The following is a 1,112,079-nucleotide window of genomic DNA, read 5'->3' as shown; positions in this document are numbered from 1 at the left end:
GTGCAGGGGAGGGGCCCCGTGGAAGGTGGGGGCGGGCGGGAGGATGCAGCGCTAAGAACCGGGTCACCGGGTCTAGGTCAGAGTCTCCCTGGCAGGTGTAGGGCTCTTCATTCCTTTTTCTGGAGTGGTGAGGTGGAAGCGCGTTTCCTCCCTGGGGGCACCGGTCCGCCAGATCCTTCCAGAATGAGCTCAGCGGAGTCTGACGCCGGGCATTCTTCTTCCGGGGCCTAGGTTTAATTCACAAATTGGATATTTTTCTCTAGGGTGTTTTTCCCCAGGGCAACTAATACACTGCGTGCCTGCCAGTTGCCAGGCTGGCGAGGACGCGTTCGCGTCGTTTGGCTCATTCGCTCTTGCTCTCAGTGTTGTGAGTCCCCAGAATTCAAAAGTTGGGAAGACCGTGGGCGGCACTATTCTTTTCCTACTAATTTGTAGCTTTAATAACGCATAAGAGGAAGCACATTAGATTGTATTTACATGTGGAGGGAGCTTTCTCAGTACGTTTTATTTTAAGCTTTTCTACGACACTGCAAAAGGAGTTTCCAAAAATTCTATTTTTGTATGCTATGTTGTCCATCTCTGGGATGCAGCTATAGAAGGAAACGAATTGCTTTTTCAGATTTTAATTATAAGGAAAATGTTTGAAGGCTGCCTTAGAGTTTTACGATTATATTTTGCTATAAAGAAACTCTCTATTTTATCTGTAAATGATAATTAGCATGTAAGCAACTACAAGTTCACTTAAGTGAACTAAATACAGACTTTCTCAAGGAATACAACAGGGGTAATACTAATAAGCAGCAAACACAAAAAATGTATTTTGACCTATCTTGCAACAGTGTTGTAATGCATATTGTGATTAATGTGTGGAAGGGAGTTTTGTAAATAATAAAATTATTTATTATTTAAAGACTAAATTAGGAGGCCAAAAACTTAGAAAATGTTATTGGGATCTACTTTAACTCCAGAAGTTTGTAAATTCCATTTATATTTGTGAAATAAGATGTATAATTCTACAAATGTGTTTTGGTTCCAGAGATGTGAAGGGTAGTGATTTTCCTAAGAAGTTCCACTGACTATTCTGACCATTCTAGATAAGCATCTGTGAATTTCTGAATTAAACAATTACAATAATGGCTGGCACAATGGCTCAAGCCTGTAATCCCAGCACTTTGGGAGACTGAGGTGGGCGGATCACCTGAGGTCAGGAATTCGAGAGCAGCCTGACCAACATGGAGAAACCCCATCTCTACTAAAAATACAAAGTTAGCCGGGGGCATAGTGGCGCATGCCTGTAATCTCAGCTACTCGGGAGGCTGAGACAGGAGAATTGCTTGAACCTGGGAGGCGGAGGTTGCAGTGAGCCGAGATCGTGCCACTGCACTCCAGCCTGGGCGACGGAGGGAGAGTCTCAAAATAAAAATAAAAATAAATATAAAAACTATTACAATAATAGTAGTGGGGTTTGCCAGTCCCTTTGGCAGCCTATCGAGTATTGATTCAGTAAAATCAGTCACCTTTCTTTTTTTCTGTCCTTTAATCTCAACAATAGAAAACAAAAAAATAAATAAAAACAAAAATGAGGTCATACACTATTTACTTTTTTGCGCTTGAGGTAGCCTTGAGTATATCAAGTAATAAAGCCCACCAGAAACATACCTGTAGTCCCAAAATGTTAGGTTTATTCATTTGCAATATGATGGAGTTTAGGTAAAATTTAAATTAATCAATGCTTTGAAAGACTCAAAGCAGGCAAAACATGGAGGCTCACACCTGTAATCCCAGCACTTTGGAAGGTTAAGACAGGTGAATCACCTGAGGCCAGGAGTTCGAGACCAACCTAGGCAACATGGCAGAGCCCTGTCTCTTGTAAAAATGCAAAAAGCAGGCCGAGCAAGGTGGCTCACACCTGTAATCCCAGCACTTTGGAAGGCCAAGACAGGTGAATCACATGAGGCCAGGAGTTTGAGACCAGACTGGGCAACATGGCAAAACCCTGTCTCGTAAAAATGCAAAAAATAGCTGGGCATGGTGGCACACTCCTGTAATTCCAGCCACACAGGTGGCTGAGGCATGAAAATCGCTTGATCCCAGAAGGTGGAGGTTGCAGTGAGCCAAGATCATGCCACTGCACTCTAGCCTGGATGACAAAACAAGATTCTTGTCTTGGAAAACAAAAAACAAAAAACCTCAAATCGAAGTGGTGCTGTGTGTAAGGAAGTTAGTTAATATCAAGTCTAGCCTAAATAGAGTGAGAATCCTAATTCCTTATAAATGACAAAATTAAGCTGTTGTGTCTGAAACCCTTTACCTGAAGCTCTGCACCTGGTTGGAAATAAAGACTGCTTTTTCTGGGAGTGACCCATGCAGTGGAATACCACCCAGAGATAAAAAGGAATGAACAATGAAGACATATACCAACATGGATTATGCTTAATGAAAGAAGCCAGATAAAAATGAGTACATAGTCTGTGATTCCATTTACATAAAACTTGAAAATGCAAACTAATCTATAGTGACAGCAAATGAGTGATTCCCTGGGGACAGGGGCAGAGTGTGGTGGGAGCAAGGAGAAATGGGAGAGAGGGAAGATTACCAAGGGATACCAGGAAACCCTTGGGAGTGATAGATATGTGCATTATTTTGATTGTGGTGATGTTTTTACAGGTATATATTTCAAAATTTATCAAATATATAAAGTATTGTTTAATTCTTTATATAATATTAAAGAGTGTTGAAGTATATTCAATACTTCAATAACAGTTAAAAAAAGATTTTAAAAAGTCACAGACTGAAGATCTAGTATTTGATAGAACATAGTGTCTATAGTCAACAATAATTTATTGTACATTTAAAAATAAAAGTATAATTGGGTTGTAACACAAAGCATAAATTCTTGAAGTGATGGATACCCCATTTACCTTGATGTGACTGTTATGCATTGTATACCTGCATCAAAATGTCTCATGTACCCCATAAATATATACATCGACTGTGTACCCCAAAAAATTAAAAAATAAAGTGACTAACAGAGTTCAGATCCTAATAAGAGTGAGATGTTCCGTTTTCACTGATAGGATTTCAAAGTTTCTGCCAACTATGATTTTAAAGAACAAGGTTTCTCAACACTATATCTTTGATGTTTATTAACAAAAGCATTTTTTAATGGGTTTGCACAATATTCACTTAAAATAGCATTTATAATGGCAAGATATTGTCTGTCTTCTGATTTAACATACTTTATTGTTGTATAGTTAGGTTATTGACAGGATTTTTGTTTTTGTTTTTGTTTTGCCATTAAATGCAGTTCTGTCGTGAACATGTTTGTAACTAAAACTTTGTGAATATCCATGATTACTTCCTGAGATGGAGTAGTGCTATTATAATTGCCTGAGCCATAGCTCACCATTTGTGAATTAAATACTTTGTTTCAAAATTTTAAGGGACATGAAGAAGTGCTACTTAATGCCCTTCATTTTATAGATGAGGAAAAGGGAGCTTCAAAGGGTCAAGTGTTATGCCCTAGAGTCTGAGTGACAGAGCCCAAACAGGAACTCAGACCTCTCACTGCTCTTGACCCTCAGTCACTCCTCTTTCAGTATTCTGTGTGGTCAATTATTGGGATTAGTGTGTGTATTAGTTTGCTATGGCTGCCATGACAAAATACCACATATAGAGTGACGTAAACATCAGAAGTTTTTTTCCTCACATTTTTGGAGATGGTAGTCCAAGTCACATGGCAGCCTGGTTGGGTTCTGGTGAGAGTCCTCTTCCTGGTTGCAGAAGTAGCTTATGTGATGGCTGGTGAAAGAAAAATGATGGCTTGGGTCTTGAAAATGTAGATTCTTGCCATTATAAACTACCGGGTCACAGAGTTACACACCTAGGAGAATGATTTTATGGTAAAGCAGGGAATGAGAGTGTGCCAAGAATTTGGAGACACAGTCAGGAAAGGGTTATTCTCAGAATAAAGGAAGAATTAGTAAATAATGAAACTACCTGCAGAAGTATGCTCAGAATCCTAAGCTATTTTGTAAATGTGTTGCTGCAAGGGCCAAGATGTTTCCTTTAAGAGATCAGAAGATAAGCTAAGACTCTGTATGGTACTAAAAACTCGATTTTACCAATTGTAGCTCAAGGGAACATCAGAGTGGGGACCAGGGGACTCCTGGAGACTATGTAAGTGATAACAAATAAAAGTTATGGTCTACTCATTCAGTAGAATACATATGTGGTAAGAATATAAAACCATGCATGGGAATAATGAACACCAAATTTGAGATAGTGATTATTTCTAGGGAGAGTAGGAGAGAAATGGAATGAGTGAGAAGTATACAGGGGAACTACAAATATATAATGTTTTATCTCTTAAACTAGGTTATGAGTTATGAATACATGGGTACTCCTTATCACTACTTTTTGTATGACTAAAATACTTTGTAATTAAATTTAAGTGACAAAAATTGAATGACAGCTGGGTGTGGTAGCCGAAGCTCGTAATCCCAGCACTTTGGGAGGCTAAGGCAGGCAGATTGCTCAAGCAGAGGAGTTCAAGACCAGCCTGGGAAACATGGCAAAACCCCATCTTTATAAAAAGTAGAAAAATTAACTGGGCATAGTGGCACACTCCTGTCATCCCACTACTCGGGGGGCTGAAGTGGGAGGATCACTTGAGCCTAGGGAAGTCAAGGGTGCAGTGAGCTGAGATCTCGGCACTGCACTCCATCCTGGGCAACAGAGAGAGATCTTGTCTGGGAAAAAAAAAAATATTGGCACTCTGTTCTGAGCTTTTTTTTGTTTGTTTGTTTGTTTTTGTTTTTTTGAGACAATCTCACTATGTTACCCAGGCTACAGTGCAATGGCACAATCTCAGCTCACAGCAACCTCTGCCTCCCGGGGGTTCAAGTGATTCTCCTGCTTCAGCCTCCTGAGTAGCTGTAATTACAGGCATAATCCACTATGCCCGGCTGATTTTTGTAATTTTAGTAGAGACGGTGTTTCACCATGTTGTCCAGGCTGGTCTCGAACTCCTGGCCTCCAGAGATCCACCTGCCTCGGCCTCCCAAAGTGCTAGGATTACAGGCATGAGCCCCCGTGCTGGGCTTGCTCTGTTTTTCCAAGTAAAGTCTTGTGTTTTTGGCTAATCAGTCTCCTTGGGTCATTTATTCAGTAATTCCTTGATCAGATTTCCATTAAATCCTAACTCTTTGCTTTAAGGAAGCAAAAATCTCAAAACCTAGTTAGGCTTTGGGAAGTTGAGGCAGGAGGAATGCTTGAGTCCAGTTCAAGTTCATAGAATGCTATGATTGCACCTATGAATAGCCACTGTGAATAGCCCAGGCAACAAACACAATGAGATCTAATCTCAAAAACAAATAAATCTACTAAAAAATACCTAGTAAGGACAATGAAGCCTTCCTTAATACAAGGGAGTGTGGTTCTAGTAAATTGATTTGAGCCTGGGAATCGTAGTGGATGCTGCAGTGCACTTCCTGGATTCCTCTTCAGGAATGAAGGATTTATTCCCCAACTCTGGGAAACATCCAGAAGACATCCCTAAGCTGTCATACTTTGGGGGAGATTACTCAGGAAAATTTACTCAGCCAAAGTCTTGCCTCTTTCTAGGAATAACCCACATCCAATGGACTGATCATCTTGGGCAGGGGAGTTTAAAGTCCTGGCCTTCTTGACCCAATTTGGAAAGATCCCAAGGACCATCCCAGCTCACTCCATGGGCTTGGCTGAGGACTCTTGGTACATCTCAACTCAGCTCTCCCTCTGCCCAATCCTACTTCCTTCTCCTTCCACTGGCATTGGTTCCAAGAGCACTTCCTAATGTCCTGCTTGCTGATCTGTCTGAAAGTCTGCTTCCCAGACAAACAACCTGTAACAGGGGCAATGAAGTATTTGAAAAGTGTTTTATATTGCTGAGGAGAGAGGTACTATTTATGCAGAGATGTAGTGGAGCACTAAATGCAATATGTTTAGGTTAAGTCTTGAAGGATGAATTAGGATTTTGCTAAAAAGAGAAGGCGGGTGATGATGGAGAGGAATTTCCAAGAATAGGACCAGAAAAAGCAGAGGCTTGGGGACAGGAGAGAACATAATATGTCTGGATTATGAGAGACCTGTTGCGTAACTAGTAAGAAAGTGCATAGTATTTGGTGAGGGAGTGAAGAAGAGGGAACTGTCAAGAATGACCCCTAGGTTTCTCATTTCCAGTTTACAGATGATGGTGCCATTCACTGAAGTGGGGAACACTGGGAAAGAACTAAGTTTTACAAGCCAAGATTGGTTTTCTACACATTGATTTTGAGAAGTACAAAATATTTAGATGAAGATATTGAATAAGCAGGTGGATATATGGGTGTAGACCCCAGCGTGGTGATCAGAATTGGGGGTACCTCTTGGTTTCCTTGCTCCAGCTTTTCATTCCTCAATAATTTGATGCTGTCTATAGGTTCTGCCCCTTGCACTTGATCTTCTGAATGGATGGAATTTGTTTCCTTGCTTTTTCTAGTTTGTTCCTGTTCATTTTTTTATATCTCAAATGAAATGTCATTTTCTCCCAGAAGCTGTGCCCAACCACTAGATCAGGTCATTTCCTCATGTTATGGATTTTCATAGTACCATAAACTTTCAGAGTATTTTTCAAAATCATAATTTCACATTTATTCATGTGATTATTTTATCTCTCCTTCTGACTAGAATTTTCATGAGAACAGGAACTCTGTTTGGTTTTGCTCATCTTTGTACCATATCCTATACTTGGCTAATGCCTAGCACATAGTAGGTGCTCAGAATATATTTGAAAGAATAGTTAATATTCATGTTAATGTGAATAAAAAAGACTAATAGCTATTTACACATGGTGCAAAGCTGTTTCTCTAATTGAATGCATCAGTTAGTATTTTATGGCAAAAAGATTCTCGGATTCCTGCCGGTTACCCCTACCTCCTAGTATTTATGTCCTTGTGTAATCCTGTCCCCATGCATATGTGAGGAACTTGTGGCTTGCTGTAACCAAAAATAGGGCAAAAGGAGATAGGATGTCACTTCCATCATTATGTTACATAAAATTGTAGCTGCCATCTTGCTAGTAGACTATTTTCTCTTTCCCTTGCTGGCTTTGGTGAAGTAAATATCCATCAGAAGAGGCCCATGTAGCAAGAACTGAGCTATGAGCAGCCAGCAAGGAAGCAAGACTCTCAGCCTGATGACCCAGAAAGAACTGGGAATCCTGCTGGCAACCTCATGCATTTGGAAACAGATCACTCCCTGGTTGGTCATCAAATGACTCCCCAGTCCTGGCTGACACTTTCTGAGAGACCCAAAAACACAGGAGCAAGCACAGATGTGCCCATATTCCTGACTCGCAAAAACTATGAGATAGTAAATGTGTATTTGTCTTAAGCTGCTAAATTTGTGATAACATTGTTACATAGTGAGAGAGCACCGATTTGGCATTGTGGTACCTGGAAATGCCATGCTGCTATAAAAAATACCAAAATATGTGGAAGTAGCTTTGAAACCAAGGAATAGTAAGAAGCTGGAATAATTTTGAGGAGCTTGATAAAGTCCAAATTGCTTGAACATACTGTTAGTAGAAACTTTAAAGACTTTAAAGGACTTTATGGACATAAAGTGGACAAAACACTCCCAAGTTCAAAAGAAAATTAGGAGCATGTTTTTAGAAACTAGAGGAAGGGGTGTATCTTCGTTATGTAATGGCGGAAAATGTAATCAAATGTCTCCTGCAATTATGTGGAAAGCAGAACATGTAAGTCATGGATTTGGATATAAGGAATGGATATTTCAAAGCAAAGTGTTGAAGGCCCCACTGGATTTCTTCTCAATATTTATAGTAAAATGTGAGAGGAGAGAAATAAATGGAGAGAACTATGAAACAAAAGGAGTTAGGACTTGATGATTTTGAAAATTCTCAGTCTCTTCAGAGGGGAAAATATGCTGGAATAAGAAATGGCTTCCAAGCACTGTCAAGAAAAATGGCAGAGAGGCTGGGTATGGTGGCTCATGCCTGTAATCCCAGCACTTTGGGAGGGTGAGGTGGGATGATTTCTTTAGCCCAGGAGTTTGAGACTAGCCTGGGCAACATAGCAAGACTCATGTCTACAAAAAATAAAAATTAGCTGGATGTGGTAGTGAGCATCTATAATCCCAGCTACTTGGGAGGCTAAGGTGGGAGGTATCTCTTGAGCCCAGGAGTTTGAGATTACTATGATGAGCTATGATTGCACCACTGCCCTCCAGCCTGGGCAACAGAGTGAGACCCCGTCTCAAAAAAAAAAAGGAAGAAAGAGAAAGTAAGAAAGAAAGAAAGAAAAAGAAAGAAAGAAAGAAAGGAAGAGAGAAAGAGGAAGAAAGAGAAAGGAAGAAAACAATGAATGGCAGATGGTAGAGGAAATGTTGGAGGTGTGACTATATAGCCTTCTGTTAAAATCTCATAAGGATGAAAGAATCAGTATTCAGTTACATAAAAGGCCCTTGAAAGAGATGAAGAGTGTGCCTCAAGAACCTATTCAATCAAACCATAGGTCTTCTAGGAAGTTTAAGGACATTGTTCCTCAGCAAAATCAACAGGAGCCCAAGATAGAAAAAGATCTTACGTAGATCAGATTTTTGGATGTGACTTTTATCCAATGGAGTGAACTCTAATGAAATTCACAGAAATCCTACAAAGTTTTCAAGAAAATTTTATCACCAAAAAACACTGCCAGTTTGGACTAAAAGGGACAGAGAGAGTAGCAAATGAAAAGAAGGCATTGGACTTCCAAAATTCTATCAGCCAGAAGCAGCATAAGAAAACCACTGAGCTTCAAATTTTACATCTTTCATGAAAAAGGAAGGGAGACTCAAAAGGCAGAACCAGGAGCACAGAGGGTGGAGCCAAGATCCACAGAAAATCATTTCCATACATCAAAACCTAATCAAGGAACTTCCAATATGTGCTGAGTTGCATTTCAGAATTGCTATGGACCACTACCATTATATCTCACACTTCCCTCCTTTTCCTATTTTTTTAGAGATAGGGTCTCACCTAGGCTGGAATGCAGTGGTACCATCACAGCTCACTGCCGCCTTGACCTCCTGGGCTCCAGTGATCCTCCTGCTGTAGCCTCCTGAGTAGCTGGGACTATGGGTGTGCACCACCACGACTGGCTAGTTTTAAAAATTTTTTGTAAAGATGAAGTCTTGCGGCCGGCTGCGGTGGCTCATGCCTGTAATCCCAGCACTTTGGGAGTCCAAGGCGGGTGGATCACAAGGTCAAGAGATCAAGACCATCCTGGCCAACATGGTGAAACCCCGTCTCTACTAAACCCTCCCCCCCAAAAAAATTAGCTGGGCGTGGTGGCGTGCGCCTGTAGTCCTAGCTACTCGAGAGGCTGAGGCAGGAGAATTGCTTGAACCCAAGAGGCAGAGATTGCAGTGAGCTGAGAATGTGCCACTGCACTCCAGCCTGGCTCCTGGTGACACAGCAAAACTCTGTCTCAAAAAAAAAAAAAGATGAAGTCTTGCTGTGTTTTCCAGGCTGGTCTCAAACTCCTGGTCTCAAGCAGTTCTCCTGCCTCAGCTTCCCAAAGTGCAGAGAGTGTGTAATTTGTCTACAGCTAAAATTAGAACACTCCCTATTGATAAGATGCGGTGGCTCACACCTGTAATCCCAACACTTTGGGAGGCTAAGGAGGGCAGGTCACTTGAACCCGGGAGTTTGAGACCAGCCTGGGCAACATAGGGAGACTCTGTCTTTACAAAAAATACAAAAAGTTAGCCAGGTGTGGTGGTGTGCATTTATAGTCCTAGCTACTGGGGAGGCTGAGGTAGGAGGATCACCTGAGCCCCTGGGAAATCAAGGCTGGAGTGAGCTGCATCACTGCATTCTAGCCTGGGCTATGGAGTGAGACTCTGTATCCAAAAAAAAAAAAATGTTGATACAGTGGCTCATGCCTGGAATCCCAGCACATTTGGGAGGCTGAGGCAGGCGATTGCTTAAGCCCAGGAGTTTGAGACCAGCCTAAGAAACATGGGTGAAACCCTGCCTCTACAAAAAATAAAAAAAATTAGTTGGGTGTGGTAGTGGCTGCACCTGTGGTCCCAGCTACTTGGGAGGCTGAGGTGGTAGAGTCACTTCAGTATGGCAGGTCGAGGCAGCAGTGAGCCAAGATCATGCCACTGCACTCCAGCCTGGGTGACAGAGCCAGACCCTGTCTCAAAAAAAAGGAGGAGGAGGAGGAGGAGGAGGAGAAGAAAATAAGTTATGCACCTTTGGAGACGTTTACTTAACAAGAGTTGAGGGATGGTAATAGAGAATAGTGCCTACGTCTGGTGTGAAAAAGAGTAACAGGATGTATTAACTTGGGCTGCCGTAACAGAATACCACAGCGGCTTAAACAGCAGACATTGATTTCCTCACAGTTCTGGAAGCTGGAAGTCCAAGATCAAGATGCCGCCAGGATTAGTTTCTTCTGGCCTCTCTCCTCGGCTTGCAGACGGCTGCCTTCTTGCCGTGTCCTCACATGACCTTTCCTCTGTGTGTCCTTGGAGAGAAAGAGAGAAAGAGAGTTCCCTGGGGTCTCTTCCTCTTCCTATGAGGACATCAGTGGTGTCAGATTAGGGTTCCACCCTTATGAACTCATTTAAACTTAATTACCTCCTTAAAGACTCTGTATCTCCAAATATAGCCACATTGGGGGTTAGGACTTCAAAATATGACTTTGTGGATGGGAGGAAACACTTCAGTTAATAACATAGGATAAGATCTGGGACTATTCTGCAGTCTTTGAGGACAAGGATGTAATAAAGCTAGTTTGCCAGCATCCCTTGCTAGAACATGTGCTCTACTGGGGCAGGAAAGGTATCTGACTTGTATAACATGGTACTCATAGCACTTACTGCAGTGCCTAGTCATGTAAACATGTATTGAATGAATTAGTGAATGTGGTATTGGAAGGTGGGTGCAAAGAAGGCTATCTCAGTGGTCTAAGACGTGAGGTACCTCAAATACCTAAATTCATTCAGCGTGGGAATGAAGAGAAAGGCTGACAATGAATGGCATTAAGCAGTGACAGTAAGAAGTGGGATAAAGCAGAGGGAAGAATCGTGGGTGTGTAATGCTCTGTGACTAAGTAACGTGGTGATCACTGTCCCATTAGTGAAAATAGAGAAACTGAGAAAAGTTAGCTCATTATTACTAATCTTCACTTTGAAATGAGATTGCTGTCATTAATTTAGGACTAATTATGATTTGTAAAACTGAATGTTCTCATAGCTTCTCCCAGATGTTCCCTGAATGTTCTCTAAGATGTGATTTATCTCCCTTTCAGCAACATTCAGGCATCCTGTATTCTTACCACTCTCACCCTACTTTGGTGGCCTGAAGAGAATTATAAGCACTACGCTGGGCAAGGTAGCTCACATCTGTAATCCCAGCACTTTGGGAGGCTGAGGTGGGCAGATGGCTTGAGCTCAGGAGTTCAAGACCAGCCTGGACAACAGGGCAAAACTGTCTCTACAAAGTAGAAAAAAATTAGCTGGGCATGGTGGTGCACGCCTGTAGCCCCCCGGCTACTTGGGAGGCTGATAGGAGGATCACTTGAGCCTGTGGAGGTTGAGGCTGCAGTGAACTGTGATGGCGCCACTGCACTACGACTTGAGCAACAGAGTGAAATCCTATCTCAAAGCAACAATAACAACAACAACAAAGAAAATTGTAAGGACTAGAGATACACATTTCTTTTTCTATTTTTCTTTTTTATTATTTTATTTTATTTTATTTTGAGAGAGAGGGTCTTTCTCTGTCACCCAGGCTGGAGTGCAGTGGTGCAATCATGGCTCACAACAGCCTCAACCTCCCAGGCCCAGGTAATCCTCCTGTCTCAGCTGCCCAAGTAGCTCGGACCACATGTGCATGGCATAACACCTGACTAATTTTTTTTTTAAATTTTTGTAGAGGCAGGGTCTCCCTATGTTTCCCAAGCTGGTCTCAAACTCCTGGGCTCAACCAGTCCTTCCACCTCAGCCTCCCAAAGTGCTGAGATTACAAGCATGAGCCACTGCACCCAGCCTCTCTTAATAATACTACTTCTTTTTATTTGTGGTAGCTATAGTAGAAATAGAAATTATGGTCATTGGCTGGGCTTGGTGGCTCATGCCTGTAATCCCAGCACTTAGGGAGGTCAAGGCAGGTGGATCACTTGATGTCAGGAGATTGAGACCAGTCTGACCAACATGGTAAAACCTTGTCTCTGCTAGAAACACAAAAATTTAGCTGGGCATGGTGGCATGCACCTGTAGTCCCAGCTACACGGGAGGCTGAGGAAGAATTGCTTGAACTCAGGAGGTAGAGGTTGCAGTGAGTCAAGATTGCACCACTGCACTCCAGCCTGGGTGACAGAGCCAGACTCCATCTTAAAAAAAAAAAAAAAAGAAATTATGGTCATGTTGGGCATCACAAAGATATAAAACCTCTAGGTACTAGTGCTCTTTATTTCAAGATTATTTCTCTTTTCTTCACTTCTTCTTTGTATTTATAATTCTAAGGGAATGACTCAAAACTACATTTCTCAGTTCTCTAGCTGAGTTATTTATGAATGGAAATTTGCATCTAATGGCAATCTACTTTCTGAAGGAGCTCGTAATTACAACAATCTCAGTTTTTTTTGAACTTTTTGAACATATCTCTTATGAACACTTATTTTGAACATATTTCTTATGAACAGACTATTCTTGGCTAACTTTAAAACTGAAACTCAAGGCCAGGTGCAGTGGCTCATGCCTGTAATTCCAGTACTTTGGGAGGCTGAGGCGGGTAGATCACTTGAGGTTAGGGGTTTGAGACCAGCCTAGGCAACATGGTGAAACCTCGTCTCTACTAAAAATGCAAAAATTAACTGGATATGGTGGCATGCACCTGTAGCCCCAGCTACTAAGGAGGCTGAGGCAGGAGAATAGCTTGAACCTGGGAGGCGGTGGTTGCAGTGAGCTGAGATTGTACTACTGCACTCTAGCCTGGGCAACAGAGTGAGACTCTGTCTCAAAAAAAACCCAAAACAAAACCAAACCTGAAACTCAACAGACTGTTAAATATAGATTTAACGTAGTTGGATAACATCTGCTAATAAAATTTAGCCCCAAGAAATTACTTATTTTTAATGATTGGAATGCTTTCTTCTAGCCTTTGCCCTAGCTGCTCCGAAAGAGCAAAAACCAAATTCAGTATTTAGACACACTCTGCTTCCAGACTGTGTTAACGTTCTTTATGAGTAGGCAGCATTTGCTGCTGCTACTCACAAGTCCTTGAGAAAAGGATTTGCTCATTGGGTTAGGACTTTTATAATTAGATGATATAATGACCATTTTAAACTATTGTTTCATGTTAATGTCCACCAATTTTAGTAAAGTTATTATCTCTCTTTGTACAGAAATTTGTATAATTCTTTGAATGTTTTATTGCTTCTTGCCTTAAATACTCTGTAACAATTAGTGAACATGAAAAAGCAATTAGTAATAAAAAAACACATGAATTGCAAATGTGACATTGAAATTGCAAGATATTTTAATTAGGATAAAGATTTAACTGCTTTAACAAAGACCAATACGAATTTAAACAGAATAGAATTTTGTTTCTCTAATCTGTCACACAGGGATGGAGTTTTAAAAATAATAAAAAAGGAAGATGGCCGAGAGAAGCCAGCGCCAGAATGCAGCTCCCAGCAAATGAGATGCAGAAGGCTGGAGGACTTCACGGTTCCAAATTAGGTGCCGGGTTCATTGCTGTGGGACATTTACAGAACTCTCCACCCCAAATCCACAGGATATACATTCTTCTCAGCACCACATTGCACTTACTCCAAAATTGACCACATAATTGGAAGTAAATCACTCCTCAGCAAATGCAAAAGAACAGAAATCATAACAAACAGTCTCTCAGACCACAGCGCAATCAAATTAGAACTCAAGATTAAGAAAAACACTCAAAACCAAACAATCACATGGAAACTGAACAACTTGCTCCTGAATGACCAATGGATAAACAATGAAATGAAGGCAGAAATAAAAACGTTCTTTGAAACCAACGAGAATGAAGATACAATGTACCAGATCCTATGAGACACATTTAAAGCAGTGTCTAGAGGGAAATTTATAGCAATAAATGCCCAAATGAGAAGCAAGGAAAGATCTAAAATCAACACCCTATTGTCAAAATTGAAAGAAGTAGAGGAGCAAGATAAAAAAAAAACTCAAAAGCAAGCAGAAGACAAGAAATAACTAAGATCAGAGCAGAACTGAAGGAGATAGAGACACACAAAAAAACCCTTCAAAAAATCACTAAATCCAGGAGCTGGTTCTTTGAAAAGATCAACAAAATAGACAGACTGCTAGCTAGACTAATAAAAAAGAAAAGAGAGAAGAATCGAAGAGATGCAATGAAAAACGATAAAGGGGAGATCACCACCTATTCCTTGGAAATACAAACTACCATCAGGGATTACTACAAACAACTCTATGCATATAAACCAGTAAATCTGGAAGAAATGGATAAATTCGTGGACACTTGCACACTCCCAAGACTAAGCCAAGAAGAAGTTGAAACCCTGAATAGACCAATAACAAGGTCTGAAGTTGAGGCAGCAATTATTAGACTACCGACCAAAAAAAGTCCAGCTCCAGATGGGTTCACAGGTGAATTCTACCAGACATACAAAGAGGAGCTGGTACCACTCCTGTTAAAACGATTCCAAACAATACAAAAAGAGGGAATCCTGCCTAACTCTTTCTATGAAACCAACATCACCCTGATACCAAAATCTGGCAGAGACACAACTAAAAAAGAAAACTACAGGCCAATATCCATGAAGAACTTTGATGCAAAAATCTTAATAAAATACTGGAAAACTGAATTTGACAGCACATCAAAAAGCTTATCCACCACAATCAAGTAGGCTTCATACTGGGGATGCAAGGCTGCTTCAACATACGCAAATCTATAAACGTAATTCACCATATGAACAGAACCAAAGACAAAAACCACATGATTATCTCAATAGATGCAGAGAAGACCTTCGACAAAATTCAACAGCATTTTATGCTAAAAATTCTCAATAAACTAGGTATCGATAGAATGTATCTCAAAACAATAAAAGCTATTTATGACAAACCCACAGCCAATATCATACTGAATGGGCAAAAATTAGAAGCATTCCCTTTAAAAACTGGCACTAGAGAAGGATGCCCTCTCTCACCACCCCTATTCAATATATTATTGGAAGTTCTAGCTAGAGCAATTAGGCAAGAAAAAGAAATAAAGGCATTCAATTAGGAAAAGATGAAGTCAAATTGTCTCTATTTGCAGACGACATGATCATGTATTTAGAAGACACCATCGTCTCAGCCCAAAACCTCCTTAAGCTGATAAGCAACTTCAGCAAAGTCTCAGGATACAGAATCAATGTGCAGAAATCACAAGCATTCCTATACACCAATCACAGACAAACAGAGCCAAATCATGAGCAAACTCCCATTCACAATTGCTATAAAGAGAATAAAATATCTAGGAATACAACTAACAAAGGAGGTAAAAGATCTCTTCAAGGAGAACTATGAACCACTGCTCAAGGAAATAAGAGAGGACACAAACAGATAGAAAAACATTCCATGCTCATGGTTAGGAAGAATCACTATTGTGAAAACAGCCATACTGCTCAAAGTAATTTATAGATTCAATGCTATCCTCATCAAGCTACCATTGACCTTCTTCACAGAACTGGAAAAAACCACTTTAAACTTCATATGGAACCAAAAAAGAGCCTGCATAGCCAAGACAACCCTAAGCAAAAAGAACAAACTGGAGGCATCACACTACCTGACTTCAAACTATACTACAAGGCTAGTGTAATCAAAACAGCATGGTACTGGTACCAAAACAGAGATATAGACCAATGGAACAGAAGGTCTACATCTTGGAGGCAACGCCACACATCTACAACCATCTGATCTTTGACAAACTGGACAAAAACAAGCAATGGGGAAAGGATTCCCTGTTTAATAAATGGTGTTGGGAAAACTGGCTAGCCACACGCAGGAAGCTGAAACTGGACCCCTTCCTAACACCTTATACAAAAATTAACTCCAAATGGATTAAAGATATAAACATAAGAATTAACACCATAAAAACCCTAGAAGAAAACCTAGGCAAAGCCATTCAGGACATAGGCATAGGCAAGGACTTCATAACTAAAACACCAAAAGCAATGGCAACAAAAGCCAAAATAGACGAATGGGACTTAATTAAACTTAAGAGCTTCTGCACAGCAAAAGAGACAATCATTAGAGTAGACCAGCAACGAACAGAATGGGAAAAAATTTTCACAATCTACCCATCTGACAAAGGGCTATTATCTAGAATCTACAAAGAATGAAAGTAGACTTACAGGAAAAAAACAGACAAGCCCATCCAAAAGTGGGCAAAGGATATGAACAGACGCTTTTCAAAAGAAGACATATATGAGGCCAACAAACATATGAAAAAATGCTCATCATCACTGGTCATTAGAGAACTGCAAATCAAAACTACATTGAGATACCATCTCATGCCAGTTAGAATGGTGATCATTAAAAAATCTGGAGACAACAGATGCTGGAGAGGATGTGGAGAAAAAGAAACACTTTTATACTGTTGGTGGGAATGTAAATTAGTTCAACCATTGTGGAAGACAGTGTGGTGATACCTCAAGGATCTAAAAATAGAAATTCCATTTGACCCAGTAATCCCATTACTGGGTATATACCCAAAGGATTATAAATTGTTCTATCATAAAGACACATGCACAGCATGTTCATTGTGGTGCTGTTTACAATAGCAAAGACCTGGAACCAACCCAAATGCCCATCAATGATAGGCTGGACAAAAAAAATGTGGCACATATACACCATGGAATACTATACAGCCATAAAAAATGATGAGTTTGTGTCCTTTGTAGAGACATGGATGAACCTAGAAACCATCATTCCCAGCAAACTGAAACAAGAACAGAAAACCAAACCGCATGTTTTCACTCATAGGCGGGTGATGAACAATGAGAACATTTGGGCACAGAGAAGGGAACAACACTCACAGGGCTAGGTTAGGGGGTGGAGGGGAGGGGAGGGGAGGGGGGAACAGCGGGGGCGGGTACGGGTAGGAGGGGGAGGGATAACACCTGGAGAAATGCCTGATGTAGGCAACGGTGGGGGCAGGGGGATGGAGACAGCGAACCAACATGGCATGTATGTACCTATGCAACAATCCTGCAGGATGCAAGACGTGCACACGTACCCCAGAGCCCAAATACAATAAAAAATAAATAAAAAAGAATTTTATTTCTCATTTAATAGTCTGATTCCTTTCTCAGATAATGCTGATATGTTGGCTCTTCGATGCTGCAGTTCAAGTGTCCCTAAAATATTAGCCTCATCTGCTTGGTCCTAGATGGTTTGTTGCCATGTCTAAGTTCCAGGCAGCAGGATGGGAGAAGGCAAAGTAGAATAAAAAGGCATGTTATCCATTTAAGGGACACAACCCAGAAGTTGCATGTCAGTTGTGTTCACTTCTACTTTTTTTTTTTTAAGACAGGGTCTCATTCTGTTACATACACTGGAGTACAGTGGTATAATCATAACTCACTGCGACCTCAAATTTCTGGGCTCAAAGGATCCTCTTGCCTCAGCCTTCCAGGTAGCTGGCATGATCATGGTTCAGCGCAGCCTCAACCTCCTGGGCTCAAGGCATCTTCCTACCTCAGCCTCTTAAGTAGCTGGGACTACAGGTACATACCACCATCCCTGGCAAAGAATTTTATTTCTTTTTTTTTTTTTTTTTTTAAAGAGAGAGAATAGGAAGGAGGAAAAAGGAAGAGAAAGAGAGAGAGAGAGAATGGGGAGGAGGGAGAAGGAAAAGAAAGAGGGAGAGAGAATGGGAGTATTGCTTTCTTGCCCAGGCTAGAATGCAATTTAGTAATGGGTATTGAAAAGCTCTTTTATACTGATAATTATACTTAATGATGTAGTCAGGAAGGAATAAGGGAAGAAGATAACAAACAAACAGCCAACCAATATTTAATTTAAACCTATGAAATGCTATGCGATTACTGAGGAGTGATTTACTTCCAATTATATAGTCACCTTTGGAATAGGTGTGAGGTGGTAATGTATGTTTTGTGTATTTGAAGTGGAGAGTTCTATAAATGTTTATTAAGTTTACTTGTTCCAGGTCTGAGTTCAAGTTCTGAATATCCTTGTTAATTTTCTATCTCGTTGATCTATAGAATCGTTAGCTCTTCTTGTTACATTGATCCTTTTGCCATTATGTAATGTCATTCCTCGCCTCTTTTGATCTTTGTTGCTTTAAAGTCTACTTTATCAGAGGCGAGAATTGCATCTCCTGCTTTTTGTTTATTAGTTTATTTTTACTCTCTGTTTGATTGGTAAATCTTCCTCCTTCTCTCTGAGTCTTTGTGTATTGTTGCATGTAAGATGGGCCCGGATGCAGCATACCGATGGGTTTTGGCTTTTTATCCAATTAAAATATATATAGGTTTAATACCGGCGTTTGATGCTAGCTGGCTGTTTTGCCCATTAGTTGATGTAAATTTTTTATTGTGTTAAAGTTCTTTGCTTTTTGATATATTTTTGGAAAGGCTGATATTGGTTGTTCCTTTATATGTATAGTGCTTCTTTCAGAAGCTCTTGTAAAGCAGGCCTGGTGGTGGTGAACTCTCTAAGTACTTGTTTGTTCGCAAAAGATTTAATTTTTCCTTCGCTCATAAAGTTTAGTTTGGCTGGATAGGAAATTCTGGGTTGAATGTTCTTTTCTTTAAGGATGTTAAATATTGGTCCCCACTCTTTTCTGGCTTGTAGGGTTTCTGCTGAGAGATCTGCTGTAAGTCTGCTAGGTTTCCCTTTATGGGTAACCTGACCTTTCTCTCTGGCTGCCCTTAGTATTTTCTCCTTCATTTCAACCCTAATAAATCTGGTGATTATGTGCCTTGGGGTTGGTCTTCTTGAAGAATATCTTTGTGGTGTTCTCTGTATTCCCTGGAGTTGAATATTATCCTGCCTTGCCAGGTTGGGAAAATTTTCCTGAATGATATCCTGAAGAGTATTTTCCAACTTGGATTCATTCTCTTCATCACATTCAGGTACACCTATCAAACGTAAATTAGGTCTTTTCACATAGTCCCATATTTCCTGGAGACTTTGCTCATTCCTTTTCATCCTTTTTTCTGCATTCTTGTCTTCTCGTTTCATTTCATTGAGCTGGTCCTCGACTTCTGATATCCTTCCTTCTGCTTGATCAATTCGACTGTTTAAACTTGTGCATGCTTCGCGAAGTTCTCGTGTTGTGTTTTTCAGCTCCATCAATTCACTTATATTCTTCTCTAAATTGTCCATTCTCGTTAACAGTTCGTCAAACCTTTTTTCAAGATTCTTAGTTTCTTTGCATTGGGTTAGAACAAGTTCTTTTAATTCACAGAAGTTTCTTATCACCCACGTTTTGAAACCTGCTTCTGTTATTGGAACACACGTGTAATCTATTAAGCCTTGTTCCGTTACTGATGAGGAATTGCAATCCCCTGTAGAGGGAGAGGCATTCTGATTTTGAGTATTCTCTACCTTTTTACGCTGGTTTCTTCCCTTCATTATATATTTGTCCGTCTGTCGTCTTTATAATTACCGGCTTTCTAACTGGGTCTCTGACGTCCAACTTGTTGATTCCCTGCGCCGAGATCTGAGCAATCCACTGAGCCGGCCAAAACAGTGGTGTTAAGATTGATGGTGCTTTTCTGCCCGGGAATCTCCGGACTCTGCACCAAGAACTGGCGTGCTAAGGCACCAGCAAAACCACCACGCCGGCCACAAGAGTCGCCCTGGCGACCCGTGGGGCTCCTCCACTGGGAATCTCCTGGTCCGTGAGCAACAAATATTCGTCTGAAAGTGTGGCGTCCTCTCGTTCTTTGCGCTTTCACTGGGAGGTACGTGCCCGAGCTGCTAATCATCAGCCATCTTGGATCTCTCTCCGAGAATTTTATTTCTTAAGAGAGTCGCCAGTGAGCCCAGCTAATTAAAAAAAAATTTTTTTTTTTTGTAGCAATGAGGCCTTGCTTTGTTGCCCAGGCTGGTTCTTGGGCCCTGGCCTCAAGCCTCCTGCCTTGACCTCCCAAAGTGTTGGGATTATAGGTGTGAGCCACCACACCCACCTGGATTCTATTTATTTATTAATTTAATTTATTTTTTTGAGACAGGGTCTTGCTCTGTCACCCAGGCTGGAGTGCAGTGGCATGATCATGGCTCACTGCAGCCTCAACCTCCTGGGCTCAAGGCATCTTCCCACCTCAGCCTCTTGAATAGCTGGGACTACAGGTATACACCACCATGCCTGGCTATAAATTTTATTTCTTAAGAGAATATAAGGAGTATGAATTTGGCATGCCAAAAGTTATGACTCCTTACTCTCAAATTACTGCTTGTTGGACTAAGCTGCTTGACTGCATGTTCAGTTGTGAAGAAGAAAACAAAAGCAACCTTATGCTGCATCAGCAAATGCTGAGAATATATTGTCAAAAACTAAGTGTAAATGAAGTATAATTAATTGTTTTATTTATTTTATGGATTTTGCAATGGAAGCTCTAGTAACTTGCAAGTCCATTATTTGAATTTCAAAGATTTGGCCTTTGAATTCACTTAAGAGTCACCTAACTTCATATGAAAGTAATGAACAACCTATCTGTATGAAAATTTCTGGCTTATTTTTTGTTCCAAAATTTTATGGTTCAATCAGCACTTCTGAGAAAGCTAGAGGCTTTGAGTAACCAGCTTTTCAGTTAAGCATACAATGTAGTGGATTTCAATACTTTCTAGATAGAGAACTCTGTAGAGCCTTAGAAAGTACTTTGACTTTCCTGCCCCCCTCAGCGCCAGCGAGGGAGGAAGAAGCGTGAAGAGCCAACAGTTATGCGGGTGTGCTGGGCTCTGCGAGGTGCAAGAAAGCCTTTGGGTTGAAAATGCATGAAGGTCAACATGACAGGTATTTTCCAAAAACTTGTAGAAGGCTATGAAAAAACTACTAGGATCACACAGTGTGTATTGAGCGTATACGTTGCTGTAGATGAATGTTCTTAGCTTGCCTCAAGTGTGACATGCAACATTTTGGAAAGAAAATTGAAGACTTATTCAAGAAAACATGAGCAGAAGCAAATGATGAAATGAGTATTTTATTTAATGTTGATAACATCACAATAAATTATAGAGGGGAAAAAAAGGAAGTACTTTGACTTTGAGCACAGGAAAGTCACTGTTGTCAGGCAATGCCAATGCTCACCTTAGTCAGAGCTTCTCTGGAGGGAAGCAGCATTCTCCGGTCTCCTGGCCAATGCTCTGTTGCAGCACTGTCACCCCTGACTGGGAAGGGGAAGAAGAGTGCCGCCTGTGAGCAAGTGAAGGGCCAGGAAGTGTGGAGTCCCAGCCTGGGTCCAAGTGGCCCGGAGAAAAGGATGATCAGAAAGAGCAGGGGTCTCAGCACAGTAGGAACATGGAGTCCCATGATACTTCTCTGCTCTGGTCCATTTGGGAGCCGCAGAACCTCAGCAGATGGTAAGGGAGTGCCTGCGGGGACTATCTCCTACAACACTAGAGCCACTCTGGCTTCGGATGTTTGATGACACACCATGACTAAGTAGCCGTATGCCTGGGCTTCTTTGAGGAGTACACCAAATCTCATCCATATTCTATTTCTTTATGTTCTTTTTTTTTTTTTTTTTTTGAGACAGAGTCTCACTTTGTCACCCAGGCTGGAGTGCAGTGGCACTGTCACAGATCACTAAGCCTCCTAGCTTAAGGAATCCTTCCACCTCAGCCTCCTGAGTAGCTGGGACTGCAGATGCATGCCACCATACCTGGCTGACTTTTTAATTTTGTAGAGACAAGTCTCACCCCATGTTGCCCAGAATGGTCTTGAACTCCTGGCCTCAAGGGATCCTCCCACCATGGCCTCTCAAAGTGCTGGAATTACAGATGTGAACCACCATGCCCTGCTTATGTTTATTATAGTAGTCTACTATAGCCCTCAGGTACCTGTAACAAATATGGGATGCCGTGGCTTTCTTCTGGATCCTGTAGCAAGAATTATTTTTTGAGACAGAATTTCGCTTTTTCACCCAGGCTGGAGTGAAGTGGCACAATCATGGCTCACTGCAACCTCCCCGCTCCGGATTCATGTGATTCTCCTGCCTCAGCCTCCCGAGTAGCTGGGATTACAGGCATACGCCACCACACCCAGCTAATTTTTTTTTTTTTTTTTTTGAGACGGAGTCTTGCTCTCGTCACCCAGGCTGGAGTGCAATGGCATACTCTCGGCTGACTGCAACCTCCGCCTTCCGGGGGGTTCAATCGGTTCTCCTGCCTCAGCCTCCTGAGTGACTGGGGTTATAAGTGCCCTCCACCACACCCGGCTAATTTTTGTATTTTTAGTAGAGATGGGATTTTACCATGTTGATTAGGTTGGTCTCGAACTCCTGACCTCATGATCCGCCTGCCTCAGCCTACCAAAGTGCTGGGATTACAGGTCTGAGCCACCTCACCAAGACTTTCTTTTTTTTTTTTTTTTTAAACCACTGAAGGCATTTCTTTAGGTTAAGCAATAAAGGTGAAGACACCATTTCTGAAAGCTTCACTCTTACTAAGATATTTCCAGACAGGGGAAAGAAGTGGGATGTTGTATCTCTAGTCTCCTTTATAGTTTTTTTTTTTTTTTTTCGAGATGGAGTTTCACTCTTGTCACCCAGGCTCGAGTGCAAATGGTGCTATCTTGGCTCACTGCAACCTCTGCCTTCCGGGTTCAAGCGATTCTTCTGCCTCAGTCTCCTGAGTCTCTGGGATTACAGGCACCTGTCACCACGCCCAGCTAATTTTTATATTTTTAGTAGAGACAGGGTTTCACCATGGTCTCGAACTCCTGACCTTAGGTGATCCACCTGCCTTGGCCCCCCAAAGTGCTGGGATTACAGGTGTGAGCCACCACACCCAGACTTAGTCTCCTTTATCTCTTAACCATTTAAAGCTGACCTGTTTATCTGATTAACTGGTTGTCACATTAGAAGTAGGAAAAACGTGAGTTAATGGTATCTATATTTCCGGCTGGAACAGCGAGACAAGAACATCAGCAACAATGCAATCTGAACAACCAGGGGCCATTTTTAGGGTGTGGACCAAGAAGGGTAGGGTCTGGGTGTTGGGTTGCATGAAGGAGAGCCCCTGGTGGCTGTGCACCAAAGAAGCCAGAGTGGCTCGGGAGCTTTATGGAGTTAAATGTATTCCCGAGCCTGCTCCTTCTCTGACACCTTTTAGGCTAAGAATGTCTGGGTTAGAGGCAATGTACACTATTAGGATGGTGCAAGTCACTGTAGTCTAAGATATTAAATATTTTTTCCCTCTAAGGATTCATTACCTTTTTTGAGTTAATTACCACATTACATTTTTAGTATCATGACCTTTAAATGAATATATTACGATGAATTATAAATTTGCATTTAAACTTTTATACTAATGGATATGGACAAAGGTAAGACTTTCATTAGCTGAGTTTATCTTTTTTTCTTTATATTTCTGTTTTTCTTCTTTTAAGTAACTAAGCCTTCACAAGCTTAGTGTATCTCTGTGAGAGACCTGTATCTTTTGAATAGTTTGGATATTTAATGATATGTCTCCTTATCCACCTTAATGTGCTTTAAAAAAAGCGCATAACATTTCTTTATTTCTTTTTTTTAAAAATGTTTATTTATTTATTTTTGAGGCAGGGTCTTGCTCTGTTGCCCAGGCTGGAGGGGATTGGCATGATCTCTGCTCATTGCAACCTCTGCTTCCTGGGCTCAAGCAGCCTTCCTGCTGGCGTGCCACCATGCTTGGCTAATTTTTGTTTTTAAAGATTTTTTTTATAGACACAAGGTCTCGCTATGTTACCCAGGCTGGTCTTGAACTTTTGGGCTCAAGCAGTCCTCCTGGGCTCAAGCAGTCCTCCCACCTCAGCATACCAAAGTTCTGGGATTACAGGCAATGAGCCACTGTACCTGGCTATTTATTTATTTATTTGAGACTAAGTCTTGTTCTGTCACCCAGGCTAGAATGCAGAGGTGCAATCTTGTCTCACTGCAACCTCCACCTCCCAGGTTTAAACGATTCTCTTCCTCCCAAGTAGCTGGGATTGCAGGTGCCTGCCACAATGCCCAGATAATTTTTTTATTTTTAGTAGAGATGGGGTTTCACCATGTTGGCCAGGCTGGTCTTGAACTCCCGACTTTGTGATCCGTCTACCTCTCCCAAAGTGCTGAACTTATAGGCGTGAGCAACTGCACTTAGTCTATTTCTTTATTTTTAAAATTTTATACTTTTTATATAAATATTTTTGTAATCCTTCATGGGATTGAAGATAGTTCCTTTAATAATGTAAGAGAAGCTGTCAATTAGTGGAGAGTACACCGGACCTAGATTCAGAGGTCTCAGGTTGTTGTCACATGTTCTGTTGAAATGATTTTGTTGTGTTTTTAATAAATTGGATACCTAGTTAATAATTTACAATGAGAAATGCCCCTTCGCAAGCGTCAGAATGTTCGTGTCCATTGATCAAGAATCGAATTCCAGTGTCAGGGTATTGGGGAGTAGGTAAAATGTATCTGATGTAATTTCTCATGATCTTAATTCTTCTTTTGTGATGTGAGAGGCTTGGAAAAGATAACCTTTAAGGTTCCTTTAATTCTAAAAATTTCTGTTCCATGGCCTGTGTCATGGAAAGGGGAAGCAGCACGCAAAACCTAGAAAGTAGGTGGGTTCCATGCCAGGCACTGCGGTAAGCATTTAGTGTGCATTATTTTCCTCATAACTGACGAGGTAGGTATTATCATCCCCTTTTTATTTATTTGTTTATTATTTTATTTTATTTTTTTGAGACACAGTGTCACTCTGTTGCCCAGGCTGGAGTATAGTGGTGCGACCTTGGCTCACTGTAACTTCTGCCTCCTCGGTTCAAGTGATTCTCCTGCCTCAGCCTCTCAAGTAGCTGGGATTACAGGCACATGCTGCCATGCCCAGCTAATTTTTTGTATTTTTAGTAGAGACGGGGTTTCACCGTGTTAGCCAGGATGGTCATCACCCCCTTTTTAATATTAGGTTGGTGAAAAAGTAATTGTGGTTTTGTCATTAAAAGAAACTAAGACCTACAAGCATTAGGTAACTTGCTTAATTATCCCACAGCTAGTGAGTGGCAGAATTTGGATCTTGAATACAGGTCTGTCAGAGTCCAGAGTTTGGGGACTGAGGTGTGTGCTGGCTCTTTAACGGTCACACAGCAGCAGTTTTGAGGAACATTTATTTAAGAGCAATAAGCAGGATGGAGATTTTTTTTGCTTCTTAACAAGTTATGTATTGGTAATAATTCTCTAGGTATTTTGTATCTGTACATTATTATAAGTACATAAAATTTGGGGCCAAGCATGGTGGCTCATGCCTGTAATCCCAGCACTTTGGGAGGCCGAGGTGAGTGGATCACAAGATCAAGAGATCAAGACCATCCTGGTCAACATGGTGAAACCCTGTCTCTACTAAAAACACAAAAATTCGCTGGGGGTGGTGGGACGCACCTGTAGTCCCAGCTACTCGGGAGGTTGAGGCAGGGGAATCACTTGAACCCAGGAGGTGGAGGTTGCAGTGAGCTGAGATAGCACCACTGCACTCCAGCCTGGAGACAGAGGGAGACTCCATCTCAAAAAAAAAAAAAAAAAGGAAAAAAAGAAAAAAGTATATAAAATTTAACAGTATAAAAAGCAAAGAGATCTCTGAATGCAAGTGGCAAAATAAAGCAAGATTAAATAATCTGCCTCCAAATCTAATGAAATCTGCTTCCAAATCTAAGGAAATAATAAAAAAAAAAAGTGGTGAAAAAACAAAGAACAACTTTACTCCAAAAGTGACAGCCAAGGAAAGTGACATTGTTGGGGTGGCTCCTTTTTTCACACCCACCCCTCAGGATTAGTGCTCAGAACTCTGATAATTTTTATGAATGTCTTCCAATTTGGAAAGAAACTGTCAGAAAGAGCGAGTAGGTGGCCCTGGGAAAAGTAAAGGCAATGCCTCAAGTGTGGCAGGCCCTGCTTACCCCTACGGGGCTAACAGAGGCAGCAAGGGTCTCCATAGCTTCCCATCTTTCCAGGTCTCTGTGCTGTTAGAAGACCAAGACGGATATACCCACAGCTAGCTGGGGTGGGCACTGGTACAGGATGTTTAACTGGACTTCAGAAGATAAATCAGAGCTCCTCCTGACCTACTGTGGGTCTCCTTTCACATGGCCCTCACCATGTCCTCAGGCTAAAGATAAGTGGATTGAAAGCAACCCTAACATCTTAAATAGCTCCAAATGGGGCAGACAGACTGGTCCTTAATATTAATGTGGAAATATTTTATCAGACACAATGAGAAGTCAGTACTACGCATTTTTTTTTTTTTTTTTTTTTTAAGACAGAGTCTCATTCTGTCACCCAGGCTGGAGGGCAGCAGTGCTATCTCAGCTCACTGCAACCTCCACCTCCCAGGTGTAAGCAATTCTCCTGCTTCAGCCTCTGGAATAGCTGGGATTACAGGCATGGGCCACCACACTCTGCTAATTTTTGTATTTGTAGTAGAGACGGGGTTTCATGATGTTGGCCAGGCTAGTCTTGAACTCCTGACCTCAGGTGATCCACCCACCTTGGCCTCCCACAGTGCTGGGATTACAGGTGCTAGCCACTGAGCCTGGCCAGAGCTATGTAATTTAAAAGAAGAATGGAAAAAATAAAGGGAGGGCAAGTAAACAAACACATTAGAGCAGGAAGAAAAAGAAGGAAAAGGAAAAGAAGAAGCATGAGAAAAAAATAGGCAGAAAAGAAGAAAGAAGGAAGACAGAATATGATGTAAAAAGACAAGTGTTTAAAGATGAAAAACAGCTTTTAAAATAGTGAAAATATATCTCTTCCAAACAAACATAAAAGATCCCCTGGAAGTGCTTTAAGATATAGAGTAACCTTGGACGGGTGAGGTGGCTCACGCCTGTAATCCCAGCACTTTGGGAGGCCAAGGCAGATGGATCACCTGAGGTGAGGAGTTTGAGATCTGGCCAACATGGCAAAACCCTGTCTACTCGGGAGGCTGAAGAAGGAAAATAGCTTGAACCCGGGAGGTAGAGGTTGCAGTGAGCCGAGATCGTGCCACTGCACTCCAGCCTGTGTGATGGGAGTGAGACTCCATCTCAAAAAAAAAAAAGAGATATAGAATAACTTTATGATACTATTATTCTAGAAAACTAAGGTCCCAAAATGAGGTATAAAATAACAGAATGAAAAGAATGGAGAAATTTTTAGTGCTAAGGAAACTATTTGAGATCCCAAAGACAGCCACCATAGATCTACTAAATAATTTAGGAAGAGCAGGGAACAGGATAGACATGACTGAAAGTACAATTAGTGGCATGGAGGAAATGCTGACAATAATCGGTGAATGCAGGGCCAGGTGCAGTGACTCATGCCTGGAATCCCAGCACTTTGGGAGACCGAGGTGGGAGGATCACCACAGCCCAGGAGTTTGAGTCCAGCCTGGTTAACATAGTGATACCCTGCCTCTACAAAACATTAGCTTGGTGGGGTGGCTCAGGCCTGTAGTCCTAGCTACTCTGGAGGCTGAGGCAGGAGGACTGCTTGAGTCCAGGGGTTTGAGGCTGCAGTGAACTATGACCACACCACTACACTTCAGCCTGAATGACAGAGTGAGAGCACTCTGTCTCTGGAAAAAAAAAAAAAAGATAAGAAAAACAGCAACAATAATAATCAGTAAATGCAGAGAAAAGGACAAAGAGATTAAAATAAGTGGAAGGTAATCAATATGGAGTTCATAGACTGTAAAATAATAATAAATAAATATATATGTTATATATATTCTCATAAGATATATATATTTTGTATAAAAATCTTTATATTTTATGCATGTTAATACACACATTCCTATAAGGAGTGAAATTGGGCTGGGCTTGTGGTACAGAAGGGAATGGAGCAATATCCACCAAATTCTGAGGACAAGAGAGTTTAGCCCGCTTCTTCTCAGAGAAAACACCAAATGGCAGATGGCTGGTGCAGCAGGGAGAGGAGGGGGCCCTGGGATGGGGAACTGAGGCGTCTTTTGCAGAGGCTAGGGCAGTGGCATCCCCAGCTGGGGTTGCTGCCAAGATCCGGGACAGGCCCAAGGCCACAGAGCTCGAGGAGGCAAGGCCAAGGGCAAGGAGTGGATGCCCCTCAGACCCTCGAGGAGTCTGAGATCATTGACTTTTTCCTAGGGGCCTCTCTCAAGCACGGGGTTTTGAAGATGATGCTGGTGCAGAAGCAGACCCGTGCCGGCCAGAGTACCAGGTTCAAGGCGTTGGTTGCCATCGTGGACTACAGTGGCCACGTCAGTCTGGGTGTTAAGTGCTCCAAGGAGGTGGCCACTGCCATCTGAGGGGCCAATATTCTGGCCAACCTCTCCATTGTCCCCTTGTGCAGAGGCTACTGGGGGAATAAGATTGGCAAGCCCCATCCTGTCCCTGGCAAGGTGACTGACTGCTGTGGCTCTGTGCTGGTGCGCCTTATCCCTGTGCTTGGGGCACTGGCATCGTCTCGACCCCAGTACCTAAGAAGCTGCTGATAATGGTCAATATCCATGACTGCCACACCTCAGCTGGGGCTGCCACCCTGGGCAACTTTGCCAAGGCCACCTTCAATGGCATCTCCAAGACCTAGAGCTACCTGACCCTCAACCTCTGGAAGGAGACTGTATTCACCAAGTCTCCTTATCAGGAATTCACTGACCTGGTCCACACCAGAGTCTGTGTGCAGAGGACACAGGCTCCAGCTGTGGCTACAACGTAAGGTTTTTTTTTTTTTTTGGAGACGGAGTTTCGCTCTTGTTACCCAGGCTGGAGTGCAATGGCACGATCTCGGCTCACCGCAACCTCCGCCTCCCGGGTTCAGGCAATTCTCCTGCCTCAGCCTCCTGAGTAGCTGGGATTACGGGCACGTGCCATCATGCCTAGCTAATTTTTTGTATTTTTAGTAGAGACGGGGTTTCACCATGTTGACCAGGATGATCTCGATCTCTTGACCTCGTGATCCACCTGCCTCAGCCTCCCAAAGTGCTGAGATTACAGGTGTGAGCCACTGCACCCAGCCAACATTAGGTTTTTATAGAAGAAAAATAAAGTGAAGTAAACCTGTTTAAAAAACAAAGAAAGAGTAGTTCAACAAAATTATTCAGTTATAAAGTCAACAAGCAGACTTTCTCAAATATGAAAAAACAGAGGAAACATAGTACTTAGAATCTAGTGTGTAAGAGATATAGAAGTAAGCCTTTCATGAACAAAACCATTGGACATTGAAATCCAGCCAAAGAAATGAATCAAAATCAAGAATGTAGGAGTGGTAAAAGAACTGGAAATGAGCACCAGAGCTTTTTCAAAATAGAACAAAAACTAAGTAACTAGGAGTATCATAATTACAGACCATGATGTGATGGCTTACAACCCGGCAAGGTAAAATATATTTTAATTAATGAGGAACGAAATGGAGAAAAATGTAGGTAGGAGAAATTGTTAAGAGCGTAATCACTTCATCTTTCATAGCAGAGAGTCAACCCGTGCTGTCTAAAATTAAACCATGTAGTTAAGAAAAAAACCAAAATGTTTCCAGATCTTTGATTATTTTAATAATCTCTTGGCTTAACCTGAGAGCCGGAGAGGAAGGCCAGCATCTGCGTGCCAGATTTGCCTACAGCTGTGTTTTGGTTTAGTAAGGCCAGGTCAATGTTTTCAAATATTTTAAAATCTAGATGTCTTTAGGTGGGGGTTCACTCGCCTGTTGACTTCCATTTTATACATTTGTAATTCACACATTTAAGGGCCTGCCTTGCCTTATCTTCAGAGGACTCTTTGGCAATGAATATCTTCCGTGATGAAGAATCATTTATCTGAAGTTCAGTAATTCCTAGAAAAAGATGAAATAATTGACCAATAGATACATTCCTCTCCTTTGTTGTGTGAAGTATCTTTTTCTCTGGCATAAGAAATGATATGTTTCTCATACATTATAATGACAGTCATCTGTCTCCTAGCAAAGCCAGCCACTGCTGCCTCCACCTTGTTCTTAAATTGGCTGTGCCCTGGGCTTTGACTCCAGTGGACGCATGAGAGATGCACAGAGAGTGATTTTCTGAGAGATCCCTTTCATCGGGTAGGCGCCTCCACGAGGCTTCTCCTTATGTGTCTTACTCTATTTAAAGCTTTGGGGGCTTAGCTGTTGTCACCTTCCAGCTATTTCTTTGGCTCAAATTTAACTTTCAGTCCTTTAAACGGAGTACGGATTGGGACTGAAAGGGAGCCAGGAGAAACAGCTGATTGGCTGTGAAGGCCTTGTTGGGGTGTTCTGACCCTGGCTGGAGAGGCTGAGCTGGTCATTCTGAGAGCAACTGTGAGGGCAGCCCGAGTCTGCTCTGACGCTTTAGAAGAAACAGGGGATGGACACTGGAAGGACTGGTGTTCCAGCAGGAGACCAAAGATTGGGCACTGCAAACAGAACGGAAGAACTCTTTTTTATTTTATTTTTTTTGAGCTGGAGTCTCACTCTGTCGCTCAGGCTGGAGTGCAGTGGCGTGATCTCAGCTCACTGCAAACTCCGCCCCCCAGGTTCAACTGATTCACCCTGCTTCAGTCTCCCGAGTAGCTGGGATTACAGGTGCACACCACCATGCCCGGATAATTTTTTTTTGTATTTTCAGTAGAGACTGGGTTTCACCATGTTGGCCAGGCTGGTCTCGAACTCCTGACCTTGTGATCCGCCCGTCTTGGCCCCCTAAAGTGCTGGATTACAGTTGTGAGCCACAGCACCCAGCCTGAGCCACCACGCCCAGGCAGAACTCTTAAATTAATATTTCCACATACAGGTACTGTGTTAGTTCTTTAGGGATCTGCTGAAGACAAAATAGATACTGCCTTAGAAAAGCAAAACCAACCTATTATTTAAATTAAATTTTATAATAATCAAGAGAGAGATGCCTGTCACACTTAGATTTTTAACTTTTCAATGTTTCCATATTAGAAGGCATTTCATGGGAAGGAATAAAGGATGGATTGTGTGATGGTGGCTGTGAGAATGGGGTGGGAAGGGTAGAAACGAGCTATGTGAAAGAAAGAACCAAAGTTTGGTTTCTCATTGGATATGAGAACAGAGAAGAATTCAAGCTTGATCACCTGAATGGGAGGTAATATTATTATTATTTTTATTATTTTCGAGACAGAGTTTCACTCTTGTTGCCCAGGCTGGAGTGCAATGGCGCGATCTTGGCTCACTGCAACTTCCACCTCACGGGTTCAAGCCATTCTCCTGCCTCAGCCTCCCAAGTAGCTGGGATTACAGGCATGCACCACCATGTCTGGCTAATTTTGTATTTTTAGTAGAGACAGGATTTCACCACGTTGGTCAGGCTGGTCTCGAACTCCTGACCTCAAGTGATCCACCCACCTCAGCCTCCCAAAGTGCTGGGATTACAGGTGTGAGCCATCGTGCCCGGCCCTGGTGATATTACTAACTATGGACAAGCCAAGGGGTTCACACCAAGGTGTTCTCATTTGCCTGCTTCTTGCTTTTGTAACTAACACCACTACAGGCAGAGAATTTCCTCTAGTAAGGTGATTTTCTTCTGTCTTTGTAGTGCTTACAATTAGTGTTCTCCTAGGATAGTCTTTCTAAACACACCACATATTATCCAGGGCAGTTGGACTCCTTGTACATAACATTTTTGTTATGGAAAAAAGTTAAAAAATTTGTGTAAGGCCAATCACAATTAACCTATTGATTAACTTCAACATTTATCATTGAGAAAGGTAAATTATTTGCTACTAAAATATTTCAGGCATTCAGGCATATACAGACAAATGTGTGTGTGTGGGTATCTACATATACTTTTTTTTTTTAGAGACAGGGACTTGCTCTGTTGCCCAGACAGGTGGCACAATCATGGCTCACTTGAACTCCTGACTCAAGCAATCCTTCTGCCTCAGTCTTCTGAGTAGCTGGGTCTACAGGTGTGCCTTACTACACCCAGCTAATTTATTATTATTATTATTGTTGAGACGGAGTCTCACTCTGTCACCCAGGCTGGAATGAGTGGCATGATCTCAGCTCACTGCAATCTCCACCTCCTGGGTTTAAGTGATCCTCCCACCTCAGTCTCCCCAGTAGCTGGGATTACAAGCATGTGGCACCACACCCAGCTAATTTTTGTATTTTTAGTAGAGGCGGGGTTTCACCATGTTGGCCAGGCTGGTTTCAAACTCCTGACCTCAGGTGATCCACTGGCCTCAGCTTCCCAAAGTGCTGGGATTACAGGCATGAGCCACGGCACCTGGCCAATAATATATTTCTTAACCCATTGGATACTAAGAACTCTCAATGGAGATTATTACCCCTATGCCGCATGCCATTCTATGACATCTATTGAGTTTTTATCTGAGGGTGAAATTATGCATGCAAAGGGCTACCTATATTTGCTTACATTTAATGAATGTCCAATTAATTAGAATTATCAATTGGAAAATTTTGTTTTTCTCATGCCTCTTAGTCAAATTTGCAACTTATTTTATTAATAATCTCATACGTTTTTGTAAAGATTAAGAAAAATTGCTTTCATTAAAAAATTCATGTTTCATTAATTTATAAATAGTAGTGTATTGAGTTTCATTAAACATTTTAAACTACTTTTTTTTCCCCAATCCAAACTGTATCCAGCTTTATTAAAGATACTTTCCATAAATAATCATGGTATTTCAGGCAGGACATGAGCAGACAATTGTTAACAGTATACAACAACTTTCAAACTCCCTTCTTTGATGAACTACCAAAAATCAGAAAGCCACTATAAAACCCAATGAAGTCTTCATCTGATGCTCTGAACAGGGAAAATTTAGAGGGAGGGTTGACATTTCACATTTAGCATATTGTTTAACAACTTTTCATGAGTCAACCCTGACTTTCAGGAAGTGAAATGCAAATGGCAGAATTTATCTGAAGATCCACAATTTAGAAATGGAACCACCACCCTTTTGACAGGTGCCATCTCAGCGGTATCACTGGAAAGTCCAGATTGCCTGACACACTGGTAACCAATGACTGGGGGTCAGGTCCCAACAGATGTCTGGTCTTAAGGGAGTTAAGTCTATGCTGAAAGGTAGAAAGGGAGAAGAGTACATAAAAATGAATTTTTGTATTTTTATATAGTAGAGATGGAGTTTCACCATGTGGGCCACGCTGGTCTTGAACTCCTGACCTCAAGTGATTGGTTGCCTCAGCCTTCCAAAGTGCTGGGATTATAGGTGTGGACCACCATGCCTGGCCTTCACCATCCTTATTCTTATGTTGGTGTGGTAGAGTGAGTTATCCAATGAGCAGATTTACTGTCTTAGGCTGGCGTTACTAGTTCTTACAATTCCCCTTTGGATTCTGAATTAGATCAGTGGTTCCCAAACTTTTTGGCATCAGGACCCCATTACCCTGAAAAATTATTCAGAATCCTAAAGAGCTTTTATTTATATGGGTTATAACTATTGATATTTACTATAATATAAATTAAATCTGAGAAATTAAAAAATATTTTTATTGATTCATTTAAAAATAACAATAATAGGTCTGGTGCAGTGGCTCACAACTATAATCCCAGCACTTTGGAAGGCCAAGGTGAGAGGATTGTTTGAGCTCAAGAGCTTTAGAGTAGCTTGGACAATATAGTGAGATCCAAAAAATTAAGAAAATTAGTTGGGTGTGGTGGCATGTGTCTGTAGTCCCAGCTACAGGGGAGGCTGATGTGGGAGAATTGTTTGAGCCTGGGAGGTGAAGGCTGCAGTGAGCTGTAATTGCACCACTGCACTTCAGCCTGGGTGACAGAGCGAGACCCTGTCTCAAAAACTGAGTGACAGAGCAAGGCCTTGTCTCAGAAAAAAAAAAAAATGAAAAACACATCAATGTTAGTATTAATAATATAGTTTTATGGAACAAACAACTACAAAAATTTTTGGAAATTTTTTTTTTTTAGCAGTGAATTGAATAAGGATGAAAATCTAAAATATGCCGAGGAGACACATGACAAAAGGTGTGGACTTGCCCCCATTGTCACAACAGAAAAATGTGACCCTAACACTTTGACCCTAAATCCTGTGCTGCTGCATATAATAGTCAAGCAGCCAGACATTACTGCTTTATCCACATTCAGCAGAAGCTGGGTGATCATTGTGAGAGAAGTTGAAGAAGTAGCTCCTTCATTAGGCAGGAAATTGGACTAGACCAATGATCACAAATTTCCATTTTCATCCTACCATTCTATGCTCCTTTGAACCCGGAAAAAACTCAGGCTTCTCTGAGTATCTGTGAAGGGGTAGGTCCTGTTGCTTGCTTTTCCTATATGAAGCCTCCCCATTTCCCTTTGTAACAGAGTCCCAATTGTGCTTAGAGAATTAGAGTGTCCAGTTAAGGAGACATAATTCCCTGGGGTCCTCTGCAATTAGGAGTGGCTTCGTGACCTAGTTCTGGCCCATGAGATATAAGCAGAAATCCGGAAGATGAGGATTCTGGGAGATTAATGATTTCCCTTATGAAAAAAAGCACATTTAGAAGATACGTATCTTTTTCCTTTTTTCTGCTAGGAACATCGATGTAATACCTGGAGATGGGGTAGCTCTCTATGACCATGAAGAAGAAAGCCATGCACTAAAAATGGATGATCAAGAAGTGAAAGGAGCCTCCTTCTGAACTTCTTTTTACTTAAGAAGAATCTTTTCTTAAGATACTATAATTGAATTTCTATTACATGCAGGCTAACAGAAACCTAACTAGAATAATGGGCAGAAATGCTTTAATTTAACCTGAACTTAATTGTCTAAGGCCTTCACTACTGGCCAGTGTGGCAGCCAGTGCATTCTTAATTTGCTTTAGCCTGTCATCTCACCACTTGGGTATTCTTTTTTTTAATTGCATTTTAGGTTTTGGGGTACATGTGAAGAACATGCAAGATTGTTGCATAGGTACACACATGGCAGTGTGATTTGCTGCCTTCATCCCCATCACCTATATCTGGTGTATCTCCCCATGCTATCTCTCCCCAACTCCCCACCCCTCGCTGTCCCGCCCCTATTTCCCCCCAACAGACCCCAGTGTGTGATGCTCCCCTCCCTGTGTCCATGTGTTCTCATTGTTCAATACCCGCCTATAAGTGAGAACATCTAGTGTTTGATTTTGTGTTCTTGTGTCAGTTTGCTGAGAATGATGGTTTCCAGGTTCATCCATGTCCCTACAAAGGACACAAACTCATCGTTTTTGATGGCTGCATTATATTCCACGGTGTATATGTGTCACATTTCCCTTGTCCAGTCTATCATCGATGGGCATTTGGGTTGGTTCCAAGCCTTTGCTATTGTAAACAGTCTGCAATGAACATTTGTGTGCATGTATCCTTATAGTAGAACGATTTATAATCCTTTGGATATATACCTAGTGATGGGATTGCTGGGTCAGATGGAATTTCTATGTCTAGGTACTTGAGGAATCCCCACACTGTCTTCCACAATAGTTAAACTAATTTACACTCCCACCAACAGTGTAAAAATGTTCCTATTTCTCCACATCCTCTCCAGCATCTGTTGTCTCCAGATTTTTTAATGATGGCCATTCTAACTGGCATGAGATGGTATCTCAATGTAGTTTTGATTTGCATTTCTCTAATGACCAGTGATGATGAGCATTTTTTCATATGTTTGTTGGCCTCATGTATGTCTTCTTTTGTAAAGTATCTGTTCATATTCTTTGCCCACTTTTGAATGGGCTTGTTTGTTTTGTCTTTTTCTTGTAAATCTGTTTTAGTTCTTTGGAGATTCTAGATATCAGCCCTTTGTCAGATGGGTAGATTGCAAAAATTTTTTCACATTCTGTTGGTTGCCAATTCGCTCTAATGACTGTTTCTTTCGCTGCGCAGAAGCTGTGGAGTTTGATTAGGTCCCATTTGTCTATTTTGGCTTTTGTTGCCAATGCTTTTGGTGTTTTGGTCATGAAGTCCATCCCTATGCCTATGTCCTGAATGGTTTTGCCTAGATTTTCTTCTAGGGTTTTGATGGTGTTAGGTCTTATGTTTAAGTCTTTAATCCATCTGGAGTTAATTTTAGTGTAAGGTGTCAGGAAGGAGTCGAGTTTCTGCTTTCTGCACATGGCTAGCCAGTTTTCCCAGAACCATTTACTAAACAGGGAATCCTTTCCCCATTGCTTGTTTTTGTTAGGTTTGTCAAAGATCAGATGGTTGTAGATTTGTGGTGTTGCCTCCAAGGCCTCTGTTTTGTTCCATTGGTCTATATCTCTGTTTTGGTACCAGTACCATGCTGTTTTGATTACATTAGCCTTGTAGTTTAGCTTGAAGTCCAGTAGTGTGATGCCTCCAGCTTTGTTCTTTTTGCTTAGAATTGACTTGGCTATGCGGGCTCTCTTTTGGTTCCATATGAAGTTTAAAGTGGTTTTTTCCAGTTCTGTGAAGAAGGTCATTGATAGCTTGATGGAGATAGCTTTGAATCTGTAAATTACTTTGGGCAGTATGGCCATATTCATGATATTGATTCTTCCTAATCTTGAGCGTGGAATGTTTCTCCATCTGTTTGTGTCCTCTCTTATTTCATTGAGCAGTGGTTTGTAGTTCTCCTTGAAGAGGTCCTTTACATCCTTTGTTAGTTGTATTCCTAGGTATTTTCTCTTTGTAGCAATTGTGAATGGCAGTTTGTTCTTGATTTGGCTCTCTTTAAGTCTGTTATTGGTGTATAGGAATGCCTGTGATTTTTGCACATTGATTTTGTATCCTGAGACTTTGCTGAAGTTGCTTATCAGTTTCAGGAGATTTTGGGCGGAGACGATGGGGTCTTCTAAATATACAATTATGTTGTCTGCAAATAGAGACAATTTGACTTCCTCCTTTCCTAATTGAATACCCTTTATTTCTTTTTCTTGCCTGATTGTTCTGGCTAGAACTTCCAATACTATATTGAATAGGAGTCGTGAGAGATGGCATCCTTGTCTAGTGCCCGATTTCAAAGGGAATGCTTCCAGTTTTTGCCCATTCAGTATGATATTGGCTGTCTGTTTGTTATAAATAGCTTTTATTATTTTGAAATACATTCCATCAATACCTAGTTTATTGAGGGTTTTTAGCATAAAGTGCTGTTGAATTTTGTCGAAGGCCTTCTCTGCATCAATTGAGATAATCATGTGGTTTTTGTCTTTGGTTCTGTTTATGTGGTGAATTACGTTTATAGACTTGCATATGTTGAACCAGCCTTGCATCCCCGGAATGAAGCCTACTTGAATATGGTGGATAAGCTTTTTGATGTGCTATTGCAATTAGTTTGCCAATATTTTGTTGAAGATTTTTGCATCTAGGTTCATCATGGATATTGGCCTGAAGTTGTCTTTTCTCGTTGAGTCTCCGCCGGGTTTTGGTATCAGGATGATGTTGGTCTCATAAAATGATTTGGGAAGGATTCCCTCTTTTTGTATTTTTGAAATAGTTTCAGAAGGAATGGTACCAGCTCCTCTTTGTATGTCTGGTAGAATTCGTCTGTGAACCCATCTGGACCTGGGCTTTTTTTTGGGCGGTAGGCTCTTAATTGCTGCCTCAACTTCAGACCTTGTTATTGGTCTATTCAGGGTTTTGGCTTCTTCCTGGTTTAGGCTTGGGAGGATGCAAGTGTCCAGGAATTTATCCATTTCTTCCAGGTTTACTAGTTTATGTGCATAGAGTTGTTTGTAATAATCTCTGATGATGGTTTGTATTTCTGTGGAATCTGTGGTGATATCCCCTTTATCGTTTTTTATTGCATCTATTTGATTCTTCTCTCTTTTATTAATCTGGCTAGTGGTCTGTCTATTTTGTTGATCTTTTCAAAGAGCCAGCTCCTGGATTTATTGATTTTTTGAAGGTTTTTTTCTGTCTCTATCTCCTTCAGTTCTGCTGTGATCTTAGTTATTTCTTGTCTTCTGCTAGGTTTTGAGTTTTTTTTAAATTTTTTTCCTCTAGGTCTTTCAATTTTGATGATAGGGTGTCGATTTTAGGTCTTTCCTTGCTTCTCATGTGGGCATATATTGCTATATATTTTCCTCTAGAGATTTCTTTAAATGTGTCCCAGAGATTCTGGTATGTTGTGTCTTCGTTCTCATTGGTTTCGAAGAACATCTTTATTTCTGCCTTCATTTCATCGTTTATCCAGTCAATATTCAATAGCCAGTTGTTCAGTTTGCATGAAGCTGTGCGGTTCTGAGTTAGTTTCTGAATTCTGAGTTCTAACTTGATTGCACTGTGGTCTGAGAGACTGTTTTTTATGATTTCTGTTCTTTTGCATTTGCTGAGGAACAATTTACTTCCAATTATGTGGTCAATTTTAGAGCAGCTGTGATGTGGTGCTGAGAAGAATGTATATTCTGTGGATTTGGGGTGGAGAGTTCTGTAAATGTCTATTAGGTTTGCTTGGTCTGGGTCTGAGTTCAAGTCCTGGATATCCTTGTTAATTTCTTTAAGCTTTAGTTTTCTTATCTATAGAAATGAGACTAAGATTGAATATCTGCTGGTTGTTGTGAGGATTAAATGAGATAACAGGGGAAATCTCTAGCACAAGGCCTTGTGGGCCACAAAGTAGGTACTCAAAAAATGGCAGGTTCTGTTTCTCTCTTCCTATTATGGAAGTAAATTAGTCTCATTCATTGTCAGTGGCAAATATTCCACATCTATGTCCTACTAGTTTAAAGTTGAGTAGCAAAAATATATAACAGGATTTTTGGGTGCTAATACTTATGCAAATATTTATACAATAAAACAGATGAAGTATGAATGCCTGTGACCACTAGCAAGCCAGGCAGATGTGCAGGTGATATTTATGGATATGAGTAAGCACTGAACGGTGACCTCAGAGGGTCGGGGGTTAATAAAGATGATGATGATGATGATGATGACAGTAGCTAATGTTCTTTTTTTTCCCAATTAATCTGCCTTCTGAACATGAAGTAGCCAATATTTCTTAAGCACCTACTATTTGCTAGCCACTGTGGCAAGCACTTGATATGCCTTCTCTCATTTAATACTTATGAACTAAGGTAGCTATTATTATCTCCAGTTTATAAATAAAGAAATGGAAGCTTGGAGACATTAAACAAGTTGCCCAACATCACACAGTAGTAGAGTTGGGACTAGACTTCAGCTTTGTCTAATTTCAAGGTCATGCTGGTAACCACTGTGTATTGATAAGGTGAAAATCAATGGTGAGCTAAAGTAGGGTTGTGAGAGTCTATTATGCTCATCTATTCTCAAATATGCATTTAATGAAGTCCACTAGTAGCTTGAAATTAGCCCTCATGAAAGTGTATCTGTGTCACTGAAACTGGCAAGTGCTACCTACCAATCGTGTCTCTCTCTCACTTCACTTCCCTAAGAGCTGGTTGTTAAACATTTACCAGGACACCACTGGATGGAATGTAGCTGTGTTAGAGAAGGTATGGATCAAGAAACAGTGAATCTGGCTGATAGGAGAGATTAAATTAATGAATAAGTGAGGGCAGAAAAGCCTCTTAAACATTTGTCCTGAGTTATTTGCTAGGTGAGATAGAGTCCTGTGAACAGTGGAAAAGGATGATTTTTCCTGGTGCTATGGACAGAAGGGAATCAAGCTGGACTGAGGGCCTGAGGATCTTAAACACAAAGGACAGACGCAATGTACATTTCCTCAGTTATTTCAAGTTTCTCTTTGTGAGTCCCTTCTCTGTGCCAGGTGCTTCCATGTGTCACATCTAGAAACATAAATAGCATAGAATCCTTCTGCATTAGTCAGCTTGAGCTGCTGTAACAAAATATCATAGACTGGGGGGCTTAAACAACAGAAATCTAATTCTCATAGTTCTGGGGCCTGGGAAGTCCAGATCAGGGTGTTGGCTGATTTGGGTCCTGGGGAGGGCCCTCTTCCTGGCTTGCAAATAGCTGCCTTCTCACTGTACTCGCATGATGGAGAGAGATCGTTTCTTCTATCAGATTAGGGCCCCACTCTTATGACCTCATTTAACCTTAACTATTTCCTTACTCCAAATACAACCATACATATTAGGGATTAGGGCTTCAACATATAAATTTTGGGGAGGCACATTTTATTATTATTATTATTTATTTTTTTGAGATGGAGTTTCTCTCTTGTTGCTCAGGCTGGAGTGCAATGGCGTGATCTTGGCTCACTGCAACTTCCACCTTCAGGGTTCAAGTGATTCTCTTGCCTTGGCTTCCTGAGCAGCTGGGATTACAGGTTCCTGCCACCATGCCCAGCTAATTTTTTTGTATTTTTTATAGAGATGGGGATTTCTCCATGTTGGCTAGGCTGGTCTTGAACTCCTGACCTCAGGTGATCTGCCCACATAGGCCTCCCAAAGTGCTGGGATTACAGGCAACTGACCCAAGACACAATTTAGAAGTTTACTTCTCTTGGGGGAAGCAAAGATATACACAAATAATTACAATGTAGTGTTTTAAAAAGTAATTTAAACATTACATACAGTTTTTTAGTGAGGTGAAAATTTGTCTTAACTATGGCAGGGAATCCTTTTAGTGATTCATGGACCTTCTTTTTCTGTTTTTTTTGAGATGGGTGTCACTCTGTCTTCCAGGATGAAATGCAGTGGCATGATTATCGCTCACTGCAGCCTTGAACTCTTGGGCTCAACTGATCCTCATCTTCAGCCTCCTGAGTACCTAGGACTACAGGCATGAGCCACCACTCCCAGCTGAGGAGGAGACTCTTTCATTTTGCTGGATTATGTTAAAACACAAAGGCTTGGGTTATGGAGATATTGCTGTGTTGTCTCAAGCCTTGATATTGATTGATTGATTGAGACGAGTCTCACTTTGTTGTCCAAGCTGGAGCGCAGTGGAACAATCTCGGCTCACTGCAACCTCTGCCTCCTGGGCTCAAGTGATTTGTCTGCATTAGCTTCCCAAGTAGCTGGGACTGCAGGCGCACACCATCACGCCCAGCTAATTTTTGTATTTTTAGTAGATGTAGGGTTTCGCCATGTTGACCAGCTGGTCTCAAACTTCCGATCTCAGGTGATCCACCCACCTCGGCCTCCCAAAGTGTTGGGATTACACGCATAAGGCACCGAGCCTGGCCACAAGCCATGATATTTAAAGATATCCCCATTAACATCTTCTATTTGGTCCAAGTGAGTTGATAAGCAGAGGCAACTTTAGCTCTCTGAGTTGGCTTCCTACCCCACTCAGTAGTCTTTGTGTTTCCCAGTATTCACATCAGGCTATGAAATGGGAAAGGATCTCATGCATCACTATTTACTGATGGACTGTGAGCCTATCCCTTACTAGGGACTGTTTGCATAACTGTGTTACTTAAACACATTTTTAGTCTTTTAAATTATTAAAAGACCATAAAAATTATTTGAGACCCTGTCTCAAAATTAATTAATTAAAATAAAATTGACTTAAATTCCTGCTTGAGCCCAAGTCTCAAACTCCTGGGCTCCAGCAGGAGTTTAATTCAATTTTATTTTAATTAATTAATTATTTTGAGACAGGGTCTCACTCTGTCACCCAGGCTGGAGTGCAGTGGTGTGATCTTGGCTCACTGCAACCTCTGCCTCCCAGGTTCAAGTGATTCTCAAGCTTCAGCCTCCCTGAGTAGACATCACACCTGGCACATGAATTTTTGTATATTTAGTGGAGATGGGTTTCACCATGTTGGCCAGGCTGGTCTCCAATTTCTGACCTCAAGTGATCTAACTGCCTTGGCCTCTCAAAGTGCTGGGATTACAGGTGTGAGCCACCGCACCTGGTCTATTTATTTATTTACTTTTTGAGACAGGGTCTTGCTCTGTTGCCCAGGCTGGAGTGCAGTGGCATGATCATAGCTCACTGCAGCTTTGACTTTCTGGCCTTAAGCAATCCTTCCCACTCAGCCTCCTGAGTAGCTGAGACCACAGGTGTGTGCCACCATACCTGGGTAGTGTTTTTATTTTTTGTAGAAATAGGGTCTCACTCTGTAGCCCAGGCTGGTCTCAAACTCCTGGGCTCAAGTGACCCTCCTGCCTCCGCCTCCCTAAGTGCTGGAATTACAGGTGTGAGCCACCGTGCCCGCCCACCTGACCTAAATTCAACTTTGTAATAAAATAATTTTTCTGCTGTTAAAGGGATTTCAACAAGTTGGTAGAGAGATGTTGGAGGTAAGAGAAGTATCGTCTGAAATTTACTCCATATTTAAAAACCCAACAGCCATTTCAAGGAGAAAAAAGAGATAACGAGAAGGGGCTAACAAGGGAACGATTTTATTTATCTATTTATTTATTTTTGAGGCAAGGTCTTTCTCTGTCACCTAGGCTGGAGTGCAGTGGTGTGATGATGGCTTACTGCAACTTTGACTTCCCAGGCTCAGGTGATCCTCTTGCCTCAGCCTCCCGGGTAGCTGTGACTACAAAAATCCCATCATGCCTGCCTAATTTTTTCATTTTTTGTAGAGATAGGGTTTCACCATGTTCCCAGGCTAGTTTCGAACTCCTGGGCTCAAGGAGCTCAGCCTCCCAAAGTGTTGGGACTACAGGCATGAGCCACTGCAGCTGGCCAGGAATGATTTTAGAAATAATTTTGTTGTTCTGGTGAGGTTTGGGTTTCTGGAAAGAAAAAAAGAAAGAAAGAAAGAAAGAAAGAAAGAAAAGAAAAAGAAATATTTTGTTGTTTGCCTGAATAGTCTTTTCTCTGCTCTGCATATTTGGAGGAGAAGCCAGCAAGAAGCTCACTCTGCTGTTGGTACTGATGGAGAATAATTTCTGGTAGCCACACTTGGCCTCGGTGGGCTTGGGTCCCACTGTCACCAATGTCTTCCATGATATCCAGGCCTCCCTGTCTTAGGACACATAAGAGCAGCACTTCTCCCTAAAGATCCTTCCCCATTTTCAGTTTACTCTTTCTTAAATCTTGTGGGGCGTAGGCAGGGGTGTGTTCTAAATAACCTATTGTTAAAATTTTAAGAATTTTGTGGGGCAGTTGTCAAACACAGCCATAATTAAGAATTAAATTGGCCAGGCGTGGTGACTCACGCCTGTAATCTCAGCACTTTGGGAGGCCCAGCGGGTGGATCATGAGGTCAGGAGTTTGAGACCAGCCTGATCAAAATGCTGAAATCCTGTCTCTACTAAAAATACAAAAATTAGCTGTGTGTGGTGGCGCACGCCTCTAATTCTAGCTACTTGGAAGTTGAGGCAGGAAAATCACTTGAACCAGGAGGTGGAGGTTACAGTGAGCTGAGATTGAACCACTGCACTCCAGCCTGGGTGATGAATCGAGACTCCAAAAAAAGAAAGAAAGAAAGAAAAGGAAGGAAGGAAGGAAAGAAGGACAATTAAATTATATACACCTTCCCAGTTTGGACAACATGGCAAAACTCTGTCTCTACAAAAAAATTAGCTGGGTGTGGTGGTGCATGCCTGTGGTCCCAGCTACCTAGGGGGTTGAGGTAGGAGGATCACTTGAACCTGGGAGGTTAAGGCTGCAGTGAGCCAAGATTACACTACTGCACTCCAGCCTGGGCAACAGAGTGAGACCTGTCTCCAAAAATAAATAAATATAAATAAATAAATAATATCCATCTTACAATCGAATAAGTTATATTCAAAACAAAGATATATACTCAAAGTTCTTCACTCCCCAATTATTTTACAGCGTGTTACTATTATTCGAGATCTTGAGGTTATTTGTGTTTATTCTGTCTGTATGATAGAAACACTATGTAATGATGTGCTACTACAAAGCTCTTCCCAACCCTCTGTTCCCGTGTCCTGTGATGTCACCTCGGTGGCTGAAATAAGCTACTGTATTCCCATGGACATTTCTGCCAGGGAAATCTGCAAATGCCGCAGGAATCTGATTGGTTGTTTTACTGATTGTTTACACTTAGGAAATGGATAGAGAAAATGTTAATAATGTAGATTAAACTTAAAAGTGTTTCATGCTAAAACAGTTCCTCTGTGACTAGCACAAAAAATTGAGAAAATATTCTTTGAGTATTTGAAGCTATTAATCTGATTCTGCAAAGTCACTCGTGTCATTGGCAAATGAGTTCAGTTCTGACAGAAGTATTGTTTCACTTTCATCTTACTCTTTAACGTAAGTGAAAATATCCATCAACAGTTATGTTAGGACTAAATCTTCCCTTAGTTGCAACCATATATTGGCTACAGATAAAAGAATTCATTAAAAATCTGTGAAAACATTCCTTGAGAATCAATTGTGTGCATTGAATTTAAAATAGAGTATTGTATGTTTTATTCTCATTTTAAAATTGTGTGCTATATATCTTTATGTTAGTAAAATTTATAACTAGATATACAAAAATTTACCTAGATATACAGAAGTTTTTTTTCTTGGAGCCCAGGTTGTTGATCATTTACTGGCACACTGCTGCATTCCAGGTCTTCTTCAGATCATAGCTGCAATCATAGCTCAATAACTAAATGTGTATTTAAAAAGTCTAATATCTGTCTTCCTTGCTTGGAATATAAGCTCCATAAGGGCAGAAAACATTTCTGTTTTCTCCATAGCCATTTTCTCAGAGCCTGACTCAGTATTTGACACATGGCAGGTGCTCAATAAATATTTTTTGGATGAATGGGTGGATGAATGAGTGAATCCAAATCCTAACTTTTATTTTCCTGCTGCCAGTGATTCGTTTAATTAAAAAAATATTTATATATATTTAAATTAAAAAATAATAAAAATGTTGCTTCACCATATTGCTCAGGCTGGTCTCGAACTCCTGAACTCAGGCAATCTGCCTACCTTGGGCCTCCCAAAGTGCTGGGATTACAGGCATGAGTCACCATGCCTGACCACTTAACGTTTTCTTACATTTAATATAATTTTAATTATGAAATAACATTTCTTTTTTGTGACATCTTAGAATGAATCTGTAATTATGCTGTACTATTTTTTCCCTGACACCAAAGCTTCTGATTAAATGATATAAAAACAATGCATTCACTTCATAAATATTCTTTTATTTTATTTTCACTTTTTCTGAGACAGAGTCTCACTCTGTCACCCAGGCTGAAGTGTAGTGGCACAATCCTGGTTCACTGCAACCTGCATCTTCTGGGTTGAAGCGATTCTCCTGTCTCAGCCTCCTGAGTATCTGGAACTACAGGCACCCACAACCATGCCTGCCTAATTTTTGTATTTTTTAGTAGATATGGGGTTTCTCTGTGTTGGCCAGGCTGGTCTTGAACTCCTGCACTTAAGTGATCCTCCCACCTTGGCCTTCCAAAGTGTTGGGATTACAGACTTGAGCCACCTCGCTTGGCCACTTCATTAATATTTTTATATTGCTTTATCTAAATGCCTCTCATTAAACAATTATTGTGCAGTCTAATGCAATATTTTTCAAACTTTTTGTCTATGACGCAGTAAGAAATGTATTTTACATGACAAGTCTCTGACGCATATATGTGTACGTATGTATAATGTAATAAAATGCTTGTATGTGTATTTTTTTTTTTTAAATTGCATTTTAGGTTTTGGGGTACATGTGAAAAACATGCAAGGTTGTTGCATAGGTGCATACGTGGCAGTGTGATTTGCTGCCTCCCTCCCCTTCACCTATATCTGGCATTTCTCCCCATGCTATCCCTCCCCAACTCCCCAACCCCTCGCTGTCTCCCCCACTCCCCCCCAACAGACCCCTGTGTATAGTGCTCCCCTCCCTGTGTCCATGTGTTCTCCTTGTTCAACACCCGCCTATGAGTGAGAACATGTGGTGTTTGATTTTGTGTTCTTGTGTCAGTTTGCTGAGAATGATGGTTTCCAGGTTCATCCATGTCCCTACAAAGGACGCGAACTCCTCGTTTTTAATGGCTGCATAATATTCCATGGTGTATATGTGCCACATTTTTCCTGTCCAGTCTATCATCGATGGGCATTTGGGTTGGTTCCAGGTCTTTGCTATTATAAACTGTGCTGCAATGAACATTCGTGTGCATGTGTCCTTATAATAGAACGATTTATAATCCTTTGGATATATGCCCAGTAATGGGATTGCTGGGTCAAATGGAATTTCTATTTCTAGGTCCTATTTCTCCACATCCTCTCCAGGATCTGTTTTCTCCAGATTTTTTAATGATCGCCATTCTAACTGGTGTGAGATGGTATCTCAATGTAGTTTTGATTTGCATTTCTCTAATGACCAGTGATGATGAGCATTTTTTCATATGTTTGTTGGCCTCATGTATGTCTTCTTTTGTAAAGTATCTGTTCATATCCTTCGCCCATTTTTGAATGGGCTTGTTTGTTTTTTTCTTGTAAATCTTTTTTAGCTCGTTGTAAATTCTGGATATCAGCCCTTTGTCAGACGGGTAGGTTGCAAAAATTTTTTCCCATTCTGTTGGTTGCCGATTCACTCTATTGACTGTTTCTTTTGCCGTGCAGAAGCTGTGGAGTTTGATTAGGTCCCATTTGTCTATTTTGGCTTTTGTTGCCAATGCTTTTGGTGTTTTGGTCATAAAGTCCTTGCCTACGCCTATGTCCTGAATGGTTTTCCCTAGGTTTCCTTCTAGTGTTTTTATGGTGTTAGGTCTTATGTTTAAGTTTTTAATCCATCTGGAGTCAATTTTAGTGTAAGTTGTCAGGAAGGGGTCGAGTTTCTGCTTTCTGCATATGGCAAGCCAGTTTTCCCAGCACCACTTATTGAACAGGGAATCCTTTCCCCATTGCTTGTTTTTATCAGGTTTGTCAAAGATTGGGTGGTTGTAGATATGTTGTGTCGCCTCCGACGCCTCTGTTCTGTTTCATTGGTCTATATATCTGTTTTGGTACCAGTACCATGCTGTTTTGATTACTGTAGCCTTGTAGTAGAGTTTGATGTCCGGTAGTGTGATGCCTCCCGCTTTGTTCTTTTTGCTTAGAATTGACTTGGCTATGTGGGCTCTCTTTTGGTTCCACATGAAGTTTAAGGTGGTTTTTTCCAGTTCTGTGAAGAAGGTCATTGGTAGCTTGATGGGGATAGTATTGAATCTGTAAATTACTTTGGGCAGTATGGCCATTTTCACAATATTAATTCTTCCTAACCATGAACATGGAATGTTTCTCCATCTGTTTGTGTCCTCGCTTATTTCGTTGAGCAGTGGTTTGTAGTTCTCCTTGAAGAGGTCCTTTACGTTCCTTGTTAGTTGTATTCCTAGGTATTTTATTCTCTTTGTAGCAATTGTGAATGGCAGTTTGTTCTTGATTGGCTCTCTTTAAGTCTGTTATTGGTGTATAGGAATGCTTGTGATTTTTGCACATTGATTTTGTATCCTGAGACTTTGCTGAAGTTGCTTATCAGTTTCAGGAGATTTTGGGCTGAGATGATAGGGTCTTCTAGATATATAATCATGTCGTCTGCAAATAGAGACAATTTGACTTCCTCCTTTCCTAATTGAATACCCTTTATTTCTTTTTCTTGTCTGATTGCTCTGGCTAGAACTTCCAGTACTATATTGAATAGGAGTGGTGAGAGAGGGCATCCTTGTCTAGTGCCCGATTTCAAAGGGAATGCTTCCAGTTTTTGCCCATTCAGTATGATATTGGCTGTCGGTTTGTCATAAATAGCTTTTACTATTTTGAGGTATGTTCCGTCGATACCTAGTTTATTGAGAGTTTTTACCATAAAGGGCTGTTGAATTTTGTTGAAGGCCTTCTCTGCATCAATTGAGATAATCATGTGGTTTTTGTCTTTGGTTCTGTTTATGTGGTGAATTACATTTATTGACTTGCATATATTGAACCAGCCTTGCATCCCCGGGATGAAGCCTACTTGATCATGGTGGATAAGCTTTTTGATGTGCTGTTGCAATCGGCTTGCCTGTATTTTATTGAAGATTTTTGCATCTATGTTCATCATGGATATTGGCCTGAAGTTTTCTTTTCTTGTTGAGTCTCTGCCGGGTTTTGGTATTAGGATGATGTTAGTCTCATAAAATGATTTGGGAAGAATTCCTTCTTTTTGGATTATTTGGAATAGTTTCAGTAGGAATGGTACCAGTTCCTCTTTGTATGTCTGGTAGAATTCAGCTGTGAACCCATCTGGACCTGGGCTTTTTTTGAGTGGTAGGCTCTTAATTGCTGCCTCGACTTCAGACCTTGTTATTGGTCTATTCAGGGTTTCGACTTCTTCCTGGTTTAGGCTTGGGAGGAGGCTACTGTCCAGGAATTTATCCATTTCTTCCAGGTTTTCTAGTTTATGTGCATAGAGTTGTTTGTAATAATCTCTGATGATGGTTTGAATTTCTGTGGCATCTGTGGTGATATCCCCTTTATCGTTTTTTTATTGCATCTATTTGGTTATTCTCTCTTTTCTTTTTTATTAATCTGGCTAGTGGTCTATTTTGTTGATCTTTTCAAAAAACCAGCTCCTGGATTTATTGATTTTTTGAAGGATTTTTCGTGTCTCTATCTCCTTCAATTCTGCTTTGATCTTAGTTATTTCTTGTCTTCTGCTAGGTTTTGAGTTTTTTTGATCTTGCTCCTCTAGCTCTTTTAATTTTGATGATAGGGTGTCAATTTTAGATCTCTCCTTTCTTCTCATGTGGGCACTTATTGCTATATATTTTCCTCTAGAGACTGCTTTAAATATGTCCCAGAGATTCTGGTATGTGGTGTCTTCGTTCTCATTGGTTTCAAAGAACATCTTTATTTCTGCCTTCATTTCAGTGTTTATGCAGTCAACATTCGGGAGAAAGTTGTTCAATTTCCATGAGGTTGTGTGGTTCTGGGTTGGCTTCTGAATTCTGAGTTCTAACTTGATTGCACTGTGGTCTGAGAGACTGTTTGTTATGGTTTCCGTTCTTTTGCATTTGCTGAGGAGTGATTTACTTCCAATTATGTGGTCAATTTTAGAGTAGGTGTGATGTGATGCTGAGAAGAATGTATATTCTGTGGATTTGGGGTGGAGAGTTCTGTAAATGTCTATTACGTTTGCTTGTTCTGGGTCTGAGTTCAAGTTCTGGATATCCTTGTTAATTTTCTGTCTCGTTGATCTGTCTAATATTTGACAATGGTGTGTTGAAGTCTCCCACTATTATTGTGTGGGAGTCTAGGTCTCTTTGTAAGTCTTTAAGAACTTGCCTTATGTATCTGGGTGCTCCTGTATTAGGTGCATATATATTTAGGATTGTTAGCTCTTCTTGTTGCATTGATCCTTTTACCATTATGTAATGTCCTTCTTTGTCTCTTTTGATCTTTGTTGCTTTAAAGTCTATTTTATCAGAGATGAGAATTGCAACTCCTGCTATTTTTTGCTCTCCATTTGCTTGGTAAATCTTCCTCCATCCCTTTATTTTGAGCCTTTGTGTATCCTTGCATGTGAGGTGGGTTTCCTGGATACAGCACACTGATGGGTTTTGGCTTTTTATCCAATTTGCCAATCTGTGTCTTTTTGATTGGGGCATTTAGTCCATTTAGATTTAGGGTTAATATTGTTATGTGTGAATTTGATCCTGTCATTTTGATGCTAGCTGGCTGTTTTGCCCATTGGTTGATGCAGATTCTTCATTGTGTTGATGCTCTTTACCATTTCGTGCATTTTTGGAGTTGATCAAGGACGACATGGCTAATTCCTCCTGCGGCCCTTTCTTCTTGAGGAGAAGAAGCCCCCGCACTACCCCTGCTCGCTTCTCACTGGACTGACCCTGTGTATTTGTTTTTAACAAAAGTTTCCTAAAACAAAACACTTACTGGAATGCACTCTTGTATTTTTTACCCTAGGTTAGTGTGTCCTAATTTATCTTTTAAAAACTCCTGATATTAACTTAAACAAATCAACAAGAAAAAACCATACAACTCCATTGAAAAGTGGGCAAAGGGCATGAACACACATTCCTCAAAAGAAGGCATACAAGCAGCCAACAAACACATGAAAAAATCCTCAATATCACTAATCATCAAAGGAATGCAAATTAAAGCCAAAATGAGATACCATCTCATACCAGTCAGAATGGCTATTTTTTTTTTTTTTTAAATACAGAGTCTCACTCTGTTGCCCAGGCTAGAGTGCAGTGGCACAATCTTGGCTTACTGAAACCTCCAGCTCCTGGGTTCAAGTGACTCTCCTGTCTCAGCCTCTGGAGTAACTGGGATTACAGCTGTGTGCTATCACACTTGGCTAATTTTTGTATTTTTAGTAGAGATGGGGTTTCACCATGTTGGCCAGGCTGGTCCTGAACTCCTGACCTCATGATCCGCCTGCTTTGTTCTCCTATTGTGCTGGGATTACAGGCATGAGCCATTGTATCTGACCTGAATGGTTATGATTAAAAAGTAAAAAATAACAGATGTTAGTGAGGATTCAGAGAAAAAGGGAATGGTTACACACTGTTGGTGGGAATGTAAGTTAGTTCAACCACTGTGGAAAACAGTATGGAGATTTCTCAAAGAACTAAAAATAGAACTACCATTTAACCCAGCAATCACACTACTGGGTATCTACCCAAAGGAAGATAAATTATTTTATTAAAAAACCCCCGCACTTGTATGTTTATCACAGCACTATTCACATTAGCAAAGTCATGAAATCAACCTAAGTGTCCATCAACAGTTGTTTGGATAAAGAAAATGTGGTACACATATAGCATGGAATACTATGCAGCCATGAAAAAGAATGAAATCATGTCTCTTGCAGCAACACGGGTGGAGCTGGAGGTTATTTTTCTAAGTAAAATAACTCGGAAGTAGAGAATTAAGTACTACTCATTCACCCTTATAAGTGGGAGCTAAACAATGGGTACACATGGGCACAAAAATGGAAATAAAAGACACTGGGGACTCCAAAATGGGGGAGAAAGGGAGGAGAAATAAGGTCAAAAAATGACCTTTTGGGTACTATGTTTGCTATTAGACTGATGGGTTCACTAGAAGCCCAAACCTCGGCATTATACAATATAACCAAGTAACAGACCTGCACATGTACCCCCGAACCTAAATTAATAAAAAAACCATGCAGGACATGGGGGCTCATGCCTGTAATCCCAGCACTTTGGAAGGGTGAGGTGGGTAGATCACCTGTGGTCAGGAGTTCGAGATCAGCCTGGCCAACATGGAGAAACTCCGTCTCTACTAAAAATACAAAAATTAGCTGGGAGAGATTTCGGGCAGGAGAATTCTTGAACCTGAGAGGTGGAGGTTGTGGTGAGCCAAGATCGCGCCACTGCACTCCAGCCTGGGAGACAGAGTGAGACTCCATCTTAAAAAAAAAAAAAACCTCACAAAAACCCTATTGAATAGCAAACAAATAAATAAAACAAAAATTCCTAATCTGGTTTAGAAAAATACTGATCTTTTGACTACAGCTGTCATATGGAAGGCAGGATATTCTATTTCACTACTGACTACTTTTCGGCAACTCACTAACTGTTTCTGTCTTCATTTCTCCACTGGCAAAACAGAGAGATGTCATAAGAATGAATGTGATTCCTTTTGAGAGTACGGTCAAGGAAGACTAGGCCATGTTGTAATAACCTCTAAATTTCAGTGGTTTGGCACAACAAAGTTTATCTCTTGCTCACAGGAAGTGTGATGAATGTCAGCAATCTTCCAGGGTACCTGTTCTTGTTGTGACCTAGTAATTTAGGCTGCCTCCATCTTTTGAAACTTCATCTCAATACGTGGCTCCACGACTGTAGTGGCTGGAAAGGAAAGAGCTGAAGATAGCTCTGTCCCTTAAATCCTTCCTCCCTGGCCAGGTGCAGTGGCTCATACCTGTAATCCCAGCCCTTTGGGAGGCCAAGGCAGGCAGATCACTTGAGGTCAGGAGTTCGAGACCAGCCTGGCCAACATGGCGAAACTCCATCTCTACCAAAAATACAAAAATTATCTGGGCATAGTGGTGTGCATCTGTAGTTCCAGCTACTTGGGAGGCTGAGGCAAGAGAATCACTTGAACCCAGAAGGTGGAGGTTGCAGTGAGCCAAGATCACACCACTACCCTCCAGCCTGGGTGACAGAGTAAGACTCTGTCTCAAAAAAATAAATAAATAAATAAAGCTTCCTCCTCAAAATGATACACGTCTCCAACCAGCCCATTGGTCAAAACTAATCACATGACTGCCTATTTGCAAGAAACTTTGGGAAATTTGAGGGATCCCATGGATATTCTAACAACATTAAGTATCTCATTGAGGTTTCTGGTACAATAAACATTCAAACTTAGACTCTACCTATATTCTCATAGCACACAATATTCCCCTTCCTAGGAGTCACCATAGTTGAGATTACATTAATTCTTCATATCTTCTTAGTCTCTATTGTAATGATCTGTTTAGTTGTTTGCTCCCCTCCCCCCGCACCCAAAGCTTCATATAGGCGGGGACCTTATCTGTTTTATTCACGGTTGTATTCCCAGTGCCAAGCACAGTGACTGGCATATAATACAGTAGTTTGTCAAACTTACTGCTGTATTTGTTAAATGAATGAATATGTATGTAATCTATATTGCTTTGACCTACAGAAGGGAAGAGAGTTATGTAAGTGGATGATAAGCAAGAGCTTTCCAAAACTGAAAATGAGGATGACAGCACCCATATTATCAGTAATCTGAGAGTGTGATGGTGGATTTGATTTGCAGTTATGTCTTTTCAACAATTGAGCATGCATTATTTCTCCGATTGCATACAAAACATTGACCTATTCTCTTCAGTGGAAAAAAATGGATAAAATAGGAAAACTAGAACCATTTTAGATTTTTCTAATTATAGTGATTGATTCTGCATTTTCTCCACTCTTTTTTTGTTTTTTTTTGTTTTTAACAGACAGGGTCTTGTTCCGTCAATCAGGCTGGAGTACAGTAGTGTGATCAAAACTCACTGTGATCTCAAACTCCTGTGCTTAAGTGGTCCTCCTGCCTCAGCCTTCTGGATAGCTAGGACTACAGGTGTACACCACCACAGCTGGGTAATTTTTAATTTTTTCATAAAGATGGAGTCTGGCTATGTTACCCAGGCTGGTCTCGAATTCCTTGCCTCAAGCAATCCTCCCGGCTCAGCCTCCCAAAGTGCTGGGATTATATGCATAAACCACCACGCCTGCCTCTACTCTTTCTTTTAATTACTTGTCTCTTATTACCATGTGAAAGCCTTTAGAATCAGTAAATTTGTGGTTAAACAACTCTGATTGTATATTGTTCAAATTCATCTTGTTTCCCCTATGAACCTAGTAACAATTTTTTAAAAATCACATTTTTATGATCCAGTTTTACCTCCGGTATTTGAAGAATCCTTGGGAATATGTATCTCTGTTTCTTAGAAAAGAATATAGAATTATTCTAGTCTCTTATGACATAAAAAGTGATCTCCTCCCACAACAGAATGCATTGGGTAGAAAACAGTTTTCAACCTCAAAGATATATTTAAGTCAGAGACTTAATGTCTGGGTTGTTAGATACAAGCAGAATAATGAAGTTAGCTATACTGAGTTATATTCAGGAGAAAAGATAATATTGGTCTTAATTAGACCAGGGATGAACTCCAGACCAGTTTTTAAAAAAATTGGAAGAAGTTATTCTAAGCTTAATTCATTACATTTCTGAAAAGTCTCCTTTATTTATATTTTTCTTTTCTTTTTTGTTTTGGAGATAGATTCTCACTCTGTCACCCTGGCTAGAGAGCAGTGGCGTGCATGGCTCACTGCAGGCTTGACCTCCGAGGCTCATGTCATCCTCCTACCTCAGCTTCCTGAGTAGCTAGGACTACAGGTGTGTGCCACCATGCCTAGCTCCTAACTAGTTTTTGTATTTTTGTAGAGAGGAGATCTCCTTGTATGCCTGGGCTGATCTACAACTCTTGGGCTCAAGTAATCCTTCTGCCTCAGCCTCTCTAAGTGCTGGGATTATAGGCATGAGCCACCTTGCATGGCCCCCCACTTTTTAAAAAAATTTATTAAAAAGAATAATTGAGACAATGTCTTGTTATGTTGCCCAGTCTGGTCTCCTACCTGTGGGCTCAAGCGATCCTCCCACCTCGGCCTTCCAAAGCGCTGGGATTACAGGTGTGAGCCGCCATGCCTGGCCAAAAGTCCCCTTTAATATCTGGATCAGACAAGTTAATTCCTTTGGAGTCATGGATGGTTTGGAGTTGATGTCACTCCTCCAACCTTATCTAGTAGCTCCACAGGTACTGCAGAAATGAACAAACAGTTCATTGCTTGTGTCAGCCTGACCAGTGTGTGGTGGACACTTCCTTTCTCCCAGATGGTCTTACAAGCGGGCCAGCTGGGCCACTGCCAGAAGCTTCTGATTGCTATTGGAAATGGACCAAACTTCATGCATCAGGGGATGTAAGAGGCAGACCGTTCTCCATTGTTCAAATTTTTCCATTCAAATTCATATTCCCTTGAGAACCATGTGTCTTTTTGCTTGTCTACAAGTATTATGCCTGCCTTTTCATCCTTGAAAGGCTCAGTAATACTTTTTTTGGTAATGTGTTGGTCTAAATAGGCTTTTTCTATGAATAGAAGTAGTGATACACTTTCCTTGGCACGGCTTGGATGCGCTATTGTTTTCCCAATTATTTTTGTTATGTATTTTGGAGAGTTAAAGGCTTTTTCTTTTGTGACGGAGTCTTGCTCTTGTTGCCCAGGCTGGAGTGCAGTGGCACAATCTCGCCTCACTGCAACCTCTGCCTCCCGGGTTCAAGCAATTCTCCTGTGTCAGCCTCCTGAGTAGCTGGGATTACAGGTGCGTGCCACCATGCCCAGTTAGTTTTTTGTATTTTTTAGTAGAAACGGGGTTTTGCCATGTTGGCCAGGCTGGTCCCAAACTCCTGACCTCAGGTGATCTGCCCACCTCGGTTTCCCAAAATGCTGGGATTACAGGCATGAGCCACTGCGCCTGGGCAAAGTTTTTAAATGACTGAAACCCAGATGCCAGCTGTCCCCAAGAACAGCTTCTGTTCTCATTTCATGCAAACCTAGACACATGGCTTGGCACCATTATGCAGTCTCCAGAAAACCCACTTATGAGACAATGGTTGGTTAGTACTGGTGGATTTGAGTCTTTTCTGTGACTACGTGATCTTTGATACATTAATCAACCTCTCCAATCTCAGTATCCTTACCTCTAAAATGGAGATTATGGTAATAGTACCTACCTCACAGTAGGTACTGCTGTGTTGTTAAGATAAAAAAAGATGATTTATGTTAATTGTTCAATAAATTGTAGCGTTTTTTAATGGGCAATATAGATTTTTTTCAAAACTTTTAATTAAGGGAAGTTTCTAATGTATATAAAAGTAAAGAGAAAAGTACAATAAAACTCCCAGGTACTGGTCTTCCAGCTTCAATGACTATTAGTTCATGGACTGTCTTATTTCACCTTATCTCTCACTCTTTACCCCAATATTCATTTGAAGCGAATCTCAGATGTCATGTAATTTTACTCATACATATTTTGGTATTTTATTGCTCTATCACTCAGGCTGGAGTGCAGTGGCGTGATCTCATCTCACTGCAACCTCCACCTCCTTGCTTCAAGCCATTCTCCTGCCTCAGCCTCTCAAGTAGCTGGGACTACAGGTGCCTGCCATCATGCCCAGCTAATTTTTGTATTTTTAGTAAAGACAGGGTTTCACCATGTTGGTCAGGCTGGTCTTGAACTCCTGACCTTAAGCAACCACCCCGCCTTGGCCTTCCAAAGTTCAGGGATTACAGGCATGAGCCACCGTGCCCGGCCCTAGTATATGCTTTTGAAACATAAAAAAGCCTCATGTTGTAAAATAACTATAATACCATTATCAAATATTAACATTAATAAAAATTCTCAAAGGCCAGGCACTGTGGCTTATACCTGTAATCCCAGCACTTTGGGAGGCTGACGTGGACAGGCTGCTTGAGCTAAGGAGTTAGTGATCAGCCTGGGGAACATGGTAAAGCCTTGTCTCTAAGAAAAATACAAAAAAAAAATTTAGCTGGGTGGGGTGATGCACGCCTGTGTTCCCAGCTATTCTGGAGGCTGAGCTGGGAGGATTGCTTGAGTCTGGGAGGTGGAGGTTGCAGTAAGCCGAGGTCTTGCCATTGTGTGACAGAGACAGATCCTGTCTCAAGGAAAAAAAAATTTTCTTAAAGCCGCTGTTTAAATTTCTAATTATCTCAAATATCATTAATTAAAAAAATTGATTTACTTATTTGACTCAGGATGCAATTAATGTCCACACATTGTGATTGTTGCTATGTCTCCCCAGTCTGGCTTAATCCATGATTTTTCTCACCATTTCTTTGTTTTTCCCCTTGCAATTATGTTGTTGAAGATAGTAGGTCATGTGGGTTTTGCTAATTGCACCCTCATAGTGTGTGGCATGCTCCCTTGTCTCCTAAGGTTCTTGTGATCCGTAAGTTAGATCTTGAAGCTTTGTCAGTTTCAAGTTTGAGTTTTCAGTGAGACCACTTCATAGGTTCTATTGTCCTTCCATCCACAGATCTGATTTTCTCTCTGTGATGCTAGCAACCATTGATGGTTAATGCCTAGGTCCATTAATTCATTAGGGGTTGCAGAATGGTGACATTCTAATTCTGTCACTCATTCTTTATTTCCTAGCTGAATACAATTTGGTTACACAATGGTAGAGTTTGTATAGGAAAGGCAGGATAAATGCTTGATTCTTCGTGATCATGGTATCTCCCCTGCCAGGTAAGTATAAATGCTTGATTCTTTCTCATCTATCAGTTTTCAAAATAATAAGCTGGCTCATTAGTATCCTGCAACAGTGACCAATTAGGCTTTATTCTGCTTTACTGCCTTTGCAAACTCATAAAGTAAACATATTGGATGGATTTCAAGTCCCTGCTATTATTATTCATAGTTATGCTCAAATTGTTTCATCTCTTGCCAGTGGGAGTCTCTTTAGGTTAGCACCTGAGTCCTTCTGACATGTTCTGTGGTCTATGGTAGCTGATTTGTTGTCTGACATGACAAGATGTTCCAAGGTCATGTATTTTTCTGGCCCTTAGAATTCGTTCTTTGTAAAGAAACTTGTTTCTTTCGGTGGAAATAGTATTTCAAGGTCACAATTGGGCACTTTGTGCTCCTTGCTATCTTTTTTGTTATTTCTAGGACTCTCATCAAATGGATCTAAGAAATATTTTTGGTTTTGTTTTAAAGATAAAATACAGCATTTGTTCATATTGGTACTTCATATTGAAATTCATGACTACAGGATTTTTAGTTAACCTCTTCTAAGTTATTTATTTCCTTCCTTCCATGCCAAGAATCTCCAGTCTCAGTAACTCTGGATATGAGAGAATGAACATTAGATAATTACTCATTTGCTTTGTCCCAAGTTATACACATGTCAATCTCTGATACCAACATCACAAACTCTAAAAATTTTATGGATTTTTTAATTAATTTTTTTTACAGTTCTTTTTATCCTTACAGCATATCCCATTGGGAACGCCTATGAAAATTACTGTGCTTTTAAGTCACTTAAAGTGGTTCCTCTTTAGTGTTATGCCACCAACTGGATACGCATGTTCATTTGTTTCCTTTTATTTTTTTATTTTGAGGATTGCTTTTTCATAATTTAATTATAAATTATTTAAATAATTACATGACTCCAAACTTATATCTACCCAATGAGGCACACTTTAAGAAGTCTAGCCAGGCATGGTGGCACACACCTGTCATCCTAACACTTTGGGAGGCCAAGGTGGGTGGATCGCCTGAGCCCAGGAGTTCGAGACCAGCCTGGGCAACATAGCAAAACCCCTTCCCTACAAAAAAATACAAAAATTAGCCAGGTGTTGTGGCAAATGCCTGTGGTCCCAGCTACTCAAGAGGCTGAGGTGGGAGGATCACTTGAGTCCAGGAAGGTCCAGGTTGCAATGAGCTGAGATCATGCCACTGCACCCCAGCCTGGGCTATAGAGCAATGCTGTCTCAAAAAAAAAAAAAAAAAAAAAGTCTAGCTTCTCTTTCTTGCTCTCCTCTCTCTCTTTCTCTCCCCTCTCTCTTTCTCTCTCCCTCCCTCCCTCCCTTCCTTTCTTCCTTCTCTTTCTCCTTTTCTCCCTCTCTCCCTTTCTCTTTCTCTCTTTCTAATCTTGCTCTGTCACCCAGGCTGGAGTGCGGTGGTGTAATCTTGGCTCATTGCAACCTCCGTCTCCTGGGTTCAAGTGATTCTCCTGCCTCAGCCTCCCCAGTAGCCCCCTCCTCTCCCTTTGACAGTTGTGGTCCCTTATTCATGGACATTTAGGTTATTCCCAGTTGTTTGTTGTTGTTGCAGATAGTGCTACAGGAAAGGTGAGTAGCTTTGTATTTTAGTTTTGCCAGTGTATGTTTTTGATCAATTTCTGGAAGTAGGACTGTTAGACATGGAAAATTTGAAAGCAGAAGGACAAAAAGTTTAATTTCATTATTTCCCTAATTATTTCACTTCTCCCCAGAACCTTTCTCTACACCAACAGGAACCATCTTCAGACTACAAGCTCCTCACTCTCATGCTTGCTCTTTTCATTGTAGAGAGCATGTAAGGTCTCACTCATTCTCCTCCCTCCAACCCTGCTGAGTACCACCCGACAAAGACCTGCTAGATACCAGAACCTTACTGTTGGAAGCCACTTGGAATGGCTCTCTGTCTCTCTAAGACGTTTTGTTTTCTTCCCCAAAGGTACCTATCTCAAAGACATTTTCAATCTTCAAGATATGTACCTACAAAACTCAATTTGTAATGCCCATGTGTATAACCTTAGAGATAAACACCTCTACACTTTATTTTTTTTGAGACAGAGTCTCCCTCTGTTGCCCAGGCTGGAGTGCAGTGGGACGATCTCGACTCACTGGAACCTCTGCCTCCTGGGTTCAAGCTATTCTCCTGCCTTAGCCTCCTGAGGCTCTGGGATCACAGGCATGCACCATTACACCTGACTAATATTTTGTATGTATGTATGCATATATATGCTTTTTGTGTGTGTATGTTGGCCAGGCTGGTCTCGAACTCCTGACCTCAGGTGATCTACGAGCCTCAGCCTCCCAAAGTGTTGGGATTACAGGTGTGAGCTACCGCACCTGGCCCCTCTCTACACTTTAAATCTGTCTAAACCATTAAAGCCTGTGGTCCTTGCTTGTATGGACGAAATAGTGAAGAATAAGTTCCCATTGATTGGAAAATAGCTATACTAGACTTCAAAGAAACACCATAGAAATAAATCTACTGAAGCATTGATCACTCCCATTGCTGGTTTTCAGTTCTCTTGTCCGTCTGTCTCCCTTCAGCAGAGCTGATCTGATTGCCGTCCTGGCCAGGAATTACTTGCTCATCTCGGTTTCAGCGCCATGCACATGCACTGGCCACATGTGGAATGTCTTCTGTTTCCAGCCCCTGCTTTCCTCAGCAGTTGGCTGACCGCTCACATTCTCCAGGAACCTCATCTGATGAACTCCACTCTGTCAAGATCCCTTTTGTAACCTGCATACCTCAAGTTTCGAGCTGCTAAATTTAGCAAAGAATAATACAAGAAGTCCAGTTAAACTTGAATTTCAGATACACCATGAATGCTTTTTTTTAAAGCATGAGACATGCTATACATAACCTAAAAATTATTTGTTGTTTATGAAATTCAAGTTTAACTGGGGATCCTGTATTTTACCTGACAACTCAAGTTGCAAAGGCCATGAAAAACAAATAATCTCCATTTCTATACTTGTTTATTATGTTGCTTTCTAAATTTTCTTTTTGTTTCTTTTCATTTCTGGTAGAGATGGGGGTTCACCATGTTGGCCAGGCGGGTCTTGAACTCCTGAGCTAAAGCGATCTGCCTGCCTCAGCCTCCCAAAGTGCTGGGATCACAGGCGTGAGCCACCACACCTGGGCTAAAAATTTTCTTTAAAAATTCTTTTTCTTTTTTATTTATCTTATTTTGTTTTTCTCCGCATCTTATGGTGGTGACCAAAATTTCCTATGAGTGATTTTATGTATATGTTTTGTTCTCTAAGTAGATCATAAACTTGAATGTGGAAACTGTCTTCTGCTTTTTGTAACCCCTCCTCCACCACACTCCCGACACTATGCTAGTCGTCAATTCCAAACTAATGTTTGATGAATGAATAAATCCTCAAAATAAGCCATAATAACTGAGACAGTTAGAAGGAATGTGCCACGCACCTAGTTTTAAATTAAGAGTCCTTTTATTAATTAGCTGTTAGGTTATTACAAAGCTTTGTTTTCCATTAAAGAAAAAACAATCTCTATCCTTGTGAGAACTCTGTGATTTAAATATAAAACAATATAAAGCTAATTTAAAAGTTTTTATTTATTTATATTTTTTGAGACAGGGTCTCGCTTTGTCACCAAGGTGCACTGAAGCCTCAAACTCCTGAGTTCAAACGATCCTCCTGCCTTAACCTCCGCAGTGGCTGAGACCACAGACATACACCAACACATCAGGCTAATTTTTAAAAGTTTTTGTAAAGATGAAGTCTCGCTATATTGCCCAGGCTGGTCTCGAACTCCTGGGCTCAAGTGACCCTTTCACCTTGGCCTGTCGAAGTGCTGGGATTATAGGTGTGAGCCATACCTGAGCTGAAAATTATTTTTAAACCAATCTAAATGTCAAAGCTGATTGGAGTAAAATCAGAAGTTATTTTCATTTACTGTATTTTATCTTTACAAAATCATACCATTATCTTACCTGCAATATATATTTATATTATTTAAATGTAGTAGCTACTTTTTGCTTCAATTAAAAAATAAAATAGGCTGGGTGCGGTGGCTCACGCCTGTAATCCCAGCACTTCGAGAGGCCAAGGTGGGCAGATCACAAGATCAGGAGTTTGAGACCAGCCTGGCCAACATGGTGAAACTCTGTCTCTACCAAAACCACAAAGAAATTAGCTGGGTGTAGTGGCATGCCCCTGTAATCCCAGCTACTTGGGAGGCTGAGGCAAGAGAACCGCTGAACACAGGAGGCGGAGGTTGCAGTGAGCGGAGATCAGGCTACTGCACTCCAGCCTGCGCGACAGAGCAAGACTCCATCTCTGAAAAAATAAAATAAAATAAAATGAAATTGTAGTAGCAGTTGCTTCTAATTGTTTTAATCGTTAAATGCAAAAAGTTGTGTTATGCCAGAGTGAGTATCTGCGAATTTCAGTGTCAGCAGAGCTCCAGCCCTTTTAAATCAGTAGAGAGGGTCAACTTCAGTCTTGATTTCTTTCTACTACTGAGAATTAATTCGCTGGCTTCTAGTTCCAAAGCTTCAGAAGTAGAGGCTACTATTTCAAGGCCACTCATTGGGTGAAATAGTTAACTGAGACTCAATAAACAGCATCAAGTTTGTGTTAGCAATTGGGTGGGGCGCAATTAAAGCAGACACCATGGATTGCAGTGGTAGAAGCAGTTGAATTAGCTGTTAGTTTTCTAAACAAAACGTTCTGGTGTAGGTCGGGATTTTGAAACTTTCATCTTGGTTTCTGAAGGAACTGGGAAGGTCGTAAAGGGAAGCGGCTGGAGGGTGTTTCATCGCTGGGACGTTGTACACAAAGCAACCAGACAATGAAAAAGGAAGGGGGTTGGACAGGGTGGGTGGAGTGCGCGGAGCAGGAGAGGAGCTGTTCTTTATCTAAAGGGAACGAAAAGGGAAACGGTGGTTCAGAGGCCAAGATGAGGTCTGACTGGAGGGAGCCTAACTGGAGGAATTAGTTCTTCTTAAACGGGGAATGGTTTGGGGTCCCTGTGGTAGGAAGAAAGGAAGTAGGTGTAGAATAGGAAAATCCCATTTTAGCCCGGCAGGGCGCTGGGAAGGGGACCCGCGCTGCGGGGCTAGAGCAGTCCTGGGCTCGGCCGAGGGCCCCACCCCAAGCTCCAATTAGGATGAGGTGTATAGTTGCATTCCAAACAGGCTCTGCTGAGATGACAGACGGAATCAAACATTTTTTTAAAAAAGGAAAATTATTAGAGAGAAACACTAAACCTTATTTTAAAACAATGGTTATTTTTGGTTATTAAATAAACTCTTTCTGAATGAAAATCTTTAATTTGGGGCTGGGTGTGGTGGCTCATGCCTGCAATCTCAGGGCTTTGGGAGGTCTAGGCAGGAGGATCTCTTGAGCCGGGGAGAGCCAAGCTGCAATGAGCCATGATGGCGCCCCTGCACTACAACCTAGGTAAGAGTGAGACCATCTCTTTCAAAAAGAAAAAAAAAAAAGAATATATATATATATAATAGACACATACATGTTTAATTTTTTATTAGAAAGATGATATGGAAGTCAGATCTCTGTATTTGAGTACATAGAACCATCATCAGAATTTTTTTCCACCAAATTATTAGGCTCTTTAATTAAAATATTATCTGCAATCTCACCACTGGGATATAACAATTGTAACATTTTCATATGTATCTTTCCAGAAAATGCATGTGTCTAAATATAGATATATTGGATATTTAAGAAGACAATGAGGTCACACTTTACATTATAATGGTAGCTCCAGTTGCTGAGAGCTTAGTGTATGTCAGACACTATTCTTGGAGCTTTACCTGTAATAATCTGTTTAATTTCCACAACAATGTGGTGAGGTAGTAATGTCACTTTCATTTTATACTAGTAGTATTTTCATTTAACCTAGAGAGGTTGAGAGAACTCCCCAAGGTCAGAGCTAACAGTAGGACTGTGAACCCAGACCATTTGACTCTAGATTGTGTGCTTTTAGCTATTATAACAAATTACCTTCCATATTAGTATCCTGTAATGTGGTTTCTAGTCACTTAAGTGTATAATGGACATCCTTCCATGTCAGTACAGAGCTTGGTCATTAGTAAGGTATCATAATGTATGTATTCAATCCTCCATTGATGGGCATTTAAATTGTTTTACATTTTTTGCTATTGTTTACTGTGATGGTTAATTTTATGTGTCAACTTGATTGGGCCTTGGGGTGTGTGGATATTTGATTATACATTATTCTGCAGAGGCCAAGGTGGGCAAATCACCCGAGGTCAGGAGTTTGAGACCAGCCTGGCCAACATGGTTAAACCTTGTCTCTACTAAAAATACAAAAATTAGCCAGGTGTGGTGGCACTCACCTGTAATCCCAGCTACTTGGGAGGCTGAGGCAGGAGAATTGCTTGAACCAGGGAGGCGGAGGTTGCAGTGAGCCGAGATTGTGTTATTGCACTCCAGCCTGGGCAACAGAGCAAGACTCTGTCTTAAAAAGAAGAAAAAACATTATTCTGAAAAAAACTTTTTATTTTTATTATTTATTTTGAGGCAGAGTTTCACTCTCGTTGCCCAGGCTGGAGTGCACTGGCTGGATCTTGGCTCACTGCAACCTCTGCTTCCTGTATTCAAGCGATTCTCCTGCTTCAGCCTCCTGAGTAGCTGCGATTACAGGCATGTGCCACCACTCCCGGCTAATTGTATTTTTTTTTTTTTTTTTAGTAGAGATGGGGTTTCTCCATGTTGGTGGGGCTGGTCTCAAACTCCTGACTTCAGGTTATCCACCTGCTTTGGTCTCCCAAAGTGCTGGGATTACAGGCATGAGCCACCATGCCCGGCAGAAAAAAAAAAAAACAAACTTTTTAAAGAGTAAAAAGATATGTTAAGGGCTGGGGGCGGTGGCTTATGCCTGTAATCCTAGCACTTTGAAGGCTGAGGTGGGAATATCACTTGAGCCCAGGAGTTTGAGACCAGCCTGGGCAACATTGTGAAACCCCATTTCTACAAAAAACAGGAAACAAATTTAAAAAATAATAACAACAACAGCAAAATATTCTGAGAGTGTCGTGAGTATTTTTGGATGAGATGAACATTTGAATTGGCAGACTGAGTACAGCTGATTGCCTTCCCCAGTGTAGGTGGGCATCATCCAATCTGCCATAGGCCCGAATAGACAAAAAAGCTTCGTGAGGAAGAATTTGCTCTGTCTTTGAGCCAGGACATCAGTCTTCTGCCTTCAGACTCAGACTGGAGCTTACCTCAGCTCTCCTGGTTCTCAGGCCTTTGGACTTGGACTGCAACTAACTACACCATCTGCTCTCCTGGGCACTTCTCAGCTTCGGCAATCATGTGAGCTGACACATTATGGTAAATCTGTTTCTACTATCTATCTAACTATCATCTATCTATCTATCTATCTATCTATCTATCTATCTATCTATCTATCTATCTATCTATCTATCTGTATATCGTATTGGTTCTGTTTTTGTGGAGAACCCAGACTAATACATATACATACATCTTGTTCATTTAGTCCTATTATTTCTGTAGTTTATCTCTAAAGTCTAATTTCTTGGTTAAAGGATTTTGTGGTTTTTTTTTTTTTTTTTTTTTTTGCAGGGGGATAACATTTTGAAATCACTTTGATAAAGATACTCAATGAACATTCCATCATGTTGGGCTCTGAAGGTTTGCAAGCTAACCTTGAAGTTGGACTCTCATGGGAGAGACTCTCTATTGCCACCTAGTGGCAACATCTCCAAATTGTGATAGTAACATTTTGAGGTCCTTCAAAAACAATTCAGGAAATTGTCTTGAGCAAAATAGTCTCAATTTTCCATCATTATAAATAATACTATAATCATCAAATATATTCACGTTTCAAATTATTTCCTTAGGGGAGAGATTCTTAGAAATGCTATCACGTTGTCAAAAGGTATAAACATTAAAAATTGTCTCATAGGTATAATATATATTACAAATGTAATACAGAATAAAATTACATTAAAGTATGAGAAAAATAAAATGACTTATAATTTCAATAGCCAGAAAAACTACTTTTTAAGGTATCACTTAAGTACATTAATTTTAATTTTTCGAGATGGAGTTTTGCTCTTGTTGCCCAAGTTGGAGTGCAGTGGCGTGATCTTGGCTCACCACAACCTCCGCCTCCTAGGTTCAAGCGATTCCCCTGCCTCAGCCTCCTTAGCAGTTGGGATTACAGACATGTGCCACCACACCCGGCTAATTTTGTATTTTTTAGTAGAGATGGGATTTCTCTTTCTGAATGAAAGAGAATGACACCATGTTGGTCAGGCTGGTCTCAAACCCCCGACCTCGGGTGATCCGCCTGCCTCGGCCTCCCAAAGTGCTGCGATTACATGCCTGTAATCCTAACTGCGTTGGGATTACAATCATTACATGCCTGTAATTGCAGCACTTTGGGAGGCCGAGGCAGGCAGATCTGCCTGGCCCATTTATTTTAATTAAAAAAAAAATTAAATTTTGAGACAGAGTCTCAAAAGAGGATCTATTGTGTCCATGAAGTTGAGGCTGCAGTGAGCCTTATTCATGCTACTGTACTCCAGTCTGAGTGACAAAGTGAGTCCTTGCCTTAAAAAAAAAAAAAAAAAAAAAATTTAGTCAATTGGTCTTTTTAGCAAGAAGAGTTAGATTTCATAAAAAATAGTTTAGTTAGAAATAACTTATGTTGGCTGGGCTTGGTGGCTCATGCCTGTAATCCCAGCACTTTGGGAGGCTGAGGCGGGCAGATGACCTGAGGTCAGGAGTTTGAGACCAGCCTGACCAACATGGAGAAACTCTGTCTCTTAAAAATAAATAATAAATAAATAAATAAATAAGCTTATGTTTGAGCCCAGGAGTTCCAGGTTGCAGTGAGCCATAATTGCACCATTGCACTCCAGCCTGGGTGACAGAGAGTGACAAAAACAAAAACGAAAAACAACAACAAGAAAAAAACCATCCCCTTTGGTAGACATTTCTAAATCACTATCTGTCATCTGTGGAAGATTTAATTGTGTGCACCCAAATAGGCTCATATCAGAGGTTTTCATAGGGATACTGAGGAAATGAGAGAAAGAAATGAAGAAGTTTTTACCAGAGGCCCAGAGCTGCAAAGATCCTCATTTTTTATTTCTAGCAACCAAAAGATCATCCAACAAATATCATAGCACCTGGTGTAACACTTTCTGCAGATGATCAACTCTTAATTATTTCCTGGATGAATGAATGAGTGAGTTTCAGGACTGGGTTAGAAACAGATGTAAATTTGTTTTACAAACAACAAAAAAAGCGACACTACACAATTTAAGAGCCTTTTTTCCCAAGTTCTTTCACTTATATTACATCCTTTGATCCTGACACCTATTTAGTGAGTGGCCGAATGAATATTGTCATTTTATAGAAGAGGCAATTGAAACTCAGTCACTTGCCCAGGGTCATACTTTAGGATAGTGAGTCTCCTGACTGCTAATGTCATGTCCCTTCCACCACCACAGAGCTGATTTGTGAAAAGCAGACTCCAACACTTGTATTCTGAAATTCCAACCCCACTTGAGCAAAGTTTACAAAGCGTTTGGTCGTTTACTTTCCTGAGATCAGGTGTGGCCCAAGTCTTTTCTCTTGCTCGCATAAACCTCTTACCGCTTTCCCAGTGTCTTGGCCTCTCAGCAATGATCCTGAGCCTGATCCTCACCTGGGAAGTACATACAAGAACTCAGCATCAAGTCATCCTGTGGCTGACTATTCCCTGATCCTGGTGGCCCAGTGTTTGAGAGCAAGTTTCTGTCCTAAGTAATCGAGTCTTAAATGCTTCCTTGGGACACAGATTTTTAGCAGTTGAGTTAATTTCCCATTAGTTACCCACCTGTTTTGTGGCTGGTTTCTGCTCTTAATATATCAATCTGTCTGGATTTTGCCATTGCATGGCCTGTGCTTCCCAGTGCCTTGCTTTGAAAAGCAGTTGCTCAGGGTCTCTGGGGTCTGTGAACACCTCACCTCTGCTTCACAAATGTGTGTGAATAATTTGTGGCTCCTCCCCTGCTCTGCACTTTGTGGCTCAGCCTGTTCAAAGAATAGGCTGCTCATGGTCTCAGGAAATCCTCCTCACCTCTCTGAGGCCAGGCCAGTTCTCCCTGGGCCCTTGATCACTCCTGGTACACAGAGACTTGGGCTAAAGTTAGGACATCTGAGGTCAGTCACCAGTCGACTTAGCAGTCGCCCTGCTAAGCCATAAGGGAGCCTGAGACAAAAAGAGAAATGTGGACCCTTGCACACATTTATCAAAATTTCCTCCCATATTTTGAATAGTCCCTAAATATAACTCTGTATAAAGCCCTGTGTTGCTCAAGCTGTTCACATGCCATGTGACTCTTAGGGGAAGCAGCAGGCTACAGGGGCTGGATCTGAGACCAGTGGGCTGATTGAAAATGACCGTTCCCCCTGCACAATAATGCCAGGTTGTAAAACACACAGCTTGTCTTTGTTTAAAATTTTGATGTTTGGTTCATCACGAATTTTTTTTGGCATTAACTTTGATTCTTAAACATTTGTGTTTATTTATTTCGGTTGATGAGGTCTTTTTTGGTGCTCTTAAATTTTGTGTCCCAGGCAAGTGCCTCCCTTGTCTCTTCCTAACTCCAGTCCTGTCAGTCACTTCCAGCTGGTCCTCTCCTTTCTGTGATCACTGGAAAAACCAAGTTCACACCCCACTGCCCTGCCCTGGTTTCTGCTCCCTTGTCCTCTCTGTACTTTTCCAACCTTCCTGGTCTTCACTTTCTCAGCCTCTTTCCTCTGCACCGTCTGCAGCATTTATTCCATTGTTAGCAAGCTCCTCCACATCTCCTGTACTTTCAGATTCCTGTCTCCCACTCCTGGCCTTCACTAAAACCTGGCTCAATCCCCACAAGCATTCTTCTGTAGCTCTTTTCTTCTTTCCACCCAAGGACTGTTGGTGGTGGAAGGGAAGGAGGAGGTGTTGGTTTCCTCCTGGCTCTTCTCAGCTTCTTCTTGGCTGTGGGTCGTTCGTTCTCATGTCCAGGAACATCCTCCTGTGAGGGTCTGGTGTTCAGGTAGATTTTCCCCACCTTCTGCTGGAGGTCACCCACTAGTAAGTTGGAGCTCATCCCCCTCATTCACAGAGGACCTGGGGGTTGAGCTTACTCTTCCTGCTGAAGAAGTCTGCCACAAGCGAGGATATTTTTATGGCTTTTAGATTTCCCAACCCAGAACTTGGCTTGCAGTTCTTGACCTTCTCACGACTTTCTCTTCTAATCCTTGGTAGCCACCTGCTTCCTGGGCTTCATCGTTCATTGTGTTAGAATTGGAAACAAATACCAAAAGTTTGGCTGGGTGTGGTAGCTCATGCTGTAATCCCAGTACTTTGGGAGGTGAGGTTGGGGGATTACTTGAGTTCAAGAGATTGAGTTCAGCCTGGGCAACGTGACAAAACCCCATCTCTACCAGAAATACAAAAACATTAGCTGAGTGTGGTGGTGCATGCCTGTGGTCCCAGCTACTTGGGAGACTGAGATAGGAGAATCGTTTGAACCTGGAAGGCAGAGGTTGCAGTGAGCCAAGATTGTGCCACCGCACTCCAACCTGGGCAACAGAGCGAGACTCTGTCTCAAAAAAAGAAAAGAAAAGAAAAAAAAGTTTCACTTTAATTTTCTATTCTTCCCTACCAACCAGTTGTCTTTCTGTCTTTTCTATGGCCTAACTCCCATCTTACCTTCCTCTTGACCTCCATTCCACCGTCTCTAATGCTAGATCACTAAGTTTTCTTTCCGTCTTTTTAGCCTTCTAGGCTTTCTTCATTCTCTACCTGGAAATTCATGGTTATTCACCTAATCTACCAATTCCTTTGCACCCTTACCCTTCCGTCACACTCATCCATATAATTCAAACCCTAAATAAATCTGTCTTCTCTCTTCCTATAGACGTTAGGTTAGGCATTGCCGGAGAAAGACAAGATACAGTCTTTTGCTCCATCATTAGCTGGCCCTCTGCTGGGATTTTTTTTTTCTCATGGTATAACCACAGCCTCCCCCATGTCCCAGGGCAGTGAACTGAGATCAGGCAGAAGTTTGCCTTGCAGAACTCCAGGCTGCATCGCTGACCATGTGAGGTCCCCTGGAAATGTGTCCATGGGGAATGGGAATGTGAGAGATGGGAAAATTCTTCTTCAAAGTTTATATCTTAGACTACACTATAAGGAGCTACGATCTCTTGCTGTATGGCTATTATCTGCTATTAGTATATACCCATGTATATATATTCTCTAAATCTGCTACGTGATGTACTTTGACTCGCTGCAGCATGTCTGAACAGAACTAGGCAAGCTCCAAACCCTGGTGCCTGCCGTTCCATATTTGGAAACCCTCCTGACCTTCTCCTGACTAGCTTCCTCTTCTTCATCTTCTTTCCCCTCATCTATTCAGGAAATTTCTAAGTTTTTAGCCAATTGGGTCAAGCATGGAATGTGAGGTCCCATTCCGGCCAATGGAAACTGGACCAGCAGTAGGGTGATTGTGTCAGGTTATAAAAGTTATAAATGTCCATCTCCTCTGTTCAGGTGCGCTCTTGTGACAAGACTGCTGGCGAGTTGCGCTCTTCCTGCAGGAAGTAAACTAGCCTTGCTGAGTGATCCACTGTCTCAGTGTGGATTTTTCCGAATGTTATAAACCTGTTTCCAACAGGGAATGTGCTGTCTCAAAGCTGGCTTAGGGGAGTAAATACTGACAGGACCTATACTCTTTCAAAAAGCACCTCCCACTTCAGTATACTCCCCATCACCATAGCAACCCATAACTCATAAACACAGTGGAGGGGAAGGAGTTATATTATAGGGATATGTTATATATATATAATATTATATATATAAGGGATATTATATATATATTAAACATATATATTTATATATAATATATAATATATAACATATGTCTGAGTGGACTGAGAGGGCTTGCAAGTGGTGCCTTTGCCACCATTTGCAAGGTATCGTCATCCCTGGTACCCTTGGCGATCTTCTCTTCTTTGGACTTCAATATGTTCTGTGGTTTCCAGCAGCCACAAGATTCTTCAGAGGGATCTCATGGCCAAAAACCTCACTTTGAACTTTATGAATCTTGTTTAAGTTAAAAACAGAAAATTTCATGTCTTAAGCCTCTTATCTGGGAATACCTAAGTATATGCCAAATAAAAAAGGAGGACTGTAACAACTTTTAGGCTAAAAGGAAATGTTGTGCATTATGAAATAGTGAATTACCATCACAAAACTGTCTTGCAAAACAAAACAAACAAAAACAAAACAAACAACAACAAAAAAACCAGGCCAAGTGTGAAATAACTACTGAATGAATCTAGGCCTCTTGAGCTGAGGGCTCAGTATTAGTCACTTCTGTTTCCCTGTGTAGCCCCATCTCTACATTGTCTGCTGAAGCAACAGCCAGGAGAGTTTCCATGAGGCCTGCCACGGCAAAATGCAAGGGGACCCTGCATCCTGGGCCCAGAATCATTTGGAAGATGAACGGGGGGCCTCAGAGGGATCTACAGAGGCCAGTGAAGGCCAAGACCGGGCCAAAGCAGCCAGGAAGTCCCACCTGAGAGGCCAGCCTAGAAGTGACTCTATTGGGGAAGCGGGAATTGGTGATGTGCTGGTAAATCAGCTCTCTAGGAAAAACAAAAACAAAATAGCTTAGTTTAAAAGATTCATACTGTTTACTAATTTCTGTGGTGTAAATACTACTACTGCAGCTGATTTCAAGCTCTCAACATGTTACCGAACACAGAGGTGAGAAAAGAAGTGTGCCATCAGCTCTTGATGGCTGGGATGAGCCAGCTCCAGAACCATTATCAGTGGGGAAAGCAGTGACTGCAGGGATGAGGGATGCCATCCCCATGGAGGCCAGGGAGAATCTGGATGCAGCAAAGGGATCTAGGTGCTGTTCTGACACCCTCTTTCCCTGCCACTTTGCCATTACATAAGTCATGGTTAAAAGAAGCCTACATTTTCTCTGCATTCTGAGTTGAACTGAGAGTTAATCTGGTGCCCTCCTACATATGGAATGAAACCTAAGCTTGTTTACATGGCATATAGGCCTAAATGATCTGCTTCTGCTTGAACTTCTAAATTCACTTATTACTCTTTGTCATGTTCATTTTCTCTTCCTGGACTAATATTCATCCCACTTTTTTGTTTTTGATTGCCTAAATTCTATGCATTTTTTTAAAAAATGGATAAACCCCAGTCTCACAGTTATGTAGTTGAAGAAAGTATTGGAAGTATTTTGATAGTCTTTCAAAGTAATTGGGGGCTATTCTTTGCTATTTTGGCAAAACAAATGGTACCTTCTTAAAAGTTAGTTGCCAGACAGATCCAAGATGGCCGATTAGGAGCAGCTCAGGATTGCAGCTCCCAGAGGAGGGTGAGTGGATGCCACATTTCTAGACGGATTTTTATTGCCCACAGACCAGGAGAAAATACTAAGGGCAGCCAGAGACAAAGATCAGGTTACCCACAAAGGGAAGCCCATCAGACTCACAGCGGATCTCTCAGCAGAAACCCTACAAGCCAGAAGAGAGCGGGGGCCAATATTCAACATTCTTAAAGAAAAGAACTTTCAACCCAGAATTGCATATCCAGCCAAACTAAGCTTCATAAGTGAAGGAAAAATAAAATCCTTTACGAACAAGCAAGTACTCAGAGATTTCATCTCTGAGTATAGGTGATGGGGAGGAAAGCAGCACATCACACTGCCATGTGTGTACCTATGCAACAATCTTGCATGTTCCTCATTTGTACCCCAAAACCTAAAATGCAATAAAAAAAATTTAAAAAAAAGTTAGTTGCCATATAAAATCTAAAACCATAATAAACAGAGTAACAATCTTCGTTACATATAAATTATTGGTCTGTCTTGTACTTTGAATTAGTCTTTTACCTATGTGTGATTTAGTGACATCTTGCACTGGTTCATATGCATTAAAAAAAATATTTTTTGGTAGAAATGGGTCTTGCCATGTTGCCTAGGCTGGTCTTGAACTCTTGGGCTCAAACAGTCCTCCCACTTTGGCCTTCCAAAGTACTCAGATTATAGACATAAGCCACAATAAGCATTTTTAGAGTCAATTTAGGCATTAGAAAGCCTTCTCTGAATTCCCTAGAGATGAAATGCTGGTTGATACAACTTTTTGCAATAATAAAATATTCTATAGCTGTGTTGTTCTATATGGCAGTCATTGGGCACATGTGATTTTGAGCACTTTAAATGTGCTAGCATGAGTAAGGAACTGAATTTTTAATTTTACTTATTTTAAATTTAAATAACCACGCTTGGTTAATGGCTAGCATAATGGATAGTGCAGCTTTAGAATGAGGTGGGTTCCCCTTTTCATGTTCATAAAATACACTCTTCATTGCTGTTTAACATTTGCTGTTGTCTTTGCCTGTTTCCCCACCAGATGGCGCCCACTTTGAAGGAAAGGAATGGGTTTGCAGTTTGTTGGCCCTCGGTAAATGTCATTTGAATGAATGTTTAGTGCTGGGCCTTCCAACACTGGCAACTGCCTCATGCGTCCGTGGACCCTCCGCTACGCTGGCTGACTAGGCCTTTACTTTTAGGCATCGACTAGACCTGACTGTCTGCTAGACTGACTTCACTCCTAGAAAAGTTGGGTGAAATAAAAAAAGTCATAATCTCTTTGAAGGCATCAGAAAGCTACCCAAACAGCTAGGAATTGAGAAGGCACACATTTCTGGGAATGCACTTTCCACTTGCTCCATCTCTACTTAGATTAACATTTAAGGTTTCCCTTGGATCATGACCTAAGGTATCCGTCTCTCCATTTCTGGACCCATATGTTGGTTATCTGCTAGACTCATACTTCTATGTGCTTGTGCCTACAATCATATATACTATAAATTGCCTAGATATTTGGCCTGGATCTTGCCCTCTCTCAGTCTTTAACAATGTGTCACCTCTTGAGAATGGTTTTTACTCACTGGTTCATAAGATATACACATTTTCTTTTACAGTCATTATCATTATTCTCAATATAGTCCTGCCCGTTCAAGAGGTCCCCCCAAGCTTTTATTTTTATATTTTTCTGAGACAGGGTCTTGCTCTGTCATCCAGGGGAGTGCACTGGCATGATCTTGGCTCACTGCAGCCTTGACCTCCCTGGGCTCAGATAATCCTCCCACCTCAGGCTCCTGAGTAGCTGGGACTACAGGTATCCACCACCATGTCTGGCCAATTTTTGTATTTTTTGTAGAGATGAAGTTTTGCCATGTTGCCCAGGCTGGTTTTGAACTCCTGAGCTTACAAGTGTGAGTCACCACACCTGCTACCTCAGCCCTTTAAAACTTGATTTTAATTAGTGTGTGTTACTTTTGTACCCTGGTCATTTTACCTATTATATTTAAAATAAGCCATGCAATTAGCTGAGTGGAAATGAACATGTATCGTTCTTTTAAAAAATAAAAATAACTAGATGTGGTGGCACATGCCTATAGTCCTAGCTATTCAGGAGGCTGAAGTGGTAGGATCTCTTGAGCCTGAGAGTTCTTGGCTGCAGTGAGCCGAGATCATACCACTGCACCCCAGCCTAGGTGATAGAGTGAGACCCTGTCTCAAAAAAATAGAGAAATATTTAATAAATATCCAAACTGAATATTAAATGCCATTTTATATAGATGATCATATAATTTTCTACTTTATTCATTGGTAAAATCACACCGATTAATTTTTAAGTATAAATTAGCCTTTTACTCTGCTTTTGTTTAAAAAAATTTTTTTTAAATTAAATTTTATTTTATTTCAGTTTTTGAGATAAGGGTCTTGCTCTGTCACCCAGACTGGAGTGTAGTGGTGCGATCTCCACTCACTGCAACCTCTGCCTCCCGGGCTCAAGCCAGCCTCCCATCTTAGTGTCCTGAATAGCTGGAACTACAGGCACGTACCACCATGCCTGGCTAATTGTTGAATTATTTGTAGAGACGAGTATTGCTATGTTTCCCAGGCTAGTCTTGAACTCCTGGGCTCAAGTGATCCACACACCTCGGCCTCCTAAATTGTTGGGATTACAGGCATTAGCCACCTCACCTGGCCAATCTTGTGTTCTTTGAATAAGTCCAATCTGGATGGGATATATAGCATAGAGCCATATTTGATTGGCTCATATTTTGTTTCAGATTTTTGCATCTATGTTTATAAGAGACAATGGCCTATAATTTTTCTTTTTGGTAGTATCATTATCTAGTCTTGCTATCATGGTCATGAAGGCCTGACAAAATGCAGTTGGAGCATAAATGCCCCAGATCCCTTTGCCCTTTGGGTGAGGTAACTCTGAGGAAAAAGGTCTCCCAGATCTCCCCAGAGGGCTTGAGCTCTAGCTACTCACAGTGGCAGTCTGTTTAATGACCAACTCCTTTTGGCTGTCTTCCCTTTCTTGTTTCTCTTCCTCACTTCCCTACTAATCCTTCCTGAAATCACTTCGTTATGTTCAAATCCTTCCCTTGGGATCTGCTTCAGGGGGAACTCAAAGTCAGGATCTTGAGCTCTTAATTCCTGGCTGTTTTGGTAGCTTTCTGATGCTTTCAAACAAATGACTTTTGTGTTTTTTCCAACTTTTCTAACTGTTCCTGGTGGAAGAATTGGTTGGGTGTAATCTAGTCTATCATGGCTGAAAGAGAAATTGAAACATGTATCTATCATAAAAAAATTAAACACGATAGTATAATTTGGTAACTTTCCTAATAGTTGGATTCATTCTTTAATATTTATCAGTTCTGATAGAAAGTAACCCTGGTAAAGTAGCTAGTCCTAACCTTTATTTATTTATTTATTTATTTATTATTTTTTGAGACAAGGTCTTGCTCTATCACCCAGGCTGGAGGGCAATGGCAGAATCTCGGCTCACTGCAACCTCTGCCTCCTGGGTTCAAGTCATCCTCCCATCTCAGCCTCCTGAGTAGCTGGAACTATAGGTATATACCACCGTACTTGGCTAATTTTTGTATTTTTTTGTAGAGACAGGGTATTGCCATGTTGTCCAGATCAGTGTTGAACTCTTATTTATTTATTTATTCATTTTATTGCATTTTAGGTTTTGGGGTACATGTGAAGAACATGCAAGATTGTTGCATAGGTACACACATGGCACTGTGATTTGCTGCCTTCCTCCCCATCAACTATATCCGGCATTTCTCCTCATGCTATCTCTCCCCAACTCCCCATGCCCCACTGTCCCTCCCCTATTCCCCACTGACAGACCCCAGTGTGTGATGCTCCCCTCCCTGTGTCCATGTGTTATTGTTCAACACCCACCTATGAGTGAGAACATGCGGTGTTTGATTTTCTGTTCTTGTGTCAGTTTGCTGAGAATGATGGTTTCCAGGTTTATCCATGTCCCTACAAAGGACGTGAACTCATCGTTTTTGATGGCTGCATAGTATTCCATGGTGTATATGTGCCACATTTTCCCTGTCCAGTCTATCATCAATGGGCATTTGCATTGGTTCCAAGTCTTTGCTATTGTAAACAGTGCTGCAGTGAACATTTCTGTGCATGTGTCCTTAGAGTAGAACGATTTATAATCCTTTGGATATATACACAGTGATGGGATTGCTGGGTCAAATGGAATTTCTATTTCTAGATCCTTGAGGAATCGCCACACTCTCTTCCACAATGGTTGAACTAATTTACACTCCCACTGGAGTGTAATTATACTTTACACTGTAAAAGTGTTCCTATTTCTCCACATCCTCTCCAGCATCTGTTGTCTCCAGATTTTTTAATGATGGCCATTCTAACTGGCATGAGATGGTATCTCAATGCAGTTTTGATTTGCATTTCTCTAATGATCAGTGATGATGAGCATTTTTTCATATGTTTGTTGGCCTCATGTATGTCTTCTTTTGTAAAGTGTCTGTTCATATCCTTTGCCCACTTTTGAATGGGCTTGTTTGTTTTTTTCTTGTAAATCTGTTTTAGTTTTTTTGTAGAGTCTGGATATTAGCCCTTTGTCAGATGGGTAGATTGCAAAAATTGTTTCCCATTCTCTTTGTTCCCGATTCACTCTAATGACTGTCCCTTTTGCTGCGCAGAAGCTGTGGAGTTTGATTAGGTCCCATTTGTCTATTTCAGCTTTTGTTGCCAATACTTTTGGTGCTTTGGTAATGAAGTCCTTGCCTATGCCTATGTCCTGAATGGTTTTGCCTAGATTTTCTTCTAGGGTTTTTATGGTGTTAGGTCTTATGTTTAAGTCTTTAATCCATCTGGAGTTAATTTTAGTGTAAGGTGTCAGGAAGGGGTCAAGTTTCTGCTTTCTGCACATGGCTAGCCAGTTTTCCTAACACCATTTATTAAACAGGGAATCCTTTCCCCATTGCTTGTTTTTGTCAGATTTGTCAAAGATCAGATAGTTGCAGATGTGTGGTGTTGCCTCCAAGGACTCTGTTCTGTTTCACTGGTCTGTATCTCTGTTTTGGTACCAGTACCATGCTGTTTTGATTACTGTAGCCTTGTAGTGTAGTTTGAAGTCCGGTAGTGTGATGCCTCCCTACAAAATATATATTAATTACTGAGTGGAGAAGTATAAATTTACACTGGAGAAGTCTGGTAGATAGCACCTTAATCAAGTGATAGAAGTTAAATCACCAATAATAGATTCTGATGGGATGCACTGAGAAGAACACAGCACCACTTCTATGATATCCCTGACAAAGATGACACAGAACCTGGATTTAATCACAGGAAACATCAGATACACATGTTCTCTGTCTCTCTCTCTTTCACTCAGACACATGTTGGGAAACTTGTTGTTGTTGTCATTGACTTCTTGTGATGTGCTTAAACTTTCCAATTCTAGAATCCAGTCTTAGAGCAGGTTTGAAAAGATGAGGCTTATAATTATCTATGAAGATTATTTATAGAATGTGACTTAAAGAAATCTGCTGAGTGTAAAATTCATTCATGAAAGAAGTGTTCAGGCATTTGTTTTTTCAAAAGCGAGACAAATGACAAAAGCATTGACTCTACTTGTAAGAAATTGAAAAGAGTCATGAGGGAAGGAAGTCAGTATCTGCCCAATATAAATTTTCATGATACATATTAACATAATATGCAACATAATGAAGTGGCCATAAAAATGCCAAAGGATTTATTCATACTCTGCACTGTCTGAACTAAACTCTCAAACTGACTAGGATCTATTACAGAGAATTGCGTACCTTTTCCTTTTTTAGCCTTGGTAGACTTAACTCTCAGATCTCTTCCACTAATCGGACATCGTGAATCTGAATCAGTGGCTGAAAATAAGTTCTTTGTTTTGTAGAATTCCTTGATAGACCATTTTCACCTGAAAACACTTTTTTTCCTCGAGGCTTCTAAGACACCCACTCTCCTGACTTCCTTCCTTCTTTATTGGTCACTAGGTCTCCATTTATTTTGCTGATGTCTCCTTTCCCAGCTGACCATTAAAAGCAGGAATGTTCTAGGCTCCATCCTCCTTTTGCTATGTCCATGCCCTCCTGCTAGGGGAGTTCTCCAGTCCTTAGCTTTCTATTCCACCAATGTGCTCATGGCATTCACATTTTGATTGCCAGCTTAGGTCTCGCCTCTGGTTTCTAAACCCATATATCCACATTGTGAAGTAATGTCTCCACTAGGGTGTCTAATAGGCATAGCAAACTTAGCACAACAAATACAGAATTGTTGGTCTCCCTTTCACCCCATACCCATATTCTTCCTCCATAAGGCCTTCCTCATTGAGTTAGAAGTACCAACATCTATTATTTCCAGTTTGGTAGCTCTGGCTAAAAACTCTGGAGTCCTTTTTGATTTTTCTCCCCACCTCGACCTTAAATTCCACAGTCAATTTATCAGTAAATGTTCCCATCTTTGCCTCTAAGAAAGAGCCTAAAGCTGACTATTTTTCTCTTGTCACTGCTGCAAACCTGGCTCAAGACACCTGGATGATTGCAACAGCCTCCTGAATGGTCTTCTGGACTCTACTCTTTCTTCTACACAATACCCAGAGTAATCTGTTTGAAGCATAGGTTTAGGAAAGATCACACCTCTCCTTAAAACATCCTGTGGCACACCATGGAATACTATGCAGCCATAAAAAATGATGAGTTCATGTCCTTTGTAGGGACATGGATGAACCTGGAAACCATCATTCTCAGCAAACTGACACAAGAACAGAAAATCAAACACCACATGTTCTCACTCATAGGTGGGTGTTGAATAATGAGAACACATGGACATAGGGAGGGGAGCATCACACACTGAGGTCTACCGGGAGGGAAATAGGGGAGGGACAGTGGGGAATGGGGAGTTGGGGAGAGATAGCATGGGGAGAAATGCCAGATATAGGTGATGGGAGGAAGGCAGCAAATCACACTGCCATGTGTGTACCTGTGCAACAATCTTGCATGTTCTTCACATGTACCCCAAAACCTAAAATGCAATAAACAACAACAACAACAACAAACACCCTGTGGCTTCCTTCCCATAGCAACCAGAATAAAACCCTTTTCAAACTCTTTTAAAAAATGGCATTTATTTATTCTTTTTAGAGACAGGATCTCACTCTGTTGCCCAGTCTAAAGTGCAGCTATCATAGCTCACTGCAGCTTTGAACTCTCAAGTTCAAGCGATCCTGCTTTAGCCTTCTGAAATTGCAGGTGTGTGCCATGATTCCCAGCCCACACTCTTTTTTTCTCTTTCATTAAGTTTTTAAATTATACTTTGAATTCTGGGGTACATGTATAGAAGGTGCAAGTTTGTTACGTAGTATACAGATGCCATGGTGGTTTGCTGCACACATCAATTTGTCATCTATATTAGGTCTTCCTCCTAATGCTGTCTCTCCTCCTGCCCAGCCCAAACTCTTTATCACAGACAACAAGGGCAACATAATCTGGCCATTAACAGGTTCTTGAATCTCATCTTTTCTACTCTCTTCTTTATTTCTCTCTCTCTCTCTCTCTCTCTCTCTCTGTGTGTGTGTGTGTGTGTGTGTGTTTTGAGATAGGGTCTTTGTTGCACAGACTAGAGTGCAGCAGCATGAGCACAGCTAACTGCAGCCTCGATCTCCCCAGGCTCAGATGATCTTCCCATCCCAGTTTTTTTAAAAAAATTGTTTTGTGGAGACAGGTTTTCATCATGTTTCCTACACCTAAAGCCAGATTCACCATATCAGCCTTTCAGTTATGAGGGTACTATTTTGGTCTTCTCTGCTGACTCTTTTGTCTTAATTCCTAATTGGTTCAGAACTTGGGCAGGGAAATTTAATCTATTTGTTGGTGTTTCCCTCAAGTCCCCCAACATTTATGTTTTTACATTTTTGATGCTTCCTTTGCCTTCTGAATGTGAGTCCTTGAAGGAAGAAAGGATACTGGCCATTTTCTCTGCCTAGTCTCTCCTTATAGCCAAGGATAATGTTTAGCACAAAGAATGTGTTTAATAAATATTTATTTAATACATTTTATGTCAAAATACAATAGCCACTGAAGTTTTGGTTGTTAATTCACTGGAAACCTGCTATGCTATAGGTCAAATTAATAGTAAGGACAAAGGCAATCTTTTGTCTGAAGTTGTCCCTATTAACCTATAACTTATTTAAAGGAGTATTACTGATATGGTTTGGCTGTGTCCCCACCCAAATCTCATCTTGAGTTATAGTTCCTATGATTATGTCATGGAAGGGACCTGGTGGGAGATAATCAAATCATGGGGTCAGTTATCCCCTCGCTGTTCTCATGATAGAGAGTTCTCAGGAGATCTGATGCTTTTCTAAGGTACTTTTCCCCCTTTTGCTCAGCACTTCTCCTTGCTGCTGCCATGCAAAGAAAGATGTGTTTGCTTCCCCTTCTGTCATGATTGTAAGTTTCTTGAGGCTTCTCCAGCCATGCTGAACTGTGAGCCAATTAAACCTCTTTCCTTTTCAAATTATTCATTCTGGGGTATCTCTATTATTAGCAGTGTGAGAACGAACTAATACAGTTATTTTTTCTTTTTTAAAATGGAGTCTCACTCTGACATCCAGGCTGGAGAGCAGTAGCACGATCTCGGCTCACTACAACCTCTGCCTCCCAGGTTCAAGTGATTCTCCTGCTTCAGCCTCTTGAGTAGCTGGGACTGCAGGCATGTGCCATCACGCCTGGCTAGTTTTTTATTTTTAGTAGAGATGAGGGTTACACCACGTTGGCCAGGCTGGTCTCAAATTCCTGACCTCAAGTGATCCACCCACCTTGACCTCCCAAAGTGCTGGGATTACAGGCATGAGCCACCATGCCTGGCCCTAGAAATATTACTTTTTATGGAGTATAGTTTAAAAACAAGCCTTTAGACATTATTAAATCTTTTTTTTAAAAAAACACGATATAAAGTGATTTTCTTCCCCACACAACTCATGTTAACTTGACAGCTTCCAAAATTAGCATTAACATTGTTAACATTGTAATTTACTTGCTAAGCCTAAAATGAGTCAGTATTTAAGATTTCTATCACTAAAGCACTTAGAGTAACCTAGAATGTAAAATAGTACATGTGATATTTCAAGATCTTCAGATATTTGACAACCAACTATTTAGTAAACTTTTATCATGCAACTACTTTGTGTAATATATTTTTCTGGACGTGGGCTTATGAGATGGATAACACACACCCTCAAGCAACAAGCTATTGGGAGACAGAGTCATGAAATCCTATTAGGACTTAGTATGTGCCTAACACCATTCTAAAGATTTTCATTTATTAACACATTAATACTCACAACCTGGTGAGTTAGCTGCTATATTATTTTCCTTATTTTTTTGTGCATCTTGTGAACTGGGCGCTGATTGCCTTTTGTTCTGGTCTATCATTTCAAGATATCTGTGTAGCAAAACAGGCTTGAAAGATGTATTGTCTTACTTTGGGGCAAACAACAGTTGCTCTAAGCTCAGGATTTCTTTCCAGTAACCATACTGCATGTGTAGGTGCCATCTGGCCCTTTTTGTATTATCCTGTGGAAATTAGGGTGCAGGGAACCACTGCAAAATGTATTGATACTCTGGTTACTGCAGTTGTTGTCAGTAATAAACTGTTCTTTGCTTCTGACCCAGGAGTTTTGCATCTTCTGCCAGCATCCATGAAACAGTGGCAGACTAACTTGCTAGTTAGTAGGAGAACATCGCAAACACTTTGCAGTGCTTGATGCTCACTAAAGATGAAATTGAAATACAAAGTTTCCCAACTTTTTCACAGTCACTTGGCCTATAAGTCCTAGAGATGGAATCTAAACTCTTATAGCTTGGGGAAAGTGATGAGTTCAATTTCAGGCATATGAAGTTTTAAGGGTCTTGGGCCATTGACTTGGTGATGTATCCAGTATGGGTTTGATCACATAGTGAGGAATCCAGGACATAGATTTACATTTAGGAACCATTTAGCTAGAGGTTGAAGCTGACATAATAAAGTGAGGATAGAAAGTGTTGATTTTCCTTTCTGGAACTTGGCTATGGTGAGACACAGATAAGCTGGATGCTAGAGAAGGACTTAGGGAAGCAGCCTTTTTTTTTTTTTTTTTGAGATGGGATCTCACTCTGTTGCCCAGGCTGGACTGCAATGGTGTAATTACTACAGGCTCAACCTCCTGGGCTCAGGTGAGCCTCTTACCTTGCAAGTAACTGGGACTAGAGGTGTACACCACCATGCCCAGCTAATTTTTTAGGTTTTTTTTTTTTTTTGTAGAGATGGGGTCTCACTGTATAGTTGTACAATCACTTGAGCCCAGTGTTCTCAAACTTCTAGGCTCAAGTGATCCTCCTACTTTGGCCTCCCAAAGTGTTGGGATTACAGGCATGAGCCACCACGCCCAGCCACAGCAGCCATTTATTTATGAGCTATTAATTTGGGATAGACCCGAACATTTAAAAATATTGTTGGGAGAGAACAACTAACAAGAAAGAGGTAGAGGGTAGAGAAGAGAGATGGGGGAAATTAATGGAGTAAAACTCCTGAGAAAGTAAGTGATGGGACCCAGGTCATACCTTTTCCATGGAAGTGAGGGAAGATGAGTAAAGTGCTGATACGTGTGTAGGTGTGAGGATGGTATAAAAGGTTGAGGGAGTCTTTCTCTAAAATAGGCTAGGTCATTGCTAAGAGAAATAAAGGAGGTGTTGGAGTTTGGGGCTTCAGAACCGCTGGGTTAGAAACAGGTGTAGGAGGAATAGAAGATGGAGCTGTTTGCAGACCATGACTCTCTGTGTCTGACACAACTCGTTGCATGGAGTAGGTGTTCAGTAAAATGAATTGAATTAATGAGTAGTGTATTAGTCCATTTTCATGCTGCAATGAAGAAATACCTGAGACTGGGTATTTTATAAAGAAAGAGAGGTTTATGGAATCAGTTTTACATGACGGGGGAGGCCTCACAATCATGTTGGAAGATGAAGGAGGAGCAAAGGCACATCTTACACGGTGGCAGGCAAGAAAGTGTGTGCAGGGGAACTGCCCTTTATAAAACCATCAGATCTTAGGAGACTTAGTCACTGTCCCGAGAACAGCAAGGGGAAAAACAGCCCCCATGATTTAATTACCTCCCACTGGGTCCCTCCCATGACACATGGGGATTATGGGAGCTACAGTTCAAGACGAAATTTGGGTGGAGACACAACCAAACCATATCAAGTAGAGATATGTGGAAGGATTCGTGGGTAGCACTAAGATGTCATTGAAGGTTGGAGACTACCTTTCTGCAGAGGCCAGTTTCTGAGATATTGAGTTAGATGGTGTCATGGGCAGGAAGATACTTGACATTACTTGTTACCCAGTTCAGCTGCAGAGAGATGGCAGGACAGTTCATCCTGGAAAACAGGTAGGGCCAAAGCAGCAGTCAGCTGGGATGGGGAAGGAGTAGTACAGCTTGAGAGCTCTGCTTTGACCATTATAGACACCAAGAGTTTGAAGCTTGGCCACATTTGAATTCTAATCATATCATAGAGTGAACAAGAATTGTTTCAATCATGATGCAATCTGAGAATAAATTCACCAACGTGACCTCATTGCAAATGGGGTCAGTTTTTATTTTTAACATGTTTATGAAATTGAGGTTCAGGCTTCCAACAGGATGAGATAAAGGGACAGAGGTCAATAAAGAGGGTGAGAAAATAGCTCAAAATGAGCCACAGGGCATTCCATTTTAAAAGAAATGTGTTTGTGGCTAGCCAGAAAATTGTCATTGAAAATGTAAATAGGGAACAGTCATAGGAGAAAGGTTTAAGTAAATTTTCATTACTTGGCAGTGTTTTTAATTTGGCTACATCTTACATGAAGAGGCCGAGGGAGAAAGCTAGCCCATAATTCTAAAACCAAATTGAAACAGCTCTTGAGGCATCTGAAGATTTTGATCTTGGAGAGTAATTGGTTTTTGTTTCAGCTTACCAAGGCAGGCAGGTTAAAAAGAAAAAAATATATCACCAACAGCAGCAAAGCATTAGCCTTTCAAGCAGTGGGTCTTGGTTTCCATAATTGCAGTGTATGAAAAAACTCTTCCAACCTTCTGCCTCTAAACTGAACGGCACTGTACAATTTAAATGTACACAATCCCCCACCCACGTGTATTTGGCTGGTGTCCAGGGATACCATGGCTTACGGTCCTGACATACAGTGAAGGGCACAGCATGATAGGACATCCCAAGAGAGCTATGTATAGAACACTAGAGCATGTCCTTTTCCTTAACTATCCTCTAATTGGTCTTGATGTTTTTGAACTCTGCCATTTATTTCAACATTAAATTATAGGCTTTTAAAATCAGACCATTGAATCTAGTGGTCCAGCAGTTTCCTATTACTCACCTGCCACTGCTTGGGAAAGTCATCTGAGGAAATGTAATGGGATCACTGGGGAAACCTCTTTTCAAGGCTAATTATTCAGGCACACTCTATATTGCATTGCTATTTTTAACTTATTAACATTAGCTTTTTTCTTCCTAAGGTAACTTTGGTCCACTCGATTGCCCTGACTGTCAAAAACGTAAATTGCAATTTATTTATTTTTTCCCTATTTCCTGAGAAACAGTAACCCTTATGTCCAGCCCCATTTTCTCTTTTCTATTTTTTGCTTTTCTTGCAGAGCTGGGATTAAATATGATCGCTGTGAGATGACATTGCAAGAGCAGGCTGGATACATTTTCAAGTGGCCCAACCTTTGGAGGTGAATGCTGTTGGGAGGGGCGGCTTCTACTCCAGGAGGGCAACAACAGCCTCCTGACTCATTTTCCTGCTTGGCCCCTCTCCAGTCTTTTCTCAGTCCAGCGGGCAGGATGGTTCTGCTAAGACCTCAATGGATCACGTAAGTTCTTTACCCCAAACCCTCCATGGCTTCCATCTCAGTACAATAACTTGCAGGCACCACCTGATCTGTCCTCCCCTACCTCTCTGACCTCGTTTCCTACCATGCCCTCCCCTCTTACCACTTCTGCTCAGGAATTCCTTATATCGTTCCTTAAACACACCACACATATTTCTGCCCTCAGTATGGTCCTTGCTGATTCTTTAACAGTGAAACAGCCAAAGAACTGACGTAACAACGCCTTTTATTTATTTTTATTTTTATTTTTGAGACAGTCTCGCTTTGTTGCCCAGGCTGGAGTGCAGTGGCACAATCTCAGCTCACTGCAGCCTCACCTCCCGGGTTCAAGAGATTCTCCTGCCTCGGCCTCCCAAGTAGCTGGGATTACAGATGTCTACCACCACACCCAGCTAATTTTTGTACTTTTAGTAGAGATGGGGTTTCACCATGTTGCCAGGCTGGTCTCAAACTCCTGACCTCCAGTGATCTGCCTGCTTCATCCTCCCAAAGTGCTGGGGGATTACAGGTGTGAGCCACTGTGCCTGGTGACGAACCACTGTTTAGTTTAAAGAGCCTTTACCCATTCCTGCATATACACTAGGATAATTTTAGACCACTCAGATAATATGCAAAAACAGTAATCATGTAGTTTTAAAAACTAATTCTGGGATGAAAGGGGAAATATGGAAACAATTATGTTTTGTTAAAGATTTATAGGAGCATTGTGACCTGACCAAGGGCAAGCAAGTTCTCAGACACACGCTGGTACCCAGATGTCTGCGACTGTGGATCAGCCCTGCGGCCATTGATCCCAGTCTCTCTCTCTTCTCCCTGCCCTTAACATAAAAAGAGCCCCAAATTTGTACTGACTTAAGATGGTACCTTAGGATGCTAATCTACCATCTTCTTGGTTTGCTATTATTTAAGAAACCTTAAGTTATTTCAGGGAAGAGCTGGGCGTTCCAAACTCTCTTACAACTTAGTTCTGGTTGTACAGTAGGCACTTAAAAATACACAAGATAATGATGGAAATTCATTTTAAAAATGTAAAAAAAAGCTGTAAGTCATAGGAACCCTATGGCAAATTATCTTGCCAAGTGATAATCATTTTGTTTGGATTTTGGTCCAGACCTAGGTGGTCTACACCAGTGGTTTTTAAACTTGGGTGTGGGGCAGAATCACTCCAGGAACTTGAATGAGCCCTGGGGCCTGTGTTCTTTATTAGTGCTCCAGGTGGTTCTGATACAGGGACACATACATTAGGCTGTCTTAAAATGTGTTCACCTGTAGGCAATTCTGTGCAAGTTCCAGAGATGAAGAGATCTAAAGAGATCTACAGGCATGAGAACTGGGAAAGAGCCCCATGGCTGTGAGGAAGGGATTTCCTGGGACTCTGGGTTGAGGTTTTTTTTGTTTTTCCTTCCCATTTCTCTGGCTTATATGCGGGAACTCCATCACAGAACTGCTTTCTCACTTTTTCTTCATTCTCCTTGTCCTCCCCTACCCCAGGCGTTCTCACTGTTACCCTTTCCGCAAATGGAAACACAAATAGCCATAACCACCCTAAAAGAGAAACAGAGAAGAGTAAAATGGGTTTTTAAAGTATGCCTCCATTTTTGAACACTTGAAAAATAGGCCATTCACAGTCTTTCTTACATAATTAAGAACTCCATTAGTACCATTAGCACATTATTAGCAGTGACTTGGAACAAAGTAGGAGTATCATAATCCTTCCTCAAATAAAGGAAATAGCTTTAACAACTCCGAAAGATGCCTTTGATTGAATAAAATCGACTTGGTTTTATTCTTTGCAGAAGTGATTTGTTTATATTGGGAGGCACTTTGTTGATTCATTCAATATTTATTAAGCATGTTCTATATTCCAAGCAACAATAAAGGAAACAAATTATTTCATTTATTAAGTTCTGTTATTAGCAGTCTATTAGCAATCTTGCGTTTGGGTACTTGGTTCCTATTGGCTCAGGTCCATGGTATATGTGTTAATTATTTTCCCTTTTAACAATTCCCTGTTTTTGTAGAAGGAAGTGAAAAAAAAAAAAAAGAAAGAAAAAGAATTCCAGGAGGTTACACCCTTTGAAGGACATGCAGATTCCCCTCTTAGGGGCTGCCGGGCTCTTTGGTAAGCCCCATTCTTGGTTTCAAAGTTCTGCAAAAAATAAAGCCAAGTTGATCCTATTCAAGCAAAGGCATCTTTTGGAGTTGTTAAAGTTATTTCCTTTATTTGAGGAAGGATTATGATACACCTACTTTGTTCCAAGTCACTGCTTATAACGTGCTAATGGTACTAATGGAGTTCCTGCCTAACTCCCAAAGAAACCAGCAGACAGGATTTCTCCAGGGCAGCTGCTGCTGTTCTGTGCCTTTGTGGGAGTTAATGTATAGATAAATCATGCTTTTTTTTTGAGATAGAGTCTTGCTGTGTTACCTAGGCTGGAGTGCAGTGGCTTGATAACGGTTCACTGCAGCCTCCATCTCCTGGGCTGAAGTAATTCTTGTGCCTCAGACTCTCAAGTAGCTGGGACCACAGGAGTGCACCACCACATCTGGCTAATTTTTAAATTTTTTATAGAAACGGAGTTTTGCCATGTTGCCCAGGATGGTCTCAAACTCCTGGCCTCCAGTGATCCACTGATCTTGGCCTCCCAAAGTGCTGAAATTATAGGCGTGGATAAACAATACTTTTTTGCAACAACTTACTCATAACTTTTTTCAGGGGTAGGGGACAGAGTTTCGCTCTTGTTGCCCAAGCTGGAGCGCAATGGCACGATCTTGGCTCACCACAACTTCTGCCTCCCGGGTTCAAGCGATTCTCCTGCCTCAGCCTCCTGAGTAGCTGGGATTACAGGTGCCTGCCATCATGCCCGGTTAATTTTTGTATTTTTTGTTTCAGTAGAGACAGGGTTTCTCCATGTTGGTCAGGCTGGTCTCGAACTCCCAACCTCAGGTGATCCACTTGCTTCAGCCTCTCAAAGTACTGGAATTACAGGCATGAGCCACTGCTCCCAGCCTACTCATAACTTTTTTAGAGACTGATGGGTTTCAGTTGTGGTTTGCATTCCCTTCTTAGACATGATAAATACATATTTTTTGATTCAACACTCATTCATTCATTGTAGTACAGTGGTTAAGCATGTGGGTTTTAGTGTGCCAAATAAGACATTTAAAACGTTAAAAATATATTACTCTCGGCTGGGCATGGTGGCTCACGCCTGAAATTTCAGCACTTTGGGTGGCTAAGGTGGGTGGATTGCTTGAGAAGTTTGAGACCAGCCTGGGCAAAAAAGGGAGACCCCTGTCTCTATAAGCCTGGCATGGTGGCATGAGCCTGTAGTCCCAGCTACTTGGGAAGCTGAGGCAGGAAGATCACTTGAGCCGGGAAGGTTGGAGCTGCAGTGAGCTATGATTGTGCCACTGCACTCCAACCTGGACCACAGAGTGAGAACGTATATCTAAGAAACAAAACAAAACAAAACAAAACAAAACGAAGCAAAACAAAAGATTGTTCCAGCAGCTGGTTAGCCTGGGAAGCCCACAGAAGTGTGGGTGTAGCTTATGAATACATTAGGAGAGCTATAGGGATTGGTGAGGGTTACGGGTTGAATTGTGTCCCCCCCAAGAGATACCGTGAAGTCTTTTTTCCTTTCTTTCATTTCATTCCATTTGTTTTTTTCTTTTTCCTTTTACAAACTCTTGTGTCAAGGGCTGACTTTCAACAGATCTCAGCAGGGAACTGCTCTGCTACATACGAAATCCCCACCCAGAAGCAGGTGAGCTACCAATGGTTTAGCGCCAGGTTCCCCATGACCCTGCGTTGCGTGAGGGTCAAGGGGGCGGCTACCTTTCCGGCCGCATCCGCTTTCCCAGGACGCGGCGCTACCTGCGCCACACACTGGTGCCCAGCCACGTGAGGACAGAATAACAGCCATATGAGGACAGAGGCAGACATTCTGCTGCCACCAGCCAAGAAAGGCCAGGAAGCTGCCAGAAACTGGAAGAGGCTAGGAAGGGTTTTCTGTGAGAGGCTCGGAAGGGAGCATGGTCCTGCTGACGCCTTGGATGAGAGCTGGGAAAGAGCCTGGTAGCTGTAGCCACAGACTTCTAGCCCCTAGAACTGAGGTAGAATAAATTTCTGTTGTTCTAAGCCACCTAGTTTGTGGTACTTTGTTATGGCACTCACAAGAAACTAGGGGATTTAGTTCTTTAGAACCTGAGATAGAAAGGTAGCTTTCCTTGAAAGGGTTATTATTTATACTTATTTCAAAGTTTGTATTAAAAACATTTGCAGTCTGGGCACAGTGTCTCAAGCCTGTAATTCTAGCACTTTGGGAGGCTGAGGCAGGCAGATTACTTGAGTGCAGGAGTTCAAGACCAGCCCAGGCAATATGGCGAAACCCCGTCTCTAAAAATTACAAAAATTCACAGGGTGTGGTGGTGGGCACCTGTAGTCCGAGGTACTTGGGAGGTTTAGGTGGAAGGAACACCTGAGCCCGGGAGGTTGAGGCTGCAGTGAGCCATGATTGTGCCACTGCACTCCAGCCTTGGTGGCAGAGTGGGACCCGGTGTCAAAAACAATTTTGCAGAATGGGGAAACACTGATAAAAGGTTTACAAAGTGCAGTGGATAGTAGACGTGGTTCAATTCTGGAAGGGTCTGATCAAAAAGGAAGACCTATGAGACTATGTGATAAAAGAATACTGGGTAACATTCACTGAAGGCTGAAGCGAATATTGAGGTGATGGTCTACACTATCCTGAGTGATTTATATGGAAGAATTTATTTAACCCTTTTAAACGATCCTTAGTTATGTATTATTATTATCTTCTTGTTGCAGATGAAGAAATGAGGTATGGCGAGGTTAAGCAACTTGCCCAAGTTTACTGCTAGTAAGTAACAGGATGGGGATTTAAAACCAGGCAGTTTGGCTCCAGAGCTTCTGCTCCAAACCGCGCCAGTGCTGGAGTCCTTCAGTGTGGGGAGAGGAGCAGAACATCTTCCGCAGCGTCCTCCCCTTCCACTACCCTCGTACCTGCAGCTGCTCTTTCCACAGCCATGGCCCTCAAACACTCGGCAAACGTTCCCTGGTGCCATCTCTTCTTTTCCTTTTTGCTCAACTGTTTTTTTTTTTTTTTTGTTTTTTGTTTTTTTTTTTTTTTTTTAAGATGGAGTCTTGCTCTGTCCCCCAGGCTAGAATGTAGTGGCAGGATCTCAGCTCACTGCAACCTCTGCCTCTTGGGTTCAAGCAATTCTACCTCAGCCTCCTTAGTTGCTGGGAGTACGGACATGCGCCACCGCGCCCAGATAATTTTTGTATTTTTAGTATAGACGGGGGTTTCACCGTCTTGGCCAGGCTGGTCTCGAACTCCTGACCTTGTGATCCACCTGCCTTGGCTTCCCAAAGTGCTGGGATTACAGGCGTGAGCCACTGCTCCCGGTCTGCTCAACTGATTTTTAAAAAATTGAGATAAAATTCACAAAACCTAAAATTAACCATTTTAAAGTGAAAAATTCAGTAGCATCTAATACATGTTTAATATTGTTTAACCATCACCCCTATCTAGTTCTAAAACATTTTATTCTCCCCAAATAAAACCCCACACACATTAAGCAGTTACTCCTCATTTTCCCCTTCCTGAGCCCCTGGCAACCACCAATTTGCTGTCCGTTGCTCCCTTGCAGTGAGCGCTGCATCCACCATGAGGAGGAGCTTGGTTAGCAGATTTCTTGTTGCTGTCTAGTGAGGACTTCTCGTAGACAGCCATCTGCTGCATGCCCTAGCATGAGGACCTCTGCATCTGTGTCCCAGATTCTCCTTCTTTTGGCATATGCAGCCAATGGCCTACTCAATTTCCATTCGTCTTATTTCCCTTGCTTGTTATAGCTCCAATTTGGTTCAGGGTGGTGGTGGGCCTATCAACCATTCCAGGTATGTGGATAGTCTGGCCAATGACCTGTGAATGAAAGGTTTATATCTTCCACTGCATGTGGTTCCAGGAAAGCTACTGTTTTCCTAGGAAAATTGGGCAGACTCAGCTGGCGTGAGCCCTTTGCCTTCTCCTGTCTCCTCCTTCCTGCCTGAAATGGAGACATGAAGCGTGAAGATGCCCCGGCCATCTTGTGGTCACTTGCAAAGATGACAGAGTGAGGGGTGGGAGTTCCACTCTGTCATCTTTGCAAGTGACCACAAGATGGCCGGGGCATCTTCACGCATCATCTTCACACTAGCAGAAGCCTGTTCCATGAGCAGCCTCATTAGGGCTGGCTTACCCAGTACTCGGTGTCCTGGTTACGTGAGAGAAATAAACCCCTCACTTTATCCACTATTTTTGCTTCTGAAACATGTAACTGAGCACAATTAAGAAGGCCCCATGACTCTTTTTTTTTTTTTTTTTATACAGAGTCTCGCTCTTATCACCCAGGCTAGAGTGTAATGGCACGATCTTGGCTCACTGCAACCTCTGCCTCCCAGCAAGCAATTCTCCTGCCTCTGCCTCCCAAGTAGCCAGGATAACAGGTGCCCGCCACCACACCTGGCTAATTTTTGTATTTTTTTCTTTTTTTGTTTTAGTAGAGACAGGATTAGGGTTTCACCCCATTGGCCAGGCTGGTCTCAAATTCTTGATCTCAGATGATCCTCCCACCTCAGCCTCCCAAAGTTCTGGGATTAGAGGTGTGAGCCACCATGCCCGGCCCCATGACTCTTACTCTGTGTAGACAGCCCCCATTGGAATATCTATCCTGTACTTATGAGTCCCGCCCACATGATTTTGGTGGGGGCCTAGCCTCTGGAGAACTGAAGAGGTGGTGTAGAATGGAAGGCAAAACATTATAAACTTGAGTGAAGCCAAATGTAACCTTTTTACCATCTCCTTAGAGCCAGGACATTGGTGGAATATGCCCCTTCCATTACAGAAGAAGGCATTCACTTAAAAAAGTAAAATCCTGGCTGGGCGTGGTGGCTCACACCTGTAATCCCAGCACTTTGGGAGGTTGAGGTGGGTGGATCCATTGAGGTCAGGAGTTCAAGACCAGCCTGGTCAAGATGGTGAAACCCCATCTCATTAAAAATACAAAAAATTAGCTGGGCATGATGGCGGGCGCCTGTAATCCCAGTTACTCAGGAGGCTGAGGCAGAGAACTGCTTGAACTCAGGAGGTGGAGGTTGCAGTGAGCCAAGATCACGCCACTGCACTACAGCCTGGGTGACAGAGCGAGACTCCGTCTAAAAAAAAAAAAAAAAAAAAAGTTAAATCCTCTACTCTGGTCCAACCCTCTCTCTGAGTTTGAGGGGTACAGAGTGACTTGCCTATGGTCCCTCAGGGCTAGCATGATGGGAAAGGAGGTCTCTTCCCATCCACACCCCCCTTGCTTTCTCCGTCATAACACTGGTTCAAGTGTTGAGCTCCTTCATATTTTGTTTTCTGCTAAGATGATTAGCCGAGTGTCTGGCATGTCAAATTAGTGTAATCTGAGGGCTTTTGAATGAGAATAAACAAGGCTTAAACAAATCAAATAATTGACAAGAAATCCAGATGGCAATTAGGATGAATCCTGGTGTTTCTAAATGACAAATAGGTCTCTTAATCACAATTATTAATTATGAAATTAAATGTAACAGTCTCATAGGTTCTCATATTGTCCTGATTTATTAATCACCAGTGTACTTAAGGGACGTGGCAGACATGAATTAAGCATATGTAAATTGCTATATTCATGAGCAGATGCAAGAATAGAAAAGGCACTGTTAGAGTAAGGGTACTGGGCTGTAGGTAATAGAGCTCTCCCAGCAAGGACAGTGTTGATACCATGTGACTCAGCTTCTAAGAAAGGCTGTCCTGCCCTGGAAGTCTAGAGCAGAAGACAGGGTGCTTTTCCATGAAGCACAGTTTGTGGAGAATTGATTGGGAAGACAACCAAGAAAACTTTGAGACTGGCCCATGGTAGGTCTTCAACATGTGAACGCTGTGTAGGGAATTCGCAGGAGTTCCATTGGATTTTGTACAGCACCCTCTGGTGGCCAATTTTTTCAACCATGTTTTTCCCAAGAAAAATTGAAACAAACCCTTCCGAATGAAGCAATTTTGGAACCACAGTATGTGCCATTTTTGTGGTGATTTCATACCTCTTTTAGGAAAGCATTTTCCTGCTTCATATATTTTATGTTCAACAACATTTTCCCGAGTCTTAACCTGGATTCCTTTCATCGCTGTTTAACTTCTCCACTTCTTGGTTTTTCTACAGTTGAAGAAGGTAGTCATTCTTCTCCTGGCATTTGAAATGCACATTTTCCAATCCTGCCTTTAAAGAATTTGAAGGAAGGAAGAACCAATTGGAAGGACAAAGACAACTTCTCCTAACTTGATTCAGTGTAAAAGGGATACTTGCTACCATTCCCATGGTCGAGACATATTTCCCAGGTTAATTTATTTTTAAAAATTTAAAAAATGTATGTGAAAAGCTCTTGGAAAATTTTGAAGTCCTGCACACACAAAAGCATTATCCTTATCTCTGTCATCTGTCTCTCGAGAACAGGAAACAGTCACTGAACTCAGTTCTAAAGGCAGGGGGTCTTCAAGCAGAAGATTGAAAGATCATTCTTTTATTCCCTCATTGAACATTTATTAAGTGCCTGCAGTTAGCAAACACAAAGTTCCTAAGGAGTTACAGTCTATTTATTGGAGGAGAGAAACATAAACTAATATAACAATGGATGGATGCTTTTATAAGAGGTAATTCCCTTTACATTGACAACAGTACAAGACAACTTTAACCCATACCATTTGGGAAGACATACTATCCAAAGACATATACTACTTGCTAACAGTTACATATGTGTGTCATGTAATGGAAAGTCAACTCACATAATTAATCATGGAATAATTGAATGGTTTAGATGATACCTTAAAAGCTGTCTTCTATCTCACTGTTTTCTGAAATAACAACAAAAAGACGCCTAAAAAAAAAAAAAAGAAAAAGAAGAAAGAGAGGGTTGCAGCACAATCACAGTGTCTGGAACACAGCAGAGACTCAGAAATATTTGAAAAATGAACAAATACTTTAATAGCAGGACAAGGAAAGGGATTTTCCTATTTTTCTGGTGAGTTTTGTTCACAATGTTCATTTTGGAACTCAATGAGAGGATCTCACATTCTAGCTATGAACATGTTGACATCTATAGGCCCTTCTGTGGCTCTGTGGGGAAAATGTGAAGAGTTTATAAACAGGATGCTGTGGAAGACTAGATCTCCATCTTCCGTATAGCTAGGGGTGGTCAATGAGTCGCAAATGGCAATTTTAGATGTTCTTAAAGAGAATTGACTCAGATAAAAGGTAGATTCTTTTTTGCTTCCTTTTCTCTGTTTATCTGGAACACAGATGTAATTACTGGAGCTCCAGCAGCTATATTGGGTCATGAGACACACTGGAGGAAGGAAAGCTCCTGTTAAGAATGATGGGGAGCAGAAAGATAAAAGGAATCTGGGTCCCTGGTGACCATGAAGCCACCAATCTCAACCTTAGACTGTCCACCTCTTGACCTCTTTCATGTAGGAGACATGAAACCTTTATTTTGTTTAAGCCTAGAATTGAGTTTTCCCTTAGGCACAGCTGAGCCAAATGCTAACTTATACCCTGCCATTTTTATTGTTCTTCTCAGGGGCTCGGCTGTCAGGAATTTCCTTTCTTTTACCTTCTTTCACAGCTTTCCCTGCCACCAGCCCTCCATCTATCCTTAAGTCTAGGGGTTGACAAACTTCTTCTTTAAGGGCCACACAGGAACTATTTTAGGCTTTGGGAGCGATATGATCTCTAGGGCGTACTCAGAGGAAACCCAACTTGCTATTGTAGTGCAAAAGCAGCCACAGACAATACATAAACAAATGTGCGTGTCTATATTTCAGCAACACCCTCTTTATAAGAACATGCAGCTGGCCCGTTTGCTGACCTCTGCTTGCTTTCTTTGTTTTTTTTGTGTTTTTTTTTTGATATAGTCTCGCTCTGTCGTCCAGGCTGGAGTGTGATAGTGTGATCTCCACTCATTGCAACCTCCGCCTCTCGGGTTCAAGTGATTCTCCTGTTTCAGCCTCCCAGGTAGGGATTACAGGCATAAGCCACCATACCTGGCTAATTTTTTTTGTATTTTTAGTAAAGATGGGGTTTGGCCATGTTGGCCTGGCCAGGCCAGTCTTGAACTCCTGGACTCAAGTGATCCACCTGCCTTGGCCTTCCAAAGTGCTGGGATTACAGGCGTAAGCCACTGCTCCCTGCCCTGACCTCCGCTTTCAGCCACACACTTGAAAAATAGCTTTTGCTCATAAAGTGATTGGAGACAGCCTGTTGCCCAACAATGTCCCCCTTGTTGGAACATGATTTTTCCGAGGCAGGCCATGTCTTATTAGTGTGTATATTTCCATTACTCAGTACAGCACTTGGCATATGATACAGGTTCAGTATATATTTTCAAACAAATAAATTGAAGTGAAGAATTGAGTCAAGGAGACAACAAGACCTTTGAAGGCTAAAAGACTGAAGGTGGTGGTAATGAGACATCAAGCTCTGGATTGAACTAAAATCCTTTGAAGTGAAAACCTCTTGAGTGATTGTGAAACTTGAACTTAACAAAAATATCTCTTCTTATTTTTTTGAGCAGATTAATCCATGGCTCCCATAAAATCTCCTGCATACTAAACAACAGGGTAAGAGCACCACCCCTTCCTCTCCCTCCACCGCCAACTTAGCAGAGACCTAGACCCAAGGATGGAGGAGCTGTTCTTCATCATCTGAGCCTGCGGGGGTGAATGGGCATGAAGAAAGTTGGAGAACAGAACAGGCAAACCAGGTGAGCTGAAGTGGGTCCCTGCTTGCTGGAACTGGAGAGAAGGGTCATTTCCAGCAGGAGGGCTGCTTCCACCGCCTGAGGCAACAGAGGGGGACTGGGCCACATCTGTGACCAAGTTTTGCTTCTTTCCTTTCTGGAAGACGGATGTAAATAGTGACTGGTTTCTCTGGACAGAGACTACCTGTACTGTTCAAGGGACAAAATCCACATGCCCTACATGCAAACTCACACTCCTGTCTTTCCCTATTTATCTCGTAAGCTCACAGTTTGCTGGGCATGGTACAAGATGCAGATGAGGAATAATGAATACTTAACAGTGTGAAGGTGTTTGCTCCAGTTTTGCTCAATTCCCTGAGAATTTACATATTCTGGTCCACATTCCCTTATCCAAAACCCTTAGGGCCATATGTGTTTTGGAATTCAGAGTATTTTGGGTTTCAGAAAGGCAAAACAGTGCACATGTTATATATTATGTAACACCCCCAGCACAGTCTGAACAAGCACCCCTTGACCAAACACATTACTATTTGTGCAGAAAAATATGAGTATTCACACTCAGCAGGACCAGTGAAGACTGCCAGTAGTGTCATTCACGTCAGGTCAGGTTTTGCCACCAAATAAATTTTGATGCCAAATATATTCAAAAAAAAAGAGGTTTTCAGAATTTTTTGTATTTCAGAAATGTGGATAAGGGATTCTGGGCCTGTATTCAGTCTTTCTTTTTTTCTTTCTCTCTCTCTCTTTCTTTCTCTTTTTTTTTTTGAAGACAGAGTCTTGTTCTGTCACCCAGGCTGGAGTGCAGTGGCCCTGATAGCTCACTGCAACCTTGACCTCCTGGGCTCAAGTGATCCTCTTACCTCAGTGGGATTACAGGTGTGAGCCACTGCACCTGGTCAATATTGTCTTTCTTAAAGTGCTGTCTCCCAATGATTCGTTATTAATTTTCCTACGGAAGCACATCTGTATACTGCATCATGCTCTGTATAGTAATCTCATTTTCATACTTGAAACTATTTTTCATGGAGTCATCAGTACACTGCCTTACACTGCCATATATATATATATATATATATATATTTTTTTTTTACAGTTGATGAAACCAAGGCCAGGAGGCTCGGGGGGAGGTGGTGTGGCACAGGCAAACACAGGGTCTTTAACTTCTTTATTTTTTTTTTTGGAGATGGAGTTTCACTCTCGTCACCCAGGCTGGAGTGCAATGGTGTGATCTCAGCTCATCGCAACCTCCAGCTCCCGGCTTCAAGTGACTCTTTTGCCTCAGCCTCCCAAGTAGCTGGGATTACAGACTTGTGCCACCATGCCTGGCTAATTTTTGTATTATTAGTAGAAACGGGGTTTCACCATGTTGGCCAGGCTGGTCTCAAACTCCTGATCTCAGATGATCCACCTGCCTCAGCCTCCCAGAGTGCTGAGATTACAGGTGCAAGCCACTGCACCTGATGAGAGTCTTTAACTTCTAGTTCTTTGTCCTTGTCATTGCTGTTTGTTTGCACACAATGAGAGTGATAGTTTGTATATATGGCCAGGGGTTAAAAGGAAGAGAAGCTGGGTCTCAGGCCATCTTCTCAGCAGGGGGCCATCTCCCCTACCCAACTTTCCCCATCCTCCCCCCAGGTAGGAAGGAGGGCAGAGGGCAAGTTGGCAACATTTAGAGATTTTTTTTTTTTTTTTAAAGAAAGAAAGAAAGAAAAAGAATAAAGAAGAGGAGGAAAAAGGAAGAGAAAGAGAGAGAGAGAATGGGAGTATTGCTTTCTTGCCCAGGCTAGAATGCATTTTAGTAATGGGTATTGAAAACCTCTTTTATACCAATAATTATACTTGATGTAAACAAGAAGGAATAAGGGAAGAAAATAACAAACGAGCAGCCAACCAATATTTCATTTAAACCTATGAAATGCTATGCGATTACTGAGGAGTGATTTACTTCCAATTATGTAGTCACTTTTGGAATAGGTGTGAGGTGGTAATGTATGTTTTATGTATTTGAAGTGGAGAGTTCTATAAATGTTTATTAAGTTTACTTGTTCCGGGTCTGAGTTCAAGTCCTGGATGTCCTTGTTAATTTTCTGTCTCGTTGATCTATAAAATCATTAGCTCTTCTTGTTACATTGATCCTTTTGCCATTATGTAATGTCCTTCTTTGCCTCTTTTGCTCTTTGTTGCTTTAAAATCTACTTTATCAGAGGCGAGAATTGCATCTCCTGCTTTTTATTTATTTGTTTATTTTTACTCTCTGATTGGTTGATAAATCTTCCTCCTTCTCTTTGTTTTGAGTCTTTGTATATCGTTGCATGTGAGATGGGTCTGGATGCAGCATCCCGATGGGTTTTGGCTTTTTATCCGATTAGAATATATATAACTTTAATACTGGCATTTGATGCTAGCTGGCTGTTTTGCCCATTAGTTAGTGTAAATTTTTCTTTGTGTTAATGTTCTTTTCTTTTTGATATATTTTTGGAAAGGCTGATATTGGTTGTTCCTTTATATGTATAGTGCTTCTTTCAGAAGCTCTTGTAAAGCAGGCCTGGTGGTGGTGAAGCCTCTAAGTACTTGTTTGTTCGCAAAGGATTTAATTTTTCCTTCGATTATAAAGATTAGTTTGGCTGGATAGGAAATTCTGGGTTGAAAGTTCTTTTCTTTAAGGATGTTAAATATTGGTCCCCACTCTTTTCTGGCTTGTAGGGTTTCTGCTGAGAGATCTGCTGTAAGTCTGCTAGGTTTCCCTTTATGGGTAACCTGACCTTTCTCTCTGGCTGCCCTTAGTATTTTCTCCTTCATTTCAACCCTAATAAATCTGGCAATTATGTGCCTTGGGGTTGGTCTTCTTGAAGAATATCTTTGTGGTGTTCTCTGTATTGCCTGGAATTGAATATTACCCTGCCTTGCCAGGTTGGGAAAGTTTTCCTGAATGATATCCTGAAGAGTATTTTCCAGCTTGGATTCATTCTCTTCATCACATTCAGGTACACCTATCAAACGTAAATTAGGTCTTTTCACATAGTCCCATATTTCCTGGAGACTTTGCTCATTCCTTTTCATCCTTTTTTCTCCAATCTGGTCTTCTCGTTTCATTTCACTGAGCTGGTTCTCGACTTCTGATATCCTTTCTTCTACTTGATCAATTCGACTGTTTAAACTTGTGCATGCTTCGCGAAGTTCTCGTGTTGTGTTTTTCAGCTCCATCAATTCACTTATATTCCTCTCTAAATTGTCCATTCTCGTTAACATTCGTCAAACCTTTTTTCAAGGTTCTTAGTTTCTTTGCATTGGGTTAGAACAAGTTCTTTTAATTCACAGAACTTTCTTATCACCCACGTTTTGAAACCTGCTTCTGTTATTGGAACACACTCTTAATCTATTAAGCCTTGTTCCGTTACTGATGAGGAATTGTGATCCCCTGTAGAGGGAGAGGCATTCTGATTTTGAGTATTCTCTGCCTTTTTACGCTGATTTCTTCCCTTCACTATATATTTATCCGTCTGTTGTCTTTGTAATTACCAACTTTCTAACTAGGTCTCTGAGCAGACGTCCAACTTGTTGATTCCCGGTGCCAAAATCTGAGCAATCCACTGCGCTGGCCATAATAGCGGTGTTAAGATTGATGGTGCTTTTCTGCCCGGGAATCTCCGGATTCTGCACCAAAAACTGGCGTGCTAAGGCACCAGCAAAACTGCCGCGCTGGCCACAAGGGTCGCCCTGGCGACACGTGGGGCTCCTCTGCTGGGAATCTCCTGGTCCGTGAGCAACAAATATTTGTCTGAAAGTGTGGCGTCCTCTCGTTCTCTGCGCCTTCACTGGGAACTACGAGCCCGAGCTGCTAGTGATCAGCCATCTTGGATCTCTCTCTAGAGATATTTTTGGTTGTCACAACCAAGGACAGGGTGCCATGGCATGTAGTGGATAGAGGCCAGGGGTGCGGCCAGACATCCTCAAATGCACAGGACAGTCCCTACTGTCCTCTCTGTAATAACCAAGGATGAGCCTGTCCTGAAAGTCAATAGTGTTGAGGTTGAGAATGTAGCCTAATTCAGAAAAAAGCCCACTCAAAGGTCTTGAGTTAGGAGACACAGCTGATTCCTTTCTGCATCAGTGACTGTTTATGTGGCTTTAGGCAAACCCTCCAGCCAACCCCAGGCACTGTGTGGGTACTGCGCCCAACCCCTGCACCCTACTCCCTAAAAACCAAACCACACCTGCCTTCTGCCAACTGAAACCACGTGCCTCTGACTCAGATGGTGGTCTGGAGTCCCAGTCAAGGATGGGCTATGCTACTGGCCTCTGAGGGAGAGTGAACAAAGGGCTTTGCTCTCTGATGTAGGAGTATGCTTATAGAAATGGAAAACCTGATCAAAGTAACAAAACAAATGCCTTTAAGATCAGAACGGTGATTTTACCTTTCTTGTCTCTTGATCACTTTGTCTTGCAACGTGGGAAAGGCAAAGTGTTGTCTTTGGTAACTTTTGAATCCCCAGCAGAGGGCAGACATTGCTTACCTAAAGGAAAAATTCAAGTTCTACTGTGCCTTCAAGTAGTGGCTAAAATGCCTATATCTGCAGGAACCAGCTGATTGATGGACTAGCTCTCACAGCTGTTTCCTTCCTCTGTGTCATAATGAGCTCATGATGACGGTTGTCTCACTTAGTAAACATTTTGTGTCTGGAAAGATTCGATTTGTCCTTTTTTTTTTTTTGGCAACAATTTTGAGGTGATTTGAAAAATCTTTCTTGAAGAATTAAAATAATTTTCCAATTAAAAATAATGTAAGCTCATTAGAAAAATTGAAAAATAAATAAAAGCACAATTTTTCTTACCCACTCAAAAGGACCATTGTTAGTTTTTTTGTGTGCTTTTTTTCTTCCAATCTCTTTTCTATTAAAACTTCTGAAATGTGAAATTAAAATTTCTTGAAATTTTCTCAAAAAGTTAAAAAAATTTCTAATAAAAATAATGCAAGCTTATTAGAAAAAATTGAAAAATAAATAAAAGCACAATTTTTCTTAACCACTCAAAGAGGACCATTGTTAATTTTTTTTTTTTTTTTGGTGCTTTTTTTCCCCTCCCAAACTCTTTTCTATTAAAACTTCTGAAATGTGTTTGTAGCAATGACACATAAGGGGCCCTTGATGCATTGAGAAATTTATAAATACACTGGTTTCTCGTCTCTATGCTTTTGCTCCTAGCTCAACTGGGAACTCTTTTTCTAAATCTCTGAAACACCTAGATATCCTTCAAGGTCAGACTCCAATGTCTTGCTTGATTCTTCTCAGCAGGAATTGATCTATTTTCTCTGTATTTTTGTGCCACAGTATCTATGACTCTCTTATGGTAACTACCACTTTCTGCCTTTTATTATGAGTTTTGAATCTTCCAACTAAGTCTAATTTTTTTTTTTTGAGATGAGGTCTTGCTATGTTGCTCAGGCTGGAGTGGCTATTCACAGGTTCCTTTATAGTGCACTGCAGCTTTAAACTCCTGGGATCAAGTGATCTTCCTGCCTCCACCTCCCAAGTAGCTGTAACTAAAGGTGCCACTGCACCCAGCCCTAATTCTGAATTTTGAATGTGGGACTCCGACTTCATCTTTCTATCTTCCAAAGCAGAAACATTGGGTTATCTCATAGTAAATACTCATAAGTGTTTGTGAAAAGGAAGGAAAGAAAGGAGGAAGAAAGGAAGGAAAAGAGGAAGTAGAGATGAAAAGAGGAAATAAAGAAAGGAAATTATTTCATTCTAACTTGTGACATGTGACAACTTTTTGAAGAAGATGGGAAGGGATTATTCCAGTTTCACAGAGAAGGCCCAGAGAGTCCAAGCGCTACCTCCTGTTTTAATGCCATAAAACATTAAATTTTCTCAGATTAGAGCTGGAATTTTCTCAGATTAGAGCTGGAATTTTCTCAGATTAGAGCTGGAATTTTCTCAGATTAGAAGGCTAAGAATTTGGGCATTGCTGTGAGTTGAACTGTTGCCTCCAAAATGATAAATTGAAGTCCTAAGCCCTGTACCTGTCAATGTGGCCTTATTTGGAAACAGGTCCTTTGCAGATGTAATCCAGTTAAGAGGAGGCCATACAGGATTAGAAAGGGCCCTGAACCCAATGACTGATGTCTTTTTTTTTTTTTTTGAGACAGAGTTTCGCTCTTGTTACCCAGGCTGGAGTGCAATGGTGCGATCTCGGCTCACCACAACCTCCGCCTCCTGGGTTCAGGCAATTCTCCTGCTGAGTAGCTGGGATCAATGACTGATGTCTTTATAAGAAGAGGGAGATTTGGACAGAAAGACACATACAGGGCCAGGTGTGGTGGCTCATGCCTGTAATCCCAGCACTTTGGGAGACCGAGGTGGGCAAATCACTTGAGCTTGAGTTTGAGACCAGCCTGGGACAACATGGTGAAACCCTGTCTCTACAAAAAATACAAAAATTAGCAGGGCATAATGGTGCACCTGTAGTTTCAGCTACTCTGTGGGGTTGAGGCAGGAGGATCTCTTGAGCCCAGGAGGTCAAGGCTGCAGTGAGCTGTGATTGTGCCACTTGCACTCCAGTCTGGGTGACAGAGTGAGACCCTGTTCCAAAAGAAAAGGAAAAAAAAGAAAAAGAAGACACACACAGGGAGAATGGCCATATCAAGACAGATGCAGAAATTGAAGTGATGCAGTTACAAACCAGGAAATGCCAAAGATTGCTCAGGCAACCTGGAATGGAAGAAGCTGGAAAAGGCAAGGAAGGTTTGCTTCCTGGAGCCTTCAGAGAGAGGATGGCTCTGCTGACACCTTGATTTCATACTTCTAAGCTTTGGAACTGTAAGAGAATAGATTTATGCTGGTTTAAGCCACCCAGTTTGGGGTAATTTGTTACAGCAGCCCAAGGAGGTTAATGTATCATGTTAAAAACTTTTAGTGACAGCAGGCCCACCTGAGGAATGCAGAGAAGTCCTGTGTATATTTGAAGGAAGTCAATATTCCAAGGAGATAAAGAGAGTTCTTGGTAAGGGTCAGACAGAAGAGTTCGAAGATAGGTTTCTGTTGTTTCTTTGCCAAAATTTTAGTACAGGCAAATCCTTCTTTTCCCCTAATTTGTATTTCAAAGTATTAAGCTTTACTGGAGGTCTTTGAAAAATGTTGCAGAAGTTTAACCATCTGATTTCTCCTCTTGCCAACTGGCCATCTCTAAATGCACATAACAGCAGTCAGCATCCTGCCTTCTTCTAAATAGTTTCTGTTGTATCACGATATGTTGCAACAGATGATGCGGAGAGCTGAAAAGTCGTAGCCACCAAGATCAAGCTCTTAGGATGAAAAATAAGGATTTAATGCACTGCAGCCATTCATTTATTCATTACCATCCTAAGGGTCTTACAGGATTCTGAGGATTAAATTACTATTGGGAAGATATTGTCAAAAGTAGGGGAATGGAATTTCCCCTCTGAAATAAGACCAAACGCTTCCCCTCATCCCTATGACTCAGGTAACTTAGATAATATGGTCCCAAGATAGAGACATCAATTCTTAGGATACAACAACTTGTCAGAGTACAGTGTAGGTGAGACTGCTTGATAAATGTCATCATCACTCCCCACGGTAGGAAAAATAAGTAAAGGACACCAAGATGCCTTTCATTAGTTTCCAGTGGTAACCTCTACATGCCTCCAGCTTTGCATGAATAAAGGTGAAGATGATGGCGACAGAGATAATACTGCAGAAAAACAATAGCAAACACTATTCCAGACAGGATTTTAGTCTTGGCACCTAGTGGTGTCAAGCACATAGTATCCACTCAATGGAAGTTTACTGAATGAATAGAATAAATGAATACATAAATTAGTGGAATTGGATCATTCACTGCAGTGTCCTTTATTGCTTTGTAATTGAGTTTGTGTCTATAATTTCCTCGCAGGATGTCTAGAAGTGAGGGATGCTTAGTGGATACTGACAATTCGTGGCCAATGTCATTAATTTAGGGTAGTAGCGAGTTTTGATTTTGCCATATTACCTCCTGTCATATCAGTGTCACTGGCTCCTGAGCGTATTAATAGGCTGGTATTTGATCCTAGACAAAGATTTCAGAGGTACTGTGACTGTCATTGTCTGTCTTTATTTCAGATGGAGTCTCGCTCTGTCACCCAGACTGGAGTGCAATGGCACGATCTCAGCTTACTACAACCTCCACCTCCTGGCTTCAAGCAATTCTTTGCCTCAGCCTCCCAAGTAGCTGGGATTACAGATGTGTGCCATCATGCCCAGCTGATTTTTGTATTTTTAGTAGAGACCAGGTTTCATCATGTTGACCAGGCTGGTCTTGAACTCCTGCCCTCAATTGATCCACTTGCCTCGGCCTCCCAAAGTGCTGGGATTACAGGTGTGAACCACTGCGCACAGGCTCACTGTTTGTAAAATCGAAGGCAACTATGTGGCCTACAGCAATGACTGTGACATTTCTACTTTCAATTTCTGGTAAGTCTCTAGATTCAGTTCCCATTTAGATAAAAATAATATTGTCATAAGTATTTCCTGACCATAGAATTTAATACCAATTGATTCATTCAACATATATTTTTTTGGCACCTACTATGTGCCAGACACTTTTAAAGCACTGAAGATTTTTCACTGAACAAAATGCCACTACGGAGCTTAAATTCCAGTGGGAAAGGGGCAATAATAAGCAGATAAAAATCTAAAACAATGTCAGATATTGGAAAATGCTGTGAAGGTGAGACAGAGAGACATCAAGAAAGGCTACTGTGGTGTGGGTGAGAGTACCCTTCATAGTTATGGGGGAGGTGAGTAGAGATCTATTTTCAGGAACAACATCAAGAGATCTGTTTTAGCTATGTGAAATTGGAGATGCCTATTAAACTACTGAACATTAGTTTCTCCTGATATTAGATTTATATCTATGTGCACATGCCTCTGTGTGTGTGTGTGTAAAATAATGTGAAGAAATGTGAATGAGTTAAAAGCATTCTGGACAAGAAGCAGGGAGCCAGAAAGTCAGGAATCAATCATAGCAAAAAAAAAAAAAAAAGAAAGAAAGAAAGAAAGAAAAGAAAGTAAAAGACCTTGACCAAATAGCTTAATCTTACTAGGTCTTCTTCAAAAACGATGAGTTCACGTCCTTTGTAGGGACATGGATGAACCTGGAAACCATCATTCTCAGCAAACTGACACAAGAACACAAAATCAAACACTGCATGTTCTCACTCATAGGCGGGTGTTGAACAATGAGAACACATGGACACAGGGAGGGGAGCATCACACACTGGGGTCTGTTGGGGGGAAATAGCGGAGGGACAGCCGGGGGTGGGGAGTTGGGGAGAGATAGCATGGGGAGAAATGCCACATATAGGTGAAGGGGAGGAAGGCAGCAAATCACACTGCCACGTATGCACCTATGCAACAATCTTGCATGTTCTTCACATGTACCCCAAAACCTAAAACGCAATTAAAAAAAAAAAAGAAAAAAAAAAAGAAGAAGATTCATCAAGATTATCTCTTCTTACTATTTTCAAACCCTGTGATTCTGGATTTGTGACTTCTAACCTATAACCTTAGACCCATAGAGTAGCTACCAAGTAATATGGTTGCCCTAAGAAAGTTATCAATAACCTAAGCTCTTAATGAAGGCAAAGTTGTTTGGGAAGAAGACATGGTTCTTTCTATGACCCATTCATGCTCCATCAGCAATAGATAGTTCATGATAGACCCATGAGGAAAGGAGTTTTTCATTGCTGTCTGGGGTAGTTCTTACATGATGGATGCGCTGTGGTTGTTCTGTACTCAAGGTGTTATACTGTGGGCCTGTTATGAGGGAAGCCACCTCTATTGCATGAGAGAAAGAGTTTAATCTCAAAGGAGAAATTATACATTTAGGTGAGCAACGCAATCCCACCTCCACTGAGATACTTACCATATGGCCACCCACTATATCTGTAAAATCCAGTGAGCTTGTCTCAGTTTTCACATTGCTTGACTGCTTTATGTCAGGTGGCATTGCTGCTGAAACTCACAGAACTGTTCACTATAGCCTCTTGATCCAGACAACACCGGTTTTCTGATTACTTCCCTGAGTCCTGCCGCCCTGAGTCATTTACTGACTTTTCCTCTTTCCCCCATTCCTTAAAAATATAAGACTCTCTTCATAAGGATCCGTTCCTGGTGTTTTGTTTTGTTTCTTCCCTCTTTTTTCTGTACACTCCCTGGGCCATATTATTTATGCCTTTGCACCTCCCACTCTTAGATAATTTTCATTCCTAAGTTATCAGCCCTCTCTTAGAAGCTCCTTATTTAACAATTAGGCATCTCTGTTGGCGTGTCTTCGAGGCTTCTCCCCATGGCAGGTCCAAAATTAAACTAATGATTTGCTTTCTCACTTCCCAAACTGGTCCACTGCTGCCCCTTTCTGTATCTTGCTTAATCTCACCATTGAATCATTTAAGCTAGAAGTCTCAGAGTCAGCTTCTTTATTTCCATCTTGTTCATTGTGGTAGTCAGGCTTCAAGCTGGCCCTTCATGATCCTCACCTCCTATATTCACCTCTTTTCAGGGGCGCCTCCTACAGTGCATCATGTTTGGTTAGTGTGATCAGAGAATATGCAAGCAGTCATGGTGTGTGACTTCCAAGGCTAGGCCATAAGAGAAATTGCTACTGTCCTATATTCTCTTTTGGGTCACTCACTCTGGGGAAAGCCAGCTGCCACATCACGAGGACATTTAAGCAACCTCATGGAAAGGTCCATATGATAAGGAATGGAAGCCTCTTGCTAACAGTTAGCATCAACTTCCCAACTATAGGAGTGAACCATTTTGGAAGTGGATCCTTCAGCCCTAGTCAAACCTTCAGATGACTGTAGCCCTGGCCAACACCTTGACTGCAACCTCATGAGAAATCCTGAGCCAGGACCACCAGCTATGCTGTTCTTGAACTTCCTGACCCACAGAAACTGTGAGATAATACACATTCATCATTGTTTTAAGCTGGTAAGTTTTGGGGTAATTTGTTACATGGGAATAGATGATGACAAAAACAACTATAAAGCACATTTTGATAGTCACTATATTCTTTGATATTGCAATGTAATATTGTTGCTATTGCAATGTAAATATTTCTTAAGTATAACTGATTTTCTTTACCTCCTCTGTTCTTGCTCTCATTTTAGGCTTTTATTATCTCTTTCCTGGACTATTGCAGTATCTCCATATTGGTTTTGTGCCTGTAATTAACTTCCTCTCCTCCTTCTAATTCATCCTCCACGTTGTCATCAGCTATCCTTTAAAAATATAAATCTGATCATGCTGCTCTCCTGCTGTATCAGTCAAGATAGCCTGGGGTTTTTATGCAGTAATAAGAAAGCCCCTGCAAATCAAAGTGGCTAAGACAACAAAGTCTTAACTCTTACTCCTGCTACAAGTCCACTGTCATTCAGCAGGAAGGCTCTGCTCATTGCAATGCAGGGCAGGTGAGCCCTAACACTGGAGCTTAGCCCAGGACAGTTCTTGGCTTTGTTTAGGAAAGAATTCAAGAGCAAGCTGGGGGTAGATGAAAACAGCTTTATTGAGGAGGTGGTGTTACAGCATGGTCGCTGCTCCTACAGAGCAGGGCTGTCTCATAGGCAATGTGCTGCGAGTAGCAGCTCAGGAAGTTCTGCAGTCATGTTTATACCCACTTTTAATTACATGCAGATTAAACAGAGGGTTATTCAGAAATTTCTAGAAAAAGGGTGATAACTTCCTGCTAGTTGCCATGAAAAGAGTGGTAACTTCTGGTGTTGCCGTGGCATTTGTAAACTGTCATGGTGCTGGTGGGCACGTCTTATGGGGAGGTGCTTTCAGTGCCACTTCCCTGTTTCAGTCAGTCTTCATTCTGGTCTGGAGTTTAGTCCTGCCTCCTACCTCAATTGCAATCACTCAGGAATCTAGGCGGACAGAAGAGCCACTATCTTAAGATTGTTAGTCACTGGCCAGACAAAAAAAAGAATGTGGCATCACTTCGTTCTCTCTCTCTCTTTTTTTTTTTTGAGACAGAGTTTTGCTCTTGTTGCTCAGGCTGGAGTGCAATGGCACCATCTCGGCTCATGACAACCTCTGCCTCACCAGTTCAAGCAATTCTCTTGCCTCAGCCTCCTGAGTAGCAGAGATTACAGGCGTGCACCACCACACCCGGCTGATTTTGTATTTTTAGTAGAGACAGGATTTTACCATGTTGGACAGGCTGGTTTTGAACTCCTGACCTCAGGTGATCCACCCACCTCAGCCTCCCAAAGTGCTGGGATCACAGGTGTGAGCCACTGTGTCTGGCCAGAATGTGGCATCACTTCTATTCACATTTCATTGTCCCAAATAAGTCACATGATCACTTCTGGCTTCTTATGGGCAGAGAAATTTTCTCCTGTCATGTATCTGCTTAGAACTTTGGGATGGATACACCTTGACTTTAGGCTAAGTCCAAATCCCTGTGCAGAGCATTGCAAGGTCCTTTGTGATTTGGGCTCAGTCTGCTTTTTCAATATCATCTCCTGCTACTGTCCACTTTTCATGCAGTGCTGTGCTCCAGTTACACTGCATTACTCTGCATTCTAGAATGTCCTGTGTATTTTCTTTCCTCTGTCTTTGCACATATTAAATTTTCCCAGCAGAAACCTACTGATCTCTTAAGGTCTTATTTTCCCTTCCTTTATGAAGCTATCCTGGAACTCCCTAAACAGTCCCCCCTTCCTCTTTGACCCCATTCCTCTTTGCAAATACCTCCCTCCTTATAGCATAGCTTTCATCACATCATAAGGTAGGAACAGTTTGTTTTTCATGTCTGTCTGTTCTTAAGTCTAGAGCTCCTGTAGGATGGAAACAATGTCTTACATTTGTGTGGCTTCTGCCAAGCACAGAGCCTGGCACATAGCAGCTTAGGAAATATTTGTTGAATGAATATGTAAATATCCTCCCCCACAATCCCTGAAGATTAGTCATAAATGCTCTGCTCTCTGATCTGTGGATTTTAAGGGATTTTTGCCATTTTATTTCTTTCCCATTATGTCATTTTGTTTTTCCCACTTTCTAATAAAATACTGACTCTTTTACTTAAAAACCCAAGAACTCTATTAGTCATACCTCATGAATTTCTTTTCCTTGCTGGGTAACCCTAACTAGCTCTGATGGAACTCTCACTTGTGTTTCTCAACTAATTTTAATAACATTTAATGCCAATATTTACCGTGTTGTCTTTATGCCAGACTACATACTTGGCACTGGGGACCTGAAGACAGATGATAGTTGCTTTATTCAGTGAGTCTTGTACCAAAATATTATATTTCACCCACATCTTTGGGTGTGCCAGGGACATTCTGAAGTGCCATCATAGACGTTCTTTTTTTCTTTTTTTGAGATGGAGTCTTGCTCTGTCGCCTAGGCTGGAGTGCAGTGGTGTGATCTTGGCTCACTGCAACCTCTGCCTCCTGGGTTCAAGAGATTATCCTGCCTCAGCCTCCTGAGTAGCTGGGATTACAAGTGCCCACCACCATGCCTAGCTAATTTTAGCATTTTTCAGTAGAGACTGGAATTTCACCATGTTGGCCAGGCTGGTCTTGAACACCTGACCTCAGGTGATCTGCCCACCTCAGCCTATCAAAGTGCTGGGATTATGGGTGTGAGCCACTGCACCCGGCCTGGAAGTTATTAGTCACATTTTTTTTTTTTTTTCAATATAGGATACATATAAAGCCTTTAATGGGAAGACAGTGTCTTCCTATCTAATACCTGTTAAAAACCAGACTGTTACTTGAGAATATTAGCTACTTAAACTGATTGGCACTTAATAACATAAATTAAGTGGCATTTTAGGGTGGGAATCTGGGAGATGGGATGGTACATTTTGTAAGTCAGAGTGAATTAGGAGTGTTTTTAACCTGGATAGTTAAGTGGCTAGTGGGGAGGAGCTGGGCACCTTGAAGTAGGTGGAGCTCCAGCTGGGGAAGGCTGGGCTTCTGAAATGGAAAAGACACTGAGAAGGTATGTAGAGTCTAGAGCTGCACTGTTCAATATGGAAACCTCTGGCCACATGTGGCTGTCAAATACTTAAAATGTGTCCAGTCTAAATTGAGATGTTCAATGAGTGTAAAATATACAGCAGATTTGGAAGACTTAATACAAAAAATTTTAAAATCTCACAATAATTTTTCATATTGATTACACATTGATATGATAATATTTTGGATACATTTTGTTAGGTAAAATTAAATATTAATCTAATTAGTTTCTTTTTACTTTTGAATGTGGCTATTAGAAAATATAAAATTACACACATGGCTCACACTTAGGGTTTGCGTTACATTTATACCAGATAGCACTGGTCTGGAAGCTAAGCATTGCCCATTCTCTTGTTTGTTGCCTCCATCTTCCTTCTTTCCATTCCTTTCTTCTTTCCTTACTGAGCATCTTCTATGTTCAGGTTCTGTGTGAGGCTCTTTGTTACAGAAAGGAATTCCCTCTAGCAATTTCCAATCTAGTGCTAAAGAAAGCCATATAAATGATTACACTACAGTGTTGTTATGGGATCTGTGAGGTGTCAGTTTTCTTCCTGGAAACCTCTGTAGCTGGTGGTGTCTTTGCCTGAGTTCTTTTCCTGTGTCCAGGAAGAATGAATATGCAGACAAGTGAAGGGTGAAGAAGATGAAGAGGAGCTTTATTTAGCGTTAGAACAGCTCAGAGGAAACCTGCAGTGGGTAGCTCCTCTCTGTAGGCAGGTCATCCTGTTAAGTAGCTCTCAGCAGAGACGGTAGCCCCTCTCTGCAGCTGGTCCACCTGTTGTATCTCTGTCCTCTGCCCTCTACCCTGCTCTGGCTGAGCCTGGGGTTTTTATGGACCTCAGAGGGAGTAAGTGCCTGCCAATTGGTCCATGGGCAGCCATGGGTGGGTCCAGAGGAGGTACTCGCCTTGGCAGGACTGGCAGCCTGGCCCCTAGCCTTCAGGACTTCACTGGCCTGAAGATGGGGCCTTACTGGGGACCCAGCACCTCTGCCAAGGACTCTGCCTCCCACTGCCATTCAAGGCCCTGGGCTTGGCCCCAACCCTACTCTGAGATCAGAGATCAGAGCAGGCACTGCGAGAGGGGAGGCCAGGCAGCAGGAGCAGACAGCCCTGAGCCATCAGGGACTTGGGGGAGGGGCTTCCAGGCCCCCCAGGATGCAGGCTGCAGGCATGGCCAAGTCCTGGGCCTGGGAGGGCAGGCCATAGCTGCACCCAGGGAGCTCCTGCCTCACCAACTCAGAAGGGGTGGGGTTGCTATTTGTCCCCGGCTCCTTCCTGCTCCATGGAGCTATAGGCCCAGGTCTGCAGCCATGGATCCTGTAGCTGCAGCTGCATCCAGGAGGGCAGATTTTGCCTGCTTGTGGCCCCCTCTAGGAGCACAGGCTTGGATCCACAGCTGCAGTTTGGGTGGCTATAGACCCACCCAGAATGGGTGGAAATCCCACCTGCTCAATGGAGTGTGCAGCCCCAGTTGCACCTTCCTCCAGCAGCCGGTGTGATGGCAGCAGCCACTGCTATCAGTGTGATAAGTACTTTCTTAGGCCATACAATGGGAGTTCTTGAGGGGAACACTTGACTCTGAATAAAATGAGCTGGTGAAACTGGAGGTGAATTGCAATTCTGCCTACAGCCATTTGTAGGAAGTGGCTGAGTCTAGGAGGCAATGCCAAATCAAATAGGTCTCTATCCATTTGCCTCTAATTATTCATTAGAAGGCAGACTTTACATATATTCCAAGGGAACAATGACCCTTTCAGTTGTGTCAGGAGTGGGAGGAGAAAGGAAAGGGAACTTAAATATTTGGGACTTTACAGTTTTCAAAACACTTGCTTGATGCTTCACATATACCACCTTATTCATTTGCTTCACAGACCTTTGAATTATGTATTGTTTCTAATTATATGTAAGGTACCTGAGACTTAGAGACAATCGGAATCTTGCATATCTCTCTTTGGTCAACTATCTTCAAGGAGGCGCTGGATAATTAGGTGAAGCTGGCTCAGTGCCAATCTTCTGCCATATTGAAAGAGTAACTTGAAAAATCATCTTGTTGATCATGATGCAATAATGCCATCTTATACACAAAAGACGTCATATAGCTTTTAATATCCACGATCAGTGAATACTTACAGTAATTTTTGTCCAATTTTCTTATTTTTACAATTCTAACATTTGGTTAAGTGTTAATGATGGCTACATGTACTAATCGTTGGATCCCAGTTGGTTCTATCATGTCTGCTATCCATCTTTCCTATGCAAGTTTACTTCTGTTTCTGTCACTAGGGTTTTTCCATTGTATGTTTTCAATGACAGAATTCTCTTATTAATGGGAGAGAGAACTCTCAAAGGTCTTTACTTGGTGTACTTTTCCTTTTCACTTTTAGCTCCTATTTTCCTTTTGTCTTTATCAATGATATTATTACTTCCTTTTCCATCTTCCCTTTAAATATCTTATTACTATCAATAATGAATATTGTCTAAGAATATCAGAGTAAACCATCACTTTAGCTACTGCAAATTAGTGAAAATGATTTTCAGATTAGTACAAAATTAGTTGAATGGAATTAGTTTCAAGAAATAAGTCTAGGACATTTACTCACTACCTGTAACACCCAAAAATCATCCTTCAGGAGAGTGTCTAGGAGGAGTATTTTTGGATAAAAGCCCTGACCAGAAGTTTATGATCTGGTATCTGGTTCCTTCTGCCTCTGTTCTGCTATCCTCAGTGTTGGCTACATCTGGCTAGAAGCAACATGTCTGCAACAATTTCAGGCAGGGTTAACATCTATAAAGATAACCCATCTGGTCTTCCAGTGGCTTTTTGTTAAGAATGAGAGAAGCTCCAGCCTCTTGCATCTCATTGGCCGTCCCTGGGCTATATCCCTGTGCCTGAGCCAATCACTCCACAGGAGTAGTATCACCCTTAGAAGGATTGCCTTTAGCTGGGATGAATCATCTTCCCTTGAGGCACTTGGGTGTGTGGCACCTGAACAAAACTGTGACTCTATTAGAAAGGAAGAAAGGGGAATGGGATTTGGTAGGCAACCAACAATGGCCCCAATGCAAAGCCAGCACAATTCAGTGTGGTACAAATGATGGGGAAATAATTTGGTGGACTGTGGTGACACAAAGAAACACAAATGGAAGTTCCTTGGTTATCAGGGTAGTCAAAGAAGCCATAGTGAGTAGAAGACCTTCACATATACATTAAAATATTATAGCCAAAAATACTGTTATATATAGGACTGCTATTTTGTTCTGCTGATGACCTCATGCTTCCACATGGGAAAACAGATGTTTAGAGCAAAGAGTTAGAAAAGAAGAGAGAAAAAATGAATCCAAGTTCTACTGCATAACAGTCAGGTATTTCATCAACTTAGCTGCTTGAGTCCCTGGAGAGGAGGTAAGATGCTCTGAGTCAGATGTTTATACATCAGTGGTAGATCAAAAATAAATTAGCCCTTTGCTATATCAAGCAGCCCGTGGTGGTGTTTAGTCACATCAGATTGCTTCTTTATTCACGTTAACAGTAGGAATGAACAAGATGAGTGTGATGGATAGGACCGGATCCAGATCACACTCTCCCTTGGGGATAGCAAGAAGTTCTGCACATTTCTGATTATTTCCAGCAATGGATGAGAGTCAGAGCACAACCAATCTAAACCGGCAGTCAAAAGGGTTTCTTTTCAGCAGCTATTACTTGTACATGAACACAAGCGTTATCTGCTATTTTGTTACTGAAAAATCTGTCTTCAAAATTAGACATCTCCTTTCAGCCCTCCTGATGTTCTTTGGATTTCTGTTTCACTCAGTCGAAGTAACCTCTGTACCTTTGCAGATGCTGTTCCTTCTTAGAGTGCCATTTCCTGCCTTGTTCACTGCCAGATTTATGTGAATTTATGTAAGGCTTTGGAAATCCTCCTTCATAATAATTTCCTGACATTGAGGTGACTGAAGTGTCCCTTTGTTTTCGAAGTTTATCCAGCTGGAAAAGAAGCTGTTTACCAGAAGGGTGACAAACCATTCCAGTTTGCCAGAACTGGGCTGGGGAGGAAAAGTATCCGGGGATGTGGATTTTCAATGCTAAAACCACAACAATTCTGGAAAGTTAGGAAGAGTTGATAATTCTAGAACACCAGCCACTTAAGAATAAGGAGAAAGGAGAGCCAGAGGGGATTGAGGAGCAAGAGGTAATGGGTGAAGAAAAGAGTAAAATAGTGGCAAGGCTTTCATCCCACATTCCAGGCTTTGAAAAGCAAGCAGTGAGGACAGTGTGGAGATGGAGACAATTAGCAAGGTGTTTATCTTTTCTCTTAAAATACGTTTGTTACAGTTTTTTTTTTTTTTTTTTTTTTTTTAGATGGAGTTTCACTCTTGTTGTCCAGGCGGGTGTGTAATGGCGCGATCTCAGCTCACTGCAACCGCCGCCTCCCAGGTTCAAGTGATTCTCCTGCCTCAGCCGGCCAAGTAGCTGGGATTACAGATGCCCACACCATGCCTGGATGATTTTTGTATTTTTAATAGAGATGGGTTTAATCATGTTGGCCAAGCTGGTCTTGAACTTCTGACCTCAGGTGATCCACCCGCCTCAGCCTCCCAAAGTGCTGGGATTATAGTTGTGAGCCACCGCACCTGCTGGCTTACTTTTTTTTTTCTTTTTTTCTTTTTTTTTTAAAAGAGATGGGATGTCTCCCTGTCACCCAGGCTGGAGTGCAATGGCATGATCATAGCTCACTGCAGCCTCCCACCTCAGCTTCTTGAGTAGCTGGGACTACAGGTATGTGCCACCACATCTGGCTAATTTTTAAATGTTTTCTAGAGACAGGGTTCTCTATGTTGCTCAAGTTTGTCTCAAAACTCCTGTCTTGGCCTCCTACAGTGCTGGGATTACAGATGTGAGCCACTGTGTCACTCTAAAATGGAAGTATTACTCTTAAATGGAAGCAGTGACTATTGAATTGTCGTGATCATTGAGTCAAGAATTTTTGAGGCACTTATTGAGAGCATCCTCTTAAAAACTGTCACTTATTCCCATTCATTCCTCCATTCATGTATTAATTCAACAGATTTTCACTGAGTGCCTATGGTGCTAGGCTCCATGTTGAGCCTCCATGGTGAGGCCCTGTTCCCCTGGAGCCAACTCTCAGTCCCTTGCTGCATTATCTTCTTCTTCATAGCTGTTGGGTTTACTGTGCAGGGGGATCCTAGTAGACTTCCAGAGCAGTCTTGGGAGTCAAATGCTCAGCAGAACCTTGGCAAGCTTGAGTATAGCTTGCTACCCCAAGTACTCTGAGATATCCAGGAATGAAAGCCACTACAATTCATCCTCAGCTTAGGTGCAACTGTGAGATGGAAAAAGCATCATTCTTTGGCTTAACTCCACAGCTTCTTTCTTATCAGTTGCCTCTGTCCACCCCCAAGGAACTCCTTGTAGCTCCCTGAACTTGCCTGCTTCTCTTTGGCTTCTAAGCCTTTCTGTAGGCTGTTTACTCTGTTTGTACCTTCCCCATGCAAGGGGACACCTGTCCCCACCCATATGAACGTGGCTTATGTAGGCCTGCCCCTGAAGTTTCATGTTCACCATTGCTTCCTCCTGTAAACCTCCACAAGGCCTCTCCTCTGAACTCTCATAGCACACTGCACCTGCTCCTCTGTAGCCTTCTATCACAGGATTGAAATTTATTCAGTTACTTGTCTTCGTTACTAGATTGTAAGCATCCAGGACTGTGCCCTGCTCGCTACCGAGCAGGTGCCCAATAAATATGTGTTGAATAATTGAAGGTGAGAATAAAATAACATTCCACTAAACATATAGTAAACTCATATTCCGTGTTTTTTTTGAGGTTAGCTGACACATTTGTCTCATTCAAGAAGATATTCAAAATATTTATTACTCCTGAACTAGATCATCAATCAAAATGGACCCTGACCCAGTGTTGCTAGATTAGGGAGCTAGGGCTCCTTCTGTGCCAGACGTTAACTCTTTACCAGTTGCTGGATCATGGGGGAGGTAGGGGGTCTAGGGAGGGGCCCGATGTCAGGGGTCAGGAATGCTGGAAACAGTTATTGGTGCTGTAAACAGACAGTACCAGTTGGCAAATATCTCAATATTTTAACAAGAACCATGGTCATCCAAGTACATTTGGGCCAAATTTTAGCCCTGGTCAGGTTCGCTTTCTCAATAAAATGAATGCTGTGGAGTTTATAGCAGGACGAGAAAGACTGCATTTTAAATAGCCTCAATTTTCCCCAGTGGAATGATCTGTGTAATCTTATCAGATATGTTTATTCATGGGGAAGTTTCTTTAGGCAGATTTCATAGCAGAGCAGAGAAACATTGATTTTGTCTAAAACTCTGGTGAATGCCAGGCTGATGGGACTGATTGGGGCCCACGCTGGACCTCTGTCCCTGTTGTGGCATTGACTTAGTCCTCAGGCAGAATGTATGGGGAAGCTCTAGTGGAAACGGTGGCAGCCATGTAGGGTTGGGGGCTGAATGCCCCCTGGAGCTTTCTAAAGGACACTGACCCTTAAATCACAGAGTTTTAAAACAACCAACCAACCTCTGAACTGACTTTTTTTCAGATCCTGAAAATGCCAAAGTGTGAAATCTTAAGAAATGAAATCCCTGAGATATGTTTGAAACCTTTTTGTGTTTCCAAACACTTTAAAATTTGGCTTCATTTTATGTAGCCATAGGGAGATAGCTGGTATAGATCTGTGGGTCTGTTTTGCTCAAGCACTGAATATAGAAAAGTGTTTAACTACAACCTGTATGCTAATAAGTGCAAATTTCAGTAACTCTGCCATGTTCCCCAGTGAAACTCTGATCTAAAAGAATTATACAAAGCTGTACTTTCTCTCTAAGCATAAGGGGTTTCCCATGGAAAAAGAGTTCAGAAAATGCAGGTTTGTGTTATAAAGGCTGTTTTCTACCCATTTTAATATATGCTTTGAAAACGCAAGGGTATTAGAAGAAGAGGAAAATGTAAGATCCAAGTTATGTGCTGAAAGATCCTGGGGAATGACTTGTAAAGTATAATAGGATATAAGATAATAAGAGATTGCATCAGCACCAGGAGAATGCTGTTCTCGATTAAGAGCTCAAATCAAATGGCCGGGGCACCTGAAACAACTCAGTGAAAATAGAATCCCCAGAAGAATCTTTCAAAATAAGATGATACAGAAGGGTAAAAGCATATCCAGAAACTGCTAAAGTCATACACTAAAGAAAGGTCACAAAGAATAAAAGGGCATGGAATGTCAAAAAAAGGAGGAGAATAGAAAGGGGTATCTCATTAAAACATGGCATGAAAATTGTACTATTGTGCTTTTTCTTATACAAATAAAATAATCTCATGGGCAGGCCAAGATTTATGCTCAAAGATGTTCACCACATTGTTATTTATCATAACTGAAACATGGAAACAATCTTTTTATGATGATTATTATTATACTTTAAGTTCTAGGATACATGTGCAGAATGTGCAGGTTTGTTACATAGGTATACATGTGCCATAGTGGTTTGCTGCACCCATCAACCTATCATCTACATTAGGTATTTCTCCTAATGCTATCCCTCCCCTTGTCCCCCACCCGCTGACAGGCCCTGGTGTGTGATGTTCCCCTCCCTGTGCCCATATGTTCTCATTGTCCAACTCCCACTTATAAGTGAGAACATGCAGTGTTTGATTTTCTATTCATGTGTTAGTTTGCTGAGAATGATGATTTCCAGCTTCATCCATGTCCCTGGAAAGAACTCATTCTCTTTTGTGGCTGCATAGTATTCCATGGTATATATGTGCCACATTTTCTTTATCCAGTCTAACATTTGTGGGCATTTGGGTTGATTCCAAGTCTTTGCTATAGTGAACAGTGCTGCAATAAACATACGTATGCATATGTCTTTATAGTAGAATCATTTATAAGCCTTTGGGTATATACCAGTAATGGGATTGCTGGGTCAAATGGTATTTCTAGTTCTAGATCCTTGAGAAATCGCCACACTGTCTTCCATAATGATTGAACTAATTTACTCTCGCACCAACAATGTAAAAGCATAGCTATTTTTCCACATCCTCTCCAGCATCTGTTGTTTCCTAATTGCCATCCTAACTGGCATGAGATGGAATCTCATTGTAGTTTTGATTTGCATTTCTCTGATGACTAGTGATGATGAACTTTTTTCATGTGTTTGTTGGCCACATACCTGTCTTCTTTTGAGAAGTGTCTGTTCATATCCTTTGCCCACTTTTTGATGGGGTTATTGTTTTTTTCTTGTAAATTTGTTTAAGTTCCTTGTAGATTCTGGATATTACCCCTTTGTTAGATGGATAGATTGCAAAATTTTTCTCCCATTCTGTAGGTTGCCTGTTCACTCTAATAATGGTTTCTTTTGCTGTGCAGAAGCTCGTCAGTTTAATTAGATCCCATTTGTCAATTTTGGCTTTTGTTGCAATTGCTTTTCGTGTTTTAGTCATGAAATCTTTGCCCATGCCTATGTCCTGAATGGTATTGCCTAGGTTTTTTCTAGGGTTTTTATGGTTTAGGTCTTACGTTTAAATATTTAATCCATCTTAAGTTAATTTTTGTTTAAGGTGTAAGGAAGAGGTCCAGTTTCAGTTTTCTACATTTGGGTAGCCAGTTTTCCCAACACCATTTATTACATAGGGATTCCTCTCCCCATTGCTTGTTTTTGTCAGGTTTGTCAAAGATCAGATGGTTGTAGATGTGTGGTGTTATTTCTGAGGCCTCTGTTTTGTTCTATTGGTCTATATATCTGTTTGGGTACCAGTACCATGCTGTTTTGGTTACTGTAGCCTTGTAGTATAGTTTGAAGTCAGGTAACATGATGCCTTCAGCTTTGTTCTCTTTGCTTAGGACAAAGCTGAAGACTTTGTCTACAAAGTCTCTTTTTTTGGTTCCACATGAAATTTCTAATTCTGTGAAGAAAGTCATTGATAGCTTGAAGGGGATAACATGGAATCTATAAATTACTTTGGGCAGTATGGCCATTTTCATGATGTTGATGCTTCCTATCCATGAGCATGGAATGTTTTTCCATTTGTTTGTGTCCTCTCTTATTTCCTTGAGCAGTGGTTTGTAGTTCTCCTTGAAGAGATCCTGCATATCCTTGTAAGTTTTATTCCTAGGTGTTTTATTCTCTTTGTAGTAATTGTGAATAGGAAGTTGCTTATGATTTGGTTCTTTCTTTGTCTATTATTGGTATATAGGAATGCTTTTAATTATTGCACATTGATTTTGTATCCAGAGACTTTGCTGAAGTTGCTTGTTAGCTTAAAAAGTTTTTGGGCTGAGATGATGGGGTTTTCTAAATATACAATCATATAATCTGTAAACAGAGATAATTTGACTTCCCCTCTTCCTATTTGAATATGCTTTATTTCTTTCTCTTGCCCGATTGTCCTGGCCAGAACTTCCAATACTATGTTGAATACAAGTGGTGAGAGAGGGCATCCTTGTCCTGTGCCAGTTTTTAAAGGGAATTCTTCCAGTTTTTGCCCATTCAGTATGATATTGACTGTGGGTTTGTCATAAATAGCTCTTATTATTTTGAGATACATTCCATCAATTCCTAGTTTATTGAGTGTTTTTAGCATAAAGTGGTGTGGAATTTTATCAAAGACCTTTTCTTCATCTACTGAGATAATCATGTGGTTTTTGTCATTGGTTCTGTTAATATGATGGATTATGTTTATTGATTTGCATGTTGAACCAGCCTTGCATCCCAGGGATAAAGCCAACTTGATCATGGTGGATAAGCTTTTTAATGTGCTTCTGGATTCGATTTGCCAGTATTTTATTGAGAATTTTCACATCCATGTTCTTCAAGGATATTGGCTTGAAATTTTCTTTTTTTGTTGTGTCTCTGCCAGGTTTGGGTATCAGGATGATGCTGGCCTCATCACATGAGTTAGCGAGGAGTCCCTCTTTTTCTATTGTCTGGAACAGTTTTAGAAGGAATGGTATCAGTTCTTCTTTGCACCTCTGGTAGAATTCAATTGTGAATCTGTCTGGTCTTGGGCTTTTTTTGGTTGGTAGGCTATTAATTACTGCCTCAATTTCAGAACTTGTTATTGGTTTATTCAGGGAGTCAAATTCTTCCTGGTTTAGTCTTGGGAAGGTACATGTGTCCAGAAATTTATCCATTTTTTCTAGATATTCTAGTTTATTTGTGTAGAGGTGTTTATAGTATTCTCTGATGGTAGTTTGTATTTTTGTGGGTTCAGTGGTGATATACCCTTTATCATTTTTTATTGTGTCTATTTGATTATTCTCTCTTTTCTTCTTTAATAGTCTTGCTAGCAGTCTATCTATTTTGTTAATTTTTTTCAAAAAACCAGCTCCTGGAGTCATTGTTTTTTTGGAAGGGTCTTTCATGTCTCTATCTCCTTCAGTTTTGCTCTGATCTCAGTTATTTCTTGTCTTCTGTTAGCTTTTGAATTTGTTTGCTCTTGCTTCTCTAATTTTCTTGTGATGTTAGGGTGTCGATTTTAGATCTTTCCTGCTTTCTCATGTGGGCATTTAGTGCTATAAATTTTCCCCTAAATACTGCTTTAGGTATTCCAAAGATTCTGGTATGTTGTGTCTTTGTTCTCATTGGTTTCAAATAACTCATTTATTTCTGGCTTAATTTTGTTATTTATCCAGTAGTCATTCAGGAGTAGGTTGTTCAGTTTCCATGTTATTGTGCAGTTTTGGTGAGTTTCTTAATCCTGAGTTCTAATATGATTGCAGTGTGGTCTGAGAGACTGTTATGATTTCCATTCTTTTGCATTTGCTGGGGAGTATTTTACTTCCAATTAGGTGGTCAATTTTAGATTAAGTGCTATGTGCTGAGAAGAATGTATATTCTGTGGATTTGGGGTGGAGGGTTTTGTAGATGTCTATTAGGTCTGCTTGGTCCAGAGCTTAGTTCAAGTCCTGAATATCCATATTCATTTTCTGTCTCATTGATCTAACATTGACAGTGGGGTGTTAAAGTCTCCCACTATTATTGTGTGGGAATCTAAGTCTCTTTGTAGCTCTCTAAGAACTTGCTTTATGATTCTGGGTGCTCCTGTATGGGGTGCATATATATTTAGGATAGTTGGCTCTTCTTGTTGCATTGATCCCTTTACCATTATGTAATGCCCTTCTCTGTCTTTTTTGATCTTTCTTAGTTTAAAGTCTGTTTTTTTTCCCTGCTCCTCTTTCTTCTCCCACCCTCCCCTCAGGTAGGCCTTGTGTCTGCTGTTTCCTTCTTTGTGTTCATGAGTTCTTATAATTTAGCTTCCACTTATAAGTGAGAACATGCAGTATTTAGTTTTCTGTTCCTGTGTCAGTTTGCTAAGGATAATAGCCTCCTGCTCCATTCATGTTCCTGCAAAACACATGGTCTTGTTATTTTTTTAAATGGCTGTACAGTATTCCATGGTGTATATGTACCACATTTTCATTATCCAATTTGTCATTGATGGGCATTTAGGTTGATTTGATGTCTTTGCTATTGTGAATAGTGCTGCAGCAAACATTCCTGTGCATGTGTTTTTATGGTAGAATGATTTAGTTTCCTCTGGGTATATTCCTAGTAATGGGGTTGCTAGGTTGAATGGTAGTTCTGTTTTTAGCTCTTGAAGGAATCTCCACACTGCTTTCCACAATGGTTGAACTAATTGATGCTCACACCAACAGTGTATAATTGCTCCCTTTTCTCCACAACCTTACCAGCACCTGTTATTTTTTCACTTTTAAAACAATAACAATTCTGACTGGTGTGAGATGGTATCTCATTGTGTTTTTGATGTGCATTTCTCTAATGATCAGTGATACTGAACTTTTTTTCATATGCTTGTTAGTTGCATGTATGTCTTCTTTAGAAAAGGGTCTGTTCATGTCCTTTGCCCAGTTTTTAATGGGGTTTTCTGGTTTTGTTTGTAAATTTGGTTAAGTTCCTTATACATGCTGGATATTAGACCTTTGTCACATGCATAGTTTGCAAGTAGTTTCCCCCCTTCTGTAGGATGTCTGTTTACCCTGTTGATAGTTTCTTTTGCTGTGCAGAAGCTCTTAAGTTTAATTAGATCCCATTTGTAAATTTTTGCTTTCGTTTGATCACTTTTGGCATCTTTGTCATAAAATCTTTGCCCATTCCTATCTCCAGAATAGTGTTGCCTAAGTTGTCTTCCAGAGTTTTTATAGTTTTGGGTTTTACATTAAAAAATACAATTAAAATTTCACTTTAAACATCACGGAAAAAACTTCTGCAATGCCATTTGGCAAAACCATGCTACTGACTCCAAAGAGCTGTGGCTTGTGCTGCTGCTGTTGCTGCTTTTGCAGAGGATGGGAAAGCTAGACAAATTTTCTGCACACTGTGGAGAGATTAGGAGACATCCTTCCTTTCTGACTGGTCTGTAAGCAGCTCCTCAATGTCTGCTAAGAGCAATTTTGAGGGTTTATTTTGTGTACATATGATATATTGGGAGAGCAAAGCATGGCACGTGCTGTTATCATCATTCTACTAACCAGAACATTTTATTAACCACTGCTTTCACAGTAAGATCTTGTGGTACTTTCTGAATCATCCAGATTGGCTCAGTACAGGTTTAGGATTAAGTGCTTTTTATTGTGATTCTATTCTTTGAAAATTAGTAATACATGTAGGGTCTGAATCACAACTTACTAACTAGAACTGTGGTTTTCAAATGTTTGCTTTTCACCAGAGGAACAGCCCATTCTTCCAACTGAACCTTATGTGAAATTTACAAGTTCAAGGGAATGAATAAAAGCTGAGTGGCTTTTGTGCAGCACGGATGGAGCACCTCCATCTGCCCAGCTCAGTGTGACTTCCTCTCCTCCACCCTGGACAGCTCCCAGAACCCTCGGGGCCCTGCCAGCACCATTGAAAAACCACAGAACTTACCTGTTTTCATGAGAATGAGCTCTGTTCTAAACAAACACAGAAAGAGATTCTACGGCTTGTGGATGGTCTAACATGTTGTATATTGCTATGACTTGCAGGGAGGTGGATAAAGGGAAAAGAAAAGGGTGTCTCTCTTAGCTGGGAAAGATTTGGAAATCCCCAATCCCTTTCTCTCCACTAAACTTCATCATTTATGCTTTCGTTTGGACTATGAAATGTGAGAGTGAGATAATACTGCTTTATGGAATGCAATATAAAACTGAATTTAACCTCAAATTTTAATATATTCTAGGGTCAACCAGACATTTGAGATATAAGAGAGAAAAGTGCTCTAACTATGCTAACTCAGAAGACTTTTGAATTTTAAGATTCATTTTGTATGACAAATTTCTTCACCTTCCCTCTTTTTCCAAATTATAATCAGATTTATCATTGTTCCTCCATAATCATTTACCAATGATGTGGCTTCAGTGTCCTGGTCGGACAGAGCTGAGTCCAAGTCTTTACCCCATCATTTAGTAGCTGCATGTCAGGGAGTAAGGTATCTAAGCTCTATGAGCCTCAGTTTCTCTCTGCAAAGGGGGATAGAAAAGGCACTTAGTTCAAAGGGTGGGTGTGAGGATCAAATACTGCATTTAAATACCTATTATAGTGCCTGGTACATTGCAAATGTCCAAAAAAAGTTTATTATTATTGTGATTTTAGTTTGTAAGCTTCAAAACAGTAATTTTTTTTCTTTTTCTTTTTCTTTTTTTTTTTTTGAGATGGAGTCTCACTCTGTCACTCAGGCTGGAGTATAATGGTGGAATCTCGGCTCACTGCAATCTCCGCTGCCCAAGTTCAAGCAATTCTTCTGCCTCAGCCTCTCGAGTAGCTGGAATTACAGGTGCACGCCACTGCGCCCAGCTAATTTTTGTATTCAAAACAGTGATTTTTTTTTAAAAAAACAACCACCCATGGCTGCCCACAAGAATCACCAGGAGTGCTTTAAAAATTGTGAATTACTGATAGCCTGGACCAACTGAATGAAATATTTTGGGCCGGGGCCCAGGAACTGATAATTTAAAAAATTACCTCTAATGTACAGCTAGGTTGATAGCCACTGGGATGGAATATACAGCTGTGGGCAAGAATGCCTGAGAGGAGGTGTGGGGTCACCTACGGGGATGTTCTGCCTCCCATCACTGAGCAACTGGAGGAGCACAGAGTGATGATGACAGTGAGGAATGAGGACAGAGAAGAACTGATTTCAGAGAGAGGCTTGGCGAGAAGGGAATCAATAATCAGATCTCTAATATTCATCTTCTTCTTCTTTTTTTTTTTTAATTTTAGAGACAGGGTCTCACTCTGTTGCCCGGGCTGGAGTACAGCTGTGTGATCATGGCTTACTGTAACTTCAAACCCCTGGGCTCAAGGGATCCTTCCACCTTGGCTTCCTAGAGTGCTAAAATTACAGACACGAGCCACTGCGCCTGGACTCATGGCCCTTTATCGTTTTCAAAGTGTTTTCCCATAATCAACTCATTCAGTCCTCTCAATGACCCTGTGAGGTACATGGGCACATGGTATGCCCAATTAAAGCAAGGGGCATTGAGTTGCAAACAAATCGTTTGCTCACAGCCAAATAGTACTTCGTAGACAGGATCACATTGAAGTCTACATCTGATTCCAGATGCTTTTCCAGGATACCATTAAGTCTCTTATTTAGCTCCTCTACCTGGTAGCTGTCCCCTACTGGCTCCTTAACTAGCGAGGGGCAGTTCTGGAGAACCTTTCTGTTTACTATGCAAGGAGCCAGGAGTGGCTTTTTGTCTTTTTCACAAATGATATGAATAGGATAAGACAAGGTTTGAGTGGAAGTAAACAACATAATGTGACTCTCTGTGTCACATTAGCCAGCCTTGCTCTGAGAGCTTTGAACTACAAGCAAGCTGACAGAGTCAGGAGGAATTTGGTTTTGAATTTCATGTCAACAACAGGCCTTGCTGTTGCTGCTTTGGTGCCCAGGTTCACAGATGTTGAATAAAGTTTGTGAATGGGAGACAAATATATTACATGAAGGATTTCAAGCTACTTGTGTTGTATTCCAGGAAAAGCTGACCTGAGACTATATGATGTTCTCAGTGTCCCATGTAACTTCTTAAAAGAACCTGTTCCAATGTAAACTGGTCTGGATAACAACAAAATGCGTACACACATATGCACCCCCCCGACTCTCCTGAGGGACAGTAGCCAAAAATGGGATCTAACTCTTAGGTACTCTGTGGTGCACTGTTTCTTTGACACTCTAGTGCTGTTCAGTTAGTCCAGCATAAACTTTCTAGTTTCCCTACCCTTTGGGATCTGTGGCAACTTTAAATGTTGGAAGCAGATGAAGGGTTTACAGGAATTGTCTAACCAGGCATTGCATCTTGATTTGTGGTCTTACAACTGGTTCTGGTGTTGATCTGAATTCAAAGAAGCAAATGACCACAGCATGAGGATGTGGGTTGGTCTTGAAAACAAGGGTGGATGCTCATTCAGATGCAGCCTTCTGGGAACTAAACTTGTTTTGTACCATGAAAGAGACCATCAAGGTGTTTTTCTTTGTTTTTGTTTTTAAAGAGGCTTGGTTTAGTAATTTATTTAGAGACTTCAAACCTCATGCAAAATCCCCCAGGATCTGAAGGAGTGAAGGGCAAACTATTTCAAATCATGTTGCACTCATGGTTACTAAGAGATATAGTGTCCAGGAAACCTCTGTGTTCCATCTTTAGGGATTTACCCATGAGGATGTCAGAAACAGAGTCAGAAATGGTAGGCTCGTGGCTTGCTTTCTGATTTCGATCAAGGTAACTATCAAGATAGTTTTGGCTGGGGCTGGTGGCTCACGCCTGTAATCCTAGCACTTTGGGAGGCTGAGGCAGGTGGATCACTTGAGGTCAGGAGTTCGAGAGCAGCCTGGCCAACATGGTAAAACCCTATCTCTACTAAAAATGCAAAAATTAGCTGGGCACATTGGCGCATGCCTGTAATGCCAGCTACTCTGAAGATTGAAGTATGAGAATTGCTTGAACCCGGAAGGCAGAGGTTGCAGTGAGCCAAGATCTGCCATTGCATTCCAGCCTGGGGGATAAGAACGAAACTCTGTCTCAAATAAAATAAAATAAAATAAGACAGTTTTGATAAATTGTCATGAGGAAAGATAGGCAAAACAGGATAAGCCGAGAAGAAGCAAGATCACAGATTGCCAGGCACCCTTCCTTGTCTCTGTTGCTCAAATGTGCTGTGCTCCTTCCTACCATAGTGCCTTGCTAGGGTCTTCTCTCTGCCCCACCTGTCTTTTCTAGATTAGTTCCTAACCCTCTGCTATGGATTGAATTGTGTCCCCCTAAAAAATATGTTGAAGTCCTACTCCCTAGTACCTCAGAATGTAACCTTGTGCAGAATGTGACTTAGGATTGGTGCAGATGTTATTAGTTAAGATGAGGCCATTCTGGAGTAGAGTGAGCCCTTAATCTAACATGATTGGGGTCCCTCTAAGAAGGCCGTGAAAGACTCACAGGGAGAACACTATCTGGCAGAAGTCACACATTGGAGGGATGTGCTGCAAGCCAAGGAAAGCATAGGATTGATGACCACCACCAGAAGCAAGGAAGAGGCAAGGGAGGATTCTGTCCAGAGTCTCAGGGGAAGCATCGCTCTGACGACAACTTAATTTTGGACTTCTGGCCTCCAGAATGGTGAGAGGATAAATGCTGGTTTTCAGTCACCTAGTTTGTGATGGTTTGTTATGACAGCCCTTAGAAACTCAAGCACCACCCCTCTGCTCTGAGTTCAAATGTCATCTTTTGGACATGCCTTGCAGATTTTCCCACAGCCAAGGGTATATCCTCCTGTTATATGATCATCTACCACCTCAACTTTTCCTTCATCATCCTTATGACATTTAGCACTTACTGCTGAGTTCCCTACTACATTGGAAACACTCTGAAATGAGAGACTATGTGTCTAGGACTCATCACTGCATTTCCAGCAGCCAGGGTTGTATCTACAATCAGCATCCACTCTTTAAATATTTGTTCAATGAATCAATGAATAATGAGTAAATAATATTTTAAAACTTTATTTCTAGCATTTCACAATTATATGGGGGCTAACAATATATGAACATAATTTTTCTCATTAAATCTCATTTTATTTGAAAGAAAGGGTTGCTTTCTTGGAAGCTCAAAATCCAGCCTTTTCATACATAGTCATAATATTTTTCTTCAAAGTAATGAAAAAATATTTAGGCTTTCTTTTATAGTAATAGTTTTCAAGATGGAAACAGTAAGAAAAAATATTGTTTAAATTGTTTGAAGGCTCCCTCTCCTCTCTCCTCCCTAAAATGTAATTTAGAATATATTTTGAGTATCATTTTCTTGATGGAGTCATCACTTAAGGGAATAACAGGACTACTAATTGAATATGAAATGAGTCAACAAGTTGTTGAAAGTATTTTCCTTACCTTTTACTTGGTGCCTTCCACCTTTCTTTGAAGCTGCTGGTACGGGTCGCGAAGTATCTTTTCAAAGCTTCCTATTCCCTTTTGGCCAGGCATAATAGTTAAAGGGAACACTTATAAGATGGAAAATGTATAAAGTAATACATTTAAATAAGTGTTTCTCTTCACCTCTGTGTACTTAATCCACAGTTGTTAGAAACATTGTTGTACCTCTTATTTTGGAAGAATTTCTAAAGCTTGGGAGAAAAGTTTTATTACTATATTGTCATGCTTGGTTTTGGAGAAAACAAATAGATGTCTTCTTTATTCATCTGTGTGATCTCCATATGATTTCTGACCTTTTTGAAGGATGAAAATTTATTCATGAGGGGGACAAGAGGGCTCAGCAATGCCAGCTGTAGTGCAGTAGGAAATGCTATGCATGTGGGTGAATTTCAGCCCCAATAGTTGAGCTAGTCTTTAACTTACCTGAGTCTTGGTTTCTTCACTTGTAAAATGAAAATAATATTTCCTAATGTTGCTAAGAGAATGACTGTTGACAGTATGTCAGATGCTTATGAAAATGCTTTACCACACATTAAGTGCTCTGTGGCTATGAATCAAATTTGAAGTTAATTAGCTATAATTATACTGTATGCATTTGGAACACATTACCACTTACAAAATACTTTGTATACATTCTATTATTTGAGATTTAAAATAACTAAGCAAACTAGGCTAGGCACTAATCTGTTCATGTGAACAAGATATAGTTCCTAGTATCAAGGCACTTATGGTCTAGTGGAACAAACAGACACATAAATAGATAATTTCAATGCTAAGTGCAGTAATAAAGGCATATCTGAAGAATAGTCAAAGCAGACAGACATTCAGTGACTGTGTCATATACTCTACATTGTATAGTGACATAATACAATAACCATTTTATTATACTCGTGGATTTTGGGGGGATATGTGTCCATAAAATGGAACATCATGTTCCATGATGTCTGTAACTCAGCTGGGCACACTGAAAGGCTGGGGTGACTCAACAGCTGAGTACTGGAGGGCTAACTTATTCACACGTCTGGTGGTAATAATGGCTCAGCTGGGGCCTCAGTTTTGGCCATTAGATGAAACTCCCACTTATGGCCTTTTCATGTGTTGTACTGAATTTTCTCACTGCATGGTGGCTGAGGTTTCTTTCTTTCTTTTTTTTTGTCTGAGTTTTAAGAGTGAGAATCCCAAAAAGAACCAGGCAGAAGCTGCATAGCTTTAAAAAATTTAATCACACAGGTTGGAAATCATACACTGCCATTTTCATTTCTACCAGAATTCCAAGCCAGACTCTCTTCCCAGATTTAAGGGGAGGGGATGTAAACCCCACTTCTCATGTGAGGAGTCCCAAAGCTATATTGTAAGAAGATTGTGTGGGCTTAGAAAATACAATCTGCCACAGTCTACCCTTTGGCCACAATAATTCACATACTACTGCCTGGGAGTTTTCTCTTGGCCTTTGCTTCTATTCTCTGAGTTATCTTTCTTTTTCTATAAGAAGCTTCTAACAATTGCCACTGAGTAGTTTTCTCAGCCAGTTTCTTTGCTTGTAGTACTTTGAGGATCAAAGAACTCCTATCTCTGTTCTGCTCTTTGTCTTTTAAAATCAAGGCTGATACAATTTAAAAAAATCTTTGCAGATTTCCTATGTATCTCTTTATAAACCCCTCCATTGCTTAAAACCCATGCCACAAAACTCTTGGCAGTAAGTCTTTTCTATCTTGGGCTGTGAGACTACTGTGGGAAAATGCCCTTATAGTTGTTAGAAACCACATTGTTTAATGGAGAGTGTCTGTGAAGTATGCCTTTCAGATCTTTGGAACTTTTGCTCGTTGGAAAAATTCTGTAAGGTTTAAACAAAGGATCTTATTATCGCAGCTTGGATTTGACTTTTGGCCTGAAACCCTTTGTTAATTTAATAATTAAATTAAATTAACTGCCTGGGTTTTGTGGCTGGGTTCCAAGAATGAACTCCAAAGAGAATCAGGGAAAAATTATAACACCTTTTAAGATATAGCTCTACAAATCATAACATCTTTCTGATATGGTCACAAACCTGCCTATATTTAAGGAGTGGAAATATAGACCTTCTCTTGATGGAAGAAGAATCAAAGTTATTGAAGAACAGTCTGTGGATGAAAGATGCTCTTGCAGCCATTTTGGAAAATATAATCTGCCATGATCAGAAAGTATCAGATCATAAAGAATGAATATCTGAAGATTCCAGAAAGGCTGTCAGAGGAAGAGAATCCCTCATCCGGTCTTAAAGGATGAAGTTGGCAAGAGTAATTATTAGCATGTTTTTCAGTTAATGGCAAGGAAACAGTTATGAGTTTAATCTCCTAAATTGTTAGAATAACATCCTGAAGTGACTACTTTGGAATGAAAACACTGATTTATATATGCAAGTTATATTGTATTAGAAATGTTCACTTTATTTTATAGTCTAACCTCACACTAAATAAGTGCTTAACAATGATCTGTAAATGGTAAAAACAGTCACTGATTCAAGAGAGATAATTCAAATGGAATTGGTAACAGGAAATGTATAAATAAGAGAAACTGATAAATAATGAAGCCAATTCAAGCAGTGACATCCAGTAAAAATAATTTCATGGTAGGGAGAAAGGGATCTTAGGATCGGTTACATTGAGATACAAAGGGATTCCAGGCAGCAAATCACACAGTAGCACAACATGGGGCTAAATGCAGCCAGGACTACTGATTAACATCTAGTACAGAGGAATGACTGTTTTTCCCATTAGAAGCTCTGAGTCACTGTCCTGGTAGCACTATTCTGGATGAGGCCATCTATGCAATTCATTTTCCTGTTCAAATAATAGTCTGGTAGTGTATAGATGGACCCAGGATCTTTAAATCCCGCCCTCCCCCACAAACTGCTGCTTTTTTAAATGGAGCTTTGTAGATGGAGGCACTAAACTCCTCAAAGCCTTAGCTCATTTTTCTGTCCCATCTTCTACCCTAGTTTGGTCCAGTATTTACTTATTTATCTTTACATTCAATTCTATAGCTAGCTCTATCATTCACATTGTTCAAAAAATCAGGAAGTATCAATAGATACACCATAAAATTCTCCCTCTCATCCTTGTTCCACTTCCTCATAGGTAATCACTGTCCTTAGTTTCTTATGTATTGTTCTAGAGTTTCTTCATGCATAGACAAGCAAATACAAACACAAGGTTTAATTTTCTTCCTACCTATCCTTGCTCCCTGCTTTTAAACCCCAGAGATAGTATATTATACTAAATGTTCTTTATCTTGCTTTTGTTATTTTACTACAGCTCTTATAAATTTTGTGTACATATGTACATATTACAGGCATCAAGAGGATTCTTAAATCTTATCTCATGGGAGATTAATTAGAGAGACTATAGATACTGTGATTAGGACCAACATGGGTTTGAAACTTACTTTTTCAATTTAAAAATCATGTGATATTGGGCAAGTGTCTTAATCTCTTAGAGCCAATTTCCTCCTTTGAAAGCAATGATAATAATACTGTGCAGGTTTGTAGTGAGGTTATCAATAAAAGAGTATATATTAATGGCCTAGAACATATTAGATACCCAATAAAAACTGCCCATCATTATTATTTTATCACCTGAGTTTAAAATGACAGTTGTTAACTTTTTAGTGCTTCTACAATCATCCTGATCTGGTTCTGGAGGGGCTTAAGGCTTCTCTCTTAAACAGGCTCTATCTCTGTTTTGCTAGAGAAATCAGGCTCTACAAGCCCTTCAAGGACTCACAATCTCTAATGAGCAACAGCAGTGCTGCAGAAAGTACCAATAATGTAGCTGTTTCGTGGTACTTAAAGAGAACAATGAAAAATACCAGGTCTTAGAAAGAAGCTTGTGTGATGGCTCAAATGCATTGGCTACAATGGTAGATTGCATTTTTAGCTCCAGCTCTTCACTATGTCCTGTATCCATGCCACTTGCCATGTGACTTTGTAGTCTCCCCCTACAAACGGGTGTAGTCTCCCCCTACAAACTTCCCTCTGTCCCTTGACTTGAGTTGAGTCATGTGATTTGCATTGGTCAATAGAAAGAGGCGGAAGTAATAGTGTATCATTTTTGAGCCTAATTTTTAAGAGGTCTATGTGTTGCCATTTTCCTTTTTTTTTTTTTTATTTTTTACAGGTATTTGGAGTAACTTTTCTCTTCTGGTAGTTTTCTGCATTTTCCAAAGGTTTTATAACAAATTTGTATTATTTATATAATCAGAAAAATTATTTTTTCCTAAAAAGATGTATATATCATCACAGGGTAATGACATGTACATTTATCTCTTCTATAATCCTATTTATTTTTATGGTTCTATAAAGGCAATACTTATGCTCAATGTGTTATAGAAATGTACTGATACATGATAGCTTGCATTGTTCTGAAAGCTACTCTTGATGAATACCATATGAATTTTTTTTTTTTTTTTTTTTAAGAGAAAGAGAGAGAGAGAATAGGAAGGAGAAAAAAGGAAGAGAAAGAGAGAGAGAGAATGGGGAGGAGGGAGAAGGAAAAGAAAGAGGGAGAGAGAATGGGAGTATTGCTTTCTTGCCCAGGCTAGAATGCAATTTAGTAATGGGTATTGAAAACCTCTTTTATACTGATAATTATACTTAATGATGTAGTCAGGAAGGAATAAGGGAAGAAGATAACAAACAAACAGCCAACCAATATTTAATTTAAACCTATGAAATGCTATGCGATTACTGAGGAGTGATTTACTTCCAATTATATAGTCACCTTTGGAATAGGTGTGAGGTGGTAATGTATGTTTTGTGTATTTGAAGTGGAGAGTACTATAAATATTTATTAAGTTTACTTGTTCCAGGTCTGAGTTCAAGTTCTGAATATCCTTGTTAATTTTCTATCTCGTTGATCTATAGAATCGTTAGCTCTTCTTGTTGCATTGATCCTTTTGCCATTATGTAATGTCATTCCTCGCCTCTTTTGATCTTTGTTGCTTTAAAGTCTACTTTATCAGAGGTGAGAATTGCATCTCCTGCTTTTTGTTTATTAGTTTATTTTTACTCTCTGTTCAATTGGTAAATCTTCCTCCTTCTCTCTGAGTCTTTGTGTATTGTTTCATGTAAGATGGGCCCGGATGCAGCATACCGATGGGTTTTGGCTTTTTATCCAATTAAAATATATGTAAGTTTAATACCAGCATTTGATGCTAGCTGGCTGTTTTGCCCATTAGTTGATGTGAATTTTTTATTGTGTTAAAGTTCTTTGCTTTTTGATATATTTTTGGAAAGGCTGATATTGGTTGTTCCTTTATATGTATAGTGCTTCTTTCAGAAGCTCTTGTAAAGCAGGCCTGGTGGTGGTGAACTCTCTAAGTACTTGTTTGTTCGCAAAAGATTTAATTTTTCCTTCGCACATAAAGCTTAGTTTGGCTGGATAGGAAATTCTGGGTTGAAAGTTCTTTTCTTTAAGGATGTTAAATATTGGTCCCCACTCTTTTCTGGCTTGTAGGGTTTCTGCTGAGAGATCTGCTGTAAGTCTGATAGGTTTCCCTTTATGGGTAACCTGAACTTTCTCTCTAGCTGCCCTTAGTATTTTCTCCTTCATTTCAACCCTAATAAATCTGGCAATTATGTGCCTTGGGGTTGGTCTTCTTGAAGAATATCTTTGTGGTGTTCTCTGTATTACCTGGAGTTGAATATTACCCTGCCTTGCCAGGTTGGGAAAATTTTCCTGAATGATATCCTGAAGAGTATTTTCCAACTTGGATTCATTCTCTTCATCACATTCAGGTACACCTATCAAACGTAAATTAGGTCTTTTCACATAGTCCCATATTTCCTGGAGACTTTGCTCATTCCTTTTCATCCTTTTTTCTGCATTCTTGTCTTCTCGTTTCATTTCACTGAGCTGGTCCTCGACTTCTGATATCCTTCCTTCTGCTTGATCAATTCGACTGTTTAAACTTGTGCATGCTTCGCGAAGTTCTCGTGTTGTGTTTTTCAGCTCCATCAATTCACTTATATTCTTCTCTAAATTGTCCATTCTCATTAACATTTCGTCAAACCTTTTTTCAAGGTTCTTAGTTTCTTTGCATTGGGTTAGAATAAGTTCTTTTAATTCACAGAAGTTTCTTATCACCCACGTTTGGAAACCTGCTTCTGTTATTGGAATACCGGTGTAATCTATTAAACCTTGTTCCGTTACTGATGAGGAATTGCAATCCCCTGTAGAGGGAGAGGCATTCTGATTTTGAGTATTCTCTACCTTTTTACGCTGGTTTCTTCCCTTCATTATATATTTGTCCGTCTGTCGTCTTTATAATTACCGACTTTCTAACTGGGTCTCTGACGTCCAACTTGTTGATTCCCAGCGCCGAAATCTGAGCAATCCACTGAGCCGGCCAAAAGAGCGGTGTTAAGATTGATGGTGCTTTTCTGCCCGGGAATATCCGGACTCTGCACCAAGAACTGGCGTGCTAAGGCACCAGCAAAACCGCCACGCCGGCCACAAGAGTCGCCCTGGCGACCCGTGGAGCTCCTCCACTGGGAATCTCGTGGTCCGTGAGCAACTAATATTCGTCTGAAAGTGTGGCGTCCTCTCGTTCTTTGCGCTTTCACTGGGAGGTACGTGCCCGAGCTGCTAATCATCAGCCATCTTGGATCTCTCTCCGCCATTTTCCTTTTTATATTCTGCCATTGCTAAGAGGAGAACACATCTAGGCCTCTGATGCAAGGAGGGGGACAAGAGGTACATAGTACAGACCCAACCCAGCTCAATCTCAGTCAGACCACCTAACTGAGCCCAGCCTAGATCAGCTGACTCCCAGCCAACCCACAGACACAACAGTTAAATGCTTACTGTTAAACACTAAGATATTGTGGTTGTTTGTTAGACAGAAATAGCAAACCAATACAACTATATTTCACCAAATGCTAGGAAACTGTTGACAAATACTAGAATATTTAGAAAAAGCCACAACTAGTTATGGCTGATTTATCAGGGGAAGAGCAGGAGTCAGGACGAATAAGAAATGAGATGGTTAGATATGTTTACAATACAACCACACAGGGTTGAGGAGGGGGTATCCAAATCATCGGCAAGTGTCTGAAGCATGAATGTTAGGGATGCAGTAAATAGTTTACTGGGCTCTGAGCGGAAACATCTAGGAAAAAAATGCATCAATGCTGAGGGCAACAAAAACTTCTTAAGTTCGTTCAAGAAAATGTCTTCGTGAAAAGATCTGTCTCATTCTTGCTCCTGAGGAAGCAACAGGGGCCCCTCACTGCAGTACTTTTAAATTTGACTGAACAAGAGAATAGAAACATACTGTGGAAATAACCTCTGGCCATCTAGATGGCAGCTAGAATCAACAGGCCAGTAAAATTGAGCATCCAAATCTCATTAGACAGATGGGCATCCATTCTATCCCCAGTGATCTTCCTGGTGTCTAACTATATCAGCCTGTGAATTTTAGACAATTCAAAAGAGGATTGGAAATAATCTCCTGACCCAGAACACGCTCCTTTAAAATTAGACATACAGCACAAATGGACCTGACTGGGAGTCTGGTTTAATGGGCTTTGGGTCAGAAAGCAATTGGGGTAAAGTCGGGTTGGTCTTTTTAAAGATGGCTTGCAGCCTGAGACCATGGTCGGATTATGGATGGCCATACCAGAGAGAGGCCTCGTTGCTGTAATCACTAAATGCTCATGAAGGCTGGTAAATACTGGTCTGGCTGAGAGCTGTTGCTTTTCATGTAATAGCAAGACAACATTTCAGGGCAAAGTAACTCCAAAAGAAGTCCGTGTTCCCTGGATAAATACAGGTTTTCAATGCTCCAAACAGCCATTCCAATTTCTTCTTCAGGAAACACATTTTATTCTAAAAGATCCATTTAGAAGTCTTTCTTGCAATTTGGAGAGTTGAATAGTCTGTTGGTTATAGAGGAATGAATTTTATGAGAGCATTGCTGGGGTTCTCTTGTTGGGAAGGAATTCACAAAGGGACAGGGTAACACAATGTACCTTCTTGCTATTAGCAGAGAAGGAAATGTTCTGTCTTTGGTTTTAACGGGGGCTTGGGCTGTGTGAGTAGCTTTTCCTGGTATTAGTAATAATCTACCTCATTTTGTAATCCTTTAAAAATAATTTGAATTGGCTTTTGCCAATTTCTTACAAATGAATTTCTTTCAGTGTCTGGAAATAGACACCCGCAAGGCTTGCCACAGCCTCTTTCCTAAGGTTGATTTAATCAGAACAGGTGATTTCTGCTTTCTGTGATCTTGTTCTGGCTCATAATGTCTTGACTTCCATGGGTTAATACAAACAAATAGAACTCTTAGAAAGTAGATAGAGCACTATAATTCTTAGGGGTAATATTTCAGTAACAGCATGAAAAGATCAGGTTCTAGGTCAATTGGTGATGATTCTGGAATGTAGATTTTACATGTATGTGAAAACCTTTTCTATGTAGGTGATAGTACATGTAGAAAATACTTTAAACTTCCATTCACATTTTTAATAAACAGATGGAGACAATCTCTAAATTTTTTAAATGACTAATTCAAAGTCACACATTAGCTGGAAGAATTGGAAAGGTCTGGGAATAGGTAAAATATTCTTATTACAAAAGGGGTGTGATTTCATGATAGAAACTGTAGAATCCGATAAGCAAAAGAAGAAAATTGAAATTGTCTATAATCTTCCCCATCCAATGAGTGATGAAAAGCTCCAGAAATGTACACGGGGCAGGTCAGGCCTCCCTCCCTGCATCTTCATCTGCTGGCAGGAGAGCAGAGGGATTCCCAGAACGCTGAAAACTTGTCTTCTACTGCCTTCCTCTGCAACATTGATGGCTTTAATACCACTGTCGACTTGAAACCGTCAGCACGGATCATCCTGGAGTCAGTTCACCTCCATCTTCCTCGCCATCCTTATTCCCCAGGACACTAGTGCCCATAAGGCTCTGTGCATCCTCTTTTCTGACCTACTCTCCCTGCCCCTCAAACTCAGAATTCTCAAATTTGTTGTACTGTGTCCTCTGGAACCACAGTCAGCTATCGACCTTATATCACCAGCCTCTTAGAAATTCCTCTTCACCTTCTTGCTCTAACAACTGAACCCCTGGCCCCCCTCTGCCTTCCCTTGACACAGTGGCTGCTTTCTCTCCTATATTCTTTCATAAAGCCTAGAGATGGGTTTGGTGTCCTCCTTATTCTTTATTGCCGCTTTCAAATCATTCTCCTTGTCTTCTACCTGAAAACCTTGGTTTTGAACCTCAATCAGATTGTAGCACCTATGACTTCTTCTTTGCAAATGTCTTCCAACCTCTACCTTTCCCCACCTCTCATTCCTTGAAGGGTGGTGCTCTGTGTCATGCTTTCGTTCAGAATAAAACCTCTCTTGATACGAATCTGGGAGGTTTTTAATATCCGTATAAATAATGACTGTGCTAGTACCCTTGCTTCTCAGTTCTTTTACTTCCTCTCCTCCAAGAATCTTGTCCTCCACCATATCTCAGCTTCCACTTCAAGGTCATACCCTAGACCTCACCATCACTGATAGCCATGCCGTGTCCACAATATCAGCTGGAAGCACACCACTCTGCAGCTTACTCCCTCTAGTCTCCTACTGATGAAACTTCAGCACCACCGACAGGCACAATCCATCAAGCCCTCCCTCTTTTGCTTTACTTGGATTCCATGGTCCAAATTCTATCACTCCCTCATGTATACTCTTAATTTCCTCTCTTTTTCTCCCTTTATTATATTCTCTTGGAAAATTCCTGTTTAAATCCAACTGTGCTGATTCTGTGTCTGTTCAATGAGTACAGCTGGAGACAAACGCTCATGGTCATGCTGACTGGAGCCCTTTTAAATTTATGGCCACTAACCTCAAGTGGGCCTTTATTGCTGCCTGGCAATCTCATTACATTCTCCTAGTCCATTTACACTCCCACCCCTCTGGCTAGCTATTTCACATATTTTTCTCTCTTCTCAAGCCCCATCCACAATCCTTACTATGAGTTAGGCTTGCTGCCTATTTCATGGAGAAAATAGAAGCCTTTTGATCTGAAAGTTAGAATGATCTGAAGGTTTGAAAACATCCACATGTGACCATCACCACATCTACCAAACTAACTGCATCTAGGTCCTTATACTCAGCCTGCTGTCCTTTATGGATGAATTGTCCATGCTCCGTTTATGGGCAGCACTTCCAGTTTTGCACAACTTCCCCTTCTCTCTCATCTACTCAAGAACATTACAAATTTTGCATGTATGTGTGTGTGACCTGTCCATATACAGTTTTGATTAAAAGATATATTGCAAAATTCATGTGAGGTCTAATGATTTACTGATGAAGATTTAGGATAATGGATGGAGAGGAAGTTCTTATGTATTTAGTTATTATCCCATCCGTGGAAGTGAAGATTCTTCATCGTGTGCAGGCAACAACTCTCTTTTCCTGTTCAGATCCAGGGACAATGCCTTTGTGTTCTTTATTGCCCAATGTGATGTTTCCAACTAATTTCACATCTCCTATCACAAGAAAAGGTAGAGGCTATAATTACTTTGCAGTGGCTCTTCAGAATCTGCATATATTAAAACAATATTGATCTTTTTGCCTCTGCATTTCCCTGATATCATTATTTAATACTGGTTATCTTATCACTCACAGTGCTGCGTCGTTTATTATGCTGCTTGTGAATGCCAGCTTCCAATGACTCTCTCAAATAACCTTTAAGCTTCATTGCTCACTACCACAAATGGAAGTCTCACCCAGAGCATACAGGAAAATGTGAAAAATGCTTAATTTCCTGGTCATGTTAGATGAACCATTCAGAAGTTTATTGTATGAATGTAGAACAATACATTGCATTGTCTAGGCTGTAATCTCTGCATTCCTAGGATGTGATCTCTTTCAGCGTTGACCCTACTTCAAATTTGCACACATTGCCACCAAGAAGGAAGGATAAGAGAGGGGACCATGGAAGGAATGAGAAGAGGAAGTTCCATTCGCAAGAGGAACACTCGTCCTTTGAACATGATTTAAGATCAACTTGGGAGAGCATGACATCACCACATCAAGTGGACACAAGAAAGGACATCAGTTGGAAGGGCCCACTGGTATTGTAGAGCAGTGGTCTTAAAAAGTTCTTAGAGGAGATAGGCATGCCTTCTCTGGAGTACTGCCTGACACATGGAGTGGAGCCTGTAGAGCGGGTGGGTGACTGCCTTGGGTGCTAGGAGCAGGGGCACACAGGATAAAGGATTCTTGGCACCACCTTCTACTGTGGACCAGAGGTGGTATTGTAGTCAAAATACAGCTAAGTGAGAATTGTCACACAGGTGTGTGTGAACTGGTGGCAAGACCATCGGTCACCCCAATCCCTGAATTCATCCAATGTCCCATGTGAATCATCAAAAATCAATAGGTCAGCACCATTCTAGTGGCACAATCTTGTACAATCCTACAGAAGAAATACTGTTCTGGTGGTGAGTGGGAAGAATCCATTGACTAGGATGCCCTCCTGGAACTCAGATCCAGCCATGAAGCCTCAAAATTCCTCTATGCACATGGTCCGGGAACATCTTGTGGCAGCTGGTTGATTCCACATATGGGATAGAGTGTGGAGAGTGTCTTGGAGGGCAGAAATGGAGCCCAGAGTCTATGCTTGTAACTTTTTAGGCTTGGTACTTCCCACTCAGATGGTATTCCTGGTCCCAGCCAGTCCTAGGCATTGAAAGGAGACTTAAGACAATTTCAAGGGAGGTACTTCTGGTGACTACCAGGGCACTAGGATCATTCTTAAGTCACAATGACCATGTCTAGACTCAAGCACTGGAGGGGGGCTTAGAAAAAGTTGAGGAAAGCACTCCAAAGCAAGGGGTCTGGGGCAGGAACTCTACTTACTTGCATCTAATAGAAGTAATTGCAAGGAACAATTTCTGCCTTTACCTTCTTTGACTTTTCAGAAGAATTTGCCCCAATTGATTACTCCCTCTTTCTGGAAACATTTTCTTCATGTGTCTTCTGGGACCCCACAGTCTCCTAGTTCCCCTTCTATCTTACTAATCACTTTTTCTTAGCCTTTGCTCACTCCAACTTACCTCTGGCTTCTGAATATTGGAGTTTTGCTCTTGTTACCCAGGCTGGAGTGCAATGACGCGATCTCGGCTCACTGCAACCTCTGCCTCCTGGGTTCAGGCAATTCTCCTGCCTCAGCCTCCTGAGTAGCTAGGATTACAGGCATGCACCACCATGCCGAGCTAATTTTTTGTATTTTTAGTAGAGACGAGGTTTCACCATGTTGACCAGGATGGTCTCGATCTCTTGACCTCTTGATCCACCTGCCTCAGCCTCCCAAAGTGCTGGGATTACAGGCGTGAGCCACCGCGCCCAGCCCAAAGCTTAGTCACTTTCTAGGTAATTTTATCTAGGGCCATTACTTATGGCATCATTGTATGTTCACCATGTATGCTTACTGTCTCATTCCAGGGAACACCATTCACAAAAACTACAATACAGGCAAAACCGTATCCTGTGAAACCTGAGCAATTGAATGCAGTGGTTCAGATCTAATCTTGCAGCTTTAAATATTTTTCATACCTCATGGCAACTGACTTCTCTAAACTTTAGACCCACATATATTCAATGGCCTTTTCAACATCTCCACTTGGATGTTAAATCTAACATCTAACACCAAATTCTTCCAATCAGATTCTCCCCTCAATCTGTCCCTTTTCTAATCTCCTTGCCTCAGTCAATGGCCACTCTCTCATTCTAGTCCAGTCCAAGAACCTGTGATTTATCCTTTACTCTTTCCTTCTTACCCCAAATCCCACTTGTCAGCCAATCCTGTTGGTCTTTCATCAGGAAGAAACCAATCTGGTTGGTTTCTTCAAAATATACCTAGAATCTATTTCTCACTACTCTTACTATTACCACCATGGTCTAACTATCATCTCTATCTTGTAGTGTTGCAGTATTTTTCTAACTGGTATAAATACATCTATCTTTTTGCTTCATTCAGTCTATTCTTAGCACAGCAGCCAGTATGAATAAGTTTAAATATGTCAGCTCCCGCCACTCCTCTGCTCAGAACGTCCAGTGGCTTATGGTATCACCTAGAGTTAAATCCAAAGCTCTCAATATGGCTCCCAAGGCTCTACATGATCTGGCCTCTGATACCTCTCCCACCATTTCTCCCACTTCTCACCCTTTGTTCATGCCACTTCATCCATAATTTTTTGGTTGCTGGTCCTTGAACATGGCAAGCCTGCTCCCAGCCCACAGCCTTAGCACTTGTTCTCTTTATCTGGCCTGCTCTTCTCTCAAGTGTCTTCTGACTTGCCTCCTCCAAATCTTGGTATCACCAATCAGCTACCATCTTGTCATTGAAGACTTCCCTGATCATCTTAACTGAAACAGCAAACATCTTCCCTCCAACAACTGATATTCCTTATCCCCCTGTTTCTTGCTTATTTTACCTACAGCACCATTACCTTCAGATACACGATATACAATCATATGCTTCATAATGACTGTTTGGTCAATGAGGGTGGTCCCAAAAGATTATAGCGGAGCTGAAAAATTTCAATCACCTAGTGGTATAAGATCATAGCACAACAGATTACTCATGTATTTGTGGTGATGCTGGTGATGCTACCACACTATTAGCCATATAAAAGTATAGCATATACAACTATGTATAGTACATAATACTTGATAATAACAACTTTGTTACTGGTTTATGCATTTACTATATTTTTATCATCATTTTAGAGTGTACTTCTTCTCCTTACTTAAAAAAGTTAACTGTAACAAAGATAAATAGATGGGACTTAATTAAACTAAAAACTTCTGCACAGCAAAAGAAATAATTGGCAGAGTAAACAGATAACCCAAAGAGTGGGGGAAAATCTTTGCAATCTATACAACAAAGGACTAATATCCAGAATCTACAAGGAACTCAAACAAATCGGCAAGAACAAAACAAATAATCCCATCAAAAACTGGGCTAAGGACATGAATAGACAATTCTCAAAAGAAGATATACAAATGGCCTACAAACATATGAAAAAATGTTCAACTTCACTAATTATCAGGGAAATGTAAATCAAAACCACAATGTGATATCACCTCACTTCTGCAGGAATGGCCATAATCAAAAAATAGAAAAAAATAGATGCTGGCATGGATGTGGTGAAAGGGGAACACTTTTACTCTGTTGATGGGAATGTAAACTAGTACAACTACTATGAAAAACACTGTGGAGAGTCCTTAAAGAAATGAACCAAACAGTAAAACTAAAAGTAGACCTACTGTTTGATCCTGCAACCCCAATACTAGGTATCTACCCAGAGGAAAATAAGTCATTATACAAAAAAGATACTTGCATACTCATGTTTATAGCAGCACAGTTTGCAATTGCAAAAATATAGAACCAGCCCAAATGCCCATCAATCAACGAGTGAATACACACACACATGCGCACTCACACACCATGGACTACTACTCAGCCATAAAAAGGGATAAAATAATGGCATTTGCAGCAACCTGGATGGAATTGGAGACCGTTATTCTAGGTGAAGTAATTCAGGAATGGAAAACCAAACATTGTATGTTCTCATTCATAAGTGGAAGCTAAGCTATGAGGACACAAAGGCAGAAGAATGATACAATGGATTTTGGGGACTAGGGGGGAAGGATGGGGGTGGCAAGGAATAAAATACTGCACATTGGATACAGTGTACACTGCTTGGGTGATGGGGACACCAAAATCTCAGAAATCACCACTAAAGAACATATTCATGTAACCAAACACCAAGTGTTCCCCAAAAACCTATTGAAATGAAAAAATAAAAAATTAAAAAGAGAGAGAGAAAAAAAGTTAATTGTAAAACAGCCTCAGGCAGTCCTTCAGGAAGTGTTCCAGAAGGCATTGCTATCATAGGAAATGACAGCTCCATGTGTGTCATTGCCTCTGAAGATCTTCTAGTGGGACAAGATGTGGAGGTGGAAGACAGTGACATTGATGATCCTGATCCTTTGTAGCCCTGGGCTAATGTGTTTGTTTATGTCTTAGTTATTAACAAAAAAGTTTAAAAAGAAATAGTAATTTTTAAAATAGAAAAAAACTTGCAGAATAAGGACATAAAGAAAAAAATTTTCTGTAGCTTATACAATGCATTTATGTTTTAAGCTAAATGTTATTACAAAAGAATCCAAAAGTTAAAAAATAAAAAGTTTATAGAATAAGAAAGTTACAGTAGCTAAAGTTAATTTATTATTGAAAAAAGAAAAACTTTTTTGAAGAAAGAAATTTAAAAAATATATTTAGTGTAGGCTTTGAGTACAGTGTTTATAAGGTCTACAGTTGCGTACAGTAACGTCCTAAGGCCTTCGTAGTCACTCACTGCTCACTCACTGACTCACCCAGAGCTACTTCCAGCCCAGTAGGCTCCATTCATGGTAAGTGCCCTGTAGAGGTGCACCATTTAAAATCTTTTATATCCTATTTTTACTATACCTTTTCTGTGTTTAGATATATAAATACCACTGTGTTGCAATTGCCTACAGTATTCAGGACAGTAACATGCTGTACAGGTTTGTAGCCTAGAAGCAATAGGCTATACCACATAACCTAGGGGTGTAGTAGGCTGTACCGTCTAGGTTTGTAAGTTCACTCTGATGTTTGAGTAATGACGAAATTGCCTAACAACACATTTCTCAGAATGTATCCCCATCATTAAGTGAATCATAATTGCATTTTCTTTGGTCTAACCTGTGGGCTAAGAACTTTATGTGTGTTATCTCAATTTATCTTAACAGGCCAATGAGGTAGGTATTGGAAGCAGGAATTAGTAGAAACAACGGAGAAGTAATTTGCTTAGAGTCACACAGCTAGAATGTGGCAGAGCTAGCTTTTAAATCCAGGTCTCATTCCAGAGCCCACATTCCATATTGATATGCTTTACTGCCTCTGCAGGATAATTTTCTAGAAATGGAATTGCTGCTTGTTGCCAATTTTTTTTTTTATATAATAGGAAGCAATGGGAGTGTTATGAACAGAGGAGTGACATAGACATTAGTATTTATTATTAGGGTGAAAGATCACCTTAGTCACATAATTACAGTGAATTAAAGTGGGAGCAGGGATGGAAATTAGAAGGCAGGGTTTGGTCAGAGGCTTGTACAGTCTTGATGCCCAATTCTTAAAAAGTCAGGGGCTTTTGAAGGATTTGATTTATATATTGTTAGCTCAGGAGAAAATGCTGGTGATAGTACATTCTGTCATAGGACCACAGAAAGAAGAACACATAAAAATTGTTAATATTATTTGTGATATAAAAATGGTATACACACAACATAAATTCAAAGCATATCAGGATATTTAAGGAAAAATGGGTCTTCTTTCTACCTTGTACCTTTCAATTCCACTATCATTAATAGTTACTTATATCTTGCCATCAATTAGAGAATTTCTTAAATATGTTTGATAGAAATTGTGATGTGGAAGAGTCCATTGGAGGCTATTTAAAGAAAGTTAAAAAAGGAAAGATCTTTGAGATCGCTAAGGAGGTAAGCAAGCATTGTATTTGAAGAAAGAGCAAGCCACCCCCTAATTTGTCTTCTTCCCTTCAGGACCTCTTGTTGCTCAAGGTGTCTACCTTGAGCCATGACTCCATTAGTTTTTCTCTTTTAAAATTAAATTATTATCACTATTCATTAGGGCAGGAATTTTGTCTGTTTTGTCATTGTTTCCCTGATTGCTGGCATACAGTCAGCACTCAATAAATGTCTGGCCAAATAACTAAAATTATGCTAAGAACAGCATTGATTGCTCAGCCTCCATATGCTCCTCTTTGAGGGAACCGAGAAGCTCAGGGAACTGTGAAGACATTGTGTTTATCCTCAATGAAGCCAGGGAGGAAGGTCTCCCCTTGACCATGCAGGTGCTGGAAGAGAGGAGGCTAGATCCTGGGAGGAAGGATAGGACAGAGGGATGGTGGCCAAGAGAGAAGAGATTTCAAGGAAACCATTCAACATGGGCCCTATAGGGCCCAACAGGTGACTCAATGGGATAACACATACTGCGTGTTTCCTCATCCTCTGACCTCTAGGTGTGTATATCATTGATTCCTGTTATTTTTGCAAAACTCTCAGATAACCAACTTTCATAGGCTTTCCCAAGAATCAGTGGATGTGGATATGCCATAATTTGTTTAACCATTTAGTAAAAATTTTGTTTCTAGGTTGGGGCTATTGTAAATAGACCATTATAAATATTTGCAACTAAGTTATTGGGTAAACATGAGTTTTAATTTCTCTTGGGTAAATACCTAGGAGTGGGATCCTTGAGTCATGTAGTGTGTAATTTTATCAGAAACTGCCAACTGTTTTCCAAAATCACTGTCATTTTATATTCCCACCAGCAACGCATGAGAGATGCAGCTGCCCCACATTCTCAAACCAGCATTTGGTATTGTTAGTTTTTTTTTTTTTTTAATTTTAGCTATTCTAATAGGTATATAGTGGTATCTGATTGTGGTTTTAATGTTTATTTCCTTAATTATTGATCATGTTACACATCTTTTCATTGGCTTCTTTTGATACCTCTTTAATGAGTATCTGTTCAAATATTTTGCTCACATTTTAAGCTGAGTTACTCATTTTAAAACCCATTTTTTTGAACTAATTTTAAGAGTTACAGAAGAATTACAAAAATAGTGTAAAGAATTCCCATATATCTCTCACTGTAATTTTAATCTAATATTAATCTTACATAACCATACTGCAATTATCAAAACCAGAAAATTAACGTTGGTATATTATTATTAACTAAATGTGGCTCTTATTATAATTTCCCTAGTTTTTTTCACTAATGTCCTTTTTCTGTTCTTGGATCTTTTTTTAAATTAAAAAATTTTTTTGTGGGCACGTAGTAGGTATATATATTTATAGGGTACATGAGATACTTTGATACAGGTGTGCAGTGTGTAATACTCATATAATGGTAAATGGGGTATCCATCCTCTCAAACACTGTGTTACAAGCAATTCAATTATACTCTTTTAGTTATTTTAAAATGTACAGTTAAATTATTATTAATTATAGGCACCCTGTTTTGCTATCAAATACTAGGTCTTATTCATTCTTTCTAACTACTTTTTGTACCCATTAACCATCTCCATTTCTCCCCCATACTCTCTACCCCCATACTATGCTTCCCAGCCTCTGGTAGCTCTCCTTCTACTATCTATCTCCATGCGTTCAATTGTTTCAGTTTTTACTTACCACAATTAAGTGAGAACATGCAAAGTTTGTCTTTCCGTGCCTGGCTTATTTCAGTTAATATGATGACCTCCAGTTCCATTCATGTTGTTGCAAATGACAGGATCTCATTCGTTTTTATGGCTGTATAGTACTCCATTATGTGTACGTTATCCATTCATCTGTTGATAGACGCTTAGTTTGCTTCCAAATCTTGGCTATTGTGAACAGTGCTGCAACAAACATGGGAGTGCAGATATCTCTTCAAAATCTTGATTTTCTTTCTTGTGGGTATATAACCAGCAGTGGAATTGCTGGATCATATTGTAGCTCTATTTTTAGTTTTTTGAGGAACCTCCAAACTGTTCTCATAGTGGTTGTACTAACTTACATTCCCACCAACAACGTATGAGGGTTCTCTTTTTGCCATATCCTTGCCAGAATTTGTTATTGCCTGTCTTTTGGATAAAAGCCATTTTAACTGAGATGAGATGATATCTCAATGTAGTTTTGATTTGTATTTCTCTTATGGCTAATGATGTTAAGTACCTTTTCAAATGTCTGCTATATGTATGTCTTTTTTTGAGAAATGTCTATTCAAATCTTTTGCATGTTTTCAAATTGGGTTATTTGATTTTTTCTTATAGAGTGGTTTGAGCTCCTTATATATTATGGTTATTAATCCCTTGTCAGATGGGTAATTTAAAATATTTTCTCCCATTTTGTGGGTTTTCTCTTTGTTGATTGTTTCCTTTGCTGTACAGCATCTTTTTAACTTGATGTGTCCATTTTTGCTTTGGTTGCCTGTGCTTGTGAGGTATCACTCAAGAAATCTGCCCTATCCAATGAACTGGAGAGTTTCTTCAGTGTTTTTTCTTTTCCTTTTTCCCCAGTGTTTTCTTTTAATAGTTTTATATTTGAGGTCTTAGATTTAAGTCTTTAATCCATTTTCCCCAATGTATGTTCTTAGCACCTTTGCCAAAAATGAGTTCACTATAGATGTATGGGTTTGTTCTGGGTTCTCCATTGGTGTATGTGTCTCTTTTCCCCAGCATCTAGCTCTGCCACCCAGGCTGGAGTGCAGTTGCGTGATCTTATCTCACTGCAACCTCCACCCCCTTGGCTCAAGCCATCCTCCCACTTCAGCCTCCTGAGTAGCTAGGACTACAGGTGTGTGCCACCATACCTGGCTAATTTTTGTATTTTTTGTACAGATATGGTTTTACTGTGTTGCCCAGGCTGGTCTTGAACTCCTAAGCTCAACCAATCAACCACCTAGGCCTCCCAAAGTGCTAGAATTAAAGGTTTGAGCCACCGCCCCCAGCCCCTATATGTCTGCTTTTATGCCAGTACCATGCTGTTTTGGTTACTATAGCTCTGTAGTATAATTTGAAGTCAGATAATGTGATTCCTCCAGTTTTGTTCTTTTTTTGCTCAGGATAGCTTTGGCTATTTTGGGTCTTTTGGCATTCCATATAAATTTTAGGATTTTAAAAATTTTTGTAAGGAATGTCATTGGTTTTTTGATAGGAATTGCACTGAATTTGTAGATTGCTTTGGGTAGTATGGACATTTTAATATTGATTATTTCAATCCATTAACATGGAATATCTTTCCATTTTTTGATGTCCTCATCAATTTCTCTCATCAGTGTTTTATAGTTTTCATTATAGAGATCTTTCACTTCTTTGGTTAATTCCTAGGCATTTAATTTTATTTGTGGCTATTGCAAATGGAATTGCTATTTTGATTCTTTTTCAGGTGTTCCTGGATCTTAATTAGGATCCCACTTTGCATCTTATTTGTTGTCATTTTTCCTTCATCTCCTATAAACTATGACAATTTCTCAGTCTGTCCTTTTAGGACTTTTGACTTATTTTGAAGACTACTTGTCAGTTATTTTGTAGGATATTCCTCAGTTTGGTTTGCCTGATGACTTATCACAATTAGAATGAGGTTGTATGTTTTTGTTAAGAGTAAAACAAAAATGATATTGTATCCTCAGGTCATCATATTAAGGGATTTTCATGTCAATAATCTTACTACTGGTAATATTAACCTTGATTACTTCTTTCAGGTGGTACCAGATGAGTCGTCCCACTGTAGAATAATCTTTCCTTTGTAGTTCATAAATAACTTGGTTAGATGTATTGAGAATATAAAAATACTTATTTCCTCTTCAAATTTTTCCAGTAATTTTAACATTCATGAATAGATCTTGTCTGCAAGAATTTTTACTGTGGTGTTTACCAGCTAGTGATTTTCTGTTTCTCTCTTCTCTTGTATATTACTTGGAATTGTTCTTTAGGGAAGAGGTGTCCTTTCTCCCCATTTATTTATGTATTTCATTGCTTATTTATATTAGTATAGACTCATGGACCTTTAGCTTATTTTACTGATTAAAATACAATGCTATCATTATTTATTTTATTGCTTAATCTTTTCCATCTTTAGTTGTTAGGAGCTCTTGCAGGTTAGCTCTTGTGTTCTCTGGCAAGTTCACAATCTTGCGTACTTTCATTTTTCTGCCACCACAGGACATTCATCATGTATTTTTCCCACCCCAGCCCTAGAATCACCAGCCTCTCTGAGGAATTGGAGAAAAGTGAGTAGAAATAAAAATCTGGGCAATCAGTTATGCTCATTGCTACTGGAGTGTCATTGCTTTCAGGGCTATCCAGCATACAGAGCTAGAAAATATGTGTGTGTGTATGTATACCAACACTCCCACATTTATATTTCTGTACATATCTGTCTGTATAGATATTAATAAAAATGAGTTTATCCTAATACTTCTGATTCCAGTTCATGACCAGAGGGTTAATCTTAGTTCTTCTTTTTTTTTTGAGATGAAGTCTTGCTCGATCACCCAGGCTGTAGTGCAGTGGCACAATCAAGCGATCAAAGCTCCCTGCAACCTTCGCCTCCCAGGTTCAAGTGATTCTCCTTGCTCAGCCTCCTGAGTAGCTGGAACTACAGGTGCCTGCCACCATGCCTGAGTAATTTTGTATTTTTAGTAGAGATGAAGATTCACCATGTTGGCCAACTCCTGACCTCAAGTAATCCACCTGCCTAGGCCTCCCAAAGTGTTGGGATTACAGGCATGATCCACATGCCTGGCCCATTTTAGTCTTTCTTTATAAATTTTTCTTTAATAATGAGAAGTCTAGCTTTTTAAAAATCCATAATATACACTATTTAATTATTTGGTTCTAGTACACATGTAAATTGCTTCAGAATAGCTAACCCATATCTTTGGGAGAAACACTTCAATAACTGTATTATAGCATTTGTGTGCTACTAATTTTTTCTTTAGTCTTGTATTTTATTTTATTTTTATTTATTTTTTGAGATAGAGTCTTGCTCTGTCATCCAGGCTGGAGTGCAGTGGTGCAATCTGGGCTCCCCGCAACCTCCGCCTCCCAGGTTCAAGCAATTCTGTCTCAGCCTCTAGAGTAACTGGGATTACAGGCACTCACCACCACATATTCAGTCAGGATACTATTTCCCAAAGTTATTTAGGCTAGTTATTTTCTTCTTCATCCTTTTCAGTGTGGTTATTTATTTGTAATACAGTGAGGTCCATTTTTACTTTTTGTATTCTGTTTTGGGTTTCAGTTTCCTTGTTAGTTTTAATTATTTGTTTATTTTGGGAGGGATATATGAAGGATATGTAAAATTTTCTTCACCAGAGAAATCCCTAAGATTCAGGGCAAAAGTTTTGGTCTCTAGGGAGGCTCTGTATGAAGAGCCATCTCAGTTTAGTGTGGTAAGGACCACTAGACATTACAATGCATTTTTGTGGTCATAGAATAGTAACTGACCTCTTTGAAGAGAGATTAAAATGGCTCCCCAGAAACTCCAAATACTGCCCATCCACTCAGTGGATCAGACAGCCTTACCCCTTAAATCTCCACCTGCTGTTACTGGATTGAGCAGAGCCTTTTAAAGTGATCTGTCCAATAGGCACTAGCTTTCGCACGCTGAAGAATGAGCAAGGAATGCATCAGAGATATGTCTCACTTCTTCCCCCTGTCTCATATCCCAATACGTTTTTTTTTTTTCTCCCCATAAAAAAATTACTACAGTCTAATTTCTATCTTTCTTTTTCTGGATGCTTCCTTTTGATTTATTCCTTCACTGACCTGCTCTTTGATTTCCTTTCTTTTCCCTCCCATCACTTTCTGAATGATCTTAGTCTTATATTCACAAAGGGCTACGGGACCAACCTGACACCACACATCTGTGCTTGATCTTACCAGGCTTGCTCTGGATAAGAAGGGTCTTTCTAACAGGAATCATAATTCTCCCACCACAAACTGCAGAGGCTACAGCTCCTGATTCGACTTCTTTCTTGTGTTAAATCAGGTCAGAAGGGCCCTGATATATGTGGATAATTCACATCAGGGAGCCCTTAGAACCAGAAGAGATTCAGAGACCTCTGCTCCACAAGGTGGGCAGGCAGCATTTATTGACAGAAACTGGAAGTGAGGTATAGAAACATTTTGATAGGTTACAACTTGGCATTTGCCTAATTTGAACATGGTCGGATCTGTTGGCTGCTGTGATTGACTGAGGCTCAGCTGCTGTGATTGGATGAGATTCAATTTGTTACAAAACTATGTTCCTAAGTTAGGCTTTTAGTTAATTTACATCCCAAGATAGGTTACAGTTTGTTACTAGGGACTCAAAGTATGGAGGCATTCTCAGGCCAGATTTAGTTTAACAGTAACTTCCCTGATACATTAATGTCCATTTTAGGCTAAACTAATAGAGGTAGGGCCAAGTGGGGTCAATAGGAGCTGGAGCTTATTGTAAAGACCAGAATAAGGAATTGCTTGTGCTATAGATTGATTGCAGAAATGTCCCCTTTTTCCATATACTAGGATTTTTGCAGTTTGGCCATGCAGCTCCTCCCATAAGAAATGAAGACTATTTCTTCACTCCTTGAATCAAGCCTTATGATTTACTTTGGCCTGTACAGGATATGGCAAAAAATGACAGTATAGGAGTTCTGAGTTAGGCTTCATGAGTTCTTTCATGTTTCCACACTTTCTCTTGTAATTGTGCCTCTGCCATGTGACCAAGCCCAGGCATGCCTGCTGAATGATGAGAAACACATGACCTAGTTATACCTGTCACCCAAGTCAAGTCAGCCCTCTGCCACACATGGAGAGGAATATCTTAGACCAGACAGCTGACCTGACATTTGGGGCTACAAATGCATATGTAAGTCCAGCTGAGATCAGCTAAGCCTGGCCTAGATAAGCAGAACTATCCAGCTGACCTATAGACTCATGAGCTATAGTAATGGTTCTTCAAACCACTAAGTTTGGATTGGTTTGTTACTCAGCAATAACTAGCTAATACAGCCTCAAAAGCATATCATATAAAGAATTGTTAAAGAACCCAATAATATTGCCCTTGTAGAAAAGAAGACTCAGGAAGGATGTGATATCTCTGGATGCTGTGGGGTTTAGTGGTTCTAGAAGAGCCTAAAAGCCAGAGGACTGTGATGGCCAGAAGACAGAGCAAAGAAAAGTGTTTTCCTACAGAGTAGTTTGAACTTCTAGTTTGGAAAAGAAAATATGTGCATTTCCAGTAGATCCAATGTGGACCATGATCTGGAGTGATTTTACATAGATTCAATAGGGTAACCTGCATGGGGTGTTAAGATCCTAAAAGAGGATCTATGGGGTGGCCTTTCGGAAACAAAGGGCTAAAGGATAGTAATAAGTGGCTGGCTGGTGGGAGTATCAGATGTGTTAAGGGAATTTTGTGAGAGATCACCAAGCAGGTCTCTGGTGAATCCACAAATACAGTGCAGCAAGATTCCCAAGAACACCAAGGCCAAAACACTGCAATACCTCTCAAGTAAGACCTGTCCTTGCCCTTCACAGTCCTTCCTTCTGCTCCTCAACTCTGCAGGGGCAGAGTCCACCTAGTATATGAAAGATGAAGGGTGGAAAAAATATGTATATATATATTTATATATATATATATTTCCTGTGCCTTTTATTATAATTATTTTTAAACACTATTTTTTGGAGCGGTTTTAGGTTCCCAACAAAATTGAGTGGAAAGTATAGAGATGTCCCTTTTCCCCTTCCTTCATATATGCATAGCCTCCCCCATTCTCAATGTTCCCCACCAGAGTGGTGCACTTGTTACAATAGATGAGCATCCACTGACACATCATAATCACATGAAGTCTGTAGTTTACATTAGGGTTCACTCTTGGTGTTGTATGTTCTGTTGGCTTGGACAAATAACAATAACAAATATCCACCATTATAGTATTGTATTAGTCAGTTTTCATGCTGCTGATAAAAACATACCCAAGACTGGGTAATTTATAAAGGAAAGAGGTTTAATGGACTCAGTTCCACATGTCTGGGGAGGCCTCACAAATGGTAGAAGATGAAGGAGGAGCAAAGGGACATCTTACATGGTGGTAGGTAAGAGAGAATGAGAGCCAAGTGAAAAAGAAAATCTTTTATAAAGCCATCAGATTTTGTGAGATTTACTCACTACCACAAGAACAGTATGAGGGAAACCACCCCCATGATTCATTTATCTCCCACCGGGTCTCTCCCACAATAAGTGAGAATTATGGGAGCTACAATTCAAGGTGAGATTTGATGAGGGGGAACACAGCCAAATCATATCAAGTATCATCCAGAATAGTTTTACTGCCCTGAAATCCTCTGTGCTCCTCCTTTTCATCCCTTCTTCCCCCCGGAAAACACTGATTTTTTTCCCCCTACGATACAGTCTTGCTCTGTCACCTAGGCTAGACTTCTATTCTTGAGTTCAAGCAGTCCTCCTGCCTCAGCCTCCTGAGTAATCTTTTTCTCTGTCTCCATAGTTTTGCCTTTTCCAGGTGTCATATAGTTGGAATCATATAGTATGTAGCCTTTTCTGATTGGCTTCTTTCACTTAGTATCATGCATTTAACGTTCCTCCATGTCTTTCATGGTTTGACAGCTCATTTCTTTTTAATGCTGAATAATATTCCATTGTCTAGATGGAATGGAGATTATTATTTATTTGTTCACTTGCTGAAAGATATCTTGGCTGCTTCCAAGTCTTGGCAATTGTGAATAAAGGTGTTTTGCATGGACATAAGTTATCAATCCTTTGGGCAAATACCAAGGAGTGTGATTGCTGGATTGTATGATGAACATGTTTCAATTTGCAAGAACCTATCAAATGGTCTTCTAAAGTGGCCATATCATTTTGCATTTCCACCAGCAAAGAGTGAGAGTTCCTGTTGCTCTACGTCTTTGACAGCATTTAATGTTGTCAGTGTTCTGGATTTTGGCCATCTTAGTAGGTGTGTAGCAGTATCTCGTTGTTTTAATTTGCATTTCCCTGATGACACAGGATGTGGAGCATCTTTTCATAAGCTTATTAGCCACCTGTATATCTTCTTTGGGAAGGTGTCTGTTAAGGCCTTTGGTCCATTTTTAAATCATGTTGTTTGTTTTCTTGTTGTAGAGTTTTAAGAGTTCTTGGTATATTTTGGAAAACTCTCCTTTCAGAGATACGTATTTTGCAAATATTTTCTAGCCCCTATTTTTTTTTAACCAAGTAGAAAATGACTTTATTGTTTTTAGGGCTGTCATTATAGAGAGAATAAAAAGAAAACAGACTTTGCAAAGATAATATAAGAACGAGGGCTGAACTCAGACAAAAATTTTAATTTATGTACATACAATTTTCACCATGTATATTTTGTATTCAAAAAATGCAAACACCAAATAAATTACAAAAAAGATTCTATTCAAAGTTTCTAGTTTTGAGTCAAAATTTCCTCTAGACTATTTGGGTGAGTATCAGAGCTATGGAATGGTCTGTGAATAAAATTAGGAAAGCAATGCAAAACACCAGGAGAAATATTTAGCACTGTTGAATTATACAAGTTGTTATTTTGAAGAAATATAAATACAGATTAATCATTAATCTTTCCCTTTTCCTGTTTTACTCTAAGTATTGTATATTACACATTTAAATCTTTCTTTTCTAGGCCAGGTGCAGTGGCTCATGCCTGTAATCTCAGCACTGTGGGAGGCCAAGGTGGGTGGATCACTTGAGGCCAGGAGTTCAAGACCAGCCTGGTCAACATGAAAAAACCCAATCTCTACTAAAAATACAAAAATTAGCCAGGGGTGGTGGCACACGCCTGTAATGCCAGCTACTTGAGAGGCTGAGGCATGTGAATCACTTGAACCCAGGAGGTGGAGGTTGCAGTGAGCCAAGATTATACCACTGCACTCCAGCCTGGGAGACAGAGCAAAACTCGGTCTCAAAAAAAAGTATTTCTTTACTAAATAGAATTTAGATGACATGCATGCTGTACAGTTTATTTACTTATTTATTTTTCAACTTTTACATTCAGGGGATACATATGCAAGTTTGTTACCTGGGTATATTGCATGATACTGAGTTTTGGGGTATGAATAATAGCATTACCCGGGTACTGAGAATAGTACCCAACGGTTAGTTTTTCAACTCTTACCCCCCCTTTTACCTCCCTCCTTCTAGTAGTCTATTGTTGCCATCTCTAGGTCCATGAGCACCTGATGTCCAGCTCCCACTTACAAGTGAGAACATGTAGTATTTGGTTTTCTCTTCCTATGTTAATTCTCTTAGGAAAATGACCTCCAGCTGCATCCATGTTCCTGCAAAGGACATGATTTCATTCTTTTTTATGGATGTGTAGTATTCCATAGTGTATATATACCACATTTTCTTTATCCAGTCCATCATTAATGGGCACCTACGTTGATTCCATGCCTTTTCTATTGTGACTGTTGCTGCAATTAACGTGTGAGTGCATGTGTCTTTTTGGTAGAACAATTTGTTTTCTTTTGGACATGTACTCAGAAATGGGATTGCTAGATTAAATGGTAGTTCTGTTTTAAGTTCTTTTAGAAATCCCCAAACTGCTTTTCCACAGGGGCTGAACTAATTTACATTGTCACCAATGTATACAAGTATTCCCTTTTCTCTGCAGCCTTGCCAACATATGTTGTTTTTTGATTTTTTAATAATAACCATTCTGACTGGTGTGAGATGATATTGTGGTTTTTATTTGCATTTCTGTGGTGATTAGTGATGATTAGCATTTTCCCCTATGTTTTTTGGCCCCTTGTATGTCTTCTTTTGAGAAGTGTCTATTCGTGTCTTTTGCTCTTTTTTGAATGGGCTGTTTTTTTCTTGTTCAATTGTTTAAGTTCCTTATAAATTCTGGATATTAGACCTTTGTTAGATACGTAGTTTGTAAAAATGTTTTCTCCTATTCTGTAGGTTGTCTGTTTACTCTGTTGATAGTTTCTTTTGCTGTGTAGAAGCTCTTTAGTTTAATTAGATCCCACTTGTCAGAATTTGTTTTGTTGCAATGCTTTTCAGGACTTAGTAATAAATTCTTTCCCAAGGTCCATGTCCAGAATGGTGTTTCTAAGGTTTTCTTCTAGGATTCATGTAATTTGAGGTATTACATTTAGACCTTTAATCCATCTTGAGTTAATTTTTTGTATATGTTGAAATGTAGGAGTCCAGTTTCATTCTTCTGCATATGCCTAGCCAGCTATCCTAACGCCATTTATTTAATAGACAGTTCTTCCATCATTGATTATTTTTTGTCAACTTTGTTGAAGATTAGATGGCTGTAGGTGTGTGGCTTTATTTCTGGATTCTCTATTCCATTTCATTGGTGTATGTGTCTGTCTTTGTACTAGTACCATGCTGCTTTGGTAACTGTATCCTTATAGTACAGTCTGAAGCGAGCAATGTGATGCCTCCAACTTTGTTATTTTTGCTCAGGATTGTGTTGGCTATTTGGGCTCATTTTTGGTCCCATGTGAATGTTAGAATAGGGGTTTTTTTTACCCCAAATCTGTGAAAAATAACATTGGCAGCTTGATAGGAATAGCATTAAATTTGTAGATTGCTTTGAGCAGTATGGTCATTTTAATGATATGGATTCTTCCAATCCATGAACATAAATTTTTTTTCTATTTGTTTCTGTCATCTTAATTCCTTTTGGCAGTGTTTTATAGTTCTCATAGAAATATTTCACCTTAGATGTATTCCTAAGTATTTACTGTGTATGTGGCTATTCTAAATGAGATTGTGTTCTTGATTTGGCTCTCAGCTTGAACGTTATTGGTGTATAGAGATGCTGCTGATTTTTGTAATTGATTTTGTATCCTGAAACTTTTCTGAAGTCATTTATCAGCTCCAGGAGTCTTTTGGTGGAGTCTTCAGGGGTTTTTAGGTATAGAATCATCGTCTGCAAAGAGAGATAATTTGAGTTCTTCTTTTCCTATTTGGATGTCTTTGATTTCTTTTCTCGCCTGATTGCTCTGGCTAGCACTTCCAGTACTATGTTGAATAGGAGTGGTGAAAGTGGGCATCTTTGTCTTGTTCCAGTTCTCAAGGGAAATGCTTCTAGTTTTTGCCTGTTCAGTATGGTATTAGCTATGGATTTATCATAGATAGCTCTTATTATTTTGAGGTATGTACTTTGATGTCAAGTTTCTTGAGAGTTTTTGTCATGAAGGGATGTTGGATTTTATTGAAAGATTTTCCACATTTATTGAGATAATCATATGGTTTTTGTTCCTAATTCTGTTTAGGTGATGAATCACATTTATTGATTTCCCTATCTTAAACCAACCTTGAATCCCAGAAAGGAAGTTTACTTGATCATGGTGAATTAACTTTTTGATGTGTTGTTGAATTCAGTTTACTAGTATTTTGTTTTCATCAAGGATATTGGCCCATAGTTTTCTTTTTCTCTTGTGTCTTTGCCAGGTTTTGGTATCAGGGTGACGCTGGCTTCATAGCATGAGTTGGGGAGGAGTCTCTCCTCGATTTTTTGAAATGGTTTCAGTAGGATTTGTACTAGTTCTTTGAAGATCTGGTAGAATTTGGCTGTGAATCCATCTGGTTTGGGAATTTTTTTTGGTTAGTAGGTTTTTTATTACTGATTCAACTTCAAAATTTGATATTGGTCTGTTCAATGTTTCAACTTCTTCCTGATTCAGTTTTGAAAGATTGTATGTATCCAGACATTTATCCATATTCTCTGGATTTCTAGTTTGTGTGCATAGAAGTGTTCACAGTAGTCTCTGAGGATCTTTTCTATTTCTGTGGGATCAACTGTAATGTCATCTTTGTTATTTCTGTTGTGCTTATTTGGATCTTCTCCTTTACTTTGATAATCTAAATAGTGGTCTATTTATCTTCTTTACCATGTCAAATAATCATCTTTTGGTTTCATTGATTCTTTGTATAAAATTTTTTTATCTCTATTTCATTCAGTTCTGCTTTGATTTTAATTATTTCTTTTCTTCTGCTAACTTTGGGGTTAGTTTGTTCTTGTTTTTATATTTTTTCTACGTGTCATGTTAGATTATGAATTTGAGATTTTTCTAACTTTTTGAGGTAGATATTTAGCATTATAAACTTTCCTCTTGAGTGGGCGTCGCGTGAAAGCTGCGGGAGTGTAGCAGGCGGCCCCCGTATCTCCGAAAGCTGACATGCCTCGGTATGCGCAGCTGGTCATGGGCCCCGCTGGCAGCGGGAAGGGAAATGATGGTAGTTGTTAATATCTATTGGATACTTACGCTCCAGGCAGCAGATTAAACGCCTCGCTTATTTCTACAACAACCCTGTAAGAGAGATAGCATTATTCTCATTTTATGGAAAACGAGACACAGAAAGAGTACCTACTGTGCCACCATGGTCCAGCACTGTGAAGCTCTCAACCGCTCTGTTCAAGTTGTAAACCTGGATCCAGCAGCAGAACACTTCAACTACTCTGTGATGGCTGACATTCGGGAACTGATTGAGGTGGATGATGTAATGGAGGATGATTCTCTGAGATTCGGTCCCAATGGAGGATTGGTATTTTGCATGGAGTACTTTGCTAATAATTTTGACTGGCTAGAGAACTGTCTTGGCCATGTAGAAGGCGACTATATCCTTTTTGATTGCCCAGGTCAGATTGAGTTGTACACTCACCTGCCTGTGATGAAACAGCTGGTCCAGCAGCTCGAGCAGTGGGAATTCCGAGTCTGTGGAGTTTTTCTTGTTGATTCTCAGTTCATGGTGGAGTCATTCAAGTTTATTTCTGGCATCTTGGCAGCCCTGAGTGCCATGATCTCTCTAGAAATTCCACAGGTCAACATCATGACAAAAATGGATCTGCTGAGTAAAAAAGCTAAAAAGGAAATTGAGAAGTTTTTAGATCCAGACATGTATTCTTTATTAGAAGATTCTACAAGTGACTTAAGAAGCAAAAAATTCAAGAAACTGACTAAAGCTATATGTGGACTGATTGATGACTACAGCATGGTTCGATTTTTACCTTACGATCAGTCAGATGAAGAAAGTATGAACATTGTATTACAGCATATTGATTTTGCCATTCAATATGGAGAAGACCTGGAATTTAAAGAACCAAAGGAACGTGAAGATGAGTCTTCTATGTTTGACGAATATTTTCAAGAATGCCAGGGTGAATGAAGAGTTTACTAAAAAGTAACCATCTATACATGAAGAGCTTGTGGCCAAACAAGCAAAACATTCTTCTCTTCAAAGGATGCAATAGTAGAAAGCTACCTATTTTAATGAAAAAAGTAATACTTCATTCTTTATCAGCTGCATGCCTGAATCAAGTTTTTAATTATCCTGAAACTGCTGCTGTTTAAAGTGGAATATTTTAGTAGTAGTATAACAGCATCACTTTAGATTTTGTAAGTCAAAATTGAAATGAATGCACATAGATTTATATGTAATATAAATTAGCACCTGAACTAAGGTTAAGGCTAATCTAACATTATTTTCACTTTTTGTGTTGTTTTTGAGATGCAGGAATTACTGTAATAAAATATGTATGTCTGAAGGGGAAAAGCTGGAAGGATATACATAAGACCATTGCTTATCTGTACCTTCCCATTTTCCTATATTGAAAATGTATATTATTTATATAACTTAAAAAATAAAAATAACTATGTTTTGAGAAAAATAAATAAATAAATAAACTTTCCTCTTAACACTGCTTTTGCTGCATCCCAGAGATTTTGGCATTTTGTGTCTCCGTTTTTATTTATTTCAAAGAATTTTTTGATTTCTGTCTTGATTTCATTGTTTACTCGAGTCATTTAGGAGCAGGTTGTTTAATTTTTATGTACTCATGTAGTTTTAGAAGATCTTCTTGGTATTAATTTCTACTTTTATTTCACTGTAGTCTGAGAGTATGGTTGGTATGATTTCAGTTTTTTAAAATTTATTGAGACTTGCTTTATGGCCAAGCATGTGGTCAATCTTGTAGTATGTTTCCTGTGCAGATGAAAAGAGTATGGTTGGTATGATTTTGATTTTTAAAAATTTATTGAGATTGCTTACGACCATGCATGTGGTCAATCGTGGAGTATGTTTCATGTGCAGATGAAAAGAATGTATATTCTGTGGTTGATGGGTAGAATAATCTGTAGATGTCTATTAGGTCCACTTGGTCAAAGGTTGAGTCTAAATCCAGAATTTCTTTGTAATTTTCTACCTTGATGATCTAGCTAATGCTGTCAGGGGGGTGTTGAAGTCCCTCACTATTATTGTGTGGCTAAGTCTTTTTGTAGGTTGGGAAGTAGTTGTTTTATTAGTCTGGGTGCTCTAATGTTAGGTGCATATATATTTAAAATAGTTAAGTATACTTATTGAATTGAATCCTTTATTGTTATGCAATGTCTTCTTTGTCCCTTTTTTTAAACTATTGTTGGTTTAAGGTCTGTTTTATCTGATATAAGAATAGTGACTCCTGCTCTTCTTTGTTTTACATTTGCATGATAGAACTTTCTACAACTCTTTACTTGGAGCTTTTGGGTGTCACTATGTGTGAGAGGGGTCTCTTGAAGGCAGCAAATGGATAGGTTTTGTTATTTTTTATTCAACTTTCACTTTGTACCTTTTAAGTGGGGACATCTGGATTATTTACATTTGAATGTAAGTTAATATTGCTATGTGAGGTTTGGATCCTATCATAAAGTTGTAAGCTGCTTGCTTTGTAGTTTTTATTGTTTTTGTTTTATAGGGTCTGAGGGCTATGTACTTAAGTGTGTTTTTGTGGTGGCAGGTATCATTCTTTTTTTCCATGTTTAGAACTTCCTTAAGGATCTTTTGTAAGTCTAATCTAGTGCTAACAAATTCTCATAGTGCTTGCTTGTCTGGAAAAGTTTTATTTCTTCTTTGCTTATAAAGCTTAGCTCAGCAGGATGTAAAATCTTGGTTGGAATTTCTTTCCTTTAAGGATGCTGAAAATAGGCCCATAGTATCTCCTGGCTTGTAAAGTTTCTACTGAGAAGTCTACTCTTAGCATTTTTATGTGAGAAGTTCACATCCCTTTGTATGTGATCTGTCTTTTATCACTAGCTGCCTTTAAGATTTTTTCTTTAGCATTGACCTTGAACAGCCTGGTGACTCTATGTGTTGGCAATATTTGTTTTGTACAGTATCTTGCAGGTGTCCTCTGGATTTTTTATATCTGGATGTCTAACTCTCCAGCAAGATTAGGGAAGTTTTCTTGAATTATTCTCTCAAATATACTTTCCAGGTTGTTTGCCTTTTCTCTTTCTCTCTCAGGAATGTCAATAGTTTGTATGTTTGGTTGCTTTATATAATTCAATATTTTTCAAAAGCTTTACTCATTTTTTAAAATTAATTTTTATTTTTGTTAGACTGGGTTAGTTCAAAGGACTGGTCTTCAAGCTCCGAAAATCTTTCTTCTGCACAGTCTGGTCTAGTGATAAAGCTTTTAATTGTATTTTGAAATTCCTTAAGTGAGTTTTTCAATTCCAGAAGCTCTGATTGATTTCTTTTTAAGATGTCTATCTCTTCTTCATTTCCTGGATTGCTCTAGATGTTTCTTTGTGTTTATTTTCAACCTTTTCTTCAATTTCATTGAGTTTCCTTGCAATTCATGCTTTGAATTATTTATCTGTCGTTTCTGAGTTTCCATGTTGATTAGAGACCATTGCTGGAGAGCTAGTGCAATCATTTGGTGGTGTCACAACATTCAGATTTTTCAGAGTGCCAGAATTCTTGCACTATGTCCCTCTCATTTCTGGAGATATTGGCACTTCTAACTTTTGTAATTATTTTTATGCAGGTAGGATTTTTCCTTTCTTTTTTCCTCCCAAATCTTTTTATTTTAAAAATCATTTTTTCTTTCCCCTGTCCCTTTCCCTCTCCCTCCCTAGGAGATGTGACTTTAGAGAAGGCTGGGAAGTGTCTTTTAGTTCTTTCTATAGCCCTATGCATTTATTTTGGCAGATTTTATGTGGGCTCGTGCAGTTCATCCTATAAGCCTGGCACATTTAGGTAAGAGCCAGAAGCAGACAATGTGGCTGGGTATATACTTCATCTTTGCTACTGGCAGAAGCTCTCTGTTGCCTCACACCATGGGCTGATTTATAGAATGCATAGTTATCTGAGCTCCCTGCTCATCCTGGGGCAAGGAGAGACACAAAGGGTGAGGCTGGACTAGACAGGTCCACATGCAGGTCCCCTGATGGCACCAGTGCCAAGGGAGAATCCATTGGGTAGCCATCAGATGCCCAGAGGTGTACCTAGGCATGGAGCTGAGAAACTTCCTTGGCTCTGAGTTCTCTACACAGAGATCGGGGGCAGCTTAAGCTTTTAGTCCAGGAGAGTCAGGGCTCCAGATGCTTGGAGATCTGCCTGGGTGTGAAATGGAGAGGGTCTTGCTGCACTATGATCTATGTCCAGGAAGAGTGGGGCAGCTTAGGTTGCTGAACCAGATGACTGGGTGCTCTGAATGCCTGATGATCTATCTGCCTGGGTATGAAGCAGAGAGGGTCTCTCTGTAACAGGACTGCTAAACAGGAAGGGTAGGGTGTCTCAGGCTGCTAATCTAATGAGTGGTGCTCTGAATGCCTGGAGATCTGCCTAGGTGTGGAGCAGAGAAGGTCACCACCCACACCAAGATCTCTGCACAGGAGGAGTCAGGGGACTCAGGCTGCTGGACCAAGTAAGCAGGTGCTCTGAATGCCAGGAGATCTACCTGGGTAGCAGAGACGGTCCTCCTACACCCAGATCTCTGTGCAGGAAGGGTTGGGTGGGCCAGGCTGCTGATCCCGATGAGCAGGTTCTCTGAATGCCTGGAGACCTGCATGAGCATGGAGCAAAGAGAGCCCTACAGCACCAAGATTTATGTCCAGAAGGGGTGGGAGGCTCAGGCTGCTGGTCCAGGAAAATGGGTGCTCCAAATGTCTGGATTCCTGCCCGGGGGTGGAGCAGACCGATTCCCCACTGCACTAAAATCTCAGGGGAGCAGGGTGGGGCAACCAAGCTGGCCCTGACTGCAAGTCTCACTGCCCAGGAGAAACTGCAGCTGTAGCCTGTGAATCCCAGCACCTTCTGCTGAGGTGCTTTCCACAGTTCTTGCTGCGGAGGCCCCTACTCCACTCCCCAGCAGGCACTCCAATCTTTGGACTGAGATTAAAATGCCTATGCAGCCATGCTACTCGGTTGCCAAAGAATGACTGACTTTGTATGTGCCCATGTTAGAAATGGTGTCCTGCTTCTAGTTCTGGATCTGGGAAAATGCCTGCAGCTTTTCCTGGTGTCTTTCCCTCATGGCGTCTCCAAGTCTTTCCCGAAATTAACTCCAGGGCTCAGGAGAAACAAAGTGCTCTCCCTTAGCCTGGGTTGCTCAGATCCCCAGTGGAAAGGTGAGTCACAGAGAGAGGCTCTCTGCCTCTCTCATGTACCAGGGCTTCATTAACTTTTACCAGCTGAACACCATCCTGGGGGCTGTTTGCCAATGTTCTCATCTCTGGGGTGTCCTTCATGATTCCGGTGGATTCCCATTTTCTTTCTTGAACAAAGTTCACAGAGTTAATCTTTATGTACTATCTTGCTGTTTCCAAGTGGCTGAGGTATGCTGAAAGCCTCTAATCTGCCATCTTGGAAACTGGGTTACAACTTTTTTTAATTAAAAAAATTTTTAAAACATTTTATTTTCTTGAGACGGGGTCTTTCTCTGTCGTCACCCAGGCTGGAATGCAGTGGCACAATCTAGGCACACTGCAGCCTCCACCTCCGAGGCTCAAGCAATCCTCCTGCCTCAGCTCCCCAAGTAGCTGGGACCACAGGCATGTGCTACTACACCTGGCTAACTTTTTTATTTTTTGTAGAGATGGGGTCCCACTATGTTGCCCAGGATGGTGTTGAACTCCTGGGCTCAAGTAATCCTCCCATGTCTGCCTCTCAAGTAGTTGAGATTACAGATTACAAGTGTGAGTCACTGCACCTAGCTGGAATGGTACTTTTCTTTCTTTCTTTCTTTCTCTCTCTCTCTCTCTTTCTTTCTTTCTTTCTTCTTTCTTTCTCTCTCTCTTTCCTTCCTTCTTCCTTCCTTCTTTCTTTCTAATTTTCTTTTTTCTTTCTTTTTTCTTTCCTTCCTTCCTTCTTTATTTCTCTCTCTCTCTCTTTCTTTTTCTTTTTTTATTTCTTTCACAGATGAAACTGTGCTTAACTTTGTAGCATGCTTCAGTCACTTTAAATGTTTGGAGCTCATGCCTGAATGCATACAGGGTGGTTGCATGTCTTTCAAAAATTCATTCTGATTATGAGATTCTTGAATCTTTCCCCTTTCCTCTGGTAATTCCTTGATGAAACCTGAGGTCAGTTGTCACCCGGGCACTGGGGAGAAGTAGCAAAGTCTAGATTCCTCTTTTCCTTTGGGTAATAAATTATATTTCAGTATTTGAAAATTCCCATTAAAAAACCATGAGGTTTATTGCAGTTCCAAATCACATCTTGATATAATTTATAGTTTAATATCTAAGCTATTTCACTATTTTCTTCAAAAAAATAAAAAGGAGGGTGGCAACAAAAGCTAGTAGATGGTGACAAGAAAACTAGCATGCGAAATCCCATTTTCAATGCCTCTATCATTCAGGAGAACTTTAAAAGGAGGAAGGACATCAATGCAACATAAAAGCAGAGAAATGGATTTGTTTCTGATTTAAAAAACACATTCCTGGAACAATGCATTATCTCTATGTGGCAGTTTTCTGCCTGAGGTGACACATTGAATCCTAAAAAGTTTATGCCAAAAAAAACATCTAATAACTCTAAGTCACATACTAGCAGTGGGATTGTAATATATCAGTGAAACATAATCATTGCAGGGAGTGAAAAGAACTTAAGCTTTGAATCTGACAGACCTGAGTTTGAATTTACTAGCTGGGATATCATAAGAAAGTATTTTAAATACTTAAAGCTTCAGTTTTCTCATCTGTGAAAGGGAATTAAAATTTGTCATGTAGAGTTGTTGCAGGAGTTGAATTAGATGATATATGGAAATTAACTAGTTGTGTACCTGGCACATAGTAAGTGCTCAATTAAAGATAATTTAAGAATTGCACCCAGTAAGGTTCTGGGAATTTTGGCAATTCTTTGACTTCATCCTATGACTTCTGTCACAACATCAACTTCCAAGGCATATTTGATTAAAGAAAAATATAAACTGGCATTCCAGTGGTAAAGTTTCTGCATTTTATTCTTAGATGATAGTCTAGGTATAATGTTGGATGTGACTGCTCCCTATTTCTTGGTTTGTCTACAATCATCAACTCATGAAGAATGTGGACACAGAAGAAACATATATCATAAGCAAAGAGTAAGAGAGGACAGGGAAGATTGGGGTGCAATAATTCTTGGACTGTAACTTGTAAAATACTGTACCTGTGGAGGCTGCTTGATATAGAGGAAGGAGCATGGGCTTGGAGTTTGATGAGTGTGGGTTCAAATCCTGACCCTAACACATATAACCAGTTGTGCAAACTAGACAAATTTTATTACTCTGCACTGCAATAAAACATTAAGTATAAACATTAAATACAGGGTTGTCATGAAGATTAAATGAAATACTCTGAATAAAGTTCCTGGTGTACTATTGTATGCTACAGTAAATGGCACAGGAATTAGCAACTCTTGAAAACAGCTTTGAATACTGTTGGGTCAGTAGATTTAGGCTATGATTAACTGACCTAAGGCAGAGAACAATGAAAAAGAATATAGAGGAGGGAGAATAAAAGCAGATGGATAAGGAGAGGGAAAGAAATGGAAGGAAAAAATGAGAATGATAAAGAAATAAGATGAAATGATTAAGGAAAGCTTTCTAAAGAAAAGGAATAGAGAAAAAGAACTTTGAGCTGATGTCAAAATGTAAACACTATGACTTATATGTACAAAAAAATTAGATGAGCTCATATTGTTCTGAGCAATAATTTCAACTGATGTAGGAAAAAAGCCACCTTAAATTTGCCTAAGTCTCCTGCCTATGGGTGGAAGTAGATGGTCCCTGTCCAAGCCTTTGGGGGATTAGCACCACAGTCTGCAGTCTTCCTGCCTTGATTCCACACCAATTCCAGCTCTTTGAGTTATCACTTCTGCCGGCCCCCACTGGGCTTCTGAATCCCTTCACACTATGCGCAGCCATGGGTAACCAGAAGTGGAACTGTTCGCCCAGGCTCTTCTATCCTTGCTGCCACCTACTCTGCTGCTCCAGAGCTTGTTAATGATGGTGGCAGAGTGAGTGCGGAACTTCTCCCAGAGGCTTCATCTGGCAAACAGGACATTCTTTAATCCTTTCCAGCCCATTTTGTGCTGAGGTTCTGACTCCTTTCTCAGGGACTTTAGTAACGTGGTTATCTTAGTCTCATCTCTTGTGACTGGTCCTCAAGATTTTTGGTTTCAAGTCCCCTTTATACTCTTAAAAATTATTGAAACCACAAAGAACTTTTGCTTGAGTGGGTTATTTCTACTGATATTAACCTCATTAGAAATTAAAACAAAAATAGTCACCGATTTATTTTAAAATAAAAACAATCTCATTATTTATTAACATAAATAGCATCTTTAATGAACTATATTTTTGAAACAAAACATTAGTAAGAAAAGTAGCATAATTTTACATTTTTTTTGGAAATGTCTTTTATGTGTGGTTTCATAGAAGACAGTGTCTATTTCAGCACATATCTAATGGAAGATACGTGCTTCAGCATTTAAACTGAATGATATCATATGTTATGAAGCCTCTGGAAAACTCCACTGTGCCTTCCTGAAATAGTGAGAGTATAAAAAGCAAATAATGTTTTAGTAGAATCATGAAAGTAGTTTTGGCCTTATGCAGCCTCTGAAAGGATCTTGGGACCCACAGTAGAATGCAGACCACTTTGAGAGCTGCTGCCCTAAAACTCTCCCTGCCCTACCAAAAGGATTTTTCCACATTCCTGTCTGATGAAAACCACTCTTTAGTCATTCTCCTCTTCTTCCCTATTAGCATGCTCCCTTGCCTTCCCTGGGCTGTAGGGAAGAAAGTTGGAGATGAAGATTAATTGAAAGGAGAGGATGGCTGAAAGTGAAATGTTCTTAGGGCAGGGAATAGCAGAATGTTCCCCATTAATTGGTGGGTGGGGCATCTGAATCTTCCACTATGCCTAGGCTGCCTAGCAAATATTATGTTCTTTCAGCCACGTTTATCATGTCTCTTAAATTCATGAGAGCAGCTCACTTTCTTAATGGTCAATTCACTAGTTTGTCATCATCTTGCTTTGGGGAACCAAGGCAGAAAAGATCTATGCTTCCTTTGCATAATGATAAACATACTATAAGTGTCTAATAACCAAGACCTATAAACTCAGTCCAGAGTGATGAAGCTATATGATTTTTTTTTGGTGTCTTTCATGCCAGTCCTCCTTCCCCACAACATCATCAATCAATCAAATTGCTCTTGTAGTTTGTCATGCTGCCATGGCAACATCTTCCTGCACAGTTAAAAATAAAACTTCTGTGCTCCTGCTGAAATTTGGAGAGAGCAAGAATCTAATTGCCTGGCAGTCCTCACCATGGGAAAACTGATACCTTGGCAAAGGCTATCCAGCCACTTTGTTCTGGAGAGTGGAGATGAAAAGGAGCCACTGAGTTCTGTCTCTGTCTCTTGGGACAGTACCCATGAAAAAGCGAGGCTATCTTTTGCAGAGCTGCATTGGTGTTTTTTGTTACAGACCAACTAGAGGCTTCCCAGTTCTTAGGCTCAGCATCTTGACAGACATCTCTGCAGTTTGGCAAATCTATGGGGAAGAAGGCCAAAAAAAAAAAAAAAAAAAAATCAATGCAGAAGGCTGCTTGGGAGTTTTAATTGCTCTCATGGATACTTTAGATTGCTTAATAAGAAAAAGATGTCTGCATAGATTTGAGTTCTCTCATAGACCCTGAGACAAGGATTCAAGGCAAGTACTTTATTTAAGAGATACAGGGAACATTAGCGGTGGGAATGGAAAAGTAATAGCGAGAAGAAAAGACAGCCAATAAGGGTGTATTATTAACTCAGCAACTATGGGTGACTCAGCACTGTGGGTGACTAGGGCTTAATTCGGCAGGAAATCCCTGAGAAGTGGGGTAAAACACTTGCCTTTGAATTGTTCTATCCGAAGAGTGAGGGAGCTGAGGTATTTATACACTGACTCCCAAAAGTCTTTGGTTGAAGGCTATTCCCAAGGGTATTTCTTCCTAGCACTTTTGTTCTGCTCCTTGGTCAGGAGCAGCACTTCAGTTCTATAAAAAGCGTACAGGAACAGAGATGCAAATATCTGCAGTGAGAAGGCTGTGGATAAAGAATAAGGGCGGGACACTGATAGTGCCAACTACAGATGCTCAGATTTTATTTTGGTAAGGTAAAGAAATAGTGTTGACACAAGCTTATAAGAACCTAGCAGCAATAATAGTGAGCGTGAAAATAATAAAAGAACAGAAGATGTTTAAAAAATCATTTTGTGGTTGTTTTAGTTAATTTGTATTTGTATTTATTTATTTTAAGATAGGGTCTCACTCTATTGCCCAGGCTGGAGTGCAGTGGCATGATCACGGCTCACTGCACTCTCAATCTCCTGGGCTCAAGCGATCCTCCCACCTCAGTCTCTATAGTAGTTGGGACTACTGGTGTGTGCCACCATGACCAGCTAATTTATATATATATATATATTTTTTTGTAGAGATGGGGTCTTGCCATGTTGTCCAGGCTGGTCTCAAACTCCTGGACTCAAGCGATCTTCCCATCTTGGACTCCCAAATTGCTGGGATTACAGGTTTGAGCCACTGTGCCCAACCAATTTGTATTTTTAAAATAGCAATTTTCATCCAGGATGCCAGATCTTTGAATGAATGTTTACATCTTCACTATCGTAAAATGGCTTTTTCATCCTCCACTGAGCCCTTGGAACTCTAGTTCTTCACATCCATGCACTTCATTCCAAAATAGCTTCATGTCACCATACTAGTGCAAACTACCTTCTGTATGTTTTGCTTTTGATTTTGTTTCTTTAAAACTTTTCTAAAGATAACTCCTGAGTTCAGTGTCTTTGAATAAAGTGACTGGAGTAACTGAAAGAAGATTACCCAGAAGGAGTGCTAGTAATAACCCACAGTTATTGAGTGCCTACTGTATGCTAGGCACTGGACTAACTGATCTCCATAAATCATTTTGTTTGAAATTCATAATCACTCACTGAGAAAGGTACTGTAACCACACGCACTTTACAGAGGAGGAAATGAAGATGCAGAAACTTGTTCAGGGTTCCACATCTAGCAGATTTAGGACCCAGGACTGAAATCCAGGCTGTATGTTCCTAGAAAATGTTTTTAGTCAACTTTATTATCTTTTTCATTCATTAGTACTTTGAAATCAAATTGTTACTTGGGATTGACATTTTTCAATATTTAGATGAACCATAACACACAATGTACTGGATTATCCAGCACTAACCCATCTATAATTAACCAACCCTGGTCCTAGCCAGGAAGCAATGCTGCTTAAAATCAGATATTCAAGAGACATGTACTATCATTCTTTTTCCCTATAAAGGCAGACAACTGGTAATATTTGTCCTTAAATATTTGTCTCAGGTTAAAGCTGTTTCTTTTGTACTTCATGGTAAAAACTCAGGGGCTTCAATTGATTTCAGTTTTTCCAGGCTCCTAAGAGGATGCTGCTGGAGAACAATTTTGCCTCTGGCTAAACAGATCCCCAAAAGATGGGTTTAGCCAATCTGTGGTAGAGGCGAAAGGCTCTTTCCATAGATAAAATAATATATTTTAATTTGTCCGCTTTGGGTGCAAAAAGAGTTATGTAGGAAAATTATTTTAGGTAATTCACCATTTACTTGAAGGGTACATACACACAGGAAGCTAGGAAAAGCTGAAGAACCAGACAGGAAAGGGCAGGACCCACAGAATTGAGAGAAGCAGAATGATCTGAATTCTGGGCTTGGAAATTGGTGTGGCTCAGCCACCTCTTCAAACCACCCTTGAATCCTTTCTGCTCAGATTTCTCATCTTTATCTCCATGCACTCCTCTGCCTCAAATCTGCTGTTTCTCATAGCTTTCTCTCTTTTCTTTTAGCTTTGTTTTGCACATGGAGCAACATGAATCCTGGCTTTCATCTATCATGACATTTCAACTGCTGTTCGGTTAACTGTCCCAATGTCAGTATTTTTTGTTTGCTTGTTTAAATGATGAAGGGAGCCAATCAGAATGGAGAAGTTTATGTTTTCAAGCCAAGCCATGTGATGGGGCTCAAGACATGCTACTTGCAAATATGGCAGCTTGTCATCTGAGGAAAAAAAAGCAGAGAGGTCACTCTCACCTTCTCCTTGCTCCTCTTCTTCTGAAGCAAGCCATAAAACCCAGCTGACCTTCCCTTGATGGAGGCCATAAAACTTTCACTCCAGAGGTGCCTGTTCTACACCTTGAGGAAAGCAGCATCCTCATCTCCGAAGAATGGACACAGAGAATTATCTGAACAGCTTTGCTAAGTTCCCCCTACTGTATTGCCATTAGATCATATCCTGTTATCCTTAGATCTTACTTCTCCAAAACCACCTATCTTTCATCAAACGTAAGTGTGCAAATACACATTTTCCATGTGGCACATATACACCATGGAATACCATGCAGCTATAAACAAGGGTGAATTCATATCCCTTGCAGAGACATGGATAAAGCTAGAAACCATCATTCTCAGCAAACTTACACAGGAACAGAAAACCAAACACCGCATGTTCTCACTCATTAGTGGGAGTTGAACAACGAGAACACATAGACACAGGGAGGGAAACATCACACACCAGGGCCTGTTTGGGGGTGGGGGACTAGAGGAGGGATAGCATTAGGAGAAAGACCTAATGTAGATGACAGGTTGATGGGTGCAGCAAACCACCATGGCACATGTATACCTATGTAACAAACCTGCACCTTCTGCACATGTATCCCAGAACTTAAAGTATAATTAAAAAAAAAAAAAAGAAAAAATCCAAATACACATTTTCCTTTCTTTGGGTCTTCCTTTCTGAAGGTGCCGGAGTCATGTATAATGTATATTAGATAAATGTGTGTGCTTTTCTCTTGTTAATCTGTCTTTTATGATAGGAGCCTCAGCCATGCACCTTGTGATGGATGAGTAAAAGATACTAGTTTTTCTCCCCTACACATATCATGGGCGTAATTGGCATATGGCTTATTGGCCCTTAAGTTAGGTGACTGCCCCTAGTCCAGTTAGCTTTGGCCAGGTACATGTGGTACAACCCCTTCAGCGAAGATGTCTGCAAGGGGTCTAGGCAGGTATCATGATGGAGGTCTTCTGTGCTGCTTTTTGATTATCTTAACCAAGTGGCATCTGGCTCTTCGCACTTCTGTTACCAAAAGCATGCAGGTCTGATTTTAGGTATCGACCAGACAATAGACGCACTCAAGGGAGCTCAGTCTTGAGTTGTCTGTTAAAGACACAATCACAGTATTTTATACTTGACTAAGGTTAACTAACAGCATTTCTAATAATCTAGTCTTCTAGATTTTCCAGGCTATATCTCCTCATCGAATTACAGCTCCAGAAAAATCACATACCTGGACTATATTAGTTTATTTCTCTGGAGAATAGCCTTCAGAAAATGATGATTTAATATTATACCCTTGAGGTTATACAAAATGTTCACATGAAAAAAAGTTTGCTTCTTTAAAATTACTTTAAAAGTTACCTATTATTGTCTAGTGTTCTTTAGGTAAGGATTCATACAATAATTTTCTCTTAGATTTTAGTGTGAAGGAAAAAGCTTTGTTTCTATTTTAATAAGTGAGAGTTACAATGCTCTCCAAATTTCCTGTTTGCCACTGAAAAATCTAAAACAAAATTTTGGACTGAATTATAATAACTGCCCTTAGCCTGGGTTTCTGATATAATAATCTTCCTCCTCTCAAGTACATGCTTTTATTTTTTTTTTTATTTTTATTTATTTATTTATTTTTTTCTGCTCTCCCTCTAATGTTTGACTTTATTTTCAGAGAAGTTTTAGAGGTACTTTTTATTTCATAATATTAACAAAATATTCAGTATCATATTGTGGAAAGAGCAGGGACTTTGGAAGCAAAAGTGCCTACTTGCATCTCAATCCTGCCTGGGTGCACCTCTTTTTTTTTTTTTTTTTTTTTTTTTATTGCATTTTAGGTTTTGGGGTACATGTGAAAAACATGCAAGGTTGTTGCATAGGTGCATACGTGGCATTGTGATTTGCTGCCTTCCTCCCCTTCACCCATATCTGGCATTTCTCCCCATGCTATCCCTCCCCAATTCCCCACCCCCCCGCTGTCCCCCCCACTCCCCCACAACAGATCCCCATGTATAGTGCTCCCCTCCCTGTGTCCATGTGTTCTCCTTGTTCAACACCCGCCTATGAGTGAGAACATGTGGTGTTTGATTTTGTGTTCTTGTGTCAGTTTGCTGAGAATGATGGTTTCCAGGTTCATCCATGTCCCTACAAAGGACGCGAACTCCTCGTTTTTAATGGCTGCATAATATTCCATGGTGTATATGTGCCACATTTTTCCTGTCCAGTCTATCATCGATGGGCATTTGGGTTGGTTCCAGGTCTTTGCTATTGTAAACTGTGCTGCTATGAACATTCGTGTGCATGTGTCCTTATAGTAGAACGATTTATAATCCTTTGGATATATGCCCAGTAATGGGATTGCTGGGTCAAATGGAATTTCTATTTCTAGGTCCTTGAGGAATCGCCACACTGTTTTCCACAATGGTTGAACTAGTTTACACTCCCACCAACAGTGTAAAAGTGTTCCTATTTCTCCACATCCTCTCCAGCATTTGTTGTCTCCAGATTTTTTAATGATTGCCATTCTGACTGGTGTGAGATGGTATCTCAATGTAGTTTTGATTTGCATTTCTCTAATGGCCAGTGATGATGAGCATTTTTTCATATGCTTGTTGGCCTCATGTATGTCTTCTTTTGTAAAGTATCTGTTCATATCCTTCGCCCACTTTTGAATGGGCTTGTTTGTTTTTTTCTTGTAAATCTTTTTTAGCTCATTGTAAATTCTGGATATCAGCCCTTTGTCAGATGGGTAAGCTGCAAAAATTTTTTCCCATTCTGTTGGTTGCCGATTCACTCTATTGACTGTTTCTTTTGCTGTGCAGAAGCTGTGGAGTTTGATTAGGTCCCATTTGTCTATTTTGGCTTTTGTTGCCAATGCTTTTGGTGTTTTGGTCATGAAGTCCTTGCCTACGCCTATGTCCTGAATGGTTTTGCCTAGGTTTCCTTCTAGTGATTTTATGGTGTTAGGTCTTATGTTTAAGTCTTTAATCCATCTGGAGTCAATTTTAGTGTAAGGTGTCAGGAAGGGGTCGAGTTTCTGCTTTCTGCATATGGCTAGCCAGTTTTCCCAACACCACTTATTGAACAGGGAATCCTTTCCCCATTGCTTGTTTTTATCAGGTTTGTCAAAGATCGGGTGGTTGTAGATATGTTGTGTTGCCTCCGACGCCTCTGTTCTGTTCCATTGGTCTATATCTCTGTTTTGGTACCAGTACCATGCTGTTTTGATTACTGTAGCCTTGTAGTAGAGTTTGATGTCTGGTAGTGTGATGCCTCCCGCTTTGTTCTTTTTACTTAGAATTGACTTGGCTATGCGGGCTCTCTTTTGGTTCCATATGAAGTTTAAGGTGGTTTTTTCCAGTTCTGTGAAGAAGGTCATTGGTAGCTTGATGGGGATAGCGTTGAATCTGTATATTACTTTGGGCAGTATGGCCATTTTCACGATATTAATTCTTCCTAACCATGAACATGGAATGTTTCTCCATCTGTTTGTGTCCTCTCTTATTTCGTTGAGCAGTGATTTGTAGTTCTCCTTGAAGAGGTCCTTTACATTCCTTGTTAGTTGTATTCCTAGGTATTTTATTCTCTTTGTAGCAATTGTGAATGGCAGTTCGTTCTTGATTTGGCTCTCTTTAAGTCTGTTATTGGTGTATAGGAATGCTTGTGATTTTTGCACATTGATTTTGTATCCTGAGACTTGGCTGAAGTTGCTTATCAGTTTCAGGAGCTTTTGGGCTGAGATGAGGGGGTCTTCTAGATATACAATCATGTCGTCTGCAAATAAAGACAATTTGACTTCCTCCTTTCCTAATTGAATACCCTTTATTTCTTTTTCTTGCCTGATTGCTCTGGCTAGAACTTCCAGTACTATATTGAATAGGAGTGGTGAGAGAGGGCATCCTTGTCTAGTGCCAGATTTCAAAGGGAATGCTTCCAGTTTTTGCCCGTTCAGTATGATATTGGCTGTCGGTTTGTCATAAATAGCTTTTATTATTTTGAGATATGTTCCATCAATACCTAGTTTATTGAGGGTTTTTAGCATAAAGGGCTGTTGAATTTTGTCGAAGGCCTTCTCTGCATCGATTGAGATAATCATGTGGTTTTTGTCTTTGGTTCTGTTTATGTGGTGAATTACATTTATTGACTTGCGTATATTGAACCAGCCTTGCATCCCCGGGATGAATCCTACTTGATCATGGTGGATAAGCTTTTTGATGTGCTGTTGTAATCGGCTTGCCATTATTTTATTGAAGATTTTTGCATCTATGTTCATCATGGATATTGGCCTGTAGTTTTCTTTTCTTGTTGAGTCTCTGCCAGGTTTTGGTATTAGGATGATGTTGGTCTCATAAAATGATTTGGGAAGGATTCCCTCTTTTTGGATTATTTGGAATAGTTTCAGTAGGAATGGTATCAGTTCCTCTTTGTATGTCTGGTAGAATTCTGCTGTGAACCCATCTGGACCTGGGCTTTTTTTGGGTGGTAGGCTCTTAATTGCTGCCTCGACTTCAGACCTTGTTATTGGTCTATTCAGGGTTTCGACTTCTTCCTGGTTTAGGCATGGGAGGAGGCTACTGTTCAGGAATTTATCCATTTCCTCCAGGTTTTCTAATTTATGTGCATAGAGTTGTTTGTAATAATCTCTGATGATGATTTGAATTTCTGTGGAATCTGTGGTGATATCCCCTTTGTCATTTTTTATTGCATCTATTTGATTATTCTCTCTTTTCTTTTTTATTAGTCTGGCTAGTGGTCTGTCTATTTTGTTGATCTTTTCAAAAAACCAGCTCCTGGATTTATTGATTTTTTGAAGGGTTTTTCGTGTCTCTATCTCCTTCAATTCTGCTTTGATCTTAGTTATTTCTTGTCTTCTGCTAGGTTTTGAGTTTTTTTGATCTTGCTCCTCTAGCTCTTTCAATTTTGACGATAGGGTGTCAATTTTAGATCTCTCCTTTCTTCTCATGTGGGCACTTATTGCTATATATTTTCCTCTAGAGACTGCTTTAAATGTGTCCCAGAGATTCTGGTATGTGGTGTCTTCATTCTCGTTGGTTTCGAAGAACGTCTTTATTTCTGCCTTCATTTCATTGTTTATCCAGTCAACATTCAGGAGAAAGTTGTTCATTTTCCATGAGGCTGTGCGGTTCTGGGTTGGTTTCTGAATTCTGAGTTCTAACTTGATTGCACTGTGGTCTGAGAGACTGTTTGTTATGGTTTCCGTTCTTTTGCATTTGCTGAGGAGTGATTTACTTCCAATTATGTGGTCAATTTTAGAGTAGGTGTGATGTGGTGCTGAGAAGAATGTATATTCTGTGGATTTGGGGTGGAGAGTTCTGTAAATGTCTATTAGGTTTGCTTGTTCCAGGTCTGAGTTCAAGTCCTGGATATCCTTGTTAATTTTCTGTCTCGTTGATCTGTCTAATATTGACAATGGTGTGTTGAAGTCTCCCACTATTATTGTGTGGGAGTCTAATTCTCTTTGTAAGTCTTTAAGAACTTGCCTTATGTATCTGGGTGCTCCTGTATTAGGTGCATATATATTTAGGATCGTTAGCTCTTCTTGTTGCATTGATCCTTTTACCATTATGTAATGTCCTTCTTTGTCTCTTTTGATCTTTGTTGCTTTAAAGTCTATTTTATCAGAGATGAGAATTGCAACTCCTGCTTTTTTTTGCTCTCCATTTGCTTGGTAAATCTTCCTCCATCCCTTTATTTTGAGCCTTTGTGTATCCTTGCTTGCGAGATGGGTTTCCTGGATACAGCACACTGATGGGTTTTGGCTTTTTATCCAATTTGCCAGTCTGTGTCTTTTGATTGGGGCATTTAGTCCGTTTACATTTAGGCTTAATATTGTTATGTGTGAATTCGATCCTGTCATTTTGGTGCTAGGTGGCTGTTTTGCCCTTTGGTTGATGCAGATTCTTCATTGTGTTGATGCTCTTTACCTTTTCATGTGTTTTTGGAGTGGCTGGTACTGGTTGTTCTTTTCTATGTGTAGTGCCTCCTTCAGGAGCTCTTGTAGAGCTGGTCTGGTGGTGATGAACTCTCTGAGTTCTTGCTTGTTCACAAAGGATTTTATTTTTCCTTCACTTATGAAGCTTAGTTTGGCTGGATACGAAATTCTGGGTTGAAAGTTCTTTTCCTTAAGGATGTTGAATATCGGCCCCCACTCTCTTCTGGCCAGTAGGGTTTCTGCTGAGAGATCTGCAGTGAGTCTGATGGGCTTCCCTTTGTGGGTAACCTGACCTTTCTCTCTGGCTGCCCTTAGTATTTTCTCCTTCATTTCAACCCTGGTGAATCTGATGATTATGTGTCTTGGGGTTGCTCTTCTAGAGGAGTATCTTTGTGGTGTTCTCTGTATTTCCTGGACTTGAATCTTGGCCTGCCTTGTTAGGTTGGGGAAGTTTTCCTGGATAATATCCTGAAGAGTATTTTCCAGCTTGGATGCATTCTCTTCGTCACATTCAGGTACACCTATCAAACGTAGATTAGGTCTTTTCACATAGTCCCATATTTCTTGTTGACTTTGTTCATTCCTTTTTACCCTGTTTTCTCTAATCTTGCCTTCTCGTTTTATTTCATTGAGTTGATCTTCGACCTCTGATATCCTTTCTTCTGCTTGGTCAATTCGGCTGTTGAAACTTGTGCATGCTTCACGAAGTTCTCGTGTTGTGTTTTTCAGCTCCATCAATTCGCTCATATTCCTCTCTAAGTTGTCCATTCTTGTTAGCATTTCGTCAAGTCTTTTTTCAAGGTTCTTAGTTTCTTTGCATTGGGTTAGAACATGTTCTTTTAGCTCACGGAAGTTTCTTATTATCCACTTCCTGAAAGCTGATTCTGTCATTTCATCACACTCATTCTCCATCCAGTCTTGTTCCCTTGCTGGTAAGGAGTTGTGATCCCTTGTAGGAGGAGAAGTGTTCTGGTTTTGGGTGTTTTCATCCTTTTTGCGTTGGTTTCTTCCCATCTTTGTGGATTTATCCACCTGTTGACTTTGTAGTTGTTGTCTTTCTGATTTTGGTAATTTTAAGTCTGCTGTGGCAGAACTCATAAACCCCCTGCTCTTCCCCCCAGGTGTTCTGTCCCAGGGAGTTATGGTTTTATGATGTTCCCCTGTGCGGTTGCTGTTTTCCCTGCCCACAAGGTGGCAGCCTAGTCACACTCAGGTTGCAGAGGCTTCGCTAAGCTGCTGTGGGCTCCACCCAGCTTCCGTGTGAACTTCTGGGTGTAGTTAGAACTGTTTCCGCTATGTTGGCCCGCCCCTGTAGTGACGGAGTCTCTGTAGTGGCGGATTGCCCTGGTAGATTGCCCTGGGAACAGCAGGGTGCCTATGGAGAACGCCCCTCCTCCACAGAGCTGGACCGTCCCGGTTTCAGTTGTGTTTCAGGTCTTCTTGCTGGGTAAGAGGGGACACTGTCTCATCTGATCTGCCTCCGGAGCCGCTGCGTTGGCTAAAGCCGCGGCTCTGAGATTCGTGGCGCTGGCCTGGCTCCCCGTTTCAGCTCCCCTTGCTGGCTTATAGGGGACTCAGACTCTCTCACTTTGTACAGTGAGCCGTTGCCTCAGGGTGCCGGCCCAGCGGCTGCGCCGTTCACGCCAGCGGCACCAGCGACGCTGGCGACCCGTGTGGCTTCTCTGCGTGTGAATCTCCTGGTCTGTGGGCAGTAAAAATCAGTCTGGAAATACGGCGTCCACTCACCCTCTGTGCTTTCTCTCGGAGCTGCATTCCCGAGTTCCTCCTAAGCGGCCATCTTGGATCTCCCAAGTACATGCTTTTAATATTTTATTTATTTATTTGTGAGACAGGGTCTTGCTGTGCTTTCCAGAGTGGAGTGCAGTGGTACAAACATGGCTTACTACAGCCTCTACCTGCTGGACTCAAGCTATCCTTCTGCCTCAGTCTTCTGGGTAGCTGGGAGTATAGGCTGGCACCACCTTGCCTGGCTAATTTTTTTCTTTTTTGCTGCCCAGGCTGATCTTGAACTCCTGGCCTCAAGCAATCTTCCCGCCTCAGCTTCCCAAAGTGTTGGGATTACAGGCATGAGCCACCAAGCTGGGCTGATATTTATCCTTATTTTAATGATTGGAGAAGCATATGTGTTTATTGTCTAAACCATCTCAGGTACTTTTCTGAAGTAGCTAGAATACAAATAACAAATATGGTCTAATATATAATATTGTCATTTCATAGGGAAAATGCTAATGATTTTAGAAAAATATTTGGTGTTTTAGGGAGTCTCCAGGCAAGTTACTTTTTATATTTAACATATAGTAAATGAGATATTAGTTACCACTGTGCTTGTGCTACTAAGAAAATGTCTGCAGGGCCCTTGGAGCAATGTGATGATGATGTATATATATTGTAGAAAATTTGAATTCAATAGAGTTTGCACAAAGATTTTTGTTGAAAGGGAAAGGGCTGAGGTTGGTAGCCACTAGTGAAGAATTATTCATTTCAATAAAGAAATCAAAGAAAACCTGATAGTAATTGGCTTTTTATAATTGATGTTTTAGAATGCTAGAGGCTTTTGCTAGGTACCTTAAAGTATTTTTGTTGTTCTGTAATTCTTATATTTGTTCTGGAACAGGTCTTTTTCTTCTCTTTTTCATCTTTATTGAGGTTCAATTGACAGATACAATGCTATATATTTAAGGTGTACGACAATGTTTTGATATACGTATACATTGTGAAATAATTGCTGTATCAAGCTAATTAACATTCATTACCTCACACAGTTGCTATCTCCTTTTTCTTTTTTTCTCTCGTTCTTTTGAAGTGGTGTCTTTATTCTAGGTGCTTTAGGGGGCCAGTTAAAACTTTACTGAATCAACTGTTTTTCTACACAATATTGATAATGGGTTGATAGATTATTTTTTCTATCTAAAATAATCAGGCCGGCTGGTTGTTTTTTGGCATTGTTTGACATGGCTTCAGTAGTCAATTTTAAATAATTATATGGAAACATAAGCCTTCCAGACAGGAAGTCTCTTTTCTGGAAGGCAGTAAGCCATGTGGTCTACCAGGGTTACAAACCCGTTTTCTACTAAATGTTTTTTGAGGTTTGCATTAAAAAAGTGAGATTTAGCTGTAGCACAAATAAAAGTGGTTGTTAGATTGACTTGCATCTTTGTGGAGTGATATTTTCTGGGTCACTGGTATTTTCTGCTATTGGATTTAGTAGTATGTCATTGAATTTTTATTTTGAAAATTGCCAACTTATAAAATCTACAGACATTTTAGCCCCTGTCCAGACCTCCAGTGGGCTTGAATAGTTCTTGGTCAACCTCTGTTGTAGAGTGAATTTGCCATTTTTTTCTTTTTTCTTGAGGCTGGAGTGCAATGGTGCCATCTTAGTTCACTGCAACCTCCACCTTTTGGGTTCAAGTGATTCTCTCACCTCAGCCTCCAGAGTAGCTGAGATTACAGGCGTGTGCTATCACGCCTGGCTAATTATTGTATTTTTAGTAGAGACGACTTTCACCATCTTGGCCAGGCTGGTCTCGAACTCCTGACCTCAGGTGGTTCACCCACCTCAGCCTCCCAAAGTGCTGGGATTACAGGCGTGAGCCACTGCACCTGGCCAACTTCTGCTGTAGAGTGAATTTGATTTGTTACCTTGGAACATTTTCCTACAGCCGTTTGTTCTTTGCTCTCACTTTGGAAGAGCTGTGCAGTTGCTTTTGGCACCTGAGTTTGTAACCTTTCCCGAATTTCTCCTTCACAACCTCTCGTCACAGGCCCAAATCCTAAAGGCACATGCTAACTCAGCCCAGATGCCAGGAAGCTCTGTCCCCAGCTGGGCCATCTGACCCTAATGAGTGAGCAGCCATATGTACAGTTAATTAAAACTGCAGTCAAAACAATAAAATGAGTTTTCAGGGTACACTTAGCAATGGCAAGATTTCATTTTATAAAACCTGAAAACCACTGTACAGCCACCAGAAAAAAGGAACAAGCTACTTATGTTAATTCTGTGTCCTTCAGAGTCTCAGTTTAATGGCTATACTGTGTATCTATGTCATACACTGAAGTCCACTGAAAGACATTACCAGAAAGATATAGTAACAAAGAAATCACAGCCTCCGTCCTCCATCAGCTCATAGTCTTGTGGGGCATCGTAAAAATTAATGTCTCTCCTTCAATGGCTGGCATTCATGATCTCTCTCTCCTGTTTCCTTTGACTCTCTGTAAGTAGATTTTGTCTCTTACCTTGGTGGTTCCATAGCCCTGCTCCTGCCTCCATATTCTTTTTTTTTTTTTTTTTTTTTTTTTTTTTGTAGAAAGTGATTTATTTAAAGAGAGAGAGAAACAGGAAACAGGAGAAGGATAGAGAAAAAAACAGCTAATTCTCACACTGAGTGAGAGAATCCAGAAAGATGGAATCCAGGAGAGGAAAGCAGCTTCCACACTAAGTGGAAGGGAATAGACAGAGAGATGGAGTTTAGGAGGGGAAGACAGGCTTCCAGGAGAGAGTGTGAAAGGGGACTCCAGAGGGGAAATCCAAGGGAGAGAAAGACGGCTTCCACAAAGGGAGTGTTCGTGGAAGGGGACCCAAACATGGAGTCCTAAGAGGTGTGGAAGAAGGGGACTTTTAATCTGGGAGGAACCCTCACCTTCTCCAAGACCCTTGGCCAGTGAAAGGAGAGCCTTAGAACTTCTGTTGGAGTGATTGACTCTTAGTTTCTTCCTGCGCCAGTGAAATTCAAACATAAACCGTTAAATCTCCCGGATGGAGAGAGAGGGGAGCAGGGTATGATGCTGAGAAATTCTTGCTCTTAAAACTACGCCCCCTTGTGGACCCTGGAAAAAAACCACCATCCTACATTCCCTCCCTCTGAACAGGAAAGCCCAACTTTTGTTGGAACACGGGCGTTGGTCCTCTTTACTTCCTGCTGAAATGGGGCGTAGAAGGGGCCCTGCGTTGAGGTTTCCTCCAGAGGGGAGACTTTTAGGGGTGCAGGTTGATCTAGAGGTCCACGATAGAGCTCACAAGCCAAGGACATCCAGGGTTCCTGCGGCAGGATTATTTGTGACCTGATGGTTTGGTTTACAAAATAGCAGCATTTTTCCTAGAACGAGACAGCTTCCCTTCCCACTATGAAAAGGATACTCGTAGTTCGAGAGACAGCAAAGTTGAGAGTTATAGTCCTATTAATGCCAGTATATAAATTAGACATGAGTGGTTACTTCCCTGAGGATCTTGTTGGAAAAGCAGATGTAGATCTTCTAATGGCTCGCAGGGATATGAAGGGTCATCTCCTGGAACTTCAGGCTGAGGAGTGGAGGGTCTTGACTTTCCACAGGAGGTATCAAAGGCTTCAGCCAACTGTGATGAAATCCATGTGTTAATTCCCACCACCTTAACTGCCATTGGGGTAGACAGAATAACTGAAAATGGTTCTTCCCAGGATGGGCCTAGAGAGGGAGAATCTGAGGGGAGAGAATTAACAAGCACCAAGTCTCCAGGGCAGGAGAGAAATACTGAGAAGGCCATGCAGTGTCCAGCCAGGCGTGGCTGAGGCCAGAACAATACCCTCGGGACCCGGGCTTCCTCTCCCCTTGGGGCCTGGAACCAGTTTAACTATGATCTTCTAGATGGAAAAGTTCTGCCGTAGAAAGAGCCAATCCTAAGCAAGACAGATTATACACCAAAGTCCCATAGCCTTCTGCTTCTGAATTTCCCCAATTCAAGACTGGCTCCACCAGGGTTTTGAACCAGCAACCTTGCAGTCGTAGGGCCTACACCTTAACCAGCTGTGCAAACAGGTCACTTTCATTAAGGGAAGGCAGAAAGCTTTCTTAAAATGTATTTTAAATGGGAATGCTGCACCCTGAGGTGGCATGGCCTGCCTAAAAGCCAGGCGGGGCTGACAGCCAGCAGCCGCTTCAGCCGCTTCCTTTCCCTCAGAGCCGCACCGGCAGAGGGAAAAAGCCGCTTGCCACTTCAGTTTAAAAGCCGTGTTCACAGCTGCTGCTGGGCCGCCATGAGTTCCCTCACCCCCGTGGCTTTAGGTCGCCATGTTGACCTCGCCAGAACCACTTGCATGCCTGGGCCACTTCCGGAGCTACTGCCCACACAGGGACCCGTGGCCAGCAGGCAGACGCCCTGGGGAGCCTTTTTACCCTGCTGCCTGGGACTGGGGAATGCCGGAGAGGCCTGCCAGAGCCATGCCCCAGGCTGCCACACTCCCCGGTCCCCCACAAGCTCCAGCTGTTTACTCCAGCCCACGGCTGCGCACCCAGTTCCGACCCTGGCGCTGGGCTGTTGCCAGCCGGCAAGGAGTGAAAGGCCTGGGGGGCAGTGCTCGCCTGCTCTGCCCCACAGGCTCACTCAGATTTTGGTCCCAGAGATAATATCTGAAGGTTAGAGAAGGAGATGGAAAGCAGAGAGAGAGCTTGAAGGTAAAAAAACTGTGTTTTCAATTCCCTCCAGCCGCCTCGGCTTAGCAACCCGCTCCAGTTCCCTGCAGCTCTGCCTGACTGCGGCCGCTTCAGGTGTTCCTAAAGAGACAGGACAGATTGGGGCCGGTTTTACTCATGATTTTGAGTAAATCTTCTCCAGCTGTACCCCTTTCCTAGCTGTACCCCTCTTTCTGATGTACCCCTCTTTCTGGTGTACCCCTTTTTCTGGAATACCCCTCTCTTGGCTGGCTCACCAAAATGTAATATTGGGGTTCAGGGGTTCAGGGTGCCCTCAAGCATCCCTGAGAGGACGTTTCTCCAGGTTCTTGGTCTCCTGTCCTCTCAAGAACGAGAGAGGGGACCACTGCACAGTACGCAGTAAATGCCGGACTCAAAAGTGTTTGTAGAAAGTGATTTACTTAGAGAGAGAAAAAGGAGAAGGAGAGAGAAATTACTAATTCTCACACTGAATGAGAGAATCCAGAAAGATGGAATCCAGGAGAGGAAAGCAGCTTCCACACTGAGTGGAAGGGAATAGAGAGAGATGGAGTTTAGGAGGGGAAGACAGGCTTCCATGAGAGAGTGTGGAAGGGGACTTCAGAGGGGAAATCCAGGAGAGAGAAAGACGACTTCCACGAAGGGAGTGTTCGTGGAAGGGGACCCAAACATGGAGTCCCCCCTGCCTCCATATTCTGATGGCTACCTCCTCTCCCTTGCTTGACTGTGATTGTACTGGAGCCTGCTGGTATCAGCTGGGGAGAGTTGATTGTTACAAGTTCAGGAGTGATGGGAGTCATTTGCTAAACTGTGGGTAGCTTGAGACTGGCTATAGTGGTGTTATTTACACCATGGCATTTGGCAAATGCTCTAAACTGGGGCTGCAGTTTTTAAAAAATTATTGACTTTTAAAAAATTTTTAATTTTTAATTTAAATTTTTAATTTTAAGTTCAGGGGTACATATGCAGATTTGTTATATAAATTCATGTCACAGGGGTTTGTTGTGCAGATTATTTTGTCACCAGGTGTTAAGCCTAGTCCTCATCAGTTATTTTTCCTGACTGTCTCCCTCCTGTGACCCTCCACCATCAGGTATGCCTCAGTGTCTTTTGTTTGCCTCTCTGAGTCCATGTGTTCTCATCACTTAGCTCCCACTTTTAAGTGAGAATGTGCAGTATTTGCTTTTTTGTTCCTGTGTTAGTTTGCTAAGAATAATGGCCTCCAGCTCCATCCATGTTACTGCAAAGGACATGATCTCATTCTTTTTATGTCTGCATAGCATTCCATGTTGTGTAAGTACCACATTTTCTTTTCCAGTCTACGGTTGATGGGCATTTAGGTTGATTCCATCTCTTTGCTATTTTAAATAGTGCTGCAGTGAACATATGCTTGCTTGTGTCTTTAGGGTAGAACAATTTATTTTCCTTTGGGTGTATATCCAGTAATGGAATTGCTAGATCGAATGGTAGTTCTGCTTTTAGTTCTTTGAGGAATCACCACACTTCTTTCCACAATGGTTGAACTAATTTACACCCCCACCAGCAGTGTATAAGCAATCCTTTTTCTCTGCAACCTCGCCAGCATTTGTTATTTTTTGACTTTTTAGTAATAAACCATTCTAACTGGTGTAAGATGGTATGTCATTGCGGTTTTTTGACTTGCATTTCTCTAGTGATCAGTGATGTTGAGATTTTTTGGCAGGGAGGGGGAGGGGGAGGGGAGAGGGGTGGAATTGGTTGGCTAGCACATGACTTTCCTGAAATCAGGTTAGGGCTTTCATTTTGGATTTCTGGAGCCTAATGGTGCCTGACATATGGTGGGTACTCAGTATGTATTTGATGAATGAATGAATGAATGAATGAAGAGACTATAACTAGGCTCTATAGGACACAAATGGAATAAAACCAACCAACCCACTTTTATGTATAATGAAACTGTCACAAAAATATAGTTATTTAAGAAGTCTGTTGAAAGGTCCTCGCCTCCCATCAAAATAAGGTATTGCAGCAAAACAGACCCTTGCTGTTTTGCCACAGTACCTTATTCCCGTATTGATGTCATTTAAAAAGTGAAGTGCACTTTCTGATTGGTTCTAGGCAGAGGTTTTCTGGGTAGAGCAGAAGGAGAAGCTGATGAGAGGAGCAAGACAGTGGGAGGTAACACATTAGCAGATGACACAGTGAAAGGAGGATTAGTTTATCCAATTATTATTCTGCTTCAGATCCACCACTGTGCTGGAGCTGAGCAGAACTAGGAAGTGGGTGAGATTTATTCCCAATTCTTTTTTACTTTCCTTTTTTTTGGCCCCTTCTCTGTAAGTTTATATGTTCTTTCTCTCCCTCTCTCTCTCTCTCTCTCTTTCCTTCCTTCCTTCCCTCTTCCTTTTCTTCCTCCCTCCCTCCCTTCCTTCCTTTAACTTTCCTTTTTTTTTGGCCCCATCTCTGTAACCTTATATGTTCTTTCTTTTCCTTCCTTCCCTCCCTCCCTTCTTTCTTTCTTTCTTAGACCAACTCTTGCCCTGTAGCTGCCCAGGCTGGAGTGCAGTGGCATGATCTCAGCTCACTGCAACCTCCGCCTCCTGGGTTCAAGCAATTCTCCTGCCTCAGACACACAAGTAGCTGGGACTACAGGTGTGCGCCACCACGCCCAGCTAATTTTTGTATTTTTAGTAGAGATGGGGTTTCACCATGTTGGCCAGGCTGGTCTTGAACTCCTGACCTTGTGATCTACCTGCCTCAGCCTCCCAAAGTGCTGGGATTACAGGTGTGAGCACAATGCCCAGCTGACCTTATCTATTCTTTCTAAATAAAATAATCCGTATGCTTTAGACTGAGTTTTCCCTTCCTACTTTTCTATCACAACTGCCTTGTCTTTTGTTTCTTCCTCCATGAGCTCTCTATTTCTGATTATGACTTCATGTGTCATTCTAACCTGGTGCTATTGTAATTCAACAGAGGACTTGTGAAAACAGTAAAGATTGAACCCAAAGCAGAAAAACTCCCAAGGATGGTATTTCAGGCACTGTGGGAGAGGGATGGGGAAAATTTTAGTATGGGAGCAGAGAACATTCTAAGTCATGTACTTTAAATCATATCATATAAGCAATCGCCTTTCTTGCCTTCATGTAAGGTAAGTTCAACTCATTTTCAACAGAAGAGAGCAGGTACTTCCTGACTTAGGATTTGACATGGGAAAATTTGATGAAGGACGGGAAGAGGGCCAGGCCTAGGATAGGGAAGATGTTCCCTACCTTGGGTCCTGGACATTTGGAGGGTATTAGGAATATGGAGTGTGGGTATATGCTGGGGGTTGGAGGCTGAAGACTGGGGTGTGGTGGGAGGTGAGGCCTCTGAAAGGCATTGGGGGAGGGTGACAGAAGAGCAGAGGGAATCAGAGACAAAGGTGGCCTCAAGCTGGCTATGTGATGAGTTTGACCTTTTGAAATACTCCTACTTTTTGTCATTGCTGCAAACTTGTAACGGGACAAGCTGCTTAGACCAAACTTGAAGTTCTGTGATGATGGCCTCGTTTCATCGGATTCACTTTCTTGAGATTATCTAGCCCTCACCCTGACCTCCAAGCCTTCATGGAGAAGCCAGCTCCACCTGAAAGGGAATCCCAAAGAAGGCTTCTTTACAGCCTGTAAGAAGGTTCTGGAAAAGAATTTTTGTTTATGCCAAAAAACAAAAGAGACAGACTCATTTTATTAAAATTCTTTCATTTACCTAAGTGCATGTCTTTGTTTCTCAGACAATCTGCGAGGAGCTGGCAGGTGGGAAAAAGTCAAATCCTCCAAAATATTTTGCAGTATCGATAAGGTTTAAGTAAAGATTTTATCAAGGCTTCAGAAAATTGCATCTCTTCTCTTGACTACAGTTTTCTGTCTGGGGAAGAGTGTGAGCTAAAGTGCAGATTGAGAAAGTGGCTTTACATTTTCCTCCACTGGGACTGCATTCTAGAAATGCAAGCAGCATTTTTGGAAATCATATGAATAGGGAGATGGTGTCAAGGTGGGAGTGAGTTGCAGTGAGGTGCTCGTGCCAATGTGTTGGTTTGTAACATATTGTACAAAGCTCAAATGGAAGCGACTTCCTCTTTAAAGGTGTCAGTCAGAAGTAAAAATAGTAATAATAGAACTGCACATAAACTTATCTAGCACTTACTGTATGTTAGGTGCTCTGTGCTAAGTGCTTTCCATGGATTATCTATTTAGTCTTTTCACACCTTGTGGGTAATTACTCTTATAATCAACCCCATTTTACAGGTGAGAAAACTGAGGCACAGAGAAGTTGAATAGCTTGCTATTGGGTAATAGTGGAGATAGGATTACAAACTGAGGCAGTCTGAAGCCTTAGCCCATCTAACCATTATGCTGCACTGTCTCTTAGCAGTAGAAGGCAGGGCGAAAACTGTAGCAGCAACAACAGCAAACATTTACTGAGCATCTACTATATGCCATGCACTATGCTGTGTTTCTTACATGCGTTATTCGCTTATTTTCTTAACAACACAATGAGGTTGGTACCATTGTATTCCCATTTGACAGCAGAAGCAATTGAGGCATATGCCTCATAATCAGTGGGATGGATCTGGAGGTGGAGGTGGAGGTGAAGCATCGGCTTGCCCTGAGCTGCTATAACTGACCTCCAGAGTGAGTAAAGATGCTAGCAAGAGACCCATGCAAGTTTTTATACAGGCTAACCCTGGGGTCTCACATGACCGGTTACGAGCATGTCCAGACCATGCAAAAACATGTGATTTCTCTTAGCCACAGTGCCACCTGGCGATAGCACTGAGGTTGGGACTTGCCTTCCACAGCAACTGATGCCCACATTACATTTGGCAAGGTCCTGCCTACTGCTGCTCTGAGCACCTCATTGCCCAAAGCCCAGCCCTCCAAGGCTATGGAGTGGGAAGCCTTGTGGTTGTTGCTGTGGGTAAAGGTGGGTGGACAGACAGTATCATTGGTTGGTTGGTTCGTTGTAATGAAGAAATAGAAGAAGATAATTTCAGGTTTTTTGAGGTCACTCAGTTTCTGCTGCCAATATAATTCATCTTTTTCAGGTAAGAAAAGAGGAGCAACAACCAATAGAATGTAGAAGTTGCTAAAAGTAAAGTTTCAAGGCTACAGAGATGCTCATACCTTGGACCCATGTGGCCAGGTTCAGGCTCAGAAGTTTATGGACCATGTCTCTGGCTTAGCAAGGAAGAATGGGGGCAGATTTTAATTTATCCCTTGTTGGACTTCTCTTGAACTTCATTGCTCCCCAAATTTGATGCTACAGATACTGAGCTGATGGTTCCTCCTTGCTTCCCCCCATGTAAAAATTCCTATATAATACTTAATTATTATGCTTTGGGATTGGCCACTTCACTGACTTACGAAATGAGTGAGGTCTGTGGCCCTACTATCTGAAGGTTTACTATCCGTGTATGGAGTTATTTTCTTGGTCACAGAGATAGACTTGCAATGACCCATGCTTATTTTACTGTCCTGAGCCCCTAGTGACTAGAAGGAAGTGTAATCCAAATTTCCTTAAGCCTCCTGCGCTTACATGCATGGGGGAGGTCACATTCCTCTGCTCATGCCTGCAGCTGTTTAACCAATGATCTCCAGCCCCATTTGGATCTCCAAGTTATTGCTGGGAGTCTCTGGGACTGCCTCTGTTTCTGTTTTGGATTCTTGTCAATGTCTGTGGTTTGAGAGCAGCACCTTGTTGCTGCCACTGTGTAGTCTCCTGATGCTTCCCAAACTGCAAACCCTAACGGTGGCCTTGGTGCCTGGCCCCTCTGCATTTTTTCCTGATCCTAAGCCAGCTATGCTGGACGGCTTTCCTCTGCATGGGTCTCTGAGTCTCCTGGAGTCCTGTCTGTGTACAGCTCTTTCAGCGTCTGTCTGCACCTTTCTTCTCCAAAGGCCTCAGACATGAGTCCCATGGGGTTTGCTGGGGTCAGAATCAGATGTGGACTCTCTGTCAGCCCATCCATCATGCCCAGACAATGGTGAATTCCAGGAGTGGGTATAAATTAGTACAAATTAGTGGGATCCAAGACTCTCACATAATATCCAGATTGTTATTCCAACAAATCCAGCTCAAGGATTGGAGTGAAACTCATGTTTCCAATCAGGCCTAGAACACGCTACTTGGGCCTCTTAAGCTCTATCCCCGGCTACTCAGAGTGTTGTGCCTGACCAGCAGCAGTGTCACCAGGGAACTCATTAGCAATGCAGAGATTCAGGCTCCCCACCACCCCACCTACTGAATGCAGATCTGCGCTTTATCCAGATCCCTGGGTGATTTACACACACAGCAGAGCCTGAGAAGCACTGCTCGATGCCATAGCTGACAGATCAGAGTGTACTTAGGAAATGATGCTGGGGAGATTTTTCAGATCTGGGGAGCCATGCAGCATGATGTGTTTCAAGTAAATCCAATGATTGCTTGCTATTAAACCTACAGAGATTTTTCTTTTCCCTGTCTTTACTTATCACTTTCATTTAGATTTGGATTTTATTTTGGGATTTTTGATTTTCATTTTAGTCCATAATGGATCTTGATATTGTATATCAGCTTGCATTCCCCTTCCCCTTCATTCTTCTTGGGTTAAGAACTCTGATAATAGAAACTATAGAGCTGACATTCAAGGAAAATCCAGAAAATGAATTCCTTTTCATCTTTGGGCAGAGCAGCTCCAGTGAATAGAGCACTGTAATAAAACCTTTTTATATGCCTGTCATAGAAAGACAAACCTTTTCCAAAGGAAATAGATTTGGGTTTTTGCAAGATATGATAAACAGCCTGACAAAATCCCCGAATTTCCCTTTTAAATGTTCAGTAGGGGGAGGTTTTACCTTCCCTTGTCAGGTAAAAAAAGAATTCATTATGAAAGCCATTCCAGCCGAAACTTGGAAATGAAAACTAGACCAGATCAGAGTGGAAAGCAGTGATTTAGAAATGTGTTAAAGGAGTAGTTTAATGAATAAAGTGTCAACTTTCTATAGGAGTAAAAATAAATCACGCATGGGCTTAACCAGTTTTGTCGCCTTGAATTAGCTGGGTGTAGCCAGCACCGGCACTCAGTGTAAGGAAACATTAAAATCTAATTCTCCGTAAGATTTGTATGAGTGAGTTGTTGATAATGATGTTAATAATGGCATTGTGTTCACTTTCTGACTTCTCTATTCCAGCCTAATGCTAAAGGGAAAAAAAGAAAACGAGGAGCATTTAAATGAAATAGCCCTTATTTTCAGTTTCTGCATTCAGCAGTTGGCTTTGAGCCCTAAAATCCATCCATCAAGAAATGACCTGAAGTCCTCCTGCTGCAGAGCTGTCTAGACTCTTTGTGTTGCTGTCCTGGCTTCTACTTTCCAGATATATTAGTTTTCCAGGGCTATCTTAACAAAGCACCACAAACTGGGTGCCTTAAAGAGTAGAAGGTTATTCACTCACAGTTTCTGGAGGCTGGAAGTTCAAGATCAAGGTGTCAGTAGGCTTGGTTCCTTCCAAGGGCTGTGAGAGAGACTCTGGGTCATGCCCCTCTCGTAGCTTCTGGTGGTTTTGTGTTCTTTGGCTTGTAGTTATATCATTCTGACCTCTGCCTTCATCTTCAAATGACATCCTCCCTGTGTCAAAGTTTCCCCTTTTCTTTTTTTCAGCTTGTGTTTTATTTTTTATTTCATTGGTTTTAGGGGAACAGGTGGTATTTGGTTACATGTATAAGTTCTTTAGTAGTGATTTATGAGATTTTGGTGTATCCATCACCTGAGCAGTGTACATTGTACCCAGTGTGTAGTCTTTTACCCCTCATCCCCTCCCACCCTTACCCTTCAGTCCCCAGAGTCCATTATATCATTCTTATGCCTTGGTGCCCTCATAGCTTAGCTCCCACATGTGAGTGAGAACATACGATGGTTTTAAAAAGCAGAGTTTCCCTTCACTAGCTCTCTTCTCTTGTCTGTTGCCATGTTTCACCTTGATTGTGAAGCCTCCCCAGCCACACGGAACTGTAAGTCCAATAAACATTTTTTTTTTAATTGCCCAGTCTCAGGTATGTCTTTATTGGCAGCATGAAAATGAACTAATACATTAAGTCAGTGACACTGAAACATTTCTGACTGTGACCCACAGGAGGAAATTCATTTTGCCTTATAATTTATTAGCACATACACAACTGATACACACATTTCATTAAGTAGTACTTACCCTTACACATGCAATACTCTCTGTTCCCTCCCCTCCCAGGCCTTCACTCTCCTTTCCTTCTGTTCCTCCCCTTTCATCCTCCCCATTCCATTCAGTTCTGTTCTCTTCACTTCCCTGGTCTTTTCCACTCCATCTTAAAAATGCTAATTCCTATTTCCTGGATTGATTTTATGATGCACTGAGTTGTGAACTGTAATTGAAAAATGCTGTGGCAAAGACCACAAGGCGTTCATCAAAATCCATTTGCTCCTTCTCTGGTCACAGCGAGATTACATTTCCTAGCCTTCTGTACATTGAGATTTAACCAGGTATCTAAGTGCTGTCTAGCACAATGTGAGTGGAAGGAATATATACAGCTGTCAGGCCTGGCCCATAAAAACCTCCCTGGTGAGTTCCTTTATGTTCCTTTCCTCTCATGGCTAACTGGATGGCAATTCCCAGAGAGGCCTTGGCAACTGCTTTCTGAAGATGGCAGCACCATTGGCAACCTGGGTACTTGAACTGTTACAGACAAAAGAATGAACTCCTTGTTCATTAGACCCCTAAACCTTTGTGGTTATCTCTAAGGACAGCTTAGCTTATTTTCACTTATCCAATGACCAAGTAGAGGCTTGACTTTTTTTTTAAAAATTATACTTTAAGTTCTGGGATACATGTGCAGAACGTGCAGCTTTGTTACATAGATATACACATGCCATGGTGGTTTGCTGTACTCATCAATCCATCATTTACATTAGGTATTTCTCCTGATGCTTTTCCTCCCCTAGCCCAGAGGTTTGACTTTTGAGAGACACTAGATCTCTGCTTAACACTGTCCTTTGTAGCTGTGGGCTACATTTAGTATACAGTGCTGGCGTAAATATGTCTAAGAAGACAGGAGTTTATTCCAACACCTCATGAACACAAAGTCCTGAAAGGTGACCTCATCAGCAAGTCTCCATTGAACAACTGAATTTGTAACTTGTAAGATGGCCACATTCACACAATTACTGCTGCCTTTTTATGTGTGATGTGAGACAGCACAAATAGAATGAAAGTACAAATTTGTAAGAACGAGAAGACCAGAGCCTTAATGAGAAAAGATACATCAGATCTAAGTTATTGTGAGAAATCCAGTCAAATGCTCACATACATTCAGAGGCCTCCTCAGCAGACAGCAAGGAAGGCTGGCCATTATGTGCCAGCTCTCCTTACACGCCAAAGACAGGGCAAAAAATCTTGGACATGTCAAGCACGGTTTACATTTTCTTCTTCTCTTTTTCCTTTTATTTTTCATTTATTTATTTATTTTTGAGACAGAGTCTCACTGTGTCACCCAGGCTGGAGTGCAGTGGTGCGATCTTGGCTCACTGCAACCTCTGCCTCCTGGTTTCAAGCGATTCTCCTGCCTCAGCCTCCCTATTAGCTGGGCTTACAGGTGTGTGCCACCATGCCCAACTAATTTTGTATTTTCACAGAGACAGGATTTTACCATGTTGTCCAGGCTGGTCTTGAACTCCTTACCTCAAGTGATCTGCCTGCCTTGGCCTCCCAAAGTGCTGGGATTACAGGTGTGAGCCACCGCACTTGGCCTTCCTTTTCCTCTTTCACGTATCAAGTCCCCAGTGGTACCTTCTGGCATGTTGTTGCTCAATATTTGCTCTTCACCAAGTAAGGGAAATGAAATGATTGTATTTTAGGTTCTTTTCTTTTCTTTTTTCCTGCTGTTCATCTTATGGGAACGTCAACGAACAGGATGATGGCTATGAGTAGCAGAACCAGAAAAGGAGAAAGCAGAGGCCTGTATAATATCTAATCTGAGTTCTTTTATGTACGTAATTTAGAAATGACTAGAGACTTCTATAAAGTCCTTTCTTACGAGAAGCCAAGCTGATTTTAGATAGTCATTTTTCCATAATTATCTTCATCATTGAATAGAAGGAAGGATTGTAGAACTGGAAGGGGCCTTTTGATTTTCTAGTCCAATATTGTCATTTTACAGCAGGCCACTGAAGTCCAGAGATGATGTGGGACTTTTCCAAGGTCATAAACATTAGTTTTTGCCAGTCTGCACTGAATTCTGCTTTCATCATGCTTGAATCTATTACTTTCGGTATACTGTATTTCCTCCCAGAAGTGAGTTCTGTTTTCTTCCTTCTCTCTTCCTCCTTCCCTCTATCCCTTCCTCCTCTCCCTCCTCTTCCTCTTCCCCTTCTCCTCCCGTTCTTCCTCCTCCTGCTTTCTTCTTTCCAATGCTGCTGACAGCTGTATTCCTTGCGGAGCAAACTGCTTGCCTGGCGCCCCCCTCTGGACACTGGGATGATGACTCTATCAGTCTAGTGGGGCATATCCCAGCTAGGTCTATATTTATATTAATACCTGGAGGGGTATTACTATGACATGCCACACCATGCCATGCCACGCCATGTAAAGTAACAAACAGGACACACTGGGAATGATGTAACTCCCACCATGGAACATTATGCAGATTACTCTAGGGGTTACCTGAGCTTGATAATTTACAACAATCATGAATAAAATCCAGTGGTGTTGTGAGATTCATTTCCTCTTCCTAACCTCCTGGTGAAACCCTTGAGCCAAGAAATTGTCTCAGTCCTCTGATCCAGGCATCTTTTCTTACACCATCTTCATCCTCCTGACCATTTCCATGTGGCCAGTGCTGTTCTTGTCCCAAGCCACTTTGTAGGACTATTGATTGGTTGTATCTGGCCCTTATTAGCATTGTAGAGAATTCTAAGTCCCTCTCTGCCACTGCTCCAAGTTCATTTTCAGCATGAGTCTATGTGACTGGTATTTAAAGGAGACCGAAGTTTCTCAACATGCTCTGCACAGACATCTGCATAGTTGTCAGAAGTGTCCTTTTCCCAAGGATCCAGGGCTTGCTCATCTCTGTTCTGAGCGGTTGCCCTGTGCGCTGCTACCTCCTGGTTCTGCCTCTATGTTTTCTGCTACACTGTGGCATTGTGACGGGTTTCCGCTTTGGCTTAATTTGGTAAAAAGAGTGACTTCTGTATTGCAGCCAAGCAGAAGATGGACTGTATTTTGACTTTAAACACAGACCAGTGTATGTCCCTGCCAATGGGGCTCTACCAGGCACTCTCCCTGGCTGCTAAAAATCTTGATGTTACTGCTTATCTTTCCACGTCTTTCCCCTCAGCATGGAGTATGCAAGTGTATTGAAGGACCAACTACCCCCACAGCAATGCTCCTTATTTGGCAGGGAGAGGAATTGTCCTATATGGTCATATAATTTGATCTTGATTCGTCAGGGTCCCTCAACTAAGTTGGGGAGATGAGCATGCCTCCCACTGTTCTGCTTTCGATTTGAGGCCAATTTCAGAAAAAGTGATTTGGCGGTCAGTGAGATTGTGCTTTTAAAAAACCACAAACCCAAACCCAAAACAAAACACTGGTGAAGCGGTGTGTCCAGAGTGGAAGTCTGGGCAGAGGGTGGCACTTGTATTCCCAGGTGAGCAATGGCACTAAATGGAGTGAGAGGACAAGTGACATCGGCTTTCCAACTGCTGCGGTCCTCTCCTCTTCTGTCTCTCTATTCCTAACCCTCACCTCCTTTCTCCTTTCTGATTCCTGCTTCCATTTAGCCCCTGCCATATACTCACCAGTTTATCAAGATAGTTAGCTGTCCACCAAAAATGTGTACGCTCCCTTCTGTGCTGTGGGAAGGTTACCAGGAGAAGGCAGCCCAGGCAGAGACTACCTTTTCTGTCCCTGCTTGCATATGTGTTCCCCACGATGGAATGTGAGCAGAGTAACGTCTCATCTCTGGGTCAGGGCTTTAGAGAGTGGGGTGCCTTCTCTGCTGCCTCTCTCCTCTTCCATCAGCCCAATGTGAAAGACTCTGAGGCTCTGGCGTGGTGGTTACAACCTTGGCAGTCATTGGAATTATCTGGGGATCCTTAAAAAAATCCTGCTGCTCAGAGTCCACCCCTAGGGATGCTAATTAATTGGGCTAAGGTGTAGTCCAAGTAGCAGGACAAGTTCCTTGGTGATTCCAGGAGGCAGCTAAGTCAGAGCACTGTTGTTTTGTGCAGGGTGGGGTGGGGGGTTGTATCCATAACATGGAAAGCATCATGGGGAAGAAAGCTGCACGTAGACTGGGAGCACCCACATTAGAAAATTACTTAAATGAGAAACCTTTATTTTATTAAGGCTCTGGAAATTGGGATTTGTTTGTTATAGCAGCTCAGTTACCTTGATTGTTATATCTTTTTAATGAGCACAGAGAGAATGCATCCTTAGCATGCTGAGATTTCATCCCGACACCTGCCATCTGCTTTGTTCTGTCAGATTAAACCGTCCCACAGGTGGGCGACTAAGGTGCTGGTGGGATGTGGAGATGCCCCTCTGCTCTGGGATGCCCACGCACCAGTCCTGCCACCATGAGAACCTTGAATCAGGTAGCAGCTCCCCTGGTAGCAAAAAGCTCACACGTGGAAATAATCGTCGTTTTATTTTAAAGAGGGCGATTCCTTCAGGTTTGCATTTGTTCTTTGATTCTATTGGGCTTTGTAATTCTGTTTACCAATATCCACTGCTCAGGATGACACTTTCTACTTGTGGGTTAGTGATATGATAACACATTTAGTTTTTTCCAAGTTTTCTGATACCACTCAGTGGGAGAAATAATTGTTGGTATTCGATTGCAGAATGTTTCTTGCCTAACTGTCTTGAAACTGCGGGGTATGTATTTGATTTCTTTGATTGATCTGTTTTGTGTATGTATTTTTCCAACCTTTTGAATAATTTAGGAGCAATCCTAAATTTTGGTTTGTGGCTAATTTGTTGTCTAGCAATTATACATTTTCCTGAAGCAGCATATTTCACCAAGTGCCTGAAAGCAGAAAAGAATTGCTTTATAGGAAAACATTGCTACATGAATTTGGGCACACCGTGTAGCCCATCAGGTTCCTGGAAACCTGGTGCTTCTCTGAAAGTAAAGTTGTATTTTGAAAGGCAGAGGTTAGTCCTACCTCTTGATATTAGCCTTGATGGGTTGGTAAGTTTTCTGTTTGCTCTAAGCTCTTTCCCTTGTGTTAGTTGAAAGCAGTCATGAAAGGGAAAATGCCTGCTGGAGCTCCTGCACCAAGCTGGAAAACCTAGCCACAGGGAGGAAGAAGGAGCACGCTCGCTCACCTGTTTTTGTCCCCTTTGCTTGCACCTATGATCCAACTCCGTGGGAAGGGAAGTCAGTTCTGGAGTTGAAATGACTGTGGCAGCGAGGTAAGCAACAATAATACAGGTGCTCTGGAACCATTTCAGGACCCGGAGAGAGCTGCCCAAGTGGGCAATAATCCACCCTCAAGCAGGGCAGGCAAAGGGTTTTATCTTTACCAAACTGTACTTTTCTCCTGCTGCCTTAACGGGCTCCACAGGTAAGAGGCTGGGAGTTCACCTGCTAGATCTAAGAGCCATTATGTTCTTCTTCTTAGCATTGGAGACGGCCCTGTTTGTCATGCTCCTTTCTTGGATGTTTTCCAGGATTAAAACTCCAGAAGAAGGACAAGGTGGGGAACAGGTCCTCCTTTTCCCTTCCTCACAGGGGAACTTAGCAGTCCTCATTGAAGGATCTTAAGGCTTTGGGCAGGATGTGAATTCATATTTCCTCAATGACCTTTCAGCCAAAGACCACTGGGCACACACCTGCGGTTGAACAAGTTCAGTTTATTGCTGGTTGCAAGGAGGGAGACCACGCCATAGGGAACTGCGGGAAGCCTCAGCAGAAGGATATTTCAAAGGACCCATTAGAAGATTTCGGCTTGTGTTTGGTGATTTAGGGGAGGGATTGGGATTGCAGGTGTCCATCAATGGAGGGTTGGATAAAGAAAGCGTGGTACATATATACCACGGAATACTACACAGCTGTAAAAAGGAATGAAATTATGTTCTTTGCAGCAACATGCATGGAGCTGGAGGCCATCATCCTAAGCAAATTAACACAGAAACAAAACCAAATACCACATGTTCTCACAAGCAGGAGCTAAACATTGTCCATGACGTATAGACATAAAGATCGGAACAATGAACGCTGGGGATTTCAAATAGGAAGGGAGGAAAGGGTTGAAAAACTACCTATCAGGTACTGTGTTCCTACTTGGAGATGGGATAATTAGAAGCCCAAACCTCTGCATCACACAACATACCCAAATAATAAACCTGCACATGTATCCCCTGAATCTAAAATACAATTTTTTAAAAAAGGAAATAAAAAAACTAAGGTTAGATGCATTCAAGACCTGGATGCTTTCAGGAAGCAGGGGAATTTTATTGTTGGGTATCTTAAACAGTCCTCTATAAGGTAGGAACAAGGAATCAGGCCAGAGCTCTGATTGGTTAAGAAGTGGCTGTGTCTGGCCAGGCACGGTGGCTCATGCCTGTAATTGCAGCACTTTGGAAGGCCGAGCCAGGTGGATCACCTGAGGTCGGGAGTTTGAGACCAGCCTGACCAACATGGAGAAACCCCTTCTCTATTAAAATTGCAAAGCTTAGCTGGGCATGGTGGCACACACCTGTAATCCCAGCTATTCAGGAGAATTGCTTGAACCTGGAAGGTGGAGAGGTTGCAGTGAGCCAAGATTGTGCCACTGCACTCCAGCCTGGGTGACAGAGCGAGACTCCATCTCAAAAAAAAAAAAAAAAGGAAGAAAAAAGCAGAAATGAGGCCTAAAAAGTGAACTTAACAAAGGGGAAAAAAAGACTGAAAAGAAAGAGCTGAAAAGGAAGGGAGGAAGAGAAGAAGGGGATTGAGAACCAGACGAAGGAGAGGAAAATTCAGGCCAAGGTACCCCCTTATGTTACACTGTGGTTCAGTTATATTGAGTATGTCTCAAAATGAGTTTGCTACCAGCTGGAGCTTAGAAAACAATCATTTCATTCAACAGAAGTTTGGGTTGGAGTTGGATCAAATTTGACAGGGTTTAACCTGTGAAGAAAAGAAGGAAATGGAGCTCCACAGTCTGATGGCCACTTGTGGCCTAGCGTTCTGGAAGCTGTTAGAATCCGCAGCTTGGCGCCTTTGCTGCTTTTCTTTCTGTTTGCATCCCATGATGCTCTTTTCAATCACAACTTGCATGGTTCCTGTGCAGGTATGAAAAAATCTCACTGTCTTTGAGTTAGGATGAAAAACAGTGTTTTCCTGCCAAGTCTCTGAGAGAAGGCAGTGCGAACAGATGGTGGAGGAAGCTGCACAGAGAACCTTGGTTCACCCCACCATAATGTGAGCAGGAAATCACACACGAAGGCTCTTTCCCCTTCTCTTGTGAATAACTTTTACAAATAGCCAGTGGGAGCTGGGGGAGCAGGGATGGGGGCATGCATGAAGTTCCTTTCCTCTGAAGCCTTGGTTCTTTAAATTGGCAGCATAACCATTGTGTCCGTGCACACACAGGGGTATTTGAAGGCATCAGTGAAAAGGATGCAGAAAGTAAACATGAAGCAGAGGACACAGTGGGTTGGTAGATGTGGGCTGGGTCCTGGAAGCCCACACGGACCGAAGTTGACTCCATCCTGAGTTCTTGTTGTGGCTCTGTGTGTTCTGCTTCTCTGGGCATCTTGGGCAGTTGGAGTCTTTCTCAGTGCCTGGCTGTGCGAGGTAGAAACAAGTATTTGTGAAACTCGGGCCAGGGTAAAGTAGGTAAGATACTCATGGTGTGAATTTTCCATTACATTTCTTTTTAGAGATTGTTTTTCCTGAGAGAGAAATTCGTGTCCTATTACACAGATGACTTTAAAAAGCCTCCACCAACTCTTGGTCTTCTTTGTGTGTGTGTTGTGTTTTGGGTTAAGAAAATCATTGTTAAAGTTGTTCTTCCAGGGGCTGCGGGGGTTGGGGTTGGGGGAGGGGGTCAAGGTTGGAGAGGGGTCAGGGTTTGGGGAGGTCCTTTATCTAGGCACTAGATGTGTAGATTGTCTAAATTTCTTTGTTTTCTTTGCTTTACATTTTTGGCTGGGAGAATATTCCTGGAGAGATGGATTCCCTTCCTGTTCATTACTTTGAGACCCCACATACCTTATGTCTACTTCCATGGAGACACGTCATGTGTATTGGAGACAACAGTGTGTATTGTATGAAGTGGCAACATTTTATCCAGCAATCCCAAACCTGATCATATTTTTTCATTTCTAATCCCTTAAATGTGCCCCAGAATCTCAGGAGAAAGCCCAGATTTGCCTCTTCCCTGGGAGGAATATAAAAGATGAGAGAATATAAACAACTGGGAGAATAGAAAAGATGCCGAGCCCTGCCTTCCTCTTTAAAGAGGTCCCCAACCCTCTTTTATTAATCCTGTCCTCCGTCCTCTCTTTGATTTGGAAATATTGTTTTGTTCTGGGAAACTGACTCTGAAATCTCAGCCACTGATAGAAGGCTTGGTTATTGCAGCAGAAGGTGAATCAGAGATAAGCCTTTTTTTTTTTTTTTTTTCTGGAGTTGTCTGGTCTCCCGATCCTGACTTGAACCTCCTTGTTTCTCCGAGGGACAGAAGCAGCTGACTTCTCTAGTAATTTACTTCGTGTTTTCCTCCCTGCAGGCAGGACCCATGATCTTCTTGGTCAGCTTCACAGCTGGTTTGTGGTGATGCTTTTTGGATGTCTTTCCCCTTGGACATTCAAGCTTAGTGTCCTCAGAGAGAAAGAAAGTGGGGCCTGTACCCAGCAAGGTACACATGCAGTCCCCTGCTAATCAATGTTTTCATATTGTGAGCACTTCTCTGCCTGGATTACATTCACTGTGGGTGAAATTAAATATCTGAGCAGCTGCTGAAGCCTCTAGTGAGCTTGCCTCATGTCTCCCCACTAGCCCTACAAGTTGCCTCCATCCTCTCTCATGAAAATCCTGGACATCCCTCAGAATCAGCCCTTCTGGGCCTTTCTTTTCTGCTAATGCATGGGCTGTTGCTCTGTTCCACAAGGAAGCACCCGTGGAACATGTGGAGTTCAAACTGGGGAGAAGGGAGCCAGGCTGGTGGAATAGGGCGAGAGCAGAAGGAGAAGGGAGGTGAGCAACAAGCCCACCTTTCTTCACAGTCTGGGATACACAGCCCTCCTGTGAAAGTAACTCACAATTTTCCCATGCCTGACCATCACCAGACACCTGCAAGTGAGCTCCCTGCCAGCCTTGGTGTTGTCAGTGCTGCACAAAGCCTTCTTCAACAGACAGCGTAAACACCTTCCTACAAACTCTCTAGCAAGCCTTTGATTCTTCCAAGTCAGCTTCTGCTGACTTGCCCGTTGTCTCTCTGGCAACGTATTTTCCTACTTTCTCGAATAAATCTGCCTTCCTTTACCTGCAACTGTCTTGGTAAATTCTTTGACCCCCACACCACCGGCCACCATTCCCCCATGACAGAACACACTTTTTAATTGAGCAGAAAGGACATGTGGCAAGGAAAAGCGACTTGCTTTGAGTGTTTTGGGGTTTATTTTGAGGATGCTCAGGAAATCATGAGAAACAGAAAATTGTCTTCATCAGCGGCACTGCCTGAACTCACAAAAACCAGGAATGATAGGAATGATATTTGGGAATGAGGCCACAGTTCAGTTTATACCATGGCTTACCTCATTCTGGGATCCCTCCACCAGTGTGTTCTGGCTGAGAGTCTTAGCTGCTTCTGTCTGCTTTGTAACTGTGATGACACTACTGACTCACTCCGTTCTCTACCTCTAGGCTTGGCTTGTGGCTTCTGCTTACTGCTTTCTTCAAAGTGAGTTTTCCCACTTCTGTAGCCTCTGTGCCTGTTTTCCTCTCTGTGTATCACATTCAGATTCCCTGAGAGAGGTACTTCGTCTAGGCAGTCGGTGTGCAGGATAGAATGGCACCAATGAGCTGGGCTTTATTCTGGGCCACCTCCTGTAGGGCACTGGCCTACCATAAGATAGCTGCCCTTAGGTCAGATGCGAATACCTGGTTCAGTCACCTGTGACCAAGGTAGCAGAGTTACCTGGTACGAAACATGTCAACCTAGGATAAGAAGCTTCAGAGAGGGGTCTGCTGGTGGGTTGGTATAGTAAAGCTTTTCTTTTTCTTTCTTTTTAATTTTTTAGAGGAGTCTTACGCTGTCACCCAGACTAGAGTGCAGTTGCGCAATCTCAGCTCACTGCAGTCTCCGCCTCCTGGGTTCAAGCAATTCTCCTGCCTCAGCCTCCTAAGTAGCTGGGACTACAGGCACCTGCCACCACACCTGGTTAATTTTTTGTATTTTTAGTAGAGATGGGATTTCACCATGTTAGCCAGGATGCTCTCGATCTCCTGACCTTGTGATCCGCCTGCCTCGGCCTCCCAAAGTGCTGGGATTACAGGTGTGAGCCACCATGCCCGGCCTTAGTAAAGCTTTTCAGAAATTATAAGATAGCATATAAGTGTGGCATTAGTAAAATGTGCTCTTAGTGCTCTAGATGAGGCCCGAAGAGGCTGAGATCATGATGGTCTGCGGTGGGCTTTCCTCTGCTTATGGTCTCAGGGACAACCTTATCTGAATGGCACAAGGTTGTTTGTGAGATCAGCCTGCTGCTTGGCATGCCAGCTTCACTTCCAGCCCCACAGATGCTATGTTCCAGCCACTGGGGCTCCTGGTAACCCCTGGATGATACCTCTGGATGATAGTGACATGTCCATGCGGGGGCACTAGGAAGAATTCCAATTGTTCTTTAATTTTGAGATGACACTTTTTTTTTCTGAAACCTTAGCCTGCTCCAGACACTTAATATCTCTTTTGTTCCCTGCAGCCCTCTGTACCTGCCTTTATTACAGCACCTAGAGCACTGGGCTATGATTATTGGGTTGACATATCTACCTTGTTCACTAGATGGCTAGAAAGGGGACTGATTGTGATTATTATTATTTCTTTTTTCAGGCAGAGTCTCTCTCTGTTGCCCAGGCTGGAGTGTAGTGGCACGATCTCAGCTCACTGCCACCTCCGCCTCCCAGGTTCAAGTGATTCTCCTGCCTCAGGCTCCTAAGTAGCTGGGATTACAGGTGCGCACCACCACACCCAGCTAATTTTTGTATTTTTAGTAGTGATGGGGTTTTGTCATCTTGGTCAGGCTGGCCTCAAGTTCCTAACCTAAAGTGATCCTCCTACCTTGGCCTCCCAGAGTGCTGGGATTACAGGCGTGAGCCACCGTGCTTGGCTGTGATTTGCTCATCTCTGGATCCCAGCGGCGTGGCCAGTGCTTGGTACCTTCCACTACTGCTAGGACCAGCTCATGGTTTTAGCGCTATTAGTCTGCTCCTTGCACAATTCCAAAAGTGTTATATGTATTAACTATTTTATTCCTTCCAAGAACCTTCTAAATAGGAGCTATAAATATCATCATTTTATGTTTTGGGAAGTTGAAGCACAGACAGGTTGAGAAACTTGCCCGAGGTCATGTGGTTAATAAGGGGTGGAGTCAGGTTTCAAATCAGGCAAATTGTTTCAGAGTCTGTGCCTTGCCCACCGAGCAATACTGTCTCTTGGCAGTAAACATTGTAGAGGAGCTATTAGGCATTCAGTTAGTATTGAGGAAAGAAAGAAGCCACTACTGGGGCTCTGAGGGAGAAGGAAAAGGCAGGGGAAAACATTCTAGGGCAGGGAAACGGCATGCGAGAACATTCGTGTGAGCCTTGGGAAGTGGAGCTGGACTTGTCAGTTGGATCGCATCATGGGGCAAGACAAGGGGCTGGGCTTTTGAGGAAGGTAATGACATGATTAAAAGGAAATTTAAAGAAGATCGATCTGTCTTCAGGGTACAAAATGTTTAAAATGGGAAGAGAATGAACACAACTAGGAGGCCATCAACATCGTCTCCTGAGGCAATAGAGTGATGGAGTTCTTAGCATGGACCTGGGCTCAGACAAATGAGGGGTCTGAGTCTAGATTCTGTCACTTGTCATTGTGTAGCCTCTCTCAATCTCCAAGCTCCTATTCCTTCAACTAGAAAACAGGAATTATGACTCACCTCTTACATTGTGGTAAGGATTAAAGGTATGTTTGCTAAGGGCTTAGCCCTGGACCCTGACCTTATTCTCCTTTTGTCTTGGGTCAAGATGATAAGGGTTTGTGCTTGTGTAGTAGCACTGGCAAGAAAATGGATGGGAAAATGAGACTCCGTAGAACTTGCTGATTGATGGCTGCTGAAAAGTTGAAGCAACGAAGGGTCAGTGAATGGTTAGTGCAGGGGGTAAACTCAGAGGCCTGGGTTCTGAGTTTGGTTTTGTCATTGCTTTCGCCATATCATTCATCTACATTGCTGGATCTCAGTTCCTTCTCTAGGATGTGAACATGGTAGACTGACAGTCGCTCATTTTTCTTTCCACTTGGAATGCTATGACAACATGGCTAGAGGGGTTGGAGTCTGGACAACTGGGAGAATAGAAAAGATGCCGAGCTCTGCCTTCCTCTTTAAAGAGTTCCCCAATCCCCTTTTATTATCCTGTCCTTTGTCTTCTCTTTGATTTGGAAATATCATTGTTTTGTTCTGGGAAAATGACTCTGAAATCTCAGCTACTGATAGAAGGCTTGGTTATTGCAGCAGAAGGTGAATCAGAGATAAGTTTTTTTTTCTTTCTTTCTTTTTTTTCTTTCTGGAATCCTCTGGCCTACCCTGACTTGAGCCTCCTCGTTTCTCTGAGCGTGGAAGCAACTGATTTCTCTGGTAATTTACCCCATGTTTTCCTCCCTGCAGGCACGACCTGTGATCTTCTTGGTCAGCTTCACAGCTGGTTTGTGGTGATGTTTTTTGGATGTCTTTCCCCTTGGACATTCAAGCTCAGTGTTCTCAAAGAGAAAGAAAGTGGGGCCTGTACCTAGCAAAGTACATATGCAGTCTCCTGCTAATCACTCTTTTCATATTGTGAGCACTTCTCTGCCTGGATTACATTCACTGTGGGTGAAATTAAATATCTGAGCAGTTGCTGAAGCCTCTAGTGAGCTTGTTTCCATGGCAGCCTTCAAAGGCCTTCTCCAAAAAAAAGTGATAGTTTATTTTCAATTAACAAAGGGCAAAGAGGTCTTTTCTGCAGTTTTGCTTGTGGGAATTTCAGATAAAATTTCCCAGCCCTACAGGTGCCATATAATCTCTCACCCACTTATCTTTACGGAGCTCTGAGGAGGATTGTTGATTTCTCTAACAGTGCAGCACCCCAGACACAGGATGTTGGTGATGTGGACCAAGAAAAGAGTGTTAGTTCTTAATAAAAAAGGGAAACATTACGAAATTGAGCTACTGGGCATTAATCAAGTACCTACCGATAATTCCACCTGCTAGAGATGGCAAATTTTCATTCTTCAGAGTTCTGGATTGGGTATCAAGGCTGGATGTCCACCTCATAGAAGAGTGAATTGTAGCATTCTTTGAGCTGCTAACCAAAGGCAAAAGTCCACAATCAACCACCATATTAAACATTCCCAGAATCACAGCCTCTCTGAGGAATGAAAAGTAATTATTACCCAGGTATGCTCCATCAAAGAGCAGCTAACCATGTGGAAATTTACCATAATGCAATTGAAAGAATAGGAGAGAATTTTTCCCTAGAGCCTCAGAAAATGAGGCTTATGATCTGAGGGGATTTGGCTTACTTTTCTGGTTATGGGTTTTCATCCAATAATTAGCCTGGGAAGTTCCTCTTGTCTTTCCAGCTCTTCCGTGTTTTTAAGTTGCCCCCCTCCTTTTTTTTGGTAGAGATGGGGGTCTTGCTATGTTGTCCAGGCTGGTCTTGAACTCCTGGCCTCAAACAATCCTCCTTTCCTTGGCCTCTCAAAGTGCTGGGATTACAGGTGTAAGCCACCACACCTGGCCTTAAGTTATTATTTCTACAACTTTTCATTTTTCTTTGATTTCAGCTGGAAGATTGATCTGAGTAACCTAGCTGTTTTTTTCCAGGCACTGGAAGTCTAGAGTGATCTCTCAAAATGCAAGTCTCTGCAGGTCTTTTATTACCCACTGCTGTCATTCTCAAAAGGGCTTGCTTGTTAAACTTTATTTACTTCCGGTTGGACCCTATGCATCACTTTGAGAAACTTCTAGAACAAAGCTTCTCAGCATGGAATACAAGACCTCTTCCTACTCCCCCAGACCTATCTTTTTCCTATCCCCGTACTGTGCTCCAAAAATATGAATAAACTTAAAGGTACAGTAGTCCCCTTTATACACAGGTTTGCTCTCCTCAACAGTGGTCCAAAAATATTAATTGGAAAATTCCAGAAATAAGCAATTCATAAGTTTTTAATTGCACACTGCTCTGAATAGCATGATGAAACCTCTCACTGTCCTTCCTGGGATGTGAATCCTCCCTTTGTCCAGCATGCCCATACTGTGGACACGCTTTCTGACAGTCACTTAGCAGCCAGCTTGGTTATCAGATTGACTGTCCCGGTACCACAGTGTTTGTGTTCAAGTAACCCTTAGTTTACTTAATAATGGCTCCAAAGCACAAGAGTAGTGATGCTGGCAATATTGTTATAATTGTTCTATTTTATTATTAGTCATTGCTGTTAATCTGTTATTATGCTTTAGTTATAAATTAAACTTTATCATAGGCATGTATGCATGTATATATAGGAAGAAACACAGTATATACAGGGGTTGGTACTATCCGTGGTTTCAGGCATCCATTGGAAGTCTTGGGATATGTCCTCCAAGGTTAAGGAGGTTAACTATACCTGAATACAGTGCACCCTTTCACACCACTGTGCCTTTGCACATGCAATCCCTGCTGAATAGAATGCCCCTTTCTCTTTGCCTGTAAGGCAAATGCTTATTCATCTTTCAAAAGCCAGCTCAGAGGCTGCCTCCTTTGGGAAGTCCTTTGGAGTGCCCTCTCCCCACACCTTATAATTGATCCTCCCTTCGATTGTGGCAAACTTGGCACACAATTCTTTGAATATTTACCATACTGTTGTAACTTCCTTTTATATAAGATTTCAAGCTCTTTGAGGGCAGGGATTAGAAATAGCTCATCTATGTTTTATCCAACCCTGAATTCAGTACCTAGCACATTGTTGATGTTCAATATAGTTTTGCTAGGTGATTGAATGAATGAAACACATAATTCGGTAATCCAGATACCCAGCCCCAGCAGAAAGAACATTACCATGACTTCTGACACTTCCCAGAGTTAAGCCAAACTACAGGTTTAAAGGCCCAGCCCTCCATGAGACTACTCTCACTTCAGATACTGGTTGCAAATCTGGAGGTCTCTAGGGTACATTTACATCTGATGAACTGGCTACAAATTTGGAAGTTTATACCCCTCAGTTTTGGTAATTTGCTAGACGGACTCATAGAACTCAGGAAATGCCATAGTTATGACTACGAGTTTTATTATAGCAAAAAGGATACAAATGAGAACCAGCCTAGAGAAGATACACATAGGTGAGGTCTAAGGGAAGCTTCTGTGTCCTCTCCCTGTGGAGTCAGGAAGTATTTTTCTTTCACTACATTGTTGTGTGGCACAGTATCACAATCAGGGAACTCACCTGAGCTTGGTGTTCTGAGTTTTTCTTAAACTTTCATTATGTAAACAGGATTGATTGAATCATTGGCTATATGATTGAACTCAAACTTCAGCCCTCCTTTCCTTCCTAATGGCTGGGCTGGTACAATGTTGCTCAAAGCACCAAACCTTTGATCACATCATTGTTCTTTCGGGTATGGCTAGTCCCCATCCTGAGTCATCTTGTTATTATAAACTATCTAGGGGGTACATCATGAGTCACCTCATTAGCATAAGCAACTATCAGGGAACCCACCATGAATAACAAAGGCAAGCCTATCATTTGGGAAATTTTAAGGATTTAGACACTGCCTTCCAGGACCTGGAGGCAAAGGCCAAATTCTTTATTACATGAGAAATGCTTTCAGCAATGATTTGGATAGAGTTGGTGCCCAGGCATGTAATCTAGGGGGTAGGGCCCACAGCAGGGAGTCCTTCCACAAATAGACACCTTACGCTAGAGAGACAGGTGAGTTGCATGTAACAGCTGACATTTAGAAATAGCTGCCCTTAGATTATAGGCAGAAATCATTCAGTGCTGGACACATAGTAGGTGCTTAATATTAAGGAGTTGTTAAATTGGTGAAATGAGTGTGAGTTGGATGTTGATGGTTGTGTAAGCTGGGATGGATGAAAATAGGCGAGGAAGACAGGACATTCCCAGAACCAGCTTGTCAAAGGCCAGAGCAAGGATGCATGTGGCAAGTTCAGGAGCATGCCTGTGGGTTCCTGCAGGACTAGAAGGGGAAGTTGGATGACTAGGAGCAGAACTCACAGATCCTTGAGTACTGGTATTAGTATATCGGTTTGGTCACTTTAATAGAAATGAAGGTAGAAGATTTAGTTCTAAGTCCTGTAAATGTCCAAGCTGGTAGGTGACCCAGTGAGGTGGTTGGTTCTGCTTCTCTCCTTCTCGGAGGTATCCAGGGTCCCACATGCCTTCATTTTATTGTGCTTCTGTACCCCCAGATATCTTCTGCATGGTTGAATCTGGTTCACTTCTACCCCATCTCTCTTCTGGTGCATGGAAAGGAAGAAAGAGGACATAGGCTGAGCATGGCAGCTCATACCTGTAATCCCAGCACTTTGGGAGGCTGAGGAGGGAGGATTGCTTGAGGCCAGGACTTTGAAACCAGTCTGGGAAACATATTGACACCCTACGTCTACAAACATATGTATACAAAATTAGCTGGGTGTGGTGGCTCATGTCTGTACTCCCAGCCACTTGAGGTGGGAGGATCCCTTGAGTCCAGGAATTTGAGGCTGCAATGAACTATGGTCATGCTACTGAACTCCAACCTGGGCAACAGAGCAAGATCATGTTCCTGTTTCAAAAAAAAAAAAAAAAGAGGACAAAGAAGGCAAAGAATTTTCTTTTAAGGAGATGATCTAGACACTGCCCACAGTATTTTTCCTCATGTCTCATTAACTACAAAGTAGTCATATGGGAGGGTAGAAAATGTAGACTCTAGCTGAAAAGCCTTGTGCCCAGTTAAAACTCAGGTGTGTAGGGGGGAGGGTAAGAGTTGTATTAAAAAAAGTAAGGAGAGAGTGGATATTGGGGAAAAGTTAGCAGACCATGTCATTCCAGCCTAAAGTGTTTAGACTTCAAATCACAGGATATTGAGACCTGGAGAGAGTTTTGAGGAAAAATGGTCATGCTCCATTCTAAATGCCTTCTAGAGCCACCTGAAGTGGTTTTTGAGATCGGTGCACATTGATTTATGATGACAGCAAGGTGAGATCAGAGAAGGACCAGCCTTACCACAGAGGGGGAGGCAAGACTCCAAAAACTTCTGCAAATATCTCTTCCACTGATGCTTGAATTTAATCTTTTTAGGGGGTATACATTTAAGGGGTACAAGTATAGTTTTGTTACATGCATATACTGTGTAGTGGTGAAGTTTGGGCTTTTAGTGTATCCATCACGTGAATAATGCACATTGTACCCATTAAGTACCTTCTCATCTCTGTCATCCTTCTGGGAAGGGTGTTGACAGTCAATGTCTTTGAGCCTCTTCCTGAAGGGGGAACTGTGATGAGGAAAACACATATTCCCCACTATTTTTTTCAGTGAATTTTAAAAATTACTCATATAATGTATATTTATATAAATATATGTGCATATGTGCAGGCATTCATGTTTGTAAGAGAACAGGTAACCTGCCTAAGAAATAGTTTGAAAAACAGATTCACCATGTAAACACTTTCACTGCACAATCATGAGGTTAGAGAGCAAATTCATTAAAAGTTACAATAGAGATTCTTCAAAAGGCATACTGTAAGAGAAGGCAGGAGAGAAAAAAATAAAAGCTTTGCTAATACACAAATTTAACCCTTCACTTGTAAAAATGCTACAAAGAATCATTTACTTTTAATACTATTAAGATTTGAATGGTATCTCAATTTTCCAAAGAAGTAAGGGAGTCACCAGCAATCAAATACAAAAATAAATATAAATTTCAATTGTAATATGATATTGTAAACAAGACACTAGTATTATGAAAACAAGTAATGTATATGGTTGTGTGTCTGGTTGACAAAGTCAGAGATATAACAGAAGTATTCTCTAAAGAATTGACCATTTATTTTCTTTTTCTTTCTTTTTTTTTTTTTTTCTTATAATAGGGTCTCACTCTGTCACCCAGGCTGGAGTGCAGTGGTGCAATCATGGTTCATGCAGCCTCAATCTTGTGGGCTCAAGTGGTCCTCCACCCCAGCCTTCTGAGTAGCTGGGACCACAGGTGTGTGCTGCCATGCCCAGCTAATCTTTTTTTTTTTGGAGAGACAGGGTCTTGCCATGTTGCCAAGGCTGGTCTTGAATTCCTGGCCTCAAGCAATCCTCCCGCCTCAGCCTCCCAAAGTGCTGAGATTACAGGCGTGGGCCACTGCACCCAGCCAACAGTTTACTTTAGATGTAAACTCTGGTAACATTAAATAAGCAAGAGGAAAGAGAGTAATATTTTATGCAAAAGGAACTGTATGTGCAAGTGCCCTGAGGCAAGATAGAACCTGGTGACTAAGAATAATTAAAAGTATAGTGTAAGTGAAATGGAGCGAGCACAAAATGATTATTGAAGGCCAGGCACGGTGGCTCACCCCTATAATCCCAGCACTTTGGGAGGCTGAGGCAGACAGATCACTTGAGCTCAGGAGTTTGAGACCAGCCTGGCCAACATGGCAAAATCACCATCTCTATACAAAAATTAGCCAGGCATGGTGGCATGCGCCTGTAGTTCCAGCTACTTGGGAGGCTGAGGCAGGAGAATTGCTTGAACCCAGGAGGTGGAGGTTGCAGTGAGCTGAAATTGTGGTACTGCACTCCAGCCTGGGTGACAGAGCAAGACTGCATCTAAAAAAATAAAATAAAACTAAAACAAAATGATCACTGAAAGGCAATAAAGCATCTCTTAAGGATGTCAGCCTTAGACCTAAGGATAGTGGGGATCCTTTGAAGTATTTTAAGCAGGTAAGTATTTCAAATATATTCATCTTGGTGAGTGTAGAGAAACATTGGAAGGGAGCAAAGGCAGACGAGGTGTCAGCAAGCGTCATAATCTACATTAACTGAGTGATGGGTACCCTAAAAATCCTGACTTGACCACTAAGCAGTCTATGCATGTAACAAAATTGCACGTGTACCATATACATTTGTACCAAAAATGAAAAATTTATTCTTATGAGTAGACCTGTAATACAAAATTATACCCAATTGTTACTATTGTATTTTAAAAACATATCAATTAAAAGTTGTAGAAGTTTATACCCTTTCTTATGAGTACTACATAAATAATGACCTTGATTTTAGCTTGCAAAGCCTGAAATATTTATGGTCTAGCCCCACTTCTGCGTGGAGGATCCTTTCTAGAGGAACACCCTGCTGTCCCTCTGCTCCCATGTCATGTGTCACTCTTCTCCAGACGAGGAGGTTTGACCCGATTGATGAAACTGGGAGAAGGAGCTTAGCATCTGCCTTTAGTAGAGATGGTATTTCTTTTGTCCTTCATTAAGAGGAAAACCCCACAGGGTTGGTCCCTAAGGAGGAACCTGTCATTTTCCAGCTGCACCTGTTATTGGTGAGTAACGCGAACTATGCCATGGCCTCCGATGGAGCTTTGCATCAGTATTGAGGGTGCTATTGCCGCCATCAGCCTCCAGGTTCCCATGTCTACCTCTGAACTGTTTCAGAACTCCAGTGGGGAATGGGGATGCTGTTTGTTAACCCCTCCAAAGCCAACAGGGTGCACAAAGGTTGCTCCTGGAGGGGTATCAGAGCAGCTGTGCTCATCTCTCCTGCCACTGAGATGCAGAGAGTCTGACATAAGAGGGGAGGATGTGATTGGCTCATCAGCAAACACTTGAAAACTGATTTGAGTCCATAAACCAAGGCTCTCCCAGAGAAATCAAACTGATGGAAGAGAGCAGGAAGGAAGGGGAAAGCAGGAGAGAAGAGGGGCTCAGAAAGAGGGGAGCTAAATTAGTGAACCTGGGTAGGCTTAGTGTAATAGCTAAGGGTGTGGTAGTTTTTATATTCTTCTTTAACAATTTTTCCTTGCTTTCAGTTTCCAGGTTTATGTTTTCCCTCTTCCTTGAGCCCAGACTTTTCCACAACATACTGGTCAGTTTCATAAACTTTCTGTAAAAGGGGTGATTGTGAGTGCAATTTTCCATTCTGCTTTCCAGTGCACTTAGCTCTTTTTAGGAGGCTTGACAGGCTGTGGCAGTGTCCAGCTGCAGGGAGTCCTGCATCTCTGATAGCGAGTGATGACTCACTTCCTGCTGCCTGACTTGAGAAGCTCCTGAATACACTCCTGGGTCAGGCCCCTGCAGTGCAGCCTTAATCCGCTGCTGACCCAGGATCCAACCCAGCTGTTAGGTGGGGATCCCACAGTTCCAATTCTGCAGCAGTGGGAGGCTTTCTGGGTAGCCGTCCAGCTCAGATGCTTTGAAGGAGGGATGAGAGGAAAGCTGTGAGTGAGAGGGCAGGAATGTGCAGGCAGGGCCAGCATCCCAGAGGGTTTTGTTTATGATACTGGGAACATCTCATAGGGCTTGGGATAATGACTTCTCAAGATTCAGGAATGATTTAGCTTTCTGTACCCCACTTAAGTCAGACCAATTATACCTTAATAGACATAATAAGAAAATTCTTAATCCTGGTTACACGTAATAGCAACTTCCGTTAGATGGCTAATAGGTTCCTTGAAAGTTAAACATTTAAAATAGAGCTCTTGATCTTACCCCTCTCCCACCAAACATGCCCTTTTCCAACCTTCCCCTCTCGTTGCATGACACCACTTGCCACATATGCAGCCTCAATTCTTGTCCTCTGGACGGCTGATATGGTTTGGATGTCTCGTTCCCTCCAAATCTCATGTTGACATGTGACCTCCAAGGTGTGGTGGAAGGTGGGCCTCCTGGGAGGGGTTTCGGTGATGAAAAAGAGCCCTCATGAATGTGTTGGTGCTGATAAGAGTGAGTTCTCACTCTTGAGTTCACTCCAGATCCGGTTGTTTGAAAGAGCCTGACACCTCCTCCCTTTCTCTCTTGCTCCCACTCTTGCTATGTGATATACCTGCTCCCTCTTTTCCTTTTGCTATGATTACCAGGCTCCTGAGGCTCTCACCAGAAGCAGGTGCCAGCACCACACTTCTTGTACAGCCTGCACAACTGTGAGTCAAATAAACTTCTTTTCTTTTTTTTTTTTTTTTTTGAGATGAAGTTTTGCTTTTGTCACCCAGGCTGGAGTGCAATGGTGCGATCTCAGCTCACTGCAACCTCTGCCTCCTGAGTTCAAGCGATTCTCCGGCTTCAGCCTCCCAAGTAGCTGGGATTACAGGTGCCCACCACCATGCCCGGCTAATTTTTTTGTATTTTTAGGAGAGATGGGGTTTCACCATGTTGGCCAGGCTGGTCTCGAACTCCTGACCCCAGTTGATCTGTCCACCTCGGCCTTCCAAATGCTGGGATTACAGGTGTGAGCTACTGCACCCGGCCAATAAACTTATTTTCTTAGTAAATTACCCAGTCCCAGGAATTCCTTTATAGCAACATACAATGGATTAACACAACATCCTATGTCCATGAGCTATCCATCATCAAGCCCCGTAATCCTCCTTTGAAAATCTACCCCAATTCTACCACTCCTCACCATCTCCATGGCTTCCACCTAGTCAAGTTTCCTCCATCCATCATCCGGACTATTGTGGAACCTCCTAACTCATCTTCCTGCTTCTGTCATTTTAACGGTAAATCATGTCGGACATCTCTCCTACTGACTAGGCTCACTCTCAATGGCTTAAATTGCAATAAGAATAAAATCCAAACTTCTTATGAGAACTTGCAAGGCCCCAAATGCACGGCCTTTCCTTACCTACCTCTCTGATAATTTTTTCTACCATTTCCCCACATCATGATCCTCCAGCCACAATGCTCTTTTCTCTGTTTCTTGAACCTCCAAACTCATTCCCACCTCAGATATGATGCTCCCTATATTTGGAAGTCTCTTCCCCAGATCTTTGCTTACAGAGCTCCTTCACATCTTCTGGAATCAGCAAAAATTTCATCTTCTTAGAGCAACCTTCCTTGATCAGCATCCTTCACCGTGCCCTGTTATTCTCCATCCCACTTACTGTGTTTTGTTTTCCTTATCACTCTATCTGAAACTGTGTTTATTTGTTTCTTTGTCTATTCTGCGTCTCCTTTTGCTAGAATGAAAGGCAAAGATTTTGTCATTTTCATTACATGGTGTCTGGAACAGTGAGCCTGGATATAGTAGATGCTCATTAAATTTTTACAGAATGGCTGAACACGGTGGCTCACACCTGTAATCCCAGCACATTAGGAGGCCAAGATGCGAGGACCACTTGAGGCCAGGAATGTGAGACCAACCTGGTCAACATAGTGAGACCCCCATCTCATTAAAAAAATTTATGGAATGGCTGAATGACTATTAGCTGTTGTCTAATAAACACCTATTATGCACCTGACACTGAACTAGGGGTGCATCTCTGCTATTGGCCAAGCATCAAGTGATCCAGACCCACCTGGTGGTACCTCCAGCTACGTGAGTTCCCTCTATAGACAAGATGTTTGAACTCACCATGAGGCCAGTGTCAGTTTGAAGGCAAAGGGCACTTAGAGAAAAGATTCTAATCTGTGAAATCGTAACACAGCTTCCCAAGCTGTTGATGACACCCCATTGTTGAGCAAATAAAAGTAGACTTCTCCACCAGATTGCCATCACTCTTCGCAGACTGGCCACAGTCTCTTCTGCATCCACTCTCTCCTTGTCCCTGCACCCCATCTCTAGCCACATTGGACTTTCCTGAACATATCATCAATCTGCATCCACTTATGCTATTTCCCTGGCCTCACGGATTCCTTCTCCATTTCTCTAACTCATGAAATCATACACTCATCCTTTTAGAGCTACCTCAAATGTCACCTTTATATAAAAACTCCTTTGCTTGTTTCCCTCCGTAGTCAAAATTAATCACATTTCTAAGCTATTACAACACGTTGTTCATCCTGCTTGTGTAACATGACAGGATATTACAACCCGTTAGAGCTCTTATTTTGCATCTGTTTCCCATAGTGCCTAGCAGAGAACTTGGCATAGAGCATTGTGTTAGTTTGCTAGGGCTGTGATAACTATGTGGCTTAAACAACAGAAATTTTTGTCTTGCTGTTTCTGGAGGCTAGAAGGCTGAGATCAAGGTGTTGGCAGGGTTAGTTCCTCTGGAGGACCATTAGAGAGAATCTGTCCTGCACCCCTCTCCTGGCTTCTGGTGGTTTGCTGCAACCTTTGGTGTCCTTGGCTTGTGGAAATATCACCTCAGTTTCCGCCTTTATCTGCACTTGGTGCTCTCCCTGTGTGTATGTCTGTCTCTGTTCAAATGCTTCCTTTTTATAAGGACACCAGGCTGGGTGCGGTGGCTCATGCCTGTAATCCCAGCACTTTGGGAGGCTGAGGCGAGTGGATCACCTGAGGTCAGGAGATCAAGACCAGCCTGGCCAACATGGTGAAACCCCATCTCTACTAAAAATACAAAAAAATTAGTCAAGCGTGGTGGTGGGTGCCTGTAATCCCAGCTACTTGGAAGGCTGAGGCAGGAGAATCGCTTGAACCTGGGGGGCAGAGGTTGCAGTGAGCTGAGATCACGCCATTTCATGGTAATCCAGCCTAGGCAACAAGAGCAAACTCCATCTCAAAAAAAAAAAAAAGAAAAGAAAAAAAAATAAGGACACCAGTCATGGATTAGGGCCTGCTATAATGACCTCATTTTAACTTGATTACCTCAATAAAGACCCTATCTCCAAATAAGGGCACATTCTGAGGGTACTGGGAGGTTAACACACCAATACATCTTTTGTTTGGGGGCACAGTTCAAATGATAAATATTTTCCCAAAAAGGACTTATTAATGAGTCAATATGAACTGGAGTCCTTTTGGGAAGAAAAGCATCCATCTGTCTTCTGTATTCTTCTCTAGGTTGCATTTTCTGAGGGCAAGACCTGTGTCTCTTGAAGAAAAGTGATACAGCATGTGGTTGCTCAGTAAATGAACAATTGACTGTAAATACTTATTCGGATACCACTTTTTGTCAAGAGAAACCTGACATTGCAGGGAAGCTCCAAAGGCTCTATAAGGTTGGAATTCACATGGCGGTAAGTAAGTTCATGCAAACCCATCTCACATTTTGTATTGCATTTTCCAGCATAGTGACAGTAAGATAAATTATGTTTTGAATCCAATGAAATATCTATGTAAGTCAGGTATTGGGGCCAGGCAAAGGTAATAATAGCTAATGTACATTCTCTCAGTTAACTCTCATGAGAGCCTGCTAAGGTAGTTATAGGTATCAGTCCCATTTTATTGGATAAAGAAGCAAGATAGGTACGAGAGAGAGATATTGGGTGGCCCAAGGTCACACAGATGGTACGTCGTGGAGCCAGGATTTGGCTCAGTTTTGATACGAAAGTCAATATTCTTAGTCCCTATTATACTCTGCCTTTCTGCTTATATTATGAGCTAGGTTTTGGGAACCTGGGCTCATAAGTTGGAATGGGCTTTGAAGGCCATCTAAATACCCTTTTCAATGCGGGAGACCCTACTCTAACCTCCAGGACCAATGGTGTGCCTGCAGTATTTCTAGGCTTAAATTTCACTTTCTGTAAAATGAAGAAGTTGGGCTTTGTATCCCCTACCACTTAATAACTCCACGATCATGCAAAAAAACCAGGAAATGCATTACACCAACAGGTGTGGTTGCAAATTCTAATTATAAGAAAAAATCTTTCTTATAATGAATCACTATCTATCCTCCTGCAGCTTCTATCCTTTCTCCTTGTTTGGCCTCTCTGAAGCAACAGGGAGAATAGTCCACTCCTTCCACATGATAGCTCTGTATAGACAACAGCCTTTCTTCCTTTGACACCATCTCCAAGTACTTTCCCATGTTGATTATCTTCCTCTGGGCAAATTCCATGTTGTCAAGTAAATCTATCTTAAAAAACATGAACTAGAAGGTCTGAAAACATTGAGTAGCTTAGTGTCTGCTACATGCAAAATTGAAGCAGTGGACTCCATTCTTTCTCGTTTGGATGCTGTTTCTTCTGCAGAGCATCATGGAGGGAAACAAAGCCAGCCAATTAAACTAGGGCTGTGGCGAGAGTGAGTCAACCGCAGGTGTTCTGGCATGCAGGAGCTCTGCCACTTTTCAGGTGGTTGCTAGAGCTCAGCCCACCAGGACTCTCAAACCCACTGCAATGGACTGAATGTATGTGTCCTGCTGCCAAATTCTATGTTGGAATTCTAAACCCCAGTGTGATGGTTTCAGGAGATGGGGCCTTTGGGAAGTAATTAGATCATGAGAGTGAAGCACTCATAAATGGGATTAACACCCTTATAAGGGCATCTTTTTATAAAAGAGATCATTTGCAACCTGGAAGAAATCCCTGACCAGAACCATGCTGGCACTCTGATCTCAGGCTTCCAGCCTCCAGAACCATGAGAAACAAATTTATGTTGTTTATATGCTACCCAGTCTATGGTACTTTGTGATGGCAGCTGGAACATACCAAGACACCCGCCCACGTCCTCATTCATTTCTAGCATTGACTCAGGCTTGCTCATAGGTTCACCTCTATCTCATCACTTATCTAGTTAAGTCCCAGTTATTATATTTCTTTAGATGGTCTGGGGCAGTGGGAGGTGTTTGCCTTCCCACTGCCACCTCTCCTGGACCATCCCTGATACAGAGGTACCTGGCTTTCCACTGTAGGCCCCATCCTCTCTCACTCCTATCCACCCCATTTACTGTTGCCAGAGTAATTCTTCTGCAGCACAGCCTCCTCTTGCAACTCCTTAATCACCTGCCACATTCTTTGCCCATTGGCCTATGGGCTAGGGCCTCTGTCCAACAGAGCCACCTTCCCAGTGGACTCTCATCTCAGTCTTTGTCATGATGAGAATGACACCTTTTTCTTAGTTTATATCTAGAAAATCAGCACAGAGAATGTCCTAAAAAAAGTTTGTTATTAAATTGTTATGAACTCTTCCTTTTGTGAGCAAATACCCATCTGTTTCCTGACACTGAGGGAAGGACTTATTTGTGTTCTTCTCCAGAAGTCAAAAGGACTGAGTCTGGCTGGACTGCTCTGGTTTTGAACACAATTCCCTTGCTTATTAAAACATTTTGAGATGTTTGAGTTTGTAATTAAAGAAAACACCTCCTCCCAAATTAATCCCAAAGAAATTCATCCCATTTTAGCAACTCAGAGGAAGATATTACAGATCCTAACATATGACAAATACCAATTCCAGATGGTAAGAATGAAAGAATATTAAAAGTAAGAAAGCCTGGTAATTAAACAGACAAGTGGATGACATGATGGCTTTGGGTTTCTGGATGAATCTCAGATGGAGGATAAGGATCCACTCCAGCTGTGTAGCAGGGCGAGGCATTCCCAGGAATGACACAGTTTCTACTTATCTGCAAGTCCGTTCTGTGAGAAAGATATTAGATTCACTTCTCTTTCCAATAGCAAATGTATTTTGAAATGACTTTGGTTGGGTCCAGTTCCTTATTTCCTCACTGAGAGTTTACTCCACAATGATATTCCATGACTGCAGGAGCATCGGAGATTAGGACTCCCAAAAGCATACTCCTGAATTACTTCCTGCCATTGCAAGCCATTCTCAAGACCTGGGCCCTGGGTCTCCTTTTCTGGACCCAGGTCAGAGAGGAGTGAAGGCTTACAGCTGGGAACAGTGGTCAACAACTTAGTCCATGAGGCCATGGATTTCCTGGAAGTAAGAGTGTTGGCTTGTGCTTCTCAGCACTTCAGGCAGCACAGCACCCTCTCTTTTCCTTCTATGGATGACACCCATTCCCATCTCTTGCAAAAACTTTAGCAAGCTCTTGAGGGTAAGGGTGAAGCTTGACGTGGATGGATGACATAGAGGAACTGCTACAGGAAGCACCATCTCATCTGAATGGTATTTTGGGCTTGAACAAAGCGTAACTGTTAAGACTTTTAATTACCAAAACGAAGTCTTAAATACAGATGCTGAATAAGTGGGATCATAGCATCATGCAAGGACTATTACAGCATGTGATTTCTGTGGAGTATTTGTAATTAATAGATTCATTTGATGAACATTTATTAAGACTCATGTGTGCCAGGCATGTGGCTTAGTGCTGGAAATATACCTAGAAAATGGGAAGAATTCAGTAATTGTTGAATTGCACACACACACACACACACACACACACACAGCATTCCCATTCACATAATCTTCTTTCAACACCTGGAGACTGTTGGTTTGAAGTAGCAGCTGTAGCTGCTTGCATTTGCTTTGGATACCTGATTTCCTCATTTACTTTTTACCCCTGATTTAATTTGATGTTGCCACTAAGTAAGAGAAGCTTAGATGTTAGGAGAGAGATGGAAAGAGAAATATGTATTTGGTGTAAGATGTTTGTGTGCACATCTGAGCTGTTGATTTAATGAGATGACATCCAGGTCTGCAAATTGAGCGAGAAAGGAGAGAGAAGGGATTCACACACTGGCTGCATAATTACAGATTTGTTTAACTGTCAGTAGGATTCCATTTCATGGTTTTGTTTTTATAATTAAAATTATTTCACCACTGGGTTAAAACCTTATATCTTAAGTGTCACCCAGAAGCATAGTTTTGTGATTGAGTTGTTCTGGAAAGCCTTTGAAACATATGGTTTACTGAGGAAATAATAAAATACAGGCATAATAAATACTGGGTGCAAAGTCAAGGTGGTTGATTAACGTGTAAAGATTACTGAAGTGTGCAGTGAAATATGGGGTAATCTAGTAGACATGGTTTATTGGTAAAAATTTTAAAACAGAGGGTATTTTAAAATAAATAAAGCCCAACTTTGATTAGTGTGTGCACTTTCAGTAACAGAATACATAATCTTGAAAAAATATTGGAGTCCCTTTTGAGGTACAATAGTTTAGCACCGATTTTTCATTTGAAATTAGTGTTTACTCTCAGCCAGAGAAAACTCCCAGATGTTTTTTTCATTAGGCCATGTATTTAATTAGAAGCCATAATTATAGAGCACTTTGCAATGTGCAATGTGTTATTCCTCATAGATGAACCTACACCAACATTAGTAACTATCATTCATTAAGGGTTTGTTTTGTACCTGGCCCTGTGGTAAGCACTTCACAAACTCATTTAATTCCCAAACCCTGTGGCTATTTTTATGTGCATTTTACAAATTAGAAGTCTGTTACCAAGTAAAGTTAATAAGCCCCTTGCCCATGGTTATGCAGAGGCAGAGCTGGAATCTCTGCCTCCTGGTCAGATCTGTCTGACTGCAAAGCCTATGCCCTTCATCACTGCACTGACCCTGGATGTATTTGAGTGGGGAGGTATTTGTATGGGGCTTCATCTGCTTAGCTTTGTCCTGCATATTAACAGTGTGTGTGGTTGGAAAGAACACCTGGTCACTTTGTCTTCTCTAGCAACCAGCACCTCAGTTTCATGCTCTGTAAAATGGGGATCTAATTCCTATTACTTACAGGGTTGTTGTGAGTCTTCAATGAGATAACGCATAAAGGTTAAAACTTGCAAGAAGTCATGTAAATATGAATATCAATTATGTTAATTTTACTGTGACAATATTTATCTGTCAATCCTTCTGTGGATATAGTTACTCCTGTAGTGGAGGCAGAGTATCTCGCTGGCTTTTTAAAGTTTAAACAACAGAAATGTGCTTAGGAGTAAAATCCTTTTGCTAATCCTCCACTTTCTCTCTGTAGATCAAATAGGAATATCCATATCTCCCTGGAGATGGAGAGTTTTGTTTAACTGAAAAATGACTTGGCTTCTGAAAAGCGTTCTTTCCTTCTCCATAAATATTTAAAAGCTCTATTGTCATTGGAAGAACTTCCTTTGCACATTCGCCACTGCATCCACTCCCATATTTTTCCTTTTCTTTTTTTCCCCCTAGTAACCCCAAAGCTTTTAAAGAGAAACTTTGGGATTATTTCTTTCCTAAAAGGGATATTTATTTTATTCCAAAATGTCAGATGACTCATGGCAGTTGGAAGAGGGCCATTTAAGATAGTGGATGCTGAACTGCTAAATAAATCATAGTTGATATGCCCAGAGCAACTTCTCTTAGCATGTGCAGACCAAAGAAGAGCCTTCATTCAAAGAGATAGTTGCTCAGGCTTTCATGGTTCAGAAGCAGCAGATAAGGTACAAAGTACATATACTCACAGCCAACCCACTACATGAAAGAACCATCTGGAGAAGTTTCTGAAAATTCATATACACATAGTAAATATTTGCTCAGGGTCAATCACACAGAAAGAACTATGTTAGGGATGAAAGGGGCACAAAGATGAGTAAGATGCAGAGCTTGTTTGCAAGATGTTTTTATATTATTAGGGAGGAAAAGACTGGAATACAGGTAAGCATAACGTAAGTAGAATAACACACATGTCTAACAAAGATACAACATGTTGGATTAAGAAGGAAGGCTAGATCACATTCTGTTGGGGAAAAGAAAAGAGACTTCATGAAGAACTTGGGACACAGGGAACAAACAGTGGTCCAGCTTGGCTAGAGTGTTGGGTGACTGTAGGGAAAGAATATGAAATAGGATGGAAAGGTGAATCGTTCAGGTGACACGGCAGTAAGTCTTCAAAACTGAGTCTCCCACGAGGGAGACTCAGTGAGAAGCTCGTCCCTGGAATTATCCCATTTTCCACATCTACTGCAGGTCCTTATATAGGGTTATAATAAACTTACATCTTTTGTGGGGTACCTTTGGTGGATTTTGTGTACAAAATGAGCATGACCAAAGCTAACCTCCTTCCTTTGTTATTTTTTTCTCCATTTATTATATCTGCTTTTCCTCAGGGCTTTATATCAGAGCTGTGGATGTGTGATAATTGGCTACAGCTATTGATGGCAAAGGGATTCCTTGCTCAGCCCATTTGAAATCTTTTAATCTGGATCGCACAATCCTGTAATGAGGATCCGGGCAGGGAGGAGGATCCTTAAGTTATTGGTTCTCAACCCTGACTGCATGTTAGAATCACTTAGGAAGATTTAAAATTTTTTGATCTTTTGGCCCTGTCTCAGGATAACTGAATTAGTCCCCTTGAAGTTGGGACTAGACATTAGTTTTAATTAGGTTTTAATTTTTAGGAAATTCCTCTGATGATTCCAATGTACAGTGAGAGTTAGGAACCACTGCTTAGATAATTTCTGTCAGGAAACACAAAAAATCCAGCTGTCAAGTAGCCTAACATTTCCCTTTTTGATATCTTTTTCTTGAAGTCAGGGTGAAACTCTAAGTGTGATTTCTCAGTGTAGGTTCCCATTCAAGCATTAGCTATATGTAACAGCCAGCAGCCTTGCTAGAGAGAATGACAGATCACATATTTGCCCAACATAGGAACCAAGGCTGGCCAATATCAGGATTGTGATTTTTGACAAATTGACCACTGCTTTTTGTTCTAAGACATTGTCTTCAAGACAATGACTTCAGAATCCACAGTGTAACCAGCACTTTCATCTCTCAACACATAATGTTGATATGGCATGTGGGATTGCTGAGCCCAGCTGTTACAGGAAAAAGGTCCTGATCCAGACAGTAGGAGAGGGTTCTTGGATCTTGCACAAGAAAGAATTCAGGGTGAGTCTAGAGTGCAAAACAAAAGCAAGTTTATTAAGAAAGTAAAGTGGTGAAAGAACAGCTACTCCATAGACAGAGTACGGTGTTCCCGGAAGTAAGAGGAGTAACACATCCACCCTAAGTGCAATACTTGTACATACAGGATGGAAAAAAAAAAAGGGCTGGGCACGGTGGCTCATGCCTGTAATCGCAGCACCTTGGGAGGCAGAGGTGGGTGGATCACGAGGTTGGGAGTTTGAGACCAGTGTGGCCAAGATGGTGAAACCTCGTCTCTACTAAACACTACAAAAATTTGCCTGGTGCAGTGGTGCACGCCTGTAATCCCAGCTACTCGGGAGGCTGAGGCAGGAGAATCGCTTGAACCTGAGTGGCCGAGGTTGCAGTGAGCCAAGATCGTGCCACTGCACTCCAGCCTGGGCGACAGTGAGATTCCATCTAAAAAAAAAAAAAAAAACAAAAAACCATGGGGAGATGTGCTCTGCTACAAGGGTTTGTGATAAAGGATTTATTTTCTAAATTACTGTATTTTTCAAGGATCAATATTATTATCTTTAAAGCAAAATTAGGAATGCCTTTGCCTGGGTCTGGTTAGTAAACATTATCAATTTGTTCCTTTAATGGTAAACATCTAGAGGCTAAGAATACCTTTCTGGGAAAGCAGCCCAGCAAACTCCAGTCTCATTTTCCTAACCCTCACTCAAGATGAAGTCACTTTGTTTCGAATGCCTCTGACACAGCTACTTGAAATAGATTTTTCTGCCAAAAAGACTTTTACTTAACATCCTTCAAGATAATGTCAGATTCCTTGCTTAGGGTTCTTCTGGTTCAAGTCCTTCAAAATAAGAAGTCTGGTTTCTAAGAGCTTGATGTGTTGCCTTGAATTATCTGGGTAATTCCTCCAAGCTCTCCATTCTGTATATAGACTTTTCCTTGGATTAAGAAATCCAGATTAAAAAATATGGAGCACTGTGTTTTATGCCTATGCTGCTCTCCAGAGTTATAAATTGAAGGGAGAACCCTTCACAAATACCAGCTTATGCGAAGAATCGGTCCAAAGTCACAGATTGTTTTGACTTCACAGTTGTCCTGTGGGAAATTACCTTGATAAACTAACAGCCTGAGATTATGATCAGGCAAGGTAGAGTAGCCTGAAAAGTACATTATCAAGCAAGCTAGAGTAAAAACTACACTTCCCAGTATTCCCTTACAGCCAGGCCTGGCTATGTCACTAAGTACTGGCCAATGGCATAGAAGCAGAAATGAAATGTAACATTTTGCCAACCTCAGAAGGAAGGAGTACTTTCTCTCTCTCCCTTTCCTGCTGGCAGGAATGAGGACTTCATAAAAATCATCTGGGGCCATGTGGTTGAGGGCAACTTTTGTGTGAAAGAAAAATATATTTCTATCTTGTTTATACCAGTGTTATTTTGGGGTGCTGTCACATACAACTGAACTCATACTAGAACTCATACATCATCCCTCAGAGTCTTAAGTACCATTACAAAAATATTCGGTCGGCACTTGTCCTCGGGAAGGGAAGTTGGGAAGAAAACTTGACTTGCAACACTTCATCACCAACATCCTGTTGAAAGTAGTCTGATTTGAGTTTATCATATGGCCAAGCAGAAATGGATCACACAAAAACCAAATAGTCTGGAGGGGTCATGGAAGCATAGGTGTGCACTAGGTCCAGCTTCTGGCATGTTGGAAAACTCAGCTAAGTAGAAGAAACATAGCAGAAACAAACTCCATTCCTTTGAGAAGAACAAAGTGTTAGCCACACTCTAAAAGGAGACATCCCCGTGTTTCATGTACAGTTCACTGGGAATCATTTATTTAAAATAAGACATTAGTTATGTCTATATGTTCAACCTGTCTCCCAGGACAAAAAAAAAGGTTGGATTTCTGAATTACGTGCATCAGTTGCTTTGCTAAAGTCATAAATTCCAAGGAAAGAGCAAAATGTGAAATGTGTTAAAATCTAGGGAACACTTTCGGCTGAGACAGTGAGCCCCATACCATTCCTTATCGAGTTTGGCTGCCATTTGTCTCTGTATGAGCTCCCTAAGCAATGATCCTTCTGGATATCTGTGGAGAGGAGGGGCTCAATTCTATATTTCATAAGGTTCACTTCATTTTTCCTCAGCCCCAGAGAAGGCAGTCTAGCATAGAGCATGTTTAGGAAAGAAAGTAATGAGCTGTCGGGAAGGGCAGATTAGAAGCAATTCACTGACTAGTCAGTCAGTATCTTAAGCTATGTTCTTGTCAAGTTGGTGAACTTTTCTACCTCTCTGTTCTTCCTAGGAATTCATGTATTACCCTCAGGGCATTGCATCCCATCAACTCACTTGGGTCATCTAATCCATTCACACTGGCTCCAGTTTTCTTGGCACATAAGAACTGAAGACACACGTGATGTATGTACATATTTCTCTGCTGAGCCACTATTCTTGCCTCGGTTCCAGTGCAGACTTAGACATTTCAAGAGCACAAGGTTTAACAAAACATATGGCACCAAGTTACATGAAATGTGGTGTTTAATTCCACCCAGAAGTGTTTTTGGTGATACAGTGTGGAGTTTTAAAATAATATTTTAGTACAAAAAATGTAAATGTTCTTGTAAATGTCACATCTTTCCCAAGTGCTTTGGTTGATTTATCCTTAAGTGAACAGCTTTAATTATATTGCTGTTACTCATTAATAGCTGCAGTGCAGGATGAGTGGGGATATTCAGTCTCAGAGCTTTCTGAGTGCTGACTTGATGAGACGACGCATAGACATCAGGAAAAAACATGTCCCACAAGGAGATGGGATGATGGATTTGCTGATTTATTTGGTGCTATAATCAATATTCAGGAAAGGATGTAGCATTTTTTAGGGAAAATAATTTCTGAGGTTGAAGTGTCGTGTTCTTACAGGTCACTGAGTATCCTTCAGCTCTGCCAGGATTCTCTAGGCGTTCTAGTAGGTTCCCGATATTAGCTTCTCCCTGAAACTGTGAACCTCCATCCAGGATATATTGTTATGGTCCTTTCCACTGAATACCTTAAGGAAAGAGGGAGCTGCAGGTTCTGAGAGGGAAAAATGAGAACCAGTTGGCTGTGATGGCAAGGAGGACAAGGTCTGGGGGCCAAAGGAAGAATGAATCAAGAGAAAAAGCAACTTAACATATGGGTATGCAATAGACTAGCAGAGGTGAGAGCAATTTGTAGCTCAAAAGCCAGGCAAATCACCTGGAGGCGATTGTGGTTACCAGCACCTACCAGGGAAGGGTCCTAATGGGCAGAGGCAAAAAGCTGAGCTTTGTCCCTCCAGCTAATTTAGTCTCCCTGGGATGGCCTGCTTAGAGTGGATAGGGAGAAGTGGTCCAAAAAGCTAACATTGATTGACAAAGCTAACATTCCCTCATTCAAGCCTCACAAATTGGTTTTCAAGGTAGGTATTATCTGTATTCTTCCAAGAGAAACTGGGAAGTTAAGTAACTTGACAGAAGTGAGTCAGAACTGATAAGACGTGGATTCATTTCTTCATTTATTCATTTATACATTAATTCATCCTGTAGTTGGGGGTCTATATGTTTATAAGTGATTACTTGTATATACAGAGGAACATGTAGCTTCTTGTTTTCTATAACTCAGCCCCCCTCACTAATGTTTTGTGGCATAGCAGTGCAATTGATTGCAGGGATGCTGAGACCTTGATACTCTCTGCGTCATGGAACCTGGGCAGGGTTGGGAGTCCCTAGCCGGTTGTCTTGACTGTTTTCCTCCATGTTCTATACAGGTATTATTATTTTCCATCTGTGCTACCATATGAAAAAGGTTGGGAAACTCCACTGGAAACTGACCTTGCTCTTGGGACCCACTGTGCTGGGCAAAGGGTACATCTACTTCCCAATTGATGAAATGATGACTTCTCAGTCTTTTCCAGTTTAAACTGCCTTTTTCAAGTTAGCTCATTGGCTTCCACAGAAATGCGTGGATTTTCAATATTTCTTTCCTTCCCCCATTTTCATTCCAGGTTGGCTCACAGTGTATGGGTGTGCAGTTCTTTGGCTTGTATTTTCTGGATCCTTGCTGGCTTTGATGGAAGGGTCTTGGCCTGCTTGATTGAATATACCAGCTTCTGTCCTTCTTGAATTCACTGCTGGTGTCACTGGTCCTGCCTGGCTTTGGGTTCCATGTAGGCATCAGTATTTTATCTCCATTCTCAGGGTTCCTGATCTGGATGGTCTTGCCTTCCTCACGGCAGGCCTCCTTAGTCCTTCATTCCTCCCTCCACCTCTGTGTCCTCCACCAGGGCACATGGGAACTTCTGGACTGTCTGCATATAGTGCACCAGTCATGAGAAACCGCCAGTGCCAGCTCAGGCTGTCTGTCTAGACTTTCCTTTGTATTGCCCGGAGGCCCACAGGTCCTCCTCCATAGATAGTGTGGCCCTGGGCATCGCACATTGGAGGCCATCCCTTATCTGATCCTCTGGCTGCACCCCTTCCTTCTAGCGAGGAGTCCATGGGGCCAAGAGGTTGTGCTCTTTTCTTAGACCACACTTTCGGCACCCAGAACTCTAAAGTTCCTGTGTAAACATCCCTGAGGCTGCATCCAGGACCTTGCATGTAGTCTCCTAGGCCCAATGATGGCTGGGAAGCAACAGTTTGGAAGGTCTGTGGACATTTGGGTGGCCCCCACTGTGATGCAGAATGGAGCCAGGAGTGGGAAGAAAACTGGAGTTAGGGCCAGGCATGGTGGCTCACACCTGTAATCCTAGTACTTTGGGAGACTGAGGCAGTGGATCACTTGAGGCCAGGAATTCGAGACCATCCTGGCCAACATGGTGAAACCCTGTCTCTACTAAAAATACTAAAATGAGCTGGGCCTGGTGGTGCGTGCCTGTAATCCCAGCTACTCAGGAGACAGAGGCAGGAGAATCACTTGAACGCAGGGGGCAGAGATTGCAGTGAGCCGAGATTGCACCACTGCACTCCAGCCTGGGCAACAGAGTAAGATTCTGTCTCAAAGAAGAAAACAAAAATAAAAACAGAAACAAAACTGGAGTTAGGTCAGAAGGTCAGAGAAGGTGACCTCTTTTCCAGGCACCAGACCTGCTCCTCCTTCTGCCAAGGTGCACATCTGCAATTGTGCCAAACTGAGTGTGATGCTGCACAGGATGTGGGGCTTCTGGAGAAGCTTGCAGCAGCCTCCACCCGACTGTGTCATGAAACCTGGCCACTGGTCCTGGTGTCCTCTAGTTTTTCCACGTGTGTCTGGATGCTTCTACTACAATCAGCAAGGTCTTCTCCCTGCCCTGGGATTTTTACCTGGTGGTTTTGGGTGTGGTGATGATAGAGGTGCTGGGAGTGGGGAAGTGACTAAGATGTGTCTGACTTCTTGTTTCTCCTTGTTCTTTTTTTCCCTCTGCATACTAAAAACCTCTCTAACAGAGCTAGAAATTCTTCTCAGAGTGATTTCTAGCTTCCTGTGCCTCAAAGTAAAACTCCCAGACTTTAAGAGTTCATTTTTGGTATCTAAAGGAAGTTGTGTGGAATCTTGCTTTCTTCAAAACCTGACATCTAGCAGTGCTGCTGTAGCAATTTGACAATGCAACAATATCCATGTACATGATTAGCTGGTTCCTTTTATTGAACAAGGTATAGATTTGTTTGGTTGCCTTAAAATTCATGTGTTAAATCACCAGTAAGGCTGGGAGCAGGGGCTTACACCTGTAATGCCAGCATTTTGGGAGGCCAAGGTGGTAAAACTGCTTGAGTTAAGGAGTTTGAGACCAGCCTTAGACAATCTGGAGAAACCCAGTCTCTACACAAAATACAAAAATTAGCTCAGCGTGGTGGTGAGTGCCTACAGTCCCAGTTACTTGGGAGGCTGAGGTGGGAGGTTCCTGGAAGGTGGAGACTGCAGTGAGCTAAGATCAAGTCACCGTACTCCAGGCAGTCTGTGCCTGTAATCAGGGTGACAGAACAAGACCCTGTCTCAAAAAAAAATCACCTGTAGATACTCATCATGTGCAGTGGATCCATATGTGGATTTAGAATGATAGAAAACAACAACAAAAAACCCCCACAGGTTCTCCTCCATAGATAGTTTGAGAAGCATTGATCAAGAGAGCCCATAGCTTAGAGTCCAAAAGCTTATAAAAGACCCTGTTTTCTTTCTTTCTTTTTTTCTTTTCTTATTTTTTTTTTTGAGATAGAGTATGCAGTCTTGCTCCCATGCATAGGCTGGAGTGCAGTGGCACAATTTTAGCTCACTGCAACCTCTACCTCCTGGGTTCAAACAAATCTCCTTCCTCAGCCTCCTGAGTAGCTGGGATTATAAGCGTGCACCGCCACGCTTGGCTAATTTTTGTACTTCTAGTAGAGATGGGTTTTTGCCATGTTGACCAGGCTGGTCTCGAACTCCCGACCTCAGGTGCCACCTGCCTCAGCTTCCCAAAGTGCTGGGATTACAAGCATGAGCCACTGTGCCCAACCCAAAGACCCTCTTTTCTAGATGGTATCTAATACCTCCCTAAAGGGTAGGTACATTGTTGTCCCGAGGCCATTGAATTCATAGGATATGAAAATACTTGCATATACCAATTAATTCAACAACTATCACTGTGCACTAACTATATTCTAGTTACTTCTGGTATTTAAACTCAGATATATGCTATTTCAAAGGCTATTCTTATTCCCCTAAGCTGTGTCTCCTCTGTATGTTAGGTCTACTGCAATTCCCACCATTCGTCTCACAACTTTGGCTGTATAGGTATGTCCTTCTAATCTTCTGCTTTTTATTTCCCTTGACAGTTTCTCCCTCTGATTGCCTTATCTGTTCTTGATCTAATTGCAGGGTCTTTATGGACCAGGGGTCCTTGGGATGCTAGAGGGCACAAAACACCCACAAGTAGCTAAATCTCCTCTGTTGTTTCTAGGTCTTGTCATGGCACAGTCAATATTGGACTTCAGCTTACTTAAAGGATGGTCATTTTCCAAGTCATTCTAATAATGATAATTCCTATGCCCAGACCACTGGCCTGAGCACCTGGCCCAAAAGCCACTCCAGGCTTGTCTAATCCTTTCGTATCCTTTAGGATCCTGTGCAGGATTGGGTAATCCAGGAAATATTCCTTGGCCCCTGGGCAATTTGGGTGTGGAGCTGCAGCCCTGTAGAGGTAAAAATCTGTAGCACCGTAGAATCCCGGGCGTTCTGTGCTTGCCTGGAGCACAGTGAAGCAGTGGCTCTGACTGGTTTCCATCCTAGCAGCATCACCCTTTCCTGGAAGCTGTCAGAAATGCAAATTCTCAGCACCAAGACCTGCTGAATCAGAAACGGGTGAAGTTGGAGCCCCACAATCTGTAACTTAACAAGACCTGCAGGGGATTCTGGTTTTCATTAACGTTTGGGAACCACTCTGCAGAGAAATAACCTTACCTGTTAGACTGTCAGCTCCTAAAGTCAGGGATGATGAGCTTGATTTGTCTTTGTGCCCCCAGTATCTAGAAGAGTTCCTGTGTGTGTGCCAGGCCCATGACAGATAAAGCTGTGGATCTGCTGCTTTATTGATGATTTTATGAGCAGATTCCCATGAATGCCCCTATTTTGGCTCCCAGTAACAACCCTTTCCCTGTCACCTGGAGAGTTTCTGAGAAAACAATAGCAGAATGAGAATAAAGGACCTCTTTATAATAAGTGGGCCAGCTCAACGCCAGCAGGAAGTTGGTAAAGTCTGGGTTAGATCATGCAGTTTTGGCTCAGAGCTTATATGTATCTTCTAGTGATCCCCATTTCAGACCATGGATCACACTACCTTCTGCCTGTGGTGTAGAGGAAGGACATTTAGGAGAGAAAGAGGCTGCCAGTTGGTCTGCAAACAGGCCCTGGTTTAACCTGTCACCAGGCTAAATCTGCATGTAAGGGTGCTGTAGAAAAGGAAGGTGGGGGGTGCTGCTTTTCTGGGGTCCTAAGCCATCTTTCCTACCCAGTCACATGGACTCAAAAAGAATGATAGGAGGCCGGGTGCAGTGACTCATGGCTGTAATCCCAGCACTTTGGGAGGCTGAGGTGGGCAGGTAGCTTGAGGCCAGAAGTTCAAGACCAGCCTGAGAAACAGAATGAGACCCCATCTTTTTCTTTCTTTCTTTCTTTCCTTCCTTCCTTCCTTCCTTCCTTCCTCCTTTCTTTCAATTATAGGAGCGGTGCTGATGAGAATAGGAGCTAAAACTTATGGACTATTATGTGCCAGACAGTGTTTTAAATGGAGCAGAAACAATGACCCAGGTGCCAGTTTTCCAGATGAGGAAACGGAGGCACAAGGAATATATTGTCAAGGTCATAAAACCTGTAAGTGGTAGAGCCAGAAGCAGGAGTCTCGCTATGTTGCTCAGGCTGATCTCAAACTCCTGGGTTTAAGTGATCTACCCACCTTGGCCTCCCAAAGTGCTGGGATTACAGACATGAGTCAAGTCAAGTCCCAGCCCAAAGCCTGATCTCATAACTACTTTGCTAAACTGCTTCTCCATAGAGAGAAGTACAGAAGGGCCCTAGGGGATGTTTAGGGGCAAGTAGGTGGGAGTATGACAGGGACAGAGAAGGACGGGTGGGGACACACACCATGAGAGAATGACTCCTGGGCCTTGTTGGGCCTCAGAGTCTCCTTGTCTACCCAGCCTCTTGGTCTCGAAGAGAGTGAGGCTGGCTGGTATGTCCTGCAGGGTCAGGCCCTCCTAGGCTCCATGAACACATGAAGGCCAGAAGTAGGACCTAACAGAGAGAGGAACAAGGGAGACTAAGGGTTCCTGCTTTTAAGGCATTGAATGCCCCCTTCCCTCATCCAAATAATAAGCATGGCCCAATGAATGTCATCTGGCCAAACTAATCAGGCTAGAAAATCCACCTTCCCTTTAGAGTGTGGTGAGGGGAGCTGGGAAGGAGGGAAGTGGGCAGAGGTGGGCATGGTTTAATGAGCCATGCTGCACGACACCCTATCCTTTCCTAAACCACAGACAGATGGGGAAGGGGAGGGCAGGAGAGAAGGAAGACTCTTGGTGTAAGGGGTGTCTCAGCAGTGGAAGTGGGCTGGGGAATGAGGCCCATGTCTGAGTCAATTGGGAAGTAAATTGAGCAGAAAAGATAGAAAAGGGGTTCTTTACCCAATTCACATTTGGGCAGCCTCAGAACTTCCTTTAAAAAGGGAGATGAAATGTGGCACATATACACCATGGAATACTATGCAACCATAAAAAAGGATGAGTGCATGTCCTTTGCAGGGACATGGATGAAGCTGGAAACCATCATTCTCAGCAAACTAACACAAGAACGGAGGAACAAACACTGAATGTTCTCACTCATAAATGGGAGTTGAAAATGAGAACACATGGAAACAAGAAGGGGAACATCACACACCGGGGCCTGTCAGGGGGTGGGGGGCTAGGGGAGGGATGGCATTAGGAGAAATACCTAATGTAGATGAAGGGTTGATGGGTTCAGCAAACCACCATGGCACGTGTATACTTATGTAACAAACCTGCATGTTCTGTACATGTATCTCAGAACTTAAAGTATAAGTATAAGATAAAATTTAAAAAAGGGGAGATGATAGTGAATTGGGTAGAGATGCTAAGTCAACAAACAAGAAAAGCAAGCCATTACCACTGTTTTCTTGCAAAGGTTTTTCTGTATTGTGAAAACATTTTTTTTTCTTTTCAATAAAACCACCAGCTTTGGTGTTTCTCTTTGCATTAAAGGAACATCATTTTTTCTCAGAGTGATTAAATTGAAAAAGAATTAATTTAGCTCCCTTACTGATGTACCATCTGAAATGTGAGAGGTTATGGAAAACAGAATTGGCTTATGATATATATCTTTCCCCCCTCCCTCCTGCCCAAGCATCTCAAAGATACTGAAATTGATAGAGATTCTTCTTCTTATGTTACAAATGAGGGAACAGACTCAAGGAGACTGAGCACCTGCCCATGGGTGATCAGTCAGCTGTCAGAGGCAGGATTAGGTCTCAATTCTCTTCTTGCTGTTCTGACCAGTATGCATGCTTTTGGGTATTAGTGCAGCACAATCTTCGCCTGTGGTTTTGAGCCTATTTCTAAATAGGCTCATCATAGAGATGCTTGTAATGGATTCACTTCACTTTTAAAGGGAAGAGTTCATTTCTTCTCCCAAGATACATATGATGGATTAAATTATTATCTCATCAGCTTAATTATTTTTTCACTTTGGAGTGCAGGGAACTAGCTGCACAGACTTTTGCTGAAAACACACACACACACACACACACACACACGCCTTGCAGTGGTGAGGACCTCGCACTGTCCCTGGATGGGGCGTAATGGAGCCCTGCAGAAGTGGCATTTACAGGTTGCCAATTTCCATTTGTAACTCTGGGATTCCAGACTGTACACTTATAAAAACACCCCATAGGTATGGCAGCTGTATTAATTCAGGGAGCCTGTGTTTTCTTCATCTCTTTCTTCACAAACTGTATGAAGTACAGGAAAGCCCATCTTGGGTTTCAGTGACTGAATGGCCAACAGGACAAAGTAAACCAGGGATTTATTTGAAGGGAGAGAAAATGGAGGCGAGAACTCCATTCATTCATAGAAGTAAATGATGAAAAAACCAGTAGCTGTCCTCAAGTTAGATGGGCAGGCCCTAGACTGGGAGCTGGGTAGGAAGCTTCCCAGATGCCAATCTGTAAACTAGAACCTCCTAGAAATACAGTACAGACTAACTCAGGTTTCCATGTGATGCCTTCTATACTGGCCAAATGTAAATCAGTTCTGCTCCCACTGATGTAGCCACTGCTCTACAGTAAAAATTAAAGGTTTACCCTTGGCTGCCATCTTTGAGTATCTTTCAACATGCACGTAAGTATAAGTTACACATTGTCTGTTCCATTAACCCTGAGACCAGCTCTTGTTGACAGTTGTGAGAAGCTGGTGTTTGCAACTTATTTTGAAACTTAATAATATATGACATGTTACTCTTTAGTGGGTCTCAGTAATTTATTTTAGAGTGATTTATTGTCTACATCTTTACATGGTTCAATTTTCTTACAAAACATTTTTTTTTCATTCTGAAGACCTTAGTAACAAATTTCACATTACTGAAAATAGAAAAGAACACAATTTTATTAATATAAAATCAGTTTCTCTTTGCTTTCATGAAGAGTGTTGATCTGAAGGGTCATCTGATAATTCACTGCTCAGGCCTCTCACATGTCTAGGTAAGTATAGGTCTGCCTACCTCCCCAACTGGAGCTGTACAATTGAATGTGGAAACAAGGACAGATTTTACTGATGTTACCAAGGAAGAAATGACAAAAACCAAACAGGTAAAGGCAATGAAAAGTGATACTGCATTGGTTTGCATTCAGCTAAACCAGATTGCCTGAGAGATGTGGCCATTTAGGGTAAATGAGGGAACTGGCACTTTAGGGATGTAATGGCTCTCAGAATTTTAAAGGGGTCAGAATCAGGCCCAACAATGAGATCTTTGGGTCATTTTTGGTTCTAACATTACTGTATGAATTTACTTAGAGGTTATTCTGAGATTTTCACTAACAATAATGAGAGTCAATGCATTTTTGCTACATGAAATGAATAATAAAATTAGGGAAAGAAAGTGGAAATAAAAAAATGTCATCCTTGCCAAATGTAGCTAGCACTGGGGTCTAACAGGAGATGTCCAGAAAAACAGGAAAAGAGAAAGGTAAGCAAACAGTCAGAGGAGGGGGGGTGGAAGCATACAGAGAAATCCCCCGCCTCTCCCACGTTTGTTCAGAGAGCTAACTTACAGAGCCACTGTGTTTTCGAGGTGATTCTCTACTTTGTTGCAGATTCATACACCCTCCTCGGAGAGAATCTAGATAAACACAAAGCATAATGATTACCAATACATTGTTATTTCCCCATGTTGAACATGGGAATTATTATTTGTAGTGATTTTCTGCATTTTTCTCCTGCCCTTTACAGATCGTTAAATGTATTTTGAAATCAAGACAATTCTCAAAGGCCTTCATCAGTTGGGATTGTTTATGGAGCAAAAACTCAGCTCTCAACAAATACTTGCAACTTAATGATACATTTGTATAATGTGCCAGAATTTTTATATAAAACAGGTGTCAGTCAGTGTATATTTCCCTGCTCTGTTAAGCATCTATCTTTCCCTTGAAATTACTCCCCATCTTACATGGCACAAAGATACTGAAGTGGTCATTTATTTTAAATTAACTTAGTGCTGGGCTGGAAAACATGGAAAAGATGATGGCAAAATTACTCCAACAAGGTCACCTTTGGGACTGTTCAATATAAAGTAATCTTTATAGGTCAATGTTTTTCATGCCAAACTGCTATGACTACATGAAAGGTAAATGTCTGGCACCAGGCAAAGAGGATGTTTGACTAATAGGCTTTGTGGCCCAAAAAAAGTCCATTTCATTTTCTCTTTTTCGTTTTATTCACTTTTGGGACATGTGGAAAACAGATGCTCTGAACAGAGGAGACATTCAAAGGTCTCCCTGTTCCAGGGACAAAATATAAACAAACGGGCTGGTCATCAGTTTACAGAATTTCCCGTTTATTTCTTTCATTGCAGCCACCTATTCTCACTACAGGAATCCATTCTATATCCCATGTTGGGCTCCCCTTGAGCAGAGTTCTCACCCTTTAAGGGCTTCTGACCCTCCTGCATCCATACCTTGCATCCCCTGGAGCTTAGTTCCCAGGTCCTCTAATTGAGCATCTTTGCCTCCTGCCAGGACAGTCCCAACGAAGTGCTGGTGACACTTTTCTGGCTTTGATTCACGGTTTCTGGGTTTGTTCCTTGTTTATCAGTTTCACTTTCAGACTTTCCTACCTCCTGGTTCCCTTTAGTTCAGCCAAATAGCAGTGGGCATGAATAGCTGGTGGCATGGGATGAATTGCATATCATTGTTTATGTAACTCTCCTCCTGGCTTCAAGTGGATGGTGTTTTCTGAGGCTGTGGTGCTTGACTTTAGGGCACAGCAGGGTTGCTGATGGAGTCTTTAAAACTCCTGATGCCCAGGCTGCCTTCAAGATCAACTACACAGAATCTCTAGGGTGGGACCGAAGCATGAATGATATTCAAAGTTTCTCCATTAACTCTAGAGTGCAGCCAAAGTTAAGAACCACTGTCTTAAGAACTATTTGAGTGATTTTAAACCTTCCTTAGTGTATACTGGTGGAAAGGTATTGACTGATTCTGCTTTTATTTCCCTGAAATAAATAAAACCTTGAAAATATGGGGTCTAAAGTTAACACCTAAGGTGTTTCTGATGCCTGGACATTGAGGATCTCTGCTCTTGAATAAACTTCTGCCTTAGAAAGATTGCAAACTTTTTGAATGAGAGATCCAACAGTTTTTCATTACCCCTGATTAACAATTTAAAGCTATAGTAATAGGGTATTGCTTAGAAATTGCTTCAGTAAGTACCATTTGTTAAGTAATTTGCATATATGGAATTATATTGTTTATTATAATGTGATGCTGAAACTGAAGGTAAAAGCTTTTCCCTATTCATTTGCTTAGCTCTATATTCATTTATAATCCATACACCTCCCCACCAAAAACGAAATAAGGAAAGTAAAAATATTCCAGGAAATGGCATTTTAAGTTTTTTAGAAAGTTTATGTTAGGTAACTTCAAATGTACTTAGATGCAGCCATGTTGTTAACTATTTTTTTTTCTGTTATGATTGGATTAGATTTTTCAACATTCAGATAGCCAATTTCCGTATTATTACCTGTAAGAGGCTTGTCATAGATTGAATTACAATGGATTAAGATGGCAGATAGGAGGCAGGACTGGCTTGCACCTCCCACTTGGATGGACAGCTGCATGTGAAGACTCACATCGTAGACTTTGCTTCAAGAACTACTGCAGGAACATACTGGGAAAGCTGAGATAATCCACAGACCCTTTGCAGGAACTGGATCACCACTGCAGGCTCCCCGGGATGCTGAAAAAACTGTGAGTCCACTTGCTTTCTCAATATGGAGGTTCATGGTCAGGGGCAAGTTCTCAACCCTGTTCACCAGCTGCCTGGAAATGGACTTGGTACTGTTGCGGGGGCATAGTGGGAGTGAGACCAGTCTTTGGGTGAGCTCCATGACAGTGGGGTGAGGCCCATTATTGCCATCTTTCCCCCACTTCCCTGGTGACCTGTATGACTCAGCAGAAGCAGCCATAATCCCCCTGGGAATATAAGTCCATTGGCCTGGCATCCACACCCTCATCCCCCACAGCCGCCTCAGTAAACCCCACCCAAGGAGAGGCTGAACTTAGACATGGTGATCCCTGCCCCGACCTGGTAGTTTATCTCTACCCTCCCTGGTATCCCAAGACAAAGATCATAATCTCTCCCGGGAGCTCTATGGCTCTGCCCACCACCTGAGAAACCTGAACACTTAGCCAGGTGTCCCTAGGGCAAGTTTGCCTCCTCCCTATAAGATGGCAGCTGATGCGCTCTTGAAGGTGCCACCTTTTGGCTGGAGGCCAACAAACACAAAACCAGTGCACTAAACAAAACACAACCAAGGAATGAAAAACATAATATGGGATATGAAATGAAAATTCTTTAGTGAAATAGCATAAATAAAATAGTCACAACTTCTGAAAATCAAGGACACACTTAGAGAAATGCAAAATGTACTGGAAAGTCTCAGCAGTATAATTAAATAAGCAGAAGAAAGAACTTCAGCGCTTGAAGACAAGGCTTTTGAATTAACCCAGTCCATCAGACACAAAGAAAAAAGAATTTAAAAAAATGAACAAAGGCTCCAAGAAGTCTGGGACTACGTTAAATGTTCAAACCTAAGAATAATTGGTGTTCCCAAGGAAGAAATGTAAGTTGGGAAAAATTTGAGGGAATAATTGAGGAAAACTTACCCAGCCTTGCTAGAGATCTAGCAAATACAAGAAGCTCAAAGAACACTTGGGAAATTCATCACAAAATGATCATCACCTAGGCACATATTCATAAGGTTATCTAAAGTCAAGATAAAGGAAAGAATACAAGCATCAGGTAACCTATAAAGGAAAACTTATCAGATTAACAGCAGATTTCTCAGCAGAAACCCTATAAGCTAGACGGGATTGGGGTCATATTTTTAGCCTTCTTAAATAAAACAACCAGCAGCCAAGAATTTTGTATCCAGCAAAACTAAGCTTCATAAATGAAAGGAAGATACAGTCTTTTCCAGACAAACAAATGCTGAGAGAATTTGCCACTACCAAGCCAGCACTATAAGAACTGCTAAAAGGAGCTCTAAATCCTGAAGAAAATCCTCAAAATATAACAAAATAGAACCTTCTTGAAGCATAAATCTCACAGGACACCTATAACAGTAACACAATAAAAACAAAACAAACCCACAGGGTATTCAGGCAACAAATAGCATGATGAAAATAATAGTACCTCACATCTCAATGCTAACATTGAATTTAAATGACCTAAATTCTTCACTTAAAAGATACAGAATGGTAGAATGGATAAGATTCACCAACTAAGTTTCTGCTGTCTTCATGAGACTCACCCACCACATAAGGACTCACATAAACTTAATGTAAAGGGATGGAAAAAGATATTTCATGCAAATGGACACCAAAAGTGAGCAGAATTAGCTATTCTTATAACAGACAAAACAAACTTAAAAGCACAGCAGTTAAAAAAGACAAGAGGGACATTGTTTTTTTTTTGTTGTTGTTGTTGGACTAGTCCAACAGAAAAATATCACAATTCTAAATATATATACACCTAATACTGGAGGTTCCAAATTTATAAAACAATTACTACTAGGCCTAATTAATAAGATAGGTGGCAACACAATAATAGTGGAGGACTTCGGTACTCCACAGACAGCACTAGACAAGTCATCAAGACAGAAAGTCAACAAAGGCAACAAAGAAACAATGGACCTAAACTATACCCTACAACAAATTAACTTAACCAGATATTTACAGAACATTCTACTTAACAACTGCAGAGTATACATTCTATTCATCAGCACATGGAACATTCTCCAAGAAAGACCATTTAATGGGGTACAAAACAAGTCTCAGTAAATTTAAGAAAATCAAAATTATATCAAGTACTCTTTCAGACCACAGTGGAATAAAATTGGAAATCAACTTCAAAAGGAACCCTCAAAACCATGCAAATACATGAAAATTAAATAACCTGCTTGTAAATGGTCATTGGTTTAACAATGAAATCAAGATGGAAATTAAAAAATTATTTGAACTGAATAATAATAGTGACAAAACCTACCAAAACCTCTGGGATTCGGCAAAAGCAGTGCTAAGAGGACAGTTCCTAGCATTAAATGCCTACATCAAAAAGTCTGAAAGAGCAGAAATAGACAATCTAGGGTCATACCCAATGGAACTGGAGAAACAAGAACAACCCAAACCAGAAACCAGAAGAAAAGAAATAACAAAGATCAGAGCAGACTAAAATGAAATTGACACAAACAAATACAATACAAAAGATAAAAGAAACAAAAAGGTGGTTCTTTGAAAAGATAAATAAAATTGGTAGACCATTAGTGAGATTAATCAAGAAAAGAAAAGAGAAGATCCAAATAAGCTCAATTAGAAACAAAACTGGAGATATTATAACTGATACTACAGAAATACAAAAGATTATTCAAGGCTACTATGAACACCTTTATATGCATAAACTCAGAAACCTAGAGGAGATGCATAAATTCCTGGAACCCTTCTTGATTAAACCAAAAATATATAGAATCTCTGAACAGACCAGTAACAAACAGTGAAACTAAAATGGTAATTAAAAAAATCACCAAAAAAAAAAAAAATTCAGGACCAGACAGATTTATAGCTGAATTCTATCAGACATTCAAAGAATTGGTACCAATCCTATTGACACTATTCCAAAAGATAGAGAAAAAGGAAAATCTCCCTAATCATTCTATGAAGCCAATATCACCTTAATACCAAAACCAGGGAAGGACACAACAACAAAAGAAAAGTACAGTATCCCTGATGAACATAGATGCAAAGATCCTCAACAAAATACTAGTGAACTAAATCCAAAAACATATCAAAAAGATAATCCAACATGATCAGTGAGTTTCGTGCCAGGGATGCAGGAATGGTTTAACATACATAAGTCAGTAAATGTGATACACCACATAAACAGAATTAAAAATAAAAATCACATAATCATCTCAAGAGACACAGAAAAAGCATTTGACAAAATCCAGCATGAGTTTATGATTAAAACCCTCAAAATTGGCATAGAAGAGACATACCTTAAGGTAATAAAAGCCATCCATGACAAACCTACAGCCAACATTATACTGAATGGGGAAAAGTTGAAAGCATTCCCCTGATAACTGGAACAAGAAAAGGATTCCCACTTTCACCACTTCTATTCAACATAGTACTGAAAGTCCTAGCAGAGAAATCAGACAAGAGAAAGAAATAAAGAGCATCCAAATCTGTAAAGAGGAAGTTGAATTACCACTGTTTGCTGATGATATGATTGTATGTATAGCTAGAAAACTCTAAAGAGTCATCCAAAAACCTCTTTGAACTGCTAAGTGAGTTCAGCAAAGTTTTAGGATACAAAATTAATGTACATAAATCAGTAGCTCTGCTATACACCAACAGTGACCAAGCTGAGAATCAAATCAAGGACTCATCCCCTTTCACAATAGCTACAAACAACAACAACAACAACAAACTTAGGAACATGCCTAACCAAGGACGTGAAAAACCTCTATAAGGAAAACTACAAAACATTGCTGAAAGAAATCATAGATGATGCAAACAAATAGAGACACATCCCATGCTCATGGACGGGTAGAATCAATATTGTGAAAATAACCATACTTTCAAAAGCAATCTAAAATTCAATGCAATTTCCATCAAAATACCACCATCATTCTTCATAGGACTAGAAAAAACAACCCTAAAATTCATATGGAACCAAAAAAGAGCACACATAGCCAAAGCAAGATTAAGCAAAAATAACAAATCTGGACACATCACATTATCTGACTTCAAACTATACTATAAGGCCATAGTCACCAAAACAGCATGGTACTGGTATAAAAATAGGCACATAGACCAATGGAACAGAATAGAGAACCCAGAAAGAAACCCAAATACTTACAGCCAACTGATCTTTGACATAGCAAACAAAAACATGAAGGAAAAGGACATCCTATTCAACAAACGGCACTGGGATAATTGGCAAGCCACATGTGGAAGAATGAAACCAGATGGGCATCTCTCACCTTATATAAAAAAAAAAACCAACTCAAGATAGATCAGAAACTTAAATCTAAGACCTGAAGCCACAAAGATCCTAGAAGATAACATCAGAAAAATCCTTCTAGACATTGACTTAGGCAAAGATTTCATGACCAAGAACCCAAAAGCAAATGCAACAAAAACAAATATAAATAGATGGGACTTAATTAAACTGAAAAGCTTCTGCACAGTAAAAGAGATAATCAGCAGAGTAAACAGACAACCCACAGAGTGGGAGAAAATCTTCACAATCTATACATCTGACGACTAATATCCAGAATCTACAAAGAACAAAAAAAAAATCAGCAAGAAAAAAATCCCCTCAAAAAGTAGGCAAGGGACATGGATAAATAATTCTGAAAAGAAGATATACAAATGGCCAACAAACATATGAAAAAATGCTCAACATCACTAGTTATCAGGGAAATGCAAATCAGAACTGTAATATGATAGCACCTAACTCCTGCAAGAATGGCCATAATAAAAAAATAAAAAAAAATAGATGTTGGTGTGGATGCAGCGAAAAGAGAACACCTTTACACTGTCGGTGAGAATGTAAACTAGTACGACCACCATGGAAAACAGTCTGGAGATTCCTTAAAGAACTAAAAGTAGACCTACCATTTGATCCAGCAATCCCATTTCTGAGTATCTACCCAGAGGAAAAGAAGTCATTATATGAAAAAGATACTTGCACACACATGTTTATAGCAACACAATTTGCAATTGCAAAAATATGGAACCAGCCCAAATGCCCATCAATCAATGAGTGGATAAAGGAAATGTGGCATGTGTATATACACAATGGATTATTACTCAGCCAAAAAAAGAAATGAAACAATGACATTCACAGCAACCTGGATGGGATTAGAAATCATTATTCTAAGTGAAGTAACTCAGGAACAAAACCAAATGTCATGTCTTCTCACTTGTCTGTGGGAGCTAAATTATGGGGACACAAAGGGATAAGAATAACACATTGGAGACTGGGGGCCTGGGGAAAATCGTCGGAGGTGGGGAGGGATAAAATACTATAAATTGGGTATAATGTACACTGCTAAGGTGATGGGCACACCAAAATCTCACAAATACTTATCCACCAAAGAACTTATTCATGTAACCAGACACCACCTGTTCCCCAAAACCTATTTAAATAAAAAAATAAAAACATTTAATTATAGTGTCTGAGACCTAGCTGTCCAGAATGTAGAACACAATGTTTTGGCCAAGTGTCTGGAGAATCACGTATTTGTTATCTCTGTGTGGGTGAAATCATCACTCATCAGCATTATCACTGCAGAATGTGTGAGCATCAGCAAGGAAATAGGAAAAAAATAGCTCTGAGTCACAGAAAATATTCTATGAGTTAACTTGTCAACTTCATTATCTTTTCTCACTTCTCAGTACTAGAGGAAATATCAGACGCAAAATTTTATAGATAGATCCCAAGACTTATCTAGTCCTGGAATGGCAAAAAGATCTCATTCCTTGTGCCAGTGTTGAGCTATTGGTAGTAGTTGGGTGGGTTCTTATGTTGAGAAAGATAGTGAGACAATATCTATCTGGGCTCCAGAGATTGGGCACTGCTATCAATAGTGATACCCACAATGGGTGTGTGAGAGGAGGGCTATGGCAGAAGATGGATCAGTTGTTATTGAGCCTTATCTAGTCCCTTATAACAGTGGTTGTTAACACGGGTATATACTGCAATCATTTGGGGAAGCATAAAAACCCCCAATGTCAGGTCACACTCAGACCAACTAAATCAGAATATCTGGGTGTAGGACCAAGATGATTCCCATGTGTACCCAAAGGTAGGAATCCCACAGAAAAGGAAACAAGGGCTTTGAGAGATAATGCAAATCACTCAGTGTTATGTAGTTATAGGCAGAGAATATTTACCAGGTCTCATGATTTTCATCTACTGTTTTTCAGCCAGATTGTGTCCATTATGACTCTTTATGAAAACACATGAATAATGACTCATTATCGATGACTTGGTTCATTGATTTTTTAGACCAGTAGTTCCTAGCCTAAGAGCAAGTATCAACTCTCTCAACTAAATGAATTATAAATATTCATATTTTAAAAATGACTGATTGAAAATATGTGTGGAGCTTGTTTTAATGAGTAAAATACAAATTTATTTAAAAGCATTGCTGTATTCAGAGTACTTTTTGACCCTTGAGTTGTCTCAGTGGATGATGCCCTCTCAATTGCTGTGACATTGGAGTTGGGCACCACTGATTGAGACCTCAGGGGTGCAGGAAGCAGTGCAGCTGCAAAGAGCCCAGACTTTCACCAGAACTAATTAAAAGGCTCAGTGATTCCTTGCAGACAAGCTTTGACACCATTGTGGCTGGCCTGTCTGCTGTTGTTGATGTACGTAGGAATGAGAAGGTTCTTTCAGGACACACGTGGCTCGATATAAACTGGCTGGTTGGATACTAGAAAATGTCACTATTGAGCCTGATTCAGTGAGGATGCCAGTGTTACCTTATCCTGGAGGTATTTTGAGCTTCCTTCAGGTCAGCAGCAAGCCACCCAATAGAAAAGTGTGGCAGAGTTTGTGATTATGTGGGTTGCCATCATATTTCTTGTGTTTGTGTAAATGCTCATTTAGAAAACACCATGTGATTCTAACTTGAAAAGCCGTGTCAGTCACTTTCCCTCTCTGTGCTCCTGTTTTCTAATCACTAAAAAGGAGAGAAGTCCTGTCATTTGCAACAACATGGATGGAACTGGAGGTATGATGTTAAGTGAAATAAGCCAGGCACAGAAAGACAAACTTCACGTGTTCTCATTTATTTGTGGGAGGTAAAAATTAAAACAATTGAACTCATGGAGATAGAGGGTAGAATGATGATTACCAGAGGCTGAGAAGGGTAGTGGGGTGGGGATGGGATGGAAGAGAGGATGGTTAATGGGTAAAAAAAATAGTTAGCGGTCAGAGCCAAGATGGCCAAATAGGAACAGCTCTGGAGTGCAGTTCCCAGCGAGAACAACACAGAGGGTGAGTGAATACTGCTTTTCCAAATGAGTTATTACTACCCACAGACCAGGAGATTCCCAGGCTGAAAAGCACAATGAGTTTCCAGCATGGCTGTTTCAGCCAGCTCAGCAGGTCTCCACACAAAAACTCACACAAATCTGGGCAGCCATTTCATCTGGCACCTGGAACACCTGGGAGACAGAGCTGCCCATTCAACTGAAAAAGAGGGGGCTGAAATGGAGAGCCAGGTGATCTGGCCTGGCAGGTTCCACCCCCACAAAACCCAGCAATCTGAAACGCTCTGGATTGAGAGTTTTGCAACAAGTGCAGCTGGACCCTGGACAGTCCAACTCTGTGGGGGGAAGGGTGTCCCCCATTACCGAGGCAGTCTGCCATTACCGAGGCAGTCCGCCATTACCAAAGCATTCCGCCATTACTGAGGCAGTCTGCCATTACAGAGACAGTCCACCATTATGGAGGCAGACCACCGTTACCGAGGCAGTTCTAACTATACCTCTAAAAACAAAAGGAAGTTCACACAGCAGCTGGCAGAGCCCATGGCAGCTCAGCAACACCTCTGCTGGCAGACTGTGACTAGGCTACCTCCTTGCTGGACAGGGCAGCTCTGAAAAAAGGCAGCAGCATGTCAGGAACTTATAAATAAAGCCCCACCTTCCCAGGACAAGCACCTGGGCAAAAAGGCAGTTATGAGTTCTGCTGCAGCAGACTTAAATGTACCTGCCCTGCAGCTCTGAACAGAACAATGGAGCTCACAGCTCAGCACTTGAGCTCCTATAAGGGACAGACTGTCTCCTCAAGCAGCTCCCTGACTGCCATATATCCAAAGAGTCACCTCATAAAGGAGAATTCAGGCTGACATCTGGCGGGTATCCTTCTGAGACGAAGATAACAGAAGAAGAAACTGGCAGAAACCCTTACTGTTCTTCAGCTGCCACAGGTGATCCCCAGGCAAGCAGGGTCTGGAGTGGACCTCAGCAGTCCTATAGCAGAGGGACCTGTTAGAAGGAAAACTAAAAACCAGGAAGAAATAACTTCATCATCAACAAAAAGGATGTCCACTCAGAGACCCCATCCGAAAGTCACCAACTACAAAGACCACAGGGAGATAAATCCACAAAGATGGGAAGAAACCAGTGCAAAAATGATGAAAACACCCAAAACCAGAACATCTCTCCTACTCCAGGTGATCACAACTCCTCACCAGCAAAGGAACAAAGCTAGATCGAGGATGAGTCTGATGAATTGACAGAAACAGGCTTCAGAAGGTGGGTAATAACAAACTTCTCTGAGCTAAAAGAACATGTTTTAACTCAATGCAAAGAAACTAAGAAACTTGAAAAAAGGTTTGATGAAATGCTAAGGAGAATAAACATCTTAGAGAAGAATATAAATGATTTAATGGAGCTGAAAAACACAACATGAGAACTTCACGAAGCATGCACAAGTTTCAATAGCTGAATTGACCAAGCAGAAGAAGGAATATCAGAGATTGAAGATCAACTCAATGAAATAAAATGAGAAGGCAAGATTAGAGAAAAAAGAGTGAAAAGAAATGAACAAAGCCTCCAAGAAATATGGGATTATGTGAAAAGACCTAATGTATGTTTGATAGGTGTACCTGAATGTGATGGATAGAATGAATTCAAGCTGGAAAACACTCTTCAGGATATTATCTAGGAGAACCTAGAAAAGCAGGCCAATATTCAAGTCCAGGAAAATACAGAGAACACCACGAAGATATTCCTAAAGTAGAGCAACCCCAAGAAACATAATCGTCAGATTCACCAGGGTTGAAATGAAGGAAAAAATGCTAAGGGCAGCCAGAGAGAAAGGTCAGGTTATCGGTAAAGGGAAGCCCATAAGACTCACAGCAGATCTCTCAGCAGAAACCCTACATGCCAGAAGAGACTGGGGGCCAATATTCAACATCCTTAAAGAAAAGAACTTTCAACCCAGAATTTCATATCCAGTCAAACTAAGCTTCATAAGTGAAGGAGAAATAAAATCCTTAATGAAGAAGCAATTGCTGAGAGATTTTGTCACCACCAGGCTTGCCTCCTGAAAGAAGAACTAAACATAGAAAGGAACAACCAGTACCAGCCACTCCAAAAATGTACCAGATGGTAAAAAACATCAACACACACAATGAAGAAACTGTGTCAACTAATGGGCAAAACATCCAGCTAGCATCAAAATGGCAGGATCAAATTCACACATAACAATATCAACCTTAAATGTAAATGGGCTAAATGCCCCAATCAAAAGACACAGACTGGCAAATTGGATAAAAAGTCAAAAATCATCGGTGTGCTGTATCCAGGAAACCAATCTCACATGCAAGAATACACATAGGCTCAAAATAAAGGGATGGAGGAAGATTTAGCAAGCAAATGGAGAGCAAAAAAAAAAAAAAAAGCAAGAGTTGCAATCCTAGTCTCTGATAAAATAAATTTTAAACCAACAAAGATGAAAAGAGACAAAGAAGGGCATTACATAATGGTAAAAGAATCAATGCAACAAGAAGAACTAATGATCCTAAATATATATGTACCCAATACAGGAGAACCCAGATACATAAAGCAAGTTCTTAACAATGTACAAAGAGACTTAGACTCCCACACAATAATAGTGGGAGACTTTAACACCCCACTGTCAATATTAGACAGATCAATGACACAGTAAATTAACAAGGATATCCAGGACTTGAACTCAGATCTTGACCAAGCAAACCTAATAGACATCTATAGAACTCTCCACCCCATACCCACAGAATATACATTCTTCTCAGCACCACATCACACCTACTCTAAAATTGACCACATAATTGGAAGTAAATCACTCCAGCAGATGCAAAAGAATAGAAATAATAACAAACAGTTTCTCAGACCACGGTGCAATCAAATTAGAAATCAGGATTAAGAAACAAACTCAAAACCACACAGCTTCATGGAAACTGAACAACTGGCTCTTGAATGATGAGTGGATAAACAATGAAATGAAGGCAGAAATAGAGATGTTCTTCAAAATCAATGAGAACAAAGAAAAAATGTACCAGATTCTCTGGGGCACATTTAAAGCAGTGTCTAGAGGAAAATTTAGAGCAATAAATGCCCACATGAGAAGCAAGGAAAGATCTAAAATTGACACCATATCATCAAAATTGAAGGAGCTAGAGGAGCAAGATCAAAAAAACTCAAAAGGTAGCAGAAGACAAGAAATAACTAAGATCAGAGCAGAACTGAAGGAGATAGAAACATAAAAAACCCTTCAAAAAATCAATAAATCCAGGAGCTGTTTTTTTTGAAAAGATTAACAAAATAGACTGCTAGCCAGATTAATAGAAAAGAGAGGGCCGGGCACAGTGGCTCATGCCTATAATCCCAGCACTTTGGGAGGCCGAGGCGGGTGGATCACGAGGTCAAGAGATTGAGACCATACTGGTCAACATGGTGAAACCCTGTCTCTACTAAAAATGCAAAAAAATTAGCTGGGCATGGTGGCACACGCCTATAGTCCCAGCTACTCGGGAGGCTGAGGCAGGAGAATTGCCCAGGAGATAGAGGTTGCGGTGAGCCGAGATCACGACATTGCACTCCAGCCTGGGTAACAAGAGTGAAACTCCATCTCAAAAAAAAAAAAAAAAAGAAAAAGAAAAGAGAGAAGAATCAAATAGTTGCAATAAAAACAATAAAGGGGATATCACCACTGATTCCACAAAAATAGAAACTACCACCAGCGATTACTACAAACAACTCTATGCACACAAACCAGCAAACCTGGAAGAAATGGATACATTCCTGGACATTTGCACCCTCCTAACCCTAAACCAGGAAGAAGTCAAAAGTGTGAATAGACCAATAACAAGGGCTGAAGTTGAGGCAGCAATTAATAGCCTACCAACGAAAAAAAGCCCAGGTCCAGATGGGTTCACAGCCAAATTCTCCCAGACATACAAAGAGGAGCTGGTACCACTCCTTCTGAAACTATTCCAAACAATCCAAAAAGAGGGAATCCTTCTCAAATCATTTTATGAGCCTAACATCATCCTGATACCAAAACCCAGCAGAAACTCACACAAAAAAAGAAAACTTCAGGCCAATATCCATGATGAACATAGATGCAAAAATCTTCAATAAAACACTGGCAAACCGATTGCAACAGCAGATCAAAAAGCTTATCCATCACGATCAAGTAGGCTTCATCCTGGGGATGCAAGTCTGGTTGAACATATGCAAATCTATAAATGTAATTCACCACATAAACAGAACCAAAGACAAAAACCACATGATTATCTCAATAGATGCAGAGAAGACCTTTGACAAAATTCAACAGCGCTTTATGCTAAAAACTCTCAATAAACTAGGTATTGATGGAAAGTGTCTCAAAACAATAAAAGCTATTTATGAGACACCCACAGCCAATATCATCCTGAATGGGTAAAAACTGGAAGCATTCCCTTTGAAATCTGGCACTAGACAAGGATGCCCTCTCTCACCACTCTTATTCAATATAGTATTGGAAGTTCTAGCCAGAGAAATCAGGCAAGAAAAAGAAATAAAGCATATTCCATTAGGAAAAGAGGAAGTCAAATTGTCTCTATTTGCAGACCACATGATTGTATATTTAGAAGACTCCATCATCTCAGCCCCAAAATCTCCTGAAACCAATAAGCAACTTCAGCAAAGTCTCAGGATACAAAGTCAATGTGCAGAAATCACAAGCATTCCTATACACCAATAACAGACTTAAAGAGAGCCAAATCAAGAACGAACTGTCATTCACAATTGCTACAAAGAGAGTAAAATACCTAGGAAAACAACTAACAAAGGATGTAAAGGATCTCTTCGAGGAGAACTACAAACCACTGCTCAAGGAAATAAGAGAGGACACAAACAGATGGAGAAACATTCCACGCTCAAGGTTAGGAAGAATCAATATCATGAATATGGCCATACTGCCCAAAGTAATTTACAGATTCAAAGCTATCCCCATCAAGCTATCAATGACCTTCTTCACAGAACTGGAAAAAACCACCTTAAACTTCATATGGAACCAAAAGAGAGCCCGCATTGCCAAGTCAATTCTAGGCAAAAAGAACAAAGCTGGAGGCATCACACTACCGGAAATCAAGCTATACTACAAGCCTAGTGTAATCAAAACAGCATGGTACTGGTACCAAAACAGAGATATAGACCAATGGAACAGAACAGAGGCCTCAGAGGCAATGCCACACATCTAAAACCATCTGATCTTTGATGAACCTAACAAAAGCAAGCAATGGGGAAAGGATTCCCTGTTTAATAAATGGTGTTGGGAGAACTGGCTAGCCATGTGAAGAAAGCAGAAACTGGACCTCTTCCTGACACCTTATACTAAAATTAACTCCAGATGGATTAAAGACTTAAACATAAGACCTAACACCATCAAAACCCTAGAAGAAAATCTAGGCAAAACCATTCAGGACATAGGCATAGGCAAGGGCTCCCTGACTAAAACACCAAAAGCATTGGCAACAAAAGCCAAAATAGACAAATGGTATCTAATTAAACTCCAGAGCTTCTGTACAGCAAAAGAAACAATCATTAAAGTGAACTGGCAACCAACAATGGGAAAAAAATTTTTGCAGTCTACCCGTCTGACAAAGGGCTAATATCCAGAATCTACAAAGAACTAAAACAGATTTACAAGAAAACAAACTCATTCAAAAGTGAGCAAAGGACATGAACAGACAATTTTCAAAAGAAGACATTAATGAGGCCATTATAAGTTTTACCCAGTCTGTAGTATTCTGTTACAGAAGCACAAAATGGACTAAGACATGGGGATAGTAATATCAATCTCTGACTGATGCAAGGATTAAATGAGCCTGTGAAGTACTTACTATAGTGTCTGGCACATGAAAACTGTTGATCTGGTAGCTCTTATTATTAGTATCCTTCTTGAAACCTTTTAGAGACACTCTTTTAGAAAACTTATATATTTCTTACAGACATGACAAAACTCAGTGCTTGCTATATAAAAGGTGCTCAAGGAAATGTTCTTGGATAAGTGACCTAACACTTACTGAATACGATCTCTAAGCAGAGGCCGTGCCCATGTGCCACATGGGAAGCAGGTGGCAAATGGGTGCTTGTAATGGATGCTATTGTCCACTGCCCAGATCCCCCTTCCTCTCCCAGGGCTGAGGCACTCATTCCCCAGCTGCTGGGACTGTTGGCAACTCTCATCTGAATCATTCTCTGAGAATTGTCCTCAGAATAAGAGAGACGTTTCACTCAAGGTCATAGCTCCCTCCCAAGGTAAGCCTACTTCCAATGACTTGTCAATACAGTGGGGCTACAAAGGCCAGGGCCCCTGAGTTGGCTCAAAAATTCTCTGAAGGGCCATTCAGCCTCAGAGCTTAGGTTCCATAGGTTCCAACAAGACCTTTCTTATGCCTTTCAATTGTTTTCTATGCTGACTCCTGCTTTTTCACTCCCCCAGGGGTGTTGATCTTAAGAGCATTCCCCAGCAATCTTTCTGTAGGCAAGTATTCACCTCTGAGGCTATTTCCCAGGGAAATACTGTAGCTGGCTCTCTGGTCCCATTCATGCATGCAGAAATGTGACCAGTAGTAGCAGTATCCTTGAGGGTAAGGTTAATCTGGGCTCTAGTAGTTCTGTCTGTGAAATCTCTGGCCTCTGTGTGTGTGTGTGTGTGTGTGTGTGTGTGTGTGTGTGTACATACACACACATATATTGTTAGTTCTCTCCAAGATATGTTTATTCATTCATGCATGCATTTCATTCCATGAGTATCAAACACTTACTATGTGTCAAGAACTGTGCCAGGCTGTGCCCTCATGAAGCTCATGGGCTAGTTGGAAAGATAGACATTATTCAGTCAATCACATACACCTATAAGATTTCAACTGTGACATGAATGAGAGAGACAGGAGAGACTGATCTTGGGTGGGAATGGGCGGATCTGGAAAGTCTTTCCGAAGAACATGATGTTGCAGCTGAGAGCTGAGGGATCAGGAGGAGGTAACTGGGCCCAAGGGGAGGGAAGCACATTCCAGCAGAGGAACACTATGTTCAGCAGCCCTGTGGTGGAAGGAGGTGAGAATGAGGAACTGAGAGGAGGCGATGTGGCCAGAGTGAAGAAGTGAGAGAGGGGTGTGTGAGTGGGCCCTTACTCCCCTCTCCTGAGTTTTCTCTCATATGGAGGTAACTTCATTATGGCATTCCTGGCCCCTTTCTACCCATCTCTCACTCGCCTCCCTTGGGGTGTAGTAGGAATAATGACTATAGTGGACAGAAGCAGCTCAGTGCCTTCCTTTCTTCTCAGGGAGGGAGCTTGAGATCCCTTTGGTCCTCCAGGGAGGGGCTCTGCCCATAGGAGGGTGGCCTGCCTTAGGTCAGCACTATCTTCTCCTGGGCAGCCTAATTCTGAGGTTCTGAGTGTGATATACATCAATGCACAGATTCAAGCTACGTTCCTTCAACCTGCCTTTGTCACTGACAAAAATGCGTACCCTTTTGTCCTATTTCTCTATTGGTCGTAACTTGAGTGGGAAAAAAGGGTGCTAATTATGGGGCCCTCAAGGACCCCAGGAGGTTGATATTGACACCATAGAGATGATCAAGGCTCAATCCATTCAGAGCTTCAATCTATCAAGGTTTAGGTTTCATCCTATGAGTAATGGACATCTTTGAAGGGGTTTATAAGCAGGAGAAGGATCTGATCAGCTTTTCCCTTTGAGAAGATCATTCTGGATGCTCCATAGAGTTCCAAATGGGGGATTTGAAATCCTGATTGAACCTCTTCCTCTGTCCTCTGACTCCAAACAAATCTCAGATCTTGGCTTTAAGAAATCTCAGATCAAGCAGAGCTTCCACCAGTGGTCCCGGCTCAGAGATGGAGGGAGGAGAAGAAGCTCTTTCTTCTCTAGCCTCTGTTCTGGCTGAAGTAAGAAGCCATGGTTCCCTCAACCCATCCAGTCTCCATTGTGTGCTAAGATTATCTTCAGCAACACAGGGCTTACTTTGAACAGTGAGGAATTGCCTGATATTTTTACTTGTTGATGATGAGAAGAGAAAAGGCAAAACTCAGTTCCATATTAAGAGAAAATGCAGTCAGGATGACTTAAGATAGTTTGGCAGTGATTGTTTTCATTTCTAAATGGTGTCTATTGCTAGATTTACTGGAGAAACATTTGAAGAAGGTGGGAAGGGAAGCGGGAGAAGTCTGCAGCTGGACTATGAGCTTGCCTGGAAGAGGGAGTCGGAAACAATGGCCAATTATGATCAGGGTTTGAAGGACACAAACAGTGGACTGAGAAAAAACAGGGAGGACCTACCCCTAAAAAAGGGTCAGGGCAGCCTCTTTGAAGCAATGGTTTATAAGCAAAACTGGAGGATAAGAAGACATAAGCCACTGAGCAAGAGTGGTGATGAGTGGAAGAGGTGAAGGATGAGGTGACTCTTAGCCCCAGGAAGGAGCTGGAGTGGTACAAGATGAGTTGGACCCAAAGGGGCAAATTATAACTGATGTGGGAATACAGTGAGGCAACCACTGACATAGCTATAGAAGTGAGAGGCTGATCTAGGACTTTGAAGGTGAGACAGCATTTGAACTGGGTCTTGAAGACTGAGTAGGAATTCTACAGTGGACAAAGGAAAGAAGCACACCCAAGGGGCAAGAATAGCTTGTTTAAGGACAGAGATCTGTGAAAAGACATGACCTGGGATGGCCACATTCTACCTAAGAAAATGAAAAGATAATTAATACCATGGCCTCTGGCTCCAGTTATATTCGCTCATTTCATGTTTTCTCTCCCATGTGTTTGTCTACCAGGGAGGGGTGTCTGAGTGTTTTCACTTAAAATAAAGCTCAGGTAGTTTTATTCAATACTTAGGTTATGAAAAGCCCTTAGTGTTGGGCCAGGTTAGACAGAATGCAACCAGAACGTCCCCAAATATTTACTTCCATAGCCTATTTATTCTAGGTGGAATTAAAGAGGCATATTTACTAGTGCAGAGATGAGCTCAAGTTTGGATGTTGATCAAGTAGCAGAATGCTCAGAGGCTCACACTGGCTTAACCAGGCCAGGAAATCAGGACCCAGCCAGGAAAGAGAAATCAGGAATAAGGAAACCTGAATAAATTAGATCACAAGTAAAACGCTCTGGTGTCCATTAGTGCTTCTGGAAAGACCTTCAATTCCTCTCTCTCACCACTCAGCACTCCCAGGCCAGTCCCTAAAGAGGCAGCATCTAGGAATAATCACCCACTAGCTCTCATTTCCCACTGTGCCCTATCCACAGAATGGCCCATTCTCCCTGAAAGCCGTGAGTGACCCAGCGTCTCAGGCCAGCCTGTGTTGTTCCCTCTCTTGCTTCCTTTACCGACCCTTCTCTGACTCAAGCTTTGACTCTTCCAGCCCCCCAGACCTGTCCATTAAGCTTTCTGGGCTCCCAGACTGTCATCAGCAAAATCCCAAATTGTTTTCTGAACGTTTTCTTCATCATTTTGCAGCCCACTCAAGTAGTGTTTCCTTCCTTTCTTTTCTCTCCTGCCCTCTTCACATCTTGAGCCTGGAGGCAGGTGAGACCTCCCTGATTCTCCCTGCTGTTTCCAGGCCTTTGTTGCACACACTCGAAAGAACTGCAGTGCATCCAAAGCACATGCCACGGGCTCTGCTGCACCCCACACCTCCTTTTGTGTCACCTACCCCCCTTCTCCTCATGTCCCTCATTTATTGAGAATTTTACCACCTGGATTTCAGTCTTTCCATAGCCACTTACATCATGATTTTGAGTATTCTGAATATCCACATAGATCATCCAACACTTGGCCTCTCAGTTGCAAGGATTTTATCCTTGGACCGTGTCAGCCTTTTATTCCATGGCCATACCCTAGAGTTTGTATTACCCATTCCTTCCCCACCTCGAAGTCTCCACTTCACTTCATGTGCTCTCTGATTGTCCTCTCTGTTCTAGCCTGTTCCCTTTGGTATCCCAACTCCAGCAATTCTTTGGGAACTCTGAGACCGCCAATCCACTTCATTCCTTTTCTCTGTCAATCTTCTTCCCCATTATCCTGCTGAGATTTCATCGACTGGCTTGCATACATTTTCTTGCATGCCACTCAACTCACATGTTCATCTCACCCTTCTTTGTACTTATTGGCAAAGCTTCAATCCTAGTTAAATCCAACTTGGACTATTCTCTCCCTCACCCAAGCAGCTCCTTATGGCTTGTGAAGAACACATACACTTGTCAATTGGCCTTACTTTAAATTCCTGACCTTGGACTTGAAGTAGGCACTCAGCCCTTCCTAGAAGAGCTGCTTCACTCACCTTGTCAATCCATCCTCACTCTCCCAGAGAGTGGTTTCACTCCTGTCTTCTCTTTCCTCAGACCACCAGTGCTCTCTCTGCTCCACTTATAACTTTGCTTCTTACGTCACTGAGAAAGTGAAAGCAATTAAAAGAGAACTTTGGTAGGCTTCAGCTTCAAGATATACAATCCTTCCGGCATCTCTACTTCTGTTGCTTGAATGAGAAGTCCTTGTTCCTACCTAAGGCTGGCCTTCCACCTGCGTGCTGGAGCCTTCCGCTCTCGCCTGTCAAGCCCTTTATTCCTGCGCTTCTTGCTTCCTTTTGCATCACCTGTCTCTCTCTACTGTGTCATTCCAGTGGCATTTAAACACTGCAGTACCACTTATCTTTTTTTTTCTTTTACTTTTCTTTTTCTTTTACTTTTTTTTTTTTTGAGACTGAGTCTTGCTCTGTCTCCAGGCTAGAGTGCAGTGGCGTGATCTCGGCTCACTGAAACCACCACCTCCCGCGTTCAAGCAATTCCCCTGCCTCAGCCTCCCAAGTAGCTGGAACTACAGGTGCCCGACACCACGCCTGGCTAGGTTTTTGTATTTTAGTAGAGACAGGATTTCACCATGTTGGCCAGGATGGTCTCGGTCTCCTGACCTTGTGATCCACCCTCCTCGGCCTCATAAAATTCTGGGATTACAGACATGAGCCACGGAGCTGCACCGGTACCACTTATCTTTAACCTCACATCCTGCTCAGCCCCATTTTCCCCCTTTATCTCTAATATTATTCTAAACTATGGGACTTGTCTCTGGTAGCTGCTTCCATTTCCTTACTTTTCGTTCTTTCCTTAATCAACTCCATCAGATCTGGGTCCTCACTACTCCACCTAAACTCCATGTTTGCAATGATCATCTATTGGAAAACTCTGAGTCCTTATCTCAACTGTTGAGTAGCATCCCACCCATCTCCTTCTTTCTTGAGGCATCCCTCACTGGGCTTATAGGATGCTACACTCCCATAGTTCCCACCCTGCCTGTTCTGTCCTGGTTTCACCTGCTGGATCCTTCTCTTCTGGACTATGCCTGTGTTCTGTCTTGAATTTCTCTTCTTTAGCTGTGCACAATGGCAGGGGCATAACACCAGGCAACTTTCTGGCAGTTGAAATAAGGTGCTTAGGGAAAGCAATAACAAGTTTTTACAGAGTCATCTTGTGGGCTAGTGGACAGGGCTGCAGCCTGACAACTCTTTCCCTCCATCAGGCTGAACTTTGGGCATCCCCCTCTTGGCTGTTCTTTAGGGAAGCCTGGTATACACCTGCCTGGGCTGGTGCACCACTCTCCTGCTGCCTCCCTCTGACATCCAGGTATATGCTTGGCTTTCCTTCCTGCACACAACATCCTCAGACTCTGCTCAGATATGAGCATCCTAGATAGAGTAATAGCCCCCATTTCCCTCCTACTTTGCTATTTTTTTAATAGCACTTATTTCTCCTTTGCATTATACTGTAAATATATCTTTGTACCTGTTTTTCTGCCTTCTCCACTAATCTTAAAACTCCATGAGGGCAGAGACTTTTTCTTGTTCATCGTTCAATTCCTGGAATCTGAAACAGTATTTGGGATTTAGCAGGTGCTCAATAAATAAATACTTGTTGAATGGATGAATGAATGGGCAGCATGGTTATGCTTCTTCATACCACTGGGCTTATGTCCTGGTACTCCATACATAGTAGGTACTCATCAAAGGGGGATCACAGTAACTCTAAACTCATGGGGCTGTTGTGAGGTTTGAATCAGGTAACTGATGTGCATGTGTTTGGTGAGCTTTATACAAAAACCTTTACTTGCTCATGTTACTAAGAAATTAACTGTTAGAGATAGAATTTGAATTCCATTCATTTATTTACCCTGCAATTAATTCTAAGCCCCTCATCTCTTCTGTGTTCAGTAGTCAGGGTTCTGGGGATATGGCAGTACATTAGTCTACTCTTGCAGTGCTATAAAGTAATGCCTGAGACTGGGCAGTTTGTAAAGAAAAGAGATTTAAGTGGCTCATGGTTCTGCAGGCTGTACAGGAAACATAGTGTCTTCTGCTTCTAGGGAGGCCTCAGGGAGCTTTCAATCATGGTAGAAGACAAAGGAGGAGTGAGGCATCTTCATACTGCCAGCACAGGAGGAAGAGAGAGTGGGGAGGTGCTGCACACTTTTAAACAACCAGATCTCATGAGAACTCACTCACTATCATGAGAACAGCGACTAGGGGAATGGTGTTAAACCATTCATGAGAAACTGCTCCCATGACTCAGTCACCTCCCACTAGGCCACACCTCCAACACTGGGGATTAGATTGACATAAGATTTGGTTGGGGACACAGATCCAAATCATATCAAGCAGTGAGCAAACAAAGCCCTTCCTTCCTGTAGTTCAAGAATTCTCAGAAGATCAGGTGTCTTTTTCTATTGTTTCCCTGTTTTGCTCTAATTTCACTAGAGTGTGGTTGGAGTGGAAGAGGCAATTTTTAACACAGGAGAGGGGTGGTGTAGAGTGTCAGATGGAGTAGTGAGCCTGGGCTGTCACACCAGGGTGATGGCATTTTCAAATCCCAGCTGCCTCACTTAATGCCGAATCAATGGGAAAATTACCTTGTTTCTGTAAACCTCAGTTGTCTCTCCAGTAAAAGGCAGGAACTAACTGAATCTACCTAGTTGGGCTGTTATGGGGGTAATTTATGCAAAACACTCGGCATAGTACCCAGGAGAGTTCAGTGCTCAGGAAGTGTTACTTGCAGAGCCATTTTGGGAGAGGCTGAGAAAGAAACAACTCCCATAAGAGGGAGAGTTTCAGATCTCAGTGGAAGAAGGAAAGAGATGACTCAGAGTGGTCCTGGCTGTAGGCAGATTTTTTTTCACAGGAGACTGACAATTACAAGAGGAAATTGCGGCAGGGGCTGGAGCAAGAAAGATGAGTCAGGGAGGCCTGAGAATGCTGGAAGAGGTGGTCTCAAGATTTATGTTTGAGGAGAGACTTTCTGAATCTTAAGGGTGAAGGAAGTTAGGACGGGTAGATAGGTTTAGGGCCTTAGGATGTAAAGGAGGAGAGGTCTGCTAGAGGGAAATGGGCCTAAGTTTATTTAGTGGACACTTTGAGTGGCTTTGGATAGGTGGACATGGAGCTGGCTGAGGAGAGTTGAAATATTGTGCTTAATAGAGTGAAACAAACTTGGAGTTTCTGGGGGGACTTGAGGAGGTAGGTTGTGGGGTGGTGAGAGGAAGGGGTAGAAAAGGGAAGAGAGGAGCCAGCACACAGCAGGAGGCTGAGGTCCCAAAGTGATCCAAGATGGCTGATATGACTTAAGAACAAGGACAATTGAATTGTAATTTTGGCTGGGCGTGGTGGCTCACACCTGTAATCCCAGCACTTTAGCAGGCTGAGGTGGAAGGATTGCTTGTGTTCAGGAGGTTCAGGCTGCAGGGAGCCATGATCATACTATTGTATTCTAGCCTGCGCAACAGAGCAAGATCCTATCTCCAATAATAATTAAATAAATAAAATTTAAAAAATAAATTGGCTTCAAGTTGATAGTGACATGTTATGGCCATGTAGGCCCTCTGTTATGCAGACCCTGGGCCTGTTTGGATGTTGGCAACATTCTTGTTTTCATGAGTGGTTTAGGGTGAGGTTGAGAAGATTGATTCAGGTAATCTTGTTTGGATGAGTTTTCATTAAACCCAGAATGAGTACACATGTACCTGTACACACACACACACACACACACACACACACACGCTACTTATACTTGTCCCTATTTTGTGTGATAAAGTAAACACATAAAGTTAAATATCAAATATGCTATTATTAATTCTTTAATGAAACAAATAAACAAAGATGATATGATGAGGTAGTTGTGCTTGGCTGCTCATAATTTCATCCTTTCTAAGACACATGTGGACAAGGCTTCAAGCATATCTAGTGAATTGTTGATGACATTTTTTCTTTGTTTTTAATGTAGTCATGGTTGAAGATTTAGTTCACCTAAATGGGCTTCTGTGAATGATAATAGCAATATACTTTTTCTATTTAATTGTAGAAATTCTTATTCAATCTTAATCCAAAATGATGGACATAAACATAAGTCTTGTGATCACTGTGATCATTCTTCAGTGTGAATGACTTAGCTGCAATAATTTGTTCTGTTCTTTGGACAACATCAATTAAGCTCAATTATTCAATCAGGGTTTGGTAAAGAAAATGGATTTGTAATCCAGGCGTTTTTCTTTAATGTTTCAATTTCTGTTTTGGAAAGTTAAAGATGAAAAATTTGGGTCAGAAGGAAGTTGTAACAATATCTCTAATTCTATTTCAATTGGGTGATCTTCATTCAATTGGGTGTCCTCTTTGATATGTTGTAACAATACTGGGAACATTTAATAGATAGGGTGACTACTTCAGTTTTAGTAGGCAAATAAAATCTTTTGAAATCCCTATGTTGAGTATCTTGTTGATTTTCCTCTGTGGTTTCAAATTTAGCTCATTAAGAATGCTGCAAATATCAGCTGAATATGCCAATTTTATTAACAAACATTATTTTTGAAGCAATTGCCAAATGATATTGCTTCTTAACTAGAAAAATGTGAATCTCATTCCTGAATTCATATACAAGGCTCAACACTTTCCATGTAGCAACCAATAAACTTTGGGATGATATAGTATGATATAGATATGATTAACCCGGTCTCTCAATATAATATTCCAAAAAGTTAGCTACTCAGTGAGATTTCTTCAGGAAAATTAACAATCTAGAATGAAGTTTACTATTTGTCCATGAGATTTGGCAGAATATCTTTAGATGCCCATATCAAGACATACGAAACATTCCAAATGCACTGTTACTAGTAGCATTTAACTCCGCCAAATTTTCCAGGTTTATTTACTCTCCTGTGCTTTTTGATAGTGTTCTAGTTTAATTCATATTGATGAATAAAGCATTCTTCCCATTTTGTAACTGTATATAATTCAGTTATGTGAAATTAAATTTAAATTACATAGCAAATTCTCCATGAATTATCTAACCACATATATCTGACATCAAAATATTGCTTTTCTTAGAAAACTAGTGCCCTCAAGTCAGATCTTGAAATCTATACTGGCCTCTGCATTCTGTACAGTGATATTGTGTTTTCACTAACAGGAAGAGATTTAATTTGATCTACTGTTTTATTATTTAAAATTACATGCATACATTCATATTTGCTAAAAGAATAATATATTTTAGGAGCCGTGTATTCAATTTTCTCTTTTACAACCCAAGGTACAACTACATATTAGAATAAGTCTTTCTTATTAGCTACTGTAAAATGCCTAAAACTACAAACAGAAAACACCTGTATACAGTATTATATGTAGCATCAGTCTCCAACCTTTTTGGCATCAGGGACCAGTTTCATGGAAGACAATTTTTCCATGGACAGGAGGCTGTGATCAAAGGGGATGGTTTCAGGATGAAACTGTTCCACCTCAGATCATCAGGCATTACAGGCATTGGATTTTAGAAATTTCTACTGCCAGACATAAGGGACATACAACCTAGATCCCTCGCATGCACAGTTCACAATAGGGTTCGCACTCCTATGGGAATCTAATGCCACTGCTGATCTAACAGGAGGTGGAGCTCAGGAGATAACCCTTGCTGGCCCACTGTTCACCTAATGCCGTGTGGCCTGGTTCCAAGGACCAGTACCAATCCATGGCCTGGGGTTTGGAGACCCCTGAATAGCAGTCCCTCTCTGCAAGCTCATTTCTGTGGGCTTTGCATGTTTTTTGTTGTTATTTGTTTTTACAACTCCATAAACTAATTACCATTGTTATTTTTGTTTTATATTAATTGAGCCGCAGAGAGTAACTTGCCCAAGAGGGCAAGAGGAAGTTCTGGAATCCAAACCCAAGCAACTAACTTCTAAGTTTGGTACTTAACCAATATATTGAACTAGCTCTCAAATTAGAAATTGTGTCAGTATTTCATGTCTTCTTTTCCTTACTTGAAAAGTCTTGAAGAACTTAGTGAAAATATATACTTACTAAAGGATGCATTGGTTTCTGTCATTTTCAAAGAATTTTGCATATTAGATAAAATGCATTAGAAATAATCATCATAAAAGCTTACATGGACTTTTTTTAAAAAAAAAAAACCTCAATTAAGTCCATGTTTATTGATTAGAGTTAACGTTTTGCTCAATATCATTAGTTTTTAACTTCCAGTTCTACCCCATGCCATGTCTAGTTTTCTTGCCTCTGGCAGCAGAACCCCCAAGGTTATGGCCCCACCATGCTTGCACCTTCTCCCATTCTGGTGCCCTTCGTTTTGTCTTCCAGGGAGGGCTGCTCAGTTGCCCCTTCTCCCTTCATTTTCCTTCTAGTCTTGATTACATCATCAACTCTGTCTATGTTCTCCTCCACTCAGGGCTTTCTCTTTGAATTTCCAAAAGTCTAGTTTGGAGGTAAAAAAAGTCTCACTATTACCTGTTTCTTTTTCTCAGTGTCCCTGTGGCTCAAGGACTGTAGATGCCCAAGACTGATTAGGGAAAGGGGTGCTCTCTAATTTTGTTGTCACACAGACTGGAAGTTCTGCTCCACTCAGGGACTTCTGCTCCTGCACAGTTGGCAAGTAAGGGAAGAAAGAGAAAACTTCAAGATTAACACTTCAGGATCTTATTTCAATATACATACTGTCTTTCAAGAAGAGGGCTGCAATGGAACAGGCCATCGTCAGTCACACACCCTCTGAGTGATGAGACCTTACTGGCCAGCTGCTATCTTAATCAAGGTTCTTCTAATTACAGGTGTCAAAATTTCCCGGGGGAATACTTTTTAAATGATACAAAGGTATCTTCCTCTACTCAGAAGTAGAGGAGCTGCCCCCAGATAGGGCCCAGTCCAAATAATTGGAAGGTTTTTGTTGTGTGTCCCTTTTGTTCTGCAGACTGATTCCTTTGTTCCTATGGCTACTTGGCAGAACACAGCTACCATAAAGCCCTCAAACTGACATGCTATGGGGTCAGCCACTTGGAGTTGCCCACTCCTATCCATTCCCAAGCCCCAGTTCCCAGGGCGAAGTATCTGATGTCTTTGTTTGGATCAGGCACCTACCTCTGTTTGATCATCTGTGGCAGGGGAAGGAATGTGGGGTGAGAGAGGGCTTGGACAACACAGAATGGTTTTAAAACCATACCCCAGAGAGTTAAAAAGCCAACGACTCAATTCTTGGGTTTACAGGAGAGCAGATAAGAAAATAAACAACTCGCTGAAACTCTGAAACTCCCTCTACTTTTGAGGTTAAAAAATGGGCTTAATCAAGAAACAATAGAGGCTGGTGAGGCCGCAGAGAAATATGAACACTTTTACACTGTTGGTGGGAATGTAAATTAGTTCAACTATTGTGGAAGGCAGTGTGGTGATTCCTAAAAGACCTAGAACCAGAAATACCATTTGACCCAGAAATCCCATTACTGGGTATATACCCAAAGGAATATAAATCGTTCTATTATAAAGATACATGCATGTGTATGTTCATTGCAGAACTATTCATAATAGTAAAGACATGAAATCAACCCAAATGCCCAATGATAGATTGATAAAGCAAATGTGGTACATATACACCATGAAATACTCTGCAGCCTTAAAAAGGAATGAGATCATATTCTTTTCAGGGACATAGATGGAGCTGGAAGCCATTATCCTCAGCAAATTAACACAGGAACAGAAAACCAAACATTGCATGTTTTTACTTATAAGTGGGAACTGAACAATGAGAACACATGGACACGGGCGGGTGGTGGGGGGAACAACACACTGGGGCTTGTCGGGGATGTGAGATGGGGGGAGAGAGAACATCAGAAAAATAGCTAACACATGCTGGGCTTAAAATCTAGGTAATGGGTTGACAGCTGCAGTGAACCACTATGCCACACGTTTACCTATGCAACAAACCTGCACATCGTACACCGAACGTAAAATTTTAAAAAATTGCCTTAAATTGATTGGAACCAATATGGCTAACTGGAGTCTGCACAGAAGGAGCTTGCTGATGTCACAGCGTGAATTTCCACTGTGTGCTTCCTACTAGCTTCTCTCAAATTGATACATGGGGCCCATGAGGTAGCATGAGGAGATAACTGTGTATGGCTGAGGACTTCCCAGATCCCCTTTCCTTCCACCAATCACCTGCTAATCCCAGAATCCATTCCCTATGCCTTTCCAAATAAAATTACTGCTTTAAGACCAGCACAGGGAGATAGATTTGAGCTGGACTCCTGTCTCCTTGGCAGTTGACTCACAATAAAAAGCTTTTCTTTTCTCAGAAACCTGGTATCTTAGTATAGGCTTCTAGCAGGAGCCCATTTGTTTGTTAACAGTTACAGGTGGGCTGTCTCTGGGAGTTGGGAGGTGTTGGGCAGAGCATCCTCAAAGATGGGAGAATCTTTGTGCATAAAGCCTGCTACTGTCATCTTGCCAGCTACATTCTGCTGCTTGGAGCCGCCACGACAACACTCTGCCATGTGGTGGTCTGGCTTGTGAAAGCCAGTGAAGGGCCATCTCTGTCCCTCCCACTTTTGCTAGTGCTGCTAGACTGCTGAGCAGAAGGCTGTCTCCTTGTTACTTCCAACCTCTGGTCTTAGCTCCACCCCTTAGGCCATCTAAAATAAATACAGTCCCTTTCACACTAACAAGCTCTCCCAGTATACTGAAAGGATATGAAGAAGTGTCTCCTTCAAGGAAGTATGGCCAATTCCTTTAACTTCCCTTGTGGGATGTAGTTCTGGCTTCTTTGCTGGCCTGAATGCTTCAGACTTGATTATCTTTATTTAAAGCATGACTTCCTGAGTTGAGAGATGCGGCAATACCCTATCTGTGGCCTGGTGTGGCACAGGGCAGTGTGGAATGCACGTCCTCATTCTAGAAACTGCAGTGCATGCAGTTTACGATGGCACCAGGTTGTTGAGTGGAGCTGTGTACAGCTCAGAGGGTGCCAGAGCAGAATTTTAAATCTGATTGCATGGGTTCTAATCTTGGCTCCAATATTTACTGATGAAGGATTGTGGGAAATCATTTTAAGAGCTTTTGGAGTCTCAGTTTCCTCCTCTGTAAGGGAAGAATACTAAAGACTCTAACATTATAAGGTTATATATTTGTTTTAAGTGGGGATCAATTTATTAATTCAAGGAAAGCACATGACACTAGAATTATAATTATTAGTACTGTTTCGAGTACCCATGTTGTCTAAACCCTTTCATGTTTCTCACACGATGTGCTGCCAGGCATCTGGATTTACCCATGTGGAGTCCAGGGTAGGACTCGTTCCTTGTTAAATTCTATCTTGTTGGAGTCTTTCTATTATCCTAATCCTATCCTACTAATTTTAGTCTCTGGCTCTTTGAGGCAGTCTATTCTATGTCTTTCCAAAACTTTTACCCTGCTCAAAGTTCAGAGAATTTCAGCACCTATTCTAAGGTAGCTTATGTTTTCACCTTTCCCCTCTGAGGGTTGGTGAGTAGAATGGAGAATGTGAATGGAGAAATACACAGCTCCACAAACTCACATGTGTAGAGTGGCAATTACAAGCTCCAAGGCTGGAGTCGACAGTCCTGGGCTCAAGCCACTACTTCCTAGCTGTGCAATGTTGCACCAGCTAACGGATCTCTCTAAGCCTCAGTCTCCTCATCTACAGCAAGTGAATGCTAGGGAAATTTACCTTGGGGGTTGTGGTGAGGATGATGCGAGAAGACACGTGTGTGGCACACACACAGCAAGCACTCTGTCAGCATGAACTGTTATATTTACATTGCTACTGTTGTTGCTGTTCTTGGTGGCCCTGGATATGATCTAGCAGCCCTGACACTAAGAACCGTAGAGGTTTGGAAGAGGAACTCATTTCTGGAACAACACTAAAGCAGTCCCAGGGAGAAAAGAGAAGGTGATGGAACAAGAGCTGGAGGATCTCATGGTTCGGGAGCCAGGTCGCAGTAACAGCAGCAGACCCGGTCCAGCTCATACAAGTGATCCTTTGTTCAGCCCTCTGCTGGCTGGTGTGTTCTCCTCAGACACTGAGGCTATTATGACACAGGTCTCCTGAGCAGCACACACCATCCACAGCTGCCAGAGTGAGGCATATGGAGCCAAGCTCCTCAGCTATCCTCTGGCTAGCTCCCTGCTCATCTGTGGGTTGGGTGCTCAGCAGAGGAAGGATCGGAGGGCCAGGGTGTGGGGGATTATGGAGTGAATCTTGGTGTGGCAAGAAATAGAAAACAGGCACTTACTTTTAAAATCTTGGTGTTGGGGGGCCCCCAAAGTTACTAGTTATAAAATGATGGTGGTGAATTGCAAAGGTAGTGGCAGGCTGTTCAGGCTTGTGAAAAGTATTTTTGCTCAATGGAAATGAAGTTTGTTGTAGCCTTCTATGCACATTAAAAATTAATCAAGTTGATTGAGATCTTTGTATAATTAAAGTCGTTTATAGGGATCAAAGAAGCTTTGACTGGGAAGGACATAGAAAGGATTTCGGCATGCACATTCTGGAGATCTTGGAGATAATTAAATGATGCTTGCTTTGTCCAGACTTAACAACAATGAAACTGAAGAAACATTAGGGAGGAACAAACGAGGTTTTTCATATCAGTCGGGTCCCCAGTTATCCCAGTATGGCTGGCCCCAGCCCTTCCCCTTGCTCTGATGTGGCTCGGGAGGAGAGGCACACCCCCAAATCCCACTATGCCCCTGCTTCAGGACTTGCTCATGTCCTCTGTCTAGGAAGCAGGAGCCTGACAGACCAACTGAGGCCTTGGGGGACAGATGAGAAACCCCATCCCAGGGCCATAGCACCAGAGGCCCTCTGTTTAAAAAGGAAAAAAATTAAAAGCAGGATCTATTCCACTCCTGGGGTCCAGGACCACTTTGCAACTTCCCTGAGGTTTCACTTTGCTCTGTGGTGACATCTTTTCAGCCTGTTCCAGAAGCTGGGTTTCCTGTTGGCTGCTGGGTTCCTGGCACTGCCTCCTGCTCCTGGGTGGCCAGCCTGCACCTGGAGAGGGCTCTCTTCTTTCCTCCCCTTCAAAGTCTCTTGCTGGAGCCTGAAACAGTTCTCTTTCCTCCCATCTAACATGTTTCATGAGCTCTGCCTTTCCCTTACTTTCCTTCATGTTTAATGGTGAGAATGCTCGAAGCTGAGACCCTCAGTGCCACTTCCAGAGACCACGACTGCAATAAATTCCTAACTGGATGCCCCCTCTTTTTTCCTCCAATCCATTCTTCACATCAAAATTATTTCCTTAGAGCACAGATCTTATCATGTCATGTTATACACAAAAATCCACCATGTTTTCTCAATGCCTACAACATAACGTTATATTCTTGAGCCCAATGTTCATCAGCTTCCTTCATCTAACTATATTCCCCTTTTCCCATTTTCTCTTCCTCTCTGCCCTTCTTCCATTCTACTGTGTCCCAACTGCACCATGCAACTCAGAGTTCTACAAACTCAGAATGTGTAGAATTATGCTTGTGCTTTTGCGTCCACTATTCTCTCTGCCCTTGTTTCACCATTACGATTGTACTCATCCTTCCAGTGACCTCAAACCTTGCTTTTGTGATGTCTGCTCAGATTCCCCCAAAGTAGAATTAATTGACCAATCTCTTTGTTCCCCCAGAGCTTTGAGTTTGCCTCTATTTGAGCATTCGTTTTTCTTCTGCTCTGCATAGAGTTTATTGTTTGCTTCCCTCCACCTTTCCCCACTGTAATGCCCTTTAAGGTTGGGCTTTGTCTTCTTCATCAAGTATCAATAAAAAGCAATGCTTTGCTTGCAATATAGCAGGTAATTAATATCTCTGTGTTGAACTGAATGGAATCTAAGACAAACTGCTTCTTTTCAATACTGATAACTTTGGTTTTCTATATTTTGAAATCACACTATGGATGCAGACTCCAAGTTAATACACAAATACATTTTCATTGTTGGAGTTTTGAAGTGGCCAATTATTCATATCCATCTCTGATTCAATTGCTGAACTTACTGAGAAAAATACATAGAAGTTAGATTGAAATCAAAATATGAAATTTATCTCTGACAAAACAGGATTAGAAAATGCTATTTGGACCCAAGGCTGAAATAGGCAACATGCTTCTTCCCCATCTTGAGTTGAACTTGTCCATCCAGGCTGGAATGGAGCGGCTGGGCACTGGCAGGCTCGTGGCCCTGTGCCCTGTGCAAGGTAGAGTCTGTCTTGGTGCTTGTTGCCTGGAGGAGAGAAGAACAAATGTGTCCTGCAGATAGCTTGATCTAAACTTGACAGCAAGAAAGAGCCCAGCATGAGCCACACATGTTCCTTTCTCATTTTCTTGTCTCAGGAATCAGATAAATTGCTTCCCCTCAAAGGCAATCATTATTTACTATTTAATGGATCTTTCCAGGCATTTCCTTTCATTTATTTATAGAACATAGGCACATATATGTAGTCAATATTTTGCACACATTGAGTTATACTGTATTTTCTGCAACATGCTTTTCCCCTATGATTATATATCTTTTTTTTTTTTTAGATGGAGTCTCACTCTGCTGCCCAGGCTAGAGTACAGTGGTGCTTGTTTCCTCTTCAGCACATGTAGATCTATCCCTTTCTTTTAGATATCACCTGCTATATGCAAGCAAGGCACTACTTTTGATAGATACTTGATGAATAAGACAAATCCATCTTTAAAGTATGTTACAGTAGAGAAAAGGGAAATGCAGCAAACAACAAACTCTAATGCAAAGCAGAAGAAAAACTGAATCCATGGTGTGAATTTATCATATGGTATTATGATTTTTTTTCTTGGTATAAAATTTTGGAATGATGATTATTTTCTCTCATTTTGTTGATGATATCATTAAACTGACTTCTAGTTTTCATTGTGGTTGTTGGGATTTTAGCTGTTAGTCCAACTGATAAGTAATTTACCTTTTTTGCTCTCTCTCACTTTTTTTGTTGTTGCTGTTGAGACGGAGTCTTGCTCTGTCGCCAGGTTGGAGTGCAGTCGCGCAATCTCGGCTCACTGCAACCTCCGCCTTGCGTGTTCAAGGGATTCTCCTGCCTCAGCCTCCCAAGTAGCTGGGATTATAGGCACAGGCCATCATGCCCAGCTAATTTTTATGTTTTTAGTAGAGATGGGGTTTCTCCATGTTGGTTAGACTGGTGTCGAACTGTTGACCTCAAGTGATCTGCCCACCTCAGCCTCCCAAAGTGCTGGGATTACAGGCGTGAACCACCACACTGGCCCTCTCTATCTCTTTTTAACATAGTCTCTCTTTGAGTTCCACAGTCTGCCTTGGTATACATAGATATAAATTTATTTTTATTCATTCTGCTTCAGAAACTGCATATCTTGAATCTATGAATTAGTGTCTTTCAAAACTATTGGGAAATTCTTAGCCATTATCTTTTAAAATACTTCTGATATATTTTCTCTCTTCTCTTGAAATAACAATTAGATATATGTTAAATCTGTTCTCTAGCTTTAATTTGTTTATATTTTCTATATGTTTTTTATTTAATTCTTCATTCTGGATAATTTTGGGGGGAATCTATCTTCTAATTCATTAATTATCTCTTTTGTTGAATCCATTTTTCTGTTAAATCTATCTACTGAGCTTAAATGCTAATTATGATGTTTTTCATGTTTAGAAATTTTGTGTCTGCACAGATTTTCTTCATATTTTAGTAGTTTCTTATTTATTACATGTATTTTTCAAGTTTGTATTTTCTTGCTTTGGTATGGTAAGCATAGCTGTACTTTTTGACTGATAATTCCTCTATCTAAATTCCTCTGGGGTCTATTGTTTCAGCTGCTTCTCATCTTGATGACAGGTTTTCTTGTGGCTCAGTGAATTTCTATTGAGAAAAGCTTAGATACCTTAATCTGAGTGCTTGCCTGTGTGTGTGTGTGTGCATGTACAAATTCTTGAGGGAGAAACAAAGGTGAATTCTTCCAGTGAGTTTTGCCTTTGCAATGCATCTGAGGTAACTGTCAGTTTGGAACCTTTTAAAATTCAATACTTGTCTTAGGATTTCTTTTAAAAGTTATGCATTTTTTATTTATGCATTTTTAATTGACAAACAAAAATTGTAAATATTTACCATGTACAACATGTTATTTTGAAATATGTATACATGGAACAATGGTTGATAATTTTTTTTTTTTGAGATGCAGTCTCACTCTGTCGCCAGGCTGGAATTCAGTGGTGCGATCTCGACTCACTGCAACCCACGCCTCCTGGGTTCAAGTGATTATCCTGCCCCAGCCTCCCGAGTAGCTGGGATTACAGGTGTGTGCCACCACACCTAGCTAATTTTTGTATTTTTAGTAGAGTCGGGGTTTGACTATGTTGGCCAGGATGATCTCGATCTCTTGACCTTGTGATCCACCCACCTTGGCCTCCCAAAGTGCTGGGATTACAGGTGTGAGTCACTGCACCCGGCCTGGGTGATAATTTTTAAAGGCCACCTCAGACTGTGAATCTTGGCAATAAATTAGTGTGAGGAACAGCTTGTGGGCATAACTTATAGGTTGTTTTCCTCCTTTTGAGAATATAGCCCTTTGGGGGCCTTAGCTTTATGGGATGAACATTTTCTATTAGTCTGCCCACTCTTGGCGGATCTTGGCATTCCTCAGGCTGTCAGAATGAAATACAAGTGCTCTAGGTTTGGCAGATGCCCTCAGAGTGAGAGCCTGCTTCTGCGCTCTGCTTTCCAGCCCAGATTCCCACCTCCATTTATATCTTTCCTTAGTGTTTCTTAGTTTTCAGTATTTTTTTTCTAGCATTTTAGTTGTTATAGTAGAAGAGTTTGTTTAGAATCCTAGCCATCTATATTATCCTTCTACAAAAGATTCAACCATTTCCTGTCTACTGTAAATGTAGTTTGTCTCCTAATTTTTTACTATGACGAGTCATGCTATGGTGAATAAGTGTCTTTATGTGCACATATGAGCATGTCTGTCAGGTAGATACCTATAATTGGAGGTGCTGGGTGGAAGAGTATTTGTATTTTAATTTTGATGCAAAGAGGCATTACTAATTTGTCACCCCAAAACAGTGTACAAGCATGCTTTTTTTCATAACCTATCACCAGCACTACATTTTCTTTTATTTAAAAAAATTTTAAATTTCAATGGTTTTGGGGTACAGGTTTTTTGTTACATAGATAGGTTTTCTAGTGGTGATTTCTGAGATTTTAGTGCACCTGTCACCCAAGCAGTATACAGTGTACCCAATATGTAGACTTATCCATCACCCGCTTCCCCACCTTCTTCCCCCACCGAGTCCCCAAAGTCTGTTATATCACTTTGATGCCTTTGCATCCTCATAGCTTACCTTCCACTTTTAAGTGAGAACATACAACATTTGGTTTTCCATTCCTGAGTTAGTTGACTTAGAATAATGGCCTCCAGCTCCATCCAAGTTGCTGCAAAATACATTATTTAATTCCTTTTCATGGCTGAGTAGTATTCCATGGTGTACATATACCACATTTGCTTTATCCACTTGTTGATTGATGGGCACTTAGGTTGGTTCCACATCTTTGCAATCAGCACTACATTTACAAACTTAAGAATTTATGCCAATGTGATGGATAAGAGTATATCTCATAGTCGTTTTAATTTGGCAGTTTCTGTTCCTTAGTGAGTTTTTATCATCTTTTAATATATTTATTGGCCATTTGTATTTTTTCTTCTGTGAAATGCTTATTTATATCCCCATACTATTTTTGAAAGCACCAGATTGTTGCTATCTTACTGATTTGCACCATCTCTTTGCATAGTCTGGATATTAATCCTTTGTCTCCATATTTATTGCAATTTTTTTCTCCAAGATTTCACATTAGCTTTTAACTTAAGAAAAATTCCCATAGCCCCATTTAGATCTTTTTATGACATCTTTACCCCAAAGCAATTCAAAAATTTCAAGTACTTAATATTTCACTTTCTTACTTTATGGTTTTTGAGTTTTCTACTATTTTTCTTTAATAATTTTATAGTTGTGTTTTTTACGTTTAACTCTTTCGTTTATCTAGATTGAATTTCTATACATAGTGTGACATAAGGATAAAGAGTTTTTTGCTGAAAAGTTATGTCTCATTTTTATTTTGCTGAAGATATGAAAAAACAACAGCCCTTTATTATATATTAAATGTCTATGTGTACATTAGACAGTATCTGGACCCTCTTTCTTTGATCTATTTGTCTATTCTTGTTCCAACACCCTATTTTATATTATTTTATCTTGCTAGCATGTTTAGAAAGCTCTCAGAGTGGGGCCGGGTGCAGTGGCTCATGCCTGTAATCCTAGCACTTTGGGAGGCCGAGGTGGGTGGATCACCTGAGGCTGGGAGTTTGAGACCAGCCTGACCAACATGGAGAAACCCTGTCTCTGCTAAAAAACAAAAAATCAGCCAGGCATGGTGGTGCATGCCTGTAATCCCAGCTACTCGGGAGGCTGAGGCAGGAGAATCGCTTGAACTCGGGAGGTAGAGGTCGTGGTGAGCCAAGATCTTGCCATTGCACTCTAACCTGGACAACAAGAGTGAAACTCCATCTCAAAGAAAAAAGAAAGCTCCGAGTATGTCTTCCTTCACAAGTCTTTTTCAGAATTTACTTGGTCATTCTAATGTGTTGTTTATTCCAGATGAAATTTTAGAATCAGCTTGTAAAATAAGATAAAAATCCTTTCATAATTTTGATTGTCATTATATTAATTTATATTTAGTTTAGAGGGATTTGGGGTTTCTATAACAATAAACATCTCAATTCAGGAATATACCTATCTCTTTATTTAGTCTAATCTTTAAAAATATCCAATAACTTTCTAAATACCTTTCTCCGTATTACTTTATGCATATTTCCTGTTACCCTTCTCTCTAGATATTTTATACACTGCTTTAGTGGATAGAAATTTTATAAAATTTAAAATTGATTAATTCCAGAAAAGGATTTTTTTGTTGATCATGTATCTAGCTCCTTCAGTGAATCCATTATTAGTTTTCATTAAAATATTATCTTGATTGCTTTACATTTTCCTATAAAAATAAAAAAAAAGTGGCTGGGAGCGGTGGCTCACACCTGTAATCCCAGTACTTTGAGAGGCTGATGTGGGTGGATCACCTGAGGTTAGGAGTTTGAGACCAGCCTGGCCAACATGGTGAAACCCCGTCTCTACTAAATATACAAAAATTAGTCGGGTGTAGTGGCACACGCCTGCAATCCCAGCTACTCAGGAGTCTGAGGCAGGATAATTGCTTGAGCCTGGTCAAAGGATGTTGCAGTGAGTCAAGATTGTGTCACTGCACTCCAGCCTGGTGACAGAGTGAGACTCCATCTCAAAAAAAAAAAAATTATCAACCATTGCTCCATGTATATATATTTCAAAATAACATGTTGTACATGGTAAATATATACAATACAAATAGTGAATTTGTTGTTTTTTTTTGTGGAAAAATTAAGATTTTTTTGATGTATATATACTTTTTATTGTACTTTAGGTTCTGGGGTACATTTGCAGATTATGCAGGATTGTTGCATAGGTACATACATGGCAATGTGGTTTGCTGCCTCCATCCAAAAGTTTTGAAGAATATAATAATTTTAACACCTGGTGACAACATATAGTAAGAGCGTATTAAAATTGCTAAGAACAATTATGCAGAAAACAGGAAAAAAAGCTGCCATCTTGGAAAAAATGAATCAGTAAATGATTACATAAAATCAGACAAGAAAAGATAAAATTAGAGTTAAATTGAAATATCACATGAGTTTGTAATATTAAGGTAGCTTCCACTGTGTCACTAATGTAGCATAGGAAGGCTTTGATGTAACTATTCCTATAGACAATAATAAAACAAAATCCTGGAATAAACAGATGCTAATTATGACCATTGTTTTCAGCAGCTTGTCCAAGGGGTCTGTACTCTATCTTGCAAGATCTGGGAAATGGAGAAAAAATATTTGCTAGGCCCCACTTGAGGCCTTTTGGTTGGGACTCTTGATTGCTTGATCTTTTATTATGTGCCTTTGTATCAGAAGGAAGTTGTAATGGAATTTTGCCATGGCTGGAGTTCATAATGGATTTCCCCCTGGGTGGTGGTTTTAAGTAAATTTAACCACAGGTCTATAATCGGCTTGCTGGAATTATAACTTGAAAGTTCCCTGCAGGGCTTGGCATCAGGCTTCTGGTGTTCTTTGTATACTCTACGCTTAAGCACTATGCAAGCAAGTCTAGCTCTGTATCCAGGGACTGTTTACATAATTGGCATTTCCAACATTTGGGCAAAGGGCTGAAATCAATATGGGCAATATCTAAATATTATTTAAGCATTGCATATGATAGTGAATAAAGGATGGTGAAACCCTTTGATCAGCCTATCTTTTGATGTTCTGAAATTCATCGTATTGTGATTCAAAGAATCAATAATCTATCCCAGAGACAGCAAAATTCTAAAATCTGGTCAGCTGCAAAACATGCACCAATTTATTTAGATATAACTATAAGTGGTCCTGTTTTCTTTGCTTACAAGTGATGGTAGAATGAAATTTTAAATTTTGCTCTAATCATATCTGTCAGAGGTGACTTGACTTTCTAGAATTGTATGAGGCTAATTAAAATACTGGCTCAGTTTACATCATAGACAATTCACTTAGAGAGGTGGTCTTCAAGCATATTTGAAAATACTTAATTTTTCCCTTCTATTAGTCAGTTTGGTCAAAAATGTGATTTTATATTTAAAATTGTTTTCTATTAGTAGATTCAATATATTTCTCCTTGGTGTTTAGGCATCCAATGAGGAATTTTATTAGAATATGCCTGAGCATGTGTCTTTTTTTCTTTTTCCTGCCTCAGGTTTATTTGTACAAATAGCACAGGAGGACCCCAGCCCCATGCAGATGGCAGCCCAGGGGTCACACCAGTCCTTCTGTCCTCAGGCTGGCAGGCAGAGATATCTACTCTGAAGCCTTTGTAGGGGCCTGGGCACCTTTGGGAGCCTGAGCTGGAACTGCAGCTGGAGCTGCAGCCTGGGCCTTGGTTTGATCCTTGGCTTTGGCCTTGGCCTTTGGTTGGCAGAACCTGAGCCACTTGGCAATGCAGGCATGAACACGCTTCCCAAGCTTGGGGAGGGCAATGTAGGCAAGTCAATTGAGCTTGTGGCTGACACCCTTTGGTATCTTGGGCTTAACCTCCTTGGGCTTTACGAGGGCCTTGATAACCTCAGCACATGCACTCATGGTCTTGGTGTTGCTGGCCTGCATCTTCTCTAGGCCCTTCTTATTGTGCTTCTTAGCAAAGCGCATATGCCTTAGGAACTTGGGGTCCACCCCCTTAAGAGATTTGTATCTTTGTGATCTGGGTTTCTTGATACCATTTCGGTGCCATTTTTGGGACTGGTTGTGTGTGGTGTGGTTCTTGGACTTGACTGTGTCTGCACCTAAGCCGCGGCTCCCAAAGCACCTAGAACTGGAAGAGTGGGTCTTTTTTAAATTAATAGTCTAGGGCATTTGGAAATTCCTTTCTAGAACTTTGAGATTTTTTTCTTACATTAAAAAGTTACTTCTCAGTCCCACATTTAAAAAAATCATAGGTGATATTAGGCCTCATAAAGTAATCCTCCATGTCTCTTACTTTTTCCTTCATTCTAAAAAAATTGTTTTGCCCTAGTTATGGATGATTTCCTTTACTTCATTCTTCAGATGCCAACTTGGTCTCTAGTCATATTATTCTATTTTATTCTCCTCAAGGAGAGTGATTCTCAGGAGTGATATTTTGACTGCAGCTGGGAGAATAAACTGGAGGATGTACCACTGGAGAGAAGGAGACCAGTAAGGAGCTTTTGCAGTAGCATGGATGAGAGATGATGGTGACTTGTGCTACAAAAATTGAGGGAAGTAAAAGGATTAGAGGAAATTAGGAGTTGAAATAGACAGCATGTGGGGATTTGATTTAGCATCGAAGAAGAGGGAGAAGCCAGGCTGAGGCTCCAGTTTAGACTTTGGCAGCTGGATAACTATTACACCATAGAGCTCTCAGGAGTAAGAGCAGCTATTGGGGTAGATAATGTGTTCAAATTTGGATATGTTGAGTTTTAGGTGTCTCTGAGTCATATGGATGGAGATATCTATCAGACAGCTGGATTTATCGATTTGGTAGTCAGCAAAGATATCTGACAGAGATATGGCTTATGGATTTAGTAGCATATAGATATAAATTGAAGCATAGAGCTAATAATATTACTTAGAGAGAGTGAGTAGAATGGAAAATGATGTTTAAGGGACAGAAAAAGGAAGAGAGGTCTACAAAGAGGCAGAGAGGGAGCAGATAGAGAGTGTATTAAGTTTTCTATAGTGATCATAACAAATAACCACAAATTCATCATTTAAAAATAATATCCATTTATTATCTCAGTTCTAAAGGTCAGGAGTCTGGGTGCAGCACGACTCAGTTGGTTTCTAGCTTGTTCTTAGCTTAGAGTTTCACCAGGCTGAAATCAAAGAGTTAGCAGAGCTGCAGTCCTTGCTGGAAGCCCCGGTGGGGAGCATCCATTTCCATGTTCTCTCAGGTTATTGACAAAATTCCTTGCTGAATGGGAGATGTCCTCAGCTTCCAGAGGCTACTCACACTCCCTGGCTCACGACTCCCTTTAAAGCTGGCAATGGCAGCCTAAGTCCTTCTCACATTTCAAATCTCTCTTGCCATATCTCTCTGACTGACTCTTCGCCTTCCTCTTCTGCTTTTAAGGGCAGATGTGGTTATATTGGTCCCACTTGGATAATCCAGGTCACTCTCCCTATTTAAAGGTCAGCTGATTAGTAACCAGAGCTCCATCTGTAAAGTCTCCTCACAGCAGAAAGTAGATTAGTGTTTGATTGAATAGTTGGGAGATGGGAATTTTGAGAAGACATATTTAGAATTCTGCTTATCACAGAGAGACAGAAGAAAAACCAGAAGAGCGTAGTGTTATGGAAACTAAAGGAGTAGTGTTTCAAAAAGGAGGGGGTAGTCAACAATGTCAAATCCTATACAGACATCAAGAAAGATGGGACCTGTGAGTGGAGCATATGCCAAATTATACTGGGTGTTTGGGGGACTGGAAAGCAAGAAGAAGAGACGAGACAACTCTTTATAGGAGTTTGCCCTTAAATAGAAGGAATTAAGACAGCAGCTTGGGAGAGCAATTATATATTTTTTTAGATGGAAAATACCTAAGATCTTTTAAACACTGGTGGTGAAAAGGCGTTGGAAAGAGAAAGAAAGGGCGGCAATTCAAGAGAGAGGAATAACTTAGAGAACAAGGAGTTCAAGGAGTGGGGACGTGAGGGACCTCAGAGCATCGGCCAAGGGACTGGTTGTTGACAGGAGAAACATTATTCTCTTTGTGCAAGAAAGGAGGATAGAAGGAAGGTGCAATGATGTGAGTCTGGGGACAGGAAGGTGGAAATAATTCTCAAATAGCTTCTGTGTCCCCTCTCACAGAAAGGTGGTCTGCTGAGAGTATTTTCCAGTAGCTTGTTAAGTCCTGTTAGAGCAGTGGCAACATCTGTCTTTTCACTCTAATTTCCTTATGCTTAGTGCAGGGTCTGACACATGGTTGACACTCAACCAATATTTGTTGAAAGAAACAATGAATGGATAAATAAATGCACAAAGCTGAGAGGGTAAAGAAGTCATAGGGGCTTTGGTAAGAGTGGAGGTTTGACACAGCCACTGTCAAGAAAGCTAACTAGAAAAATGCAAAGACTGTCTTAAGGGTCCAGGTGAGGCAAGAGACCATGATTAGCTAGAGTTCTGATGGATGTTTTTGATTTTCTTCACCACTGCTCAGAAGCTTAGGTAGAGACGAGGGATGCCAGAACCCCAGGTAGAGATGAGGAAGGCCAGATGTTTGCACTGATTTAGATGTGGGATTTTGCCAGGCAGGTGCAACAGGAGGACAGATGGAGTAAGGGAGTTGAAGATAATTGGCAAAGGAGGAGCTGAACTAATGAGCTGTGAGATCTGGACCATGTGGGCAAGGAAGTGAAGACAGGAGGGACTGATCAATAGAAGGAATGAATGGCTTGGGGTTCTCAGTGTGATAGGCAAAACCCAGAGGGAGTGAGAGTAGTAAAGGCACAGGGAAAAGGTTGAGGATATAGCAAGGTGCTTTAAGTTGGGTAGCATTTCCAAGTGGCCTGGTGGAAGGTTTGGGACCAGTGGGAGTTCAGGCCTAAAATCCAAAATAAAATCCAAGGAGGTACAGGGATGAGAATGAAGGTGAGGATAGCATCCATTAGAACTTATATTTAATAATAAAGAGAAGCCTGTGATTGTGGTGGGTTTAACTGGCTGGAAAGCCTCACGGAATTATTTTTTGCAAGACTTTGGTGGATGATAGGGTGGTCATCTTAGAAATAATCATCCTCTATCTGAACTGATAGAATTTCCAAAGAAGCATGAATTTTTGGTGGTGGGGGATAGCCTGGTTTCCCTGGAATGTGGCAGCCAAGATTTTGAGGGTGCTCAAGACTGGGGAGGTGCTGAGTACTGTGCCTAAGTTCTCACTTGTCATTTGTGTCATTCACTTCTATCTCCTTCCACTAAAGCTCTTACTAGGTGTTTTAATTCCTGATGGCTGCTGTAAAAAATTTCCACAAATCAGAAATCTGAAATCAGTATCACTGGGCTGAAACCAAGATGTCAGCAGGGCCACACTCCCTCCAAAGGCCCTAGAAGAGCATAGGTTCCTTGCCTCTTCCACCTCCTGGTGGCTGCCAGCATTCCTTGGCTTGTGGCCACATTCCTCCAGTCTCGGCTCCTGTGGTCACATTGCCATCTCTTCTGTGTCAAATCTCCCCTGCCTCTCCCGTATCAGGATACATATGATGGCATTTTGGCCCCATCCAGATAAGCCAAGAGAATCTTCTCATCTCAAGATCTTTGACTTGGTCAACATCTGCAAAGAATTTACTGCAATCATGTCACTTAGTTATGGGATACATTCTGAGAAGGCCCAGGACATTACTGTACACTACTGTATACATTATAAACACTGTGCACTCGAGCTACACTAAGTTTATAAAAAACATTTTTCTTTCTTCAATAATAAATTAACCTTAGGTTATTATAACTTTTTAAATTTATGAACTTTTTAATTTTCTTAACTTTCTGACCCTTTTGTAATAATACTTAGCTCAAAACACAAACACGCTCTACAGCTATACAAAATATTTTATTTTTTATATCTTATATAGCAAACTGTTTTCTATTTTTAATTTTTTTAAACATCCCCCCAAGTCCTCAGGCATGTTCCAGCATCTGGATGGCCACCTGGAACTCTGTCATCTTTCAGGAGATGTTGCCAGGACTCTGCTTATGATAGACAGTTTCCAAGGATAGCCTGCGGCTTATTAAAAATGATCTTTTAGGAGATCATTCCACCTTTTCCAGTTTCCTTTCCATATTAGTTGAATGCAGTGTTGGCAAGCCAATAGGTACAAAAGCTCTAGAGATGGAGACAGCACAGTGAATTGATATTTCTTTGCAATCATTCTTCCTATAGGGTTCAACTTCATATTTATACACATACTTTTTATATGTAGGTACTGGCCACCAGAGAATTAGTGAAACTTATTTTCTTGTCCTCAATTACTTCACAGAGCAATGAAGGAAAGAGATATTGAAGTTGCTATTTAAGCCAAGGCAAAATGACTAAAAGCTACAGTAAGGTGAAAGTAACAAGAAATGAGAAGAATAGATCCACTTGCATGGCAAAGCAGAAAGAATATGGGATCTACAACCATACCAATCTGGGCTGGAACCATCCCTGCTGTTTGCTAACTAAGTGACATTAGGCAAGCCATCTCACCTTTCCAAGGCTTTGTTTTCTTAGCTCCAATCTAGAGATGATAACATGTATTCGCAGAGCTAGTTGAAGATGTCATAAGAGAATATATGTTGAGTGCAGTTTCTGTCATGGGAAGCTAAGACCTAAAGGAAACCTTAGTGCACTGGGAAGAACATGGCCACTGGGATGTTATGAGTTCAAATTCTGCTCCTGTCAGTCACTAGGGGTATGGATTCATTGCACAATATCCAAGAGACTTTTCTTTTTCTTTTTTTTTAAAATGGGAACTATTCAGACTGCATCCTGTACCCTCTTACTCTCCCAGAGGAAGAGAAGAACGATCATTGATGGCATATGGCAGCTGCAGAGAAGCAACACCGAAAGCTGGCTTCATGCTCAGGAGAGAACGCAGCTCCTCCTCACATTTTCCAGAGCTCTACACTTTCAGAGAAATTTCTCTAGTAAAAAACTATAGAAATGATTCCTGAGTGTATAGTCTTTCTAAGAGCCTTTTCTGATCTGTCAAATACTTAATAATACTTTGCAGGGATATTGGGAAGATTAGAAAAGATAATTTTGGTTAATATTATGGAAGAAAGTGATTCATTCTATTTGAGAAGTGATCTAGGTTAATTACAGGGTAGAGATGGAACTTGAACTGGGTCTTGAAAGTTGAAAATTTTGATAGCTGGAGAAAGAGCTAAAGGCATTTGAGATGAAGGAATGACATGAACAAAAAAATGCAGAGTACATTGGTGTGCAGGAAATGGTGTGTATGCCGACATGATGGAGAGTGGACTATGGGTGGAGAGCACCAGCAGGGACAGCTGGGGAGATGGGCTGGGGCTGGATGATGAAAAGCTTGCTGGAAGTGCCAAGAGGTGGTTCAGAGAATGCCCAGCATCTTACACTAAGACAGTATTCACCAAAGAGGGGTGTGCAAGATGATATAAAGAAGTGTGGGAAGAAATTAGTAGAACTTCCAGAGAACTTCTCTCTCTATTCATTTTATATTTCATTCCTCCCAATCTTTATTTGAATGTTTTGTATTGCTCATAAAATACTGTACAGTAACTGATACTTACCATTTACTATATATATGTATGTATAAAATAGTTACTGATGGAGTGCAGGATCAAAACTTCAGAGAACACACAGTCCTTTAAAGCACAGCAGCACAGCCTGCCCCACACTCCCACTAAAAGTGTAGTCACATGGTTCAGCTCTGTGTCCCCACCCAAATCTCATCTTGAATTGTAATCCTTATTATCCCCATATGTTGAGGGAGGCACTTGGTGGGAGGTAATCGAATCATGGGGGTCATTTCCCCCATGCTGTTCTCATGATAGTGAGGGAGTTCTCATGAGATCTGATGGTTTTATAAGTGTTCGACAGTTCCTCCTTCACATGTGCTCTCTCCTGCTGCCATGTAAGACATTCCTGCTTCTCCTTCTGCCATGACTGTAAGTTTCCCGAGGCCTCCCAGACATGCCAAACTATGAGTCAATTAAGCCTCTTTCCTTTGTTTACAAATTACCCAGTCTCAGGTAGTAAGTATTTTTATAGCAATGTGAAAATGGACTAATACATGTAGGAAGACTCCTGGTTGGACCCAGGGATGATTATGTACTGTTTAGGTGGACAGATTGGTTCTATGACTCTAGGATACCATGTCTGGACTCTGGCAGTTGCCTTTAAAGCAGGTGGGAAGAAAAAATTGTTAAGATGCTGTAGTGGAGTCCCATTGGCCATATCTACAACATCTTCCAACATCTAACTTGTCCTAACAACCCTCTACAAGTCCATGTATGTTGTTACTGGTTTACCTTGGAGGCCCCTTCAGGATGTGACACTACTTAGTGTTATATATTCAAAATATACTTTAATCCAGGTATTGATTGATTTTTACATGACTCTGCCTAGAGTTTAGTAACAGCTGACTAAATATTTTTCCAGGTTAAAATAATTGTAGCCATGCTCTATGGAGTAACGTTTTGGGAGTGCATCACCCACATGACCCTGATGCCACCAGAATCCTCTTCTAAGGGGATCTGAGCCCTGCTAGTGTCTGGCTCTACATAAAGGTGGGAATGGGGCACAAACATCAGATGCTCAGCCTCTAAGCGTTTCTTGCTCTTCACAAGAAGGTGTCAACACCTGTACACTTTAGGGAAGGACTTAGGCCTGCCTCTGACTGGTGCTGTGGAATCCCTGCACCCCAGATTGGTGTCAGGGAGTAAATCTCCAGGCTTGGTGTTAGAAAATATGTTTTTGGAGCTCTGCTTTCTGCGATTCAGCCAAGCCATTGGAGAGCTGTAAAAAATTCTGCGATTCAGCCAAGCCATTGGAGAGCTGTAAGATCTGGGGTTTGCCCTTTGAACCCAGGCTTTGATGTTTCACTACACTGAGATGTGTTATAAATGGATCTGTGAAGCAGCCTCACAGAATCGTTGCTGACTTTGCTGTAGGGATGCTGTTAAGTTCAACAGTCTATTATTATGTTACATAGTAATATTTTAAGAGGCTCAAGTGAGAAGTTTTCTGTAAGTCTCACTATCAAGATAGAGAGTTTTTTCCCCTGAGCACCTAGTTTGTTTTTGATTTTATGAATATGGTAAAACATGTAAATGAGTACATTTCTCTCCTTGAGAAATATAGAATCAAATTTGCCGCACTCTTCTACAAAGTGCACAGGACTCTATGGATATATACATAGTATATTAAGTCTAACTTCATCTTATTGTTTCTACCTTAATTTTCCTGTTTATCTGTTGACTTCATTGATTTGTCTTCTTGTGTACTGAGCGTGTTTTTGTAAGCCACCTCAAATATTTCTGGAATTAAGGGAATTGAGAAGGGTAAGATGGTTAAAAATGTGGACTCCCATGTTAGGCTGGCCTGAGGTCAAATTCCTGTCCTACATACTTAATACTTGTGGGACCCTGGGTGACTTATCTGACTTTGTCAAATCTCAGCATCCTCATCATTATCTATAAAATGGGGATAACAAGAGTACTGACTTCTTTTTAAGGCTGTTATGGGTAACGAATGGAAACCATTTAATATGGTGGCTAGCGTACGGTGAGTACTGAGTCAATACTACATGATTATGACTATTATAAATATTAGAACTAATGAGGGAGTAAATAAATACATGAATAAATGTACTTATTTATTTATAGGTACATTTAATAATATAAATATTTATATTGGATGAGAAAAAACTCGGGTCCATCCTGCTGGAGCATTTTTCTCCTCATAGACTGAAGCAGCGTGGAATATTAACTGCAAACCCTAATGATGATGGCTTCAAATCCTATAGAAGCTTACAAGCCTCTAAGCCTCTAAGAAGGATTTTCTTTAAATTTTTTAACTAGAAGGGAATGAAGAAAGGGTCATAAAATGTTAAAGTATATTACTGACTATATTGCTAGCCTATATTACTTTTCACCAGTAACTCCTAAAATTATTACATCTCAAAAACAATTCCAAACAATAAAGCTACAGCTGGTATGTGTGCTGTCATCAGTGCAGAGCTGGTATTGCTAGCCACTGGCCATATACCTGCAAAACTTAAAAAGTGAAACAAAAATAAAAAAGTAAACAGAACAGGCTGAACATGAGCAGAATAGGCTGATGACGCTACAGTGAGTAAAAATCAGATGAATTTGAGAAAGGATAGTAATACCAAGGTAGTGTCTTTATTAGGTACTTTACAAAGATGAGCCTATTATTTCCCTGAGGAACTCTGAAATTGCATATGCTTCAGGCACCAGACTGAGAACTCATTTTGGACTGGACTCTTACGTTCTTTACTTATCTTCAACTCTATTCCAGCACCCAACACGGGCCTGGCACAAATGTTTCCTGACCAAAAAAAGGTATGAATAGGTTGCTTCAAGCTGTGAGGGGCCCCCACTAATGACTGGACAACCCCCCTGGAGTCATCAGGACTAAAGGAAACTCAGTGACCCGTGGGTTGGTGAGTAAGTAAATGGAAGCCTTTAATCCCAGGAACATGGGAATGGAGATTGCTTTCATTCACTCATTCATTCAACAAATTTTGCCAAGTCACTCCCGTGGTCCTGATGTTATGCTGGCCACAGTGGATATCATTGACAAGGCAAACTCAGGCTTGCTCCTTCTGATGCTGATCATACAGTAACAATACAGTGTGACAGGCACAACAAGGCATTCTATGGTATGACAAAGGAAGGATATTAAATCTAGATGAGGAATAAGTTGGAGGTCTTGATCAGTTTAAGAATAAAAGGGGTTGGGAGACAGCAGGGACGGCCAGCAAATTAGAAAGAGGAGGGCGCATGAGAGACATTGGCCATGCCAGGTCAGTATGTCTGGAGCAGAAGTGATGATGGGAGAATGATGAGAGCTAAGGCTGGCAGAGAAAGGAGGAGGCCGGCTGGGCAGGGCCTTCACACTATGATAAGGAATATCAGCCTTATGCTGGGAGCAATGAGGAACCATGGAAGGTTTTAAGTAGGAGTTCCAAGATCAGATCAAAGTTTGGAAAACTCACTCTGGGTGCCATGGAGAATGGATTTCAGAGTGGGGACTAGAGACAGAAAAACGACTCAGTAAGGAGGCTGCTGCATGAGCAGGCAGCAGAGGGTGGGTGTGAAAGGGATTTGGGAGTTCTCAGTGATTGGTTGTGACTGGCGAGAGAAGAAGAGTTGCCAGAGCTACCTGCAAAAGAATGAAAGTAAGATTGATGCTCTTTGAGTACTGGGTGAGACATTTTTCTACTTCTAACTCTGTAAGTCACCTTGTGATCCACAGGCAGGGAAGTGAGATCTGTATTCAATCACAGGGGATAATCCCAAAGTTCTCAGATTTCCTCTTCTCACCTCATTCCCAATCTTCCTGTCATGGTGGTTTCGGAGATGCAGTCACACTGGAAAGTCATGGGAGCCTGAGGTTCCCTCTGATGGGCTTTAGGACCTGACACTTCTGCCTACAGACAGATGGGCCTTAGGAGCTGCATGGGAGAGCTTTGTGGAAAACAGGTGGAAATCAATGGAAGATACAGTTGCAGAATTTGGAGGCAGAAAACCTGCATCTAGGCTCCATCTGGTGTGAACTTGGGCATATCATTTAGGTTCCAACACTAAAAAGTCATTTAACTTCAACGTTAAATATTATAATCACCTACAAAAGTCCATGGGTCATTTACGCTCCATGAGTTTTCAATTTTTTCCTTTATAAAATGAGAATTAAGATATCTACCCATGTATATCTTGAGTGAAACAAATCACACATGTAATAGTGCCTTGGAAATGTAATATAATTAACTCTGCACATATTGGAAACCTGTGAGACTGTCATTTGGTAGACATGGCATGGCTACTGTAAGTCAGACAGACATGGATTTGGGTTTTGAATATACTACAAATTAGCTGTTGGCAAGAGTGGCAGGATGGCTTCCAGTGACCCCCACCTCCTGCTGTTTGCTCCCTGTATGACCCTCTCCTTCTGTGTGTATGTGGCCTGGGCCTAGTGATTCTAATTAATAGACTATGGCAGAAGTGATGGTCTGTCATTTTGGAGATCAGGTTGTAAAAGACTACACCTTGCTTGCATTCTCTCTCTGTGACTCTGATGTGATGAGCTGCCGTAGGAGAGGCCCATGTGACAAGGGACAAGAAGGTCTCCAGCTAAGTGGTATGGAACTGAGCCCCCAGTCCAACAGCCCATGAGAAAATGAATTCTGCCAATTCCCATGTGAGTGAGCTTGAAAGCGGATCCTTCTGAGGCTGAGGCTTGACGTGATTACAGTTTCAGCTGACATACCCTGATTGCAGCCTTTCAAGAGACCCTACCTATGCAGAGGACCCTGCTGGGCCATGGAGATTCCTGACTCACAGAAATCATGAGAAAATACTTTTTTTCTGAGAAGGAGTCTCTCTCTATCGCCCAGGCTGGAGTGCAGTGGTGTGATCTCGGCTCACTGCAGCCTCCACCTTCCAGGTTCAAGCAATTCTCCTACCTCAGCCTTCCAAGTAGCTGGGACTACAGGCACACACCACCATGCCCAGCTAATTTTTTGTATTTTAAGTAGAGACAGGGGTTTCACCGTGTTACCCAGGATAGTCTCAATCTCCTGACCTCGTGAGCCACCTGCCTTGGCCTCCCAAATGCTGGGATTACAGGTGTGAGCCACCGTGCCTGGCAACATATTGTTGTTGTAAGCTACTAAGTTTTGGGGGAATTTTATTATGTAGCAATACATAACTAGCATCTCAAGCTACTCAATTTCTCTGAGTTCCAGTGTCCTCATCTATACAATGGAATCCTAATACTTATGTTGTAGGTGTTGTAGTGAGAACTCAATGAAAGAATGTATTTAAGCCAGATGTAGTGCTTAGTAGGCACTTAGTAAATGATTGTTATTATTATTATATAAAAGGCAGCAAAGCCCAGGGACAGTCAAAAGCTGTAGACATTGGGTACATTGAGTTTAGGCCAGTGACTTCTGTGGCTGCTCCGTCATAGTATAACCACACTCGATTATTAATGCTTGTTTCATTGTGTCTTCTCCAGGTAACTCTGAACTGGAGGAGGATGGGGGTGCCTACATTCTGCCACCATGATATCTCCTGTGCCAGGCAACACTCAGTGGGGGCTTGTTAAATGAATGAATACATATTTGAATTAATAAGAGGGTGAGGAAACTCCTTGTCCCTTTGGGATGTCTGGTACTTAAAGCAGCTGGCACATGTCCCAGGCGAGAGCACAGGGGAGTGGAAGGACCACTCTGGGTGAGAGTGTCAGGGTCAAGTCTGATGCTCATTACACTCTCTTGGACAGATATTGCCTCAGTTTTCTCATGTGTGAAATGGGTGCAAGAGTTGTCCTAATTTCCTAACAGGATTGCTGTGAGCATTAAGTGAGATCACAGACACAAAAGTACTTTGTAAATTGCAAACACAAAAGAAATATTAGCCATTAAGAATGTTGGTGGAGACTGGTCCTAAGATGGTCATTCATCTCAAGAGGCCTGTTACTCAATAAGGCAGGTTTTGAATTTTATAAATTCTGATTTACAAAATGTGTCAGGATTATACACAAAATTCACGAACTAATTTCATAGAAAAAGGAATATTCTGACAAACTTTACTTATTATTATCTGAAGCATATTCTCTTTTCAATGGGTACAATGCTTTGTGTTTCTTTTTATTCACCTTTGCAATGAGCATGTTTTGGGTTTGCAAATGGTAAACATCATTTTACAGATGAGCAAATAGGGGCACTCTGGTTTTGCCTTTACAATGTGTTGTTGGTTCATTTAATTTTAGCTCTGAATATTTGTTTTGTGCCCATTGGCCAGTGGGTAAACATGCTGAGTGGCTAGAGGAAGCAAAGGCTCTGGAGAGGGGCCCTCACTATATCTTCAGGCTAGATTTATCCCGAGGAACAAGTTCCACCTCGAGTGAAACACACCAGCAGGTGAAACTGATTGGACAACAATTGTGGCCTCAGAGAAACACAAATGCAGCAAAGAAGGCTGAGCCAGTTTTCTCTGAGCAGGAAATTTCGAGGTCTTTTTCCGTCACACCCCACCCTCCCTTTCCAAACACATCTTTCTCTGCACAATAGATGCCTTTCTCCAGCATTTTCCAAATTGGGTTCAGTGAGAGGATCACCAGTTTGCCATAAATGAAGGCACCCTGTGCCATGAACATGACTCTGGGAAACAAGGCATCCTTTATCGTCTTCTTGGAAAATCATAATGCCCCATTAGACAATGAACTTTAACATGACTGAAGTCAAAATAAACATCATCTACTCAGAGCAAATTGCTTCCTTTGTTATTTCTTATATCTCTTTCATAACAGTGATAACCTTTTCTGACTTTTAATTTTTTATTACTTTTATACTTCCCTGGTTACTCTAATGTCATGGAGAGTACAGAGTAACTTTTTCATCTTTGTATTTCTCCTGGGCCCCGTACAGTGCTATGAATGGAATAGGTACTCAATAAATGTTTTTGGGATAAACTGGTTGAACAATGAGTGTTGAACCATCAGAGTGTGCCACAAAAGCAGAACTTAGAAGATGAGGGAACAAGGAGGCAAAACAAGTCAGCTTTTTTTTTTTTGACACAGTATTGCTTTGTCACCCAGGCTGGAAGTGCAGCAGTGCGATCTTGGCTCACTGCAAACTCCGCCTCCCAGGTTCAAGTGATTCTTCTGCTTCAGCCTCCCGAGTAGCTGGGATTACAGGTGCACACCCCACGCCCAGCTAATTTTTGTGTTTTTAGTAGAGACAGGGTTTCACCATGTTGGCCAGGCTGGTCTCGAACTGACCTCAGGTGATCCACTCGCCTCAGCCTCCCAAAGTGCTGGGATTACAGACGTGAGCCACTGTGCCCGGCCCCAAGTCAGCTTTTTTAATGGGTTGTAATCAAACAGTTACTGGTGAAAACCCTATTTTGCTCAGCTGCTTCAGGCAGATCTGACTCTCTTTAGTCATTGCTCTGAACCATTTATTCTAAATGGTTCAGTGTCATATAAACATCATTTATATATTCAGTGTCATATAAACACGGTCTGTTTGTACTTCTCTGCCCAGGGACATTTCTTCATCCACAAACAACCTCTTCCATTTTTTTTTTTTTTTTCCTGGAGACAGAGCTTGTTTACTGGGGAAAGCAATTTTGAAACTGCCCATCTTAATTTGGAGTTAATGGAACCAAATACACTGCCAATTTTAAATTACCAATAAGATGATCATCTCAAGATAACCTTGATAGCCTCTGGACAGATACCAACTTAAGCCATGCTTTAAACATCTGTGTCACGAGTCACCTCTTATATGATGGATAGAAAGTAACTATTGGAAGTTTTGAATATACTCTCAGATTCTTCATGACTCGTCAGGCCTTCCTTTGCTTTAAGGACAAATTTCAGTGGAAGAAAGAACTTAGACTGGCTAGAGTCAGAAGAATGCATGTTGCTATCACTTGCTAATTCTCCTGTACACATTTTATCAATAAAGATTTTCTGTCTTCTAGTTAGCCCAGCTACATGTTTCTGGGGGTCTGAGTGTGAGGAAAATAAGATAACTTTTCAGACAATAATTCTGATGCCCACATGACAATTGCTGAAGGAAAGGGAGGCAGGACTGTGTGGTTTTTTTTCATGGTTAGCAAGATGAAATGCCAGAGTGAGCTCAGGCTAAAGGTCTGCATTCTGTAGTTCGAGCCCCAGTGAAAGTGGAAATAGTAGGGGAATTTTTCCCACTGTTTCCTAGGACAGGAGCAGCTCCGGGCCACATCTGATCTGTTTCATCATTCATGACTGAGTAAGGAAAAGAAGTCTCTAGGAGGAGCGACATGGTCTTGCACACATTTATCAATGGCCGTTCAAGGGACCCAGATGAGGAAAGCAGAATTGGTCAAGAATACCTTCAGTAAAAGTGACACCTGTTAAATTTCTAGTTATTGACAGGGATTTGCAAGGCATGCCAAAGACAGAAGAATCAGATTTTCTTTTTATTAATTCCAGTCTTTTTTGACTCCAGGGTAGAGGGGCAAGTGGAGCAGCAACATGGGCAGTGCTGGAGGCCAGGAGACTCAGAAATACTAAATGTTAGAGAAGAAGAGAGGGAAACTGTAGCTAAGGCTAAAGGGAGGTTTCAGTGGGCCAAACGGATAAATGGGGCAGTGAATCCCTTAGGAAGCAAGTGAAGTGCTGAATCATTTAATGCTGAAATTACGGTTGGAGTTACTGAAAGGAGTCTAGGAGATTAGCAGAAATTAAATATCTACTGCTTTCAACACGAAGGATTGTGCTGAGCTACACAAATCAAAAAAGCCAGAAAACCTGAGGGGTCTTGACAGGAGGCTTCTGTTCTGGCAGGTAGAGCTGGGCAGCAACCGGGATGGGAGTTGGCCTGTGATGCCCTGGAGGAAATAGTATCACAGACCTTGGTGCGGTTGAGAGAGGGGAGGATTCCTATGGACAAATGGAAAGAGAAGGCCAACACAGATGAGGGCCTAGTAGCTGCTTGTGAAGAAAGTTAGCTGCTGATGAGCTCAGCTTCTGGCTGAGAGAGCTGTTTAGTTTGGTTTTCCTGCAGAATCTTGTGGATAGGGAGAAGGCACACACTGTGCAGTCTAGGGGACAGGCTGACTGCCAGAGGGCACCATGACCCCAGGAGGTGGGCAGGACATGACAACACTGTCTCAACTGGGTTGGAGCCTGAGGCTGCCTTGCTCCCTCCAGTGTATGCAACCCCAGATTTCTGGATGTAGCTTTTCCATTGGGTGTCTAGGCCGTACACCCACCATAAAGAACCGTCTGATAAACCCTCTTTCTCTTCCAGGGGCTGGGGAGGGGGGTGAGAGGCTGTTTGGGATTCTGGCTGTGGTCCTGGACATGGTTATGATTGTGTTATAGTGAATGCCAAATATGTCAGCATGTTCAGCTCTCCTATTCTTTAATTCTCTATTTTAAAGTTTAACTTCCTTGTAATTCCTTCTCCGCCGGTTCTAATCAGTAGTTCACATTCGCTCCTCCTGACCCCCAATCCTGACTCATCCCAGTCACCTGATCACCCCTGGCTACCTGTTCTGACATGCCTGTAACTGTCCTTCCCACCAAAACACCCACCCTGCCACTCTAGCTTGGACTCCTGCTCTTTTTAAAATAGCCAGTCAGGATTAGTCCAGCTTGTGTGGTCTAACCCTAGCCAATAGGGGATGACACAGCAGTATCCCGGTCAGGCATAAGTACCCATTCCCCCCTTGTCCAAGCGTGCAGCTGCCATCATTGTTCCATCCATACGCCACACCCTTCTATAGAAGTAAACTGCCTTGCTGAGAGGACTTATTTTCAAGTGCTATTCCTTTGCAGCATCGAAATTTTACTTATAACAATATGATTAGGGCCAGTACTAAGGCAAAGTGAATGAGGTACTTACAGTGCAAAATGGAAGGAAGCGTTACTCTTAGGTCACCTGAGTACACCATCAGTACCTCCTTCCACTCTGCACCCTAGGCATGTCACACCTTACCCTACCGCTGGCCCTGGTTAGGGTCAAGTATTCTTGCACTTCAGTTCATAGTAACCAAGCCAGGCTGGAGCCTCTGTTTCTTTCTGATGTCCAGAGAACCTGTGGCCAAATCTGGAATGCATCAGGGCAGGAGAGGGGTGTTTTGTTCTCTGCAGTTCTCAGATTCCTAGGAAGCATGGATACCTTTAAAGAACTGCTGTGGGTGCTTGCAGCCTACATAACTGTTCCTTCTTTGGGCAGAGAGAGGTAAGAAATAGACAGACAGCAGACAGCTTTCACCAGTGTGAAAGCTTTTTTTTTTTCATCAACTTTTAAAAATATCTATTGTTTTCTGATTAGAAAAGCAAATAAATATTTGTAATTGATAGAGTTAGAAAATAAAAATAACCTGTAATTTCAACCTCCAAAGTTATGTCCATGCTGGCAGTTCATTTAGATTTTCATCTTTAATCACATGGTCCTGGTGATGACAGTAACAAAAATGAGGGTGATGCCCATACAATGAACATGTATTGAATGCTAATTTCTCCATGTCAGCAGCTGTGCTAATTGCTTTATTTGTACTGTTCAACATGACCTAATTTATTTCTTAACAGTACCATGAGGCCAGCAATATTATCCCTATTTTGAAGATGAAGATCTGGGGCTTAGAGACATAAAGTAATTTGCCAAGGTGAAACAACTGGTATGAGGCACAGTTGAGATTCAATCCCAGGTCTACCTCACCCTGCAGCTTGAGAACAAGAAGATGGATTAGAAAGGGTTTCCCTTTCATTCTGTCCTAGCGCCCTACTCCAATTCCTTCCCTGTCCTCACAAAGGAAGCACAGAGTGAAAGCAAAATAGCAGATCTCATTTTGAAGGTTTTTCTACCCTCCTAGGAGGAATGAAATAGGAGTCCTCCAAACAAGAGGTGGAATGTTGGTCCCTTCTGCCTATCCCTCTCTGATTTAGTTTTGTCTCCTCCAAATCTCATGTTGAAATATGATCCCCAGTTTTGGAGGTGGGGTCTGGTAGGAGGTGATTGGATCATGGGGCAGATCCTTAGTGAATGGCTTAGTGCCATTCCCTTGGTGATGACTGAGTTCCCACTCTGAGTTCATGTGAGAGCTGGTGGTTTAAAAAAAGCCTGGATCCTTCCCCTCCCTCTCTTGCTCCTACTCTTGCCATGTGACACCACCTGTTCCCCCTTTACCTTCCACTATGATTATAAGCTTCCTGAGGCTTCCCTAGAAGCAGATACTGACCTCATGCTTCTCATACAGCCTGCAGAACCCATGAGCCAAAAGAAACTTCTCTTCCTTATAAATTATCCAGTCTCAGGTATCTCTTTACAGCAATGCAAAAGTGAACTAACACATACTCCCACTTCTGCAAATGTTTATTGAGCTTACTCACATTATGTAATTCACAGCTTTGGAAGAAAACACTTTCCTTTTTGCATTTGTACTGAGAGTTTCTAATTGTCCCGAATCTTTCTGATGCTTGTGTGAAGTTTGGAGCAGCAGAAAAGGCAGGGGTGCTTTGGAGAGGATGTGTCCCATTCAGATCCAATGCTTCTCCATATTAGATGAAAATTGAATCCAAGATGATATTAATACCTGAATGATATTAATACCTGATTAGAAAACACAGAAGAAAAGACTAGGGGACTTGAAACCATAGCAATAGAGAATATCCAAATGAAACACACAGAGAAAAAAAGAATTAAAAAAATGCAAAAAAAATATTGCATCTGAGCTGTGGGACAACTTTAGGTGACTGAATGTGTGTGTAATTGCAGTTCCTGATGGGGGCATAGGGGAACAGAAAGATTATTTAAGAAATAATAACTGTAAAATTCCCAAATTTATTGAAAACTATAAACCCAAGGATCCAAGAATCTCAACAAACCTCAAGTACAAGAAGCATAAAGAAACAATGGCAAAGGAAATTATTATCAAACTGCTGAAAACTGTGACAAAAAGAAAATTATAAAATCAGCCAGAGAAAAAGACATATTTTGTACAAAAATAAGAATGACAGCAGATTAGTTGTTAAAAGCAATGCATGTAAATAGACAGTTGGGCAGCATTTTAAAAATATCATGCAGAAAAATCCTAGCTGTTCCACTTGGAATTCTATACCAATGAAAATTATTTTTAGATAATGATGGTGAAATAAAGATGTTTTCAGATATACAAAAGCTAAAATAATTCATCACTATCATTGATCTTCCACTCTGTGCAAAGCACTGTACTGGGGTCCCAAATAGATGCAAGTAATTTCTTGACCTCAAGAACCCTGTCGTCTAACTAGGGAAGGTAAGAAAGATGTGACTGAAACCCTCATGTCAGGAGTGGCTACCAATGAAGGCCAGCAGCACAGCTGGGTGGGCTAACTACCATGTGTCCAATAATCTTTTTTTAAAAGGACTAACCAAGGCAAGAATGAAAGATACTAACTGGGAGGTTAGTATCTGGGAGAAGTTTAAGGTTATTTTCTCCTCTTGGGAACTTTGGACAAATTGGCCTCCTCTTTTTCTCTTTCTTTCTCCTCAGCAATGTCTTAAGACCAGGATATATACCCAGGAAAAGAAGTTCTGACCTGCTTTGTTGAGATTTGAGAACACTAATTGAGCGAAGTCTATAGGGGGTTGAGATTCTTATTTCTGCTCAATGTTTTAAAAAATGGAATTATGGGCCGGGTGCGGTGGCTCATGCCTGTAATCCCAGAACTTTGGGAGGCCGAGGCGGGTGGATCATGAGGTCAAGAGATCGAGACCATCCTGGTCAACATGGTGAAACCCCGTCTCTACTAAAAATACAAAAAATTAGCTGGGCACAGTGGCGCGTGCCTGTAATCCCAGCTACTCAGGAGGCTGAGGCAGGAGAATTGCCTGAACCCAGGAGGCGGAGGTTGCGGTGAGCCGAGACTGCGCCATTGCACTCCAGCCTGGGTAACAAGAGTGAAACTCCATCTCAAAAAAAAAAAAAAAAAATGGAATTATGTTCCAACAGCCCAAACATTGGAAGATTTTACATAAAACTGAATTTTTGGCATATATTGAAATATCAGACCTAGTAACACCGAGCCTGCAACCCTTTTCCTGGAAATGGGCTGGCACTGTATAGTGGCTGCCACCTTTTGAGGAGCATGCAGGCCTAGATTTGCTGCAATGTAATTGATTCAATTATACCATCCTCCTGGCACCCATGGGCATTTGAATTTTTATCCTGTGCTACAAGGCCAGAGCATGTGGTGTGGCCCTGTTGAGATATTCTCTTGCTAGGGTTGACAGATTTAGCAAAGAAACATACAGGATGCCCAGTTACATTTAAATATCAGATAAACAATGAGTAATTTTTTAAGCATAAGTATATCCTAGGCAATATTTGAGACATACTTATACTAACAAATTATTTATTATGTGAAATTCAAATTTAGTTGTGTGTCCTATAATTTATCCAGTGACCTTATCCCTTGAAGCCACAATGGGGTCAGACTGCTCCCTTAGGAGAAGTCCTGATGTCTCTTCTCTTCCCCTTTGGAAATGCTATTCTCTACTTTGGCACCAAACTGAGGTTTCCCTGGGAAGACAGCCTAGGCTAATTTGCTGTCTCCCTTTCTCTTTAGTTTATTTGCCTTGGTAACTAGCTGGTAACTGGCTTGATCAGCTTTTCCTTGAACTGCAATGATAACATGATAGTCTCAAATATGAGCTTTGGGAAAAATAGTCAAGGACCTACACTGGTTCAATGCTATTAAGATCCACCTAGTGTAGGAAGAGACTCCTCCCTATGACTTCATTTGTTCATCTAAGTTTTTCACTCAGTTCTGGACTCAAATTTTCAGCCAAAAGTAAAGTGCTATTTAGTCTTATTTTGCTTTTTGTCATCTGGAGGCTTAGATTTCCCCTGGGGATCTTGAGTGGAGTGTTAAGAAAATTATGCAAAACTTGGACATAAAGCAAAAGGATTATTGTATGACTTTTCAATGTCATCTAAGGCCATGTTACTGCAAGTGTGGCTTGCTGACTAATCACGTCACCTGGGAACTTGTTAAAATGCAAATTCCCAGGCCCTGTCCAAGACCTACTGAATTCGAATTTCTGGGGGCAGGGCCTAGGAGTCTGTATTTTCAATTTGAGAAGCATTGATCTTGAGAAGCTTGCCTAAGGGTCTTCTCACTCTCCAGGGGAATAAACCATAATTTGTACATTGATTTGGGCTCAGTTGTTTATAATAGCAGAATGATAGTGATTATTTTAATTTTCAATCCCGTAGAGAAGACAACTGCAAATATTATGGCTTTACTGCTCTCTTGGACATTAACTAATTTTGTGTCTGACTTTGCAGTTTTACTTTGGAATCCTTTACTTCCCCTCTGACTACAGAAGTCTTATTTTCTCATCTTCTCTTTTGAACTGGATTTGTCATCCTATTGCTTCTCTCATTAATAAGCTGAATAAAACTTTGACATGTGCTCACTTATCTATCTATATGAAAATTAGGTTTTTAATATTTTGAAAATTGTACTTCGACAGAAGGATAACTGAGAAAAGACAGCATTCATCTCTTCTTTAGACTCCTGGCTAAATACTGTCGTAACACTCTCTGCCTCAATCAGGGTCTATTTTGTTACAAACAACTAAAGCCAACTCAAATTAGTTCAAGGGTAAAGGGGTTTATTGGAGGCTTATGGGACGTCTGATAGGATTCATGTTCCAAATGTTTAGATGCTTCTGCTTTTCTTCAGACAGAACACTACTCTCTGACTTCTCTTTGTAGACTGGTTTCCTTGCTTTCTTATTGGTATGAATGAGGCTTAAAATAGATATGAATGAGAAGAGAGACTCATTTGTTTGGTGAACCCAGAAATCACTAGCTTTGGGTCACATACCACCTAGCTGGGGGTGGGGAGGATCATGTGATCAACTGCCCAGAAGTTAAGGATTAAAGCAGATATTCTAAAGGGCCAGTAGGCAAGGGAGGCAAATTTATCTCTGATACTCTGCCCTTTAATAGAACTGTATAAGAGATTAAGGACAGAAACATGATAAAAGTGGTGTTCCTCCCAGGGTTTCTTCCCTTAGTCATGAGAATGGGCTTGGGACCAATTTGGCTTAACTTATCCTTGAAGCCTAACAAGTAGGAAAGCCTCCCGGCTTGTTGGAGTAGAATGAAAGCTGAAGAAAAAGACTGATTTTTAATGAAAACTCTTTAAAATGAAGCCTCATAAAAGCCTCATTTGAGGGGCTAGACAAATAATTGATCTCTGAGAAAATAATGTCCTATAGGATTGCATTTTCAGCCAAAACATTTGTGATTCTAATATATGCGTGTAGTCTAACACCACATGTAACGAATAAATCCCTAGATTTCATTGACTTAGCACAATTGAAGTTCATTTTCTACTCACAGAAATATAAAGTGGTATTCTTGGTCAGTGGATGTGATTCTTTTGTTTGCTTGAGTCTTTTGAAATTTCTGTCAATAATTCCTTGTTCATCTTTTGTTAAATTGATAGCAATTGCATAATTTTGATATAAATGTTACCTTTTAAAATTTTTTATTTTGTCATTATTTGTTGCAGGCATTCGGAAATGTAATTTATTTTTCTATATTGCCCTGTATGCGTTTATCTAGCAACCTTGCTAAGTCCACTTATTTATTTTAATAATTTATAGGTACATCTTTTTGTATACAATGTGTGCATACAATCACATTCCTTACACCTTATACAAAAATTAACTTTTTTTTTTTTTTGAGACAGTGTCTTGCTCTGTCATCCTGGCTGGAGTGCAATAGCACAATCTTGGCTCACTGCAACCTCTGCCTCCCTGGTTGAAGGCATTCTCCTGCCTCAGTCTCCTGAGTAGCTGGGACCACAGGCGTGCACCACCAAACCCAGCTAATTTTTGTATTTTTAGTAGAGTCCTCATGTTGGCCATGCTGGTCTTGAACTCCTGACCTCAAGTGTTCTGCCCACCTTCGCTTCCCAAAGTCCTGGGATTACAGTCATGAGCCGGCATGCCTGGCCTTCTTATACATTCTTATTTCCCCTTTTCCTCCTTTTTAAAATTTACCTATGGCTTAACCAAATTTAAAAATTATTATTTTATTCTCCATTAGGTTGCTAGTCATAGCTGTTTTTTTTACTGTTCTATAAATTATTCAATAGACTATGACATATAACCTTGAATTATTAGAGCACATTATAAATTAGTACTTCTACCACTTCTCAAATAATACAAGACTGTTAGTACTCCTCAATTATTTTATTGCTTTCTGAATTTGCTGTTTTTTCATGTATTTTTGTTGTACGTATATTTAAAATCAAAGCATGTTTATCATTATGTTTTACAGTCAGTTTTTATTTGCTATATCAATAAAGTTATTCTTCTCATCTATTTTCATTCTTTCCTGTATTTCTATATTCCATCTAGGATCATTTTTCTCTGTCTAACAATTTCAATCTCTCTCTTTTCCTGCCTGAAAATGTTTTATTTTGCTTTTATTTTATTTTGAAACAGAGTCTTACTCTGTTGCCTAGGCTGGAGTATACTGGTGTGATCTCAGCCCACCGCAACCTCCACCTCCTGAGTTCAAGTGATTCTCATACCTCAGGTTCCCCAATAGCAGGGATTGCAGGTGTGTGCCACCAGGCCCAGCTAATTTTTGTATTTTCAGTAAAGACAGGGTTTTACCATGTTGGCCAGGCTGGTCTCGAACTCAGCCTGGTGATCCACCCACCTCAGCCTCCCAAAATGTTGGGATTATAGGCATGAGCCACTGCATCTAGTCTATTTTGCTTTTATTTCTGAAGGACATTTTGACTAGATATTGGCACTTATTTTCATTTAACAACTTAAAGACGCTATTGCTTCCATAATTCCTATTAGGTAGTCAACTGCTAAGATTACCTTATTTTTGAAAGTAATGCATCTTTTATCCTAAGTGGCTTTAAGATATCCTTTTTGCATTTGTTTTTAATAGTTTTTCTATGATGTGGTTAGGTATGGCTTTCTTTGTATTTATCCTACTTAAAATTTGTAGAATTTAAAAAATTTGTGGTTTGATGTCTTTGATTTATTTTAGGTAGTTCTCAGTCACTATTGCTTCAAATATTGCTTTTACCCTATTCTGTCTAACTTCTCCTTCTGGGAGGTGAATTACAATATGTTAGACCTTCTACCACATTCCATGTTTCTTATCCTTTGTTCAATATTTTTCCATTCTTTTCCCTTGCTGTTCTGCAGTTATATATGCAGTCTTATCATTTTCTGTTGACCTATCATTTATTTACTAATCCTGCATTTTGCTATATCTAGTCTCCTGTTAAATCCACTATTGGGATTTTATTTTTAGTAATTGTATTTTTTATTTCTATAATTCTCATTTCATACTTTTATAGATACCACTTGTCTAGTAAAATTTTCATATTGTCATCTATTTTCTTGAAGATATCAAAGACAGTGATTTAAAAGTCTATATCTGATGATGAGTATCTGCAGCATTTGTGGGTCTATTTATATTATCTAATTTTCCCCTTGTTTTTTAGTCATACAGTCCTTTCTCTTGGCATATCTGTTAATTTTCTTTTTATTACAGGCCAGAATATCGCTATGAGATATTGTAAAACTCTGGTGACTTTTTTTTTTTTTTTTTTTAACCAGAGAGGGTTAACTTTTCATGTAGCAGTTAGAGAAGACACAAATGACTTTGATCCAGCTGCAAATCATACTATTCCAACCTGGATTCCAGTCTTTTTAAAGGCTAAAGTATTTCCAATTTTTGTGTTCTAGATAGTAGCCCTTCAGGACTCTCACTGGAAAGTCTTCGCTTGCTAGGACCCCTTCTCCTGGCAGGCCCTAACCTCTATTTTTATTTTCTAGCCTGTGAGAATCCTGAGAGTTCTGCTTAGCGTTTTACCTCTTAGCTGTTTTGTTTATGGTACAACTTGAGAATCAGCAAATTCCTCAATGAGAAAAGTCACACAGACAGAATATGGGGCCCACTTACCTGTCGTTTCTTTTTCTGTAGTATCTTAGGACTTCAGTTACTGACTTATTTGTCACCTAAAACTTCAATTTTTGTTTCTGTAGTTCCATAAAACTGCGAAAAGCTCTGAGAAGTAACTTTTTGTTTGGCTTCTTGGCTCTACTTCATTTACAAATTGGCAGAGGAGATAGTCAGGCTCACAGGCCTTTCTCTCTTCCCTGGGGTCTTGGCCCAGCAACTTTTGGCTGCTTTAACTGATTACTGATATCTTTAAGCAGCTGTTTCTAATATTTTATTCAACATTTAGAATTGTTTTTAGTAGGAAGGGTGGTCTGATAAAAGGTACTTCATTATAGTTGGAAGTGGAAGTCCTCTCTAATTCATTTTTCGAAGATTAAAATTTTCTATTTACACAATTAAAGGTTCAAATAATTGATGAGGCAAAATTTTGATCTATGCCTCTAGGTATGCTAACTTCAAATGTGATAAAATAATATGTGCAGCAGGGTTTTCTTTTCTTTGTTTTATTGTGGGTGTATATTGCAGAGTTTCATGCTACTTAGAAAGTAGCTGAGATGACTTTTCAAGGGACCATTTCCTAATTTGCTTTGGGAAACACCAGTGCCCTGTACAGTTTTAACAAGTATTCTGTAGAAAAAGATTTTTATGGTTGACTTACTTTGGAAAATAATAGTTATGCAGAATTCTTTACTTCACAATGTCTGCAAGCCTTAAGTATATTGTTTGGCTTCTAAGTCTCTAAGAGGGAGTTATGGTATGCAGAATTTCCTAAATTTATTTGATCAAATAACACTTTGAGGAGTGACTCATGGGGAAACTATTATGCTACATACTCAAATTTAGAAAACACAGTTTTATGAGGAAGACTCAGTTGAAAGTTAGATGATCTCTGACAATGGCTCTGATATTTATTAGCTGTGTAGTATGTTATATGACATTGCATCTCTGAAACAAAATAAAACAGAACTACTTAAAATGATAAGCATTATAATTGAATTAACATATGAATTGCTTTTAGCAACTTATTAGTTACCATTAAACAGAATTAGTCAACTGGAAGATAAGAGAAGAAATTATTCAGAATGTAGAAACAGAAAAAGAGATGAAAAATGATAAAAGAGAGGTTAAGAGATATGGTAGATAGAGTTAAAATGACTAGAAATAAATCAGTAGTTATAATCAAATATATCAGTAGTTATAATCCATGAGAATGAACTAAACATTCCAGTGCAAAGGCAAATATGACCATATCAAATAGGATACAAAATATAGTTTATTCATTTACTGCTTAGGCAAAAGGAACAATGAGCAAACGCTAACGAAAAGAAAACTGGTTTTGCTTTATTAATATCAAAGTAAACCATATGTGAAAAATATTTCTAGTGGAGGAATATATTCATTTTGAGATGGTTACATTCAATAGAAAGATATAATAATAAAGTTTATATGAACCTTAAAAATGCTGCCCCAAAATAGAAAAAGTAAAAATTTACAGAACTTCAATGAAAAATAGGCCAATCCACAATCACAGTGAGAGTTTTTTTAGACTTTTTAATTTTTTGTATAGATGGGGCTTTGTTAAGTGTCCCAGGTTGGTCTCGAACTCTTGGCCTCAAGCTATCCTCTGCCTCAGTCTCCCAAAGTTCTGGGATTACAGGTGTGAGCCACTGTTTCCAGCTGAGATTTTACTCTATCTCCTTCAGTAATAAGACAAGCAGACTAACAAAATAACCACTAAGGATAGATAAAATGTGCATAACACAATTAACAAGTTTCATATAATCATAAATAGATCAGTTCCATAAATGGAATACTGCAATCAGTTTTAAGAAACCCATGCTTCAGAGGCACACAAGAAACATTTATGAAAATTAACCTCATATGAGTCCATAAAGCAAAGCTCAACAAATTTAGAATATTTTAATCATATAGGTTGTATTCTTTAATCATAGCTTAAGCTAAAAGTAAAAAAAAGAAAAATATGACAACATTTTAATTTAAAACTAGAAAACATAATTCTAAACATCCCAAGGCAAAAGGAGAAATAATGAGGAGAATTGCAGCCTATTTAGAATGAAATAGAATTGAAAATATTACTTATCAAAATTTTTAGGTTTTCACTGAAGCTATATTTGGGGAACAACTTATGGTCTCAGGAACAGTCAGACAAGAATTATGGTAGAAAATTAATAAACTAGGTGTTCTTCTTAAGAAGTTAGAAAAAGAATAGCAAAATAAACCCAAAGAAAGTAGAAGGAAGGAAATAACAAAGATAGCAGCAGAAAACGAATATGTAATAAAGATCAGCAAAGCCAAAGTGTTTTTAAAAGACTAATAAAATTGGCACACTGAAAACTTAATGACAGAGCGAGGAGGTACAAATCAATATTATAAATGTAAAAATATGATTACAGATGCTGCAGTTATAGAAATAATTTAATTTAAAAATTTAGATGAAACTGACAGTTTCTAGGAAAATATAACTCAACAAACTGATTCAAGAAAAAATAGAAATGATGAATAATCTTATAATCAATAAAGATACTCAATGAGTAATATGAAGTATTCCCACCAAAAATAATTAGGTCCAGACAATTTTACTGTTAAGTGCTGTTAAACATTCAATGAACAAATAATCTCAATTTTATAAAACTTTTCCTAGAATATATGAGTCTAGCATACTCTTAATACCAAAACTTGACAAAGACAATACAAAAAATACAAATGACAGTTCAATGGCACTTATGAACATAGAGCCAGTTATTCTCCACAAAATATCAGCAAGCTGAATTGAGCAATGCATGAAAAGAATGATACCCCATGGATAACTTGGATTTATCCCAAAGATGTAAGATTAGTTTAACATAAGAAAGTCAATTAATAAATTAAAGGGGAAAACTATAAAGTCATCTCAGTAGTAACAGAAAAAAATTGCTAAAATTCACCATGTATTCACAATATAAACACTGAGCAACTAGATATAGGAAGAAACTTTATTAACCTCAAAAATCAAGCTAAAGTACCCCAACAGCAAACATCGTAAGAAACGGAGAACTATTGGCTGAGTATGGTGGCTCAAGCCCATAATCCCAGCACTTTGGGAGGCCAAGGTCGGTGCATCACCTGAGATTAGGAGTTTGAGACCAGCCTGGTCAACATGGTGAAACCCCATCTCTACTAAAAATACAAAATATTAGCTGGGCATGGTGGCACATGCCTGTAATCCCAGCTACTCGGGAGGCCAAGACCAAAAATCACTGGAACTGGGATGGGGAGGTTGCAGTTAGCTGAGATCGTGCCACTACACCCTAGTCTGGGTGACAAAGTGAGACTCTGTCTTAAAAAAAAAAAGAAAAAAAAGGAGAGCTATTGAAAATATTTTCTTTAATATCAGCATAAGACTAAAGGGTTTATAATCTCTACATCTGTTTCATGTTGTAGTAGTGATCCTGACCTGTTCAGTTAAGGAAGAAATAAGATTGAAAAGGAAGGATCCTAAGAGTCATTAGTAACAGTATAAAATTGTCTACATAGGAAATCTAAAAGAATCTAGAAACAAATTTTTAAGATTAACAAGAAAGTTTAGCAAAATGGCTGGATAAACAACTAATAAAAACAAGAATAACAGCAAAACAATACATTTTAATATACCAGCAATCATTTTTAAAATGAAGTAAAATATCAAAATAGCATTCAAAAATAAGAGGTACCTAATAAGGCATTTAAAAAATACAAAAATTTGATGGAAAATATAACAAAAATACGTTGAAAGAATTAAAAGACTTAAAAATGAACATGGATATGAATACACACACAAACACACTAGTTTGGGTGTGGGTGTCATACCGGCAATGACGGGTGATGAAATCCCTCACCATTGTCACTGCATACGTTAAAGGGTTGCTGTTAGGTTCAAGTTGAGATTCAAGCTATGCTGAGGTCTGAAGGAAGTGGGTGGATGAATGGCAGATAGCTAAAAGAACACTCGGGGGAGCATATGTAGCTGAAATACAGTTTTATTCAGCAGCTCTCTTATCAGCAGCTCTCTTACACTGTCTGCTCTGTCTTGGCTGCTTGAGCTGGCCACTCCCACGCACAGCTGGGCGGCCAGCTCTCCCTCACCTTCAGGGTCAGCAGCTTAACTCTTTCTCTCTCTGGGCGTGGGTACGTCTGTACAGTGTCAGCAGGGCAATTACATATTTTACAGACAATAGTGGTTTAGAGGCAAATGATAAGCCTTCCCATGTTATGGTTACATGGCTGTGATAACAAGTGGAGTTATAGCCTGTGCTCTAAACTCGCTGAGTCACTCTGGATGTTTACCTGGGCCTATCCTTGACCAAAGCACAGCTGTTTTTTTTATAGTTGCAAATGACCCTGAAGACTGGTAGGAAAGACCACCGGGTTCCTGACCTTCTGCTAAGGAGAGACTTGCACAAGAGCAAGATTCAGTGGCTTTTGAGGGGATAACTGAAGAAGTTAAGCACTTAATGTATATTGTGTTTTGGCCTCTGAGCTATTCAAATTCCACAGCTTTACAGAACATTAGGTAGCATCCAGGCTTTATAACTGGCTGTAGCAAAGTGGATCTCTTGAAGCTTGGTCTTGGACAAACAGGAAATGATTTTTCAAGAGTCACTTTATGATGAAAGGAGACATCTCAGCTTTACGGCTTGCTGGAACAAGGCTGAATTACATGTGGCGAGCTTCAAACCTTGAGGGTTTAGTCTTTATCGTTGATTACTGTCAGATGAGGCTTCATCAAGCTCTAGGTGCTTGGCTTTAGGGCATCCCATGGAAAGAAATCATGCTGCTGGAATAAAAAGGAGACTTGCACAAGTAGCAATTTAGTGAGATGCAGCCATTATCAGGGTAAACACAAGCCTGGTTAGGTAGGCGTGAAAGTCCTCTTGTGCCCTTGTGTCCTCTTCCTATGAGAAAGTTATCACCGTGTTATTATTACCCATTGAAAATCATCAAGAAAAAAGCCAGGAGCCCAAAGCCCATTCAGACTAATCATCTCAGTGTATTTAATCACACAACTGTCAGCCTTTGTGTAATCACAGCCAGCGCAGGCGGTAAATGCATTTCAGAAATGTTACTGTCAGGTCCTGCCTTTTCCCAGCCTCTGTGGCTCACTTCCACCACTGAGATGATTCGACCCCCACCAGCAGGGTCAGCTCCACAATAGTTTCTAGGAAAATAATTGCAAATATGCCTGTGACACTTCCTGCTTTCCTACTCAAGGTAGGCATCATTAATGGATCACCATTTTCATTTCTGGTGCCCAGATAAATGCAACCTTAGAATCCCCCTCAACTCAGTGCTCCATGCAGCTGTATCCAATAGCCTAGGATTAGCATGCAGGAGGGAACCTATTTGGCTTTTTTTGCTCTTGGATGAGTTAGATGTAGGAAGACCATAAAGAGAGCCAGCCTAGGACTATAGCTCCCACATAAAGTCACCCATGCTTCCCAAAAGGTATGGTGTTTACATTGTGACGAAACATATTCTAATGGAAAAGACAGATTAGAAACAAACAAATAAATCAGGTAGTTATAAATGCTAAGAAGAAAATTAAATCGGGGCAAGGTATGCACACATGGCAAAACTAATTAAATTCACGGTTTGAATATCTGCATTTTACTGTATTCCAATTATATATCAATAAAATTGAGGGGGGATAAATTTAAAAATAAAAATAAAAATGATGGTGGATGCTGCAAGAGAAGCATTTTAGACAGAATGGCCAAAATTCCTTTCTCAAGTAGCAGCAATACAAGAGCACAGCCTGTTTGAAGTGTAGGAGTGGAACAGACAACTATCTGGGAAAAAGCATCTCAGATTGCTGAAGAATGATAGGAAATCGTTTGATTAATATTCCTCTCAATTTTCAGATGAGCTTTAACAAGGCTATGTAACTTGTCTAAGTTATTGTATGAGTTAAGGTAATACTAGCTACAGTAACAGTAACCCCCTAAATGTCAGTTTCAACACAATAGAAATGCATTTATTGCTCACCTGAAATTCAGAGCAGGTGTTTCTGAGTGGCCAGGGCTTTCCTCCAAGTGGTGATTATTCAGAGGCCAAGCCCTATCTATCTTAGGTTTTACCTCACCAAGGTCAACCCAATGGTGCAGCAGAATGGAGAATTGAGTGGAGGACCAGTCCTGATTGCATCCACTTACCATGCATTGGCTAAAATGCAGTCACATTTAGTTAGTGGCCACAACTAATAGCAAGGGATGTGTGCTCAGGAAGAAGAGGAATCGTGTGAAATCTGCCAGCAGGCTCCTCCATAGTTACACAGTAGCTGGACCGGGATTTACAACCAGGTCTGTCTGCCTCTGGAGTCAACTCTATCACTGCCCTCTTCTGTCTCTCTGAGGCGAGCTTCTTTTGCACTCATCTGATGCCTGCCTCCTGCCCCAGCAGCTTAGCCTGGTCTCTGTGTCTGCTGACAGACTTTGCTTAGCCCTGCTGCCTGCCTGTATGTTTCTGAATATTGTCTGTTCCTAGACTCCCTTTCCCTGTATTTTGTTCATGCATTAGCATGCTGGCTTCCCTGTTGTCTGGGCTTAGTCTTTCACATGCAGAGTCTGCCTGCTGCAATGAACTTGCAGCCAGAGCTCATCCCTCTGCCCCAGCATCAGCTCCAGCTCCACATCCTTGGGCAGGCTTCTCCCAACCTTGTTTGGCTTTGTAGCAACTAAGGGGGATTTACTCTCATTGCTAAATGCAGGCACTATATTTGGAAAATCAATGGTTTTAGTTGTCTAATTGGACCATTGCAGTTAAAGGAAAGGTAGTTTAGGTACTTTTTGTAGAATAAAGGCAGACATCCCTAACTTTTAAATTAGTTGAAAATCATCAGCACCCCTGTATGTGGAGACTCAGATCTGGAGTGTATGAGTGAATGGAGTCTGAGAATACAACCATTACACATATCTAGGATCACAAAGGGCCTGGGGTATGGAAGGGATGGTTTGGGGTACCCCATGCCATGCTCAGAAAGTAGCTAAGGTACAAGTCCTGCTGATGGCAGGCTATAGGGCTCATCTTTGCACATAAAAGAGAAAATACAGTCATACCTAACACATTTAAATAGGGCATAAATGTTTCAATGAATTTTTCACTAAATTCACATTTTATACCATTTTGTAGTATGGTTTTATCCTCATAACTTAGCACAGTAAATAGTTTTCTTTCTTTCTTTATTTCTTTCTTTCTCTTTCTCTCTTTCTCCCTTTCTCTCTCTCCCTTCCTCTCTCTCTCTCTCTCTCTCTCTCTCTCGAAAGGAGTTACACTCTTGTTGTCCAGGCTGGAGTGCAATGGCACGATCTCAACTTACCTCAACCTCCACCTACTGGGTTTAAGCAATTCTCCTGCCTCAGCCTCCTGAGTAGCTGGGATCACAGGCATGCACCACCTCACCTGGCTAATTTTTGTATTTTTAGTAGGGACAGGGTTTCTCCATGTTGGCCAGGCTGGTCTTGAACTCCTCACCTCAGATGATCTGCCTGCCTTGGCCTCCCAAAGTCCTGAGATTACAGGCGTGAGCCTCCGCACCCAGCCAATAGTAGTTTCTTAACACATATATGTAAAATGAAGAATGACTGATGGATGCATGTATGAATGAAAAGGTAGGATAGAACATACACTTCCTCAATTCTTTACACATGTGAGTAAATGTATCGATAAGCAACAAATATAAAAGATTGAGGATTTGTGAAGTTAATTTGTTATCACAATTTAATAAACCTTTTCATGGAGTTAATCTGATGCATGCATTGATGTGCCTATGAGAATATAAAATTAATATAGTATATGTGTTAAGCAATTCACCTACATGACATTTCTGGAGGTAGGGCAGGGGAAGACCCACTACACTCCATGAGGGCTTCTTTGCCTTATAAGGCCTGGGGAGTCTGACTCTTCATGCTCTGGTGTCTGTGAAAATACTCACAATTAATGCAAATGATATCATAAAGATAAATTTATGCTAACAATTTCTTTCGTCCTCCAAGTCACATTTGGTTTTACTTTAAAATAACAAACATGGGGTGTGGGATTACACCTGTAATCCCAGCACTTTGGGAGGCTGAGGTAGGAGGATTGCTTGAGGCTAGGAGTTCAAGACTGACCAGCCTGAGCAACATAGCAAGACTTCACTCTACAAAAAAAATTAAAAAATTAGCCAAGCATGAGTGGGCATACCTGTACTCCCAGTACTTATGAGGCTGAGGTGGGAGGATCACTTGAGCCCAGGAAGTCGAGGTTGCAGTGAGCTTTGATCACACCAGTGCACTCCAGTGTGGGTGGCAGAGCAAGACTCTGTCTCCACAAAAACAAAACAAACAAAAAATAAAGTACCAAACATAAGTTTAGTGAACCTATAAATGTCTAAATATTAAGCAGGTTAATATTTATACTTCGTTAGATTTAAAAAGGAACTCAGAATCAATCAGCACTGCACTTAAACTCCAAATATAGAAAGAACTAGGAAATAGAAGTAGGGAAAAATTTAACAACAAAACAAAACACCACCTCTGCCATCTTGCCTTGTATAAGCTAAATGACATCAAAGTGGCAGAGATAAGACTGCCAAAGTTAAAGCAAGCATTGTAGTTATTTTTAAGGTAATGGGATAAATTTGAAGAGCAATATGTTAACCAAATAAGAGATTCCATGGAATAATTGTGTTTGTTTTTTTGCAGGGGATTCTGGGTCTTTTAGAGATACCCCAGAAAGGAATAGATCCAAGAAAGGAATAGAGAAGAGGGGAAAAGAAAATGAAGGCAAGGAAAAGACAAGAAAAGAAAGAGAAAGAAAGGAAAAATAAAAACACAAGAAAATACAAGAGAAAACAGAAGCCTTGGCTCTACCCCTGGCTCACATGTGGATACACACACACACACACACACACATACACTCTCCACACACACTCCTGTGTCTGAGGCACTAGATCAATTTCTGCCCTCATTCTCCCTCCCTAACATTTTTCTTTTCTCTGGCTGATCCCTGGGATGATTTTAGCTTTATTACAGTGTAAAGACTACAAAAAAAGAGGCCAAGGTGACAAAAACAAAGCTCTCCTCCATGGCAATACTCAGGTGACCCTGTGCGTTTCATCTCCTCAAGGTGTTCTGTCATAGGTCATCACTCAACCTGAGGCTGTAGCAACATTAGTGAGGCCTATTGTCCCTGCGTGACAGATGAAGAAACAAGGCCCTCCATACCTCTGTGGATGGGAATTTAGTCTGAGCATTCTTTGTGTCCATCCTCTCTTCCTTATCAAGCTGCTTCTTGCCTTAGGTCAGGCTCCGATGGCCTCTTCCATGGGCTACAGCCGTACCTGGAGCCAATGGACTGAATAGCCATTAGCTGGCTGATTATGAGCTGTGGGTATTTTCCCCTGCTCCTTGCCCCAGTTCCCACAGCTTTCAAGTGTATCTGAAAGGGTGGTTGAAGAGGTTAAAGAAGACAGCCTGTGTGACCCTGCCTAGCCCCATGAGGGTGTCAGAGAGAGAGACTATTTTGCTCTCCTTTTCCGTCTCATCTATCTTTCACGCTGATGCCACAGCAATGTTTCTGAAATGCAAACCCAGTCAAGTTATTCTCCTTTTGGTGCCCATCCCTCTTATTAAAGGCCAGACTTCTTATCATGATTTATAAGCTCTTCATCACCTCAGTCCCCCTAGTTTTCTGGCCTAATCTGCCATGTCAAATGCTTCCAACCACACAAAATAACACAAAATCTCCTCAAATGCATCATTTCCCATTAACCCAAGACTTTTCATGAATTATTACTCACATCTGGAATTTTCTGCCCTCCATTGTCTATTTGGTGAACATCTAGTCATTCTTAAAGACTGTTCAGATAGGCCACGTTTCGCAGAGCCCCTCAAACCCTCATGCTCATGGGCTGTCCTTAGTGGGCCTGTCTCATGGGTGTGCACATGCCTCCAGTTTAGCAACCACCACTCTGCATTGCATTGCTAGTTTCCATATCTCTCTCCCAGGCTGGGAGCTGTCTAAGAGTGGCTGCCTGATGATACTCTTCTCAGTATCCCCAGCACACACTTGGTGCCAACTGATGTTTGTTGAATGACAAGTTTGAGCTGCTTAGGATCATACAGATGACTAATGTATAGTGAAGACAGCATTGTTTCCTTTCTGTTATGAGAAGAATTGTGTCACTCAAAAAAGACATGTTGAAGCCCTAACTCCAGTATCTCAGAAACTCACCTTATTTGAAAATAGGGTTTTTGTAGATGTAATTAGTTAAGATGAGGCCATACTGGATTAGAGTGGGCCCTCAATCCAGTATTACTGGTGTCCTTATGGGAAGAGGAGAAGGGACACAGACTCACGCAGAAAGGACCATGTAATGATGGAGGCAGAGATTGGAGACAAGGAATTGCATCTATTAGACAATGCCAGGGATTGTTAGGAACCACCAGAACGTGGAAGAGGCAAGGAGGCATTCTTCCCTAGAGCCCTTGGAGAGAACATCGCTCTGTCAACACCTTGATTTCAGATTTCTATAAGGCAACAAATTGCTGTTGTCTTAAGCCAGTTAGTTCGTGGTACTTTGTAATGGCAACCCTACAAAAGGAATACATGTTCCAGCAGTCCATATGCTCAATCCTTGTCCTTCACATTTAAATATGATACTGCTGATTGTCTTCCTTTCTTTGCGCAGGAATCATAGAAAGGCCATTACAAGGCTGGGCGTGGTGGCTCACACCTGTAATCCCAACACTTTGGGAGGCCAGGGCGGGCGGATCATGAGGTCAGGAGTTTGAGAGCAGCCTTACCAACATGGTGAAACCCCTTCTCTACTAAAAATACAAAAAATAGCTGGGCATGGTGGCCTGCACCTGTAATCCCAGCTACTCAGGAGGCTGAGGCAGGAGACTCATTTGAGCTTGGGAGGCAGAGCTTACAGTGAGCAGAGATCGAATCTCTGCACTCCAGCCTGGGTGACAGAGCTAGATTCTGTCTCAAAAACAGAAAAAAGTAAAGAAAGGCCATTACATAGGAGCAGAATGACCACAAACCTCATGAAGCAAAAGCTTCAAGGCCTCTCACTTAGGAGGCCCATTCCAAGAACACAGGCAGGTTTCCAGCTTTATGTCCACAAGATGATACAGTTTTGCAAAATTTGCAAAGTGGTATTTTAACCGTGATCAATTAAGAACACTGTCTTTCTCTTCAGTCAAGTGCCTATCATGACCATGAACTTTCTGGGATCCTGATAAGGAAATGTGAAGCTGAAGAGACATTTAGTTTACTTAGTGGGATATATTTACACGGTTTGCAGTTACCTGCATGTATAGTTCAGTTACTGCTAGCTCTCCTGGTGCAGATGACTTTCTGAAATCCCTCTCCCACTCTCTGTGCTGACTCACTGGGTGAAGTGACACAACAGTGCAGGGCGGGAGACCACACCATAGTATGACCATAGTGTGCTTGGGTCCTTCAGTGCCCAGCCCCAAAATAGTAGGGGAGAAACAAGGTTTGAAGTGTATTTGCACTACCCTGTGAAAATTTCTTTTAATCACCAGATGTGTCAAATTATGATTAGAAAATTAGGTACTCACCAATTCTTAGTCAAAATGAAGTTGTTTTCTGTTTGAAATGTACTTTAGGCCAGGCACTGTGACTTGCATCTACAGTCCCAGCACTGAGAAGCTGAGGTGGGAGGATTGCTTGAGGCCAGGGGTTTTAGACCAGCCTGGGCAACATAGCAAGACCCCATTAAAAAAAAATATATATATATATATATATATATTTTTTTTTTTTTTTTAAGTTAGCCAACTAAGGGTGGTGCATGCCTGTAGTCCCAGCTACTCAGGAGGCCAAGGTGGGAGGATCACTTGAGCCCAGAAAGTTGAGTCTGCAGTGAGCTATGATTGGACCACTGCACTACAGTTCTGAACGATTAATAATACAACTTTTTTTTTTTTTGCTAGAAGACTGAACTGTCTGTTTTCTCTCTAGAAAAGGTTACACAGTTGTTTTGATATGGAGAGTGAAAATCAGAGTAGGAAGCCAAGCACTGGAAGAAGGAAGCATTGTAGAGGCATATCAGCAGTTAGTCAATAGAAATATTATATTTCTGGATTTTGTGATACTTAATAGTCAACTTTGTTATATTTCAAATTTGTTATGCTTTCTTTTCACAGTCTAAATAAATACTCACTTTTCTACCTTGTTTAATTAATTTATTTAGAGACAGGGTCTTGCTCTGCCACCCAGGCTAGAGTGCAGTGGCATGATCTTGGCCCATGGCAACTTCTGCCTCCCAGGTTCGAGTGATTCTCCCACCTCAGCCTCCCAGGTAGACAGAACTACAGGTGTGTGCCACCATGCCCGGCTAATTTTTGTATTTTTAGTAGAGAAAGGGTTTCACCATCTTAGCCAGGCCGGTCTTGAATTCCTGACTTGAAGTGATCCACCCGCCTCAGCTTCCCAGAGTGCTGGGATTACAGACATGAGCCACCGCGCCTAGCCTGCATCCTTTTTCTTAAAGAAGGCCCTCCCCCTGAATTATAGGCCTCACATAACTGGGATCCAACCTTGCTCATACATAGTCAAGATTGACATGATTTGTTCATCAAGTTGTATTGAAAGTCAGCTGCAGGCAGGGCAATGTGGTAGGGACTTTATGGTATAAAGTGGGAAGAGCCCTGGGTAGGAGTCAGGGGCCCAGGGGTCCAGTCTTCACTCCCCCAGAGAGGGCCACATAAGATTGGACTTGTCCCTTTCCCTCTTTAAAACTTGGTTTCTTCTTCAGGCTATAAGAGGGATTTGGATTAAATGTGTGCTAAAGCTCATCTGCACTCAGCAATTTTATGAATGTACATTTCAGAGTCAGCTCAAGCCTTATTATTTACAAATAATATCATTATCTAGCTGTTTCTGTCCTTTAGAGGTTTGTGGCTCAGTGAGCCAAGATTGGCCTTTGGTTTGTAGCGATGGGCAATGCTTGCTGGCAGCTCTGTTCTTTTGTTTCATAGATTGGTTTTCATCTTGAGCCAAGTGAGTCCCATTTTCCTGATTGCTGAGTTGTAGCTGTGCTTCTGTGCCAGCAGGGCTCGCCACGCTTGATGGTCAGGCTGCCATCTCCATCTCCATTGATCCTCTGACAAGTCCTGCTTGGGAAATCTGCATCAAGAGGTATGCCTGTCTGACTGTCTGGGGCACGATTCCATGACTTTGTTTTCATGGACCTTAATTTCTAATAGAGCATTCTATCTGATGTTTCTCCTGTGCTGAGGGGATCCTTGAGGACCCTGGCTATGATTTCTGCCATGGGATAGTCCTCATTGTCACACGGGATATTGCCATGACAGTACTCTATAGTGCTTTGGTTTGTTAAGAAATCATCTTCTGTATAAATGTCAAAAACAAATTTTTCATCAACCAGCTATTTATCTTATAATAGAAATTAGCAGAGCATGCTTCAGTTGGCACTTCTATTTTTATTTTCAGGACTAAGTTAATCATCGACTGTTTTATTTATTATTCATTATTGATTCGATTTACATTTCTCTTTTTCCAACAAGGATTTGCACTGGATTTCTGAATTAAATAGGGAATTCTGGCCACATCAAAATGGCAGTCTTTGAAATTGGCAAGACCATAAATTGTATTTGGGTTTGATTTTGGTTTCCAAAGATAACTTAAGAATGTGGCAACAGTCCTTCATAAGGTCAGTTATGTAAGCAGATAATTAGTTTGAGGACAGAATGCTAACATTGATAAAAGCTGCTGGTTTGGTTATTTTGAAAGGTGTTTTAGCTGAGGCACATACCTTTTAAATGAGAACTCTTGTCTGCTTATGCCTGTTTTTGCAGATTACACACAAGTCAGTCAAACGATACATTCACTAATTCCCTCAATAAATATTTGTTAAGGCACTGACTGGATGAGAAGCTTGTGACCACTTTGCAGAGCTTATGCAGTTCTACAAACTGAGAGTTAGTATGAGGAAGATGGAAGTTACAGGTCAACTTGACCCGGGAAAAGAAACCCTGATTTTGAATTTCTACCCTAAAGATGGGAGGATGGTAGATGATGTTGATCCAGGCTGGCTTGGCAGAGCACTGATGGACCAAGGAAGAAAAAAAGATGGCTCAACAACCCCTGGGTGGCCATTTGTGGGAACAGGAAACATTGACTCTATTTAAAAAAGAACATGGTCCTTTGGTTGCTGCTGCAGTCGGTAACAGATCACAGGGCTGAGCCACAAAAACAGTAAGACAGTAGAAATTGCGTGGAGCAAATAGAACAAACTGGCCATATATCAATTGGGTCAAATTATTAGCATTAATGCACACAATTCTAGACTATGTGGAAAGTGTCCTGGACATTTTACTAATTAATTAGTTCAATGATACAATCATCCAATCAATGCTTTTAATTGATTTATTTTTATTGAGCACCTGCTATGCACTAGGCCTCAGCTAGGTCTTAGGTCTTAGGTCTTCTGAGGAATTGTGATGAATAAAACCGTCCCCAATTTTGAGGAGGTTAGTGTAAGGGAGTAGATAAGTAAATCAACAACTAAACTATACTTTGGAAAGCACAATAACAGAATACTTGAGAAGCATCTAACTCACTCTGGTGAGGGAGCCATGAGCAAGGGACACTTGGTGAAGAAGCCATCGCCAAAACTATTGGTAGCCTCCCCCAATCATGGTCTCCACCTCTGTCTTTGCCAAGAGAACACTAATTTTATTCTCTATGAGACAGAGTGTATTCAAAGAAGATACCTTTCTTCCCCCAGTCACAGATAAGCCACAACAACTCTTCTCCTTTTGCCAGTGATCTGAATATGGTAAACTGGAGACCCAGATCTTAAGGGAACCAGACACAAAGTCTTCTGGGAAATATTTTTCTCTCTGATAAAAAGGAGAGGTGTCTTAGGGGAATTCCTCACTTCTTTTCTGGCTTTGAGTATGGCTTTGTGTGGATCTGATGTTTAGAGTCAAGACATGTATCTTGAGTCCATATGGGGAAAACCAAGACAAAGAAAAGGCAGCCCAGAGTTCAGACATCCTCTAGCTGCTAAATTAACCAGCTGTGAAACTGCCACTGCAGATGTCTTACTGGGAGACAATAAACCACTTTATTATACTATTAAATATCTAGTTGGATATTTTGTTAGTTGAGCTGAAAACATACAAATTGATACAGAAGTCTCCCTGAAGGAAGTTCTGAGCTGAGGCTTGAGGAGTATGTAAGACTTAGCCAGACAAAGATACAGATAAAGGAGCTTCCTGGAAGACAGGTACAAAGGCACTGAGCTTGGAGAGAGGAGCACCTTTGGAAGCGTGGTTATAGCAAGAGGTGGGGCTTGAGAGAAATGCAGGACCTTGTGTGCTTAGAAGAAGCTTAGAGTTTATCCTAAGATAATCTGGGGTTGTTGAAGCCTTCTCTTGGATTTGCACTTTGTAGAGATGACTCTGGTGGCCTTAGAGAGGACAGATCATGGCCTCTGAGATGAGAACAGAGAGCATAGGTAGGATAATCCCAACATGAAAAGACAAGGGTAATGATGAAGGGGATGCAGAGGACACAGGTTTGGGAGATGTTCAGGAGGCAGAATACACAGGACTTGAAGTCTGATTGAATATCACAGGGAACATGTAGGGAGGTGGAAGAGCCAACTCTAGGATTTCTGGTTGGTTACCTAGGGGAATAGAAGTTCTCCCACTGAGACAGAAAATTAACAGGGAAGGGCAGGTTGAGGTGGTTCTAAGTAGGAGAAATCGCTGGTAAGCCTGTGATGGGTCAGGAGAGATGGGGATAATAAATTTAACTTGAACATATTGTTTAGGAATCCTGAGGAACAAATCGAGGGTTTCCAGGAAGAGCTGGATATGTAGGATTGAAACCAAGTGCTGCAAAGGGACCTCATCAGGGTAGAGGAAGGGTCCAGAGATGCTGTTGAACTCTTGTGATTGGATGCATACTGCAGAGACTGAGATGAGAAGCCTGCCTCTGGAAATACCCAAACTTTAGAGGCAAAAGGGGGGAGAAAGTAAAAAAGAGGTGTCTCAGAGGAGGTTCTGATTGAGTCGGGAGAAGGGAGGACATATAGGTTGGCAGGCATGGATGAACAGGGAAAGAGATAAGCACGGTGGTGGTGTAAGGGGAGGCATATAGGTAGAGGGAAGATCATGTACCTCATAAACGAAGTGGCTTGAGGATGTGTGGGTGCATTCAGGGCTGGAATGTCTGCAAAGCATGATAAATAAATCAGTAATTGATTATAACCAGAACCTGGTATTCAAACTTAACTATGGCAGTTGAAGGCAGGCAGAATAGAATGCTTTTTTCTCCTGCCTGGAGGGATCTCAGTCTCAGGGCACAGGGACCAAGGTCCCAATAAATAAGATATCCACAGTTAAGCTTTGGCTCTATTTTCTCTGTCTTTGCAATTAATTACTGTGGTAATTACAGTCTCATCTTTCTCCACTCTAAATCCTGCATTTTGTGTTTGATGCTGATCTATGTGATTACACTCTTCTCTTAATATTGACCTGGTTTTATAGCATGAGATATACTTTCAAATGATAAAGCTTGTTTTCTTTGAGATAAAAAGGGTTGGAAAAGAAATTGACTACAGTGTCTGCAGAAGGAGAAAGGAAATAAACATTTTGGGATAAACATGGACATTTTAAGCCTTAAACTGTGATCTATTAGGAACATTTACATCCAAAAGGCAGCCCTGTAGACAGCCATGAGCAGAAAATGTTTGGGTTGCAAATACTAAATGCTTCAGGGAAAACATTCCTCTTTTAAAATAATCCAATTCAAAGGAAAGAGAATTGAAACTAAATCCCATCTTTAATTTGTGCTAAAAACCATGAGGTCAAAGTATACAATTTATGAACGAAATTATCCTTGGCTTCTTGAACTGGTGTGATTACCTTCCTCAATGGAAGGAGGAAAGAGAAGAAATAACCATTCTCTCAGATCATCTTTCCTCTCTGAGTGGGGCTCTTGTTTAATTGGTTTTGGTCTGAGCAGAAATGGGAAGAAAGTGTTGTAGGGTGAACCCATCAAGGCACAGCTCCCAGACACCTGTCTCTTCAGATGGAAGAGACCGAATAGAAGACATTTTAACTTTTGTTTTATTTCTCTAACCTGGCTCATGCCACTTACCTTTCTTCTCTGTCTGCACCAGAGAAAGATACCCTGTAATTATCGTCAGTGACTAAAAACCCCAAAAAACCCCAAATCTGCAACTGCTTGACAATACAGTGGGCTGGAAGCACATAGACACACGTGGTATGAATTGAAGGGCTTCATGAAACTTTCTTTATAACCCATAATATAAATAGTTTTCCTAATTATCCCATGGTGCCTAGAATTCCTGTTTGATTCATTCCTATAGGGGAAGATATGTCAATGTTTCGGATTCCTCTAATTGAATGGGAACACCTTGCCAGCTTATTACCTGCTGTATGGCAGGGGCTGTCCCATCTTCCTTGGTATGACCCCTTGACAGCAAGTACAATCCATAAATCATGGCAGGTGTTCAAAAGTGCAAGTAGAGAGACAAAAGAAAGCATCGTCAACCATTACCATCATGGTATGATGGTTCATTTATTAAATAATTCTCCAACTAAGAACACCAAAGTCTTATGCTCATACAGAAGAAGGAAAGTTAGGTTGGTTTGGGTACTTCAGCAGACCAGGAGTAGGGGATGATGGAGTGAGATGGCTGGGGCCTGGGGCACCAGACTCATAATAGAAATATAATGTGAGCCGGCTGGGCATGGTGGCTCACGCTTGTAATTCCAGCCCTTTGGAAGGCTGAGGTGGGTGGATCACTTGAGGTCATGAGTTCGAGACCAGCTGGGCCAACATGGCGAAACCCTGTCTCTACTAAAAATACAAAAATTAGCTGGGTGTGGTGGCACATACCTGTAATCCCAGCTACAGGAGACTGAGGCAGGAGCATTATTTGGACCCAGGAAGTGGAGGTTGCAGTGAGCAAAGATGGTGCCACTGCACTCCAGCCTGGGTGACAGAGTAAAGCTATGTCTCAACACAAAAAAGGAAAGAAGAAGAAAAAGAAGGAAGGAAAGAGAGAGAGAGAAAGAAAGGAAGGCAGGAAGGAAAGAAAGAAGAGAAGGAAGGACAAGACAAGACAGAAACAGCATAGATAATTTTAAATTTTCTAATTTAGAAAAAATATTATGTTGGTGAGATTTTGGCATTACTTTGACAAAAACTGCAAATATTTTTGCACCAACTTAATAAAAGAGAGAAAATGGTAAAAGAAATAAAATTTATTGTAGTATGTTATATTTAACCCACCAAATTATCATTTCAACATCTAATCACTACGAAAGCTATTAGGGAGTTATTTTATTTCTTTTCATACCAAGTCCTCAAAATCTAGCGTGTATTTTAATCTTACAGCACATTTGAATTTTGAAGAGCTGCATTTCAAGAACTTAATGCTTTGTGTGGCTTTAATAGTGGACAGCATGGATCTAGAAGGCTAATTGTCAGAGAGGGAAGGAAGGAGGGAGGGAGTGGGGCATGGCAGTTGGGGAGACGGGAGTCAGGGGCACAAGAAGGAGCTGCTGGAGGACAGCTGGGTGAGCAAAGGCATTGAGGATGTGATTTGTAAGTTTGCTGGGACATCTCTGGAACCATTCTTAGGCATGTTTGGCTCAGGCTGGACCAGTAGGAGTCTCAGGGCCTGGGTGTAGGTACAGTTCTTTTCAATGGAAGATTCGTGTTTCCTTTGGTGACTTTGAAGTGAATTAATTCAACACAAAGTCTCTTAGTTTAATAAGTTCAAATAATTAATGGGATACCCGAGATTATCCATTACTTTCTTCTAGAACAAATTACTACCTTCTAGAGGACCATAAGCAAATTATGATCTTCTAGAGCAGTGGTCCTCAACCTTTTCAGCACCACGGACTGGTTTCATGGAAGACAATTTTTCCACAGATGGTGCTGGGGAGGATGGTTTCAAGATGAAACTGTTCACCTTAGATCAGGCATTAGATTATCATAAAGAGTGTGCAACCTAGATCCCTCACATGCACAGTTCACAATAGAGTTCGCCCTCCTGTCACAATCTAATGCCACCACTGATCTGACAGGAGGCCGGAGCTCAGGCAGTAATGCTTGCTCAATCACCATGCCACTCACCTTCTGCTGTGCAGCCAGGTTACTAACAGGCCATGGACCAGTACCATGGGGGTTGGGAACCCCTGTTCTAGAGCACATATATCTGGCCAAACTATATCCCCATAAGTCTATATTTAATGCCATGGAGGCCATACTAGAGGCAATATAAAAGAGGAATTTTCAATTTCATCTTTATTAAAATGTCAGCCAGTCTATCTAAGGTACTTGTCCATAGTCTATAACCTGTTCATTTAAACTCAGCTGGGAGACATCTTCCATAAAGAGGTTACTTGGAGGTAGGTGTGGAAGCCACACCTGGAAACCATTTTCTTATTAGGAACTGAATGTCGATATGTTCCTGCTTTCTCGCTAAGTTTAGAAATTTGCAATAGTGGCATCCCTAGTCACCAAGCCTAATTCAGGGTCCTATTTCTCTCCCATAAAGCAAAACTAAAGCTTTAAAATATTTTATTTTTGGGCAGGGTCTTGCTCTGTAGCCCAGGCTGGAGTCCAGTGGTGCAATCACAGCTCATTACAGCCTCTACTTCCCAGGCTCAAGTGATCCCCTTACCTCAGCCTCCCAGTTAGCTGGGATTACAGGCATGCACCATCATTCCCAGCTAACTTTTTTTTTCCTCATAGAGACAGGGTCTCGCCATGTTGGCCATGCTGGTCTCAAACTCATATACTCAAGTGATCCTCCTGCCTTGGCCTCCCAAAGGGCTGGGATTACAGGCTTGAGCCATCATTCCCTGGCTATAACTTTGAAATTTTGAGATTGTATTTGTCTTTCTATTATACCCCTCTAGATTTGGCTCGGGGGTTCTTCATGCTGAGAGCTAAGGAGTCAAAGATTTCTGGATCTTCCCAGCGTTTATTGTTCAAACATAAGTTTTCCACCTTCACTTCCACATGTGGGATGCTCCAGTCCAGGAGGTATAGTCTTATCAGGCAAATATGTAACCTGAGGCCTGCAAATATTTTCTTCCTGCTTTGCTTCCTTTCGGAAGGTCTCATCTTTATTGGGGCTTTCTTTGTCCAAATTCCACGGATTTCTTGGTATCTTCCTTTAGATCAGAGGCAATACTTCACCTTTATTTACAATAATGGTTCTACCTTGAAACTCATGCAGTGATTCTTTTGAGTATTTTAGTTGGATCTTTCCCTCTTCAATCTGTCTAAAATTTCTGTGACCACCTGGCAGAGCAGAGCAGTCTCTCGTATGTGATTTCTGCAATTGCTCTCATGATGAACTCTCTTCCTATAGCTGCAAGAGCATGGCTCTTAATGGGCTCTGGAACTGGGATACCTCGAGGGTGAGGGCAGAGGAGGAGTTGTTGCAGCTGCCTGTGTTAGATTTGTGGCTCTTCTTAATCTTCTCTTTATGAGTGGTTAGAGCTGGGTGTGCCTCCTTATCCCCTCTATACCCATTTATGTTGTCTTTAAAAGCTGAATCTTTCTCCAAAGGAAACTTTTTATCTTCCCCAGGCTTACTCAGCCCATCTGCTTTTATTTGTCTTTCATTTTCTGTCTGCCCTTGTTTAGATAGTGAGACAGAAGCATATTTGGACAATCATTCCAGTTCCTCCCTGAATTTCTGAACAAATCTGCTTCCAGAAACACTCCTTCAGGGTCAGACTGCCTAAATTGCCCTCTTAGGTTTTGAGTTTGTAATAATTTCACTGAGCTTTTTTGAGGGTATATTTTTGGTCTGTTTTTCTTTATAAATGCCAAGAGTTGGAGTATTCTCTGTAAATTGATGGCTCCTATTTCTATTGATGCATTCATTGGTGAAATCTATCACCCTTTTGGAGTATCACCAAGTTAGGGACCCTGGAATGTAAAGTGAGGGCCAGAATGTATGTAGCTAGCAGGTTCAGAATGAACTGGAGACTGAAGTTGTGGGTGATTTGAGTCTGTGGCTCTGTCACCTATGTCCACATTTCCCCACCTCATCTCCGAACACAGTTCTAAACCTAGGGAGAACTGAAGGTTGAGTAGCTGATTGAGCACTGTCTACAAATGACTGGCATGAAATTAATGTTGGTGCTCTGCAGCCAGAAATAACGTAGCTGTGTTTGTAGTTTTTAAAGGCCTTGCCTCTAGAAATGTCTAAGAAACATAACATAAGCAGAAAGCAATGGTTTCATACCCTACTGTCCCAAAAGCTTATATACTATAGATCTGCCAATTTTAGGATTACTTAAGTCCAAAAGTTTCTATTTTCCCTAAAATCAAATTCTTGCTGCAGCCATGCCTGCTCCTGCAAGGTCACATCAAGGACAGCCTCAAAGGACATCACAGTCATTGTTTATTGTGGTAGGTAGAATAAGATTCTGGCCCCCAAATTCCTGCCCCTTATTATACATGAGCTGTCTAATCCTCACCCTTGAAGTGTGGGAGGGACCTGTGAATATGATGTCATGTCACATCTGTTCAGTTCTTGATCAGTTGACTTTGAATTAACCAAAAAGGAGATTGTCCTGGGTGGGCTTGACTTAATCAAGTGAAAGCCTTAAAAGCAAGAGTCTTCTGCTGGTCTAGGAAAAGCAAACAGCCCTGCTATGAACTGCTTATAGAGAGGGGCAGCCTCTAGGAGCTCAGGCTTCAGTCCTACGTCCACAAGGAATTGAATATTTTCAGCAACCATGTGAGCATGGAAGAGGCTGTAAGCCTCTTGACACCACAGCCCTGGCCAATGCTTTGATTGTGGCTCTGTGAGGCCTTGAACAAAGGACCAAGTAAAGCTAGGCCAGGACTTCTGAACCACAGGAACGGTGAGATAATAAATGTTTGTTGTTTTAAGCCTCTAAGTTTGTGTTATTTTTTATGCAGCAATAGAAAGCAAATACACTTATATGAGGCGGTCCCCTAGCTACAGTAAAGGCTGCAGTTAACTTCCGAGTTAAAAACCTTGCATGTTCTCTTTTTACTTGAACACTTACAAAGCTGCTGTGGTTTGAATGTTTGTGTCTTCTCCAAACTCATTGGTTGAAATCTTAACCCCAAGGTGACAGTATTAGAAGGTCATGAGGGCAGAGCCATCATGAATGGGGTTAGCGCCCTTGTAAAATAGGCCCCAGAAAGCTCCCTCATCCTTTATGGTGTAAAGACACAGCAAGAAGATGGCTATCTATGAACAATACACCGAACTCTCACCAGACACTGAATCTGCCAGCAGATCTAGGACTTCCCATCTCTAGAAATGTGAGAAATAAATTTGTGTTGTTTATAAGCCACACAGTTTATGGTATGTTATTATAGCAGCCTGAATGGACTAAGTCAAAAGCCCAAAGCTTCCAGTCTTGAATCAAGACTTCTCGGCTTCAGTCACTTACGTGGATTATTTTCTCCCCAGCAATTCTTGTCAACCAAAGTAGCCATCCTCATCAATATAGCAGGGAGAACCCTGGGGCCAGACTGCCTGGGGTTGAGTCACAGTTCTCACAGTTCCAGGCTACGAGCCTCAGACAAGTTTTAAATTCTTTGCCTGCTAAAGTTTCCTCATCTGGAAAAGGGCATGATAATAACAGAGTGTTTTTCAGAGAATTCTGAGGATGCAAGTGAATTACTACATGGAGAAGGCTTAGAAAATAGGCACCTAGTAAATTGTGTTAACTGTTATTATTTCTTGTGTTTTTTTAATTCAGACAACAATATTTTGAGTTTTAAAAGTTCAATAAAGAGCATCCTCTTTCACCTTCCAAATTTGGGATCCTTTGAGAAATAAGACACAGGAAACAAAGAGATAGAGATCACATATCAGCTTTATCACTGATAATGTTCTCTGGAGAAGTGGCTCAGATGTTTTGCCACAGTGGGTCTCCTGACACTTTTCTGAGAATTAAACTTCTGCACTCTGTCTCAGGCACAGCTGGACAGACACAGGCCTCCCCCAGAGGGGCAGACCATCTCCCGTAAGGCTGGAAGCAGGCAGAGTGGACCCTCCTTGGGGAAAGGAAGATCGGAATCAGAGATCCCAGGAGGCACCAAGCTTAGAATGTCTAATCTCTCCTTGCACACTCAGCAAATAGACATAGATCTTCTCTTTATGGAGGGGAAAAAGTATCAGGAGGGTTGCTTAGCTGCAGTTCCTCCACCAGGAAACCCAAGTTGAGGGCAATAGTTCTCTAACTTGATCAGCTGGAGGGCTTGTTAAATCACAGAATGCTATTGTTACAATAGCAAAGACCTGGAACCAACCCAAATGCCCACTGATGATAGACTGGACAAGGAAAATGTGGCACATATACACCATGGAATACTATGCAGCCATAAAAAATGATGAATTTGTGTTCTTTGTAGGGACATGGATGAATCTGGAAACCATCATTCTCAGCAAACTCACACAAGAACAGAAAATCAAACACCACATGTTCTCACTCATAGTCGGGTGTTGAACAATGAGAACACGTGGACACAGGGAGGGGAGAATCACACACTGGGGTCTGTCGTGGGGAATAGGGGAGGGACAGCGAGGGGTAGGGAGATTGGGGAGGGATAAAGGGGAGAAATGCCAGATATAGGTGACGGAGGGATGGAGGCAGCAAACCACATTGCGATGTATGTACTTCTGCAACAATCCTGATTGTTTTGCACATGTACCCTAGAACCTAAAGTGCAATTAAAACACACACACACACACACACACACACACACACACACACACACACACACACAGAACGCTGGGCCCATCCTGGAATCTCTGATCCAATTGGGTTGAAGTTCAGGCTGAGCATTTGCATTTCTCCCAAGTTCCAAGTTCCTGGGTAATGCTAGTGTTGCTGGTGCAGGACCTCACTTTGAGAACCTCTGATCTGAGAAAATGAGGGTCCCTGAGGTAGATTGGTCACTCTTTGCTTGAACAAGCAAACCGTTTATGATTTGAGTGACTTAAAAAAGTGTGAGTGACAGAGAAAAGGCGATGCAGCCCCAGTGACTTTGTTTCCACATCAGACCAGGGAGAGGAAGAAGAGTTGACTAAGAAAAGGACTTTCTGCATTCGGACACTCTGTCCTCTACAAGGGACATTAGGTTAACCTGTCAGTGTTATCAGAAAACCACAGTGACAGATTTTTTTTTTTTTTTTCTGAATTGACCTATTATTTCATTGAACTGAAAAATTCATCTGAAATTGTTGAATTGTTTGGCAAAACCTAAACTAAGGTAGGTAAACTTAGGATTGTTTTTCTCTACCCTCAAACAAAAACCAAGCATTTAGAAATCTTGGGGGCACGTTTTCAGTAATTTAATTTCTCTTCATTTTTTGACTATCATCAATCGACCTCAGCATTGTCAGAAAGCAATTATTAAACATGTTGACTCTACTGAACACTATACTAGGAGTTGTACAGGGCAAGATATGGGCAACTGTCCTAAATTAGAACTTGGACTATCAGAGCTTGTATTATTGGATGGTTTGGCTCCTTGGAATGCAAGTGCATGTCACGGACCAGCAGCATTGATTAGCAGTGCAGAATTCCAGGCTCCACCCCAAGCCTACTGCAAATGAGGACTTGCATTTTTGCTGATTAGATGCATGTTCATGTTCCATCAGCACTGAGATAGATGAGCCCTCCCTCCCTATTCTTTATACACCCCCAGAATGATCTTTGAGAATCTAAGTCTAAATGCTCTTTGCTTAAAATTCTTCAGTGATATCTATCACCTGGGGAATTAAATTTAAATTTCATAGATTTAGGAAAGGAAGGAGTAGAAAATAAAGACAATTCCAATAGAGAAGTTGCAAGCAGATAGGAAAATTGGAAGGGTTAGCTGCTAGGTTTTTTTATGGGCTAAATAGTGTTTTTTTGGCCTTTCATGATTCAGAGAGGCATCAGAGAAGTCCAGCTCAGCCTAACCCTTCACCCTAAAAACCAATGATTTTACAAGGAGATTAAAAGGGAAAAACTTTATGTGCCTATGATGCTGCCCTTTTTCATAATGGTGGGTTTGTACAGCTTAGGTCTGTATGGGACAGAAAAATGTAACCAAAAGTGATGAGAAAATCTAAACATAGCAACAAAAGGAAAATTCTGTCTGTTCCTATGTGTTGTACCCATGCAATGGAAGGTGGAGTGTGTGCTGAATCTGAAGGAATTAAGAGGGAAGGAAGCCACCAAGTGGCTCACTCTTTAAGACTAGCTACCATTTACTGTGTCACCCACAGTGCTAAGAGCTTTATGCTATTACTTCATTTACTTTCCACAGTAGCCATTGAGGTAGGTATTAACAGAGAAGAAGGTTAAGCAACCGGCCAATGTTATACAGCTAATACAAGACAGAACCAAGAATAAGATCCAGATTCGATTCTACAGTCAATGCTGTCAGCTAGTATGCTGATCATCTTCCCATCAGAAGGTGGGTCACTGTCCATCTCTGCCTTTTCATTTAAACCCATTTTCCCTGGACATGAATCTCAGAAAGTTATTGCCTGCCTGTTCCCACTCTGCTTCCAGAATGCATTTCCTTGCAAATGATGAAGTGGAAATGGCACCAATGAATAAGAATGAACGGATGGATGGGGAATTCTAGATGGAGGTGGGAAATGCTGAAATGATGGGCTGTGCCCATAAATCAGCAGATGCACCACAGTTTTTGGTAAGAGCTATCCATTTGCCCCCTGGCCAAACTGTGTGCCTTGGCTTCGCTGAGCTGTAGTGGAAGCCAAACCATCTACTACTGAATCAGTGACCCAGCAAGAAGGGCTGCAGTAATGAAATTAAGCAAAACAAAAATTAAACCATGTGCTGCAGTGGAAGGAGAGATGTCACATGCTTGTTCTAAATATTTCAGAGGTTATTGTTGCCTGAGAATGGATTTCCAATGACTGGAAAGGCAGAAGGGTGATTGCCTTAATGTGTCCACTGTAAAGTCTGTTTGTCCTTTTGTCAAGGAGTAAATGAAGCCAGGGTGGAAGGAATCGTTACTGGACAACATTACATCTACTATTTAAGCTAAATTAAGTAAAGTGGAAAAGGAAAGTCCAAAGTCATAAATGATAATAATTTAAGCCAGAAAGAAAAATCTAAGGCAAGTTATTGTAAACAATTTTCTATTATTACTGATGCAGATGGGCATGGGGATCTGTTGAAATGAATATTTTTAGAGCAAATTTAACTATGCAAATTTGAAACCCTGTAATATAAAAATAATAATAAAGCCTCTCTTTAGGTACAAAACTTGAAATAATGTGGAATCCCCTGTATCTGTCATGGTTCCAGCAGGAAATAGATGGCACACTTTAATTGGACAAAATGACTATTTATAAAGGTGTGAGGAGGATGTAGGGAAACTACAAGGAATAGTACTTCTACTCCCTTCAGTCCTAAAAGGACAAGGGGAATGAATCTTATTTTTTTTTTTTTGAGATGGAGTCTAGCTCTGTCGCCCAGGCTAGAGCACAGTGGCACAATCTCAGTTCACTGCAACCTCTGCCTCCTGGGTTCAAGTGATTTTCCTGCCTCAGTCTCCTGAGTAGCTGGGATTACAGGCATGCCCAGCTAATTTTTGTATTTTTAGTAGAGACAAGGTTTCACTGGGTTGGCCAGGCTGGTCTCGAACTCCTGACCTCATGATCTGCTCGCTGTGGCCTCTCAAAGTGCTGGGATTACAAGCGTGAGCCACCATGCCTGGCTGGGAATGAGTCATTAACAAACCCCTGGGAGAGTTGTGAAGAGGGCCACCTGACAGAAGCTGGGGACTTTGGGCAAAGATGCAACTGACCCACAGTGACTTGGCAGAGAGGGAGCCCTGGGCATAAATACCCTGATCTCTATCCTCCATTTCTTGTAAATGCTATCCTTTGGTGAAACCTGCCTGGAAACCAGAGGGCTAGAGAACCTGTTGATGTAGTCCATGTAGATGGACTTCCTGGGAATACAGAGCAGAGCAGGGAAGGAGCTGGAGGAACAAACAGAAAAACTCCAGCTTAACCCTGAACTAGCCAAAAAGTGAGCCCAAATCATATAATTTCAAACAGACAGACAGGATATATTATAAATGGTGTTTATGCTATGGCTACATGGCCATGTCATTGTAGCTGGTAAACAGCACTTAAACTATCTCACCTTGGTCAGAATTGCTCTTAAATTGTGTGGACTTTTGAATAAGGAGATACTTTTAGGAAACATTATATTCAATCATTATGTTTTACCTCCCCAATTCTTTCACAAAATATCACTTTGGTTTGGAGTCTCCTGCAGCAGATTTTAAGCCGCAATTTAACAACCAGGCTGCAGAAAGAATTTTGGCTCATCTCTCTTTATGTAGTTTCTGTGCTCTTGAAATGCCACAAAATTAAGATTTTCTAAATATAGTTCTATTTTTATTTTGAGGATGGAATATTTGTAGAGCTATGTAGTATTCTTTTGCCCTCAAATTCACTGGTGCTCCAGAAAATTAACTTGAACAGAATTAACAGCTGCATTTTCACTGTTACGATGGTTGCAGAAACTCTGGTGGCTAGATTGTAAGTTCCTTGAAAGCAAGAGCTCTGTCTCATTCAACAATGTATCCATCAGCTTCCAGCATAATGCCAGGCTCTTAGAAGACTCAGTGAAAATTTCTCGAACAAAGCTTTCAAAATTATGCACAGATCTAAAACTGAATCATACCAAGTTCTAATCATATTCCCTAATTATGTTTTATTAAAAGATTTCAGAATCACAATGCATATGATATTGGGAAGATTGACTGGTTTCTCGCCTGCACTAGAACGTGGAGAACCTACAAACTAAGAATTAATATTTGAGACAAGTATTATGGTTTAATCATTTGGAGGGTTTTCTAATGTATAATCATGGCCCATTGGAAACTTTTTCTAACCAAGACCCAAAGAAAGCCATTTATTCTGTCAGATTCCCTGCACATGTAGAAAACCTGGAATCTCAACCAAACCCGGTGTAAAGTTGCCATGGTGGTAGGTTCATTTTGTTTAGTCATCTGCTTTTGTTTAAACAATGACAAGCCTACATTTTACCACCATCAAAGTTCAGCCCCAAGTCAGTTGGAGCCTCTGTTAGGATCCAGCCTATATTACCCGTCACAAAACAGAAATTCAGTGAAAAGGGGCTGGAAGAAATGTGAAAAGCCTTGCCCTGTGCTTCTGTGTTGTGCTCAGAAAGCCTGCATTCTAGCTTCACTTAATGATGGCTTAATCTGGAATATTTTTATGCCAGGAGATTAAATCAGGCCATCCATTAGGAAGGTAATCCATATACTTGAATTCCATTAAAAGGGAAAGAAAAGGATATTTTTTTCTCTCTTCTTTTTGTCCTAATTTCCCCTTTACTTAGACTTTTGTCCTCTGTGTGATGATGTCACTGTAGCTTTCAGTAGCTGGCTGAGGGCATGGGTGTGAGCAGTTCCCTCTGCAGCCATTCCTGATTCATCTGGGTGAATCATCCGTTTGGGTCTCTGGCTGGGAGGAAGTGGTGTCACTGCATGTCCCCCTCCTCCTGGGCCTCCTCTTTAATACTTTGTATATTCACAGCAGGCATGTTAAGCAGAGGCTGCCCAGGAGCCTGAGAACTCACTAAGCCTCCCAAGTGCCGGGTGATCCTGGGCAGGGAGCCCTGGGGTTCTCATCCGTGCAGGGCTGAACTCCTTCACCCTGCTCACCACGAAGCCATTTATAGATTCAAATAGCTCTGAGGGAACCACCCCTTCTAGCTACGTCCAGGGCAATCAGACGTTCAAGATTCCAGATGCTCGGCCCTGCTCAGCCTTTCTGCATTGAGGTCAATTATTATAAATTATCATTTTTGTAGGAATGGTCTTAATTCAGCTGTTATATAAACCATGGGTCTGTTTCTTAGCAATTTTAATTCAGACCCTTCCAGACAACAGTAATTTCCAGTTTGATATTTTCCCCCCTTTCTTCTCTCTTTTTCCACTACATCCTCCTCCCCGCTTATTCCTAACTGTTTCCAGATGTGTATCCTTCAGCGCTGTTTCCACCCCAGCTTCTTCTATAATATGCAGTTGGACCCCTTCCACATCCTAGATGTGTTATTTGTTTATGCTGAGGCATCTGGGCCTCAACACAGTCCTGTCACTGCAACGTGGCAAACTTGTGAAAAATCCAACTGGTAGCCAGCTAGCAGCCTGCCCCACTCTGGCAAGCAGAAGAGGCTTTTCAAAGGTCCATAAGAGGAGGCCAAGAGAACAGAAGTGACAGGACAGTGGGAACCCAGGTGAAGCCAGGAGGTCACATTCTCCTATGCTGTGGCTCTTATAGGTACAGATGAGCCTAGTAACTCTGGAAGATGAGGGTTCAGTTGCTATCAAAGCCAGGTGGTGCTGCTGCAGAATCCAAATAAATAACCCATCCTGCCTCCACAAGTTACCCAGGGAAAGCATACCCTCATTTAGGAGGCTGTGGGCACCAGCAATGGGAACCCAGGAGCTGAGGGATATAGGGCTGTAGGGGAGGGAGCACTGGACTGAGAGCCCCAAGTCTTGGTTGTGGCTTCAACGTTCTGCCTGTTCTCTTCCTGACCTTAGACTAGCCTTTTAATCTGGGCTCCCATTTCCTTTTTCATGAGGTAAGAACACTGGATTAAACTGTCGCATTTCACACTTTTGTTTTTAAACATTCAAACAAAATCTTAAGTGGAAGCTTTTTATATTTGTGCACTCAATACTTTTGTGACAGAAAGAAGTAATAATATAATAACAGTGTTTTTAAGCAGCCTTGCTGGAGGCCATTTCAGCTCACACCTCCATCCCAAGGAATTCAAAAGGAGGTAGGGGCATCAGAGGTGTGACTTTCTTCCATGCAACCTTCTGCACCCCAGGAGTTATGGAGCTCACCCACATAGCTCTTCTCGGAGTGACAGAGAACAAACCGCCCCTTTTGACCCTCTCTTTTCCTTATTCCTCCCCTGGAACTGGCCCTTGAGCTTCCTTCACCCCCAGATGAACATGTAGTGTCCAACATGGAGCATGAGCAAGAATACACCTTTGTTTGTTGTAAGCTTCAATATATTCCAGTTTTTTCTTATTGGTTAGGAGCCCTAGCTCAACTCAAACAGACCTAGGTTTGAATTTCAGCTGTATAACCTCAGACAAATGACTTACTTTCTCTAAGCCTCAGTTTTCCCATTCATAACACAGGGATGAGGATGGCACTTACCTCACTGGATTATTGAGTCGACTAAATATGAAAATGAAGATAAGTTGCCTAGCACAGTAGCTGCTACTTTCAAACACCTAACAAATTCTAGCCATTTTTAATATGAAATAGATACAGGACAGAGGAAAGAAAAGGTTTCGGTGTGTATGAGAGGGAGATGAACAATGATGAAACATGACAATTAGTCATTCATTTTCTTCTGACACTTCTCTTTTAGAAATAAAACTCGGCTGGGCACAATGACTCACGTCTGTAATCCCAGCACTTTGGGAGGCCAAGGTGGGCGGATTGCCTGAAGTCGGGAGTTCAAGACTAGTCTGACCAACATGGAGAAACTCCATCTCTACTAAAAATACAAAATTAGTCGGGCATGGTGGCGCATGCCTGTAATCCCAATTACTCGGGAGGCTGAGGCAGGAGAATTGCTTGAACCCAGGAGACGGAGGTTTCGGTGAGCCGAGATTGTGCCATTGCACTCTAGCCTGGGCAACAAGAGTGAAACTCTGTTTAAAAAAATAATAATAAAATAAACAAATAAAACAGAAAAATAAAAGTAAAAGAAATAAAACTCAATAGTTTTTGGCCTTGTGTTAGGCAGCATAATGGCCTGCAAACATGTCCAAATCTGAATCCCCAGAAACCTGTCAATGTGTTGCCTTATATAGAGAAAGGAACTTACAGATGCGAGTTAAAGTTCTTGAGATGGAGAGATGATACTGGGTTACCCGAGTGGGCCCAGTGTCATCATGATGTCCTTATTAGTGAAAACGGGAGACAGGTAGTTCTGAGTGAGACAGGAGTTGTGAAGATGGAACCAGAAGTAGGAGTGATATAACTGCTGGCTGGAAGACCCAAGGAAGGCAGACAGCCTCTAGAAGAGAGAGGAGCCAAGGGAACAAATTCTCCTCTAGAGCCTCCATCAGGAACACAGAGCTGCCGACTTGATTGTAGTCCAGCGTGACCATTTTGGACTTCTTACCTACAGAACTGTAAAATAGTAAGTTTATGTTGTTTTAAGTCATAAATTGTGGTGATTTGTTAAACCAGCAATAGGAAACAAATTCAGGTCCCAATTCCCCTTTCTCTTATTTCAGCATTGCTGCTTCTTGTCAGCAGGTAGCTGCATTTTCCTGACTTCAAAATCATAAAAACATGGGTTACATTTCTTTAGATTCTCATGCATACTGACTCATAAATTAGCACCCTGCCTGTGGCCACTCTTTCCTGCCAACCCCCTCCTTCATCCCACATGGCCCCATCTATCCCATTCAGCAAACATCATCTCAAAAGCATCAACAAATTTTCTATCTTTATTTTAAAATGTAATTTTACTTGGTTAATTGTGTGTAATTTTGGGGGTAGTTTGTCATGCATGATATTTTCCAATTACTATTAAATAGTAAAATTGAGGCCAGAAGGCCAGACTGAATTATGCCTGCAGGATTCTTTTTTTAATTTTTAATTTTTTTTTTAATTTCTAACTTTTAAGTTCAGGGGTCCATGCGCCAGATGTGCAGATTGGTTACATAGGTAATCTTTGTGTGTCATGGTGGTTTGCTGCACAGATCAACACATTACCTAGGTATTAAGCCCAGCATCCATTAGCTATTCTTCCACCTGCAGAATTCTTAATATGACTTTTTCCAGAATTCTCTGGAATTCTCTTCATCATCAAGAGAATATCATATAAACTCTCTTGATGATAAATGAATTGATTTACTATAGTAATATGCAGGGCCTATGGTAGTATTATTTTTTTGCAACATTCTTAGTTGCTGAAAACTTGTTTGATTACAAACTGGGAGAATTGATTGTTGTCATTGGCTATGTTTGTTTTACTTTTTAATTGGCATGAGTGATGGAAGGCAAGAGACAGGAGGAATATTTGTCATCTCCTTCCCAAAGGCACTTCTGTTATATTTCATTTCTCCTCTGTGTGGCAGGTAGGGCGCCCAGGTACTTCGGGAGTTGCTCTCACATTTGTAAATCTTCTACAGGAGCCTGCTTGGTGTTCAGTGTCATTTCCAGGATGATCCCTGCCTGCTACAGTGGGGTCCCTCCACTACTCTTGCAATGAAACACTGGGGCTTGAAGTTAACAGAACATGTCACAGAGAGAAGCATAAATCCCCTGGCCTCTTGAAATACAGGTCCTATGTTTAGCCACAGAATGGTAAATATTCTTTCGGTTCTGAGCAAAATAACCATTCCGTGTTCAAACTGTGACTTGTTTTGCATATTTTCTCCTATCGAAATAGCATATGGCATGGGAGGAGTACCCTCGGTAAGTCTAGGTTCCAGAAATAGATCTTTAATCTTTCTTTGTACCTCGCCTTGTGTTTCTAGGTCTTTTTGCTCCCCCAGTCATTCAGAGCTCATAGCTGTGAGGCTCCCCCCATCTCAGAGCCCTTCATCTCTCTGAGATTTGGTCCTAGAGAAGGGAGTCTAGTTGCTTGCTAGAACCAGCATCTTTCTCTTAGAGTATCTGTAAAATGTTGGTACACTCAGTGTACTCAGTATTCTATTAGGCTTTTACTATCATATTTCAATCCAGATTCTGTGGTGGGAGCTCTTACAAACTTACTAACACATAATTCCTTTTTATACCATATTTTGCCTAAATATGGTTGGACCCATTTTTAGCTAGATAGCATATGAATTAGTACTGATTCATGCCCAAGACCAGATGGAGCTTGCCTTTTTCCGAGGAAGATAAAGTGTTAGGTTTTTCTTGTCTTAGTTATGAAAAATGCCAGCTTGAACATCTGTCTGGTGTTCTAATTATCTTAATCTGTGAAGCCCAAGGGCCATCTGGCCCACCTGATCGATTCTGTAGGTATTGATTAAGATGGGGAGGAGGCCGGGCACGATGGCTCACACCTGTAATCCCAGCACATTGGGAGGCAAAGGCGGGTGGATCATGAGGTCAAGAGATGAGACCATCCTGGCCAACATGGTGAAACCCCGTCTCTACGTAAAATACAACAAAGTTAGCTGGGCATGGTGGTGCACGCTTGTAGTCCCAGCTACTCTGGAGGCTGAGGCAGGAGAATCGCTTGAACCCGGGAGGCAGAGGTTGCAGTGAGCCAAGATCATACCACTGCACTCCGGCATCTCATCTGCCTTTGCTGGCCTCTGCTGAAGTGTAGTTGGCTCTGCCTAATCTTTGGAATCTGCCTCTACTCTCATTGTGTCCGTTGATGCGGCACGTCCCTATGGTTTCTGATGACCAAGCCCTTCACTCTGCAACTTCTGTGCCTACCTTGCAAGACCCAGTTGGACTCCATCTGCTCTTAGCCAACCTCTGGGCCTCTCTTAGTAAGCCTGAGGAACATATGGCTGCTCTTCCACTTCATTCTAGGGCTGCAAGAGATTGGGAGTGGGGTGCATAGAGGGTGAGACAGGCCATTTCAGAACTTTCTTTGTTACCCTATACATACTTTTATACTGACTTGGCTGCCCTTTGATGGTGTGGAGCCCTCTGAGAAAAGCCCTTTCTTGTCTGAGTTCCAATTGTCAAATTGGGAACAAATTCTCCCTATTCTCATACCTTTATCTTATCCAGAGAAGGTGGTCTTTACCAATGCTCCAAGGGTTTTGACCCCTGGAGAAGTCACTATGTGGTCACTGTGAGAAGCATTTCTCATGACCCTACATCAACTATTCACTCTCTCAATCTTTTCCAAGTTTCTCGACTCCAGACCAGAAAAGGTTCTTAACTCCTCTTTGTGTAGCGGAGAAATGGCTTGTATATCATCATGTTTTTCCTCGTCTATGAATAATATTATCAACTCTATGCTGTTAGTGCTCCAGGATTTATCTTTGGAGAACTAAATACACACACACACACACACACACACACACACACCACACAGTGAGAGTAGAGGCAGTGTGTGTGCACGTGTGCACACATTTAGCTCTTCAAATATATGTATTTCTCTTTCCATGCTATTGTGTCTTTCCCTTTCAAGTGCCAATTTTGAAATTCAAAGTGAAGAATTTGACTTGCTGAAATTCTACTTGCTGAGTTCTTTGTTTTTTCCCCTTTTCTAGAACAAAAGCCTTAGCCTAAGATCTTCTTTAATGGTTAAGATGTTGCAGGATAAAAAGGAAATGCTAAGAAGAAAGAATACATCTGGCAATATTTTAAAATAGTTTATAGCTACCTATAGGATATGAACTGAAATAACTTAGGTGGTCTACCATAAAATTTTGCTCTTTGGGGAGAAACTGAGAAGAGCTAGGCAAATTTCTCAAGATGTTAACTTCAAATAGTCTTAAAATTTATCATAAGAGGCAGATTTTTCTCTCCCTCCCTCCTTGACTATGAAAATATTTCTTAGGACACTGCCTTCTTTTCCATGCCCTTTAGTAACCTGGGAGGGTTGGTTGGCAAAATTCCACACAGTAAGCAATACTTACTGCCATCTAATAGACTTAAGCTATCTCCTTGGGGAACAACAGAAACGTCCTGTGGCTAAAAATGTCAAGTCTGGGATCCTAAAGCTCTACAAGAGAAATGATGGAGAATGTGGTTCCCTTAGCTGGGGAATAGGTTGGATGACTAATGTCTTTTTCCCAGCTTGTTAATTTCTGTGATTCAAAGAAAACAGATATCAAAAGGAATGGAGAAAGCACAATATTCAGAGAACAAAAGTGAAGACTTTTTATTCTAATATTTGAATTATATACAAACACATACATATACATATACATACATATATACATCATACACATAAACATTTGAAAAATGTTTTTATGAATTGCTAATAAATATTTGCTGATAAAGAAATACTACATTAGAAATAATCAATTAAATGCTTATATTACCATGAACTTAAGCCTGCTGACATTGGGAGAAAGTCACAACACCCCCGGATCTCTGAGTTCATGATAGTAAACCTGCATTTCTTTCATAGTATTCACAGGATGCTTATGATAAATGCAGTGCAAATAGAGATGCTTCATTCTCATCATGGGTTGTTGAAACTAAATTCATGTTGAGTACTGCTATGCCAGTTATATTGTACACCCCATAAATAACTTGTGACAAATTGATGTATGTATTATGTGTATATGTATGTATCTGCATATGTGTGTATATGTATTTTTAATATATATGATTTTTGAAGATTAAAAGGTATTTTTACCCATTAGAGAGAGTTTTAATCTCTCAAGCCATAATTTTACATCATGGAGTATTAATTAAGAGCATGCTGCTGGAGTCAGATCGCTTGAGCAAAAACCATTTATTAGCTGCATGACCTTGGGCAAATTACTGAACCATTTTGTGTGGCAGTAAACTCCTCACCAAGACAAGAATAATTGCACCTGCCCCATGGGGTGATTGAGGAGATTAAATGAGTTAAGATATAGCACTATATAAAATATAAAATAAATGTAAACTTTCATTATAATTACTGGTATGTACAAGGTCCCATGCTAGATGCTCTGAAAGATTAAAGTAAAAAGAGACACAGTTTCCACATTTATATAGTTTACTATCCAATTAAGAACACAAGCTACAGTTCCACATAAAGTTAAATATTATTACCCAAGAAGAAAACACACAGTCCAGTTCAGCAGCACAGACCAAACTCTTAAATACAAAAGTCATGGGGAACTGGGTGACTTAGAGCAGAAGGGTATTTTTATAAAAGGTGTCAGTCTCACATTTATTTCCCTTCATCTGATGCTTACCTCTTTGACATGATGAAAAAAGGCTCAAGGCAGATTGTATAATAAACACATCGCAATGGGCCAGCCCTATGTTAATCCTGCAGTGGTTTAGCCATTGGTGACTGCTACATGATGCAAATGCTGATGCTGGATTAAGACTCCTGACAACAGAGATGGGTTGATTTGTGAGTGTTCTAAGAAGAGGGCCAACCCATCAATATCTGAAGTCTGTAGAGGGTTGGCAAATGCGTCAGCTGATTTTTTTAAAAAATTTTTTCTGAGATTTACAGGAAGTTTCAGGCTGTGATTATCCAGCTTAAGAGGTAATTCTGTAAAAGAACTGGTACAAAACAGTGTGTGTTCCACTACCAAATGAATACTATAGTTAACAAGTGCTCTGTGAGATCAAGGACAAGGCTGCTTATTACGGTCTGGGGTGATCACAGAAGGCCTTGCGAAGAAGTGATTATGAAAGGGCCTTCAACAAGAATTTAAGATAATCCTTGCACTAATTAATCCCTTTTAAGTCAAATATTAATTCTCCCAACTTAATTTTTAAATTTGTCACTCTAGATTTTTACTTATAGTCTGTCCCTAAATGATGCTCTGTAACCAAAGATAATTTTTTGGTTAAATTATGAGTTTAGTAGGTTTCCATGAGTTGATCTGAGAATACAGCATCCATAGCATGGCTTCTGTGGGAAAAGGGGAGCTATTCTGAACTTCAGACAATCATTTACAAACCCATTTTTGAAAACTCTGCTTTGACTGCTTCTTTCTTTCAACAAGTATTTATTAAGCACTCTTGGTATGTCAGACACTTGTTGCAGGCACTGAGGTTACATCAGTGAACAAAACAAAAATCTCTTCCCTCATGGAGCTGACATTCTAGAGAAGAGATAGTTAATAAGCATAATAAATAATTGGTATAGTGTGTTGGAATAAACAAAAGGTAGAATAGGGTAAAAGGGATGGGGTGGGTGGCCATTTTAAATAGGATGGTCTTTGGGTGACATTTAAGCCAAGTGTAAAGGCAGCTGGCCAACGCCACCGACCACATTGGGGAAAAGCGTTTAAGGCAGAAGGAAGAGCCAGTGAGTGCAAAGACGATGAGGCAGGAGTTTACCTAGTGGGTTGAAGAACAGCAGGAAGGCCAGTGTAGCTGCAGATGGGAGAGAAGAGGGAGAAGAAGATGAGGTCAGAGAGGTAACTCATATAGTGGCAGGAAGGGGATTTGCCTGATCATACAGGGTCTCTTGCAGGCTATTCTAGAGCTTTTGAGAAAATGAGACATCACTTGTATTAGGCTAGCTTAAAATAGGGCCATCTGTATAAAAATATTTCCTCTTTAAATTGTCTCCTTAAACTTAAGGGTGTATAAAAATCACCCAGGATCTTGTTAAAATTCAAATTCTGATTTAGTAGGTTTGGGGAAAGTCCTGAGATTCTGCATTTTTATCAAGCTTTCAGGTGATATCAAGCTGTTGGTCCACAGACACACTTTTTGAGTAATGAGCTACCAGAGGCTTTGGGCTTCTCTCTGCTAGCTGGTTACAAGGGCCTTTTTGTTCTCTTTGAACCTGAAAAGACCACCTCAAAAGGGTTTTCTTTATATTTTTACATTAGCCACGGGTCCCTCAGTATTCATGGGCCTATTACCTCGCTAGAAAGAGCGTGGTCCAAGGCTGCCTCCGGGACGATGAGGCAGGTTGTCCGGCTGTTTCCATGCACCGTGTAAGAAGTTTCTAGGGCTTCTGCATTGCCACGTGGAGGCTCTGCTTCTGAACTTCAATCTGCTCCCTGAATAATAATTTCACCTCTGACCACATTCTTGTCGTACTCCAATTTCAAGAGCTCTAATACAAGTCTTCACTTCTGCTCCTATACCTTGAGTGATAGTCCAGCTCTGTAAACTGAGGCAGCTGGGGGACTCGGGTGATGTTCCCAGGCAGAAGAGGTGGTCAGGTGGCCGACAGAAGCCTGTTTGTTAAGGAGCAAGGCAGACTTCTGAAGAGCCAGCCTGGTGATTTACAGTGGAACAAGTCTGGAAGGACTTGTCATTTCCAAATATAAGGCATAGGATACGGAGTCCCATAGCCTTGAGTTTGAATTGTGCTTCCATCCCTTACTGTGTAACCTAGGGAATGTGCTCGGGTGTCCTGAGCTGCATTTTTCTTATCTGGAAAACGGAAATGATACCAATACCTCCTTCGTCAACTGAGACAATGCATTTAAAGCACCTAGTAAAGTGCCTGGCACAAATGATACAAAATACTAGTTGCTATTGTTTTTATAATTTCTACCACCATCCACTACGTACCAAATGGCTTTGAAGCCCGGCATTATAGCATTCACCTTTACGTTCTCTGGAGTTACCAGAGCAAATCTCTCAGGAAAGGGGTTCAAAGAGAGACACACAGGCCCGAGCACTTTCTTCATACAGCTGTTACAAGAGATAACTGGAGAAGCTGAAGATGTTTAGTTTAGAAAGCAGGTGATAGGGACAGGTGGTGATGGCTCTTAGGGCTGCCTTGTTTACCAAGACCTTGAAGGCACGATGAGACCGCAGGGAAGAGATGAAAGGGCAGCACCCCTCCCCTTCCCCGGACGCATCCCCCGGACGCAGGTCAGAAAAACTTGCTAAGAGCGAAAGCGAGTCCGCGCGAGAGTTGGGGGTGGGAGTGCCCGCGGGGGTCGTCTCGTGCGCAGCCGCGGCGGCGGCGCCAATCACTGGGCGCATCCCGTCCTCGCGCGACGGTGCAGTCGTACGGTCGTGACGTCGGCGCCGTGGAGAGACCCGCTCGTTCCCTATAGCGAGCTGGCGTCAGAAGCCGCAGGGTCACAGCGTGGTTTTGAAGCCGTATCCGCCGCCACCATGAGCGGCCGAAGTCGGGGTCGAAAATCCTCCCGCGCCAAAAGCCGGGGCAAAGGCCGCGCCAAAGCCCGAGTCCGCCCTACTCCTGACGACGCCCCGCGCGACCCGGACCCTTCACAGTACCAGAGTCTCGGGGAGGACATCCGGGCGCTACAGGTGCAGGCTGGCGCGGGGTGGGGTGGCCTGGAAACCGCTGCGTCTGCGCAGCTCCTCCGGCCTGGGGAGGAGGCCGCCTGCCGGCTCCCCCTGGACTGTGGCCTCGCTCTGCGGGCCCGAGCTGCGGGGGACCGCGGGCAGGCTGCGGCCAGTCCCGGCCCCGGGAAGGCCGTATCTTTTTCGGAGCGCCTGGTCGCAGACACTGTCTTCGTGGGAACAGCGGGAATCGTGGGAAGGCCGAAAAATGCCCCCCGCGGTGGAAACCGGCGTGGCCCTCCCGGGAAGAAGGCCCCAGAAACGTGTAGCACCGCGGGGAGGGGGCCTCAGGTGATAGCTAGTAGGAAGCAAAAGAAAGGGGCGGCAGGGGAGAATACCTCCGTCTCAGCCGGGGAGGAAAAGAAGGAAGAGAGAGATGCAGGGTCGGGGTCCCCAGCGACGGAAGGCAGCATGGATACGCTGGAGAACGTGCAGCTGAAGCTGGAGAACATGAACGCGCAGGCGGACAGGGCCTACCTTCGGCTCTCGAGGAAGTTTGGGCAGTTGCGACTGCAGCACTTGGAGCGCAGGAACCGCCTCATCCAAAATGTCCCAGGCTTCTGGGGGAAAGCATTTCAGAACCACCCCCAGCTAGCATCCTTTCTGAACAACCAAGAAAAAGAGGTACTGAGCTACCTAAGCAGCCTGGAAGTGGAAGAGCTTGGCCTTGCCAGATTGGGCTACAAAATCAAGTTCTACTTCGATCGCAACCCGTATTTCCAAAATAAGGTGCTCATCAAGGAATATGGGTGTGGTCCTTCTGGCCAGGTAGTGTCTCGTTCAACTCCAATCCAGTGGCTCCCAGGGCATGACCTCCAGTCCGTAAGCCAGGGAAACCCAGAAAACAACCGTAGCTTCTTTGGGTGGTTTTCAAACCACAGCTCCATTGAGTCTGACAAGATTGTGGAGATAATCAACGAGGAACTGTGGCCCAATCCCCTGCAGTTCTACCTTTTGAGTGAAGGGCCTCGTGTAGAGAAAGGAAAGGAAAAAGAAGGCAGGCAAGGTCCAGGAAAGCAGCCAGTGGCAACTCCTCAGCCTGGGGTGAGCCAGTCCAACTGATGCTGCACAAGTCTCCCTGCTGCCTCCTGCCGGACTGTTCCTGGTTGACTACGTGTTTGGCTCTCTGCCTTCTCTTCATGTTGGCCTCTGTGTACTCTAGACCCTTTGGACTTTAGTTACAAGAATATGGCATTTATGATCATGTTCTTTTGCCTCATCATAGCCTCTTGCTTTTCCATGTTAGTGTCACGTTATGTGATCGCACCTGGACTGTTTAAATGTTAAGCACACATGCTTTAGATGTGTGCTGCCTTTTATCTACATTGCCTGGACCTTGTTCTTGGCTCTGGCCTTCCCTACTTGTCTTTAACATGGACACTCATGAGTCATCCTCCAGGACGACCAGTGCATCTTCAAGTTCTGCTCCTTCAGGGCCAGTGACTTGCTGGGCTTTGTGTTCATGCTGGCCATGCATGTCATCTATGCAAGCTTTTCCATTGCCACTGCAGAATGAAGTCAGTGCACATGGTATTGGTCATCAGCCAGCACTTACTGTTCTGTGGATCTGGGGTCACCAGCTAAGATGTCACCTACTTCATCTCTGGCTTTGGCCTGTGGTCCAAGAAACCCATCCTGCTTGATGTTCTGCAGAATGGCACTTGACTGCTGGGCATGCATGAGGTTAAGGGCAAGAAACAGTATGCCATGTGTTCTATACCATCGTGTGTCTCTTCCTGTTTCTGGGGCCTTCTGCTGGTGAACTTTCATCTACTGGTGAACTTTCATCAAGATCTGTGCCATGCCCTGTCAGTATCAAGCCATTAAGTTTTGTCTGGGTTGCTATCAGCCTCAGTTGGTTTCCTGGTCAACAAGGACCTCAAGAACTGCCTGTGGACCAAGGCTCCCTGCCAGTGCATGAGACACACACCTACCCTCCCCAGCCTTCCAGGAACTCTACTGGCTGCTAGACTGTTGGGCAGGCTGGTATGTGTGGACCTGTGTTCACTGTCATGCTGTGGCTCCAGGTGAGGGTGAGGACTGGGCCTATATGGAATCCAGCCAGATATCTTTGTCAACTTCCCTCATTCCCTTCTAAGACAGGAGCAGAGTGCCATAGTAGGGGTTCTGGAGAAGAGGTTATTTCTTATCTGTGGGCCTCTGCTTGCTTGACTTCAGGTCACTCATACTTCTTACTTGGCTTGCCTGCCTTCCTCCATCCCTCATTTCCTCCCTCTCTTCTTCTCTCCCTTTCCTGGTAGCCTCCTTTCCTCCCCTTCTGCCTTCACCCTTCCTTCCTTATTCCTTTTTATTTTGTTTAAATAGTACCACAGAGAAAAAAACTGAAAAACCACGGTTTTCTACATAAAGCTAGGGAGATAGCTGAGAACTTGGCACTGTGCACACATATTAGGCTGAAAGAGAGTTGAGGAAACCAGAAGTCCGACTGGATCTGCTGGCAGACCCTGAACCTGTCTCCTGGGCTCACTCTGCAGTTCTGAAGTTGAAAATCCTTTTCACACCTAGCATCTGCTTGAGTTACAAACCCCAAGGCGGCCATGTCATAGACTAGTGTTTACTCATTTCCACTTTGTTTTAATTCTCCCTAAGACCCAACTTTGTTTTAATTCTCCCTAAGACCCAAGTGCCTCCTGCTGTTTCCTCCTTTGTGATAGCCTCTGGCCATCTGGACCTCAACGCCTAGCTTTCCCACTTTCAGCAGTCCTTTGCTCTCTTTGCTTCTACCTCAAGTAGCTCCAGGAGTAGGCTTTTGTCTCCAATATGGAGCATCGTAAGCTTCTCCTGGGGAATGGGGATGGGGATGGGCAGAATCTGTTTTGGATTTCCAGGTTATTTCCAGTGCATGTAAAAGCAGAGCTGGGCCCTTCCCTCTCTTATCCCTGAGGGTGGGGAAGAAGGACTATATCTACACCTGTTCTTCCTACCTTCCCTTTTGTTAGGGAGGCCTCATTCTAAGTTCCTCAAGAGAGTCCTTGACTTAAAGTTGTAGCAGGGGTGTGCTAGGCAGGGGATTAGGAGGAAAACTGTCTGGTAGGCATGAGCCTGGTATGGAGCAGGCCTGGAAAATCAGACAGAAATGACTTGAGAAGCCGCAGGGGAGCATGCCTGTCTGTCAGTGACCTCCCTAGCTTAGAAAAGGGGAATTGAAGGGGTTGTGAATATGGACAAATAGGATGCCTAGTTGAGGGTGTTCCCAAAGTTCTGTCCAATCTCATCATTAGTAGATTTTATAAGCCACAGAGACAAACCAGAAACAGAATAATTATACTTTGGATGCTTTCTTTTTTGCTCTAGGCGTGGCTTTGTACATGTAGAAGATTAATGCTATATGCTGCACATTTTGCCTTTAAAGTCTTAACCAGTTTCCCCATTTTAGTCTAATGGGAAAATAGAGCTGTGCAAGTCTGCTTTTTGTTGTTGTTGTTATCATTTTTTTGCTGTTTATTATGGATATTTTCAGACATGCACAGAAGTGGAGAGGAACTTGGACCCCATGTGCCCATCACCTAGCTGCATCACTTTCCAATTACGGTCAACCTGGTTTCATTTGTATCTTCCTCTTTTCACCTGTATTGTTTATTGAAAATCCAAGCCACTATGCCAGTGCAACTGTGACTACTTGGGGAGATTGGTAGTCTTTTGGTGGTGATAATGATGGGGTGCACTATCATAATCACATCAGGTCTGCTTTTTGCTTTTATTGTTAACGAAATTCCAGAGATGGGCCTTAGAAATGTGTTTCAAGAATTAACAAAGAGTCTCAAAAAGAAATGAGAGGGATTCTTCCTTTCCCTTGTATTCACAAAAGAAGAGAGAGCCTGTTCTGTTGTAAAACTCTTTCAAAAATTCTGATATGATAAGGTATTTGAGACCCTTCACCAGAATATCAGTCTTTTTTTTTCTGTGTAACATGAAGACTTGCCGTTAGAATTGTTATCAGCTTGTACTGGTCTCATAACTCTGGTTTTGGAAGAATAATTTGGAAATTGTTGCTGTGTTCTGTGAAAATAACCTCCCCAGAATAATCAGTAACTGGTTGTTGTGCTCGGTAATTTGACACCCTGTTAATAATGCAATTATTTCTGTGTTCCTAAACAGTAAAAATAGTTGTAAGTTTGCATGCATGATGGAAAAATAAAAACCTGTATCTCTGTTATATTTCTGATTTTCAAAAAAGAATTGGAAGGTTGTTAAACAGAGTCTGGGCAGTTGAAAGGATATATACATTGGCCTAGATAAGTGATTCCCAAGCCTCAGACCCTTGCGTGACTAGATACACAAAAAATACATAAAATTTTGATTTCTAGGCCTTTTTCCCAAATATTGAGATTATATGATCCTGAGAGGAAGTCAGTTTGCTTAGTTTTTAACATGCTTTCTAGTTGATTCAGAAGCACTGAACTCCCATTAGAATAATCTAGATTCTAGTGGGAATACAGTGGTTCTCAAATTTTAGAGTGCATCTGAATTGTGTGGGGAATCCTGTTAAAATGTGCATTCTGATTTAGTAGTTCTGGGAAGGAACCTGAGATTCTGCATTTCTAATGAGCTTCCAGATGACAGTGCTGGTGGTTTGTGAACTGCACTTTGAGTGGAAAGGGGGGTGACCTTGAAGGCCCTTTTAAACTTGAGTAATAGTGCTCAACTTTGTTGCACACTGGAATTATCTGGGAAGCTTACAGAAACACTACCAGAGCTCCACACAAAGACCAACTACATCAGAAGGGGGTAAGGGGAAGGTCTGGGTATAGATGTTTTAAAAACTTCCCAGGTGATTCTAGTGTTTAGCCAGAGTTGAGAACTACGTCCTCTGATGCTGTTCACTTCAAATCCATAACAGGGATCATTTCCCATTAATCAGGAGAAGCAGTGGCAGACCACCAAGTGCCACACTAAGTTGCCCAGCAGAAAATGGATAAAATTAGAGGTGGGTGATTATTGACAAGAAAATAAAATTGGCTTATATGGTGAAGGGTTTTAATAAATATGCAATGTTCAGGGCATAGTAGGTGCTCCAGTGTTGAATGAATGAATTTTAAAGCACTGCTTATATTCTGGGCATTTGAATTTGGTAATTTGTGAAGTGGGCCACATTTGTTTCATAAGGAAATCTGTATCAATTTTCTGGGGCTGCCATAACAAAGTACCACAGACTGAGTAGCTTAAACAGCAGGAATTTATTTTCTCAGTTCTGGAGGCTAGAAATTCAAGATCAAGATATCAGCAGGGTTGGTTTCTTCTGAGGACCTCACTCGGCTTATAGATAGCTTCCTTCTCTCTGTGTCTTCACGTGGTCTTGTGTGTGTGTATGTCCTAATCTCTTATAAGGGTACTAGTCATCTTGAATTGGGGCCCGCTCTAATGAGCTCATTTAACTTTAATTTCCCTTTAAAGACCCTGTCTGTAAATTCAGCTACATTATGAGGTATTGGGGATTACGACTTTAACATACAAATTTGGTGTGAGGGCAGGGGCAATATAACCCCTGACAGCATCTTAACTTGTATTCTTTTGACACATATGTGCCTCGCATGTTATGGTAGTTAATTGTATTGAGGCATATCATGTGCCAGGCACTATTGCAGGTGTTATACAATTAATATATTGAGTCCTTAGGACAAATGATAATTATATCTAATGAGGGGATGGGTTGAGGAAATAGGGTAAAAAGAGGTTGAGGAAATGGGGTAAAAAAGGTTGAGTAAATTATTCAGGATCATGCTGGTAATGAATGAGCCAGCCTTTAAACTCAGGCAGTCTGGTTCAAGAATGCACACACATATAGCTCTTGACTCAAGCGGAAATAATCTTCAGTTTATCAACAGTATCTTTATGTAGAATCTCTTAATTTTGCATGTTAAACAAAATTTAAACCCCTGAAGTTGTTCTGATATGTAGAATGCAGAAGGGATGGAGAGCAGCCTCTCCAGGCCTGAGTCTCCTCTCAGGGTTCACTCAGAGTCTGCTTGGATTATGACTTGGGAGGGGCTCTCTGCTCAGTTCAATTAAGTTTATGCACCTGCTTCCCTGTGGGTGTGGGGCCTCTGTTGTCGAGGCCCTCTTTAAAACACCTCTCTTCAGTTCCTTGGGCAACCCATTCAATCTGGGATTTACTACTTCTCCATCGGCTCATTCATTCATTGCCTCTTATATGAACCAGTCTCTAGTGTAGACATTGGAGATATAGCTATGAACAAATACAACTTTGAATTGTTCTTCCTCTACCTGCACCCCACTACCCTGCCCACCGACCCACCTGTCATAGATTTCAGTCTCTTCTTTGCTTTCGCCTGGGATTGACAGTCAATCTCTTTTTTCTAGTTTCCTGCATGGGGCTGGTGAATGCTTTAGATCCGTGTGGGTTGAAGAGGGGTCTAAAGGAAGCCTCCCTCACCCTTGGCCTTTAGGTCAGACTTCACAAGGCACTCAGGTCTTCCATAACCTGGAGAGGGAGAGCCTCTTGGGTCATTCTGACTCAAGAGTCCTTGGCCCCCCTTTTAGCTTTGACTTTTATTATAAAAAAAGTCTTCTGATTTCTTAACTGTTACCTCCTGAGCTTTTTTGGAAGTGTGGTAGGTTAGTGCTAGGCTATAGGTGAGGGTGGAGAGGAAAATAAAACGGTCCTGCCGCCCTGAGCTTACCAAAGATCTCTACCCTTTGGGTTATTTCTTCTTGCACTTCGAGTTTCTTCATTCTAGTCTACTATAGTGGTTTGCAACAGAGGAAAAGACACACTGCCCTAGGGAGGCATGTTGGAGCCACCTAGAGAGGGAAGTTCGGCCAATTTACTTGACCCTCTGAAGATTCAGAAAAGTTCTCAGCCATGGGGAGCCACTGTTACTCATGGGTAGGGTCATATTCCTTAGGTGTTGGGACAATAAAAAAGTAGAGCATAGGCTATCCAGTCCATGGTTTCTGTCTTTATTTGCCCTTAGTGTCTTCACTTCTGCTTTTGGAATCTTCTCCAACTGTATTTCACTGTTCAGGGTCACACTTCACTACTGCTCATTCACTTTCACCTGAAACTCTGGCCTTGGGCCCTCCTGTCAGGTGTCCAGCTACTGACCATCCAGGGCTCGAGCCTTGAATTTCTCTTCTCCCTCTGTCCTGTCAACCTGGTCCTCAGCTGAGATTTGACAGATACTCACTTGAACTTGGGAGGTGGAGGTTGCAGCGAGCTGAGATTGTGCCACTGCCCTCCGACCTGGGTGACAGAGCAAATATAAGACAAAGTAGCTACCATCTGTGTGACAGTTCATGGTTTACAAAGCACATTTACTTACATTATCTTGATTATAACAACTATCCCATCAGAAGGCTCAAAGAGGTTACATAACCAAAATCACAAAAGTAGTAGAGCCAGGACTCAAACTTGGGGCTTCTGATTCCAACGGTAAGCATGTGGCCCAGGGCAGATGTCTGGCACTGCCAATCTAGACACTTTTTTTTTCCACAGAACCTTTATTTAACTTTCTGTACAGCAGATTAGCCAGTTTTGGCCAATCAATCTGAGTTGGCATATGAATGTGAAACTTTTTAACCATCCCAAACTACAGCATGCATGTGATCATAACTCAACTAGGAGCAGGACCGACTTGACTCAATGGTGGGTGAGACTTCTTTCAACTGCGTTGTTCAAAGGTTGGGATTGGCTCCAGATACAGTATCCTTGTAGATGAGGGCTGAGTACAGTTTTTGGCCATATGTATCAACAATTACATATAAATGAATTGGAGTAGGGGCAATTTTGCTTTTATAAGAAGAAGTCTGGTTATGGGAGGTTGTCAGGTTGTAGTCCTCAGCAGCTCAATGACATTAGGGATCTGAGTCTGCCATCTTGTCTTTCCTTCCCTTGGCTTTCCCCTCACGATTCACCAACTCCAGGCATCACAGCCTCACCCAGCTGCACTTAGAGGCATGAAGAAAGGAGGAGGGGGCCTTCTTACATGTCTCTGTTTTTATCAGGAAAGACCTTTTTCAGTAGTCCCTGGTGTATTTCAGGAGACCTAAGTCAGGTCTTTTGGGGCAGAAATGGGTCACATTCCTACAACCTACCTCAAGGAAATCTTGCATTTTCTAGTATCTCTCATGGGGTTAGGGTTCTGCCATTTAGAAATAAGGAAAGTTCAGGGGCTAGAGCTGACAGGCTGTTTTCAATCACCTGTAGTTTTATCCTTTCTGAGATAATTTTGCAGACATTATCTGGTGTAATACCATGCACCTGCTTTTTCCCCCAGGTCTCCCGGTTACCTCGTCTAACATGAAGGCTTTACCCTGTGCTCAGTGTTTTGTGTCTCATCTCCTCTATTACATGGTAAATGCTTTTCTGGCCAGGTAATGCCATTTGGTTTTTCTATCTCCCACAGCACTACCTCAGGGTTCACTCAACATTTGATGTGGGTGATCAATAAATGCTAGCTGAGTAAATACAATACATCAGTGAGCTTTCTAAAATGCAAAGATCAACTACTGGTTAAAACCTTCAGCAGTAGGATCCAGAATCCCAAAGGTGCTCATAACAGGCCCTCCATTATGTGGCCTTACCTTTTGTTTCTTCCAAGCTTCCTTATCACAAAAACTTACAAATATTCAGAAAAGTGCAATGACCACCTGTATGCCTACAACTTAAGTTCAGTGATTGTGAACTTTCTGTCGTATTTAGTTTGTCTATTTTTGTGTGTGTATATATGTTTACTTTGCTGAACCATCTGAATTAGTTGCATGATGCTTCACCCCTAAATATTCAGTGTGGATCTCATTAAAAATAAGGATACTAGCTGGGCATGGTGGCAGATGACTGCAATCCTAGCCTCTTGGGAGTCTGACACAGGAGAATCGCTTGAACCTGGGAGGTGGAGGTTGCAGGGAACTGACATTATGCCACTGCACTCCAGCCTGGGTGACAGAGAGAGACTCTGTCTCAAAAAAAATAGGTTACCACATAATCACAAGATCACTATAAGACTGGAAATTGATTCCCAAATACCATCTAGTTTCCAGTCCATATTTAGATTTCTCTATTGTTCCCAAGGTTATCTTACCCTATTAGTTTTACAATCAGGATTTAATAATATTCAGGCATTCCATTTGACTGCTGTTATCTCTTTAGTCTTTTTAAAATCAAGATAATCCCCCCACCTTTTAAAATTTTCCCACTCATGACATTGACTTTCTTTTGGCTGGTATTCTGGTATAAGAAAGGTCTTTAATCATCTGGCAGGGAACTATATTTTCTCCTAAAAAGGCAGTGTAAAGACTTAATTCCTTCCCTTTAATCACCTATTTTCAGCATCAGAAGTCGGTATAATATCTCCAGTGGTCTCAAGTAAGGGAATGATTTCTTTACTGTCACTACAAGCGTGTGGATTTTTTAATTTAATATTTAGAGTCAATTACAGTTAACTGTTCAGTTGACCTATATTTTGGCCATAACCAACCTTTACCAAACTCCTCTCATCTTTGTATCTAACTATCTCCCCTTGCCATCCTGCACTGTGCTCCAGCCAATACGAACCATATCTGGTTCTCTGAACAGTCATATTTACACAAGCTGTTTGCTCAGCAAGAAAGCCCTTTCAGATACGGCTCAGATATACTTGTTCTGTGCCGTAATTTTTAATCTTTCAAGGCTGAATTAATCCTTCCCTTTTCTTTATTTCCACAATGTTTTGTCCACACTTCAATCTGCAGTAACAATGTAATGACTTGTACTTACCTGTTTACCTGCCTGCTCCCACCAGAGACTATGTGATCCTTAGATCACAGAAGAATAACAACAAACAGTATTTGTTAATCATTTTTGTATTTCCACAGCTTAGTGGCCTACACATAGTAGGTGCTCATTAAGCACTGAATGAATAAGCAAATGAATGGTGCTTAGAAATTGATGAAGGCATCAGTGACAAACTACAGAGAGGTTAGAAGAGCCCAGGAGTAGAGACTGGGAATAACTTCAAGTGAAGGAGAAGCAGGAACCTAATAGAAATAGATTAAAAGAGATGGGAGAGGGAAGCTATTACCTGCACAAAGCCTTGGGCAAAAAACACAGTGGCAGCAAATCACTGTCACATTGGAAATCAGGTAGGGAAATGGAAGAGAGCAGGAAAGCAAATGAAAAATGTTGGAAATCTACCATGTACACTGCTTTAGTAATGTTCCACAGCACATGAGTCTGTGATTGAAAACAAGAAAAAGCAAAGCCAGTGTGATTCTGGACGGTGACTTTCCCAGGGATGTTTCTCTCTCTATATACAGACATATGTATATATAATCTGCGATCTCCTAAGAGGTCCCTTGAATTTAAATGACTCCAGAAAATTGAGGTAGAACAAAAACAATCTCTAAAAGTGGTTTCACTGAAAATCAAGCTGGACAGGAGGTTAAACCTGCAGAGTGGAACAGAGTGAGTAAATCCAGGGGAAAATTACTTTGAGCTTCAATACTAAATAGACTGAATTCCAAGACTAGGTGGAAAATATAGTCATCAAACCCCAGTGCTGCTTTTCCAAGTGCTGTGGCACTAGATGATTTGTGAGGCAATTCAGGGCACTTAGAGGGGGACAAAGGTGCAAGATGAGGCATTTGGAACCCAGGCACCTTCTGGAGGTGGTTATGATTACAGAGCAGATTGTCCCTAAGGAAGCAAGGTTGTGGGGCCCCAGCATATCATCAGGAGATCTCTTCATCTTCTGCTTTGAAAACCTGTCTTGCTACTAGTGCCACCTGTGGCTTGAGGACCATTTATTATCCTTCTAGCATTTATTTGAGGGACACTGAGTCCCTACAAGCTTACATGCCATTCTCTCAGCAAGAGATCTTATCTGACTTTCAATAAAATGATACTCCCACTCCTGCTGCTCACTTCTTCTTTTGATTTTGAGAAAGAGTGCTGTGTACTCCTTCTCACAGCTCCTTCTTTTCCTTGATAGGATTTATGATTCATGATTATGATTTTGTCTCTGAGTTTGTTTTTTACCTTAGACTGTAAGCTCTTAAAGATCTTTGCTGCTGGATCTCAAATGCCCACACATAGGAGGTATCTGATAAATATTTTGGACTAGTGCCAAGTGTTGATCCTATGAGCCACGGCCAATTAAGATGGTGGGTGGGCCATGCCTTGGGGTTGTCCTTTGGCAGGAGGAGATGGAAGGGGACTGGAAGAGTCCATTTTATGGAGTAGGTACCACATGCCAAGCACAGTGCTAAGCACGTTTTGCACATTATCTCAACAATTCTATTATCATCCTCATTTACCAGATGAGATAAAAGATCTTAAAAGGGGTTAGGTGACTACTTGCCCAAGGTTACGTAAGTTGTAATTTCTGGAGCTAGGGCTAGAGGCTCTTAGCTGTTATTCTGCACTGCCTCTCCGGTGGGGGTTTGCAGAATGAGTCTGTGAGTTAGGCTAACATTGTGCTCATGCCTTCAGGAAGGAGGGAGGAGAGTGTGACTGTAGATAGGTTCCCAGCTCTCCAAGGGGTGGCGATCACTGTGCCTAATCACCAGGGAGGGAAAGTGTGGAAAGTGTGTGTGTGTGCATGTGTGCATGCACATATGTGTGTGGGGCCATACCTAAGTGTGTGTCCAGGAAGGCCATGAGAGTGGCCAGCAAGCCAACTTTGACTGCCTGCTGCCTAAGGCTGCCAGGGCATGATGCACACCCACTCAGGGATCACTGCCCACCAAGGAATTGGGTCCACATTGTAAAGGCTTCCAGCTGTGGGCAGTTTGTGGGAAACAGAGACCCTGCTGGCCCAAAACAGCCCAGAAGGTGGGGGCCTTTCTGAATAGAGCCATTAAGCAGATGGTTTGATGAGGCTGAGTCACAGATAGCATCAGGCTCAACAAAAGGCAAGAACAGCTTCTAAATGAGGGATTTGTTTGTGTACAGGCCACGTTGGCAGGCCTGCTGATTAGAAGCTGTTCTTTGAGCTCCAGCCTCCCACATGGACAGCAATCCCTATCATTTGTATTGTCTTGGAATATGAAAGATGATGAAAAATCAAATCAAGGTTTCTTGGTATTACCATGGGAATGTGCTTTCCCCTTCGCAAAAAATTAATTGACCTTCTATTCCACACAGGGATTATGTGGAAAGTAAAAAAGTAAGGAGTTAACATTTATCGAGCACTTACTGCATGCCTGAGTGACTTATATATAGTTGTTATTTGTGTTTTACTTTATTTTTTTTTATCATAGTAAGCTTATGAAGTCTTCATTATTACCTACATTTTATAGTTAATTACACTGAAGCTTTGAAAATTAAGAAACTTGCCTAGGGTTACTCAGCTAGAATTCTGTCTGACTGGAGTCTGTTTGGCTCCCAAACCTCTGCTCTCTCAATTATAGCATACCCTCCCTCCTAGAAGAGAGGAGACACAATTACTCGTGTTTTTAACAAGGGTGATATGAATCAGTTAGAATGCTTTCAGTTGCAAGTAACAGAAACCCTGACTTAGGCCCAGGAATAAGGACAGGTACTATTTTTGTGATAAGGAATCTGGAGTTAAGTGATCCAATGCTTAGTTTTAGCTACTCACTTATCAAGCTCCCAGATTCTTTCCTTCCTTCCAGTCCTTCCCCTCCAAAATTTTTGGATTTGGCAAAGACTTTTTGTCTTCAAACTTGTCTCATGGCCCTGAGATGACTCCTTCTGTTCCAGGCATCGTATCCTCAAATACAGTGTTCAAAACAGGAAAGTTGGGAAAAGGAGCAAACAAGGATCTCTCCCCTAGAACCCTCTCTCTTTTACTGGGGAGAAAAATACTTCCTGAAGCCTCCCAATGGACTTTGCTTTATATCTTTTTGGCCAGAAATGAGTCTTCACCCTTAGATAAATGGCTGGCAAAGGGGGCTGTTACTGCCATGACTGGCTTGGGCTGACCAGGACTATTTCCCTGGGAACTGCAAGGAAGAAGGAACATTGCCATTGGATAGGCACTCGCCACACAATCCTAAGGCCGGGGGCTCAGGAGGCTCCATGACCACCATTGCTAGAACACCTTGGAGAAGGGAAGATAGTCAACATTTATCCATCAATTCAGACAGCTTGCTTGTTTAGTACCTTCTGTGATCTCAGGCATGAGTTAGGTACCATAGGGTCAAAGGCCCTGTAGAATACAGGCTTGCACTTACTGTTTCATCTAAATGGGAAGAGTAGATAGATAGATGATATATATACAGATATGTGTGTGTGTATGTGCATATATATGTGAACAGTTCAGTGAAAACATGAAACAAAAACTTAACAAAAGCCAGCATATGACCGAGTGGTCATAGGGCATTACAGCAGATTCTTCTTGGAAGATTTTGTGAGTTTCTTTGTCCTACTCATGAGTCAATGGAAGCACTTTAAATTCTTTTTAATCAATGGGATTAATTTTGTATTTTCTGTTACTATTCTTTCTTTCCAAATAAAATGCATATATTAATATTTCTCAATGATTCAGAGACTTTTGGGCCAAGAAAATTATTTTTAGGTGTTAAATCAATATTGCTGGCCTACTAGAAAAAGTATTCGGTGCTTTGGCAAGAGATGTGAACCCCAGCTATGAATTTTAAGTATCAGCCCTGGTAGCTTTACCAAGTATGGTTGACTTTTTTGCTGGGTTCCCTATAGATCTAAGCAGTATGGAAATCAAGTGGTGGCACCTTGCATTCAAGTTAAGGATGAACATTTATTTCAACAGTTACATTTGAGGCATCTGAATAATGCAAAATGCTACAGCAGCTGGACCAGTTTCTAGCATAATCCTGTGAGCAGATTAAACACAAGCATATGCTTTGCTGATAATTTTGTGTTGATTCTATAAAGTTTGGCTAGGAGTAGTTGTCATCATTTGAAACCAACAATCCCCCCGAGTAGTGATTGCTCTAGACCTCCAGATGGAGAACCTCCCCATAGCCCAGTAACTTTGCTAAAATCACCATTTGGGAGGCCATTCTTTTTGTTGTTGGACTTTTGTTATATCGTCCTCCCAGAAAAGCTGATGTTATTTATCTCAGCTTCTTCTGAGTTGAGGGCTGGGGGAAAACAGGGAGAGTCATTCCCAACATGGTATGCCCCATGCATTTCTCAGCTCTCTTTTCATGGGATTGTTCTAACTCGAGTTGGGCGTAAGGGGTTTGCTGCCTCACCCCACCTTGTTTGGTATTTTAAATGCTCCTTGACCCTAGTTGTGCTTCAACCATGGTGACCAAAGCCAGCTTAAAAAGAGACAGTTTGCCAGTCATCCATGGGTAGTTCTCATTCCCTGAGTGCTCCAGTAGCCCCTGGGTCAACATGCAATTGTGGGAAAATGATGTGGATCTCTTAGCTAAAGGAAAATGGTAAAATGCAGATTGCAGAACATGCCTACCTTGTAGCTGGCTTGAAGTCTGTGTTTGAAAGCCCTGGCCTTCACAACCAAACTGAAACTCCAGCTGGAATCAAGAAAGTGCAATGGATGTGGATGGTGGTACAAGGAAGCCTGGCTGGAGTCACTGGCTTTGGGTACCTGATGGCAACACCATGTGTTCCAGAATGGTTGTCTGCGAAATGTTTACTAGAGTTGGGACTGGAGCACGGAGTGAAGGGAACGGAATATAATGGAAGTTTGTAGAGTTTGACAGCTAAGACTTGGAGTTAGGAATATCTGTGTTTATATCAAAACCCTGAGAGCTACTAGCTAGCGTGTGGAAACTGGAAGGTTACTTAGCAAGGTTGTTTTTTTTTTTTTTAATCTGTAAAAGAGGAATACAAGTTTGGAGTTAGATGGAAGTTATAAAAAAGCAAGACTCAAATTATGTATAGAACTGAGAAGTCCAGGGGCAATCTGGGTTTCAGACAGGACTTGATCTAGGGGCAGATACATTCCTCCTTGTGGCAAGATGGTGTCTCAGTGCTCTAGGCCTGCAACTCTTACCCTTTCAGTAACCGTAATAAAGCATACAAGTATTTCTTCCTTGCCAGTACAAAAAAAAAAAGTCCTGAGATTAACTCTTGGCTTATTAGGTCGTTATGAACACTTGAATCAATTGCTAAGAACTGGGTCACTGCCCAAGCCCTGGAGCCAGGAAAGGGGGCAGCTCCACCCGAGCTACAAGAACAGACAATAGGAAAGGGATAATTTTTTTCCAAATGAAAATAAATCATAGTGCTAGTACCAGAGGAAGCGGGATGGATGCTGGGCAGGCCAAAACAATAGATGCCTGCTGAAGAAGCACTCCATTCCCAGGTCATCCTTGTTAATAAGGAAGTGGGAGGGACAAGAACCAAAAACACTTATTTATAAGGATCCAGACCAGGGTCAGGCATCGAGCATCAGCAACTCTCTACCCTGCCTTTCTACACAGTATCACTGTCTTTATATGGTAGAAATTTGGTTGCAGCTTCTATGCGACATAGATGTGCTTTAAACTCTCAAAGCATCAAACTGTGCTTGATTACTATGATTCTTTTCTTAAGGTTTTGGTATTTTTCCTCTGTATATCTGATGTGCCTCTTGGCTACAGATAATCCAGACAGTGGTTGCTGTCTGTGTGCATGTGAGGCTGGAAGTCCAAAAAGTGAGGCTAACAGCCACTACCGACAGATGAAGCAGCTTCCTCAGGGGCAGAGGCACAGGGTCAGGTGACACAGGCTGGCATCTCGAGAATCGAGGATGGGATTTTCCTAGGAGCCACAGGGTTCATACTTTAGGGAGGCTTGGGAGTTGTTCGATCTCTGCACAATGGCTCTGTTCCTCTGGGGATAACCCAGCATAGGATACACCTCATGAATGAGGGTGGCAGTGGGACACACAGGTGCAGGGGCATCTTCCAACCCTGGACAGTGCCACTTAAGGGATGGATGTAAGACTGACCATATAGGTGACGTCCCTGAGGCTCAGAGAGATAGCAGGGTTCACTTCTGGACAGAGCAGGACAGCACTAGAATGAACGTATAACACTGGGGAAAAGATTGTTAGTGAGAAATGCTCCACACAAACTCATTCCAAGAACGAGTCAGAGAAAGAGATGGACTGTGCTTGGTGGTGGTGGTTCGGTGTGCTTCCCTCTCAGCTAGGCTGGGCTGTGGTGACAGAGGAGATTGGTACAAGGGAATTAAGAGAATTTTAGATGCATTGCTCAAAATATAGGGGATTGGGGTGTCCAGACCTTGATGTGGGATTAAGAGAAAAGGAGAGCCCTCATGGCGGGACATAAATGGGCTCATTAGGTTGGGAGGGGTGGATGTCCAAATAATTCCACCCACAAGTCCAAGCAGAGAGCCTGGGTCCAAACAGAAAAGACAGTTTCCTCCTTTAGCAATCAAAGGAATCCAGAGAGTGTGCCCAGCCTTGGGCCAGAGAGAGAAAGGGAAAGCTTTACTCTGAGGATGAGGTTTAGAGCGGAAGGAAACAAGAGACCACCCAGAAAACGGAGCCTTTTCCTGTCCCAAGGCGGAGACCCAGGGGACAGTGCACTTATCTCGGCCCTTTGAGTGCCTCTGTTATTCTCATCTGTAGTCAGGCCTAGCTCTGTATTTGAGCCAGCTGTTGGGGGGATGGAGTGATGAAGTGATGCTCAGAGAAAATGTGGGGCCAGCAGGGGCAGCCCAGCACTCAGGACTGAGGCCTTCAACAGGGAAGTCTCCTCTTCCTCCTCCTCCTAGGGTAGTGGCAGCTGGGAGTTAGCTGGAGAACCAACAGGCAGCATTATAGGAAGCTCCTGTAGACCCCTTCAGCTGGTTGAGGGGCTCAGCCGGCCCCAAGGCTAGGGCAGGATTGGTGTCCTATTTCCTGCCGGCCGATGTGAGGTCCTCCCAGTCCCCTACCCCAACCATATACACACCTGTAAACGGTGGAGCATTCCAGTCTCCAGCCCTACCTAGAGGAGCGATTTGTTCTCTGATTTCCATAGCACAGAAAAGAAAAGAAAAAGAAAAAATATCCAAAGCAAAAAGTAAAACCACTTTAAACAACTAGGAGTTTTGTTTGGTTATTTGGAGAAGGGTGTGTGCTGAGGGAGTGGGAAGTGAAGGGGTTCTTCATCCCTGGAGAATCTAAATGAAGGAAAAGTCAGTTTGAAAGTGGCTCCCAAGATGACGCAGAGGTCTCAACCTAGAATAAACTCCGAAAGCTATATTATCAGCACAGAAAAGGAGGGTTTTCTAATGGAAACTTTGGCAGCCCTCGTGCTTCGGCCCTGGCTCGGGGCAGTGCTGCGCTGCTGTTTATTTGAGACGAGGTGGTGGGGAGGGATCCCTCTTGCAGCGTGTGGTCTTGGCAGTGCCCGGGCTCTCCCTGTGTTCTGTTGGGGAGCCTGTCCCATCATGGATCCCTTGCTTCTGGCTCCAGTGCCAAAGGGTTCCTGCTGCCATGCATCCCAGGTGCCCACCATATGCTCCCTTTGCCTGTAAGAGAAGGTGCTGCCCTTTGTACCTGCCTCTTTTCCAGGGGGATTTTCTGCCTCCTGCTTGCACAGGAGGCATGTGGCCATGGGTGGGGAGGGCAAGGGGCTGACTAGAAGTGGAGGGGAAGGGTGAAGCCACAGGAGGTGCCGTGGCACTTGTCTTCTCGGCCCCTTTGCCTCCATACCCCAGTGATGGTCTCCTTCAGCCTGGTGGCTCCACTTTCTGGGCTATGCTTGGACCTGGCAGGAAAACCATGGTTGGCTGTGTGACAATGGCAGAGTATGGTGGGCCTGGGGCAGAGTGGTGGTGGTGGCAGAGGAAGGAACAGGGTGGTGTTGGGGTAGCCATGGGGACACTGGCTTTGCAACAAGACAGATGTGGGTTTGAATCTTGACCCCAGCGCTGACTGCTGATGACTTTGGGTACATAACTTGACCTTTCTGAGGGCCAGTTTCTTGATCTTTAATACAGCCATAATCATACCTAGCCCAGATAAAGGCTCAGGACCTCCTGTGCTCTGCAAAATACTGTGTGATTTTGAAAGCAATGCCCAGGACTCAGACTTACAGGCCATAGTTTAGGGAAGCCCAAATCCTTCTTCAGAAATAGGGCTTATGCTCATGTGGAGTCCTCTGTCCCAGCTGCTGATGGGTGCTGTAGCCTGTTTTGCCACCATCAGCCCACACTCAACACTCAGCTCCTGCCCCAGTTTCCACAAAACCCACTCACAGCAAGCACTTTGCAAGGTTGATAAACATTATGGACAATCTGGGGATACTGAATAAGCAGCGTATTGTCTCATTCACGGTACTTTCTCCTCTTTCTTTACTCCTGTCCTCTTAGATTGCTCAGTGCCAAATTCTTCTTCCTCTATGCACAGGGCAATTCCGCTATCCCCATGTCCTACTCCCAATATTGCAAACCCAAACTTCTAGAATTGCTTAACAGATTTCACCAGATCTAAATGTCTCTAACAACAGTGGAATAGAAAATAACAAATCTACCACTGATAGTGCCTATTTCATAGCATTTTTATGAGTATTAAAGTATTAAATAACATGAAGTAATACTATCACCACAGTGACTAGCACATAGTGATTGATCAAGAGTTCTGATCAAGCTTTCACTCTGTAAAGAAAGGTCTCCCCAGCTTTCTGCCAGCACTTTTTCTGAAGGTGAGCTCAGGCCTTCATATCCTTCCCTTTGGCTCCCACAATGCCAGTAACCATGACAGGTGGCACCTGGCCATGGCAACAGTCTAATTTTCTAGAAAAGCCAATCTGAAGAGCTCACCATGCTTAAAGGAGCACTGACAAATAAGCAGCCTTCAGGATGCCGCTTCCTAAAATCCATCTCTAGCGAGGCGTAGCTAACAAAATGTGTATGGTGATTATTTATTCCGCCAGAGTCCCAGGGTGATGGAATCAGTTGCATGTGAAATTTGCTTTGACAAACCATGCTCGGTTATGTAAGCCTTCTGCTGTGCTCCAGACTGGGAGATTCCACTATTGACTGAAGCGTCTCATCAACTCTTCCTGCAAATGGCAGGAAATAGATTGAAGTCCTTGTCAGGCTTTCAGTTCATGCAATGTTTCCTGGGACTGCAGTCAGAAAAACAAGCCACTGAATAGTGGGACATTTAAAGGACTTCAAGATACAGGGCAAAATGCTATTGCTTCCCAGGTGAGAAGCCAGGTGCAGCTCCTATGAGGAATGTGTGGGGAGGCATGGATGTCAAAGTGCTAGCGGTAGCGATTCCAGGGTCTCAGAGAACACTGTCAGATCAAGGCTTTGTCGCTCAGTGTGTGTCCCAGTTTCTTCAATTTCAAAAGGTAAGAAATCATACCTGCCCTGGAAATTCTGAAACTCCATACCACTCATAGTTTATTATTGTTGCTCTCTGTTGATGTTTGCAAAGCAACATGTTGGAACTTCATGGGTTTGATTTTGTAGCATGGAGATACATCAACATGTTTCCAGGACAGAGGACCTGGGGCAAGTGGGTAATTTACTTTGATTTAAGATAGTAAAATTTTTTAAAGAGATCATAAATGTCACATGGTCTGTGTCTGTTAGGATTGGGTCCAGCTGCTAGAACAGAAACCAGAAATAACAGTGGTTTAAGTAATATAAAGGTTTGTTTTCTCTCATATAAAATAAATCTTAAATTCGGGGCTCATCCACAGGTCTCTAGTTTCCATGGCCCATGATGGCTTTTGGTGCACCAGCCATCACATCTGTCTTCTAAGCAGGAGAAGGATGGAGAAGAACAGAAAGAATGCCTCCTGATGGAATCCATCTTATTTAAATGAGCCCCACCAGATAACTTTACTTTCCTTTATTGGCCATCCTTAACTGCAAGCTGATATATATATTATTTGAGCTGGGCACACTGTGGTTCAGAATATGTTGCGCAGGCCACAGGCAGGCTCTACCATATCGTCTTTAGGGGCAGCCTCTGAAGCTTATGTGGAAGGAATATTGCTTTAGAATGTAGACATAACTGCATTTGAATCCTGACTCTATTGCTTTTTAGTTGCTTGACAATGGGCAATTTATTTTGATTTTCTGGACTAGTTTCTTTAGCTATAAAAATAAAAATACTAATTCCATCTTATGGGGCTGTTAAAGGATTAGATGAGACAGCTCTTGTAAAGTGCTCAGCACAGTGCCTGACATTTGAACAGTAAGTGTTCGGTAAATGTTAGTGCCCCTTCTTTGCTGCCCATTGGAGTGTACGATTTACTCACGTGGAGGCTTCGACTTCTGGCTCCTTGGTTGCGGCCCATAGTACAGATTCCCTGATGCAGAGGGCCTAGAAGGATGACAATCATATTGTTAATAATTCTAGCAGTAATAAGAGCTGGCATGGCTCACGTGCTGTGCCTCCTCCGCACCAGGCGCTGTGCTGGGTGGTTTACCATTATGTCATTTAACCGGTGCTGTGACAGACACCATTCCTGCTTTGCCCAGATCCTTGGGTCTCTTTTACCACAATAACCCTCCTAATGGCTCACACCTGTGATTTTGCCTGAGACCTTCTGGGGCCTCTTTGCCCACTGTGCAGAGAGCCAGAATACCTGGGCCAACCTAGCCCTCAGCCAATAAGTGACCAGGCAGGAGTTTGGAAACTCAGCTCGCTTGCATGGGTCAGGACAAACTCTGAGGAATAACATCCTCCAGAGTGCAGGTGGCATCAGGCTGGGAAGCTGTATCACGCTTTGTTTCACTTGGTTCCTGCCCACTTCCCCAACTTCCTTAGTGGGAGCATGTCCTAAATAAATCCCATGCATTTGGATCCTCCTCTCAGGATCTGCTTCTGAGGAATCTGACCTAGGACACACCCCGAGCTCCATGAGGTAGACCTATAATGAACCCTTTCCCATTTTACAGACGGGAAAACAAATTTTGACAGTTTGGGTAACTTACCTGAGGCTGCACAACAAGTAAGGTGGCAGAATTATGATTTGAACCCAGGTCCCCCTAGCAGCCCCCTGCAATCTTATCTTCCAGCTGTGTATTTTCTCTGAATGGTGGCCCAGGACCTGGAGGGACAGAGTACAAAGGATTTTGGCATGTTGAATTCCTCAAGCAACCTGCTGGTAAGGTGGGCCCTATTGTGTCTAAGGGCACTGACGACAGCATCTATGCTCTCTGTGAAGGTTCTATCAAGGGCGTCCTGAAACTTCAACTCTTTTGATTAAGGTTTGATCTCCCTCAGTGTTGGGGAGGGAGCAATGGAGCCGTTGGAGAGGATGGGGATGTGTGTCGTGCCTGGCAAGCCACAGGGGCCCAGTCCAGCCTGTGGTCAGTGGGGTACAGAGGCCATGGCAGTCCAGTCTCTGCCCTGCCCCTCTCCCAGAACACCCTGCATCGGCCTGGCATGCCAATGTCAGACCTATGTAGAAAATTGGGCTCATTTCTCACTGTTTGGTTTTCAAGCCATGTTGGCTTTCTCTTTGAAAGAGCAGCTCTTGGACTTACCATTTCCAAAAGGCTGGGAGTTCATTCCTTTCCCTCTCTTGGGCTTGAGGAGACTGTCAACACCATTTCCATTGAAGGGTATTGGGAAATAATAAAAGCAGCAGTAATAATTAAATAACTACAAAATTCCTCATTATCTGAGACTGCTTCACATCAGAAGAAATAAAAGTCACTTGAAAGTGACTCCACTTAAAACATTGACCAAAAAGATTGTGGTAAATAGCAAAAACAACAACAAAACCCCAAAGCAAAACACAAACAAAAAAGCACAACAAACGTCTTGTGATTTTGCCTAGAAAACAAAGCTAGAAACTGTAAAATAAGCTTATTTTATGTTGAACAAAATTTAAGTTGTAATATCAACTATCAGCTAATTCTTAAAGAATGTATAAAATAAACTTTATATGTGAAAATTTTCCAACAAAATGATGACCGCCTCTACCAGATGCTTCACATTTAACTTTTGTCGCACAACCCCCCAAAAGGATAATTTTTATAAAATTCAAGTAATTTTGAATTTTTATTATTTTCTGCAAGAGCTTCTTTTAAGTTTATGGTATGAAAATCATTTTTTTTTGAAGCATCACTAACCTTACCTTTTTCTTTCATTATTTGGGAATTGACTGCCTCTGTTGCAGACTTCTTGGTCAGTGGCTTAGCTGCCTAAATTAAGAAGCCTCCAACATCACTTTAACTGACCTCATGAAATCCCTCATTTATTGCCAGATTTGCAATTTCATTTTGCCATATATTTGCACAGCATTTCCAAATAAGGTCAGATATTGTGGGTACCAGACCATCAGGAAGGGATAGACCTGCGCTTCTGGCAAGAAGGCGTGCTTATTGTAAGGAGGTTTGGAGTAGGGACCAGTTTTATAGGTACTGTGAATATTTTTGTGATATGAAACCTTTCACCATGTTGTGTCATACCATGTTTCAGGCACTTGCATAATTAATATTCCAGTGACAGGGCCCTCTTTTTATATTTGTGCAGTGTTTCTAAGTCTACAAAGCACTTTGACATTTCATTTGATTCTTACCACTGCCTATTGAGGAACCACCATTTTCTGGATGACTTTTCTGAGAGCCAGAAAGGTTAAGTGACTTGCCCAAGGTCCCAGAGCTGCTTGAGATGCAGAGCCAGGGTTGGAACTCAGGCGTGTTAGTTGTCTGTCCTGCCTCTTTCTCTGACTCATCACAGTTTACCCAAGAGGAGCCCTGAAGTATGCTTAAGACATGCCCCAGACCTTTAAAAGAAAGAATTAGATATTTCTAAAAGATACGCCAAAGTCCTCACGGTGGAAAAAAGTCAGTACATCTTAGCATACCTTAAATTAATTTTAAGGTTCACTCCTATATTTTAAATTATGTTTTGTGGGCAGGTTATATTTTTTTATTCAAACTTTCTCTTAAAGTCCCCACCTGGCCCTGTTCACCCAGACACTCAGAAGAGCAACTGCAGACCCTGAGTGGAGGCTTGGGATGGGCAGGAACCTGGATTCTGTCTTGGTCCCTTCCTCTTAGCCAGGAGGCCTATATAAGGCAGTATCTGGTACTTGGCGCTCTTCAGATCTAGCTCCATATGTAGGTTAAAAAGCCCCCTTAACAAAGCTCATTTCTTAACTTCACCAGAATCAAAGTTAGCTGCTCTGCTTGTAGAAGTCTGCCCTGGGCAGAAAACTCCCTCTCTGGTCCAGAAGTGCTATTTGGCTTACCTTGGCAACATCATTTAATTAGGGTCAACAACCCTCTTAATTACGCCCTATTCCTTAAGCAACAAGGTATTGCTTCATTCATCAGAATTTTATCTCCTAGTTATACTAATAAGAGGCCCTTTGGCCTACTCCACTGAAATCATCAACAAGAATAAATCTGAACATTCGCTATTACTGCAGTGCCATCCATTCATTAGGCCTTGTTTTATTAGTCTCCTGCAGTTTGGAGCTGCCAGGAAGTGGGCAGTCAACTTGCAGCGAAGACTGGAATGTTACTACCAGCTAGGCAGTCTCAGTGGCTGGGCCTGCTCTGAGGCAGACCAGGGAAGGAGGAGGAAGGCCCTCGGGAGGGTCCTGAGGGAGGGCAGGGAGGAAGTCTGTTGCTCTTCATCCAATCACTTCTGGCAGGTGAAGCATTCTCTCTTCCATTTCTTTCCAAGGATGCGACCAGAGAGACAAGGACTCCTAAGAATCACCCGGTTTATTCCTGTTTCTCTAACACGCTGGCTCCCACATGCTGGCCTTGGACCCAGGGACGACTGAAGGGTTACTGCAGTAGGTCTAGGAAGCCACAGGCACATCCAGCACCACAGTTTTTCAAATGTTTCCAGATGCTTCTGGGATGAATAAAATAAAAAACCAAGAGCTATTGATTCACGGCCGTTGCATCAACAGCCTTGTGTGAGACTTCTCTTTGGCTTTCAGAGACTTCTTTTCTGTGAGAATCAAGCTCCTTCCCCCAGTAGAAACTGGCCGCTGGTTCCTGGCCCATGTTTGTGCCACATGAGTCCCTCCTGCCCGGTCTCAGGGAATTGGATCCAGGGCAGATGCCTTGCCTAAGCTCAGTCAACTAGAGCCTCCCTTTTAGAAACTTGAAATTGGGATTTAAAGATAGCTTTTGGGTGCAGGTGAGTGGCCCTGTGGCAATATGTAACTGGGAACTGTGGGGTGGCACTACCTCCTTGTCACCCCAGATTCAGCATGGGAAGCAGGGATGCAGGGGGAAAATAGTGCTGCAAGAACCTGAAATAGAAACGGACGAAATGCACAGTCAGACCCTGACTGCCATCCAGCTCTGGCTTCGTACCTCCCAGAACTGCCTCTGAGTATCCTAGAAGTCTTTCCAATACATTAAAAATTGATCACAATAGCTCATGCTGGTTTCCATAATTTCAACAAAAGAAAACTCTGACAAAAGTCACTTCTTGATATTATATATTTTCTCAATAATGGATGTTGAAATAAAATAGTTATTGTGGGAGATCTTAATTTTTATACACAATAAGGGTGTCAGTGCTTAATAAGAATGTTTTGGAAGGTTGAGAGTCCCTGCTTTGCCTAAAAATCCTCCAGAGAAGGAAATGTATCAGTTACAGAAAATAATTCATGCAAAACACTCAGCTCAGCATCCTTCACAGATTAAGTACTCAATAAGGATTAGCAATTATTTTCTTCACCACTTACAGACTCATGACCAATACTCACAATGCCCAAGTCCTAAAAGACCTTCCTAAAGTCTTTTTCAGACTGAACTGTCATGATTTGAGCATGCCCCTCCTCACCCCAAAGATCTTTGCAGCCACAGTGCATCTGCCCTGCTTTTAGGAGTAGAAATAGCATGTGTTGGAATTGGTTTTAGGTGGGACGTGGTCTCATAAGCATCATCTGGAGAATGTTTCGAATTAAAAATTCCCAGGCCCTATCCAAGATCCATTGAATAGAAGCTCCAAGGAGGACCCTAAGAAGCTATAGCTTTAACAAATGCTCTGCCAGGTGCAGTGGCCCACGCGCGTAAGCCCAGCACTTTGGGAGGCTGAGGTGGGCGGATCACGAGGTCAGGAGATTGAGACCATCCTGGCTAACACGGTGAAACCTCGTTTCTCCTAAAAACACAAAAATTAGCTGGGCGTGGTGGCACGTGCCTGCAGTCTCAGCTACTCGGGAGGCTGAGGCAGGAGAATCGCTTGAACCCGGAAGCCGGAGGTTGCGGTGAGCCGAGATTGCGCCACTGCACTCCAGCCTGGGCAACAAGAGCGAAACGCTGTCGCAAAAAAAAAAAAATGTTCCAAGTGAGTCTCATCATCAAGTAAGTGTGGGAAACACTGATATATGAGGATTATAAAACCCATCTCTAAGTGGACAAGCCACAGGCCTGGGGTGATGTCTTAGATGCGAAACAAATCATACCATGCTTTTTAACCTTAGGTGCATTTATGTTTGCACAATTACCATATTACCCATCCCCCTTGCAACAGTACCAAGATTTCAATTCCATTTTTGTCTTCTTTCCCACTAAGCCCAAGTGCTTCTGGAAAGCTGACACCCTATTACCAGGTTCGGGGTGAGTCCTAATACAAACCCATCAGGTATATTAAATTTCCTGGGTCAAGTGTGGGTACATAACCCAAGCAAGTCTCATCAAGGGAAATTTTAGGACCTGTTGCTTAGAAGGTCTCTTAGTCCGTTTGTGTTGTGATAACAGAATATTTGAGGCTGGGTAACTTACAAAGAAAAAAGGTTTATTCGGCTCATGATTCTGATGGCTGGAAAGTTAAAGATTGGCCATGGGCATTTGATGAGGGCCTCAGGCTGCTTCTACTCATGGCAGAAGGTAAAGGAGAGCTGGCCTGTGAGGAGATCACGTAATGAGACAGGAAATAAGAGAGAATATGGGAGGTGCTGGGTCCTTTTTTAAACAACCAGTTCTTGAGGAAGCTAATAGAGTAAGAACACTAGCCCTTGAGAGAGGCATTGACCTATTCATGAGGGATCCACCCCCATGATTGAAACACCTCCTATTGGGGCCCACCTCTAATGGTGTGGATCAAATTTCAACATGAGGCTTGGAAGGGACAAACATCCAAACTATAGCAGGAGCCTGTGGTATAAGCCTGTGAGGTATGGAACTGCTGCAGCTATTTTGCCACCATGAGGGAAATAGCTTCAGAATGACTCTGACACTATGGTAAGCAGAGCAGATAATAGAAAATAAACCAGGCCCTTACTGACATTATTAAGATGCCAAGGCTCAGCTTATGTCTGTACTTTTCATTTATGGGGATCAAAGAATTTCTTTTATGGTTTTAGTTACTGTGAGTTGGGTATTTACTTGCAACAAAGAGTGCTAATAGGTGTACTTTACACATCTTAAAAAACCAGTAAGTTTATTACATGTATTGATGCAAATTGATGAAGGCATTAAATCCTTGGCTGATCCTCAAACAAGAGGGAATGGATTTGAATTTCAGCAAGAAGGATTTGGGTTAGAAAGAAAGAAAGCTTTTCTTCCCATAAAGACTTTGAGGTATTTAAAAGGCTCATCCAGGAAAGTTTTAAGAATTTCCTACTCTAGAGATTTTCAAAAAGAGAGGGTGAATCTTCTAGGATAATTTCAGTCTTGTCCTGCAGAGCAGGGGAGGGATAGAATAATTGTCCTCATGTAGGATCTCGTCTACTCCATGATTTTATAAAATTGTCCAAACTTTATTCTGGACCTGATTCCTGATTTCAGTTATGAAATTCATCATCCTTGCTCTGCTAGAGTTTCTCAAATGACATTTCACAAACATTCTCATGAGCAGACCCACCCAGATGCCTTCTCCTGAGCTGCTGAGGAATGAAAGAGTTTGTTCTCTTCCTCATCCTTGACTAACCAGATGTGTCACTTGGCCAGCCAGGAATATTTTTACTGCAAACGATGCTGTTTCCACTGACCACAATTCCAAAGCCGTTAAAGACAAAAACAGAAAAAACACCATATTTTGGTTTGTTTGATTTTCTGATGTGGACTTAATGAGGCAGATATTATTCCAGGGCCTTAAATCTTTCCCACTAAAATGTCCCTCAGCACCTAAAGCCTGCTCCTTTATTCAGTGAACACAGCAAGGGTGCAGTGGAGATGACAGTCAAGAAAATGATTTTTTTTTTCTATACAGGGTGCCAGAAGGACGAGAGTACTCTCCTTACGTTGGTAGAACGGCAGTAAGGGGCTAGCTCTCAGTTTATTCCTTCATTTGACATTTATGATGCTAGGCATGGGGTAGCTGGAGTTGAATCAGACACTGCCCCTGCCATTGACAGACTCACAGCCTAGGAACAGAGTCACATCAGCAGCCGCCTAGAAGGTGAGAGGTGTGAGCACAGCGATGGGGGAGTGAAGGGAAGGGGCCGAGGATCTGCCAGCAGGAGGCTTCTAAGAGAAACCCAACCTGCTTGGCTCTCAGCAGATACATTCGCTGAAGAGAACTGAAAATACCTCTTGTCTTGGAGTGAGAGCTGTGACTTCTTAGTCCCAGCTCTGCTTTTTTCATTTTTTGTAAATCTCATACAAGCCACTAAATTTTCCTGAGCTTGTTTCCTCAGCAGGAATGCAGAGGTCATCCACCCACCTCGCGGAGCATGTGAAAGGGGTTTGTGAACCGTAATGCCTGTGAATCGCTGCACAGGATTTCCCTCTTTGAGGCCAGAGGGGATCAGGAACCTCCTCCATGAAGAGACTGTGGGCAGACGGGGAAACCCCATGTGTGAGGGAGGGGAACGTCACGGAGGAGACAAGCAGATTCTTCAGGAATATGGGCCGTTGCTGGTCTCTCTTTTCAGCATGAAAGAACAGAAAGCTGAGGCTATTCTAGATGATGGGGTCAACCATTTCTAACAGTGGGGGCAAGAAAATAAAAATTCCAATTCTGCCTCCCTGGTCTGTCAGAAAGGCTCAAATTTTCTGCTTGGCTGTTTTTTTCCACCCTTTGAAAGCTCAGTAACATTGGACGGAACAGGCTGCATCACCATGGAAACATGTACCTGCCAGGTGCTTGGCTGGGCAGTACAAGCAGGCATGTGGATGCCAACTCTGCACAGCCACTTCAGAGACACTAGGAAGGCCCCAGCGTCTTACTGTCTCCCAGGCCCTCAGGTCTTGCTTTTCAACCCCCGCGCCCCTCCTTAAAACCTATTCAACAGTGTATACATTTCCTCTAACGGGGATGAAGCCCTTCATTTCCTAATTTGCTATAAAGGGCTAAGATGCCATTCCCCCAGGGGAGAAAAGAGTGACGTTCACACAAAGTACAATCAGTGCCTGTGACGTCCTTTGAGAAGAGGGTTGGTAGCTAGAAGTGGGTGAAAAGAGGGCCCAGAAGTATTCAGTGTTCAGGAACCCAGAGCAAAGCCCCAATTGCAAAAGAAATGGCAGCAGAAATGCTGCTGTCAAAACGCTACTCCCTCCACAGTTTTCTCTAGGATTGGTCCTATTAATGTTCCCTGAAATTTGCGACTGCTACATGCTTTCTGTCAGAAGGCTGGAATGATGGGACTAATATCTTGGTTTTTAAAACAAAGGAAAAAATGTAAATTTTGGAAAATATTGAGTTTGTTGTTGATCTTCACCTAATCTGGAATAAGTTATTTGGTAGAGATTCGTGGGCCCATTTCAAAAGAAAATAATATTCATGAGTTACAAGCAAAAGGCTCAGTTAGGAATTTATAGCTTGCAGCTTACTTTCTTTCAGGCGAGTATGGTATGCAAGGGAGGCAATGAATAAGCATTTGTGAAATAAATGAAGGCAGATTTAAGGTAGTCAATAATAATAAAAATGTATCCTAAATTGGAAACGTAGAGATAAGAAAAGAAAAACTTGGATAAAAAGAAAAAAATAGATTTTAAAAAAGAAAAAAATCAGAAATAAATATTTTAGTATCTGGACTGATTGAATGACCACAAATAACACAAAATTTAACTCCAAGATTCCTAGAAACCAAAGCAAAAAAAGTAACTGTTAAACTGTCTTGATATTTGGCAAAAATAAAAACAAAAACAGACAAACTTAGAATTGTGCCTGAATAGATATTAAAAATATTTTTTCTGGCATTAAATTCAGTGTGAATTTTATTGCATGAAAATTCTATTCTACAAGGAACAACAAACAACACAGCATGTTTCAAAAGATGTAGACAAATAGGCCTTTTAATACTGATTCTCTCTAAAAGTGAGCACTTCATATTGAATCATAACTCACTTAAGACGGTTTTGCAGGGAACTATTATAATATAGACTAGAAAAATTTCGTTAGCAACCCAAAAGGAAACAAGTAAATGAATAATGTGTCCTTTGGTGCAGATCTGTCAAATATCAGATCTAGGGATGGAGTTTTAGATCCTATGACATTGACAGACACCAGAAATGTCCCGTTCTGTGGTTTTGATGAAGGAGAAAGCTAAATACTTGAGATAGCAGACATGCAGAGGCAAATTTAATATTATACTACAAAACCTTAGGACTTTGATAAAAATTATCACCCAGAGAAGCAACGTATTGTAGAAAAATAAGAGCCCAGGATACCCTTCACGTAGACTGGGTTTCAAAATCAGACTCAATGATTACTATGTGACCACCTTGGCCAAGTTACTTCTCAGTCTCAGGATTCTATTTGCCAAAATGTGAATAATGTGCCTTTTAAGGTTAACTGAGAATTAGAAGACACAGTGTAGTAGGTACTATTAGCTTCAGCTGCAAGTAGCAGAAAAAAAGCAAGATAGCAATGACTTCAATAAGGTAGCAGTTTATTTTTCACTCCTCTTCTAGGCCAGGGACCAGACTCCTTCTAGCTTGTTGTACCACGCATGGCTTCCATTCCCAAGATCACTTCATGGTCCAAAATGGCTGCTGGAGTTCCCGAATCACCTTCACATCCCAGCATGCAGGCAGGAAGAAGAAATGGAGAGGGCACATTAAGAACACTTTTATTTACATCCCTCTGGCCAGAATTTTGTCACAAGGTCTCACCTAGCCTCAGGGAAAGGTGAGAAATGTCATCTTTATTCAGGACAACCCAGTTAAATATGGGACACCCAGTTAAGTCAGAATTTAAGATAAACAATAGTTTTTTTTAGCATAAGTATATCTCATGCACTATTTGGAAAATACACATTTTTTTTTCGTTGTTCATTTGGGATTCAAATTTAATTGGATGTCCCGTATTTCATCTGGCAACTCTAACTAGTTAAGAATCAAGGTTCCTATTACTAATTGAGGGTGAAGGAGCATAGGGAGGAAGAGTGAACATTGAAGGACAATCAGAAGTCTCTGCCACAAAGTGAGACCCCACAAAGTGGGTGGCAATAAATGTTGGTCCTCTCTTCCCTTTCCCTATGAAGCAAGACAAAACCAGAAGGTGGTTGCAGGGATAACTGCTGGTAGAGTCAACATCTGCTTTTGAAATAGAACCAACGTTTCTATTTCAATGGCTAGTTTAAGCACATGAAACATGTATTTGGTTAAGACCTCAGAGATTTCTGCTCTACTCATGAAAGAGACAACTGTGGCCTGAAAAGCAACATTAATAAAATCACTACTTCTTTTTAATCACAAAAATGCTCAGTCTCATCTCTGCAGAAAGTCTATTTCTGAACACATCTATAAGCGAATGAACCCATCAACTAAGCTGGTTGCAAGGAAACCTTCATGTCGTGAAAAAAAAGGCTCGTCGGGTATGGTTGGGGGTGCAATGGTCTGACTGTGTTCCTCCAAAATTCATATGTTGAAACCCTAATCCCAATGTGATTATATTAGGAGGTGGAACCTTTGGGGGGTGATTAAGTCTTGAGGATGGAGCCCTCATGAATGAGACTGATGCCCTTATAAGAAGAGTCCAGGGAGCCAGCTTGCTGTCTTTCCTCAGCGTGAGAATACAGAAAGAAGACGGACATCTGCAACCCAGAAGAGAGCCCTCACCAGAGCCCAACCTTGTTTGCACCCTGATCTATCTCAGACCTCCAGCCTCTAAAACTGTAAGAAATAAATTTCTGTTGTTGATGAGTTACCCAATCTACAGTACTTTGATATGGCATCTGAACAGACTAAGACAGGATGTATTCAGTCTATTACTTACCCACTTGCCCCTCACTGCAAATATTTTCACTTTTGTATGGCTGATGTGAGATTGTTGTGATTGTTGCTATCAGATGTTTTAATTTCTTCTCAAGGCCACTCTGAGTTCCTGACTCTAAAACCATGACATCAATATAATGGAGGAAGTCCCCAAATGCTGTAGAAGAGAAATCATGAGTTCATTTTAGTTAACAGCGGAAGTAAATTATATGGGTTAAAGGTAAAATAAAGTGGGGCCAGGGCATAGTCCTATTTTGTAGAATTTAGAATTAGAAGTTGCTTTATCAAAAAATTGTTCTTATGAGCAATATTGTGTTACAGGCTTTGATGAAGGATTATTTGCCTGTGATCTACATGGAGAATATCAGATCTGCCCCATACTGAAGTTTTCAGATTGGCAATGGCCTCTGAACTGGTCTTTCTGCTTCTACTCTCCCTCCAATTCCATTCGTTACAAAGCAGCGGAAGTGATCAGTGATCACCATAAGACGTATCTCAGTATAGGCCGGGCGCAGTGGTTCATGCCTGTAATCCCAGCACTTTGAGAGGCCAAGGCAGGCTGACACTTTAGGCCAGCAGTTTGAGACCAGCCTGGACAACATAGTGAGACCCCCAACTCTATTAAAAATGTAAAAATTAGCTATCAGTGGTGTGTGCTTGTAGTCCCAGGTACAGAAGGATTGCATGAACCCAGGAGTTCAAGGTTACAGTGAGCTAGGAATGCACCATTGCACTCCAGCCTGGGTTACAGAGCAAGATACTGCCTCTAAAAAGAACTACACACACACACGCACACACATCTACACATCTCAGTATAAACTCTGCCCGAGATCTCCAATGGCTTCTCATTGCTGGTAAATACTAAACCACTTACCAGGCTAAAAAGGCCCCATCTAGTCTGATCTTCTGTTTATTCCTTGACCATACTGCAGTGGGTTGAATGGTGGCCCCCAAAATGTATGTCCACCTACAATTCCCTGGAACCCGTGAATATTACTCTATATGGCAAAAATATGTGATTAAATTAAGAATCTTGACAAGAGGCACTTAGCCTGGATTATTCGGGAGACTCTAGATGCAATCACAAGCATCCTTATAAGACAGACACACAGAGGAGAAGACACACAGAGAAGAGGAGGAGGCAATGTGACCACAAAGGTAGAGATGGGAGAGATGTGGTCACAGCCAAATAACCCTGGAGCCACCAGAAGCTGGAAGAGGCAAGGAACAGATTCTCCCCTGGAGTTTTTGGAGGGAGGGCAGCCTTGCCACCTTGATTTCAGAGTTCTGGCTTCCAGATCTGTGAGAAAATACATTTCTGTTGTTTTAAGCTGCCCAGTTTGTGGTAATTTGTTACAGTAGCTGCAGGAAACGAATACACCTGCCATGACTGTTACAAGCCTGCTGGGTTCTTCTTGTCATTCAGGGCTCAGCTTAAATGCCGCCTTCTCAGATGTGCTCACCCGATTGCCCAGTGTTGTTAAGTCAGCTCTCCCTGACTCTTCAATCACTCTGGGTGTTTTCAGAAGGAGGGAGTGATCAGGTAATTACATGCAACTAACAGGAGAAGCAGGATGAGTATTGAGAACTGAGGAAATGAGGCAGGAAGAGGGCAAATAACTTGTCCATTGCACACACTAAATGGAAGGGCCAGGGACCAAATCTGAGCTGCCTGACTCCAGAGCTCATGCCCATTCTCTCCAAGCTACACTGGCTTTCGGCAAGGTAGAGATACTGCCAAATGATCATTTGAGCAGGACAGTGTGCATTCTTTGTCATAGTTATACATTCGCAGAGGCCCTTGCTGCATTTCATTCCTCCTCTCCTCTGCCCAAAGATCCTCCTCCCTCCTTCTGTCATGCTTGTAGACAGAGGCAGAGGAAGCACAAGTGGAGAACGACCATTCACTTTCACCCACATCAGATAGCCATTCTGAAGAATGAAGAGAGCAAAAGGGGGCTGATGGCTTATTACGCCACAAAAGCGATGGCCTGTAAGGTGCATAATTGGACGTAGATTTACACATTGGGCTGCCACTTAGCAGTGGTAATTAATTGAAGGTCATAAACATGTTTGATCTAGGTGTTTTCTTTGTTTCAGGCAGCTAATTGTTCATGAAGAAATTGCCTAAAGAGAGGTAATATCTTTTTTCTTTTTGAGTTTTCAACCAAGCTTTTAATGAAAAGATTATATGATAACAATTTTTCATCACTGTACATGAAGTCTGCATGCTTCTGAATGGAGAGATTGATCATCCATGAATTGCTTTTCTATGACACTGGACAGCTATGTAGCTGCAGCTCTGACCTGAATTTATACAAACTCTCGAGGGATGCACACTCAATGTAATGAGTGACAGTGGTGGTGACCAGTCAGAAGTGAGAGCCTGGTGTCCTTCTCCCTTTCTGGGAAGGGCATAAAATAGGACTGTTCCAGTTCCAATTAAACAAAACAGGTATGACCCCCTCCCTTTCCACTCCCCCTTGAAGTATTTGTGAGAATGAGCCAGTGCCCTGTTTAGGGCCTCTGAGGGGACAGGAGGAAGCTAGTGATGGGTGGGGTACAGAGAGGGGAGGCCCCTCAGTACCTGGCCCCATGGGGCCCCATCAAGTGTAGTGAGAGAGCTCTGGGGATTAAGAGGCAATATTCTTGATCTAGGTTTTCTATGGATAGCTGTTTGACAGAGCCATTGTCTTGTCACTTTTATGTGTCCTAAAATTACTAAAACTTAATGTATTTTACAACTATAAAGCTCAGAAGAATGTCAGATTGAGTCTATATATTTCTAGGAGACGTGTATATTTTTGTAAGGTAAGAGACAAGATGGCCTTGGGAGCAGGGTCAGCATCAATATTTAAAGGAATGAGTTACCAGATATGCAGAGCTGACCCATAATTTTTATACACTAGTATGAAAGGAGAGGACACAGACTTGCTTCCCATTAAGAGATGGATTCTTAAGGAGAGGCAAGTCTCTATGTCTTCTTCTTTCCTTAATTCCTCTCTTTTTGAAGCTAAGCTGGTCATAGTGACTTGCTTGACTAATAAACTATAGTGAAAATGATGTTCCAGGACTGCTGTGGTTAGGTTGTAGGAAGTGTTGTAGTTTCTGCCTGGGTCTCCTGGAACATTCACTCTCAGATTGGTCCCTCTTGGAACCAGGTAGCATATGGTAAGAAAGCCACGCCACATGGAGAGGCCATAAGGAGGTGCTCCAGCTGAGCTTCCATCCCACAGCCAGTGTCAGCTGCCAGCTATCTGAGTGTGCCATCATAGACACGGATCCCAATCAAGCCTTCAGATAAGTGCAGCCCCAGCTAACATCTGACTGCAACTATAAGAGAAAGCCCAAATGAGAATTGTCTAGCTGAACCAAATCAACCATAAAACCATGATAAATAATAACTTGTAGTTTTAAACAATTATGTTTTGGGTGGCATTTTATGCAACTATGGATACTTAGAACAGAATTTGGGACCTGGAGTGCTGCCATAATGAAAACTTAATATGTGGTACATTGGCTTTGGGGAGCAAGCAGCAGGAAGAAGCTGGGAGGTCCCTGAGGAAACTATTAATGAGAACTAGAGGGAAAATGAGGACATTGTTATTGGAAGCTGGAAAAAGGCATCCTTTGTTTTGTAATGATGGATAATTTGGTATACTGTTGCTTTTGGCAATGTGAAAAACAGAAAATATACCTAGGAAATGGCAGATTTGGCTAAGGAGACTTCCAGGCAGAATGCTAAACATGACTAATGGTTTCTCTTAGGCAAGTCTGGTAAAGTATGAATATAGGGAAGTGAAACCCCCTCCTCCAAAATGAACTATTCAGTTTCAAGCAAAACTTAGATGGAATATTAGGAGCCAGACTTGCTGGGTTTAGAAATAAGGCTGCTTTTCATTCCAAGCCTCTCCAGTTGGAAAAAAAAGTTCTCAAAGTAAGACATGATATAAGGTAATGTTCATCTCAAAGGTATGGCTCTAAGACACTTGCTAAGATTTTAGAAACCTTCAAGGTGGCATGCTGTCAGAAGCCCAGGCCACCTGGGGAGGTAAAAGTTTACTTCACAAACTTTGAAGGAATCTGAAGGGCATTATTCCATAGCAACTAACTCTCAGCCCAAGGCAGAAAGTGGCATACCTTAAAGAGATTTGTAGGTATGTATTTTGACTAATGAAGTAAAATTTAAGAGAATTATACATGCGGAAGCACCATCAGCTTGAACTAAATAGGACAGAGGCAGTTCAAACTGTAGAGAGCTTTCTATGGGTAGGAAGTAGGACAACAAGGCTACTGAGCTACAAACATGGCCATTTAAAAAAAAAATTATACTTTAGGTTCTGGGGTACATGTGCAGATCATGCAGAATTGTTGCATAGGTACATACATGGCAAGGTGGTTTGCTGCCTTCATCCCCTCCGTCACCTATATCTGGTATTTCTCCCTATGTTATCCCTCCCCACCCCCCGCCATCCCTCCCCTAGCCCCTCTCAACTGACCACAATGTGTGATGCTCCCCTCCCTGTGTCCACTTGTTCTCATTGTTCAACACTCGCCTATGAGTGATGCCATGTGGTGTTTGGTTTTCTGTTCTTGTGTCACTTTGCTGTGAATGATGGTTTCCAGATTCATCCATGTCCCTATGAAGGACACAAACTCATTATTTTTTTATGGCCACATAGTATTCCATGGTGTATATATGCCACATTTTTCCTGTCCAGTCTATCGTTGATGGACATTTGGATTGGTTCCAGGTCTTTGCTATTGTGAACAGTGCCGCAATGAACATACGTGTGCATGTGTCTTTATAATAGAATGATTTATAATCCTTTGGGTATATACCCAGTAATGGGATTGCTGGATCAAATGGTATTTCTATTTCTAGGTCCTTGAGAAATTGCCACATTGTCTTCCACAATGGTTGCACTAATTTGCACTCCCACCAACAGTGTAAAAGTGTTCCTATTTCTCCACATCCTCTCCAGCATCTGTTGTCTCCAGATTTTTTAATGATTGAAACATGGCCATTTCTTATGGAAAAGAAAGAATGATCCAGAGAGCAGAATCCAAATCCCAGTAGGAGTGGGGAGCCAAGAGCTGCAGTCATCCCCAGGGAAGCATGATTGGGAACTCAGGAGTCAAGGATCTGGCAACATGCACCTGACTAGAATTGCTGTGGATCAGTGACTGCAATGTGCCTTCCATTTCTTTCCCTTTTGAATGAAAGCTTTAGTGAAGTTGTCCTATCTCTGTATCACCACTGTATTTATGTGTGTGGGACAGATAACTTGTCTCTTCATCTCACAGGTCTTCGGATTGAGAGGAGCTGTACTCAGGGAACTGCACCCCAAGGAGCTCATCTGCATCAGGATCTGACTTAGGTGATGAAATCCTGGACCTCAAACTTGAGTGGATGGCATTATGGGATGAGACTTTTGGGTCTTAGGAGGAGACACGTGTATTTCCATGTGGGAAGAATGTAAATAATATGCAACCAGAAAGCAGACTGTGACAAAGATGACGACAAATTCTTTGACCCTCTTCCTATTAAGAGTTATTGTCTTATCTCCCTCCTATTGAATCCAAGCTGGCCTTGGGGAATTGCTTGACCAACAGAATACACGGAAAGTGAAGTTTGTGACTTGGGAGATTAGTGCATTAGAAATCCAGTTCCTGCCTGGATCTCTTAGAAAGTTTTATCTTAGAATACTCCCACTATTCTGTGTATTCTAAATTCTGTGAGAAACCCAAATCACACAGACTACATATAGATGCTCAATCAGTAGCCCCAGAAGAACTCTCAGTCCTCAGTGACATTGACTGGTGGCCATATGAGTTGTCATCTTGGACATCCGGCCCAGTAGAGCCTCCAGATGACTGCAGCCCCAGCTCCCATCTGACTTCATCTGCATGAGGGACTCTAGGTGAAAACTTCCCACCTGAGCCAGTCAACCCACAGAACCATAAGAGAGATGAAAAATTGTTTTAAGCCATTAAATTTTGATGATGCTTTGTTATGTAACAAGAGATAACCGGAGAAGGTTATATCGCAGAGGTCAACAGTCATGGTTTCAAATCTCAAGTTCGTCATTTATCAACTGTGTGATTGTGGACGAGTCACCTAAAATATCTGAACTTCATTTTTCTCATCTATAAAATGGGAATCCAAACTAATGGGTTTGTTGTGGTAATTAAAAGAGAGTATGTATGAAAAGTGACAGTATGGTGACAGAGAGAGAGAGTGGGTCAGTAAATAGTACTATGGTTAGTGAATCAGTGTGTGTCATCTGCTTTTGTTCAAAGGTAGATGAGATGCTTGGGGCCATGTGAGAAGAATTACTTTAAGAGTCTGGTCATTTTACTAAGGACCTGAAAGCATGGTTAGGTCATTAGCATCTTTGTATTTGCTGTCCATTTTTCTACAGTGGACTATAGGGGATTTGATTCACAGGGGAAGCGTTCTGAAAAAATCCTGGGCTCAAAAGAAATAGAAACACTTGGCCTTTTAAAATGGGGCTGTTATGCTTCCATAGGTGGCACTTACCCCCTCCACATGCGCTGAGCAGGCCTAGCTCATTAAGGTCATAGTAAGCAGGGGAGCAGACCCAGTCCTTGTTACAGTGAGGCCAGAGGCACCAGCCTAGAGAGAAGGACGGGGACTCTAAAGCCCCCTGGAGGCCTAGGATGCTGCTGCTGTACACTGTGTGTGCATGTGGTTGGGTGAGCGGGTGCTGGAATTCCATGAGGTGAGGGCAAACTTAAAGAGGCTGTACCCCATCCGAGAGGTTTAAAAGAATGTCTTGATGTTCAGCAAGTTTTATCACCCACTCATTTATATAGGCATTTACTCATTCAACAACCATTTATTGCATACCTCTGTGCACCAGGCCCTGTGCTATGCTGTGGGGACGTTCCACACTTAAGAGACAGTTCCTCCCCTGTGATCATGAGGGGCTCACGAACCAGCAGGGGTGACAGACAGGTAAACAAGAAGTATGGCCAGGGCAGAGGTAAGGACCACAGTAGAGGGCGACACAGGAGGGGCCCCACCTCTGGCATCAAACCTGCTCCACCTTGGGATAAAGTTCTAAATAGGAAAGTGAGTAGGGCATGAGCTGCATCTGGAAAAATGGACAGGCTTGGGATTGACCGAGGGAGCTGTGGGCAGAAGCCACAGACCAGAGGTACCGGTCAGGGCCACTGGCCTCTAGGGGCCATGGACTGATGCGCTCTCAGGCAGCCCTGGAGTCTGGTGGGGCTGTTCCACAACTCCCACGGGGCCTGCAGAGAGCGAGTGTCTCTCACAGGCACAGATTAAAGCAAAGCATCTCAACTATGTCTTGGTTTTGGTTCCAAAGATGACTTCTGTGTGGGCGAATCTTCTTCATGTATTCTCTTACTTTTTATTGTTCACGTTGTAAAACATTAAAAAAAAAAAAAAGCTAAAATAAACTTCCAGAGTTCAAAATGGCAGACTGTGACTCGAGCCAATGTCGTTTTCCTTCCAATGTTGGTTTGTCTGCCAAGTGATCTCATACTTGGTGAGGCTCTGCCTCCTCAGCTCCCATCTTCTCTTTTCTCCACCCCACCATTCCCGGCCACATGAGGTTCCCATCAGCATCATTATGGTCAAAGGACTAGGCCCTGGAGTAAAGTCTGCCTGACTCTCTTTGGGGCTTGGTTGAAGGAATTTACTTATATCCCTATTTAGAAGTTGAATTGTCTACATAGGATTGGGACCCAACATGATATTTTCTGTAAGTGACAGTACAGAGCTCTCTACTTCCTTACCCAACTGATTGTCCAGGACTAAGTTAGGAATTGCTTTCTCCCTGGGGTAATCGCACAACATGGGCCAGCCATGGTCAAGTACCATCTGAGTGTAATGTTCATCAGCATCAGTTGGTGAGGGTCCTAGTTCTAGACTGAGAGCTCCTCAGGGCGGGAAGCAGACCTTCTTTGCCAATTTCCCAACACTAACCACCAGCTCTGTGACATCTGGAATGAGCTCAGTAGTATGTGTTGAATTTAATCTGGATACCACCTAGGCAGGCAGCAGCCTTCCAGTTCACCTTATGAGAGAGGTAGTTTCTTCTACAACCAAATACTAAGAATGACAATGATAATAAAACACTACTACTAGTTATTGAGCCTTGATACTTTGTCAGGTACTAGGATAAGCACTTTATATCCTTTACCTGATTTGAGAGTCAGAATCTGAGTGTATAGGTATCACCCTCCTCATTTTACTGAAGAAATGAATCTCAGACAGGGTAGGCAGCTTGCAGCAGCCTGGTTGTTGGGGCTCGGACCTGAACCTTGGACAGTCCATTAGGAAGACCTTACTCTTATGCGTGATATTTTGTTGTGAATGACTGTGATAACACTGGTGGAAAGGCTTAACCCTGCAGAATTCCCCAGGTACCAGCCAGCCTGGGGACAAATTCATAATCAAGGTTCCTCTCAGGCATCGCCTTTGTCTAGGGCAGACATCTAACTCTCTGTATGGAGGACTGAGGGAGAAGCAGGAATCAGGCAGTAGAAGGGTCCATTTTAGTGCCCAAGCAGCAAAGAGATAAATGCCATCCTAATTCCCACTTAAAGTAAGCACACAAACCCTGGGGCTCCGATGGACAGAGGAAGAAGCTGAGGGATTCAGTAGCTCTGTTTATTTTGGTTTGTGTTTGACCTTGCATTACATTGGCCAAGCAACTCCCAGTGAATGCAGAAACCTTTCCTCTGCCTCGGGAACATTTCCATACAAACAGGAACACAGCACAGATGACAAAAATTAAGATGTACTCTCCAGCTTGCCTTGCTGTATTATTTAAAACAATTACTGTATGATTTTCCTTTCACATAGCCATGGAAACCCTGCTGAAAGGATTTAATACAATTTATTGTGTGAAGCTTAAGAAGAAATCTGTTTCCTCAGTGCTGGAAAACAAAGCAAGCCAATTTCTCCCCACTTCCTACAAGGTGTGATGGATGCAAATTGTGGACCGGTGACCTCACCCAGCAGGGACTGAGCTTTCTGGGAAAGCATTCTGGAGATAAGTGGACCTGTTTCTTTTAGAGGCAGTGAAAAACAAAGCCAGTGCCAGAGGAATGATAATTTCCTTTGATGTGCCCGGAACTGCTTGACTGTTTCAGAAAGGGAAGCACAGCTCTGAGTGGCAGTACTACAATGCCTTGCAGTAAACACAATAGACAAATTTCCCCACCAGGTCACCCTGGGAGCCTCTCCACTCACAGGATCCTCTTATAGGTATCTTGGCGTCAGCAAAGTGATCCTAGGAAGGAGAGTCGCTTGACTCCAGGCTCTGATGAGAGGGTGGACTCACTTTGGAGCCTATTGGTACCAATGGCACAGCTCAACCCTATTTGCCTGCTAGAAATTCCTAAGGAGCTTCAGAAAACATGAAAGCCAAATTCCCAGAACTGATTGATTATATTTTAAACAGCTTTCCAGATGATGATTATGTGCAGCTAGGGCTGAGATCCACTGCTCTGGGACTTGAACTTCTTTAGGCTGAACTCTTCATCTATTAACTTTCTGGTTTTCAGCAAGAGACCCAGTGAAGAAAGTGTCAGATCTGTGAAGGAAACTGAGGCTCAGAGAGGTTAAGGAATTTGCCCAAATAAACACAGCAAGTGTCAGAAGTAGGCTCCAAAACCTATATTCTTTCCATACTTTAGGCTACAGATGTCAGAACTAATAAATAGATTTCACTATCAGGAGAACAGACTACACAAAAGGAAAGTTTATGAGAATTGTTGAGTGATTTCTGTATATGGTTGTGTCTACTCTCTAAGCACCCATGTGGTCATGTAAGAATATCTACCTCAAGGGCCGGGAGCAGTGGCTCACGCCTGTAATCCCAGCACTTTGTGAGGCCAAGGTGGGTGGGTCATGAGGTCAGGAGTTTGAGACCAGCCTGACCAACCATGGTAAAACCCCATCTCTACTAAAAGTACAAAAATTAGCCAGATGTGGTAGTGTGCGCCTGTAATCCCAGCTACTCAGGAGGCTGAGGCAGGAGAATCACTTCAACCCAGGAGGTGGAGGTTACAGTGAACTGAGATCACACCACTGCACTCCAGCCTGGGTGACAGAGCAAGGCTTCATCTCAAAAACAAAACAAAACAAAATAAAACTAAGAATAACTACCTCATAGTAGTGGATATCTGAATATTGCCTAGAATGGTGCCAGGTACACAACTCAGTTAGTGCTTGACAAATGTAGGTTTTGGTTGTGGGGCTGGTAGTCTTTGGCATGGCAGGGGTGAGCTATTCCCATTATGTGATGTGGACATATTGCACAAACCCTTTTTATGGTGGCATTAATTCATTCACAAAGACAGAGCCCTCATGGCCTAAACATCTCCCAGAAAGCCTCGCCTCCCAGCACTGTTCCATTGGAGATTGAGTTTCAACATGAGTTTTGGAAGGGACAAAAACATTCAAACTATTGCACCCTTGAACTACAGATTATGGAACTTCTAATCACTTCCTCCAGAGTCACAGGAATTTTGGGGTAAATTACATGCTTGTGGCCACCTTGGGTTTTGAGCTCCCTCTTCCACTAAATTAATCACTTTAGGTATTGTCTCACCCAAATATGGTACCCAAACAGCAAAGAGATAAATGCCATCCTAATTCCCACTTAAAGTAAGCAAACTAGCCCTGGGGCTCACATGGGGAGGCTGAGGGATTTGGTAGGTCTGTTTATGTCAGTCTGCATTTGACCTTGCACTACATTCGCCAGATAACTCAGTTGCTAACTTTCCTCAAACAAACCTCTCCCACAGGCACTTTTTGTGTGTCGGAGACCGTACTGGAGGCTTGGAAAGATGAAGGGAATTATCCCATAGCAACAGAAACTGACTCAAACACAGCGTCATCCAATTCTGCTTCTAAAAGTTCCTCGGCCCCTACGAATTGCTTGGTCCTCACCTCTTCTGCTCCCGTCTTCCCTCCTGTCTTTTTCTTTCACCCCCAGGTTTCTGCCCATTTCTTTCCTTCTTTTATTTAAGGTTGGCTTTTATTTTAGATACAGGGGGTACATGTTCAGGTTTGTTATCTAGGTATAATGCACCCAGGTAGGGAGCAGAGTACTCAATAAGTAGTTTTCAACCCCTGTCCCCCATCCCTCCCTCCCACCTCTAATAGTCTGCAGTGTCTGTTGTTCCCACGTTTATGTCCATGTGTGCTCAATGTTTAGCTCCCACTTACATTTTTGGAAAGAAAGGGTGTATAGAGGCTTCTTATACCTTGAATAAAAAATGGCATTTTGAAATGTAAGCAAGTGAGACTCCTAAGAATTAAATTTCATCAGAGATACACCAATATACAAAAGAAGAAGAAGAAAAATTCACTAGGCAGAGTGCCTCCTGCAAAATGTCACTCATTCAAGAGGAATTTGGAGTGATGTTGCTGCACACAAACCTACCCACAAGCCTGCCTGGAGAGGGCCTGGGCTGGTATTCTGCAAACAGTTCACTGTTTGTTAGTTCACCGTTTGTTCTCCTTCCTGTGGGTCTGTGTGCACTCAGATGATGGGAATCAGATGATGGAAGTCTTGAAATAGATAACTAAAAGTTGGAAGGAATCTGATTGGTTCTCACTGCCCAGGAGCAGCTCCATGATATGGTTTGGCTGTGTCCCCACCCAAATCTCATCTTGAATTATGGCTCCCATAATTCCCACATGCTGTGGGAGGGACCTGGTAGGAGATAATCGAATCATGAGGTTGGTTTTCCCCAGACTGTTCTCGTGGTAGTGGATAAGTCTCAGGAGATATGATGGTTTTATAAGGGGTTTCCTCTTTCACTTGGCTGTCATTCTTTCTTAACTGCTGCCATGTAAGACATGTCTTTTGCCTTCTGCCATGATCTTGAGGCCTCCCCAGCCACAATGAACTGTGAGTTCATTAAACCTCTTTTACTTTATAAACTATCCAGTCTCAGGTATGTCTTTATCAGCAGCCTCAAAATGGACTAACACACTCCAGAAAGCCTTCCCACCCTCTTCTCCCTTCAGTATCTACATGAGACCCAGAGTAGCTTTGTCTGAGATGGTGTCCTTGAGAATTGTCTTCTCATCCAGGTAGAGTTGATTAGTTTCCCCATTGTGCTGCCAAGGGACACTGTGCATACCTCCCTCAGACCAGACTTGACCTTCTGCTTGCCAATTTTTTGCTGGCACGTTGGGTCTCTCTTTCCCCCCACCCCCTGCACTAGCTAGTGAGGTCCTTAAAGGCAGGAAACACATCTTTTCCAACACATAATACAATCTGTGGTGCAGAGAAGACATTTGATAAATGTTTGCTCTTAGAATCAATGATTGAATGAGGTCTCACCAAAAAAGAACACTGAGTTTGCTAGGATTATATATTTTAATATTATACAAAACACAGAGCAGACATCACCTTCTGCTCCTAAATCCTTTGAGATTGATTAATCAACAAGTTATTACTGAAGCTAGCTATAGCTAACACCCAGGTGAGAGGGAAGCAATGGCAACAACATACTTTGAGAGGTTTATTAATCAACTGTTTAATAACAATGCTGCATCACATTATTAGAGTCATTCTGCCTTAGAGCTCAGGGTTCTACTTATAAAGTGCCTTGTTTAATTAAAAAATATCCTAGCAAGGATAAAGGATATAACGTTTTATAATTACTTGCCAATAATCATCGGCTAACCCATTATAGGGCAAGATTAAAATTCTGATCTTCAGAACTTGAGAATCTGCTCTTATATACTTTTCCATGGAATAGTTCATTTCTGGAGAGAGACACTAAATATTTCTAGTGGACAGGGATGTGTCTCTTAGCAGCAGAAGGCAGGAGTCAGTTCCTAGTGATCCCTTGTCCTTCTTCCTCTGAGGTCCTCTGCACCTGGCCTGTGGTATATGAGGATTTCTTAGCTTGCAGGTCAATGCTGGCACTGGGAATGGAGACAGACGATGGGAAGCTGCTGAGATACTTGTCAAGCCTCAATGCTCACGCCTATTCAGTGACATTGTGTTGAGACAGCAACACATGGAAAGTCATACACATTTACTGAGAACCTTCTGTTGTAGGTGCTGATAATTCTAGGTGAACAGGGAAATCATGGCCCCTACCCTGATGGATTGTGGGGGAAGATAGACATTTAACAAATAAATGATTATGAATGTGTAAATTTTCGTGAAGGAGTGTAATGCAAGTCAAGGGTATAACAGGAGTGGTGGTGGAGGCTGAGAACAGGGCCACCATGTACTGTTGTGCAGACTGTAGTCTATGTGAATGGCACCCCTTGGAGATGTATATTATATAACAGGTCTGGTCAATATGGCAGTCCTGGCTGCGAGGGAGGAAATGACATGTAAATTGCAAAGGAGGAAGAGGACTGGCCAGGTTAAGGCATATGCAAAGGCCCCGAAAGAACCAGTGTGACCAAGTAGAGAGGTAGGCACTGGAGAGAGAGGAGGCAGTCAGGTAGGGTCTCATAAAGCAATGGCAAGGAGCTTGGATACTATTTTTCTGTTGTTGTTGAGATAGAGTCTTGCTCTGTTGCCCAGGCTGGAGTGCGGTGGCATGATCTTGGCTCACTGCAACCTCTGACTCCTGGGTTCAAGCGATTCTTCTGCCTCAGCCTCCCAAGTCGCTGGGACTACAGGTTCATGCCACCACACCTGGGTAATTTTTGGATTATTAGTAGAGACGGGGTTTCACCATATTGGCCAAGCTGGTCTCCAACTACTGATCTTGTTATCTACCCACCTTGGCCTCCCAAAGTGCTGGGATTACAGGCATGAGTCACCACACCTGGCCCTTGGATACTATTATAATTGCGATGGGAGACAGAAGGATTTTAGATCTGGAAATGACATGATCTGATTTCTGTCATTTTGGCTGCCATGGAGATGGATTGAGGAGAGCATGGTAAGATTGGAGGTGTAGAGAGGGCCCAGGAGGCTATTGCCAGAGTCAGTTTACAAAAGACTTGGTACACATTGGGTGCACAATAAACCTTGACTTCCTTTTCCTTCTCTCTCTTATCATTGTGACATGCTTTGTACTTCCCAAAGCACTTTCAATTTGTTATTTTATTTGATCTGCTTTATAGCACTTTGAATTTATTATTTCGTTTGATCTTCATAATAGCTGAAGGGGGTGAGGTGAGTATTATCATACCTTCACACTTGTGGTAACTTTGAAGGGAAAAATGGCTTTCAGGAGATCCATCAGCCAGTAACTCTGAGAACAGGAACTGGCTCTCAAATCAAATCAAGGAACTTGACCAATCCCTAATTCTACCATATTATGCAGTGTCCATATGAAATCATCTAATTGGTTACTTTGTTAAGCACAAAGAAGTAATTTAAAATTTTCAGGAGTTATGATTTGCAAGCAAAAAAAGAAAGAAAAAGAAAAATATTGGTGAAGGAGCTAATATTTCCCTAGGAACAGCTTGGATCCAAACTTCAGAATAATTGCGTTAAGAACACTGTATTTCACTGGAGTCACAGTGACGCTCTTCTTTTCATCTCTATTTACCCCAGTGTGGCCCACTAAAAAGGATCCAGTGTGCTCCCTGTCTCAGAAGATATATTTTTGCTCATTAAACACCAAACAGAGGTTAAGACATCGACAAATCAACATTATTTATACTGAAGGAGGCAAACATTCCTTTCAAAGACTTTCATTTCCTCTGGAAACATGTGCTACCTGAGCCATAGCCACCAAAATATGTATTTTCTTTTCCTTTTAAGGAAATGCCACCTCACTGCCAAACCTCAAACACAACACCCCAAATGGAAGGAGATATTTGTCAAGTACAGCAGGGAGAAAACTCAGATTCAAAAGCGGCTCTGTTCTCTTTAACTAGGGACTCCATCTGAAACCATCTGCGGATAGTGTTTAATGCTCTGCAAATCTTCTACTGAAAGATTTTCATCACAATTGCATTATAATGTTTTTCCCCAAGATCGCTCCTTGTTTAGGAGCCAACAGCTGAAACCTTGAACAAATTGTTCCCAGACCCTCCTCATTTCCAATATCCTCGTGAAGAGAGAGGCAGGCAGGAGGGAGGATTGGTCTTATCTTGCCTTTGTACTTGACCCTGGGGAACATGAGATAAGTCGCCGTAACCTCTCGTTTTGACTTTGAGGACTCTAATAAGCAATTGGTTCTCTTTCCTTTTTTTCTTTTCTTTGCCAGAGATTTGTCAGAATTAATTCATTTGGATTTGCTGTTTTGCTTGAATCTCTATGGAAATGACTAATGCAGAGCATTATAAGCATAGTCTCCATGAAAGCATGAACTTAGAGGTGGGCCATTATGGCCCAGTGGGAAATGGAGAATTGTAAACATGAAGAGGGAACTTTTTCGGTAAGCCGTGGGAGGGAGCGGCAGAGAGGAGGAGAAGTTACTAGAACCCAACGCTGCAAAGGCCCCAAGGTATGCTCAGAGGAAGCTCTGGGCTTGGGCGTTTAGAAAAGACCCTTATGAGGACGCCAGGTTGCCACACATGCCTCCTTGACTTGGCTTTCTTGTCACCACAGAGAAACCCCAGCATGTTTCCCCTTGGCCCCCGCCCAGAGATGGAAGGAAGCGGGTGAGTGCCAGCGTTCATGTATCCACATTTGCATTTCAGTTCCAGGGAGAAGGTGCAGTAGGCTGACCCAGCTGTGGCTGTCCTGCAGAAGCAGCAGCAGAGGGGGCACCTGGGACACGCTCTGCATTCTCCCTTCCCCGCAGCTTCTCCACCTGTGCACAAGCGTCCCGTCTGCACTTGCTTAAGCGTTTAGGTGTTTAGGCCACTTCCTGACCCTGTAGGGGATCTTCCCAATCCCTAGATGTCTCATCTTTTCAAAGGCTTCCTGGATTTCTGCCCCTGCCATTCCCACTTCTCCCCAACTACCCTACCACATTTTCCTCTTTCTGGCACTTGGTGATGGTTTAAATATTTACTGCAAAGGCTGAGGATTATCTGTGCACAAATTTGTATCCTTTAGGGTTCTTTGATTGTAAGCAACACAGAATGACTCTGGTTGGCCAGGGGAACAGCGTTAGGAGGAGGCAGATCAGGTGCTTGTAGAATCAGAGGGAATGCTGGAAAACAGGCTAGGAAACAAGCAAGAAGCCAGAAAGCCCTAGGGAAGCAAAGCCCCAGGAGTGGAATTCTAGCATGACTGCATGCCCAGGATGCCACCACAGGAATGTAGGGCTCTGACCATATCACCAGTCCTAGGGACAACCCACTCAAGATATTTGCAGAAATGGGAAAGCCCCTGCTACTGAGTGTGGTCCCATGCCTGTCCCCTGTGACATTGGGGTACTGAGGGAGGCTCTGGGGAAAGATTTTGATTGCTCTGTTTAGAAGGTAGGTGCCTGGGTTTGCCATCCCACTATGACTAAAACCAGGAGGAAATCAGAGATCAGCATGCCATTAGAGAAGGTGAATGGAGGCTGACTGGGGTGTGGAGGGGAGAACAAAGCCACCAGGCCTTCTTCCTTCTCCTCCTGTCCTTCATGCAGAGTCTCCTGGAGGACTGAGTTGAGGGGCATGGGAGGTGCTCAGCTGGGCTTGCTGCTGCAGGTTTAATGCAGGGAAGAGAGGTGCCCCAGAGACAAGGCCAGGTGCCTCTTCTCCTAGGAATTGCTAGCCATGAATGCTCGGGAAACGGGCAGAATCTCCTGGGGAATCTGAGGACCCGAGAAGGAGTGCTTCCCAGATCCCCTGGGGTTGACTGGGAGCAAGCAAAAGGTGGGAGTAAGTGCAGCTGGGAACTTGAGGAGACAAGTCACACATGCATCACCTCTGCCTAGGAATCCCTTGCTATGCTAATGGATAGTGGTGGCTGCCTTTGTCTCCTGGCCTTCCCCCTACGCCCATGCTAGGACCCTAGACTGCATATAATTATTTCTGAAGCAAGTTTCAAAAATACAGCACCTCATAACGATTGGTGGTTGGGTTACAAGTTTAACCAGGTTGAGAGTTACATTTGGTGAGACAAGCATTGGCTCTGTGATGCTGTGGAAGTCGTGTCACTTCCCTGGGCTCCACTTTCTTCCTCTCTAACATAGTGGAGGCTCAAAGCATTTCCATTTTCAATAGTCCCCCATGCTCAAGGAGCGATCCGCTCAGCTAGCACACATCAGAGCCTCATTTATTTGGGGCTGCACTCAGAGTTGAGAGGCACAGCTGGTCTCCTAGGTGACTGCCATGCAACACTGCGGTAATCTATTTCCTCTGCCTGTTTTCCCCTGTAAAGAGCTCTGGCAAAAGAACCCAGAGGCTCTATGGAGTGGAGAGAAGCCAGGGATTTTAATATACATGTGGTGACATTTAGGGCCATGTCAGCATCTCCAAACTGAGCGGACAGACTTACAGCTCACAAGAGGATGCCTTTGGCTCATGTTCTTCTTAAAAACAAAACAGAAATTCACTAGAAATCCAAAATATCCTTCAGCAGAAAAGGAGGGACACCTGGTGCAAGTCAGGTGCTGTGTGGAGGAAGAGTGATTACTATTGATACTCATCTTGGAGAGTTGCATATTAGCATATTCAAGATCCCTCCAGGTCCTGTAATAAAGACAGTGGTTTAACTTTTATGACACAGCACTCCCCAAACTTATTTGCACATGAGATATTTTCCTTCTGTGGAATACTTACGAACTGCTGGTAGCTCTGCCTGATCTCTTTGCACATATTCTTTTGCATGGGGTGGGAACTTCCCATGTGAACTGACCCTGGGCCTCTTCAATCTCTCTCCATCGGGCTGAGCCATGTTAGACAGCTTGTGAAGAAATGGCTCAATTAATAACATCATTCAGTATTCTTGAGTGCTCACCATGGACCAGGTATTGTGCTGGGCATAAAAAAGAAAGATTTGTAAAAGTAAGTGGTCTCTTTCCTCAAGGAGCTTATAGTCTAGTGGAAAAGAGACTCATGAAAATGACAGAGACTTGCCTTTAGTGTAATAAGTGTTTGGGTGTAGGTGCTGGAGAGATCCCCCAGGGTCAGCTCACGAGATGACTCGGAGAGCCCAGTGGCTGCACTTGGCAGCAGGGATGGGTCAAGCTCAGTCAGGCATTGAGTCAGATCCCCAGAGCAAACTTCAGCTAGGTCCTGGGTGGGCAGACAGTTTGCAAACTGGATGATCAGGGAAAGAGGACTAAGGAAGGCTTGGGTAGGGGATGGGAGGAAGGGTCTGGTTAAGCAAAGAGCTGAGGGTCTGAAGTCAAATGTGGAGAGCTAAGGAAGTGTCAGAAACTACAACTGGGGTAAATGGTCCCTGTTTCCCAAGTATACCTTCCTAGTCTACGGGGCTTGTCATGAATCCTCTGGGGACTTTGGGAATCCATGTCACGTCTCTGGGCCTCAGCTTTCTCATCTGATGATGGAGATGGCTCTAATATTCTGTAATTATTTGGCCCTGTGTTCATTTCCTAGGGATGCCATAATAAATTGCTACAAACTTGGTGACTTAAAAAAAACAGTGATAATTCTCATCATTCTGGAAATCAAATTATCACAGGGCCACACTGCCTCTGAGACTCTAGAAAGAATCCTTCCTTGCCTTTCCTGGCTTTTGGTGGTTGCCAGAAATCCTTGAAATTCTTTGACTTACAGCTGCATCTTTCCAACGTCTGCTTCTCTCCTCACACAGCCTTCTTCATTGTGTGTCTTCAAACCTCCCCTGTCCTAAAAAGGACACCAGTCACTGGATTTGGGGCCCACCCTAATCCAGCATGACCATAATTTGATTACATCTGCAAATACTTTATTTTCAACTGTGGTCACAGGGACAGGTACCAGGGTCTAGGATTTCAGTATATCTTTGAGGGGGCTGCAATTCAACCCACTATAGCCTTCCACAGACAGAAAGGACCGACTCACCCAAAGCATGTTGAATCACTTTCCAGATTATGTCATAAGCAAAAAGAGTGATCGAGATTGGCCATGTGTGCAGACAGCGCGCAAGTGGAAAACATAGCATTTGGCTCCTTATTAGTCTCCCTGCTGCTGGTCTCACACTCTCCTGTCCATTCTCTACTGTGTTCTAAGAAGGACTGTAATAAAATACAAATCAATTCATATCACCCCCTGTTCAAAATTCTCTGGTGGCCCCACCTGGCCTAAAGCATAAACACTCTACTCCATTACCAGCCCTTCATGGCCTGGTCCCTGCCCAATCCACCCTGGGCTGGTGATTTGCTTCTCCAACTCATCAGATGACTGGGACGAGAAGTCAGGGGGCACAGTCATGTGGAAAGGGAAATCCCAGTCACCCTGTGGAGGATTGATGGAATTAGGCTGCTGTGCTGTGGAGGCTGCTCCAGAATGGAACAAAAACTTCTATGCATCAGACGGAAGGCAGTGAGAGTTCTGCCAAAACAATCCAAAAAAGAAAAAAAGGAAAGTGACCATTGATGCCGAAGGAGTCACGTGAGACGAAAGCCTGTCAGTAGAGTGTGTGTGAGACCACCATCATTACCTCCCAAGGTGGGAGACAAGGAGGTGGATTGGAGTTGCATGAAAATTAAAATAGGACCACAACCTCAGCACGGGCATTCACATAAGGAGGTGGCTTACCCCTTTCTTCTCCCTGCCCAACACCAGAAGGTGAATCCCTGGAAAAGGCACCAGAAGGGAGGTAGTAAAAATGCAGACCCTAACCCACCCCTGCCCATGACCCGGGACGAGAGGAGCTATAAATCCAGTCAGAGCTGGATGGTCGGGGGCAGAACCTTGAAACAAACAGAAGCCTGAAGTTTTAAAACAGATGGCACAGAGTCCCGAGTGAGAAGACAAACACTCTCTAATAGCTAAAATGACAGATTATAACTGCTTGCAGGTCCTAAAAAAATAAAATTGTGTTAGGTTCATGCCTGTCAGCTTGAGACTCTTCCACAATCTTTGAGAAGAGAAACTAAGGCAAAAAGATGTTAACTAGCTATTCCATTCGGTTTTGAGGAAAAATACATTGTACATGGTTCTTGACATATTACTAAGTGCTCTTTAGATCTTAGCTATTATTATTTTAAACAAGGAGAAAAACACTGGCATGAAAGAGCAGATACTCTACTTAACCTTCTATTGCGTCCGCTTCAGCAGTTTTTAAGTTGCTTTACATCTCTGCTTCCCTGCTTGACCATGTGTACTGAGCCTTGTACAGAAATGAATGAGTGAATGAATAATGAATGAATGGAGTTAACACATTGAATGGTATCCCTTTTTTCAAATTGCAGAATTTAAGAGAAGGCTTGGAGGGTAGCTTTAGCTAAAATTGTTGGGAGGCTGAATAAAGATAGTGATAAACTCAGGATCTGGAATATTTCCTCTGATACATGGGCTGTAATGAACTCAGGTTTGTGAGAGAATGAATGAGAAATGTCTGACACCTTGAACTCAAGTTTTGACCAGTGATGGGGGTGTGATAGGATGATGTCTCTCTAGTTTCCAGGGAGGCTTAGGCAGCCTGGATTAGATGACCAGTGACAGCAGGAATGCAAAGCTCTCCATTTGCTTTCTATGCTTCTCCTGTGGTCATTATGTCAAGTGCTTGCACATTAGATTCGGTCTTTAAGAGATCAATGTTACATGGAAGAAAGTGCTCCATGTGAACCAGTTCTGCTGCAATAATGAAAAAGAACCAGCAGGAATCCAGCTTAGTAAGGCAAAATCCTCACTAAAAAGTCAGTACAGGCTCCATTTGCTGAAATTCAGCATAGCATGGTGCTTACTTGGAATTTTAGAGAGACATTCTCCCAATCCCAAAACAACAACTTATTCCCAAGAAATTATTCTTGGGAGAAAAACACTATTCTTACTGCTAGAACCTGGGCTTCCCAGGCCTCACCAATATGTAGGGGGAGGAATGTGGGTAGCTGTTCTGTCCCTAGCACTGTAGAATCTGGCACATGGTAGCTGCTCAATAAATATGTGAAATGAGAATGAAGTTGGATTTGTAGTTCTAAGGGAGAACATAGCCAATTTTCATAGGGCGGAGCTCATGAGGCAGTCTTCTTAAATGGCTAAATGAGTGGCAGATGGAGATTATGACTGAGAGAGTTGAGAGGAGACAGTTCACTCTGCAGCAGATGTAGTCCGTGGGCCTCGAGATCTGCATGGCTTTAGGAGATTTTAACAATCAGTCCTTTCTTAAGGTGAGGGCCTACATCTGGTGATCTCTGTCTATTCAGAAGTTAACACTTTATTTTTATTTCAAAAAGCACCAAATATATTTATGTAGTGCCTCCATATACCAGGCTCTGTGGTAGGTACTGCACAGAGCATGGCTCCTCTGTTGAGCTTCCTTTCTAGCCTAGGAGACAGATACATAAACAAAAATGGGACAACAAAGGATGCACAAAGAACTGTGGGTATTTTCCTCTTTAGCATCCGGGGACAAGAGCCTTGGCCACTCAAAACACTGACAGCATCCCTGCAGCAGTGCTTTCCTCCTGCCCACGTCAACACTTTACTCCACGGCCATGCTGCTGTGTATGACACTGTACAAACCAACTGCATGAAAGTGGAAATCTCGTTTGCAAGTGTCTTTCTCCTGGCAGTCCTCAATAACACTTTGGCTCCATGGAGACTGCTGGCCCACGGACCTGGCCAAGAGCATTTAAAGCACTGACACTGACTGAAATCATCCAGGAGGTGACTATAGCATAGAGAGGAGTTCTGAGGGCTAAACCCTGGGACGCTCTAACAGTTAGAATTCAGGGAGATGAAGAGGAACCAGTAAAGGAGACCAAGAATAAGTAGCTTATGAAGGAAGGAAAACCCAGGAGTGGGACTTTCTGGAAGTCACAATCTCAGGTTTTCCTTCTCAAGAAAGGGAAGAAAAAGGAAATGCTTCAGAGGAGACCGTGATCAGCTGGGTCAAATGCTGTTGAAAGTGAAGCAAGATGAGGACCGACATTGACCTCCGACTTAGTGACTTGGGTGTCACTGGGAAACAGTTTCAGTGGGATGGTGAGAGAGAAATTATTACTGGAATGGGATCAGGAATGGATGAGAAGAGAGGAATTGGCGATAGCTAGTAAAGACAACCCTTTTAAAGAATTTTACTTTAAGAGAGGGAATACAGACATGGAGCGATGGAGAGGGATGTGGGGTAAATGTTTTTTTTTATAGTGCGAGAAATATTGTATTATTTTGTTAATAGGAAATTTCCAGTAAAGAGTGAAACACGAATGATGCAGGAGAAAGTGAAGGGGCCAGTGGAGAATGTGGGAGCCAGTGGGATGCCCAGCAGGGCAGGTGGCAAGAGCAGGAGAGTTCGTCCCTGGTAACAGAGTGGTGGGGGAGGGAAGCCAGAGAGTCTGAGTGTAGCTGCACTGGGGTAGATGGGGTGAGGGGTGAAGGTGCAGGTTCTCTTGGATTGTTTCCATTTTCTCCATGGATTAGGAAGCTGTGAGTGTGGACAGGAAAGAGGTGTTTGAGGAGGAGAGTGTGAAGAATTAATCTATGAGATGAATGGTGTGAGTATATCAGGGGAATGATTTCAAACTCTGTCTCTGGGAAGCTTCTAACAGCACATCAATGCCCGAGCAGGAAATAGGATGATGGACTGGAGGAGGCAGTGAGAACATGAAGAACTCTTTCCCCAACACCAGGTTGCGCTGCAAGGGGCATGGGAGGGAAACTGCCATCATGTGAGAGGCCCTCTGATATGGTTAAGATTTGTATTCCCGTCCAAATCTCATGTCGATTTGTAGTTCCCAATGTTGCAGGATGGGCCTGGTGGAAGGTGACTGGATCATGGGGGTGGACTTCCCCTTTGCTGTTCTCATGATAGTGAGTGAGTTCTCATGAGATCCGGTTGTTTAAAAGTGTGTGGCATCTCCATTTTTGCTGTCTTCCTCCTGCTCCAGCCATGTAGGACATGCCAGCTTCCCTTTCACCTTCCACCATGATTGTAAGTTTCCTGAGGCCTCCCTAGCCATGCTTCCTGCACAGCCTGTGGAACTGTGAGCCAATTAAACCTTTTTTTAAAAAATAAATACCCAGTCTCAGGTAGTTCTTTATAGCAGTATGAGAACAGACTAATATGCCCTCAGAGGATGGGTGCCCTTGGGGACTGTGGTGTTCAGTGAGAGCAAGAGAAGAGGGTGGGACCAGGGCTTTGCTGCCCACACACACGAAGACAGCAAGGTGAGCCTGGCTGGCCACTTTTCACCCACTACCCAGCTCTGTGCTGTTCTCTGTTTATTCATGCACCTCCACTAACTAGAATGACAGCCCCCGCAGGGCAGGGACTGACTGAGGCCTGTTCACTGCTTTACTTCTAGTGTCCTGAGTAGTATCCAATATGTACTATACCCGTGGTTCTCAAACTTTTTGTTTTAAAAACCCTTTTTACACTCTTAAAAATTGTTTTATTGGTGGACTATATCTATAAAGATTTCCATATTAGAAATTAAAGCCTAAAGTCTAAAAATACTCATTTAAAATATATAAATATTTATTATGCCATTAAGTAAATAGTTCATTTAAAAAACAATACACCCATTACAGATTAACATAAACAACCTATTTTTATGAAAAAATGACTATATTTTTGAAAATCAAAAACATGTATTGAGAAGTGTGGCCTTGTTTTACATATTTGCAAATCTCTTTAACTGTTTGACTTAATAAAAGGCTAGAGATTCTTCTACCTGCTCTTGCCTTCAATATGTTCTTTTATCTGTGGTTGTGCAGCCTCTGGGAATCTCCACAGGACACTTGTGAGAGAGTAAAAGAGATAGATAATGTCTTAGGAGTATTAGAAAATAGTTTTGACTTCTTGGATACTCCCAAGGGTCCCCATATCATAATTTGAGAATTGCTGTAAGATAATCTTCAAACGTTTCCCTATTACCTGGCTGATTGGCTGACTGAATGAATGAATGAAGGAAGGACAGAAGGAAGGAAGCTCTCATTGAATTATGTCATTAGTTCTCTAACTGGGCTTCTGGCTGCCACCCAGGTCTCCCCCTGTGATCACCTTCCACCTTGTTGCATGTTGGTGCAGAGTGAGCTTTCCACTGCCCCGCTGTCACCTTTGGAGAGGTGTAACCTCATAGCACAACATCCATGGTCTCCTGTTCTGTGGCCTGTCCGCCTCTTTGGCCTCTTTTTATGCCTCCTGCCCAGCCCTGAGATAGGCTTCAGCAATATCTAATTGCTTCTACCTTTGCTCATATCATTTCCATGCCTAGGGTATCCTTTCTTGTGTCCTCTCTTCTCTGCTCCCCACAACACATTGTCTGGCAAACACGTACAGCACCTTCAAGATCCTATTGAAGGTCACCTTCCTGATGCCTTTTTTGCCTGCCTACCTATCACCAGAACTACAGGCTAGATGAAGAGGCAGGTAGTCCAGACCTCTATAGAAAACACGAAGACCTTCAAGTTCATGGCTACGTGACTAGAATGCGTGACAACATCTCACATGCATTTTGCCTTCAGTCCCCACTGCAACCTGTGCTACGGCTGCTAAGTGACCAGGCTAGGATAGAACCCACACCCCTTTAGGTCATATCTCTGGAGCCAAACAGCTCTAAACCAAAGCCCAAGAAGCTTGTTTTAAATGCCCCAGCTATAGATGCTAGGCAAGTTATTTAATATTGCTAAGGCTTGACACCATCATGTTTAAAATGAGATGCTAATTGGATCTATCCAAAAGGATTTGTAAATTTTCAACATATTAGTACACGGCAATAGTTTAGTAAGCCTCTGATGTATAGTAGGTGCTCAATTAACTACTAACTCTTGTTATTTATTGCCATACAACCATTAGTTCTTATATTCCTCATTCTAAGTGTAGACAGCCATTTATGTCATTTTGTATTTGACTTTGAAATCATAAAAGGCATATCTACCTACGTATCCACAGCATCTACCATAGTGCATGGCATCTACCTAGCAGGTGCTCAATAAATATTCCATGGGTGAAAGAATGAATGAAGGGCAAGATGAAGTCTAAATCAAGGAGGCATAGTCCCTGTTGACTCAATCTATTTTGGCTAATTTGCATTTTTCATATTGTCAGCTGGGCTACACATTCAAGTCAGCATTTTATGGAACTTCCCTTTTTCAGGGTGACCAGACGATTTTTCTCAGACATTATCTCCTCAGAGGGAACCTGCAGGGAAATATAATTTGAAGAAAAATGTTTGGTGACGGCAGACACTGAAACGTCCTCTGAGATGTGCCCTTTGAAAGCACACACATTTTCAGATGCAAAATCAAACCCATGGAACTTGGTAGCTTCCAGATCCAGACCCTTCTAGACCAAGTCTGTGTGTAGCCCCTCATCGTGGACTCCCCTGCCAGCCCCCTCTGTCAGTGCCCAGTAGGAAAAGAGGTGGGAGCATAGGGGCCTTCCTTTACCAGACTCCTCCCATGTCTCTTGAATTGCTCTCACACTGAACCTCTCACACCTTCCCTGTAAAGAATGGTGGAGAACTGAGTTCTAGTCCTTCCACACACTCACTTAATGGCCTCGGACATACCATTGTTTGTTATTGCAGTTATAATTGTCCATCCTCAACTGGGGAAGAAAATAGCCTCTAGTCTAGGATTCTGCATCTCATGCCAGAAGGCTGCCAATCACAATGATTAAAGGAGCCCATTTGAGGTTCAAACAAACCTAGACACAAATCTCAGTTCTGCTTCTTTCTGGCTGGGCAAGATTTCACATAATCTCTCCAAGCCTCCACTTCCTCATTGGCAAAATACAGATAATGCTATTTTCCTCATAGTGCAATCGTGAGAGTTAAGTGAGCGAGGACAGGTAAAGCTCTTAGGATGTTCCCAAGTGTTTAATAAGTGCTCCAGAAATTCTAGCTATTATTAGTATATAAGACTACAGGATAAATAGGGTACATTTTGGGAAATCAGTTTGAGTTGGGGAAGAGTTTTGAATTTTGATTATCTTAAGAGAGCAAGAACATAATGCATTAAAAAAATAAATTTAAAAATAAATCAAGAGCTTCCAGAGAAAATAAAATTGTGTTTTCAATGTGTGCTTTGCCCTTTCTGAACGTGGCTGGAAACCCACTCTCCTCTAGTGTCGGGGGGCTTTATGTCTGCCCACTGAGCCCCAGTGCCACGGAGCTTTAACACAAACAGATTCCTGGACCCCTAATCTCAAGTTACCAGAGGAAGGCAGACATTTAGAAGGCTGTCCTCAAGGAAGGTTTAGAAAAAGGGAGTGGGCAGGGGCTTGTCCTCTCTGGAACTCCTAAACCTGTACAGATGAGTCAGCAATTAATCTGCTGCCTCAGACCAGACCATGGTTGATAGGGCAGGGGAGAATGTGGGCAGTTATAGACATTTATACATACTCTGAAGTCTGCTAGTACTCTGACATGTTTCTACCCCAGAGTCCATGCTCTTATCATTTCCTCCACATATGAACTCACTTCAAGGCTCTGCCCTGGCTGTCAGAAGGGTGGACTGAACCCCTGAGAATGTGACCACGACCTCACCTGCCCCATGGATTTTTGCTTGCATTTGTGGCAAGGCCTGTACATATGGTTTTTGATAGGTCTTTCAGGGTAATTAGGAACTAAAAGGCAAGTAAACTATGTGGGTGCTGGCTGGATAGCTGCTCTATCACACCCCTCTGCAGGGCCATGTCAGCAGCATGTTGCTTTAATACGTGGGGCACACGATGGCTTGGTCTCTAGTTGCCTGGGTCATCATAGTCTATTTAAGGTCAATCAGGACAAGGGCTGAACAAAGGATTCATACAAATCTGACAAATCAGGTTAGAAAACTTATTTATTTTGTCAGATTTCTTGATTAGTAGCCTTTCTGGGTTCAGGCTGAATGATGACATTCAACGTGCCTACTTACTCATTTTGACAGCCAACAAGATAAACATGTCAGCATGTGATTTGCCAAATACTTTCCCGTGAATTTCAGTTAGAAGTTGCCAATGAGGTGCACACTTTGGAAAAGTGATATGTGTTGGATTCAAGGCAGTGGCTGTAAAGCAATTTGTTTCTGCCTGCTCTGCCCAGGTGCTTGCCTCTGATGGCCAGGTGACCATGCCTGTGCCCGTTGGTGAACTCGGGATGAGGCACTGTGGTGTTAGAGGGTCACTGGCAAGGTCTGGGCCTGGTCAAAGGTGCTCTGTGGGTACGGGCACAAGGCACAACTGATCTGCACCTTGGGCTTTGCTTTGGGTATGGCATTTATGCAGCGACAGGAGCACCAGGAGCCATAGCACAGGCAGGGGACTGGCACTGTTAGACTGCCTGAAGAGTGCCAGAATCTGGCCCTGGAGAGAACCTCATGCACCTCAGAAAAACCTAGAGGATAGCAAGGGGCTGGCAATATGGCAGATGGGGCCCCATGGTGGGTGGCTGTCTGTGATTCCTTACCTTGTCTGCCACGTGTTGGCTTATAAAAGGCCCCTGCACGAACCTTCTCCATGTCTTTGGAGGCCACATTGGTAATAGAAGACACTTCTGGGCTAGTTTTCTCCTTTTGTTTCATCTGCAGCCCCTGTTGACAAGTATCTAGGGACATGGGATGCTTCCACGTTCAAGACACAATGGACCTGCGTTTGGAGAATGTGCTTTCACAAAAGGGTCGTGCCAGCTCTACAGGGAATTCCCCCTCCCCACCCCACAGTGTGTCCTGTTCTCTGATCCTTTCCATGACTGTCCTGTGTCACCAGTGAGAGGGCAAACTCTTGGACAGGGGGCCTCTGCTTTCCCTTTAGTAGCCCCAGTACTCAGGTAGGCACTCAATACATTCTTGTTGGTTGACCAAGTGACTGAAGAGACTTCTCATCTTGCCCAGATAGAAGACAAGCCAGTGTCTGATTCCTTTAGCCATGTGATCAGGGCTGTAGCAAACGTCCCCAGAACCTCCTGGGGTCAGGACCCAAGAGTAGCCCAGACTTTCAGCTGAAGCAGCGATATCTCCCGGGCAGCTTAGTCTAGTTCACTTCCTGAGCCAACCTGACCCAACCTAGGTGTAGGGCACTGCTAAGCCTCGTGGTGCACCAGCAGCCGTCTGGAATGAGTCTGGTGTTGAGGAATGAGAACCAGGAGGCCCGTCAACCAACAACAGGTTTCCCTGTTTCCCCATTAGGACTGAAGCCCTGCCATGCATATCAAATAACAGGGCCTGACTCACTAACTCACATCCCCTCACTGAGTGGGAGCTGGGGGCAACTGGATCTTCTCCTGCTTGCTAGACCATAACCTGGTCACCTAACAGGAATGGACTAATGGCCCAGAATTATAGCATGCCACTTCTGAGTCTCACCCACCATTTGAATTCATGCCTTTTGTCCCCTTAAATGATTCAGATCTCCAGGGTCAGGGGCAAGTCACACCTTTGAACAGTATAATGGCTCTCTGTTGAGTATTTATGAGGAGCCGAACAATGCCTATATCTACATCACATATAAATCACACACACACACACACACACACACACACACACTCTTTCTCTCTCTCTCTCTTTCTACAACAATCTTGTGAAGAATATGAAGAAGGTTATTTTATTATTCCCATTCATTCATCGATTTATAGAGTGCCTCCTCCATGCTGGCCCCTCTCCACAGATAAGGAAGCTGAAGCTCAGAGCAGTTACATAATGTGTGCAGGGTGAACAAGCTAGTTAATGGCAGAGCATACTATGAACTGGGCAGTCTGACTCAGGCATCTGATGCTTAACCACTGTGCCTAGTCACCTTTTATGCTGAGACTAGGAATCAGCTCTGAAAGTCCTGAAGTGATTATAACTCAAAGACCTGTGGCCAGGGGGCTCTGGTCTGCACCCCCTGGAATCCCTGGGTATAGCTGGATTATTCACAGAGTCTCAAGAACCACATGGAGGAGAGGAAAAATAGCACAGATAGCTCTTTGGTCTGGATTATTTTAGACACAGCTTGGAGGTCCCCTTCTCTAACCCACACTGGCTACATTTCAGAACCATCACAATTCATTATTTGGAGTTAAGTTTTGAATGCACGAGCAGCCCTGGGTGAGGTGGGCAGCAGTCATCATCAATCTTGGTTGTTTGGGTTGATGTGTTTCATTCATCAATGTTCTTTGTTTTAGATGGAAGCTAAGGCAGAAACACGAAGAGCATGTGGATTGGACAATGGAAATGGGAAGACGACAATGGGGAATACAGGTGTTTGGGCAAGGGGTCACCCAACAAAGAGAGGTACTCTCTTGGTTTTGGGAGAGAAACACTGAATGCCAATCAGGAGACAACCAAAAATAAAGTTCACTGCCTTCTCAGTTTTACCAAAGACTAATAAGGATTCTGGGGATCTTTAGGGATAGTGGACATAAGATTCCTCTGGGTTATATTCAACTCCCCAAGTATGAATCCCCACTCATACTTCCTTGCTGGGCTGCTTTGTGCTAGTTACTTAACTTCTCTGAGCCTCAATTCTCATTTGTAGATGGAGATGGTCCTATCTCGTTTGTAGATGAGATGATGGGGTGTGGTCCTGGATAGGCCCTCAGTGAACAGCAGTTCTTATTCCACATGGTGGGAGAAGAGGGTGTGTATGCTGCACCCTCCTGAAGTGACCCTGGGCTTGGCTGCTGCTTTTTAAGGACACAAATGGTTACTTGCCATTTGATAGCCAAAAGGTGCTCCCCGCAACTATGCCTAAACACTGCCTTATGTTAGTTAGGACACAAGGCTGACCTGCTAGGCCTTGGTAATGGATGTGTCAGTGAGTCTATGCCAACTTCCCATAGTGGCAGAGGTGGGAAGGGAGTTGTCAGGAGAAGGGTTAAATAAGCAAAAGTGAGCAGCATCCACCTACGTGTGTGTTGGCACTGGCATCGGTTTCCTTGGAGGTGGTTCCCTCTGCCCTAGGATGACCGTGTTGGGGTCAGATCAACTGATAATCAAAGCCCTTTACCAAAACAAGTTCAGCCCCCTTCAAAGAAAGCTCAATTTCCAGTGCAGCCAAGGTGCTGTGTATTTCACCTGTGCCTTTCTCAGTTTAGAAGGATGTCTTTGATTAAGCTGCAGGCAGCACCCCCAGTGACCCTTAATGACAGCCTGACTCAGCCAAATGCTTCTGGTCTCAGGTTATGGATGAATACCCACTGAGCTCTGGACACAGAGCTCTGAGGCTGAGCAGATTTCACATCACTCTTGAAAAATGAAGTGACAAAGTCCCTGTTTAATTCGGGCCCTTGCCACTCCTCCATGCCATACAGTCTAGCCTCCAGTTATGGCTCTTGGACAAATGCTTCCACAATGACGGTTCCAGTGCTTGCTAATAACTTTCCATGATCTGTTCATCTTAAGGAGGCTCAGTTGAGTCAGGCTCAGCTAACCAGCGGGATTTGGATGAGCCCTCTCTGCATTCTCAGACATGGTAGAGGAAAGCTGTGCTTTTCACGAAGGTTGTTCACTGATGCTCATCCTCTTGGCCTCTTTCAAACTTCTTTCATTATGTCTGGTCCACATGAAAAGTATTATTTCTGTATCTCAAACTGGAGAGAGGAGAATAGCTTTGGCTAATGTTTGAGTGTTTGTTCAAAGTCAGGTGCTGGTCTAAGTGCTTCTCATGAATGAACTCACTAATCCTCATCTGCCCAAAGTAGCTGATATGATTATATTTGCTTTGCAGATGGAGAAATGAGACACAGAGCAGTTGAGCGACATGACTTGTAAATGGTGCCACCAGGTCCCAAAACCAGGGGCTCAAACCCCATAACTCATGCTTTTACCCAGAGCACTGAGCTGCCAATCATTATTGCTTGGGATTTATGATAACCAAGTAATATAAAGCCCCTCCCTGCTGGGAGGAGGGCCAGAATTTCCACTTAGGCAGAGCTAGAGGCAACCATGGGGTAAAAGGGATGACTAAGAGGCTTGTCCTCACGCTACTTTTTCACAATTTATATAAAACTGAGAAAATGTTAATGATCCACATGGCTACGATTTGAATGTGTTCCCCAAAGTTCATATGTTGGAAACTTAATCCCTAGTGCAAAACTGTTGAGAGGTGAGATCTTTAAAAAGAAGGCGATTAGGTCATAAGAGTTCTGTCTCCGTGAATGAATTAATGCTGTTGTTACATGAGAGAGGCTTCCTGATAAGAGGATGCAATTGGCCTCATTTTCGTTCATATGGACACTTACTCGCTAGCCTTTCTGCCTCTGCCATGGGCTGACACAGCAAGAAGGCCCTCACCAAATGCAGCCCCTCTGTCTTGGACTTCCCAGCCTCCAGAACCATGAGTCAAATAATTTTATTTTCTTTAATATATTATCCAATCTCAGGTATTCTGTTATAGCTGCAGCCAACAGGCTAAGATTCATGTCAATGAATGGGGATATGTGTCTGATGTATTAAAGCCCTTCCAATCCATGTTTTTATAATATGACTATTTTCCCTCTTAACATGAACGAAAATGAAGCACGGGGTCAGGAGGCTTTGAGGGTAAGAGTGAAGTTAGTGTTAAGGGTCTGGAGGTCTCAGCATATTGGTGAGATACTGCTAAGGTGACATGGAAATAAATCTTAGTTCACATCCTTGGCAGAGGAAGCCCATGTTGGGAAATGGTCTGGCAAGGACGAAGTCAGGCATGACCAGGTGGTAGGGAAGCTGTAGAGATGCTTGAGAGGACACACCCTGCATTGCTTTCCTCTTCTGGGAGTGGCTATGAGGGAAATACACATTCATATGGTAGGAATTTCCAGTGCTTTAGGCGTTGACCTCTGCTTTCCAAGGGATATATTCACTAGGCAACCAACTGGGAGAAGGGTAGGGGTATGGATGTGGGTGAAGGATGTTACCTAGGAGTAAGAAACTGACCACTGAGTAAATTAATTCTCAGTCTTAACAGTTAGCCCTCTCTGTATATATTTCCACTCTATGAATATCTTTGTTAGTTAACCTGCTCATTGCAAATGCATTGCAAGTTCACTGCAAAGAGAAATCCCAAATCTTGCAAAAGATGCATTGTTTTGTGACGCTGATTAAAGTGAATTGGAGAACTGCAGAAATCACATACCAAGTCATCAACAAACGTTGTTTGGTGGGGTTGGGACAGTTAACAATTAAAGAAGAGAAACTCAGCACAGTATGGAAGGTGGTTTAAAAGAGTTGAATATTAAAGGATACAAGGGGCCTTGGTGAAAACTGATGAAGACTTCCATGCAACGCTTTTGCAGAGGTCCTCAGTATGACCACGCTGTGATTCAAATGAGAATGCGATGATGTCATCCTAACGTTTCAGTCATCCTCCTCTGATGGCCAGATTCATGTGCTCATGCTCTTTCCTCTCATCACAGTCAAGGCTGCAGGATGGGAGGCAATTCCCTGTGGGCTTCTACACTCAGGACTCCCATTCTTCACTTCCCTCCTGGGCTTCTCGATGCTGTAGACACCGGCACTGCTTCCCAAACAGACACAAGCAGCCCAGAAATGCTGGGAGCAACCCTAGGAACAACCCATAAGCAACGTGGGCAAGGAGCTGATGGAGAAGTAGTTCTCCAGTTAATCCCCAGGTGGATAACTCTAAGGGGCATTCTATGCCCTCCTCAGGGGTTACTGGTGAGGCTACACCCTAGCTGTTGCCAGGAGTGATCGTGATAATAATGCACCCTGCATTCCATTTCTTTTTCTCCTCCTTCTCCTTGGATCCTCAGCTTTGCTAGTTGGATCTCCCACTGAGTCAGCCAGCAGCACACAAGTCCTTGACTCAGGATTCACTTTGCAGGGAACTAAAGTCACTATATAGTTCCCAGAAAGCTCATGTCTAATCCTCCTTTCATTCTGGGTTCCAAAAATTAACTCAAAGTTTTAATGGTAACCTACATAGTGTTAAATGTAAGATAAAATAAAAATTTTCATAATGTTTAGTTTAATTTTTAAAGACACAACCCTAATCAAATCTTTTATTGCTTATTTATCATAATACTTTTTAATATTTCAAGTGGATTTACTTTAAGTGAACTTTTCCCCTCTGATAATGGGAGTCATATATATACACCCCCACCTGGAATTCTATAACTCACTTTTTCACTTATGTTCTGTATCTTTTTCCTTTTATCAAATATTCTTCTAAAGCATGCATTCCATCATATGACTGGGTCAACATTTATATAATCAATATACTATTGTGGTATTTTGAAGTTGTTTCTATTTTTAACAATATCATAAACAAAGATGAAGAAAATAATGTCAAGGTATGAACGTTGGGCAAGTTTTCAATTCTGGTGCCTCAGTTTTCTTATCTGTCAGGCAGGGACAAGAATGGACCTACCTCATAGGGCTGTTGTAAGGATCAAACACATTAATACTTTCATTTATATTTTATTTTACTTTAAGTTCTGGGATACATGTGCAGAATATGCAGGTTTGCTACATAGTTATGCAAGTACCATGGTGGTTTGTTGCACCTATCAACCTGTCATCTAGGTTTGAAGCCTTGCATGCATTAGGTATTTGTCCTACATATTAACACTTTTACAGTGTTCAAAACAGTGCTTCACCCCACTCAGCGGTCTATAAAGGTTTTCACTGATGATGATGGTGATGATGATGTCTCCTCTTGCAGTGAATGGCCATTGTCAACCCAGGTACTCAATCCAGTCAATTCCCAAGACTTGTGAGTCATACTTCTTAATTTTGTTCACTTCCTCCACCCCTCTGCCACTGCCCTGCTCAGGCTACCCTCCCCTCTGCCTTTGTTCTGTCTCCTAAGTGGTCTCCTTGCCTTGAATTTTGACTCCTTCCAATCCATTCTCCACCCCATAGTCAAAGTGCTTTTTCTAAAGCAAAACTCTAAATAGCTCAACCAATTTATATCCCCAGTAGCATTGTATGAGAGTACCTAGTTCCCAAAACTTTGCTAATATTATCTATATTTATTTTTAAAACATTTTTGAAAAATGGTATCATTTTATATTTTGTTTCTTTGCAAAGATTGAGCTTTAAAAAACACATTTGCCATTTTCTTCATTTCCTTTGTATAATGCCTGTCCACGTCTTTTGTCCTAAAAGGCCTTAGTAAATGCTATCTATGTTGTGGAGCTTAAATGTGAAGTTGGGTGAAATTCACCCTGGTCAGCCTTGGCTCTGGGCCTGGGACCCTGCAGATAAGCCCTTTTTACGATTTCTTCTGAATGTCATGTGCCCATCTGTTTTAATTTGGCCCAGTCCATGAGGACTTGAGAACAGGACTCTTTGAAGCATATAATCATTGCCTCAAAGTGGCCCGTTCTTCATCCCTGGATGGCTTTCCATAATCCAGCTCCTTCCGGATGGTCATTTTTAGCTGAGACAACCATGCCATTTTGAAGCCTGCTGCTTTTGGAGGCTAAATATAATTTCTCTGGGAAAGGGGCCAACTGCGACAGTTTATTTCCATTTGGCCTGTGTCTTGAGGCAAGACTGAATGTGAAAAGAAATCTGGAGCCAGTGCAAAGAACAGCATGGCAGCACCAGGTGCCAGCCACCACTGTCCATACATTGCCTGGGGTGGGGGGTCCAGAGTCCAAGCACACCCCCACGTTGGAACCCCCAGAGGGTATAGACACCTTAGTCACAACACACTGCAGGACAGGTTCTTTCAGGCTGTAATGATAGGGCTGGCTAAGTGTGTGCCTATCCAAACCTGATGGGAAGACTTTGCCTAAACTCAATTTCTCCTAGTCCAGAGAATAACCATAGTCCACTCAATCCAATCAATTGGATTGATAGTTCTTCAAAAATGAAATCATTCGTAAAAAATGAGCAGCATATTTTAATGTTATAAAAACTCATCAAACATTAAAAAGTGAAGTGTATATTCAGATATTAACAATGGGCTTAATCTTTTTTTTTTTTTTGACCTCTGGAGTTTTTATTGGCCTGCTGCTCCCCAAAGAGTCCCCTGCTTCTGCTGGCTTAATGCCTCGGATCTCTGGTGTGGTTGGTCGCAGATACCACTTTGCCATCCACTGTCTGGCGGGTGGTGGTTTTTGAATGGTTTGCATGGATTGCTGCTGTCCAGGGCATCACCAAGATTGAAGTCCTTGGCATCTTCCAGCAGGTGGCGGTAGGTGGCGATCTCAGCCTCCAGCTCGACCTTGATGTTCAGCAGGGCCTCGCACTCCTGGGCCTGGCGCTGTCCCTTTGCCCGGGTTTGTGCCAGCTCTGACTCCAGGTACAGCAGGATCCTGTTGAGCTGCTGCATCTGCAGGGTGTAGTGGGCCTCCATCTCCCTCAGGCTGTTCTCCAAGCTGGCCTTCGGATTTCTCATGGAGTCCAGTCAATCTCCAAGGACTAGACTGTACGTCTCAGCTCCGTGAGCATCATCTCAGCAGCTCCGTCCTCAGAGGACTGTGTGGTGACCACTGTGGTGTTCTCCTCGATCTGCTGAGACCAGCACTTGTCCAGCTTCTCTCAGTTCTTCCGAACCAGCTCATCATATTGGGCCCAGATGTCTGCCATGATCTTTGCGAGGTCCTGAGATTTGGGGGCATCTATCTCCATGGGCAACTCAGAGCTGGCAGTCTGGTCTTATAGGCCTTTTACTTCCTCTTCACGGTTCTTCTTTGTGAAGAGCAGCTCCTCCTTGAGAGCCTCGATCCCTGTCTCCAGCTGCAGCCGAGCGACATTGGTGTCATCAGCAACCTTGCGGAGCCCAAGTATGTCACTCTCCACAAACTGATGCATGGCCAGCTGTGTCTCATACTTGACTCTAAAGTCATCAGCAGCAAGATGGGCATTTGTGAAGATATGAGCCCTCATGTCCTCGATGGTCTTGATGTAATGGTTCCAGTTTCTGACCTGGGGTCCCTTCTTCTCCAGGTGCTCCCTGATTGTGCTCTTCAGCTTCCAGTTCTCGGTCTCCAGGCTCCTCACTCTGTCCAGGTAGGAGGCTGGGTGGTGGTTTTCAGGCTTTGCATGGTCTCCTCATTCTGGATGGCTCCTACTCCTGCCAGAACCCCTACCATCATCCCTGTGGCTGGGCCTCTGGGCCCCTTGCAGCCCCAGAAGCTGGTGGAGTGGGACATGGAGATATGAGAGCCAGAGCCCCCGGTGCTTGCATAGATGTTGGCGGCCCTGCTGACCAGCATGGTACCATAGCTGGGCACCTGAACAGAGGCCAGGGACCGGCAGTTGGTGGAGAAAGTGGAGGGAGTGGTGAAGCTCATGCTGTCTGGGGAGGAGAGTGAGAGGATAGGACTCAGGCTTTGCTGATGACCTAATCTTTTTTTTTTTTTTTAAATAAGTAGCATAAAATATATGTTAAGCACAAATACTATAAAAGTTGCCAAAAACCCTATAGAACAAATAACTAACTAACGTGAATGGTTACAAGGATGCTAATCTATGCATCCCATACAGGATGGTATTTCATACTTCTTGGGATAACACATCAAACCTTCTGTGATCCAATTCCTGGCCTTTTGAGTTGTGATACTCCCCTCATCGTGAGTACTATACTTACCTCTCCAGCCACATTGAACAGCTCCAGTTCCCCAAGTGCATCATACTTTTGCATATACTATTTTATACGTTTGCATATACTAGCCCTGTGCTTTTGCATATGCTATTTTCTCTGCATTGGTTGCAACTGGAAAACTTTTACTCTTCTTTCAAAACCCAGACTCAATCCTCTTTGACCCACCCAAATAGAAGTAATTAGTCACGCCTTTGCTCTGGTATGGTTTCTGGTTCACACCTTTCTTGTTTCAGCACTAAATTTTCCATGCATGTGTCTCCTCTATCGAGTGTGAAAACATTGAGAGCAGAGACTGTCTTTAGATATTCATTCATTCGTTTCCATTCAACAAATATTTGCTAAGTGCCTATTATGTGCTGCGTGACTTGTCTTTGCATTCATTACATGTACTCTGCTGAGCACGGTGCTGGGATACAGCAAGTGCTAAAGCATGGGTGATGAGTGGGATGGAGTTATTGAAGACGGCTACATACACTGTCCTTAGCACGGAAGACTCTCCCTCTGCTGCATTGTTATTGAATCATCTGGCTTTCTCTCCCTACTCACAGGTGGTGTATTTCTTCATGCCATGTCTCACTGCTTGGACGAGATGTCTCCCCATTCCACCCCACCTCAGAATGCCTCATCACTCCTCATCACTTCCTGGCTTCCCAGCCTCACTCTGTGTCCAGAGATTCCAGATACAATCAGGAGAATCACCCAAATAATCAACTTCTTCCCCTACAACTGACTTGATTTCCCAGTAAAGATGATGTCTTGTCACACCCAAAAGGGCCAAAGTGTGCCCACTTTCTGGCACCACTATGGACAGAATCCTGGGAGCTGTGCTAGGACAGCATGGTACCAAGAAACGGCAGATCATAGGAAGTGGGGACTGGCGATATCTCTTTCTAAGTCAAAGAAAGAGGATCCACAAAGATGGTTTTGGTGACTCAAATTCTGATAGTGTTTGGAGAGGTTGTTACAAGGGATGGGGAAAGGGAGGGAATGGGAGGATAGAACAGAGAAATGCATGACTCAGTCTACCATCTACCATTGACAGGAGGATGGGAGGTGCTCCTCTGCCATTTATGCTTTCATTCTTGATTTTCCAGACTCTAGATCCCCTGGGCCTTCCTTCCACAGAGTCCTCTGCCCTCTGTCAGCCTGGTCTGTTTCCCAGACACCCAAAGCAGACTCACTGACATAAACTGTTATCCCCAACGTGATCTGTGATTGCACCTCAAATTGGTCACTGGACATAGATCAGCATCCTGTAACCATTTGTACTATTTAGTCAGTTATTTTACAGGGTTTTGGTATTCGTGTTTGACATATATTGCATTCTATTTCTTTTAAAAATAGATTAGGCCCATTGCTAATACTGGTCATATACTTCATCTTTTCACGTTTGGTGAGATTTGTAACATTAATATAAATGAGCATACATATGCCACTCATATTTTACACTTGAAACTTAAAAAAAATATTGGTTGGAGCATTTCTGCCAAAAGATGCCTTTTAGTATTTTAAGACAGACTTATCAGGATGTCCTAGGGATGCAAAATTTAGCTTTTAGTTGCTACCTGAAAACAGTCAATCTTTATAAAGCTCAATATCTCCTTTCGGATCCCTTAAGGAATATTGGGAAGATCCCTCTGCCTCTTCCTGGGGCCCACCATATGTTCTGGAACAGGCTAAGTTCCTGAGTTCTCGGGGCGCAGCACAGGAGTTTGCAACAAATGAACATCCAGGACATCCCTGCATCCTAGACGGTGTTTCTTATCCAATCCAAATGGACTGTATTCCTATAGGGAGATTGAGTCTTAGTGATGCTTTTCACAATAGTGGTGGCATCGCTGGGGGAAAAGTCACAACATAGTCCAAACTGGAGCATTGCTGAGTCACTCACTTTCACATTTAAGTTTCCAAATCCCAAGTGTGTGAGAAATTAATCACTGTACATCTCGGGAGACAGAGTGTGCACTGGTGGTCATGAAATGAAGCTTCATTGAAGCAAGTTATTGCACCTTTTGGGTGTGATCAACCAAGTGCATCTGAGATTCCACAGTGGTAGATTTGTACCCGACTCCATAGCCTTAATACAGTGAAAAACAGACAAGAGCTCAGACTTTATCTTAAAATGAACAGGCTTTTGCTTTCCATTTCTTAGAAAATCAATCATATGTGAAGTAGCAGAGTATAATGAGTAGAACCAGGGGCTCTTGAAATCAGAAGAATCCAGTTTAAAACCTCAAATCCACATTTTTAAGGTGGGTGACCTTGGGCATAATGTTGCTGTAACAGAATACTTGATACTGGGTAGTTTATACACAAAAGATTTATTTGGCTTCTAATTTTGGTACCTGGGAAGTTCACGATTGGGCAGCTGCATCTGCTGAGGGCCTCAGGCTGCTTCAACTTATGGTGAAAAGTGGAAGGGGAGCGGGTCTGTGCAGAGATCACATGGAGAGAGGGGAAGAAGAAGAAGTTAGATTCTTTTTAGCAGCCTGCTCTCTCTGGAACTAATCCATTCACGAGAGTGAGAACTCACTCATCCCAGAAGAAGGGCTCTAATCTATTCCTGAGGAATCTGCCCCCATGATTCAAACATCTCCACTCGCCCCCACCTCCCACCTGCCACACTGAGGATCCACCTTCTACTTGAGTTTTGGAGGGAACAAACCGAAGCAGGCAATGGTGTTTAATTTCTCTCAGTCTCAGATTATTCAGCCATCAAGTGGACATAATCACACTGACCTCAAGAGCTCTTAAGAAGAATCAGGGAGACAATGGATGTACGTGTTCAGCACAGCACCTGGTAGATAGAACTCTGTCAACAGTAGGAAGATAAGGAAATGAAAACCGACCTGGTTTTTGAAAGGCTTGAGATATTGAAGAGAGATTTTTGTAGTCTAATTGAGGTCTCTAGATTTCTTCTCTTGCTTGGTGCCTGTACAGGTTGCTATCTGTAAGTCAGCGGCTGGAGCACCTGCGGCATGGCTGGGACTCCGTCGCTGTCAGTGGGGCATCTGCTCGAGGATGGCAGCCTACTGCATGCCAGCACTGTGCTCTAGGATTGACCCAGCTTTCTGTGGAAACTTGCAGCCTGATGATAAATACCACTAACTCGAGGTAACTTGGAGGCAGTTTTTTTTTTTTTTTTTTTTTTTTAAGAGCTAACACAGTTTGAATAAACCATCGATCTAGAATCTAGATCAGAGGCTGGATAACTTTTCATATAAAGGGCCAGATAGAAAATATTTGAGGCTTTGTGGCCCATATGGTCTCTGCTGCAACTATTTGATTCTTGTAGCATGCAGGCAGTCAAAGAAAATATATAAATGAATAGGTGTGACTGAGTTCTAATAAAACTTTATTTATGGACACAGAAATGTGAATTTCATATCATTTTCATGTGTCATAAAATATTATTCTTCTTTTAATTTTTCTAAAAGGATATTTTAAAATGTAAAAAATGGGCCACACAAAAATAGGCAGTGGACTAGATTTAGCCCACGGGCCATATAGTTTGCTGACTCTGAGCTAGAGTGATGTTTTGTTAAAATGAAATTTATTTTTCACAGATCTAATGATTTGCTGAGAGCAGTGACAAAGCAGAGATATGTTGCCATTTTATTTCAGAGAAATTCTGACCTAAGCCTGAAGGAAATTGCTTCCTAACAAAATAAAATACATTTATTGACTCTTAGGAGATAAGGTTCACATCTTTTATATGTGGCTTTATCCCCACCTGGGGCATTACTACACAGGACAGTGAGACCTTTAGATTTTAACTTTCGTTAACTAAGCATGGTCTCAGGCTTTGCCATCTTCTGTTTGTTTTTAATTGGGAAGTTTAACATTAGAAGACATGGGGCAAAATAATCACAAAGCAACAACAAATGACACACACATTTTGCCCTAATTGACTATACTGAGTCCACACTATTAACTACCTCAAATTTGAAGCAGATAAAAAGAAATACAGAAAAAAATAGGAAATACTGAATGTCCACCATATAGCTAGAATTTTTACCACCATTCTACAAACAAAGAACTGGTAATCATTTAAGTATTTTTTCCCAAAGCTCACACAGCTGGTAGATACATAAACTGGAATTCAAACATAACACATATGACTTTTTTCAACTTTTATTTTAGATTCACGAGGTACATGTGCTGATTTGTTACATGGGTGTATTGCATGATGCTGAGGTTTGAAGTACGAATGATCTACCACCCTGGTACTGAGCGTAGTACCCAGCAGTTAGTTTTTCTGCCTTTCCCTTCTCCCTGCTCCTCCCTCAAGTAGTCCCCACTGTCTATTGTTGCCAACTTTCTGTCCATGATTACTCAGTGTTTAGCTCCCACTTATAAGTGAGACTATGCGGTATTTGGTTTTCTGTTCCTGTGTTAATTTGCTTAGGATAATGGCCTCCAGCTGCATCTGTGCTGCTGCAAAGGACATGATTTCATTCTTTTTTATCGCTGTGAAAAATAAAATGTTGATATCTATCACTCTACTTTAGCTTTCTGCCTGGTGAGTGTGTGTGTTTATTTAGGGCCGACCGTGCCTGCTCTGTGCTAAGTTCTCTGTATATACTATCAGAACTTCAAGAAGAAATCAACCAATCCACCATCATAGTGAAATACTTCAACACACTTTTCTCCATAGTTGACCCACGAATTAGACATACTGTATCTCTTTTAATGTGCAGGTAGATTTTATCATTCCTATTTTACAATTGGGGAAACTGAGACTCAGAGTGGTGGTTAACTTGTTTAGGGGTCACGTGCCGAGCATATGGTAGAACTGAGATGTAACATAGGATGTCAGGATTTCAAAGCCCAGGAGCCTTGCACTGGCCTCCATGGCTTCCCTGCACCCCACCAACCTCCTGGTCAGTTAGAAACCTAAGGAGTAGGCAGAAAGGAAAACCTGGAATGGTAGGGACAGAGCTGAACACTGACCTCTCTCTCTTCCAAATCACAATCAAGGGTTTCTCCAGACAGTTGGGCTGTGTTAGGGATAACATTGGGGAAGTTTGATCCAATTACTAGCAACAGAAATAGTTATTTATATTAGGTTTTGTTTCTTAAATCACACTGAACAAGCATTACTATCAGTCAGGAATTAATGGCCACACACAGCTAGAGACAACCAGAAGTGGAGCAATAATTACTGGGGTCGTTGACCTCACCTTGGGGCAAAGCTAACTTAGGGGTCTTGTCACTGCTGGAAATGACAGGATGCAAGTCAGTGGATGCTGAATCACCCTGGGTATAGTTTCAAGCCTGTCTGCATTCAAACGACATCAACTAGATTGAGAGAATTCGGAGACCAGAAAGATAAATAATAATAGCTTTGAAAGGGGCTGATTCAGGAAGGCCAGTTTCTGATTTGACAGAGTTGCGATGGGGGCCAGTGATGACTGAAGATTCCTTAGAAGAGTCATTTCCCTGCACTAGGCTTGGGAGTACAAAAAGGAGGTCATGTGATGAGTTGAATTGTTCCAGAGGTCATGAGCCAATCTCTTTTAAAAAGAGAGGAGAGATGGGTTAAAAAATGAGAAACAAGCAAAATAGCAAGAAAAACTAGAGGAGTACCATAAGCCAACCTTGGAATAGCTTCTAGAAGGAAACCTGTGTGTGTTCATTGTGGGAGAAGCTGAAGTAGGTTGTAAAAATGAGATATAACCAAACAGGAGGGAACGATCTTGGCTGACAACTAACAGCAAGGAAATGCTGGGCCCTACCTGCCTTCTCCCACTATTACCAAAGTGAGCAAATTTCAGGGTATGAAGCCATAATAGTAGATAGGAAAGTTTGCTCCAAGGCTCATGCCCACGGGCGTGTGGGGAACACAGGCAGTTCCAGAGACAACAGGAGGATGTCCAGCTCACATTTCTCCCAGAAGCAGACCCTGACACAAGAATTCAAGTGCAAATATGGTAGCTCCCTTATCTATGGGAGATACGTTCTTTGGTGGATGTGTGAAACCTGCAGAGAGTACAGAATCCTACGCATATATACACTATGTTTTTTTCTATATGTATATACCTATGATAAAGTTTAATTTATAAATTAGGCACAGTAAGAGATTGACAATAATAACTAATAATAAGATAGAACAAATAACAAAAATATACTGTAATAAAAGTTATATGAATGTGGTCTTTCTCTCTCTCAAAATATCTTATTGCACAGTATTCACCCTTCTTACGATGATGTGAGATGATAAAATGCTATGTGATGAGGTGAAGTGTGGTGAATGACGTAGGCATTGTGATGTAAATGCAAAATCCCAGAAATAGATAATGCATAAGTTTTGCATAGGGCTTAGTTCTGAGTAGTGTGACAAAATCTTCCACTCTCCCACCCAGGACATGAATCCTCCCTGTGCCTGGCAACTCCACACTGTGGCACTGCCCACCTTGAGTCACCTAGTTGTCTTCCGATATGATTAGCTTTGTGTCCCCACCCAAATCTCATATTGAATTGTAATCCCCATAATCCCCACTTGTCAAGGGAGAGACCAGGTAGAGGTAATTGGATCATGGGAGCTGTTTCCCCATGCTGTTCTCCTCATAGTGAGTTCTCATGAGATCTGATGGTTTTATAAGGGGGCTCTTACCCCTTCACTCAGTGCTTCTCCTTCCTGCTGACTTATGAAGGTGTCCTTTGCCTTCTGCCATGATTGTAAGTTTCCTGAGGCCTCCCCAGGCATGCTGAACTGTGAGTCAATTAAACCTCTTTCCTTTATAAATTACCCAGTCACGGGCAGTTTTTTATAGCAATGTGAAAAGAGACTAATACACCCTCTCAGGTATCAGATTATCATGGTATCGCTTGTATCCAAGTCCTCCTTATTTTACTTCAGAATGGCCCCAAAGCACAAGAATAGTGATGTAATAGTTTTGGACTGGGTTGTTGTGGGTAACTGAAATTTTGTGAGCAAAACTGTGGATATGAGGGTACCACCATAGTTTTCAGGAGGTGATTGCAAGAAGCACTGGTAAGGAGTGGGGCAGTAAGAGTGAGATGGGAAGGCAGCAAGTAAAGCACCTCATCAGGCAAGTGGTCACTGTGGGCACTGAGGAACACTGGGAGCCAGCGTAGAGCACAGGCCTTGGGGTCATCCTGTCTGAGGGCAGAGGGAGCTGTGTGGGCTCCAGTGGGCACAGTGTGTAGAGGGGGCTCTAGCAGTTAAAGCGAGGCTGTGGGCAAAGCATCATGGGTGCTGATTGGCAGGTGGAAGTTGGGCTACTTTTACAGTGGTGGTAAATGCAGAGGGGACAGAGTTGGGCATTGCCAGCATCTGTGCAGGGCACCTCTCCGAAGAATCACCAGGGAGGTAAAGATTGAAGAGTAATGGTTTGACATCTCCACACATTCCAGGCTAAACAAGCAGGGACTGTGGGAGAAAAGGAGAGACTAAAGCTGTAGACCAAGAGCAGAGCAGCTACAGAGAGGAGAGCAGGTTCAATGCAGGGCCAGTGATGTCAGAGTGAGGACCAGAGCAAGAGAGCTGAAGTCAAGGGTTTTCCTGCCTGCTGCCCCAATTCCCTGTGCAAAAGGAAACCGGACTTGCCTGTCAGGCTCAACCACTTCAGACCTCCATGTTTTCATACTGAGCAGCCTTCTAGCATAGATGAAGATAGATGGTTTTCTCCTCCTTGAGAGTGGAGCTGGACATGGGAGAAAAAGTTTGCTATCTCAAAAAAATTAAGCTGCTTTTGTTGGCACAGAAAGTTCCACAGATTAGGGAAAAAAAGAATCTGTGAGTCCTCCTTTTAAGTGGTCTAGTAGTCAGACTGTTTTTCCCAAATGAATTCCCGGGACAGTATAAACTTCTGCTGGGGCTGACTCCACCATTTCTCCCCCTACCCATTCCCCCCAGAAAAATGAGCCCAGCCAAGGTCTCTTCTGATACAAGCTAAGCTTCTGGAAGGCAGCCAAGGAGTCAGTCTTAGGCAGGGTTACGGGGTCTCTCTTCAGCAAACATGCCCCATTCATCCCTTGGGTCTTGAAGTGGGCTCTCTTGGGTGCTCATGGTACAATCTCTCTTCCTATCAGTGGGGCTTTGATTTTTGCTGTTACTCAGGGCATAATGTAAATGCCTCTAAACTCAGGGCATCAGCCCAGCCCAGGGAACCTAGTTGTAGGAAGCTGAGTAACGGCCTCTGAAGCTGTCAAACTTCCATGTTTGGTAATGTAGAAATGATTACTCCCTATAGTAGTTATCCAGTGAGAAGAGAAAGGGAGAGAGAGAGAGAAAAGAGAGAGATGGAAAGAGAGTGAGAGATTAACTTAGATTAGTTTCAAGAATTGGAATTGGCTTCTGCAATTGAAGAAGGCTTGGTAAGTTCAAAATCTGCAGGACAGGCTGGAAACCCAAGGAAGAGTTGATGAAGCCACTCAAGTCTGAGGGCTAAGAACTCTGTTCCTCAAGAGAGGTCAGCCTTTTTCTCAAGGCTTTCAACTGTTTTGATAAGACCCACCATTTTATGGAGATAATATGCTTTATTCAAAATCAATTGATTTAAACATTAACCTCAAATTTAAAAAATTACCTTCATACAACATCCAGATGTGTTTGGCCAAACATCTAGATGGCATGCTCCAGCTAAACTGATACCTAAAATTGACCATCAAATTCCCCGACTCTACTTTTTTTTGTTGAACAGATGAGAAAATCAAGGCTCAAAAAAAAATATAACAACCTGCTCAAAATCATGTAGCTAGTGTGTGATTTGACACATGAGCCATGCCTTAACCACCATGTTATAGAGAGGTTGCAGATATAAACCCAGCTTTAGACTGAAATTGGCTGTACGGAAATATTCCAACTATCTGAGCAGATTGGAAGCTCATTTCTCCTTTATCACACCGTGTCTGGCCAACAGGCTGAGGTGGCCTGACCGACTTGAATTCTGTTTCTTCCTACTTACTGCTCACTCTTAACCTTCTGAGTCCTCTCCGTAGGCCAGCTTTTGTCATTCATACTTCTTTCTACCCTGGCTAAGCTTCCTTCAGCACATGCTTTTCATTCATTTTTATTTTTCTCAAGTTACGTCTAGCAATTCACAAAGCTTTGGGGAACCCATGTTTAGTGAGAGAAAGCTCTTAGTCTCCAGCAATGAGTCAAGCTAGGACACATTTAGTTGGGGAGACTGAAGGGGTTTTTCTCCTTTACCCCATCGCTCTCAGAGAAGTGAGAAGAGAATTCACATGTTACTGCCGGGAAGGCCAAGGGCTAGTCCTCAGCAGACCATGAAGGCAGGGCCATCTCTTAGACATCTTTGCACCCTGTGTCAGTCAGTGTCCAGTCAGGAAAACTGAAACACACAAGACATTTTGAGTAGAGAAAATTCTATTTGGAGAATTGATTGAAAAATCTAGATGGCAAAAGGAGAAAGATAAGGGAAACCACAGGTTAGTAACTGCAGAGACTTGCTACTGCTCCTCAGCCCATGGAGAAAAAGGTAAAATGATGCACCCAGGGAGTTCAGTTCACCACAGAGGCCGCTGCCTTTAGAGCCACATTGCTGCTGCTGCTGTAGCACCATAGTCTTCCTGTTGCAGGTCCTGCCTTGACCACCATGATGGACTGCTGCCACCGCTGCTTTTAGGAGCTGGAGAACATGGCTTATCCTTGGACTTAGGAGTGCATTTTTAGGAAAATACCTGAAACTGATGCAGAGAGGGAGTAATGCTAAGGGTGTAGCTACAGCTACAAAGCTCTGTGGATATGCACACAGAAGTGGGTGCATGTGAACTTTTGCCACATAGAAAGTTCTATGACCCAGTTGGTCCCTATGTGGTGTTCTCATTGCTCACTGTCCTCCATCATAGCACTTGGCACATGACCATTTTTTCATTTGTTATTGTTAGTTATTATTTCAGTCATCTTTCCATCTAGACTGCTAGGGCCATGAAGTAAGACCCATGCCCTCCCACCCCTTAGATTCTCTGGCATCCCCTAAGCCTGGCATTCAGTGGCCACTCCATGCATTCATTTGACTGACACCCAGCTGGGGCCTCAGGAGATACCATTTCCTCTTCTTACAAGAGAATCAAAGGACCTTATGGGAGTGCCCAGTTCTGAGAAGAAAGCTGGATTTGCCAGCTGTGTTTTCACTCAGCTATGGTTGTATCATTCAACTTTTAACAAAGAGAAGTTGGCAAGAATAGGAAGGCAAAATGCAGCAGGAATGAAATCCAGGAGGGCACACACTCCCTTCAGGAGGTGTCTCTGAATCAGGCATGGTGGTGACTGAAACAGGCAGACGTGGAATGCAGCAGCAGCCAAGAGCCCACCCAGATGCTCTTGTCATCCATTTGTCCCTGCAACGATTATTTACAGTTTGTTGCTATGATCCCACAAGCTCATCTTCACTCCCAAAGGAGAGAGAAGTAAACTAGATTGATAGGGGGCTTTCATCTGTATGATGTTTTGTCTGTGAGCCTTGTGGGAGCTGGCATGCTGAGAGTAGCTACTGTCTTCCCAGAGAGGGAGGGAGCCCCATGGTCTGTAGCGTAGACTCTCCCTAAGAAGCTTCTCTCTTTCTTTCCTGGCTGAAAGTGGATACATCAATTTCTATCCCAGAGGTGTTAGACTGTAAGACTGAGAGTTTATGAATGTCATTGTCAGAGCCAACCAATGACCACAGCTTGGACTACCTCATTTCCAGATGCATTTTAACCTTGTCCTTGGCAATTGCATTTAGGAGGCCTTGCACTTGTCCAACAGGCTTTCACCCATTCACCATTTATTTTACCACTACAGTATAACCTTGAGCTGTCTGTAAGGCATATGCTTTTTTAAAAACCAGGATATTCTTTTGTAAGAAGGATATAAAATGCATTTTATCTTGCAAGCCCACTTTGATCTGCCTGGGGCCCTGTGTTGAGAAGGATTCTGAAGTACAGAAATCACTTGCTTACAGGCACCAGAAGACTTTTAATACTCTTATAAGAAATATGCTAACAACCAAAAGACCTATTAGGATCCATTTTAAGAGTCCCCTGGGATGAATTCTGTTGCCTCTCTAGAATTCAGAAGTAGCTATGCTTATTCCTATCTTCCTTTTTTTTTTTTGTTAATAGCAATATTTCCCTTCCCAACACACTGGCCTACCCCTCCACATGATATATTTTATGGTATTATCAAATGTTAGATCTGAATGATTCTTTAGAGAGCATTTAGTCTAAGGGTCTTGTTTTGCAGAAGACAAGCCTGGAGGATGCTGATTTTCCAAAGGGCAAATGGCTAGTTAGTATAGGTTCTCTTTCATTTGTCTTCTTTTGGACCCTTTCTCCAAGGCAGAAAGTTTGTCAAAGCTTAGCTCTGGTAAGAAAGAACATGAAGTTGTGTAGGACTGGATTAGTAATATATCTTGAGCCACAAGGATACCGCCTTTAAACCACACAGCCTGACTCTCATTTGCTAGTTGAGTAACCATCATAAATGGTGTAACATTGCTAAGCCTCAGTTTCCTAACCAGTAAACGGGGGGTGAGGATTAAATGAGATAATGAATGTAAAATGTGTAGTTCTGGGCCTGGCTTAACAAATGTTGGCTATTGTTATCACCTGTAGAATAATCCAGCTGGACTCAATGAGTTGTTCTTGTTCTGAGAGCTGATGCTTTGGGACAATGATGGACAACGCATGGGATTGTTTCTGAACTGCCTGTGATGAGCTGCACATTTTCATCAGAACTGTTCTATCAAATGAGATGATACGTGGAGAGTGAGTTCCTGGCCAACAATAAAGTATTAGCCATTGTTTATTTCAGATAACATATTTATCATCATTATGATTACTACTGCTATAACTGCCAAGGTTTATCTATAAATATGGCAATATTAATGATTCCAATGGCAACTGTCAAATCCATAAAGGACTCTGGATATTTTAATTTACCTAAGTACAAGGTACTAGGCTTTATATTCTGACTTGTATCTTTAAACTGACTCTTCTCAACAAGGTGAGTTTTTAGGGTGAACTTTATATCTTGCTATAATTTCATTAGTATAATATTTATATTTGCTTTTACTGGCATATTATTTCTATGATTTCATCCATAGTCATTTTATAAAGGTACAGTTTTAAAACACCCAATGAATAAATTATGAGAGAACGAGAGAGAGAGTGTGTGTGTGTGTGTGTGTGTGTGTCTAGGTTGATTCAGCACTGGCTTCTCAACAGTGAGCATTAGGTGGTGGTAAAGGGGAAATGGTGTCTTGTACCTTGGGATGTTGTCTGGGCACAAGTTCTAAAATATGTCATTTATCTGCTGAACTGGTACCAGGATGGATTTCCATCCCACTCTTGTGTTTCAACCCACACCATCTGTACCAGGAAATGGGCTGCAAAGATGCCACTGACGTGAATTCAGCTAATTTCTCATCACAAAGTATCTGGAAGCTCCAGCAAGCACCCACAGCCTGAGTATCATCTTGTTGGAGACTTGCTCCATTTACAAAATCCAACAGTGGGACTCAGAAACATTCTTGCAAGGCCCAGTGAATCTCAAGTGTTCTATTATGGCTCGAGTCTATAAATTCATTAGGGAAAACACACTGAATCTTAGGTCTATTATTTTTTCTTGAATAGGAGACATAAAGACAAAGTGAAAAAGCAAAGGCTATGTGATTAGAGGACCAGGTCAGACCCTGCTGCATATGAGTCATCTGACCCCAGGACTGGAGCCTTAGTCTCCTCGAGTGTCCGTTTTCTCATCAATGAACTGGATGAGGATTATACTTCCATGGCTGATTTATGGGTTCTTGAAAGGATCAAATGAGGTAATAAGTACAAAAAGATCTGCAAATTCTCAAGTCATTTTCAAAAATAAGTTTCTTACAATAATCATAACAATCATAACCATGCCTAGTAAGCCCTGCCCTACATTAATGACCCCCAAGAACAGGAAGCTGGAAAAGGAGAGATACAGGAAACATGAAAAGACATCAACTCTGCTCTGAAAAAGCTGTCACCCAGCCTGGGCGTATGATCCTGACATGGAAGCACCAGGAAGTCTGGCAGGTCTCAGTGAGTGATGAAGACCCTAGTCAGCATAGCTTCAGCAGAAAGGAATTTATTGCCTCTCACCCCCGAGGAAATCACAGCTGGTTCCAGAAGTTTAGTGTCATCGGGGCCCAGTCTTTCTCATTCAATCTCTGGATCCATTTTTCTCTTTGTTGCCTTTTTCTCAGGCAAAAATCACCCCACCGTTTTTTTAATCCATCCCAGCAATAAAAGAATGGCTTTCATTCCCAACAAGAGCCCTCAAACTGGATCTTCTTATGTCATACTGGTCATGTTTCCTAAACCCAACCACTGTGGCAAACTGAATGTAATATATGAATTCATTCATTTATTCAGTACGAAATTATTGACCATCTACCATATCGATAATTTTCTAGGAAGTGAAGATATAGCAGTGAACAAAACAGATAAACAAGTAAGTACATAAATAAATAAATGTTAGACACTGATTCAAAGTCAGAGGTTTGGGGTGGGGGCCAGAACCTGGCATCTTTAGCAAGCTCTTCCCCAGTCAGATGCCTGCAATTAATCTGTGGTCCATGCTGTGGAGAAGCACAGTGTAAAGAACCTGCTCCGAAGAGCCAGGGAGCAGCGTCCAGCTGAAAGTCTCCCTTTCTTCTGTCAGGGAAGTTTGCAGAAGTGAACACAGTGGGTAGACTCCCCAGTGATAGCTTCAGGGTGGATGGGAAGGCAGTCTGCTTCCTTGAAGGGCAGGAGCAGGCACCTTAATTGTTCAAGACATCGTTTCCTGCCCTTGAGCACCCCATTGCCTCCCAAGCTAAAACTCAGATATTTCCTGCAAATATGAAAATGAGGATTTGTTTCTTTTCTGTCCAACCAACTTCAATATTTGTAAAGAATCGGTCTAGGCGGAAACTAATCGTTTTGTGCTCTAAATGCAGGTTTGCATGTTTAGGGCTCAATATTAATTTATGATGAGTGGTTATTATTCCACTAGCTGTCCCCCTTTTTCCTGCTATCCTTCCCTTCCAAATGGCCTATTGTATCTCGTTTCCCTTCTGAACCCCAAAAGGCAAAACCTTGTGGAAAGTGTTTCTGTGTATGGAGGCCTAGAGGCTCGTTTCTTGGAGGAAGGGAGTGAGAGATGCTTTGAAATCTGGTTTTAGAAGCCTCTCAATTTTCCCAGACTTACCTCTTAGGAAATCTGGGACTGAGCAGCACAGATAGGCTTCAAGAGCCTTTCATGTGCAAATGTCCTGAGGCTATTTCTGTCAGCTTCTTTGACCCCTTTCCTCCGCCTTCTGTTTGTTTCCCCAGGAAATCTTTACTATGTGATCTCCTTTTCCTTTGAACTTTCTTTCTTGCATTTCCGCCTTTGGTCACTAACTTTCTCTTTTCTGATGGTCAGAAACTGGGGTCTTGTTATGCTTCCTACCCAGAGGTGCTGTAGAGACATTTACCCAGCAAATGAGAGATTGCTACAATTGGGTGTGGGGGCTGGGGGGAAAAGATAATTGTAAAGGAAGGCACAAGAGGAAGGCAGGGAAGGAAACATGCAAGTAAGCAAACCGTCCGGGTATTCTGTGTAAAGGAGGCAAGTGGAGTGATACCTTCTGGGGGATAGGGCAGGGCAGGGTTAGAACCACTTCTTTAGGACCTTCCTTCTGAATCATTCACAGATCACTCACTTAATTGGAAATATAAATTCAAAGTGGAGACTTAGAACAATGAGAAGGCAGATGGAAATGCTTAAGAGATCATCCTATCTGGACTCATGGTACAGAAGAGGCAAAGTGAAGCCAGCAAGGGTGGGTGACTTGACCAAAGTCAGCCAGGACCTTTCAATGACAAAGCATAGCAAGTCATAGACAGAAGCCAGGGTGCCCAAGGAAGCTAAGGCTGGTCCAAGATCACAGTTCTTAGTCTAAGTCATATCACAAAGAAAAAATTGGTGTCCCTTAGTCATTTATGGAGAAAGAATGTTATAAGCTGAATTTTGACTTTTCTCACAAATTCTCTTTTGTGTGGCAAGACCAAGGAGTACACTGTTGTTACGTGGCCAGTTCCACTTGTAGAAAAGAATATTTGAAACTAATACGGCTGCTCCTGACTGGTGATTTCTGGTTCTCTCATTTTCTCTTTTTAAAATAGCATCCTAAATAGAATTTGAATCCTAACTTCATAAAAAATAATAGTAAAATAAAAAGACGAAGTATTAATTCAAATCATGTCATTTCTGCTTTCTACCCTTTAATCCAAAGTCTTTAGCAAGTCTTATAATGGCCTACCTGATCTGCCCTGCCCACTTCTGACTTCCTCTCACTATTCTGAGCTACTGGCTTTAAATTCTTTCTAAGATGAAGTTATGTACTTAAATTCATTAAGTCTGGGAGAAGGGATTATCTGTTTCTATATATAAGAAATTATCTCCTTTTTTCGTTAAATGAATTGTCAGATGAATTGTCGGTATTAATTCCTGAACTGTGAGATGTGAATCCAAATGAAATAGTCTGGGGAAGGCAGGGAAAGAAATACAGTGAGGCATTCATTTAAAAAATCTTCATTTGACCTTATATACTAAGGTGAATGGGAGGAGAAGTTCCTGAAGCCAAGTTCAGATGTGACTTCCCTCGCTAAAGAGGCCCAATTAAGATCATATATCAGGTTGGCTCCCTCATTTGCATGTGAAAAGGCACAGTTTCGGATTAGTGGATTGTTTGCACGGCAAATTATAAGGAAATGTTTCTTCCTTCTGCCATCAAGACACTGTTTCAGGCATTTCCATATTAATTTTGTAGGCTGGAAAGATCTTGCTGCCATTAATTATATCTGGGCAAAACTGGATTCAGTGGAGATAGGTTGGCAATAAAATAAGATGAGGCAGAAAATCCTGCAGAGTATTTCACCAGCAGAAAGAGCAGGGAAAGGACAAGTTTGGGATTATCTGTGCAGAGAATCCAGTTCCCTGCCGAATCTCCACTTTCTCCGCATCTTAGAGGTGACGTGTGGTTCCTAAAGGACTTCTGTCACTGTGCCTGCCCAAGGTGCAGCTAGAAAAGCAGCTCTCTTGCTTTGTGCTGCATTTAGCCCAGCCAGGTCGGCAAAAGTTCTTAAAAGTGACCCCATTTTGCTCTCTCTCCCTTCAGATTTCAGTGTTAGCATAATTTTTGGTTGGCAAACTGCATTCTATAATGAAAACATTTTCTTACATTTAACCCTAAGTTGGCTTGAGATGGCCATCACCAGTCCTGATGCAGAAGGAAATAGGATATTAGGTCCCAGATTGCAAGCAAACTCAGTCACACATCGGAGCCCAAAGAATGAAGCATCACACCTCAAAAGGCACCCTAGACTTGAGCCCTCTAGCCTAGCAGACCAGATGCTCATGACCCTTAGAAACTTCTGAGTTGAAAAAGAAACTTCAACTTCTTGGAAGCAACCCTCCCCCTATCTTCTCACAACAAATCTCTCACATAAACACGAAAGACATAAACATCTACTTGGCCATAGAAGGGTGGAATTGTTATGTAAGAGTAGCTGTATGAGTTAATAAAAGATGGGCTAATAAATTTGAAGGACAAAATCAAAGTCAGATGAACTAGAAAGATGCAGGCTACATTTTTTTCTGAAATATGGTGCAGGGTGAAAAATAAAGTGAGACAAGGGTTTTGGGCTGAGATATGCTAAGGACTTGCTGAACCTAAGCTCTGCACGAAAGCAGTTCAAGGTACTGATGTATGTGAGTGTGTACATCACTCTTTTTTTCTCTTTCTGTAAACCTGCTGCTGGAATCCATCTTCCTGTCCCTTTTCATAACCTTCTCGGCAGGGCAGATAGTCTCTCCCAACTAGGGCTCTATTTGCCTTGCCAAATCCCATTCTGAAAATCAGCTTTCCAAACGGCAGCTTTAAGGGGACACAAACAAGGCTGAAAACTAGAGAGCAACCTAAAGGAACAGTTTGAGTTAGAAAGTTGAAGAGAATCTGAGGAGCCCTGTGGAGTGAGCTCATATTTCCTAAGGATCCTGCTGGCTTGTACCAATTGAGGTGACCGGTCTCTCCAGATGGGATGTGTGACTTTGCGCACTGGGCTGTAATTGCCCATGACAACTGCAGCCTGGTTACTGCACCAAGAAAAAGAGATTACCAACAGTAGCAGCACCCAGAAACTCACACTGCTGGGAGCAGATGTCCTATTAAAACTGTAATTGTCTCCATTAGAGAAATTCCTCCTCATGTTCTCATTCTTTGTTTCATATACCTTTTAAGTAGTCTTTCTCTACCATTTCCCTGAAATATGCTGGTGTCTCTTTTTGTGGAAGAGAAGCAAAGTTTCTGTAACCTTGACTGACCTAACCTAACCTTGACTCCTCTTACTGTTTGAGTGCATAACAAGTATTTTTCTTATGAGTTTCTCTTTATAGAGACCCTTGTCTTGGGTATTACATTTTGCATTCATTTACCCATCCACCCATCTATCTACCTACCCATCCATCCATCCATTCATCCATCTTCCAATATTCATGTATTTTTTGAACCCAGTGAGAACAATGATTATTTTTGCCTGTCTGGAGCTGTTTCCTCTTTCTTTGGCAACAACCCCATTTTCCTTTGGGTCAATGCTCTCTTTCATGTTTAATCCATGTGGTTCAAGTGGGATTGACCACAGCATCCAGCACCAAGAATGGACACATCACCCACACCAGGCCACTGCTCTACCCCAGTGACTAGATTTATCAGGGAAACCAAAGCTCCTTGGTTTGTGGTTAGAATTGGGGAAGAAAATGTCTCTCATATAGCTGGGATTGCCAAACTTTGGGAATGTCAGCTTCAAGTTGCCAATAGCCACGAGAGAAAAGTGAGACCAACAGAGAAGAAACAGAACTGAGAGTTGGCAAGAGGGCAGTCAAATCCTGACTTCCTGACTGAGTTCCTGGATCCAACAATTTCAGTTCTGGCTCTGGAAATTTTCAAGCTTGTGGAGTAAGTAAGTATTCCTTTTCAATTAAGTCATTTTGAGTTGAGTTTCTGTCACTCATAGTGAAAAGAGTTATGTCTACTCTATGCCAGGTATCCAAGACAAACCAATGAGAGAGCCCAAACAGCCTAGCAGAGTGGTTAAGAGTGTGAACTGTCATCAGCCTTTGAAGTCTGGCTCCACCAGTGACAAAGCACACAAGCTCAAAGTTCCTTTGTGTCTCCATCTACCCATCTAGAAAATGGTGAAGCTATAAATAGTACCTACTTCCTAGGTTTTTGTGAGGGTAAGCTAATTCATCTAGAGTGGTTAGCATGGTGCCTGGTCTGTAGTGAGCATTCACTAAATGTGACTTGTAGGCAAATCGTGGTCAGCAGTGCCCGGAAGCAGTGAACAAGACCACAACAATAATAATACTCTCACAAATCTGCTTTTTTATCATTCTCCTCCTCTCTATCCCACTGTGGTAGGTTGTACAGATTCCTAATTAATAACCATGGTCACTGTAAGCATTGGTTTTGTTTGCCTCCATAGCATAGCTCAGGAAAAGCAGACTAATATACCACCTCTCTTTACCTACCTAATGATGGGTGGGTAAAGCAAATGATGAAGGCTGGACATATCCGGTGAGAAGTTAGCTCCAAGTACATGAAATGAGAGTCTGGAATGATAGCCTACAAATACACCATCAAGTAAGCTATCCCAGAAAGCCTCATTAAAAGGCAGATTAAAATGAGCAAATAGCAAGGTTATTCAGTCAATTTAAAACACAAAGTGAGAAGCAAGAGGAGAAAGACGGGGTAAGTTAATGCACTTAGGATCAGACACAAGTAGAATGGAAGGATCCCACTGTGCAGAAAAGGGTTAATTCAGTGGGTCTGGAGCGTTCAAATTTGTACATTCCAAAGAAAGGACTGGCCCCTGGACTAGTTATGGAGATAATTCCTGAGCCTTTGGAACATCCTTACTGATAAGAGTGTTACTGTTTGCCAGGAGCCCTGGGCCATACCAGATTGTTTATGCTAAAAATGTGATTTAGGGGGTAGACTTGGGCCATATGCTACCAGTTTGACCTTGGGAGCTAGGGTTTGAGTAGCTAAGATAAGCTACACGGATACTCCATGCCCGTGTGGCTAAACTCCAGTAAGAACCCAGGACACCAAGTTTAAGGCTTGCTTAAACTTCCTGGTTGGCAGTACTTTGCATGTGGTATCACACATCATTTCTGGGAGAATTAAGTGTTGTCCATACAACCCCATTGGGAGAGGGCAACTAGAAGCTTGTACCTCGTCTCTGTTGGAGTCCACCCTTTGCATCTTTTTCCTTTGCCAAGTTGAATCTATAGCCTTTGTTATAATAAACTGTAACCATGAGTATAACTGCTTTTCTGATTTCTGTGAGTCCTTCCAGAAAATCATTGAGCATGAGGGTGGTCTTGGGAATCCCTGATATAGATAGGGCCCACAGATGGATTATGCTGGGTTGATGTCACCTACCTGTTGTACTAGAGATATAAGGACAAGTATGCCTGGTGACAGCTGTAGCTTGCCAATTAGCCAGATAAGCCGCTGTAAGTTCTATTTGTTTTGGGGGCAGAGGACACATGGGACCAGAAGGATATAGCCAATAGGTTGCCAAATTAGGAGATTATGTATATTAAATGCTCGTGTCTATTTGGTACCTCTTGGTATTTAGCCTTATGTCTAAATGTCTATCTAGTACATTACAAATATTTAGTACTCAACTGCATCATAAATATTAGCTGTTTTTCGGTCCTTTCATCTCACTCTATCTGTTTAACACACACGTTCTACTTGCTAACTGCTTATCTTATGATTAACACATCCCATAAATTCTGCATATGAGAATCAAACATTTTGCTAACTAGCTATTTATGTATACTTTCCCATCTTAAGCTTGTTTGCCTGTATTTTGTGAATGATGACCTTATTTATTTGATAGAACTGAATCTTCTCAGAAAAGCATGAACATTACAGGCCTGAGAGGTGAGTTGGGAAGAAGAGTCATGACTATATCACTGCTATGGTTTGAATGCTTGCGTCCCCTCCAAAATTCGTATGTTGAAACTTAATCAGCAATGCGGCAGTGTTAAGAGGGGGCCTTTAGGAGGTGATCAAGTCATGAGGGTGGAGAACTAATGAATGAGATTAGGACCCTTATAAAAGACGAGTCACACAGTGTTCCGCCCTCTTGCCCTTCCATCTGCCATGTGAGGATACAGCAACAAGGCACCGCCTTGAAAGCAGCGGGCAGCCCTCACTAGATGCCAGTGCCAGGAAGCTTGGTTTTGGACTCCCTAGCCTCCAGAACTGCAAGAAATAAAGTTGTATTCTTTATCAATTACCCGGCCTGTGGTATTTTGTGATGGCAGCACAGATGGACTAAGATCATCATTAAGTGCTTAGTATTCCAAGTACTTCCGTTCTGGGAGGTCATGGTGGTGAGGCCCAACATATACAAGTTCTGGTTCCTGATGTTATGGCAGCTGCCTCCCAAATTTTTAAGGTGCTATCCGTTGCTTTTACTACATAATGATAATAACAGCAATTAGTTATATAGAGTTACTATATTCCAGGCATTGTTCTAAACACTTTCCATAAATCACGGTTTTACAGGAATCAAATAGGGCAGGGGCAAGTTTAATCTTATTTTTACAGAGAACATAAGATGCAGCTGGGTGCTGTAACTTGCCCAAGATCAGCAGCAGAAGTGATGGTATACCAGGGACCGAATTCAGGCAAGCTTGTTCCAGAAACCAGACTGTTAGCCACTGCATTCTGCTGACTTACAGAACAGTGTCAGCTCCTCATTTGCATACTGCCTTGGCTGAACTCAAGTGAAATGTCTTATAAACATTGCCAAATGAACAAATTTAAAAGCTAAAAATACTTAAGCTGAATGTTGATAAGAAACTAAAGAATGAAGATAGAAATGCATTAATTTTTATTAACCTGTGACAAGACCATCATTCAGTAAGACGTTATATAATTTCCTTGTCACATGGACATGAAGAGCAGAAGTTCGAAATGGTAGAATTTCATCCAGTGCCAGCACAGTGAAGCAGACATTCTTAAGATATAATTCAATTGGAAGGTATTATAAGAAAAAATTACTTATTTATATAGATATTGAAAACATATAATAAAAATGAAACATCAACACAGCCACTTCAGATTTACCCAATATTTGTCACAAGGTTTATCTGCATACTTATTCACGCTAAAGTTAGGAAGATAAAGAACAACACACAGCAGGACTCCTGGCCCCCACAAGTAGAGGGTGAGGGTGAGGGTGAGGTCAGGGGTGTCACGCTCAGTCGTCCACGTGGGGAGACATTTTAACATTTCTTCCCCTACACTAAATACTTATGAATGCTCGTTACAATGGTTCTAATGGCCATTACAAGTAACTATTTGGATTATTCTGTTGAGGAGGGCAGAAGAGAGGAAAAATGACCAAAGTCAAAGGACTGGAAGACAGAGGCTGGCTCTGCTCTCATTGTGTAGCCTTTTGTGAGCCTGTGAGCCTCAGTCTCACCATCTGCAGAACTGATAAGCATATCCCTGTCCCATGGAATAATGAGCATTACGGGAATTGTGGAGCAAAGTAAAGTACTTTGCACAGTGTCAAGCATACAGTTAGTGCTAAATTAGTAACTGTGGAAGCTAATGTTTATATATATATATATTTTGCCAAAATATCTCTTTTGGAGAAAATATCCTAAATTTTCCACATCCTGGATTCCTATTTGCCCTCAGAATGTTGACGGAGGGTGGTGAATGGGTTGGAAATTGTATTGCTGGCTCAAAACAAACTCTTCTTGACAAAACACAAACTTTGTTTTCAAGGGCTTCTAAAAGAAATCTCATGTGGTTTCTTGGAAATCAAGAGTAGCTTTCATGAGCATGTTTTAAGGCACGGCTGATTGCAGAATCACCTGTAATAGATGACATGGGGTGTAAGATGTTGCTAAATGTTGTCTACACCTATTTGCCAATCCAGATAGACCAGGGAACAGCCCTGGACAAAGTCTGGGGTTTCATCAAGATCTTAATTTTATAGAATAAGAGGTTTTGTTGAATCTCTCCAGCTCATCTTGCTTCTTCCCCCTTTCCCCCCACCACTAGTTAGTGAATCTCTATGGGCAATGATCCCTGAAGCTAATGAACCCAAACACAACAGGACTCCTGGTCCCCACATAAACCCAAACATTCAAATGGTATTAGACACTCCCATTAAGCCCTTGCCCGGGAGAGGGCTGTTGCCACCCGACTCGGCCTCCTGATTAGCCCCTCACTGAGAATCACTGTAACTCCTCAGCTTAGGCCAGGGAGTTCTCCTGGTAATTAACCTTTCTTTAGAGCTAACGGTTCTTACTGCTAGGCCTCTAATGTAGGGCAGCCAGCAATTCACCCCAAGGGCTTCTTTCCATGTATGAAACCAAAGCATTTAAAAAAAAGTCTTTGTGCGGCACAGCAGCAGCCTAAAAGTTGCTTAGAAAGCTAGTGGGAAAGGCTGTTATTATGCTGAGGACGGTCCCCCTGGACCTGTATTTGATTTCCTTGTTCTTCTTCCCTTTTGTTTAACCAAAGCAACAAAACATTCGAGTTCATCTCCATTTATACGTGTTCTGTGATTGTGAACAAAGCCCTCTCATATCCCTAGAAATGTCTGACTGTGGGTTGCTGGAAGCTGGGATTTCAGAGAATTTCCAACCTGAAAGTGACGCTGTCCTTAGGAAGGCTTTGAAGATTGGAAGCTATATTGCCCCCCTCTGCATACAGGGACGCACTTACTGAGGCTAGGGAAGAAGCCTTGCCCCTTCCAATAGAAAACCTGCTAACAAATTATCTCCACCAGAACTCTAAATAAATAAAGACAAAAACAAAAGCATAAATGGACAAACAGAAATTCCCAAGATCCTGAAACAAGAATGAAAATGATGTGGTGTCTCCCCACTTTTAAGAAAGGTGGGTTTGGTGATCATCATACCAAGAGAAGCTGACATTTCTTGCCAATTGAAGACATGCCAGACCCTGTTCTAAGTTTTTGAAAATTGTTTCTTCATAAAGTCCTAATGTCAGCCTTGTGAGGTAGACGTCATTAGTCCTGTTTTATAGATGAGGACACTAAGGCAAACACACAGAAGGCCAGAAAGTGGTGGCATGTGGCCATGGGCTGGCTCCTGGCCACGCTCCGAGCCAAGCTCAACTTTCGGTGTGAGGACACCCTCCCTGGGTCACCCACAGGTAACCTGCCTTGTTGTATAAGGAAGCTGATGCTGTATATTTCTATTGCACAGTATTAAAGCTTCAGGAAATCTCTCCTTTTTAAGCCTACATCTCCTGTATCTCCCTATTTGAGTCTCTCCTCAACCCAGTCAGTTTCCATATACAAATCCTGCAGCCATGTCAAACCAGAGGATGAATGGGAAACAGCACCATCCATTGACTATGCTCTGGGCACTTACTTGCAAGGTGTGGGGCTCTGGGATGAAAATGCCAAGGTCCTTAGACTTGAGAATTTCTTAGTCTGATGGTGGAGATATACAAGTAAACACAATTTCATTACATACAACAAATGTTATTTTTTAAGGCACAAATGGCATTTAATTGATAGCAGGTACTATTCTTAGCACTTTTCATAGATTTTTCTAATTGGACCCTCACACCAATCCTATGAGTAGTTGTGGTTAATAATACTTTGCAGGCAAGGAAGTGGGGGCACCAAGAGATTATGTGACTCATCTATAAATGACAGAGCCAGAGTTGTGAGTCCAGACAGTCTAGTCCCAGAGACTGTATATTTAACCAAGTTTCCCTGTGGCCTCTGTTCTGATGAAGACAGGCATGGAGGACCTTGGGAGCACAGAGGATAAATACCCAGCCCAACCTGGAGGCACCAGGCAGGGAGGAGCTTTTCCAGACAACAGGGCTCCTGAGCTGGGTGAAGTGGAGGGGAAACACTTGACCCTGTGACGCATTGCTGTGAGTAGGTGGGCAAGTTACATGAAAAGGGAGGCCTTTTCACCTCTGCCAGCCCATAGACCACACTAGTCCATGACTGAAGAGGACATGGGTTGGATAAAGCAAAACGTGTTGCTGGCACATCATAGGGTCCACACTGTGATCAGAAGGAATAGGCTGAACATGCATACAACAACAGGGATAGATTTTATGAACATAACACTGGGTGACAAAAGGAAGACACGGAGCAGGACCTATAGCCCAATGTCATGTATGTAAATGGATAATGCGTGCACAAAAAACAATATATATTGACACATTATGTAAGAACACATAAAAAGAAAATGATTCCTATCAAACAAAGTAGGATGGCTGCCTTTGGGGTTGGGAGGATAATGGGAATGAAGAATAGAAATAGGATGAAATAAAGCAAGAGCTGCATTGGAATGACAGCTTGCTGTGAACTAAAGAGAATGATTAAGCCAACCTTAATCCCTGAGGTACTCAGGGAGGGAGAGAGGGAAGAGGACCCTTATGAGTGACTGTTAATTGCTCTTTCGCTAGGACTTGCCCCCTACCCACTTCCACAGGGCTTAGCAGGAGCACCTAGTTGCTGACCACAGTGTGAGGCCATCTGCTTCTCATGGCTGATTGGTCAAGGAGTGGGCACCTAACTCAAGCTCAGCCAATCAGTTTCTTCCTGTTATAGAAAGCTTTACTACCTTCCATAGTTGGGGCACTGAAACTGAGGGTTAAGGGAAAACAGGAGCCAAACTGATTCAAACTCAGTCTCCATCACTAACCCCACGACCTTGGGCACTTTGCTTAGCCCCTATGTAATTGAGGTTTCTTATCTATAAAATGGGAAAATATAATATCTGACTTAAAGGATTGTGTGAGGATTTGATGAGTGGTGAAATGCAGGTATAGTGCATAGAACAGTGCTTGCCACACAACAGGGTCTCAGTAAACATCTGCCATGACTTTGCTGAGAGCTTGGGAACTGGGTGAATAAAGGGCTTTATCTGGAGTCTGGAAAAGTGGTTAATCAGTATGACACGGAGTAAGCCACTTTGATTGCATTGGAGCAGGCTCATTATTTTATCCCCAAGGACCATAGAAATACCATCATTTTATATAATATTTGTGAGGTGAAGCAGGTTGAAAACCACTGCTGAGCAGGCAGCAGTCTCCAGTTCAGTTCCTGAAGCCTCAGTCTCACTATATCTGACAACTTGAGTTCACATGATACCTCAGAATCTCCTCTTTTTTATGGAGTTAGTTTAAATTTATGTTTGTCTTTTACCTATAGAATCCTGATTACGAGGGTCATAACGACAGAGAAAACCCTAAAGTATCAGCCTCTTAGCTCATCTCTGCATATGGTAATTTTCATGGTGTTTTCTACCTGATGAGAGTCATCCTCAAAGCTGATTACTTAGTTAACAATTGTTGAAAAACAAGTAGAAACCACATAGTCTTCCTACTGCCATGACCATGACCAAGGCCAAGTTCACATAGATGGTAACAACCTCAGCACTCCTGGATTTTACACAGAATATTCTGGTGAAATGACAATGACACATTTGTGATTTCATGAGCTTTAAATATGTTAGCAAAACCATCAGTTTCTCCTCTTAATTATTTACCTCCATGTGATAACTTCTGTTTACCATTTCCTAATAGAATATTTGTACAGCTGTTTTGAAAATAATCATGTATGGTCTTTGGAAAAACTAGCCGAGTCTTTACGTGAAATTCAAACCTGTATATCAAAGAGATCGGTTATGGATTTAAATTTCCCAGAACAAAGGTACCTAGAAGAGAATGTGGACATGTCTTTGGAAAGATGAACAAACGGAAAGCCTTCCTGATCTTTGGAAGTCAAAGAATAGTCAACAGACTGATTTAGGCAATTTCACTGCTTTGAAGGATTTCAAAGAAGACTGATTTCTGTTTGTTCAGCCACCATCTGGAGGTGCAAAGATCAGGGACATCAAAAGATTTATCTGAGCATTTGATAGTGTTTGTGAAATCACTAATGTGTCATGGAAGCAATTCTCAGAGATCTGCTTTGTGGAGGTTTTTATCTATGTCAGTTTGGCAGGTGCCATCTGATCAAGTGGCCTTCCTGGCATGCCAAACACCTTCCAAACACATTCCAGAGGCATGCCAGAGAGAAAGCGAATCCAGCCATTTCCTGTGATTGGGAGTCAGAGGCTACTAATGAGGATCTCTAATGACTTTCTGAGGATGTTTACTTTATCGCTACTGTGGGTGAAAGCTTGTGCATGATGCTTATTGTCTACATCTCACAAGTAGCAGCATTAGATCTTCAGAAGGATAAAGAAGTCCAGTCGTCTTGCAGTAGGAGGCACTCGTTTAATAAAGTGTACCTGAGGTGGTCAGTCCAGAGCTGGTGTGGTATTTCAGAGTATCAGGGACCTATACTTCTTTCTGTTTGTTTCTGTTATGTGTGACTCCCATTCCCAAGTTTGCTTCATGGTCCAAATCTACTGCTGATGCTATGACTTTCAAGCAAGAAGGAAGATGGGGAGGAGGAGAGCACTCCCATTTCCTTAGCTCTGTTTAAGGAGACCTCCTGGAAGTTTTTCATATCACTTCCAGGAATGACCCACATGGCTACAACTGTTTACAAAGTGGGGCAAGAGAATACAATATCCTCACTCCAGATAAAATTTGGGGCCTCTGTTACCACAAAAAGGGTAAATTTTTGAAAAAACATCATCTCTGTCTACCCCATCATCCTTCAGGACTCAGCTCAAATGACCCCTATTTAGAGAGACCACCTGAGTCTATTCTGTCAATAGTAGATTTCTCCTCCTTATTCTGTATCACAGAACTTATCCAGTTCCACCATGGGAATAATTTGGTTTTTTTATTTGTTTATTTTTACTTTTTGTGGTCTTTCTTCCTCCACTAGAACAAAGTTCCTTGAGTGCAGGGACCTTACCTACTTTGCTGCTCACCACCACACTCCCAGTGTCTCATAGTGCCTGGCACATGGTAGAAACTTAATGAACATTTGGGATGAATGACCAGATCATGAATAAGGACCCTTGCCAGAGAAAACCAACATGGCACTGGGACTAAATATATAAGCTCTGGAGTTAGACAGTCTTGATTAAAATCATGGCCTCACCTCTAATGAACAATGTGACCATGGGCAAGTGATTTAATTTAGGTCTAAGTCTTAATATATTTATAAAATTAGAGGGGAGATATTTGTGAGAATTAAGAGTTAATACACATGAAGTGCTTACTACTTCATTGCACAGCAAACACTTAGTGTTAGCTTTTGCACATGATGAGCATAATAATTAATTTTGCTATGGTTGATATTTATCTAGTTGAAAGATTCAAAGGAGGCTTCCCAGAGGGAGAGAACTTGGAGATGAGTTCCATGGATAGGCAGAATTAAGCTAGGCAAAGGAAGGGGTAAAGGGACAGCATTATGGGGAGAGGGAACTATACGGGCCAAGGTCTTGGGATAGAAGGGGAAATGTTGGAAGAACTGGTAAAAAGTCAATGTGGCCTGAGTTGGCTGAAGAGAGGAAGGGCAGGATAAACTGAGTCTAGAAAAGAAAAGGCTGGATATCATGAACTCATCACAAGTGGGAAGGGGAGCTACCAAAGTGCTCCAAGCAGGGGAGTGCATGGACAAATTTTGTCCATGGCTGCAATGTTGAGGGGTAGTTATCCATCAGAATGACTTCTGTGAATGAGAAACCTACAGTAAGAGTGTACTTGCAAACCAAGCCTGTCACTAATGTTGGTGGAACTGGCAAGGAGACCATTGAGCTACAGGTCAACCCAAACTGACTATTTCTGGGATTCTTGACTGTGACAGAGAAACTTTTAAGTTATACATAAAACTTTTAAGTTATACAAGAAGACTAATAAACCATTAAACTAAATACTTTGACAAATATACACTAATGATGACTAAAAGTAAAAAAAGAAAAAAAAGATAGTTGAATTTAATCATTATTGCCCATGTCTGATATTCTATTGATAGGCTAGTAATGTTGGGATGAATAATAAAGATATACATAATTCACAAATTATTACATATGTATTCTATAAAATTTATTTTTCTTGTCTTCTGTTCAGCCAAATCATGAATTATTATAATCCAGAATAAAATTATATAGTTGTAGTCTGTCGACAATAATGCTCTAAAAGATTAAGAAGTATTTGAATTCCAATATAGAAAACTAGAATATATTTACATATAAATTAAAGTGAATGTAAACAATAAAAAACATTTTTGTACATTTTTGTATGTTTTCCAAAAGATTATTTTTCTCTTAAAATATTCAGAATTATTGAAGCCAGAGGAATTAGTTAAGAAAAGGAAATAAAAGGCATCCATATTGGATAGGAAGAAGCAAAATGATCTCTATTTGCAGTTGATATGGGTCTCACATGTAGAAAACTCTGAAGATTACACCAAAAACTGTTATAACTAATAAAAAAATTTAACAAAATTGAAGGATTCAAAATTGACATACAGAAAACAGTTGCATTTCCATATACTAACAGTGAACATCTGAAAAGAAAATTAAAAAAACAATTACACTTACAGTAGCATTAAAAAAAAATACTTAGGGATAAATTAACCAAGGAGGAAAAAGACTACTTACACACTGAAAACTATACAACACTGATGAAGGAAATTAAAGAAGATACAAATAAATGAAAAAGATCCCTTATTCATGGATTGAAGACTTAACAGTAATTAAGATGTTAACCTTACTCAAAGTGATCTGTGGAGTCAATGAAATCCCTATCAAAACTGGAAAGAGAAAAATTCATCTTGAAATTAATATGAAATCTCAAGGAACTCCAAATATCCAAAAGAATATTGAAAAAGAACAGATGTCTGGCATTTCCTGATTTCAAAACTTCTTACAAAGCTACAGTAATCAAAACAGCAGAGTACTGGCATAAAGACATACAGACCAATGGAATAGAATACAGAACCCAGAGATAAGCCCTTCTATATATGGTCAAATGATTTTTGACAAGGGTGTCAAGACTATTCAATGGGAAAAGAACAGTCTTTTCAATAAATCTTGTTAGGCAAACTGGATATCCACATGCAAAAGAATGAAGTTGGACCCTAACCTTATACAATATACAAAAATTAACTCAAAATGGATCAAAGACCTAATGTAAAACCATAAAACTCTTAAAAGAAAACATATGGGAAAAGCTTCATGACATTAGATTTGTCAGTGATTTCTTAGATATGACATCAAAGGCATGGCCAAAAAAAGAAAAAAATAAATTTGACTACATCAAAATTACAAATTTCTGTGAATCAAAGGACACAATCAACAGAGCAAAAAGGCAACTTATGAAATGGGAGGATACATTTACAAACCATATATCTGATAAGGAGTTAATATTCCAATATCTGTAAAGAACTCTTATAACTCAAGAACAAAAAAGCAAACAACTTGATTAAAAAATGGGCAAAGGACTTGAATAGACATTTCTCCAAAGAAAATATACAACCAATAAGCACACCTGAAAGATACTCAGCATCATTAATCATTAGGGAAATGTAAATCAAAACCACAATGAGATACCACTTCACACACCTCACACCCATTAGGATGGCAACTACAAAAAAAAAAAGTAAAAATAAACCCCAAAAAACAAACAAACAAAAATCCCCAGAAAATAACAAATAACAAGTGTTGGCTACGATGTGTAGAAATTAGGAGTCTTGTGCACCAATGGTAGGAGTGTAAAAGGTGAAGTTGTTATGAAAAACAATATGGAAGTTCCTCAAAAACTTAGCAATAGAATTATCATGTGATCCAGAGCAGGGTCTCAAAAAAATTTGTACATTCATATACCAGCATTGCACCAGCATAATAACCAAGAGCTAAAAAGTGAAAGCAACCCAGGTGTCCTTCAGTAGATGAATGGATAAGCACAATGTGGTATATATAGGCAATGGAATATTATTAAGCTTTAAAAATAAGGAAACTCCAACACATGCTATCACATGGTTGAACCTTGAGGACATTATGCTAAGTGAAATAAGCCAGTTGGAAAAAAGACAAATACTATATGATTCTACTTACATGAAGTACTTAGAAGAGTCAAATTCATAAATACAGAAGGTAGAATGGTGGTTGTCAGGAGCTAGGGGAAGTCAGGAATGAGGAGTTATGTTGAAGGAGTAGAATTTCCATTTTGCAAGACAAAAAGAGTTTTAGAGATGGATGGTGGTGATGGTGACATAACAGTGTGAATGTACTGCTGAACTGTACCATGAAAATGGTTAAGATAGTAAATTTTGTGTTATATTAAATTTTGTGTAAGCTTTGTAATTGCAAAGATATAATCATTTGACCGTATAAGTAAGGGTTTATACCGGGGTTCTTTGTTCTGTTCCATTGGTCTATATATTTATCTTTATATCAGTACTATATTGTTTTGATTACTATAGCTTTTAATAAAAAGCTTGTACAAATTTAACACAAATTTTTTAACACAATAATTTAAAAGTTAACTATTGATTAAGGGGAATTACTAACTATAATTAATATATATCAATTTTTAAAATAAAAATAAGTAAAGCAACCTTTTTCTACTTGGATTTTAAAATGTTTGCTGAATATTAATAATTTTACAAAATAACACTTTGCAATTCTAGTATGGAAATGCCCATCTAGTTGCCAGTGTAAATTATGGATATTGCATTTCAGAAGTGTTATACCTGGACCAACACATCAAATTTATAAGTACAAATTATTTAACATTGCAAATATTAAACAATGCAAAATGCCACCATGTACAACTGTTGCGAATACCACGTTAAGTCACGAGTTCCCTTGGAACCACAAATTGAAGCATAACAAGAATCCAAAGAATAGATGCTCTTCACTTCTGGGAAACAACACTCCCTTATGTGAGAATCTATTGATTTTGTGCTCTCTGTGAGGAAGGATTTGACAAGTTGATGAATTTGTCTTTTGTCCGTGAATACTTTTGTTCCTCAAATATTCCTGCTCCAAAACAGTGTCTATCGTCACACCATTCAGACATGGTCTTCTCTCTAAGGTAGGACCTGAGAGCCACCTTTCTTTGGAGCCTAAATGGCATTAACCTGGAGGTAAACACTTTGAGTCATGCAGAGTCACACTGTGCCAGCCCTGAGTGTCAGATCCCCAGTGATAAAAGCACTCAGTAAATTTACTGTTGGTGTGTTTTTGTGATACATGAGACCCTCTAAAGCATGTCCCAGGGCAGGGGTTCCCTCTTTTCGGTGCTGAAGCATGGCACTGTTAAAACCCTACTTTCTATTTCTTAAAATGAAAGTGCACTTGTTAGATTGGATATATTCACACTGGGAACATTAGTAGGCTCACTATTCAGAGAAGTATGCTTGAGGATGATATTCGGTTTTGAATTGTCTCAATATTAGTCAAATTTGGTCAGTTCTGTGTTCTTGGAAAAGTTACTTACAAGCTGTATACCCAGGACTTTTCATCTCTAAAATGGGGATTAAAAGAGGACCTCACTTTGGGAGGCCGAGGCGGGTGGATCACGAGGTCAAGAGATCGAGACCATCCTGGTCAATATGGTGAAACCCCATCTCTACTAATACAAAAAATTAGCTGGGCATGGTGGCGCGTGCCTGTAATCCCAGCTACTCAGGAGGCTGAGGCAGGAGGATTGCCTGAACCCAGGAGGCGGAGGTTGCGGTGAGCCGAGATCGCGCCATTGCACTCCAGCCTGGGTAACGAGCGAAACTCCGTCTCAAAAAAAAAAAAAAAAAAGAGGACCTACCTCACTGCATCAGGTGAGGATTAACCGAGAAAACGCACATTAAGTTTTTAGCAGCATGACTGACCCAGGGTGGGTATTAGTGATAATGATGATGATGATTTGGATGGCAAAGCAGAGCCTCAGAGACAAGCTTAGCTTGGGGGGAAGATTCATGTTCCATTACAATCTCTGGGATAGACTGGTTGGTACTTAGAATTAAGAGAACTAATTAGACCAGGGTGTGACTTTATTGTCAAAATCTAAGCCACAGCTCAATGTTCTTTAAATCTGGAAAATAAAGCAAGACTTTCTGAGGTAGCATCCAACTCATAGATAGTTGTGTGGCAGCTTGAGCAGGCCTAGAATGATCACCAATGATGTTAAGAACGTCAAGTTCTCTGAAAAACTTGGATACTCCTAGGATATGCTGCAAACATAAGAATATTTGTCAATCAAGTTTCAAGGCTACAGGGAGGCTCTAATGCCCAGGGAAAAAGTCTTTGCCTGCAGTTAGATAGTTGAGTCACGGATTGATAGCATGACTTGATATGATGAAAGCTGAGTACATAAGTCTCATTTACGCATGGAACTTCATTAGCCATTGCCTTCCACCATTCCTTTGGTTAACTGTGGATCATCTAAGGGAGAGGATAAAAACCCCACAAAACTTCAAAGGTAATTTATTTCTTCTCCAAAAATGGTCTTGGGTTTTCTGATTTAACAGAGAATTGAGAAGTAAGCATGCATCATTAATTTCCATGCAGAAAACATTCTTCACTTCAAACAGCAATTAGTGATAACATTTCTATCTTGTGTTGTGATGAGATTTTTATGCTAATCATCATATAGCTGTAAATTAATCATTTGGGCACAGTTAGAGAGGATGTGTATTTCGTGAGACAGATATAGATATCAAGATCCGTTTGATATTTACTCAAGGTAAATGGGAAGCATCTCAAATTATTATGAAAGGAGCATACTGAGCAAATAGGACTGTGCGTGGCAATGTAATGTATGCAGTGTAGATGCATGAGAATTTTTAAGATGCTCTTGGTGTCATTACTGTAATTATTGTGAGGAGGGTGGAACACTCTGGGGAACGCAGACTCCAAATTATCCACAGACACGGCAGAACCCTCAAAACCGCATCTTAACAATGTCAAGGGCAAAATCAGCAATCGACCTCCTTTCCCTCTAGCTTCCTCCTTTTTTTTTTTTTGGTGACAGATTTCACCCTTTTCACATTATACAATATTTAAATGGGTTTTCTTCTCAATTTGCACTTAAGTCTGCTCAGCTAAATGAATCAGAAAAGCAACTTGACCCTAAAGTCAAATTGGAAAGCGGCTGCATGCACAGGAAATAGGCCACCACGAAAATGATACATCATTTCTCAGCAGATAAACAGTTCTTTTTATAATTTATGGAATACAAGAGAATCATACGTAAAAATGCCTATAGTTATAGTTACTCAACAGCTTGTGGCAAGCTTCAAGGTTGCCTGGTACACCTTTGATTATGATATGCAGGTAGAGTTTTCATGAGACAAAAATAACTCTACAGACCCCTCTCGTGTTAGGCTTTTTACAATACCTAAGACTGGGTAATTTATAAAGAAAAGAGGTTTAATTACTCAGTTCTGCAGACTGTATGAGAAGTATGGCGCTAGAATCTGCTTCTGGTGAGGCCCTCAGGAAGCTTATAATCATGGTGGAAGGGGAAAGGGGAGCACATGTCTCACATGGCAAGTATGGGAGCAAGAGAGAGATGGGGTAAGTGCCACACACCTTTAAACAACCAGATATTGTGAGCCTCGCTGTTGTGAGAATGGCACCAAGCTATTCATGAGGGATCTGCTCCCATGACCTGAATACCTCCTGCCAGGCCACACCTCCAGCATTGGGGATTACATCTCAACATGTGGTCTGGAGGGGACAAACATCCAAACTATGTCATCTCTCTTTGTACTTCCTCCACCCTCTCTTCTTCTAACTCCCACATACTTCTTCACACCTCCCCTGTTCTTAGTGCTATTGATGATAACATACTCATCTGGCTGCTCCCTCACCTGCACACATTCACATTGTCCCCTTTACTCATACCCTCCATACTCTTCTAATAAGGCAGCAGTAAAGGAGCCCAGCTAGAAAATGGGCCATTTATGTTATTATTTGGCCCCATATAATTTTTTTTTGTTGTTAAGGAAACAGACAATTTTATGGAGAGAATGAAAAAGATCCATTTTTTTCAGAACCACTTGCAGGATAAGGCAATCGGTGTACAATCCCAAACCCTATGCCAAAGATGAAGGTGGAGAAAGGATCTGGCTTCCTGGAGGAACTAGAAGTTACAGTGACTCAGGAGGCAGTTGGGGGAGAAAATGACAATCTTGCCAGCCGACGGAACTATGAGACTATAATTCAACTTTGTGAGATTTTCTCTTCTAAAGTTGACTTGAAACTGAAATTTCTGGAGTGACTGGGGTAGCTGGTGGTAGTAGTGAGTGAAGAATATAAAATTTAACTTACTCTGGGCTCCACCACCTATGGGGATAATCTAAGATGTTGCTCAGAGCTGATAAGCAGAAAGCACAGTAGCCCCAAGTCAAAGGGAGGTAGAGCTAATTGGTGTGGCAGTTCCTATAAGAAGTGACTCTTCGCTATTCCTGAAAGAAAGGGAAGAAATTTAGTCTAATAGAACATAAATGTCCATCTTAGAAAGCAAAAAAGAGGCAATCAGTCAGCCTGTGAATTTTTAATGCTAGTTATAAAACTGGGTATAACTTTTCTAGAAAATAACCCTTGAAATCCAATAATGATGACCAGATAAACCACAGATTATCCTTGAACTGTGGTAATTCATAGATACCAAGAACATCCAAGTACTACCCAATAGAAGTGGTTATTGTGAACACCCTTAGCTTATTTCTTACCTTAAAAGAAATGTTTTCAGCCTTTCATGTTAATTATTGTATTTCTTTAGTTTTTTTAATAGATGCTTTTTATCTGGTTAAGGATGTCTTCTTTAATTTTTACCATAAATGGATTTGAGGTTTTATGTGACTTTTTTCCTGCATCTAGAGATAATTGGATAATTTTGTCCTTTTAAATGTGTTAATGTGATGGATTAAATTAATTGATATTCTAATGATAAACTAACCTTGCATATATTTTAGCTCAGACTTTGGACAGTTCACAAAATTTCTGGAAATCTACATACCCAGATTGGAATCAAGTTGTGAAAAAAATGAATCAAAATGCATTAAATCTGAAAGGAATATTAGTACATTCCTTAGAAAAAAACTAGTGGTCTGACACCAACTTCCAACCAAATAGGAGTAACAGGGACCAGACTTACCTTTACGCATGAAACAATAAAAAAAATCCAAATACAATGTATTAGATAACAGTTTTCAAGACACCAGACATCAGAAATGAGGAGTAATGATGTTCAAGAGACAGAAAACAAACGAGGTGAGCACTATGATGGCCCTAGCTTACTTCCTTAATAGAGTTTCCAGTTGCAATGTGGGGAAGGGAAACCCAGGCAGAGCCCAGCAACCATCATGAGTTGAAGAGAGGAATCTGAATGTCCAGAGAGGCTGAGGCAGCTAGAATTCACAGGACATAGTGTCACAGAGGATAGTTCCACACACAGAGAGAAGGGCAGAGAGCTGCAGAGGGTTCCGCCTTCCTACATTTTTAGGTGAGTACTGATCAGTGCATGCATTTGTGGAAATGATCAGAGACTAGGGAAAAGATCCATCTGGAAGGAATATAAAAAATAACACTAGGAACTTCTGTCCCTTCAGTCATAGAGAAAAAACATCATAATTCATAGAGCATCAAGAGTACTTAGAAGGGATGAGCTTTAGTAGTGGGGCAAAATTAGCCCTAGACTAAATGTGACTCTAGTTTCATATCACTGAGCTTGGTTAAAGATTCAGGACATGCTACTTTTCTGAATCCAGCATAAACTTGAGAGTGACTATCTTTTGGATTGATTTGGAAGACACCATCTTCTAAGCTACATGATCAATATTAATCACTCAGAGTATCTCCTTGTGTCATCAAGGGCCCCCGTGGTAGAAATTATTACTCATGTGGGTTACCGAGTGTTGTCCCCAATACAAGTCTCCATTTCTGATCACTTGTGTCCTTTTGTGAAGACAGGATATGAATGACGCCACCTAAAGCACAATTGTGATAAAGACTTGCCTCTTTGGTAGTTTCCATATTTCCTTCCTAAGCCTTTCCCCTCTCTTAAGAGAATTCCAGGACTTTTCTGGAAGGACACTCAGGCTAGCTCTTTCTTGACAGGGATTCCTGCTGGGAATTTTCATCTTGTTTTCATCATTATTTCAAGAAAGGGAAGGAAGGAGGAATGGAACTGCAAAATGAATTTGCCATAAAATAGTAGCAGCTAACATTCCTCAATCAGGGGACACATATTGTGGACCTACTATGTACTGGGCACTATTCTTGGTGTCCTTAAACTAGGGAAACAACCACTTGTTTTCCAACTGTTCCCAAGAAAAGACTGCAGAGGAGGTCTGAGGTAGCAGTCCAGTATAATTGTTTACTTATAGATAACTGTTATAACCTTTATTGAAAAATCTACCTTTTCTTATAGATCATCTATACCAACCTTGTCATAAATCAAGTTTTTGCAGATGTGGTTCTGGATCTGAACTCTAGTCTGATTCACTGGTCTACTCATTTATCCTTGTGCTAATGCTATGCCATCTTAAAGATAACAAGGTATTAAGTTTTGATATCTGGCAAGATAAGATAAAAAATCAGAATAGGCTACATTATATTGTGGCCACAAAACTTCCACAAAATTATTAGTGACTTAACACAACAGAAATATATTTTTTAGTCATGCTTCACGTCCATCGTGAGTGAACTGGAAGTTCTGTCATTCCTTATCACTCTGGATTCAAGCTTGTGAAGCAGGCATTATCTGAAACATTGTCTTTTGCCATGGAGAAAGAGACAGTATGGCAAATCATACAGGGAGTTTTGCAATTTCCACTCAGAAGTGTGTGATCTCTTTGAAACATGAGTTTCAGTTGCTTAATATTTGGGCTTTGCTTTTTTTCTGTAAGTCTTGTGTAGAAGCTCTGCTCATTAAACACCATACAATTAAGTCCCCTCAAAAAAAAAAAAAAAAAAAGACCTGCTGATTTCTGCTTATATTTATTTGCCAAAAGTACATAGTAATACCAAGTTACAAGCTATCAGGAAAGTACAATATTGCCTTGAATGAAAATGGAACTACGGGGCTATGATCCCCTACTTTTCTTTTTCAGAAATAGTTGGCTATTGTTAGTCCTTACTATTCCAATTACACTTTAGATTCAGCTTGGCACATTAAATAAATGAACAAACCAACAAACCAAAATCAAGAACTCAAAGCTACAGCACTCCATGGTAAAATTTTGATAGAGATTATATTGACTCCATAGATAAATTTTGGGAGAATGAACATCTTTACTATTGAGTCTTCCAAAACATGAATGACATATTTCTCCAATTATTTAGCTCTGCTTTAAAACATTTTAGTAAAGTTTGATAATTTTTATCCATAAAAGAATCTCACATCTTATAAAAACTTTTTTCTAGACTCTTCACATTATTTTTATTTTTAGAGACAGGGTCTTCCTATGTTGCACAGGTTGGCCTCAAAGTCCTAGACTCAAGCAATTCTCCTGCCTCATCCCTCCCTAGTAGCTGGAACTACAGGAATGTTGGTGTGTGCCAATGAGCCCAGCTAACATTTTATATTATTAGATGCAAATGTAAATATCTTTTTGGTTGCATTTTCTAAGTATTTGTCTAGAACTATTTTTCATTTTTAAAACTTTCTTTTCTTGAGCAAACTTTTATGCCCCATTTTTCATTATGAAACTTTTTTTGTAGATTCTTTTGAAGTTTCAATGTAGGCAATCATATTTGTCTACAAATAGAAACAGTTTTCTTTCTTCCTTTCCATTGCTTACACATTTTCTCCCATCTGTGACAGCTATAAATCCAAGTACTACCAAATAGAAGTAGTTACTGTGAACACCCTTAGTGTATTTCTTGCCTTAAAAGATGTTTTCAGCATTTCATGTTAATTGTGGTATTTCTTTAGCTTTTATTGTAGATGCTTTTTATCTGGTTAAGGATGTCTTCTTTAATTTTTACTGTAAATGGATTTTAGGTTTTATGTGACTCTGCATCTAGAGATGACTGGATAATTTTTACCTTTTAAATTTGTTAATGTGATGAATTAAGTTAACTGATATTCTAATGATAAACTAATCTTGCATATCTGACAGAAACTCAAGTTTGTCATCATTTATTTTCTTTTTCTTTCACTGATAGATGCAGTTTGTTAATATCTTGTTCAATTTTTTTTTCATTTATGATCATGAGTGAAATTGGCTTGTGATTTTTCCACTGTCTTTAATTAGATTTTGGTATTAAGATTGTACTAGTCTCATAAAATGAGCTTAGAATTAGTCCCTCTTCTATACTCTAAAATAATTTTGTAAAATTGAAATTGTTTATTTAAAGTTTGGGAGAACTTGCTTATAAAACTGTCTGGTCTAAAGAATTTGAGCAGTGGAGGGTACATTTTAAACTAGTGATTTAATTTATTTAATGTTTCTAGAGCTATTATAATATTGTTTATTAATCAACTCATTTAAGTAATTTACATTTTTTCTAAAAATTGGTCCATTTATTCAAGGCTCCAAATTATTGGCATAAAGCTTTTCATAAGTAATTTTCAGTATTTTGAAAGAGGCAACTCTTTGGCTTTGTTGATCCTTTCTATTGAATGCTTGTGATCTGTTTTACATACTTCTACTCATATTTATTGTTTATTCCCTAATTCTTTCTTGGGTTTATTCTGCAATTTCTTAATTGGAGAAGAAAAAAGAATAGCAGAATAAACACAAAGAGTTAGGAAATAAACAATAATCCCTAATTCTTTCTTTGGGATTTTTAGCTCATTTAAATTTTTTTTTTTTATCATTTTGAACTGTAACTTTGCCTCTAAGAAACTGCTTACCTGCATCCTGAAAGTTTTAATATGAAAATGTTGTCTGTGTCTGTGCTATTATTCAGTTGTACATATGTCTTAATTTTAATTATAATTCTTTCTGTGACTCTGTATTAGTCTGTTCTCACACTGCAAATAAACACATACCTGAGACTGGGTAATTTATAAAGGAAAGAAGTTTAATTGCCTCACAGTTTTACATGGCTGCGGAGGGCTCACAATCATGGCTGAAGGTGAATGAGGAGTAAAGTCATGTCTTGCATGGCAGCAAGCAAGAGAGCTTGTGTAGAAGAACTCCCTTTTATAAAACCATCAGATCTCATGAGACTTCTTCACTATCATGAGAACAGCATGGGAAAGACCCATCCCCATGATTCAATTACCTCCCACTGGGTCCCTCCCATGATATGTCAGAATTATGGGAGCTACAATGCAAGATAAGATTTGGGTGGGGACACAGCCAAACCATATCAGACTCATAAACTACTAAGTAATTTATTTATTTACTAAGTAATTTATTTCACTGAGTCATTTCTTATTTTCCAAATTTATATATGATTTTAGTTGATTAGTAGCATTGTGGTCACAGAATATGATATCAAATTTTTAAAGCCTTTTTTTCCTCATTCTATTTAATGGGGGAGGCTGTTTTGTGGTTGTGCACTTTACCTCTCTTTTTTGTGGTTACCTTAGAAAACTTAACTTTTTTAATGTATTTTTTGAGATGGAGCCTCCCACTGTCACCCAGGCTAAAGTGCAATGGCACAATCTCAGCTCACTGCAACCTCCACCTCCTGGGCTCAAGTGATTTGTGTGCCTCAGCTTCCTGAGTAGCTGGGACTACAGGTGCACACCACCACACCTAATTTTTTGTGTGTATTTTTTGTAGAGACGGTTTTGCCATGTTGGCCAGGTTAGTCTTAAACTCCTGACCTCAACTGATCCATCTGCCTAGGCCTCTCAAATTACTGGGATTACAGGCATGAGCTACTGCACCTGGCCAGAAAATTTCAGTTTCATATTTAACTTAGCAAAGCCTAAAGTTAAACAATATCTTTATTCATTTCTACAGCCATGCAAGTGAACCCACAGAAAAGGGCTAACTGGCACCCACAAAAGGGGCCAAGTAAGTTAGGAAAAGGAAGGGGATGTTGGTTGCACTTAGAATACTCATCAGACCAGTTTAAAGATGACTTCCAGAAACTATTTCTACATGGCAGTTAGGCCCAGGCACTATGGGTTGACAGTACCTCATTGTCAGGGACAGCTGCAGAGGGACATTGGCAGAGACCCTCAGTTCCAGAGAAATAAGTGGCCACCAGAGCTCACCTCTAGGTCAGTCGGACCTGTGGGGGACTGATGAACTGCAAGCAGGCACCCGCAAAGGTGGATCCCATATGAGCTCCTAAATTTATTCTTTCTGCCCACAGACAAAATCAATTCCCTGAGACCATGCGTTGCAGTAAAGAAAGAGTTTAGCTGACATGAGGCCAGCTATGTGGAAGAACTGGAGTTATTACTCAAATCAGTCTCCCCGAAAGGTTGGAGGTTAGGATTTTTATGGACAGTTTGGAGGGCAGGGGACTAGGGAATGGGTACAGTTGACTGGTTGGGGATGCCATAACAGGGGTGTTGGAAGACAGTCCTTGTGCAGTGAGGCCACCTCTGGGCAGAGCCACAGGACGAGTTGAGACATGAGTCCAGGTGGGATCAGTCTGAAAAACACCACCACCACCAACAACAACAAAAACCAGTCGTAGATGCTACAATAGTGATGTTATCTATAGAAGCAACTGGGGAAGTTATAAATCTTGGGACCTCTGGGCACATGACTTCTGAGCAGTAAGGAATTATAGAAACTATGCCTACATTTTAGCAGAACTTGGGCCTCTCCCATAATCCTAATCTTGTGGCCTTTCATTAGTTTTACAAAGGCAGTTTCAGCCCTTGAACAGGGAGGGGATTAGTTACAGAAAGGGACTATTATCATTCTTGCTTCTAAGTTAAACTGTAAACTAAATTCCTCCCAAAGTTAGCTTGGCTTATATCCAGGAATGACCTAGGACAGCTTGGAGGTTAGAAGCAAGATGGAGTCAACTAGGTCAGATTTTTCTTACTGTTGTAGTTTTGCAAAGGCAAAATTCCTTAGAACACTAATTCCAGTAACTTCATTTCTTATTCACATACTATTCCAGTGAAATATCTTCTTATCTTGTTTTATCTTGTTTTCTTTTCAAATACCATCTTATTATTGTGGCTTTTATTTACTTCATTCTTGTTTAAAACAGTTATCACTTTCTTTGCTCTTAATTTCTGTCCAGCTGCCAGGCTTAGGTGGTCAGTCAGAACAATGAGCCAAACTGAAAGTAACAATCAAGGGTTAATCACTTACAGAGATAGTGTAAACAAGAGGCAAATATAAGCATTGGCTTCCTGACCTTTCATTTTTCCCCCAGGGAATGGCAGTAGGCAAGGGTCAGATGAATCAGCTCAGACAGGGAAAATCATCCCACTACCAAAGAGCCCTAAACAAAGGACTCCTGACATTTTTACGGTCCAGTGGACTGACAGGAGGGAGCAGGGGAAGGCTAGAACTAGGAAAGTACTGGGTTAGAGTGGAAGAAAGTGTGTTGGTCATAAGATAAGGAGGCCTTGAATGGAGGTGTTTCGGTGAGGAATGGGTGGCTGCCCTAGGGGGCCTGAGTCCTTGACTGCAACTCCTTCTGGAAAACTGTAATCCACTGGCAGAGCACTAAGTCTGCTGTGGGGAAGTGTGTTAGTCTGTTTTCATGCTGCTGATAAAGACATATCTGAGACTGGGTAATGTATAAGGAAAAAGAGGTTTAATAGACTCACAGTTCCACATAGCTGGGGAGGCCTCACAATCATGGCTGAAGGTAAAAGGCACATCTCACATGGTGGCAGACAAGAGAAGAGAGCTTGTGCAGAGACGCTCTCCTTTATAAAACCATCAGATCTCATGAGACGTATTCACTATCAAGAGAACAGCATGGGAGAGACCTGCCCCCATGATTCAGTTACTTTCCACTAGGTCCCTCCCATAACACATGGGAATTCAAGATAACATTTGGCAGGGGACACAACCAAACCATATTAAGAGGGCAACTTTCTCCCAATAGGTCTGCCAGACAAAGCCTTTGTAATGCTTAAAGTCAGACCTGGAAAATCACACATAGATTTTGATTTTGGCCTGGAGCCAATCTCCTCACTTCTTATATATTAGTGTCTACAATCATTTAATTTTCTCTGGAGGACACTTTTTCTAATTTCCTTTAATGAAGATCTGCTGGTAGTAAATTCTTTCACTTTTTAATCTGAAAAATATCCTTACTTGTCCTTGTTTTCAAAAGATATTTTCCCTGAGCACAGAGTTGTTAGGTTGATAATTGTTGTCTCTTGGGATGTGGGAGATCTTATTCCACTGTCTTCTGGCTTGCATTGTTGCTGTTATGAAGTTAGCTAGAAGTCCAATTGCTCCTTTTAAAACAGTCCATCTGTTCTATGTTACTTCACAGAGCTTCTTTTGTGTCTTCTGGTCTGTAGTTTCTCTAAAATATGTCTTTTTATTTATTCTATTTGGAATTCACTGGTTTCATGATTTTGTGTATCTCATTATTTCTGGAAAATTTTGATTTATTATGTCTTCAGATAACTGTTTGTCCCATATTTTTTCCCGAAACCCTGATTAAACACATTAGACAATATAACTCTATCCTTAATATTTCTTAACCTTTCATTTATGTTTTCCATTGTCTTTCTGTGCTAAATTCTCATAAATTTCCATCACTACCAACTTGCACTTTTATTTCTCTTATTAAATTGATTAAATTTGTCTTATTAAATTGATTTCTCTTATTAGATTGATTAAATTTGTCCCCTAATTTTAAAATTTCACTTAGTATAATTTATATTCCCTAAAGTTCTATTTGGTTGTTTCTACAATATGCTTGGTTATTTTTTATAGTCCCATGCTCTCTATTCTACTTTTAAATTCTTCTTTGACTTCCTTGAAACAATGGACATAGTTTAAATAATTGTTAACCCAGAAATTCCAATATCAGAGGACACTGTGGGTTAATTCTTTATCTTTTTTTTTGTTTGCTCTTGCTCAGAATGCTATGATTCCTTTATTCCTCTTTTAGTTGTGAATTAATATTTTTTGTAACTTTATAAGTGGTTATTTCCTCAGACCCTCTACTTAGCTTTTACTTAATCATGGTAACTTTCCTTGCAGAACTGAGAGTTATTTTTGTTCACCACTGTATTGAAGTATAATATTTTGGGGGTTGCATTTTTGTTGGAGTTCTATAGTATCTTTAATGTGGCAGAATCTGGGATTTATCTACCACCTCCTGATCTCTGAATGGTAAGTGGTAAATTCTGAATCTCTAGGTGGTAAACTTAAATTCCTTAAACTTTCTCAAAGAGAAAGCTTGTTCAATGTTGTTTATCTCCAAATGACCAACAAACTTATTTAAAAAATGCTCAACATCACTAATCATCAAGGAAATGTGAATTAAAATGATGAGATACCACCTTACTCCAGCCAGAATGGCCATTATTATTGAGACAGGGTCTTGCTGTCACCCAGGATGGAGTGCAGTGGCATGATTATAGGTCACTGCCAACTCGACCTCCTGGGCTCAAGAGATCCTCCTACCTCAGCTTCCCAAGTAGCTTGGACCACAGATGCATGCCACCATGCCTAGCTATTTTATTTTTTATGGTTATTTTTTGTACCAAAAAGGTGTCACAATATTGTCTGGGCTGATCTTGAACTCCTGAACTGAAGCAATCCTGCCTTGCCTTCTGAAAGTTCTGGGATTATAGGCATGAGCCACCATGACTGGCCCCAGAATGGCTATTGTTGTAAAGTCAAAAAACAATAGATGTTGACTGGATGTGGTAAGAAGGGACTGCTGATACACTGCTGGTAGGAATGTAAATTAGTGCAACCTCTATGGAAACAGTACAGAGATTTCCCCCAAAACTGAAAGTATTTCTACCATTCTATCCAACAATCCCATTACTGGGTATCTACCCAAAGGAAAAGAAGTCATTATATCAAAAGACACTGGGATGCATATGTTTCTTGCAGCACAATTCACAGTTGAATAGATATAGAACCAACCTAACTGCCCATCAACTGAATACTGGATGAAGAAAATGTGGTATATATACACCATGGAACACTGCTGAGTAAGCTATAAACAAGAATGAAATGCTTTTGCAGCAACTTGGATGGAGCTGGAGGCCATTATTCTAAGTTAATTAACTCAGGAATGGAAAACCAAATACTTTATGTTCTCACTTATAAGTGGGAGCTAAGCTATGGGTATACAAAAGCATACAGAGTGGTATAATGGGCATTGGAGACTCAGAAGCAGGGAGGGTGAGAGGGAGGTGAGGGATAAAAAACTACATACTGTATACAATGTACATTAGTTGGGTGAGGGGAGCACTAAAATCTCAGATTTTACCAATATACGATTCATCCATGTAACCAAAAACCATTTGTACCTCAAAAGCTATTGGAATTATGTATGTATATACATATGTATATATGCATATTATATATAGTATACATGTAAATGTGTGTGTGTGTGTGTGTGTGTGTGTGTGTGTGTGTGTATATATATATTTTTTTTAAAGGCTGAGGGCAATGGCTCATGCCTGTAATCCCAGCACTTTGGGAGGCTGAGGCAGCATGATTGCTTGAGTCCAGAAGTTCAAGACCAGCCTGGGCAATGTAGCAAAATCCCATCTCTACAAACAAACAAACAAACAACAACAACAAAAATAGCCAGGCATGGTGGTGGACACCTCTGGTCTCAACTACTCAGGAGGCTGAGGTGGGAGGATCACCTGAGCCTGGGAGGTAGAGGTTGCAGTGAACCAAGACTGCACCACTGCACTCCAGCCTGGGCAAGAGAGTTAGACCCTGTCTCAAAAAAAAAAAAAAAAAAATACACACACACACACCTCTATGTGTGTGTATTTATAAGTTTAAAAAAACCTTTAAAAAGCGAAAAAATATTCTATGTATCTCTTGGTATATAGTCTTTCGATACTTAGTCTTTTGTCTAATATTTTTCACTTGTTAATCAGTTTATTCATATATTTAATAAGGTGTTTCTCAAAAATTATCTAGCATTTTTGTCATCTCAGTGTAGGGGTCAGTCAGAGTACTAGTGTGATACTTCATCAGAAATGAAAGATCTTACACTTTCAATTTTATTTTATGATATTTTATTATCATAAATATAATTGATGCTTTGTCCTCTCTTTCTGAAAATCCAATTACACACATACTAGACAACTTGATACTGTATAACAATTCTTGGATGATCCACTCTGGCATTTTTTCTCCTTCACTCTTTCTTCTCTTTTTGAATAATTTCTATTGGCTTATATTCAAGTATACCGATGCTCTCTGCAGCCTTGTCCAATTAGCTGAGTCTGACAAAAAATATTTTGCCTATCTGACATTGCATTTTTTAATATTTGTATTTGACTTCATTTTATGGTTTCCAATTGGACTGAAATTCTTCTTCTGTTCATGTGTCCAGTCCACTTTTCTTATTAGACCTTTAACATAATCATCATAGTTAGGTTAAACTCCTCTGATCATTCAAACTTCTAGGTCATCTCTTAGTCTGTTTCTCCTTTATCTCTTGACAATAAGTTTTTTTTTTCTTGTTCTTTTTTTGGTGTGTCTTGTAATTTTTTATTGAATATTAGATGTTGTGTGAGGAACAATAGTAGAAATTGGCTCCAGAGAGGATGGGGATTACTGTTTTTGCTGTAGAGGACTCTGTAAATATTATTTAACCTCTCTGAGTTCCAACCATGTCATCAGCAAATTATGAATACGTCCCAACTTCATGGTAATGTTAATGCAAAATAGCATTATTTATCTAGTCACAGACCCTAATACTTATCTTTAATAAGGCAATTAATTATACATTCTTGATTATTTCCTCAAATGATAATATCCTTTTTTCCTGTAAATTAAAAAATTTCAAAGCTCATTTTAAAATTCACATAATATAAAAATATGCAAACTGGAAAGCCAAATGCCTCTATATATTCAATCAAGATCATACTAAAATTGAGTAATTCTTCTACTCCTTCAATAAATAATATAAATCATATTTCCATATTTAATGTTAATAAATGAACATATAAAAATCTGAGATCTTCCAAAAGTTTATTAACTTTTTAGTTTTAAAGTGGAAACAATATTTTTAAGAGGTGATATAAAGAAATGCCCCCACTGTGATCCCTACCATATGTTGATTCTATGTGGTGGCAGGCAGGGGAGAATGATTCCTTCTTCTAAAATCAGAGAATTTGAAAAGTATCAGAAAGATAATAACAGAAAGCATGAAACAGAGTTGTGCTTTGAAGATGAGTTAGATGAAATTGTTATGTAAAGAGGTGTTTTCCAAAGTTGCAGAACCAGGATTCCTGGCCAGAAGCATGAAAATGTTTCTTTCTTGCTGTTTCTAGGACCTAGGCAGCATTTCTTCCATGTCTGCAACAACGTAAGAGACAACAGCCCAAACAGCAGCAGCAACATTCATCTGCTTTGGATCCATGACAGTCATGGTGTCTCCATGGGAGTGATGGAAGAAGAAATACTTGTATAAGTCATCAAGTAGACTGGCTCCTGGGGGAAAAAGAAGAAGAATTCTTAGTGGAGTCTTTTGACAGACACCATTGAATACGCACTTCTCCCCCTTCACCTTTGCCTGCTCCTACTATACAGTCTGCAATAGCAAAATAAGTACTTTCCCAGGCTCTCTTGCAGCAAGAAAATGTGACACCATTTTGATGGGTATGATGTGAGTAGCAGGCTATGGGAGAGTTCTAGAAAAGCCTTTAACTTTGTTGACAAAGAGTTGGGAAAATACCCCGAATGCTACATTCAAGGCAGATAAGAACTTTGGAGCTACATGGGGCAATAAGCCCCTAAACTAAAAATGGCAGAGTGGCAAGTGGAGCCTGCATTTGGACAATTCTGCTAACCCTCTCAACAAGCTCTGCACTGCCTTCTTCTGGATTTCCTGTGATGTGGGAAAATACACTTTTATTTGTATAAATAACTGAGACAAATGCCTCATATTTATAAAAAGACAGTATCTTCTTTGTATCTGCATGTTTGCAAATTACGTACCTTCCTAGATGCAAAAGAAAGTCAATATACCCCTTTGTTCAAGTTTTCCTTCTCAAATCATCCATTTACTTCCTATAGTCATAACATCCCCAGCAACCTCCAAGGGCACCAGCAGGAGTCTCTGCCCCACTTCAAAGCTTCCTTCTCATTCAAGTGCAAAGCTTTTTGCTGGTTTCAGTCATGGATCATAGCCTCAGGGAAACTTCACTGTCTCTTATTTATTCTTGAAAACCTACTAGGCCCATCTTACGGATTCTAGTTGCAGTTCTTTAGCCTCTAGCTAGCTTGATTGATTGGTTGACTGTTTTATTGTGAAATATACCATACACACATAAGATTGTAGAAAACATAATGTAAGGGTGACAGTAATAAGTTTATACATGTTCATAATTCAATGCAAGAATGATATTACTAGTATCTTGGAAACCTATTTATGACACCCCTGCCCGTTGCAGATCTTTTCCTCCCTCCAGAAGTACCCACTATCCTGCCTTGCTTGTTAATCACTCCTTGCTTTTCTACAGTCTTACCACTTCATACTTTACCACATATTTGTATATGACTGTATATAACAATTATACATGTACAGATATACAGTTTAATATTGCCTACTTTTGAACCATATCCTCCAGATAGATATCTTCAGCTTGTTTTTTCCACTCAAACATATATAAGATTTATCTATGCTGTTGTGGATAGTGGTAGTATTTTCATGTTTTACTGCAGTACATTACCTCTTTGTATTTACTATCCATTTTTACCAACAATGGTCATTTAGGTTGTTTTCAGCTTTCTGTTACATGCTGTTATCAACATTCTCGGGGCTTTGAATGTAGAAATGGCTTGCTGGGCTATAGAGTATGTGTGTGCTTAATTTTACCATGCAATTCCAAAATGTTTTCCTTTTCAATTTACACTCATATTGCTAGTATATAAGTCCTTCTCTTGCTTCACATAGTCTACAGCACTCGACACTGTCAAACTAATTTTTGTAAATTTGGTGAGTGTGAAATGTTAGCTCATTCTCAGTTTTAAAAGTGAGACTAACTGTGAGATTAAGTATGTTTTTACCTATGGACTTTTTGGTCATTTATGTGTGTTTCCTCTTTTGTGAAGTTCTTGTTCATGTATTTTGCCCATTTTTCAATGGATTTGTCTGTAAGAGTTCTTGGCATAATTTAGATACTACTCTTCTGTTAGTAGTTCCCCAGTTTGTGGCTCATCTCTTTACCCTGTTTAGCATGTGTTTTGATGAATAAGTGTTCTTACTTTTAATGTTGTTGGATTTATGAATCTTTTCCTGTAAGATTTGTACTTTTTATGTCTTAAGAAGTCCTTCCTTACCCTAATGTTATAAAGATATTCTCTGATGTTCTATTCTAAATTTGAAAAAAGATTTCATTTTCATTTTTAAGATATCCACCCATCTAGAATAGGAAATAATTGTTGCATAGGGTGTGAGGTAGGATTCTATTTTCAGTTTTCCATTGTCCAGAACATTTATGGATTAGTAGTACATCCTCTTTCCCCACTGATCTGTGGTACTGATTTTGCCATATTAAGTTTCCTTATATGATTATTTTGGGGTTTTCTAATTGTTTCAGTGGTCTATTTGTCTATCTCTGCAACAATGCCACACTATCTTAATTGCTATTGCTTTAGAATCCTTGCTATCTGTTAGGTCAAGTTCCCTCACTTTCTCTTCCTTCTTCTTCAGGAGTGTTTTTGATTATTCGGAACCATTTGCACTTTCAGATGAATTTTAGAATTATTTAAAAATTCTCCAAAAGTATTTTTGGATTTTTATCAGAATTGTGCTAATATTCATTTTAAATTGTGGGAAAAACTAACATCTTTTTATTAGAATATTGTGTTCTTATCCATGAAAACGGTGTGCTGATACATGTTTCTATTTGTCTTCTGTAATGTCTTTAAAGTTTTATAACAGTTTTATGCACCTTTTGTTAGTTTTCTTTGTTTGATGGCTTATATTTTTTGTTGCTATTATAAATTTACATTTTGCAAAACTTAGATTTTCTGTTTGTGGCTCTCCAGTTTTACTATCAAGGATGTATCTGATTCATAACATGGTTTTCCTTCTTTTTTTACATTCTGGATAGTTTGTGTAAGATTAGAATTATTTATTTCCTGGTTATTTTGTAGAACTTTTAACAAAGCCATCAAAGTCTGATGCTTTCTTTATGATAACAATTTTAACTAATGATTCAATTTCTTTCATGGTTATTGGGCTATTCAGGTTTTGTATTTATTCTTGAATTAACTATGGAAATTACATTTGTCTAGGAATTTGTGAGTTTTGCCCAAATGCTCAAAATAATGGTACAAAGTTGCCAGTAATATCCTGTTTTTAATTTTAGTTGATGTCTGCAGCACCTATAGCAATGCTCTCTGTCTCATTCTTGATGTTGATTATCAGTGTCATCTCTTTTTTCAATCTTGCTTGCAGTTTCTCAGTTTTATTAGTGTTTTGAAGAAAAAGAAAAGATGATGACTTTCATTTTTTGGATACTTTCTATTATTTAGTAGTTATTCTTTCATTGATTTCTGCTCATAAGTTTATATTATGCTTATATTATTTTACTCCACCTTTCTTTGGATTTATTTGCTTTTCTTTTTCTAACTTTTGGAGTTAAATACTCAGTTTATTACTTTGCAGATGTGCTTTGTCTCTAGCATAAGCAGTAAGGCTATAATCTTCCCTCAATACTGCTTTAGCTGTATCCCACCAGTTCCAATTAGTAGTTTCATGACCATTCAGTTTGAAATATTTATTAATTTCTAGTTTGACTTTTTTCCCTGACTCATGAGTTAGAATGTGTTTTTTAATTTTCAAAAGTATAAAGTTTTCTAAGTTATTTTTTTCATTATTGATTTCTAATTTAACTGTTAGAGAATGTTGGCTATATGATACAGATTCTTTGAATTTTGTTGATGTTTGCTCTATGGCCTATATTATATGATGCATTTTGTAAATGTTTCATGTGTATTTGAAGAGAATGTGCTTTCAGTGTTCTGTGTAAGTCCATTAGATCAAGCTTCTTAATTGTGTTCTTCAAACCTTTTAACTCCTTACTGATTTATTCTCTATTTGACCCATCAATTTTGAGAGAGATGTGTGAAAATGTCCCCTTGTGATTTTGAATATATTGTAGTTGTAGTTCCAGTAATTTCTTTTCTATGTATTTCAAAGTTATGTTGTTAGGGGTATATAAATTTAAAATTATGTATCCCAGTAAATTGAAAATTCATCTATAGTAGCACTTTTTGTTCTGGAAGTCTAGTTTTCCCCAATATTTAATATAGCCACACCTGCTTCTTTTTGAAGAGTATTACCCTGGTATGTCCTTTCCCATCGTTTTACTTCCAGGCTTTCTCTGTCTCATACTTTGGGGAGTTTCTCTTATGAATAGTTTAGAATTGAATTTTTAAAATCTAGTCTAATAATCTTTGATTGTTAACTGGAGAGTATGATCCACTTATGCAGATTGTGATTATTGTTAAACTGGATTTATTTATACCATCTTAGTTTTTGCTACTATTTGTTTATTGTGTTTTCTAGGTTTCTTTTTTCCCTTTCTTTCTTGCCTTCTTTTGGGTTGATTTTTTTCCCTCCTCTCATTCCTTTTCCCCCCCAACTCTATTAGCTTGGAAGTTACATGCTTTATTTTAATTCTGTCAGTGGAGATCTTGGAAATTATAGGTTACACATTTATCTTAATAAGTCTCAAGTTAATCAATATCTTATAAAGTACACTAGTGGCCCCAAATTTTGTACTTGTCCTAGATGCACTCACTGTTCATTAAAACCCATGCTCTAGGCAAACAGGGATTAGCAGACAAATGCCAGGCCCCAGGGTTTTCTTATTTCTATAGATTTTCATTATTTCTATTATTTCTCACCTCTGAGGAATTCCCTTACTTCGCCTCCTGCTAAGTCATGTATTATAAGAAGACAATTATTGTTATATCCAATAACTATTTTTCAGAAGGGGAAGGATGTTTCTATGTGTTTCTGGTAACCACATTGTTAGGATTTCTGTCTTCTAATCCCCTACTTCCTGTCTTGTGGGTTGGAGGCTGCCATGGTTTTTGAGCCCTCCATTTCCCCAGGATGCCATCTAGATTTTCTCTAAGCCCAACCTAAGTTCTTAAAACTTCGTACCAGTTTTCTCCTATCTACCCCTATAAACCCCTTGCTCTGGGGTGGAGTACTTACGCTGTCAACAGAAAGATAAGGGCACAGGTATTCCAGATGACGAGAACATGTGAGCATTCCAGTTTGGTTGATATTGGGGGGTAACTTGGGCTAATTATTGGCAGATAAAGTTGGCAACCACCTGTGGAAGGTCCTAAATGTAAGGCTGAAAACAGACTGAATGTAGTTCATAAATGTGGAGCCATCATGGTGGGAGGATGAATAGGAAGGTGAGGTGACAAGAGCTGTGCCTTAGGGAAATGCTCCAAAAAACATGAAGGAGAAATTGTGTGAACAACCATGAAGGTGGGTATACAGCTAGAGAAGAGGTCCAGTCTGGGGGAGAGGTAAGAGGGACCAGAGCCAGATGATGCTATCTTGACCTCCAGAAGGCACAGATAACCACACTTCCCAGTAGAAAAGCCAGATGTCTATTTTAAAACCAGATGATAGTTTATGCCATGAACTCACAGTATACCCAGGGGAGACAAATCTGTATGTTTACTCTGATAGTAGCTAGAAGCATTTTAACAGAAACTGTGACATTTTAGAATTAGTTGAAGCTGGTGGGGAATACATGCTCTCTGACCCCAGAGAGTATCAGGTGAATGTCAAATTCATGTACAAGTTAAGGACAAAGTCAAAACCTTCAAAGAACAGAAGTCACTGAGGATGCATGGAGGATGATTTAGAATTGTGGATGTCAGGAAACAGGAAGGGACACTTAATTCCAGCAGACAGAGCAAGGGACATCTGGGGCTGTTTCCTTCCCAGTCAGAGCTTCTTAAAGACACTGCATGGTGGTCTACAGAAAAAGGCTCCAAATTCCCTATTAAAAAAAATAGAGGCAAGAAAAATATTTGTCCATGCCCTCTTCAGGGCTCCAAAATTCTCAGACTGAAGGAATTTGGCTGCCTTCCTTTAGACTAGTGACTTAAAGAAGGCATTTCCTCAGATATTATCTAAGTTCCCATGAACATTCTACAAAACTAAAACAACTCCAAACAATCTTCTATCATGAGTGAGAATGCTGGTAACTGCAGGAGATACCAGGGTGGGCCTGTTGGCTGGCTTGCAACTTTGTCTCTGCAGTTCCCAGGAGACATTTTATCAGTGACAGCTACTGATCTAAAAGATAGGCACTGAGGGAGATCCTGCACTTCCGTTTCTGAGAGCACCTGACATCGCAGGGTGACTGGCCGGGGGGAATGTTAACTATCCCCAGGGATAAATTGCACACGATCTTCTGACAGGTATATGAGCTCTGAAGAGGGAGTCATAAAATGTTTTATGAAATGGAAATCTGGTAGAAGGAGCCTGCTCTGAAAGCCAATATTCTCCCCTGGAAGCAAACTACAGCATTATTAGGGCAGTTTCACTGTTAGAAAATTATATCCAAGGGAGGTTTGGAGTTTAAGAACGTGAAGAGATATCCTTCAGCATGTCAACCAAGGATGAGATACACCTAGGCAGAGAGGTACAGCTGAGAGAATATGGGGTTTAGAGGCAGGTAGGGCTGGGTTCCAATTCAAATTCTTCTGCTTAAAAACTGGGTGACTTTGAAAGAATGGTGTAAAGCCATTCAACTTCAGTTTCCTCAATCATGAAACAGGGCTAATGATATCCAACTTCCAAGATGCTTGTGGGGATTAGTAGGTACTCAATTTTTTATTATAGTTGTTATATAGCCACAAAGATGAGCCAATCTATATCAACAGTATCATGATCAATTCATTACAACTTGGAGGATTGAAAATTCCAATTTAGTAAATTAAAGCTGTGACGACTACTTTTAAAGATGGAACACCTGTTCTGTGATTCTAGTCTATATGACTGCCTTGACTCTGGTTTGGATTATTTTCCCTCTTCCTCCTTCCCTTACCCCTTCTTCCTCTCTATGAATCTTTATTTTTGTAAACACTCATCTCACAGAAAATATCTTCCAGCTGTGTGACTAGGCGAAGACCATCCAATGAATATTATAAAAAATACCCAAGCTGCCCCATACTGTTCACAGCAGATTTCAGTCTTCACAGGGTGCTCTCACTAATGACTGTGGCTTGTGCAAAATGTTGGAACAAGACTGAATACCTGCTAATTCCTGAAGAGATGGGTGGGCACATACACAAAGGTTTTCAAAGTCCCCCTTATTGTAGGTTGACTCTCCTTCATATGTAATCAGTGAGTTTTCATGTACACAAATTAAGCAATTTGTGTTATGAGAAGTTTTTGAAAGACATTCGAAAGCACTGAAAGTTTAAATTCGAGTCTGTTATTTTAGTGCACACACTGGCTGCTGTGGTGCTGTATGAAGGATGCATTCACAGGTGAGCAGCTGTGAGAAATCCATTTCTCCTTTATAAACACATCTTGAACAGTCTGGGGTATGCAATTTAATTGCCATGGAATGTATTATAGACATTCCCCTGATCATAATAATTATGAGGTTAGGGAAGAATGTTATGGTCTTAACGTATTCCCTGCAAGAAAACTTAGTCCCTCTAGAATCCTCAAAATACTAAAAATACATTTAAAATTTAATTAAAATTATTATTATTTTCAGCAACATTATCAAATGAAAAAAACCACACATTATTACCAAAACAATTAGAAAATCAATTCATGGGATTTGCAGACACTTAATCTCTCTTTTCAAGGGGGCAGTTTAATCCCTACTGTATTAAATCTTATTGAAAATTAGACTCAAAAGCAGTTCATTAACAGCTTCCTAACACATAGTTCCCTAGAAGAGAAAGCAACTCAACTCATAAGAGGGGGAAAAAAGGAAATGAAAACAAAAGACAGGATAGGACCAGAAAGTAAAATAATAATGATAATATAATAATAATAATAATAAATCCTCAATCAAAAAACCATGAAAAGTATTCTACTTTTAGTTTTTAAACTCTTAAGCCACCCAAGAATCTCCAAGCTTGGGCCAGTGGGCTAAAAACTTTTAGGTATGCCACTAAGCTCATATATCTTCTATCTCTTTGGAAACCCTGGCTTGACTATGGGGATAATTTTGACCACATAGTTTAGGTCAACACCAACACCTCTAGTGGACTTGCAGGTCGCAGGGTATCTGAACTGTGCGATAATGAGTCATCTTTCTGTAAGGTTGAAAAACTGTGTGGCAGCAGTAACTAAGTCTAGTTAATCAGCACTGCATGAAGATGATACTACAGACTCCCCATACAGAGGACTCGCAAGAATAATAGTGACTACTTGTTGAGTGCTTTCTCTGTACTGCGGGCTTTCTGGAGATTACTTCACTGAATTTGCCCCATGAGGGACAGATCTTCATGTGTCTTTAACAGATGGAAAATAAATCTCAGTAACTTGTCTAGTGCCATACAATAGTAAGTGGTAGAAATAGGATCCAAACCCATGTGTCTCTGATCTGAAATCCATGCTCTGTACCTTCTTTCACTGCCCAATCTGAGGAAATCTGCCTTTTCCCCAGTAGGAAGCCATTTGCATGACTTGCTTTGTTTGCAGTTCTGATCTCCCACCCCTATTCTACTTTATGACAAGGAGATGGAAACTTGGGTTGGAGGTATCCTGGACCATGAAATAAAGACTTGAATTACATTCATATGGTGGGCAGAAGATGAAATGCAGCCCTACCTGACACTGAGCCCATCACTTTGGCTGGGCCACACTCTGCAGGCATGCCAGTCCTCCTGGGACTTCCTGATCATTCAATCTAAAGCCTACTCCTTTATGTGGTCACTCATTATCTCCCTTACTTTGATGCGTTTTCTTTTTTTTCCTTTTTCATAGGACTATCTACCAGCTGAACCAACATTATCAGGGTTTTATTATTTGTAGTCCGTCTTTTCTGCTAGAATGTAAGCTCCTTAAAAGCAGGGCCTTTTTCACCCCAATCCTCAATGCCTGGCACATAGTGGATGCTTAACAGATACTTGTTGAATCACTGAATGGGTAAATGAAAAAATTCTTAATGTGTAATGGGACAAAAGTAGAAATAAAGATTGACTCCATTCTCCTTTTCTATAGTAACTTATGGTAAGTAAACCCCACTTTCTGGGGCTTCTACTCTCAGCTTCTGCACTGGAAAATGACAAGTCAGTACCCCTTACCAAAAACATGTAAACCTATAGCAGTATACAAGTTGAGATCCAAACACTATTATATACTACTCAGTATGTTCTTATAACTTTCACCACTCTAATAAAAACTATTCATGACTTAAAAATAAAGCAAAAAGGTAGGCAGTACATTCTTTCAATGTCATTCAGGGGCCAGGTCCACCTAAAGATTATTTATTAGAATGTACTTCTTTTGACTCACTGCTTACTGTTGATTAAAGGTCCCAGATTTAGTGAAGTTACATGTTAACTTACTGATGTCTAAAAGAGATGAAAACGAATTTTGTCCCACAGAACAGATATCTCAAAGGTTACAGGTTTTTTGCATTAACCAGTTTTTATCTCACACAGCAATTTTATCCTAATATATATTTGATAAGTTGCATAGACTTGGTTTCTCAAATGCTCTTTAAATTGGTATAACATCTTAATGATATTCTCATTATTAATAAATTGAATAAACTTTTTGACATGCATGAGATTCATGATTTTACTGTTTAGAAAATTGTATTATTTTACCATCACCCACCTAATAAACTCTAAAAGAACAATTATGTTCATATGCTTTTTGCAAACGTTAAGTGACTCACAAAGTCCCCATCCATGATTTTATACATGATTACTCTAATGATCAAGAGCACTGAACCCACTGATCACCAATATAAGGGCTGGCCTTCAGGTAGAAAGTGTGCCTTCCCTCTGCATATAGTTCATGGTCTGTAGGTATGAGGAATATTGGGGGAAAATAAATATAAATTACATATATGTATTTACATATGCAAGAATATAAATATATATGTAGTATGTATGGAGAGAGAAAGAACATATATAGGTATATATGTGTGCATGTGTCTGTATGTGTATAAAATGTGGCACTTCTTCAATACCTACCAATACTCCTTATTACCCTCTATTTCTCCACTGACCCACCTCACACCTTCCACATGACTCTAGGTTCAGCATCTTTGCGTTTATAATTTTCTGTGTGTGCATGTGTGTAAAAACATATATAGCTATAAAGAAACATCTACACCTCCTTACCACTCTATTTTGAATTGTACTCATGTTTATATATCAGTCTCAATTTATTGTTTTCATTTTTGTCTATACAGAATTTATTGCCACCTCTCCTTCCATGGTCTGATGTCAATAAAGTTCTTTGTTCACCTGTCTGAGCCAGCGTGACTCCTTGTAAATGCCTTTCTGCAGGTCTCGCCACACCTGGGGAATGATGCTCACTGAGAAAACATCATTAAAAATTGTTTCTGACAGAGCACACTATGAGAACATTCAGTGCATATGGGTTTTCAAACCTGAAAACACTCTAAAGATTATTTTCAGTGTAGAGTTTATAATAAAAGCTTTAAAATAATAATAATTTAGTATAATCATGTTCAAATGGACAGATTTTTGATAGCTGGCTATAAATACAAGGAGCATAGAAGCCACAGTGCAGCAGAAGTCAAGTTTTAGCAGAGATAACATTTGAACTTAAGCATCTTCCCTACCTCTTCATGCCCTCTTCCCTTTCCATTGGCAAGCAGAAACAAAGAAATTAGGCAAGTGGGAAGTATTACATAAACATGCTGTTTTGACTAAATTCCCATCTGAAATCTGAGTAGTTTAGCAGGGCTGTTTGGCAGGAGTACTGCAGGGATGCCCAGGTGACACAGTGGAGCTGGAGTTCCAATTTTGTCAGCCATTGTTAATGCTTATGGTATTGGAGGCCAACTGGAGGTCACAAGGGAGAATCCACACACCTCTGATCAGTGGTTTTCACTTCCACATGGCCAAGCTGATGAGTTTATAACACCCACATTTAATCATAGAGCATTTAAGCATATAGAGTCTAGGAGAAAAAGAAATCCTAGCTTTATAAGAAGAAGTCTTGACTAACTACTTCTTTAAAACCTTTAAAAAGGTTTAAAGGTTACAGGCAAGAAAAAGGGGATATTTTACCTACTCAAAGAAACTTTGATGAAACTATACTAATAATCAAAAAGGTTGAGTTTCCTTGGGATTGAAGCAAATGTTTTGCTGTGAACAGGAAACTAACTGGATCTGAGACAAAACAAAAACAAAAACAAAAACAAACAAATAAACAAAAACAGAAGCAACAAGTGTTTCTCTATAAGCAGGTCCACTTGTGGACTGGTATCATTGTCTGGAATTGGAATCAGTCTTGGGAACCTATAAAAGCCCCTCCAGTTATAGGATGCTGTTAATTTTCCCTATTCTTCCCCACAAGTAGGGCAGGCTAAAATTGTCCCTTTAAAGGACTCTAGTATAAATTCATAGTGATTAAACTATGCTGGGTTACAAAGAAAAATAAAATTATTTTAGAGAGGGTGTGCCCAACAATTTTAGGGGTGATGTCAAAGCAGCAGCGGCCCTCCATAGAATGCCTCTGGGGGTCACTGTCTGAAGCAGAATTATAGCTAGAGGGACCAAGAGTCTGAACCAAAATGGGCTTTTTTCATTTCCAGATTATCACAGCGTCAAGGTCACAAGGAACTCTACCATGGGTAATAGTAGGTAAACATATAAAAAAGTCTTACTACTAAAAAATCCTATCTGAAAATGTATATTAAATATGAGCTTAAATGCTAATGAATAATATATATCATGTTCAGAAAAATGAAGATGGTGTCATGTGAATTTCTTTAGAGGCAGCTCTGGCCAAAGAAGAAAACTGATCTGAGTGTGAGAGCCTTTGGATTCCTATTTTCCATATTTGCTTATGTGTCAGACAGTATGGATTTATCTAAAATAAGTGTGTCTATGCATTTTTGTAAGGCAGTTGGTTACAAAAAAAGATGACAACCTACATGGCTGATGCTACAAAATATTAGTCAGGTTTTCCCCAAATCAGGTTCTGAGGGAAGAACTACAAGGAAGACAGAAACAAGGCGAATTATCCTTGCTTCAAACCATAATCCTTGAGGATGAAACAAAGTTACAAGTTGACAATGGTGAAAAATTAGGTGAATGTTAGCTAAATATTCTAATACACTTTCATTTTATTTATGCAACTAGGCTTTTCTTTCTTGGTCACCTGGCAGTGCCCCATTTGGCAGCTCAACACAGCCTCTTTGACTGCCTGGTGAAGGGATGCAATTTTTTTTTTTGACACAAAACCTTGTAAAATATAACCTACTAAAAATCATTATGCAGTGAGGGAAAAATGGGCAAAACATGAAAAGCTTTGTGAATTCCAAACAAACGGAAACAAATACGTAAGCAGCCTGGGAAATGAATATGCTCTTAATGCATATTCATTTGGGTCAAGGAATATCCATTAAATGCCAATGCTCATGAAAAAATTCCGACCCAAAGAAATCCATTTATAGGAAATCTACCAAGCTGGGAGGTAAATTTAGCATTTAAAGGCAGTTAATTCCCAGTGCTATTTGTGGTTGACCCTCGTTAATGTAATTTTGTAGGACAATCCTTGTAATGAAGAAATGGCGATTATTCTAAGTAGTCACCCAAAATATAATTAAAGTCCATTTGATCAAATGCTTCTATAGTGAGATAAACTGTAATTTACACATTTTTGTAAAAAAAAACAAAAAACTGCTGATGATGATAAAGGAAGCTAATGCTACTTTGTGGGGTAACTTGCCATTAGCTGTTTCATTATGTATACTCAAACTCCAGAATTATGGGGCAAGGTAAACAATGCTTGAGATTTGCTGCTGCAGATCCTGAAATAGTTTCCAGTGACGAGTATATAAATAATACCAGGAGTCCTGCTGTTTCACCTCCTGAGTCATTTTTCTCTAAAGACTTTAGAATTCTTGACAAAAGGTGGAGAGGAAAGGGTGCTGTCCTTTACTAACTAATTAAACTGGTAAAGAGGCCTCATGATGGAGGACATGGAACATGAAGCATGAATTACTTCTTGTTTATTTAATAATTTCATATAGCTGAGAAATAATCATCCAGCTGCTGTAAAGAGATTAAATGACTACTCAGAATGATCACAGTGACTTTGACAATGTATCAACCTTTCACTCATTTTTGCATACATAGCAGGGCAGCGACTAGTATAGTGGGACTTGCATAGAAGGATTTTGGAAAGGGCATCATATTTATTCAACTTATATCTACTGAGCTCCTATTAGGTGCTAAGTACCTTGCTAGGCCCTGGGGAAACAGTGGTGGGCATAATTTACCAGGTGCCTGCTCTCATGGAACTTTCAATCTAGGGGAGTACATATGTGGAAATGAGGCTGACTGGAATGTAAAAGAGCACAGCTAAAAACTACTTGAGATTCTGCAGATAAAGCTTAACAAGAAAAAAGGCTCATTTTCCCTAAGTTCCTGATTGTAATGCAGTAGAGATTGTTTACGGGTATGTTAGTGGATGGCACAGGCTGTTTCTCTGGGAGCATGGTACAAAGATTGGAAAATTGCATTCACACTTTTTGTGTCTGGAGTAAATGACATATGGTTTAATGATGAAACAAGCAACAGAATCATAACCATAATCATAGCCAGGATTTACTAAGTACTTTCTATGAGCCATGGCCTGTACTAAACACTTACAGGCATTATCTTATCAAAGCCTCACAATGATTCTATAATTATTATTATCCTCATTTTACAGATGAGTAAACTTTGGCTTGAAGGTAATCATGATGATTATAAAGCAAAAGAGTCTGGTGAGAAGATGTGTAGGCCGTTTTACCTAGTGCTGAATTCATATTTGCTCACTTTAGGGAGAAGACCACAGGAGTGGGGAGTCCTGGCCCCAGAGTGGAGTGAGAGGGCAATTCTGTGAAGCTGGTATCCTCAGATAGCCCCTGCCCACACCAGCACCCATCTTTTCTTTCCAGGGAACTTCTCACATGAATCTGTGTTTTCTGAAATGCCTTCTATTAGATTTCATGTCTGACTTGTAAATTTCCAAAATGATATCCTTCCCTTGCGTCTGAGTCAGCTCCACATGCCTGGTGATAGACATCTAACCCACTCTGCTGGTTTAGGGTTGAACCCCACTCTGTCTATGGTAGGTAGATTGTCAGAATGGTCACTGTCCCTCCTAATTTTTAGACTTACTTCCCCCTGTGGAGAAATGCCTCCTCCCCTTGAAAGTTTTCTTTTCACATAGTCAGGGCTGGGAGAGAACTTTTCTAGTCCAACCATCATCTAATGTTTAAATCACTTTATCATATCCCCAATATATGGCTGTGGAGCCTTTTCTTGAATACCTCTACTAATAGGAAAAGCAGTGCTTTCCACAGTAGCCCATCCCAATTGCTCTTCAGGCATGCATTCATTCAACTTAGAACTACATTCGTAAAATGACCTGAGGAGAAAGTTTTAAGCAAAGGACTATGACAGCTGTGCCAAGCCCCCACCCTTAAGGAGGCCCAAATCAGAGAACCAGGACTTACACACCAGGAGCAAAACAAAACATGAGATCCAAAGTTAGCGCTCAGAAGACAGAAAGGTCAGTTCCTATTGTGATGCCCGATCAGATCAAAACAACCCATGCCCATTTCTTAATTCTCTGAGTGACTAAAGGAATTCATAGTGCTGCAAAACCTTGGGAAAGAGCTAATAACAGTAAGTGCTAATATTGCCTCTGTTATGAACAACGAAATAATTATCTGCTTCTTTTTATACTAAATTTACATAGAATAAAAAATACCCATTCTAAGTGTACATGTGACAAGTTTTGATAAATGAACACATCTGTGTAACTACCACAGCAATAAGACGTAGAACATTTCCATCACCCCTAAAAGTTCCCTCATGGCCCTTTTCAGTCAATTGCTTCCCACGTCGGTCTCAGGCAACCACTGGTTTGCTTCCTGTCACTATTGATTAGGCTTGTCTTTCCTATACTTTCACATGAAAGTAATCATATAGTGTGATCTCTTGTGTCTGGCTTCTTTTACTCAGCATGATGATTTGGGAATTCATCCACATTGTTGCATAGTTTGTTTATTTTGGACATTTTAGTGAGTGCACTAAAATGTTTAGTTAGCAATGTCATGTCTTGGTTTTAATTTGTATTTCTTTTTCTTATCTATTCTTTTTTTTTTTTTTTTTTTTTTTTTTTTGAGATGGCATCTCACTCTGTCACCCAGGCTGGAGTACAGTGGTGCAATCTCAGCTCACTGCAACCTCTGCCTCCCAGGTTCAAGTGATTCCCGTGCCTCAGTCTCCCCAGTAGCCGGGACCACAGGTGTGTGTGTATTTTTTTGTATACAAATATACAAAATTTTTGTATTTTTTTGTAGAGATGGGGTTTCACCATGTTGGCCACGCTGGTCTCAAACTCCTGACCTCAAGTGATGTGCTGGTCTTGGTCTCCCAAAGTGCTGGGATTACAGGCATGAACCACCACACCCAGCCTTAATTTGTACTTCAGTGATGACGAATGATGTCAAGCACCTTTTCATATACTGATTGGGGATTGGTGTATCTTCTTTGTGAAATGTTTGTTGAAATGTTTTGCTCATTTTTGCTTGTTTGTCTCCTTTTGAGTTGTAAGAATTACAAGTCCTTTGTCAGATATATGTATTGCATTTTCTCCTCCGTGGCTTGCCTTTCATTTTCTTAATGATGTCTTCCAAAGAGTGGAAGTTTTACTTTGGATGATGTCCAATTTACCAATTTATTTCAATGGTTAGTTCCTTTAGTAATCTAAGGAATCTTTACCTAAGCTGATGTCAAAAGATTTTCTCACATATTTTCTTTTATAAGTATCATGTAAAAAGATTTTACATTTAGGTTTATGATCCATTTTGAGTTAATCTTTGTGCAGGGTATGAGGTAAGGGCTAAGGTTCATTTCTTCCCCTAAGGATACCTGTTTTAACACTATTTATTGTAAAGACTATCCTTTTCCTATTGAATAACCTTGTACTTTTGTAAAAATTAAGTGACTATATATGTAGAGACCTATTCTATTCCACGGATCTGTCTATTCTTATGGAAATATGCCAATACCACATGACTTTGATTGTTGTAGATGAGTGGAAAGTTTTTGAAATCAGAGTAAGTCCTCCAATTTCTTTTCTTTTTCAAAATTTTTCTGGTTATCCTAGGCCTATAGCATTTCCACAAAGATTTGAGAACCAGCTTGTTTTCCACAATAAAGTCTCCTGGAATTTTGATTGTAATTGCATAGATACTGTGGATCCATTTGGGGAGAATTAACATCTTAACAATATCGTGTCTTCTTACCCATAAACACTGTATCTTTCTTCATTTATTTAAGTTTCCTTAAAATTGCCTACATTTTACATGTATTTAAGAACATGAAATACTCAAGAATAATTTTATTTTTAAAACATTATTTCTTAGTTGTTAATATATAGACATAAAATTTAATTTTATATATTGTGACCTTGCTAAGTTTACTTCTAGTAGCATATGTTCATAGTTGTCTTAGAATTTTTTATGTACTGTGAAAGCTATCAGAATAAAAATGAAGCCATAAATGTTATGAAGACCCTAACAAATACAGCTAGGGAAAGTCATAAAGAGAGAGTTCTCATGCTTGTGTGCCTGATAACAAAAAAGACTGCAAAAACCACAACTTTGCACAAAGACCATCAAGATCTTGCATAAAACTTACTTCTGTAAGTACATCTGCCCAGCAGTTACCTGTCCAACCTCAGACTGGTGTCGCTCATTGTTTTTTATTAATTTTTTAATTATAGGTTTAGTGGGTATAAGGGTAGAAGACATGTATATATTGTGCAGTTGTGAAGTCTGGGCTTTTAGTGTACCCATTACACCCTTCTTATTGATCTTTGCAGTCAAGGATAAGTATTTCAAAACAATTATGTAATCTTCCTCATTTTTTTCCTTGAAAAATCTTTGTCTTCCTTTACCTCCCTGAATACACACATGGTTTACTATGGCACAGGTATTGCCATTGCAATGCTTTATTCCCAAACAAACATCTTCCTTTCTCTCTGTTTTAGTTATTTAGGTTGACAATACAAAATTCTGTTGTTTATTCATAATAATAATTTTACTACTTCCTTTGCAATCTATAATCTTTTATTTCTTTGTCTTGTCTCATTTTACTAGTTGGGACTTGCAATATGAGGTTTAAATAGAAGTGGTGAGAATGGGAATCCTTATCTTATTCCCCATCATAGAAGGAAAGCATTCAATCTTTCATAATTAAGCTGAAGATTTGGCATCACTGCCTTTTAACAGGTTGCGGAAGCTGTCACTATTCCTAATTTTCCAGAAGTCATTATTATGAATAGGTGTTGAATTTTGTGCAATGCTTCTTATGCACCTCTTGAAATTAGCATACTCTTTCCTTTATTATGTTAATGTGGTAAATTATATTGAATGATTTAAAAATATTAAACCAACCTTAAATTCCAAAGATAAATGCCACTTGAACACAGTATATTATCCATTTTACATAGTGCTGAATTTAATTCGCTGATATTTTGTTAAGGATTTTTGTGTCTAAGTTCATGAAGAATATTGGTTTATAGTTTTCTTAAAATATCTTTGGTTTTGATATCAGTGTCACACAGGCCTTATAAAATGAGTTGGGAAGCATTTACCTGTTTCTCTGTTTTCTTAACGTTTGTATAATCATGGTATTATTTATCCTTTAAATGTTTGATAAAATTAATTAGGGAACTACCTGGGCCTGGGGTTTTCTTAAGTAAAGGTTTTTACTTATGAATTCAATTCATTTAATTTATAGGGGTATTTAGGTTTTTTATTTCTTCTTGAATCAGTATTAATAATTTGTCTTTTATGGAATTCATGCATGTCATCTAAGTTGTTGAATTTTTTGGTATATGTTTGTTCATTATAGTCCTTTAGTATCCTTTTAATGATGTCATGTGTAGTCAAGTGTCCTATTTCACACCTGAGATTGCCAATTTGCATCTTCTCTTTTTATCTTGACCAGTTTGATGGCTTATCAGTTTTATAGTTTTCTTTCATAAAATCAGTTTTAAAATTCATTAATCTTTCTCAATTAATTATTTATTATTTTCTATTTCATCGATTTCTACTTTTTTCTGCTTAGGGTTAATATAATTCTTTTGTTGTTGTTAGCTTATTAATGTGGAAGAAAATTACTGATTTTAGAACTTTCTTCTTTTCTAACATAAGCATTTAAAATTATAAATTTCCATCTAAGCACTACTTTAGCTTCATCCCATACACTTGGATATATTGTGTTTTTATTATCAAAAAGGTTCAAATAATTTCTAACTTCCTGGTGATTTCTTCTTTGATCTATGGCTTATTTAGAAGTGTGCTATTTAATTTCCATGTATTTGGGAATTTTCTTTATCTAATTCAATGGTAGTCAACAAACAGACCTCATATAATTTTAATCCTTTAAAATGTATTGAGCCACTTTTATGACCCAGTGTATAGTCTATCATGATGAATATCCCATGTGCACTTAAAAAGAATGTACACTCTGCTGCTGTTGAATGCATTATTCTGTAATATCAATTTGATCAAGTTGATTGATAGTATTGTTTGAATCTTCCATATCCAGACTGACTTTCTAGCTACTTGTTCTAACAAATGCTGAGAAATAAATGTTGAAATTTCCAACCACAACTATAGATAAGTGTTTTCTTTTAATTCTGTCAGGTTTTCTTTCAAGTATTTTTCAAAGCTCTGTGATTGAATGAATTTACTTTTAAGATCACTGTGTCATACCTGAAGGAGTCCCTAGAAACTCAGTAGTGCCTCGACAGGCAACAAGCAACCTCATCAAGCAGCTCCCTGAGATCACAGCCAGGTAAATCCATGAAGATGAGAAAAAACCAGCACAAAAAAGATGAAACCATCAAAGACCAGAACACCTCTTCTCCTTCAAGGGATCACAACTCCTTGACAACACGGGAACGCAAAATGACCAAGAAAGAGTGCGATGAATTGACAGTAACAGGCTTCAGAAGGTGGATAACAAACTTTTCTGAGCTAAAAGAACATGTTCTAACTCAATGCAAAGAAACCAAAAACCTTGAATAAAGGTTAGACGATATGCTAACTAGAATAAACAGCTTAGAGTAGAACATAAACGGCTTAATGGAGTTGAAAAACACAGCATGAGAACTACGTGAAGCAAACACAAGTTTTAATAGCCGAATCGATCAATCAGAAGAAAGGATATCAGAGATTGAAGATCACCTAAATGAAATAAAAAGAGAAGGCAAGACAAGAGAAAAAAGAGTGAAAAGAAATGAACAAAGCCTCCAAGAAATACGGGATTATATGAAAAGACCTAATCTACATTTGATCAGTGTACCTGAATATGACAGGGAGAATGAATCCAAGCTGGAAAACATGCTCCAGGATATTATTCAGGAGAGCTTCCCAAGCCTAGCAAGGCAGTCCAACATTCAAATCTAAGAAATACAGAGAACTCCACAAAGATATTCCTCAAGAAGAGCAACCCCAAGGCACATAATTGTCAGATTCACCAGGGTTGAAATGAAGGAAAAAATGCCAAGGGCAGCCAGAGAGAAAGGTCAGGTCACCCACAGAGGGAAGCCAATCAGACTCACAGTGGATCTCTCAGCAGAAACCCTACAAGCCAGAAGAGAGTGGGGGCCAATATTCAACATCCTTAAAGAAAAGAACTTTCAACCCAGAATCTCATATCCAGCCAAACTAAGCTTCATAAGTGAAGGAGAAATAAAATCCTTTACAGACAAGCAATTACTGAGAGATTTCATTGCCACCAGACCTGCCCTACAGGAGCTCCTGAAAGAAACACTAAGCACGGAAAGGAACAAGTACTAGCCACTGCAAAAGCACACCAAATGGCAAAGACCAAAAATGCAATGAAGAAAATGAGTCAACTAACAGGCAAGAAAACTAGCCAGTAATAAAATGGCAAGATCAAATTCACACATAACAATAGTAACATTGAATGTAAATGACCTAAACACCCCAATCAAAAGACACAGACTGGCAAATTGGATAAAAAGTCAAGACCCATCAGTGTGCTGTATTCAGGAAACCCATCTCACATACAAAGACACATATAGACTCAAAATAAAGGGATGGAAGAAGATTTGCCAGCAAACGGAAAACCAAAAAAAGCAGGGATTGCAATCTTAGTCTCTGATAAAATGGACTTCAAACCAACAAAAATCAAAAGAGACAAAGAAGGGCATTACATAATGGTAAAAGGATCAATGCAACAAGAAGAGCTATCCTAAATATATACGTACCCAACACAGGAACACCCAGATACATAAAGCAAGTTCTTAACGACCTAAAACAAGATTTAGACTCTCACACAATAATAGTGGGAGACTTCAACACTCCACTGTCAATATTAGACAGATCAATGAGACAGAAAATTAGCAAGGACATCCAGGACTTGAATGCAGAGCTGGACCAAGCAGACCTAATAGACATATACAGACCTAATAGACATATACGCTCCACCCTAAATCCACAGAATATACATTTTTCTCAGCACCACATCGCACTTATTCTAAAATTGACCACATAATTGGAAGCAAATCACTCCTCAGCAAATGCAAAAGAATGGAAATCATAACGAACAGTTTATCAGACCACAGCACAATCAGATTAGAACTCAGGATTAAGAAACACACTCAAATCTGCATAACCACTTGGAAACGGAACAACTTGCTTCTAAGTGTTGACTGGATAAACAATGAAATGAAGGCAGAAATAAAGATGTTCTTTGAAACCAATCAGAATGAAGACAAAACTTACCAGAATCTCTGGGACACCTTTAAAGCAGTCTCTAGAGGGAAATTTAAAGCAATAAATGCCCACATGAGAAACAAGGAAAGACCTAAAATTGATTCCCTATCATCAAAATTGAAAGAACTAGAAGAGGAAGATCAAAAAAACTCAAAAGCTAGCAGAAGACAAGAAATAACTAAGATCAGAGCTAAACTGAAGGAGATAGAGACACAAAAAACCCTTCAAAAAAATCAATAAATCCAGGAGGTGGTTTTGTGAAAAGATCAACAAAATAGACAGACTGCTAGCCAGACTAATAAAAAAGAAGAGAAAAGAATCAAATAGATGCAATAAAAAAAGATAAAGGGGATATCACCACTGATCCCACAGAAATACAAACTACCATCAGAGATTACTACAAACAGCTTTTTGCACATAAACCAGGAAACCAGGAAGAAATGGATAAATTCCTGGACACTTGTACTCTACCAAGACTAAACCAGGAGGAAGTTGAAACCCTGAATATATCAATAACAAGGGCTGAAGTTGAGGCAGTAATCAATAGTCTACCAACCAAAAAAAGTCCAGGTCCAGATGGGTTCACAGCAGAATTCTACCAGATGTACAAAGAGGAGTTGATTCCATTCCTTCTGAAACAATATCAAACAATATAAAAAGAGGGAATCCTCCCTAATTCATTTTATGAGACCAACATCATCCTAATACGAAAACCAGGCAGAGGCTCAACTAAAAAAGAAAACTTCAGGCCAATATCCATGATGAACATTGACACAAAAATCTTCAATAAAATACTGGCAAACCAAATGCAACAGCACATCAAAAAGCTTATTCATCATGATCAAGTAGGCTTCATCCTGGGGATGCAAGGCTGGTTCAACATACCCAAGTCCATAAATGTAATCCATCACATAAACGGAACCAAAGACAAAAACCACATGATTATTTCAGTAGATGCAGAGGCCTTCAACAAAATTCAACAGCCCTTCATGCCAAAAACTCTCAATAAACTAGGTATCGACGGAACGTATCGTAAAATAATAAAAGCTATTTATGACAAACCTACAGCCGATATCATACTGAATGGGCAAAAGCTGGAAGAATTCCCTTTGAAATCAGGCACTAGACAAGGATGCCCTCTCTCACCACTCCTATTCAATATAGTACTGGAAGTTCTAGCCAGAGCAATCAGGCAAGAAAAAGAAATAAAGGGTATTCAATTAGGAAAGGAGGAAGTTGAACTGTCTCTATTTGCAGATGACATGATTGTATATTTAGAAGACCCCATTGTCTCAGCCCAAAATCTTCTCACACTGATAAGTAACTTCAGCAAAGTCTCAGGACACAAAATCAATGTGCAGAAATCACAAGCATTCCTATACACCATAACAGACAATCAGAGAGCCAAATCAAGAATGAACTGCCATTCACAATTGCTACAAAGAGAATAAAATACCTAGGAATACAACTAACAAAGGATGTAAAGGACCTCTTCAAGGAGAACTACAATCCACTTCTCAAGGAAATAAGAGAGGACACAAACAGATGGAAAAACATTCCATGCTCATGGTTAGGAAGAATCAATATCATGAAAATGGCCATACTGCCCAAAGTAATTTATAGATTCAACGCTATTCCCCATCAAGCCACCAATGACCTTCCTCACAGAACTGGGAAAAAAACACTTTAAACTTCATATGGAATCACAAGACAGCCCACATAGTTAAGACAATCCTAAGCAAAAAGAACAAAGCCAGAGGCATCACACTGCCAGACTTCAAATTATACTACAAGGCTACAGTAATCAAAACAGCATGGTACTGGTACCAAAACAGAGATATAGACCAATGGAACAGAACAGAGGCCTCAGAAGCAACACCACACATCTACAACCATCTAATCTTTGACAAACCTGACAAAAACAAGCAATGGGGAAAGTACTCCTTGTTTAATAAATGGTATTGGGAAAACTGGCTAGCCATGTGCAGAGAGCAGAAACTAGACCCCTTCTTGTCACCTTACACTAAAATTAACTCCAGGTGGATTAAAGATTTAAACATAAAACCTAACACCATAAAAACACTAGAAGAAAACGTAGGCAAAACCATCCAGGACATAGGCATAGGCAAGGACTTCATGACTAAAACACCAAAAGCAATGGCAACAAAAATCAAGATAGACAAATGGGATCTAATTAAAATTCAGAGCTTCTGTACAGCAAAGGAAACCATCATTAGTGTGAACTGGCAACCAACCGAATGGGAAAAAATTTTTGCAGTCTACCCATCTGACAAAGGGCTAATATCCAGAATCTATAAAGAACTAAAACAGTTATACAAGAAAAAAATAACCCCAATCAAAAGTGGGCGAAGGATATGAACAGACACTTTTCAAAAGAAGACATATATGAGGCCAACAAACATGAAAAAATGCTCATCATCACTGGTCATTAGAGATGCAAATCAAAATCACATTGAGATACCATCTCACACCAGTTAGAATGGTGATTATTAAAAAATCTGGAGACAATAGATGCTGGAAAGGATGTGGAGAAATAGGAATCTCTTACACAGTTGGCCGGGTGGGTAAATTAGTTCAACCATTGTGGAAGACAGTGTGGTGATTTCTCAAGGATCTCGAAATAGAAATTCCATTTCTTCCAGCAATCCCATCACTGTGTATATACCCAAAGAACTGTAAATCATTCTACTATAAAGACACATGCACATGTATGTTCACTGCAGCCCTGTTTACAATAGAAAAGACCTGGAACCAACCCAAATGCCCATCAATGATAGACTGGACAAAGAAAATGTGGCACATATATACTAATGGAATACTACACAGCCATAAAACTCAATGAGTTCGTGTCCTTTGTAGGGACTTAGATGAATCTGGAAACCATCATTCTCAGCAAACTGACACAAGAACAGAAAACCAAACATTACATGTTTTCACTCATAGGCAGGTGTTGAACAATGAGAACATGTGGACTCAGGAAGAGGAGCATCACACACTGGGGGTAGTTGGGAGGTGCTAGGGGAGGGACAGCGAGGGGTGGGGAGGGTGGGGAGGGATAAAATGGGGAGAAATGCCAGATATAGTCAAAGGGGAATAGAGGCAGCAAACCACCTGGTATGTATGCACCTATGCAACAACCCTGCATGACTTGCACAGGTACCCCAGAACCTAAAGTAAAATTTAAAAAAAAAAGAAAAGAAAAATATATAAAATTTGGAATTTCATATTCATTTTTGTTTGAAAATGAATTTTTAAAAAATAAAATTCACTGTCTTATTGATGAATAGATTATTTTACCATTATAAAATGTCCCTCCTCCTCTCTAATAACGTTCTCTATTTTGAGGCCAACTTCTACAGACAGTACAATTATGACAGTCTTTACATACACAAAATTTGCTATATATCTTTTTCTATCCGTTTATATCTAACCTACCTATTTTTATATTTAAAATGTGTTTGTTTTTTGGAAATAGCATATAATGAAATCTTGCTCTTTTTTTACTCAGTTTGACAGTTTCTGTCTTTTAATGGGGGGTGGTTAGTCTATTTATGCCTAATATAATTACTGATAAATTGATTTTTTCTTTTATATTATTATTTTTTGTACTTTATTATTTATTCCTTTATTCTTTCACTGTTCTTTCTTCCTTTCATCTCATGAGTTTTTTTTTTTTTAAATTCCATCTCATCTTCTCTATGGCTTATTAGCTATATCATTTTTAAAAATGGTTGCTCTACCATTTACAACATGCATTTTAACTTATCACAGTCTTCATTAGATATGTACTTCATATATTTAAAAATCTTACAATAGTATATTCCCTTTATTTTCTCTTATCTTTTTGTTATACATTTTACTTCCTAATACATCATTATTGCATCTTTATTATTTTTTTATTTGAAGTCTTTTTACTTTTAAGATATTTTAACAACAAAAATGCTTTTTATATTTACTCACATATTTATTAATTTAATTTAATTTATTTTATTTTTTTGAGGCAGAGTCTCGCTCTGTTGCCTAGGCTAGAATGCAGTGGTGTGATCCCGGCTCACTGAAACCCCTGCCCCCTGAGTTCAAGTGATTCTCCTGCCTCAGCCTCCCAAGAAGCTGGGATTACAGGCATGTGCCACCATGCCTGGCTTATTTTTATATCTTCAGTACAGATGGAGGTTCACCATGTTGGCGAGGCTGTTCTCAAACTCCTGACCTCAATGATCTACCTGCCTCAGCCTCCTAAAGTACTGGGATTATAGGCATAAGCCACCACACCCAGCTTACTCACATATTTATTAATTTACAATCTTTTCTCTTTTGTGCAGATCTGAGTTTCCATTATTTTATTTTGACTTGACAAACTCCCTTCAACATTCCTTATAGTGGTGAAGAATTTGCTCATCAAATTTTGTTTGTCTAAAAAATACTTAATTTCATTCTCATTTTTGAGGAATATTTTTGTTGATTATAGAATTCTGGGTGGGCAGGTTTTTGTTTAAGCATTTTAAAGATGTCACCCATTGTCTCCTAAAGACATTGCATTTTCTCACAAAAACATCAGTGACTATTCTTATCTTTTTCTTTTTATGTAATGTGTTTCAACTCTCTGGAGGCTTTTAAGGTTTTTTGTATTGCTGCTTTCTCCCTAGTTATTTGTAATGATTTTCTTGTTGTTTATTATTCTTGGGTTTTATTGGGCTTCTTGGATATGTCAGTTTACAGTTGGTATTACATTTGGAAAAACTGTAGTCATTAATTCCCCAGGTTTTTTTGGTCATTACTCTGACATTTTCTGGGACTCCATTTACGTATATGTTAGACTGCTTGATGATATCCCATAGGTCACAGAGACTTTATTTTTATTTAAAAATGAGACTCTGTTCTTATTTTTACAAGAGTCTTTTTATCTTCAGCCTCATTATATCTTCAGTTTGAATTGCTTTTATTACTATGCTTTTGAGTCCACATATATTTTATTTATTTATTTTTATTTATTTATTTATTTTTTATTTTATTTTATTTTTATTTTTATTTATTTTTTTTTAATTGCATTTTAGGTTTTGGGGTACATGTTAAAAACATGCAAGATTGTTGCATAGGTGCATACGTGACAGTGTGATTTGCTGCCTTCCTCCCCTTCACCTATATCTGGTATTTCTCCCCATGCTATCTCTCCCCAACTCCCCATCCCCCGCTGTCCCCCAACTCCCCTCAACAGACCCCAGTGTATAGTGCTCCCCTCCCTGTGTCCATGTGTTCCCATTGTTCCACACCCGTCTATGAGTGAGAACATGCAATGTTTGATTTTGTGTTCTTGTGTCAGTTTGCCGAGAATGATGGTTTCCAGGTTCATCCATGTCCCTACAAAGGATGCGAACTCATCGTTTTTGATGGCTGCATAATATTCCATGTTGTATATGTGCCACATTTTTCCCGTCCAGTCTATCATCGATGGGCATTTGGGTTGGTTCCAGGTCTTTGCTATTGTAAACTATGCTGCAATGAACATTCATGTGCATGTGTCCTTATAGAAGAACGATTTATAATCCTTTGGATATATACCCAGTAATGGGATTGCTGGAACAAATGGAATTTCTATTTCTAGGTCCTTGAGGAATCGCCACACTGTCTTCCACAATGGTTGAACTAATTTACACTCTCACCAACAGTGTAAAAGTGTTCTTATTTTTCCACATCCTCTCCAGCATCTGTTGTCTCCAGATTTTTTAATGATTGCCATTCTGACTGGCATGAGATGGTATCTCAATGTAGTTATGATTTACATTTCTCTAATGACCAGTGATGATGAGCATTTTTTCATATGCTTGTTGGCCTCATGTATGTCTTCTTTTGTAAAGTATCTGTTCATATCCTTCACCCATTTTTGAATGGGCTTGTTTGTTTTTTTCTTGTAAATCTGTTTTAGTTCGTTGTAAATTCTGGATATCAGTCCTTTGTCAGATGGGTAGGCTGCAAAAATTTTTTCCCATTCTGTTGGTTGCCAATTCACTCTATTGACTGTTTCTTCTGCCGTGCAGAAGCTGTGGAGTTTGATTAGGTCCCATTTGTCTATTTTGGCTTTTGTTGCCAATGCTTTTGGTGTTTTGATCATGAAGTCCTTGCCTACGCCTATGCCCTGAATGGTTTTGCCTAGGTTTTCTTCTAGGGTTTTTATGGTGTTAGGTCTTATGTTTCAGTCTTTAATCCATCTGGAGTTAATTTTAGTGTAAGGTGTCAGGAAGGAGTACAGTTTCTGCTTTTTGCATATGGCTAGCCAGTTTTCCCAACACCATTTATTAAACAGGGAATCCTTTCCCCATTGCTTGCTTTTATCAGGTTTGTCAAAGATCAGATGGTTGTAGATATGTTGTGTTGCCTCCGACGCCTCTGTTCTGTTCCATTGGTCTATATCTCTGTTTTGGTACCAGTACCATGCTGTTTTGATTACTGTAGCCTTGTAGTATAATTTGAAGTCTGGCAGTGTGATGCCTCTGGCTTTGTTCCTTTTGCTTAGGATTGTCTTAACTATGTGGGCTGTCTTGTGATTCCATATGAAGTTTAAAGTGGTTTTTTCCCAGTTCTGTGAGGAAGGTCATTGGTGGCTTGATGGGGATAGTGTTGAATCTATAAATTACTTTGGGCAGTATGGCCATTTTCATGATATTGATTCTTCCTAACCATGAGCATGGAATGTTTTTCCATCTGTTTGTGTCCTCTCTTATTTCCTTGAGAAGTGGATTGTAGTTCTCCTTGAAGAGGTCCTTTACATCCTTTGTTAGTTGTATTCCTAGGTATTTTATTCTCTTTGTAGCAATTGTGAATGGCAGTTCATTCTTGATTTGGCTCTCTGATTGTCTGTTATGGTGTATAGGAATGCTTGTGATTTCTGCACATTGATTTTGTGTCCTGAGACTTTGCTGAAGTTACTTATCAGTGTGAGAAGATTTTGGGCTGAGACAATGGGGTCTTCTAAGTATACAATCATGTCATCTGCAAATAGAGACAGTTTGACTTCCTCCTTTCCTAATTGAATACCCTTTATTTCTTTTTCTTGCCTGATTGCTCTGGCTAGAACTTCCAGTACTATATTGAATAGGAGTGGTGAGAGAGGGCATCCTTGTCTAGTGCCTGATTTCAAAGGGAATTCTTCCAGCTTTTGCCCATTCGATATGATATTGGCTGTTGGTTTCTCGTAAATAGCTTTTATTATTTTGAGGTACGTTCCGTCGATACCTAGTTTATTGAGGGTGTTTAGCATAAAGGGCTGTTGAATTTTGTCGCAGGCCTTCTCTGCATCAATTGAGATAATCATGTGGTTTTTGTCTTTGGTTCTGTTTATGTGGTGAATTACATTTATAGATTTGTGTATGTTGAACCAGCCTTGCATCCCCGGGATGAATACTACTTGATCACAGTGGATAAGCTTTTTGATGTGCTGTTGTAATCAGCTTGCCAGTATTTTATTGAAGATTTTTGTGTCTATGTTCATCATGGATATTGGCCTGTAGTTTTCTTTTCTTGTCGAGTCTCTGCTTGGTTTTGGTATCAGGATGATGTTGGTCTCATAAAATGATTTGGGAAGGATTTCCTCTTTTTGGATTATTTGGAATAGTTTCAGAAGGAATGGTACCAGTTCCTTTTTGTATGTCTGGTAGAATTCGGCTGTGAACCCATCTGCACCTGGGCTTTTTTTGGGTGGTAGGCTCTTAATTGCTGCCTCGACTTCAGACCTTGTTATTGGTCTATTCAAGGTTTCGACTTCTTCCTGGTTTAGGCTTGGGAGGAGGCAAGTGTTCAGGAATTTATCCATTTCTTCCAGGTTTTCTAGTTTATGTGCGTAGAGTTGTTTGTAATAATCTCTGATGATGGTTTGAATTTCTGTGGCATCTGTGGTTATATCCCCTTTATCCTTTTTTATTGCATCTATTTGGTTATTGTCTCTTTTCTTTTTTATTAATCTGGCTAGTGGTCTGTCTATTTTGTTGATATTTTCAAAAAACCAGCTCCTGGATTTTTTGATTTTTTGAAGGGTTTTTCATGTCTCTATCTCCTTCAATTCTGCTTTGATCTTAGTTATTTCTTGTCTTCTGCTCAGGAAACCCATCTCACATGCAAGGATACACAAAGGCTCAAAATAAAGGGATGGAGGAAGATTTACCAAGCAAATGGAGAGCAAAAAAAAGCAGGAGGTGCAATTCTCATCTCTGATAAAATAGGCTTTAAAGCAACAAAGATCAAAAGAGACAAAGAAGGACCTTACATAATGGTAAAAGGATCAATGCAACAAGAAGAGCTAATGATCCTAAATATATATGCACCTAATACAGGAGCACCCAGATACATAAGGCAAGTTCTTAATGACTTACAGAGACTTAGACTCCCACACAATAATAGTGGGAGACTTCAACACACCACTGTCAATATTAGACAGATCAACGAAACAGAAAATTAACAAGGATATCCAGGACTTGAACTCAGACCTGGAACAAGCAAACCTAATAGACATTTACAGAACTCTCCACCCCAAATCCACAGAATATACATTCTTCTCAGCACCACATCACACATACTCTAAAATCGACCACATAATTGGAAGTAAATCACTCCTCAGCAAATGCAAAAGAACGGAAACCATAACAAACAGTCTCTCAGACCACAGTGCAATCAAGTTAGAACTCAGAATTCAGAAACCAACCCAGAACCGCACAGCTTCATGGAAACTGAACAACTTTCTCTTGAATGTTGACTGGATAAACAATGAAATGAAGTCAGAAATAAAGATGTTCTTCGAAACCAATGAGAATGAAGACACCACATCCCAGAATCTCTGGGATACATTTAAAGCAGTCTCTAGAGGAAAATATATAGCAATAAGTGCCCACATGAGAAGAAAGAAGAGATCTAAAATTGACACCCTATCATCAAAATTGAAAGAGCTAGAGGAGCAAGATCAAAAGAGTCCACATATCTTTTATTTGGCAGTATCTAATCTACTGTTGAGCCCATTAGGTAAATTTATTTCATATATTGTATTTTTTTAGTTATAGAATTACATTTGATTCCTTTTCTATAGTTTCCATTTCTCTTCTCATTATGTTTTTGATTTATTTTAAATCCTTGAAAATATGTATAATAGTTGGTTATAGTCCTTGTCTACAATTTTATCATCACTATCATTTCTGGGTCTGCTTCTCTTCAGTGGGTGTTCCAGTTGTGTGTCATATTTTCTTGCTTCTTCACATATCTAGTAATTTTTGATTAAATGGTAGATATAATAAATTTTACATGTTGAGTGTCTAGATTTTCTTGTCTTCCTTTAAAAAGTGTTGACTATTGTTTTGGCAGCTCTAGATGTACTGGATCCTTTCAAGTCTTGTTTTTAAGTTTAACCAGAGTGAGTCTAAAATAATCTTGATTCCAGAGCTAGCTTAACCTTACTGTTAAAGAGAGGGCCTTCTAGGGTCTCTGTTGAATGTACTATATACCCAACAAGTTCCTTCCATTTTGGCTGATCAGAACTGAAAATTTTCCCAGCCCTGTGGGCTCTGGGAGTTGTTCAACCTCCAGCTCCAGCATAGCTGTTCTTTGCTTAGTCTTGTGAATTTTTACCAAGTGCATGCTCAGTGTAGTATCTGTCTAAACACTGAAGGGGAACCTTATGCAGGTATTCGGAGTTCTTTTTCTGTGTAACTGCTTTCTCCCCGGCTCTCTATCTATTATACAAAACACAGCTGCCTTAGACTCTCTAAACTCTAATCTCTGTCTCTGCAATTTAATGAGACTGCTATGCTATGATGGGTTTCTCCACCCTGTTTCATGGCCCGAAATATGCCTCCAGACAGAAAACTGATAATAGGGGTCATCTTTTGTTTTCTTTATCTCAGGGATCACAGCCAGCCCTCACCTTCCTATTGTCCAATGTATGAAGTTAGTTGTTTGATATATTTTGTCCAGTTTTCTTTTTTTTTAATTCATTTTATGGTGAAGGACAAGTCCCAAACCAGTTTTTCTCTAATGGCCTGAGGCAGAGATTCTTATTAGTTACTTGAAGGTAGAACATATGTTGTGTATTGTCATTTTAGCACATGACAGTTGCTTTACTTGTCAACATGGTGCTGTGACTGTTTAGTAGCAAAATTATACAGTCAGTGTCACGGTAGCTATTGTCAATATTGTTATTACTCATCATCAAAAGGCCAGTTAGCTTATTTCTGTATGGTTGATCTTTTTATTAAAAATCTCATGCAGGTAATTAGAGCAAGTTAGTTAATAAAATCACATAATATTGTTTCATTGTTATTTTAAAGAATCTTGTACCTTGTCTCTCCCTGTCACTCATAAATACCAAGGAACATTATGCTCCTAAATTGAGAATATAAGACTTTAAAAAAAGCCACATCATAAGATCTAAGAGGATTATAAGTGCACTCTATTATTCATCTTTCCATTCAGGTTAGAGCGAAAAAGCATATGTGTACTGGATTTCTAACAATGAAATTTTATTGGAACTGCACTAGTGGCAATAGATCAGTAAAGGAACACTGCAGTGAATAAGCTTGTAAAGTGAAGAATCATTTTATAGAGCAAATGATTGCCCACTAATTTATCTATGCCATAAATCTGGAGTTGGGTATAGTGGGTCTATAAATGGGCTGCACCTGGGCCGAGGTAACTTTCAGAGGCCAGATTTCGTCTCCTTACATGGCTGCTTTCAGCCACATGCAGAGCTGATCCTTTAGGGAGATCCTCCCTGGAGGTTTGAGGGGATTCTTGGGGAAAAAGGAGGTCCTAATATTTATATGTGTTAGACAAAGGTTTGTTAATTACTTGTGTATGTGCTTAATTAGCCTGGATATCAGTCATGTGTCCAAGAATCAAATTCAAGTTTTAATGAAAACAAGTATCTTTGGTATTTGCTCTGTAAACCAGTTCATGTGCTATCATCACTACTGTTCTGTCTTGGGAGCTATTCCTCCTCATGTGCCCAGAAGGCCCCTCTGTCTTGATCATGGATTAAAATGGACAGCTGCCTAGTGACCTCAGCAGAGATGTTGGCATGATCTGAAGCTCGTGTCTTGTAAATGTTAATGACAGTATTCAGAGGATAAAGGGATAAAGAAACAAAACTCACTCCTGACTAGATACTGTGATTAAATTAGATTCTGGTGCAGTATTTTAGCTTTTGATGTAGTGTCGTGATGCAGGGGTCTGTATGCTATCAGTGATCTAAGTTATCCCCTACTGATGTACATGAGGGAACTAATTTCAGAGAATAATAATAACACATCAGTCATCATTTCTGAGCCATCTAACAGCATCCACCTTATGAATAATACTTTGAATTTAAATCATCTTTTCTACAGAAGAGATCAATGCTTTTGTTTTCTTATCTATCTTAACAACATTTCTGTGAGGAAAGAAGGGGCTGGATTTGTATTCCCCTCTTTTTTACAGTGTGAGAAACAGAATCGGAAAGAGTAAATCATTAACCTGAGATCACATAGTGACATAGAACCTGAAAAAATCCTGGATCTTGGACTATAATTTTTTTTTTTTGAGATGGAGTCTCGCTTTGTTACCCAGGCTGTAGTGCAGTGGCATCATCTCGGCTCACTGTAATCTCCGCCTCTCAGGTTCAAGTGATTCTCCTGCCTCAGGCTCCAAAGTAGCTGAGATTACAGGCATCCATCACCAGGTCCAGCTAATTTCTGTATTTTTAGTAGAGTCAGGGTTTCGTCATGTTGGCCAGGCTGGTCTTGAACTCCTGACATCAGGTGATCTGCCCTCCTTAGCCTCCCAAAGTGTTGGGATTACAGGTGTGAGCCACCACACCTGGTCTTGGACTACCAATCTTACATTTCAGGGTCAGAGACTAAATATTTTAGGTTTAGTGGGCCATACAGTCACTGTTGCAAGACAATCACTCAACTCTGCCATTGTTAATCATAGAGTATGCAAATGTAAATAAACAAGGATAACTGGTCATGAGGACTGGAGATATTATACATGTGTATATTTTATGCTGCATATGTTCATGTTTATATATTATGTGTGTATATATTATATATATGTGGCACATATGTGTGTATATATGTAACATATATACACACATGTGTACTTTTTTCTTTGAAAAATAATAGGCAATGAGCCAGATTTAGTCCAAGAGGAACAGTTAGCCAACCCTTGTACTAAATCATGACACATGCTAAATGCTACCTCAAGCTGTGAGGGCTATTACATGATGGCAGAACGTGACATTTGTACATGCCTCCTACGTTATCACTTGATTTTCACAAGAACCCTATGTAAGTTATTAATGATTTTCCATTTTATATATGAGAAAACTAACAGGTTAATAACTCACTTGTCCTAAACAACATTGTTGTAATGAAGTATGAAAACTACAATATGAGTCTCCTGACTTTTAATATTTCTCCTCTGCTAGCTGTTCCATGGGAAATACCTACCTTTGCTTACATTTTCATAGAAGGAAATCCAATGACCTTGGGAGGCTGAATGACTTCTCTGGGGTCAGTGGCCTATTAGTGACTGAGCCAGGACTAAAATCACCATCTGGTGGCTGCCAGGCTGATCTAAGGTCCTTTCACATCATTGTGAACATTTTCCAGAAAAAAAAGTTCTAAGTATGGCGATCATTAAAAAATCTGGAGACAACAGATGCTGGAGAGGACGTGGAGAAATAGGAAAACTTTTACACTGTTGGTGGGAGTGTAAATTAGTTCAACCATTGTGGAAGACAGTGTGGCAATTCCTCAAGGACCTAGAAATAAAAATTCCATTTGACCCAGCAATCCCAATCCTGGGGATATATCCTAAGGATTATAAATTGTTCTATTATAAAGACACATGCATACATATGTTCATTGCGGCACTGTTTACAATAGGAAAGATCTGGAACCAACTAAAATGCCCATGAATGACAGACTAGACAAGGAAAATGTGGCACATATACACCATGGAATACTATGCAGCCATAAAAAATGAGGAGTTCGTGTCCTTTGAAGGGACATGGATGGATCTGGAAACCATCATTCTCAGCAAACTGACACAAGTACAGAAAATCAAACACCACATGTTCCCACTCATAGGCAGGTGTTGAACAGTGAGAACACATGGACACAGGGAGGTCCATGGCATCACACACTGAGGTCTGTTGGGGGGGACTAGAGGAGGGACAGCGGGGGGGTAGGGAGTTGGCGAGGGATAACATGGGGAGAAATGCCAGATATAGGTGTTGGGGATGGAGGCAGCAAACCACATTGCCATGTATGTACCTATGCAACAATCATTCATGTTCTGCACATGTACCCCAGAATCTAAAGTGCAATAAAATATATATTAAAAAAAAAGAAAAAGAGTTAAGAAAAAAAGGTCTAAGTAGATAAAATAATAGTATTCTACTGTAGTTCATTCTTTCAACTTCCTTACTTTACTCCAGTTTATAAATAATCTCTTTGATGTACCAAAAGGTACCTTGACACTAAATAAATGATTTTTGATTTACTTTATCTTTTTGAGTCCTTAATTTTCAAATTTCAATCTGGCTTGTAAAATTCTTATTGGCACACTGCATGACCTTTTATTTAATTTTGTTCTTAAATGCAGTCTAAGGATAACATCTTCAACATAGAACTTAATTATCTCTTCCAATCCAGGAAATGTGTGAATCAGAAGGAAAACAAATTGGTAAAGAGGTCTCCTTGGCTTTAACTCACACTTTAAAATGAGTGTATAGAAATCATCATGGGCTGGGAATGGTGGTTCATGCCTGTAATCCTAGCACTTTGGGAAGCTAGGTTTCACTGAATTTAAATAATCAAGACAGGATAATTTCTTGAGGCTGGGAGTTTGAGACCAGCCTGGGCAACATGATGAGACCTCATCTCTACAAAAAATAAAAAATAAAAAATTAGCCAGGCACGATGGTGCATGCCTGTAATCCAAGCTACTTGGTAGACTGAGGCAGGAGGATTGCTTGAGCCTGGGAGGTGGAGGCTGCAATGAGCTATGGCTGCACCACTGTCCTCCAGCTGGGTGACAGAGCAAGATCCTGTCTCAAAAAAAGAATAATCTTAAAAAACAATAAAGAAATCATCGTGATTTCTAGGGTCTCTTCTAGCTCTATTGGAGCATGGTAGATGATAAGGTGACCAACTGTCTTGGTTTGCCTGAGATTGAGGGGTTTCCTAGAATACAGACCTTTTCAGTATTCAAAGCAGAAAACTCCCAGGGAAACTGAGATGAGTTACTCACTCTAACTGCTGAATAAATGTTTGTTGAATGAGTTGAGAACTAACTCTGCATCCCCTCAACTGGAATAGGGACCTGGGAACTGGGGAGAAGAACAGGAAGGCTGTCCAACTTCTTGGCAGCACTTGAGCATAAAGAGAGCTTCATGATTTTACAGAAAACCAGGCCCAACTATATGAAAATATCTTAAAGTATACATGATAAGCCAGCCCAAAGACAAATATAAACCAGTCTGAATAATTATCACTAGATTTCCCACTCATTGGTGAAAATCTTGACATCCATCACTTAGCCTGAAACACATGTAAACAAAGGGCATTCAGTTCCAACCATAACAGGAGACGCCTGAAAGTGCTTAGCTGCAGGCAGTGCTCAACATGGAGTTCTACCCACAAACTACTGCTTATTGTCAATTCCTGGACTCAACAGAGCATCCAGTTGCCAGCAGAGGATCTACAGCAAGTACAAAGGCCATAGGCCAAAGGAAATCTGAGATTTCTTTTAGGCCTCCATTTTTTTCTTCTTTTTTTCTTTCTCTGACGACTCTGGTTTTGCAAATTTGGACTGGCTGAAAAGACCCGCTCTGGATTTTGGGAGATGGAGCTTCTATTATCTTCATTAGAATCCAAATCTCTACATGTTTCTTTGTTGTAGATGAAGTTAATGTTCCTGCCAAAGGGTTTCATTTATATCACAGGTCAGCCACTCTTTCTGCTTTGCAGAAAATTAAAAGAAAATACCAGAAGGATCCACACAGTCCTGCACTGGAACAATTGCTAACATACTAAACAGCCTTAGGAACCACAAATGACTAAAAATTTGGGGAAAAAAAGCAACGTTAAGGGTTTTCAGACTTCCCTGTAGAAATAGTCACCACTGAAAGCCTTATTCTAATTTTCAGTTATAGCTGGTGTCTGTTTATTTAAGACCTCGGTTAGAAAAATTCAGTTTAATATGCCTCAGTGAATTCTGTTGCCATTACAGGCTGGCCAACCACAGTAATGAATCTGGCTGGCTCTTATTTCAGAGTCTGAATTAGCATATTCAGGGGACATTCTCCCCGAATGTCACACTGTCCTAAGGAATTCAGACATCTAACTTCATAAAGGATATGCCTAGCCCCTCTTCACTACCTCCCAGGCCACCAATAACCTGTAATTCTTGAGACCTGGATGTCTCTGACTTTTTTCTCCATAATTCTTACTTTGGCCTTCACTTTTCCTATTTCCTTTTTTGAGTCCATTACTCAAGTCCATATCATTTCTTTTTCTGTCTGTTTTCTTCCTATCTGCATTTTCCTTGACCCCTTCTCCATTTTCAATTTATAGCCTGTCAGCCTCACCCACTTTGCTTTGTTATCTTACTGTCTGCTTTTAAGTGTCCTTGTCTTTATTACCAAATTTTTCTTCCTTTTTTGCAACTTATTCCTCGTTTTCCTCTTGGAATTTCTTTAAAAATGTTTTAAAAACAATTGTAACCATTTTTCTCTTCTTAATAAGGCTGATTTTTAAAGTAGAAACTCCATTTCTTTAGTGTGAGAGGCACAGAGGTAAAGACACAAATTAACTAGAGCTGGCTGAGATGGGAAACAGAAAGCCAATGTGTAGCCTTGTGCCAGAATGAATATGAAGCAGGTGGTGAGGGTATGAACACATACCTACATCCAGCTTAGCACATGCTGTACCCATCAAATACACACAGCCATGCCCAAAGAAAATCAATTTCTCCTCCACTGAATGCCAAATGAAGGCTAAGTCAAGTACTGATCAACTGTTTTGAGAACAAATTTAAAAATGGCACAGACTTTTTCACATTGCCAGGAAGTCCAGTTTCAATAACATGAATATCTGAGTCAGCTGAGGATGTTCCTACCTGGTCACTAAAGCCTATGTGTTGGCTGAAGTGCTCTGGGGCATTCTTCTGATCCCCAAACATTCTGTTAATTGAGCAACACAGGCCCACTAACTAGAGTAATATTGCTTGAAGGTTGATAAGCCTTCAACAGCTTTCCTGAGTTTTCAACAGGCTCACACTCACCCCTTGCCAATGTAGCTTTTGATTACAAAACACAACAGTTGGGCAGGACAGGTAACAATAATTATCTTGGCAATTAGATTCTTTCATGCACTGTATACTATGGACCTTGAGCTTTGTGCAACAGAAGAGGTACCCAGGGCATCTTTAGGGCACATGGTCTCTTCTAGGGAGCAGGATGCTAATAAGCTCTTCCTGAAACAATGAGAATTGCCTCTCCTTTCACACCTCCTTCCTCCCCTTTCTGGTTCAGCAAATTTCAGTTGTGTTGTAATAGAAAAATAGGGAGAAAACTGGAAATGAGGACTGTGAATGGAAATTGTCCAGGAGGAAATTCAATTTCTGTCTTGTGCTCTGTACATTTCAAAATGGAAATGCTATATTCATTAAACTACCCATTTAGCAAACAATGCAGGGAAACAAGATGGATTTTAGGAAACCAGGAGGGAGAAGAGTCCGGCCAGAGAGAGGAAACAAAATGAAGGCATTGTTTTTAAAGGAGACTATAAAATGTTTAACCAGAGAAAGGAAAATGCCTGCACAGATTTCACTGAAGAATGAAGGAGCGCATTATTTCCATACTGACAACTGGCAATAACATCTCTATTGCAGCCACACAAAACTCTCCTGGTGTCTGACAAGACAGTGGTGAGTCTAGGTAATGGTATAACTTCCATGCAGTGAGTTTAATGCATTAGGATGAGGGATGAAATGCTTGATATATACTTGATATGAAGAAATGTATCACTCAGAGATCTGAGGGTAAACATAACTACCTGGTAGTCAAAACAGGGACACAGAGAATGGAATATAAAAAACACTGAACACCTACTGTGTGCCAGGCACTTCCAAATATTGTCTCACTTAATCCTGCTGGTACGATGGTATCAGGCTTCATTCACAGGGGAACAAAAAAAAGTTCAAGAAGATATGTAGATAGCTCAAGTTCATACAGCTGCCCAACAGCAGAGCTGAAATCTGTGGGCTAATCCCTTATAGCTTCCACCCTGTCATGCTGCCTTATGAGAACACAATCCTGGTACCTTCTGGAAAGGAAATCAGCACTATGGATCACCAACCACGTGCCAACTACTCTTGTGTTCTTTGTCTCCTTTAATTTCAGCTGCACCAACACGCAGACAATTTGACAGACAAACAGTACGGGGCTTCTTCAAAAGACAATTAAATCTCCACCACTGCAATTATACAAATCTGGTGTCTGGGGTTGGGAGTATTATGAAATCCCCAGCATTTGGCATCCCTCCTGAATAGGGAAATCTTATTTGAAATCCAGAGGGAAAGCTCTGGAAAGAAACAGGTAGGAACCCAAAAGAGATTTCTTGGCTGTACACATACTGCCTTCATGATGGATGCTCTGCTGCCCATATTGCAGCCAAACAACACAAACACTGAGTGTTTCCACATATGGAACCGGCCCAGCCCTTGAGGGCTGATCTGAGTTTCAGCAATTTAGAAATCAACAGCACATGAACACATTTTTCTGTACCTTTAGCAGACTGGGTGAGTACTCACCAGATAAGTTTTTTTCCCCTTAATTTTAGGTTTCAGTAGCTGATTAGAGCTGACATTTGTTGAGCTCTAACTGAGCTCAGTTGTTGTTGCCTGAGAGATGGGTGTGATTATCTCCATTTCCAGTAGAGAGATTAGGTCACTTGCCCTCAGCCCCCCTCAGCTGGGAATGGACCACAGAGGTTTGCTCAGAACCTGCCCACTATGCTGCCTCCACCACATGGAACTGCATGCTCTAACCCTTTTGCAAACTGAGGATTCAGTCCACTATCATAGAATTTTGTTGTTATTAAGTGTTTAGGCCAGTAAACACTGTGCCTATATTCTAATTATTTGCTTTATATCCTATAATTGCTTCTTACCAAACATTCATTCATTCATCCTCTTTATTCTAAAACACATTAAAGTGTTTATGTTCCTCCTGTCTTAAAGAAATCCATTCTTTTACCCCACACCCCTCTCCAGCTACTGCTCTGTCTCCTCCCTTCAGAGCCAAGCCTCTTGAGGTTCCAGCCTAGGCAACAGCGCAAGACTTGTCTCAAAAACAAAAAAAGTGTCTTTGAGGACACTGGACCTGCTTGATCACCTCCTTCCTTGAGAAACTCTTCCCTGTGCCCTGTCATGGTTGCCTCTCTCCCGGCTGCCCTTGCTTGCTGGCTGCCTCTCAGTCTTCTCCATGGGCTTCTCTTTCCCTGCCTGCTCCTTAGCATCCCTCCTCTTCTCCTGGGCCATCTAATCCACTCCCAGGGCAGCAAGACTAGAAAAGTTTTGATGATTTATTACCCCACTGGTCCAGGCCTCTCCTGAGGCCCAGATACATAGCTAACTATCCCCGAATGGCTTGCCTCTGCCCCCAAATCTTCAGCTTCTAGTCTTCCCAACTCCTATGGGTGTGCTGCAATTATCCCAGAGGCCCAAGTCTGAAACCTGAGCCCCATCCTTTACTCTTTCCCCTCCATGACATCACTAGTGCCTTCATCTTCACCATCAGCACTGCCCCTGCCCTTGTGGAGGCCATCGTCGTCTCTTGTCTGTCTTTCTGCCTGTCCAGTGTTGCCCACCGATCCGTGCTGTCAGTGCTACTGCAGCACAGCCTTTGCAAACACAAAAGCGATGCCCTCATTCCCCTGTGTGAGCTTTTAAATGGCTCCCCTTTGCTATGAGAAGTCCCTACTGTTTCTCAGAACATACAGGAGAGGCCCGTGATGGGAATACCCTTGCTGCCGTTTTCAGCTTTGCTCTCACCACTCCCTCTTGGATCCTCCACTACTTGAGTATTGTGCCATGCTCTCAGGTGCTGGGTGCTCCCACCTATGTCCTCTGTGCTCATGCCATCTTCATGTCTTCCAGCTGATTTCTGGGTAACTCTCACTAGCGTATGCGTCAGTTCTTCTTTGAGGTCTTCCCAGATGTCCTGAACGTGGCCTCAGTGCTCCTCTCATGTGCCCCACAGTCTGTGTACTTTTACTAAGATGGCAGTCAGGACACTTTTTTGTAGATGACCTGTTGAGTGTCTATATCTCCTAGTAAAATATAAGCCCCAGAGGTAGACATTGTTTTCATCTTGGCTGTTGTTGGACTTCTCTTACCCAGTGTCTTAGCGAAAAAAAAAAAAAAAAAAAAAGTGTTGCCTGAACCCAGGAGGCGGAGTCGAGATCGCGCCATTGCCCTCCAGCCTGGGTAACAAGAGTGAAACTCCGCCTCAAAAAAAAAAAAAAAAAAAAAGTGTTAAATACTTTTAATGAATAAATATATTTTGTAGTAAATGGGAAGTGAGGAGAGAGTGGAGTACTATAGCTGGAAAGGCAAAATAAGGAAGCATGGGAGGGTGGTATTCCTCGGTTCTCCAGCTGCCATTTTCCAGGATTAAAGATGAAGGGTTTCTTGGAGTCCAGTGTGGAAAACAGCAAGAGAAGACTCTGCTTTTCAGGCTGTTCTTCAGGAAGATAACCCAGAGCATATAAAGAAACATCAGGTGCTGGTTTGTTTTGACAGAGTGAGAGAGAACAAGAGAAAAGAAAACCTGGAGGGTTGTTAGACTCCTCTTGTATTTTTCAAGATATTTACCAAATTTAAGCTGAATGTTTCTTGTCCCCTTGGAAATGAGCATCTTGCACTGATGACACAAGGGTGGGCCATGTTACTCCATGCCTTCCCACACACTCAGCAGACGGAATGCTCTAGCATGTGCTCTTGAATGCAACCCAAGCTCTTGACTGACTGGTAAGTGATGAAACATGGTCCGAAGCAATTTATTGTTTCAAGATGATGGTAGGAGGCAGGCAGTACTGACTAGAAGTGGAATGGTTCATTTTGAGTGAGGGACATCAACAAAGAGCCCCTACATAGCAGCTGGCCCTCTGGGACATGGCCACAGACATCTGGGGTATGCTTGTCATTTAGGGAGCTGTCTTCTGTCCTCAGATGCCTCTTTCTATTTAGAAGTCCTGGAAGCTATGTCAGAGGCCATCATTTCATCTTGGGAAGGTTGTATTAATTCATGGGAGAGAATAGTTACTGTAGGATGATGCAGCTGGGAAGGCTTCATAGACATATTGGTATTTGTGCCAGGCCTTGAAGACAGCTTCTAGGAGGGAAAAAGGGAGGACATTTCCACTAAGAATTTTCCATACACTGTGGGAAAAGGTATGGAGGAGGATACAGACCAGGTACACCCACAGAATAATGATTAGACCAGCTTGACTGGAGGGGTGGGCTCCCGTCACAGAATATTGGAAGTTAGGATGGACAAAAATACCCTGCAGTGTTCCACAGGTAAGATCAATGGCTCATTTACCCAGCTTCAAAGGGCTGCAAATAGCTATTTTTTACGTTGGAAAAGAAATCCAATAATTTGTATCACTTGCTGCTATGAATCTGATAAAAAGCCTTTCCTGAAGACTGTAACAAATGGCTGCAGGAGCCCCGCATTTAAGCTGCAATACTGTAATACACTGCTAGGTGAGTCCGATCATATTGATTTCGTTGGGCTGCTTGGCTGTCTGTACAGAAGTCCTGGACCCTGGCTCCTTTGCTGGGTTCCATATTATCCTATTCTGTACAGATTTGGAGCTTTAAGGAAGGCTAGAGTGTGGGGGTGCAGAGATAATGAAGACACAACTAAAGTCCCTCAGAAGCTCAAGTGGAGGGGAGATGAGATAAGATGCTGGAAGAATACAGGCAATGGTGTCAAAGAAAATCAAGAAGGAGGACGCAGAAGCAGGAGATGGACGTGGAGCAACCAGACCCCATGCACACTGCTGGTGGGATGTGAAGAATGAAAAGGGGTAAAACCACTTTGGAAAATAGTTTGACAGCTTCTTAGAAAGCTAAACAAAAATCTGTGACCCAGATATCCCACTCCTAGATATTTTCCCAGGAAAGAAAGTGAAACATATAAAAGTCCACTAAAAACTCATACACTTGTACAAGTATGTACATAGTAGCTTTACTCATAAATGCCAAAAACTAAAAAAAAGCTAAATGTGCATTTAACAGGAAAATGGATAAACAAATTGTGATGTATTTATGTAATGGAATAGTACTCAGCAATCAAAAAGAATGAACTACTAATAAATGCAGCAGTGTGAGCAAATCTCAAAAACAGTACACAGTGCTAAATATGACACGGTACCCATGTGTGAGTCCATTGCTATGAAGTTTAAGCACAGGAGAAACTAATCTCTGCTGATAGAAATCAGAATAGTGTTATATATTGGTGAAGTTGGCAGTTGACTGGAAAGTAGAATGGGGGAAATGTCTGGGGTGATGGAAATGTTATGTCTTGATTTGGGTGGTGGTTACATCATTATCCAAACCCATCAAGCTGGGTGCATTTTACCACACATCAGTTGTATCTCAGTAAAAGTAGAAAAAAAAATAAGAGTTAGGTAGAAAGACAGGATGCCTTTGTAGAAGTGCTGCCTCAAGAAGGATCCATGGACAGTGACCTTTAAAGAATTGTTGGGGGTAAACACAAAGCAAGAGGAAGAAACAGAGATAGAAGGTCGGGAGCTGGGGACATGTACTGGCCCCAGGACGGGTCATGTGGGGAATGGAGGGAAAGCCAGAAAGGCAGAGGTCATAAAAAAGTAAGGGTAAGGCAGTAGGAGCCAAAAGCACTGACTACATTTCCGTAAGATTCACCCAGAAAGAGAAGGGGGACAGAATAATAATGCAAAGAATCTGAAAAGCTTAGATAACTAAAAAAAGTCATTTGTGTGTAGCATGTTTGTAAGTCAAAGGGGAATAAATGAGGAAGAGACATTGAAAAGAAGAACTCATTCACAGATCAAGGTTCTGGTAGACCTTGACAGCTCACCCTTAGAAAGGAGGGAAATCCTCTAGGTCAGTAAGGAAGATGGAGGGCTGGGTGAAGCTGTGAAGGGTGAGGGGAAGAAAAGAATGAGAGCCCCTGACAGAATTCTCCAATGTCTCAATATAGTGAGAAAAGACCTTCAATGAAAGTGACATGGAGGTAGAACTGGGGTCTGAAGAACATGTTAAGGGTTCAGAACATATTACTACAGAGAATCTGAAAGGGGGTTTGCCTGAGATGAATGAAAAAATTCTGAGTTGTACGGCATAGACCAATAGTGGAGATCATTGCCAGGCTGTTAACTAGCAAATCATGGAGAATGAAAGTGTACTGTAGCTATTAAGAACATCATTGAAATGGATCATGAAACAGAAATGGGATGGAGCAGGGCCAGTGGAGGGAAGGGAAGGGTCAAGGGTCTGGAAGTCAGGAAGAAGGGGAGTAGGTTCAGGAGGTATAAGAAAGTTGGTAAGTATGAGGCAATGTGGATCAACCAAGGTAATTTTAGTGCTTGAGATGTTTGAAGGAGAGCATCTCTGAATGCTGATGAGTTACAAGCTATGCTGATAGATAAGCTGAACAGTGGTGACATTTGGTGTTGGAAGTTGGAGTCACTAAGGATCATGGCAGAATATGGGTAAAGAGGAAGAATGAGCCAAAGGTTGAAGTCCCTGAAAAAATGTGAATGGAGAATCTCCACTCAACAAGCTTCTCTTTCTCCCATGTTATTGGCTGTAATTAACCACTTTAATTCTATGAAGCTGGAAATTCTTCAGAGTATGTTTTAAAGTTGATCTCAATTCAGTCTCTATGAGTAACACAAAAGGGGCTTTTATTCACATTTTACAAACAAGGAGCTTTACTTGAGTGCCTCATCTCACCATCCCCTCCCCAGTGCCTTCCTTCCAATCAGGTAGGATTGGAAATCACTTGACTATTCAGAAAGCGATTGCGGTAGGTAAAGGGCACAAAATATCATAGGTTTCAGTATCTGAAAAGAAATTGTGTGTTTTGACATTTAAAAAATAAAATTTATGAGAAGAAAGGACTTGTATTCTTATTCATCTTTCTAGTTCTTTTATTGACTTTTAAAATTGAAATAATTTCATCGAGCCTTTAAAAATAAAATTTCTTATTTGGGAACCCCTAGACTCCTAAATCAAGAAATACATTTGAAAGGCCAATGGGAGCTGCTTGTTATATCATGAGTTAGAAGAAAATGGCAGCACAGTTGTTTCTACTACTTACTGGTTACATGTCCCTTGACAAATGATTGTCTCTCTGTGCCTCAGTTTCCTCATGGAGAAACTGTGCAGGTGAAAGAGCTATACAATGTGGAGTATTAGTACTTAATATACTTAAAAACAGTGCATTAATGAGACTTACATAGAAATTAAATTAACAAAAACAATCAACTTTGACCTGAAACAGCACTGGAAAGGCATTCTAAATAAGAAATCTTCAGAAACACATGCTAATTAATCAAAAGAGAACTTCCACATCGTCCCATTACCACATCCTCTTCCTCACCTGCATCAGCACCCCCGTGCTCTGCTTTCTCACCTGCTGCCGTAGAGGAACTATTCAAGTGTATATCCAAAGCCAATTTCCACACTTGCACACTACAGCCTCTTCCCTTTTGCCTACTCAGATAATGGCTTTGGCCATCCTTTTCTTTTCACAACATCTATTTCCTACTCTGCTGAATTGCTCTCATGGGAAAACATGTTATTTCTTTTATTTTAAAAATCTTTTTCTTTGCTCCACTTCCCCACCAGCTGAGAGAGCTGCCCTTGGCTCTGTGCCTTAAAGGGCTGTGTTCTGGCCCTTCTCCAGCCATACATCTCTCTCTAGGTGAGCATTTGCTAGGCCGAGGAGAAGTGCTTGCTCAGAGCTAATGCATCCTGCTGTCTAGATCATGGGTACTCTGCACCTCAGAATTCTCTGCCCACAAGGTCCTTAGCCCCTTTACATGGTGTTCATAGTCTTCTTCTCTGGGTCCATCTTCCTTAGGGTGGACTTGCTAATTTACATCCTCCTAGACTCAACAGATATTCAGGGGATCATTGTTTGAAGAAGTGTGGACAAGGCTGAGACATGCAGGCCAGGGCATGCAGACTCCTCACAAACACACCCTTCAGAGTATGGGATGGAGCTGGGGTTTGGAAGGGAAGGCATGTGGGCCACAGGCCCTTTCCCTGTGCCACCAAGTTATAGAACAGACCTCCAAAGTCCAAGAATTCTACATAGGAATCTGCTTTTCTATATTCCTATGACGTTATATTTGTCAATATAATGCAAAGCACATATTTGTTTAATAGTGTAATAGCTTGATAAATAACTTTTACCTATTTACAAATACTGTATGTAGGTCTCCATTTGGCTTGGATCCCATAAATGTTAGGAGTGCTCTACCTATTAATCCTTTTTGAAAAAATGATCCTTTGTAGCAAAATTCTACTAAAGAATGGATTGGAGTCAGCAGCTCCCATTCCTCGCCTTTTGTTCTTTCCTGTTTGGCTTTTGCTCTTCACCTTAATAAAATTGTTCTTGTCAAGGTCACAAATAACTCATTTTATTAAGTCCAATGATTGACTCTAAATCCTCATTTTACTTTATATGCCTGCAGCACTCTCTCTACCTCAATACACTTTTTCACTGGCTTCTAGAATTCCACACTCTTGTTTTCTTCCTAGACTGGCTTCTCTTTCTCAGCTCTTTGCTGATTCTCTCTTTTGATCCCCAAGCTCTTGATGATGAATTACCAGGGCTCAGTCCTCGTACATCTTCTTTTCTCTATGCTCACTCACTTGTGATCCATCTGGCCCAAGGCTCTCCTGCTGATGATTCTCAAATGATTTTGGCAGCCTTCACCTCTTTCTTAGTATCATCCTCTCTACCTGATATCTCCACTTGGATGTCTAGCACTTGAAATGTGGCTAGTGCAACTGAATAATTAGATTTTAAATTTTACCTAATTTTCATTCAACTAAACTTAAACACATTTCAATTTAAGTAGCCATATGTGGCTAGTGGTTCCCAAGGAGCAGCTCTAGATTCAGTGCTACAAGAGCAGGGAACACTGTTTTCCTCACTGAGGTATCCTAAGCACCTGGCAGAGTGCCTGACACATAGTAGGTGCTCAATAAAAATGTGTTAATAGATGTGTGATCTAAGTCCAAGGCCAACTTTTCCAAGAACTTGCAGTCTATCACTTGCAGAGATAGGGTCAGAACCCAGGAACTCATCACTCAGGAAACACACTTCTTTCCAAGCATGTTAAGGAAAGATCCAGAAGTCTGGGCAGGGACTTTCTGACAGCATGCCTGTAGGTAAGAACAGTGCCTGGTCCTGGGTTTTCCTGATTTTACAAACACATTTATTCACACATATAAATTAAGGAAACAAATAATCCATCCTGCACAGAATCCAAGCCCTCCAATGTCTGCTGATATGTAACCCACTTGGTTATTCGTGGCCATCATCAGAATTCAGAGCAGATACTATCTACATTCATGGTCTTACAGAGAAAAGTTATTAAAATTCTGTAAAGTATTGGGACCTCCCAATAGAGAGGAAGATGAAGGCCCATTTCAGCATTCACAGGTGAAGAGGTTGAGGTCACAGAATATAATGTTTTATGCAACTGCATCCTAGAAACCAAGCAGAATTACCAAATAGCTATGGAAATTTAACTGATTTTTACAGAATGCAAGTACTATATAGGAAATTAAATGACTATTGGGTGAATGATATTTTTAAAAGCTGTTTTGGGAATGAATATAAAATCAGGCTTATGATAAAGAGTTTCCAACTGTTTCCTTCTAAAATCTTATTTTGAAGATCCATGTACCAATGGTTTTAGATATACGAAGGTACTAAGAAGCTACCAGTGTTTTACTAAACTGCAATAATACTAAGGATTAAGCAAGATTTTGCTTGTTCATTAGGTTCCTTGTAAAAGGAGCAGATAAGTTATATCTGTAATTTATGTCAAAATACTTTTGGCATTTATTTGTATACCAATGCTTATAGCAGCATTATTCACAGTAACCAAAAGGTAGAAACAACTCAAATGTCCACCGATGAATAAAAAAACAGACAAAACATGGTATACACATACAATGGAATATTATTTAGCCTTAAAAAGAAATGAAATTCTGACATATGCTACAACATGGATAAACCTTGAGGACATTATGCTAAGTGAAATAAGCCAGTCACAAAAGGACATGTACTGCATGATTCCACTTACATGAGGTATCCAGAGTGGTCAAATTCAGAGGCAGAAAGTAGAATAGTGGTTGTCAAGTTCTGGGTAGAACTTTATGTTACGCATATTTTACTATAATCCAAAAAAATCCCAAATCTTCAGCATGTGCTATGTGATATCATGTGGCCATTACTTAGGTTAAGCTATAACCTGAGAGCTGTCTGCATGCTAATCAAGAAAGCACAATGCTGGGGTGGTCTTTTCAATTAGCTACCACAGGGTTTTGTTACCTGTATCTCAACCTACAAGCAATGCTTTGCTAATTAACATACTGACAGTCAGAAACAGGTTTTCTATTGATGAAATTGGTAGTTTGTTATGTAGACCAGTAAATGTTAGAAAAAGGCTCTCTCATTAGTGAAATTAAAAGTATTCATTATATGTGGACTGGCAGAAATATTTTAGAAACACTCCCCACATTGGCTTCACAAGGGCACAAGAATCCAATTAGTCCTGTAGCCTTTACCCTCAGGGATGATGACCTAGGCTAAATCTCTAAATGGTCCTATACCCATCCAGGAACACTGAGGAATTCTAGATCCCTGATGCCAGCTAAAAAGTGCTAAATTCCTGACCCTGGAATCTTTGTGATGGCCTTCAGGGAATATTTTGTGCAAGGTGAGGATCAGAGGACCTAAAAATACACAGTTGAAACATGGTCAAGTTTACAAAACAGGTCATATAAATTGTGTGTGTGTGTGACTGTGTGTTTATTTGCTAATAAATGTTTACTTGATGGATGTTTTATATGTGACAGTATTTGGGATTTCTGTTCATTATAACTTAGTAGTGAAGTTGTCAGTTGAGTAGGCACCTCTCACCTCAAAACTTCATCAGGGGCTACTGTGATTTACCAAAAAGAACCTAATAGTCAGTCACACATGACCAAATCAGCTGAGATCAGTTCACAATCATCAGTGTAGAAGCCAGAGGGAAATTATAGTGCTAAAGGACACGAGAAACTAAGCCATGATGACTCAGATTATTTGTCCTAAGAATACACTTTGAGATGGTTTAGTTTACTCTCCCTTCTCATTTTAGAGATAAAAAACGACTGGTGCACAAAAATGTAGAGTGACCTTCCCATGTACAAATTTCATAAGCAGAAACCAAAGGGAAACCTTTGACATGATCATTATTTAGAAGCTACCAGTTATTGAGTGATTATCATGTGCCATGCATATTAGTAGGTGCTTTAGTATGAGATCACTAATTCTCACAAAATCCCTGCAAGCTGAGTACTATCATCCTTGAAGTTCAGAGAAGGCCTTTCTAGTACTCCATATGCAACCAACGTGACACTCGGCGTTCATCACTAGATGTAGGCCATCCTATGCAAACAGTCTCCCAGGGCTTTCTCAGCCTGCTTCAGCCTGAAAGTACTGAAGATAATGCCAGGGATCAGTCCTCAGCCAGTGATGAAAGCTTCTTTTCCATAGGTGGGATACCTCTGATGTTCTCCCTGATCCCATAGGTCACCCAGTAGGAGTAACTTGCTTGATAATATACTGTTTATTAGCTTCTTTCTATTCTCTGACTCATTTCCTCCCTTTCTATCCATTTTTCCTGGGATCATCTTTCAGATAAACTCCTGCCTCAAATCCTTGTCTCAAGAAATGCTTTTGAGGAATGCACCCAATGCAATCATGTAATTTTCCCAAGGTAACCCAGCCAGCCATCAGGTTGCGGAGTTGGAACATGAACCCAGGTCGCTCTGAGTTTTAGGATTATGCTCTTCTATTCTGCTTTATCAAATTACATCTTTCTTCCTGAGCAAGTAGATATAAGATAGGAATGGAAGGAAAGATGGGTGTTACAGAAATAACCCTAGAGTTTTAAAAACACTAGTTTTTTTAAAGTGATTTGTTAGATTAGCATCTCAAACACTCATGGCCTCAGAGTTCACAGTCACCACTCTGCGTTATAGCACTAGGAAGCAGACTATCTCAATGATGTTGAAAAATTTGATTAGTCAATGTGGTAAGCTGAATAATATTCCCCAAAGATGGCCAGCCACATCCTAATTCCTAGGGTCCTTGAGTGTTACTTTTCCTTATGTGGCAAAAAGGAACTTTGCAGTTGTGCTTAAATTAAGGATTTTAAGATGGGTAATTAATCTGAATTATCTGGGTGGGTCCAATGTAATCATAATGGTTACAAGAGGAACCTAAGAGATAGTAAGTAGAAGAATAGAATGTAATGATGGAAGTAGAGATTGGAGTGATATACTTTGAAGGTGGAAGAAGGGGCCATGAGGCACTAGAAGGCAAGGAAATAGATTCTCCCCTCAGACACTCTATAAGGAATCATCTCTACTAACACTTTAACTTTATCCCAGTGAAGCAGATTTCTGACCTTTGACCTCTAGAACAGTAAAAGAGACACATTTTTGTTGTTGTTAAGTCATCAATTTTGTGTTTTTTTCTTACAGTAGCTAAAGGAAACATATAGTCAACTAGGTATCACCAGTGATAATACTAGACAATATTTTTTTCAACCCATGCAATGTCTGGGCAGAGTGCTGGCTGCTTTAGTGCACTATAATTCCCTCCGTGACACTGTTTTTAATCTCTTCATTTTACAGATGAGGAATGTCAGCAATGTCATTTTACTGACATGTAGATAGGTTAAGAACTTGGCTGAAATCATATACCTAATATCTGACTGAACTCAGGCCTCCTGGACCAAGTTCCTAATCAAAACACTACAGTCTGAGTCCTTGAAACTGTGAATAAAAGACGGTTAAGTGAAAAGGCATTATTGCCAATGTTGCAAAGCAGCTGCCTTCAATCACCTGTTGAATAGTGAGAAACAACAACACATTCAATCACTCTGGTACTCATTCTTTTTCCATCACAGAATGTCTTCCCTATTCCTCTCTCTACTTCTGGAAAAGGGCAGTTTAACCCAAACAGTAGTGATTGTTGGATGGGGATGACATAGTAATTAGGTACTTTGCAATTAGGTACTAAGAGCTTCTTTCAGAATTAAGCCCATAAGAATTTACCCAGCAGCTTTCTTTGAAATCAGAAGTGGCTTTGCAAACCCAGAATGAAATACATCCTTTTTATTTTTTTCAGTTTGAGTGCATTTGTATTTTCCAAACAAACAAAAAAACCTCCAGTAATTGCATTCGTTTAAAAAGAAGCAAGATTTGACTGGTTCTCACAGTTAGATCTTAACTCCTTAACTGTACCATATTGGATGCTCTTTCAGAGGCAGGCAGGCCTCTATCTTTTCTCTTTAGCGCACAACATGAGGTGAGCTATCAGGAGAGAGGGGAGTGTGGAGAGACAGAAAAAGAGCCACCGATTTAATGAATAAAAATGAAGGGCCAAATGAACGAAAAAAGAACATGTGGGAAGGGAGATTGTGATGTTACTGTCATGTAAGTCCTGTATTTATGTATTATTAATTATATACACATATATTTGCAGCCATGAACAATGATAAGGGAGGCTCTTTGATACTTTTGTAGAGCCATCCTTTATTCTAGAATAGTAAGTAGGTTCCATTTTGCCTATGCCAACTCTGATTTACTGGTATTCGCTACTTACAGCCCTATATCTCAGAGAGACATAATGGCCAAATCAAAATTCAGTTGAATTCCTTTTCCTGGTCAAAAGGCGAAAAGAAAAAGAAAAAAGGACTCAGTTGGAAAGAATGTGTGATTGATTAGTGATGCCTGCTTTAGACTCGGAGCTGTAGAGCTTTCTGTACTATGTATTTGCTGAATCTGTCTATACAATCTGATCAATTGTTAGCAGAACATATTACCCAATTTGTTTTAAGCCAACACCATCATCTGCCAAACTGTCATTACTGTATGAATATGCAGTTTCCACTTCTGCTTCAACAGTTAATTTAATGTGAGAACCAGCAAATCTTACTTTATGTTTTAAGGCATGCTCAGAAACAATGACTTTAGTTTGGGAATATATTTGAAAAGAGGTTTAAATCAATGTTTGTCAAGTTCTTTAAGGATGAGGAGTATTATATATGCCAAGAGTCATAACAACAATAAAGCTTTCTCTAACATTTCCTAACAATACAAACGTGGTTGAGTATTATTCTAATCAGGTTCCTTTGCTAATTTAGTGACTGAATGGAGCTTTACTTCCCACACAACAACTTTGTGAAATGACTCTGTATAATTCAAATTATCAAATTTAACTGTAACATCATTTCTAATACTTAGGAATCCTAAAACAATTTTTTCACTTGTACTCTTTTGAAATTATCCAATAGACTATCAATCACTAGATTTCATCTTTTGACCTATTTCTTCCCAGGCATACATGCTGGGCCATTGTATGAGCTATTTTCTCACTAAGAAAACCACAGTCGAAAGGCCAACCAGAACACTGTTGTCCTAAATAATAATGATAATATTTTTTAAAAATTTAAAAATTTTTATAATTTCTTCTTGAATTTTAAAAATATATGTTCTATGTATTATTCTCAAATTTAGATATTAAATGAGACTAAAAGGGTTATTTATTCAGCTATTGAATAAATGATGAAGCTAGGACACAAACCCAGATGTTACGTCTCCTTACCCGCATCCCTGACCTGCCTGAGTTCTGTTAATCCACTGTGTGATTCCTCTGACCACAGCCAAGCCACTTTCCCAGTGCAACATGCTCATTACCTCCTCTGTTACTTCTCTTATCACTCCTTGCCTGGTTTGCCCACTCCTCTCTCCTCCACCTATTGGAAGTCTATAGTTCTTCATGGCTCTGCTCAACTCCACTGTCTTCATAAAGTCTTCACTTTTCTCAGTGAACTCATGCCATTCTTACAGTTTTAATACGTGGTGATATATTGCTCTATGTTGTTTGATCTCCATTCACTCAACGAATAATTCTGGAGAACTGTATCCTATTCCAGGTACTACTCAAGGCACTAGAGATTCATGGAACTTATATTCCAGGTGGGGTTCCCACTTTTAGTGTTCACATCTAGATGTTAACCTCTTTGACAACAGTAGCTATGCTTCTGCTTTCTCTATGTCTATGAAGAAACAACGTGATTTCCCTGTTGTACAGCTTATCATTAAATCAATAAAGCGGTTGCCTTGGTGATATAGGTACATAGCTAGTAAATGTCAGGGGACTAGACAAGTAAACATACTTGAGAGAGCAGCTCACGCTATTTTCCCATAATTTTCTAATTCTAGAAAATCTATATTACTGTTGAGGAAGGTACGTTAGGAATTCTTGAAGAGGAAACTTATAAAGAAATTGTAAGGAAGAACTGCCTGGAGATTGGTTTCCTGTGTATGCTAAAGCAAGATCCAAAATATCCATTTCTCAGAGACAAGCCCAGAAAGTCTCGGCACACTTGGGAACTGCATTTTAAGAGGTTTTGAATGATGGTGCTCATTAATATATTTTCCCTTCTTTGATCTTTTATTCGGGGATAACTAGAGCTGCCTTTCTCTACCACATTTTAAGTATGGTGAGAATTTAGCGCTAGGAGAAACCACTTATTCAGAAAAAAACGTATTTTAAGAATTTTTACTATAATCAAAGTGAACAAAGGTGGAGTTGAACCCACCAAAAGAAAATACTTGCCCCTTCTAAGTCTGATAGGATGTGATCAGTAAGGGAGTTTTGAGGTGGGGCACAGTGGCTCATTCCTATAATCCCAGTATTTTGGGAGGCTGAGGTAGGTGGATAACCTGAGGTCAGGAGTTTGAGACCAGCCTGGCCAATATGGTGAAGCCCTGTTTCTACTAAAAATACAAAAATTAGCTGGGTTTGGTGGTGTGCACCTGTAGTCCCAGCTACTCGGGATGCTGAGGCAGAAGAATAGCTTGAACCCAGGAGGCAGAGGTTGCAGAGAGCTGAGATTATGCCACTGCACTCCAGCACTCCATCACTCCAACCTGGGCGGTGGACAACAGAGTGAGACTTCATCTCAAAAAAAAAAAAAAAAAAAAAAGAAAGAAAGAAAGAAAAGAAAAAGAAGAAAAAAGAGAGAGAGAGAAGGGAGTTTTGGGACTTCTTCCAGAAAATTCATCTTGGAAAATTTGGCATCTTGAATGCTTTAAAAACTTGGTTAAAAAAATACGTGGTTGCTCTGTTAAACTTTTATTTTTTGTCTCTTCTACAAAAAATCTTTCTAAATTTAATTTTATACACGTGTGTGTGTGTGTGACAGAGAGAACACACACACACATAACCTCAGGTTATTATAGAATTCCATTCGCATGTCTCTTTTGAGGAATCATGGTATACCAATGGCTATTTCCAGGACCCAACTGAATAAATTCCCCTTCACATGTGAAGGGGAATTTGATGCTACTGCTAATTTTTCTTGTTACTGGAGAACAGACTTCCTCCAGATGTCTATGATGACCTGCACTGTGACCCTTAAGACAACCAATCCACTTGGAGAGGATAAGAGTTCACCTTGTGCCAGGGAACATTAGTGAATCTGTGTCATGCCTGAGGACATAATCTAAAGAGGACCCTAGTAATAAGCAGGGATATGGCCCTGGTTATGTTTTCTAGACTTATCCCTCAAAATTAATTCTAGGGATGTTCAAAGAAGGTTTTTGGTCGCACAGCATATTCCTCTAACAACCAGCAGGGCTTCTGTTAGGAGTTGTTGTCTAGAGTTGGTGTGGAAAGGAGAGCATGGCCTCTCTCTGAAGAACCCAGGAGAAGTTTGGGAAGGGGAAAAGCACTGGAGAAAGCCTTTTGGAGTTGATGAAAGAACATGCCACAGTAGCAGAGGACCCCACTAAACTCAGCATCTTGAGGGCAGGGACTGTCTTGTTCATCACTGACTCCCCAGATCCTACAACACTGCTTGGTTCATGGTAGGACTTCAATTAATGTTTTGGAGCTGAAATAAATGAGAAGTAGCAGCAGAAAGCCATGATCCAGATAAAAGAGGGTATTGTAAAGTTGGGAAGATTGCATTATTTATGTATCCCTAACTCCATCAATCTACCATGAGGCCCTCTTGACATCTGAGGGGTGGGGGAGACCTTGAAACTTTGAAAATACTAGAAATATGTGGAATAATGAAGGGGATAAAGACTGTGACAGAGACAAAGCTGTATGTTCAACAAATAATTTTATTTTTCTCCTGGATACATAGGAAGGCAACATTTCCTGGCTCCCCTTGCACTTAGGGTCACATAACTTGTTCTAGCCAATGGACGCTGGGCAGAAGTCATGTGTGGTACTTCCAGAAACCTCTCTTGTAAACTTCCATATTCTTTCTCTGTCTGTCTCTCTCTCTCTCACTGTTTGTCTGGTCGACCAGTTGCAGAGGTTCCAGTGGAGAACTTCAACCTTCTGAGACCTTAGGGCACAGCCACGTCAGTAGACAGAAGTCTGGATATCTGAATATCTAGGTGGTGCACAATAATCCTCCCCAAGCCCTTCCCATAAACTTTTCCCCACTGTCCTATAATATGAGCAAGAACTAAATATTTGTTCTGTTAAGCCACTGAGATGGGATTGCTTGTTGCAGCTGCTGGCATTACTTACACTACAGAGGCCACTGAATTTTGTGTTAGTTATAGTCTAACTTTCTTATTCTTGACAGACAGTAGGACTAAAAAATGGGGGTTACAATCACATATATATTTGCATATGTATATACTGAATCACATATACTAAATCACAAATGTAATTTTTAAAGCATATTCCATATGTAAGGCATATAAAAACTAGCAAGCCAGGCATTTCAAAATACTGTTTGTGTACTCATAAACAAAAAGAAAAGAGCCTAAGGTTGATATATTTATCAAGTAGCAATGTCACAGAGTTGGTCACTACCAACTTCAGGTTGTCTATGATCATTAGGAATTTGCCCTAAGAAAATATATCCACAAAATAGTTCTCTACTTGACTAAACAAAAAAAGGGGGAATAGACTCATTGAATAAAAATATCTGCAATATTCTGAGAAGTTCATACAGTAGAAGGGTCAAGGTCAAGTTCACTGAGCTGCTTTCTAGACAGGAGCAGCACAACTCTATAGTTTTAGAAAAGGACACTGGCAACCTTTTCAAGAATAGAACCATACTGCGTTCACATATGAAATCTCAGTATAGTTCAATCCTCTTCTGGGCTGTTAAGCTACCACTCAAAAGACTCAACACATTGAACACAGAAATGAGTAGAGACAGAAGGCACCGACTTACACGGAAATAGACTGAATTCTGGGAGGGAAGCAAGGTTTGTTTAAAGTTTCCTGGGCCTCACTTTTGTGATTCCATAGATACCTGTATGGCAGCAACCAAGAGATTCTGAGTCATGAGGGACTATACTCTTCCCCTCTTTGTAGGGAGAAAGTCTCTATCAAGGCCTGTTGCCTTCATCTTACTCCTTTCCCGTAAAGCAGAGTAATAAGAGGTTGCTGTTCCATTCCTACAAGTACCCTTCAAATCCCATGCACTCTTCAATCCCTCTGCTATCTTCACGCATTAAGACTCAACACTTCAGATAGATATCAAATTCTGCCTCCTCCAAAATGACTTTCCCAAGTTTTCCTCAACCAGTTTAAACTTTCTCTCTTTTCCATTTTGATAGCAGTTGTAAGTTTTAGCATTTATAATATTTGCCTAGTTATTTAGGCATGTTCATATCTTATTTCCTTTTCTAGGAGATAAAGTTGACAGAAGAGCTATGTTTTATTCAAAGACCTAATTCAATCCAACATAAAGTAGATATGTAACAAATATTTTGAATTGACTTTCCAGGTTCTCTCTTTTTTTTTTTTTGCAGTTATTTCAATTCAGGTTTTATTAAAGTTGTTTCTGAATATTTTTCTCAGTGATCCTTGTTCTGATGAATATTACATTTCATCTTTAGTCCTGCTCATTTGATTTTGCTTTAGTGTTTTAAGAATCTTTATTCATTTATCAAATCCTTTGCCATGAATGAGAGCACTAAATAACATATCAATACCCAACTGCCTGATTCCTTTGTAGCAGTAAGAAAAGTCAGTAAAAGATTTGTACAATCCAAGTACGAAAACACCAAGATCCCACTTTCAAGTGAGAGTGAGCCAAAGCTTCCTTAGTATCATCTGCAAGCCAATGTCTTTTCACTATACCATTAAGGTGATGCTGTTTCTGTCTAAAAATGTGGGTTTTGTGTGGTGTGGCTAATTTAAAAAAAACAGAAGGTAGAAGGAAAATAAGTCAGCGAATCATTAGCTTACAAGCTTTTTCTACTCATCATTAACCAGTCTTCCCTTTTCCCTAGACTTCAGACAGCCATAAAAAGGCAGGAAAAACAATGTGCGTAATAAAAAAATAAAATAAATATCCAAGAGCCTACCGTAGCAGGCATTTAACACATTTCACTTAATCTTCACAATGTTGTGAAAGAATTAAGTTCAAGCCTATGCTCTATTATGCTGCTTTGGCAACCCAAAGCCCTTCAGCTTGAGATTCTTACTATTATAGCTTCATCTTCTAATTCTAAATTTACACTTTTAAGTCTGCAAAACTACTGAATAACAGAAGAACCTAAAGTCATTCTCAATTTACTTGCCAAAATGAGAGATGTAAAAAGAATTAGAAAATTCTTCTAGCTTGGGCAATATAGTGAGACCCTGCCTGTAAAACACAAACAATCCACCCCTGCCCCGCCCCACAAAAAAAAAACCTAGCCGGACATGGTGGTGTGCTTGCTTGTAGTCCTGGCTACTTGGTAGGCTGAGGCGGGAGGATCACTTGAGCCCAGAAGGTAGAGACATCTCTTTAGGTAATCATAACATTCCATGCCTAAAATTATTGTTAATTCTAATTAATGTTAATTCTAACTAGTAATGATAGCTAGCAATAAAAAAACACATAGAAAGCAATTATAATCAGCTCATTTTCTTATTGTGACCATCTGTCAATCTCATAGAAATGAAGGCAAAAAAAGACTTCCTATTGTGAATCTTAATTGTTCCTTAAATTTACAATATACACTTAGTGGAATGCCAAAAGATGTTCTGGTTTTAAAAGCTTACCACCAATCTTTTGATTGCATTTTAAAAGTGCATATTTGCTTGTTTTTTTAAGTGTCTAAATCTGATGAAGATGGTAGGGTCCACAAGGAGATGGCTTTATTGATATGCTTGTGTGCTGTCTTATAGTTATCCATAATGTATAAGAGGACAAATTTTTACCACTCCACTGAATGAGGTCATAGAGTTCCAGTGGAAATGGATTTTATGAGTAATAACTTAAGCCTAAACCTGTACAATCTGGATATCCAACAACATCTGACTGTCTGCTGGGGACTTATTTGCATGCCCAATGATTGACATTAATATCTAGCTGTTCTTTATTCATATTCTCATTGAACTTTACTCAATTATTTTCCTCGGGTTCAGTCCTAAAAAGACTAGATTTTCATACTTCAGAAGCAGAAAGGGTGAGATTTGATCATTAAGGCCTCTTCCAACATTGAAATAATCCATAATCAACTGCCTTCCTAAACTCTGACTGATGTGTCATTCATCCATTAAGTCATCTGTTGGACAAATCTTTTACAAAACACCAGCTATAAGACTTGGAAAAAAAAACCACATAGGCCCATTAACTCTAGGAGGTTAAAATATAAAAGGTGAGCTAGATGTTTATACAAATGTGACCTAACAGATACAAAAAATAGGAAATAAAGCTTGTCAGTATAACAGAGGTAGTGATTCGTGAGCACCAACTTAAAAAACAAAACGAAACAATAAACTTCGTGGGCGCAGTGGTGAATGCCTGTAGTCCTACCTACTTGGCAGGCTAAGGCAGGATTGTCTGAGCCCAGGAGCTGGAGGTCAGCCTGGGCAACACAGAAAAAAAAAATTGCTAAGAGGAGAGAATACTTGATTGTTCTTATCACCAAAAATAACATACAGCAGGAGGAAACTTAAAAAAAATTTCTGTGTAACTATTAATAAATAAGAAATCATGGGAACCTAACACTTTTGTCCTGATCATCACCATTTCCCATCATCTAATAAAGGATTATAAGGCAACATTGACAAAAGGGCAGAGAAGTAAGGGCTGGGTTGTAGATAAATTACCTAAATAGAGCCATGTGGGTCATTAGCTGTTAGCGCTGGCTCAATCTGCCTGAAATGATTATATGACATGGAGGCTGAAAATAATTTGAAGATAACTCAGAGCAAAGACAGCACAAGGCTTTTTGGCCATTCTTGCTTGAAAGAGTCCTGGGTATCTCAAATTTCCTGATGCTCCTTGCCTTCCAAGTCTCACCTAGACCTTTAGCCCCTGCAAATGGGGATGAGAAAGGGATGGGTATGGGATAATGATGTGAGTATAAAGCCTATCTAGTTGGGATTACAAGGACAAAAGATGGCTAAAAGGGAAAAAAAAACAAAAGGTAAAGTCCTGAAAATCTATATGTATAAAAATCAACACAAATGATATAAATTTATACAACTATGAAGCTTTATCCCCCAAGTACCCAAATGTTGAACCAATCCCTACCGTCTCCTTTATCCACAAAATAACAAGATACTATACAATTCCTGTTATAGGGACCACTAGGAAGGAACATGTAGTTGAAAACATATAGTTAAAAGGACTTTGGATTCAAATTCATCAGAGTACCAATTTTCCTAAACACGTTTTGATAAAGGCCATGGGAACACTTGTCACACTGTTCAAATGCCCAATGGTAAGACTTCTGATGAGACCAAACAGGTCATATTAAATCGATAAAATATCTTAGAAATAAAGCCAATATGACTAAATCCAAAACATATCCCATGAAGTACCTCATGTACAATAGAAACCTAGTTTAATAAATAAAAGAAACATAGGTGACTGCACTCTGGGAGAACATCCAGTTCCTGATGGCCTCTTCACAGTCTTCTCTGAGACTCCACTGCCACTTCCACCCGGGCAAGTCTAATGGTGCGGCCATGAAGTTTGTAGCCATCTTGTCTTACTAATGCCACGGTGCCAGGCTGCCCCCCAACGCCAGCTGGCACATGACAGATGAGTTCATGCTGATGGGGGTCATATTTGTCACCAATGGGTGTTAGTTTCTCCAGGCCATGCTTGGCAAACACACTTTTCAGCTTTGCTTCTAAAAGCGACAACCCTCGGAAGACCTTCTCCAGAGTAAGCTTCTGGTCCCCTGGCTCTGATTCTTCAGAAATGCACTCTGTAGTCTTCTCCAACATGTCGGCCACTTCCACCAAGTCCTTACAGAAACTCTGGATTCCAAATATCTTGGCATCTTCCACACATCTCTGGGCTCACCTCCTTATGTTTTTACAATCAGCTACATCTCTCTGGTATCTCACTGTTAAATCTCGGACTTCCTTCTCCAGTTTAACAGTTTTTATCCTTAAGGCTCGTTCAGCAAGAGAGGGCCCAAGCTCATCAGGAGGGTCCTCAGAACGGCAGTCCTCACCAGCAGTTCTCTGGATGGCAGTGCTGAATAGAAGTTGCCATCCCCTTCCAGGCCACGCATGACCTCGGATCTCCCCACCTTCCTCCGCCTAGGACTGAGGCACGGCTGGGGGCCTCAGTTTTCCCGTTTGCTCTCCCACGCGGCAGTCGAAGACAGTAGGCACTGCACCCGCAGCCGGCCCGCCCACAGCGACCTCACGGCCATGTTCCCAATTTGCTCCAGGTTCTCTTTCTCATAAATTAATAGGAATAAGGTTAGTATTAGGATGTAGATAATATTTTTTCTATTTTTTGGTCTCTGGAATAGTACTCCATGTGTTCAAATCCTGGCTCCACCACTCATAACTGATACGAATTGGCCAAGGTATTTACCTCTCTCAGTGTTAGTTTCTTAGCTCTTTAAATGAGATAAGTAATAAGATTATAATGGAAAACATTCAAAAAATATTTAGAAAGTGCCTAGGACATAGAATTCAGTAAATGTAGTTATCATCATCATCATCATCCCTACCACCACTATAATTTCATTAGAAATTTGTTGATGGTCTTTGTTATCTTAAACAGAAATAATAAACTCAAATGCTTTTAAGGTCTAGGAAGATAATGTAACTGAGAAAAGTAAAATTCAGAATTGGTAGCAAGAAAAACAAGTAGCCAACTACGATATAGTATGATTAAGGATATGTTATAAGTTTACTATGAAAACACAGAGGAGAAGTACCAAACAGCCTTAGATACCAAAGGGAGACATGACAACAAAAGCAACAACAATAGTGATTGCTAACATTTCCTGAGTAATATGTGTTAAGAAGCTATCTGTGCTAAGCCTTAAAATATAAGTAGCAAAGGGAATAGCATATGAAATAAAGAATTGTGAACTAATTCGGTTTGTTTTTAAGAAACTTCAAGTAGGATGCTATGGCCAGAGTTAATTCCACATGAAAAACTGCTGAGAGATCAGGCTGGAGAATTTGGCAAGTGTCAAGTCATGTATGCCTTTATATACCAATATGCCACGCTCAAGAGTTGGCCTTGAAAGCAATGGGAAGCCAGATTTGGGAAGATAACTGGGAGCAATGTAGTAATGAGGAATTTTGAGTGCCTTAACTAAGGCAGCAGTACAATGAATAGAGGAGAGGCCACATTTAAAGGGTATAACTGGAGGGACCAGACTAAAAAAATAGCCCTATATAAGAAGAGAAACATATATCCTACAGGATCAGATATGAAGAATGAAAATGGATGGACAGTGGGCTGCTTTGCTGAGCAGGGGAGGACATGGGGGTAGTAGAATAATCTCAGTGGTGACAGGTGTGTGTAATTTTCTCAAGCAGCTCTGGGCTGTCTGGCATGGAAGGGGCAGAGAAGGTAGAGGAGTGAATTGATCAAAGATGTCCAGATCTCAGAGGGAAAAACTCATGCCATAAACTATTTACTGATTTCCTCAGCCTGAAATTTCATTATGAGTTTGAACAATTTGCAAATCTGCAAATCATCTGATATTTTCCCAAAGCTGTGTTGAATACTAATTCATCTAGATAGACAGTGTAACCTGCAAGGGAATTGGAGCCTTTAAACTCAATTCTCTCTTGACACTTGAGAAATGAATAGAGAATTGTGTGTCCAATTCTTAGTCATTGGAGAGTCAAGCACAAAAGTGTTTTATAAGATTTGTCAGAAAAGAGTTTTGTTCTTCTCAGAACACTCATTCTGCAAAGAAAAAAAAGAAAAGAAAAAATGAACAAGGAGATTTTCACATCCTTTTGACAGGAGAAGGAAGAACTTATTTGTCCTTACAAATAACGGGCATTCCCTACCTTTATTTGTAAAGACTCACACCTTATGCAATTCCTATAATAAATACTAATTCAGTGAATTTTGGATACCACAAAACAGATTCTAGTATCTCCATTTGACCCCAGTGATGCCAGAGACTTTAAATATTGGCTATGAATATGAATAGCAGTAAATTGATTACTTTAAAGATTTCAAATTCTGATTGGTGGTTTAACCTCTCAGAATGCCTACTCTTTACAAAGAATACAGAAAGGAAAAGGGGCCACTGTCTTTCTTGTCTAGGTAATAAGCAGCAACTGTGAGTCAATCTCCACTGTTATCTATGCCACTTATGTGTCATGATGGGGTCTTTTCCCACACCTCTTTTTTTTTTTTCTATCCAAATTTTATTTTTGGTTTAGAGGGTACATGTGCAGGTTTGTTATATGGGTAAATTGTGTGTCATTGGGGTTTGGTGTACAAATTATTTTTGTTACCCAGGTAATGAACATATTTTCTTTATCCACTTTACCACTGAAGGGCATCTGGGTTGATTCCATGTTTTTACTATTGTGAATAATGCTGTGATGAACATACGTGAGCATGTGTCTTTATGGTAGAACGATTTATCTTCCTCTGCATATACACATAGCATTTGCTTTGTCAAATGGTGGGTCCTGTTTTAAGTTTTTTTAGAAATCTCCAAATTACTTTCCACAGTGGCTGAACTCATTTACATTCCCACCAGCAGTGTGTAAGTGTTCTCTTTTCTCTACAACTTCACCAGCATAGCCATTCTGACTGGTGTGAGATGGTGTCTCATTGTGGTTTTGATTTACCTTTCTCTGATCATTAATGATGTTGAGCATTTTTTTCATATGTTTGTTGGCTGCTTGTCTGTCTTCATTTCAGAAGTGTCTGTTCATGTCTTTCACTCACTTTTTAATAGGGTTGTTTTTTGCTTGTTTAATTGTTTAAGTTCATTATAGATTCTAGATATTAGACCTTCATCAGATGCACAGTTTGCAAATATTTTCTCCCATTCTGTAAGCTGTCTGTTTACTCTGTTGACAGTTTCTTTTGCTGTGCAGAAACTTTAATTAGGTCCTACTTGTCCATTTTTTGTTTTTGTTGCAATTGTTTTTGGAGTCTTCATCATTAAGTCTTGGCCAGGGCCAATGTCCAGAACAGTATTTCCTAGGTTTAATTGTAGGATTTTTATAGTTTTAGCTTTTACATTCATCTTTAATGAATCTTGAGTTGATTTTTATATATGGTGAGAAGAAGGAGTCCAGTTTCAATTTTCTGCATATGGCTAATCAGTTATCCCAGCAGCATTTATTGAATTGGGAGTCCTTTCCCCATTGTTGTGTATTGTTGGCTTTGCCAAAGATCAGATGGTTGTAGGTGTGTGGCTTTATTTGTGGATTCTCTAACCTATTCCATTGGCCTATGTGTCTGTTTTTGTACGGGTAACATGCTGTTTTGGTTACTGTAGCCTTGTGGTATAGTTTTCCCACATCTTTTGTGAAAAGATCCTTCTCTACTGGGTAATTAGCAGAAGTTCCTACTGGAAAAGAAATGTGCCACCTCAAATCCTGAATCCATTCTATGTTTATATGAAAATGATCATTTATAAGCCTTTATACCTTATGATTCTGAGGCTAACCACAGCTGACAACAACTTTTGGACAGATTTCAAAGGTAGTGGGTGTTAAAGCTAAATGCTGCACATAGTTTCTACTCAAGTTTACATCCCATATATTTTCCCCTTAGCTATGAAGCAAGAAAAGCCTACTGGAACATTAGCTGCTCTTTACCATAATTTTAGGAGTCTATAATTTCAGTATTATGTATTAAACAGATGCAATGCATATGTACATATGCACATACATACAAACAAACAAACAAATAACTAAATGGCAGGAATCATGTGTTTTGTCAGTTATTGGTACCAGAGGCATTCAGGATAACTGCAGTTTCCCTGGGGTGATAAGAATGAGGTTCAGATGAGTATGACATCTTCATCCTTTCTCTGTCTCTCATCCATCCACCCACCCACCCATCCATCCATCTTTGTATCTCTCACTTCAGTACACTTTGGTAACCATTTCATTCTCTTTGCTCTTCCTTGTAAGTTCCCTACTGGCCCACTGCTTCATGGGTGAAACCTTTCTTCAGTCTTCCTATTTTTCCTAAATCCCTAAATGTTTCCAATGTATAAGTTACTAAATGCTAGGAACATGAATTTTGAGATCAGATCAACTGATCATAAATGTATAATGGCAAAACTAAAGATTAATTTAAAAAACCAGCACCTAGAAAGAGAACCTAAAATATTCACCATGAAAAATCACACTGCCCTATAGCTGATTTTATGCTACAAAGATATTTGATCTAAAAAAGAAGTAGCCTCTGACATCTGGGAACTGGCCTGACATTTATGAGTAGGTATCATTGCTGTTAAAGAAACCATGCCATCTGTTCTCCTCATGAACAAATAACTAATCTCATGGAACACCAGCATCAGACAAGATCACTCAGTGACTGTGCGGAAGTCATTCAAAATTAGCCAGTTCATAATTTTGGTTAAGCCCAGACAAAACAAAGTCACTGGCAAACCACAAAATATCAGAAATCCCCTTTTTATGAGAAATATAAGTGATGGCTGCATCTTTACTAATTAAAACTTTAGTCTCTTTCTGTTCTTCATTCCCTATAGACACAGTTTGTTAAGATACAGAGTTATGGGATTGTACCCACTTCCTAACCAGCACCCAATCTAGAGCAAGCTCCACTTTCTTTGACTGTCATCAAACCCTCCTCTACACAAAATCTCAATCCTCCTCCAAGTCCTTTCTAACACCCTTTTACTGAGCTGACTCATGGGTCCCCATGACATGAGTTCTCCCTCACTGCAATGAATGATAAACCCAACTTGTTCAGCCATAGATGTGTTCCTGGCCTTAGACAAAGCAGAGGTTAAAGGGGCATGGACTCTTGCAGCATCCTGTTCTGATGTGAAGTTGCATCATAATGTTTGGAGAGGATGAGGTAGGTAAAACAGTGGGAGAAGTTTCTCTAGTGGGGGTGGTAAGAAAACTCCCTTGCAAAAATGCTAATTCCAAAGAACCGCTTGAGAGCTGTCCCTCACTCAGCTCCTCCTGCTCTTGAATGAGGTCTTACCCAAAGGCACCCACATACTGACTCATTATTGGGAAGAGTTTTGTGGTTTAACCTAATTTTTATCCCATACCATATTCCAGACTGGTTATTATGTTCAGCAAGTCAAATATGGTTGATCTCTTTGGTTCTGAGTGTGGGAAATGTGGGATTTCAAAGGACACCAGTTAGAGAGTAATTTAGAAACATGACATGTAATCTGGTATCTCAATGTCCTTATAGAAATGAATTAGGACAGGATGAAGGTAAAGTAGAAAGTTATGGGGAAAGTCTCTGAGGAAGTAGTTTTACAAGCTATCATCTAAAATGGAGGGAAAATTATAAAAAAATGCTGAGTTTTCCAATTGGTGCTTTGTTCTGGAAAACTTTTACTTATATAACTACACCATCACGTAGAAATTAGATTACTTTGCAAGTAGTGCCTCGACATTTGTCAGAGCATTGGAATTATGTGGGTAGGAGGCAAAGATGATTATCTCCACTCACACACTAGAAAATTGAGTCATATAAGTTGCACAATGCCAGAGCATCAGCATCAGGGCCCTGGAACTCACCCAGGTCTTCCTCCTCCACAGTACTCTCAGAATCCATCAAACATCCGTTCATGTGAAGTAGCCTAAGGGTTATCTTTTTGGTTCTGCAACTGTTAACATTAGTATACCTGGGAAAACACTGCCTACATCACATAATTCCTAGGTGGTTACAATAGGTAACCACAATAGTTTCTGTGTAAACAGATAAACAAGAACTCTGAGACCATCTTGTTCCTCAAAGGATGGTTCCCAGATGCCCTTTATGTTAGCCAGCAGGGGAACATAGGAAAAATGAAGATTCTGAGTCTCACCCCACAATTACTACATTAGTATTTTGGGGTACTGGGCTCAGGAGGATTTGCACTTGTAATAAGCTGTACAGGAGATTCTTAACCACATTGTTTGAATACTACTGGTCCAGGGGTGTTTCCAAATGGCTACTCAAAATTAAAGAAAGGATCAGCACTTCCTACCCCATTCTAGGTTGAGTTCAATACCCATAAAGGGTAGTATTAAAAAGGAAAAAGTGACAAATGTTTAGATTATGAGTTACCAAATTATGAGTTAGCAAAATTTTCAGAAGGGGTCCTCCAAGTTTTTATTGACTATGAAATAAACACATCTCCAGCAGAAAGGGAGCTCTAGAGAAAGTTTTTTTTTTAAAGATCCTCTTGTAACAAAGCTGCTGCTTTTAAGCCCATGGGGAGATTCCTGTACTAATAGCAAATGAAAAGGAACTAGCAGACTATTCTGATGTTAGCAAAATCTGCAGTTGTAGCTCTGGTCTTAATTGAAGGGGAGACTATGGACTATCCCCTGGATCATTAGAATTGCTTCTAGGCCTGTGATTTTAGGAAAGATACAAACACATTGTAAGGCAAATAGAAGTGATCGAACTTTCTTAATGGCTGTCTAGAAATTTTAGAAATGGCTGCCTAGACATTTTAGAAATGGTAATACTATAATTCTCAATGGCTGCCTAGACATTTTAGAAATGCTAACACTATAATTCTCTTAAAAATAGAAGGGTCACGTGTAAAAGTTATTTCAAGTATAGCTTGGGCTTCCTATTTTACAGTTAAGCTATAGGCAATCTATTTCTTTTCTTCCTGTACATGTAGCAGTTTTAATCGAGCTGTTCTTTTGAGCTACCTATGGTTAAAATTAATCAAGTTTGATGAAAAATAATGCTACACTTCAGTCTCAGACCTTAAAGCAGCATTTCTTAAAAGCTAGACTATAGGTTCTAAATGCAAAAATCTCCCATAAACTAATAGAGACAACATAGAGAGTGAGGGTCCTGTGGTAACAGAGCTTCTAAGAAAAACATTAGCCTCAGCTACTATGGCATTTAAATCTCAATTATTCTCATTTTTGCTGTTGAAACAGATACATTTTCATTCTTGTATAGCTTTTGAAAACTCATAGTGAAATCACCCATGCTGGTTTTTAAAAAGTCATTCTAGGTTATGCAGTCTATAATAAAGTAAGCAATCTGTGTAAAATTTCTTTTTAGAAAAGTCTCATTTGGGACTTGAATGTAGTATATAGACCCAAACAACATGAACTAAGTGAAGTCAATGAATCTTTTCCCAAATTGTCATCTTGAACACAGATGTTTAAAATGTGCTACAGATGTATAAATCAAGGCATACTGCAATTCACAAAATTAAAATTCCATCGATCAAAGAAGAACATTTACATTTTTACCCACTACCAGCTTGGCAATTAGCTTGGTGAAAATTAACTATACTTTCATGAAATTTATGACACTGCTTTCATCTTTACCATTTCTACTTCACCATTAATATGTTCAGGGCAAACACAAAGGGTGAAATATTGCAAAGGAAGTCCTTTCTTTTTTGACATCACACTATGACATAAAAAGGTGAAAAAGCCCATTCTCTTTCTTGTTTCTTTTTGTTTTTAACTTCTTTTTGGATATAATAACTGAAAGCCAAAATATCTTTTGATAAAAATGTATTTCCAATATTATCATATGATATTGGATAACTACACTTCTCTATCATCAAAACAAGATACCTAGAAATATTTCAATTTGATCAGGTACTCTAAATGTATCATTTCTTTTTAAACCAGATAACTGTAAATAGGCATTTTAAAACTAGGTACAGACTATGAATATAAAATATTCCATGTTAGCAATAACCTTTTGTGTTTTTTAGTGAGATCTTTTCAAATTAATCTTTCAACATTCACATTGCAAAACCCCAGTTCTTGTCAGTTCTCAAATCTAATGACAGCCTTTTGCATTTGTGATGTTGAGGATTAGAACGAGGTATAATGAATGCACAAACTTGGCTACTTTAGCTTACCTTCAGTCTACAAAATTAATGCAACTGGATTCCCTGTGGAAAAGCTTTTTAAATTTAAAATGCTGTTTTGGATTTCTTCATTGACTATTCAAAATGTCATGCTAATTACCATTATAACAAAAAATTAAAATACAGGTAAGATCCCACCACTCTGGGGTGATGATGACTTGCTGCGGAAGAACTGCTCATTAGACAGAAGGGAAAGCCCTTGACCCCCAAGGCTGGGACCTGGGAGAAGTATATTGGGAGAGGCTGCCTGCCTGAGCTGGGAGCCACAGGCTGTATTGATTCCCCTTCAGTTTTTTACAGTGCAAGACCATTCCTTCTGTCCCAGGTAATGTATAGCCATTATCATAGATATTAGATGTGGAAAGATTTGGCGGGTCACCTAATTCCCCAGCCTTTTGCACAGAATGCTCCTGTTGAATATTTATGAGGCAGTTGTTAGCAGGCACCTGCGGAAGCCAGCCTATTAGCCATCATGGTCATTTACCACCACCAGGGGTACAAACAACATCAAAGGAGCCTTAAAGCATAAGCACAAGTAGAAAAATAAATAAAGAAGGAATGCCAGACATTCGACTAATTGTCAAATAATGAGGTTTATTAAAAACTTCCATTGAAATTAGATTCCTCTGTTTGGGGACCATTTGAAAGGACTCTAAAGGATATCTGGAGGTGGCTTTCTTTTCTTTTGTGTAGGAAAACCTCAAAATGGGCTCTTCCCATGGCAGAGATAGAGCACACTTCAAAAGCCAATCTGAAGGATTCTTGATTTAGGTGCCATAAATTTAATTAATATCAGCAGAGAACATACTTAATTAACATAAGATGACATTCTTGGTATTCCTCTGGGACAATGTGAGTTTTGAGATATTTTAAGCTAACTACAAAGCAGAAACTGAAGGGGAGATCTAGTATTATTTGATATATGGGATAAGTTAGACACAAATCCAGATAAGTCAGCCCCCAAGTGATTTTCTGTGTGTGAGTCTGGGTATGTAGCTTTGGTGAATCAGGCCACACTGACTGTAAAATCTATAAGAGCTAATAAGCTGCCAATATTTGCCATTTTCAACATAATCCAGAGAATGTAAAGACAACAGAGAAGAAAAATAGATTCTGCAGTCAAACAGAACAGATTTCAGATCTGCCCTGCACCTCATACCATTTAGGTAACCACCTCAGCTGGTTTTAGCCCCAATTTTTAATAGTGAAAGAGAAACAGCAATATCCATTCATGTGGATGTTAAGAAGAACAAATAAAATAATGAATATACTGTATTTGGCACCTCGTAGGTCTTCAAAAATATTAGCTTTCCTTTCCCCTCTGAGAATTCTATGGTTGATTTAAGTGCTCATTTCTAGAAGACATTATTTAAGCATGCAGCAAAAATTTTATTACAGGTAAATTTGCGTGGCTCTACACGCAATCAAATTTTCAAAATATTTCTAACTCATTGAACAGTGGAGGAGGCTTTTAAAGTGCCAAACAATTAAAATTGCTCCCTTCACGTATCCTTGAGTTTAATAGGAAACTGATGCAAAAATGTAACGCAGAAGAAGAGACACGCTCAGGCATTTTGTTTTTCCAATCTGAAGGACACGGTGGCCTAGAATTTAACAGCTTCCTCTCTTCTGTAGAATTGTCAAAGCCTCCAAACATACTACTTTTCAATAAACAGTAAAGAATTTGTAGGTCACTTCCTTTGCATATAAAGGATAACTAAGCATTACAACACATTTGATATTTAAAGATTAAGAAACACCATTAACCACCATGGATGAAATTACAATTGGCTTTAGCCTCAGTCTGAACTTCTTTTTCACCTAATTCTTCTATCAGCCATTAAACAACTCCTCTAGGTGGCTCCTATACTAGAATTTATTTAACTATTCATAGTATTAACAAGAGGTGCTCGCAATGTCCAAAAGCAGTACCTCTCTTTTAAATGAAAAGAAAATTGACGTTACTATAGTCATGCATACCCAATATTAAATATTTGGATGAAAATAGGAAAAATGGTCAACATTCTGGATACTGTCAAATGTCTGAGGTGTTACGATTAGTGAGATAAAGTACCTGGATAGATGACATGTAGATTCAGCTTCAGTTTTCTAGGTACTAGATACTTTCTGAAGAATATGCCTTGCTTATGGGTCAGGAAGAGATCCAAAAGAAAGAGGGCATAGCTCCAGAGAGGGTCCAGTGACTTGTTTTTGTTTTTGTTTTATAGCCAGGGTTTCACTTTGTCACCCAGGCTAGAATGCAGTGGCATGATCAGGGCTCACTATAGCCTCCACCTCCTGGGCTCAAGTGATCCTCCTCCTCAGCCTCCCAAGTAGCTAGAACTATAAGAGTTCACCACTGCATCTGGCCAATTTTAAAATTTTATGTAGAAACAGGGCCTTTCTGCAAATAGAGACAATTTGACTTCCTCCTTTCCTAATCGAATACCCTTTATTTCTTTTTCTTGCCTGATTGCTCTGGCTAGAACTTCCAGTACTATATTGAATAGGAGTGGTGAGAGAGGGCATCCTTGTCTAGTGCCAGATTTCAAAGGGAATGCTTCCAGTTTTTGCCCATTCAGTATGATATTGGCTGTCGGTTTGTCATAAATAGCTTTTATTATTTTGAGATACGTTCCGTTGATACCTAGTTTATTGAGAGTTTTTAGCATAAAGGGCTGTTGAATTTTGTCGAAGGCCTTCTCTGCATCAATTGAGATAATCATGTGGTTTTTGTTTTTGGTTCTGTTTATGTGGTGAATTACATTTATAGACTTGCGTATATTGAACCAGTCTTGCATCCCCGGGATGAATCCTACTTGATCATGGTAGATAAGCTTTTTGATGTGTTGTTGTAATCGGCTTGCCAGTATTTTATTGAAGATTTTTGCATCTATGTTTATCATGGATATTGGCCTGTAGTTTTCTTTTCTTGTTGAGTCTCTGCTGGGTTTTGGTATTAGGATGATGTTGGTCTCATAAAATGATTTGGGAAGGATTCCCTCTTTTTGGATTATTTGGAATAGTTTCAGTAGGAATGCTACCAGTTCCTCTTTGTATGTCTGGTAGAATTCGGCTGTGAAACCATCTGGGCCTGGGCTTTTTTTGGGTGGTAGGCTCTTAATTGCTGCCTCGACTTCAGACCTTGTTATTGGTCTATTCAGGGTTTCGACTTCTTCCTGGTTTAGGCATGGGAGGAGGCTACTGTCCAGGAATTTATCCATTTCTTCCAGGTTTTCTAATTTATGTGCATAGAGTTGTTTGTAATAATCTCTGATGATGGTTTGAATTTCTGTGGCATCTGTGGTGATATTCCCTTTATCATTTTTTATTGCATCTATTTGGTTATTCTCTCTTTTCTTTTTTATTAGTTTGGCTAGTGGTCTATTTTGTTGATCTTTTCAAAAAACCAGCTCCTGGATTTATTGATTTTTTGTAGGGTTTTTCGTGTCTCTATCTCCTTCAATTCTGCTTTGATCTTAGTTATTTCTTGTCTTCTGCTAGGTTTTGAGTTTTTTTGATCTTGCTCCTCTAGCTCTTTCAATTTTGATGATAGGGTGTCAATTTTAGTTCTCTCCTTTCTTCTCATGTGGGCACTTATTGCTATATATTTTCCTCTAGAGACTGCTTTAAATGTGTCCCAGAGATTCTGGTATGTGGTGTCTTCGTTCTAGTTGGTTTCGAAGAACATCTTTATTTCGGCCTTCATTTCAGTGTTTATCCAGTCAACATTCAGGAGAAAGTTGTTCAATTTCCATGAGGCTGACATGATTGTATATCTAGAAGACCCTATCACCTCAGCCCAAAATCTCCTGAAACTGATAAGCAACTTCAGCAAAGTCTCAGGATACAAAATCAATGTGCAAAAATCACAAGCATTCCTATACACCAATAACAGACTTAAAGAGAGCCAAATCAAGAACGAACTGCCATTCACAATTGCTACAAAGAGAATAAAATACCTAGGAATACAACTAACAAGGAACGTAAAGGACCTTTTCAAGGAGAACTACAAATCACTGCTCAACGAAATAAGAGAGGAAACAAACAGATGGAGAAACATTCCATGTTCATGGTTAGGAAGAATTAATATTGTGAAAATGGCCATACTGCCCAAAGTAATTTACAAATTCAACACTATCCCCATCAAGCTACCAATGACCTTCCTCACAGAACTGGAAAAAACCACCTTAAACTTCATATGGAACCAAAAGAGAGCCCGCATAGCCAAGTCAATTCTAAGCAAAAAGAACAAAGCGGGAGGCATCACACCACCGGACATCAAACTCTACTACAAGGCTACAGTAATCAAAACAGCATGGTACTGGTACCAAAACAGAGATATAGACCAATGGAACAGAACAGAGGCGTCGGAGGCGACACAACATATCTACAACCACCTGATCTTTGACAAACCTGAAAAAAACAATCAATGGGGAAAGGATTCCCTGTTCAATAAGTGGTGTTGGGAAAACTGGCTAGCCATATGCAGAAAGCAGAAACTGGACCCCTTCCTGACACCTTACACTAAAATTGACTCCAGATGGATTAAAGACTTAAACATAAGACATAACACCATAAAAACACTAGAAGGAAACCTAGGCAAAACCATTCAGGACATAGGCATAGGCAAGGACTTTATGACCAAAACACCAAAAGCATTGGCAACAAAAGCCAAAATAGACAAATGGGACCTAATCAAACTCCACAGCTTTTGCACGGCAAAAGAAACAGTCAATAGAGTGAATCGGCAACCAACAGAATGGGAAAAAATTTTTGCAGCCTACCCATCTGACAAAGGGCTGATATCCAGAATTTACAATGAACTAAAAAAGATTTACAAGAAAAAAACAAACAAGCCCATTCAAAAATGGGCGAAGGATATGAACAGATACTTTACAAAAGAAGACATACATGAGGCCAACAAACATATGAAAAAATGCTCATCATCACTGGTCATCAGAGAAATGCAAATCAAAACTACATTGAGATACCATCTCATGCCAGTTAGAATGGCGATCATTAAAAAATCTGGAGAAAACAGATGCTGGAGAGGATGTGGAGAAATAGGAACACTTTTACACTGTTGGTGGGAGTGTAAATTAGTTCAACCACTGTGGAAAACAGTGTGGCGATTCCTCAAGGACCTAGAAATAGAAATTCCATTTGACCCAGCAATCCCATTACTGGGCATATATCCAAAGGATTATAAATCGTTCTACTATAAGGACACATGCACACGAATGTTCATTGCAGCACAGTTTACAATAGCAAAGACCTGGAACCAGCCCAAATTCCCATCGATGATAGACTGGACAGGAAAAATGTGGCACATATACACCATGGAATATTATGCAGCCTTTAAAAACGAGGAGTTCACATCCTTCGTAGGGACATGGATGAACCTGGAAAACATCATTCTCAGCAAACTGACACAAGAACACAAAATCAAACACCACATGTTCTCACTCATAGGCGGGTGTTGAACAAGGAGAACACATGGACACAGGGAGGGGAGCACTATACACAGGGGTCTGTTGTGGGGGAGGGGGGGATAGCCGGGGGGTGGGGGTTGGGGAGGGATAGCATGGGGAGAAATGCCAGATATAGGTGAAGGGGAGGGAGGCAGCAAATCATACTGCCACGTATGCACCTATGCAACAACCTTGTATGTTTTTCACATGTACCCCAAAACCTAAAATGCAATTAAAAAAAAAAACAAAAAGAAACATGGCCTTTCTATGTTGCCCAGGCTCGTCTTGAGCTCCTAGGCTCAGGCAATCTTCCCACATCAGCCTCTCAAATTGCTGGTATTACAGGTATGGGCCACCACACCTGGCCCTAGTGACTTTTATTATAATAATTACATATATCATATAAGGAAGTCTGACCCCAATCTTGACTGAAGAACATGTAGATATGAAATCAGAACTAAATCGTGTTTAAAAACGGAAAAAAGTCCAGTAGAAGCCAAGAAATATGCTATTAACAAAAGAATAAATAAAAAATAAAAGCAGCAACTTACAAGAAAGGTTTGTAGATGGGTAAGAGAAAGCCTGTATGCTCAGTTCCTGGTGTGGTTCTTCTTTGGTACATACATACACACAAGACACACTCACACAGTGTACACACGTCATAATAAAGGAAAGCAAAAGGGAACGACTAGCTCCTTTACAAGTCACATAAACACATTCTCAGGCAAAATGAAACTCCTTAGTTCAAGGCAGTTAAAAAGCACATACTTTGTAAATGTCCCAGAGGGCTTGTGAACCAAGGCACCCGGAGACACATGCCATTCTATGAATGGCATTGTATGTGCCTCTATAATTGTCAACAGATGTGGCATGCCAAAAGATGGGAAATGCAGCTTCCACTGAACACATGCTTTCTAGTGACTGACAGGATGGAAGCCTTAGAAAAATAAAGGTTTGATGAATGTGGCATTCTGCTTAATTGTGCTAAACCGTTTAGTTCTAATTTTCATAAATAGACTCAACAGTTGAGATATAGGACACCTTTTTCTGATTCCCTCAAGAAAAAGATGGGGGAGGGGTAAGAAGAAAATGAAACAGAAGCAAAAGATGACGTTGCCATGGTGTACACACACTGTATAAATCAATTATTTACATATTTATACTAGAAAAAATTGAAATAAAACGTTTCCAAGACTACACATTAAAAATTAAGAAAATATGTTCCTTCACTTCCAAGATATTCTCATCAATTTGTCCTCTATATTTTGGTATGTTGAAGCACCAATCTTCTGAACAACTTAAAATCCACATCTAACCTTTATTCATGTTTGTTTGATATAGGCAGTTTTGTGCTATTTCATCTCTTGCTCCTAAAAGTTTATGAGTAGACTGCTCCTTCATTTGAAATGTTCCTCTTTTACATGGTAAGCAATTTTCACTTCTGGAATAATGTGGGGTTTGGGTTATAGAGTTTTAACACTAAGAGAGGCTTACATTTACTTTCTCATGGCAATGTGAGAAAAAGAAAATAAAAGAGGCTTACAGAGGCACTTGCCCCATTTCCAGGTAAGAGAAAATGTATACCCTATGTATATTTTGGGATACATATCATCTTAACATCACTGAGGGATGAGGCTCCTTGACAGTGAAGAATACCCAGTCAGTCCATAGCAGACAAGCTAGAACTTAATGTTGCCTGTGAGAGTCAGTCCAAGTGCTATTCTGTGCCTTTGGCCAGATGCTTTTACATATTCATTCATATACTCTTCCACCAACTCTTAACAACCTATAATCAATTTACTTTGGCTGAATAGGAACTATAAAGAGACCTCAAAATCCCTAGAGGCATTCGTTGAAATAGAAGAGCTAGCAATATTATTAATATTTGACATTTTTTCTTTTTGGCATCATTCTCTGCAGTGTAGTACCATGTTACAGTGAAAGGAGTCAGGCTGCTTTCCTAAATAAGGCCACTGAACCAGTATAGTAGCAGGGTGGTTACAGTGCATGCTAGCAGTTCCATCACTCGTTTTTGTAACCACAAAGTGAGTATGCTAAAATCCCAATGGCTGGTGAGTACCAACAGTACTTGTGTCTCTTTTGCAATGTTTCTTAGGATGGTCAAGTATATGCCCAGTCATCCTCTCTACTGGGCCCAAATACATGAGAATATGTTCATAGTAAAGCTTTTTCAATAATGCTTTAAATATAAAACTATTCAACTCCCCCTGGAAAACCGCTTATTTAATATCAACTGTAAAGTGTGTAATTGACTTTCAAATACATCATCACTTATCAAATACATTCAATTCTCACAATAGTCCTCTGAAATATTATTGCCCTCACTTTTTACAGATCAGGAAACTGAAGTTACAAGAAGTTAAGTAATTTGTCAAAAGCACACTGCTATAAAGTGATGACTCTTGTTCCTCTTTCATGACACTTGCTGCCTCTCCACTACAAGTGTCAGATAAGTGGCTGGAACAATCCAAATGTTACAGGATGTTTCTGGGCCTTTTGTGGTTGCTTTTCCTCATTGCTTTACTCTTGGATAACATACATGTTAGAGTAGCTATAAAGAGTGTTCCTATGAATAACACTTACATAAATAAATAACTCTGCCTAGTTTTCTCAGTTGTATGGGTAAGGAAATACCATGGGGTGGGAGTGGGAAGACAGAACACTGCAGGTATTCAATAATGCAGATTGCTGGGAGCTTGGTATGGAGTGATTCAACTCCTTATTTGCCTGTCACTCTGAGCGTCTCAAGTAAACTGGACCAGAGGGATAAGGCATACTTCTGTGATCTTGAATTCACCTTAAGGGGTGATTATTGTGCATAGGTCATGGAGAGTAGAGAGACCAGGTGTTTTAATTTCAGGGAATTTATTGCTTCTGGGACCTTACTGCTGTCTTTCCTTGTCTGCCAATAGGTCCTAGAATGGCAAGGGTTTTATGTATTTTATTTACTTTGAATCAGGTCTCAACAATGAAGCAAAGCTGGTTATTATATTTATCTGCACAGCACTCCTTCTCCTCATTTTAATGACTACAGCTCTTGACCACAGAGATGAAGCCAGGTTGGGTCACTGTAACTTTTCTAACTGGGTCAGATAGGATGACTTTTTGCCTGTTCTGTGCTAAAGAGGCTGTAAAGATATGTCTTGAGCTGCCCGTGGTCATGGTTTAGCCCAAGGGGGAAGTTGGGCTGAGAGAATGAAGGCACCATGAAAAGAGAAGCTAGAATAAGCTCCAGAAAGAGAGAATATGTACCCTAACAGCATTCAAATGCCAACATCTGAGGCCAGATCAAACTCAACCCTTCTGTGGCTTGCTTAAATCCCCCAGTTTTGTTTCAGATCATTTGAGGTAGACCTCTGTAACTTAGTACTGAAGGAATCTAGACTAATACAGAAATCTTGCTTTAATAGCTAAAATAATAATATTGGCTTATTAAGTGTTAACTTTGTGCCAAGCGTTTCACTTTGACCATCTTATTTTTTCTTTTATATAATCTCATGAGGTAGGTTAGTATCATTATTTTAATTAGGAGGAAATTGAGGTCCGGAGGAGTGAAATGACTTTCCTAAGGTCACATAGCTAAAAAGTAGTAGAGCTAGATCTTGCATCTATTTCTACACAGCTCCTCAATCCATACACCTAATGTCCAAGTTACATTACACGTCAGTGGTTCTCAATTCTGGCTGCATATTAGAACACCTGGGGGGCCTTCTGAAAACATGGGTGTTCAGGCACTATCTCTAGGGTTTCCAAGTTTGCACAAGTACAGTGGTGCTGTTCACATGGAATACAGTGGAGTTGTGCTCCAGGAAGTTGGAGGGCCAGGGCGATGAATAGGTTCTCGGTAAGCGGTGCTCCCTGCACTTGTGCAACTCTCGTGGCCTAGAAGCCAGACCAGTTAAATCTGAATCTCTGGGAGTAGGGCCCTAGCACTGAAACCATTTTAAAAGCTCCCCACGTGATTTTAAAGTATGTAAAGAGTATGAAGCAGAACTCTAACCTTAACACATATCTTGGGTTTATATGGGCTTTGACTTGGTCTACACTAGCACAAAATGAAAACTTTAAGCATATGAGGGGCAACTGAAGCTCACAAGTGACTACAATTATCAGGGTATCTTAGATAAACTCTTGTGTGAGTAGTAGTGAGTCTGGAATCACTGACCCATCTAAATAAACAATGGCTTCATTTCTGTAGTGCACTTTGCAATATAGTGCCAAAGGTATTAAACAATATCTGTGTGTAACTTCATTATAAAACATTTTTCAAATATATTTATAATAATCAATAAACTATTTCTGTAAAAAAATGTAGATTTTATAAAGATATATCTAGCAAATGTTTTTGTCTTTGGTTTAAACTTCCAAAAACAGAATTGTTCTGAGTACTGGTGAAGTCTAAGCCATATTTCTATATAGGATACTATTCTTATTCATGACAGCAAATTATTCAAGCTATTACAAAAAATACATGTATGGAAGGAAGGAAGGAAGGGAGAGGGAGAGAGGGAGGGAATGAACTAAGAATACTGAGGACACACTTTATATCTAGTCCTATGATAGGCAAGAGATCACTCAGGTCTCCAGGTCTCAAAAGATGTATAACTAATAGATTTTGCAGAGCTCAACCATATTTGATTTACAGATTATGAAGTGGGAAGAATTAAGACAGCAAATGTCATTTTAAAAGTAAGTTTAGTTATCATGAATTATGCAATCTCATACTTTCTTATAAAAAATGGAATAAGGGGGACATTTAATTCACTGTGTTAAAAATCCCCATGAGGGGGATATGTAAGAATGTCAAGTTAGGTGGTCACTTCTGAATTTTAATACTGAGCAAAGGGAAGAGTTTAAGCTAATGAAATTATCCAAACTAGGCAGTATTGTATAACATTTAGATATAACTCATTTTTATAGTAAAAAGTTCTACCCAATTTGAACTCAATTTTACCAAAATCTCTTTAATTGTGAAGTTTTTTTCCTGTGATTTCTATAATCCTATAATTATTGATTAAATTGATAAGCATATTTTTTAGCAAAGCTCTTATAAGAAATCAGTGAAATGTCACATTACTCTAAGACTTATTTGACTCCAAGGTTCAACGAGCAGATTAAGTATGTCTAATTAGAGTCAGACTTTATTTGCTCACATCTGAGAATTCAGAAAACCACTGTCAATTGCAGTGCAATGCTTTGTGGGGCTACTCCATCTCTCTCCAATTGCAAGCCTTCATTTGGTAAAACTTCCAGTAGCAAAACATCAAAGAAAATGCAGTTTTACCAGAAAATTGCTAGAAGACATGCAGTCAATCAGCAAGACTCACGGATCTATGAAGGTGGGTCTTGTCTTGAGTCCCTCGAAGGGTGAGGATCTGGGTTAGCAGGAGACTACCCAGTGGCTAGGATTGTGCCCTATCATATTTCACTCCTGCCCAAACCTTCCAAAGTTTCTAGCTGTCCTGAATACTCAGAATAACCTTCAGATCCCAACTGAGGTTACATGCAACCCTTTTAATTTCCTATTTCCCTATATTAACCTAAACTTTGGTCCAACCAGACTGCTTATCATTTTAAGTATCCCTTACACTTTCTTACCTACAGAATGTTGCTCATCTCCAGTTTCTGACATGGAATGCACTCCCTCTACATCCAATATATTTTATTATTTCCTGAAAATCAGGTGAAATGCCACCTCTTTGTGATGCCCTGGCAGTTTAATGCCTTTCTTTTGGCCTGAATTCCTACTGTACTTTGTTCTTCCTGGGTCTCAACCCTCCATTAACTCCTTAAGGACAGGACTGTACCTTCTACATGACTTTGGAGTAAAACAGACTGTATATGTTCATTCTAGCTTCTCTACTTAATATCTCTGTGACTTTGGGCAAAGGAAACTCCCTGAGTCCCAACTGCTTCATCTGAAAATTGGTTACATAATAACAATTTATACTTCGAAACGTTCTTATGAAATTATGATATAAGTAAAATACCTATCGTAATTTTGACACACAGTAGACAACCAATATATGTTAAATTCTCTCCTTAAGCCTCTTTTCTAATTGCTTCATGGCATTTACTTGGATTTCTTAAATGAATGAGTGAATGAAATTGTGAAATTGAGTCAGATCTAAGAAGAAAGAATAGGCAATAGTATCTTGAGAATCGAACTATGACACTTCAAGGTAATTCATAAATCATATAATGATTCCTACTCATAATCTCTTTCCCACATTATAAAGAAAAATTAGAAAATAAGCATTTAAGCGTTTTAGAAATCAGTAGTGGAGGTTTTAAAACAAAAATAAGAAAAATGGCCAGGTGTAGTGGCCCCTGCCTATAATCTCAGCACTTTGGGTGGCTGAGGTGGGAGGACTGCTTGAGCCCAGGAATTCAAGACCAGCCTGGGCAACATAGTGAGGCTTCATCTCTAAAAATAAAATTTTTAAAAAATTAGCTGGGCATGATGGTACCAGCCTATAGTCCAAGCTACTTTGAAGGCTGAGGTAGAAAGATTGCTTGAGCGCAGGAGTTTGAGGTTACAGTGAGTTATGATTGCAGTACTGCATTCCAGCCTGGGTGAGAGCCCATCTCTAAAAAAGAGAGACAGAGGGAGAGAAATGGAAGAGTAATATGCATCATAGATTAACAGAAATTTGTACGTTTCTAGTAGAACATACATAGTAAAAACAAAAAGAACTACAGGAAATTCTTCAATAATTATGCTGTTGGTGATTGTGTTGCTATTGTTCTTCTGAGACTACTGTGTGTGTGTGGTGGGATAAAGCAAATGAATGATTATGTTTTTCTACTGAGAGCCAGGATTGTAGGCAGGGGAAAAAGAAGATGCAGATGTAACATCAGAGAGGTTAAGTGCAATTTTACAGTCTTTGAACTTAAATTGGAAATATCATATAGTTAGTAATATAATTTATCTTTAGAGAAAAAAATAAGTATCTTCTAGTTCTGTCTGCTGAAAAGACCTAGAAGCAATGAACAATCCAGTAGCAACACACACACTTACTGCTCAGACTGTGGCCTCTAAATACTATAACCTAGGAAAATAAATTGGATTCTTTGAGGAGATAGCTGATTTCAGATCTAGGGTAGGACATGTACAAGATGGCCTAAAACAGTCTGTCATACCAGAAAGCCAGGATGTTATCAACAACTCTGAGGGTCATCTCAAAAGGACTCAGAACCACTTAAAGAGGTTTCAATTGGCCAAAGATAGAACAATTTGAGCATGAATAAAATAGCTACTACAATGGAATGAAACACATAAAATATTTTAAATCCATCATTTAGTAACAATACAAAAAATAAATCATCTCTGGAGGATACAAGTAAACAAACAGATCAGTTTTAAAATAGATCAATAAAAAGAAAGAAAGAGGCATTTATCCTACCTTCTTATACAAAAGTATCTCAGAGTAGCTGAATAGTTGATCAGGGGAAAGTTCTGTTTGTGTAGATGTATTTAAATTAATAAAGAAGGAATGATATGATTAGAATATACCATCCAGAATATACTGAAATTTAATCTAGTTGGCCTTTGAACAACATGAGTTTAAATTGTGTGGATTCACTTTTACAAATTTTTTTTTCAATAAATTTTTTGGAGATTTGTGACAATTTAAAAATAATTCTACAATGAACCACATAGTCTGGAAATATCAAAATAATTAAAAGAAAAGTATGTCCTCTCAGAGGGTGGAGGCCTAGGGGAGGGATAGCAGGGGGTGGGGGGATTGGGGAGGGACAGCATTAGGAGAAATACGTAATGTAGATGACGGGAGGATGGATGCACCAAAGCACCATGGCACCTGTATACCTATGTAACAAACCTGCACATATAGCCCAGAACTTAAAGTATAATAAATAAATTTAAAAAAAGAAAAAGGTATGTTATGAATGCATAAATATATGTGGATGCTAGTTTATTTTAGCATTTACTACCATAATGTATATACAAATTTATTATAAAAAGTGAAAATTTGTCAAAACATATGCACACAAACACAGATTGTACATGGCTCCCTTTGCAGCCAAGAAAAATGTAAACAAATGTAAAGATGCAGTATAAAATCATAACTGCATAACATTATCAGTAGTACATACTGTACTATTGTAGTAATTTCATAGCTACCTCCTGCTGTTATTGTGGTGAGCTCAAGTATTGCCAGTATCTGGTAAAATACTATAGACGCTAATCACCTCCATGTGAGCAGTTCATCTCCTCAGTAAATTGCATATCACAGGAAAAAGTGATGTCTTATGGCTCTCACGTATTTTTCATCATGTTTAGTGCAATACTGTAAACCTTGACTAACACCATGGGCCTCAAGCGCAACTAGTGATGTTGGAAGTGCTCCCAAGAAGCAGAGAGAAGTCGTGACTTTACAAGAGAAAGTTGAATTGCTTGGTATGTACCACAAATTGAGGTGTGCCACCACGGTTGCCATTTCAGACAATTCATCTTGTAAACAGATGGTATTGACAAATACAGTACAGTACTATAAATGTATCTCTTCCTTATGCTTTTCTTAGTAGTTTTCTCTAGCTTACTTTATTATAAGAATACAGTATATAATACATTTACAAAATATGTGTTTTTGACTATGTTATCATAAAGGCTTCTGATCAACAGTAAGCTATTAGTAGTTAAGTTTTTGGGGAGTCAAAAGTTATATGCAGATTTTTGTGTGCAGGGCTCAGTACCCCTAAACTCCCTATGGTTCAAGGGTCAATTTCAAATGTATCTAGGCTGCTCATGTCATAAAAAGGGAGATAATTAGACATTATTCCTAATGAAAACGAGCAGCAACATCTAGAAAGTATTTTAGCCCACCCCCTGCTCCCCGTAAAAAAATCAAACTTAAATCAGAGCAAGCCTCTAGATTTAACTCAATTCACAGGAAATACAAGGGATTGGGAACATGACAAATGATGCCATGGAAATGGAATTAGGTCAAATTACTCGGCATCTGTAACATGTAAGTGGTAAGAAGAAAAAAGATGAAAGTAGAACCTATGGGTTATAAGAAACTTGGGATGTATCAGCCAATTGCATTGTTTGAACCTTATTGGAATCCTGGTTTACATTAGAAAACTATTTTTAAAGAAGTATAAAGACAATTGGAAATATTTGAAAACTGGCCATATACTGGATATGATATTAAGAAATCAGTGTAAAATATTTTAGGTAGAATAATAGTATTGTAGTTATGTAAATAAAAATGAGTCCTTACCTTTAGAAATATAAATGAAAATATTTATACATGAAATGATGTGATTTTGGAGATCTGCTTCAAAAGAAACCGGGTGTAGGAGAGTAGCTGGGGTGTAGATGAAATAAGACTGACCATGAGTGAAAAACTCCTTAAGCTAAATGGTGGGTGCATGAGGGTTGAATATATTATTTTACTTTTGTATATGTTTGAAAATGTTTGCAATAGCATTAAAAATCATACTTTGGCCAGGCGCCGTGGCTCACGCCTGTAATTCCAGCACTTTGGGAGGCCAAGGCGGGTGGATCACGAGGTCAAGAGATCGAGACCATCCTGGTCAACATGGTGAAACCCCGTCTCTACTAAAAATACAAAAAATTAGCTGGGCATGGTGGCGCATGCCTGTAATCCCAGCTACTCAGGAGGCTGAGGCAGAAGAATTGCCTGAACCCAGGAGGCGGAGGTTGCGGTGAGCCGAGGTCGCGCCATTGCACTCCAGCCTGGGTAACAAGAGCGAAACTCCGTCTCAAAAAAAAAAAAAAAAAAAAAAAAAATCACACTTTAAAATCACTTGATATATTAAAAGAAGTAAAAATAAATTCCCTAATTAGTTAAAGCAGGGAGAGAAAAGTTTCACATGGCTGACAAGGAGAAAACATATTTTGAAATCCTCCTTCCTTATACGTCACTTGCTTTCAAGTAATTTTAGACACTTTTCTTAGAAATTTTAATGTCGCTTTATTTAGCTTTCTATAATGAAATCTTTATTCTTATCTTGATGATTATTAAGCTAACCAAAATCAGTTTTCAATTGTGAGCTCCAGAAGAGAAGGGACCATATCTCATTTTTGTATCCTCCATCATTTATATATAATATAGCTATCCATTGATCAAAGTGTAACATAAGGAAAAATTAGAGAATCTGTAAAGTGAAACTGATGGAAAGTCCGCCTAAGAAGGGGAACTCAGAAGAGCTAATCTTGAGACCCTAAAAGGGGAAGATGAAGAAAAACTTTTCTAGGTTATGTTATTAGAAGGTATGGGAAATGGTATAGAAACTTAAGTTATAGTGTTTTATAAGTCATTAAGTACATAAAATGGAGCAAAATCATGTCATTATCTGATTTTCTAAAATAATTGTTTTGAACCCTTTGCTACTTCCTCAAGCTTCTAGGTTCCCTTTAAGTGTTCTCACTTTGAGCCTTCTACTTGAGTGTGACTTGGATGCTCTAGGCACAAGCTTTAGGGATTTACATCCTAAAACACTGTTTTTATTATAGGTAACTGAGCATCAGCTATGAGTTTTCACCTGACATTTACGACTCTTTTTCATCTGGCCCAGAGGTACTCAACTATTCTCATCACTCACTGCCCTGCAAGATGAATTAGGAAAATGATGTCACTTTCCTTTTCTCTGTGCCCCACAGGGACTGCCTTGTTCATATTATTCTCTCATCAGGAATGTCCTTCTTTACCCTCTTCTGTCCATTCTTATACTACATAGCTTTCTTTTTTTTTCGACACCGAGTTTCACTCTTATTGCCCAGGCTGCGGTGCAATGGTGTGATCTTGGCTCACTGCAACCTCTGCCTCCTGGGTTCAAGAAATTCTCCTGCCTCAGCCTCCCAAGTAGCTGGAATTACAGGTGACTGCCACCATGCCTGGCTAATTTTTTCATATCTTTCAAAGTCCAGCTCAGGCTCCTCTCTTCCAGGTCTTTCCTGTCTTCTGACCTGTGAGCTCCTGCAGTTATTCTGCATGTGTTATTTATCTTGGTACTACAGCAAAAACTTCCTTTTATTGTTCCGTAGCTTATTTTCATCTTTAAATCAATACATCTAATCAGTAAATATTTACTAGATACATTTTATGTGCCAAGTAATAATGGATGTTGTGGGTACATAAACAAGAAGAACAGTCTCTTCATCCTCAATCCAGTTAAGGAGATAAAGTACAAAGTATATTAACTTTGAAGTTAAAGTGTGTGCTTTAAAAACAGTTCAAGGCAACAATAGAAGAGACTTCATAGAGCAATGTGTGACTAACTGCCCAATGGTATAAAAATTTGCTCTTCTCCTACTTGGTAATTATCCTAGAAGGCATGAGCCAGATCTGCTTTGGGCAAGATACCCAGTGGTTTCTGTTTGACATGAAGCAGATCTACTGCAAAGAAGAAGAGTAGAAGAAGCTTATAAGCTGTTCTGATGAACAATTTTCAGGAGTGCAATATTGATGAGGATGTCATACACAGCTGTCTAGCAAATAGCTGTCAGTGAATAGCAAGAGCTCTGACTCACCTGAATTAAAGAGGTAAGAGGTAACCACCTACTATAATTCTCTGTATAGCCCTTATCAACATCTAATGTTTTTCTCTATTCTTGATCTATTTCTTTGTTGTAGTCTGTATCCTCCCAATGTCCCACCCTTCCTCACAATGTAAACTCCACAAGAGCAGAGACCTGGTGAGTCTTTTTCATCCTCTATCTTTAGTGTCTAAACAGTGCTTGGTTTACAGTAGGCACTCAACGCATGCTTGATTGAATGAAACTGCCCTGGCTATTTAAATGAGGGCTTGAGGGCTACAGCCACAAATCAGAGAGGATCCTTTTCATGTTCCCAGTAGGGTGAAGTCTGCTTACCATGGAGCATCAAGCCCTTCAAACATCACTGCACAGAGTGTTTTCACCATAAGGGAGGCACCCTTTAATTAGGGACATCAGGGGACACAAAACTGCTGGGCTGCACTATTCCATCTGGAGATTGGAAAACGCAGGAGTCCCAGGTCCAGAGGCTGAACCTTTAATTTACTTTACATTACCATTCCTACTTGTATCCTGATGTCTCCTTTCTTAGAACATTTTAGAGGAACGGCCTTTGGAAATGTAGAAATGGAAAGTTTTAATTTAGTTCTGCTTAATGCCATATGAGGTATTGGGCAGAAATAAGCAAGATGGAAAATATGTGAAATTCTGAGTAATCCGAGTATTTGGTACTTCAATGTGGAGTTTGAACTATTATAGAAAAGATGAAAGAAATTCAAGTATGATTTTTAAAACAATACAACATGTAAGGAAAGAGGACAGCTCAGTGAGTGATGTTATTACTGAAGTAATCATAATTTACAGTTGTGTCTTGCATTTGCAGTTAATAAACCTCACTGGCATTATCTTACTCTTCCTACAAACATGGATCCTGCTTATTAAGCATTTGAGTCATGGACATTTTGTTGAGGGCCAGGCACTTCTAGGCACTGAGAATTCTGAGGAATTAACAACTAACTGCTCACAATTATAAGAACAAAGTATTAGGAGCGGTGAACACAGGGCATTGTAGGAGCATACCCAGAGGACATTTACTCAGACTATAGCAGATTGTAGAAGGCTTGAGAAGGAGAACCAGAAGCTGCATCATGAGTGATTAGAAATTAACAGGTGATAAAGATAGAATAAGGTAGGTCCAGTGGCAAGGAAGTATGAGAGCAGCAGGGTGTGCCAGGAACTTCAATTAGATTTGTATGACTGAGAGATGATGGAAAGGAGTGGAGGAGTCTTTAGGGTTTTCTAAGTATATGATCATATCATTAGCAAACAGTTTGACTTCCTCTTTACTGATTTGGATGCCCTTGATTTCTTTTTTTTTAAATTACTTTAAAAAAATTTTCCGTAGGTTATTGGGGAACAGGTGGTGTTTGGTTACATGAGTAAGTTGTTTAGTGGTGATTTTTGAGATTTTGGGCCTTGAATGCCATACTTGGTGAGCACTTTAATCATACATAACACTCTGGAGACAGCAGGGAGACCTGGAGGATTGGAAGCAAGGAGCAGAGATGATCAGATATTGCAGTTACTTTTAATTATTTACCCAATAGAAATCATCACCTTTTCCCTAAAGAATCTCAATTTTTCTCACACAGCTTCTCAGGATGCCATTTTTCAGTGAATACTGGGCCCCACCCTATGCCCAGGAAGTAAAATTTGATCGGTATAAGCCAATCTAATTAATTCCACTTTATCACCACTGCATGATTTAGCCACAGACATATGTCACAATTTTGGCCGATAATATGGAGTTTAAGAAACTTGTTTTAGGGCTTCTAGAAAACATTTCCTCACTCTTCAAAAGGGATATCCATTACAGACATTCTCTCTTCCACTACTGCACCATGTATGAGAATGTGCTGCTTAGAGCAACTGCAGCCATCCTAGGACACAACGGGACAAGCCTGAAGACAAAAGTCTACATGCCAAGAATGGCAACATGGAAAGATGTAAAGAACCAAGGTCCCTGATGTGGTCAAATAGCCACATTATGCACTCTGTAACACTTGCTCCAAAGTTCTTTGTAAGTGAATTAGAAAACATCATCCCCTTACTGCCATTCTGAATGGGTCTTGTTTTATTTTGCAGCCAATAACATCCCAGTTGATATACTGATTTTCACATTAGAAAGTTCACTCTGGAAGCAGTGAGCCAATTAGGTGAAAGAGGATTAAAAATACAGGTTGGGATATTACTATTGCTGTAGGAATCAGTGAGTTTCGGTGAGACAAGGTCTGTAGGATGGAGAGGAGGGAATGGTTTAAGAAATAGGAGGGATTTGGAGTAAACAGTACTTGTAAACATTTGGCTTTACATACTGGATGCTTTTGAGGTTTCTGGATTCTGGTGCCTGCTAATGAGATAGGGGACAGAGAGGGAAGAGAACATATGTGGAGACCTGGTAGAAATAATGGCTCATAGGTTACCATACCTATTTGGCAGATGAAATAACCAAGTCTCACTACTAGTCTGTGTTGTCTCTGAGGGTATGAATCTTATCTGTCTGTTTTTACTATTGATTCTTCAGTGCCATACAATAATTGATTAATAAGGATGCTTAATAACAAATGAATGAGGCTTAGAAAAATTATGTCATTTGCCCATATAGTTAGAAGTTTTGAAGCCAGAATACACACTCAAGTCCTCTAACTCTTTCCAATATACTGTCTACCACAAGCCACCACACTAACAACAACAACAACAACAACACAACCAAAAAAAGTTGAATTTCAGATTCTGAAGCAGAGGAATAAACTTTTATTGGCAGATATAGAGTAAGAGTGGGTACATTCTCTCAGGTCACAGTAAGAGGGTATTTAATTTTTTTTCATTAATGTACATTTTGTGAAAGAGTTTCTAAAGAAGAAATATATTCAAGAAGGATGCACTTAGGGACATCTAAGAACCATGGATTATATCTCATTGGTGACATACTCACAATGAAATAGACTCCTTTCATTCTAACCTGGAGCTCATAATTGGAGAATCAGGCAAAAACTTGAGATTTAAAGCCTCTCTACTATCTGGAGTGAATAGAGACTAGCTTAAATCCCTCTTAAGTCACTTTAAGTCATTTCTTGTATTGTCTTTCAAATTGTCAGGGAATAGCAGTTCACCATTTTATGTGTGAGAATCACTAAAGTACTGGAAGATATATCTTCTCTTAGTCTTTGTGCCTTAAAGAGAGATAATCCTTATTGCTCTAACCTTCCCAATTTATACCATTCTCCCAATATTTTTTATACTTTTTTGGCTCTTTTCTTAGTATCCTTTATTTTCTCCACATTCTTAAACTGAAGAGTCCAACAGCTTGTCTAGAAAATAATTATTTCAATGTTTTTGTTTTTTCTAAATCAGATTTATAAGACTTTAAATGTTTCCCCAAATTAAACTGACAGCTATAGAATAGGGAAATAAGTAGAAATTATTGACCTTAACCTTAAAGAACTAATTACTGCATATAGGCAGCAGGATGCACATACATTCCCAGTGCTCCAAGAATAATATGGTATGTAATTCACATGCCAAGTTGTGGGATAAAGACTTGAAGTGTGTTAGAAATTTGGAAAGCAATAGAGCACTATGGACTCAGGAAGGATTCATGAACACTGGTGAGTACAGAATGAACCTTAAAGAGCATGAAGATTTGGACAGAAAGAATAGGAATATGGAAGGAGGTGGAAATGGGAGAAGGCTGGTGTCTGAAGATCTAGAACAAAGAGTTTATGCGGAAAGTGCATCCAAGATACTTTTTTTTAAAAAAATCTTTTTCCCCCCAAAGCCTTATATTTATGTTAATAGTTATTCTGTCCATTATAGATATCATCTAGATGGGTAAAGAATATCATCTTTTCTTTCCCAAAGATGGCCATATTGTAAATTGATCATTTTGTCTTCTATAATTATGAAAACAATGTTGAATTTTAATTCTATCTGTGTGATAGATATTCAATTCTATCAGTATTTTGGTATATAGTATACATGGAACATTGGGCCTAGTCATCATATAGTCACCTCAAATTATAGAAATTTAATAGGCTTACAACATGGTAGGGACTCAATAAATGTTTATTGAATCAATGAAAGAAGAAAAGAAAAAAAGGATGGAGTTTAGAAATAATATTTATCATTAATTTTTCAGAAGTTAGGTGAGCAGTTATTTAAACTACAATTAGTATTTAGAATCCTACCCTTAGCCTTAAGTTAGAATTTATCAGGCCTTCACAAATATAGGGCACATGGTTGACGTGATTGATATATTTTTATTTTCTTTTTCAGACAAATTCAACTTAATCTTTTAGAAAAAAGATGAAGAACTGAATTATGGTTCTTCATCCTTTTCTTTCTTTCTTTTCTTTTTTTTTTTTTTTTTATATGGATGGGGGTCTTGCTGTGTTCCCCAGACTGGTCTTAAACTCCTGGCCTCAAGCAATTCTCCCACCTTGCAGCCTCCCAAAGTACTGGGATTATAGGAGAAAGCCACCGTGCACAGTGAAGTTCCTGAAATTTTCAATAGGTAACAAGAGTTATAAGCAGTATTATTGTTTCTTCCAGGAACAGCCCAAATTTGAAATATCAAATGATAACTCAAAAGTAATAAAAGGAAGACAGCAGTAATTTGGTTCTGTCTTATAATACTCTGAAGGAAATAAAACAGAATTCCAGGAAGCATTTATTGTCATCTAAATGAGCTACTGACTTTATGTAAACTTTTCTGATCTTTCAGAGGTAAAGAAGGGAGTAGAACAAAGAATGTGAGAAGAAATAAGTAGTTATTTACAATAACAAACTCCTTTCTCCCAGGGGTAAATCCTTGTGGAGCAGGAATGGACTGAAATCCTTTGCATAAGCAAGAGCTGAGTAAGATAAACATTTTAGACACTGCCAAAGATTTGGAGCCTTCTCAGCATTCCAGACTCCCCTGTGTTGTTGCATATTGTGAGAAAAGGGCCACCAGCCTTGAAGCCAAAGTGGCCTGTTCTCAGGGTGACTTCTGCCCTAAGGGTAGTATAGTCTTAGGCAAGTCATTTAACCCTTCTGAGTCTGTTTCTTCATCTGCAAAATAGGGATAATTGTACCTCCTTCATAGGATGGTTGTATAGATAAAACTGTCTGCAAAAAGCCTGAGTACTTCCTACATAGCAGGAGTTCAATACATTTTAACTCTTATTAAATATATTATTTTATTTTATTTTATATTTGAGACAGAGTTTTGCTCTTGTTGCCCAGGCTGGAGTGCAATAACATGATCTTGGTTCACTGCAACGTCTGCCTCTTGGGTTCAACTGATTTTCCTGCCTCAGCCTCTCAGTTAGCTGGGATTACAGGTGTGCACCACAGCACTTGGCTAATTCTGTATACTTTTAGTAGAGATGGGGTTTCACTACATTGGTCAGGCTGGTCTTGAATTCCTAACCTCCAGTGATCCACCCACCTTGGCCTCCCAAAGTGCTGGGATTACAGGCATGAGCCACCGTGCCCAGCTCTTATTAATTCTTATGCATCCATAACGGGCTCAGTCTCCCCACTCCACTCTATTAGGTAGAAATCAAACCTGACCTCACCTTACCATGGCAAAAACAGAAAACACTTCCTTATTTTAGGGGAAAAGAATCAAATTAACCTGATAACTCCAAACAGGACCATTCTTATGCAACATGTACTTGTGGAAGAATAAAGCTAGAGCCAAGTCTCCACGATCAAACACATGGCAAGAAAATACCTGGGAGGGGGAGGGACAAGTTTTGTTCCCAATTCTGTCTTAGGTTTCAGTTCCTCACCTCACCTTTGACCACACCAGTCTACACGCTCACTCACCCACAGTCTACAGTCTTTTCCTCACTACACAGAAGCTTATTGAGAGCTTCTCAAATTTGAAGAAGTTCCTGTTGAAAAATTTCAGTCTCACAAAACATCTAAAAATTCATGCAAATGATTCTATATAACTGAAAGGGCAGACTCTTTCCCCTACATTTAGATCATATTTATCAATGACACATATGCAGATAGTACTGGATCTGTCCAGAGAGGTACAGCATTGTGAATGGAAATGTTGCTTTAAGAAATTCCAAAGTATGTTAAAACATACACAGAACAAAGGGAAAGAATTTGGGTCTTTGCATTAGAATAAAGAAAAGCTCCTTTTATTTTTAGTTATGAAAAATTATTATAAAAGTTAAAACTTAAAATATGCCTTACAAATCTACAGTATCCAAGAATAAACTTTTAAAAAATCTTAAATCTATATAGTATGTAACTATTGGTAAAATCTACTTTGCAGCCTGGAAAAAAAAAGCTAGAGTAGAATAGGTCTAGAGACACTGTTTTTTTTTAGTACCTTGGAAATGTTTGTAGCCATAGAAATAGTTCTGAAAACAGCAGTGTTAAAAGTGTTCAAAGATTGGGCTTCCTATTTGTATAGTGCAAATACAGAACGATTTTCAGACAGATCCTTTAACATTTTTTTGGATTATGAATATAATAGTGTTGAGGGAACAACCTTGGGTCACAAACACTTAATATCAATAAACTTTTTCTATGGCCAGGCTTAGGCAACTTTGTGAAGCAGTAAAAATTTGTCTTCTTTAAGATTGTTCCAGAGGCCAGGCGTGGTAGCTCATGCCTGTAATCCAAGCACTTTGGGAGGCCAAGGCAGGCAGATCACTTGAGCCCAGGAGTTCGAGACTAGCCTGGGCAACATGATGAAACCCTGTCTCTACAAAAAATACAAAAATTAGCCAGGGGGATGGTGCACACTCATAGTCCCAGCTACTCGGGTGGCTGAAACAGGAAGATCGCTTGAGTCCGGGAGGCAGAGGTTGCAGTGAGCTGTGATCATGTCACTGCACTCCAGCCCAGGTAACACAGTGAAACCCTGTCTCAAAAAAAAAAAAAAAAAAAAAAAGACTATTCCAGCTTCTCCAGCTTCTATTCCTATAAGTAACCTCCTCATATGAATTCCCATTTCACCATTTCATCCCTGTTCCCAGGGACTTAGGACTTCTCTTCAGGATATTCACATGGTAAATAATTGCTCAGGGTAAATTAGTTTATGCCCAACCTCTTGCACATGCATTAAGGTAAAACATGATTAACAGGAAGTACCCCACCCTCAAGGAATTCATCTCTAATGGTAAAATTTCAGATACCACAGTATTTAAACAGGGAATTATTTGAAGCAGGGAAGTTTTTCTAGAAGGATATTCGTAGTAATACCTGCCTTCTACTCTAGTTCTCACATTTTGGTTATGAGATCATTTGTGCTATAATCACCAAAGATACCTCCTAAAAAAAAACAAAATGAAACAATGGATTTTTAGGCCCAATTCCAGAATGACTAAATCAGAATCTCGGAGTGAGGAGCTTATAATTTAGCAGTAAAGGGATACAGATGGGTAAACAAATACAAGGTGAGGACTATTATCCCAGTTTTGGAAATCATCAGATTATACCGTGTAGACAAAAGCTTAAGGTTTCCATGCACAACCTGGCCTACGAGTATCCACTGTGCTCTATTAGAATAGAAATTTTATTTTAAATTGTTGGCAAGATACAAGGAACACAACTTCATCTTTTGGTCTTACCAGGTACTCCAGCTTGGATCCAAAAGTTGATGTCTGTCCCTTCTCCATGGCTCAGGACCTGAGTGATATTGAGGGGCTGCAGCAGGCTCATAACCTCCTCCATGATGGCCCTGGCCTTTTCACTGCCAGTGAACTGCAGTCCAGTGGGTAAGAAGGTTCCCGCGTCAGACTCCATCACCAGACTGTAGTTGGAAACATTTACCTAAACACAAAAGAAAATTGTTTGGTTTTTATCTGTTGTTTCTGTGCTTTCTCCTTGGGAACTATCAAACAACAATTACCAAATACTTTACCTCTTCACGGCTGTGCCAAGACATGTTTCTGTGCCTGACTTAGGGTCTGGTCTACATGTTATCTAACCATTCTGAGATGCACAATTACTCAGTCTAGAATTTGCTAAACTCAAGAGTTAGCTTGAAATGATTCAAAAAATATAATGAAGAGAAATACAAAGCCCCATATTAAAGTTGTTCAATTATTTCTACTAGCAATAATATTCTTAATTTCCTTAAGTGTTCACTGTGTTTCAGTATACAATTCCTCCTATATGGCAGGGATCTCCAGATAGTTAGCCATGCTCAGACAAAAGTAGGTATGCTCTGTGAACTTATTTCTTTGCACCTCTTCCCTCTAAATAGATATTCTATCTTGTATTAATTGTGAGTTCTTCCAAAGCTTAAAAGCATCAAGCTAACAGGTTTGTCTTGGGTTTCTGATTTTGTTGTTGCTATTATCTGTTGAATCCCCAGGGAGGAAGGTAATAAAACAAGGCATGAAACACTGCTCTCCCTCGTGTAAAACCACAGCACTCTAATTCCAGGCAACTCTGCCAGGCCACTAGTCTGTAAACTCTTTCCAAATAAAGTCTGGTAAGAAAGCACACAGTGATTTCATGTAGCCAATATTGTCATGGCATGAGCTTAGAATATAATAGGCTCTTGACAGTTTGCACAGTTAAATTGCTACCAGGCCCTAAAACTTGCAACTTAAAGACCCTTCAAACTGACCAGCTCATCTGTTTCCCAGGAGCCATCCACATCTTCAAGCCTTACCAACTGCCACCTTGGTTGACTTATTCCCAAGCTATCCTTGGACAAACACTGCTACTCATTCCTCATTACTCACCTAGTAAAAAATCAATAGTAATATTTGTACATTGCGTCCAGAGAGCTTTCACATTTGCAATCTCCTTTAGTGTTCTTTGGCAACTCATAAAATAGACAAAGCAGCATTATTGATGTTGCTGTTTTATAGGAAAGGATCTGACAATCAGAGAGGTCAAGGGATTTGTTCAATGTCATACAGGTGGCAAATGGTAGAGCTGGCTCTGAAACTCTCTGCTTTCCAAGACTCCACACTACCATCACTAGCATAGCACTGGAGGGTAAGCAATACTTGTTCTGCATTTAGAGTGATTTTCCACTTACAAAACAATTTGAGGATTACATAGTATTTTTTTTTTTTATAAAACAGATTTCATTTTACAATGATTGCCTAACCTTTTGCTCTCAAAGTGTACCGTAGTTACAAAGGCAAGAGTAGGGCAGGTTCTAAAGGAATTCTTGCTGGAATTTACTGAATGCAGGGCCCTGGGACACCAACACTTTTTGTTATTGATAATGATGAGAAGATTAATGATGCAGAAGTCTGCTCATATTTCCACTCTCACTTCTAAGGGATTTGTCTTCATGCTGATTTTCAGTGAAGGACCCAAGGCATTTATAATAAAAAGTGCCACCTCAGCTTTCAGCTGTGGCCATTGCATTATGGTAACATCATTAGAGTTAATAATATGCAAAATATTTGCATTAATATCTTACATTCAGGACTCGTTTAACTAGTACATTGATGCTAAGTCAGCAGGTTGACAAGTAATTTGGCAGTCCTAAGACTCTTCGCTTGTATGCCCCGCCATACCCACAACCCTAAACTCTTTCCCTCTCCTGCAAAAAGGAGAAAAGAACATTCACAACATATCTTGCAAATGAAAACAGAATTGAGCCATCTTGTTTGTGTGGATTCCCATATTGCAGGCAGATCCCATTCTTCAAACAAGAAAATCAGACAGAGTGCTCCTAATCATGTACTATGTAGGTTAAAATTGGAGCTACATGGATAGGAAGAATCAGTATCATTAAAATGGCTATATTGCCCAAATCAATTTACAGATTCAATGCTGTTCTTGTCAAAGTACCAATGACATTGTTCACAGAACTAGAAAAAACTATTTTAAATTCATAATGAACTCAAAAAGAGCCCAAATAGCCAAGGCAATCCTAAGCAAAAAGAACAAAGCGGGAGGCATCACATTACCCAACTTCAAATTATACTACAGGGCTACAATAACCAAAACAGCATGGTACTGGTACAAAAATAGACACATAGACCAATGGAACAGAGTAGAGAGAGCCCAGAAATAAGACTGCACACCTACAAACATCTGATCTTCTACAAAGCTGACAAAAGCAATGGGGAAAGGGCTCTGCATTTAATAAAGGATGCTGGGATAACTGAGTAGCCATATGCAGAAGTTGAAACTGGACCCTTTCTTTACACCATATACAAAAATCAACTAAAGATTGATCAAAGACTTAAATGTGAAGCCCCGAACTATAAAAACTCAGAAGACAACCAAGGCATACCATTCTGGTCATAGGAACTAGCAAAGATTTCATGACAAAGATGCCAAAAGCAATCATAACAAAAGCAAAAATTGACAGGTGGAACCTGATTAAACTAAGAGTTTCTGCACGGCAAAAGAAACTATCAACAGAGTAAACAGACAACTTACAGACTGAGAGAACATTTTTGCAAAACTATGCATCTGACAAAAGTCTAATATCCAGCATCTGTAAGGAACTTAAATTTACAAGAGAAAAACAACCCCATTAAAATGTGGGCAAAGGACATGAACAGATGCTTCTCAAAAGAAGACATACATGTGGCCAGCAAGCATACGAAAAAAAGCTCAGTATCACTGATCATTAGAGAAATGCAAATCAAGACCACAATGAGATACTATCTCATACAAGTCAGAATGGCTTTTATTAAAAACTAAAAAAATACATGCTGGCAAAGTTGAGGAGAAAAGGGAACACTTATACAATGTTGATGGGAGTACAAATTAGTTCAACCATTGTGGAAAGCAGTGTGGTGACTCCTGAAAGACCTAGAGACAGAATTACCATTCAACCCAGCAAACCCATTACTGAGTATATACCAGTAAAAGGGAAATATAAATCATTCTATATCATAAAGACACGTGCATGTGTATGTTCACTGCAGCACTATTCACAATAGTAAAGACATGGAATCAACCTAAATGCCCATCAATGATAGACTGGATAAAGGAAATGTGGTACATAAACACCATGAAATACTATTCAACCACAAAAATAATGAGATCATGCCCTTTGCAGGGACATGGATGGAGCTGGAGGCCATTAGCAAACTAACACAGAAATGGAAAACTGAACACCACATGTTCTCACTTATAAGTGGGAGTTAAATGGTGAGAACAAATGGACAGATAGAGGGGAACAACACACACTGGGACCTACCAGAGGGTGGACGGTGGAAGGAGAGAGAGGATCAGGAAATATAACTAATGGGTACTAGGCTTAATACCTGGGAGAAGAAATAATCTGTACAACAAACTCTCATTATGCAAGTTTCCCTATGTAACAAACCTGCACATGTACCCCTGAACTTAAAATAGTTTTTAAAAAGTGGAGCTAGTTAGCAGTTTGGCTATTAGACAAACATTAATGTTTGTGGCCCATTAATGAGCAGCCTGGTGAGTTAGACAATGCCCTGGGCCCAGTCTGCTGTATTTCAGACTCAGCAAGTGATACACTGGGCTCCTAAAGTGGGTGAATGGCCTCTTCCTCTGTCCTCAAGTCACGTTACCTTGGTCCTTGGATTCTGCATCTGTAGGGTGGGGCAAAAGCTTGAATAATGAGCCTTTCCATATGAAGCTTCAAGCACCTTTGAGGAAAAGGCCTTTATAGACCAAAGTGAAAGTGGTTGCATGAATTGAAAACCAGAGCTTCTAATAATATGTTCATTAAGTGCTTCCTGGTCTTCTTTAACTGCAAATGAACAGATGTCCTAGGGACAGGGGACTTCACAGTTTGTGAATGCCATTGTGCAATGTCACAGGATGTTGACAAGAACACAGAGAATAGTGTAAATAAAGAAGGTTTCAAAGGTGCCCTAGGCAATATATGCAGCAGCCATTTTAGCAGAGAAATCAAGAGTGTGGGCTTCTGAATGATCCAGACTGGGTTTGACCCACATATCAACCAATCTTTAGCTGTAATGGGATGATAATGGTACCCAGCTCATGGAATTGTCAAAAACGGTACATTGTAAAGCCTAGGGTATAAGTATCACTTGGTAAACAGTAGCATAACTGTTGTTATGTTCTTGGCACTGGGCATCAGCACTTCTCAGATTTTCAAGGATGGTCCCAATATAAGCCCTTCTGTTAGCTGATTACGATGATGGTAGGCAGCATTTCTGTGACGTTTCCTACGAGCCAGACACTATGTGTAACGTCTTACAGCTCATCTGGTGAGTGTGTACAATCATTATATAAGTGCTCTTTTATTTCTCATTTTACAGATTAAGTAACTGAGGTTTAGTCAGGTTGATTAACTTTCCCATGGTTACCTAGCTAGTTAAGTGGTGCAGCCAGAATTCCAACCCAGAGGAATTCCTTCCACCTCCTAAGCAGTTGAGAGCACTGCTTCTACCTCCTAAGCTGTGCTCTCAACCTCTCCACTGCTGGGTCTCCTGAAAGTCACTTCTATCAGGCCACGAGTACTCACTTTTAATTCAGAAATACAAAGACTGTAGTTAAATATATAGATTAAAAACTTTTTCATAATCGTAACACAAGGTATACTTGGACAGAAGTTACTGTTCCTGCTAACAAAGTAATTTAAGCCAAGAAGAAATGAAAACAAAAACAAAAATCTCTTGCTCCACAATTTCTTTCCAACTAGGAATAAAAAGCCTAAAATAATAAAACATCTTTTCAAGCCAAATAAGACAGGATATGTAGATATCAGTAAACTAGAATTCTTGCATAGGTATAGAAATGTTTGATTTCTATTCATGCAGGATTTTTTAAGTTGCTGCTTACATGACGGCAGCATTCTACTGTTTTCTATTTATATATAAACATCTCCATATGTTTTCAATAAAGAACTAAGAAAACAAACCACCCATTGTCCATGACACTGCTTTTTCTCTACATTTATGGAGTCATTATCTAATTGTTAGCACATGGTGAAGGAGTTGGGAAAATGTCTCTGCACAAAGAAACTGGAATGAATAGCTGGGTCACTAGGCTGTTAGAACTGCTGCTTCTCAGGAATATGTTGTCACAAACATCCTTATTCCTTAGTGTGCCATGTGTGGAGACACACTCAGTGTAGACTTGAAAAGCTGATTATAGCTAGTGACAGGGAGCAGAGTAATGCTTATTTCACCCAACCTATTTTAGCATACGTAACAAGATATTCATCCTCTTGTTTATAGGGTGTAGGAAGAAACCAACTTTTAGAGGCTGAATGCTTTATTGCTGAGATAACCAACACAGATTGAGCAAGCTGAGGCACATAGATGAGGAGACTGAGCAGCTCAATGATAACTCGGATATGATCTGTAAACCCCCTACTTTGTTCTCTAAATAAAGAAAAGCAGCTCTTTATTGGGAGCCATGAAAACAGTCATTCATTACCATGTAATATACATAATGCAATGGAGAGGAATGCTCCAAGGGGTAACCTCTTAGGGTCAGATCATAGGATTAGTTAATATCTTCTCAGGGTTGAGGATTCATAATTTTGTCTTGTGCTACAATCACATGTTATAACACTCTCTTCCATTATTATTATTATTATTTTTTAAGGGTCAGGCTACTCTGCCAAAGAACAATTTGGTAACCATTAGCATTCTTTGGGTGCAATGCAAGATTCAAAAGAAGGAAAGTGTTTAAAATACATATGCATGTTCTAAAATACTTCCTAATAAAAACACAAGGATGATGTTTGTGTTTTTTGCTTTTATAAACTTCTAGGCTATTTTTCAGAAATATAGACACAAGTTTAATAATATCTCTTCTCTCTCCAAATTTGGCTGCTTATTTGTTTAAAAGTTTTTTATTTTCTCATAACCTAGAGAAAATAACCTATGAGAAAACCATGGAAAAATAAACGTATTTTCTCGTGTTTCTAAACATGTCTTTGATTTTGACTTAAAGTGACATTGTAGTCCCAAGATCAAGTGAAAAGGAAAGAGACTCCCATTTGAATTAATCATGTAGCCTCCTTGATTTATTCTTCAAAGAAGTAAATTCCACACTGACACAGGGCAATCAACTTTAGTACCTCTCTCTTGCCCTGCAAATGTAAATATTTTACAGATAACAGTGATGATGCTGTTTGATCAGGTGGTAGGCCCAAACAAGTTCTCAGAAGCAAATCATCTGACAGTGTGTGTGCTGAGTTGCTGCAATCCTGTTTTGCAGTTCTGCCAGTGACCCTGGAATTCCCAGATTCTGTAGATGAAGCTGGTGTTTTTACAGAGCTCCAACTCAAACAACTAACATGATTGGATGACAGGTAAAGAAGATTCTCCTGCTGTGGAAAGTAAAAAGATAGCCTTTACTTTCTGGTCAGATCTACCCTGAAGTTCAGACTGTTGCTTTTGACCTTTACTCTCAGTCTCCAGCACTCAGTTTTGAACAGTGTTGGGCACCCAAGGGAGAGCCAGGAAAGGTATGATGACATAAGTTATTTTATTTGATAGCTTGACTGGCTGCAGCTTGGGAAAATGGGCAGTCTTGGGTAAGTTACATTAGTACCAAAATTGCAGACACTAAGCCACCATCGTACTCGGAGACAGTAATAGAATGAAAAGGTACTGGAGATCCCTTTCCAGACCTATCATTCTGTGTGTGTGCTCAAAGGTATTCTGTTGTGAGACAAACCTATGTTTTCAGACATGTTTACAATATCATTTGAAGCATTATAGATCTTAGTGAATTCTTTTCTCGTGCTTGTTAATGTCTGTGAGTAACCCTTAAACTTACCAAATACATATGATCCCTGCATAAATGACACTATGATAATAACAGTGAGCCAGAAGTCTAAAAATATGGCATAAACATTAGCTAAAAAGAGTAATTTTGTTTATATTACATAGCAAATCTGACTGCATTTCATATGCTTTTAGGAAAAAAAGAATGCAATATCCACAGTATTCGGCAGATAGACTTTAAAAAAAGCGTACATACCAAATTAATATCTATCTCAGCTTCTAATTTTATTCTTTTGTGTTGAAGCAATACAATGATAATAGAAGTAGTGGAACTCAAGAGCTCACAATAAAATTTTGATTCCTTTAAGATACTATACATTGGTCAAGTGTTTCACGTTAGTGCTTTCATATTCATTTCAGTATGTAGTTGTAGACAAGAAATCTCCAACACAGCTGGCTTTATAAGAGCAGACTCCCCTGCCTTTGTCATTTTCTATCCCTCTCAATCCCTTCTTCTAACAGGTTATCTGTCAGTCTTTCCTGTTATACCCACCACACTACTATTCTTCTTCGGGTTCAAAAGGTAACAGCTAAATTGCCTGCATGAAGAACCTTTCCTTCATTCGACCCTCCTCCTTTAACACTGTGACATGCTAAATAAGCTAACACATAAAGAATAAAGATGTGTTTGTTTTTTTTAAATAAAAGAATTATTTTTTAAAATTTTATGTGTATATTTTAAAATAATCAGCAATATACTTACATGGGTCAACATTTAAAAAGTACAAAAGGATATCTAACCAAAACAATAAGCTCCCACCTTTATCCTCTAGGGACTCATTTCCCTTCTCAGATATGACTTTCTAAACGGCTTATGTATTTTTTCAAGGATATTTTGCTCATATACAGAGAAATACACATATACACATACTACATACACACACATATATGTGAACATCTCAAAACGTATCTAAATATCCATAGAATATGTGCGTATATAGTGTATATACATGTACATACATATATTTCTTTTCTTTTTTTGTTTTTTATTAATTTTAAGTTCTGGGGTACATGTGCAGATCGTGCAGGATGGTTACATAGATATACACATGACATGGTGGTTTGCTGCATCCATCTCCCCATCATCTACATTAGGTGTTTCTCATAATGTTATCCCTCCCCAATCCCCCTACACCCTGCTATCCCTCCCCTAGCTCTCCCACACCCCCAATAGGCCCTGTTGTGTGATGTTCCCCTCCCTGTGTACATGTGTTCTCACTGTTTAGCACCCACTTATGAATGAGAACATGCGCTGTTTGGTTTTCTGTTCTTGTGTCAGTTTGCTGAGAATGATGGTTTCCAGATTCATCCATGTGCCTGCAAAGGACATGAACTCATCCTTTTTTATGGCTGCATTGTATTTAATGGTGTATATGTGCCATATTTTCTTTATCCAGTCAATCATTGATGGGCATCTGGGTTGGTTCCAAGTCTTTACTATTGTAAACAGTGCTGCAGTGAACATATGTGTGCATGTATCTTTATAACAGAATGATTTATAATTCTTTGGATATATACCCAGTAATGGGATTGCTGGGTCAGATGGTATTTCTATTTCAAGATCCTTGAGGAATTGCTACACTGTCTTCTGCAATGGTTGAACTAATTTACACTCCCACCAACAGTGTAAAAGCATTCCTATTTCTCCATATCCTCTCCAGCATCTGTTGTTTTCCAGATTTTTTAATGATCGCCATTCTAAATGGCGTGAGATGGTATCTCAATGTGGTTTTGATTTGCATTTCTCTAATGACCAATGATGATGAGCATTTTTTCTATGTTTGTTGGCTGCATAAATGTCTTCTTTTGAAAAGTGTCTGTTCATACCCTTCACCCACTTTTTGATGGGGTTTTTTTTTCTTGTAAATTTGTTTTAGTTCTTCGTAGATTCTGGATATCAGCCCTTTGTCAGATAGGTAGCTTGCAAAAATTTTTTCCCATTCTGTTGGTTGCTGGTTCACTCTAATGATAGTTTCTTTTGCTGTGCAGAAGCTCTTAAATATAATTAGATCTCATTTGTCTATTTTGGCTTTTGTTGCCATTGCTTTTGGTGTTTTAGTCATGAAATCCTTGACTATGCCTATGTCCTGAATGGTATTGCCTAGGTTTTCTTCCAGGGTTTTTATGGTGGTAGGTCTTATGTTTAAATCTTTAATCCATCTGGAGTTAATTTTGTATAAAATGTAAAGAAGGCATCCAGTTTCAGCTTTCTGCACATGGCTAGACAGTTTCCCAACACCATTCATTAAATAGGGAATCCTTTCTCCATTGCTTGTTTTTGTCAGGTTTATCAAAGATCAGATGGTTGGACATGTATGGCATTACTTTCAAGGCCTCTGTCTGTTCCATTGGTCTGTATCTCTGTTTTGATACCAGTACCATGCTGTTTTGATTACTGTAGACTGTAGTATAGCTTGAAGTCAGGTAGCATGATGCCTCCAGCTTTTTTTTTTTTTTTTGCTTATGATTGTCTCGGTTATGCAGGCTCTTTTTTGGTTCCATATGAAGTTTAAGATGGTTCTTTCCAGTTCTGTGAAGAAGGTCAATGGTAGCTTGATGGGGATAGCATTGAATCTATAAATTACTTTGGGCAGTGTGGCCATTTTCACGATATTGATTCTTCCTAACCATGAGCATGGAATGTTTTTCCATCTGTTTGGTCCTTTCTTACTTCCTTGAGCAGTGATTTGTAGTTCTTGACGAGGTCCTTCATGTTCCTTGCCAGTTGTATTCCTAGGTATTTTGTTCTCTTTGTAGCAATTGTGAATGGGAGTTCACTCATAATTTGGCTCTCTGTTTGTCTGTTATTGGTGTATAGGAATGCTTGTGATTTTTGCACATTGATTTTGTATCTGGAGACTTTGCTGAAGTTACTTATCAGCTTAAGGAGATTTTGGGCTGAGACAATGGGGTCTTCTAAATATACAGTCATGTCATCTGCAAATAGAGATAGGTTGACTTCCTCTTTTCTTAATTGAATACTCTTTATTTCTTTTTCTTGCCTCATTGCTCAGGCCAGAACTTCCAATACTAAGTTGAATAGGAGTGGTGAGTGAGGGCACCCTTGTCTTGTGCCAGCTTTCAAAGGGAATGCTTCCAGTTTTTGCCCATCCAGTATGATACTGGCTGTGGGTTTGTCATAAATAGCTCTTATTATTTTGAAATACATTTTACCAATACCTAGTTTATTGAGAGTTTTTAGCATAAAGGGCTGTTGAATTTTGTCGAAGGCCTTCTCTGCGTCTATTGAGATGATCATGTGGTTTTTGTCTTTGGTTCTGTTTATGTGATGATGATAGATTACATGATACAATTGTGTATGTTGAACCAGCCTTGCATCTGGGGGATGAAGCTGACTTGATCATAATGGATAAGATTTTTGATGTGCTGTTGGATTTGGTTTGCCAGTATTTTATTGAAGATTTTCACATCAATGTTCATCATGGATATTGGCCTGAAATTTTCTTTTTTAGTTGTGTCTCTGCCAGGTTTTGGTATCAGGATGATGTTGGTCTCATAAAATGTGTTAGGGAGGATTCCCTTTTTTTGTATTGTTTGGAATAGTTTCAGAGCAATGATACCAGCTCCTCTTTATACCTCTAGTAGAATTCAGCTGTGAACCTGTCTGGTCCGGGACTTTTTTTGGTTGGTAGGCTATTAATTGCTGCCTCAACTTCAGACCTTGTTATTGGTCTACTCAGGGATTCAGCTTCTTCTTGGTTTAGTCTTGGGAGGGTGTAAGTGTCCAGGAATTCATCCATTTCTTCTAGATTTACTGGTTTATGTGCATTGAGGTGTTTGTAGTAATCTCTGATGGTAGTTTGTATTTCTGTGGAATTGGTGGTGATATCCCCATTATCATTTTTTATTGCATCTATCTGATTCTTCTTTCTTTTCTTTTTTATTAGTCTGGCTAGCAGTCTATTTTGTTGATCTTTTCAACAAACCAGCTTCTGGATTTATTGATTTTTTGAAGGGTTTTTTGTGTCTCTATCTCCTTCAGTTCTGCTCTGATCTTAGTTATTTCTTGTCTTCTGCTAGCTTTTGAATTTGTTTGATCTTGCTCCTCTAGTTCTTTTAATTGTGACATTAGGGTGTTGATTTTAGATCTTTCCTTGTTTCTCATGTGGGCATTTAGTGTTATAAATTTCCCTCTAGACACTGCTTTAAATGTGTCCCAGAGATTCTGGTACATTGTGTCCTTGTTCTCATTGATTTCGAAGAATATCTTTATTTCTGCCTTCATTTCATTATTTATCCAGTAGTCATTCAGGAGCAGGTTGCTCAGTTTCCATGTAGTTGTGTGGTTTTGAATGAGTTTCTTAGTCCTGAGTTCTAATTTGATTGCACTGTGGTCTGAAAGACTAGTTGGTATGATTTCTGTTCTTTTGCATTTGCTGAGGAGTTATTTACTTCCAGTTATGTGGTCAATTTTAGAGTAAGTGCGATGTGGTGCTGAGAAGAATGTATATTCTGTGAATTTGGGGTGAAGATTTCTGTAGATGTCTATTAGGTTCACTTGGTCCAGATCTGAGTTAAAGTCCTGGATATCCTTGTTAATTTTGTCTCATTGATCTGTCTAATAATGACAGTGGAGTCTTAAAGTTTCCCACTATTATTGTGTGGGAGTCTAAGTCTCTTGGTACATTGTTAAGAACTTGCTTTATGTACTGGGTGATACTCTATTGGGTGCATATATATTTAGGATAGTTAGCTCTTCTTGTTGCATTGATCCCTTTACCATTATGTAATGCCCTTCTTTGCCTCTTTTGATCTTTGCTGATTTAAAGTCTGTTTTATCAGAGACTAGGACTGCAACCCCTGCTTTTTTTTTCCTCTCCATTTGCTTGGTAAATTTTCCTCAATCCCTTTATTTTGAGCCTATTGTGTCTTTGCACATGAGATGGGTCTCTTAAATACAGCACACTGATGGGTCTTGACTCTTTATCCAATTTGTCAGTCTGTGTCTTTTGATTGGGACATTTAGCCCATTTACATTTAAGGTTAATATTGTTATATGTGAATTTGATCCTGCCATTTTGATACTAGCTGGTTGTTTTGACCATTAGTTGACAAAGTTTCTTCATTGTGCCAATGGTCTTTACCATTTGGTATGTTTTTGCAGTGGCTGGCACTGGTTGTTCCTTTCCATGTTTAGTGCTTCCTTCAGTAGCTCTTGTAAGGCAGGCCTGGTGGTGATGAAATCTCTCAGCAATTATTTATCCATAAAGGATTTTATTTCTCCTTCACTTAAGAAGCTTAGTTTGGCTGGATACGAAATTCTAGGTTGAAAGTTCTTTTCTTTAAGGATGTTGAATATTGGCCCCCAGTCTCTTCTGGCTTGTAGGGTTTCTGCCAAGAGATCCACTGTGAGTCTGATGGGCTCCCTTTGTGGGTAACCTGAGCTTTCTCTCTGGCTGCCCTTAGCATTTTTTCCTTCATTTCAACCCTGGTAAATTTGATGATTATGTGCCTTGGGGTTGCTGTTCTTATCTTTGTGGTGTTCTCTGTATTTCCTGAATTTGAATGTTGGCCTGCCTTGCTAGGTTGGGAAAGTTCTCCTGGATAATATCCTGAAGAGTGTTCTCCAACATGGTTTCATTCTCCCTGTCACATTTAGGTACACCTATCAAATGTAGATTCAGTCTTTTCACATAATCCCATATTTCTTGGAGGTTTTGTTCATTTATTTTCACTCTTTTTTCTCTAATCTTGCCTTCTCATTTTATTTCATTGAATTGATCTTCAGTCTCTGATATCCTTTCTTCTGCTTGATCGATTTGGCTACTGAAACTTGTGTATGCTTTGCAAAGTTCTCGTGCTGTGTTTTTCAGCTCCATCAAATCATTCATGTTCCTTTCTAAGCTGGTTATTCTAGTCATCATTTCATCTAACTTTTTTTCAAGGTTCTTAGTTTCTCTGCATTAGGTTAGAACATGCTCCTTTAGCTCAGAAAAGTTTGTTATTACCCATCTTCTGAAGTTTGCTTCTGTCAATTTGTCAAACTCATTCTCCAACTAGTTTTGTTTACTTGTTGGCACAGAGTTGTGATCCCTTGGAGGAGAAGAGGTGTTCTGGTTTTTGGTGATTTTAGCCTTTTTGCACTGGTTTCTTCCCATCTTTCTGGATTTATCTACTGTTGGTCTTTGAAGTTGGTGACTTTCGGATGGTGTCTCTGAGTGGACATCCTTTCTGTTGATGTTGAAGCTGTTTCTTTCTGTTTTCTGCTGGAGGACTGCTGGAGGCCCACTCCAGATCTGTAGGGGCTGCAGAACAGCAAGGATTGCTGCCTGTTCCTTCCTCTGGTAACTTTGTCCCAGAGGGGTACCTGCCAGATGTCAGCCAGAGCTCTCCTGTATGAGGTGTCTCTTTGGATATATAGGGGTCAGGGAGCTGCTTGAGGAGGGAGTCTGTCTCTTATCAGAGCTCAAGTGCTGTCCTAGAACTCCACTGCTCCCTTCTGAGCTGCTGGGCAGGGAGGTTTAAGCCTGTTGCCATGGAACTCACAAACACCCCTTTTCCCAGGTGCTTTGTCCCAAGAAGTTGGGGCTTTACTTATAAGTCCTTGATGGGCTGCTGTCTTTTTTCAGAGATGTCCTGCCCAGTAAGGAGGGAGTCTAGTCACAGTGTGCCTACAGAGGTCTTACTGAGCTGCTGCAGGCTCTGCCCAGCTGCTGTGTAAACTTCTGTGTGATTTTGTTTACACAGGCAAGGTTAGAATTGCCTCAGTAATGGCGGGCACCCCTCCTGCTACTGAGCTCGACTGTCTCAGGTCGAGCTCAAACTGCTGTGCTGGCTGCAAAAAGCCAGTGGGTCTCAGCTTGGTGGTCTTTGTGGTGGTGGGACCCGCCAAGCCAGATCGCTTGGCTCCCTGCTTTCAGCCCCCCTTTTTTTTCAGGGGAATGACTGGTTCTGTCTTGCAGGCATTCGAGATGCTGGCTAAAATGGCTGCCCAGTTTTGTGCTGGCAACCTGTGACACTGGTGTTTTTGACACCAGTGAGAATTTCCCGGTTTGCAGGCTGTAAAGGCCTTGGGAAAAACACAGTATTTGAGCTGGAGTTCTGGAGTGTCTGGAAAAGTCCCCGATAGCCTCCTTTGGATAGGAGAGGGAGTTCTCCAGCCCATTGCACTTCCCAGGTGGGGCAACACCCCACCCTGCCTTGGTTTGTCCTCCTTGGGCTACATCCACTGTCCAACTAATCCCATTGAGATGAACCTGGTACTTCGGTTGGAAATGTGGAGATCACTCACCTTCTGTGTTGCTCTTGCTAGGAACTGCGCTCCAGAGCTGTTTCTATTTGGCTATCTTGGCGGAAGTCTCCTGTTTCTTGTTTTTGATGGTGTTGTTGTACCAGCCAAGATAGTGCTTTCTGGTTGACCTCTAATGCCCTTCTCTTGGCTGGGAAGACTACAGCAAGTTCTTTATGTCCCTTTCTAAGGTTATAACTGACAGCTAAGTTCATCTACCTATAAGTAGACAGGTTATTTTTAAAAATATAGTACTCATCATTTTCTTGTCCTGCAAAAATAGACTGTGCTATACTCTAGAACCCAAATATTTACTCAATCCTAGAGTGTATTAGGGTGTAGCATATTAAAGCCCAATTTGTGAGTTTTTTTTTCTTTATAGTTTACAGAAAAGCAATTTCAGCATTTCTAGATTGTGACAATATTCCCACATGCTTTATTTGATTAAGTACTCTTTACTAATATTAGTAAAGATGCTAAACACAGCTTTAGAAATAATTATGTTTTCTTAGGCGGGTCTTTCCTTCTTTTCAAAAGAAAATTAGCAGGTTTGAAACCTTATGAAAAACAAAAGTATTAAAATACAAACTTCAGGGCTCTTGGTCTGCTCAAGTGACTTCATGCCCTACTTGTCCCCAAGCCTTCTATGACTAACATGCCATGCCCCTCTCTAATTTGTTGGCCTATTGCACTTCATTCAATTTGTTTTTTATTCCTGCCTTGCTCCTGTGAAAATTCAAGGTTTTCTACAAGAAAAGATCCTAATGCCATACTAAAAGAGTAGGTAAATGCACTAGAACTAAGAAAATGCCATGAATGCAGGAATCACATATGTGTGGGTCTCTGCCATGTCTAGATTAAATAACAAAGCTAAGCACATAGTAAGTGCACACTAACTATTTAAGGCAAAGTCACAATTGGGGACATTTTGACATAGCCTCAATAGCAACTTGAGGATGTAATTTAGCTCTAGCTTGTGGCTGCCAATGTAACAGGGTGATTGATGTATTACTGAGCTCTCATTATCTAGGAAGAGAAAGCACACCACTGGCTCCTTGAAAAAGCAATATTTTTTCTAGCGTTCAATTCTAAGAGGAGTAATTATGTGACTCTTTATATGAGGAACACTGGACAAAATAATGGACACAGTCTCCAATAACAGTTTTACAAATGATGCAGAAACATTTTTCCTAACACTATTTCCTACATATTGATACTCAATTGAAGCAAAAAGCAAAATATTAAGTCATATTTCAGTAAATGCATTTTTTTTCAGGGAGCAAAATGTATTTATTCAACAGTTATTTTGAGATAAACTGAGGGATAGGGTGACTATACATTTTTGTTTGCCCTAGGAAGTCCCAGTTTACATCCCTTGTCTTGGGGTTAATTAATACAGCCTCCTTTCTCTTGCAAGCATTTTCTGGTTTTAATAATAAATCCATTTCCAACCTACCTATGATGGATTATATATATGAAGATGACTACAAAAGGTTGGTTTCCTAAAGGAGGACAGAGTTTACCAGCAGAGGCAATAACTGGCTAATACATTAAATGAGATGAAGTCTATGAATATGTACAAAGAAGGGAAAGCAACTACTGAAAAATGTTAGCAAAAGCTTGATAGAAGAGATGATGTTTGGCCTCTTCTATGCTATACTCTAGAACCCAAATATTTACTCAATATTACTCAATATTGGCAAATATCCTAGATTGAAAGTTTTCCCATGAGAACAGGGACCTTGTTAGTTCATCAGCATATTCTCAGAACCTAGTTAACAGGCATTTGAAAATACTTGAAATATGAACAAATGACTTTATTCTAAGCACTCAAATAATGTTGTCCAGAATGTAGCTTTCCAAGAGAGGATCAGACCTTAGACAATCTCCAAAAGGATAAATATAAGCATGTTCTGTAGAGTATCTCGCTCTCAAGCATTAGTTGTCACCCCTAGAATTTGTAGGCATTAGTAAAAAATGTAAAATGGAGACCACTGGTGAGCATCAGATTTCAATCTGTGATGGAGCTGCACTTGACATTAGTTTACTCCTGGAAATGCTTTCTTCCCTTGACTTCTGGAACCTGAGACTCTTGGCTCTTTTCATGCCTCACTGGACACTCTTCTTATTTTTCTTGGCTGGTTTTCTCATCCTCCTGACTAATAGACATTGGGGTGCTCAGAAACAGACTAAAGGCATCTTCTTTGCTCTATCACACTCACTCTGTTGGAGCTCTTATTTATGCTTATGGTTTTAAGTAAATCTGTATGGTTATGAGTTCCAAATTCATATTTTCACGCATCTCCTGAATTCTAGACTCATATCCAACAGCTACTCAGTATCTCCACTTGTCTAATGTTGTATTCATTTCCTATTGCTGCTATCACAAATTATCACAATCACTGTCCTCTAATAACACAATTTTGTGTGTGTGTGTGTGTGTTTTCAGACAGGGTCTCACTCTGTGGCCAAGGCTGGAGTGCAGTGGCATGATCTCGGCTCACTGCAGCTTTGACCTCCCAGGCTGAAGCAATCCTCCCACCTCAGTCTCCTGAGTAGCTGGGACTACAGGTGTACCATCATGCCTAGCTAATTATTGTGTATGTTTTTGTATAGACAAAGTCTCACCATGTTGCCCAGGCTGGTCTCAAACTTTTGGGCTCAGGCAATCCACTCACTTTGGCCTCCTAAAGTGCTAGGATTATAGGCATGAGCCACTGTGCCCAGCCTAAAATTTTATTTTCTAACAGTTAGGGAGGTTGTAAGTCTGAAATAAGTCTTACAGGTCTAAAATCAAGGTGCTGGTAAAGTTGGTTCCTTCTGGAACTCCTCTCTTGCTTGTACACCCGAAACGCAATCTATCAACAAATCCTGTTGGCTCTGTTTTCAAAACAGACCTACTCTCCAACAACTTCCCATCAGTTCCACTGTTTTCACTCAGTCCAAGTGACAACCAGATTTCATGTGGGGTACTACAGTAGTTTCCTGTGTCCCTGTTTCAGCACTTGCCATCCTTCGGACTGTTTAAAAAATGGAAGACATGATCTTGGTCAGGGAGAATCTGAGGGTGAAAGTTGAATCATTATTTATTTGGCTTTATGACTAAAGAAGCCTCAAGTTGTCTATAGAATAGGGAATTGAACCTCAAAAAGGCTGAACAAGTTAGCCAAAAAGTCATCTCTATCCAATTATATCAGCTGACTTATTGAAGGAAAGGTGGTGCATCCAATGGCTTTAGGAACTGGTGGCAATGATAGCCCTGGAGAAAGGAGAGAAGAGATTGAGACATCAGGAGAAGGAAAAAACAGCTTAGAGAGACTGATTACAGTGAGGGTCATGACGATGTGATGAAGGAAACTTGTGAAGAATCCAGACCCTGGGGACCAGGGGATCTTCAAAATGAAGAGACAGAGCCTCAAATGGCACTATATTCCCTGGAGAGCAAAACCAACAACCACAGCATTGAAAGTGTAGAAGCTGAGCTTCCACTAGATAGGAGGTAGGGGTGCTGTGAGAAGGTAAGCACTATTTTCCATTCAGGTGGAGCACTTACACGAAGAAAACTCCATGCCTATGGCTATCTATAGACTTCTCCCCTGCACTCTACACTTAAAATATTTTGTTATCTTAATAACTTTAGGGGTACAGTGGTTTTTGGTTACATGGATGAATTGTATAGCAGTGAAGCCTGGCATTTTAGTGCACTTGTAACCTGAATAGTGTACATTGTACCCAATAGGTAGTTTTTCATCCTTCATTCACCTGCCACTCTCCCCCTTTCTGAGTCTCCAATGACCATGATACCACTCCATATGTCTTTGCATATCCATGGTTTAGCTCTGACTTATAAGTGAGAACTTGTGGTATTTGGTTTTCCATTCCTGAGTCACTTCACTTAGAATAACGGCCTCCAGTTCCATCCAAGTTGCTGCAGAAGATACTATTTCATTCTTTGTTATGACTGAGTAGTATTCCATGGTATATATGTACCACATTTTCTTTATCCAGTCATCTACTGATGGGCATTTAGGTTGATTCCATAACTTTGCAATTGTAAACCATGATGTGATAAACATACATGTGCAGGTGTCTTTTGATATAATGACTTCTTTTCCTTTGGGCAGATACCTAGTAGTGGGATTGCTGTATAGAATGGTAGATATACTTTTAGTTCTTTGAGAAATGTCCATACTGTTTTCCTAGAGGCTATACTAATTTACATTCCCACCAGCAGTGTATGAGTTCCCTTTTCTCTACATTCATGACAGCATCTATTATTTTTTGATTATTAAATAACGGCCATTCTCACAGGGGTAAGGTGATATCTCATTGTGGTTTTTATTTGCATTTTCTTGATGATTAGAGATGTTGATCATATTTTCATATGTTTGTTGGCCATCTGTATATTTTCTTTTGAGAAATGTCACTTGATTCCTCTATTTCTTTCTTACTGCATACGCAATCCACAATCATTAAGGCTGTTTCCTTAAAACATTATCTGCAGCCTGACAACTTGCTATGCCTTCCACAGCTATCATCTTCTTCCAAACTACCATCATGTCTTTCCTAGACTAATATCTTTCTTCCGTTTTGATTCCCCTTTAGTCTATTCTCAACCCAGCAGAAAGAATGATTATTTTAGAAAGTTAATTCGGATCATGTTTCTCCTATGCTCAAAAGCCTCTCATAGTTCCAATCTTACTCAGAGAAAAAGCCCCATCTGCCTGGGCTCCTTTATATGGACTTCTACTGCTATCCTTTCATGCTCCATTTTAAGCACATTGGCTTCCTCCGTATCCCCTCAATGTCAAGCATGGTCTCCAGCAGCACCTTTGCAACAACTCCTCACCTTCCCTCGAATGCTCTCCTCCAGATCCCATGTAGCTCTCTTCTTTAACCTTTTCAGGTCTTAACCAAATATTACCACCTCCATAAAGTCTGCCTTGTTCCCCTATATCAAAAATTAAAACAGCCCCATCCTCACATGCCCTATCTCTGCTCCCTATCTTATCTTTCTCCTCAGCAGTTATTTTCATCTAACATACTATTTTACTTATTTATCCAATTTATTATCAGTCTTGATTCACTAGAATGGAAGCAAGATGAGGGCAAACCCCAAAACACTGCCTGGCACATAGTAGGCTCTCAGTAAACATATGCTGAGTGAATGAATAAATATATGCATGCATGTGTGTGTTTAAACACATATATGTATATATGTTTGCATATGTGAACCCATGCGAGGATGTAACTAGATGCCATTTTGGATGGTAGTGGTGGTGGTGAAGATGATGATGATGATGTAGTTACTCGTGTTGGTGATAAAATAACATCAGTTTTTCAGAATCTGTTTTTCTGTTTTGCTTTTTAAAAAACTTTCTCAAGAAAGCCTAGGAGTCCACAATTAAGGTTATTAGCTGAATTTTTAGTGTGTATATTATCAAGCACTTAATATACAGATGTTTCAACATCTATTATAAATGCTAAAAACAAATACTTTCCAGAAGGATATATAGAGTGATAGTGATTTTTTTTAAAGTGGCCATAAATTATCAAAATACAAGTGAAACTTCAAAGGTCCTTTCAATAATGGAAAAATAAGATACTCTTATTTTGGAGGTTAGGTGGTAAAAGTCTTCTCCTTCTCAGGTGAAAACAGGGCTGAATATATTCTCAGCAGATTCTATGTCATCATCATTTTGTTATCAAAGATGAGACTCTCCCATGTCAGACTCGCCAAAGAGGGTGAACAACAGTAACTGAATTGACAACACAGAATTTTTAAAATGTTAAATATATAATATTTTAAAACTGTATCTTTGTTGTGCTAAAGTTAGTACATCATGAGACTTATAATGCATGTGTAATCAGTAAGACTCAATTACAGTAACTAATAAATGTGTCCTGGGACTACTTAGATCTTTAACAATTGCTTCACATATTTTGTAAGTTTTAAAGTATTCAGGCAAGATGAGGAAAATAATAAACAGATGAGGCAATTTAGCTCTGAGAAGAGTTAACATCATTTAATAGGTATAGTTTAGATAAAAAGAGGCTAAGGAATTATAGCAATTAGAGAAAAAAATCCAAATAGGTATCTGTATTGAACTAAGGGAGGTGAAGAAAAACAATTTCCTTCATCTGAGAGTGGTAATAAGTAGCAGCAATAATCACCTAAAGGTGGAAGAGGAAAATAGCTATGGTAGAAAACAGCAGCAAATATGTTGGGAATAATGATCATTCTGGGGAGCCATGTGAGGACCACTCACAGGATACTGAACACTAGAAATCTTCAAGGTGGGTTGAATAAAAAGCATTAGGCACTCAGACCTCTCTTCCAGTTTTTCTTTGGATATCTGTGTTTTTCATCAAGGGCATCATTAAAGGATGTGCAAAAGTCATTAAAGGATGTGCAAATGACTAGGGCAATCATGTTGAAAAGGTTGTCAGTCTCAGAGAGGGGTGGACACTACAATTCCACCTCTATAGTGATTGCCACTGGGGAGCAAAAGAAGGTGATGTACAGATGCCAAAGACATTTGATGCACTTCTCAGCCATAAGGTAAACAATATTAGGCAAGTTATTTAATTACTCTGAGCCTCAGTTTACTCATTTGTAAAATGGGTAACAGCTGTTTTGCAGGTTTATTCTAAGGCAGGAAGTCCTAATTTGGGGGTCCCTTGGGGGTTGACACACTTGTAGGAGATCCGTGAACTTGAATGAGAAAAAGTTACATCTTTATTTTTACTAACTTCTAAGTAAAATTTAGAATTTCTTTTAATTATGAATGTAAGCAACACATTTCAGTAGTATTAGCAGGACCTGTCATTTTGTTGCCAGTAGAAATCATAGATATTTTCATATCACATTAGATTTGTTGCAGAAATCACAAAGTATTCTTTATGTCCATCATTGCTTTGACGTCAGTCATAATTAAATAATCCTTCAAGATCTTCTTAAATTCATTCAAAAAAGCACATATATAACTATATTGCAAATTTAGCTTAAAATGTTTGGTAACTATGTTTTAATAAAATTCATAGCCTTGCATATGAATTTGATTATATGCATTCAAAAATAATGTTTGAAAATCTGGTTTCACCAGATTGCTAAAGTGGTCTGTGGCACAGCAATGATCAAGAACCTCTGTTGGACAAATAGTAGCATTGTTAGTAAGGTAATAATGGTGATGATGATAATCATTCATAGTGTTATTATTATTAAACTCAATGGAATTAATTTGCCCTGGACATGTGGGTTGGAGTACTGGTTCTGTCACATAATAGCTAAATGACCCTGACAACTATTAATCTCACTGAGTTTCATATCCTCATCAAAAAAGGAAGACAATATTTAATAGGGCTGTTCTGAGGATTATACAATTTTAATATATTTATTTAAAGGGATAAAACATGCCAAGCTCTTCTGTTCTCTTGAGACATTGTTATTATCAACAAAAGTGACTAATAAGTAGAATAACCATTATTTAATTTGCTATGTAGGCCAGGACACTTTTGAGAGTGAAAGAGGATAATATTAATGATTATGTCAGGACAGTGGGTAGAAGCTGGACTCTCAAGCAAATCAGGAACAAAAAAGCTATTTAAGTACATTTTTTCTGATTTTTTTTGAAGTGGGGTCTTGCTATGTTGCTCAGGCTGATCACAAATCCTGGGCTCGTGCAATCCCAAGTAGCTGGGTCTACAGGTGTGTGCTACCATGCCTGGCTTATTTTTCTGATTTTTTGTATCTCCTATTTCTGCCACTATAAAATTCAACAGATAAAATACCATATTTTCCTAATGTAAGAATCAGAGTCTTCTCCTTCTATAACATTTTGGAAATTGGAATGTATCTTGTTATTGAGGTATTCCGTAAGAAACTGGTCAAATTCTAGGCAAAGAAACAAACATATTCATTGTATTGTATTCATATATTCATTGTCATTGTTTGTCCATATACAAACTTCATCACATAGAAAGGGCCCTGGGTAATGCATTTTATACTTATTTACACTGGTATCAACACAGATAATTAAATTTTAAATTACAGTCCCTAATAATTGACTAAAATTCTTCATTATGTTTTGATGTACACAGAAGATTCTCATGTGTAAGGCAAAACAATGAAAAGCAATAGAAATTGCCAAATCTTCAGAATAGTCTCTGGAGTGCTCAAGGTTAACAAAGACTGGTGTAACCAGCTGTGAATCAGGGAGGCCTCCCACTCAGGTACTGAGCAATTTGCCCAAAGCTCCCTTAGAGTTTTAGGAGAAGCTATATGGCTTATAGAAATATTAAAATTAAAAATAAAGTGTAAAAAACTTAGCCAAATTGAAAGTACAGAAGAAAGATGTATTCAATATGCCTTGTAATAGGCTGTCAACCACAAGGGTGCATCTTTAGCACCTTTCAAAACAAGAAGCATAGGTGACACAAAGCAGCCTGGCACCCTAATGCCAGTGCTTCACTGCTAATGTCCAAAGGGTTCAAAGACATCTGCAGACTCTGGATTGAAGGCACTTTAGACATAGATTGATTCTAAAAACAGAAGTGTTGGTCATTGTATGATATTGTCAGTTTTAAACAAACTGTGCATTTAATGTAGTTTTATTTTTCCTGAAAATCTGTATTAAATTTAATTGTACTGCTAACAATTGACAATACTTAAATCAAAGAAATGGAGAACTGAATACCTTTTAACCCATCTCCATATGTCACAATTGAGTTTCCACTCCCTGTCCTCAAGCTCTGCTATTTTCTAGTCTAAATTTGAAAATATAATTATTTGACATGCTGTTGTTCTAACTGGTGAGCTGTTAATGGTGGTTGTATTTTAAAAGTAAAAGTCAGTTTATTTCACTGTTATTCATAATCTGATTGCTTTGAACCATGCTTAAGAAGAGAGGTACATTGGGCAGTATGGCCATTTTCATGATATTGATTCTTCCTATCCATTAGCATGGAATGTTTTTCCATTTGTTTGTGTCCTCTCTTAATTCCTTGAGCAGTGGTTTGCAGTTCTCCTTGAAGAGGTCCTTCACATCCCTTGTAAGTTGTATTCCTAAGTATTTTATTCTCTTTGTAGCAATTGTGAATGGGAGTTCACGCATGATTTGGCTGTTTGTCTATCATCAGTGTATAGAAATGCCTGTGATTTTTGCACGTTGATTTTGTATCCAGAGACTTTGCTGAAGTTGCTTATCAGCTGAAGCAGATTTTGGGTTGAGACAATGGCATTTTCTAAGTATACAATCATGTCATCTGCAAACAGAGACAATTTGACTCCCTCTTTTCCTATATGAATACCCTTTCTTTCTCTTGCCTGATTGCCCTGGCCAGGACTTCCAATACCATGGGCATCCCTGTCTTGTGCCAGTTTTCAAAGGGAATGCTTCCAGCTTTTGCCCATTCAGTATGATACTTTCTTCACAGAATTAGAGAAAACTACTTTAAATTTCCTATGGAAACAAAAGAGAGCCTGTATAGCCAAGACAATCCTAAGCAAAAAGAACAAAGCTGTAGGCATCACATTATCTGACTTCAAACTATACTACAAGGCTACAGTAATCAAAATAGCATGGTACTAGTACCAAAACGGAGATATAGACCAATGGAACAGAACAGAGGCCTCAGAAATAATGCCACGCATCTACAACCAACTGATCTTTGACAAACCTGACAAAAACAAGCAATGGGGAAAGGATTCCCTATTTAATGAATGGTGTTGGGAAAACTGGCTAGCCATATGCAGAAAACTGAAACTGAACCCCTTCTTTACAACTTGCATAAAAATTAACTCCAGATGAATGAAAGATTTAAACATAAGACCTAAAACCATAAAAACCCTAGAAGAAAATCTAGGTAATACCATTCAGGACATAGGCATGGGCAAAGACTTCATGACTACAACATCAAAAGCAATGGTAACAAAAGCCAAAATTGACAAATGGAATCTAATTAAACTAAAGAACTTCTGCACAGCAAGAAATTATCATCAGATTGAACAGGCAACCTACAGAATGGGAGAAAATTTTTGCAATCTATCCATCTGACAAAGGGCTAATATCCAAAATCTACAAGGAACTTAAAAAAATTTACAAGAAAAAGGCTGGGTGTGGTGGCTCACCCCTGTAATCCCAGCCCTTTGGGAGGCCAAGGTGGGCAGATCACCTGAGGTTGGGAGTTCAAGACCAGCCTGACCAATATGGAGAAAAGCCATCTCTACTAAAAATACAAAATTAGCTGGGTGTGGTGGCACACGTCTATAATCTCAGCTACTCGGGAGGCTGAGGCAGGAGAATTGCTTGAACCCAGGAGGCAGAGGTTGCAGTGAGCTGAGATCGCACCATTGAACTTCAGCCTGGGCAGCAAGAACAAAACTCCAACTTAAAAAAAAAATTACAAGAAAAAAAATAACCCCATCAAAAAGTGGAAGAAGGATATGAACAGACACTTCTCAAAAGGAGACATTTATATGGCCAATGAACGTATGAAAAAAAGCTAATCATCAGAGTCATTAAAGAAATACAAATCAAAACCACACTGAGATACCATCTCATGCCAGTTAGAATAGCAATCACTAAAAAGTCAGGAAACAACAGATGCTGGAGAGGATGTGGAGAAATATGAACACTTTTACACTGTTGGGAGTGTAAATTAGTTCAACCATTGTGGAAGACAGTGTGGAAATTCCTCAAGGATCTAGAATTAGAGCTGCCATTTGACTCAGTGATCCCATTACTGGGTACATACCCAAAGGATTATAAATCATTCTACTATAAAGACACACGCACATGTATGTTTATTGTGGCACTGTTCACGATAGCAAAGACTTGGAACCAACCCAAATGCCCAGCGATGATAGACTGGATAAAGAAAATATGCCACATATACACCATGGAATACCTATGCAGCCATAAAAAAGAATGAGTTCATGTCCTTTGCAGGGACATGGATGAATCTGGAAACCATCACTCTCAGCAAACTAACGCAGGAACAGGAAACCAAACACCACATATTCTCACTCATAAGTGAGAGTTGGACAATGAGAACACATGGACATGGGGAGGGGAACATCATACACTGGAGCTTGTGGGGGGTGGTGGGCTAGGGGAGGGATAGCATTAGGAGAAATATCTAATGTAGATGACAGGTTGATGGGTGCAGCAAACCACCATGGCACATGTATATCTATGTAACAGACTTGAAGGTTCTGCACTTGTATCCCAGAACTTAAAGTATAATTAAAAAAAAAAAGAAAGAAAGAGATACAAGCCAGACTGTCACAGCTGCTGGCAGATCTGCCCTTTGACATCCTTTGGGTCTCCTTGTCAGTAATAATTTAGTCACATAAATATGGCTGTCCTATTTTAATAGTAAAATATTTGCTAAAAGAAGGAAGTGTATTATATGCATAAATTTAAAAGGCATTTTTCACCTAATCAGAGTAGTCATAAGAGAAAGGCACTTCATTCCACCTGAAAATTTCAATATTAAAGTCCACAATTGCTGGTTCTTATAAAGATGATACTAATTTATTACTTCACACATGTCACTTCCATATAATGAAATAATTAGCTGAGAAATTATATTTGCATTCTCAACACTTTTGTACAATAGAAATGCCACTATAATTAGGCATTAACTACAATTTCAGAAAATTGAAGGTAGCAAATTTGTGTACAAGTGAATATCTTTTCTTCCCTTCATTTGCTCCATTCTTATCTTGGTGATTCAGAAAAAGATGTTTAAATAGAGCTTTTCAATGAAAGCCTTCACAAAAGTGTGCCATATTGAGGTAATGGCCTACAAGATGAGAAAATAGAAACCTTTCTGCCAAATTCTTTGGAAACCAATGGGCTTCACGCCTTAGGCACCAATAATTTGTTAATTTTTTTTAATATGTCTTTCATTCTCATTTTCCTTTCCACCTCTGTTATATTAGACTTTGGCAGGCTGAGCTCTCTAAGAGGGGCAGCTCCTGATCACAGCCACCTTTCACTGAAGAATAAATACCAATTCATTCTGGCAGGTGCAGTTTTCCAATACATTCAGAAAACAGTTTGAGAAAGAAAGTACTAACAAACTTGAGTTCTCAGCTATGAAGCAAAGAACATGTTAAAGGTTACAAATAATTTTTATCTTCTGAAAGAAGATAAAAGAAAAGAATAAATTAGAGTCTGCTTTTTCAAAAATAAAAACAAAAACAAACAAGTGTTAAATTATTAGTTTGCAAATAATGTTTAAATTTCTCTTTTGCAATTCAGAATTCATCCCATCTCCCAATTCACTTATACTTCCTTAGTGTTTTCACGCAAGAACTACTAAAGAAGTGGGATTAAGAAACTTGAACTTTTGGAGAACTACGGCTACTTTCTTTTATAATTGTTCCTCCAATCTTCTAAATTGTATCTTTCAATTAAGAAATCACTAAGTGGACCTGACCAGGGATATTCTCGTTGTCTGATAGTGTTAAAAAATACTAACACACATAAAATCTCTATCCTTGGAGATCTTTAAATACAGCACAGGTAGGGGTCCATTCTGGTGTATCCCTGTCCTTGGTACATTAGAAATGGTTATCCTGAAAGAAGAAGGCTGGACTTGATTTTTGGAGGGTCTTCATGTATACAGCATCTAAGCTCTATACATGTGGGAAAGATATGTAAACACACATACATACATTATTTCCATCTCTCAAAGGTTAAGGTTCTATTCTCACTTTTATTTGAAGATGAAGGCAGCAGGAAATGTCCTAGGGTGATATTCTAGGTTGCCTCTGCTCTGAAGGCAGTCCTTTGAATAGTGAAATGATTTTAACATTTATTATTATTTGAAAGAGTTTTTCATATCATTAAAAGATCTCTTTGGACTTTTTAATTTTTCTGTATTGTTTAGCTAAAACTTTACCTTGAAAATGCCCCAAACTAAATTACACTGATGATTGAAATGTTGGTTATTTTTAAAAACTAATTTTAGCAGGATTTATAGAGTTAACTTCATGAACAAATACAAATATTTATTTTTATACCAAGGAAGTGCGAATATAAAACATTGAGAATTACTAGTGACCATTGATGTCCGCATGGTTACACAATATCCTTTGGTCATTGTATAGAATTGATACCATGCTACATGTGTTTTAAACTAAGCATCTTGAAGCAACTTCTCCTTTCATCTATTCATATGTTACTGATTATCTAGGATTCCTAAATATACTAGTGTGTATGTCCTTCAGTTTATGACAAATTAGTAGATGTCTACATTTAAGATGGTGACAGAGAAGTACATGGTCATAGAAGTCATGACTGAAGTCAACGTTGAGGCTCTGTACCTTATGAGCTGTGCTGTGCAACCTTGAATACATTCTTCACTTCTTTGAGCCTGTTTCTTTTCATGTATGAAATAAGGAAAACAGTACATGATCTGGCAACCACCAAGGTCATCACTATCATCAATGACATGATGTCTATGAAAGCGTAATTTACAAATGATCACATAGATGCAAGAGATTAGAATGCCATCTTGTATATGGTAAGAACTTGTTACATATTTTTTTGGGAAATGCGACCTTTCAAAATTCTTGATGGTTTCTTTTCTCTCTGTAAATCTATCAAGAAAATCTCTAGTACTGAATTTTCAGATCTAATAAAAAGAACAAATTACTTTCCCTTACGTAGAAAAAATGGGCAATTTTCATAAAGCACTTTTCTGTCTGTCTACTATTATGTTCCTTTCCCTTTAACCTTTCCTAATTCAAATGACAAAACAGTTTGATTGCCTCTCATTTGGCTCTGTGAGGTATAATAAAGTATTTTCCAGAGCTTTGGAGGGGAAAAAATCGTCCCGCTATGGCAGTGAGGGTAGATGGATGCCGCGCGTTCTCCCAGCCCTCAGTTACTACCTGGAGAGTTGCTTGAAACACATTTGCAAGTATGGCACTGCCTCTGATTTCACAGGGAAGGAAGTGCATCTGATTGGATGAGTTTTATTAAACGAAACTATAGGAATCTGTGAAAGCAAATTACACTCCCGTTGTAACTAGTAACAGAAATTCTGTTTAATCTTAAATAACTCATGTGATTAAACCACTTTAAACCTTTGTTGAAAGGCCTCGTTAAGCTCTCTAAATTTGAATTGTTGTTTATACATATTTTGCCATGTGGGGTATAAAAGCTCTTTAGAAATGGATTTTGAGAAACTCTCCTTTAAGAGAATCCTGAAACCAAAACAGTTTAGACAAACTGCTGGTTGCTAGGGGCAACCTCAGCTTCTAGAATGAATAATTACAAATGTAGGACAAGCATTTGATGAGACTACACAAGAGGGAGGTCTTCTGAAAAACAAGAATAAAATTCTGATCTTTCCTTAGCAAGAAAAGAAAGTATGCCATTGTGTTTTTTTACACACATAAGTAAGTCAGCAGGAAATATAGATGTGACCCAATGGATAAGGAAATCAGAAAGCGAGGCCAAGACCAGCCTCTCAGGGCACATATGGTAACTTTAAGACACCACAAGATTTGGGTGTTAATACACTTAGGAATGATCCAGTAAGATAAGTAGCAGAAAGAAAGACAAAAGCGCTCCATTTACACTCACAACTATGTCTAACAATTCTGGAGCTCAGTTCCCTGCCTGATCTTCAGCCCTTAAAGTAACATAGCTTGGGTACCGCCCATCCTGGCTTCCAGACTCTGCTTCTCAAAGTACAAAGTGGATGCACCAGACAGGAGCTGCTTTCTGGCATTGGCCTTAAAAACAGCCCTGACAGTATTTCTGCCCATGCACTCCTCAAGCTGTCTTAGAGAGACCATTCTTCAATGTTTCTGTGTTAGTGTTGTGGAAGCAAAGAAAACCACAGTAACCAGAAGTAGAAAATGAACTTTCAGAAGGGCTACTGAATATCCAAATACCTAATGATCTTTGGGTCAGTTGGGAAGAGCCCCTCTCCCAGAAAATAATTCAGGTTTAAAAAAGAAATATTGTAAGCAAACCAATGGACAAAACTAGTATGTGGTTAAACAGTGAAATTGCCAAAATGTATTGGAATGTTCATTTCTCTAGAAGATCCATCTATATGTGTAAACATTTAAAATAGATATACTTTAAAATGTATTTTCAAGTACACATTTAGCTATCTTAATAAAGGGTTCTGTTCTTGCTTTAAGAAATACTGGGGAAGTATGTTAACCTCTTCCTCCAATAAGGTAATTATGCCTGTTGTGTGGCCCAGTGGGATATAACTGAGGCACTAGAGCAATCTGGTGATGGCATGTTCTGTTGGCCAAATACCTACAGGGAAACAACTGCAACCTCGTAAATGCTAAGCTTACAAACAGTCCTATTATTAGCCTACCAAGGCGCAATCTCTAAATGTTAGAATTCCACTATGTGCTACAAATCCCTATCACTAAAAGCTGTGACCGTGACATAAGAAAAGGCTTCAGAAGAAAGCTTTCTAAACTTCTGCCTTGTAACAGTTTAGAACAGGTGTCAGTAAAATATCTGACCTGCCTTTTTTCTTTTTTTGTAAATACAGTTTTGTTGGAACACAGCTATGCTCATTTGTCTAGTATTGCCTATGACTGCCTACAATGGCAAAGTTGAGTAGAGAAACCATGTGACCTGTAGTCCTAAAATCTTTACTATCTGGATCTTAAAAAAAAAAAAAAAAAAAATTGCTAACCCCTGATTTAGAAAGCAAAAGGGCAGGAGACAACTTCAGGCAAATTAAAATAGTGCTAGTGATTGAAAAGTGATTTGCTGACTCTGTAACTTAGTAAGGCCCAAGTACATGTAATGAGATAATTTAGTCCCAAAGGCTCTGACACTCCATGTGTGAGCCTAAGGCATGATACCTCAGTTCAGATTCGTGCATCCTAGTGTGCCAACTTGGTTTCCTCAGGAAGTTCATGCACTAGATATGCTATAAGTCCTTCTGGGACAGGTCATGACCTGGTTAGGAGTTGGGAAGCACTGAGGCAGAAACTTTGTGCCGGAAGGCACTCTCCTGTAAGCTGGTAAAACAGATTGGATTCAAGCTGAAGCCCTTCTTCATGGTTTCAAGAGGGGAGAATAAATGCCAGTCAAATAATTGACAAGAAACTTTAGCATTTTGGCACAACATTCTTAGGAGTAACTTTAAAAGGCAATTGTTTTACTTGGGTTAGTAATGGTAGCAGATAACTTGGGATATTTTTCTTTAGAAGTACTGTGCTAAAACCAACACTCAAGCCAAACTACACTATGATCTGAAACCATAAGGCATTAAATTAAAAAAAAAAACCTCAGAATGGTAGGCAAGGTCTTGCTCTCCCAGAAACATGAAAAATTTCCATTCTAGTTGTTATAGTCTTTTTACTGTAAACTATTTTTCTCTTATATAGAAAAACATAATAAAAGCCAGTTAAGAAGGATCCTTTCACATATATATGCATATATATGTATATGTGTATATATATACATACATAAATATATACATATATAAATACATGTATGTATATACTTATACATATATATATATATTTTTAATTGTACTTTGGGTTTTGGAGTACATGTGCAGATCGTGCAGGATTGTTGCATAGGTACATACATGGCAATGTGGTTTGCTGTCTCCATCCCCCCGTCACCTATATCTGGCATTTCTCCCCATGTTATCCCTCCCCAACCTCCCTACCCATCACTGTTCCTCCCCTAGTCCCCCCTGCAACAGACCCCAGTGTGTGATGCTCCCCTCCCTGTGTCCATGTGTTCTCATTATTCAACACCCACCTATGAGTGAGAACAAGTGGTGTTTGATTTTCTGTTCTTGTGTCAGTTTGCTGAGAATGATGGTTTCCAGATTCATCCATGTCCCTACAAAGGACATGAACTCATCATTTTTTATGGCTGCATAGTATTACATGGTGTATATGTGCCATGTTTTCTTTGCCCAGTCTATCATTGATGGGTATTTGGGTTGGTTCCAGGTCTTTGCTATTGTAAACAGTCCCTCAATGAACATTCATGTGCATGTGTCTTTATAATAGAATGATTTATAATCCTTTGGATATATACCCAGTAATGGGATTGCTGGGTCAAATGGAATTTCTATTTCTAGGTCCTTGAGGAATTGCCACACTGTCTTCTACAATGGTTGAACTAATTTACACTCCCACCAACAGTGTAAAAGTGTTTCTATTTCTCCATATCCTCTCCAGCATCTGTTGTCTCCAGATTTTTTAATGATCACCATTCTAACTGGCATGAGATAGTATCTCAATGTGGTTTTGGTTTGCATTTCTCTAATGACCAGTGATCCCTTCTAAAGAGCAACAAAGGAAAGAGATGAGTTGAAATCTACTCATGTTTATTTGTAAGGTGGTATATGATTCTCCTAGTATCAAAGGGCATATTTTGATAGCTCTGCCCGACTGACACACCTTGATGTGTAATTACTATGCGTACATAAGATCCAGAAGCCCCATAGTCATAATGGAATTCTACATAGGAGAAAGCAAATTCAGACAGTCCTTTCCTTTTTTTTTTTTGAGATGGAATTTCACTCTTCTTGCCCAGGCTGGAGTGCAATGATGCCATCTCAGCTCACCGCAACCTCCACCTCCCAGGTTCAAGTGATTCTCCTGCCTCAGCCTCCCGAATAGCTGGGATTACAAGCATGTGCCACCATGCCCAATTAATTTTGTATTTTTAGTAGAGATGGGGTTTCTCCATGTTGTCAGGCTGGTCTCGAACTCCAGACCTCAGGTGATCTGCCCACCTCGGCCTCCCAGGGTGCTGGGATTACAAGCGTGAGCCACTGCACCCCGCAATCCTTTCCTTTTTTTTTTTGTTTTACATAAATAAAATCCACAAATTCTAATAAGACCCTTAAAGGCTCCCAGGTGTGCAGTATAAATTATGCGAATATAGGAACTACAAGGGCTCCAGACCAAGAACACACTGAGACAAATGAAATTAAACCAATTTTGTGATGTGCTTGACAGACTAATGCAATATCTAGGCACTGAAAGAAAAACACAGGATGCATAAAGGCCCAGCAGTAATGATTGAGACAATAACCTCTGATTAGTACGTCTATACTGCTTGGAACATTAAAGATATAAGAAATGCTGTGTTGGAGACATAGTCCAGACACAATTAATTATGCTGAATGAATACATAAGCTCTATTATTTTTATAACCAGAGCTCAACATGAGTACAATACCCTTACTCTAGCCATGTCACTCTATCTAAATTAACATCATGTAGAGGAAATAGAGTTGGTAAAATAAAAATGCCAAAGAAACACATTTGCCAAGATAGCATGAAGAAATCTCAAAACATTTCTAACATATTCTTTTATTTTAGAGTGAAACATGAAACCTAATGCAGGTTGGGAAGCTGGCAAGAATGTCACCGCTAAAAGAAGCTAACATTTTTGTGTATTTCTATACATAAAGAGGAATTTTTGTTCCTTACTCTGATGGAACAGGAAATTTGACAAAATATTCGATTTTGCTTTTTCTGTTTTAGATTTGGCTAGAGTTCAGATAAATTCATGTATTTAGAATGACCATACATCCCATCACTCATTTAATAAAGCCTATTTAAAATATTGCCCTTATTAATGACTACCAGAACATAACAGTGTTCATTATCCCTGTAATTCAATTGTCAGAAGTTTGTGCAATAAATCAGGAAAAGGTTAAAATATTTTTCATGACAGAATAAGACATATCAATCTATTTTATTTGATTATCTTGTTTAATGAGGCTTTCTCAAGGCCAGATTACCTTACTCATTATAATTATGCCAGATCATATTTTTTCTTAAAATGGAAAAGATTTAAAAATGCCAGAAATCCAGTTGACCCTAGATATTTTTTTTCCTCCTTTGTCCATTTCAGGACATGAGAAATAACATCCTGTTCTCCTTCCAAGAGAAGAGAAGAAAGCAACATTATTCCCATGAAAAGCAGATTAGGTATATGGTATCTGGATGACCCTCACTTTACTCACTGATTTGAAAATTCAATAAAATCATCTATAATATTTTCAAATTTCAAAGTCAAATTCCGCTCCTATAAATAAACTCTTATTCAGTAGAGCACAATAATATGCTTTTCTATGTGGTAAGTTTCCTTTTAAGTGAATGCAAGCTGACTTTAACCAACAGAGTTCATATTTTTCAAAAAATATAATTTATCAATAAAGAAACACATAAAGGAATTTTATGTTATTCTTTGTTTTATGTTATTCTGGAATTTTACTCTCTCCCTAGAATAACTTCTTTTCTGGGCATAAGAGGAATCTTCCTCCTCATGCCCTTTGGGGGAATCATCCTTCCCTTTTGGCTCCAGTTGAATTTCAACAGCCCCCAGAGTGTGTTCCTGGAGTCGGCCGTGGTTATGAGCAGGATGGCATTTCTACGTCCTGCTCTTGCCAAGGTGTTTCTCTAAATTGAAATAAGGCCCCTCCAACCATGAACAGCCCCACAAACCTCATGCAGGGTAAAAAGGCCTTTGGTCTCCCTTAAATCATAAAGCAGAACAGCAGAATGAAGATAATCTTCAGGCAAGAAGCAGGGAGGGCAAAAGGATAGTGACCATTAAAAGTGGAGTCAGGACTTTTCTTGTAACTCTTCAGAACTGTACTTTGAAAAATATAAAAACGTAACACCTATAAGAATGGCTAAAAATAAAAAGACTAAAGATACCACATACTGGGAAAGATGGGGAGCAACTAGGACTCTCACATGTTGCTGGTGGGAATGTAAAATGATACAACTTCCCACCTCTTTGGCAGTTTCTGGTAAAGTTAAACATCACCTATCATATGACCCAGCAATTATACTCCTAGAAAAGAAAATAAATGCATATGTCCACTGAGAGATTTGTACAAAAATGTTCACACTAACTTTATTTATAATAGCTAAAACTGGAAACAACCCAAATGTTCATCAACAGAATACTCATGCTTCACTCATCCTGGAGAATAAAGAGACTATGGTATATTCACACAGTAGAAAACTACTCAGTAATAGAAAGGGACGGCAGGGCATGGTGGCTCACACCTGTAATCCCAGCATTTTGGGGACCGAGGCGAGGGGATCATGAGGTCAAGAGATCTTGACCATCCTGACCAACATGGTGAAATCCTGTCTTTACTAAAAATACAGAAATTAGTTGGGTATGGTAGCACACACCTGCAGTCTCAACTTGGGAGGTGGAGGTTGCAGTGAGCCAAGATTGCGTCACTGTACTCCAGCCTGGCGACAGAGTGAGACTCTGTCTCAAAAAAAAAAAAAAAAAAAAGAAAGAAAAATAGAAAGGGACAAACTACTGCTGATGCAACAACATGGATAAACTGCAAAACCATACTGTTTAGTGAATGGCATCAGAGTCAGGATTATGTACTGTATAGTTCCATTTATATGAAGTTCAAGAACAGATATAATCAATCTGAAGTTACAAAGGAGCATAGTAGTTGAATTTGGAAGAGTCAGAGGTTGATTTGAAGGGGATATAAGGAAACTTACTAGGATAATAGGAATGCTCTATATCTTGATCTGGGGGATAATTACATAGGGGTATACATTTTCTAAATATATTTTGCTGTGTACTTAAGATCTATGCATTTACCAAATGCTAATTAAACTTCAATAAAATAGCAAGAAAAATGAGTTACTTCTAAAAGAAGCTTCTAAAGAAAGCACAAACAATATACTATCCATATAAGTAATTCTCAAGCTTATGTGCTAATGTGAAGAAAGTCAAAGAGATGATGAAAAGGACTTTAAAACAAGGATAGAAAATCTTAAAACTTATCAAAACGTGAATTTGCATTTTTTTTAAGAAGATAAATCTTTCATGGGACTTTCTGCTATGAACTGTTAGAGGCATGCTGGATGGATCTCAGGAATGATTTCTAGCCTAGTAAATAGTAATATAGTGAAATATTCGACACTTCCTGTTTGGGTTATTTACTTAGTAACTGCTACTAAAATGCTTATAGACCATTTTTGAGCCAAAGTTTGTTTCCTTGAAATGTTTTAGACATTATAATAAAGTTGCACATGAATTTCAAAATGCATACACAAGCTACAAATAGCCTCGTATATTTCAAATTTAATAAATTATTAGTAAATTCTAGCACTTATAATAATTGAGCTGATATGTCATAAGAAAGCACAATTATGAAGTAAAAGTAGCTATTCATCTAACTACAATTTTGAAAATTAGTTCAGCAATAAATTTTACCACATAATTTAAAATCACTATTTTATATTTTCTGCATATATTAGAGTACAGTGTAAACAAAGATATATTTACTAAGAAAAGGATAAGGAATATTAATAATTCATTATTCCACACATTTATTATTAATTAGCTTTTGTAGAATTTTTGTTGTTGAAAAGGTTTTGTGAAAGGGAAGAAATAATACATTCAGAAAAACAAAAAGAAGAAATATTAATCTACATATTGTTTATCTCCATAGCTAGTGCCATGTAGGTTTAACCAACTTTATTATTAAACTCTGTCAGATAAGACTGCAAAAAAAAGGATTGTGCATGCAAGTTTCTATCATTACAATATTATCTTCCTGCAGTATACTTACATTGGATAATATTAGGCTCCAAACAAATTAACAAAGGTAGATTTTAGGTCGTACAAAACTATAAAGAGATTATTGTATACAAATAATGTGAAGATATGACTTTTTTCATATAGACCAGGAGTAGGTAAACTTTTTCAGTAAAGACTCAGATAGTTAATATTTTAAGTATTGTAGACCACATACATTCTCTGTAGCATAATCAATTAAAACATATAAAAAACCTTCTTAGCTTGAAGTCTGTATATAAACAAGTGGCAGGCTGGATTTGGCCCATCAGCCATAATTTTCTGATTCCTGACATAGATCACTAATAATCATAACTGTATCATAAAAATGCTAGCAAAGTCATTTTAAAAGTTCACACCTTTTATTTCTACAATCACTAAAATAGATCCCCCCCTAATAAAAGTTCTGATCCTGTTTGGTATCACCCACACCAATGCCAAAGGCAGACCTTGAGACTCCATTATCATCCATCTGAAGGGGAGCAGCTGTCCCTTCTCTCCCGTCTTGATCACTCGCTGAAATACAGTTTCTCTGCAAGGATTAGGTGTTGCCTCCTTCCTCATGACTGCCATGGCATAGTGATTTCTCCCTTTTCTAAATCCTTTCCATTTACTCTGTTGAGTCCCTACATCATTTGGCACTTTGTCAATGACAGCATCCTCCATACACAAGCTACTTTTAGTACATTGTTTAAAACTTCATTATATATGGTTTGTTATACTAACTTTCTTATGTGTGAGTTTAAAGTTATTTTTGAAGTAAAATGTAAGGTCCTTCTGGTCAAAGACTGTGACTCCTTTTCTTTTCTTTTTGTGTGTTGCTAGACAAAGGCATCCTGGTAGTGGTGGTGATGAGTACTTTTAGGCAGCTCACAGAGCTGATCTCACTTTGAGCACCATGGGAGATGAAGACCTCAGGGCAGTTGGCCTCTTGTGCCGCTTAAGTGTTCGGAAAGCCAGAACAAAGTGAGAAGAAGACCCTAGAGTGGGTCAGCTTTCTGCCAAAGATAGAGAATGTATCTATAGAATGCTCCCAGCCTACAGTGCAGAGCTGCTGTTGGGAAGTGGCTGCTCAGCCAGTGCCTGTATGCCCTCGCCTCTCACAAAGTTGGACTACATGACTAGTTCTTGCCAATGGAGTGTGAGTAGAAATGATGTCAGCCACTTCCAGAACTGTCCCATAAAAACCTCCTACTCCACCTCTGCCTGCCAGCTGGATGTCAATACTCAAAGGCATATTAAAAGCCATGTTGCTAAAGGGTACGTCAGCTTGGATCCCTGAATACTCATAAAGCAGAGACCTACTGTAGATTGGATGTTAAGTGAGCGAGGAATATATTTCTGGGTTATATTAGGTCACTGAAATTTGACAGCTTATTTGTTTCAGCAGTTAGTATAACCTTATTTGGAACAGATGATCTCTCTGTTGTGACTGGAGTGAACTGGATATTGTTGGACTGTCTGCTGGCATTCAGTAATGCCACAGAGAAGTCTAAAGACAATCTAATTTACCCCTGTGGTTTGTGGCTTGCTTATTATATTAACTTTTAAGTTAAACTCAGCCACCTCTGAAATGATTATACTCTTGATAATGTCAATAACAATATGCTAATCAGAAGAATCCAGAATAAGTCCTTCGAAATTGGCTGTATCATGTAAAACATGCACAATGTCTTTTTAAAGGTGAGATAAAGAGTTACTGTAAAACACAAAGCCTGTGTTTTCCCTTTCTGGAATTTCTCCTTTCTCTCTCTGAAAATGCAATGCAGACTAGCCACCAACATGAAGCTACATTTGTATGAAGGCAGCCTGGATGCTGTGAAGATAAACCAGTTCTGTTTATGTGACTGCATGTCCTTTGAGTGTGTGTATTTGTGCCAACCTCAGAATTTTAGGCATTTCCAACTTCATCCACGTGCTTTAATAGGTTACAGTGAAACTCACAATATAGAGAAACAAACCTTCTTTTTTCACATCCTAGGAATTTCAGTGGTGATAAAAATTTTTAGCCAGATCAATTATAATTTAAATCCAAATGTTTTCTAGGAGTAGAGTACATTACAGAAAATAAAACAGGTTTAGAACAGATCTTTTAACTATTCTGTTTTTTTATAAAGTCTAAGATGTATCAAATTTTAAAGCTCCTTCTTAAAAATAAGTTACTCTCTTGCCTTGAGGATAAAGTCCACACTTCTAAACATGATTCATATATTCTTTTTGTTCAGGCTCTTGTTTACCTCTCTGTCCACCCTCCCACTGCTGTGCATCTTGCATTCTACGCACCAGTCACTCTGAATTCCTTTCTGTTTCTCCAGTGTGCTTTGCTCTGTCTTATCTCCTGCCTTTGCACACACAGGTCCCTCTGCCAAGGTGCAGTATCCACCTCCTCCCTCTCTCTCCTTTTCCTCAGCTTGCTTCCATTCAGTCTTCAGGTCTCAGCTTAGATGTAATTTCTTCCCCAGAAGGAAATTACAAGGTGTTAAGTCTTTCTTAGAAAGACACTGACCACTAAATTTCTTTCTTTCTAAACTTCTTGACACCAGCTATTATTACACAAGTGTGAAGATTAAGGCAGGAAAGTTATTGTGGATGATCTTGATTAGAAATACAAGACCACATGGAAAAGGGGGAATGGGGAGATTAATATCAAGAGCAGACGCTGAGACAACAAAATATACAAGCTCAGAAATTCTAGGTCAAGTGAAATGTTAGTTCAAAGAGGAACTCCAAAATCTTTCTTAGAAAGACTTAACACCTTATAATTGAAGTTAATGGTCAGTGTCCTTTAGAATGTAGGCTTTGTGAGGTCAGGGTAGATCTTTTTTTGATGCTAACACTAATGTATAACATAGTGTAGGGAACATAGTACACGCTCAGAAAGCATTAATTGAATATTGCTGAATCTAGAGCAACCCTTATATGATGCTGTTGTCTACCAGAACATATAGAAGATGATGTTACTGACCTACCAAACACAGGACATTTGTCTTGAATTATGTTAACCCCAGGATCACTTGAGGCCAAAAGAACTAAAGCGGTGAAAGAGTAGGGCATAGGACATAAGTTGTCCTTTGTATAGTAAATAATTGTATTCAGTGACAAATTCATGACTTTGAACTCATTATACTCTAACGAACTGAAATAGAGTAATAGACACTGACTTTGAAAGAAATAAAAAGGTCAAAAATAACATACACACAATTCACAAAAGAAACCTTTCTTTGATTTGGGTAATTTAAGCTTGCACGATCTGTTTCTTCTCATCTGGACACTCAGGGGAAACCATCCAGCAGAGCGGCAGACCAGATGCTCCTCTCTGCCCAACCACCACTGCTTGGCAGCATACGCCCATTGATTTTGGAGTTCCTCTTTGAACTAACATTTAGCTTGACCTAGAATATTTCTGACCTTGTATATTTTGCTGTCTCAAAGTTTGTTCTTGATATTAATGTCCCCATCCCCCCTCTTCCACGTAGTCTTATATTTCTAATCATGACCATCCACAATAACCCTCTGCTTCAAGCTTCACACTTGTGTAATGATAGCTGGTGTCAAACCAAGCTGTCCTCCACATTCCCCGGTCAGAGGTCTGTGGCTGCTGCCTTTCCCACCACCATCATGGAAATACTCTTGGCTGACTCAAGGCCTCAGAACTTGGCTCTCAAATGCCAAGGCTTCTGGGAGTACAGGGGGCCTTGAGGTATGGGGGTGGCCTCAGTGGGGAGAGGAAATGTTTGCCTATAACTATTTCTCTGACATCCATGAATACAGCAGAACCAGGGAGACTTTAAGAAAATGACAGCATGACAGTTGGAATTTTTCTTTGGTCACAGATTGTGATGTAGATAAAGAAAATCTAGAAAAGCTCTCAACTCCTCACCACAGCATCATCAGTTTACCAGTGCATTCTCACTCACAGAGCTAGAGGGAGAAGGCTCATACAAGGGTGTTTGCTAGGGCTAGTTGACCAGAAAGTATTATTGAAAGTCTTAAGTGGACAATGAGAGTGATTATTTACAAATGCTTAGCAATCCATGGCTGGGTTTTTACCTTGTGTAACTGATAATACTGGAAGGCACCAATTCCACCCTGTTCTTCTGCAGTCCAGAGCACCAGCCGCAGAGTCCTTTTTGGACGCAGCCCTGAGAAAATAATAAAATAAAAAAAGTGATACTTTTTTTACTGTTGATTTTGAATTTTACAGAAAAATGGTAGGGTCCCTCATCTGCACTGCGGAGGCAGGAGGAAATCAGAGGCACTCATCTCTCATTGGTGTGGTTGCCTGCTTCAGGTTATGGCTGACACAGCAAAGGAGCCACTTCAGGGCTGATCTCCAGGCCAAGTTAATGGAGAAAGGGGTTGTGACAAATGCAGTTTGCAGGCCAGGAAGTGAGAGCCTCCCATCACATCTTTAACTGGATATCCTGCCCAGCAGAACCCAGTGGATGGCCAAGTTCAGTGAGATATTAGACCATATCTGGAAGATGCAGTTAGAAGGATCTCAAGCAGATCGTGGGGTCTTCCAATGATCTTAACTGAAATTAAATCATTTGGGTCTACTTCAGGACAAGTCATGTAGGAGATTACTTTTTAGTCTAAATATATAAGTAAGCTAGATACCCATGCTGTCCTCAGTAATGTAATAACTGAAAAGCAGATGCAACATTTATGCTTCCCCATGGTCAATTTCTTTTCCTACTTGGGAATAGAAGGTCAGTCCCTTAAGGTCAATGAAAATTAATTGAATGAGGATGATATTTATTGACCTTATTACTGCACAATCAGCTTGGTGACAATTTTATTGACTTGTGATATACAAATTTGTATTCTGTACTTGTTAAAGTTTATGGCAGATGTAGTGGATCTAGAACCATTTTTGGCTGACAATGTCTGCTCAGTGGAAATTACTTAGAAGGAGGCTCTGTTTCTTAAGTTTAAAAAATGGCAAAAGAGTGTGCTAACAGTGCTACTTTGTGACCAAGAATTAATATCTGTTCTGATTCAGACTGATAATGTCATTTCTGAGAAATAACCAAGGCAGAAAAATGTGAAGCTGTTTTTAAATCTTATTAAGAGGATTCGTTATCCCACCTCCTCATGGGGGAGCCATAGGGAAGAGTTAAAACGCACTTTGCATGGCTCTGAGATGAACACACTACATATCTCAAGTATAACCACATGTGTGCTGCCACCCAGGTATGTGGCCCTTAAAGGAGTCAGGGGGCCAGCTGCAGGCTGGATAACAAATGCTCCTGGGACACAGAGCTCTCTCCTGCCTCTTCCAGGCACGAAGAGGCACTCTCCTTTCCTAGCCTAGTGCTAAGGAGCTGAAAAGGAGAAACCACATTTTTTCACTACATCGAATATAGTTGTGAATTCACTTTATACTTCACTACGTTAGCATAATTTAAAAAGCATAGGTTTAGGATGCAGGCTGACCATAGTTGCAGTTAAAACATGGACAAGCAATTTCCACATTCAATTCCTCAGCAATTCCATTGGTGTTTCCATCTAAGTCCATATAGAATCCATCTTCTCATCTTGGCTACCACTGTAGTCCAAGCTACCACCTTCTGTTGTCTGGATTGCTGCAGTGGCCTCCTAACTGGGCTCGCTGCTGAAGCCCTCACCTCTCCTCAGGTGACGCTCCACACTGTAGCCAGAAGGACCTTTGTAAAACCTAAGCCAGATCATGTCATTTATCGGCTCAAACCTCCAATAACCAGAATAAGCTTCTGGAAGACAGGGATCTCTGCTTTTTATTCATAGTAATGTCATCAATTCCTAGACTGATTGACACACATTAGATGCCCAATAAATGGTACTGGATGAATAAATAGATGCGAAGCTTAGTGTCTTGATTAGAATGAAATTCAAAGCCACTTCTCCAGTCTCATCTTCTAAAACTCTTCTGTTAGCTCATTCCCAGGAAAGGTGTAATATTTGAAAAAGGCAGACAGAGCTGGTGAATCCTGCTATCATTAGGCAATAGCTGTGTAACTACTGGGAAATTTGTCTACCTGAACTTATGCCTCTTTATCTGAAAGGTGGAGATAATATTATGTCCCTATGCTATAACTCTTTCATGGGGTGGTGTTGAGAATTAAATGAAATGTGATAACATGTGTAAGACAACCCCATGGGCTGGCATGTAATTGGCATTCAGCAAATGAACAATAAAACCACATAACACACTTTCACCTCACAGAGAAGAAGGAACATCTAAATGTCCAGAGAGGAAATTCTTCCAAAGGCCTTTGAGTACCTGGAGAACAAGAAGTCTAGAGTGCCACTGCTTGCTCCACCAAGTCAAACCACCCTGCTCACATTCATAGCACAAACTTAATAAACTGTTGTCTGAGGTAGAAATCTAATCAGGATTGCTAAAGATAACAATCTTTGTTTTTTTTTCCCCCAAAGAAATGTGCTTAAAGTCAATTTAAATGAAATGACTTGCTTGTAACATAGGAAAAATAGGAAAGAATAGAGTACTGTTATTGTTTATTTGCTGCAAACAAAAATTCTAAACATTTTTTAAATCCACAAGAAAAGGAAAAAATACACTTTCTTTTTACATATATCTGCACCTACCAGTAAAATATTACCAAATTATTAAAATGATGAAATTCTCTAAATAAGGATAAACAGGCAGTGCAGGCTATAGAATATTCATTTTTTAAAAACAAATGCTCTGCATATCCCTATAGATTTCGTGTGCCACTTCAAAGTTATTATCGTACAGGGTTAGTTTCCTTCACATTCCAAATCAGCCACATGGCCAGTGATGTATTAACATAATGAAGTAATTGATTTGAAGTGAGGAATGCTAAGGCCTCAACACAACAGCATAGTTGGTACATAGCTGGCTCTAAAAGGACTAACAAGCCTACTCAGGCCCTTGAGAAGCTTAGCACCCACTAACAGGGAACACTAGCACCTACTTCACAGAGTGAAGGCCCTGGGAAGAGGTTAGGAAGCCAGTGGGTTAGCAAATATTTAGTCCAAAGTCTCTTTCTACTCTGACAATCTGATTGTCCCTGAACCTAAGAGAAATGCATGAGGCATCATTCAAGAACTAGACCTTAAATCTAGTGTGGAGTTCAGGTCCCCAGGCTACCAAAATCCACGATGGACAGTGTAGGGTACAGAAAGGCATTGGCTGTGGAGCCTTAATGAGCTGTGTTTCCCTCCTGGCTCTGCCACTTCTGGCTCTGTGAGATTAGATTAATTATAATACCTGCCTCTTAATCTATATCATAAGGAAAATGGTAATTGCCTGATGGGATTGTTATGAAAATTAAATGAAACAAGGCAAATGTATATAAAACACAGTCCCTGGCACATAGTAAGTTTTCAAGAATTGTTTATTAGCTTCTCTCTCCATCACTCCAGACCTGTCTTGTCTGTGCCAACAGTCACCAGGGAGAGCATGTGGGAGAACTAGGTGAGACACATCGTCCTCAGGCTGCTTCCTTGGGAGCCACAGAAAACCTGTTTATACAGAATGCATGAACCCAGCCAAGGGAAAACGCAGATTTCATCTAATCTGTAGGAAAACACATAGCTTCTTTCAGTACAAAAAGCTCCCTCATCCCAACATAGAGCATATCCAAATCTAAATAAATAGAAACAAGTTCTTTCCTTTTAAAGTGAGGGCCAATCAGAATGTTTAGTTTTTGGATAAAGTCAAAAGGCTAAATACATCTGAAATCTGAAGACAGTTGATATAAGGACATCTATGTTCATCATTTTTATATAATAGAATCTGTGTATCTTAAATCCAAACTAGTTTGAAAAGCCACAGGTCTTAAATATATAAAAGAAAGCAACAACAACAACAATAATAAAGCAATAACAACAGTAGCAACAAAACAAAGTGATATGAGGTCAAATGTAGAGGATTAATTCTGTGGTAGATTTGGGGCAAGTGGAAGCTCTGCTGTAAGTCTGGCCCCTATTCTGGAGCTGGCTTGGTGGCACACAGCTCCAGTCCAAGGGAAGCACATGAGAGAAAGTCCTAGAACTGGAAGAGGTGGGGAGGACCCTGCCGAATCTTAGCTGGTAGGAGTCAGGTTTCATTGAGGTTTTGTTAGAGGAGAGGCAATCAGTTCTCCTATAAATGCATAGAAGTTGCCAGAGATGTCTTGACCTCCTGGAATCTACACTATGACTTCCAGATAACGCAACAGTTTATAGCCATCACTGTTTTCCTCTAAAACAACATAAACTACCAATAAAGTGTCAGAACTTGGTTTTGATTTATGAAATAGGAAATACCTGCATTTCATTTTCATTTCATTGAGGAGGGTAATAATACTAGGGGGAAAAGAGATGATGAAAAAAAATCTCTTCGGACTTTTTTATTTTCATTATTCTTAAATTTAAAGAATTCTAAGAGAGAACTATCATTAAGCTGGTAATTTGAAAAATCAGTTAACTGTCTTACACTTGCACCAAGAGAGGGGCAGAGCAAAGTAAACTTGACTCTCAGCAAAAAAAAGATTAATCCAGCCTGGTAGACAGCTTTCCCAAATCATGAAATCTATAGAACACTGTTAACAATGTATATTGACCCTAATGCCCATTTACTATTCAGTTTCAACCCTCCAGAACTATAGTTAAGTGTTGTCTTCCTTCTGTGATCTACCTTTACAGAGAAAATACAACTTTCTTCTGCAGTAAATATGCTCATTTTCTACTAGTTCACAAATACACCTGTTGTCCCACTCCCTTTTAGCAACAGCTCAGAAGAGAGTGCCTACACTTAAAGAGATTTATATTCCTACAATAAACTTGACTAATATAAGTACAGTACCTGAGATATAAAAGTAAATAATGGCATGGTAGTGTGGGAACTGAATGACAAGAGGTAGTAAAACAGAGTGGTTAAATGCATGGGTTTGGGGTTGAGATCTCTTTCTGCTTTGGGCAAATTACATAATTTGTCATATAATTTATGAGCACATTGCCACTGATAAAATAGGGGCATGGTTAGACAAAGATTATTTATTTTATTGAATTAAACTGCAACTGCTTCTCTTTAAAGGCAGGAACAGAAGATCACCTTGAAGACTTTTGTTCTTGGAAGAATCCATTGGTGTCTTTCTTAATTAAGTAAATATAAAGCAATTAGGTACTTTGGGGGAGCATTAGAGCAGGGCAACAAAATGCTTTTTAAACTTCATCTTGCAAACTGCTACCTTTTGAGCCATGCCAAGAAACAACTTGCACACTTGGCAGGAGGAGAATCAGTGTGGAAAAAGGAGCCCAGGGCCTTGGGGAGGAAAGCCCTAGTGTTCTCATCCTTCTTTCCTTGGATTGGAGGCTGGGAATCAGAGACCTAATGGGTCAGGGTGACACTAACTAAGGACCCAGAGCAGGGAAGGTCCTGGAACCATGGAAACAAAGGGATCCTAACGAAGGGAGGAGTCTGGGCTGTCGACCTGGGCTCAACAAAATGGCCTCAGGTTCTAGGGGAAGGACTAATTTCAGACTAGCATGAGGCCAACTCCAGAAGTGCCTCCAGACCAGCCAGCCTGGCATAGTGTTTATGATTTAGGGAACAATGGCTGAGGATGGAAATGTAAACAAAGGGAGTTGTAACTTCGTCACCCAAAATGGGTACCCTGTGACATGGGTGTGCAAACGATGCCATATAGCGGACACCAGATAGGGCAGCAGTCACAGACAGATCCAGGTATGGGGTTCTGCAGGAGGACTGACCCATTTGGCCTGAGTACAGGATTCATGGACAACTCAGGGGCAGGGGGAGGGATCTCAAAAGGAGATAATAGACTTCCTGCTAATAAGTCCTGTGGAGGCTTGGGTGATTAACTGTAAAGAAAATTAAAGAGATATGATAATATTTATAACCTGTGTTTGTGGAACAGGTCTTAACAGCTATAATTTCCATAATTCAAAGGCAACAGTCCTACCTCATTAAAATGATTAGGATTATATTGGCCAAGAAAATCACTATTAATCATTGGTGAAGCAGAAACATTATGACTCCAAGTGCATAAAGGCCATTTCCACTCTCATCCTCTGCTTCTGCTTATTTTTTTTAAATTTTTTTTTATTTCTATAGAATATTGGGGAACAGGAGGTGTTTGGTTACATGATTAAGTTATTTAGTGGTGATTTGTGAGATTTTGGTGCACCCATCACCTGAGCAGTATACACTGCACCAAATTTGTGGGTTTTTTATCCCTCACCCCTTCCCACCCTTTCCCCCTGAGTCCCCTAAGTCTATTGTTTCCTTCTTATGTCTTTGTATCCTCATAGCTTAGCTCCCATTTATGAGTGAGAACATACAATGTTTGTTTTTCCATTCCTGAATTACTTCACTTAGAATAATAGTCTCCAATCTAATCTAGGTCATTGTAAATGCCATTAATTCATTCCTTTTTGTGCCCAAGTAGTATTCCATCATATATATATATATATATATATATATATATATATATATATATATATATATATATATATATATAAAATAGTTTCTTTATCCACTTGTTGATTGATGGGCATTCAGGTTGGTTTCACATTTTGCAATTGCATATAGTGCTGCTATAAACGTGTGCACAAGTATCTTTTTCATATAATGACTTCTCTTCCTCTGGGTAGAGAAACCCAGTAGTGGGACTGCTGGATCAAATAGTAGTTCTACTTTTAGTTCTTTAAGGAATCTCCATACTGTTTTCCATAGTGGTTGTATTAATTTACATTCCCACCAGCAGTGCAGAAGTGTCCCCTATTCACCACAACCCCATCAATATCTAATTTTTTTTTATTATGGCTATTCTTGCAAGAGTAAGGTAGTACTGCATTGTGGTTTTGATTTGCATTTCCCTGATCATTAGTGATGTTGAGCATTTTTTTCATGTTTACTGGCCATTTGCATATCTTCTTTTGAGAATTGTGTATTTGTGTCCTTAGCCCACTTTTTGATGGAACTGTTTATTTTCTTGCTGATTTGAGTTCACTGTAGATTCTAGGTATTAGTCCTTTGTCAGATGTGTAGATTGTGAAGATTTTCTCCCACTCTGTGGGTTGTCTGTTAACTCTGCTGACTGTTCTTTTTGCCATGCAAAAGCTCTTAAATTTAATTAAGTCCACTATTTATCTTTGTTTTTATTGCATTTTCTTTTGGGTTGTTTATCATGAAATCCTTGCCTAAGCCAATGTCTAGAAGGGTTTTTCCAATGTTATCTTCTGGAATTTTATAGTTTCAGGTCTTAGATTTAAATCCTTGAACCGTCTTGAGATGGTATTTGTATAAGGTGAGAGATGAGGATCCAGTTTCATTCTCCTATATGTGGCTGGCCAATTATCCCAGCACCATTTGTTGAAAAGGGTTTCCTTTCCCAACTTTATGTTTTTGTTTGCTTTGTCAAAGATCAATTGGCTGTTAAGTGTTTGGGTTAATTTCTGGGTTCTCTATTCTGTTCCATTAGTCTATGTGCCTATTTTTTATGCCAGTACCATGCTGTTTTGGTGACTATGGCCTTATAGTATAGTTTGAAATCAGGTATTGTGACACCTCCAGATTTGTTTTTCTTGCTTAGTCTTGCTTTAGCTATGTGGGCTCTTTTTAGGTTCTGTATGAATTTTAGGACTTTTAAAAAAAATTCTGTGGAGAATCATAGTGGTATTTTGATAGGAATTGCACTGAAGTTGTAGATTGCTTTTGGCAGTATGGTTATTTTCACAATATTGATTCTACCTATCCATGAGCATGGGATATGTTTCCATTTGTTTGTGTTGTCTATGATTTCTTTCAGCAGTCATTTGTATCCTTGAAGTAGAGGTCTTTTACATCCTTGGTTAGGTATATTCCTAAGTATTTTATTATTTTATTTTTTTGCAGCTATTTAAAAAGGAGTTGAGTTCTTGATTTAATTATCAGCTTGGTTGCTGTTGGTGTATAGAAGAGCTACTGATTTCTGTACATTAATTTTGTATTTGGAAACTTTTCTGAATTCTTTTATCAGTTCTAGGAGCTTTCTGGGGGAATCTTTAGGGTTTTCTAGGTAAACAATCATATCATCAGCAAACAGTGACAGTCTGACTTTCTCTTTACCAGTTTGGATGCCCTTTATTTTTTTCTCTTGTCTGACTGCTGTGGCTAGGACTTCCAGTTCTATGTTGAAGAGGAGTGGTGACAGTCTTTTCCTAGTTCTCAGAAGGAAGGATTTCAACCTTTCCCCATTCAGTATTTGTTGGCTGTGGGTTTGTCATAGTTGGCTTTTATTACATCAAGGTATGTCCCTTTTGCTGAGAGTTTAATCATAAAGGGAAGCTGGATTTTGTCAAATGCTTTTTCTGTATCTATTGAGATGATCATGTAATTTTTGATCTGACTATTTCCTCTTTCTCTATCTTGTGGAATAGTGTCAATAGAATTGGTAATGACTCTTCTTTAAATGTCCACTGGAATTCTGGGTGAATCCATCTGGTCCTGGACATTTTTTTGTTGGTAATTTTTTTATTACCATTTCAATCTTGCTGCTTGCTATTGGTCTGTTCAGAGTATCTCATTCTTTCTGATTTAAGCTAGGAAGGTTGTATCTTTTCAGGATTTATCCATTTCCTCCAGGTTTTCTAGTTTATGCACATAAAGGCATTCATAGTAGACTTGAATGATCTTTTGTATTTCTGTGGTGTCAGTTGTAATATCTCCCTTTTCATTTCTTATTGAGCTTATTTCAATTTTCTCTCTTCTTTTCTTAGTTAATCTTGCTAATGGTCTATCAATTTTATTTATCTTTTCAAAAAAACAGCTTTTATAATCATTTATCTTCTGTATTTTCTTGTTTCAATTTCATTTAGTTCTGCTCTGATCTTGGTTATTTCCTTTTATTCTGCTGGGTTTGGATTTGGTTTGTTCTTGTTTCTCTAGTTCCTTGAGATGTGACCTTAGATTGTCTGTTTCTGCTCTTTCAGACATTTTGATATAGGCATTTAATGCCATGAACTTTCCTCTTAGCACTGACCTAGTATCCCAGAGGTTTTGATAGGTTATGTCACCATTATTATTCAGTTCAAAAAATTTTTAAATTTTCATCTTGATTTCAATTTTGCCCCAATGATCATTCAGGAGCAGCTTATTTACTTTCCATGTATTTGCCTGGTTTTGAAGGTTCCTTTTGAAGTTGATTTCCAGTTTTATTCCACTGTGGTCTGAGAGAGTACTTGATATAATTTCAACTTTCTTGATTTTATCAAGACTCATTTTGTGGCCTATCATATGGTCTATATTGGAGAAAGTTCTATGCGCAGTTGAATAGAATGTATATTCTGCAGTTGTTGGGTAGAATGTTCTGTAAATACCTGTTAAGGCCATTTGTTCCAGGGTATAGTTTAAATCCATTGTTTCTTTGTTGACTTTCTGTCTTGATGACCTGTCTAGTGCTGTCAGTGGAGTACTGAAGTTCCCCAATATTACTGTGTTGCTGTCTATCTTATTTCTCAGGTCAATTAGTAATTGTTTAATAAATTTGGGAGCTCCAGTGTTAAGTGCACATATATTTAGGAATGTGATATTTTCCTGTTGGACTAGGCCTTTTATCAATATATAATTACCCTCTGTCTTTTTTCACTGCTGTTGCTTTAAAGTTTCTTTGATATAAGAATAGCTACTCCTGCTCACTTTTGGTGTTCATTTGCATGGGAATGTCTTTTTCTATCCTTCACCTTATGTTTTTGTGAGCCCTTATGTGTTAGATGTGTCTCTCGAAGGCAGCAGATAGTTGGTTGGCAAATTCTCATCCATTTTGCAATTCTGTATCTTTTAAGTGAAGCATTTAGGCCATTTACATTCAACATTAGTATTGAGATGTGAAATACCATTCCATTAGTCATGCTATTTGTTGCCTGTATACCTTGGTTTTTGTTTTTGTTTTTTTGTTTCTAAATTGTATTTTTTTATAGGTCCTGTGTGATTTATGCTTTAAAGAGGTTCTATTTTGTTGTGTTTCCAGGATTTGTTTCAAGATTTAGAGCTCCTTTTAGCATTACTTGTAGTAGTGGCTTGGTAGTGGCAAATTCTCTCAGCATTTGTTTGTCTGAAAAAGACTGTCTTTCCTTCACTTATGAAGCTTAGTTTTGCTGGGTACAAAATTCTTGGCTGATAATTGTTTTGAGGAGGCTGAAGATAGGGCCCCAATCCCTTCTAGCTTGTAGGATTTCTGCTGAGAAATCTGCTGTTAATCTGATAGGTTTTCTTTTATAGGTTGCCTGATGTTTTTGCCTCATAGCTGTTAAGATTCTTTCCTTCATCTTAACTTTAGATAACCTGGGGACAACGTGCCTAGGTGGTGATCTCTTTGTGATGAATTTCCCAGGTGGTCTTTGAGCTTCTTATATTTGGATGACTAGTTCTCTAGTGAAGCTGGGAAAATTTTCCTTTATTATTCCTCTAAATATATTCCAAACTTTTAGATTTTTCTACTTCCTCAGCAATGCCAATTATTCTTAGGTTTGGTCATTCAACATAGTCTCAAACTTCTTGGAGGGCTTGTTCATATTTTCTTATTCTTTCTTGTCTTTGTTGGATTTGGTTAATTGACAATCTTGTCTTCAAGTTCTGAAGTTGTTTCTTCTGCTTGTTTAATTATATTGGTGAGACTTTCCAGAGCATTTTGCATTTCTATAAGTGTGTCCATTGTTTCCTGAAGTTTTGTTTTTTATTTATGCTATCTATTACATTGAATATTTCTTCCTTCACTTCTTGTATCATTTTTTGATTTCCTTACATTGGGCTTTGTTTTTCTCTGGTGCCTCCCTGATTAGCTTAATAACTCACCTTTTGAATTCTTTTTCAGGTAGATCAGGGGTTTCCTCTTGGTTTGGATTCATTGCTGGTGAGTTAGTGTGATTTTTGGGGGGTGTTAGAGAACCCTGTTTTGTCATGTTACCAGAGTTGGTTCTCTGGTTCCTCCTCATTTGGGTAGGTTCTGTCAGAGGGAAGGTCTAAGGCTCAAGGCTGGTCTTCAGTTCCTTTTGTCCTGTGGTATGCTTCCTTGGTGTAGTTAGTACCCGCTCCCTTTTCCTAGGGATGTGGCTTTCTGAGAGCTGAGCTGTAGTAATTATCTCTCTTCTGGATCTAGCCACCCAGCAAGTCTACCAGGCACCAGGCTGGTACTGGGGTCATCTGCAGAGTCCTGTGATGTGAACTGTCTGTGGGTCTCTCAGCCATGGATACCAGCACCTGCTCTGGTGGAGGCAGCAGGGAGGTGAAATGGACTCTGTGAGGGCACCTTAGCTTTGATTGATTAGTGCACTATTTTTGTGCTGGTTGGCCTCCTGCTGGGAGGTGGCACTTTCAAGAGAGCATCAGCTGTGGTAATAAGGGGAGGAACAGGTGGTGATGGGGCCCTAGAACTGCCAAGAGTATATGCCCTTTGTTTTGAGCTACCAGGGTGTGTAGAGAAGGACCATCAGAGAAGGGCCAACAATTAGAAAGTCAGGCATGTCGAACTCAGACTTCTCTGGCAGGTCTTGCTGTGGCTGCTGTGGAAGATGGAGTTATATTCCTAGGAGGATTATGGCTGCTTCTGCTGTATAATGCAGGTTGTCAGGGAAGTAGGGAAAGGTCAGCAGTCACAGGCCTCATCCAGCTCCCATGCAACCCAATGGGCTGATCTCACTCTGACCGTGCTCCTCGCAACAGCACCAAGTCTGTTTCCAGGCAGTGGGTAATTAGGGATGAGAACTTGCCCCAGGCTACTTGCCTCCCAGCTGCAAAAGTAAGTAGGGCTTTCCTTCTTCCCCTGCCTGTGGAGTCTGCACACCAGATTCATGCCCTTCCCCAACTTCTGGCCAGGACACTTTTTGATCAGTTCAAATTGTTACACAGTTTGGCTGGAGGTTTCCTTCTCTCTGTGGCCTTTTCCCCGTGCCTCTGGCAGCCTTCCTCAAGGACCCCTGTGAAGCAAGGCAGAAATGACTTGCTAGGGGACCCAGAGAGCCCACAGGGTCTTTCCTGATGCTTCCTCTACCCTGTATTTCACTGTATTTTGCTAAATTGACTCAGCTGCATGTAAGGTCAGAATCTTCTCCTGTAGTGTAGAACTTCAGGTTCCCTCTTCAGTGGGATTGTATGTTCAGGAGCAGATGATCTCCCTTTCCCACTTCTACAGTTTGGGTACTCACAGTATTTGGGGTGTCTCTCAGGTCCTGCAGGAGTAATCTGCTTCCTTCAGAGGGACTATGGTTCTCTTGGCTTTCCTAATGTATTCCTGCAGTGGTTCTTGAGTAATGTATTCCTAATGTATTCCTGCAGTGGTTCTTGAGTAATGTATTCCTAATGTATTCCTGCAGTGGTTCTTGAGTAATGTATTCCTAATGTATTCCTGCAGTGGTTCTTGAGTAAAAGTTCACAGTGCGAGTCTTCACATGCTGTTCTGTCTGTCTGAGTGGGAGCTGCAATGTAGTCTTGCTTTCTATCTGCCATCATAATCTGCTTCTGCTTCTTATCCTAAGCTCTAGCTATACCATATTTCCTACTGGTCCCTGAACAGGCCATGTTATCTCAGAGTTTTAGCACTTTATATATGCTCTTCTTCCTATCTAGAATACCTCCTCACCTTTTCCATCTAGGAAACTCCTATTCATTGAACAAAGCCTATCTCTATAATACTTTCTCTGGGAAGGCTCCCCTAACTCAAAGGCAGAGTTGGCTGCCCTTGTCTCAATGTTCCTCTAGAACTTCATACATACCTCTATTTTCACTTTCAACTACCCTTAAATGTTGATCTTCCCATTAGGCCATTAATTTTCTGATATTCATTTCCCTTTTTCATAATCTGGCCCAGTACATGACATTTAACAGTTGCTGAATAAATGTTTATTTGGTTGACTGAATGAATATAATTATAAATATATCCATTTATAAATGACTATATTTATAAATATAAATAAAAGGGACTACTATTTTTTCATTTAATCTAAAGCATGCATTGCCTACTCAGTTTAGAAAGTTGGCAAAAAATGCTATTTTTGTGAGACCAAAGCACAAGTAACACAGGTTAAAACACTCCAGTAGCCAAGATAATTAAATGTGCTTCAGTTTTGACATTTGCTTTAGTTGCCATTACATTACCTACTTTTGTAGCACAGCTGGGTCTAGTCAAAATTTAATACATCAACAGCTCTTGTTGATCAAGTCATTAAATAAATATCAAATGGTCACCGAAATTTTCCAACAGCTAACTGAATTAAATTATAGGTATTTAGATTTTAAATTTTAAGTGCCTTTCAATTATTTTATTTTTTAAATTATCTTAATAATTTTTCTGAATATAAATATAATATATGGCAACATATCCTTTTCAAAGTTTGAAATTGAGAAACAAAAATTAGAAACCAAAACAACTTATAAGAATATTGTTATACTTCTTTACAATTTTTGTAAACATATGTATGTATACAAATATGTACATACAAAAATTATACATGTATGTAAACAATAGTTTTCTACTGCCCTTTCCACTTAAAATCATGGCACATACGGTCCTTACTATCTTCAATAATCTTCCAAAAATGGTTCTTCATTTATTTTAGCTACTCCTTTATTATTGGGCATTTTAGGATTTTATTCTTCGGACACGTTCTTAAAAATAGAAATGCAGAACTGATTCTCAACAGTATAAACATTCTTAAAGATCCTGACACATGCCACTAATACCCTAAAGAAAGGTTACCAATTTATATTCCTACTAGCAGTGTCTGAGAATATTTACTTTTGCTTAATGTTGAGCTTTTAAATCTTATCTCCTTTTTATGTGTCATATCTATTTTTCTATTCTATATTCAGTTCATTTTCACATACATGCACACATAAGGTATAGTCTATTTTACCTTGATTGAGATAAATGTTAAGTTTATATACGATGCCTAACAAGAGTTAAAATATGTGAATTTGTTTTTTTTTATTTCAATTGCCTGATAGTAGGGCTTTTTTATCAATATATTTCTAAGATAATGCTAGTATCATGTAGGAATCACAAGCCTGATGTAGTTGGCATTTTAAAACATGCTATTTCTTTTTCTCTACCATTATTTACAGTGTTTTTATGTGCAAGGAGAAATTGAGAAGCCTGGCTAATGATAGATTTGAACTCTGAATCACACTTTTGTTAAGAGTTCTACCTTACAAAAACATCAACTGATGAGAAGTTAAACAACAGTACAATTTTAAAGAAAATGATGGTAAATCAAGTACAAGTACCAAAACCTCCTTTTACAAATTTACATTTACCAAAATCATTCTTTAAATTTTATTTTTTGTGAAGATCAAGCTGTTTGAGAAAGAGCAACTGTTTGTACTTGAATTATGTATTACAAAAAAGTAATGCATCTCCAACGAGCAACTAAGATGAGAAAATTTCTGGGATCCCTTTTCAATACCAAACAACAAATAGAAAACATAAGTTATTTTGTTGTTATTGTTTTTAAATAATGCAGGATCCATCATTAAACTACTTCTGTTAACTCTTTTAAATGATCCTTTTTGCATTATGATTATGGTGGAGAAGATGTTATCTACATTTTCAAATATTTTCCTTGTGTATAAAATTAGTTATGAAGTTATCTACACTCGATTAAAGGATTAATCCTTTATCCTTTATTGTTTTTGACCAGTAATTAATCGTAATTTTAAATTCTTGGTTCCATTTAAGTTTAGGTTTTCAGACCACAGTACATTTGGTAGTACTAAACCTTTTTTTTGATGGGGAGGACGGAGTCTCCCTCTGCCACCCAGGTTGGAGTGCAGTGGTGCAATCTCAGCTTACTGCAATCTCCGACTTCTGGGTTCAAGTGATTCTCATGCTTCCACTTCTGGAGTAGCTGGGATTACAGGCATTTGCCACCATGCCCAGCTAGTTTTATATTTTTAGTAGAGATGGAGTTTTACCATGTTGGTCAGCCTGGTCTCGAACTCCTGACCTCAAGTGAGCCGCCTGCCTCGGCCTCCCAAAGTGCTGGGATTATGGATGTGAGCCACTGCACCTGACTATGAATCCATTTTTGAAATCAGTTTTGAACAAAAAGCTCACCTTCTTGAGCACTGCTCTATTCTCGGTCCCCAAAGTGATTGCTGAATAGTCTTGCTAAAGGAAAATCTCACCATGAAAAGAATAAGATCATTCGAAGGTCCCTGGAACTCTCCCCTTCCTTTGCATTCCTATTGTGGCTATCATAATTTAAGCCCTTTGCTGCAATCGCCAACTAACTGCTTCCTCCAATCCTCTCTGTAAAACTGCTGCCAGATTTATCTTCTTAGAATACTGCTTTGAACATGTCACTGGCTGCATGAAAACCTTTAATCACCCCTTATCATCGATAGCAGTCATCTGCCTCCAACCACTTTTGAACATGCATCTCTATCAGTAAAACAATTTTGAGTATGGATCACCACCCATGTATATTTACATATACCTGACACATATACAATATTGTAAATACAAGAAATTATTAGTAAAATTTCTTTCTTTCTCTATATAAAGAACACATCTTTTCCTGTCTACAAATGTATTTTCCTACATACTCCCTAACTCTGGAGGCCACTGGTCTATGGGATAGACCATCCTTTTTAGTATAACATTCAAGGCCCTATGTAGATAGATTCCAATCAACCTGCCAGATTTACCTCCAACTACTCCTCTTCCAAAAGCCTCATTTCCACATAAATTGACTTCCTCATTATCTTTCCATTCCTGTGCTTTTTCTCACACCATTTATGCCATCTGGTTTGTCTTTTCTTTTTCTCTCAACTTAGGCATATCTCAGCTATCTTAAAAGATCCAGCTCCAGTTCCTCCTGCTCCACTCTCTCCTTCCTCTGGACTTCAAAGCTGTTAGTAACCATTCGGCAGTTAATCATGATTAATGTAGTTTTCACACACAGCCCTTGGTAAATCAATGAGCCCTATATATATTTGTTAATGTATGTATTACCACATGTAATATAATTTTAAGCTGCAACAATAGAGATATAGATCAGATTTATAAAAATAACTTTTGAACATAGGATATTTTTCAACATTAAATCTTTTTTTTTCTTTTCTTTTCTTTTCTTTTTTTTTTTGAGATGGAGTCTCACTCTTTTGCCCAGGCTGGAGTGCAGTGGTGCAGTCTCAGCTCACTGCAACCTCTGCCTCCCAGGTTCAAGCAATTCTCCTGCCTCAGCCTCCCCAGTAGCTAGGATTACAGGTGCCTGCCACCATATTTGCCTAAGGGAGAGTAAAGACTGGAAATAAGGCTAGTCTTGGGTTGGTGGAAATAGACTGGAATCCTCGAATCCTGTTAGATCTGGGCTACTATAATTGGCAACTCTACAAATACTGAATCCTACCCACATTGACAAAGGATGGGCATTTCTTCAAGGAAAGTATTTGGCCTCTCAGGGGAAGGGCTATTTATCTCAAACATTTTCATTTCTCATTTATGGAAAGTGTGAGACACATTTGCATCTTTGAGATAAAATAAAATTAAGAGCAAACTGAGGAGTGTTTACATAAAATTCCAATGCTTCACATTTTATGCACCTTACATTGCCAAGATAATGGATTATCTGACCTTATGGAGCTTTTGCTTTTTTGGGTCATTTTGATATATCTTCTAAGTAAAAGCTGTTAAGGTAAGGGAGAAATTTTATACATACTCTAAAAAGTATTTCTAGGAGCTTGTAAAAATTTACTTAAAACCTCAGGGGAATATTGTCTAAAAAAGACTCCCCAGGTTTATCTGCTGCTCTCCTAGGTCAAGTGTACAGGGGTGTATTCAGTCTGTGAACACTCCACTTTTGAAATGAAACCAAATCCATGGAGAGTTATATGCTGCATGTGGGAAGGAATGCTATGCCTCCATTCTCAGCACTTTCCCAGGACCCCCTGTCCTCAACCTTAAAACAAATCTATTAGATTTTTTCCCCTGTGTAGATACCATTTCAAGAATATGTCCCAAGATTTAAATTTTAACATTTAACACATTGAAACACATCATCACTGTCCCTCTTGGATGCACAAAGCATGCATATAAGAATTCTACTTCATAAAAGAGGAAACTAGAATTTTGCAAGATAAGTAGTAAACACACAAATCAATAAATACACATTTGGACTAACTGTGCAGAAATAAAAAAGATTAAATGCCACAATCATTGCTACTCCGAATAACAGGCTCATCCGTTCAACAGCTATTCCTGGTCCAGGAACCAAGGAATTTGGTGCTGAAGAAATCATGCCCTTTGAACTCATGAAACTTAAATCCAGAGGACAAAAAGGGTAAGAAGGTCCCATGTTATTCTTATCATCATCATCATCACCAGTATCACTGTAGTAGGTGTTTTGCATTCATGTGAAGAACTGATTTTTTAAAAATTAAGTTATTATTTTTCTGGACAGAGAGTGAGGTTATGCCAGAGAAAGAGAGAGAGAGAGCATGCATGAGAGTGAGCACATGAGCTGGGTTCAAGAAAAGAACTGAGGGCTAGGGAAGAAAGCTAATAAAGGAAAGGATTGGAGGAGAGTATTAGCATGGGGGGAAGCATCTACAGCAATGCTATTGCAATTTTAGAGATGGCCAACATTTAGGACAAGATTGAGAAGGAGGGACCAAGATTGACTGGGCACTCTATACTGTGCCAGTCCCTGTCCTAAGAAGTTTTTAGACAACAGCTCATATAATTTTCAAAATATTACCTCATTTAATTCTGTAAAGCAAGTAATATTGCCTTCCTGTTTCACAAACAATAAAACTGAGAGGTAGAGAAATTAAGTCACTTGCCCAATATTATACAGCTAATAAGTGTCAGAGCTAGGATTCAAACCTAGGACTACTTAATGCCCAATTGATGCTCTTAACTGCTTTACACTGTTGCTCTTCCAAAAGATAAACTGCATGGAAAGATCTGACCAGTGTTGTGCCACCTCTATCTTCTTCTTTCTCATTTTGGGGGAATATCTCAACTTAGAAAATATACTCTAACAATGTTACTGTATCTGTCCCTGTTACCCAGTGGTCCGTGTTAGCACCTGCAAATTCCATCTAAAACTATCCAATTTTAAAGAGATAAAGTGGCAAGAATGTGACCTATAGTTATTAGATTGCATACATGTGTTTGGTCAGTGTGGCGAGAGCTGGGACCAACGCAAAGGACATTTACTTGGCTGACAGAGATAAGCAATCAATTCCTAAGACAGTCAGAAGTTGAACAACATTGGAATCTCCAGATTTATATCAACACAAATGTCAACATCTTAAACTGCTGGGTCTAAACATTATCACTAACTTTGAACAGGAGACAGAAAAGAAGAATAAATTAAACTTCTGGATGAGTTGCTCAAGACTCACTTGCATTTTAGGGGACTGAGCTCCAGAAAAATGAAAAACATGAACCTAAAATATTACACACCTAGCAGCCACTTAGACAAATTAACAAAATGCATTCTCTGCACAGAAAATTCACAGGGCTTTTCAAAAATCAGGAAAATATTACTGTCAAGATGATTGTGAAAGATATGCTCCAAATAGTAAATGTAAATATATTCATTTTTGTTGTCAAAAATAAGCCCTGCTGGTAGACAAAAACTCACAATGATGTTTTAAGGGCCTTTGAGTTCTAACAAGAAATGATTTTTTTAAACATTAAGGTCTTACTGTTCTCTGCAGAGAGAGGGAGATTTTACCAGAGGGAGAGTCATAATTGAGTTTAGGAATAGATCTGGAGGGAGGGCAGAAAGGTGATCAAAGAGTGAATTGGTGGAGAGTGATTACATAACTGTGAAAGTATTTACAGTTCCACTGATGCTGTGTTTAGAGACAGCTGGCCAGCTGGTGAGGCGGTGAGGCTCGGGGAGAGAAGGAGTCAGGATTTACTGGGTACTTAACACTATGCCAGACGCTGTGCTAAGTTCTTTCCAGACATTATCTCATTTAATTTTCACAATAATTCTATAATACCTGACAGTAGCATTATATCTCGATCCCCAAGTTACAGATAAGCAAACAAAAGTTAAAAGAATGTAAGCAGTGTGCACAATGTCACAGGGCTAGTCAGTGCTAGAAGCTGGATATGAGTCCAGATTTTTTATTTTCTTTTACTCCAATGCCCATGCCTTTTCAACTAGACCACCCTGACTCAGACCCCCTTACATTGAGACCATTCTCTGACATACAAAAGCAAAAATAACCTAGCACAAACACTAATGACATAGGTAGACCACAAAGGCTGGACTTCAGCAACAATCTGGAAGTAACTGAATTGCTTTCTTATATAAATTTCACTAAATCGTCCATATAAGGTCATCAGTGTTAAGTCACAAGGATCATCACAGTAGGGGACAGGGTCTGTTCTCAAGTCTTCCTGCTGGTATCTACTACGGCCCCACCTTCTAATCCCTCTTCAAGTTTTCCAGGCAATCTTCTCAAGGAAAACAAGGAATGAGATAAAGGCAGAGTAGGAGGGGAAAAAAGAGGCAGTGCAAAGTGGATACAAAGCACAACACAGCAAATCCAACACTGTCAGCCTATTACTAGTAGAAATCACAGAAAATGTACAAATCACACTGTGAGCTGAGGCCATGTGGCATCACCATCCCCATTCTTCCATTGTACCCTATGCACAGCACTCAGATAAAATTGTCACTAATTTAGCACTCCTTACTCCCTCACTAGACTGTCCAACTGAATAAAAACTAATTGAGAATTAAGGCCAGGTGCGGTGGCTCACACCTGTAATCCCAGCACTTTGGGAGGCCAAGGTGGGCGGATCACAAGGTCAGGAGATCAAGACCATCCTGGCTAACACGGTGAAACCCCATCTCTACTAAAAATTAAAAAAAAAAAAAATTAGCTGGGCATGGTGGCACGCACCTGTAGTCCTAGCTACTCAGGAGGCTGAGGCAGGAGAATTGCTTGAACCCTGGAAGCGGAGGTTGCAGTGAGCCGAGATCACGCCACTGCACTGCAGCCTGGGTGACAGAGTAAGACTCTCTCTCTCAAAAAAAAAAAAAATAATAAAATAAAACTAATAGAGAATTAAGAAAATCCATTGAGCAAAATGACTTAAGATGTGGACAATATAGCTGAACTATAGATATGCTTAATTTCAAATGATGAAAGCCAGATGGCAACCTATGTGTCTTTTTAAAGTACATATAGAATAAAAAATATATTTTTGCATAAATGGATAATTCCTCAAATAAAAACTGGTGACCATAAACAGCACTATCACAAACTCAAGAAAAGATATAGAAATCTTATTCTGTCCGTTCTTGCACCTCCTGCCAACACTGCCCCATTTGGGGCAGCTGACAACAAACCACATTCACTCTTTACGCCTTGCACCCACCTTCTACAATAAGGACAAATTAGATGTGACATGCAGGAGATGATGTGGAAAGTGTCTGGGACCAAGAAGAAAGAATGCCGGAACTGGTCAAGCATAGAATTAAAGAATACAGAGAGGAAAGTGTCAGTCTGGCCTGGCTCTCTGAGGCATCAGCAGGTGTACTGTAATTGCTAGAGGCCAGCACAGAGCTAGTTCAGATGGAGAACAAGTGCTCAGCGCCTGACAGGCTGAAGACCAAGCAGCTGGCTGTGGAGAGGCTGCTGATGCAGAGTGTCTGGCCAGATTCTGCCATGTACGTAAAGAAGTGGCTTTGCTCCTGACATTGTGCATTGGACGGGATGGGATCCAAAGCCAGGGGACACAGACAGGATGGCACATGGCCAAAACCTCAGCCAGCCAGGTCAGCAAGTGAAGAAACCATCATGTGAGCAGCAGACACAAATACAAGCTAGACAGACTTCCATGGTCATGCTGACCTTGACATGGATGGGAGAACATTAACTAAAGAACAAAGATGTTTTTCTTTGTATAAAGATAGCTGGCATTTATGGAGTGCCTATCCTGTGCCAGGCAGTATGCTACACACTTTAAATGTGTATTAGTTCCTTTACTTTTTCTCAATTGAACCTCAAAGTGAGACAAGGATGTAGATATTAGTACTTTTACTATTTTATGGATCAGGAAGCTGAGACTTAGATTAAGCAATTCATTTACGGTCACATCCATAATAACAGGCATAAACAGGACTTGAAGCCAGGTTCTCCTGATAGCAAAGCTCACAGCTTCAGCCTCCATTCTACATGCAGGTCCCCTCAGTGTGCCCTGTAGACTGGGGATGACTTACTTGGGGATTAGTCCTATGAGAACCTGGCATGGATAAAGGTGACAATTTATTGTATGTACACAGGCTCCAGTAAGGAAAATACACCCTAGGCCAGTCACAAAACTGAAAAATGAGGAACACAGTCCAAGAGAAGACCTATTCTTTTGGCCCTGGGCTCACCCTGGCTACAAGTCAAAGGTACATTTATTCACATTTGTATACACAGACATCCTAAAATGTCCAGGCTTAAATTGACACATTATTACAGAGAATACTGAGCTGTCCATTCCACTTTCCCAGCTCTCCTTGGCTTGATTCACCACCATGTTGCTTAAATCTATTTCTGTGTACTGGGGGATTAATAGCACGAAGCATCATATTGCTCTGAGCAAATAATTCAGTCTTTAAACTCTTCAAATGATAACTGACATTAAAGAGATTTTTTTTTCTTTTAAATAAAGAGGTCAGGTCGTGTCCTCAATGACTTTACAAGAGATCCTAACAAGACAGGCTAGTTCAGTAAACCACCATCCCAGCACACTTATGTTCAAGGGCTCTGTATAGTAACAATGTTGATTTATTCATTTTTGAGTCTTGAACCTGGAATACTTTGAGTCAACTACTTAATTAATCTTAGCAGATGATTTTACTGTCCAGTATTAAATAATTGTACCACAGTGAGTTCGTTTGTGTCCTAACAGACTATGGCATTAAATGTTAAATAAATAAGACTTATCCCAGGGTTCCGGAGCCTACTTCCTAACTTCATCCCCTCAAAGTTCCCAAATAAGAAAAACATCCCATCCTTTATTATAAGCAATAACAATTTCTCCTCTCATCTAGAAATGCATACCATTGCCCAGAATAAAGTTTTATTTCAAGAATTAGATCACCATATACACTAAAGCATAGCTGTGTTCGAGCTGCCTGTGTTTTTTGGGTGAAATCACAATCCACTTTGAAAATTTACACACATTTGTCATTTTAGAAATAGTTCTTTGCTTTGGCTTTTGAGTAAGTAAAGAATTTTTCTAAGGACAGTGTCAAATAGCCCTGTGATTACTCCCATTTTGGTGTGCTAATCATTATCTTTCATCACCAGGCTACAGACACTGTCAGTTTTGAAAACAACCACTTTATAGAAACTAAAATATGAGTCAGGAGACAAGCAAGTTCTCAATGGCATTTGCATGTTATTTTATTCTAGGCATTTCTGCAGGGTAGGCCTGCTTTTATTGGCTCCTAGGGGCATCGTGGGAGGACACTAGAACTCAAAGATAAAGATCTAACTGAAAAGCACAGCTTCTGTTAAAACAGTTTGATGCCAAAAATTAAGTCACACAGAAAACTGTTGTGTAAAATTCCAAATTAAATAGAGGAGTATGTCTCTCTTAATACATGCTCTTCTCACTCCAGAATGCTGTTAAAGATGTCAGTATATTTGAGACCTGTTTAGAGTTCTATAGGAGAAACTTCAAACAAACAAACTTTTGGAGAAGGCAAGACTAGGAACAGTAGTGTGCTTTTTAATGACTGAGGCTGAATATGCTTTCCTCTGGTTTTTCTTTTATGTTTCTTCATAAAGCATTTTTCATGCTTTCCTGCTATTTTGCAGTGCCTTTTTTTTTCTAATATACTTGGGTTGCCAAACTAAAAAAGAATCTCTGCCCTCATGGACTCTGTTTAGTTGAAAGATGAGTTTCAACTCTTCCATGTAGGAGAATGAGCCAGCAACCTGCCACAGAAGTCAAGTAACAAAAGGCCCCCTTCAGAGGCTGTCAATTTCCAGCCCCTGATGTTCTGTGACCAGATAAGATGGTTTCCAGTGCACCTGGGTCCTCCTGGGTTGCCAGCAAGTCTTGTTGGCATAACACATCAGAGAAGCAGCCACCGTATATACATTTTAATAAGTATTTTGTTTTTCTTACTTCTTGTTTGTTCCTAGGGGTTATAAGAAAAGGAAAGACAGTAATAACCAACTCATACAGGATAGAATTAGCTACACTTGGCTGATTTGCAGCTCAGACTAAGAAATCCAAGTTGGAATTTTTCATATAGGTCAAATATTTAGAATGCTACAAATGTGATTTGCATAGGTTTTATTTCCCTTGCACTGATTTGTATACTGAGCAATTCCCCTTGTCCTGTCACTGACTATAAAAGGTGGAGCAGTATAACAGACCTGTATGAAAGTGTCTGCTGGATTCAAGCCCCTCACACCCTTTTTGGGGTCAGGTTTGTATAAATCTAAGAAATGGCAGGACATGGACACAGGAAGAGACTCTTTAAAAAAAGGCAACTCAACTTTTAGATTATTTCACCACATCTCAATCACACTTCTATTCCTCTTAGGGAATGTGTAACAGTCTTCTCAGTTTCAAAACTGTTTTCACCCTTTTATTGAAATTCTCAGAGCCTTCTTCCACAAGTGCAAATAACCCCTCAGAAAGACCACAGGTCCAAGGACTTCATCTCAGTCAGCAGACTCACCGACTGAAACTGTAATGTCTCTGTTAGTGGCACTGTCTGGCTTGCTTAAATTGCTTCCCTCATCGTACGTTTTTGAGGAAAATTTTCAGGATTCTAAACTGCAGAGGATACTTGGGATGTTGGTGGTTACTGTCAGTGCATTTTATGGAGCATATAAAATAGGCAATGGTCTTTTTTATTTTAGGTTCCCATTATTTAGTGCAGCAATATATGCATATATGAGAAAAAATTCCTCTGGAGTGGGAAGATTAGCCTCCAACAACTAGAAACTGATATTAGCACAACTATATATACTCACGCTCACATAGTCAGATTTCAGTGCATTAAACTGATAACCTTTTCAATGAAGAGATGAGGTTCCTTTGTAATTAGTGTTTTGTATATGCTGTTAGCATGTTAGAGTACATCAAAAACCTGCATAGCATAGTTTACTATCTAAGCTGTGATAGAATTTTTCTTTTCTTTTTCTTTTTTTTTTTTTGGAGATAGAGTCTCATTCTGTTACCCAGGCTGGAATGCAGTTGTGTGATCTTGGCTCACTGCAAACTCTACCTCCCGCGTTCAAGCAATTCTCTGTCTCAGCCTCCTGAGCTGGGACTACAGATATGTGCCACCATGCCCAGCTAGTTTTTGTATTTTTAGTAGAGATGCAGATGATAGAACTTTTCTTGCCATCTTTCACACTCTTAAATGTTAGTGTAGGAGAAGTTGTTTTTGCTGGCTATTCAAAACCAATTTTATTTTATTTTTATTTTTTATAGAGACAGAATTTCCCTATGTTGCCCTGACTGGTCTAGAACTCCTGGGCTTAAGTGATTATCCCACCTCAGCATCCCAAAGTGCTGGGATTACAGGCATGAGCCCCTGTGCCTAGCTTCAAAACAGATTTTAAATCAGTCCATATAAAATGATTATAGAAACTCAGTTGCTACAGAAAAATTTCATAAGGTTCCCAATCAAGTCACATTTATAGAAGCCCTTTCTTCAGCCCCATAAAAATTTATTTTAATTCAATTTTTCTTTTAAAAAAATAAATTTTCTTTCCCTCTTAAAATAGAATAAATCACATTCATCATGGAAAATTTGAAAAATACAGAAAAGAAATAGTCAAAACCCCATTAACAAGAGCTAATCTTCATTAACATTTTGTTTTGTTTAATCTTTTTTAAATCATACTTTTAAGTTTTTTATAGTTGATCCATTACACATGTATATTTTTCATTTACATGAAAGCTTAGATATTTTTCTGTGCTATTTCACAGCCTCTCTTAATTTCTATATGTATTCTCTGTAAAATACTCCATTTAATGATGATGAGATCTTTAACTGTTTTTCAATAATTGTACTTTTCATTTACTTCTGATATTTAACGTTACAAATAACATTGTAATGACTAGCTTTGAACTAAAGCTTTGATATTTGAATTTTTTGAGAATAATTTATGAGAAGTAAAATTAGCCAAAGGGTAATTTTATAGCTCTTGATGTATATAATATTGCCAAATTGCTTTCTAAATAGTTGGTACCAAATTATTTTCTCACAGCGTATGAAAATGCATTCTTTGTTGCTCTCTTACCAATATTCTGGTTTTTTAAAAATCACTAATTTAAAAGACTAAATATGTCATTTCAGTGTTTTGAACTGAATTATATATGTTTGATTGCTACTGGGATTTAACATTTTAAAGTTTTTTTTGTTTTTGTTTTTATTTTATTTTATTTTTTTTACAAATTATGTATTTTGGACCTTTGCTTATTTATTTATTGCAGTCTTGGGGATTATTTATTATTGATTTGTATGAGTATTTTATGTATTAAGGATATTATTGGTTATAATTTCATTGGAATTCTTTCATGTACTTTAAGTAAAATTCTGTGACTTCTCTATTTAAACTCCTCAATCCTCAGTCTTCCTGCTAACATTTCAAAGGATGGTCTTAGATTTCAACATAATGGAAATGAATTAGGAAGTTAAAGAAAAATATGTCAGGATAGTTAAATCCAAAATGTAATTCCATTCTAAGGTTATATGTTCAATATTACTGTTCCTCAACACATACCAAAATGCCTTACTAAGTCTGATTAGTCTTTACTAATTAGTCTTTACTGATTAGTCTTTACCTGTCTTTACAGGTGCTTATATCCTAGATGTCAGTGATAATGATAGTCAACAAAATAACTTAATAATGGTACTTAGCAGAATGATGAGGTTCAAGTAGATACTCTAACCATCCTGCCTCAACCACTGCAAGCAATGATAATTATCCCCCCTTCCTTGGTATAGCATAGGGAGGAATGGTGTAATTTTAAAGGCCCCTTTCAAGCAGAGGATGCCAATATGCACCTATGCTCATCTTAGACCCTAATGGAACCCTTCAGTCATCAAATTCACTTGGCAAAGCATGCATATTACTACAAATTGAGTCAGATAGCACCAGGTCAGTGAAGCATAGGTAACCTCACAGTGGAAATCTGGTGATGAGTCTCCAAAGTACATCAGCTGATTACAGCTAAAGAATAAGTCAAGACTTTCAGGCTTCAAGAGAAATATATAAAGGCTTATAGTGTGTGTGGGGTCCTAGGAAATGAAGTCTCTCTTTTTTTTTTTTCATTAAAAAAGATATGGTCATTAAGAGTTCAGGTTTAGAACTACAAACACACACTGAAGTACACAGACCAGTGACACTATAAAGCGACCACATAAAAAAGTCTGCAAAATAATCATTTAACTTCATGATGACAGGATCAAGTCCACAGATATCAATACTAACCTTAACTGTAAAGGGGTTAAATGCTCCAATTAAAAGACACAGAGTGACAGGCTGGATAAAGAACCAAGACCCATTGGTATGCTGTCTTCAAGAGACTAATGTCACATGCAGTGACACGCATCAGCTCAAAATAAGGAAATGGAGGAAAATCTAGCAAACGAATGGAAAACAGAAAAAATCAGGGGTTGCAATTCTAGTTTCTGACAAAGAAACTTTAAATCAACAAATATCAAAAGAGACAAAGAAGGGTATTATATGATAGTAAAGGTTTAGTATAACAACAAAAAAAATCTAACTATCCTAAATATATGTACCCAACACAGATTTATAAAGTAAGTTCTTAGAAAACTTGATGGAGACTTAGCCTTCCACACAATAATGGCTGGAGACTTTAACACCTTACTCACAATAATATACAGATCACCAAGACAGAAAATTAACAAAGATATTCAGGACCTGAACTCAGCACTGGATCAAATGAACCTGATAGATATCTACAGAACTCTCCTCCCCAAAATGACAGTATATACATTCTTCTCATTGCCACATGGCACTTTCTCTGAAATAAATAACATAATTGGAAGTAAAACACTCCTCAACAAATGCAAAAGAACTGAAATAATGACAGTTTCTTGGACCACAGCACAACCAAAATTGAAATCAAGACGAAGAAATTCACTCAAAACCATACAATTACATGGAAACTGAATAACCTGCTCATGAATGACTTTTGGGTAAATAATAAAATTAAGGCAGAAATCAAGAAGTTCTTTGAAATTAATGTGAACAAAGATGCAACGTACCAGAATCTCTGGGACACAGATAAGCAGTGTTAAGAGTGAACTTTATAGCACCAAATGCTCACATTCAAAAGACAGAAAGATCTCAAGTTCACAACCTAACATCACCATTAAAATAACTAGAGAACCAAGAGCAAACAAACCCCAAAGCTAGCAGAAGACAAGAAATAACCAAAATCTGAGCTGAATTGAAGGAGACAGAGACACAAAAAACCATTAAAAAGATCAACAAGTCCAAGAGTTGATTCTTTGAAGAAATTAATAAAACAGATCGTTAGCTAGACTAACAAAGGAGAAAAGAGAGAAGATTCAAATAAACACAATAAAAAAACGATATGGGAGATATTACCTCTGACCCCACAGAAATACAAAAAATTGTCAGAGAATATTATGAACATTTCTATGCATATAAACTAAAAAATCTAGAAGAAATGGATTCCTGGATGCATACACCCTCCCAAGACTAAACCAGGAAGAAACTGGATCCCTGAATAGACCAATAATAAGTTCTGAAATAGAAGCAGTAATAAATAGCTTACCAACCAATAAAAGCTCAGGACCAGATGGATTCACAGTTGAATTCTACCAGATGTACAAAGAAGAGCTGGTACCATTCTTACTGAAATAATACCAAAAAATTGAAGAGGGACTACTCCCTAACCCATTCTATAGGCCAGCATTATCCTGATACCAAAGCCTGGCAGAAATACAACTAGAAAAAGAAAACTTCAGGCCAATATCCTTGATGACGCAAAAATTCTCAACAAAAGACTAGCAAACTGAATCCAGCAGCACATCAAAAAGCTTATCCACCACAATCAAGTAGGCTTCATTCCCAAGATGCAAAGTTGGTTCAACATATGCAAATCAAGAAATGTAATTCATCACATAAACAGAACTAAAGTAAAAAAACCACATGATTATCTTAATAGATGCAGAAAGGGCTTTCAATAAAATTCAACATCCCTTCATGTTAAAAACTCTCAATAATCTAGGTATTGAAGGAACATACCTCAAAATAATAAGAACCATATATGGCAAACTGACAGTCAACATGATATTGAGTAAGCAAAAGCTGGCAGCATTCCCCTTGAAAACCATCACTAGACAAGGATGCCCTCTCTCACCACTCCTGTTAAACATAATATTGGAATTTCAGACCAGGGCCATCAGGCAATAGAAAGAAATAAAGTGGATTCATTCAAATAGAGAGGAAGTCAAATTATCTTTGTTAACAGATGACATGATCCTATATCTAGAAAACCCCATTGTCTCAACCCCAAAAGCTTCTTAGCTGATAAGAAACTTCTGTAAAGTCTCAGGATACAAAATCAATGTGTAAAAATTGCTAACATTCCTATACACCACCAACAAGCAAGCAGAGAACCAAATCATGAATAAACTTTCATTGACAATTGCCACAAAAAGAATAAAATACCTAGGATATAAAATAACTAGGGAAGTGAAAGATCTCTACAGGGAGAACTACAAAGCACTGCTCAAAGAGATCAGAGATGATACAAACAAATGGAAAAACATTCCATGCTCATGGATAGACAATATCATTAAAGTGGCCATACTGCTCAAAGTAATTCATAGATTCAATGCTATGCCTATTAAACTACCAATGACATTCTTCACAGAACTAAAAAAAAAAATCTATTTTAAAATTCACATGGAACCAAAAAGGAGTCCAAATAGCCAAGGCAATCCTAAGCAAAAAGAACAAAGCTGGAGGCGTCAAGCTACCTACTTCAAACTATGTTACAGGGCTACAGTAAGTAACCCAAACTGCTTGGTACTGGTACAAAAACAGACACATAGACCAATGGAACAGAATAGAGAGTCCAGAAATAAGGCCATGCACCTACAATCGTCTCATCTTCAACAAAGCTGACAAAAACAAGTAACGGGAACAGGTTTCCTTATTTAATAAATGCTGCTGGGATAACTGGCTAGCCATATGCAGAAGACTGAAACTGGATCCCTTCCTTATACCATATATGAAAATTAACTCAAGATGGATTAAAGACTTAAATGTAAAACCCAAAACTATTAAAACTCTGGAAGACAATCTGGGTATTATCATTCTGGAAATAGACATGGGCAAAGATTTCATGATGAAGATGCCAAAAGCAACTTCCACAGAAGCAAAAATTGACAACTGGGATCTAATTATGAGCTTCTACACAGCAAAAGAAACTATCAACAGAGTATACAGACAACCTGCAGAATGGGAGAAAATTTTTGCAAACTTGCATCTGACAAAGGTCTAATATCCAGCATGTATAAGAAACTTAAACTTACCAGAAAAAAACAAACAACCCTATTAAAAAGTAGGCAAAGGACATGAACAGACACTTCTCAAAAGAAGATAAACATAGGCCAACAATCATACAAAAAAAAAAAAAAAAAAGCTCAGTAGCACTGATCATTAGAGAAATGCAAATCAAAACCACAATGAGATACCATGTCACACCAGTCAGAACATCTATTATTAAAAAGTTAAAAAATAACAGATGCTTGTGAGGTTATGGAGGAAAAAAAAAACCACTTATACACTATTGGTAGGAGTGTAAATTAGTTAAGCCATCGTGGAAGACAGCATGGTGATTCCTCAGAGACCCAAAGACAGAAATACCATTTAACCCAGCAATGTCATTACCCAAAAGAATATATATTATTCTATTATAAAGACATATACAGAAATACCATTTAACCCAGCAGTGTCATTACTGGGTATATACCCAAAAGAATATATATCATTCTATTAGAAAGACACATATATGCATATGTTCACTGCGGCACTATTCATAATAGCAAAGACATGGAATCAACTTAAATGCCCATCAATGATAAGCTCAATAAAGAAAATGTGGTACATATACACCATGGAATACTTTGCAGCTGTAAAAAAAATGAGATCATGTTCTTTGCAGGGACATGGATGGAGCTGGAGCCATTATCCTTAGCAAATTAACACAGGAACAGAAAAACAAATACCACATGTTCTCACTTATAAGTGGGAGCTAAATGATGAGAACACATGAACACATAGAGGGGAACAAACACACTGGGGCTTTTTGGAGGTTGGGAGTTGGGAAGAGGGAAAGGATTAGGAAAAATAACTAATGAGTTCAAGGCTTAATAGCTGGATGATGAAATAATCTGTACAACAAACCCTATGACAGAAGTTTACCTATGTAATAAACATGTACTTGTACCACTGACCTTAAAATAAAAGTTAAAAAAAAAGGGAATATTAAAAATTTGGGGCTTAGAATTTGACTTTGTTGAAATCTAGGATACACCACTTAACATACTAGCTAAAGCCACAGGATCTTGGGCAAATGAATAAGTTTCTCTAACTAAGACTCAGGTTCCTCATATGTAAAATGGGGATGATACATAATACCAGCCTTATGGAGATGTTGTGAAGATTAAGTGAGAAAAACCTTGTAAAAGTGTCTAGTAAAGCATACGCACCTGAGAAATGTTAGTTTTTGCTATGCTAGTATCATGCACTTTCTTTAAAGCCAATGCTTTGTTTCATAAGCTATTCTTGTTTATTATGAGTCTTTTAATAAAGGCAGTTTTTTTGTTTGTCCAGAAAATAGCAACAAACAGCAGTAAACAAAAACTAGCTGGAGGCTAGTACAACCACTGCATGAGAAGTTACAGCAGGCATATAACTAAATCAACATAGGAGAAAGCGTTATCACAACAGAATGCAGGAGTAAACCTCTGGTAATCAAGGAAAGCTTCAATGATATTTCATATCTCCCCACTTAAAAAAGCAAATATTTTGCCCTTGATGTTCTTTAGCTTCATTATAATGTAAATATAGAAAGAGGTTTTTAAAATTTAATCTTGCTTGGCATTATTTGTCCTTTTTGGAATATGAATACTCACATCTTACCTTAATTCCAGAAACTGTTCATCAATTTTCTCTATTTTCTCCCACTGGAACTATTTACTGATATATAATAGAACTTCTTATACTACAAAATCTTTTATATCTTCAGTTGTCTTTTCTCTCTTTTGCACAGTTATGTAATTTCTAATTTCTGTGATCCAATTTATAAAGTCTCCCTTTGACAACGTTCTCTTTATTTATTCCTTTGATTCTGATTTTTTTCTAGAAAATCTAAATGACTATACATTTTTATTTCTAATCATTTAAATTGGTTGTCTTTTGTATCTGCATCTTCTAATTTGATTACCACTTAGTTGTTATTTCATAAACTCCTGTTTTTATTTTTTAATGGATGCTATTCACTTTTTAATGGATGCTATTCACTGAAGATTTTAAGCATACTTATTTTCAAGTCTTTTCTGTCTTAATCATGCCACTGTATGATGATGAAAGTGGCATGGCATGGTATGACAGCTATAAACTCAGGTTGCTGGACAGTGAAGGGAAATGTAAGACTGAGCAGACAGGATAAGCAGAAGAATAAAGGTAATTAAAATTATGTGAAAAAGTCACCAAGTGATTTTTATTTTCTCAAGTTAGATTTCAAAATATTTAGAAAAAAATGCTGAATCTTTTAAAAGGTTAAGACATACAACAAATGGCTCATTTTACAAATGTAGATGCTAACTCTCACCATGTAGTCTTCATTGTCCGTTGCTTAGCAAAAGAGCTTAAGACTTAATACTGTTCTCAGTAACTGTGAGCTGAGTGGCTAAATGAAGGTTAGATGGATACATATGAAGTAATGATGAATCCCACAGATGGAAAGCCTCAAGTCAAGTGAAATGACCATTAATGTCATATCACTTCAATTCCAAAAGTATGTTTTTTTCACATTTAATGTTTCTAGAATTAGAATGGTCTTATGATCAATGTATATATTCATTGAGAAGCTTTTCAATAAATTTTTCTCTTGAAAATCTTTATTTTTTATATCAAAGGTGCATCTCTCAACTAATGTTATTTGGAATTTAAAAATGGAATATTTAAATATCATAATTGTAAAAGGCTTTAAATAAATATATGAAAACACATAAAATGATAGCAACAATTTGTTAGTTTCTAATTAAATAGAAACAAAAGAGAACAATTTATAGATGAAATGAATAGGCCATGTTATATAACAAAGTCAGCAAAAGTCTGAACTTGGCCAAAATCAGAGGAAAATTAAATAATAAGACTTGAATTCTTCGGAGGAAAATTAAGTTTTCCTAGCTCTCTAGGGTCTGTCTATATCAAAACTTAGACTCTGGTAGCTAAAGTGAGTTTTCTAATAAACCAGTGGAACCAATTTTATGAGCTTTAATCTACCAAGCTAAGAGGACTTTAATTGGTAGAGAAAAAACTAACAGTGGACTTGTGAATGCTTTTAATCAAAATTGAGATATCTCTGGGAGAAATTTTTCCCTTGAGGCTAAGAAAACATTTGAAGAGACTTTCCAAACAGAAGATCCCAGATGAAAGGCTGTAGTACAGAATTATGATGCAGTTATAAATTCTGATTCTCTCATGCCCTAGCAAGACTAGAGGGAATGATGAGAGACCTGGGACTTTTCAAAAACAAGGCCACTGGCTCCTCTTGGTAGAATATTTCCAGATGTTTTGCCTACCTTATTCCACTAATAGCAAACTAACTGCTTTGCTCTAGTCAATAAACCAACCAAGGCTCTGGGGGGAAATTTTAAAGTTTTTGAAAAGAATGATCATTCAGTAAACCTCCTCCAATGTTATGACCTAATGATAATTCTTTGGGAGAAGCTGAAAACAGACATTAAAAAAATAGACAAATTGCATATATAAGCACAAGCAACTGGTTGAAAAAAGTAACCATTATAAAATAACTTGTAAGGGAACTGAATTAAAAAATTAAGAACAGTATTCATAAATACACTATGTACAGATACACATTCGACCCCTAAAATATATTTCCCTAAAGACTTGTAAGATCAAATTAAATTCTAACTTAAATTTGTTAGGATAAAATAGATTTTATACCCTCTTTGCAGGTAACAACCTGTGAAAATATAAGCTGAACTTTGGTACTTATTAAGTAGAGAATCATGGAATAATAAACACTTTGAAATGGGAAAGACTTTGAAGGTCATGTAATCTAAACGTTTCCTGGTCTGCAAATCCTTTGTGCAACTCTAGGACCAAAGGATCTTGTTGGCTCTGCTTTTAAAAAGCTTCTAGCCATCAGCTGACCCTTTCCTTTCCTTTGCAGCGAAGAGCTCTGAAGATTAACATTTCATGACCTAAATGTACTCTCTTCTCATTCTTACCTCTACCCTTGGTGATCTGAGAAGACTTCCATCTTCCCTGCTCCACTGAATCTATTCTTACTAAAGTCACCAAAAGCCCCCAATTCCTGAATCTGTAGAAATGATTTCTGGTCTCATCTTCTTGATTTGTGCTTGACTCTTAACACCACTGTCTACCCTGTTCTTTCTGGCTTTCTCTCCTTCCTCGTCTTCCTTCACATCACTTGCCTGCTTCTCTTCTATTTGTCTGGCAATTCCTTCTTGTCTTTCTCTTGTGCTTCTTTTCCTCTGCCCTTTAAATTCTGGCCTACTCTGAATACTTTCTCTAATTCATTTCCCAAATCTCCTTGGCTTCAATTACCATCTAGAAAGTCACATATCTTTTGACTTTTTAATAGTAGCCATTCTGACTGGTGTGAGATGGTGGAAAGAGGGAGAGGATTGGGAAATACAACTAATGGATACTAGGCTTAATATTTGGGTGATGAAATAATCTGTAGAACAAATTCCCATGACACAAGTTTACCTATGTAACAAACCTGTACTTTTACCCCTAAACTTAAAAGTTTTTTAAAAATGAAATTCACAAATCTAAATTTCAGCTCAGATCCGAGCCCCAAATCTAACTATTCAGCTGCTATCAGACATTGCCATTTGGATTTCCCATAGGTCCTTCAAACTCAGCGTAATCAAACCAAATGCATTATTTCCCCACTTAAATTGGAAGGCCAGTTCCTCTGTTTACTCTTCTAGCAATCCATCCAAACTATACGCATTATTTCCCCAACATAAATCAGCTTCCTCTGCATTTATTATTTTACATAACCACCCATCAAGATACTCAAGTCAGAAACCTGGGATTTTCTTAACACTTCACTCATATTCAGCCATTTAAAACAACAACAACTTCTTCATTGTAATGATAAATATTTGTTGAGTATTTACTATATTTTAGGCCCTCTTATAAACTTTATCAATTTTTATCTTATTTAACTTTCACAACAATCTTACAAGTATTATTATAATTCCCATTTAACAGAGTTGTAAGTTGAGGCAGAGATTAGTTGGTAAATTCCCAAGTTAAGATACCCAACAAATGATGGAGCTCGTGTTCAAACCTAGACAGTCTGACTTAAGAGCCTAACGGTCTTAACCAGAATGCTAGTTACCAAGACCTGTATGATTTAATCCCTCAACTTCTTTCAAGTATGCTCCTCTGCTCCATCCTCATAGCTATTGCCTTGTTTAGGCTCCCATCATTCAGTAGACATGACTCTATGTTTCATGAATGACAAGATCATAGGTGCCTTTGTTGATCAATGTCCCACACAATGATTAGCACTTAGCGTATCCTGAATAAGTGTTTTTTGATGAAATAAAGTACTTTAATCATATTAATAATAGGTCTATGGTCATATAATTTAGTGTCCAAGCAGGGAACATTTTGAGATGGAAACAGAGTACTATCAAAAATTACTCTAGATCAACAGGAATAAATTGAGACTGTCCCAGACAAACTGGGACATGTCATTACCCTAATAATTGGGCTACTTCTATATGCCAGGTTCTTTTTTTGGCAATTTGACACCATTTTCTCCTTCTATATTCTCCCTAATATTATAGGGATTGAAAGCATGAGGACTACATCTCTTAGAATCTCTGCCAGCAGGGTTATGGTTTAAATTAAGACAATTAGACTCATTCATGTAAGGTTTCAAAGACAAAAGATAAATAGAAGTATTATTACTCTTTTGAGACAGGTAGTCACATAGACTTGGGTAGACCCCAGATGTGAGCTCTTGCTAACAGTTTCCAAGTATCTTCCTACTAATCACTCACTCTGGTGCTGTAGACAGCTGAGATCATTGGCGACAGTTTCCTGTAATTCCTGTGCTTCATGATTTTCTGCATACTAGTAGTTGCAACCTGATCTTCCCTCTCTGAAGCCTTCCAACAATTTTCCAGGCCCTAGTATTTTTATGGTAATTAAGCCTAGCTGCCTCAGTAGACAAAACTGAAATCTCTGTGGCTTATCCCAGTAAAAGGCGACTTTTTGCGCATGCAAAACCCAATGCAAATTGGCAAGAGATCTCCTTTATCTAGTGACACAGATGACCAGGATTCATCCATATTTTTATTTTCTATTTCAACATACAGCTTCCAAAGTTGCTTCCAGGGAAAGTGAGGGTGGAAAGTGGCACATAAGCTCTTAACCAATTTGGTCCTGGGAGATTAATACTTTCCTCCCCTTCACAGTCCTTCAGCCAGGACTACCACAGGGTCCCAATTACCTTTCCCAATTATTTCTGTTATAGGATCTATTTCCCTAAATTAAGTCACTTGCTGTCAGAAATAACTAGTTTCTCTTCTTATTGTTGATATACTATGAAATAGTACATAATTATAAAACCTGAATATGTTAACTTGATGAAAAGCATTAATCATTTGTTTCTATACCAAAATATTGTTAAATATTGATTTTGCCACATAAACATCTAAGCATAATATCTTGTATAAAATTTGACATACAGGCTTAGTGTTTAGCTCATCTACTTACTGATAGATATTATTTGAATTAGCAGACTTAATAGTAAAGACTACATTAGGATTAACATCCTTAACAAAGAAAATAAAACATTTGTTGACATGAAGCCTATTCATACATATATCTTATCACTTTAAATTAAAATGATCTATATTTTTGTGAGTAATGAAGCTTTTAAAATTTACAGAAACATAGAACTATCACTCATTAGACCTGTAAAGACAGGACCCACATCATTATTTTTGTATACATGCCTGATGATGTGCAAGCTTGTACTAAAAGTGAGCAAGAATGAATGTGAAACAGGACATTGACTCTTGAATTTGGTAATCATTATATTTTATACAAAGCTATTAGCTTCTGTTCAGCTTTTATTCAAGAAACAAATAATGCATACACAAACCAATTCAAGCAACACACTATCTTAAAACCATTTCCAAGTGGCAGAGTTAGACTATGATTATAGATGTGAATGAACATGATTATAGATGTGAATGCACCGTATATACTGTGCTAGACCTTCATTCTTACCATTTGAAGGTGTTTTCAATGAACAAGCACTTATTTCCATTTCAATGCCTATGGTGAAGATGGGTTAATTTTCAGGGATGATGTATTGTCAATGCAGGTGGCAGAGCCCGCCCACTCCACAGGCAACATTCAATTCCTGCATGAACTGAGACATTCATCATTGTGTTCTGCCTATTTGTGTCTCTGTTAACAACTGAAAGTCATGATACTCCCTCCAATTTGTGATAACAGAAAATGTGGGTACAACAAGCAATCTGGAAGATAGATATGAATTGAGAGGAAGCACTTCAGGTGCACCATTACAGGACTGAAGTTTAATTCTGCCACTTTTATCTCTGTAATTTATGGAAAAGAGAGTGAAAGGAAAGAAAGTGGTGGAGACTCTCTTTTATTAAATACTTATTAATAGTATTACTACTAATCAATACTATGGCCAGACTCTTTGCTCATTAACTTCACATAGATTTTCTTACTGATTCATTACAACATTCCTTGAAGATGGCATTAGTATTGTCCCTATTATACAATAAGGAGAGACACCTCCTCTGTGTCACTGTCTCAAAAACTTTCAGCAAAGCTTCTTGCTTCTGTCAGACTCAGTTTTTCTCATGTTAAATGAGAATAATAATATCTGCCCTACATCTAGGCATTCTTCACACATATAATTATTTCTTTAACATCTCCTTCCCTGTAGCTACACTGTCCCATGTAGCTAGATTGTCAACTACGTGGGATTCCAAAAGTAGACCTGTCTGATGCCACAGGCCCTGCTTTTTCTTCAGTCCTTCAAAGTGGACCTGTAAGAAGGGCTTTAAAATAAGAGCTCTCTTGGACAGTCTAGATCCTCCTCAGACACAAGTGCATCCTCAGACAGAAGCCACATGTAGTACAATACCACTGGAAGCTTATCTTTGTCACTAAAAATACTCATACATCAAACATCAAAGAAGAAAATTATAGAAGAAAGGGCCAGTGATGATAAGCAGAGAAGGTCACCTTGCTGTTGATGACTGCTGCCACACACTCATCAAGGGATATAGAATAGATCTGTGTAAGATGAAAGCCATCCACTTTGTGCACCAAGTACTGAGACTAGGGAAGAATCTACAGAGAGATACCATGAACTCTGAAGTTACTTATGACCATGGTGAGTGGTTGCTCTCTGCTGATCCACTATGGGTCTTTTGGCTTGGTTCCTTCTCAATGATGGAGAGTGGAAAATAGAAATTCAAACTAAAACCCACCAAACTCTAGGGAGCCATAACAGCATCAAGCATAATAAGGATCATAATAATAGCTTGTACTTGCTTTAAACTTCTCCCTATTGCTCAGTCAACCAACCAGTTAATAGTGGCTTGGTTCCTTCTTAATGATGGAGAGTGGAAAATAGAAATTCAAACTAAAACCCACCAAACTCTAGGGAGCCATAACAACATCAAGCATAATAAGGATCATAATAATAGCTTGTACTTGCTTTAAACTTCTCCCTGTTGCTCAGTCAACCAACCAGTTAATATAGTACATGTCCTACTAGGGTTCTGGGAACACAGGGGTAAAAAAGATACACAGAGACCCTGCCCTTATGCAGCTGACAATGTAGCAGGGAAGGAAATGTTAAACAAATAGTTATATGTACAAAGAATGGCTAGACGGAAGGAAGGCATTATTATTATTATTATTATTATTATTATTATTATTATTATTGAGACAAACTCACATTCTGTTGCCCAGGCTGGAGTGCAGTGGTGTGATGTTGGCTCACTGCAAGTCCACCTCCTGGGTTCAAGTGATCCTTGTGCCTCAGCCTCCTGAGTAGCTGGGACTACAAGCGCCTGCCACCATGCCCAGCTAATTTTTGTATGTTTAGTAGAGACGGGTTTTCGCCATGTTGACCACACTGGTCTCAAACTCCTGGCCTCAAGTGATTGGCCCACCTCAGCCTCCCAAAGTGCTGGGATTAGGGGTGTGAGCCATCATGCCCAGCAGGGAAGGCATTATTATTATTCATATTTTACAAACCAGAAGACTGAAGCTAGAATTGGTAAGAGGCTTTATACTATTGCAGTTTTTGAGACAGCAGGTGGCAGAGTCAGGCCTCGAACCTGGGTCTTTATACTTTCAGTCTAGGGCTTTCTACATTGCTACACTGCCTGGATGCCTATCTCTAAGAACCTCTTTCTACCAAGGCACTCTGCCTTAAGTCAGCTGAGGGTTAAATATGGTGAATACAAACTAGGATGGGAAAAGACCGAGTAGATTCTAATTGATTCTAGAGGTGACTAGAATCTATTTGAACCTAATTGATTCAGGAAGGGTTTAAAAAAGGAGCTAGAAAGCATGTATATAGATTGTACTATGACTCACAGAAGCTCCTTTGCTTAGAATAACTGGCCCTTATTAGGACCTTATAGGTTACCTGAGGCTTTCCTAGGGGTCACCTGCCACCCAGTCCATAGATATCTATGATGAGCATTTACCAGAATGCCCATCCTGTGGTTTCTATCCCTCCTATAGGCGAAGTTTCAGAGGAAACTGTGAACCTGAAAGCTATAATATTGGCAAGGGCTTTGGGAGATTTCTGTCCCAACAATGATAGGAATTATCTCTTGCTTGTACCGTCTCCAGGAAGTAGGGATAAATGGAAATGGCTGCATAAGGTGCAGGTGCTAAAACACTTGACCATTGGAGGCTAATTTAGAGGAAGACCTAAATAACTGCATTTGAGTTCTGTGTGCCTAGGCCTCCTGGTCCCTTCTTTCGTCTGCCCAAAAACTCAAAATTCCAGAACATAAGACTATTCAACCTGCCCATCAACAAGCTGAGAGTCCCCAAGACTTAGATTTAGAGCAGGTATTATTATTCATACTGAATAGATAAGAACACTGAAGTAGACAAAAGTACTCAGCCTAGCAGTAGGTGCTGGAAGTACTACTGTGGAGAAGATAAAAACACAGACTCGGGAAAGTATAATCTGGTTGGGAAATTAAGATCAAACATGAAACAGAGAATGAAAAAAGACCTGAAGGGGTCCAGGGAGAGGAGAGGTCAATTTGGGCTTGAAGAGGAGCAGCGCCTTAACTTTGGAAATGAGATCAGGCTGAGCATTAGGGGATGTGATGTGCTGAGCAGAGGAGCTGGAGAAGGGCACTCTGTGCAGGGCGTGAACATCAGCGAAGGTTTAGAGGTGGGAGTTTGAGGAGGACACAGCAAGGAGGCCCATTTGGTGCAAGAGAAAATGTGTCTGGAGAGAAATAGGATTTTGCTGGCCTGGAATACTACAGAGAGCGCAGGCCACTAGTCGAAAAACCTGGCTTCTGACACAGACTATGGACCATGTCCTTGCATACACCACATTCTCTCTGGGTTTTAGTTTATTCACATGAATAACAGATTGTTCCACTAGACAATCTTTGAGATCGCCTCCCAGCTCTGGCAACTAAGACACTTGGATTCTCAAAGCTACTGAAGAAGAAAGGGTGCATCTCCATTTCTGGCTAAAGGTTCAGGAGGAGACAGAGAACCAATAACACAAAGAACAAATAGGAATATGTCCTATTAATCTTATCACAGCTGAGAAACCAGAATTTCTTAAACCAGAAGGAAGTATGGCTGGTTTGATGCTAGATGCTGAGGCTCACTATTATTTTGCTTCCAGGACTCACTGTCCAGGTTGGTGGGGTTTGAAGAAATCCAGCTCACATGCCCCTTTTCCTTTTTCCATTTTTTCCCTTCTTCTCCTCACCTCTCCTCTCCTTCCTTTCATTTTTTCTTCCATTATTCAGAACTGACCTGAAACATGCCCATTTCTTTCTCCTTCTGCTGTGCAAGCCTTTGGTAGAAAGACAAGCTCCTCCAGTCAGATGACATCACATCCTGTAAAACTGGTCATGCATATTTCTGTCTGCAGAATCATTTCCTCTTAAAGATGCTTCCTCACAATCAAGAAACTTAATGGTCAATGTGGCGGCCTCATTTAGTTCCTCAGTTCTAGAGACTGCAGAGGGCCTGGCTTCTATGGGAAGCCCTCAGAATGACAGGACTCACCTCTGCCTCCTGGCAGAAGAGGGGAATCAATGTGCAGAAGGCATGGCCAGAGGCCACTCTCGCAGACATCACTCACACAGCAGATAATCTTGTCAGAGTCTCAACATAGCCACAGCAAATATGACATCTCTCACTGTCTTTTATATACAACAAGTATTTGGCAAAAAATATTTTGATCAAGACGTATTTCCTTCAAAGAGAATAAATACATAAGAAAAGTCATCTTTGAAGACTAAATAAAAATAAGCACATATACACACTAATCAAGGGAAAGCTTCTAAGAGTCTGATTTTATTATTACTATGCAGCATCCTTAGTTCATATTCAACTAAAGGAGGAGGTATTTTGTTTGATCATCTTCATCTCCTCCCCCCTTTGCAAGTGTCTGCTTTTTAAATTGCCAGCTGTTCTTAACAAGAAGCAGAATGACCAAAGTTTCCTTTTCCTGATAGTGTCTTAGAAGATTTTAACTGCTAATATTATTACTTCCACCATTGAATCACAGGGGATAAATCTTTCTAAGTTTGTAAGGTCAAGAAGCAATGTTTTGTCAAAGCTGGAAAACAGCATCTGCACTTGGATGTTTCTCATGGTTTCCAAGCGATAAATCAAAGGGAGAGAGAAATAAAAAGACACTTATTGAAATGAAATCATCTGCTTACAAATGGTACATTTTTTCCCAGTCTGGAAGATACAAAAAGAAAACAAAATAAAAACTCTGAATATGTATTTAGTAGACAGGGGAAGATGTTGATCAGTATTAAGTCATATACATTACATTTTTTAGAAATAAGGCTTCTGTAAATTAGTAGTTATATAATGTATTAAAAAATTAAATGCAATGAAGTTAATGTCACTGAGGAGAGATAAAAGGTTATTCATCTTCTATAACTTCCCTTCATCAAGTGAAGGGTAAGAAAAAAAGAGCATGTAAAAATTGCCTCTGAATATAAAATTTCAGGACAGATAAACATAAGAAAACTATCCCACAACTGAACTAGCGAACAGTGACCAGATCCAAAAACAACAACAAAAAATGTCTGAATTCCTTGGATATAGATCAACTAATCTCACATATTTTTGAATCTAAAACGAACCCTACATAGTTGCTGACAGACAGTGTGGAAAGAAATATCACTTCAAAGATGATCACGGCAATTCACAGTGACAGGATGACTCTCATCATGGGAATTCACATTATGCCATTAAGTTACTTTTTATAGTACTTGGAGAATTATGAAAAATTTGCCACTGTGACCACAACTAATCTCTCTGCTTAAAAAAACTATTAAATAAGATCTATCTTCCATAAGAGGAAATAACTATCACTTTAAATACCTGTATATCAAAAGGAACTGAAGGGAGCTCACATGAAGATTGCCTAGGTTAAAAGTTCTCTAAGTTATCATTAATGTGATGTTTAAGATGGAGCCAAGGAAGGACAAAAGCAAAACTATTAGATATTTAAACAAAGTCTGTATGATTAACAAAAGTTGAAACTCAGAGCCAGAATAATTATGGTGACCAGATAAAACAGACAAACGTGGACTTTCCATCTGATTTTCTGATGTGCACCCCAAATGTCACTCCTCTAACTCATCTATGCTTCCCTGAGGAGGCTCTGCTTCTACTTGGCTGTGTTTCTTAACTTCTCTCTCTTCTTTCCTTTCTCTTTAGTCTTAGTTACACTTCCTTATTATTTCTGTGTTTCTGTGGGAGACAAAGGGCCTCTGTAGGTTGGCTCTTCTACTCCCCAAAGCGAAGCTTCCCTCTGGCCCTCTCACTTTCCTGTCCTAAAGCACTTGACTGTGGTCAGTTCTAAACCTGAAAGATACTATGGGTTTTTACCTTGCACTAGATGTGGGCATGCACAGATTAAAAATCAAGCTTCAAGAGCTCAATTATGACAATGGAAGTACATAATATATGGACATATGTTGAATGAGGAGACATGAATATATAGCATATTTAGGCATCTTCAAGTAGATGCAACATAAAATGCCTTTTAATACAAGCAGTAGGCAGCAGCCCCATGGAGGGATTTGAAGGATGCACATGTGTCCATTTCCTACATGATTCCTACCTGTGCCCATTCAGGGACCTACTCCTTGCTCCATCCAGGGGCACTAACCAACAACGATCAATATCACTCACTCCCCATTTTGGTCTCTGTATCTATATTCCCCAGATTTCAATGTAGCAATCCTAAGTATATTCATTAATATACCCATCCCTCCCTCACCTAATGCCCTTTTTTTCCTTATGGAAAAAGAATAGTACATAGGGGTATATCCGGTAAGTTAAAGGGCTAGACGTGTAATTCAAAAGTCCAAATAATAGAACTGTGTTGTTTATCCTCCTAGCAAAGTCCTTTCTAAAAATATGCTCTTTAACTACGTAAAGCAGCAAGAGGGCTACATCTTCTGATGGCTTCTTGATTCACCCTCCCATGGTCTCCTCAGGCTCTCCAGTGACTAGTGTTCTGCCCACTGTCCTTCAGTGGCAGGCCAGTTTCAGAGTCAGTCCAGCCAGTTGTGTCATGAGTGTCTTAGATTTGGAAATCGAGATTTGTTTCCTCTTCGTGTTGGGCACTGGGGTTTGAGAGAGTGGAAAAAGGGGAGAACTGCTTAATAATTGCCAAGAAAAGTCTGTATAAAATTTTCTAAGGCAGTATTCTGCAAGAATAAATAAACAAAAACCCATAGTGAAAATCTTTGAAAGCTGATTATATAAATTGCATTTACCAAAGCTGGGAAGAATCACTAATAAACCATAAAAGAACACATTTGCTTTGATGGTCCAATCAAATTTTCTGATCTGATATGAAAATTAGGGTCATTTGTCAAGGGTGGCAACAAGATAGTTGTGTAGGATACTCCTTGTGCTAGTCCAAGTAACATCCTCTGAAAGCTAATCAACACCCACTCCTGGACCATTTACAAACTGCATCTCCATCTTCTGCAGATGCTGCAACTTGGGTCAAGAAGGGAAGGAGCGGAGGCTGTAGATGGAGTTTCTGGACCGGCCGGCAGTATCTAAACACTGAACAAAAGGAGATAGGCAAGAATGACTCCCACTTTCTAGAGATCCAATCAGTAATGTTATCCCAGTGTTTACAAATCTATGATCATGAAAGGGACTCTATGAACCAGTTTCAAGTATTCGAAAAACATAGAAAAATTATACCTTTATGGGTGAGATGGTCCCTCAAATAAACTAAATTGGAAAATTTAATTTCTTTTCTCTTAGTTATAAGAATATCAATTTGGTACGGTGACACTGGTCATTTTATGATAAATTACAGTATGGTTGTTATAAATTTTTGTGAAAAGCAAAATTTGGAGACACATTATTATTTAACAACTTTATATGCTGTTTTGTTTTTTGAGTCTTTGAAAACACACACAAAAGGCTAAAATCCCTGTTTCATAAATGATGTTGGGAAAACTAGCTAGCCATGTGCAGAAAGCTGAAACTGGACCCCTTCCTTACACCCTATACAAAAATTAACTCCAGATGGATTAAATATTTAAACATAAGACCTACCACTATAAAAACCCTCAAAGAAAACCTAGGCAATACCATTCAGGACATAGGCATAGGCAAGGACTTCATGACTAAAATACCAAAAGCAGTGGCAACAAAAGCAAAATAGACAAATGGGATCTAATTTAACTTAAGAGATTCTGCACAGCAAAAGAAACAACCTTTAGAGTGAACCAGCAGCCAACAGCATGGGAAAAAAGATTTGCAATCTATCCATCTGACAATGGACTAATATCCAGAATCTTAAAAAAATCTTAAATTTACAAGAAAGAAACAACCCCATCAAAAAGTGGGTAAAGGATATGAACAGACACTTCTCAAAAGAAGACATTTATGCAGCCAACAAACATATGAAAAAATGCACATCATCACTGGTCATTAGAGAAATGCAAATCAAAACCACATTAAGATACCATCTCACACCAGTTAGAATGGCCATCATTAAAAAATCTGGAGACAACAGATGCTGGAGAGGATGTGGAGAAATAGGAACACTTTTACACGGTTGGTGGGAGTGTAAATTAGTTCAACCTTTGTGGAAGACAGTGTGGCGATTCCTCAAGGATCTAGAAATAGAAATTCCATTTGACCCAGCAATCCCATTACTGGGTTTATACCCAAAGGATTATAAATCATTCTATTATAAAGACACATGCACATGTATGTTCATTGTGGCACCGTTTACAATAGCAAAGACTTGGAACCAATCCAAATGCCCATCAAAGATAGACTGGATAAAGAAAATATGGCATATATACACCATGGAATACTATGCAGCCATAAAAAAGGATGAGTTCATGTCCTTTGCAGGGACATGGATGAAGCTGGAAACCATCATTCTCAGCAAACTTACACAAGAACCGAAAACCAAACACCACATGTTCTCACTCATAAGTGGTTGCTGAACAATGAGAACACATGGGCAGAGGTAGGGGAATGTTGGGGGATGGGAGATTAAGGGAAGGATAGCAGGGGGTGGGGGACTGGGGAGGGATAACATTAGGAGAAATACCTAATGTAGGTGATGGGGGGATGGATGGGGCAAACCACCATGGCATGTGTATACCTGTGTAACAATCCTGTATGCTCTGCACATGTACCCTAGAACTTAAAGCATTAAGAAAAAAAAAAACTTGATGGTAAACTGATTGAGGATCAGAGCATGCAATTCATTGTTGTCCTTACCCCCTCCCTCATGATTCTATGCCAACAGTGCCACAGTCAGGTCATTGTCCTGATATTTCAATTCTTGTCTTCTCCAGATGCCAAACATCAGGCTAAAAAATCTAAATGGAAGGATTAAATAGAATTAAAAACATAACTGAAGAGAAATACTACAAACTGAAAGGATGAATCTGAGAAAGTTATAAAGCCAGTTGAAGAGATGGACACGAGAGTGAGACTGAGAGACATGAGAAACAAAATAACAGATTTATCCTGAATGGATTCCAGAGGAGAGAACAGAATATGGGAAGGCAATATTTGAGGCAATAATAGCTTATGATATTACTGAATTAAAAAAAAAAACATAAGAGATCCCAGTTCTCAGATTGAAGAAGAAGAAAAAAATAAGAGCAAGGAAATATTTTTAAAAAGTGTCCCCAAACAAATCATGATGAAAATGCAGATAATTACTGATACAATTAGATTCCTCAAGAACAAGTATAGGAGCCAGAAAAGATAAAATAGTATCTCCCAAATTCTACAAAAAAAAAATCTGCCATCTACAATTTCACATTCAACTAACATCATTCAAAGATGGAACAAAGTAAAGGTGTTTTCAAATAAAACTGAAAGTTTATTACTCACAGAACTCTATTAAAGGAACTACTATGAGTCCTACTTCAGGAAGAAAGAGAAAGAAATAATAGTTCATAAAAATATCACTGAACATGTTGACAATCTAGTAAGTACTAACTAAATAATAACAGTTAAAATTCACTGAGCAGTCGTATGCCAGGAACTGATGTAGCTCATCTAATTATCAAAATAAACTTATAATTAGATTCTATTATAACCCCAAGTATATACATGAGGAAACTAGGCATCTCACACTTAAAAAACTCACTAGGTAGTACAGCTAGTAAGTGGCAAAGTCAAACAAATAATGTGTTAGTCCATTTTGTGCTGCCATAACAGAATTCCTGAGACTGGGTAATTTATAAAGAACAGAAATTAATTTTCTCACAGTTCTATAGGCTGACAAGTTCAAGATCAAGGCACTGGCAGGTTAAGGCCCAGTCTCTCCTTCCAAAATGGCTCATTGAAAAATTTGTCTTCCAGAGGGGAGAAACTGTTCTCACATGCAGAAGGCAGAAGGGAAAAATGGGGTGAACTCCCTCTTTATGCCTTTTATACTGGCATCAATCCATTCATGTGGGCAGATCCCTCATGACCTAAACAGCTCCCAGAGACTTCACCTCCCTACACTGTTACATTGAGGATTACATTTCCAATATATGAAACTTGGGGGACACATTCAGATCACAGTAGATAATAGTCACCATGTTATAACAAATCTGGGGAGAGTTTATAGACAAGGCACAACTCAAACAGTAATCAACAATAATATATATGATGGAAGGAGATATATTGAAGTGATCTATGGTTACTGTATTATTTAATTAAGATAAATATGCATGTGATATTTAATAGTAACCATTAAAAGAAAGAAAACATGTAAGTTTCTAAATAATGGAGAGAAAATGAAGAGAGAGGGTAAGAAAAATCACTGAATCCACTAGAAAGCAAATAAGGAGAAAAAAGGAACAAATATAACAACTTTAATAGAAAATGTTAGACAATCACCAAAATGTAAGTAATCACAACAGAGATAAACATGACAAACTTCCCTGCTAACTTCTATTGTCAGATTGGTTTTTTAAAAATATACCAGAATCAACTAAAACACAACAACTTAGGTAGGTCAAAAAGGGAATAGAAAAAAAAAATAGTAACCCAAAAAGAATTGGTTCTATGATATTAATATTTGATAAAATAGACTTGCAGAGAAAATTCATTATTAAGGATAAATAAGGTCTTTTGGCCAAACTATATAAAGCAATAAAACCCTAAACTACATAGAGCTAAGCTGATAGAAATGCAAGGAGAAATCTATAAAATCACAATCCTAGTGGGTTTTTAAAAATATTCTTCTTTCAAAAACAGAACTATCAAGCAGATTAAAACACTAGTAATAACACAGTACTTTTGAATGGTTAATAAGTGTGTGCTAATGAACTTTGTAGAACTCTATTCCCAGCAAAGGAAGGCTACATCTTCTTTTCAAGTCAATACAATACATCTAAAAAAATATTGACCAGGTAATGAGTCAAAGTGAACTCTCAATAAATAATAAAAAGTTGATATTCTATAGACCACGCTACAACTCATATGTAACAGAACTGAAGCTCAGTAACTCAATAATAAGTCTCTATTTTGGAAACTTTAAGGCACTATTTCAAAACTTGCAAAATGCAGCTAAATCAGCACTTAGAGGGTGATGCATGGCCTTAAGTTTATACATTAGAAAATGAGAAAGACTGAAAATTAATAAACTAAACATTTACCTCAAAAAGATGGGAGAAATAAACAAAAGGATAAACCTGAATATGGAAGAAAATAATACCACTTATGTAAATTCAAAATCACAAAATCTATATGATAGGATTTTTGATATGCATACTTACAGAATAAGTTTAAAACAATCTCAGAACACTGGTTACATCTGCAGAGAAAGAAAAAAATGGATTGTGGAGAGGTAGAAAACAGGTTTCAACTGTATTGGTAACTTGATTCCTTTTAAACTAAGGATCTGAAAAAAAATCCAAATTTGTTAACATTTATGAAATCTAGGTGGAGGATACTCTATGATATTTTTCAACATTTGAAATATTTCTTAGTTTAAAAAAAGGGCAAAGAAAAGAGAACAACCTTATGGAAGAGAAATATAAAATTTTCTAGTTTTGCAAGTTGTGAGTGTATCAATCTTAGTCCCTTCATCTGTCAAAGGAGTAATAGTGGTTCCTACCTCTTGGACTCAATGAGAATCATATCCAGCAGTTAGCTCAGTACTAGATACAGCCTGTTCAAGCACGCTGTCATTATTAGTTTATTCTAAACTTGGAAACAATCTACTCCCATCTTCACATCAATCTAAGAAGATTAGGATTAGGCCAGGTACAGTAGCTCACATCTGTTATCCCAGCACTTTGGGAGATCAAGACAGGAGGGTTGCTTCAGTCCAGGAGTTCGAGGCAAGCCTGGGCAACATAGTGAGATATTGTCTCTATAAAAAAGAATTTTAAAAATTAGCCAGGCATGGTGGTGCATGCCTGTAGTCCCAGCTACTCAGGAGGCTGAGATGGGAGGACCACTTGAGCCAAGTGAGGAGTTTGAGGCAGCAGTGAGCTGATTGTGTCATTGCACTACAGCCTGGGAGACAAGACTCCATATCAAAGAAAAAAGAAAAAGACCTGGATGATGAGAAATCTTATTTGACTCTACTTCATTTAAGTCCTAAAGCAGGAGTATTCACTGTCAATTCTAGTATTTAAAACAATCATGGAAGGTTATACATTTGTGATTAGTAAAATGATTCTACTGTTATAAAATGCTATAGGACATTATTGAAGTTCTTCCTTATTACAACACTACGAACATTGCCTTGTCACTCTATATTCCACAACACCGCTCCACCAAAGTGCTCAGTTTCAATTCAAGCCATAAGATGATCACCATTAGTAGCAACATCAACACTACGGTTTTCTTTAACATGATGTGCCACGTATTTTCCATCTTTGCAACTCTAATAGACATGTGTTTTGCTTAGATTATGTTTGATCCATGTAATAGCCCTGCAAGCATGTTACCATCTAGTTTACTAATAAGGAACTGAGTCCCAGATAGGTCCAATGACCTGCCAGTGGTAATAATACATGCCTTACAGGGTGGCTTTGAGGATTTAAAAAGATCATAGTAAATAACTGTCACATAGGAGATAAATATTGGTTCTCTACTCCCTTCTCCCAGGTGTTCAATTAACATTTATAGATTATAAAAATGAAAATATAGGACATGGGGCTTTCTTAGGTAGATGTTTTGCATCTTTACCAAAAATCTCTGCTTTATAAGTTTAACCAGTGTTTATGCAACAACATATTGTAAGGTTTCAGAAAGGTGATTCGTTCAAAGATTCCTCTACCAAACTCTTCATTTGTGACCAAAAATGACCTTGAAATGACTTTAGGTAAAATTCTTTCACTATAAAAGATGAATTCACACTTCATTCTTTCAGAAAAGGAGTAATTCCAGTATGAAGCACTTCATAAAATATTTCTTTTTTCTAACATCCTACCTAAAACAAGCAAATATGGGATGGCTAAATGGATCTACGGTCTATAGTGATTGGTGATGAGAACAGAAATATTGCCTTTGAAACACTTCCTGACTTATATTTTCCCACATACATTAATCAGAGCAACAACTCAATAATTTCAATTACATTTTAAATATATTCCTTTTAAAAGATGCCATTATTCCAGAGAAAGGACAATAATACAAGCATCAGTGGTCACCACCCTTGCTTTTTTATGCATGAGGATCTCCTGAAAATGCTTGAAAATTGTAGGGTTTTGACTACATTAAAAAGCAGAAAGATTTCTTGAGAATCCAGGCACCAGTGTAAATTGTAAATAGTAAACACTAGATTTGATTCTGTGTTTTCTCTGCCTTGATTTTTTTCTATATCTCAAACAACTTATTTTGTAGTAAATTATATTGACCTTAACAGCTATTTCCTGTTTCTACTATTCTTTTCCTCAGGGATATTATAAATTTTTCTCTATACACTATTACTTAGGTTAAGGACATCACAGAGAGAGCAAAAGGAATAGAAAACAATGATGTGTGCATCCCCATGTCCTTGGAGTGTTAAGTCTGCATGACATTTATGACACATATATTAAGTGCTCTTCACTACAGCAGTGAAGAGAGAATCAGCCTTATACACTAGCCTCATATGGATGGTGGCTATACTGGGTGAAGGTTTATGAGTTTAGCTTATCCAAGCCAAACTCACCTTTGGCCTTTATTATTAGGGCTTCCTCACTGTGGGGATTGCCCTGACCAAGCTGAACTGTGCAATGGGATACAGACATGAAGACCTGAGAGCTGAGAGTCGATATTGGGATTATATCCTCTCCTGGAACATCCAACCTACTGTTTTGGTAATTGGAATCTGATAATAATGGTTACTATTATTCATGGCTTAGCAGGGACCAGCTACTATCTTTATTATTTCAAATCATCCTATCAAGTATTCAGGATAAATTGTCCCCATTGTAAAGAACAGAAAACTGAGATTTAAAATGTTAAATAATTTAGGATGGGCACGGTGGCTTATGCCTGTAATCTCAGCACTTTGGGAGGCTTAGGTGGGCGTACCACTTGAGACCAGCCTGGCCAACATGGTAAAATCCCAACTCTACTAAAAATACAAAAACTAGTTGGACATGGTGGTGTGTGCCTGTAATCCCAGCTACTCTGGAGGCTGAAGTACAAGAATCACTTGAACCTGGGAGACGGAAGTTGGAGTGAGCCAAGATTGCACCACTACACTCCAGTCTGGGCAACAGAGTGAGACTCTGTCTCAAAAAAAAAAAAAAAAATATATATATATATATATATATATATATATATAAATAATGATAAAATGTACAACTATTAGGTAGCATAGAAGGATTGGAATCCAAGATGATCTAACATAGAGCATATGCTTATTCTACGATCCATGCTGCCTCTCATTTACCTAGAGATTTTGAATTATTTAAGGATTAAGAAACAAGAACGTAAAGGTTGAAAAATCAGTAAGATCTGGGTCACATATAGTCTGAAAATGCTGGTAAACAAGAACATGGGCCAAGCATCAGCTCATCAATAATGATTATCTGATATAAGGAAGGCACTAGCAGGATTCCAAATAAGTACTCTTATGATAATAGTCAACCTCCTTCAATACTTTCTTTAGCTTGTCACATATCCAGTAGAAACTTTCTTTTCCTAGTGCTTGCTTTTGAGAATGTTTGCAGGAGTTGAGGAGCCTAAGAATAGACTAAACTAAACCCTTATGTTCCACAGCAATTTAAAAACCCAGTTAACCATAAAGGTCCGATCAGATGTTCACAGCATATTTTCTTGTTTTATGCAGACTTCTGTTTTTAGGCAAGTTTACTGGAACAAAATTCATTGGAAGCTGAGTAAACCACAGCTTTTGCAAAATGCAGCACTAGCATGATGCAGGGAAGTGTGTAGGCGAAGAACACAGCATCCCTGGAAACCCCATCACTTCCTCTTTGGTATATTTACATAGAGAGGTAGAAGCTGGCTCACCCACCACAGCAAATAAAATTTGCTAAGCAACTCCAAAGCTGTAGTCTTCCAGGCTCAGTATAGCTGGGATCTCCCTATTCTGTTTTCTGTATATCTGTACTATTTATTACAGCACTTTAGCATTAAAAGAGTCAACTCAATATCTCTATTTTAGAAAGATATCCTATTATGCCACTCCCATGCTTAAAATCCTCAATGGTGCCTGCTGCCTAGAGCACCAACTCTAATCTTCAGCTTTGCATCCAGTCTCTTTCACAAACTCACCCTTTACTTGACTCATTTCCCACCCCTCCTCATTCACTCATTGCTCTGGATTTATGAAGACATCTTCTACTCCTCAAACTATGTACTTTCATGAGCTCTAATTTGTTCTTTCTTTTCCCACTTCCTACTTTTTCAAGGCCAGATTTAAAGGCCTCTATCCATGCAAAGCAATTGTTGCCTGTCTGTGAGCTCCTTGATGCCAGGAACTGTGTTCTGTTCATATTATTTGCCTGATATGAAGTGGGCAGTCAAAGCTTCTTACTGAAATAAGACATCTCCTTGTAAGCCAACTGTGATACAGTGATGATGCTATTGCAATAAGGTAGTGTAGCTTTTCCAGACAGCTCTACTGTGGACTTGTATGTATTCTATTCTTGGGTGGGAAGAAATCCACTGGGGCGCTAAGGATACCGTTAGTAAGATTTTCTATGGCCCTTCTTCTCCAGGATAAATGATATCAATTTCTTAAGCTTCCATTTCCTTTACAACCACAATTCTTCACTTTCTAAGGCATACAGGCCAAATCAAAGCATACGTGGGGGAGGAAGCTGAGTGTGCTATAGAAAAGAGGGCCCTCTGATAGCACTTATCTGCTACCCCTCCAGACTCTCTATCAAACAGAAAAGAATGGGTCATCATGCTGCACACCCTGGGTGGTGTCTACTTTTACACAGAAATGATATATTCTAACTAAATGATAAAATGACAATAGCAATATTCATGCAACCTAAGGCTCTAAAATGACTATGGATTCTCTCATAACAAATCCAGACTAGAAGGTAGACCACATTCTAAGTGACTCATTGTAAACAAATCTTGCTTTATCTCACAGATGTATTTTGCAAATCAATTTATACACAATTTGTCTTTTTATACATGCTAGTAGAAATGTCCATGTAAGCTGAATGAGATATAAGGTTGTTGAATGTGTTAGTAAAACTTGAAATGTGTTCAAACTTCAGGAAAAGTTCTCAGCAATACCCAGCTAAAAAAAAATATGTATCTGCCATGAGTCTTACAAAAAGCCAGACACTAACATAAGTTGCCACTAGAGGAAATAACATATCTGAATAAAAAATGAGAAAATCATCCTCTAAAGAAAATGAGAAGGAGTCACAGATGCCCCATGGCCATAAACCTAGTTTTATATTTAATTAAATAAAGGAAAGGAGCAATTTCTTTTTTTATTTTTATTTTTTTGGGGGGAAGAGGTGGTGTTTGATTACACGAATAAGTTCTTCAGTGATGATTTCTGAGATTCTAGGGTACCCATCAACTGGGCAGTATACACGGTACCCAATGTGCAGTTTTACCCTTTGACATCCCCCACGTTTTTCCCTGAGTCCCCAGAGGCCAATGTATCATTCTTATGCCCGTGTGTCCTCATAGCTTAGCTCCCACATATGAGTGAGAACATACAATGTTTGATTTTCCATTCCTGAGTTAATTTCACTTAGAATGATGGTCTGCAATTACATCCAGGTTGCTGTGAATGCCATTATCTTGTTCCTTTTTGTGGCTGAGTAATATTCTATGGTGTATACACATACCACACTTTCTTTATCCATCATTGATTGATGGGCATTTGGGCTGGTTCCATAGTTTTGCAATTGCAAATTGTGCTGCTATAAACACGAGTGTGCAAGTATCTTTTTCATATTATTTATTTTCCTCTGGGTGGATACCTAATAGTGAGATTACTGGATTAAATGGTAGATCTACCTTTAGTTCTTTAAAGAACCTCCATACTGTTTTCTGTAGTGCTTGTACTAGTTTACATTCCCACCAACAGTATAAAAGTGTTCCCTTTTTACCGCATCTCTGCCAACATCTATTATCTTTTGATATTTTGATTATGGCCATTTGTGCAGGAGCGAGGTGTTTCTTATTTGCATTTTCCTCATAATTAGTGATGTTGAGCATTTTTCCATATGCTTGTTGGCCATTTGTATATCTTCTTTTGAGAGTTGTCTATTCGTGTCCTTAGCGTCCTTTTTGATGGGAGTGTTTGTTTTTTTCTTGCTGATTTATTTGTGTTCTTAGAGTCTGGATATTAGTCCTTGGTCAGATGTATAGATTGTAGAGATTTTCTCCCACTCTATGGGTTGTTTAATTCTGCTGATGATTTGTTTTGCTGTGCAGAAGCTTTTTAGTTGATTTAAGTCGCATATGTTTATCTTTGTTTTTGTTGTGTTTGCTTTTGAGTTCTTGGTCATGAAGCCTTTGCCTAAGCCAATGTCTGCAAGACTTTTTCCAATTTTATTTTCTAGAATCTGTATGGTTTCAGGTATTAGATTTAAGTTTTTATTCCATCTTGAGTTGATTTTTATGTAACGTAAGAGATAAGGATCCAGTTTCATTCTTCTACATGTGGCTTGCCAATTATCCCAGCACTACTGAATAAGGTATCTTTTCTCCTTTTTATGTTTTTGTTTGCTTTGTCAAAGATCAGTTAGCTGTAAGTATTTGGCTTTCTCTATTCTGTTCCATTGGTTTATGTGCCTATTTTTATACCAGTATCATGCTGTTTTGGTGTCTGAGCCTTATAGTGTAGTTTGAAGTTGCGTAATATGATGCTTCCAGATTTGTTCTTTTTGCTTAGTCTTGCTTTGGCTATGCCAGCTCTTTTTGGATTCCATATGAATTTTAGGATTCTTTTTTTCTACTTCTGTGAAGAATGATGGTGGTATTCTGATGGAAATTGCAATAAATTTGTAGATTGCTTTTCTCAGTATGGTCATTTTCACAATATCGATGCTACCCATCCATGAGCGTGGGATGTGTTTCCATTTGTTTGTGTCGTCTATGATTTATTTCAGCAGTGCTTTTGTAGTTTTACTTGCAGAGGTCTTTCATGTCCTTGGTTAGGTATATTCCTAAGTTTGTTTGTTTTAGGTATTATGAAAGGGGTTGAGTTCTTGATTTGATTTTCAACTTGGCTGCTGTTGGTGTATAGAAGAGCTACTGATTTGTGTACATTAATTTCACATCCTGAACCTTTGCTGAATTCATTTACCAGTTCTAGGAGCTTTTTGGATGAGTCTTTTGGGTTTTCTAGGTATACAATCATATAATGAGCAAACAGTGACAACCTGACTTCCTCTTTACTGATTTGGATGCCCTTGATATCTTTCTTTTGTCTGATGGCTCTGACTAGGGCTTCCAATACTATGTTGAATAGAAGTGGTGAAAATGGGCATCTTGTCTTATTCCATTTCTCAGGGGAAATGCTTTCAACTTTTCCCCATTCAGTATAATGTTGGCTGTCAGTTTGTTGAAAATGGCTGTTATTACTTTAAGGTATGTACCTTCTATGCTAATTTTGCTGAGGGTTTTAATCATAAAGGGATGCTGGATTCTGTCAAATTCTTCTTCTGCATCTATCGAGATGATCAAGTGATTTTTGTTTTTAATTCTGTTTATGTGCTGTATCACATTTATTGACATGTCTCTTAAACCATCCCTGCATCCCTAGTATGAAACCCACTTGATCATGGTGAATTATCTTTTTGATATGCTATTGGATTCAATTTGCTAGTATTTTGTTGAGGATTTTAGCATTTATGTCATCAGGGATACTGGTCTGTGGTTTTCTTTTTTTGTGTTATGTCCTCCCTTGGTTTTGGTATTTGGGTGATACTGGCTTCATAGACAGATTTAGGGAAGACTCCCTATTTCTTTATCTCTTTGGAATAGTGTCAGTAGGATTGGTACCAATTCTTTTTTGAATGTCTGATAGAATTCAACCACGAATCTGTCAGGTCCTGGACTTTTTTTTGTTGGCAATTTTTTTATTACCATTTCAATCTAGCTGCTTGTTACTGGTCTGTTAAGAGATTCTATATCTTCTTGGTTTAATCTAGGAGGGCTGCATACTTCCAATAATTTATCAACCTCCTTTAGGTTTTCTAGTTTATGTGTGTAAAGGTGTTCATAGTCACCTTGAATAATCTTTTGTATTTCTGTGCTACCAGTTGTAATATTTCTTATTTCATTGCTAATTGAGCTTATTTGGATCTTCTCTCTTCTTTTCTTGGTTAATCTCATTAATGGTCTGTTTTATTTATCTTTTCAAAGAACCAGTTTTGTTTCATTTATCTTTTTATTCTTTATTTTTGGTTTTAATTCCATTTAGTTTTGCTCTGATCTTTGCCATTTATTTTCTTCTGCTGGGTTTGGGTTTCGATTATTCTTGTTTCTCCAGTTCCATGATGTGTGTGACCTTAAGTTGTCTATTGGTTCTCTTTTGAACTTTTTGATGTAGGCATTCAATGCTATAAACTTTCCTCTTAGCATCACTTTTGCTGTATTCCAGATATTTTGATAGGCTGTGTCACTATTATTATTCTGTTCAAAAACTTTTATATTTCCATCTTGATTTCATTATTGACCCAATTATCATTCAAGAACCCAATTATCATTCAAAGGTTATTTAATTTCCATATATTTGCATGGTTTTAAGGCTTCTTAGAGTTGATTTCCAATTTTATTCCACTGTGGTCTGAGAGAGTACTTGATATAATTTTGATTTTCTTTATTCTTTTTTGAGGTGGGGTCCCACTCTGTCACCCAGGCTGGAGTGCAGTGGTACAGTCTAGGCTCACTGCAACCTCTTACTCCCAGGTTCAAGCGATTCTCTTGCCTCAGCCTTCCAAGTGTCTGGGATTACAGATGCCCACCACCATGACTGGCTAATTTTTTTTTATTTTTAGTAGATATGAGGTTTCGCCATGTTGACCAGGCTGGTCTTGAACTCCTGACCTCAGGTGATCTGCCTGCCTTGGCCTCCCATAATTTTGATTTTCTTAAATTTACTGAAACTTGTTTTGTGGCTTATCATATGGTCTATCTTGAAGAATGTTACATGTACTAATGAATAGAATGTATATTCTGCAGTTGTTGGGTAGCTATGTAAATATCTGTTAAGTTCGCTTGTAGAGTGTCATTTGGGTCCACTTTTTCTTGTTGACTTTCTGTCCTGATGACCTGTTATAGTGCTGTCAGTGGTGTGTTATAGTCCCCCATATTATTGTGTTGCCATCTATCTCATTACTTAGGTCTAGTAGTAATGGTTTCATAAATTTGGGATCTCCAGTGTTAGGTGCATATATATTTAGAATTGTAATATTTTCCTGTTAGACTAGTCCTTTTACCATTTTATAATGTCTCTCTGTCTTTTTAAACTGCTGTTGCTTTAAAGTTTGTTTTTTTCTGATATAAGAATAGCTACTCCTGCTCACTTTAGCTGTCCATTTGCATGGAGTATCTTTTTCCACCTCTTTACCTTAAGCTTATGTGAGTCCTCAGGTGTGAGGGAAGCTTCCTTAAGACAGCAGAAACTTGGTTGGTTCATTCTTACCCATTCTGTCATTCTGTATCTTTTAAGTGGATCATTTAGGCTGTTTACAATCCATGTTAATATTGAGATGTGAGGTACTATTTTATTCATCATGCTATTTGTTTCCTGATTACCTTTTTTTCATTGTGTTACTGTTACATAGGTCCTGTGAGATTTATGCTTTACAGAGATTCTCTTTTGGTGTATTTCAATGATTTGTTTCAAGATTTAGAGCTCCTTTCAGCAATTTTTGTAGTACTGGCTTGGTAGTGATGAACTCTCTCAGCATTTGTCTGGAAAAAACTGTATCTTTCCTTCATTTATGAAGCTTAGTTTTGCTGGACACAAAATTCTTGGCTGACAATTGTTTTGTTTAAGGAGGCTAAAAATAGGACACTAATCCCATCTAGCTTGTAAAGTTTCTGCTGAGAAATCTGCTGCTAATCTGACAGGTTTTTCCTTTATAGGTTACCTGATGCTTTTGCCTCAGAGCTCTTAAGATTCTTTCCTTTATCTTGACTTTAGCTAACCTGATGACTATGTGCCTAGGTGATAATTTTTTGGCAATCAATTTCCCAGGTGTTCTTTGAATTTCCTGTATTTAGATGTCTAGATCTCTAGCAAGGCCAGGGAAGTTTTCCTTGATTATTCTATCAAATATGTTTTCCAGACTTTTAGACTTCTCTTCTTCCTTGGGAACACCAATTATTTTTAGGTTTGGATGTTTAATATAGTACCAAACTTCTTAGAGGCTTTGTTCATTTTTTCATTCCCTTTTCTCTTTGACAGATTGGGTTAATTTGAAAGCCTTGTCTTTGAACTCTGTCTTCTGCTTGTTCCATTCTATTGCTGAGACTTTCTAGTGCATTTTGCATTTCTCTGTTTATCTTTGACTTCCAGAAGTTGTGATTGTTTTATATTTATGCTATCTATTTCACTGAAAAATTTTCATTTTATATTCCATGTCATATATATTTTATTTTATTTCTTTCTCTGGTGCCTCCTTAATTAGCTCAATAATCAACTTTCTGAATTCTACTTCTGGCAATTCAGAGATTTTATCTTGGTTTGGATCTATTGGTATCCACTGGTATCACCTTTTGGGGGTATAAAAGAACCTTGTTTTCTCATGTTACCACAGATGGTTTTCTGGTTCTTGTCATTTGGGTAGACTATGTCAGAGGGAAGATCTGGGGTCTAAGGGCTGCTAATCAGATTCTTTTGTCCCACGGGTGCTCCCTTGATGTAGTGTTCTGCCCCTTCCCCTAGGAATGGGGTTTCTTGAGAACTGAACTGTAGTGATTGTTTTTGTTCTTTTGGGTCTAGCCACCAGAGGAGCTACTGGGATCCAGGTTCGTAATGGGGAGTGTCTGCAAAGAGTCCTGTGATGTGATGTGTCTTCAAGTCTTGCAGCCATGGATATCGGCACCTTCTCTGATGGAATTAGCAGTGAAGTGAAGTGGTCTCTGCGAGGGTCCTCAGCTGTGTTTTTGTTTAGTATGTTGGTTTTGTGTTGGTTGGCCTCCAGCCAGGAGGTGGCACTGACAAAAGCACATCAGCTGTGTTCCTGTAGGGAGGATGCAAAGTTGCCCTAGGGACACTTAGTTAAATATTTAGGATTCTCAGGTGATGGGCAGGGCTGTAAAGCTCCCAAGAGATTATGACTTTTGTCTTTGGCTACCAGGGCAGGTAGAGAAAGACTATTAGGTGGGGGCAGGGGTAAGAGTATCTAAGCTCTGCCTCTCCTTTGGCAGGGCTTCAGAATCAAAGAAGCAAAACAGCAGATGTATTATTTACTAAACAATTGAGGACAAGTGATTTTAATAGGATTCCTTTCCTAGGGCCATTAGTCTCGTTTCCTGTGTTCACAAATAATTGTGCAAAAAGAGCATCCAATATGGCAATAAGCATAGTTTATGGAATGTTTTAAGATAAAAATTCCTTCTAGAAAATAAAAATTTTACCAAATTCAGATTCATTTGGGGCCACAGAAAACATGGTAGAAAGAATTCTTAGCATATTTCAAATATATCCCATAATACTACATTCATTTTAAATAAAATAATGAGACTCAGATAAAAAGTTAGTTGTTGGCTAGAGTTTGCACTTGGGTGGATACAAGCGCTCTTCAAGGAGAAACACAAGAATAGGCTCTATCATGCCAATTGAGGAATCATCATATGGCTCTAGTTTGTCAATATTCTGGCAACCTTAAGCTCCCAAAAGTAGCCTAGAAAATCTAGAATGAAAACAAATCCAACACTATTTGTACTCACTTCCAGAAGTACATCTGTGTAAGAATCTTATATTCCTATTCAGTTGTACCACTCGGAAAATGCTGCAGGGCATTGTGTTCCAAAGTACACTATACCCATGGAGTACTCTCCCAACAGGGAGTTCCCAAACTTACTTGAGAATAGGATATATTCTCCCCCTTTCTTTATAATATCTCTTGTTATCCTGAGTATGAGTGTTCCTAGAAACAGACTGGGAGTGCTGTTCCATTAAAACAATAGTATAAAGTACTTAAGAGTATTGGGCATGGTGTCAGGGTGCCTAGATTTAAATGCTAACATAATAGCTGGGGACCTTGGACAAGGTACTTAGCTTTTCTCTGCTTTGGTTTCCTCTTCTTTAAAATGGATATAACAAGAGTTATCTGCTGCTTGGGTTTATTTTCAGGAATAAAGGAGAATACGTACTTATGGAGTGCTTAGTACAATGCCTACAATAGTAATCTTCAGTCAATGCAAGCCCTGAATATTTTTATTATACCCAGCGGTATGGCTAAACTCAGTAGAGAAGTCCTTTCCAAAAGAGATCTCTTTTGTGGGTCTGGGCTAGTCCCAGATTTGTTTCAGTTCTCCAGCCATCTCTAGTTCTACACTTTAGGTTTCCATTTCACTGGAAGCTGTTCATTTTCTTCTCTGTTACTCTGAATTGCATTTCCTGGGGCTTTTCCAAGGCAGACTTGACTAGAGCCTTAGGGAAGAAAATCTTCTTCCCAGATGGGTCCTTACTTCTAAAAGAGAACACACTGCATTGGAAATGGCTACATAAAGCTCTAGCTACAGTGGAACTTGCATCAAAGCCCTGGCATGCCTTTGGCTGTCTTCATGGTTGTATTCTGGGCAAGGAAGGCTTGGTGACTCTTGGACAACTCTTCCAACTCCTTACCTCTGCCGTGTTGTTTCTGTTAACAGGGTGTTTATGATAATGACAATACCTAAACTCTTTCTTTACATTTTAATTTCTTTTTTGGGAGTGGGGGTAGGGGAGCATTTGATGACTTCTTGTTGATTACTGAAGTAATGCATACTTATTACACAAAAATCTAACATTATATAAATATATCAGGTAAAAAGTAAACATCTCCTATAATTCCACAACCCCTGCCTCTCCCGACAATCCCAAGACTGCTACTGTCAACAATTTTCTTCTCATTTTTAATGATGCACAGAACTGGAAGCTCTGTACTCTGCTGGGAATTCTTAATTCTGCACCATTTGCCTCAGGAGTTTCTATTTATCCTTATAAAATAAACTTCAAATAACATCTTAGTGAAGTTGTTCTGATCCAGCCAAGCCATGTTGGTTCCTCTCTTAACCAGGTGCCCAAAGTAATACGTACATCCTACATTTAGAGAACTTTCCACAATTTCATTGCAATTTTTGAATTAAATGTCTCTCCTACTTCAAGGACTTAAAGAGTCATGTCTCTTACCTCTTTGGTGCAAGGCATCTGATACATGAACCAGCAGTCAATGTACAACAAATTTTTGTTGAGTGAATGAATGAAGAAACATACCAATAAAATATTTTTCTAAGACACAGACTTTCAAGCTCTGTAGTAATCACAATCAGGAGGCTCATCATTTACATTTTTCTGAAAAAATGTTTCTTATATATCCCACATTCCAACAACCAAGTAATACTGCTAATTCTTATTTCTTTAGACCTGAAAGCTCAAAATTCTAACTTCATAGAAAATGATACAGTTGGAAGAATTTGGGCTGGATGGTAACTTATTTTCCAAGTGCCAAATGAGCATTCTGGAGCATCATTGGCCATAACAGGCTTTGTCCACTGACACCAGAACATTCCAGGAAATAATATTGCAAATAAACAGTTTCAAGTCCAGTAAACCACAAACACAGAGAAGTATTCAACAGCACTTAACAGCAAATAGCCTTCTGTAGACGGTTACTTGGGAATGACTAATTATATTTACAAAGCACAAATATCTCTTCTGTTAGATTAATTGAATATAATTTAAGCTGGAGGCTTGGGCAAAAAGTGAATCTATAAGAGTGGCTAGAAGGGAAGACAAAGGAGAAGATACCAGAAGGATGAATCTTAGAAAATATTTCCAAATATCAGAGAGCCCCACTGGACCAACTCTTCAAATTAACAAGCTCCACTGAGGGACTCTGACATGCTGCATGACACATCGTCCAAGGAATAGCATCCAAAAGGAGTCTCATTTTTCTTGGAAAAAGAGATTGCCACAGAGCTTTCACATTTTACCAATTAAACAGTTTGGATTCCATGTAATTAAGTAATATAATTATGAATCTATTTTTTGGCCTCAAACCCAAGGCTGCATTTCTAGTTCAAGCCTATCAGCAATTTTCATCCAGAATTCATACATCACATGTTGAACCTAGCTCTTCATATTAAAATATATAGGCAATCTATAAGTATAAATTCACAATTTTAAAATTGAAGAGTAAGACTCAATGAGTGCAATCACGAAAAATGAGGTACAGAGTGGATGCTGGGCATTCAACATAAGCAGGATATGGAAGTGACCAGGAGAAATTTAAGACTTCTACAAATTTCGTATGAAATGAAAAAAAGTGGAGCAGTCACTGGGTTTCTATCGTACAAGGGATGGTGGCTTAAGTAGAAAAGGGAAAGGATATTTAAAGTTACATTAGTATAGCTAACATATGAAGTTAGGAGGCAAAGTAATCACTAACGGGGATGGAGGTAAACTAAATTATCATCTTCTTTTATATGAGAAATAATGGTGCTGTCAGAATTGTGCTTATTAATTTATAAAAGTTAACATTTATTGATAACTTGGGTTGGGCCAGCTCCTATTCTAAGTATCTTTTGTAAATAGTTTATTTAATTTTCAAAGCAACTATATGAGATAGGAACTATGATCTCCATTTCACAGATGAGAAAATTGAGGCACAGAGAGGCAAAGTAACTTGCCTAAGGCTATACAGCTAGGAAATTACAGAGCTGAGATTTAAATCCTGGCAGTCTGGCTCCAGAATCCTGTTTTTAACAGTATACTATGATGCCTCATAATGCCTACTCAAAAGAAATATTAATCTTTATTTTAGAGCTCTATTCATATCTTTAAATAGGCTTTCAGAAATCTTTTGGAGATTTAAGTCCTGAATTGAAGAGACTGGTCACTAGCTATCAAAAGCAGCTGAAGTTGATGTACTTTGAGGACCGGTAAAAGATACTCAATTCACTTTTGCATGGTATTTGACATTTGTCCATGTGATTGAATTCAATTCAATTAACAGGGTCCCATGCTGAGTACCAAAGAAGTAAGATTCAAAGCTTAAAGAGGATATAATTTTTATTTCAATCTAGAGCAAATGAAATACTCTGAAACTTATGGTTGAATAGAGGTGAGAAAAATGAAGTCCAGAGCGTTCAAATGACGTAAGGAACAATGTTTGACTTTTTCCTGCTTTGCTCTAGAACCCACTTCATTCTGGAATGATATGAGAAACAGAAAGAAGAGATAGCCAAGGGAATATTTTTAAGAGAAGGGGAGGAGAGAATTAACATAGTGTCTCCCAGATCTTCTGTGAAGGAATGTGTGATTTTCAGTTTTATTTGCTGGATAACATCTCTCTCAAACCTTCTCCAATTCTAAAATTAGATGTTGAAATTATGTCTATATTGATAACTGTGTGTGTATGTGTATGTGTGTGTGTGTGAAGGTCACTCACTCCATTCTAAGAACCTTAAGAACAGAGGACATGCTTTAAACCTGTGTGCCCAGCTTTTACAAAGTGCTTCATAAAAACCAAAGTAGGTGCTCAAAAATATTTTCGGTCACGTATGGTAGTTACGGTAAAAGCGTAAGTATATACAATGTAAGATTTCCAATTAGTTTGTTTTCTTTAACAAAATGACCCTGTATTCAAGTTACCTAGATATTTTTATTAGTTTATTTTAGTGGTTCTCAAACTGGGGCACCTGCTTACCCTGGTCTTCCAGAGGACATCTGGCAATGTCTGGAGACATTTTTTGGTTATCAAAACTTGAGATTAGGGGAGGGTGCTACTGACTTCCAGTGGGAAGAGGTCAAGGATGCTGCAAAATATCCTATCATGCGTGGGACAGACCTTGCAACAAAGAATTATCTGATCAATTTTTCAGCCTAGATTCCTTATTGTGGCTATAGAAATCATTCTTTCTATCCTAGGTTACTCTTTTGTTTCTATCTTGGAAAGATGACTGGCCTTTATCCATTGTTCTAGTAGCCTGATAATCTCTGAAAATAAGTAAGGGAAAAGCAGTAGGAGGTGCTGCTGATTTTTCTTTGCATTTGGTCATATTTTCCTTACATATTCTTCAGTTGGTATGGTTACATTTGCTTCAGTTTTATTTGCTTGTTCATTTCCCCCAGTGGCTAATAACATTTGACACTTCAGATGTCTGGAGTACACAAGAATAAAAATTTCTTTAAGAGAATAAGTTATTTCTTTTCTGGGAATCAACTGACCTCAAGAGGATCTTTGAACATATCATAGTAACTAATCTGTCAAGTATTTTGTGTTTTGAGTTAAACATGTCACTACTGAAATCCTCACATGTTAGTTAATAATTTTCTAAATATTTACCAAGATCTTTAATAAGTGAGAGTGCTTCCCACGATATAAAGGCTCCACCACCATCATCCATGGCACCCTGTCCAACATCCCAGCTGTCCAGATGTCCACTGACCAGTACAACCTAGAACAAATAATAAAAAGAGAAAAAGTAAAATTAAGCAAAAATGACATCAAAGAGTAAACATTCGTAGGTATTCAAAATATAAAAATGAAATTTTTATATTTTTGAATTTTATGTCTTAAAAGATATGTATCATTTTTACTAGTGGAAAACTTGGTATGAGGAATTATATAAGGGGTCTAAGGCTATCCTAATAGTAACAAAAATCCTCACTTTGTACCTTTCTTTATTAATATAATTTTGACTACTAAAGAAATTGGCTTATTACTGACAGATATTTGATAAATTTATTATATGGCTTAAAACCTAAATGACATAAAAATGAAGCTCGAAACTTCAACCACTTTCTTAACTGTTCCAAATTCTAAAAGAAATGCAATAAACATGTGTTGAATTGATTCAAATGAGAAAACAAGAACAATAATTTATTTTAAAAAATTGTTTTGTGCATTATAGATTGATGTTGAATAAATAAATAGCTGGATTTCAAAACTAGATCCAGTTGAACAGGAGAATTTTTAAAAGCAGTTTCAACTGACATTAGTATTAAATAAATCTAGAAATTATATTACACATTTTAAATCATCTCAAGTTTAAAATTTTTGTCAGGAAACAGTAATTCTCTCTAATAAAATATTTTAAAAATTTACTGAAACTAAATTTTGTGGACACATTTCAAACAAGTTAAAAGCCAAGTAAAGTGATGATGGGATGTATAGAATATTGGTTTGAAAAAAATGTATCTTGATCATTAGAAAACATACAAATATGGAGTCAGATGAATTACATATCTAAATACAGATTTTAGAGGAATGTATAGAATAACTTCGCCAATTTGGAGTACGCAGAGATATCTTAGACTGGACATGAAAAGCATAGGCCATAAAAGAAAAAAATAATAAATTATGTTTTGAGTTAAATACGTCACTACTGAGATCCTCACATATTGGTTAACAATTTTCTAAATATTACCAAGATCTTTAATATGTGAGAGTGTTATTTTAAAATTGGAAATATCTGGTCAACAAAAGACCCCATTACCCATTAAGAGAGTGAAAAGGTAACCCACAGAGAAACAGAAAATATTTACCATATATATATATATATATATATGAACAGACAATTCACAAAGAAAGATATACAAATTACTAACAATCATATAAAAAGACAGTCAGCTTCATTATCATTAAGGAAATGTAAATTAAACCACATTCAATACATAATGACCAGACTGGCTAAAGTGAAAAAGACAAAATATGTCAAATATTAGTGACGAGGTGGAGCAGCTGGAACTCTTATAAATTGCTAGAGTAAGTACATTCAACCACCCTGGAAAAACTGGCTTATCTATTAAATCCGTACGTACACAAAACTATGACCCAACAATTCTACTCCTAGTTATATATCCAACAGGACTTTGTGTGTGTGTGTGTGTGTGTGTGTACTTTAATCAAAATAGATGTACTGGAATATTCATAATAGAGTATTCATTCATAATAGACCTAACCCTCCTTAAAAAAAAAGAAAACTAATCAAATGCCTGCTGACAACAGAATGAATAAATTGTGCTGTATTTATCGATGGGACACTGCATAGCAATAAGGTAGGAATGGAGAAATGAACAAACACAATACATGATAAATTTGTATAACCCTCATAAACATAATGAAAAAAGAAGTCAGATACAAAATAACACATCCTGTATAATTGCATTTGCATAAAATATAAAAACATGCAAAACAGGAGAGTGATTACCCTTGGTGAGGAAGGTTAGTGATAAAAAGGGGGTACATGTAATCCCAGCAATTTGGGAGGCCGAGTTGGGCGGATCACCTGAGGTCAGGAGTTCGAGACCAGCCTGGCCAACATGGTGAAACCCCGTCTCTACTAAAAATACAAAAATTAGCTGGGTATGGTGGCAGGCGCCTGTAATCCCAGTTACTCTGGAGGCTGTCATAGGAGAATTGCTCGAACCTGGGAAGTGGAGGCTGCAGAGAGCTGAGATCACGCCATTGCACTCCAGCCTGGGGGACAAGAGCGAGACTTCATCTCAAAAAAAGAGGGTATGGGAAAGCTTCTGGGGTGCTGTTCATGTTCTGTTTTCTGATCTGGGTAACAGTTACACAGGTGTACTCAGTTTGTAAAAGTTCACCATATACACTTAGGATTTGTGTACTTTCTCTGAGAATATTATACTTCAATATAATTTTTTTAAAGTTTTACAGATTGATATGTCTGCTCAGCATGTACTGAGTAAACCAAAGTTGAACCAATCTTCTTGATGATTAAAATAAAAATTACCCATGACATTGGGAAAGCAGGACTTTGGGTTAAAATATTAGGGTCACCCGTTGCATTGGATGATTCACAGAGCAGCTGCAGTATCTCCCATTGACTTATATACAGACCTAGCCTAGTATGACTTCACTGTAGTTACAAACAAGCACAATGCCCCAAACTAACAAATGGCCATGAAATGAACCCAAATGGATTGTTTCTAAGGGTGGAAAATAAAGAATAAAGAAAAAATCATGTTGCAATAGCAGGAACTTCTGATTCAGAAAGTAGTGCTGTAATCCCATGTGGGACAAACAGACCAATTAGTCAACATTTTCACGACTCTCAGAACATTTTCCCAAGAAGATTCTAGTGTATTAAAGTATCAAAATGTGCTTCAATAAACTTTTTCTCAGATAATATATGAGTGACCAAGTCAAGGAAGCTATCATTTTATCCTTCAGATTTCCTTCAGAATAATTGAGGTTATTTACAATCATACTTCTTTATGTTTTCTCCATTCTGTAATCTACTTAATGTTACTTAAACTAGTAGTTAAAAAATTGGAAAGATGGTTTTTAGATGACAGGAAACTAAACAACATCCCATAGGATAAAAAATAAACAACATCCCATAGGATAAGGTCTGTGGTATAGTGCTATAGAGGAATGATTATATATTCTTTGGATTTTGAGAGCTTGTTTTAGTATATATATTTTTTAAATCAGAAAACTGGGGGCAACAATAAAATGGTCGTCATAATTTTAATATCTATTGATTTAAAACTAGGTAATGACAAAAAGCTACTTCTAATTCAGTAGCAATTTGAATGAACTTGAATTTTCTAAATATAAGAGCTTCTGCATATACTTAGAAAATAACAGTGCAGGAGGTTTCACTCAAAATGGAATCTGGCTAGCATTTCTTAATGTAGCCTCACAAAAGATAACCCAGAAAAATATGCCAATGCACAAGGCTACTGAAAATCTCCCTTATGTCAAGGTCAGGCGTAAAAGAACATTAGTTATAATAAACTTGAATCTGACTTAGACAAACAAAACAAAAACAGACTACCCAGAAATGCAGTAAACTCCAGATTCATGAAAAATATCACCTGATAAATGTTAGGAAAATGCACAGTCCCTTTACTGCCTCTGTTGCCAGATCTGGACTCTTTTGATCAAAAACATGGCCTAAAATCATCAGAGAAGTGGGCACCTGCCCATCTACCCCTTGTGTTCTGCTTCCTGAGGCTGATCAATTCCTTTCCCCCTGACTTCCCTTCCACCACCATCTCTTCCAAATGCAGTATAGAGTAAAAAATTACTCTGAAAACAACAACTGCAATAGCAGCCACAACAAAACAACTAGAAAGGCAGAATGGGAACTTAGTTCTTTGAAATGTAGGGTTTCTTATTTGTGAGGTAACTTTAGCCCTGACTACCTTGGGAATGAGGGCCTTGGGAGTAGGGGAAGAATACACCACAGTCAGACAGAAATGCACTGGATGAAAGCCTGCTAGGAGAAGGAATCAGACTGGCAATGGCATACATCCACCTGCAGGCCAGCTGTAGGTCTGACAGTGGAGATGGACGAAATCAAAGATGTACAGAGAGCAGCCCGAGGACAAGCCCCTCTGTTATGGGTGCATATGAAGACACCAAGTCCAAATAGATCCACCTGGTTATAAGATGAAAATGGAACATATGAAAAATATGGCAGGACAAGGGAGATGAAACAGCCTCAGAGGACATGCATTCTTAGGAAAATGAGCTAATGCAAGATACTGAAGAACATTTCATGCTCTCTGGCATTCAGTCATGATTTCCTTCAACAATTTGTATTGAGTTCCCACTATGTACTAGAGATACCAAAATGAATAAAACAAGCAAATATTCTACCTTAATTGAATTTAGATTCTGGTGGGAAGGTGGAAAATAAATAAATATGATATAATGATAGTTTTAAGTGCAATAGAGAAAAAAATCTTTATATCTTCAGTGTGAAGTATATTTTAAAAATAGAATAAAAATTCAAAGCATGAATAGTAGATATATAAATTCAACTATCATAAAATGAAGTTTATGTTCATCAAGAGAAATTATGGAATGAGAGGAGTTGCTAAAAATTAGGAGAAGACATTTAAAATATATATAAAGCCCAAAATGATTTATATTCAAAATGGATAATGAATTCTTACAAATCAACAAGAAAAAGACAAGCAATCCCAAAAGCAAATAGGCAAAAGACATAAAGAGGCATTTCACAGAAAAGAAATTATGAATGGACAGCAAGCACTTGAAAAGATGACCAATTTCATTACCTATCAGGGAAATGTAAATGTAAATTAAATCCTTAATAAGATACCACTTTGCACATAACTGGCAAAAAAATTTTAAATCAGACAAATGAGATCTTGGCAAGGAGGCTGAGCAACAGGAATTCTTATTTAATTCTGGTAGGAGCAGGAAATTGTTAAAATCATTCAGAGAAAACAATTGGACATATCCTTATAAGGCTGAACATATGTGCATTCCACAATCCAACAATTCCACTTTTGATGTAAACATTAGAGGGAAATCTAATTTCAGGAGACATAGACCAAAATGGTCATACAGACCATTCAGAAGTTCTCAGACTGAAAAAAACACAAATATACATCATCAGTAGAATAGATAAATTGTGGAATAGTCATACAACGGTATATTACAAAGTAGTAAAGTAAACAGAAAATGACCTAGAGATGCATCGATAAATATAAATGAATCTCAAAAAAGGCAACAAAAACAAAAACCAAAAAAAGACAAAAGAAATAGATTATGATTCTACAATATAAATTTCAGCTAAACTAAATAATATAATCTTCAGTAATATATATAAAGATGGTATAACTATGAAGAAAAGTAAAGCAGTGGTATACCAAAATTAGGATCGTGTTATGTCAAATGAGGGTTGGGGCAGAGAGGAGGAGGTGATCAGGTAGGGAAACACAGTGAGCTTCAGAGGCACTGATATTGTTCTGTTTCTGCAATTCAGTGGTGAGAACATGTGTAATCCTTCCATTACTCTTCTCTAGATTGAACATAGATAAATAAAGCCTTCCATATGTATGATATATATATATATATATATATATATATATATATATATATATATAATTATCAAAGACCTACCTTTGAAAATCAAAGGGCTCAGATAGTTTTAGAAATGAATTCAACCAAACATTAGATGTCAGATTGACTTGCTCTATTTCAACTGTTCTAAAGCAAAGAAAAAAATATAGAAAATCTACTTACATCTACTTACAAATCTACATCTAGTTACAGAGTATCACAATCTTGATACTAAAATCTATCAAAGATAGTGTCCCCCTTATAAACTAACTAGAGATCAAATATAATTGTAAAATCTGTAATAATTGAATCCAGAAGCATATTGAAAATTATTACAATAATGGCCCAGTCATCTTCAAATGCCCTTGGTAACTAGAAGCAATAATATATTCAATATACTAAGAAAGGGCCACTTTTGAATCATACTTATTTTCTTGGTATGGTTAACTTTTAATTTTCTTCATTTAAAATTATGTGAGTTGTACAGATATTCATCTAAACCTGACCACATTCATGCTGATAAATTGTCAGTAAACAACATGCCCATCTTACAATAAAGCAGAATTCATTTTATAAATATCTTGCTCAATCAAAAACCAGAAAGACAGCTACTCAGTGTTTTTGTTTTTTTTTTTTCCTCTTGTGATTTTTCAATTGCAGTAGCTTCCTTCTCCTAGTCTTAATTTTATTTGGTATATTTTAAAAGGTAGCAGGAAAAGTCTTAGGGCTACAAAGTTTGAGTCCTAATGCATTTCCAGACACAGGAAATCCCCAAATTTTCAACAACAAAAATTATTAAATGGTTGAAAAAATATGACGTACCAAAAAAGGAGAAAAAATATCACTCATTATTTAGCCTTAAAGAAGAGGCCAAGAAGTGACCTAATAATGGGCTTCAGCTAAGACAGGTCCCACTGTGAAGAACATGAACAGCAGAAGAAAGCGCAAGAGAAGCCGGGCTTGGACTGCAGCAGTGAGCATTAGGGTCACATAAGCAAGCAAGAATCTTCTGATGCAGGCTTTTGTTGAAGTTAAAAAAGAATGACTAACAGGGGAAAGGTTATGAAAAATTTCCTTCCTTGGAGAGTTTCTAAAATAGCATAAGTTCTGAGGTCTTAGATGGAAAGCTAAAAGAGAAGCGATAAATAAAACCTACCAAAGTTCCATCTAATACAATATTCTGTGGCAGTTTTCAAGAATTTCTCTTCTATTCTAATCATTTTAAAGGAGGAAATGGTCTTTCAAAAAGTCTCTATAACCTAACATCTCTTTTCTAAGCATCTCTTTTCTGGCTGTCAAGCATCTTCCCACAATTTAAAATCTAAACACAGGTGGGCAGGCACTTCTCAAGAAATCCACGTTTTCATAATCTCCACTGGAGACAAAGCCTTGGCTTTCAGAGGGCAGTTGCTGAATATATTGTGCTATTGCCCAGCACAGACAAAAGGGACTATGTTTGAACAAATATTTTCCTCCCCAATGATTCAGACTAGGTGGTCTACAGAATAAAGCTAAGCTCTTGACATACAGGGTGTGTTCAGAGGCAACACAGCAAACATGTGAGTTCCTCCTGAATTGACTTCTTATCTTCAAGCTTTTTTTTTTTTTCCCCCTCAGTGAAGCTGTTGGGTTTTAGCTTGTAGGACACAGAATCCTTTCACACAAAAATGGTCTATCTGTCCAAATGCTCATGGATCACCACAGCTGGTCCTGAAAAGAACTGTTTCCACTCACAGACTATCCCCTCTTACTTGTAAAGGGCACTCAGATTGGACTCATAAAAAGGAGATAGATTATGCCTATTCCTGGTTGCATGCTGTGAGCATGTTACTAGACTGATAGCTCAGGATAAAACAAGAAGGATCTAATTTATCTGTGGCGCATGAAAACCAAGCACTAAGTAGATTTATAAAATGTGATTGCAGTGTATTTGGAAGAAATAAATGGAACTGATCAAATATTGCTTCAAAGATAGGGGAACAGCAGAGAATGTCTATGGAAGGAAATCATTCTCATGAAATGGAGGCAACTGGATTTCATCCAGAAGTCATGATTAGATGCAACTGGAGATGATCTTCTTTTAAGCAGAAGAACCATGTGTTTGAATTCCTCCTCTATTTAGCCTCAGCAACCACAGTATAAGTTGTCTCATTTGAGAGGATAAGAAGAGTAGAAGAGCTGGATTACAACATTCTATTTGAACTTCCTGAGGGAAGGGAAGAGACAAAGAGAGTTTAGGTAACTTCTATATTAATAATAATCATCTTTCCCATGAACAAATCCAAGAATGGTAGAGTGCACAGCTAGAACTTCTCATTCCTTACAACTATTCACTTTACCATTATGTCCAAGGCCTTTGGTAGGTAGGATTTAAAAAAAGAAGAAAGCCAGGCATGGTGGCTCACACATGTAATCCCAGCACTTTGGGAGGCCAACGCAGGAGGATAGCTTGAGCCCAGGAGTTGAAAACCAGCCTGTGCAATGTAGTGAGCCCTCATCTCTACGGGAAAAAAAAAAGCTGGGTATAGTTACGCACACTTGTAGTCCCAGCTACTGGAGAGGGGAAGGGAAGGTAGACTGAAGTAGGAGGATTCTTGAGCCCAGGAGGCTGTGGCTACAGTGAGCCATGATTGCATCACTGTACTCCAGAGCCAGATCCTGTCTCAAAAAAAAAAAAAAAAAAAAAAAAATTTGGTCATTTGGTCCCTTACAGACTCTTTTTTTTTTTTTTTTTTTTTTGAGACACAGTTTCATTCTGTTGCCCAGGCTGGAGGGCAGAGATGTGATCCTGGCTCACTGCAACCTCCACCTCCCAGGTTCAAACAATTCTCATGCCTCATCCTCCTAAGTAGCTGGGATTACGGGCATGTGCCACCACAGCCGGCTAATTTTTGTAATTTTAGTAAGATGAGTTTTTGCCATGTTGGCCATGCTGGTCTGGAGCTCCTGACCTCAAGTGATCAGCCCACCTCGGCCTCCCAAAGTGCTGGGATTAAAGGCATGAGCCACTGTACCCAGCCTCCTACAGACTCTTTTATGGTTCAGTTTAAACAAGCTAATAGAGATATAATCAATCTTTCATTATAAAAAGTGGGAGTCAAGGTGCTTCCTGCCAAAATAAATAGCCTTTAATTTACATTTTTACCATTTAGGTCTGTAAGCTGACAGATTCTTCTTGGCCCCTAATGGTTTCTAAAATCCAGAACCCTACGTAGCTTTGAAATATACCCAGCCATGATAGCCTGTGCAGTTTAAATGAAAGTTACTCAAAGCATTTCTACCTTAAGCAGTTGGCTCCTGCCTGCCATGTTCCTAGACCACAGTGACAATAGGTAGTCAGAAGTAAATCATCTCAAGTTTCAGGAATTTTTAGTGAACTTTAGGGTAGCTGAATGGCTTCCTATGATAATGACACTTGAGAAGAACTTTTATTTTGATACTTAAATTCCAGCTTAAACATAAGACAGTCAAATAATGTTACAGACATTACTAATAGAAGACTTCTCAATGAACTGATTTTTAATGATGTTAAAAATCAGCACAAGCTTCAGGACAGAATGTCAAAGAGCCAACCTTACTTTGAAAGGCTCCATGCCTGCACAAGCATCCAGCTTGCTATTCAAGCACAGTACCGCCTAGACTTTAATTCTTTTATAATACTCAACCTCACATAGTATTAGTTCAGTCATTGCAGTTAATAACACCTATGTTCAGACTCTAGGAAATAAGCCAAATTTCCATAGGTATATTTTGTTTTAGAAAGGAGATGTTGCAAAAATTGAACATTTCATTTTCTTGCATCCTTGTTTAAAAGAATACTATTATCCCCATTCCCCTGACCTGGTCTTATTTTTTATTAGAATTTACGTATCTTGGAGGAAAAATGCCAGAACAGACATGTTAACTGGTATTGTACCTAATATAAACACGATGAGAGCGAAGGAGAAGAATATATGTATTATGTATATATACCTAAAATGAAAAACTCTTCTTTTCCATTTACACTATAATGAACTGAAGCTTAACTTCAATATTCACAGTTAAATATCACATCTTCAAGGAAAAAGAGAAGGAATTATCTTAGTTTCATAAGAATCAAGGGCCACTAATAAGGTAAAATGCTGATTAACCTTCTAATATTTGTGCATCACAACTCAAAAATAATGGTCCGAAAGTGATTTCTTCTAATTCCAAAGCTAACATGAAGCATAACCATGCTTTGCAAAGCACAGAAAACTCATCTTTTGTTCCCATAAAAGTGAACTCCAAGGATAAGCAGTAGGAGAAGCTTGAATGTTAAAAAGGTAAACATGCTGGAGAGAAAGAATAAAAATTAGCTTAGACTGACAGTCCATAAGGAATAATTATTTTAAAAAGAACATAACAGAAAGACAAGGTAATTTAAAAAACTTAATAGATACCACAAAGGAGAATGAATAGTTTAGTTGTCCTCTCTCTAAATGCAATTAATTGAAATAAAAGAACATCACTAAAAAAAGACTGTTCACTTTCTCCATCAATGGACATTGTGATATTATTGTCACAGTATGGATTTAGATTTTTAAAGTCAACACTCATGAGGTTGTCCCTGTCCCCCTAATTATTTTGACTTGTCATTAGATTTTATTCTCAAACATTAAATCAGTTAAATCTCATCAGCTGATTTTAGCCATGTGTTGTATAATCAAAACCTGTGGAAAACAAATGAATGGAAGGAAGGAAGGAAGGAAGGAAGGGAGGGAGGGAGGGAAAACTTTTTTTCCGAAATCTGCTTTTTTTGAAAGAAAAACAATGCAAATAAAAACACATGTTTTAAAATTTAACTTGTATTTAGTAGCATAAACAGTATATTTTAATAGGCTATAAATTAGAGCAAGATTAAAGGAAATACAAGCATCAAAGTACCATTATCACTAAATTATATTTCTCATTAAATTTTGAATGTTAGCATTGCTTAACTTAACCCAGCCCTTGATATAATCTTGTTCAACATTTCCATCAATACCTTGGAGATATTCTTATGAATTTTAAGATGATAAAAATATAAGATGAATCATTAATATGTTGGACCAAATAATCAAGATTGTAAAATATCCTGAAGCAGAAATAATAGCTTACAACTGTCAAGATCATTCAGTGGGAATAAATCACAAGCGCCCACTGCACTTTGAAAGGGTGAGTGGATAGTGGTCTGTCTGACAACAGTCAGGAAAGTCAGGTGGCCACAGGCACATTAAGCTAACAGTATCTCAGCCATGGGAAAAGTTTTTAAAGATTTTAAAGTTCATTGATAAAAATAAAATAATACTCTTGATTATGTGAAGTAATACTACCTTTTTACTCTAAATAAATCAAATGCTTTTTTACTCCTTCTTGTTTTCTTCCAGAACCCTTGAGGAAAGAGTATGGAAAAGAAACAGTGGTCAGAAAAGAGCTGTCAGGATTTTCCAGTGTCTAGAAATGCACTGCTTAAAGAGCAGCTGAATATGTTACATTGGAGAAGAGAAGACTATAAGGGCCTAGTTGCTTCATCTGCAAGAGTAGACTTCTCCCGAAGGTATAATCAGGCCAGTGAGAGGAGAGCAGATGCACATAGATTTGAGCTCAGTAAAGAATAAACCTAAGAAGTCCCATAAGGGAACAATACTCCCCAGAGGATAAGCTGCCAAATGTTGGCAGTGTTCAAGCAGAGATGCAAGGAACACCTGCCAGGTAAAGAATGGACACACCTGCCCTGAGGTGGCAGTGAGACAGATCATCTCCAAAGTCGCTGTCAACTTCTGTGATTCTAAAAGGAAGGGTGGGCTTATCGTGACCACTATTCAGAGAGAAGAAACTCTTAATGTTTTCTTGTGACATTAGTATTATTTTCTAGTAAAAATTCCTATCGTGCTTCTCTTCAACTGGAACCCAAACAAAAATGTGACATTATATTATACTACCAGTAAAATTAATTATTAAGGAAATCTGCCATCCTAAACAGAACTTTTATGACTTAAAATTTGCCTTTCTGAATTGGAGCTATGCTGTATTGATAACTTCCATTGGAACCCTGGGACATACAGTAGGAGGGCATAATAACTATGATCCCTGTCAATACCAACTTTTTGGGGAGAACTACATACTTTATAATGTCCTCTGATAATCCAAGATGGACTGTTATTTCTATATTTGCCTATTTTCATATTTTTTTTTAGTTTTTGATTCTACAGATGGGAAGTTCCACAAAATTATCATCCACTGTGTAAAACAGTACTTCATTTTATCTGAGCTAAAATTACTTTCTCAAGTATGAAATACACAACAATCATAATTTTGTAGACATTTCTAAATAAGATTTTTTTCTCTATGTGCAGGCTGAAGATTGCTATACCCCTTATAATAGTCTCAACATACCATTTTGGTGGTTCCTTCAGAAACTTTCTTGAATTCTACTAGATTTTGGAGATGTAGCAACCAAAAGTATGATGTAGCCTATAAATTTTTTGTAAATTATATATAAACTGTAAGAACCTTCTTGATAGTTCCCAAGATTTACTTGATCTTTTTAATTGCACAGAACTACATACATTAGGAAACCTACAATGACTCTAGATTCCTTTGCAGGCTCCTACAACCACACCCTATCAAAGCTAGAATGACTTCAGGAGATTGTGGCTAACATTCTACTTTTCCACAGAGAAGGAATATTTGCCCAAGTGACAGGGAAAATAGAAGCCAGAGATTTTGACCCAGAGCTGAGAGTTATTTCAATTATATCCCTCTGCCTGCTTCACTAAAGATGAGGCAGAACCTACTTTTGACTACTTTTCTCTAGTGCATGACCTTTTATTTGAGTATGCTAAAAATTAATCTGCTACTTTTTGCTTACACAGACAGCATAATGAGTTCTTTCAATAATTTATCTCTACCAGCTTGACATAGGCAGGTTACTTAAACTTTATAATCTTTGTTTCCCTATTTATAAAGTGGGAATAATAATACAAATCTACCCTTAAAAAGTGTGTTGTGAGAAATGAATGAAATGACACGTGTATCACTATCATATTCCCGGCACACAGTATAAATTCTTTAAATTTTTGCCATTATTGATTATGTCATAATTATTATAAGATGACCTCAAACATGAAGTAAAATACAATTCTCTCTAGAAAAGATTCACTTGGGAAGCTAAAAAGTGTAAGTATGTTCCATACAGACTGCTTATGCAGGCATTGGTTTAGGTTAATACGCACTGCCAGTTTGACTTAGGAGTATCAATCAAAAGCATGTTATTTAGAAATGTGAAAATATTCTAAAAATGTTGTTTAGTGAACCTAATTTAAAACAGCATGAACTTATTCCACTTAAAAACATCCATACGCCATGAAATAGCTAAGTTACATTTTCATTTCAATAATAGGTTGTAAAGGGGGAAAAAGTTATAGGTCAAGCAATCATATACGAACCCTCTCTAAATAACTCTGGAGTTACAAGGTAACCTGGTAGCATTGGGTGAAAATGAATTCAGGTGTTTGAACTGAAGCTTCCCAAAATGCACCAGGGGCTAGTTTTGACCTGGTGATAGCAAATTTTAAGAACGATTCCACTGACAATTGCATTTATAGAGTTGGCAAGACTGGCCACAGACTGGCTATCTCTGTAAAAGGGCCTTGAACACAGGGAGAGCATCCAGAACAGGACCTTAGATAAAGCATCAAAAGTCTGCCATATTTCACATAGAAATGAGAAGCTTGGCCAGGCACGGTGGCTCATGCCTGTAATCCCAGCACTTTGGGAAGCCAAGGGAGGTGGATCACCTGAGGTCAGGAGTTTGTAACCAGCCCGACCAACATGAAGAAACCCTATCTCTACTAAAAAATACAAAATTAGTTGTGCATGGTGGTGCACGCCTGTAATCCCAGCTACTCAAGAGGCTGAGGCAAGAGAATCACTCAAACCTGGGAGGCGGAGGTTGCAGTGAGTCGAGACCATGCCATTGCACACCAGCCTGGGCAACAAGAGTAAAACTCCATCTCTAAAGAAAAAAAAAATGAGAAGCTTAAGCTGGGGAGTGAAAGAATTTCCTGACATCATATTTGAGCATAATCTCTGTAGGAGAGGTGTAACGATTGACAAGAATGGAGAGTGGAGAAGAAATGGCAAATATCAGTTTTTTTAATGCCAATACAGACAAATGTTAGTGCAGCATTGTTTAAAGATGAAAGAAAAAACTAAATGGTCTGTCAAAGGAGCATCATTTCATCTGTTTTAACTCCATAACAATTTATGAATGTTAATCTCCATAAGTTCCTTTAGTAAACCACAATACAGTAGGACATATTTCAAACTTGTCTTTGTCCCTCTAATTACAACACAGTAATTAATACCTGGTTTCACAGGTAAGCAGGCGGGAATTTGAAGTCCACCTCTGCTACTTACTAGGAAGCTCAGCAAGCTGCTTGAGCCCTATGCGCTCCCTCTCTTGTGTATCTAAAAATGGATGTTAACATCTGTCCACAGAGTTGATGTAACAGCAATTGCGAGGAAGGTCCTAATGCATTGCCTAGTACCCAGTGTAAGCTCAAATCATCTATCATCCTAATCCATTTTAGAGTTTAATTACATATCTTATCGTTTTCATAATGCCCAATTGCTATGGTGTATGTTCTTGGTAAAAGTGGCTCTGATAGTAGTTCTGAAGTGGTTGAGGGGCAAGAGACACACTCCCCTGGTGGTAGGGGGTTGGGAAATGGAGATAGAGTATATAGTTTGAAAATAAAAAAGCCTCCCACTTCAGATTCTCACAGATTTCTACTGGAGAGAGGGGAGGAGGAGACCTTCCAGTCTTAGCCTTCAGCGGAGAAACACTGGCCTTCCTAATGGCAGAGACCTTTTTATTTCCTTCCCATGTATTTCTTCACAAGGCCTGGCATACAGAAGAGTCAATAAATCAATCTGAGTTTATTTGTCTCTGTTTAGTAATAAAGTATGATTCAGAATCTAGCTAATTCAGTTACTTAAAGAAAACAATATCATATTTTGCAATCAATGCATAATTCAAACAGATTTCCCATTAATTCCTTTGACCCTTACAATTTTAGTCACATAAACCCACTAAAGAAGTTTACTTTCGACTACTGTATAATGTAACATATTTTCTCTCAGTGATGAGTATAAACAATAAGTATATTACAAAATGATGAACCTTTATTATAATCTTCAAAGGCCAGAATCAACAGAGCTATGGACAAGAAATTAGGATAGAAATATGCTTTAAAATGCTTCAAAAGTAATGGTGAGACTTCTGGTCAACATGATGCAGCAAATGCACACCATTATAAGCCTCCTCTGTTCCAAGCATATGATAATTAGAGATGAAACATAAAGAGTAAACATAAAAAGTTTATAGTTTGTCTCCAAGAACCACATAAACATCTCTGTGGACTAGAAACACATTGGAATCACAAGCAGTGAGTAGGTCTGAAACCAGGGAAGGCTCTAGATTTAGAAGGCTCCAGACTTAGAAGCCAGCACTGACTGTTGGGCATTCTGCTACAGGATAAGAGAATCTAAAATTGCCTCACTGGAGATAAGGAGACCTAAGGTAGGTTAACTGTGAAGCCAAACAAGGAGGTTGCGCTAATAAGAAGAGGCTAAAAACAAAACAACAACAACAACAAAACCATAACATACTAAGAGGAACAGTTGTATAAAAATTTGAACCCGTGAAGGAAAAGTTGACAAAGATGTAATTCAGAACCAGGCACAGGATCAAACCACCTGCTGGCTTGGTAACAGAGTAAGTATGTGTTATTCTCAATATCACCATTGGCAAGGGGGGCTGATAGAACATAATAAAACTAGGTCTGGACTGGAAGTCCTTCAGACCAGATAAAAATGATCACAAAAAAATCAAGAAAAACATGAGTAAGTCCAGAGAGAGGGAAAAAAACTGTGTAATAAAAAGTGAATTTAAAAACATCCCACTCAAAATGAGTCAGCAAACCAAAATTCTAAAACACATGAAAAGATATAATACTAAAAATGTCAACAAGAATTTAAGCATATGAATACAAAAAAAGTCAAGAAAACACAAAGGAAGACAGTAAGAAAGAAAAAAAACAGACAAAAGGACTATAGGACTAAAAGAATACAACTAATGAAATAGCAATAATAAATCTTCCCTTTCCCAATCACTACACTAAATTTTAATGAATTAAATTCCCAATCAAAATACATAGAGTAGCTGAATAGAAAACAAAATACTCAACTACATGCACTCTGTAGGAAACTCACTTTAGACTTAGGGACACATACAGAGTGAAAGTTCCTTAAAGAAAATGACTAAAAAAGGTATTCTAAGCAAATGGTAGCCAAAAGAATGCATGATTATATCCTTAGAAAAAAATATATTTTAAGCCAAAAACTATCACAAGAGACAAAGAAGGACATATATAATGACTAAAAAGTTCAATCCATCAGGAAGATATAAGAATTAAAAATATATATGCATCCAACATCAGAGAAACTAGATATGTAAAGCAAACATTGACAGAACTGAAGGAAGAAATAGATAGCAATACAATAATAGTAGGAAACTTCAATATCATACTTTCAATAATGGCGACGACATCAATACAGAACATAAGTAAGGAAACAGAGGAGTTGAATAATACTGTAGATTTAACAGACCTAATAGATATATATGGAACATTTCACCCAGCAGCGGCAGAATACACATTATTCTCAAGTGCCCCCAAATTTTTCTCAAAGGTAGGTAACATGCTAGGTTACAAAAAAAAAGTCCTAACCAACTTAAGAGGATAGAAATCACACCAACTATTTTTTCTGACCACAATGCAATGACACTAAAACCAATAGAAAAGAAAAACTGAAAAATTCAGATATATGAAAATTAAAGAACACACTTCTAAACAGCCATTTTGTCAAAAAAGAAATAAAAAATGAATTAGATAATATCTCACTACAAACAAAATAAAAACACAACATATCAAAACATGGGCTGAAGGAAATTAGAAAATACCTCAATACAAACAAATGAAAACACAACATATCAAAACTTATGGGCTGCAGTTCACAAATTGGAAGAAGTAATATTGTTAAAATGTCCATACTATCCAAAGCAACCTAAAGATTCAATGTTATCCTGTATCTGAACACAGGTCTGGCCACTCACTGTCTGCAGAGTCCAATTTACAAGAGAGAGGTCTGATAGAAAGAAAGTGACTTTATTAACCAAAACTAGTAATGGGGAAGTGGCCAGATTCCCTATCCAAAGTAACCACTTTGAATTTCTAGAAAGAAGGTAAGTATTAAAAAAGGGGACTTGATATGGAAGGCAAGCAAGAGTTGTGCTAAGTATTAGATTTGTGTGTCTTGTTTCGGTGGCTATCTTGGGTCTCATCCCACCTGGAACATGGGCTGGCATCATTCAACAATGGCCAGGTTGTTGACTAGCCACCTTGAGGTTATCTCTGAAATTTTTCAGCAGGGTTTCCAGGTTTGGTCTGCCTGTCTCAAGATTAAATCCCAGAACTTTACATAAACACATAATTAGATACTAGCATACAGTTAGATAATGATGGGAAAGGAAGGGACAGCAAGTCTTATTTTAAGGTTAAGGGAAAAAGCTTCTGCAGTTGGCTTCAAGGTTACATCTTGAGATTAGAAAGAAAAGAGAAAGGAGAAAAAAAATGTTTTAAAATGAATTTTTGAAGCTGCTTGGTTACTCCCTATCAAAATCCCAATGGCATTTTTTCTTTACAGGCATAGAGAAAACAATTCTAAAATGTATATGGAACCACAAAAGACCATGAATAGCCAAATCAATTACAAGAAAAAAACAGCAAAGCTGGAAACATCACACTTCCTGATTTCAACATATATTACAAAGCTACAGTAATCAAAACAATATGGTACTGACATAATGACAGTTATATAGACCAATGGGAGGAGACAATGGGGATACATTTGAAAAATGTGTCATTTAGGCAATTTCATTGTTTTACAAGCACCATCGAGTGTACTTAACAAACCTGGATGATATAGCCTACTCCATTATAATTTTATGAGACCAATTTCATGCGTGTGGCCAGTCATTGATCAAAACAGCATTATGTAGCACATGGCATATATACATGTTCTTAGTCAAATATATTTGGAAAATGCTGTACCAATATATCTCACTCTAGAGAAACCCATTGAATGATATTTTATATAGAATTTCTCAAATATTATATCCATACATTCACCAAGAATTCATCAAACCACTGTGTACCAGCCACCATACTATGTACTGAGGATACAGCAATGAAGCAATGAACTTGCCAGAAAATGGCTCTGTTCTTCCTAACTTACATTCTAGTTGGAGGACAGGCGATGTACAAGTTAACAAAAATAATTCCAGAAACTGACACATGCTGTGAAAAAAGTAAAATCCAATGATATGACAGATAGTGACAGAGGACTCAGTGGCCAGAAAAAGGCCTTTCCAAGAAAGTAAGATTTGAGTTGAGACTTGAATGATAAGAGTTGGCCACATGAAGATCTGAGAAAAAGAACTACAGACAAAGGGAGCAGCTGGAGCAAAGTCCACAGGGTCAGAATGAGTTTGAGTGCTGAAGTCTTTCTTCACAAGTTAGATTAAGTGATGTAGTGGCCCAGAAAGCCTCATTTAGGGAATCTTGAGGAACTAGAAATACTAGTTTAATTTGGATTTCAGAATTATGAATGGGCATGTTAATTTAGAAAATTGAAGAAATAAGTAAACACTCCCAAACAGATCCATCTTGCTGATAATAATTATCTTTCAAGATGGATTAATGCAACACATTAAATCTAGAAGTCCCAAGAAATACTCAACATGGCAAACTAAATGACATTTATTTTCTAGAAGTATTTTTCTAATCATCAAATACTTTTGTTTTGGAACTGAAAGCAGTGCAAGATCTGTTATAGAAGTCCTATGGAATGGAACTAAAAGGGAAGAGTTGCTTTTGAAAAAAATCTTTCTACTATGGAAAAGTGGCAAACAGATGAGTGCTGAAGATGAAATCAAATGGAAGAAGAGCTGGATAACCAGAGACATATAAGCAGGGATATGTCTTTTCACAAAGTTAATTGGAAAACTGGTATCACAGAAAGCGGGCCTGATATGTGCAGTCTGTGATGCTGGTATCATCAACGGGTCAGCATGACCCAGGGATTCTGCAGTACATGAAATCACTTCAGCCACTGCTGAAGGCAAGTCACCTGGAAGTCACTTGAGCTGACTACAATTCACGGCATCACCAGTGTTGAACAGAGAGCAAACACAGGGGAACGTGAAAGCAAACTATTCCTGTGGAGAACTTGCTTAAGAAAGAGGACATGGTTTACAAGCAAGAGGAAACCAGTTAATGGAGACTTCAGCCCAGGAACATAGGACAAAATGGGGACAAGTGAACAAGTTAATGGGAAGGGTTTTGTTTTAGTAAAAAAAATGAAACATCATATCATTAAACAGATTATCTTACATAAATATATTGTAATTTCTTCCAACTTCAAACCTAACTTGAGAGAGGTGCTAACTTGGATATAGGTGCAAAAATAACCAAGCTCCTCGGTACTCTTTCATCTTTGGGAAAAAAAACAAAACAGCTCAATCAAATCTTGTATGGAATGGAATGCTTTGTTTAAATCAATTTCCTGATTAGATAGATTAGATTTTTTAAATATAGTTGTCAATCCTTCTTAAAGATATCAGCTAAGATCAATGGAACACAACAGACAGCCCTGAAGCACATCTGTGTATGTGTGTACAAAATAATTAAGTTTATTATAAAAGATGCACCATAATACCAATATACATCTGCATTATGAAACATCCATGACAATGGACATTCAAAATGAGATACCTTCAGTTTTATATTTGCTCCCAACATCCTTATGGATCTCCCCATACCCACTTTTGAGACTGCTGTGCTCTCTGCCCCCACTGACCCTAGCTGAACAGCAACCGTGATCTCCAGGAGAGCAGGGCCTATGGCCGTCCTTCTCATCATCCAATCCCTGGTTCCGTGGAACATTCAACAAGCATTAGTTCCCCCAGAGCTCTTTTCTTCCTAGGGGGCTGACACTGGACATAGGAGATATAAGCTTTTCCATTAACTTTAAGCAATCTAATTCTACAACTTCTGGGGACAATAAAGCGAACTTCACCCAAAGACAAGATGACAAGCACAAGGTTATAAAGCAAGTCCTGTAGCTTCAGCTACTGCTGAAAGTGAAGGGGAGGTTTATAAATATATATATCCTCTAGGAAGTACAATCCATAAAAAGAGGAATTCCAGGTATTTACCCATTACCCAGGCCACTGGAAGAATTTTTTAAATGGAAAGGAATAAATATGCAAACACTGTAACCTTTTAGAAGTACAACTGTTTAAAAAGAGTATACTAGCAAGCTGCTCAAATATTCTAAAACAATGAGCAACTTGACATTTTTCAAACCAATATTTTAAAACTCGGATCCACATGTGCACTGGAAATTAATGCCATTTGTTCAACAATAATAGACTTCATTCATATCCACTCTCATACAGTGGATTATATTTGCTGATTTCATTAAACCTTCAAAAGGTTACAGCTGGTTGACATATGAAAAACTCCACACCTCTAGAACAAGAAATTTTGTGCCAGTACTCTTTTTAAATTTTGTTTTGTATAACAAAACTACACTTCAGAAAGAAATGGTAAAGCATAGGACTCTGTTCCTTACTATCATTGATTATATTTGCAAACTTTTATTATATCGAGATATACTAAAAAGATGACAGAAGCAGGGGGTCATGAACAAATGGACTGAGCACATTAGAAACACCTCAGAACTCCTAGAACTGCTGGGAGGGGCTTTGGAGGGAAGCTGCAGCTCTTAACCCAAGGTTGTTGGATGTGAAACTGGGCATGAACCATAATGAGACAACTTTGCAATATTGGCTGGTGGGCCAGAGGATATTTTGATCATAGACAGGACTCTGGGATTCAGTACTAAGCAATGTCAGTTATCTTACTGTCTTTTTGATAACACTAAAAAAAAAAAAAAAAAAAAGGAAAGAAAGAAAAAAATTCTCAAGAGGGATTGTACCAGGACTAACAGAAGGGCTGTATAACTCCAGAGGGATTGAAGCCAGCCTTTATTTATGCTTTATAAAGTACCTGAATCAGGAAAAAGAACTCCTTGACCATGCCAGAGACATATTATAATCAATGTGGGTTAAATTAGGGCTTCCATAATCATGACAGTAATTTCTGCAATAAGATCTTTAACAGCTACTAATGTACAAAACCTTCCAGCCTAAAAGGTTTAGTAACACAAATAACTATTACATTGTCAAATCCTGAGTGACAATAAGAGTCCTGGAATTAACCCCAATATGCATCAGAAGCTTCAACTACTGTACCTAGTTACATTTTTGAAAAATTTCACAAACACACAAAAAGCTACAACACTTCTCACAGTGGTTATGTTATGACCCTACAATGCCCTTTAGGTATCTATTTTCCTACTCTTTTGAAAACAGAGGTTTCTTCAGATTCCTAATTTCCTCAATTATTTCATTTTAACTTAAATAAACCAAGAGGGCCAGGCTACTGCTTTCTTGCTGTGCAACGTTATGCAAGTTACTTAGCTTCCCTGTGCCTTGGTTTCTTAACTATAAAAGGAGAAGAGTACTTATACTTAAAGTGCTGGTTATTATATTAGCAGAATATATATAAATCACGTAGAACAAGGCCTGGCCCATGGTAGTCAGTTATCAATGATTCGTATTATTTGTATTATTTCAGTGGTGTCTACGAATTGCATGAAAATAGGTCCCACCATGATATACAGAGAAAATAATACATACGATCTTTATAATAAACTTAATTATTGTGTACACACATCCACAGATGTGCCTCAGAGTTGTCTGTTCTGTTCCATTATCTTAGCTGATATTCAAATTCTTGATAATTTACTTCTAGGTAAATTTAATTTCTAATTAAAATTCTGGCCTGGGATTATTTGTTATTTTACAATAAAGTACTAGAAGTCTTTCCAAAGAAAGAGGATTTGCATAGGTCTGGAAGGCCAGCTGCTGACTCCAGCTTTCTATCATTCAAGCCATTGGACATTACCTGGACCCATTTGGAGCCTTCTAGAAAGCCAGGTCTCTAGCAAATAATATATTTAGAGTCCTCTCAAATACAGCTCAACTAGATTATATATAAGCATATCATAGGAATGTCTGGCTTCAGCTCTAAGAGGTGACATTAAGACTCATATTCAAAGTCATTTCCTGAATAAAGGCAAGAGCCAAAGGGAAGAATGACAACTAGGCACTAAATTGAATTTCTCCAAGTGTGGCTCTTAGAGCACCAGCATCAGAATTGTCTGTGACATCTGCATAAATGCAGACTCTGGGGTTCCATCCCAGATCTGAATCTGAGCATGGGTCCCAGGAATCTACATATTTTGCTATTGTTGTTTATTTGTTTTTTAAGGACTATATGTTTTAACCAAGCACTCAGATAATTGTAATGGATGCTGTATTTCCAGAACTGCTCCAGATATTCCACTCAGGTCATAGGACTGAGCTATAAACCTATGTTGTTGTTGATGGATCTTCTGTATCAGCTAGAGGAGACATAGGTTGTTTGACCTATGTCTCACTTCTTTTATACCTCAAGGGTCCCTTTTTTCATTTGCTTGATCCCTGCACCCAATCCAGCCTCAAACACAGAAACTAACACTACAAATCTTGCTGGGACCAAAGAAGGCAACTGGGCAAAGCTGGCCACCCTGAGAACTTCACTCCAAATACACTGCCTCTATAGGATTCCTTCCTTAACATGGCATCTGGCAAGACTATGAAATTCCCATTTAAAAAACAATTATAGGGGCTTAGGTTAAGACAGTAAGGTTTGCAAATCCAAATTCAGCCCCCTTCATTATGGGGCTGAAAGAAGGGAATGGAATATGGTGAAATATCAAATAATTGCATTTTGTGGTTTACTTGTGAAATCAAGTTAAACAGTCTTTGGAAGGACAATGCTATTTCAGGTTCTGCCAACAAAAGTCGCTAAACTGTTTCTCTAAATTATGAATGAGGTATATGCTAGTCTCAGTTATTTAGATGTTGCCAAATAAATTAATCTTCTCTAGAGGAAAGGATAAGGATAAATATCCCAGCTCATATATCACCATTAAAGAGATTCAATATTTCAGTAGTAGCTTGAATGGCTAAACAACTTCCTCTTTCACTTATCTGCCTTATTATTCCTCTTTATCAGTTCAGTTTTCTTGCGCTTCTATATCTAAAAATATAAAAATGATTACATTTTATTCATGGGTATGAGAATAGGACTTAACAATGCATAATGTATGTAAAGATATGAAAATGGTGCTTACCTCACCGAATAAAATTACAAAGTTTCATTCTAATTGTTTTAGAATCAGGGTTCTCAGTTATATTCATAACATCCATAGCAGGAAAGAGAAACATCACCTCCAGCAGGATGGAATAGGAGACATGGAGGGACTTAGCACATTTTCCAGGGTTCCACAGCATGTTAGCTGGGAAACCCTCAGTCCTAAGCTGTCTTGGTTGCTCCATCTACCCAACCTCATACTGACACTCAGTAACAACTCATTACTACTAATAGTAACCATATTGTACAGTTTTAAGACACACTGCCATGCTTTGGACAGGAGCCTACAAAGAAAGAAGTCTTTATAGAGTGCAAACTGGGGCAGTATATGGGCAGCTGAAAGTCTGAAGCTGATTTACATGCAAGCCAGTCAGTACAAAAGATTAGAGAAACTAGGAACCCAGGCAAATTCAGCTGAGCTCTGGCATGCACATAAAGTTTGCAAATGAGAAAGACATCAAGGTTATAACAGTAAGAGTGCAAGGCCAGCACAAGTTCAGCCAATCCCAGCAGCTTGTTAAAAGCAGTTCTCCCCTTCCCCACTGAATGTACTTTCTGATTTCAAAGTTATATAAGCCTAGCAGCAGCAGCAACAGCAGCAGCAGCAGCAGCACCAGGGCACTCTAACTATTACCCACATTCCATCCAGCTAATTACCAAGTGCCAGACATGCTTCTATGGGAGAAGGCTGAAAGCAATTTTGTAAGTCCCTGTGTTTTCATTAATGTGAATTTCTCAGCTTTTCTAGGTCAGAGAAACACTGAGTGATTACAAGCTCTTACTTATGTGGAAAGGTGAAAAAGCATACTGGCTCATTTTAAGGAGCTGACACCAGTTCCCAAGATTTAGGGAAAGAAGATGAAATGCTTGAATGAATGCAAAAGGTATTCTTTTTAAGAAGAATTCATTGGTAGAACATTTAATGTCTCCTAAAGGAATCAATCAAGAGATCATATGAGGTGCTGTGAGTTTTAAATTACCAAAGAATACTAATTCCAATAATAAAAGATGTACTAGCTGATAGAAATTCATCTCCATGTAGCTCTTCCTACACTACAATGAGCAAAGAACTGAAAACATTTTATAGTATTGATTTGTTCATTCATTTAGTAAATACTCAGTAGAGCCTACTTTATATCAGGAACTGAAGTGAACTCAAGAAATACAGAGGTTAAGTTTCCTTCTCTGCACTCCAGAAGCCATCTTTCCGTTCCTCATCATCCCATTTGCAGGCTACACAGTAATAATTCATTTGTCTTCTCCACTAGATTTTGGCTAATCAGTGAATGAATACATAAAAGAAGCAAAGAAAGAACAAAATTAAGGAAGGATGAAGATAGAGAGGGAAAGCAAGATGGAGCACTATTTCTTTCAAGAGCACTCACAGTCCTGTTTGCTGTGAAAGTCAAGATTGTCTGAAATTTGCTAAAAAGAGACCATGGAGAACTGATGGTTTTCTCTTTTTGTGTGTGAGCTAACTTCTCCATGTGGCACCAATGCTAACCTTCAGTTTTATGAAACATGATTTACATGTGGATTTCTATCAGAATCACATTTCTTTTAGAGTTGGAAAGAATTGGAAGGCCCATTTGGCAGATTTGTTTTTTTAAATTGTACTTTAAGTTCTGGGGTACATGTGCAGATTGTGCAGGATTGTTGCATAGGTACATACATGGCAAGGTGGTTTGATGCCTCCATCCCCCTGTCACCTATATCTGGCATTTCTCCCCATGTTATCTCTCCCCAACCTCCCCACCCCCAGCTGTCCCTCCCCTAGACCCCCATAACAGACCCCAGTGTGTGATGCTTCCCTCCCTATGTCCATGTGATCTCATTGTTCAACACCCACCTATAAGTGAGAACATGCAGTGTTTGGTTTTCTGTACTTGTGTCAGTTTGCTGAGAATGATGGTTTCCAGATTCATCCATGTCCCTACAAAGGACACCAATTCATTTTTTATGGCTGCATAGTATCCCATGGTGTATATGTGCCACATTTTCCTTGTCCAGTCTAACATCGATGGGCATTTGGGTTGGTTTCAGGGCTTTGCTATTGTAAACAGTGCCACAATGAAGATATGTGTGCATGTGTCTTTATAAAAGAACAATTTGTAATCCTTTGGATATATACCCAGTCATGGGATTGCTGGGTCAGATGGCATGTCTATTTCTAGATCCTTGAGGAATCGCCACACTGTCTTCCACAACGGTTGAACTAATTTACACTCCCACCAACAGTGTAAAAGTGTTCATATTTCTCCACATCCTCTCCAGCATCTGCTGTTTCCAGATTTTTTAATGATCACCATTCTAACTGGTGTGAGATGGTATCTCAATGTGGTTTTGATTTGCATTTCTCTAATGACTAGTGGTGATGAGCATTTTTTTGTATGTTCGTTGGCCTCATAAATGTCTTTTGAAAAGTGTCTGTTCATATCCTTTACCCACTTTTGAATGAGTGTTTTTTTTTTGTTTTGTTTTAATGTATTAACTATCGTTAAATACAATTCATTAGTAGATGACATAAACTTCAGGGAACAATAAGGCAAAAAAAAAAAAAAAAAAAGGGCAAGAAAGGGAAAACCATTTTTACAGAGAAAAGTAGAACTCACTTTTTAGGATAACCAGGTTAAAAATATTATGATAACAGAGTCAGACTCTCATTAAGTTTTTGCTTGGTATCCCTGAGAAGAGTATTAGTGGTAAAAAGTTAAGACTTCTGCAAATACCTTGCACCAAGGAGGAAAAGGAACAACCAGAATTCTTACGTACTTCTAATGGGAATGCAAATTGGCATAATCCCATTACAAACAATTTGGCATTACCTAGCAAAACCAAACATGTGTAAACCTCGTGACCCAGAAATTCCACTCCTAGGTTTATACCCTAGAGCAACTCTTGCATCTTTGTGCCAGGAGGCATGGACAAAAATGTTCATAAGCAGCACTGTTTGAAACAGCAATAACTGGAAATGACCCAAAAGTCCATCAACAGTAGAATGGAGAGGTAAGTCGCGGCATATTCACACAATGGAGTGTTATAAGCTGTGAAAATAAATAAAGCACAGCTACACACCTCAATATGAATGCTATGTTAAAAAAAGCAAATTGTGGGCCGGGCGCGGTGGCTCAAGCCTGTAATCCCAGCACTTTGGGAGGCTGAGGCGGGTGGATCACAAGGTCAAGAGATCGAGACCATCCTGGTCAACATGGTGAAACCCCGTCTCTACTAAAAATACAAAAAATTAGCTGGGCACGGTGGCGCGTGCCTGTAATCCCAGCTACTCAGGAGGCTGAGGCAGGAGAATTGCCTGAACCCAGGAGGCGGAGGTTGCGGTGAGCCGAGATCGCGCCATTGCCCTCCAGCCTGGGTAACAAGAGCGAAACTCCGTCTCAAATAAAAATAAAATAAAATAAAATAAAAAGCAAATTGTAAAAGACTATGTACAACTAAAACAGTAATTTTATAAAGCTTTTAAAAAAGTAATGATATGGAGAAAACTATTTTTAAAAAATATAAGAGAATTAACACACAAAAAAAATTCAAACTAACATTGGCAGGGTGAGGGGACACAGGAAGACTGTATAGCAGGGGTCCCCAACTCCCAGGTCACATACTGGTACCAGTCTGTGGCCTGTTAGGAATATGGCAGCACAACAGGAAATGGACATTACTGCCTGAGCTCCGCCTCCTGTCAGTCAGATTAGTGGCAGCATTAGATTTTCATAGAAGCCTGACCCCCTATTGGGAATTGCACATGTGCGCTCCTTATGAGATTCTAACTAACGCCTGATTGCCTGACGATCTCAGGTCAAATAGTTTCATTGACTAAGGTCAATGGTATTAGTTATCTTAGGTTGAGAGACGAATTTACAGATGATTGTTTTAATTCTAGGCTTCATAACTTACATAGGTGGTACATATTCTGTGTATATACCAACTATCACATATACAGAATTTTAAAAATTTCAGATACCTTGTATGATGAAATACTAAGCATCCAATGAATAAAATAATTAAATGAGATCCATAGGTACTGATGCAAAAAGACTTCAAGACAAATTGTAATAACAAAAAGTCCCAGAACAGTACTATAGCACAACCTCATTTCTGTAACAAGGAAGCATAGAAAGTAAAAGCCCCTAAAACTATATGCTATGTATGTATTTGTACTGGAGACCTTCTGTTTGCCCCTGCAATCTACTCTCCATCCTTCTCCACTCAGCTCTCTGGCTAAGGGGGCTGACCTATACGGACTACATCAATAGGTTTTCTTGTTCCCTTGGCTTCCCATAGGGTTCAGTCAATGGGGGTGCTTAGAAGCAGAGAGGACGCCTGTAATCCCAGCACTTAGGGAGGCCGAGGCGGGTGGATCACGAGGTCAAGAGATCGAGACCATCCTGGTCAACATGGTGAAACCCCGTCTCTACTAAAAATACAAAAAATTAGCTGGGCATGGTGGCGCGTGCCTGTAATCCCAGCTACTCAGGAGGCTGAGGCAGGAGAATTGCCTGAACCCAGGAGGCGGAGGTTGCGGTGAGCCGAGGTCGCGCCATTGCACTCCAGCCTGGGCAACAAGAGCGAAACTCCGTCTCAAAAAAAAAAAAAAAAAAAAGAAGAAGCAGAGAGGAAGGAATGCATTTATTCCCAGCCCCTTTCCTGTGGTTCCTAAGAACCGGCGCATCTCTCTACCAAAGGTATCAGTGCCCATTAGATATTTTTGCGCACCCTTTCTGTGACCAGGTTTCCGTGACCACTTCCTCTCTGTGCCCCTTCAGGTTAAGGGTGATAAACACGATCTCCTGTGCTTTCCCAATACCCTCTCTACATCATGTAAATAGTCCCTTTATTAAACTCAACCTCAATTATCCTAATTTGTTTTTTTGTTGTTGTTGTTGTTTAGAGACCAGGGTCTTGCTCTGTCACCTAGGCTGGAGTGTAGTGGCACCATGCTAGTTCACTGCAGCCTCAAACTCCTAGCCTCAAGCGATTCTCCCACCTTGGCCTTCCAAAGTGCTGGTATTACAGGCATAAGCCACCACACCCAGTCTAAATTATCCTAATTTAAATGTACCATCTGTTTCCTACTAGAATCTCAACTGACACAATTGTATAAGGATATGGAAGCATAGAAAATGAACTAAAAAGATACACAAGAAAAGGATATCAGTTGTTAACACTAGTGAAAGAAGCTAGAATTTAAAGAAGAAAAGCATTAATGTTTTGGCCTTTAAATAAGTTATATAACTAACTTATTTCTAAGAGCAAAGTGTCATATAGTTTTTTGGGCAAAACAAAATTTTAAGAGTTCCAAAAATAATAATAATTTTTAACAATGCACAAGCTGGATAGTTTAAAGAACAAACCAGGTCCTTTTGCCTCTACGTTCCCTGTGCCTAGCACAGTGCCCGACTAGCACTGCATAATAGGTGCTTATAAGGAATGCAGACACTGTAATCCTGTGAATATTAAACCTAAAAGATGTCTTAGAAGCAAGCTTAGCCTCTGTAAGGTTTAGTAATAAGAGGGAAGGGAGAAGCACCTCCTAGAGTAGCTCCACAGAGGCTTCCCAGAAAATGTGGCAATTGACTACAGGTATAGGCAACAACTGGACTGTCAGCCTGGATCCTGGACTGCACTATGAGGTCCCAGGCCCTGTGCAGGCTAAGCTGTGTCATGGTCTCTGGACATTAGAATTTTACTTGACCATGTTCATACAAGTGTCTCTCCTAAGGTCTAAGGTCTGACAGATTTCCAGTACTACTGTCTCCTCTCTTGCTACCCAGGGCCTGGAGGTGTCTCTTGACTACGAATTCTAAGGCAAAATCCTTTGGCTACCATGCTATGACTACTGGACTGGACTCTATCTGAGCACCTGAAGCTGGGGGTGGCCACCAACACCTCCCTCACCCCAGCAGGGAGATTACATTCAGGTCCAGCCTCCTTCCATCTGGCCCACTCAGCCATAGAAAGCTAGCTCTGGCTAACTCAGCTTGTCCTTCAAAACTCAGATTAGATGGCACTCCCTCTGACAAGCCTTTCCTGATTCCCTGAGTTTATGTGCTCTCCTTAAATGGCCTACAGGCACTGCATACTTCCTCTATCATAATATTTATTATACTACATTGAAATTGCCCATTTACTTGTGTGTAACCTCTCAAAAAACTGTAAGCTTTTTGAGGGCAGGACTAAGCCTTATGTACCTCTGAATCATAAGAGACAATGACACAGAGTAGGAGTCATTGAATACTGAAAAAAAAAGGGAGGAAGGAAAGGAGGGAATGCCCAGAGAGGGAAGAGAGACAGGAGGAGGGAAGGAGGGAGGGAATCACATGCTGCTAGATTCATACATATGACAATACAAAATAAATCACCCTGTTTTATCTGCTCTAGTGACCTTTAAAGCCATGGGTATGCAGAAATCAAGGTAGAGATGAAGTAATAAATGCGTCATATGCTTACCGAGAACTTTCTCTCAATAACTGCCAGGGTGATACAATTGTGAGAAGAAAACAGACCATACTCCCTTCTCCAGTCTCATTCATACATGTGGGAAACTTTGTTTTTCAAACTTCTGATGTTTCTAAATGTTTCAAAATATTTTTCAAATATCTCTCCAATATCTTTGGGATATTTAGATATTTCTGTATGTTTCTACAAATTGTTGACAGGCAAGAGATTTTGTGAGGTTGAATGCATCAGCACCTACCTCAGTATAGCTATCAGAGACCTGTACTGGTTCCTCTGTGCTGAATTATCTCAAGAATTCTTTGCCAAAGTAACAAAAATTAATATTTAATTTCGGCCCCTCTGTCTCTCTGATGGCCTTACTGAATTTTGTGGGAAAGCATCAGGGAAAATAAATAATAAAGGTTTGGTGTTGCTTTTTTAAACACTAATGACACCATTAAGCGAATGAGTCAGAAATTATACAAAAGAACATTAGGAATTGAAACAGACATGAAAATGATTTCTAAAAGACATTAGGCAAAAATTCCATCCCATTCAGTCCAGAAATACTGCATTAGACTCATAGTAAACAATGCCACCTTTTAATGACCTGCCACCACCCTAACCTCCTTCCAGTGCAGGTCCACTGTACCCCATTGCTGCACTGCATCCGGGTGAGAGAATGCAAGCACTTCATTCTTAACACACAATCTCTGAGTTTTCTCTAGGCACAAGAGAACTACACAAAGAGGCCACAAAAATGAGAGAAAGCATACACACAAAATTATACTTTCCCATCTGATGTTCATTACTTGACATGGGCTCATAAGACATTGGTTATGTTCATGAGAAAGATAAGCAATACACAGTTAAAAAAAAAAAAAGAGGTAGACAAATTTGGAAAGCCAAGGTGGGAGGATAATTAATTAGCATCAACTTTTAATTGTCTATATGTTGTTCACTAATGGAAACCTTCTCATCTCAGGCTGAGTTTCTGGCCATCATCAGGAAAAAACTTAAAAGTAAAGTACTTTATGCTATGCCACAAAGTAGATAGTTATTTTATGCTATGACTGGAGGGACCCTAAAAAACCCTGAAATGCAAAATCTCCACCTTCTCTAACCCCCTCACTGGCCTTTCCATGGTACCCCAAATTTCCATGTTATACTCACTAAAATATGGATAGTCTTTCACAAAAGGCTAATGCTATCTGGAATACAATGCCTTAAACTGTTATCAGCTTGTGTTAGGTTGTGTGAGGGTGATATGTGGGTGAGTGAACACATACTAGCTTAACATCCATTTCCCTCTTTTGGAAACAGAAACCTGGTAACCTCTTTGGAACCTCAACTTCCCCACTCTCATCTCTGGTTTGGGTGAGACTGGCCATGAGCCCTGGTTTCAGTGTGAGTACCTGACCCAGTTTAAGACTATCATACCTCTATAATCCCATCACAATGAAAGTAGGCACATGTCTCAGCCACACTGATGAAAGCCCTATCTAGAACCTATGCCAGAGACATTTCCCTATTTCTCTTGGGATGCCAAGATGGTAGAATATAAGCCTGTTGCCATTAAGGCCTTTTGGACACGATTTATAGGCAGCTTGCCTGAGAATGAAGCCACACTGAGAAAAGTTGAGCCTTGGGAAGGAAAGGCAAACGCCTGACATCTTTTGGAAACCTGGATTCAGCATTACCAAAACTCTTCAGTTACACAAGCCAATAACTTCCCTGCTTATCAAACAAGTTTCTTTAGTGTTTGACACTTAAAATCCCAAGAGTCCTGATTAATACATAGGTATTGATGCCCTAGGTTAATTAATAAAAATGTATGGTACAGAGTAGTGTAGGCTGCATAGTGGAAGAAAGAACACAACTGGGAAATTGTGATGATCTGTTTGTTCCTTTTCTACCCTAAGTGCTTACCCTTGGGTATGTCCCTTCATAATAAAATAAGGGGACTTAAAATAATGGACTCCAAGCTCCCTCTAAGCTTTGACATATTGTGCTTCTAGGTATGTTTTGGAGGGTGGAAAGAAAAGTCAAAAAAAGATGTGCTATACAGGGCATATTTTGTAGGGTTGCAAAGTGGGTGGGAGTGAGGGGCTTATTTAGTTCAGCTGGCAGCAATGTATAGGCAAAAAAAAAAAAAGAAAAAAAAATGGTGGGTTGCTCACAATAAGATGAATGGTCACACAGACTAATTTCAATGACTTGACAATTTTGTCAGAACCAATCCTGACTATCAAAGAAACAAACGGGCCTGGCACGGTGGCTCACGCCTGTAATCCCAGCACTTTGGGAGGCTGAGGCGGGTGGATCACAAGGTCAAGAGATCGAGACCATCCTGGTCAACATGGTGAAACCCCGTCTCTACTAAAAATACAAAAAATTGGCTGGACATGGTGGCGCGTGCCTGTAATCCCAGCTACTCAGGAGGCTGAGGCAGGAGAATTGCCTGAACCCAGGAGGCAGAGGTTGCGGTGAGCCGAGATCGCGCCATTGCACTCCACCCTGGGTAACAAGAGCGAAACTCCGTCTCAAAAAAAAAAAAGAAACAAACTTCTGGACTGAAGTTAAGACCTTCATATTATCCGTTCTACACCACGAGTGAGGCTGCCCTAGAGGTGAGGAGATGAGGGAAGTGGCTGACGCACTTAACATGTGACTCAGCCCCTTCTGTTCAATCATGCCCCTGCCTGGAATGCCCTCTTCAGTTAGCTCCTTCTGTCTAACATCTACTTGGCCTTCAGCACCCAGTCTGAGGCCTTTCTCCTCCACAGAGCCTTCCTATGCCATGGCATCACACAGTAATCTCTCTACCATCCTTAATCCTAGGTTGCTTGTTGTGTGTTCCTCTCACTTAAAAATTACCTGATTCATGGATGGGCCTTTCTGCACTGATGGGAGACTCCAGAGAATCCCAGACATGAGGTTCCCAAGGGCACCCAGCTCCTCAGTGATAGTCAGATGAGAATCTAGGTCCTTAGACTCCACATGCAGAGCTCTTCCCTCCATACTGATAGCCCCTACTACTACCTTCGCTTCATGTTCCTGTTGCAATTTCATTTCTTATTGAATGCCTCCCATGTGCTAGGCACTGTTAGGCTCCTTATGAACATTTTCTGCAATCATTACAGTTATGGTAGAGGTACATATCACTATTCCCATTTTACAGATGAGGCACAGAGAAGCCAAGTGATTTGCTGAAGATCACAGAGCTAAGGACAGTAAGACTTAGAATTTGAAACTAAGGCTGTCTTGTTGTGAAGCCATTTTTTTCCTTCTCTATCACCATCATCACCATCAATACCACACTGTCATCACTGCTATTACTAAGCAAGCAGCAGGAAGCTTAAAGACATTACCTTAAATTGGCTCCACCTTGCAACATGGGTATTAATCCCATTTCATTTTACAATAAGGTCACTTCCCTTAGAAAGCCTTTGCTGACCACCACACCCTAGCATAAGTTGGTGCTCCTCCTAAGTGTCTGTCTACCCTGTGTGCTTCCTCTCCCTGTTTTAGCATTTAGTTAGTGCCTTGGAAACATCAGCGTTTAGTCTCCTCTGAATTAAAAATAACTGGTCAGTGTTAGAATGTCTTGTCAATTACTTGTTCAGTAAACAATTGTTGAATGAATGAGGTTGACAAAGTCCACGAGAAGCTACTGCTGATGATACAGGACCACTTTCCATTTCACCCTGAACCCTCTAACCATTTACTACAGGAGGGAGCACTCACTTCCGCACAGAGCAAGAACAAATGGGCCTGGGCTGCTGAGAAGAGCAGCATAAGGGAAAAACTGTCCCCCTTTGACTGGAGTTGCATGTTTGGCTTTTTCTCACCAAATCTGATATTCATGACCTTGCTGGGGCCTACTGAAAGTCAAATCGAAGCTACTTCCAAGAGACAGACGGTAAAAGAGCGTAACATCTGCCAGGCCTTTCAAATCACCAATTCCTCATGGTGAGGGCTTGTGGTCGCTCTTTGCAAACATTCAGTGGTCCTCGCTGAGGCATGCAAAGATTCTACCATCTGAAAAAGTTGATAAACATCATCTCTTTAGTCTACTGTGAAAATTCTTAGAGAATAAATCAACTAGCAAGAAGCCAATGGTTGCTAGAGTGTGGTGTGAGTATTTTAGGAAAGAACTTAATTCCTTATTACATGCATTGGAATCACAGCATTAAACCCAATTCCGCAGCTGTCTACTCACTCATGCAGGCATTTGTCCAACAAATATTTATTGCATACTTATTAAGACTCAAGCACTCTCCTAGATGCTGGAAAGATAATGGTGAACAAACAAAATCTGATATCTCAAATGAACTCTCTTACCTGGAAGAGGCTGCTCATGAAGCTGTTTGTATTCACTAGGGTCAAAGCACAGGCAATTAATTCATCGCATAAGATAGCACATCTTTTGAAAGGCAGGAGGACCAAGGGGAAAGGGTCCAAGAACATGTAATTCATGATGACTGGAAAGGCAGGTTGGGGCTAGGTTGTTATGAGTAGGGAAGAAACATAATCAGCTTTGTGTAGTAAAGTGGCATTTAGAGCAATGATGCCATTTAATGAACTCTGGTTCATATAATTAAAATGAATGAACTAGAGCTAGATATATCAATATGGTTGAGTCTTCAAAAATGTTCAATAATAATAATAATGTTCAATAAAAATCGGGTTGAAAAAGGATACATAATGATGTTGCTTGTTTAAAATTACAATATTAAAAATCAATAACTATGTGGTTTATGAGAACATGCATGTGTAATAAAAGTAATCAAAATACACATGGGAATAATATATACAAACTTTAAAGTGAATTCTATGGGGAAGAAAGGGAAGAGACCAGGAAATAATGAGTAAAATTTTATACCTGCACTATTTTTTGCCTTCTTTCCTTCCTCCCTCCCTCCCTCCCTCCCTTCCTTCCTTCCTTCCTTCCCTCCTTCCCAAGGAATCTGAAGCAAACATAGCAAAGTGCTAACAACTGTTCAATCTGGGTAGTCAATATATACATGCTAACCTTTTTCATATTTTCTTTTTTTAAAAAAGGTATATTTGAAACATTTTTAAATGAAAAACTAAAAATAATTTTAAACTAGAATGGGAATTTAGAGCCATGCTCTGTGATGAGGGCTGGATGGGTCAGTCTACTCAAGACATGGGCTGTCAGCTAAACAACCACCTGAACTCCACTACTAACAGCTGTGGTTTCAATCACTAGTAATGACATAGGGATTGGGGCTAAGAAAGGCCTCATATGGAAACAGGGCCTCAGAGGGAAACTTAGCTCCTTGCTGGGATTCCCTTAAGTCTACCCACACTTTTACAAATAGTCCCTTTATTAAACTTTCCTGAAATCCATATTTAACTCTGCTTTTCTCTTTGGACCCTGGCTGAACTCAATACAATGAATCACAAAAAGTCCTGTTGTTTCACCAATCTAGGCTGAGAGTGAACATCTACTTTAATATTTTGTAGGTAACAGAGTAACCACAGGAGGAGTCTAGCAGGTGACAGTTCCAAGAAAGTATTGTTTCTGCAGTAGCATGTCATCCTTGTAAAATCTGATGATGCTATTTTTATTTAGTTTTTCAAAATAAAATTTTATTTGTAAAAAAGAAAGAAAGAAAGAAACATTAGAACAAGTTAGGGATCCAGAAATCTGAATAAAAGATCTCAAGTTTTTCCCTGGGGAAGTTGCTGATTGGCTAAAGGGAAGTAGTCCAGAGGGATCTGTAACTATGATTCAAGGCAACAGGGCTAAACTAGCGCCAGATGGAGCTTAGTCTATACAAATCTTTCACCATATCAAGATGCTATCTGATGCCTCTTTTCCTAGCCCTACCAAATGAAGTACCTTCTTTTTGGGCAATTATTCTCATCGAACTCTTTTTGGAGGTTGGGGTAGAAGAGAAAGCAACAGTCTCAAAGTTTGAGATACTCAGGCCACTGCCGTGTTAGTCCCTGGGTTCCACTATGCCAAGCCACAGGACGGTTAAAGGTGTTTAGGGGAGGGACTCCAGCTGAAGAAAGGGAAGTCATACTAAAGGAAGCTAAGACCAGTCTACTCCTCTGAAGGCCAAGCTTCACCCAGGGTGATCTTAGGAGTGTATCAGGCCCAGGAGAGTTAGCATTCCAAGTTGGTAAATAAAACAGGAGCGAAAGCAAGTGTGGGACTATATAAAAACAAAACAACAACAACAAAACACAACAACAAGCAATGGTATTGTAGAAATAGTAAGGCAATTTTTCTGGGGCCAATATAAACTATAGGACCAAAACTTCATTTTTGCCAAAACTTCTTTTTATGAGGAAAACACATACTTGTCCTTTGTGGCATAATAGAAAAGTTAAAGAGAAGTAAAAGAAAGAAAGTTGAAAACAAAACCATTTTATCTATTTCATGTTTGAACCTAGCATGGATATAAGGCAAAAAGCCTTTCATCCCTGGGAAACTCAGTAAGTGGAGACTTGTTACCTAATGTCTATTAGCAAGATCTTTGCTTCAACTAGTCCCTTATGGGGAAGAAGGAAGGGCAGCCTTAAGCCTGCATGTATGTGACGAAAGTTCAATGTGGCCTTCAGCGTGACATAGCCATTGACAGAAGAGAGGTGAAGAACACCCTTGGATTTCCTCCCATCCCTCTGTTTTGGACATTCAGCACATTCCTAGAGACCATCTGTCAAGGTGGATGATCCAAAGGAATTTTATAAGACTTGGCACACTGATGTCTCTCTTTGCCCTATAAATGTCTCTCTGTGGGAAAAATACCTTCCTTCTCTTGGCAGTGTTGACAGACCCAAGTTCAAGGAGATATAACTGCAGACATACCAATTGCCCATCAAAATTTTTTCCTTATCTTGGAGTTCAACTAGATACATTGCCATTGCTATCCTTTTCCCAGGCATTCAAATGACATGTGTGTGTATGATCCTATGAAAGGAGTTGTCATTGTCCTCTGAATTCTGCAATGACTGAAAAATCATTGCTGGGAGAACCAGAAGAGGAATGAAGTTTTTCCATCTCACCACTGGGAAAAGGGTGCATACAAATTATCCCTCTAATAAAATAGGTGGCTTAAAACTAAAAATCGCCCCCCAAAAAATCACCCTTACTGCCATATATATATTTATTTATTACTTTTGGTAATCATGTTTGTGAAGGACTGACTTATACTTTGGAAACAGCTAACCAAAGAATGAAACTTCTGAGACAGCAATTCTGTGGACTTCAATTCCACTGGGGGAGCTAGCATGTGAGATAAATACTTTTATCTCAACCAACTCTTCACAAATAAACAGGATTAACTTTTCAATCTTTCCCAAAAATCACTCTAGAAAAAAGGAAACACAACAGTGCTCTCAATTCCACAACCAGTGAAGGTCTTCTAAGGAGTTCTTCTACTAGCCATCTGCTGGGCTAAAAGAAACAAGGCTCTCTCTTTGCTCTGTGACTTTCTCTATATTTGACTCCTTGATCTTGGGCTCATGTGAAACTGAGGGATCTTAACAAGAGAAGATGAGACCATATTTTCATTTTTCATTTCTGTTACCATAGAAACACCTATAGTTTCTGAATATGTCTCAGGAAACCTATATCTCCCTCTTAATCTCCTGAGAAGTTCAGAAAGGAGAAAATTCTCGCCTCTTGGTTTTTTACTGCTCCAGCTGGGGGTCTTTCTTATTACATTTCACCCAAGCTTTGACCTGAACACAGCTCTCCCTTGAGTTCTCAGTACCCAGAAAATGCTGTTTCCAAAGCATAGCAATTACTGTAAAGAAACTTTTACCTACTGAGATGCTCTAACACTCAGAGCTACTGAATTCTCTATCCATATTTTTCAGTGGATGCTTTCAGCTGGAAGTACACATGGGTAATTGTATCTCAGAGTATAACTCATTTGGGTGCTTATGTATACACTCCTGAAAATAAGAGACTATAGTAAAAGTACATTTTCAACCTAAACTCTACAGTGTAAGGAAAGACACAGAAAAAATTAAGCATGTTTCAGAGAGACAGTCAGAATTGGTGAAAAGCCATGTTTTGAGCTATCTGAACAAAACTGTGAGAATATCTAAATGGATTTCTGAAATTCAGCCAAATGGGAGTAACAGGAGGGGTGATCACACTCCAGCGCTCTAGCATTGGAGCTGAGAGACTTGGATTGAGGGAAGCATATTAGAAGCCTAGAAAGATGAGCACCTTTGTTTAATCTGATAAAAGCAAGTCAAAAGATCATGGGCATAACTTCTTTACAGTATGACACTGCTAAAAGAACATTTTATCTTCCAACATTTCTTGTCACCAATACAATGGGTCACATCTGTTCACAGAGTCTTAAATAAGACCTTCCTCATGCTGACAAAATGGAATGTTAGACATTCCATTCCTTTGCCTTTGAAAGGTTCTTTGTAGGCAGTTTTAGTCCTTCCCCTGTCCCACCCCAATAAACAGACATAAAGCACCTGGGATTTTAAACTGTCACTCATTTAAATCAGAATTATCTTCCATCGTTCAAAAGCCTGAGCAAGCTCTTAATATAAATGCTTGTTAACAGTTCATTAGAAAGTCATGTGCAAAATTGAGGTTGGCTAGGGAGAGCATCCTCTCATTGGGAATAAATTATAATTTTTTTAAAAAACATAGGTTTTAAATCATTTACAATTCCTTAAAAGCAACGCAGGTTGAGAAGTTTGGGGTTTGTGTTCAGACTCAGCAGAAAGTTTTTAGGCCCCAGACTCCTGAAATTAAAAACAGACCTGAATCCAAACAAATTGTTCCTTCTGATTTGCCATCCTCAGACTTGGAGTATAATTCTCCCTCATCAGGGTCTGAATTTTGGAAGCCAATCCTGCAAGCAACTTTCACTCTGTGAAAAAAGTGAAGAGGAAGCCTCTGCTTTTTACTGGGAGAATCAGTGTTGTGGAGAATCTGGCGGCTCTACAGAGTACAGCCCGGTGGCTGCAGCCTAAACACACAAGGCTGTTTACTTTCAGTTCTGGAACTGTTGAGTACAGAGGTAAACTGCTTAACTGTGTTTGCCTGCTTAGCATACCATGGGAAGAACAACCTGATTAAGAGGCAAAGAGACAAGCATCTGATAAACATGTTTCACCCACAAATCACAAGTCTGCCTATCTGCTGCTAAACACAAGGTCAGCATCTCTGCCTCTCTGTCTGTCTCTCTCTCTTGCAGTCCTCTCATTTATATCAGGGCCAGATTTTTGGCTTACTCTTACTTCAGAGTAGGCAGATACTAGATAGCTCATAAGAAAGGAGTGATAACCCCTTAATAATGAATTTCCTGACATTTGATTTATGCTACCATGCCAATGTTAACTCCATTTAATTTAATTGCTTTGGTTTACATTCTTTTGAAAAGCACAAAGGAGGAAGGTTATTAGTGCATAAATGCCCCAGGGTTTGGAACTGAAAGAGCACTTTTCCCTCGCTCTCTGTCTTATGATATTAGAAAATGCTTCTTGAGAGTAAAGATGGGCACAGTCAAACCATAAAATGAATTGAGTAATTGGTTGGTTGTAAAACACCATGATGAACTTCAGCTGCACGGGACCTGCTGGTCTGGCCCTGCATATTTTCACTGCTTGTGTCTGCTTTAACATTGATGCAACTGGGGAAGTCACGACTACGTTGTGGCATCACTTATGCCACAGGATAAAGCAGGGCAAGGTGGAGGAATAAACCAGGATGAAATCCCAGAGTAAAATCTCACACTCTGAGATTAGAAGGAACCCAGATCAACTCAGGGCTGGGTATATTCAAAGGAAAAAAGGATCTGAAATCTAAGCAGGCAAGAGAAGGTGGTGGAAACATCTTAGTTAGCTTGGTTCCTGGAGTATAGAGTTCTGCTTTGATGGGTTTCTAGGTTGGAGTACGTGGAACCATGTTCTAGTTCCTAGGAGAGAGTTCCGAGACCCCATACCTTCCCTCCAATGAGACAACATAGAGTTTTCAACACTTCTCCAGCACCAGCTGTTTCGCGAGGTGCCTATCTCCACTGTGCTATATATCCAGGACCACTTCATTAAATGACTATGGGAGGTATCATTTCCAGTGACATCTATGAAGTCTAGGAGCACAAATATGTGAATGGAGCCCTTGGAGCTTGGCCTTCCCTTGCCTTGGAAAGGTACGAAGTCCAGAGTGACCTGGATCCACCCGTAATGTGCTTTGCTTTCCAGCAAAGCCTTCAGTATCAGGGAACTGGCACAGCTAAGCATTGCTGAACCACGATTTTCCTTGGATACCTCATCTGGATTGTGCACGATGGGAACACCAGTCAGCAGGGGAAGAAACTTTGTTTATCTTTCCCCTAAAAACATCATTAGGAAGTACCCTGGCTTCCTCAGGGCTACCTCATCTAGAGACAGAATGACTCAGAAGAAACTCTCAGAAGTAACACAGGGCACTGCCCTCTGCACTCAAGGCAGAATAGAGTCACATGAAAATATGTCATATTTAAAGCTTCAAGGAGAGATTCACAAAGATAATCAGAAAACTGTTCTCAAAGTTTAATAGTCATCACTCTGTTACCTAAATTTCTCATGTTGTAGCTTAAGCCCATTTGCTCTTTCACTATTGCAGCCAAAGATATTCTTTTATGTTAGAAATGTGGGAGCTTAATAATAAAATAACAACAAACAGAATGTATTTATAGAAAGGAGGACTGGCTTGCAAATCCTCCTAGGAATCTGTACTTTGCTTTTCAATGAAGTAGCCCAGTGTCCAATACATAGGAAGCATTCCATAAATATTTATTGAATAAATAGATTGTTCAGACATTTAAAACACTTGTTAGAAAGCTTCCCTCACTCCCAACCCCATCCCAAAGTGATAGAGACAGGAAGAAGAGCTTGAAGCTACAAAGAGACAGTCTTATATCTGGACTGATCAGAGCTGCCCAAAGATGGGTGAGGCTGCACTGGAGATGAGTTCCATGTCACTATTAAGTATCTGAACTGGACAACCAGAAGGCTGTCAGAGATATCTGGGAATTGGAAGGGTGGTTAGGCTAGTTGATCTTTAGAGTATCTTAAGCCAGAATACAAGGCCAATTATAACTGTCTTTAGGAGGTGGTTATTTAGTATCAAGGTTTCCTAGGTCTTCAGAGAAGGGAGCAATCACATCCAGGTACAGTGGTGTTCTCAACCTTGGCTGCACATTGTAATCATTTGAGCTTTTAAAAATGCAGAGGCTTCACCAGGCACAGTGGCTCATGCCTGTAATCCCAGCACTATGGGAGGCCAAGGCGGGCAGATGACTTGAGGTCAGGAGGTCGAGACCAGCCTGGCTAACATGGCGAAACACCATCTCTACTAAAAATACAAAAATTAGACAGGCGTGGTGGCAGGCACCTGTAATCCCAGCTACTCAGGAGGCTGAGACAGGAGAATCGCTTGAACCCAGGAGGTGGAGGCTGCAGTGAGCCACTGCACTTGAGCCTGGGGGACAGAGTGAGACTCTGTCAAAAAAAAAAAAAAAAAAGCACAAGCCTGAATTCCACACCCAAAGACTCTGCTTTAAATCATCTAGGGTTCTAGGGTGTAGCTTGGTCAAAAGAATTTTTAACAGCTCCCCAACTGCAGCCAAGTATATGAAACCCTGAATTGGAAGGAATTAGGGAAGCTTCATTAAAGAAGGAGAAATTATGCCAGGGCCTTAAAGGGTAGATTTGGATGAATGGAGAGAAAAGAGAGGCATTCTTCTCATAACCTGGTATGTGTCTGATAAACACATATAGAGCATCTATATATGAACCTCAAAAGACAGTTAATTTACTAATTTGTTTTTACATTTAATGAGCATTTGTTCTTAGGTATAAATCCCAAGTGGATTTCTCTCACTCATTCAATAAATATTTCCCATATATTAGTCACTCACAGTTACTTCTGGCCCTAGCCCAGTGATGTGTAGAGCAGAAGGGGTTACACAAAAGGGTAGATGGCTGTGTTAAAACAAAACAGAACAAAAAAATTAAAAAGTCAATTAAAGGCCAGGCACAGTGGCTCACACCTGTAATCCCAATTTGAAAGGCCAAGGTAGGTGAATCACGAGGTCAGGAGTATGAGACCAGACTGACCAACATGGTGAAACCTCTTTTCTACTAAAAATACAAAAATTAGCTGGGCATGGTGGCATGTGCTTGTAATCCCAGCTACTTGGGAGGTTGAGGCAGGAGAATTGCTTGAACCTGGGAGGCAGAGGTTGCAGTGAGCCAAGATCACACCATTGCACTCCAGTCTAGGCGACAGAGCAAGGCTCCATCTCAGAAAAAAAAAAAAAAAGAAAAGAAAAAGTCAATTAAATGGTAAAAGGTTAGTGAAAATCTTTTTAATGGATCCAAAGTAGATGACATTTAAACCCTGACTCTTGAAAGTATTAATATCCACAGAAGTTTATTTTTCAATTAATTCATGGTAGTTGGTAAATTAAGCCCACCAAGCCAAGTACTCAATAATCAGTTATAGTATCTAGCCTGCTTTAAATCCATCTCCTTTTCTCTGAAAGATGAGTGTATCAAGTATTTCTCTCTCAACTTTCCAGGTATAGTGTCTGCTTACAAAAACACCATAATTAGGGAGTAAATGGGTGATAAAGCAAACTGCATTAGCCATCAGAAGAGTTATGCTACATGGATGTAATCATTCTTCGTAAAAAAAAAAAAAAAAAATCAATGCACAAGAGTTGGAAAATATTCTTTTCAAATGATAGATAATATATCAAATGGGCATGATTAATGTCAGCACAGTGAAATTTGCAGTGGCGCTTTGGGTTACAATATTTTTCTTGTCTGCATAAATCTGCTGAAAAGAGGTTGTAGAGAAAGAGAAGCTATATATATATTCAGGAAATGAGTAAGTTCAATTCTAAACACAGGGCTGTGTTTCTGCACATTAAATAGAGTAAATCTCCACCCTACTCTTTACCAGAAAATGAAAAACTCTGATATGTTTCCATTTAAGGCAGTTGGGGGTGGTCACAGTGGTTAAAGCAGATGCTATGGAATCACAGCCACCACCCCACCCCCACTGCCACCCCCAACCAAAACCTCTGTGTCCACCTTTGAGTTCATCTGCAGCCTAGGTAAACAGAAGCTATGCATGCCCTTGTCTTCTGCTTTTCTGCCTGAAGGCTCTCTCTAGTACTAAGGTTTACAAAGCCTACTGGGAGGGCATCCTGAAAATGCCAGGGATTTAATGCCCCTGAGATAACTCTTAGCCAGTGAGGATTGAAGTAAATGGATAAACATCTCAGCTTTCCCATCCTTAAGTGAGACAATTCTGAGGCATGTTCTACAAAGTTTCTCAAAAAATCTCCAGCAGGACTAAACCCAGTTGCCTATAAGCAGTGTCCCACATCTTAATGCACCTTTTATTATTTTGTTTGTTTTCTCCCCTTATCCATCCTTATTTACCTCACTGTTGCTTCCTGGAACCACCTATCAAATGAACTACTTGCTCCCATTTCCTTATGATAGGATCTGCTTTTGAAGAACCAAATTGAAGCAGAGCATCTAATCTCTCATTATCTTTCTAGCTTGGCCATGGAAATGGTGCTTTGAGAATATGCTTCATGTGCATGTAATTGAGCTCAATAATGGATGATTGGATGAACAGATAGGTGGATTGATGGATGACTAGATGGACAAAGGACAGTATGTTACTGGGGACAATGGATAAAATAAGAAGAGATCTAAGGCTGGAGCCATGGGAAAAAATGATATTTGAAGTGGCGGAAAGAGAAAAAGAAGTTGAAGAAGGTGACTAGGTTATTCCCAATGTCCAGGTTCTAGAATCTGGTTAAATGCTTCTGGTAAAAGATATGCCAGTATAGGGATGGAAAGGAGGCATTTCCTGGGCTAACAGGGGTTGAGCACATTTTTAAAAGGCATTCTCTTTGAATACCCAGACTACGTATAACTATCTAGCCACTGACAATTAAATTTCATATTTTACACTGTTTTTTACACTCCTTTTCTACATCCCATAGATCATAGAGATGTAGTCAAACGGTTTGTAGCCTACTATCTTCTACTGACTCCTGGTTCAAGGGAAGACGGGGCTTCTCTGGTAGAGGCAGCTCTTACAACTCCTCTATGCCTGCAGGAAATTAATTTCCAATGGAACATATGGAATTGGACTGAGGGGATGGGTCCATATTGAGCTGATTTTGAAAGTCAGCTAATCTTATGGGCTGTGCCACCCAATCAAGCACCAGAGGACTATTCTGACACTGCTGTGGACACTGTAAGCCCACTGCATACTACAGTGGTCTCACCAAAACCAATCATGTATGTACTTATCCTAAAGAAACTGGCTCATCAAGTATATTTTGGCCTGTGTTATGTATTCGCTTGAGAGGAGTTTCTGCATTAGAAATGGAGGTAACTAGAAGGAATTTGGTTAAAATTGCTACAGATACGTAGCATCATTCCATTCTATTGGAAAATGGCACAATATTGAAAAGCTTTTCAGGTTGTGAGAGACATTGGTTTGAAAACTGTAACATATAGTTACTTCTTTTAAAACTTTATTATATGGGGTTGTGAAGAGCAGGAAAATGATGAATGGTCCCTGCCTCATGTTTTGGCCACCAGTCAGTCAAATAGTTTTCAATCATGTTTGGCAGCTCAGGCTGAGTACACGGAATTCACAGTAGACTGTCCTCTTCCAAAAGAGAGAAACAAATTAGGGGGTTAATCCTTGCTGTCTGATGGACTCCCACTGTCCAAATCACATGCTGCTGAACAAACAGCTTTATGGGCTATGTTTGCAAAAACTATTTATCATCCAAAGATTTTTTTTTCTTTTTTCCAAATGCTCTACTTATGTCATCTTGTAAAACAGACAGTTGGGAAAGTATGAAGGGTTGAGCATGGTTGGGAGGAATGAGTTGTCATAGTTACTGTTTATAAATATGGGTCTGAACCAATTTCAATGCTGGTCATACTTTGGAAACATCTTTCTAATTAGACAGTCAGTAACTTCAAGCTTCATATTCTGTGTTGTCACACAAGAACAACACAGGTCTCTGGAATTAAGTAATTTAATCTAATTTTCAATGACAATTAAAAAAATTATTGCTATTCTCAGGGGAAAAAATTGGAACATTCTCCATATCTTAAGGTAAATTTTTGGTGAAAAAATATAATACACACAAACTTATTTAAATGATAGTCTAAAAATAATAGAGAAGAAATCTAAAATCAATGTTAATACTCAGATGTACCCCCAACTCATCTATTCACTTTCTCCTCCAAGATACTTGCACATAGGCACAGTTATAACTTTAATTATGAATAAGATATTATACTAAGATTATATAAAGCCAGTAATATCAGGTTGCTTTCTATATTATTTTGAGGCACACTTCTTCGAATTTCTATAAAAGTTTTTCAGAGAATGAGGGAGAACAATGAAAGCTTAATTTGGGATTGGGGGAAAGGTGTACCATATTTTCATTACAGCAAAGAAGCTGCAATATAGTATTATGGGAAGATCCCCTGGCTCAAGAAGCAGCATGTTCTGTGCAGCCGCTTCTCTTCATGCTGAGCACTAAGTCCTGCCTCAAAAACATGACATCCAAACTTGGGGCTCAAAACAGATGTTGAGTATATATTTGTGGAATGAATGAATACCTAAAAGGTGATCTAACCACATGGAATGGCATATAAACAGAAAAAACGGGGGGACGGGGATGTATCAACATTCCATTCTTCACTTTTAGTGGAACAATGATAGAAAATTGAGAGGCATTAGATTCTGGAAGCTGAGCAATAAATAAAAATGCTCTCTTTTCAGACTGGCAAATTTGTTGTTTTCATCACCCCAGCATTAGGCAGCAATCCACAGTCACCAGTGGTAACCTGTCAGTTGTACAAATGAATGAACTGCAATAGGAAAGAAGAGGTGCATGCTCTACACTCACAGTAAAGAGAGAGAGAGAAATAAGAAACATAAAAAGAAAAGGGGATTGAAATAAAGTAGCCTGGGTTCAATTTTCATCTGCCCCCTGAGCAGCTATGTGTTTGTACAGACTCTCTGAACCTCAATGGCTTCATCTGTAAAATGGGAGTTAACAATAACACTTACTTCATAGGATTGGGTGAAGTTCAAATGGCGTGTGAGAGAAGTGCTTTATAAGCTATACAGAATAAAATAAGTCAGACATTCCAGTCTAAATTTCGCTCCTCAATGCCAACCACGTTAGTTTGTTTGAGTTGCTGAAACAAAATCCCACAGACAAGGTGGCTTAAACAACAGAAATGTATTTCTCACAGTTCAGAGGCTGGAAGTTGAAGATCAAAGTGTTGGCATGGCTGGTTTCTTCTGAGGTCTCTCTCTGTGGCTTGCAGATGCTGGCCTGTTCTCTGTCTCTTCACAGAGTGGTTCCTCTCTGCATGCCCCTAGTGTTCCTTTTGTGTGTCCAAATTTCTTCCTCTGATAAGTCATACTGAAGCAGGCCCCACCCTAATAGCTTAATAGCCTAATTTTAATTCAATCTGTTTCAAGATTTAATATCTTTAAATACAATCATCTTCTGAGGTCCTAGGGGTTAGGGTATGTGTGAATTTGGGGGAAACAGAATTCAGCCCACCACACCAATTCAATATGAGCTTTAATATAAAAATGTGGTGGGTGGGATATTGAAACAATGCTAAAGGCTGATGGGCTAATTAGCAGAATTAGAATTAAATTATAGGATTTGGAAAGAACAATATATTATAATTGTTAAGAAAACAAGTCCATTACCAAATGACACATTTATTTCCACCAATGGCCTCACAACATTAACAGCTAAATGGAGTAGCTAATGGACTTTAGATCTTAAGAAATGATTTGTATAGCTACTCTTCCTTGGTGCTAGAATACAATCTTTCAAGTTAATAGGGCTCAGTGAATAAAGTACCACTGCTTCCTTAGATTGCTGAATTTTCTATGCCCAATTCCCAACCCCTCCATCTCCCAACTTTTTCACTAAACTTTTTAAAAAATATATATTTTACTGCATTTTAGGTTTTGGGGTACATGTGAAGAACATGCAAGATTGTTGCATAGGTACATACATGGCAATGTGGTTTGCTGCCTTCCTCCCCATCACCTTTTTAAAGTAATTTCAGACAATCAACAAATATTTGCTCAGCATTAGATTAACTGTCATGATATATAATAACAAATGAAGGTAACATTTAGTGAAAGTTTACCACAGCCAGGCATTTAGCTGTTTTACATACATTATACTGTTTAATCTTCACACAGATCAATAATGTTTGTATTGTTATCCCAATTTTAACATAGATAAATTGAGGCTAAAAGAAGTTAATGACTTATCTGTTTGGTAAGTGAAGGAGTTAAAGTTCAAACTCAGATCTGTATAACTTCAGTGTACGTATTCTCACTTGCTACCTCATGTGGCCTTTTTATCTTAATTCTAACTGGACTTCTAAGTTAAATTGCACTGCTAAAGTGATTATTTCTAAAGATTAGGCCACACCAAAGTCACAGCAAATCTGCACAGAAATAAAATTTAAAATATGAAAGATATCTCTATCTAATTAGAAAAATCAAGTTCTTTGGGGAACCTCCTATAGTGAAATATCCTCCATTTCCTCCACTGCTTTTCTAGGTCACACAAGAATACTTTTCAGGGGCTGCATAGCTGTGGGCCATAACACGGGGTTAAGACTTTAAAATGTGAAATTCTAGTTTCAGCCCAACATTGACACTTAACTTCTCAGATGGTACTTGAGCAACATCATATAATTCATAAGTTTTAGTTTACAATTAATGTAGCAAACTCTTAGATTTCAGCAAGCACATATTGAGGACATCTAGTAGAGTCAGCCAGCACAGGGTTCATGGTACACATATGTTAGTTAGATATGATCCCTGCCCTAGATGGGTTTATAGTCTAGTGGGGAAAATGGCAAGAGTGTGGCATATGCCATAGACAGAATGCTGTGGAAGCCAAGGACACAGAAACTTACTTTAGAAGGTTCAGGAGTACCTTCTCCAAGAGGTAACATGAGCTGAGTTTAGTGTGGTCATAGAAAGTGTAGATGAGGCATGGGACTTCAGTTTTCAGTTGGCACACTCTTTTCTCTCCACAATCAACTCTCATGACAACCAGTAGCACCAAAAACATGAAAGACACCTGTAACACTGAACCACACAAAGTGAAGATGTTAAGCAGATATAGGAATTCTTACTGACTCAGCACAGTAAAGCTAGAGTAACTTATGAACCCATAGGGTACTCTTAGGGTATACCTAAGAGAAACAAACGCATTACTGCAGAGAACCTAAAGAAGGTGCAGGAATTAGAGGTACCAGGTACCACTAAAGCATGGAGAGTCACAGGGTTGAGAAAGCAGAAAGTCTGTTAGAAAGCACGTATGAAAAGCATATACTCCCCAAGGTCCCAAAGCCCTTAATGCCCAATGAGGCAACTGCAATCTACCTCCTCCCAATGCCTGGAAATAGTAGTATAAATTGCACAGAAAGAGACTGAGTTCTCCTTGAAGAGGTCCTTCACATCCTTTGTTAGTTGTATTCCTAGGTATTTTATTCTCTTTGTAGCAATTGTGAATGGGAGTTTGCTCATGATTTGGCTCTCTCTTAGTCTGTTATTGGTGTATAGAAATGCTTGTGATCTCTGCACATTGATTTTGTGTCCCGAGACTTTGCTGAAGTTGCTTATCAGTTTAAGGAGATTTTGGGCTATGACGATGGGGTCTTCTAAATATACAATTATGTCATCTGCAAATAGAGACAATTTGACTTCCTCTTTTCCTAATTGAACACTCTTTATTTCTTTTTCTTGCCTGATTGCTCTGGCTAGAACTTCCAGTGCTATGTTGAACAAGAATGGTAAGCGAGGGCAAGTGAGGGCAACCTTGTCTGGTGCCGGATTTCAAAGGGAATGCTTCCAGTTTTTGCCCATTCAGTACGACATTGGCTGTGGGTTTGTCATAAATAGCTTTTGTTATTTTGAGATATGTTCCATCGATACCTAGTTTATTGAGAGTTTTTAGCATAAAGGCTGTTGAATTTTGTCGAAAGCCTTCTCTGAATCTGTTGAGATGATCATGTGATTTTTGTCTTTGGTTCTGTTTATGTGATGGATTATGTTTATAGATTTGTGTATGTTGAACCAGCCTTGCATATCCAGGATGAAGCCTACTTGATCATGATGGATAAGCTTTTTGATGTGCTGTTGCATTCGGTTTGCCAGTATTTTACTGAAGATTTTCACAGCAATGTTCATCATGGATATTGGCCTGAAATTTTCTTTTTTAGTTATGTCTCTGCTGGGTTTTGGTATCAGGATGATGTTGGCCTCATAAGATCAATTAGGGAGGATTCCCTCTTTTTATATTTGGAATAGTTTCAGGAGGAATGGTACCAGCCTCTCTTTGTACCTCTGACAGAATTCAGCTGTAAACCCATCTGGACCTGGACATTTTTTGGTTGGTAGGCTGTTAATTGGTGCCTCAATTTCAGACCTTGTTATTGGTCTATTCAGGGATGTGAAGGACCTCTTCAAGGAGAACTACAAACCACTGCTCAAGGAAATAAGAGAAGAAACAAACAGATGGAAAAATATTCCATGCTAATGGTTAGGAAGAATCAGTATTGTGAAAATGGCCACACTGCCCAAAGTAATTTATAGATTCAATGCTATCCCCATCAAGTGACCATTGACCTTCTTCAATGCTATCCCCAACGAGCTACCATTGACCTCTTCTTAAACTTCATATGAAACCAAAAAAGAGCCCACATAGCCAAGACAATCCTAAGCAAAAAAGAACAAAGCTGGAGGCATCACACTACCTGACTTCAAACTATACTACAAGGCTACAGCAATCAAAACAGCATGGTACTGGTACCAAAACAGAAATATAGACCAATGGAACAGAACAGAGGCCTCAGAAATAATGCCACACATCTACAACCCTCTGATCTTTGACAAACCTGAAGAAAACAAGCAATTGGGGAAAGGATTCCCTGTTTAATAAATGGTGTTGGGAAAGCTGGCTAGCCATGTGCCGAAAGTTTCAGCTTTTGGGGTTCTTCCCTACATCTTACACAAAAATTAACTCCAGATGGATTAAAGATTTAAACATAAGACCTAACACCATAAAAACCCTAGAAGAAAACTAGGCAACACCATTCAGGTGTTAGGGCATAGGGAAGGACTTCATGACTAAAACACCAAAAGCAATGGCAACAAAAGCCAAAATAGACAAATAGGACCTAATTAAATTTAAGAGCTTCTGCATAGCAACAGAAACTATCATTAGAGTGAACCAGCAACCAACAGAATGGGAAAAAATTTTTGCAAGCCAACCCTCTGACAAAGGGCTAATATCCAGAATCTACAAAGAATGAAAACAAATATACAAGAAAAAAACAAACAACCCCATCAAAAAGTGGGCAAAGGATATGAACAGACACTTTTCAAAAGAAGACATACATGAGGCCAACCAACATATTAAAAAATGCTCATCATCACTGGTCATTAGAGAAATGCAAATCAAAACCACATTAAGATACCATCTCACACCAGTTAGAATGGTGATCATTAGAAAATCTGGCGACAATAGATGCTGGAGAGGATATGGAGAAATAGGAATGCTTTTACACTGTTCATGGGAGTGTAAATTAGTTCAGCCATTGTGGAAGACAGTGTGGGGATTCCTCAAGGATCTAGAAATAGAAATACCATTTGGCCCAGCAATCCCACTACTGGTTATATACCCAAAGGATGATAAATCCTTCTATTATAAAGACACATGCACACGTATGTCCACTGCAGCACTGTTTACAATAGCAAAGACCTGGAACCAACCCAAATGCCCATCAATGATAGACTGAATAAAGAAAATGTGGCACATATACATGATGGAATACTATGCAGCCATAAAAAAGGATGAGCTCATGTCCTTTGCAGGGACATGGATGAATCTGGAAACCATCATTCTCAGCAAACTGACACAAGAACAGAAAACCAAACACCACATGTTCTCACTCATAGGTGGGTGTTGAACAATGAGAACACATGGACACAGAGAAGGGAACATCACACACTGGGGTCTTTTTGGGGGTGGGAGGCTAGGGGAGGGATAGTAGGGGGTGGGGAGGTTGGGGAGGGATAACACTGGGAGAAATGCCTGATGTAGGTGATGGGGGTATGGAGACAGCAAACCACCATGGCATGTGTGTACCTATGCAACAATCCTGCAAGTTCTGCACATGTACCCCAGAACTTAAAGTATAATAAAAAATAAAACAGAGCAGAAAAAAAAGGGACTCAGAAAGACTTGGGACTTAGTGACCTGGGCATAGTGGAAGGTGAGGTGAGGTGAGACACCAAGATAAGAACAAGAAGGTGAACTGAAAGGCTACATAGAAGACAATAAGATCACCCCAATACCCAGTCTCCTTCCCCATTTAGTTCCCAGACACCAGCAGCCCTAATCCTAGCTATGCATAAATACACTCAGTGAAGTAACCCGAGTAAACAGAGGGTCTTGGGAAGTAAGAATGAGGGGTAAGAAGAAACTGGAAACTTTCTAGTAAGTTTGATCATGTGGGGAAATGTCTTTTAGGGTGAGAAATGGGTACAAAGAAAGAGTCAATTATTGGTCCCAGAATTTAAAAAAACAAACAGGAAAGTAATGTAAACACTGAATGTTAATTTAATAAGAAATGTGAAATGACTATGTTATGAAGAAATGGGTCAGGGAAAGGAGGTACAATAAAGCTAAATTTTTATCTACAATAATAGGAAATCAATGTATAATGTTTAAAATGGATATCTCAAGCTGTAAAGTACATTATTTAGAATGAGACAAATGGATGTAAACAGCTAAAAGAGTTGAAAGGGTTATTCTTGGGGAACAGGTCAGGGTGGAGAAGGAGTGAGAGAAGGGGGCTGCTAGTTTTTATTATAAGCCTGTCAACATGATTTGTCATCTTTAGCTATGCATTATCCCCTGGATAAATATAGAACATAACTTTAAGGAGAATAGTATGAAACAACATCACTGCAGGGGGATGAAATAAGGTATGAATCCAAGAATATACTCTATAAAGCTAAAGGTAACAGTAACTGCACTATAAGCACTGCACTCTAGTTGATAAAGCTGTTCTCCACAGGAGTACAAGTTAACAATTTTGAAACAATACAGCTATGCTGGAACTGGACAATGAATGGTGGGTGAAGGGAACCAGGTTTCTAATGTTGGGATGGGAGGTTACAGAAAAGCAAGAGGACAAAGCTAGAATGTGGTGAAAGATTAGAGTTGGAGACATCAGTATACATTCATGTTTAGCTTAATAGGGACAAATGATGTATGTAGAAATACTTAGAGATATGTGTATACAGATGGGTTAGTATATGCACATACGTCTTCTTGCTCTTTCAACTGAGAAGACCTAGAAGCAATGACACTCTAGGCATAATGAACATAAGTTACACCAGATCAATATTTTTAATGCCATTCTCCAATAAAAAGAATCATGGTTCCTTGGAGAAACAGCTGATTGTAGGACTCGAGCAGGAAGTATGAGAGAAGCTGAGGGCATTTTGTATTGCCACAAAGTAAGGAAGGGCGAAAAAAGATCAAAAACCAAAACTCCCACAATAATGATAGCATGCCAAAGGGACACAAGAGCCAACTGAAAGAGCTCCCAATGGCCAAGGCTGGAACAATGCAAGCAACATAATAAATAAACTGGTACTGGATTATAACCAGTACTTATAGAATAAGTATTCATGCATCCACAGTAATATAAATAAGCTATAAAATAAAAAAGGAAAATAGATAAATCTCCTGGGTGGAAGAATTATGAATAATAAGGTATATACAAACTATACCCTTAAGGAGGTGGATTATCACACCACCTTATTTTTTTAAATCCTGGAATTAATAACTGCCTCTTTCTTTGTACCTGTCTGTCTGTCACCTTACAACTCTTTAGTGTGGGCTACACATAGTGTAGTGATTTCCTCCCTAAGAGTGCAATGTGTAAAAGAAGAAAAAAAGATAGGGGAACCCTCACAAACACTACATCAGCCAGGTGATCAAAGTTACCATCAACAGTAATAAGCATTTTGATAGTATGCACCCTTGATGTGATGAGAATGGCAATTTACCTCTGTGGTCCTCCTCTCTAAAACACATCACCCCAGTCTAACCTTTTGAAAAACCTCAGATAAATTTCAATCAGAAGCATTGTACAAAATACCTGACCATGCTCTTCCAAACTGTAAAGGCCATCAAAAACAAGAAAAGCCAGAGAAACTATCATACCAAGAGGAGCCTAAAAGATGTGACTTCACAGGGAGTGTGGTATCCTGGATAAGATCCTGGAACAGGAAAAGAACACTAGGGAAAAACTGAGGAAATCTAAATGAGCTATAGAATTCGGTTAAAAATATCCTGAATTCCAGAACATTTACACCAGTATGGTAGATATGTCACAATTAATGAACAAACAATTAATGAACAAATAAAAAACACATCTACCATATTGATGAAAAATGTTAACAGTGGGGGAACAGGGTGTGGGCTATATGGAAACTCTGTATTGTTTTATAATAATTCAGTAAATTTAAAACTATTCTAAAATTTTAAAAATTATTTTTAAAAAGATAATGGTCATGAATTTCCAGTTATTTTCTGTTCAAACTTTCTATTTTAAACTCACACATTTCTAAAACTCTGGAAAGAAATAAAGTGGTATAACGAAGAATATTATTTGGTTTAATTCATATCTATGATCCCATTGAATACTGGAACTTTCTGAATCTTATGCAAAAACCTTCACTATTCTTTTGAAATGCTTCAGATCATCATCACACATAAATAGGAACTAGAAGACGGAGGCTGTATTAGAATACTTTGTCAGCAAACATCAACCAATTTGGGAGGACAATTAAAAGATGTGTTGGAAAGATATGAGGCGCTCACATAGTCTAAAGTAAAGCTACTCAACTGGGCGTCATAAAAGAAGGGAAGTAGGTGAATAGAAGGCAAGCAGCAGGACATCCTGCTTTCTCTTCAGAAAACTCTTGTAAAAGGAATCAGATCACTCTTCCATTCTTACAGAAATTCTACTCAAAGCTCAAATTCTCAGAGCAGAGATAGTCTGGATAGCCTCAACTAAATAATGTGATCATCTCCAGGCAGAAAAGAGAAGAAAATCTTAATTGGGATGCCACTTAGCCTGTATGCGAAGTGGGAGAGCAGGTTCTCTTGAGTAACTAAGGTACTATTTCCAGAAAAAGACGAGGCAGATTCTGGGGAGGCTGAAACATCAGCTGCCTAAGTTCCTTTAAGGAACTTTCAATCCAAAGGGAAGGTTGAGGCAAGCAGGGCATTAACAGCCAAGCATCCTGAAATAGAGGACAGTGGAGGCAAATTACAAAGCAAGGATGTGTGACCCTCAAAAGAGGAGTCTTAAGATCTGTCCTCAATACTGGGAGGACTGTGATGGAGGACACAGTCAGACAACTGTGAGATCTTCTGGGAAAGGAGCATTCAATAAGGAGTAAGTATGGAAAAAACCAAATGACTTAAAATTCATCAATAAAGAGATGTAGCTCATTTGGTCTACATGAGTAGGTGGTATGTTTTCTCTTATTTCCTTTCATGCAAATATTATTTTCAGAGTGTTTTTTTTTTTTTTTTTTTTTTTAGAATATGTACAAATCCATGAATGAAAATGAAAAACTGTGTTCAGCCTTAGGCATGTTCCCAGCGATCAACTGTAGTTATTTTGGTGTTCAGCGTTTCAGCTGTTGGCTTCTAGCTACAGAAGGTGTACACTCCTGGAATAGGAAGTTAAAGATGTTTCAGGAGCTTTGGACACAGGAGAGACACTGAAAAAAATCTTCCCAAGGCCCCAAGTCTTAAAAACATAGGCCTCTGATGGTGAAACTCCGTCTCTACTAATACAAAAAATTAGCTGGGCATGGTGGCACGTGCCTGTAATCCCAGCTACTCAGGAGGCTGAGGCAGGAGAATTGCCTGAACCCAGGAGGCAGAGGTTGCGGTGAGCCGAGATCGCGCCATTGCACTCCAGCCTGGGTAACAAGAGCGAAACTCTGTCTCAAAAAAAAAAAAAAAACAAAAACAAAAACATAGGCCTCTGAAGTAGCAGGACAGAAAGTGTAGTTGCAGGCATCTGTTATCATTGGGCAAGTCAGTGTCAAGGACTGCTAAACAGTTCTCTGGCTCTTTGATTCTTTTCTTAAAATGCTTTCTAGTCACAGAGGCAGGTAAAACGGATAACCCTGGAAACTGACACCCTGTGTCACAATCCATCTCTTATAATAACTTAGATTTCCCTCTGATTATTCCATCAGTGATTTCAATGCCAAAAAGCCAGCTGCAGTAAGTAATTTTCCCCATTTTTGACTGTACAATGGACCATAATTGGCAGAAATGTATCCCACAAGTCAGTCTCTAACCTATGATTTCAGCTTACATCAACAAATTTTCCCAAACTTCCAAGTGTTATTCCATCTGAGCAATCGCCTTATTCCTGGCATCTGAGCATGCCACTTCCCGTTCGGTGTGCTGGAGGTGGGGACCATTATGGTGAGTTGGAGTCAGCAAACTGGGTTTGAAATTAGCTTAGTGGAAATCTGACCGAAGTCCCTTGCTATAATTTTAAAATAAATCATCCCAAAATGACAAAGTAGGACCAAGGATGTATTCTCCTCACTGAAAACTGAGACGTTTAATGGAAAAAAGAATGCCAAAACTGCAGAGAAAATTACTATTACAAAAAAAAAATTGTATTTCAGATCTGTGAGCACAAGTCAATTATATTTTCTAAACCTGTTCAAGGCATAGATAAAATGCCAGCCAACCTCACAGTATTTATTATATCTATTAATTTTCTACCACCAATTCTTGCTCCAAGTACCACAAAAGGATTCCTGGAGCTCTGTAAAGGGCCCTATTCTTTTCCTTTCACAATCTTACCTCCATTGCTGAAAAACTGCTCTGTGATGGAGGCATTCAAGGAAGGAATCAAAACCGTTTTTGTCTCATATTTAGGTTGTAGTAACCACCCTTGCCTTTTTATAGCTATAAAGTCCTTGGGTTGCTGTCTGCTTTTACAAAACTAATCAAAGCAAAACACAAACAGAAACTTCATACTCAAAGAGAGGTGACGTTGTCTGATGACATATTGAAAGTATTCAATAAATGTTTTTCAGATTAATTTTAAAATGACAGTATCTGTACCACTAATATAATTTTGTCTACTGAAAAATGACAAAATTTGTTTGTCTACATATCTCAACTTACCACCACAATGCCCCAACACACACACACAGCACAATTAAGTAGAGAAGCTTGAACACAATGAAAGGAACAGGAATGACTTTCTTTACAAGCCATTTATAATCACTTTGTAAACCCAGTGTATGTTTAGAAAATATTATTTTGCAATTTCTTTTCTGTGGTATTCAAAGTAATTATGTGGGTGTGTAAACAGCAAAGCAATGGCTAAGATATAAATGACCACAATATCTTGTTTTGCGTAAAGTTTTCGGCAATAGGCAAGACTTTAGACTGAATAACGATAACATAAATAGCTAGACAACCAAAACAGCTTCCCTTAAATTAACTCTTTGAAAACTTTAGCTGATTCGCAATTCTTCTGAGAGATGGGAAACATAAAGACTTTACTCTCCATCCTGAAATCATATCTTGGAGCCTTGGCTAGAAAGATAATTACAAACTATCATCCAATAAAGCCTAAAAGCTTATCATGGCTGGAGGGCCAAAACACTCAAAAAATAGAGGAGAGTCCATCCATTTAATTTCCTCTTCCTAGACCTAACATGCTTCTTCTCTTTTCAAAACTCCCTGCCCCTCACTTTCATTTAAGAATTAATTTACCCACAACCTTGAGCTAGGAAAGCACATGCCATTCACAACTTGAGAGCAGATAAGTATTTACTGTGCTATAAGTACCACAACAATGATGTGTTTGGATTAGCAAGACTTTCAGATAACAGAGCAAAAAGCAAAGGACTGTATGTGTTCCAACCAGTTTTTAAAATGCTGCCAGCCCCACGAGCAGTGTGGACAATGATCCATATGTATGGGAAATCCGGAGCTAAATACATGGCTGCCTGATTGTTTGCTCAATGCTTTTGCATGTTGAGTAGAATTGAAGAATTTAATACAGATTCCTCTTCTTATCAGAGACTCATGGGACCTTTCCCCCTAGAATATAATGTTTGAAGCCCCTCCTTTCTAAGAGAAGAAAGGGTATGAGCATTTGGTTGACAGGTGCTTGTGCCTGTGTGTGGTGGGAAGAGAGGAGCAAGAGAAAAAAGATAACACAGTTGGTCCTGGCCTCTCCAGAGTGAGAATGTCATTATTGGATGAGATGTCTGCGTGTTGCATGGCTTACACATTCTGCTCAGCAGAACACTTTTTTTCCACTGCTACTCCTCACGTGGGGCTCAAAATGACCCCGTTTAGAGATAAAGAGAGGAAGTTTTAGAAGACAGCATATGGAATCATTCTATGTAGCTGAGGGAGATTTGATCTCTGAGACTATTTAAAGATTCTAAGCCTGCAGCAATATAACCGGGTTGTTTCTCTTACTACTCCTTCGAGGTAGGTCAGATTCTACCATTTCCTTCAAAGAACTGGCAAAGGAATTCACATTCCTTTATTTTAGCATTATTTCTATAAAACTCTTTAAAAAATCCAATATAAGGTCATACATTTGGCTAGCACATGGCCGATTTAATGCATTTGTGAAAAAATAATAACCTGTTTATATGCCCCTGAGTCCTCAAAATAGCCTTATCTTTTAATGTGCTCTTTAATAAGGATTTTAATCATTATTATTATACTAGAACTTTGAGGCTTTTTTTCTGACATTAAAAGGCTAGATTAAAACAAACAATATGCTCATGAAGTTGTATTTGGCACATAGAGGATATTTTCACATTCGCATGCAAGATAATAGAAAGAATGCCTTTCTCGCTACCTTGCTCACAGTGCAAGGATAAAACATGAAAGTAACCTGAAGTGAAAACCTACTAATGTTATAAGACTTAACTTCTAAAGTAAGGTATAAAACTTTAAAAATAATATTTCTAATCTCTTTCAATAAAACAAATGCATGTCATATGTTAAAAGAATCCTGAATGACCTTTGTTCAGCTAAAGCTTCCTAATGAGAGAAAAACATCGCAAATAAATCATTCATCTGCTTCGCACGCGGTGGGGGGTTGGTCAGAAAGGCAAAACGCTGTCCTGTAACTAAGCACTTTGCACACGGTGGCTCATCTGATCCTCACAGCACCAGCCCATGGGTGGGTACCATTATTGTCACTTCACAGATGGGGAAAGTGAAGCTCTGAGAAGTTACATGACATCACACAGTCAAGCTGCACAGCCAGAACTTGACCTAAGGTCTGGCCGATGCTACAGCTTGTGCCCTTACCTTATGAATGATGCTCCTCCTAGGCTGCTTTATAAAACTTGGCTTCAGTAAAATGCCCACAGAAATGGCAGAAGTAATAGGGAAATCAGATTAAATCAGATTACATGGGAAACCCTCAGAATGTCAATATTTACATTCTTTAAATTTGCATGGTTTTCTATACATGGTCATTAGTAGGGTTTCTGAGATTAAAATAATTAGTTTTGTTACCGGGAAGGCCTAATTTTCAGGAAGCCAGCTTATTATAGGGTGGGCCCTGATGGCTCAAGACAGCATGACACGAAGAACATGGGCATTAGACAAGAGAAACAGGATGTAAGTGAAACTCACTGTGATGTCATTATCGCCAGTAAGAAACAGGCATAACATATGGCCTAGAGGCTGGGAAAGTGCAAAGGGGACTCCTCATTTGGGTGAGGGCATTGGCATGAAAAGGTAAGCGCAAGGTCCAAAGACTCTTTTCACACCTGCCATTGAGCTCTCAGACCCCTGTGTGAGAACATGTACCAGCCTGCCCCTTCCTGGACGAAACATAAACTTGGTAGGAACAAATTATCAAATGATCCCTTCATAAATGAGGTGCATTTTTGAAGTAGCAAATGAGCCATCTGCATTTTGGAGCAAGGGCCTCTTGTGGCTGATGTCTTTGTTTTGTTTTGGAATTACGTTCAGAGCAAACTTGCTGTCTCCTGCTCCACCTCTTTACTTACCCAGGGGAACCTTCTGGTGGGTAGAAAGCACATAGATCACTAAACTATTAATATAATTCAAGAAAACTGTTTTGGTCTTACAGTATCCACATCGTAAAAAGTCCTAACTACAACTAGTAAATTATAGATAATAATACTGATTTCTATTTACTTCATCTTTCAGTCCTCTCCTGCATGTACTGGTGTAACAGTAGGAGTCCAGCTAGTATAGAGTGTAGCCCATATGCTGAAAGTCTTAAAAGTCTGGGTTCAAGTCCTGACTCGGCCTTCTGTGTGACCTCAACAAGATACTTGACCTTTCAGAATTTCCAACCTAAAATAAGAGGAAGGATAAGATGACAACACTACTTCACGTACTTCAGGTTAAATGAGAATATGTATTTTAAAAAGTACTTTGCAGATTTTAAAAGTATACACATGATAATCATTGTGGTTATTCATTGTGCAAAAGTACAGTGGTGACAAGAATAGAGAAAGGTAGCAATGAGTCTAGATATGACATAGTAAGAAAAAGCCTTGAAATAGAGTCTTAAAACATTACTTCTACTTCAGTTCCACCCTGAACTAGATGTATCATATTGGGCAAGGCATTTGACCCTCTGGACTAGTATCTCCTCATCTATAATAAATGTGAATTGAAAGAAGTGGGGGGAAAAGCCCAGGTTGGCCACACAATGGCTAGGATTTACTTGTTCTCTCTCATTTAATCCAAACATAGACTTCATAAGAAGCATCATGTCCACTGTCATGGGTGAAAAGAACTGACACTAAAAACTCAGTGAAGAGGATTCAAAGCCTACGGCGGTGCTTCAGATCCAAACCTGTTCTGCTGACTCCAAATCCCATGCTCAACCTGGTCAAGCACCACACAAAGGAAAGAACGGCCACTACAGCTTTGATCAAGGTGATTTATAAGGATTTCTTTTAACACTAAAATTTCATGAGTCTAAAATTGATTAGTTTTTCCACTTGGTGAAAAATAAAAGCCTAAGTAATCTGTGTTAAATATGTCTTCAGTTTTTATATTACCTCCCTCTAGAAATGTTCCCATATAGTCACAGACAGGCAGTCTGGCTACTAGAGTTTCTTAGATGTCCACTCCCAACTCTCCTCTGGGGGATGACATGACTCATGTCATTGGGCTATTATAACTCATCTCTTTTCACAGAAACAGGCCAATAACAGAGGGCAATCACACCACTTGTTTGCAATACTGTGAGAAAGAGCTGCCCACACATCCCTAGCTCCATGGATGGAAAATAAACACAGCTCTCCTTCTTGCTAAAAGGAAATTGCTGAATTTATAACATGACATTCTCATGGTAAGTATATTGAAGAGAGGGGAAAGAAAGCCATTGAGAAAGTCTCCTCTCTGACCAATGCGTGTAACAGAAGAAAAGTATTAGAGGAAGGCTGCCTTGTGTTAAGTAGAAAGACTCTAACTCCATTTTATTTCCACCGTTACTGATGTAATTGTGAATTCCTACTGCATTTATAATTAAGAAAGAAACAGATGGTAATGCTTAGTATTAAGCAATAAGGAGTGGTCATTAAAACAATCTAGAATGCCAGCAGTTGTATATGATATCAGAGGTTTAGTTTACCATAACAAAGTTTTATATCCATGGGAAAAGAAAAGAGAAATTAAGGTCCTTTCTCTCCCTCAAGATCCATTCACATCACAGCTGTCCCCTCATTGAAGGCACATTGCACATCACAGGCAGACTCCAACTTTTTTCACAGCTGTACACAAAACAGGTCATATCTTGGTTTTATTATAAATTGCCATCACAAGCTGTAAAACATTAAATCCAAGATGGAACACTGACCAAGCTACAGAAATACAGTTGGTGAGACACTAGAGAACCACAAGAATCACAAAAATCACACTTGGGTGATGGAGCAGGCTGAGGGTAGAGGGAAAAATTCCAGAATCCTATGGGAATGTGGCTGAAAGCCCAGATCTCTTAGAGAATATAAGAGTCTATTAAATCATGATGCAAAAGGAAAATAAAACACCTTTTCCCCAGAATATATAGGTTGTGCATGTGCATGTATATAAAACTGAAAAGAGAAATGGCTGTATAATTTTTCCAGTAAGGCAAACTTCAATGACAATGACAAGCAACTATTTAAAAAGTAACCTATCTCCTATTCTCCCACTATACACATGAATGTTTTTGTCTTTGGTAATCAGTTTCCTAAGCAATGTGCCAGCCCTCAAATGTGCCTTCAGATTTTTTTTTGAGGTAATTTCATCTCATTGTGGTCATACCACAATTTCATAGGGATCCAGTTCCCATAGTGGAGAGGTCACTCTAAATCCGTGAACCTATCCAAGCAGCAGTTCTCACTGCTATCATTCTGATTCTGTCCTTAACAGTCTCTGTCACATTTCAACCTCCAGTCTACATCACTAATCTGTCTTGCAAGATGCATGGCAGGAGAGTGACTTCACCTTTAGAACATCCCAAGGCAGCTAATTATCAGACCTTTCTGTTATGAATAGTACTGCACATCACAGAATAACGAGGAGCAAACCTTAAGAATTCTGAAATAGATTGTCAATCTCTCTCTCTCTCACACACACATACACACACACACACACGCACACACACACGGGTTGCAGTGGGAGAGAAATTCAATATAGAAGCAGTATAGAATAGAGTACAGGGAGGGGAGGAGCCTTGGGAACCATCAGTAAAAATGTTAAAAACCTGTGAACTCATTTTCTGCCTGGATGATCCTTAAGAAAATGTTCTTAATGCTCAGAGCCTCCAATTACATGACAATAGTCACACTTGAGATTCATTATGTCACAAACGTCAGAAAGGCAACTAGAAGACAATTCATACTGGCATTTCTGCCAACATTTTCCAATCAACAGCACATTTATTAATAGTAGGACAGGACTCAACAAGTCTTTTCTCATGACCTCTACAGGATACAGGAGGAGAACCTAAAATTGAGAAAAGGGAATACTAGCATCCATGTTGCCCAGAATAACTCTCAGGTTTACTTGGGATACTAGATATAAGTCTGTAGAGAGGCTAGGAACAATACACCAAAGGAAACTCTGATGCTCCACAGCACGGTAGTAGCTCCGGGCAATTAGTGAATCATGAAAAGTAGTAATTGGCTCCATTTTCAAAGTTCTGTATACCTTTCCCATGAAAGAGGCTGCTAGTTAGTCACCAACTCTGTTCTCCCCTTCTTCAACAGTGGTAATAATAGAGTTACGGTTGGGTATGGCTATACTGCCAGGCTACATTTCCCAGCCTCCCTTTCACTGAGGCACCCTGGTGTTTTTAAGCTCAATAGTGGTTTGTGAATGGAAGTACTATGTGCCACTTCCAGGTCTGAGCTTTACGATGCTCCATGTTCTCTGTCCCTTTTCCAGGTGACAAGCCAGCTTCTGCAAAGTAAATGATGACAGTGTCCTTTGTGATAACAGGGAAACAGATAGAAAGGACCTCTCACTGAATGATCATGCAGAGCAAAGCTACTCATAAGGCAATGACTACTCATACCAGGATTGCTACATGAGCAATAAATAAACTTCTTTGTTATTTGAGCCACTATATTTCTGGTTCTCTGTTACAGCAGCTAGATTTTACCCTAATTACTACATTCTCTAAATAAGAACAAAATATATTACAAATACAAAATATATTATAATTCACTGGTCAATATTTGTTTTCCTTATCTACTGAGCTCCCTCTATCAATCTGCCTTGATAAATGCTCCTCCTACATTACTTTGGCAGATTCTGTTTTCTAGAAAATACTAACTACTAGCTTATTAGAAAACAGACTCCTTAGAAATCTATTGTTTGACTTCCTAGAAATCTTTCAAAGGCTCTGCTATAGTCTGAACATTTGTGTCCTCCCAAAAATCATATGTGATGTGACAGTATTAGGAAGTAGGGCGTTTGGAAGGCAATTAGGTCATGAGGTCAGAGTCCTCATCAATGGAATTAGTGTCCTTATAAAAGAGACCCCAGGGAGCTACCTCACCCTTTACACCACATGAGGACACAGAGCAAAAATGCCTCATCTATGAGAAAGTGAGCCTTGATCAGACATTGAGTCAGCTAGTTCCTTGATCTTGGACTTCCTAGTCACCAAAACTGTGAGAAATAAATTTCTGTTGTATATAAGCTACCTAGTTGGTGGCATTTTAGTATAATATTGTTATAGCAGCATAACTGGACTAAGACAGGCCCTATGCAATCTCAATCATATTTATACACATATATGCATATATATTTCCTTCTGTTTCCATACTCCTGTGCTGTGTGCTGGGGTTGAGAGGGGAGTTTACAGAAGCCCATGACATAGACTTTTATTCATATAAATTCCTACTCTAAGGAAGTAGCATTACCACTTTTATCCACAGTTTGTTTTATCATATTTTTTTGAGATCTCTAATTTTGAAAAGGGAAAGTATCCTTATCCACATTACATGAGGGAAAACTAAGGCTGGGAGGAGTTAATATACTTTCCAAGGAACACAGGATGCACGAAGTTCCCTGTCTTTCTATCAGTTGTCTAGGACAGCATTCTCAAATCATGATTTTGGATGCTCATGTAAAATGCAGACCCCAGGGGCCCCCTCCATACCCGGGGACTCAGAATTGGCTGTGGCTGTGGCAGGAATCTGCATTTTTGACAAATGCCACAACTGATTCTCATGCAAATTAAGTAGAGTATTATTCTAGACAATGAAATACCTCAAGTCAGCTCAGCAGCATCCCACTAGCTTCTGATAAAAATTCATTTATAACATTTAATCTAATCACAACTGAATGCCAACTCTCTTTCCCCAGATTTTTAATTTTTTATCTGCCCAAGTACCCAAACTTACCCAGTCTTTTTATTAACATAACCTGGCTTCTAGAAACTCCAGTAATATCTCCTTACAGGTTTACTAAGTCTTGTCTTTTTTCTTTAATTTGGTTAAGACAAGGCTAAATTTATTTTCAAAAGGAGTTTCATCATGTGTAAAGGGAAGAAAAAGTCAAAGAAACCCCAAAGCACAGAAATTAGTAGGCAAATAAAAGCTTTTCTTAGCTGGGAGAAAGCCTTGTTTCTTTTCCTCAATTCAACCCTATTGGGGAGACCCTGACCCCAGATCCTGCTGTGTGGCTCAGGCTACTCTCAATATCCTGCTTTCTTCACACACCTCTTCCTCTTGTCAGATGGGCACCAGCTGTAATGCTGTAATGTGGGAGACAATCTAATAGTCAGCTTCCTGTGGGGTGGTGTTCATTAGCTGTTCTTAAGCCATCCACTTTCCTATCCTATTGGTCACAGCTACTGTGCATTCATCCATAACCACATGCTTATGAGTCTGATATGGTGTGGCTCTGTGTCCCCACTCAAATCTTAAATTGTAATCCCTACATGTCAGAGGAGTGGCCTAGTGGGAGGTGACTGGATCATGGGGGCGGATTTCTCCCTTGTTATTCTCATGATAGTGAATGAGGTCTCACAAGATCTGATGGTTTTAAAGTGTGGCACATCCCCCCTCAGACACACACACACACTCTCTCTCTCTCCTGCTGCCATGTAAGATGTGCCTTGCTTTTCTTTGGCCTTCCACCATGATTGTGTTTCCTGAGGCCTCCCTAGCCTTGCAGAACTATGAGTCAATTAAACCTCTTTATTCTGTAAATTACCCAGTCTCAAGTAGTTCTTTATAGCAGTGTGAAAATAAACTAATACAGGCCACTGTCTACTGACCACCTCAGCACACTCTACTATCATCTAATCAAAGAATATCAATGCTTACAAATGACCCTCTACAGTAATCAGCTTATACAGGGCTGCTGTGTTACACAATTCCAAGAGGTGCTGTTCAGATTCTATTCCATGTGAAATGTGCCCATGGAGTCTGTAGAATGCAAGTGGCACCCCTGAAGTTGTGCAACTGGCAGTATTGCACAGAGTTGTCCTAAACTGTGCATCAGAATGACTTAGGCAGCTTGTCACAATTATGGATTCTAAGACCCTGCTCCTCTCCCCAATCTCCTTTCTCCTCCCTTCACCTGACATGTGATTCAGGGGTCTGAGATGGACCCTTTTTAAAAAGTATCTGTGGTGATTCTGATGATCAGTGTGGTTTAAGAATAAATAATCTTTCCCAACTCTCCCATTTTGCAGGTGGATGAACTGAGTCCTCAGAGGACCAGGTGACAGATCAAAGTCACATCCACATGATAAGTCAGAGCTGCAATCAGATCCCAGATCTCATGATGCTAAACAAGGGTCTCTTGCCACTATCATTTAAATAACAACAAAAAAACAAAACAACAACGAAAAATTACTGGGATGATAAAAAGTAGTATAAGGCATCTCAAAGGCAAATATCAAATACTATTGTATTCTCCATCTGTAGATTGCCTAAACCATGACTTCATTCCATGACAAATGTGGCCCTATTTATATCATGAACACAAAACTCAGGTTATACTGAGGAGGAAATGTTGGCAGAGGAGAGCTTTAGAGTCAAAGGAAAAATGTTAAAGAAAAGTTGGCTCCCTTAAAGACATCTATCAAAGAGGGTATCAAGTAGGAAACCTGCTGGCTGCCTTGAGCTAGGTGACCCTGTGAGGTCACCATGTTCAGGGTTTGGTTCTGCTAGGCAGACTTAGGGAATTGATTTATGCCAATTCAATACATTAAAGCTTTATCAAGGAGCTGGACGCCTGTTTATTATTTTATAAAAGGAGGTATTTCGGGCTTGAGAAGTATCGACAGTATGCCACCTAGGAAAGAGTGTTTCCTCCTAGAAGGCAAAGACAGTCCAAAGCAGCTGGCTCCACCAGAGGCTGCTTTCAGAGCAAATGAGAACAAAGGGAATAATATGCTCTCATGCCATATTTTTTTCTCCATGTGGTTTTTCTCTGCTCCATATAACTTCCTTTGATAAGGAACTTTGCAGAAGACAGCAGAACAATCTGTTTTTAGTATGGGCTTCAGAGTTAGGCAGTCCTGGGTTTGAAATCCAATGCTAGCATTCATTAGGTGCTTGACAGCCACTTCTCTTCTCTGAGTCTCAATTTTCTACCTCAAAGGAATAAATGAGAAAATATACATAAAGCACTTAGCATGGTCTCAGGCATATATTTAAGTCTTCAGAAAATAGTGGCTATTTTTGCTGTTAGTAACATGAAGAGGAAGAGGAGACAGGCATAACAGACATTAAGTAAATCTGACTTACAACCAGTCTGATCAGGGAGTGCTTTCCTTCTCCTCATTCTTCATAAATATTCACCTTACAGCAACTTCTTATTAAGTACTGGAACTTATACATTAGTCATAATATCAACATCTAACTTGTTTTACATTTATTTTTCAAAGAAGCTATGTCCTTTCTTGTCTCCGAACAGTGAAGTGCTGTTAAGAACTATGTCCACTACTCTATTTGTTTCCACTTTTTAGTCCAGACCCATTTTCCTAGACTGGCCTTTAGTGCTTTCTTTGAAAGGGGTAAACTCAGGGCACAAGGATTAGAAAGAAGGAAAGCGAGGCAAGGAAAGATGCCAAGCAACACCAATTGAAGTATGCTGCCTATCATTTCACACTAAGCCACAAAGAGATGCAACAGGTCCTTTGCTGATGCATCCACTTGACAAGCGAAAGAATGAGCTAGAAGAAAAACTCATGCCTCAGATAAGTCAATTGGACAGTGCAAGAAGAGGGAATTTTGCCACTTCCCTCCTGTCCCTTGCTCTCCTCCAGTCAAATTTCACCCTACAGAGAGTCAACTCTCCTTCATGTCCAGGCTGTATTATCTGGTTTCTTCCAACACATATGGGGCATATTGCATGCCCATGACAGTATCTCATCCAAGTCCTGAAGTGACAAGAAGAGACAGAAACTCCAAGTGGGGCCAGGCTGACCAAGCTACATAGTAGCAGACAAGGACAAGGGGGCAGTTCCCTGGGTGGTGCAGTGAAAGATGCAATGAGCCCAGTTGGACGGAAGGACATCTACAAAAGGTGTGTCTGTTACACCCCTCTTCCCCACCACATACATTCTGAACCAGTCCTGGCCTTTCATCAAGGAAATGTATAATGCATAAGAACCTCTGCCTCAGAAACAGGTACAAGAACAATAAGTAATATTCAGAAGAGCATGAACTTTGGGAAAAGACTACCAAGGTTTAAAGCCAGGCTCAGCCACTTACTACCTATGCAACATTTGACAATTTATTTGGCCCCTTTGTGCCTCAGTTACCTCATCTGCTAAATAGGTTTGATAATAAGATTAGCACATTCTTCACAACATTTCTGTGAGAATTAAATTATGACTGATACATACAAAATTATGTATAGTTTTATACATAGGTTCTCTGGTTTAGGGCCCCTTCTTTCCTTTCTGCTCAGTCTCCTACCTGGTTCTGAGATGAGCCTCCTGAATTGATCCCAGTTTATCCCTCATTGCCTTAACTGACTCTCCTCCTTCCATGCTTTGGATATCTCATCTAATTGATGTGAGGCTCTCAGTAGCTTCTTCCTTTGCCATCAACCTCAGTTCTGGTCTGTGTAGTCTTATTAAGCTGAATTCCTGGAGTGACAAATATAAAAATGTTGACATGTTTTGTTAGACAGTTGGAAATACCAGAAAAATCTCATGCAGGTCTCAGGACTCAAAGCTCTCCCAAAGTAAATAAAAATGCTAATTGGCTGTCTGACTACATTGCTCAGATCTCTTGAAAGAAAAGCACACAGCAATGCCACTTGCCATCCCAAAGATGAGCTCATTAGGAAAGTGTTGATGAAAAACTATGTCTATGAAATGGCAGAGATTATTGTGACCAATTATTTCCATGGCTAATTCACACTTAAGAATCCTACATGTTCCTGTACAGGTTATGATGTTAGAACACTGCCTTAGCCCATACAACAAAAGACGGTCTTTCATTTAGATTCCAAGCCATCTCCCAAGTCCCTCACCCCTCACCTCAATTTAACAATAAACCACACTGTGACTTGATACCATCAGAGTCAAATCTCTGTAACATTCAATATGCAGCAGATGCAGAGCAGCTAAATCAAAGACATTGAAGAAACTTGAAGACAAACCATTGTCAAAATGCTTGGTCATAAATGTCCTCTATTGGTAGGAAAGCAAGTAGGGTATGTGGACTTTTCTATAGTGGTATCTGTGATTTTTCTTTGTGGTATTTTACCGTCTATAAGTCTAGCCAAGGTAAGTAGTTTATTTATGAGTGAGGACACTGCTTTATCACACAGAACTCACCAGAAAGTCTCTCCACCTCTTGTGATCACAGAAGAGGAGTCTGGCAATAGCTCCACAGACTTGTTGAGAGCAAATACAGCTCAACGCACTCTGTCCTTCATGAAGAGAGTCCTGGATATACAATGTTACTGCTTATGGCTGTCCCCTTGAATCAGTCGCCTCTCGTGCCCTGTCTCACATCCTCTCAGTTGAACTTTTTACCTCCACCATTGCTGCAGTAACGACTCGTGCACAGGGGTAACCTGATAGCACCTTGCCTCCACTGAACCTAGCATCATTTTCTGCACAGGACTTTCTGTGCCAGCCTCCTCGAAGGCTGACAGGCACTCACTCATTCAGCTGTTCTGAGGCATACACAAACCTGGAAGTGGAAAGGAATCAACACACCTCATGGAGCAAGGCTTGGCCAACTGGGATTAGGAGCTGGTAAGTACATACTATACTCTTCTCTTCCATCCTCTAGCAGACAATTCTACGTGGCTTCCCAGAGGGTCCCAAGTGGAAATATACCCAGTTCCTCATAGTGGTAAATAGCTCAATAAACTCTTGGTTTGGCTGTCCTTTCTTTGCTGTTCCCAGTCTCCCACTTATGCTCCTTCGAATAATTTCCTCAAATAAACTACTCACATATGTCTCACACTTGGCTTCTGAGGAGGAACTAAGCTAAGACATCCCCACTGAAAACTTTCTACTGTATGAGCTCTATACATTAGATTCATGGAATCTTAATTTAAAATATTATTCAAAGCAAAATGTATTATGATTGCACAGGAGATTACACCTAGGTATCTATCCACTCCAGAAGCCCTACCAATGTGTCTTAAGTCCATAAAAAATTGGAATGGTTTCATAAGACTTGAAGTCATACATTGCAGGTTGGGTTCCCCAGGAAGCAGCCTCTGCATCAGAGTTGGCAGGCAGAAGAATGTTTATGCCCTTGGAATGAACACCTGACAAAGGGAGGGGAAGGACTCAAGAAGGAACAGAAAAGAAGTCAAGTTGCAATGCAACCCAACAGTAGACTCAGCTGACCCCATGAGCAGCTCTGAAACTAAAATGGCATGTCAGAGTTGTCATACATTGGACTGAAATAACTGAGCTTTTATACCCCCATCCCAATCAGTCATTGGATGGGGACCACACTGGCAAAGGGTGTAGCCATGGATGAGTGGCTCTCTGCTAGTGAGACAACGTCTGAGGGGGATGACACTGGAGCCCTCTGCGAGGTGCATTCTCAGAAGCTGGGCTAAAGAGTCCTGCCCTCAAGGAATATATCCCCTCAAGGAGTCACTGAAAAGATGGAAAAGGAGCTCAGCCCAGGAAAGAGAAAATCAGCAGAGACATGGGGCCTGTTTTTAAATGTGCCATGAGCTCTCATGAAGAACAGATATTGGGATTTGTCCTTCATGGGTAAAACAGGAATAATTTGCTTAAAGGGAGAAAGATGTTACCTCAAAAGTGAGACGTTTTGTATATGGAGAGCTATCTAAATGAGTAGTATGTGTCAGTCACGACCTCGTGAAGGTGTAAAGCAGTCTGAATATAGAACAAATCCAACTATGAAGTTCTTGTCCAACCTTGAGATTCTATGGTTCCAAGAGTCAGAGTAATACTCACAGTATAAAATTGTCACTTATGCATCATTCATAAGCAGCACTATGTACCCTTAGGCACAAAAAATAAATACAAAAGTTCCATTTGTTGTGGCTACATAAGGAAATAGAGTTGCTAAGCAATAGAAATACTGACTAGTGACTGCAGACATTTCTCAACTTTCAAACACCCAATGTACCAACAACTATCTATCTATCAATCTCTATCTATCCCAACTATCTACCCTCCACTAATTCTGCAGCAAATGAAACACTCTAAGTTAATCTATCTCTACCACTGGGAAACAAACCAAGATTTCTCTTGTGACCAGAAAACAGAAAATGGCTTTTCCAAGGCAGCTCAAAATTGACATATTTAAAACCAAGCTCATCTCTCCTTTGCCCAAACCCCATCCCTACCCATTCCTTCTGTATTTCTTCATTTTGTTAGTGGGGGCACTGTTAACCCAGATATTCCAAGCCAAAATGTTGGACTTCGTGAGTTTTAGAGCCAGACACACTTGATTATGAAACTGGCTTTTCCCATTTATTTATTATATTGGCTGAGCAACTTAACGGAACCTCCCTGAGCCTCATTTTTTCAACTGTAATATTGGGATAATACCTATGTCACTGGGCTGTTTTACAAGAGAGTTCTTCTGTTAGTCAGAAAGAAAAGGTACCAGGAATTGGAAGAAGAGGACCAAAACAACAACAACAACAAAAGGACCAACAAAGACAACATCATCTATTTTTTCCCCGAAGAATAGGCCCAAAGTCCCTAGATGACAGAAGCAACTGTTTTGCTCCATTATCTTGTGCCTCTCACACCAACTTTCTCTTACCCTGATACCTTGTTCTGGTATTCCTAACGCTAGAATATGAATTACACAATAATTTGCAGCTTCATATATAATATAGTTTGGATATTTATTCCCACCTAAATCTCATGTTGAATTGTAATCCCTAGTGCTGGAGGTGGGGCCTGGTGGGAGGTATTTAGATCATAGGGGAAGATCCCTCATGGCTTCGTGCTGCCTTCGCAATAGTAAGTCAGTTCTCACGAGATCTGATTGTTTAAAAGTATGTGGCACCTCTCCTCCTACTCTCTCTCTCTTTTGCTCCCCCTTCCACCGTGTGCTTCCCCTTCATTTTCACCATGATTGTAAGCTTCCTGAGACCTCCCCAGAAGCTGAGCAGGTGTCAGCACCATGCCTCCTATAAAGTCTCCAGAGTTATGAGCCAATTAAAGCTCTTCTTTATAAAGTACACAGTTTGAGGTATTTCTTAATAGCAATGCAAGAATGGTCTAATACAATGTATATATGAAAATGCATTTCAACTTCTCAATGACTTACTTTTTGTACAACTGCTAGTAAGTTGCTCAAACTTGAAAGAATATAACAAAAAGTCACATTTTAAGAATGTATGTGGTTGTACCTATGGGCTTCTGATACTCTCTACATGTCCCCATATTAAACACCAAGGATACATGCTTGATCAAAACTCCCCCATCACTTCATATCAGTGTTCCTCCAGCCAGCAGGATCCTTTCTTTTTCTACCTCAGCACCCTAATTTTACTTACAACTTTTTATCAATATCAACTAGAATATAAAGTCTTGATCTTAGGTGTCCTTAACTTAGATGCCTCCTGGACATCTCATTTATAATTCTCTGTATTCTTATTACCAAATCCAATATGCTCTGTTTTACATTTGAAGTTCTCACCACCCATAATGGGACATTTATTAATATGCTGGAGCCTCTCCACAACTCCATTCATTAAAAGAGGGACTTGGTCTCTGGATGTCTGGATGGCTAGTTCCTTTATAAACTACCACCCTTTTTACTCCCTTTACATCCCACCACTCACCCACCCAACAAGAAGCCTGAATTTTTTTTTTATTGCATTTTAGGTTTTGGGGTACATGTGAAAAACATGCAAGATTGTTGCATAGGTGCATACTTGGCAGTGTGATTTGCTGCCTTCCTCCCCTTCACCTATATGTGGCGTTTCTCCCCATGCTATCTCTCCCCAACTCCCCACCCCCCGCTGTCCCCCCACTCCCCCCCAATAGACCCCAGTGTATAGTGCTCCCCTCCCTGTGTCCGTGTGTTCCCATTGTTCAACACCCGTCTATGAGTGAGAACATGCGGTGTTTGATTTTGTGTTCTTGTGTCAGTTTGCTGAGAATAATGGTTTCCAGGTTCGTCCATGTCCCTACAAAGGAAGCCTGAATTTTTTCAGTACTATTGATTTTTTAAGAATGAAGTACTGTGGGTTTTAACAGAAGTATTGTAACAAAGCAGCAGTTCACAATCACCGGATTATCTTTTGCTAATTCAAAATTTGAATAGTCGGATAGTCTTTGTAAGCACTTTCAATGATTCTGCATCTGTTGCCTTCTCAATAGAAAGTTTCCTTTCCTTTTCCTTCTTTAGGGTGTAAAAAGAATTGTCCCCAGGACCACTAACCTCAAAGAGTGGTAGCTAACATTCACTGAATAACAACTCTGTGCCAAAGCTTGCAAAGACATCATCTCGCTGAATCCTCAAATAACTCAGTGAGACATAGACTCCCATTTTTGAGGGAGGAAAAACTGAGGTTCAGGGATTCTGAACTGCCCAGGACACCATCATGGATGATTCAGCCCCAACTGTTTCTATCCCTCTGTGTCCTTCTCAAGATTCCAGTTCTTAGGAGTGCAGGTTAACAGTCCACCAGAAGCATAAATATTGTGAGAGGTGCTGTTTCCAAAGGAAGGGGTCTTGGGCAGACAAAAATAACTTTCTCAAGCCCTGACAACTTAATTATCGGTTCACTATGTTTTTCCCTCTTCTCTGCCCTAGAAGTCTATTTTTAAAAAACAGAATTCACAGTAATTCATTTTGAAAGAATGATCATCTCCAGAAGGAGAATCACACCTACTTGGCTTCGGCATGGTGTGCAAATTAAAAGGGAACCTCTAACTACGGAATGCGCCCCTTCTGTGACTTCAACAATTTACTGCAAAACCCAGCCAACCAACCAAACAAACAAAAATTCACCTCCAGAGTCTCATATGTTGAGTATTCCTTGTCTGAAATGCTTGGGGCCAGAAATGCTTTGGATTTGGGATTTTTCAGGTTTTGGAATATTTGCATATACATAGTGAGATATGAAAATGAAACCTAAGCGTAAACGCAAAATTAATTTATGTTTCATATATACCTTAGTCTGAAGGTATATATTCATATATACACATAGTCTGAAGATAATTTCATACAACATTTTTAATTATTTCATGCATGAAACAAATTTTTTTACTACCTTTTGACTGTGATCCATCATGTGAGGTCAGGTATAGAATTTTCCACTTGTGGAGTTACGTTGGTGCTCAAAAAGTTTCAAATTTTGGGGCATTCTAGAGTTTGTATTTTTAGATTGGAGATGCCCAACTTGTGTTCCTGTTTCATAGAGTTAATAAGGAAACAACGAAGCAAGTAAAACCATTTAGGTGTCACTGTCAAAGTCCACATATATTCTAACATCATGACTAGATAAAGAAAAGCACAGAGGTTGAGTTTGTGGTCTACTTTTCTTAGGAACTAATCAAAGTCTATAGCTCCTTCTCATGTTCAAAATAATTCATCTTTCAACATTAGTTAATCTGCTGTGTTTTTCTCACCATTCAGGTTTATATACTTGCACTTTTAAATGTTAAAATAGGTCACAGCACTCTGAAAAAAAGAATCTTCCTATTCAATGCTGTCCTTAAAACACTATGTTTAATAATGAAAAGCAGTAACAAACTATAATACTGCCTATGCCTTCCACTTTTACTAGGGTAGCAGGTGATAATATGGTGCAGAAAGAGTAATGATCTGGGAATCAGAAGATGGAGATTCCATTTCTTTCTCTGTTGGGATAATCCAACATGGAAACCACATTGAGGGTGTTTTCTAGACTGGAAATCCATAACGATCTTAAATTTTTAGTCCAGTTTAATGATTTTATTTTAGTAATTAGCTTCTGCTGGTGCAGAAGGCATAACTTTTCTTTCATGCATTAGTTCATTCTTGTTCATTCAATCATTTATGTTAATTTTAAAAGCAATTTTGAGTTCCCACTAGATGCTCCTATATGCACATAAATAAGGTATGGGATTTGTGACAAATTTTATGGAAAGCATAAAAAAAGAGACCTGTGAAAGTTCTGAAAAGAGAAACACTATATGGATGAGTGGTTAAGAGAGGCTTCTCAGGGAAGGTGGCATTTCAGGAGGCTCTTGAATGGTATCTGATGAGCAATGAGTACTCAGTAAATACTTATTAAGTAAATTAATTGTATTGAAACAATCAACAAATAAATGAAAAAAGACAGAATAGGTAAGATTTCAACAGTCAGATATAGAAAAAAGGGGTCAGTATGAGGAAGGCCCAGAGACAAGAAAGTGACACCAAATACAGGGAACAGAGTCTTCTGGGAAAAGACTCTAGAAAGTAGTCAGGAAAAGGTATGACCAGTATATCATCTTGTAAATTCAAAAGTTTGAATGCCAGATGCAAGGACTATTGACTATTATAGGAAGTGTGAAGCCACTGCCTTTTTAAATAGAGGGTTGATAGATGCATACTAATATAGAGGCATACTTAAGGAGTATTGGTTAGGGTGGTATGCAAGACAGGTGAAGAGGGAAAAACTCAAAACAGAGATGTTAAGATAGCATCTTTATTGTCTGTACAATGTCTCCTGAAGGATAGAGAAAGCACTGGGTCCAGCACCCTCATTTGCTTTTATTCTAGTGCCCTCATATCCAGGTTAGGTTCTTAGAGACTTATTATGAAAATATATAAATGAAGGTTTACAGTATAAACTCAAAACCCTTCTGATATAAACACTGAGGGAAAAGAGAAGAAACAGCTACTTTCAAATCTGGTCAGAATAAATTTGGAATGAAATATTGTAATTTTGCAAAGAGATGAGGCATAACTAAGGAAGAACATGCATTAACTGCCCATAATTGCTGCTAAAAATTCACATGACATTAAATTAAGTTAGTTTAACCTTAAATTAAGAATTAAAATGTGCACAGAATAATAATATTCTCCATCCAATCATTCATATTTAGTTTAACTAACGGTATAACTATGACAGCACATTGGGCACATGGCCACAGTGGTCATCTCAGAATCTTACAAAGGCAGTTCTCTTGAAAGGAAAAGAAATCATGTTAACCTCTTCCTAAGCTTCCCACTGATAATCATTTAAAATTACCCAATTATCACAAAGCCCATAAACAGTTCAAAAGACACATTCAAAATTCCCTAGCTACATATTTATTTAACTATGACATCATTTTTCCTGAAAGATTCATGTATAATCAAAACATCTAATGACAGGTTAAGTAAATTATAGGATATCCATTTGTTAGAATAACTTAAATACATTAAAAATTCTGTTTCAAGAGATATTTTGCCTGATGTTAAACAAAAACTAGAATTGACGGTATCTATAAAATATTATAACTTTATAAAGAAACTCCTAGAAGAAAATAGAGTGAAGGAAGTGCAGCAAGATGCTAACAGCAACTGTCTTTGAGTTAATGTATTTCCAAGTAAAATTTATTTTCACTTTCCCTTTATTTCAAATGAGTAGGTATTAATTTTATATTAAAATCCCAAGTTAAACACTAAGCATAATCTTTTTACCAGGAACTTCTATTAACTCTAGAAAACAGTAGAGCTGAAACTGGGATGCAACATGATTTTGTAACCATAAAGGTTTGTTTTATGGGCCTATCACAGTGGGTAACACATGGATGGCACTCAATAAATAGCCAGTCAATGAATGAGGTATGGTGTAGAACAACAAGTCAATTTGGGCAATTCTCTTTTGTAAAAATTCATTTGGCTAGCATGATGCCAAGTAAAACATATAATTGGTTATAAAATGTTAATTTCTACCTGATTGTTGTAGCAGAATTGGTGTAGTGAAATCCTGCAGAAAATCCAGGTGTTCTTCATTAGTTACTTCTTGGCTCTACATTTAAGCTAAAGTTTTCAAAACATGAAACCAGACAGTCTAGTGAAATAAGAACACAGGGAAGTGGCTTTCCTGGATAACTTAGACTCAAACTAAAAATTTAATGACATTTATTAAAATTTTTTGAAATATTTCTAACAATGTTTTAATTTCTTTCCTATCTTTTTAAATAGTTCATATGGAACTTAACGTCTTGCAGACTCAAAGTCACTCTTAAGAACATTGGTTGTTATATTATGATATAATGCATTTCTTGGTGTGATTCTTGTCTTGTGTACTGTGCCGCTTCATAAATGTGCCTTACTGTTGCACACTTCCACACTTTCTTGCACACACCCTTCTCTTTGCCCAGAACACCTCCCAATAAATTCCTTGTCCACATGTAAGTTCCTACTCATATTTCTCACCTTTTAGTGCCCATATCTTTTGTGACAGCTTAGACACAGTTATTTCTTTCTGCGTATCTTGTGCCCTTTGATTGCTCTATTAGTTTACCCCAAAACTTAGTGGCTTAAAAAAATAAACAATTATTACCTCACACTGTTCTTGTAAGTCAAGAATCTGGGAGTGGTGTAGCTGGATGGTTCTGGCTTAGGGTCTCTGATAAGGTTGTAGTCAAAATATCAGACAGTGTTTAAGTCACCTGAAGGCTAGACTGGACATGTTGGATTTACATGTTAGCTAGTTTGTGCTGGTTGATAGCAGAAGGACTCAGTGTCTCACCACGTGGACCTCTCCAAGTAGTCCTCACAGTATGGCAGCTGGCTTCTCCCAGAGCAAGTGATCCAAAAGAAAGAGCAAGGAGGAAGCTGCACTGTGTTTTATGTTTTAATCTTGGCTGCCATACCCCAGCACTTCTGCAATATTCTATTCACCAGAAGTCAGACACTAAGTACAGTACACATGCAGAGGAAGGGATTTCGATTTTATCTTTTAGATAGAAATAAAAAAAAATTGGACATATTTACCACTAAAATTGCTCTCATTACATCACTATATTGTAATTATGATTATTTAAAGACTTTCATTTTTTTAAGGTTGTGTTTCAGGTCATCTTTAAACCATTTATTTTATGCTATATAAAATTGCAGAGCTCTAGGCAATGACTACAGCAAGTTAGAGGAATCACATTTTGAATCGCATTTTCCACTTATTTTGGTATGTGCCTGACTTTAGTCATATTATTTTGTCCCTCTGAATCTTTCTTTAAAGCTTCCTCATCTTTAAAATGGGAATTATAATTATCAACCCTATTGTTGGAATTATGTGGGATAATATCAGTGAGGGCACATTACAAATTGTAAAGTACTATATGCAGACATTAGGACTGGGCCAGCCAGGACACAGTGCGGCAGGCCCTGCATTCGTGCTACACAGTCGGAGCTCCAGAACTTACTGACTACTTTCCTCACCAGCCACTGGGCAAGAACCCTGTTATCTTCTTTCTTCTCAGTCCCAGAATATTTCCCAAGGCCGGGCATGTAATCCCAGCACTTTGGGAGGCCAAGGCGGGTGGATCACAAGGTCAGGAGTTTGAGACCAGCCTGGCCAACATAGTGAAACCCCGTCTCTACCAAAAATACAAAATTACCTGGGCGTGATGGCAGGTGCCTGTAGTCCCAGCTACTCGGGAGGCTCAGGCAGGAGAATCACTTGAAACCGGGAGGCGGAGGTTGCAGTGAGCCAAGATTGTACCACTGGACTCCAGCCTGGGCTACAGAGCTAGACTCCATTTCAAAAATAAAAATTAAAAAAAAGAATAGAAAATATTTCCCAAGCTTATAACATAGTGTCCTGCACATAGTAGGTGTTCAACAGACATTAGTTGCTATTGATGCTGATGGTTGTTCTGGTTTTCTTTTTTCATTGAGAGTAAATGGGAAACTCTTTAGGTAGCAGCACTTCGCAAACTAGAATAAAAAGGCACTAAGGAGTACAGGTTAGTGAATTGTTCTTGGATAGGACAGATGAATTTAAATTCCAGCTTAGCCACTCAGAAGCTTTGCAAATTCTGTGGCCTCTCTAAGCCTTCTCTTCATCTATTATATGGGTATAACAACATTGCTTGACAAGGGTATGGTGGACATTAAAGGAGATAATATATGAGAAATGCTTAGACTACTGTGTCATATACACTTGCCATATACTAAGTACTCTATAAATGTATATTATTCCTCATCTTCTGATTAAGATTATTATTAAATGGTTCCATCATTTAAAAAGGCAAGGTGTTCAGACCTATGAAAGATCATATCCTCCTGCTTGAAAATCCCATTTTGGCACACTAATATGACTTGAGTCCAGGAAAGAGTAACCTCCAAGGTTCGCCTTGCCTACCTGGGTGGCTATCTATGTAAAACAGCCTGTCTGGCTTGAGCTATTTCCATTTGCTGTCTTTATGAGCCCAGAGGCATGCACAGCTATGAGCACATTTCAGAAATTTGAAAAATAAACAATGAAATGTCTCATGCTTGCCACACATGTATTTTTCCTTCCATGATTTAGGTTGGCTGGTTCTAAGCCATAAAAAGTTTATAATAAGAAAGAAAAAAAGAATGAATTTGCCAGCTTACAACTCTTTAACCCCATCCCCCTAAAACTTTCCAACTCAAGGTTAAAATGTAAACAAACGTTCCAACCAATATGTTCATGAAACATTTAATAATTACTTTGCTTATGAAAGTTTAAACAGCTGCTTAAGTTAGTAAAAAGGCTCCCACCCAGGCAGAATAACCTGCTGTTCTCACTAAGAAGGTTTTTACAAATCATCAGACTACATATTTGGATGAAAGGCAAAACTGCATTTACTATACAATCTCTATTCAATTATGTATAGAATGAATTTATCCACCAGGTCAATCAGGTTTGGTTTATTCTTTTGACAAGGATCTTGACAGCATCATCACTAAAGCCCTTCTCCAAAGGGATTACTGAGCTTTTCAATGATTTATTTGTAAAAACACATATACATGAAAAAAGCCATGTATTTGTCTATATCTTGTCTTATCTTATAAGATAACTCCATGAAAACAGAATTCATTAGCAAATGGATTCAGAAATTATAGAAAGTCATATCATATTTCTTTAAAAAAAAAAAGAGTAACAGGACTTTTCAGGCTTTCATAGGTACGTCCTCAGCTTATAATATACCTCATCCAACCCCATCCTTATAATCTCTAGTATGAAGTTAATCTCCTATTTAGTAGGAATAAACTGAATCTCTCCAGAAAACCATCCTTAGCCTCCTAGACCAGGATGGTTGCCCTCAAATGAGCCCCTATAGAACCATGTAGCTGTCATACTATGGCACTTACCACCTTCTATCACTATTGCTTGTTTAACTGCCCATCTTACCATGCAACTATGGTGCTATGAGGGCAATTTCATAATATTTGATAATAGGATAATATGAATATACAAAATTTAAAGGATGGACCTCTCTGAGTGGTCAAAAACTGTCAAAATATTTGTATCCCATGTGAGTGCTCACCAAAGAGTGACCTCAGCAGAGGAGAATTTTAACAATCAAGTGGACAGGATAACTCATTCTGTGGACACCACTCAGCTTCTTTTCCCAGCCACCCCTGTCATCGCTCATTGGGCCCATGAACAAAGTGGCCATGGTGGCAGGGATGGAGGTTACGCATGAGCTCAGCAACATGGACTTACACTCACCAAAGCTGACCTGGCTATGGCCACTGCTGACTGCCGAATTTGCCAGCAGCAGAGACCAACACTGAGCCCTCAATATGGCACCATTTCTCGGGGTGATCAGCCAGCTACTTGGTGGCAGGTCGATTATACTGTACCTTTTCCATCATGGAAAGGGAAGTGGTTCGCCTTCACTGGAATAGACACTTCTCTGAACCTAGGTTTGCCCATCCTGCACGCAATGCTTCTGCCAAGACTACCATCCATGGACTCATGGTCGGTATTTACTATCATGGCATTCCACACAGCATCGCCTCTGGCTGAGGCACTCACTTTACAGCTAAAGAAGTGTGGCAGTGGGTGCATGCTTATAGAATTCACTGGTCTTACTATGTTCCCCATCATCTTAAAGCAGCTGGATTGATAGAACGGTGGAATGGCCTTTTGAAGTCACAATTATAATGCCAACTAGGTGACAATACCTTTCAGGGCTTGGGTGAAATTCTGCAGAAGGCTATGTATGCTCTGAATCAGCATCCAATATACGGTACTGTTTCTCCCATAGCCAGGATTCACAGGTCCAAGAATCAAGGGGTGGAAATTGAAGTGGCACCACTCACCATTACCCCTAATGACTCAATAGCAAAATTCTTACTTCCTGTTTCCATAACATTACATTTTACTGGCCTAGAAGTCATAGTCCTAGAGGGAGGAATGCTGCCAGGAGACACAACAATGATTCAATTAAACTGGAAGTTAAGACTGCCACCTGGCCACTTTGGGGTCCTCCTACCTCTAAGTCAACAGGCTAAGAAGGGAGTTATAGTGTTGGCTGGGGTGACTGATCTAGACTATCAAGATAAAATTAGTCTACTACTCTACAGTGGAGGTAAGGAAGAGTATCCATGGAATACAGGAGATCCCTTACGGTATTTCCTAGTATTACCACACCCTGTGATTAAGGTCAACGGGAAACTACAACAACCCAATCCAGGCAGGACTACAAATGGTCCAGATCCTTCAGGAGCGAAGGTTTGGGTCACTACACCAGGTAAAAAACTAAAATCCACTGAGGTGCTTGCTGAAGGCAAAGGGAATACAGAATGAGTAGTAGAAAAAAGTAGTCATCAATACCAGCTATGACCATGTGAGTAGTTGCAGCATTTGTAATTGTCATGAATATGTCCTCCTAATTTTGTTAAGAATATGTGCATGTACAAAGACCTGAAACCAACACAAATGCCCATCAGTGATAGACTGGATAAAGAAGATATGGCATATATACACCATAGAATACTAACTATGCAGCCATAAAAAAGGATGAGTTCATGTCCTTTGCAGGGACATGGATGAATCTGGAAAACATCATTCTCAGCAAACTGACACAAGAATAGAAAACCAAACACCACATGTTCTCACTCATAAGTGGGTGTTGAACAATGAGAATACATGGACACAGGGAGGGGAACATCACACACTGTAGTCTATTGAGGGGTGGGGGGATAAGGGAGGGATAGCAAGGGGTGAGGATACTGGAGAGGGATAACAGGAGAAATACCTCATGTAGGTGATGGTGGGGGGGAGGATTAAGGCAGCAAACTACCAAGGCATGTGTATACCTGCGTAACAGTCCTGCAAGATCTGCACACATACCCCAGAACTTAAAGTATAATAAAAAAAAAAAAGTGCATGTATACACTTGCACTAAGAAAATACCTTCATTTTATTTCCTTTTTTTCTTCATCATGTGATGTAAGATTTATTGACTTCATATCAGTATTTAAGCATTGTTAACTTTATGTAATAGCATTTAGGTTAAGGATTAGTGTGCTTCCAGTTGTACAGGGAAAGCTGTATTATGTTGGGCATAATTATTGTCTTTATATGGAGATTATTTATGACTTCAAGAGATGTGTATGGGTTCAAGTTGACAAGGGATGAACTTTTGATGGTTAATATTGTCAACTTGATTAGATTGAAGGATACAAAATACTGTTCTTGGATGTGTCTTTGAGGGAGCTGCCAAAGGAGATTAATATTTGAGTCAGTGGATGGGGAGAGGCAGACCCACCATCAGTCTGGGTGGGCACCATCTAAGCAATGGCCAGAGAGGCTAGAATAAAGTAGACTTGCTGAGTCTTCTGGCCTCCATCTTTCTCCCATGCTGGATGCATCCTGCCCTCAAACATCAGAGTCCACGTTCTTCAGCTTTTGGACTTTTGGGTTCAGAGTGGTGGTTTGCCAAGGGCTCTTTCTTGGGCCTTTGGCCACAGACTGAAAGCTGCACTGTCAGCTTCCCTACTTTTGAGGTTCGGGGACTCGGGCTGATCCATGGTGGCTTCCTTGCTCCTAAACTTGCAGATGGCCTATCATGGGACTTTACCTGTGATCATGTGAGTCAATTCTCCTTAATAAACTCCCTTTCATATACACATATATTCTATTAGTTCTGTCCCTCTAGAGAACCCTGAATAATACACCCAGCAAACTAGGAGCTCAATAAATTCCTGTAGAATTAATGGATTAATTATCCTACTCACCCAAACTGTACTTCTACTTCTTTTGTCTCTCATATATCCAAACTTTAACAACTCCTGTCAACTTTATTTCCAAACATTTTCTGAATCCTCCTCTTTACCAACACTGTTTCAACTGTCATGGTCCAAACTCTATTATCTCCTGGATGAATTTCAGTCTTCGCCTACTCAAAAGTATGCAGTGGCCAGAGTGAGCTGAAATGCAAATCCATTGCTAAAACTCTACAGTGACTCCCTGCTGCCTACGGGACAAAGCCCCAGCCCTTCACATGGCATGCCAGACCCACCTTGGGCTATCCCTCCTAATGGGCCTCTCCTATTTCTCAACTTCCACATAAGTTCTCCTATCTTCAGAAAAGGCTGATGTTTATATCCAGAAAGGCAAAACAGTCTACCAACAAAATATAAGATACAGGATGCAAATTATACAGGCTATGCACACAGCACACTGCTCACCCCATGTTATTGTTATAACCTTAGTGCCTCATACACATCAGATACCCAATAAGTAAATAGATGCTGAATTAATGGATAAGCAATTGAAAAAAAAAGAAAAAACACTAAAACATAATCTACTCAGCAAAACTCATGCTCTATCCTGTTTCACAAAATGTTTTATGTTAAGATACTCTGTGAATAAAGTATTCCATGATCAAAAATTTGCAGAATACTGCAAAGCCACCTCTTAAAGATTCCCAATGCACATCAGCACATTAAAGGCTTAAGAAGTACCATAGAAAAAAGGGAGCCTGTACGGCCGGGCGCGGTGGCTCATGCCTGTAATCCCAGCACTTTGGGAGGCCGAGGCGGGTTAGATCACGAAGTCAAGAGATCGAGACCATCCTGGTGAACATGGTGAAACCCCGTCTCTACTAAAAATACAAAAAATTAGCTGGGCGTGGTGGTGTGTGCCTGTAATCCCAGCTACTCAGGAGGCTGAGGCAGGAGAATTGCCTGAACCCAGGAGGCGGAGGTTGTGGTGAGCCGAGATCGCGCCACTGCACTCCAACCTGGGTAACGAGAGCGAAACTCCGTCTCAAAAAAAAAAAAAAAAAGAAAAGAAAAGAAAAAGGGAGCACGTTTAACTTTTTGAATAGGCAAGTTCCCAGCTGTATTTGAACACAGAATTTAAAAACAAAACAAAACAGCAATATCTTTACTCTGTGAATAACGCTCTTCTCCAACACCAGTTTTAGAAAGGGCTCCCATGATGTCTTGTTGCTGTCTAACAGTACACAGAAGTTACCATTAGTCTGATGATAAATTTCATCTTTAAGTATTTTTTTTTAAATAATGGAATTTTAGGGCTGGTGATGACTGTCAAGCTTTTTCAGACAAAGTTCCTCCTTCTATAGATGAAGGATTAAGCCACTCAGGTTATTTGTGGCAGAAATAAAGCCAGACCAAAGTCTCACAACACCCAACTAGTCTTCTTTCCATAACTCCACATTAGTGATTCTTAACTTGGGGTGGCTTTTGTCCCCAGGGGACATTTGGCAATGTCTGGAGACATTTCTGATGCTCAAGACTGCAGGAGGTGTGGGGTGGGGTGGGGAGTGATACTAGTGGTTAGTGGCCAAGAATGTTGCTAAATACCCCACAATGCACAGGGCAGCCCCTCATGACAAAGAATTATCTGGTCCAAAGAGCCAACAATGATGTTGAGAAATCTGCCCCACACTAAAAAAAAAAAAAAAAAAAAGGAAGAAAAAGAAAGAGTGTTCACTTAACAAACTAGAGTTTTCATTTCAATGTCCCCAACTAATGTCCCCAGCTAGCCTTCACAGTACTGCACCATCTGCACCATATTTAAAATAATACCGGCATATAACATTGAATTTGTTCTTTGAATCCATAAAAATGACTGCTATAAGAAAAAAGCATGTAAAAAAAAAAAAAGAAAAGAAAAGAAACAATTCGCTGCATCAAGGCCTTATCAAAATGGGTTTGATACCACTCCAAACTCCCACTTTTCTTTCCATACAATAACTTCAGAATAATTCATGAATATATTAACTTTTTTAAAAATTGCCTTTACTAGGCAAACCTCAAAATAAGACCTAGAAAATTGATGGGGATCAAAAGAAATGGGCCAGCCCCAAGAGTCAACATTAGAGAATCCATTATTGGTGAGAGAGTCCAGTTTAACATCAGTTTTTCCTCTGGTCAGGTCAATTCAAGCACAACCCTCCTTCTGTGTTTATTTGTTCGTTCGTTTGTGGAAAATCATGAAAGCATCATAAATTAAAACTAGAAAAAGATGAATAGGGCTAAAGTCAGATCAGGTCCACCCTGCACTGGGTGCCATACAGAGATGCCCACAAGGCAGCCCTCACTTTCCAAGAAAGCAGCTCGCTCTCAGGAGTATCTTCTCACCAGTTTCCTCAACAGGTTAAGGTACTATGGTTATGTAAGATGTTATCACTGATCATGTTATCCTGATCAAAGTGTACATGTGAACTTTCTATGCTTTTTTTAACAATAGCTGTGAGTCTAAAATTATTTCTAAAAAAGTTTTTTCACAATATAATGTGATTAGTAGTACATCTATTTTGGCTTTTTCTGTTGCTCTCTCCTAAAGATGGACCTGATTAGCTGATTGGTGAAGGGGTGTGTAAAAAGGCACAGGGAAATAAGGCATCATAAAGAGTCATTAACACCCCAGAAGTGATGCATTTTCATCAGATCACCTTCCAAACTGCCAAGGAGGTAAAAAGAAATGACCCAAGGAGGACTTAGAGGGAGGATACATAAAATCAATGGATCAAGCACAGGTGAGTTTCCCAGGTGACACTCCTTCATGGGTGCTCCAAGTAAATTCTGAGATGACAAAGGACAGCAGATATGAGAACTCTTTGTGTTTAGGGAAAAGTTATTAGGAGAAAAAGCATGAGAGAAAGGCACAATTTCTCCTATAAAATGACTTGGTAAGGATGGCACTGCCTATATCCCAATTCAACATATTGCCCTCAAATTTAGACACCATCCAACTAAGGCATGCCCAGGCATAAGGGAATTTCTTAAAGGTTAAAAGAAATGAGAGTCATGAAATCTAGAGTCACCTTCCAGATGTTGTACCATACATTTTCTGTGTCCTCTTGGACAAGTTCTTCTTGGCCCATTTTCCTAATCTGAAAGTCATGGAGTTTGTACTAAATCTCTAGGAACTCTACTCTCTGTTTCTGCCTCTAAGACTATTTTAGTTGTTACGATAACCTCTATAGAGTTAATAAAAAATAAAACCTATTCACAGATGGCAAGAAGTCTCCTCTGAATTTTCAAATGCAAAGTAGTTCCTTAATAAGTGGGGGTATAAATAATATTGCTATTTTAGTACCATGAAGTATTAGCTCAGAAATCCAAAAGCACTCATTTTCACCTACTTGGATTTATTCTCAAACACAGATGGGCCTTAAGATACCATGATTTCGGTTTGAGAGCGGCCAAGATGGCCGAATAGGAACAGCTGTGGAGTGCAGTTCCCAGAGAGAGTGACTCCGCATTTCCAACTGAGGTACCAGGTGCATGTCAATGTGTCTGGTTGGACAGCAGGTGTAGCCCAAAGAGAGTGAGTCAAGACAGGGTGGGGCACTACCTCATCAAGTGCAATGAACCAGAGAACGCTCCCTCCCACCCAACAGAGGCCATCAGGGACTTTTCCAGCCACTCCAGCACTCCAGTTCAGATACCATGCTTTTTATGGCCCACAGACCAGGAGATTCTCAGGGCTAAAAAGTGCTATGTGTTTCCAGCATGGCTGTTTCAGCAGGCGCCATGGGTTTTCCAGCATAAAAACCCGCAAAACTCTGGCCAGCTGTTTTAACTGGTGCCTGGAATGCATGGGAGACAGAACCGCCCATTACCTGAAAAGAAGAGGCTAAAACCAGAGAGCCAGGAGATATAGCTCAACGGGTCCCATCCCCACAAAAACCAGCCATTTGAAACACACTGGCCTGAGAATTTTGTAGCCAGTGCAGCAGTTTGAGCTTGACACAGGATAGTCAAGCTCCATGGAGGGAAGGGTGTCCATCATTATCAAGGCCATCTGCCATTACTGAGGCAGTCCGCCATTACCGAGGAAATCTGCCGTTACTGAGGCAATCTGCCATTACCTAGGCAATCCACTATTACTGAGGCAGTCTGCCATACCAAGGCAGTTCTAACTTTACCTGTGTAAACAAAACCATCAGGAAGTTTACACAGCAGCCGGGCAGAGCCCACGGCAGCTCAGCAATGCCTCTGGAGGCAGACTTTGACTAGACTCCTTCCTTGCTGGGCAGGGCATCTCTGAAAAAAGGCAGCAACATGTCAAGAACTTATAAATAAGCCAGCAACATGTCAAGAACTTATAAATAAAGCCCCGCCTTCCCAGGACAGAGCACATTGGAAAAGAGGCAGTTGTGAGTTCTGCAGCAACAGACTTAAATGTCCCTGCTTGGCAGCTCTGAACAGAACAATGGAGCTCCCAGTACAGCACTTGAGCTCTCATAAAGGACAGACTGCCTCCTCAAGCAGCTCCCTGACCCCTGTATATCCAAGGAGGCACCTCATAAAGAAGAGTTGTGGCTGACATCTGGCGGGTACCCTTCTGGGACGAAGATACCAAAGGAAGGAACAGGCAGCAACCCTTACTGTTCTTCAGCCCCTGTAGGTGATTCTTTGGCAAGCAGGGTCTGGAGCTGACCTCCAGCAGTCCTGCAGCACAGCATCCTGACTGTTAGAAGGAAAACTAAAAAACAAAAAGAAATAGCTTCAACATCAACAGAAAGGATGTCTGTTGATGTCTGTTGATCAACAGAAAGGATGTCTCAGAGACACCATCCAAAAGTCACCAACTTCAGAGATCAAAGGTAGATGAATCCATGAAGAAAGGAAGAAACCAACATAAAAAGGATGAAATCACCAAAACAAACATAAAAAGGATGAAATCACCAAAACCAGAATGCCTCTTCTCCTCCAAGAGATCATAACTCCTCACCAGCAAGGAAACAAAACTAGATGGAGAATGAGTTTGACAAATTGATAGAAGCAGGCTTCAGAAAGTGAGTAATAACAAACTTCTCAACTAAAGGAGTATGTTCTAACCCAATGCAAAGAAACTAAGAACGTTGAAAAAAGGTTAGATGAAATGCTAATGAGAATAACCAGCTTAGAGAAGAACATAAACGACTTGATGGAGCCAAAAAACACAGCATGAGAACTTCACGAAGCATACACAAGCTTCAATAGCTGAATCAATCAGAGGAAAGGATATCAGAGATTGAAGATCAACTCAATGAAATAAAATGAGAAGACAAGATTAGAGAAAAAAGAGTGAAAAGAAATGAACAAAGCCTCCAAGAAATATGGGATTATGTGGAAAGACCTCATCTACATTAGATTGGTGTACCTGAATGTGATGGGGAGAATGAATCCAAACTGGGGAACACTTTTCAGGATATTATCCAGGAGAATGTTCCCAACCTAGAAAGGCAGGTCAACACTAAAATTCAAGAAATACAGAGAACACCACAAAGATAATCCTCAGAAGAGCAACCCCAAGGCACATAATCATCAGATTCACCAGGGTTGAAATGAAGAAAAAAATGCTAAGGGCAGCCAGAGAGAAAGGTCGGGTTACCCACAAAGGGAAGCCCATCAGACTCACAGCGGATCTCTCGGCAGAAATCCTACAAGCCAGAAGAGAGCGGGGACTAATATTCAACATTCTTAAAGAAAAGAACTTTCAACCTAGAATTTCGTATCCAGCCAAACTAAGCTTTGTAAGTGAAGGAGAAATAAAATCCTTTACGGACAAGCAGTTGCTGAAAGATTTCATCACTACCAGGCCTGCCTTGCAAGAGCTCCTGAAAGAAGCACTAAACATAGAAAGGAACAACCAGTACCAGCCACTCCAAAAATGTACCAAATGGTAAAAAGAATCAACACAATGAAGAAACTGCATCAACTAACACACAAAACAACCAGCTAGCATCAAAATGGTAGGATCAAATCCACACATAACAATATTAACCTTAAATGTAAATGGGCTAAATGCCCCAATCAAAAGACACAAACTGGAATATTGGATAAAAAGTCAAGACCCATCAGTGTGCTGTATTCAGGAGACCCATCTTATGTGCAAAGACACACATAGGCTCAAAATAAAGGGATGAAGGAAGATTTACCAAGCAAATGGAGACAAAAAAAAAAAAAAAAGCAGGGATTGCAGTCCTAGTCTCTGATAAAAAGGACTTTAAACCAACAAAGATCAAAAAAGACAAAGAAGGGCAGTATATAATAGTAAAAGGATGAATGCAACAAGAAGAGCTAATTATTCTAAATATATATGCACCCAATAGAGGAGCACCCAGATACATAAAGCAAGTTCTTAACAACCTACAGAGACTTAGACTCCAACAAAATAATAGTGGGAGACTTTAACACTCCACTGTCAATATTAGACAGATCAACGAGACAGAAGATTAACAAGGATATCCAGGACTTGAACTCAGTCTGGACTGAGTTCAAGTCCTGGATATTTGGACTGAGCAAATCTAATTGACACCTGAACCAAGTGGATCTAATTGACATCTACAGAACTCTCCACCCCAAATACACAGAATATACATTCTTCTCAGCACCACATTGCACTTACTCTAAAATTGACCACATAATTGGAAGTAAATCACTCCTCAGGAAATGCAAAAGAACAGAAATCATAACAACCAGTCTCTCAGACCACAGTGTAATCAAATTAGAACTCAGTATTAAGAAACTCACTCAAAACCACACAACTACATGGAAACTGAACAACCTGCTCCTGAATGACTACTGGATAAATAATGAAGGCAGAAATAAAGATGTTCTTTGAAACCAATGAGAATGAAGACACAATGTACTAGAATCTATGGGACACATTTAAAGCAGTGTCCAGAGGGAAATTTATAGCACTAAATGCCCATATGAGAAGTGAGGAAAGATCTAAAATCAACACCCTATCATCAAAATTAAAAGAGCTAGAAGAGCAAGATCAAACAAATTCAAAAGGTAGCAGAAGACAAGAAATAACTAAGATCAGAGCAGAACTGAAGGAGATAGAAACAAAAAAAAACCCTTCAAAAAGTCAATAAATCCATGAGCTGGTTTTTTGAAAAGGTCAATAATACAGATAGCCCACTAACCAGCCTAATAAAAAAGAAAAGAGAGAGAATCGAATAGATGTAATAAGAAATGAAACACGGGATATCACTACTCATTTCACAGAAATACAAACTACCATCAGAGATTACCACAAACAACTCTATACACATAAACCAGTAAATCTAGAAGAAATGGATAAATTCCTGGACACTTACATCCTCCCAAGACTAAACCAGGAAGAAGGTGAATCCCCGAATAGGCCAATGACAAGGTCTGAAGTAGAGGCAGCAATTAATAGCCTACCATCAAAAAACGTCCAGGTCCAGATGGGTTTATAGCTGAATTCTATCAGAGGTACAAAGAGAGGCTGGTACCATTCCTCCCAAAACTATTCCAAATATAAAAAGAGGGAATCCACCCTAATTCATCTTATGAGGCCAACATCATCCTGATACCAAAATCTGGTAGAGACATAACTGAAAAAGAAAATTTCAGGCCAATATCCATGATGAACATCAATGTGAAAACCTTCAATAAAATTCTAGCAAACTGAATGCAACAGCACATCAAAAAGCTTATCCATCACGGTCAAGTAGGCTTCATTCCAGGGATGCAAGGCTGTTTCGGTGTACGCAAATCTATAAACATAATCCATCATATAAGCAGAACCAAAGACAAAAACCACATGATCATCTCAATAGATGCAGAGAAGGCCTTCAACAAAATTCAACAGCCCTTTATGCTAAAAACTCTTTACAAACTAGATATCGATGGAACGTATCCAAAATAATAAAAGCTATTTATGACAAGCCCACAGCCAATATAATACTAAATGGGCAAAAACTGGAAGCATTCCTGTTGAAAACTGGCACTAGGCAAGGGTGTCCTCTCTCACCATTCCTATTTAACATAGTATTGGAAATTCTAGCCAGAGTAATAAGGCAAGAAAAGGAAATGAAAGGTATTCAATTAGGGAAAGAGGAAGTCAAATTGTCTCTATTTGCAGATGACATGATTGTATATTTAGAAGACCCCATTGTCTCAGTTCAAAATCTCCTTAAGCTGATAAGCAACTTCAGCAAAGTCTCCAGACACAAAATCAATGTGCAAAAATCACAAGCATTCCTATACACCAATAACAGACAAACAGAGCCAAATCATGAGCAAACTTCCATTCACAATTGCTACAAAGAGAATAAAATACCTAGGAATACAACTAACAAAGGACATGAAGGACCTCTTCAAGGAGAACTACAAACCACTGCTCAAGAAAATAAGAGAGGACACAAATAGATGGAAAAACATTCCATGCTCATGGTTAGGAAGAATCAATGTTGTGAAAATGGCCATACTGCCCAAAGTAATTTATAGATTCAATGCTATCCCCATCAAACTACCATTGATCTTCTACATAGAACTGGAAAAAAAACACCTTAAACTTCATATAGAACCAAAAAAGGAGCCCATAAAGCCAAGACAATCCTAAGCAAAAAGAACAAAGCTGGAGGCATCATGCTATCTGACTTCAAACTATACTACAAGGCTACAGTAATCAAAACAGCATGGTACTGGTACCAAAACAGACATATAGACCAACGGTTAGGAACAGAGGCCTCAGAAGTAACGCCACACATCTACAACCATCTGATCTTTGACAAACCTGACAAAAACAAGCAATGGGTAAAGGATTCCTGTTTAATAAATGGTGTTGGGAAAACTGGCTAGCCACGTGCAGAAAACTGAAACTGGACCCCTTCCTTACACCTGATACAAAAATTAACTCCAGATGGATTAAATATTTAAACATAAGACCTAACACCATGAAAAACCTAGAAGAAAACCTAGGCAATACCATTCAGGACATAGGCATAGGCAAGGACTTCATGACTAAAACACCAAAAGCAAGGGCAACACAAGCCAAAATAGACAAATGGGACCTAATTAAACTTAAGAGCTTCTGCACAGCAGAAGTAACAATCATTAGAGTGAACCAGCAACCAACAGAAAGGGAAAAAATTTCTGCAAGCTACCCCTCTGACAAAGGGCTAATATCCAGAATCTACAAAGAAGTAAAACAAATACACAAGAAAAAACAAACAACCCCATTCAAAAGTGGGTGAAAGATATGAACAGACACTTTTCAAAAGAAGACATTTCTGCAGCCAACCAACATATGAAAAAATGCTCATCATCACTGGTCTTTAGAGAAATGCAAATCAAAACCACATTGAGATACCATCTCATGCCAGTTAGAATGGCAATCATTAAAAAATTTGGAGACAACAGATGCTGGAGAGGATGTGGAGAAATAGGAACACTTTTACACTGTAGGTGGGAGTGTAAATTAGTTCAACCATTGCAGAAGACAGTGTGGCAATTCCTCAAGGATCTAGAAATAGAAATACCATTTGGCCCAGCAATCCCATTACTGGGTATATACCCAAAGGATGATAAATCCTTCTATTATAGACACATGCACATGTATGTCCATTGCAGCACTGTTTACAATAGTAAAGACTTGGAACCAACCCAAATGCCCATCAATGACAGACTGGATAAAGAAGATATGGCACATATACACCATGGAATACTATGCAGCCATAAAAAAGGATGAGTTCATGTCCTTTACAGGGATATGCATGAATCTGGAAACCATCATTCTCAGCAAACTGACACAAGAACAGAAAACCAAACACTGCATGTTCTCACTCATAGGTGAGTGTTGAACAATTCGAACACATGGACCCAGGGAGGGGAGCATCACACAGCAGGACCTGTTGGGGGTTGGGGGGCTAGGGGAGGAATAACAGGGGTGGGGGCATTGGGGAGGGATAACATTAGGAGAAATACCTAATGTAGGTGACAGGGGAAGGAGGCAACAAACCACCATGGTATGGCATGTGTATATCTATGTAACAATCCTGCAAGATCTACATATGTATCCCAGAACTTAAAGTCAAAAAAAAAAATTTTAACCTAGGAGAAGCTAAGCATATGTCTGATTACTGAATGTAACAAAATACAAAAGAAATAGGCAAATTTCCATTTATGATAGTAAGGCATAAACACTTTGTTCTGATACAAATATGCCATGATTTTCCAAGGATAAAGCTGTCTGAGAAAATGGAGTTTAGAGGCTAATTTCAGAGCTTCCAGAGGACGGCTTTAACCCCTATGAATTGCACTCCTGCACACTGTCCAAGACCTTCTGGGTCCTGCACAACATGTCCAAATCACAGAAGAGCACAGTTTCCTAGGAGATCAGAGTGGAGAGAGAATTCTGAGCTTAGAGGAACCAGAATGTGCCACCATGGGTTTTTTGGAAAGAAGGTAGATTTTAGGCATATAAATACCCCTATTCTGCTATTTTTACAAAGTGAAACTCAATAAGTATTTGTATTATTGGCATTTTATTAAAAGCCTGTGGTTAATTCAGTCCAGGCTTATGGATAAATTATGCAACAGGGTTTTGAAATGTACTAATACTTTATCAATCACATATATACTTTTCTAAGGCTGAAATTTACCACATTTTGCCCATTTGGGTTTTGGGCCAAAATAGAAGAATTATTTACATGCTAACTGGTTTACTTTTATTAAGGTTCTGTGCCTGGGAAGATATAAGGAAATATACTGGGTGTTATCACTGAACAATATCTATTAGCCACTGCTATTAGTTCATGCAATGGTTTGCATATGTCACCCAAAAGTTCATGTGTTGAGAACTTAATCCCCAATGCAACATTACTGGAAGGCAAGGCCTAATATGAATTAACTAAATCATGGAGGTTCTGCCCTCATGAATGGATTAATATTATCACAGGAATAGGTTAATTATCTCAAAAATGAGTATGTTATAAAAGGGAGTTTGGTCCCCTCTTGCTCTCTTGCCTTCACTATCTCTTGCCCTTCCACCTTCTGCCATGGGATGATGCAGCACAAAGGTCCTTGCCAGATGCTGGTGCCATGCTCTTGAAATTCCCTGTCTCCAGAATTCTGATCTAATTTCTGTTCAATATAATTACCCATTCTATGCTATTCTGCTATAGCAGCATAAAACAGACTAAGACACCCACCTTCCACTCCTTTGCCTACCTTCAAGTCACCCAAGATGTTTGCATTATTCTGCAGGCAGAATAATGGTAATTTCAACAGACTCTCAACTTTTATAGAGATAACTTGCACTGCAGCTAAGTTTATGAGTTATTTTCACCACTATTCTTTAGTATGATATGGAGCAAAGTAACAAGGGTGTGTCAGGCAGAAGTTAGTTAACCTAAATTATAAAAACCAACTTTTAAGTTACTGTCAGCATTACTGATAATTTTAAAATGAATGATTTCAGGGAGGTCTGCTAGACTTTAGAACTGAACTCCCTCCCTGGCCTATGAAAGATCAGTTTTCAGTTGACATTGTATCCCCACCAGACATTGTCTTTCAGCATCATACATTTCCTTTTCCCCTTTCTTCATTCTGATTTTCTGTCCATTTATGAAAGGTACCATATAATTTCCTCTTACTATAACTGCCTCCTATCTAACTCTGACTCCCCTCCATCTTTGTCTTTTTTCCTCTGTCTTCTGCTCACCTCTGATCAACTCACCCCAGCATTTATCTTCATCACAACCTTTATCTTATAGGAAATAGGACAGAGGAAAGCAGGTGATTTCCATTTATGATAGTAAGGAAAGCAGGGAATCACCATGTTGAGATCGAATGTTTTAAAATAACTTTGAGCTGCATGGCAAAGAACAAAAGGAGTATAGAAAAGACCAGAAGAAAAAAAATCAAGGGGGAAATAGTGAGGGCCTCGATTAAGGCAGTAATAGCAGTAAAGGCAAGGTAGGAACAGAATTTTTTTAAAATATGCTGAAAATAGACTGAATAGGGTGTGATATCTGACTGTAGGATAGTGATAAAGGAGACAGAATGAAAAATAACTTGAAGTTTTGTAGCTGTGCTGATAGATAAATATGATTCATTTAACAGAAACAAGAAACTAAGACCAAAAAATCAGGTATGAGGGAGACAATGTGTTCATATTTGGAAATGTTGAGCCACATTCAGGGGTAAGGTTCAATGTGCCAATAACAATTGGTATTCTCAAAAGGCAGTAAACTTTCTAGATTTCTTTTTTTTTTTTTTTGAGATGGAGTTTCGCTCTTGTTGCCCAGGCTGGAGTGCAATGGCTCAATCCCAGCTCACTGCAACCTCTGCCTACCGGGTTCAAGTGAGTCTCCTGCCTCAGCCTCCCAGGTAGCTGGGATTACAGGTATGTGCCACCATGCCTAGATAATTTTGTATTTTTAGTAGAGACAAGGTTTTTCCATGTTGGTCAGGCTGGTCTCGAATTCCCGACCTCAGGTGATCTGCCCACCTTGGCCTCCCAAAGTGCTGGGATTATAGGCATGGGCCACCATGCCCAGCCAAACTTCTAGATTTAAAGAACATCAAGGTTAGCAAAATCCTCCAACCATTTTTTTCTTTACTTACTCCTTCATTTTACCAAAATAAAATATGTGTTGAGAAGCCACTGCATGCCAAGTCCTGAAATAGCCATTAAAGGCAGGAAAAAGGAAAAGAAAGAAAATAGAGTGAACAGAGCCCCTACTCTCAGAGCATTTGCAAGTTATGGTGGGAGATGATACCAAAACGCTAGCATGAAGTGTTGGGATGAGGGGAGTGTTACCAAAGCAGTCTTCATGGAAGAAGTGACATTTATTGGGAATAAGACAGTTCTTTTTCAAGCTCATTAATCAACCTAACACCTGCAGAGGGACTACATGCTTCTTACTTGCTTGCCTTCACAGTCTGTATGTCCCCCGAGATTCCAGGCCAGCTATAATGTAGATTCTCTCCACAAACACAACCACAGACTTGACTCTACTGTGCTCAATTTCACTTTTTTTCTGTGGAAGTAATGCTGTTACTTCTTTGTGGAAAAACTTCTGTTAATCTTCTACCTTTTAAAATATCTTGGTAACAAAGTATTTATGAACAAACTCTTAGAATTCTAGACAACATTATGGCAGAAGTGAAAGTTTAATCCTAAATCTTATCATTGCTCTGAAATTGTCCATCTACCTTCTGGGAGAAGGTGCTACTCCCAAAAAATACAGAGTGAAGCATCTTGGCAGAGAGAAGGGTACTTAAATTCAGGCCAGCCCAGCAATTCCACTCCAAGATATTTACTCAAAAGAAATGAAAACATTAAGTCCGCAGAAAGACTAGTATAAGAATGTTCACGAAAGCTTTATACACAATAATCAAAAACTAGAAATCACCCACATGTCCATCAATTGCTGAATGGATAAATGGTCGTATATCCGTACAATGAAATATTACTCGGGGATATAAAGGAAGAAACAACTAAATCAACAACATGGACGAATCTCAAAAGCATTATGCTGAGTAAAATAAGCCTGACAGAAAATGACTACAAATTATATTATTTCACTTATATTTGAAATTAAAAAAAAACAGCAACAAATTATAGCACTAGAAAGATTACTGGCTGCCAAGGGCAGGGTGGTAGAGCTGGAGATGGACTACAAAGGAGCTCAAGGGAAACTTTGGGGTGGTGGAAATATTATGTATTATAATTGTGATAGTGGTTACATCACACATTTTCCAAACTTATCAAAGTGTACATTAGATTGGTTGATTTATTTTATATGTTATACTTGAATTCAGCCAATTTTTAAAAATAAAAAGAATGAGTTAGGCTGAATTGACAAATAGGCCCAAGCTCTCCCAGCCAGAAGATGTTAGTGACCCTCAGGAAGTTGTGAGAGCCAGCACTATCTCAGCCCTCTGGTTCTCAAGAACTCCTCAGCCTATATGCTTTGGCTTCAGATTCTGAGACTCCCTAGCTGCTACAGACTAAGGATCCCAATACCTCACTCTCACCCTGCCACGCACCTGCCCAAAACCTCAGGCCAGAATCAGCCTGCTCATCCAGACAGTAATAGTACTATAATCCTAAACCCTTCAAGTCCTAGGCTAGGTACCTGATGATGACAAAACTTTATCCTGGAACTAATGACTGGGGAAAATGCCTGGTAAGGATTGCACTTTAAGGCATCTGACTATTTAGCATCTTAAATACAGACTCTTGGCTCTTCTGTTGTCAGTTTCTTAAAAGGACAAGGAGCTGGGCTTGTCTGTTTGAAACCACAGTTTCTCTGCAGCTGTCTGACTCCCTATGATTCTACTGAATTGTTTTCCATCATCCCTGTGATACAAGCCATGGCTGATGCTCATGTCCTTGAAGCAGGTGACTTGGGAAGAGGGAAAAAAGTCCTGAGTTTAAAATGAATCTTCACTGCAGTACAGCCCTCAAGTCTAGGAGAAATCCTGAGTCCTGAGTCTCTCAGTCCTGAGTCTGGGAGAAGTCATGTGCAGAAGACTTGTTTCTCCATCACGGAACACCATCACTATTCACTCTTTCCTTCATCTCACTGATGCCATCAAATAAAATACAAAATTTTGAAATTTCTGAATAGCATTTTAAGTTCCATTTTTAGAATGTCAATGACTAATGTATGAGATTTGTACCAGAAACCTTATAAAAGGTGTTTATTGCACACTTGATGCCATACAAAGTAAACTTACATTCAGTGAGCTGTGACGTGCCAAACACTTGACAAAGCTATTTGATGTGCCTTACCTAATCTCGTCCTCACAATAATTCTGTTAATTACTTGCATACCATCCTTTTATTTGCAGATAAATTCATAAGCTCTGGAAACTGCACATAAACTGTGGTTTAATGCTTGGTTAAATATTCACAAGGTGCTGGGTTTGAATTCCTTCCTAGTGACCTACTAGCTGTGTAGACCTTGGGTAAATAAGTTTCCCTCTAGGTTTGTTTCCTCACCTATAAAATGAAGAAAATTGATGTGATTTCGATCTGCATCCCTGCTCAAATCTCATGTGGAATTGTAATCCCCAATGTTGGAGGTGAGGCCTGGTGAGAGGTGATTGGGTCAAATAGGCTGTTTCTCATGAATGATTTAGCACCATCCCCTTGGTGCTGTTCTAGTGTTAGTGAGTTCTCATGAAATCTGGTTGTTTAAAAGTATATGGCACCTCCCCTCCCCTTTGCTCCTGCTCCTACCATGTAAGACACCTCACTCCCCCTTTGCCTTCTGCCATGATTGAAAGCTCCCTGAAGTCTTCCCAGAAGCAGATATTGTCATGCTTCCTGTACAGCTTGCAGAACTGTGAGCCAATTAAACCTCTTTTCTTATAAATTACTCAGTCTTGGGTATTTCTTTATAGCAATGCAAGAATAGACTAATACAGAAAATACATCATAATTCACTGAGCTTTGAAAGGATTAGATAATTGACACAATAAGCACAATAAGTATTAATTATTGGTTTTATCTCAAATGCCAGGCTGACTTCAAATGGAATAAATACAACACATATGGACAAATACCACTCTCAACTGTTCCGAGGTTCAATTTCCACACCATGAATCCCATTCTGCCCTTCAATTAGTCCTGCCCTTCTTCAGTCAATGTGGTAAAATTTTTATTTTTTTACCTTTAGATTCAGAGGGTATATGAACGTATTGTGTGAGGCTAAGGTTTGGGCTTCAGTTGAATCTGTTACCCAAATAGAGAACATAGTACCCAATAGGTAGTTTTGTTAAACCTTGCTTCCCTCTTTCCCTCCCCCATTTTGGAGTCCCCATTGCCTATTCTTCCAATCTTTATGCACACATGTACCCAATGATTAGCTCCCACTTGTAAGTGAGAACATGCTTTTTATTTTTGTTTCTGTGTTAATTCACTTAGGATAATGGCCTTCAGTTGCACCAATGTTGCTGCAGAGGACATGATTTCATTCATTTCTATGGCTGTGTAGTATTTCATGGTATATATGTACCACATTTTCTTTATCCAGCCCATCATTGATAGGCACCTAGGTTGATTCCATGTCTTTACTATTGTGAATAATGCTGCAATAAACATGTGAGTTCAGGTATCATTTTGGTAGAACAACGTACTTTCCTTTGGGTACATATACAGTAATGAGATGGCTGGGTCAAATGCTATTTCTATTTTCAGTTCTTTGAGAAATCTTCAAACTGCTTTCCACAGGGATTGAACTAATTTATAGTCCCCCCAACAGCATATAAGTGTTCCTTTTTCTCCACAACCTCACCAACATCTATTATTCTTTGACTTTTCAGTAATAGCCATTTTGACTGGTATGAGATGGTATGTGGTAAAATTTTGATGAGCAAAAATATATATAAAGCTTCTGCCTTCTATGAGTCTATGAGGACCATTTCTGTAGTTTCATGGTCTCGGTTTCCCAAACTATCTCTAATAATTCAAATTAGACCAGAAAACTGTATTGTTAGACAGGCCAGCTGTCTCCTTCACTTACCTGTTCTGGATATTTGCTCCCAGTGATCTCTGCTACAGTGTTGAAAGAATCAGTATCTGGGTAGGTCTTTGCCGCCATCTTTAGCTGAATGACAATTTTGAGCCCCCGAGCAGCCATTCTTGACATCATTTCTGCATCTTCCACCGTAATACAGGCTGTTGGAATCTTGGGCACGTCATCCTGGTATTCCTGAATACCTGTATGAGGACTGAGAGAAAAAGCCACCAGGTTGCCTTGAAAGTGGAAATAGATCAAAATAGTTTTTAAAAAGCACCTGTATATTGACATTTGATTTCCACTCATCTTTCTTTGTATATGGGAATCAGGAAAGGTGGTAGTATTAATTTATTTGCTTTTGATGTGAATGTAATTTTTACTTTTTGTTAAGAATAAATTAGAAACTTCAATTTAATAATCATCTCATTGAAAACATATGTAAATTATTTGATAATTTGGATGATCCTTCAAAGTTGCAAATTTCCACCAACTCTGAAGGACATTAGCAGTGCCATCATGATCAAAAGGCACCAGGAGACAAGGGAACTCTGGAGTTTGTCAAGGCTGCAGACTAGAAGATCCACATGTCTGGAATAAAACTGACCCAGATACATTTAGCTCTGTCACTGCCCACCAGTGGGCCTACTCTCTTCCTACCCAAACACAGAGGTCTAAATATATATCTCCACATTGGTGGCAGAACACCATGCAGGAAAAGTGCAATGTCTGGGAATATGTTCATATTCTCATGAAGAAAAGTTGCTGAATAAACACAGCCCCTTGATTTTACTGGCATAAGAGAAAAAAAAAAACTATTATAATTTTGGCACTAAAGGAGAAATACTATCCCAACAGCAGAATTTTTCCTGCTAATTTCTAGAGCTTCTTACATTACTAGAAGCACTTATAATTGAAGCTAATATTAATCTACTGTTGATTCAACCTCTGTATCTACTAATGAAGTTTATCAAAGTCATTTTCTAAAATTGTTCTTTCAAACTGTACCTTTTCACCCCTAAGATATGGCTCCAAACCGTCCTGCACCACAGTGCTCTCAGGATCAAACTGCCAAAACTTCCAAGTGTATGCCACAGTCCATTCCTATCTTCTGTTAAAGCATAGGGTAAGAACTTCCCTTTTGAAAATTATTTTTTTCTTTTCATATTTTTATATTTGCTTCAGGTCGCATATTTACAGAACAACCTCCCTCCCCCTTTCACTCACAACACATTTCTCTCTTTCAGATGATATCTTGGTGATTATCTCCTACAGAAGCAACTCTAGTTTCCACATGCACAAACACAATGATGCAGTCTTATCTCTAACTACATCCTTGGTGTAACTGTATTGTTGTAACCATATTTCAGGTGACTATTTACTTAGAGAAACTGCAATGTAGAATGGTTAAAAACAGGTCTGGAGCAAGACTGCTTGGGTTCAAATCTGGACTTATTGCTAATTGGCCTAGGGCAAGTTACCCACATCTTTGTTTCAGGGGCATCATCTATAAATATAAGTGATAATAAGACCATTTCATAGAGTTATTTTGCAGAAATAATTAATTTATACAAGTAAATCACTTACCCTGAAACACAATAATCACTCAATGCATTTTACATATTTATTTTATTAACTTGCCTATTCCATTATCCCTGCAGAGACTGTCTAATCTACTAAGCGATTAGTACCAGCTGAGTATACCCTCTATGAATATTTCTTAAAAGTGGACTGCAAATTTTATTATTCATCAAAAGAGAGTACTAAGATTTATCTTCCAAATCTGGAATTTGAAATACAGAGACCCTGAATCTGAATACCTGGGATGCACAGAATATACTCTAAATTCTGGTTCAGGTTCTGGGGTCACATAACGTAGGTCAAATTCCAGCTCCTGCATTCTTTGCAACTAAGATTACCTCTTTGTTTCTAAATTCCCTCATTTGTAAAGTGGAAAATAATGTTAGCATTGACCTCATAATATTGCTATGATAAATAAAAGAGATAGTATACATAAAGGATTTAGACAGTGTTTGGCACATAGTAATTACTTAGTAAACATTAGTTGTTATTACTTCTTCCGTGCTAATTTTTCCCACTGAGTTAGTGGAGTGATTAATGACCAAAAATTACCTTGTAACACGTAGGAAGACAATCTAAATATTTATTATTCATATTACCTTACGTGATGTCTGGGATTCAACAAACTCTCCTTGTTCTCAGACTCTTACTCAAGAGAAGGTCAGTATAACACTTCTTAACAGGCTCTTTTAAGTAATGTTTTAGACAGATTTGTACTTGCAGGCTACAGGTAAGATTTCTTGAAGTGGGGACAGTGAGATGGGCATGCATCCAAGGCTCAACTGAGGAGATGGCACCAAAAGGCATCTTTTAATCTTAATTTATGAAAACCTTTGAATTTGTTTTTGCAACTAAGCATATCTTCCAGTGGTGGAGCGTCTATCATTGTTTTATAGAAGGAGGGAAAATGAAGACCCAGTTTTATTTAAAATCCTGTACTTTTACTGTAGTAAAATTATTCTAAAGGGACAAATCAGCATAAAGACCACGTTTCTGTCCCTATTTACAAGCCCCATCTGCAGTTTAATAAAAGCAAAGGGTAAACTACCAAGGAAGCCATAAAAAAATCAAAATAATATCTAAACATTAATAACAACCCTCTACAAACTCTTCCAAAAAATAGAAGAGGAGGGAACCCTTCCCAACTCATTCTACAAGACCGCCATTACTGTCACCAAAACCAGACAAAGATATCACAAGAAAACTACAGACCAAAAATCCCTTATAAATATAGATGCAAAAATTTCTCAACAAAATACCAGCAAACAAAACCAGCAACATATAAAAAGGATACAAATGGGATTTATCCCAGGAATACAAAGTTGATTTAATATCCAAAAATCAATTGATGTAATATATCATATGAATATAATAAAGGTACATGCCACATGATTATCTCAGTAGATGCCGAAAAAGTATTTCACAAAATCTAACACCTTTTTATGATAAAATCACTAATCAAACTAATGAAAGAGAACTTCCTCAATCAAATAAAAAGCATCTACAAATATCCCACAGCTAACATCACACGTAATGGAGAAAGACTGAATGCTTTTCCCCTGAGATCAGGAATAAGACAAGCATGTTTGTCTCCCCACTCCTATTCAACATTTTACTGGAGATTCTAACCAGGGGAATGAAATAAGAAAAAAGAAATTTAAAAGAAATTTCTATACTGGAAAAGAAGAAGTAAAAGTATCTCTTTTCACAGATGACATAATATTTTTCTTGTCAATATTTTTAATAAAATCTTATTCTAATTCTTTAGTTTCGTATTAATGTATTTTTAATATCAAAGCCAAATTTCTAGAAAGAGTGACATGATCTTATACATAAAAAATCCTAAGGTACACACACACACACACACACACACACACACACACCTATTAGAACTAATTAAGAAGTTTCTCAAGATTACCAGATAAAAGATCAGTATACACAAACCAATTGTACAGCAGCAATGAACAATGCAAAAGCAAAATAATAGCAAAGAGTAATCTGAATATTAAATTAACTGAACAGTCCATGTAATTCATAATAAAAACTATAAAATTTATATTGTTATAATAAATTAAAGATCTAAATAAATGAAAAGATGTCCATTGTCTATAAAGTAGAAGACTTAATATTGATACCATGGCAATACCTCCCAAGTTGATCTACAGATTTAACGTAATCTCTATCAAAATTCCAGCTGTTTAAAAAAAAAAGAAATTGACAAGCTGATTATAAAATTCATATGGAAAAGCATTCAAAATAACCAAAACAAGTTAGAAAAAATAGAACAAAGTTGAAGAACTCATACTTCCATATTTTAAAACTTACCATAAAACTGTAGTAATCAAGATAGCAATGGTACGGGTATAAGAATAGATATATAAACCAATAGAGTAGAATTCAGAGTCCAGAAATAAACCCTTATAGTAATGGTCAATTTATTTTCAACAAAGATATCCAGAGAGTTCAACAAGAATAGAAGAGTATTTTCTTGAACTCCTGACCTCAGGTGATCCACACCCACCTCGGCCTCCCAAAGTGCTAAGATTACAGGCGTGAGTCACCACGCCCGGCATAAAAGAGTATTTTCAACAAATGGTTCTGGGCCAACCAGACATCCACATGCAAAAGAATAAAGTTACATCATGCCATATATAAAAATTATTTCAAAATGAATCATATTCTTATATGTAATAGCTAAAACTATAAAACTTCATGACTTTGGGAAATTGTTTCTTAGAGTCACCACCAAAATCAAAAGCAACAAAATAAAAAATAGATAAATTGAACCATCAAAATGTTAAAATTTTGTGCTTCAGAGGACACCATCAAAAAGTAAAAAGACAACCCATAGAATGGGAGAAAACTTTGGCAAATCATATAACTGATAAGGTGCTTGTATCTAAGATATATGAAATTTTTTAACAAATCAATAATTTTAAAATCCAATTATAAAAATGGGCAAATAATTTGAATAGACATTTCTCCAAAGAAGATATATAAATAGATTATGATTACATGAAAAATGCTGAACATGATTAGCCATAAGGGAAGTGCAAATCAAAACCTCAATGAGATGTCACTTTCCATCTAGTAGGATGGCTATTATCAAAAAGAGATAAAAGCAATCATTGGGGAGGATGTAGAGAAATTTGAATCCTTGTACATTGCTGGTGGAAATGTGAAATGGTATAGTTACTCTAGAAAACAATTTGACAGTTCTTCAAAAAGTTAAACATGTACTTATCACATGGGCCAGCAATTCTACTCCTTGGTATATACTCAAGAGAAATGAAAATATATGCCCACATGAAGAAAAATTACACACAAATATTCATAGCAGCATTATTCTTAATAGTCAAAAGGTAGAAAAAACCTTAATATCAACTGATAAATGTGCAAAAAAATGCACTATATCCATATAATGAAATACTACTCAGCAATACAAAATGACATTCTGGTACATGCTACAACATGGATGAACTTTGAAAACATTATTCTAAGTGAAAGAAGCTAGTCAAAAAAGACCACATATTGCAAGACTCCATTTACATGAAATGCCCAGAACAGGCATATCTAGATAGAAACTAAATTAAATAAAATAAATTTTAGGTTTTAAAAAGAAAGTAAATTTTAGGTTGCCCAAGGCTGGTGGAGAAGAGGGGAATATTAATAGATAAGAGGTTTCTTTTTGGGATAATGAAATGTCCTAAAATTAGATAGTGATGGTGGTTGCACAATTCTGTGAATATACTAAAAACCATGGAGTTGTGCAAGTTAAACAAGTAAATTTTATTGTGTCTGAATTGTATCCCAAATAAAACTTCTATTATAAAAATCAAAATAAGAATCCTAAAGTTCGAATTTTCCTTTAAGGAAAGAATCCTGGTATCTATCTCTTTTAAAAATTATACTTCCATAGACCTAGCTTATGAGATGTATAAAAGCAACGCCTGCTGCTGTCTGTGCTTGCAAGATAGTATACCCAAAATATAAAATGAACATGAACAAATGTAAGTTTTAAATCAGTTTTTCAAATTTCATTAAAGTTTTGTGTATCTTATGCAAAGTGACATCATTTGAAACCAGCTGAATATTTTCCTTTGAGCTACATAAAATAAAAGCAATGTTTAAATAAATAAGTTTGATTTCCCACCTGATTATCACACATCAAATTCCCTTAATGCTAGGCTGTTCTGACTAGCTTCTTATAAAAGATACCAGGCCCTTTATGTTTCTGAGCATTTCAAAATTTGCAAAGCTTAAATCAATCCTTGAAAGTGAGTGTCAGCTTATATGTTAAATATCCAACAATAGGATAATTATGTACCTCAATGAGAAATATGTAAGTTTGCGCAGGGGCATATAACACATTGACTAAAATAAAAATTATTCACAACCGTTTAAAGCCTTGGAATGTTTCCTAAAACAAGATCTGGAGGTGGGAACTGTAAAGATTGTGAGCTTTTTAAGGTATAGTCTTTTGTTTCCATAGAGTTTTTTTTTTAAGTTTCTAACTAAAGAACACTTATTTTGCTTATTAGAAAAGCTTATTTGATTTAAAATCACTTTTAAAATAACTCTTGGAAAATTTAAAATTGACTTTTTAAAAAAAATCTAGCACCTTAAGAGTATATTTACCTAAGACTTTTATATTGTCATTAACAACAATAAGAGAAAAATCCATCTCAGACTTCTAAAGTGTCATTAACAACACAAAAGCAAAAAGTTTCATTTACACCATAATTCACAAAGAGGGAGCACTAAAATATTCCCAACTCCAGAAATCTGCTCAAGAGAGAGGAGATGGGACTAACTTTCCTTCCTAATTTCTATGATTCCTTTGAAATGGCAGAAGAGAGGCAGGAAAAAGTCAAATTCTTGAATTCTATTCCATATTGATGACAGGCTCCACATGAACAAAACTCAACCGACATGTTTAATATCTATGTTCACCCTGTAGATCTCAGTAAGAACACTATTACAGTGTCAGAAAAACGTAGCTCCTTCCAAAGTAGAGGAATGCAGCCAACTCCAGAAGAGTGCAAGAAAGAAGGAAGATGGTCAAAATGTTAATAGGAGTAAAATTGTTTGATATTTAACATCCACAGCATACAGGAAAGATTTTTGGCTTTTTTCTCTTAAACATAAAAATATAAAGAAGATTCAAAGATATAGGAGGTAAGTGCCTGTGAAATAAAAATAAAAGAAAATTTAAAATAGCTAAAATTTTACACTTAATATTTTGTGAGCTAGAAAGTATTGAATATTAGCTTTTGTGTTTACTATACATTCTGTAACCCACAGTAAACATCACAAAATATATGAATTTCCTCGTTTCCTTTCTGATTTCATTCTACTGTATGTTACAATTTCTGCTTACTTGTACATCCTATGGTTTTGTTTTTCTTGATAATCCTGACTAATGCAGCCACCATTAGTCAAATTTTCTTTTCTTTTATTTATATTCCTAATGTTTGCCATGACCAAAACAATAAATCAGTGGATTATATATTTTCAAATTGTAAATATTAAGCCTTTTCTCTCACAGATATACAACTTCCTACCAACTAAGTAAATCTAAATTAAAATTACTATAAGAAGCTATTACACACCTAAATTACAACAAAATCTGGTACTGTGTAAGTTATGGGAAAAATTACACATACAGGTTAAGTATCCCTAATCCAAAAATCTAAAATCCAAAATCATCTGAAACATTTTGAGTACCAACATGATGCCACAAATGGAGAACTCCACACCTGACTTCTGTGGCTAGTGGCAGTCAAAATGCAGTTAAAATCTTGTTTCATGCACAGAATTATTAAAAATATTTTATGAAATTACCTTTAGGTTATGTGTATAAGGTATATATCAAACATAAGTGAACCGCATGTTTAAGACTTGGGTCTCATCCCTATGATATCTCATTATGTACATGTAAGTATTCCAAAATCTGAAAAATTTTAAAATCCAAAACGTTTCTGGTCCCAAGCATTTATAAGGAATAACCAGTTTGTATATCCAATGCTGGTGGCACTTAAATTACTGTGATCTTTCTAGCGTATGATCTCCCAAAATGTAGCAAACCTATAAAAATTCTGATTTTGTATTTGTTATTTTCCTTTGGAGAACAAGCTCCTTGCCAATATCATAAAAAAAGAAAAAATAATTTGTACTAAGATATTCTCTGCATGCATCTCTCTATATATGCTGAAATCTAGAAGAAACCCAGGAGACAAACTTCAGGAGAGGAAGTGGCAAAAGAGAAGACATCTATGACACATACATGGATCAAAAGCAGTACATAGAAATGTAGATGAAATAATGTTTAGTTAAAAGAAAATAGCTGAACACAGTGCACACAAGATAGAGATTGAACATGAGTTTGCAATGATGTAAACTAAGTTAATATTCACTAGGTTCTTTGAGAAACACACTCTTTTAAACTGTAATCAAGCAAACTGCAGCATTACCAATAAAAAGAGTTAAATTCTTAAAAAATATGTGCCACAGCCTGTGGAAAAAGAAAAACCTGAAAGCAAAGCCTGAAGCTATCACCATTACAATTTGAGTCCTTGAAATTCTAGCTCCTAGGGATTTGATTACTTGTGGCAAATTATTAGAAAGATATCTATTGAAATGTACTTTCCTTACGCCATCAGTTACATGAAATACTTGCAGCTGAATATTTGTAGTGCTATCCCATCAATGTACAATCTCGGCAGAATTACAAACTAATATTTTGTTGATGTCAATTGCATATGTGTTCAAGGACTCTTCCAATAAATCTGTTAATGTTTTAACTGTTTATTCACGTTTGTGTACATCTTCTCTGCCTTTGAGGCAATAGATGCATAATTTTAGTCTTCTAATCTTTAGAAAAGTTGTATGTGAGATATTTTTCCCACACAATAATATAGAAGGGCACAGAATTAATTCTGAAGACTGCTGGCACTGATAAGAAATCAGAACTTAGTGAATTTAAATGAGGAAAATAATCTATACAAACAGCCTATGTGCATCATTATCAGTATATTTGCTTAAATAACATAATTCTATGAAATAAGAATGGATGACTTTTGATTTAATATTTTCTTCCTCTTGGCCTGTTTTAAACCTTAGTTTGGTATCAGTTTTTTTTTTCTTGTTATTGTTAGACATCACAGAAAGGCCTTTACTCAAAAATGTAGTGATCTTTGAACGCCACAGATTTAAGGAAGGGTGATATTTTTGTTCCATAGATGCCTAAATCATACACCATTCTGTCAAAAATCACATAATACCACAAAGAGATGTTAGGCTTTTTGACAGGGCACTCCAAGCTAGCACTTAATGAGCATTTGCCATGTGTCTGCCAGTGTGCTGTGTGCTTTTCACACATTAATTCATTTACCAGTTATTACAACCCTGTGAAGGACTCTAACTGTCTCCATTGTACAGATGACAAAACTGAAACACGGAGAGGCTAAGTCCATGATCTCACAGCTCGAAGTAGACAAAGACAGAACTGAACCCTGGCAATCTGGCTGGAGTCATGCTTTTAACCTCTATAGAATCTATCTGATATTGCCACTCACCCCTCTAGTGATGATGATGATTACTGTTAATAGCAATTAAAATGATTACTATCTAATGAATATTTATGATATATAGTGAGATAAATAATTTCATACATGACCTTATTTAATCTGTATATCAATTCTGAGATAGGTGCCAATATACTCATTTCTGAAGTGAACTGACAAACACAGAGACCATGAAAGGGTTAAGTGCTCTGGGCAGGAAATGAACTTGAGACCAGGCTTTTATTCTTTCTAGGTTTAAGGGAAACTATTTAAGTAATACAGCACCTTTTAATCTTTATATTCCTTCTGATAAACATACCGAAAAAATAATATACAGATAATATGTGGTTTATAAATGGTAGTTATGATCATCGGCACCCATATTTTGCATATTCTTCTATACCAAAGTATCACTCAGCATTATATTTATTTTATATCCATTTACACACATTTATGTCTTCTGGATAGACACTATCTATATTGCTTTTGTGTACCTAGTGTCTACAAGCACAATTTCTGGACCACAGTAGGTGCTCTGAAGATGTTTATTAAATTTTGCTAGTCTGTGGCCTCTAAAATCAACTTTCTTTCATTATATAAGCATCTCTTCGACCTTTATTTTCCATTTTTCTTCAGGCTAACATTATCATTTAGTTATTATGTGTCAGAATAACATGGAGGGGTTGATAAAATAGATTGCTGGTCCAACCTCTAAAATTTGATTCAGTAGGTCCAGGGTAAGGCCAGAGAACTTTTATTTCTAACAAATTCCCATGTGATGCTAATGCTGTAAGTCTAGAGCACTGGAGACTTCAAGACTTCACCAGAAGAAAGGATTTATTCAAATATAGGTCCTTGTCACTGGAAAAGTGTGATCTTAACAGGGATCACTTTTATAGACTTGATCACAAATATACCTAAGTACTTACTATGTGCAAGACACTAATGTAGAAGCCATGAAAGAATCAGTCCCTGCTATTAAGCAACTGGCATTTATTTGGAACAATATTAGATCTATGCCAAGTGTGACTATAGAGTTACGGATTTAATGATTACAGTAAGAAACCTACTCAAACTCACATTTAAAAAGGGGTGTTTTTTTCTCTAAAACCATCACTACGGTAGAGTGCACAGTCATTGCAGCAATTGCCCATTGCTCTAAACATTTTTGGAACTTTTCCTCTGAAATTGCCTTCAGAGCATTTGGCAGCCTTCCAAATGGTCTAAATGAAGGCAAAATTTGGTGCTTTAAAATTAGAATCGATTTTTGAAAACAGCCGAAATATGATTAACAAAATGAATGAATGATTTGGGGGCCAAACCAAGATAAATTATAAAATAATGAGACTTATTTTTAATTTGTAGCTCATCAGTTGGCCATAAAGACAATTTTAAAAGAGATTAGAAGTGTTTATATCAATGGCAACTGCATCAGAATATGTATTTAGACTTAGAAGTTATTTATATGGTAATACTGATTAGATGTATACAGTCTAGTATGTTTGTTTTAAAATGCTCTAAAAATTATTTATTCCAACAGTATTTCAAAAAATTGTAGCAAACTAAAAAACCAGTAATAAGGAAATTGTAGTATAAATTACAGTGTTCAATTTCAGTGGAATATTTTGCAGCCATTAAAATGTTAATTATGAAGTGTAGAAAAAACATGAAAATTTTTGATACATATAGAAAATGTCAAGTGGTATGTAAACTATGATAAGCAACATAAAGTTTTATACACAGGGAATAGAGGAAATATGAGATAATAAAAATAGGTTTGAATGGCAGGGGAAATGACAGGACTTTTTCCTTATGAATTTTCTCGTTTTCATATAACTACAAAATTTATACTTCAAAAAATCAGTCTTTACCATAAAATTTCTATCGACATTTTCCAAGGCAACAGAAAAGTAAGGACCAGGCTAATCATAAACATTGTGAGAATGAGGATATGAGTGTTTATGTATGTATATGAGTTATTGAATATGCCTGAAGTCAGCTCAAGAAATGCCCTGAAAACAGATGCATAGGGCAAAGATTCCCCAATTGTTTGAGAAAGTGTATACAAGAAATGCCCTGAAAACAGATGCATAGGGCAAAGATTCCCCAATTGTTTGAGAAAGTGTATACAATGACCTGTCATATAATTTATAGACGTGAAGATGAACATGAGTCTATAAGATGACTACAAGTTCTAAATCAGATTCCCAATCTAAATACAAATGATCAGTGTATCAGTTAAGACAGGCAAACTTACACTATAACAAACAGCCCCTAAGATTTCATTCGCTGAAACAAAGTTTTGTTGTCTTCTCACATTACCTATCCATCCCAGGCCAGTTATGTGTTCATGTTGGCCTCAATCTCACTCTAGAATCCAGGCTAACAGCGCAGCTTTAGCTGCTGTGGAATGCTGCTAGTCAATGTGGCAAAGAGAACAGCACTCTGAAAGGTCTCTCTCATCAGTAATTAAATGTTCTACTCACATCTCATTGGTTAGAAAAAGTCACATGGCCTCAACCAAAGTCCAAGGGACCGGGATGTATGGCCCTGTTTTATGTGAAGGTGAAGAGCCAGAAATATCCAGAAACCAGTGCTAATGATTACCACAGTGAGCTGAGAGTGACTCAGTGAAGACCAAGGGTAGAAAGAGATCAACATGAGACTGAAACTGGGCACCATAAAAAGACACTAAAGACCAAGTAAAGGATGGGAAAGTCATAACAGATAACTCTGCAGCCACTAAAAACATACTTTGAAGAATATTTAATGTCACAAGAAAATGATTAAAACATGTTTCAAAATTGTGCATAAACCATTAACTCAATTTTGTATTTACGCAAATTAATTATGTAGCAAAAAATGACTTAAAAATAGGGGAAAAGGTAAAAGCGATTTTGTCTGGGTGGTGGGATCATGGATGAGTTCTATGTTCTTTACTGTTTCTACATTTTTTTAGTTTGTAAAAAGAGTAAATATTATATTTGTAATAATAAAAATAACATCAATCTATATAATATTCTTAATTTTTTAAAAAGCTGTAAGTTCAACTGCTTTTTTACTCTACCAACCTGACTATAAAGTGTCAGCTCAATATTGCTTTACTCCCACATTTTTATTCTATTTTTTTTCTCTTAGTACCTTTTCTGAATAGTCTTAAATTGATTAATAGCAATGAGTTAAGCAGACAGATTTTCAAAGGATTCAATTCTGTTGCAGAGCTATGAAGAATTAGTGGGTGTTCCTTCATTTTTCAGTTTTAATTAATAATATGGTTTAAGAAACTGAGAAATTACATTTTTCTTTCAAAAAGAAAATGCTTTTTAGAGAAAATAGAAGAGCTAGGGAAGGTGTATGAAACATTGCCAAGAACTTAGCATTCACACAAAATTCCACAATACAGGCTGTATTCTTCTCACGCGTCTTAGAGAAAATAGGTGATGATAGGAAATAAATGCCTTTAAGGCAGAAGGATTCAGGGGTAGGGACTGTTGGGCAGCTTAAATGCAGTGTTTAGTTGATGTAAACTACTTTCATTTGGTACTTTGAAGTAGGAAAATGTATTTTCTTTTTTAAACCACAAAGTCAAAGTATAAACAGAACATTAGTAAAATGGCATTTTATAAACATCTGGATAATGTGTTCCTAAGGCCTAGGCCTAAAGATTCAGGAATCAGCTGGCAATAATTCCAAATCCATCACTGATTAAAACACTTTTCAGACATAAAACCTCAAGTAGTCACTGTAGTCTCAGATTGCACTGGAACATTCTGTAAGATTTAATTCACTTCATAAACACTGTAGTGAGGTATAGCCTTAAATTTAGAGTTTGAATTTTAAAAAGGAGGGGTAAGTCAAATCATCCAAAGTAGATGAATGTTAACACCAAAATAACTGTAATCAAAGGCAAACTATTAATTCTACACTTAGAGCTATAAGTTAAATTTTGTGAGAAATTAATGCCTATAAATATGTTAAATCATACAAAAATGCTGCCAAATATTTAATCAATTCTCCATAATCAGATAATTTCTGCTTTTAAATATAGCAAAACAGACATAATTTTAAAAATTATTTTTCCTAGTTGCCTTGCAAGAATATTATATAATCTAAAGGGTCTCATTTGCCGAGAAATTTCCCTAAACTACCTGGTGTAATGTCTTAAAACTGCCAACAGATTTGCTGAGTTTGTTATGAACCTCCTGTTTTTATGAAGCATAAATCATTCAACAAACCTGTGAAAAGGCATATTTACCAATTACCAGAATTTAAATGTCTGGTTACCAGGTTGACTGACAAGAGTAAGTTTCTAGCTCCATAAAAGGAGTGAAAAGGACTCATAGGTTAAATTAACTCATTCTGGCCACTTAATCATGCAATTAGAAATATTAAGCCAATTGAAAAAACATCTACTGGGTACTTAGCTGATCCAGGTTCTGTGGCAGGCAATGGAGGTAGGCTACATCTGTGACCAAAACCAACATAATTTCTGCCTTTAAGGAAAACAATTTCATGTTTCCAAAAGTTTGTTGAGATTTATTTGCCAGACTAAACCATATGCCACCCTCAGGCTTTCCACCTTACTCCCTAAGACAGACACAGTTTATCTATATATCTATATATGTTTAGTATTTAGTATACACCCTAGTATGTAGGTACTTAATAAATATTTCAGGAATAAATGAGTGAATGAAGTGAAAAAGATATACATTATTGTTTTCATTATTATGCCTGTTAATGGGGGATGATGAATTTAGTACCGATAACTTGAGTTTAGAAAAAAATTTAACCTCTCCTCCTCCTCTGCACTGTGTTCTCAAACCCCATGGGTCTATTTTAAATCAATATCATCTGAATTTCTAACCAAGTCTGTCAAAGAACCACTCACATAACAATTCCAGAGAAAGCTCAGCTTAAGAAGCAAGGGCGTGTTGCCACCTCTCCAAAGTCAGATGAACCGAAGTTGAGTGGAATAGGAATTCAATAAATAGCCACCCTCCACAGGGTAGCATATCGACCATACACACCAGGAAGGGTCCTGCTGGGCACAAGGCATGAGATACCTGGGTACACGTCTATGTGCTGCTCAGCGTGAAGTCAGACTGGTGTGGAAAATCTCCTTCTCTGTTCTTCTTCCCCAAGATAAAGACAGCCCACTCTGGTGGTTTAATCTTAACACCTGCCTCTCTACACCAGGCAGACTCACAGGCTCTCACTGAGTGACAGAACTAACCTGTTTAAGTGTTCAAACTGGATAGAACTCAGCTGTTGTTCAGGGAGCTGTTGATTCTCAGTTAAATCCTGGAGAGACAGAGTTACCATATGATCCAGACAAACTGACATTCAAATCCAGCTTTTGCACCAATGGTGTGACTCCTCACCACTCCCTGGCCACATTCCAATTTTCATTATTTTATTATTATTAATATCAGTAATAACACCTAACATTGTGTCACTCAGAATTTACTAAGGATATTCTCATAAATTTTACCTACTTTTCACAATAATCTTATAAAGTAGATACTGTTACTCAGTTCAACAGTGGAGACACTTTGGTTCAAATTCAAGTAATTTGCCCAATATCACACAACTAGGAATGAAAGGAACTGGAATTTGAATCAATACCTACAATAAATGTTTTCTAGGAGAAACATGCTCTCACTCCGCTCATCATGCTGTGCCTCATCCCCCATCTTAGTCCCCCAATTAACTATTGGTGCTTATTTCCTTGTTTGAAATTACAGAGGACAAGTAGATTTAGGATGCATTTTTTAATATTACTAAAATAAAGATATTTATTAGAAGCTCATTTAACATTTATTGAGGCACTCTTCTAGATTTGGAAAATATGGCAATGAATGGGGTGTTTTCTTACCATGATTTGTGATCCTTTTGGGTTTCCTATAATCTTGCACTCTGCATTGTTTTATCTTTGAACATACAGAACACATATCCATTCTGTATACTGCTGCTTGAGCCAGCTGGCTCTCCAAGGTTCCTGTACCCTTTAAGAACACAGACATGCTCCTGGCCATGGTGAAACCCCGTCTCTACTAAAAATACAAAAATTAGCCGGGCGTGGTGGCACACGCCTGTGGTCCCAGCTACTCGGGAGGCTGAGGCAGAAGAATCGCTTGAACCCAGGAGGTGGAGATTGCAGTGAGCCGAGACTGCGCCACTGCACTCCAGCCTGGCAACAGGGCAAGACTCTGTCTCAAAAAAAAAAAAAAAAAAAATAGAACACAGACATACCCTTTTCGAATTCTGATGAGTCCATATAAATCACAATCTCTGAAGTTTCTGTGGTCTGCAGCCTCCTCCTCTCCTGTTGGGGTGAAGGAAAAGCTTTGGGTGGGGCCATGCATAAAGTCTCAAAGAACTTTCAGGAAATCAGAGAACCCCAGATGGCAATATTTTCCACCCTCTCCAACTGAAAGAATATGGCCAGCAAACATTCTGGCCACATTCTGGAGAGTGGGGACTAGAAGAGCTAAACATACCAGGCAGGTGCTTAAGTCAGCCTGACAGCATGAGGCACTGCAGACCTCTAACCTCAGAATAAGCTGGTTAGGAAGTGAGAAAGGAATGGTGTCCACCTTCCCCAAACCTTCCTCTTGGCACAAACCACCCTTTCCCTCAATTCTCAAAATTATTCTTCTTCCAGCTGTTTTCATAAATGTCTGGTGTATGGCCAGACAAAAGTAATACTGGCTATTACCAGTGATAGCCAGTTACTATGTAGCCTGTAATCATAAAGACCAATAATAATTATACATACCATTAAAATATGTCAGCTCTAATTTGTTAGTAATTTTATTTGATGCCAACACCAAAGCTATTCATGAAGTCTCAGACTTCAGTCTGTCACTTACGCAGTATGATCATCTGCTCATAACTTCAAAAGCCATTAAGTGACTTGCCAATCAAGACCATTCATTCTCCATAAAATTCCTTGGTAATGTTGTTGCTGAGACACTTTGGCGTGTAGCTACTCGCCTGAGAAGAGCCTAGCAAAGTTGTTACCAGGCATTAAAAGTGGAAAACAATGTTGGAATCACAGCATTTCCTGAAACACTAAACAAAATAGCACTGTATTTATTAATGGAGCAAATACATATAATCAATATATTCTTGACTTTGAGAAACTAGGAATCCTTTTTCTCTCCTACATGCCATGTGCAAAAGAAATAAGGTCGTTAACTCAGCCTCAACTCTTCTTCCCTTTACCCTTCACCTTCACCACATTTCTCCTCCTGCCCAATTTTATGATCTCTGTTGCCTCCTCCACCTGTATAAGCAGACACTTAGCCCAGGGTCAGCCTTCAGGTTTTTGCACTCTTTTAATGCTTTTATCCCTCGAAAATTTCTTCTCCTCTCATACATTCAACTATCAGAGCTATTTGAAGTCTGCTTTCCCACCCTAAGTCTAAACCTCCAACTCTGGCCTCTCTTGAAAGCTCCTGACATTTGTTTCCAATTACCTGACATCTCCACCTGGATTGAATCCCAGACCAAAACCATCATCTTTCCCCTGCTCCAAACATGTTTCCTTATATTCCTATAATGGCTACTGGCTTGAAATCCTAGAAACTAAGTTCCTATTCATTTATTTCCCCCATATCTGGATTGGGTAGAATCAGATTGTAAGATCAATGGCATGTAACAGAAAATCAAAATCTCAGAGATTTCAACAAGGTAGTTTGTTCTTTTCTCATGTGGAAGACTGGTAAAATTTTGTCAAGGGATGGTATGACAGAATTCTGTTCCATGAAGTTCTTTGGGAATCAGGCTCCTACCAGCTCATCCCTCCAATATTGCTAGGGTCCAAATTAGCAGCTGGACCTAGACCAAGATGGTAGATAATCTGAGAAGCAGGATGGAGGCAGTGATAAAGAAGAAAGAGGTAAACAGTGAGCCAGCCATCTTTTAGGTATGCTACTGCATGGTACTTCTGGCCAGAACATCGTCACATAGCCGCACTTAGCCACAAGCAAAACAGGCAAATAGGGTCTTCATTTTAGATAGCCATGTTTCAGCTAAAAATCAAGGTTTTTATAACTGTAAGAGAATCAAGAACAGATATATAGGTGTCTGACAGCATGGTTCATATCTAATTCTTCTAATCCTTTAGGTCGTAGCTCTACAATGTATCTAGAATCAGCATTGCTATTCTAAGCCCTAATCACATCATTCCCTGATGAAAAAATTTTCAATGGCTTTCCAATGCCTATCAAAGTAAATCCATATTCCTAAACCAGCTCCTTTACAACCACCCAAAATTTGATCAAATTATTTTTCTGATTTTATCTAACACATTGTCCAAAACTGAGACAGCCTAACCACTTGCCATAGTAATTGCTACCATTTATTGAGCACCAGAAGGTTTATATAGATTATAACCAGTCTTTCTCTCCTCTTTCTCTTTCCTTTATCTCTCTTTCTGTCTCTCTCACCCACACACACACACAAATGCAAAAATCAATATTATTGTCCCCATATTAAAGACGAGTAATCTGAGATTTTGAAAGGCTAGGCAACCTAGGCATGATTCCACATTTATAAGCAAAAGGGCTGGAATTTAAAGGCATAGTTGTGTGGTCTCAAAATACATTGTTTCTCTGCATCCTCCACCTCATCTCCTGTAACACACACTACTAGTTATCAAACAAGCTGTCATCCTTCATGGCTTTTCTTATGCCATTACCTCACCCATGACACCTGTATCCTTCATCCCTGTTGAGATCCCATCACTTGTTGACATTCAAATCATTTTCTGTAGTCAGTTACAGTACTATCTCCTTCAGGAAAGTTTCTCTGAGTTGTTTGTGCTTTCTCCCTCTACCTGTACCCACAACAACCAAAAGTGCCTTTCTTCCTGAGTGCCCACTACATTTTTTTGTATTTCCTTTAAAGTCCTAATCATATTCTATCTTATGTAGGGGTTGGCACTATCCCAGCCTGGCCTCTCTCTAGGCTTCTCATTCTCAGAGTGCTGGCCCTTCATGTTTGTCATACGTTATGACCCCTGAAGGTAGCAATCAGTACCAGATATTTGGAGTAAACATCTAATTTTTGTTTAATAAATACATATGGATTTAAACATATGGTTTAAATATGTATCTCCCTGCATGGTTGAGTATGTTCTCTGCAACAACTTCTGATGCCAGAATTAGCAAAGGGAAGTAAGAATGTGAAGAATCTGTCACACCCCAGTGATACCCTCATCATGTACTTACGTCTTCAGGGTCACAATGAACTAATTGGGAAATAGAAGATCTTGTAAGCTTAGTGACCTAGACAACTTTCCTCAATCCTTATTGCTTTTTCCCTTCCATTTACATTTTGTCCTCTCAGCTTTGACCCCACGACATTAATTTCTTGCCCTTTTCACCATTCTTCCCAATTTTCTGCTTAGTCTTAGTCATAAAATTCTAAATTACTGGTAGAAAGCAAAGTCCTTTCTTAGACAACTGGGCATATAATTTTGTTCCAAACTAGAGTTTCTTGGTTTGGTTTTTAATTTTTATATTCTAAAATGTTCATGCTGGCTTAGAAGTTCAATCTAGACAATTTATATGATGCAGTACCAAAAAAGATAACAGTCTTATTCATTTTTCTATCACTAATGCAAAGCCCAATGTCAAATGCATGAGGGATTTAACAACTGCTTAAAGAAGAGTGAATAAATCAATGAGTCCAGAAGAAAGAAAGACTGCTTTATTTCTGACCCTTCCTCCATTATATTTCAAACAGTTAAATTGTCAGTACAAAATCAAAATGCATTTTTAAATTCAAAATAAACCAGCTTTTATTAGCAAGACACTCTCAGTGAAAATCCATTTACTAGTTTTGAAAATAGGTCCTACAGTTTCTTGCGTCAGTACAATAGGCAGTATATTAATGCTGGTTAAAGGTAAGCCATTGAAAAGGAAAAAAGGAATAAGAATTTTTTTTCTTTAGAATTTTAGGTTAAGTGTCCAGAGGCCTAGGACTTATCCTGCTTCCTACCTATTGAGCAGGAGCTAAATTCCATTCTGAAGTGAAAGGAGACCCAAGACAACTATCCCAGCAGATCCACCCTATGAACTGGAAGAGCTCCTGTTGGCTGAACATATTTACGCATCCCATGTTCACCAGCTCCAACCTTTCCCACTGCTCAATCCCAATCAATGACTACTTAGAAAAAGCTACCTTCCCACTCCTCATGGTCTGGCAAGGAAAGAAACTGCTACTGGATCAAGGAGCTCCAGAGAATTGGAAAAGGTATTCAAATACACTGAGTGAACCATCCAAAGAACTGGTTTTTATAAGCACATGGGAAAATCACCAATATAAATAAAAAGTAAACCTCACAGCTTTGAAGCCATGGCCATAGCAATAATAGCTAAGCTTTTCAACTGAGAAATTGCCTGTATTGAAAATATGCTATTATTAGTGACTTGGCTTTTTCTACCAAATATCTCCTCAGTATCTACATCACTCACTTGGTGTCTTAGAAAATGTGTTAAACTCTTGTAAACCATGGCACGATCACTGAACACATTGTAAAAATATTACATGTACCCACAGGAAAGCATTGAGGTAAGAGTGGCAAGGACAACAAAATAGCAGGTAAGCAAGGTTTCAGTGTGCTCAGAGTCTCTAAAAGAGTTAATAGACCTCTCAATGTTCCTAGAAGAACTTTCTGGGACTAGGACCAACCTATTAGATCAGAGATAGGCCTGGTTTATTTGAAGAGAAGCCTCAAACACTGAGATTTAAATTTAAGTCTTTTTGGAGGGCAATTTGGTACTCTCTATTAAAATTAAAAATCCGTATTTTTAATCCAGAAATTCCAGATATTAGTAATTGCTATAAATAAAGACACAAAATGTATGTACTTCATTTTTAATTATAAGACTGTAACAGCGAAAAATCAAAAAACAAAGTCAGCATGTCTATAAATAAGGAAATGTCCAAATAAACCACAGTAGACAATACATCATGCAATGAAAGAATCTGAAAGAGTTAAAAACAATGGGGTAAAAGTTCTACTTCTAAGTATAATGTAGGTGTTCATGGCAGGCCAACACACCCACCACCAACAACTAGAAAAGTTAAATAAATTATAAAAATCACATACTTAAGGACACTAGAAAGATAATGAAGCCAAAAGTTCTAACAACAGTAAAATTCTAGAAAGGAAATATTTCAGAGGTGAGCTGAGGACATGCAGCCAACTTCAGGGACATTTGCCACCCTGAGTTGGCTCATTCTCGAGAATGGAATCTAAGAGAGGTTCAGGCACAGGGAAGCCGCTGGGACAAAGAAACCAGCGGATCCTCTGGCAACCATGTAGGGCTTCAGTGGTAAAACTGAAGATCTGAGGAGGCTTGAACACAGAGTTGGTCTCCCCATCAAGTTATTTAACAGGTTCAGAAGCTGCACAGGGCAGAAGACTAAAGAGCCAAGCCCAAATCTCTCAAAAGCAGACCCCTTAGTGCTGAGGAGACAAAGAACTACAATCAAAAGCCCTGGAGGTCCATGCTTCTGAAATAGGGAGAACAAAAATAGTTTAACAAAATTGCAACCTGTCCTGATGCAACTTAGTCAGTGGTTGGATTAAGTAATCAATCAGTCTTTCAACCTGATTTGCCTAGCAGAGGGAAGGTAAACCTATGGAGCATCAACAGCTTTTTAAAACAATGCCTGGCATTCAAACAAAAAATGTTAGGGATACAGAGAGTTAGAAGTACATGAATGACAGTCAAGAGAGAAAAAAGAAAAGAAATAAAAACAATGGGGAGAGAGATCCAAGACGGCTGACCACTAGCAGCTTGGGATTGTAGCTCCCAGTGAAAGTGCAGAGAACAAGAGGACGCCACACTTTCAGACGAATTTTTGTTGCTCATGGACCAGGAGATTCCCAGCGGAGGAGCCCCACGGGTTGCCAGCGTGACTCTTGTGGCTGGCACGGCAGTTTTGCTGGCGCCTCAGCGCGGCAGTTCTTGGTGCAGAGTGAGCAGGACTGGGTCCCCTTTTGGCCAATTCCCAGGCAGAAAAGCACCATCAATCTTAACACCGCTTTTTGGCCAGCGCAGTGGATTGCTCAGATTTCGGCTCTGGGAATCAACAAGTTGGACGTCCACTCAGAAACCTAATTTGAAAGTCGGAAATCACAAAGACGACAGGTGGATAAATTTACAATGATGGGAAGAAACCAGTGTAAAAAGGCTGAGAATACCCAAAATCAGAATGCCTCTCCCTCTACAGGGGATCACAATTCCTCATCAGTAACAGAACAAGGCTTAATGGAGAACGAGTGTGTTCCATTAACAGAAGCAGGCTTCAGAAGGTGGATGATAAGAAACTTCTGTGAATTAAAAGAACTTGTTCTAACCCAATGCAAAGAAACTAAGAACTTTGGAAAAAGGTTTGACGAAATGCTAACAAGAATAGACAATTTGGAGAGGAATATAGGTGAATTAATGGAGCTGAAAAACACAGCACGAGAACTTTGCGAAGTATGCACAAGTTTTAACAGTCGAATTGATCAAGCAGAAGAAAGGATATCAGAGTTTGAAGACCAACTTAACGAAATAAAACGAGAAGTCAAGATTGGAGAAAAAGGATAAAAAAGAATGAGCAAAGTCTCCAAGAAATATGGGACTATGTGAAAAGACCTAATCTACGTTTGATAGGTGTACCTGAATGTGACAAAGAGAATGAATCCAAGTTGGAAAATACTCTTCAGGAGATTATTCAGGAAAACTTTTCCAACCTAGTAAGACAGGACAATATTCAACTCCAGGTAATACAGAGAACACCACAAAGATATTCCTCAAGAAGACCAACCCCAAGGCACATAATCATCAGATTCATTAGGGTTGAAATGAAGGAGAAAATACTAAGAGCAGCCAGAGAGAAAAGTCAGGTTACCCACAAAGGGAAGCCTATCAGAATTACAGCAGATCTCTCAGCAGAAACCCTACAAGCCAGAAAAGAGTGGGGGCCAATATTTAACATCCTTAAAGAAAAGAACTTTCAACCCAGAATTTCACATCCAGCCAAACTGAGCTTCACAAGTGAAGGAAAAATAAAATCTTTTGCAAACAAGCAAGTACTTAGAGATTTCACCATCACCAGGCCTGCTTTGCAGGAGCTTCTGAAAGAAGCACTATACATATAAAGGAGCAACCAGTATCAGCCTTTCCAAAAATATATCCAGCTAGCATCAAATGGCAGTATTAAACTCATATATATTATTAACTGGATAAAAAGCCAAAACCCATCGATACACTGTATCCAGACCCATCTCACATGTGACAATACACAAAGACTCAAAACAAAGGGACGGGTTGGGTGTGGTGGCTCACGCCTATAATCCCAGCACTTTGGGAGGCCGAGACGGGTGGATCACGAGGTCAAGAGATCGAGACCATCCTGGTCAACGTGGTGAAACCCTGTCTCTACTAAAAATACAAAAATTAGCTGGGCATGGTGGTGCACACCCGTAGTCCCAGCTACTCAGGAGGCTGCGGCAGGAGAATTGCTTGAACCCAGGAGGTGGAGGTTGCGGTGAGCCAAGATCGTGCCATTGCACTCCAGCCTGGGTAACAAGAGCGAAACTCTGTCTCAAACAAACAAACAAACAAACAAACAAAGGGACAGAGGAAGATTTACCAAACGGAGAGCAAAAATAAATAAATAAATAAAAAGCAGGAGTTGCAATTCTCACTTCTGATAAAATAGACTTTAAAGCAACAAAGATCAAAAGAGGCAAAGAAGGACATTATATAATGGTAAAAGGATCAATGCAACAAGAAGAGCTAACGATCCTGTATATACACGTACCCAATACAGGAGCACCCAGATACATAAGACAAGTTCTTAATGACTTATAAAGAGACTTAGCCTCCCACACAATAATAGCGGGAGACTGTAACATCACATTGTCAATACTAGACTGATCAGCGAGATAGAAAATTAACAAGGACATCTAGGACTTGAACTCAGACCCGGAACAAGTAAACTTAATAAACATTTATAGAACTCTCCACTTCAAATACACAAAACATACGTTCTTATCAGTACCATATCACACCTATTTCAAAAGTGACTACGTAATTGGAAGTAAATCACTCCTCAATAATTGCATAGCATTTCATAGGTTTAAATGAAATATTGGTTGGCTGCTTGTTATTTTCTTCCCTTATTCCTTCCTCTCTCCATTGTTAAGCACAATTATTGGTATAAAAGAGGTTTTTAATTCCCATTTTTAGACTGCATTCTAGCCTAGGCAATAGAGCAATACTCCCATTCTCTCTCCTTCTTTCTCTTTCTTTTTCTTCACAAAAAACCAAAAAACAAAAACAAAGAAAGAAAAACAATGAAGCAGTGCTAATCACTGATCATTTGGCAGCTGAGTTGTTAGAAAAAAGCACAAAACTACACACACATGCACTCACACACACACAGGTCAATGCATGGGAACAAAGTCTGGAAGAATATAGATCAAACTCATATTGTTTGCTATATCTAAGAATACTGACTGCAATAGGCTGGTGGGGGTAGTTAAGGAAAATATTTATCTATATTATTCAAATCTTTGTATTTTTTAAAGCAATTAGATCTCAAAACTACTTAAACAATTCAGTCACCTCAGGAGTGAATTGTTTTTCTGCATCACAAGAAAAGACTGCAACATGTGGGAAATTAGTGAGTCAGCAACTCATGTGCTTTGAAAGGGCAGGAGAAAGATTGATGAGCGGGGAGCAAATGGGAGACCTCTGCTCATTAACTACCACGGCAGTGGTGATTTTGGTTATGCCCATTTTGCTAATATAACTTTGCATTAATAATTTTCAGTTGAGTAGGAAAAACAAAGAACTAACATGCAGGATATCAGACAGTGCTGTGGAAGGACTCAGAAGCTAAGCAAGGAATTAGAAACAAAGGGTAAACCCAAAGTAGGCAGAAGATCATCTGATAAAACCAAACACAGATGCACATACCAGTCTTGATGAGGCCTGCCACAAGATAGAGAAAATGAATAATCCAAAAGAAACACTCAAAATGAGAAGCTGGGGGAAAGTGTGCAGAAGGATCTCTAGTAAGGCCTGGATTTCCCCCAAGAAGTATTAATATCGCCTTCTCCTGTGTCCCTACCAGACTTCTTATTTCTCTTAGTACATTCTCCCTTAAGACACAGTCTCCATATACACATCTTCTCCACACTCACTTAACATTGAGTCCCCAGAAGCCAGACACTATATTGGGGGTACTTCAATATCCTGCCTCACTCTTAGGAGAGTGACCACACATGGTAGGTGCTGCAAATATGTTTACGCTTTAAGCCAAAGTGAAGAGACCTCTGATCATAGTGCTTACCAGTAAGAAAACAATCAGACATTGACTTTGCAGGACACCATTCACTGGAACGCTCAGCTTTGAATTAGTAATTGAATACTGCCCGCTTAGCATGACGCCAAACTCAGTTTTTGAGAGTATAAGAATTATCATGACTTGTCTCTTCCCAGTCTACTTTCTGATCAATCTTGCTTTCCCATACCTCCTAAATGGGTCAGCACTTTTAAGTTATGAGGAACACAGGGCAAGAAAAGTAACAGGAAAGCAAACCTTTAGGAACTGTTCCCAGTGGAGGACCGGTACACAGGAAGCATGTAATAAATATTTATTGACTACCTGACAACCAAAAAGTCTTATCTGGCTGCAATGCGTACAGCAGTAGCGAAAGAATGACTAAAAGCTGCTGTGCTACTCAAGCATTCCACATTTACGCCAGTTAGGGAAGATTTTTCATTTTTCATTTTGATAGCTGACCAACAACCCAGTAAAATTTTCCTCTGATCGTTTATCCTTATCTGAGGATAAGATTGCTTAAGGGCAAACAAAGCTCTTTTGAAAATCGTCTGTTCAAAGCAGATGCCGTGGGAGAAATGACTTCATAAGAGGAGATCCAACTGTGTTCCTTAAGTAGAAGAAGAGGTGGTGTTTTTTTTGGTTTTGTTTTTAATAAACATGCAGATGCTCCTCATATCCCTCTGGGCACTACTTTCTGGCACTCCATGCTTGTTGGCCTTAGTTTATTCCGCTTACAGATTTAATTCTTCCCTAGTGACCTTGAGGCACTATCTGCTGCTACATTTGCAGCAAAGCTGTGTGTGGCTGTGCAAATCCATAGGTGGGCTACCCATTCCTGTTAGCAACCACAGCCAGGAAGGCAGTTAAATTACAGGCCTGTCCAGGCAAAGACTCATGGGTCTAGGCATTGTCGACCTACACAAGAAAGGAGAGACTTGGACAATGTCCCTAGCAGGTCACATCACATAGATAACAAAACATATACTGAAGGTGCTCCAGGAACTGAGTATGGCTTCCTGGCTTGACAAGTCCACTTTATTTTCTGGGCACATACTATCTTCTTAGCACTACACAAAGAATATAAGACCTAGTCCTTGCTTCCACAGACGTTAAAGTCTAGTGAATATGTAGAAGAACAAATAGAGAAGAGGTTTTTTTCTTAACCACTCTCTTCATCCTTTTGTCGACACAGCACTTATCGAAACCTGAAACAACTCAGTTTATGTGTTTATCATCTATCTCCTCTGCCAGAATGCAGGCTCCATGATTGCACAGGTCATTTCTGTCTTGTTCTCCTCTGTATCTCTGCCTTTGCACAGGCCTCGTCCATGTGCAAAGTACTCAATCAGTATTTATACATGCATACATTCAAGGAACAGGCGCTTTTCTGGATACTGAGACTGAAGCAATGAAGAAGATAAGCAAGATTCCTTCTCTCACTGTACCTACAGCCTGATGAGGGAGACTGACAATAAAGAGGTACATAAATAAACAAGATAACTTTAAATAGAAATATGTGCCATTAAGAAAATAAAACCTAGCAGTCACCCTTGAGTCCTTTGTTTTTCTTACCCCTTATATCCAAACCATCAGCAATTCCTGAAGACTCTTCCACAAAACAGCCAAGCCTGCCCACTGCCCACTGTCTCCACAGCTACCACCCTAGTTCAGCTATCATAATTTCTCATCTGGACTACTGGAACAGCCTCTTACATGTCTGTACTTCTTACTATATTCCTGCTCCACACAATCTATGTCCCACTTGGCACTTCGTGATCTTCCCAAAGCGCAAATTAGATCATATCACTCCTCTGCTTAAAACCTATTTCAAATCAGGCTAAAATGCAAGCTCTGAATCAGGGCGTATATGACCTTCCATGAAGATCTTGCCCTTCCAACCTCTCCGTTCCCCTCTCTGACCTTCCTCTCCTTTGCTCACTGTATTCCAGCCACACCAGCTTTCTTTCAGTCCCAGAACTGGCCAAATGGTTTTCTCCCTCGAGCTGCTGCACCAGCTGTTTTTTGCCTAAGAGGCTTTTCCCCCAGAGCTCTGAATGGAGCTTTTCCTTTTCATCCTTTCACCCAAGCTTACTGTCTTCTGGAGAAGTCTTCACTACCCAGTATACCTAGTGTAACTTCCCCCTGTCCTCAAATCAACACTCTAATGCATTAATTGCCCTATTTTATTTTTTATGGCATTTATCACTATCTGAAATTACTGTCTTTATTTGCTTACCTAGTTTCTGTCTATCGCCACTAGTAGGTAAGATGCATGAGGGAAGGTACCTTGTTTGTCATTCACAGTCGCTATTGGATTCCCAGTGCCTTTCACAGGGTAGGCCCTGAGTACATTTTTGTGAATGAATAAATGAGAACAGCTGAAAGGACTTCTGTAGACAATGTATCAGAAAGACCTCCCTGTGAAAGTAATATTTGAATTAAGACCTGAATTTTAAAATGAATGGATGAATGAATTCTTTCCACAGTTTGGAAGCAAATCCTCCTATTTCTAAAAACCAGGCACTCTCCTAACAGGGCTGGATCTATGGTCTTTGTGCTGAACCCTTGGGTTTGTGATCAGATACCATCAATCAATCTGCTGTTCTCAGCCCTCCTCAGCAACTACCTGTTTTCTAGATGCAGGAAGTTATCTTTCTGTGACTAACTGGAAAGATGGCTGTGATGATCATGTGCCAACTTGACCGTGCCATGGGGTGCTCATATATTTGGTCAAATTTTATTCTGGATGTTACTATGAGGGTATTTTGGAAGAGATTATCATTTAAATTTGTAGACTGAGCAAAGCACATTGCCTTTCCTAATGTGAGTGGACCCTATTCAACCAGTTGAAGGCCCAAATAGAACAAAAAGGCTGACCCTCCCCAAGGAAGAGAAAATTCATCCTACCCTCCTGCCCTCAAACTGGGACATCAGCCTTGAATTTCAGAATGTTTTATATGGACCCCCAAAATTGCACCTTCCACTAAATACCTTCTCAGGCATTTATAGCCATGGTTCCCTTTCTAGAAAGTGAGAGCCAATAAAATCAGTCAGACAGTGTGGCAATTGAGGAAGAATGGTTCCTGCCTTTGAATTTGAAGAAAAACATCAGCTCTTCCTTGGTCTCCAGTCTGCTGACTTTTGGATTAGAATTACACCATCAGTTCTCCTGTCTCAGGCCTTCGAACTCAGATCATAACTAAAGCATTGACTCTCTTGGGTCTCCAGCTTGCTGACTCACCCTGAAAATCTTGGGACTTGACAGCCTTCATAATCATATGAACCAATTCTTTATAATAAATTTCTTCATAAACACACACACACACACACACAATTGGAAGAATAAAACACAGCCTTTTCCTTTCATGTTACACTTTTACTGGGCTTTTAGTTCCACTACGTTGTTTCTTAAAACGAAGACACAATGCAACTTTTCTGGGTGACTCAATGTTATCCTTATGAATTTACACCACCATAGGATGTGGCAACCAAGCTTTGTGGCTACACTTTAGTTTTCTTGTCTCCTCTCTGTATGTCAAAATATCCTCTATCATTTCTACATCTGCTAATCTGATGTGTCCACACAACCCAGAAATTTAAACATGTTAAAAATAATGTGCCAAAGGCCCAGAAGCTCTTGGTGAGAAGAGCAGAAATACAATAGACTACCTTGCTGTGTGGGGTTAGGACAACCAGTAGGCTGGCTCACAGGCCTTCTCCTCTGATTTCAACCATTAACTGTTAATGAAACTTTAACTTCAGATAAGTATGGCGTTGCCATCATTGGTTTTGCCATAACTATGGGAATCCTAATACCAAGGGCATGCATAATTTAGTAGAAAATGAAAATAATAAAAGTGTAGGTAGTGTACACTACACTACCAAATAATGTAGGCTACACATACTTTAGCCTATACTATTTATTTATTCACTCACAATAAGTCTTTTCCATGAGTAAGTTTCATCACTAAATTATCAACACCTTAAAACCTTTCAAAACATGTAAATTCAGAGCCAAAGTATACAGGCCAGAAAACGTAAAGCTTCTCATGTGAACCAAATGCTGACCAAAAAAAAAAAAAAAAATCAATGCCCAGTATTATAAACATCTGCTTTGATTGTGTACCCAAAATATCAGCTTGTAATGCTCTTTCAGAAGGTCTGTTAAGTGACCAGTAACAGCACAGTGCAAGGTTGAGAGAAATAATTTCACTGCAAACAAAAGCAAACAGCAAATGTCACATGAATTACCAGTGTTCACAGGAGAAATTCCATCTGTGTCTATAAAGGTTGATCTTTCTCTTCCTGTTCTCAGGATATGTTAAGAACATAATGATTCATAGATTAGAGCCTGCCACAGTGCCCTGGCCTTGAATTTTAGAACGCTTTATATAGACCCCCAAAAATCACACCTTCTACTAAATACCTTCACATGACATTTATGGCCATAGTTCCCTTTCTGGAAAGTGAGAGCCAACAAAATCAGTCAAACTGTATGGCAACAGAGGAAGAACGTTTAAGAACACTTCCATTCACATCTTGGCAAGAACATCAAATATTCTGCAGCTTAGGTAACAGTCTTATTTATTAAACAAGTAGAATTACACAATCACTTTAGGGATCACAATTAAGACTTCTTCAAATATGTGTTCAAATGGGTCTGGGAAGCATCAGTAATAATATGCATAAATAATAAGTACTGGCTATTCTTTTAGGGGCATGTAAGCATCTTAAGCTGAGCCACTACAACCTTTCTTACTTGGCAACTTCCAAGACGAAATATATTTGCATTTCAAGGTTTCCATTTGGGTCAAACATGAACAAATAAGAATAGAGGAGAGAGACAGAGAGGCCACCTGGAACGTGAACTGGGAGCCTGATAAAAATTTCTCCAGCCATGCCATCTGGTATGTCCTGGCACTTGTCATCCAAATTGTTATTCTCCTGAACAAATTTAGTTTCCCCCAGACAGTTCAGTTTAAATGAGCTCATACTGTCTATCTGACACCTGTCAAAAGAAGAGTGAAAGGCTTCTCTAAGCTCTAAACTGAAGGAGGTAAGGAGGCAGAAAGAGAGAGAGGTGAGCAGGAGCAAGGAAGAGGGCAAGATGGGATGTGTGCAGAGCAGAAAGAGTTCTTTCTTGGAGTATCAGTGTATTTTTACATTCACCTATAAATCTAACACTGGAAGGTGGGGAAGGAAGGAAAAGCACCACTTCCAATCATATTTGCTAAGAGAAATATGATTGAACACACAAAATATGCAAATAGTGCAAACTACCGTCACTCTCACCTAGTGTCTTTTTTTTTTTTTTTCGGTCTATATGTTGTCTGTGTGTGGTGTTTTGTTTTTAGTTAAGAAGGAAGGAAATAGCAGTGGAGCAATGTGATCTGCTTTTGACAGTATGACCAATGCGTTTTTTCCATCCCAGCTGGAACAGGATTCAGTAACAGGCAAGGGCAAGTGGAGGAGTGATTTCATTAACCAAGTCTTGATTTTGAGGTTTGCATATCTGCAGATCTGCTTTTTCCTCCCAAAGTCTTGGGAAGCTGCCAATATAAGCGAAAAAATAAAAAAATTGATGGTAATGGATTGAAGCTGCCATAGGGCAAATCTCTGGAAGGAGAAATATCATAAATAATTACCAGGAGGGTACTGCCTGTGCCTTTGCCTTTCGAGTTGGAAGATAACAGAGAACCGAATTTAGTAACTGCTATTTGCCACAGGAAGATACTAAATAAAGAGAAAGAAGAGGGGGACAAGAGAAAAGGATAGGAAACAAATGGGCCTCACAGGAATACAATAAAAGATGACTTTCAAAAATCCATCTTCCAAAACAAAAGGCCCAAGGCTGTTGAGTCCCCTTCAGATCCATCTAATGTCAATAATGCTGGTGTTAGCACATTTGTTTGCAGTTTTCCTCCTTTCATTTTCTTTATTCTATGGTTTGAAAGTATCCCCTCCAAAATTCAGGTGTTGACACTTATAATGGCCAATGTGACGCTATTAAGAGGTGGGGCCTTTAACAGGTGATTAGGCCATGAGGGCTCCTCCCCTCATAAATGGGATTAAGGCCCTTATAAAAGAGGCTTCACTCAAAGTGATTTGGTTCACTTGTCCCTCTGCTCGTCTGCCACGTGATGATACTGCGTTCCTCCTCTCTGGAGGATGTAGAGACAAATGCCATCTTGGCAGCAGAGAACAGCCCTTACCAGACAACAGAAACTGCCAGGGCTTTGATCTTGGACCTCCCAGGATCCAGACTGTGAGAAATAAATTTCTGTTCTTTATAAATTACCCAGTCTGAGATATTCTGTTACAGCAGCACAAATGAACCAATATACTCCAATGTCTTCTCAATTGAAACACACTGTTTGGTCTCTTTTGCAACCTTTACTAATATGACCTTACGAAGAGACTTATCTACATTTTTTTTTTCATTTCTAGTTTAGTTATCTGAAGACTCTCTTAAATTGAAAAAGAGATAACCAAAAACCTCTTTTTCAAAATGTCCTGATCAAGTTACTCAGATGTAAAATGTGTCTACATCCCTGCATCCCAAAGCTCTTGTAAGGGTCCAACTGAGGTGATATTTATGAAGCACCCAAAACAAAAAAGCTATTGAATATATGCAAGCTCTTTTTTCTTCCCCTCTCTGAATTAAAAGGTTCCTAGAACTTACAGCAGAAAAAGCCAGATCAGTAAAGGGCAATATATGTACATGCATCCATAAATTTAAGTTTTCTAAAGGGAATAAATCCAATTAAAGATAAAAATCAGTGTAACACCCTAATGCCTTTTTGGAGTATTTACCAGCATCAGAATCCTTTTTCAAATAGATTGCAATGAGCAGTATTTTAAATATACCACAGTGTTATGGATACAGCTGGAACTAAGAAACTTAAGGCACGAAAGCAATGAAGATCTATTTCACAGCTTCTTTCCTTAGTGGGCAAACAGATGACATTTTGTCACCCTTCCCTCCCTGGAGATTACAAACCAAGCCCCAGAGGAAGGCCAGGCAGCTAATACTAACATACAGGCCCTTCCTCTGCTGAGGAAAGGAAAACTCAAAACCCATGGAAAGCTTACCTTTTCACAAGGCAAGTTTCCATTTCCTGTGACAGCGTCCATGAAACAGTTCACTCTGTTAAAAGCCCTATCAAAATCAGCAAAAAAAAAACAACAACAAAAAACACGATTAGGCAGCGTTTGGGGAGTATATTGAATATTCTATCTCCTAAAAATATCAATTGGGGTAGGGGGTACCTAAATCAATGCATGCCTAATTAACTTATTTTAATCCTGGAAGGCTGGGTGTAGTCTGATGGAGACTTAAGACAAAAGAAAGATGGCACACAGAGCTAAAAAAAAATGTGTCCTTGTTCTTCTACTTAGCTGAATGACCTTCAGCCCCAAGCTCCTCATTTATAAAATGAAGGAGTAGAGCAAATGTATAAGGGTTCATTCAGCTTGAACATTTTAAAAATCTGGGTTCTAAAAATGAAAGGAAGTCCATATAGAAAGAAAGTGCTTATAAAGAATTCCAAGTACCAAATCACCAAAACTGAACAGGCCACTGAAACATTTAGAAGTGATGGTGGGGGGCCGGGCACGGTGGCTCAAGCCTGTAATCCCAGCACTTTGGGAGGACAAGGTGGGTGGATCATGAGGTCAAGAGATCAAGACCATCCTGGTAAAACATGGTGAAACCCCGTTTCTACTAAAAATACAAAAAATTAGCTGGGCACAGTGGTGCGTGCCTGTAATCCCAGCTACTCAGGAGGCTGAGGCAGGAGAATTGCGTGAACCCAGGAGGCGGAGGTTGCGGTGAGCCGAGATCACGCCATTGCATTCCAGCCTGGGTAACAAGGGCGAAACTCCGTCTCAAAAAAAAAAAAAAAAAAAAAAAAGTGATGGTGGGGAGGATGAGGATGAGAATGTTATCAGCTAACATGTACAGATGCTTCACTAGGAAGGCTGTACCAATCTATGCACTTCACAGGTATGAAATCTTTTCATCCACTCCAACTTCCTTTCTATCATACTTCCCGACATATGAAGCAGCACTGGATTGACTACAGGCATTGTGAATCCAGCTAGGAGAAAGGTAACTTGGAGATACATTGGCTTGGGTTTATAGGGATGTGCTTAGATCATTCATAGCTGGTTCCATCCTGGCACAGGAATTGTCCCTGGAATACTGGTATCATAATACAAAGACCCAGGGCCAGAAGTCATATTGTAACAAGAGTGCATCCTGCAACACCTGGCAGTGAAAGCATGGAGACAGTGGTGGAGATCCAGATGCCAGTCACTGGAAAATGCTTCCAGTTATCAGATATGCAGAACTGCAGTTGAGGCGTCCAATCCTCATTAATTCCTACTTAAAATGGAATTTCTCTCCTATCAAGAACAAGTTCAGTAATTCAGAGTATGCTATGGTGAACACACCCTCTAATTTTATATTTTTTAAGAAAGTCATGCAAAATAGAATTTATCAAAATTCCTGTGTTTGTAGAGCTCAAAGAGCAAATGCATCTATGTATGAAGTCACAGTTTTATTTGTGTCAACATATTGGATTATGTGTTAAAATATACACCACATCTTAAGCTGACAAAGTATGGCATTCCAAGACAAAAGCCATACAAAACTACAATTTATTGGCAGAAAGAGACACACTTTGAGTATTTGTGATGAATATTCTCATAGATCATTTAAGAAGTCCAATAATGAAAAAGTAAATTACCTTGGGGAAAGATTGAAATTTCTTGTCGGTTTGACACAAAATGCTGACAAATACAAAGATAGCAGAGAATCATAAAATGCCACTAAAAAAGAGGATCTAGACCACAAACTAAATGGAATGATGTTCATTCATTGTCACTATACAAGAAAACTTAAAATGTCCTGAAATCTTATAGCTCATACATTAACAAAACTTGGTAACATTTTCCCAAAATCTGACAATTCTAAAAATGTATATGATACTAACAATAAAAAGCTATAAAGTTGAAATAAACTTTTCAAAACTATCAGTAATAAAAACTAAATTATGATCAACCATACTAGAGAAAAGACTGAATACTTTTTTTATTCTTGCTTTAGAAACTATAACACAAAAGCACTGTCATACAAAGAGCAATCAAAGAATGTGCAAACGAAAAATGCAGACAAAGTAAAGCAGCTTGACAGGTAGTTATTTAATCAAACCAAGATATTTTTCTGAATTTTGTCATGTTTGTAGTATTTGGTGGCTCTCTTAAATTTATAAATTGTCATAATTTCTTCCCTATTCTAAATAAATGTTCATTTTGTACCTAAATTTGTAAATTTAACTTTGTATTATTTTTCTTAAAGAGGCCCCCAAATTATATACAAAACTTGGGTCTTCTCCCGGCTTGAAATATAGAAGACACTCAATAAATATTTACTGAATAAAATTAAGTTGAAAAAGTTAAAAATTAAATTCTTGTCCTAGATGTCAAATATTTACTCTATGGAGCAGTAACCAGTGAGGCCTCAGACATTCATTGAGCTATTAAACTATTACTGTTGACACCCAGGCAGAGAGGCTAGTTGCCCCTTCATAACCATTGATGACATGGAGAGGTTGGAGTAGGTGGATAATTTATACTTCTCTGTATTATACAGATATGAGGTAAACTCATCCTAAAGATACATCCTTGTGGCCTCTGCAAACCCCTATTGAGATATTTATTTCTCTTGCAAAAAAAAAAAAAAAAAAGCTCTTTCCATACTCCTCAACGTAAGAGCTGCATAATTAAAAAAAATAATAAGTCTGAAGAAACTCAGAAGCAATTGCTGACCTGAGATTTGCTCGCTTAACAATTAACAGCAATTATGTATGGAATGAAGGATCTTCATTTGCATATTCTATATATTGGCAATGGTAAACTAAAAATAACTTCAGGATTATTACCCTAAAGTTCATGCTGTTAGTGAAAAAGTTCAGAGGAAATGATATTGATTACACACTCCTAATTAGTTGACTTATCTGTGGTAGTCTGGATAACTTTGAGAGAATAAAAAGAGTATTCCTTCCAGTGCTGCAAATATTCAAGCTCATCATATAATGCTAACTCTTACATTAATTACTTTGAAATTTTTGATGCTTTATCAAAAAGAATGATGACAGTAATGAATTTTATCACATACATTTTTTTTTAAAACCCATGAAGGGATCATCAGAAACAGAAAGAAGGAAAAGGAGGCAGATGTTCTTTATTACAAAAGCACACAGCAAATAAATGTAACAGAAATAACTGAATTAGAAAAACATTTGCAACTTCCGATACAATGATGGATTTAGGCAGTGATCTTGTCAACAGACGTTAAAATCTCATTGGATGAAATTTTGTTGAAGAACTTAAGATTCACAAAGTCTCAAAAGCATCTCACCATAATGACAATGTATTTCCTATACAAAGGTGGAATGCTACCTTTCTATAAAGAAATCCAGAGATGATGCCTAACACAAGATGTCAAATTTGGCCTCACCAATAAGGAAAAGTGACATTGCTTCCTTATGTGATGCAATGAGGGACATGATATTATCCATATAGAACCCTTGCCAAATATATTTAACCTGAATCTAATAATGAGGAACAACTCCAAGCTGGGGGGCATTGTGCAAAACAGCTCCCCTATATTCTTTGAAAATGTGTCATAAAATACTAAAAAAGACTAGGGAGCAATTCTAGATTTAAGGAGACTAAAGCTTCATGACAACTAAATGTAATGTATGTCCTCGATTGGATTATGGAATTCAGAAAAAAAAGATCAGCAACATTATTGAGGGAAATGATTGGGAAAATCTGAATATGGATGAATTTTAAATTATATAACATTTCTATAACAATGCTAAATGTCATGGGCATGACAATGATATTACAATTATGTTAGAGGTGACCCTTGCTCTTATAAAATACATGCTTATATATTTATGGGTGAAATGTTTTCAGGGTTATAACAACCTTACTTTCAAATGATCCAGAAGCAGAGAGAGAGAGAGAAAGAGAGAGAGAACGCAAGCGCAAATATGGCAAAATATTAAGTAATGAATGTAGATGAAGGCATATGAAAGAAAGCAACTAAAAATGGATAAATTAGACTTCAAAATTTAAAACTTCTACTCATCAAAAATCACTATTAAGCAAAGATTCTATTACACAAAACAATGGGCAAGACATCAGCTGGGAGAAAATACTTGCAAAAAATATATCTGACTACAGACCTGTATTTAAATTATATCAATAACTCCTACCACTCAATAATTAAAAATATATATATAAATGGGCAAAAGTCTGGAGTAGACTTTTAATGAAGAGAGATAAAAAATCAGGGAGATGTAAATCAAAACTTCAGTGAGATACCAATACATACCTCAGAAAGTCTAAAATTAAAAAGATTAACAACACCAAATTTTGGCAACAATGTGGAGCAGCCTGAAGTGTCACACATGACTGCTAAAAGTATAAAATGGTACAACTTCTTTAAAAAAAGTTAGAAGGCTACGCACGGTGGCTCACGCCTGTAATCCCAGTACTTTGGGAGGCTGAGGTGAGCGGATCACCTGAGGTCGGGAGTCTGAGACCAGCCTGAGCAACACAGAGAAACCCCATCTCTACTAAAAATACAAAATTAGCTGGGCATAGTGGCACATGTCTATAATCCCAGCTACTTGGGAGGCTGAGGTAGGAGAATCGCTTGAACCCAGGACACGGAGGTTGCAGTGAGCTGAGATTGTACCATTGAACTCCTGTCTGTGCAACAAGACCAAAACTCCATCTCAAAAAAAAAAAAAAAAAGTTAGGTAATTTCTTATAAAGAGTATATGAGTCACATCTACGGCCACACCACACTGAGATCTTGTCTGATCTCAAAAGAGTATGTCTTTTAGCCTTACTATAGATTTATATTTTTCCACAAAAATCTTTAATAAAACATTTTTTGAAAAATAGCCAGGTATTGTGGCTTGTGCCTGTGGTCCCAGGAGGTGAAGGATGCAGTGAGCCATGATCGTGCCACTGTACTTCGGCCTGGGCAACAGAGCAAGACCTTGTCTCAAAACAAAACAAAAAAATGTTAAGAAAAAAAATCTGTGATGCTTTAGAATGTGGCTTCAGAAAAATAGCTATGATACAATATGTATCTGTTTAATTGGTTCTCTATTATCTTAGATAATTTTTAAAATCGTTATTTATTCAGTAAATATCTCTTAAGTACCTGCTATGTACCAGCAATCTCCTAGGTACTGAGAATACAATGGGGTACACAAAGGACACAGTTCCAGTCCTCATGCAATTTATATTTTCATGCAGAAGTGCATGCTGAAAACTAGATAGGCAGGTAGGTAGACAGACAGAAATTACCAAATATTATTAGGGTTCTTAGAGTAGATTCTGTGTGAGAGAGTTTAAGGGAGAGTGCTACTCTACTTAGTATAGTCAGGAAAGGCTTTTCACAAAAAGGGCCTTTCCGTTGAAATGTAGAGATTGTAAAGATTGAAAGGGAGTCAGCCATACACAAAGCTAGGGAAAGAGCATTCCAGACAAAGGGGACAGTGAGTGCAAAGGTTCCAAGATGGAAAATATCTTGGATATTGTTTAAAATATAACACTTGCTGCATCTTGGGTAAGCTGGCCATCGGTTACCAATTTGGGCCACCACAACTTTGGTACTGCTTGCAAGAACAACATCACACATTTAACATGAGGCCAGAGAGAATGGAAAAGACAAGGGGCATAGTTTTTAGTCAACGACTGAGGGAGACTAAGGGGAGTGTGATCCTGAAATCAGGATATAAATGGAACCCAAGTCTCTGGAGTCTTTGAACACTGAGGAGAGCTCTATCTAGAGCTCGTGCCTTTTAAGATAAGTCAGCTCATGTCAACAACCTACCTAGCTTAGTCCAATCATTATCTAATGATGACAATGATAATAATGACCATGATCAAGAGAAGATGTCAGTAACATTTCATCCATCACTTCCCATGTTTCAGTCTGTGTCAAGGGCTTGATTTCATTTAATTCTCTCAACAATTCTATGAGGTAAACATTGTTCTCCACATGTTACAGATGAGAAAACAGGCTCACAGTGGTTGTTTAATGTAGGTAAGGTCACACAGCACCTAAATGGCAGAGCCAGCATTAGAATCCAGCCTGTCTGATTTTGAATCCCACCCTATGTATTGTTACCTTTGATAGACTCCAACAAATACCTTTTGGCTGGTATTTTCTCCATGCACCTAAAGAGGCCAAAAGGTCATTTGGATGGATGCAAGAAAACTTTAAGAGTCATCTTGAACTGAGGACAGAGGGAGGGAGGAACAGGGAGGGAGAAAAAAGGCATAAGGAATAGTAAAAGACAGGCTGGAAAAAGTTTCTCAGGATTCCTTTGGTTCATATGCTACATGACACATTTTTCAAAGGGAACTGCATAAGCAAACAACATTGCCATAATCCTGAAGCCTGAATTCAAAATGCATTCATTTCTTTTTGCCACTAGAGATTCTGAAAAACAATGCCACAATGAGCTGTGCTTTTGATAAATAAAAAAGCTGGAAAACAGAAGGTTAACATTTATATATATTTTACAATTATGAATGCAAAATAGCAGCCAAGAATAAATTTTTGTATCAAGGTTATAAGCAGATGAAAAATGACACTAGAAATGCAAACAGACCATTAATTATAGCAGCCCCACAAAGCACCATAGTAATATGCAGTTTGCAATACTTTACTGAAATTTACATAACTGTATAGTCTCCTCTCAGATTCCAGAGATTCCATTTTTGATAAGTAGCAATTCAAAAGGTTAGTCACCTCATCTACATTATTATTCAATGTCTATGAATGTGAAATGGTGACACCTTGAATTTATATGTTAGAGAAAGGAATCAGCTGCTTCTAGTTCTTTCTTTCTTTATTCCAGCACTGCTGTGTGCCAGGCATAGAGCATAGCCCTGGGGATACCCAGATGAGTATGATATACAGTCTGTCTCCAAGAGAACTGCCAATCCAGAAAGGGATACAGACTAGTAAATACATAACCTTAGCAGAGTTTGGACAAACTGCACAGATAGAGATGTAAATGACATAGGGCTTGTCTCCCAATCAGATAGCTTCAGTTATAATCCACCAATTACAACAGTGACATTAACTAAACTAAGTTCTTCTTCTTACTTCTTTCCTTCTCTTCTTTCCTTCCTTCTTTTTCTTCCTCCCCTCATCCCTCCCTGATTACCTGCTTCCTTCCCTTTCTTCTTTTCATTCGGTAACTATATCCAGTCAGTAGTTAACAAGACTGTATAATAATGGCAACTTTACATGTACTTAAAACTTACTATTTTGTAATCCCAGCACTTTGGGAGGCCCTAGGTGGGTGGATCACGAGGTCAAGAGATCGAGACCATCCTGGTCAACATGGTGAAACCCCATCTCTACTAAAAATACAAAAAATTAGCTGGGCATGGTGGCGTGTGCCTGTAATCCCTGCTACTCAGGAGGCTGAGGCAGGAGAATTGCCTGAACCCAGGAGGCGGAGATTGCGGTGAGCCGAGATCGCGCCATTGCACTCCAGCCTGGGTAACAAGAGCGAAACTCCGTCTCAAAAGAAAAACAACAACAACAACAACAACAACTTACTATTTGTCAGGCATTAATAACATTATTGCCTTTAAACTCCACAAAACTCCAGGAAGAAGATATGACCATTTTCCCCATTTTATAGATTAAACTGAGGCACTAATGTCGCACATCTGGCAAGTGGACTGAACAAAGACGCAGGCGTGGAGACTCCAGAATGCAGGCTCCAAAATTCATTGCCTGGCTCTATCCATTATGAGGAAATATGTCTGTCACGCTACCTGAGGCAATAATAAGGATTCAGTGATTAAAGAACATTTTGGAATTTCTAACAAAAGCTTTCCAAACAAAGAATCTGCCTTTCAAAAATCAGAAAGGGGGAAAAGAAAAGGATGATGAGAAGAAAAAATGCAGTGTTCATTGTGGGTCTTCTCTGGTTTCCCCCTTGAGAGCACAGTGGCCCTCCACCTGCATGAATGATGAGAATTGGCATTCTGCTTGATTAGTGTGCATCCATTATGAGCCTCAGAGTGAATTAAGCAAAAACCATATAAGGGAGGAAAAGAGCCTACTAATCGAGGTGGGTCACTTGTACTGTTTTTGAGTCCCAGTGGTATTTTCCTTATTTTTCACCAGCAGGCACATATGCCCCCCAAATTGCAATGATATTTCAAAACAATTTAAATCAAGCTTGATAGCTAATTATCCTAAGGTCATGCTGAAGAACCAAACCACCAGGACATCAAAAATCTAAGGCTATCTAAAAGTGAAGAATCCAACATTATTTTTTTCTCATTAAAAAACAACGGGAGTTGAGAAAGCAAGCTTTTTTTATTCCAGGAATAACTGGCTTTCAAAAATCATCCAAAACAGACCTCTTAAGACATTTCACCTCTGCTCTGAGTGTTTTAAGCTGGCCCTCTGATTACAAAATGTTCATGTGAAATCTCATCAAGATGCTTTCTTAAAATGAAGAATGTTTTATAAATTGTAATGGCTTTAATCAGCACCCTCTTTGAAGCTGTTTAACTCTATGATGTAGCCCAACCATTGCTTCAATTATGTCATTTATCAACTCTGTATTAATTAACTATCATTATAGAGATTGATTTATATACTTTTCACGTCTCTCTCACCAGATGGTAGAGCACTCTCTCTCTCTGACACTCCATAAACATCACCTGGATTCACTCAGCTCTCTCCCCAGTTGAATGTTTAATCAGCTCTTAGTCATCTTCAAACTGAATTGCTCCTCTTCCTCCTCCTCACTATACTCTGTCAATACAGTACACAAAGGCCAAGTGACATAAAACGTCAGCCAGCAGTATTTCCAAAGCCAAGCTTTATCAACAACTTATTCCCACCTCAATGAGTTCATACCCAGTGTGGTGATGCAATTTTCACACTAAAGTGAAGGGAGAGTCTTTTGCTTCCTTAGCTGATTAAAAGTTGCAGTCTGGGATGGGGCAGAAAAAGAAAAAAAAAAGTTACAGTCTGTGCTCAACTATCTGGGGCAATGGAGAAAACAACTTGGAAAACAATGTATATGTGGCAATGGGAATACAACAGACAATTTGGCCTCAGTAGAGTTACCTTTTGAATTATATTTTACTTGGGCTAATATAAAATTTACTTTGCATTCTTGAGCTAGATTACTGAGAAAGCAGGAGGCAGAAGTCCCAAGGTATACTGCATTGCAAGAAAGCCAGACTAGAATTTTAAACTGCCGTGGGTGAGCTAAAAAGTGGACAACAGAGAAATGGAAATGCTGAACTGTTCTTCTTGCAAAATATAAAGACCAGATTAGTAGTACTATCTTACAGTTACCTCAGACTCAAAATGTCTAGAAACCACACTGGCCAGTTTCCCTCCAAGCCAGCTCCCCTACCTAACCCCTGCATTTCTTATTCTCCTGTCCCTAAGCTGGGATCCTTAGAGCAGGGAACGTCAGCTCAAATATCTACAGGACTCGAACAGGCAACATAAGTGAATAAAGTATATAAAAGAAGGTGGGGAAATTTGGCAGATAAGAAGGGACACATCCCATCAACAAAAAGGACTTGGTGGCTAATCTTCTCAGCTGAAGTTTGCCCAGCGGAACATACCAGATATATCACCAAATCTGGTTTTTCTCTAAAACCCATAAACCTTTATTGTTATGTGAAACTTATGATTTTTAAATTTGAGGCTGAACTAAACACAGATTCATCCCATAGATTTTTATCCTTGCCTATCAACTTGGACCCCTACTCATTCCCCCTTTGAATCCAATCAATCCCCAAGTTCTAATGGTGTCATACTATGCCCCCTGCTGATTTCTTTCCATTCCAATTGCCACCATTTATGCCCTCATTACTTCACATCTGCATTATTAGAGGAGTATCCTGTCCTTCCCTCTCCAATGCATGCTATACACAACAGCCAAATTGATCTTTCTAAAACAGTAGTTCTTAAACTTTAATGTGTATCAGAATCACCTGGAAGGCTTGTTAAACCAGGCTGCTGGACTCCTCCCCTAGCTTTTCTGTTCTAACAGCATTAGGTGGGACCTAATAAATTGCACATCAATAAGCTCCCAGGTAGGTTGATGATGCTACTCCAGGGACGCCACTTTGAGAACCACTGCTCTAAAATTCACTCCATATCTCTAACACATTCCATGGCTCTCCATTTCCTCCACATTAAACTTAAAACTCCCCAATCCAGTATTCTGAATTCTTCAAGCCTGGTCTCTTCCTTTCAAACCAAAATTGGATTTCTCTGATCCCCTAGGAGGCCTGGCTCCAGCTAAACTAATCTACTTGTGTTTTACCCCAATATATCATGCACTCTCACCTTGCTTTTTATTTTTGATAGTTACAGAAAGTCTTCCCACCTCCCTTCTCTTGGCTGATTCTGCCTTTCTATTGAACACACCCCAAATCCACATTGTCAGTGCAACCAGCCCCAATCAGACTTCTGTTATCTTCTCTAGATTCCTATAGCCATTAGCTCTCCAGGTTGCTTGGTGCAATCTAACAGCATGGAAATTAGAGCCAGAGACTCTGAATTTGAATCATAGTTCTTTCAATAGATATGTAGCATGATAAGTGGTTAATCATTCTGAATCTGTCTCTCCTTTAGTAAAAGAGATATCAAAACAGTATCTACTTCTATTGGGTTACATAAAGAATTGAGACACTCTTTAACCCTTTAGAATAATAAAAGGTAGATGCTTAATAAGTAGTAATTTCCTTCCTTTATCCCTTTCCCCCAATGATTCACTTGGCACTAACTATAAAACAAATAACACTAATCACTTATATGTTTTACCCCCTTCTCTTTTGGCCACATAAAATATTTCTTGAAGACAAAGAAAATATGGAATTCACCTTATTAATACTAGTACTTGGAAATTTCTGAGCAACTGGTAAGTGCTCAAGATATATATACTAAACAATACGTTAAATTTGAGAAATAATGTAAGACAAATAGTTCTGTAGAGAAGCTTTCCTTTGTGGGACTTAAATCTCTAATTAATTGCACTTATTCTTAAAATATTCTCCGATGACAAAGGCAAAGAAAGATATTTTACCTTCAGAAAAACTTTTAAGCTCTAATGGGGGGTCTCAGTTGAAAATGGTGAAGGAAAGAAGTATCATTAGAAAAGCATTAATAAAGGAAGATCTTCTCCTTGAAGTTGAGCCCAAGAACACCAATAACGGCAATACAGAGAGTAACAATAACGAACCTGAAGACGATGCTGGCAACAAGCAATGGACATTTTTTTAGGACATTTTTTTAGTCACGTAACCATGTGACTGCTGCAGATCCAGAACAGCTGATGATATTGATGACTGCACCGAAAAGTGTCCAATCAAACTGGTCAAATCAAACTGCCCTCCAGGGGATTCTCAAATTGAATCCAAACAGCAACAAACTACAATACATATTATGTTCTCTAGTGTTGCTGACGTCTATAATTTTTTTAGATGAAATCCAGTATTACCCAGTCCCATAGAGCTAAGGGTGAAATACATTTCAGAGAGAAGGGAGTTATTTTCCTTAATCGGCAACTCAAAACATCTTTGTTCATAAGTGTTGTGGCAGAAACATGTATAATATGGCATATTGGGCATCTGAATATTTACCTCCAAATACAGAGCAAAGTGCCCTAAAACTTCAAGTTGTTTTAAACTTACTACACAGAGGTTATAAAGTTTGGTCAAAGAGCACTAGGAACTGGGTCAGGTGGTTTGTTATGAGACCCCTGCCATGTTTTACTCTATATCCTCAGACAAATTCATTCCTTCAGTAGACATTTCCTAAGTTATTACTATGCATCAAAAAAATTATACTAGATGATAGGAACCCAGATGTTAAAAAATACACAGAATCAATGTCTTTCTGGAACTTACAGTATAGTGTGGAGACAGGCAATTGGGGCAGACCAGGCAGTATTTCACCAAATTCACTTTCCTTTCACCCGGACGTAAAGATAGGCCAAATTTCCCGGCCTCTATGGAATGGCATTCTGCCCAGGAGAATATGAGCAGAAGTGAGGTGTGCCATATCCAGGCCTAGATATGGATAACCATGGAAAACCCCCCCTCTAGGTTATCGACTTTCTCTCTCTATCCCCTTAATTGCCAGATGAATGCAGAAGATTCTGCAGAGAACTCAGATCTCAAAAATGATAGAGCCATAGATGGTAAGAAGCAGAGGCCACATTCTGACCACCCCCTTGGAACTGTTATGTGAATTATATGCAAGAGACTCCTATTGTGTGAAGTGACTTGAGATTTGAAGCTGTTTGTTACAACAGTTAGTCTACTCTACCAAACCACGAACCAAAACTATTAATACTTCCAAGACATTATGATACAGAGCATGCACAGGATGATGTGGGAATACAACTAAGAGGCAACTCACCTGGGCTGTAAGTGGATATCAGGGAGGGCTCCACAGAGGAAGAAACACTTGCAATGACTCTTAAAAGATAGTGTGTGGCAGTGAGAAGGGAAATGGAGGGTAGCAGAGGAGAAAGCATATGCAAAGTCGTGAAACTCTGAGGAAATGTGGTACGTGGAAAAAGGGTTAGTGATTCCTGACTGCTAGAATGTGGAGTCATGTTGGGAAAAGGAGCTGCTCAATGTGTAATCGTTGAAATGACTGATAAAGAGCAGAACCTAAGAGATTCAGTAACTATTAGAAATGATGGACACAGGAAGAGAAAAAAGGAATATAGGACCACGTGACTTAGAAAGTAAAGGATAAGGTTAATTGTGAAAAAAATGAAACTGAAATAGCTATGGAACATCCAAAAGAAGAATCCACTAGCAGGTGAATATATAGACCTAGAGCTCACAGCGGTGGTATGGATGGAAGAGGGGGGGTTTGGAAATAGCCACAATGTAGATTGTGGTTGAAGTCACATCTTCACAAGCATGAGCCATATTTATAGAAGCATGATGAGGATATTCAGGTAAAATAGTCACAGTGAGAAGCCAGAGATATAGGGAAGAAACAGAGAAGAGGATGAAAGGGTATAAGAGTGAGAGTGACAGCAAGCAAGAAAGAGAGAGTAAATACAAGAAAGAAATCATGGAAGTCAAAGAGAAGAAATACTGAAAATGCAGTCGATAGAGGTGAGAACTTCAGAGTAGTGAAGTAAGATGATGGCCTGAAAAATTTCCATTAAATTTGACAAATAGGCAGCTATTGGTGACCTTAACAAGTCCTGTTTCAGTACTAGCAAAAGCCAGGCTATAATAGTCTGGAGAGTGAATGAAAATGAAGAATTAGAGATAGAAATAGAGACTACTCATCAAGAAAACTTAGTTCTAAAAACAGTAAGCGAGAAGTAGACAAACATACATTTTATTTTAGTTTTTATTTCTCAGGAGGCAAGACTTATATATGTTAATATGTCTAATTGTCTGAACTTTTATTTTCCTATCAATAAAATAGGACTGATAATGACCCTTCTGCATGGGCCACTGAATTCTTGTCAGAACAAATAAAGTAACGTGAAAGATTCTAAAGTACTATGTAAAGTCCAATGTTATTATGTATTTACAAATGTTGAAAGAATAGAATTATACCAGTTGAGGGTCCAGTGAAATGTGGTTGGCTATAAAACCAGTGAAACATTATAATCAGTCTAGAAATAGGGATATGAGGAAAAAGGTCCTTTTAATACACACTACAAGATGCTGACCTCAAACCTTAGAAGCTAGCAACAGATTCTGAAGTCCCTTGCTGGACAATTCTTCTGGTACTCCTTAGTTGTAGCTTGGGTTTCCAGATGTCTTCATTATGCCAGAAAAAAAAATAATGCCAGTGAATCCTGGCAAATTACTGTGCATTAAGTCATTTGGGAATTTATTAGCCTTATGAGTAGTAGTTCTTAAATAAAGGTTTCTGGCAATCACCCAGTTTCACAAAGCAACAGACCAGCTCCATGATTTAAGTCTCATGACCAGTGAAATCATGGTGAATGCCCACAGCTTGCTGAGTATGTTATTCCAAGGGGTGATGGAGGTATTATGGGAAGCAAGCTAGCCATTTTAGGACTTCCCTCCTGGGAAGTTTAACCATCCAAAAGAATATGGTCCAATCATTATTTCACTAGTCATAAACATCTAAAGACCTCACAAAGGACATTATTTTTAGCACTATGACATCAATGTAACTAGTCATAAAACTTCTAACAAGTAGTTTTAACATGCCGCATCCTCCTCCCCTGGGAAGATATCTTATCCCTGTAAAAGGAAAATGTCTCTTTCCTTTTCTCTGCACTTTTGTACAACTCCCCTCTGACTGGGTTTCCTAGCTGCTGACATATGCTCCCCAGTGATTTTTATTTTCAGGGGTGTAGGGTGCTAATTAAGGTCAAGCAGCTGTGCCTCCAGTTCCAAACAGCAATTGTACAGAATAAACATCCCTTTACAATAGATACTAAAAATCCAGTCTTGAGACCCAAATAAACCCTATCTGTTATTATTTTTGCATTTAAAAAAATCTTAGACCAGGCTATAACACTAAAGTTATGCTTCTTTTACCCACGTTTCTCAAATATTTTATCCTTAACATGGGACACTACCATAATACCTGTTAAACTAGGCTGAACATGTACATGTCAGTTTTTAGACTTTCCATCCACTGTAATACTGAATTTCATCCTAGAACTGAGGGCCAGTAAAGTTTTTTGGCGTTACCTCAGTCAAGACTACAAAGAAAAAGCCAAGTCTTATGTTACTCTCAAACAATATTACCAAACATTTATATGGACCTTTGTAGATAATCATTTACAGATAATTAAGTATCTTTTTCAAGTTGACCTCATTTAATCTGAAAATTATTTTGTACACTTATTATTATTATTCTTATTCATTCCTGGTTAATAGAAGAAAATTATGAGGCCTAGAGAAGTTTAGAGAAGTTTAAGAAACATTCCTAAGGCCACACAGTTGTTCAGAAGCAGAGCCAAGTCTGTATCCAAGGTCCTCTAATTCCTTAACTCTTCACTACCATAGATGGCCCCCATCATGTCACCCACTCTCTTTCTTCTCCACTTCTCTAGCAACATGGAAAACAGCCTGGCTGCCTCTGAAGTCATTAGGAAGCTTTGATGAAATGCAGACATGAACTCAGTTCTTCCTCCAGTGAAAATAAATAATATATTAGTTTTATAAGGAAAGTAATGGGATCAGTGTGGATGTGGAAATCTTTAAAGCTTTTTACGCACAAATGATGCTTGGAATCCAGAAAAGCCAAAGAAGATATTACAAACAAATGACCAAATGTGGAATGGGGGGGGAAACTCAATGAACAATCAGTATCTTCATTTGAATGATTTGTTTTTTTTTTCATATGGGCTTTTCTTTCATGGAAAACCCTTGTTTTTGAAAGGATTTCAAATGAACATTATGACAAACCTGTAGATGGAGAAGGAGGCCACGGATCGAATGAGAGATGCCAAAGCCCCCACCTTGGCAGCTTCCACCGCCCCCTGTGTTCGGTATTGCACCGTCTTCGAGTAGTTGATATAAGGTTGGTTATAAACAACAATCTTCCCTCTTGCTTCTGAGGCCCTTCTCTGCAGTTCATCGAAAGAGGTCACCACCAGAACTTCTGCTGTAATGCCTAGAAATAAAAGTCATGCAAGATTAATTTAGTTTCCCATCAGCCGGGTTGAATTGGCACATGAAAGGTCACACACATGCTCTTTCTGCTACATCTGGCAAACTGGTTTGAGAAGATCAAAGTTTGAGAGCCATTTACCATGAGAGAAAGATTGTGGGCTTAGCCAACTTCCCAAGAGAGTGAAAAGACATTCAAAATAATACAACATACAAATTATACTGTTTTTCAACTTACTTGACCAGTCAGTATTAAATCACAAATTGTTTGAAAAGATAGCTTCTTTTTTCTTTCCCACCCTAAGAAGTCACAAATTTCACAGAACAGAATGATGTTAATTAGATATTTTTAAAAATGCACTTCAGAAAGCTCTCCTTAGGATTAATGAAACACCTATTAATCTTTTTATAAAACTATTTTGATATGTTGCTAAACAACCTACAATAACATCACACAAAAGATGCCAGTTTGTGAAGAATACTCTTAGAAGCTGATCCTCTTCATAAATCCAATTTTTAACAAATGGTTAATATAACCTCTCTCAAGAACCACAAAAAAGTAAGCTTTCCTTCCTTCTTTGTATGAAAACATTCTTAAATAGTGGAAACTTCCCAGGCTTCTCAATTTACAGTACTTGTTCATCACCAAACACATCATTATTCCTCAAATAAAAATGTTGAAGATGTTGTGTAATCGTGCTATAATCCTGTTGAGTTGGTTAGAAGAGATGTGCCTTCTTTTCTCACACCATAAGACTCACCCAAATCTTCCTGATTAGGGAACAAGGTTTCACATCTTCCAAGCAATCATTCAAAATTTGCCAGACCATTAAAGATCCAAATTGATGGAGTAGATAGAGTAACAAGGAAAAAATATTTGGCAACAAAGGCCAGATGCAGTGGCTAAATATATCTAAAAGAAAATAAGTGGTAGGCGCCTAATGTTTTGTGGCTTTAGCCATGCAGTCATAAAGTATGTCAGTAAAAAAACAAAGTATCAACATATATTTGCATATTTCCTTAATATGAAAAACTAGAGAACTAGGTTTTTCTGAAAGCTTAACAAATGTTAACTGTTACTTGGAAAATCCTTTTAAAATGCACTACAGGTATGCGAGAATTTTTGCTTTCAATATAAGCCTCATCATAATGGGCCCTTTGGGCAGGCTACGTCCCTGGTATCACCATCCAGACTGAATTTATATTTTCACTTTAAAGCGATTGGCTACAGATCTATTGGCATGTCTTCACCAACACTGAGAGCTCAATTTATAATCTAAAAGAAGCAATGTATAATTATGGAAAGTAAGGAAACCACTAGCTTTTTAAATATATTATGTATACATAACAATACAAATAAGAGTTTGGCTAGACAGATTTTGAGATTCATGCATTTCTGAAACCTGGAGTTACCTTGAAATTTGACTGGTGTTATTGTTGGCATACTATGGGAACTTGGCTGATGGTTTTCAGCTGCTCCTAATGAATAACAGGTTCAATGGTCCACTCAAGGGATGTCGCAACAATGGGGTAATTTTGGCATCTGGATTGGAGCCACTAGAAATGAAGCCAAATTTCTATAAATTTTCATAGGTCACTGTGAAATTAAAGTCATACGAGGGTGGTACTTCACTATGGTCTATGCTCCCATTCAAGTCTTTTTTTAAACAAACAAAACAGTGGAGTCCTAAAGTGCCAAAACCTAAACACCACAGTTGCCAATGCAAATCACTAGTAGCAGCTACAAGTCAAACCTATCACTGTGAACTTGGAAGATGAGTTTAAATTAATCTGTTTTCCTGAAAATTTACAGTCATCTCTGATTCCTCTGTCTCCTTTATCCCCTATATCTAATCAATTCCCCAAAACTGATAATTTCACTTCTTAGAAATCAGTATCGATTGAAATCAGGAACTCTGTTCAACCCCCTTACACTCTCACAGCAGGCCCTCATTAGCTCTCTTTTGAACTATTACAGGTTTCTACTCCCTGGCCCTCCCATACCACCAGTGTCCCAGCCTCCAGCACGGCTCCTTTTCACCTTCACAGAGTTGCCAGAATGAACAAGTCAACCTACTGTACAGTCAGATCTGCCCAAGGCACCATCCCTAACTCCTCTTCCCCTCTTCTACCTCTGCCAAAAACCCATCATTTCAACATCCAAAGCACCTGCCACCATGCCCAGCTATTTTTTTTGTATTTTTAGTAAAGATGGGGTTTCACCACGTTGGCTAGGCTGGTCTTGAACTCCTGACTTCAGGTGATCCACTTGCGTCGGCCTCCCAAAGTGCTGGGATTATAGGCGTGAGTCACCATGTCCGGCCTATTCTCTTCTATTTTAGACTTCATCAATACAAAACCTGAAAGTTCCTGCTCTCATGCCATGCCATTTCACTCTTCAGTGTCTGCGTTAATGCTGTAATACATCATATTTTGTTGATCCCCTTCTCCCACCTTCATCATGTGACCAGTACCTATTTATCCCTCAAGATTCCATTCAAGAATTACTTCTTTAGGGAGCATTCCCTGGCCTCTTGTCTCCTATAACATCGGGAAAGCCTGGATCAAGTACCACCCTCTTCTGGACTTTCAGGGTGCCCAGGACTAACCCTGGAGACAAAATTTGGTGTACATGTAGCCAGCTGGTCACTAAGCACCCCTTGAATGGTGCTGCTCCAAACAAGTGACTACTGACTGGGTCTAAAGCATTTCCATGAATGTTCAATTTTACCTTTAAAGTTTTATAGTCCTTCTCCCATAGGAACTCAGCAGTCTGATTCCCTTATACCCACAGTACAGCTGCAGAACAATAACCAAGCAAAAGAGGCCTTGAGGCACTCAGAATAGAAATAGAAATTCCAAGTACAAAAACTTGAATATAAGAAAGCTCTTCTGATCTCTTAGAGCCTGGTTACTTTTACTTTACACAAAATTCTACATCTGGCATTTAAACCTTTTAACTATGAGAAACAACAAATCAAAAGGAGGAATCAAAGTCTGAAAAATGACAACAGTACCACAAAAAACAATGTTGGAGTCAGAAACATAAAATAACTAACACTAAGAGAACTTTCTACAGTGACAGAAATGTTTGCTATCAGTGCTCACACAGTAGCCATTAGCCACATGTGGTTATTGAGCACTTGAAATGTGACTGGAGTGACTAAGAATCTGAATGTTTAATGTCATTTAATTTCAATTAATTTATATGTACACTTACATGGCCACATGTAGGTAGAACTCACATGACTGCAGGCTCAGGCCATTGCCTAGGACAAATAGATGACAGCATCTCTTCTGGCCCTGAGGGATTTGCTTCATGAAAGTCCAATAACAGATGTAAGTCATGGTGATGACTTCCTCCAGCAGTCATAGACAAGGTGGGCCACTGTATTCAGTAGCCATTGTTTGGGAAGGCAGGGTGTGCACAAAAAATTTTAGGAAGATTTTTGCTCAAATTGAATAAAATAAAACTAGTCCACCTAGAATATTTTACTGTTCTATATTAGTTTGTGTTCTGACACCTTACACCAAAGGACATATTCATGTCTGCCTACAAATCAGCAAGCTCTTATTCTTTACTCTCATCTCCCTTCTTTCCATCCTCCAATTCCAAAAGATAGTTCATGAAAACCTCTAAGAACACAAAACCAGTGTCATATTCACAATAAGGCTTATCCCGATGTCCCTATTAGTAATTGCAACTCACTCACAACCTCCTATCCCTCTTAGCTTGTTTATTTTTTTGCAGCATTTATCAGTTTTCAAATGTACCCACCACAATAATGTAAGTTCTAAGTGCCTGAAATAGTGCCTAGCACATAATATGTGAAACACACACACAATCACTTACCCACAACCCACTTAATAAATGAAGAGAAACTGAAAAAATAAAAGCATAATACCCTATCCCTGATCACTGTTCAAAAATGTATACTTCCGAGGAACTTGCATATTTCTATAGGTAAGAATAATTAATGGTAATAATAATAATAGCTATATTTGAATGTCCATTGTTTACACTAATATTCACATAACTCTGCAAAGTAATTATTATGAGGAGACTGAGGTGCAGAGAATAAAGTTCACATAACTGCTAGGTGCTAAAGCTGAGACTGGAACTACTGGATATCTGAATCCAGGGGTCATGATCTTCCCATTAACTGCATTGTTACCTTCATTCACAAATGTCACATATACCGAAAGAAAAGCTTGGCATTTTCATTTTAAGAGGAATTAGGAAGGAAAACAAATAGGTATATAAAAATCTGCCTAAGTTTTCAGTAATTCTTTTCCTTAATCTATAAGAATCTTGTCCATCAAACAGGGTGCTATTATCCGACTAGGTCCCAATGTCTCAATAAGGGAGTTGGGAGGGGTGTTTTACTCTAGAACAGGAGTCTTCAGAGTCTATTAAAGAAAAGGATTACAATACTTAATTTCTGAAGAGAATGTGGGACTGAAGCTAAAAATACTCATTATAAAGTAACTCTTTTGGCTACAGCATATTATATCACAAAAATATTATAAAAATCCTCAGGTTCCTTTCTATCTTCCACACCTAATTTTCAAAACTGATCAATTTTTTAAGCCACTTATTCTGTGTGTAATCACCACTGCAGTCTCCTAGCACAGAAAACAGATGCTGACTGCTTGGTATTGCCTCAGATCATCTATTCTATAGTGAATTTGATAAACAGATTTCAATTTCAGTCTCTTCTGATTTGATTCTTCCTAAGAACAGTTAAGAATAAGAAAATGATGAAATAATTTTACAACATTTTCTACCATTAAAATAAAAAGACTTAGAGACAGCAAAAAGATATCTATGGGCTCAATTTAATGTGGTATGTTTTAGAATATTGATTCTGAACAGGAAATAGTCTAGCCTTACCCAAAAGGAAACCTAGCTTTCTACTCGTATCAAATAATCTCATTCCATGTGCACTATGCAAGATAACTAGGTCCATGGAATGGTTGGTTTTTCCAGAACTCAGAGTTATGGAGAAGAGAAAACAGTTGTTCTGGGAAACTCAGTGTTTTGGCCTGAAGTGATAAGGAAACTGCAGATTCATGGAAGGCAGATAAAAGAACATCACAACAGTTCTTTCTGAGTGTTCGTTTGTTTATGGAGAATATTGTGATTGTGCAAAGTTCTTTTCATGGAAGAATATGCCTTACAGATCCAAATTAATTCAACAAATGTATAGCCTTCCTAGTGTGCCAAAACTTCATGCCAGGCAATGTGGACAATAGGAAGATGAGAAAATTCCAGTACTATCCTTAAGGATCATATAATCTGGGGGAGAAAATAGGTAAACAGTAACTTTAAAAAGAACATAATCACAGTACTAAATGAAAGTACCAAGTACAATTTCATGAAATAATAACATAAATCAGCATTAATTCTAACTAAGGGAAGAAATCTAGGAAGTTCCGATAAAGAAGAAACTTTAAGAGGGCTTTAGAAGATTTCAGTAGCCTGAAAACGAGGGAAGGACATTCCCAGGTAGAGAAAAAAGAAAGAAGACAAAAATACATGAAACATCTATTCATTCACAGTGAGTAGGAGGCTTCCTGCCAGGCACCAAAACAGACAGTGGGACACTCTATGAACTTCCAACTTTTAACCAAGACATTTATGAACCTCCATCTTCATTCTGTGAATTCCAGGAAGAAAAGGAAAACACTCTTTGAATAAATTTTCAGGGAAAAAATTAAAAGTCAGCTGTTAGTTGAGAGAAAGTTAGAGGAACAAGAGGCAAAGTGCAACTCCAAGTGATAACTGAAGGCACATGACCCATCCTCTCCAGAATGTGTCTCCGGAGATCTGGCTCAAATTAAACCTGGTCTGTTGACCTTATGGGAGACCCCAGACCCCACGGAATCAAAATCCATGGGCATGAAAAGTTATCACTATCTCTAGAGAGGCAGCTGACTGCCCTGTTGGGTGGTATGCTGAGAGCCACTTGTACTAATACCTGAGGACAAGTCACAAGAAAAGCATCCTGCCTACTTTGACTTCTAAAATAATGAGCTTAGGTGTGCCTGGCAAGATGGCCAAATAGGAATAGCTCTGGTCTGCAGCTCCCAGTGAGATCAATGCAGAAGGCAGGTGATTTCCGCATTTCCAACTGAGGTACCTGGCTCATCTCACTGGGACTGGTTAGACAGTGGGTGCAGCCCATGGAGGGGCAGCAGAAGCAGAGTGGGGTGTCACCACACCAGGGAAGTGCAAGGGGTAGGAAACTCCCTCATCTAGCCAAGGAAAGCCTTGAAGGACTGTGCCATGAGGAATGGTGCATTCCAACCCAGATACTATGCATTTCCCATGGTCTTCACAACCCCCAGACCAGGAGATTCCTTTGGGTGCCTAAGGTTTCAAGCACAAAACTGGGCAGCCATTTGGGCAGAAACCAAACTAGCTGCAGAAGTTTTTTTTCATACCCCAGTAGCACCTGAAATGCCAGTGAGACAGAACCATTCACTCCCCTGGAAAAAGGGCTGAAGCCAGGGAGCCAAGTGGTCTAGCTTGGCAGATCCCACCCCTATGGAGCCCAGCAAGCTAAGATCCACTGGCTTGAAATTCTCACTCCCAGCACAGCAGTCTGAAGTTGACCTGGGACACTTGAGCTTGATGGGGGTAGGGGCATCCTGCCATTACAGAGGATTGAGTAGGTGATTTTCCCTTCACAGTGTAAACAAAGCCACTGAGAAGTTTGAACTGGGCAAAGCCCATCACAGCTCAGCAATGCCACTGTAGCCAGACTGCCTCTCTAGATTCCTCCTCTCTGGGTAGGGCAACTCTGAAAGAAAGGCAGCAGCCCCAGTCAGGCACTTATAGATAAAATCCCCATCTCCCTGGGACAGAGCACCTGGGGGAAGGGACGGCTGTAGGCACAACTTCAGCAGACTTAAACGTCCCTGCCTGACAGCTCTGAAGAGAGCAGCAGATCTCCCTGCACAGTGTTCAAGCTCTACTAAAGGACAGACTGCATCCTCAAGTGGGTCCCTGACCCCCATGCCTCCTGACTGGGAGATACCTCCCAGCAGGGAATAACAGGCACATCATACAGGAGAGCTCCACTGGCATCTGGTGGGGGGTGCCCCTCTGGGAAGAAGCTTCCAGAGGAAAGAATAGGCAGTAATCTTTGCTATTCTGCAGCCTCTGCTGGTGATACCCAAGCAAATGGTCTGGAGTAGACCTCCAGCAAACTCCAGCAACCTTGCAGCAGAGGGACCTGACAGTTAGAAGAAAAACTAAGAAACAGAAAGGAATAGTATCAACATCAACAAAAAGGATGTCCACACAGAAACCCCGTCCGAAGGTCACCAACATCAAAGACCAAAGGTAGATAAATCCACGAAGATGAGGAAAAACAAGCACAAACCACTGAAAATTCCAAAAACCAGAATGACTCTTCTCCTTTAAGGGTCACAACTCCTCTCCCACAAGGGAATAAAACTGGATGAGGAATGAGTCTGACAAATTGACAGAAGTAGGCTTCAGAAGGTGGGTAATAACAAACTCCTCCAAGCTAAAGGAGTATATTCTAACTCAAGCAAGGAAGCTAAGAACTTTGAAATAAGGTTAGAGGAATTGCTAACTAGGATAACCAGTTTAGAGAAGAACATAAATGTCCTGATGGAGCTGAAAACACAGCATGAGAACTTCACGAAGCATACACAAGTATCAATAGCTGAATAGATCAAGTAGAAGAAATGATATCAGAGATTGAAGATCAACTTAATGAAATAAAAATGTGAAGACAAGATTAGAGAAAAGAATGAAAAAGGATGAACAAAGCCTCCAAGAAATATGGAACTACACAAGAAGACCAAACCTATGCTCAATTGGTGTACCTGAAAGTGACAGAGAGAATGGAACCAAGTGGGAAAACACTCCTCAGGATATTATCTAGGAAAACTTCCCCAACCTAGCAAGACAGGCCAACATTCAAATTCAGGAAATACAGAGAACACCACAAAGATACTCCTCAAGAAGAGCAACTCCAAGACACATAATCGTCAGATTCATCATGGTTGAAATGAAAAAAAAAATGTTAAGGGCAGCCAGAGAGAAAGGTCGGGTTATCCACAAAGGGAAGCCCATCAGACTAACAGCAAATTTCTCTGCAGAAACCTTACAAGCCAGAAGAGAGGAGGGGCCAATATTCAACATTCTTAAAGAAAAGAATTTTCAACCCAGAATTTCATATCCAGCCAAACTAAGCTTCATAAGTAAAGGAGAAATAAAATCCTCTGCAGACAAGTAATGCTGAGAAATTTTGTCAGCACCAGGCCTGCCTTACAAGACCTCCTGAAGGATGGAAAGGAAAAGCTGGTACCAGCCACTGCAAAAACATCCCAAGTTGTAAAGACCATTGACACCATGAAGAAACTGCATCAACTAACAGGCAAAATAACCAGCTAGTATCATAATGGCAGGATCAAATTCACACAAAAAAATGTTAACCTTAAATGTAAATGGGCTAAATGCCCCAATTAAAAGACACAGACTAGCAAATTTGGTAAAGACTCAAGACCAATCGGAGTGCTGTATTCAGGAGATCCATCTCATGTGCAAAGACACACAAAGGCTTGAAATAAAGGGATGGAAGAAGATTTACCAAGCAAACGAAAAGTAAAAAGAAAAGCAGGGGTTGCAATCCTAGTCTCTGAAAAAATAGACTTTAAACCAACAAAAATCAAAAAAGACAAAGAAGGGCATTACATAATGGCAAAGGGATCAATGCAACAAGAGGACCTAGCTATCCTCAATATATATGTACCCAATACAGGAGCACCCAGATTCATAAAGCAAGTTCTTAGAGACATACAAAGAGACTTAGTCTCCCATACAATAATAGTGGGAGACTTTAACACCCCACTGTCAATATTAGAAAAATCAAGGAGACAAAAAAATTAACAAGGATATCCAGGACTTGATCTCAGATCTGGACCAAGTGGATCTAACAAACACGTACAGAACTCTCCACCCCAAATCAGCGGAATATACATTCTTCTCATCATCACATCTCACTTACTCTAAAACTGACCACATAATTGGAAGTAAAACATTCCTCAGCAAATGCAAAAGAACAGAAATTATAACAAACAGTTTCTCACACCATAGTGCAATCAAATTAGAACTCAGGATTAAGAAGCTCACTCAAAACCACACAACTACATGGAAACTGAACAACATGTTCCTGAATGACTACTAAGTAAATAATAAAATTAAGGCAGAAATAAATAAGCTCTTTAAAACCAACGAGAACAAAGACACAACATACCAGAATCTCTGGGACACAGCTAAAGCAGTGTTTAGAGGGTAATTTATAGCACTAAATGCCCACAGAAGAAAGCAGGAAAGATCTAAAATCAACACCCTAACATCACAATTAAAAGAACTAGAGAAACAAGAGCAAACAAATTCAAAAGCTACCAGAAGACAAGAAAAAACTGTCAGAGCAGACCTGAAGGAGATAGAGACACAAAAAAACCTTTCAAAAAAATCAACAAATCAAAAAGCTGGTTTTTTTTTTAAAAAAAAATCAACAAAATAGATACACTGCTAGCCAGACTAAAAAAAAGAAGAGAGAAGATCAAATATACACAAAAAAAAAATGATATAGGGGTATCACCACTGATACCACAGAAATACAAACTACCATAAGAGAATACTATAAACACCTCTACGCACATAAACTAGAAAATCTAGAAGAAATGGATAAATTCCTGGACACACACACCCTCCCAAGACTAAGCCAGGAAGAAATCAAATCTTTGAATAGACCAATAACAAGTTCTCAAATTAAGCCAGTAATTAATAGCCTACCAACCAAGAAAAGCCCAGGACTAGATGGATTCATAGCCGAATTCTACCAGAGGTCCAAAGAGGCACTAGTACCATTCTTTCTGAAACTATTCCAAACAATAGAAAAAGAGAGACTCCTCCCTAATTTATTTTATGAGGCCAGCATTATCCTGACACCAAAACCTGGCAGAGATACAACAAAAAAAGAAAATTTCAGGCCAATATCCCTGATGTAAATAGATGTGAAAATCCCCAATAAAATCATGGCAAATGGAATCCAGGAGCACAATCTTATCCACCACAATCAAGTCAGCTTCATCCCTAGGATGCAAGCCTGGTTCAACAGACACAAATCAATAAACATAATTCATCACATAAACAGAACCAATGACAAAAACCACATGATTATCTCAATAGATAAAGAAAAGGCCTTCAATAAAATTCAACAACCTTTATGCCAAAAACTCTCAATAAACTAGGTATTGGTAAAATGTATCTCAAAATAATAAGAGCTATTTATGACAAACCCACAGCCAATATCAGACTGAATGGTGAAAAGCTGGAAGCATTCCCTTCGAAAACTGGCATAAGACAAGGATGACCTCTCTCACCACTCGTATTCAACATAGCATTGAAAATTCTGGCCTGGGCAATCAGGAAAGACAAAGAAATAAAGGGTATTCCAATAGGAAGAGAGGAAGTCAAATGGTTTCTGTTTGCAGATGACATGATTGTATATTTAGAAAACCCCATGGTCTCAGCCCCAAATCTCCTTAAGCTGATAAGCAACTTCACCAAAGTCTTAGGATACAAAATCAATGTGCAAAAATCACATGCATTCCTATACATCAATAATAGAGAGTCAAATCATGAGTGAACTCCCATTCACAAATGTTACAAAGAAAATAAAATAACTAGGAATACAACTTACAAGGGATGTGAATGACCTCTTCGAGGAGAACTACAAACCAATGCTCAAGGAAATAAGAGAGGACACAAACAAAAGGAAAAACATTCCATGCTCATGGATAAGAAGAATCAATATCATGAAAATGGCCATACTGCCCAAAGTAATTTATAGATTCAATGCTATTCCCATCAGCTACCACTGACTTTCTTCACAGAATTAGAAAAACCCAATTAATCTAAATTTCATATGGAACCAAAAAAGAGCCCATATAGCCAGACAATCCCAAGCAAAAAGAACAAAACTGAAGGCATCATGCTACCTATGTCATTATACTACAAGGCTACAGTAACCCAACAGCATGGTACTGGTACCAAAACATATATATATATATAGGCCAATGGAACAGAACAGAGACCTCGGAAATAACACCACACATCTACAACCATCTGATCTTTGACAAACCTGACAAAAACAAGCAATGGGGAAAGGATTCCCTATTTAATAAATGGTGTTGGGAAAACTGGCTAGCCATATGCAGAAAATTAAAACTGTACCTCTTGCTTACACTGTATACAAAAATTAATTCAAGACAAAGACTTAAATATAAGACCTAAAACCATAAAAACCAAATTGTTCTACTATAAGAACACATGCACACGAATGTTCATTGCAGCACAGTTTACAATAGCAAAGACTTGGAACCAACCCAAATGCCCATCGATGATAGACTGGACAGGGAAAATGTGGCACATATACACCATGGAATATTATGCAGCCATCAAAAATGATGAGTTCACGTCCTTTGTAGGGACATGGATGAACCTGGAAACCATCATTCTCAGCAAACTGACACAAGAACACAAAATCAAACACCGCAGGTTCTCACTCATAGGCGGGTGTTGAACAATGAGAACACATGGACACAGGGAGGGGAGCACTACACACTGGGGTCTGTTGGGGGAAATAGGGGAGGGACAGTGGGGGGGGTGGGGATTTGGGGAGAGATAGCATGGGGAGAAATGCCAGATACAGGTGAAAGGGAGGAAGGCAGCAAATCACACTGCCACGTATGCACCTATGCAACAATCTTGCATGTTCTTCACATGTACCCCAAAACCTAAAATGCAATAAAAAAAAAAACTCAAAAAAAAAAAAACCCATAAAAACCCTAGAAGAAAACCTAGGCAATACCATACAGGACATAGGCATGGGCAAAGACTTCATGACCAAAACACCAAAAGCAATGGCAACAAAAGCCAAATTTGACAAATGGGATCTAATTAAACTACAGAGCTTCTGTACAGCAAAAGAAACTATCATCAGAGTGAACAAGCAACCTAAAGAATGGGAGAAAAAATTTTGCAATCTATTCATCTGACAATGGACCAATATCTAGAATCTACAAAGAACTTAAATGAATTTACAAGAAAAAAACAATCCCATCAAAACTGGGTGAAGGATAGGAACAGTCACTTTTCAAAAGAAGACATGTATACGGCCAAAAAACATATGAAAAAAAGCTCATCATCACTGGCCATTAGAGAAATGAGAATCAAAACCACAATGAGATACCATCTCACGTCAGTTAGAATGGCAATCAATAAAAAGTCAGGAAACAACAGATGCTGGAGAGGATGTGGAGAAACAGGAATGCTTTTACACTGTTGGTGGGAGTGTAAATTAGTTCAAGCATTGTGGAAGACAGTGTGGTTATTCCTCAAGGATCTAAAACCAGAAATACCATTTGACCCAGCAATCCCATTACTGGGTATATACCCACAGAATTATAAACCATTCTACTATAAAGACACATGCACTGTTCACAATAGCAAAGACTTGGAACCAACCCAAATGCCCATCAATGATAGACTGGATAAAGAAAATGTGGCACATATATACCATGGAATACTATACAGCCATAAAAAAGATGAGTTCATGTCTTTTTCAGGGACATGGATGAAGCTGGAAACCATCATTCTTGGCAAACTAACACAAGAACAGAAAACCAAACACTGCATGTTCTCACTCATTAGTGGGATTTGAACAATAAGAACACATAGACACAGGGAGTGGAACATCACACACTGGGGCCTGTCAGGGGGTGGAGGGGGCTAGGAGAGGGATAGCATTAGGAGAAATACCTAATACAGATGACGAGTTGATGGGTGTAGCAAACCACCATGGCACGTGTATACCTATTAACAAACCTGCACATTCTGCACATGTATCCCAGAACTTAAAGTATAATTCAAATAAAAGAAAAATTATATTGGCTTTATACAGAGACTTTTGTTGTTTAGTGAAGAGGTACCTATCACAGGCCCATTATGTTCAATTCCACATGAAATGTAGGACACTCCAGTTTTATAAGAACCAAACTAGCAATAAGCAGCAATAAACATGGATCACTTCTGGTCCTTAGAAATCAGATTGCCTTAAAATCCAAACTGTTCCCATTGTTATTGTAGCAGCATGACCAGGCACTCAGACTTGAGTACCTTGATTTCTTTTAGAAATTATCACAAGGAACATTTATATTCTAAAACATGAAGTATACTCTTTTCCAAAACAACTTGGTTGTTTTGAATATGGTTGCTTTGAAGCATGGTTGACACAGTTGCTTTCTCTCTAATCACTGGGTGTTTCCTTGTAAAGGTGACTAATGTGAGGGAGGGAGGGAGGGCTTTCATGAAAACCACTGTCATCTAATGTGGAAAAGTGAGCAGCAGGAAGGCACGATGCATCTCAGTCAGCTTCAAGTAGTATTTACAGAGGAAAATCCAGGCTTGGCAATGGGTGGGATATGGAGGTGAGTTGCCAAAACAGTAGACTAAAATGGGCTAGTTATCATGGTCTGGAGGTCATGGCTGGCTTCCCTGGGAAGATGGGATGGGAAAAATGAGTGCTAATTGAGTAGGAGACACTGGCAGGAGGGTGGGTAGGAGAGAGGATCAAGATGAGAAAGTAAGCAGAAATTGAGGGAGAGAATGATGACAGAAGGCTGGCAGGGTTTGCAGGGTGACAGCACATGGGAGCCTTTATTAAGGAATTTGGGTGAGGATAGAGAAGTCAGACAAATTCACATTCACAGTTGAAAATATCATTAGGCTTAGCTTGATGAAAGGCTTGGAGGAGGTAAGAAAAGTAGAGAGCTGTTGAAAGGACTACTGCCACATTCTGGGCAAGAGGTGACAGTGGCTTAGACTGCGACAGGGCAGTGGAGATAAAGCATAGTAGGCCACTTTCAGTAACAGCATGATAGATACTGTTTGTTGCAATTGGGTTTTATACTCCAAGAAGCATACTGTCCAAACTGTGTAATGACTATTTTATGAGAGAAAGTTTTATATAAACTGAAATTTAGTCATCAGATCATTCAAAACTAAGAAGATATTTCTAAAAATTTTAAGTTGAATATTTTCAGTGAAACAGGCAAACATCTTAGTCTGTAACTTTTTTAAAAAAAAACAAGGTATTTATTACGTTATGCATTATTTAATATATTCTTAAAACAGAGGATTTCTTTGTCAATATTGAGAAGTGTCTATCATTACATACCCTGGCTTGAATGCTGGCTGTAAAGCTCACCAGCCTTTGGATCCTGAATAAGCTGCTTAACTTTTTTTATCCTGTAAAATGGGAATCACAATAACATTGGCATCACCAGGCTTTTTGTGACCAATATATGAGATAACAGTGGTAAAATTGCTCTATAAGACAAGGGTAGTTATTTAAGGACTCTCGACATATATTTAGTAGGCATAGCAATAATTACCTGGTTTATTTAAAATTTCACTTCAAGCCAAATTACCAGGAATAAAACAAACTGGATGTGACTTCAGCAAATATCAAGTCTACTTGGCTCAGAGCAGACTTATTCCTTATAACATTAGATAGCTCCAGTTTTTACTAAAGCAACAATTTAGGTCATATATCATAAAGATCCTGCATCAGATTGGACAGAACAGTGGAGTAGGTTCCATGGGCCTATTTGGCAGCAAAGAGTACAAAGGAAGTGACGGAGGGGCAGGTGAGAGAAGCAGGGAAGGAAGTTTTTGGAGAAAAAATAGCAGAACAGTATGGCATAAAAGAAAAATATACCAGTAGCCCTGTCCAAAATAGACCCACTGGTATAATTTAATAATTTATTAAATATACTGATATACTTAATCATTCTATGTTCTACTCTTTAGTAATTCTAATGACATATGTTCCATTATTTCCTCTCAAAACACATACCCGCCCATTGCCTTGTAAACTGCGATATCAGTCAAAGACACTGACCCTGAACTTGGCCGCCTTTGGCCATAGGAATGTCAATACACATGATATGCAGTCACAATTGAGCAAGAGCTTTAAGGAACATTGCAAGATTTGGCTTTGTCTCTAAGATAAAATGGTACATATATACCATGGAATACTATGCAGCCATAAAAAATGAACAAGATCATGTCCTTTGCAGGGTCATGGATGGAGCTGGAAGCCATTATCCTCAACAAACTAATGTGGGAACAGTACAAATACTGCATGTTCTCACTATAATTGAGAGCTGAACAATGAGAACACATGGACACAGGTAGGGGAACAACACACACCAGGGTCTGTTGAGGGTGGAGTGCGAAGAGGGAGAACATGGGGGAAAATAGCTAATGCATGCTGGGCTTAATAACTAGGTAATGAGTTGACAGGTATAGCAAACCACCATGGCACACATTCACCTATGTAACAAACCTGCACATCTTATACATATACCCGAGAACTTAAAAAGAAAAGAGAGATCATTGCTCTCAGCCAGGAGAATGGCATGTCCCAAATGGAAGCTACTCCTTTTGTCTGCATTCTGGGGTTAAAAAACATACTGGAGGTAGGAACAAAGGCACTACTACTGAAGGTCACTTATTACCACAGCATTACTGAGTAAAAACTGACTAATTCAGGGGCTCTGAACTTAAAGTTTCTCTCAGAGTTTTTCACAATCTATGGCTGACTGATAGAAGATATAGAATGAATATATTTGATACCTTAGGGAAGATTGTTCTGTGAAAATTAGATAACTATCTCCTCCTCCTGTCACACATCAAATTGATCAACACCAAATGACCTAAAACAAACAAATCTGAAGAATTTAGCAAGTATTAAGTGATCTAATACCTGTAGACTAAATGACAAAGAATTTTAAATAGGAGATAAACTCAAGATCATTAAAATATAGTCTTGGCAGCTTTGGTTAGCTAACCCACCCAATGTCATTTCTAAAAGAAACAAGCAGCCATGTTATACTTTTTAATAATTCTATACACATTCAGTAGATTTCACTATTTCATCCCTAAATGCATTTGCTTTCTAAATTCCATCTTTATAAATCAAGGGCAAAAATGATAGAAACCAGTGTGCTTATGTTTGTATCAAGTACAAAATGTTATTGCAGTGCTGTATTAGAGGGTTAAAATAACTCTATGAAAATGGTATTCCAAACTGGGCTTTCTTATGTAGCCATGATTTAAAATGTTAAATGTATCTCATGCTCTCCTTAAAGAAGTAAAACTTGGGTAAAACTACTGTAACAAAAGAGAATTTCTACCCTAAATAATGATAAACTTGGCTCAGTTTCATGATTCAATATCATATAATTTATCACTAGAAGATTATCAGAACCATATGAATTACATGAAAATTTTCTGGATTTCATTTTATGAAAGTTTATTGGCTAGATGGGCACAAATCCAATTACTGACGTTAATTATGTTACAATTAAAAGCCTGTATCATATAGTTTAAAGGAGGAGAGAGTAAGGGCATTAGCCACATTTTATAGGTGACAAAATGGAGGCACAAAGAGATTCAAATATCTTACCAAACTAGAAAGTGACAGTGCTTGAATTTGAATCCAGGTCAGACCAACTCCAAACCCATAGCATCAGCTTCATCTTCAAAGTCTGTGTGGTGTTCTCTTCCAAAACATCTACAGGCTCTCCTAGACCTTACAGCCTAACTATTGGCCCAGGGAAAGAGAAAGTATCTTTTCCAGAAGTTCCCACAGCAAAGAGAGAAGGCTTCAGTTTTTTTCAGAAGCCCCAGAGCACAAGTCTGTTCAAGATTTATGAGTTATATGCCCATTCATATATCTAATACCATGGCCATAGAAATGGGCTATGCTGACTACCTTAAGCCAAGCAAGGCCATTCCACCCCAGACCTGGGTAAGGGGCCAATCCTATCCAAACCACATAGCTTGTAGTGAGCCAAGGCTGTAGTTCCCAAATAGAAAAAAATGGATCCTGGGTAGCAAACAACAGATGGCCACCACAGGGGATGTCCCTTGATATTACCACAATTTGTAGCATAATGCTTTTTGCATATTTTGAATTCCGTATGTTTGCTGAATTGAATTGAATTAAATATCACATATTGTTCATGATCCACTTTGGCTGGGCAAAGAGCCTCCTGGGCCATTTATCCCCAACCACTGAAACCAACAAAATGAATAGGAAGTTTTTAATAAGCTTTTGATGAGCTACCAATTAAGAAAACCAGGCATCCATTTAACAACAATAATAATTTATTAATCCACACCAGAAACTTAGGCATAAACGCTATAGTAATAGAAATATTATTGCCATAGGAGCTCACAGTTTGCATCATTCCCAAGGATCCATATGGACTGTTATCCCTGAGCCATATTTAAAACCACTATTCTATAAAATTTTGTCATGAAATCCAAAAATTTAAACATTTGCAGAATTTCCATTGGATTGTAGGGCAAGGATTTTAAATATTTAAATAAAAAACATGAAGTGTGTATAGACTCAATATAAATTTAAGACATAAAAGGTAATAATTCTTCAGTTAAAAAAACTTGCATGAAACGAATGATAACAGAAATAGTTGTTCTATGTGTACTCTGGCCAGGAAACATGCAAAGATCTTTACATGTATTATTTCATGTAATCCTTATGTCCCTATGTGGTAGGTATTATTGCCACCCTTCGGCAAATAAATTGATATGAAAACTGAGACTTGACCCAGTCACATAGTGTGGTTGGTAGCAGATCTAAAATTCAAACACAGACCAATCTGATGGAGACTATTTCTAACAGAAAGAGATGGAGAGAGAGCAATAGTACTCTGGTCATTGAATCCTCATCTGATTATTCATCCATACATTTCATCTACATGATGCCTAAATACTAGGCATATAAAATGTCTTAGAGGCCATCTCCACTAAGAATTTTAGCTTATTATCATATATAGCACAATGTATTTACTAGCTGCTACATAGATTAAAATATGAAGACACAGAATAATTGTTGCTGAGTGGTCCTTAAATGTATATTTTAATCTTTTCCTCTTTGTTTAACCTAGTATAAAAGTTATAGTAAAACTGTCTCATCAAGTAGGTTTATCTGATGGTCACTTCAGGAAAGATTCAATTAAAATAATAATAATAGAGAACTACCATTTATATAGGTCTTACAATATGCCAGGTACTGTTCTAAATGTTTTACTTACATTAACTCAACAGATTCTCTCGACAGCCTTATAATGCAGGTACTTTTATGATCTTCATTAAATATAAAATATTTTATTTATTTATACTTGTGTTTTACTTATTTCCTGATTTATTACCAAAAGAATTTGAAGAGACTTGCAAAATTATATTGAAGAAATAAAAATAAAGGAAGAAGGTAAAGAAAACAGGTATAATAAAATAAAATAATGTCACAGATAATATTATCAGAAGAAAATACACATCATGAGAGTTGTGTAGTTGCTGGTGAGGACCATATATTTAGCTATGAACTACCTGGCAAACAAAGCAAAGAGCAAAACATAATCAGGCAGAAGATTCACAATATCCATAACAGGAAAACAAGCCAGTTGCTCAAGAGTAGCACAAATTTCCCACAAGAAAGTTATTTTCCTACAAGAAAATTATATAATAAAAAATGCTATGTGATACAATAATGTACAAAGTCCATTTCTACCATGAGTGTAAAATGTGGAATATAACCCCTCCTCATCCCTCCATATCCATTCTCTCCCTCTCCCTCAGTAATAACAGTTTTAATTTTGCTGGGAAGATGACTGTCTAGAGTTTTAAAAAGACCCCATTTTCTAGCTTCTCTAATAGCTAGATGTGGCCGTGTTACTTAAAAGGGAAGGCATGTCTTTATCCTGGTCTCTCAAATGCAGATGGAAGAAGCTATCCTGGATGATGAGGCAGGCTTGGAAAGGAACATCTGGACAGCAGAATCTGGGTTCCTAACACTCTGGTGCATAGTTATCTATAATTTCATATGACAGAGAAAGAAACCTCTATCATGTGTAAGCTACTATTGTGTTTGGTTTTCTATCAGTTTTAGCTAACTGAAGAATGGGGGGGACAGAAAACTTCTTTGTATTAGGTGATCAGGGAAGACTTCTCTGAGGAGATATTTAAGCTGAAAACTGAAGGATTTTATGCTAAGCAGCTATGGACAAGAAGAATGGAGAACAAGAATACTCATTGCAGAGGTTACTGTACCTACAAAAGCCTCTAGGCAGGAAAACTTTGCCCAGAAGCTGAAGGAAGATTTTTGTGGCTGGAGTGCAGTAAGAAAGAGCAAAGAGAAACATGAGACAAAATCTGACAAAAAGGCAGAAACCATATGATGCAGGGCCTCCTGGGCCATGATGAAGAGTTAGAACTTGTGTTGGCAGGGATACATAGAAAAGGGAATTCTTGTACACTGCTGAAGATAATGTAAATTATGAAGGCCATTATGAAAAACAGGAGGCTCCTCAAAAATTAAAAATAAAGCTACCATATGATCCAGCAATCCCACTACTGCGTACACATATTCAAAGAATATGAAATCATTATGTCAAAGAGATATCTGCACTCCCATGTTCACTGCAATATTATTGACAATATCCAAGATATGGAGTGAACCTATGTGCCCATCAGTGAATGAATGGATAAAGGAAATGTGGTACATAGGCACAATGAAATTGCTATTAGGCCTTACCAAAAAAAAAAAAAAGAAATATTGTCATTTGCAACAACTTGGATGAACTTGGAGGCTATTACATTAAGTGAAATAGGCCAGGCACACAAAGACAAATGCCATGTGAGCTTACTTATACCTGGAATAAAAATAAAAATAAAAATAAAAAAACCACGCAAATTCATAGAAACAGGGAGTAAAAGATGAGGGGGTAGAGAGATTGGGAAGAAGTTGGTCAAAGGACACAAAATTTTAGTTAGAAAAAGTTCAAGAGATATGTTGTACATCATACTGACTACAGTTAATAACAATAGATTGTATACTTGAAAATTGCTAAGAGGATAGATTTTAAGTATTATCACCACAAAAAAATGTTAAGTATGTGGGATAATGCATATGCCTGATTTAGCCATTCCAGTGCACACATATCAAAACATCATGCTGTACACTATAAATAATACAATTTTTAATTGTCAAATTAAAAAATTAGTTTTTTAAAACTGTAAAACCCAAGAGCTAAAACAGAAAGAAGAAAAGAGAGTCTATTCTACAGTCAATGGAAGATCAGTGTCTGACAAATAGGAGGGGTCTTCAAAACGTGCATAAAAAATGTGTGTTATAAAACAACAATGCAAGATTTCAACTTTTTTGCATCCAAATAAACTCATACTAACTTGTTATAACATATCTGACGAGAATCTAGTTTGAGGCACTAAGAAGGATAAGACATCAGTTTTAAAAGAGCTCCTATCGAAAACTGTATAACTATATGCAAAAGAATGAAATTGGACCTCTATTTCCCACCCTACACAAAAATCAAATCAAAATGGGTAAAAGATTTCAATAGAAGACCTAAAACAATGAAACTACTAGATAAAACTTTGAGAAAATCTTCCAGGACATTGGTCTAGGCAAATATTTTTTTGCGTAAGACTTGAAAAGCACAAGCAACCAAAGCAAAAATACATAATTGGGATATCAACCTAAAAGGCTTCTGTACAGCAAAGAAAACAATTAACAAAGTGCAGAGACAACCCACAGAATGAGAGAAAAAATTTGCAAACTCTACATCTAACAAGGGATTAATCACCAGAATATATAAGGAGCTCAAACAAATCAATGGCAAAAAAAAAAAATTGATTATAAAATTGGGCAAAAAGTTTGAACAGACATTTCTCAAAAGACATACAAATAGCTAAGAAGTATATGAAAAAATGCTCAACATCCCTAATTATCAGATAAATGCAATTGAAAACTGCATGACACATCATCTTACCACAGGCAATAACAGACTCTGGTGAGAATGTGGAGAAAGGACCTTCATACACTGTTGGTGGGAATGCAAATTAGTACAGCCTAATGTACAGTGTGAAGGTTCCTCAAAAAACTAAAAGTAGACCTACCATATGATCCAGTAATTCTTCTACTGGATATGTATCCAAAAGAAAGGAAATCAATATATCAAAGAGATATCTGCACTCTCATGTTTATTTCAGCACTACTCACAATAGTGAAAATATGGAATCAAGCTAAGTACCCATCAACAGATGAATGAATAAAGAAAATGTGGTACATATACACAGTGAAATATCATTCAGTCATCAAAGTGAATAAAACCCTGTCATTCACAGCAACATAGATGGAATTGGAGACCATTATGTTAAGTGAAAACGTCCAAGCACAGAAAGACAAATATCATATGGTCTCACTCATATGTGGGAGCTAAAAAAGTAGATCTCATGAAGATAGAGATTGGTGATTATCAGAGGCCAGGAAGGGGAGAAAGGAGAAGGGGTGAAGAAACAAATAGAATATAAATGTATTTATTACCACTGAACTACACACTTAAAGGGTAAAGATGGTAAATTATATATGTATATTTTAGTGCAATAAAAATATTTTTTTAAAAAGAGCCCCCATCAGTACAACATGAATTCTGCTAAAATTGAAACGAGAACAAACATCAAATTTAGGGTGAAGCTTGGGAAGAAGAATGGTGAAATCACTGCTGCTTTATGAAAAGTTTACAGGAACAATGCCCCAAAGGAATCAGCAGCTTACAAATCAATAACTCATTTTAAGAAGGGACAAGACAATGTTGAAAATGAAGCTTGCAGTGGCAGACCATCCACATCAATTTGTGAGGAAAAAAAACCACTTTGTTTATGCCCTAATGAAGAAGAATGACAATCAACAGCAGAAACAATAACCAACACCATAGACATTTTGATTTGTTCAGCTTATGCAATTCTGACTAAAATATTAAAGTTGGGCAAACTTTCCACTTGATGGGTGCCAAAAGCATTGTGCCCAGATCAGCTTCAGGCAAGAGTAGAGGTTTCAATGAAAATTTTAAACAAGTGTAATGAAGATCTAATAGCATTTCTTTAAAGAACTGTAACTGGAGATTAAACATGGCTTTCCAGTATGATCCTGAAGACCAAGCACAAGAAAAGCCATGGTTATCAAGAAATGGAAGTGGTCGTCCTATGAAAGCTGGATTCCAACCCTCATGGATGACTTTGAGGGGTATCCCATATATAGGACTATATATAAAACAGTCATTAGTCTAAAGTGGAATAAATTAATTGGAAGAGATAAGATAATTTATCATATGTACCTTAATGAGGCCTGTTATAGTGTTGGAAGAATACATAGAAGATAGGTGTCAGTTGCTGAAAGAACTTGTCCTGACCAGCTGTCAAAATTAAAAGCCTATAGGCTCTGCCCTACCCAGGGCCCTATTAGTAAGACAGATAAATCTCTGGAATAGTATGTGTTTTCTGGTATCTGATATGACAGGGGTTATAAGTCCTAGGCAGCACCTCCAGTCCTTTCTTTCTGAGGCCAGTTTGACTCCAAGATTCAGGTCCTGGATTTCATCATAATTTCCTCAAGAAAGCAAGTCCAGCTCTGAACACCAGTCTGATAGGTGGGTATCCTGATAGTTATCCAGACTGATAGTTGGGAATCCTTTAAATTCCTACCTGTCTTTTGGGATTGGCTTCTCCTTCCAGAATCTAATGTATCAGCTTATACAATATGGTCTGATCTATAAGTAAAATAACAGCAGGGTGTCAAGAATTGTCACGTTATCCCTGAACCATTACAACCACCTAGGCAAGCATTATCTTCTCACCTTGGTAAGGTACCTTAGAAATACTGTCAGTGTAGACACTACCAGAGTTCCTTGTCTTACCCTACAACCCTGAATTTAGTGATCTGGGTACTAATCTCTGTTAAAGTTACTCATGCCTCACCCCTCCCAGCCTTGGCTTATTCTCTACTTCCCATCAGAAGTGCCTAGAATATTTCTTGATTACACAGAAGAATGGTTGAGCTAGAGTTGAGGCTTGAGTTGGGAAGTGGTAAAAGTTATACTGAGATTGGAGCCAGGTTCTAGAAGGCCTCCACCTGGCATGCTGATGTGTGTGGGCCTCTTCCTGTTGCCACTGTGGGAAAGGGAGAATGCTGAAAGTTTCTGAGTAGGGGATAAACAAAATGAAATCACTTTGTTTTATAACCACATCCTTCTGACCTAACTCCACAGGACCAGTATCATAGGAAGAAGTATTACTCTATTTGAGTGAGGACCCAAATCATTCTCAGGCTTGATGACAAACATTTGGCTTTTTTTTTTTTTTTTTTCCAACAGAAATGTTATTTCATTCTTATAAAGAGAAGAAACAACATGTGGTCAGAAAACCAGACACCAGCTCAGCTTGAGGGAAAAACCTTCGGAGAGACTCAGCATTTTCTGTGCCCAGCCTCTTATTTGCTTATCTCTTAGCTGATCTAATGGCAATCTCTGCTTTCCTCCCATGTGAAGCCTGCTGCATCAGGTGCTGTAATGATTTTAAGAAAGATCGTGAAGGCCCTATTATCCCTGTTGCCAAAGACGTTGTTACCTAAGGATCTCTTCTAACCACTCTATCATTCCTTTACCTCACCTACCTCTATCCCATTTTATATTTGCAACTAAGTCACTCAAAATAATCTGCCTAAGAGCAAAGATCCTGCCTCCCAATCATACTAACATTTTGATCCCTCAAGGAATATTTTACATCAATTACTTTCAAAAAGAAAAGTTCTTTATTATGCATGAGGCAAGAGGCATAGAATAACAGCATTTTTTTTCCATAAACAGCCCTATAAATTAATACATGCTGCTTAGTGAATAGATGCTTCATTTTTGAAGGTGCTTTTAATCTTTTAAAAATTAATGTATATTTAAGTGTAATTAAACATGAATGGCTGGGAAACATCTTTGCTGTGGCACATAACCCAGTGCAGGTGCCAAAGAATCTTGAAAGCAGACAAAGCTCTGAGAAGTTATGATGATGCTGGTTTTATTTTATTATTATTATTATTTGAGATGGAGTTTCATTTCACTCTTGTTGCCCAGGCTGGAGTGCAATGGCACGATCTCAGCTCACTGCAACCTCCCCCTCCCGGGTTCAAGAAATTCTCCTGTCTCAGCCTCCTGAGTACCTGGGATTACAGGTGCCCACCACCACGCATGGCTAATTTTTGTATTTTTTAGTACAGATGGGGTTTCACCATGTTGGCCAGGCTGCTCCTGAACTCCTGACCACAGGTAATTCACCCACTTGGCCTCCCAAAGTGCTGGGATTACAGATGTGAGCCACCATGCCTGGAGATGCTGGTTTTATCTGAGGGGAGGTGGGCAGAACAATAATCTGTGCAAAAAAGTTATCCTGGAATAAAGTAGTTTTCTTAAATGCAAATTTACTAGATTAGAATATTAAAAAGAACCTATCTGGTAAAAATGTAATAACTCTCTATGGGTACTCCAAAGAGAATTACCTCATAAGAATGTACAATTGTGTATGAAAATAATCCACAAAGAAAGGAATTATTGGGTTAATATCCCAACTATAAGAATCACTCGGATTTCTAAATAAAGCCTATAAATGAATATTTGGTTTATATTCCAGTTCTTCTTTCTTTCCACTTCCTCCAATTTTTACACTCCCTTATGGGAAACTCCAATTTATGTACCATAAATAAGCATAAGTATTAAATTTAGTTTGGAAATATTTTTATATCCTTACGAAAAACACATTTGGATAAATATCTATAAATGTTGCAAGAAGTCAGTGACCCCTGGCATATTATTTGAAAGGTTAGATCAACAAGTCAGCAAATTATTTTAAATTGCTTACCAAGACTTGAACATAGGTATAAACTACCTTGAAATAAAACTTCATTTATTAAAAATGATTATAATATAGAGGCTTTTTTGTTTTCCAATTCTACTTCATAAATGTAAATATTTGCATAATACACCATACCAGTAAAACATTTCAGTATCTCTCACATTTTCTTCTCCATTTTCATTTGTTTTAGTCCTATTTTGTTTATGAAGATGGTCACATTATCTATAATATCACTTTGATGAATTCTTAATGTACTTTAAAATTTATGCACCCAATTAGATTTTTTTCCATTTTGTTCCAAATAATATCAGTAAAGGTTAGTAGATACTAAAAATAATGATGAACAGAGGCAGTGAGAGTGGGTCCAGCACCTAGTGCTTACTCTTGTCACCTAAAAATAAGGCACAGATCCCACTCTTCTATAATCAAGATAAAATACTATTTTTAAAAAGAGCATGTTTATGAAATGCTAGAAAGAATATCACATAGATAACATGCTATAGTTTAGATTTTAAGGTTGTGGAAAACAGATCTTAGACACAGTGAAATTCTTTAGTCTTACAAAGTTTCAAATGAAGACATTAGATTTCCAAAGATCCAGGACATTGATATTAGCTTAAACTCGAAAGACTTCTTTGGTAGCCTAAAATTACTTCATCAGATTCTAAAAATAAGATTTAATTACAACACTATTTTGATATACAGCCTTCTCCAGAAAACTGGATAACATTTCTCTAGAGGTCTATGTTAACCTCTACTTGACTTGTCATTTTAACATTTCTAGGTGCAATGCACTCTAGTAAGTACTGTAGATTACCCAAAGCTAAATAAAACAAGGTCCATGTTTTCAAAAATTTTATAGACTGGTTAGCAATTGCTTCAATGGGAAATAACAGAGTGAATGGATTAACAAGACTATAGCTGTCTCTCACTAGTAGAAGTTCTAACTAGATGCTGTAAGGAGTCAGGTGAACATGTCAATGTAATGCTGACACTATCCTTAAAGCTGAAGGTGAACATATTTTATCCATTTCGTTTGGTTCACATTGCTATATCCAAGAACTGAGAAACAACACTCTTCCAATGACATAACAATAACTTATGTGTGTAAACTGCATTACTAGGTACAGAGTGCTTTCACATCATAGTTTTATGTATGTCTCATGGTAATCCTATGTAGTAGATAGGTCTACGTCTTCATTTTCTATCTGAGACACAGTAACCAAGTTGTCCAAAGTTACTCTAACCACTAAGTGAGAGACTGGGATTCAAATAATCTTCCTTCCCTTGCATTCTTTCCACAGCCTCACATGTCCTCACCACTTCCTTGGCACTCCCACCCACTGATTCTACAAACATTTAACAACCATCAGCAACATGCTGGGCACTGGGGTATAAAAGTATGTAAGATATGGTTCCTAACCTCTTTTAGGGAAGACAAATCCATAAAGAGCTACTTATAGTGAAATCTGGTGAGTATAATGACAAAGCTAATGGGCAGGGATACTCAAAGTAGTCTCATATGAAAGGGATGAGGAGAAATCAGGAGAAGACTCTTGGATAAGGTAAATTCCAAACTGAATCTTCAAGGGTAAATAGGAGGTAACCAAATGAGTGAGGGAGGAAATGGGATTCCCAGGGAAGGCTGGGGGAGAGAGCTACTCCAGGCAAGTGCTCAGCATAAGCAAATGATAGCAAAGAGAGAAATAGTAAGGTGTGCGTGGAGGACAACTTAGCAAGCTGGGTGTTTACTAGAGTGTAATGCTCAATGCAAGAGATGAAGCTGAAAAATTCATTACTCAAAAGCTGAAACTGAAATATATAGCCTATAAAGAAGAAACATTTTGATTTGTGAAGAATGTTCCTCCTTTCTCTTTCAACATTGCATTTTCTATTTTTTTCCTGAGGGAACTATTTTTACCCAGTTCCATTTTTTGAAGTATAATTTACATATAATTTTCAGTATATGATTCCATAGGTTTTGACAAATATATATAGAATTATGTAACCACCACCACAATCAAAAGATAGAGTATTTCCATTACTTCAGAAAGATTCCTCATACATCTTAATAGTCAATCCGTCTCCTGACTCTTGGCCCCTGGAAACCACTATCTGATTTCTGCAGCTAAAGTATTGCCTTTGATAGAATTTCATATAAATAGAATCATATGGTATGTAATGTTTTGTGTCTGTCTTCTTTCAGTTAGCATAATGCATTTGAGACTTGTCTGCATTACAGTGTCCATCAGGCATTTGTTCCATTTTATTGCTGGGTAATGTTCCATTGTATAAAGGCATCACAGTGTGTTTACGCATTCAGCAAGTGATCAACATAAGAAACTGTTGACAGTTTTTAGTTATGATGAATAAAACTATGGTGAATATTCATCTATAAGCCTTTGGGTAAACTTATGTTTTTTTATTTTTCTTAGGTAAATACCTAAGCATTCAATTGCTGAGATGCAAAATAAGCATACATTTAAATACGTTGACATCACGAGGCAATAATTCTTTATTCTCATTAAGGAAACTTTTGGTCAAACAGCTCAAAGCATGTCTCAAACTTCCTGCCCACTGCATGTATTTTGCATTAATAGTACAAATTTATGTATCCCCTTGCAGTTTTTAAAGCACATTCATGTGCATGATCTTATCTTACCCTCACAGCAACTCTTAAAACAATCCTAGTTGACATTCACAAGGCACAACCTTACAGCACCAGGCATAACCTTACAGGATGCAGATGCCATCTGTCTGATGACGGCCAAGTCCCACTCCTATCAGATATTTTGAATATCACTTCTGGAAGTAGATACTACTGACTTCATTTGAGGGTGAGGAAACAGAAGTTAAAATAATTTAACAATTTTGGTCACCACGAGACCTTGGAAAACCATAAGAACAAAGGACTCCTACCTAGAACTTCTGGAACCCTACCTTTCCACAAATTATGGCCACCATGAGGGAGTAAAGAGGTGGGGTTATAGCATATTTGAACCACAATTTTATTGATAAAGAGGATACCTTTCCTCTTACATGCCTTACATGAGTTTTATTCCCTGATGTTCCCAAATTCAACTCTAGAGAATTTTAGCAAAAATATATTGGATTGCTCTAAGGAAGGATAGGAAGAGAAAATAACATCAGAAATGCCGGAAGTCTCCATCTTTGAGAGGAGAGGGGGTGTAAGCCAAACTCTGTGATGACAAGGATCAGGGACCTTCCATGCTCTGTGTAGCCAGGCTCACTGTGATCCCATAATAAACTGTCCCAAGAGCCAGCCTAGACACCTGGTGGCTACAGCTCAACTACCAACCTTCGCATCACTATTTTGTGAATTTTTTTTCTTTATCTCAAAAAACCATTTAGGTATTTTAAAGGGAACTTTTCCTCCATTTTTCATAAAACATAGCTATATAGTCACAATCCTATCAACCTTCCTAAGCATCACCAACTAATAAACATTTAGTTTGGTAAAACTAAATAGAATGTGAATGAGGACAAAATTAACATAATCTGGATTCAACAGCAACTCTAAGATGCAGTTATGATCTCAGTAGAGGGACTTGTAAAAATAGCAACAGCACTGAATCCCAGCTTTGTCCAAGGCCACAAAAAGTGTGCTTTTCTTTGAGAGGTATGAATCCCTCACATATGTTTGCCCTGACATTGTCTCTAGTCTTAAGCTTAACATATTCAACTGTTTGACAAACTGAAGTGGGCAAAGAGCATTTCAAATATGAATACAGATATACAGTACTTTGTTTTCAAGGTTGGTTTGGGTCTGAGTGCAATCTGTCCTGACAATTCACTATCTAAAACTGACCCTATATATTCTATATCACTGATTTCAAAACTGAGCTTTAGAGAAATCATAGTTGTACTTACCTTCATGAAGCAAAAGTTTCTTTAGAAGAAAGTGTCAGATATTGCAGGATAAATGACCTCCAAGATGCATATAGTTTGTGAAAAGAGCAAAGAGCATTTACCATGCAGGTGTAAAAGGAATGTGCATATAATATGCTTCTATATCACCAGCTGTCTTGGGAAGGATTCATGGGTAACTATTAAGAGTGGTTTTCTCTGGCCTCAGGAACAAGGGATCAGAGATCAGTAGTGTGATAAAGGCTTACTTTCCCTTGCACTGCTAGAATTTATTGTGGTCATATGTTAATTTCCTCTGTCCTTATTTCCCCATTTTAAAAAAATGGTGAAATATGTTAATCAAAAATCAAATAGAGATAATATAAAACATATTTAAATCTCCTTAAAACTTAGTATTTTGAATTTTTACTTTTGATTACCTACTTTTAATTTTTACAGGTATATAATAGGTGTATTATATTTATAGGGTACATGAGATATTTGATATAGGCATGCAAAGTGTAATAATCATATCATGGAAAATGTGGCATCCATCCCCTCAAATATTAGTTTTTCCTTTCATTTTTTTACTTAAATACGCATCCATAGAATACAAATCTGTGATGCTTTATCTCTCCCATCTCACTCTCTTCCTTCTCTAGACATAGCACTTGTTATCTAAATACAGTATTCAACATGTGAATACACTTTTACTTTCACTATACATAAATACATATATATATAGTATCATTTGCATGTTCTTTAGCATCATCTAAATTGTATGATACTGTACTTATTAATTCTCAACTCACCTATTAAATTCAATGCTGTTTAATTCAGGCTGATATATGTAACTGCAGTTCATCCACTTTAACTGCTTTCTAGTATTTCCTTGTGTAAATCTGACCTGGTTTATCATTCTCCTTTAATAATAACTTCTTATTTTTACAAACAACACTGCAATAAATATGCTTGTACAAGTCTGTCTCAATACTATGTGAGGGATTTTTTAGGGTGTGAGCCTAGAATCAGGACATGCTCATTTGCATTTTAGTAGCTCTCTAAAGTGATTGTAGGAGCAACTCACACTCTCAGTAGCGCTTAAGAGTTTCTGCTTTGCTAAACACTTTGTTAGAGCCAAACTTTTATGTTAAAGGTAAATATTATCTCAATTTTATTATATTTTCCAATAAATAAATAAGTCAGGAAAGGGAGCAGTGTGAGGCTCTAAGACGTCACCAAGACACAAGAAGACAAACACACTGCCAAACCTATATTGCCAGTCAAAACAGCAGCAAAATTCACTAATGCTGTGAGAGCCTCATCCCCTTATCCATCCCACCTCACGCTAGAGATAGCTGATTCCTCCACTCTAAATCCCAGGTTGGTTCCCTCTCCAGACTTCAGTACTCTGCTTAAAAGAGCTCTGATGGCCACTCCTACGAAAGCCTGTGGCTGACCCATTGCCAGAAGTGACTCAGATCCAGACTCTAGAACCACCCAGGTCATATGCAACTCTGTTACCAGCCCCATCCAGCTAGTTCTCATCCCTACCACGTTCTATGGTGGAGGCTATGTAAGAGACTATCATCACTACAGAAATAAACCCTATGACAATCAAATGAGGTCATCTAGTGTGACCAAATTCGCATGAAGGAAACAACAGAGAGGTCCCAAGTTTCAAAAACTAAAGGAAAAATTTCCACTAGGGACAACTTAGAGTAGGGTGAAATTCTGACTCAGCCATTATTACTGTAATGGAATCAAACTCACCAATTAACAACTGAATAGTAATGAAACTGATGGCACTGACTGTGCATAGCTTAGCAAACATTACATACAGAAAAAAAATAATTACAATTTCCAATAATAAAGAATTCCTATAATGAGCCAGGCTCTGAGTGCAGTAAATGCATTATCTCATTTTGCCTTGACTCCAAACCTATGAAGTAGACCTAGGATTATTCCTATTTTGCAGAAAATAAAACAGAGCCTTTGAAAGGCTAAATAAGTTGATAAAGGTCACACTGTCATTATTGATTGGATCAGGAAACCCAAGTCCTGAACAATTATACTATACTCTCATGTAAAAGAGGGGAAGCATTCACAAGATAGTATAAATGTACATAAACATTTATATGTACCTAAACATTGTATGTTTGGGTTTTAAAAAAAAACATAAATTATTATTTAAATGCATAGAAAAAAAACAGAGCATGCAAACAGACCAAAATATTCATAGCTCTTATCTTTGGCCAGTAGAATTCCATGAGATTTTATTTTCCTACTTGTGATTTTCTTTATTTTTCAACTTTCTACATATATTACATTCTAACTACATTGCTTTTATGATCAGGAAAATATTATTTTAAAAGGCTTCATGGAACTTACACTTTCTGCTTGCACATCATTAGCTACGTTTTTGTTCAGATCAGTTGTACCACTGGTAATGCCCACAAATAGGTGCTTAATAAATGCTCTTCAGATGAAAGTAATGCATAAATGCAGTCTGAAGGCAAATGTCCTATTCCATAAACTAAGAGAGAAAACCAAAACCCTTCTCAGAAAACAAAGCACTGAATGTTTTATAGTAATTTCTTTCAAATTAAGTATATTAAATGTACTTAAAAGTAAGGTTGAGGAGAGTACAATCTGGCAGTGTGAACTTAAAGAAAAAAAGCTTTTTGTAAAAAGTTTTGTAACTAAACGCCCCATTTGCTTTAACATCCTTTGAATCATAGTAAGACTGATATAATTTACAAAAAAACTGCAGTGTAAAAGAGAAAGGGAATATTAGTAGGCAAAAGGCTAATAATTCTCCATGACACTGAGAATAGAAATTATTTCATTAATGCCTATATGACCAACAGAGTATGAACTGTTGTTTGGTTTATTAGATTTTTTAAAATAAAAAAAAAACCTAGAAATTTTCCTGAAAAAAAAAATACCTCTTAGGAATTCTTGTATCAAATATAAATTATACTACTACTACTACTACTAATATTTATAAATATCACAGAAACTAACCTTAGATAGTTCAGAGAATTTTTATAACTTTGTCCTAATCAGTTAGCAGCAAAAATTAAAACTCAAAACTCTTCATTCCTAGTTCTCTGTGCTTCTACTAAAAGATATCAAATTAAATTACCATCTAATTAATAACCTCCTTCCCCTTCTTTCCTCACTCTGGAAATAATTTCTGCCCTAAGAAATGTAAGAGTACATAGCAAGGTTTTCTGTAGTCCATCTGCATACCTTTCCAGTCCTAGCACCATCCACTTATTTCTCCTCACTGTGAACCTGCTCCTCCAGTCACTGAGCAAACACATCTTATACTCTAGCACCTGCATGCCTTTGCTTTTCTAGTTTCCTGTCCTAAGAATCCCTTTCCCTCATCAGCCCTAGTAAATCCTACATCCTTCAATGCCACATCTCTTTGAAGGCTTGTTCAACCCCCAAACAGAATTATTCCTCCCTTATCCATGTCCCCACGTTACACCAGTGCTAGCTCCTCATTTAACTCATCTATGCATCATCGCCACCTTCACCTGGGCACACAGTGGATGCCAATGCAACAACCAATTACTGACCACCTACCAAGTGGCACCTGCTATCTTCAGGGCTCAGGAGACAGATTAGAGGCAGCCCATGCAATAATCAAGCTCACAGTATGTTGATCTGACAGATAACTAAGCAGGGATCACTGTTGTGGCAGTATTAGTAGAAGATATTGATGAGTTTGCAGAATTTAACTGAAGAAAATAAGAAATGCCACATGGGTGGGGTCAGTGACTACACTGGTCAATTGTTATCACTCTGACTCTTGGGAGTATTGCATATGAGGACATGACTACTTTTTATGGATTCAACCTCAAAAGGTCAGTGTATTTAAAACCAAATTCATTATTGGCTTCAGCCAACTTATCTCCCCAACCCTCCTCTTTTTCTCTGTAATATCATTATGGTTCTCCCATGAATCCAAGCTTGAAAGCTTTATAATCTTTGATTCCTCTAATTCCTTCATCTCTCATATCTAAAAGGTATTAATAGTTCTTTAGCATTTTTGGTTCTCCATTTCTGAGGCCATTAAATCAAACCATTAGTCCCTCAAATCTGGAGTCTGTCTTCAGTCTTTCTCTTATTCCATCCATTTGTCAAAGAACGAAGAGAATGATTTCTAAAAAATATTTCCCTAAAAATTTCTGTATTTATAAATGTAAAATAGTTCCCCCTAAGTCCAATCTGGCCCTATCTTAGGTTTCTGCCATTATTCAGACATCTTCCTTTCTTCCACATGTCATTTATATGCATCTTTCAGAAATGCCCTATGGATTATGTTGTATGTGGGAATGGTGATGGTTAATTTTATGTTTCAACTTGACTGGACCATAAGACCCCCAGATAACTGCCTACACATTACTCAGGGTATGTCTGTGGGGATGTTTCCAAGAGATATCAGCATTTGAATTGCTGGGCTGAATAAAGCAGATGGCCCTCCCCAGTGTGGGTTAACATCATCCAACCATCCAACTATTCTACTGAATAGAGCAGAAAGGCAAAAGAAGGTTGGATTAACTCTGCCTGACCATTGGGCTAGGACATCAATCTTGTCCTGCCCTCAGCATTTTTTGGTTCTCAGACCCTCAGACCGAGACTAGAATGTATACCATTGGTTCTCCAGCTCTCAGGCCTTCAAACTATACCACTGGCTTTCCTCAGTCTCCATCTGGCAGATGGTAAATCATGAGACTTCTTGGCCTCTAAAACTGCATGAGCTAATACCTTATAATAAATTGCTTCGTGTGTGTGTGTGTGTGTGTGTGTGTGTGTGTGTGTGTTATTTGCTTCTCTTTATTTGGAGAACCTTGATTAATACAAGGGTGAATTAAAGAGATAATAATCACCAACAAAATGTAATTCTTAAGTCTTCCTAGGATAATTCTTATGAAAAGTGAGCTCAAAATATTTGATAGTTCTTGGGTTCAGTGCTAACCAACAAGGGTTAAAAATAATTGAACCAAGTTTTGACAATATTACCTTCCACGTTCTTCAAAAACACTGGGTTGATGTCATCCGGTCCCAGTGGTTTGTTTATTATCCACTTTGTCAATCAGGCTTTGAACAGCCAATGCATTTACCAATAGCAGATCTAAAACCTTTAAGCCATCTACTACTAAAGAAGAAAAATCTTCTTAATGTTTTTCTAAGAAAAAAAAGCACGTTTCAATTTGATGACATAAAGTTCTGAGACTTTCTGGACATTGCCATGAAATTTTTCAGGCAAAGAAAATCAGGACTGTAAGGAGTTGCTTAAGGCCTTGGTCCATTCAGCTCTTCTGGAAAAATAAAAATGCCTTCAGCTAACTGATATTGTTGATGCATTTTCCCAAGTGCCATTAAAATGGCGCTGACTCTTTGGGAGCCACTGTCAATGTGAAATGCATCACAAAATGTTTCTTTACTGTTATAAACATACAAAATATGTACTCACCAGCTTGATTTGAGTGACTATAATTCTGAGACTATGGTGAGCCTATCAAAACATTTACAGGCTAAAACGAAAAAAGATATAAGCTCTAATTAATTCTAGAGCACTAACCTGACATAGCTGCAAATGCATCAGCCTTGGACTACACTCTTGTTGAGGCCATGAACCAGAAACTAGGAGGTGGGAAAAGATAAAAAATAAAAAAAACAAAGAGACAGAGTCCAAAATAAAGAAAGTGACAGAGAGAAAGAAAGGGAGAGTGATAAAAAGAGAAAGAAAGAGATGATTACTAGATAAAGATACAAAGAGAGATGCTAAAAAAATAAACACAAAGAGAAAGAGACAGAATCATAACTACCAAGGAGAAATATCTAAATTTACTACCTCTACTTAATTAAGTGTAATACTTATTATAACCTATTATTAATTATTGACCACATTTTTAAGATTCATCCACAATAACAATTATCAAAAAATCTATAATTATTAACCAACAGTATTTTCTATCAGGAAAAAAGGCAGAGATTTGCTAAAGAGACAGGAGAGAGGAAGTGTTAAGCTAGAATGGGGTGTTTATAAAAAAGGATACCTGATGCAATCAGCCTACATTATTTCATCATCTAGTCTCCTGGGAACATTATCCACACTTCAGAATTTCAAAAGAAAAACCTCCTTCTAGAAGATTTTCCATAAAATTAAACACTGGGATTATCACTATGCTAGGGACTACACAAAAGCAAGTGAAAAGAAACCTCATCCCTGCTTTTAAAAGCTTAGAAATAAGGAAGAAAGCAGTGGCAAAGACATATGACATAAAAACAAAAAACATATTTTTTAAAAGTAAAGAATTTACATTGTGGTGGGGCATGGTGGCTCATGCCTATAATTCCAGCACTTTGGGAGGCCAAGGTGGGTGGATCACAAGGTCATGAGATCAAGATCATCCTGGCCAACTTGGTAAAACCCCATCTCTACTAAAAATACAAAAATTAGCTGGGAGTAATGGCACATGCCTGTAGTCCCAGCTACCCAGGAGGCTGAGGCAGGAGAATCACTTGAATCTGGGAGGCAGAGGTTGCAGTGAGCCAAGTTTGCACCACTGCATTCCAGCCTGGGTGACAGAATTAGACTCCATCTCAAAGAAAGAAACAGAATTTTTACGTTGCATAAGCAAAAATCTAATTTAATGTCATAAAATGGTGGGTGAAAAGGGAACTGAATAAGCATTGAAAGAGTAAAGAGAAGTGGACTCCTTTACTCTTGAAGTAAATAATAAATTATCCAAATATCTATTTTAACCTCATGTCTCATAAGCAAGTGGATTTTTGTTTTTTAGATCAGATTCAGGTCAGCATGATGGCTCACACCTGTAATCCCGGCACTTTGGGAGGCCAAGGTGGGTGGATCACCTGAGGTCAGGAGTTCAAGACCAGCCTGGCCAACATAGCAAAACCCTATCTCTACCAAAAAATGCAAAAATTAGCTGGGTGCTGTGGTGCACACCTGTAATCTAAGCTACTCAGGAGGTTGAGGCTCAAAAACTGCTTTAACCCAGGAGTCGGAGGTTGCAGTGAACCAAGTTCACGCCACTGTATTCCAGCCAGGGTAACAGTGCGAGACCCTGTCTCCAAAAAAAAAAGATCAAATTCTGAGTGTTCAGTTAATTATATGCCTCAATTCTTAGTACAAAATCATTAGCCTATTCATGGCAAATCTCTTTGTCTTATTAGCTTATTAAAAAACTACTTATTCTCTTCTATCCCCAATTCTCACTTCCCCCCATCATGTCCTAAGTAGAAAACTCTTCTAAGATTTTTTTTATTGTATATCTTCTTGCAAAATATAAAATATTCTGTGTGCATGCAAAATTGTATGTGTTCATATACAATTGTATGATGTATCATTCTATTTTTTACTTTTTTTAACCCAGCTTTATGTTTATAACAGCCATTCATGTTGCAATACATATATTAATCTATTGCTTCCAATTGCTGTGTAATAGCCCTTGGGGGCATCCACCATATTTCATATGTCTACTCTCCCACATAGATCTTGCCCCCACAAATACTGCTATAATAATCATCCTTGAATATAACTTTAGGGATCTGCACAATAATTTCTCTGGGAAATACATGAGTAAAGTGAATTACTGGGTCATAGAATATGAAAATATATTTAATTTGGCTAGAGATTGTTCTCCAGAATGGCGGCACCATGCTTCACACCCACTAATCAGTGCATGAGGGTACGTATGTCTTCACAGTTCTGCCACCACATTTTATTAATACGTCCCTGCTATAAAGTGATCTCATTGTTTTTAAAATTCGCATTGTACTTATTACTAATAAGTTGAACATTTCTTTACATACTTGCTAGCTTCCAGGCTTCCTCTTCTTTAAGTTGCCAATTCAGAACTTTTGCCCATTTTTCTATTAGGCCTACTGCATTTTTTCTTGTTGATTTTCGGTATTCCCTGGGCCCACATATTAATTCCTTAACACTTTAGACAGTGCTAATATCTTCTCTCAGTTTAGCTTCTAATGGCTTTGTTCATGGTATCCTTCACTGAATAGAAATTCTAAGTTCTGACACAATCAAATTCAGCAATATTTTTGTCTTTGGTTTATGCTTCTTAAGTCATATTTGTGTGCATAGGAAATAGATGTGGTGGCCTTATTCTTACAGAAACAGCCAAATGGGAAGTGGAAATACTTGAATGATATAGGCAAAAAGATCTACCATGAGGCAAGGTGAAGAAGGAAGGCTACTTGGGGCAAGACCCTGCCATGTATTAGCAGTGTGACCTTAGACAAGATGCTGAACCTCCAAGAGCCTATCATTTATAAAGTTGGAACAACCCCTATAGTCACAGAAAAAGTACATAAAAGAACCTGCACAATGACTAGACTAGAATATAATAAACACTCGATAAATATAAATGCCTTTGCCCCCTACTTCCTCATTTCCATCCCTGACTTGATACAGAGAGAAGAAATTTGCAACCTCTGGCACTTTGTAGTTAGATCCATCAACTGATCCCATACCTCCAATTTTAAAGTATCATCTGTGGATGCAGGCTGTCAAGAGCATTTCTGCTCATTCTCCAATTAGATATCAGACAAAGATTAAGCCCTAAAAAACAAAAGGAAAATGTTGTTTCCCTGATGAGATCAAAGGAGGAGATGAGGACAGGTGGTGCCAATAACTAATTATCTGATGATGCGACTCTGCAGGTAAATTAGCTATTATAGCATCTCACTAACAAATGGACTGAACTTATTGGCTGTTGAATGTCTTCTTTTGCTGGAGGTGCTAGAAGTACACAGGAAGGCTATTTTATGTTCTATAAGAGTTTGAAAATAAGTTTAGGGTGTAGCTTCCCAGACTTTCTTATCAGTGCTGCTTAAGTTTCCAGAAAGAATAGGCCATGGTGAACAACCTAATCATTATTTGATTGATGTTTATTTATCCTTTTCTTTCCCATCTGCTTTCACTGAGATGCCAACCAAGACTTCTTGTTATTTGGATATGACATGGACATAAAAGACCCATGAGAATCACAAAGTGCTAAAAGAAGCTTGTTTTAGCATGAAAAAATGAGTTTTCAAATATCCTTTTTAAATTTGTGACCTTTTCACAATCCACTCATGATTTAACATGCAGACATCTAATATGCATCTATTACATAGCAGGCCCCAGGTCCAGTGCTACAGGAGATAGAAAGATAAATAAAGTGTGGCTTTTACCATGGAGGAGGTCACCATTTCTAAGAGGAGATAATCATGTGAACACTCAACTATAATACAGTCTGATCATTGTATAAAACAGACAAAGTGCTGTAAGAGTAGAGATGAAAGAACAATTAAATTTATTTAGGTTTGGGTTCCAGAAAGACTTCAAAAATAAAAATGAGTCTTTAAAAATGAGTATAAATTATCCAAGCAGAGAGGGATTGAGCTGGGTTAAGGCTAGGATTAGGTCAGGTTAGCCAAAGGTCCAAGCAGCAGCTTTTAAGGCAACGGGTATTCACATGTTGAGGGAAGAGCAGATAGACCCCATGTGGCTGAAGCACAAGGTGGTACTTAACGCCATGGAATTGCAGCATATCACTTAAGGATGATGTTTATAAACAAAAAATAAAAACCTTTGAAATGCCAGTGTTTAAGATGAGGTCTAGGGGCTGGGCATGATGGCTTATGCTTGTAATCCCAGCACTTTGGGAGGCCAAAGCAGGAAGATCACTTGAGCCCAGGAGTTCGAGTTCCAGACCAGCCTGGACAACATAGTGAAACTTCATCTCTACAAAACAATTAAAAAATTATCCAGGTGTGGTGGCATGCACCTGTGGGCCCAGGTACTTGATAGGTTGAGATGGGAGGATTGCTTGAGCCTGGGAGGCTGAGGCTGCAGTGAACCATGATTGTGCTGCTGCACTCTAGCCTGGGCAACAGAGCAAGACCAAAAAAATAAAAATAAATGTGAGGTCTAGGAAAGAGAAGCATATAAAACAGATAAAGGGAAAGGGTAGAAAAAATGAAGGAGAACCTACTTTAACTTATATGGCAAATGTGACAAACAGCCTAGAACAATTTACCTTGAACCAGAATGCTCAAGATATGCACTTTCATTATTTTGCTCTATATTTCTTTTTGTCCTATTAAATTCATTCTAATTCTATAACCACAGAGGACCACATGCTATTGATAATGTTACCTGGACTATATAACCAATGGCAATCTGTTCTTGTCTATTTATGCAAAAAGTCCATATCATATTGTTAATTAAGGAACATAATGAGTATTGTGTTAGATATGGACACTTTGCATTCAACATCCATTCAAGTTCCTCAGAATGTGCTTTTCTGAGCTAAAAAGACTAAAAACCAAAGAACTACATTCCTGGGATTTTCTACAGCTAGGGTTCCAGAAGTAATTTAAGTGTCACCAATTTTTTGCACTTGAACAAGATCTGGAAAGCAGGAATTAGACAGAGGCTGTCTTCTGCTGTTTCAGAGACAAACACCATTGTGAAAATCTCTAGATTTTCTGTGACAACTTTCTGACAAAGGCCATTGCTTAATCTAGGAAAGGCAACAGCAATATTGGTAGCCTGGTTCCAAAGAATTATTCTCCAATTAATTTCTGAAAAGCTCAATTTAATGTCTGCATCATTAGTTTACCCAGTGATTCTGTAAACCATTTAAAATCCTGTAAGATATCCATAGCTGGTTAAACCAGGTAGAGGAAATGCTAATCTCCACAGCTGAACATTAACTATCCAGTCAACTCTACACATGGAGCTCAATCTAGTGCTCTCTACCTGTCCTTTCTCTCACTCCTATATTATTCCCAAAAAGAAAAGTCACGAGGTACACACACTTTGACATAAACAACCAGAAGTACCAATCCGTATACGCAGCTCAAAATCCAGCACTAGCTAGACTGAGATCTTAGGTTTGCAAGTACGTATTCAAAAACACGTCTAAAGAACTGTTTCTTAGAGCACTTTGATAGGGGAGAGGGAGTGAAAATTAGTCAACTTTGCTATTTTGTAGTCTCTTAACTACATTCTAGTCATCCTCAAAAAACAAACATGCTTTAAAAAAATGAAAAAGGTGATATATCAATGCAAACCATCTTAATATCTTTTAAAATACTCAATTTGAATCAAATAAGATAATCAATTAAAATTTGTATGTAATGAATTATTATTCATCAATTAGAATATCATTAAAGCAATAAAAACTAGGCAAGGGATATGCTCAAATAATTTAAAGAAGAAAAACATGTTTCCAATAAACATATGAAAATATTAACCTGAACAATAAGCAAAGGAATGCAAAGTAAAATAATATGAAAATATCACTTTTGGTCCATCAAATTGGCAAACATTAGGGAAAAATACTCATGCAGGTGAAGGTGTAGAATTTTGGAGACACACTGCTAATAGGAGAATAGGTGTGTAAAATCTGGAAAACAATTTAACAAAATATATCAAGAATATAAATGTGTCAATATGTACATTAATAATTTAAAGTAATATATATTTACATTGTATCATTAAAATATACAGTGTATATAATGTTTATATATCTATTGTGTTAACATTTTTAAATGACTAAAACTATTAAGAGATAAAACAGCTTCTAAGAATTTTATTGGCATTTTTTACATCTATAGAAGCAGTTTCACAACTAATTGTTGCTACTCTCCTACAACTTCATAGAATATACCAGATTCCTCCTTTATATGTTACTTATTAAAAACAAAAATATTCTTTTAAAAGTCTAAACTTCATTCTACATTAAAAGATTTTATAGCCATGCTATTTAAAAGAAGAGAAAAAGAGAAGAAAATAATCTAGTTTCCAATAAAAAGGCTTTATATTCATTATTGCATATTTAAATTTTGTTACCATTAAAACTTATTTCAAAAGATAATTTACTAGTATGTGGTAAATGTTCATGATATATAAGATAAAAGGACACAAGCTATATGCAGTGTGAACACAATGTGTAAAATAAAATATATATGCATATAGAAATATCAGAAGGAAAAATAGAAACGATAGCAATGACTCTCTAGAGGAAAATATCATAGATGATGATATAGTTTGGCTGTGTCGCCACCAAATCTCATCTTGAATTTCCATGTGTTGTGGGAGGGATCTGGTGAGAGGTAATTGAATCATGGGGGCAGGTCTTCCTGTGCTGTTCTCATGATAGTGAATAAGTCTCACAATATCTCATGGTTTAAATAAAGGGAGTTTCCCTGCACAAGCTCTCTTCTCTTGTCTGCCACAATGTGAGACATGCCTTTTACCTTCCACCATGATTGTGAGGCATCCCCCAGCCATGTGGAACTGTAAGTCTAGTAAACCTCTTTCTTTTGTAAATTGTCCAGTCTTTGATATGTCTTTATCAGCAGCATGAAAAATGGAATAATACAGTAAATTGGTACCAGTAGAGTGAGGTGCTGCTGAAAAGATATCCAAAAATGTGGAAGCAACTTTGGAACTGGGTAACAGGCAGAGGTTGGAACAGTATGCAGGGCTCAGAAGAAGACAGGAAAACGTGGGAAAGTAGAGACTTGTTGAATGGCTTTAACCAAAATGTTGATAATAATATGGACAATGAAGTGCAGGCTGAGATGGTCTCAGATGAAGATGAGGAACTTGTTGGAGCAAAGGTGACTCTTGCTATGTTTTAGCAAAGAGACTGGTGGCATTTTGCCCCTGCCCTTGAGATTTGTGGAACTTTGAACTTGAGAGAGATGATTTAGGGTATCTGGTGGAAGAAATTTCTAAGCAGCAAAGCATTCAAGAGGTGACTTGGGTGCTGTTAAATGCATTCAGTTTTATAAGGGAAGCATAGCTTAAAAGTTTGGAAAATTTGCAGCCTGACAATGTGATAGAAAAGAAAATCCTATTTTCTGAGGAGAAATCCAAGCTGGCTGCAGAAATTTGCATAAATAATGAGGAGCTGAATGTTAATGAGGAGCAGAATATTAATCCCCAAGACAATGAAAAAAATGCCTCCATGACATGTTAGAGGTCTTCAAGGCAGCCCTTCCCATCACAGGCCTGAAGGCCTACAAGTAAAAAGCGGTTTCGTGGGTTGGGCCCAGGGTCCTCATGCTGTGTGCTGTCTAGGGACTTGGTGTCCTACGTCCCAGTCACTCCAGTTGTGGCTAAAAGAGGCCAATGTAGAGTTTGAACCATGGCTTCAGAGGGTGCGAGCCTCAAGCCTCGACAGTTTCCATGTGGTGTTGAACTTGCCAGTGCACAGGAGTAAAGAACTGGGGTTTGGGACCTCCACTTAGATTTCAGAGGATGTACGGAAATACCTGGATATCCAGGCAGATGTTTTCTGGAGGGGCAGGGCTCTCATGGAGAATCTCCACTAGGGCAGTGCGGCAGCGAAATGTGACGTCAGAGCCCCCACACAGAGTCTGTACCGTGGCACCACCTAGTGGAGCTATGAGAAGAGGGGCACCATCCTCCAGATCCCAGAATGACAGATCAACTGACAGCTTGCACCATGTGCCTGAAAAAACTGCAGACACTCAACACCAGCCCATGAAAGCAGCCTGGAGGGACACAGCTGCTCAAGACCACAGCAACCGACTTTTTGCATCAGCTTGACCTGAACGTGAGACATGGAGTTAAAGGAGGTCATTTTGGAGCTTTAAGATTTGACTGCCCTGCTGGGTTTCAGACTTGCATGAGGCCTGTAGCCCTTTTGTTTTGGCCAATTCCTCCCATTTGAAATGGCTGTATTTATCCAATGCCTGTACTCCCATTGTATCTAGAAAGTAACTAGCTTGCTTTTGATTTTACAGGCTCATAGGCGGATGGGACTTGCCTTGTCTTCGATAAGACTTTAGACTGTGGACTTGTGAGCTAATGCTGAAATGAATTAAATTTTTGGCTGACTGTTGGAAAGGCATGATTGGTTTTGAAATGTGAGGATATGAGATTTGGGAGGGGCTGAGTCAGAATGACATGGTTTGACTGTGTCCCAACCCGACTCTCATTCTGAATTTCCACATGTTGTGGGAGGGACCCAGTGGGAGGCAACTGAATCATGGGGGCAGGTATTTCCCATGCTGTTCTCATGATAGTGAATAAGTCTCACAAGATCTCATGGTTTTAAAAAGAGGAGTTCCCTGCACAATCTCTCATCTCTTATCTGACACCATGTGAGATGTGCCTTTCACCTTCTGCCATGATTGTGAGGCTTCCCAAGGCAAGTGGAACTATAATAAAACTCTCTGCTTTGTAAATTGCCCAGTCTTGGGTATGTCTTTATAAGCAGTGTGAAAATGGATGAATACAGATGATTTTTATTATTTTTATATTTATGTACATGCTTTCTATAATAAGCAAGTATTAATTTTATAATCAGGAAAATTCTGAGTAAATAATGACTCAACAGCATCATCATTCAGTATGTATATAGTTTGGCTGTTATAATAAGCAAGTATTAATTTTATAATCAGGAAAATTCTGAGTAAATAATGATGACTCAACAGCATCATCATTCAGTATGTATATGGTTTGGCTGTGTCCCCACCCAAATCTTAGCCAGGGACTCAGTGGGAAGTAATTGCATTATGGGGGTGGTTACCCCTATGCTGTTCTCATAATAGTGAGTGAATTCTCACAAGATGGTTTTCTAAGGATAAGGGGTTTTTCCCCTTTGCTCAGCACTCAATCTCCTTCCTTCTGCCCTGTGAAGAATTGCCTTCTGCCATGATTGTAAGTTTCCTGAGGCCTCCCCAGCCATGCAGAACTGTGAGTCAATTAAACCTCTTTTGTCGACAAATTATCCAATCTCAGGTATTTCTTCATAGCAGCATGAGAACAGACTAATACAATGTGGAAGAAGGCTTTATTTTAGTACAAGTGAATAATACCCCAAGGAAAGAACTACCTTAAAAATCCACTGTTCCTCAAACATTGAGTGAGTAACTACTATTTACTGAGTATGATGCTAGATGTTGAGAATACAGAAATGGCTAAGACTTAGTCCAGGCTTCCAGGAGCCCTCTAACTAATATAAAACATACAATAAAACATAATGTAATATGAAATACAAACATAACAAAACATACACTAAAACATGATAAAAACATACAATCCTAAAATTTTGGCAAAGCCCTGTATCTCAGTAGAAATGTCAGTCTCCACCGAAGATTAATAAATACTCAATGACCTGCTGTGTTGGGCTCAGAGACCACAAACCATGAAGACCCAGTATTACATCTGCTGGGAAAGAATCACATAGTCTGCCCAAGTTCCTCTTTCTTATCCATATGTCAGCCTGTCCCAGATGTGACTGCTGATTCTCATTTTTACTTGGTCTATTCAAATCTGATATCTGCTATGTTATCTCATGATTGATTGGAGATTGTACTTTCTCCTTTCTTGTAAGTTTTGTCTTGTGTCTCTTTGGACTTGGCCTGCTTGTATATCTGCCTTCTTCAAACCTTCTACAGATAACTCACAGAGCTCTCAATCCTGCCATATGCCACATGGATAAACTAACATACATACTGTAATACTCAAGTCTAGAATTAAAAAGTTTAAAAATCTGGTTAAACAAGGAATCCAACTCCATCACATATACTTGGCAGAATCCAGCTCTTGTGAATTCTAGCTCCAGTGACCCCTTATGGATTCTCATAAAAATTACCCTTTCCAATCTAGAGGAGACCTTAAAGATTCAAAATTCCAACCATCTCTCATTTCACAGGTCACAAAATCAAGGCCATGATGATTAAATGAGAGTCTAATAAAACCAAGGTCACACAACTAGTTAGTGGTGAGCCAAAGTGAGAAAACAGGTTTCCTGAGAGGCTAGAAGATGAGCTCTGCACCACTCTGCCAACTTTGCACTATCTCTGTGGGAATTTTCCACACCTGGTCCAGCCTAACCCTCCAGTCTCTTCAGAGCTTAAAATAGTCCAGTTGCCAGACAACTGTTTATCTACTTTAAGAGCCCCATGGAATGAGGGGTGGGCTGAAAGTGGAACCTGGAAAACCAGAATAGATTCTGGTGAGTAAAATTCACATCCCCTGGGTTTTGAAGGTCTCAGGAGCAATCAGTAACTTGGCTTAGTGTTCAATACCAGGCAGATAGCCAGCAAAGAAGAGGCCCAGCTATAGAACGAGAAATGCCTATGAGAAAGAAATGGGAATAAGAGAACTTTCTTTAAAAAAACATGCAGAAACAAATATATTCTGCTGTCACAGCACAGGTATCAACAGCTTTTGAAACAGATCTCCTTCAGCTAGATGGTTAAAAATAGTTATCTTATAAATGAAAACAACATTAAAATATTTGTATGTGAGGCAACATAGTCTAATGACTAAAAGCACAAACTCTGGAGTTTGACAGTTTTTCGTGTCTGAACATGGCCCCTTACCAGTTGTGCGACCCTTGGTAGACTACATAACCTCTTGGAGTCTGGTTTTCTCATCTGGAAAAAAACTGCTAATCCTTTTCGGATAATTGGACAATTGAGAGAGCTTAAAAAGAAGGATTTAAGTTGATGTCTAACATAGATAAGCATTTAACAGAAGGAAACTGAAGAAAACCCCTGACTAACACTATAGAACCCAACCTAAGGAGCTCCCTAATACCTTGGGAAATTCTACCACCCATTCATGCACCCGTACAGAGATCAAAACTTACTATCCCAGGGACTCTTCTAGAATGGCAGCATGAGTAATTAAGCAGATCTTCACCCCACAAAATATTTAATGGGAAAATTATTTTTAAAAATAATTTAATGTCTCTCAAAACTGTCCTAAAGGCATACAGCAAAGGACAACATTCATTCAAGAAAATTTACAAAGTCCGTTGGTGGGAGTGTAAATTAGTTCAACCATTGTGGAAGACAGTGTGGCAATTCCTCAAGGACCTAGAAATAGAAATTCCATTTGACCCAGCAATCCCATTGCTGGGTATATATCCAAAGGATTATAAATCGTTCTACTATAAGGACACATGCACACGAATGTTTATTGCAGCACTGTTCACAATAGCAAAGACCTGGAACCAACCCAAATGCCCATTGATGATAGACTGGACAGGGAAAATGTGGCACATATACACCATGGAATATTATGCAGTCATCAAAAACGATGAGTTTGTGTCCTTTGTAGGGACATGGATGAACCTGGAAACCATCATTCTCAGCAAACTGACACAAGAACACAAAATCAAACACCACATGTTCTCACTCATAGGTGGGTGTTGAACAACGAGAACACATGGACACAGGGAGGGGAGCATCGCACACTGGGGTCTGTCAGGGGGAAATAGGGGAGGGACAGCGAGGGGTGGGGAATTGGGGAGAGATAGCATGGGGAGAAATGCCAGATATAGGTGAAGGGGAGGAAGGCAGCAAATCACACTGCCATGTGTGTACCTATGCAACAATCTTGCATGTTATTCACATGTACCCAAAACCTAAAAAGCAATAAAAATAAAATAAAATAAAATAGAAAATTTATGAAGTCTTGACAAGAACAAGTTAGAGTCTGTGGCATCTGGGCCATGACCTGCTTTTCTCTCTCACCCCCAGCTCCATGTTATGGAAACTCTACTACAGGTACTCTATTTCTGAGCAAGTGCAGACAAGAACATGAGAGCTTTCTCATTACCCAATTATCAGTTTAGGGCTATGGTTTCACCTTTGGAAGGACAGGCTACCAGTGTTTCTCATTCTCCAACTCCATTACCTTGTGGAAGAACCTCTGCTCTAGTCAAAAAAGGCCAAGAAGACTGAGGCGCCATTCCTCTACCTAAGTCCTGCTCATGGAGTTTCCACTCTCCACCTTAAGTGTAGTCATCAAGAATACTGAGATTCTGATCACCCCTTTCTCAGTTCACTCATAGGCAGTGATCCCACACTAGAAGCTGCTAACCAACAAGGTTGAGAGCTACCTCCTCCCTTCTTATCATCCACTAGGGATATCACTCTGGGTGAAACTGGGCAGTGATGCCACCATCACTGCATCTAGCTCCCACACAGTAGCATGAAGACTCTCCCAGGGGAAGACAGAAGCCATAAGGATGAAGAGCTCCACAGTTCTTATTGATGTTAGTGACTTTATCTAGTGCAGAGAACAGAAGATTCCCTGCCTAAGGGTGTTGCTGAAAATAATGGAGAGCTTGGCAAAGAACAATTAAGAGAGTGCTGGTAGCTTCATGATACTGCTAGCAACAAGCAAAATGTTAGAACCACCATGGCTTTAACAGAAAGAACCAAGGAAAGAAACAACCAAGAAGGGCCTTCCTGGGATCCCAGTAAACCCCAGGGGTTGAAAAGCTACACACATGTCCTAGGTTATACCTACTTAAAACAACACACAGGTCAGACTTGAAAACATTTCCCAAGCTGCACTCAGATCCATCAACAAAGGACAGAAGCCTCACTCACTCAAGGTGTTTAAGTATAAGCTCTGAGCAAACACTAGCTAAAAACTAAGCTATTCTGACCCTGGAGAAAATACTATTAAGCCATGCTTAAAAATAAAATTACTTGCATTCTAGTAATCTGGAAGGCTGTGTGCAGGCCCAAGGCTGCACCCTCTCAGAAGTGATTAGAAAGGGAACTTCCAAAGCATTTGGCCTTGGCCAAAGTTGGGGTAAAAAATAAACTCCTCAAGTTGTAATAACAGACTCTAAGCCACACAAATATCCAATGGCAAAGAGTAAAACTATAACTGGCTAAAGGAACCTAAGTATAACCTTTGACCAATAAGTGGCTTATGCAGACCTACAGGTAACTCATAGGGCACCCAACTAAAAGAAAAAAAATAAGAAAAAATAAAAACAACCTAAAGAGGAACATCAGAAGCTGAATACTGTAGGAGAAAAAGACATTACAGAGTTAGTATGGTCAAGCAATTAAACAAATGAATGACCAAGTAATGGATGGGGGAAAGGGAGGAAGAAGAATCAGTATCCAGAGTTGCCAAAAATATTATTTAAAATATTCAGGTTTTCTGTTTTTAAAACTATGGCATAAAAAGATACAATAAAGTATAACCCATACACAAGAAAACAAGAAGTAGGCAGTAGAAATTGTCTTTTAAGGGGCCCAGATGTAGGATATAGCAAACACTTCAAAGCAGCTATTACTAAAATATTCAAAGAACTAAAAGAAACCATACTTAAAGAACTAAATACAGATATGACGACAACATCTCATCAAATGAAGAATATCAATAAAGACACAAAAATTATTTTTTTAAAAGACCAAAGAGAAGTTCTGGAGTTTAAAAGCATAATAACTAAAAAGACAAATTCAGTATAAAGGCTCCATAGTAGCTTTAAGCTAATAGAAGAAAGAATCTGTAAGCTTGATGATAATTGATAGAGGTTATACAATCTAAAGAACAAAGAAAAAAGAGAATAAAGAAAAATGAGCAAATCCTAAGAGAAATGTGGGACATTATTAAATCACCAATACACTGTAAATGGAAGTACCAGAAGGAGAAGAAAAAGAAAAAAAGGAAGAAAAAAAATTGTAGAAATAATAGCTGAAAACTTCTCAAATTTGATGAAAAACTTAAATCTATATGCAAGAAAATCAACAACCTCCAAATAAGATGAGAATAAAGATATACATACCTAGATACATTAGAGTCAAAATAATCAAAACCAAAAATGGAAAGAAAATCTTGAAAGCAATAAAGAAGACATGACTCATCACATACAAGGAAACCTCCAAAACAGTAACAGCTGACATCTCATCAAAAACAATGGAGTCCAAACTGGACATGGTGGCTCAGGCCTGTAATCCTGGCACTTTGGGAAGCCTAGGCAGGCAGATCACTTGAGGTCAGGAGTTCGAGACCAGCCTGGCCAACATGGTGAAAATCCATCTCTACTAAAAATACAAATATTAGCTGGTCATGGTGGTGCATGCCTGTAATCCCAGATACTTGAGAGGCTGAGGCAGGAGAATCACTTGAAACAGGGAAGTGGAGTCTACAGTGAGCTGAGATCATGCCATTGCACTCCAGCCTGGGCAACAAAAGTGAAACTCCTTCTCAAAAAAAAAAGAAAAGAAAAGAAAAGAAAACATCAGAAGGCCATCGGATGGATGATGTATTCAAACTGCTGAAAGTAAAAGAAAAGAAAAGAAAAACAAACCTGTCAACCAAGAATTTCACGTCCACTAAAACTATCTTTCAAAACTGAAGGTTAAATAGATAAAGATGCATAAAGGCATAGAGAATTTGCTGCTAGAAAAAAACTAAACAATTTTTTCTGTCTGAAAGCAAGTGACAGCAGTGATTTAGACCCCTATCCTTACAAACATAAAAAAAAATAAGAAATACTATAAATAACCGTATACCAACAAATTACAGTGACTTAGCTAAAACAGATACATTTCTCAAAAGACACAAACTACTAAAACTGACTCAAGAAGAAACTAAAAATCTGATTAGGCAAGTAAAGAAATTGAATTAATAATTAAAAATCTTCCCACAAAGAAAAGCCTGAATAAGATGGCCTCACTGGTGAATTCTACCAGAAATTTAAAGAATTAACATCAGTCATTTGTAATCTCTTCCAAAGAATGGAAAATGAGGTGATGTTTTGCCACTGATTTCATAAGGCCAGTCTTACCCTGATACAAAAAAAAAAAAAAAAAAAAAAAAACATTACAGCAAAGTGAAACTACAAGCCAATATCCCTAAGAATATAAACACAAAATTCTAAGCAAAATACTACCAAACTGAATTAAACACCATGTAAAAAAGATTATGTATCATAATCAAGTGGGATTTATCCTAGTAATGCAAGGTTTAACATCTGAAAATCAATTAATGTAATGCACCCAATTAAAGGAGAAAGAATAGCCTTTCCAACAAATGAAGCTGAGACAACTGAATGACCACATTTAAAAAAAGAAAGCCGAAGCCTTATCTTATACCATATACAGAAACTAATGCAATTAATTCACAGATATAAATGTAAGAATGGCAGCCATAAAATTCTTAGAAGAAAATACAGTAGTAAATGTTTGTGACCATGGTGTAGACAATGGTTTGCTATGACACCAAAAGCACAGGCAACAAAAGAAATAAAATAAATTAGTTGGACTAAATCAAAACTTGAATATTTCTGTAGCAAATATTACCATCAAGAAAGAGGAAAGACAATCCTCAGAATGGGAGAGAATATTAGTAAATCAAATATATGAAAAGGGACTTGTATACACAATACATAAAAAAGCTTTTGAAACTCTATAATAAAAAAACTAATAGTCCAATTAAAAACAGGGCAATGAATTTGAATACACATTTCTCCAAAGAAGATAAACGGATGGCGAGTAACAACATGAAAGGATGCTCAACATCACTTGTCATTAGGGAAATGCAAATCAAAATCACAATGAGATACCACTCTACGCCCACTAGAATAGCTATAACCAAGAAGACAGATAATAACAAGTGTTGGCAAGTATATGGAAACATTATCCTATATTGTCAGTGGGAACATAAAACTGTGCAGTCACAAAACAGTTTGGCAATACCTCATAAAATTAAACATAAAGCTGGTATATGACTCAGCAATTCTACCTCTGGGTATATATCCAAGAGAAATGAAAACAAATATTTACATGAAAACCTTGTGATTGCATATTTATAGCAGCACTATTCATAATATCTAAAAGGTGAAAACAATCTCAATGTCCATCAACTGATGAATGGATAAATAAAATGTGATACATCCATAAAATGGAATATTATTCAGCAATAAAAAGAATTGAATATCAAAACATGCTACAACATAGATGAACCTGGAAAACAGTATGCTACATGAAAAAAAAACATTCAGGAAAGACCACATAGTATATTATTCATGTAAAATGCCCAGAATAAGTAAATTCATAAAGACAGAAAGCAGATTATTGGTTTCCTAGGGCTGGGATATAGGTAGACTGGAGAATGACAGCAAATGGTCACAGAGTTTCTTTTTGTGGTGACGAAAATGTTCTACAGTTAGAATGTGGTGGCTGCACAACTCTGTGAATACACTAAAAATCACTTGTACATTCTAAATGAGTGAACATTGTAGTATGTGAATTATATTTCGATAAATAATGTTTTAAACTGACAATCTACTTCTTCACTGGGCCTTTTGCTTGGCATTCAAGAAAGTCAAAAGAACAGAAATTCGTTCTTCTGCCACCGGAAATTAGCCCAAGGATACATTCAAGGCGAACTGATAGCTCCCTGATGACTGGTTATACATCCCCGATCTGGGCATTTACTGTCTATTATCTGATAAAGCTGACCCAGGGTGCTTATAAGTAAAGGTAGAACTCAATCTTGGATAATTCCTTGCATTAGAAGCCTCAGGTTCTATAAAAATAATTAAATCAATTCAGAATACAAAGTTGTATTCTCTATTTCATTAATTATAAGAAATTATTCACACTGAGACCACTTGGAAGAAGTCATAGTTTTTGTAACCTGTTTACATATATTTCAATCTCTACAGAAGGATGCTAATGCTTCACTAGATAGTAATTACAGACTGATACGGCTGATAAGTGTCATTGACCAGTGGCTATGGATCCCACATTTAAAAAGTGATCCAACATGATCAGTTTTCTTTCAGAAAAGAAACAGAAGTAAAAACTGGGAGGACAAAAAAGGGTAGAGAACTCATTAAGCCAAAGGAATAGGAAATTATCCAAATTATAATATACGAATCATGCATATCATACTCAATTACACCAATTGACATTAGTTTTATAAAATACAAATCAAACATGAAAAGACAGTACCTTCTGGAGGAGTCCCAATGCTGCTGCCAAGACCCAGCATGGCTATCTTATGAGTTCTTGGCTCCAGCATCACAGCTGATTCTTCTCCCCTCTCCCAGTGGGGTATTCTCACTGGCTCCAGGTGAACATTCTCCAGCCCATCTTGCTGTAGGTTTTGGTACATAATTTGGATGGCTTTTTCTAGGTTCTTGGAGCCACTCAGTCTGGGTCCAACAGTATCAACCAGAAGTGCCAATCGCTCATAGGATCTGTTCTGGGCTTTACCATAAACAGCAAGGTTGATGATTGCTTTAGCAATATCTCCATAGCTAGCTATTTCTTCTTTTATTTCTTGAAAAGTTCTCTTAGAGATGCCATTCTTGTATACAGGTTTGCCAGAGCACAGGGATAAAAGGTGAACAACACCAAAATATGCGAAGATAAGGAACTTCATTTTTTTCCAGTTGGTGTTCTTGTTATGATAATCTACATAAATAAGAAACATTATGTTTTAGGGGAAAAGAATCTCACAGCTATCTGTCCATAACCCAGGGATTGCTTTTCAAGCAGCATTCCCCTTCTCTTCTCAACCTCTGCCCAACATCCACCATCAAATCAGGCACCACAACTCCAAGGAATGGATAAGTAAACAGGCAATGATTGACCTTCCTTAAATCTGTAGAATCACATGTTACCTATTAATCCTGTTTAAAATATGCTAAAAGGATAAATCAAGAAAAGAGCTGGGAAGGAGAGAAAGAAGTGGTGGTAGGAGTGATAGAGCTAAGACAGTGTTATCTGCTGTATGGTCTCCTAAATAGAGTATAATCCAAATGGGTGTCCATGCTCCCTCTGCCAGATGTGTTTTCTCCTCTTTGCCTGTCAGACTTACCCACTGAGGCCCTCTCAGCTGTCATCTTTTCTCAATACTTTTACTAATCCCCCCTTCAGAAAAATAATTGCTTCTTCATCTGTACTTGAAGAGTACTTTATGCTTATGTTCAAAAGATACTTATTAAAAGCCACTATATGCCAGAAAATGTGGTATATTTTTAAAATGAAGGCTAAACTACTGCAAAAAGCAGACAATTAATCAAAAGACTGGGTTTTGTTACCATTTGACTGTTTGATATCCACCACCTACATAATAAATATAATAACAATAACAGGAAATATTTATATAGTACATGCTACGTGTCAGACCTCGTGTTAAGTATGCCACATTCATTAGTGCTTTAATCCTCACAACAACTCTATGAGGTAGTTTATTATTACCTTTATTTTACAAATGAGGAAACTGGGGCACCAAGAGATTAAGCAATTTGCCAAAGACACACAAACGCTCTCTAGCTCTAGAGTCCATGTTTTAAACAGTGCTACTCAAAGCATGGTTTGTGGGTCAATGCCAGTCCACAAACTGTTTTTCAGTAATACACGACAGGTAAATACAGAGATTAAGAGTAAATGTATTCAGTGCTGTCCAATATAGTAATCAATTGTCTCATATGGTCACTTCAATTTAAATTAACTAAAATTAAATCAAACTAAGGATTAATTTTCTCAGTCACAATAGCCACATTTCAAGTACTCAATAGCTACATGTGGCTAAGGCTATAATATTGAGCAGCATAAACAGAACATTCCTATCATGACTGAAAGTTCTATTGGCTAGCACTGGTTTAGATACTTTTATATAAACTGTATGTCTGCTATAATTTGAATGTTTGTCACCTCCAAAACTCACTTTGAAATGTAATTGCTTTTGTGACGGTATTATAAGGTCGGACATTCAAAAGGTATTCAGGGCATGAGGGCTCTACCTTCATGAATAAGTTAATGTCGTTATTGCAGGAGGGGGTTTGTACCTCCTTTGATCTCTCTCATCCCCTCTTTACCCTTCTTCTGTGTGATACCTTCTGCCATGTTATGGTGTGGCAAGAAGACCCACACTAAATATGGCCCCTCTATCTTGGACTGTCTAGCCTCCAGAACCATGAGCCAATAAACTTTCATTCTTTATAAATTACTCTGTAGTATTCTGTTAAAGTAACACACACACACACACACACACACACACACACAAAAAAAAAATTGGTACCAGAGAGGTGGGTTACTATAACAAATAACTAAAAAATGTGGAAGCGGATTTGAAATTGAGTAATGGGGAGAGGCCAGAAGAATTTGGAAGAGCAGACTAGAAAACGCCGAGATTACAATGAATGGAGTATTAAGGGCAATTCCGGGAAGGGCTCAGAAGAAGGGATAAGCTAAGAGAAAGTCTGGAACTTCTTAGCGATTACTTGAGTAATTCTTCTTAGAGATTCAAGACCAGAACACTGACAGAAATATGGACAGTACAGGCAATTCTGATGAAGTCTCAGATGAAAATGAAGACCAATGTATTGGAAACTGTAGTAGAGGCCATCTTTGTTATTAACGGGCAAAGAACTTGGCTGAAGTGTATCCATGCCTGAGGGCTTTAACAGAAGGCAGAATTTAAGAGTGATAAACTAGATTATCTGATAGAAGAAATTTCTAAGCAAAATACTGAAGGAGCTATGTGGCTTCTTTTAAATGTATATAATAGAATGTGAGAGGAAATAATTTAAAGATAGAATTTATAATTTAAAAAGAAACAGAACATAAAAATTATGAAAATTCATAGCCTGGCCAAATAAAGAATAAAAATGTGTGTTTAGGAGTGCAAAGAAAGGGTATGGCCAAGGAACCATTTGCTAAAGATTTGTATAGATAGAAAAGAGCCAGGTGCTATTCATCAAGACAATGAGAAAATGACCCCAGAAGCACTTCAGGGATCTCTGAGGAAAGCTAGAATCTTGAGGGCAAAGTTTCCAAAGAGGCATCTAGGGGACCTCAGAATTCACTGCCCTGCACCTCCCCAAATATCTGTTCCCCACATTCTGGTGCAGTGCCCTTAAGCGGCTCCAGCCATGGCTTGAGCAGGCACATGTGCAGCTAAGGCTTCTGCTTCTGAGTGCACAAGCAGTAAGTCTTGGTGGTGTCCACACGGTGCCAATTCTGCAGGTACACAGAGTTCACAAGCTGTGGAGACATGGCTACCTTCACCTATATTTTAAATAATGTATCAGACAGACTGGAAATTCAGGTAGAAATCTACTGCAGGGGCAGAGCTGCCACAGAGAGTCCCCACTAAAACAATGTCTAGTGAAGCTGCAGGGGGAGAACCGCCCCTGAGACTCCTGAACTGTAGAGACACCAGCATGCAAAGCCAACCCAGGAGAGCTGTAAGCGTGAGACTCCAACCATCAAGCAAAGCCGTAGGTGCAGGGATCTCCAAATCCTTGGGGGCCCGACCCCTGCCCTAGTGTGTATAGAAAACAGGGCAGCATGGAGGCAAAGAAAATTATTTCTGAGCCTTAAGATTTACTGTTGTTGGCCCTGTTGTGTTTTGGACTTACTTAGAACCAGTTATCCCTTTCTTGCCTATTTATCTATTTTGGAATGGGAATGTCTATGCTATACCTATCATTGTATTGTGGAAATAGATAAATAATTTCACAGGCTCACAACTAGAGGGGAGTTTGTCTCAGAATGAATCGTGTTGCATCTTACTTGTATAGGATTTAGATAAGACTTTGGGCTTAGGACTTTTGAGTTGGTGCTGGAATTAAGACTTTGGAGCTATTAGGATGAAATAAATGTGTTTTTTATGTAAGAAAAACATGACGGGGGAATACTATGGGTTTAACCTTTGTCACTCCAAATTCATGTTGAAATTTAATTGCTATTGTAATGGTCTTGAAAGATGGGACTTTTAAGAGGTGTTTAGATCATGATGGCTTGCTCTCATGAATAGACAAATGCCATTATTGAGGGAATGATTTCTTTATCACAGGAGTGAATTTACCCCCTCTTGCTTTTCTCTCTCCCTCTCTTGCCCTTCCACCATGTAATGCCTTTTACAAAGTTTTGATGCAGCTAAAAGGCCCTCACCAGATGTGGCCCCTCAATCTTGGACTTTCTAGCCTCTAGAATTATAAACCAATAAATTTCCGTTAGTTATAAACTATCCAGTCTGTGGTATTCTGTTATAGCAGCACAAAATAAACTACGACAACATCTGTCAAATTTAATGATTAAAAAACAGTGCTTCTCTTTGTATGTCTTTTTAATTTCACTTTTCTAATTTGTTATTTTGCAAAAGCATTAGTCTATAACAAATTCAAAGTTTTCAAAACTGTTCCTTCACCACAGATAATATGAGAAGCACAATCATAAACTACTAAATTATAAGAAAACATTCTAAAATAAGCCAGCATGCAAAGCCTTTAAAAATATGACTTCAACAACTACTCCAACCTTATCTATCCTCCTCTCCATCTAGAGCATACATATTTTCATTCTCATTCTCTTTCTCTCTCTGACACATACATACACACACATACTTTGCTAAGCTTATATATATTGAACCCTTGAAATATGTCTAGTCCAAATTGATATGTTTTAGACTGAGAGCAGTGGCTCATGCCTGTAATCCCAGCACTTTGGGAGACCGAGGCAGGAAGACCAGCCTGGGCAATATAGTGAGATCCCGTCTCTAAAAAAAAAGAAGAAGAAGAAGAAGAAAGAACAGAAAAGAAAGAAGACAAACTGAAATGTTTTATAAGTGTAAAATATTCACCTGATTTGATTTTAAAAACTGAAGTTGAAAAAACATAAATATTTCAGATATACTGGGTTAAATAAAATGTGTCATCATTGATTTTACCTGTCTCTTTTTATTTTGTAATACAACTATTAGAAAAATTTAAATTGCATATTTGTGTTCATATTTACATTGCATGAGAATGCTATAGCTGCACTGAACTTCATGCAGTTCTTCAAATGTGCAGGCTCTTTCATAACTCTGGGTCTTTACATATGTTCATTCTCTTTTAATTTCAAGATCCTTCTGCTTACCTCCTCCCCTTCATCTGGCAAATGCCTCCACTTATTCTTTAATGAAAATGATTTAAAAACCACCTCTTCTGTAAAGGCTCACTAAACACCATCTCAGAGTTATCTGCACCATCTTCTGTGCTTCTACCATAATTACCTATGTTATCAGATAATATGTTTGTTTATAAATCTGTCTTCCCTACTATCAAAGTCAAGTAGGGTAAATTATCACTCCACCTTCATTTGTTATACTCAAATATAGGCACTCAATACATTTTTATTTAAGAAATAAATGAGTTTTTAATTTCTCTAAATCTTAGCTTCCCTAGGGTATAAGATTGCTGGCCTTGCCTCCTTCACGGCTAAGCTGTAAGAGTAAAAAGTTGCTATCATATTTAAAATATTTTGAAAAATTATGAAAACTATACACTGCTGCTGCTTTCCTTTATTACAAGTATTTACATGCACAGAGTCCTGGTTTCTAAAGCCACTATACTGATCCTTGTTTTTAAAAGCTAAATTTTGTTAAGTAGTAAACAAATTTCACCAGATTGCTATTTATTCTTAAAAGTACATTTTTTCCAATGTGTGGTTGTTACAAAAAAAAGGGTTCATAAGACATTTGTTTATTAGCACTAACCACAAATATCTATTTCTCATTAAAAGTTCTCTAAGCAGTCTGCAAACATTAATTAACTATTTCACAATACATTTCTAGTGATGGATTAGAATCATATAATGACACCATTGTGGAGATATAGGAGACCTTAGTGATCCCTAGTCCATATCCTTGCTTTGTAGAAAGTTAATCAAGACCTGTGTTTTGATTCCCAGGCAGCAGATATACCAGAAACTATAATCAACCAGGTAATTTGACTGACTGACACAGACTTCCTGGAGGATTACAAATTGTGTTTTTTACAGGAAACTGTATGCATTTACATGAAATAGAAACTGAATGAGGAATACCCAAATGCAGTCTCAGAGGCAAATAACTATTATATATATACACATATATACACACACACACATATATATATATCTACTATACTCAAACATTCTCATACCCAGAGTACCATGAGAACAAAAAGAAGAAAAGGAATGCTGAAAAGCCACAGAGAAGATATAACATCTGAAGGCAGCCTTAGGAAGTGGCTCAGCAGGCAGAGAAGAGGAAATGGTACCCTTTCTAGAGGGACTACCAGAATTGAGGTGGCAATGGGTGAATTCTCTGTGCTAAGGAGACAGGGGGTAGTGAAGATTAGAGGAATTTTCCTTACTCCCCTTTCCCCTTCCCTTTCTCCCTCTCATCCTTCCTTCCTTCTCCTGGCTGCATGAGGGGGTGGTAAATTGTGTCTCCTACTGCAGCACTCTAGGGCATTTTGCTCCATAAATTTTGGAGCTTCACAAAGTAGATGTTTTCAGGCAAGCCTTGGGGAATACTTCTTTCCTACTGTTGCTGCACCTTCCACCATTTTCCCCTACTCATCATCTACCTACTTGCCATTTTCTCCATAGGCCACATATTGTAAAACTGCCATGGGGATGAAAATAATGCTGTGAAAGTCATCTGTGCCTAAAAAAGATGCAATTCATTTACAAAAACACTCAAGATTTTCTTCCATTTAAAATCCCTAAAATACTACTAAACTAATTGACAAAAAAAAAACTCTAGCGCTCTCTCAAGTAATTAGAGGACTATTTGAAATGTCTAAACTTAAACTGCACATTTTTTAGTGTTCTTTATTCTTATACACAAAAGGTTGAAGTTATTGTTCCCTTACTTGAATTCAAAGTATGAAACTATCAAATGTTATACCCTTCAAAATGTTAAACAACTATTTTTTTAAAAACCCCATGCTGTATCATGCTTTTGAATTCAGGCATTATATATTCAAAGGCAACTCTGGAGCACTGTTTGAAAAAGATTTGATTTTCATATATTGTCTTCACAATCCATAGTTACAGATTATCTTTTTCACAAAAAAGAGATAAAATTCTTTATAATGTCATTTTCTTTCTTTGCTGCTTAAATCTGGAAGCAAACTCAAGCAAAACCTACATTTCTCATACCATGAATTATATTCTAATAATAGGTTTATATTTTGAGGAAACAAAACAAAGCCCTTTGCTTCTATTTCTAAATATTTCTCCTAAAAAATTATCATTTGAAAATGTCTCAGGCTATGATAAAAATGCCAGAGTGAACAGACAAACACAAGTGGAAGAGAACACAGTGGAAAGAGAATGTGCTAAAAGACAGAGGGAGTAAGATTTAAAGTCTGAGATTTTTATTGATCTTTTATTGTGCCAGGTATCTTTTCTTCTAAAGATTGAATATACTACTTACATGAAACTTAAATATTTCCCCTAAACCCTCCATTCCTGAACAGGATTCACTGATATAAATTTAACCCTCAGTCTTCAGCTTGGAGTGTATAGTAGATAGAAAGAACAGAAGTGCTAAATCCTAGCACAGACACTGGCACACCAAAGTTCACTTCCCAACTTCAGATAACATTCCTGGATTTAAGGTGTTAGCCCTTTAAGCATCTTAAGGAAGATTTTTGCCTTTATTAGATTCAAAGCTCACATAATTCTGGGTTTCCATTTCCCATAGCTTACATTCCAATTAGCCATTCAATCATTCAAGAAAGCTTATTAGAACTCACTATATGCAAGGAATTCCGTAAGAATTTAGGAAAAGATACAAACATAAGCAAAACCCAGTTCCTACTATTGGTAGACACTTAATTCTCTATTCAATATCCATTCCCCCTTTTCCTTGCTAACCAAGCTCCATTTTGTTTGGAGTATAAAGTGTCCAGTCCCATTAATCTAAGTCAGTTGTTCTCAATATGGAAGATGCTGCCCCTAGGGGCCATTTTGAATATGTGGGCGGAGTGCTTTTACTAGTCACAATGGTTTCAAGATTCTATTGGTAACTAGTTGGCAGGGGTCAGGGACACTAGACATACAGCTATGTAGGGGACAATCTGTGTACTAAGAACTCTCCTACATTCCATATAGCTTTTCTAAATGTGAAAAACTTATTACCTTGGCCTTGAACATAACTCTATTGTGTATGTGATACAAAATTGTTGTTGCACAGTTTGGATGCCAGTGGACTCTTTCAAGAAACAACTATCTTGTATATCAAGAGAAGACTATGCTGTGTTTTATGCAAAATTTTACCAAAAATTGGTCATCCTTTCAGGATTCGTTTTAACACCAACGAATATGCTGCCTGTGGTTCTGGAAACACCATTACCACACCCTTGTATCATACGCATATGTTGCTGTCATACCCATGCAAGAATCTGACTTCTTCATTATGTCTTCTAGTGCAGTCATGTCTTAGAATTCACATTTTGAAATAATTATAAACTACTTTCCTTTAATTGTTTCTTTATATTACAGTTAGGATAATATATTTATTTAAAAATATACATAAGCAGATTGTCTATGATGTTTATTTCAGGATAATAAAGGAGGCATTACAAATAATTTGTTTTTTAAAAAGAGGAATTGTGTCTAATATGATGGGAAAGTACGTATTTAAGTAAATTCAACAATTTTCTTCCCACTCTTCCTGCCAACCTTCTGGCCAGAGGAGGTCCCGTGATCCAGTTCTACCCAAAGAGACCCAAACAGAAGCATATGACAAGAAAGTAGTCATGTTTCTAGAGCTGCATCAGCTATTTATAAGCATGATGGCAAGTCCCAGAGAACTGGTCTTGCCATCACTGAGCAGCTCAACCAATACCAGCATCACCAACTTTCCTATATGTGGGGAAGATAAACTCTATTTGTTTTAGCCACTTAGATTTTCTGTTCCATGTATCTGAATACATTTCCAACTGATATACTACTTTTAAGTGCTTCTTGGAGATCTATAATTAAATATATTGTTTATACTACTTAACACCATAAGAAAGGCCTATGACTATGCTGTAGTTAGGATCTCATGTATGGCCTACCTAGATTTCCCAAAGTACCTGAAATTCTAAATATCCAACACCAAACTCAGAATCTTCCTTTCCAAACTTGCTCTTCCTTTATTCCCCACCCTAGTCAACAAGTTAGAAATGACTGTGTTTTTTATTTTGGATTTTTTTTTTCTTTTTTTTTTTGAGAAAGAGTCTTTCTCTGTCACCCAGGCTAGAGTGCAATGGTGCAATCTCGGCTCACAACAACCTCTGCCTCCTGGGTTCAAGCGACTCTCCTACCTCAGCCTCCTGAGTAGCTGGGATTACAGGTGCATGCCACCACGCCTGGCTAATTTTTGTATTTTTAGTAGAGACAGAGTTTCACCATGTTGGTCAAGCTTGTCTTAAACTCCTGACTTTGTGATCCACCCGCCTTGGCCTCTCAAAGTGCTAGGATTACAGGCATGAGCCACTGTGTCCGGCCCTGGATTCTTTTTCCCTCAGAAAGAACACGTGAACACTTGGCAAACCCTGCCTGTAATTCTGCCTTCAAATTCTTTCTTGACTAACTTCCCTCCTCTTCATTCTTACCATCACTTTCCTGGCTCACAACCTCATTATCACTCATTTGAAACACTTCTACATACATATCACTGCCTTAAATAGACGTCCCTTTCCAACTCATCTTCCACATTGCCACCAGATTTATTTTAAGCCCAAATCAAAGGACACTTTGGCTTAAAACATCTGTTTCCCCACTATTTACTGTTCAGTATTATGGTTATGAATTTTGCTATAGTTTGAGATGGTATCCCCTCCAAAATTCATGTTGAAACTTTTTTTTTTTCTTTTTTGAGACTGAGTCTTGCTCTGTCACCCAGGCTGAAGTGCAATGGCGCAGTCTCGGCTCACTGCAACCTCTGCCTCCCGGGTTCAAGTGATTCTCCTGTCCCAGCCCCCTGAGTAGCCACGATTACAGATATGCACCTACATGCCCGGCTAATTTTTCTATTTTTAGTAGAGACGGGGTTTCACCATGTTGGCCAGGCTGGTCTCGAACTCCTGACCTCAGGTGATCTGCCCCACCTCAGCCTCCTAAAGTGTTGGGATTATAGGCGTGAGCCACCATGCCTGGCCCATGTTGAAATTTAACCCCCTGCAACAGTATTAAGAGGTGTGGCCTTTGGGAGGTGACTAAGTCATGAGGGCTTTGCATGCATGGGATTAACACCCTTATAAACAGGCTAGAAGTTGAAGGGAACACTCTCTTGCTCTTCTGTCCCTTCCATGTATGAGGATGTAGCATTCATCCCCTCCTTGGAGGCTGAGAGCAACCCTCATCAGACACCGAATTCTGGTGCCTTGATCTTAAACTTCCCAGACTCCAGAACTGTGAGAAAAAAAACTGTGTTCTTTGTAAATTACCCAGTCTCAGGTATTTTGTTATAGTAGCACAAACAAACTAATACTTTTCTAGTCTTCACAATAATTCTTTGTTGTTTCCCTACCTATATCATATCCCCACCAGGCTGTTTACCAGTCTGTGAAGTTACAGATGTTCTTTATACTACTCTGATTTTGCTCATATTGTTCCCTTTGTTGAAAGTTCCCTTTAATCCTTTCGCCATTTGGAGAAATCACAATCATGATACAAGATCCAGCTCACTAGACTCCAAATCCTAGGCAGAACTACTTCTTGCTTTTTCAATAGCACATTGTATGCTACCATTTTTGTGTCTGTCACCCTGCTGGACTACATCACTTAATGGCAACAATATTTTACTTTTATAAAATTCGCCAAGCATGTTCTCTACAATGAATGAGTTTATCTGTCTTTGCATACTAAACAAATAGCACAATATCTGTTAATAAATATTTACAGAATAAGTGAATAAATTCATCTAACAAGTAGTTATATTTCACAATAGAAGTGTACAACTCTGATTCATCATTTTAACAATCACTTTTCCAGCACCAGACATTCATTTACTCCTTTAAACTACAGTCTATCCACAAGTTTCTTTTATAAAGGGAGTAAACAGACCTGGGACCTGGTCCTGGCTGTCCCTCTTTAGATGCATGACCTTGGACAATTTATTTGAAATCTCTTTTTATATGTAAAAATGGGGTTGCATTTCTGCTCTAACATTTTATTATGGATTTTCTTAAATAATTTATATCAATTACACTTTACTGTACACTCCATGTTAGCACTTAACTAAATCATCTTATACCAAACTCTTAATTGTTTCATAGTTAAAAATCATTACTTGATGTACTGTTTTGCTGTCTCCTGCAACCAGTCAGCTGAAATGGAACTCACAAGAGTCAATAAGGATGTCCTCTGTGCCTAAGTCCAATGGAAACATTTCAATTTCTATCATACCTGACATCTAAGACCTTTTACATTGTTGACTGCCTCTCCTTTTCCAAACACTCTTCTTCCTTTCACTCTGCTATCCTTCTCAATGTCTTCCGCAGGGTCCCTTCCCCCATCAGTCCTTTAAGTTTTAGTGATTCCTAAGGCTTTCTCCTTGACCTTATTGTCCTTCTACATGCTCTAACTGGCAAAGTCATTCGTACCAAGGCATTATCTATCATTTGAGCTCATCTAAAAGTTAATGAGCTCTCTCAGTTTGGACATCCCACAGATACCTCAAACTCAGTACATCTGCACCCCTCTCATGAGTTTTCCTCCAGAGTCTGCTCTTCTCCCATACTCTCACTCTTGACACATGGCATTTCCACGATCCCATCATCTGGCACCATTTTGGATACCTCACTCTCTTTTCAACACTATTGTCAGTTAATCAGTAAGTGCTATTAAATCTAGCTCCTAAGTAGCCCCCAAACCCATCCCTTCCCCTAGGTCTTCCTCTCTACCTTGGTTTCAATCATCTTACTTCAACATGAACTACCAAAATAATCTCTTAACTGATCTCCCTGTGTCCAGCCTCCTCTTCTCCCATATGTTCTCTTTGTTATGACAGTTATGTTTCTTCAAAAGATGTTCATTTTTTTCCTCCTCTGTTCAAACCCCAAAGCCTTCAAGATATACCCTACTCATACCTCTACTTATACCTCTGATAACACTCTACCGCATTTTCCTTCATAAATGTCTCTCTCTCCCACTGAACTGTGAACTCATTGTGGGTAGGGAATGTGTAGAATCCATGTTTGAACTCCTGGGATCTAGTATTGAACCTACAGTTAGTAGGCACTCATGCCTACTAAAAGTAGTAGTATGTGAACATAGGCAGGAAATATAGGAGGCAATACCTGAATTAGTTTTGAAAGGCTCAAACACCAGGCATATATTAGGGAGGAGAAGTGAATGTACATTCTATACTAAAGAATAGTTCTCTCTTTATAACCCAAAGAACAGTGCTGAATACAGCCCACATGCTTAGTAAATAGGTACTGTCTTGAGCTGAATCTTTCTGGGCAAACAAAATAATTCAAAAACAGAAAACCATTTCTTCTTATGGTCATTCATGTCCTCCTGGGCAACTAACATACTACCTTGCAAAGTAAGCATTCAGACTGTACTTTTTGATATGAGTTTTCTAGTATCTATTTTTCACATGATGGGGGATAAAAGGACAATACAGAAAAAAAAGGGAGAGACCAGACATGACCCTCTGTTTCCACTGCACCCTCAGTTCTACTTGCTTAAAAAAGAAAAAAGCCATAGAGTTTGAAATCCTTAGGAAGTCTCACCTAGAAACAGCTGCTGAAGCCTAAAGTCTATAGATTGTACCAATGGCAATTTCCTGGTTTTGACATTCTACTAGAGTTGTAGAGATGTTCCATTGGGGAAACTAGGTAAAGGGCACAATAGACTCTTTCGGTATTATTTCTGCACTTCTATAGTATTTAAAAAAAAAAAAGAAAGAGGAAGTCCTACCTATCTGATTTTTTAAAAGTTTAAACATTAAAAAAATATATAATAACATTTATATTTCTGGATATAATCACATAGTAGTGTACAAGAACTATATCTACTTGTTAGAATCAGACTGTAAATAAGTAAAAAAGATCATTCTAGGCTCACCTTTCCTACCATAGTGGACTAGAATTCACCTATATCCAATAGTTTTGCCATCATTTTTCCTAAGAGCTATGATAAGGAAGCTTCATTTCAAATGTCTCTGCTACGGAACACGACATCCTGAATAAAGTATGGCCATTCTCCCACTGGCCACACTCTCATACATCATGTGGCCACTTCTCTGCTATCCCCTCCGCATCCCAGCAACATGGGCTAACTCATTTTGTGTCCCTGACATCTTACCGTTCACAAGTGAGAAGATTTTAGTTTGCCTTCTTAGAAAATTAACTGGACTTACTTTTTACTATTCTTTTTTCCACCTTTCTTTTACCCCTTTCAAGTTGCCTAAGAGTATAAAATAACAAAGCCTAAATTCTTACTGTTCAAAAGGAGACATCTTTGTCTTACAGCTAGCTGAATGTAACTTGCTTTTGACCTGCATCACGGCGGGACTGAGACAAATAAATATGAAGCTCCCTTACATGCTGCTTAAGAAACAATGGTGAAACCCCATCTCTACCCCTGCAAAAAATCCAAAAACTTAGCCAGACATGGTGGCACATGCCTATAGTTCCCACTACTCTGGAGGCTGAGGTGTGAGGATCATTTGAGCCCAGGAGGCAAAGGCTGCACTAAGCTGAGATCACGCCACTGCATTGCCACAGCATGGGCAACAGAGCCAGACCCTGTATCAAACAAAAAAAAAAACAGGAAACAGAATGTACTATGAACTCTAGACAAATTTTGTATTCATGGCTTGCAAAATCTGTACTGAAATCCAAAGAGGATATGAGCTTTTGGTCCTTTTGTTAGCTGAAGATACTGGGCTAACCATGAGGGTGGCTGCCCTGGAGAACAGGGGTCTATGACCTGTGATTCTGTCACATATTCACACACCCACAATCAGCAGTCATAACTAAGCACATGCAATAAATAGAAGCACAAATAATCGTGAAAAATGCACTTAGGAACCAAATACAAAGTGGATAGCCCTAGGAACGAGTGATTCTGAGGTCCTATGATCTGAGAGAATTGAAAAAAGGGAAGAAAGAAAATGGGATTCTAACCTCATAAAGTGCTAGTTTCCCAAGACTTGGATCCCCCCAACATAAGAGTAATAGGAAGTGCTTTATTTCTGCCAATAAAACCAGTCAGCATTTGTCTTCTATCTGGCAATATTAAAAAGCTATTACAAGGCATGGCAGCCGTTCCAGAGGCAGGGGAGAGAATATAGGCTTCCTTGAATCAGATGAAATGCAGAAGACTTTCAGAGATTCTGCTGCAGAAAACTATAAAGCTGGAGATATATAGATTTAATTACCATTAAGCAATAAAGGATTACAGTAAGCTGACTGTATCATGTGTTTTTATTGCTAAGCAGCATGTTTTCCCCATGTTATCTTCCCCTAAACTACTTAATAATAAGTTCTGAGGAACACGCTGGTGGAGATATTAGTAATTTCCTTTGGATCATGCCTTTCGGTTTTCCTCGCTTTAGCCAGGCTTTCCCATCCCATAAACACAAAAGCAGAAAGACCCTCGATGAATCTTGCTGCAAATACAGTTCTTGTTACAGCCCAAGCCAGGAAGGCCTGTTCAGCAAGTCACTTACTGCAAAATTTGCTATTAAACCTGTCAAACAGACATATATGAAAATACTGCTTCACTAAACAGCTGTTAAGTTTCATGAGCTTAGAAAGAAAACACCATCTAGCTATACAATGTTAACTCAACAAAAATTCACCATTCTGTTTCAAAATCTGATATGCTGGTACAATTTTCCCTAAATCCTAACATTTGCTCTCTGCTATGAAATGGCTGCCACATAGCACCATTAGCAAACACGGACTGAGAACACACACATACTTATTTGTAACAGTGTGTGCTCTCCCCTGCAATAGGAACACAGAGCATCTGTTGCTTCGGGCTCTTGCACAGGAAAAAGAGCAGCTCTCCATGGTGTCAAGGGGAAATTAATGTGCTGATTCCTCTCTGTCCCAATGGTCAGACATTAATCAAAATTGAAAAAAAAAAGTGTTAAGCCAAATAGATTAGCCATAATGAAGCTAAAACAATTATTCAAAGTGCTTAATCAGTCAACGTGAAATAAAACTATTGTAGCACTACATAAGGCCACAGCCAGGAAAATTATACTGAGGAGAAAGAACACTCATAAAACAAGTTTTCTAGGAAGTGGTGGAAGCAAGATGATATAGCAGATGTTTGACAGCAGGAAATTAAAAGGTAACTTTAAAAAAAGGAATTAGGAAGACACTTGGAGAGAGATGAATTTGGAGTGTGGAATAAATACCATGGTGGAAACTACATCCCAGGCTGGAGGTGAGAAAGGAGGAAGGAATTAATATAAAGAAGCCGGGGGGCGGGCACGGTGGTTCATGCCTGGTATCCCAGCACTTTGGGAGGCCAAGGTGGGTGGATCACCTGAGGTCAGGAGTTTGATACCAGCCTGCCCAACACGTGAAATCCTGTCTCTACTAAAAATACAAAAAATTAGCCAGATGTGGTGGTACGTGCCTGTAATCCCAGCTATTCGGGAAGCTGAGGCAGGAGATCGCTTGAACCTGGGAAGCGGTGACAGCAGTGAGCTGAGATTGCGCCACTGCACTCCCGCCTGGGCAACAGAGAGTCCGTTTAAAAAAGAAGAAGCATGGATAACCAGCTGAACCAGCTGAAAGGGATTTTTCTTCACCAGCAACTTCTATGTCCAAAGACTAATTGTTAAAAAGAGAGTAGGTGTATAATTTAAAGGATGAGGAGGATGAGCTTTTAAAAAAATGATACTTGAAGCCCAGGTGCACACTACAGAAGTAAAAGAGAAAAGGAGAACTGGTTTCCTCTATGGAGTGCCAGAAACGGCTTGGGAGGAGGACAAAGGGAAATCAAAGGTACTACAGCTTATCTTGATTCTTGTGATTTATTTCCCGATGTCTTACTGGAAAGACGAAAAGCCCATCTTCAGGTCACTCCAATCGCTGTTATGGGAAATGAGGTGAGGAAACACTAAGTTGGGAATAATCAGCCCATAATTGCCTTGAGGTCTACTAAATCTGTGAAGGACCGTCCTACTTCCTAAATGGAGTGCGTTTCATTTCCCTCCAGAGAATGCAGGAAATTGTACCCTTTGAAACAGATGAGAAGCTTTGGATAACATCAGATTCTATTGGAAAGCCCTCGGGTAATGAGTCGGCAACTCACAGACTGCACAACAGTGTCTGATACATTTAGTAGCAGACGAGGGGAAGTTTGTTGTGACAGCTGTGCAGGAAAAAAAAATCTGAAGGTTAGATGCATTTGCAACATAAGAAGGTGATTTGGGTTTGGAAAGAGCACAGTCTTCTTAGGAGGGGAGAATACACAGAAAAATAAACAAAAGGACACACAGAGTGACAGAAAGCAAAGCGTGCCCAGCTTGCCGTGGAGTTTTCTGCATTGCTTCCCTGCGTCAGAAATGCCTGCTGGCCAGTCAGAGCGCCCCCTAAAGGCAGTTATACCATTCGCTTCTACATCAGTTAAGGCCTGGCCAAGAGTGGGAATACTGTAACAATTTCAGGATACACAACTCCAGAGTAAACGTGAGTTATACTTGAAGATGATTTTTTTCTCCATTTAGCATGCAGCCCTCTCTCCTCTCCACTTGGCTACTAATGCATTCTTTTTTCACCGGTCCACACAGGCAGGGCATGTGGACAGATGATGGCTGCTGCCTGCCCCTGACACACACACAGGGCCACACTGCTGCTCTGTTCCACACCGCCCTACAGAGGCTGTCTTTGATTCCCATCTTCCCTCCGCCTCCAGCAGTTGCTCAGAAGGCCAGCCACTTACCCTGATGAGGCATATGAAAGACATAAGCACAGTCCAAGCCAGCATCAGCAGGAAAAGGCCCTAATGAACTAGAAGCAGGAAGATAAACACCAAGTGACAGAGGTGATGAGTAAAAACCCTCCAAAAGTCACCTCTGTGTGGTGTGCTAAGGAAGTCACACTCCCCACTTGATGGAGGTAGGAGGGGAGGAGAAAAGGAAGGAAGGATGAAAACCAATATTGACCTTTCCCCTAGTAAGCACTGGGCTAATGGCTTTAATATATCTCATCTGATTTAATCCTCAAAAGCAACCAATAAAGGATGTTATTTCCCCCAAAAGAGATTCAAAGAATTTAAGTGATTTGCTCATTGTCATGTGGTGGTAAGAGACAGAAGCCTTTCCCCCTGCTTCTTTGAGGAGGTAGCTCTTACTTACCTTTTGAGAAGGCTTGCCTGACCTGTATGGTTTGGACTGAAAGGGGCTCCCATAGGTCCCAGTATTACTCTCTTTAGGACTTTCTCCATCATACATAGCACTCGGCATGAGAATTGCCTGTTTATTTCTCAGTCTCTGTCTCTAGACCAAAGTTTCATTGAAGGCAGAGGCAATCCCTTATCTCAGTTATCTCCAATGCTAAATGCATTACCTGGCCTAGGTGTGCTTGATGAATAGGGGATCAGAATTGAGAACCCACTGTTCCATGCCATCTCTGAATAATACTGTTTGGAATTTTAATTTAACCAAGTGCTTAGCGAAATGGAAAAGAGTGGATAAAAAGACTTTCAGGATCCTACTGTATAGTCTCCATGGTACTATTGTAATACTACCATGTGGAAAGTGGGTTTGGACCTGTGAAACAGCATGTTTAAATGCAATGACTATACAGCATCGTGGTATTTGCTATTATTCCCTGGTTGAAAATAAATAAGGCTGAAATGTTTATGTCTGACTACAGGGTTTTTTCCTCCAGGTTCTTCTCTGTTAAATAATAAGAAGCACTAGTAAGCCCTGCTTTCACCCTTAGAGTCCCACAGACACCAATTATTCACACTCAGTGTCACAACTTCAAAATGTTTAAGATGCTCTGAACTTTGGTGGGTTCTTTCTTTTAGAGATGGGAATGAAAAGAGAGCCAAATTACCTTGGCCCATGTTTTTGAAAGTCATTTATAGTTTCTCCACCATAGTACCCTGCAATCCTGCTCCAATAGTTCTGTTCCAATGTCTGTTTCCAAACTAGAAGATACATGACTTGACCACCAGGAATGCTTGTACCAAGTCCAAGTCCAGAACAGCGTGGCTCTGCGTGGGCTATCGCCCCTAACACAACATCAATTAGCAAAGTCTAATCAACTCAGAAAACCAGCAAAAAGAGGTCACCCAAACAACTAAGTGCAGACTGCAATAAATCTGCTTCTAGTTACTGTTCTTTCTTGTTCCAAACAATTTAGGTACAGATTTTAACAAAGGCAGGTGCAAAGGCTGGTTTTACTGAATTTCACACCCAGTGGGGGGAGCCAATTGTAGATTTGAAAAAAGTAGCCTCTAGCAACTAGAACCAAAGCTGAACATGCAATTTAATTCAAAGGTCCTGAACTCTACAGAAAAAGGTCAACCTTTCTCAATTTGTTGTCGGCATTTGGGTGGTTTCATGCTGTACTTTGGGGCTATCAGCAAGCACTGTGAAGTCTCTTCTTTGTCCCCTGTCTGAATTGGATGCTTCCTAAAGTATACAACAAAAATAGTTGTCCAAGTGCCATTGGGATAGGGGAAATTTTAATAGGCCTGAATGTCAATCGATAACAGTCTTGTAATTTTTCACTTTAGTCTTTGATTTTTCATATTTGGTCCAAATGTTTTTAATAACTTTTTAAGCAGCTTTACTGAAATATCATTAATATACAATAGACTGCACATGTTTAAAATATATAATTTGATAAGTTTTGACATATGTTTACATCCATAAGACCATTATTACAGTTAAAATAATGAACCTGTGTTCCTTAACTGAATGAATATATGTTAAGATAAAGAACATATGATAAGGAACACTCCCCAGAAGGTCCTTCATGCCCCTTGGTATTCCTTTCCTCCCACCCTTCTACCACTGCCACAAGGAAACCAGTGATCTGCTTTCTGTTATTGTACATTAGTTTGCATGTTCTAGAATTTGATACAAATGGAATCATTTAGCATGTCTATGTCTTATGCCCAGCTTCTGTCATTCAGCGTATTTATTTTGCAATTCATTCATATGGTAGCATTCATAAATAGTTTATTCTTTTTTATTGCTGAATAATATAGATATAACACAGTTCATTTATCCAATCACTTATTGTTGGAGATTTGGGTTGCTTCCAGTTTGAGGCTATAACAAAAAAACTCATATAAACATTTATTTGTACTCTTTGTATGGGCATATGCTTTCATTTCTAGTAATACAATGGCTGGACAATGTAAGTGTATGTTTAACTTTTTTAAACTGCCAAATTGTTTTTCAAAGTGGTTGTACCAGTTTACATTCCCACCAAAAGTGTATGAGAGTTCTAGTTCCTCTGTATGTTCACCAACATTTGATACAGTCAGTCTTTTTATAGTCCTAATAGGTATGTATTGGTGTCTCATTGTGGTTTTATTTTATATTTCTCTAATAACTAATAATGTTGAGTATATTTTCATGTGCTTATTTGCTAGTCACATATCTTTTTTGGTGAAGTATCTGTTCAAATATTTTGTCCTTTTTTACTAGGTTATTTTCTTATTATTTATATCTTAGAGTTCTTTATTCTGGGTATAAGCAGTACCGTGTCAGATTCACTTTTTGCAAATATTCTCCCCATCTGTGGCATGTCCTTTCATTCCCTTAACAGTGTCTTTTGAAGAGCAGAAATGTTTCATTTTGGAGAAGTCCAGTTTATCAATTCTGAAACATACTATAAAACTGAAGTAATCAAGACAGTATGATATAAGAGCAAAGACAGACAAATAGTTCAGTGGAACGAAACAGAGTCCAGAAATCATCCCATATTCATATGGACAGCTGTTTTTTTGAGAAAGGTACAAAGGCAATTCAGTGAGAAAGGAACAAAGGCAATTCAGTGAGAAAGGAGGTTCTTTGCAGCAAACTGCACTAATACAACTGAATATCCATATGGGAGAAAACACTTTAATCCATGAATTATGAGCTCAGTTATGTACCCTCCAAATTCATATGTTAAAGTCCAAACTCCCAGTAGCTCAGAATATGACTGCATTTAGAAACAGTCTTTAAAGAAGTAATTAAGTTAAAATGAGTTCATTTGGGTGGGTCCTAATCCAGTATGGCTGTGTCTTTATAAGAAAAGGAAATTTGGACACAGACAGGCAGAGAGAAGAGACCACATGAAGACATAGGGAGAAGATGGCCACCTATAAGGCAAGGAGAGAGGCCTCAGAAGAAACCAACCCTGCTGACACCTAGATCTCAGACTTTTAGCCTCAAGAATTGTGAAAAAAATATATTTCTATTTTTTAAGCCACTTAGTCTGTGGTGCTTTATGGTAGTCCTAGCCAACTAATAATATACCACACCTCTTACCATAAACAAAAATGAACTAAAAAATTGATCATATACCTACATTTAAAACTCTGAATCATAAAAACTTCTAGAAGAAAACTTTCATGACCTTGGAATATAGAAAGATTTCTTAGATGCAACACTGAAAGTATGGTTCTTTGAGGGAAAAATTAATAAATTGAACTGAAAGCACTTATAAAGGCTTTCTCCCCCATGAAATAATCTCAGATGACCTAGATATAAAACAGACACAAGCAGAGCTTCTTGGGAAAGGGGGCAGAGAGTCTGGTTACTGTTTCCTTAGTCCCTCCATCATCGTCCTCTGTAGCCCCTAAGATATCTCTACAGAATGTGCCATCCCAAAGATAATGTGTGGAAGCCATTGAAGTTTATTAACATAATGTTTGGATCTGCTGAAAATAGTAACCACTAACTTTTATTGAAAGGCTATAATGTGTTACATAATAGATGCTTTCTTATATTATTTTCTCTTTTAATCCCATGAGATAGGTATTATTTACATTCACACATGAAAAAATTAAGGCTCTCACAGGTGGTCCATATCACAACTGCAATCTGGACCCAGTTTTGACGTCCAAATCCATGCTCTTTAGGCTTCCAGTGTTCAGGGACAGCTCATACACAGTGTCTTAATTCAAACATAAAAGAACATGAACTTTCTGTGGACATAAGCCACTTGTACAAAATAATCATCTATTCTTAAAAATGAAACTTTTATTTCCCTAGGAAACTAAACTCCAACTAAAAATAATATGTAATGACTATCCAGAATATACTTCCTATAAAGTCACAGCAGCATGTGATGGTATAATAGCATAGCTATTGAGCAAATATTCTTGGCAAGCCACCATGCTAGACGCACATACTCAATCCCTGCTATAGAGCAAGTGGCTCACAGAGATCTATGGCTGATGAATTCTTAGTTTAAAGGCTAAAGCAAGCTAGTTACATTTGCTACATTCAAAAGGGAGACAGAATGGCAAAATGGTTAGGAAGGTCATGCAAATAGTAGAGACTGAGCCCTGATTAGACCCAAGGTTTGATGCTATTAGCAGAGGTAACAGTTATAAAACTATCTCAATTTTATAAAGTCCTAAGGACTTAATATCATATTATCTCATTTAATTCCCACAACAATCCTGTGAACCAGGTATTATGAATGAAGCGAATGAAGTGTTAAAAGATGAGAAAGAGGCTTAGAAATGATAAGTGATGTGCTCAAGATCACACAGAAAATAAAGGACAGAACCTTGATTTGTACCCAGATCTGTGACTTCAGAGCCAGTTCTTTAACTATCACTCTAGTCTACCTCTTTCAGGCAGAGGAAGAACAAAGAAAACACGCAAGCTCTTCAACCTTCCCCTTGCAGTCCCCTACTCCCATTCCTTGGAGTAGGGCAATCAATCCACAATGTCACCCTGTAGATCCTACAGAGGAGCCTCCCCAGTAGAGAAATCAATCCAGGACCAGGACCACTGGGAGAGGAAAACTAAGGGCCCTTAGATCATACGTGCAGAAAGCATTGGCTCTTGAAAGCAGCAAAGTCACATCTGCAAGACAGCTTCTCTGTCTGGCAGTTGATCTGCATCTGATAGTCATCTCAGAGTTCAGGCTAGCTGGTGCATATCAGGAGCTGATGTGCAGTTTTCTTCCTATGAGCCAAAAGCCCAACTAGCACAGTCGTCTATGTTCAAAACTACCTTGGATCAAGAAGGCCTTAGAAGGAACAAGAAAATGCTTGTCACCCACCACTTCCACACTTTGACAATAGGGCATTAAAGATTTAGAAGGAAGGTTTTTACCTGAAAGTCATTAACAGCTGCTTATTCCCTGTGAAGTTTCAGGCAAAATGCTCAGCCACACAACAGTTTAATCAACACACATCCTAACTGAGACTTTTATAGCTTTAAAGCTGTAAAATCTAGAAGGTTTTGCCTCTCTCTGACATAATTACAAGTTCCATATTTTTGCCTAAGGCTAAAATGTAAATCATTTCCTGGTACACCACAACTTCCCAGCACTGACTACATAAGGCAAGGCTGCATAGAATTTAAAATTAAAAACATCATTTTCCTAAATGTGTGTGTCATTATGATGTTTACCAGTGTGTTTTTGCTGGTTTTCAAGTCCCAGTTCCTATGTATTTCAGTTGAAGGCCTGCTGGCATTGTGATATAAACTAAGCAATGTAGTCTAAAACTTGCCACAGTTTTTCTTCTCTTTGGGTTCTCTTATGAGTTCCTTTATGGGTCTCCAGAGTACTGATTATAATGCCTTATAACCACCAGGGTCTAAATTAATCTCTGTTCATTAAAGTCCTCCTTAAGCCCCTTAGAAATACTGCTCCTACTCATTAGCCCTTAAAACATCACCATTGAGCTCACTCCTACTTAGGCATAGAGGAGAAAACATGGGCTATAAGGTCTGACAGACTGGGCTAAAAATCCTGACTCTTCCACTTATAATCTTGCACACATTTCTTCATCTCTCTGAACCTGTGTTTCCTCCTCCATAAAGTGGAAATGATAATATCAGACTTAGATAATATCAGAGTTCCTGTGATATGGGCTTCTAATGGCCACTGGACATATCTATTCAATAGATATTAGACCCCTTCATTTTCTCTGCCTTTCTTATCCATACAGTCCCCAATTTCACCCCTGACTAGACACCCCAGAGCCATAGGAGTCACAGGGAGAGCTCGTAATCACAGCTCAGAAAATCATGAGAATGGGAACAGCCTTTATGAGCAACGCTGTGTTGAGTATTTTCATAGGCCCAGTCTAATAAAACAACAAGGGCTCCATATGGCTAGGACTGAGGTCTGCAATCAGGGAAACCTGGGTTCCAACTGCAGTACAGTTGTAGGTATACTGTGACTAGCTGTGTGACTTTGACCAAGTTACTTAACCTCTCTAAAGTTGCAGTTCCCCTGTGTGTAACTGAGGAAATAATAATACCTACTTTGCAGGGTTATGAGTAGTATTAAATCAGAAAATATATACAGAGAGACAAATATAGTAGCTGGCATGTTGCAAATACTCAGTGGTGATCATTTGCTATTACCAGCAGTGATAGGGAGCATGCCCTTGCCATACTGGCTGAGGACATGGCTCCTAATCAGCATTCCACTTCCTTACTTGCAGCTTGACTTTGGACAAGTCGCTTAAATGCTCTGCACCTCAGTCTCCTCACCTATAAAACAGAAGTATTAAGAGAATCTCAACATTCTTCACGGCATTGTTGGGAGTATCAAATAAAATAATGGCATAAAAGCACTGTGTGAAAGATACAGCATAGAAATTGTAGAGGGTGTTATTACAATACAGAATGTAATGGAAATGCTAATGGATGCTAATCATAAGGTCCTTCAGTTCACCAAAAAATAAGTTGGTCTGAATAGGGCTTAACTGAGTACACAAAATATATAACAATAATCCCAGAAGCATCCATTAGCCAGGAAATCACACTTCAAAGGAGGGTTTTAATGCTTCATACATATTTATGTGGTCTATTTCTGATTTGGGAATTCAACAGCCCATTTTCCTAATAATAAAATCTCTTCTCTCACTGGAGGTTTAGGTGAAAGGGAAAGAAGGAAACAAGAGAACAAGTTGGGCCTCCTGAAAGCAGATGAAAGGTAGGGCAGGGATGGAGCAAGGTGCTCACCTTGAACAAGTGAGCACCTTGAAATATAGTGAGATGCAAGGTGAACAAGCCCATCCTGCAGAGCCCTGGGGCAGCACGCTTATTGGCATGGTCCCAGGAGATGAGACAGGTGGCATATTCTTTCCCTCACCAAAGGCAAGGGAGCAAGAAGATGAGAACTCCATAGGAGGCGTCTGAGTTCCAAGTTCTCCATAAAATATATTACTCAAATCTTGTCTTTTTCCAGGGTTTACCTTTGTTGGAAAAAACAGCAGTAAAAATTCACTTCTATCCTCATCATGAAGCTGACCAGATTATCAGTAGGTCTATATAAAACATCTATTATACGGAGATATAAAGAGTGAGACTTGGTTCCACCTTCAAGAAATTGGCTCACAATCTGGAGGCCATAAGAAGACTGGTGAAGGACTTCTGGCATAAAAAGACAGAGAGAAGCTGAGATGAACTAAATGAAAGACAATTTAATTCAACCCCCTAGGATAAATTAAAAACCTAAAAACAGAAAACAAAAACAAAAAAAAAAGGAGAAGAATTAAAGAAAAACCAGTCGGACTACTTGAGATGCCTAGCTTACCAAAATTCAGTAACAGACTAATGGTTGGACTTCCTAACATGGCAGCAGGCGGAAGGCTATTATGTATGATAGAGCCTCTCCCCATTTCCCATTACAAAAAATCATGCACACATATATACATGCACATACCTTCATTGACTGGCAAAATACAGAAAGCCAAAGCTCAGAATTACTACGAGTGTAAAAATTCCATTTAATGTATCATCAGGAATGGGTTGGCAGATACAGTTTTAGACCATACATCACATATTTTATTTTTACAACCACATAAAATGGATGCTCCCATCCATTCTGGTCCCAAAGAATATAAGAAAAGATGTTGATTACCCCTGGAGTCTACACCATGTTTCAGAACACAGAGGCTACAGTGCTGAGAAATATAGTGAGCAGCAACCAGTTTTATGGGAACTTTCTTTACTGCAGTCATGGACTCCTACACTAACCAATCTTCCTATTCCATGAGCTCAACTTATTCTGCTTTTGCTAAAAGACCTCAGATCTCCTAACTTAGCAAAATAATCAGCATGCATGGAAGCACAGTTATTTAGAAAAAACTTTATAAATAGGAACAAAGAGCTCACATTCTAGAAGACCATGTCAAAGAGTATTAATTAATGTTTTACACTATTTAAACAACTTCAAATTACATGTAACCTTATCATTTAAAATGTAACAAACCTGCACATCCTGCACATGTATCCCAGAACTTAAAGTATAATTTAAAAAATGCAAGAGTTGTATTAATTCACCTAAATCCATGACAGATGAATGCCTGTTAGACATTTAAAAAAAAAGACTTAAAATTTTAGTTTAAATCTGAGCAAAACATGTGAACAGCAAGTGAGCAAAACATGTGAACAGCAAGTGAAGCAAAAAATAATTCACCTGTTATTTTTGTTAATAAAGACAAAGCCTGGATAAATCTCACACAATTAAATAATGAAAAAGTAGAAAAAGAGCCAACAATCGGATTATATGGAAAAAAAGATATCCCAACAAAAGACAAAATAGGTAACACTCCAAAACCTCAAAGACAGAGAAACTTTTCTAAAAAGAATTTTCTCCAACAGTGAAAATTTAAACCATATTTTGCTGTCTTCATAAATATGTAAAAGGTCATCATCTCTACAAAACAAAATCAGAACACAAGAAATAGAGAACAAGCTGAAAAAATAATTGGCTAAAATATGAAAATACAACGAAACCAAAAACACAAGAGTTTAAAAGCATATTAACAATAAAGAACAGAATGAAACTGAAGAAAATATAATTTGTGATAGAGCATTCAGGTTGCCTAGAAAGCAAAGAGAATCAACTTGGAATTAGATTTTTTTATTAGGAATAGTCAATGCTGAAAGACAAAGAAGCAATGCCTTCAAATTGCTAATAGAAAATTATTATTATTATTATTATTATTATTATTATTATGAAGTCTTGCTCTGTTGCCCAGGCTGGAGTGCAGTGGCATAATCTCGGCTCACTGCAACCTCTCCTTCCTAGGACATGCCTTAGCCTCTCGAGTAGCTGGGATTACAAGCATGCCCTATAACACACAGCTAAGTTTTCTTGTATTTTTAGTAGAGACAGAGTTTCACCATGGTGGCCAGTCTGGCCTCAAATTCCTGACCTCAAGTGATTCACTCGCCTTGGCCTCCCAAAGTGTAGGGATCACAGGTGTGGATTCCAGCCACCATGCTCAGCTGGAAATTATTTTAAATCTAGAATTGTATACCTAGCAAAATGATCACTCAAGCATTAGGGCAAAATAAAGACATTTTCAGAAAAACAAGGGCCCAGGAAGTTTACCTCCCATGCAAACTTTATGGAAAAAAAAATAACTTCAATACATGTACTGAAGGGGAGAAAAAGAAATGTTCTTAAAAAGGAATACATGGGCTCTAAGAAGCAATGGAACTAAACTAGAGGTGAAATGAAGACAAATATCAGGATGACAGCTTTGAAACAGACCTAGAAATAGAGTGATACCTACTGAAGCATTCAACAATTGCAAGATATTGGCAATATGGTGGAAAGATATGTGTTTCTTTTCTCAATGAAAAAGGCAATTAAACTCAAAACATTTCCCAAGAATGATCCAAATATGAAACAATTTGGACCATTCTTGGGAAATGTTTTGAGTTTAATTGCCTTTTCAATTCAGACAAGAGTCTGAATAATAGTTGAAATATTAAAATAGAAAGAGAAAATCTTAATCTTGACCTGTAGAGCATTCTCCTTAAAGGGGTGCAGGTGTTAAGATGCACTGCTCTCTCTACATACCCAATATTCCTATCAAACATAAAATGAATATTTATATAACTACCATATTAAAATTCTACCAGTTTTTAACTTTCAGAATTAACATACAGACAAGGCAAGATTTAATTAGAATTAGAGAACAGAATGCTCTAAACATTCCCCACATGAAAGTGATAGCATAGCTAACAGAAGTCAAACGGTAGAGAAAGGAAGACATAGAGGATGTTAAATTAGGAAATTCATTCCCCAAGAGTCAAAAAATAACCAAGAGTCCAAAAAATGTTTAAAGTTGGTGAATCGAGAAGTTGAAGCTTAAGTAATTTTATTTTATTTGTATATATTTTATTGCATTTTATGTTTTGGGGTACATGTGAAGAACATGCAGGATTGTTGCATAGGTACATACATGGCAATGTGATTTGCTGCCTTCCTCCCCATCACCTATATCTGGCATTTCTCCCCATGTTATCCCTCCCCAATTCCCCACCCAGCACTGTCCCTCCCCTAGTTCCCCCAACAGACCTCAGTGTGTGATGCCTCCCTTCCTGTGTCCATGGGTTCTCATTGTTCAACACCCACCTATGAATGAGAACATGCAGTGTTTGATTTTCTGTTCTTGTGTCAGTTTGCTGAGAATGATGGTTTCCAGGTTCATCCATGTCCCTACAAAGGACACAAACTCATCATTTTTGATGGCTGCATAGTATTCCATGGTGTATATGTGCCACATTTTCCCTGTTCAGTCTATCATCGATAGGCATTTGGGTTGGTTCCAAGTCTTTGCTATTGTAAACAGTGCTGCAATGAATATTGTGTGCATGTGTCCTTATAATAGAACAATTTATAATCCTTTGGATATATAAAAATTACAACAGTTACTCATCTAAGAAAAAAATTACAATTGGGAAGAATTTAAAAAGGAAGGGTATGGGTAATACAAATAATTTGAGCCTTAGTTTTTCATATTGAATAATCAATAGATAAAGTCTATAGTTACTAATTAAGAACGAAAGATCTAAACACATTATTCAGAGTTATGGAGTTAACTATTAGAAGGAACAAAAAGTATTTAAAAGTAATCATCACTGAATTGTGAGATTAGAAGTGGGAAGTTTGAACAAAAATTTCACTTTAAATTTGATATCCTGCTGTACTAATTGAATTTTTAAATCCTGGCCTAGGTGTTCATTTTAGGACTTATTTCTTTAATAAAATTTACAAGCCAGAGTTCATGTTTATGTTTATTCTCATAAGATCATAATTTATGCCAAATATTATGGCATAATTTTTTTTAAAGTTATAAGGACAAATAAAATGACAAAATTTCAATTTGAGAAGGAAACGAATTTATCACTGTCCATAATCAAGTAACCACATAACTAAAAATTATTTTGAATTAATAATTATATATTTTGTGCCCTTTGAAGATTATAAATTTTTAAATATAAATGAAATAAGATTTGGCCTTGTAATTGTTCACATGATTAATCTCAGGACTTTCAAAGTAGCAGAAATTATAGACTACATTTTCTAATCATAATACAGCAAAACTAGAAACTAATAACAAAACAATTTAATGTCCTAAAAAGCATTTGAATTTGACTCTTCTAATTATTGTATCAAGTGAGAAATTTAAATTAATAACAAATTCTATTTTGAAATAATGAAAGTAATAAGTAAAAATATATACATTTCTGACAAAGCTGTACTCAAAAGTCAAATCCACTTAGAATAACTCTGGAAGGAAACACAAGAACATCATAATTGTGGTTACCTTCTGGTGAGGAACAAGAAGACTAAGGCAGGGGAATGAAGAAAATTCACTATTACCTGTAGGCTCTTTTGTATGCTTTGAGTTTTGTACTATGTTCATAAAGGACCACAAAATACAGAACTATTTTAAAATCAAATTGATAGACTTGAATATTTTCATTACTAACCAAGAATTTTGTTTTAAATGAATTATTCAATCAATTCAAGAAGCTAGCTAGAAAAGAAAGAAAAACAACTACAAAAAGGAAGACTAAAATACAAATCTAAGGTGAAAAGTAATGAATTTTGAAACAAAGACATGGAATGGATAAGTAGATTAAAAGATAAGCAGAAGAGGTTGATTATCTGGGAAACAACATTTTTAAATTAACAAAGTTCTGACAAATCTAAATTTTTTAAAAAAGAAAGATACAAAATAAGAAAAAGGGGGAGGAAATAAAAACGTTTACCATTTACTATGTGCCATACACTGTTTCAGGTATTTGGCACAGATCATTTCATTTCATTTACCAACAGATAAATAAAACATATTTTAAGAATTAAACAGAATTCCACTCACAATCATGTTTTAACAAATTTAGAAATTTTAATAAAGTGAACTATTTTCTAAAAATATGAATTAATAAAATTGATTCAATATTATAAGAAAGCTAAATATCCATGGAAAATTCAGCAAATGTTATTAAGGGATAATTTGCAAAACTGGTTCTAGGCCTTTCACGTTTTCAAGAAACTTGTGACACCCATATTGCATAATCCATTCCAGGGTACATTAAAGTAGGAAAAGCTATCCTAGCTCACTTTATGAGGTTAACATAACCCTGATAACAAAATATGACAATGATTAATATTCCAAAGAGGGTTCTGTGGAAATTAGTGTCACTTTCTGAGGGGGGAATGGAATCTATTGCGGGTTCCCTTGAAAAGCACTCCCTCAGAGAATACAGCATGTATTAGCATATTAAAGTCTCTGAGAAACCTAAAGCAAAGAAATTTGTTAAAATATTTTAATCTGCCTTTCTCAAATGTATTTGACCATGCAACCATTTCTTCCTCATAAGATTCCTTCTTAAAATTCATTTTGAGAAATATTCTTGCAACCAAATTTTATTTATGAATACAGTTGTGAAAATCCTAAATAAGAAATCTGTAAAATTAAGTCAAAGTATATTAAAACAATAACCCAGCACAATCAAGTAGGGATTACCCCAGAAATATAAGGATTGTTTAATATTAGTGCATCACTAGGTCAAATGAGGACATAAATATCAAAAAAAAAAAAAAAGCACTGAAGATTATTTGACAAAATTCAACACTGTTTTTTATTATTTTTAAGCCTCACTAGGAAGCTAAGTGTATTTCCTAATCTCTTTTAGGCCAATTGCCTCTTAACTGCAAATTATTAAAGCTACTCTCATTAAAATCAAGAGGAAGGTAAGGATGTCCAAGATAATACTAACATGCAAGAAAATAAGATACAACTGTTTCAAAAGAGAATAGAAGTTATAATTATTTGCAGAAGATATGATTGCTTTTCTAGAAGATGCAAAAAAAACCGATAACTATTAAAATCAATAATAATACTCAACAAAAGTGCTAATTATAAAATATATATATTCAAGATTCAATTTTCTATATACCAACAATAATTTGAAAATGTAATGAGGGAAAGGTCAGTTCACAATACTTACAAACTATAAATTTCTTAAGCAAAACCTTGAGAGATAAAAGAAGAAAACTTAAACAAATGGAAAGATAAAACAAGCTCCTGGAGAGGTAGACTAAATAATGAAATATGTGAATTATTCCAAAATTAATTTATATTTTTGACATAATGTCAAGCATTGTATTTGTGTGTGAATATAGTTCAATTGTTCAAAAAAGTAAAATCAGTGGAAATGTACCCAAACTCAATATTAAACCACATTGTAACACATACAAAATAGTATAATGGTGGTAATAAGAATCAATAGACAAATTAATGCAACAAAACAAACAGGCCTGAAATAGGGCCTTGGACATATTATAACTTAATATGTGATAAAACATACATCATAAACCAATATGGAAAAAAATGGACTGCTCTATAAGTGGTTTGCATAAAACTGGTTATGTATTTCAAAAGAAAAACATCAACTTATGGTCTCACTTCACAACATATAAAAATTAATTTCAAATACATTTTAAAATTAAATGAAAATACATTTTAAAAGCTAAGTAGGTAAATATTTACATTTTAGAGAGGAAGAATTTTCTAAATGTAATAGTAGTGAAAGAAGTCACAGAATAAAATGGAATGACACTGGTTAATAGAATCTGACTCTCAAAACCCTTAATGAAATGAGCAAAAACAACTAATGACCAGCCAGAAATATATCATCAACACTCAGACACAGGAAGGGGCACAAACTCATACTAAAAAAGAAATATAACCTCATATCATGATATAATCAGAGTCTTATATGACAAACCCACAACCAATATCGTACTGAATGGGCAAAAGCTGAAAGCATTCCCCTGGAAAACTGGCACAAGACAAGGATATCCTTTCTTACCACCCCTACTGAACATACTGTTGGCAGTTCTGGCCAGGGCAATCAGGCAAGAGAAAGAAATAAAGGGCATTCAAATAGGAAGAGAAGAAGTCAAAGTATCTTTGCAGATGACATGATCCTATATCTAGAAAACCCCATCATCTCAGTCCAAAAGTATCTTAAGCTGATAAGCAACTTCAGCAAAGTCTCAGGACACAAAATCAATGTGTAAAAATCACTAGCATTACTATACACCAACAACAGGCAAGCAGAGCCAAATCATGAACTCCCATTCACAATTGCTACAAAGAGATTAAAATGCCTAGGAATGCAGCTAACAAGGGAAGTAAAAGACCTCTTCAAGGAGAACTACAAACTACTGATCAAATAAATCAGAGAGGGCACAAACAAACAGAGAAACATTACATGCTCATGGATAGGAGGAATCAATATCGTCAAAACGGTCATACTGCCCAAAGTAAATGCTATTTCTGTTAGACTACCATTGACATTCTTCACAGAATTAGAAAAAAATGATTTTAAAGTTTGTATAGAACAAAGAGCCTGAATAGCCAAGACAATCCTAAGCAAAAAGAACAAAGTTGGAGGCATGATGCTACCCAATTTAAAACTATACTACATGTCCACAGTAACCAAAACAGTATGGTACTGGTACAAAAACAGATACATAGAATAGAACAGAATAGAGAACTCAAAATAAGACCACACACCTACAACCATCTGATCTTCAACAAACCTGACAAAAACAAACAATGAGGTCTAATATCTAGCATCTACAAGGTACTTAAACAAATTTACAAGAAAAAATCAAACAACCCCATTAAAAAGTGAGCAAGGGACATGAACAGATACTTCTCAAAAAAAGACATTCATGCAGCCAACAAGCATATGAGAAAAAGCTGATCTTTACAGGTCATTAAAGAAATGCAAATCAAAACCACAATGAAACACCATCTCCTGCCAGTCAGAATGGTGGATCATTAAAAAGTCAAGAAATAACAGATGCTGGCCAGTTTGTGAAGAAAAAGGAATGCTGTTACACTGTTGGTAGGAGTGTAAATTAGTTCAACCATTGTGGAAGACAGTGTGGAAATTCTTCAAAGATCTAGAAGCAGAAATACCATTTGATCCAGCAATTCCATTACTGGGTATATACCCAAAGGAAATAGAAATCATTCCACTATAAAGATACATGCATGTATATGTTCATTGCAGCACTAGTCACAATAGCAAAGACATGGAGTCAACCCAAATGCCCATCCAGGATAGACTGGATAAAGAAAATGTGGTACGTATACAAGATAAAATACTATGCAGCCGTAAAAAGAAATGAGATCATGTCCTTTGCAAGGCCATGGATGGAGCTGGAAGCTGTTACCCTCAAAAAACTAATGCAGGAACATAAAAACAAACTCGCATATTCTCACTTATAAGTGGAAGCTGAATGATAAGAGCACTTGGACAAATGGGGGGAAAAACACACTGGGGCCTGTTGGGAGAGGGGTCCAGAGGAGGGAGAGGATCAGGAAGAACAGCTAATAGATGTTGGGCTTAATAACTAGGTGATGGGTTGTTCTGTGCAGCAATCACCATGACACATGTTTACCTATGTAACAAACCTGCACACCCAGCACATGTAACCCAGAATTTAAAATAAAAGTAGAAGAAAAAAAAAAAGAAAAGTGAAAACCAGGAAGAAAAAAAGAAAAGATCTCAGGAATCAAAAAGCAGCTAAACTACAGAAGCAGTTCCAGTGAAAGAAGATGAATGGATAAAATTTAGAAAATTCTCACCAATATAACCTATTCTATCAAGTTTGGCGTAGAGTTGTTTGCCTATTCACTCAGTCATTAAATTTGCTAATACATACAACACATGTACTCTGTTCCAAGCACTATTCAGTCAATGTGGAGAATACCAATCTGAAAGTATTATCCTTTCTAGAAGAAATATTTTGAAAACAATTATTTCTTTATAATTTGAGTATTATGTTATCTGTAGAGAATTTGTAACATCTAGGTAAACCCAAAAAACCCTTTCAGTGACAACTTTCAGTAATTGTGTATCGTGTGTGTGTGTATACCTGTTTTATAAAAATTAATCATAATCTACCTATTATTTCATGAATAGCTTTTTAAATGTGACAATATATCATATACCCCTTTCCTTTTCTACAGATATAACTCTACATCATTATTTGAATGCCTGTGTAATTCGCTTGTACAGATTAATCAATTTGTTTAATCAGTTCCCTATTTTGGGACATTTATATTTGTTCTAAATAAATCCCTTTATATAAACATCCTGGAGTATGTCATTAGGAAAAATTCTTAGAAGTAGAATTGGTGGGAAAAAAGGTATAAACACCTCTAACATTTTTAATATACCTTGCAAAACTGCACTCCAGAAAGGCTGTACCAATTTCTACTTCTGTCCTCCTCGCCAACAGTGTAAAGCGTGTTTTTCCTCACATCTGAGCCAACACCCAGTACTAAACACTTTCTTGACTACTGTGCCCTTGCATTTCACTTATTCTCAAATTGTTTATCAGACCTGAACTAAGCCTTTTTCCCATCCAGAGTCCCCAGCTGGTAAAAGAGCTCCCCTTCCAAGCTCTAGGCTACTTCCCTCTCTAATATCCAGCCCTAGAAGGTCTATGGTGTTTATTGACAAATGATTTCAGAGCATGATGAAAGATTGTGAATTCTTGACTTCTGATCCTTGCTGACTGGGATATCAAAGCATTGGCCCTAATCCAGATTTGAGACAGAACCAAGCCTATTTAATCTGAAAAGGTAGTTCCAAGCTTTTCAAACAGCCATCATCACATCACTCTCAATATATGAACTTTTCTTGACTGCTCTTTGACAGAGTTGAACTATTTCCCAGAGCATGGAGAGAAGCCAGATCACTTGGCCAGTCTGTCATCGCTAAATGGGTGCACATAAAATCTTGTGTTCTTGGTCCCACAGAATAAAGGTAAGAGGAATAAGTTTCTTAAAGAACAAAAATCTTAGTCAAAACAAGATATTCATTTAACATCAATTATTGAACATTGACTTTGTGCCAGGACTCACAGAGGCAAGAGAGGAAGAGAGGGGATAAACAGAATAATAATTATAATAATAATGAAGTTAGACATGAAGTTTTAAGTAGAGATAAACATACCAAGCAACCTGGAAAATACAGAGGAGAGAGTTGACAGTTATTTTTATAAGGGTCAGAAAAGGCTTCACAATAATGGTGACAAATCTACTGGGTCTTGAAAAATGAGCAGGAATTTTTAAAGAGGAGATGCTTTAGAAAGGCATTCCAGAAAGAGAACCACAGGGACACAGGTCCTGTTATCCAACAGTGTTCACAAAGAACACCGGTGCTCCATAAATGGAATCAAAGTAATTTATTATTTAAACCATATAAAAGCAATCTGTAGCAAGCTGTTGAAATTTTGATTTTTTAAATTGATATATGCAATATTCTTTTTTTTTCTTGTTTTTTTCCTAATACTTTTTTTTTATTGTATTTCAGGTTTTGGGGTACATGTGAAGAACATGCAAGATTGTTGCATAGGTACACACGTGGCAGTGTGATTTGCTGCCTTCCTCCCCTTCACCTATATCTGGCATTTCTCCCCGTGATCTCTCTCCCCAACTTCCCACCCCCCACTATCCCCTCCCCTATTTCCCCCAACAGACCCCAGTGTGTAGTGCTCCCCTCCCTGTGCCCATGTGTTCTCATTGTTCAATATTCTTAATTTTAAGTTATTCTTATAAAAATATTTATTTGGTATTTTTCTTCACTTTTCTAACAGAAAGAGGTAGGAAACAGTTTAAAAAGACAGAAAATGTATTAGTTAGAAAACTCAGAGAGCCAAACTAAATCTAGTGCTTGGATTTTTATTATTAATAAATGCTTGTGGTCTAAAATGTTACCATATAGTCATATTTTCTATGAATAAAATTGTACCAGATCATACAACAAAGTAAACTATAAAGCTATTTCATATTTAAAAAGAAAAAGAAACAAGATGACTCTAGGTAATCAGCTACCTAAACTAGTTTGAGAACTAAAGGATTCCTGGCTGAATGAGGGTAAAAATTTGGGAGATAAAACTACAAAGATAAGTAATACTTGGAAAGACCTAGTAAGCCATGCTGAGAAATTAAGCGTTTTTATTGGGAAAAAAAAAAAAAAAAGCAACATATTAATCATGTGAGGAACTTTTTTGTATTTGTTGTTTTACAGACAAAAACAACACTAAAAATCTCTGACGATTATATAAAGGATGGAGGCAAATAAGAAAAGATTGGTGATTACTGTAATACACAAAAGAAACAAAAACAATGCTGATAATAAGCTGTGGGAAGCAGACATAAAAAAATGAAAATAGTATACTGTCATCACATGCTAATTAGGTGATTTCTGGCAAATTTAAAACCACTAAAGGCTCTGACATTGAAGAAGAGTGAAGAAATCTGAAATGAAATCCATAATTGCTATCTGTCTTGTCTTCCTCATTCAAAGTAACACGGAGCTGGAAGGAACCTTAAAATCTACCTCATCCAGAGGTGCTCAAACTTTTGTGTGCATATTTGGTCAACTTGGCTAAAGGCAGATAAACAAGTACCACTCCAGAGATTCAAATTCAGTAGGCCTGGATGGAATCCATGAATCTCAACTTTTAACAAGTCCCCTGGAGATTCTGGTCCATGTACTCCAAAGGTTATGGTCTTAGAACCACTGACCTCATTGCAAGCCCCTCAATTGCCATAAGAGAGAACTAAGGCCAGGAAAGTAAAAACGATGAATCTAATCTTAAGACACTCCATAATTAGAACTTTTAGATCCTAAGTAGTCCCCAATAATCTTTACACTATACATTTCTGACTGCCCAATACAACCCTCTGTCTGTTTGGGGCTAACTGGATGAAACCAGAATATCCAATCTATAGAGTCACATGGATGACTTCTGAAAGCAAAAATTTTTCTCAGGTGTTTTCTCGATCTCACTACTCACCTCAATAGTAGGCCTTTCTCAAAATTTGTTCACATTCCAGTAGGGATTCAGTAACCATACTTCTCTCTATGCATTTGGTCAGCACTTGCTTGGCCCATTCAAATAAGTCAAACAATTTTTTTTTTGAGGCAAATTTTTGCTCTGTTGCCCAGGCTGAAGTGCAGTGGCACGATCTCTGCTCACTGCAACCTCCACCTCCTGGGTTCAAGCAATTCTCCTGCCTCAGCCTCCCAAGTAGCTGGAATTACAGGTGTGCACTACCATGCCTGGCTAATTTTTATATGTTTTGTAGAGACAAGGTTTCAACATGATGGTCAGGCTGGTCTCTAACTCCCAACCTCAGGTGATTCACCTGCCTCAGCCTCCCAAGTAGCTGGAATTATAAGTGTGCACTACCATGCCTCGCTAATTTTTATATTTTTAGTAGAGACAAGGTTTCAACATGATGGTCAGGCTGGTCTCTAACTCCCAATCTCAGGTGATCCACCCGCCTCAGCCTCCCAAAGTGCTGGGATTATAGGCATGAGCTATTGCACCTAACCCAAACAAATTTTAAATATACCAAATCCCAGGTGCCAGCCATAGCATACAACTTAAAATCCAAGAGTCAGAAACCAGTGGGAAATGTTTTGGAACACATATTTGGCTAGTAGAGCTGTGGAGCTGAAAGATGCTAAAACTACCACTATTTGGCAATTCTTGGCCTCCTGATGTCTCAGTTTCTTCATGTCCAAAGGCTAAAATGAGATCTTTCTTCCCACATCAGAGCAATACAATAGGAAGCACTTGTGAAATTGCTTTCACAAGGTTTAAAATAACTACTCAAAACAAAAGTAAAGAATGTATAAAATCCTTCTTCATATACTTCAACTGCCACTACTGGATACCTGGAGAGGTACAGCGCAGGGAGAGGCACAGGTCAATGAAAGCTCCGGAAAGAAATATCCTTGTGGCTGGGCTTTAAAAGAAGGGGAAAAGGTTACCTGATGGAGTAGCAGTAAGGATAAAGAAAATAAGTGGATACAGAAGAGTCTACAGAGGGACCAGCCTGATGAGATTGCTGCTGACAGAAAGGTTTTTTATTCTTACGGGCTCTTGGCCTTCATGTGGTAGAATGTGTCAACAAAGCAAAGCACAAAGGACAATGAATTCCCCACCCCCCAGTGAATACTGGCTATTTACTAAATACCATCTGTGAAATTACATTATAGAATTATTTGTATTTTAAATGTTATGAATTTATTATTTTAATGGAGTCTCTCAGCTTTTGCATTGCTTGGCTTCAGTATTTCAAATTAAAGAACCTTACACCACACTTAAACACACATGACTTGTTTTTCTTCTATCTAAACAGGCCAAATAGACTTTCATCAAGTCATCATCAAATAGGGTTTTATTAAAGTCCCCACCTGTACACATCACATAACACTGCAGTGAGTTAAAGAGGCTAAGTGAGGAAAGGGCAAGTTCACATTGTGGCTAGTTTCAGAAAGTAGGGAGAGTTTTGAAAAGCATATGTTTGTTAAGCTCTGGCACAGTTTCAATGATCTGATGGAAATTTAAATAGACCATAATTAATGGTCATCTAATCCAAGCGTCTGTTCTAAAGTACAACTTCCCACTCAAAGTAAAACTCTCACTATAATAGTCCTGACATATGACCACATTACCTCTGTTTAGAAATGCCCAGTAATGGGATGCTCACCACTTCAAATGATAATTCATTACATTTTTGTCAATTTTAATTATAAAAGTATTCTTCCTTTATTTGGTATTCACCAGCTCACCTCCCTGTGATATAATTAAATAAAAAGAGCAAGGGTTTTAGAGTCATACAAAATTGAATATGATTCCCAAGTCTACCAGTTACTAGTTGTTTGACTTCAAGTATCTTCTTTAATCTCACTGAGCCTCAGTTTTCTCACCTAAAAAATAAGCATGATGAGCCCTTCACTCAGTGGTTTGTTGTATGAATTAAATTATATGTGAAAAGTATTTAGCAATTTTCCTGGCACATAACAGCTGCTCAAGGAACAAGGTATTATTCCACTCATTTGCTCTAGTTCTGTCATTTGCTGCTCAAGTTTTAATCCCTCTTTTATATATATATCATAATCCTTTAAATATAGGATGATGGTGAACTTCTTTCCTGAAACTGCTCTTTATCCTACTAACCATCTCCAGTTCCTGCATCCTTTTACACTGCCATTTAATCCTACATCACTATGCTATTGGGGGCTACAGGGATAGTTCAAAATAATAGAATGTGGATTGATGATTGGGTGATTCAGTGGTTGGAACATCTTTCAACCAAGGGATGTGGAACAATCCAGATCAACACTTCAATCCAAACCATTATAAGATGATAGAAATGAATCCAAATATAATATTAATCATGATCAATGTAAACTGCCTAGATTACTTGGTTAAAAGACAAATATTGTGAAACTGAGTTAAAAAGAAAATACAACTATAAGTTATTTTCAAGAGACACCATCTAAAGCTTAACATACAAAAATTTAAAATAAAACAAAAATTTAATGTAAAATTTATAGAAAAATCAAGAAAACACTAATTTAAAAACTGGTAAAGTTTTATCAGTGTCAGACAAAATAGACTTAAAGGCAAAAGGATTACTGATAAAAAGATCACTACATAAAAATCTCAATTCATCAAGAAGATATAACAATTTTACATATATATGCACTTAATAACACAGATTTCCAAGTATAAGGCAAAAAATGTCTGGACTACAGAGAAATGGACAATTCCACATAAATGGAAGATTTTAACATACTTTCTCACTAACTGATACATCAAGCAACAACAAATCAATAATGATATAAAATATGAACAGCACAAGGTTAATTTAATGTGTATCTATGAAACAATGCCTCTAACAACTTCAGAACACACATTCTTTTCAAGCACACATGGTTTATAAAAGTTAACCACATTTCAGGCCATAAAATAGATATTGACAAATTTCAAAGAATCTATACCTCATACATTACAATATCTGATAAAAATTTAAATCAACAATCAGCAGCAAAAAGAACTATCAAAGAAAATTACATATTTGAAAATTCAAAAACATACTTCTAAATTACTCATAGGCTATAGAAGAATAAAAATTAGAAAATACCAAAAAACAGAATATACATACAACTGAAAGATAACAAAAGTACTGCAAATCAAGACTTGTGAGATGCAGAGATAGATAGATTTAGAGCCACTTACAACTTAAATATACATAATTTTTAAATCCAAAGTAAAAAAATGTACAGCCTTAAATACTTGTAATAAGAAACAAAAAAGGTTGAAAAATCAATGAGCTGAACCTCTGTGATGGTTAATAATGAGTGTCAACTTGATTGGATTGAGTGATCCAAAGTATTAATCCTGAGTGTGTCTGTGTGGGTGTTGCCAAAAAAGATTAACATTTGAGTCAGTGGGTTGGGGAAGGCAGATTCACCCTTAATCTGGTGGGCACAATCTAATCAGCTTCCAGTGAATACAAAGCAGGCAGAGAAACGTGAAAAGGTGAGATAGGCCTAGCCTCCCAGCCTATCTTTTTCTCGTGCTGGATGCTTCCTGCCCTCAAACATCGGACTACAGGTTCTTCAGTTTTGGGACTCGAGCTGGCTCTCCTTCCTCCTTAGCTTGCAGACAGCCTATTGTGGAACCTTGTGATCATGTAACTTAATACCTAACTCCCATATACATATATATATATGGGAGTTTATTAAGTTTATATATCTATATATAATGGCATATATATATATATATATACACACACACACATAGGGGAGTATATATATGTGTATATATATGTGTGTGTATATATATACACATATATATGTGTATATATACTCCCCCCATACACACACACACACACACACACACACACACATATCCTACTAGTTCTGTCCCTCTAAGAGAACCCTGAGTAATACAACCTCCAACTTAAAAAAGATAAGAATAGAGCAAGCAGGAACAATATAAAAATTGAGAGGATAAAGACAAGAGGAAGAAATTAATAAAACACAAAGCAAAGACAGAAGGAAACAACAGGGCCAAATATTGGTTCTTTGCAGAAAACTAATAAAATTGGCATACCTCTGGCAAAAATGAAAGAGAAAAAAAAAGAGAGCACAAATATATTATGAATAAAAAAGGGACACAACTACAGATGCAGCAGATATTAAAAAGGTAATAAGAGAAATTTACTTAATCCCTTAGGTGAAATAGACACATTCCTAGAAAAGTCTGAACTACCAAAATGGACTCAGAGAGATTTAGAAAATCTCTAATGTCCATTAATTATTTAAGAAATTACATCTACAACATTCTAGAATAACAAAGTAGTAGCCACAATTGGAGTTGCTGGGTCAGATATGATAGCTTCACTAGAGCAGATTAACACAATATCTGGCATGTACTATGCAGCCATTTATCTGCCAAATGCATTCTTTTCCATCCCTGTCAAAAAGGAAGATCAAAAACAGTACCCATTTACATAGGTTAGGCAACAATACACATTTACCAGCTGTGAATGGAGTCCAAAACACCAAAGGGCTCTCCAGTAGGTTCAGGTTGTCATAAAAGTGACCCTATGACCATGCAATATGATTTGGCAAAACTTTTGGTTCTTGGGGTTTCTGTAGTTTGAAAAGACACCATGTGGATTTCACAGAAAGAGATAGTAGAATCATAACATAATCAGTTCCCTAGGGTTCTAAAGGAAAGCATGCCACCTTCAGCAAGGAACTATATAACATTCAAAAAGCAGCTCTTGGAATATTACTGAGCCCTAGTAGAGACCGAGCATCTGACCATAGAACCTCAAGTTACCCTACAATAAGAAATGGCCACCACATTAAGTTGAGTTCTAACAAACCCACCAATTAATATGGTTAGGCAGGTCTGGTAGTACTCCATCATAAGATGGAAATGATACACCCAGGATTGGACAAAGGCAAGGCCAGGGGCACAAGCAAATTGCATGACTCTCAAACCCATGTCATCCATTTCTCTTCAAATGATACCTGTAGCCCTGTGTTGAGTCCCTAATGGCCAGTTGAGAGAGGGAAAAATAGTTCATGGATGAATTAGCTCAATATCTCAGTGTGACCCCAAAATGGACTGCTGTTGCACAATATCCATCCCTTAGAGATGGCCTCAAAAGACAGCAAAGAGGGGAAAATACTCCCAATGAAAGGCAGTATACTAAGTCATCTTTGTGTGGACAAGAAGTGACCTACTGTTAAAAGATATAAGGATTAATAGATAGTGAAGATTAATAGTTATTAATCCTTATATAGATTAATAGATATATAATCTATATAAGGATTAATAGATAGATAATGCTCTGGCTAATTGGGCAGGCACCTGAAAGAGGAACAATTGAACGATCTGGGACAAGAAGATCTGAGTAAAGGCTTGTCTGCAGATGGGTCTATGGAAGTGGCCACAATGTGGAATTTTATGGCATACGTTATGACTTACCAGAGGAAATAACCCTCACAGAGACAGACCCAAGAACCTAGGAGGCAGAATAACACAGCCAGTTAACATGACCCAGCTTTTGTTTTTTGGGGACACAATCCAAAGTGGTTACACCAATTTATATTTTTTCCTATTAGTGTAGAAATCATTTTGTTCCACATCCTCTCCCAAATTTATTTTCAGACTTTTTTTGTTTTTAGAAGTATTGTAGTATGCCTCTTAAAGGCTACACTTCTAAAATCTTCACAATGAAACAGAAGCTGGAACACTTAGTCATACCCACAAGGGTTTCTGCAACCTTGAGAAGCCTCTTAAAGCTACCAAGCTGCTACAGACAATGGGCTGAGCGCATGCATTTTCAGATTCAGCTGGAAGTTATTGAAGGCTTAATATATGCCAGGCCCTATGCTAGTAGTACAGACATAAAAGGAATAAACAAGGGAGATTTGGTTCTCTATTCATCTGAAGCTTACATTAGCGGAGACGGATAATATACTAAAATTACAAAAATAATCATATAAATAAAATTATATAAGTATTCTGAAAAAAAGCATAGTGGTACTATTTAATATAAAAATATATAGGATGGGGCTCAAGTGTCAAGGAAGTTAGAATAGGTGTTCCTGAAAAAATCACATTAAATCAGAACAGCAAAAAGAGGTTAGCCAGGCAGAGAGAGAAAGAGAGAGAGTGCGCAAACAAGCACTGCAGATAAAGTAAGAGAGTATGTGAAAACTCTCACACAGGAAGAGAGCGGAGCACAGCAAAATAAAGAAGGAAGGAGTCGTAAGTAGACAAATAGAGCCAGATCACAGAGGCCTCTTAGGTCACCATAGGATTTTGGACTCAAGTCTAAGAGTCTGGGAAGTTGTCAGAGGAGTTTATTTTATTTTCATTTTTCTTGAGACGGAGTCTTGCTCTGTCACCAGGCTGGAGTACAGTGGCATGATCTCACCTCACTGAAACCTCCGCCTCCGGGTTCAAGCGATTCCCCTGCCTCAGCCTGCCAAATAGCTGGGATTACAGGCACATGTCATCACGCCTGGCTAACGTTTTGTATTTTAGTAGAGATGGGGTTACATCATGTTGGCCAGGATGGTCTTGATCTCCTAACCTTGTGATCTGCCCACCTCAGCCTCCCGAAGTGCTGGGATTACGGGCATAAGCCACCACACCTGGCCTAACAGAGGATTTTAAATGAGAATGTGGCATGCTCAGATTTGCCTCTGACAACACAGGTTGCAGCATGGAGAATGGACTGGAGAATATCCAAAAATATGCGGGGAGCCTGGTAGAGGCTATTGCAGCCATCAAAGAGGTAGCAGCCTACTTAAAGACATGATTGTAGAGATGGAGTAATGTGGTCTAGTCCTAGATATACTCTGGAGGTAGAATTGACAGGACTTAGTGAAAGACAGTTTTGGAAGATGATGTGTAGGAATGAGGAAGATGGCGTGTCTCAACTCTTTTTCTGGCATGGACAACTAAGTAGTCTTGTTGAACCTATATTACTGCATACAGCTGTGCATACTGCAATTAATTTCTTTTAGAGATGTACAATGCTCTACCTTTAAAACTACATATGTCAGGCATGTCAGGGCCAATTACTGAATTGGAGAACGCTAGCAGAGAAGCATATTTGGGAAGAAAAATTAGTTAAGATTTAAATATTTTCGTAAAGAAGATTAATTGAAACTAAGTACAGGTTCATGACTTATACTCATCTTACTCAAAATTTTCTAAGGCTGTAAATATGGTAGCTACACTTAGCTATTGAGTACTTCAATATGGCCAAATTGAGATATGCTGTAATTGTAAGATATATCCTAGATTTCAAAGATTTTTTTTGGAGTAAAAATGAGATACCTCATTATTTACAATGATTATATGTTAAAATGATAATTTTTTGATATATTGGATTAAATGTGTTATTAAAATTTTATTTTACCTGTTTCTTTTCTTAATGTTATTATGGAAAATATATAATTATATTTATATATATAATTGTACGTAATTTTATATACAATTACATAAAATTATATTTTTCCATTATATGGGGCTTACACTGTATTTCTATTTGCAGAGCTGTCAAAAAAAATCTGAACCACGTATTCACTATTAACCATCTCTTCATTAAGTATTGATAGATTGAGAAGTTCATTGTTAAAACTGGAAAAAGGAAAATAAAGATGAACTGAAAAGTCAGGACCATAATACATGAAGTCATGTATTAATTAAATGCAAAATAAAGGACTAAAATCCCTCATCTACAAATTTCAACAATACTGAGAATAGTCACAAGTTAGGCAGGAGATGAGATGTCATCAACGTCTCATCTTTGGTAGGAATGGAAGAGGCTTTTAAATGTCCTGGCAATGAGGAGGAAAGTAAATTTAGTAATGTTAAGGTAAAATTTAAATAGTTCTTGTCTTTAAAATAGATTTGAAATAGAAGTCATGTGTTGAGATTTGAGGAGGATCTGTATGAAAAACTCTAAATACCACTCTGCCCCAGCCATCAAATGTATACCTGAAATCCTGAAAATGCCTTTGTGTTTGTTTAGCTGGAGTTTACAGAAGACTCCTTTTGAAATGAATATACTCATATCAGGATAAAACATTGAGTCTTACCATTGATTATTCTCTCACATATACTTTGATTGGAACTACCTTTATCACATTCTTTCCTCTGACAACTCACTAACATTGAAACATTTTAAAAAATAGAAATTTTCTTCAGAATAAAAAATTCTAAAAGGCATAGGCTTGCAGGGGGTACTTTCAATGGGAAGTTGTGGACAAGTGAACTCTGATGACCTCAGAGCCAAGTGGGGTCCCTGCTCAGCACCTGGATGTGAGTATAGGTATGCCAGGTAGCAGGAAAATAATGTGAGAAATAGCGACAGTATCCCAATGTGGCCAGAAATCGTGTTGGTCTTAGCTTCAAATTGCAAATTGCTAAAAGAGATCCTGTGATCCCAAATAAGCATCTTTAACATTTTACTTCTTAGAAAACTTTTTTTTTACATCTATTATGAATGGAAATCTTTTTTTTTTTTTTAAAAAAAGGAAGAATGGAAGGTAAAAATATACTACATTAAAGTGCAGTAGCAACCAAAACCAGTCATGGTATTTTGGATAATAATATGTGAATAAGATAATTCCAAAACAATGTTTTAAAGACTAAGGGTCATCCCCACTGAGCCCACCAAACATCTTACTTGGCCTAAGCACCTCCTATCCCTTCGTGCCAGTCCTTCATTTATCCAGATTCCAGGAATAAAAGAAAGCTCCTCTGGAAGGTTCTACATTGTGAATGCTGAGGAAACTAAAAAGCATTTTTTCATTCTGTAGAGGTTGGAGATGTGCAGAGAATATGACATGGAAATTGTTGCCAGCTTTGTGAAAGATAAACAGGAAACACCACCACTGGCCATGTTTACACTTGAATCACTAGTTCAATGACTGGGACAGGGCCAGACTCTAATGAGTTTTTCCTCTAACAGATTTTACACCACTTTTGATTTGTGTATTCCACTCAATATTATTCAATTACAGATTATCTGACTTAGTAATTCCCCAAGCCTCAGACTTCTCTTTTGTCATCTCCCTGAACACTTATAACCATTTCACTATTTACTAATGTCTGGGTGGGAAGAGGAGGAAGGAGGAAGTTAAATTCATACCAATCAATTTCACTTCTTAGCAATACTGGTAAAAAATTCATAAGCAAGATTTCTATATTATCTGGGAGTTTTGTATAACCATATTAGAGCAACAAAATAAGGAAGAATATGTTCGTATTTCTTTGTTCCTGCTTAAAGTTCTGTTGTTTACAAAAAAAATCAAAAACTCCTCCCTCAGTCATGAACCCGCTCCTCTGGCTCACAGAGAACTCCTTTCCACCACAACACCCCCCAGCCCTTCCACTACCCTTATTATGGATCTTATACCTTTTTCATATACTAATTTCCATTAAAATGGACTTTGCCTGGTACCCTCTCCATTGATTAACAGTTTATCTGAATTATAGAGCATTTCCTGAGTCATTTCATGGAAGCTCCTGGCTTCTCCCTTAGCACTCAGCAGTGAACAGACTCTCACCCCCACCTCACCTCCATTTATTCCTCTGATGCTGCAAGTCAATCAGGAATTTTAGACTCATCATGGGTAAAGGGAATCTATGTACACCCTACAATATGAGTATAATATGAAGGTACCTGAAAGTTCCCAGATTAAACCAAACCATCAATCCCATCCCAGGACAGACCTGAAAGCTTGCAGTAGCCTGGAGGAAAGCCTGAACCACAGAAGCAGCTGATCTCTACTGAGAGTACACTAGCATATATCCAACTTTATTCTTCATTACAACCTATGAGATAGTTATCATCTCTAATTAAGATATAAGAGAACTGAGGTTCTGAGAGTTTAGGTATAGTTGTCCAAAGTCATACAGTTAATAAGTTAATTGAAAAAGCCAGAGTTCTAGATGTAGATGGTTAAAACCCAGTAAACTCTAGACCAGTCATTTTTCAAATAGTCCTACTCTTCAGACCCTAATTCTATGAAGACACTGCTCTAGAGAGATGAGCGTTTGAAAGACACGGGGAGTGGATGTAGCAAATGCTGCCTAGTCAGCCAGGTTTCAAGACCACCTTACGTTAAGCACCTCCACTTTTATCTTTTTTATGCATTGAATTTCCATAAGGTTTATTGGGTAAGGGAAGGTATTGAACGTATCTTTCTTTTTAAGGCATTTATAAAAATGTATCTTTTAAAAAAATTGATCTAGATCAGTGATCCTCAAACTCAGATACTCATTAGAATTACCTGGAAAGTCTTTTAAAAAGCCTGTTGCCCTGGCCACACCTGAGACAAATTATATCAGAATTTCTGAGGGTGGTACCCAGACATCAGTGTGTTTTAGAGTTCCCAGGTGATGCCAATGTGCATTCAAGTTTCAGAACCCCTGCTCCAGGTTAAGAATGCTAAAGATTGACTTAGTCTTCCAAAATACCTTTAAGAGCAGAAAAGATTTTATAGACCCACTGACAATCACCAGTCTGGGGAGAAGGAGAAGAGATGAGCTGGGCTTCCCACTGTTTACCTCCTTGTACCTTCCTTCTGTGGCTATCTTCTTCCCAAATCTTACCTCTGAATGCCTATCATCAGTTTTTCCCAAGACTCTTGGTCCTCTGCAGCTGTTTATCTCAAATCTGGGTTCTCTCTACTCCCAAGAGAGATGAGTGAACTTAACCAAAGAAGAACAAACTCAAAATGTCAGACCACTCAGAATTTTCTATGACTTTCTCATAGCTTTAGTTTCTATTTGTTTTTCTGCCTCTTGTTTTTATCTTGTTTTATTCAGGATACATTATTCAAAATATACAGCCAATAGGATTATCATATCCTCAAGCTCTGTGCTAATCTATGGTCTGGCAAAGAGAAAAACATTACCCAGTTCTTTTAGAAAGGACTATATCCTTGTGTGTTCACATGAGTTTGTGTCTGTCAGCCTTGGTGGGAAGGACATAAAAATATAGAACATTCCTACTGCCTTTGTGTTTACCCCCCTCATTATCAAAGGCCCTCTATGTACAGGGTCTCCTCACCACTACCAATCTCCAGAATCAAGTCCATTTTCAACATCAAAGGCAAATCATCAAAACTCTTCCTGAAAACTCAAGCAAATCCAAAAGATGAGACATTGTACAGACCAACTGGCTTGTCTCTTCCACAACTCCATGTCATATGTACACACACACCCCAAAGAAATTCACTATCCTTGATTAGATCCTGACTGAATAAATTGGCTGCAAAAGACAATTTGGGGACAATTGAGCAATTTGAATTTGCAGTAGTATTAGAGGACATTAAGGAATTATATAGTTCATTTTAATAACCATTTATTATGGTTAGGCAGACAATTGTTATTTTTAAGAAAAATATGTAAAGGCAAGATGATACTAGCAAAAAAAATCCCACAAAATAATAAAGCAAATATGGCAAAATGTTGACAATGGTTAAATTCAGATGATGTGTACATGGACGTTCATTATTCCTTTCTGATTACATTTGAAATATTTCATTGAGAAAAACAATTTTTAAATAGATCATTCTTGAAAAATTGGTATAGCTAGAAAATACTGTCCTTCTTACAAGAAGATAGGAAAACCTCTTTCCATAGGAAAACACTCAGATAATGTGAAACCAGGGTGTGCAAATAAGGCACAGAGTGAATAAGGCTGCCATAGGACAAGTGTCTACAATCCTAGGCTCTCACACAATCCTCTTTGCCCTTTTACTCATTCTCCAGGAGAAGACAGCATTCTCTTAGGCATATGTCCATGGCTTCACACCCAACAAGGAATAGCACAAGACCTCTTTAGCATAGTCACAGAGTTCCTCTGTGGCCATGGAGGTTACACCCTGTCTCAGTTCTCCTTTCTTGCGAGAGTTCTTAGATGTCACAATAATTCCCATTGGTTATTTAACCTCGTGTGCCCTATATTACATATTTTAGGAGATTTAATGGGATGCAAATCTTCTCCCTACATGTAAGTAATATAGGCACTGACTACATCCACAGATGATATCACTTACTACATCCAACAGGACATGTGCTTTGAGGGATTTTTTTTTTCCTCTCTTGGTGATGAAGGATTTTTCTCACTCTCTAACCTAGTCTTCCTTAGGCCTGTGACCGTATATTTGCCAGGCTGGATGAGCCAGGAGTCTCTTTATGGTTTAAGCTAATTGACTTGTATGGGGATCAAATCCATGACCCTGTGTTCATTAGCACCTTGCCTTAACAAACTCCACTCAATCTCAGACCTTATCCATAACCCCCCACCTGACAGAACAGCAGGCTTGACTCAGAAAATATCTGTGCCTGATACTGACTCAGCAACAGAAAAAGTTGTATGATTTATGAAGCACTTTCTTTATTTCCCAACTTGATACCGACCATATCCACCCTTAGAATGTGCAAAATAATTGCAAAGAAAGCAAAGGTTTTCTGTTTCAAAAAGGCTATTCTCAGGCAAGAAAAAGAAATAAAGGGTGTTCAAATAGGAAAGGAGGAAGTCAAATTGTCTCTATTTGCAGATGACATGATTGTATATCTAGAAGACCCCATTGTCTCAGCCCAAAATCTCCTGAAACTGATAAGCAACTTCAGTAAAGTCTCAGGATACAAAATCAATGTGCAAAAATCACAAGCATTCCTATACACCAATAACAGACTTAAAGAGAGCCAAATCAAGAACGAACTGCCATTCACAATTGCTACAAAGAGAATAAAATACCTAGGAATACAACTAACAAGGAACGTAAAGGACCTCTTCAAGGAGAACTACAAACCACTGCTCAACGAAATAAGAGAGGACACAAACAGATGGAGAAACATTCCATGTTCATGGTTAGGAAGAATCAATATCGTGAAAATGGCCATACTGCCCAAAGTAATTTACAGATTCAATGCTATCCCCATCAAGCTACCAATGACCTTCTTCACAGAACTGGAAAAAACCACCTTAAATTTCATATGGAACCAAAAGAGAGCCCGCATAGCCAAGTCAATTCTAAGCAAAAAGAACAAAGTGGGAGGCAACACACTACCGGATATCAAACTATACTACAAGGCTACAGTAATCAAAACAGCATGGTACTGGTACCAAAACAGAGATATAGACCAATGGAACAGAACAGAGGCCTCGGAGGCAACACAACATATCTACAACCATCCGATCTTTCACAAACCTGATAAAAACAAGCAATGGGGAAAGGATTCCCTGTTTAATAAGTGGTGTTGGGAAAACTGGCTAGCCATATGCAGAAAGCAGAAACTGGACCCCTTCCTGACACCTTACACTAAAATTAACTCCAGATGGATTAAAGACTTAAACATAAGAACTAACACCATAAAAACCCTAGAAGAAAATCTAGGCAAAACCATTCAGGACATAGGCGTAGGCAAGGACTTCATGACCAAAACACCAAAAGCATTGGCAACAAAAGCCAAAATAGACAAATGGGACCTAATCAAACTCCACAGCTTCTGCACAGCAAAAGAAACAGTCATTAGAGTGAATCGGCAACCAACAGAATGGGAAAAAATTTTTGCAGCTTACCGATCTGACAAAGGGCTGATATCCAGAATTTACAACAAACTAAAACAGATTTACAAGAAAAAACAAACAAGCCCATTCAAAAGTGGGCAAAGGATATGAACAGATACTTTACAAAAGAAGACATACATGAGGCCAACAAACATATGAAAAAATGCTCATCATCACTGGTCATTAGGGAAATGCAAATCAAAACTACATTGAGATACCATCTCACGCCAATTAGAATGGCGATCATTAAAAAATCAGGAGACAACAGATGCTGGAGAGGATGTGGAGAAATAGGAACACTTTTACACTGTTGGTGGGAATGTACATTAGTTCAACCATTGTGGAAGACAATGTGGCAATTCCTCAAGGACCTAGAAATAGAAATTCCATTTGACCCAGCAATCCCATTACTGGGTATATATCCAAAGGATTGTAAATCGTTCTACTATAAGGACACATGCACACGAATGTTCATTGCAGCACAGTTTACAATAGCAAAGACCTGGAACCAACCCAAATGCCCATCGATGATAGACTGGACAGGGAAAATGTGGCACATATACACCATGGAATATTATGCAGCCATTAAAAATGATGAGTTCGCATCCTTTGTGGGGACATGGATGAACCTGGAAACCATCATTCTCAGCAAACTGACACAAGAACACAAAATCAAACACCGCATGTTCTCACTCATAGGCGGGTGTTGATCAATGAGAACACATGGACACAGGGAGGGGAGCACTATACACTGGGGTCTGTTGGGGGGAAATAGGGGAGGGGACAGCAGGGGGTGGGGAGTTGGGGAGAGATAGTATGGGGAGAAACACCACATATGGGTGAAGGGGAGGAAGGCAGCAAATCACACTGCCACGTATGCACCAATGCAACAATCTTGCATGTTGTTCACATGTACCCCAAAACCTAAAATGCAATTTAAAAAAAAGTGCTGTTCTCAAATGCTCAAAAGCCTGGAATTCCAAATCAAAATATTTTGACCATTTCTAAGTTGGGGGAAAGTCAAAGACCTTATTTTTCTAAATCAAAAACTGCTGTTTTACTTCACCAGTCCATTAGCACAACAGTAGGGACAAATCCAGAATCTGGTGAAGTCAAGGCCACCTGATTAACATCAGAGCAAGATCAAGCAGAGAAGCCCTAAAACCGCAAATAAGTTTGAGAGCCACTAAATAATAAAATCCTGGCCTCCTGTCATACTTTTTCAAGTTAAAAAATATCTTTCCACATATTTCTCTTCTAAAATTATCAAAAAAAAGTCAGGCCTCCAAGTACCAGCATTTGATAGAAGCATTTAAGGCAATCAGTGAGAGAAAGGCTAAGTGATCAGACATTGCCCTGCCTGCTCTCAGTATTAGGTCACTTGGAAGTCAAGGTTAACCTGAGAGATGTTACAATGAAGTGTCCTCCAGAGAGAGGGGCATACACTGGCAGGAACAGGCAGATGAGGCAATGGCCAAAGCAAATGGCAGATAAGCCAAAGTTTGAGGCAAAGTTCACAAACAAGCGACCTATGGGCTGAATCCAGGTCAGAAATATTTCATTTGGCCTGCACAGTCTTTCTAAATATGAAATCTATTGTTGACACTAAAAGGTCAAGAGATTTCACTTAAAAATCTAGATAACTATTTTTCTCTGGAAAAATCAGAAGATCTGGGAGCAACCCCATGAGGAGAGGCTATCCCCATCATCAGGCCACCATAGTCCCACTACTCCTGATAGTGTTATATTAATCCTGGAATCCTGAGTCACTCAGTAATGATCCCACCCTGGCCTATATGAGCATTTGAATGCATCACCCCTCGTTTAAGGAGCTCTCAGCTTCCAAAGGTGAGAAAAAAAATCAGGAATCTGGAACTCAGTGAGGCCTAAGAGTTATCTTTCCTCAACATGTATGTGAAAGCTACATATTAAAGCCAGAAAGCTAGGTGAGATGGAAAAGAACTATAAGGACTAAAACAGTTAGGAAAATCAAGGTGGTACTGCCAAAGAACATAGCAGTGAGATGAGATAAAACCTGAAGTGGTCCTGACAGTGTTTTTTTGTTTGTTTGTTTTTTGTTTTTGAGATGGAGTTTCACTCTTGTTGCCCAGGCTGGAGTGCAATGGTGTAAACTCAGCTCACTGCAGCTGCCGCCTCCTGGGTTCAAGTGATTCTCCTGCCTCAGTCTCCTGAGTAGCTGGGATTACAGACATGCATCACCATGCCCAGCTAATTTTGTAGTTTTAGTAGAGACGAGTTTCTCCATGTTGGTCAGGCTGGTCTTGAACTCCCAACCTTAGGTGATCCGCCCAGCTCAGTCTCCCAAAGTGCTGGGATTATAGGTGTGAATCACCACGCCCGGATGACAGTGTTTTTATAGCTTATGTCAGGAGCAAGAACTGCTAACTAGACTGAGGATAACCTAAGGTGACGGTAGATGATTGAACACAACTGTTTTCAAAGTTAGATAACCTCATGTGTTTTAATGCAGGTCCGAGTGAAAACAAAATGAGGACTGCAGGGACAGGACTAAATAGCTGTTTCCACTTTCATAAGAAAAGAAAAAAATGTTGTTGCTTCCATTATATGTTGGCTAAAGGATAGAAAACAACTTGGTATTTCTCCCTAAAGTGGAAAACTCACATACACTATGACCAGTAATTCAGTCACTAAACATATACCTAAAAGAAACTCTTGCACATGTACAAAAAGAAATACACACAAGAATATCCATAGTCATCACTGTACTCAACAGCAATAACCTAGAAATAACCCAATTTCCCATCAACAGAAATGAGGATGAATAAACTATGTACTCCTCCATTTTCTGATGCTTATAACAGAAAACTTGAAACTGGGTAATTTATAAAGAAAATAAATGTATTTCTTACAGTTCTGGAGGTCGAGAAGTCCAAGGTCAAGAGGTCACATCTGGTGAGAGCCTTCTTGCTGGTGTGGACACTCTGCAGAGTCCCAAGGCAGCAAAGGGCATCACTTGGCAAGGAGTTTAAAGTGCCTACTCAGGTCTCCCTTCCTCTTCTCAAAAAGCCACCAGTCACGCTCCCATGATGATGTGGTTTGGATCGATCTATGTCCACACCCAATCTCATGTTCAAGTGACCGCTAGTGCTGGAGGTGGGGTTTGGTGGGAGGTGACTGGATTATGGAGGTGGATTTCTTGTAAATGGTTTATCGCCATCCCCCTTGGTACTGTCCTTGAGATAGTGAGTGAGTTCTTATGAAATCTGGTCATTTAAAAATGTGTAGCACCTACCCCTTGCTCTCTTGCTCCTGTTCCTGCCATTTAAGATGTGTGCTCACCATTTGCCTTCCACCATGATTGTAAGTTTCCTGAGGCCTCCTCAGAAGCCAAGCAGATGTCAGCATCATGTTTCCTGTAAAGCCTTCAGAACCATGAGCAAATTAAAACTCTTCTTTACAAATTACCAGTCTCAAGTATTTCTTTATAGCAATTAAGAATAGACTAATACACATGATAATTAATTAATCTGTTATACCATTAATCCACTGATGGATTAATCCATTCATGAGCACAGAATGCTCATGACCCGATCACTTCTTTTTTTTATAATTTCATCTTTCATTTTATATTCGGGGGGCACATGTGTGGGTTCATTACAAGGGTTAGGGGTATGAGTGATCTCATTACCCAGGTGGTGAGCAGACTACCCAACAGGTAATTTTTCAGCCCTTGCCTCCCTCCCTCTCTACTCACTTTACTAGTCCCCAGTGTCTACTGTCCCCATCTTTATGTCCATGTGTACCAAATGTTTAGTTTCTACTTATAAGTGAGAACATGTGCTATTTGGCTTTCTGTTCCTGTGTTAATTCACTTAGGATAATGGCTTCCAGCTCCATCTATGTTGCTCCAGATAACACAATTTCATTCTTTATAAGCTGTGTAGTATTCCATGTTTTTTATGTACCACATTTTCTTTATCCAATCCACCATTGATGGGTACCTAGATTGATTGCATGTCTTTGTTATTGTGAATAGTGCTGTGGTGAACATAAGCACATGTGTCTTTCTGGTGAAATGATTTATTTTCTTTTGGGTATATGCCAAATAATGGGATTGCTGGGTTGAATGGCAGTTCTGTTTTAAGTTCCTTGGGAAATTTCCAAACTGCTTTCCACAGTGGCTAAACTAACTTACCTTCCCACCACTAGCATATAAGCATTCCCTTTTCTCCTCAGCCTCACCAGCATCTGTTATTTTCTGAATTTTAAGAATGGCCATTCTGACTGGTGTGAGATGGTATCTCATTGTGGTTTTGATTTGCATTTCTCTGATGATAAATGATGTTGAGCATTTCTTTTATATGTTTATTGACCACTTATCTGTCTTCTTTTGATAAGTGTCTGTTCATGTCCTTCGCCCACTTTTTAATGAGGTTGTTTTTGGCTTGTTGAATTGCTTAAGTTCCTTATAGAATCTGGATATTAGACTTTGGTTGGATACATAGTTTATGAATATTTTCTACCTTTCTGTAGATAGTCTGTTAATCTATTGATAGTTTCTTTTGCTGTGCAGAAGCTCCTTAGTTTAACTAGATACTACTTGTCAATTTTCATTTTCATTGCAATTGTTTTTGAGTACTTAGCCATAAATTATTTGCCAAAGCTGATGTCCAAAATGGTATATCCTAGGTTTTCTTCCAGGATTTTTATACTTTGAGTCCTTATATTTAAGTCTTTGATCCATTTTTGGTTAATTTTTTTGTGTGGTGAAAAGCAGGGTTCCAGTTTCATTCTCTGCATATGGCTAACAAGTTATCCCAGCACCACTTATCGAATAGGAAGTTCTTTCTCCACTGCTCATTTTTGCTGACTTTGTCAAAGATCAGATGGTTGTAGTTGTGCAGCTTTATTTCTGGGATCTCCATTCTGTTTTATTGGTGTATGTGTCTGTTTTTATACCACTACCTACCATACTATTATGGTTACTGTAGCCTTATGGCACAAACAAGTTGGACAATGTGATGCCTCTGGCTTCGTTCTTTCTGCTTATGATTGCTTTGTTTATTCAGGCTTCTTTCTGGTTCCATATGAATTTTAGAATTGTTTTTTCTAATTCTATGAGAAATGACACTGGTAGTTTGATACAAATAATGTTGAATCCATAGATTTCTTGGGGCCAGCATGGCCATTTTAACCATATTGATTCTTCCAATCCATGAGCATAAATGCTTTTTCATTTGTTTATGTCATCTATGGTTTCTTTCAGCAGGGTTTTGTAGTTCTCCTTATAGAGATCTTTCACCTCCTTTGTTAGATGTATTCCTAGGTCGAATGTGTGTGTGTGTGTGTGTGTGTGTGTACACACTCTAAGTGGGACTGTGTTCTTGACTTGGCTCTCAGCTTGAATGTTATGCATAGAAATACTACTGCAAATCACTTCTTAAAGGCCCCACCTCTAAATACTATTACCTTGGAGATTAAATTTCAATATGAATTTTGAAGAGAACAAATATTCAAGCCACATCAAGCTGTTATAGTCACACATCGAATATTACAGAGCAGTCAAAAGGTATTAATGAATATAATATGCAAAAATATAGATGATTCTGAGCAATATAATACTGAATTTTAAAAAATGAACTTCAAAAGATATAAACAACATAATGCCCTATTTTTTAGTTAAAAACATCAAGGTGGAGAGAGAGAGAGAGAGAGAGAGGGAGAGAGAATGCATACAGATGCAATAAAACTAAACAAAAAGAAGAGCAAAGAAATAGAAACATAGGGTTAAGAATGATAATTACTTCAGATAGGGGTAGGCAGGGAGATAGGTTGGTGAGGTATAAAGATAATTACTGTCAAGATCTCAGATTTTATTTACAATATGTTCTTGGGGACTTATATATTAAAATTTTTATTTTATTGAAATGAAAAGTACAGATCCTGGAAATGCCCTTTGGAATCTAGTTTAATGTAAATTGGTGGTCTATCCCTAATATAAGAGGTCTCTTGGGAGTAAATAATCACTTTAGAGTTAGTTTTGTTTGAGATGCCCCTAGTTTTTTAGAAAATCTGGCATACAAGTTGGTAGTTGTCCTGCAGCTCCAAAGCTGCTAACCAACATCTGCTAAATCATTGTGAAATTAGAGCATATGGTCTTTACATTCCCTTTGAGTTCTAAAATCTGTGATTCTACATGTCAGAATTATGTCCTATAGATGCTTAAAGCAGAGGTTTTCAGTCCTCAAGATACTAAAAAGGTGTCCATTTAGGGAGGGAGAGATAGGCGAAGAGAGAATGAGTAGATGGGATCCAAAGCAAGCCTTCTTCAACCACAATAGCTCCTTTTTGTGTGTTTTGTAAATTGGGCTCCCTCCTAAGATTTCACTTGTTGAAAGGGTTCTATCACATAAAACAAACCAAAGGGGTGGAGGGAGCAGTGAAAAACCACCACTCTAAATGATAATACTCCATTAGTAGGATAAATTTTCAGTCTCCATGTAAGTGTTTATAAAAAGATCCCCTGTGTCAGGGGGATCCTTCAAGCCATTTCAAGCATTACTGTATTTTATTTAATTTGCTTGATTGATATATTCTTAGAAAATTGTGTCAGTGGATATTTTTTAAATAAAATCAAAATTTTTAAACCAGTAGACCCTAATTTTCCCTGTACCAGGGAAATAAGGAAAATAGATACTTTGATGAAATGCAAAATGGAAGCTGCCTGGATCTCTAAGTCACTATATGGAGAGAAGTGCACTGGAAAACTGCCCAAGCATCAGAGAAATTTGCATGAGAGAAATAAATCTGTGTTGTGTCAAGCCACTAAGATTTAAAATCTTAGATGCAGACTTCAGACTACCCTAGCATATGATCTACAACATATATTCTATCATAGTTTCCCATGCTTCTCCATTTAAATAAATTGAGGATACATGGGAAACTTCATATAGACCAGTGGTCAGCAAACTTTTTCTGTAAAGGACTAGGAAGTAAATATTTTAGGTTTCACAAGTCATACAGACATATATGTTCTAAGTGTCCTAACTATGCAACTCTGCCATGGTACTTCAAAAGCAGGCATAGATAGATAATATGTGAAAAAAAATTAGCATGGTTATATTTCAATAAAACTTTATTTACAAAAGCAGAGAGCAGGCCAGATTTGGTCCAAGGGCCATAGTTTGCCAACTCCTATTACAGATATTTAAATCTTTCCTTTATAATCTCTGAATATGTAGTCTCAAAAAGTACAGATTCAGGGAATTCACAAGAATTATCCTGTATATTTCAAGAGAAATCATATGAAAAAGTAATAAATACTATCTGTCTTTATTTATTCATTCAATAAATAAATATTAATGGAATACCTACTTGTGAGCCATACATTTTACTAAGTACTGTGGATATAGCACTGGACAAGACAGATAAAATCTCTGCCTTTATAGAGCTTATTTCCTGTGGGAGTAAGAAAAAAGAAAAAAAGAACTATTAATAATGACGCCAGGGTAGTGTGTATAAAACATAAAACAGGGCCTTTATCCTGGTATAGGCCTACCAGAAAGTTAAGCCTGTGCTGCAACCCAAAGGATTAGCAAGTTAGCCAAGTAAAGTGGGGAGACAGTGTGGGAATTCCAGAAAAAGAAAAATAAATGTGCAGAGGCAAGGAGACAAGTAAGACCACTGCACATATGACAAACTGGAAAAGATTAGTATGACATGCACGAGGATTCAAGGTGGAGAGTGAAAGCCAAAGCTGGAGAGGGAGATAGAAGAAAGACCATAGAGGGAGGCCTGTGAGCTATTCTAGAGAGATTGAACTTTATCCTAGGGATAAAAGAGTGCCTAATAAGGGTTTCAAACAGGAGAATGGCAAGAGGAGATTTGTGTTTCTGTGTTTCAAAAAGTTTACTCTGGAGGTAGTATGGAGGCTGAAAGTAAGGCGATCAGAAGACCCATTAAAAGATTATTGTCCTAATTCTCATAGAATACTTATCACCTGTACTAGGTATAGATGAGAACTGAAAGTAGTAGAAGGAAGACTTATGCTTCCAGTAGAAGTCCGATAAACTGTAGTTATTGGTATAGGTCTACCCTCCCTCTATAAATGACCACAGAACCACAAAACTGGGCAAAAAGGCAACTATTTTCAGGCATTGGAAAGGGGGGCAGTGTAAGACTGCAATCTCTGAGAGAATAAAAACTCACAAAGTAATCCCAACTTCCCATCTCTTTGCCCCAGGACAACTCCCAACCATAGTAAATTGAGCTGGAGTCCAAGCAGAGGACAACAGTCTTACTGAGATGAGAAGGCAGAATTCAAAGTGTTAAAAGTTGAAACACGCAGGGCAGGGCACCAGAGAGGAAGAAACTATGCAACATGAAGCCCTCAAAGTCCAGGTAGGAGTCTCCTGCAAGTCCATTGCTGAGAGATGGGCTGTACATGTGTAAGACAGGACTACCCAAAGCTTATAGAGTGGCTGCTATAGGATTAAAAACGAAAGATGTACAAGGTTTGGAGCATTGTTGGAAGATACTGGCATTCTGGCACAGCCAGGGAAGAACAAAAAACTCATGAACACCTTATTCATCTTTGAAGTATCCAGCAGAGACATCAGAAAGGCTTTAACTTAGGGCCACACCATAGAACATGCATTCTCAACAAGGGGAATATCAACCCCAAGGGATGAAAATTAGTTCTTGGCAGAGACAGAGGGGTGAGCAAAAAGAATCTTAGATATTACTATGCTTTGTACCTCTTCAAAGAACTACAGTACATAAAAAGATACAGAGTTAGATCTGTGACATTAAAATTTTGTGGAGGAGGGAGGAGCAAAATTGGGGAAAAAAACTCTTCAAAAAAATCTCTTTTACAATAATGGGAAAAAAAGATAGAGAAGCACTGCCCTAGGAGTATAGACTACTCTAAACTAGTCCAAGAAAAGCCTAAAAGTAAGCCTTGATAAGATCTGCAGAGGAAGCAGTTTGTAAGTTAAGTCCTAGTAATTTATAGGGGCTTAGGCAGCACCTAGAGTTTTCCACAGAACCATTCTAGCAAAGCATAAAACCATGTCTATCTAAGTTCAATGTGATCACCTTCTAAACAAACAAAACAAAACACACACACATGAAACTCTTCAGAGAAAGATAACAGGTTTCAGAGTGTCTACAATATATTGTCTACAATGTCTCTCACACAATAAAGAATGACTAGATCTGCAAAGAAAAAAAAATTTGACCCACAATTTTTTAAACGAGTAATCAATAAAAATCAATTCCAAGATGCTCCAGGTGCTGGATTTTAAAAAGACTTTCAGACAGCTATTTTAAATATGTTCAAGGAATTAAAAGAAAATATGTTCAAAGACTGAAATAAAAATATGGTCTTGATACATGTACATTTTTTTCCAAGATGGCAGATTGGAGTTATTGGTAGCATGCCTCTCCCATTTGGAAAGTCAAAATAATGCATAGAGATTCACCCTGTGAACTTTTTCCCAAGAAGCAATACAAGAACTTAACAGGAAAACTAAAAGAAACCACAGATCCTTTGAATGAAATGGTAGGCTTCAGCTTACACCATCAGCCAGGCAGAAAACTGTAAGTCCCCAGAGTGTGAGAGAGGGATAAACTACTTCCAGAATATATGCTCCTACTGGGGAATCTGGCAACCCAACCACAGGGGAAGGCCTTAACCCTACACAGCATTGGATCTGATTTAGGGAGCAGTGACGAGTATATGATGAAGAACAACATTGAGACACACTCTGTGTGCATTCCCAGTCTCCAGCAGGGGTAGAGGAAAGCCATTCCTGATCCTATTTCACAGGAGACCTCACAGAAGTCTTCCAGCTGACACAGGTGGTAGTCACAGGTTGGGAGAAGCTCCGAACTAAGATTCATAATATAATCTCAAGTGAGGATGAACTCCCTTGGCCAGAACTGAGGAGTGACTGGGAAGTGGGCTGCAGCCACAAGCACAGAAACAGTGTTCCCCTGCTTCTAGGGCAGGCTGGGAAGGCCATGGCCTGGGCACAGTAGTTTCCATCTCCATGGAGAAAGCTTGTAGCCTGCGGCTGTTCTGAGTTCTAAGCACAGACTGCCTGGAAACTAGCTAGCTGCTGCTAGTGGAATATTGCAAGTGTGAGAACAGTTTTGTCAAGTGCATGGGAGCTAGGTGGGGCTTACTGCCACCTGCTACTCCCCACTCTCCATGAAGACTCTTCTGTACAACAGAGGCAGCTGTGCTCCTCCTGGAACATTACCCCAGCAGCTGGAGAACTTCCCTCCAATCCCCTCTGGAGCCACTGCTTGTGCCCACACGTGGAGAGCCAGAACACGGACTTGCCTGACCCCCAACTTCCTGACCCCCAACTTGGCTTTGCCCCTCCACCTGCCCCAGTAACTTAACACAAATGATAGAACTTTTAGGGAGCTCTATGGCCCTTTCCATTGTCTCAGTACCTCCCCTGGGTAACATAAGGCAAAAAAAAATACTATCATCATTCTTCACAAAACTAGAAAAAAAAATCCCAAAATTTATATGGGAACAAAAAAGAGCCCACACAGCCAAAGCAAGGCTAAACAAAAAGAACAAATCACGTTGTTTTTGAGGCATCACATTACCCAGCTTCAAACTATACTATAAGGCCATAGTCACCAAACAGCATGATGCTGGTGCAAAAACAGGCACATAGACCAGTGAAACAGAACAGAGAACCCAGAAATAAAGCCAAATACTTACAGCTAACTGATCTTTGACAAAGCAAACAAAAACATAAAGTGAGAAAAGGATGCCCTATTCAACAAATGGTGCTGGGATAATTGGCTAACCACATGTTGAAGAATGAAACTGGATCCTCATCTCTCATCTTATACAAAAATCATCTCAAGATGGATCAAAGACTTAAATCTAAGACCTGAAACCATAAAAATTCTAAAAGATAACATTGAAAAAACCCTTCTAGACATTGGTTTAGGCAAAAACTTCATAACCAAGAACCCAGAAGCAGATTCAACAAAAGTAAAGATAAATAGATAAGACTTAATTAAACTAAAAAGCTTCTGCATAGCAAAAGAAATAATCAGCGGAGTAAACAGACAACCCACAGAGTGAGAGAAAATCTTCACAATCTATACTTCCAACAAAGGACTAATATTCAGAATCAACAAGGAACTCAAACAAATCAGCAAGAAAAAAACAGACAATCCCATTAAAAAGTGGGCTAAGCAAATAAATAGACAATTCTCAAAGATATGTAAATAGCAACAAACATATGAAAAAATGCTCAGCATCACTAATGATCAGAGAAATGCAAATCAAAACCACAATGCCATAACAGCTTACTCCTGCAAGAATACTCATAATCAAAAAATAATAGATGTTGACATGGATGTGGTGAAAAGGAGCACTTTTACACTGCTGGTGGGAATGTAAACTAGTACAACCACTATGGAAAAAAGTATGGAGATTCCTTAAAGAACTAAAAGTAGAGCTACCATTTGATCCAGAAATCCCACCACCTGCTATCTACCCAAAGAAAAAGAAGTCATTATATGAAAAAGATGCAGGCACACACATTTATAGCAGCACAATTTACAATTGTAAAAATATGCAACCAGCCCCAATGCCCATTAATCAATGAGTGGACCATGTATGTACCTATGTAACAATCCTGAATGATCTGCACATGTACCCCAGAACCTAAAGTACAATTAAAGAAAAGAAAATGTTTGAGATATATATGAATATATATATATATACACATATATATATATCTGTCTACAGGTATACCCACATTTATATATTTACATATATTCCATGGTGTATATATATATAAATATATAAATACGTATATATATATAATGTCATTATTCTGTTTCTTTTTATGACTGAGCAGTATTCCATGAGATATATAAATATTTATATTTATAAACACATAAATATATTTTTAAATATATATTTTTATATATATTATATGTATTATATATAATATTTTTATATAATATATATATTTATATATAGATACATATATATTTAATATATCTCATGAATATATATATTATATATATCCATGAGATTTATATATGATATATATAAATATATATAATATATAATATGTATATCATATATATTCCATGAGATATATTAAATATATATAATACATATATAACATATATATATAATATGATATATATAAAAATATATGTATTATATATAATATATCATATATAAATATATATTATATATAATATATCATATATATTCCATGAGATATATTATATATAATACATATATAACATATATATAAAATATGATATATATAAAAATATATGTATTATATATAATATATAATATATAAATATATATGTATATATATCTCATGGAATATATATATTTATATTTACAAATATATTTAAATATATTTATATATGAATATATATATTTATATACATAGCTCATGGAATACTGCTCAGCCATAAAAAGACACAGAATAATGACATTCACAGCAACATGGATGGAACTGGAGACCATTTTTTTTTTTTGAGACAAAGTTTTGCTCCTTTTTGTCTAGCTGGAGTGCAATGGTGTGATCTTGACTCACTGCAACTTCTGCCTCCCGGATTCAAGCAATTCTCCTCCCTTGGCCTCCCAAGTAGCTGGGATTATAGGTGCACACCACCACACCTGGCTAATTTTGTATTTTTAGTAGAGACAGGGTTTCACCATGTTGGCCAGGCTGGCCTTGAACTCCTGACCTTAGGTGCTCCACCTGCCTTGGCTTCTCAAAGTGTTGGATTACAGGCATGAGCCACCACGCCCAGCCAAGGAGCATTATTCTGAGTGAAGTAACTCAGGGGAAAAAAAAGCAAACATCGTATGTTCTCACTCATAAGTGGAAGCAAAGCTATTAGGATGCAAAGGCCTAAGAATGATATAGTGGACTTTGGGAACTCCACAGAAAGGGTGGAAGTAGGATGAGAAATAAAAGACTATACATTCTGCAGAGTGCAAACTGCTTGGGTGATGGATGCACCAAAATCTCAGAAATCACCACTAAAGAACTTATCCAAACACCACCTATTCTCTAAAACCCTATCAAAATAAAAATTTTAAATTTAAAAATAAAAAAATTGTATATTCCCTCATGGAAACAAAACAAGTTCCAGTGCTACCACCACAGCTGGCACTCTTTGGCAAGTGCCACCACCTACTAGAGGCCAACCAACACAGTCCATTACACTATTTGCAGTTAAAATGACACAGTGCCCAGGAGGGAGAAATCTTGTGCATGACCTCAGATTTCACCACTGCCTGCATCGCCCTAGCTAACGAGAAGGTCCTGGTCTGTCCACATGACCGGTTCATTACTACTACAACCGACAATTAAGAAAGCCAACACCTAAGGCTATTTATACCCAAAGATTCTCATAGAGTCGATGTCACTCCCCTGCCTCCTGCATCAGAGCTAGTGCTGGTACCTGCTGCTGTGAGACCTGAGGACATTTCACATCACTGGAGCCCTTGCAGACAGTCCCTACCACCAGCTTGGAGTGTGGCAGCCCCACTGGGTGGCTAGACTCAGATGAACAGCAGCATTCACAGTAGTCTGGCCCTCAGGGACTCCTATTCCTGGGGAAAGGGGGACTGTACCATACCAAGGGAGTACCCTGTGGGAAAAAAGAATCCAAATGGCAGGCCTTGAGTCCCAGAACTTTCTGCTTTTGAGAAGTTTCTTTCAGCAGAGGCACAGGTGAAGTGCTGCGCTCCACAGGGTAAGTTTGCAGCTCTACCCAATAATCGGGAAGTCCTGGTACTCATGGGTCTTGGAGAAAGAGACTTCTTCTCCCCTTCATCTACTACTGCAAATACAGCTGGGGCTTCTCCCGTGGGAGCTTCATGTGGGTACACCTGTAGACAGCCTTTCTGAAACACTTCAGAGTAACTCCTTCCTCACAGGAGGAGTGCCCTCCAGGTTCAGGCTTGCACAAGGATTAGAGTCACAATCCCTATCTAGTTGGAGTATCAACATCCCTGCAGATGGAAAGAGGCACCTGTCTGAATAGCTAGAACCCTGGGTCAGGAGTGTGACTGGGAGGTAGACTGCCTTCCTGCTGGCCTGGCAGAGGAGCTAATATGGCTCCCTAACTTTCCCCTGCAAAGACCTCATTGTGTTTCACTGAGCGCTCCCCCAGCCCCCTCTATCAAGTCAAGGACCTCTGCCCACCGTTGGGTATTGCATTTACCCACCTGCTTTGGCTACACTTGTTTTTACCCACAGACACCTCCCTGCTGGCCTGAAGCCTGAATTCTTCAACCCAGTAAGTAAAATACTAAGGAAAAATAAGAGCTTCTGCACAGCAAAAGAAATTATCAATAGAGTGAACCGGCAACCAACAGAATGGGAAAAAATTTCTGCAATCTTCCCATCTGACAAAGGGCTAATATCCCGAATCTACAAAGAACTTAAATTTACAAGAAAAAACAAACAACCCCATCAAAAAGTGGGCAAAGGATATCAACGGACACTTTTCAAAAGAAGACATTTATGCAGCCAACAAACATATGTAAAAAAGCTCATCATCACTGGTCATTAGAGAAATGCAAATCAAAACCACATTGAAATACTACCTCATGCCAGTTAGAATGGTGATCATTAAAAAATCAGGAGACAACAGATTCTGGAGAGGTTGTCGAGAAATAGGAATGCTTTTACACTGTTGGTGGGAGTGTAAATTAATCCAACCATTGTGGAAGACAGTGTCGCAATTCCTTAAGGATCTAGAAATAGAAATACCATTTGATCCAGCAATCCCATTACTGGGTATATACCCAAAGGATTATAAATCATTCTATTATAAAGACACAAGCACACGTATGTTTATTGTGGCAGTGTTCACAATAGCAAAGACTTGGAACCAACCCAAATGCCCATCAATGATAGACTGGATAAAGAAAATGTGGCACATATACACCATGGAATACTATGCAACCATTAAAAAGAATGGGTTCATGTCTTTTGCAGAGATATGGATGAAACTGGAAACCATCATTCTTAGCAAACTGACACAAGAACAGAAACTGCATGTTCTCACTCATAAGTGGGTGTTGAACAATGAGAACACAAGGATATAAGGAGGATAACATCACACATTGGGACCTGGGGAGTGGGGGGCTAGGGGAGGAATAGCAGGTGGTGGGGGGATTCGGGAGGAATAGCATTAGGAGAAACACCTAATGTGGATGACAGGGCGATGGATGCAGCAAACCACCACCATGGCACATGTATACCTATGTAACAAACCTGTATGATCTGCACATGTACCCCAGAACTTAAAGTACAACAAATAAATTTTTAAAAAAAGAAAGAAAAATGGAGACATTACAACCAATAGCACAGAAATACAAAAAATCATTCAAGACTACTATGAACACTCCTATACACACAAACTAGAAAATCTAGAGGAAATGGGTTAGTTCCTAGAAACATACAACCATCCTAGCTTGAATAAGTAAGAAATAGAAACCCTGAATAAACAAATAACAAGGAATAACACTGAATAAATAATATTTAAAAACTGCCAACAACAAAAGAAAAAGGCCAGAGCCAAATAGATTCATAGTGGAATTTTACAAGACATTCTAAGAAAAATTGGTAGCAATCCTACTGAAACTATTCCAAAAGATTGAGAAAGAGGGACTCCTCCCTAACTAATTCTATGAATCCTACTATTAGGTATCCACCCAAAGGAAAACAAGTCATTATATCAAAAAGACACTTGGCATGTATATGTTTATTGCAGCACAATTCAGAATTGTAAAGGTATAAAACCAACCTAAGTGCTCATCAGCAGATAGGTGGATAAAGAAAATATGGTATTTACACCATGGAATACAATCAGCCATACAGAAAATGAAATAATGTATTTTGAAGCAACTTGGACAGAGCTAGAGGCGATTATTCTAAGTGAAGTAACTCAGGAATAGAAAACCAAATACTGTATAATCTCACTTATAAGTGGGAGCCAAGCTGTGGGTACGCAAAGCATACAGCTTGGTATAATGGATTTTGCAGACTCAGAAGCAGGGAGGGTGGGAGAGCAATGAGGGCTAAAAAACCACATATTGGGTACAATGTCCAGGGACAGGTACACTAGAATCTTAGACTTTACTACTGTACAACTTATTCATGTAAACAAAAAACACTTATAGCCCAAAAGCTATTGAAATAAGTTAAATATATATAAATTTAAGAATTAAAAAATGAACATACATAAAGAACTATGACAGAAAAAGAAAATATGGTCTTGATTCATAAACAAATGAGAATCTCAGCAGAGAAATTGAAACTATAAAAAAGTTTAAATTCTGAAACGGAAAAGTTTCAGAATACTTAGATAAAAGAAGTAGGCAGATTTGAAAGATATTTTAGGAGTTATATATTAAGAATATTCAACAGTGGCGAATGGTGGGTGATAAAGAGGAATCCCCAAGGTTTTGCCTAGACAACTATGTAGGTAGTAATTCCATTTATTGAGATAGGCAACTCTGCAAAAAAGCAGGTTGACATTGTTCCAAAAGTAAAAAACCAAAGGGGTACTCTGGTGATTGCAAAGGCTAGATGATAGGATGACCTGGAACTATACAAAAAGGCAGTTGATTTTGTTGTTAAGTAGAGAAACTGATGACAGAAGCTTAATAAACTAGAGATTCTATTATAGTAGAGAATAAAACTACATAGAAGATTGGACCAGATATTATATCAGTCCTCTTTTAAAATTAAGTTGCTATTGTTCTTAAATTATTTTGAGACCCTATACCATGTTGGATGAAATATAGGTATAGTAGGTATAGGCCCAACAAACAATGTGAAATACACACACACACACACACACACACACACACACACACACACGGCTTACCTTGTCTTTTCACTAAATGGCTCCAAATTTAGAAGATGTGGTAGGAAGAATAATGGCCCACACAAAAATATCCAGTCTTAATTCTTGGAACCTATGAATATATTAGGTTCTATAACAAAATGGATTTAAGATTGCTAGTCAGCTGACTTTAAAATAAGGAGACTAGGGCCGGGCACGGTGGCTCACGCCTGTAATCCCAGCACTTTGGGAAGCTGAGGCGGGCAGATCACAAGGTCAAGAGATCGAGACCATCCTGGCCAACATGGTGAAGCCCCGTCTCTACTAAATGTACAAAAAATTAGCTGGGCGTGGTGGTGCGCGCCTGTAGTCCCAGTTACTTGGGAGGCTGAGGCAGGAGAATCACTTGAACCCAGGAGGCGGAGGTTGCAGTAAGCCAAGATCACGCCACTGTACTCCAGCCTGGCGCCTGGTGATGGAACAAGACTCTCTCAAAAAAAAAAAAAAGGAGACTATCTGGGATTATCAAGGTGTGCCCAATATAATCACAAGAATCTTTATAAGTGTAAAAGAGAGGCAAAGGAGGATGGGACTACAGAAGGGGGCAGAGAGATGCAACACTGCTGGCTTTGAAGATGGAGGAAGGGGGCCATGAACTAAGGAATATGGGTACCCATTAAATGCTAGAAAGCAAAAGAAAATGAACTCTCTCCTAAATTCTCCAGAAAAGAAAGCAGCCCTGCTGGCACCTTGATTTTAGCCCAGTGAGACCATTGCTAAATTTCTAACATGAGTGTCAGAGTGACACAACATGACAATACTTTACTGGTCATTGCTGCCTTTGAACATGGAGAAAGGAGCCACAAGCCAAAAATGCAGACAGCATTCAGAAGCTGGAAGAGGCAAGGGAACAGATTTTCCCTTAGAGCCTCCAGAAGGAACACAGCTCTACTGGCATTTTATTTTTAGCCTAGTGAAACCTATATTGGACTTCTGACTCCCAGAAATATAAAATAATAAATCTGTGCTGTCCTAAGCCAAAAGAAATCATTCATTCATTCATTCATTAAAATAAAATTTTGTTGTTTAAGTCAGTAAGTCCACAGTAATTGTTTTTTGTAATAGCAGTAGAAAGTTAATACAATGATCTAGATCAGGAGTATCTAATCTTTCAGCTTGCCTGGGCCACACTGGAAGAAGAACTGTCTTGGGCCACACATAAAATATGCTAACACCAATGATAACTGATGAGTTAGAAAAAAGAATCTCATAATGTTTTAAGAAAGTTTACAAATTTGTATTAGCATTCAAAGCTGTCCTGGGCCACAGGTTGGACAAGCTTGATATAGATACTTGCACTATACCACTATTAATATAGTAGCTACTATCCACATGTGATTAAGTTAGTCAAACTGAAATTAAAATTAAATTTCAGCTTCTCAGGTTCAATAGCCACATTTCCAGTGCTCATCAGCTACTTGTGGCTAGTGACCACTGTATCGGACAATGCAGACAAAAACTTCTATCATTGCAGAAATTCCTATTGAGCAACAGCGATCTCTTTCTTCATTCTCTCTCCACAATTACAATTTAGGGTCTATTGCCTTGTACAGGGCTATTTTTATAGCTCTAAGCCTCCTTTTTTCCCTTAGATCAAAAATGAAAACTATATGTTGCCAGGAGAAAATAAGTAAAATGCCATAGATATAGCTAAATCAAATAGGTTCTGGGCCTATCATAAGAAAGGAGACATCATTCTGTGTTTTACTGAATCAAGCTGTGGGCTTTAGGAAAGGCATTTACACTGAACTACAGGCTTTTTACTTTAGCTTACTCTTATCTTTGTGGCTATTCTAGAAGGTTCTGGTTGTAAGAAATAGAAAATTTGAATAGCTAAATCATTACTGAAATTTAAAATTTGCAAAAATGTGGAAAGATAAAAGTAATGACTATTGAAAAAAAATTCAAAGTCATTTCCTCCTCTATAACTTTTCTGGATTTTATTCACAGTACTAATATAATGAAACCGGAAGATGTAAAGCAGTTAGTGTCAATGAATAAAGTCATGCTATTCAAAATTTTACTACTGCTTATGAATCATATATCCCATTTTAACATTAAGCTGTCACTTTAAATGTATGCCTTCAAATACTTTAAAAATTGGTGTTCACTCATGTAGACAAAAACTTCAAATTCAAGTTGATTTGAAATCAGTGAAATTCACTGAAAGTTTCTCTCCAACTTAGCACTATCTCCCCACCCTTAATACTCTTTACGCACTCACTCCCAACCCTCAAGGGCTAACCCTACTCTTCTCTAGCTATATGCAGGTCATGTTGATGCTCTTCCTCCCCAAAGCTAACAAAATGCCCAGTCATGGGGAATATGAGAGGCAACACAAAGTATAATAGACACAGGCTAAAAAAACAATACGCATGGCTTAAAATAATACAGTCATTGGTTTAAAATCAGGAGCTTGAGATAAATTCCACAAGTCAAATAATCATAAAATTCCACAGGTCAAGAACAATAAGTAAGTATAGAAAAAAGAAAATTCCGGCAGCAAAGATCACATATTAAAACAGGGTCCAGGAAACAAAGACTGGCTGTCAGCGAGCCTTTAATACTACAACTATTTGCCTCAGCCTAGGAAAAAGAACCAATCCTCAAACATGGAAACAGCAGGCTAAGCTATTAATAACAGAGGCACCTAACCAGAATGTGGAGTAACTGGGAGGAGAGGAGGGCCCACTGATCTTCACATGCTGGTCACATTATCATTAGATCCATTATCAAAGAGAATATACATACTTCATTATCAAAGGTAAAAATTATATGAGATGAAAAAAATGTATTTCATAATGGAAAAATGGAGAAAGGTGATAACTGTACAAAGTGTTTAAAAATCCTAAGTAAAACAATGCCTATAATTATGAAACATGCTCCTGGGATTCTTTGGACAAAGAGGAACTGGGATAAAATTAGAGGAAATGGGCAACAGATAGTCAAGAGAGAGAGAATAGAAGGAAAGGGACTATTGGGAGACCTGGGCAGGCCAACCTCCAAACTGATGACACAGACACCAGACTCTGGGCTGCAACAGCTTCTGGGAATAACTTTTAGCAACCACAGGTCTAGGGGTAGGAGCAAACCCATGCGAAGAAACCACAGATGCAGAATTTAGACTCCTTTACCCTTCAAAAAGTTTCCCATCTGCTTCCTGATACCTAAATCACCATTTCACAGTTATAGACAAAAGGCTTAAAATAAAATGTTTATGGTCTCCCACATAGAAGAGGCTGTGAGGAAAAATCTGCTTTCTGCTCTTGCTCATCTTTCCTAAGAAAGCTCTGTATTCCTACTCAATAACAGATATATTTCATTCCTATTAAGCAGGAAGCATGCTAGGCACTAGGGTTTCAAGCATGATTTTAAAGAACAAAATCTCTGCTCTCAAGGACAATAGAAGAGAAAGACAAGAAAATAAATGATTAAAATATGGTAAACTAAATAGAATCTTATTAGAGAGATATGCTTGGGCAATTGACAATAAAGCCATTCAGAGAGGCCATATAAATAAGCACAGATAGTTTACACTTTTCACCTTTTAAGGTTCTTTCCTGTTTACCGTTCTTTGTCATCTTTAAAAGATGAAGCTCCTCAAAGACTAGTCTGAATGAAGCCCTCTGCTTTTCTTATTCTATACTCTCTCCCTAGACAATTTCATCAATCCTCTTGACTTCAAACACCATTTAGTGTTGTCACTCAAATGAGTATATTCATTTCAGACCTCCTCCTCTGAATCCCAAAACATGTATAGTCAATTGTCTACTTAATACCTCCAACTGGATATTTCACTGGTACTTTGAATCAAAGATTTCCCAAACCAAACACCTAATCTTCAAAGCCATGAATCGTTGCACAATTCACTCAGTAGTCCCTCTCCCATCCATACAACCATAGATTGATTTCCTATTTGTCCTTTAATAGCTTCCCAATGCTCTTAGGCTAAAACTCCAAATCCCTATATAGCCTTCTTATCCCTGAATATCCTGCCCTCTCCTACTTCTCTAGGCTCATCTAATATACTCTCCTATTCTTGAACTCCCGATATGTCAATTTTATGTCATACATTCTAATGTTCCATTCTTTGATCTGATCCCTATGCCTACAATATATCCTCTTTGCTCCATTTATTTACTGCTTACTTCTTCAAAGTTTGACTCAATCCATATTTCCTTAAGGGAGTATTCCTGATTCTCCATACTAATTCAAAATCTCCAGAAATACACTTTCTAGTGTTACCATAACTATAAATAAATAAGAAGAAACATTTATTAAGCACCTACTATTGGATCAAATACTATTCTCAGTGATGGACGTTCAGCAACAGGAAAGATAGTTTCTGCTCTTTCAGAGCTACATACTTGTCATGAGGGGAGACAGACAACAGGCAAATAAACAAAAAGGCAAGATAATTTCACATAATAATCAGTAACATGAGGACAATAAATAGAGAGCAGCTGAATCACAATCAGGGCCCAAAGGGGAGAGTATTACCTCAAATGGGTTGTTCAGTGCCCGCTTTTCCTGAAGGAATATGTTTCAAAGGGCAGGGGCTTTGTCTCACTGCTATATCCTGAGTAACTGGGACATAGTAGGTGTTCAATGAATGCTTAAGAACTGAAAGCATAAAAGATGTTGCTTTCCAAATAGGACTATTTTCCAATATGCCAAAGAACAATCTCAGGGAGGTCATATTTTTGTATTCCAAATTATATCACTGGCACATCTTCCAAATATTTGTTGAATAGATGGACAAATGAAACAAAAATTCACTTCCATGGTCCCTAGGCATACATAATATCCTCATGGATAAGAATCCCCTTACAGTCCTGGCGTGGTGGCTCAAGCCTGTAATCCCAGCACTTTGGGAGGCCGAGGCGGGCAGATCATTAGGTCAAGAGATCGAGACCATCCTGGCCAACATGGTGAAACACCGTCTCTACTAAAAATACAAAAATTAGCTGGGCATAGTGGCGTGTGCCTGTAGTCCCAGCTACTCAGGAGGCTGAGGCAGGAGAGTTGCTTGAACCCGGGAGGCGGAGGTTGCAGTGGGCTGAGATTGTGCCACTGTACTCCAGCCTGGCACCTGGTGACAGAGTGAGACTCCATCTCAAAAAAAAAGAAAAAACAAGAATCCCCTTACAGATTCTTGACCTTTTAACCCTACTATAGACAAACAGACTATAGGGTACCCACACAAGTGGCTGATAACCTCTTCATTTATCAAAGCACTCTTGGTAAGTAAACAGTGGACTTTTATACAAAACAGATGGACCTTAATCTTATTAGACAGGACTGAGGGAAATAAACTATGCAAAATTCCATTTTGAAAATCCCAATAGCTAGTACTCAACAAATAGTACATAATCAACCAGAAAACAATTAGAACAACTTGCTTGCCTCATAGGTTGTATGCCTTACTTAAAAACACGCGTGCGCACGTGCACATACACACACACACACACACACACACACACATTGGTTCCAGGTCCATTCATGTATTTCTTAAAATGTAAAGTACTGGACTGAGTAAGATATTATACATGAGATTTTATGAACTAAAGAAACAAAACCTATGCAGTGGCACTGCTTAGCAAATGGCCACATGGCTTAGAAAGAAGATTGTGCATCTAGCTAAACTTAGGTGGCAAGATGTATCTGTTGTAATCTTAGCCCCAAAAAATGGTAAAGTCTCAAAGTTGCCGCAAACACTGAATTAGAGATTATTGAATCATGGCTTTTCGGGAAATACAGAGTTAGGTTCTTGTGATCATCTGGTTGTAACACTTTCATGAACTTATGAAGACATAACCTTGTGTGCTTCTTTTAAATACCATATTTAATACTATGGATTGATTCATTAACATTGTACTCACACCCAACAGTACTGCAACTAAAGCCTGAATGAAGCTTATCTAACACACACATTTTCTCTATAAGGCACATCACAATCTTCCTGCACTTAGGAGCTCTAGACAACACTTCAGCACCACACTTGGGGGCCATTTTAAACAGCAAAATCACTCCCTCAAAAAAGAACAAAGCAGGAGGCATCACACTACCCGACATCAAACTATACTACAAGGCTACAGTAATCAAAACAGCATGGTACTGGTACCAAAACAGAGATATAGATCAATGGAACAGAACAGAGGCGTCGGAGGTGACACAACATATCTACAACCACCCGATCTTTGACAAACCTGACAAAAACAAGCAACGGGGAAAGGAATCCCTGTTCAATAAGTGGTGTTGGGAAAACTGGCTAGCCATATACAGAAAGCAGAAACTTGACCCCTTCCTGACACCTTACACTAAAATTGACTCCAGATGGATTAAAGACTTAAACATAAGACCTAACACCATAAAAACCCTAGAAGAAAACCTAGGCAAAACCATTCAGGACATAGGCATAGGCAAGGACTTTATGACCAAAACACCAAAAGCATTGGCAACAAAAGCCAAAATAGACAAATGGGACCTGATCAAACTCCACAGCTTCTGCACGGCGAAAGAAACAGTCAATAGAGTGAATCGGCAACCAACAGAATGGGAAAAAATTTTTGCAGCCTACCCGTCAGACAAAGGGCTGATATCCAGAATTTACAACAAGCTAAAAAAGATTTACAAGAAAAAAACAAACAAGCCCATTCAAAAATGGGCAAAGGATATGAACAGGTACTTTACAAAAGAAGACATACATGAGGCCAACAAACATATGAAAAAATGCTCATCATCACTGGTCATTAGGGAAATGCAAATCAAAACTACGTTGAGATACCATCTCACGCCAGTTAGAATGGCGATCATTAAAAAATCTGGAAACAACAGATGCTGGAGAGGATGTGGAGAAATAGGAACACTTTTACACTGTTGGTGGGAGTGTAAATTAGTTCAACCATTGTGGAAAACAGTGTGGCGATTCCTCAAGGACCTAGAAATAGAAATTCCATTTGACCCAGCAATCCCATTACTGGGTATATATCCAAAGGATTATAAATCGTTCCACTATAAGGACACATGCACACGAATGTTCATTGCAGCACAGTTTACAATAGCAAAGACCTGGAACCAACCCAAATGCCCATCGATGATAGACTGGACAGGAAAAATGTGGCACATATACACCATGGAATATTATGCAGCCATCAAAAACGATGAGTTCGCGTCCTTTGTAGGGACATGGATGAACCTGGAAACCATCATTCTCAGCAAACTGACACAAGAACAGAAAATCAAACACCACATGTTCTCACTCATAGGTGGGTGTTGAACAATGAGAACACATGGACACAGGGAGGGGAGCACTATACACTGGGGTCTGTTGGGGGGGAGAGGGGGGGATAGAGGGGGGTGGGGAGTTGGGGAGGGATAGCATGGGGAGAAATGCCAGATATAGGTGAAGGGGAGGAAGGCAGCAAATCACACTGCCACATATGTACCTATGCAACAACCTTGCATGTTTTTCACATGTACCCCAAAACCTAAAATGCAATTAAAAAAAAAAAAAAGACAAAAAAAAAAAAAAAAAAAAAAGCACAAGAATGCAAAATATGTGGCACTAACTACACCTCAAAGACGACACTTGTTTATTAAAGGAGAAAGGGGAGGTGAAGGACAGGGAGGAAAAGGAAAATAAAATATAATTCCTGCATTTGAAACCTGGCTCTACCACTTACTATCTGTGTGATCTTACAAAAGTTACTTAATGGCTCCACTCCTCAGTTTACCATCTTGAAATGAGCATAGTAGCAATGTCTACCTCAAGGGTTTGTAGTGAAAAACCCTCCTTCAATCAAGGGTTTGTAGTGAAGCTTAAAAGACTTAATATATGTAGTGTTTAGGGCGGCAACTGGTAGGTAATAAGCACTATTTAAGTGTTAGCTACCAAAATAAACAAATAAACATAAGGCAATGGGAGATTATCTTAAACATTCAGTAAAAATATGTGATGGGTACAGAAGGGGATTCAGTCGCTGTAGCTTTCATACACCTTTTTCTCTCTCTTATTCTCCCTTTCCCTACCATCCCCTTTTCTTCTTCATCTTCCTTGCTTCCTTGTTGCCTATGTCTCAGGCCTTCTGGGGGCCCACACGGGATATTGGAAGATCCCCCTCCTTCAAAGAGTTTGCTCTAGATGCAAGTTGCTCTCATTTCAAAATTAAGATAGCAGTTCCTTCAAGTGAAAACTAAACAGCTTCTAGAATGAACATGCCTCCCTGCTGTACTCCAACTGGCTATTGCCAAGAACAAACCAATCGTCCAGAGGCAGAAGGAGCCTTCTTGTTAACCCTGCAGTTCTGCAAACAGCCTCTTTCTGTGACAGCAAAGCACCATCTTGCCAGCACAACTTCCGTTTTTAGTGGGTCACCAAAGGAGAAGCTTGAGACAAAGTGAAATAGTTTAGGAGCCAGATGAGAAACTGACAATCCCAAAGCTGGGACCTTCTCAAAGCAAACCCCCCACATGCATCTCCAAGCTGGAGAATATGTAAAGTTAGGGTCAGAGCCAAAGAGTAGAAGGGATGAGATACAATGGCTATTGCGCAAACAAAAGTTCCTTCAGTTGGGGTTGGGGACAGGGTTGGGAACAGAGACACTGAGCCCAGCCCTGAGTGGCAGGGCTTTAGCTGGCAACCTGAAAATCCCCTCCTGCCAGACTTTGCAGGGCCAGGGTTGCCAAGGAACGCACTCACATGGCCAAGAGTATGTTATTCAGAGCATCTTCCCAGTGAAATGTGTGTGGCACATTTTGAGGCTGGCAGAAGTCCTGCCTCAGATCTCTTTGGAGCCTCCTCATCTTTCTGATCAGGACAAGAAGCCCTTTCTCATGCTTTTCAGAGTATGCACTTCCAGTTAGATACATTTAAATTTCCAAATTAAGCAGAAAAATGCTTTGAAAATGCATTGATTTCATTGTAAAAGATAGTTTGGCATTTAGAAAATATCAAATACTCATCAAATTCCACCCATCTAACTACTTCAAATTACATTTGATAGCTACGTCAGCCACTAGTCCTTGATTTACCAGATCTGCCTCCAGCTGTAATAATCAATCCCCATTTCAGAGGTCTGTATGTCTCAGGCATCGTACTAGACACATCCTAGAATTTATTTCATTTAATCTTCTCCCAAATCCTTGGAAGAATGATGTTACTGCCTATCCCCATTTCACAGTTAAGAAAACTATTGAAAGTAATTTGCCAAAAATCATGTGGAAAGTAAGTTGCTGAGCAAGGATTCAAACCCCAGTCAGTCTGACTTTAATATCTATCTTCTTTCCACTATATTGTATATAACCAGGTTATTGTACAGTCTGCATTCAATGGAATATACACTTAAAATTGTTTCATTTTCCCCAGCTCTGCTGACAGCTGTCCTACATTGAATCATATTTCACTATCCCTTAGTAACATATGGGATTCCACAAAATTCCAATCACTTTCAGTTATTAGAAGAGTCTAATTCCAGTATTTAAGGCTCAAATATATTTTAAATTCCAGTTTCATATCTAGTATACAGCTCTTCCTTGCTCTCCCTCAGGCCAGCCAGGCTTCAGATCAGGCCAGGAGATGGCAGGGGGAAAGTTCTGCTCTCTCCATTCCTCAGAAAGCAAAGAGATGTTCTCTGTGTCCTCTGTACTTCCTCCCTCCTCCATCTTCCAGGCTTTAAGTCCACCCAAGTATTAGAGCAGGGAGAGAGAAATTTCAGATGTGGTAGAGGTTGAGATATGAGACTGGCTGTCTGGAAGAAGTGGGCAGCTGTTTCGAGTTCCCTTCTAGCTAGATCTGGTTCTTTCTGATGCTGGTGGTCTTTACTAATGTGGTGCTTTCTACCCAGAAGGTGCATGCAGTTTACTTGGAGAAATGTTCTGCTTCAATCCAGCACTATACATGACTGAGAGTGCTCTCAGAATGAGAGACAACTGTGTCTCCGTTTTCTATCTCAGTCACTGGTCCATGCCCCCAACCTCTCACCAAATGGGGTATCTCCTAACTAGATGCCATTTGATCAGTTCCCAAACTCATGCCTTGCATTCTACCTTCTAGACCTATTCTGAAGAGCCATAGGAAACATGAAAATCCTCCTCCAGGCCTTCTAAGTGAGCTGGGGGATTTTCTATGTCATCTTCTTAGACACCTTACCTGTGGTCCATTGTCTATCAGCCTTGGCAGAGTGGCGCAGCCAGGCAAGCAGAAGGCATCAATTTCCAAGTACATATATGCTCCCACACATCAAAGACCCATGGTAGGCCTTTTCTTCCTTCACCTTACTTCACTTCATGCTAACGACAGCACCAAGCTAAGCCTCTGCTGCCTCACCTCATGCAACATCTAGCCAGGAGTGAGGAGCCAGTCTCCTGCTGACACTCCCAGGCTCTTGTCTAGTAGTCTACTTTTCACAGGGCTTTAAAGGAGGAAGGAAGCTCCCATGGAGAGGGAGGGAAACACAACATTTGGCAAGAAACTCACAACTGTAACAATGTCATCTTCTTTCTCCTCTCTACCCCACATCTTCTTTTATCAATTAGGAAATGATAGGAAAGGCCTTGGATGACAGTTCAGAGTGATAAGGACAGTTTGGCCACCTCTTACTGATCTCTGGGGGAGGTGTCTGATCTCAGTTATTTATAACTCACTTTAGTGTGCTTGATGTCTCTTTGTCCTCAACTTGGGCCCTCAGTACCATATGTTTCAAATTTTGTTTGAATGTAGTGAAGCACAAATATGACACTGTGGTTTATATTATGTAGGGTTTTTTTAGTTTTAATTTTTGTGGGTACATAGGTGTATTTATTTGTGGGTTACATAAAATATTTTGATAAAGGCATACAACGTGTATAATCACTTCAGGGTAAGTGGAGTATCTATCACCTCAAGCTTTTAATTTGTGTAACAACAATCCAATTATACTCTTTATTTTTAAATGAATAATTAAATTACTATTGACTACAGTCACCCTGTTGTACTATCAAATGCTGTCTTATTCATACTTTCTAAATATATTTTTGTACCAATTAACCATTCTCATTTTCCCACCAGCTCCCTACTACCTTTCCCAGCCTCCTGTAACCTTCCTTCCACTCTCTGGTTCCATAACTTCAATTGTCTTAATCTTTAGCTCCCACAAATAAGTGAAAACATGTGATGTTTGTCTTTCTGTGCCTAGCACTTTCAGTCTCCTTTTAATAATTATCTTATTTGGGTAGACTCCCTTTTTTTTCTTAGCCTGACTAAAGGTTTGTAAATTTTGTTTTTCTTTTCACAAAACCAACTTTTCATTTCATTGATCTTTTGTACCATTTTTAATTTTATTTATTTAGGCTCTGACCTTTATTATTTATTTTCTTCTACTAATTTTGGGTTTAGTTTGCTCTTGCTTCTCTAGTTCTTTAAGATGCATCTTGAGGTTGTTTATTTGAAGTTTTTCCTCTTTTTTTATGTAGGCGCTTATAGCTATAAATTTCCCTCTTCATACTGCTTTCACTGTATCCCATAGGTTTTGGTATGTTGTGTTTCTATTATTGTTTGTTTCAATTTTTTAAAAATTTCCTTATTTATTCATTGACTCACTGGTCATTCAGGAGCATATTGTTTAAATTCTGTGTGTATGTATAGTTTCCAAAGTTCCTCTTGTTACTGACTTCTAGTTTTATTCCACGGCAGTCAGAGAAGATATTTGATATAATTTCTGTTCTTTCAAAGGTTTTAAGACTTGTCTTGTGGCCTAACATATGGTCTATCCTTAGGAATGAACCATATGCTGAGGAGAAGAATGTGTATATGCAGCCTTTGGATAAAATGTTCTGTAAATATCTATTAGGTCCATTTGACCTACAGTGCAGATTAAGTCTGATGTTTATTGTGTTTCCAGCAGGTAACAGATGATTGGGTCTTGTTTTCTCTTTTTTTTTTTTTTTCTTTTAACCATTCAGCTACTCCATGTCCTTTGATTGGAGAGTTTAGTCCATTTACATTCATGTTATCACTGATAAGTAAGGTCTTATACTTGCCATTTTGTTATTTGTTTTCTGTTTGTTTTGTGGTCTTTTTTCCTCCTTTCTTTCTTTCTGTCTTCCTTTTTATGAAGATAATTTTCTCTGGTTCTATATTTTAACTTTCTGCTTTTAATTTTAGTGTATTTGTTCATGTTTCTTGATTTGAGGTTACTATGAGGCTTGCAAATAACATCTTATAATTCACTATTTTAAACTGATGATTTAACACTGATTGCATTAACAAACTAACAAGCAAGCAAAGACAGAACTCTACACTTTTACCTCATCTCCCTGCTTCTTAACTTTTTGTTGTTCTATTTATACCTTATTGTCTACATCTTGAACAGTTACAGTTATTATTTTTCATCAGCTCATGTTTTCATCTTTCTACCTAAGATATGAGTAATTTACAAACCACAATTACAGTGTTATAATATTCTGTGTTTTTCTATGTACTTACTATAACCAGTGAGTCCTGTGTCTTCAGATGATTTCTTATTCCTCATTAACATCCTTTTCTTTCTAATTGAAGAATTCCTTTTAACATTCTTGTAGGACAGGTCTAGTGTTGATGAAATCCCTCAACCTTTTTTTGTCTGGAAAAGTCTTTATGCCTCCTTCGTGATTGAAGGATATTTTTGCTGGGTATACTATTCCATGCTAAAAGTTTTTTCTTTCAGCACTTATAATATGCCATGCCACTTTCTCCTGGCCTGTAAAGTTTTCACTGAAGTCTACTGCCAGATGTATTGGAGATCCATTGTATGTTATTTGTTTCTTTTTTATTGCTGCTTTTAGAATCCTTTCTTTATTCTTGACTTCTGGGAGTTTGACTATTAAATGCCTTGAAGTAGTCTTCTTTGGGTTAAATCTTGGTGTTCTATAACCTTCTTGTACTTGAATATTGACATATTTCTCTAGGTTTGGAAAGTTCTCTGTTAATCTCTTTCAATAAACTTTCTACCCTTATCTCTCTCTCTCTCTCTCTCTCTCTCTCTCTCTCTCTCTCTGTCTCTCTCTGTCTCTCTGTCTCTTGTCTACCTCCTAAGTCTAATAACTCTTGGATTTGCCCTTCTGAGACTATTTTTCTAGATCTTGTAGGCATGCTTCAATCTTTTTTATTCTTTCTTCTTTTGTCTCCTTTGATTGTGTATTTTCAAAAAGCCTGTCTTCAAGCTCACTAATTCTTTCTTCTGTTTGATCAATTCTGCTGTTAAGAGACTCTAATGCATTCTTTAGAGTGTCAATTGCCATTTTCAACTCCAGAATTTCTGCTTGATTCTTTTTAATTATTTCAATCTCTTTGTTAAGTTTATCTGATAGGATTCTGAATTCCTTCTCTATGTTATCTTGAATTTCTTTGAGTTTCCTCAACACAGCTATTTTGAATTTTCTGAAAGGTCACCTATCTCTGTATCTCCAGAATTGGTCCCTGGCATCTTGTTTGGTTCACTTGGTGAGGTCATGTTCTCTGGATGGTCTTGGTCCTTGTGAATGTTCATTGGTCTCTGGGTATTGAAAAGTTAAATATTTATTGTAATCTTTGCAGTGTGGACTTATTTGTACCTGTCCTTCTTAGGAAGGTTTTCAGGTATTTGAAAGGACTTCAGTGTTGTGGTCTAAGTTTTTGGTCATTGCAGCTGTATTTGTATTAGGGGACACCTAAAGCCCAGTAAAACTGTAGAGGTATTGCCTTCGTGGTATTGTAGAGGTATTGCCTTCACAGTCTTGGATAAGATCTGGAAAAATTCTCTGGATTACCAGAAAGACTCTTGTTCTCTTCCCTTACTTTCTCTCAAACAAACAGAGTCTCTCTATGCTAAGCTGCCTGGAGCTGGGGTAGGGGTGATACAAGCACCCCTGTGGCCACCACCACTGGGACTGTGCTGGGTCAGACCTGAAGCCAGCACAGCACTGGGTCACAAACAAGGCCCATTATAACTACCTGACCACTGCCTATGGTTGCTTAAGGCCTAGGGTTTGATAATTATTATGAACCACAACTTTATTCATGATAGTTCTATTACACATTTATAAGCAAGGTGCAATCTTGCACTTCTACTGTAAGCCTACTATAATCCAGCAGGATCAGATCACTCACTTGGTGTCTCAAGCTTGTGTTAGGTACACTCCTGCATTTACCAATATCATTCTCCTTGCTAGAATATCCTTTCTCAATCATATTCCACCCAATTTTAAGATTCAACTCAAGATTCATTTTCCAGAGACAATGTCAACCACAAAGACCTTACTGTTTTCCAGAACTGTATGACTTATTAACAGTATTATTGTCTTATTTAATTATATGTAATTGTATGTTTTGATAAAACCCAGCTTCTTCAGTGATTTCCAAAGGAAATATACTCAACCTACCTATTTTCACTATTATTTATATGGTTTTAGAGATATTTTAGAGTGGTGAGGAAGGGTCAAAGTACACAAAACAACAGCATTTTACATGGAAATCCACATTGGGCTTGCCTCTACCTAAAAGCCACCACTCATACCAGCATCAAAGAAACCTGAGGACTAGCTGGGCTTTGGAGGCTAACTTCTACCCAAGCTTATCAAAGCATCATATCAAGAACATCTTTCCCAGCAATGGAATTCTCACATCAGTTACCAAAATGACTGCACTTTATTTTGTGTTTTAACTTATATTATTGGTCAAATGTAGATCTTGAGTCCTCAAGTAAAATATAAAAATTTTAAGGAAAAGATAGTCAATACTCTGAAACCCCCAGAACAGTGTTATTCACAAAGACACAGAAACCCTAGTGGAGTGGGTTGAGTAATGGTCCCCCAAAATATACATCCATGTCCTAACCCTTAGTACTTTTGATGAGTGTAAACTTATTCGAAAAAAGGGACTTTACAGATATAATTAAGGTGAAAATCTTGAGATCATTCTGGATGGGCCCTAAATTCAGTGATAAGTATCCTTATAAGAGACAGAAGAGAAGACAGAATGCAAGAAAGGAAACCATATAAAGACTGAGGCAGAGATTAGAGTTATGCAGCAACAAGCCAAGGAACTTCTGGAGCCACCAGAACCTGGAAGAGGCAAGGAAGAATTCCTCACCTAGAGTTTCTGAAGGGATAGCATCCCTGCTGATACCTTCATTTAGGACTTCAACTTTTCAGAACTGTGAAAGAATACATACCTGTTCTTTAAAGCCACGGATTTTATGGTAAATTATTAAAGCAGCCCTGGGAAACTAATACAACCAACTTCTGTACATTTATTCTTCCATTCAGAAAATATTTCCCAGGAGGCTGTTGTGTCTAGGCATTTTAGATACATGAAGATGTCTCGCACATAGATATTGCCTTGGAGAAACTTACATTCCAAAGGAAAATTTAGTTACCTCTTGGATTTGGGCTGTCAGTTTCTAGCAGGGCATCTTACTTTGTTTTTCATAAAAGACCACAGATGTAGTCATATTTTTATAAAATGAGAACAGGAAGTCATAATGTGGCCCTAGAGTCATAGGTGAGGAAAGTATTCTAGGCCAGCCTTTTCTAGTTCCTGCAATTATCAGGACAGACTATGAGAATCTAAAGAAGCCAACAACTATGGCACCCAAAAGAAGCAGCACACATCATTTCCCCTGTATTGGGCATGTAAACTTTGTGTCAAAGTTCAAATGGAGTTGCAAGAAGATGTCAAAAGAGATCATCTGTGGCTACAGCAGAAAATAGTTCTCCAAAGTAAGCATCACATCCTAACAGAAAAACTAACAATCCCTTGTTAGGTACAATGATAGTAGGTACATAAACTTGGCAATGGATTTCCTGTACAAAACTTGGCATAAAAGAAAGCAAATAGGCCGGGCGCATTGGCTCACGCCTATAATCCCAGCACTTTGGGAGGCCGAGACGGGTAGATCACGAGGTTGAGAGATCGAGACCATCCTGGTCAACATGGTGAAACCCCGTCTCTACTAAAAATACAAAAATTAGCTGGGCATGGTGGCTCATGCCTGTAATCCCAGCTACTCTGGAGGCTGAGGCAGGAGAACTGCCTGAACCCAGGAGACGGAGGCTGTGGTGAGCCGAGATCACGCCATTACACTCCAGCCTGGGTAACAAGAGCGAAACTCCGCCTCAAAAAAAAAAAAAAAAAAAGAAAGCAAATAACTAAGACTGAGTAACAAATCATATGTATAAGCTGTATTTTCAGAAATCTGTCTGAAGGCAAGGCAATGGGGAAATCAGTAAAAGCTAAGTAAAAAAATACTCATCAAACTGTAAAGACAAGTGTTATTTGCCTAGAACACAATGGGGTCCCTTTCCCACACAAACCTTTTATAAGTAGCTGATCCAGAAAGAATGTGCCTCAGTTAAAGATGATTATTTTTTAAAAGGAATAACTTGCATAAGAGCCACAAAAGGAGAAAATAGGGAACAGAGGAAAGTGGCATCCAAAAAATATTGCACAGAACAGATAAAAATTGTGACTAAATATAATGCTGTAAACAAAAAATAAGCAAATGCCTCTATAAATTAAAAATGCAAAGTAAGTATACAAGAGCCCAAGTAAAATAAGGCAAGGCAATAGAAAGAGATGATGCATGGACTGGTAGAGTTCATAAATAGGAGAGAAAAATAAAACCATCAGAGAAATGAAGATCACATTAGAGACAATTCAAACAGTAAATGCTGCTGAAAACAAAGAAAGAATCATGAAGGACACAAATTTAAAAAGTGATCAGAATAAAATGTAAATAACCAAGTTAAAAAGGATTATACCAAAAATAAAATTTTTAAATGATTATAGAAAAAAAGACATATATAGAAAATGGAAATCAATTACACTTGATCTTAACCAAAAGGCCATGAAGAAAGAGAAAATGGAAATCAAGCACATACATAACTAGTGTCTCCAAAATACATAATCAAAACAATGGAAGGAACAGGTTTCAATCCATAAGTTTTTTTCCCATCTAGAGAAAAGCACTCCAGGAAATAAGATCAAGGATTTTATATCTAATCAAACTGTTGCTGAAGTATAAAGACAGCTGACAAACATTTTTTTAACATGCAATAATCTACAGAATTTGGTTCCCTTCTTTCCTTTTCCCATTTCTGGAAGAAATTACTAGTGCATTAACTTCAGCCAATCAAGAAATCCTTGATAAATCTCTGGCAAAATGACTAATAGTTGTACTGAACTGTCTATAACTAAGACCAAAACAAATATACAGATTATGGTTACAGGACAGAATGAATAGAAGTCTTAACATGTAACAATGTATAATAAACAACACTTGAGACAGCAAAGGGGAAAGAAAGTTGGTGGTGGTATATTTCTGCTGATTGTTTTATAGAGACAGAGGTAGCAGACACCACTGGAGACCTACACAAATTCATCCTTTTCTGCTTCTGTATTGGTAGAATTAGGAGGTTCTCCCCAGCTGCACACAATGATTTGTGATTAACATAAGCTAGTCTTGGGAAATCTATTTCTCTTAACATTGGCTGGTTTTAGCATGAACATGTGATTCAATTCTGTCCAATGAATCATGAGCAGACATTTGTTTCTCTGTTCTTATGAAGAAATTTGAGAAGAGAAACAGCATTTTTCCTGCCTCTTACCTTGCTATATGATAACTTCATGCCTATAAATGTAACCAAGAAGAAACAACAATGAAGTTAAGAGCCTACATGCTGAGAATGGTCAAGAAAAATATGGAAAAACTGGTTCTAAAAACATTGTTGAGATACTAGAACTATTCTACTTCTGGACTTATTATTATTAAGGTAGCAATTGTCTTAATTCATTAAGCAACCACTAGATGGATTTTCAATTACTTATCAATGAAAACATTCTAATTGCTATACTAGCAATCAAAAGAGATCATTTAAAACTGATGAGTCAAGCAACAGAATTACAGTACATTGAAATATAAAGAGGCATACGTGAAGAAATATAGTACTGTCAATTCTGCAGTAGGAGTAGGAGGAAGAAAGTGGAAATTGCTAAGTTCATCTATGCTAATAGTAGAGAATAGAGAGTCACATAAAGATACAATTTTATAATAACTGGTAGCATAAAATTACAAGTCATCCAAATCAGAAAATAGACACACACTCCACAAAGCAGAAATAGTTCATACTGTGAACAAAATGTGATAAGACATAATGACAGAACTAAAACTAAACACTTATTTCAATAACTACACATGGCCTAAACATACTCATTAAAAGAAAAAAAGAGGTGGGCCTCAAAGCAAAATCCAAATATCTGCTGCATACAAGAGGAACACCACAAATTCAGTAAGTAACTAAGAAAGTTTGAAAGTAAAAGGAAAGGCAAAGAGTATAACAGGCAAGAGCAAGTAAAAAGAAAATAAGGTTCATGATATTAATATCCAATGGGTTTTAATGCAATGTAACATATATTAAATGAAAAAAGATAAACACCTTGTAATGCTAAAGGGCACAATCCAAAATGTAGATTAAATGTTATGATTATCTAATTACCCAATAATACAGAATCAAGATCAATAAAGAAAAACTTATAGAAAACAGAAGTTTTAAATTGGAAAATAAAATCTCAGCAATAGGAAACTTTCTTTTCTCTCAGTACATGATAGAATAAGCAAAAAAAAAATCTAAGAATATAGAAAACCTAAATAAGGGCCGGGTGCGGTGGCTCACTCCTGTAATCCCAGCACTTTGGGAGGCCAAGGCGGGTGGATCACGAGGTCAAGAGATCGAGACCATCCTGGTCAACATGGTGAAACCCCATCTCTACTAAAAATACAAAAAATTAGTTGGGCATGGTGGCGCGTGCCTGTAATCCCAGCTACTCAGGAGGCTGAGGCAGGAGAATTGCCTGAACCCAGGAGGCGGAGGTTGCGGTGAGCCGAGATCACGCCATTGCTCTCCAGCCTGAGTAACAAGAATGAAACTCCGTCTCAAAAAAAAAAAAAAAAGAAAAAGAAAACCTAAATAAAATTAAGTTTTATGCATTACTCTAAAAATACAGAATACACCTTCTTTCCAAGCTTCCATAGAACATTCACAAAATTGACCATTTGCAAACAAAAAAAAAACAACTTCGACAGGTTCCAAAAAGGAGAAACAATATGTACATCTGTGCTCATAATGCAATAAAACTTAAAAATAACAAATCCAGAAAACAAAAATAATCTACTATCAGGATATTTTTAAATTCTGTTAAGTTTCGCATCAAAGATAAAATCAAAACTGAAATTGTAGGATATCTGGGAAACAGCAAAGAAAGAAAGAACAATATACAATTATCTAGGTGATATAGGTAAAATATTAATAAACAAGGAAGAATGAAAGAGATAATATAAGCATTCAAGAAGTTAGAATAAAAGAACAGGAAGACAGAAAAAAGAAATTAAAAACATAAAAAGTGAAATAATGAATTAGAAAAATGGAATGTGGAAGAACTAATAAGTAAACCCAACAGATGTTTCATGGGTGGAGGAGGAGGAATAACATGAAACAAAACCTTTAACTTGCCAAAACATTTTTAATTATAAAGATAGAAAATACAAATACAAATAACAAGAAATGATGAAAAAGATCCCAGAAACAAAAAAGAGTAAAAGACTCCTGTCACACCACTTTGATCAATTCAGTGTGAGTAAATTTGAGAACTATGATGAAATGGATTATTTTCTAAGAAATCACACCCAGATAAATTTGAAAATTTAACGTACCAATATCTATTTTAAGAGGAGGACAAATTACCAATTTACTCCCAAAACAACAACACATAGTTGGTTTCACTAGCGGAATACTGACAAATCCTTAAGAAACTAGTAACTTTAATGCCATTCAAAGTGTTGTAGAGCATAAGAAAAAAAAAAAGAAAAGCTTCAAATGTATGTTTATAACATATAAATCCACAATAAAAAGCACACCAAAAAAATACAGCCTAAACTCACTTGTAAATATCATGAAAAAAACCCTAAATGACTGTTAGCAAATAGAATCCAGGATCACATTAAAGTATAATATATCATTACTAAGTGGTGTTTATGCCCCAAATACAAGAATAACATAACGATAAATCTATTAATATAATTTACCATGTTAATAATAAAAAGAGAAAATTAAAATACCATCTCCATGAATTATGAAAAGGTTTTTGATAAAATTCAACATTGTTTTTGACAAAAATTCTTATTGTATACTATATTAAGAATAGAGGGTTTCCTCCCTTAATATGACAAAATATCTCTGTTGCAACTCAAAAGCCAGCATGTTATGCTTAATGAAAACACTATTATTATTCCTATTTATGAAAAGTTGAAGACAAGAGTGTCTACTATGACCAATAATTTTTGGAGGTCCTGGATAACATAACTAGACAGTAAAATGCAGGTATAAAAGTTTAAGAAATAAAATAAAAATATCATTATTTGCAAACAATATGATTATTTACTTGGACAACACAAGAGAATCAACTGGAAAACTATAAACAATAAGAGAATTCAGTTAAGCAAATGAATATAAAAACAATATTGTGACACCACTTTTCATATATATGAACAATACAAATAGGAGATACACAGGAAGAGTAGATTGCATTTAAAGTAGCAACCAAAATTATAGAGTAACTATAAAAATGTGTAACAAGAAACATATGAAGAAAACTTTTAACATTACTGATGGACCCACAAGAATTAAATAAATGGAAAAGTGAGGCATATTCATGGATAAGAAAACTCAAAATGTTAAAGGTGTTAGTTCTACCTGACTTACTCTATAAATTTAATATGTTCACATATAAACACACACACACACAATACACACTATTTGAAAATAAAGAAATTGATTTGGTTCTGAGGTTCATGAGAAAAATAAGAATAAAAAGAACATAAATGATCAGGGATTAATAATGCAAGATATAGAAACCTATTGTAAAGCTACTATTTAAAATGGTGAGTTGTTGGTTTGTAAACAGAAAAATAGATCAATGAAATGGAACAGAGAATCCAGAAACAGACCCAAATATAGTTAGAAATTTTTAATGTGATAAATAAATTTGAATCCTATGGGAAAAAATGAACTTCAAAAAGTGATATAAAAACAAACAACAAAAAACCTTGATAACTAAATGAAGAAAAATTAAGCTAGGCACATATAACACATCTTACACCAAAATAAATCTGAGACAGATTAAAGATTTAAACATAAGAACCCTTAAAGTACTATTAAAAAATGAGATGGTTTATAAAAAATATCTCGGAGCAATAAAGATTTTCTAATTCTGTCAAAAAAAACCCAGAACCCATTAAAATTGATAAATCTGACTAATAAAAATAAAAATAAGAAGTTCTTCATAATGAAAACATCAAAAGACAAATGACTAGGAAATTAAGAAAATATTTATAAATTATAAAACACTGAGCTAACACTGTTTTTTTCTTTCTTCTTTTTTTTTTATTAGACAGAGTATCACTCTGTCACCCAGGCTGGAGTGCAGTGGCACCATCTCGGCTCACTGCAACCTCTGCCTCCCTGGTTCAAGCGATTCTCCTGCCTAAGCCTCCTGAATACCTGGGAGTACAGGCACGTGCCACCACACCTGACTAATTTTTGTATCTTTTTATTAAAGACAGGGTTTCACCATATTGGCTAGGTTGGTCTCAAACTCCTGACCTTGTGATCCACCCACCTCAGCCTCCCAAAGTGCTGGGATTACAGGTGTGAGCTACCACATCCAGCCAACACTAAGTTAACTCTTAATCTGCTCCACTTGCTGTTGCTGGTACCTGGCCACACTATCAGGGGGCCTGAGGACAGGCCCACTTTACCAGCTGCTGGCACCTGTGCACACAATCCAAGGACCTGGAAATCAACCCACCCCTCTTGCTGCCACTGGCACCCACATGCCCCATCCAGGGGCATGAAGACAAGGCCACTCCATCCACTGCCACCACTGATGGCATCCAAGTACATCATCTGGGGCCTGAGGACAAGCTGACCACACCTACCACCATCATTGTCTGCACCTGAGCACACTGTGTGGGGGCCTGAGGATTAGTCCCCACCCTACTTGCCACAGCTAACATCTGCATACACCATCAGGGGACCTGAGGACAGGCACGCCTCACCTGCCAACACCACCACTGGTGCCCAAGGACCAGCCCATATGGTGTGCCCATCTCTGGCAAAGCCTCAACACAACTTCCATTAACTGCAGTCTAAGTCACTGAAGAACCCAGAGGCAACACTGATGCTAATTACAGCCAAAGAAATCATACAGTGACTATACTACCATCCCCAGCCAGAATCAAAATCAAAGCACTTTACCCAACCAACACTATAGATATATCTATAGGAAGAAGTCTTTCTCATGAAAACCAATGCATAAAATCAGAAACAATTGTTATAACAGATGCACAGAAATCAATATAAGGATACAAAAAACACAAAAAAGCAAAGAAACACGATGCCTTGAAAGAAACCCAATAATTATTCAGTAACAGATCACAAAGTAAAGAAAATTTATGAAATGCCTAAAAATGAATTCCAAACAATAATATTACAGAAACACAATGAGATACAAGAGAACACAGATAAATAATACAGAGAAATGCAGAAAATAATTAATGAGCTGATGATAAATTCTAGAGACAGATATCCAAAGAAAACCAAACCAAAAGCCTGGAACTGATGAATTCAATAAATGAAATAAAAAAGACAATCAAGAGCTTCAACAATAGAGTACACCAAGCAGAGAAAATAAGAATGAAGAATAAAATGAAGAGAGTTTTTTTTAATAACTCAATCAGACAAAAAAGAAAAGAAACAAATAGAAAAATTGATGTAAAACTATGAAGAAAGCCTAGATAATATATGGGACACCATAAAATGACCAAAATTCTAATCCTGGGAATTTCAGAAGGGAAAGAGATAGGTAACAACATAGAAAACCTGTTTAACAGAATAATACCTAGAAACTTCCAAAATCGTGCAAGAGATTTAGGCATCCAGATACAAGAATCACAAAAATTCACAAATAGACACAACCCAAAAAAGTCTCTTCTAAATTACATTATAATCAAACTTCCAAAAGTCAGAGACAGAGAAAATTCTAAAACCAGCAAGAGAAAAGTGCCAAGTCACATATAAGGGAATCCTAATCAGACTAACAGTAAATTTCTAGGCAAAAAATTACAGTCCAGAAGAGAATTGGATGATATATTCAAAGTGACAAAATAAAAAACCCTCCCATCCAAGAATACCATACCTAGCAAATCTGTTCCTCAGAAGTGAAAGAAATAAAGTATTTCCCAGACAATCAAAAATACAAAATTCATCACCACTAGACCAGCCCTACAGGAAATACTTAACAGAATCCTATATCTGAAAGCAAATGGATAATCTCTACCATTACAAAAACACAAGAAAGTATAAAAGATGCACAAATAAGAAAAACAAACAAAAGAGTGAAACATTACCACTAAAGAAAACCACTAAACTACAATGATAAAAAACAAAGGAAGAAGAAAGAGACAAATGATTATAAAACTATAAAACAACCAAACATCATATTACAAAGTGACGGGACTATTTCCTCATTTATCAATAATAAACTTGAAGGTAAACAGATTCAAGTCCTCACTTAAAAGATATAATTGCTTGGGCACAGTGGCTCACAACTGTAATCCCAACACTTTGAGGGGCCAAGGTGGGCAGATCACAAGGTCAAGAGATTGAGACCAACCTGGCCAACATGGTGAAAATGCATCTTTACTAAAAATATAAAAATTAGCTGGGCATGATGGCACATGCCTGTAGTCCCAGCTACATGGGAGGCTGAGGCAGGAGAATTACTTGAACCCAGGAGGCAGAGGTTGCGGTAAGCTGAGATCATGCCACTGCACTCCAGCCTGAGTGACAGAGTAAGACTCCACCTCAAAAAAAAAAAAAAAAGATATAATCAAACTGAATGGATAAAAAAGCATGACCCAATTTTATGCTATCTCCAAGAAACTCATCTCATCTGTAAAGACACATGAAAGTAAAGAGATGGAAAAATATATTCCATGCAAACGAAACCAAAAGCAAGTAGGAATGGTAATATTTATATTAGATAAAACAGAATTTAAGCTAAAACCTGTAAAAAGAGAAAAAGAAAGTCATTATTTAATGATGAAAGGATCAATTCAGAAAGAGAATAAACAATTCCAAACATACATGCACCCAACAGCAGAGCACCTAGATATATAAAAAATATTATTAGATATAAAGGAAGAGACAGACCCCAGTACAACAATAGCTGGTGTATTAGTCCATTTTCACACTGCTAATAAAGACAATCGATGACCAAGCAACTTACAAAAGAAAGACATTTAATGGACTTACAGTTCCATATGGCTGAGAGGCCTCACAATTATAGCAGAAGTCAAGGAGAAGCAAGTTACATCTTAAATGGATGGCAGCAGGCAAAAAGAGAGAGCTTGTATAGAGAAACTTCTCTTTTTCAAACCATTAGATCTCATGAGACTTATTCACTATCATGAGAATAGGAGAAGAAAGGCAAGCCCCCATGATCCAGTTACCTCCCACTGTGTCCCTTCCACAACACATAGGAGTTCAAGATGAGATTTGGATGGGGACACAGCCAAACCATATCATTCTGCCCTGGCCCCTCCCAAATCTCATGTCCTCATATTTCAAAACCAATCATGCCTTCCCAACAGCCCCCCAAAATCTTAACTCATTTCAGCATTAACCCAAAATTCCATAGTCCATTCCAAAGTCTCACCTGAGACAAGGAGTGTCCCTTTCACCTATGAAACTGTAAAAATCAAAAGCAAGTTTATTTCTTCCTAGAATCAATGTGGGCACAAGCATTGGGTAAATACAGCCATTCCAAATGAGAAACATTGGCCAAAACAAAGGAGCTACAGGCCCTATGCAAGTCTGAAACCCAGCAGGGTAGTCAAATTCAAAGTTCCAAAATGGTCCCCTTTGACTTCATGTCTCACATCCAGGTCACACTGATGTAAGAAGTGGGCTCCCACAGCCTTGGGCCACTCTGCCTCTGGCTCTGCAGGGTATAGCCCTCCTTCTGGATGCTTTCATGGGCTGGCATTGTCTGCAGCTTTTCCAGGTGAATGGTGCAAGCTGTCAGTAGATCTATTATTCTGGAGTTTGGAGGATGGTGGCCCTCTTCTCACAGCTCCACTAGGCAATGTTGCAGAAGGGATTCTGTGTAGGGGCTCCAACCCCACATTTCTCTTCCACACTGCCATGGCAGAAGTTCTCCATGAGCACTTCATCTCTACAGCAAACTTCTGACTGGGCATCCAGGCATTTCCATACATCCTCTGAAATCTAGGCGGAGGTTCCCAAATCTCAATTCTTGACTTCTGTACACTTGCAGGCTCAACACCACAAAATTGCTAGAAGAGTTGAAATGTTCCCAACACAGAGAAATGATAAACGTTTGAGGTGATGGATACCCTAAATATCCCGATTTGATTTTTACACATTGTATGCATGTATCGAAATACCACATGTACTCCATAAGTATGTACAATTATTATTAATCAATAAAAATAGGAAAAATAAATATTTTTGGTATGATAAAAAGCCAACTGGAATTTACATACACCAAAAATGCACTAGTTTGTGTTGTTGAGGAAACATTTATTTTAAAAAACAGTTTTCACAAATCAGTAAAAAAAGGACCAATAATACTTTTTAAAAGGTGCAAAATATATAAACAGTTCATAGAAAATACAAATGATTCTTAAACTTATAAAACGACGCTCAATATCACTCATGATAAAAACACAAACTAAACAAGATGCCCTTCTGCTCCGTTAGATTGCTAAGTGTTTGATATACATTGTGGTGGAAAGGGCATAGAGAAATAGGCACACTTCCATACTGCTGCTGGGAGTGTACCATTTCTATGGAGAACAATCTACACATATGCATATGCTTTTAACATAAATATTCCTCTTCTGGAAATTATCCTGCAGATACACTCACACAAAATCATCTGTGTATGAGGATATTGTGTTATATTATTTGTAATAGGAAAAGTTAGGAATAGTCTAAATGTTTATGTACAGTAGACTAATTAAGTAAATCATGGTACATCTATAAGGTAGAACATGAAGTTAATTAAAAAGAATGAAGTAGAAATAGCTCTCTGCATACAAATATTGAGCAACCTCCAAATGAAACGTCAGGAGAACAAAGCAAGGTGCAGAACAAAATGTAAAGCTGTCAATTAACTAAAAAGAAAAAGGATTATACTGTCTTAAAGGATACATAAGACACTGGTAACCCAGTGGCAGCTTAGAGCAAGGAGGAAGAAGGAAATTTACATTTCACTACATACTCTTTTTGAGTTGTGTTCCACTTGTGTATATTACCTCAAAAACTAAAAATGTGTAAAGCCTTTTAAAATACAATTCCTTTTCTCTGACTTATGTATCTTCTCAATTCTCAACAAATATACACTTAGTGTCTGTTCTTCCAAAGAGGGTGTCATGTTTGTGGATATTCTTGTTTTGTTCCAGGGACAGGGAGGATAAATTTAGCCCTTGAGGGTATCAGTGTTTCAGTTTTCAGTGTGATTATGATCTGTCTGAGAAAATAAAAATAGACAACACTAACTCTTTTTTAAAAGCCCTTTAAATCATTTTTGTTCTTAAGCAAATCCGTTGTTAAACATCAAAAGGTTTTTCTTTACCTTTGTGTCCAAAGATAAACTGTTTTTCAAAGGCACTTCTTATTTCACCAAAAACAAAACGAAAATAAGATTCTCAAAAGTTTTATGGGATATAGCTGCATCAGGGTATGAAGGGAATGTCCTCTTCGAACAAAAGAAACATTTTGTTCACATTTTGTTAGACTCTCTTTCCTCTTTAGAACTGCTATGCCAAGTTTCAACCTGAAAAGATGTGCCTGTAATGGATGTGCTGACAGACCTTTATCTAAAGAAACAGGAATGTAATACAATCACTCTTAGCCAGGTGTGTTGAATATTTTTCATTATTTTAAAGTCTTTACAAGCATTTCTTTAAAAACAAAACAAAACAAAAACAACCTATGCCCTTAGTGACACTAATGAAGTCTCATATATTAGAGACTACCAAACTATACTATTCAGCCACATCGATTTGACGTTAATGGGATGTAAATGAGTGTTTTTACCCATCTTGATAAACCCACTTTAAGCACAACATCATTAAGGAAAAGGGGGCGAAAACGTTCAGGAAATACATGCATCTCATTTCTTTGTATTTCTCAGACCTCCTGTCCTCTTCACAACTTTGTGTCCAACTTGGTTGTCCACTGGGAAGAATCCAAGGTTTAATGTCAGCTTTGGGTATTTTACCGATGTTGAAAATTTTGAGATACCCTAAAAATGGTTGACATATTGCATTACCTACTAAAATAGATTCCCTATGATTAGTTTTGTTGCTTCTAGTTGAAAAATTACTTTTTAGAAATAAGACTAAGTTTTTATTACAACACAATATCCTCCACTCCTCCACCTTCACTTTCTTAAAAGTAATAGAAAAGTCTTGTTAGGGGTTTTTTATTTCTCTTTTCTAACCACCATTTTCCTCAGTTGCAGCTCTAACTTTTGCATTTTATTGGGATTTATTCAATATGTTGAGCCATTTCCCAACTAGCCAGACAATATAGTGTTCATATCACCCACAGCCATCTAGTCAGCTCATGTCACCTCCCTTCTTAGAGCCCTCAAATTGTACCCTATCTTGCTCAGAGTAAAAGCTGAAGTCTTATGGATGTCCCACAAGTCCCCTCTTATGTTCAGACCTCATCTCTACTGAGGCAGGAGAATAGGGTCTGGAGGCAGGGACCCTAAGGCCAATTCACGATGACTTCCTAGAACTAAATCAAAAGGAAAACCCCAACTTTCCATGCCCAAGTAACAAAAGGATCAGAGGCTACTCCCTTTGCAACTCCCCCCACCACCCCACTTCCTTTGTCAGATGAAAAATGGAGAGTACCCCTGATTTGTCCCCTCCCACCACCAATCAGGCTGGTCACAAGCCTAGTCTTCATTTGCATAGGGTGTAACATTGTAATCACTTCAGCCTCTGATTGATAATGGAAGGCAACCAATCAGACTGGTCACGGGCCACTACTTTATTTACATAGGGTGTAGCCAAGTAACCAATGGAAAACCTCTAGATGGTATTTAAACTCCAGAAAATTCTGTAACCAGTGCTCTTGAGCTGCTTGCCCAAGTCCACCTTCATTCTGTGGAGTGTACTTTCATGTCAATAAATCTGTGATTCCATTGCTTCATTCTTTCACTGCTTTGTGTGTGTTTTGTCCAATTCTTTGTTCAAAATGCCAAGAACCTGGATGACTCCTAGTCAAGACTCTCCACTGGTAACATCTGCCACTCCCCTTCTCTGCTCCAGTCACTCTGGCCTCTTTGCTGAAGTGCAGTATTCCCACCTCAGTATCTTGGTACTAACTGTTCCTTCTGCTGGCACACTCTTACCCAGAGCAAACAGTACACTTTCATTTTTGTTTAAAATGTTCATTATTTGGATGATGCCCAAACCACTTGAAGCCCAAAACATTAAACACTATATCTACGTAACAAACCCACACAAGTACCCCATAAATCTAACATTTAAAAAAAATCTTAAAAAAGAAACAAAATTCACTTCTCAAAGAAGCACTCTTTGACCACCTTAATCGTTTTTTTTTTTTTTTTTTTTTTTTTTTTAATTGAGACAGAGTCTTGCTCCCTTGCCCAGGCTGGAGTGCAGTGCAGTGATGCGATCTCAGCTCACTGCAGCCTCTACCTCTCAAGTTCAAGGACTTTTCCCTAGATAACTTTTGTATTTTTAGTAGAGATGGTGTTTTCCCATCTTGGCCAGGCTGGTCTTGAACTCCTTTACTCACGTGATCTGACCACCCTATTTAAAATTGAAACAACTCGCTAACCCTAGCAATCGTTTTCCAATTTTTTTGCTTTATTTTTTGCATAGAATATAATACCTCCAAGCATGCTATAAAATTAATTTGTCCATTTGGTTCATTGTCCCAATTTCTAGTCTAGAATGGAAATTCCATGAAGGCAGGGATATTTTTCATCTGTTTTGTTCACTGCTATATCCCCAGTACCTAGAACAGTGTGGAGTTCATGGCAGGTGTCAGGGCTGCTGCACAGAACTAAGCTGACACAACCCCACAGAATGCCATTCCCATGGTCTCGGAGTGGTACAATGGGGCGGCCCTGTCCAGGAACAAAGTGTTTGTTAACTACCTACTTTATGATCTCTAATCTAACAGCTTTCACAAATGGTATAAGAAGCCCGTGAAGCTTTATTTTTGCCTTTTCATTTTCATAGTTTGATTTTATTACATAGAAAGCTGGTGTCAGACACCGCACAGAAAGACAATTATGTGATTCTATCAAAGCAGAAATACCCATATATTTCACCTAAATCTCTAAGAATCCTCTAAATCATGAGACCTGACAGATCTATTTTTTTCTGCTGAGCCCCTAAAAATCATATTAATGAATATCACTCAAACTAAATACTTTTTTATAGTTGCCCCAAGTTTTCAATTTTCTCATCAAAATGAAAGAAATACAAAAGCAGTTCTTCAAATAGATTCTACAGGTAATTAACTGATAATTAGGAAAGAATCTAAAATGCTAAACCTTCATACATTCCATAAATACAAACCAAGGAGAAGTTGGCAACTATGTTCTTTTCTCTTTTTTCCTAATCTTTTAGAAATGAGTTGCAGATTTTTCAAATGATCCTTCATTCATTCCAAGCACTACAATTACTTGGAAGAATACTCTTTCGAATTTAATGTATTACAATAAACCTCAAATTGATAGGTTCCTTGTTGCAGCTGCCAAACCTTAGGTAGGCCATTTGTTTTTCTTTTGTTTTGCATAATTCACATGGATTTGACAACACAATGGTTGTTACTGCAGTGAAGCAACACATCCTGAGAGAGGCTATTCTTGGCAAGCTAAGAGCTGAATAGGATTACAAATGCTACTTTACACTATAGCTTTTACAATTTACAGTGGGACACTAAAATTTTGAAAGATGAGAATTATGTCAACTCTCTTAGACATACTTGCATATGCTTTTCACATGCACACACTTTTTTATATGTGCTCTAAATCTTATGCTTCTATAATTGTATTCCTAATAATTCCAGCCACCACAATGCTGAGAGCAAAGCAGGAATTCAAAATAAATATTTGTAGACCAGTGTATCACTGGGTTGACAAAAGGACTTAAGATTATCAAGTACAAGGAAAGAAGCTACAGTAAAGCACACTAAGTTTTTTTAATTACAGTTTTTATGTTGGGATCATTGTAGATTCACACTGAGCAATAAGAAAGAATACAGAGAGATCCTATGTAACCTCTCCCCAGTTTCCCCCAATGCAGCATCTTACAAAACTACAGTGCTATATCAGAAGCAGGATACTGCCATTGAGACAGTCAAGACATAAGAGTATCTCCATCACCACAAGGATCAGTCCTGTTGCTCTTTTACAATTATGCCCACCCATCCCTCTACTCCCACCCCCACCCAAACTCCTTAAATCCTGGCAACCACTAATCTGTTATTCATTTCTATAATTCTGTCATTTAAAGAATGTTATATCAATAGAAATGTGGTATATAATCTTTAAATTTATTTTTTTATCAGCAGAATTCCCTAAAGATTCATCCAGGTCATTGCCTATATCAATAATCTTTTCTTTATTGCTGAGTAGTATTCCATAGTATGGATATATCATAGTTGTTTAACCATTCACCCATTTAAGGACAGCTGGGTTGTTTCCATTTTGGCTATTACAAATAAAGCTGTTATAAACATTAGTGTAAGCCTTTTATCATTAGACAACGTCTCTCTGTCTCTGGTAATTTTCTTTCATCTCAGCCAGGCGCAGTGGCTCACGCCTGTAATCCCAGCACTTTGGAAAGCCAAGGTGGGTGGATCACAAGGTCAGGAGTTCAAGACTAGCCTGACCAACATGGTGAAACCCCATCTCTATTAAAAATACAAAAGTTAGTCAGGTGTGGTGATGCGCACCTGTAATCCTAGCTACTCAGGAGGCTGAGGCAGGAGAATCGCTTGAACCCAGGAGGTGGAGGTTGCAGTGAGCCGAGATCATGCCGCAGCACTCCAGCCTGAGTGAAAGAGTTAGACTCCACTTCAAGAAAAAAAAAACCAAATTTTCTTTCATCTGAAGTCTACTTTATCTGATATTAATATATCAGCTTTCCTTTGATTGACCTTTGCTTGATACAATCTATCCTCATTATTTGTGGATTCCATATTTGCTAATTTGCCTATGCACTAAAACTTATTTGTAACCCCAGAATCATTCTTGCAGTGCTCTTCAATCATCTGTGCACATGCACAGTGCAGCAAAAAATTTGAGTCACCCCATATACATGTTCCTAGCCAAGGTCAAACAAGTAAATATTTTGCCTTCTTGTTTTAGCTCTCATGCTGTAAACATCTGTTCTCATGGTTTATTTAGTGCCACAGTTTTCATATGTTTGTGCTTTTTGTTGGTGATTTCACTGTTTAAAATGTTCTTAAGCATAGTACTAAAGCACTATTATTCCTAAGCAAATGAAAGCTGTGATGCACCTTACAGAGAAAATATGTGTGTTAGATAAGCTTTGTACAGATATGAGTTCTAGTGATATTGGCCATGAGTTCGAAGTTAATGAATCAATAATATGTACTCAATAAGGTGTCTTTAAACAGAAAACATAAAATAAGATTATTTATTGGCCAGTTAAGAAAAATGTGACCAGAGGTTTGCAGGAATCTAGTTCTGTATCTCCCCTAGAAACAGCAGTTTAGTATTTGCTAATTCAGCATTCACAGTAGTTTTACAGAACATAGCTACCATGATTAACAAAAATCAACTACATATGTTTTTCTCTCCTTTCCAAACTGCCTATATGGTTATATATGAAGTAAGTTTCTTGTACATAGCATAGAGTTGGATCATATTTTTAATCAATTCTGGCAATCTGTTTTAAATTGTTACATTTACACCATTAACATGTAACGTTATTGTTGATATATTAGAGGCTGTCTGCCATTTTATTTCTTATTTTCTATTTTTCTTCTCTGTTTTTTGTCTCTAGGCTTTTTTTCCTCCCATCTTTCTGTGGGTTACTTAAGCATCTTTTAGAAATGTGTTTTGATTTATCTATAGTGTTTTTAAGTATATCTCTTTGCATGGCTTTTTCAGTGGCTGCTCCAGGTATTATACATATAACATACCTAACATCACAGTCTCCTAGACATACATACATAACAGCAAAGTCCACTAGTGTCATCATTTCACCATTCCCACTATATTTAAAATATAGAGACCTTACCTCCTATTACATCCCATTGCCCTTCTACACTTAACAATATGCTTTTTTCTACAAACTTTTACAATCACATTAAACAGTTGATATGGTTTGGCTCTGTGTTCCCACCCAAATCTCATGTCGACTTGTAATCCCTAAGTGTCAGCAGAGGGGCCTAGTGGGAGGTGACTGGATCATGGGGGTAGATATCGCCCTTGCTATTTTCGTGATATGAGTTATTTCTCACAAGATCTGATGGTTTAAATGTGTGTGACACTTCCCTCTTCACTCTCTCTCTCTCCTGCTCTGCCATGGTAGAGATGTGCTTGCTTCCTCTCACAGAAAATTTTAAGTTTCCTGCAGCCTCCCAGTCTTGCTTCCGTACAGCCTATAAAACTGAGTAAATTAAACCTCTTTTCTTCATAAATTACCCAGTCTCAGGTAGTTCTTTATAGCAGTATGAAAACAAACTAATACAACAGTGGAATAATTTTCACCTTACCTGTTAAACATAATTAAGAAAACTCAAGAGGAAAGAAAAGCCAATGTATTCACCAATATATTTGTTTGCCATGTTCTTTCTTTCCTTCCTAATGTTACACAGTTCCTTTTTTATCATTTCATTTCTGTTTAAAGACCTTATTTTAGCCATTCCTTTAGGGTAGGTCTGCTTGAGTATGTTTTCTTTTATCAGAGAATGTCCTGATTTCTTCTTCTTTTCTGCAGAATATGTTTTCTGGGTATAAGGTTCTAGGCTGACAGCTATTTTCTTTCAGCACCTAAAAAGTATTGTGCCACTCCTTTCTGGACTTCATGATTTCTGATGAAAAATATACTTTCATTCAGATTGGTTATTCCTTGCAGGTAAGGTGTTCGTTTTCTCTGGCTGTGTTCAAGATTTTGTTCTTTGTCTTTAGTTTTCAGAAGTTTAATTACAATGTCTGTTGGTAGGAATCTCTTTGGGTTCATCCTACTAGAGGTTCACTCAGCTTCATGAATCTATAGGTTTATCTCGTACCAAATTTGGAATGTTTTTGGCTATTATTTCTTTGAGTGCTTTTTCAACCATGATCTCTTTTTCCTTTCCTTTTGTGACAATGATGACATGAATATTAGATATTTTCTCATACAGGTTGAGTGTCCCTTATCCAAAAATGTTTGGGACAAGAAATGTTTCAGATTTTGGACTTTTCCTGATTTAGGAATATTTTCATTATACTTACTGGTTCAGTATCTCTAATCTGAAAATCCAAAATCTGAAATGCTATAATGAGCCTTTTTTTGAACATTATGTCAGCACTCAAAAAGTTTCAAACGTGGAAGCATTTCAGATTTCAGATGAGGATAATCAACTCACAGTACCACAGCTTCCCAAGGATCTGTTCATTTTCTTTTACAGTATATTTTTTTCTGTTTTTCAAATCAAGTTATTTCTATTGTTCTATGATCCAGTCCATTTCTTCTTTCTTCTCTTCCCTCATTCTGCTGTTGAGCTCATTCACTGAGATGTTTATTTTGCTTATGGTATTTTTCAGTTATAAAATTTCCATTTGATTGTTCTTTGTATCTTCTATTTCTTTGCTGAGACCTTCTATTTCTTTTCTGGGGATTTCTACATTATCATTTGGTTCAAACATGCTTGTAATTGCTTATTAAAGCATTTTTGTCTGACTGCTTTAAAATCTATTTCAGATAATTCTAAAATCTCTGTGATCTTAGTGTTGGCATCTATTGATTGTCTTTTTCATTGAGTTTGAGATTTTCTAGTTCTTATGACAAGTAATTTTCAGTTGAAACCCAGACATTTTCATATTATGTAATGAGACTCCACATCCATTTAAACCTTCTATTTTAGTCGGCTTTCTCTGACACTACTGCAGGGGCAATAGAGGGTGGGAGGTGTCACTGCCTCATCAATGACAGATAGATAGAGGTACAAGTCCAGGTTCCCTAGTTGGCCTTCATTGACACTCAAGGAGGGGGAAGGTCTCCTCATATATTCTGAGTGAGAGTGGGAGTTGTAGATTCTCCATGTGGTATCCACTGACCCTGTGGTAAGATAACCTCATTACTTCTGGGAAATAGTAAAATTCCACTAGATTGCCTCTGACCCTCGTGCCAGCAGGGCAAGGGAAAGGTACATTATTGTCAATTAGGCCACAAGTCCAAGCTCCCCACATGGTCTCTACTGAGACCACAGGTGGGGATGTGGCAGGGTGGTGGGAGGCTCATTACTGGCTAATGGGAAGGAAAGTACCTCTACTTGCTCTTCTCTGACCCCATCCTGGCAGGGATGTTCATATACCTCATCGCAGCCTTATTAGAGTAGACATCTAAGATACCCACCCAGTCTTTGCTGAATACATAAGAGTGGGCCACAATTTTTTCTGTGTTTGTCTGGAATAGAGTGGTTACTTTTGAAAAGTTTTGTCTTGCTATATTTTCCCTTTATGTATCCTTTGGTTAGAGAACACAGGCTTTTGTTGGAGATAGTTTTGTGTGTGTCTGCACCATTGGCATCTCTAAGTTGCCCACTTCTTCAGCTCTAAGTCTGTGCTACACAAAGCAAAAAGAAAAACCCAGAGAACTCAGCAACATGTCGTTCCTCAGGTCCCAAGATCTCTGGCTGGTCTGCCTTATTCTTTCCACCTTTCAGAGTCTTCTTATATTTGTTTTGTATATATAATGCCAAGGGTTTTTAGTTGTATTTAGGAGACGAATAGGAAAAACTACATTTACTCCATCTTGCCAGAAATGGAAACTCTCCAACATGTTATTTTTTATCAACACACTGAGTAAAATACAAATTTTCACAAAGCAAACGTGTTAATATTTCCTTTCTACATATTTCATTTTTTCCTGAAAACAGTCTCCTCTGTGAATTCTTTTCTGAGCTACCCGAGTCAGAATAAATTACTCTCTTCTTCATATGTCCACAAGCGTATCATTTACTTTTCTGTAATGCTTTATAATCACCCAATGATCTCATCCGTGGTCATGTAATAAAGCAAATTGAAGATGAGAACCACGTCAGATTCATGTTTAGATTCTCAATATCTAAATGTCTGACTGCAGACATTTATTACAGTAATTCGCACAGTGTGGGGCAAACAATGGATATCCAATAAATATTTGTTGACTGAATAAATGAACAAATGAATATTTATTCAGCAGTTATCCATATGTTCTAGAACTCAATAAGGATTTGTCTAACTGAACTAAATTGTTTCAACATCTGTCAGTCCAATCAATCCAAACTTATTGCTTCCCATGAGGAAAAGGGAAGCTCACAAAGTATATCCAAAGTGTGATTATTGCAGATTAGTACTTTTCCCCAATTAATAATTAATCATTAGCAACTATTTTTTTATTTATGCCCAGAACTGTCCATCCTACAAAAGAAGTAAAAGTCAGTATCCCTGCCCTCAGAAGTATCAAACATACTGTGGAGAATAATATATATATAATAATTAAAGGTAAATAATTAGCAGTGAAATTGAGGTATAAGAAAAATAGAGAATGTAGGGATCTAGATAATTAGAAAAGACTTCATATAAGAGGCAGGATTTCAGGCACACTTTGAAGGATAGCTAATATTTAGTCGGCAGAGAGGAGAGCAAAGAGAAGAGGATTTCAGGTCGGGAACAATATAGAAAGATACAAAGATAGAAACAAATGGCCTAAATGTGGAGATAAAGAGGTCTATTTAGAAAAAGAAGATAAGGCTGGGCACGGTGGCTCACGCCTGTAATCCCAGCACTTTGGGAGGCCAAGGCAGGTGGATCACGAGAACAGGAGTTTGAGACCAGCCTGGCCAACATAGTGAAACTGCGTCTCTACTAAAAATACAAAAAAATTAGCTGGGCGTTGTGGTACGCACCTGTAGTCCCAGCTACAGGGGGGAAGCAAGGAGCACGAGGCAGGAGAATCACTTGAACCCAGGAGGCGGAGGTTGCAATGAGCAGAGGTCACACCACTGCACTCCAACCTGGGTAACAGTGCAAGACTCCATCTCAAAAGAAAAAGAAAGGGGGGAGATAAGCCTGAAAATCAGAGTTTGAAAAGAACTTAGAATTCGTAGGTACCCATTTGCCTAGCATATACTGAGAGCTTGTCTTTCTAATGAAAACAAGCAAGACAAGCTAATCCAGGAGACACAGATAACAGAGAGAGATAAGCCCATATCATATTTGAACCCTGGAATCAGGCATGCCTAAATCCAGATGCATCTATGAACTTACTAGTTATGAACATTACACATTCTCTCATTTGGTTTAATCCCATCTTAGTTGCATTACTTTCACTTGAAACCATATGTTCCGATTCAACAACTCCAAACTCATCACCTTCCCCTAAATCTTCTCTAACTCGGGATATCCCCCTTTCTGTTAGTGAAACCATATTGTACCTATAATTCAGGCTGAAGAGTGTAAAACCACCTATTCATTCCCCAACATATTCAATCAGTCATTAAATCTCAACATTCTGTTCTCCTGACATCTCTTTCTTCTGTTCCTACCAATACATTGTTTATCACTTCCATTCAGGGCTTCCTTATTTCTCTCACTTAGCAATTGTATCATCATAACTCATCTCAGTTATTCCTTCTCTGTGAAATCTTTTATCTGCCCTAGTTGATTTGGCTCCCTTTTTCCTTGCTTTTTCTCCCTTGCTTTTCCTCTCCGTTTCTGCCATTCTTCACCCCAGCTCTCCTACAATCATCTTGATTCAGCTCAAGCAAGATATTTTCTGGGATACTTTTCCTTGCCTGCCTTCTATTCTCACAGGTTGTGTTGAATGTCCTCTTCTATGGTTTCCTAGGACCCTCTGCTTACCTCCTTCAAAGTACAGAGTCTGAGTTTAAATTATCCAGAGTATATCACTAGACTTAAAGCTTTTCAAGGGAAGCATTGCTGTCATATGGATGATCTAGCGAGTACATAGTAAGAGCTTAAAAAATGCTCTTGAGTTGCCCAAGTGAATTGTGTTTCCTTCATTCCTGTCTCGTCATCACTCAGCATGTATGTGGTACAGCAGCAGCTAGATTAATGTTGCCTGTCCAGTGAAGGGCCTCCCCACCTACAGTCTGTCTGTACTTCTATCCACACAAATGACCATTTCAGATTAATCTTGGCTCACAACCTTACCTGATGGTTAATGATTCCAATAGCATTTTCATTCGTACCTTAGGATGCCTTTACCTTTACTCCTCCCCTCCTTTATTATTCCTCAAAGCTAATTTTGAATTTTCTCTATGCTTGCTCCAGGGTGCATAATGCCATCATCTACATTCCCAAAATCATGCCACTATAAACTAAGGCTGGCTGACCTCAGCCATATCCTCTGCATTGCTGTACAACCCTTATATTTATGTTTAGTTGACACCTATCAAATTCTCCACAGCAGCTGCTACGAAATTTTTCCACTCTCCTTAAGCCTCAAATTTCACTCCTACTCCCCCTCATGCTCAGAAAAAGCTCTCCTCTTCTACATAAATGAAGAGACAATAGTATGACCATGAGATGCTTTATCTTTCTTCATCCTCACCTCAAAATTCTTCTACCCCTTTACCTATACAATCATTCTTAGTCCCATCCCAGTGAAAGAACTGCCCACCTTCTTTCCAAAGCCAAATTCTCTGCCCATACTGTACCAATTATCTAATTTTTCTCTTGTTCCTTTGCTCCTTCTCTTCACCAGATAGGAATGCTTAAACATCTTTGGACCAAAGATGTATTATTTCGTATTTCATTATTACCTAGCATTTCTTGAACATTTACAATGTGGCAAGTGTTGCTGTAAGCATTTTACGTAGATCATTTTATTTAATCTTGACATAACCTTTGATGTTCTTAGCATTATATTCCCTATTTTATGAATTAGAAAACTGATACTAGTAAAACTAGAAATTTGCTCAAGGTCATACAGTTTTCTTCTTCCTTATGAACTTCAACTTTTCCAAAGAATAATTTAAACTTCTTTGATTCTTCTCCATTATTGCTTTCCTCCCTTCCTTTATGTTTCTATATAGCATGTGTCCAAGTCCTTCACTGCTCTTCCAGTCACAGAGACTTATAATTGAGCATTTCTGTCAACGGACAGTGACACACACACTACACACACCCCACACACATACAATTAATATTTGTACAATATACGTTTTTTAAGATGTTTAAAAAATGAAGTCAGCCCTTGGAAGTATATAAACACATATCAGCACTGCTCTTTTCATCTCAACTGTAATCATTTTTACAATTTTTTAAGCACAAATGGTTTACAACTGTGCAAAAGAAACTAAAGATTTTCTTAAGTTTGAAAAGTGTTCAGAGCCTGGATATTTTCTGTAGTTACCTAACCTAATCCCATGGTCTGCAGCTTGGCACAGTATCCATGGCTCTCAAGAGGGATTTTTTTCTAAACAAGAAGGACAAGATCAGGCCCAGTAAGAAACAGCATACAACAGTATCAGCTGAAACTGCTTCCCCATCAGGAAGGCCAAGGCTGACAACAGGTCAGCTGAGGAAACAAACATTTCTTCCACTGACAAGTGTTTAATCAGACATTTGGAGAATCTAATGTCATGTATGCAGATGCAAATGTTTGAGGAGTTGTTTACAGTGTATTTTGTGCCAGACAGGCTTCATTGCCAAGCCAGCACACAGCCTCCCATTATTCCGCTGGGCTCCACTTCTAAAGATGTTTCGGGGCTCTCTGAGCCTTGTAAATTTCCACATCCAAAGGCTCATCTGTGTTTTCAAAGCAGAGTCCTTTTTCCCTTGTTAGTACACATCAGTCCTTCCCCTGACAATCTCTGTTATTGCCTGTCCTGGTTCAGAAATGGGTTTGGAAAAATGACTTAAGAGGTGATCACTCATTCTCTAGAAAGTTTAGCATTGATACTTCGTTTTCTTTTGTTTGAGACAGGGCTTTGCTCTGTACCCCAGGTTGGAGTGCAGTGCTGCAATCTTGGCTCACTACAGCCTCACCCTTCCAGGGCTCAGGTGATCCTGCTGCCTCAGCCTCTCAAGTAGCTGGTGCTACAGGAGTGCCACACCACACCCAACTAATTATTATATTTTTTGTAGAGTCGAGGTTTTGCCACGTTACCCGGGCTTTTGTTGAACTCCTGCCTCTCAAAGTGCTGGGATTATAGGCATGAGCCACCACGCTTTGCCAAGCATTGAAGTTTTAATAGTTTTTGAAAAACTAACAAAAAGGAAATGCCAGACCCCAGATCCTTACCCCAAAATTGGGTTTTAACTGATTTAATTATTTTGAGAATTGTTTCTGTTATTCATTGACCCAGGAAAATAAAGCTTAGTAGCTCAGCTAATAGACAAGTCCACCTAATTATGCCAGCTTTAAGGATATAGTTCTTCATTAGAAGGATATACTACAAATAAACATTGAGGAATCCACTCATCTTTAAGAACTGGACCATTAATAAACTGCCCTGAAAAATGCAATGCAGAAGATGCAATTATCAAAAACTGTCATAACGCCTTCACTTTATCCCCTTCCTATTGTCACATATCTTCAGCAAGAGAAATTTTTAAATGTTAAAATTTTCAAATTGAAAACACACATTAAGAATACTGCTTATGTGTAATTTTAAGGATACTTAATTCAAGAAAAAAATAATGAATAAAAATTCTGCCACTCTTGCAAAAGATATATCAAATATAAGAACCATTATCCAAAATATACAAAGAACTCTTAGAAACTCAGCAACAAGAAAATAAACAACCCAATTAAAAAATGACCCAAAGACCTTAACAGATACCTTACCAAAGAAGATATAAAATGGAAAATAAATATGTGAAAAAATACTCCACATGATGTACAACCAGGGAAATGCAAAAGAAAACAAGATACCACTACAGACTTAGGAGAATGGCCAAAAACCATACACTGACAACACAAAATGCTGGTGAGGATGTGGAGCAAAAGGAATGCTCATTCATTGCTGGTGAGAATGTAAAATGGTGCAGCCACTTTGGAAAATCGTTTGACAGTTCCTTAAAAAACTAAATATACTCTTAACATACAATCCAGCAATGGCATTCTTTAATATTTTCCCAAAAGAGTTGTTGAAAACATGTCAAAACAAAAACCTGCACATGGATGTTAAGAGCAGCTTTATTCATAATTGCCAAAATTTGGAAGTAACCAAGATGACCTTCAGTAGGTGAATGGATAAATAAACTCTAGTACATCCAGACAATGGAATATTATTCAGAGCTAAAAAGAAATGTGCTATCAAGTCATAAAGAGACAGAGAGAAAATGTAAATGCATATTACTCAGTGAAAGAAGCTAATCTGAAAAGACTACATGCTGTATGATTCTAACTATATAACATCTTGGAAAGGGCAAAACTATGAACACAGTGAAAAGATCAGTAGTTGCCAGGAGTGAGGGGAAGTGAGAGATGAGCAAGTAGATTACAGGGGATTTTTAGGGCAATCCAAACCCATAGAAAGCACAACAAGAGTGAATGCTAATATAAACTATGGGCTTTGGGCAATTATGATATGTCTATATAGGTTCATCAATTGCAACAAATGTACCACTTTGGTGGGGAATGTACATGTGAGGGGCAGGTAGTGTATGGGATATTTCTATACCTTCCTCTCAATTTTGCTATAAATCTAAAACTGCTTTGCAACAAAAAGTAAAGTCTTTAAAAAAAAGTCTAACACTTGTTTTACAATTAATATGTTCATTTTTTACCCAATAGCCTCCATTGTATAAAAAGTCCAATAAAAATATTAGCATTTATTAACTGGTTCATTCATTTTTCCACACTACAAAGATTAATTACCGACTATGTTCAGAGCAACTGCCACTGTTTCATATACACAGAAATAAAGAATGTGTCCTCTTTAGTCTCAGAAACTAGTCAAAGAAGAAGGCAAATGTCTATCTTATAAAACAAAATAAATTATTCAGTGCTTATATAAAGTAAAATAAAATCACGATAAAGTATTGCAGAATTATCTCTAGAGAGAATAAGAAAAAGGTAACAGAAAAAATACTATTTCAGCTCAGCCTAGAAGGCTAAATTAATTTTCACAGATATATGGTAGGTCTAGGAAGAGAATTTCCAGTTATAAAACAACTATGAGCAAAGGTATGATCATTTATATTATGTTCATCAATAATGTTAAAGAGTCTAGGAAAGCTGGAAAAGCACTAGGGAGAAGTGTAAGCACACACACACACACACACACACACACACAACGCGCGTGCGCGAAATGTATTCCCAGCCCTATTTCAGACCTACTGATTCAGAACCTAAAAGAAGTTTGGTAAGACCTAGAAATCAGTATTTTCTAAATCTTCCTAGGTGATCTATTATACATTCATGAGTACAGAATACATAGAGGGACACAGTCAGTGTTATAGGCTAAATTGTGTTCCCCAAAATTCTTACATTAAAGCCCTAACCCCCAGGACTTTGGAATGTGACTATTTGAAAATGGGGTTTTGAAAGAGGCATAAAGTTAAAATGAGATCATCAGGATGGGTCCTACAACAATCCGACTGGTATCCATATAAGAAGAGGAAATTGGGATGCACAGAGAGATACCAGGGTTGTGCATGCACAGAGAGAAGACTACATAAGGACCTTGAGAAAAGATGTCCACATGTAAGCCATAAAGAGAGGCCTCAGAAGAAAGCAAACATGCAGATACCTTGATCTTGGACTTCCAGCCTCTAGAACCATGAAAAAAATAATTTCTGTTGTTAAACTTAACCAGTCTGCAGGATTTTGTTATGGTAGCACTAGCAAATACAGTAGGTACATGCATTATGAATACACCTAGAAATATTCCTTAATTACGAATCTTTAAAAACTTTAAATGCCAAATTAGGAGTTTGGAATTTATTCCACGGGCAATTTTTCAAAATATAGGTCTTCTGAGAGGGGAAGTAACATGATCCAGCCTATGATCCAATTCTGAGGCAGTATAGAGGATAAAGTGGTTTAAAATATTCTGCTTGGCAGAGGCAAGAAACAATAAGGGTGAGGACTAGCGCAATGACAGCAAGGATGTAGGCAAAATTATAGGTAGACCCAACAGCCTTCGGTGACTTATTAATTCTGAAGAAAAGGATTCAGGAAAGGTGGAAAGTTAACGGTAATCTCCCCGATTCTGAACCTGTTTTGTACCCTGTATTTCAGACACATCACATAACCTACGATCCCTTAGATTGAGATGCCACTAACCTAAAAAGAAAACACAGAACAAGCATGTTTGGAAATGAAATTAATGATGCAAAAACCAGATAAGGGAAATCAGAAAGAAGTCAAGTATAGAGATGAAGCGCTCATGTGTATAGAGAGATTATTAAAGCCATAGGGTAAAGAGCACTGCCCAATTTCAGTACCAACATGTAAAGAACTTGGAAGTCAGCACTCCTGTCCTTACAATAATGAAACAAAACAAAGTGAAAACGAGTGACTCTCCTTGGACCCACCACAGAATGGAAGTCGCAGGGCAAACTACCACCCTAAAATCTGGAGAGACAGGTAAATCCAGAGAGTCACAGTCAAGATCTACTTACCTGGAACAGAAGCTGCTGGAACCAGAAAATGGTAGGAACTCTGAAATGGTCATTTTGACAAATTACTGGAGGCTGAGTATAGACTAACATGAGAGTGGAAAACACCTGGGGACATAGTCTTGGTGGGGAAGATACCCACAAATTTGGGTAATTACAAGATAACTACCACAAAAGAGCAAAGAAGGGAAACTAAAGTACCAATGAATAAAAATAGTGGCTAATACTAACAGCATTTACTATGTGGCAGGCCTGTCCTAAAGGTTTACATTTCTTAACCCTTACAACAACCCCATACAATAATGTATTTAATTTCTATTGCTGCTATAACAAATTACCACAAATTTAGTGTCTGAAAACAAATGTATTATCTTACAGTTCTGTAGGTCAGAAGTCTGACGCTGTATGCACTACGTAAAAGCAAGGTATTGGCAGGGCTGCATCCCTTTCTGGAAGCTCTAGGAGAGAATCTGTTTCCTTGCTTTCCCCAGTTTCTAGGGGCCACCCACATTCCTTGGCTCATGGTTCCCTTCCTCCATCTTCAAAGCCAGTAGTACTGTGTCTCTTTGAATATTCTTCCATAATCACATCTTCCTAACTCTCTGACCTCCTCTTCTGCTTCACTCTTCCACTTTTAGAGACCCTTGTGATTACACTGGGCCCACCAGGATAATCCAGCATAATTTCCTATTTTAAGGCCAGATGATTAATAACATTAATTCCATCTGCAATCTTAATTCCTTTTTGCAATGTAACCTAACATGCACACGTTTCAGGGATTAAGATATGGACAACATAGGGGTGGGGTAGGGAAGACAGTATTCTGCCCACTGCAGACAGTTATAATGTTTATCCCAATTTTACAGATGAAGAAATGGAGGTATAAAGATTATACATGTTTGGCCCAAAGTCACATAGGTGATGGCAGTAGACCTCATATTTGAACTTGGGACAATGACTTCAAAGCTCATGTTCTTAACCCTTAAGCTACAAGAACTGTAAGGTGCTAGTGAGTTATAAGTTTAAGTTGTAAGCCCTAAAATTTGGACTGAGTAGGCAATGAAATGAATTCAGAATAATGCTGATTTCCATGTGTACCATCTACTTCTCAAAGAATCTTCCTAGCCTTCCTTTGGTCCCTGGTTTTCTTTTAGCTTTAGCTCACAAAAGCTAATGAAAAGAAAAACCCTACAAAAGAATAGCCAGGTGTTTTAGATGGCAAATTTTGGTATACAATACATATTGCATTAGTGATTTAAAATACTCAAATATAACAAATACAGCCTCAGATTAGTTATGAATAACATAGATCCAATGTATTTTGATAATAAAAAAAGAACCTCAAAATGATGCTCTGGGCACAAAAGAGACATATGTATATAAACATGGAAGTTGAATTATATGAGCTACTTCACAGCATCATGAAAGGAGAGAGGTATGTTTTCTTTTCATCATCTCAACCTCTTAAAAGCTAGCTGGAAACAGGGGCTAAATCAGAGGACTTGCACAAGGCCAGTAAGAGTAAGAGGGACTCTGGAATTCACTAAAGTCTTCATTTAAGACTTTTGGGTTTGTTGCTGTTTTTGTTTTGTTTTTACAATCTCTCATAAATGTTATAAAGAGGAAATGAATTTTCTGTAAATATATAGGTGTGACATCAGCAAGATGGCAGAAAAGGAAGTCTCAGGCTTCACTTGGTTTCCCTTCCCTCTACAGAAAGTCCAACTAGCAACAATCCAGAGACAAGGACACTTTTGTGAAAACTTAAAAACTTGAGAAAAAAAAGGAGACACCTGACTGAATAGGCCACAGAATCAAATAAAAACCACATTTTTGGAACAATCTCACTTTGATCACATTGCCCTTCCTACTCCCCCAAATCAGCATGGTGACACACAGAGAGAGATCTTTTTAACTGGACCCCTACTGTAAAAAAAAAAAAAAGAAAAAGGCAACCAGAGTTTCTAGACATGCAGCTCCCTGGCATTCTGAGACACTTCCCAGAAAGCCCACTCCTATCTGACCTCATGGGGAATAATGGCAGTAATAACATGGCTAGACCTCCTAAGTTTAGGTAGAAACAAAGAAAGGAAGAAAGGAGGCAGAGCTCACAGAGACCAGTGTGCAAATTTTGGTGATGGCTCTATGCTCCTGCTAGTGGTGCACAATCAGAGATACCAGCCAATGGCATAGCTCACTTGCAAAGCCAAGCTCACTGCTCACAGAAACATGATGAGAAGGTCAGCCTGGTTTGAGTCTTTAGATAACCACTCTCCATATCTAGACTCAAAGGTCACCCCAGTGCTTTATGCAGGATGGAGATGTAGAGATGATCATCACTGGGCATTTCTGTGGAGCATAGGGGTTAGATTGCCTGACCAAAGGAGGACTCAACTCAGACTCAGAGCTCTCTCCAAGGCCCTGCCCAGGAAGAGGCAATTCTCAACTGTGCAGTTCTATGCAGCATAGCCTCCAGACCCTATCCATCCTGAGCTAAACTCAGAGTCCAGCTGGCAGCCCTGCTCAACTGTTGAACCCAAATAGCAGTACCACCCATCCAGGAAATATACTCTGCAACCTTGTCCAATCAGAAATTAGAGCAGAGCCCAGCCAGTGGTCTCCCCCAAGCACGGAAGCCTAGCCAGCATCCCCAGCAGACCTCAGAGCAAAGCAGCCAAGCCAACTATAGTAAGCCCTGCCTGCATGGAGTCATTACCAGCTGACCCAACTAGAATCACAGCCTAGACTAAGAAGTAAAAGTCAATCCCTACCATAGAATACCTGTAAAAACCAGAAGAGCAAGCTGTCAGGCCTGAATGCCACGGCTTATGCCTGTTATTCCAGCACTTTGGGAGGCCAAGGTAAGTGGATCACTTGAGTCCAGGAGTTCAAGACCAGCTTGGACAACATAGTGAAACCTCATCTCTACAAAATATACAAAAAGTAGCCAGGCATGGTGGCACACACCTGTGGTCCCAACTACTCAGGAGGCTGAGGTGGGAGAATCTCATGAGCCCAGGAGGTCAAGGCTGCAGTGAGCTGTCATTACAGCACTGCACTCAGGAGGCTATCTCTTTAAATGTGCAGACACCAATGCAAGAACACAAGGATTACAAATATATATGGTCCGCAATTTATGATGGTTCAACTTGCAACTGTTCAACTTTATAACAGAATTATCAGGATATAACCCCATTGTAAGTCAAGGAGCATCCGCACTTATGATGGTTCAACTTATAATTTTTTGACATTACAATTGGTGTACTGGGGTATTAAACACATTTCTTACTTACATAGTTTTCAAATTACTATGGGTTTAATAGGATATAAGCAAATCATAAGTCAAAAAGCATCTGTAATCATCAAAAGAAACTAACAAAGCTCCAATAACAAGACTAAAAAATGAAGATCTATAAAGTGGCAGAAAAAAAATTCAGAAGAATCCTTGTAAAGAAGTTCAGTGAACTACAAGAATATATGGATATAAAAGTAAATGAACTTCAAAAAACCATACATAAAATGAGAATACAGAAAAAAAGTAGAAACAATAAAAAAGAAACCCCAGAGATAAAGAATACAATCACTTAGTTGAAAATGCAATAGAAATCTTCAACAGCTGACTCAAGCAGAAGAATCAGTGAGCTAATTTGAAATTTTTCTGTCAGAGAAGCAAAAAGAAACAAAAATGAAAAAGACAAAGAAAGCCTGCAAGAATTATGGGACACAATCAAGGGAACTAACCTTCACGTAACAGAAATTTCAGAAGATTAAGAGAGAGAAAAATGGCCAGAAAGTGTATTTTAAAAGGAAATAGAAAAAATATCCTAAAATTTGTAGGGAATAAAGAAAAACACCAAGATGATATTGAACAAAACAAACAAAGCTGAATGCCTAACAGTATCTGATATCAAACTATATTGCAAAGCCATTAAAAAAATCATTGAGGAGAAAGGATATCTGCCTAAACAGGGCTTTAATGCAGATGAACATGCTCTATTCTGGGGGAATAAAAAAGATCATAAAGGACATTTATTAGTAAAGAAGAGAAGTGAGCACTAGGACTTAAGGTAAGAAGGGATAGGCTAACTCCATGGTTTTGTGCAAATACAATCAGGTTTATGGTCAGGACTGTCATTGGTAAAGCTGCTAACTGCCAAGCCTTGATGAGAAAAGATAAACACCAGCTGCCAGTCTTTTGGCTTACAGCAAGAAGGCCTAAACAAGAACTATTTTCCTGGATTGGTTCCACCAGTACTTTTTCCCTGAAGTCAGAAAGTATCTTGCCAGTAAGGGAATGCCTTTTAAAATTATTTTCTTATTAGACAATGCTCCTGGCCACCTAGAACTCCATGAGTTCAACACCAAAGACATCAAGGTGGTCTACTTGCCCCCAAATGCAAGGTCCCTAATCATCCTCTAGATCAGGGGATCATAAGGGCCTTGAAACCTCATTATACACAGTACTCTATGGAAAGGATTATCAACGCTATCTTAGACAACTCTGATAGAGAGAACATCATGAAAGTCTAGAAAGATTACAACATTGAAGACATCATCATTGTTATCGAAAAAGTTGTGAAAGCCATCAAGACAACAATAAATTCCTGCAGGAGAAAACAGTGCCCGAGTGTTGTGTATGATTTCACAGGATTTATGACAAAGCCAATCAAGGAAATCATGAAAGCAATTGTGAATATAGTGGAAAAAAGGTGGTGAATGAAGGTTTCAAGATACGAATCTTGGAGAAATTCAAGAGCTAATAGATACTACACACCAGAGTAACTGATGAAGACAACCTGATAGAAAGCTTCTGAACCAGTGCCATATAATTATGAGGAGGACATAAAAGTACCAAAAAGCAAATTTGCATCAGACAATCTGGCAGAAGGGTTCTGATTATTTGAGACTGGTTTTGACTTCTTTTATGACATGAACGCTTCTATGATATGGGCACTGAAGCTAAAGCAAATAGTAGAAAAAAGACTGATACTGTATAGAAACATTTTAAGATAAACTTTAGAACATTTTTAGAAAAAGAAAAGTAGCCATACAGAAATTATTATGTATTTCTGGAAAGTTACACCGGTGGGCCTGCCTTTCCTGCCTCCCCACCTACCTCCTCCACTTCTTCCACCTCTGCCACCCCTAAGACAGCAAGACCAACCCTTTCTCTTCCTCCTCCTCCTCTGCCTACTCAACATACAGATGACAAGAATGAAGACTTTTATGATGATCCACTTCCACCTAATAAACAGTAAATATATTTTCTCTTCCTTACAATTTTCTCAATAAAATCTTCTTTACCTCACTCTATTGTAAGCATATAGTATATATTACACATAACATACAAAATATGTGTTAATTGGCTATTTACGTTACTAGTAAGGCTTCCAGTCATAGTAGGCTATTAGTAGTTAAGTTTTGGTGGAATCAAAAGTATACTAGAATTTTAAACTGTAGAGAGAGTCAGTGCCCCGAAGCCCTGCATTGTTCCAGGAGGAACTGTATAAGGAACTCAAACAACTCAATAGCAAGAAAACAAGCAACCCAATTAAAAAAAGGACTAAGATCCCGAACAGACAATTCTCAAAAGAAGACATACAACTGCCAACAGTTGTATTTTAAAATGTCCAACATCACTAATTATCAAAGAAATGCAAATCAAAACTGCAATGAGATAATATCTCACCCCAGTTCGAATGGCTATTATGAAAAAGACAAAAAATAACAAACGCACTAGGCACTGTGGCTCACTCTTGTAATACAGCACTTTGGGAGGCCAAGATGGGTAGACTACTTGAGCTCAGGAGTTCAAGACCTGCCAGGCAATGTGGCGGAACCCCATCTCTACAAATATAAAAAAATTATCCAGGCACAGTGGCACACTTTTAGTCCCAGTTACCTAGGAGATTGAGGAAGAAGGATGGTTTGAGCCTGGAAGGCAGAGATTTCAGTGAGCAGAGATCACGCCCCTGCATTCCAGCTGGGGCAAAAGAACCAGATCCTGCCTCAAAAACAAACAAAATTCTGGCAGCAATGTGAAGTAAAGGAAACTCTTACACATTGTTAATGGTAATGTAAATTAGTGTAGCCATTACAGAAAATATTTGAGGGTCCTCAAAAAACTAAAGATAGAACTGTCATATGATCCATCAATCCCACTTCTAAGTACATATCCAAAGCTTTGAAATAATTATATTAAAGAAATATATGCACTCCCATGTTCACTGTAGCACTATTCACAATAGCCAAATTATAGAATTAACCTAAGTGCCCACCAACAGATAAATGGATAAAGAAAAAGGTGGTATATATGCACAATAAAATACTATTCTGCCTTTAAAAATGAGGAAATCTGTCATTTGAGACAACATGGATGAAGCTGCAGGATATTACACTAAGTGAAATAAGCCAGACGTAGGCACAGAAAGGCAAATACCACATGACCTCTATGTGGAATCTAAAACAACAGAACTCAGAAGCATAGAGTAGAAAGGTGTGTACCAAAATCTGAGAGGTTGGGGAAAATGGGGAATGCCAAAGGGTTCAAAGTTTCAATTAAGCAAGAGGAACAAGTTTTTTGAGATTATATTGTCAGCATGATGACTATAGTTAATTATAATGTGTTGTATATTTCAAAATTGCTAAGAGAGCAAATTTTCAAATATTTTTACCACAAAAGTGATAAGTATTTAAGGTGATGGGTATGTTTATTAGCTTAATTTACCCATTCCACGTTGTATGGAATGTTGTGTTATGACCTATATCAACATTACTTTGTACCCCATAAATATACACAATCATAATGTCAATTTACAGCAAAATAAAAAATTAAAAAGAACTTATTACTGCAAAATAGGAAATACATATATACACATATACCTCATATATATCCCAATATAGATCATGTACATATATATCATACATATTTTTTGATTAATAATATACTAGTAAATGTTCCATATCCCTATTCACTCATAAATGATATTATTCAACCTCATTAGTTGTATTATTCAAATCTTGTATAATACCATTTGACTTTGGGGCTACTTGATTTGTTATGTAAAACAACAGATCTAAGGTATCCTACAAATTGCTTCGCTTATTTTCTCATACTTCTAATCGTTAGTTTTATATATTTTGAAGGTATGCATTTTTAAACATTTGATGCATAAAGAATCACAAGTACTTCTTCTTCCTTACATAGATTATCTTTTATCAGTACAAAATAACTTTGGGTCTAATATAATAGTCTTTGCTTTGAAATATATTTGGTTTCATTTTAATACCGATGTAGAACTCAAGGACCGTAAGAGTTTCTGGTTTTCTTACCCTGGCCCACTATATTGGTGAATTGACGCTTACGACTCTCTTGAGGTCTAACTGTCAGACTGAAGGCAGTGCCAGTGCTGGGCTTGTCTCTCCATTTCACAGCTGGGTTTTGCCCCATCCAATATACCGTTAAGTGCTTGGTAAACAGTAAAGGTAGCCTCATGGATTTAACTACAAGTCATGATGTCCATTATATTTTAAACGGTCCCTAACAATTAGAGGATCCAGCTCCAGATCCCCATCCTCATATTCAATGCTTACGTCAGAAAAATCTTCATATATGATAAATGTAGATGTAGCCTGCTACAGATGTGTCTTGCTTTAAGTCAACCCCATATTTGAAAGTCTGGATTTATTCAGGTAATATATCAAGGAGTGACTGATTGTTCACTTTATAAAGGGATTATTTGCCTCATAAAAGATTTAATCATAACACTTTTATATTGTGAACTCCTCTATTGCACTCAAAGTGTCATTTGATTTACATAGATACTGTCTATACACAACCCTTCATGAACATCCCTATTGTATATAGCAGAATTGGTACTAAGGATCCTTTCACATCACTGCTGTAAAAGTAAAGCAGATGGCATATGTAGCCTTTTCTGTAGCTGTGCTGTGATGTCTCACAGTCAAGACCTCAGCCAAACATACAATAGGGCCTCAGTCTAAAAAGATACATCAATTTAATAATTCGCTTAAAAAATACATCATACTTATCTAATGACCATTACATTATATTTCAGGTGAGTTTGGTCTTCAAATACCATCTGTTTTACTTTTACATTTACGTGATGTGATATGGTAAGGAAAGGAGAGGACACACTGCAAAAGGCCAAGGTCCCAAGGTAAAGCAAGGTTTTGATACAATGGACAAAGCAATGGACCCACAGTCAGAGGCTCTGAGTCCCTGCCAGCCATGTGATCTGAGCCATCTGAGCCATGAGACAAACCGTAGCCTCCTTCATGCCAGATTTTTAGTTTATAAAAGAAAGATAATAATGCCTGGCTACACCTACTTCCTAGGTTCCTGCAACAATCAAATATAAAATTTCTTTTTAAATATAAGGTGCTATGTAAATCTTTTTTCCAAGGAAGACTAATACCACTACACCAAAAGAACACTGCATTAATCTACCTTTTTCTTTGTAACACTTGTTTGTCATAGAATTACTTAAATTTTCTGAAAAATTTCTCCAAATCATTACCCATTTCATTTTTATCTTACTTTCCCTGTTACTCTTTGCTTAGTTCAAAGTCTCCAAACACTTTCTCTGCAAAATGAGATCGAGCCGTCTGCCCAGCAACCACACCTCTGAACAATCTCCTGTTTGTGTCTTCCTGACAAACTGAATAATATGAGAAATCAAGCTTGTGATATCTTACCATTGAAGAAGTATAGTTATTTGGAAGCGCCAGCTCAAGTTTCTTCTCTGTATTCCGTATCTGCCTATACCTGTGTCTTTAGAAACCACTACTCTCTGCAACACTCCTCATTTCCTTATCTTTGTTCCTTTGAACAACTCTGGTCTGTATTTCTCTTTTTCAGTTTCTCCAGGCAGCTTATGATAACCCCTCATTGTTTGAGTCTCCAATCTTTTTTTCCTTCACTGGCACTTAACATAAGAATCAGAGCTCTCTAAGAACTCACCTGAAATATAATGTAATGGTCATTAGATAAGTATGATGTATTTTTAAGTGAGTTATTAAATTGATGTGTCTTTTTAGACTGAGGTCCTATTGTAATGTTTGGCTGAGGTCTTGACTATGTGACATCACAGCACAGCTACAGAAAAGGCTACATATCCCGGGATCTCCACCTGGATGTTCCACAGTTACCTCCACTCACTCATTGTCTTTCTCTAGAAAGTTCTTCCTCACCTTATATTTATTACCCTCATTAGTGGCATCTCCACTCACCTAGTTAAGCAATTCCAAAACGTCAGCTTATTTTCAAACATATTTCCCATATCCTCCAGCTAGTTATTAAATCCTGCTCTGTTTTTTTTTTTTTTTTTTTTTTTTTTGAGATGGAGTTTCACTCTTGCTACCCAGGCTGGAGTGCAATGGCACGATCTCGGCTCACCGCAACCTCCGCCTCCTGGGTTCAGGCAATTCTCCTGCCTCAGCCTCCTGAGTAGCTGGGATTACAGGCACGCGCCACCGTGCCCAGCTAATTTTTTTGTATTTTTAGTAGAGACGGGGTTTCACCATGTTGACCAAGATGGTGTCGATCTCTTGACCTCGTGATCCACCCACCTCGGCCTCCCAAAGTGCTGGGACCTGCTCTGTTTTCTAAAAGTCTCTCTAACCTATCTTAGTTTGGATCCTTATCCTATTTCACTATAACTATGGCAACTGCATCTTCATTTTCCTGTGGCCTTCTGGCTCTTCCCTCCCTAGTTCTTCTAAAACATTATTACTGTAGCTATTTTCTAAAGAAAATCCAATCATATCACTCCTCTGCTTAAAATTCAGCTTAAAAATGCTGCAAAGAGCCAGGCCCAGTGGTTCACGCCTGTAATCCCAACACTTTGGGAGGCCAAGGCGGGCAGATAGCTTGAAGCTAGAAGGTTGAGATCAACCTGGTCCACATGGTGAAGCCCTAAAAATACAAAAATTAGCCAGGCTGTGGTGGTGCACACCTGTTGTCCCAGCTACTTGAGAGGCTGAGGCATGAGAATCACTTGAACCGGGAAGCAGAATTTGCAGTGAACCAAGATCTTGCCACAGCACTCCAGCCTGAGTTACAGAGTGAGGACTTTTCTCAAAAAAAACAAAACAAAGCAAAACAAAAATAATGCTGAAAAGGATTATCTAGACTGTGATAAAGTTTAAATAATATGACATTCAAGGACCAATTCAAGGACCATCACTGTCTGGCCCCAGCCTTACCAGACCTCCCTACCACAAGCACACTGAGCTCCCAACTCCCAAAGAATGCCATGTTCCTATTTGCCTCCTTTTCCTTGCTATTGTTGTTCTCCATGGTTGGAATACCCTTCTCCCTTTGCTTGGTCTTTAGGCTTTAAAACACAGTTCGAAATTCGCTTTCTCTGCAAAGTCTTCCTGAGCTCCAATCATACCTCTTTCCCGGAAGAGTAAGTGGCCACTACTTCCACATTACCCTGTGGTGGTAATTGTTTGGGTCACTCTCCTATTTAAATTTCTTCTCATTCATCTTTATCTGGCACATAGTACACCCTCAATAAATGGTTACTGAAATTAATATTTTCTGAATAAAATAATAACTAAAGGAAAATTCCACAGATCCAGAAGTACACCCCTCCAAATACTTTGCTGCATTAAAGAAACGGGCCCAAGAATAAAGAGAACTAATAATGTGACTGTAACAAACACATGAATGGGTTGTTTGTTTTTAAAAGCTAAGTGGTTTAGGGAGGGTAGGGGGAGAAGAAAGTACATTTTAAAGCTCTAGCTTCAGGCCAAGTAATAAAAATTGTTGCTTTAATGTTTTTTTTTTTTTTTTTTTTCATAATATTGTGAGCAATGGGAAGGTCTATTCCATCACACCAGCCTTCAGGGCAGAAAGTTTCAGCCTCCTGAACTAAATCAAACTGGCATCAGCTCTTGGTTTTTCAGGCGGCCACAACTGGTCTCTGCTTTCCATGGGGCTAAACTTGGCTGACAAAAAAGAAACAAAATAATTTCCCACTTATTTTATGGGCCTCTCTTTTCCTCTTTTGCTCTCATCAATTAATTATAAGGATTCTGGAAACCCATCTTGCATTCTTGTCTCTGGATTACACAGATGTAGGCATTGTTCTTTGTCTACACTAGGGGTTGTTAGTCTTATAAAGAAGGAGGTTGGGAGGCAGTGCCTTACCAAGGGAACAAAGCTAGTCCAAAAAACAACAGTGTTTGGCATTCATGGTTCAAAGCCCTTAAGTGCCATTTACTGATGACAGCTCTCAATGTCACTCATTTTATGTTTCCTAAATTGGTAAGTCTGAACATGTTTAAAATTAAGATGCATGGGCACCTAGGTCAAAGTATCAGAGTCTCCCAGAATCTCAATGGAATTCAATAATTTTCAAAATGATAAAACAATCAATTCCTCTATAATTCAGTCTCAATCGTTTCACCCTGTGCTCCCATTCTAAATTCATTTACCCAAATAACCCAGAGTTTGTATATATGCTTGAACACACACAGAAACCACATTCTTCAAAGTCACACAGTCTTCCTGGCAGGATTTTCTTGTTTCTGCAAGAAACTCTGTTTTCATCTGCTTGAGTTTTGAGTCCTAACTTTTCCATTTTCCAAGTACTGTTTCTAGTTAAGAAGGTCAAATAGGAATTACCATAGTATCTAGCTCTTAGGTATATAGTGACAACTAAATGGGGCAATATAAGCAAAAAGATTAAATATAACAGTGCCTGGTGTATGGTCAGTGCCCCATAAATATCAACTTTGTAATATTCCGTGCCTGTATGACACATGAACTCATAACTGGCTCTTTGGGAAAAGAGCGTGAGAAAGTTGGCCCTTTTCAACAAGCAACATGTTTATTCCACTTGTCCTTATAAACTTGATTAACTGAAGTAAGTAACATTAATTTCATTTTACTTAACACATTTGGAACTGTGTGTCTGTTAAATGTAGCATGCAAAAATATTTAAATATGTATGTATAATGACTTTTGAAGTGCCTTTAAAAAATCTCCAAGGTCCATCCAGCTTCAAAATGTGATCTATGATAACTAATCTCAAAAGTATGCAAAGAAATAATGATGCAGTTTCCCAGGTATACTGGGAATATATGGCATTGTCAGACTGGGATGCATTGGAAACAAGTCAGACCCAGGACCAAGAGCCTGTGACAATGTAGAAGAAAATCTTACCCTCCTTTCTCCTCACCAGCCTAGGGTATATTATACTTATCTTGAGCTCCCAGGTCCTCTTATTGCAGATGTAGAGAAGAAAGGGAATGAGCTGTAAATAGTAGAGAAGAAAGCAGAGACAAAATGCTACAGAATCTCAAACAGAGCAGGTGAAGTAAGCAGAACTCTATGAAATCATCTGTAATTTCATCTTCTAACCCTGATAAAAAACGAATCCCAGAGGTTTAACTCGCGAAAGGTCCCTAGCTAAACAGCCACATTTTGGAGATTAAGAAATTAAAACCTAAAGAGATCAAGTGGCAAATCCAAGGTCATCCAGCTCTTCTGGAACCTGGGCCTGGAAACTAAGAACTGCTGCAGTGACCAACTCTATTAAAGCTATGTGCTAAGCCTATGTGTACAAACAGATAGTGTCTCTCTGGGCCCTCTCTTTAGCCTCCTGCAAATCAGCCAGCACCTGTCTCAGGAAAACAGACAAGATTCTTAACAACTCTGAATTCAAAAGAAATGCCTGGTTTCACAAACAAATTGGGGTCAGGTGATTCTGCCTTTAGAGTCATCCTCATCTTTAAGAAATACATGAAATAATATTATAGTGACAATGATTCTTTAAACGTCCAAAGTGGAAGTGAACAAATCACAAGCAAAAAAAAAAATTCTAGGCATATTTTGTTTTAAGCAAACACATATAGCCAAGTCCACCAAAAATGGAAATACCAGGGGGCATTACCAGAGGTTATTTAAACAGAATAGAACTCTTTTTAAGTGGTCCCAATCAGAATGTTCCATTTGCAAAAGTGCGACACGTACACAACTTTTTGGAAAGCTATCAGAAAATAGGAGTTGTAAGCCTGCGTCTCCACTGCTTCCACTTCACGTATCTTTATTTTCACTCATGCACTGGTTCATTCAGCTTGATCTCGTATGTACTCATTCACTTATTTGTAAATTCACTCAGTTCTATGGCATAGGTACTCATTCAATTACTTATTGAGTAGCTCTGAGTCCTAAGTCAGATGGGACTTTACCCTCATGGAACTTAGATTCTAGGAGAGTCTAGTAGCAGAAACTAGACGCAGCAAAAGCGAAAGTGCACGGTAAAATGGGAAAGGAGCCGCAAAACAACTGCATAAAGCACATTGGAGGCTCAGGGGGACCAGGAATGTTCGCAGAGGCGGGATGAAGGGGACGGCTTGGAGCTGAACCCTGGAGCTAAGGGGAAGCGACACCGCCTTGGGAAGGACAGCTGAGGGCTGTGCTTGCTGCTGTCCCGCCGCATCCTCCTCCACCCCCACGTCACTCACGGCTTCCCCATTTCTAGGCTCGGTGCCTTCAGCGTCACCGAAGGGGCAGCCCCAGGCTGCCACGCTGCCGCACCCCAGCCAGGTCCTCCCGTCACTCCCACTAATGAGTGTTGTCGGAAGTCCGTTCCCCTCTGCTCCCTCCCCGGGCCGGCTCCAGCCTCAGCCCGCCCGCCGCGGGTAGGCTCCAGGGCCTCGGCCCAGCTGCCCGCGGGCACTGCCAGCTCGGCGGCACACGCACCTGATGGGGCGGCTCTGACGGCGGTGACGGAGGCGGTGCCCAGGACCAGGCTCGCGGCCTAGTCTTACGTTGGCGGCGGCCACACCCCTGACCAGGCGGGGGCCCTCCGCGCCGCCCCGGGACTGCAGCCCTGCTCGCCGGCCAGGCCGCGGGCCGAGAGGCGGGGCGAAGGCCTGACTCCGGGGCCGGGTCGGGCGCCACCTCTGGAACGCCTGGGGGGTGTCTCACGCGGTCTCCGAGGGCGACCTCAGGGCCACGGATCGACCGGAAGGCTCCTCAGCTTCTGGGCTGTGGTTCCTGTTAGAAAATTGAGTGTAGCCCTGGGTCTCGAGCCCCTAGGCCTGACTCCTTGGTGCAGGGGCGTTGCCTCCAGACTCGGTGCGGAGACCAGGGCCGCGTGCTTTTCAGAAGCGCAGCCTCAGGCGAGGCGAGCAGCAGAGGCCTGAGAAGGCACAGGGCTTGGCAGAAGGGTCCTGTGCTTCCTCAGTGGGTACCTGTGCAGGTAGAGAAGGACGGGGCTGCGAAGCTGAAAGGAAAACGTGAAAGGTTTTTGTCTGTCTCTGAGCCTGAGTAAAGGCCATGCTTTCTGAGCTGTCAAACGCCTCCCAAAGGGAAGCGATTATTAAACCGTTTTCCCATCTTGCCATTTGTAGGATTGTTAGGGGATGATGGAAGGCAGAGATGACCCGAACTGAGAGATTAGAGAGAGTCTTTTCTCTTTCGTGTGTGCCTTAATTCTATGAGGGTGCGCAAGAAGAAAGGAGCCTCATCTGATTACCAGGGGTGGCTTATCTCAAGTTACACGCATTCTGGTCACAGAGTATGTGCTCAGTGTTTTCAATGCTTTATGTTTTGATAAGTGCAAATTCCTTTGTTTAGCGAAACTCTTATCAAATACAAACAGTTATCTTTGTGAAACACTGAGCAGTTCCGGTCTCTCCTCTTAACTAAAAAAACAAAACAGAACTTTCAATTTAAAAAAAAGAAAGAAAAAGCACATCTTCACTGGGAAAACACACACAGATACACAATGTGCAAAGTCCACTCACCTTCAGTTAACAATCCCTCTGAATCTTACTAGCCCTGTTGGCCGCAGAATAAAGTGTGAACTCTGTGAGACATTGGAGGGTCATCATAAACATGGCCCTGGCCCACCTTTCCAGAATCATCTCTCGGATGCCATATCCAGCCCCACTGAATTACTTTTTTCTCAAACTATCAAGAGTAAAAGACAAGTTTTTATTATTTCCAATCTGACATGGACCATTATTTCTGTAAAATACAATTCAAAACCTGCTCGAAAATGAGAAAAAAGACAAAAACTACAAGCCCAATTTTTATTACAAGTGTACAAGTAGGCCAAAAGTAGAAAATTAGTTTTTCAATTTTTGGTTTTTGTTGTTTTTAATTTCTAAATGCTTACTCACAATTTCTATACTTACCTGTTCATGGACCAGTAAAAAAACTGTTCACTGACTGGCAGTGGTGACTGTAGTTTAAGTGGCACTGACTTCCTGTTCTTTAATTATGTCAGATGCTTTTCAGCTTCTGGGCCTTTTCTCATGTTTAATGCCAACAAAGTTCTTTCCCACTCAAGTTTCAATTTGTAATAATAATAATAGCTTCACATTTATTGAGTGCCTTGTGCTAAGACTTTAGATGCATTAACTATGAATTCTTATCAGTCCTATGAGCTACATATCATTATCATTATTATTTTTCCCCGTTTTACAGATAAGGAGATGGAGGATTAGAGAGGTCAAATCACAAACCAGTGAAGTACAAAGTCAGCATTCTAAACTGACCTGGCCTGATTCTGGAGCCCAAGCAATCAACCAATATGCTGGGCTCTTCTCTGTGAAACCACCTCATTTGCTTTGAAAATAATCAAGTTGAAATTATACCTCTAACATTTTTTACCATTGGTAATGCAGCTGTGCTGCATTGTGGGTGACCCTTCCTCGTGCAAACGATCTGTATTATCCACAGCTGGCAGGCAGGAACAGCTGAGTCTACTGAACTGCAGAGATGGTGGTTTCCCCTCCCTCCAGGAGCTCCATCCCAGGGAGAGATCAGAGCTCTGTTCATAGAACCTTTGCTGGAGTAGTTTAAGGAGGTCCTGCCCAGTGAGGAGGAATGAACTGGGGTCCTGCTTACAGAAACACTCTGGCTGCTTTTTACCATTCATGTCAGCTTCCCACACTAGGCTTTAAGCTTCTAAGTCCAGTGACATGTGTCTGCTCACACTAATCCCTGGAAGCAGAGCTCATTCTCATCTTTGCATTACCGCTATCTTTTATGCTTATTTCATGATATGTTTTAATTATTTGTTATTGTCAGCATCCTCTACTAGACCATACAATGTTCAGTTATCTTACCAAAGACATTTTTATTTATTTAACTGAATAAGCACTTCTATAGCATGTATAATGAGCCAGGTACTATTCCAAGAATTTTAAAACCTTGCAAATGTACCTATAAAGTAGACATTATTTTATCCTATTTAAACTGTGAGGAAACTAAAGCACAGAGAGGCTACTAGTAAGTTGCAGGGCCAGAATTCTAAACCAAGCAACCTGCCTGACTCCAGAGTCTATTTCTGAACCACCATGCTATGCTGATTTTCCAATATCATGTGTTCTTCCTGCTTAAAACACTTCACTGCAGGGAGATCAATTCCAAGATGGTCAATTAGAAGCCCTTGCCCGCAGTACTCACGGAGAGGAATTAAAAGGGGCAAGTGAATTCAGTACCTTCAACTGAAGTATCCAGATTCTTGCATTAGGATTGACTAGGTAAACCACCGGCTCCTGGAGAATGAAAAAAAGTTGGACGGGGCTGGGAAGCGTACCTGAAAGCAGCACAGAGCCAAAGGAAACTCCACCCCCAGCCAAAGGAAGTGATGAGTGATTATGCAACCCAGGAACCATGCTTCTCCCATGAATCTTTGCAACCTACGGATCAGGAGATCCCCTCGTGAGTCCACACCACCTGGGCCTTGAGTTTGATAAACAGAGCAGTGTGTTTTATTAGCAGAGCAGCCACTCAGGCACATAGAAAGAGACACAGAAGTTTTACATACTTTGGCCCCAGGATTTCCAGCAAGGCAGGAAATCCATCTCTAGGAAGGAGGCTGAATCCAGGGAGCCAAGACAACAATTCATTCCTCCTCACTGGGCAGGACCTCCTTAAGCCACTCCAGCAGGGGTTCTATGAACAGAGCTCTGATCTCTCCCTGCGATGGAACTCCTAGAGGGAGGGGAAGCCACCGTCTCTGCAGTTCAGTAGACTCAGCTGTTCCAGCCTGCCAGCTGTGGATAATACTGATGGTCCACAAGAGGAAGGGTCCCCCGCAATGCAGCACAGCTGTCTTGCCATATTGCAGCCAGACTGCTTCTTCAGTGGGACCTCAATCCATTCCTCCTTATGGGTTGGTCCTCCCTGCAGGGGCTTCAGTCAATCCAGCCAGTGCTCTGATATCTCCCTGGGACAGGTTGCCTTGGAGAGAGACAACCACCATCTTTATGGTTCAGTGGACTCAGCTGCTCCAGCCTTCCAGTTTCCTGGAGGAGGGGATGTTTCAACTTCATCTTGAGGAATGATTAGAATTAATTAGAGAAGGTGACAAGACATTCTAGGAAGACAGAACTGAGTACACAAAGACCTGGAGGTGTAAAACAGCAGGACCCATGTGGGGCTTCAAGTAATGGATCTGTAGAGGAGGAGATGGACAATCAGGCAAGGATCAGCTCCAAGAAAGTTAAGAGATCAATTAGGGTACAGACTATCACAAAGGAGTCATACAGGGAGCCACTCAAAAATTATAAGCAGAATAGTATTATCTCTCCTCCAATTTCAGGACAGTGCAATATATTTCCACAGTGGCAAACATTTTTCAGAGATGATCTCAACCAGCTACTAATATATAACAAACCACCCCAAAAACTCAGGGTCTTAAAACAATACTTGTTTATTCTTGCTTACATGTCTGCATGTTGACCAGGATTGATGTAGACTGGACTTGGTTGGGCTGCTCTGCTTCAATCTGCAGATCTGTCTGGTCTCATTTCCTTCCTGTAGGTTGGGCTTGGGTCTTCTCCATGTATGTTCATTCTGGGGCCCAAGGTAAAGGGGAAGCAGATACCTAAGGGGCATCTCATCCCTTTTGAGCAAGTGAGTCTCCAGGGCATGCCTTCTCATGGCAATGGCAGAAGCCCCCCAGAGGGCAGCAGAAATTGTGGTTCCCCTTAAGTCCCAGGCTTAGAGTAGGTGCATAGTAACTTCTACCCACATTCATTGGATAAAGCAAGTCATGTAGCTGAGTCCAGAGTCAATAGGCAGGGAAGTCCATTATGCCTTTAGTGGGACAAACTATAAACTCACTTGTAAAGAGTGTGGATAGAGGGAGTGGTGAAAACTTGGGAACAAGATTTTATCTACCATAGAGACCATTTTTATTCAGTACTTAGAGACTGCATGGTGCAATAGAGAGTATTAGCTGTGGAGTCACACACTATCACTTCATAGCTCTGTGCTTTTCTCCAAATTATTTAAAATTTTCTAGTCATCACTTTTCTTATCCCTAAAACCTATTTTGATACCTCCCCACCTTATAAGGGATTATAAGAATTGCATGTGATGTTGGGGCTTTGTACTTTGGGCACCAGTGCTAATTAAAACCCTCTGACTGCTAGCTACATCTACTGTGTTCTGTTTCTACTAGTAAGAACTATGGAAGGGAGAAAATTGTTGGATTTTGGTGCTGCAAAGTTACCATATTGGAGAGAAACAAAAACCCAATAGGACCCAGAATATAGCATTTCTCCAAGATGTCTATTAATACTCACTCTTCTGGCAACTACAGCTATTTGTCTTTGGGGGAAAGATGTGTCTCCCATAAGAAAGGCCAGCCATTTGCTAATATGTATTTGATCTGGCAGTTCTTTTCCACATACACTTGATTCCATGGCAGTCTGAATTTTTGGTTTGTAGATAATAGGGGTGTTTAACTCAGAAGGGTCAGGGACAACACTGGGCAGGAAGCACATGGGAGAAGCGCCCCTGGCATTGCTTGAGAGTTTGTTCTCCCTGGGTCTGCCGCTTCTGCTCTGTCCAAACAGCCTCTCTTAGCTGAAAAACTGTGCCAAAGACAATAACCAGAGTGCTCTTATTTCTCTTTTCAGATTGAACCCAACCTGCCCAACATCTCACGGCTCTTTGACTCTCAAGCCTCTTGAGTCCCACGTTGCTCCACAATTCCACTTTCCCCCCATCTTCTTGCTCTTATATCCTCAATAAGCCTTTTCCGGTGGAATTTTCTAGAGAGAATTAAGCTTTAATGCTTTAAGGCCTCCATTATAATTATAAATTAATTGTTCTTCTCTGCATCTATAATAGTATTGCTTTATACCATCCTTGGAATAGTATAGATGAGAATTACTTAAATCATTTTCTGGAAGGTTTAATTCTCTTACAGGAACCCTAGTTGAGAAAGGCTGCTAGAGTGTGGTTCTTACCATGTGGTAGAAGATGGACCCCAGCACCATATCCCCACATTCCAGTATATGGTATGGAGACAAGAAGTGGGAGCAGGGAGATTCTTTAAACAATATGACCTGGAAATTGCATGCATTCCTTCTGCTTACACCTGGTCGGCCAAAACATAATTTCATAGCCAAACCTAGTCACAAAGGATACTTGGAAAAGTGATTTCTACCTTGGCAGCCATATACAGAGCCAAGACTTTTAGATATTTTATTACTAATAGGAAGAAAGATGGGATAAACAGGAAGATATTTATCAGTCTGTCACATTTGAGTATTATTCACCAGATAGTATTATTTTTTCTCTTTTTAGACAGGGTCTTGCTCTGTTGCCCAGACTAGAGTACAGTGGTGCAATCATGTCTCATTGCAGCCTCTGCCTCCTGGGCTCAAACCATCCTCCCACCTCAGCTCCCAGAGTAGCTGGGACTACAGGCATACACCATCACGGCTGGCTTTTTAAAATTTTTTGTAGCAACAAGGTCGCATTATGTTTTCCAGGCTGGTCTTGAACTTCTGGGTCCAAGCAATCCTCCTGCCTTAGCCTCCCAAAGTGCTGGGATTACAGGCATGAGTCACCATGCCCACCCTCACTAGACAGTACATTTTATAATAGCAGAAATTGTCTCATTCACTAAGCACAAATAAGTTGAGTATATTTTTTAGCACAGTATTTATCACATAGAAGACCCTTAATAACATTGATTGAATTCAATCTATTTATATCCCATGCAGGTAATCCAGACAAGTGTCTTGAATTACAGTTTTCAAAAGACTCAGAGGCTAAACACTTCAGTGAGTATGTATGTAACGTTTTCTCTTTTTCCTTTTTTCCTCTTCCTCCTCCTTTGTCTCCTCCACCCCTTCTTCTTCTAAGGTAACCTTAATTTTTTTTCTGAGCTAAGTTTCTCTTTGTTAGTTTTAATTATTGATTGCGTTGACTCTTCAAATCTTCAAGATCAATTTGTAGACTTTCACAAACCTGCAGAAGAAAACTCCTGTCCTCAAATGGGACACAAAGGGAACTGTTAAGATATGAAGATTATGTAAAAAAATGAGTTGATATTTGTAAAAAATAATTTGTTTTTTTTGTTTTGTTTTGTTTTTGAGACAGGGTGTTGCTCGATCCCCCAGGCTGTAGTGCAGTGGTGCGATCTCGGTTCACTGCAACCTCTGCCTCCTGGGTTCAAGTGATTCTCACACCTCAGCCTTCCTAGTAACTGGGATTACAGGTGTCCACCATCACACTTGGCTAATTTTTGTATTCTTAGTGGAGACAGGTTTTCACCATGTTGGCCAGCTGGTCTCAAACTCCTGACCTCAAGTGATCTGCCCACCTTAATCTCCCAAAGTGCTGGGATTATAGGCATGAGACACTCGGCCTGGAAAAAGTACTTTTTTAAATAAAAAGCATTTATAATGGTGCCTGGCACACAGTAAATGCTATGTAAGTGTCATAGAGTTTAGAAGATTAGAGCCAAGCAGAACGTGCTCTCAGCCTCTACCCATGTGTCACTCTCATCCTCCCATAACCAAGTACAGATGAACTCCAATTTATGTACCAGTGGCTCTCCTAAAGCTCCCTTGTAAGCTAATGTTTCAGATTCTAAATGTGTTTCCCCTGAAAACAGTACTACAGATTAGGTTTGGTTCCTAGGCCAACCTATTTAAGTAGACCAAACCTATTTAACTCACACCATGGCTGATTCGGAAGCACTGTGGCCCCAAGACCAGTGTCCCTCTAGGCAGAAGATGGTGGATAGGTTTAATCTCCCAACCCAATTCCAATTGATTACTTGTGGCTGCATGGATCTCTGTCTGGAGAAGAATTCTGAGGTTGGCCTTAGCAGGAGAGCATACTAGAATCAATTAATGATATCTGAAGAAATGAGAAAAGAAGACCAAAAACCAGATACTGTCATCTCTACTCCAGTTACCTTGTCTCTGAGTACGCCTCAATCTTGAGCCCTGAAGCATGTAGGGAGTAGGGGAAGAGGACGGGAGAAAGATACAGAGAGCAGAGAGGGGAGGTAGACCCTGAGCGAGGCTTCAGTGACAGTATGGGAGGCCCTGACGAAATCAATGGCTGAGGCAGCTCTGATGTGGGGATAAATCTGTTCAGTAGTATGAGTAATTTATAAATCAAGCAGTACCTGCCAAGCCCTTCCTCACACCCCAATGATCATCCACTAGCAAGCAAGAGGAGGTAAGATATCGATATCTTCTATTCCACTGACATTTAAAGAAGTCAGGCTCAGAATGGTTAAATGACTTGTCACACAGTGAGGCCTAGGACATCAGTCATGAGTTATATATAAATGCAATGTCAGAGTAAAGTGAAAATGAGCATACATAACCCAGCAAGATGATTCCACAAACCACCAGCTTGCATACAGAACTGTTACTAAAGTTTGGGATGGGTGGAGCTTTGATCCATAGTGCTGAGGTTTTCAGAGTGGACATTAGGATGGAAAATAGACTTTGCATGTAGTTTGCTGAGAACTTGTTTCTCAGTGTAAACTGGAAAAAAAAAAAAGTATTTGATGCTAAAAGCAAATCCCAAGCTAGGTCACATTTAGGAGAGTACTATAGCCCAGCAGGCCCCCAAAATGTCATGTCAGCTTTCGAAGGCATTTCACAGTTGCTGCAACAGCACTGCTGGAACAAAGCCAGGTGGCTTTAGAAGCAGCCCAGTCCCTTAGACATAGATGACACTGCCAAGAGCAAAATAAAAAAGGGCCATTGCCTGGCTTGGCATCTGGATCCTGCAGCTGCCAAATCATATCCATTAGCCATGCCAAAGTAATCCGTGGAGAAATTCCCAATGAGAGGCCCAGCAAGTCAGAAAATTGCCTATGATCCAGGCAAGCAGTGGGTTCCAGCTCACCAGGTCCACTAAGATTGTCGAGCAACTTTAAGAAAGTCAGCAGAAAGATTTCAGTTCCTGCCTCTTGTTCATAGATGGGCATTTTTGTGAGTGTATGTGCACACACATGTGCACATACATGTGGGAGGGCGACCGACAGAAAGACAGGGTCGGGGAAGACAGAGGGGGAGATTGGGAGGAGAGCAAGATAAAAGCCATTTTGTAATTCCACTATATAACAGGAAACTGAGTCACGGGGACTGAAATCCCACCCTGAAGGGAGAAAAGTCATGCCTACCCTGCTAGGGAGGAAAGAAAAAACAAATAAAAACTCTCAAAAGTTGGCCGAGCTGGGCAGAAGCTCTTCTCCCACCCTCACATCTGCCTTGGGCTTTTCTTCTTTTCAGATTGTTGTGAGAAAACAGATGGCTACAGAAGCCTGAATTTTAAATTTATGAATGGAAATTTGAACAGATGTTAGCAATCAAGATGGCATATAAGAATTTTTTTCATACCATGTTTACAGCCCAGCCTCCCTCACATAAATGGGAGAACGGGCCATAAAAAGGGTAGTTTTTGATCTCAGGGACAGCCTGGATCCAGCGTGGTGATTATGTGGCACAATGGCAGAAATATTGAAAGAACAAAGGGAAAAAACACAAATCAGCTCCCTGTTTACATGCTAAATATTTATCTGCAAAATGCTAAAATGTATCTGGAAGAAAACTATAAATTCATCAGAGCACTTTCTGTGACTTCAGGAGGTGAAGTACAAGCCCAAGGTTTAACGAGTATCTGTGGACACCTAGTTACTTCAATTCTCTTTAGACTTTTCACAGGACATAAGTCATTTGTTTGTTTTGTTTTGCTTGGCTGAATGTCCCAAATATATGGGATCCCACCAAATTTCACAGAGAAGTGGAGAAGATTTGATGATGCGTGCAATGTTCGGAACTGGGCTATTACTAAGAAGGGTAGTGGTAGTGGGGGTGAGGAGAAGAAGGGGGTGGGGAGATGTCAGGGTATGTGGAATGGGGATGGCAAAGTGAAACAAACATAATCTAGGTCCTCAGTACAATTAGAACTGAAGGCAAAAGCAGATATCTATCTCTAGCTCTATCTATAGCTATAGCTATATCTCTCTCTATATATATCAACATAAAGCCAGACAAGGTATAATATTAAAGGCTAAAGGAGTGAAGTAAAAGAAGTGAGGCTGATTGAGAGAATGGATAATGACAGTAGTTCCTGATATCCCGAGAAGAGAAAAGGATTATGGAGTGTGTGGCCATCTGGGAGAAGAAGAGAGGGTCACCCAGGATTTGTTAGCAAATCTGGTTGATAAGATCTTCAAAGACTAGGGTGGCCATAAAGTCTGAAAACACAGATTATATTATGTTATCAGATATTGTAATGTAACAGCAACAGACCATTTATTATGTATTCACCTGCGTTTCCTGACTTTGAGGCTACCCTGGCTCTCTAGAATCTGACCACTTCACCGTGATTGTCTCTCTCCTTGAGTTCCACAATAGCTTCACTGGTCTCCCTTTGTGTTTTTGCCCATCTCTGCCACCTCCAATCAGCCTATTGTCAACATGGTAATCCAAACAAAATCACAGCAATCCCTTTGACGCACTGCTTTTCAAAAAGAAGTCCCTGCACAAGCAGCAACCGCTGCACCTGAGAAACTTGTTGGAAATGAACATTCTCGGGTTCCACCCATGAGTTTCTCACAATCAGAAACTCCAGGGCTGGGGCCCAGAAATCTGTATTTTTTTTTTTTTTTTTGAGACAGAGTCTTGCTCTGTTGCCAGGTGCCAGGCTGGAGTGCAGTGGCATGGTTTCGGCTCACTGCAACCTCTGCCTCCTAGGTTCAAGCATTTCTCCTGCCTCAGCCTCCCACGTAGCTGGAACTACAGGCACACACCACCATGCCTAGCTAATTTTTGTATTTTAGTAGAGGCGGGTTTTCACCATGTTGGCCAGGATGGTCTCGATCACTTGACCTCGTGATCAGCTCAGCTCGGCTTCCCAAAGTGCTGGGATTACAGGCATAAGCCACAGCGCCCCGCCCAGAAATCTGTATTTTAACAAGACCTCCTGATGATTCTGATGCCTGCTGAGGTTTGAGAACCCATTTTAACCATAGGTCAGATCATGTCACATCTTGGTTCAAAAACCTGCTCCCCAAAGTCATCACAACAACTACAAGTCCATATAGATGCAGTCTCGCCCATGGATACTGCCCTGACTACCCACCACTCTACTCTCTAGCTCACCAGTTCCTTGGCTACACTCTAGGCCTTGGCACTCGCTGTTCCTTCTGCCTGCAATGCTTCCCAGATCCTCCAAGGCCCTGGTTCCCCTCCCCCACGCACCATGGCTCAATCCCTCACCAACTTCAACTCTGCTCAAATGTCACCTTTTCACTGACACACAATCACTCATGCATTACTTAATAATGAGGATATGCTCTGAGAAATGCATCATTAGGCAATTCTGTTGTTGTATGAATGGAATAGAGTGAACTTAAACCTAGATGGCATCACCCACGATATGCCTAGGCTATATGGTATAGCCTATGACTCCTGGGCCACAGACGTGTACAGGATGTTACCATACTGAATACTGCAGGCAATTGTAACACAACATTAAGTATTAATGTATCTAAATGTACATAAACTTAGAGCATAGTAAAAATATGGTAATACAATCTTACAAGCAGTCCATCATTGACACAAACAATGCTATATAGCACATTACTATATAACTTATTCATTATTGTCTGTCTCTTCCCAGGGACTGGAATTGTGTGTGGCAAAGTGCTCAGGAAGTATTTGGGTAGGAGAATGAATTAACTATATATTTTTTTCTAAGACAGAATCTCACTCTGTTGCCCAGGCTGGAGTGCAGTGGTGCCATCATGCCTCACTGCAGCCTCCAACTCTTGGGCTCCAGTGATCCTCCCGGGAACCTCAGCCTCCCAAGTAGCTGGAACTATAGGCTCATGACACCATGCCCAGCTAATTTTCTTTAAAAAGATTTTTGGAGAGACAGGATCTCACTATGTTGCCAGGCTGGTCTCAACTACTGAGCTCAAGCAATCTTCCCACCTCGGCCTCGCAAAGTGCTAGGATTCCAGGTGTGAGTACTGAGGATCTCCCAGAGGCCAGATACAGTGCTATGTTCATCACTTTCCTTACCTCACTGAATTCCACAAGCCAATGTAATGGATATTATCTTCATTTTACACATGAAAAAAATTGAGCTAAGTGGAAAAATAAAAAATTAAAAAACGGATAACAGATACTAAAAGCATAAAGGACTAGGATGTGGGGTTATCAGAAAAGGAAACGTCATGATCTCTAGGCCCTGGATCTGACATAGAGCCATGTTATCTACAGTTTTACCCTCTTTACTGCTTTTCCCTGCAATTGATTTCGACAGAGGAATTCAAGCATATTCTGGTATTTACTGAAGTAGAAAATAACTAAGGTTGGCAAAAATCATGCTTTTGATGACCTTGGGACAAAGCTACAAGTGGGAGAATGACTCACTGCTTTATTTGCTGTTACATTCCCATTGTGAACAAGATAACAGAGATACTTCCTGCAAATCAAATAGTTCTTACTCCTCCACCCAACTACTATATTTTATTTTAAAAATAGTTCAGATTTTATGTTATTAATGACCAGGTAGAAGAGGATACTTCACTTACCTATTAATTTTCTCCAAAATGTGTCAGTGGTGCATTATGGGAATTTTCCTCTCTTGCAATGAAAGATTGTGTTCTCTGCTAAGCATCTACCAACATGGCAAACCAGTGCTAAACAGTGAATCAGGTACTGGTTCACCTAAAAAGATAGACTGCTAGAAAGCAGGCCCAGGACCATCCTTCTTCTCTATTTGCAGTAGTCTCCGGACCTGCAATTTCACTTTCCACAGTTTCAGTTACCTGAGGCCAACTGCTGTCCAAAAATATTAAATGTGCCAGGCGTGGTGGCTCACATCTGTAATCCCAGCAGTTTGGGAGGCCACAGCAGGTGGATCACCTGAGGTCAGGAGTTTGAGACCAGCTGACTAACATGGTGAAACCCCACCTTTACTAAAATTACAAAAATTAGCCGGGCGTGGTGGCACCCACCTGTAATCCCAGCTACTTAGGAGGCTGAGACAGGAGAATCGCTTGAACCCTAGGGGCAGAAGTTGCAGTGAGCTGAGATCGTGCTACTGCACTCCAGCCTGGGTGACAGAGCAACACTCTGTCTCAAAAAATAAAAAAAAAAATTAAATGGAAAATACTGGAAATAAACTATTCATAAGTTTTTAATTTTGTGTAGTTCTGAGTAATGTGTTGAAATCTCCTGTTATTTTGCTGCCTCCCACCTGGGACATAAAGCTTCCCCTTGTCCCATGTCCCCATGCTGTAGACACTCCACTGCTTAGTCACCGAGTAGCCATCTTGGCTACCAGATCAACAGTCACAGTATTGCAGTGCTTGTGCTCAAGTAACTCTTATTTTGCTTAATAGCCCTAAAGTGCAAGAGTAGTGATGCTGGTAATTTAGATATGCCAAAGAGAAGCCATAAAGTGCTTCCTTTAAGTGAAAAGGTGAAAGTTGTCAAATTTATAAGGAAAGAAAAAAAATTGTGTACTGAGGTTGCTAAGATCTAGGGTCAAAATGAATCTTCTCTCTGAGAAATTGTGAATGGTATATTGTTATAATTGCTCTATTTTATTATTGTTGTTGCTCATATCTTACTGTGCCTAATTTATAAGTTAAACTTTATCATAGGTATGTAAGTGTAGGAAAAAAACCTAGTTTAGACAGTTGTCAAAGTCAAATAAAATATAGACACGAATCTCTGAATTTAAAACATTTTAGTCTGGGCTAGGTGGCTTACACCTGTAATCCCAGCACTTTGGAGGCCAAGGCAGGTGGATCACTTGAGGTCAGAAGTTTCAGACCAGCCTGGGCAGCATGGTGAAACCTTGTCTTTACTAAAAATACAAAAATTAGCCAGGCATGGTGTTGCACGCCTGTAGTGCAACTTGAGAGGCTGAGGCAGAAGAATCTCTTGAACCCAGGAGGCAGAGGTTGCAGTGCACCAAGATCTCATCACGGCACTCCAGCCTGGGTGACGGGGTGAACTCCATCTCAAATAACTAATAAAATAAAATGTTTTATATGAGAAGCAAGAATTGAAATTCAAGGAATGCACCTCAACTGGGTGGTCTTCAATATGTCCAAAGAACAAGAGAAAGTTGAAGGTTTTATTAAAAGACAAAATGTTACCTACTGCTTTTTAAGAAAGTTCATTCGCAGTAAGGTTTTGGGGAGCTGGCAAGCTCTGATTGGTGAGGGACTGTGTTGGGTAAAACTAGTCTTAGAGACATAGCAGCTTGTTTCAGTAGCTGTTGATAAAACTAGTTTCAGGTTACAACAGGCAGTTTCAGCAGCCAGTCTTGCAGAGAATTACATTCTTGAAGCAATGTCATATGCCATACCTTCTTTTTCTCTCTGGCCCCCTTGACTCTGAATTGGTTGGATATGAAAAAAAATGACCCAATTTGTACGAGCCACTTCACATAGTATAGGGCTAGGTATCTCCATGGTTTTAGCCATCCACTGGGAGTCTTGGAATGTATTGCCTTTACTGTACTTAACCTTTGCAAATAATCTCATCTAGTCCCATGGCTTTTAATACCATCTACATGCTGTTCACTCCTGTGTCATCACCAGGGGGCCAGGAAGGAAAACAGAACTCACACCTGGTAGCACAATAGAATTTAATACCAGTTGGTGCAAAAATGTCGAAAAAGTTTTAAGGGCAAACTGGAGAGAGAAAGATAACCCAGAGAATACCAACATCAGGAAGTTGATGCCTCCCTAGGGGTAGAGAAACCAAGGGGAAAGTGGAGTTTTGAGAGTTTAGAAATAGCAGGAGCTAGGGCCATGGAGGAGGGCTTACCTGGTGGGAATTTAACCAAAGAGGAGGTGAATTCATGCGAGAGATGTTGCCCAGAGCAGAGAGAGGGAAAAGTGCTCTGGCTTTTCCTCTCCTGGCAAAAGTACTGCAGTCTTTTGCCAGTGTCTTCTATTGACCAAACTTTCCCAGCAGCCAGTTGGCAAGGAAACTTGGGAAATGTAATTTGCGTGGGTCAACCTTGCACACCCCACTCTCCTGGTATCCATTCATCTTCAAGCCATACAGAGTACAGCAGGAAAGAGCAGGAAATGAATCAGAATGCCAACAGGTAAATGAACAATACTACTACCCCTAAATTAATATCTCCAGCTCCAAGAGAGGACGTCTTCTCTGAGCTCGATTCTGACATTTGTTTACCTGACACCTCCACTTGGTTGTCTGATAGTCCGCTCTAAGTTAACATGGCCCAATAGAAACCCTTGGTTTACCAACTAATTCCCCTTGGTATTCCTTCTCAGAACATGATTCACCCACTGCTCAGCCAAAAATGTCAATGTCTTTTTTGATTCTTTTACTTCCTACTTCTTCCAACCTTTTAGCAAGACCTATTGATTCTTCCTCCCCAAACAGTTCCTCTCCATCTCCACTATGACCACCCTAGGCCAAGCCAACATGATTTCTTCCCTAGTTGACTATAATGATCTCCTAACTGCCCATGCTACCCCCACTGTGTCCACTTATAATGCATTGTTCAGCGGTCAGTTCCTGCAGGCCTTGAAGGCAAGGGTAAGCAACAGGGACTTTATTCTAAACTAACTTCTAAACATAAACTAAATTCTATCTTAATGAGATCAGTTTAGCTTCCTTGTGGGAAATAAAATATAAGGGAAAAAGAGGAAGACGACCAATTAAGAGGGAACTGCACTTCTCAGCCCTCTTCTTCCACCTCGTCTACCTCTGTCTCCTCACTCACCAGCTAACTGGTCTTCTCCCTGTTACACCAACATGCCAAGCTTGTTCCCTCTTCAGGATCTTTTCACAGCTAAAATTGTGCTTGTCCTGATTTTAGCACAACTGGCTACACATCAGTCAGACCTTACCCTCTCAGAGGTCTTTGCTGACTCGCCTGTAGTAGTAATGATGGCTGCTCACAAATATCCTCTCTCTCTCTCCTTCTGGGCACAAAGTAAGATTGCACTTCTTTGCACCCTGGACATGAGATGTGACCATTTGACTTGCTTTGGCAAATTAAGTGTGGGTCGAAGCTTTCAGATCCCACTGTGTGTTTCACCCTTTTTCCTTCTACCACAGTAATAATCAGCACTGTCTCAGATAATGACTATTCCATCAGCCTGAGCCCTCGAGAGAGGATGACAATGATCCAGAACACAGCTCCCCATCAACCAATGGGACAGAGTGGGAGCAAGAAAGGAATCTCTGCGGTTTTAAGTTGCTGAGACTTTGATATTGTTACGATAGCATACCTAGCCTCTCCAAACTGTTACAGCCCTTCAGTCCCCCCCATCAGCCTATATAGTATTGCGTCCATTATGGAAATTACCAACTGATAATTTCCACTTGTTTCATTTATTGATTTTATTTCCACTCTGCAACCCACACCAAATTCATGTAAGCTCCATGTGAGCAGGGTCTTCGTCTGTGTGGTTCACCACTGAACCTTCTGCTTCTTGAATTTTCCAGTGCATAGTCAGTAGGCAAATATTTGTTGATTGAACTTCTGATGGATTGCACATACAAGCACTTGTTTTTTGCATGCTATTTTGCCAAAAAAACTGGAAGAAATGCATCTTGCACTCAGCATCTCTGAAGCACCAAAGCCTAACATTTCACTCTGCTATTTGTGGGTTGGATTGACGGCTTGGGTTACACCCTTCCAGCTAATTTGCAGGAAGCCCAGCTGCTCCCAATTTTGCCACGATTCCATGGTCAGAAAAGGCCTGGCTGGAGATCATATACAGCAGGTAAAGAAAAATAAATGAAACTTTACAACCATAAATCGTTAAGAGTGAAGTCACCCAGAGTTCGGAGACAGAGTGGGACAGAACTGATTTTGATACTGTTTTTACCACTGAAAGATATTGTTTTACCCTTTTAAATTTTTCTGTGCTGACTTAATGTAATTCCCCAGAAATGGCCAAGTCTCAAATTTCACTATTGTCATAAAATATTAGAACTGAAAAGAACCTTAGTGATCACTCAATTCAGACTACTCCATTTATCATCTGGCTTAATTTTTATTGGAAACCTCTTAGGGTCTCACTGTTGTCTGTTGGGGGCTCAGAGTTTAGAAATACACATTAGAGATAGTGTTGCTCAAAGTTGTTGCCTTTTTTGGTACTACCAAGTAGGTTTAAAAATATTCTTTTCTCGACCACCCCCTTATGTATTTGTAACGCTATAAAGATCACACTTACAAGATTAACCCCACAATATTTTTAGGTTTTATATTTTTGCTCACCTAACATCTTTCCTTGATGTTTCAAAATGTCTAAGATATTAAAGAATTAAGCCCCTTAAAACTATGAAGTAGGACACAGTAGTTTCTTCAGGGACACTTGAAGAAGGTAATTGTATTCTACTTAATTAGCTTACTCTCCTAGACCCTAACAGACTATATCCATAACAAAACAGTGAATTTTGTCTAACTTGCAAAGAAGTGCATTAACAAAAAATTAATTCACTAAGTGTTTGATGTCAAACTATCAACTCTCAACATTAAGAGATGGCAATTTTTATAATCTTGTTCAATTTTATTAAACAGGTCCTAATCCTGAAATTCAGGTACTATTCACCTGCAGCTAAATCTGAAAACCAAAACCAAAACCCAAGTGCTATTTCCCCTATGGGCTGAAAATGGGACAGTGTGACTATTTCAAGTCTCTCAAACACAAAGCCGTATTCACTCAAGGAAAATCATTTACATGTGGTTAAGGAAACAGGAAATTTTCACATTGGCTTTCATATTTATATTTTACCAAAAATTTCCTGAACTCAGTAATCATTACTACCACTTTTTATAGTATTATTTACTGCATCTTAAAAAGAAAAACTAAGCAGAAAGTGTACAGTTGAAGAAAACTGGATGTCAGTCTACAATGATTTACTTTTGGCATGACAGACTTTATTTTGGCACTTTCACAAATATTTTGCTTTACAGCAGTGACAAAATATTTGCCAGAAATTTTTCTTTTCCTGGCACGGATATTCCAAGCAGTTGTTATTCTTTGAATTGAATTTCACTCTGCTTTGCACAGTTAGAGGTATACCCGTTCCTACCCTCTGTTACTGAGGGACACTGTGTGGCTTTAGAAGGCGCTATCGTTTCCTTTAGTCACTCTAAAGTGAATTGATTCTGTAAGTGATGGGGCAGGAATTTGAGAATTAATTAAGGCCATTAAGGACTTAAGTAAACACTGTTCCAAGTGTTGCTTAAAAAAAATTGTTTTTAATGAATTCTGTGGCAATTCCAGGGAATGCTCTCCAAATAAAGTATTCATACTTTATTAAAAGTAAATTGTATGTTGGAAAGTTGCTGTTTTTACTGTCTTCTTCCTTCTTGGACGGCTCTCAGTTTAAAACAAAATTAATGGTAAAATAGAAAAAGGAAATGTTTAGTACAGAAAGTACCAGCCAGGGTACCCTCATACCTCCATCTCCTTCCCCAGGTATCACTCTTTCCAGCCACTTCAATCCTAAAGCGGTGAGGCCCTCATTTTAACACACAGAGCCTCCCTGCCTATCTTCCTTCCCTGTAATGTGAGCTACTATAGTCCATTTATAAGTTCTTTAGTTAAGTTTCAGTAGACATTTGGAGCACAATTTCATAGGTAAATCAATCTATAGGCCTAAGCTTTAGATACCGACATCAGGAAAGCCCCCTTCAGATCTTTGGAATTTATAGTCTTAAAAGTTCTTTGCAAAAGCAGGCATCCGTCTTAATATTGCCAACAGCTATTCTATAAAGGTTGCAAACTTCAAACTTCCCTGGCAGCTTTCCAATATCTCTACCTAGACACACACAGGATAATACATTTAGATTTCCTCTGGCCAATTCAGAAGTGAATCTGGTAACAAACAGTCTCATCGACAGGCTCTTTGGTGTTGATTTACAGACGTTGTGGAACACTTAGAAATCAAACCCACGTCATCCTTGAGAGCAGACGGCCGTTAGCAAAGGGGAGATGTACATTTGATCAAAAATGCACAAAATTTATAACAGTGACATTTTCATTATTAGGCCACATGATTTATTCAGTAGTTTTTATGTTCCCAAATTACAATTTATGTCTATTCATAAGACTACAAAAGTTACCATTAGAATTGTCTGTGCTTATAAAATACCAACTTTTTTTAAACTGTTATATATACTCATTAACACCAGTCTGCAACAGGTTACATAGAATCAGAGGCACTTCAAAGGCTTAAAAAGACGTTTACAACTTAAATGCATTTTTAAGAACAAAAACTGATTTTTCTTTAAACCTCTACTTATACCTTCAAATTGCAAGAAACTAACAAATACAGTGGCCAAAGGAATCTGCAGCAACTTCTTAAAACACTGTTAGCATCTTTGGGTTTGCTGAGGCTTGTCAGTAACTTACATCAAATCCTCCCAAAAGAAGGTCTGATTAGATAGATATGACTAAACAGTTTTGTAGTAATAATCCAATTTTACACATTAATTTGCTGTGGCAAGTCTGCCCAAAGCTACAGATAATAAAAAATAAAGCAAGTGTAAAATGGATAGTCTGACACTGAAAAATTTATACAAAGCAGAAGTTAAAGTTTACATATTTGAAAATCACATATACACTAGATTACCATTATCTGAATTTTCCAAAGACAAATTGCACCATGACAGCTACAAAAGGCATAGGGTTTGGTTTTAAGGGCACAAGAAGGGAGGGCAGAGGAGAGGAGGGTGACAACAGATAAATTAACAAAGTAAGACCAACTTGATAAGGTCAATCTGAGACATGCTGACACAAATGAAACAGCTTTCATCTTTGCGTCATAGGAAAAAGACAATCATTTTGTATTTGCGCATAAAAGTTTAAACCAATTCCATGAACATCGAGGGTTTTCATAACATATTTTGCCACTGCTATTCACAGAACACTGCAGATGTTAAATTTTAATTTTATGATGTTCTAAAGAAATAGATGAAAAGTCTTAAATACAATGGGATTTTTATCATTAAAGTGCCTGAATGGCTCTTTAATGAAAAAAAATAAAAACAAAAAAACAAAGGTCTTCATTATTCTATGCAAAAGCTTTATTTCGAAAAGTTCAGTGATCTCATAAATAGAGACACTAAGTTGGTGTTTTATGCATAAAACTCCTTAGTAGGTGCCTTCTGATAAGCAGCACTGGATGGTTTGCGTTCTCCAAGGTCATAACTTCCTTCATCCTTCTTTCTCATGCGATACACCAGTAGCAGGATAAGAAAAATTGCAAAGAGAAAGCCAATGACTCCACCAGCAATGACAGCTGAAATAACCAAATGAAGATGACTTTAGAAGAGATTCGAGGGTTGCGGACATTAGCTTTGTTGTCAAGCCCAGTCTATGTACACTTTTATACGAGGCTTAATTTGAAAACCCCAACTGAAAAAAAAAACTGGATTCAATGAAGCAAGCAGGTAACTATGTAAATCTGAAACTCCTCAGGAAGGTACAATTATTTCTTTGATTAGTTTTAGTAATACCACCCAAAAACCTCAATAAGAAAAATCTGGCCATGATCTTAATGAAAACTACTTTTGTCTTTTCAGTAGTCACATTTCATATTCTAATTTTCTAATTGCTTTTTTAACGCAAAACATAGTATAATTGACTTAAAATTTGAGTATATATGAAAAAACATGCAAATTTATTTCTATTCTTGCATTTGAGACCATCAAGTGTTCTTAAATCTTGAAAACTTCCCCCTTTAAAATATTTGCACGTCCATCCAATTAAGTTAAAATAGAAACAACATTCTTAACACTTTGGGCAGTACTTAAGTGAACTGCCTTCCCGCTAAAGAACTTTTCTTTATTTTGAAATGTAGGATGCCTTAGAGCAAGACTGATGGATCTTCCCACTCTGCCATCTCTCTACATCCAGCTGCTCTGGATCAATTCAGATGTTAACTTTCCCTCTTCTAGGCTACCTCCCATCACCTGCCCAATGGCTGGCCAAGGGGTAGGTTGAAGGAGCTGGCAGACAATAATGACAATGTTTGCTGAGCCTCTTGCTTCTTTCTCTGGAAGGAAGGGCCCTCAAGACTGCTTTCAGCAGAAAGGTGATAGCAAGCTTTGCTGAACTTTTAAATACCACTCAGACTAACAGAGGCCTAGGTAGGCACCCTCCCACCTGACGCCCACCAGGCTACTCACCTGCTAAGACTTCTGTTCGTTTAAACAGACTGTCTGAGTGTTTCTCAGTATACACATTTGTATCCTCTTCAGCTGGGTCATTTTTCCTTTCTGAGTCAGAGAGGTGACCTTTCTCTTTGTCAGTTTCCTCAGGTGACTGGTATGGGAAACAGGGAAAGATTACATTGATTTAAGAAAATATGCTGGAAAGAAGAAATAATAGATGAGTATATTCCAAAATTCTTTTTTTTCCCCAAAGAATGTTTAGGAAATAATTGGAATAATCACTTGTATGATGTTTATAGCAATGGGTGAGTGTCATGATGGACACACATGTAGTTCATGGTTTTGCATAACACCCATCGCATGATCAGGCAAGACAGAGAGCTAGTGAGTTCACAATAATCCTAAGGACATAGTGAGGTTGTTTTAGTGGACATTTTCTAAGATCTCTACTTTCTCACCACTCTTCTGACTTCAGGTCACCATCTCCCTCCAACTGCGCCAGCCCAAGAGCACTGCCCCAATTCTCCTTACTCCTTCACTTCTGAGCTATACAGGGCACTACAACAACAGCTCCTTTTCAGATATCCTCTCACTCCTGACTGAGTTTTTCCTGTCCCCACTCTGTGGCGAACAACCCCTCAGAGCCTTACTCCTAATGCTTCCCCTTAGTCACATTTCCTTCAGCAACCCTGGACCAGGACTTCCGGGGACTTGGGTTATCCAAGTGGCTCCTCCCTGACCATACCATACTTCCTTTCTGCACCTTGGTTTCCTCACCTGTCTAATGAATGACACTCAGAGGGTCCCGGACACTCCACACTGCTCAAGTAGAAATCTATGGGAATACCTCTCACAGCCTCATCTCTAGTCAGCATTATTCCCAACAAGCCAGCAGCCTGCAGGACATTAACTGCTGGCTGCACCACCTTTAACTCTACTCGTCAAGTCTAAGTAGTCATTAACTCATTGCTGAATCAGATCAGCCTTCTTTTCTATTCCCATTAATGGCGGTGTATTTGGGGGTGTTCCCAAGCTATTTATTTGGGCACATTTTATATCGTATGTTTTCCATGTCACAGCACTGTCAATTTGCCTCCCACCATGCTCTCACATTACATTCTCCCCTTAGGCTCTCATTGCCACAGCTTTGTTCGGGTTGCTAGCACATCACACTCCAGCTCCTGTCCTGCATCGACCTCAGAACTGCATGTGTTGGGTAGCTCCCAGTCCTCTCCCAACACGCCACTTATTCCCAGCAGAAAACCCTGTGAGGTCATTTCCACCACCTCTTCATTATCAAAAATGATCCTTAACATCTGTGCTACAGTTCAACAGTCCCCAACCTTTCCATGATGGGAGGGTAGGGGTGGGAATGAAACTATTCCACCTGAGATTCTCCTAAGGAGCACAACCTAGATTCCTGGCACACACAGTTCACAACAGCGTTTGCGCTCCTAGCTCCTATGAGAATGGGGCGCCTCTGTTGACCCGACAGGAGGTGGAGCTCCGTTGGTAATGCTCACTCACTTCCGGCTGTGCCGCCTGCTTCCTACCAGGCCACCGGTACTGGTCCGTGGCCCCGGGGGCGGGCGGGGACCCCTGCTCTAGTTCATGCAGTTCTATCCCCAGTCCAAATGTTTCACTTCTTTTACTATATGTTTGTACTTAATGAAGCCTTCTCTGATCTTTTACCTCCCTAAACCCCATAATTATTTACATAGAAATGATCTGTTGCCTTTCTAACTCTCAGCACCATCACTGGCCATCTTATGTGAATCACCCAAGGTTCCATTGATCCACATTAGCCAAAAGGCATTGAAAAATAATAATAAAAAAATACAGGCCTACTACTAGAGGTTCCATTTCAGTGGGTCTGGGGTGAGGAAGCTGGCACTGATTTTTATTGCTATTTAAGTTCTCCAGACAATTCTGTAGTTTAAGAACCAGTGGGTTAGAGAAGTCCCACTCAAAGGAGTTGTTCCTTCTCTAACAGTCTGAAGTTCTTTTTGGCCAACACCACTCATGAAAACACTGTCAACTTCGGTTGAGGTTTAAAGACTAAATGTGGCTGGGTGGGGAGTCCAGGATGACAGGATCATTCGAGATCAGCCTGGAAAACATACTGAGACTTTGTCTCTAAAAAAAAATTTTTTAAATTAGCCAGGTATGGTGCTGTGCACCTGCAGAGGATCTCTCTATCCCAGGAGTTGGAGGCTGCAGTGAGCTCTAATTGTGCCACTGCATTCTAGCCTGGGTGACAGAGTGAGACCCTGTCTCAAAAAAAAAAAAAGACTGCAGACAATAATCCTTCTCAGCTCTACTACTCTTCCTAAGTTCCTAAGAGCTTCCTATCATCTTCATTAAGACTCCACAGACTCTAACATACCATGGCTCAGCAAAGCAATTGATTGCTTTCCAAAGGCTACAGTTCATCCAAAATGGCAGCCTGCTAGTTAAGTCTAGAGGCTTAAAGGGCATAATAAGAAAAGACCTCACCTTCTTGGGTTTTTGTGCAAGTAGCTCCTGTGGGACCCCGACCACATCATACTTCTTTTCTGCACCTTAAGGCCACCCTCATTGCTAGGAAGGGCCATAAGCTAGACCAGGGGATCCATTTGCACTCTAGGGTATGTAAGATCAATGTCCCTGCCTCAGCCAGCAGAACACTAGGCTTCCACTGAAGGTGGTATGTAATAAAGTATAATAAAGGGTAACTGTGGTTCCCAAGTTGCAAGAAACTCTATACTACCTTAAACCTCAACTTGCCATGATTTGCAAAAAGCAGAGGCCACAGAGAAATGTTCATTTCACTGGTGCACAATTTGCACTGAAAATGTCACTGTCCTCTCTATTACTAAGAGAGAAGAAAATGTGATAGGCCTTCCCAGGCCTTCAGGTACCAAAGTAAAACCAAAGACAGCAGCTCATTGACAGTATTTTTCCTGAGTTTTTTTCTATTCTTCTCATGAAAACCCCATCATTAATTGGCTGCCTGGTGGAAGGAAAGGTACCAGATCAGAGAATGGATTACCTGGGTTCTAGTCTAGAAACCTTTCTCTGCTCATTAGCACTGCTTTGCTATTATAGGTTAGAAAAGGGAAGAAAAATCTCAAATAGGTGAATGCTCAGGTTTGTGACTAGGGAGAGAGGTAAACAGGTTCTGGTGGGGAATGAAATGGACATAAGTAGTTACTGTCATATGAGAGACTGAGTTTAATGTATCCATAGCCACATCATCTTTGTCCTATTATTATTACGAATCATATGGTTTTACCTCAGGATTTTTGAGTCCCTAAGGTCATTTAAGAGAATTGATCTTTTCAGTTTCCTCTGACTCAGCTTCTGATCTGGCAGGCAGAACAAAGCGTGCAACCAGGGATCTGAGAGTGTGGGGACTGAAGGACTCCATGGAACTGGAGACACCCTTACAGCTGGAGATGCAGGAGCCTCAAGCTGCTCTGGGTGGAAAATTCATTTCTGAAGTAAAAATGTTTTATCTCATGGAAGCAGAGGCTTGACTAAGAAAAAACCATTTTGCAATATGGAACTAATCTGAAATACCTTAACTCTTGTATGAATATATGTGCAAAATGCAACTGCAAAAAGGCAGCAGGGGCGATTAAATGAGGCCAAGTAAAGATCTGCCACATCCATATCTGATTGTTTGGACGCCATGGAAATGAAACAGAAGTAAAAGCTTATGAGTGATCCTCTGCTCAAACAAATAACGAGATTTCTTTTTTACATTTTAGTCACTTAAATTTACAACAAACTAGATAGGATATCTGTAACAGTGACATTAATGCCACTGTGAGACCAATTCAAAAGCAAAATCTACACTAATGGTATCCTAAAGGCAATGTTCAATTCAGCTGTACCACATAAACAGCAAAATGAAAAATTTTATCATTATTATTCATGTTATTCATGATCAATATTATCATTATCAGTGCTGAGAACAGCATTCAACACATAATGAATAGCACTCACAAATGGATGAATTTTTATTATTACTACATTGAACACAAATGATAGTAAGAATATAAATGTATTAAAATCTTTTGGGCTCCTTCATTTTTAAATTCACCTGCCAAACTTCTATATTTTTTATTTCAATCTGATGCAATTACTTCCTAAGATCAATTTTTCAAAACATAAATTAGTGGTCGGTCCATTGTTAAGAAAACAGAACTCTATGTCAAGTTAAGTCTTGCTTAGGATACAACTCTTTATCACTACAAGCCAAAACTCACCCAGGGGAGTTTCTTCCCTCAAGCTAGTGAGTCCTAACTGTCGTTGACTTCAACAGACTTAGTCAAGAGAAGTGGTCAAATAAAAATGTGGTAAAAGCCAAATGCATCTTTATTAGATGGTAGATAACTGTGCTACACACTCTGAGGCATTCAGTCTTCCTACCACCAATTGCACCTGCACTTTTCATTTCTCCCTTTCTTTTTTTGTTTCATTCACTCAACTGATATATTGATACAGTAGCTTATATGCATGGACCCAGCACATGCCAGGTGAGTCGGCCTCAGTTCTCACAGGGCTCTCCTTGCCTTCCTACCACCTGGCTTGTGAAATCAGTCTACCGCTAACAGTAATTGACCCTTCTTGGTCCTACAGAGAGCACTTCAATCTGGAGAGGGCTGGCTTCCTGGCTGCTCCACATCTGCAGAAACCCATCCAGCTGTGCCATTCACCATTCCAGTCACACACACTGTGGGGATGGAGGAAGAGGAGGAAGAACAAATGTAAGAGTAAGAAAAGCCCACATGCATTCCTGCCTGAAGAGGGGATGCTTCTTACTCCAAGGAAGGCCTGTCACCACCTTCATCAAACAGCCTTCCATATCCACATCCTGTCTGCTGCTAAAGCTTGGCAGCATCTTATTTCTAATCAACAGATGGGTGAGCTCCAAAAGGGGATGCTTGTGCTTCTGAGTTTTCATAAACCATATGTTACCCCTGTACTGACTGCAAAGTCTAACACTACAGTTATTACACATGTTCATTTGGTGACTTGGCTTGGTCTCTTCTGCCCCACCAAATTCAGTGAATGCTTACAGAATGCTGACTAGGTCTCAGGTGCCACGCTACATGCACTCACATTTCATCTTCTTAACAGACCATAGGAAATGGGTTCAGAAACTAAGAAATGTAGACTGGACCCAGGATTTGAAATTTAGGTCTTTGCCAGACTTTCATATGCATGTTCTAACTTCAGTGGGTTACATATTAGTGGATGGTCAGCTAACTGCAATATTAACAAGGTCAGAATCACAAGCTCCAAGTTTTCATTAGCTGGTCAGTTCTAAGGCCAAAGACCTTATTCTGAATAAGTCAGCTCTCAAAATGAATATATATACAGATGTACATTTGTATGTACACATACAGATGTTCATCATCATCATTGAGAGAGGTCAAGGATTACATATACTAATGGCAGGTCTAAGAACACTTTGAGAAATGACTTATTGAGACTAGGACCATCTCAAGACATAACTGCTTTTTATTATATAACCTGCAACCAGGAAACTAAAGAAACAGGGCTTTGCTTTTTAACTGGGCTTCAGACGTTCCTTAAGGAAGGCTGGAACAGTGCACGGTGGCTCATGCCTATAATCCCAGCACTTTGGGAGGCCAAGGCTGGTGGATCACGAGGTCAAGAGATCAAGATCAGCCTGGCCAACGTGGTGAAACCCCATCTCTACTAAAAATACAAAAACTAGCTGGGTGTGGTGGCGCATGCCTGTAATTCCAGCTACTCAAAAGGCTGAGGCAGGAGAATTGCTTGAACCCGGGAGGCGGAGATTGTAGTGAGTCATGTAGAAAATGTAAAAAACAGTGGTATATAATCTGGGCCTAGATGACAGAAATCATAAGTGGGTAAATACCAAAATGATCAAAAAGAGTAAGGAAGAGCCATTTATACCACTACCATGAAAAGACCATTTGTCCTTACACAATTTTAAATGAGGCCTCTTAAAAGAACTGCTGTGATACATAGTTCTTGATGGGTAGCTCCAAAAAGAAGAAAATAAAATAATAAAAAAGGGACTGTCATATACAGTCAGTAAAGTGGAGCATTTATAATAACCTGATAATGCAATACAATACAAAACAGAACACACCTTTGTCTGAGCAGGTATCTTGTTCTGTATATTCAGCGTCGTGGTTTCCACTTTTGGAGCAGCACTAGTGAATGGTATCTTTGGCAGTGGTCGAGATGTTGTCAGCTCTGGACTCTCTACGTCCTCACCAGCTCCTGGAAAAATAGGCAATCATGACACAGATGTCTCCATTATCAGATACTATTGCCTGAGTTGACACTGACAGAATCATGTTCTTTCAAAATGCTGCCTCCTTAAGACTTCAGTACAAAGCTTCCTGTGGTCTTCACCATGATGAAGAGATTCCAAAGGTGTCTGTGGGTAGCCTGGCAAGTTTTTCCTTAATATTATTATCCTCAACACTCAAGTAGCCCTTCTTTCACTTGCATGTTTCATTCTCCCTGTTTGACAAGATTTTTTCCAATCTACATGGAAACATGCTCCATTTCCATTTTAAGAATACAACAGGCAGGGTGTGGTGGCTCATACCTGTAATCTCAGCACTTTGGGAGGCTGAGACAGGCAGATCATGAGGTCAGGAGATTGAGACCATCCTGGCCAACATGGTGAAACCCCATCACTACTAAAACTACAAAAATTAGCCAGGCATGGTGGCACGCAACTGTAATCCCAGCTACTCCAGAGGCTAAGGCAGGAGAATTGCTTGAATCTGCAAGACGGAGATTGCAGTGAGCCGAGATTGCAACCACTGCACTCTAGCCTGGGCAACAGGGCGAGATTACATCTCAAAAAAAAAAAAAAAAAAAAAAAGAAAAGAACACAACAAAACAAAACACAAAACAGGAAAACTCTCCCATAGCTCCATAGCTGACTCCTTATTTCATGTGAGTTCCTGCCCTCTCTCCCCATTGTACAGGCAGATTCTTTCAATGGAGGTGGATACTCACTAGCTCTTGTCCTCACCATCTTCTCCACACTACATTCTACTCCCTCCAGGAGCATTTTCCCTGTCATCACTATTAGTACTGTTTTGTTAAGGTCACAAGTATCCACAGCACCCAATGGCACTTTTCAGAATCACCTTCCTCTTGTAGAACTTCCTAGCACGATCACACATTGTCAAGTGCCATCTGACAAACCCTATTTCTTTGGGCCCTTATGAGTTCCTGGCTTCCCCCTCACCTTTCTGGCTTTTCCAAGTCTCCATTCTGGTTTATCCTCTTCTACCTGAACACCAAATATCAAAGAGTGTCTGAAGGTCTGTCCCTAGGTCTCTTCTTACTCTATACTTTCTCCCTCATCCATGTCCATAACTTCAATAAGGGATGATCTAAGCACAGATGATACCTAAATTTACATCATTGGCTTTTACCACCCCTCTCAAAGTCAGATTCATATATCCAGTGGGCTACCTGGCATTTTCACTTGAATGATTAAAAGGTACAACACACCTCTAAACATGTCCAAACCAGAACTCATGATCCTTTTGTCTTCTCCCCATGTGACCTTGCAGTGACTGAAACCCTCTGTTCCTATACACCAAAAACTCTGACTTCCTCTTCCTCACCTTGTTTTTGAATCCATTATCCAGTCCTATCCTATCCTTATCTTATTATCCCTCCACTCCTAACACTTTTCTATAGTTCCAGAGACACCACTGCAATCCAAGCCACTGTGACCTTTCCATAAACCACTGTACCTGCCTTCTTCCTAACAGGCCCCTTTCAGCCCAGTCCTCTGGCCACAAATTGTCTACTGACTTCATCATCCCCTTGTTTAAAGCTCTTACAATGGTCCCCCACTGCTCTTGGAATAAATATATTAAGAAATGCCTCAGTCCAGGCTTGTGTGATCCAGCCTTTGACTTGCCTTCTCAGCTTCCTTGAGCATCATTTACCTGTTGGCTCCTGTGCGCCAGCCATGATCCTAATCCTTCTGCCAGAAAATCTCACCTACTTAATTCCTAATCTACTCCCAGACCTCAGGGAAAACCTACCCTCTGTATTAGGTCAGAGATCTCTGTTAAATGGTTTTTAGCGCCACCCTTCTTACCCTAATTGCACTTATCACAAATTTATAATTATGCATTTGTGTGTGTAACTATTAATTAAAATCTCCCCTACGAGACTGGAAACTCTGTAAGGCAAGGAATTGCTCACTGAGGGCCTAACATAGTATCTAGGACATAACAGGCTCTGATCTGGTATTTGTTCAACAAGTGACTTTCTGGGCACGATTTCTGTTTGTTGTTGCTTTTTCACCAGAATAGCATTTGAGAATTTCTGACATTCAAATACAACATTCCTTTTAAGTTGATCATTTGTCAAATTTGTAACAACTCAAATAAACTGAAACTCTGTAACTCAAACTAACCAGGCTTCCTCAGACAACAATGAATGATAAATACCTCTAAATTCCTCAAACAAAAGTAATTGGGTATTTTCTACAGAATAGTATCAATGCAATAAGCAGGTGGGACAGCAACAGGTAACATGCTGGAAACATGTGCAATGGCTATGGTTCATTTCTTTCTTTTTCTTTTCTTGTTCTGTCACCCAGGCCAGAGTGCAGGGGTGCGATCATGGTTCACTGTAGCTTCAAACTTGCAGTCTCAAGCAATCCTCTCACCTCAGCCTCCTGAGTAGCTGGAACTAAACGTATGCACCACTGTGCCCAGCTAATATTTAAAAAAAATTTTTTTTTGGTAGACATGAGGTCTCAACTATGTTGCCAGGCTGGTCTCAAGCTCCTGAGCTCAAGGGATCCTCCTGCCTGGGTCTCCCAAAGTGTTGCGATTACAGGTACGAGGCACTGTGCCTGGCTCCTGGCCGGTTCTTTTCTTAATATATCAACTGTCTCCTTTAATTTCAAAACATATACATTTACTATTATAGAGAAGAAACGGCAGGGCATGTTGGAATAAATATAGGGTTTGGTATTTAAAAAGCAAACAAATCTATTACTGGTTTTGGCATCTATTAGCTCTGTACTCTTAGGCAAGTAATACTTGAGTCTTATTTTCTTCATCTGTAAAATGGAGCTAATAATAACTAACCCACAAAGGTACATATATGTCACAGATACATATCTCACAGACAGATACATATTTAAAGCATTCTGCATACATGAACTGTTATGTATATACAGGTCATTAATAATGATGGGTCCAGAAATAATATGCTTTGTTATCAGCTGACTTAATTATCCACCAACATTTTACATACAATTTGCTTGATTTGTTCCTACAATGAATCATTTTCTTAAAAAGAATAAAACTTCAATGAGAAATGAAAAATTTCAATCAAGAGCTTTTAAAGACCCCCTTGTTTCCCAAGTTATCAATATGAGTCATCAACCTAGAAGAGGGATGAATCTGTATGAGGGAAGAGATATTTGTAAAGTAGAAAATTCCCCTTAAGCTGGCACTTTTGAAGTTAGAGACAGGGTTGGGCGCGGTGCCTCATGCCTGTAATTCCAGCATTTTGGGAGGCCGAGGAGGGTGGATCACGAGGTCAGGAGACTGAGACCATCCTAGCTAATACGGTGAAACCCTGTCTCTACTAAAATGCAACAAAAAAAATAAAAATAAAAATAAATACAAAGAATTAGCCAAGCATAGTGGCATGTGCCTGTAGTCCCAGCTACTTGTAGGAGGCTGAGGCAGAAGAGTTGCTTGAACCCGGGAGGCAGAGGTTGCAGTGAGCTGAGATTGTGCCACTGCACTCAAGTCTGGGCGACAGAGCGAGACTCCATCTCAAAAAAAAAAAAAAGTTAGAGACAGATGGGCAATCTATCTCAGATGGCTCCGTTGTTTTTATTATCTTTATTAAAAACATTAACCCTCTTGCTCAAACCAGAAATCTGGGAGCCCTGCTAAGTACCTCCTCCTTCAGGTCCCACTGTCTGAAACAGACTACCCCAAGGCCTGTTCTCCCTGTCTGAAATAGACTACCCTAGGCCTGTTTCCACCTGGGAAACTTCTGCTCACACTATCAAGTCCAGCATCAATGTCATGCCCTCTCTGAAGGCTTCCTTGTTCTCTCCATCAGGGCACTGTTTCTGTCTCTATGTTCCCACACTGATTCTCTTATCTTTTTTGTTACGTATTTATTTAGAGACGGAGTTTCACTCTTGTCACCCAGGATGGAGTGTAATGGCACGATCACGGCTTACCGCAACCTCTGCAACTCAAGTTCAAGCAATACTCCTGACTCACCCTCCTAAGTAGCTGGGATTACAGGCATGTGCCACCATGCCTGGCTAACTTTTCTATCTTTCATACAGACGGGGTTTCGTCATGTCAGGCTGGTCTTGAACTCCTGACCTCAGGTGATCCACCAGCCTCTGCCTCCCAAAGTGCTGGTATTACAGGCATGAGCCACCGCGCCAGGACTTATTATCTTTTTAAAATAACATTTTCTTTTATTTATGGTATGAATGTGTCTCCCCAAAATCCATATGTTAAAACCTAACCTCCAACGCCATAGTATTAAGAAGGGGGCCTTTAGAAGGTGACTAGGTCATCAGGGCAGGGCCCTCACGGAATGGAATTAGTGGCCTTTTAAAAGAGACCTAAGGGACACTGTCCCCTTTGCCATGTGAGGATGCAGCAAGAAGGCACCATCTAAAAAGCAGAGAAAAAGCCCTCACCAGACACCAAATCTGCTGTGCCTTGATCTGTGACTTCCCTGCCTCCAGAATTGAGACCAATAAATTTATACTCTTCATAAACTACCCGGTCTAAAGTATTTTGCGATAGCAGCCTAAATAGACTAAGACAACTTATAAAAATAATACGTTTTTTAAAAGTACATTTGCATGTATGAATTTGGAAACACAGAAATACATAAAGGAATAAATAAAATTATCCTATCACCAGAGAAAACATTGTTAGGTTTTATTTACTGAAGTGTCCTTAGAACCTAGAATGGTGCCTGTTCCCCATGTACCGAGTGGTTAAGAGATACTTCCTCAATAAATAAATACCAGTGTGTCTTCTCCCCTTCTAATGAGCTTTTCATTTTTGACATGACAGTCCCACACTCTCAGAACTCTCGTGTCTCAGAACGTTCCTGTTTTATAGTATCCTGTTTTTGTGCCATGGTTTGAACATCTGCTTTTCTCTTTGAATTTACTATGTTTTTCCGTAAATTTTCTTTTTCCTGTGAGTGGCTGCCCTCTTCTAATTTGGGGGTTTCTCTTTCTCTCGTGTTGCAAGTTTTCCCTAAACGTCTGGGGAACCTTGGTTGCCTGTTTACACTGAAGAGGGCAACACTGAAAAGCGGACTAGAAGCTTTGAGCACACAGGAGAGGTGTGTCCAACGTGGGCATCGTCGGTTCATATAGAGCTGTGTGTTTTGTTGGAAAGCTCCCAATGCCACTCTCTTTGAGTTGGTCCAGCTTCCCAGAGGGGAGCTTCCCAGTCCCCTACCCAGAGGGTAAAGGACAGACTGCCAGTGTTCTGGGAACTGACTGGAAGAAGACAAGACAACTGGGGATCATATCACATTAAATTATTCTGAATCTAAGAATCATTCTCCCTGTTTTACATAAGGTACCCCCAGCCCCATCTGTTCCTGAAATACCCTTGGTCTCCATATTTCCTCTGAGGTCAAGGAATATGAGCCCCTTTGCTGCATGACAGAGGAAAGGAATCAGGGGATCTACTTGCTTCTTAAACCGACTTCCGGCCAATCATCCAGAGTTTAAGACCACTCTCACCCTCCATTTAATGCCACCAATTCCTAGGTCCCAAGAGATTGCGCTGTGTTAACTGGGTTGCTTCTTGGCTCTCCCCACTGGTGCCTAACTTGGCCTTCTGAAGCCTGCCAAGTCTACTAGCTCATCTTCTTCCCAGCTTTCTAAACTTCATGGCTTTTATTTTCCTTTACTGTTTTGTTTGTCCTTATGAGTTTAGGCCCAATTCTTTTATCATCAATTTAGTTGAGTATTGAAAGGATAGTGTTCAATCTGCCATCTTTAACCAAAGGTCTGTATTTTAATTCTTAAATTTTGGTTACACAGCACTTTCCTGTATTATGTCACCTGTCACAGGGTATCACAATGATTATTTCTCATGTTTTTATTTCTTTCATTACACTCTTGGTCCCCTACGGACAAAGACCAGGTCTTTCTCATCTCTGTGCCCCAAGAGCATGGCACAGTGCGTGGCACACAGCAAATGCCCAGGAAGTCCCCTCTGGGCCTTCAGCCATTTCTTCCACTCCACTTGCTTTTCTACTGCATAGCTTGACAGGAGAAGGGACAGATGGTACACCAGCCAAACCATGGGGTATTTTTAAGCTGGAAGCGGGCATGAGCTAGGCAAGGCCTCTTAATTCTAGAAGGGGTTTATGACACAAGGAGGCAGCACAGCAAAGGAATGAAAGAAAACACACTCTCATGCCCAACTCCCTTACTTTCTCACTATCCCGGCTCCATCACTTTCTAACACTGTGACCTGGGACAAGTCAATCTCTCTGTGCCTTAGGTTTTCTAATGGGAATCATCAAAATAATAACAGACTCTATCCTTTCAAAGATGTCATAGGGATGTCAGAGCAGTTCCTGACACACAGTTACACCTTCACAAATTTTAGCTCAAAGTACTGCTGCTTAATGCTAAAAAACAACATTCTTTCAGCGTAAGGTGGTTTCCAAAGTCAAGAACGAAGCTCTTTCACATCTTCACAGCAGCGATCTGCCTAAGGCTAGAGCCTTGGCAGAAACATTATGAGGCCCACGTTTAAGCCTCAGGTTGATCTATCTGATCAGTGGGTTCAGGATTTCAAATAACCCACCCCAACTCTCTTTTCCCTGGATGGGGTCCCGGGGGTCTGTAGAGGTTGGTGAAATCATTTTGCTGATTTGCTAAGACTGTCCTTAAGTTTAATTTAAAGCAAATAGTACACTTCAAGCAAATTTTCTTTAAATTAAACTTAAGGACAGTCTTAGCAAATCAGCAAAATGACTTCGCCAACCTGTACGGCCCTCTAACAACTCTTAGATTCTAAGATCTGTGAAATAGGAACAAAAAAAGTGTCCATATTTATTATTTCCTTGGACATATTGAAGATGACAGTTACAAAGTACTCTTGAGGTGCTAGAAAAAAAAGAGGTGACATGAGTGAAAGATATTTATAGAGCTGTGGGCTATGAAGAACAACTCTTTCCACACTCATTCTGCATGTGTGATATATATCACTCTCCCAAGAATAACTAGCGTTATTTTTACATTAGGACTGCATTGTAAGCTCATTGTTACTAGGTCAGCAAACACCTTTCTTGCCTTTCTCAGACTTTCTGCTTTTCAATTTAAAACACTCATGCTTACATGGCTAGATTTCTACCAAAGACACAACTGATTTTAATTTGTCTGGGTCATTCTGAAGCCAAGGCCAATCTGATCAGAAAAGTTATAGCAAATGTACATGTCTACCAATCTGTGGAATCTATTATAAAAACCCTAAAGCCAAAAAGGTCTGAATAAGTCCTGCCTACCATAGTGCTGACCACAAATTCCTGATTTGACTATTAATTAAGTATGTGAAAAGCTCTTCATTTTTTTGAGTTTCTTGGGCGTTGATATGGTTTGGCTCTGTCCGCAACCAAATCTCATCTTGAACTGTAGTTCCCATAATTCCCAAACGTTGTGGGAGTTGGTGGGAGGTCACTGACTCATGGGAGCAGTTACCCTCATGCTGTTCTCATGACAGTGAGTGATTTCTCATGAGATCTGATGGTTTCATAAGGGGCTTAACCCCCCTTCGCTCATACTTCTCTCAGCTGCCACCATGTGAAGAAAGGCATGTTTGTTTCTCCTTTTGCCATGACTGTGAGTTTCCTGAGACCTCTACAGGCATGCTGAACTGTGAGTCAATGAAACCTCTTTCCTCTATATTACCCAGTCCCTGTGTTATTAGCAGGATGAGAGTGGACTCATACAGGGGCCATTCCTAGAACAGGGGAAATATTTATCAGTTATGGTAGATCACAAATATGACCATAATCCCTTATTCCTCCTTGTACATATCCTCTGTAAATGTGACTTTATGAATCCTTTCACCAAGAAGTGGAGTCTGTTCTGGCCTTCTGACTTGCTTCAACCAATAAAATGTAGTAAAAGTGATGCTGTGCCAAGTTCTATGGCTTGGCTGCAAGAGGCTTTGCACACTTCTGCTTGCTGTCCCTGTGGAAAAATGGCTGGCCTACTAGAAAATGAGAGACCACACGAACTGGACCCAAGTCTGCTCAGCTTCCCCAGAGACAGGCGTACTCGAAGGCTGCAAACCCAACCTAAAGCTGTACACTCAACCTGCAGCTGACCATGACATGTGAGGGAGCCCAGTCGGCCCAGCCTACATCGCCAACCTGCAGAATAATGAGTTAAATGAGTGACAGTTACTTTAAGCCACCAAGTTTTGGGGTGGTTTATTATATAGCCTTAGAGTGGTAACAGATAACTATTAATAATATACTAAGGAATCTGAGGATGTCACTACATAATCATTTTACTTGGCTGTTGCATTTTCCTCCTCCAATACCATAGAAATAAAAAAGTGTAACTTCTTGGTCTCATCTATAGTTTTTAACATAGGATAGGTGGTTTTATAAAACTAGTGCTTGAGGGATTTCTTGAAGGGTGGTTTCCATGACATCACTCTGAAAGTCTTAATCATAAAATTAAAAGCTAATGTTGACAGAGCACTATGTCCCAAGCCCCTAAACCTAAGAGCTTTAGATGTGTCAACTCCCTTTTTATCCTCACGACAACCCTATGGTAAGAGTCATTGTTACTTTTCATTTTGTAAATGAGGAAACTGAGGCTCAGCAAATAAATTCTCAAGATCTCACAGCGTTAAGTGGCAGAGAGAGCTAGAATTAGCGTCCAGACCCTTTGATTCCAAAGACCATGCCCTTACCCACTGTGCATCCTGCCTGTCTCCTTGAAGTAAGCACAGTAAAATGTGTGTGCTCACATGCCTGGAGAATGGGGTCCAGTGTTAAGAAGCAGCCACCTTACCCGAGCCAGATGCAGAAGCGTAGTCATCGTCATCAATAGGATACACTCCTGAAGCATCTTCAATGGAGCTGTTGTCAAGGTACATGTCTTTATCAGACGTCAGCTCTGCTCTCTAAGAAAGGAAAGACAAGGGAGTCAGGATGGTGAGAGGGGAAGAAACACACTTGTGTATCTGACTGTTCAGGTGCATACTGCAGTGACCACCCCCCACTCCCACGGTCCTCTGAATCCGCATCTCTGGCCACAGTCTTCCTCAGGCACCCTGACAACTTACAGCATTTCAAGGGTGAGCATGGACTAATGCCTGCAAAGGAAGCCTACATCACTGAAACCAGTAGAATGAAAACAGTTCGAGACCTAAACTCCTATCTTGGGCTATTTTGTTACATTCCACTAAACTTACCTGACTTTCAGCCATCCCAATGCTAGTTATTAGCCATCTTGGCCATTTTCTATGTCACTCCCTTACTGGAAAGGGAATGAAACATTTAGGACTTTCTTGGGGATGTATGGAAAGGTATTACAACTTAGCTTAGGCTAAATAATCACCCAGGGATCCATCAAATCCTACCAGTGCTTGCAGGTCTGGCCATGCTCAGAACTTCACCGCTACAGATGAGAGCTCCCCAGTCACATAGGTCCCAGGGCCATGCAGGGCTTTCTACTCCAGCCAAGACCTGTGCCGAGGCCAGGCACAGTGCCCAGAGAGAAGCAGTGCCCGTGAGGCTCATCCGACAGGGAGAAAGCCCACTGCACGCCTGCATCTAGGGCTCATTGGCTTAGCACAGCCTTAATGACAAATACAGATAAATCCACATGAGCACATTCTCTTTCTATTACTGGCAACTGGTAACAGCAAATCACACGCTTAATATGGAGAGGGATCAGTCACTAAGTATACCAGTTCCACAGCTTCTTAACTCTTCAGTGAGAGTTCAGTATTAAAATTCAACCTAATCCTGCCAAAAGAAGAACTTGCATGAACTGGAGACAGAGTAGAGGTGTAAGACTTTAAAAAATGGTTTTAGTAAATTGATATTTTACCACCAGTATCTCACAAAAACCCAGAAAAAAATAAAAAATAAAGCAGACAGGCAGCTTTTAAACAACGCTTGTTTAGAAACAGGCAACACTCATGATTGCTCTGTTTTTAAAAATCATATAGAATGTTTGTTCCTAAAAGAAATTATAAGTAATGTTTCCCTGACTACATTGGCTTTCATTAGCTTTAACCTTAAAATAAAACTTTGTTTCAGCAGTCGCCATGATTGGAACCTTTTTAAGAGGACAGGTCCAACCCTCCGTAACAGTACCACTTTATTTTCTCAGGTTTCAGCGGCTGGCTAAACCTGAGCCCACATTCTCCACCAGGCCTCCATGCCAACTGACAGCAAAGTATGGGAATCTATTTTGTTTGAGCTATCACATTCGTGGATTCTGACAACTAAAACTTTAGGGACGTGTGCTCCAGTGACCTGGCTCGCAGGCATCCAGCGACCACCCTGAGCCAAGAGTGTGCTCCAACTTTTCTGCTAGAACCGTCAGAGCTTAACTCTGCAATCGGAGGTAGCCACCCTGTGTTACACTCGTCTCCAAGGCTGTCACCATTCCAGACTGTAATTCCCAAAGCTTGCGAACTGTGTCAGGAGCCCTCTGTTCCACAGCTCTATCATCAACTGCCTCCTCTTAGGCTCTTAGCTCCTTTAAAGGCAAAGCTCCCCTCCTCCAATCACAGCGCTTCTCATACAGTAGGATGCTCAGTAAACATCGCTTGGGTTGAACCACTGTTGGTGCTCCCACCTAAAAGCCATTCTCGGTCCTGGTTTTCTTAAACTTTGTCCCATTTACTTCTCCTGGAGAACCTTCTAGTTTCTTCTCCCAAATCCTGTTTACTATGAAACAGGCTGTGACTTCTCTACTCCTTACACACCTCCTAGTTATAAACTACTATTTCAGGATTTTGTAGCATAGGAACAGTTTAAGACATAAACGCTCACTGTTACTTTTCATTGTTTCATGTGTATTTTTCCTGCCCCTCAGCAGAGTACAACTCATTGAAGGCAGGTTCTGAATGACCTGTGTGTGTTCTCTGTCCCTCTCAAAATGCATGAACACAAAAATAAATATTTGCCTGAGATTACTTAAACCAAACTGGCCTTGGACTCAGGTTTCAGAATTACATGTCACAAGACCTCCAGGATCCTTGTAGTTTAAAATCTCTCGATTTTAAGCCTAGGATCCCATCTGCCCCAAACCTCCTATAGCTTACGTTCCATCTATTTAAGTAACCTAGAGTCTTAAAAGTAAGCAAAATATTCCCTTTCCATATTACAAACATGTTTCCCTTTTCTTAACATTGAATGACTTTCATTTTCCTGTTGGCTCTGCCAATGGAAGTTTGATGTGGCAAGGGTAATATTGAGATACTTAATCCTTGTGTGTAAATTGAATTTCAATTCATTAGATGACCCAATTGTATGGACTAACACATCTGTCTCGCTAACAGGCAGATGGGCCAAAAATGCCTCCCAGAGAATTCTAGCCACCTCACCGTTCAACCACACTGGCAGCCTGACAAGACAGCCGTCAGGCCAGTATTTCAACAAGACTTGCGGTGGAAGTCAGGGTGTGTCTGGAGAAGCTGGCCTGCCCTCAGTCACTCAGCTACTTGGGGTCTATAGGGCTCCACCAGGGTGGTCTCTGGGCTGACCAGGTGTTTAACGTGTTTAAAGCAGTCAAAGTGTGTTTCTCTGTGATCCAGGATGGTGAAAATCATTTTGACATTAAAGTTCTCTCCCACTTTGATTTCAGGAGCACCAAGAACATAGGAGAAATTACCAGTATCTTTCCATTAAGTCCAATTTAATATAAAGCAGGGCCCTTTTCACTCTGTGGCAGATTATGAATACCTCCACTGACTTTCCCTTTGAAAAAATAAAAAATAAAAAAAACCTCTGCCCTCTTGACAAATTCCTTTATGAAGACTCCACACTCTGTTCTGAAAGGGTTTCTGGAGTGAACATGTCTAGGAAGGGAAATGAATTATACACCAATATTCCCTTGGGACAAGAAGACAGGTATCTCCTCAAGGCCATGAAAAGGGTGATTCAAAGCTACCGATTTTACACCTGGCAAAATGTGGTCTGCTTCACTTGAGGAGAAAACCTTGGGACACTCTGCACACACTCCCTTACTCAATGGGATCGTGACACTGGACAAAAACAACTGGAAGGAAACGTGCAGAAGCACAGAAGTCCAGAGCTGCAGCCTGGCTGTAGGGTTTCATAACGAGGCTGTTTAATTTGGGACTGACCATCGCTGTGAGGCAGTGCCAATACTGTTGGCTAACAGGGTCCAGAGTACAAGCTGGAAGAAAAACAAAGCTGGTCTTTCAGACCTTTCCCTTTTGGCTGATGCAAGATGTGAACACAGGAGAGCAAAGGGAAGCTGTGGAAAGCAACAAGGTACGACCAAGACGAAAATATGCGGCAGACGGGAATAGAGGGCTCCGCGTAATGCCACGTTCGGCCAGGGAAACCAAAGCACTACATTGCCTCCATAGATGAAATTCCCAGAGGAGAATGTGCATCCGATTCAGACCCACAATGCCTAGAAGGAAGGCAAGATACCTATTTGTCTCCTATCTCTACCCCTTCACCTTTGGCCCCCCCCCGGCTTCAGCTACCTCATCATGTTGGGCTTGGACCCGGACTAAGGCCTCCTGACCTGGTCACTGCCCAAATCTTTGTCTTTGAAGCCATCTATGCAGAGGAACAGCTCCTGAACTCAAACATCATCGTATCACTCTCTTGCCTTTATTGGCTCCCTGCCACATATAGGATGACATAAAAACTCCTCAGCTGGGACTAGCACAGTGGCTCATGCCTGTAATCCCAGCACTTTGGGAGGTTGAGGCGGATCACCTAAGGTCAGGAGTTGGAGACCAGCCTGGCCAACATGGCGAAAACTCCTCTACCAAAAATACAAAAATTAGCCAGGCATGGTGGTGGATGCCTGTAGTCCCAGCTACTCGGGAGGCTGAGGCAGGAGAATCACTTGAACCTGGGAGGCAGAGGTTGCAGTAAGCTGAAATTGCTCACTGCACTCCAGCCTGGGAAACAGAGCAATGAGACTCTGTCTCAAAAACAACCACCACCACCACCTCCTTAGACTGGAAGAAAGTTCTTTACCAAGTGGCCTCAGCTGCAGTTCTAGTGTCAGCTGCTGCTGCTTCCTCCACACGAACCCCAGGCACCAACACAAAAACACCAAGAAGAGACCTGGTGACACCAATTTCCTTCATATAAGACCCCGAAGAGGAAATAAACTCCTTTAGGATGGAACATTGAGGAAAGCAGCAGTGATCCAGGCCTTCCGCACCTGATGATAAAAATTTAGAGCTTGATAAACTGTTTCAGCCCAAACTTACATGGTATTTGTAATAAAACGACAAGAGCAAGTGTTAATTCAACACACAAAAGATCAAGTATACTTATCTTGATTTTAGTCAGAAACATCACAAACCTGTCCATTTTCTCAGCAAAGACAATTTGTAGGATAGCAACTGAACAAATTCATTTGTTTGATTTTTCTCATGTAGTTAAAACGTACATTGAACAAATACCATGTTTCAAACTGCCAGTGTGGAAATCTGTTATTTAGAAATTGAAAGCCTTGTTTGAAAAACACAATGCCTTATCTACTAAGCAGAGGTCCTCCACGTGCTTTAAACTAGTGCAACCAGCACAGTGGTCAAAATAATTAAAAGCTCAAAGCAGTAGGTGTTAAATTTACTTTATGGCTTTAACATAAAAACAAAGTATCTATGTGGCCTAATCATACATTTCTATATCACATCAGAGACAACGAACACCTAGATGATGCCTCTCGTTTTAAGGTAAAGGCACATCCAACCCCAATTATGCCTCAAATGCATATTAACTTTTATGATGATTACAAAGTACCAAAAAGACTATAACTGCAGCTTATCTTTCCATAAGTGACTCAGTAAACTATTTTATTACCAGAAACATACATTGTAAAGAAAATAATAATTAGCTAAAAATTTCTTTCACCCACACAGTCACTCAGATGATATACCTGTCCTTAAGCTAAAGTTGCCAAATCTAACCTAGGTCTAGTGCAAAGGAACATATAATTTTAGAGCTTGACTGGACACTACAGGCACCAAGATCACTGATTTATTTCAAAAATGAAGAAACAGAACACAGAGTGGCAAAGTAGCTCAAAAGTCCTCTGGTCCAGCTGGTGGCCAAACTGGAGCCCGAAGCTCTTGACACCTACGTGTGGGCACTTTCTGCTTCACTGGAACGCTCCACAACATGAGTGACATCAGACCACTCAGCCTCGGGTTCAAAAGGATTAGCTGTGGCTGTTAGGTGTTTATTATGTGCCAGGCATTTTGTGCTTAGCATTTTATAAACATTGGCTCATCTAATCATCTCAACAATCTCCAAGGACTACCCTAGGAACTGAGACTTGCCTGAATTCATACAGCCCTAGAAGTAGCGAGTCAGGACCTCAAAATGTGTGTCACTGAGCGTGTTCAACGCACTGCCTACCACGTCCCTCCCTTTTCCTTTCACACATAATCATAACGACGGCCCGGGAAAGAACTACAATAAAGAGTTGTGTTAAACTTGGCTTAATCCAGGATTTTCAAACTTTGATCATGGAAATTCTCCCCCCTAGAATATCAATCTAACATCTTTCAGAACTAGCATTCTTGGCATCATACATGGGGAAAAAATTGCACTAAGAGTTTTGAGCTCTGGCTTAACAGTTACTTCTCTGCCTAATGCCCCTCAAATTTCCTACATGGAGGATGCCTGGAACCATCTACACCAATTGTCATTCATTCATTTTTAGTAACACCATTTCTAAAAAGCAGGTGCCCCATGTAAACTCAAAATGTAACAGAAGGAAAGAACCTTTTGTTTACTGTTCAAAAAAGATACTCTTGTCCTTGAATATGTTAGATACGGCTGACTTATAAGCACATGCTGCTGTCTTTACTAGCACTTATTTCAAGGATTTGTTTACAGAGAACTATCTAGTATGTAGTAGTTTAGGCTTACCTTATTATCCTGTATATACATACAAACCATCCATGGAAAAAAAGCCGAAGTCAAAGGTTAGGTCACACATGAAAGAAAATTCTTAGATCCCCCTACATAAGAAATTCTTAAGAAAAGTCTTTGGGCTGAGCACAGTGGCTCACACCTACAATCTCAGTACTTTGGGAGGCTGAAGTGGGTGGATTGCCTGGGGTCAGGAGTTCAAGACCAGCCTGGCCAACATGGTGAAACCCTGTCTCTACTAAAAATAAAAAAATTAGCCAGGCATGGTAGCAGGTACCTGTTATTCCAGCTACTCAGGAGGCTGGGGCAGGAGAATCACTTAAACCTGGGAGACGGAGGTTGCAGTGAGCCGAGATTATGCCACTGCATTCCAGCCTAGGCGACAAAGCCAGACTCCATCTCGAAAACAAAAAGATAAAATGAAGAGTCTTTAGTTCCAAACCGCTTCAAACATCTTAAATAGTTCTTAATTCATCATATAGAAAGCTAACATCTCTTTAAGAAACACTTAAACATCCCTTCCACAAAGTGAGGAATGAATTTAAATGATTTACTTATCCATATTAGGAAAACAATCCCAAAGCCGAAAAAATAATTAGGTTACATGAAGGTTCAATCACATTTCGGTGAAAAGTGGGACACACAAGGATGACTGGGCTGGTCATAAAGATGTCAAGTCATAGGCAACTTTGGAGAAATTCCTCTAGTTCCATAAAGCTTCTGAAACAACCCAAGGTCTGGGAGGTGACAGAAATCCTACTGTAATTATTCACAGTCCGTGAAGTCTGAACCACTCACTTGGAATGTGCCACTGATATTGGCTGTTCCTGTTGAATGCCTCTTACAGGAGTGGGGCTCTTCTCACAACACTGAGAAAGTGAGTTCCTTGAAGAGGCCCCAGACCCTGGCCTAAGCCTGATGCTTTCTGTGTCCTCTCCCTTGACCACTGTTGTGTTGTAGGAACCAACAACACAACAGTAGAAGGCTCAATAGAGAGTAGAAGTCCATTTTTTCTAAGGGGCTGAATCCAAGCTTTATGCCACTTGGTGAAAGGAAATAACCAGGCCTTTAAAAAATTATCTGGTTGGCCACGCATGGTGGCTCACGCCTGTAATCCCAGCACTTTTGGAGGCTGAGGTGGGTAGATTACCTGAGAACAGGAATTCGAGACCAGCCTGCCCAGCATGGTGAAACCCCATCTCTACTAAAAATACAAAAAATTAGCTGGGTGTGGTGGCGGGCGCCTGTCACCACACTCCAGCCTGGGTGACAAGAGCAAAACTCTGTTGCAAAAAAAAAAAAAGTTACCTGGTTACCCCACAACTGGGAAAAACAGATCAATGTTCTCTTACCTGGCCTCTTTTTAAAAAGCTAGAATTGGGCCTTATTCTGTGAGGGGAACTGCCAGAAAAGTTAACTGTGACCCTGGAAGAAACCTTGGGCTCATGAAGAAAGTCTCCAATTAGCCAGGCACAGCTTTGGTCTTTGGAGAACATTTAAATGGCTGAGGAGTGTTTTAAAAAGTAACAACCAAGTTAGGGTACTTAACTGTAGAAATTCTCCTCTTAGTTTAAAAAAAGAACTGAAGTTGGTTGAAAGCAGTAAGATTTCCTAAGCCAACAAAGCTCCAAATAAAATCACTGTTTCATAAAATGCTCAGCACAATAATCAGTATATTAGCTGACCCCCCTAAAAAAAACTCTTGCCAGAGGATTACTTGGCACAACTAAACTTGTAGTCATGATTCAATATAATCAATATCATTTTCAGAAAAGAGGCCCTGCTATATGTACACTGGGACATCTGGTGCTGCAAAATGATTTTTCTTCCTACGGTGTTTGTTTATTGATTCTACAAAACAGTACCTGGCGCAATACATGATTTGTTGGGTAAATTTAAAATAGCATCTCAGATATGATGATCCAGAAAGATCTTGTATGCTTATTTAACTGAATGATGTTCCCTTCCCCTGTCCCCAAGCATCACAACACACAAAACAGGATGTACCCGCCCCCATCCTTCTCATTTCTCTTCAAACTAAAACTTGGTAACAATGAGCAGCCTGGGTACACACACTCATTGAGTCTATGGTCACCTCCCAGTCATCATATCACGGGCATATCATTCTACAAACTCATGTCATCCAAATCCCTCAATTGTTCTAAGCCATCATCTCATGATGAACCCTTAACTGACTTAACCAGCTAAAAGGAATCTAAACCTTTGCACTCAAACTCTTGACAAACTTCATACTTTTTGACCAAAATAATTGCAGAGACAAACTAATTAAAAGTCAAATATCCCACTTGGAGAGAATGTTCACATTATGCCCTTTTGTTGCTTTTGAATTTCAAAACACTTGTATTACAAAATCCTATCAATACGTTTTTTAAAAATACCCTTCATGAAATTGGTTTACTGCTTACACTAAAAACAAACAAGAAATCTTCCTCCTTAGCCACAAGGAAAAAAGGCAACCAGGGAAAAAAACAAAGAAATAAAGGCAAAGCAGAACACACTGACAATTCTTACTTCTGTTTGTGGTAATGGGTTTAGATTCCTGATCCAGAGAGAGAAGGGAAGCAACCTTTGTCTTGAATTAAATTTTTCTGGCAACAAAAGTAGGTATGTATGAGGCAATGTATACTAAAGCAATGCCTGGGACTTTGAGTGGGATTATGTTGAATATGCATGACACACAAAAGGAAAATGTTCATGACTTACAGATGTGCTCCACATTGAGCTTTCTTCCTTTTTTGGAATATCAAACAGAGGGAAGCAAGAGGTTTGCAGCCATGTTATTATAAGCACCGCTGCCTCTCCCCCTCCCAAACGAGAATATTCCAGTATTTATTTTGCTATCCATATGACCACAGTTTAGACTAGACTAAAAATAGAAGCCGTATGAGCCTAACCTGAAAAGTTCCAAGTGCTGGAGAGGGTCAGCATTAATAAATTCTAACTGAAGTAATGAGATTCTGTTTCCTGGTGGAGTTTGGCAGGAGAAGGGGGAAAAAAGATATTTGGAATTTATTTCGTATTCAGAAGTGTTTTGTAAAAACTACCATAATGGAACAGAGTCCAAGTCAAGCACAGGAAGCCAACAGGCTCTGGTTTAGATTTAATAATTCACTTTAAGGGTTTTTCAACTGCTACAATTCTAGGCCCCAAGGCATAACTACATATATTCTCCTCCCTATACAGGGGCTGACAAAATGCCACAGAAAGCTTACAGGACAGAAAAATGGGAAAGACCTTGGGTCTGAAGGGCAGACCACACCTTTCCAGGCTTTAGCTCAGGCTGGAGAAAGAATCTGAGTTCTGGGACTCGCCACAGTCAGTAGACAGTATTTCCAAGCGAGCCTGTGTTTCAGAGGTCTGAGCTAGAACTGAGTCTGAATGTCAATAGGAATATGGAAAACACTACTGTTGGCCTGTAAAAAGAAGCCTTGGCTATTAAAAAGATGCCAACTAACAGAAATTGGTACAGACCCTTTGGAAATCACATTGGCAATGTGTTTTAAGAAGCTCTGAAATCTTTTATACCATTTGACCAGATGTTTCTTCTCCCCAGGAATTATCCTAATGAAATAAAAGTAAGGGTGTTTACTAATGCGTTAAAGATAAATCAGGGAGACAAGCTCAATGCCAACTATAGGGGGGTATTTTGTCTGGTACATAATACCCCAGCATGATATAGCAGTTTTCTCAATATAGCCATTAAAAATCATATACCACATAGTAATAAGTAAAAGCGTTTGTGTGCTTTAAAAAGCATACATTAATTTTTTCTTATATTGCAATTTCATATACATTTGGCCAAGCATTGAAAAGGGAATGGAAAATGAAGAATAAAGGTAACTGGTTAGAGTGGTGGATTTATGTGAAATTTTTTTCCTAATTGATATTACAGTTAGATTTTTTTGCACTACAATGTTGCTAAAAGCACAGAAGGCACAAGACCAATAAGTCACAGACACAAATGACTAGGAACCAGCTTTTAGACATCAACAGTACAAATAAACTTTGGAAAATTAATAAATTAACAGCAAATACATCCAAACATAAGACACACACACACACACACACACACACACACACAAATATATATATATCTATGTAAATCTGTATATATATATAAATCTATAAATACACACACACACACACACACACACACACACATAGAGAGAGAGCAAGTGTCATGAGCTGGGTACAGTGACTCATTCTTATAATCCCAGCATTTTGGGAGGCCAAGGCTGGAGGATTGCTTGAGATCAGGAGTTCAAGACCAGCCTGGGCAACATAGTGAGACCTCATCTCTACAAAATATTTTTATTAAAAAAGAAGAAAGCAAAGATTATGCAAGTATGTAAGTATATATATAAAAAAAAAAAAATCACACTTCAGAAAAATGCCAACTCAAAGAACAGTGCTTGGGCCACTTCTGATCCATTTCATCTGCCGTTATAAAGGCAAAGTGTCTAATAAAATGGATATTTAGTTGCAAAATTTCAGGTTTTAAAAATTCCTGGGTCTAATAACCTGTCTTGTTAGCTCCTCCTTGCTCCTGGGTTATTTCAAGTAGAGGAAGCCACTTCAAGTTAAGGACAGCTTGCTCAGTTTCCCAGCATGCAAGCTCCCTTCCAGCTTAGCCCCAGCCAGAGGAGGCTGATGCCTGCACTTGAGCCCCGTGCCTCTGACACACCTGCAGGGCTGACATGCCAGTGAGCTCAGCAGATGTTCGCTACTGCTCCTGGTTTTCAGCATCTGTTCTATTGCACCTACCTCACCTGTTTGTAACAGGAGACTCTCCTTTTGCTGATTACAGGAAAGCCAGTAAGTGGACACAGTGACCTGATCTAGGAGAACTTTTTAAATGAAGAAAATGACACTTGCATTCCTTATACTGGGAGCCTGAAAATGTGTCAGGACTTTCAAAGAATCTCTTAAAAATTTAAAAATCTAAACAAAAGCAACAAAGCTAAAACAGAAGGGATAAATCTAAAGGCAATGAGACCATTGATTTCAAAGCCAAAGTTAAAAGAAACTGTTTGGAATGGTGGGGCTTTGAATACCTAGCACCAAGTCACCAGAGCAGCTGTACTGTGTGTGCCAAAGAGATTATTCATATTCCTGATATCTACTGGGAAAATAGCCTGATTCTGCCGAAGACTCAGAGCCCCAGGTTCTGTATTTATTTTTGTATATAAAGGAACTGTTCTTGGCCAAACTTTTTAACCAAGTAAAATAAATGATAATGGCCAACCAAGCAACTTTTAAAGAAATGGTTTCCTTGACAGAAGAACCAGAAAAATATTTAAAGATATTAGAGTCTATTATGAAATCCATCACAGACACTTCATGAAATTCTCCAGGAAATGAAGTCTTCCCCAAGCTGCACCATGGCAGTTGGGGCAGAAGCATTAGCTCCCAGTCAAACTGACATGCTTCACGCAAATTATATTGATGACCACGTGACCAGTGCCATCTTAAAGCAAACACATTTTAGAAAGAACTCCTGTTGGTGTGCTGAAGTGCTGTATATGAATATTTTATCTGAAGAAGACATTCAGGTTGTTGTCAAATGAGGGGAAATGGAAACCTGTGGACAGTAATATTTTTTTCACCAATGACAAATACTTTATCAGCTGTACAAACTGACTGTAGCCAACACTCTCAAAAATCCAAAAGGTAACCTAATCCAGTCTCATGCTGCCTTCTGTCTTTCTTACCTACCTCCATCAGAATCTATGTATGAAGACATTTCAGCATTCTGCTGAATCATATAGTACTCTTTTTTTGAGGGGGGAGACGGAGTCTCGCTCTGTTGCCCGGGCTGGAGTGCAGTGCTGCATACTCGGCTCACTGCAACCTCTGCCTCCCAGGTTCTCCTGGCTCAGCCTCCCTCCCGAGTAGCTGGGATTATAGCATATGCCACCACATCCAGTTAATTTTTGTATTTTTAGTAGAGATGGGGTTTCACCATGTTGGCCAGGCTGGTCTCGAACTTCTGATCTCAAGTGATCCACCCGCTTCGGCCTCCCAAAGTGCTGGGATTACAGGCATGAGCCACCATGCCCGGCCCTCATATAGTACTGTTATCCTTATGATATCAGGGTTGCAGAGGATGAAAGGTAAAAGCAAACTTGCAAAATGGTAAAATTACATGCTTAATTAAAAAAATAATATTTAAGAAGCACTTTTGAGAATACATTGAAAACAAGAACACGTATCATTATTATTTTCTGCCCCCGAATGAGGCTGATTCATAGTAATTCACTAGTGACAATTAAGTCTCAGCTGGAACACACATGTGTAAGTACCATTTCATAAGAGATAGAACATTTTATCTTCTAAAAATACGGAAGATGAAGAAAAGCAAAACAGGAATTAAAAATAGATCATCTCAGAAATTTTTTTTTTCCAGGTTAGTCCAGTAATGATAAAAAAGCTGATTCTACTAGTTCTGAGGCAAGCCGTACTACAGAGGCCCCTGTGGGATTTGGCACCCGGGGTGCTAACTAAAAAGTGATGCTAAACTCAACACTATTTTATAAAAATCCCCATACTCTCCAGGATCAATTCTTCCCAAATTAATGGGGCTCCCCATTCCTGCAAATGCCTTCTGTAAAGCAGCCAATGGCAATGAGCGCCCCATCCCCTCTTTTAGTATGAAAGCACCTGGACTACCTGTTACATCTGAATTTTCTAGAGCACACACAGTTACTGAGTTAAACTCTGGGAGCCCAGTCCATATTAATGGTCCCTCGCTTGGGCCCCGTCACATGTCTTGGATTGGAACCAGTTTCTAATACTCAATAGCTTTAACTGCTCCAGGCACACTTGCTTCCAGACAGGGCCTCTGCTCACAGAATGGAGTTTATTATTTAAATGGTATGAGATGAGCCTGTAGTCATGACCCTCACATGTAAGATGCCAAATGAAGACATGTCCACTCCTCGGTAGCCTCAAGCAACAGCTGAAGATATGGAGGTTTGGGAGCTATTGGTTGCCTTATCCCTTTGACTGGACATACCTGGCTTTGGCCAATGCTCTCGAACAAAGACATCCTCTGACTCTCCCTTCCTGCTGCTTAACCTTACACTCTGCCTGTAGAAAAATGACACGCTTCTTGCCTCTCCTGCTTTGGAGGCTGAAGAATGCGGCTGAGTGATTGCAGCTGCCACGGTAACCTCTTTGGCATGCGTGCCAGCAATGCCTCACCTAAGAGCCTTTCCCCTGCCTCACTGCCCTGGCCCACCGGTGATGACCACAATCCCTTCAAGTGGTCACATTGCAGGGCAGCCCCCATGGAAACCCATTTGGAGCTGTTCAAGCTCATACCAAAGAATGATGGTTTTAATACAGATTGTTCTTTTTAAATCCTTTAAAAAAGCAGCTGTAATCAATCGTGCTGGGGGGCTCTGTAAAAAGCTGCTATTTGGAAAGCCCTAATACTGATTCTTTTCCCTCTCATGGCTTTTAAGAAAACAATCCCACATGCTAAGAAACCATAATCAATTTTTCTAGACTTTGCTAACATGAAACAGTATCTAAATTAAAATGTTACCTTCAAAAATTACAGAAAAAATGTAGCAGATATAAGCAAGCTATCTGTTATCCTGCCTTTCATGTAAGGGACAACATGTTTGTTTAAGATAAATGCCAGTTGAACGAATTCAATAATTGTTAAATACTGATTAAAACTCTGCAACTCTTATAAGAGTTCTTTAGCAGATGACAATAGCTTAAAGACTGAGGGGGAAAATCTGTCTTCATTTGAGATCTGGCATTTCCAATTTTTAATTTGCAAGATAATATACTATTTTCTCTGTGCCTATTCTTAGAGAAAACTATCAATTCTAAGCCTGTGTTTATAGACAGTCATGATTCCAAGTGGTCACATCCTGACTGAACTTCCAAATACCAGAATATTTTAAGTCTTTTCACAGGAATTATAGTAGATATATTACTTTGTCAAGTTTGCCTTTTCATGCTAGGCCTCTTAGAAACTCAAGCATTTCAAAAGGCACAAAGTCAATATTTAAAGCTACAATGTGCAGACAAAGCAGTTTGGCATTTTCATTTAAGAATTATATTAAAAACCCTCACTAGCATCAACAGCCAATTTCCAGATTAGACATTAAAGGAAAGCAGAATGTAATCTACTCTGTTATCTGTACTTCCGTTTAGAAGGAAAAAAAATTAAGACTTTATTAAAGTGCCATACACAAAACAAACACAGAACTGAAATCTAAGTAGACTGACAGCCCATAATGCTTTATTGTCAGCGTGGCACCTACCATGTGAATGAAATTAGATCTGATCAAATCTAAACTGCTGGCAAACAAACAAAAAAAAAAACATAAAAAACAAAAAAACTTAACTACTATTTGCTTTGCTACCAAATAAGAGCAATTTCAGTTTCAAGGGAGTGAGCTACAATTTCTGTGGCCAAGTATCCAATAGGCAATCAGGTTTCACATTCCCGCTATCCAACAACCACAGGAGTTTACTGAGGGAATGGGTATATAATTTGCAAATTTATTAGTTGGGAAGTTTAACTCCCTTTCCACACCCACCCTATCATCCCCTGAAATTAGAGAAGGCCCCTGCTTTTTCTTTCTTTTTTTTAAAACAGGAGAGTTCTATAAAACTCCTTAACACTAGCTGATCAAGGGCCTAAACCATTGTCAAGCCATGCTGCCTGGGGTTGTCACACAGGGTGCATTTCACAGCTTCACTGGCCTGGCAGTCTTTTTATCCCCAAAGTCATCTTAAGCAACTGTTCTTCAGCAAACAGACTTCTGAGCTTCATCTCTTCCATTGTAAAACTGTGGCACAAAAGAGCTAAGCACTAAAGAGAAACCAGAATCAGCCTGGTCAACTAATTTCAATCCCGTCCTTCTCTCTGAATGCTTTCATTTGAATTAGGGCTGTCTAATAAAATCTGTGATAATGGAAATGTTCTACATATGCACGGTCCAAAATAATAGCAAATAGCCACATATGGCTATTGAATAGCTGATACGTGGTTAGTACAACCAAGGTGCTGAATTCTTCATCTTGTTTACTTTTCAATCAATTTAAGTTCAAATAGACACATGTGGCTATTTTTCCAGACTTTTCTAGTGGCTAGCAAACTGGACAGGGCAGTTCTAAAGAGAATTTAAGAAACTGCTGTTGGAAGCCTGGACACATCAAAGCCACCTACCTTTGCTGGGCTAAGCCACTGCAGGGTTACATGCTCTCTCCTTAAACATTAACTGCACATTAGCAGAAGTCAGAGCCTAACAACATAATTGCCTTTTCCATCACAACTCTCCCGTGGCGCTATATGCCTGGCAGAAAAATTAAGGAGTCCATCTAACTAGGTCATTTAATGACTATTTATCAAATAACTGCTATGTGCTGAAATGTCCTATTATTTGTTTAAAAGTAAAACAATAAGCTTCATGAATTGATAGACAAACTATGGTACAGCCATACAATGGAATGTTATATATGAGCTATCAACATACATGAAGGAGGCCAGGTGCAGTGGCTCACACCTGTAATCCCAGCACTTTGGGAGGCCGAGTTGGGCAGATCACAAAGTCAGGACATCAAGACCATCCTAGCCAATGTACTGAAATCCCGTCTCTACTAAAAATACAAAAATTAGCTGCACGTGGTGGCACATGCCTGTAATCCCAGCTACTCGGGAGGCTGAGGCAGGAGAATCACTTGAACTAGGGAGTCGGAGGTTGCAGTGAGCCAAGATCACAACATGGCACTCCAGCCTGGTGACAGAGCGAGACTTTGTCTCAAATAAATAAATTAAGACACGAAGAAACTTAAAATGCACATTGCTAAGTGAAAGAAGCCAATCTGAAGAGGCTCTATACTGTATGATTCCAGGTATATAACATAATGGAAAGGCAAAATTATAGACACAGTACAAAGATGAGTAGTTGCCAGGGGTTCAGGGGAAGAAGGGGTGAATAAATAGGTAGAGCATAGGGTATTTTTAGGGCAGTGAAACTATTCTGTATGATAATATAATAGTGGATACATGACATTATGCATTTGTCAAAACTCATGTAAGTGTATAACACGAGGTGTAAAGCTTAATGTAAACTATTGACTACAGCTAATAATAATGTATCAATGTTGGTTCATTAATTAGAGTAAATGTACCACACTAATACAAGATATGCAAGTATACAGTAAGAAGCAAAATGGGGGAATGGATGGCAGGTATATGGAACACATATACCATATTCTCGATTATTCTGCTTGATTATTCTATAAATCTTATACTCTACCAAAAAAATAGTAAAATACAAATACCTGGAGAACTCCTGAGGCCTGCTCATATATTCTTCCCTGACCAACCGTTTCTTCTACAGTGAAACCAGGATTTGGACAAATCACACAAGAGATGGCTCTTGTTTGCTAGTGATGTGTGTACCTAGCTGCCTCACCTCTCTGGCATCAGACTCAATTAGCTTCGACAAATAAATGACACCTTTCTGGACTTCTACAAGTTATAAGTAGCCCATTTAGAGTTGTAATGGGTATATACATTCATTCTCATTCATTCACTCTTGCCTACACCGTTACATCAAGCAAGAAAGTAAGATGCTGGCAACAGATACGGGAAGTGCAGTCTTTTCTAGGAAAGCGGCTCATTTGTGTACAAGTATTAAATAACGAGTTGCAGCGCTGTTGCATCCGCTTAGCCAGTACAATCACTGGGATTTCTTTGATGTGTTAATCAACTGCAGAGGATTAAAAAGTCTACTAGATCTCAAGACATTCTTGGGACAACTGAGAAATCTAAATATGGACTGGATATTAGGAAATACTATATATTTATCATAATTGTCTTAGGTGAGATTGTGTTTTCTCCTTTTTCCCAGGGGAAGTCCTCAGGAGTGAAGTATCCTGATGAGCGAAATTTACTATCAATGGTACTACTAAAAAACAACAAAAATCCGTATTTAAAGAGAATAATAAAGCAAATCTGGTAAAAACACTACCAATCATTAAATGTAGGAGGAGAACATTGTCCTATGCTTTAAACTTTTCTGTATGTGTGAGAATTCATAATTTAAAAGTGGAGGGCAGTAGGGTAACTCCAGCTGAGAAAACTTCAGGTGACACCAGGGCTGGTATTAACCACTAATGGGACCAGAAAGTGCTGTCTTTATACCAGGTACAAGAATGAGCTCATCTTTACTAAAAATTATATCTGCCTGTGGTTAGTTGTGTGAAACAAATTGGGCCAACAAAAGACTGCATGATATGTTTGTGTGTGGGGATTGGAGAGGGTGGCAACCAGATCATCTTCTAGGAGAAAAGATGGCTATGAACTTCCCAGATAAGCTAGGGCCCTAAAGGGAAAAGGTTTCTTTGACAACAGGGTGAAGACAGAAAAGTAGGTAAGAGAGGCATAAGGGCAGAAAACAAGTCTAGTCAAGGCACGAAACTTCCATATCAGAACTACTTGCAGAGCAAACTCTTTGGTGCCCTTTCGTTGGGCAAACAATATCTGACATGCAGAACAGAAATCATTTTTCTATTTGTGTATTTTTAATGGAATTCATGTCTGTATGCAAATAGCTAAAGAAATAGAATCAGAGTAAACATTTCAGGCTGTAAGTGGCTCAGATACTACCCATAGGAAAACAAAACCCTGCCTCCTGGAACAAGTGAGTGAGGGGAAATGATTAAACAGTTATGTCAACAGAACAGAACTCAGAACTTGGCTCCTATCCCCATCCTCACCAACCCTTTAATTTAATTAAAGAAGAAATTGTTGGTGACATCAATACATAAATTAAGTCATGTACTGTATATTAATATATTAAAAGGATGACTTGAAAATTCAAGCTGTACACTTATGATTTGTGTACTTTTCTGATTGTGTTATATACTTCAGTGAAAAGTTGACTAAAACAAACATAGAGTCACCTGAATCTTAGAAACCCTCCCCCCAACCCCACCCTGCAGCTTTGCAATTACAGGTACTTCTTAGACACCCACCAGGTGGATATTATGGTTCTTTCAGGTTTTCCACTTGTTACCTGTGTATCTGAGCACTGAAGTCAAAGAGATGCCAGTGTTCACTCAGGAAACATATTTAGAAGGCTTTGCATCTCTACAGTTTTCATGAAGGAGAAAGGCTTATATTTCCGGTTGTCTAGAACAGGGCTCCCAACCCCCAGGCCACAGACTGATACCCATCGTGGCCTGTTAGGAACCAGGCCACAGAGCAGAGGTGAGTGGCCAGTGAGCATTACAGCCTGAGTTCTGCCTCCTGTGAGATCAGTGGTGCCATTAGATTCTCATAGGACTGTGAACCCTATTGTGAACCGCACATGCAGGGAATCTAGGTTGCGCACTCCTTATGAGAATCTAATGATAAATGTAATGTGCTTGAATCATCCCGAAACCATCTCCCACCCTTGCCCTCGGTCCATGGAAAAACTGTCTTCCACAAAACCAGTCCCTAGTGCCAAAAAGGTTGGGGACCACTGGTCTAGAACCTACAGAAAATGCAATACATTTTTCCATAGTTCTTCCGTTTACCAAAGACGTAAAACATAAAGATGAGAGGCATCAAATGTCTTTCTCCCAGAACAAAGACAAGCCTAGCACCTCAACACTTTCAGTAGAAAGCAGTCAAATGACTGTGAACAGAGATAATTCCTACCACAGAGAACAAGGTCCTGCAGACCACACAGATAGCAGGCCTGGCTGTTACTTTTCAGCTATTGGAGATTTTGTACCTGGTAACCACAGATAACCAATCTTGCCTGGTTGCTGCTTGGTGGGGAAGGGCAGTTACTTCTGCAGAGAATATTTAGGAAGCAATTGTGGTTTAAATTCTAAACAATGGCAGCTCTAAATTTCTGATGGGACAGCTGCTGCAGGCATATATTTGAATTCAGATCAACCACAGGTAAGCTTTTTTTGCTGCTGATAAAGCAGGTGTTTTGGTGACTCTGATCTCATCTCTCTTCCTTTCTCAGGTTCCAAGTGCAGACTCCAGGTCTTCAGGTGGCTCTGCTGCCATCTCAGGGTCTCCCCATGAAGATCTAGTCTGTGTCCAGACTTGCCAACCCCTTGGAAAAGCTGGAGACTTGAGAGACCCCCCTGCCCAATACCAAGGCTAAAGATGCTGGCTACTGTATCCACTTATACCAAGAGTTAATTCACGTATTTACTGAGCACTGTGCAGGGTGTGTCCATGGTGCTAAGTTCCAAAGCTAAAGGTGAGTTGGTGCTAGCTATGCAGAGGCGAGGTGGTGTGGAGGGCAGGGGGAAAATAGGGTCAAATGAGGTACAAAGAATGCAGGCATTTAGGGGACCAAGACAGGATGAGAAAAGAGAGGAGTTTTAGTTCCGCATGATGGTGGGGAGGGCGTGTGTTCGAGATAGATGAAATAAGGCGAAGAAGAGAGTCAGATCATGAAGAATCTTTGGTGAGAAACTAGGGGATTTATATTTATTCTGTAAGCAAATGAGGGATTTTCAAGGAGAAGGTCCAAATTGTGTGTTTGGAAAGATCAGGCTGGATGTAGTACAGATGACAAGATTAGAGGGGCTTGACTGGAGGCAGCATGATGCATCCAATTACGGGAGGAATTATGTAAGAAGTGCCAAACCAGAAGGATTGGAAGGCCAGGGCAGAGTCACTGGTATTAAAGTAAGTAAAATCTCCTGATCTCGTCAACTGATTGAATGAAGGGTGAGTGAGAGGATGTAATGATTTATTTTTTAAATGACAATAGTCACTGCTGTCCTCATAGAGCAATTGTGTGTCAGGCGCTGTTATCACTTTACATGGATAAGACCTCAAAATCCTCCCAGCATCCAATGCTGCGGGTATTACCCCACTGTATAGCTGTGGAAACTGAGCCTTAGTGACCCCATGGACCCTTCATCACCCACACACGGAGTATAAGCACGGAACCTAGGTTTCTGATTTGGGGTTCTGGCTGAGGGATAGAGTCCTTCATTGACAACTGCCATACAGGAAGTACATGTGGGCTCAAACAGCAAGTCGTATCTGAGACATGATTAGCTGGAAGAATGAGGGGCAGGACATGCTGGTGGGAGTTATGAATGAAAGAAAGAAAAACGACCTTCAATAGAGGACTGTTGTCTCTGCTTCTGTTGAATGACTGGCTATTTGTGGCACTCTTGGAAACTTGCCAGAAGGTCAGGCAACATGGTTGTTGGGGGAAGCATCCTGAAGTCAGTTCAGACACCTGGACTGAAACTCTGAGGTTGAGTTTTTCTGTCTATAAAATGAGATAATAATTGTGCTCATCTCCCAAATCTCATGTGAAGATGAAAGAGAAAAAAAAAGTGAAATAGTTCAAGTAGACTGTAAAAAGCAAAACAAAAAACAAGAACACAAGTAATTTTTTATATTTATGCAGATGCATCTACTCTTTGAGGCAGGCAAGGCATCACATTAAGTGCCTATTCCTGGAGCTCAAGTCACCTCCGGGGAGTCCCACAGCTTTCCTAGTCTGTGTCATAACTAAGCTGGTGGTCATAACAATCTGGCCAATCCTGTCATGAACAAAACAAAATATACAAACGAAGCTGATTAGGACTGAAAAATAAACAAAGACTCTGCAGCTAAGCCTAAAACTAACCCAACCTTCATATAAACCTACTGCAATAAGGAATTCCTTGAGGTTAGAAAGTATTCAACTAACATAGTTAATGACTTACAGCAGTTGAAAATTGCACAGCAAATAAACAAAGATGACACCAACAGTGATCCTATAGTAATGGACCACCATATGTACAGAGCTGGAAATCTGGAAATTGTGGGATGGTTTCTGGGCATAGATTTCTGGTTTGTGGCTCAGCTATCAATAATTACATAACATGGGGCCTTTGTTGTTTTTAGCAAATTAGCTTACACAACACCTAGATTATGAGGAAATACCTGTTCATCCCAAGGGAGCACAAAGTACCCAGTCAACTTTTAAACTTGGCCCAGCTGGGAGAACCAAACTCAGGCACCTCTCTTCTTCACACCTGAGACACCACTAGAACCATCTGACTGGGGAGTTCAAATGTGGCACAGAACTCCTCCACAGAAGAGCAGTGCACAGGCAACAGGCATTACCGCTGGCCGGGCTCACTGGTCCTCAGCAGGTGGCCAGAGATGTTTCAAAGCCCAAAAAGATGTTTCCATAAAATGAAAGATTTTTAGGTATTAACCATCTTCCCCTTAAATATGAACAAACATTTTCCACCAGGGGTTCTGGAGTCAAAAACCATTAAGAAAATGATTCATTCTGCAGCACCTCCTGCAGGGTTGCCTCTCATTGTCCCAGACCCCCTGCTCCAGGAAAAGCAGCAGTAACACACAATGAGGCCACCGAGGTGGACTCAGGAAACAAAACGGGGTGGCAGCAGTCTCCACAAGACTGCTTGAGCCAGCACTGATGGCCTTTAATAGAAGGATAAACAAACCCCAATTTACCTTCCTAGCAACCCTTCCCTACTGAGAAAGCCAACCCTTCAATTTACTTGTCCTGAGCCAAGACCTTCCCAGAAAGAAAAGTCTACCTGTGCAATAATAATAAATACTCCCAGTGACTTGATAGTGCCAGGATCCAAAGGTGCTAATGATACTATTATTGCTCCCTCTGGGTTCCAAAAGCCACCAAGCTGACAAAGACGAGGTTTATGAAATAGAAAATGTTCCAGGTACTGTCTGCAGGATTTTTTATTACTTGTGACAGTTTTAGTTTGTAAGCAGCTAGGTTTCCTTCCATTTCACCATAAATTTTTTGTCAGGCACAGTGGTATGTAAGCCAGCAAGAGGGGGTGCTGTCTTTTGAGGTACCCACTAATTAGCAAATAATTAGAAATCAAGGCAGTGCATTCTCTGCTAGCCAACCAGACACATCACTAGGGAAAGGATCAAACCCCAGAACCACAAACACAAGATTAGGTTGAATCATATAAATAGGTCAGAAATATCAGCAATTCCACATGGTTTAATCTGTATGGAGATTTGAGTTTTTTATGGCTTTGTTTCTATTTTCAAGTTCCATGCAGAGCGGTAGTATTCAAACTGTTCACCACGCCATGGCCCTTAAGACCCTGGTGATCGGGGCCCTGCCTCTTTCATCCTAATTTCATCCCACCTCCCCAAGTATACAAACTTTTCCCACTCCAGGGACTTTGCAGTGGCTCTTCCTCTGCCTGAAACTCCTCCCTCACGCCTTTTGTGTGGTCAGTTCCTTCTCGTTTCATAGGTCAAAAATGTGACCCTCTCCAATAGGGCCTTTCCTGACCATCTTACCTATTACTCTCTAACCCAGCACAGTCCAACAGAACTATAATGCAAGCCACAAGTGCAATTTAAAATTTTTTAGTAGTCGTATTTTTTTTTAAGTGTGACACATATTTTTTGGCTTTTTAAAGTCATAGTAAAATGCACCTAAGATTGACCATTTTAACTAGTTTCAAGTGTATAGTTCAGTGGCATTCAGTATAGTCACACTGTTGTGCAACCATTACCACATCCATCTCTAGACCTTTCATCATCCCAAACAGAAACTCTGCCCACTAAACAGTAACTCCCAATTCTCCCTTCCCCCTGGCACCCACCATTCTTCTTTCTGCCTCCATGAACTTAACTATTCCAGTTACCTCATAAGGGCAATAGCACAATATTGTCCTTTTATGCCTAGCTATTTCACTTAGCATTCATTTTAATAATTTACTCTATTTAACCCAATGTACATTTGGGTTACATTTTGATTATATCTTAAAATAAACATTCTTTAAGATATAATCAATGTAAAATTTATTAATCAGATATTTTATACATTTTTTTCATACTAAGTCTGAGTTCCAGTGTGTATTTCACCCTTACAGCATTACTTTCCCAATCTGGACTGACCGTAGTTCAAGTACTCAACGAGCACATGCAACTAGTGGCTATCACAGTGGAATGCACATTGGCTTGTTTTATTTTTTTCATTTGCCTTTCTCCACTGAAATTATTTTTTTCTTTGTAAACCTACAAACTTCTCTATCTTCCCTTAGCAGAGTATGAGTTCACCAAGGGCAGGACCTGTGTCTTTGGTTTTTGTTTGTTTGTTTGCCTGCTCTAAGCCAAGCATATCTTAAATGTGATACAATCATATAAATATTTCTAGACAAAAGTCTTTAAGGCAGATGCTTTTGAAAATGGAAGGATCTGTCTCCAAAATATCACTTTGATCCTGTACTATCTGGAACAGAAACATCACTGGAGACTTAGTCATCCTTCCTTTTGTACAGGAAGACTAAGCAGAGCTTGGGACAGTCACTGAAACCCTGGGACCAGACTTCCCTGGCCCTGCCACTTACCAGCTGTGGGACCTCTCTGAACCTCAGGTTCATTATCCATAAAATGGAGAGAATAGTGATAGTGTCTACCTCACGTGGCTGCCAAAAGCATTAAGTCAGTTAACATTTGTAAGGCACTTTCAACAGTGCCTAGCACCTAGTGAGCACCCTGTGTGTTAGATCAACAAATCACATGAGTATGTTTTGCATTGCCATTTCAGGGGTGACTCTGAATTGCCTCAGGCAATTCCCCTTCCTGTAGTCCATCTACACATAAGGTCAGGACTCCTTTCCCAGAAAGCACACCTGCTCACACCTCCTGGCTCCTTATAGCACTAACAGTCCCCACCACCACCAGGAGCCAGTCTAAATTTCCCAGCAGGATGGAAGCCAGAGGCAGGGAGCAAAGTGAATGACCTTTGAGAAGACACCCAGCTTCCCGTGCCTCAGGTTCATCTAGAAAATGGAATAATAATAGCACCTACTTTATAGGTTATTGAAAAATTAAATGAGTTAATACATGCCAAGTACCTTTACAGTGCCTAAAACACAGTAAGCACTCAATAAATATCATCTACAGGGCTCTCAATAACTGGACTCCAACTTTTATAGCTTCATTTTAATTCATTTAGCAAATATTTCTACTATGTACTGGGCACTGTTTGTACAAGGCTCTTGCTCTTATAGGAGCTTACAGTCAGGTAGGAGAGAGATAAGAGCTGTGATAATCCAGGAGGTAGATGCTCTGCTAAATGTGGTGTACTGTACTCTACAACAGCCCAGTAAGGGGACCTAAGCCAGAACTGCAGAGTGGGTCAGGGAAGGCATTTCATGGAGGAAAGGATGTCTAGGCTGAGAGTATAAGAAGAAGGAAGAGGCCAGGAGCAGTGGCTCACACCTGTAATCCCAACAGTTTGGAAGGCCGAGGCAGAAGGATCACTTGAGGCCAGGAGTTCAACACCAGCCTGAGCAACATAGTGAGACTCTGTCTCTACAAAACATTTTTAAAATTAGCCAGACATAGTGGTGTGCACCTGCAGTCCTAGCTACTCGGGAGGCTGAGACGATGATCACTTGAGCCTGGGAGTTCAAGGCTGCAGTGAGCCATATTGTGCCACTGTACTCCAGCCTGGGCAGAAGAGCAAGACCCTGTCTCCAACAACAACAACAACAACAACAAAAACAAGGAGGAGGAGCAGGAGGAAGCAGTGAGCATTCTACATTCTATCACTCTTATCTACCATTCTTATCCAAGCAGCAGCCATGTGAAATTTTCCTTCCCTGACACCCAGTGACTTTTCCTTACTCTTCACGCTGCTCACCTGCATTGCACTCTGGCTTCCATCTTCCTACCCCAAATGGATGAACAGTTCCCTCTCTACCTGTTCCCCTACCTGTAATGAAGCAATACATGTTTACCGAATGAATTAACTCTTCCCCTAGTTTCTCTTAGGACTAAAGACCCATATCTCTAAAATGGTGGCCTGAGTTATGTCCTAGACAGGGCTGTGCTAATCAGCTTTGAGTTCAGCACACCCATGCTCAATTTACAGTATTTAATCAGTCCACACTCTCCAGAGCTACAGATACAATAAAGGGTGGCACTAACTGTTTCTGTGATATTTATTTCTACCTATAAATCAAGAACTCCAACCAAGAGCTCCACTTACAGGTTTTCACTTAGGGCAAGTTTTTGTTCCTCTTTGACCACATACATCACTCCAACTTCCATACCTGTCTGGCAAATACAGACAGAGCTTTGGGGATCCACCACAAGACACTAAAACCATCATGTTAGCAACTGACAGTTGATTGGTATGTCTGACAGGTTTTGGTTATGTGTTAAAACTATCTATGAAAAGCAGATTCGTTCAAGCTGTTCCCCACTTTTGTCTAAACCAACTCTTTAGGTTGGCCAACAATCTTACTCATTATAGTCAACATTTCATTTTCCACCCCCACAAGGTATATTCTTTCACCACAACATGTGCCAACCGTAATTAAGAACTTCTGAGGAAGAGAGGAAAAACCCACAGGCATTGCTGGAAACAGAGGGTGTACCTAGCTTAACCCTCCTATAACTTTGTAACAGAGGGCAAAGAAAATTGAGGCAATTCTCCTTTAAGTTTACTGATGCTAAAACCCACGAATAAGTTTTACTGCCATACACTAGGATAAAGAGCCAATGATTATGCCTCTATAAAAAAGCATGAGAGAAAATATGGACCTTCTAGTGTGCAGAAGACCGGGGTTCGAATGACAGCAACACTCTGAAGGAGTTTTCTCTTCTAAAAAGTGAGGATAAAACCAGTGCAATCTATGGGAGTTATAATAACTGCCTGCACATTGTGTAACAGTGCCTGGCACATGATAGGTGCTCAACAGATGTTACTACACTCCACCTCTCAGAATATGGGTAATTAGGTGTTTATGATAAAAGTAAGTTTAGGAAAAAATATCTATGACAACTAAATTATTCTTGTGATTCTTAATCAGATTAAAAATGGCAGAACAAGAGCAAAATAATGTCTTTTGCAGCAACTTGGATGGAACTGGGGACCACTATTCTAAGTGAAGTACTCAGGAATCGAAAACCAAATACCACATGTTCTTACTCTTAAGCGGGAGCTAAGCTACAGGAGTGCAAAGGCATACAAAATGGTAAGGTGGACACTGGAGACTGAGACTGGGGAAGAAAGGAGGGTGAGGGATGAAAAACTACCTATTACGTACAATGGACACTATTCAGGTGATAAATGCACCAAAATCCTAGACTTCATCACATACAACTAATCCATATAACCAAAAACCATGTATCCCTAAAGCTATTGAAATTAAAAAAAACTTTTTAATGACAAAACATGCCAAAATTAAGACTTTTATAAGATGCCACTTTCTGTTTAAACAGCAATTGAGAGGTAAGAAATCTTCCCTTTTTGCTACCAGAATTCTTGAAGTCAGGTTTTGACTACATTTGAATAGAAACTGTTACTGCTATGAAAGCTTACTAATAAACTATCACTTTGTAAACTTTTAAAAATAAAGAAAATAGGCCAGGCACGGTGGCTCACGCCTGTAATCCCAGCACTTTGGGAAGCTGAGGCAGATGGATCACTTGAGATCAGGAGTTCAAGACCAGCCTGACCAACATGTTGAAACCCCATCTCTACTAAAAATACAAAAATTAGCCAGGTGTGGTGGGGGGCACCTGTAATCCCAGCTACTTGGGAGGCTGAGGCAGGAGAATCACGTGAGCCCAGGAGGCAGAGGTCGGAAAGAGCCAAGATCGTGCCACTGCACTCCAGCCTGGGCAACAGAGTGCGACTCTGTCTCAAAAAATAAAATAAAAAGATATGCTTGAACATACAAATACAAACACATAACCACACCCCTCCCTAAATATAGATGCTTACAATAAAATTAAAGCATGAAAACAGGGCCCATGCTTCTTAAATTATAAGGTCAGAAGACTTAATTATAACTAATTAAATTAATGATAAAATAAATACAAAATATTTACTTAATAAAAAATGGTTTATAAAATAGACCAATTTCAGAGAAACTAAATATAATCATCAAAATCTTTTTATGTATATATACTTGCTAGCTGTATTTCACATAAAACTAATACACACAAGAGTTATTATAAGATCCTCTTTAGACATGAAAACATATCCAAATAAAATTTGTTGTAATCCACATTTCGATAGTTATGAACAGAATGCCTGAAACCCTCTGCACAATATACTTTATTATTCTAATGAATTCAAATGAATTACTGCTTGTTTCCAGAGCTATCATACCATTAATGGTTTTATAACTCCATAGCATTAGGACAAATCAAATGCTCTGAAATAATCAAGAAACATTTAAAAGCCTGAGAGAGTTTAAGTGTTTAAGTTCATGAATTCTCAAAGTGAACTCCAATATTCTTACATAATACGCATTTTTAAATTAAAATTCTGCCTTTACAAGAAGCATCTAAGAAGCCCACGAGAAAATCAAGCAAGTATAATAATCATGAATAACCACCAGACCTTTCAGTTTGCTGCTTGACATCTATGACAGGCTTTCACACCATCCCAGTGAGTGCTTGCTGTGCCCACGTGAGGAAGATCAGGCAGTGGTCATCATCAACATTTTACAGATGGGAAAAGGACTTCGTCTAAGGTCCTGCCCATGATCACACAGCTGATGTGTGGTGTATGGGGCAGGAAGGGAGCAAGACTCAAGCCCCAGGTCTTCTGGGTGGCATATTTTTCATGAACAATATGAAACTTCTGTTGAGTAACAAGGCAGCTATGTCAACTGGCTGTAGAACTCTTAATTCCACAACTTCCTGGTCCTTGATCACTCCACTGCCTATCTCTGAATCCTTCACCTCCCACCCCCAGGAGGCACGCCATTACATTACAATTGTACTAAATTTCTTTACTGCAGTTATCTACCCAGCCTTCCTAGTCTTTCCCAAACTATGTGTAATGCAGGTAAAACTGAAGTCAGGGAAAACTGAGACACAGACATAAAGGCCACACATTCTGTACTATAGTTATTGAAGCAACTGTTGCGAGGGCCCCAGGTTTTCAGTTCTCTGTCTCCCAACATCACACTTCCTATTATGTCTCTACCCTAATACATATACATATAGATTACCTATGTTAAACTCTATCCAAAACCCTATTAAATTAAAACAAACTAAATTCATTTCTTCAATATGGAGAAAAAAAATGAAGATTCTTCTCAGTACATGGATCCTATAAGACTCTGAGATATCTTGTGAATCAAATATTAAATCAGATTTAGGATGGTCTCAGTGATCATCAGTATGCTCACCACACTGTAATTTTCCTAAAGATTACTTTCCCTTCCTCAATGTACATTTTTTAAAGAATAAATATACCTAGGCAGAAAGGGATATCCCAGTGCTAACTTATCAAAGTTTATGAAGCAAAGTGAAGAATGTACAGAGACTGACTAAAATGCAACAACAAACAATTCAAAGCTGGTTTTCTAAACAATCACAAAGTTCAAGTCCCAAAACAGTGGGCAAGGTGCTTTCCCAAAGCACTGGCAAGGCAGACTTCATCACTTACCTATGGGATGTGATAACACTTGTAAGATAAACTGTAGGAAAAAGCCTGGAATCTTGAGATATTTCCTTGGAAAGTTTTATGTCAGATATCAAAAGCCTACAGGTATGTAAGGAAAACATGAAAATATACCCAAATAAAATGTATCATAGGTACATTCACCAGTCAGAAAGCACTCTGCACATTTTTACTTTAGAATCCGTCACAAAGGTCCATTACATTAGAGGCCCTTATGAGTGAGGCTAAACCACGTGCAACACACACAGCTCTATGCTCAAGGGGCTGCAGTCTACACCAGCAAAATGCAAGTGCAATGAGAAGTGAAAATTCTATTAGGTAAAAAATCTATTAGGTATTGATTATCTTCTAAAAAGTTCCAGATGCCCTACTCAAATCACAGTCATCCTTGGACATCCCATAACCCTGCAAATTTGAAGGTACTCAAATCAAGTACCTCTAGTAGGCTACAGACCTGGACAGATGACATGTATCCATGGCCACAGTGATTCCTCATCCCTCCTTTCCCTGCTACCACTAATGGTACAGGTGGCTGACAATTCCATTGTGAATCAGACAAAAGAATAAATCCTACATTTTTTATTCCTACATTTAAACGTAACACTAAAATGCAAAACCTTTCACCAGTACAACTGGGGACACCTGAGTCTTTAGAAGGGTGGAGTCACAAAGCTACAAGACAATGGCCTGGACCTGGTAACTGTGGGAACAACAGAGATGCTGGCATCCCTTGGCAAAACTGCCTGCAGACTACAAGCCTGTAGTTTGTTAATTGGCAGTTGACTGGCTGTAGGGCCTGTTAGTCTGTAATGACAGAGTGTAGCCAGTGGCTCACAGCTAAATATGGTTAAGTGTCCTCATCCAACATGCAGAGAGGAAACAGAAGTATAACCCTCAATTCATCAGTAGTTTTATGAACAAAGGGCCTGTCAACTGGCACCAAGGAAGAGCTCAGAATCTATTTATGCTCAAAACACAATTCTAGCACTACTGTACGTAAAATCCAATGCACATATCTGAATAACCAATGGCCTCCTTATGAATCAGATGTTTCCTTTAACCAAAATGTATTAGCATGAGAAAACCGCTTGCAAGAGTGGTTCTCAAGGTGCAGTCCCTGGGGCTGGCAGCATCTCCTGGACACCTGTTAGGAATACAAATTCTCAGGCCCCACCCCAGACCTAATGAATCAGAAACTCTGGGACTTGGGCCCAGTGTTCCCTGCTGCAACAAGGTCTCCATGTGGGGTCTGATAACTTTCTAAGTTTGAGGACCACTGGCTTAGAAGTCTGAGAACAAAGACATAAAAGAGGAAAAGTACAAGATATTTATAGGAAATGGAGGGAAGGGAGAGCACTCAGCTTAGGTAGCGAAGAGCATGAGAGGATGTGCTAGCATTAAAATGACGGTTACATAAAAGCCAGGAAATTCAAGACACTGAGTGCTAGCCTAGGAAGCCTGCACTCTCCCTGAAAATTTGGAGCTCTTGAAACTTTTGGAGGCCGGAAGTGAGATTGTTAGAATGGTAGGCTAGGAAGGGCTGGGGAGGCCAGACGGAATGCTGCCAAGACAGCTGATCTGAGCAAGGCTGGAGAGATTTATAAGGTTTCAAAACTGTAACCTTTGACGAGACTTGACAACACAGTCACCTCGCTGAGGTGTCTGAGATACAGACAGCATGTGTCAAGGGAAAATGTCTTTCAGGTACCTGGAACAATGGGACAATAATTGGGAGAGAAAAGGAGTACAGAGCTACAGAGACAAATTAGGGTTGATGTACATGAAAATGATAGTCTGAAGCCACAAAGTTAGAAAATATTGTCAGGGAAGGAAAAAAAGAGTGGAACTCTACTGAAAACATGTCCCCCACCAGAGTCACTAATCTATCACTAAATTCACCTTGATCTCCACAGGAGAACCATCCAAGTCCCCAAATGGGAAATCTGGAATGGAGGTCAGCCTGAAGATATGGAAGAGAAATGGGGTAATTTAAGCACAAAAGCTCTGCTTGAAAGCAATGCTAACTTTACTTTAGGTTTCACTAGAATGAAGATTTGAAGGTAAGGATTACCAATTCTAATTGTCTCGGTGAAATTCCTGGTTCTAGTAGTTAGTTATACAAAATTTGCTCTAATTATCTCATCAGTTAGAATGAGTGCATTAGGAATGAGAATCATGCACAAAAGGAGAAAGGAGGAAAGGACTCATTAATCCATGAATGCAGAGCTTCTGACATTCACTCCAATAACAATGAGTCTCTTCCTCAGAAGCCCCCCAGAGCTACCAAGTCCCACAGGGACCCTATGCCAGCTCCCTGCCATCCTGACTTTCCAGGCCAACTGTGGCCTTCAGAAAACCTGCCATGGGCCAGCAGGGGAGTCAGCCCCAGGGAAAAATGCCACCTCTTTTCATCAGTAAGTCACTGAAAGGTTGTGGACCTGAAAAAGACCCACATAAATATAGGAAACTGATCTCTGACAAAGGAGCAAAGGCAATTCAATGGAGAAAGGACTGTCTTTTCAACAAACAGTGCTGGAACAATGGGGCACCACATGCAAAAAGAAAATGAATCCAGACACAGATCTTAAAAACTCTTCACAAAAATTAACTCAAAATGGATCACAGACCTACATGTAACAGGCAAAACTATAAAATGCCTAGAAGGTCAACTCGGGGGAAAATCTCAATGACCTTGGATATGACAATGACTTTTGAGATGCAACACCAAATACATGATCCATAGGAGAAATAATTGATAAGTCAGACTGCATTAAAATTAAAAACATCTCTGTGAAAGACACTGCCAAAAGGATGAGAAGACAAGCCACAGACTCGGAAAAAATATTTGCAAAAAAACCCTATGCCTGACAAAGGACTGTTATCCAAAGTTGTGTAGCAAGTGGTCTGCCTCCTACTCGATAGGTCCACCTGGACACTCCATTAACTAGCATTTCTTTTTTCCCCTTTCCAGCCCCTCTGAGTTTTATTCTCAGCTGGATTCTTTCATCACTGGTACCCAAATGCTTCCCACAATAATGCATCTCAAGTGGAGGGAAACAACGGAGGGACAGACTTGGTAAGGAAGAAATTTGCTTTTTAGACATGGTAAGAATGTTTTTGTTACATAGATTGAGGGATGCTGTACAGTTGGGCCATCTAACAATGAAATAAACAACAGTGGTTATTAAGTGGCCTGTGAGTAACAGCTATCTGGAGAATACACTCAATCAGGCCACCCCACACAGCCTGTACAGCATTCCCACTTCCCCAGGGCCTTTGGGAATCCAATGCTTGTTTATGAAGAGTTCTAAAATGTGCAGCCCAAAGGGTATTGCTACAGTTTGAAAGACACTCTGGTTGCCTGTTCTTCCTGCCCTCAGCTCTGTCTTCAAGAGTTGTCTTCATGTCTTCTTTATGTATGACGTATTTACAATCTCATAGCTAAAAGAAAATCCCGCTTGCTTGAGCAAGCATGTACTGAGCATACTTTTATATGGACAACAGAACAACATATGCAAAAGGCCAGTAAATAAACATACCTTGGGGTGACTGGCTGGTCTTCCTACCAATGTGCGGAATCACTTGGCCAAGCTTTGAAGAATTATTTTACCTCTCTTTTTATTATTAAAATGAGACCATTTAACAAAATAATGCAGTTACATATCTTTGGTAGAACAATTAACTCATATAGCACTTAATACATTTTACACAAATATCCTTTAATCATCACAATAAGTTGTGAAGACATGACTATCCATGTTTTACAGATATGGAGACAGACTGTACATAAGAAATTTTCTCAAGGTCATAGTACTAGGCAAGCTGAGGCTGAACCACCTTCTGATACCAAAATCCATAGTAACATTTTACAGAATACTAGTTTAGAAAGATACCAACTGAACTACAGAGACAAAAATTAGATTAGTGATGGCCTAGCATTGGGAGGGGTTGAGAATGACAGGTTAGGGCAGGGGTGACTGCTAATGAATACAGGTTTTTCAGGAAGGTGATGAAAAATTTCTAAAATTAGATTGCAGTGATGGTTCCACAACTCCAAATATCCTAAAAAACCACTGAATTTGACACTTTTTAAATGGATGAATTATATGATATATAAATCACATTTTACAGAAACTGTTTAAAAATCAGTTGAAAATTAAGGGGGCAAATGAATTCTTGATATTTTATCATTTTAAGATCCAATTATCAAGAATACAAACTCAAAAATGAAAATTTAGCTTAGGTGTTTTGTTCCAAAATGGACCATTCATTTCACATTAGGAAGTTCTGTAGTAAGTGGAAGAGAAAAGCTGGCTTACTATTCCTGGACGGATTCCAACTTGGTTAGAATTCTGCTGAAGAATTCTTGAGTATTATCTCTCTTCTTATAGAATGGAGATTACAATACCTACTTGCACTCTATAACTCACGGAGGTATAAAACTCAAGACAAAACTTGATATTTAGAAAGGCTCAATCACTAAATCATCACTGCTCATCCACTAAAAAGGGCAGGAGGCAAAACCTACTGGAGGCAGTATCTGGTATACGGCTACATAAGCAACGAATTATACCAGTGTCACGAGAAGTACTCATGAACATAGCAAATCAAGCTTCTTTAAACCGCAGTTTCGCTCTTCTCTTCAGAAATCTGCAGTGGTTTCCTGTTGCCACTTATTTTAGTAAATCCCCATTCCTCTGCCTGGTCCCACAACACCATGTCATTTCTCACCTTTTAACAACAGACAACCTCCAACACGGTCAGTCACCCTCTTTACTATCCAATCTCCAAGTTAGTGAAGATTCTCTAGCAATTCCTTCCTTTCTCTTTCTCTAGCTGTCAAAATCTGAAATCTTTCAAGCCTCGCCTCCAGTTTCACCTCCTTGGACATTTAAACCTTGATTCTCTTGTCTCTTGTCATCATACCCCACACAGCTGCTACTGGCCCTTGTGTCAAACATGGCAACCTCACTTCTACCAATATTCCTTGGGGACATCCCAGATAGCAAGCACCCAGCCTAGACTGAGCATAAAGTAGATGACTTACTCATTAAATACTGTGCGGAAGATGACTCGCCAATTACACTACATCATGGAAAAACAGTCTAAAAATAAGCCAGCTCCTCCACTGGCAATCCATGAAATAATCTGGAAATTAAATGTGACCTTTAAAATAATATTTGCATTAAGACTTTTCACTGAGGTTCTTTACTACTATGTATCACTTAGTTTTCTATTACATTCACAATGGAAAGAATTAGTTCTCCAAAGCTTTGATTCATTAGGATGCTTTAGAAACAGTTATCAATTTATAGAGACTTATTTCATTTAAAAATCGCATCCATTCTTTCACTCAACAAATATTTCTAAGCACTTACTAGATATAGAGATTTAGTTATGAGAGCTTTAAGACTACCTCAGGAGGTGAAATTTGGAAATTCTTTGTCATATGTTTACCTTAAAGAGATTTCCTCCATGTCAAGACTGTAACTGAAGATCACCATCTACACAGGCAACATACCCACCATGAAGGCCTATCAGCTGCATGCCACAAAACACCATCAGCCACCCCCTCTGCTTCATCACTGCTCCCAGTGCCCAAACCCTGAGCCAGAACCCCCAATCCTGAGCCAGAATCTCTACCCTCCTCTCCTTTCCCAAGAACCAGGGAAAATCCAGCTCCTTTCCTCTTACCCTATCTCCATTCACCAGAAAAGCTGCATGTCTGAACCCTAGCAAACCATTTCTAAATGACACACAGCTCTACCCTACACTTATAATCTTCTCAACCACCAAGAACAGAATGAATCCTCTCAGACAGGTTTCATGCAATTAGAACTGCTCTAACTACTCATGTGTACCAATTATGGGCTTTATTTACAAAGTACCCTAAATGTAGACAAGGTTTAGACACACCCTAACATCTATCCTCAGGATAAGTTTAACATACTGTGTTCCTCCAATACTCATGTATCTTCTTTTAAAAAACAAAAATATTCAGCATGGAGTTCTAGGATCTCCCTGCTACAAAATAGTGTGTTCTTAGTTCAGGGCAAGTCATCACAGAGACAAAAATACTGTTCAGCACGAAATGGTACCATTCTTATATAAAGACACCAACTGATCAAACATGTGGCAAAATGTTTAACTGATAAAATCCTAAAACTGGTTAAAAGTGTGCATGTGGGGGAAGTAGCTAAAGAGAAGGAATAATTTGTTTAGTTTCTTTCTCTGTTAAATATAATACAGTTTCTCACTAAGGCTAATATATAGTTAACTTCTCAAATTACCAGCCCCAAAAAAGGGAATATAAGGGTGAGAAATATGAAATAACATTACAAAAATAATCCAAACCATAAACTTTCTAGTCAAGTCTGACTTTCCAGTAGATAATCAGATTTGAGTGAGAGAGTGTGTGTGTGTGTGTGTGTGTATGTGTGTGTGTGTGTGTGTGTTACATATGATATTCTAATAATTCATTCCAAACAAACTATATTTTGGCAACCAAGCTGACGAAGTTGAAAAATGTAGCTTTCACTGGGTTTAACAATGTATTATAGCTCAGGCTGGAAATACGCTATTCTTGGACTAAGAAAATTACACTATCTTAAACCTTCCCTGCAACAAAGAAGTTAAAAATGTGGATTTGTATGGGTGTCCCAACTTGCACTCATCTTACAACCAAGGTCAATAAAGGGATTTTGAAAAATGAGCGAAGAAAATATACTGGTTGGCCAGGCACGGTGGCTCAAGCCTGTAATCCCAAAACTTTGGGAGGCAGAGGCGGGTGTCAAGAGTTTGAGACCAGCTTGGCTAATATGGTGAAACCCCTTGTCTACTAAAAAATACAAATTAGTAGACAAGGGGTTTCACCATATTAGCATGGTGGTGCATGCCTGTAGTCCCAGCTACTCGGGAGGCTGAGGAAGGAGAATCGCTGGAACCCAGGAGGTGGAGGTTGCAGTGAGCCAAGATCACATCACTGCACTCCAGTCTGGCAACAGAGTAAGACTCTCTCTCTCTCTCTCTCTCTCTCTCTCTATATATATATATATATATATATATATATATATCTGTGAGGAAAATGCTTGCTGTCATACTTGAAGAGCAAGTTTTATCTCGAGTAACTGAGAAGTGGTCCCATTTTGTGAAAATGTTCAAAACCATGAAGCATTACAAATCAATGGGAAAAATTTTAAATCTAGCCTAGTTTATGAAATTCTACAGATGACATAGCTTACATTTAATATGTGTGCATATGTTTATGTAGCTTCCCTCATATTGGTATTTGTTCTCTGCACACTTTGACCTGCCGGCTTTCAGTAACTACCTGAATCATGCTCGATGCTCTGTAAATATGAATAAATGCTAAGATAGAGGAACAGAGAAGACAACAGAGATACAGCACTTCACATTTTGCCTCCCACTCGATAAATATTGGTTAATTGACTGGAGTTGGAACTAAACATAACACAGGATTCCTAATTTGTTCAAATCTAGCCAAGTGCTATACCAGCTGATTCTAATGGTCTAAGAAAGGAAACTAAGTTCATATAATGAAAGAATCTGCATTATTCATTCATTCATTCATTCATTCATTCATTCATCCATGCACCTAAATATGTGGGTATCTCTTATGTATGAGGCATCTTGCTAAGGGCTGAGAATACAATGGGTGAAAAACTGGCCAAAAGACCCCATCCTCCCAGAGCTTGGTCTAAGGACAAAAACACTCAAGTGCCACAAAAATACACTGCAGAAAAAGAGTTCCAAGGAGAGAGAAGTGGAATTCGGAGAGTGGAATTGGGGAAAGCAGGAGGAAGCTGTGACATGGATGGTAATTAGGCTTAAATTCGGAGAAGGGGGAAAGGAAGGAAAAGGTGCAAGAGAAGGGAACAGAGTTCCATGCAGAAAGAGCAGCTTCTGCAAAGGCCCCTGGAGGGAGGAGCTGGGTCCATGGGAGAAGCTGTCCAGCAGCCTGTGCTGAAGGCAGGACATCAGGGAACATAGGGTTTGAGGATCATCCCAAAGCAAGCAGCCGCCACACCTGCAGTCCTAGTCAGAGTTACCTGTGTCTTAACATAAAAAAGAAGAAAAACAAAATCAAAAGGCTTCTGTGACCTAGGAGAAAGCAGACTGGATCCCAAATCAGATAACCTAACCAAAGTCCTAACTGCCAGTTCAACCACCCCTGGGTGCCCAACATCCTTGAGCCCATCTCTGTCCCATCAGTGTCAAGTGACAGTAAGAACACCTCACTTGGAGTCTGGCTATCAAGAGTGAACTAGATAAAAGTATGTGAAATTGCTCTGTAAAGTGTACAGCAAATTAACAGCATTATAAGATTAGAGACCTTTTTTTTAACTAAATGCTGGAACATAACCATGACCTGCTTAAAACCTACATTTTTCCTTTTAAAATCATATTAAGAAACACGTGCCCAAAGATATAATAGTTTCACACGAGTAACCTAATACTTGAGCTTTGCTGAAGAAAATGGTATTCACAAAACTCAAAATTTTATTTAAATTAGAAGTTAACTTGCATTATAACTTTACAAATGGCAGGCTACTCAAATACTCACATATTTCAATATACCAGAATCCTATATTTTAAGTAATTGCCACGTAAAATTCCTTATAAAACATGTATCTGGCATAAATCCAGAACTGTATATTATCTTATCAATTACATAAAGAGCTTAAAGCCAAACCAAAGAGACAAATTAAGTATCTTTATATAAAATTAGGCCAGGCAGAGTGGCTCACACCTGTAATCCCAACACTTTGGTAGGCTGAGGCGGGCAGATTGTTTGACTCCAGGAGTTCGAGATTAGCCTGGGCAACATGGCAAAACCCTATCTCTACTAAAAATACCAAAACAAAAGGCAAACAAACAAACAAAAAAACTGGGTAGGTGTGGTGGCGCCCGCCTATCGTCCCAGCTACTTGGGAGGCTGAGGTGGGAAAATAGCCTATAGTCCTAGCTACTCAGGAGGTTGAGGTGGGAGAATCGCCTGAGCCCAGGAGGTCAAGGCTGCCAGTGAGCCGAGATTATGCCAGTGTACTCCAACCTGGGCAACCAGAGTGAGATCCTGTCTCAAAAAAAAAAAAAAAAAGAATATTTAAATAAAAATCATAAATTCATAAATAAACAGGGGTACAATTTCACACTCGAAAGGCAATATTCTGAAGTGAAGTGATAAAGCATAAAGAATAACACATGTGATTCTTTAAGGTCGATAAATGGCTGTATTATCTATTCTACTACTGGTGTGGGCAGTTCTCATTGCAAAAAAATAGGAAGAAAAAAAAACAGTGGCTCTAAAACTGGAGTTAGTATAAGTTTAGTTTTTCTCTACAACTTCCCATTACCTTTATCTCTTCCTGAGAGGATGTCATTAAAGCAATCAAACTTCGTTGTGGACCAAAAAAATAAAACCCTGTAATTTTCTAAAAAGATATCTTATAATGTATAACTTCTGAGCCATTTATACTTAAAATATGCTGTAGGTATCTTCAAAATTATTTTTTAAATCAAAATAAAACAATATTAAAATCCAATAAGAATGCATTTTCACATAAAACCTGCATAAACAGAATATATATTTTATATATTAGCATCAAAATTGAATATTTGTAATAGTATTTTCCAAAATTAATATCATCAGAAATACTGGTTTGTGGGGGTTGAGTCTTTTAAAAAGTTATATCTCACAGACACATTTCTATTTTAAATATCTATGAGATAAACCTTATTTTAAACCTTTCAGTAATTTCTCCCTTAATGTAAAAAAGGCATTTTCTAAAATAAATGTTAGATTTCTGTGTCATGTTTAAAATTTGAAACTTTTATTATGTATTACCCACATCTAAAATGGATTTTTTTTCATCAGTCTGATTATAAAACAGCTATTCAGGAATTCCTGAAATACTTACAATTCTTTTTCATTCAATACCAGAAAACTCTTAGTAGCTTAATGAATTGGAGAAACATTACTTTCTAAAAAGATGCTTCAAGACACCAGAGGAATTTCATCATTCAGAGTCTCCTAACTCGGGGGAGGGGAAGTAGATACCATTTTATATGAAAAGTTAACTAAATACACTCAACAATTGTGAAGTATTCCTTCTAAAAGAACAACATAACCATGAAACAAAATGGAGCTTCAAAATAGTACAAAATGACCTTAATTATATGCTATAAATCAGGGACAAAATCTAAAAACTTCTTTGTCCCCTTCCATCCTAAATTTACAGGAAGACAGCCTGTAAATGGAACTATTTTTTTAAAAATTTTTTTATTGAAGTAAAATTTAGGACTTTACAATGATATGGAATCAGAGTAAATCCTTTCCTGTGGCACACATCAAATGTATTGAACTGATCAATTTTTTAGAACAGCAAAGTGTAAACTGATTTTATGTTAAAAGACTGGAGCTTGATATATTTCCTTTCCTTTAGAGGTTGAACAGAATTCAGCCAAATGCACAGTAACAACACAGCACCATTTACTTCTCTCTCAATTTTGAAACCCACATTTGCCAAGATCAATAACATGGGATATAATTCAAGAACTTTAATAAATCAAAACAAAGGAGGGAGAGAAGTTCCTCAGGGCTTCTGGATAGAATATAGTCCCAAGATGGAGCTCAGAGTAAAAACAAGTTATGGTTTTATATTAGATACTAAAATCGGTATTTCATTCCTCATTTCACCTGGAGGCTGAAATATTCACTCAAACAAGATTTGGGTAAAGCAGTTTTGTTCAGGCATCGTGAGAAAAGAGTAACATCAAACCAGAGGCAAGCCAAACACCCACCAATGTGTGGCTGGTTCTGTTGCAGAACCAAGTGGGGTGTTACTTGCCCAAATTGGGGGACATTCAAGATGTCTACGGAGGCAGCATGAACAGTCACTTCCCCTACCAATCAAGTCCCTGACTCATGGGGATACATACCCTGCCCCTAGGAGTAAACAGGCTCATCTTGTTTAAGAAAAAGGAAGAAGGAAGAGAAGATTGGAACGAAGATGGAGATTACCTGAGAAAATCTATTCCTAGAAAAGGGTAATGGGAACAAGAAGACTTGGCACTCAAGTTCATTGGAATCACAGGGGGAAGCAAGGCAAGTCCCAGAATATGGAGGCCTCCCAAACTTACTGAGTTAGTAAGGTCTCTTCCTTGGCATATCCTACTTGCCTGCTCCCACAAATGAGTAAATTCAATCACCTGTAAAGCTCATCAGACTCCAAAATTAACCACCATGAAACTAGCTTGCATTTGGTGATGAGAGGCATGAGAGATGAGGAGGTGGGCTTTGGGGCTGAATGGGTTATTCCAGGTTCCACTGGACCAGGGACCTTGGACAAGTTACTGAACTGCTCTGAGTGTCTTTGGTTTTCTCACCCATAAACTAGAGCTAATAACAGTATCCCTGTCTCACAAGATTCCTGGGAGGATTCAATGACTTAAAACACATAGAAAGCTTGGAATAGGTACTTGGCACATAGCAAACAGGCAGTATATGAGTGTTAGTTATTAGTCATTATTTACTGAGAAATTGGTCTGTTTTGTACTGTCCTACTGATAAAGAGCTGAGTTTTGATTAGGAAAATTGTTAACTATGGGCAGGTTTTCTCTCAATCCCACTTAGTGAGTAAGAATTGAACTTCTTGGAGCTTGTAGGAGGAATGCGATGCAACCCATGGCAAGGGTGTGGCAGGTGTCTCAGGTGTCTCTGCACCTACACCACCTGCCTAGGCTAGGTGTGGGCCAAAGAAATCCTCCCCATGGTAATGGTGCTTCAACCAGGCAGGGCTCCCCAGGGAGAGCCACCTACTATTCTGGCAGCCCTGCCGGCCAGTGGACACTTGCATGAACATGCTATCATTGGCTGAGCAGAAGGCAAGTTCCAAGTTCTCCCCAATAGTAACTTGTGAGCTGTGGATACCTGGAGACCTTGCCAGACAGACGATCACAGAGACTCCAGGAAGGAACCCACAGTTGATAATATGAAACCTAGAAAAAAGATTAGGATACCCACCAGCAGGAAGCACTTTGATTCCTGCCACCCCATGGGTGAGAGTTCCACAGGAGGCTCCTAGAGGCTCCTGAGGCTGATGAAAAACAATCACAAAAGGGCACTGGTCTGTCTTGATTTATGAGCTAATCTACGATGAATCACTGTAATATGCTTTATATAGAACATTTCTTATTTTCCAATGAAATGTCCCCATACAGCAGAGGTCAGGGGTCTGGTTGGGGTGCCTAAGTTACTTCCCCAGGATCCTGAGGTCTGTGTGTTGATTGGGAACCAGCTCAAGTCAATGGACATGTTGGAGAGATCAAAACTCCCTTTTTCACAAGCACCTTTGACACAAGTGTGAGTTAATAATGATAATAATACCATCGGTCATTAAACTTGCCAATGGAATTTGTCTGCCTCTGCAAGTGACTGTCAACATTCTCCATCAAGTGCTTGGATTAAATGGGATGAGTATCCCTTATCCATGATGCTTGGTACCAGAAGTGTTTTGGATTTCATTTTTTTTTTCAAATTTTCCAATATTCGCATTAACCTTACCAGTTGAGAATCCCAAATCTGAAAAGCCAAGATCCAAAATGCTCCCATGAGCATTTCCTTTGTGCATCATGTCAGTGATCAAAAGTTTTGAATTTTAGAGCATTTCAGATTTTTGGATTTGGGATCCCCAACCTGCAACTGTATTCTAATCAAAATCCTACTGAGAGGCTGGGAAAACCATCCTGTTTTTCATTTTGATTTTTTTTTTGCACTTTACATTATACTTATTTATTTGAAAACATGAGATCTTTGATAAAGTTTTGAGCTCCCATTTTCAGATGAGCTAAGAGACCCATCTGTCTATGCTATCTATATTTGGAAGTACTATACACTACCAAGGAGACCCCCAAATTCCAAGTTTAAAATTCCAAGCCTAGAAGACAGAACAATCTTAAAGGTGAGCTGGATTTCAGGTTCAACACTCAAAACAAATGAATTAGAAAGTAGATTATAACTATACTCTTTAGCTAAAAGCAGAATGTATATGCCACTACCTTGCAACAGTTTCTGGGCTCTGAGTCAAAATTAGGAAATAATTTTTGTTTAAAATATGTTTATTTGGCCAGGCACAGGAGCTCAAGCCTGTAATCCCAGCACTTTGGGAGGCTGAGGTGGGCGGATCATGAGGTCAGGAGATGGAGATCATCCTGGCCAACATGGTGAAACCCCATTTGTACTAAAAATACAAAAATTAGCTGGGCATGGTGGCATGTGCCTATAATCCCAGCTACTCTGGAGGCTGACGCAGGAGATCACTTGAACTGAGAAAGCAGAAGTTGCAGTTAGCTGAGATCGCGCCACTGCACTCCAGCCTGGCGACAGAGCAAGACTCAGTCTCAGAAAAAAAAAAATGTTTACTCAACTAAAAAACTCAAATTTAATAGTAAATACTGAGTCCCTAAACAAAGGTATTTGGAAGTATGCAAACATATATGAATTATTACTCCTACTCTGAGAAGAGAAACTGACATGAAAACTTACAAAACCACATTTTCCATGATGCGAGGTACCATGATAACAATAGCCTGACGAACTTACTGTAGATGAAGACAAATACAAGGCAAATTAATAAACATCCCCCCAAATTATTGGCTCCAATTAGCCTATAAGGAGCCCAACTGGTTCTACCCATCAGCTGTAACAGAGACTGCTCATTTCCAAAACAGCTTTTTTTGGATTTACAGCAGTCACTGGCAGTTCTGAAAGACAAAGACTTCAGTCCCATTTCAGCGTTATCTACATGATAAGGCTTTTGTTATTCACCCTCAGCCTATCCTATACTTCACAGGGGAGCCTTAAAGCCAGCAGGATGCTCAGGGCAGTTGTCATTCAAGAGTAGGAAAGAGGAAAAGAAAAAATATTTTATTAGTTTGTTTTCTCTAAGCCAAGCCCTCTGGTTGGTGAAAAAAATGTGAAGGAGAAAAAATAAAGAAAAAGTTTAGAAATACACAAAATTGTTTTTAAATAGCATGCTTTCCTAAGTTTTCCTGAGGAACTGGTGTCTCAATTTTAATACAAGAGTACTTGGTGTTTAGATTCCTATACTCAGATGATCTAAGAAATGTTTCTGACATTTAATTTTCTATACAAGAGATAAAAGGTATACAGGAACATTTGAGTTCAATTTACTGGGGCACAGTGGTAAGAGGGAATTTTACACAACACAGTATTACACTGCAAAATCCCACTGAATATGGCATCTACTCCAGGTGCACAGTTTTCAAAGATGCTCTAGGAAGTTCTGTCCCTCGAGGAATTGGGATCAAAGCGTTTTCATTGCCATAGGCCTGCTTACCACCAACACTGACCTCAAGTCAGTAAAATGTGCGACCCTTAATGCTGCAAATTCCTTGTTTCATGTTCATTGCAAAGCACATGCTCCCAATGTTAAAACTGGAAGTTTAAAAAGAAGGCTCAGACCAGGAAGTTCATTGGCCCATTTCCAGTGACAGCTACTGCTAGGAGCGCCTCACCTTTCACTAAGATTCATGCCACTTCAAGAAGAGAAAAAGGAGATACTGAAGTAATGGAATAATGTACAGGTTAAAAACAAGTTAAAAGGTGGCACTTTGCTCACTCCTATTTGCAGATTACCTGACGAAGAGAAGAATCCCTCTGTCAAGATGAATCACATCATGTATCTGCAGCAAAAAGCATCTGTGATTCTTAGAATGAACTTTCTCTTTGATCGTTCATGTCTGGGGAAACATTTTGAAATGTTTGCATTATCCTTACCAGTTAAGAATCCCAAATCTGAAAATCCAAGATCCAAAATGTTCCCATGAGCATTTCCTTTGTGCATTATGTCAGTGTTCAAAAAACTTTGATTTGGAACATTCCAGATTTTTGGATTTGGGACACCCTACCTGTAACTGTACTCTAATCAAAATCATACAGAGGGGCTGAAGCCATCCTGTTTTTCATTTTGATTTTAATTTTTGCATTTTACAAAAATCAGCTACTTCAGCTGAGACCACTGAAATTGCTCCACCTACCAAACAGTAGACATTTCAACGTTTATTATTTATCATTATTATTGTTGTTGGAAGTAAGAAACATCTGTAAAAGCTTCCATCAAAGGGTTAAAAAAAAATCAAACAAGGACTGGGCGTGGTGGCTCATGCCTGTAATCCCAGCACTTTGGAAGACCAAGGCAGGCAGGATGGCCTGAGTCCAGGACTTTGAGACTAGCCTGGGCAACATAGCAAAACCCTGGCTCTACAAAACATTTCTTTAAAATAGCCAGGTGTGGTGGTGCGTGCCTGTAGTTTCAGTTACTTGGGAGGCTCAGGTGGGACGATCACTTGAGCAGTGGGAGGTCAAGGCTGCAGTCAGCTATGATCATGCCACTGCACTCCAGCCTCGGCAACAGAGCAAGACTCTGTCTCAAAAGTAAATACATACATACATAATTTTTTTTTAAATCAAACAAGGATCCATACCAAGTCAACTCAGATAACACAAATAATCCTTTAAACCTAGACCCCCATGCTTTTGGCATATGAGCCACCCTAGTGTCCTGTATCAGCAGGCAAAATCATACACTCCCCAGGTACACCCAGACACCCCTTATTCCCATCTGTAACTCTTAGGAAGCATGCAGACTAGCTTCAAGACTGAATACTGTGATGAAGCGAATGAATAAAGACCCTGTTAACCAGACCCATGGAGCCACCTAACAATTCCCAGTGATTTCTTCCATAAACAGCCCAGTGGAGAACGGTGCGAAGGTGGTCCCCAAGCTTATGGGTGAGCTTGAGTCATAATTAGGACCTCTAGATACATATTTACTGACTGTGACTCACACTGTAAGTGGAGCTATAGAACTCTTATATAGTGTAAGCTAATGAACCAGAATTTTACACGTATTATCAAGGCATGAGATGCAAGTAGACTTTTCAACAGGAAGAAAATATCATGAGCAAAACATTGTCAACTCAAATCTTTAAGATACAATAACAATAAATTAAAAATAGCTTGAATCTTTTTTACTCAGCTCAGATATGAAACCATTCAATCCAACACAAAAAGATTTTGCAAATCAATAGCCCATTTTGAAATGGCTCATTTTCATTCTAGCATGATGGCTTTTTAAAAATTGTCACACCCAATATAGCAGCCTACAGGCTGCATGGAAAGTGCCAGTTCAGAAAAGCTTTGCTCATTGTAAGAGTTACCATCAGCAGACAGAATTCACAGCAGGATGCTCTGCTGGGTCCATTAATCAATATATGGAAATCCAGACAAAAGGCTTATTTAGCCCCTCTTCCCAAAAGCATTTTTAATTCCACAAAGGAATCAGAATCAAGAGACTGAAACATGGTTAGAGGGCTAACCATTCTGATGGATCTTTAACGAAACACTTGAGAAATCCATTCACACATGGTCCTGTTTCACACACCAGCTTTCTCCCCAGCTCCAAACTTGATAGCAATAACTAGTCATTCACCTCCTTACTGTTAACATAGCCGTCTCTGTGTACTTCAGCTGAGAGCACTGAAATTGCTCCACAAGGAACAGAAAAATTCACTGCACATTCTACAAAGAGCTTCTTAATCCTCTTTCCCCCTGGTTTACTATTAATCATGGCACACCCACCCACGCAAAAACAAAGGGAGGGTCTTCTGTTGGAAAATCTCGGGCTCTTCTATCATTCTATCTTATGGACTGTTCTTTGAGCTATTGTTTCTCCAAGCTATTGTTCCTTTTTCACTAATAGGAATTTGTTCTGGGATTTTAAAAAAGAGAGGAGAGAGAAAGCCAGCCACCCAATCAACCAAGTACTAAATCGTCTTCTAAATCCAAGTAAGGGCATGTCTGAGAATGTGGTCAAGACTCTAGGCCCTCTCTCCAGAAAACACGCATCCACATGAAATTGCACAGTTTCAAGTGAGTTGCTTCAAGTACATCCAGAGTTCATAGATTCCAAATCAAATCCTCCAACTAGACGAGTCTCTGATTTTAGCTTACTTTGGATATCTGGGGGGACCACTGTCAGGCCTTTAGCGGGGTGGATGGAGAAGGCTACTTTTCTAAAATATGTCAGCAGATTACACACGGAACATTTCTTTGCAATTTCTTAGCAGTTTACAGAAGAGTGAACTCCTTTATCAGTGGTCTATAGAGGATAAGTTCTACCCTGCAGTTCCTGATCACTGTCGTCTCACTGCACGCATCAACTCACCAGGATTATGCAGCAGCCCTGGACCTGATTTCCCAGCTAGAGCTCTAGTGTTCCCATCTTAACTCCACAACCTCATCTAAAACTGTACGGACTGTCAAAATGCAACCCCTGCTGCCTTGTCAGCATACCCTCTTTTATTCCATAAAGCAGGGATTCCATCACTCCATGTTCAGCTGGAAGTCTGTTAGAAATGCAGATGCCCAGGCCACCATCCTAAGCCCACAGAATGCCCAAATAAGGAATTTCGGGGTCAGGGTAGAAGGCAGGAATGTGGCTATTTAACAAGCCCACAGGACACTTCTAATACACCCACAGATAGAAAACACTGCTCTAAAATATTCCTACACTGAAAGCTGGTTAGCTTCCTCCTTTCCCACCTTCCCTCCTAATATTACATGCTCATTCTCACCTTAGACTTTGCTCTATTTTTTACTTCCACAAGGAAAGCATCTCCTCTCCATCCACCTAAATCTTACTCATTTTGAAAGGCTAATCTCAAAGTCCTCATTCCCCAATGCTGATCTATTATGGTGTCTCTCGAGATGAATTTTTCTCTGTCTCCCTGACATCAGAACTACCTTGTTGGGGAAAGGGGAAGTGAAAAGGTTATTTAAAATGCCAGGGGGGTGGGGAGTTGGGGAGAGATAGCATGGGGAGAAATGCCACATATAGGTGAAGGGGAGGAAGACAGCAAATCACACTGCCAAGTATGCACCTATGCAACAATCTTGCATGTTCTTCACATGTACCCCAAAACCTAAAATGCAATAAAAAAAAGAAGAACCATTTTTCCCTCTTATATAAGCTGTCAAAAATGTTACAGATGTGACATTTAAGAAGCTCAGCACATGACTTATAGATTACCTTATATATAGTGGTAAAAATTCCTCTTGAACAAGTGGCAACGTTAATAATTAGTTGGAACTCAATTATGGATATGCGCCAAAATAAATCCCCAGAAAGCTGTCTTGTTTCTTTCAACCTGGCCCTGTGGAAATGATCTAAGGCAGCATCCTACAGTGCAGGTATGTGGAATATCAATATCCCCCGCTTACTGGGTCAGTCACTGAAACAGTAAAAGGCTCAATGAAGATCGCAGCACTAATAAATGGTAGGACAGGTATTAACACTACAATGTCACACTGTCCAATACAATAACCACTGAGCCATGTGTAGCTACTGAGCACTTCAAATGTGGCTAATCCAAATCAAGAAGTGCTGTTAAGTGTAAAATACACACCAGATTTCAATACTTGATGTAAGATAAACAATGTAAAATTCTCATTATTTGTTTATACTGAATACACGTTGAAATGACTATGGGTTGAATTAAATAAAATCATTATAAAAATTAAAAAAAAAAAGAAAACAGGAACTTCAAGTAAATATATGTGCATGTTCATAGTAAAATTAGTCATAAGAGCCAAAGGTGGAAACAGCCCAAATATGTGTCAAGGGAAGAATGGATAAACAACGTGTGGCATACACGTGCAACAGAATATTAATCAGCCATAAAGAAAGACTGAAGTTGTGATACATGCTACAATCTGGCTGAACATAAAAAACCTTATGTAACGTGAAAGAAGCCAGACACAAAAGTCACATATTGCATAATTCCATTTACATGTAATATTCATAATAGAAAAATCTATAGAGGTAGAATAAAACTTAATGGTTGCCAGGGGCTAATGGCAAGGAATTGGGAAGAATTATGTTAAGACGTTAGGGATTTTACTTTGAAGTGATGAGAATGTTTTAGAACTAGATAGAGAAAGTGGTTACACAACATTGTGAATATACAGCCACTAACTTGTTTACTTTAAATGATTTACTTTGTTATTTATATAAATTTCAACTCAATGTATTATTTGAAAAAATGTATAAGGGGGTGCTAAAGAAGTGTCAGTGTTAGTACAATATTTTAACTCAGGAGTGGGAAAACTACAGCTGTTGTGCAGATTATAGCGCATCATTTTTATATAACCTTGAGCTAAGAATGGTTTTTATGTTTTTAAATTGTGGAAAAATATAAGGAATAAAAATTTTATTAAAAAAAAAAAAATGCCAGATCCTAGGCCAGCTCGAGATCTATAGGAATAGAAGAAAATGGAGTAAAATGTAAACATTTTTTTTAAACAAAGGTTACATAAAACAAAGAGAACCCTCAAAACTATCGGTCTTACCCATTGAATTTCGACTTTCTAAAAACCCTCTAAAATATTTCTGAAACCCAGGCTAGGCAGAGAAGAGTTAAAAATCTTAAAACCTGTTCTCTCAGCTAATGCAATGTAAGAGCCACAGGAGGAAAGCTAGTCAGGTGGGACAGCTGTGCTACGGCTTAGCCTAACAGGATAATACAGACAGCAAAAGGGGCCAACTCCCTGAGCTTCTGAAAAAGGCCTCAACTCTGCACTTCTTCACAGCAGCATTCTAAAAAGCATCTATGCAATTTTACTAAATGGTAGGCCCATAAAAAACTGTACACACTTAAAACAGTACATGATAACCTACTGCATAAAAATATACAATTACATTTTTAATTATGCACAAACCAGGTGATAATTATACCAATATAAGGTTCTCTGTAATATCCATGTGCTGTAAAAATCTACAATCACCTCATATGTTATGAGTGGGTGTAACCACGTCTAAACCCATTCATTCATTTAAAACAAAATGAACTGCAGAGTTTCCAAGGGATGTGGCACTGTGCAAAGTGCTGTGGGGACACCAAGATGAATGAGAAACAGCCATTGCCCTTGAGGAGCTCACCACAATCTTGTAGGGAGGCATATAATAAAGACAAACGGCTATGGTATAAAGCATATTGTGATAAGGGCCAGAAAAGGAATTCAAGGCACTGCAGGAACTCAAGAGAGAAAAGAGCGATCACTAGAATAAATAGAGAAAACATCATTGAGGCGGCAGCATTTCAGGTGGTTCTTGAAGGAAAAGCATAAGTCTTTTAAGCGGAGGTTAGAATAGAAAAGACAGTCTGCAAGCAAGAAGAACAAGAGGTAAAGAATACAGACAGAAAAACTCCTATGCTACAAATGTACTGAAATGGCAATTAAGGCAGAGTTGTCAAAAAGATGTCTGAACTGAGACTGCCATCAAGATGTACCTGTAGGATGGCGATAATTTTGCATCAGTAAGTACACTTTGCAGATAGGTAAGGACATACCCAATTAGCCCAAAGGCACGCAGGTTATTTTTTTTTCCCTAACAAGGAATACTGTAGGAAAACATCAAATTAAACCAAAATAGAAAAGCAATTGGAAAAAAATTCTTTCTGAAATATACTGAGCAAGATATTTAAGAGGCAACATCATGGCTAGGGTGATGGACAAAGAGTCAGAAGAAGACCTGGGTTTGAGTCTAAGTTCATTCTGCCAGCTCTAACACCTTGAGTAAGTCACTAACATGCAAAATACAATTGATAATTTCTCCATCCCATAAATTTGTTTGCTGATCCAACGATATAAATGTTCCTTTCTAAAACTGTAATGCTCTTTCAAAATGTAAAGCAATACCACCAGATAATTTTGAAAAATTATAAATTTATTTTTAAGTACACAAGGAACACACACATATAATACACACTCATATACACATACTGCTATGATTTTTAAAAACTCAAATATGATGGCTCTCCCAGAGCAAGGGGAGCGTTTGGCTCAGGCTGAAGCAGACACCAGGGACACCAGAGAAGAGAAATGGAAAGACACAGGATGGGGCTGAGATTGCTGGGCTGCTGGATAGAACAACCCTAGCAGCTCTAGACTTTCCATTGATCTAAACTGATATTGATACATCCACTTCACTGAAAACCAGCTCAAACTGATTTAAACAAAAACTTTGAACCTAAAAAAATTCCAAAATGACACTTGATTATACAACACTTACTTTGTTCAGATTACATGATGTTCCCTTAACAAATATGAAGGAATTAATATGGTCCTACCTAATTTCCTGCATTACCAATGTGGCTTTTCCTCATACCTAAGGTTCATCAATATTGAATATCCATTATACAATTATCTAAGTTAAATACATATGCAAATAAAAACAGGATTTTAAACAGACTAAATTCATTTTTATAGTTAAAGAAACAAATGTGAGATATATAACACATTTGTACATTATAGTGAATCTTTTGCCATTAGCCATAAAATACTTAAAGCTCTGAGTAAACATATTAACCTGCACTAAAAGGTCCTATATTATGTCTGATTAAATAAAATCTCCCTTTGATCAAGACTTTCAAACCTTAACTTATTAGACTAGCTTGTTTATAATTTAAAAGCCAAATACTTTTTTCAATCCAAAGAATATCTAAGTGTTCGACTACACAGCTATTTCTCACATTCCTTACCTTCTGAATCTCCAGCAGCCTAGGTTTCCCTCCCTCTCTCCCCACCTTCCACTGTATAACTAATCCACTCTATATGTTCTCCCTTATAACAAGGATGGCAGTCACATTTATCATCCAAACCAGGGCACTCTTCAAAGGGGGAGTTATTAATAATCCAGGCAAATAGATATTAAAACTGGGACATATGGTCACTCTACTTACAACTATCACACTAGACAGAAGGAGAAGTCTATTCACTGAGGAAGAGATAGAAAATCTCATATTTAATAAGCTGAACTAGTACATAAATATTCTAACTTGCCCCTGCCCTGAATTCCCACCTTGGAACCATGCACCAGGAGGAGAAGATGCTTGTCTTCTCTGGGGGAAGCTGCCCCACTGCCCCAACTGTCCCTTTCATTCTCTGGAATGCTAAGTTCAGGTCAGTGTGTACTAGGGCAACACCCAACAGAGAATTCTTTGAGACCACTGGAAAAAGCTTGAGGGTAGCCAGGTGCAGTGGCTCATACCTGTAATCTCAGCACTTTGGGAGGCTGAGGTGGGTGGATCACGAGGTCAAGAGATCAAGACCATCTTGGCCAACATGGTGAAACCCCATCTCTACTAAAAATACAAAAATTAGCTGGGTGTGGTAGCACACGCCTGTAGTCCAGCTACTCGGGAGACTGAGGCAGGAGAATCGCCTTTACCCAGGAGGCGGAGGTTGCAGTGAGCTGAGATCCTGCCATTGCACTCCAGCCTAGGACAGCATGAGACTCTGTCTCAAAGAAAGAAAAAAAAAAGCTGGAGGGGCTTGTTCCTTCTCTGCTGTAAACAGAAGACTATCTATCCTTCACTGCTAAAGAAGCATTAATAACCCTCAATTAAACATGTATTAGCCATGTCAGCTTCCAACTTCAGAGCCTCTTCCTCACCCAAAACATTCATTATGGTTTATTGTGCTGGGTGCTGTGAAGGTCAAAGTGCATAGCCCACGTCTTCTCTGAATTTATAGTCCAAGATGAAAAATGACGTGGGCTATAAAATGGGAGATGCACGCACATCAAGTAGAGGTCTTACAAGTGCAGGCCAAGGAGGAAGAATAGAGCTGGATTTGGGAAAAGAGCAGAAGACAAACCAGTTAAAGCAGCAGCCGGTTACAATGACCCACAGCGCTGGCTTTGGGATGCAGCAGTGGGGCAACACTATTTATCAAGAGGGGGAGCTGAGCAGAAGTGAAAATTATAAAGAGAACCACTTCTGGTCCTTTTCTGTGGCTAGGTTCAGGTTCACCTGCACTGAGGACCACAGCAGCCTTAACCATGACAATGACCTTGGGTTCCCTCTTCCAGCAGCATCACACTCTCACCTCTCATTCACCTGTCAGCTCCCTCAAGTCTGAGGGCTTTTGTTTCAGTCATGGGAGCTCAACAGGAACCAAAGAACATGCTCAATAAACATCATTTTTTTAAATGGTGGTAAAATAAACACAACATAAAATTTGCCCTCTTAACCATTTTTAAGTCTACAGTTCAATGGCATTAAATATACTCACATTGTTCTGCAACAATCACCACATCCATCTCTAGAACTCTTCTCACGTCCAAAAACTAAAACTCTGTACCCATTAAACACTAACTCTCTATTCCTACCTCCCTCAGCCCCTGGCAGCCACCATTGTACTTTCTGCCTCTATGAATTTGACTACTCTGGTTACTTCATATAAATGGAATCATGAAATATTTGTCTCTTTGTTTCTGGCTTCTTTCACTTAGCATAACGTCCTCAAAGTTCATCCATGTTGTAGCATAATTTCCTTCTTTAAGGCTGAATAATATTCCACTATATGTATACACATCTCCATAAAAATACTATGTTTACCTACAATAAATACCTTTTAATCAATTAAATAACTATACTTCTGAGACTAAAGCACCATCTCCTTAAATTTGAGAGAATTTCAAATCTCTTAGATTGGAGTATTTGAAATTTCTTAGATAAACATAAATGTACTAGCAATTTTTTAAAAATCAGGCAAGAAAATGCTTCCCCAAGGCTCTCTTCCATTTCCTACCACTCAAGAATGCATGACTCAATAACCTACTTGGCCTATGTGAACTGAAATTTTCCTGGTAAACTTCCTTGCTCTTATCAGCTTTTATTTTAATACTTCACTTTCAATGCTGTGGTAAAACCTACTTCACAAAGGCCAAGAGGATAGCCTCTTAAACCAGAAAGAGAAGATAAAAACACTGATAAATCTCTTTTCAAGCCCTGACTTCCATAACCACAGAAGTTTGAAAAAGGAGTGTGGGGGGAAAGGAGTGTGGTGGAGGGGGGCCTCAGCCAGCCACTGTCTTTCTAAGACTGACTTCCTAAAGATGGGCAGGTGGATGAATCTGGAAACCGTCATTCTCAGCAAACTGACACAAGAACAGAAAACCAAACACCGCACGTTCTCACTCATAGGCGGGTGTCAAACAATGAAAACACATGGGCACAGGGAAGGGAACATCACACACTGGGGTCTGTTGGAGGGTGGGGGGCTAGGGGAGGGACAGCAGTGGGGGCGGGGAGGTTGGGAAGGGATAACCCTGGGAGAAATGCCTGATGTAGGTGATGGGGGGATGGAGACAGCAAACCACCATGGCATGAGTGTACCTATGCAACAATCCTGCAAGATCTGCACATGTACCCCAGAACTTAAAGTACAATTAAAAAAAAAAGAAAGAAAGAAAGAAAAGATGGGCAGGTGACCAGAGGGAGGCCTAGGTGAAGTTACTGTACAAATTTTTTTTTTGGAGGCGGGGTCTCACTGTCACCCAGGCTGAAGTGCAGTGGCGCGATCTTGGCTTACTGCAACTTCCACCTCCCAGGCTCAAGCGATCCTCCCATCTCAGCCTTCTGAATAGCTGGGACCATAGTCGCACACTACCACACCTGACTTATATATATATATGTATGTGTGTGTGTATATATATGTATGTATGTATATGTGTGTGTATGTGTGTGTGTGTGTATAATACACACACACACACACACACACACACACATATATATATATATAAAAGAGAGAGAGTGTGTGTGAGAATGTAGAGACAGGGTTTTGCTATGTTGCCCAAGCTGGTCTTGAACTCCCACACTCAAGCAATCCACCCACTTGGCCTTTTAAAGTGCTAGGATTACAGGCGTGAGCCATCGTGCCCAGCCTCCTACAACAATTCTGATAGGTTGTAAAGGTTGTATGGGGGGCCTTTATTTTTTTCTTTCCTCTCCCCTTCTTGAGATTCTGAACAGACATCAGAAAGGCATAATCACAGATGATTTTCATGATTTTCATGTAATGAATATTACATTTTTCTTCCTATTCCTTGAAACTTACTAGAGGCTTGACTGGTTTTAAAAGGATTTCTTCCGTCGTTACGTCCTCATTTTCCCAACCAAGTTAACTGGTCGGAACTGCTTCTGTTAATTTATATCATATGGTGCCCTAAGGGTAGGTAAGGGTTAAATTATACCTTGCTCCAGAAATGACATCTTAAAAAATTGGAAAACCTGGGTAGGGGAATGACTAAAGACTATAAATATCAGAAAGGCCATCTAACATGAGAAAACAGAATGAATGAAAAAAAAAATAGAGTAGACTGCCTTGTGGTGAAAACCTAATTAAATTCATGTCATATTGCTTTTCAACTGTGCATCAGGGGTTATAAAATCAGACTGGGCAACTTAAAGGATACAGGCATCATTTTCCACATTTCCTTTTGATCCCTATGGTATAGTGCCAGGCAAGCAAATAGTACTACACACATGTTGATTTACTGATTGACGTTTACTTGACTATTAGCAATAATGCAATGTTTCTCTTGCTTTCTTAACATAATTTAATAACTTTAAAAAATACAAATACAAAACTACAAATTCAACCAGAAAATCAGAGTCAACATATCATAAAATCCATAAATATTTCAGTACTGTGCGCAACCCTACAAAGCACAAAATCTAGTCAAGAAGATCAGTAAGAAAATATAAGTACCCAAAAATGTTTGAAGAAAAATCTTTCATATCATCTTATTCACACTTAGATGTGTTTCATCTTTGAAAACGTGGGAGATAAAAGATCTCTCTTTCAGGTCGTGTCTGCAGGAACTCTGACAATTCATGAAGGCATAGATGTGGACACAACCAATTTTATGCTCAGTACTGGTTATTTCAAGATAATGCCAGGCCTTGCTTTGTCCCCTTATTTAAAAGGAAAACCAGAAAATTATTACAGCATAAATGTGGTCTTTTAGCTAAAATGTATATGTTGTTTACTTTCTTCAGACTCACAAATCATTTCCAAACACACAGATTAAAGGAATGCATCCTAATGATATTCAGTCACCAATCTAACTCAGTCAAAGATAGCTCAATCTGTTACTGCCTTTCCTAAGATTTTCACAGGGATGACCAAAACCAGATGACTATCAGACTCACCAAGGACTGTGTCCAGAAGACAATGCCTTAGTGGACTGGTAAGGCTGACTCAACAGGGCACAGCACAGGCCCAGCCAGCTGTTTGGTCTAACTGTGCACAGGGCAAATGATTTTCTTTAGCAATTGCTCTTCACATTCTGAAGATTTGATTGAATTCTTAATACTGCATTCACAGCTCAACAAAGAATATCCTTCTGAAATATCAGAGCATGGGTTACTGAAGAAGTTGCCATGGAAACTGCCCCTCCTTCAACTTTTAGCAATTAACAAACTTCCCAGCATTTCTACATTTTTCATATGCAATAGAATTGGAAGCAGATGACTCTATTTTTTTAAACACAATTTGAAAGTCCTTGAATCACTGGAAAAAAATACCTCTATATGCTTTAGAAAGACTTAAGATTGGACTTAAAAGCTTTAGTCAACTCAACCTCAGCTGAAAAAATTCCCTGAAAGTAACATTTACAGTAAAACTTTTTTTTAATCTTTAGTACCTTTGTTTGAAATAGTTCATATGTGTATGTAAGAGATACATTCAATTTCTGACACACTTTCATATTGACTTGGTTATTTTTATAGTATAGAACTGACTTTAAGGAATGGAAGCCCAATATATAACATAAGCTTTACAGATAACACAGCCTGTAGGAAGTGAGTTTGTGTTATGATCATGCCTCAAGACTAAACGTTCAGGAACTAATTAGGCCTGAAGTCAGGAGTCACTTGTCAATAAAAAGATTCTAAAGGCAAAACTGACAGGTATTTTTAAGTGCATCGGCCCTTGAGGAATAGAAGAAAGAACTTTTAAAATCTAAGTTATCCTTCATATTTATGGGCCTACAAAATACAAACAAAATATGCATTAAAATAGTATCTGAAACCAGTAAAAAATAACCAAAATATCACAAAGCAAAAATCACACAGAAGAAAGTTATTAATTTCTTTTAACTTCTCCGAACACCTAAAGTCACTGATTTCTATGCAGTTGTTTTGACCTCACACCTCATTGCTGTCTGATTTGCTATTTCTCCCAACAGAAAATGCTGCCATCGAAAAACACTCCACTGCATGCCTGTGTCCCTTAAGTATATGGTTTCAGAATTTTTGGAGAACTTTATGACTATTCTCAAATACCCGGACACCATAAGATCCTGTAAACTTCAGGCTAGGGATCCCAAGCAATTCAAGACACTTTTAGAACACAGGCAAGAGTTCATATTCCAAAGGGTTTTAGAATCAAACTGGGTTTTTTTTTCCTTATCTAAAAAAAAAAGAAAACTAGAAGTGCCAAAACCACTAGCTATCTTTCATTTCCGTACCATTTAGAAATTCTTTGGGTAAGGAAGAAAAACCTTAATGTCACAGTACAATCTTTTTAGCCCCCTAAAATTGATCAAAATGTCATTAGGATGAATCGAGGTCTACTATTTTTCATAACAGCAGACCCCCTACACACAAAGGTACTGATAATGCACCAATATTAGAAGGTTCTCTATCTGATATGAGACGGAGCATGCCTTCCCCACATTATAATATAGATAAATTGACTGACTGATTTTACGGACGCCTGCCATTGTCAGTTTAGACCGGCTGCTGAAGATTCTGATGTAACTCCTCAATGGGAGCCTGAAGTCTGATGAGCTTTCTTAACAATGCACAGTTACCTGCCAGTTATCTAGTATTCTGGCCAACATCACACTGAGTCTTCAATTGCCACAGAAGGAAAAGCATAGGTAATCAGCCCTGAGGAAGCTCCTAGAGGCCAGAATTCCCTACTCTACCTGATTTATCTTTGCATCTCTCAAAGTACCTACAATGACAGCACACAAGCTCTAAAGAGCTAAGACTCTGCCTTTGCTGATTGCTGCTATATCCCCAGCACCCAACACCATGGCAGGCACTCAGATATGATAACAACCCACCTAAAAGGTACTCAACTCAGTGGCTCACACCTGTAATCCCAGCACTTTGGGAGGCCAAGTCAGGAGGATTACTTGAGTCCAGGAGTTCGAGATCGGCTTGGGCAACATGGTGAAACCCCATGTCTACAAAAAGTACAAAAATTAGCCAGGCATGGTGGTACACACCTGTAGTCTCAGCTACCTGTAAGGCTGAGGTAGGAGAATCCCTTGGGCCCTAGAGGTCGAGGCTATAGTGAGCAGAGATCACACTACTGCATTCCAGCCTGGGCAACAGAGTGAGACCCTGTCTCAAAATAATAAAATTAATTAAATTGAATTAAAATTAAATAAAAGGTACTCAAGAAATATTCCTGAATCATCACAGTGCAGCCTCTATGTGGAGGCGCCCATGTCACTGCCTCCCTTCATGCAATTATTCCTATCCATAGCTGTGGCAGACCCCTTTCTGTCTCTTGGGGAAATTTTTTGAAAGAAACAAAAGGAAAAAAAAAAAAGAAAAGCTAGGATAAACCACTTTCTTTTCAAATTTCTCACCCATAAATTAAATTCCTTGAGGGGCGAGTCCATGTCATCTGATTACTTCGGTATTGCCCATGGACATTTCCATAAATGTTAGTGGGCTGACATACACAAATCATTCCTTTTTGGTCTTTCCCTTTCTACATCATGCCTTTGAGCTGCATGAAAAAGCCATTTCTACGTTTCATAAAACTGCCTCATGTCATACTTAACTGGTCTGAACCATCTTTTTATACTGTGTCTCAAGTCTCCATCCCCAAAACTCATTCACAACATCCTCTAAGGCAGACTTCTTTGTTCTGTTCAGTTAATACCTGATCATTAGGAATGTGAATTAGATATGGAAGACAGAGTTTTCTAAGTTTTGAATGGAGTTGGAATGCCATGTGGATATGAAACTTAACTTTCACCTACTTCCAGAGTTAACATTCAGCCCAAAATACAGACACCTCACATTTACCAAGTGATCTCCCAAATCAAAGTCAATATATATGTCAAGCCCTAAAATCACAGGAATTACTCTCCATTGTCAGAATCTCCTATTAACCTGTTGGCATTTTCTCTTCAAGTTTCTCAAAACAGCCTCTTTTATTCCTCTTGGCAAAAAACACGCTGCTGTGTGGGCAAAAAGTTATAACGGCAGAACTGGTACAGACTTAAAAATACAGGATGCTCAGCTAAATTTCAATTTCAGATAAACAAATAATTTTTAATTTAAGTATGTTCCAAATAGTGGATGGGCCACACTTAGGCTAAAAAATTATTTGACATTTATCTGAAATTCCATCTTAACTGGGTGTCCAATATTTTACCCAGCAATCCTATTTATGATAGAAGGAAAAAAAAGGCTAACCTGTCAGTGAGAAGGCAAGAACAGTGAGGCTCTGAATTGCAAGGGTGAGCAAGGGTAGCAAAGATCTGAGCAACAAAACTAAAGGAGCTGAGATAACTTAGAATGCTGCTGAAATGTTCCTGGGGGAGAAGGGCAGTGGGAGATGAGCCTGAGAACCATTAATACAAAGTGAAAAGGCCAGCCAGGCACAGTGGCTCATGCCTGTATTCCCAGCACACTTGGAGGCTGAGGTAGGAGGACAGCTCGAGTCCAGGAGTTTGAGATCAGCCTGGGCACCATGATGAGCCCTCATCTCTACAAAAAAATAAAGAAATTAGCCAGGTATGGTGGTACACGCCTATAGTCCCAGTTACTCAGGAGACTGAGGTAGAGGCTGAGGTGGAGCCCAGGAGTTTGAAGTTGCAGTAAGCTATGATTGCACCACTGCACTCCAGCCTGGGCAACACAGCAAGACCCCATCTGAAAAAAAGAAAAGAAAATGAAAAAGCCACTGGCATGAAACAGCCTCAACTGTGCCACCACAAGACATTGCCTAAAGTATGCACTTAAAAAAAATTCCTTTAGCAAAGATGAACTCAGAAAAATGTGGGCACATTTAGAGCACAGGGTCTATGCTGCTGGCACTTTGCTAGTCTCTTACACCAGCTTACAGCAACTCTAGAAGATGACTCCAACCTGGAAGACCTACCAGAGAAGGTGAATGCACAGCCCAGACGTACTCAGCCATTAAGTGTGGGCTACGGGCTGCACTCAGCCTGTCTGACTTCACACTGTGTTGTTTTGAGGGGTGGGGTGGCAGTGATAACTGAAAAAGTGTCATGCTGTCTGGGTACTCATTATATGCATTCTTAAAGTCCAAAGTTGGGATCTTTACCCCTCCTTTCTGTTCCACAACATTTCTGCAAAAGAATGACTGGAATTTAAGGTTAACTAAGGGAAAAAAAATAATATTTTACCCAAGTCCCTGGAAGTAGACTTTTTTTCCCCCCAAAGAAAGCCCTACCAAGAAAAAAAAAACTCAATACACAGAGACTCAGAGACATCTGGTAATAACAAGTTCTTGGTGCCCCAAGAACTCAGTTAGGAGATGACTGTTTTTCTAAAAGGGAGAAATCTGAGGTTGGCAAAGTAGGGTAGGTCTTGTGTATACCTGGAGGCCCCCTAACTGCTCCCTATTCAATGACAACTCATGGCAGCTCTTGCTAATAATGGGGATGAAAACAGCCCACATTCACTATAGTTATTTATCATATTTACTTCTGTGTGCACCGGATGTTGTTCTTAAGACTTTGCATTAACTAATGCATCTAATGCATACAACAATCCTAGCAGGTAGGTAGTCTGTCCCCCACTTCACAGATGAGAAAATGGAGGCAAAAAAAGAGACTACAGAACTTCTCTAAGGTCACCCAGCTGTTAATGGTAGGTGTCATCAGTCTACAACTGCCATCTTGAGGTCATGGTGGAACAAGTCATTCTGATGTTCCAAACTGTGCGCCACAAACTGTCCTGAACTGGCACATAAATTTTGTAATTCAGACAAAAAACTGAAGATGAGATGCCATGTACCCATCTTGGTTGGCACACACAAAAATGTATGTAAGGCTGACCAAGCCCCAATTTCACTAAAATCAGTGAATCATCATGGGGTTGAAGGAGAATTTAGAGGTTACCAGAACAGAATTATAAAAGCATGCCAAGTAACCATGGTTTCCTAATATTCTTAAAGGGATTAAATAGTTGATGGCTGAGAAATCTAAGGATGGAGGTAGTAGCGATTCATTAAAACGTTTACAATTTTAATTTTCTTTTCCATCTTACTTTTCTCTCCTGAATTTTTTAAAGTGAGGCAACTGCCAGCATCCAAGTTTTATAGACTGAGTACATTCTTTGTGTAAGTAAAATATTTTTAAATGGTTTTGTTGTTTTTACATGTGTTAGACTATTTTTAGCTTCATAACCTTAATTTTTAACTTGAATTTGGGGTTTAAAAGAGTCTTTTATACTTTAGGTTGTCCAAAAGAGATATATCTGTAATTTACTAACATTAATCATACACTTCTCCATATACAATATGGCAGAGGTAAACCTTTTGGAAAAACATGCCTTGTAAAAGTTTTATCATCCTTAATGAGTATAAGAAGAACATAATGAGGCATGCAATGTAAAAGAGAAGTTATATTAAACTCCAGTTTCTGAAGTGGATTTCAAATTCTGTTTATCATAATGTCACTAATTTGCTGTGTGTGTGACCTTGAACAATCTACTTTACCTCTCTGGGTCTCCATATGTAAATACAGATGTGTCTCATAGGTAAAACGGCAGCATTGGGTTAGATCACAGTTCCCAACTGGAATGCCCTAGGACAGCTGTGCCGAGATTCTGATTCCTATCTGCCCTCAGGGGAGCTGGACACAGACTAGGCTGGAGGCCTCAGAGCCTCCACCTGCGGCCATCCAGCCAGCAGCAGTCATTTGTTTCCCCAGGGTGTGCTGTGCAAGTTTTCAATGTGTGCCACGATGTGAAACTAGTTGGGAAACACTGGATTAGATGACCCTAAGGTCCCTCTTAGCTCGGCCATTCTGTCAGTCTTCCTGAGATTGTAAGGCTTCCTGAGATACTGCCCATGGCCAACTGCTATGTAGTTCTATCATTTGCAATGTAGAGCACAGTGCTTTATAAAATATAAAACAGTACTTCTTCTTACCTTCATTTGTTATGTATGCCCAGAAAGTTAAGGTACACTGTAAGATCCTAAAATGTTATATAAACAGAGTAACTTATGTTTAGCACAGTTTTTTGTTTTTTTTTGTTTTGTTTTGGATGGAGTCTAGCTCTGTCGCCCAGGCTGGAGTACAATGGCGCAATCTTGGCTCACTGCAACCTCCACCTCCCGGGTTCCAGCAATTCTCCTGCCTCAGCCTCCCCAGTAGATGGGATTACAGGCACCTGCTACCACACCCAGCTAATTTTTATATTTTTAGTAGAGACGGGGTTTTACCATGTTTGCCAGGTTGGTCTTGACCTCCTGACCTCAAGTGATCCATGGGCCTTCGCCTCCCAAAGTGCTGGTATTACAGGTGTGAGCCACCGCCCCCAGCCTAGCACAGTTTCAATACTAACAATGTGGTGGTATATTCTGTTTTTTGTAAGTAATTATTTTATGGCGTGTTAACATAGCTATTAATCATTCCAAAATTTTGCTGAAGTATTATAATGACAATTAGTTTTCTCCTAATTCCCCACATGCACTCCACCCCATGATTTAAACAAAACAATCACACTTCAGAGAATTAAAACTTTAGGAGTCAATGAAAAGTAACCCCTTTAGGAAGTCAGAGAAAACATCATTTAAACACCTTTAATGTATATAGTGTTTATCTCAAAGTAAAGCAAAACCAAAGGACAGAGAAAGTCTACTTTTTTCCCCCACTAAATCTGGTTTAAACTAATAGGCTGGAAAGTCTGAGGCATCTCATTCCTAGAAAGATGTAAATAAATAAGCAGAAGAAAGCTGGGGGAGGGAAGGCGGTAATGACTAAAGAACTAGATGGGCTGGCATAGGAGGGACAAGTTAAAAATGGAATCTCTGTGGCTCAGCTACTACTGGGCAGCAGGGACTTCTAACCATATACACACAGGAGACTGAAAAGAACAAAGAAGGAAAGGAATCAATTCAGGGGTCATAGGGAAGGGGGGAAAAGGCATCAAAGGACGGGAGGAAGAAGAACTTTGGGATCAGCTGCCCCCAATAAGAAGGCTACTCACTCAACTCTACAAACAGGTCTTCTGCTCAAAGGTTCCTCAAATGACAGAGATGGAGAGGAAGAAGAATTTTGGGATCAGCTGCCCCAAATAAGAAGGCTACTCACTCACTCACTCACTCTACAAACAGGGCTTCAGCTCAAAGGTTCTTCCTCACACCTGAAACCAGCCTTGAAAGTAAGCACTGAGCAAGCCAGGTGCAGTGGCTCGCACCTGCAATCCCAGCACTTAGGAGGCCAAGGCGGGCAGATCACGAGGTCAAGAGATCAAGACCATCCTGGCAAACATGGTGAAACCCTGTCTCTACTAAAAATACACAAATTAGTCATGTGTGGTGGTGTGCGCCTGTGGTCTCAGCTACTCAGGAGGCTGAGGCAAGAGAATTGCTTCAACCCAGGAGGCAGAGGTTACAGTGAGTCAAGATTGCATCACACCGCTGCACTCCAGCCTGGGTGACAGAGCTAGGCTCCATCTCAAAAGAAAAAAGGAAGCACTGAGCAAGAAACTTTGAGATGAAAATGTCCCAGGATATTTCCACAATGGGAAATGGGCCCATGTTTGATGTTTAATTGTGTTGGATTCTTAACTCTGACAGCTACAGCCGTAACTTGTACTCATGAAGTTTTGAAATATAAAGATGGCTACAAGTTGGGATTTGTTTTAAATAACTTTTCTTAAATTCTTAACAGTAAATTTGAATGAGGCAGAATAGAATATTATAAGGAAATAAAAATTACCTGTAAGTCAATCACCAGAGATGATTACTGATAACATTTTGATGTATTTTCTTCCATTCATTTGTTAACACAGGTACTGAATATTGAGTGGGAAGGATGAGTGGTTCACTGTGATATCCAAAATTATCTCCTCTTCCACCTAGCTTTCAGCTCTTGAATTTACAAGTAAGACAACTCATTATATGAGAGTGCATGGAGAGTGATCTGTGGTACTATTTTCCTTGGAGAAAACAAATGGCTCCCCTTGGAGAGAAGTAATTGACCTAGGGCCTCCACCCCAGCTCTGCCCAGCTGTCCTGAGGGCTGAGAAGCATCAGAATTTTGGCACAGCTGTGTCAGGGCATCTCAGCTGGGAAACTGATCTAACCCAACCCCCCCATTTCACAGATGAAGACACTGAGACCAAGAGAGGTAAAGTAGCTTGTTAAAGACACACTATAATTCACAATTTGAGCACTTCATAAACCGAAACCCTGTATGACTTCTCTGTTACATAAGATGCCTCATTATGGTCTTCTTCTGGGATATTAAGGATCATAAATCCCCTTCATAGGGCATATTTTCCAGTTTATCTTTCTGCCATTTTTTATATGGAGAACTGTATGATTAAGAATAGTAAATTATAGACATATAATTTATAATTTTGGACAGCCTAAAGACTAAAAGTTTGTTAAAAATCAAACAAAGATTAAAAACAAACATTATGAAACTAAAATTAGAAAGATGATTTTAATTTTGAAATAATTAACTCTAAGTAGTAAGTTTCCCCAGTATACATAAAAAACAAACCATTTAAAAAATATTTTCTTTGGTATTTATTTTAACATTTTTCCTTCTATGAAGTGTCTAACCATATTCTTATTAGCACTGAGTATTTGCATTTCTAAATCTTTCTTAATTTTATGAGAGGACAATGAATACCTGGATTTTCATTTTCTTTGGGCATTTTTTATTCTCGTGATTATTAGTTATTTGTAATTCTTCAGTAAAATGAATACTGTTATGCACTTAAGGTGAGCAATCACTTAGAGTTTCTTGCTTTTAGGCTTAAAAAAAATCCTCTTTCAGAGATCAAATTGTCTCCAAATTTTTTTTCTAGCTTAGAGCTTTAAATATATATATTTAAATCCAATCCATATGAATGATATTTTGGTGTGTTACCTAAAGCAAGGATCTAAATAGATTTTTTTAAACATCTAATTGCACAGCCCCCTTTATCAAATAATCTGTTCCTTGCTCAATGGCTTATAATTAAGTTTATTCCATACACCAAAAAAAGTTTTGAAAAGTGCTATTTTGTTGAATTATTTGCATGTTTATGCCCATATCATCTTCTTTTATTATCATCACTTTATAATGCGTTTTAAGCTTTGGTAGTAGAAGTTTCTGCTTCATTTTTCTATTCTAAACTAATATATCATACATCAAATGAACTATAGAATCAGTTGAAAAACAGGCTTTTTGTTTAATTGTTTTTTGAAAACTATATGCACAGATCCCTTAATAACCTTAATTTTCTCTGGTGACTTAACATTAATTATTGCACTCCCATTCCAAAAAGTTGGTGCCTTTTTAAAAAATGTACCCTACAGATCCATCCCAATTATGCTGATTCCCAGCTCATTTGAAGACCCAACTCAAGCAGCCTGGTTTTAAGACCCAACAAGTGTAACTCGAACTGGTAGGTTATGAGCCCCCCTTGAACAGCCTGCATACAGAATCCCTGGGACTTGCTGCTACAGAGCATGTGGGACCAGGTCACGCAGGGTTCTGTGTGTCACAGCAGTAAGGGTCTGATGGGCATGTAAGTAGGAGAGTGACATGATCAGATTTCTGTTGGAGAGAGGGAGAACCATGCAAGTGGAAGCTAGATCAATGTCAAGCACCCACCAGAGGATCAGGAGTCTCCTATGATGTCTGTCTTACAAGAGCAGTGATAAGGGCAGGGGTGATGGAACAAAGAATGATTCGAGCGGATTTATGTCATTGCAGCGTTTACCCCATAGCAAAAGAGGGTGCATTCAAACCCTCCCAAGGCGGAAATAATGAAGCTCCCAAACCTGTCCATAAGCAAGGTCTCTCTTCCCACCAAGTCGACAGGCAGAACGTGCCTGCCCCCTTCCCCCTGTGGACTGCAGTGTTTACTAAGCACCTACTATGGCTAGGTCAGGCACCATGACAGCTGCTGAAATAAATCCTGGATGGGTCAATGCCAAAAACCAGCTGGAGACATGGAGAATGAAGAATATGACTCTGACATCCCAAAAGGGAGCCAAGTATTGGGAACAAGAATCACCCAGATATCAGGAACAGACTGAGGTACAGAGCTACCGCCTCCCTAGAGGCTACCTGCCTGTTTGCTCCAACCCAGTGGCCATGCCCCCCTAATTCCCCTGCAGGTCCAAGCCTCCTCTGCACTAGAAAGCAGTTCCACTGGCTTTGTTCTATAGATGGATCATCAGGGGCAAATCAAGAGCCCTGGCCACAGCTACACAGGATTCTACAACAGAATCCAAGTTTTAGTTCTCTGACTTGACCCTTCAACACTTGGTCTTTGAGAGCTACACCAAGTATTTATGAAGACCCTTAAAAATTGTCCCAAAAAAAGGCCTCTTTTCACTTTTACTACCTTGATTCTTTAACTTTCACTCATTCCCTTCCTCCTCAACAGTGGTTTCCATAGTTCTCTGGGTACAACCTGTATTGGCCTTTCTGCAGGTGGAAAAGACTTTCCGTCTGCCTGCCTCCTTCAAAACAGACAGATGTTTGATCCACTTTTTAAAACTTCAAGGAAGGAGAGAAGAAATTTCTGTAACTATAAAATATTTGGTCACTCCATTTACTGGAAATATGCTACATAACAAGAAACAAACAATCTTATAACAATGGGGTGGTTTTCACAACTGCTTTAAAGAGATCAGCTCGATATGTTGAGCATGTAAGATTCTTTTTTTTTCTTTTTACTATGTAAAACTATTTTTGCCCCTTCGTTACAACAAAACTTCAAGTATTAGCTTTAAAGAGACCTATGTTTAAAATCAGAATCACAAAAAAATCAGTACGTATTCACAGAATTCTAACTTCCTTACACCCATAACAAAAATAGGTACAAAGCCACCTTGGGGAGACCCACAGGACCAAAATATCAGGAAAGAACCACAAGGCAAACATGCCTGTCAGGCACATCCGAAAGCCATGACTATCTCTACCACTTGATGCCTGAACTTCAAGCCAAATGCTTAGCTTTGATAAGCCTCCATTCAGGCTCTCTGGGACTCACTTTGTTCGTCTTTGAAACAGGTGAATGATGCCTATCCCACCAGGTTCCTGTGCGGTCCCACCCTGACCATGTGTGGAAAGTACTCTAAATAATGTCATCCTAGACCTCTTCAGGAGGCTTTCATTGTCTTAGTTTTCTTCCCAAAACCGCCCCCCTTCAATGACATGAATTCATGGTCTTATTCTGATTTTATATGTAGAGAAACTGAGGCCAAAGCAGTGTATTTCCAGGAAAAGGAAACTCCAACAAATTAAGGGACATCCTCGGAGATCAATAAAGACATGGGAATGCAGTTTGCCAGCTAGGTATCATCTTGAACAAGTCCTTTAACCTTTCTGAGCATCAGTCTGAGTTCAACTCACCTGCCTGGAGGGTAGACCAGCTGAGGAAGATTTTGTCACCAGCCAGCTCTAAAGGAGATGGCAAACACTGGAGGAACTGGACTCTGAATAAAGCACCAAGGGCAAGAGTCTTCTCCATGCCCCTTAGCAACTCACAAACAAAGCAAGCCCAGGGAGGATGGGGAAGGGCAGGATGGCATACAGCCTCACTTCAGTGGGAAAGGGGCTCTGATGAGGAACTTGTCCAGGCACCTCAGCATTGCACTCCAGTGCCACTGGAAAACAAGGCCTGCAGGTGCAAGTGAGCACAGGCGGGAGGGAGGCAGCTGTTAGAAGAGAAGCAGGAAGGAGATTACAGCAGCACCAAGGAGGGTAGTTTCCCAAGGCCAGGCACAGAAGCTTCTCCGGGACAGCCAGGATCAAGACAGTGTGAGTTCCTGCCCTAAGTGACATCACACACCGACCAGAAGCCTCACCACAGAGGGAGAATGGACAGCACTGAACATGTCAAGAATATCTGAGCACAGGCCAAAATCACGCCTGAGGTTTGCATGCAGAAGAGAGGGAGAGGAGGGCTACCAATCATTCCTCTGAAATGAGCTGAAATACAGACTATGATTTTATAATATTGTGACCCAATTATTCCAGTATCCTCATAGCTCCTATGGAAATCCAGGTAACCTGATAAGTAATGGCCAAAGTCCTGTCTCACTCAAACTCTTATTCCACAAAAGAGTATAACTGAAAAAACCCTCAAACCCCACATCTTCCCAAGATTGAGGAGTAAACCACACAAAAATATAAATAGGAACCACCCACTAAAGTGCACAAATGATACTACATTAGGTCTCATTAAACAGCCCAATGGAGCCTGCAGTATTTATTAGGTGGAACCACAGCAGTGCTCTGACATGTACTGGAAAGGAGAAAAAGGGAGGAGGAATGATTTCTAAATATGACCTGAACATGTTCATAATAAGCTGTGCGACACTGGCTCATTATTCCAGCCACCCTGCAATTATTAACCCCAGGTAGCAGTGGGGGAGCTAAGACAAAGAACCCCACTGCCCTGCCTGAGATTTCCTCGTGCTGCCTTCAACAACCACTTTTAGGAAGTCATAACTTCTACCCCTGAAACCAGAAGAGTTGATATCCTAAACTGGAATATATAACTGAAATGAGTTCTGACTGGTTTTAATTAAATCTTTGTAGCCAGTTGTCAGTGTGCTTGAGATTTTTCAAAATCTCTCTCTCACATGCTCAACAGATGTGAGCAGTCATCAAAGCCGAGCTGATCGGAGCTGCACAGACAGCGAGCAAGCAGCAGCTCCCCCAAACAAAAGGTCAGCCATGATAATGACATCCCCAGAGTGATATACGTGTACGTTAGAAAGTTAAATCTCATGAAAACAATAAAGCCATCCATTTTATTTTGGGTTCATCTGGCTGCAATTTCTGCCCACAGTCATGTCGTTCCAGGAAAAGTTAGCACCGTGCAGGCACCTGGATTCACTTCAGCGTCTCTGGTATATGAACTATGACATTCCATACATAGTTTCCCAACGCAAGTACTGAAACGCCTGCGCCCCACTTCTTAGCTCACTGTCTGTAAAACATTCCCTGCCCTTTGATGTGAAAGAAAAATACTCCACTTTACAACATTACACTGGGCTGGACTTCTTTTTTGAAAGAAGCCTAAACAACACTACCATTGTGGCCACCCTGAGTGTCTGTGGCAACAACCAGAGAAGAAATCACCTTAATGTTACCAACACATTGAGTAAGTTTACACCCACCTAAATCCTATTCCCCTGTATATGGTATTTGAAGGGAAAAGAAATCATTAGCAGAATTTCCCACAATTATCTTTGAAACAAAAATCCCCATCTTTTTTTGGATGGATTCTTGACCAAATACCTAAGCATTCCCCTGTCTTTAGAGCACCAGGGTCATCTGTTATTAAATGCACATTTAAACCAACGTTTTATAACCTTGCTGCTGTTTTCAATGAGTCTCCACCTCTTCCTACCAGGCATTTTGGGCTATAATAGCAGTCCCACAGCCACTTCCTACTGAATAATTATAATAGTGGGCCAATTAAACTAATCACCTTTCCACATATTTTTATCCGGCTTACAGATATAAATCTCTCTCAGAATGCAGAGAATGAAAGGTTCCTCTCCAGTAGCACCTAGGACTCCAAGAGTTACCCCTGGCAGAGATCCCATCCATCAGGGGCAAGCTTAACTCTCAACCAAAACTAGTAAGTAACACATTCAAATATGTGATATTCATATATATTCACCAGACACTCATCTTTCCTGTTACAGGAAATCTGAAGGATTCATGAGCTACCTCCACAGTACAAAAGTTTAAACTTCATATTAATGTGGTTTAGCTTAAGCAGCAAAACAACACCAAATCCTCTACAAAACGATTACCAAGAATGACAATGCTGAACAGTGTAGGATTTTAGCTGCTCAGCAACCCATTGTACGCATTTTTTTAAAGAAAGATTTCAAATTCAGAGGTTTATCACTGTTGCATGAGCCATTTACTACGGAGCAACTAACTGAATTAATAACTCCTGGGAGAAATTTTTCCTGATGACTTACACATCAAGGATACATTTCCATCCAAACCCAAGTAACAAGCAGTGAAAAGGAAACATTCCAACCCCAGGCAAAAGCAGCAGGTGGGAAATACACTCATTTGTATAAAGCTAATCCAGAAACAGACATTTCCCTTTCCTAGTTAAAGCCACCACCTGAGGAATGCTACTTCTTCTGGTCAGGGTGAGAATTTGGAAGCAGTTCATGTACTGGATTTATCTTATACCTTACATCCTGAAACTGCTCTATTCTGTTCTCTAAAAATCCAATTATATAACTTAATAACTATTTCAAATATGGATCATAGATCCTTAGGCCATTTCCCTTACCTTAGTACTCCAATGATTTCCCCCAATCGTTTTATAATACATCCCATAAACCAGAATAACTGTCTACAGAGAAAATCGCTTTTAGCTGACTCCTCTGATATCATCACAGTACAGTGACAGATTTGAGAAAATGCTTCTTGGTGGGGTGCAGAGACACTGCAAGCAACTGGGGACGAAATGGAGAAAAGGATTAACCACCATTTGATACCTTCCTTCTTTTTCTAAAGCAGCCAAGACTGTGTCTTTAGTGAAGAACAACAAAAATAATAGAGTGTGCCCTTCTTTTCTAACTCTTCTCCAGCCAGAGGGGAAAAAAAATCAGGTAACCATTTGAAAAATTCTCTTTCAGGCAATAGGTACTTTAAAAGCTCATTCATCAATAAATAGACACAGGCATGTCCTGATTAGGTTACTAAATAAAAAGCATTTCCCAAGGCACAGCTCTAAGGCAAGATTTTTTTCCTTCTTAGGACCTCTTATCCTAGGAGGCACTCCAAGTCTTCCTTTCTCCTTTATTTACAGCTATAGATGTAACCAAAATCCTAGAAAAAGAATAAATGCAAACAGAGACATTCCACTAGATCTCAATAAGGCATCCTAAATGAATCACTTTCAATTGAGTTTTACAGAAAAGGATGGTGGGACTACAGCAAAAGATGCACACTCAGCTCACAGTCAACCTTTAAAACGAATAAAGCAATTTAAAATCTCATGACTAAAAAGTATAAAAACACAACCCAAATCTACTTGGAATTTTAGTGAATTAGGCCATCCTGATTTTTCTCTTGGTCACTCAAAACGCTTTAGGTTGACAATGTTCAATAAGTACCCCCATTGCAAACAAAATGCAAACAGCTCAATCTTTCAATTGAGCAAAAAGAGAAGGCACACATGTTTTAGTGATACTCTTGGATTTAATGTGTTATTTTTTTTTTTTTTCCAAGAAATTAGCTCCCCAACCTTTAACAGGAAGAAAGCTGAGGATCTTGTTACAACCGCAAAGCAAGGAAAATGCTCAATACCCAACACAGATGTGAAATAAATAGCAACATATTACTCTCAAAGAACTCTAAATAGACATATTTTTTGAGAGTCTTTTGTTACCTGGACAGACTTAGGCTCAAAGACCCCACACACATTCTTCCAGCACAGATAATGTGAGCCCACCTACCTTCTCCAGACTGGAGGCCATAAATCCTCCAAGGCCGCCCAGATTCAGACATCGCCATGGTTGAACAAAAGAGTTCGTTCCATAAACATCCTTCCTTGTTTTCAGAGCCGTCTCCCTAGATCCAGGCTTTCCCTCCTAACACCGTCCCAGGATGCCTGTTCTGCCTGTAAGAATCACACATGGTATGTACTGGAACTATTTACCTGTCACTAAGATTTACACACTTATAAAATGCTATTTGAAAGAAAAATCTGAATATCCCTGGACAGTCTATTAAAAAGTGATTAACACATAATCCATATTTTTTTTTGTTTCCTCTCAGTGCAGTTTTCAAAAACACACAACATATTATTTATACAAATGTGAAAATCCTGCCATGACGGATGTGGTGCTATATGAAACAGCTTAGCTGGGAATGAAGACAACTGGAGTTCAGTTTTGACTGATTCTCCTTGGGCAAGTCACTTAACTTCTCTGAGCCTCTGCTTCTGGATCAATAAAATGAAAGGGTCTTAAAAGGCACTTGCAGTTCCCAAATTCTACAATCCGTTTCCTTCCTAGATTGTTCTCTCAAACCCAGTTTCCCAGAGCTCCGCCTTCTTTTAACCTTCATACTGTTTTGGCTTTTGACCCTGGGTGTCCAGGGGAAGAGTCCTTTGTTTAGAAGACAGCCCTGAGGTTCCCCAGGGGCCCAAGGGTTAATGCAGGTCTCAGGACGTGCATAATCAAACTCAGACAGCAGCTGCTGAGTTGCAGCTAATCCTTAGAGAACCGCATCAGACCTCCTCTTTCTCTCACGGTGAAATTGCCTGGCACCAGGCCTGTTCCGGCTGTTTGGACCTTATGTTTTCGGCACACTGAAAACAACATCTTCTTGTGGATTCAACTCTCCAAATATCACTGGGTTTTTCTGTTTTGCTTTTTCTAGCTAGCTCTCCAGAAGCAAATACTTAAAACATAAGCACACACTCTGTCCACAAGCTGAACAACACATATAAACAGCTTCAGATGTGAGGAGAGGCTCGTGAAGGGAAAAGGCAGTAAGACTCCCTGTTAGTGAATTATTACTGCTCCTCTTATCACTTTGACAAGCAATATTTCAGGAAACAATAAGAGTGAGTGAAGCAGCAGAAATCATCTTTAGGAACTGCTCACTGTATGGATCTCACATTAATTTCTAATACTAATCTGGTGTTTCCATAAAGTCACCACTTTTCTCTCCTTCAGTCCAATGGCCCTCAAAAGTGACAATGATATGGTGGTTTCTTGGAAATACCATGTAACTAATAGCCTAGCTTTAGTAAAATGGATTCTAGTTGTAGATTCAAGAGAGCATTTTACAATATATACTTTTAAAAGTAAAAAACTGTCACTACAAAGTTTTATTGGCTGGATTCTGTATCAGCTCTACCCAGCAAAAGTAATCTTGTTCCAAGAAGTCTCGTGAGAAAGGCAAAGAAGAAATATTATGAGAAATCATTTAGTTCCAGGTAACAACTATTTACTAAATTAGCCAAATTAGTGGGCAGCATAAATTATGAGAAGCTATCAACTTGTTGATATCATCAATTTTATACTACTACTTCTAAGGCCGAGCATGCTGGCTTGTGCCTGGCCTATAATCCCAACACTTTGGGAGGCTGAGGCAGGTGGATCACTTGAGGTCAGGAGTTCAAGACCAGCCTGGCCAACATGACCAAACCCTGTCTCTACTAAAATACAAAAAATGAGCCAGGTGTGGAGGTGCGCACCTGTAATCCCAGCTACTCGGGAGGTTGAGGCACGAGAATCTCTTGAACCCGGGAGATGGAGAGATCACACCACTACACTCCAGCCTGGGCAACAGAGCTAAGACTGTCTCAAAAGAAAAAAATATTTATACTACTTCTAAAAAATAATTAAATTGGGATTTAAATTTTTTTTGCCACTTAAGTGTAAATGTAGGATTTTTCCCCCAGTATCTAAGAGAAAAGAGGTATCATTAAATAATCTGATATTAAGATGTGTTCTAAGACATCTATTTTGTTGTTAAACTTTCCCAGAAAACAATCTCCAACCAAATCGCTCTTCCCAGAACACATTCCTTTTTAATCCTTATTCTCTACTATTCATCATGCTGAAACATTTTGAAAAATTTCTATAACATAGGGCATTAAGAAACAAAGAAAAGTAAACATCACTAATAAACTGTACTAATACTTTGAAATTTGAGAATTTAAAAAAAATAGTGTGTAGGGGAGGGGTAGGGAATAAATAACTTTGTAAATCAGCTTTACAATTTCCAAGACTACTCTGTGGGGAATTACAGCGAGCAAGCATTCACAAGAGACTTAGAGCAAACCGTCTCTCCCGTAGCATGGCTCCTCCCACTGCACAGGGCTGCAGGAGAGGCGGAAAGCTCCCTATAACTTCACTACAGGCACTTGTCACTCAAGGGCTCTGGAGCAGGTGTGTCTGGATGAATTCTGTTTAGTGTGGGAGCTGGATTTGCACACATGCATTTAGATGGAAAACATTAAAATCAAACCGTAGAATCATTTTAACAAATTAGCAGAACAAGACAGACATGTACACTTCTTGACTGAAACCTAGAATGGACCGCCTCCAAATGGTCTCACTGGAAGACTTTGCCAGACTTCTCATCAAAAAAATGTAATAGATTAGAACTAACAGCTTAGGAGGTGAACCATATTATTCCTAATTATTATTACCGTGCTATTCATGCACCAGCTGTGACCAATTAAAAGCCTGTATTTCTAAATTCCCACAGACCCAAGAAAAAAATTAAGACATTTTCACAAGAAGTTTCAGCTCTTTATCTGTAGTTAAAGGCTCTCAAGGTAAGGCAGTCTCTCTAACTAGGTCCACAAGGCAGAAGCACACCATGTCACAGCAAAATCTTGGGTTTTTCTTTTTTCTCTGTCCGGCACTTTTTACTATTAAAAATTAAAATAACCAAGGAACATCGCGAAGATCACATGAATAGGCTTTTTATACCATGAGATCACATGACTAGGCTTTTTATACCATGAAGCGAAACAACTTAAGAAAAATTAGCTGCTTAAGGGTGGCAAGGGGGGGCATTCAGAACTCATTAAGTATCTTAGCCAAGACATGTCAGGGCTAGGTCAAAACCCAGAGATATCTAAAATGCGCTCCACTCCAGGACATTCTGTAAGGCATTCCATTTCAGGGAGGGAGAAAAAAAGAATAAAAACCAATAGCAAACCAATCACTCTGTGGCTATTTGTGTGTGTGTGTGTGTGTGTGTGTGCGTGTGTGTGTGTATACACAAACGTGTATACACACACACTTATATATACATAAATATGTACATATAGTACTTCATATAAATCATACAGATGAAAAGAATAGAACTGAGAGTCCAGAAATAAACTCTTACATTTATGGTCAATATATTTTCAACAAGTGTGCCAAGAATTCAATGGGGAAAGAATAAAACTTTTTAAGAAAAAGTGTTGGGACAACTGGGTACCACATGCCTAAAGAAGAAAATAAATTATACCCCTACCCCACAACATACACAAAAACTAATTCTAAATGGATTTTATGTCTAAATGTAAGAACCAAAACCATAAAACTCTTGGAAGAAATAGGAATAAATGTTTGCAAGCTTCAGTTAGGCAGTGTTTCTTCCATGTAACACCAAAAAACAAAAGCAACAAAAGAAAAAAATTGATAAATTTGACTTCAGAAACATGTAAAACTTTTGTGCTTCAAAGGACACTATCAAGAGAATGAAAAGACAAGGCACAGAATAAACATCTCAATAGACATTCTTCACAGAGTAAATACAAGTGGCTAAGAAGAACACAAAAAGACATGCTGCTCAACATCATCAGTCAGTAAGAAAATTAAAACTAGAACCACAATAAGATACCATTTCACACCCAGTACAGTGGCTATCATCAAAAGGACAGACAATAAGTATTGATCGGATGTAGAAAAACTGGAACCCTGTGCACTGCTGGTGGGAATGCAAACCGGTACAGCTACCTTGAAAACTGTGTGGCAGTTTCTTGAAATGTTATACAGAGTTACCATATGACCCAGAAACTACACTCCCAGGTATATATACTCAAGAGAAATGGAAATGTATGAACACATATCCCCATAAAACTTGTACACTCGTACACAAATGCTTACAGCAGCATTACTCCTAATAACCAAAAAAACTGAAACAACCCTAACATCCACCAAATAACAAACGGAAAAGGGGGCATGACTATATATGATGTACAATAAATATTCATTTATTTGGCAATGAAGAGAAATGAAGTACTAGTACTACAGCATGGATGAACCTTGAAAACATGCTAGCTGAAAGGAGTTGATCACAAAAGGTCATATATTACATGATTCCACTTATACAAAATGTCCAGAAGAGGCAAATCTATAAAGACAGGAGGGAGATAAGTGGTTGCCTAGGACTTAAAGCTGGTGGAATGAAAAGTGACTGCCAATGGATACAGGTTTTTGTTGAGGTGTGGGGTTAATTAAAATCTTCTAAACTTAGATTGTGGTCACTGTTGCACAACTGTGTGAATACACTAAAAACTACACTTTAAATGGGTGAATTTCTGTGGTAGATAAATTACACTTCAACAAAGCTGTTCTATGTTATATACATATATGTACAACTCTAAGGAGCATAAAATACAGTTTGACAGTTACCCTACTGCATGGCTAAATAAACTTTTAAAGGAATAAGTAATTTCTAGATAATGCTAGCTATGTTTTAATCTTCAGCTCAGTGTCAAATTTTGCATTTTAGAGAGGAGAGGGCCTTAGAACTAAAAACCCCAAAAAGGTTCAGCAGAGAGGTGGGGTCCACAGAAAGCCATTACAAGCTTTCTAGGTTTTCAGCCAAAAGCAATGATTCTGTAACTTCAGTAGGTTTAGGCTACATTCAAATGCAGGGTCTGAGGTGGGAACCAAGAATGTGCATTTTTTTCTTTTTTGAGATGGTGTTTCGCTCTTGTCTCCCAGGCTAGAGTGTAATGGTGTGATCTCAGCTCACTGCAACCTCCACCTCCCAAGTTCAAGTGATTCTCCTGCCTCAGCCTCCAAAGTAGCTGGGATCACAGGTGCATGCCACCACGCCCAGCTAATTTGTGTATTTTTAGTAGAGATGAGGTTTCACCATGTTGGCCAGGTTGCTCTCAAGCTCCTCACCTCAGGTCATCTGCCCACCTCGGCCTCCCAAAGTGCTGAGATTACAGACATAAGCCACTGTGCCCAGCCAGAATGTGCATTTTTAAAAAACAATCCCAATCCCCAAGACCATTTGAATACGGGCAGTATGAGGACAGCACTTGGGGCAAAGAGATCCAACAGCCTGGAAGGGCTCCCCTTCCAGCCCAACACTGGATTCTTCAGCCAGTCCCAGGGCTAAGGAGCCATAAGTTGGTCAAAGTGTCATGATCACAGTTGGGCAGCACGTTCCACCTGCCTCTAATAATTCTTGCCAACAAAATCATAGGCGTTGGGGATATTTTCAAATTAAAATTTTCTGGGTGGCTCATGCTGGTGAAATATTCGCCTTTGGCAGAAAAGATTCATCAACTTCTTGGGACCTCAGAATATAATACCTGTGGCCTCATGATCTTTTTGGAGTATGTTCACTTGTCCAGTGTTTAAGAGAACTATTAGATTCCAGGACAAGACTCTAAGCTCAGTGTAAAATATTCAGAGCCAAAAATACAGAAAAAAATCTCGGAATGTTCATCCATAGAACATGGACAGCTGGCCTTCACACCCCAGTTGTTTCCTGCCTCTAACAGGTGGACACTTTCCCCCTACAGTGGGAACTTTACCTCCTACTCCAACGTTTATTTCCCATTTCAACGGCAACCTCCATCCTCTTATCTGTGAGGAAGAAATCCGAGCTACGGCAGCTAGATGAAGTGGTATCTCCAAGAGAGGAAATGGTTAGTCACGAAAGATGACTGCATTCTAAATGACAACTGTAACCAATTTAGTTGGCTGCTGAAGGAGAAGAGAGAAGAACAGAGCACAGTGTTAAAGTCTGGACTGGAATTTTAAAAACTTTTATTGCAAGCTAGTAGGTAGAAAGTAGTGGGGAAAGTGACTCCCTTAAGAAAAGCATAGCCATTACAGACCTATTCAATGTTTGACTGCAGAGACCAGCTGGTTTTACAAAAAGGGAAACTGAGGTAAAAGAGGTTGAGTGATTTGCCAGAGGTCACAGCTGGTTACTGGCAGAGAAAGGCCAGCCTATAAGAACCCATGTCTTCTGGCTACCCATCCAGCACTCTCTTGCTTTTCCCAGAATAAAGAAGGATGCATGGAAGTCAGTGCTAGTACAGGAAGACTCAAGAGGGAGAGAAATGGTTCATCACCTAGAGCAGGGGTCCCCGACCCCAGGACTGCAGACCAGTACTGGTCCACGGCCTGTTAGGAACCCAGCCCCACAGCAGCAGGTGAGTAGCGGTCCTGCCTCATTACCACCTGTGCTCCACCTTGTCAGATCAGTGGCAGCATTAGATTCTCCTAGGAACGCAAACCCTACTGTGAACTGCACAGGTGAGGAATCTAGTTTGCACGCTCTTTGTGAAAGGAGTCTGATGCCTGATGATCCAAAGTGGAACAGCTTCATCCCCAAACCATCCCCCCAACACCCGTGGAAAACCAGTCCCTGGTGCCAAAAAGGTTGGGGACCACGGCTCTAGAATCCTTCTGTGCATCAGGTGTTTCAGTGGTGCTTGTCACACTGGTCACTTAAGCCTCAGAAGGAAAGCTCTGCCCTATGACACATAAGTCATGGGTGATCAAGGTCCAGCATGAGTGTCCCCATCCAGCCTAAGAAAGGTTGCCTGGTCCAGGCAGCAAAGTATGGATAAGTGAATGCTTGGGCAATTAAGAGTCCCTCCCAAATCCCTGGCAGGTTGGGACAGTGGCCACTTTCCCTTTATACTCTTCGTGCTGGCCTGTGGGCCCTCTGCCTCTCTTCCCTCTCCCTAGAGGCCACTCATCGTGTCTTGAGGTTGCTATTTTCTCCCAGGCACACACAAACCAGACTGTCAATCATTCTGCCTGGTTAAAGTACCTGTCAGGGTCCCTTGAAATTTGAGGTAACGTCAGATTTCAATGATTACACAAAGTTCCCTAACTTTGGCAAATAAAGATTTTACCATCAGTTTAACAGGAAGTTGATTCTAGAATGCCAGACTCCTTCAACTATGGGCAACAAAAGATATCTAGTCTCAGTCAATCCAAGTTATCAGGAAAGGAAATAAAATATAGTTTAAGTTGCTCAGCACTCACCTTTAAAATGTTGTACAGAATCTTCTAAGGTTAGAAGGAAGCTATAAAGGTCAACGACTCTCCCCAGCCAGTTGATGACTTGAATCTCCTCTAAAGATTGTCAACAAACAACCATCCAAACACACACCTGCTTAACTCCAGGTATGGGCTCCCCTCACTCCTGCTGAAGTAGCCTGTTGCATCTCTGACCACCCCTTAGAAAGGCTTTCCTTTTATTCAATCGAGATTTTCACTCTAAATTGTCCAAAAGTATATAAGATCCAAGAAGACAAAGGGTCAGATGCAAGTCATTAAATCACATCTCTCTGGCGCTTGTTAGACAATGATACTACCAGAGGATGTTTCTTTTTGTCATTTTAAAAATTTCCAATTAAAAAAAAACAGAACCCCTTGCACATGTAGAATGCTAAAGTTGATTTATATTCAATAAACTAAAAGGTTCTATTGAATGAATACTAAATACATCTGTAAACAGTTTATAGTATTAAATTTGTTTGCATCTTCCGGGTTTTCTGCCTCTATTTATACCTCAAGGCACAAAACAACAAAAGCAGCCTGGTGAAGGCTCAGAAGAGTAGTTAATGCTCAGAGGAGGGAAACAGCAAACGCCAGGAGGCACATCCCAAATGCTCTCTTAATATTTATTAAACCAACAATAGTGTTTTGGGTAAATCTTATTAACGGAATACACAAAGTTCTGGGCAAATAAAATTTTAATTCATTTAGAGCAGATGTGCCTATAATCCACATTTTTATTAAAAGGACAATAAGCAGTTGAGAGGCTTGTAAATACCATGTTATTTTGAATATGATGTATTATTTTTCTGTCATGTAAGACTGTTAAAAACTTTTTTTTAAAAGCAGTATGTAGTATGCTTTTTGAATTTTCTTCTAAAGCTTGCGGGGAAGGCCTTAGTCTTAGAAATTACCTCAAATCCTTTGTGTGATGAATAAAGTTTAAAAAGCATAGTAAGTATCAAGTATAAAAAACATCCTAAGAAAACAAAACCTTGAGAAGGAGACAGTAAACAGAAGTTCATTCATCGTCTCTCCAACACTCATCATTGTCTGATGTACTAAAGCCTTCTATTGACACAATCTTTAGCAGTTAAAGATTAAATCATTTAACTGAAAACATCCTTTAAAAGCATTTATCAAAATTATATTTTCCTTTATTCTTTTTGTTTTTTTTATTTTTTGACATGAAGTCTCACTCTGTCACCCAGGCTGGAATGCAGTGGCGCAGTCTCGGCTCACGGCAACCTCCATCTCCCGGGTTCAAGCTATTCTCCTGACTCAGCCTCCCAAGTAGGTGGGATTACAGGCATGTGCCACCATGCCTGGCTAATTTTTTGTATTTTTAGTAGAGCTGGGGTTTCACCATGTTGGCCAGGCTGGTCTCGAACTCCTGACCTCATGATCCACCCGCCTCAGCCTCCCAAAGTGCTGGGATTACACGCATGAGCCACCGCACTTGGCTTTCCTTTATTCTTATTTACCAACCACTAAATTAAGAGATCAGAAGATCAAAAGTACATTGCTACAGTCTCCTGCATTTATTAAACTCAGCAAACACATTTCTTCCTAAACGCCCTTTATGTCATGTGCTAATAATCTTCAAATATTCCATACTTGACTAACTCGACAGTAAATAGTCCCCAAGGCCCCCACACCCAGCTTGAGCAACCCCATGTTCTCCATTTTCCTTTCTTGTCTGGGTCCAAATGCCAATTAACAAAGGAGTGAGGTAAAGGTCTCTCTGTAGTATGCCTGCTCTTTCACGTGTCACAAAACAGTTCTCTTTAGGCAACCAATCCTTGTCGGAATCCGTAAGATTCTGGGGATACTTCTTCATGTGTAGCTCCCAGAAATTAAGGAACTAGGAAGCTATTCTGGGATTCTTACTGGAAAGATTGGGAGAAAATAGTGCTTTCTACTGCAACTGCTGAGAGGATGGGCTGTTAACCTGAAGTTGCCAGACTCCATCTCGCCACCACCAGAAGAGAAGGCGCTCCTGGTTGTCATCAATACCTAAAGTCTTCCCTTTTTAGTAGCACAACCTCCCTAGATTTTAGTTGGGCTCATGGCCACCCATGTAGAGACTATACTTCTCAGCCCGCATAGCACCTTGGGTAACCATGTGACTATGTTGCAAACAGTGGGGTATGAGTGTAAGGTGATGTGTTATCCCTCCAGGCTGTGGCATTAAAAGGAATGGATATGTTCTTCCCCTTGACTCTCTCTCCTGGCGAAGACAGTATGGATGGACCGGCCACCTTCAACCAGCAAGTAAGAACTGCACATGAGCACAGCAGAGCTCTCCCACCGGACCTGTCTTGAGACTGTTATGTCAAAGAGAAATAAATCTACTTTAAGCCACTATGTTTAGGAATCTCTTTTTAACAACAGCTTAGCTGGTACCCTAATTCTATAAGACCTGAAAGTGAATCTAACAAAGGAAGGTTGAGCTGAGAGTTATGTAAGACCTGAGGCCTGATTTAAAAAAAAAAAAAAAATCACATAAGCATCTTGATGCAGCCATACCTGAAAACAGAACTACTCCTGAACTTTTCCATTATCTGAGCCAAAAAGTTTTCACTGCCTAAGCCAGTCTGAGTTGAGATTTTCATTACTTGCATCAGCACTCACTGGATGAAATGGTCCTGGGTCCTTTGCAGCTTTCCGAGCCTTTCCTTTTCCCCAGTGGTTGCTTCCCTGAGTCACTGCCAGGCAGAAGCCAAAACAGCTGTTCTACCGCCTCACAAAACTTTTAAATTAAGGGCGTTCCAAGGGCTGCATTCTATAAAGGAAACTCACTATTTCTGTAAATCAGTGTTTCATAAACTTTAATGTGCTTATGAGTCACTGGGAATCCTGTTAAACTTCAAATATGATTCAGTAAGTCTCAGGTGGGGTTTGATAGCCTGGATTTCTAGAGAACTCCCCAGTGATGCCCACGCTGCTGGTCTGGGACCCACATTTTGGGTAGCAAGGTCCTAGAGCAACAGCCTCCAATCCTGACTGCACATTGGAATCACCAAGGCAGCTTAAGACACAAAAATACTGACACCCAGGCCCGATAACCAGGGACTCTCAATAGCGTCTGTGCTGTCAAGGATGAGAACCGTCACTCAGAGGTTCTGGAATGCTAGCAAGCAAAAGAATCTCCTGGAAGGCTTTTTAAAGCTCAAGACTGCTGGGCCACAGCAATCCCGTTACTGGATATATACCCAAAGGATTATAAAACATTCAATTATAAAGACACATGCACACGTATGTTTATTACGGCACTGTTTACAAAAGCAAAGACTTGGAGCCAACCCAAATGCCCATCAATGATAGACTGGATAAAGAAAATGTGGTACATATACACCATGGAATACTATGCAGTCATAAAAAAGGATGAGTTCACATCCTTTTCAGGGACATGGATGAAGCTGGAAACCATCATTCCCAGCAAACTGACACAAGAACAGAAAACCAAACACTGCATGTTCTCACTCATAAGTAGGTGTTGAACAATGAGAATACATGGACACAGGGAGGGGAACATCACACACACTGGGGCATGTTGGTGGGTAGGGTGACTAGGGGAGGGATAGCAGGGGGCGAGGGTATTGGGGAGGGATAATATTAGGAGAAACACCTAATGTAGATGACGGTGAGGGAAAAGGAAGCAGCAAACCACCATGGCATATGTATATCTACGTAACCTACACGTTCTGCACATGTACCCCAGAACTTAAAGTATAATGAAAGAAAAAAAAAAGTTGCTGCTCCCTACCTGCCAGGTTTCTGATTGGTTGTCCTGGAGTGAGGCCCTTCTAACAAGTTCCGAGGAGCTGTAGATGATGCTGATCAGTCCCTACTTCGAGAACCACTGGCCTAATCTGAAAGCTAATGACTCCTTGTAACAGACCTCAATTTCCACTGAGAAAAAGCACTTCTATCTACTAATTGTATTACATTAATGCTCTGGAACATCTATCAGGCATACAGTCCTGACAGGGAGAGAGGGGAGAGACTTCACATTTCCAGTTCCTCTGTGTGTGCTTAATACTTTGTAAAGACACATTTAACCCTATCATCACCAAAATAATAAACTGACATTGAATTTTACTCTAGATATTAAAGACTTACTGGGTTTAAAAGCCTATGAATCATAGCAAATGGTTCATTTTAATAGCCTTCTCAGAATAATCCCTCTTCCAACTCCATTGTAGGACAGATACATGTTCAGCGGCAGTTTCTAAAGGGCCAGCATTTTAATGTTATCCTGCAGAGCAATTTTTAAAAGCTTTGAGAAATCCAGAATTCTTCAACAGAGTTTTGTTTTGAGTCAATTAAAGATAGACCCTTTTATTCAATGGATGGAAAATTGTGTTTTAGAAATGAGTGAGGGCAAGCATGCTCCCAAATTAGATACCCGAACAAAGTAAACTATGAATAGATTAGATGATAGGCTGCTGCTTTTGTGCTTAAGCATGAACTAAAGACAACTCAGATGTCTTGTTCACAGGACAGCCTAAAGCACTCTCTTCCAACTTCAGCCACAAACAATACAGCTCCATGGAATTGATGCAACTTGAACCGAGTCCAAATTGCTGAACTTAAGTGCAGGTACGATAAGAAGGCCATTATTAAGACACATATGTAGGACCTACACATGATCAGTATACTCCATCAAGTCCCAGAATGTATTTCCAACCAGTAAAACACGGAATTTTCTGTTCAAAGTACGAACGCAGGCAAATCTGGTAAACTGGCCAAACATGCTTTTCTGCAACCAGACCAAGAGGACAAGTGTCCTTTGTTCCATTCGGAAAAGTTTTCCTCCACAAAGGGAAATGTTTGCATTTTTAAAAAGACATCCTCAGATGAATTCACTTTATAGCTATACAGTCTTTTATCTAAAGACCTCTCAGATGTTTCCAAATCCACCAAAATAATCGTCAAAAAAAAAAAAAAAGTATGATCCAGCAGAAAAGACATTGGAGAAAAGAAAGAAGCTGGAAGGGAGCAAGGATTTCCCAGTTCTACACTGCTCAGACTGTGATAGGGTGCAGATGAGTCCTGGAAAGCCACCTCATTCCAAGGGGCTTAATCACAGCAGTAGAGAGCATATGTTAAGAACACAAAATCTTACCTGCTAGACTGCCCTCTAAACTGGAGACTAAGAAGTCCTCTAGAGCAGGGGTCTCAAGCCTCTGGAAGTGAGAATTAGCTTTTATAGGGAGCTGGACCCCAACCACATAGATTTTGATTTAACTGTCTGGAATGGGGCCAAGGCATGAATAGTTTCTAAAAGCCCCCAAGTTTTTGTAACCTGCAGCAGGGGTTGAGAACCCGCAATGGAGAACACGCCCTCCACTACCCAGATGGAAAAGCTAGAGAAGCCGAAATGCCTCCTCCTTTCACCAAAACACAACAGCCACAAAAAGAAAAGAAAAAGGAAGAGGAAAAAAATTGGCCTGTCCTTCTGAACTGGTCAGTGGCACCATCACTCTTCTCTGCTTCATGTTCAAAACCTCAAAAGACTACTCTGTCTTCTTTGATCAGTACATCTAATTAGCTGTCCATTTCAATCATCGTCAACATGGACAGTCTAGCGCAGGCTCTATACTGGGCATTCTTATTAGTGCTTGACACCCATTAATTAACGCATTAGCCCTCACAGCACCTCTATGAGGTGGCTACTGTGACTCATCTCCTTTTCACAGATGTGAAAATTGAAGCATAGAGAGGTTAAATCACCTGCCCAATTCCAGAAATTGGCAGAGATGAGATTTGGAAGGGTTCCATTAATTCTACCTCTTAGTTCTCCCATTACCAGACTGAAGTTTACCAAGAGAAGCTATTAAAGCAATATGCTAAAAGTTGGTAAAGAAATTAGAATATCAGTGACCTGGAGGATTAGGCCAACCAATGAAAAGGAAGACTCTTGACACTTCATGATTCGGGGCTGCAACCATTCATTAGACACTTCATGATTTGAGGCTGCAAACATTAGAAACCTTATGATTCAGGGTTGCACCCATTAGACTACATTAAACAATACTGACACATTTAGACACTTTCACTGCTCTCTTGAAAGATTACAGTATCATAGCAAGACGATTTAAATCTAAAAAAAACTGAGGCTCTAACTTACGCTGGACCACATAAAATGCAGCCTTGGCAAGTAATACTGCCTACCAGTTGTGAGCCAGTTATAGACAATGAATGGAAAATGCCTATACTAGTTCTAACTATACAGTAGGAGAGGGTTGTCATAATTTTTAATGTCACTGCCTTTCAATAAATTCTTTCCTTAAAAATATCTCACAGATTTATTTTTCTGAAAAAGCTTGACTCAAATATATGTGTTATGATAAAATTTACAAAATCAATATTCTCTTTTTTTTCTTGATGGAGTCTTGCTCTGTCCCCCTAGGCTGGACTACAGTGGTGCAATCTTGGCTCACTGCAACCTCTGCCTCCTAGGTTCAAGCAATTCTCCTGCCTCAGCCTCCTAAGTAGCTGGGATTACAGGTACCAGCCACCACACCTGGCTAATTTTTTTTTTCTATTTTTAGTAGACACAGGGTTTCACCATGTTGTCCAGGCCGGTCCCAAACTCCTGACCTCGTGATCCCGCTTGCCTCAGCCTCCCAAAGTGCTGGAATTACAGGCGTGAGCCACTGCACCTGTCCAATATTCAAGAGGAAACTCTTGGGAGAAAAGAAGAGCCTACATTTAAGACTGGCAAAAGGAACTGGGTAAAAAAGCACTTCTACCTAGGCTGTAAGTACATCAGACTCTCTCCTGGAAGGCACTTACATATTTTTAGTATAAAAACCCAAGGAATGCTCTTTTTTCTGTCAACTACAATAGCAACCTTTTTTTCCACCAGAAAATGCAGCATTAATTCATGAGGATTTTGCTTCTGGTCCCGATTCTTATCTCCAGGAAGCTTTTATCTCCCTTTCTATCTATAAGTCTCCAAAATCTTCCTAAGACTTATAAATCAACTCTATTTCAGTCTCTGCGTCTTCCAAATCTCAGTGCTCTCAACTCTCCTCCCATAATTAGCTCAAAGTGTCACCAGCAGGTAAAAGAATTAGCTGGAGCACAGTTTTGCTGGAAATTGAAAAAATATCTAAACACTAAAGGATTCTGCACAAAACCCACTAACCACATTGATGCTGAATGTATAACATAAAATGTATGTTCCATGGTATTTCATTTATTTATCAAACATGTGCCGGAAGTAAGTGCATTAGGTGTTAATCGTTAATGTGGGGAATGAGGGAGTAGAAGCAGGCAGAGAAGGAATGTTTTATGATAAGAAAAAATACTAATAAAACAGCCTCGGCTAAATTTACAACTGTGCCACTAATTATCTATGTAATCTTAGATAAATCACTTAACTTCTCTGGATATGTTTCCTTTTAAAAGTCAATTCCAGCTCTATAATCCAGTTACAAAAACTAAAAAAGCAAAATCCAAAAGAATACAGTGAGAATTATCCCAACACTTTTATACCTCTTTCATTACTTTGCTAAGGCTATTCAATCTTAACTGAACACGTAATATGAGGTCCCCAGCCTGGGCTACATAGTGAGATCCCATGTAACAACAACAAAAACTTAGCCAGAACTGGTGCCTGTAGTCTTGGCTACTCAGGAGGCTGAAGCAGTGAGATGCCTTGAACCCAGGAGTTTGTGGCTGCAATGAGCCATAATCACACCACTGCACTACAGCCTGGGCACCAGAGTGAGACTCCATCTCTTTTATGTTTTCACCTGATACATATAATATATGTAATGTATATAATATATGAGGTATATAATATACAAATATATATTATATACAAAGGCCCAGCTCTCACTTTTAGGAGTCCAAAGTTTATAGAATATGGAGAATCAGACTGGTTGAAATGTAAGGTTCTTTCTCCCCTGATAGAAACATCAAGAGATCATTCCGGTTCTAAACAATTTCTTGCACCTTGTACCTTTTGTACACTTTACCATTTGGAAGTCATTCTTTGAAGAGAAGATTGGGTAAAAGAGAAACATGAAAATCAAGTGTCTCTGCCGGGTGTGGTGGCTCACACCTGTAATCTCAGCACTTTAGGAGGCCGAGGCAGGGGGATCACCTGAGGTCAGGAGTTCAAGACCAGCCTGGCTAACATGGTGAAACCCCATTGGAAAGGAAAGGAAAGGGAAAAGGAAAAAAGGAAAGAAAGACAGAAAGACAGGAAAGAAAGATGACAGAAAGATAGGAAAGAAAGAAGGAGAGAAGGAAGAAAGGAAGGAAGGGAGGGAAGGAGGGAGGGAGAGACAGAGGAGGGGAAAGAAAATCCAGTGTCTCCAAGTCATCAACAGAATTCTGATTTTTCTCCAACATACTGTGCCACTTCAAGGAAGGTTTTAGGAAGGTTTTGTTTTTCCAGGAGACAAGTGACTTCTCTTCGCCAAGGGGCTCTTCTTAGCCTTCTCCATTGTTGTTTTATGACAATTTTGATTGCATGAATATCCAACTAGATTCAACAAAAACTGATGCATATTTTATATATAACACATATGTTAGTTAAGTGTTGGCCCAACTCATCATCAATTCTCTAAATAATCATAAAGTGGACAGACAGTAGTTAGTTGAAGGTGGGTATCTTGTCATAAATTCTTTTTAACTTGCAGAACCAACAAAGAGCTTTGTCCTTAGCTTACAGTAATGTGTATCAATTGTTAAACTGACTTATCAGTGTAAAACTTAATTCAATAACTAATCAGAAAAATCACAAAATCTAATCAAATATAATAATTAAATCACAACACCACTCTAAGTGAGTTCAGAAGTGGGATATAAATAAAGTTAAGATTTTAATTCACTAGTAAATTTATATAAAACTGTTTAAAATTTATGGTTCCAATGCTGACCTTCAAGTATTTTACAATTATAATCACAAGTACACCAAAGATTTTCCAGTCTTAACTAAATTTCCAACTTGTATGCAAGTTTTAGCTAAGTATTATTCAGGAAATATGGGTGATGGGGGAAATAAAAAATATAATTAAGCATCAAAACTTGCTTGATTAAAAATAAACCAGTTTTAAATTTGTGAAAATATATGTCCCATAGTGTCAAGAGTCAGATGCAAGTAAGAAACACAAAACACATGCATACATATTTACATATAAACATACAATATACTGCAGAATCACAAAACTTAGAGAAACCAACAGGTTTAAAACACCTACTACAGGTCAGGCTTGGGACAGAAGATTTTAGTCACTATTAAGGCTAATCTTCAAACTAACCAAAAAGCAAAATATTCTAACCTCAGTTTTACACTGAAGAAACAGGCTTGGAGATGATAAGAGATTTCTCATGGTTTTTAAGGTCACATAGCTTTTAAGTGGTAATACCAGAAACTGAACCCCAATTTATCTGATTCTAAAACATTCAAAACCATCTCTTTCATTTTCTTGATTTGGGAGAGTACATAGTGAACCTGGGCAATGCTAGAACAACTCCATATGAATTAGAATCTACATATGTCATGGCCCATCCTTTATTGGGTTGTCACAACACCTGTCACTCATGCAACTAGAGACTGTTGCCTAACGACTTTGTAAACAGAGGCCTTTTGGTTCCTAAATATATCAAGTGAATTGAGTCCTAAGCACAGATGTACTAGCCAAATACAATATGCCTTCAGTTAACCAGAATTTAGGGACCTTTATATTAATACTTTCACACGTACTTTTGTCAGATGCTTTTTCTGCATCTGTTGAGATGATTATATCTCCCTTAAACTGTTAACACCTGCACTGCTTTTCTGATGTTGAAACTATCCTTGGATATATCCCACTTGGGCTCATCATTATTCTTTTAATAAACTGCTGTATTCAATTTGTAATACTCTATTTAAAATTTTGACATCTAATATAAATGACATTGACCTATAGGTTTGTTTTTTCTGCTCTTCTTGTCTGGTTTTGACATAGAGTGATGCTAACCTCCAAAAATGGAAAGGGACAGCCTTCCATCACACTCTAAGCTCCACAACAATTATCTTTCTCTGAAGGATCAGCAGAACTTACTCTAACAACGATCTAGCTCTGGTGCCATTTTTTGATTGAAATTTTTGTTGAGATAACTGTAGATTCACACAAAGTTGTAAGAAATAATAGAAAGATCTCTTGTGCCCCTTCCAAGCTTCCCCTAATGGTAACATTTATAAAACTATAGTAAACATCACAACAAGGATATAGATATTGATACAATGTACCAATCTTATTCTGATTTTCCTAGTTTTACTTGTATTCATCCTGTGTGTGTTTGTGTGTGTGTGTATCTACACAGTTCTACGGCATGTATAGATTTGTATATATATATTATCTTTATACACACATATCTTTTAAAATATAACCAAGGTCTCACTATATATAGTTTTATATCCAACTTTCTGTGTACTATATTTTCCAAGTTATAAATGCCCTTCAGATAAATCTCTAATGGCCACATATTTATAAATATAATGGCCATATATTTATATGTATAAATCAGAATCTTTTATTTAACAATTACTCTATTATTGTACACTCAGGTTGTTTACATTTTTTTTTTAACTATTATAAGTAAGGCTTCAACAAACACATTTATAAACACTATTTACCTGGTAATGCTTTCCTTCAGACAGATTTGTAGAGGTAAAATTACTGGAAAAGATGAGCTTTTCACATCTTAACACAGATTTGTCCTGTCCCTGTAAGGAACCTTTCATCAGCCAGAAATAATAAATGGCATATTTTCTCACATCATCCCACTTTTAGAGAAAAGCTGACTACAAACATATTCCCAATGTCTCAGCATAGAACTAGTCTACCCCAGACAAGAAGAAAGCTCCAGTTATGAAAAAGTAGGTTTTAGTATGTATATGCTGAGCTACCCTCAGGGCTAGAGCTCATCAGATGAGCCCATGGAATGTGTGTGCCAAGCCCTTATTCTTCCGAGAAGCAGAAAACCAGGAATTATAACTAGCATGTGACACAACGCATGGACATTCCCTTATGCCAAAAAGCCCTGACCTATTGTGTCTCACATAATCCTAAAAACTTATCTTAGGTATTTCACTTTACAGATGAGAAAACTGAGCCCAGAAAGGTTAAGAAACTTGCCCAAGGTTACATAGTAAGTGTATCCAAATGCAGGCAACACTACCATAGTCTGCTCATTTTGATTCTTGCTTGTGGTCTGCACAGTACTCAGACCAGGCTCAAGTGCTCTAGAAAGGGACCAAAGGGAAGACACCAGTTAAAAGCCCCACTCTGGAAATGGAGATCCAGGCCAGAAACCTTATGAGGAGCCTAAAACACTTTATGAGACTTATGGTTTAAAAAGCCCCCCAGATTATATCGAGTCATGTTATCTTCTATCTAGAATGAAAGTGAGTTTTACCACTCAGTTGTTCTTTATGTTACACTGGCTTGTATCAGAAAATACATTTAAAAATACTAGTGATATGGTTTAGCTGTGGACCCACCCATATCTCACCTTGAACTGTAATAATCCCCATGTTTCAAGGTCAGGGCCAGGTGGAGATAATTAAAACATGGGAACAGTTTCCCCCATACTTTTCTCATGGTAGTAAGTCTCACAAGATCTGATGGTTTTATAAATGGGAGTTCCCCCGCACAAGCTCTCTTGTCTGCCTCCATGTAAGACATGCCTTTGCTTCTCCTTTGCCTTCCACCATGATTGTGAGGCCTCCCCCACCATGTGGAACTGTGAATCTATTAAACCTCTTTCCTTTATAAATTACCCAGTCTCAGGTATGTCTTTATTAGCAGAGTGAGAGCAGATTAATACAACTAGATATTAGATCATGAATACTTGGGACAATGTATACACTTCTAATAAACGAGTACTCAATTCAAGATAACAGGTTACCATGAACTATTAGAAATTACTTACCTTTCTGCAATGTGAATGAATTCCATGTTTCAATAATAAAATCAGAAGTATTTGACAGGGGATTAATAATTACTTATAAGTTAATCTTAACATTTCTCCTACTACACCCTGAAGTGCAGAAAAAGTAAATATTAAAGACAGAGAGATCCTCTAGTTCAACTCCATCATTTTAGAGATGGGTCCCACAGGGATTGAGGTCGTTAATTACATGTGTACAAAACCTTGCTTTTGCCTTGACTTAAAATGTTGTATGTTTAGTCTGTTGTACTTACATTTAATAATAAATTACACAGAAATACATACTTAACTCAGCTGGGTGCAGTGGCTCACATCTGTAATCCTAGCACTTTGGGAGGCCGAAGGAGGTGGATCGATTGAGGTGAGGAGATCAAGACCAGCCTGGCCAACATGGTGAAACCCCATCTCTACTAAAAATACAAAACATTAGCCAGGCCTGGAGGTGCACACTGTAATCCCAGCTACTCAGGAGGCTGAGGCAGGAGAAGCACTTGAACGGCGGGAGGAAGTTGCAGTGAGCCTCAATTATGCCACTGCACTCCAGCCTAGGTGACAGTAAGATTCTGTCTCAAGGAAAAAAAAAAAAAAGAAAGAAAGAAATACAAACTTAACTTTTCCTTTTAAAGAGCTTGAATAAAATAATTTTCCCGTAATAACTATGTATCCTGTTCCACATGTCTTACCATGAGACTAAATTCTATTAACTGCACATACTCCTTAAATATCAGGGCAACTTGTATTTAATATACCTGTATAATCATTTTAAAAAAACACCAAAATTCTTTGTAAAGAGAATATTTACTGAGTCTGTGTGACATTTTTCCAAAATAGATTGAACGGTAGAGAAAAAAATTGTGAAAACATGTCTTTAATAACATTTTTCCATTTTTCTGAGACTGTGCATTGGCTATCACACCACCAGCTGCAAACTCATTGGCTTCACTCTGCTGATGTGAAATGCAAATGGAAAATCTCCAAAGACTTCAAGGCTTCTCCCTTCTCCCACTCCTACCAATTCTTTGAGATACTCAAGAAAAACAGACATTCACAATTCTATTTCAACAGTGTCCTCTCCTATTCAGAGGGAGTCACCCCTCTATCCTTGTTGCTAAAGCTAATGCTGCCCTGGAAACAGACTTATCAAAATGCAATCACGATTTTTAATAGTAAAAGAAGAAATTTCATGCTTTTCCACTCTTAAAAATATAAAAATACTCTTTTTTCTGCCCTCAGTTCCCCCAAATTTACTCACTACTCCTGCCACCCCATTCTAAATGACCAACGGCATACCAACACATGATACAGACTAAATTCTAACTTGCTCCTTCTGATGTGCTGGGATCTTAGCAAAGCCACAGGAAACAGGAGGAGGTGTGATTGCGCACTGCTAATGTGTCGGGACATTACATCAATGACTTGTTTATTCTTGACACCAACCCTGCAATGTTGATGACACGGAGTGCAGAGGCATCAAAACTGGACAACTAGCCCAGGTCCAACTGGAGGCTGGTGTATTCAGCTGACCCTGAACCATAATGCCTTCAGTGGCCGGCATGAAAGTTCTGCAGGAGTGCCAACCGACCCCAAAATACCCTGGCCCACAGGTACCTGCCCTTCAACATGCAGCATCAACAGGTGTCAGCTCCTAACCTGAGCTCAGCACTGCACAGGGGTAAGAGGTTTGGAAACATGGTTTCTTCCCACAGCACTAATCTTGATGGGAGAGAAAATTCACCTCTTTAGAATGTCAGAGAGGTAAGAACATCTTACATGGCTCCCTCATTTCATTCCTTTCATTGCCCAAAAAAAGAGGCCAAGAGAGGAAGGGAAGAAAACAAATTTAGTAACTTCTGTGCCTAAAGCACCATTTAATGCTTCCTCCATTTCATCTTCACAACAGGCATATTATAAAGGCATTCTTAGGTCCAATTTACACACACACACTTTTGTAAGTGACTCAGAGCTTTAATATACTGTCCAAGTTCTGACACATTAAATGGCCAGGTACCAGCATCTGAACCCAGACTTGACTACCTCCCAAGCCCAAGCCCTTTGTACTCTAAGCCCAGCAACTACTGAGAACCCTAGTAGTAACACAGAATAGCACATAATTAAGGGGTAATGCTGTGATCTAAACCAGCGATTCCCAAATGAGGCTGATTCATTAGAACCATCTTGGTTGCTTTATAAAAATATAGATTCCCCCACACTCCCACCCCATTCAGACTTCTGATTGTCTAAGTCTGAAAGGAGGCCTGAAATCTGTATTTTCACATACTTCCAACGATTCTTATCATCAATCTGCCTTGCTATTTACAGAAGGATTAAAAACAATAGGATGAGCCACGAAAAGCTATTTGGAGCTTGGATTTAATTGACAGCATTTAAAAGGAGAAACACTGAAGAGGTAGCAATGTCCAGGGAGTGTTCATGACAGTGATACCATGACATGATAGAAAGTTATCAAGGGGGTAACTAGAAAGGAAGGCTATTACAGAGTAGCTTATAAATCCAGCAGAGGCACAGAGACTATACGCCATGAAAACAAGGACAGTCAGAGGTGTCTAGACCATGAGCAATGTGATCAAAGTGGTGGAGGAGAAACCAAACTGCATGCAAGTGTCTGGGCCAGAAATGGCGACTACAAGGCTATTGACATAGAAGCACGAGCTGGCAAGCCCCCAAGGAAGAAAAACAGAAGGGAAAGTTCTTCATTTGAAAGAAATTTTTTCTCCCATCAAGATTAGCATTACAAGAAGACATCACCAGCCAGGCGTGCTGGCTCATACCTGTAATCCCAGCACTTTGGGAGGCCGAAGCGGGTGGATCACCTGAGGTCAGGAGTTGGAGACCCACCTGGCCAACATGTTGAAACCCCATCTCTACTAAAAACACAAAAATTAGCCAGTGTGGTGGCGCGTGCCTGTAGTCCCAGCTACTCGGGAGACTGAGGCAGGAGAATTGCTTGAACCTGGGAGGCAGCAGTTGCAGTGAGCCAAGATCATGCCACTGTACTCCAGCCTGGGCGACAGAACGAGACTCCATCTCAAGAAAAAAAAAAAAAAAGATTAGCGCTGTGAGAAGAGACCACGTTTTGGAACCCCTGATCCCTTTGCAATGCTAAGCTCAGGTCGGCAGCTGGGTTAACATCTGTTGATGCCGCATCTTTAAATGCAAGTTCCCATGGGCCAGGGCATTCTGGGGCCAGTTGGCACTCCTGCAGAAGTTTCACACTGGCCACTGAAGTCATGAAAAAAATGAAGGGAAAGATCACTAGAATGCAAACTCCAAGAAGGCAGGGGTATATTTGCCTGGTTTGCTCACTGCTTTACCCCAAACACCTAGTAGGTAGGAAATAAATATTTGCAGAACGAATGCACAGCTGGATTTAGAGTCAGACTGGACATGGAAACCAACAAAGATGAATGAGTCCAGGGTTTCCTCAAGATCTAAATCCAAATGACTAGAATGAAAATGATAGTGCTGGCACAGCTGACTTAAAAAGTTAAATAAGAGTAGCTTGTTTTAGCAAAGATTCTTCTTCATTACTTCTGGCTTTTCTCTAAGACTTTATTTTGGCCACTAGTCCATGGAAAGAATTCAGTGGTTTTGAGATTCTGCAGAGCACCTTTCTGCCTGGGGAAGAAGAAAAGGATGGGCAAAATCTTTTAGTTTAATTGTTGTCAATGGAAGAAGGACAATCTAGTGAGAATCTAAACTCAGATGCCATTCCTTGGATCCCCATCAGCAGGTATGCCAACAGCACAGTGGCTTGAATGGACTCCCTATAAATCTTAATGAATGGGCTGGTGGGGCTCTGCGTGACTGGTCAGCCTCAGGGGCCTTGCCAACCTAAGGAGACTCCAAGCCACCTCTAGCTGGCCAGTCAGGTCTCTGGAGGCTTTTGGAGACTTGAAAACTAGTTCCACCTAGGGAACAAACTAGCTCACCTTTTGAAATCCTTCCCAAACTAATGATTATCCAAGGCGCCATTTGAGTGATCATATTACACAGCCCCCGGTTGGCTACCCCTTGAAGGGTGGTTACCATTAAAACTAAACGTATCAGGTCCTAGAAGCAGGAGCCAAAGGGCATGCTCAAATTACTTCTCAGACATCCATTTTCTACAAGCCTGATCTTATAAGATCTTTCCTTCTTAAATGACATCTACCTACTGCTAATATCCAACTAAAAGAGAAGGAGCCTTTGTTTTTATAAAATTCCCTAGCAAAAGCAATTTGTTTTACCCATAAAACAGCCAAACTATGTTTTCTAAAGAACTGCAAACAGTTATATGATTTCAATTTTAGTTATTCTTCTAACGCAAACTTTCCAGAGTCTGCCTTTCATAATACATGGAGAGATAATGCATGGGTCCAAATGACTTGACAGTTTCTTTTAATTTACAGACATCTAAGAATGTTTATAAAATTCCTCTAGTTCAAAACACTTCCTTTTCTTAAACATATTTCCAGTTCAAATTATGTGTTTATAGCAGTCTGCAATATATTATTTCGAAAGATAAACAGTCATGTACAAAATGTACAGAAAACCAGCAGCATATCACTACTGCCACACTCAGTCAGATTTTCCCCTTGCCTGGTGTTCCGCAGTGAAAGTCCTAACTTGCTAGTGTAAAATGTATGAATGGATTACTAGGAACAGGCTTTCCCAGCTGTCTCCAGGATCCATAAAGGAACAGCTACCAGTTCCTTTTCAAAGGCAGTTTTGAGTCTTAGTTACTGAGAATCTCTTTTTTTTCCCCTAGAGCTCAAAATAAAACTCAAGAATTCAGTAACTGTAGGCAGTTTTCCTTTCTTCCCTTTAAAGAGAGGCTTTAAACCCAGATCACTACTTCTAAATCCCACGAAACAGTTGCAGTTTCCAAATTAAAATGCAAAGTCCTGGAAATAATATTCTATAATTGCTAATTTACTTAAAATTAAGTCTTTTGACTTCATGTATATTTTTGCTGCTGTACATGAAACAGAGACTGAAAAGTAATTTAAATGGACTGTTAGCCATTCTGGGCCTTGAAATGGCTTCTATTGAGAAAGACTGACTCACTGCCTAACAGAGATTCTCTGCTAGTCTCCAAGTTGACATTATATAAATATCTAATTACCCTTTTTGGATGATATTCCAATTACTGAAAATAGTGTCTATCACAATGAAGCAGTTCACTCGGAAAGCATTCAGTTCTGGTTCAAACTGAGAAATATCAAAACCTCAAAGATACACAGTTCAGGGGAAAGCTGTCACCAGGGAGGATGGGTATACGGTTCCGCCAAAAAATTTCCTTAAGGAGCACTAGCAGATTTATGCAAAAACCCAGAGGGGCAGAAAATAGAAACACTCTTTCTCCAGAATCCCAAAACAGTAATATTTCCTAGCAAATCCCTGAATAAGACTCAGAGGGGGGGAAAAAAAGTCCTCCTTATCCATGTACGGTTGTTTAGGCAGGCTTCTTTTGAAATTTATTAGATGAAGTTGTCCCTTTGCCCTGTTTTGCAACAAGATGAGCAACAACGTTTATCTGAAATAAACAAGAGAACTGCTGCCTTTTGGTGTACAATAAGCCAAAGTTCGTCATAACTGGCTGAGAGATAACTAATACTAACGGGTTAAACCATCATTTGCCAAAAGAAAACACTGATAAGGCTCGGAGTTCTATGTTGCAACCTGAACGACCAAAATACTCATGTAGTCTGTACAGTTTCCAATTCTACCTGCTTTCCAACCACTAAGAACGTATGGAGACCTGCTAGCACACACACAGGCTCCAACACCAATTAAAAATGTCCATCTGCCTCTCGATGCCAAAGAGGTTTCCTAGTCTTAAACTAGTCTCAGCACAAAAAGGGGCGGGGGGGGGCGGTGGGAGAACTCAAACTCATAAAACCACCTAAAGACCTTAAGATGATATAATTTGTCTTTGAAGAGACAATTCAGTTAATTAGAAATTGACACGTTATTAGGTGGCAAAGGGAGAGGACATGGGGAACCAGAAAGGCCAGAAACAGTCGCACTCCCTAACTCAGACCCCAGAGGGCACTGAGGCTGCAGACGAAATCTGGGGTGCCAGGGCTTCCACCTGGACAGACAGAGCTCCAGGCGCCCAGGTAGAGGCAGCCGGGGACGAGAGGAGGCCAAGGAGGCAGTTCCCTTTAGAGGGCGCTCATTGGGCGACGTGGGGGAAACAAGCTCCAGCCTCGAAGCGCGACCAAAAGGAGAAATCAAGTTCCCACTGCCAGGGCAGGGGAGGGAAGCTGGGTGCCCGCAGGCGCCCCGCCAGAGTAGAGACTCCTGCCGGCCTCAGAAGTGCCCTGCCAGGGCCAGAAAGGGCGAGCGTGGCGGGAGGGAAGCCTCTGTCCCCGAGCTGCCAGGCGACCCGAGGCCGAGCGCCGTGTCACACGTACCCCGCCTCACCCCGCTTGCCGCACTCCTGGGCAACTCATATTAAAATGTCCTCCCGCCCCAGGCGCTCCTAGGTCCAACCTCCGCCCCTCAACGAGGACCTCCTCGCTGAGGATTGGGAATCCAGTGGCCGGCATCCCACCATTTTCGGACGCATTCCGGGCATCCCCCAGTGTCCCCTTGCGGGACCGCGGACTGCGATTCCACGTAGTGTCGGTTACCTCGCCCTAGCCGCAGGGAGCATCAAACAAAAGAACTTTTGCAAACTTTTCTCTCTGGACACTCGCGGGTCTCTTAAATCTGCCCCGCTATCTCCCCAGAACTTGCATGCAGTCAAGTAGGAAAGCTGGCGTGCGAGGATGGTGTGTGGAGGAAGGGACCCCGAAGTTTCCAGGTCATTCCTGGGTCTCGAGGAGCGCGCAGAGCAGAGCCGTTCCCTCGCGGGCCCGACCCGGACTCCCCGCTCCTGCCACCCTTTCTCTCCGTCCTTCCCGGACCACGCAGCAAGACCTGCCGAGGGCGAAGAAGTTGAGAGTGACTTCAAGGGCCTCTGCGGCTAGACCAAACTGCAATTCTCGTGCCCTCATTCCCGCGGACCGGGGGGCAACGCCAGCGAGCAGCGCTTTTCTGAGGAAGGGAAGAGGGGAAAAGGGTGGCCGGGCGAGCGCATTTGTCCCAGCGGATCTCCGGTGTAAGGGGCGGGGGGCTGGGGGGTTCCCCAGGTGGCGCTCCCCTATTCCCCGCGGGCTCCTCTCGTAGCTTCGAATACCCCAAACGGCGCGCGCGTCCCCCCACCCCCCGCCCACTCACCGACTCCGCCGACACGCAGGCCACCAAGCCCAAGGTGAGCAGGATCCACGCACGCCGCATATTCCCGAGGGACCGGCTGCTCCCAGCCGCCGCTTGCAATCAGAGTGAAACGAAGCCTCCTGCCCAGCGCTCCGCGCAGCCCGCGCACAGGAATCCGGAGCAGAGTAGCCGCAGGGACTGCGGCTCGGGCTCGGGGGCTTGGGCCCGGGGCTCGGGGGCGCTCGCTTCCTCCTCCTGCGCCTGCTCCCGCCGCCCGCAGCTGCGCCCCGGGAACGCGGCGCCCTCTCACTTGTTGGTTTCTGCACTCCCGACACCGAGTTGGTGCTCTGGGGAGGCTGCCCTCTGAAGCCTTTCTTGCTCTACTGTGGTTTTGCTCCTCCGCGGACTCCTTTCCCGTGCCGAGGTTCAGTTTCTGGTTTTAAGGAATAAATTCGCTGGCTTCAAAGGGAGCTGCGGCAGAAGTTTGGGGGCAGAGCGGCGGTGGCGCGCGATCCGCGCGGCTGGAGCTCCGGGAGTATCTGGAGAGCAGCGCGTCCGAGTGGGGCCACTGGCTCCGCGGCTGCGTCCCTCCTCCTCCCGCGCCGCGCCTCCCTCCCCGGGTCCTCCTCCTCCTTCCCCTCCTCCTCTTTTCCTCGGGCTCCCTCCCTCCCTCCCTCCCGTGCCTGCTTCTCCGGGCTCCCCCGGGCGACTGGGGAGAGGAGGCGGCAGTGTGACTCCCAGATAAACCCGGGAGAAATTCCTACAGGATTACATCCCGATTGGCAGCTCCGAGGACCAGTGGGCGTCGCGGCTCCACGCTGTGGCTGCGCCGGGTGTGCTCACCGGCAAACCTGGGCTGCTGCGTTTTCTCGCTCCCTTTCTCTCCCCACTTTTCCTCTCTCCTTCACTACGCTCTTTTCTTCCTTGTTTTCTTTTCTCTTTCTCTTCACTGTCCCTTTTCTAGAGAACAATTAGTGAAGAAACGAGAAACATACGTAGCTTTCTGCGTTGAGAATTCGACCGGTAGAAAGAAACTGCCTTGTGAGTTGGGGGGAAAAAAGGGTAAGATGCCTTCAAGCAATGTGAGATGTTCATAAATTCCCAGTTTATGAAAATTGCATTTTAAAAGAGAAGACTATAAATGTAATCGATATGTAGTGAGAGTATTTCCCACACTCCCAAATCCTCCCGCACCCCCAAAGAAAGGGACAGGGAGGAAGGATCCTGTAAACCCAAAATGCAACAGTTTGAAAGCTCCTAACTTCATTAAGGACTTAAATACCATTTTTGCCTCACATACAATTTATGCCCCTGAGGCTTTTTATAAGCTCCATTTCAGCAGAGAGGTGTTAACGTTTGGAAGCTACAAATAGGGTAATTTGATGAAAAGTTGGATAGAGACCCTGAATAATAACAGATTTAAGATAACTTCAAAGAAAAGAGGGATAAAGTAATTTCTAGTTTGAAGAAAATAATGAACATGTATTTCCTAAATGGAAGTAACTGACATGAAATATTTTGTTACAAGGTTTTTTTTTTCCTTTCAATCCAATGTCTATGGCATATTACAGAACATGGCAAATGCGTATTTCCTTCCGGTTTCTTTTCTTTTTCTTACTGTCACGAATTTTACACACAATCCCTTCCAGTTCGTACCATCATTTTTCTCTCCGACTTATGGAGCAAATGAATTATGCAGCCATTTTGCTCCTAGAATGCCCACTACAGGAATCCATAGACTTTTCAGTCTGTTCACCACTGTATTCTCACTCCTGGTACATGAAGACACATGACAAATATTATCTTGAATAAATTTTGCTCTAAAGCTCAATTTATACCATATACGAGTTGTGAGCCTTTACAATACACAGATGTAGATATATAGATATGAGGCCATGGTAATTTTTCAACTCAGTATTAGAATAAAATACAGTCATACCCTAAGTGAGAATTACAATATTTTAGTAACCTAATACAGCAATAAATCTCAAAGAAAGAAATTTAACTGGAGAATTACAACTCAAACTCGGAGACACTCAGTTCTTTGGTTTTGTGTGCCAACTACAAAACCTAGAAATGCTCATGAGCAAATCTAAGGCACTGGCAACCAAAAAGGTAATATAGAGAGACAGAAGAATAGGCAAAGGAGAAAGAAGAAAAAGAGCAAGAGGCCGGAAGTTATAACATCAGATGATGCTTCTGATTCCACAGACACTGTAGCTGGCACCTGTGCCAATGTGGGCTCCACTTAGCTTTTGAAAGAATTAACCACAGCCTTTCTTTTGTTTGTTTGTTTTTGTTATGTTTTGTTCGAGACAGGGTCTCACTCTGTTCCCCAGGCTTGAGTGCAGTGGTGATCACAGCTCAATGTAGCTTCGACCTCCCAGGTTCAAACAATTCTCCCACCTCAGCTTACCAGGTAGCAGGGACTACAGGCACAGGCCACTGCACCAGGTAATTTTTGTGTTTTTTATACAGATAGGGTTTTCCATTGTTGCCCAGGTTGGTCTCAAACTCTTGGACTCAAGTGATCCTCCTGCCTCAGCCTCCCAAAGTGCTGGAATTACAGGCGTGGGCCACCAGCCTAATGCCCTTATTTTTAAGATAGAGTCTTTGTGGTTTGAAGAATTTCATGAGATGGGGAGACTTCTAAAAGAAGGCTCCAAAGGAAAATAATCAATGCAAAATACATGCAAAGAGCCATCAAATATCAGCGCTATCCTCATAAGAGACCTAGTCTACTCTCCAGCCTTCAGGCAAGGCCACACCTCCATTGTCCCCAAGAGTTAAGTATTCATCAAATAAATTGGAATTCCAGTAAAACAGGAAAATGCACTCCACTCGTTTGCTGGTTCTCACAGTTATTGCTGTTTACTGGGGCACCCATGTAACAAGAAGCATGGTGAATGCTCTGTGATTCAGCTTGGGCAGACAGTGATAATAAACGAGTAAGTGGATATACGTGTTGAAGGGATGTATCTGTCTGTTGCCCTGAAGGCGCACCCCAAGGCTCTTGGTGTTTATGAGATGCCAAAAGCCTTAACATCTTTGCTAAGTGACTTGTTTCTTTAAAGATGATAAATACTCCATTGAGAGTATATATAATAAGAGAATTGGTACAGTTTTGAAGGTGACACAGTATTAAGTAGATGAAAACAAATATTCAAGATCATGTGTTCAGATTTATCAACAGCCTCGGCAAGAAGGATAATCTGACAATATAAAAAGCACGTACACAAGAGCTGTCTACAGAGAGGTTGCCCATGCTGAGTGGGGATGGGGACAGAGTTCAGGAGAAGTCCAACTGGTATTATAGGATTTGTCTAAATTTGCAATGATGTAGGCCTGTTTGCGTGTTTTGCTAATGGAAATGCTTAAAAAACTGATGGAGACTAAAATTTGGCAGAATTTTATAATTTTTGTAATTTAAAAATTCGCTAAGTATAGCTTGTGACTAGAACCAAAGGTTCTTTGCTAATATAATTTAAGTCCTCGGGTTTGAAGACTATGCTTTGAGGGGCACAATTTCACCAGTCACCTCCCAAATAGCTTCATTGATTGATAAAAGAATAATCACCGCACTTCAAGAATCTCAGAAGAAGAAAATATTAAACATAAACAACATAGAAATCAAGATGCAAACATGTAAACAAAAATAGAAAATAAAGAGAACCAGACAAGTGAAAAAATAGAAATGAAAGCTACTAAAGACAGTTTTTAACCTAAACTGACACTTTGGACTCTGTCACTACAGTATCAAATGATACCACATTACAACCGTGGAGAAACAGGTGTTCTGTCCTCAGGTGAGCTGTCAGAGTAGGGGATACCAGAAAAGAAAAAAGATGCCATTCTGTTGTTCTCGGTTGTTCTTCTGCTTGGCACCCCCTGGACTGTTACCAGGAGTCCAGGCTAGAAATCAATTTGGTAGCATCAGCTCTTATGAAATTCACTTGAAAGATGACAGAACTGAGAGGAAGAGAAAATCCAGCCAGGCAACCATTAATGAGCCTTTGCTAATAACAGCAAGTGAGCTGAGGCCATAACCAAAATCTACAGGCAATCCCCAAAAAAATCTATTTTCAGGCCCAAGCAGTGGCTCATGCCTGTAATCCTAGCAGTTTGGGAGGCCGAGGTGGGAGTATTGCCTGAGCTCAGGAGTTTGAGACCAGCCTGGGCAACACGGTGAAACCCCATCTCTACTAAAATACAAAAATAAAATGAAATTGGCCAGGTGTGGCGGTGGACACCTGTAGTCCCAGCTACTTGGGAGCCTGAGGCAGGAGAATCGCTTGAACCCGGGAGGCAGAAATTGCAGTGAGCTGAGACCACACCACTGCACTCCAGTCTAGGCAACAGAGCAAGACTATCTCAAAATATATATATATTAAGCCTCAAACTTTCCACTATTCTCTTTATTCACCTCCATCAATGCCTTGCCAGGGAAGTTGGCCGATGTGAGTTTTATAAAATGATATGGTGCTAATGTTGAACAAAATTGTTACATGTTTGGATAGTAGGACACAGGAAAATCAAGGAAGGGCATAATACATAAAATAAGACAGGAGACAAAACACCAAAACACTTGTGTCAGTTTTTCTTTTTCTTTCCTTTTTTTTTTTTTTTTTTTTTTAGACATGAGGTCTCACTGTATTGCCCAGGCTGGTCTTGAACTCCTGGGCTCAAGTGATCCTCCCTCTTTGGCCTCCTAAAGTTCTCAGATTATAGGTGTGAGCAATCCCACCCGGCCCTTTATGTCAGATTTTCTAACAGTGTGGTATGGTTCTTAAAAGGCTAGCAAAACTTGACATTCAGTCAACAAGCATGTATGGATCACCTGCTGCAACTCAGGTACTCACTGGGTAGGCATGTTAATTTTCTTGAATCTTGTTAGAGTTAATACATTTTTAAACTAAAAGTTGTTCTCAAATCATGAATCTGTGACTAAGGTACATGAATGAATTACATTTTAAAATCAGGTACAGTTTAAAGAAAACATTATTTATGGGCCAGGAGTGATAGCTCACACCTATAATCCCAGCACTTTGGGAGGCTGAGGCAGGCAGATAACGAGGTCAGGAGTTCATTCAAGACCAGCCTGGCCAACATGGTGAAACCCCATTCCTACCAAAAATATAAAAAATCAGCTGGGTATGGTGGCACACACCTGTAATCCCAGCTACTAGGGAGGCTGAGGCAAGAGAATTGCTTGAACCCGAGAGGCGGAGGTTGCCGTGAGCCGAGATTTCGCCACTGCACTCCGGCCTGGGCAACGGAGCAAGACTCTGTTTCAAAAAAAGAAAGAAAAGAGAGAGAGAAAGAAGAAAAGAAAAAAGGAAAGAAAGAAAAAGAAAGAAAGAAAAAAACATTATTTATGGACTAAAATACATATTCAAAGAGCCATATTTGAATTTTATGGACTTGGATGTATGAATCCAGGAAGGTATCACAGAGGCATCTTCAAGTTCTTTGCATTACATTTGTATATATCCAGTTTAACAGGAAAGTCTAACCTTGATTAATTTTATAAAAATGGTACTATTTTTTAAATTGACAAATAAAAATTGTATATATTTATGGTGTACAGCATGCTTTTTAAAAATATGTAGCCTGGTGTAATGGCACATACCTGTAGTCCCAGCTACTCCGGTGGCTGAGGTAAGAGGATCACTTGAGCCTAGGAGTTCAAGGTTACAGTGAGCTATGATCGAACCACTACACTCCAGCCAGAGTGACAGAGCAAGACCCTGTCTGTTAAATAATTAATTAATTAATTATGTATACATTGTGGAATGATTAAATCAAGCTAATTAACAAACTCATTGCCTCACAAACTAATTTTTTGTGGTAAGAGCACTTAAAATCTCTTTTCTCAGCAGTTTTCAAGGATACGATGTATTGTTAGCTATAGTCACTATGGTATACAACAGATCTCTTGAACTTACCATGAATTCAACTTTTTAAGATTCCACATAAGAATCACGTGGTATTTACCCTTCTACACCTGGCATAACATAATGTCCTCCAGGTTCATCCATATCATCACAAATGACAGGATTTCTTTTTTTTGAGACAGGGTCTGGCTATGTTGCCCAGGCTGAAGCAATCCTTCCCTGTAGGAGGATTGGGCTCAAGCAATCCTTCCTTGTAGCTGGAAGAGCCCCGCACCTTTCTTTTATAAGGCTAAATGTAAGGCCGATTGCCTTGCCAGGAGCTCGGACGCACACCCCCCTGCTCTTCTCCCGAAAGCTCGGACAAGCTCAGGCATGTTCCCTTCTCCCTTTCTTGCACAGCCTGGCTTTCCCTTAAAGAACCCAGTATGCAAGTGAGGTCTTGTGATTCTACCCAATAGCAGCCGAGTCTTTCTAGCCAATAGCAGCCGAGTCTTTCTAGCCAATAGCAGCTGAGTAATTCTAACCAATAGCAGCCAAGTCCTGTATGCAAACAAAAGCTTGTAACCTTACCCAATAGTAGTCCTGCTCTCCCACAACCAATCGAGCTCTTCCACTCCCTATAAAACCCCACGTCTGAGAGGAGTCCGCACAACTTCTCCAGCCCTTCCTGTCGGACAGCAGAACCTCGCCCGGGAGCCTGAATAAATTCCTTCACATTGGACCTTCTTGTGTTGGCCTCAGTTTCTTCCTTTTAAACTTGGCAAGAACCTAAGAACAAACCTTACACTAAATGGTATTCCATTGTGTATATGTGCCACACTTCCTTCATCCATTAATGGACAGTCCCACGCTTTTTTTTTTCTTTTTCTTTTTAGAAAGGGGGTCTTACTCTTTGGCCCAGGCTGGAGTGCAGTAGTACGATCATAACTTGCTGCAGCCTCAAACTCCTGGATTGAAGTGATCCTCCTTCCTCAGCCTCCCAAGTAGCTGGAACTACTCTTATTACTACTCTTTGCAGATGATTACTTTAATGGCAGCTAACTCTAACCTCATTGACTCTTCTTAGAAATCCATCCTCTCCAAGGCTCTAGAAGGGGGCCTACATGTTACATACTAAATGGTTCCACACCTCCTTGATCACATTTATGTAGACAGGGCTGGAAGTAGGGGAGGCAATTTATTAGTGGGTCAGTGGCCAATCAGATTCACCTTTCAGATCATTTGAACCAAGAAACTTGAGAGTCCAACTAGATTGTACGTTGTTGACCTGGGAGTCATCCAGAATTGCTAAGGGGTCCTTGTGTGGTGAAAGAGAAAAGGTTGATCTAAAGTGGAAAGAATGAAGCAGATGAACAGAGAGAAGCAGCAACAAAGGACATATGGCTCCAGAATAATGTAGGTTTCTGCTTTTTTTCCCCAGTCCCTTTTCTAGCCTCTTTTGAAACCAAAATAAACTTTCTTCCTTTAGGATATACAAGATACTATGGTATCTTAAAGTAAATTCCTGATTTTTCTTTAGCTAAAAAGCTAAATTTACTAGTTATTAATTTATTACTCATTCTTGGTAAACAAATAAACCCACTCAAAGACAGAGATGAAAATGAAGCAGAGCTTGACTACCTTAGCTTTACTCTGGATGGAATGGAAATCTTGCCACTTAGTGTTTTATAAGCCATATATATTTAAGAACAGTTTTAGTGGAGATAAACTACTACTAACATTATGTAGATTTTCAGAGAAAAAAAAACTTCTAAAGAAAACATGTTTTATTTACTGATTTGCCTTGGGAGAAATGTTTTCCGTGTAGAATTTGGTGTCTTTAAAACTCTAAAAGCAGAAAAGAATACACAGATTCTTTGTTGAATAAAAATAGTATTAATACTGGGAACACCTAGAAGTTAATGCCAGGAATTGCCTCACTGAACACTTTTCTAAAAGCTCTAGAGGTCAAGGCACACAAATGTGCAGGTGTGAAAATGTTACCAAATTCTTTCAGCTAGTGAAATGAGAAACAGGTAGGATAGCCATGCCTGGGTGAGTTGTTAAGTAACCCATTACATTAAGGATACCTAACCCAGGCTCTACACCTGCTGTTAGGGTAGGCTGTGCCCTGCAGTGGTTAAAACCTCAGACTATGGAAATACACAGACTCAGGTTTGAATCCCAGCTCCACCTCTTACTGTGTTCTTAGAGGCCTTGACCCCTGAGTAGGTCACTCAATTTAAGCCTGTTTCTTCATCTGTGGTTTGGAGATAATAGGGTTAATGTGTAGAGCCTATGAGTTAATAATCCATATAAAGTATTTAGCAAGCTGCCTTGCACATAGTGAACTTTCAGTAAATGCCAGTTGTCTCAATAAATGCCAGTTGTGGTTATTAGTATTTACTCTCAATAAATGCCAGTTGTTATAAATGCCAGCGGTGACTAGTTTTTTTTCTGCCTGAAATAACCCATCTGTTCTCTCAACTCTCTTTGCCTGCCTAATTCCTGCTTGCCTTCTAAGGGTCATTTTAGAAGTGTCCTCATTAGCAAATACCTGAATGCCTACTATGTGTTGCACACCTCCTCCAGGAAGCCTTTGCTGATCCATCAGATGAGATAACAGACCTTTATGATAATTAACTCTAGCCTAGCATGGAATATTTGAGTTGTTGTAAAATTTGCTCTCAGAAACATGTTCTGTTGTGGCTAAAAGTATAAACATAAGACTGAACACCTCACACCTGTAATCCCAGCACTTTTGGGAGGCTGAGTCGGGCAGATCACGAGGTCAAGAGATGGAGATCATCCTGGCCAACATGGTGAAACCCCGTCTCTACTAAAACTACAAAAATTAGCTGAGCGTGGTGGCGCTGCGCCTGCAGTCCCAGCTACTCGGGAGACTGATACAGGAGAATTGCTTGAACCCGGGAGGCAGAGGTTACAGTGAGCTGAGATCGCGCCACTGCACTCCAGCCTGGCGGCACAGTGAGACTCCGTCTCAGAAAAACAAAACAAAAACAAAAACAACAAAAAACAACTGAACACCACTCAGAAAGGCATAGGAAACAAGAACACACACCATTCTATCTAAAAAAAAAAAAAAAGGGAGGGTCGTAACAAGTTTAAATCCAACTAAAAACCCAGGAAAAGAGTATAAGATTCCAAACTTTCAAGTTCTGAAACAGCAATAAACAGTTTTGAATTGTTTTTGTTCATTTGTTTGTTTTTGAGACCGAGTCTCACTGTCGCCCAGGCTGGAGTGCAGTGTCGTGATCTTGGCTCACCGCAACCTCCGCCTCCCAGGTTCAAGGGATTCTTCTGTCTCAGCCTCCCAAATAGCTGGCATGATAGGTGCCCGCCACCACGCCCAGCTAATTTTTGTGTATTTTTAGTATAGACGCGGTTTCACCATGTTGACCAGGATGGTCTCCATCTCGACATCGTGATCCGCCCGCCTCGGCCTCCCAAAGTGCTGAGATTACAGGCGTGAGCCACCGCGCCCGGCCTAGTTTTGAATTGTTAAAATGAAAATCACATGCCCCATTGAATTCAGATAGAAATAAGAAAAATGCTTCAGGGAAAGAAAAAAATACAATTTTTCTTGAAATGGGAACTCAGAATGTCTACTTTTTGCTCTTATTCTTGTAGCTATTAGGAATGCAAATGACAAATGATGAGGGTTTCTCTGCAGATTTAATTCCAGTGTCGCACCACAAAAGCTTTTTTTTTTTTTTTTGAGACAGAGTTTTGCTCTTCTGCCAGGCTGGAGTGCAATGATGCCGTCTGGGCTCACTACAACTTCCGCCTCCTGGGTTCAAGCAATTCTCCCGCCTCAGCCTCTCCAGTAGATGGGATTACAGGCAACTGCTGCCACATCCAGCTAATTTTTGTGTTTTTAGTAGAGATGGGAGTTTCACTGTGTTGGCCAGGCTGGTCTCGAACTCCTGACCTCAGGTGATCCACCTGCCTCGGCCTCCCAAAGTGCTGGGATTACAGGCGTGAGCCACCGTGCCTGGCTCCACACATGAGTTTTTAATGCTTGTTTTGTTCTTGGTTGTTTTACAAAAATGGAATCCTATTAAACACACTTTCATCTTGCAGAAATCCCTCCAAGTCACCCGACAGAACCTTCATTTATGTATATAATGTGGGCCTTTTACCCCTTGGTAAGGGTATTGCATACTTGATCTAGCCATTTCCCTGTAATAAGCATCTCTTTTGTTTCCAGTTGAATATTTTCCCCTCCTGCAAATAATATGACAGGAAATACCTTTTACATATTTCCTTAATGACTGGTGATTTTCTTTCTGTGGGCTAGATTCCCTAGAGTGGGATTGTTGGGTTGGAAGGTGTAAATGTTTGTAGTTTTATGGGACGTTGCTTGACAGTTTTACAACAACAAAAAGTTCTCACACTCCCACCAGTGATGTTGACAGTATCTTTTTTTCTTCCTTTCTCTACATCCCAGACAGCAATAGGTGTTAGCTTTCTTCTCAGCCAGTTTGATAAGTATGAAGTGACAGCTCATTGCTCTTGTTATGTTCAATTTCCTGACTACTAGTGCTTTAGAGCCTCTTTTCATGTGTTTGTTACATTTGGAGTTGGTCTTCTGTGAACTGTCTGTTCATATCTTTTCCCACCTTTCTACATGGTAATATGCTTTTTTTTGGTTGAGCTCTGATATTATTGCTATTAATATTACTATATTCTTATATTGCATATATTCTTATATATACTGTGGCCATTTCCAATTCTCTATTCTACTCACTAATCTGTTTGTTCCCATGTCATAGCATATTCATTTGAGTACCATGGCTTTATACACCCCTCTGATATTCCCAAAGTCAATCTCCCTGCTCTCCCTAACCAGACACTGGTGGTTGTTTTTTCCCATGCCTTTCTTGGATATTTTTGGGCATTTTCTTCATCCACATAAATTCTAAAGATGTTTTAGACAATTAAAATAAACCATTTTAGGATTCCATTTGGAATTGAACTAAATTTATGCATTGGTTTTGGGACAAGTAACATTTTTATGATGTTAAGTCATCTCAGACTAGAAAATGTTATATTCAACTTTGTTCAGATCTTTTTTAAATGTCTGCTCATAAGATTTTATAGTTTTTCTATAGATCCTGTGAACCTCTTGTTAAATATATTCCCATTATTTACATACATTGTGTCACTATTATAGAATTTCTCCTATTTTCATTTAAGAACTTACTGCTAGAGCAAAGAAAAACTATCTTTTAATATTTATTTTGTATAGTACCATTTTACCAATAGTTTTTAAGTGAATCTAGTACATATTTTACTAGAATCTCATGGATTTCTAGTTATGCAATTATGTCATCAGCAAAAATGTGGTTTTAATACCTTTTTTAATGTCTACGCCAGTTGTTTAGGAACTAGTTTGAATAACTGGTTCCCGGTTTTAACGAAAATGGTTCGGTGTACTGTTTTATAATTTGAAATGACAGTTGTGGTTTGTTTGTGAATTAGCCTTAGTAGATCAAAAACTTTCATTATTTATCTTGAGTTTTTGTTAGAGATGGTTGTTGAGTTTTTCTCAAGGTTTCAGAATCTATTGATAGAATCCTATGGATTTTATCCTTTAGTTTGTTGACGTAATAGATTGTGCTGATGGTCACTGGGAGTGATTTTCAGAAAGCAAATCACTTTCACGTTCCTTGAGAAAACTTGCTTGATCTTAGTGCACCAATTTTGAGAACTTGCTGATGTCTGCTCATATTTTGTTTAGAAGTTTTTGCATCATATTTGAAAGTGATATAGATGTGTAATTTTTTATTCTGTGTTCTACTAGATCAGGCTGTGGCATTAAAGTTGTGCTGGCTATGTAAAATGAGTTGGAGACTTTTCTGTGTTTCCTCTCTGTCCTGGATTAATTTGAATAGCATTGAAATGATCAGTTCTTCAGAAATTAGATAGCACCCAGTCTAGGAGCCCATTTGGTCTTGGTGCCTATTTAAGTGGTAGCTCTCTTACTGCCCTTTTTTTTTGTCGTAATTAGTCTATTCAGATTTACTCTTTCTTCTTGGGTTCATTTTAGTCATTTATATTTTGCTCTATTATCCTCTAGGTTTTAAAATTTGTTGTCATAGATTTTAGAGAGATAAATATTTCCTTAATGTTAAAAATTTCCCTCGCTTTTTTTTTCTCATTTTTTTTACCTTATCTCTCTTTTTTTTTTTTTTTTTTTGAGACAGAGTTTCACTCTTGTTACCCGGGCTGGAGTGCAATGGCGCGATCTCGGCTCACCGCAACCTCCGCCTCCTGGGTTCAGGCAATTCTCCTGCCTCAGCCTCCTGAGTAGCAGGGATTACAGGCACGCGCCACCATGCCCAGCTAATTTTTTGTATTTTTAGTAGAGACGGGGTTTCACCATGTTGACCAGGATGGTCTCGATCTCTTGACCTCGTGATCCACCCACCTCGGCCTCCCAAAGTGCTGGGATTACAGGCGTGAGCCACCGCACCCGGCCTACTTTATCTCTTTGACTTTCTCTTCTGTCTCATCAGGCTCCTGAGGGATTTATTTCTATTATTAATCTTTTTCAAAAGACGCTTTTACACAAACTTATCCTTACTCTTTTTGTGTTTGTTTACTTTCTGTTTTATCTTCGTTAACTCTTATTCCTTTATTCTGTTTTAAAAATTGATCTCTATAATTTCTTAAATGAAATTCTAAGTTCTTTTATTTTTAATTACTTTAATAATAACCAAGCATTTGAGGCTATGCATTTTCTGTAGATAATTTGTCCTTTCTGCTTAGGAGCTTTTACGATTTTCCAAATGTCCCTAGAATTTAGGGGGTTTACTATGCTATGCCCATACACTTGTGATTTCTCTTCAATGGATCATTTAGTTTACTGACTCAAGTCTTTCTCCTCAAGTGAAAGGTTTCATTTGTTTAGTTTTTTAAAAAGTGTTTTCTCTCTTTCAAAACGTTGCTTTCTCTTTCTGAAACTCCTATTATTTGTCTTTTAAATGTCCTGAATAGATAGCCTCCAAATCCCTTACATTTTCTGTCATGATTTCCAACTTCTCACATTTTTGTTTGATTGCGTCCATGAATTTCCAGACCACTAATTCACATCAGTGACCATTCTCTCCTTTAATTTACCTGCAAAATTTCTAATGAGAAATCATGTGTTTTTACTATTAATGAATTAGGATTATTATTTGCAGATGCACTTGAGCTCTTTAAGTGCTGCTTTTGTTTGTTTTGTTTTCAACTTAGGTTTTCATCTGTCTCCTGTAGCAGTTGTATTTCCTCAAGCGTGTGCTCGTTCTCTTGGTTTTTCCTCTCTCTGGCTGCTAGGTGCCATCACATGTGGTATCCTGTTTCTTTGTTGGCTGGTTCAATCTCGGATCTGGTGGGTGGAGAATCCTTACAATGGGGACCCACAGGTGGTGGAAGACAAAGGCCGTCTTCTCAGGTGTCCCTACACCCATGGGCCAGTCTGCTGCCAGTTATCTTGCTTCTCTGCCAGGTTACCTGGAGGAAGCTTCTCTCTTCCTTGGTCCTCAGTCTCAAGGGCAGGAAGAATTGCCCCCTTTTGCCATTTGCAGTGGTGGCCAAGAAGACTTAACACACCCACATAGAGCAGGCAGTGTCTCCTACCTCACAGACACTGCATGCCCATTTATTCCTCTTCTGGATCCTCTTTGAGGAAATCAAGGGTTTACATGAGGGCAAGTGGGGATGTGCTCAGGACCACCACTACTGTCAACTCCCCAAGTTATATTTTCTAAAAGGAAATAAACTAACAAAATTATAACAGGGTAAATGGAAAGGGATATGGAGTCGAACAGATCCAGGTTTGAAGCGGATTTAGTGAGAACAGAGGAAGTTTAAAATAACAAGAGTACTTTGCCACCTCACGCCTGTAATCCAGGTACTTTTCAAGCTGGCCAAGCTGCTTTACACCTGTAATCCCAGCACTTTGGGAAGCTAAGGGAGGATCACCTGAGCCCAAGAGTTGAAGACCTTCCTGGGATACATAGTGAAACCCCATCTGTAAAAATTAAAATTAAAAAAGTTGCCTGGGTGTGGTGGCATGTGTCTGTAGTCCCATCTACTTTGGAAGCTGAGGCGGGAGGACTGCTTGAGCCCAGGAGGTAGAGGCTGCAGTGAGCAGTGATTGTGCTACTGCACTCTAGTCTGGGCAACAGAGCAAGACCCTGTCTTAAAATTTTATATATATATATATATATATATATATATATATATATAGTTTTTGTTTTTGTTTTGCAAGGTGAGTATTTTTTGTTGTTGTTTTTGCCCAGGCTGGAGTGCAATGGTGTGATCTCCACTCACTGCAACCTCCGCCTCTTGGGTTCAAGTGATTCTCCTGCCTCAGCCTCCCAAGTAGCTGAGATTACAGGCATGCACCACCAGGCCTGGCTAATTTCTGTATTTTTAGTAGAGATGGGGTTTCTCCATGTTAGTCAGGCTGGTCTTCAACTCCCAACATAGGTGATCTGCCTGCCTCGGCCTCTCAATGTTTGGGATTACAGGCGTGAGCCACCATGCCCTGCCAAGGTGAGTACTTTAGGGAAAAATTCTTGAAGACCAAGGAATGTCTGCATTTATAGACTAGAAACGATAGCTGAACGAGTTGTCCAATTGACTCAGCTAGTGAATTTTAGAGCCAGGATTTCCCAGCCCAATGTATCTGGAGGTTTAAAAAGTCTTCTGAAATCTTTTCCATAAATTCTTCTTGGCCAGGAATTGGAAGCATTAGCTACCTGTTAGCTTTTTAAAGACTCAGGCAAAATTTATAAATATCTCACCAAGGGTGTTTTCAGTTTGGTTTTTTAATGTGATTTTTAGTTTCCCCATTTGTATATTTTTAAAATCTTTTTGCTATGAAGTACTAAATGACTTATACTGCCATCAGAGAATGTAATTTGGATATTTCTATCTGTCACTGCTATGTGTTTTGAGCAAAAGAGGACCTTAGGAGAAGCAAAAGAAAGTCTTTCTTCTTGGAGATAACTATAGTGGATGCTCACCTGGAATACCAGATGCAGCTGGGGTTGATGTGTTTCAGAAAGAGGCATAAAGGAAGTTTGAAAGTCCTACAGAAAAGCAGCAAAGAAGCCCACAGTGTTCACTCTTAATATTGTGCATTCCACCCCAACATAGCATTCTGTGGGTTTGGACAAATTTGTAATGACATGTGTCTGCCATTATAATATCATACAGAATAGTCTCTCTGCCCTAAAAGTCCTCTGTGCTCTATTAATCCCTCCTTTCCCCAACCCTTGGTAGCCAGGAGTTACTGATCTTTTTACTAATGTCTACAGACTTCAGCTTTCCCAGAATGTCATACGGTTGAAATCATATAGTATGCAACCTTTTAAGATAAGCTTTTTTCACTGAGTAATATGCATTTAAGTTTCTTTCATGTCTTTTCATGACTTAATAGCTCATTTCTTTTTAGTGCTAAGTGATATTCCATTGTCTGGATGTACCACTGTTCATTCATTCACCTACTGAAAAGGCATCTTCATTGCTTCCAAGTTTGGGCAACTGTGAATAAAGCTGCTATAAGCATCTATGTGTGGGTTTTGTGTGGACATAGTTTTCAACTCCTTTAGGTAAATACCAAGGAATAGGATTCCTGGATCATATGGTACGAGTATATTTAGTTTTGTAAGAAACAGTCAAACTGTCTTCCACAGTGGCTGTACAATTTTGCATTCCTACCAGCAATAAATGAGAGCTCCTGTTGCTCTACGTCCTCACTAGTGTTTGGTGTTGTGAATGTTTTAGAGTTTGGCCATTCTAATAGGTGTGTAGTGGTATCTAACTGTTGTTTTTATTTGCATTTCCCTGATGACAAATGACAAGAAACACCTTTTATATGCTTTTCTGCTATCAGTATCTCTAAAAGAAAAAGAGAAGGAACTATTATGAGGCCAGTGTGACCCTAACAACAAAACCTATCAAAGATGTTACAAAGAAAG

General features: G+C 39.7%; 4 protein-coding genes, 1 non-coding gene and 4 pseudogenes across 22 annotated transcripts; 3 read left to right on the top strand and 6 right to left on the bottom strand.

The window, feature by feature from the left end:
- Positions 1-27,517: 27,517 nt before the first annotated feature.
- LOC135277928 (small ribosomal subunit protein uS5-like) lies at positions 27,518-28,970 on the top strand (annotated as a pseudogene).
- Positions 28,971-156,342: 127,372 nt separating this feature from the next.
- LOC135277974 (GPN-loop GTPase 3-like) lies at positions 156,343-157,486 on the top strand. The gene has a single exon (XM_064384125.1). The coding sequence runs from the start codon at positions 156,579-156,581 to the stop codon at positions 157,362-157,364; it is 786 nt and encodes a 261-aa protein (XP_064240195.1). The 5' UTR covers positions 156,343-156,578; the 3' UTR covers positions 157,365-157,486.
- Positions 157,487-270,533: 113,047 nt separating this feature from the next.
- On the bottom strand, positions 270,534-275,801 carry LOC105727815 (large ribosomal subunit protein eL29-like; annotated as a pseudogene).
- LOC135278212 (small nucleolar RNA U3) lies at positions 275,694-275,907 on the bottom strand. The gene has a single exon (XR_010345754.1). It is a non-coding gene; the product is annotated as a small nucleolar RNA U3 (small nucleolar RNA).
- A 31,579-nt stretch (positions 275,908-307,486) lies between these two features.
- On the top strand, positions 307,487-596,493 carry TSPYL5 (TSPY like 5). 18 transcript variants are annotated; one of them, XM_012467977.2, is made up of 6 exons: positions 333,224-335,526; positions 354,408-354,496; positions 357,034-357,501; positions 364,161-364,378; positions 366,579-366,615; positions 369,786-371,953. In XM_012467977.2, the coding sequence occupies exon 1, from the start codon at positions 333,308-333,310 to the stop codon at positions 334,559-334,561; it is 1,254 nt and encodes a 417-aa protein (XP_012323400.1). In that variant the 5' UTR covers positions 333,224-333,307; the 3' UTR covers positions 334,562-335,526; positions 354,408-354,496; positions 357,034-357,501; positions 364,161-364,378; positions 366,579-366,615; positions 369,786-371,953. The 18 variants fall into 18 exon arrangements, 17 of the variants coding, with proteins under 17 accessions (XP_012323400.1, XP_012323399.1, XP_012323395.1 ...); XM_012467976.2 differs by having other exon boundaries at positions 366,765-371,953; XM_012467972.2 differs by having other exon boundaries at positions 366,702-371,953.
- LOC105727813 (keratin, type I cytoskeletal 18-like) lies at positions 399,373-400,625 on the bottom strand (annotated as a pseudogene).
- Positions 446,979-963,858, bottom strand: CPQ (carboxypeptidase Q). Its single transcript, XM_012467968.2, has 8 exons — positions 963,699-963,858; positions 840,340-840,804; positions 788,565-788,772; positions 741,532-741,739; positions 643,292-643,403; positions 579,329-579,420; positions 539,313-539,514; positions 446,979-447,457 (listed from the first exon to the last, which is right to left on the bottom strand). Exons 2-8 carry the CDS (start codon positions 840,770-840,772, stop codon positions 447,294-447,296), a joined length of 1,419 nt encoding a protein of 472 aa, XP_012323391.1. The 5' UTR covers positions 840,773-840,804; positions 963,699-963,858; the 3' UTR covers positions 446,979-447,293.
- Positions 506,260-512,417, bottom strand: LOC105727809 (grpE protein homolog 2, mitochondrial-like; annotated as a pseudogene).
- Positions 963,859-981,157: 17,299 nt separating the features above from the next.
- On the bottom strand, positions 981,158-1,096,783 carry SDC2 (syndecan 2). The gene is made up of 5 exons (XM_012467967.2): positions 1,096,230-1,096,783; positions 999,520-999,631; positions 990,559-990,692; positions 984,441-984,576; positions 981,158-983,551 (listed from the first exon to the last, which is right to left on the bottom strand). Exons 1-5 carry the CDS (start codon positions 1,096,287-1,096,289, stop codon positions 983,388-983,390), a joined length of 606 nt encoding a protein of 201 aa, XP_012323390.1. The 5' UTR covers positions 1,096,290-1,096,783; the 3' UTR covers positions 981,158-983,387.
- Between the last annotated feature and the right edge of the window lie 15,296 nt (positions 1,096,784-1,112,079).

Source organism: Aotus nancymaae, unplaced genomic scaffold, assembly GCF_030222135.1.
Source record: "Aotus nancymaae isolate 86718 unplaced genomic scaffold, 86718_ANA_hifiasm-v0.15.2.pri h1tg000036l, whole genome shotgun sequence".
NCBI lineage: Eukaryota > Metazoa > Chordata > Mammalia > Primates > Aotidae > Aotus > Aotus nancymaae.
The sequence above is the reverse complement of the archived record's forward strand: the minus strand, read 5'-3'. Positions and strand labels throughout refer to the sequence as shown.

Coding starts and splice junctions, on each gene's coding strand:
- TSPYL5 (XM_012467982.3), top strand. CDS start 333,308: ATGAGCGGCCGAAGTCGGGGTCGAAAATCCTCCCGCGCCAAAAGCCGG.
- LOC135277974 (XM_064384125.1), top strand. CDS start 156,579: ATGGTCCAGCACTGTGAAGCTCTCAACCGCTCTGTTCAAGTTGTAAAC.
- SDC2 (XM_012467967.2), bottom strand. CDS start 1,096,289: ATGCGGCGTGCGTGGATCCTGCTCACCTTGGGCTTGGTGGCCTGCGTG. Junction 999,632..1,096,229: donor CCTGCGTGTCGGCGGAGTCG/GTGAGTGGGCGG, acceptor TTCCTTTCTTAG/AGAGCAGAGCTGACGTCTGA. Junction 983,552..984,440: donor ACGAACAGAAGTCTTAGCAG/GTGAGTAGCCTG, acceptor TGGTTATTTCAG/CTGTCATTGCTGGTGGAGTC.
- CPQ (XM_012467968.2), bottom strand. CDS start 840,772: ATGAAGTTCCTTATCTTCGCATATTTTGGTGTTGTTCACCTTTTATCC. Junction 741,740..788,564: donor GCCTCCTTCTCCATCTACAG/GTTTGTCATAAT, acceptor TTTTTCTCTCAG/TCCTCATACAGGTATTCAGG. Junction 579,421..643,291: donor CTCACTTATTAAAGATCTTG/GTAAATATTTAG, acceptor TTATTTTCTCAG/GGCTGCGTCCAAAAAGGACT.